Source organism: Scyliorhinus torazame, chromosome 2 (genome assembly GCF_047496885.1).
Source record: "Scyliorhinus torazame isolate Kashiwa2021f chromosome 2, sScyTor2.1, whole genome shotgun sequence".
NCBI classification, from domain to species: Eukaryota; Metazoa; Chordata; class Chondrichthyes; order Carcharhiniformes; family Scyliorhinidae; genus Scyliorhinus; species Scyliorhinus torazame.
Genome location: NC_092708.1, coordinates 135,601,541 through 136,754,973, shown reverse-complemented (window position 1 = coordinate 136,754,973; position 1,153,433 = coordinate 135,601,541). Strand labels below are relative to the sequence as shown.

Below are 1,153,433 nucleotides of genomic sequence, written 5' to 3'. Positions count from 1 at the left end.
GATAGCTAGACACGGTCGAAACCCCCGCTCATTTGCATTCTAATGGTCCATTTCCCCAGAACAAAAGAACTGTACTCAGGTAACCGATACAGATACAGACTAAGTGGCGCCACTCCCTTTACTCAGGGAACCCAAACAGCCAAGGACAATGACCGCTAAGGACATGCCCAGCCATCAAGGCACCCGCCCCTTTATTGGTCAAAATCGAAGGCAGTGATCAAAGCCTGTCGAATTATTGGGTCCAAGTTAAGGACCGCCCCAAAGAGCACAAAATCCCAGAGGGATAAGAAGAGACACAGCCGTGTGCTCGGTCTCTCTTGGATCCGGCCTATGCCAACCCATGTGCAGGATAACGACCAGACACACAAGTTCAAGACCAACGATTGCTACCAGACGGATGAGCCCAGCAGAAACAGGGCCACTTCTTCCATCCAGCCATGCAAGATCCGGACAAAGGCCTTGTCCATCGGCATAGAGCAGGTTGCCCTGAAGTTAAGTATAGGTTATTGTAGTTGTTAGGTGTAGTTTAACTTGTAGTGTTTTGTGTTGCATGTCGAAGTAATCCTTGTGTATAAATAAACCATCTTTGGGGTTTATGGATCAGATGGGGGGAGTGGACCCATGGAGGTTTGCAAGACCGCAAGCCAGGGAATTTTATTTTTTCTCCCACGTGCATAAGGCTTACTCCCGGATAGATTTCTTTGTTCTGGGCAGGGCGCTCATCCCGAGAGTGGGGGGGATGGAGTATTCGGCCATAGCCGTTTCGGACCATGCCCCGCACTGGGTGGAACTGGAGCTGGGAGAGGAGAGGGACCAACGCCCGCTGTGGCGGCTGGATGTGGGACTGCTGGCCGATGAGGTGGTGTGTGGGAAGGTGAGGGGGTGTATTGAAAGGTACTTGGAGGCCAACGACAACGGGGAGGTGCGAGTGGGGGTGGTATGGGAGGCGTTGAAGGCGGTGATCAGGAGAGAGCTGATCTCCATCAGGGCTCATAGGGAGAAGATAGAGGGAATGGAAAGGGAGAGGCTAGTGGGGGAGATCTTGCGGGTGGACAGGAGATACGCAGAGGCCCCGGAGGAAAGATTACTTGGAGTTTGACCTGCTGACCACGGGCAAGGCGGGGGCACAGTGGAGGAAGGCGCAAGGGGCGACTTATGAGTACGGGGAAAAGGCTAGTCGGATGCTGGAGCACCAGCTCCGTAAGAGGGCGGCAGCGAGGGAAATAGGGGGAATCAAAGATGGAAGGGGAGCCACGGTTCGAAGTGCAACGAAAATAAATAAGGTATTTAAGTACTTCTATGAAGAGCTGTACAGATCCCAGCCCCCAGGGGGGGGAAGGGGGGATGAGGCGATTCCTGGACCAGCTGGAGTTCCCGAGGGTGGAGGAGCAGGAGGCGGTTGGTTTGGGGGCACCAATTGGGCTGGAGAAGTTGAGTAAGGGTTTGGGGAGCATGCAGGCGGGGAAGGCCCCGGGGCCAGACGGGTTCCCGGTGGAATTCTACAGAAAATATGTGGACCTGCTGGCCCCGCTACTAGTGAGGACCTTCAACGAGGCAAGAGAGGAGGGAACCCTGCCCCAGACAATGTCGGAGGCGACAATCTCCCTGATCCTAAAGCAAGACAAGGATCCACTGCAATGTGAATCGTACAGGCCGATTTCGCTCCTCAATGTGGATGCTAAGCGATTGGCGAAGGTACTGGCCACTAGGATTGAGGACTGTGTCCCGGGGGTGATTCACGAGGACCAAACGGGATTCGTAAAGGGCAGGCAGTTAAATACCAATGTGCGGCGGCTCTTAAACGTGATAACGATGACATCGGAGGAGGGAGAGGCGGAGATAGTGGCAGCTATGGACGTGGAAAAAGCCTTTGACCGAGTAGAGTGGGAGTACCCCTGGGAGGTATTGCGCAGGTTTGGGTTCGGGGGAGGGTTTATTAGATGGGTTAAGCTCCTTTACAGTGCCCCGGTGGCGAGCGTAGTGACAAACCGGCGGAGGTCGGAGTACTTTCGGCTGTACCGAGGGATGAGACAGGGGTGCCCCCTGTCCCCCCTGTTATTTGCATTGGCGATCAAACCCTTGGCCGTATCACTTAGGGAGTCTCAGAAATGGAGGGGGATAGTCCGCGGGGGAGAGGAGCATCGGGTATCGCAATATGCGGATGACCTGCTGCTATACGTGGCGGACCCAATGGAGGGGATGGTGGAGGTCATGCAGACTCTGAAGGAGTTTGGAGAGTTTTCGGGCTACAAGCTTAATGTAGGGAAGAGTGAGCTTTTTGTATTACAGGCAGGGGACCAAGAAAGAGGGATAGGGGACCTGCCGCTGAGGAGGGCGGAGAGGAGTTTTCGGTATCTGGGGCTCCAGATAGCCAGAAGTTGGGGGGCCCTACATAAACTGAATTTGACGAGGGTGGTGGAGCAAATGGAGTAGGATTTTAAAAGATGGGACATGCTCCCGCTCTCGCTGACGGGTAGGGTGCAGTCGGTCAAAATGGTGGTCCTTCCGAGGTTTTTGTTCGTGTTTCAGTCACCAAGGGCTTTTTCAAGAGAGTAGGTAGGAGTATTATGGGGTATGTGTGGGCAAATAAGACCCCGAGGGTTAGGAGAGGGTTCTTGGAACGCAACAGGGACCGAGGGGGGTTGGCTTTGCCAAACCTAGAGAGTTACTACTGGGCAGCAAATGTGACGATGATCCGTAAGTGGGTTATGGAGGGAGAGGGGGCGGCATGGAAGAGGATGGAGATGGCGTCCTGTAAAGGAACGAGCCTGGGGGCGTTGGTAACGGCACTGCTGCAGCTCTCGCCGACAAAATACACCACAAGTCCGGTGGTGGCGGCAACACTAAAGATCTGGGGCCAGTGGAGAAGACACAGGGTGCAATGGGAGCATCGGTGTGGTCCCCGATCAGGGGTAACCACCGGTTTGTCCCGGGGAAGATGGACGGGGGGTTCCAAGGCTGGCATCGGGCGGGGATAAGAAGAATGGGGGACCTGTTCATTGACGGGACATTTGCGAGCCTAGGGGCACTGGAGGAGAAATTTGAGTTACCCCCGGGAAATGCATTTAGATATATGCAGGTGAGGGCTTTTGTGAGGCGACAGGTGAGGGAATTTCCGTCGCTCCCGGCTCAAGAAGTTCAAGATAGGGTGATCTCGGGGGTATGGGTCGGGGAGGGCAAGGTGTCGGAAATATACCAAGAGATGAAAGAAGAGGGGGAAACGCTAGTAGAAGAACTGAAAGGTAAATGGGAGGAGGAGCTGGGGGAGGAGATTGAGGAAGGGCTATGGGCCGACGCCCTGGGTAGGGTTAATACCTCCTCCTCGTGTGCCAGGCTCAGTCTGATACAATTTAAGGTGGTTCACAGAGCGCATTTGACGAGGGCGAGGCTGAGTAGGTTCTTTGGGGTAGAGGATAGATGTGAAAGATGTTCAGGGAGCCCGGCGAACCATGTCCATATGTTTTAGTCATGCCCGGCATTGGAGGGGTTCTGGAGAGGAGTGGCGGGAGTAATATCCCAGGTGGTGAAAGTCCGGGTCAAGCCAAGCTGGGGGCTAGCAATATTTGGAGTAGTGGATGAGCCGGGAGTGCAGGAGGCAAAAGAGGCCGGAATTCTGGCCTTTGCGTCCCTAGTAGCCCGGCGAAGGGTCTTGCTATTGTGGAAGGAGGCGAAGCCCCCTAGCCTGGAGGCCTGGATTAACGACATGGCGGGGTTCATAAAATTGGAGAGAATTAAGTTTGCTTTGAGAGGGTCTGCTCAGGGGTTTTACAGGCGGTGGCAACCGTTCCTAGAATATCTCGCGGAGCGTTAGAAGATCAGCAGCAGCAGCAACCCTGGGGGGGGGGGGGGGGGGGAACGAGAGACTGTTTGAGGGGATAGACGAGCGGGTGATAGCATGGAGGGTGGGGGGAAACGGTACCATCTTGCCTTGTATATATCTTGCTCAGGGAGAATTTGCGTTATTTTGTTACGGGGGGGGGGGTTATTGTTTGTAAGGGGAAAAAATTGTGTTGTTAAAAAACCTTAATAAAAATATTCTTTTTTTTTTAAAACATCTTTGAACTTGAACTGACTAACTGGTTGTGTGGTCCTTTGATCGATATCCGGTAAAGCCTTGTGGTGGTATCATTTGATACCTGGCGACTCTAAAGAGCATCATTATTAATTGGCAACATTACTCCGGTGCCGATTGTCAACAAAACCAAAAAGAAAATGCTGGAAAATCTCAGCAGGTCTGGCAGCATCTGGGAGAGAAAAGAGTTAACGTTTCGAGTCCAGATGACCCTTTGTCAATCAGCAACAAATGTTTAGATAGTTAATGATCCCTATAAGTATCTCGAGTGGGGGCAGGGGGCATCCTTCCTGGTTTGATTTGATTTATTGTCACATATATCGAAGTAGAGTGAAAAGTATTTTTCTGCGGCCAAGGGAACATACACAGTGCGTACACAGTAGACAAAAAAAGAATAATCGACAGAGCACATAGACAAATGGTACATCGACAAACATTGATTTGTTACAGTGCGGAACAAGGGGCCAGACAAAGCAAATACATGAGCAAGAGCAGCATAGGACATCGTGAATAGTGTTCTTACAGGGAACAGATCAGTCCGAGGGAGAGCCGTTGAGGAGTGTAGTAGTTGTGGGGAAGAAGCTGAATCTGGGCTGGATTCTCCCCAGCCCCGTGCCAAAATGACGTTTGGTGTGGGGGCGGAGAATTGAAGTTCCAGGCCGAATCGGGCCTGGCGCTGGTCCGCCGTTTCTCCCGACCGGCCGAGTTCCCAACAGCATGGAATTAATGTGGTATGGCCGGTCGGGACTCTCGTGCGGCGACTGCGGACTCAGTCCGCGGCCGCCCTGGTGGAGGGCGGGGGGATCGAGCACGGGGGGGTCTTATGGACGGCCGGGGCATCGATCGGGCCGGACCGATGCAGCGTCGTGCGGCCGATCTGGGGGGCCTAGATTGTTCGTGTGGGTCCGCGGTCTGAGTCCGTTATGGCGCTCGGCGCGGCCGCAATTATTATGAAGGCCACCGCCATGCGCATGCGTGGACTTGGAACCGGAAGTGCGGGGGCCTGTATCCGCAGGCAAAGCTGCGTGAAGCTCCATGGGTCCTTGCTAGCCCCCAGAAGGTAAGTTATTTTTTGCAGGAAATTGGGGAGTGCAACTCCCGCGTTTTATGCCGGCGTGGGGACATAGCCCCATTTTGGGAGAAATCAGCCCCCTATTTCTGAATGTGTGGGGCCCTCAGACGTCTGTATCTTTTGTCTGGTGTTAGGGCCTGGAAGAAGGCAAAGCCTGGGTGGGAGGGATCTCTGATAATGCTCTCTGTCTTCCTGAGGTGGCGGGGGGTGTAGAAAGAATGTGTGGGTGGCAAGCTTGTGTGATGCATTGGGCTGAGTTCACCACACTCTGCAGTGTCTTGCGATCTTGGACCGAGCAGTTGCCATAACAAGCTGTGATGCAGCTGGATAGGATGCTCTCTATGGCACTATCTGTAGAAGTTTGTGAGAGTCAATGCAGACATGCCGAATTTCTTTGGCTTCTGTCGGAAGATAAGAACATAAGAACTAGGAACAGGAGTAGGCCATCTGGCCCCTCGAGCCTGCTCCGCCATTCAATGAGATCATGGCTGATCTTTTGTGGACTCAGCTCCACTTTCCGGACCGAACACCATAACCCTTAATCCCTTCATTCTTCAAAAAACTATCTATCTTTATCTTAAAAACATTTAATGAAGGAGCCTCAACTGCTTCACTGGGCAAGGAATTCCATAGATTCATAACCCTTTGGGTGAAGAAGTTCCTCCTAAGCTCAGTCCTAAATCTACTTCCCCTTATTTTGAGGCTATGCCCCCTAGTTCTGCTTTCGCCTGCCAGTGGAAACATTGAGGCGTAGTTGGGCTTTCTTGAATGTTGCATCAAAGTGAGTGGACCTGTTATCCAAGGTGCATTTAACATTGATTCACTTAATGATCTTTCAGCCACAAAAGTACAGTGAACGCCTACTATGTCATCTTGCACGGTTCACCCCACAGGTGTGAACATGTGCTGCTGTCCTATTTTGGAGTACAAAGTGCTTTCATAGTCCTCAAAAAAACTGATGCTAATAAGGCCAGTTTCTCAATCTCACCCCACCATCTGCAGATTAATATTTAAATGAAGTGAGTAAGACAAGTGATTGCTGTGCCTTTGGTCATATTCTTCCTGAAACTGCACCACCACACGAAATGGCAGCATTCAAGTGAGGCAGAATTCCAGCATTTTGATTTTTCTACAGACACCAAGTGATGACAAGCAGTAGAAAGTCTAGGCAGCTATAACCATATATCTTCCGACATCCATTTCAGATGTCAATGCTCAAAATAATCCAGGAGGCTGGTCGGGCAAGGGTCTGCGTCCTTTGAAACCTTGATTACTGCCACTTAACGGGTTATTTTCATATGGGCATTCCTCAACTTTTCCTAATGATCCATTCCATTATTTTGACAGCTACTGATGTAAAACTAATGGGTTCCTTTTATTACCTTTCTTGAAAGTAGATAACATGTTTCTGCATGTTTAAATCCCATGGGATGTGCCTGTGTTCATTGATTCCTTCATGGTTATTGTAAACACTTCATAGATTTTGTTCGTAGTCTCTCTCAGCACATTTGATGATACAGCATCAGTCCCTGGAAATTTAAAGATTTTGTATCCTTTCGTTACCAGACGTTACTGCAACCACTACGATTACTATTTAGTTTAGTTTTAGAACCTTCTATGATTGGTCGGGTGCTAATTGTGTCTTCTCTAGCGAATGCTTCCAGGAATAAATTGGGTAGGATGTTAATTATTTTTAATTCATCCTCATCTTTAACCCAATTTGCATCTTGAAGAGATATCAGTTCTTCCTTGATAACTTTTTTCTGTTATGAAACAGGGAGATGTTCATACAGTTGTATTGGGTTCATTCCTGCTTCCCAATTTGCCCTCTGACTACATTCTTTCAACATTCCTATATGCTTCCTTGTGGTCACCCTCACATTTATCCTTACAAGCTTTTAAGACATTTTTTCATACCTATTTCATTTTATTTTGTCTTATTGGTCGATTAAATGTCATACCAATTTACAAAACTATTCTCTGAAAGTCACATGTATTAGAGTGTAATTTGCCAATTAAAAAAAATCATACCATGCAATAAAAACATATAGGGCTGGATTCTCCAATTCTCAGGATGCTGGCGTGGGAACGGTGTCGTTTTACGAACAAAACTTTGGCGCAAAACGACCACCGATCCTCCGTTTAGCTGGGGGCTAGCAGGAAGGCAGCATCGAGCACCCGGCTCTAGCTGCCGATATGGCTCGGAGAATTGCCGGGTCCGTGGCCACGCATGCTCACGGCAGTGGCCTGCAGCAGCCGCGCTGTGCAACATGTTGCCAGCCTCACACGTACCCGGCCTGCAAAATAGTGCCTCTCCCTTTGGCTGGCTCGCGACCCCCAGACCACCCCACAACTGTGCCCCTAGCCCCTGCCAAAGTTCCTCCTGCCCGCGGATCGGCCCTCCCCCGAATGTGGCGGCGCTGGACTGAGTCCACAGCCGCCATGCCAAGTTCCCGACAGGTAATACCATGAGAGTCCCACGCCGTCGGGTACTCGGCAGGTTGGGGGTGAAGCATCGGGGAGAGGGCTTCAGGCAACGTCCTGAGGCCGTCGATATGGCGTGCGGCGTACTCCCACAGTATGCCCCTTTGGAGGGGGCGGAGCATCGCGATTGGGGTGCCGCCCACGATTTCGGCGGACAGGGGGATTCTCCGGCCGATCGCCAAATGCCATTTCAGCGTCGGCGACCGGAGAATCCCGCCCATAGAATCTTATGTTCAAAGAAACATATTTTAATAAATCAAAATCTATTTAATTTTGGGAAGAGTTTATCAGAAATTAATCACACATTCATCCCAGTTGTACTTCCATAGGGCTGCTTATATGTTTTGCAATAAATCAAGCTTTCCTTTAAGGCATTGCATATTCCAAACTTGTTATAATTTTAGATACACAAACGTCAGTTTATATTCTTGTGAAAATCTAGGGTATTCTCACGTGTGCTGTGATCATCTCACTTTCTGTCATTCCTAATCACAGTCATACTGTACAAACTTAGTAATTGCAATACTGAGGATAGGTGCCATTCTGTTTGAGAGTTGCAAAGATTTTTGACAAAGGGCATTCAGCATCTTTATCAAAGAAAGGGGAAAATATTCTTTCCTAGTGCCATATAAAATTAGTAGAGACAACGAAAGGTTGAAAGAATTTAAACAAGCTTGCATCCCTAAAATACGAATAAAACAAATTATTTGCAAAGCAAACTTTGCTCTATATGGTTCAGGAGTATAAATTTATCAATTGGAGTTAACTCCTGGCCAGATTGCTGTAAAAAGCAAAGCCAACGCAATTATAAATGTCACTGACACAGATGGATAGACACCCAATAATACTGGAAGAAATGAATAATGAATTTGACTTGCTTTTAACTCTGTTTTGTATGTCAGAGTATCACCCATTAAAGGATGAGATAGATTCTTTCGTTAATAAACTTAATTTGCTCACACTAACACAAAAGGATCAGAAGGCATTGGGGACATTAATTACACAGGATGGGGTAATAAAAGCAATGCATTCTAAATCCGGAAGGAAATCACATTAGATCAATTGTATCCCCATAGAATAATCTGCTAAGAGTCAAGGTTATAGCACATAACATTACTTCAGAACTTCTAGGAATCAATTGCTAAAACCAGATTAAATGGCTCACATAGCAACTGGGAAAGCTGGCAATGATCTAGATGGAATATTCTCACTGTAGGCCATTTTCTGAACCAAATTCATGTTAAAAAATAACAGCCCAAATTCTAACAAAACACTGAAAGCCTTTTAAACACCCTAACCATGTAAATTGCTCCTGGTGATGGTGTTTCTGATACAAAAAGGTGTGGCAAATATATTTCACAAATATTGTGGAAGCCATTTTATTCAAATTCACTTAATAGGAATTTCATTTTCATTTCATTTCATTTTTCTGATGTACTCAGATAGGCCACACAGTTTAAAACTCATCCAATCGATGGAAAAATACGAGTGGGCAAGGTGTAAAATGGCAAACGATCTGATCAAATCAGCTTACTGCTGAGCAAGTTAGGTTAGATTTACTCCTGCTTATGCCTTTTAATTGGTACAGCTGTAGTGTAGAGAGTATGGTGCACATGTTTGTCCCATAATCTACAACAGTAAGGTTTTGTTTATTTTGGCTTTTCCCATGTTAATTCTCCTTATTCCTTTAATTGACCCTACACCCTTTTTTCTTTAACAAACAACTCTGACAAAGTGCCACCTAGAATGCAGACACAGCCTGCTCCAAGGCTGGCATCTATACCCCTGGAAATTGCGCAGGAGGAGAGGCTATAAGCAGCACAGACATGACTTCCCCTTGAATTTATCTTCCCTGTTAGAACACACAACAGCCTCCACTATGTCAAGTCCTGGAAGACCCTTGCTCAGAAGAGACCTACTTGGAGGAACCTCATGTTTGAAGGGACACAATTCTTCAACGACACATGACAACAAGAAGAGGTCCAGAAAAGGAGCCTGAGAAAGGAACACTAGCGATCTAGAGTCCAAGGACCGATCCCATCTCCCGGAAATACCTGCCAAATGTGCAGTCAAAGATGTGGCTCTAGGATTGGGCTCAACAGCCATGCAAGAACCCACAGAACCTATGACCAGTAACATGGAGTTTCGGAGGTGGACAATCATACTTGTTAGTGAGTGATCGCCAAAGAAGAAGAATTGCACAATGAGATTTTATATTCCTCAGGAATTATTATTTCAGAATATAGTGCATTCTGCAGGAACTCGCATGAAATGTCCTGCTCTTAATAGATCATAGATCTTGGAATTTACAGTGCAGAAAGAGGCCATTCAGCCCATTGAGTCTCCACTGGCCCTTGGAAAGAGCACCCTACTTAAGTCCACCCTATCCCCATAACCCAGTAACGCCACCTAAACTTTTGGACACTAAGGGGCAATTTAGCATGGCCAATCCACCTAACGTGTGTCGTGTTGGGTGTCCTGATACACAAATGAGCCAACACGGCTGTAGATGGTACAACTTGATTTTATTATGTTAACTAACAGATGCAACTAACTATAGACTTGGGTACATTCGCTACCAGCTAACCTATGGACCTAGCCCTATCACTAATGTTGGTGAGGCACTCAGCACATGGTCTATGTCTGAGTGTCACGCTGCAAGCTCTGTGTCCCGAGCTGCCTCCTACCAGAATGAGTGGGAACTCTTGTGTTCCCCCTTTTATAGTGCGTGTGCTCTTACTAGTGATTGGCTGCGATGTTGTGTGTGTGCTGGTTGGTCCAAATGCTTGTCCATCAGTATGTGTGTGATTGCACCATGATATGCTGATCTGGATATCATGACAACGTGCACATGTTTGGACTGTGGAAGGAAACCGGAGCACCTGGAGGAAACCCACACAGGGAGGAAGTGCAAACTCCACACAGACAGTCACCCGAGGCCGGAATTGAACCCGGGCCAACAGTGCTGACCACTCTGCCACCATGCCGACCTTGTGCAGTGTGCGACACACCACAGGACTTTACTGCCCTTTACAGTCTTTTCAATGTTGCTGTCGCTTTTGGACTTATACAAACACAACACCAGTTTGTATCAATCAAATGTATTTTTGCTGTGAGAGAAGACCCAGAACTTCCATAAAAGGTGCAAAGAAAAAACAGTTGGCCAATCATCCCAGTAGCAGTAGCAAAGAACGGGGAACAGATTTTCTGAAAGAATATTCTACTTTCTGTTCACTGTGAACAGAAAATTCCTTGTTGATTTATGACAGAAATGACATTTATAAATGTAACATTTATAACTAACATTTCTGATAGAGCAATACAGAGACTATAAATCAAAGCTCCGTTTCGTTACTTACTGAAAGGAATTCATGTGCTTTCCTCTGAGGACATCAAGTTAAAACAAAACCCAAGTGCTGCCAAGGGATTTAGCTCTTTGGGGCTTAACTAACCAGCTCCCAAAAGGAACTCATTACATATTAATTGCATCAGGGATTTTCTCCTGGATTTGAAATGCTGGTTGCATGCGAAGATTACAGATGCTATTGGTCATTAAGTGCTCTTCTTGGGAGCAAACTATTTGACATTCAAACCAAATACAAAGAAAATAGTTCCTTTAGTTCAAATTGTTCAACTAGAATGACAAAATTGACTTTTAACATTATTTCCCAATTAGTGGGGGAAAACTTAATTGTGTCTTGAATTCTGCCTTGGAAACCCAAGCAAAAGCATAAGTTGTGGAGAATTTCCCTGTTCACTGAATCTTTTCTCAACAGTATATTTTGACATCATGAAGGATGTTGGACATAATGCTTCACAATGTGGCGGGTTTGATGAAAGCTACCATTCATTGTCCATTTCTACTTGCCCTGAGAAGGGGATAGTACACTAGTTATATGATGAACTGCAGCAACTTGGCAAGCTTCTTCAGCACCACATGCAAGCTCCCCCACCGAGAAGGCATTTATATACATATACATCAAACACAACGAAAACCCAAAAGAAAACAAACAGGAAATCACATAACAAATAAATAACCAACACTCACGTGCCCACCCTCCCTGCCATTAACCTCCACCCACTCTGCCTCCTTTTTTATCCTCAAAGCCCCCCCCCCCCCCCCCCCACCCCCTGCACCCCCCCACCTCTCCCACCCCGGCTGATTTCTTAACTATCCTCGAAGAAGTCGATAAATGGTTTCCATCCGGGCAAACCCCTCCACAATTCCTCTCAAGGCAAACTTGATTTTTTTCCAACCTAAGGAATCCCGCGAGGTCGCTCACCCACACCCCTGGTTTCAGTGACCCCCGAGTCCCTCCATTCCAACAAGATCCGTCTCTGGGCTACCAGGGAGGCAAAGGCCAAGACATCAGCCTCTCTCGCCCCTGGAGCCCCAGGTCTTTTGACACTCCAAAGAGTGCCACTTCTGGACTTGGGACCACCTTCACCCTCAGCACTTCAGGTATCATGTCAACCAACCCCCGCCAAAATCCCTCCAGCTTCCGACAGGCCCAAAACATGTGGACATGGTTTGCGGGCCCCCTGCGCACCGTCCACACCTATCGTCCACCCCCTCATAAAACCTGCTCATTCTGGCCACCGTCATGTGCATCCTGTGGGCTACTTTGTACTGAATGAGGCTAAGCATAGCACGTGAAGAGAATGCATTCAGCCTCCTCAGAATCTTCTCCCATACCCAACCTCCAACACCCTCCCCAGCTCTTCCTCCCATTTCCGTTTAACTTCTCCTATTGGAGTGCCCTCCCAGTCCATTAATTCCTTGTAAATCTCCAACACACAGCTCTCACCAACCATTATTTTTGACACCACCTTATCCTGCAACCCCGGGGGCGGCAAGTCAGGAAAGCACGGCACCTGTTTCCTCACATTGTTTCGCACTTGTAAGTACCAGAACCCATTCCTTCTGGGCAGCTCATATTCCTCTACCAGTCCCTCCAAGCTCGGGGAGCTGTCCCCCACGAATAGGTCTCCAAATGGCTCAATCCTCACCTTCCACCACTCCCTGAACCCCGCGTCCAGCCCCCCGGAAAATCAGAGCCCAAACCATGGCTCCTTCTAGCCTCAGGTGTTGCCACCACTTTCCCCACACCTTCAGGGCCGCCACCACAACTGGACTTGTGGAATATCTGGCCAGTGAGAACGCCAGAGGCACTATCAATAATGCCCCTAAGCTAGTGTCCTTACAAGAAGCTGCCTTCATCCGCTCCCACACCGACCCTCCCCCACTACCCACTTCCTGACCATGGCTATATTTGTTGCTGCTGCGTAGTTCATCAAATTTGGCAAGGAAACCCCCCCCCCACCCCTGCCCGTGCCCCCCCCCCCCCCCCCCCCCCACACACACACACATTCCAGCTCCAGCAGCACTTTCTTCACCCATCACCCATGGGGCTTTCCCCGCCCACACAAACTCAAGATCAAGGCATTAATCTTCCTAAAGAAGATTTGGAATAAAAATCGGAACGTTCTGGAACATGAATAGAAACCTTGGGAGAACCGTCATCTCCACGGACTGCATGTGCCCGCCAATGACAGCGGGAGCATATCCCACCTCTTAAAATTCCCCTTCATTTCCTCCACCAACCGCGCCAGATTCGATTTATGTAGCTGCTCCCATCCCCGCGCCACCTGGTTGCCCAGGTACCTGAAACCGCTCCCACTACCTTAATCAGCAGCTTGCCCAACCCCCTCTCCTGCCCCCTCACCTGGATCGGAATGACCTCGCTTTTCCCTGTGTTTAACTTATACCCAGAGAACCGGCCGAATTCCACCAAAATGGCAATGATTCCTCCAATACTTTCCAATGTGTCCGATATGTAAAACAATAGATGTCCGCATTTGCCCCACCACCCCCAAACTAACCCTTTCCAACCCCTGAATGCTCGAAGTGCCATTGCCAGTTGCTCTATTGTCAAGGCAAAGAGAAACGGGGAGAGTGGGCATCCCTGCCTCGACCCACGGCGCAGCCTAAAATACCCCAAACTCGTCCTTACACTCGCTGCCGGTGCCCGATATAACAACCGGACCCAATCCACAAACCCCTGCCCGAACCTGAACCGCCCCAGTACCTCCTACAAATATTCCCATTCTACCCAATCAAAGGGTTCTCCGCGTCCATAGAGACCGCTACCTCCACATTCCATCCCTCCGAGGGCATCATTATAACATTCAACAAACGCCTAATGTTAGCCGACAGATGCCTCCCCTTTACAAACCCGGTCTGGTCTTCCCCTATCACCCTCAGCACACAGTCCTCAATCTGTGAGGCCAAGAGTTTTGCCAACAACTTAGTGTCTACATTCAGCAGTGTTATTGGGCTGTAGGACCCACACTGCTCTGGATCCTTATCCCTCTTCAAAATTAAAGATATCAAGGCCTGCGATAACCTGGGGGGAGCTCCCCCGTCTCCCTCACCTCATTAAATGCCTTTACCAGCAGGGGACCCAGGTCTCCCAAAAACCTTTTATAAAATTCTACCGAGGACCATCTGGGCCCGGGGCCTTCCCTGCCTGCATCGCCCCATACCCTCCACCATCTCCACCAGTCCAATGGGCAATGGGTGCTCCCACCTCCTCTACCAGGCCACCTCCTCCATCTTGGGGAACTCCAAGCTGCATTCCCTCCCCCCAGGCCAGGGGCACCGATTCATAAAGACTCCTGTAGGACTCCTCAAATACCCCGTTCACCTCCACCGGGCCCAGTACCATGCTACCACTCCCGTTCTATAGCCTTCCAATTTACCACGCTGCCTCCTGCTTACTGCGTTGGTGGGCCAGCATCCTATTAGCCTTCTCCCCATACTCACACACTGCCCCTTTGGCCCTCCACAACTGCCTTCCCTGTGGACACCAGCTCAAACTCCATCTGGAGCATCTGCCTCTCCTTCAACAGTCCTGACTCCAGGGCCTCTGAATACCTCCTGTCCACCCGCAGAATCTCGTCCACCAACCTTGCCATCTCTGCTCACTCCTCCTTCTCCCGATGCACCTGGATCGATAAGAACTCCCCCATAACCACTGCCTTGAGTGACTCCCACAGCGTGTTGGCCAAGACCTCACCTGTAACATTTAATTTCACATACCCCCGATGGCAGCCCTCACCCGCTCACACACCTCTTCATCCGCTAAGAACCCTATGTCCAGTCTTCACGGCAGGCGCTGGGCCCACCCTCCCCGATCCACATTTAATTCCACCCAATGCGGCGCGTGGTCTGAAACCACGATCGCTGACTAACCCGAGTCGACCATTTCCGCCAATAACATCTTGCCCACCTCAAAAATCTCAATCCGAGAGTACAACCTATGCACATGGGAGAAGTACGAAAACTCCTTCGCTCTCGGCCTCCCAAACCTCCGTGTGTCCACCCCTCCCTTCAGCTCCTTCGCCACCACCGACACCTTTCCCGACCTCGGCCTCGACCGGTCCAAACCTGGATCAATGACTGTGTTAAAGTCTCACCCATAAATAACTGGTGCGAGTCCAGGTCTGGGAACTTCCCCAGCACCAACCTCATGAACTCCACATCGTCCCAATTTGGAGCATAAACGTTTACCAGGTTCATTGGCACCCCTCCAGCTTCTCACTCACCATCACAAACCTTCCTCCCGAATCTGCTACTATATTCCCCACCTCAAATGCCACCCGTTTAGTTACCAGCACCGCCACACTCTGCGTCTTCATGTCAAATCCCGAATGGAAGACTTGCCCTGCCCACCCTTTCCTTAGCCTTGTCTGATACCCGGTCTTCAAGTGTGTTTCTTGTAAAAAGGCCACGTCCGCCTTCAAGCTCCTCAGGTGCATGAAAGCACGCGACCGTTTAACTGGCCCATTCAACCCCCCAACCCCCTCACATTCCATGTGACCAGCCTGGTCGGAGGCCCCCCCCCCGTCGATCAACCATATCCCTTCTTGGGCCAGCCTCCAGCTCATGCCATGCGACCCTCCAGGCCCACCCTCGGATGTCCACCATCACCACTCCCTCCCATGCTACACCACAACAGCAGCCCCCCCTCCGCCCTTCCCCTGAGCAAAACAACAACCCTATCTACCTCTGCTGCACTAACCACCTGCCCCCCCACCCACTGCGCTCCCGTTAACGAGCCCACCCTACTAGCCTGGCAGCCCCGCCCAAGGCACCTGAGCCTCCTACGCTGATCCCCTTCTCCCCGCTCGCATACCTCACAAACAACAATGAAACAAGAAAAAAGGTGCACTCAGCCTCAACACAACAAAACATCTCAAAGGAGAAAAGTTCTCCAACAACCAACAAACGAGAAAAAAGATACAAGAAAAGATGGACAGAAAAGCACCCATCTCCTCACACCTCCTCGACAGTTCAATGTCCTCCTTCTCCTGCCAGCCCATTGTCTCTGAAAAACTCCATCGCCTCCTCTGGTGTTCCAAAATGATGTTCTCAGACATTAAAAGTCACCCAGAGGCGGGCCGGGTACAACATCCCAAACTTCACCCCCTTTTTAAAGAGGGCAGCCTTCACCCGATTAAACCCCATTCTCAAGCAGTGCACTCCTGACGTTGACTGTTGTATTATGTACCTACATGCCATTGTAATGAAAAGATGCTTGGCAGAACAGGGGTTAATGTATGGCTTGAGCATAGCACTAACAGTGTGATGTGTGGCGTCACATGGGTAATAGACTCTGAGAGAAAAATCTAGAAGCAGCCTGAATAGAGACAGCAGCACCACGCATGACAGTAACTGGGATCTGTAAATAGTTAAAGATTAACAATAAAAGGTACATGTTTGAACATTCAAGTCACAAGACCTCATCATTGAGACTCCACAACTGACCGTAACATAACATGGTTGGCAGCAACGGTCATTACGAAAATATATCATGTCAGTGGAGGCATCATGACACAACATAGTGATCAGCAAAGATGCCATTTTAAGCCGTGAACCGAGAACAGAATCCCTATTTATGAAAGATTAGAAGCGGCTGAAGCCATGGCAGAAAGACGTGGAGAAAGAAAAATTGAAGGACAGTTGAAGAAGCTGCGCTACAGACTTAGAAGTTGAGGAATTCACCAGAATGAATGGAAATCCATTGCATGAGTGACACAGAGTAAAAAAAGCTGGTTAGATAGATGACAAAGATAGGTGAGGAAAACTGCAAAGAAAGAAACAAGATCCCGAGTGATGTAATGTCAAAGAACCTGGTCAATTCACAAGGCAATGAGCAAATTACAAAAAATAAGCTGTTCTTACATTATAGAACTTTTCTTCACTTTTTCTTCCTAGGTGCACATCTTTCTTCTCTGGCTTCAGCTGCTTTTACTCTTTCATTCCCAGGGGCTCAGCAGGTTGCAGCAGTGGTGGTCATGCTGCACTTAAGTTAAAAAACAAAATTAATTAAATGAAAATCGGCTGGCAGAGAAAATAGAGAAACCTGCAGAGCACAGCAAAACAAAAAGAAAAAGACTTCTGCGTTTAAGAAAAAGGGAAACCTTTTCATTCATATTTCTGGCTTCTTGCACAGAGGAAAAAAGTGTTGCAGAATTAATAGCTCGCAGCTTTTTAAAAAAAAACGTGTGCCTACTGAAACTCCCAAAGTGGAGGCTGTTCAAAATAACAAGCGAGTCCAGAGAGGGCAACTCCCAATGAATTGCTGAGGGCAACAAGAGGCCCCAGAGAATGAGCAACTTCCAATAAAGCACAGAGGACAGCAAAAGACCCCCAGGAGAGGAGAGCAAGAGCTTTGAGCGAGGAAACTAAAAGAACCCAGAGAGAGAGAGGCAGAAGACCCCAGAATGAGGGAGACAATATTTAAGTAAACTACAACACAGTTGCTGACCATGTCAGTGCAATGAAATGCACGAGCTGAAGAACATAGGGCAGAAGAAAGAACTGGTTGAAAAGTAGCCAAAAGGCTTAAAAATAGAGTTTATAATTAGAAAATATTGACACAGTACTGAAACTGCAACAGGGAATAGCAGTGCAGAGTGAGCAGAGGGTTGTGGATGAAACAAAGCCATCTGAGGAAACTCACAAGAAATAAAGCATGGAAAAGGTCAATTACACTGTTCTCCGGGAAAATGTTTACATCAGAGTTGAGCTTGAAGATTTGAAATGCAAGATTCAAGCTGAGTATATACCTTTTTAAAGTGCATGATAAACCAAACTCTTCAATGAACCAAGCTGTTTGAGATCTGAACAAACACATTTCAGAGATGATCCAAAGGTACCGAGAGGAAATTCCATGGTTGATAAACCAAAGCAGGGGTTTGGAAAACTCAACCAGATACAGCCAGGCAGAACAACAGACAGAAAAGGCACGCATAGAATTTGGTGCCCTGAAAGAATCCTTGTAGAATCTGCATGTAGCCATGGAAAAACAGGAAGAGTTATAAATGGCATTGGATATTACTTCATTGGAATTATCAGTAGCAACAAAATGATGCACCGAAAACCAGAGTAAGTTGGCAAGAGGCGAACAAAAAAATGAACAGTTGATTGTACTTCAAGATCAAATGCAAAAGGAATACATAAGCATTTGGCAACATGAAGAAATTAAGATTGACTTAAACACAAAATGAAAGCACAGCAGAAGAAATTCAAGGCGACTTTACCGAATTATTGGAAATCCCAAGATAGGGCAGCATGGTGGCACAGTGTTTAGCACTGCTGCCTACGGCGCTGAGGACCTGAGTTCGATCCTGGCCCTGGGACACTGTCTGTGGAGTTTGCACATTCTCCCCGTGCCCACGAGGGTTTGACCCCCACAATCCAAAGATGTGCATGCTAGATGGATTGGCCACGCTAAATTGCCCCTTAATTGGAAAAAAATAATTGGGTACTCTAAATTTAAAAAAAAAGGAAATCCCAAGATGAAGCAAGTGGGTTTTACAAAGAAAAGGAAAATCTGTTGAAAAACTTAACACACTACAAGGATCCCTCAAGTCAGAGTTTGATCCAGTGGACAATTACAAAGAGAAGTAAAATAAATTTAACTTCACTCGAAACAGACTGAAGAACAAATTGGCAGAGATGACTCAGTAATGTTTTGTACTCCAGAAGGAATCTGAAAGCTACAAGAAATAGACTGAAGAGCTGAAGGAGCAGCTGACTGGCAAAGACGAGGCATTGCAAGGAAAAGCTGCAGAACTTCCCAAACTGTGAGCAGAAAATGAAACCATGAGTCGCATAATTATAGAACTGAAACAAATTTAAACTTTGCCAGAGCTCGACATGGCCAAGTGAAACCAAAGTGAAGGACAAAGTTCTGCTGTCGACAAAGAACAGACAGAAATAAGATCAGGAAATGTAAATCTGACACTAAGGTGCAAGGAACTAGAAGAAGAAAATCTGAGCTGAATGTAAAGATTGATAAGCTTGCAAATTGGCTTGGTTGAGCTTGTGAAACAAGTGGAGAAGAAGATTCAATTTTTGAAACGTCTACATCCAGCAAGAAGATTGCAGATACCACATTTTGAGAGGGCCACAAAGAATCCTGCACTAGTTTGCAGAATTAAACAGACTTGTTGGTTTCTGGCAAATGCTGACCCCCCCAGAATGTTGATGGTGGGGATTTGGTCAAAGTAATGCCATTGAATGTCGAGGGGAGGGTGTGAGACTCTCTCTTATTAAAGATTTTTATTGCTTAGCAATTGTGTGGCACAAATGTTACTTGCTACTGATCAGCCCAAGCCTGAATGTCGTCCGGGTCTCATTGCATGTGGGCATGGATTGCTTCATATTTAAGGAAGTACAAATAGAACTAATTTTTAAAAATAAATTTAGAGTATCCAATTAATTTTTTTCCAGTTAAGGGACAATTTTAGCGTGGCCAATCCACCCAGCCTGCCCATCTTTGGGTTGTGAGGATGAGACCCACACAGACATGGGGAGAATGTGCAAACTCCACACGGACAGTGACCCGGGGCCAGGATCGAACCTGGGTCCCATACGCTGTGAGAAAGTAGTGTTAACCACTGCACCACCGTACTGCCCTGAACTATTTTTTGGCACTCGTTTTATTTCTCTTTTTCTTTTCTATTCTTTCTTTAAGTTCTGATTTCCTTTTCTTATTATTTTTCTGTTTATTTTTTCTTCTGGTATCCGCCCTTCTGTATGAAAACTAGCAAACTTTTTCTTGTTAAAAATGAGCTTGTAATCCAGTTACAATTTATTTGACAGTGGTTGCAATTAACACTGTGATGTTCCTCTTCCCGCCAGATAAACTTATATAGCTACAGATGATACTTTACCTGATCTCATTCCGGGATATTTTCCTTACTAGTGACACTGGGGACTTTCACCAAATGGGCTATCAGGAAAGCTCACGGGCGACTTCCGGTTGCGGCGATGACCAGCTGAGTCGCACGTTTCGGCACCTCCCGTTTTAACGGACTTTTGGGCTCTTATCAGGAGCCCCAATGGAAATTTTTCACGGCCAAACTCAGTGTGAGGCGATAAAGGAAGGAGTCCCCCCGGGTGTGGATGGAAAGAAGCGATAGTAGTGGCCAGATTGCGGAGGATCCTCTGGAGCAGCGGCAGAGAAGAGAAGGGAGTAGCAAGATGGCGGCTGAGGGAGCCCAGATGGTATGGGGCCCGGAACAGCAGGAGTTCCTCCGGCGATGTGTGGAGGAGCTCAAGAAGGAGGTGCTGGCGCCGATGTTGCTGGCGATTGAGGGATTGAAAGAGACGCAAAAGACCCAGGAGATGGAGCTCCGTGGAGTGAACGCAAAGGCAGCCGAGAATGAAGATGAGATACAGGGCTTGGTGGTGAAGACAGAGATGCACGAGGCACTACATTAGAGGTGCATAGAACGGCTGGAAGCTCTGGAAAATAGCTCGAGGAGGAAGAATTTAAGGATTTTGGGTCTTCCCGAAGGGTCAGAGGGAGCGGATGTTGGGGCGTATGTGAGTACGATGCTCCATACTTTAATGGGAGCTGAGGCCCCGACGGACCCCCTGGAATTGGAGGGAGCATACCGGGTCCTCGTGAGAAGACCGAAGGCAGGGGAAATACCGCGAGCAATAGTGGTGAGGTTCCACCGCTACAAAGACAGAGAGATGGTCCTGAGATGGGCTAAGAAGACACGGAGTAGCAGGTGGGAGAACGCGGTGATCCGTGTGTATCAAGATTGGAGTGCGGAGGTGGTGAGAAGGAGGGCGAGTTTCAATCGGGCCAAGGCGGTGCTCCACAGGAAAAAAGTGACATTTGGAATGTTGCAGCCGGCAAGACTGTGGGTTACACACCAGGACAAACACCACTACTTCGAGACGGCGGAGGAGGCGTGGGCATTTATTCAAGAAGAGAAGTTGGACTAGATTTGAGGAATGGATATTTGGAAAGAAGTAGCGAGGTGGTGGCAAGGAATTGTAAAGGGGGGAGAGGGGGAGGGCTTATCTGTAAAAATGTTGGACGGGAGAATTTTTTCTCCCCCATCCCCAGAGGGGGGGGGGGACATGAAGAAATGTGGGCGCCAGTGGGGAAGGGGACAGGGAAGGGGAGAGGGAACTGCGCCATTAGGGGCGGGGCCGAGAGGGAAGCTTTTCTCCCGCGCTACGGAAATTGTGGCGGGAAAAGTGGGCGCAGGAAGGAAGAGGGCCCCACACGCAGGGAGGCCAAGGGTAAACGGGGGAAGCCGAGGTCAGCCAGAGTTTGCTGACTCCCGGAAGCAATATGGGGGGAGCAATCAAGCTAGACGGGAATCTAGCGGGGGGGGGGGGGGGGGGGGGGCGGGGGGGGGGATTAACTGGGTTGCTGCTGCTGAGGGTAAGGGGGAGCTGATATGGGATGAGATGGTCGGGACGGGAGGGCGCCGTCTAGGGGACAAACGGGTGCGTGGGACCCGGGTGAGGAGCTGGTTTAAAAAAGGGGATGGCTAGTCGACGATGGGGGGGATGGAACGTGAGAGGGTTGAACGGGCCGATTAAGAGGGCAAGGGTACTTGCGCACCTAAAGAGGCTGAAGGCAGATGTGGTTATGCTTCAAGAGACGCACCTGAAAGTGGCGGATCAGGTCAGATTAAGGAAAGGATGGGTGGGACAGGTTTTCCACTCAGGATTAGATGCGAAAAATAGAAGGGTGGCAATACTGGTGGGGAAACGGGTACTGTTTGAGGCTAAGACCATAGTGGCGGACAGTGGGGGCAGGTACGTGATGGTGAGTGGCAGATTGCAAGGTGAGGCGGTGGTGCTGGTGAACATATATGCCCCGAACTGGGATGACGCGGATTTTATGAAGCGTCTGTTGGGGCGCATCCCGGACCTAGAGATGGGAAATTTGGTATTGGGGGGGACTTCAACACGGTGCTGGACCCAGGGCTGGACCGGTCCAGATCTAGGACCGGGAGTAGGCCGGCAGCGGCCAAGGTGCTTAAGGGGTTTATGGTGCAGATGGGAGGAGTAGATCCCTGGAGATTTGCTAGACCGAGGAGTAAGGAGTTTTCCTTCTTCTCCCACGTCCATAAAGTGTACTCCCGGATAGACTTTTTTGTACTGGGAAGGGCGCTGATCCCGAAAGTGACAGGAACAGAATATTCGGCTATAGCCGTTTCAGATCACGCCCCACACAGGGTGGATCTGGATCTAGGAGAGGAGACGGAGTTTGACCTGCTGACCACGGGTAAGGCGGAGACGCAGTGGAGGAAGGCACAGGGAATACAATACGAGTATGGGGAAAAGGCGAGCCGACGGCTGGCCCAACAACTTAGGAAGAGGGGGGCGGCGAGAGAGATCGGAGGAATTAGGGACGGGGAGGGAAGGATGGAACAGAGGGCGGAGAGGGTGAACGGGGTGTTTAAGTCATTCTATGAGAGGCTGTATAAGTCCCAACCCCCGGAGGGGAAAGAGGGAATGATGCACTTCTTGGACCAGTTGGAGTTCCCGAGGGTTGAGGAGCAGGAGGTGACAGGTCTGGGAGTGCAGATTGAGGTGGAGGAGGTGGTAAAAGGAATCGGGAACATGCAGGCAGGAAAGGCCCCGGGATCAGATTGGTTCCCGGTGGAATTTTACAGGAAATATGTGGACCTACTGGCCCCACTCCTGGCGAGAACCTTCAATGAGGCTAAGGAAAGGGGGACACTACCCCCGACGATGTCGGAAGCGACGATATCGTTGATCCTGAAACGAGACAAAGACCCGCTGCAGTGCGGGTCATACAGGACCATCTCCCTCCTAATGTAGACGCCAAGTTACTGGCCAAGGTGATGGTGACTAGGATAGAGGACTGTGTCCGAGGGGTGGTACATGACGACCAGACAGGGTTTGTGAAAGGGAGGCAATTGAATGCCAACATACGAAGGTTGCTGGGGGTAATGATGATGCCCCCACCGGAGGGGGAGGCAGAGATAGTGGTGGCGATGGATGCAGAGAAGGCATTCGATAGAGTGGAGTGGGACTACCTGTGGGAGGTACTGAAGAGATTTGGATTTGGAGAGGGGTTCATCAGATGGGTTCAGCTCCTGTACGGGGCCCCGCTGGCAAGCGTGGTTACAAACAGGCAACGATCCGATTATTTCCGATTACATAAGGGCACAAGACAGGGGTGTCCCTTGTCCCCGTTACTGTTTGCGTTGGCAATCGAGCCATTGGCCATAGCGCTGAGGGGCTCTAGGAAGTGGAGAGGGGTGCTTAGAGGAGGAGAGGAACATCGGGTGTCATTATATGCAGATGATCTGCTGCTATATGTGGCGGACCCAGTGGAGAGGATGCCTGAGATAATGCAGACACTCAGGGAGTTTGGAGAGTTCTCGGGATACAAATTGAACATGGGAAAGAGTGAACTATTTGTGATGCACCCCGGGGAACAGGGCAGGGGAATAGACGATCTGCCGCTGAGGAGAGTAGCAAGGGACTTTCAATATCTAGGGATCCAGGTGGCTAGGAACTGGGGAACCTTGCATAAACTTAACTTGATACGACAGGTAGAGCAGATGGAGGAGGACTTTAAAAGATGGGACCTGGTGCCCCTGTCATTGGCGGGTAGGGTACAGGTGGTCAAAATGGTGGTCCTCCCGAGGTTTCTTTTCGTGTTTCAGTGCCTCCCCATACTGATTACAAAGGCCTTCTTCAAGAAAGTGGATAGGAGTATTATGAGCTTTGTGTGGGCAGGAAAGACCCCAAGGGTAAAGAGGGGGTTCCTGCAGCGTAGGAGGGACAGAGGGGGATTGGCACTGCCGAGCCTGAGTGATCACTATTGGGCCGCCAACGTGTCTATGATATGTAAGTGGATGAGGGAAGAAGAAGGAGCGGCGTGGAAAAGGCTGGAGATGGCGTCCTGTAGGGGAACAAGTTTAAAAGCACTGGCGACGGCGCCGTTACCGTTTTCCCCGAAAAAATACACCACAAACCCAGTGGTGGTGGCGACTTTGAAGATTTGGGGGCAGTGGAGACGACATAGGGGGGTGACGGGTGCCTCGGTGTGGTCCCCGATAAGGAACAACCACAGGTTCGTCCCGGGAAGGATAGATGAGGGATTCAAATCTTGGCAACGAGCAGGAATTGTGAAATTGAAGGACTTGTTCTTGGACAGGACGTTCGCGAGTCTGGGAGCACTGGTAGAAAAATACGAGTTGCCACCTGGGAATGCCTTTCGATAAATGCAAGTGAGGGCATTTGCAAGGCAACAGGTGAGGGAATTTCCGCAGCTCCCGGCGCAGGGGATCCAGGACAGAGTGATCTCAGGGGCATGGGTCGGTGATGGTAAAGTGTCCGATATATACAGGGAAATGAGAGACGAGGGGGAGACGATAGTAGACGAGCTAAAGGGTAAATGTGAGGAGGAGCTGGGGGAAGAGATTGAGGAGGAGCTGTGGGCAGATACCCTAAGTAGGGTAAATTCCTCGTCCTCGTGTGCCAGGCTCAGCCTGATCCAATTCAAGGTTCTACACAGGGCGCATATGACGGGAGCAAGGCTGAGTAGATTTTTTGGAGTGGAGGATAGGTGCGGGAGGTGCGTGGGAAGCCCGGCGAACCACACCCGCATGTTTTGGTCATGTCTGGTATTGCATGGGTTCTGGGTGGGTGCGGCAAGAGTGATCTCATAGGTGGTGGGGGTCCGGGTCGAACCAAGCTGGGGGTTGGCTATATTTGGGGTTGCAGAAGAGCCGGGAGTGCAGGAGGCGAGAGAGGCCGATGTTTTGGCCTTTGCGTCCCTAGTAGCCCGGCGAAGGATTCTACTAATGTGGAAAGAAGCTAAACCCCCGGGCGTGGAGGCCTGGATAAACGACATGGCAGGGTTTATAAAATTGAAGCGAATAAAGTACGCACTAAGAGGTTCGGCTCAGGGGTTCACCAGGCGGTGGCAACCGTTCCTTGACTATCTCGCAGAGCGATAAGGGAAAACAGGAAAGACAGTAGCAGCAACCCGGGGGGGGGGGGGGGGGGGGGATACATGTGTGTCCTTGGTTTTTTTTTTGTTCTTTTCCATGCTAGTTGTTTATAATTATATTTATTTTTTCAATGTTACTATTTCTTTCTCTGTACTTGTTGTTAGTTAATATATTGTTTAAATAACGGTCAATGTACATTTTGTTACAAAGTTGTAAAAATAGAAAATTCTTTTAGATCGAAAAACTTTAATAAAATATATTTTTTTTAAAAAAGGAAAGCTCATGGGCGGGATTCTCCACTCCCGCGCCGGTTGGGAGAATCGCCTGGGTCGCCGAATTTTCCCGCGACGCTGGTCCAACGCCCTCCCGTGATTCTCCCAAGTGCCGAGAACGGCCCCGCCGAGTTCCCCGCGGCGCAGGCCGGAGAATCGCCCGAGACACCCAAAATGGTGATTCTCCGGCACCACTGCTATTCTCAGGCCCGGATGGGCCGAGCGGCCAGGCCAAAACGGCGGGTTCCCCACGGCGCCGTCCACACCTGGTTGCTGCCGGCGGGAACAGCGCGGGAATGCTGGGGGGGCGGCCTGCGGGGGGGGGGGGGCGGAGGGGGCATCCCGCACCGGGGGGAGCCTCTAATGGAGTCTGGCCCGCGATCGGTGCCCACCGATCGTCTGGCCGTCCTCTCTGAAGGAGGACCTCCTTTCTTCCGCAGCCCCGCAAGATCCATCTGACATCTTCTTGCGGGGCGGACTCGGAGAGGACGACAACCACGCATGCGCGGGTTGGCGCCGGCCAACCCGCGCATGCGCGGGTGACGCCAGTTATGCGGCGCCGCCTTTGCGTGGCGACGAGGCCTGGCGCATGTAATGATGCGGCCCCGCTCCTAGCCCATTATCGGGCCCTGAATCGGTCGGGATAGGGGCCGTTCACGACGGCGTTCACGACGGCGTGGGCACTTCGGTGCGGGAGTGGAGAATCCCGCCCCACATTTCTCTTTTACTTTATACTTCACTATGGGAAGGAAATGCCCTAAATGAACTGAAAGATCATCCTTGGTTGTGTCAACAAAGTAAACAGTCTGAATGGCCATCACCTTTCCTTTCGCCCTCCCCACAGTTTAAAAGTGGGACTGCCTGTTCTCTGCATTTTATTCTTATTGTACTCATTGTATACCATTTTATATCAAATAGCTTAACCTTTTCAAATAACAGCAAATCAGTCTACCAGCAAATTTACACTCTGGTTGTTACTGTGTCAACATTTTTAATACAATATGCTGTTATGATTTCATAGTGAGGGGAAGGACATTGGAAATCAGCACTAAACATTTCTACCAAATCATCTCAAAGATTAAGGGCTAAATTCTCCGATGCTACAGATATGTCCACAGGATCCGTCTGGTCTAACGAACAGAAAGTTGGCGCTGCCCCCTCATCATTCCTCCACCCGGTGGGGGACTAGTAGCCACGAAGCGTAAAGCCCCCAGATTTACCTGCGGATACGGCCGGAGAATGGCCGGGTCTGTGGCCGCGCATGCGCACGACGGAGGCCTGCGGCGGCTGCGCTGTACAGCATGGTGCCGGTTGGGCGCAGACCCGGCCTGTCAAGAACTACCCCCTGTAACCAGCCTCGTCACCCCCGGACCATCCCCCCACCAGTCCCCCAGCCCCCGCCGAAGCCCCTCCCTGGCAGCCGAACGGCTCTGTCCCGACTGTGGCGGCACTGGACTCAGTCCGCAGCCGCCACGCGAGGTCCCCGAACGTTGTGAGCACACGCGAGTGACGCCATCGGGGACTCAGCACATCGGGGGCGGAATATCGGGGGAGGGTCTCACGTAACGTCCTGAGGCCGTTCATAAGGCATGCGGCGTACTCAAGGAGTTTTTGAGAGGGCGGAGCAATGCGAAACGGCGCCTGATTCCGGCGTAAACAAAGATTCGCCGGCTGATCGCCGAATGCAATTTTGGCACCGGCGATCAGAGAATCCAGCCCTAAAGCTTTTAAAGTCTTGGAACCTGATTACAACCAGACTGTGAGAGTTTGATAGATATAACAATCTACTGATCTTATTGGTTTTATCAGAGGACCCAATTAGTTTTGATGACTAGCGTGTGGCTCAGAATAATATCAGCAGCATGCGTTCAATTCTCATTCTGGCTGAGTACTTGTGGGACCTGTCTCTTTGCCTTCCCCATGCTTGATGTGGTGTGGTGCCCTCAAGCTATGGAACCAATTGTCTCTCTCTAGCAGAGTTAGAGGCCTACGGTCCTTTGTGGACTTTGGATAATTACATTTATACTAATTTGTTTTATACATATATTTATACACACTGTTGAATACCTTCCGGAAAAGAAATGTTGGGGGCGATTCTCCGCCGCGCGGACCAAGTGCCCGGGCACAACCTATTCTGGCCCCCACAGGGTGCTGGAGCGGATGACGCCACTCCAGCGTCCGGCGCTGCGCCAACCCGCGCATGCGCAGTTGGGGTTGGGGCAGCCCAATCCTACGCATGCGCGGGGGCCTTCTTACGCGCGCCGGCCCTTCACCAACATGGCGCCGGTGTTCTGGGAGGAGGTAGGCCCGGGGGGGGGAGAGGCGGCCTGCCGATCGGTGGGCCCCAATCGTGGGTCAGACCCCATCGGAGGCCTCCCCCGGTGAAGGAGACCCCCTCCCCACCCCCCCCCCCCACACAGGCCGCCCCCCAGCATTCCCACAGAGTTCCCGCCGGCAGCGACCAGGGGTGGACGGCGTTGTGTCGTAGCAGCCGCTCGGCCCATCCAGGCCGGAGAATCGCCACTCGCCGTTTGCGGCGATTCTCTGGTCGGCCCGGCGCGAATTGCGTGGGGCTGGTTTCGGGGGGGGGGGTGGGGGTGAATCGCGTGCGGGGGTCGGGGTGGCGTGGCGCGATTTGTGCGGCGCCCCGGCGATTCTCCCACCCGGCGTGGGGGGGGGAGAATTGCGCCCATTGAGTTTTAACTGGGGATGGCACAGTGGCACAGTGGTTAGCACTGCTGCCTCACAGCACCATGGCCTGGGTTCAATTCCAGCCTTGGGTGACTGTGTGGAGTTTGTATGTTTTACCTGTGTCTGCGTGGGTTAGTTGGGTTATGGAGTTATGCAGATGGGGAGGGGTCGTGGGCCTTGGTGTGCTGCTCTTTTGGAGGGCCGGTATGGACTCGATGGGCCAGGTGGCCTCCTTCTGCACGATAGAATTTCTATGATTCTATGATATGATAACTCAGGGTTTGGTTACAGTTTATTTCATATTCCACTGACCAATCGATACATTCAATTGGAGCTTCATTTTTTATTGTACACTGTAGACTTCTATACACATCTAAAAGACATTTTAAAAAGGGCCACACACCTTTAGCGACTGACCCAAGGTGAAATTTTAACTTGCGCAAAATTCATCCTCTGAGAGAGTTAAAATTGTGCCTCTAGTATAATAGAATGTCTCTTCCCATTGGGGAATGAATAAAACAAGGAAATCTACTTTGGAACAAAGAGAACAAAAACCTATCTGGCAACCAATTGTTGTGATGATGTCTGACTGGGGAACAATACTGTAAATGTATGTGTTTCTTCAAATGGCCTGTGGCATCTGGATTTTTAAAAAACATGTCTGAAAATTACTTTTAAGCATTTGCAGCAGCTGTAAAGGGAACAATTGTAATTTCCTTGGAAAATACAAAATAGTGGTCTAAGTGACCTGCCAACCCTTGACCTGGAACAAGTACCAACAGGAACGACATTAGGAAAGAAGCTGTGGGGTTGGCAAACACAAAGGAGAGCTACAGGCAGAGGAATTTGAGGACAAAGACAATCAGTGCGCAGTTGCAGTTACAAACAGGGAGCAGGCAAAGATAGAAACAATTTTTGTTTCCTGGTCCTGACCATGTCCATCAGGATGGAAGTCCAATCTCTCCAAATCTTTACCCCCCCCCCCCCCCCCCCCCCAACCAGGACAGCTTGAGGGCTCTCTACTTCTTCCTTGAATGGGGGCCGAAACAATCCCCGTCCTCCACCACTGTCCTACATGTTCTCTTATTGAACAATTGCTTCCTTAACTTGTCTAACCTCCTCCAAATAAAATACATTTTTATGGGTAACCACATGGATCCTAGTTATGCCTGACTGTTTGTGACATATGCGGAACATTTCTTGTTCCTGCACTACTCAGGCGCCTTCCCCAACTCTTTGTCTGATACATCAACAAGTGTATTGGTGCCACACACTGATCTCACCCGGAACTGGAAAAGTTAATCAATTTTTCTTTAATTTCCGCCCTTCTCTCACATTCACACGATTCATTTCAAATACTTCCTTCCCTTCCTTGACTACTCTTTTATATCTGTCTGCTACTATTCATGAGAAGCCTATCATGTCCCACAGCTACCTCAACTACACTTTGTTACCCTGCCTCCTGTAAAGACGCAATTCCATTCTCCCAGTTTCTCTATCTCTGTCTCATCTCTTCTGATAATGCCATCTTCTACATAAATTCTTCTGACATGTCTTTCTTTTATCTCAATCAAGGTTGACACGGCCCGGAACCATGTCTGACAGGTTTCTCATACTACTATTCTCACCCTTTTCCCTCCCTCCCAGAACTGCGATAGGGCTCCCCTTGTCCTCACTTTTCACCACACTACATCCAACATCTTCCTCTCCACATCTCTGTCAGCATTCTGAAAGGGCCAGTCCGTCTAAGATACCCTTGTCCTCTTTTTACGATCCCAGTTGATGTTATAACTGGACAGGAAGATTACAGAATAGAACTCTGGTTCAAAGACTGTAACTTTTATTCTTTTCGATAGAACATGGAGGAACAGAATCACGTGACAGCGAATTAGTTTTAACAGCGAGAAAAAGTATTTTTTAACCATGAAAAGTTGGATTATGGTTCAATATTCCTCCTTTAGTTTAACGAATACACAACTTTACGATTAACATGGATTATAAAGTACATCTTAAGCTACAATGGTCTTATTAACACAAGTCCCTTATGCACACAGATTGGCTGTGGTCAAATACACACATTCCACAAATAACCCGTGTTAGTGTCTGTGGTTTTCTCCTCAGAATCCCCCAGATGATTATCAGATAAGAGTTTCCAAACTCCTCACCCAAAAATAGGCTTTAAAATCTTCTCTCATAATAATAATGCTTTTCTTTTGCGGTTTGCATTTCAATCCAATCCGGATTTTCAAAATGACACTTTTAAACAAAGCATCCCTCTACTTTTAATCGTGCATCCAGTCCAGGATTTTACACCAACCCCTTTTAGGGTTTCTTTGGTTTGACAGCTGTACAAGCTGTTCACAATTGCTTTAACTCTCAATTCCCAGACTGTACTAAAATGACATCAAATGGATTTGGATTTTGTTTATTGTCACGTGTACCGAGGTACAGTGAAAAGTATTTTTCTGCGAGCAGCTTAACAGATCATTAAGTATATGAAAAGAAAAGGAAATAAAAGAAAAGACATAATAGGGCAACACAAGGTACATAATGTAACTACTTAAACACCAGCATCGGGTGAAGCATACAGGGGTATAGTGTTAATCAGGTCAGTCCATAAGAGGGTCATTTAGGAGTCTGGTAACAGCGGGGAAGACGTTGTTTTTGAGTCTGTTTGTGCGTGTTCTCAGACTTTTCTATCTCCTGCCCGCTGGAAGAAGTTGGAAGAGGGCGTAATCTGGGTGGGAGGGATCTTTTATTATGCTGCCCGCTTTCCCCAGGCAGCGGGAGGTGTAGATGGAGTCAATGGGCAGCACGGTAGCACAGTGGTTAGCATGGTTGCTTCACAGCACCAGGGTCCCAGGTTCGATTCCCGGCTTGGGTCACTGTCAGTGCAGAGTCTGCACTTTCTCCCCGTGTCTGCGTGGGTTTCCTTTGGGTACTCCAGTTTCCTCCCACAGTCCAAAGATGTGCGGGTTAGGTTGATTGGCCATGCTAAATTGCCCTTAGTGTCCAAAAAAGGTGAGGTGGAGTTACTGGGTTACGGGGATAGGGTGGAGGTGTGGGGCTTAAGTGGGGTGCTCTTTCCAAGGGCCGGTGCAGACTCGATGGGCTGAATGGCCTCCTTCTGCACTGTAAATTCTGTGTTCTATGTTCAATGGATGCAGCCAGATAGGATGCTTTCTATGGTGCATTTATAAAAGTTGGTAAGGGTTAATGTGGACATGCCGAATTTCCTCAGTTTCCTGAGGAAGTATAGGCGCTGTTGTGCTTTCTTGGTGGTAGGGTCGACGTGGGTGGACCAGGACAGATTTTTGGAGGTATGTACCTCTAGGAATTTGAAACTGCTAACCATCTCCACCTCGGCCCCGTTGATGCTGACAGGGGTGTGTACAGTACTTTGCTTCCTGAAGTCAATGACCAGCTCTTTAGTTTTGCTGGCATTGAGGGATAGATTGTTGTCGCTGCACCACTCCACGAGGTTCTCTATCTCCCTCCTGTATTCTGACTCGTCGTTATTCGAGATCCGGCCCACTATGGTCGTATCGTCAGCAAACATGTAGATGGAGTTGGAACCAAATTTTGCCATGCAGTCGTGTGTGTACAGGGAGTATAGTAGGGGGCTAAGTACGCAGCCATGTGGGGCCCCGGTATTGAGGACTATTGTGGAGGAAGTGTTGTTGTTTATTCTTACTGATTGTGGTCTGTGGGTCAGAAAGTCGAGGATCCAGTTGCAGAGTGAGGAGCCAGGTCCTAGGTTTTGGAGCTTTGATATGAACTTGGCTGCGATTATGTTGTTGAAGGCAGAGCTGTAGTAATTAACAGGAGTCTGATGTAGGAGTCCTTGTTGTCGAGATGCTCTAGGGATGAGTGTAGAGCCAGGGAAATGGTGTCTGATGTGGACCGGTTGCAGCGGTAGGCGAATTACAGTGGACAAAGGCGTTCTGGGAGTATGGAGGTGATGCGCTTCATGACCAACCGTGCAAAGCACTTCATTACGACTGAAGTCAGGGCCACCGGACGGTAGTCATTGAGGCACGTTGCCTGATGATTCATCAACCTCTGAAGTCTGCTGTCCACGTTAAATCTAGTCACTGAACTTGTCTATTTACCTCAGATCATTTTGTTTACTCTTCCTTGAATTCTTCTGAACAATACCTTGGTCTCTTTTCTCTTAACTTCAGATGTGCTAAGCCTTCTTTCTGTCTCAATTCCCTGGTTATCTGAATTGTATCCTGTTCCTTAGGAAGCTTGCACAATTGCAACTCCCTTGCCCTGTCCAACTTCTCCTGGCAAAGTTGAGGGCTGTTCACTCCCCAGTGTCCTGTCTCCAACTGCTCTGGCTTCCAGTTAAAACTATGAACAAAGGAAAGCCCTTCCCTCTGGAAAATGGTCTCCTGTTGCTAAGCAATGACTTACTTCTATTTACTCTAACCCTCTCTAAGCACAATAGAAACACAGTTGAAACTGAACCAACCCCCAGCATGAATCTAACTACAGGTTTTACCGTTCCAGGCACAGAAACATTAAATCAAACCCACTGAAAACTATACCTTATTTCTAACGTTTAGCAATACAATATAAATCCATTAAAACTACCTTTATTTTCCTAACACACGCTCCTATCACCTCCAACATCTCCTTCCCTTTCTATGGCATCTTCCCACACAATTGCAGAAAGTGTAACATCTACACTTTTAATTTCTCTCTCCTCACCATCCAAGCCCCCAAACACACCTTCCAGCTGCAACTGTGATTTACTTGTAATTCTGTCCATTTAGTATACTGTATTCGCTATTCACAACCCTCCACATTGAGGAGACCAAATCCAGACTGGGTGAACGCGTTGCAGAACACCTCCGCTTAGTTCTCAAGAATGGCCGTGACCATTCAATTGCTTGCCATTTTAATCCACCACCTTGCTTTCAGGCTCATATTTATAGAACATAGAACATAGAACAATACAGCGCAGTACAGGCCCTTCGGCCCACGATGTTGCACCGAAACAAAAGCCATCTAACCTACACTATGCCATTATCATCCATATGTTTATCTAATAAACTTTTAAATGCCCTCAATGTTGGCGAGTTCACTACTGTAGCAGGTAGGGCATTCCACGGCCTCACTACTCTTTGCGTAAAGAACCTACCTCTGACCTCTGTCCTATATCTATTACCCCTCAGTTTAAAGTTATGTCCCCTCGTGCCAGCCATATCCATCCGCGGGAGAAGGCTCTCACTGTCCACCCTATCCAACCCCCTGATCATTTTGTATGCCTCTATTAAGTCTCCTCTTAACCTTCTTCTCTCCAACGAAAACAACCTCAAGTCCATCAGCCTTTCCTCATAAGATTTTCCCTCCATACCAGGCAACATCCTGGTAAATCTCCTCTGCACCCGCTCCAAAGCCTCCACGTCCTTCCTATAATGCGGTGACCAGAACTGTACGCAATACTCCAAATGCGGCCGTACCAGAGTTCTGTACAGCTGCAACATGACCTCCCATATTTCTTTCCTCTGACTGCTGCAGTGAAAGTCAACACAGGCTTGAGAAACAGGGGTTATCTTCTGATAAGGCACTTTGCAGCCTACTGGGCTCAGCATTGAGTTCAACAGTTTCAGACCATGAACTCTGACCTCCATTTTGATTATTTATTTTGTCAATTGTCGGTCTATATCCTGTTTTCATGTTTTTGCTTTCAGACAGAACTGTTCATTATTCTGCCATTAACACTCACCCTGGCCCAATGCTTTGTTACTTTGTTATAACTGTGACCACTCACTTTGCTTTTTATTCCATATCATCTTTGTTATTTAATCTCTCCCTGTCTCTACCCTATACCAGGACTTCCCTTTTGTTCTTACCCCTTCCTCTTTCACCAGAATAAAACCTATCACATTTCTACCTCCCTTCAAGTCTGAAGGAGTTATATCTGTCTCAAAACTTTAACTCTGTTTCTCTCTCCATAGATCTGCAAATGCTGAATTCTTCCAACTGTTTTATTTCAGAAATAGAAATACTGGGATGTGAAAAGAAGAAGAAACTCACTCACAAGAAGAGGTCAGTTTTTCTATTTGACAGAAAAGGAGACAGTAACTCTTGAGACAAAGGTGAGCTGCCTAAAAAGGTCTAAAATCTGGAACGTTGTGTGAATAGCTCAGAGGCACTAAAAAGTTGGGTGTTTTCCCAGAAGTGGCCAGACCTTGAACCAAGGTATTATTGGTTAGTTGGTTGAAAAGAAACTCTGATTAGCTGCATCATCAGGACTGTCAGAACCCAAGGGAGAGAAGGTTTGCATAAGTGTGCCTCGCTGATGATAATCATAGTTGTGAAACTTAAAGATGAAAGCTGTTGTTGGATGGGGCTCCTTACATACCCTACATGAATAAAGAACAGCATATTGTGGAACTGTGTAGATACATAGTGCCGCATTTGTGTGGGGAGTGATGCAAATGCTTGTGGTTGCATAAGGTGTATCTTTGTTATTTCTTAAAATATTTTATTCAAGGCATTTTCAAATGATCTGTGCTGGGGCCTCTGTTGTTTGTAGTGTACATAAACGATTTGAAGGAAAATATAACTGGTCTGATTAGTAAGTTTGCAGATGACACAAAGTTGGTGGAGTGGCAGATAGTGTTGAGGATTGTCAGAGGATACAGCAGGACATAGATAAATTGGAGACTTGGGCAGAGAAATGGCAAATGGAGTTTAATCCGGACAAATGTGAAGTAATACATTTTGGTAGATGAACATAGAGGGGAAATATACCGTAAATGCAAAACTCTTAGGAATATAGAAAGTCAGAGAGATCTGGGCGTGCTGGTCCACAGATCTTTGAAGGTGGCAACACAAGTGGACAAGATAGTCAAGAAAGCATACTGAATACTTGCCTTCATTGGACGGGGCATTGTGTATAAAAACTGGCAAGTCATGCCCAGTTGTATAGAACCTTGATAAGGCTGCACTTGGAATATTGCGCACAATTCTGGTCACCACACTACCAGAAGGATGTGGAGGCTTTGGAGAGGGTGCAGAGGAAGTTTACCAGGATGTTGCCTGGTCTGGAGGGTGTTAGCTATGCGGAGAGACTCGGACTGTTTTTCATTAGAACAACGGAGGCTGCGAGGTCTACAAGGTTATGAGGGGAATGGATAGAGTGGATGGGCAGGGTCTCTTTCCCAGGGTGGAGGGGTCAGTCACCAGGGGGCATAGGTTTAAGATCCATGGGGCAAAGTTTAGAGGAGATGTACGAGGCAGGTTTTTACACAGATGGTGGTGAGTGCCTGGAACGCGTTGCCAGCGGAGGATGTGGAAGCAAATACGTTAGCGGTGTTCAAAAGGCATCTTGACAAATACATGGATAGGATGGGTATAGAGGGATACGGCACAAGGAGGTGCTAGGGTTTTGGCATAGGGTGGTATCATGACCAGCACAGGCTTGGAGGGCCGAAGGGCCTGTTCCTGTGTTGTATTGTTCTTTGTTCTATAAACAAACAAAAGCAGAAGAAAAATCATGCAACATTATAAATAAGCAACACCCACTACCCCCACCCCGCTGCTCCCCACTACCATTCCCTTCTCCCATCCTGCCTTCCCCATTTTAATCCCCTTACCACCCCCCTTCCTGCCCCCTTGCTGACCCCTCAATCCTCCTTAAAGAAGTCAATAAACAACTTCTACCTATGAGCGAACCCATCAACTGACCCCCTCAAGATGAACTTGACCTTCTCCAGCCTCAGGAACTCTGCCAGGTCGCTCAGCCGCACCCCGGCTTTCGGTGCTTCTGAGTTCCTTCATTCAATCAAGGTCCATCTCCAGTCTATTAGGAAGGCAAACATCAAGACATTGATCTCTCTTGTCCCTTGGACTCCCAGGTCTTCCAACACCCCAAATATCGCTACCCCTGGTCTCGGGGCACCTTCACCCCCAGACGTCGGACATTACATCCGCAAACCCCTGCTAGAACGTCTTCAGCTTCGGACATGCCCAAAACATGTGGACATGATTCGCGGGCCCCCTGCGCGTTGCCCATACCTATCCTCTACCACTGCCTCCCATTCACAAACCTTGTTTCATCCTCACCTATCACCCATGGGACGCAGTCCTTGATGCACGAAGCCAACACTTTTGCCAGCAACTTGGCATCTACATTCAATAATGATATCAGATGGTACAATCCACACTGCTCCTTGTCCTTTTTCAGTATCAGAGAGATGGAAGCCTGCGACAATGTAGGGCGATTTCTTTGTTACAGTAACTATTTAAAGTGAAATGTAGCTTTTTATTTTAAGTATCATTTGCCTGTTAATTAATGTCTCATTTGCGCTGCTTTGGATTCTCGTTAAAGCAAAAGCTGCTAAAAGTGGAACCTTGTTGGTAATTTCTTCGTTTGGGTTTCATTCAGTAAATTTGGTTATTTTGGTTTATGATTGCCCCTTGGGCATTGTAACATTATGGATGAGTCAGAATTTCTTGCAGTTCAACACCGGCAAGAATGAAACCATCCTGGTAGATTCGTCCCAGAAGCTCCATGCTCTAATTCCTGGTACTTTCGAGCTTCCGAATGTCAGGCCAAGTGCAACTAAATACTGCACAACCTCAGTATTGTCCTAACATACACATCAGTATATGATGGTGCAGAGACACACACTGACTGACACACTGCAAGACCAATCAACACACACAACACAGCAGCCAATCACCAGTTAGGGCACGGTCACTATAAAGACAGAGGGCACTAGTTTTCCCGCTCATTCGGGATGCAGCCTCTGAGACAGACAAAGCCAGCAGTCAGTAGCACAAACGTCCACCATGTGCTAGCAGTATAGGCTGGTCAGGTTAGGCATAGGTCTTCAGTCAATCTAACATAGTGTCGACCCACAGTGCAAGTATGTTTAACAGCTCTTAGTTAAATAAAATAGAGTTGTATTATTACAAGTGTTGGTAGCCTGTCTATGCTACTGCTAAGGTAAACGCAGTCTCCACAGATCCAGAGTACCCAACAAATCATGGTACCAGTTTGTGACGTTAGAGTTTAATAGACCTCCTTCAAGTGATCTGCCTTTGACCAGCAATCAGCCAACCGGTGGTATGGACAGCGTCCGCCCTCCCCCGCCACTCTGCATCACCGGCAACCTTGGTACGAACTGGAAAATCTTTAAACAATGATTCCAGCTATACCTCGAAGCTACAGACCTGGAAGCTGCTTCAGATGCCAGGAAGATTGCTCTCTCCCTTTCCACGGCCGGGGACCACGCCATCCATATCTTCAACTCTATCACTTTCGCTGAAGGTGAAGACAAGCCCAAGTTCAAGACAGTCCTGCTCAAATTCGACAGTCACTGTGACATCGAGGTAAATTAAAGTTTTGAGCGCTATGTCTTTCAACAGCGTCTGCAGGGTAAGGATGAACCTTTTCAATCTTTCCTCACCCACCTTCACATCCTCGCGCAGTCCTGCAATTACGGCTCCACCTCCGACTCGATGATCCGTGACCAGATCCTTTTCGGTGTGCAATCGGACCCCCTACGTCAGCAGCTCCTCAAAGTTAAACAGCTCACCCTTGTGATAGCCATCGAGACCTGCGTTCTGCATGAACATGCCACTAACCGATACTCGCACTTTCAAGCGGCTGAAACGGCGCGGCAAGGCCCCCAAGAGGCAGAGCGGGTGCAAGCGATTAAACAACTCCAGGGCCTAAGCCTGGATGAGGGCGGCCATTTTGCGCGCTTTTCGCGGGCTCCCACGCATGCGCGCACTGACCGAGGGGACGGCGAGGCCGAAGACCGCACTGTGCAGGCGCGCACTACGTACGACCGCACCGCGCATGCGCGGTGGCGTACCAAACGTTCTGATGTCACGACATGCGGCAACTGTGGCTCCGCCCACTTAAAGCGGCAATGTCCTGCAAAATCCCGATGTCTCCAATGTGGCAAGCTTGGCCACTATGCAGCCCTATGCGGGTCTGCTCAACATACTACCTCTTGTCGCTCCAACCAGCCACGCAGGGATGTCCAAACCATCCAGCCACCAGTCACCGATTCCGACTCTGACTTGATTCCGGACTTTGACACCGAGGACCCTAAAGCACCATTTCGGGTGGGCATCATCACCAAACACAAGATGCTCCAGAAGACAAAAGCCAAGTCTCTCCCAATATTCAGCATTGATCCGGACGACGAGTGGTGTGCCACCCTCACGGTCAACCGATCCCACATCCGATCCCGCCTGGACACTGGCGCTTCAGCCAACCTCATCTGACCTCGAAAGCCTCCATGTCAAGCCTACCATCCTGCCAGCTTCTGGACTATAATGGTCATGCCATTGCTGCCAGTGGCTCTTGCCAGCTTGAAGTGTCGCACCGGTCATTAGAGGCTAACCTGCCATTCGAAATAGTGGGATCCACTAAAGCCTCCCTGCTAGGTGCTCAGGCGTGTAAACTTCTGAACCTCCTCCAAAGGGTTCACCCCTGTCACCCGCTGACGCTTCCGCATCTCAGGACGCTGACTTTCGGACACAGCTGAATGCCATCATCACCCGATACCATGTGTATTCAAGGGCATGGGCACACTCCCATACACTTACAAAATTGTGTTAAAATCAAATGTCACGCCTGTGGTGCACGCACCTCGCAGGGTACCAGCGCCCCTCAAGGACCGCCTCAAGCAGCAGCTGCAGGACCTCCAGGACCAGGGTGTAATTTCAAAAGTTACAGAACCGACTGACTGGGTCAGCTCTATGGTGTGCGTGAAAAAATCATCTGGCGAATTACGCATATGTATTGATCCCAAAGACCTCAACCGCAATATTATGAGAGAACACTATCCCATTCCAAAGCGCGAAGAACTCACCTGCGAGATGACTCACGCCAAATTTTTCACCAAGCTAGACGCATCCGAGGGGTTCTGGCAGATCCAACTCGATGCATCCAGTCGGAAGCTTTGCACCTTTAACACCCCATTTGGCCTGTATTGCTACAACCGGATGCCATTTGGCATCATCTCTGCATCGGAAGTGTTCCACAGAATAATGGCGCAGGTGATGGAAGGTATCGAAGGGGTTCGCGTATATGTGGACGACATCATCGTCTGGTCTACCACCCCGCAGGAGCACATTGATCGCCTCCAACGCATCTTCCGACGAATCCATGAGCATGGCCTCCGCCTCAACAGGGCCAAATGCTCCTTTGGTCAAACAGAAATTAAATTCCTCGGAGACCACATTTCACAGTTTGGCATGCAGCCGGATGCTGACAAGGTATCTGCCATTAAGGCCATGAAGACACCGCAGGAGAAGAAGGCGGTCCTCCGCTTCCTTGGCATGGTCAATTTCCTGGGGAAATTCATCCCTAACCTCGCCTCCCACACCATGGCTCTCAGGAACCTGGTTAAGAAGACGACCGAGTTCCAATGGCTCCCCGCCCACGAACAAGAATGGCGGGAGCTCAGGTGTTGGCATTTTTTGATCCGGCCAAAGAAACAAAGATCTCCACAGATGCCAGTCAGGCCGGCATTGGAGCAGGGCTCCTTCAACATGACGACGCCTCCTCATGGGCTCCTGTCGCATACGTGTCACGTGCAATGATGCCCACCGAACAGCGCTATACGCAAATTGAAAAAGAAACGCAGTCTCCACAGATCCAGAGTACCCAACACATCAAGTGTCTTCTTTGTTTCAGGGCTATCCTTCAATACATGAGTGCAATCTATGATGCCATGCATTATGGGAAAGCCAAGCACACACCGAAATCTCAGTGTTCAGAACATCACCTCACTAGCTGTCTTGAAAAGTAATACAAGTACCAGCTTGCGTTAACATTGCACCTTTAACTTGATTGAAGTTCTGTATGCTGCAGCAAGCTAATGTGGCAATTGCCTTACACATCACCAAAGCAAAGAGATTCATTGCAATTGTCACTATGATTGCTACAAAGAGTGCACAGTGTGAGCAAAAATGTTCACGATCTTATTGGAGCAAGTTGCAAATCTTCGAGTATAATTCCATGGTGAACCATAACCAATTACTCCACTGTACAGTTAATAAATGTAGTCAACAGAGTAATCGAAGCCTCATTTGCCTATGCTGCTTTCCCTCCACTATCTAAAATAGTGTCTTTCTGATCTTTCCCTTTTCCCTCCAAATAATAATTTGATTTGGTGGAATTTCTGATGGAATATCTTATTGAAGGGAAAGTTCCCTCCAGGCACAACACAGGTAAAGCTCCATAATGTAAACAGTACACTACCTCCAAACAGCATTCACATTACAACCAATGTTATAGCAAAAGCTGATGTCATATGCTCCTCCTAAGTGGAAACCTCGGAAAAATTAAAAAGACACCTTCTTGTTCGCAAAGCCCACTTAAAAAGGACATGAGTTGCTTCACCAGCAGAAATTGAGAAATACTGGTCACAAAGGGGCTTGATGTCACTTGACACCATTTTGATATTTCAATGGGATTAGCTTGAGAACACCTCATTGAGGCATAAGGGAGCAAATCCCACAGGGCAAGCATTGCAAGAAAACGTTTAGGATTTTAGAATGCTTGAGCAAACAGCTGGCACTCACAATGGACTGAGTAGGTTCAGTCTGTGGGGTATGGTTGTAAATCAGGACAGATTATAGTCAGGATAGAGATCCTGTGTTACTAGTCTCTATCCTTTTTTTTCAAAAGTAGACTCAAAAATAGGTCATCTTTTTTGGTATTCAGGTGAGGAGCATAAACTCAATCCTGTTTAATGCCTTTACAGCTAGTGAACAACAATTAATCTGCATCTTTACTGATTGCATTGAGGTGGCAAAAGTCTAAACATAATAACTGAACTTCCTAGAAACTGTGTCCAAGATGATTGTTCAGGAAGTCTCCCAAGTTTAGCATTCAGGTTATTACCAGCTAATGAAAAATGTATACAGGTACACCAGGGTGGACTGATAGCTACAATCCGATTATCATATCATTGTGGCAGATCCTTTTAAACTCACAACAGAAACATTTTAAGGCATTTAAGTGGTAGTATCTCCCTGCTATCTATCGCAGACACGGGCTAGGGATATCCTTCAGGTAATGGGGTGAAATTCTCCGGAAACGGCGCAATGTCCGCCGACTGGCGCACAAAACGGCGCAAGTCAGACGGGCATCGCGCCGCCCCAAAGGTGCGGAATGCTTTATAAAGCATTAGTTAGGCCCCATTTAGAATACTGTGAGCAATTTTGGGCCCCACACCTCAGGAAGGACATACTGGCACTGGAGCGGGTCCAGCGGAGATTCACACGGATGATCCCAGGAATGGTAGGCCTAACATACGATGAACGTCTGAGGATCCTGGGATTATATTCATTGGAGTTTAGGAGGTTGAGGGGAGATCTAATAGAAACTTACAAGATAATGAATGGCTTAGATAGGGTGGATGTAGGGAAGTTGTTTCCATTAGCAGGGGAGACTAGGACCCGGGGGCACAGCCTTAGAATAAAAGGGAGTCACTTTAGAACAGAGATGAGGAGAAATTTCTTCAGCCAGAGAGTGGTGGGTCTGTGGAATTCATTGCCACAGAGGGTGGTGGAGGCCGGGACGTTGAGTGTCTTTAAGACAGAAATGATAAATTCTTGATTTCTCGAGGAATTAAGGGCTATGGAGAGAGAGCGGGTAAATGGAGTTGAAATCAGCCATGATTGAATGGCGGAGTGGACTCGATGGCCCGAATGGCCTTACTTCCGCTCCTTTGCCTTATGGTCTTATGGTCTAAATGCAACCAAAGTATTGTTAGGAAGGGAACTCTTGTATTCACACATGAAGAATGTATCCACATGGGTGGGGGTTGAGCCGGGGGGTGGGGGGGGTGGGTGGAAGGGAAGATTTTGTGAGGGCCACGAATAATCCAGCACGTGTTTATAGAGTCAAACAGTAAGTTACTTTATTTACAATAATATATACACAGCAGCAGTAGTTCACCACTGCTTCCTTCTCTAGCCAGTACCACACTGGCCAGCTCTATTTATACAGCTGAATTACTAGTGATTGACCCGCCTCCTCATTGGGGGAGCTCATACTCCCAAGAATCTTAGCCTTTTGGCTAAGATGAGCGTGAGGTCAGGTGTAATGCCTGGATTTGGTATGTTTCTCTTGTGGGACCATGAATTGGATTCAATTTGAATTGGTTTTTGGAGCAGGCAAGGAGCTGGATTAGGGGGTTACCTCTGTCCACACTGAGCTCTGGCTTTGTAACTCTGATAAAGTAATAAATAAATCATGGGATAAACAATTGTCCCCAGCCAATAGGATTCAGGCAGGTTATAACAGGAGTTAAGGGGTCTGTTACCCATGAGGTTATGACCCAAATTTTGTAGTCAGTGGTGAAGCTAAAGCACTCAGCGTTAACATCAAAGAAAGCTGCCCCAAAGATTTAGTAATCTCTATGGGGTGTCCTGACATTAATTTGAATGTGTCACGAAGTCAAGGGGATCTCCAGGTGTCCAGCAGCAGTGCTGCCATCAAGCAAGGTGAGTAGCAAATCAGATTGAAGAATTCACACAGACAGCAGAACAGGAGGTAAAATGTGCTGATTATGCTTCAATTTTACCAATTTTACAAAGGGCGAAATAAAGTTTGAAACATGCACATTAGAAGCTGAAATATCATATACAAACTTTAAAAAATAATTTTGTTATTATTAAACTATGGATTTTTTATTATAATGTTTCATTACAAAATTGGTGAAAATAGTTTTTCGGAGCAAAGAGTTTGTTCAGCATCAGTTTTGTTTAATAGCTTACTAAATCCCCAGTTTCACCTTTTTTACAAGCATAACTTTTTCAGAGTTTTCTTTACAGAAATATTACCGTGTAACCAGGGAGGTTCTCGTAATTTAGTGATTTTAAAAGTTTGCCATATGCAGGGACATCAATTTTGCAGAAACAGCAACTTCTGGATTTCTGTGTTTGCCTGTGCATGTGCAAAAGTCAAACGTTGCTGTCAGTTTCATAGGGTAATAATGTTGATAACGCTGACAGCTTCCCCATCATTACAACCATAACACTTGGACCATCGCTTGGTACAGTACCGCAAATCCGACTGTCCAAAAACCTGACATTTTCTCTCAGTCCACAGAACACGGTATAAAATTAATAATTAATAAACTCTTTGAAATACAATTAGGTGGTTATATGGGTTCTTACATTCATCACGTCCTTAAAATCATTGTAACTACTGACCAGTATTTTTGGCACCCTCACTCTGAAGCCTGGATATTAAATATAGGGATACGACAAACTTGTCCCCAGGGAATATCTTGTGGGTTAATAATAATAGTAATAATAATCTCTATTAGTGTCACAAGTAGGCATGCATTAACAATCCAATGAAGTAGGGGCAGCACGGTGGCACATCCTGCTGCCTCACGGCGCCGAGGTCCCAGGTTCGATCCCGGCTCTGGGTCACTGTCCGTGTGGAGTTTGCACATTCTCCCCGTGTTTGGGTGGGTTTCACCCCCACAACCCTAAGATGTGCTGGCTAGGTAGATTGGCCACGCTAAATTGCCTCTTAATTGGAAAAATGAATTGGGTACTCGAAATTTATGTTAAAAAAAACAATCCAATTAAGTTACTGTGAAAATCCCCTTGGCGCCTGTTCGGGTACACAGAGGGAGAATTCAGAATGTCCAAATGACCTAACAGCACGTCTTTTGGGACTTGTCGGTGGAAACTGGAGCACCTGAAGGAAACCCACGCAGACACGGGGAGAATGTGCAGACTCTGCACAGACAGTGACCCAAGCCGGGAATCGAACCAGGGTCCCGGCACTGTGGAGTGCTAACCACTGTGCTACTGTTATGCCCTGTACAGGAGGGATTGCCGATCCCAGAAACAAGATGGAACAGCTTCAGGTCAGTCCTGCTCTCTCTCATCTGATTTGATGGGCAATCCACAATCTAGGGAAATCCAAAATCTGGCATGGTCTTAGGCCCGAGGCTTTTAGACTTTGGACCTGCTTTGCAAATAAGAAAGCTGTACTGGAAGTATTAGTGAGGAATAAAATTGATTGTTTAGTTTAAGTTCAGCAGAGAACCATTAGTACAACAAATATCAAATAATCTCCAAACATTACAAATTATTATTGTCAACAGTTAAACATATTATATAACATCATTAACCCAGCAAAACTATTGTGTCAAACTAATTGTGAAACCTTGTACATGATGAACCCAACCTCTAACTGTGCAATCTTCTGGGAATGGTAAAACACCAGACAAACATTCAATGGTCAATTCAGGAAAAAAATGGAGAAATTTCTGTCCAATATCATGATCCCGAAGCAGTTCATAACTTTTCCTGATCAGAAATAACCAATAACTTGCCCTATATATTTACAAATATCATCTTCTTGTGGAGTTCTCTTTTAATGGACTATTGCAACTTCCTGTCCTTGTTTTCAAAATCCATTCTATGGATTTATAATACTCTGTGAGAAGAATTACCTCCTGGTATCTAAGCTCCTACCTTATTGGTTACATATGCATTGAACTTAGGCCTGTGGTGAATTAATAAATTGTTATGTATTATATTTTATATTTCTGGCAGTAATATTATTTTTCAAAACCCTGGTTTAAAATATTTACAAGCAGTGTGACTACTAAAACTGTAATTAAGGAATTGTAAAAGGTGAGGTAATCATTATTTTAACCATTTACTTGTTTACAGAGAGATTAAATGAAATGAAATGAAAATCGCTTATTGGCACAAGTAGGCTTCAAATGAAGTTACTGTGAAAAGCCCGTAGTCACCACATTCTGGCACCTGTTCAGGGAGGCCGGTATGGGAATTGAACCGTGCTGCTGGCCTGCCTTGGTCTGCTTTAAAAGCTAGCTCTTTAGCTTTGTGCTAAACCAGCCCTAATGGAATATTGTTTTGCTTATTGGAGATTCCCTGGGGTGTAAATAAGTTATGAGGATGTGGCATTTAGTCCTAGCTGAACAGGTTATGGGACAACTTAGTGGGATACAGATTATGTAATTAATGGGAGGAGCCAGGTCCATCTGTAGAGTTGCAGTCTGCTAGAAGATTTTAAGTTAAACAGCAGTCTGCCTTCGGATTTGAGTCTGAAGACAAAAGGATTTTCAGGTTGGTTCTGAAAGGGTCGTTCTCCAAATGTCTGTATAGAGAAGCAAGTAACCCTGATTGTTGGCTTTATTTACAAGAGGCATCTGAACTGTATTGGGTTGCTTAATTGGAATATAGTGGTGGGTATACAGTAAGTTAATGTTTTTCCATTTATTTGAGAACTGCTTAACTGTTAATTGTAAAGTTATTTATTTGATATGAATGTGGTTAACTATGTGTTTAAATTAAAGTTTGTTTTAACATAAAAGATACATATTGATCAGTCATCACTCCTGGGGTGAAGTATCTTTTCCTCACAGTTTTGCAAATAGAAACAGTGTTTCGGGTTCTCGTCTGGTATCCTAAGAAATGTTGGGCTCTGGTCCAGTATCCTAACAGGCCCTACCACCCCTATCCCTTTTACATAGTCTATTCAATTAGGCTGCATGCAGTCCCTTCAACCTTTTAAAGAGTTAAATCTTATCCCTTCAATGCCTGCGTTTCTCTAAAGTGAACATCCCTAATTCTCAGAGCATTAAAAAAATTATTTCACAGGATGTGGGAGTTGCTGGCTAGGCCAGAATTTGCTGCCCATTCTTAGTTGTCCTTGAGAAAGTGGTGGTGAGCCACCTTCTTGAACACTGTGTTGTGGGTATCCTAAAGCCATGCTGGAAATCCCCTGTAACTGGCATCAACTTGATTTCACACTGGGTGCAGCACAATGCCAACCACTCAATAGCAACATATTTAAAGCAGACAAGATCCCGAAAGGGCTACAGATCACAAACCCACTCAAGTCGACCTACAACACAGCCTTTGCTGAGAGACTCTGCCGTCGCACCTCTCTCACACTCCTCAACCACCTCGTCCGCCAGCTCTACAGCAGACGACGCAACTTGGAAACCAAGATAGAGGCCATATTCTGAACTTGCGCTCAGGATGCAGCAGACCAGCTGCGGAACACCGCCAAACAGATGAGACAATAATACTATGCCACCTATATGCATACCAAGAACAGAAAGCTTGAGAAACTTGGCATCACCACCGGCAGCAACCAAGCCACCCCCGGTGTCACAGTAGAAAATACAGGGAAATCTATTGTCAACTTGTCAGACTACACCCTTCAACCAGACAAAATTGAAGTCCTCAGCAGAGGGCTTAATTTCTGCACCACCACCAAAATGGACCCCATCAGTCTCGCGGCAGACACGGAGGAATTCATCAGGCGAATGAGGCTCCGGGATTTCTTCCACAGACCCCAAGAGGCCAACAGCGAACCCAAGCTGACTACCAATGAACCGGAACAGCAGACCGAGAAATCTGCGGTGCGGCAACCGAAGAGGAAAGAGTCGAATTGGACCCCTCCGGAAGGCCGCTGCCTTAGACTCGACATGTATGCTCAAGCCGTCAGGAGTCGCGTCAATGCCAGATTCATCAGTCGCATTCACAAGACAACCCCGAACGTCACCCAAGCACAACGCAATGCCATCCGCACTCTCAAGACCAACCACAGCATCGTCATCAAACCAGCAGACAAAGGGGGGGGGGCCACTGTCGTACTGAACAGAACGGACTACTGCAAAGAAGTATACCGACAACTGAACAACCAAGAACACTACAGACAGTTGCCCGCAGATCCGACCAAGGAACACATCCGCCAACTTAACAGACTGATCAAGACCTTGGATCCAGATCTTCAGAGCACCCTACGTGCTCTCATCCCACGTACTCCCCGCATTGGAGATCTCTACTGCCTCCCAAAAATACATAAGGCCAACACACCAGGCCGCCCTATCGTTTCAGGCAATGGGACCCTGTGTGAGAACCTCTCTGGCTACATCGAGGGCATCTTGAAACCCATCGTACAAGGTACACCAAGCTCCTGTCGCGACACGACGGACTTCCTACAGAAATTCAGCACCCATGGACCTGTTGAACCAGGAACATTCCTCGTCACAATGGACGTCTCGGCACTCTACACCAGCATCCCCCATGACGACGGCATTGCTGCAACAGCCTCCGTACTCAACACCGACAACTACCAATCTCCAGACGCAATTCTGCAACTCATCCGCTTCATTCTGGATCACAACGTCTTCACCTTCGACAACAAGTTCTTCATCCAGACGCACGGAACAGCCATGGGGACCAAATTCGCACCCCAATACGCCAACATCTTCATGCACAAGTTTGAACAGGACCTACTCACCGCACAGGACCTTCAACCGATGTTATACACCAGATACATCGATGACATTTTTTTCCTTTGGACCCACGGCGAAGAATCACTGAAACGACTACACGATGACATTAATAAGTTCCATCCAACCATCAGACTCACCATGGACTACTCTCTAAAATCAGTTGCATTCTTGGACACACTCGTCTCCATCAAGGACGGTCATCTCAGCACTTCGCTTTACCGCAAACACACGGATAACCTCATGATGCTCCACTTCTCCAGCTTCCACCCTAAACACATTAAAGAAGCCATCCCCTATGGACAAGCGCTCCGTATACACAGGATCTGCTCAGACGAGGAGGAGCGTAACAGACATCTACAGACGTTGAAAGATGCCCTCGTACGAACGGGATATGGCACTCGACTCATCGATCGACAGTTCCAACGCGCCACTGCGAAAAACCGGGCCGACCTCCTCAGAAGTCAAACATGGGACACAACCGACAGAATACCCTTCGTCGTCCAGTACTTCCCCGGAGCGGAGAAACTACGTCATCTTCTTCACAGCCTTCAACACGTCATTGATAACGATGAACATCTTGCCAAGGTCATCCCCACACCCCCACTACTTGCCTTCAAACAACCGCGCAACCTTAAACGAACCATTGTGTGCAGCAAACTACCCAGTCTTCAGAACAGTGACCACGACACCACACAACCCTGTCATGGCAATCTCTGCAAGACGTGCCAGATCATCGACATGGATACCACTATTACACGTGAGAACACCACCCACCAGGTACGCGGTACATACTCGTGCGACTCGGCCAACGTTGTCTACCTAATACGCTGCAGGAAAGGATGTCCCGAAGCGTGGTACATTGGCGAGACCATGCAGACACTGCGACAACGAATGAACGGACATCGCGCAACAATCACCAGGCAGGAATGTTCCCTTCCAGTCGGGGAACACTTCAGCAGTCAAGGGCATTCAGCCTCTGATCTCCGGGTAAGCGTCTCCAAGGCGGCCTTCAGGACCCGCGACAACGCAGAATCGCCGAGCAGAAACTTATAGCCAAGTTCCGCACACATGAGTGCGGCCTCAACCGGGACCTGGGATTCATGTCGCATTATATTCATCCCCCACCATCTGGCCTGCGAAATACTACCAACTGTCCTGGCTTGAGACAATTCACACCTCTTTAACCTGGGGTTACCCCATCTCTGGATCTGTAAAGATTTAATCACCTGCTAATGCTCGCATTCCTAGCATTGTTTAGCATTTTTGAATTTGTCTATATATGTGTTTCTGGAACAGACCTCTTCATTCACCTGAGGAAGGAGCAGCGCTCCGAAAGCTAGTGACATCGAAACAAACCTGTTGGACTTTAACCTGGTGTTGTAAGACTTCGTACTGTGCTCACCCCAGTCCAACGCCGGCATCTCCACATCATAACATATTTAAACACCCCAGTTATTGGAGAAGATCTCTGAAAGAATTTATAAATTGAGTATTGGAAGGTTGTGAAAAAGCAGGTGCTTCCATCATTGCTTCCATTGCTTGAAAGATTAGTCATCCAGAGAGATATTCAAACACAGGGTATATTTACCTAGAACCTTAGAATGAACTATAGTGTAAATAAAGGAGTTTATGAAGAAACCAACTGGTGTTTGACCTAAGCCCCAACACAGAACAGGCCACATGTCATCCAAAGAGAGGTCCAAATAGTATTCAATGTGGAAACAATATCCACAAACCAACTCCAAGTCAAGCAACATCTTGATTTTAAAGTTCTCACCCTTGTATTTAAATCCCTCCATGATCTCATCCCTCCCTATCTGTATCTTCTCTGGAGCCCTCTGAGATATATGTGCTCCTCTAATTCTGGCCTCTTGTGCATCCCCAATTTGATTTCTCCACCATTGGTGGTGATGCCTTCAGTCATCTAACTCTAAAGCTCTGGAATTCCCTGTCTGCACCTCTCTGGCTCCATACCTCACGTCCTTCCTTTCAGACACTCCTTAAAACCTACCACTTTGACCAAGCTTTTGGTGATCTGACCTAAAACCTCCTTATGTGGCTCAGTATCATCTTTTGTCTTATAATATTCTCCTAAAGTGCCTTGGGATATCTCATTGCGTTACATATGATGCAATAAATGTATGTTGTTAATGGGTGGGATTTTCTGGACGTTCACACTGGCGGGATCTTACGGTCCCGCCGACAACACACCCCTGCTGCGGGTTTCACGGTGGCGAGGTGTGCATTTAATGGGAAACCCCGTTGACAACGATGGGACCAAACATTCCCGCCACTGGCCACTAGCCAGCCACACTCCGCTGCTGCAGAGCACCCTGCGGAGGGGGAGGAAAATCTCGCCTGATGTTATGACAATCCTGTAAACTTGCATTTTTACAATTTTGCTAGCTTTTCCTTGTTAATACGATACAAGCCTTTTTCTGCTCTTCATAAGTGATGATGCAGTATTTGTTCTCAAAATATATTTAATAAATTGTTTGATTTGTATAAAAGGTTTGACTTTTGCAAAATATGGTTGCCTTTGCACTAACACATTGACATTTGCCACACAGTAATTTGCTATGTAAACCACACTGAGACATTATGTCCACATGATCGTGTGTCATATTGTTTGTTGCTATCTTCACCAATACCAACGTAGATCGAGTAGTTCATCACTGTTTTATGAAATAGTAACTTTGAATCATTTCCATGAACATCTAATCGGATGTCATACCAGTGGGGTTATTGAGTTCAGGTGCTGTATATCAGAATATAGAGTTGTCACATCTGGCTAGTATGTTTATACATTCACTTTTGCTAAGTCACTTGAAATGCTCAGTAGCTGAATAATAATATCTGTACTTTGTTATTTATACACTTTCAATTACAGCAAATATAAGATGAGAAAGATTATCCTACAAAAAGAGTAATTAAGAATATTGTAAAAGCAGGTTTGTTTCTAAATCGTTCCTTTTGTCTTATTCTGAATCGTCAGAGTTACATTCACTTAGAATCATGTTTACCTTGATTCAATCAGTGTTTGTGTGAAGTGAATAATTTGTTGGAGATAAGGGGCGAGATTCTCCGACCCCCCCCGCCGGGTCGGAGAATCGCCGGGGGCTGGCGTGAATCCCGCCCCCGCCGGTTGCCGAATTCTCCGGCACTGGAGATTCGGCGGGGGCGGGAATCGCGTCACGCCGGTTGCCGGGGCCCCCACCCCCGCGATTCCCGGCCCGAATGGGCCGAAGTCCCGCTGCTAAAATGGCTGTCCCGCCGGCGTAGATTAAACCACCTACCTTACCGGCGGGACAAGGCGGCGTGGGCGGGCTCCGGGGTCCTGGGGGGGGGGGCGCGGGGCGATCTGGCCCCGGGGGGTGCCCCCACGGTGGCCTGGCCCGCGATCGGGGCCCACCGATCCACGGGCGGGCCTGTGCCGTGGCGGCACTCTTTCCATTCCGCCTCCGCCACGGTCTCCACCATGGAGGAGGCGGAAGAGACTCCCTCCACTGCGCATGCGTGGGAATGCCGTCAGCGGCCGCTAACGCTCCCGCGCATGCGCCGCCCGGAGATGTCATTTCCGCGCCAGTTGGTGGGGCACCAAAGGCCTTTCTTGCCAGCTGGCGGGGCGGAAAGTCGTCTGGCGCAGGCCTAGCCCCTTAAGGTCGGGGCTAGGCCCCCCAAGGTGCGGAATTCCGCACCTTTGGGGCGGCGCAATGCCCGACTGATTTGCGCCATTTTGGGCGCCAGTCGGCGGACATCGCGCCGATACCGGAGAATTTCGCCCCAGGAATCTGCTACTAGAATAATACATATTTTAACATTATTATTCATTATACGACGTGTAGTAAGTTCTAACTAGATAGAATACCGAACAACATTTTTAAAAAGGACCTGGAGAAACTAATACCTCTTAGTCACCCCATATCTTCAAACATTAACCAATATTTCATTTTCTTTCAATAGTCCTGTTTCCATGAGCAGTCCATTTTCACACTATCATTACAAACTCTATGGAGTTGAGAGTACCTGGCACACAATTGGTTTAGCTATTCATCTTCACATGTTGCTGGACCAGGTTAAACAGTAGCTAGCCTCTTTCTCCTTTCCCCAAACCACCCACTACTCCAGGATAATCCTGGAGAGTATAGGTAAAGATCATTCATTTTTTTCAATATAAACAAACTCCATAAATCTCTTTCCAATGTCTCCCCTACCTTCACATTGGACACCAGTACGCGGAGTGCAAGAAGTTTATGGATTTTTTTGACATTGAGGTTAAGGGTCTACATTTAGTGATTGCTGCTACTTTCCCCTTTTCAGTTTCCCACTAAATCGACCTTAATTGTCTCTGTCCATGGAAGCTTTGAACCAACACTTTTCTCTATTGTCTCTCCTATCTCCTCTCACACTCTCTGAACTCAGCCAGTTTTTGAGACCCACTTGTTGTTTGGGCTATTGACTACCCAACTTCCACTATTAGATCCCTCTCCCTTTCAGAATCACCAATAAATATCACCCTCCCTTCTCAAAATACCCACCCTCAACCCTAATTCCTTGAAAAGCATATCTCCCACTGGCTCTTCCTCTTCAAAGTTCTTCAACATATGCCTGTTTCCCAAGTTGGTGCCATTATTTCCTGTAACTCAATCTCTACAATTAGGTTTTCATCATACCATGGCACTGAAATTGCCCTAATTGAAATCACAACCTCGGTATCTGTGAGCATGCTGCATCTGCCCCCTTGCCTTCCTCATTCTCCCAGCCTTTGACATGGTGAACCAGACCATCTCCCTTCAATATGTTTTTTCTATTGTTCAGCTTAGTAGGATTGCTTTCACTTGCTTCCATTCTTACCTATTCAACTGATATCAGGTCAACTCTGAGAGTCATTTCTCTTACGCCTGCCTAGAGTCCCCCAAGGATCTAACTTTGGCGCCCTCCTCTGCCTCATCTGCATGCTGTCCCTTTGCGAATTAGAAAGTGTCACTGTCTGTGCGGAGTCTGCACATTCTCCCCGTGTCTGCGTGGGTTTCCTCCGGGTGCTCCGGTTTCCTCACACAGTCCAAAGATGTGCAGGTTAGGTGGATTGGCCATGCTAAATTGCCTTCAGGTTATGTGGGGTTAGTGGGCTACAGGGATGGGGTGGAGGTATGGGTTTAAGTAGGGTGCTCTTTCTAAGAGCCAGTGCAGACTCAATGGGCTGAATGGTCTCCTTCTGCACTGTAAATTCTATGATTCTATGAAAGGCTAATAACATGTTGGCCTTTATTGCAAGGGGGATTGGAATACAAGAATAAAGACATATTGCTACAGTTGTATAAGATTTTGGTGAGTGCACATTGGAAACTGTGTGCAGTTTTGGTCTCCAAATTTAAGAAAGGTTTTACTTGCACTGGAGACGGTACGGTGAAGATTCACTAAATTGATCCCTGGGGTAACAGGGTTGTCCTATGATTAGAGGCTGAGTAAAGTGAGCTCCCATTCTCTGGAGTTTAGAAGAATCAGAGGTGATCTATTGAAACCTACAAAATCCTAAAGGGGCTTGATAGGGTAGACTCGGAGAGATAGTTTCCATTGGTCAGGGAATCTAAAACACAAGGGCACAGCCTCAGGATAAGGGGTCAATCATTCCGACTGAGCTGAGGAGAAATGACTTCACTTAAAGGGGGTTGTGAATCTTTGAAATTCTCTACTGCTGAGGGTTGTGAATATTCCATCACTTAATACATTTAAGGCCAGGATAGACATATTGATGGTTTCACAGGGAATTAAATGATATGGGAAGTGGGAAGGAAAATGGAGTTGAAGGCCAAGATTGGTCATGATGGTATTGACTAACGGGGCAGGCTCGGTGGGCCATGTGGTTTACTCCTGCTGCTATATATTTGTATGTTCTTATTATGACATCATCCACAAATATTGTGCATGTTATGCTTAGGACACTTACTCTACCTCCCTACTGCTTCTCGCTACTGTCTTTGTGTTATCAGACTGTTGTTCAGCATCCAGCATTGCATGAGTATAATACTTCCAGCTAAACATTGAAAAGACTAAAGCCATCAAGATCATTCAATCCTCAAACTTTATAGCCTTGGCACTGATTCCACCTATCCATTATTTAAGCAGGTTATTCACACACTCAATATTCTACCCAACCCCAAGATGAGCAGCCATCTCCTTCACCTTTGAAGGCTCTCAACAGCCCTTTGCAGTGAATTGTACAAGACCACATTTGGTGTGTGTGGCTGAGCTGGTGATAGGCACAGCATCTGCACAAGAGTCCGCTGCTAAAGTTAGCTTTCTGCCTCCTGTCAGATGACCTTGAATTTGGAGAAGGGAGCAGATAATGGGAGAAGAAGCTGGTTTGAGGAGGAGGAGGAATTGGCGATCAAAAAAGGAAGAGGAGGAATGGTGAATAAAGGAAAGCAGGATGGGGGAGAGAGAATCAGAGAAAGCAGGTTGGGGATGGGAAGGAAGGATTTAATAAAATTCAAAACTATTTGATTGGGCGAAGTTGCCTCTTCTAAAATTCATCTATCCATCTCCTACAACATTGTAAAATTCTAGCTGTTTGTGTAATATGGTAGCTCCAAAGGAATTGCAAGAATATAAGATACAAGTCAATTGATGCTGAGAATAACCAAACTACAGACCTTTCACTTTAATACTCTGTAACAATAGAAAATTACAACGTTGAACAGATCACTTCTGCCTATAGAATGTGTGTCCATCAATGTCAGTGCCTGGAGTCCTAGCACTCAGATACGATACAGAAGGCACAATGTAAAGATTCCAATCATCTATTGAAGTATATATTGTACAAAGATTTGGCATCTCCGCAGCGTCGGTCTTTTTGTGCTTTGAAGAATATCAGTCAGTTTCACTGTCTAATTTACAGTTGCTTTAAGCTTCATCCCCGAGTTCATAACATCCAAACAACACAGCACACATGCACAGGAAACAAATACAGGACTAAATAGATGCACATTGATCCATGTCCTAATCCTATCACAGGGCTAAACTTGGCATCCAGGATTTTGTCCGTTAGCCGCTGCTACTGCAGCTGCTACTAATGATTATACATGTTATGATCTGTTATTTTGCGTTTTGTTGTCTCATCTTTGAAAGCATTTTGTGGAATTATTTTAGCATGATTCCACAACAGGTGGTTTGATCAATTCTATCAGATAAAATTATGATTTTGCAACCGGCGTTTACAAATTATTGTCTGTCCTAGCAAGGCTGTGACTGAAAATACTTCTTCGTAGTTTCTTGCATCCCTCATATGATGGTGCATTTGCAGTATTTGTGGTAAAGGGGATGACTGGCAAATCTCCATCTATCTAAATATTTTGTCAATATATGGGTTCACGTGGGTCGTATGCCAGCATAAGAACGCACTGATAAGACAGGTAGTTTTAAAATGCACTCCCACGGATGTGTTTTTGTTTTGCTCAGCTTATGGGTGCGGGGGGGGGGGGGGTGGGGGGGAGAGTGGCAGATCACAAACGGTTGGTTTTAGGGATGAGCTTTTTACAATGGTCGCCTCCAAGGCGCCGGACCTGGGTTTCGGTTGACCTGTGCCACTTCGTGCTGTTTACCACTGAGTGGCGCTGGGCTCAATCGGTGATTTGCTGCACCGGATTGAAAAGGCCGCTAGGTGTCGCGCGCGATGCAGTCGCGACAGTATCACCCATCCCCACGGCCATTGACTCCTGCTGTGTTACATTTATGCTTTTGCATTCATAGTTCTTCCGACGGATGGTAGCGGATCACTGCATTCGGAAAATATGGCACGTTTTAGAATCCTATTTACCGTAACGAATTTGATATGCTCCAGACCAATCAAAGCCCAATAATTGAAATTACGAAAGTAAAGGGGACATTGTGCGTGCGGTGTCGATGCAGAATGCCATATGCTCTTTCAAACCATTTCCGTCGCATTGTCTGTACCTGCTCAGTCGAAAAACAGTGCACCAGTTACTTAGCTCAACCTGTGTCTCAAGGAAAGTGTAATGCCACTCTAATGTTGGGTTAATCTACTGGCGAGGCGGCTGTTCTATTTTTGTGCTTATTACGGTGTCAGATTATAGTTTGTCTCCAAAACAGCTTTCAGTGACTAATCACTTCACGGAAAAAAAACGTTAAGAAGATAGTACTGAGTCCCTGTAGTTTAATATTAGACGTATTGCTGGAGTTTGACAACTCTGACAATGAGTGTATGTTGACCTTCTGAGACTGCGTTTACACTGCAGCAGCTATAGTACCTGAGGGGGATGCCGAACTTCGGGCCCTTGAAATCTATTTACCTCGCTCCTTACCTGACTGAAACATTAACTGCCCCGCTTAGAAAAGAACTTTAAACATTTTTTAAAACAAGTGAGATGGGGGGGGGGGGGGGGGGATTTCAGTTCCAATCTCATTGAGGAATATGTGTTTACAGAGGAGAGAAACCCTGTTCTGAATGAGTTTAAATTATGATGTAGCGATGCCGGCGTTGGACTGGGGTGAGCACAGTAAGAAGTCTTATAACACCAGGTTAAAGTCCAACAGGTTTGTTTCGATGTCACTAGCTTTGCTCCTTCCTCAGGTGAATGAAGAGGTATGTTCCAGAAACATACATATAGCCAGATTCAAAGATGCCAGACAATGCTTGGAATACGAGCATTAGCAGGTGATTAAATCTTTACAGATCCAGAGATGGGGTAACCCCAGGTTAAAGAGGTGTGAATTGTCTCAAGCCAGGGCAGTTGGTAGGATTTCGCAGGCCAGATGATGGGGGATGAATGTAATGCGACATGAATCCCAGGTCCCGGTTGAGGCCGCATTCATGTGTGCAGAACTTGGCTATAAGCTTCTGCTCAGCGATTCTGCGTTGTCGCGCGTCCTGAAGGCCACCTTGGAGAACGCTTACCTGGAGATCAGAGGCTGAATGCCCTTGACTGCTGAAGTGTTCCCCGACTGGAAGGGAACATTCCTGCCTGGTGATTGTCGCGCGATGTCCGTTCATTCGTTGTCGCAGCGTCTGCATCGTCTCGCCAATGTACCACGCTTCGGGACATCCTTTCCTGCAGAGTATGAGGTAGACAACGTTGGCCGAGTCGCACGAGTATGTACCGCGTACCTGGTGGGTGGTGTTCTCACGTGTAATGGTGGTATCCATGTCGATGATCTGGCACGTCTTGCAGAGATTGCCATGGCAGGGTTGTGTGGTGTCGTGGTCACTGTTCTGAAGGCAGGGTAGTTTTCTGTAAACAATGGTTTGTTTGAGGTTGCGCGGTTGTTTGAAGGCAAGTAGTGGGGGTGTGGGGATGACCTTGGCAAGATGTTCATCTTCATCGATGACGTGTTGAAGGCTGTGAAGAAGATGTCGTAGTTCTGCACACATGGGTGCGGCCTCAACCGGGACCTGGGATTCATGTCGCATTATATTCATCCCCCACCATCTGGCCTGCGAAATCCTACCAACTGCCCTGGCTTGACACAATTCACACCTCTTTAACCTGGGGTTACCCCATCTCTGGATCTGTAAAGATTTAATGTTTCTGGAACATACCTCTTCATCCACCCGAGGAAGGACTTTAACCTGGCGTTTAAATTAAGTTGACATGGGCCAAAGTGGGATCACTTGGTACACCAGGTTTCACTGCATGCCCTGTTAAACCTAAGCTTTGGGAAACAATTGGCTTCAGGGGATCCCTGGTCACGTTATAATGTCACCTCGCCTTAAATTAAATGCTGGGAGCACAGGAATTCCCTTTCTTGCCACTACAAAACATTTCAGTTTCCAATATTATGGGAAGCGTGCTGCTAAAGTTCAAGCCAGGAGATAAGCAATGTGAAGTCTCGAGTCTGACTGGAACTTGAACTGCGTTCACTCAGGAATCTGCCGTGTTAAATGCGCCCTTAAGATGAAATGTATTGGGAGATTCATGTTACGTTTTCCTTCAGGCCATATTGTAGTTTCATGAAGAAAAGGTGTTAAAGACGAAAATGTTGACCCACAATCACGATGAGTCCGTGCATTTTGGACAACGAGCATTTTTTTTTAGTACCATTTGCGCTGTATTCATTTAAAGAAGGCTTTAAGGCACCAGAGCGATGAAGTTACATTATGAAACATTTGGGAAAAAATCTATCATTGTTTTATGATTTATGGATGTCCCTTCCCCCGGCGGGCATTTGGGGCTTGTGAGTTGGCCAGGGTTTCACGCTTATGGTTTCTTTAAGATTTGTAATATTCTGAAATTGTTGCTAAACTGCAGCTGCAAAACCCTCTTACAGTAATCGCATTGAGCACGGGAGAATAACGAGATGTTGATTTAAGTGCGTCAGTCCATGTAGATCTGACTTAAATTACTTGTAGCTTTATTTTTGCTGGCTCTTGTCATTCTGGGCTCCAGGGAATTGGTTCATTTTTCACTGAAGTCGCAGTCAGAAATTTGGATCTTTTCTGTCCTGCAAAGGCGGAAAGTGGCACAGTGACAGGTGTCTGCACCAAGTGTCTACGCCTGCAGTGAGAAAGAAGCCCCCTTCACCTGGGCTTTCACACAAACCTCAATGCCGCTCAGTGTCGCCTCAGTTGGGTTTCCACTGAATGATGTGCCAAAAAATCTCATGTCTGTTTCTCTATTCCAGCATGATTTATTGCACAAAAATATCAAAGAAGTAATCACCAGAGTAATTAATTAATACAAATCTGCATTTTGCATAAGCAATTAGTAGAGTAGGGTGCAATAAATGGCTTAGTCTTACTCGTTCCATGCAAATGCCCATCCAACCGTAAAGATCGGTTGAACGCGATCACTAAAATTGTTTTATTTTTGATGTTTCAATTCGATAAAATACTGAAATATATAAACATTTAAGGCACAATAGCACCTTATTTAAGTAATAAAAAGCGAATAACGAGCACTTTTGAAATGCATACACTGTATCTCTCTCTATATTCTGACGATTGCTGAGCCAAATCACTGCTAAATCCCCCTGCTCTGCACTCTAAAGACTAATCCTAAATGTCGGGGCACCAGATGTGTCATCGTGTACTTTTTAAAGTAACCATTTTGTTATTGCATCTCTGTCTCTGACAGTTGATTGCACCTCCAGCTGAAAGTAAATTGCGGCAGCACAAAACAGGTTCACATTAAATGACGACCGGGTGGTAACACTGCTGCCAGGTGACGGGCTTAAATATCGCAAACTTCTAAAGTTACAGGGGATGTGTCACGTGCTCATCGCCTCCTGTCTCTTGGACATCAGGAGCTGTTTATGGTGCTGTAGTTCGAACCCATCTGTGTCTGTGTCTATTCTGTGTTGCTGTGTGGCTGCGTGTTTTGTCCCTCTGCGTTCATGTCTGATTGTCGCTGGGTTTATGTGCTTCTGTGCACCCGTGTTTAAGTGTTTGCCTGTGTGGGTGATTGCATTTGTGTGTATGTATGTATTTGTACCTACGTGTTTGCGCCTGTGCATGTGCTTATGTGTCTGTGTACCTGTGTATGTGTGTATCCGTACCATGTGTGTATGTGTACCTGTGCGTCTTATGTGTATGTGCCTCGATGTATATTTATGTGTGTGTGTGTACCTGTGCATCTTATATATGTATGTCGATGTATATTGCGTGTGTTTCTGTGTGCGTCTTATGTGTGCCTGTGTGTATGTCGATGTAGGTTCGTATGTGTACCTATGCCTATTTAGTTACGTGTGTACATATTTGTGTGTGCGTGTGCAGTTCAGCACTAGGCCATTGCAACAATAAATACTAAGAAATGTCATGATAGTAAGAAATATTTCCTAATTTCTGTTGTAGGTACGGGACATCCTTCCTGATGTCTGTATGCAATAGAATGGTTATGGTGCTTACGGTGCGTTTTATCCGGTGAAAACACTTCGCGGTTACCAGGTCAATGCAAAACCCAGCAACACAGAACTGCTGCTTTTCGTTTGGGACTTGGCTTTGCAGAGTGGAGATGGTAAAAACACTTCAAATATAAATAGTTAATTGGTAAACAAAACACCCGCGCCCACATTAGGTCAGGAACATGCAGCCTAACCCAAGCCTTAAAATGAGTTTTCTTCAGTCCGATTAAAAATCTGCACACTATTGATTCCGTTTACTTTAATGGCTGGTTGCTACTAATAATTTTAAAATTATAATATCTGCGTTGAGACTGCACGAACTACCCGAGGCTGCCCAGAAAATTTGGGATTAAATTACTGAAGAAAAAATAAAATGAAAACATAACATTTGATACGAACATCGAATTTGCTTACATTTCCAAACAAACGACATGACCCACGAAGAACGACAAACGCAGTAAAGTAATGGCTCAAATTGCTGAGATAATGCTCTTAATTGGGGCAAATTCTTCTCGTCGACGATAGCTTACAGCATCTTTTTTGATAAATTATATTTTTTCGTTCTCGCAGGTGCAATATGAATCAATTATCTTAATTAAGATAATGCCGCATGCCCAAGAGATTTCAATCGGATGGATTTTGCACCGTGGACAACGGAATTGATCTTTAATATTATTCCTGGCTGCTCCAAAACAGGCGATGGGGCAGAGCAACAGGAAAGTTAAAGTCAAATCTCTATTTCTTATTTTTACCGGCATGCAAGCAAACATTTATATTTATATGTAAACAAAAGCACGGCTCGGGGCAATGAGCTGCGTTTCACGTGTTTTAAAAAAAAAAATTACGAACAAGACTGTTCGCAGAACGTCCGGGATTGCAAATCGACGGGAGAGTGAGAGACAATAGCCAACATTCGCGCGAAATTCACTTCTGCACAAACGTTGAATTCAGAAAAAAAGGACTTAGAAAAAAACAATTGTCCGTGGATCATTTTCAATCTGGGCAAAAATAATCAGAGAAAATAAACGTAACCCCTCCCAAAACAAGTTTATAATTCTCAGCCTCCCAATTTTATCTGAAATTATTTATTTCCAATTAGGAGAGCGAACATCAGCAGCGAATCGCGTTCTGGTTTTTATTTGAATGCTGGTTTGCAGTTGGTACTTAGAATGATAATGAAAAGGAAAATCAATTGTATTTTTGTCCCTGTCGTCGCCCAGTGTGCCTTTTCACATCAACCCCCCCCCCCCCCCCCCGCACTTCTAACGGCCAGTTTGGCGACCTTTTGCATTATTATTTAAAAATCTCGACAGAAGTGAGCATATTTGGACGTTAGCTCTGTTTGCTCAGCCGTGAAAAAGGCTTTTGTTTGTGTGCGTGTGCGACTCGCGTGCCGGCAAAAAAATCTCCGCCTCAATTAGAGGGCGAAAGGCAGAAACTTTACCCTCCCCCCGCCCCCCACCACTCCATCCATCCTTCACCCAACCCAACTGGAGCAGTCCTCCTTGGAACTAAACTTTTGTCCATGTGTGTGTGTTGTTTCCATTAATGTCACATCTATATTTTCTTTATCGCAAACTGCGGGCCAACAGATTTGTGAGCCTCTGGGGTTAATATATGCAACGGGGACCGTTGACACCAGCTTCACCTTTTAATTCTGAACTATTTTGATGGCCAGCTGATTGATCTTTAAATGCGTCAGTCAAGCTGCTTATATTTTAAATGGAATTTGCATTCGACAACAGACAAAAAAGAGGAAAAATGGAGCAGGGGGGGAGGGTGTTTGCAGGCAGTGCTTGGTACGGTGTGAGTTTATTTCGGGGTGGGTAGAGAGGAAAGTTGGTTGGGAAAGTGTGGGGCTCGAGCTGTTCAGCCGCTTTGCTGCGGGTGAGCAGGTCCAGTCTCTGCTGGCGACAGATGGTCACAAAAGGCGCGGGGGGGGGGGGGGGGAGCCGCACGCGCCGACGGAATACAAATAGTGGCCCACGTGACGCCACTCGTTTGCGTGACGTCTTGAGAACCATATGGCGCGAGGGCGGAGGCGGCGGCTCGGTCGCCGCGTTCGCAGTGCGCAGGCGCGCCGCCTCAGTGACGGCCAAGGGCTGGAGATCCATTCGGAGTGCACCCCCCTCCCCAATATAAAAGGCAACGGGGCTGCTGCCAGCGGGCAGTCCGTAAAGAACCTCGGAGTTGCAACTCTACCACAGCACAGGCTATGCGACTACTCTAGATTCGATATTTACAAAGGTATTATTTTTTAATTATAACATTCTTAACTTGTTCTTTGTTTTTTTAAAAGAAAACGATCATTCTGCTTTGAAGAACTTTTTCATTATAGCAAGAAAAGCTTATAACTTATTTCATTTTGTTTTCAATTAGCTTAATTTAGTTTGCAACATACCAATCGAATATACGCTTAACGAGTTCGCTTATCTGGGCTCGGGGAGGGAGGCTGAATTGGAATGCTGCAACAATTTGCGCAAAACATGCTGCTGTATAAATTATTAATTTGGGTGGAAGGTGAAGGGGAGTAGCGTGAAAGCTAGAAACATACGCTACCTGTTACAGTATTAGGAGACGGCAGCGCAGCCTAGTAACAGGCAATTCACATCGTTGCATGGTTAGGGCACAAATAGAAATGAAGAAGTCCATATTCATGTCCAATACCCCAGCTTTAGATAAGGACCTAGTTGGGCAGAAAAGCTGCTCCAGTGAAACCAGCGAACTGGGGATATTTATTAAAGACACAGTTTTGCACCTGATCCCTATGGATTAATGCGCTTGCGTGAATTTATGGTTACAAAGATTATTTTTGCATCGCAAATGATGTCTACAAACATTGCACGATCTCTGCCACTTTTTTTGTTTAGCAATCCTACACAATTTTATTTCGGGGTGATTGAAAACATTTGTTTTAAGTACCTGGGACCCTTCTAAGATTTGGGGAGAACAGTTGCGCTGATAGGCATGAACCGATTAAATCCGTCAGTCAAATTTATTGTGCATAATCTGCTTATGCTCGTCTACAAAGTCATCAATTTATGCAACAGTAGACAGGATTGCATTTATTTTTCACATCGCCGTGCGCAGAGCAAAGAACATGAATAGAGTGCATCCCGTCCCGAGTACTCTCATGTCTATGGTTATTTTCAATGGCCAAGAGTACATGTCTTTTAAACCCAGTTTTCTTCATTACAGAAACATTAAGGCTGATTAGTTCTCTAATGGATGACGTTCATTGTAGTAAAATGGGAAACAAAACGATAGACGCATGATTGTTCTTTCAATCCATTCCTGTTCATATAGATTGGTGCTTTTTAAAATTATTTTTTTCTTTTTTTGTGAGATTCTGCGGGACATGGCATTGATCAAGGAAAGAAGGACAGATGTTGGATCGACCCGGCAATGCCCTTTGCCATTCTGTTTGATTTATGAAGAGAATTTGAAGTTTCTGTTCTCAATAAAACCAAATCCAACACCCAGGGTTTTATAATATTTATTTTTGTTTCTCATTCATGCACATTTTATTAGTTGTGCCGCTGATCTTTCATGCCCATTTTACTTGTGGAACTACCATGCCCATGATAAGTGCATCGAAGGCTTATCTTTGACGGAAAAAACTTTATAATTTAGTTGAGTTTTCAGGAGGTAATTAATGCCAGCTGTACTGACGGCATCAGATCCGACCGCTTCGTGGTTTCAGATTTGAATTATGTTGAAGAATGTACTTTTTTGTGTGTGTTTTAACTTTCTAGGACTTCGGCGATGACAAAATCGTACACAGAAAACATGATGCCAGAAACACAGAGCAATCCCAGTTGGACGGATGAATGTCTCAGTTCCCAGGATGAGCACGAAGCTGACAAAAAGGACGATGAGAACGAAGCAATGAGTCTCTCATTCAAGGTAGATACAGAAGAACTTGATAAAATGGGAGAGGATGACGATGATGATGATGAAGAGGACGATGAGGATGAAGATGACGACGAGGAGGAGGATGAAGTGGACGAGAATGAAGATCAAACACCTAAGCGGCGGGGACCCAAGAAAAAGAAAATGACGAAAGCTAGAGTGGAGAGGTTTAAAATGAGGAGAATGAAAGCTAACGCCAGAGAGAGGAACCGCATGCACGGGCTGAATGCTGCATTGGATAGTCTGCGGAAGGTGGTGCCCTGTTATTCCAAAACCCAGAAACTGTCCAAGATCGAGACTCTGAGACTAGCTAAGAACTACATCTGGGCTTTATCGGAGATTCTGCGTTCTGGAAAGAGTCCAGATCTCGTATCATTTGTGCAGACTCTCTGCAAAGGTTTATCCCAGCCCACCACTAATCTAGTGGCTGGCTGCCTTCAGTTAAACCCGCGAACTTTCCTTCCAGAGCAGAACCAGGACATGCCACATATGCAAACTGCCAGTGCTTCCTTCTCCGTTCACCCATACACGTACCAGTCCCCTGGTCTTCCCAGTCCGCCCTACGGTAATATGGACAGTTCCCACATTTTCCACATCAAGCCGCACAGTTATGCAGGGGCCCTGGAACCTTTTTTCGAAAGCACTCTCACTGAATGCACTAGCCCGTCCTTCGACGGGCCGTTAAGCCCACCTTTAAGCATCAATGGGAATTTCTCTTTCAAACAGGAGCCTTCTCAAGAGTTTGATAAGAATTACACGTTCACCATGCACTACCCTGCAGCCACGCTGGCCGGACCCCAAGGACACAACTCCATGTTTTCTTCCACTGCCCCTCGGTGTGAAATCCCCATAGACAACATGATGCCATACGACGCCCACTCGCATCATGAGCGAGTTATGAGTGCCCAGCTTAATGCCATCTTCCACGATTAAAATGGAAGGCAGCAACAATATATCGCAAACGAATCGAATTAAATGTACTTCTTGAATAGCTTGTTTACACACGGCAGCACACTGGTATCACTTGCTGCGGAGTGCAAATCTTTCACGCTTAAATTAGTACTTGTATTTATTATTGTTACTGCCTTTAAGAGAAATGGGAATGTAAATACTTCCTGATATCTTATTTACAATATTCTAATAGCGCTTCTCGTTGTGGGCTACACATGAAAGTCGATGTAGCGCCTATTCAGATAATGGTAATTACTGATCCACATGACAAAAATCACAAGCAATAATTAGGAATCTATGCAATTTTTAAACTAATAATAGGCCAATTAAAAAATATATTTTTCAACCAACATTTTACTACTGTTACCTTTCCCATGCTGAATTATTTTGTTGTGATTTTGTACAGAATTTTTAATGAATTTTTATAAGGTCGATTTCCTATTTTAACCATGCGGCTCCATCACCGTTTTTATATCAAGAGTAGGATTATCTATAATTTATTTAAAAAAAAGTAATTTAATTTTTAACCGGCAGAAAAGTGCTGAGAATAATATTCTGTTGCCTTAGGACTTCCTACCTATAAAATCACGCAAGGTTGCACAATCCTGACAAATTAGTTTCTCGCTTCAGTCTTTTCCTGGTATTAGAACCTTACTTAGAGACGAACAGGATGCAAATCGAAAACAACATTTAAAAAAAACTATCTTTCTTAGATCATATCAAAACGATATTATAGTTGCACAAATGTGTATATGATGTTATCAAATACCAATTTTCAGTTTCTTAAAACGGTTGCTTGACTATCACAAATCATTTGCACTGTATCCCTTTACTTTACTTTAAACTATTTCCATCAAACATCAGAACAGCGAAGTTAACTTGACTCTAAAACCAGCGTAAGAATTGTTTTTCTGTTTATTAACTAATTGACTTCACATAATACACGTAGATATACACACACGCGCACACATACACAGCGTCTTATCATATCTGAGAGTTAAAAGCTACAGCTATAATCAGGCTTATTAATGTTGGGCTATATATTAGTTAATTAGTGCAGTAGCTAAAAATCTCACATTTATTCCATAACTAGAACAATAGATATTGCATGTACAATGCAGTCCAGATGAAGTGCTGTTTAAAGTGTAATGCTGGTTCAAATGAAATAAATTGGTACTGTAATTTTGTTTGTAATCCTGTATTTTATGATGTAATGCCACAATGCATTGGGAATTGAGATCACATTCATGCAGTCTTTTATTGAAATAGTAACCTCATCATTGTCAAATGTTGCATTTTCATTAAATGTGATTTTTCTTAGTGTATGTAATTCCTATGGGATTATTGTTTTATTTTGATAGCTCATGAAAGGTGCAAAATTTATTATTTGTAGAATAAAAGCTGATTACAATGAACATTTACTTCCATGGTCTGATTTATTTTCACCCCGTAGACCAGCTCCTACAGTAACAGCCACATTTTTAACTTCAGGCTTTTAGGATGGAAAAGATTGCTCAAGAATATTCGATCATGCATATTATAATGCTTGCAGTATTCCAATTGGTATATTCATTGTTGCCTTGAGAAGTGTATCAATAGTTACAAGTTGTTCCTTTGAGAGAACTTTGTCTATCTATACTAACAAAAAGATAGGCTGGCTTGACACGTATGTCATGAGTTATTGAAAACATTCCCCCTTATCCATGATATTCTTTCCACTATCATTGCAGTTCATTTACTCAAGTTTTGAAACATAATTACAGGTGGTTTATGGGAAACAGAATTACAGATGGTTTATGCCAGTTACTGAAGAGGTCTTTCACAGAGAAATGTTGCACTAATGTAGTCACTTGTAACAATGTAATAATACAGTTTAAATTGGTTCACATTATTTTTCACTATTATCCATGCATATAATATGAATTTCTCAGAAAGTTCTCCAATTCTGACAACTACTTAGGCCAAAGCAATGACAAAAACATTCTTCGCAGCAGACCTTTCAAACTGCACAGAAAGTGCATAAGTTCCATGCTAAAAGGGCAATAAGTACAGTTTTGCAATTTTTGCTGCAAGAAGCTAAATTTTGAACTTTAGTCATTCAATTTCAAATATTGCAGAGAATCTGTGGAATTCCTGTTTAATATTTTTCTCTAAAGTAAACAGCTAGATTTTCTTCATTAAAAAAACTAATACCTGTATTTCTAAATTAGTATGTGATTTTGGATCATTCTCTCACATTATGTACAAACATAAAATACCAGACTATCCTTTTTGAAATAATAAGGTAAGTCAGTGTCTTGTGATTGCTTCCGTTTCAAGAACTAGATCAAAATATATGCGGATTTAGCTACTGAATATTTGCATTTATTTTTGGTTGGTGTACCAGACCTGAAGAAATACTTTACAATATTCTGTACAAAACGATTTTTAAAAATCTAGGTCAAAAGATATTAACAGCTTGCTTCTTGCTCTATAAATGTTTAGTTCACAATTTGTATGTATTTCCACAAGTAAGAACAAATGAAAGAATGGGAACTTCAACATTACTCATACCTGCAAGATGCTTGTTTTGCAAAACTTTAGAATGTCATAACCCGAGTGGGGAAACAATGGGTTAGTAAGATTTAAAGTGCCCCTCTGTAATTTTTACAAGTTAGAGACATTGAAATACGGATGGATGGATATAATTTTAAAACAAAGATAATTTTATGGGTGGCATTCAATCTTCATAGTATGTTTAAAAATAAAATAGGAAAATGAAAATTACTCAATAAATTTGAAAAGAAAAATCACATTACTATATCCAAGGTTGAATATGTAATGTATAACTTCTAGTAAATAATGAAGTTAATCAGACAAAATAATATTTAAGGTACTAAGTGACTGTTCAATGTTGATGTACCTGCTTTTGTTTTTTTCAGGAAGATTTTCTGTATCCTAATTTTACAATTTCCCTACATTGTTTAAGAACAATTGTTTATAAATTTCCATACAGATGCAACCTGTTTTTTCTGGAAGGCATAATCCAGTGAGGGACAACTCCCTTGTCCAGTCCAAAATGTTTCACCATTTGTCTTTGCCATATATGTTATGGCTCTGAATTAGGTGTCTAGAGAATATATACTTGGCAGCATTCTCACTTTCTTGCCCCTCAGCGGTCTTTCTGTTCTCATTATAAGCATCTGTGTCTATTACAGTATATTTAAAGATATGATCCTGGAACCACTGCAATATATTATTCTACAGAGTTCACCATTAAAAAGTGGGGTCATATTTTCTTTCAAATTTTTATTTAGTCCCAAATGCTTCTTGCGCAAGCTTCCCACACCTAATGGACACAACTGATGGACTGTTCAGGTAAACTGAGAAAGGAGCAGTCCACATATAGAGATAGATTAGAATTAACACTTTAGAGAGAGCTTCACTGTAAAACTTAAGTTTCTAGGAATAAAATCAGTTTCCCCATTTACAAACTGATGCAAGCACGATCACATCATAGACTAACAGTTCATTGCTAGCCGAGTACATGCACTGCAGCAACATAAATTCATTCAGCTGAAGTTGGACCTGTTCCATCACTATTCCCTTGAGTCTATTGGTAGACTCACAAATACCTAAGCAAAAGAGAACAAAGGCAGGAGTTATCCACTATTATTAGAATACTTTCTAAAGCAATCAAAGCTGAAGTGTGATGTTAAATAAGGAGTAAAACACGTTTTCGAAGTAGTCAGGGCAGGAACAATTCAAATCAATTTATTCAAAACATTATAAGTAAACATAGAAATGATAGAGATCAAAACAGAATTTAATATATTTGTTTCAGCGTTTTCACAAAGAGGAATACAATCCTCTAGCATAACATAAAAGGCTGATTTAAGAAATCCTGGCACATAAGTGGATAAATGACCCTTGGTTATGCCTAGATTTCAAAGCATAAGGATTCTTTCAGTTAGTTGAGGGGCAACTCACATGCCACCATCTTTTATTCAAATCCAGGCAGGCACAGATGTTGCTTCTGCAGGGGAGGTTTTAATTTATGAAAATGATATTGTTTATGCATGAATGCACTATGCATAACACAGTCCTTCCATCTGATCAGAGAAATACCACAGAACAAGTGCCAATGTCAGGAACATATTCTGCAGATTTATTCGCTTAAATGTTTAATGACTATTTGGAAAGCATCTTCAACCACAACCAACCTTTTCAAACAATTTGATTCTTTTGGCATTTGTGCTGCCATTGACTACACATATAAACTATGTTACACAACAGCAATAGGTAATCAAAATAAATTATCTGAAACACATTCTGAATACAGTACATTTCTTTGCTGAATAAAACCTACCTATTATTGATCAAAAGTAAAAATTGAAAAAGTTTATTAACGGTGGCACTATATTAAACACCAAAGAATTTTTAAAGATAGGTACATTTACAGGTAGCTGGTGGGTTCAGGATTCATGATAGGATCAACATGATCTTTGATAATTTTAACTTCTAGCACAACATAATGATTCTTATTTACTTAGACTAATGGAACATGTATCACTTACCAACAAAATTGTTTAATTTCAATACTACCTACCGAGCGCAAAGGAAGGTTGCAGTTGTTGAAAGCTAACCATCTCAGCCTTAGGACATCACTGCAAGAGCTCCTTAGGGTAGCGTCCTAGGCCCAACCATATTCAGCTGCTTCATCAATGACCTTCCCTCCAACATAAGGTCAGAAGTGGGCATGTTTACTGACAGTTGCACAGTGTTAAACATCATTCACAACTCATCAGTTACTGAAGCTGTCAGTGCCCATATAATATAATCTTTATTATATTATACAGCAAGATCGAGATAACATTCAGTAATAGTTGTTCCACAAAAGTGACAGGCTATGAAAATCTATAAGGGAGAATCTAATCATTTCTCTTTACCATCACTGAATCCCCCACTATCAACATCCTCTGGATTACTTCTGTCCAAAAATTTAACTGGACCATATCTCTACTGTGGCTACAAGAGCGGTCAGAGGCTGGGAATTTTGCAGTGAGCAGCTCATTTCCTCTCTTCCAGAAGTCTGTCCACCATCACCAAAGCACAAGTCAGAAGTATTATGGAATGCTCTCCATTTGCCTTGTTGAGCGCAGCTCCAACAGCTCGAAAAGCTCAACACTATCCAAGACGAAGCAGCCCACTTGATGATCAGCACCCCATCCACCACCTTAAACATTCAGTCCCTCCATCAGTGGCAGATAGCGGCAGCAATGTGGACCATTTACAAGATGCACTGCAGCAACTCACCAAGGATTACTTCAAGAGAACCTTTCAAATCGGTGTTCTCTATCACCTAGGTGAACAAGGTCAGCAGATGAATTGGGCCAACACCACCTGCATGCTCCTCCTTCAAGTTACACACTGACATGGCTTGGATCTTTATCATTATTCCTTCACAATAGCTGAAGCAAAGTCCTGGAGCAACACTCAAGGTATATCTACACTGCATCGACTGCAATCATAGAATTTACAGTGCAGGAGGCTATTCGGCCCATTGAGTCTGCACCGGATATTGGAAAGAGCACCCTACCTAAGCCCACACTTCCACCCTATCCCTGTAACCCAGTAACCCCACCCAACCTTTTGTTTGGACCCTAAGGGCAATTTAGCATGGCCAATCCACCTAACCTGCACATCTTTGGACTGTGGGAGGAAACCAGAGCACCTGGAGGAAACCCACGCAGACACGTGAAGAGCATGCAGACTCCGCACAGACAGTGATCCAAGCCGGGAATTGAACCTGGGACCCTGAAGCTGTGAAGAAACTGTGCTAACCACTGTGCTACCGTGCTGCCCCACTGCAATGGTTTTGAGAAGGTGGCTTCCCACCACCTATTCAAAGGCTATTAGGGATGTGGGCAATAAATGCTGGCCCTGCCAAGAGTGAATTTAAACAGGAACAAGATTTTGAATGCGTAAAACCAGTACCTTTTTTCTTCTGGTGCATACCAAAACCAAAATATAAACCGTGCTTATCAATCAGAGTCTTAGAGAGGATGTGACATTGTTTCAATTGACCAGCGCCTTCTTCCAAATTGCTGAACAGCAGATCTTGAGTATAATTATTTTACACATTGAACATTTATTAGTGGATGTGACTGCCATTAGCAAATTGTCACTATACTATCAAAACCAGATGAGAACTAAAAACAAGTTTTGTATCTTGTACTATCTTCAAATCTGTTACTCTAGTAACATATCAACTAAGATTAACTCACAGTAGATTAACTACTCATAAAGATTTAGAAAAAGTGTGTTTAAGAACCGAAGAAGCAGAAACATAGATGACTTTTTCATTTACATTTTCTTTATATATGTAATGCTCTTTTGATTACAAATAATTTGACATGTATATCTGTAACACATGAATAAAAGGAGAATGTTACAATAGTGGTGGCTTAATCAGAAATTAAGTCTTTGTTTTTGTATGATGGTCTCTCCCCAAACTATTATAACTTGGTACAGGTTACATCAACTATCCATAAAGATTTAGAAAGGGATCAATAGCACTTATTTCATCCCACATAATAAAATTAAACCCATGGGATAAATGGGAATATATTAAAATGATTATCTACAAATCAATCATTTGCCAATGAGTGGTAGTGCATGGTTAGGTATCTGATTGGCAGTTAGTTCGTTTATCAGTGACAGTCAAAGATTTAATGTTAAAGGTGTTGATGCATAATTTAAGTGAAGGAATTCTGTTCAAAGTTGTAGACCATTCAAATTTAGGAGCAAGGGCAAATGATGACCATCAGTGCATAGAAATTCAAAGGGATTTTGTAAAGCTCGACGAATGAGCAGAAATAGCAAGTAAAATCTAATAAAGGTTATATAATCTGCAAGACAAAATTTGATGTGGATTATGCACTCAAAGGCAATGTATTTGAGGTATCCAAATAGGAAGAGCAATCCTGAGGCTTTAGTGATCTGGTCACTAAAACCATAAGCACAGTATTCCCTGTCTGGTAACAAATCAAACATATTCTTGGGTTCATACCAAGGGGTATAACATGTAGAGTCATAGAGGTTTACAGCATGGAAATAGGCCTTTCGTCCCAACTTGTCCATGCCACCCAGCTTTTACCACTAAGTTAGTCCCAATTGCCCGCATTTGGCCCATATCCCGCGATACCCATATAATTGTCCAAATGCTTTTTAATAGACAAAATTGTACCTGCCTCTACTACTGCCTCTGGCAGCTCATTACAGACACTCACCACCGTCTGTGTGACAAAATTGCCTCTCTGGACCCCTTTGTATCTCTCCCCACTCACCTTAAACCTATGCCCTCTAGTTTTAGACTCCCCTACCTTTGGGAAAAGATGTTGACTATCTGCCTTATCTCTGCCTCTCATTATTTTATAGACCTCTATAAGATCACCCCTAAGCCTTCTACGCTCCAGGGAAAAATATCTCAGTCAATCCAGTCTCTCCTCATAACACAAACCATCAAGTCCCTGTAGCATCCTAGTAATTTTTTTCTCCACTCTTTCTAGTTTAATAATATCCTTTCCATAATAGGGTGACCAGAACTGAATCTATAACTGTAACTCTAAAACTGTATTTGGCCCTGGTGAGGGCAATTACATGTAGATTTGTTCTCCATATTTGAAAAAAGAATATTTAGTTATTGGATGTGGTACAAAGGCTGGTTGTCCTCAGAACATAAATGAGGAAGTATGTGAAAATTTGATTACTGTGAATCTTCTTTATTCTAAAAAGATGAAGACTAAGATGGGATATGATAAGTGTGATAAAATTATGTACAATTTGGATAAAACTGGATCCAAATAGGGTTTTCTGCTGTCTATATAATTTAAGTGCAAGCGGTCCCTTTTACAAATTAAGGCAGCAATGCAGCACAAGTGGATAGCACTGTAGCTTCACAGCGCCAAGGTCCCAGATTCGATTCCCCGCTGGATCACTGTCTGTGCGGAGTCTGCACATCTTCCCGTGTCTGCGTGGGTTTCCTCCGGGTGCTCCGGTTTCCTCCCACAGTCCAAAGACGTGCAGGTTAGGTGGATTGGCCATGATAAATTGCCCTTAGTGACCAAAAGGTTTAGGATGGGTTATTGGGTTATGGGGATATGGTGGAAGTGAGGGCTTAAGTGGATCGGTGCAGACTCGATGGGCCGAATGGCCCCCTTCTGCACTGTATGCTCTATGAATCACAGAGAAATTACTATGAAATAAAGTAGAAAATGAAAAAAGAACTGTTGTTACCAAAATGGTGATACATGACATCTTAATGGGGTTTAACGAGGGACTAGTGTTAACAAAGGGAATACTCCGGATAAGTGGCCCGTAAAATACTTTTTCATAATAAACAAAATCATACAAAACAATTAATCAGGGTTACACAATAAAAGAATGAGTCTAACAAGTAGAAGCACATATTAACATAACTCCAAAAAACTAAACTAAACCCTCACAGTGGCAGTGACTAACTTAGGGAGAACCCTTCAACCGACCCTCTAAAAGTGTACTTGACCTTCTCCCAACGTAAAAAGGATATGAGGTCACCCAACCAAGCCGAGGCACTGGATGGAGTAGGAGACCTCGACCCAAGCAGAACTCATCTCCGGGCTATTAATGAGTTGAAGGTGAGGTTATCTGCCTTCATTCCCATCTGAACAACCGGCGAGTCTGATACCCCAAAAATGGGCACCAGTGGATATGGATCCAAATCAACATCGAGTATTTCCGACATGGTGTTAAAAATAGAGCTCCAAAAGCTTATCAACTTGAAACAAGACCACAACATACAAGTATGGTTAGCCGGTCCCCAAGAGCAATGCTCACACTTGTCCTCCACCCCAGAGAAAAATCCACTCATTCTCACTTTAGTCAGATGCACCCTGTGCATCACCTTGAATTGGATCAGACTTAGGCATGCACATGAAGACCTGGAGTCAGCCCTGTGGAGGGCCTCACTCCATATCTCGTCATCCAGAATGGGGCAAACTTACCCTCCCATTTCATCCTCACCTCACTAAACAGAGCTGACTCCGCTGAGAGGAAAGGACTATGCGAAAAATCGTGATTATGAAAAGATTGGAACCAGGCAGTTGAAATTTCTCCATCAGGTCCTTAAAACTGGCAAAACTTCTGTCCACAAACAGGTCCTCACACCCCTCCGAACCCTTACCCTCCCATGACTTAATGTCAAGTCCAAACGCGCAGGCAGAAAAAGGTGTTTATACTAGATGGGGGCTAGCAAAGATGTGGAATAGAGATTAAAATGCTGCCTAAATTGCTTGCAGATTCTCAAGGTGGACACAACCATTCGATTCAGGGAAAATCTTAGCAGACAGAAAGGCAAGGACGCAGTTACTGTTGCACCAAGGCTAGAAATCGTGCAGGAGCTTGCTTCCATTTGACCCTGTATGGAAACAGGATCACTGAACCACAACAATACCTTCTGGATATTGGCTGGCCAATAGTAAAACAGTAAATTGGGTAGAGCCAAGCCTCTTGACTGCCAATCTTTTTGGAGCAAAGTCCACAAATCCTTGGAGTCTTACACGCACAAATGAAATGGGGTATTAATTGATTGACTTTGATAAAAAAGGACTTGCGGAGAAAAATGGGGAAACATTGAAAAATAAATGAAAATCTCAGGAGTACGTTTATTTCAATAGTCTGACCCCTGCCACCAAGGACAGGGGGAGGTTAGCTCACCTCTGTAAGTCGGACTTGTATCCAACAGACTAGTATAATTTAGTTTATGAAGCGAGGCCCAAATGTGGGCCACCCAGACCTCCAGATAACAAAAGTTAGTCTTGGCAAGGCGAAAAGGTAGCATCCCCAGTTGGGCTCTCCTCCTCGACGAGGTTAACAGGAAAGCTTTTGCTCTTGTCCAAGTTCAACTTGTACCCAGAGAAGGAGCCACAATTCCTAAGCAGCTTCATTATCTCGTCCATAGGGGGTACTGGATCCATAATATAGAGAAGTAGATTTATTTTAATGCATTTACGGGATGTGGGCATCGCTGGTAAGGCCAGAATGTATTGCCCATCCCTAGTTGTCTTCAGAAGGTGATGGTGAGTTGCGTCCTTGAACCCCTGCAGTCCATCAGGTGTAGGTACACCCACTGTGCTTCTAGGGAGGGAGTTACAGGATTTTGCCCAGCAACAGTGAAGGAACGGCAATATATTTCTAAGCCAGGGTGATGAGTGACTTGGAGGAGAACCTCCAGGTGGTGGAGCTCCCAGGTATCTGCTGCTCTTGTCCTTCTAGATGGTAGCGGTCGTGGGCTTAGAAGGTGCTGTCTAAGGAACCTTGGTGAGTTACTGCAGTGCATCTTGTAGATGGTACACATGGCTGCCACTGTTTGTCGGTGGTGGAGGGTCTGAATGTTTGTAGAAGAAGGAGCAATCAAGCCAGCTGCTTTGTCCTGGATGGTTTGAGCTTCTTGAGTGTTGTTGGAGCTGCACTCATCTAGGGAAGTGTTGAGTATTCCATTACACTCCTGACGTGTGCCTTGCAGATGGTGAACAGGCTTTGTGGGGTCAGGAGGTGAGTTAGAAGTCATAGACCTTGACCTGCCCTGATAGCCACAGTATTAATATGGCTAGCCCAGTTCAGTTTCTGATCAAAAGTAAGCCCCAGGGTGTTGCTTGTGGGAGACTCAGTGATGGTATTGCCATTGAATGTCAAGGGGCGATGGTGAAACCCTCTCTTGTAGGAGATGGTCATTGCATGGTACTTGTGTGGCACAAATGTAACTTGGCACTTGTCAGCCCAAGCTTGGATACTGTCCAGGTCTTGCTGCATTTGGACCTGGACTGCTTCATTGTCTGAGGAGTCGCAAATGGCGCTGAACAGTCATCCGCAAATATCCCCACTTCTGACCTTATGATGAAAGGGAAGTCATTGATAAAGCAGCTGAAGATGGTTGGACCTAAGACACTATCCTGAAGAACTCCTGCAGTGGTGTCCTCCAACCACCATAATCATCTTCCGTTATGCCAGGTATGACTCCAACCACAGCGGAGAGTTTTTCCCCTGATTCCCATTGACTCCAGTTTAGCTAGGGCTCCTTGATGCCATACTCGGTCAAATGCTGCTGTGATGTCAAGGGCAGTCACTCTCACCTCATCTCTGGCATTCAACTCTTCAGTCCATATTTGAACCAAGGTCAGGAGCTGAGTGACCCTGGCGGAACCCAAACTGAGCGTCCCTGAGCAGGTTATTGCTGATAGCAGTGCTAATGACTGCTTCCATCACGTTCATGATGATAGAGAGTAGGCTGATCGGTCAGTAATTGGCTGGATTGCATTTATCCTGTTCCTTGTTTACAGGACACACCTTGGTAATTTCCCACATTGCCGGGTAGATGCCAGTGTTGCAGCTGTACTGGAAGAGCTTGGTCATCTCCATCAAGGGAAACTCAATGCTTCCCCCCCCCATTTAACCTCCTCCACTTAACAGAGGACCTCCGCACTATAGCAAATGGGGGCAAGAGCCAACACCTGGATTGTATGTATCTGTTCTGGGGGAAATCCTTGTCCCTGCTCATTTACCCCACTGACCACCCATAATCCCTACTGACTGCGAGGCCTCCAGGCCTCCAGATGTGTGGCTGAAGGCTATTGCTAATGGGGAAATGGCAATTGTGGTTCAGTGAGCACTTCACACAACCCAAGTGGATTCCCATGGTTGGGTAGGCCATGTACCATGTGGGAGTCATTGCCTAGCATCCCAATCAGACTGTGATGCCTGGACACCGTGGCTGAACACTGTGGGAGGCAAGACCACACACGCTGCAGCCAACATTTGAACACCCAGGGGATGGGACACAGCTCCGGAGGGTGGGTGTGTGCCATGGGAAGGGGACCAGCACCCGATCTCGGTGACGTTATGAGCGGGTGTTTGGGGTACAGGGTTTGGGGTCTGCTGAGGGGAGTCCACTGCAGCCGGGAGTGTGTGGGCAAGGCATTCTGGGCGGAGGGGGGCATCAATGGGAAATGCAGGGTCCTGGGGTGGGAGCCACTGCTATCTGCCAGTCTAACACCTCACCCAATGCCTCACAGATATTGAACGCTACAGAAGCGATTTTGGACCCAGCAGAACTTGCCCTAGTGGTGCTGCTGCTAAGCCGGGTGTCCAGATGCCGGAGAAGATGGCAGCAACAGCATTTGATTGATTCGGTGTCCTAAGTGCTGGACCCTACCCCACACCTTGAGGTCTCGGCCGGCTATCAGGCCAGGGAGGGACCTAGAGGGAGAGGCCTGCGATGGCCCAGGGTGTACTGACGTCCCTGGTCATTCGAACAGATGACGGACAGTACGTGCCGCAGGAGGCTATGCCTCAACAAGGACTTGGCACTACATGGAGGAGGAGAATAACTCTGTGGCCAATAAGGTCACCACAGCCCTGAATTTTTACACCTCAGGATCCTTCCAAGGCTCGAGCGGGGATCTAAGTGGCATCTGTGGGGCAGCACGGTAGCATTGTGGATAGCACAAGCTTCACAGCTCCAGGGTCACAGGTTCGATTGTGGGTCACTGTCTGTGCGGAGTCTGCACGTCCTCCCCGTGTGTGCGTGGGTTTCCTCCGGGTGCTCTGGTTTCCTCCCACAGTCCAAAGATGTGCAGGTTAGGTGGATTGGCCATGATAAATTGCCCTTAGTGTCCAAAATTGCCCTTATTGTTAGGTGGGGTAGCGGGGATAGGGTGGAGGTGTTGACCTTGGGTAGGGTGATCTTTCCAAGAGCTGGTGCAGACTCGATGGGCCGGGTGGCCTCCTTCTGCACTGTAAATTCTATGATAATCTATGATCTCTCCGGCCAGCTCACAGGTGCATCCGACAGGTCATGGATGCCCTGTTTGCCCGGACAGAAAACTACATCAAATTGAACATGGACCAAGGCCAACAGCATGCCCGGGCAGTAGGATTGTCTCCCATTGCCTGGATGCCCCAGGTCCAGGGGGTAGTGGATGGCATGCATATTACCCTGCGCCCACCGGGCCATTACGTTAACAGAAAGGGGTTCCACTCCCAAAACATACAGCTCGTGTGCGATAACCACATGAAGATCATGCATGTGTGTGACGCTTCATGGGGAGTTTCCACAACAGCTAAATCCTGGGGAAGTCAGTCGTCCCCAGCCTCTTTGAAGACCACCCTAGGATGGGCGGCTGGCTGTTGGGGGATAAGGGGTACCCATTGAGGACTTGGCTAATGACACCAGTACACAGGCTGGAGACCGAAGCGGAGGCCCTGTACAATGAGGCCCATGCAGCCATCGAGGTTGTCACTGAGCAGTGCATCGGACTCCTCAAGATACGGTTCTGATCCCTCGACTGCTCCGGTGGTGTACTCCTGTACACCCTCCAGAAGGTCACCCGCTTTGTGGTAGTCTACTGTGTCCTCTACAACTTCGCCAGCAGCGAGGTGACGAGATGGAGGTTGGTGATGAAGAACATGTGGTCACGTCCAAGGAGTTGGAGGACGAGGATGAGGAGGGGGGCAAGGGGGGAGTACGAGACCAGGGAGGAACTTGAGGACCAGCCGGAGGCTGCAGGCCAGGCAGCAGTGGCAAGGGTCTGGAAAGCCAGGAGGGCCAGAGAGGACCTCATACTCGCAAGGGTCTGGCAAGCCCTGAGGGCCAGGGAGGCCCTCATACTCACACGATTCACATAGGATGTGGCCTGGTCGGTCATCGATACCTTACCTACCCCACTCTCCCACCTTCCCAGGGTATGTGTTACATCACTCAGGGTGCTGGGACTGTTCCGGCACCGCCAGTGGGTCACTGTTGAGGGCAGAGGGGTAATGGTAACCTGCAGAGAGCTGAGCACCAGTGCTCGTCAATCAGTGCCATAGTCTGACCTCTGCCTGTCTGCTGAGTGCTCGCTCACACCCATCACCTGCACGCAGTGTGTCTGGGGGAGGAGGGGGAGATGCCTGGAGAGATAGGCCAAGAGTTTGGAGGTCAGCCCGCATTGCGGAAGAAAGTGACAGAGGCGTCATACTGGTTGTGCTCAAGGATGTTTAATGTGTTACAATTCCTTACTCGCCCGATGGTGCTGTCCCACTCTCCCCCCCCCCCCCCCCTCACCTACCACCCATTTCCCCCAATCTCCGGTTCCCTCAGTGATCTTCAATGTGCTTGGCCCTGCTAGCTCTGCCGTTACGTCTGGGTGTCTCCCCAGGATACACATTGGAGGTAGAGGCAGCCAGCTGCTTACCTCATCCCGTGGTCATCAATGCTCCTGGCGGGCGTCCTCTGGGGGCTCTGGGACCAGAGAGCCCCAGCGCACTTTTCAGCGGCACATGGACAGCCGTGCCACTCTATCCCGTCTACTGGCTGTGAGATGCATTCTCATCAGAGGGGTGGAACTCGGGGAGCTGGTGGCCACCGTCGTCACTCCATGGCATGACTCCAGGTTGGCACCCAGCACCCCCTCCTCACGACGGGAACCATAGGGACCTGGGGTTTACCTTGGGACAGAGAGGCAGCTGGTTCGAGACGCGGCTGCCCCTGCAACATTTGGCTCTGCCAGCCTTGGCGGCTCCCCGATGTCTTCACCATTGTGTTGACACCTTCGGCGATGCTCCTCAGTGAGTGGGACATGCTCTGCAGTGGCTTGGCAATGCCCACCTGCAAGTGGGACAAGCTGCGAAGCGCCTCGGCAATTCCCATCTGAGAGTGGGACATGTCCTGCAGCACCTCAATGTCAGCCTGGTACTTGGTCACATTCCTCATCGAGTCAGACATTCTGCTGAGACCCTCACCGACTGCACAACGCCCTGGACACCCTCACTAATGGCGCCGATGTCGTGCATTAGGCTCTCCACCGCAGTCACCACCCTAGCAGTGTTAGCCTCGGTGCCAACCATTTTTGGCGATATCTCCTGTGCCCGTAGCCTCTGCGACTCCTCCAAGTAGCTATGGATCTGCTGGAGTGCCGCTGACATCTCCCTCTGAATGTCTCAGCCGGTCCCTAACATAGAACATAGAACAATACAGCGCAGTACAGGCCCTTCGGTCCTCGATGTTGCACCGAAACAAAAGCCATCTAACCTACACTATGCCATTATCATCCATATGCTTATCCAATAAACTTTTAAATGCCCTCAATGTTAGCGAGTTCACTACTGTTGCCGGTAGGGCATTCCACGGCCTCACCACTCTTTGCGTAAAGAACCTACCTCTAACCTCTGTCCTATATCTATTACCCCTCAGTTTAAAGCTATGTCCCCTCGTGCCAGCCATTTCCATCCACGGGAGAAGGCTCTCACTGTCCACCCTATCTAACCCCCTGATCATTTTGTATGCCTCTATTAAGTCTCCTCTTAACCTTCTTCTCTCCAACGAAAACAACCTCAAGTCCAACAGCCTTTCCTCATAAGATTTTCCCTCCATACCAGGCAACATCCTGGTAAATCTCCTCTGCACCCGCTCCAAAGCCTCCACGTCCTTCCTATAATGCGGTGACCAGAACTGTACGCAATACTCCAAACGTCGCCATCAGCTCTGGGTAACCTTGTTCCACAGGCTCAGCATCAGGTTGGGACCCAGCTGGGACCTAAGATCCAGCAGACCTCCGACTGCTGTTTCGTCTGGGGGTTCTTGCCTGATGTACATCAGCATCTCTGTGGTGCTCACTAGATTATACCCCAGAAGCCTGACTACTAAAGTTCCCCACCGAGATGCGTGTATCCGCGCTGGTGGAGGGCGGGAATGACAAAGAAAAGAACAAAGAACAAAGAAAAATTACAGCACAGGAACAGGCCCTTTGGCCCTCCAAGCCTGCGCCGATCCAGATCCTCTATCTAAAACTGTTGCCTATTTTCTAAGGATCTGTATCCCTCTGCTCCCTGCCCATTCATGTATGTCTAGATACATCTTAAATGACGCTATCGTGCCCGCCTCTACCACCTCCGCCGGCAATGCGTTCCAGGCACCTACCACCCTCTGCGTAAAGAACTTTCCATGCATATCTCCCTTAAACTTTCCCCTCTCACCTTGAACTCGTGACCCCCAGTAATTGAGTCCCCCACTCTGGGAAAAAGCTTCTTGCTATCCACCCTGTCTATATCTCTCATGATTTTGCAGACCTCAATGAGGTCCCCCCTCAACCTCTGTCTTTCTAATGAAAATAATTCTAATCTACTCAATCTCTCTTCATAGCTAGCGCCCTCCATACCAGGCAACATCCTGGTGAACCTCCTCTGCACCTTCTCCAAAGCATCCACATCCTTTTGGTAATGTGACGACCAGAACTGTACGCAATATTCCAAATGTGGCCGAACCAAAGTCTTATACAACTGTAACATGACCTGCCAACTCTTGTACTCAATACCCCTTCCGATGAAGGAAAGCATGCCGTATGCCTTCTTGACCACTCTATTGACCTGCGCAGCCACCTTCAGGGTACAATGGACCTGAACACCCAGATCTCTCTGTACATTAATTTTCCCCAGGGCTTTTTCATTTACCGTATAGTTCGCTCTTGAATTGTATCTTCCAAAATGCATCACCTCGCATTTGCCCGGATTGAACTCCATCTGCCATTTCTCTGCCCAACTCTCCAATCTATCTATATTCTGCTGTATTCTCTGACAGTCCCCTTCACTATCTGCTACTCCACCAATCTTAGTATCAACTGCAAACTTGCTAATCAGACCACCTATACCTTCCTCCAGATCATTTATGTATATCACAAACAACAGTGGTCCCAGCACGGATCCCTGTGGAACACCACTGGTCACAGTTCTCCATTTTGAGAAACCCCCTTCCACTCCTACTCTCTGTCTCCTGTTGCCCAGCCAGTTCTTTATCCATCTAGCTAGTACACCCTGGAACCCATGAGACATCACTTTCTCCATCAGCCTACCATGGGAAACCTTATCAAATGCCTTACTGAAGTCCATGTATATGACATCTACAGCCCTTCCCTCATCAATCAACTTTGTCACTTCCTCAAAGAATTCTATTAAGTTGGTGAGACATGACCTTCCCTGCACAAAACCATGTTGCCTATCACTGATCAGCCCATTTTCTTCCAAATGGGAATAGATCCTATCCCGCAGTATCTTCTCCAGCAGCTTCCCTACCACTGACGTCAGGCTCACCGGTCTATAATTACCTGGATTATCCCTGCTACCCTTCTTAAACAAGGGGACAACATTAGCAATTCTCCAGTCCTCCGGTACCTCACCCATGTTCAAGGATGCTGCAAAGATATCTGTTAAGGCCCCAGCTATTTCCTCTCTCACTTCCCTCAGTAACCTGGGATAGATCCCATCCGGTCCTGGGGACTTGTCCACCTTAAAGCCTTTTAGAATACCCAACACATCCTCCCTCATTATGCCGACTTGACCGAGAGTAATCAAACATCTATCCCTAACCACAACATCCGTCATGTCCCTCTCCTCGGTGAATACCGATACAAAGTACTCGTTAAGAATCTCACCCATTTTCTCTGATTCCACGCATAACTTTCCCCCTTTGTCCTTGAGTGGGCCAACCCTTTCTCTAGTTACCCTCTTGCTCCTTATAGATGAATAAAAGGCTTTGGGATTTTCCTTAACCCTGTTTGCTAAAGATATTTCATGACCCCTTTTAGCCCTCTTGATTCGTTTCAGATTGGTCCTACATTCCCGATATTCTTCCAAAGCTTTGTCTGCCTTCAGTCGCCGAGACCTTATGTATGCTTCCTTTTTCCTCTTAGCTAGTCTCACAATTTCACCTGTCATCCATGGTTCCCTAATCTTGCCATTTCTATCCCTCATTTTCACAGGGACATATCTGTCCTGCACTCTAATCAACCTCTTTTTAAAAGCCTCCCACATATCAAATGTGGATTTACCTGCTGTGGTAGTATGTATTAGGGGTCATGTGGGACTGGAAGCCCTAATGTCATTGGCTGACAGATCCTGGGTCCTGGTTGGCCGTTGACCTCTAGCTCCGCCCTGAAGGTGGAGTATAAGAAGCCGGAGTCTTCCCCCGCAGGCCATTCTACTATCGAGCTGCGGGGGAACAGACACGCTTAATAAAGCCTCATCAACTTCACTCTATTCGTCTCACGGAGTCTTTGTGCGCTACAATTTATTAAGCGTGCCTAAAAAGGACTATGGAGCTCAGGATCATTCCGGAATGCCTGAGGATCAGCCCCCACGCAGTGAACGCGGCAGCAGCCTTCAAGCACTGGCAGACTTGTTTCGAGGCCTACCTCAGAACGGCCACCGGCTGGGTCACAGAAGACCAAAAACTACAGGTCCTGCACTCGAGGGTAAGCACGGAGATCTTCTCCCTCATCGAAGACTCGGAGGATTTCCAGACGGCGTTCGCAGCACTGAAACGTCTCTATGTCCGCCCAGTTAACCAAATCTACGCTCGCTACCAGCTCGCGACGAGACGGCAAGGTCCCGGAGAATCGATGGACGAATTCTACGCCGCGCTGCTGATTTTGGGACGAGCCTGCAGCTGCCCTTCGGTGAACGCAAATGAACACACGGACATGTTAATGCGCGATGCTTTTGTGGCAGGTATGAATTCCTCCCAAATCCGCCAAAGACTTCTAGAAAGAGAGTCGCTAGGACTCTCAGAGGCTCGGGCCCTAGCAGCCTCCCTAGACGTGGCCGCGCGTAATACCCGCGCCTACGGCCCCGACCGCGCGGCAGCCCATTGGGCTCCGTACGTACCCGTCGCGACAAACCCACCCCCACCCGGACACCCCACAGGCTTGCGCGGTCCAAACGCCAAGTCGCACCGGGGGCGCCCGCTGCTATTTCTGCGGCCAGGCGAAACACCCCCGACAGCGCTGCCCGGCCCGCGCAGCTATCTGCAAGAGCTGCGGGAAAAAGGGCCATTTCGCGGTTGTGTGCCGGTCCCGCGAGGTCGCCGCTGTCCCGGGAGAACAGGGAGCCCTGCAAGCCGTTTACGCTCCCCAACCCCCCCAGCACGCCATGTACGACCCGCAGGCACAGCCGCTCTGGGTCCCGACCACCGCGGTCCCGGGAGAACAGGGAGCCCTGCACGCCGCTTACGCTCCCCAACCCCCCCCACCGCACCCCGCCGGCGCTACCGCTCTCCACGGAGAAGAGGGAGTCCTGCGCATCCCTAACGCCCCCCTAACCCCCCCCCACCCGCGCCCCACGTCTGACCCGCCGGTGCTACCAACTTGGGTCCCGACCACCGCTGTCCCCGGTGAGGGAGCTCCGCACGGTCCTAACACTCCCCAGCCCTCTCAGCGCCCCATGTGCGACCCGCAGACGCCGCCATTTTGGGTCCCGGCCACCACGAGGGGAGGAAGGGACCCGCCATCTTGGACCACCCCAGACCTGTACGACGCGTGGGGGTGGCCATTTTGTCCACCCCTGCCGCCATCTTGTGACCCCCCAGCCACGTGCGATGTATGGTGGCGGCCATTTTGTTCATCCCCGACGCCATCTTGGACGGCAACAACGGACCCCACTCCACTACTACAACCACGTCTCGCTTCAATTACGCTCGATCAAGCTCGGCCCCGGACACTCCAGACGACGACGACAACGGTGCTAATAAACGGCCACGAGACACCATGCCTAGTCGACTCCGGGAGCACGGAGAGCTTTATCCACCCCGACACGGTAAGACGCTGTTCATTGACCACCTATCCCAGCGCACAAAAGATTTCCCTAGCTGCAGGATCCCACTCAGTACAGATCCAAGGATTCTGCATAGTTACCCTAACGGTGCAGGGGAGGGAGTTCAAAAACTACAAACTAAACGTCCTTCCCCAACTCTGCGCCCCCACCTTACTGGGATTAGATTTCCAATGTAATCTACAGAGCCTGACGTTCAAATTCGGCGGCCCAATACCCCCACTCACTATCTGCGGCCTCGTAACCCTCAAGGTGCAACCCCCGTCCTTGTTTGCGAATCTCACCCCGGATTGCAAACCCGTCGCCACTAGGAGCAGACGGTACAGCGCCCAGGACCGGACCTTCATTCGGTCCGAAGTCCAGCGGCTACTAAAGGAAGGCATAATCCAGGCCAGCAATAGCCCCTGGAGAGCACAGGTGGTAGTAGTGAAGACAGGGGAGAAACAAAGGATGGTCATAGACTATAGCCAGACCATCAACAGGTACACACAACTAGACGCGTACCCTCTCCCCCGCATATCCGACATGGTCAATCGGATTGCCCAATATAAAGTCTTCTCCACCGTGGACCTCAAGTCCGCCTACCATCAGCTCCCCATCCGCCCAAGTGACCGCAAGTACACAGCCTTCGAGGCAGACGGGCGATTATACCATTTCCTAAGGGTCCCATTTGGCGTCACAAACGGGGTCTCGGTCTTCCAACGGGAGATGGACCGAATGGTTGATCAACATGGGTTGCGGGCCACGTTCCCGTATCTCGACAATGTAACCATCTGCGGCCACGACCAGCAGGACCACGGCGCAAACCTCCAAAAATTCCTCCAGACCGCCAAAGCCTTGAACCTCACGTACAACGAGGACAAGTCCGTTTTTAGCACCAATCGGCTAGCCATTCTGGGCTACGTAATGCGCAATGGGATAATAGGCCCCGACCCCGAACGTATGCGCGCCCTCATGGAATTTCCCCTCCCGCACTGCTCCAAAGCCCTGAAACGCTGCCTGGGGTTTTTTTCATACTACGCCCAGTGGGTCCCCCAGTACGCAGACAAGGCCCGCCCCCTAATACAGACCACGACCTTCCCTCTGTCGACAGAGGCTTGCCAGGCCTTCAGCCGCATCACAGCGGATATCGCAAAGGCCACGATGCGCGCCATCGACGAGTCCCTCCCCTTCCAGGTCGAGAGCGACGCCTCCGACGTAGCTCTAGCGGCCACCCTTAACCAAGCGGGCAGACCCGTGGCCTTCTTCTCCCGGACCCTCCACGGCTCAGAAATCCGCCACTCCTCAGTGGAAAAGGAAGCCCAAGCCATAGTGGAAGCTGTGCGACATTGGAGGCATTACCTGGCCGGCAGGAGATTCACTCTCCTCACTGACCAACGGTCAGTAGCCTTCATGTTCGATAATGCACTGTGGGGCAAAATCAAAAACGACAAGATCTTAAGGTGGAGGATCGAACTCTCCACCTTCAACAACGAGATTTTGTATTGTCCCCGAAAGCTGAACGAGCCGTCCGATGCCCTATCCCGCGGCACATGTGCCAACACACAAATTAACCGCCTCCAAACCCTCCACGAGGACCTCTGCCACCCGGGGGTCACTCGGTTTTTCCACTTTATCAAGTCCCGCAATCTCCCATACTCTTTAGAGGAGGTCCGTACAGTCACAAGGGACGGCCACATCTGCGCGGAATGCAAACCGCATTTTTTCAGGCCGGATGGTGCGCACCTGATTAAGGCTTCCCGCCCCTTTGAACGCCTTAGTCTCGATTTCAAAGGGCCCCTCCCCTCCACCGACCGCAACACATACTTTCTTAATGTGGTGGACGAATACTCCCGCTTCCCATTCGCCATTCCCTGCTCTGACATGACCGCGGCCACAGTCATTAAAGCCCTGAACACCATCTTCACACTGTTCGGTTACCCCGCATACGTCCACAGCGACAGGGGGTCCTCTTTCATGAGTGACGAGCTGCGCCAGTTCCTGCTCAGCAAGGGCATAGCCTCAAGCAGGACGACCAGCTACAACCCCCGGGGGAACGGGCAAGTAGAGAGGGAGAACGGCACGGTCTGGAAGACCGTCCTACTGGCCCTACGGTCCAGGGACCTCCCAGTTTCACGGTGGCAGGAGGTCTTCCCGGACGCTCTCCACTCCATCCGGTCGCTATTATGTACGAGCACTAATCAATCGCCTCATGAGCGTCTCCTTGTCTTCCCTAGGAGGTCCTCTTCTGGAACGTCGCTGCCGACCTGGCTGGCGGCCCCAGGACCCATCTTGCTCCGAAAGCATGTGCGGGCACATAAGGCGGACCCGTTGGTCGAAAGGGTTCACCTCCTCCACGCGAACCCGCAGTACGCTTACGTGGAGTACCCCGACGGCCGACAGGACACGGGTCTCCCTGCGGGATCTGGCGCCCGCCGGCAACACACACACCCCCACGACACCATTCACCCAACCCCCCCCCCTTCCTGCCACCGCCGCACCCCGCGACCGCCCCCTTCCCAGGAGGATCGGGTCCCCTCCCCTCAGGCCCGACCAAGAATTAAGCCCAAGCTGAAACCGTAAGGCTCCCGGAGACGACAACACCGGTACAAGCACCACCACCACCACCACCGGGGCCGAGGCGATCGACACGGACGACCAGACCACCCGACCGACTCGTGGCGTCGATCTAAATCAATATATGGACTTTTCACAAGAACATTTTGCTTTTCTCCCGATACCTTCTGTAAATAGTTGAAACAGGACAAAATTGTACAATACTGTATTGCCATGTGAATGTTTTACCCCCAGGACCAGCCTGGTAAACCCTTACCACCATACGAAGCATCACCCCGCCGGGTTCATTTTTGACAAGGGGTGAATGTGGTAGTATGTATTAGGGGTCATGTGGGACTAGAAGCCCTAATGTCATTGGCTGACAGATCCCGGGTCCTGGTTGGCCGTTGACCTCTAGCTCCGCACTGAAGGCGGAGTATAAGAAGCCGGAGTCCTCCCCCGCAGGCCATTCTACTATCGAGCTGCGGGGGAACAGACACGCTTAATAAAGCCTCATCGACTTCACTCTATTCGTCTCACGGAGTCTTTGTGCGCTACACCTTCAAACAGCTGCTCTCAATCCACATTCCCCAGCTCCTGCCGAATTTTGGTATAGTTGGCCTTTCCCCAATTTAGCACTCTTCCTTTAGGACCACTCTTGTCTTTGTCCATGAGTATTCTAAAATCTGTGATGCATCGATCGTGTCTTTCTCAGAGCTCTCTTCCGAGGTGTTCCCCTGGAAGGCTACAGAGGGGCACCCGGGATGGACCGAAGCCGTTGGCTGGAGGATCTGTGGGAGAATGGACAAGTGGACCTTGTCCCAAAGCCCTCTGCTGAACCACTCAATTAATATTTAATCTTTTTCAAGCGGAGAATGTCGTATAAGTCTCCGAGCCAGGCTGCCACCCCCGGCAGCGTTGCTGACCACCATTCCAATAAGATCCTTCACCGGCAACCAGAGAGGCGAAAGCCACGACATCGGCCTTCCTTCCCTCCATCCGCTCCGGCTTCTCGGATATCCTGAATATCGCAAAGGGTCCGGTCCAACCTCCTTCCCCGCGATCCTCGTTAGTGTCGTGAACATTCCTGTCTAGTATCTCTCCAACTTCTCACAGCCCCAGAACGTATGCGTGTGGTTTGCTGGTCCTTGCCCACACTTCTCGCACTCGTCTGCCACCTGCTGGAAGAACCCACTCATTCTCGTCCGAGTCATATGTGCTATGTTATGTGTTGTGACTGTGGTAAAGATGCACACAGAACATCTAGTTCTTTGACTAGTAAGATGGTTTATTAAGACCATAAGACTTAGGAGCAGAAATAGGCCACTCTGCCCATCGAGTCTGCTCCGTCATTCAATCATGGCTGATAATTTTCTCATCGCCATAACCCCTGATCCCCTTAATAATAAAGAACCTATCCATCTCTGTCTTAAAGACACTCGGTGATTTGGCCTCAACAGCCTTCGGCGGCAAAGTGTTCCACAGATTCACCACCCTCTGGCTGAAAGAATTCCTCCTCATCTCTGTTTTGAAGGATCGTCCCTTTAGTCTGAGATTGTGTCCTCTGCTTCTAATTTTCCAACAAGTGGAAACATCCTTTCCACATCCACTCCATCCATGCACCACAGTATCACGTATGTTTCAATAAGATCACCCCTCATCCTTCCAAACTCCGACGAGTGCAGACCCAGAGTTCTCAACCGTTCCTCATACGACAAGCTCTGCATTCCAGGGATCATTCTTGTGAACCTCCTCTGGCCCCTTTCCAAGACCAGCGCATCCTTCCGTAGAGGTGGGGCCCAGAACTGCTCACAATACTCCAAATGGGGTCTGACCAGAGCCTTATACAGCCTCAGAAGTACATCCCTGGTCTTGTATTCTAGCCCTCTTGACATGAATGCTAACATTGAATTTGCCTTCCTAACTGCCGACTGAACCTGCACGTTAACCTTAAGAGAATCTTGAACAAGGACTCCCAAGTCCCTTTGTGCTTCTGATTTCCTAAGCATTTCTCCACTTAGAAAATAGCCTATGCCTCCATTCCTCCTTCCAAAGTGCATAACCTCACACTTTTCCACATTGTATTCCATCTGCCATTCACAAAATGATCACGTAGAAAGATAACTAACGAACTATAATATAAACGGTAACGAATAAGTGAATTCTCCTGGAGCTACTTCTAATGCGACTGTCCCCAACTACGACTTACTGTTAATTGCCGATCTGTGGAGTCACATGGTGGAACACTGTCCCCACCTGCTGGTCGGAGGTCGTGGATTTGTGGAGTCACATGATGGATCACCATCCCCACCTGCTGGTCGGAGATCGTACATTCAACAATATACATTGCTATGCATATCACCAGATCCCCCTTTCTTTGGAAATGTAAATGTTTAACAAATATAACTGTGCTTTACAAAACATGATATGCATAACAATTTCAAACATGTCCCTTGTACACAGTCCATTACACGTTCAGTCTTTCAGGTTAACAACATCTTCTTGTTGGTCTCCTGAACATTGACCGAATATGCCTTGTGTGTTCTTGTATATTGGCCTTATTGCCGATGCTTGTGTCTTCACTGTCGCGGCTGCTACCCGGTCACCCAACTGTTTCCTCGACTCTTCTCTTACCCTTCCTTCTCTTTTTTATAATCTGGTCTTTCCTTCTCCTTTTCTTCTTAGCTTTAGTGGCATCATCCGTAAAGTTGGTGTAGTTCACACTCACATCTGCCTGTGCGCCTAGAGCATAATTCTTGCTGCTGGTCTCGGCCAAGGCATTAGCTATTTCTGGATCCCTTGCAGCAATGGCTGCTTCTGAATCGTTTGCTGCAATAGCTCCTTCCGGATCTTCTACTATAGTAGCTGCTTTTGGATCATCTGCTGTAGTAGCTGTTTCTGTACCTGCTGCTGTAATAGCTGTCTCTGGATCTTCTGCTGTAGTAGCTGATTCTGGAGCCTTTGCTGGATTGAGGAGTTTTGGATTGAGGAGTTTTGGTTGATCCATGGTGCTTGCGCTCGAACACTGTACTGCATGCCCATCAACTGGTGAGGCATCCAACGTTGGCATACTTTTGGACGCTTTCGCAGTTGCAGGCAAGTTTGCGACTTCAGGAATGATCTGCAAACCCTTGTATTCCAGTATCTTAGCTAGATGTCCTCAACATTAGGCATTACTTCTTCATTTTGTGTTTTCGTCTCAATTTGATGCTTATCCTCATCTGATAAAATGATACATGCTTTGTTTGTTGTTGGAGAACTGCACAAAGATGTATCCATCTGTTCTTGCTGCAAGTTATTTGATGGACTGGCCTTGAGTACTTGGGAATCCACTGCAGGAACGATTCCATGGGCTTAGGATAATTCATTGTACTTCTCTGGAGCCAGTTTCTCCAAAATGGGGATTATTTCTTCAGTTACCAGTTGGCTGTTCGCAGTTGATTTGTTCTCAGCTAATTTGTCTGCTGTTGCAATCTCACTTTCAGCCTCCGCACACTCCATCTTAGAACTTTCACACTCATTGTTGTCCTCCAGAGATTGGATGCTGCTTGTTATCACCTCATCACTAATGCCAAATAAATTAAATACACTTTCATAATCTTTCTCTTCTGGCTCATCTGATTCTTCACTTTCCTCATCGTAATCATCATAATCATCATTGTAACCATCATCATCGCAGTCATCATTATCGTAATCATCATCATCATAATCATCATCATCGTCTGCAATAACTTCTCCTGTGAAGTATAACACGGCTCATGGAATTATGTGTTCAAGCAGAATTCAAAGTCAGCAGTGAGTCTTGCGCAGTCCGTTCATCCAGTTCCTCATCCTTTGGAACTGCAGGGGAACTAACCAACTTGAAGAAAGAGTCATTTGGTACAGTTTTCGTAACTGTTCTACCAGTGCGCCGTTCCTTATGCGTCTACTTTGTTTTAATGGTCTTCATTGTGACGTTTTTTTCCTTTTGTCCAGTCGATCTGGCATCCTGTGCATCCCATAATTTCTGGTTCATCAAAGACGAAAAAGTCGGACATGTCAGGCTGCGATTCCAGCTGGTATGTTTTTGTCACTGCTTCATTTGTGAAATACTCATTTGGCTCAAACTTAAACTCCAGAGTCAAACTCATTAATTGTCCAGGATCTGCAAATTTCACCTGTAAATCTCGTAAATGCTTTAAGATAGGCTCATCACGCTCCTGTATCACGTCATTGAGCAAATCCCCATTTTTGAAGACAGTAAGCTATAATTCTGGAATTCCTTTTGGCTCCTCCATCTCTTCACCTAGTTCATCTTCCTCCACCTTAACTTTTGCTTTTATCTGATCGGATAAAGGCTCCACATCATCTCTTTGCCATTTGCAACAATCCTCTGTCATAGCGGCGTCTGGAATGTACAGCCGCTTAATGATGTTCAGTGCCACACACGCTTCCGCTTCTATGATGGACTCCCATTCTGTGTCCACAATGGAAAATGTTATGGTGTGACTTCTATTGTGTACCCATGCTTCGAGCTCACATGCACCTAATGTCACAATCTCCGTGTCATTGTAGTCTCTCAGCAGACTTGACTGATTGACAACTGTTGGCTTGACTCTCAGCCTGTACAAATCTGAGAAACTGAGAAGGTTGGCCATCACTCCCATGTCGAGCTGGCATTTAATTAAAGTGCCATTCAGCATCAATGGAATTGTCCACCAGTTGCCGCAACTGGTAAGTAAGACTTTGCAAATTCAAACTCATTGTGTCCTCAGTCAAAATCAGATCATCAAAAAACAGGTCTTCAATGCACATCTCATCAACCACATTGTCTGATCCAGTTTGGTCCACTGAGTCATAGACTCACGGAAGGTTTACAGCATGAAAACAGGCCCTTCGGCCCAACTTCTCCATTCCGCCCAGTTTTTACCACTAAGCTCATCCCAATTGCCTGCATTTGGCCCATAACCCTCTCTACCCAGCTTTCCCATATAACGGTCTAAATGCTTTTTAAAAGGTAAAATTGTGCCCTCCTCTACTCCTGCCTCTGGCAGCTCGTCCCATCCACTCACCACCCTGTGTGTGAAAAGATTGCACATCTGGACCCTTTTGTATCTCTTCCCCTTCACCGTAAACCTATGCCATCTAGTTTTAGACTCCCCTACCTTTGGGAAAAGATGTTGACTATCTACGTTATCTATGCCCCTCACTATTTTATAGACCTCGATAAGATCACCCCTAAGCCTCCTACGCTCCAGGGAAAAAAGTCCAAGTCTGTCCAGCCTCTCCTTATAACTCAAACTATCAAGTCCCAGTAGCATCCTAGTAAATCTTTTCTGCACTCTCTGTAGTTTATTAATATCCTTTCTATAATAGGGTGATCAGAACTGTACAGAGTATTCCAAGTGCAGCCTTACTAACGTCTTGTACAAGTTCAGCAAGACATCCCAACTCCTGTATTCAATGTTCTGACCAGTGAAACCAAGCATGCTGAATGCCTTCTCCACCACCCTATCCACCTGTGACTCCACGTTCAAGGAGCTATGAACCTGTACTCCTAGATCTCTTTGTTCTATAACTGTCCCCAACTCCCTACCATTAACTGAGTAAGTCCTGCCCGATTCGATCTATCAAAATTCATCACCTCACATTAAACTCCATTGGCTCACTGGCCCAATTATCAAGATCCTGTTGCAAGCCTAGATAACCGTCTTCACTGTCCACTATGCCACCAATCTTGCTGTCATCTGCAAACCAACTAACCATGGCTCCTAAATACTCATCCAAATCATTAATATAAATAACAAATAACAGTGGACCCCAGCACTGATTTCTGAGGCACAGCGCTGGTCCCAGGCCTCCAGTTTGAAAAACAACCCTCTACAACCACACTTTGTCTTACGTCATCAAGCCAATTTTGTATCCAATTGGCTACCTCACCCTGGATCCTGTGAGATTTAACCTCATGCAACAACCCACCATGCGATACCTTGTCAAAGTCCTTTCTAAAGTCCATGTCGCCAACGTTGACTGCACTGTCCTAATTTATCTTCTAGTTACCCCTTCAAGAAACTCAATCAAATTCGCAAGACATGATTTTCCACTCACAAAGCCATGCTGACTGTCCCTAATCAGTCCTTGCCTCTCTTAATGCCTGTAGATCCTGTCTCTCAGAAAACCTTCCAACAACTTACCTACCACAGACATTAGGCTCACCGGTCTGTCGTTCCCAGGCACAGTTGGACATGAAAAACATTGCTTTGCAAAGTGATTTGTTCTGCCACACTTGGAACACACCTTCCCAAATGCTGGACATTATCATGGCCCATGTTGATTGTCACATCGCTGGCACAAAATGGCGGATCCAGTCGGCCATTTAAAATGGTCGCCCGCACTGGAACTATGTTCCTTATTGCAATGCATTACTAAGCTTATGGCGCTGGCATCTTCTTCCACATTGGCGCCAAAATGTTTCAGGTTGAGCGTACTAATCTGCTGTGCAGTTGGCTCGCTCGCATTTTTTTTTAAACTTTGGAGTACCTAATTCATTTTTTCCAATTATGGGCAATTTAGCATGGCCAATCCACCTAGCCTGCACAGGGGACTTATCACCATGCAATCACGGGGAGAATGTGTAAACTCTACATGGACAGTGACCCAGAGCTGGGATTGAACCTGGGACCTCGGCACCGTGAGGCAGCAGTGCTAATCACTGCACCACTGTTCTGCCCTGCTAACCCGCTTGCATGACAAATCTTGAAAGCATTATATAATTGAAGCTCTTCTTCCTTCAATAGCCTCTCATGTACCTTGTCATTCGATATCCCGAAAACTATCTGATCGCAGCTTATCAATGGCTTTAACATACTGAAATTGTACAACTGTGCCTTCAACCGCAAGTCGGTTAGAAAACTATCGAACGCTTCACCTGCCTCCTGAGTACGCATGCAAAAGGTATACTGCTCAAACATTTCATTTTTTTCTGGGAAGCAATGTCGATCAAAGTATTTTATTACTTCATCGAAGGTTTTGCTTTCTGCTTCACTATCAAACGCGAAGGTATTGTAAATTTCAATGGCTTGAGGACCTGCTACCATCAGCAGCAACGCAAAAGCCTCTCGTCAGGCTGTGCCTGCAGGCCAAGGGCAGCAACATAAGAGTTTGAATTGCTGCTAATTCTAGTCTACATTACCCGGTAACTTGAAGCTGGTGAAGTGCCTTCAGATCTTCCATCTCTAACTTCACAGTCTTTCCGTGCGTTGAGTTCCAGTTGCCAGTAGTTTACCAGGTAGGTGGAAGAATTTTCTTTTTTCTTTCTTTGGTTTGTTTCTCAATTGTCCAACACTATTTGTACCATTTTATGTTCTGTACTGTGGCCACGGTAAAGTTGCACACAGAACATCTAGTTCTTTAACTAGTAAAATAGTTTAAAACAAAATGAACACATGGAAAGATAACTAACAAACTATTTGTTACAAACTGTAATGAATAAGTGAATTTTCCTGGAGATACTTCTAATGCAACTGTCCTCTAGTACGACTTACTGCCAACTGCCGATCTGTGGAGTCTGTTATGGGCCAGGGTTTAGAGAATCCCAAAGTGTATCATGGAGTTCACCTGACCCACAACTAGTAATAGATTGTGGTATGGGGAGCACATGGCCCACTCTACAAGTGTGATACTTCAGAAATGGAAAAGTTATTCTTTAAAGCAAAACAATGTTTATTCTATGAACTCAAGTTAACCTTTTTAAAACAAACAGTGAATATCTTAGCAACCAGTAAATCAAATACACCCCCCAAAGAATACAACACTAAGTAATGCGTGCTGTTCTTTTACACCCAGAGACTTAACAAAACTTTAAACATAAGCACATCAGAGTTTACAGTCACTAATGAAAACATTTATAATTCTTCTGAATTCACCAAATGATCAAGAGATAGTCCTTCATGGCAGAGAGATGAACAGTACAGCTGTTTTTTCTGACTTCAGCTGCAACACACTGCAAAATGAAATCAAAACAGTCACCTAAGCTTTTCTCAAAGTTAACCTAAAAAGCAGAACCAGAGCTCAGCTCCACCCACACTCTGACATCACTGCAGTAACATGAGCAGCTAACCATTTCTTAAAACGACATTCTCATGACAAGTCACATGGTGGAACACTGTTCCCACGTGCTGGTTCGAGGTCATGGATCTGTGGAGGCACATGTGGATCACCGTCCCCACCTGTTGGTCGGAGGTCGTACATCCAAATATATACATTGCTATGCACATGCATATCGCCACAATATGCATTGTGTACCACATTGAATTGTATCAGGCTCATCCTCGCGCATGAGGTTGGGTTGCCCTACGTAGCGCCTCGCTCTACACTCGCCAGTTTATCTCCCCTCCCAGCTGCCCCTCCCACGTCTCATTCTTCACCACCTGCTCACCTCCCTGCTCTCCCAATCATCCATATATGTCTGCGATCCTGCCCTCTCCTTCCATGTCTGGGAGAAGCAGTCGCTCCAACAGGGCATACTTGGGGAACTCTTTCCAGACCTTCCACGCAATGTCCCTTACCTGCCAGTATCTAAACTCACTTCCTCTCGGGAGCTCTACCCTCTCCTTCAGTTCCTCTATACTAGTAAACCTCTCTTCCAGGTACAGATCCCTCATCCTGACCAGCCCCGTTTCTCTCCTCTTCCTATACATAACAGTATGTCTCCCCCCGGCTCAAATCCGTGGTATTTGTACAATGGTGTTAACACGGGCATCCCCTCTATCCTAAAGTGCCTCCTCAAATGTTCCACACCTTCACTGTGGATTGCACCACTGGGCTCTCCGTTGTTGCTAACTTTTGGTTGGTTCAATTGGCTCTGTTTTATAACCTTTGCTCTAGAGTCGCCAGGTATCTTTATGATACCGCCACGACGTTCAAGTTCAAGTAATGATCAATAACTCAACACACCAATTAGTAAGATTCAAATCAAAACACATTTATTATACACAGTAAATCACTACTCATGCATAAACTCTACTTTCTATCATTAAAAGGCCTATATTTAGCTTCGGACTGGCCCACCAGGTCAGGGGAACAAATGGCCTTTCGTTCAGGTCCTGAGTCTGCAGGATTCAAAAGCTGGTATGGACTGGTAGCTATGAGCGCCTATCTCATAGCCAGCATTGACTTGAGACTTACTTGGTTGGCGGCCGCTGGACAGTTCAATCTCAGGGGTTGCTTCGTGTTTCTGAGTGACCCTGTCAAGAAGGACGATTTGAACTTGGGGGCTTTACTTTATAGTCCCCAGGGGCTTCCCACCCTTCGGGGCGGACCCCGTACTTGGTTCCAAGTGATTGGGCTACTTTCCGATCACTTGGATCGATTTCTCCAATGCTGGAGCGGTTCCCTGATCGCTAGGCGGTCCTAAGTGTCCGTTGGCCTTCCTTTGTCTTGGCTCCTTCTGGCGCCAAGGAGTTTGGCTTTGGTTTTGTTTACCTTTACTGTTACCATTGTGCCTGGGGGTCGCACATTACTATGTAGATGGCTGCTACATTACTATGCAGATGGCTGCTGGTTTCGGTGCTCTCTGGTTGTTTTGCAGGTTCCAATATACATGATTCCTGTATTTGCTAGTCTTTGCCTGTGCTGGCTGAATTTCCCTTCAGCCTTTGCGGTTCTCCATTTTAAGTCGGGAAGTGGCCAACTCAGGTGGCTACACCGTATATCTCCTTGGCGGCAGTGGCAACGCCACAATCATCATTGCCCGCAGACTGGACCCCCTGCAGGATTCTTCCTCCATCCTAACCCATTCTGCCCCTTCTCCTTCTCCACATTCACCGGCCAGTAATAATACAGCAAGTTTGGCAACGCCAACTCCCTCTTCTGCCTCTGTAACAGGGTTCCCTTTACTCTCAGCACCTTTCCCGCCCACACAAACTCTTTTTTTTTTAGAAAACATTTTATTGAAGCATTTGTAATTTTCAGTTTAACAAATTAACATTCTAAACAGCCTAGCGGCTCGACACGCGCAACAATATTATAATAACATAACCAACTACCCCCCTGCCCTAGCTCCTAACTACCCGTATATTAGATTCCCTCCCTGTCTCTTATTTTACACTGCCATGCCTCTCATTTCTCTCCCCACCCTTTTCTCCCCCCTCCCTTTCTGCTGATGTTCAGTTTTCCTTTAAAAAGTTGATGAACGGCTGCCACCTCCGAGCAAACCCCTGAATTGAACCTCTCAAGGCGAACTTAATCTTTTCCAGCCTGAGAAACCCTGCCATGTCACTAAGCCACACTCCTGACTTTGGAGGCTCCGAGTCCCTCCATCCCAGCAAAATCCGTTTCCGGGCCACCAGGGAGGTAAAGGCCAAAACATCGACTTCCCTCCTCCCCTGGGCCCCCGGATCTGCCGTTACCTCAAATATTGCCATTTCTGGACTCGGAGTAACCCTCCCTTCCAGGACCTCTGACATGACGTCCGCAAATCCCTGCCAGAATCCCCTCAACTTCGGATATGTCCAGAACATGTGTACCTGGTTCGCCGGGTTACCTGCACACTGCCCGCACCTATCCTCCACTTCCTGAAAAAACCTACTCATCCGGGCCACAGTCATATGAGTCCTATGAACCACCTTGAACTGGATCAAGCTAAGCCAGGCACACAACGAGGATGAATTGACTCTCTTCAAGGCCTTTTCCCATAGTTCGACTTCCAACTCCCCTCCCGTCCTCTTCACCTCCCTGATAGGGACCCCTTCGCACTCCCTCAACTCCTTGTATATCTCCAAAACCCTCCCCTCTCCAACCCCTGTTTCTGACATCACCTTATCTTGTAGACCCCTTAGGGGGAGGCGAGGAAAGTTTGGAACCTGCCTCCGGACAAAGTCCCGTACCTGCAGGTACCGAAACCCATTCCCACCCGGCAACTCAAACTCCTCCTCTAATGCCTCCATGCTCGGGAAGCCCTCCTCTATCAAGAGATCCCCAAATCTCTCAATCCCTGCCCACTACCACCTCCTAAAACCCCCGTCCAGTCCCCCCGGAACAGACCCGTGATTATCACAGATCGGTGACCACACTGATGCCTCCTCCAATCTCATGTGCAGTCTCCATTGCCCCCACACCCTCAGGGCTGCCACCACCACCGGCCTTGCGGAGTACCGAGCCGGCGAGAACGGCAGGGGTGCCGTTAATAAAACCTCCAAAATTGTACCCTTGCGAGATGCCGTCTCCACTCGCTCCCACATTGACCCCTCCCTCACTACCCACTTCCTAACCATCGATATGTTGGCGGCCCAGTAATAGTTAATAAAATTCGGAAGGGCAAAGACCCCCCTCCCCGCGACCCCGTTCCAAAAGTACCTTCTTCATCCTCGGGGTCTTAACAGCCCATACAAAACCCGAGATCGCCGCGTTCATCTTCCTGAAAAAAGCCTTAGGGATAAAAATTGGAAAACACCGAAGAACAAGCAGCAACCTCGGGAGGACCGTCATCTTCACAGTCTGGACCCTCGCCGTCAATGACAGTGGGAGCATGTCCCACCTACGGAAGTCTCCTTTCATTTGTTCGACCACCCTGCCCAGATTTAACTTATGGAGCTGACCCCAGTCCCTAGCCACCTGGATGCCCAGGTACCTAAAACTCTTCCCCACCACTTTAAACGGTAACTCCCTCAGTCTTCTCTCCTGCCCCAGTGTCTGGATTGCGAACACCTCACTCTTACCCATATTTAACTTGTAGCCTGACACACAAGCTCTTAAATAATCGTATCCAGCTTCCGGAAAAAGGCCTTTGGTACAAAAATCGTAAGTGTCTGGAATATGAATATGAACCTTGGCAGAACATTCATCTTCACCACTTGGACTCACCCTGCCCGAGTAAAATGCAGCGTGTCCCACCTCTTGAGATTCTCCTTAACCTCCTCCACCAGTTCTGTTAAATTCCACTTATGCAACGTCACCCACTCTCCCGTTACCTGGATCCCCAAGGATCTGACCCTGTCTCTTGCTACTTTGTGGTAGCCCCCCTAGGTTGGCTCTCCGACCCAATTGGTTTACCGGGAACATTTCACTTTTCCCTACGTTCAACTTGTATCTTGAGAACGCCACAAACCTCCTGAATAGGTCCATAATCCTCCCCATGCTCTCCAGCGGGTCTGACATGTACAGTAACAGGTTGTCCGCATGTAGTGACACCCGATGCTTTCTGCTCCCCCTCATAATCCCTTGCCACTCTGCCGACCCCGAGGGCCATTGCCAGAGGCTCCATTGCTAGTGCGTACAACAGCGGCGACATCGGGCACCCCTGCCTTGTTCCCCTGTGTAAGTCGAAGCTTTGTGAGCTCATATCGTTGATGTGTACACTGCCACCGGTGGCACATATAACAGGCACATCCACGTCACAACTTCAACCTAAACCCGAACCGTCCCAGGACCTCGAACAGGTACCGCCACTCTTCTGGTCAAATGCCTTCTCCGCATCCATGGACACCACTACCTCCGGTACCCGTTCTCTCATCGGAGTCATAATCACATTCAACAGCTGCCTTTTATTACCGGAGAGCTGCCTGCCCTTTATGAAGCCTGTCTGGTCCTTCGCGACCATCTCCCGGACACAACCTTCCATCCTGCCCGCCACCAACTTAGCCAGCACTTTTACTTAACAGCGATATGGACCTATATGACCCACATTCTAATGGATCCTGCCCCTTCTTTGCTATTAATGTGATCATCGCCTGTGTCATCGTCTCCGGCAGCTCCCCCTTCTCCAATGCCTCGCTAAACACCCCCAATGGATGCGGTGCTAGTTCTGCCTGCAAAGTCTTTAATTCTGCTGGGTAGCCTTCCGGCCCTGGGACCTTTCCCGACTTATACAGCCCAATGCCTCCCTGAGCCCGAAAGTTTCCTCGAGCGCCTTCCTCTTCTCTTCCTCCAGCTTCGGAAACTCCAGCCCATCCAAAAACTCCAGCCCATCCAAAAACCGCCCCATGACCCCTTCTTCACACCCCGGGTCCACCCTGTACAGTTCTTCATAGTATTCCCTAAACATCTTATTTATCTCCCCTGGCTCCGTCACCACCTCCCCTGACTCAGTCCGTATCCTCAATATTTCCCTGGATGTGGCCTGCCTCCGCAGTTGGTGTGCCAACATTCAACTTGACTTCTCCCCAGACTCATACTGCACCCCCATTGACCTATGCAGCTGCCCCACTGCCCTTCCTGGTGTCAACCTATCGAATTGCCCTTGTAGCTTTTTCCTTCTCACCAATCCATCCTTGGTGTGTGCCCTCGAATAATCCCTGTCTTCTTCGACAATCTTGTTCCACAAACACTCGTACTCCTCCCTCCTTTTCCTATCCTCATGTGCCTTAAACAAGATAATCTCCCCACCTGACCACCACCTTCCGTGCCTCCCAAAATATGGCCGCTGACACCTCCCCGTTCTGGTTCAATTTTAAATAATTTTTAATCACCGACCGCATCTTATCACAGAACCCTCTGTCTGCCGACAACCCCGAATCAAGCCTCCATCCCTAACCCTAACCTCTGCTCCCGTCATGATCTAAGCAGAATCTCCAGCCAGTGGGCGCATGGTCCTAAATTAGTATTCCTGTGTACTCTGTCCCTTTCAACCCGACCAACACCTCATGGCTCCTCACAAAAAAGTTGATTCTGGAGTATACACTGTAAAGCTGTTAGAAAAAGAAGTATTACCTTCCCCTTGAGTTCTCAAAATGGCACGGGTCCACCATGCTCATCTTTTCCATGAACCCTCGCAGCTCCTTTGCCATCCGTATCCTTCCCATTGACCTGGGGCTCGACCTGTCCACCTTCGGCTCTAGAACACAATTCAAGTCTCCTCCCATAATCAACTGGTACTTGGCCAAGTCCGGGATTGCTGCCAGCAAGGGAAATTGCAAATGCACTCGTGATAATTTATCAAAATTCACTAGATTCTGGGGTGGTCCCAGCGGATTGGAAATTAGCAAACGTGACACCACTGTGAAAAAAAGGAGGTAGGCAGAAAGCGGGTTATTATAGGCCAGTTAGCTTAACTTCGGTAGTAGGGATAATGCTGGAATCTATCATCAAGGAAGAAATAGCGAGGCATCTGGATGGAAATTGTCCCATTGGACAGACGCAGCATGGGTTCATAAAGGGCAGGTTGTGCCTAACTAATTTAGTGGAATTGTTTGAGGACATTACCAGTGCAGTAGCCAATGGGGAGCCAATGGATGTGGTATATCAGGATTTCCAGAAAGCTTTTGACTTGGTGCCATACAAAAGGTTGCTGCATAAGATAATGATGCATGGCGTTAAGGGTAAAGTAGTAGCATAGATAGAGGATTGGTTAATTAATAGAAAGCAAAGAGTGGGGACTAATGTGTGTTTCTCTGGTTGGCAATCAGTAGCTAGTGGTGTCCCTCAGGGATCAGTGTTGGGCCCACAATTGTTCACAATTTACATAGATGATTTGGAGTTGTGGACCAAGTGCAATGTGTCCAAGTTTTCAGACGACACTAAGATGAGTGGTAAAGCAAAAAGTGCAGAGGATACTGGAAGTCTGCAGAGGGATTTGGATAGTTTAAGTGAATGGGCTAGGGTCTGGCAGATGGAATACAATGTTGACAAATGTGACGTTATCCATTTTGGTAGGAATAACAGCAAAAGGGATTATTATTTAAATGATTAAATATTAAAACACGCTGCTGTGCAGAGGAACCTGGGTGTGCCAGTGCATGAGTCGCAAAAAGTTGGTTTACAGGTGCAACAGGTGATTAAGAAAACAAATGGAATTTTGTCCTTCATTGCTAGAGCGATGGAGTTTAAGACTAGGGAGGTTATGCTGCAATTGTATAAGGTGTTAGTGAGGCCACACCTGGAGTATTGTGTTCAGTTTTGGTCTCCTTATCTGAGAAAGGACGTACTGGTACTGGAGGGCGTGCAGAGGAGTTTCACTAGGTTAATCCCAGAGTTGAGGAGGTTGGATTACGAGAAGAGGTTGAGTAGACTGGGACTGTACTCGTTGAAATTTAGAAGGATGAGGGGGGATCTTATAGAAACATATAAAATTATGAAGAGAATAGATAGGATAGATGCTGGAGGTTGTTTCCACTGGCGGGTGAAAGCAGAACTAGGGGGCATAGCCACAAAATAAGGGGAAGTAGATTTAGGACTGAGTTTAGGAGGAACTTCTTCACCCAAAGGGTTGTGAATTTATGGAATTCCCTGCCCAATGAAGCAGTTGAGGCTCCTTCATTAAGGGGGCACAGCCTTAGAATAAAAGGGAGTCACTTCAGAACAGAGATGAGGAGAAATGTCTTCAGCCAGAGAGTGGTGGGTCTTTCGAATTCATTGCCACAGAGGACGGTGGACGCCGGGACGTTGACTGTCTTTAAGACAGAAGTTGATAAATTCTTGATTTCTCGAGGAATTAAGGGCTATGGAGAGAGAGCGGGTAAACGGAGTTTAAATCAGCCATAATTGAATGGTGGAGTGGACTCGATGGGCCGAATGGCCTTACTTCCGCTCCTATGTCTTATGGTCTTATAAAGATAGATAGTTTTTTGAAGAATAAAGGGATTAAGGGTTATGGTGTTCGGGTGGGAAAGTGGAACTGAGTCCACAAAAGATCAGCCATAATCTCATTGAATGGCGGAGCAGGCCCGAAGGGCCAGATGGCCTACTCCTGCTCCTCGTTCTTATGTTCTTATTAACCTCCTCATGAACCCTACATCATCCCAATTCAGTGTTGACAGTCCCCTTGCAAACGTTTCACCCCGCTACCTTTTGTCGACCCAACAAAAGAAAAACCCTCCTGCTGGAGGAAAAGAATCCCTCCTCCCACCCTCCATTCCCCCACTCTACGCGTTTCTTCCATTACTCCAAAATGCCGGCACCTCTGTCTCCCAATAACGTTAAGTTCTCCCCCAGTTTGTGCTCTTTAAGAAAGTAATTGAGGTCTCAAAAGTAGTATTTCCGGCCCTCATAAGTCACCCACAGTTTCCATAGAATTTACACTGCAGAAGGAGACCATTCGGCCCATCGAGTTTGCACCAGCTCTTGGAAAGAGCACCCCACCCAAGGGCAACACCTCCACCCTATCCACATAACCCAGTAACCCCACCCAACACTAAGGGCAATTTTGGACACTAAGGGCAATTTAGCACGGCCAATCCACCTAACCCGCACATCTTTGGACTGTGGGAGGAAACCGGAGCACCCGGAGGAAACCCACGCACTCACGGGGAGGACGTGCAGACTCCGCACAGACAGTGACCCTAGGCGGAATCGAACCTGGGACCCTGGAGCTGTGAAGCAATTGTGCTAACCACTATGCTACCGTGCTGCCGGGTAGAGCACCCAGAACCTGATTGCCGTTGATACAGCACCGCCTTGGCCCTGTTTGATCCAGCAGGCTGTTTTGACAGTTCAACTCCAATGTCCCGGTATATTCGGACTTTGTTCCCCTCCCACTCACAATTCTGCTTCTCCCTGGCCCACTGCAGGATGTTTTTTTTTCCACAAACTTGTGGAGTCTTCTGATCATTGCTCCTGGCGGCTCCCCAGCTCTTGGCTTCTTCCTCAGAGACTTGTACGCTCTATCCACCTTCGGGGACTTGTCCAGCACCCTATCCGCCACCAAACCTACCAATATCCTTCAGACGTACCTCGCGGCACTCGTGCCTTCCGCTCCTTCAGGCAGGGTGATGATGCACCTTCTCGGCCTCTCTTGCTCTTGCAAAGGTCTCCTCAGAGCCCCACCTCCGCCTCCAATGCCACCACCTGATCGCTGTTGTCTGACATCACCCTCTCCATCTCTCGGATTTGCGAACCCTATGCCTCCAAGCACTTTTCAACTCTCTCCATAGAGCCCTTCAGAGGTGCCACAGCCCCTTAGATGCCTTTCAACCGGTCCTCCAGCATCTCTTTCCTTTGTTGACGGAACACTTCCCAGACGAAAGCCACCATGTGTTCCATCTTGATCCAAGATGGCGCCGGAGCGAGGCAACTTCCTGCAAGCTGTGCCCAGCATACCCTCTAATTCTATCTTTTACTCTCGTTCCATGCTTCTAAAACTTCATTCGAAATGTTTTAAACTCTCTCATAATGTTCTAATGGACCTACCTCATATTAAGTTGATCTTTTCTCTACACCTTGCTATAACTGTAACATTATATTCTGCAATCTCTCCTTCCTTTCCTTTGTACGGTATGCATTGCTTGTACAGCATGCAAGAAACAATACTTTTCACTGTATACTAATACATGTGACAATAATAAATCAAATCAAAATCTGGAGTTTTCCAACCTGAACTGGCCCTTCCCCCTCCGCCATCTTTCCAATAGCTGTTGCACCACAGGTCTCTTCCAACTTCTTGGTCAGCTCTTTCAACTTTTTCTGACGGGTTTGGTAACCAGCAGCCATGCCACACCTGGGGGGGGGGGGACTTCTCCTCCAACCTTCAGCTACACTTTTCCGTCGATGTTTTTTACGTTTTCAGATAAAAAGAGCTCTTTTCTATGCCTTCGAGCAGGAGCTGCCCTGTGTGAGATCACTCACAGCACGGCTGCCACCGGAAGTCTCCATCTGTCTGTAACTTGAACTGTGTCTGTAGCTTTTGCCTACTTGCCAACAACTCCGGGGTATTGGTGGTCCACGTCAAGAATGGAATCCACTAGTCTCTGCTGCTCCACCCTCGCTGTTTTCACCATGTGCGCTTTATAGAAGATAATCTCCCTCCTGGTCCAAAATCACAATTGCCGTGTAACCAGCCACCACCGTAGAAGGCAGGCGAGACTTATCTACCACAAAACAAAATTTGATCTGCGAGTATACCTGATGCACATGTGATGAAAATGAAAACTCTTATCATCTTATCACCTGGGTGTAAAAAGCGCCAAGATCCCCCCCCCCCCCCCCGGCCCCCAAATCTGTTCCATGAATAACATCAAAGCTCTGGCAACTCCTGATGGAGTTTGAGATTTGGTCTTGGACAGATCCAGACCAGGGTTCCAAACACAATTTAAGTCCCCATCCACAATAAACTGATGCGAATCCAAATCGGTGAGCAAGGCCAGCAAATTCATAATAAAACTTGTGTTTCTCAATTTGGAGCATAGATATTAACCAGAACCATCGGAGTGCCTGCCAGAGAGCCACAGACAGTAACATGTGTGACATTGGTGTCACCCAAGACCTTCGTGGCAGAAAACGGAACCCTTTTATTAATTAATATCGCCACACCGTGGGCCCTACCTTGAAGACGAAATGAAAGACTTGTCCCACCCACACCTTCCTCAGCCTTGTCTGGTCTCTCACCCGTCCCAGCCACACCTTCCTCAGCCTTGTCTGGTCTCTCACCCGCAAATAAGTCTCCTGCAAAAACACCACGTCGGAATTTAAACTCTTAAGGTGAGCAAATAGTCTCAACCTTTTCGCCGGGCCATTCAACCCCCAGACATTCCAGATGACAAAATGAATTGGGGGGCTTTTAGCCCACCCACTCAATCAGGACTCAGCCATTTCTACCAAGAAAGATTTCCCAACAGATACAAAAATGGTACAGCAACCCCAACACCGCCCCCCAAGATGACCACCAAACCAAATTATAAAACTAAACAAAGATAAATCTGCAGTCACTGTCAGCAAACTATCCCCACCCCCATGTCGTTGAATACAACTCCATCCAAATATGCTTACAGATAAAAGGCAAACATTAACAACAAAAATCTACTTTTAACAAACCTAAAGTTAAAAAAACAAGAACTTTTAAGCTCATTATCTGACCACAAAACGACTATAATGAGCTGCAGCCAAGCATTCAACACCGCACCCGTTAGCTAACTCTTAGGTTATCAGGGGGGCTCCCAACTACAGTGAAGAAAAATGGTGACACACAGCAAAATATGAAAACCCCATAAACGATTGGGCTCCAACAGGGAACTATATTTCATCTTAACAATTAGAACAGAATCCCTCATAGTACTAAACCCCAAATATGAGCCCAAACTTTAAAAATACAACCCCAAAAAGAACAGGAAAATGCAAAAATAACCATGGAACCCCAAGAATTCACCATGTCTGTCCCCAACACCTAAAAAACTTAATCACATCGCGTCCAACCCATGTTTCTGTACAAAGGAATCCACCTCCCCTGGCGCATCAAATAAATCCTTCTTTCTCTCAAAAGCCACTCTTAACTGTGCAGGGTACACCACACCGAATCAGACTCCACTTTTGTACAGGGCGGCCTTGGCTTTGTCGAATACAGCCCTCTTCTTCACCAGCTCCGCTCCCACATCCTGGTAAAACGTGATGGCGTGGCTTTCCCATTTGAAATCGCCCATCTCAGAACCTGTTCTTTCTCTTTGAAGCTATGAAGCTTCATTATTATCACATATGGTGGATCCTCACGATGAGGGAGGCCTCTGCCGGAATGTATGTTAGGCCTGATCCAACTCAGGAGGGGATGTGAATCCACCCTTCCGCACCATTTTTCCAAACATCTCCACAAAGTACTCAGTGGCTATTAGGCCTTCCATATTCTCTGGCAGCCCCATGATTCGAACGTTCTGCCTCCTGGATCGATTCTTTAAATCATTCACCTTGGCCTTCAGCGACTTGTTCACTTCGATCACCAGAGATATCTCCACGTCCAATGAGGCAATCTAATTACTATGTCATGAAAGGGCCACTTCCATGTCTTTTATCGTCGCTCCATGAGCTTTCTGGGTTTTGTTGGTTTTCTGCAACACTCGGATGGGGACCAAGGCCTCCATCGATTTGTGGAGGTCCTCCAATACATCATGCCAGTGCTTCTCAAACTATTTCACCAAGGTACTGGAAAGCACCTCAGCTGTTAGTGGAGTGGCCGAAACCTCCATCATCTTTTCTGCTGATGAGCTCTGAGAGATCTTAATTTCCGTCGACGACCTTCGACTGTTTGCTTTTTGCCCCCTGGTTTTTCTGGGCATTGCACCTATATAGGATCCTTCTCCTGTTAATTCTGTGGATTTTCAAAATAAAATACCCCTCTTAACTACAAGGAAAGGGCAAAAAGAGCAGTACTCCTGCAGGAGCCACCTTGTGCACGTCTTTCATAACCACCAGAAGTTGTGTTACAATGTTGACCGTAGGTCTTCTTCTGTCTCTGTTAGTCTCTGCTAGCACTGGCTTTGGATGTTCCTTACTTCCAAAGGGTCCAGAATGCTCTGATGGTTAGCTCCACTTATATTTTATTATAAAAATCTGACAACCTGGATATCTTATCTGTTCTTTTTAAAAATTCTTTCATGGAATGTGGACATCACTGACAACGCCAGCATTTGTTACCCATCCCTAGGTGCCCTCGAACAGTGTATTTTCGACCATTTCAGAGGGCAGTCAAGAGTCATCCATATTGTTGTGGTCAGGAGTTTGCAGATTTCCATCCCTAAAAGACATTAGTGAACCAGACGGTGTTTTACGACGATCAATGATAGTTGTCATGGTCACCATTACTGAGATTAGTTTTATAATTCCAGATTTTATTAATTGAATTTAAATTCCACCAGCTGCCTTGGTGGACTTTAAACCCATGTACTCGGAATATTAGCCTGTGTATCTGGATTCCTCATCCAGTAACATTACTACAACACCACCATTTTCCTTCTTGAGGGCAGATATTTGATACCTATAATGCAGAGACGATTTGCATAGTCTTGGGAAGGGTAGAGGCGATGGTGGGGAGGGTAATGTTTCAGACAGAAAACTCAGAAATGTGGGGTTCCCCACATATGGGCGGTGTCATAATATCCACTCATGTATATAATGAGATGCAGACAGGCAGTGATTGACACACAGGATAACTAATGAACACACACAACACAGAACAACCAATCACCAGACAGGACACCACCACTATAAAGCCCACAGGGCATTAAGACTCTCTCTCTCACAGGACACAGCTACTGAGATAGTTAGAGTGCACAAGCCAGTGAGCACCATCTCCATGCGGTAGAGAGCTAGTCTGGTCAAGCCAGTAGGAGGTTATCAGTTAGATTAATAGAGTGTTAACCCACAGTAGATTATGTACAGCAATCAGCAAGTTCAATAAAACAGTGTTGGACCATCTCCTATGTCGGAAGCCTGTTTCTAGTTTCACTGCATCCAGTTGCAGTCAATGTTGAACCAACTCACTTAACACATCATGGTACCAGGGAGCTATTAATTCTAACAAACCTACCTCGAGTGAATCTGCAACGACCAGCAAGCAGCCATCCAGCAGCATGGAAAACATCCAGCCTCCTCCGCAATTCCGGCAACCTCGGCGTCAACTGGAAAGTCTTCAAACAGAAGTTCCTCCTGTATATCGAGGCCTCCGACCTCGAGGCAGCATTGGATGCCAGAAAGATCGCGCTGTTCCTGTCGACTGCGGGGGATCAAGCCACCGACATCTATAACTCGCTCACGTTTGCCGATGGCGAAGACAAGACGAAGTTCAAGACAGTTCTGTTGAAATTGGACAGCCACTGCTAAATTGAGGTGAATGAGAGCTTTGAATGGTACATCTTCCAACGGAGGCTTCAGGCTAAGGATGAACCTTTTCAGTCCTTCTTGACCCATCTCCGCAACCTAGCGCAGTCATGTGATTATGACTCGACGGCTGATTCCATGATCCGGGATCAGATAGTTTTCGGGGTCCAGCTCCTCAAAATCAAACAGTTGATCCTCTCCGTCGCCATCAAAACGTGCGTTGTCCATGAGCATGCCAGAAATCGTTACTCCCGCATCAGGGCGGCAGAAACTGCAAAACTGGCCTCCCATGAGGCAAAAAGGGTGCAGGCCATTGCAAAAATGCAAGGCCTGAGCATCGAGGAGAGTGGCCATTTTGCGCGCTTTTTCCAGGTCCCTACGCATGCGCGCCACGACCGGGTGGACGATGAGGCCGAAGACCCTAATGCGTATGTGCGAACGTCGGCTGACTGCACTGCGCATGCGTGATGGCACACAGAACGTGCTGACATCAGCGTCATGACGTGTCCAAATTGTGGCTCTGCCCATTTAAAGCGGCAAAGTCCAGCCAAAGGAAGGCGATGTCTACAGTGTGGAAATCCTGGCCACTACGCGGCCTTCTGCAGGTCTGCTCCACCGAGCAACAGCCAGCGATCCCAGCTGCAGCGCAGACGTGTCCGCTGCGTACAACAAGGCATGCAGGATTCTGATCCCGACAGCTCAACGGAATCCGATGCTAACTGCCTCGAGTCTCCATATCGGGTGGGCATCATCACCACACGCGAGCTGGTCTCCACCGCGCCTGCAAACCGCCTTTCAATCCTGAGTGTGGATCCAGACGAACGAGTGGTGTGCTGTCATCACGGTCAACCAGTCTCGCAATCCGATTTAAATTGGACACTGGCACGTCTGCAAACCTCATATCACAGTCGGACCTCAACTGCATCCGAGACCAACCTAGCATTCTTCCACCAGCCTGCCAGCTCCTTGACTACAATGGTAATGCCATTGCTGCCAGTGGATCGTGTCAGCTAGGTGTATCTCACAAGGCAATCAAGGCGACGTTAAGATTCGAGATCGTCCGGCTCGGGGCTTGCGCATGCAAACTCCTAAATCTGGTCCAGCGAGTCCATGCCATGTCCTCGACACCGGCGACTGCCTCGCCCAATGCGAATCTCCAGGCTGAGATAGACGACATTCTCACGCAATACCACAATGTGTTTGATGGGATGGGCCGCCCCCATATCGCTACAAGATATTGCTCAAGCCGAATGCCACCCCAGTCATCCATGCACCATGCCGGGTGCCGGCTCCCCTCATGGATCGTCTGAAAACGCAGCTACGAGAGCTCCAAGATCAGGGCATCATCTCAAAGGTCACGGAACCAACAGACTGGGTCAGCTCCATGGTCTGCGTCAAGAAACCCTCCGGTGAACTCCGCATTTGCATTGATCCCAAAGACCTGAATCGCAACATAATGCGAGAGCACTACCCGATCCCGAAGCGTGAAGAATTAACCTGTGAGATGGCTCATGCCAAATTCTTTACCAAGCTGGACGCCTCCCGCGGTTTCTGCAGATACAGCTGGACGAGTCCAGTCTGAAGCTGTGCACGTTTAACACTCCGTTCGGCAGGTATTGCTACAACTGCATGCCTTTTGGTATCATGTCAGCTTCCCAAGTATTTCATCGCATAATGGAGCAAATGATGGAGGGCATCGAGGGGGTGCAAGTCTATGTGGACCACGTGATCATCTGGTCCACGACGCCCGAGGATCACACCGCTCGCCTCAAACAGGTCTTCCAGAGGATTCATGAAAATGGCCTCCAGCTCAACAGGGCCAAATGCTCATTCGGTCAGTCCGCTATCAAGTTTCTGGGTGACCACATTTCACAGCAGGGTGTGCAGCCTGACGCTGACAAGATGCTGGCAATTGATGCCATGAAGACCCCAGAGGACAAAAAGGCGGCTCTCCGATTCCTCGGGATGGTAAATTTTCTCGGAAAATTCATTCCCAACATGGCATCCCACACCACGGCCCTCCGGCATCTCGTTAAAAAGTTGACAGTGTTCCAGTGGCTTCCCGCACATCAAGCGGAGTGGCTTGAGCTGAAGACGAAGCTCAGCACAGCCCCAGCATTGGCGTTCTTTGACCTAACCAAGGATACCAAGATATCCACAGACGCAAGCCAGGACGGCATTGGGGTGGTGCTCCTCCAGCAAGACGATTCCTCGTCCTGGGCTCCAGTGGCATATGCCTCCAGGGCCATGACTCCAACCGAACAACGGTATGCCCAGATCGAAAAGGAGTGCTTGGGTCTCCTGACAGGAATAGTCAAGTTTCATGACTACGTATACAGTCTGCCAAAGTTCACGGTGGAAACAGACCACAGGCCTTTAGTCCACATAATCCAGAAGGATTGAAATGACATGACACCTCGGCTGCAGCGAATTCTTCTTCGTCTCCGCCGATATGACTTTGAACTCGTCTACACACCGAGTAAGGAGCTGATCAGCCATGTGAACAGGGCGACTTAATTCGCTACATTGAGGCACATGTGCAGTTGTGTGCCAGCAACCTCCCAGCCACTGATGAACGAGTTGTCCAAATACGCGAAGAAACTGCCAAAGATCCTCTACTGCAGCGCGTGATGCAACACCTCGCCCATGGCTGGCAAAAGGGGCAGTGCCCCCAGTTCTTCACCGTTAAGGACAAGTTAACGGTTGTTGAGGGGATCCTTCTTAAACTAGATAGAATCGTCATTCCCCAAAGCATGCAAACCATGGTGCTCAGACAGATCCATGAGGGTCACCTTGGGGTCGAGAAATGTCGACGCAGAGCTCGGCAGGCAGTTTACTGGCCTGACATCAGCCACGATATTGCCAACACGGTCCTCAACTGCACAACATGCCAGAAATTTCAACCAGCTCAGCCCAAAGAAACACTGCAACAGCACGAGATCGTGACTTCTCCGTGGTCCAAGGTGGGGTTAGACCTCTTTCACGCAAATGGGCGTGATTACGTGCTCTTGGTTGACTACTTCTCCAGCTACCCGGTGGTGAAACTGTCGGACTTCACGTCCAAGTCAGTCATCAAAGCCTGCAAAGAGACGTTTGCCAGGCACGGGATACCACTCACAGTAATGAGTGACAACGGTCCATGTTTCTACAGCCAAGAGTGGTCCGACTTTGCACGATCCTACCACTTCAGGCATATCACATCCAGTCTCCATTACCCGCAATCAAACGGGAAGGCCGAAAAAGGGGTCCATATTGTCAAGCGGTTGCTGTGCATGGCTGCAGACTCAGCCTCGGATTTCAACCTGGCGCTGTTGGCACACAGGGCAACCCCTCTGTCGACTGGTTTGGCTCCGGCGCAGCTGCTCATGAACCGCAACCTGAGGACGACTATTCCAGCCATCCATGTTCCAGACCTTGACCACCTCACGGTGCTGCAGAAAGTGCAGCGATCCAGGGACCAGCAGACGATCACGCATGATGCTCATGCCACGGATCTGCCTGCGCTGGCTCCAGAAGATGTTGTTCGCATCCAGTTGCCTGAGGGAGGCTGGTCAGCCCCAGCTGTTGTCGTCAGACAGGCTGGCCCCCAGGTCTTTCATTGTTCAAATGGCTGATGGCTCCATTCTACGGCGCAAAAGGAAGGCGCTGCGCAAAGTTCCCTGCCCACCACCTGACCGCACTTCTCCGCATGTCATCATGCCGCCTCAGGACATCTCGCCCCATGTGGCCACTGATCTGGCAGCGATCCCGCCTGTCCACGAGGCCACCGAAATGGCAGCAATCCCGCCTGTCCAGGTGCCGGCGTCCCCCTCTCCACCTCTGAGGCGATCAACAAGAATTTGTCGGCCGCCACAAAGACTGAATCTATTGTTGCTCTTATTAGCCTTAGTTTTATTAGCTCTAATTCTGTCACCTTTGCTCACGAGTCGCCAGGTGTCTTTCTGGTACCGCCACGTGGTTCAAGCTCAAGTAATGATTAATAATACAGTACACCATTTAGTAAATGTTAAATCAACGATCATTTATTATATACAGCAAGAAATACTTATACAATAATACTACCTCTAGACTATTACCTACCACTAAAGGCCAATACTTAACTTTGGTGGTGGCCCACCAGGTCAGGGAAACGAATGGCTTATCGAATTGGGTCTGGCCTGCGGGATTCAAAAAGGCTGGTACGGGTCGATAGTCTGGAACACTTATCAGGTAGCGATCGCTGGAGTAAGACTTACTTGTTCTTTTGCCGAAGGGTCTCGAAGGTTGCGAGTAGGAGAAGAAGGGTCGATCTGAACTTGGCCCCTATCTTTATAGTTCCCAGGGGCTTCCCGCCTCTCGGGGTGGACCTTGACCCTGGTCCCAAGTGATTGGATTTGGTCCCAATCACTGGGTTTGATATGCTCCAATAATGGGGCGATTCCTTGATCGGGGGGTGGTCGTTCACCTTTCTTTGTCTCGGCCACTGCTGGCGCCGAGAGGTCTGGATCGGCTTTCAATTGCTAATTTGTAGCAATTGTTCCCGGGGATAGCCGATTAAACTGCAGATGGCTGGGTTGATGTGCTGCTAATGGTTACAGGTATCGGTCTGGGCCGACTTCCCCAGAGCCGAATACACTGTTCTGTCTGCAGCTGTCCGTTTGTGTCCTGTTGGCTGATTTTTCCATCAGCCTTTTCAGTTCGCCATTTTACATCGGGGTTTGGCCAAATTAATCGGGAATCAGCCATTTTAGGTGGCTACACTATAGACTTAAATCTTGTAAATTTTGTTCAGTTTGCTCTGTATCTGCATGATAAACACCTTCCCATGTACATATGTTCAGTCGTTCACCACTTGTACATCGTCATGCATGTATATACCGCCACGTTCCAAAATTTATTTTAAAAAGGGGAGATATCGTAATATCCACTCATGTATATAATGAGATGCAGACAGGCAGTGATTGACACAGAGGATAACCAATGAACACACACAACACAGAACAACCAATCACCAGACAGGACACCACCACTATAAAGCCCACAGGGCATTAAGACTCTCTCTCTCACTTACAGGACACAGCTACTGAGATAGTTAGAGTGCACAAGCCAGTGAGCACCATCTCTATGTGGTAGAGAGCTAGTCTGGTCAAGCCAGTAGGAGGGTATCAGTTAGATTAATAGAGTGTCAACCCACAGCAGATTATGTACAGCAATCAGCAAGTTCAATAAAACAGTGTTGGACCATCTCCTGTCGGAAGCCTGTTTCTAATTTCACTGCATCCAGTTGCAGTCAACATTGAACCAACTCACTTAACACATCAGGCGGCACGGTAGCACAGTGGTTCGCACTGTTGCAGAGTCTGCATATTCTCCCCGTGTCTGCGTCGGTTTCCTCCGGGGGCTCCGGTTTCCTCCCACAAGTCCCGAAAGACATGCTTGTTAGGTGAATTGGACATTCTCAATTCTCCCTCAGTGTACCCTGTAGCCATCTGGGATGGCCACTTACAATAAGGAACATGAACGGTCGTAAAGCATAAAGGGAAAAATGGACAATGCAATGTTCAGGCAGGCTCAGAGCCTGAATGTATATTCAGCGAAGAATCCAGACCGTATCGAAACCCCCAACCGATTAGTGTTTTGATGGCCCATCTCCGTCAGACAAAGGACTGATACTTGAGCGCCCGATACAATCTCAGACATTTCGGTGCCACTCCCTGTACTCGGGAAGCGTAAACAAAAGGGTCAATGACCGCTTAGGACGAGCCCAGCCATCAAGGCACCCACCCCTTTATTGGTTCAAATCGAACACAGTGATCAAGAATTACCCAATTAATGGGGTCCAAACTGAAGGACCGCCCAAAAGAGCATGAAAACCCCCAAGGATAAAGAGAGAGACCACCATGTGTTCGGCCTCTTTTGGACCTGGTGCTCCGGCAACGTCCACCTCCAATTGCAGCACCACCAGAAGCAAGTTCAAGTTCAACACCTGCTACCAGACGGATGAGCCCAGCTGAGCAGCAGTTACTTCTCCAGACCCAGTAGATCCAGATTCGAACAAAGGCCATTGTTCCTCTTACCTAAGCCGGGTGCCTGAAGTTAAGTACAGGTTGTCATAGTTGTTAGGTGTAGTTTAACTAGTAGTATTTATGTTGCATGTTAATCGTGTGTATAAATAAAGTACCATTGATCTTGAACTAACTAACTGGCATAAAGGGAATCTTTGATCAATACCCGGTTGAACCTTGTGGCGGTAACATTTGATACCTGGTGGCTCTGAGCAATATAATATCGATATCACAAGAAAGAAGGGCAACCTCATTGATTGCCATATTTACAGTAGGTAAAAAGGCAACAACCCGAACAGGCGGCGGAGTGTGGAGACTAGGGGATTTTCACGATAACTTCTTGCAGTGTTAATGTAAGCCTACTTGTAACACTAATAAAGAGTATGAGATTATTATTATGTTGGGGGATTTTTAACTCCACTATGTGCAACTTTTCTGTTCTGCAGGCTCACCACTCGGATGTCAGCTTTATTGACAGGTTTGACTCCTAGTCAGGCGAGGACTCCAAAGTGAGCCACAGGAGCAGGTAACTCATCTGCAGCTGCTACTTAGGATCTTGGCAGGAGTAGAGTGGGTTTCAATTCATGATGATGGAGGATGGGAGGGCTGCAATCCTCGGGAAGTAGTCCAAACAAAACATTAGGATTATTGTGAGAACAGCAACCATGTTTAACTCTTAACTTTCAGGAAACTATTTAGATTTCAAAAGTTCATAGTGCCTTCTGAAGACTCAGTGTACTTAGGACACCCAAACCTAACTTTTTCTGCTCTGACGATAGGTTTTATGGCTTTGGCTTAAACGTCTAATAGATTTTAATATCATATATTTCCTACATTTAATCAGTGACCACACTTCAAAAATACTTTGTTGAATGTAAAGTGGCTTGGGACATCCTGAAGTTGGGAAAGGTACGATGTAAATGAAAATATTTTTAAAATGTGGTACCGGATAGGGAAAGTAACTCTGTGGCGATACTTTTCCGCACATCATGCATACATGGCAGATGGGACTGGCAGTGGTTGCGTTTCCTGGTTCCATCGAGATCAATGAAAAAATACAATATCACACTGGCTTGCTACAAAGTGCTGGCTAGCATGAAATGCATCTTGATAGGGTATGCGAAGCCTGCAGGGGTGGGAGCATGGCAGGTGCCGGGTGCAACGGCAGCCCAGTGAGAAGTTTAAACGTGGCTGCCAGTGACCACTAAGACATCGGAGGCGGCAAAGGCCTGCATCACGTCGGCGGCAGCACGAAGACACCCCACATGGAGGGAACTTTAAAGTGAGCATGAAACCAACAGATTTTAGGATATTGTTTGCGCATCCTTGTGGAGGTGGTGACTGCCAGGAGGGACATCCTGATTCCATGGGATAGAAGGAGGAGGCTATCCCACCTCACCAAGGAGGCCTAGGCAGAGGTGGCAGCTGAGGTCAGCAGGCACAACCTGGCCTGGTGACTCATGGATGCAATGCCGGAAAAGGTTCAATGATCTTCTGCGCTCATCAAGGGTGAGTTCCGAGTTGTCATTGTCCAATGTAGAGAAATGAGGAGGGGCTCCTGTCCTTAGCTGCACTCATGCGTGTAGGAATAGGGAGTCTCAGAAAACGCCTCTACCCATGTGTGTTAAGGCTGGAGAGAAGATCTGAAGCCCCGGATCCATCAAAGGGTCAGGTATGTAAAAAGGTTGGGAACGTCCACATGGTTCGCGGAGATGAAGGTGTGTGGGAAACAGTATGGTATAGTGCTGGAGGTGGAGAGTTAAGTATTGAGTGGAGCTTTGCACTTACAGGAAAAATGCAGTCATAACAATGGCAAGAGATTTGCCACTGATGGCGGGGTGGCAAACCTGGCCATCTCACCAGCCATGGACTGGGAGCCATGGAGCTCGAATGCGAACAAGGAAGGTCAGTCCTCAGGTCGTGGTGAGTCTGCAGTCTCTGAGGAAGGTAATAGTCCAATGGACAGAAGCAGGACAGGCTGAGAGTGAAAAGAATGTAGGCTTGTCTCATCCCTCATAAGGACTTCTGTGAAACAGTGTCCAATGATTCACCAATCACTAAGCCACTGTGATGCCATTGATATCACTCGCACCCGCATTCATAGCATGGACATTGATGGTGTGACGACCAATAGGACTGACTGATTGTGTACACCCCTCAGATGAGCCATCCTCCAGAGCCTGCCAGGAAGCTGGCGATCTTCCCTTAACGCCAGACCAGATGCACCAAGCACCAGTGCAGATACTCACACATTGTGGTAAGGCACGGTAACAAAGGTACATCAAACTCACATGAGTAGATGGTGGAGGCAGGGAATGTCCAGGGAATGCAGTCAGAGGACATGCTTGAGACAAGGACCATGCTGAGTCCAAGGCAAATGAACCTTTGAGTTGTCAATTAGGCACTGGATGCCCAGTGGGATGCGTGGGGAGATCCTTGATGTTCTGTATGCCATAGTCTCTGTCATGGAGGAGCCCATGTGGAGCTTAAGCACTACATTGAACCTGAACTATGAGCACACAGCCGTATCCATTGAGAGAGCGCTGACTCTCATGGAGAGGCAGTTCCAGGAACAGCATAGGGGTTTCTGTATTGGGCTCATGACATGGATAGGAGTAAGATGTTTGGAAAGGAGGTAGTGCCCTTGGTCTCAGACAGAAGGTAAATAGCAGCTTTGCTGAAGGAAGGCTGGAATAAAGCCTCCCCTGGTGTCCCCATCTCCCTGAAGGTTCCTCATCTTAGTCTCTTCATCCTCACTATTTGCCTGTCCTGGCTCTGCACCGGAGTCATCATTGGATTCCTCCTCTGAGGCAGGTGCACTTGCTTCAGTATCCTCCTGGTCCAGTGGTTCCCCCTAGAGAGCAAGATTATGCAAAGCACAGCAGAAAACAACAATAAGGAACACTTGCTTTGACGGATTTTGAAGGGGACCCTCGGAGCAGTCCAGACATCGGAACCTCATTTTAAGCAGACCAATTGTCCTGTGCACTACCGCCTTTGTGGAGAAATGGTGACGATTGTATCTTACCTCAGCTTCTGTCCTCAGGTGACTGAGAGGTATCATCAGCCACCTTTTCAAAGGATACCCCTCGTCACCCAACAACCATTCATCAAGGCAAGCTGGAGCCGCAAACAGCCTTGGCACTTGTGAGTGCCTCAGTATGCAAGTATTGTGGGAGTTGCCAGGGTACTTTTCACAAACCTGTAGAATTTGGCACCTGTGGTTGCACACAATTTGAGCATTCATGGAGCTAAACCCGTTCCTATTGACAAAGTTGTCTAGCTCACCACATCTGGCACTCTGGATGGGGGTGAGCTCTGCAATTGCTACAAAGCCACTGACCCACTCAGCCTGGTCGGCTTCCATCCTGAAATTGATGAATGTGTTCACCTGCCTGAACAGAGAGTCAGTCACTAGCTTGACGCAGCTATGTTGAGCTGACTGGGAGACTCTGCAAAGATCACCCAATGACTCCTGGAAAAATCCAGAAGCATAAAGGTTAAGGGCGACAATGACCTTGAGAGCCACATTCATTCGATGTCCACCACACTAACTCCGTCCCAAACATCTGGCAAATGAACATGACATCTTCCCTTGAAAGCTAGAACCTCCTGTGGCACTGGACCTCTGTCATGTCTAGGTAGCTGGATCGTTGGCTGTGCACCCTGGATACCAGAGGATGGTGACGGTCTGGAATGCACTGCCTGGGAGGATGTAGAAGCGCGTTGCCTCACATCCTTTAAAAAGTACCTGGATGAGAACTTGGCACATCATAACATTCAAGGCGATAGGCCAAGTGCTGGCAAAGACGATTAAGTAGACACGTCAGGTGTTTTTCATGCATTGCTGCAGACTCAACAAAGGGCCTCTTCAGCACTGTATCATTCTGTGATTCTGTGGATAGTAGCGTCTTCTGTGAGGCCACCCTCTTTATCCCTCTCACTTTGGCCACTGTCTTTCTCTGAGGCGTTCCCTACTGAATAGACTAGACTCATCTACACAGATGCAAATGAGGATGCCAAAGGGTTAGAAATCTCAGATGTCACAAAGTCTGGAATCCCCTGGAGACTCCCAACAAAGATACACAAACGTCCAAAGAAAGCAGTGAAAGCACCAAACTCTCAATAACTCTGATGAACTCAGCCTGCCTGTGCTCATGCCCCTTTCATCCTACCCTTGGATTACAAAACGGCAAAAATTATTTGGTCACCTGCCCAGGTTGCCCACGTGTCGACCTAAACATCGCATGGACGTGCAATCCAGGTCAATTGGAGTTTAATCTTCTCAACGAGTTTCCTAATTATCAGTGGTTGCTCATCCATTACCCCCATGACCAAAAACGTGCTTGCGTGCATGTCGGAATGCATGACTGATGCCTTCTTGTGCAATTTCATGTGCCTCCAAGTCAGACGCACGCCCGCCTGAGCAGTATAAAATTCTGTCCCACAATTCAATGTCATCTCAAAGCCAAAAATCCTTAGTTAGCTCCTTTGTCATATAGTGTGCTTTTAGACAATGGTGGATTAGTTCTGTCAAGGTTTTAAAAATATATTTGAATCAATGGTGGCTTGGGTTTGGGTTTCAGATCAAGAACACCGCAGGCCTCTTGGAGCCGGCAGCTTGGCATTCTGAATGTTTTCATCAATGACGGCGAGGACAGCATCTCTGGCAGCAGAAAGGGTTGTATTGGCTGTGTTCCACAGCTTATGTATCATGTGATACTTATAACTGGCACAATGTACCTGGTAGCTTGCCATTCTCGTCTTAAGTGTTGGCTTGGACTTAAATTTGTACATGGAGGCACTAATATATTTGTACTCCCATCTGGAAGCATTATTCTCAGAGAGCCTTGGTGCTATGACTTGCTGACTATGGTTTAAATCACAGTAGAGATCAAAAACTGTGTTGAGGAAATAAAAGTTGTGAATTGGTCCTAAGAGATCTTGTACAGCATGCCAACTCCAGCTGAATAAGCAACAGCTTTTTCTATTCATATGTCCAGGTGTCCAATGGAAATGTGGCATTCCAATTACACACTAATGGAAGGATCCAAGCTATTCAATTGGACAACAATAAGGCAAATAAAAGATTATCCATTATTTATGTTTTGCCTCTCCAGCACATCCAATAGATCTATTTTTAATGTGTGCTAATAATAGAGTTAGAAGAATATGAGTACTTTAATTTATCACTACTTCTACTCCTTGAATTCACTATGGGGCTACTGATAGTTGGACTTGGCAGTTTGACCAGCTCCGACTAGCTATATCCCAAAGGGCACCTCAGAATCAAAACTTTAGGATCCAGGAAGGAGATCTTTATCGCTCCAATGAACTTGCATCATAAAGACAGTGAGATTAATTGCTGTCCAGGCTGACTGACAATTTTGTGACCATCTCAAGTTCCAATTATGATTCTCAATTTTTCCCACTCGAAGGTAGGAGAAAATATGAAGTCTGTTACCTCTTAAAATTGTGATTTTAATAGTTATATTGAAACTGAATGACGAGATATTTGGGGACTTAGGAATAAACCATGGCACTTAAATTATCCTTAGAAATAGCCTCACCAAGATTTAATGGTTCTACCTATTCTGCAACAGAAAGTTTGGGGAAATGTGTTAACCGTTTCTCCAAAGGTTTACATACAATTCTAAGTTTAATTTTAAAGATGCACACAAAACATCTAGTTCTTTGACTAGTAAGATAGTTTATTAACAAAGTGAACACATGGAAAGATAACTATCGAACTATAATGCAAACGGTAACAAAGTGAATTCCCCTGGAGCTACTTCTAATGGGACTGTCCTCTAGTACGACTTACTACCAACTCCCAGATCTCTGGAGTCAAATGGTGGATCTCTATCGCCACCTGCTGGTCGGAGGTCATATAGATAACTATTATATACTACTGTATGCATATCACCACATCTCCTTTCCTTTGGAGGTGTTAACATTTACAAATGCAACTATGCTCCACCAAACATGATATGCATAACAATTTCAAACAGGTAACTGTACACAGTTCACTACAAGTTCAGTCTCTCAGTTTTACGACATAATCTGGTTGATCTCCTGAGCAATGGCTGAATAGGCGATCGTGTTACACCTTCATTTATTGTTGGAGTTCCTGCTTGTTCTATATTTATTGCTGTGGATGCTTCTCTGAGTGCTGGCTCTGATTGATGGTCTATATCCTCTTCAAATGTTTTGGGATTACATACCAACTCTTCTGTTGGACTCAAAATGAAGGGACGTTGAACTTTAAACTGCGCTCTTCGGTTTCTCTGCAGGTCTAAGCCATCCTCAGTGATGATGAGAAACGCAGGGACGTTGAACGTTAAACAGCGCTCTTCGGTTTCTCCGCAGGACTGAGCCATCCTCAGTGATGATGAGAAATGAATGTGGACCTGCCTGTTCCAGTACCTTTGCATGCTTGACCATCCGTTTCCATTGGCATCCTCCAGTCTAACCGTGACACCTGAATGCACTGGCTGGAGCTTCCTTGCGGATCTATCGTAGAACCCTTTCTGCCTCCTATTCTGAAGAAGCAGTTCCCGCTCCAGTCCTCGATCCACAGGGTGAGTTGTAAAGGAAGGCAGGATCATTCGTAGTTGCCTATTCATCAGCAGCTGTGCTGGTGACAGCCCATTGACAAGTGGTGCAGAATGATAGCTCAAAAGTGCCAGATACATGTCTTCCTTGCTGCCAACAGCTTTTTTCAGCAGCTGTTTAACAATGTGCACCCTCTTACCTGCCTTCCCGTTTGACTGAGGATATAAAGGACTTGAAGGAATGTGCTTAAAGTCATAAGTCCGGGCGAACTCAGTCCACTCATAGTTTTTGAAGCAGGGATCAATGTCAGTCATAACAGTGTTTGGTATCCAATGCCAGGAAAAATCTTCTTTAGCATGTTGGATGACACATCGAGCAGTCGTGTTTGCTGGCTGTGATACCTCTGGATAATTAGAAAAGTGGTCGATGACCAACAGGTATTTTTTCCATTGAAGTGAAAAAGATCCATGCCCACCTTCTACCAATGAGTTGTGATGATTTCACCCATGTGCATTGGCACTTTGCTCTGCTTGCCCTGGAACTTCTGACCAATGTCACAGTTATTAATCATGACTGCAGTGTCTTGGGTAATGCCTGGCCAAAAAACTATATTCCTGGCCCTATGCTTGCACTTTTCAATGCCCAGATGCTCTTCATGGAGCTTCTTGAGAATGAGTGGCCTCAAGGAATGCGGAATCACCATCCTGTGCTGTCGCAGTAGAAATCCATTTGCCTCACTCAAATCAGCCCTCACATTGTAATAACCCGAGCAGGAACCCTGAGGCCATCCCTCATGGAGATACTTTATTATTTTTTGTAGGACTGTGTCCTTGGCTGTTTCTTCTTTGATTCGAAGCAACTTATCATCAGAGACTGGAAAAGATGTGGTGACAATATTAACATGGACTTGCACGTCCTCATCAGCCAGGTGTATATCTTTAATGCCTGTGGCTCGAGAAAGCGTGTCAGCGACAATGAATGCTTGCCTGGTGTGTAGATTGGGTGGGTCGAAATCATCGGGGCTATTTCGTTCAAATTCTTCTGTACAATTGAGACGAGTGGCCTGTGGTCAGTCTCCACAAGAAATGTCGGAAGACCATACACATAATCATGGAACTTGGCCAAACCATTGATTAACCCAAGACATTCTTTTTCAATTTGCGTATACCTGAGCTCCATCTGACATTGCTCTGGATGCGTCTGCCACAAGCAGCTAGCTGTTTTCTGCATTATGCTGCCGTAACAACGCTCCCAAACCATCCTTTGATGCATCGGTTGAAATTTTGGTCTTTTTCACAGACCAAAAAACGTTAGAACTGGAGCTGTAGTCAAGGAGATTTGCAACGCTTGCCATTCCTGCTCATGTCTGGGGGACCATTGGAACACTGCATCCTTTTTGATTGTATCTCGGAGGTGAGAGGTTTTAGATGCCAGATTGGGAATGAATTTGCCAACAATGTTGATCATCCCGTCCATCCGTAGGATGCCCTTTTAAAACTGTGGGACGTGGCATCATCAAAATAGCCGTTATCTTCTCTTGATTCGGTTGCACCATAAGACATAGGAGCAGAATTAGGCCACTCGGCCCATCAAGTCTGCTCCGCCATTCAATCATGGCTGATATTTTCTCATCCCCATTCTCCTGCCTTCTCCCCATAACCCCTGATCCCCTTATTAATCAAGAACCTATCTTACTCTGTCTTAAAGTCATTCAATGATTTGGCCTCCACAGCCTTCTGCGGCAAAGAGTTCCACAGATTCACCACCATCTGGCTGAAGAAATTCCTCCTCATCTCTGTTTTAAAGGATCGTCCCTTTAGTCTGAGATGGTGTCCTCTGGTTCTAACTTTTCCAACAAGTGGAAACACCCTCTCCACGTCCACCCTATTCAGGCCTCGCAGTATCCTGTAAGTTTCAATAAGATCTCCCCTCATCCTTCTAAACTCCAACGAGTACAGACCCAGAGTCCTCAACTGTTCCTCATAAGACAAGTTCTTCATTCCAGGGATCATTCTTGTGAACCTCCTCTGGACCCTTTCCAAGGCCAGCACATCCTTCCTTAGATATGGGGCCCAAAACTGCTCACAATACTCCAAATGGGGACTGACCAAAGCCTTATACAGCCTCAGAAGTACATCCCTGGTCTTGTATTCTAGCCCTCTTGACTTGAATGCTAACATTGCATTTGCTTTCTTAACTGCCGACTGAACCTGCACATTAACCTTAAGAGAATCGTGAAGAAGGACTCCCAAGTCCCTTTGTGCTTCTGATTTCCTAAGCATTTCCCCATTTAGAAAATAGTCTATGCCTAAATTCCTCCTTCTGAAGTGCATAATCTCACACTTTTCCACATTGCATTTAATTTGCCATTTCATTGCCCACTCTCCTAACTTGTCCAAATCCTTCTGTAGCCCCCTTGCTTCCTCAATACAACCTGTCCCTTTACAGATCTTTGTATGATCTGCAAACTTAGCAACAGTGCCTTCAGTTCCTTCTTCCAGATCATTAATGTATATTGTAAAAAGTTGTGGTCCCAGCACAGACCCCTGAGGCACATCACTAGTCACGGCTGCCATCCTGAAAAAGACCACTTTATGCCCACTTTCTGCCTTCTGCCAGTCTGCCAATCCTCTATCACACCTTGTGCAGAGAGCCTATCCCCCAAGGTGGTGATGCTGTCAACCCCAATTTGACATTTTGCTTTGTTAAGCTTTAGGCCATTCTTCTTTATACTTTTTAAGAACCTGAGAAGCCTTTTGTCATGCTCGCCACGTGTGGACCCCAAAATTATTATGTCGTCCATAGACTCAGACACCTGGTAACCCTTCAACTATGCCTTTGGGCATAGGTAACACAGGGTTAGCACAGTTGCTTCACAGCTCCAGGGTCCTAGGCTCGATTCCCAGCTTGGGTCACTGTCTGTGCGGAATCTGCACGTTCTCCCTGTATCTGCCTGGGTTTCCTCCGGGTGCTCCGGTTTCCTCCCACAGTCCAAAGATGTGCAGCTTAGGTGGATTGGCCATGCTAAATTTCCCTTAGTGTCCAAAAAAGGTTAAGTGCGTTTACTGGATTACGGGGGTAGAGTGGAGGTGCGTGCTTGGGTATGGTGCTCTTTCCAAGGGCCGGTGCAGACTCGATGGGCCAAATGGCCTCCTTCTGCACTGTAAATTCTATGATTTATGTGTTCCATGGCACGATGGAAAATTTCTGAAACAGAAATGATGCCAAATAGCATCTGAAGGAAACAATAGCGCAAGGTTTTAACTGCTAAAAGCCTTGTGACGCCTCCAACTTGCTGCAACATGTCGCTCCAGCCATCTCCCATTTTATTTCCTCCCTCTTTGGAATCGGGTAGTGCTCTCTCTTGATGTTAAGGTTCAGTTCTTTGGGGTCCATGCATATTCGAAGGTCATTATTCCTCTTCTTGACGCACATCGAGAGTTAACCCAGTCGGTAGGTTCCTCTCTGCGTTTGATGACTCCTAGAGCCGTCATTCTGTCTAACTCGGCCTTCAATTTGTCCTACAATGGAGCTGTCATTATCAATTTGCGCATACCAAGGTTCTGGACACGTCTTGGCGTGTGTATGATTGGCTTCGCATTCTCCTCCAATTGGATGTGGTATGTAAAAGGCAGAGTGCCATATTGAAATATTTCCGGAAAGCCCTTTATGATGGACTCTATGGATGCATGTTGGCACGGTACCAGACTTTCTGCACTGTAAGCCCGCTTAACACTGCAAGCCCGCCCACAGCGCTTCACACACTTCCACTCCTATGAGCGATTCGCGCTGTTTCCACTATGGAAAATTTAATTATACAAGTTCTGTCTTTATCAGTTACTGTGAGCTCACAGGCTCCCAACATTGTGATCTCATTACCATTATAGTCCTTCAGATCGATGAACTATTTTCGGTTTAGTTTTCAGCCCTTTTAAACTTGACAAGGTGATGAGGTTGGCATTCGCTCCCATTTTGAGCTTGCATTTGATTAGAGTGCCATTAACCATCAACGGAATCGTCCATTTGTCTTTTATATTCTATAGTATTTACATCCGCATCACTATGGCTGTAAATTGTGAGGAGAAATTTGCCGTTTTGCCTGTTTGTACTACTCGTGTCCTCAGTCGAAATTATACCAACAGCAACCAGGTCTCCGATGCATATCTCATTACTTAAGTTAGCTGGTCCTGTTTTGTCCACTGTTGGATGGGAAAAACATTGCCTAGCAAAGGGATTTTTCTTCCACACTTGGAACACACCTTCCAAAACGCAGGACATTGTCATGGCAAATGTCTATTGCTGCATCGCTGAGACCGCATTTCTTCTTTGACTGTGTTACTATGCTTATGGTGCTAGTGTGTTCTGACATATTGGCGCCAAAATGTTTCAGATTGAGCACGCTAATTTGCTGTGCAGCTAGCTCGCTCGCATGACAAATATTGATAGCACTTTCTTGCTGAAGCTCTTCTTCCCTCAATAGCCTCTCGCATACCTTATCATTCAATATCCTGAACACTATCTGTTGCGGATCATCAATGACATTAAAGTACTAAAAAATTGCACAACTGTGCCTTCAACCACAAGTTGGTTAAAAACTATTAAAAGATTCGCCCACCTTCTGAGTATGCGTGCGAAAGATATAACGCTTGAATGTTTCATTTTTTTGGGGGGGGAGCAATATCGATCAAAGTATTTTATTACTTCATCGAGATTTTGCTTTCTATTTTGCTGTTGTACGTGAAGGTATTATAAATTTCGATGGCTTGAGGACCTGCTACCGTGAGCAGCGACGCATCTTTCATCATGAAGTGCTTGCAGGCCGAAGGATGCAACATAAAGTTTGAAATGCTGCTTAAAAAGACGGCAATTCTCGTCTACATTATTGGTGACTTGAGGCTGGTGAGGGGCCTTCAGACGTTTCATCTCTAACTTCACAGTCTTTCCGTGCGTTGAATTCCAGTTGTCGGTAGTTTACCAGGTCCGGAAGTCCGACTCCGAACTCGATTTGGATCCAACCAGGCCCTCGGAGCGCCCAGAGAACTGACGCCAGCCCCTGGACTGCCCGATTCAGCCGCCGGAGCACCCGACCCGGCCCCCAACCACGAAACCCAGCCCCCAGCCACGGGACCCAGTCTGACCCGACCCGGAGAGGTCCACCCAACGACGCGACCCGGAGAGGCCCATCCAACGACACGACCCGGAGAGGCCCGCCCAACGACACGGCCTGGAGAGCGACCTAATTTACCGGCGGAATGAAGGGACAATCCACGTGGAGGCCCGACCAGGCCTACTCCAAGGCGTGACTCCAGGAGTGCCCGACCAGGCCACGAACGCGAGAACAGAACACAGGATCTGGCCCAACCTGACCCAAGAAGGCACCTACCTACAACCCAAACCCAGATTAAGGACTCCTCCTCCCCGGGCAGCACGGTGGCCCAGCGGTTAGCATTGCAGCGTCATGGCGCCGAGGTCCCAGGTTCGATCCTGGCTCTGGGTCACTGTCCGTGTGGAGTTTGCACATTCTCCCCGTGTTTGCATGGGTTTCGCCCCCACAGATGTGCAGGGTAGGTGGATTGGCCACGCTAAATTGCCCCTTAATTGGAAAAAATGAATTGGGTACTCAAAATTCTTTTTAATTTTTATTTTTTAAAGTCCCCCGAAACGGTGGAGATCCTGCACGAGGACCCAAAAGCGCTGCAAGAAGGACCCGCCCTTTCAGAATGCCGGTGCCGTCCGGATTGCAAACATGCCCCCCCGGCAACCCCAAAATCACAACCAGCGCCCAGGACCCTAGACATGACGCCGGAAACGAATCCAGAGCCCAGGCCCTTGCCCAACGTAACCACCTACCTTCCACAAGATCAGACTTCTCCCATCATATCCGGGGACCATCCAGAAGCAGCCGCTGACCGAGGAAGCGAGGGAAATCTGGTCGCTTGCAGCGGAGACTAAAGCAACTCGATTTCAAGACACCTCCCCCAGCATACTCCTGGCAAACATTCAAGCAGCATGGTAGCACAGTGGTTAGCACAGTTGCTTCTCAGCTCCAGGGTCCAAGGTTCGATTCCCTGCTTGGGTCACTGTCTGTGTGGAGTCTGCACGTTCTCCCAGTGTCTGTATGGGTTTCCTCCCGGTGCTCTGGTTTCCTCCCACAGTCCAAAGAAGTGCAGGTTAGGTGGACTGCCTATGCTAAATTGCTCTCAAGTGTCGAAAAAAAGTTAGGTGGGGTTGAAGGGATAGGGTGGAGTTATGGGCTTGGGTTGGGTGCTCTTTCCAAGGGCCGGTGCAGACTTGATGGGCCGAATGACCTCCTTCTGCACTGTAAATTCTATGATACTATAAGTGATCAAAAACAAGCTGGATGAACTTAACGCTAGACTTACCTCTCTGAGGGAAGTAAGAGATTGCTGTGTGCTCTGTTTCACAGAGACGTGGCTCATTCCTGCCTCACCGGACTGTGCCATACAACCTGACGGCTTCTCAATACATCGGGTGGACCGCGCGGTGTCCTCAAGCAAAGCAAAGGGTGGAAGGGTTTGCCTCCTTATCAACTCCAGCTGGTGCTCAGATGTGGCATCCCTGGCCACCCGGACCTGGAATACCGGACTGTGCCGTCCATACTACCTTCCATAGGAGTTCACTTCAGCCATTATCTACATCCCACCCGAGGCAAAGTGAAGAAGGCGCTGGACGAATTGTACACAGCTATAAATAACAATGAAACAGAACGCCCGGAGGCCATGATCATCGAGGCCGGGGACTTCAACTAGGCCAACCTCAAAAGCGTACTGCCAAAATTCCACCAACACATCTCCTGTCCCACCAGGGGCATCAACTCTCGACCACTGTTACACAAAAATCAAGGGTGCCTACCGATCCATTCCCCGACCTCACTTCGGAAAATCGGAGCAGAAGATGATGCTTCGTTGTCATGGGAGTATCCCTGCAAGAATTTTTTTTGTCTTATCACATGGCTTCAGTTATGTCATTGTGTGGGTGGAGCTGGGCTATGGTTCTGTGGGTTTTACTTTCGCTTTGAGTTTTGGACTGGTTTGAACTGCACAGGTTGAACAAAGTGTCTCTCTATCTTCATTTTAAAAGCTGTTTCCAGACTACTTGGTAATTTAAAAGAGATAATTGCTTTCTGGAAAGAATTCAAAGCTGCTGTTTGAAACGGTGAACAGAGTATCAATAACAAGTCTTATACCAGTAAGAGTGCCGTGTGCTGGGCAACGCCTTTGAAAGGGGTTTCTGGTTTTACTTCGAATTTGTTATTGAATTGGAACAGTTAAGGGGGAATTCATTCAGGGTTATACATAGATTACTTTAGCTGTACGGGGTCTTTATGTTTGTAGTTGATTAAAAATTGTTGCTGTGTGTTTATTCAAATGTTAACTAAATTCTTGGAATAAAGCTTGTTTTTTTGACTAAAAGCACCTAAGAAGTCAGTTGAATAACACCTGAAAGGCAGGCTCTTGTGCTCATCTTAGCCAAATTCAACATAAAGATTGTAGGTCAGGTGGACTTCATAATATACTTTGGAGTTGTTAAACCCTGGCCCATAATACCTTCACCCGGCATACAAGCAGAAACTTAAGCTGGAGAATCCGGTTAAGGAGGTCATGAAGTGCTGGTCCGAGGCAACAGAAAAGGTCCCACATGACTGCTTGGAGTCAGTGGACTGGACCATATGTAAGAACTCAGTGACCAACCTAAACAAGTATGCCACCACCGTCACAGACTTTATCAGCAAATGTGTAGATGATTGCATGCCAAAGAAAGCAGTATGCATGTTCCCCATTCGGAAAACATGGCTTAATCAGGAGATTGACACCCTGCTGAATGCCAGGTCTGAGGCGTTGACTTCCTACTGAAGGCCAGGCCTGAAGCATTCAAGTCAGGCAACCCTGACCTATACAAAAAATCCTGGTACGATCTCCACAAAGTCATCAGGGATGCCAAGAGACAATATCAGACCAAGCTAGAATCACAGATTAGCATCACAGACTCTGGTCGGTTGGCAACGTTTAAACAACACAATGGGCTACAAAACGAAGCCGAGCAGAATCTCCGGCAGCAGCAGACCCCTCCCCGATGAACTCAATGCATTCTATGCTTGCTTCGAACAGAAAAACATCAAACCGCTGCCGACTGCCCCAGCATACCCGGACACACCCATTCACACCATCACAGCTTCCAAAGTCAGATTAGCCTTCTTGAAAGTGAACCCTCGGAAGACGACCTGTCCGGACGGCGTCCCTGATCGTGCACTCAGATCCTGCTTGGATCAGCTGGCAGATGCGTTCACGAACATTTTCTACCTCTCCCTACTCCATTCCGAGGTCCCCACCTGCTTCAAGAAGACCACCATCATACCGGTGCCAAAGAAGAACCAGGCAACATACCTCACACCAATCGTAATGAAGTGCTTTGAGAGGTTTATCATGAGGCACATCAACACCATACTCCCAGAATGCCTAGATCCACTGCAATTTGAATACCAGTGCACCCAGTCCACAGCAGACGGCAACTCCCTGGGCTACACTCATTCCTGGGCATCTCGGCAACAAGGACTCCTGGATCAGACGCCTATTTATTGATCCAGCTCCGCCTTCAACACCATAATCCCAGCAAAGCTCATATCAAAGCTCCAAAACCTAGGACTTGGCTCCTCGCTCTGCAACTGGATCCTCGACTCTCTGACCCATAGACCACAACCAGTAAGGAAAAACAACAACACTTCCTCCACAATAGTCCTCAATACTGGGGCTCCGCAAGGCTGTGTACTTAGCTCCCTACTATACTCCCTATACACACAACTGCATGGCAAAACTTGGCTCCAACTACATCTACATGTTTGCTGATGACACCATCATAGTGGGTTGGATCTTGATCAATGATGAGTCAGAATACAGGAGGGAGGAAGAGAAATGAGTGCAGTGGTGTAACAACAACTATCTCTCACTCAATGTGTTGCTAATTTTTTCCTTGGTTCAATTGCTCTGTTTTATTACCTTTGCTCTCGAGTCGCCAGGTATCTTTAGGATACCGCCACGAGGTTCAAGTCCGAGTAATGATCAATAATCCAATAACCGATTAGTAAGATTTAAATCAAAGCACATTTATTATACACAGTAATCGCTACTCATGCACAAATTCTACTTCTTAGCCACTTCTACAACTAACAGGCCTATACTTAACTTTGGACTGGCCCACCAGGTCAGGGGAACAAATGGCCTTTTGTTCGGGTTCTGAGTCTGCGGGATTCGAAGTTGGTACGGATTGGTAGCTAGGAGCGCCTATCTCGTAGCGAGCGTTGAATTAAGACTTACAATTTCGATGATCACTGGAGTCACTGCATCGGTCACGGTCAATGTTGGTTCCTTTTGCTGGATGACCCGGGCAGGAAGAAGAGAGCGGTGAAGAGAGTGAAGAGGTGAAGAAGAGTGAAGAGCTGCTGAAGAGTGAAGAGCTGAAGAAGAGAGCGATTTGAACTTGGGGCTCAATTCTTATAGTCCCCAGGGGCTTCCCACCTTTCGGGGCGGACCCTGTACCCAGTCCCAAGTGATTGGACTTTGTCCCAATCGCTTGGTTTGATTTTCTCCAATACTGGAGCGGTTCCCTGATTGATGGGCGGTCTTGAGGTGCTCGTTCACCTCCTTTGTTTTGGCTCCTGCTGGCGCCGAGGAGTCTGGCTTTGCTTTGTGTGTCAAAATGTTACTTATTGTTCCCGTGGATTGCTCATCAGTATGCAGATGGCTGATGCTTTGTTATGCTGATGGTCGCTGGTATCGATGTTGTCTGGTTTTTGCAGAGGTAAATACACAGCAAACCTGCAGCTGCTGGTTTTTGTCTTGTTGGCTGACTTTCCCATCAGCCTTTGCCGTTCGCCATTTTGAATCGGGAGTTGGCCAATTTAAGTGGCTACAAACGTCAGCAAAACTAAAGAGCTGGTTATTGACTTCAGGAAGCAAAGTATCATAAACACCCCTGCCTGCATCAACGGGGCCAAGGTGGAGATGGTTGACAATTTCAAATTCCAAGGTGTGCAGATCACCACCAATCTGCCCTGGTCCACCCACGTCGACTCTACCACCAAGAAACCACAACAGTACCTATACTTCCTCAGGAAACTAAGGAAATGTCCACACTGACTCTGAACAACTTTTACAGATACACCATAGAAAGCATCCTATTCTGGCTGCAACAGCTTGGCAAGGCCGTAAGAAACTACAGAGAGTCATGAACACTGCCCAGTCAATCACACAAACCCCCTCTCTCAACCATTGACTGTCTATACCTCCCGCTGCCTTGGGAAAGCAGGCAGCATAATCAAAGACCCCTCCCACCTGGCTTACTCACTCTTCCAACTTCTTCCTTCGGGCAGGAGATACAAAAGTCTGAGAACACGCACTAACAGATTCAAAAACAGCTTCTTCCCCGCTGTTATCAGACTCCTAAATGACCCTCTTATGGACAGATCTGATCTCTTCATACACCTTCTCTGCTGAGTACTATACGCTCCTGTATGCTTCATCCGATGCCTGTGTCTATGTATTTACATTGTGTATTTTATGTTTGGCCTGTGTACTTCCTTTTCATGTACGGAATGATCTGTCTGAGCTGCACACAGAAAAATACTTTTCAATGCATGTCGGTATATGTGACAATAAAGAAATCCAATCCAATCACGTAGGTGGAAGAATTTTCTTTTCTCTTTCTTTGGTCTGTTTCGTCCCATTCTCTCCATATTATCTTCAATTGTTCTACACTTTTGGTAACATGTTGTATTCTGTGTTGTGGCCGCGGTAAGGATGCACACAGAACATCTAGTTCTTTGACTAGTAAGATGGTTTATTAACAAAGTGAACACGTCCCTTTGTGCTTCTGATTTCCTAAGCATTTCGCCATTTAGAAAATAGTCTCAGCCTCCATTCCTCCTTCCAAAGTGCATAGCCTCACACTTTTCCACATTGTATTCCATCTGCCATTAACAAAATGATCACGTAGAAAGATAACTAACAAATTTTAATACAAATGGTAATGAATAAGTGAATTTTCCTAGAGCTACTTCTAATGCGACTGTCCTCTAGTACAAATTACTACCAACTCCCAGATCTCTGGAGTCACATGGTGGATCTCCATCGCCACCTGCTGGTCGGAGGTCGGAGAGATAACTATATACATTAATAGATAACTATATGCATTACTGTGCACATGCATATCACCACATGCGTGACAATAAATCTAAATCAAACAAATCAACATAATGCCCCACTGCTGTGCCAGGTTGTGGAGGGCACAGGGGACCACCACAATGTGGGAGACCCTCTGGGGGTGTACTGCCGTGCACTACCAGAGTGGTCCAAGCATTATAACTCCATTTTGAGCAGTTTGCACCGCTCAATGACAGCACAGGTGGCAACATGACCTCTTTATATCGGGTTTCCACCTCGGTCTCCGGCCTCCGCACTGGTGTCATAAGCCAGAACCTCAGCTAGTACCCCTTATCCCCAAGAGCCAACTTGTTATCCTGGAGTGGACCTCGAAGGTTCCGGGGATCTCCGAGTGTCCCAGGATGTAACACACGCTCCCTGGGAAGGGTGCACACACGTGCATGATCCGGAGGCAGTGGTCACACACAAGTTGAACATTCAGGAAGTGGAACACCTTCCTGTTAATGAAGGGCACTCCCTGATGCTGCGGTGCACTGAAGGCGACATGTCTGTCATCAATTACCTTTTGGACCTGGGGCATTCTGGCGATGGCAGAGAATCCGGCATCTTGGTGGGCCTGGTCCAGCTCAAAGTTGATATAACCTGATACCCAGACATACAGGGCATCCATGACCTCACGGATGCACTTCTGGCCTGTAGCTTGGGAAATGCCGCACAAATCCCTGCTCGAGCCCTGGAATGAATCGATTGCAGAGAAGCTCTGGGCTGCAGTATACGGCTAATGGGAGCGGATGCATGGGGTGCCATGTCCGCGAGGATGTATCACAGGTGTTGCACTGTCTCTTTGTTGAGATGGAGTCTCCTTTCGGCACATGCTGTCCGTCATCTTCTCAAAAAGAGCAACAATGCCTGTATACCTTGGGCTGTCACTGGTGTCCCTCTCTGGGTTCCTCCTTGGCCTGATGGGCAGCAGGGTCTTCAGGGTGTACGGTGGCCCCTTGCACATGAGGTGCCGCCTCCAGCTTGCGTTGAATCTGCTGCCGCCTTCTCTAGCATCCGGTCACCTGGGCTGCCACCAGCATTGCAATGGCAGCCTCTCGCGGGGCCAACATAACCTTTCATATTATTATATCTGTAAGGAATTGGAGAAGGAGAGACACCGACAATCAGTTAAGGTTTCCGCTCCGGGACCCGCAATTCCCCCAAGCCCCCCCACTCTTATCTGTCCCGCCTTCTCTCAGAGTGCCATCCACAAAGCCAGCTGTGCAGGAAAACCTAGCCCTGCACAATCACCCCCGGCCACAGCACGAGCCCCTAGACAGGAACATTAAGGAGACTATGCTCAGGCCCACACACTTACCCAATGGTTGCAAGGATATCGCCAGTGCTGAAGCCCAGCTTGCGTGTTTGATTGTTGGCTGCCGCGTCTGACGCTTCTAGAGTTCAGGCAAACCATTCAGACTTCAAAGTTTGATTGAAAAGTGATGCAATAATCATCTTCTGAGACATGCCATGTGTACTCACGAGCTGCAAAGTACTCTCACAACTAACAAGGCCAATTCTTTGTTCGTCTTCAGCTGTGAAGCTAGAGGCAGCTCACAGTCAAAGTGTGTTAAAGTGACCTTCAGTGTCGAACCAAGAACAGGGCTCTGTCCTGGAAGTGTTTGGCAGGACAGACAGGCAGCAGCTATAGTTGCCCTCTTAAGGGTCTCCTCAATATTTAGAGATGGCTTGATGGTCTCACAGACGAAAAGCCCCTCAAACTCCCTTCCCTGCCCAGGGGCACCCCCCGACTTGGAATGCTTCAGCCTCCCTGGGGTCCAACCCCCTGAGGGGTCCCCCACCCCCCAAGCACTGGGGCAACAGCTTCAGTGCCCATGAGCTGTATGCTGGAAAATGGAAATGGCTACTCACCTCCTCAGTTCCCCTCAGCAACCATTGCACCAGCTTCACTTTTTAAAAAGGAGAACTAAACAACGCCAGCGTGATTTCTCACTGGGGAGCCGGTTAATTCCTGGGAAGCCGTAACATTCGACTTCAATCTCGCTAATAAGATGGAAATTAATGCAAATAAGGGTTAACGATAAGCTCGTCATATTTGCGCGTGATCCGGAACTTGCCATCGGGAGTGGGCCAGTTAGATAGCAAACTGGGTGCGAATCTCAATTGTGGCCTTTCCTGTCATTTAAGCGGTGCATCCAGATGCGTGCCAGTCGCAACGCGGTGGTTATATTGCTGCTTTTATTTTTTTATGTAAACAAAAGAATACCCTGGGTGCTATCGAACGGCCGCGATGTGCCCCACTCAGGACGCAACGCGGCCAGTAAATCATCTAACCGGATCTTGATGTGATTTCATCTGGATCCTGCCCACAATGGGAGAGACCTAAATTTGCGTATTTAAGTGTGCAGTTAGGCACACTTGAATACGCACTCACCGTATCTAACCAGTGCCCGGGATCAAATCCTCTTGCTGAGGAGACCCCAGTTGTGAAGGCAAGTGCAACCTCGACGGGGAAGTCCCGTTCGATAGTGGGGTTGTTCTCAGCTCTACAAGTGCCGGGAAACACCCTGCTAAATCCACCCACAACAGGACTCTTTTCTTCCCATTAAATAGTTCCCTTAAATGTTGATAATTGTATTTTAAAATAAATCTGTTAATTTCTATCATCCACCATTAAAATTGCTTTTTATTTAAGATTCTGGGTGAGACTACAGCTATTTGATCTCCAAAGTATTAATGATCATGCATCAGCTAATGTACTGGGAGAAACCCATGTCAAATATCTTCCAGATTACTTACAACCAATTAATGGTAGTCTAGGGATGACTTTCTCACTCATTTTCACTCTACAATTTTCTCAGAGTTGCACAGCTGACATGAAAACTCAGTATTGTCAGTGAATAGAAAAGCATAAATGAAAATTCATTATTCATGCATTTAAATACTTGTTTAGAAATACTTGTTACAATAATAAAAAAGAGCTATGTAAAAAAATATTGATGAAAGATCTATCTGGTGGTCACAACATATTAAGGTGCTATATGCAACCAGATAAGGATGTTTAAATGTTGATTCAATCGGGTAGGTTCACTGGAAATCAAAATAATTAGTAAACAGAGATCTGTTAACACATTCAGTGCGTAGTTAGATTTATCAATGTGGTGTTCTCCCAACACAAACATTATGTGGCTGAGTGATGAGAGCTCAATGTGCATTGATAGTGAAATCCACCAATTATTTAAATACAGAGAAGATTGACAAAATGGTCAATGAGAATATTACCCACTACATTGATGCAGGTTGATCTCACTGACAGAGCAATCTCAATATCAAATGAGCAGGAAGAAACAGGCTTGTCTGCTCTGCGGCACAGTGGTTAGCACTGCTGCCTCGCAGCTCCAGGGACCCGGGTTCAATTCCAGTCTCGGGTGACTGTGTGGAGTTTGCACTTTCTCCCAATGTCTGCGTGGGTTTCCTCCGGGTGCTCTGGTTCCCTCCCACAGTCCAAAGAAGTGCAGGTTAGATGGAGTGGCCATGCTAAACTGCCCCTCAGTGTCCAAAAGGTTAGGTGGAGTTGCTCGGTTAAGGGGATAGGATGGAGGAGTGGTCTTAAGTAGCGTGCTCTTTCCAAGGATGGGTGCAGACTTTATGAGCCAAATGGCCTCCTCCTGCACTGTAGGAATTCTATGATGTATAGCAAATGTAAGATTCCTTCAGACATTTATTTGTCTATTTCTTCACTTAAAAAGGCAGCTGTTGCCTAACAGAACCTACGTAATATTTAAACTCTTCTTTGTAGAATAATCTGGTATCTATATGAATATATTCAAAGTTTAAAAAAATGCAAGGAACCTCACCCTTTCAACATACAGAAAAGCATAAAGAAATAACAGCAAAGGTTTTGCCTCTAATGCTGTTATATTGCAAAAGAAACGTCAAGGGAGTGAAAGGGGACAAGAGGGTGACACGTCACAGTTCAGAAACAAAATACAGCATACTGTGTTAAATGCTACACAAAACTTTCCCTTAGGAATATATGGATTATAATGGGCATCCAAGTTGTTTGGAGTAGAATAAATATAAAAAAGTCTTTGAAAAAGGTCACTGAATATATTCCAAAAATATCCATCTTCTAAAAATGGTGTTTCAATGTATAATAATAATGAAGATACTGCTATATGTATAAAATAATTTCTACTTTGGTAAACATTTTATCAGATCGTCTGTGGTTGTATTTAAACACTGAAATTTGTAGAACGTTCTATTAAGAGTCTGCAAGTTAATTCAATTTAATAATCGTTAAAATATGCCACCTGCATAATCACCCTTAGCAGCAATGATCACTGAATGATTTAATGTTCTATTAGTTGATCAAGACACTCAAGGTTGCATTCTGAACCTGTGGTTTTTTGGCTTCACTACTGGTTTTGTTCAATTTATAAGGCAGCTTCTACTTGTATTCTTTTAATATTTCTAAACATATGCATGCATAAATAAGCCTGTAGCTTGAGTTTGTCCATCGAGCCTGCTATGTGCTGAAAATCTGTGCTCACTCACAGGTGTTGCACCTTGCATTGTATCTCCTAAACAAAATGACAAGGTTATTTGAGGCTATTTTTTTAGCAGGCATATATCTAATTGATCAACTGTGGGCAAATCAAAAATAAGGAATGAATAACAGTCTTAAAATTAAACAATCAAATCCCTCTGGGAGCTGAATTGGATGGCCCCCAAAATTAGGTGTGAGGATAGCGATGCATGATTAACCCTCACCCATCAAAAATGGTGGAGGAAGCATAAAACGTTGTGCTGTCTGCTAATTATAATGATCGCAGCATGTAGCCCAGAGCTAAATGTGCTGCCGAGTGGCTGCACACCTCAGCAGGAGGCCCAAGTTCTAGTGAAGCTAGCACCACATAAAGCTAGCGGCACTACTTAAAACCAGACTGCACCTCTTAAAGGTGAATGCAGCTTCACATGTCATATTCTTACAACTGCACGTCTAGCCTCACATACTGATCCATCTACCACACCCCTTCACCCGTCGCCATCAATCTCAATCAATCACAACTCATATCTCACATACATAGCCTTGTCTCATGTTCACACATTTAGCACAGCTGCAAGCTGCACACAGTGCCAACTATTCAACTGTGGTTGGCATATCACCTAAACACATTACATGACTCTAATTGACACACTTCCCTCTCTCTTGCAGAACAAAATTGCCCATAATAGCCTGTAGAATAGAGAACAAAGAACAATACAGCACAGGAACAGGCCCTTCGGCCCTCCAAGCCTGTACCAGTCATGATACCAACCTTTGCCAAAACCCTCATCACTTCCTGGTGTTGTATCCCTCTATACCCATCCTTTCCATGCGTTTGTCAAGATGCCTTTTGAACGCTGTTAATGTATCTGCTTCCACAACCTCCCCTGGTAACGCGCTCCAGGCACTCACCACCTTCTGCGTAAAAAGCCTGTCTCGCACAACTCTTCTAAACTTTGCCCACTGACCTTAAACCTATGCCCCATGGTGACTGATCCGTCCATCGTGGGAAAGAGTGCCTGCCCATCCACTCTATCCATGTCCCTCATAATCTTGTAGACCTCTATCAGGTCACCCCTCAACCTCCGTCTTTCTAATGAAAACAGTCTGAGTCTATTCAGCCTCTTCAGCAGCGGCTAACTGGCCAGAGCCAGGTATGGCTTATCACCATGGAGAAGATGTTGCTGGCTTAATTGGAACAACTGAGGTAGTGACGTGGAATAGTTCTTAAAACAGTGTGGATGTTAACGTGTTCCTGCTTAATCCACCTGGTCAAACTTAATTTCACCCTCATCCTGCAATCTGTTCTGGTTTACAATCTGCAGATGGTGTAGCCATATTCACTCCCTTCTCCCTAACTCTGCCTTTGTGCCTTTATATTTCCAGCACCAAGGAACAGTTGCCTGGACAGGCAATGGTGTACGGGGCTGAAGGCTTGGATGATGAAGTGACTGAAGAGGACGAACCACCATCACTTGGTCTGACACTTGCAACCATCAGCTCAGGTATTGGCATTGTGTGAAATTAAAGGGTGGCATAGAGGTAGGATCTGCATGTGGGGAGTCACTGGGCATAAATAGCCTGCAACTAGGCTGGAGGAAAGGATAGTGAGGGTGTCAGCCCCTAGATGGTGAAGTCACACTCGGGTTCTGCTGGAGAACACTGATAGGACATTCATGAGCAGTGTACAAAAGGAAATTGTGGGCAGGCCTGCCAGATAGCTAGCAGTCGTTGTCGAGGAATGTGGATTCAACTTTACACAGGCCTTTGTGCAGAGCTTTGAGTCCAATACTTCCAAGGTGGAAGTGGTGACTTACCCTGTGGTAACATTTGCAGACTCTACCATGATGCAGTATTGGATGGTAGATACGTCAGCTTCCATTGCAACCTAAGAAGAAACAATCTATTGTCTCTGCAAGACATTGACAGCACAGAGTAAAGTTATGCAAGATCAGCCTAGTTCCAACATGACTGCGAATGCCAGGGCTCAAAGTGACATTCAGTGTGTCGCAGCTGTTTACGGGGATTGCTGAGGTACTACCCTGGAGATATGATAGCAATGTTTCATGGAATTTACAGTGCAGAAGGAGGCCATTCGGCCCATCGAGTCTGCACCGGCTCTTGGAAAGAGCACCCTACCCAAGGTCAACACCTCCACCCTATCCCCATAACCCAGTAACCCCACCCAACACTAAGGGCAATTTTGGACACTAAGGGCAATTTAGCATGGCCAATCCACCTAACCTGCACATCTTTGGGCTGTGGGAGGAAACCGGAGCACCCGGAGGAAACCCACGCACACACGGGGAGGATGTGCAGACTCCGCACAGACAGAGAACCAAGCCGGAATCGAACCTGGGACCCTGGAGCTGTGAAGCAATTGTGCTATCCACAATGCTACCGTCCTACCAATGCCTAGGAGAACAATCAGCTCTCCTCTCTCAAGATAACAGTAAGAAGTCTTACAACACCAGGTTAAAGTCCAACAGGTTTGTTTCGATGTCACTAGCTTTCGGAGTGCTGCTCCTTCCTCAGGTGAATGAAGAGGTATGTTCCAGAAACACATATATAGACAAATTCAAAGATGCCAAACAATGCTTGGAATGCGACCATTAGCAGGTGATTAAATCTTTACAGATCCAGAGATGGGGTGACCCCAGGTTAAAGAGGTGTGAATTGCATCAAGCCAGGACAGTTGGTAGGATTTCGCAGGCCAGATGGTGGGGGATGAATGTAATGCAACATGAATCCCAGGTCCCGGCGGTTGAGGCCGCACTCATGTGTGCGGAACTTGGCTATAAGTTTCTGCTCGGCGATTCTGCGTTGTCGCGCGTCCTGAAGGCCGCCTTGGAGAACGCTTACCTGGAGATCAGAGGCTGAATGCCCTTGACTGCTGAAGTGTTCCCCGACTGGAAGGGAACATTCCTGCCTGGTGATTGTTGCGCGATGTCCGTTCATTCGTTTTCGCAGCGTCTGCATGGTCTCGCCAATGTACCACGCTTCGGGACATCCTTTCCTGCAGCGTATGAGGTGGACAACGTTGGCCGAGTCGCACGAGTATGTAACGCGTACCTGGTGGGTGGTGTTCTCACGTGTAATAGTGGTATCCATGTCGATGATCTGGCACGTCTTGCAGAGATTGCCATGGCAGGGTTGTGTGGTGTCGTGGTCACTGTTCTGAAGACTGGGTAGTTTGCTGCAAACAATGGTTTGTTTGAGGTTGCGCGGTTGTTTGAAGGCAAGTAGTGGGGGTGTGGGGATGACCTTGGCAAGATGTTCATCGTCATCAATGACGTGTTGAAGGCTGTGAAGAAGATGATGTAGTTTCTCCGCTCCGGGGACCATGGGGACCAAATTCGCACCCCAATACGCCAACATCTTCATGCACAAGTTTGAACAGGACCTACTCACCGCACAGGACCTTCAACCGACGTTATACACCAGATACATCGATGACATTTTTTCCTTTGGACCCACGGCGAAGAATCACTGAAACGACTACACGATGACATTAATAAGTTCCATCCAACCATCAGACTCACCATGGACTACTCTCCAAAATCAGTTGCATTCTTGGATACACTCGTCTCCATCAAGGACGGTCACCTCAGCACTTTGCTTTACCGCAAACCCACGGATAACCTCATGATGCTCCACTTCTCCAGCTTCCACCCTAAACACATTAAAGAAGCTATCCCCTATGGACAAGCGCTCCGTATACACAGGATCTGCTCAGACGAGGGGGAGCGTAACAGCCATCTACAGACATTGAAAGATGCCCTCGTACGAACGGGATATGGCACTCGACTCATCGATCGACAGTTCCAACGCTCCACAGCGAAAAACCACACCGACCTCCTCAGAAGACAAACATGGGACACAACTGACAGAATACCCTTCGTCGTCCAGTACTTCCCCGGAGCGGAGAAACTACGTCATCTTCTTCACAGCCTTCAACACGTCATTGATGACGATGAACATCTTGCCAAGGTCATCCCCACACCCCCACTACTTGCCTTCAAACAACCGCGCAACCTCAAACGAACCATTGTTTGCAGCAAACTACCCAGTCTTCAGAACAATGACCACGACACCACACAACCCTGCCATGGCAATCTCTGCAAGACGTGCCAGATCATCGACATGGATACCACTATTACACGTGAGAACACCACCCACCAGGTACGCGGTACATACTCGTGCAACTCGGCCAACGTTGTCTACCTCATTCGCTGCAGGAAAGGATGTCCCGAAGCGTGGTACATTGGCAAGACCATGCAGACGCTGCGAAAACGAATGAACGGACATCGCGCAACAATCACCAGGCAGGAATGTTCCCTTTCAGTCAGGGAACACTTCAGCAGTCAAGGGCATTCAGCTTCTGATCTCCGGGTAAGCGTTCTCCAAGGCGGCCTTCAGGACGTGCGACAATGCAGAATCGCCGAGCAGAAACTTATAGCCAAGTTCCGCACACATGAGTGCGGCCTCAACCGGGACCTGGGATTCATGTCACATTACATTCATCCCCCACCATCTGGCCTGCGAAATCCTACCAACTGTCCTGGCTTGATGCAATTCACACCTCTTTAACCTGGGGTCACCCCATCTCTGGATCTGTAAAGATTTAATCACCTGCTAACGGTCGCATTCCAAGCATTGTTTGGCATCTTTGAATTTGTCTATATATGTGTTTCTGGAACATACCTCTTCATTCACCTGAGGAAGGAGCAGCGCTCCGAAAGCTAGTGACATCGAAACAAACCTGTTGGACTTTAACCTGGTGTTGTAAGACTTCTTACTGTGCTCACCCCAGTCCAACGCCGGCATCTCCACCTCAAGATAACATTCATTCTCCGAGCATGCAAGTCTGCCAGCGGCCTTGTTATTGCCTGTCAACCAGCTAGCCCAGCCTGTTGTAAAACATGTTGAGATGGTACAGTCCAAAGCTCAGCCTTCCATGCTCAGAGCTGTTGGAGGTTGTCTTCTGAGGCCGCCTGAATGCTCCTCTAGTTACAGTCAGCAGCCATGCTGCAGCCACTAGTATAACGCTGTGTAAGAACACTAGGCCAGGCAAAGGTGCAGCTAGACAGACACTAAAAGAATACACAAGTGTGATCAATTAAGTACACCATTATTGGATGTATATTAGATAAAATTGAAATTGAATGATTGTTTTATGATTTTAGTTGGCAACTGTGGCCAAGACGTCATTGTGATGGTCTATAATATGGATGGTAAAGTGTGGGATTGTTGAACAATGGGGATTTGGGGTTTGATTCACAGGCACTGGAGTTAAATGCTGCTCTCACAGGCAACTTGTCTGGTATGTGAATATGCTGGCTACCTCCCTCCATTCCTCATCCTCTTCTTCTGTCCACTCCTCTTCCAGTTCTTCCTCCTCCTACCGAGGTGATTGCCAAATCTGTGGTGGCAAGAGCTGTATCCTCAAGATAGCCAAGTTGTGGAGGATGCAACAGACCACTACAAATAGTGGAGAGCTTCTCCAGAGCAAGTGAAAAGCATAGCTGTTGCTTCAACACCTTCCCTGACATACAGAAACCCTGTCACCTCTCTGATGCAATGGTGGATGACAAACTAGGAGATATTAGTTATGTTGCCAGTGCCAGCCTGGAATGCTCTGGTCATGAGGAATTTGAGGACCAAAGTACCCTTCATGGCTTCGAGCAGCACCATCCTCAACTTGCTCAGAGGCTGAAGGTCTGGTTCCAAGAAGTGACACAGCTCTATGACTGTCTCGATGATGAAACACTAAACACATTTCTCCTGGCTTACCTAGGAGGTAGGAGAAGTGCTCCTGGAAGATCTTTGGTGGGCAAGGCCTCCTGCTCTTCCCTCCTCATCGTTCTGTGAGTATCTTGTCTTCCTGGTTGATGCCTGGTCATGATCAATGACTTCAAAACAGGGTCAATAGAAAATAATCAGCGACTAACCTGCAAGTTGCTAATGTTCCCTTTAAATAGTGCGGATGGTGTTCTCTATTGTGCTCCTGAATGCACGATCAGCTGTGCATGTTTACGGGAGCGCAATATCTAGAACTAAATGGCAGAACTGGCTGCAAATCAACTTTAGACACTGACCGATGCTACAATCTATTAACACTGCATACTTGCTGTACATGTTCTTAACATCCACACGAATGCCCTTATCAAAATGGCATTTAGCATGGGTTATGCTGAAAGTGGGTGGGGATTGCATTGATGCAGTCTTCCACTTAGCTGACAGTACATGACTGATTTAAAATATTACTTTCACTTATTCATGTAATATTAAAAATGTATGCTCTATAGCATGCAGCTTCGAGAAAGGTGGAAAGTCCATCGAAATCTATTTGAATAAAAACTCTAAGCTAACATAATTAGTTTAGATTAGTTATTTTGTCTTTCTAATGGGTATTTAAATTTTCACCAATGACAAAAAGACACTTTGATCCTGTCATTAGAGATTGCAGGCAGAATCAAATCGATCAGAAGTTGATAAATTCTTGATTTCTCGAGGAATTAAGGGCTATGGAGAGAGAGCGGGTAAATGGAGTTGAAATCAGCCATGATTGAATGGCGGAGTGGACTCGATGGGCCGAATGGCCTTACTTCCGCTCCTATGTCTTATGGTCTTATGATCAGTCAGCTCTAAATCTGTATTGGTTATTGGAGAATAATAATAATGTTTATTATTGTCACAAGTCGGCTTACATTAAAACTGCAATGAAGTTACTGTGAAAATTCCCTAGTCACCACACTCCGGCGCCTGTTCGGAGGGAGAATTCAGAATGTCACCTAACAGCAAGTCTTTTGGGACTGGTGGGTGGAAACTGGAACACCAGGAGGAAACCCATGCAGATACGGGGAGAACGTGCAGACTCCACACAGACAGTGACCCAAGCCAGGTTAACAGTGGGACAAAACATCACTAGGGGGCTCTACACTGACCATTTCAGAACTAACTACAAGTCCACTGTGGGAAGTAGGGTAGAGAAAATAAAGCTTTTGAAAAATCTTATAAATGAGTAAAATAAGAAAGTTTTGAGACGACGAGGAAAGACTAAGAAAAGAAATAAAGTAGTTGCCTATAGATATTAAGACGAATCCTCCAAGGGAGTTTAAACAAAAGAAAGAACAATATTCCGTAATGTAAATAATTGGGTACATAAGGTTAGAGAAGAACAAAAAAACAACATTACTTGTAAAGCATATATCATTAGCTTGAGTCAGTCATATGACATACCACCTCAGGAACTTAGCCAAATTAAAAGGTAAACAAACTGCTATGTTTAGGCTAAATCGTCCATAATACAATATAAATAAAAAAGGCATCATTTAAATACATGTTATTTCATGTCCTTAGGACATCCCAAAGGACTTTATAACCAAATAAATTAGTTTAGGTGTGTATTTAATGCTGTTATGTTGGTAATGCTTTGGGCCAGGGTTTACAGAACCCAAAGTGTATCATGGAGTTCACCTGACCCACAACTTTTAATAGACTCTACAGGTGTGGTATAGCAGATAGTGAACATCTCAGCAACCATTAATTCAAATACAACTCCCAAAGACTAAGTAATCCTTTAAGCTTTCCTTTTAACATCCATAAGACTTAAAACACCTTTTACCAGAAGCACATCAGGTTACAGTCACTACTGTTATTAGTTTTAAATCACCAGGATCGATTTACAGTCTTTGGATTACAGAGAGAGATTCATACACCTTCTGGCTGTGACTGCAGCTATCCAGCTCTGAAATCCAAACTAAAACTCACCCTGCAGCAAACAGTCTAAAACGAAAGTAAAAAGCTGACAGACAGCCCAGCTCCACCCCCTCTCTGACATCACTGCAGTAATAAACACCCATTTCTTAAAGGTACTCTCACTACAGATATTTATATACACACCCATTTATAAAGACTCATTTCTTAAAGGTACTCTCACATGACACCTCCCCCCAAGAAAAAATAAATAAACCATCAACTTCAAGGTGGTTTCATTTTTCACCTTTTCACTATCCTTTAAGAAATGCACACAGTAAATTTACTTTTTCGTTTCAAAAAGCAACACAAGCAAACAAGTATAATAATATAGTTCTTATTTTTTTCGTTTTTCTTCCTCCAACTGAAATCATGAGAACATAAGAACATAAGAACTAGGAACAGGAGTAGGCCATCTGGCCCCTCGAGCCTGCTCCGCCATTCAATGAGATCATGGCTGATCTTTGTGGACTCAGCTCCACTCTCCGGCCCGTACACCATATCCCCGAATCCTTTTATTCTTTAGAAAGGGATCTATCTTTTTCTTAAAAACATTTAAAGAAGGAGCCTCAACTGCTTCACTGGGCAAGGAATTCCAGAGATTCACAACCCTTTGGGTGAAGAAGTTCCTCCTAAACTTGGTCCTAAATCTACTTCCCCTTATTTTGAGGCTTTCGTGTCGTCTGCAAACTTTGACACATTGCACTTGGTCCCCAACTCCAAATCATCTATGTAAATTGTGAACAACTGCGGGCCCAACACTGATCCTTGAGGGACCCCACTAGTTACAGGTTGCCAACCAGAGAAACACCCATTTATCCCCACTCTCTGCTTTCTGTTAGTTAACCAATCCTCTACCCATGCTACCACTTTACCCTCAATGCCATGCATCTTTAGTTTATGCAGCAACCTTTTGTGCGGCACCTTGTCAAAAGCTTTCTTGAAATCCAGATATACCACATCCATTGGCTCCCCGTTATCTACTGCACTGGTAACGTCCTCAAAAAATTCTACCAAATTAGTCAGACACGACCTACCCTTTATGAACCCATGCTGCGTCTGCCCAATGAGACAATTTCCCTCCAGGTGCCCCGCTATTTCCTCCTTAACGATAGATTCCAGCATTTTCCCTACAACCGAAGTTAAGCTTACCGGCCTATAATTACCCGCTTTCTGCCGACCTCCTTTTTTAAACAGTGGTGTCACGTTTGCTACTTTCCAATCCTCTGGGACCACCCCAGAGTCTAGTGAATTGTGATAAATTATCACTAATCCGTTTACAATTTCCCTAGCCATCTCTTTTAACACTCTGGGATGCATCCCATCAGGGCCAGGAGATTTGTCTACCTTTAGCTTGCCCAATACTGCCTCCTTAGTGATTACAATCATCTCAATGTCCTCACCTATCATATCTTTATTTCCATCAGTCACTGACATGTTATTTGTGTCTTCCACTGTGAAGACTGATCCAAAAAACCTGTTCAACTCCTCAGCCATTTCCCCGTCTCCTATTATTAAATCTCCCTTCTCATCTTCCAAAGGACCAATATTTACCTTAGCCACTCTTTTTTGTCTTATATATTTGTAGAAGCTTTTACTATCTGCTTTTATGTTCTGAGCAAGTTTACTTTCATAGTCTACCTTACTCTTCTTTATAGCTTTTTAAGTAGCTTTCTGTTGTCCCCTAAAGACTTCCCAGTCCTCTAGTCTCCCACTAATCTTTGCTACTTTGTATGCTTTTTCCTTCAATTTGATACTCTCCCTCACCTCCTTAGATATCCACGGTCGATTTTTCCCCTTTCTACCGTCTTTCTTTTTTGTCGGTATGAACCTTTCCTGATCACTGTGAAAGATCGCTCAGAAGGTTCTCCACTGTTCCTCAACTGCTTCACCATGAAGTCCTTGCTCCCAGTCTACCTTAGCTACTTCTTCTCTCATCCCATTGTAATCACCTTTGTTTAAGCACAAAACACTAGTGTTTGATTTTACCTTGTCATCCTCCAACTGTATTTTAAATTCCACAATATTGAGGTCGCTCCTTCCAAGAGGATCCCGAACAATGAGATCATTAATAAATCCTGCCTCATTACACAGGACCAGATCTAGGACCGCTTGTTCCCTTGTAGGTTCCATTACATACTGTTCCAGGAAATTATCCCGGACACATTCTATAAACTCCTCCTCAAGGCTGCCTTTACCAACCTGGTTAAACCAATCGACATGCAGATTAAAATCTCCCATGATAACCGCTGTACCATTTCTACATGCATCCGTTATTTCTTTGCTTATTGCCTGCCCTACCATCCTGTTACTATTTGGCGGCCTATAGACTACTCCTATCAGTGACCTTTTCACCTTACTATTCCTGATTTCCACCCAAATTGATTCAACCTTGTCCTCCGTAGCACCAATATCATCCCTTACTATTGCCCGGATGCCATCCTTAAACAATAAAGCTACACCACCGCCCTTACCGTCCATTCTATCCTTTCGTATAGTCTGATACCCTTGGATATTTAACTCCCAGTCGTGACCATCTTTTAATCATGTTTCAGTAATGGCCACTAAATCATAGTCATTCACGATGATTTGCGCCATCAACTCATTCACCTTATTCCGTATACTACGAGCATTCAGGTAAAGTACACTTATGCTGTTTTTTATGTCTTTGTTATGAATCCTAACACCTTGATCAGTAACATTTCGCAAATTATTTTTCCTCTTACCCTTTCTCCTAATTTTCCTCGTCTTTGAACCCATATCTCTACATAATAACCTGTCACGTAACCTGCTGCCTTGCTCTCCATTAACCATTTATACTGTCCATAGCTTTACCCTTCCCTTCCCCCCAACTTGCTAGTTTAAAGTTCTTGTGACCAACCTATTTATCCTATTCGCTAGAACACTGGTCCCAGAATGGTTCAGGTGAAGACCGTCCCAACGGTACAGGTCCCGCCTGCCCCAATACTGATGCCAATGCCCCATGAAATGGTCTGGCCCGGCATTCAATTGCTAATATGTTGCAATTGTTCCCGGGGATAGCCGATTAAATTGCAGATGTCTGGGTTGAGGTGCTGCTAATAGTCTTGAGTATCGATCTGGGCCGACTTCCCCAGAGCCGAATACGCTATTCTGTCTGCAGCTGTCCGTTTGTGTCCTGTTGCCTGCTTTTCCCATCAGCCTTTTCGGTTAGCCATTTTAAATCGGGTTTTGGCCAAATTAATAGGGAATCAGCCATTTTAGGTGGCTACACTGACCACTGACCGAATTAACAGTACTTATTCTACCTGGCGTGACTGCCTCCTGAAACAAAGCATCCAGGTAATTTTCCCCCTCCCTGATGTGCCCCAGTGTGTGCAGCTTGGTCTCCAGCTCATCAATTCTGAGCCGAAGTTCCTCGAGCAGCCAACACTTGCTGCAGATGTGGTCACGGACGGTCTCAATGGGCTCCACCAGTTCCATCATCATACAGCAACAGCACATCACCTGTCCAGCCATATTCAACCATAGTCAATCCTTCCTGATTGACAGTCTCTTTGAACAAGAAGGTCTATGCACGATCCATCCATTCCTCTACGCCTCGGCATGTCTCTTCAAAGTCAGATACTTTAATTTAATCTGATCACAGAGTCCCTTGTAATTCTCCAACACAGGAGCATTGGTTATCACAGCTTTCAGGCAGTTGAAGCTCTGCTGTCCATTGAAATCTTTTGACGTTTCTTCAGCAAGACCATCAGTGGAGCAACCAGGCTACAAAAACATTTCACCAATGTTCAATCAAATTCACTCATGCCAAGAAAATGGCATTATTTCCCTTCGTCTTGAGGGTATCAGAAACTCCTCAGGAAAGTGCCTCGGGCCTTTCCAAATTCATTTTTGGCTAGGTTTATCACCAAACCCGCCTCCTGAAGTCGATTGAATAACTCCATCAGATGTTCTAAATGTTCTTTCCATGTCTGGCTGAAAATTACCAGATCGTCGATGTACACCGCACAATTGGGTAATCCTGAAACAACTTTGTTAGTTAACCGTTGAAATGTGGCTGGTGCGTTTTTCATGCCAAATGGCATAACTTTGAATTCGTATATACCATCCGGAGTCACAAAAGCTGAAATCTCCTTCACCCTTTCGGATAAAGGTACCTGCCAGTAACCGGACTCTCCTTGTGATCCTAACGCGAAGCGTGAAGGATCACATAAATGTTGTCCTTTCCGTTCCCTGACCAGGGGGGGGGGGGAGGGGGGAGACACCTCCTACATGGCCACTACTCTGACCCTAGCTATGCACAAAAATGTACCTAAACAATTCTTGAGGGCGCTATGTCAGGCAGGGGCATGTATCTAAAAAAATAAAAACTTGGAATTTTACCTAAAACACTCATCAAGCATAATCCTATCTCTCTAAACATACAACAACAATCAAAATATTCCATATATTCTTTCCTGGCTTGGCAGTCAAGCTCAGAATCATACATTTCTTTTTATTGACAGGAAAAACGCAAGTGCATGTTTTATAATTCTGGTTTCATAGGTCGCGGGGGTCTGGGGTCTGGCCATAACCGAATATAGGGGATCGGATCCGATATACCGGGTTTCGAGCGCGGTCGCTCTTCTTTTCCACTTTCGGAGGCGCATGGTCTGTACTGCACAGCAGAGTATGGCCAATGCTAATAGTGCCTCAATAACGTACGACAGGATGAACTTGGCACACCAGGATAATGCAGCGTGGCTGGTGACTGGGCCCTCGGTACTGCGGGGCAGTGAAACATTAACTGCAGGGGGGTTTGGAGTAATGGGGTCCACGTTCCCGCGCAATCAAATGTCCAGATACAAGATGTTGAGCACGATGAAAGGAGTCCTCATGGCTGTCCTCTTTCTCTGTGTTCTCTGGTCCTGGAGCTTCTGGAGTTCTGTAAAACAAGCATAGTATCTGTAACTACCTTGGTTTAATATCCGGTGTGTTAGTGTGTCTGTCCTTCTTGGGGCCAATTAAACCCTTATAATTGGTCACTATATGTGACTTCTCTCGCATTTTTTTTCAAAACAAATGTTAGGACACGGCACTTCCCAATGGTGGACCAGTGCTAAATTTATCATCCTAATGTTCTTGGATGTAAATAGCATTTGGCAGCAACCCAAAGGTTGCCTAAATAAATAAAACTGTTTTTGAAAGGAAAAGGTCGAATGAGGTGCGTATGAGCCGCGACGGGTAAGATTTGGATGGAGTCCCCGGGTAGGACGGCTACCAATACCGTATGTCCCCTACCCGAGCGTTTTTGACCAACGGGGGGGTCCCCAGGCAGGGCGGGTCTCACGCCGTCTCTCCACTGCCTGAGCAACCGACAAGAACGGGCAAAAATGTAGTCATCATGGTGGGGTTGCTACTTTGATTCTAACCTCGAATCACAAGAGCAGCTACGATCGGGCGTCTGATACCCGAACAAGTATCAGCTGAAAAGCTAGTTCCTCTAAACAAGCGTCTGGTCTCGGTGGGTCTCTGAGGCAAGTCCTCAGAGGTTTCGGCAGAATGGGCGTGAGAAAATTTCTCCTGTCGGACAAACAACATTAAACAAACATACAAACAACGGAAAACATCCTGCAGGTTCCATGAGGAAGGACAACACTTTTCACCAAGTGTCTCCTTTAAATCATCATGTGGACACCTCAGTTCTCTGTTGCGAACAGGGTCGCAAAGGGGTTGGCGGATTGGGGGTCTGACTCGGGGTCGTCCCCTTCTCCCGGGTGCCAAATTCTGGAGTGAATTAATGTTGAGAGGGCTGCATGGTAGGAGTTGGGGTTGCTCTTGTCGTTGCGGACGAGTCTGCAGGAGTTGTCGCGGTGCCAATGGCGTTCGTCGAGTTGAGTGGGGATAAAGTCGGGGTCGTCCGTCCGGTTCGGTGGTCGGTGGTCTGGTTTATTTAAGAAAGTGATGAGGAAGGGGTCACTGGAGTCGTATTCGGAGACGCTGGGTGTGGGATCAGGATAGTAGGGAGGCGTGCTGTGGCTGTCGTCAGAGTCACAGTCGCTGTCTCTGCTGCTGCAGTCTGTGGGTGTTCCGGGGCGGAGTGTAACTTTTGTGGGTGGAGTCGGGGGCGAGTCCGTGTCTGGGCTGGACGTGGAAGGGGTTGGTGTGGTTACGTAGGCGGTGGGCGGGGTTTGGTCTGCTGCGTCAAGCATGACGTGGTGGGCGTGGTTTGACTGTGCTCCATAAACCTTTAGCTGGTTTATGTGAAACCACGCAGTCTTACCATTTTGGTATTTGATTTTGTATACCGATGGGCTTACTTTATCCGTAATGGAGTACGGACCTGGGTATTTCGAAGACAGAAATGTGCTGGGGTTATACACAGACAACATCACTTTTTGTCCTATATTATACTCCGTTGCATGCACTGCCTTATCAAAACAGGCCTTTCTCTGTTTTCTTTTAGTGCCAGTTTAACAGCGGCTGCTAACTGAGCCGTTTTTACATTTGCAAGTAATTGTTCAACGGCTTTCTCATGGGTGAGGGCCGTAACCTCAGGGCTGGTCAGGTCTAAACCCAACAAGTACTCTGTCCCTTTCATGGGGCGTCTGGTCATAAGGGTGTGTGGGGTGTAACCTGTGGAGGTGGAAATAGTGTTACGTAAAAACATCAGCGCAAAGGGGAGGACCGAATCCCAGGTGGTGTTATTCTGCTGGACCATTTTCCTAAGGGTGGTTTTTAGGGTCCGATTCATGCGCTCCACTATACCACTCGACTGAGGGTGGTACGCAATGTGAAATTTTTGGGTGATGCCAAATATCGTGAGGACGTTCTGCATGACCCGTCCCGTAAAGTGAGAACCTTGGTCCGATTCAATATTGCGGGGGAGTCCCCATCTTGTAAAAATGTGGTGGGTTAGGATTTTGGCTGTGGTTTTCGCGGTGTTGGTGCGGGCGGGAAATGCTTCCACCCATTTTGTAAAAGTGTCTATGACCACCAGAACATATTTATAGCCATTCCTGCAAGGAGGCAATGGATCTATAAAATCAATCTGGAGGTTAGTCGAGGGGCCGTTAACGGGTCGGGTGTGGCTGAGATGTGCCCTTTTGGCATATCTATCTGGGTTGTTCTGAGCGCAGATGAGGCAATTGTCAATGTAATGGGATACATCCTCTTTGAGATTAGGCCACCAACAAAGCTGTTTGAGGTGGGCTGCGGTGGGTTTGATTCCCTGGTGTCCATGACCATCATGGAATAAACAGATCATTTGATTCCTATCCTGCTCAGGAACTACGTAAAGGGTGTCCCTTAGCACCACACAGTCATGTGTGGTTATTGTATTTCTGTACCTCTCATATGAGGCTGGAAACTTCCCTTTTACGATTTCAGTGAGAGCGCTATCCTGCTTCTGGGCCTCTACTAGATCTTCGATCCTAGTCTGCGCGACCTGAACTGCACTCACTGGAGCGCTCTCGGGGGGGCTTCCAAAAATACCCATGTCTGGATCCTACCTTGGCCAGTGCGTCGGCTTTTACATTTCCGGGGGGGGGGGGGGGGGGGGGGGGGGGAGGAACGATGGTGACTGCGGACTTTTATAATGCCAAAGGTCCGGTTTTTGGCTTTTTTCAGAATATGGCGGAGTAATGGGGCTGAGGGGAGGGGTTTCCCATCCGCGGAAACAAATCCTCTTGTTTCCCAGAGGGCCAGAAATTCAGTGAGGCTGTTGCACACTTATAGACTGTCTGAATATATGTCTGCTGGGCTGGGGAAGGAATCTGGGTGCTCTACAATGTAAGCGATTGCCGCAAGCTCTGCTGCCTGCGCGCCCAAGTGTCCGGGTATTTTAATGCGATTTCCTCGAGTGCGCGTCCTTGCGCGTCCTCCAAATAAATCCCACAACCTGTTATGCGTTGCCCATCCAGGATTGTGGAAGATCCATCCACATAAATCCTAATGGGGGTCACATGTATCCGGGTGATGGGGGTTCTGAGATGGAGTGGCTAGTTTTCTGGGAGGCGTTTTAGCTATAAAGGGGCCTGTATTATGGTGGGGTGAAATTATCTCACACTCATGGGGGGTTCCGGGGTACTGTAGATTGTCCGCTAAGTATGTGTGTGTTTTGGTCCGTTTGACTGTGATGTCCCGTCCTTGTAAGAGAAGGGTCCACCTAGCAGCGCGGATTTGGCTGACGGTACCGTCTTTATGTCGTCCGTCTAGTAAAAGTTGGGTGGGGGTGTGCTCGGTCAAAATGGTGATGGGGTTCAGTCCGGTAATGTATGAAAAGTACTGGACTGCCCAGAAAACTGCGAGCAGGTGCCTCTAACAGGCTGAGAATCCCTGCTCCACAGCATCTAAAATCCGGGAGGCATAAGCCACGGGTCTTAGCTGGTCGTGCCGTTCCTGCAGGAGCACGGCTGAAAGGGTGCGGTCTGTGGTCGCTACCTCTATGGCGTAAGGGGAAAGCGGGTCGGGAACTTGTAGTGCGGGGGCGGCTATGAGCGCCTGTTTTAATGATTCCACAGCATCCGTATGCTGCGGACGCCATTCCCAGGGGGCTCCTTTCTTTAGGAGGTCTGAGAGGGGCGCTGCCTTGCTGGCGAAACCGTCAATGTGGTTTCGGCAGTAGCCAACCAGTCCTAAAAACGACCGGAAGGCTGAAACGTGTTGGGGAAGGGGCAATATAGCGATCGAGTCAATTCTTTTGTGCTCGATCTCGAGTTTGCCATGTGTGATAATAGTACCCAAATATACCACTTTTTCTTCCAATATCTGGGCCTTTTTGGGGTTTACTTTACAGCCAATGGAGTGTAGTAATTCCAGGAGTTTGGACAGAAGCTCAATGTGCTCTTCCTTCGTGTCTGTCTGCAGTAGTAGATCGTCTACATACTGTACCAGACATTCGGGGCGAGAACATTTTGCTAGTCCATTTGCCAGCTGTCGGTGGAAAATGGAGGGGGAGTTGTGGAAGCCTTGTGGCAGGCATGTCCACGTGTACTGCTGCGCTCTGAAAGTGAAGGCAAATTTATACTGGCACACCTTTGCCAATGGAATGGACCAGGACCCATTACTGACGTCCCAAACCGTGAAATATCGGGCATGGAGTCCCTGTTTGAGCATGGTCTCGGGACTTGTTGCAACGGTGGGGGCTGCTACGGGGGTGACTTTATTGAGTTCCCGATAATCAATGGTCAAGCGCCATGATCCGTCGGGCTTCCTTACTGGCCAAATCGGGGCATTATTAGTTGAGGCTACCGATCTTAGGACGCCCTGCTCTAATAAACTTTCTATAACCTTGAGGATTTTTCCGTCTGCTTCTCGGGGGAATCCGTACTGCTTTTGGGGTCTAGGGTCCGGTCCTGTTATTTGTACGGAACCGGTCATCCGTCCACAGTCATGTTTGTGGGTTGCGAATGCTGCCCTGTTCTTTTGCAGGACTGCCCTAACCTGTCGGTCCGTGCTGAGTGTGGTGGGGTTGAACCAAAACTCGCCTACTGCGCTAACTTTGTTCATATAATCCCCTATATTGAGCGTAGCGGGGGTTCTAGCAGATTTCGCCATCTTCGAGACACACTGGTTGACTGGATCGAAAGTGAGGTGATGAGAATTCATGAAGTCGATCCCCAAAATGTGCTCTGCTGTTGGGGGCAGGTCGACTAACACTACGGGGTGTTTTGTATTAATGGTGCCGATTTGGATGGGTACAGGGATTGTGATATGTCCCTGTTGTGAGTGGCCTGTGAAGCCGCTGAGGGTGATAGTGGCTGTGGTGGGCCACGTGTCCTTACCAAGGGTGGAGGAATTTAAGGTTGTGCGGGACCCTCCTGTGTCCCAGAGAAGCTCAATCGGCTGTCCCCTAACCTTTGCTGCGACTACGGGTCGTCCTGACCTATCCCACAGGGTATCGCAGACCCAGCTTGGGGAACCTGCACACCGTCAGTCCATTCCGGTCAAGTCTGTCTGATCGGACTGGGCGCTAACGCTATGTATGGGCTCTGTCTTTTTCTTATTGAGAGTGCCTGTCTGTTGGGCTCTCTGTGGCTTTTTAGGGCCATTGCATTCTTTGGCAAAATGTCCCAATTGTCCGCAATTGTAGCATTCTTGTGGTTTTGCTGGGGGGCTGCTCTTTCCCTCGTTTACCCAGGCGGGGTTGTGAAGAGTGGTTCTTACTGCCTGCACGTCTGCGGCGGCTTGTTTTTCCTCAGGGGTTCTAGCTGCGGGTTTACTGTGAGCCGCTTGTTCCCAAACGCGGGACAATCTTTTGACCACCCACTTCTCATTATCAGCCTCCTCCGAGGGGTCATAATTACTACAGGCATTCTGTCCTGCTTCCGTGGCATGGGAGATAAGGGTGCGGGTCTATTTGGCCATATTGTCTGCGGACAAATGGGCACGGTCTACATTTCCGAAAACGGCTTCAAAGTGAATCCACAAGTGTCCTGCGAACGCCGTGGGGTGTTCAGATTTTTTCTGTCTGCACTTATTTAGACCGTCTACGGGGTCGCCTCGGTTATACCCGATCGCATCCAGGATTGCGGTATGCATTTCTGCAAGGGTGCCTCCTCCTACATTCTGTGGGTCGGGAAGGGCTGCTGCGACCGATGGATCTAAGCTGAGGACCGTGAGCTTTACCTGCTCTTTCTCATCCTTGCCGTACATGGTCGCCTGGTGTTTGATGGTGGCAAAGAAATGGTGTGGGTCTGAAGCGGGGAGGAACGGTGTGATTTTAGCACACGCGTTCCGTAATTGGGTCACTGTGAGGGGGGTGGAATACAAGACTTCCGCCTCGTCTGCTGTGGCGGTGCGGTGGGTTGTTACAGGGTCCATGGGAGCCTGTATTCCCTGCTGTGTGGGGGGTGGGGGTCCTCTCCTCCTTTGGGGTTTTCCCTGCGCACATGAACATATCTCTGCGTTGTCGCTTGCAGTTCTTCCCAATCAGGGCCGTCTTCCTGGTCTAAACTTTCCCCAAAGCTGTCTTGGAATCCCTTTTGGACAGAAAGCATTGATTGCAGGTCAGCAATTTGCTTTCGGCACTTTGCATGGTCTGAGGTACTCTGCCTTTGTTCCGTGGTTGCAGCGTGGAGCGCTCTCAAGGCTGCCTTGAGATCACTACATTGCTTCTGTAGTGTCTCCACCTGCTTCTCCGTCTCTTTCTTAACCAGGACGGCACGCTGCGTGTCCTGATAAGCCTTCTCATACTGGGATTGAAAACTGCTTAAATGCGCCAGACAAGACTGGTGACCCCGTTTGGCGTCAGCCACCTCTTCGCCCTTGGCTTCTAACTGCCTTTTCAATTCCAGGTTTTCCTTTTCCATCTCGCATACATCGATTTTACTCGTACGATGTATGCCTTCTATTTCTTTTTGGAGCGTCCTGACGACCTCCTCTGTGCCTCGCAATTGTGCCATGCAGGTCACGATTGCCATCGGCTTGCGCGCTTTTGCTAAACATTTCTTATGAATTTCACTCATGTTCTCCCACCAGGTATGCCCTATACTTCCGGGACCTGAGTCGTCATTATTACAGAAACCGCTCCACACGGGCCATCCATTGCCCTGCAGAAATTTGCGAATTTCCACTTCCCAAATGGGACACTGTCCCACTTTAATGCTGCTGATCGGTGCGACCGCAAATTCTTCGGGGTTCATGAGGCGTTGCATTGCCCGCATTGCCATCTCTCTTATCTGCTCGTTACGTTCAAATTTGGAACAGGGTGTCGTAGATGCGGGTACGGCTTGCGCTAATTTCCGAAAATACCGACTTCCGACAGTTTTGACGCAACAAAATCTATCAGTTTTACCTTATAACCCTGTTAGTTACACATGCATACACACACTTCCGAATCGTGAATTATTAACCAGTACCGCTTGAACACTTGTGGGGTTTTTTTGTTTGTTTTTGTTTCCGATTGGATTCTATTCAAATTGTTGGGGTTCTCCCGGAGTGGTTTTCCACTTCTATGTCGGGTCCCGGCGGAGTCGCCAATTATGTTGCTCTTCTTATTAGCTCTGATTATGTCACCTTTGCTCACGGGTCACCAGGTATCTTTCTGATACCACCACGTGGTTCAAGCTCAAGTTATCATTAATAAGTCAGCACACCGCTTAGTAAGATTGAAATCAACGGTCATTTATTATATACAACAAGTAATGCTTACACAATAATCCTACTATCTACATAGAAACCTACCACGACTGGCCAATACTTAACTTTAGGAAGGGCCCACCAGGTCAGGGAAACAAATGGCTTATCGAATCGGATCTGGCCCGCGGGATTCAAAAGGCTGATACGGGTCGATGGCTAGGAGTCTTTATCGGGTAGCGATCGCTGGAGTCAAACTTACTGTTTCTGGTGGATGTTCTTGCGAAGGTCTCGAGCAGGAGAAGACGAGAGAGAGAGCGATCTGAACTTGGCCCCTCATTTTTTAGGGTCCCGGGGCTTCCCGCCTCTCGGGGTGGCTCTTGACCCTTAGTCCCAAGTGATTGGACTTGTTCCCAATCACTGGGTTCGATATATCCAATAACGGGGCGATTCCTCGATCAGGGGGTGGTCGTTCACCTGTCTTTGTTTCGGCCATTGCAGGCGCTGACAGGTCTGGCCCGGCATTCAATTGCTAATATGTTGCAATTATTCTCAGGGTTAGCTGATTAAACTGCAGATGTCTGGGTTGAGGTGCTGCTAATAGTCTTGAGTATCGATCTGGGCCGACTTCCCCAGAGCCGAATACGCTATTCTGTCTGCAGCTGTCCGTTTGTGTCCTGTTGCCTGCTTTTCCCATCAGCCTTTTCGGTTAGCCATTTTAAATCGGGTTTTGGGCAAATTAACAGGGAATCAGCCATTTTAGGTGGCTACACTGACCACTGACCGAATTAACAGTACTTATTCTACCGGGTGTGACTGCCTCCTGAAACAAAGCGTCCAGTTAATTTTCCCCCTCCCTGGTGTGCCGCAGTGTGTGCAGCTTGGTCTCCAGCTCATCAATTCTGAGCCGAAGTTCCTCGAGCAGCCAACACTTGCTGCAGATGTGGTCACGGACGGTCTCAATGGGATCCACCAGTTCCATCATCATACAGCAACAGCACATCACCTGTCCAGCCATATTCAACCATAGTCAATCCTTCCTGATTGACAGTCTCTTTGAACAAGAAGGTCTATGCACGATCCATCCATTCCTCTACGCCTCGGCATGTCTCTTCAAAGTCAGATACTTTAATTTAATCTGATCACAGAGTCCCTTGTAATTCTCCAACACAGGAGCATTGGTTATCACAGCTTTCAGGCAGTTGAAGCTCCGCTGTTCATTGAAATCTTTTGACGTTTCTTCAGCAAGACCATCAGTGGAGCAACCAGGCTACAAAAACATTTCACCAATGTTCAATCAAATTCACTCATGCCAAGAAATGGCATTATTTCCCTTCATCTTGAGGGTATCGGAAACTCCTCAGGAAAGTGCCTTGGGCCTTTCCAAATTCATTTTTGGCTAGGTTTATCACCAAACCCACCTCCTGAAGTCGATTGAATAACTCCATCAGATGATTTAAATGTTCTTTCCATGTCTGGCTGAAAATTACCAGATCGTCGATGTACACCGCACAATTGGGTAATCCTGAAACAACTTTGTTAGTTAACCGTTGAAATGTGGCTGGTGCGTTTTTCATGCCAAATGGCATAACTTTGAATTCGTATATACCATCTGGAGTCACAAAAGCTGAAATCTCCTTCACCCTTTCGGATAAAGGTACCTGCCAGTAACCTTTAAGTAAATCCAGTTTGGAAATAAAAGCTGATTGTCCCACTTTCACAATGCAATCCTCCAAATGTGGGATAGGATAAGAGTCCGTTCTTGTAACTGCATTAACCTTTCTATAATCCACACACAACCGTTGGGTACCGTCTGGTTTAGGTATCATCACTATGGGTGAGCTCCATTGGCTGCAACCCACTTCAATTATGCCATTTTTAAGCATATTCTCAATTTGTTTGTTAACCTGTGCCAATTTTAAAGGGTTAAGTCTGTATGGATGTTGTTTGTTTGGAACAGCATTTCCCACATCTACATCATGTATAGCCATTTTTGTACTTCTCAATTTATCTCCACAAATATGCCCATGTGATAGCAATAACTCTTTCAGGTCAGTCTGTTTTTCCACTGGAAGGTAACTCAACAATTTATCCCAATTTTTAAGAACATCCTTGTTTTCCAATTTAATTTGAGGTATGTCAAATTCACAGTCATCTGGATTTGGTTCGTCGCTTTGAGTTAGAATCATTAAAACCTCCTCCTTTTTCTCTCCTTCCCTTTCAAAGTACCTTTTAAGCATTTTCACAAGACACACTTGGTGAGTTTTCCTTCTATCTGGTGTTTTTAACCACATAATTCACCTCACTTAATTTCCTTTCAATCTGATAAGGTCCACAAAGCCTTGCTTTTAAAGGTTCACCTGCCACTGGTAACAACACTAAAACTTTATCTCCACTACGAATTTTGGATTTTTTGTCCGCTACCCGTTTCATCACATTTTGTGCAACTTTTAAATGCTGTCTAGCCAATTCACCTGCTCTATTTAATTGTTCCCTAAAATTTCACACGTAATCCAATAATATAATTTCTGATTTCTCACTCACCAATTTTTCCTTAATCAATTTAAGTGGTCCTCTTACCTCATGACCAGAAATTAGTTCAAAAGGACTGAATTTGGTTGACTCATTTGATGCATCCCTAATTGCAAACAGTACGAATGGAATTCCTTTATCCCAATCCTCTGGATAATCTTGACAATAAGCCCTCAACATTGTCTTAAATGTCTGATGCCACCTTTCTAATGCTCCCTGCGATTCTGGATGGTACGCAGTTAATTTAAATTGTTTTATTCCTAAGCTACCCATAACTTCTTTGAATAACCTTGAGGTAAAATTTGATCCTTGATCCAATTGTACTTCTGTGGGTAGTCCATATCTAGTAAAGAATTTAAGTAACTCCTCCACAATCTTTTTAGCTGTAATATTATGTACTGGAATGGCCTCTGGAAACCTAGTAGACACATCCTTTATAGTCAAAAGATATTGATTCCCACTTTTTGTTTTAGGAAGCGATCCTACGCAATCAATTAGGACCCTTGTAAAAGGTTCCTTAAATGCTGGAATGGGTATTAAGGGCGCTGGTTTTATCACTGTTTGAGGTTTTCCTATCACTTGACATGATTGACAAAATTTAACTACATCTTTATGTCGTCCAGGCCAATAAAAATGTTTCTGGATTTTAGCTTGAGTTTTCCTTATTCCCAAATGACCTCCCACTGGTACCTCATGTGCAACTCGCAACACCTCCTTTCTATACCCTACCGACAATACTACTTGAGGAACTTCTGCCCACTTTTCAGCCGCCTGCATATGTAAAGGTCTCCATTTTCTCATCAAGACATCACTTTTACGGTAATAACACTTTGGTATACGCTCAGATTCCTCGTCCGTGTATGCTTTCTGAGACATCCGTTTTATTTCCATTTTTTTTTTTGTTGTAACTGCGCCAATTTTCCTGAACTAAAAATATCCGCCTCATCCTCCACCTGTTCTTGTTCTTTTTCAACCATCTGATCAAAAATCATTTCTGATAATTGCACTTCAACTTCATCTTCACTCTTTGATTTCTCCTCTTGTTGTAACCTGTGACTTTGTGACCTTGTCACTACACAATCCGGAAAAATCCCAGGATATTCGTCCTTCAACACTTCAGTTGTCTGATTTTCCACTGGCATATCCACCACAGTAGGCATCACCCCCACCTGTGATCCAGCTATATCATGACCCAAGATAAACTGTATTCCTGGACAAGATAGTTTCTCTATTACTAGTATTACCACTTCACCACTCTTCACTGGACTTTCCAACCTTACCTTATATAATGGAACACTACTCCTCTCACCCTGAATTCCACATATTATCACCTTTTCTGGCAACATTCTTCCCAAACTACATAACTCCTCATCTCTTACCATTAAAGATTGACTAGCTCCCGTATCTCTTAAAATTGTGACTTCTTTACCTGTTCCTCCTGATACACGAGTAAACTTTACCCACACAAGTAAATTCTTTAAAGAGATCTGGCACCTTCTTATCAATCATCTCTTGATCAGGCTGTACAATCTTTTGCACCTCCTTCGCTTCACTTGGGCTTTCCTTTACCCCTTTAACAAACCCCACTGTCTTATCCTGTTTTACCACATCAGCTTTCCCAGTGCTTTTCTTCAACCACCAAGTGAAAACATTTGAAACTTTTAATTTCTTTTCCACCCTCCTGGATTTCTTTTTTAATCTAAGGTACACTCTCCTTATTATCTTCCATCAGATCATCTTTACCATTACCACTTGAGTATTTATCATGTCTCCAGTTTCTGTCCCTCACAGGCGGAAACTGATGTCAGAAACCAAGCTTTGATTTATGAACTAATTCATAATCATCTGCCATTTCAGCTGCAAATCTCTGAGTTTTAACCCTCTGCTCTTCCACATGAATTCTCACTACATCAGGAATTGAATTTTTAAACTCCTCCAAAAACATAATTTCTCTGAGAGCTTCAAATGTTTGGTCTATTTTCAAAGCCCTTATCCACCTATCAAAATTACTCCGTTTGAGCCTTTCAAACTCCATGTAAGTTTGACCAAATTCTTTCCCTAAATTTCTAAACCTTGTCTGTAGGCTTCAGGCACTAGTTCATATGCACCCAAGATGGATTTTTTCACCTCCTCATACGGCTCAGATACCTCCTCCGGTAGTGATGCAAACACTTCACTAGCCCTACCTATCAGCTTCGTTTGAATCAGTAATACCCACATGTCCTGTGGCCATTTCATTTGTTTAGCTACCTTCTCAAATGAAATGAAAAAGGCTTCAACCTCCTTCTCGTCAAACCTTGGCAATGCTTGGACATATTTAAATAGATCCCCACCAAGCCTTCGACTATGGCGCTCTTTCTCACTATCCTCATCACTATCTACCAACTTTCCCTTTACATCTGCCAATTTTAACTGACTGTCATGTTTCATGGCCATTTTCTGAAGTTCAAACTCTCTCTCTATCTTTTTCCCTGATCTGTATCTCCCTTACTCTTTCCTTTTGTTCTGCTAGGGCTATTCTTTCTGTTTTCCTTTCTTCTCTCTCTTTTTCCTCTCTCTCTCTTTCTCTTTCTTTTTCCTCTCTCTCTCTCTCTTTCGTATTCAAGCTGCTTTAATTCTTTCTCATGTTCCATTTGTTTAATTTGTAACTGAATTTTTGCCATTTCCAATGAGTCAAACTGTATCTCAGGCAACTTTAAATGCTGAGCCACCGCCATAATGACCTCATCTTTTCACATTTTGTCAGGTAATGTTAACTGCAATGTTTGTGCCAAATCTAACAGTCTGCTTTTAGTCTCTGTCCGTAAGGTACTGCGTGTGACCATCTCCACCCCCAAAAACCTCAGAGCCTCTGAAAGAGCCATTGTCCACAACATACTCCCTACTTAAACTGAATTACCACACCTGAAAAGCACCCACAATATGCTCACCCCTCACTGTCTTTAAGTTCACTAAGCCAATCCAATAGATAGACTTTTATCCCCCTCGAGCCCCCAATTTGTTATGGGCCAGGGTTTAGAGAACCCCAAGGTGTATCATGGACTTCACCTGACCCACAACCTTTACTAGATTGTGGTATGGGGAGCACACGGCCCACTCTACAGGTGTGGTACAGCAGAAATGGAAACGTATTTTTTAAAGCAAAACAATGTTTATTCTATGAACTCAAGTTAACCTTTTTAAAACATACAGTGAACATCTTAGCAACCATTAATTCAAATACAACGCCAAAGAATACAACACTAAGTAAACAAAGTATACCCTTCAAAACAAGTATACCGTTTTGGATCGGGGGAAGGCCCTAGCCGGCAGGTCTCTGGTACTGAGTCTGGCTCTGTGGCTCAGAAGGGAAGGGGGGACAATAGAAAAGCAATAGCTATAGGAGATTCAATGGTTCGGGGAATAGATAGGAGATTCTATGGTCACGAGCGAGACTCCCGGAAGGTATGCTGCCTCCAGGGTGCCAGGGATGTCTCGGATCGAGTCTACAGGATTCTTAACGGGGAGCAAACAGAAGTCGTGGTGCACGTAGGCACCAATGACATAGCTAAGAAAAGGGATGAGGATCTAAAAAGTGCTTTTAGGGAGTTAGGTTGGAAGCTAAAGAGCAGGACAAGCAGAGTAGTGATCTCAGGACTGCTACCAGTGCCATGTACAAGTGAGGCAAGGAACAGAGAGCGAGTGCATCTGAACACGTGGCCACAGGTCTGGTGCAGGAGGGAAGGCTTCAGATATGTGGATCATTGGGATATCTTCTGGGGAAGGTGGGACCTGTACATGAAGGACGGATTGCACCTAAACTGGAGGGACACCAATATCCTGGGTGGGAGGTTTGCTAGAGCTCTTCGGGTGGGGGGGGGGGGGTTAGGCTAGTTTGGCAGGGGGATGGGAACCAGAGCTTTGGATCAGAGGATAGGGCAGCTGTTGAACAGGCAGAAATATTATGCAGCAAGTCTGTGAGGAAGGATAGACAGTTGATAGGGCAAAGTTGCACTCAGTGGAATGGGTTAAAGATTGTCTGTTTCAATGTAAGGAGTGTCAGGAATAAGGGAGATGAACTTAGAGCATGGATCAGTACTTGGAACTACAATGTTGTGGCCATTACGGAGACATGCATTTCACAGGCGCAGGAATGGTTGTTAGATGTTCCGGGGTGTAGATGTTTTAAGAAGAATAGGGAGGGAGGTAAAAGAGGGGGAGTGGCACTGTTAATTAGGGAGCGCACTACAGCTGCAGAAAAGGAGGTCGTTGAGGACGGTTTGTCTACTGAATCAGTATGGGTGGAAGTCAGAAACAAGAAAGGAGCAGTCACTTTATTGGGAGTTTTCTATAGACCCCCCAATAGCAGCAGACAGATAGAGGAACAGATTGGGTGTCAGATCTTGGAAAAGTGCAGAAGTAACAGAGTTGTTGTTATGGGTGACTTCAACTTCCCTAATATTGACTGGAACCTCCTTAGTGCAAATGGTTTGGATGGAGCAGATTTTGTCAGGTGTGTACAAGAAGGATTCCTGACTCAATATGTAGATAGGCCGACTAGGGGGGAGGCCATATTGGACTTGGTGCTGGGCAACGAACCAGGCCAAGTGCCAGATGTCTCGGTGGGAGAGCATTTCGGTGACAGTGACCACAACTCCTTGACCTTTACCATAATCATGGATAGGGATAGGAACAGACAGTATGGGAAGGTATTTAATTGGGGGAGGGGAAATTAAACTGCTATTAGACAGGAGCTGAGGAGCGTATTGGGAACAATTGTTCTTGGGGAAATGCACAGCAGTAATTTGGGGATTGTTTAAGGAGCACATGCTGTGAGTGCTGAATTGTTTTGTCCCACTGAGACGAGGAAGGAATGGTAAGGTGAAGGAGCCTTGGATGACAAGAGAAGTGGAGCTTCTAGTCAAGAGGAAGGAGACTTACGTAAGGTTGAGGAAGCAAGGATCTGACTCGGCTCTAGAGGGTTACAAGGTAGCCAGGAAGGTACTCAAAAATGGACTGAGGAGAGCTAGAAGGAGGCATGAAAAAGCCCTGGCGGAAAGGATTAGGGAAAACCCGAAGGCGTTCTTCACTTACATGAGAAATAAGAGGATGATCAGAGTGAGAGCAGGGCCGATCAGGGATAGTGGAGGGAACTTGTGCCTAGAGTCTGAAGAGATGGGGGAGGCCCTAAATTAATATTTTGCTTCAGTATTCACTAGAGAGAGGGACCTTGTTGCCCATGAGAACAGTGTGTACCAGGTTAGTAGACTCGAACAGGTTGATATTAAGAAGGAGGGTGTGCTGGAAATTTTGAAAAGCATCAGGATAGGTAAGTCCCCTGTGCCTGACGGGTTATACCCAAGGTTACTACGGGAAGCGAGGGAGGAGATTGCTGCGCTGTTGGCGATGATCTTTGCATTCTCACTCTCCACTGGAGTAGTACCGGAAGATTGGAGGAAGGAGAATGTTGTCCCCTATTCAAGAAAGGGAATAGGGAAATCCCTGGGAATTACAGACCCATCAATCTTACGTCTATGGTGAGCAAAATATTGGAAAGGATTCTGAGAGATAGGATTTATGATTATTTAGAAAAACATAGTTTGATTAAAGATAGTCAGCATGGCTTTGTGAGGGGCAGGTCATGCCTCACAAGCCTCATTAAATTCTTTGAGGATGTGACGAGACACATTGATGAAGGTTGGGCAGTGGATGTGGTGCATATGGATTTCAGTAATCGGGCAGCACAGTAGCATTGTGGATAGCACAATTGCTGCACAGCTTCAGGGTCCCAGGTTCAATTCCGGCTTGGGTCACTGTCTGTGCGGAGTCTGCACATCCTCCCCGTGTGTGCGTGGGTTTCCTCCGGGCGCTCCAGTTTCCTCCCACAGTCCAAAGGTGTGCAGGTGAGGTGGATTGGCCATGATAAATTGCCCTTAGTGTCCAAAATTGCCCTTAGTGTTGGGTGGGGTTACTGGGTTATGGGGATAGGGTGGAGGTGTTGACCTTGGGTAGGGTGCTCTTTCCAAGAGCCGGTGCAGACTCGATGGGGCGAATGGCCTCCTTCTGCACTGCAAATTCTATGAATCTATAAATTTTATGAATTTGATTAGGTTCCACATGGTAGGCTCATTCAGAAAGTTGGGGGGCATGGGATACAGGGAAATTTGGCTGTTTGGATAGAGAATTGGCTGGCCGAAAGAAGACAGCGAGTGGTAGTGGATGGAAAGAATTCCGCCTGGAGATCGGTGACCAGTGGTGTCCCACAAGAATCTGTTCTGGGACCTCTGCTCTTTGTGGTTTTTATAAATGACTTGGATGAGGGAGTGGAAGGTGGGTTAGTAAGTTTGCCGATGACACAAAGGTTGGTGGAGTTGTAGATAGTGTTGAGGGTTGTTGCAGGTTACAACAGGACATTGACAGGATGCAGAGCTGGGCTGAGAAGTGGCAGATGGAGTTCAACCTTGACAAACGTGAAGTGATTCATTTTGGAAGGTCGAATTTGAATGCTGAATACAGGGTTAAGGCAAGATTCTTGGAAGTGTGGAGGAACAGAGGGATCTTGGGGTCCATGTACATAGATCCCTCAAAGTTGCCACCCTGGTTGATAGGGTTGTTAAGAAGGCGTATGGTGTGTTGGCTTTCATTAACAGGGGGATTGAGTTTAAGAGCCGCGAGGTTTTGCTGCAGCTTTATAAAACTCTAGTTAGACCACACTTGGAATATTGTGTCCAGTTCTGGTCGCCTCATTGTAGGAAGGATGTGGATGCTTTGGAGAGAGTACAGAGGAGATTTACCAGGATGCTGCCTGGACTGGATGGCATGTCTTATGAAGAAAGGTTGAGGGAGCTAGGGCTTTTCTCATTGGAGCGAAGAAGGCAGAGAGGTGACTTGATAGCGGTGTACAAGGTGATGAGAGGCATGGATCGAGTGGATAGCCAGAGACATTTCCCCAGGGTGGAAATGGCTGTCACGAAGGGACATAATTTTAAGGTGATTGGAGGAAGGTATAGGGAAGATGTCAGAGGTAGGTTCTTTACACAGAGAGTGGTGGGTGTGTGGAATGCACTTCGAGCAGAGGTGGTGGAGTCAGAGTCATTAGGGACATTTAAGCGATTCTTAGACAGGCACATGGACAGCAGTAAATTGAAGGGGTGTCGGTTAGGTTGATCTTAGATTAGGATAAATGGTCGGCACAACATCGTGGGCTGAAGGGCCTGTACTGTGCTGTACTGTTCCATGTTCTTCTATGTTCTACGTAATCCTTTAAGCTTTCCTTTTAACATCCATAAGACTTAAAACACCTTTTACCAGAAGCACATCAGGTTACAGTCACTACTGTTATTAGTTTTAAATCATCAGGATCGATTTACAGTCTTTGGATTACAGAGATTCATACACCTTCTGGCTGTGATTGCAGCTATCCAGCTCTGAAAACGAAACTAAAACACACCCTGCAGCAAACAGCCTAAAACGAAAGTAAAAAGCTGGCAGACAGCCCAGCTCCACCCCCTCTCTGACATCACTGCAGTAATAAACACCCATTTCTTAAAGGTACTCTTACTACAGATATTTATATGCACACCTATTTATAAACACCCATTTCTTAAAGGTACTCTCACATGACAGTAAACACAACCACCAATTTGTGAACATCCCAGTCACTCAAATAATAAGATGAATAACCACTTTTAAATTACTGTTTTTTTTCCAGTGTTTGGTGGAGGAATAAATATTGGTCAGACTCTTTATGTATATCGATAATACCCAGCTCTACCCCATCACACTCAGGCGACTCCTTCACTGTCTAAATTGTCAAACTGCTTATTTGACATTCATACTGGATAAGCATAAATTTCCCCCAACTAAATATTGGGAAGGTCAAAATCTTTGCATTTGGTCCCAGCCACAAGATAGTTTCAAATGAATAGTTTTAATGTGATTAGCATTTTGTAGTTTGAATTAATAGGTCATTCAGCATTTTGTGCTAAATTGACAAAAGTCATTTAAAAAAAACTAAATGCGCATCACTGGAAATCAGCCAGATTAGTTAAGTAGACAGCCTTAATTGTGAGACAATTAAATAATCCGTAATTCATTGATATGTTAGGAAGGCTGGAAATGTAATTTGGAACACAAAAGTTTGTAACTTTGATAATTATTAACACATTATTATTTTTTTAAAAATATGTTTATTCAAGGTTTTCAATAGATTTTTACAAAACACTTCAAAAAGTAAAGAAAATATACATAAGAAAAATACCCCCCCCCCCCCGGGTTGCTGCTGCTCTTGACCTCCACCTAACGTTCCGCGGGAAAGTCTAGGAACGGTTGCCACCGCCTGGAGAACCCCTGCACAGACCCTAGCAAGGCAAACTTTATCCTCTCCAACTTGATGAACCCTGCCATGTCATTAATCCAAGCCTCCACGCTTGGGGGTTTCGCATCCCTCCACATTAGTAGGATCCTCCTCCAGGCTACCAAGGACGCAAAGGCCAGAACTCCGGCCTCTTTCGGCTCCTGTACTCCCAGCTCATCTGATACCCCGAATATTGCTATCCCCCAGCTTGGTTTTACCTGAGTGTCCAAGACTTTGGACATAGCCTTTGCGAAGTCCCTCCAGAACCCCTCTCGCGCTAGGCACGCCCAGAATATATGGGCGTGATTTGCTGGGCTCCCCGAGCATGTCACGCATCTGTCCTCCACCCCAAACAATTTGCACATCCTCGCCCCTGTCATATGTGCCCTGTGAATCACTTTGAACTGGATCAGGCTAAGTCTGGCGCAAGACGAGGAGGAGTTAGCCTTGCCCAGGGCCTCCGCCACAAGCCCTCATCCAGTTCCTCCTCCCACTTCCCCTTCAGCTCCTCCACCGAGGCTTCCTCCACCTCCTGCCACTCCTGATTGATCTCTGAAACCTTGCCCTCTCCCACCCATACATCCGAGGTCACCCTGTCCTGAATCCTCCGTGTGGGAAGCAGCGGAAATTCCCTTACCTGCATTCTCACAAATGCCCTCACCTGCATGTACCTAAAAGCGTTTCCGGGGGGTAGCCCAAGTTTCGCCTCCAGTGCCCCCAGGCTATCAAAAGCCCCGTCGATAAATAGGTCCCCCATTCTTTTAATTCCCACCCGATGCCAGCTTAGGAATCCGCCATCTATCCTGCCCGGTGCAAACCTATGATTATTCCATATTGGGGACCAAATTGAGGCCCCCAACTCACCCCTTTGCCGTCTCCACTGTCCCCAGAGCCTCAGTGTCGCCGCCACCACCGGGCTCGTGGTGTACCGCATCGGTGGTAGCAGCAAAGGTGCCGTCACCAGCACTCCCAAGCTAGAACCCACACATGGGCTTTTCACAGTAACTTTATTGAAGCCTACTTGTGACAATAAGCAATTTTCATTTCATTCATGACGCCGCCTCTAATCTTTTCCACGCCACCCCCTCTCCCTCCATTACCCATTTCCGAATCACTGCCACATTGGCTGCCCAGTAATAACTACACAGGTTCGGTAGCGCCAGCCCACCCCTGTCCTGACTACGCTCCAGAAACAGCCTCTTGACCCTCGGGTCTTACTTGCCCATACAAACCCCACAATACTCCTGCTTACTCACTTAAAAAAGGCCTTGGGGATGAGGATGGGCAGGCACTGGTACACAAACAGGAACCTAGGGAGGGCGGTCATCTTAACGGACTGCACCCTGCCCGCCAGGGAGAGTGGCAACACGTTCCATCTCCTAAAGTCTTCCTCCATCTGGTCTACCAACAGCGGCAAATTAAGCTTATGCAGGGCCCCCCAACTCCTGGCCACCTGGATACCCAAATATCAGAAACTCCTCTCTGCCCTCTTAAGCGGCAGCTACTCCAGCCCCCTTTCCTGGTCCCTCGCATGCACCACAAAGAGCTCACTCTTCCCCACGTTAAGCTTGTAGCCTGAGAAGTCGCCAAACTCCCTAAGGATCCACATGACCTCTACCATCCCCTCCACTGGATCTGCGATGTACAAAAGCAGGTCATCAGCATACGACGAGACCCGATGTTCCTCCCCTCTCCGGACCAACCCCCTCCAGTTTCTAGATTCCCTCAACGCCAAAGCAAACAACAGAGGGGACAGGGGGCACCCCTGTCTCGTCCCGCGGTACAACGTAAAATATTCTGATCTTCGCCGATTCGCAAATACGCTCGCCTCCGGGGCCTGGCATAACAATTTGACCCACCCTATGAACCCCTCCCCGAACCCAAACCTTCCAAGCACCTCCCTTAGGTACTCCCACTCCACCCGATCAAAGGCCTTCTCCGCATCCATTGCCGCCACCACTTCTGCCTCCCCACCCTCCGAGGGCATCATGATCACATTCAGGAGCCTCCGCACATTTGCATTTAACTGCCTGCCCTTTGCGAACCCCGTCTGGTCCTCGTGTATCACTCCCGGGACACAATCCTCAATCCTTGTGGCTAGGACCTTTGCCAGCAACTGGCATCTACATTAAGGAGCGAGATCGGCCTATACGAGCCCCACTGCAGCGGGTCCTTGTCCCGCTTAAGGATCAGCGAGATTAGTGCCCGAGTTGGGGGGAGAATCCCTTCCTCCCTCGCCTCGTTGAAGGTTCTCACCAGCAGCGGACCCAGCAGGTCCACAAACTTCCTGTAAAATTCGACCGGGAACCCATAAGGCCCCGGGGCCTTGCCCGCCTGCATGCTCCCCAACCCCGTAACCAGCTCCCCTATCCCAATCGGGGCCCCCAGGCCTTCCACTTGCCCCTCCTCCACTCTCGGGAACCTCAATTGGTCCAGGAACCGCCGCATCCCCCCCCCCCCCCCCCCCGAGGGTTCTAACTTATACAGGTTCCCATAGAAATCCCTGAATACCTCATTTATTTTAGCCGAACTCCGCATCGTGCTCCCCCCTCTGTCCCTGATTCCTCCAATTTCCCTCGCTGCCTCCCTCTTGCGTAGCTGATGCGCCAGCATCCGGCTCGCCTTCTCCCCATATTCGTACACTGTCCCCTGCACCTTCCTCCACTGGGTCTCAGCTTTCCCCGTGGTCAACAAATCAAATTCCGTTTGGAGGCTCCGTCGCTCCTTCAGCAGCCCCTCTTCAGGGGAATCCGCATACCTCCTATCTACCCTTAATATCTGCCCCACCAACCTCTCCCTCTCCGTCTTCTCTCTTCTCCCGGTGAGCCCTAATTGAGATTAACTCTCCCCTAATCACCGCTTTCAGAGCCTCCCAAACCACACCATCCGGTACTTCCCCATTATCATTGGCCTCTATGTATCTCTGAATGCACCCCCGGACCCGCCCACATACCTCCTCATCTGCCAACAGCCCCATGTCCAAGCTGGTCCCTTTCCTCCCCCAACTCCAACGAAATCGCAATGGCCGAATATTCCGTTCCCTCCACTCTTGGAATTAGTGCCCTGCTCACCACAAAGAAGTCTATCCGTGAATAGGCCTTATGCACGTGGGGGAAAAAAGAGAACACTCTGGTCACCGGCCTAGCAAACCTCCACAGATCCACTCCCCCCCATCTGATCCATAAACCCCCCCCCCGAGATCCTTGACCACAGCTGGCCTCTTGCCCAACCTCGACCTGGATCGGTCCAATGCTGGGTCCAGTACCGTATTAAAGTCCCACCCTATTATCAAGCTCCCCGCTTCCAGATCCGGGATCCGACTCAGCATGTGCTTCATGAACCCTGGATCATCCCAATTTGGGGCATACACATTCACTCGCACCACCCGGGTCCCCTGCAGCCTACCACTCACCATCACATATCGACCCCCATTATCAGCCAATGTTCAGCGCCTCGAACGACACCCGCTTACTCACCAGGATTGCAACCCCTCTATTCTTCGCACCCAGCCCCGAATGAAAGACCTGCCCCACCCATCCCTTTCTCAGCCTGATCTGATCCACCATTTTCAAGTGCGTCTCCTGCAACATAGCAACGTCTGTCTTCAGTCCCTTTACGTGCGTGAACACCCGTGCCCTCTTGACCAGCCCGTTCAGGCCCCTCAAGTTCCATGTGAACAGCCGGATCGGGGGACTGCCCGCCTGTCCCCCCTCCCCCACTGCCAACTAGCCATCTCCTTTCTTAGGCCAGCCATGTGCCCACGCCTCCCGCACTCTACAGTCCCCCAGGCGGAGGACCCCGCCCCGACTCTCCCTCTTACCTCCAGCTCCCCTTCGGTTAATGCAGCAGCAACCTAGTCCGCCCCCCACCCCGGCTAGAAAACTGTCCAGCCCCCTTGCTCCCCCCATTGCACTCCCGTAAGTCAGCTGACTCCTGCTGACCCCAGCCGCTTCCGCCTCTGCCAACGATCCCCCGTTTAGATTCCATGTCAAAGTCCCCCCCCCCCCCCCCCCTCCTTCAAGTCGATACGGACACTCCTCCGGCACCGCCCCTCCCATCGGGCCATGCCACCCCCCCCCTTCTTTAGCGTGGGAAAAAAGCCCGCGATTTTCTACCTGGGCCGTCCCCTCCCCCTGTGGCGCAGCTCCGTTCTCCTGCAGTCTCTCCCCAATTCCCAACGACCCAGGGCCTCCTGCCCCCCCTCCCCCCTTCGAACGCGAGGAGCGGCCCCTCCAAAACAATACCCATGTCCATTAAAACACACATATCACATCCAATCACCCCTTCCCACTCCCCAGCTTTTCCAAAGCCCACAGCAAACCATTTGTTCGAGTCCAATTTTTCGTTCTGAATAAAGGTCCACGCCTCCTCCGGCGTATAGAAATAATGGTGGCGGTCCTGAAAAGTGACCCACAATCGCGCTGGCTGCAACAGCCCGAACTTCACCCCCTTTCGGTGGAGAACCGCCTTGGCCCGGTTGAATCCTGCCCTCTTCTTGGCCAGCTCTGCACTCCAGTCTTGGTAGATGCGGATCTCCGTATTCTCCCACCTGCTGCTCCGTTCTTTCTTCGCTCATCTCAGGACGCACTCTCTGTCCGTGAAGCGGTGAAACCTCACCACTACGGCCCTTAGCGGCTCCGCGAGAAAGTCTAGGAATGGTTGCCACCGCCTGAAGAACCCTTGCACAGATCCTCTTAAGGCAAATTTTACCCTCTCCAATTTAATGAAACCTGCCATGTCGCTGATCCAGGCTTCCACGCTTGGGGGCCTCGCATCCTTCCACTGTAGCAGAATCCTCCGCCGGGCTACCAGGGACGCAAAGGCCAGAATACCGGCCTCTTTCGCCTCCTGCACTCCCGGCTCGTCCGATACCCCAAATAATGTGAGCCCCCAACTCGGCTTAACCCAGGTGTTTACCACCTTAGACACCGTCCTCGCCACGCCCCTCCAGAACCCATCCAGCGCTGGGCACTCCCAAAACATGTGGGCATGATTTGCTGGGCTCCCCGAACACCTCACACACCTGTCCTCCACTCCAAAAAACCGACTCAGCCTTGCCCCAGTCATGTGCGCCCTGTGCAGAATCTTAAATTGTATCAGGCTAAGCCTGGCGCAAGAGGAAGAATTTACCCTACCCAGGGCGTCCGCCCACATACCCTCATCTATCTTCTCCCCCAGCTCCTCCTCCCATTTACCTTTCAGCTCCTCCTCCTGCGTCTCCTGGTAGATTGCCGAAACCTTGCCCTCTCCAATCCACATCCCCGCGAGCACCCGATCCTGGATCCTACGTGCTGGAGGCAGCGGAAATTCCCTCACCTGCCGTCTTACAAACGCCCTTACCTGCATGTACCTGAAGGCATTTCCAGGGGGGAGCCCAAATTTTTCCTCCAACGCCCGAGGCTCGCAAACGTCCCATCTATAAACAGGTCCCCCATCCATTTAATACCTGCCCTGTGCCAGCTCAGGAACCCCCCATCCATTCTCCCCGGGACAAACCGATGGTTCTCGCGGATCGGGGACCACACCAAAGCCTCTGCCACCCCCTGTGGCGTCTCCACTGCCCCCAAATTTTGAGGGTCGCCGCCACCACTGGACCCGTGGTGTACCTTGTCGGAGGGAGCGGCAGCGGTGCCGTCACCAGCGCTCTCAGGCTCGTGCCCACACAGGACGCCATCTCCAGCCTTTTCCACGCTACCCCTTCCATTACCCACTTGCGTATCATCGCCACATTGGCAGCCCAGTAGTACCCACACAGATTCGGCAACGCTAGCCCTCCTCTGTCCCTGCTCCGTTCCAGAAACACCCTTCCCACCCTCGGGGTCTTTTTCGCCCATACAAAACCCATGATGCTCCTGCTGACGCACTTATAAAAGGCCTTAGGGATCAAGATAGGGAGGCACTGGAATATAAAAAGGAACCTCGGGAGCACCGTCATCTTCACCGACTGTACCCTACCCGCCAGGGAGAGTGGCAGCATATCCCACCTTTTAAACTCGTCAAGTTGAGCTTATGTAGGCCCCCCCAGCTCCTGGCCACCTGGATCCCTAGGTATCGAAAACTCCTTTCCGCCCTCTTCAGTGGAAGTTCGTCTATCCCCCTTCCCTGGTCCCCTGGGTGTAGCACAAATAGCTCACTCTTCCCCATGTTGAGCTTATACCCGGAAAAGTCTCCAAACTCCCTGAGGATCCGCATCACCTCCGGCATCCCCCCCACCGGGTCCGCCACATACAGTAACAGGTCATCTGCATACAGCGATACCCGGTGTTCCTCCCCCCCCCCCCCCCCCCCCCGCACCAGCCCCCTCCAGTTCCTGGACTCCCTCTAAGCTATCGCCAAAAGTTCAATTGCCAACGCAAATAGCAGGGGGGATAGGGGGCACCCCTGCCTCGTCCCCCGGTACAGCCGAAAGTATTCCGACCTCCTCCGATTTGTGGCCACACTCGCCACCAGGGCTTCGTACAGTAACCTAACCCAACTAACGAACCCCTCCCCTCCCCGAACCTCCTCAACACTTCCCACAGGTACCCCCACTCCACCCTATCGAAGGCCTTCTCCGCATCCATAGCCGCCACTATCTCCGCTTCCGCCTCCACTGCAGGCATCATGATTACATTTAGGAGCCTCCGCACATTGGTCTTTAGCTGCCTTCCCTTCACGAAACCCGACTGGTCCTTGTGGATCACCCCCGGAACACAGTCCTCAATTCTGGTAGCCAACACCTTCGCTAACAGCTTCGCATCCACGTTGAGGAGCGAGATTGGCCTATACGACCCACACTGTAAAGGGTCCTTGTCCCGCTTCAAGATCAGCGAGATCAGCACCCTGGACATCGTCGAGGGTAGGACCCCCCCCCCCCCCCCCCCCCCCCCTCCCTCGCCTCATTGAAAGTCCTCACTAGTAGTGGGCCCAACAGGTCCATATACTTCCTGTAAAATTCCACCGGGAATCCATCTGGCCCCGGTGCCCTCCCCGCCTGCATACTCTCCAGCCCCTTAGTCAGCTCCTCCAGCCCTACCGGTGCCCCAAGCCCCGCCACCTGCCCCTCCTCTACCCTCGGAACCTCAGCCGGTCCAGAAAACGACACATCCCCCCCATCTCCGTCGGGGGCTCAAACCTATACAGCCCCTCATAGAAGTCTGTAAATACCCCATTTATTCCCACCGCACTCTGCACCGTGTTCCCCCCTTTATCCCTAACTCCCCCCAATCTCCCTCGCCATCACCCGCTTCCGAAGCTGGTGTGCCAGCATCCGGCAAGCCTTCTTCCCGTATTCATACACTGCCCCTTGCGCCTTCCTCCACTGCACCTCCGCCTTCTTGGTAGTCAACAGGTCGAACTCGGCCTGGAGGCTTCGTCGCTCCTTGAGTAGTCCCTCCTCGGGGACCTCTGCATACCTATTTACCCGTAAAATCTCCCCCACCAACCTCTCCCTCTCTCTCCTCCCCTTCCCCTCCTTGTGGGCCCTAGTGGAGATTAGTTCTCCCCTAATCACCGCCTTTAGCGCCTCCCAGACCACCCCTACCTGCACCTCCCCATTATCGTTCACCTCTAGCTATCTTTCAATGCACCCCCGGATCCGCCCGCTCACCTCCTCACCCACCAGTAAACCCACCTCCAGGCGCCACAACGGGCGCTGGTCCCTCTCCTCCCCTAGCTCGAGCTCCACCCAGTGCGGGGCATGGTCTGAGATGGCTGTGGCCGAATACTCCGTGTCCTCCACCCTCGGGATCAGCGCCCTGCTCAAAACGAAGAAGTCAATCCGGGAGTAGGCTTTATGGACGTGGGAAAAGAAAGAGAAATCCCTGGCCCCCGGCCTAACAAACCTCCATGGGTCCACTCCTCCCATCTGGTCCATAAACCCCCTCAACACCTTGGCCACCGCCGGCCTCTTACCCGTCCTGGACCTAGAGCGGTCCAATGCTGGATCCAATACCGTATTAAAGTGCCCCCCCCCATTTCAAGCTCCCTGCCTCCAGGTCCGGAATCTGGCCCAACATGCGGCGTATAAATCCGGCATCGTCCCAATTCGGGGCATACATATTCACCAAGACCACCCACACCCCCTGCAGCTTACCGCTCACCATCACGTACCTACCTCCATTGTCTGCCACGATGCTCAGCGCCTCAAACGACACCCACTTCCCCACCAAAATCGCCACCCCTCGATTCTTTGCGGCCAACCCAGAGTGGAAAACCTGCCCTACCGACTCCTTTCTCAGCCTAACCTGGTCTGCCACCCTCAAATGCGTCTCCTGGAGCATGGCCACATCTGCCTTCAGTCCCTTCAGGTGCGCGAACACACGGGCCCTCTTGACCGGCCCGTTCAGGCCTCTCATATTCCAAGTTATCAGCCGAATCAGGGGGCTACCCGCCCCCCCTGCCGATTAGCCATTTCCCTTTCTAGGCCAGCTGCGTGCCCGCGCCTCCCGCACTCTCCCATTCCCCCCAGCGGCAGACCCCTGCTCCGACTCTCTCTCCAGGCTCCAGCTCCCCTATGGCCAATGCAGCAGCAACCCAGTCTCCCCCCCCACCCCCCCCCCCCTCACCAAAGCTAGGTCCCCCCCTAGCTGCGTTGCTCCCCCCATAGCACTCTCATAAGTTAGCTGACTCCTGCTGACCCCGGCCGCTCCATCGCCCCCCGGCCCCCCCCCCCCCAGTGTGAGAATCTCCCCCCCCCCTCCTGTCCAACAACGGGCGCTCCTCTCCAGCACCACCCTCCCTGACCCCGCCCCCTTCCTTCCCTAGCACAGGGAAAAAAAACACGCTTTCCACCAAGCCGGCCCGGCCCCCTCAGGCGCAGCTCCCTTTCGCAGCCTGATCCCAGCTCCCCCACCTCGGGTCTCCCCTCTCTCCTCCCCCGCAATGGGGCCCCCTCTTCCAACCACCGATGCCCACACTCTCACCAAACCCCCACTACGAACCAGTTCACCCTACCCCACCCAGCACCCAAAAGAAAACAGTACCAAACAGAACAGGTCATCCCCCCACAACACAACAATCACATCAATCCCCTCTCGACATCCCCTCGCAACCGACCCTCAATCCGAGTCCAACTTTTCGACCTGGATAAAGGTCCACGCCTCCTCCGGTGTCTCGAAGTAGTGGTGGCAGTCCTTGAAAGTGACCCACACTTGCGCAGGCTGCAACATTCCAAATTTCACCCCCTTCCGATGCAGAGCCGCCTTAGCCCGATTGTAGCCGGCCCTCTTGTTGGCCACCTCCGCGCTCCAGTCCTGGTATATCCGGACCTCTGCATTCTCCCATCTGCTGCTCCGTTCCTCCTTTGCCCACCTTAGGACACACTCCCTGTCCACGAAGCGGTGGAACTGCACCAGCACCGCCAGCGGCGGCTCGTTGGGCTTGGGCCTCCTCGTCAGGACTCTATGGGCCCCCTCCAGCTCCAGGCTCCCCGGGAAGGCCCTCGCGCCCATCACCGTGTTCAGCATTGTGAGCCTGTATGCTCCAACATCCGACCCCTCCACTCCCTCCGGGAGACCCAGAATCCGCAGGTTCTTCCCCCTCGACCGGTTCTCCATGTCCTCCAACTTCTCCTGCCATTTCTTGTGCATCACCTCATTCGCCTCTACCTTCACCACAAGGCCCAAGATCTTGTCCTTGTTCTCCAAGGCTTTTTGCCGCACCTCCCGGATCGCTGCCCCTTGGGCCTTCTGGGTCTCGAGCAGCTTGTCTATCGAAGCCTTCATCGGCTCCAACAGCTCTGCCTTCAATTCCGTGAAGCAGCGCTGGAGAAACTCCTGCTGTTCCTGCGACCACTGCGCCCACGCTGCCTGGTCTCCACCTGTTGCCATCTTGATTTTCCTCTCTCGCACATTTCGCTGCTCCAAAACTACTTTTTTCACCGCTCCACTCCTGGTCCAATCCATACAGTGCCGGGGAAATCGTACTGTCACCTTCCCACACTGGAAACCGTCGAACAAATGCCGCTGGGGGCCCTAAAAAGAGCCCAAAAGTGAGTTTCTGGCGGGAGCTGCCGAACATGTGACTTAGCTCCGCATAGCCGGAACCGGAAGTCCTGGAAAACATTCCCAACCTAACTATTTTAAAACACTTCTTAAAACCTACCTCTTTGGCCAAGGATTTGGCCATTGCCTTGTGTGGTAGTCACCACTAGTAGTATATTATATGTATTACGGCACTGCCCGTATATTAGACGTACAAGGGTAAATCCCTGCCTGCTGGCTCCACCCAGTAGGTGGCGTATAAATGTGTGTGCTCTTCTGTGCTGCAGCCATTCTGGTTCCAGCAACAGGAGGCACAACATCTTGCTCAACAAAGCCTCGATTGTTCCACTATTCTCGTCTTTGAGGTAATTGATAGTACATCAATTTATTGAGCAAGATTTTTTAAACGATGGATCTCCATATCAAGCCTGATCGCCTGCAGCTGAGCCCTCAAGCAGCCAATGCTACATCCGCCTTTGACCACTGGCTAGCCTGCTTCGAAAGCTACCTCAGGACAGCCGCTGAAAAACCCTCGGACTCGCAGAAGCTCCAAGTCCTCTATTCACGGGTGAGCCCTGACATTTTCCCCCTCATCCAGGATGCGCCCACCTACTCCGAAGTGATGGAGCTCCTGAAGGGACATTACGTTTGACCAGTAAATCAAGTATACGCCAGGCACCTCCTGGCCACGAGACAGCATCTCCCCGGGGAGTCTCTGGATGATTCCCGTGGGCGCCGCCATCTTCCTAACCGCAAGCCACATGTGGCCTTTGGGCGCCGCCATCTTTGATGCCGCCCGTCATGTGCGCCGCCATCTTCAGCGCCATTTTGGGCAGCGCCTCAGGACTCCTGCTCGTCTGGCCGTTCATCGCCTGCCGCTACCTCCGCCACCAGTGACCAGCCCGGGACCTCCCAGCATCTGCCGCAGCTCGCCTCTATCACCCTGGATCAGTCCCGGTCCCGCAACCTCGCGACCGCGACGACGACGGTGAAGATCGATGGGCACAAGACGACCTGCCCTTTTCACTCCGGGAGCACACAGAGCTTCATTCACCCCACTACGGTAAGGCGCTGCTCCCCCCCGTACACCCCGCCACCCAGAAAATCTCCCTGGCCTCCGGATACCATCCCATGGACATCCAGGGGTACTGCATCGCGACCTTCACCGTTCAAGGCGTAGAGTGTAGCAACTTCTGGCTCTACATCCTCCCCCACCTCTGCGCTGCCCTGTTACTCGGCCTAGATTTTTAGTGCCATCTCCAAAGACTAACTTTAAAATTCGGCGGACCCCAACCCCCCCCCCTCACCGTCTGCGGCCTCACGACCCTTAAGGTCGATCCACCTTCCCTGTTTGCGAACCTCACCCCGGATTGCAAACCCGTTGCCACCAGGAGCAGATGGTACAGTTTCCAGGACAGGACCTTCATCAGGTCGGAGGTCCAACGGCTTCTGCGGTAAGGGGTCATTGAGGCCAGCAACAGCCCCTGGAGAGTTCAAGTGCTGGTAGTGAAGACTGGGGAGAAGCACAGGATGGTTGACTACAGTCAGACCATCAATTGGTACACGCAGCTCGATGCGTACCCCCTCCCACGCATATCTGGCATGGTCAATCAGATTGCGCAGTATCGAGTGTTTTCCACAGTGGACTTGAAGTCTGCCTATCACCAGCTCCCCATCTGCCCGGAGGACCGCCGATACACTGCGTTCGAAGCAGATGGCCGCCTCTATCACTTCCTTAGGGTTCCCTTCGGCGTCACTAATGGGGTCGTGGTCTTCCAGCGAGAGATGGACCGAATGGTTGACCGGTTCGGACTGCAGGCCACCTTCCCGTACCTAGATAACTTCACCATCTGCGGCCACGATCAGCAGGACCACGACGCTAACCTCCAAAAATTCTTCCAGACTGCCAAACTCCTTAATCTCACATACAATAAAGAGAAATGAGTGTTCCTCACCAACCGCTTAGCCATCCTTGGCTATGTCGTGGAAAATGGAGTCCTAGGGCCCGACCCCATGCGCCCCCTCCTGGAACTCCCTCTCCCCCACTGCCCCAAGGCACTGAAACAATGTCTGGGGTTCTTCTCCTACTATGCCCAGTGGGTCCCTAATTATGCAGACAAGACCCGCCCACTCATCAAGTCCAGTTTTCTCCCTGGCGGCGGAGGCCCGCCAGGCCTTCAACCGCATCAAGGCAGACATCGCCAAGGCCACGATGCACGCGGTCGACGAGTCCCTCCCCTTTCAGGTGGAGAGCGATGCATCGGACGTAGCTCTGGCCGCCACCTTCAACCAGGCGGGCAGGCCCGTGGCATTCTTTTCCCGCACCCTCCATGCCTCCGAAATTCGGCACTCCTCTGTCGAAAAGGAGGCCCAAGCCATTGTGGAAACTGTGCGACAGTGGAGGCATTACCTGGCCAGCAGGAGAGTCACGTTGGTCAGTTGCCTTCGTGTTTAATAATACACAGCGGGGCAAGATCAAAAATGACAAGATTTTGAGTGGAGGATCGAGCTCTCCAGCTAGAATTACGAGATTTTGTATCGCCCGGGGAAGCTCAACGAGCCCCCTGATGCTCTATCCCGCGGAACATGTGCCAGCGCACAAGTGGACTGACTCCGGGCTCTCCACTATGACCTCTGCCACACGGGGGTCACTTGGTTCTTCCATTTTGTCAAGGCCCTCAACTTGCCCTACTCCATTGAGGAGGTCAGGACCATCACCAGAGACTGCCAAGCCTGCGCAGAGTGCAAGCCGCACTTCTACCGGCCAGATCGAGTGCACCTGGTGAAGGCTTTCTCAGCGTGGACTTCAAAGGGCCCCACCCCTCCACCGACCGCAGCACGTACTTTCTGAACGTGATTGAGTACACCCGGTTTCCTTTTGCCATCCCATGCCCCGATATGACTTCTGCCACGGTAATCAAAGCCCTGCACAGCATCTTTCACTCTGTTCGGTTTCCCCACCTACATCCACAGCGATCGTGGATCGTCTTTCATGAGTGATGAGCTGCGTCAGTTCCTGCTCAGCAAGGGCATCGCCTCGAGCAGGACGACCAGCTCCAACCCCCGGGGAAATGGGCAGGTGGAGAGGGAGAACGGGACGGTCTGGAAGGCCGTCCTGCTGGCCCTGCGGTCTAAAAATCTCCCGGTCTCCCGCTGGCAGGAGGTCCTCCCCGATGCGCTCCACTCCATCCGTTCGCTCCTCTGCACCGCGACAAATGAGACCCCTCACGAACGTGTGTTTGCACTGAGTGCTGAATTTGGTGCATTTGAGTGCGATAGTGAGAGTTTGGTGACCGAGGGAGTATAAGGCTTAATTTTTATCTAAAGTTTAGTCTTTCTTTTATTTAGTTAATTAACTTAAAAGTTGCTGTTTGGTTTAGAAGAAGGTGAATTTTCAATAAGCTTTAAACAGGCTTCTACTTGTAGGCACTTGCAGCTGGAGCTTGTAAATTAGTTAATTGGATTAGGCCAGTTTTCAGAGGCTAGATTCACAGTATAAAAGTGATCCCCTACAGTGCAGACTTTGTTTGCACTGAGTGCTGAATTTGGTGCATTTGAGTGCGATAGTGAGAGTTTGGTGACCGAGGGAGTGCTGAATTTGGTGCATTTGAGTGCGATAGTGAGAGTTTGGTGACCGAGGGAGTGCTGAATTTGGTGCATTTGAGTGCGATAGTGAGAGTTTGGTGACCGAGGGAGTGCTGAATTTGGTGCATTTGAGTGCGATAGTGAGAGTTTGGTGACCGAGGGAGTTAGGTGAGGAGGGAGTAAGGTGCTCCTTTCATTTTGTTTCCGACATTTCCGCAAAGAGTGCGAAGAGAGCCAGGAGTTTACAGAAAGTGTAGCTGACTGGGAGCAGGGTCGGAGGGCGGAGATCTAGTTAGTCCACTGGGCAGCTATATTCTGTCAGGTAAGAGGGGATGGAGGATAGGCCAGTTACATGCTCCTCCTGTAGGATGTGGGTGGTGAGGGATACCACCGGTGTCCCCACTGACTATACCTGCGGGAAGTGCACCCAACTTCAGCTCCTCAAAGACCGTGTTAGGGAACTGGAGCTGAAGCTGGATGAACTTCAGAACATCCAGGAGGCAGAGGGGGTGATTGAGAAGAGTTACAAGGAGGTAACCACACCCAAGGTACAGGACAAGAATAGCTGGGTTACAGTCAGGGGGAAAAAAACAAACAGGCAGAAAGTGCAGTGATCCCTCGTGGCCGTTCCCCTTCAAAACAAGTATACCGTTTTGGATACTGTTGGGGGGGGATGACCTACCGGGGGAAGGCCCTAGCGGCCAGGTCTCTGGCACTGAGTCTGGCTCTGGGGCTCAGAAGGGAAGGGGGGAGAACAGAAAAGCAATAGTTGTAGGAGATTCCATGGTTAGGGGAATAGATAGGAGATTCTGTGGTCGCGAGCGAGACTCCCGGAAGGTATGTTGCCTCCCGGGTGCCAGGGCCAGGGATGTCTCGGATCGTGTCTTCAGGATCCTTAAGGGGGAGGGTGAGCAGCCAGAAGTCGTGGTGCACATTGGTACCAACGACAAAGGTAGGAAAAGGGGTGTGGAGGTAATAAACAAGTTTAGGGAGTTAGGCTGGAAGTTAAAAGCCAGGACAGACAGAGTTGTCATCTCTGGTTTGTTGCCGGTGCCACGTGATAGCGAGGCTAGGAATAGGGAGAGAGTGCAGTTGAACACGTAGCTGCAGGAATGGTGTAGGAGGGAGGGCTTCAGGTATTTGGATAATTGGAGCGCATTCTGGGGAAGGTGGGACCTGTACAAGCAGGACGGGTTGCATCTGAACCAGAGGGGCACCAATATCCTGGGAGGGAGGTTTTCTAGTACTCTTCGGGAGGGTTTAAACTAATTTGGCAGGGGAATGGGAACCGGATTTGTAGTCCAGCAACTAAGGTAGCCGATATTCAGGACGCCAAAGCGTGTAATGAGGCAGTGGGGAAGGGAACACTGACAAAGGAGAGTACTTGCAGGCACGGAGATGGGTTGAAGTGTGTATACTTCAACGCAAGAAGCATCAGGAATAAGGTGGGTGAACTTAAGGCATGGATCGGTACTTGGGACTACGATGTGGTGGCCATCACGGAAACTTGGATAGAAGAGGGGCAGAAATGGTTGTTGGAGGTCCCTGGTTATAGATGTTTCAATAAGATTAGGGAGGGTGGTAAAAGAGGTGGGGGGGGGGTGGCATTATTAATTAGAGATAGTATAACAGCTGCAGAAAGGCAGTTCGAGGAGTATCACCCTATTGAGGTAGTATGGGTTGAAGTCAGAAATAGGAAAGGAGCAGTCACCTTGTTAGGAGTTTTCTATAGGCCCCCCAATAGTAGGAGAGATGTGGAGGAACAGATTGGGAAACAGATTTTGGAAAGGTGCAGAAGTCACAGGGTAGTAGTCATGGGCGACTTTAACTTCCCAAATATTGAGTGGAAACTCTTTAGATCAAATAGTTTGGATGGGGTGGTGTTTGTGCAGTGTGTCCAGGAAGCTTTTCTAACACAGTATGTAGATTGTCCGACCAGAGGAGGGGCAATATTGGATTTAGTACTGGGTAATGAGCCAGGGCAAGTGATAGATTTGTTACTGGGGGAGCATTTTGGAGATAGTGACCACAATTCTGTGACTTTCACTTTAGTAATGGAGAGGGATAGGTACGTGCAACAGGGCAAGGTTTACAATTGGGGGAAGGGTAAATACGATGTTGTCAGACAAGAATTGAAGTGCATAAGTTGGGAACATAGGCTGGCAGGGAAGGACACAAGAGAAATGTGGAACTTGTTCAAGGAACAGGTGCTACGTGTCCTTGATATGTATGTCCCTGTCAGGCAGGGAAGAGATGGTCGAGTGAGGGGACCATGATTGACAAGAGAGGTTGAATGTCTTGTTCAGAGGAAAAAGGTGACTTATGTAAGGCTGAGGAAACAAGGTTCAGACAGGGCATTGGAGGGATACAAGATAGCCAGGAGGGAACAGAAGAAAGGGATTAGGAGAGCTAAGAGAGGGCATGAACAATCTTTGGCGGGTAGGATCAAGGAAAACCCCAAGGCCTTTTACACATATGTGAGAAATATGAGAATGACTAGAGCGAGGGTAGGTCCGATCAAGGACAGTAGCGGGAGATTGTGTATTGAGTCTGAAGAGATAGGAGAGGTCTTGAACGAGTACTTTTCTTCTGTATTTACAAATGAGAGGGGCCATATTGTTGGAGAGGACAGTGTGAAACAGATTGGTAAGCTCGAGGAAATACTTGTTAGGAAGGAAGATGTGTTGGGCATTTTGAAAAACTTGAGGATAGACAAGTCCCCCGGGCCTGACGGGATATATCCAAGGATTCTATGGGAAGCAAGAGATGATTTTGCAGAGCCGTTGGCAATGATCTTTTCGTCCTCACTGTCAACAGGGGTGGTACCAGGGGATTGGAGAGTGGCGAATGTCGTGCCCCTGTTCAAAAAAGGGACTAGGGATAACCCTGGGAATTACAGGCCAGTTAGTCTTACTTCGGTGGTAGGCAAAGTAATGGAAAGGGTACTGAAGGATAGGATTTCTGAGCATCTGGAAAGACACTGCTTGATTAGGGATAGTCAGCACGGATTTGTGAGGGGTAGGTCTTGCCTTACAAATCTTATTGAATTCTTTGAGGAGGTGACCAAGCATGTGGATGAAGGTAAAGCAGTGGATGTAGTGTACATGGATTTTAGTGAGGCATTTGATAAAGTTCCCCATGGTAGGCTTATGCAGAAAGTAAGGAGGCATGGGATAGTGGGAAATTTGGCCAGTTGGATAACGAACTGGCTAACCGATAGAAGTCAGAGAGTGGTGGTGGATGGCAAATATTCAGCCTGGATCCCAGTTACCAGTGGCGTACCGCAGGGATCAGTTCTGGGTCCTCTGCTGTTTGTGATTTTCATTAATGACTTGGATGAGGGAGTTGAAGGGTGGGTCAGTAAATTTGCAGACAATACGAAGATTGGTGGAGTTGTGGATAGTAAGGAGGGCTGTTGACGGCTGCAAAGAGACATAGATAGGATGCAGAGCTAGGCTGAGAAGTGGCAGATGGAGTTTAACCCTGAAAAGTGTGAGGTTGTCCATTTTGGAAGGACAAATATGAATGCGGAATACAGGGTTAACGGTAGAGTTCTTGGCAATGTGGAGGAGCAGAGAGATCTTGGGGTCTATGTTCATACATCTTTGAAAGTTGCCACTCAAGTGGATAGAGCTGTGAAGAAGGCCTATGGTGTGCTCGCGTTCATTAACAGAGGGATTGAATTTAAGAGCCGTGAGGTGATGATGCAGCTGTACAAAACTTTGGTAAGGCCACATTTGGAGTACTGTGTACAGTTCTGGTCGCCTCATTTTAGGAAGGATGTGGAAGCTTTGGAAAAGGTGCAAAGGAGATTTACCAGGATGTTGCCTGGAATGGAGAGTAGGTCTTACGAGGAAAGGTTGAGGGTGCTAGGCCTTTTCTCATTAGAACGGAGAAGGATGAGGGGCGACTTGATAGAGGTTTATAAGATTATCAGGGGAATAGATAGAGTAGACAGTCAGAGACTTTTTCCCCGGGTGGAACAAACCATTACAAGGGGACATAAATTTAAGGTGAAAGGTGGAAGATATAGGAGGGATATCAGAGGTAGGTTCTTTACCCAGAGAGTAGTGGGGGCATGGAATGCACTGCCTGTGGAAGTAGTTGAGTCGGAAACATTAGGGACCTTCAAGCAGCTATTGGATAGGTACATGGATTACGGTAAAATGATATAGTGTAGATTTATTTGTTCTCAAGGGCAGCACGGTAGCATTGTGGATAGCTCAATTGCTTCACAGCTCCAGGGTCCCAGGTTCGATTCCGGCTTGGGTCACTGTCTGTGCGGAGTCTGCACGTCCTCCCAGTGTCTGCGTGGGTTTCCTCCGGGTGCTCCGGTTTCCTCCCATAGTCCAAAGATGTGCGGGTTAGGTGAATTGGCCAATGATAAATTGCCCTTAATGTCCAAATTGCCCTTGGTGTTGGATGGAGTTGTTGAGTTTGGATAGGGTGCTCTTTCCAAGAGCCGGTGCAGACTCAAAGGGCCGAATGGCCTCCTTCTGCACTGTAAATTCAATGATAATCTATGATTAATCGAGGACAAAGGTTCGGCACAACATCGTGGGCCGAAGGGCCTGTTCTGTGCTGTATTTTCTATGTTCTATGTTCCCCAGGAAGTCCACCTCTGGGGCATCGCTCCCAATATGGCTGAGAGTTCCTGGACCCGTCCTCCTCCGGAAGCATGTGCGGACCCAAAAGTCAGACCCCTTGGTCAAAAAAGTCCACCTCTTACATGCTAACCCGCAGTACTCCTACATGGCACACCCCGACGGGTGCCAAGACACAGTCTCCCTCCGGGACCTGGCACACGCGGGATCCCCACCCACGACCTGACCTCCCCACCCCCCCCCCCCCCCCCCGGCTGCCTCATTCACCCCTGCGCCACTCACTCTCCCTCCGGCGAACCTCACCGCAGCCCCCACTCCAGCAGGATCCGTCCTCCCACTGGTTCCATTCGGGTGACGAAGACGAGGACAACACGCTCCCGGAGTCGCAGGTGACCAAGTCGGTGCCCACATCACCAACAGGGCTGAAGTGATGGCTGAGGAGGGTCAAGGCCCCCGACAGACTTAACTTGTAATGTTTTCCACCACCTCCGCCGGACTCTTTTTTTAACAAGGGTGAATGTGGTAGTCACCACTAGTAGTACATTATATGTATTACGGCACTGCCCATATATTAGAGGTACAAGGGTAAATCCCTGCCTGCTGGCTCCGCCCAGTAGGTGGCGTATAAATGTGTGTGCCCTTCTGTGCTGCAGCCATTCTGGTTCCAGCTACAGTAGGCACAACACCTTGCTCAATAAAGCCTCGATTGTTCCACTATTCTCATCTTTGTGGTAATTGATATTGCATCACCTTAATAACATGTTATGTCGTGTGGATGTAAATTTTGTTTGATTGCTCACTTGTGAAATGCTTTGAGACATTTTACTAAGCTAAAGTTGTTGTTGGTATTGTCAAGCTCCTCCGCATTTCTTTGAGTTTAATGAAAGCTTCTACAGTAAACCCTCACTTAAAGTTGAAGATGTGTTCCTGAAAATTGCAACTTCAAGTTAAATAACTAAATGATTCATGGGTTACCATAGGAATCAATGTTAAAACTGGAGTTAGATTTGTTCGGTTATTTCTCGCCCAGACAAAAGCGTTGAAATTGAAATACTGTATCACACGTGAGTAGTACTGTGAATTCCTAGCTTAAATACTGTATAAATTCAAATTGGATAATCTTCCGCAGCCTCTTTTTCTTCATGGACAGTCCCTCAGGTTCGGGGATGACTCGCTTCCACTTCCACTCGATGGATTTATCAGCCATCTCATAACACAATTTGCAATCTGTAGACTTTGCTATATGGGTCAGGTGTTGCTTAGAGGATCAGTTATAGGAGTTATATGGTGGGTTTTTACTCTCTCTCTGCTGCTTTGGTTTCATCTCTGCATGTTTTCGATGAAGTCTCTCTGTTCAGTGCCTTCTTGAAGGAACCTTTGCCCATTTTGGTTGGCCACAATGAGTCCAAGATGTTTGTCCTTTGCAGTGATGCTTTTGAGGACATCTGTAAAATGTTTTAAGTGAGTAATTACTTTGTGTGATTGCTGCCTTGATGCTCTGGACATTGGCTTGCCACTTTCAGCAAATGCCTTTCTCACTGACTTTAAAGTCGCTTCTTTGCATCATCCACTGCAAAGTTGAAAATGGGCAGGCTTGGGGCTCCATAATTAATCAAAGGATCGCAGAGTCAGGTTCTCTAACTTTTTTCATCATTCTTTGCTGGGTTTCTAAAATTTGTCCAATCTTCTGACCTACCACTAATCTTCAGTGTTGAATGCTTTTACTTTCAATTTCATACAGTCCTTAACTTTCTTAGTAACCATGGAAGATGCATACTTCTACGCATGGCCATAGACTGGACAGCTTGTTTTTTGTTATAAATTTAGAGTACCCAGTTTTTGTTTCCCAATGAAGGGGCAATTTAGTGTGGCCAATCCACCTATCCTGCACATGTTTGGGTTGTGGGGATGAGATCCACGCAGACATGGGGAGAATGTGCAAACTCCACACAGACAGTGACCAAAGGCGGGTATCAAACCCTCGGGTCCTCTGCGCCGTGAAGCAGCAGTGCTAACCACTGCACCACTGTGCCGACCCGACTGAGCAGCTTATTAGCAGGTCTCATGAACAGCTCTAAGCATAAATAAATGATAACAGGCTAATATGAATACTAGAGTCCCTGAAAGTTAGTTGAAGACAGTGAAGTCATAAAACTAGTCACAGTAAAGTAATGTTTTGTCACAAAGTAGGCTTACATTAACACTGCAATGAAGTTACTATGAAAATCTCCTAGTCGCCACATTCCAGCGTCTGATCGGGTCCAGAGGGAGAATTCAGAATGTCCAAATGAACTAACAGCACGCCTTTCGGGACTTGTGGGAGGAAACCGGAGCTCCCGGAGGAAACCCACGCTGACAAGGTGAGAATCTGCAGACTCCGCACAGACAGTGACCCAAGCCGGGAATTGAACGTGGGACCCTGGAGTTATGAAGCAACAGTGCTACCCACTGTGCTACCGTGCTGGGCGCCGAGGATGATAAATATCCAATTTTTGGAAAAAGGAGAACACATCTCTAATAATCAAATTGAAGGCTTTGGTCAAGAATACAAAAGCAACATATAGAGGCTTCTGCTATTCTCTGTACTTTTCTTGAAATTATCTTCAGGTAAAGATCAAGTGTCATCTTGGGTGAGTTTTGCGGGGTATTTCCCACCGGCTTTCTGGTTCGGATCCAGACCAGCATTCACTTTAAGTCATTTTTGGGGCCTTGGGGAGTTTCTGACCGGTCTAGGTTTCAGCAATGGAGAGCGGAACTCGCCAGTCAGACCGGCTCCTTAGAGATCGGGCCGCCACTTTGAAAAGGTGCCCCGATCTCTAAGTGAGCTTCAGGGTCCCCAACCTTCCCCCACCCAAGGACAATGTTACCCCCCTGCACACATGGGCATTACCAACCCCCTCCCTAAATGTGGACGCCTTGCTATGAGGTTGCTGAGGACCCTCCATCGATCCAAACTTTAAGAGGCCTCTTCATACTTGCCCTTCACCCCCAGCCTTCATACCTCTCTTTTATGAGCATGGCCCCCCTCAGGCCCTTACCCATGGTAGTGACATCCTGGCACCTGAGCATCCTGGCACTGCCACCTTGTCCACCTGGCAGTGCCACCCAGGCACCGTGGCAGTGCCAGATTGCAGAGCCAAGGTGCAAGGCTGGCAGTGCCAAGGTGCTTGGGTGCCAGAAGAAGAGCTGGAGTGCCACCCTGCCCAGTCGAGGCCTTACTGGGGAGGCCGTTAGTTCCCGGGAGCCCAGAGAATCCGTCGCAAGCATACTTATTAAATGTGCTGATCTAGATCTCGCCAAGTCCGGGTGAGATCCAGACCGCGACGTTTCGTGAGGTTCGGTCATATCTCGCGAGAAGTCTCGAGCATCGAGAGAGGTCTCTCACAAGATTCAATGCTCTTGTCGCGACACCCAGTTGGGAACGACGATATCGGTAAATCGCGCCCCATGTCTGTGGTTGAACCAGCAGCTCTGAACCCAAACTGGAAATATTAATAGGATAAATAATAAGAGAATCTATACATCTGTCAGGTCGAGGGGCCAACAGATTGTTCAAAGTTCATAAAAACGACTAATGCATCAAATGTACACTTAAAATGTCAACAAATTGCTAAAGGGTTAGAATTATAACAGACTCAGCTTTGGTTTGAAAGCTGTACCTAGTACAAAAATAATAATCTTTATTGTCACAAGTAGGCTTATATTAACACTGGAATGAAGTTACTGTGAAAAGCCCCTAGTCGCCACATTCCAGTGCCTGTTCGGGTACAGAGGGAGAATTCATAATCTCCAAATGAGCTAACAACACGTCTTTCGGGACTTGTGGGAGGAAACTAGAAACCCATGCAGACACGGGGAGACCGTGCAGACTCTGCACAGACAGTGACCCAAGCCAGGAATCGAACCTGGGACCCTGGAGCTGTGAAGCAACAGTGCTACCCACTGTGCTACCATGCTGCCCATACAACACTGGGTGGGATTTAGCAGATCTGTTAGCCGCGCTCGCAAATTCTGTCATGGCTACAAAATCTCTTGAGGCGCCAAAAAATGGAATTTGTGCCGGTAAGAATTTGGAAAGCAATCTCCCGACCCTCTACGATGATGTGCTCAGGTTCAGACCAGGAAAAGCGAGAATCTAATTTTGCATCAATTTGAATGCATTATAATATATGTGGATAACGTTGCATCTTCAGCTCTCACTAAAGTATGAAATACAAGGGCTGAAGCACGAGGAGCGATTAATCAGTTTGAGCTTAACCCGCTGGAATTTAGAAGGATGAGGGGGGATCTGAACGAGGTACATAAAATATTAAAAGGGATTGATAAAGTAAATGTAGACCAAATGTTTCCCCTGTGGGGCAATCTAAATCGAGAGGTCATGGATATAGGTTGAGATTTAGAATGAGATGAGGAACTACTTCTTCCAGAGGGTGCTGAATTTGTTGAACTCGCTGCCCCATAGTGCGGTGGAATCTGATTTATTAAATGGTTTCAAGAAGGAGATAGATATATTTCGGATTTTAAAAAAAACAGTATAAAGGGAAATGGGAACAGGTGGAGAGGTGGATTTGAGACCAGGAATCAGCTATGATCTGATTGAATGGCAGAGCAGGCTCGAAAGACTGAATTGCCTACTTCTGCTCCTAATTCCTTTGTAAGGGTACCTATTAGCTTTTTCTATTCCTGGAGCGGACAGCAATTGACCCTCTAACATTCCTGAGACTCGTGCTCGTTAAACTATTTGGCCATCAAGCGTTAATCCTTATTAATGTCAGCTGCCCACAGGTCGATTTTGGGGTAACAGGAGGTCCGGGCTCGGGGGGGGGATGTTTCTGGTACCGGCTCTGTGATAGTCCTGCCCCGGCCCGCGGCCCAGCCACTGATCCCCCCCCACCAGCATTAAATGGCCTTGGTTTGATTTCAATCTTGGCTGAACGAATTGACTACAGAAAGAACCTTAAACCGCGGATACGCCAGAACTGGACTCCAGGGAGGCTCAGCACAAAAAGCCAAAGGATTAACATCCCAAGATTGAGGTGTGGTGAGGGGCCAATTTATGTTTGCTCGGCACCATGGTGGCCCTGTCACTGAAGATCGGTGTCCGCAAATGCAATTCGAACCTTCCATCGTGGTTTACGATGCCTGTCGCATAATCCGAGAGCGAGCGCCCAAGACTCAGATGGGACAAGCTTCCGATTATGGATTGTTCCTGTCGGATGATGATCCAAGAAAGGGGATTTGACTGGAGTCTGGCCATACTCTGGATTATTACATGCTTCGCGGTGAGGATATTCCAAAGTATAAGAAAAAACAGAGGCCGCAGAAAGTAAGGATGCTGGACGGAGCCGTGAAGACTGTCATGAACGATGACTCCAAAACTGTTGGTGAACTACTTGTCTCTAGCTGCAGTCGATAAGCACCACACGTTATGAAGAATATTCTATGATCCAAGATACAATTGAAGAGGAAAAAGATGGAACAGCGACACTGAAGAAATATAAAACTCTCTTGCGAGACGAGAAAAAGATGAAACTCAAGGAACCCTTTCATACTGCACGGAAGGGTTTTCTGCTGCTCCACACCCTTCATTTCCTTGCCCTCACCCGCATCCTGGACATGCCTTGGCTTGCCTTGTTGCCGTCAGGTAGCGGAGGTCCCCCACTGGAGGTCCCTCTACAGAGGAGTCCTCCCCCTCAATCTTGGAGTCCTAGGGTGGAGAGGGAGCTTGCGGTGTCCACTGGCACCATCACGGCTTTCCATGTACGGTGGGCATTGCAAGGTCTGAGGTGCTTTATCGACCCTTTAAAAAAAATTTTTTTTAGAGTACCCAATTCATTTTTTTCCAATTAAGGGGCAATTTAGCGCTGCCAATCTACCTAACCAGCACATCTTTGGGTTGTGGGGGCGAAACCCACGCAAACACGGTATCGACTCTTTTATTCACATTTTGGTTTGAGTTTCAAAGTTTCCTTTGCGCTTTGTTTCGGGCAGTGCCCTTTTAAGGAGTGCCCCTTAATTTTTTTAATTTTGTTTAACTAGTTGAACCTTAAATAGTTCAAACTCAAGGAATGGGATGAATATCCAGAGTTCAAGGAGGGTTAGGGGTACCCTCATTGCCTTCTGCTTCTTGAACTAGCACCAGCATGTCATGTTCAAATGCACAGGTACACAGGATTGAGAGGCACTGGGCTTGCTTATGTGCCAGACCCCAAATTCCTGCCAGTGAGGATCCATCAGCCCCCAAGGCAGGTATCACTCTCCAACGGATCTGTAAGCATACAAGCCTCCTGTCAAATCCCCAGTGAGGTAGAGAGTAAGGGAGGAGAGAACCAGATGGGAGGCCAAAGGCGACTCTGACTGGGCGAGATCACAGGTTAGAGCCAGTCATGCTAGGGAGCGGAGGGTGCCTGAGCTGAGTGAGAGGTAGCCACTGGATAAGGTGTGGGACTGGCTGCTTCCATGTTCGGGAGGCCAAAGAGTCAGGCGAGGTACTGATTCCATGCAGCTGCAGCACCAACCTTATTACCTATCCCCCTCTCTCTCTCTCACATCCCTTGCAGGACAATGAGAGATATCAATATGGAGTCAGTGGAGTTAGCTATTTTTTGCTTTACAGCACTGGAGGAGCACAGATTCCCACAGCACCGAGCAGCAGCACTCAGGGAAGACCCAGAGGCAGAAGATCAGGGGGGTGCAGGACAGGCTCAGGGGCATAGGCCGAACAAGCCTACAGGGGGCACAAAGGTGTGGAAGAAGATCAAATGTGTACAGGACTCAAGTGTCTTTCATGAAGCTGTCAGATAGCATGTGCCATAGGAGACCATGTGGCATAGGAGACTCTGCCTCACCAGACTGTGCAGTACCTGTATCACATCCCTTTAGACTTGGCGCCACGTGGCGATGGAGAGCACCCGCTCCCTGTGGTCATGAAGGCCACAGCAGCACTTAATGGGGTCTTTCATGGACTCCACAGGAGTCCTGTGTGGCATCCGCCCATCATTGCAACCATGAAGTAACGGATACACTCGATGCAAGGGTTTTGGACTTCATTAATTTTGACCTGGACCAAGCCCAGCAAGACGCGAGGGCTATGGGATTCGCAACAATTGCTGGTAGGCCAGAGGTACAAGGGGCAATTGACTGAATCCATACTGATGTGTGTCCTGTGACATTAGAGTGTCCTTTTCATAAACAGGAAGGGTTCCTCTCCTGTGCATCTGGTGCATCATCACATATGCGCATTTTCCAGGGAGTGTGCATTACAGTTACATCCTCGGACAGCCAAAGATCCTTGGCATTTTTGAGGGTCTCCTCAGGCTGCAGGGGTGGCTTGTAGGGGACAATGGATATCCCCTGAGTTCTTGGCTAATGACATCAGCGCAGAGGCAAGACGCCACAGCAGAGTGCTGGTACAACGAGGTTCAAAATGCCACCGGTGTGTGGTAGAGCAGAGAGTCGGTCTCCTGAAGATGCGCTTCTTCTGCCTCGACAGGTCTATTGAGGCCCTCCAGTACATGCCCCTGAGGGTCACCAGCATCGTGGTGGGTTGCTGTGCTATACAGAACCTGGTTCTGCAGTGGGGCGACAACCTTCATGAGGAGGACCTGGAATAGCAGCACATGTCCTCAGATAAGGAGGACATTCAGGAGGGAATTGAGGATGAGGTAGTTGATGATCTAGAGGATGGAGGCCAGGCAGGGACAAGGCTACGTAGGGGTAGGAGGGCTAGGGATGCCCGCATCGCCTCCTGCTTCTTTAACGAGCACCCCCCCAAAATAAAGAACATTGTGACCCCCTCCACGATCAGGGTTTGAAAGTCGTAGATATCTAACTCATCAGGGTGCTGGGGTGTCCTTGCTGCCCAGTGTAGCGCACACTCACGAGAGACGAATAGAGATGAAGTCGATGAGGCTTTATTAAGCGTGACGTGTTCCCCGCAGTTCAGCAACAGACTGGCCTGCGGGGGAGAACTCCTGGTTCTTATACTCCGCCCTCCAACAGCCAACCAGGACCCGGGATCTGTCAGCCAATGACATCACGGCTTCACAGTCCCACATGACCCCTAATGCATACTACCACATTCACCCCTTGTTAAAAATGAACCCGGCGGGGTGGTGCTTCGCATGGTGGGAGTGGTTTACAAGGCTGGTCCTGGGAGGAAAAACTTTTGCATGTCGTCACAGTGCCCTACACTGGGCTATGTACAGGGTTTTTTTTTTGTTTTGAACTATTTACTAAGTATTCATAAGAGGGAAAAGGGAAAAAAATTCTCGTTAAAGTCCACAACATTCTAGTGTTACACCGATGCCACAAGTCGGTCGGGCGGTCTGGTCGTCCTTGTCGATCGCCTCAGCCCCGGTGGTGGTGGTGCTTGTTCCAGTGTTGTCGTTCTGGGAGCTTTACGGTTTCTGCTTCAGCTTCACTTCTGGTCGGACCTGGGAGGAGGACCGATTCTCCCGGGAAGGGGGCTGTCGCGGGGTGCGCCGGTGGCAGGGAGGGGGTGATTGGTGTCGAGGGGGTGTGCGTGTTGCCGGCGGGTGCCAGATCTCGCAGGGAGACCGTGTCCTGTCGGCCGTCGGGGTACTCCACGTAGGCGTACTGCGGGTTCGCGTGGAGGAGGTGAACCCTCTCGACCAACGGGTCCGACTTGTGCGCCCGCACATGTTTCCGGAGCAAGATGGGACCTGGGGCCGCCAGCCAGGTCGGCAGCGACGTTCCAGAGGAGGACTTCCTGGGGAAGACAAGGAGGCGCTCATGAGGCGTTTGGTTAGTGGTGGTACACAGTAGCGACCGGATGGAGTGGAGGGCGTCCGGGAGGACCTCCTGCCACCGTGAAACTGGGAGATCCCTGGACTGTAGGGCCAGTAGGACGGTCTTCCAGACCGTGCCGTTCTCCCTCTCTACTTGCCCGTTCCCCCGGGGGTTGTAGCTGGTCGTCCTGCTCGAGGCTATACCTTTGCTGAGCAGGAACTGGCGCAGCTCATCACTCATGAAGGAGGACATCCTGTCGCTATGGACGTTTGCGGGGCAACCGAACAGTGTGAATATGGTGTTAAGGGCTTTAATGACTGGCCGCTGTCATGTCAGGGCAGGGGATGGCGAAGGGGAAACGGGAGTACTCGTCCACCACGTTCAGGGAGTATGTGTTGCGGTCGGTGGAGGGGAGGGGCCCTTTGAAATCCAGACTGAGGCGTTCAAAGGGACGGGAGGCCTTGATCAGGTGCGCACTATCCGGCCTGAAAAAATGCGGTTTGCACTCTGCGCAGATGTGGCAGTTCCTTGTGACTGTACGGACCTCCTCCATGGAGTAGGGGAGGTAGCGGGACTTTATAAAATGGTAGAACCGAGTGACCCCCGGGTGGCAGAGGTCCTCGTGGAAGGTTTTGGAGACGGTCTATTTGTGCGTTGGCACATGTGCCGCGGGATAGGGCATCGGACGGCTCATTCAGCTTTCCGGGACGGTACAAGATCTCATAGTTGAAGGTGGAGAGCTCGATCCTCCACCTTAAGATCTTGTCATTTTTAATTTTGCCCCGCTGTGCATTATCGAACATGAAAGCTACTGACCGTTGGTCAGTGAGGAGAGTGAATCTCCTGCCGGCCAGTTAATGCCTCCAATGTCGCACAGCTTCCACTATGGCTTGGGCTTCCTTTTCCACTGAGGAGTGGCGGATTTCTGAGGCGTGGAGGGTTCGGGAGAAAAAGGCCACGGGTCTGCCCGCTTGGTTAAGGGTGGCCGCTAGAGCTATATCGGAGGCGTCGCTCTCGACCTGGAAGGGGAGGGACTCGTCGATGGCACGCATCGTGGCCTTTGCGATATCCGCTTTGATGCGGCTGAAGGCCTGTCAAGCCTCTGTCGACAGAGGGAAGGTCGTGGTCTGTATTAGGGGGCGGGCCTTGTCTGCGTACTGGGGGACCCACTGGGCGTAATATGAAAAGAACCCCAGGCAGCGTTTTAGGGCTTTTGAGCAGTGAGGGAGGGGAAATTCCATGAGGGGGCGCATACGTTCGGGGTCGGGGCCTATTATCCCATTGCGCACTACATATCCCATGTAGTGGATATGGCTAGCCGGTTTGTGCTAAAAACGCACTTGTCCTCGTTGTATGTGAGGTTCAAGGCTTTAGCGGTCTGGAGGAATTTTTGGAGGTTGGCGTCGTGGTCCTGCTGATCGTGGCCGCAGATGGATACATTGTCGAGATACGGGAACGTGGCCTGCAACCCGTGTTGATCAACCATTCGGTCCATCTCTCGTTGGAAGACCGAGACCCCGTTTGTGACGCCAAATGGGACCCTTAGGAAGTGGTATAATCGCCCGTCTGCCTCGAAGGCTGTGTACTTGCGGTCACTTGGGCGGATGGGGAGCTGATGGTAGGCGGACTTGAGGTCCACGGTGGAGAAGACCTTATATTGGGCAATCCGATTGACCATGTCGGATATGCGGGGGAGAGGGTACGCATCTAGCTGTGTGTACCTGTTGATGGTCTGGCTATAGTCTATGACCATCCTTTGCTTCTCCTCTGTCTTTACTACTACCACCTGTGCTCTCCAGGGACTATTGCTGGCCTGGATTATACCTTCCTTCAGTAGCCGCTGGACTTCGGACCGAATGAATGTCCGGTCCTGGGCGCTGTACCGTCTGCTCCTAGTGGCGACGGGTTTGCAATCCGGGGTGAGGTTTGCAAACAAGGATGGGGGCTCAACCTTGAGGGTTGCGAGGCCGTAGATAGTGAGTGGGGGTATTGGGCCGCCGAATTTGAAAGTTAGGCTCTGCAGATTGCACTGGAAGTCTAATCCCAGTAATGTGGGCGCGCAGAGTTGGGGAAGGACGTAGAGCCTGTAGTTTTTAAACTCCCTCCCTTGCACCGTTAGGGTCACTATGCAGAAGCCTTTGATCTGTACGGAGTGGGATCCTGCAGCTAGGGAAATCTTTTGCGCACTGGGACGGATGGTCAAAAAACAGCGTCTTACCGTGTCGGGGTGGATGAAGCTTTCTGTGCTCCCGGAGTCGACCAGGCATGGTGTCTCGTGCCCGTTGATCAGCACCGTTGTTGTCGTCGTCTGGAGCGTCCGGGGCCGTGCTTGGTCCAGCGTCATTGAGGCCAGATGTGGTCGTAGTGCTTCAGCGTCTTCCTCGAACCCCGTGGAGCCGTCGATGCTGGGGTCCATTGTTGCCGTCCAAGATGGCGGCGGGGGTGAACAAAATGGCTGCCCCCATGCATCGCACATGGCTGGGGGGTCACAAGATGGCGGCGGGGGTGGACAAAATGGCCGCCCCCATGCGTCGCACAGGGCTGGGGGGTCCCAAGATGGCGGCGCCCCTCCTCCCCTCGTGGTGACCGGGACCCAAAATGGCGGCGCCTGCGGGTCGCACATGGAGCGCTTGGGGGGGGTTGGGGAGCGTTTGAAACGCGCAGGACTCCTTGTTCTCCGGGGACAGCGGTGGCCGGGACCCAAAAAGGCTGCGCCTGCGGGTCGTACATGGGGCGCTGGGGGGGGGGGGGGCGTTGGGGAGCGTTAGAAACGCGCAGGACTCCTTCTCCGGGGACAGCGGCGACCTCCCGGGACGGGCACACAGCCGCGAAATGGCCCTTTTTCCCGCAGCTCTTGCAAATCGCTGCGCGGGCCGGGCAGCGCTGCCGGGGGTGTTTCGCCTGGCCGCAGAAATAGCAGGGGGCTCCCCCGGGACGACTTGGCGTCTGAACCGCGCAAGCCTGTGGGGTGGGGGTGGGGGTTTGTTGCGACGGTGGTCCACGGAGCCCAAGGGGCTGCCGCGCGGTCGGGGCCATACGCGCGGGAGTTTCGCGCGGCCACATCTAGTGAGGCTGCAAGGGCCCGTGCCTCTGAGAGTCCTAGCGACTCTTTTTCTAAAAGTCTTTGGCGGATTTGGGGAGAGTTCATACCAGCCACGAACGCTTCGCGAATTAACATGTCCGTGTGTTCAATCGCGTTTACCAGCGGGCAGCTGCAGGCCCGTCCCAAAATTAGCAGCGCGGCGTAGAATTCGTCTAGCGATTCTCCGGGACTTTGCCGTCTCGTTGCGAGTTGGTAGCGTGTGTAGATCTGGTTCACTGGGCGAACATAGATGCTCTTTAGTGCTGCGAACGCCGTCTGGAAATCCTCTGCGTCTTCTACGAGAGGGAAAATTTCCGGGCTTACCCTCGAGTGCAGGACCTGTAGTTTCTGGTCTTCTGTGACCCGGCCGAGGGCCGTTCGGAGGTATGCTTCAAAACAAGTCTGCCAGTGTTTAAAAACTGCTGCTGAGTTCACTGCGTGGGGGCTGATCCTCAGGCATTCCGGGATGATCCTGAGCTCCATAGTCCTTTAAGCACGCTTAATAAATTGTAGCGCACAAAGACTCATGAGAGACGAATAGAGATGAAGTCGATGAGGCTTTATTAAGCGTGACTTGTTCCCCGCAGTTCAGCAACAGACTGGCCTGCGGGGGAGAACTCCTGGTTCTTATACTCCGCCTTCAGTGCGGAGCTAGAGATCAACAGCCAACCAGGACCCGGGATCTGTCAGCCAATGACATCACGGCTTCACAGTCCCACATGACCCCTAATGCATACTACCACACCCAGTCATTGCAGGAGGGTGATGATGGCGACTCCGCGAGGAATGGTCTGTGATGACCCTCAGCTATTGCTCATGTCTGACTCCTGTTTGTCTGAAGCCAGCCGCTGACTCCCCAGCTCACTTCTGAGAGAGGTTCAGCACTACGTTCCTTTTAGCCCTTGGCTCTGGAGGGGAATTAGCGGTGAGGGTCAAGAGTTCACTGATTAATCTCCGAATGCTATGGTGGGCAAGGCCGTCTGACTGACACTCAGTGCCAGTGAAAAGAACTTTGTCATGATGGGGAGAAGTACTCTGTCACTAGGAGGAGGATTCAAGAATGTGGAGTGTTAAGATGGTGAGTAATAATAACATTTAATCAACTGACAAGTCAGACAATATCCAGGCTTGGGCTGACAAGTGGCAAGTTACATTCGCGGCAGACAAGTGCCAGGCAATGACCATCTCCTACAAGAGAGGATCTAACTAGCGCCCCTTGACATTCAGTGGCATTCCCATTGTTGAATCCCCCACAATCGACATCCTGGGGGTTACCATTGATCAGAAACTAAACTGAACTAGCCACATTAATACTGTGGCTACCAAGGCAGGTCAAAGACCAAGAATCCTAAGTCGAGGAACTCCCCTCCAAACCCCCTCCTCCCAAAAGCCTGTCCACCATCTATAAGGCACAAGTCAAGAGTGTAATGAAGCACTCTCCACTTGCCTGGATGACTGCAGCTCCAACAACACAAGAAGCTCAACACCATCCAGGACAAAGGAGCCCACTTGATTGCTCCCCCTTCCACAAACATTCAAACCCTCCACCACTGACAACAGTGGCAGCCGTGTGTACCATCTACAAGATGCATTGCAGTAACTCATCAAGGTTCCTTAGACAACCCACGACAATTACCATCTAGAAGGGCAAGACCAGCAGATACCTGCGCACTCCACCACCTGGAGGTCCCCTTCAAGTCAGTCGCCACCCTGACTTGGAAATATATCGCCGTTCCTTCACTGTCGCTCGGACAAAATCCTGGAACTCCATCCCTAACAGCACAATGGGTGTACCTACACCAAGTACTGCAGCGGTTCAAGAAGGCAGCTCACCACCTTCTGAAGGGCAACTAAGGATGGGCAATAAATGCTGGCCTAAACCGCAACGCCCACATACCGTTAATGAATTTAAAAAAAACAATGCTCCTTTAAAGCTATTTGGGACACAACATATCTCATTACAATCATATTCCAAATGATTGATTCAGTTATCTTTCAAAATGCAACAAACTAATTTAAAATAATTCTGAAAATAATACACAGTATCATAAAATTGGGCATAGAATTATGCAACACTGTAGGGAGCCACTCAGCCCATTGAGTCTACGCTAGTATGCTCACAACTTGTGTCAATTTTCCATTAATCAGGATTATCTATTACAAAAATGTTAAGTGAACCTCTTGAATTTTTGTACAGAAGATGACTATAATAACTTCACCAAGGCCAGGCTTCATACAAACTCTTCTATTTGGATAATGAAAAGAGCCGCAACGTACAATGCTTGTGCCCCATCCTGGGGACCATTGGGAGAAACCGGTCTGGTCTGGGCTGCAGGTTTTAACTCCCGCCGAATAGTTCCTATTGAGCAAGCCTCCGCCCGCTCAATAAGGGAACTCGTATTCCACGAACCCCATGGGAAAATCTGTTAACGATCCCACGTGGCCTTCATGGTCAGCATAACAATGAACGGAGCGCTGGGAAACACACGGCTACACGCACTCGCTAGGGGACTTTGTTCCCTTTTGGGAGAATAGCACCCATTGTCACTAGGGGCTGGTTTAGCACACTGGGCTAAATCGCTGGCTTTTAAAGCAGACCAAGCAGGCCAGCTTCAATTCCCGTACCAGCCTCCCCGAACAGGTGCCGGAATGTGGCGACTAGGGGCTTTTCACAGTAACTTAATTGAAGCCTACTTGTGACAAGCGATTTTCATTTCATTGTGCTGTATTTGAAGTCTGATCTACTTTTTCAGTTTGTATTATCAATGGGTAACTATGTATGGATAAGTGATCCGAGTTTATAATAATTTTTTTAAAATAAATTTAGAGTGCCCGATTCATTTTTTCCAATTAAGGGGCAATTTAGCGTGGCCAATCCACCTACTTTGGATATCCTTTGGGTTGTGGAGGTGAGCCCCACGCAGACAAGGGGAGAATGTGCAAACTCCACACAGACAGTGACCCAGAGCTGGGATTGAACCTGGGACCTCGGCGCCGTGCTAAAAACTGAGCCACCGTGCTGCCCTAAGTGTTTATAATAATTTGATTCCTTTCTGTATCACACAGCTATTTTAAGGGGAAAAATAAATAACCTGCTTCATCTATTTTATCTATTGCACTCTTGTAAGTAGATGAGAGCTGATGGTGTGTTTTAGCACTGGATTTCCTCTTGTTCTTGTCAGACGCCTTCCTGTCATCGAACAGCATATAAGGAGATTAGAAAGCCACTTGTAAAACAACAAGATGCTTGCAGTACTTGTGCTCCCTTGTTGATTTTGAAATTGGAAGCGAGAATAAATCAATATTGTTTACAACTCTGAGACTAGAAAATATAAAAGATCAGTTGTTCTCAGCATGTTAACGTTTGCAGACATTGGCCATCCCAGATTTGATCACACGTCTCCAAACCCCACAATAATGGTCAGTCCAGCAGTATCCATAAAGTTGCAAATAAATTATATTTTATACAAGCTGGTCATGTTTTGAGATTCATCATTTTGGGAAAAATAAATTGTGCTATCATCAATTTCTGGAACCATAATGGTTTTAATTTTTTTTTGAAGGTTATAGAATGCATAGGTGGCATTAATACCACTTCATAATCTTCAGTTCTGGAATAATACGCAAGATTTGTACACTTTGTGCTGACACATGGGTTAAATAATACACAGCATTAGCTTTATGGCTTCTATGTTCTTTTATGGAATTCATCTAGGCTATAAATATACACCAATTTATTTTTAATGAACAATTACAATCTATCAAATCTTTTAGCTTCAAAGATTATTTGTGCAAAACAAAATGTATCAATGTAGTTTAATTCCAATACATTATAACCCATTAATTACTACAAAATGTTCAAATAGAGCAGAATTATGATCCCCATTTTATAAATATATCTGATTTTGACAGGCTTTCCACCCACTTCAACCTAGTATATTAGCGTGAGAGTTATTAGACTTTTATCATGTGCGACATGAAAAACCACGAATTATTATTGAGAAGTATCATTAATAAACACTTGCTGGAACCAGTCAGTATTTTGTTTAATCGAAAGATTAAATTATATAAATCCTATCAGATTTTAGTCATTAAAATTAGAATCTTTACTTTTCATTCCTAGTGAGTCAGCATTGGTCCTACTCTTCCCATCCATCTGTGCATCCTTTCTTTTGGTAGTTTTAAGCAGCTTCAATACGGAGTAAGGAATTACTTTTGTATGAGCAATGCAAAATATAAAATAAATCTATTTTAAACTCTCAATTTTGACATAGTTAAAGTACAGATTTTGTTAAGACTACAAAATGGTTGGAAGTGGTAGCAGCTGTTATGATATGACAATAGTGGCAGCAACCTGCATGTGCCTGTGGTGGTGAAGTGAACCAAGATTTTACAGATTGGGGGAGGGAGAAGTGGAGGAGAACAGAATCGGTAGGCAGAGCAAACAGAGCCAGGATATAAGGATGGAGCAAAAATATAGACAAAGATAGTTTGCAATTAAAAATTAAGCACAACGATTTTAGAAAAATGGAAAAGGTGAGGTAAAATAGAAAGATAACAGAAATCTAAATACATTATAAAGAAAAATGTATTAGTTTCAATATGAAAAAGAAAACTATCCTTAATATATAAAATTTAAGCACAGATGTAAACTGTGGCACCCATGTGTCTTTAAGGTGCAGTTTCTCATATAGTGAGCTCCTGGCGGAGATAGCAGATGCTCCAAGGATGATTTTCCAATCCTCACTCGACACAGGGGAGGAAACAGCGGACTGGAGAAATGCAAATGTGAGATCGAAGGAAATGCCAAACAATTATAGGCCAGTTAGTGTTATGTCAGTGGTTGGCAAATTAGTAGGATCAACCCGGAGAGATAAGATTAACTGTCACATAGAAAGGCATAGACTAGTCAGGGATAGTCAGCATGGATTTGTTAAAGGAAGGTCTTGCCTCACAAAATTGATTGAATTCTTTGAGGAAGTGACAAGAAGGGTTGATGAAGGTAATGCAGTGGATGCGGTTATATGGATTTTATCAAGGCATTTGACAAAGTCCTAGATGGCAGATTCATCAAGAAAGTAAAAGCCCATGGGACACAGGGCAATGTGGCAAACTGGATAAAAAGCTGGCTTAGTAACAGAAATCAAAGGGTAATGGTCGATGGCTGCCCTTGCAATTGGAAAGTTACTTCAATTGGTGTTTTACAGGGCTCGGTGTTGGGACCCTTATTGTTCGCTATATAATCAACGATTTGGATGTGAACACGGGACGCATGAATGGGAAATTTGCAGATGCCACAAGGATTGGCCGAGTGGTGGACAGTGTAGAGGATAGCTTAACGTCTTCAAAACGATATAGATGGATAGGTGGAGTGGGCGTTAAAGTGGCAGATGGAAATTAACACAGAGGTCATGCCTTTAGGGAGGTCAAACAGTTGTATGGAGTACACAATAAATGGGAACATACTAAGAGGGGTAGACAAAGTGAGAGATCTTGGCATCGAGGTACACAGATCCCTAAAGGCAGCAGTTCAAGTAGACAAGGTTGTTCAGAAATCATATGGAATGTTCTCCTTCATTGGTATAGAATATAAAAGTAAGGATATAATGTTAGAATTGTATAAAACATTGGTGAGGCCACAACTGGAATATTGTGTGTAGTTCTGGTCGTCACATTACAGGAAGAACATTATTGCTCTGGAGAGAGTGGAGAGGAGTTAAAAGAATGCTGCCAGGGCTAGAAAAATGTGGCTACGAGAAGAAATTGTATAGGTTGGGATAATTTTCCTTGGAACAAAAAACGTTGAGGGGTGACTTAATTGAGGCGCACAAAATTATGAGGGGAAGGGATAGGATAAAATTGTTTCCCTTGGTGGAGAATTCTAGAACCATGGGACAGATCCAAGATAAGTGGCAGAAAGTGTAGAGGGGACATGAGGAAGGACACTTTTACGCAGAGGGTAGTGGGAGTCTGGTATTCGTTGCCAGAGTTGGAGGTGCAGGCAGAGACCCTCAGCTCTTTTAAAAAGTACCTGGATCTACACCTCAAGTGCTCTAAGCTACAGGGCTATGGGTCGGGTGCAGGAAGGTGGGATTACAAAGGGCACCTGGGTGTCCTCAAGTTGGCATAGCTGTAACTTTTCTATGATTCTATGAGTGGCCGGTTTGTGGAATCTTTACTGCAGGGAGTCGTTGAGGCCAAAACATTGCATGTTTTCAAGAAGCAGTTAGATATTGTACTTAAGGTGAAGGGAATCAAAGGGTATTGGCAGGGGAGGCGGGCGGAAAGCAGGATTAGGCTATTGAGTTGGATGGTCAGCCATGATTATAATGAATGGCGGAGCAAGCTCAAAGGGCTGACTGGCCTCCTACTGCTCCTATTTTTAAAAATGTTTCTAACCCTTTACCAGTAGATATTATGACACACAATGGGGAAAGGGCAAGAGTAATTTTGGTTAATACACAGTGGTAGAAAATGATATTACTAGATTAGATATTCTTTCGATATGTATTTAATTTATTTTGACATCAATCTCCGTAAACCACTTTTATGACATAACCTTTTATATTCATTCATGGGATGTAGTTGTCACTAGCTGGGTCAGCATTTATTGCTCATCCCTAATTGTCCTGGAACTGATTGGCTTGCTCGGCCATTTTAGAGACCAGCTAAGAATCAACCACTGGATCTGGAGTCATCTGTATGCCAGACAAAGTTAAGATGGTAGGTTTCCTTCCTTAAATGGACATTAGTGAACCAGGTGGGTTTTACAACAATCAACAATGGTTTCATCTAGGTCACTGTCCGTGTGGAGTTTGCACATTCTCCCAGTGTTTGCGTGGATTTCGCCCCCACAACCCAAAAATGTGCAGGCTAGGTGGATTGACCACACTAAATTGCCCCTTCATTGGAAGAAATTAATTGGGTACTCAACTTATTTTTAAAAAACAAAAAAACAATGGTTTCATGGTCATCGTTAGACTTTTAATTTTTATTGTTCTAACCCAGGTCATTACCCTGGATTACTAGTCAAGTGAAAATACCACTGCACCACTACCTACCCCTTTACAGGAAACAAACTTGAGCAGCTCCGCAATAAATTAAAAAAAAACTAATGTGGGTTTGAACCACAATTAGGGCGACTCTGAAACTAGCCAACTCTTGGAAATCTTGTTGAATTCAGGTGTGTACATTTTACATCCTGCAGTTACTTTCCCGGCATTGGTCGACTCCAAAGTAACCTTTAATCAAGGCTGAAGCCACCCAACCCACCCTTAATATTGCTCCATGTGCAACTGATGTCATTAGACATTTAGCAAGTAGAGACCCTGGAACTACAACTAAACTTCGATACAAAACTGTGGAGGAATCTAGGTTGGGCTGTAATGAAAAAAAATGAAAATCGCTTATTGTCACAAGTTCAAATGAAGTTACTGTGAAAAGCCCCTAGTCGCCACATTACGGCACCTGTTCAGGGAGGCTGGTACGGGAATTGAACTGTGCTGCTGGCCTGCCTTGGTCTGCTTTAAAATCCAGCTACTTAGCCCTGTGCTAAACCAACCCCTGTAGGCATGATGTTAGGCTGTGAGGAGGGACAGGGAAGTGATTGGATGGAAGGCGCTACCAGAAAGGAAATTGAAGGTGGTGCTCCAGCCCTGCTGTTGGTTGTTTGCTTCTACAGACTCACATCATGTTCATAGGAATGCAGGAACAGAGGAATTAGGAGAAGTAGGCAATTCAGCCTTTTGAGCCTACTCCGCCAATCAGGTCATGGCTGATCTCTTACTGGTCTCAAATACACCTCCCCACTGTTATTTTACGTTATGCAATATCTTATTACTCATTTGCTTTCTGCCAAGATTGTCATACACTCGATGTTCATTAATACTCGAAGTCTTCAAATAAAGCAAATACTGTTTATTGAGTAACGATAACAATTTAACGGAGTCTGTTCTCGCTTCAACAACTAAATTATAGATTAAATTAACAAGACTAAATATATATTAACTATGATTAATGAGACTTCCGGGTGCGGCGATGACCAGCTGAGTCGCACGTTTCGGCAGCTCCCTGTGAAACGGACTTTTGGGCTCTTGATAGGAGCCCCAACGGCAATTTTGACGGCTAAAAACACTGTGCGGTAAACCAGAAGGGAATCCCCCCTGGATACGGATGGAAAAAGGAGGAGAGAGTGGCCAGATTGCAGTGGATCCTTTAGAACAGCGGCAAGGAAGGCAAGCAAAAACCAAGATGGCGTCGGAAGGTGGCAGTTTAACATGGGGCCCTGAACAACAAGAGTTCTTGAAATGCTGTGTGGAAGAGATCAAAAAGGAAATGAAGAAAGAGCTGTTGGCCCCGATACTACAGGCGATCGAAGGGCTAAAGGAGGAACAAAAGACCCAGGAGCGGGAGCTTCGGGTCGTGAAGGCAAAGGCAGCCGAGAATGAGGACGATATACAGGGCCTGGTGGTGAAGACGGAGACGCAGGAGGTACATCAGAAACGATGTGTGGAAAGGTTGGAGGCACTGGAAAACAACGCAAGGAGGAACAACCTGAGGATTCTTGGTCTTCCTGAAGGTGTGGAGGGAGCGGACGTCGGGGCATATGTGAGCACGATGCTGCACTCGTTAATGGGAGCGGAGGCCCCGGCGGGTCCGTTGGAGGTGGAGGGAGCATACCGAGTGATGGCGCGAGGACCGAGAGCAGGAGAAATTCCCAGAGCCATAGTGGTGAGATTCCTCCGTTTTAAGGATAGAGAAATGGTCCTTAGATGGGCAAAGAAAACTCGGAGCAGTAAATGGGAGAACGCGGTGATCCACGTTTATCAAGACTGGAGTGCGGAGGTGGCGAGAAGGAGGGCGAGCTTTAATCGGGCCAAGGCGGTGCTTCATAAAAAGAAGATAAAATTTGGAATACTGCAACCGGCAAGACTGTGGGTCACATATCGAGGGAGGCACCACTACTTTGAGACGGCGGATGAAGCGTGGACTTTTATTGTGGAAGAAAAACTGGAATGAGCGGGTTATTAAAAAGAACGTTCGAACAAAGTGGTGGGGCGAATGTGGGGGGCAAAGAGGGGTTTTATGTACTAATCCTGCGATGTGGTAACTTTTCTCTCTCCCACAGGTGGTGATGGGGGGGGGGGAGGGGAGGTGGAGGAGATGGGGCGTTGGCCATTGGGGGCAGGGCCAAGGGAGAAGCGCGGGCTTGGTTCCCGCGCTATGATAATCATGGCGGGAATAGAGACGCAGGAAGGAGGGGGCGTCGCACGGTGCGAGCCGAGGTCACGGGGGGAAGCCGAGGTCAGCCAGAGTTTGCTGACTTCTGGGAGCAACATGGGGGAGTAATTACGCTAGCGGGGGATCTAGCGGGGGGGGTGGGAGGGGGGAATTACTGGGTTGCTGCTGCTGGGGAGAGGGGGGAGCTGGTATGGGAGAGGATGGGCGGGGGGGCACCGCCTGGGGGAGATACAGCTGCGTGGGAACCGGGTGAGGAGCTGGAAAAAGGGGATGGCTAATCGACAAGGGGGGGGGGGGTAGGAAGCCCCCCAACTCGGCTGATCACGTGGAACGTGAGAGGGCTGAACGGGCCGATAAAGAGGGCACGGGTACTCGCACACCTTAAGAAACTTAAGGCAGATGTGGTTATGTTACAGGAAACGCACCTGAAACTGATAGACCAGGTTAGGCTACGCAAAGGATGGGTGGGGCAGGTGTTCCATTCGGGGCTAGATATGAAAAACAGGGGGGTGGCTATATTAGTGGGGAAGCGGGTAATGTTCGAGGCAAAGACTATAGTGGCGGATAACGGGGGCAGATACGTGATGGTGAGTGGCAAACTACAGGGGGAGACGGTGGTTTTGGTAAACGTATATGCCCCGAACTGGGAGGATGCCAATTTTATGAGGCGGATGCTAGGACGCATTCCGGACCTAGAGATGGGAAAGCTGATAATGGGGGGAGATTTTAATACGGTGTTGGAACCAGGGCTGGATAGGTCGAAGTCCAGGACTGGAAGGAGGCCGGCAGCAGCCAAGGTACTTAAAGATTTTATGGAGCAGATGGGAGGTGTAGACCCGTGGAGATTTAGCAGACCTAGGAGTAAGGAGTTCTCGTTTTTCTCCTATGTCCATAAAGTCTACTCGCGAATAGACTTTTGTGTGCTGGGTAGGGCATTGATCCCGAAGGTGAGGGGAACGGAGTATACGGCTATAGCCATTTCGGATCACGCTCCACACTGGGTGGACTTGGAGATAGGGGAGGAAACAGGAGGGCGCCCACCCTGGAGAATGGACATGGGACTAATGGCAGATGAGGGGGTGTGTCTAAGGGTGAGGGGGTGCATTGAAAAGTACTTGGAACTCAATGATAATGGGGAGGTCCAGGTGGGAGTGGTCTGGGAGGCGTTGAAGGCGGTGGTTAGAGGGGAGCTGATATCAATAAGGGCACATAAAGGGAAGCAGGAGAGTAAGGAACGGGAGCGGTTGCTGCAAGAACTTTTGAGGGTGGACAGACAATATGCGGAAGCACCGGAGGAGGGACTGTACAGGGAAAGGCAAAGGCTACATGTAGAATTTGACTTGCTGACTACAGGCACTGCAGAGGCACAATGGAGGAAGGCACAGGGTGTACAGTACGAATATGGGGAGAAGGCGAGCAGGTTGCTGGCACACCAATTGAGGAAAAGGGGAGCAGCGAGGGAAATAGGGGGAGTGAGGGATGAGGAAGGAGAGATAGAGCGGGGAGCGGAGAGAGTGAATGGAGTGTTCAAGACATTTTATAAAAAATTATATGAAGCTCAACCCCCGGATGGGAGGGAGAGAATGATGTTGGCTTCTTGGATCGGCTGGAATTTCCCAAGGTGGAAGAGCAGGAAAGGGTGGGTCTGGGAGCACAGATCGAGGTAGAAGAAGTGGTGAAAGGAATTAGGAGCATGCAGGCGGGAAAGGCCCCGGGACCGGATGGATTCCCAGTCGAATTCTATCGAAAATATGTGGACTTGCTCGCCCCGGTACTGACGATGACCTTTAATGAGGCAAAGGAAAGGGGACAACTGCCCCCGACTATGTCTGAAGCAACGATATCGCTTCTCTTAAAGAAGGAAAAGGACCCGCTACAATGCGGGTCCTATAGACCTATTTCCCTCCTAAATGTAGATGCCAAGGTCCTGGCCAAAGTAATGGCAATGAGAATAGAGGAATGTGTCCCGGGGGTGGTCCACGAGGACCAAACTGGGTTTGTGAAGGGGAGACAGCTGAACACGAATATACGGAGGTTGTTAGGGGTAATGATGATGGCCCCACCAGAGGGAGAAACGGAGATAGTAGTGGCGATGGATGCCGAGAAAGCATTTGATAGAGTGGAGTGGGATTATTTGTGGGAGGTGTTGAGGAGATTTGGTTTTGGAGAGGGGTATGTTAGATGGGTGCAGCTGTTGTATAGGGCCCCAGTGGCGAGCGTGGTCACGAATGGACGGGGATCTGCATATTTTCGGCTCCATAGAGGGACAAGGCAGGGATGCCCTCTGTCCCCTTTATTGTTTGCACTGGCGATTGAGCCCCTGGCGATAGCGTTGAGGGGTTCCAAGAAGTGGAGGGGAGTACTTAGGGGAGGAGAAGAGCACCGGGTATCTTTGTATGCAGACGATTTGCTACTATACGTGGCGGACCCGGCGGAGGGGATGCCAGAAATAATGCGGATACTTGGGGAGTTTGGGGATTTTTCAGGGTATAAATTGAACATGGGGAAAAGTGAGTTGTTTGTGGTGCATCCAGGGGAGCAGAGTAGAGAAATAGAGGACCTACCGTTGAGGAAGGTAACAAGGGACTTTCGTTACCTGGGGATCCAGATAGCTAAGAATTGGGGCACATTGCATAGGTTAAATTTAACGCGGTTGGTGGAACAGATGGAGGAGGATTTCAAGAGATGGGATATGGTATCCCTGTCAATGGCAGGGAGGGTGCAGGCGGTTAAGATGGTGGTCCTCCCGAGATTCCTCTTTGTGTTTCAGTGCCTCCCGGTGGTGATCACGAAGGCTTTTTTTAAAAAGGATTGAAAAGAGCATCATGGGTTTTGTGTGGGCCGGGAAGACCCCGAGAGTGAGGAAGGGATTCTTACAGCGTAGCAGGGATAGGGGGGGCTGGCACTACCGAGCCTAAGTGAGTATTATTGGGCCGCTAATATTTCAATGGTGAGTAAGTGGATGGGAGAGGAGGAGGGAGCGGCGTGGAAGAGATTAGAGAGGGCGTCCTGTAGGGGGACTAGCCTACAGGCTATGGTGACAGCCCCATTGCCATTCTCACCGAGGAACTACACCACAAGCCCGGTGGTGGTGGCTACACTGAAGATTTGGGGACAGTGGAGACGGCATAGGGGAAAGACTGGAGCCTTGGGGGGGTCCCCGATAAGAAACAACCATAGGTTTGCCCCGGGGGGAATGGATGGGGGATATGGAATGTGGCAAAGAGCAGGAATAACGCAACTGAAAGATCTGTTTGTGGATGGGAAGTTCGCGAGTCTGGGAGCGCTGACCGAGAAATATGGGTTGCCCCAAGGGAATGCATTCAGGTATATGCAACTGAGGGCTTTTGCGAGGCAACAGGTGAGGGAATTCCCGCAGCTCCCGACACAAGAGGTGCAGGACAGAGTGATCTCAAAGACATGGGTGGGGGATGGTAAGGTGTCAGATATATATAGGGAAATGAGGGACGAAGGGGAGACTATGGTAGATGAACTAAAAGGGAAATGGGAAGAAGAGCTGGGGGAGGAGATCGAGGAGGGGCTGTGGGCAGATGCCCTAAGCAGGGTAAACTCGTCGTCCTCGTGTGCCAGGCTAAGCCTGATTCAGTTTAAGGTATTACACAGGGCACATATGACTGGAGCACGGCTCAGTAAATTTTTTGGGGTGGAGGATAGGTGTGCGAGGTGCTCGAGAAGCCCAGCGAATCATACCCATATGTTTTGGTCATGCCCGGCACTACAGGGGTTTTGGATGGGGGTGACAAAGGTGCTTTCAAAAGTAGTCGGAGTCCGGGTCGAACCAAGCTGGGGGTTGGCTATATTTGGGGTTGCACAAGAGCCGGGAGTGCAGGAGGCGAGAGAGGCCGATGTTTTGGCCTTTGCGTCCCTAGTAGCCCGGCGCAGGATATTGCTAATGTGGAAAGAAGCCAAGCCCCCGGGGGTGGAGACCTGGATAAATGACATGGCGGGGTTTATAAAGCTAGAGCGGATTAAGTTCGTCCTAAGGGGGTCGGCTCAAGGGTTCACCAGGCGGTGGCAACCGTTCGTCGAATACCTCGCAGAAAGATAGACGGAATGGGAAAAAGAAGGCAGCAGCAGCAGCCCAGGATCGGGGGGGGGGGGGGGGGGGGGAGGAACCAGAAGGACTCTCAGGGTTGTTAATATATTGGACTGTTAAATTATATTTTTGGAGAGTGTTACTTGTGACAAGGCAGTTGCCAATTAGGGCTAGTTTTCATTTTTGTTATTTATTATTTATTCATTTTTTGTTTATAAAATAGGTCATTGTTATTTGTGTTGTTATAATATTGTGTAAAGGATGCACAATGTACTGTGTTGGTTGACCAAAAATTTTCAATAAAATATTTATTAAAAAAAAAAACTATGATTAATGACACCTGCACACTAAGCCATCTCTCTCTACCTCTGGTCACTAGTCACTCCAAACACGAAGAGGCGGGAACTCTCCTTGAGTTTATCTTTTATACCCATCTCTAGTGCTGCAATCTAGTGGTTATCTAGCTGTTACTTCTGTATATTAACCCTTTACATACACACAGATATGCAGATCACTACACCCACCTGTTCCCAGATTCGTTTTACCCGTTTTTTTTGTCCTCTTTCAGGTCCTTACATTTGCATCACTCCCACAAAATCTCCGACATCCTTCTAATCAACTGTAGCAGCCTCTGACCCGACAATTCACTGTTGCCATTCATGCGTTTTCTACCAACATTCCATCCAGACCCCGCAACATGGCCATCCTTCACTAGCAAAACCTTCATATTTACTTTCCACCTTCATAGAATGATTTGGTGTATTTCGCCTCCCAACTCTTTGAAAGAGCTACACAATTAGTCCCTCTCTTCTGCTCTTTCCCCATAGTTGTGCAAACTTTTCTTCAAGTATTTTTCCAATTCCCCTTTGAAAGTTATTTTTGAATGTGCTTTCACCAATCTTTTAAGGCAGTGTATTTCAGAATCCAATAATTCGTATAAATATTTTATTTTCCTCATGTCACTTTGTTTTTGTCAGTTTATCGTAAACCTGCGTTCTCTTGTTACCAATCCTTCTGCCACTGGAAACAAGTTTCTCTTTATTTACTCAATTAAAATCATTCATAATTTTTAGCACCCATAACTCCACTGAGGAATATAGTCCTAGTTTATCTAGTCTTTCTAAATAACTGAATGTTTTATCCCTTGTATCATTCTAGTAAATTTATTTTGTGCCACCTTTAAGGCTTTGACATCCTTCCAAAAATGTGGTAGCCCAGAATTGGCCACCATACTCCAAATGGTATTGGAGTTTGGTGGGCCTAGCTATTATTTTAAAAAGTCTCAGCATTGCTTCCTTGCATTTGATCTCCATGTTCCATTAAAAAGGATTCCTCTGCCCTGTTAACATCCATCTTTATCCCACCACTTATAAAGACTTGTGTATGTACACCTTCAGGTTTCCATCTTCCTGTACACCTTTAAAATTGTACCGTATTGCTTCTTTTCATTCTTTCTAAATGAATCACTTTAGATTACTCTTCATTAAAATGAATTGGCTATGTGTCTGTACATTTCACCAGTCTATGTACCCCTGTCTATGTATTCCATAAACTTTAAAATTATGTCCTGCATTCCCAAGTCCAGGTCATTAATCTTCTCTACTTTTGACTCAAGGCATCCACCATCTTTTGCAGCTATTGATTTTCTTATCATCCTATAACTACCTTCCCTACAATCACCCCTACCTTTTTTGCACTCTCCCTTGCTCACCTTTTGCTTACAATTAACCTTATCTCTCCAAACCCTTGTTCCATTCCCAAATCCTAACTTCCATTTCCTTTTGCCTCATTGCATTTGCCATCTCTTCCAATCTCAACCTTGCCATCATTCTTGCCAAGGTTGATTCCCGCTGTCATGTGAGAATACCTTTAAGAAATGGATGTTTAAGCAATGTACCTTTAAGAAAACAGTGATGTCAGAGAGTGGGTGGAGCTGAGCTCAGATCAGCCATTTTGCAGTTTTTTAGTTTCAGTTTTGAGGAAAAGAGCTTGGGGTGTGTCTGTGTTTGTAGTGAGCTGGATCTGCTGTGATCTCTGCCATGAAAGACTATCTCTGGATCATTTGGGTGATTTAAACTCATAATAGTAAAGCCTTTAACCTGATGTGTTTCTGTTTAAAGGTGTTAAGTCTCTGGGATGTTGAAAGGAATAATTGAAGGATTATTTAGTGTTGTGTTATTTTCGGGGTTATCTTTGAAGTAAGGGGGTAAGTGATCCAATGTTTATTTAAAAGGTTAAGTTGAGTTCATAGAATAAACATTGTTTTGTGTTTAAAAACCCACGTGTCCATAATTGTAATCCCACACCTAGGGAACAAGCCGTGTGCTCGGAAAAGCAACAATAGCATTAAAGGGAGAGGTTGGTTGAACTCCATGATACATTTTGTGGTTCTGAAAACGCCTCACCCATAACAATTGGGGGCTCATCCGGGATCAAAGTCTATCTATTGGATTGGCTTTTGTGTACTTAAAGACAGTGAAGGAGTGTTGCTTTTCCAGTGTGGTATTTTAGTTTAAGTGGGGAGTGTGTTGTGGACAATGGCTCTTTCAGAGGCTCAGAAGCTTTTGGGGGTGGAGAATGTCACACGTAGTACCTTACGGACAGAGACGAAAAGCAGACCGTTAGATTTGGCAAGAACATTGCAGTTAACATTACCTGACAAAATGCGAAAAGATGAGGTAATTATGGCGGTGATTAAGCATTTAAAATTGCCTGAGATACCGTTTGGCAAAAATTGAGTTGCAAATTAAACAAATGGAACATAAGAAGGAATTAAAGCGGCTTGAATACGAGAGAGAGAGAGAGAGAGAGAGAGGGGAAAAAGAAAAGAAGAAAGGAGGAAAGAAAGGAAAGCCCGAGCAGAACAAAATGAAAAAGGGAGATACAGATCAGGGAAAAAGATAAAGAGAGGGAGTTTGAACTTCAGAAAATGGCCATGAAACATAACACCGTCATCAGTCCACCTAGTATCTAATTTATGCCAGGACTGATTACTCCCCCTCCTCCCCCAATAAAAAATGGTCCTCAATGAGACAGCTGTGATTGTGAAGCTTTTGTCTTCTTTCATTTGTTTTCTGGCATTGTCTTCAGCTGTGTTCCCATACCTCTTATACATTCACTCCCAAGAACAACATTTCTAAACTTGCTTTTTCTCTCCCCAAAACTACGCCCAATTACCACCATCCAGCCCAAAAGGTGAATACGCGGTTCAGATGTCAGTCGGAGTCCGCTGCCGTTCTATGCCGCTTTGAGGCCTGCACTCGCTGGAAGTATTAGGAGCAGTTGTATTTGTTCATCAAAGGAGGTCAAGTTTGGTCTCTGGGCAATTAAAGTACTCCTGCACTTCCATTGCCACCCAATTTAATAGGCAATGAAGAAAGATCTGGCTTGTTCTGAAGATAAACACCCTGTTCAGTGCTTTAATAATAAGAGGCTGTATTGTCTCTCTGAGGAGGTGGGTGGCTCTAAGGCTGATTGACAGCAGTAAGGACCAATTACAAAGGCCAAAGTGGAGCACAGCACCCTGACAGATGGCGAGGCAACAAATGCGATCCAAGAATCAAGGATCATGTTCAACCAATTTCTTAATAGGCTTGCCAACTCTAGCTGGACATATTCTGGGAGATGTTATCACATGACCTCCTACCTTCAGCTGCCCCTCCTCAGACTCCTGCCACTGCTCAAGGCTTTTCAATGTGTTCTGGTTTTGCCTTTTGAAAATCTCATGATGATTGGACATCCCAAAGCACTTTATGGCCAATGAGAAGTACTTTTAAAGTGCAGCCCCCATTTGTAATGTTCGAAATGTTTCACACCCGCATTTTAAGTTCACTAAATTTGGGGAGGAGAGGGGATCTTTCAAAAGCAATCGGCTAGTTTGAAGCTACAGCAAACTGCAGATGAACTCAGTGATCACTGTAGTTGATTTGATTTGATTTATTGTCACATGTACCGAAGTACAGTGAAAAGTATTTTTCTGCAGCTGAGGAACGTACACAGTATGTACATAGAAGACACAAGAATAATCAACAGGGAACATTGACAAATGGTACATCGACAATGCTCCACTCAATAGCCAGATCTTTGTAAGTTTCCCCACAATGCAAAGTGTTGCGTTGTGATCTTGCCGTTGCAACGATGTACACAGAACATCTAGTTATTTAACTAGAACAATGATTTATTGATGAACATGTGGAAAGATAACAAACAGATGATTATACAGACAAAGTTACTAAATGAGTTTAGTGAACTCTCCTGGAGCTATCCCATGTGTGACTGTCCTGTTATACGCTTTACTACCAACTGACGAGAGTCTCACGTGAAATTACCGATGTCTGACGTCACCAGCTGGCCGGAGATCGCATTATTAACTATGTACAAAACTATTCACAGGCATAACTAAGGGCAGCACGGTAGCATTATGAATAGCACAATTGCTTCACAGCTCCAGGGACCCAGGTTCGATTCCAGCTTGGGCCACTGTCTGTGCGGAGTCTGCACATCCTCCCAGTGTGTGCGTGGGTTTCCTCCGGGTGCTCCGGTTTCCTCCCACAGTCCAAAGGTGTGCAAGTTAGGTGGATTGGCCATGATAAATTGCCCTTAGTGTCCAAAATTGCCCTTAGTATTGGGTGGGGTTACTGGGTTATGGGGATAGGGTGGAGGTGTTGACCTTGGGTAGGGTGCTCTTTCCAAGAGCCGGTGCAGACTCGATGGGCCGAATAGCCTCCTTCTGCACTGTAAATTCTAAGATTCTATGATATCACCACATCCCCCTTTCCCCTTCCTTTTGAGATGTTAACTTTTTAAAAATAAATTTCGAGTACCCAATTATTTTTTTTCCAATTAAGGGACAATTTAGCGTGGCCAATCCACCTAGCCTGCACAACTTTTGGGTTGTGGGAATGAAACCCACGCAGACATGGGGAGAATGAGCAAACTCCACACGGACAGTGACCCAGTGCCAGGATTCAAACCTGAGTCCTCAGCGTTGCAGTCCCAGTGCTAGCCACTGCGCCACCGTGCTACCCCAATGTTAACATTTATATACAAAAACATGATTTGTATTATTCTTTTATACAAGTTATGTATTTTTTTATACAGATACAACAACATTGCTTCAATCAACATGATATGCCTGATGCATGTTGCACAGCTCATTGTGCATCTCTGACAGGATCACCCTGTTAATCTTCTGGGCTCTCATCAGCTTCCCATCATCTCTTTTGTTTCTGGAAGACCGGTTTCCATGCAGGTCTTTTTTATCTTAGCCTTCTGAAGCGATGCGTCCTGAACACCAGTATTCTTGCTAGCCATGCCTGCGTCACCAGTTTCTTTAGTTTTTTAACACGTTGCTTTATGCTGCGTCATCGTGTACTTTCTGGCTGTCGGCCACATTGCCGATGTCTTCTTATTTAGCATCACAGGTGGTGTGACTCATGGTCATAGAATTTGGCCATAGAATTTACAGTGCAGAAGGAGGCCATTCGGCCCATCGAGTCTGCACCGGCTCTTGGAAAGAGCACCCTACTCAAGGTCAACACCCCATCCCCATAACCCAGTAACCCCACCCAACACTATGGGCAATTTTGGACACTAAGGGCAATTTAGCATGGCCAATCCACCTAACCTGCACATCTTTGGACTGTGGGAGGAAACCGGAGCACCCGGAGGAAACCCACGCACACACGGGGAGGATGTGCAGACTCCACACAGACAGTGACCCAAGCCGGAATCGAACCTGGGATCCTGGAGCTGTGAAGCAATTGTGCTATCCACAATGCTACTGTGCTGCCCCCGATACCGTGGTATCCCCCACTCTCTTCTTCCTCTTCTTATTCATGATAACGATTTTGTGACTGCGCCACTTTTTCTGCTTGGCTTCGGTAGCACCCGTCTTGCTGCGTGTTGAGCTATGGGAGTGGTTGCTTGTGGATCGTCTGCTGAGACGTCCTGTGTTGGCATATTCTGAGGGACTGTGTGGTTGTGGTTGTCTGCACCTTCAGTAGCGGGCTGCCGAGCCTCGCACTCTGGTGTTTGGGTTCTGTTCCTGCATCCTGTGCTTGAGCCCCAAGTGATGACTCCTTGTCACTCAAAACTATAATGCATGGGTCACCTTTTTCTGAAGAACCAAGTAGTGGCTCATCATCGTCTGGTAGTATGATATAAGTATGTTGTTGTAGTACTGCATACAGATGCACCAAAACTTATCTTTCAGTGGAGTGGCCTCGAGTATTGGGGAGTCCACTACCGGAACCATTTCATAGGCCTGAGATGACTCACTGTATCCTCTGGAGCCAGTTTCTCCAGAATGGGTATTATATCTTCCGTTATTAGTTTGTTCGCAGCTGAGTTGTTCTCATCCGAAGTGTCTGCTACTGCAATCTCATTTTCAGTCTCTGCATATGTCATCTCAGAGCTTTCGCACTTATTGGTATCCTGCGCAGACTGGGCGCCCCTTGTGATCACTTTGTCACTCCTGCCAAACCACCTGAATAGCTCTACAAGGGCACCCTCATTTAGTTTGCCGTCACTCCCGCGAAATAGCCTGATCTGCATTTCATAGTCATCCTCATCTGGTTCACCCTCTGCTTTCCTCATTGTGCTCATGGTCTTCGTACATATCATAATACTCATCATCGGAGACTGCATCACGTCATGAGAATGTCACTTTAAGAAATGTTTGTCTGCTCATGTTACTGCAGTGACGTCAGAGTGTGGGTGGAGCTGAGCTCTGGCTCTGCTTTTTAGTTTCACTTTGAGAAAAGCTTGGGTGAGTCTGTGTTTTTTTTGGTTTTGTTTCAGTGTTGGAGCTGCAGTCAACCATAGGTGTGTTGCTCTCTCTGCCATGTAAAGACTATCTCTTGAACATTTGGCGAATTCAGAGAATTAACTGTTCTCAGTAGTGAATTTAAACCTATGTGCTTGTTGTTAACTTTGCCTTAGTTTAATTGCTCTGTTTTATCACCTTTGCTCTTGAGTCGCCAGGTATCCTTATGATACCGCCACGTGGTTCAAGTCGGAGTAATGATCAATAATCCAATACACCGATTAGTAAGATTTAAATCAAAGCACATTTATTATACACAGTAGTCACTACTCATACATAAATTCTACATCTAAGCTACTTCTTACAACTAACAGGCCTATACTTAACTTGGAACTGGCCCACCAGGTCAGGGAAACAAATGGCCTTTCGTTCGGGTTCTGAGCCTGCGGGATTCGAAGTTGGTACGGATTGATAGCTCGGAGTGCCTATCTCGTAGCGAGCGTTGAAGTAAGACTTACAGGTTCGGTCAGCTTAAAAGGAAAGCTTAAGGATTATTTAGTGTTGTATTCTTTGGAGGTTGTATTTGAATAGATGGTTGCTAAGATGTTCACTGTATGTTTTAAAAAAGGTTAACTTGAGTTCATAGAATAAACATTGTTTTGCTTTAAAAAAATACTGTTAGATTTCTGCTGTACCACACCTGTATAGTGGGCCTTGTGCTCCGCCACACCACAATCAAGTAAAAGTTGTGGGTCAGGTGAACTCCATGATACATTTTGGGATTCTCTAAACCCTGGCCCATAATAATCATCATACTCATCATCATTGTTGTCCATGAAGTATAACACTGCCAGTGGAATTCTGTGTTCATGCAGGAAATGATTGATTTTCAAGTAACAGCGAGTCTTGCTACAGAGCTTCCATCTAGCACTCCATGCCCTGGAACCACAAGAGTGAAGAAATTGAAGGAGTCATTTAGTTCAGTTTTCGTCACTGTTTTACGAGTACCCCGACTGTTATGTGACTGCTTCATTTTAATGGTTTCCAATGTGACATTTTTGCTTTTCTTCCAGTCGATGTGGCAGCCTGTGTACCCAGTGAATGCAAATGCAAAGAAGTCTGACCCATCAGGCTGCAACTCCATCTGGTATGTGAGTACCTCATTTGTGAATTAGTCATTCGGTTCAAACTTAAACTCCAGTGTAAAGCTCATTGGCTGTTCCGGATCTGAGAACTTTACGGCAGCGTGTTGTAGATGCTGCAGGATGGGCTCATCATGCTCCTGTGTCACGTCATTGAGCAAATCCTCATTTTTGAAGCCCACTAACCAGAACTCTGAAATCCCCTTTGGATCCTTCATCTCTGTCTCTGTCTGATCTTCCTCCACTTTCACTATTGCTTGTATTTCAATCGGATAATTGCGCCACTGTAGCCATTGTGAGTCACAATAATCTTGTCAACACCTGTCTGGGACGTACAACCAATCATCTAGGTTCACGGCCTCACACGCATCCACCCCTATGTTGGACTCGCGTTTCGTGTCCACAATCGAAAATGGTACGATGTGACTTCTGTTGCGTACCAGTGCTTCGAGTTCACATACCTTCAGCGTCTCAATCTCATTCCCACAGGGTCTCAATCTCATTCCCATTATAGTCTATCAGCAGTCTCGGTGGATTGACAACTTTCGGTTGTACTCGCAGTCCGTGCAAATCAGACAGGCTGAGGAGGTTTGCCCTTGCACCTGTGTCGAGGTTGCATTTTATCAATGTGTCGTTAATCATCACTGGAATTGACCATCTGTTTTCGGTGGTATCAGCTGGATCATCACTATCATTACAACTGATCAGTAAGACTTCTTCATTGTATATATTATTCGGACTCATCGTGTCCTTGGTTGAAATCAGTTCAACTAAAAATAATTCTTCAAGGGGCATCTCATCAACTGCGTTGACTGATCTTAATTGGTCCACTGTCGGATGCAAAAAGCATTGTTTTGCAGAATGATTTGTGCAGTCACACCTGGAACATATTTTTCCATATGCTGAACATTGAGGTAGTCCATGACGATTGCCACATTTCTGGCACAGAATAGCAGCCCGCACTGAGACTACGTTTTTAGTGACCTGCATCACAGTGCTGATAGCGCTGCCGTCTTGTTTCATGTTGGCGCCAAAATGTTTCCAACGGAGTGTACTGATCTGCTGTGCAGCCAACTCACTCGCATGGTAGATCTTAATAGTATTTTCCAATTTCAGGTCTTCTTCCCGTAACAATCTCTCATGGAGTTTATTATTCGATATCCCAACCATAGTTTAGTCGTGGGTCATCGATTACTTTAGATTACTGAAATTGCAAGACAGGGCCTTCAGCCTCAAGTCGGTTACAAAGCTTTTTCGGTACGTGTACAAAATATGTATCTTTCAAATGTTTTATTTTCAGAGATCAATGCCGATCGAAGTACTTTATCACCTTATAGCAGCTCTTGCTTGCCTCTTCACAACCAAAAGCAAAGGTATTGTAGATTTTGATTGCTTGAGCACCTGCTACCATGAGCAGCAACACAATGTGCCTCTCGTCAGGGTGTGCCTGTTGGCTAAGGGCTGAAACATAGTTGTTTGAAAACCCATTAGTTTCCAACTACGTTACCTGAGACTTGAAGCTGGTGGGGTGCTTTTAAACCTTCTATCTCAAACTTCACCGTCATCTGTTGCGTTGAGTCACATATAGACGTGTTTCACCAGGTCCACGGAAGAATCTTCTCTTTTTCGATCTTCAGCCTATTTCACCTCGCCTTTTCTGTTGTTACCTTTAAATGAACTGCACTCCTGGTACCATGTTGTGTTGTGATCTTGCCATTGCAATCATGTAGACAGAACATCTAGTCGTTTAACGAGAATGCTGATTTATTGATGAACAGAAGGAAAGATAACAAACAGAATACTATACAGACAAAGTTACTAAATGAGTTTGGTGAACTTGTCTGGTGCTACCCTATGTGCGACTGTCCTGTTGTATGTCTTACTACCCACTGGCGAGAGTCTTGTGTCAAGTGATTGATGTCTGATGCCACCAGCTGGCCGGAGGCCGCATTACTATGTACAAAACTATTCACAGGCATATCACCACACAAAGTACTACCAAAATTGCTCTGAAGAATGTGCTATTTGTTTGGATTTAAAGAGATGTGGCAGAGAGAAGAAAATAATCCTATACCAGTGGTTCCTAACCTTCTATCTGTCATGGCACACCTTTATATTATGAAAACCTTGAGGCAAACATTTGATATTCCCCAACTGAGCTGCCCTCATGCAAAAAGCTTTAAATCTCTAAAACCTCATAAAAGCACATCACACCATTTAATGCAATTTTCATTCATTTAAGAAGTTTTCAATGGAAACATTATCATTTGCCTGTGACATACAATATTGGTTGATAACACGGAGGATTACTGTAGACTGCAGGAAGATATTAATGGGCTGGTCAGGTGGGCAGAAAAGTGAGCAATGGAATTCAACCCAGGGAAGTGGGAGGTGATGCATTTGGGGAGGTCAAACGCAAAGGAATACACAATAAATAGGATACTGAGAGTTGTACAGGAAGCAAAAGGCCTTGGAATGAATGTCCACAGATCCCTGAAGGTAGCAGGACAGATCAACAAGTTGGTTAAGAAAGTAAATGGAATCCTTTCCTTTATTAGCTGAGGCATGGGATGGAAAAGTAGGAAAGCTATGCTGCAACTACATAAAACATTAGTTAGGTTACAACTGGAGTAGTGTGCAATTCTGATCACCCAGTTACAGAAATAATGTAATTTCACTAGAGAGGGTACAGAGATTTATGTGGGTGTTACCAGGACTGGGAAATTACAGCTACGAGGAAAGATTGGATAGGTTGGGGTTGTCTTTCTTGGAATAGAGGAGGCCGAGGAAAGATTTGCTTGAGATGTACACAATTGAGGGGCCTGGATAGAGTGTATGAAAAGGGCTTATTTACTTTAACAGGTCAGTGACTAGGGGGCATAGGGTTTAAAGTGAATTTCAGTAGGATTACTAAAATGAGATATGGAAAAATGTTTTCACTTAGAGTGGTTGGGGTCTGGAGCACAGTGCCGGAAAGGGTGGTAGAGGCAGAAAACCTCATCTCATTTTAAATGTGCCTGGATCTGTATCTGAGGTTTAACCTGTAGCAAAAGCAAAATACTGCAGAATGCTGGCAATCTGAAATAAAAAGAGGCTATTTTTCAGCATCTTTTCTACATGAAATATCATATCTTTGTAACTTATGTGAATAATGTGCGGTGCTTGCGTCAAATGCGAGGTGCTGATTTTTTTGCCCAATATTTCACCTGTTTCAGTGCTACTAAGATTCTGTCAACCTATTCATAGATCTTCCGCGGCAGTGGGAATATGAGCAATTGTTTGGAATGAAATTTACGATCAAAGTTCAGATTGCAAAGACATTTTAAACCTGTTTTTCCAAAGTGATAACAAATGCGAATGGAGGAAACTGGCTGGAGTGTGTAAGTCACCTGCAAGCGATCAGCCGGCCCCAAGATTTTCCGGTTACAGGGTTTAAAGGAGTAAAAACTTACCTGGAGGTGCAATACGTAGAATCATAGAATTTACAATGCAGAAGGAGGCCATTTGGCCACTGGCCCTTAGGAAAGAGCACCCCACTTAAGCCCACATCTACACCCTATTCCCGTAACCCAGCAATCCCACCCAACCTTTTTGACACCAACGGCAATTTATCATCGCCAATCCACCTAACCTGCACATCTTTGGACTGTGGGAGGAAACTGGAGCACCCGGAGGAAATGCAGACTCGAGGAGAACGTGCAGACTCCGCACAAACAGTGACCTGTCATGATATGCAGACATGCAGATAATGATATACAGACAGGCAGCTAATGAACACAGAGAACAGGACATGACCAATGAGCAGGCAGGACATTCAGGGGCGGTATCACACCATAAAAGGCACGAGGCACTCACACTCCACCTCTTTCCACTGATGAACATCTACAGAGTGAGTCAGGGTGTATATACGGTATCACATCTTCAGTACGTGGCAAAGAGCTAGTCTGGTTCAGTCAGAGTAACCACACTTAGGTTAGCAGAGAGTCAAACTTATAGAGAGAGAACTGTGTTAAGGGTTCAATAAATCAGATTGAACTAACTTCAAGATCTGGAGTATATTTTGGTTAAAGCTGCATCCAGTTGCAGCCTGTGTTATCCCAGAGGACATAACACATCATGACCCAAGCTGGGAATCGAACCTGGAACTGTGAAGCAACTGTGCTAACCCCTGTGTTACCGTGCTGCCTCTGGAGAGTACAGATAAGTTAATCCATTTTTCTACCCCAAAATATTTACTCTATTCATAACATTTGTAAAAGTACATTACAAAACATTTCAACTTGAAAATTGCAGAAGATGTATTAAAATATATCTTGTCTCCATACACATGGTCCACTCTTAGATGCCTTCTATACAATTGTAATGCACTTTCTACTTACAAAATACATTCCCTGTCAGGCAGATAGCCTGAGCGCAAAACATTTCCCATTGAAAGAATGTGCAAAAACTTGAGCTCCACTCTGCTCTGTCGACAGGTAACCGAATACACTTGACTCTCACAGCGAGAACCTTCGTTATATTTAAGTGGTCATCTCCCTCCTTTCCACCGAAAAATAACTTCACTGCAGAGATTTGCCAAGGTGAGGGTGGAGCCTCGCGGGCAGCCGGAGGGCCGAGCGCGCTTCCAACGGTCGCTCCAGTCAGCCCAGCGACCGTGCGCGCCCCCGGCCGCAGGTCGGTCACGCTCGTGGCGGGACCGAGCGCGAGGAGGAAGCGTCGGTGTGACGGTAACAGCGTAAACAGGACGGGTCAGAGAGGGAGCAAGTCGGAACGAACACAGTTGTGAACAATTTTGCGGTTCGCGCGATGAGTGAAGTCGGGCGGCGAGCAGTCACCCCCCTCACTGCCTGGTCTAAGGCAGAGGAAGGCGGGGCGGGGCGGGCAGTGTCGCAGCTCCCCGCAGAGTCCCAGGAGGTGAGGGGCACAGAAGTGGGCGGTCCGGAGGATCTGATCTGCAGGGGCATATTCCAGATCGAAAAAAGAAGCTGCGACGTCGTGTTGACATCGAGCAGATTGAAATGGACGCCGATTGAGCCGGAGAGCTTGGCAGGTGGGTGACAGGGGTCATTGTGCTTGCCAAGAGTGAGCTGGAGCTAAGAGCAGGGATCCTGCACTGTTCACACAACTCAGCGCTGCTGATAGAGGCTCACACATGGCTGCAAGATCCATCTAGAAGTGTGGAGGATTCCTGCAACATTTAACACCTGTAGGGTTTGTTGGATTTCCGAAATTGTTCACACGGGGCGAACATAACTGAAAGATCATTTTTTAAAAAACAAACTTTTTAACAATAAAAGTATTCAGGCGGGATGTAAGAGGGGTGGCGGAGTTGCCTACTGGTTAGGGAGAATATCACAGCTGTACTACGGGAGGACACCTCAGAGGGCAGCGAGGCTTTTTGGGTAGAGATCAGGAATAAGAAGGGTGCAGTCACAATTTTGGGGGTTTACTACAGGCCTCCCAACAGCCAGCAGGAGATAGAGGCGCAGATAGGTAGACGGATTTTGGAAAGGAGTAAAAGCAACAGGGTTGTTGTGATGGGAGACTTTAACTTCCCCAATATTGACTGGGACTCATTTAGTGCTAGGGGCTTGCACGGGTCAGAGTTTATAAGGAACATCCAGGAGGGCTTCTTAAAACAATATGTAGATAGTCCAACTAGGGAGGGGGCTGTACTGGACCTGGTATTGGAGAATGAGCCCGGCCAGGTGATAGAAGTTTCAGTAGGGGAGCATTTTGGGAACAGTGACCATAATTCAGTAAGTGCTGGTGGACAAGGATAAGAGTGGTCCTAGGGTGAATGTGCTAAATTGGGGGAAGGCTAATTATAACAATATTAGGCGGGAATTGAAGAACCTAGATTGGGGGCGAATGTTCGAGGGTAAATCAACATCTGACATGTGGGAGGCTTTCAAATGTCAGTTGAAAGAAATTCAGGATCGGCATGTTCCTGTGAGGAAGAATGATAAATATGGAAAATTTTGGGAACCCTGGATAACGAGAGATATTGTAGGCCTCATCAAAAAGAAAAAGGAGGCATTTGTCAGGGCTAGAAGGCTGGGAACAGGCGAAGCCTGTGTGGAATATAATGAAAGTAGGAAGGAACTTAAGCAAGGAGTCAGGAGGGCGAAAAGGGGTCAAGAAAAGTCATTGGCAAATAGTGTTAAGAAAATCCCAAGGCTTTTTACACTTATATAAAAAGCAAGAGGGTAGCCAGGGAAAGGGTTGGCCCACTGAAGGATAGGCAAGGGAATCTATGTGTGGAGCCAGAGGAAATGGGCGAGGTACTAAATGAGTACTTTGCATCAGTATTCACCAAAGAGAAGAAATTGGTGGATGTTGGGTCTGGAGAAGGGTGGGTAGATAGCCTGGGTCACATTGAGATCCAAAAAGATGAGGTGTTTGGCGTCTTGAAAAATATTAAGTTGGATAAGTCCCCAGGGCCTGATGGGATCTACCCCAGAATACTGAAGGAAATTGCTGAGGCCTTGACAGAAATCTTTGGATCCTCACTGTCTTCAGGTGATGTCCCAGAGGACTGGAGAAGAGCCAATGTTGTTCCTTTGTTCAAGAAGGGTAGCAAGGATAATCTAGGGAACTACAGGCTGGTGAGCCTTACGTCAGTGGTAGGGAAACTACTGGAGAAAATTCTTTGAGACAGGATCTACTCCCATTTGGAAGCAACTGGACGTATTAGCGAGAGGCAGCACAGTTTGTGAATGGGAGGTCGTGTCTCACTAACTTGATAGAGTTCTTCGAGGAGGTCACTAAGATGATTGATGCAGATAGGGTAGTGGATGTTGTCTATATGGACTTCAGTAAGGCCTTTGACAAGGTCCCTCATGGCAGACTGGTACAAAAGGTGAAGTCACACGGGATCAGAGGTGAGCTGGCAAGATGGATACAGAACTGGCTAGGTCATAGACGGCAGAGAGTAGCAATGGAAGGGTGCTTTTCTGATTGTAGGGCTGTGATTAGTGGTGTTCCGCAGGGATCAGTGCTAGGACCTTTGCTGTTCGTAATATATATACATGATTTTGAGGAAAATGTAACTGGTCTGATTAGTAAGTTTGCGGACAACACAAAGGTTGATGAAAATGCGGATAGCGATGAGGACTGTCAGGATAAAGCAGGATTTAAATCGTTTGGAGACTTGGGCGGAGAGATGGCAGATGGAGTTTAATCCGGACAAATGTGAGGTGATGCATTTTGGAAGGTCTAATACAGGTAGGGAATATACAGTGAATGGTAGAACCCTCAAGGGTATTGACACAGAGATTTAGGTGTACAGGTCCACAGGTCACTGAAAGTGGCGACACAGGTGGAGAAGGTAGTTAAGAAGGCATACGGCATGCTTGCCTTCATTTGCCGGGGCATTGAATATAAAAATTGGCAAGCCATGTTGCAGATGTATAGGCCACACTTGGAGTATAGTGTTCAATTCTGGTCGCCACACTACCCAAAGGATGTGGAGGCTTTAGAGAGGGTGCAGAAGAGATTTACCAGAATGTTGGCTGATATGGAGGGCATTAGCTGTGAGGAGAGGTTGAATAAACTTGGTTTGTTCTCACTGGAACGTCGAGGGGCGACTTGATAGAGGTCTACAAAATTATGAGGGGGATAGACAGCGGCTTTTTCCCAGTGGTAGAGGGGTCAATTACTAGGGGGCATAGGTTTAAGGGGCAGGGTTTAGAGGAGACGTACGAGGCAAGTTTTTTTGCACAAAGGGTAGTGGGTGCCTGGAACTCGCTGCCGGAGGCGGTGGTGTAAGCAGGGACCATAGTGACGTTTAAGGGGCGTCTTGAGAAATACATGAATAGGATGGGAATAGAGGGTTACGGACCCCGGAAGTGTCGAAGATTTTAGTTTCGACGGGCAGCATGGTCGGTGCTGATTTGGAGGACCCTGTTCCTGTGCTGTACTTTTCTTTGTTCAGAGACTAGGAATTCGACAGCGAGTAACTGCCCTCCTGACTCCCCAAAGGCAGGAGTGTGATGGATTACTCTCCACTTGCCTGGATGAGTGCAGCTCCAATATCACTTTAGAAGCTTGACACCATTCACTCCGAACAGTAGCAGCAGTGTGTGCCATTGCAAGACACATTGCAGGAACTTACCATGGTTCCTGAGGCAACACCCTCTGAACCCACAATCACTACCATCCAGAAGAACAAGGGGAGCAGATAACTGGAGGTTCCCTCCAAGTCAATCACCATCCTGACTTGGAAATATATCACTGTCCCTTCACAGGATGGATCAAAATCCTGGAAGTCCTTCCCTGAAAGCATTGAGGTAGTACCTACATCACGGGGACTGCAGCGGTTCAAGAGGACAGCTCACCACCACTACCTCAAGGACAACTAGGGATGGGCAATAAATGCTGGCCTAGCCAGAGATGTCCACATCTTGTATATTAATTTTAAAATATTGAGATCCAATTGCCTCAAAAGTACAGTGTGTTTGCAAAGGTCAAAGCATCAATATCCCATGAAGTGGTGTTATGCAATTTACCTCAATGCAAATTTACAAAGTGAGAAATATCACAGATTATGATAGCACTGAATTGCTATTTAGATGAGCAATTTTGTTCCTCGACTCAACCATCTGAACTTGAAACATTTTTATACCGTTTTCTACAAAGTTTACATGTCTGGATAAATTGTGGGGCATATGGGGCAATGTTCCGTTTCTATATTAAAACCTATAAGTTCAGAAAAACTTTGCACATACCACATCTTATAATGGGCATTAAAACATAAATATTTATCAGTTTGTGTTTGTTTCTGTAATTTTTGTAATAAAGTGCAGCAGTAGGGCATATCATGCTGCAGTTATACTACAGATGCGGTATGTTGACAATTTGCAAAACATGGATGTGAGTGGACTACTTACTGGGTGTTACGGCTCACTTCTGAGCCGAGGAAGTAGTGAAATCTGAGTACCTCTCCATACTCAGACGTGTGTTTGGAATGCAGCCCTGGTGGCTGCTGACAAAATTACTTTTTAACTTCTACAAGTAAAGGATTAAAAAGTACACATTACAGACCTTCCATCGATGTACAGTTTTAGTTGTCCCCTGACCCAGACTTTGCTTATAGCTATTGTTTTACTTTTTCTGAATCATAAATTTGGACCTTGATTATGCCTCTGCTTGGCAAAGCTTTGAAGCAACCAAGTAAAACCAAAATAAACAGTTTACAAGTGTTCAATAGTTATATTAAAATTGTATGTCCTCACATCTTATTTGTGGCTTATCGGTGTTGGGCATGTATGTTGCTTTATTATAGTTTACAGGTGTGTAAAATGCTCAACTTTCTGGTTGAGTCGCTTTGATGCCAATTTCAAAGACTTGAATATATATCAAGTACAAATTTGAGTGTACCCAAAGGATCACTAATACTATTTCACCTTCAAAGCTATTTATTAAATGTTAGGCATTGTCATTTCTGGTTGTTAATTTTGCAGTCCCATCTCGGTTTTCTGAAAAAGTATTAAGCACAGGTTGGTTGCCTCCTTTCAGCAAAGGGGAGTCAATGAAACAGACAGTTGGCTGTTCTTGTGGCCGTTAACTGGTTACAGAATTATATAGTCAGGTGACTGGGAATAATTTTCTTCTCATTTTCTGAAGGATGTCTTATGGAGAACCAAAAGATAGCAGAAAATGATATTTAAAAATGTAGATGTATAATAGAGTAATCCAGGTCAGATTGCTGAAATAGAATATTAACAACACTTTGGGTATATACACACCTCCTTTCACTAATATAACTGGAAGAATTAACGATTGGTATCAAGTGGGAAAATTCACCCTAGAGTTGTGATTACCTTTTGGTTGTTAACATTGTACAGAAAATATTTGATACATTAGTTAAATGTATATTGATGACATGATTTAAAGGAATGCTCAGAGTTAATTCTATACTTTATGTTTGACCATTGGAAAGATTGATTGGTATGTTGGAATTATCTGATGCAAAATGGAATACTGTGGCCTATAGAAAAAGTATATGAAAAATATGTCTGACCAAACCCATTATGGATTTATCTCATGGATCACACGGGAGAAAATGTAAGCTTTCTTATGCATATGGCATTGCATTCTTGTCACTCTTGGTGTAGGATACTTCTACATTTATAATGGAAAATAATTGAGTTTCTACAATTGGTAGTAATTGTTCCCATAAAGTTTCCATTCATTTTTATCATCTGCTGACCATCTTTTGGTGGTTTTCCCTAAAATGTCTGAGAACCTATTTTCAATATGAAAGCTAATACAAATTATATTGGGACAGACAGCAGTTTTACAAGGAAAAAGTGGTATACTTGGATTATCCTTATGAAATGTAGGGTAAAATCAGGGTAAAAATGTTCTGGACTAATGAAGTCTCAAAGGAGGCAGTAGTAGCCAGCCCGAGGACACCCAGATGCCCTTTCTAATCCCACCTTCCTGCACCCGGTCCATAGCCCTGTAGCTTAGAGCACTTAAGGTGCAGATCCAGGTACTTTTTAGAAGAGATTAGGGTCTCTGCCTCTACCACCAACTCGGGCAGCAAACTCTGGACTCCCACTACCCTCTGCGTAAAAATGTTCTTCCTCATGCCCCCTCTACACCTTCTGCCACTTATTTTGAATCTATATCCCCTGGTTCTAGAATTCTCCACCAAGGGAAACAATTTTATCCTGTCCACCCTATCACTTCCCCTCATAATTTGTTCCAAGGAAAATAACCCCAACCCATCCAATTTCTCCACGTAGCCATAAAGCTTTTCATTTTCTGGTTTAAAACAACTAAATTTTAACTGTTTGACGTTTTGCTGATTTTTGCCAAGAATACTTATCATTGTTATAGGCAAAATTTTAGAAATGGAAATTCACTTCTGTTGTTCATAGAAAATAGAAAAAGTTGAAAGGAGAGATGCAAAATGGACTCTATTGTGCAAGAGATGGTTTACGCCTGCACCTGGCCTCACCTGTGTCTTGGCCTGGATATATTAGGAGTAATGATAGCAAAATTGTCAGAGTTCACGGTCATTACTCACTGAAAGCCAAATTTTTCGATTATGATAAAAAAATACACATTTTAAAGTGTATTTTTAAAAGTAGCTTTATTTTAGCTTCTACATTTATCCAATCATTGATTTCACCACTAAAGTTTTAAATCAAAAGAAAAGGGTTCATTGCTTTAACTTCCTAATTTTTTGTTGGTTAGAATATTTTAATGTGATTAGTTGACATCACTGCTGCATCTTTGAGATCCCTTCATTTGCTGGATTTTAAGTTGCCTTCAGGAAAAGAGAAGCCTGCCCCACAGAGATCACTCAGTCTTTTTTTTAAATTTAGAGTAGCCAATTATTTTTTCTTTTTCCAATTAAGGGGCAATTTTGGTACTGAGGGGCGGGTACCCTGTTTCTCCAACACAAAATTAGTGTTTGTACCTTTTGGCCTTGTATATATTTTTTACCGTTTTAATAAAAGGATATGGCCAATCCACCTACCCAGCACATCTTTGGGGGTGAAACCCACGCAGACATGGGGAGAATGTGCGAACTCCGTACGGACAGTGACCCACGACCGGGATTTGAACCCGGGTCCTCAGCGCCTCGGTCCCGGTGCTCACCACTGCGCCACATGCTGTCCCACTCCATCTTTGGGAACAACTTTCTTTGAGATCAACCTTTGCTTCACCACCGACTGCAAAATTGGGATCAGTAGATCCAGATATACCAACCTAACAAATATCGAAGGAAAATAAATGAGGCAGTAACAGTTCTACTACCGCCTAAAGCTGGTCTCCCGTATGGGGACAGCACTGCCAGTTACAGGCAACATCACCACACCCTGAATTTATAATGCTTCAGATTCAACATCAGTTAATTTGCAGTGCACTGATGCATCAAGGTTACTGATTGTCATTGGTTGCACTGTACTCTGTCACTTCACAGGCTTCATGGATACTGGGTCAATGTAGCTGGGGTCCCCATTTGGGTGGAACAGTAGCATCAAGGTGCAGAGACCTCTGGAGGGTCAAAGGAGACCTGCCAGCATGGGAGTGTTTCACCTGTGTAGCATGCCCTGCACTGCTCCTATGACAGGTTTGAGGAGGCTGTGTGTAATTCAAAAACAGAAAATGCTGGAAAAACTCGGCAGGACTGGCAGCATCTGGGGAGAGAGAAAATAGAGTTAACATTTAGAGTCCATTTGACTCTTTCTTCAGAGCTGTCCTAATTCATCTGTTTTGGTAGGAATTGGAGCCAAATACCAGAATGTGCACAGCACTGTCTGTGTTATTAGTTTATGGTGGCCCTGAACTTTTATCTCTGAGGGTCATACCAGGCTGCAACAGGTAACATGCATAATATTGGTAAGTTTGTTATCCTTATGACCATCAAGCAGGTGACAGATGGCTTATTCACAAGCAAAAGCATCATCATCTCAATGCAGGCTGATGCTCAGGAGTAGAGAACTGTCAGATTTGCCAGGCATACGGGTTTTCCCAGATGCAAGGACTCATTGATTACATATATATTGCCCTGTGTCGTCCCCATCAGGAACCAGCCATATTTCTTAATAGGAAGGGGATCCATTCCCTGAGTATTTAGCTACATGGTCTCTGTTATTGTGTGCAAGTTTGCTGGCAGGCTGCCTAGAGCAATTAAAAGGTACTCTTGTATAGGAATCATTCTTTTAATGTAGGCTGTGCCCTCGAGGTCTTCATCTGTGCCCTCTGCAGCACAGCGAGGATCCAAGCTCTCCTTCTGGCAAGCTGATTTCTGGGTTGTCACATCTCCCTGCTCACGCTCCTGCACAAAATCTTGCAGTACAGACCTCTCTAGTCTCTCCAGTAAAGTACATGTAATGCCAGTCACTGAGTTGGTATTTGCTAAGGTAAAGAGAGTGGCACTGTTGGCATCACAAATATTGCTCTCCCCCAGTTCCACGTACTCTGGGCATTCTACATTAGTTCACCTGCAGTATAAGAGAGGGTCATTTAGTGTCAAGGGTAAGCGGAGATAGACAGCTGTAATATGCCTTTGCAGCCAGCATAAGAGATATGTATTGGGAGCCTGTATTGAAACCACAAGATTCACAAAAGAACTTCATACTTTGTTATTGCTCCACTTGTGATCCTAGAAAGATGGAAACTGAATGTCAGGCCACATCTTTTTGTAATTGCATGTTCATCCTTGTAAATAATATGTATTATTTCCAACAATTTTTCATGTTGATGTATGAATAATCCTGAAAATATGTTACGAAAACATCCATTAAATGGTGATAACTTCAAAAGAAATCACAGAAACAGCAATGTGTGCTTGTAAAAATTGTTGAAACTGAGAATCGGAAAGATTGCAATTGTGAGCAGCACAAAGATGCAGCCAGATCTCATTACCGTCAAGTGAAACTGAAACATTTTAGCCTGTCCTCAAAAGGTTCATTATCATTGTCAGCAGGAACAGACATTTTCCCTTCCACCTCATTAACCACTTTCCCATTCAAAAGAAGGCATATGGTGGTGCAAACCAATGTATTCAAGGGAAATGGTTCCTATAGCATGCATGTTGCAACAAACATTTTCTTTCCATTCGTTGAAAAGACTACAAGACTTGGACTAAAACTCAACATGTTCAAAAATGTGTTATCTACTAACATTTTACATTTTACTGTCCAAAGCCCTTTGTTATATGACACAAAAAAAATAGCAACTTCTGCATTTGTCTGTTAATCTGCTGGTTTTCTGAACACAAAGGCACACAGAGGGGAGACAGAAGCTGCTGAGTAAAGCAGAGGAAAATACTCTTTTTTTTTTTTTTTTCCCCCCTCAATAATAGCCACCAAGCAGGATTCTGGTGAGAAATAGATCTCTGTCCGAAGAAATGGGACTTGTAGAAATTTAAGCAACAAGGATTGCTGGATTGGGCCTTGCTGCCGGAAGTCAGTTCGGGTCTACTCTGAAGACTGAATGGAATTACCTTAATAATAATAATTAATCTTTATTGTCACAAGTAGGCTTACATTGCAAAGAAGTTACTGTGTAAAGCCCCTAGTCGCCACATTCTGGTGCCTGTTCGAGACCTTCAAAGGAAACTGGAAGACTCTCCCTGATGTGGCAGGGAGAAGGGAACCAGCTGTAAAGCTGGGAGGAGTTTGGAACTTAACATATCTGCTGGGAGCATGGCATAAAGTAAAAATGTGTCATAAGTATTTTGATTGTGTCGGTTAGTTAATTCTACACTCTCCTATTCATGGTTCACAATACTTCCAAGATGATACTTTATATCATCTGCAAATTTTGAAATTGTGCCCTGAACACTAAGGTCTAGCTCTCTTACGTGGGACTTAGTCGACAACCTTCTGAAAGTCCAAATATACCACATCCACTGGTTCCCCCTTGTCAACTCCACTCGTTACACCCTCGAAGAATTCCAGAAGATTTGTCAAGCATGATTTCTCCTTCATCAATCCATACTTACACTGTCCGATTCTGCCACTATTTTCTAAATGCTCTGCCGTAAAATCTTTGACAGTGGATTCTAGAATATTCCCCACTACCGTTATCAGACTTACTGGTCTATAACTCCCTATTTTCTCTTTACCTCCCTTTTTAAATAGTGGAGTTACATTAGCTACCCTCCAATCTGCAGGAACTGTTCAGAGTCTATAGAAGATATCCACTAATGCATCCACTATTTCTAGAGTCATTTCCTTAAGTACTCTGGGATGTAGGTTATCAGGCCCCGGCAATTTATTAGCCTTCAATCCCATCAATTTCCTAATACCATTTTTCTACTAATATTGATCTCCTTCAGTTCCTCCCTCTCACTAAACCCTGCGTTCCCACCATTTCTGGTATCTGATTTGTGTCCTCATTTGTGAAGACAGAACGAAAGTGGGTGTTGTTTAGTTGTGCAGCCAATTCTTTATCCCTATTATACATTCCCCTGTTTCTGACTGTAAGGAATCTACATTTGTCTTCATCAATTTTTTTTCTCTTCACGTACATATAGAATCTTTTACAGTCAGTTTATATGTTCCCGGCACGCTTACGCTCGTACTCTATTTTCCCCATCTTGATCAATTCCCTGGTCCTTCTTTGCTGAATTTTAAACTGCTCCCAATCCTCAGACCTGTTGTTTATCTTGGCCAATTTGTATGCTTCTTCCGTGGATCGATTACTATCTCTAATTTCCCTTGTTGTGCCGACAGGAATAAACAATTGTTGCAATTCAATGCAACAATTGTTGCATTATCTACTACAGTATTATCTGTTTCTCCCAATATTCTTTGTACCTTGATATTCCACTTTCCATTGTTACCTCCTGGTTCCCACTCGCCTGCCAAGTTGGTTTAAACCCTCTGTATAGGTGCAACTCATCTGGCCTGTGCAGGTCTGTTGCCCCCAAAACTGATTCCCATGTCTGAAGGACAAAAGATGACCTAAGTGCCAGTGGTGGCTTTGTTGGCAGCACTCCTGTCTCTCAGCCAGAAGGTTGTGCTTTCAAGCCCCACTCCAGAGACTTGACAACAGTGACTCCAGTGCAATATGGAGGATATGCTGCACAATTTTGGATGCTATCTCTTGCCTGTACATTGAGCCCCTTCCGAAATGCACTGGTCATATACTCTTCCTTCAGCTGCATGGATTCAATTAGGACATGCAGCATCTGTTTAGAAATCTGGGGGACTCTGCAAGAGCTGTCCCAAGGCCCTCCCTCCCACACCATCTCTCCAACCATGCATTCATTAACTCTATCCCTTTGTTTGTATACTCACTTGCATTTGGTACCAGGAGTAATTGAAGATTATTATTTTTGAGGCCCTGCTTGCTAATTGCTAGCCCTGCCAAGCTATTGATGGGACAACGACTTTGCACCAGGTTGAACCTGCTGTTTCTGAATTTGGTGGGGATGGTGAAGTCCAAACAGGAGAATCAAAAAAAAGAAATCATGATGTAATGAGATCTGAGAGAGTGTTTAAGACTGAGGACGCTGATATGTGTGGAGCTTCGAAGATGGCTCCAACTAGGTCCCTGGAGTCATACCAGAAAAGCCTGGCCCCATATCCGACAAGAAGAAGGTTCAAGGGAAAGTCCTGAGGAAGCACCTGGTCCACCTTAGAAGTAAAGAGCCCATTCTCACTGAAACCACATGTCCGACCCCAGTTGCGGCCATCTCTGGCACAGGGCTACAGCCCACTGGGGCCCCTTTGCCAATCTCCCCGATAGTGAAGACTCAGGTTCTGGCATGGAGGCCAAGGAATCAGGTTTGCCCCCGGCGGCCGGCACAGATAAAGAACCTGAGTCGGTGACCCTCAGGCGTTCTCTGAGGAAGTGAGTGTCACCTATCCGTTTTACACATCCCGATCTGGATTCACCTGCCGTGGACCCAAGGCCAAGCACAAAGAGGCGGAGGAGACCTTTATCGCTGTGAGAGTTACAGTTATGAAACGGACTTGAGAGGTGAGGGATGTTATGATGCCCATGAAGACCATTGTGGACTGTCAATTGATCTCCCCTCAGGGTTCGTGGAGTACAAGGTCCCATATTGGGCAGGCGGAGGCTCTCCCAATAGGGACTCACTTGCAGGACTTTAAAAAGCGTAACCAGACCCCGGCCGGTGTTCCCGATGGTCCTGGACTGCGAGGCTAGCATTGTACACCACAGCAGTGGCTTCTTTTTGTTCAAGGAATAAACCCAAGTTTTTTTGTGTTGGCCTGGCTTTGGCTGAAGTTATTATAGTATCCAAGAAATTGGCAATCTCGTATTTATGATAGAAATTATGGAAATTTTTTTTGCGGTTTTTCTCCACCCCAGAGAATGTGGAGATTAGGTCATGAGCATATTCAATGTTGAGTTGGAGATAATTTTTAATCAACATGGCAGTTAAGGGTTAATGGGGGCAATCAGGGAAATAGAGTAAAGGTCACAATCAGTTCAGCTGTGATCTTATTGAATGGCGGAGCAAGCTCAAGAAATCAAATTGAAGGCAGTAGTGAGGGGGGAGGTGATTTTGTTTAAGGCTAAGGACAAGGAGGAGAGAGGGCAGTGCCAAAAATTGATAGAGGATATGCTAGAGTTGGATAGGAGGCATGTGGGGGACCCGGATCTGGCCCTCTTGGACAACAGGAAGAAGCTTCAGGCGAACTTTGACCAGTTTTCCACAGGGAAAGCAGTGCGCCAGTTGAGAAGGGTGAGGGGGGCAGTCTATAAGCACTGGGAGAAGGCAGGGCGCATGTTGGCCGGCTAGTTCCGGAGGGAGGCGTCGGCGAGGGAGATTGCTCAGGTACGGGATAAGATGGGGTGGCCCAGGAGCAGATCAATAAAGTATTTAATAATAATAATCACTTATTGTCACAAGTAGGCTTCAATGAAGTTACTGTGAAAAGCCCCTAGTCGCCACATTCCGGTGCCTGTTCGGGAAGGCCGGTACGGGAATTGAACCGCGCTGCTGCCTTGTTCTGCATTACAAGCTAGCTGTTTCGCCCACTGTGCTAAACCATTTGAAGTGTTCTATATGAAGTCATATGGGTCAGAGCCACCGGGAGAGGAGTGAGAGATGAGGGAGTTCCTGGACGCATTGGAGTACCCGTGGTTGGGTAAAGAGGATGGAGGAGGCTTGGAGGGGCCGGTAGGGGAGCAGGAGGTGAAGGAGGCAATTGGGAGGATGCAGGCAGGGAAGGCGGCGGGACCTAACGGGTTCCCAGTGAAATACTATAAGAAATTTATGGATACGTTGGCGCCACTGATGGTGGGAATGTTCGAGGATGAGATAGTCAGGGGTATCTTGCCACAGATGATGGGACAGGCTTCGATTTCCCTGCTGCTAAAGAAGGATAAGGACCCGGTGGAGTGCGGGTTGCATCGGCCCATGTCCCTATTAAATGTAGATGCCAAGATATTGGCAAAGGTTTTGGCGGCAAAGCTGGAGGGGTGTCTCTGAAAGTGCTAGGAGAGGATCAGTTTGTGAAGGGAAGAAAGCTCTTTTCGAACGTGAGGAGGTTGCTAAATGTCATCCTGTCTCCGGCGGGAGAAAGGAGGTGGAGGTGGTCGTGGCACTGGTCGCAGAAAAGGCGTTTGATTGGGTAGAACAAAAACAAAGAGCCAAGAAATGTACAGCACAGGAACAGGCCCTTCGGCCCTCCAAGCCCGTGCCGACCATGCTGCCCGACTAAACTACAATTTTCTACACTTCCTGGGTCCGTATCCCTCTATTCCCATCCTATTCATGTATTTGTCAAGATGCCCCTTAAACGTCACTATCGTCCCTGCTTCCACCACCTCCTCCGGTAGCGTGTTCCAGGCACCCCCTACCCTCTGTGTAAAAAAACGTGCCTCGTACATCTACTCTAAACCTTGCTCCTCTCACCTTAAACCTATGCCCCCTAGTAATTGACCCCTCTACCCTGGGGAAAAGCCTCTGACTATCCGCTCTGTCTATGCCCCTCATAATTTTGTAGACCTCTATCAGGTCGCCCCTCAACCTCCTTCGTTCCAGTGAGAACAAACCGAGTTTATTCAATCGCTCCTCATAGCTTATGCCCTCCATACCAGGCAACATTCTGGTAAATCTCTTCTGCACCCTCTCTAAAGCCTCCACATCCTTCTGGTAGTGTGGCGACCAGAATTGAACACCATACTCCAAGTGTGGCCTAACTAAGGTTCTATACAGCTGCAACATGACTTGCCAATTCTTATACTCAATGCCCCTGCCAATGAAGGCAAGCATGCCGTATGCCTTCTTGACTACCTTCTCCACCTGTGTTGCCCCTTTCAGTGACCTGTGGATCTGTACTCTTAGATCTCTCTGACTTTCAATACTCTTGAGGGTTCTACCATTCACTGTATATTCCCTACCTGCATTAGACCTTCCAAAATGCATTACCTCATATTTGTCCGGATTAAACTCCACCTGCCATCTCTCCGCCCAAGTCTCCAAACAATCTAAATCCTGCTGTATCCTCTGACAGTCCTCATCGCTATCCGCAATTCCACTGACCTTTGTGTTGTCTGCAAACATACTAATCAGACCAGTTACATTTTCCTCCAAATCATTTATATATACTACAAACAGCAAAAGTCCCAGCACTGACCCGTGCGGAACACCACTGGTCACAGCCCTCCAATTAGAAAAGCATCCTTCCATTGCTACTCTGCCTTCTATGACCTAGCCAGTTCTGTATCCACCTTGCCAGCTCACCCCTGATCCCGTGTGACTTCACCTTTTGTACTAGTCTACCATGAGGGACCTTGTCAAAGGCCTTACTGAAGTCCATATAGACAACATCCACTGCCTTACCTGCATCAATCATCTTTGTGGCCTCCTCGAAAAACTCTTATCAAGTTAGTGAGACACGACCTCCCCTTCACAAAACCATGCTGCCTCTCACTAGTACGTCCATTTGCTTCCAAAAGGGAGTAGATCCTGTCTCGAAGAATTCTCTCCAGTAATTTCCCTACCACTGAAGTAAGGCTCACCGGCCTGCAGTTCCCTGGATTATCCTTGCTACCCTTCTTAAACAGAGGAACAACATTGGCTATTCTCCAGTCCTCCGGGACATCCCCTGAAGACAGTGAGGATCCAAAGATTTCTGTCAAGGCCTCAGCAATTTCCTCTCCAGCCTCCTTCAGTATTCTGGGGTAGATCCCATCAGGCCATGGGGACTTATCTACCTTAATATTTTTTAAGCCGCCCAACACCTCGTCTTTTTGGATCTCAATGTGACCCAGGCTATCTACACACCCTTCTCCAGACTCAACATCTACCAATTCCTTCTCTTTGGTGAAAAGTGATGCAAAGTATTCATTTAGTACCTCGCCCATTTCCTCTGGCTCCACACATAGATTCCCTTGCCTATCCTTCAGTGGGCCAACCCTTTCCCTGGCTACCCTCTTGCTTTTTATGTACGTGTAAAAAGCCTTGGGATTTTCCTTAACCCTATTTGCCAATGACTTTTCGTGACCCCTTCTGGCCCTCCTGAACCCTTGCTTAAGTTCTTTCCTACTTTCCTATATTCCACACAGGCTTCGTCTGTTCCCAGCCTTTTAGCCCTGACAAATGCCTCCTTTTTCTTTTTGACGAGGCCTACAATATCTCTCGTTATCCAAGGTTCCCGAAAATCGCCGTATTTATCCTTCTTCCTCACAGGAACATGCCGGTCCTGAATTCCTTTCAACTGACACTTGAAAGCCTCCCACATGTCAGATGTTGATTTGCCCTCAAACATCCGCCCCCAATCTAGGTTCTTCAGTTCCCGCCTAATATTGTTATAATTAGCCTTCCCCCAATTTAGCACATTCGCTCTAGGACCACTCTTATCCTTGTCCACCAGCACTTTAAAACTTACTGAATTGTGGTCACTGTTCCCAAAATGCTTCCCTACTGAAACTTCTACCACCTGGCCGGCCTCATTCCCCAATACCAGGTCCAGTACCGCCCCTTCCCTAGTTGGACTGTCTGTATATTGTTTTAAGAAGCCCTCCTGGATGTTCCTTACAAACTCTGCCCCGTCTAAGTCCCTGGCACTAAGTGAGTCCCAGTCAATATTGGGGAAGTTGAAGTCTCCCATCACCACCACCCTGTTGTTTTTACTCTTTTCCAAAATCTGTCTACCTATCTGCTCCTCTATCTCCCGCTGGCTGTTGGGAGGCCTGTAGTAAACCCCCAACATTGTGACTGCACCCTTCTTATTCCTGATCTCTACCCATATAGCCTCACTGCCCTCTGAGGTGTCCTCCCGTAGTACAGCTGTGATATCTTCCCTAACCAGTAGCGCAACTCCGCCACCCCTTTTACACCCCCCTCTATCCCGCCTGAAACATCTAAATCCTGGAACGTTTAGCTGCCAATCCTGCCCTTCCCTCAACCAGCTCTCTGTAATGGCAACAACACCATAGTTCCAAGTACTAATCCAAGCTCTAAGTTCATCTGCCTTACCCGTAATACTTCTTGCATTAAAACATATGCACCTCAGGCCACCAGACCCGCCGCATCCAGCAACTTCTCCCCGTCCGCTCTACCTCAGAGCCACACTGTCCCTAGTTCTCTCTCAATGCTCTCACCTTCTGACCTATTGCTCCCGTGCCCACCCACCTGTGCCATACTAGTTTAAACCCTCCCGTGTGACACTAGCAAACCTCGCGGCCAGGATATTTATGCCTCTCCAGTCTAGATGCAACCCGTCCTTATATAGGTCACACCTGCCCCGGAAGAGCTCCCAGTGGTCCAGATAACGGAAACCCTCCCTCCTACACCAGCTGTTTAGCCACGTGTTTAGCTGCTCTATCTTCCTATTTTTAGCCTCAGTGGCACAGGGAGTAATCCCGAGATTACAACCCTAGAGGTCCTGTCTCTTAACTTACTGCTTAGCTCCCTGAACTCCTGCTGCAGGACCTCATGCCCCTTCCTGCCTATGTCATTAGTACCAATATGTACAACGACCTCTGCCTGTTTGCCCTCCCCCTTCAGGATGCCCTCTACCCGTTCGGAGACATCCTGGACCCTGGCACCAGGGAGGCAACATACCATCCTGGAGTATCTTTCACGTCCACAGAAGCGCCTATCTGTGCCCCTGACTATAGAGTCCCCTATTACTATTGCTCTTCTGCGCTTTGACCCTCCCTTCTGAACATCAGAGCCAACCGTGGTGCCACTGCTCTGGCTGCTGCTGTTTTCCCCTGATAGGCTACCCCCCCTGACAGTATCCAAAGGGGTATACCTGTTCGAGAGGGGGACAACCACAGGGGATTCCTGCACTGACTGCCTGCCCTTTCTGGTGGTCACCCATTTCTCTGCCTGCACCTTGGGTGTGACCACATTGATATAACTGCTATCTATGACGCTTTCCGCCACCTGCATGCTCCTAAGTGCATCCAATTGATGCTCCAACCGAACCATGTGGTCTGTGAGGAGTTCCAGTTGGGTGCACTTTCTGCAGATGAAGCCATCCGGGACGCTGGAAGCCTCCCGGATCTGCCACATCTCACAGTCAGAGCTGCACCCCTCTAACTGACATTGCATACCTTCTGAGGGTCTTAGATGTTCTCCGGTTCTCTCGCTGACAGAGATTGCTCCTCCTTCTCCAAACGGCTCCCGAAACTAGGCCGCTATCTTTTTAAATCTCCGCTCCGACTCGCAGCTCCGGCTATTTTTAAATCTCCGCTCCGACTCGCAGCTCCCGCTCTTTTCAAATATCCGCTTCGACTCGCAGACGCCGCGCTTTTTAAATCTCCGCTCCGACTCGCAGCTCCTGCTCTTTTTAAATCTCCGCTCCGACTCGCAGCACCCGCTCTTTTTAAATCTCCGCTCCGACTCGCAGCTCCCGCACTTTTTAAATCTCCGCTCCGACTCGCAGCTCCGGCGCTTTTTAAATCTCCGCTCCGACTCGCAGCTCCTGCTCTTTTTAAATCTCCGCTCCGACTCGCAGCACCCGCTCTTTTTAAATCTCCGCTCCGACTCGCAGCTCCTGCTCTTTTTAAATCTCCGCTCCGACTCGCAGCACCCGCTCTTTTTAAATCTCCGCTCCGACTCGCAGCTCCCGCACTTTTTAAATCTCCGCTCCGACTCGCAGCTCCGGCGCTTTTTAAATCTCCGCTCCGACTCGCAGCTCCCGCGCTTTTTAAATCTCCAGGGTAGAGTGGGGTTATTTGATGGCGGTATTGAAAAGATTTGGAATTGGTCCAAGATTCTCGGTGTGGGTACGGCTGTTGCACAAGGAGCCGATGATGAGCGTTCGCACTAATAATATGAATTCAGAGTACGTTGCTCTGCACCGGGGTACGAGGCAGGGGTGGCCTATGGCTCTCTGTTGTTTGCACTGTCTATGGAACCTTTGGCCATTGTGCTAAGGAGCTCGGGTTGTGCAAGGGACAGTGAGGGTGGGGTGGTGGGTGGAGTATATGGTATCCTTGTATGCCGATGATCTGTTATTGTACATTTCAGAACCAAGGACGTCGATGGGGAGTATGGTGGAGCTGCTTCAAAGATTTGGGACGTTCTCGGGGTATAAATTGAACCCCGGCAACAGGGAGTATTTCATGGTCTCTCAGCCGGGAGTAGGGGTAGGGGTGGGAGGGCTGCCATTTCGTCTGGGGCAACCTGCTTTAGGTACTTGGGGGTGCAGGTGGCTCGGGACTGGGGTGGTCTCCGAGAGCATAATTTTGCTAGTTTGGTGGGGAGGGTGAAGGCCAATTTGGCAAGGTGGGACAATTTCCTTCAGCTGTTAGTGGGCCGGGTGCAGGCAGTTAAAATGAATGTGTTACCGTGATTTTTGTTCCTATTCCAGTGCCTGCCAGTCTTTTTACCTAAATCATTCTTCAAAGGGATAGACAAATTGATCTCGTTTTTTTTGGGGGGGGTGGTGCGGGGTGGAGGTGGGGGGGGGGGGTAGCCAGGATTAGGAGGCTGGTCTTGCAGAGAGGGCAGCAGGTGGGGCCTCACAAACTTACTGCACTAACTATTGGGGGGGCGAATGTAGGGAAGGTGCAGGGCTGGGTTAAGATGGAGGTGGGCTCTTGCAGGGGGTCGGGGTTACAGGCACTGGCAACGGCGCTGCTCCCGATGGCTCCGTGACAGTACACAGTGAGTCCGGTGGTGGTGGGCACTTTGAAAATCTGGAGGCAGTTTTGGCAACGTTTTAAGCTGGGGGCCGGGTCAGGGGGATGCCGATTAGGGGGAATCATGGGTTCGAGCCAGAAAGGACGTGAGGTTTCAGAGATGGGACAAGAGGAAGATCAAGGAAATGAAGGACTTGTTTCTTGGGGGACGATGTGCGAGCTTGGAGGAGTTTGGGGAGAAGTACAGGTTGGTGCAGGGGGCAGGGTTTACCACCAGGTTCGAGATTTTTCTGGAAAGGTTTTTCCCGACCTTTCCGATAGCGCTGGCTTCCTCGTTGCTGGAGTCGGTGCTGTCAGTGGGACGGTTGGAGAGGGGATTGTTTCGGCGATGATGGGAGGACCCCGGAGGAGGTCGGGGTGTCTGGAGGGGATTAAGGCAAAGTGGGACGAGGAGCTGGGGGGGGGGGGGGAGAAACGGACGATGGAGCTGGGACTGTGGTGTCAGGTGCTGTGGAGGGTAAATGCCTCAAGCATTTGTGCGAGGCATGGGTTTGATACAGTTGAAAGTCGTGCATAGGGCGCACCTCAAAATCAAAGATGAGCTGGCTGTTTGAGGGGGTGGAAGACGTCTGTAAGCGATGTGGGAAGGGCCCCGCAAACCACATTCAGATGTTTTGGTCCTGCCCGAAGTTGGAAAGGTTTTGGCGGATTTAGCACAATCTCGGGGGGGTTGCATACGGACATGGAGCCCAGTCCCCTCGAAGCCATTTTCGGCGTGTCAGACTGGCCCGGGTTGCAGGCGGCTGCAGGGACAGACGTCTTAGCCTTCACCTCGCTGATCACTCATCGGTGGGACCTGTTGGGGTGGAGGTCAGTCTTTCTACCCTGTGCCTCGGCATGGCAGGGGGACCTACTGGAGTTTTAGACCCTGGAAAAGGTGAAGTTTGAGCTGAGGGGAGGCAAAGGAGGGCTTCTACAATTCTTAGGGTTTATTATGCATTTTCGGGAGTTGGTTGCCGTTTAATGTTGAAAAAATCGTCGGGAGGGATCTAAGTGATTGTGCTAGTAGTCGAATACTGCACTTTTGGACTGAGTGAAGGAGAACTCTACTAATTTGTACTTTACCAAATTGAGATCACTGCAAAGCAGAGACATGTTAGAAAAACTCAAATGCCAATTGTAGAATTTGGGCACTTCAACTCACAGTGTGCATTCTTCATAGGGTGGCACAGTGGTTAGCACTGTTGCCTCACAGCTCCAGGGACCCGGATTCAATTCAGGCCTCGGGTGATTGTGTGGAGTTTGCACTTTCTCCCCGTCTCTGCTTGGGTTTCCTCCCACAGTGCAAGGATGTGCAGGTTAGGTGGATTGGCCATGCTAAATTGCTCCTTAAGTGTCCAAAGGTTTAGGTGGGGTTGCGGGGGTAGGGTGGCGGTATGGGCTTAGGTAAGGTGCTTTTTCCAAGAGCCAGTGCAGACTCGATAGGCCAAATGGCCTCGTTCTGCACTGTAGGGATTCTATGATTTATTCTATGAACTCACAGTGCGCATTCTTGCGAGAGTCCATTGTCCTGGGCTTACTTTTTGATTATGTACCAATGGTCATTTATCCCTTTCATAGGAAATTGCAACCTTCAAAATAATCCAACTGCAAAGGAACAATGTCCAAACTGCATATGCCTAATGTCCAAAGATCTTCACACCTCAGAACTGACATGTCCAGGCTTCATCCATCCCCCCCCCCCCCCCCCCCCTCCGACTATGGTAATTACTTTAGTGCAAGGTTGGACTTTAGTCTAATCCAGAGGAGTCAGTCTGACAAGAGGCTTCACTGTAACCACTAGTGCCTGGATGCATTGATCCAGATCCAACCCATTTTCTGAAAACATTGTCATGTCTGGAGTTTTTTGGGGCGATGGCAGTGGGGGCACTTCCATTGATTCCCAAGGCTGTCCAACAGATACAACAAATAGTCTGAGGATGGAATTCCTGGAATAAAGTTTATCCAAGGGCTTCATAGTGACTTCCAGCTTGCGACTGGAAGATCATCATTGCAGGATGATGTTCAGTAGTTAGCACTGTTGTTTCACAGTGCCAGGGTCCTGGATTTGATTCCCTTATGGGTCACTGTCTATGCGGAGTCTGCACGTTCTCCCTGTGTCTATGTGGGTTTCCTCCTGACGCTCCGGTTTCCTCCCACAAATCCCGAAAGACATGCTCGTTAAATGAATTGGACATTCTGAATTCTCCCTCTGTGTACCCGAACAGGTGCCGGACTGTGGCGACTAAGGGATTTTCACAGTAACTTCATTGCAGTGTTAATGTAAGCCTACTTGTGACAATAAAAAGATTATTACTATCAATCATATATCTGTTCACTATTTCCGCAAAGACGCGCAGGGGTGGAGAATGGTGCAACATGCAACGTTGTCTTTCTCCTGGCAATCAGGTAACTGAGGAAAAGGAGAAGGACCCATTGCCATCAGGCAGGGCAAAGTGAAGAGCCTTGCCCTGAGAAACATGGATCAGTGGGGCCCCATCAAGTCCCAGAAGTTGAGGCTGACAAGCCAATATGGAGGTGTTTGGCACAACCAAAAGTGTGATGAGGACGCTTCTCATACTACAGATGAGTGAGTGGCAGTGGGGTAGATGACTCACATCTGCAACATGCTTCGGGAGGAGCTGACTCCTCAGGAACTGGGAAGCCATCCATTGCCAATGGCTCTAAAGGTGACTGCGTGCTCATTCCAGTGCTCCACTGGGGACATCTGTGGCATGTCTCAAGCACCTGAAATATTGAGGTGCATTCCTGACGTCTGCAGCACAGGGTAGACAGTCTGCTGACTGCTATACCCTTGGCAAGCATCGCCTGGAGGGTCCTGGCCTGCTTTAGGTTTGGCAGCTGCACACTCCTTGGCCTGAGGAGCTAGAGTGTTGGGGTCACAGGCAGAGGAGACTGGAGCGCCTGGACACTGGAGCACAGCAGGGTCCTATGTGGATGGCCCTGGGTCTCAGGGTGTCTTGTCCCCCTCTTGCTTAGCCATATGTATTGGTTTTCATGAATATCTGGCAGAAATCTAGTCGATTTCGGCGGGAGAACAGCTGGTGAGTCAGTTTCAGCGGGAGCATTGCGGAAGGAGGTTGCTGGGAGGTAAGTCAACCTTTAAAAGCACTTGTCTTTGCAGGGGCAGGCCAGTCGATTTCGGCGGGAGAACAGCTGGTGAGTCAGTTTCAGCGGGAGCATTGCGGAAGGAGGTTGCTGGGAGGTAAGTCAACCTTTAAAAGCACTTGTCTTTGCAGGGGCAGGCCAGTCGATTTCGGCGGGAGAACAGCTGGTGAGTCAGTTTCAGCGGGAGCATTGTGGAAGTGGCTGCTGGGAGGTAAGTCAACCTTTAAAAGCACTTGTCTTTGCAGGGGCAGGCCAGTTGATTTCGGCGGCGTGAGAACAGCTGGTGAGTGGTGAGTCAGTTTCAGCGGGAGCATTGCGGAAGGAGGTTGCTGGGAGGTAAGTCAACCTTTAAAAGCACTTGTCTTTGCAGGGGCAGGCCAGTCGATTTCGGCGGGAGAACAGCTGGTGAGTCAGTTTCAGCGGGAGCATTGCGGAAGGAGGTTGCTGGGAGGTAAGTCAACCTTTAAAAGCACTTGTCTTTGCAGGGGCAGGCCAGTCGATTTCGGTGGCGTGAGAACAGCTGGTGAGTCAGTTTCAGCGGGAGCATTGCGGAAGGAGGTTGCTGGGAGGTAAGTCAACCTTTAAAAGCACTTGTCTTTGCAGGGGCAGGCCAGTCGATTTCGGCGTGAGAACAGCTGGTGAGTCAGTTTCAGCGGGAGCATTGCGGAAGGAGGTTGCTGGGAGGTAAGTCAACCTTTAAAAGCACTTGTCTTTGCAGGGGCAGGCCAGTTGATTTCGGCGGCGTGAGAACAGCTGGTGAGTGGTGAGTCAGTTTCAGCGGGAGCATTGCGGAAGGAGGTTGCTGGGAGGTAAGTCAACCTTTAAAAGCACTTGTCTTTGCAGGGGCAGGCCAGTCGATTTCGGCGGGAGAACAGCTGGTGAGTCAGTTTCAGCGGGAGCATTGCGGAAGGAGGTTGCTGGGAGGTAAGTCAACCTTTAAAAGCACTTGTCTTTGCAGGGGCATGCCAGTCGATTTCGGTGGCGTGAGAACAGCTGGTGAGTCAGTTTCAGCGGGAGCATTGCGGAAGGAGGTTGCTGGGAGGTAAGTCAACCTTTAAAAGCACTTGTCTTTGCAGGGGCAGGCCAGTCGATTTCGGCGGGAGAACAGCTGGTGAGTCAGTTTCAGCGGGAGCACTGCGGAAGGAGGTTGCTGGGAGGTAAGTCAACCTTTAAAAGCACTTGTCTTTGCAGGGGCAGGCCAGTCGATTTTGGCAGTGTGAGAACAGCTGGCTGGTTTGTCAATTTCATCAGGAGCTGAGAATTTTTTTTTTTTTTTAATTTTAAATTAGTTTTTTAGGCGGGAACAGGAAGTCGACCCGCTGACGTCTGGGAAGACCCTCACCAATAAATTCTGGTGGAGAGGAAACCCGAGACACTACACGTGTAGTGTCTCCCACCCGCCCTCCTCCTCTAACCTAATAATAAAACCCATTGGTCTGAGGTAAGTACCATATTTTATTATATTATTATTATTTTTTATAAAAATTTAATTTAGTTGTTAGCCAGATCTTGGTAGAAAGTTAGAGGAATGGCAGGGAAGGGAGTGCAATGTTCCTCCTGCAGGATGTTTGAGGTGAGGGATGCAGTTAGTGTCCCTGCTGATTTTACCTGCAGGAAGTGCTGCCATCTCCAGCTCCTCCAAGACCGAGTTAGGGAACTGGAGCTGGAGTTGGAAGAACTTCGGATCATTCGGGAGGCAGAAGGGGTCATAGATAGCAGCTTCAGGGAATTAGTTACACCAAAGATTGGAGATAGGTGGGTAACTGTAAGAGGGACTGGGAAAAAACAGTCAGTGCAGGGATCCCTTGCGGTCGTTCCCCTGAGAAACAAGTATACCGCTTTGGATACTTGTGGGGGGGGGGACTTACCAGGGGTAAGCCATGGGGTACGGGCCTCTGGCACGGAGTCTGTCCCTGTTGCTCAGAAGGGAAGGGGGGAGAGGAGCAGAGCATTAGTAATTGGGGACTCTATAGTCAGGGGCACAGATAGGAGATTTTGTGGGAGCGTGAGAGACTCACGTTTGGTATGTTGCCTCCCAGGTGCAAGGGTACGTGATGTCTCGGATCGTGTTTTCCGGGTCCTTAGGGGGGAGGGGGAGCAGCCCCAAGTCGTGGTCCACATTGGCACCAACGACATAGGTAGGAAAGGGGACAAGGATGTCAGGCAGGCTTTCAGGGAGCTAGGATGGAAGCTCAGAACTAGAACAAACAGAGTTGTTATCTCTGGGTTGTTGCCCGTGCCACGTGATAGTGAGATGAGGAATAGGGAGAGAGAGCATTTAAACACGTGGCTACAGGGATGGTGCAGGCGGGAGGGATTCAGATTTTTGGATAACTGGGGCTCTTTCTGGGGAAGGTGGGACCTCTACAGACAGGATGGTCTACATCTGAACCTGAGGGGCACAAATATCCTGGGGGGGAGATTTGTTAGCGCTCTTTGGGGGGGTTTAAACTAATGCAGCAGGGGCATGGGAACCTGGATTGTAGTTTTAGGGTAAGGGAGAATGAGAGTATAGAGGTCAGGAGCACAGATTTGACGTCGCAGGAGGGGGCCAGTGTTCAGGTAGGTGGTTTGAAGTGTGTCTACTTCAATGCCAGGAGTATACGAAACAAGGTAGGGGAACTGGCAGCGTGGGTTGGTACCTGGGACTTCGATGTTGTGGCCATTTCGGAGACATGGATAGAGCAGGGACAGGAATGGATGTTGCAGGTTCCGGGGTTTAGGTGTTTTAGTAAGCTCAGAGAAGGAGGCAAAAGAGGGGGAGGTGTGGCGCTGCTAGTCAAGAGCAGTATTACGGTGGCGGAGAGGATGCTAGATGGGAACTCTTCTTCCGAGGTAGTATGGGCTGAAGTTAGAAACAGGAAAGGAGAGGTCACCCTGTTGGGAGTTTTTTATAGGCCTCCTAATAGTTCTCGGGATGTAGAGGAAAGGATGGCGAAGATGATTCTGGATATGAGCGAAAGTAACAGGGTAGTTATTATGGGAGACTTTAACTTTCCAAATATTGACTGGAAAATATATAGTTCGAGTACAATAGATGGGTCGTTTTTTGTACAGTGTGTGCAGGAGGGTTTCCTGAAACAATATGTTGACAGGCCAACAAGAGGCGAGGCCACGTTGGATTTGGTTTTGGGTAATGAACCAGGCCAGGTGTTGGATTTGGAGGTAGGAGAGCACTTTGGGGACAGTGACCACAATTCGGTGACGTTTACGTTAATGATGGAAAGGGATAAGTATACACCGCAGGGCAAGAGTTATAGCTGGGGGAAGGGCAATTATGATGCCATTAGACGTGACTTGGGGGGGGGGGATAAGGTGGAGAAGTAGGCTGCAAGTGTTGGGCACACTGGATAAGTGGGGCTTGTTCAAGGATCAGCTACTGCGTGTTCTTGATAAGTATGTACCGGTCAGACAGGGAGGAAGGCGTCGAGCGAGGGAACCGTGGTTTACCAAGGAAGTGAATCTCTTGTTAAGAGGAAGAAGGAGGCCTATGTGAAGATGAAGTGTGAAGTTTCGGTTGGGGCGATGGATAGTTACAAGGTAGCGAGGAAGGATCTAAAGAGAGAGCTAAGACGAGCAAGGAGGGGACATGAGAAGTATTTGGCAGGAAGGATCAAGGAAAACCCAAAAGCTTTCTATAGGTATGTCAGGAATAAGCGAATGACTAGGGAAAGAGTAGGACCAGTCAAAGACAGGGATGGGAAATTGTGTGTGGAGTCTGAAGAGATAGGCGAGATACTAAATGAATATTTTTCGTCAGTATTCACTCAGGAAAAAGATAATGTTGTGGAGGAGAATGCTGAGCCCCAGGCTAATAGAATAGATGGCATTGAGGTACGTAGGGAAGAGGTGTTGGCAATTCTGGACAGGCTGAAAATAGATAAGTCCCCGGGGCCTGATGGGATTTATCCTAGGATTCTATGGGAGGCCAGGGAAGAGATTGCTGGACCTTTGGCTTTGATTTTTATGTCATCATTGGCTACAGGAATAGTGCCAGAGGACTGGAGGACAGCAAATGTGGTCCCTTTGTTCAAAAAGGGGAGCAGAGACAACCCCGGCAACTATAGACCGGTGAGCCTCACGTCTGTAGTGGGTAAAGTCTTGGAGGGGATTATAAGAGACAAGATTTATAATCATCTAGATAGGAATAATATGATCAGGGATAGTCAGCATGGCTTTGTGAAGGGTAGGTCAAGCCTCACAAACCTTATTGAGTTCTTTGAGAAGGTGACTGAACAGGTAGACTAGGGTAGAGCAGTTGATGTGGTGTATATGGATTTCAGCAAAGCGTTTGATAAGGTTCCCCACGGTAGGCTATTGCAAAAAATACGGAGGCTGGGGATTGAGGGTGATTTAGAGATGTGGATCAGAAATTGGCTAGCTGAAAGAAGACAGAGGGTGGTGGTTGATGGGAAATGTTCAGAATGGAGTACAGTCACAAGTGGAGTACCACAAGGATCTGTTCTGGGGCCCTTGCTGTTTGTCATTTTTATCAATGACCTAGAGGAAGGCGCAGAAGGGTGGGTGAGTAAATTTGCAGACGATACTAAAGTCGGTGGTGTTGTCGATAGTGTGGAAGGATGTAGCAGGTTACAGAGGGATATAGATAAGCTGCAGAGCTGGGCTGAGAGGTGGCAAATGGAGTTTAATGTAGAGAAGTGTGAGGTGATTCACTTTGGAAGGAATAACAGGAATGCGGAATATTTGGCTAATGGTAAAGTTCTTGAAAGTGTAGATGAGCAGAGGGATCTAGGTGTCCATGTACATAGATCCCTGAAAGTTGCCACCCAGGTTGATAGGGTTGTGAAGAAGGCCTATGGAGTGTTGGCCTTTATCGGTAGAGGGATTGAGTTCCGGAGTCGGGAGGTCATGTTGCAGCTGTACAGAACTCTGGTACGGCCGCATTTGGAGTATTGCGTACAGTTCTGGTCACCGCATTATAGGAAGGACGTGGAGGCTTTGGAGCGGGTACAGAGGAGATTTACCAGGATGTTGCCTGGTATGGAGGGAAAATCTTATGAGGAAAGGCTGATGGACTTGAGGTTGTTTTCGTTGGAGAGAAGAAGGTTAAGAGGAGACTTAATAGAGGCATACAAAATGATCAGGGGGTTGGATAGGGTGGACAGTGAGAGCCTTCTCACGCGGATGGATATGGCTGGCACGAGGGCACATAACTTTAAACTGAGGGGTAATAGATATAGGACAGAGGTCAGAGGTAGGTTCTTTACGCAAAGAGTAGTGAGGCCGTGGAATGCCCTACCTGCTACAGTAGTGAACTCGCCAACATTGAGGGCATTTAAAAGTTTATTGGATAAACATATGGATGATAATGGCATAGTGTAGGTTAGATGGCTTTTGTTTCGGTGCAACATCGTGGGCCGAAGGGCCTGTACTGCGCTGTATTGTTCTATGTTCAATGTTCTATGAAACTGGTGGACCAAGGTCTCCATGGCGATTGCCACCCTTAGATGCGCTGACATGTCGGCGCCAAGACAGACTCCTCCAACCCCCATTCTAATCTGGTGATGGTCTCTAACCCTCCCTGATAATCTTTGTTATTGTCACAAGTAGGCTGACATTAACACTGCAAGAAGTTACTGTGAAAATCCCCTTGTCGCCACACTCCGGTCGGTGCCTGTTCAGGTACACGGAGGGAGAATTCAGAGTGTCCAATTCACCTAACAGGCATGTCTTTCGGGACTTGTGGGAGGAAACCGGAGGAAACCCATGCAGACACGGGGAGAACATGCAAACTCCGCACAGATAGTGATCAGTGATCCAAGCGGGAATCGAACCCGGCACCCTGACGCTGTGAAGCAACAGTGCTAACCACTGTGCTTCTGTGCCACCCTGTCTTTTGAGCTCCAACATCCCTCTAAAGGCAGAGCCTGGAGGTTCGCCAACAGACATGGACTCAGCAGAAGACTTGCCTCCAAGTCCTCCTAGTGTTGGTCACCTTGGCTGCCACTGCCTCTGCCTGTTGTGAACAAGAATCTGCCATGCTCACCAGATGGTGACCCTGAACCTGCTTAAAAACTAGGTGCCATTGAGGTATGTGTTTCTCCATTGGTGAAGGGTGTGGTTGAACACTGAGGGCTCTACAGTAGTGGATCTTCAGAATCCTTATCCAAGGTGGTCTGGGGGCTGGGGCTCATGGGTTGGCTGGTGGTGTGCCTCCTCCTTTTTTTGTTGATGCCTGTAATAGAGAGAAGAGAAAATTAGTGTTTGGCTGCATAGGCACTTACATTAAACAGCACTCACCATTTTGGCGGGTGGGCAAAGAGTAGTGAATGGGACATTAGTAACTTGTTGGAGGACACCAATCTTGCCTTCGGCACAGGCACTGTCCTGCTCCTGATCAGCCAGCTCTGCTGCCTGCACCTCCTGATTCCCATTGACTTCAGATTTCAGTGGCCAAACTGAGTGTCAGTGAGCAGATTGTTGGTGAGTAAGTATCACTTGATAGCACTGTCAACGTCACTTTCCCTCACTGGGTAATTCTTCAACACAGATTACTGGGTGCATCAAACTCACCATTCTTTTGCCTGAAGATTCTGGTTTGATATCTTCTGAACCTCATTCGAAGTATACACATGAAGCTCTATGTTAAAGATAGGACTGTCCTGGACTGTGATGCCATCTATGGACATATAACTTATTTCCTCTAATCATTAAGATTCACATGAATGATGGTCACCTTCATCGCTGCCAAGCATTGAAATGTACCCTCGAAAATGGTGAAAAGAGGAGAAACCAGGATTGGATCATAGATGGAAATTTTTAATTTGCTTTTTCTCTGAACAAAATTCTAGAAGCGTTCATGATTGGCAATGAATTTGGCCATTCAGTGAATGTCCGAAGGATTCGCAGAAGTAAATTTGAAAGCATTTTCATTAAGTATGTGTCCGCTGAATTTTCTGACTATTTTGAAATTTTGAATGATGGCTGTTTGCAGAAAATATATTTCTGTTTGTCCCCAAAAATGTTAAAAATCTGTACCTATGCTAGCACTATTTGATTTTTGAACTTAAATTTCTTGTGAAACTTACCCTTGGAAGGATAACCTAGTTGTGATTTAGAAGGGACATCCAATCTCTGTCTTATTTTTCAAACATAACTTTAAATATTGTTTATATAGCTGCAGTTACTGTGAGAAAATATTACATTCTCAAAAAATGTAAACATGCACACTCCCACATTCATAGGGAAATGCACAACAGTGTTAACCATGAATGTTTTCTGAGGTCAGTTTAATGTAAAAATCATCACATGTCTGAAGAGTTGTGTAAAAATGGATTTAAATTTATCAAAGCAGCTAACTTCTATTGATATTTATTTTCCAAGACTATCGGAAATGCCTTCCTTCAGTATCTCTGGTGAGATCGAAAATTTGCTTTAAATTTTTCAGTATAGTGTTTCCAAACCCAATCTTGCATACTGCACACACTTTTTGCAATGATTTTCCCATTACATTTTGTTGCACCCTTTATTTTTATGAAACATTTACTGTTGGACTAACGCTGAGAAGTGTGTGTTTGCATACAAATAAATTTAAAATTGTTTGTGCTCCAAATCTCCTAATATTATTGGGCTATTTAAACATGGGCTGGTTTAGCTCATGGGCTGGTTTAGCTCAGTGGGCTAGACAGCTGGTTTGTAATGCAGAACAAGGCCAGCAGCGCGGGTTCAATTGCCGTACCAGCTTACCTGAACAGGCACCGGAATGTGGCAACTAGTGGCTTTTCGCAGTAACTTCATACTTGTGACAATAAAAAATTATTATTATTGCATCTGGAAGTGGGGCTGTGATTATAACGATACAACACTCAATCAGTTGAGCGCAAGCCCTTTACATTAAGTTTTACTATTTTGTTTTCGTTCATGGGATGTGGGCGTCACTGACTGGGTCAGCATTTGTTGCCCATCCCTAATTGCCCTTAATCTGAGTGGCCTGCTCAGCCATTTCAGTGGGGGGCTGTTAAGAGTCAACTGGATCCAGATCAGGTCAGGTTAAGAAAGGGATGGGTAGGGCAGGTGTTCCATTCGGGGCTGGATGCGAAGAATAGAGGGGTGGCAATACTGGTGGGGAAGCGGGTGTCGTTTGAGGCCAAGAACATAGTAGCGGACAATGGAGGTCGATACATGATGGTGAGCGGTAGGTTGCAGGGGACGTGGGTGGTATTGGTAAATGTATACGCCCCGAACTGGGACGATGCTGGATTCATGAAGCGTATGTTGGGGCGTATTCCGCACCTGGAGGTAGGAAGCTTAATTTCAACACGGTATTGGACCCAGCACTGGATCGCTCCAGATCCAGGACCGGAAAGAGGCCGGCTGCGGCCAAGGTGCTTAGGGGGTTTCTGGACCAGATGGGGGGAGTAGATCCGTGGAGATTTGCCAGGCCTTTGGCCAGAGAATTTTCTTTTTTCTCCCATGTACACAAGGCCTACTCCCGGATAGATTTTTTTGTTCTGGGCAGGGCATTGATCCCGAAAGTGGAGGGAACAGAGTATTCGGCCATAGCCATTTCAGACCACGCCCCGCACTGGGTGGAACTAGAGTTGGGGGAGGAGAGGGACTAACGCCCGCTGTGGCGGTTGGATGTGGGACTGCTGGCAGACGAGGAAGTGTGCGGGAGGGTGCGGGGGTGTATTGAAAGGTATTTGGAGGCCAACGACAACAGGGAAGTGCAGGTGGGAGTAGTATGGGAGGCGCTGAAGGTGGTGGTCAGGGGAGAGTTAATCTCCATCAGGGCTCCTAGGGAGAAGAGAGAGGGCAGGGAAAGGGAGAGGTAGTGGGGGAGATTTTAAGAGTGGACAGGAGATATGCTGAGGCCCCTGATGAGGGACTACTCTGGGAGAGGTGAAGGACGGAGTTCGACCTGTTGACCACAGGGAAGGCAGAGGCACAGTGGAGGAAGGCACGGGGCGACGTATGATTATGGGGAGAAGGCAAGCCGGATGCTGACACATCAGCTCCGTAAGAGGATGGCAGCGAGGGAGATAGGTGGAGTCAAGGATGGAAGGGGAACTACGGTGCGGAGTGCGGTGAAAGTAAATGAGGCATTTAAGGCCTTCTATGAGGAGCTGTACAGATCCCAGCCCCCAGTGGGAAAAGAGGGGATGCGACGATTCTTGGACCAACTGAGGTTCCCGAGGGTGGAGGAGCAGGAGGTGGCTGGTTTGGGGGCGCCAATTGGGTTGGAGGAGCTGATTAGAGGACTGGGGAGCATGCAGGCAGGGAAGGCCCCGGGACCGGATGGGTTCCCGGTGGAGTTCTATAGGAAGTAAGTAGACCTGTTAGCCCCGTTGCTGGTGAGGACTTTCAATGAGGCAAGGGAGGGGGGACCCTGCCCCCGACAATGTCGGAGGCGATGATCTCTTTGATCCTGAAGCGAGATAAGGACCCACTGCAATGTGGGTCGTACAGGCCGATCTCGCTCCTCAACGTAGATGCTAAGTTGCTGGCAAAAGTGCTGGCTACGAGGACCGAGGACTGTGTCCCGGGGGTGATTCACGAGGACCAGACGGGATTTGTAAAGGGCAGGCAGCTGAACACCAATGTGCGGAGGCTCCTAAATGTGATTATGATGCCATCGGTGGAGGGAGAGGCGGAGATAGTGGCAGCTATGGACGCGGAGAAGGCCTTTGACCGAGTAGAGTGGGAGTATCTCTGAGAAGTGTTGCGGAGGTTTGGGTTCGGTGGAGGGTTTATTAGCTGGGTTAAGCTATATAGAGCCCCGGTGGCGAGTGTGGTTACGAATCGGCGGAGGTCGGAGTACTTCCGGCTGTATAGCGGGACGAGGCAGGGGTGCCCCCTGTCCCCCTGTTGTTTGCATTAGCAATTGAACCTTTGGCCATGGCATCAAGGGAGTCCAGGAATTGGAGGGGGGTGGTCCGAGGGGGAGAGGAGCATCGAGTGTCGCTATACGCAGACGACCTGTTGCTGTATGTGGCGGATCCAGTGGAGGGGATGGCGGAGGTCATGCAGATTCTAAGGGAGTTTGGGGATTTTTCGGGCTATAAGCTTAATGTAGGGAAAAGTGAGCTCTTCGTGGTGCATCCAGTGGACCAGGGAAGAGGGATAGACGACCTACCGTTGAGGAGGGCGGAAAGGAGCTTTCGATACCTGGGGATCCAGGTGGCTAGGAGCTGGGGAGCCCTGCACAAACTTAATTTGACGCGGCTGGTGGAGCAGATGTAGGAGGACCTCAAGCGATGGGATATGTTGCCACTCTCGCTAGCGGGCAGAGTACAGTCAATTAAAATGGTGGTCCTCCCGAGGTTTCTTTTTGTTTTTGTATTCCAGTGCCTTCCAATTGTGATCACCAAGGCCTTTTTAAAGAGGGTAGGCAGGAGCATTATAGGTTTTATGTGGGCAAGCAAGACCCCGAGGGTAAGGAGGGGGTTCCTGGAGCATAGTAGAGCTAGAGGAGGGCTGGCGTTGCCGAATCTGGGTGGCTACTACTGGGCAGCCAACGTGGCGATGATCCGTAAGTGGGTGATGGAGGGAGAGGGGGCGGCATGGAAGAGGCTGGAGATGGCGTCCTGTAAAGGAACGAGCCTGGGGGCGCTGGTGATGGCACCGCTGCTGCTCTCGCCGACAAGGTACACCACGAGTCTGGTGGTGGCGGCAACGCTAAAGATCTGGGGGCAGTGGAGCCGACACAGGGGTGCGATGGGAGCCTCGGTGTGGTCCCCGATCAGAGATAACCATCGGTTTGTCCCAGGAAGTATGAGAGTTTCAGAGCTGGCATCGGGCAGGGATTAGAAGAATGGGACCTGTTCATTGATGGGACGTTTGCGAGCCTAGGGGCGCTGGAGGAGAAGTTTGGGTTACCCCCGGGAAACGCGTTCAAGTACATGCAAGACAGGGTGATTTCGGGCATATGGGTCGGAGAGGGCAAGGTGTCGGCGATATACCAGGAGATGAAAGAAGAGGGGGAGGCTTTGGTAGAGGAGCTGAAGGGTAAATGGGAGGAGGAGCTGGGGGAGGAGATTGAAGAGGGTCTGTGGGCTGATGCCCTGAGTAGGGTTAATTGTTCTTCCTCATGTGCCAGGATTAGCCTGATACAGTTTAAGGTTATTCACAGAGCGCATATGACGGGGGCGAGGCTGAGTAGGTTCTTTGGGGTGGAGGACAGATGTGGGAGGTGCTCAGGAAGCCCGGCGAACCATACCCATATGTTCTGGTCGTGCCCGGCACTGGATGGGTTCTGGAGGGGTGTTGCGAGAACTATATCTAAGGTGGTGAAAGTCCAGGTCAAGCCAAGTTGGGGGCTCGCACTATTTGGAGTGGCGGACGAGCCGGGAGTGCAGGAGGCGAAAGAGGCCGGCATTCTGGCCTTTGCGTCCCTAGTAGCCCGGCGAAGGATCTTGTTAATGTGGAAAGATGCGAAGCCCCCCAGTGTGGAAGCCTGGATAAATTACATGTTAGGGTTTATCAAGTTGGAGAGGATAAAGATTGCCTTGAGAGGGCCTGTGCAGGGGTTCTCCAGGTGGTGGCAACTATTCCTAGACTATCTCGCGGGGCGTTAGATGCAGTTCGGTCAGCAGCAGCAGCAACCCAGGGGAGGGAGGGAAGGGGGGGAGGGGGGGAGAGGGGGAGGGGGAGGGGAGGGGGAGGGGGGAGGGGAGGGGGGAGGGGGAGGGGAGGGGGAAGGGGGGGAGGGGGGAGGGGAGGGGGGAGGGAGGGAGGGGGGGGGAGGGAGGGAGGGGGGGCAGGGAGGGAGGGGAGGGAGGGAGGGGGGGGGAGGGAGGGAGGGGGGGCAGGGAGGGAGGGGAGGGAGGGAGGGGGGGCAGGGAGGGAGGGGAGGGAGGGAGGGGGGGCAGGGAGGGGGAGGGAGGGAGGGGGGGCAGGGAGGGGGAGGGAGGGAGGGGGGCAGGGAGGGAGGGAGGGGGGCAGGGAGGGGGGAGGGAGGGAAGGGAGGGAGGGGGGCAGGGAGGGGGGAGGGAGGGAAGGGAGGGAGGGGGGCAGGGAGGGGGGAGGGAGGGAAGGGAGGGAGGGGGAGGGGGGGAGGGAGGGAAGGGAGGGAGGGGGGCAGGGAGGGGGGAGGGAGGGAAGGGAGGGAGGGGGAGGGGGGCGGGGAGGGAGGGAAGGGAGGGAGGGGGGGGCAGGGAGAGGGGGAGGGGGGCAGGGAGGGAGGGGGGCAGGGAGGGAGGGGGAGGGAGGGAGGGGGGGAAGGGACGGGAGGGAGGGAGAGGGGGGAGGGAGGGGGGGGCAGGGAGGGAGGGAGGGGGGGGAAGGGACGGGAGGGAGGGAGAGGGGGGAGGGAGGGGGGGGCAGGGAGGGAGGGAGGGGGGGCAGGGAGGGGGGCAGGGAGGGGGGGGGCAGGGAGGGGGGGGACGGGGGGGGGCAGGGAGGGAGGGGGGGGAAGGGACGGGAGGGAGGGAGGAAGGGGGGGAGGGAGGGAGGGGAGGAGGGGGGAAGGAAGGGAGGGGGGGAAGGGACGGGAGGGAGGGAAGGGAGGGGGGGAAGGGACGGGAGGGAGGGCGGGGGGCAGGGAGGGGGGAAAAGGGAGGGGGGGAAAAGGGAGGGAGGGGGGAAAAGGGAGGGAGGGAGGGGGGAAGGTTGGGGCGGGGGGAGGGAGGGGGGAAAAGGGAGGGGGGGAAAAGGGAGGGAGGGAGGGGGGAAGGTTGGGGCGGGGGGAGGGAGGGGGGAAGGGTGGGGTGGGGGGAGGGCGGGGGAGGGGTGGGGGGAGTGCGGGCGGGGGGAGGCCAGGGGGGAGGGAGGGCGGGGGGGGGCGGGGAAGGAGGGTGGGGGGGACGACACATCTCTTTCGGGGGGGGAAGAAGGGTGGACGGGGAAGGGCGAGTTTCTTGGCACTTGAGCAAGAAAATACATAAATGTTCAGGAAAGTTGATATGTGCGGGAGGAATCCAATGTACAAAGTTCTGTATTATGTTGATTTGATATGTTTATATCTTGCTATGCAACTTTTCTTTTCTTTTTGTTCCGGGGGTGGGCGTTTGTATGGTTGAAAATTTTGTTGAAAAATTCTTAATAAACATATTTTTAAAAAAAAAGAATCAACTGGATCGTTGTGTGGGTCTGCAGTCACATGTAGGCCAGACCGGGCAGCAGATTTTGTTCCCTGAAGGACATTAGTGCACATGATAGGGTTTTACGACAATCAGCAATGATTTCATGGTCATAATTAGACTTTTAATTCCAGATTTCTATTAAATTCAAATTTGACCATTTGCCACGATGGGATTATGCAATAATAATAATCATCTTTATTCTCACAAGTTGGCTTACATTAATACTGCAATGAGGTTATTGTGAAAATCCCCTAGTCGCCACATTCCGGTGCCTGTTCGGATACACTGAGGGAGAACTCAGAATGTCCAAATTACCTAACAGCACGTCTTTCGGGACTTGTGGAAGGAAACTGGAGCACCCAGAGGAAACCCACGCAGCCACAGGGAGAACGTGCAGACTCCACGCAGACAGTGCCCCAAGCCGGGATTCGAACCCGGGACCCCAAAGCATTACTCTGGATCTCTGGATTACTCGTCCAGTGACAATACCAGTAAGCCATCGCCTCCCTTTTGGGAGTACATAACTGCAGTACATTTATAATTTTCTCATGCTAATTATAGTGATGCATTTTCCAACGTATAATTGATATCTTATTCTTGATAAATAAGCAAAATCTTTTCACTTATATTGGGGCTAACAAGTTCTTGCTTTTCTGTTCTTTTGTTCTCCCCTCATTGCTCCTGTTCTTGCCATGGATCATATTTATGGCTCCGAGGGCTGCTACGATGGTCAGTCCCTTCTGTTCAGTGACAATATTACTACAACTGTTCGTCCTACAGCAGTTATTAGATATCCAGTCACAGGCCATTCTGCTTGCCTTTCATAGAATCCCTACAGTATAGAAGGAGGCCATTCGGCCTGTCAAGTCTGCACCAACCCTCCGAAAAAGCACCCTACCTAGGGCTACACCATTTCCCTATCCTCGTAACCCTCTAACCCCAACTAACCTTTTGGACACTAAGCGGTAATTTAGCATGGCCATTCCACCTAATCTGTACATCTTCGGACTGTGAGAGGAAACCAGGCACCTGGAGGAAACCCACAAAGACACTGGGAGAATGTGCAAACTCCACCAGACCCAAGGTTGAAATCCCTGAGTTCGGGTCCCTGAGGCTGTGAGACAGCAGTGTCAGCCACTGTGCTGCCCTTTACATTCTCCTAGTTTTATTGCTTGCCGGCCTGTCTGCCCATTTTTTATTGAAAGATGCAAACATTTTCCCAGCTCTTAGATGGGGCTTTGAGCCTTGATTTCACCTAAAATGCCACTGTTTTCTGCCACTTGCTATCCAACCTTTGACTTTGTCATTTGCCTGAAGACGTGTTCTCTTCTCTGATGTCTCAGATCACTTGCTGTTAGTTATTATTTAAAAAAAATCTACTTTCCTAATAGCTGCTGCATCAGAATTCAATCCTGCATTTTCCAGAATGCCAGAAAAACTTTTGAAAGTGCTGTACCATGCAGCTTATCATCTACAACTTATTTGCTTTGATATGCTCACTCTATTATAAATGATCACATTTCCAACAGTGGTTTACATAGGAACAATGGACTTAGGAGCAGGAGTAGACCTTTTGGCCCTTCGAGCCAGCTCTGCTAATCAATAAGACCATGGCTGATCTGGTTATGGTCTCAACTCCACTTTCCTGTCAGTCTACCATAACCCTTAACTCCCTTGCCTATCAAAAATCTGCCGAGCACTGACCCAGCCTCCACTGCTCTCTGGGTAATGGAATTCTATATACTAATAACCCTCTGGGAGGAAAAGGTTCTCTTCATCTCAGCCTTATTGATAGTTGTTTACAGATCGGGAGCACAATTACTGTATTAAAACATTTGTACACATCTCGGCTATCCCATCCCATTAGTCAGCTTTATCTTTTGTCTCTGGCAGGGGGATGGGAACCTATGCAAGGAATCAGAGGAGGGGAAATTGAGGACAAGAACAAAGCACAGAAAGCGGAATAAGAAAAGTGATAGAGAAATCAAGGGCCAGAACCAAACAGGACCACAGTGAAAAATAGTGGGAATGGGACAAGTAATTAAAAAAAGAGAAGCCAAAAGGCTTTGTGCCTTAATGTGCGCAGCATTCGCAATAAACTGGATAAATTAATTGCACAAATATATTTAAATGTGTTTGATATAAGACCATAAGACATAGGAGTGGAAGTAAGGCCATTCGGCCCATCGAGTCCACTCCACCATTCAATCATGGCTGATTTCAACTTCATTTACCCGCTCTCTCTCCATAGCCCTTAATTCCTTGCGAAATCAAGAATTTATCAACTTCTGTCTTAAAGACAACGTCCCGGCCTCCACCGCCCTCTGTGGCAATGAATTCCACAGACCCACCACTCTCTGGCTGAAGAAATTTCTCCTCATCTCTGTTCTAAAGTGACTCCCTTTTATTCTAAGGCTGTGCCCCCGGGTCCTAGTCTCCCCTGCTAATGGAAACAACTTCCCTACATCCACCCTATCTAAGCCATTCATTATCTTGTAAGTTTCTATTAGATCTCCCCTCAACCTCCTAAACTCCAATGAATATAATCCCAGGATCCTCAGACGTTCATCGTATGTTAGGCCTACCATTCCTGGGATCATCCGTGTGAATCTCCGCTGGACCCGCTCCAGTGCCAGTATGTCCTTCCTGAGGTGTGGGGCCCAAAATTGCTCACAGTATTCTAAATGGGGCCTAACTAATGCTTTATAAAGCTTCAGAAGTACATCCCTGCTTTTATATTCCAAGCCTCTTGAGATGAATGACAACATTGCATTTGCTTTCTTAATTACGGACTCAACCTGCAAGTTTACCTTTGGAGAATCCTGGACTAGGACTCCCAAGTCCCTTTGCACTTCAGCATTATGAATTTTGTCACCGTTTAGAAAATAGTCCATGTCTCTATTTTTTCCAAAGTGCAAGACCTCGCACTTGCCCACGTTGAATTTCATCAGCCATTTCTTGGACCACTCTCCTAAACTGTCTAAATCTTTCTGCAGCCTCCCCACCTCCTCCATACTACCTGCCCCTCCACCTATCTTTGTATCATCGGCAAACTTAGCCAGAATGCCCCCAGTCCCGTCATCTAGATCATTAATATATAAAGAGAACAGCTGTGGCCCCAACACTGAACCCTGCGGGACACCACTCGTCACCGGTTGCCATTCCGAAAAAGAACCTTTTATCCCAACTCTCTGCCTTCTGCCTGACAGCCAATCGTCAATCCATGTTAGTACCTTGCCTCGAATACCATGGGCCCTTATTTTACTCAGCAGTCTCCTGTGAGGCACCTTATCAAAGGCCTTTTGGAAGTCAAGATAGATAACATCCATTGGCTCTCCTTGGTCTAACCTATTTGTTACCTCTTCAAAGAACTCTAACAGGTTTGTCAGGCACGACCTCCCCTTACTAAATCCATGCTGACTTGTCCTAATCCGACCCTGCACTTCCAAGAATTTAGAAATCTCATCCTTAACAATGGATTCTAGAATCTTGCCAACAACCGAGGTTAGGCTAATTGGCCTATAATTTTCCATCTTTTTCCTTGTTCCCTTCTTGAACAGGGGGGTTACAACAGCGATTTTCCAATCCTCTGGGACTTTCCCTGACTCCAGTGACTTTTGAAAGATCATAACTAACGCCTCCACTATTTCTTCAGCTATCTCCTTTAGAACTCTAGGATGTAGCCCATCTGGGCCCGGGGATTTATCAATTTTTAGACCTCTTAGTTTCTCTAGCACTTTCTCCTTTGTGATGGCTACCATATTCAACTCTGCCCCCTGACTCTCCGGAATTGTTGGGATATTACTCATGTCTTCTACTGTGAAGACTGACGCAAAGTACTTATTCAGTTCCTCAGCTATTTCCTTGTCTCCCATCACAAAATTACCAGCGTCATTTTGGAGCGGCCCAATGTCAACTTTTGCCTCCCGTTTGTTTTTAATGTATTTAAAGAAACTTTGACTATCATTCCTAATGTTACTGGCTAGCCTACCTTCAAATTTGATCCTCTCTTTCCTTATTTCTCTCTTTGGTATCCTCTGTTTGTTTTTGTAGTCTTCCCAATCTTCTGACTTCCCACTACTCTTTGCCACATTATAGGCTTTCTCTTTTGCTTTGATGCATTCCCTAACTTCCTTTGTCAGCCATGGCTGCCTAATCCCCCCTCTGATAACCTTTCTTTTCTTTGGGATGAACCTCTGTACTGTGCCCTCAATTACTCCCAGAAACTCCTGCCATTGCTGTTCTACTGTCTTTCCCACTAGGCTCTGCTCCCAGTTGATTTTCGTCAATTTCTCCCTCATGCCCCTGTAGTTACCTTTATTTAACTGTAACAACTTTACATCTGATTCTACCTTCTTTCTTTCAAATTGGAGATTGAATTCGAGCATATTATGATCACTGCCTCCTAAGTGCTCCCTTACTTTAAGATCTTTAATCAAGTCTGGCTCATTACATAACACTAAGTCCAGAATGGCCTGTTCCCTCGTGGGCTCCATCACAAGCTGTTCCAAAAAGCCCTCCTGTAAGCATTCAATGAATTCCCTTTCCTTGGGTCCACTGGCAGCATTATTTACCCAGTCCACCTGCATATTGAAGTCCCCCATGATCACTGTGACCTTGCCTTTCTGACATGCACTTTCTATTTCGTGGTGCATTTTGTGCCCCCGGTCCTGACCACTGTTAGGAGGCCTGTACATAACTCCCATTATGGTTTTTTTGCCTTTGTGGTTCCTCAACTCTACCCACACAGACTCCACATCATCTGACATATGTCGATTAGTGCTATTGATTTAATTTCATTCCTAATTAACAAGGCAACCCCGCCCCCTCTGCCCACCTCTCTGTCTTTTCGATAGGTTGTGAATCCCTGGATGTTTAAATGCCAGTCCTGAACCCCCTGCAACCATGTCTCTGTGATGCCTACCACATCATACCTGCCAGTAACAATCTGGGCCACAAGCTCATCTACCTTGTTCCGTACACTGCGCGCATTTAAATATAGCACCTTTAATTCTCTATTGACCGTCCCTTTTTGTTTTCTTAGTGTGGTGGACCTTGGTTTACTGAGCCTTTCCATACACTGTGTCATATTTTGTGGGATGGGGACAATCATAACCACTCTTGAGTTTTGTCTGTTCGTGTTTTTTTGTATTCCTAAGCAGCTACGCTCCCCGCTGATTACTTCACCTCTTGGTTCCCTGACTTTCCCTTCCCCCCCCCCAATCTTTAGTTTAAAGTCCTATTGACCACCCTATTTACTCTTTTTGCCAGAACACTGGTCCCAGCTCGATTCAGGTGGAGACCATCCCAACGGTATAGGTCCCCCCTGTCCCAAAACTGATGCCAGTGTCCCATGAAAAGGAACCCCTCATTCCCACACCACTCTTTCAGCCACGTGTTAACTTCCCTTATTCTGGACTTCCGGGTGCGGCGATGACCAGCTAAGTCGCATGTTTCGGCAGCTCCCGGTGGAACGGACTTTTGGGCTCTTAATAGGAGCCCCATCGGCAATTTTAACGGCAAATAACACTGTGCGGTAATCCAGAAGGGAATCCCCCCTGGACACGGATGGAAAAAAGAGAGGAAAGTAGCCGGATTGCGGTGGATCCTCGAGAGCAGCGGCCAGGAAGGCAGGCACAAAGCAAGATGGCGTCGGAAGGAGGCAGTTTAATATGGGGCCCTGACCAACAAGAGTTCCTGCGGCGTTGCGTAGATGAACTCAAAAAAGAGATAAAGAAGGAGCTGTTGGCCCCGATATTATTACAAGCGATTGAGGGGCTAAAGACCCAGGAACAGGAGCTTCGGGTCGTGAAGGCAAAGGCTGCTGAGAATGAGGACGACATACAGGGCCTGGTGGTGAAAACGGAGATCCACGAGGCACAACAAAAAAGATGTGTGGAAAGGCTGGAGGTGCTGGAGAATAATGCGAGGAGGAAGAACCTAAGGATTCTTGGTCTTCCCGAAGGTGCAGAAGGGGCGGACGTCGGGGCATATGTGAGCACGATGCTGCACTCGTTAATGGGATCGGAGGCCCCGACGGGTCCGCTGGAGGTGTAGGGAGCCTATCGGGTTATGGCGCGAAGACCGAGGGCTGGAGAAATTCCTCGAGCAATAGTGGTGAGATTTCTCCGATACAAGGACAGAGAGATGGTCCTCAGATGGGCAAAGAAAACTCGGAGCAGTAGGTGGGAGAACGCGGTGATCCGCGTATATCAAAATTGGAGTGCGGAGGTGGCGAGAAGGAGGGCAAGCTTTAATCGGGCCAAGGCGGTGTTGCATAAAAGGAAGGTCAAATTCGGAATGCTGCAACCGGCAAGACTGTGGGTCACACATCTAGGGAAACACCACTACTTCGAAACGGCAGATGAGGCGTGGACATATTGTCGAGGAGAAGCTGGAGTGAGCGGGCCAGAAAAAGAACGTTTGGGACAAAAGTGGGGGGGTGAATATGTGGGATGAAGGGGGGAAAAGGGGGAAGAGATGACTTCCCAAGTTGTTAAACCTGCGACCCTGTAACTTCTCTCTCTTCCCCATGTCATGGGGGAGGGGGTGAGGGAGGATGAGGAGCTGAGGGCGCCGGCCATTGGGGGTGGGGCCAAAAGGGAAGCGCGGGCTTTGTTCCCACGCTATGGTAATCATGGCGGGAACAGGGAAGCAGGAAGGAGGGGGCCTCGCACAGTGTGAGCCGAGGTCACGGGGGGAAGCCGAGGTCGGCCAAAGTTTGCTGACTTCTGGGAGCAACATGGGGGGTGCAATTACGCTAGCTTGGGATCTAGCGGGGGTGGGGGGGGGATTAACTGGGTTGCTGCTGCTGGGGAGAAGGGGGAGCTGGTATGGGAGGGGGGTTCGGGGCGGGGGGGGGGGCGCCGCCTGGGGGGGATACAGCTATGTGGGAACCGGGTGAGGAGCTGGATTGAAAAAGGAAATGGCTAGTCGTAAAGAGCCCCCCAACCCGGTTGATCACGTGGAATGTGAGGGCTGAACGGGCCGATTAAGAGGGCACGGGTACTCGCACACCTAAAGAAACTTAAGGCAGATGTGGTTATGCTTCAGGAGACGCATCTGAAGCTGATAGACCAGGTTAGACTACGCAAAGGATGGGTGGGGCAGGTGTTTCATTCGGGGCTAGACGCAAAAAACAGGGGGGTGGCCATACTAGTGGGGAAGCGGGTAATGTTTGAGGCAAAGACTATAGTGACGGATAGTGGGGGCAGATACGTGATGGTGAGTGGCAAACTGCAAGGGGAGGTAGTGGTATTAGTGAATGTGTATGCCCTGAACTGGGATGATGCCAATTTTATGAGGCGTATGTTAGGACGAATCCCGGACCTAGAAGTGGGGAAGTTGGTAATAGGTGGAGACTTTAATACGGTGCTGGACCCAGGGCTGGACAGATCGAGGTCCAGGACCGGAAGGAGGCCTGCTGCAGTTAGGGTGCTTAAGGATTTTATGGAGCAGATGGGAGGAGTAGATCCCTGGAGATTTAGTAGACCGAGGAGTAAGGAGTTTTCCTTTTTCTCATATGTGCACAAAGTATTTTCACGAATAGACTTTTTTGTTTTGGGAAGGGCACTGATCCCAAAGGTGACGGGGACGGAGTACACGGCTATAGCCATCTCGGATCATGCTCCACACTGGGTGGACCTGGAGATAGGGGAAGAAAAACAACAGCTTCCACCCTGGAGAATGGACATGGGATTATTGGCAGATGAGGGTGTGTGTTTAAGGGTGAGGGGGTGTATTGAAAGGTACTTGGAACTTAATGGGGAGGTACAGGTGGGAGTGGTCTGGGAGGCGCTGAAGGCAGTGGTTAGAGGGGAGCTGATATCTATTAGGGCACATAAAGGAAAGCAGGAGGGTAGGGAAAGGGAGCGGTTGCTGCAAGAACTTCTGAGGGTGGACAGACAATACGCGGAGGCACCGGAGGAGGGACTGTACAGGGAAAGGCAAAGGCTACATGTGGAATTTCACTTGTTGACTACGGGTAATGCAGAGGCACAATGGAGGAAGGCACAGGGTGTACAGTACGAATATGGGGAGAAGGCGAGTAGGTTGTTGGCCCACCAACTGAGGAAAAGGGGCGCAGCGAGAGAGATAGGGGGGGTGAGAGATGAGGAGGGAGAGATGGAGCGGGGAGCGGAGAGAGTGAATGGAGTGTTCAAGGCATTTTACGAAATACTATATGAAGCTCAGCCCCCGGACGGGAAGGAGAGAATGATGTGCTTTCTGGATCAGCTGGAATTTCCTAAGGTGGAGGAGCAGGAGAGAGTGGGGCTGGGAGCACAGATTGAGACGGAGGAAGTAGTGAAAGGGATTGGAAGCATGCAGGCGGGGAAGGCCCTGGGACCAGACGGATTCCCAGTTGAATTCTATAAGAAATATTTGGACTTGCTGGCCCCGCTACTGATGAGAACCTTTAATGAGGCGAGGGAAAGGGGGCAGCTGCCCCCGACTATGTCAGAGGCAACAATATCGCTCCTAAAGAAGGAAAAAGACCCGCTGCAATGCGGGTCATACAGGCCCATTTCCCTCCTGAATGTGGATGCTAAGATTCTGGTCAAGGTAATGGCAATGAGGATAGAGGATTGTGTCCCGGGGGTGGTTCATGAGGACCAAACTGGGTTTGTGAAGGGGAGACAGCTAAATACAAATATACGGAGGCTGCTCGGGGTAATGATGATGCCCCCACCAGAGGGGGAAGCGGAGATAGTGGTGGCGATGGATGCCGAGAAAGCATTTGATAGAGTGGAGTGGGATTATTTGTGGGAGGTGTTGAGGAGATTTGGCTTTGGGGACGGGTATATCAGGTGGGTACAGTTGCTGTATAGGGCCCCGATGGCGAGCGTGGTCACGAATGGACTGGGGTCTGACTATTTTTGGCTCCATAGAGGGACGAGGCAGGGATGTCCTCTGTCCCCGTTATTGTTTGCACTGGCGATTGAACCCCTGGCCATAGCACTGAGGGGTTCCAGGAAGTGGAGGGGAGTACTTAGGGGGGGGAGAAGAACACCGGGTATCTCTGTATGCGGATGATTTGTTGCTATATGTGGCGGACCCGACGGAGGAGATGCCAGAGATAATGCGGATACTTGGGGAGTTTGGGAATTTTTCAGGGTATAAACTGAACATGGGGAAAAGTGAGTTATTTGTGGTGCATCCGGGGGAGCAGAGCAGAGAGATAGAGGATTTACCGTTGAGGAAGGTGACAAGGGACTTCCGATACCTGGGGATCCAGATAGCCAAGAATTGGAGTACCTTACATAGGCCTAATTTAACACGGTTGGTGGAACAGATGGAGGAAGATTTCAAGAGATGGGACATGGTGTCCCTGTCATTGGCAGGTAGGGTGCAGGCGGTTAAAATGGTGGTCCTCCCGAGATTCCTTTTTGTGTTCCAATGCCTCCCAGTGGTGATCACGAAGGCTTTTTTCAAAAGAATTGAGAAGAGCATTATGAGTTTTGTGTGGGCTGGGAAGACCCCGAGAGTGAGGCGGGGATTCTTGCAGCGTAGTCGGGACAGGGGGGGACTGGCACTACCGAGCCTAAGTGAGTACTACTGGGCCACCAATGTTTCAATGGTGTGTAAGTGGATGGGAGAAGGGGAGGGAGCGGCGTGGAAGAGTTTGGAGAGGGTGTCTTGCAGGGGGACTAGCCTGCAAGCAATGGTGACGGCGCCGTTGCCGTTCTCACCAAAGAAATACACCACAAGCCCGGTGGTGGTGGCTACATTGAGAATTTGGGGGCAGTGGAGACGGCATAGGGGAGGGACGGGTGCTTCGGTGCGGTCCCCGATAAGAAACAATCATAGGTTCGTTCCGGGGAGAATGGATGGGGGATTTGGAGCATGGCAAAGAGCTGGGGTAGTACAACTAAGAGATCTATTTGTAGATAGGACGTTTGCGAGTCTGGGAGCGCTGACGGAGAAATATGGGTTGCCCCAAGGGAATGCATTTCGGCATATGCAAGTGAGGGCTTTTGCGAGGCAACAGGTGAGGGAATTCCCGCAGCTCCTGACGCAGGAAGTGCAGGATAGAGTGCTCTCAGAGACATGAGTGGGGGACGGTAAGGTGGCGGACATATACAGGGAGATGAGGGACGAGGGGGAGATCATGGTAGATGAGCTGAAAGGGAAATGGGAAGAAGAGCTGGGGGAGGAGATTGAGGAGGGGCTGTGGGCTGATGCCCTACGTAGGGTAAACTCATCGTCCTCGTATGCCAGGCTAAGCCTGATACAATTTAAGGTGCTACACAGGGCGCATATGACTGGAGCACGGCTTAGTAAATTTTTTTGGGTAGAGGATAGGTGTGCAAGATGCTCGAGAGGCCCAGCGAACCACACCCACATGTTCTGGTCATACCCGGCACTACAGGGGTTCTGGGTGGGGGTGGCAAAGGTGCTTTCGAAGGTGGTGGGGGTCCGGGTTGAACCAAGCTTGGGGTTGGCTATATTTGGGGTTGCAGAAGAGCCGGGAGTGCAGGAGGCGAGAGAGGCTGACGTGTTGGCCTTTGCGTCCCTTGTAGCCCGGCGCAGGATATTGTTAATGTGGAAGGAAGCCAAACCCCCGGGTGTGGAGACCTGGATAAACGATATGGCAGGGTTTATAAAGTTAGAACGGATTAAGTTCGTGTTAAGGGGTTCGGCTCAGGGGTTTACCAGGCGGTGGCAACCGTTCGTCGACTACCTCACAGAAAGATAGAGGGAATGGAAAAGAAGTAGACAACAGCAGCAACCCAGGGGGGAAGGGGGGGGGGGGGGGGAAGGGCGGGGGGGGGAGGAATCGGACGGACTCTCAGGGATGTTATTGTATATGTATAGGTATTTGGTATATGGAATTGTATATTGGATTGTTGGATTGTATTTTTGGAGAGTATTTATTTTGGACAATGCAGTTGCCATTTAGTTTTGTTTTTGTTTATATATTACTTATTTATTTGTTTAAAACTGGCCACAGTTATTTATATTGCTTTATTGTTGTGTAAAAGAAACACTACGTATTGTTATGTTTGGCCAAAAAACTTGAATAAAATATATATATTTTTAAAAACTTCCCTTATTCTTGCCTCCTTATGCCAATTTGCACGTGGCTCGGGCAGTAATCCGGAGATTATGACCCTTGAGGACCTGTTTTTTAATTTGAATCCTAGCTCTTTATAATCTCTAAACAGGTCCTCTTTCCTAGACTTGCCTATGTTGTTGGTACCGACATGGACCACAACAACTGGATCCTCCCCCTCCCTCTCCAGTATCCTTTCAAGCCGGTCAGCGATGTCCCGCACCCTAGCACCGGGCAGGCAACATACCATGCGGGACTCTTTATCCTGCTCACAAAGGATACTATCTATCCCCCGATAATAGAATCCCCTACAACTACAACTTGCCTATTTACTCCCTCCCCTTAAATGGCCTGCTGAACAATGGTGCCTTGGTCAGCTGACTCATCCTTCCTGCAACCCTGTTCGCCATCCACACAGGGAGCAAGTGCCTCATACCTGTTGGACAGAGTCAAGAGCTGAGGCTCCTGAGTTCCTGACTACTGGTTCCCTTTACCTGCCTGACTTGCAGTCACACCCTGCTGTCCCTGGCCACTGGCAGGATTTAAACTACTTACTCTGACAGGTGTGACTGCCTCCTGAAACACAGTGTCCAGGTAAGTCTCCCCGTCCCGGATGTGCCTCAGTGTTTGAAGCTCAGACTCCAGCTCATCAACTCTGAGCCGGAGCTCTTCGAGCAGCCAACACTTACTGCAGATGTGGCCGCTGCAGCTCGCAATGGGATCTGCAGCTCCCACATCAAGCAACTCAAGCACATCACCTGACCAGCCATCACTAATTAATTAGTTTAATTTAAGTTTATGGTGGGGGCAGCTTCAGCCAATCAGACACTAATCTACATTGCACTTTTAACTGAAAAACAGCACAATTAGATTAACCACTTACCTTTCCTGGTTACCTCACTACCAAATTCTCACTGTCTGTATCTCTCTCACTCAGGCTGTGTCTCCTTTACCTGCGCAATGCTAATAATATAATATAATAATGCTAATAATATAATATGGCACTTACCTCACACCAATGGATCTTATTATTAGGTTAGAGGAGGAGGGTGGGTGGGAGACACTACACGTGTAGTGTCTCGGGTTTCCTCTCCACCAGAATTTATTGGTTGGTGGGGGGGGGGGGGGGGGGGGGGCCTTCCCAGAGGTCCGCGGGTCGAACTTCCGGTTCCCGCCTTATATTTAAAAAATAAATAAATAAAACAGAAAAGAAGAACAGAAACGGGACTAGGTAAGTGTTTTTAAAGGAAAAACTTACCTCCCAGAAATCACTTGCGCACCGCTCCCGCCGAAATCCCAAGGCCTGCTCCTGTGAAGGTAAGTGTTTTTAAAGGAAAAACCTACCTCCCAGAAATCACTTGCGCACCGCTCCCGCCGAAATCCCAAGGCCTGCTCCTGTGAAGGTAAGTGTTTTTAAAGGAAAAACTTTCCTCCCAGAAATCACTTGCGCACTGCTCCCGCCGAAATCCCAAGGCCTGTTCCTGTGAAGGTAAGTGTTTTTAAAGGAAAAACGTACCTCCCAGAAATCACTTGCGCACCGCTCCCGCCGAAATCCCAAGGCCTGCTCCTGTGAAGGTAAGTGTTTTTAAAGGAAAAGGAAAAATTTACCTCCCAGAAATCACTTGCGCACCGCTCCCGCCGAAATCCCAAGGCCTGCTCCTGTGAAGGTAAGTGTTTTTAAAGGAAAAACTTACCTCCCAGAAATCACTTGCGCACCGCTCCCTCCAAAATCCCAAGGCCTGCTCCTGTGAAGGTAAGTGTTTTTATAGGAAAAACTTAACTCCCAGGAATCACTTGCGCATCGCTCCCGCCGTAATCCCAAGGCCTGCTCCTGTGAAGGTAAGTGTTTTTAAAGGAAAAGGAAAAACTTACCTCCCAGAAATCACTTGCGCACTGCTCCCGCCGAAATCCCAAGGTCTGCTCCTGTGAAGGTAAGTGTTTTTAAAGGAAAAACTTACCTCCCAGAAATCACTTGCGCAGCGCTCCCGCCGAAATCCCAAGGCCTGCTCCTGTGAAGGTAAGTGTTTTTAAAGGAAAAGGAAAAACTTACCTCCCAGAAATCACTTGCGCACCGCTCCCGCCGAAATCCCAAGGCCTGCTCCTGTGAAGGTAATTGTTTTTAAAGGAAAAACTTACCTCCCAGAAATCACTTGCGCACTGCTCCCGCCGAAATCCCAAGGCCTGTTCCTGTGAAGGTAAGTGTTTTTAAAGGAAAAACTTACCTCCCAGAAATCACTTGCGCACCGCTCCCGCCGAAATCCCAAGGCCTGCTCCTGTGAAGGTAAGTGTTTTTAAAGGAAAAGGAAAAATTTACCTCCCAGAAATCACTTGCGCACCGCTCCCGCCGAAATCCCAAGGCCTGCTCCTGTGAAGGTAAGTGTTTTTAAAGGAAAAACTTACCTCCCAGAAATCACTTGCGCACCGCTCCCGCCGAAATCCCAAGGCCTGCTCCTGTGAAGGTAAGTGTTTTTAAAGGAAAAGGAAAAACTTACCTCCCAGAAATCACTTGCGCACTGCTCCCGCCGAAATCCCAAGGTCTGCTCCTGTGAAGGTAAGTGTTTTTAAAGGAAAAACTTACCTCCCAGAAATCACTTGCGCAGCGCTCCCGCCGAAATCCCAAGGCCTGCTCCTGTGAAGGTAAGTGTTTTTAAAGGAAAAACTTACCTCCCAGAAATCACTTGCGCATCGCTCCCACCGAAATCCCAAGGCCTGCTCCTGTGAAGGTAAGTGTTTTTATAGGAAAAACGTACCTCCCAGAAATCACTTGCGCACCGCTCCCTCCGAAATCCCAAGGCCTGCTCCTGTGAAGGCAAGTGTTTTTAAAGGAAAAACTTACCTCCCAGAAATCACTTGCGCATCGCTCCCGCCGAAATCCCAAGGCCTGCTCCTGTGAAGGTAAGTGTTTTTATCGGAAAAACGTACGTCCCAGAAATCACTTGCTCACCGCTCCCGCCGAAATCCCAAGGCCTGCTCCTGTGAAGGTAAGTGTTTTTAAAGGAGAAACGTACCTCCCAGAAATCACTTGCGCACCGCTCCCGCCGAAATCCCAAGGTCGGTATTATGGAGTCGAGGCTGCAGGGTGACCAGGGATAGGCATTGATCATCCAGGGGTATTCAGTTTTTGGAAGGATAGACAAAAAGGAAAAGGGGGTGAAGTTGCATTGCTGGTTAAAGAGGAAATTAACGCAATAGTGAGGAAGGATATTGTAGCCACCTGGGTTGGCCAACTCCCGACGTAAAAGGGAGAACAGCAAAGGCTGAAGGGAAATTCAGCCAACACAGGCAGAAACTAGCAGGTGCAAGTTTACTGTGTATTAAACTCTGCAAAAGCCCAGACAGCATCGTTACAAGCAGCCATCTGCATAATAATGTAGCAGCCATCTACATACTAATGAGCGATCCCCGGGAACAATCGAAACATTTGAGATAAACAAGGCCAAGCCAGACTCCTCGGCGCTAGCAGGAGCCAACACAAAAGAGTTTAACTGACACCTCAAGACCGCCCATCGATCAGGGAACCGCTCCATTATTGGAGAAATCGAACCAAGCGATTGGAACAAAGCAATCACTTGAAACCAGGTACGGAGTCCACCCCGAAAGGCGGGAAGCCCCTGGGGACTATAAAGTAAAGCCCCCAAGTTCAAATCATCCTTCTTGACGGTCACTCAGCAACGTGAACCAACCCTTGACAGTGACCTGTTCAGCTGCCGCCAAAAGACCGTAAGTCTCAAGTCAACGAGATAGGCGCTCCTAGCTACCAGTCCATACCAGCTTTTGAATCCCGCAGACTCAGAACCCGAACGAAAGGTCATTTGTTCCCCATACCTGGTGGGCCAGTCCGAAGCTAAGTATAGGCCTGTTAGTTGTAGAAGTAGCTTAGAAAGTAGTGTTTATGCATGAGTAGATTTGACTGTGTGTAAATAAATGTGCTTTGATTTGAATCTTACTAATTGGTGTATTGAGTTATTGATCATTACTTGAACTTGAAACTCGTGGCGGTATCATTAAGATACCTGGCGACTCGAGAACAAAGGTTATAAAACAGAGCCAATTGAACCAACCAAAAGTTAGCAACAATATTAGCTCTGACAATGTGGAATCTGTATGGGTAGAGCTGAGAAACACCAAGGGACAAAAAACGTTAGTGGGCGTTGTATTTGGATCCCGAAACTGTCGTGATGATGTTGGGAATGGCATTAAATAGGAAATTAGAGGTGCATGCAGTAAAGGAACATTTGTAATTATGGGTGATTTTAATCTGCATATAGATTGGGCTAATCAAAGTAGTCACAATACCCTAGTGGAGGAATTCCTGGAGTATATGCAGGATGGTGTCCTGGACCGCTACGTTGAGGAACCAACTAGAGAGCAGGCCATCCTCGACTGGGTATTGTGCTAATGAGAAAGGAATAATTGACAATCTAGTTGTGCGAGGTCCCTTTGGAATGAATGACCACGTGCTGTGGGGCAGCACGGTGGCACAGTGGTTAGCACTGCTGCCTCACAACACCAAGGACCCAGGTTTGACTCTGACCTTGGCTGATTGTCTGTGTGGAGTCTATACATTCTCCCCGTGTCAGCATGGGTTTCCTCCGGGTGCTCCAGTTTCCTCCCACAGTCCAAAGATGTGCAGGTTAGGTGGATTGGTCATGCTAAATTGCCCCTTAGTGTCCAAATGTTACGTGGTGTTGCGGGTATGGGGCTGGGAGTGCCCTGGGTGGGTGCTATTTCAGGGTGTCGGTGCAGGCTTGATAGGCTGAATGGCCTTCTTTTACACTAAGCATTCTATATGATTGAATTCATCATCAAGATGGAGAGTGACATAGTTGATTTGAGCCTCGGGTCCTGAATCTTAATAAAGGAAACTACGATGGTATGAGGTGCAAATTGTTTATTATGGATTGGGAAACGTTACTTAAAGAGATAAAGGTGGACAGGTAATGGCAAGCACACAATCAGCACATGGGTGAACTGCAACAAATGTTTTCCCTATCTGGCGCAAAAATAAAACAAGATCGGTGGCCAAACCACGGCTTCCAAGGATACTTAGAGATAGTATTAGATCCAAGGAAATGGGATAGAAATTGGCCAGAAAAAACAAAGGACCTGAGGATTGGGAGCAATTTAGAATTCAGCAAAGGAGGACCAAGGGATTGATTGAGGAGAGGAAAATAGAGTATGAGAGTAAGCTTGTGGGGAACATTAAAACTGACTAAATGTTTCTATAGGTATGTGAAGAGAAAACGATTGAAGACAAATGTCAGGAAAATTTGTAATGGGGAACAAAGAAGTTGTTGACCAACTAAATACATACTTTGGTTCTGTCTTCATAAAGGAGGACACAAATAATATACTAGAAATGTTGGAAACGCAGGATTTAGTGAGAGGTAGGAACTGAAGGAAGTCAGAGAAATGGTTTTGCCGAAATTGATGAGATTGAAGGCCGATAAATCCCCTCTGCCTGATGATCTACATCACAGATTACTTAAGGAAGTGGCCCTAAAAAATAGGGGGGGCATTGGTGGTCATCAGATTGGAAGGTAGCTAACATAACCCCATTATTTAAAAAGGGAGGTAGAGAGAAAGCAAGGAATTATAGACCAGTCAGCCTGACGTTGGTAGTGGGGAAAATTCTAGAGTTCATTATAAAGATTTTATAGCTGAACACTTGGAAAACAGTGGTGGAATCGGATAGAGTCAGCATGGATTTATGAAAGGGTAATATGAAAGGGGAATTCCCCACTGTAGAGTTGATTAGGGGGAGCCATGTGGATGTGGTTTATTTGGACTTTCAGAAGGCTTTTGACTAAGGGAGCGATTCTCTGGCCTCGTTGCGCTCTCACTTGGGCGAAACGAAGCCCGTGAATAGTGGGAGAGACCAAAATCGAGAACTGCAGCAGGCACCAAACAGTTTGCAATACAACCAGCCCGCTCCCGTAAGCGAAATCGGGATCTCGCCGTAGTGTGGCGAGTAACCATTTATAACCACTTAAGCCCTATTTCCGTACAATTACCGCGAGCCACCCCTTATCCAATGCCTCCCGTCATTCTGCAGCCTCCCCAGTAAGTGGTCATGCTGGCACCGATTAGTACTCTTTTTGAAAAATGTGAACCTGGTGGAAGGGCTTCTGTGGGGAGCCAAGGAGATGAGTAGCCAACTTTGTTCTCAGGGAAAGAGCCTGTGGTGCTCATTACCTAGTATCCCAATCACACCTTAATGCCTGAGCACTGTGCTTGAACACTGCGGGAGGCAACACCACACATGCAACAGTCAACATCCAAACAGCCAGGGGATGGGACACAGCTCCCGGGACATGTCCACGGCCGGAGGGTGGGTGACTGTCACAGGGAGGGGGAGATGCCTGGAGAGATGGGCCAAGGGTTCGGAGGTTGGCCCGCATTTTGGAAGAATGTGGCAGAGGCATCACACTAGTTGTGCACAAAGGTGTTTATTTGCACACAAATAATGAGGCCACACTGGCATTGGATACCTTCACTAATGCTGCCGATGTCATGCACCAGGCTCTCCTCTATGGGGGAGGGGGGGGCTGCGGTTGGTGGCTACTCACTCGTGCTGCCCGGTGTCGGGTCGTTGACCTTTCCCGGCACTGGATGCCAGTCCTCCTAGTCACACTCCCGGGGCTCACAACTGCAACCATCTCATCCCAGGCTGTACTGGCTGCCCTATGGCTGACCTTCTGGTACCTTCGGGGGAACAGGACATCCCTCTGGTCCAAACTGCGTTTAGGAGTCTCCCCAGATCTGCATCCACGGGGGCAGCACAGTAGCACACGTGGCTAGCACTGTGGCTTCACAGCGCCAGGATCCCAGGTTCGATTCCCTGCTGGGTCACTGTCTGTGCGGAGTCTGCACATTCTCCCCGTGTCTGCGTGGGTTTCCTCCGGGTGCTCTGGTTTCCTCCCACAGTCCAAAGCCATGCAGGGTAGGTGGATTGGCCATGCTAAATTGCCCTTAGTGTCCAAAAAGGTTAGGAGGGGTGATTGGGTTATGGGGATGGGGTGGAAGTGAGGGCTTAAGTGGGTCGGTGCAGACTCGATGGGCCGAATGGCCTTCTGCACTGTATATGTTCTATATTAATAAAATAAAATTCCTGAATCATGGGGCCAGTCTTCTGGGCGCCATTGTTGTGAGCTGGCTGGGGTTGACTGAGCAAGTGCAGCATAAGTGCTGCTCGACCTTGTTAGCCGGGGGATGGCAAACGCGGTGCCGGCGAATCAGCTGGCGAGCCTTCATTTGCGGTGAGAAGCCAGTGTGGCCTCATTAAGTGGATCAATTAACGTTGAATAGCGTTGCCGAGCGTTGGGAAGCTCGCGGCAGTTCCCGCTCGCTACAACACTTATAAATCTTTCCAGAGAATCTCGCCACATTAGAGATTAGTGTGTAAAATTGAAGTGCAAAAGATTGAGAGCACTGTATTGAGATGGACAGAAAATTGCTTGCAGACATGAAACAAAGAGTATGAATAAATGGGTCTTTTTCCGAATGGCAGGCAGTGACTAGTGGGGGGCCTGCAGGCATCTGTGCTAGTACCCCAGCTATTCGCAATATATATTAATGATTTAGATGAGGGACAAAACGTAATATATCTCCAAATTTACAGATGACCCAAAGCTAGTTGGGAGGGTGTGTTGTGAGGGGGATGCAAAGATGCTTCAGTCTGATGTGGACAAGTTGAGTGAGTGGGCAAATGCATGACACAAATGCAAGTGCAGAATAATGTGGATAAATGTGAGGCTATCCACTTTAGTAGCAAAAACAGGAAGGCAGATTATTATCTGAATGGCTATAGACTGAGAGAGGGAAATGTGCAACGAGACGCAGTGTCCTTGTGCACCAGACGCTTAAGGTAAGCATCCAGTTGCAGCAGGCTATAAAGAAGGCTAGTGGTATGTTGGCCTTCATAGCGAGAGGTCTCGAGTACAGGAACAGGAATGTCTTGCTGCAATTACACAGGGCCTTGGTGAGGCCACACCTGGAATATTGTGTGCAATTTTGGTCTCCTTACCCGAGGAAGTATGTTATTGCTATAGAGGAAGTGCAGAGAAGGTTTACCAGACTGATTGATTCCTGGGATGCCAGAACTGACATGAGGAGAGATTGAGCTGGTTAGGATTGTATTCACTGGAGTTCAAAAGAATGAGGGGGAATCTCACAAAAACCTCTAAACTTCCAACAGGACTAGACAGATTAAATGCAGGAAGGGAGGGAAATGCGCATATCAGATGTAGATTTGAGTCAATTTGTTTGTGCATTCATCATTTTTATAAAAACTGAAAATCCAACCTCACACATGAATGACGTCATGAAGAGCAATAGTAACAAAATGCTTGCTTTACTCAGCACTGGATACTCCTGGGAGATGCTACACCAGAATGCTGACAGCCTCATGGGTTTTTGTTGTGTTTCAATGTATTATATGTTATTGTTATAGAGGAAGTGCAGAGAAGGTCGACCAGACGGATTCCTTGGATGCCACGACTGACATATGAGGTAGTCTTTTAATTTAGAGTCAGCTCTAAGTTAGTAATTGAATCTGGGGTCTCAACCTCAAAAGGAAATATTGACCCACCACTACTCTGAAAATCTGAAACTTCTCTCATTTCCCAATACTTTCCTGCACATAGCACAGTCATTGGCACAGTTGACAAAAGTATACCTCAAGAAATCATCTTTATACTACTTTGTTCCTGAGCTAAGTTTCTTCGTTGTAGGCTGTAACCAGCAGCCCTGGAGTTTTGTACAGAGCTAGCACTGCTCCATTCTGCCCTGGACTCTACTGAGCAACTCTCTCTAGCAAATTCTGGTGTGAGATCCTGTCCAATAGATAAACTGCGTAGTTGATGCTCTGGCTGTCTCTTTTCAGAAAATCTTTTCCGTTCACTTGCCTTGCTTGCCAGCAGCTGTAAAATGGAAGCAACACTGCTCCATGATTTGGTGGCAAAAACACGTACCTGGAGGGCGCTTGACGTGTAAACTGCTCTCTGCTGCCGCTTCTGGCCAGAAGACTCCACAGAGCCTAATTTATTTTCATTTAAAAGGTGGCAGCGGCCACCATTCTCAATGTAAAAGCTGGTAGCAGCCATAGAGTGCTTCTCCTACAATTGGGACCACCGAGGGGACGCTGCGACCCTCCCGACACTCACATGCGACCCACCCTTGGGTCATGATCTGCACTGTGCAAAACTACATGAGAGCTTCGGGTGATAACAGTATGTGTGGTATATATTAGCATTTTTTAAGTTTAGTCGATTGTATGAAAAGTATATTTTTTGATTTGTTTTGGAGAAAACTGTTGTTGCCCTAACTGTAAAGCATGGGTAAAATCTTTTCAGATTTGTCATTGTAATCTCTTGCTGCTTCATCCATAATTCTGAGTTTTGTATGTGAATGTTTACTCTTCTAAATTCAGTCCTAATTATCAATCCCCTTCAAAATTATGTTAACTGACCTTTCATATGATATGTAAGTAATATATTTGCCTGTAACCTTTAATCAATAATTTTTAACAAACATGGTCTAGTGGAAATAGTGAACTTGAAGATATGCATAATGTATAGGGGTTTTGCATAAAGGCAATTTGCTAATCAGCTTTCAAAGGCAGCAGATGCCACTTCTGTCTCCATCATGAGTGGTACAAATATTTCACAATGGATGCCACAACTTGGTCATAAACTATTTTGCAGCTTTGTTCTTTTTTAAAAAGCTGCTCTCTCTGGTTGGGAATTTTTATTGTTTGGTCAAAACATCCATTAAGAAGAAAAATGGTTATTGCAAGAATTTCCTAGTTTTTGTTTGTTGTTGACATGTTTTTTAAAAAGTTAAATATTATTCTAGACTTGCTATTTGCAAGACAATATGGTGCAAGTGGAACTGAATTTATTTATTTAACTATTCAACTATCCCGAAATAAAACATTGAACATTAATGCAATGATAAGTTTCCCTTTAGATATAGTTACAAAACCAGTGTAACTCTTCGTGTCAGCAGTGTTTTTGGCATGATAACTCTACTCATGATTGAGTGGTAGCTGCAACTGTGTTTGAAGATTAGGATAGTAATTGTTGCTGTGAGTCATCGGCAATGTATTTTGCCAATTTTTGGTATTAAGCTCTGGTTACCCCATGCATACAGTGAACATAATTAGTGTTATGATGAACCTGGTATCCATCTGGAGGGAGTAACTTTTTTTTTAACATAAGATTGCACACTTTTATTTAATCTTTAGACTTCTCACTGTGACTGAAATTAAGATTTGATCCAAACCCATTCTGTCATATTAATTATGTTAATCTAAAAGTGGTCCTGATTGTGAAGCTTAATTTATTGTAATGAAAAACGTTTTGTTTATTTTTACTTTGATTCTGATATTAGGCATGTAACTTATATAAAAATACATTTACAAATAACGAGTTACTATAACTGATTCAGTCTGTAGAGTTCAGGAGAACTAAAACATTACAAAATCAGTAGAAAATTATGCTTTCACTGCACTATGTAAACATTTCACTAAATGAAGAGTAACATTTTAATGAACTGGGAAAGAAAATCACTTAAGAACATTATTATTAATTTTAGGATATGCATACCAAGAATAAATCTTTTAAGTAGCCATTGAACTTTAAGTTACTTACTGTTGCTGATCCATTAAATAAAATATAGATGAAGTGGAATGTTGATTAAAAAGCATATTTGTTTACAAGAATATTAACAATTGTATTACAATAGTTCTTTATCATTTTTGAAACGGTCTGACTCTTGTGTTATTGGGCTGGTTTAGCACAGGACTAAATCGCTGGCGTAAGGCAGACCAAGGCAGGCCAGCAGCCGATTCAATTCCTGTACCAGCCTCCCCGAACAGGCGCCGGAATGTGGCGACTAGGGGCTTTTCACAGTAACTTCATTTGAAGTCTACTTGTGACAAGAAGCGATTTTCATTTCATTTCATTATTGCCTTTTCTATGGGATGATATAACAGATATGTGACAAGTTGTCTCACAAAGTTGTCAAATGCTTGGCCTTATTAAAACGAGAGTTTTATTCTCTTGACATATATTCTAACATCCCTTTTACTTAAATTGGAAAATATCTTGTATGTAACAAAAAAAACACTAATTGTAAAAGCAGAAAGAAAATATAGGTATTAAAGTGGCAGTTTTACTTAAAATGCTGTTCCTTTCAGATGATGTAATGGAAAATTTCAAACATTTATAGGCTCCTGTCACATCTTTTGATGTAGGACAGGGAAAAGTCACTGTCTCACTGCAAATATAAAAAGTTTGAAAACTCAAAAATAAGATGATGAAATAATTGAAGGGAATGAAACATTACATAAAATATATATATTAAAATAACTGAGAATTTTATAGCCTTGAACAGAGAGGACATTTTAGGGAAGACTGACAAAAATACACTATAATCTCTCCAGTCCGGAAATTTGAAGTTCAAAACAGTAGTTCCCCGCAAATGTTTCGATCAGACCCATTGACTCGTGACTGTTTGGACGCTGCAACAAATGGGAAGGCATCGGCTCACCTGATGTGGTGAATGGGTAGTGTGGGAAAATGCAGTTGGCTACAAAATCACTATCCTTTGTCTCTGTCTCTGTCAGTCTTTCTCTCTCTGTCAGTTAATTTCTCCATCACTCTCTTGTCTCTGTTGGTCTCTATCTCTCTCTCTCTTGATTTTCCCCAATCTAAGGTCCTTTTGCAATGGTGCTATTGAGCAAACCCAAGAATTTCCTGTGTATAGTTAGTTTTTTGTAAACGCTTACCATGACATTTAACAAAAGTGCAACAAAACATAAACATGTTATACTTACAATATTGGAAAAGGTGGAAATCATAAAGAAACTAGATAAGGGTGCTTCAGTGAAACATTTGTGTCAAGCATATGGTGTGGGTGACTCCACAGTATACAAAATCGAGAAGCAATGTGAAAACCTGGAAGATACAGTATTTGGATAAGTAAAACAATTTTTCTGACTACTTTATAATTTTTTAACACTTTTTATGTTTCAGGTAAATATTTATCTTTCTGGGGTTTTCCAGTTCCAACACTTGTGATTAGGCATTGTTGCTAATTTGTGTTCTCTTTATTTGGCTCTGAATATGGCGGTCAATATGGTCGCCTTCCTTAATTCTAATTATGTTTTGCTCTAGAGTCGCCAGGTATCTTTCGATACCGCCACAAGGTTCAAACCGAATACTGATCAAAGACTTGATACACCAGGTAGTTAGTTCAAAGTCAAATGCTTATTTATTTACACACACAGTTAAATATACTCATGCACAAATACTACAGACTAAACTATCACTACTGCTAAAGCCTATCTTTAGCTTCGGGCGCCCACTCAGTCAGAGGAACAATGGCCGTTCGGTTCTGAGGCTGCTGGGGTTGAAGTGGTGAAGGAGAACAGCTAAGGACGTCTGTCTGGTGGCGTGCGTTGACCTTGGACTTACTTGTTCTGGTGCAGCTGTTGGGCAGGTCTCTCCTTGGTGAGAGCTGGAGCCAAGAGAGTGATTTGTGCGCTTTTGGGTGGGCCTTGAACTTGGCCCCAATTGGGCCGTTTCTCGATCGTTCCTATCGATTTCCTCCAATAAAGGGGTGGGTGCCCTGATGGCTGGGCATGTCCTAGGTGGCCATTGGCCTGCTTTGTTCTGGTCTCCTCTGGCGCTGGGGTGTCTGCCTTAGTATCAGTTACTCAAATGTTACTCTTTTGTCCCCAGAGATGGGTCATAGAATAGAATTTACAGTGCAGAAGGAGGCCATTCGGCCCATCGAGTCTGCACCGGCTCTTGGAAAGAGCACCCTACCCAAGGTCAACGCCTACACCCTATCCCCATAACCCAGTAACCCCACCCAACACTAAGGGCAATTTTGGACACTAAGGGCAATTTATCATGGCCAATCCACCTAACCCGCACATCTTTGGACTGTGGGAGGAAACCGGAGCACCCGGAGGAAACCCACGCACACACGGGGAGGATGTGCAGACTCCGCACAGACAGTGACCCAAGCCAGAATCGAACCTGGGACCCTGGAGCTGTGAAGCAATTGTGCTATCCACAATGCTACCGTGCTGCCCGGTCATTAGTATGCTAATGGGTTTGCAGTTTTGGTCCTGTCTGGGAGCTGCGGCTCCAATATGCAGACAAACCTTGAACCTGCTTGTTTTCTCAGTATTATCCATTTTCCTTGCAACCTTTGCAAAGTGTCCATTTTGTAATCGGGAAGTGGCCATCCCAGATGGCTACACGCCCTCCTTGTGATCCTCAACGCGAAGCGTGAAGGATCACATTACCGTGTCGTCTTCGTTCTCTGACCAAGCGGGGCACCCATAAGCACTTCACGGGCTCTACACTGCCCTATCCTATGAAACGCAATTTTTACCTAAAATCATTTTACTTACATACATCATTAGAAAACTCTACGGGGCGCTATGACATTCAGGCATGCATTACAAAATAGAAAAACTGGAATCTCTAACTATCCTCAATAAACTATCCTCACTCAAACAATCAACAATAATCTACAACACTTTAAACTGTACAAATAGTAGCAACACAAGTTTCTCTGGCTTGGCAGTCAAGCACAGAGGTTTACATTTCTTTATTGAACAAAACACACACAACGAAAAACGGATGCACTTTAATTCACTCGAGGGGTTGGGGGATTTGGTGAAGTCCGAAAACAGGGGACCTAAACGTGTATCCCGGGGTACGAGAGCGGGAGGCTCTCCTTCACCATTTTCTGAGTCAAAGTGTCTGCACGACACTGCAGAGTATCGCCAGCACTAAGAGTGATTCTACTATGTAAGATAGTGAATACCAGGTGATAAACTTGTCACACCAGGTCAGGGTGTTGGTAACTGTCTCGGGGGTAGCTATCTCGGGGTACAGTGTATGGTAGGGGTGGGAATCATTCACGGCCTGTGTGGTAGGGGTCAGGGGGGTAGCCTCCGCGCGCAACTGAAGGGATCCCGCTAAGATCCAGGTGAAAAGCATGAAGGTCATCTTCATCTTTCCTTTTGTCGGTCTTCTTCTTTCTGTTCCTCTGGGGTTCCTGAGGTTCCGAAGTTCTATTGGCACAAGCATAATATCTGTTATTATCTTGCTTAAGATCTCATTTGTCTGTCTGTCTGTCCTTTGTTGCCAATTACTCATTATAATTGGTCACCATCTGTGACTCCCTCATTTTTTTTAAAAACCAAATATTTGGGACACGGCATCCGAGAAAAATACTGACACAGTGCGAGCCGTCTCGCAGCCTGTGCGATCTACCATCCTAGTGCTTGAGTATGTAAATAGCATATGGAAGCAACCTAAGGGTCGTCAAAAACAAACAAAATAATTTCGAACTGAAAGTGCCAAAATGGGGCGTATGGGCTGTGGCGGGTAAGAAATGGGTGGAATCCCCGGGTAGGACGGTGATAAGTGCCGTTTGTGCTCTACCTGAGCGTAGCTGACCAGAGGGGATCCTCAGGCAGGGCGGGGACCAGTGCCGTTTCTCCACTGCCTGAGCGACCGGCAAGAACGGGTAAGAATGTGATTGTCGTGGGGGCTGCCTCTCGTGATCGAATCAGGAGAGTAGCTATGGGTGGTGTCTCTCGACAAACTAGTTCCTCTGAACGGTTGTCTGTGGACAAACTTGTTCAATTAACAGCCGTTGGGCGTCAAAAGGGTGGTGGCGTGAGGCCATGAAAAACTTTCAGATTCACAAACATGTACATTAAATGAACAAACATACAACAGACATGGTGCAGGTTCCATCAGAAAGGACACCGTATCTCTCCATCGGTTCCTTTTTGCAATTATCTGGACACCTCATTGCTCAGTAGCGAACAGGGTCGCAAAGGGATTTGTTTGGTGGGAGTCAGATTCTATGTCATCATCTTTTCCCGGCTGCCATACTCTTGACTGGAGTAGTTTGGCTAAAGCTGCTTGGGGTTCATCTCATCATTCCGGATGAGCCTGAACAAATTGTCTCGGTGCCAGAATCGTGTGTCGAGGTTGGAGCTACTAGGTTGTAATCAGTAATTGTCGGGCGGTGGGTCTGGTTCAGGGGCTTTGATGTATGTGATTTTGAAGGGGTCACTGGAATCATGCTCGGATTTGCTGGGAGTGGGGCCTGGTGCAGGGGTATAATCATAACGTGGTGTGCTGTGGCTGTCGTCATTGCTGTCGCTATCACTGTCGCTGCTGGTTGAAGGAAGGGAGAGGTGGAGTTGTGCCTCTGGGGGTGGAGTTGAAGATGTGTCTGAGGACGGGCTGGACTGGCTGGGGTCGGGTAGGAATACGTCATCTGTGGGCGGGGTGTGCTCGTCTGCTGCTGCGAGCAAGATATGTTGTGCATAGTTGTTCTGCGAGCCGTAAGCCTTAAGCTGGTTCATGTGAAACCACGCAGACTTGCCGTTGGGATATGTGATCTTGTATACCGAGGGGCTGACTTTGTCCGAAATGGAGTACGGTCCGGAAAATGTGGGGGAACAGAATGAACTGGGGTTGTATAGGGAAAGCATCACTTGCTGCCCTACTACAAACTCGGTGGCGTGTACCGTTTTATTGAAACAAGCTTTGCTTTGTTTCCTCCTGGTCCCAAGTCTCACAGCTGCTGCGAGCTGGGCTGCCTTCTCAATAAGCTGCTGTACAGCATTTTCACGCGTGAGGAAGGTGACTGCGGGGCAGGCCAAATCCCGTCCTAATAAAAACTCTGTCCCTTTCATGGGGCGTCCGGTCATGAGGGTGTGGGGGGTGTATCCTATGGACGTGGATACCGTGTTTCGTAGGAACATTAAAGCAAATGGGAGAACTGAATCCCAGGTGCTGTTGTTCTGTTGCACCATTTTCCTGAGAGTGGCTTTTAGGGTTCTGTTCATCCTCTCTACAATGCCGCTTGACTGGGGGTGGTATGCAATGTGAAACATCTGCCTAATTCCGAAAACTGTGAGGACGTTCTTCATTACTCGTCCTGTAAAATGGGAGCCTTGATCGGACTCTATACTGCATGGGAGGCCCCATCTTGTAAAGATGTGCTGCGTTAGGATTTTAGCTGTTGTCTTGGCCGTATTCGTTCTGGATAGAAAAGCTTCCACCCATTTTGTGAAGGTGTCGATGACCACCAACACATACTTAAAACCATTTCTGCAGTGGGGTAGGGGTCCCACGTAATCTATCTGCAAATTCGTCCAGGGGCCATTAACGGGGCGGGTGTGACTAAGCTGAACCTTTCTTGCATATCTGTCTGGATTGTTCTGGGCACAGATCAAGCAATTTTCGATATAGTGAGTAAAATCGGCTTTTAAATCAGGCCACCAGCAGAGAGGTCTGAGGTGGGTTAGGATGGGTTCAATGCCTTGGTGTCCATGATTGTCATGGAACTGACAAATGATCTGGTTCCTGTTCTGGCTGGGAACTACATAAATGCCTTCTTTCAAAATCATACCATGTGTGGTTATTGCGTTCTTAAACTTATCGTACGGGGCTGGGAAGGTTCCTTTTAACACTTCATCTTCCTTCTGGGCCTTTGCTAGATCCTGAATGTTGGGTCTGTGAGACCTGAACCGCGTGTACTGGGGTGTTCTCGGGGTGGGGGGTGGGGGGGGGTTCCAAAAGTAACCATGCCTCGAACCTGCCTTCGCTATGGCGTCTGCTTTAACATTACATGGGGGGGGGAAGAACGGTGATGACTGCGAACCTTAATTATACCGTATTTCCTATCTTTAGCTGTCGCTAGGATATGTCGGAGTAATGGGGCTGAGGGTAGGGGCTTTCCGTCTGCGGAAACGAATCCTCTAGTTTCCCACAGGGGTAGGAATTCTGCTAAACTATTGCAGACATATAAACTGTCCGAATATATGTCTGCTGGGGTCGGAAACGAGTCAGGGTGGTCTACAATGTACGCTATGGCTGCCAGTTCTGCTGCCTGCGAGCCTCGATGTCCTGGCAACTTTAGTGAAATCTCATCTAGGGCGCGTCCCTGCGCGTCCTCTACATAAGTGCCGCAACCGGTGATTCTCTTACCATTCAAAACTGTGGAGGAGCCATCCACATAAATTTTCAGGGTGAGCACGTGTCTGTGGGCTGGGATCTCTGGGGTGTATTTCCTGCTCTCCTCGGAGCTGACTTAGGTATAAATGGGCCTGTGTTGTGTTTTGTGGTGATGATCTCACACTCATGTGGGGTGCCTGCATACTGCAAATTATCGGCTAGGAAAGTATGGGTCTTGGTTCTTTTAACTGTAATGTCCCGTCCCTGTAAAAGAAGGGTCCAACGGGCTGCGCGGATTTGGCTGACTGCCATTTTTAAGTCGACCGTCTAATAATAGCTGTGTTGGGGTGTGTTCCGTGAGAATGGTGATGGGGTTTAGTCTTGTAATGTAGGCGAAGTACTGTACTGCCCAAAAGACTGCGAGCAGGTGCCTTTCGCAGGCAGAAAATCCTTGCTCGACAGGATCTAACACGCGTGAGGCATATGCCACGGGGCGTAATTGGTCATGGCACTCCTGGAGGAGCACGGCCGAAAGGCTTCGGTCAGTGCTTGCTACCTCGATTGCGTACGGGGAAAGTAGATCTGGGACCTGCAATGCAGGGGCTGTGCTGAGGGCTCTTTTTAAAGCATCCACAGTATCCGTGTGCTGTGGAGGCCACTCTAAAATGTGACGGAGCAATGGGGCTGAGGGGAGGGGTTTTCCATCTGCGGAAACAAATCCTCTTGCTTTCCACAGGGGCAGAAATTCCGTGAGGCTGTTACAGACACAGAGGCTGTCAAGAGTATATGTCTGCTGTGCTGGGGAAGGAATCTGGGTGTTCAACTATATATGCGATGGCCGCGAGCTCTGCTGTCTGCGCGCTTAAGTGGCCTGGAAGTTTTAACGATATTTCCTCAAGGGCGCCTCCCTGCGCGTCCTCAACATATATACCGCAACCTGTTATGCGCTTCCCATCCAAGACTGTGGAAGATCCAGCCACATAGATCTTTATGGGCTCACACGTGTCTGTGTGCTGGGGGCTCTGGGTTGAACTACCTATCTTTCTGGGGGGTGTTTTCGCAATAAAGGGGCCTGTGTTGTGTGGAGAGATAATCCCACATTCATGGGGGATTCCGGGGTACTGTAAGTTGTCGGCTAAATAGGTGTGCGTCTTTGTCCTTGTAACAGTGATGTCCCATCCCTGCAAGAGAAGGGTCCATCTAGCTGCTCTAATCTGGCTGACTGTACCGTCCTTGAGTCGTCCGTCCAGTAAAGGTTGGGTGGGGGTGCGTTCGGTCAGCATTGTAATGGGGTTCAGTCCAGTAATATATGAAAAATACTGCACTGCCCAAAATACTGCGAGCAGGTGCCTCTCACAGGCTGAAAATCCCTGCTCCACAGCATCTAAAATTCTGGAGGCATAAGCTACGGGCCTTAACTGGTCGTGCCGTTCATGGAGGAGCACGGCCGAAAGGGTGCGGTCTGTGGTCGCTACCTCTATGGCGTAAGGGGAAAGCGAGTCTGGAACTTGTGGTGTGGGGGCTGCTATGAGTGCCTGTTTTAAAGAGTCCACAGCATCCGTATGCTGCGGAAGCCATTCCCAGGGGGCTCCTTTCTTTAGGAGGTCTGAGAGGGGTGCTGCCTTGCTGGCGAAACAGTCAATGTGGTTTCGGCAGTAGCCAACCAGTCCTAAAAACGACCTGAGGGCTGAAACGTTCTGGGGAAGGGGCAATTTAGCAATCGAGTCAATCCTTTTATGCTCGATCTCGCGTTTACCATGTGCGATAATTGTTCCCAAATATATCTCCTTTTCTTCCAAAATCTGGGCCTTTTTGGGGTTGACTTTACAACCGATTGAGTGTAAGAGTTCCAGGAGTTCGGACAGAAGCTCAATGTGCTCTTCTTTGGTGTCTGCAGTAGTAGGTCGTCTACATACTGAACCAGACATTCGGGGCGAGAGAATTTGGCTAAACCATTTGCCAGCTGTCGGTGGAAAATGGAGGGGGAGTTGTGGAAGCCTTGTAGCAGGCATGTCCACATGTACCGTAAAGAATCGGGAATTGAGTCCCTGCTTGAGCATGGTCTCGGGACGTGTTGCTACTGTGGGGGCTGCTGCGGGGGTGATTTTGTTGAGTTCCTGGTAATCGATGGTCAGTCGCCATGATCCATCGGGCTTTCTCACTGGCCAAATCGAGGCATTATTAGTGGAGGCTACTGATCTAAATACGCCCTGCTCTAATAAGCTTTCTATTACCGTGGAGATTTCTCCCTCTGCCTCTTGGGGAAATCCATACTGTTTTTGAGGTCTAGGGTCAAGTCCTGTTATTTGTACGGAGCCAGTCATCCGTCCACAGTTGTGCTTGTGGGTCGCGAATGCTGCCCTGTTCTTTTGCAGAACTGCCCTAACCTGCTTGTCCGTACTAAGCGTGGTCGGGTTGAACCAAAATTCGCCTACTGCAATAAATTTGTTCGCGTATTCACCTATGTTGAACATTGTGGGGGCTCTTGCGGATTTTGCCATCTTCCAGGCACACTGGTTCACTGGATCGAATGAAAGATTATGGGAATTCATGAAATCGATTCCCAGAATGTGTACTGCTGTGTGGGGCAGGTCAACTAAAACCACGGGGTGCTTGGTGGTGATGTTACCGATTTGAATGGGTACAGAGGCTGTGATGTGTCCCTGCTGTGAGTGGCCTGTAAAGCCGCTGAGGGTGATAGTGGCTGTAGTGGGCCACGTGTCTTTTTGAAACAGGGTGGAGGAATTTATTGTGGTGCGGGACCCTCCTGTGTCCCAGAGAAATTCGATGGGCTGTCCCCGAATTTTCGCTGCAACTACCGGTCGCCCGGACCTATCCCAAAGGGTGTCGCAGACCCAACTGGGGGAGCCCGTATACCGTCAGTCCGTTCTGGTCAAGTCCGTCTGATCTGAACGGGCGCTAACGCTATGAATGGTCTCTGTCTTTTTCTTAATCAGAGTGCCCGTCTGCTGGGCTCTCTGTGGCCTTTTAGGGGCATTGCACTCTCTTGCGAAGTGTCCCAACTGTCCGCAGTTGTAACACTCCTGTGACTTGGGTGGGGGGCTGTTCTTTCCCTCATTCACCCATGCGGGGTTGTGGTGTGTTGTCTTTACTGCGGCGGCCTGCTTTTCCTCGGTATTCTTAACTGCGGGTTTACTTTGAACAGATTGCTCCCAAGCGCGGGACAATCTTTTCACTACCCACTTCTCGTTATGGGCCTCCTCTGAGGGATCATAACTCGTGCAGGCTTTCTGTCCTGTTTCTGTGGCATGGGAGATAAGGGTGCGGGTCCATTTGGCCATGTTGTCTGGGGACAAATGGGCACAGTCTAAGTCTCCAAAGACTGCTGCAAAGTGGATCTACAGGCGTCCAGCGAACGCAGTGGGGTGCTCGGATTTCTTTTGCCTGCTTTTGTTGAGGCCGTCTACGGGGTCACCCCGGTTATACCCGATTGCATCCAGGATCGCGGTATGCATTTCTGCAAGGGTGCCTCCTCCTACATTCTGTGGGTCGGGAAGGGCTGCTGCTACTGAAGGGTCTAAACTTAAAACGGTGAGCTTTACGTGCTCTCGCTCATCCAGGCCATACATGGTCGCCTGATGCTTAACTGTGGCAAAGAAATGGTGGGGGTCTGAGGTGGGGAGGAACGGTGTGATCTTATCGTACGCGTCCTGTAATTGGGTCACTGTTAAGGGGGTGGAATATAGGAATTCTGCATCGTCCGATGTGGCTGTGCAGTGGGTGGTTACTGGGTTCATTGGAGCTTAAACTATCTGCTGTGTGGGGGGTTGGGGCGCTTTTCTCTTTTGTGGCTTTCCCTGCGCACATGTTCCCTGAACATATCTCTGCGCTGTTTCGTTCAATTCTTCCCAATCAGGGCCGTCTTCCTGATCTAATCTTTCTCCAAAAGTTTCCTGGAAACCTTTCTGAACAGAAAGCAGTGATTGCAGCTCTGCAATCTGCTTCCGGCACTTTGCGTGATCTAGTGTGCTTTGTCTTTGTTCCGTGGTGGCAGCATGGAGTGCTCTTAATGCTACCTTGAGGTCACTACACTGTTTCTGTAATGCCTCTACCTGTTTTTCCGTTTCTTCTCGTACCAGGACTGCACGTTGCGTGTCCTGATAGGCCTTTTCGTATTGAGACTGGAAGCTGCTTAAGTGCGCCAGACAAGACTGGTGAGCCCTTTTGGCATCATCCACCTCTCCATCTTTTGCTGCCAACTTCCTCCTCAATTCTAAATTCTCCTTTTCTACCTCGCTTACATCGACCGTACTCATTTGATGTATGCCCTCAACTTCTTTCCGGAGCGTGCTAACGACCTCCTCTGTGCCTTGCAATTGTGCCAAGCAGGACACGATTGCCATCGGCTTGCGAGCTTTCCCTAAGCTCTTTTTGTGGATCACGCTCAGGTTCTCCCACCAAGTATGTCCTATACTCCCTGGACCTGATTCCTCGTTGTCACAGAAATCATTCCAAAGGGGCCATCCCTTCCCTTTGAGATATTTCCTGATCTCTTCCTCCCAAATGGGACATTGTCCCACTCTACTGCTGCTGGTCACTTCGGCCGCAAATTCCTCTGGGTTCATTAGGCGCTGCATTGCCATCTTTCCTATCCGAATGCTGCTCTTCAAATTTGGGACAGGGGCATTAATCCGAATGCTGCTCTTCAAATTTGGGACAGTGGTGTTAATCCGAATGCTGCTCTTCAAATTTGGGACAGGGGTATTAAGGCGGTGCTGTAAATACGGGTACGGCTTTCGCTACTTTCCGATATACAAACTTCCGACAGTTTTGTCGCAACAAAAATCTATCAGTTTTACCTTATCGCCCTGTTAGTTACGCATGCATACACACACTTCCGAATTATGGGTATTGATCAGAACTGCTTGAACACTTCTGGTTTTCTGTTTCCAATTGGATCTCTAATTCAAATTCTGGGTTCTCCCAGAGTGGTTTTCCACTTCTATATCGGGTCCCGTCAGAATGTTGCCAAATAATGTTGCTAACTTTGCCTTAGTTTAATTGCTCTGTTTTATCACCTTTGCTCTTGAGTCGCCAGGTATCCTTATGATACCGCCACGTGGTTCAAGTCGGAGTAATGATCAATAATCCAATACATCGCTTAGTAAGATTTAAATCAAAGCACATTTATTATACACAGTAATCACTTCTCATGTACGACTTCTACGTCCAAGCTACTTCTACAGCTAACAGGCCGATACTTAACTTGGAACTGGCCCACCAGGTCAGGGAAACGAATGGCCTTTCGTTCGGGTTCTGAGCCTGCGGGATTCGAAGTTGGTACAGATTGGTAGCTAGGAGCGCCTATCTCGTAGCGAGCGTTGAAGTAAGACTTACAATTTTGAGCGGCTGTGAAGAGTGAAGAAAGCTGCAAGCGATTGAAGAAAGGTGGAAGAGAGAGCGCCTTGAACTTGGGGCTCAATTCTTATAGTCCCCAGGGGCTTCCCGCCTTTCGGGGCGGACCCTGTACCTGGTTCCAAGTGATTGGACTTTGTCCCAATCACTTGGTTCGATTTTCTCCAATGCTGGAGCGGTTCCCTGATCGATGGGCGGTCTTGAGGTGGGCGTTCACCTCCTTTTGTGTGGGCTTCTGCTGGCGCCGAAGAGTCTGGTTTTGCTTTTTGTATCTAAATGGTGCTCATTGTTCCCGGGGATTGCTCATTAGTATGCAGATGGCTGGTGTTTTGTTATGCTGATGGTTGCTGGTATCGATCTTGTCTGGCCTTTCCAGAGGTAAATACACAGTCAACCTGCAGCTGCTCGTTTTTGTCCTGTTGGCTGACTTTCCCATCAGCCTTTGCCGTTCGCCATTTTAAATCGGGAGTTAGCCATTTTAAGTGGCTACAGGCTCACTGGTCTATAGTTACCGGGGTTGTCTCTACTCCCCTTCTTGAACAAGGGGACAACATTTGCTATCCTCCAGTCTTCTGGCACTATTCCTGTAGACAAAGATGACTTAAAGATCAAAGCCAAAGGCTCAGCAATCTCCTCCCTAGCTTCCCAGAGAATCTTAGGATAAATCCCATCCTGCCCAGGGGACTTATCTATTTTCACACTTTCCAGAATTGCTAACACCTCCTCCTTATGAACCTCAAGCCCTTCTAGTCTAGTAGCCTGAATCTCAGTATTCTCCTCGACAATATTGTCTTTTTCCTGTGTGAATACTGACGAAAAATATTCATTTAGCACCTCTCCTATCTCCTCGGACTCCAAGCACAACTTCCCACTACTGTCCTTGACTGGCCCTACTCTTACCCTAGTCATTTGTTTATTCCTGACATATCTACAGAAAGCTTTAGGGTTATCCTTGATCCTACCTGCCAAAGACTTCTCATGTCCCCTCCTGGATCTTCTTAGCTCTCTCTTTAGATCCTTCCTAGCTAACTTGTAACTCTCGAGCGCCCTAACTGAACCTTCACGTCTCATCTTTACATAAGCCTCATTCTTCCTCTTGACAAGTGTTTCAACTGCTTTAGTAAACCACGGTTCCCTTGCTCGACCACTTCCTCGCTGCCTGACAGGTACATACTTATCAAGGACACGCAGTAGCTATTCCTTGAACAAGCTCCACATTTCCATTGTGCCCATCCACTGCAGTTTTCCTCTTCATCTGATGCATCCTAAGTCTTTCCTCATCGCATCACAATTGCCTTTCCCCCAGATATAACTCTTTCCCTGCGGTATATACCTAACCCACACACTAGTCTATCTCTTTTTTTAAATAAATTTAGAGTGACCAATTCATTTTTTTCAATTACGGGGCAATTTAGCTTGGCCAATCCACCTACCCTGCACATCTTTGGGTTGTGGGGGCGAAACCCACACAAACACGGGGAGAATGTGCAAACTTCACACGGGCAGTGACCCAGAGCCGGGATCGAACCTGGGACCTCAGCATCGTGAGGCAGCAATGCTAACTACTGTGCCACCGTGCTGCCCCTCACTAGTCTATCTCTAATGGTGTGGTTCAAGACATCTCCATATTCACAGTACTCAACTAATTTCTTCAAAGTAGTTATGAACTGTGTGATTGATTACCTTGCTGGTTACGTTTATGGAATCTGAAACTCTTGGCAATAGGTTTGCGAGCTGCACCAGACTTCGCAGGAGGTTGAATGTTACCCCCCCCCCTTACACACACACACACACACAATTGCACCATTGTTCGCAGGAAAGTTGGGACTACAATATCTGCTGCAGTTTTATTTTTTTAGACAAAATAATTAAATCTTTCATTATATATGAGCTCCACTGCTCGGTGTTCTTCCCACGGTGCCAAAAGTCCCTGCCATCTTTACTATTGAAGGGGCTTGCATAAGCACGATGTGCCACAAAATCCTTAGCACTGCCTCACTTTTTTCAAACCAGGTACCCCTGAACTCATCCTGTTTTTAACAGATGGGTGATGGAGGTCATGTAATCGACCTGTCTGTAGCATGCAGACTGGGAAGTTCCTCGGAACAAAAGGGACCATGGCATGTTTGTACATAGATCTCTGAAGTCGGGAGGGCAGATTAATGGGGTGGCGAAAAAGATAAATGGGGCGGGATTCTCCGTCCCCCCGCCGGGTCGGAGAATCGCCGGGGGGGGGGGGGGGGGGGGGGGCGGGCGTGAATCCTGTCCCGACGCTGGCTGCCAAATTCTCCGGCATCGGGGTTTTGGCAGGGGTTGGAATCACTGGCAGCGGCCCTGCCGGCGATTCTCTACCCTGCAATGGCTTTTCGGGCGGCCTGTGGAATCCTCGGAGGGGGGTGCGGGGGGGATCAGGCCCCCGGGGGTCCCCCACGGTGGCCTGGCCCGCGAACGGGGCCCACCGATCCGCGGGAAGGCCTGTGCCATGGGGCACGCTTTCCTTCCGCGCTGGCTGCCATCAACCTCCGCCATGGCCAATAAGTAATGACCTATGATACAAATGGTAACAAACTAAATTAATCCCGTGAATTCTCCTGGAGCTACTTCTAATGCAACTGTCCTCCAGTATGACTTACTACCAACTGCTGGATATCGCGGGTCACATGGTAGATTGCTATCGCCATCAGCTGGTTAGAGGTCGCATCGATAATTATATACATTGATAGACAACTATATACATATCACCACAGCAGGCTTCTGCTTGTTCATGCAGAAGGATCCCTGTCAGTGGGGCCATACTGCATCAGACTCCCTATGGTGCTTCTGAAATGTCTGTGTTTTTTCCCCTTAACCAAGACTATTTCTCGTCCACCCCCCCCCCCCCCCCCCCGTACTGTGATTGACAGGCCCCGTACTGTGATTGACAGGGTGCTCAACCGAGTTTGACCCATTTACCGTACATCTATCCTCACCCCCCCCCAGAACCATGACAGGGTCCCTCTTGTCCTCATTTTCCACCCCACCAGTCTCCGCATTCAAAGGATCATCCTCCACCATTTCTGCCAACTCCAGCATAATACCGCCACAAGATACATACCATCCCCCCCCCCCCCCATCAATATTCCCGCGGGAACCGCTCCCTTTGTGACACCCTGCTCCTCCATAAAGCCCAACTCCCCATCCCCTTCCATCGGCACTTTACCTTGCAATCGCGGACGGCACACCACCTGCCTCTTTACCTCCTCCCCCCTCACGATTCAAGGCCCCAAACACTCCTTTCAGGTTAAGTTGCGTTTCACTTGCACCTTCAATTTGGTTCATTGTAGTTGCTGCTCCCAATGCAGTCTCCTCTACATTGGGGAGACGAAACACAGACTGTGTGACCAGATTGCGAAACACCTTCACTCCGTCTGTAAGCATGACCCCAACCTTCTTTGATGAATGTGAGAGTTTGGTATGTATTGTATTATGTGTATCTGGTACAGTAATGTTTTAAATACCTGGGTTAGGGCCTTTATGTATCTGCTCAGTAATTTTTTTTAAATCTTGGTTTAAAAGAAAGACTTTGTCGTTGCTGAAGATACAATTAAGATGTTGGAAAAGTGAGATCATCTTTCTTTCCAACCTTGTATATGTTTACAAATAGAGGCCAAATGATTTCTTGTTATGACATCTGGTGATTCCCTGGGGAGTATATAATTAGAGACATTGTGCTCGGGCAGCACGGTAGCACGAACACAAGTGGATGGCAATGTGGCTTCACAGCGCCAGGGTCGCAGGTTCGATTCCCTGCTAGGTCACTGTCTGTGCGGAGTCTGCACGTTCTCGCCGTGTCTGCATGGGTTTCCTCCGGGTGCTCCGGTTTCCTCCCACAATCCAAAGACGTGCAGGTTAGGTGGATTGGCCTTGATAAATTGCCCTTAGTGACAAAAAAGGATAGGAGCGGTTATTGGGTTACGGGGATAGGGTGGAAGTGAAGGGCGTAAGTGGGTCGGTGCAGACTCGATGGGCCGAATGGCCTCCTTCTGCACTGTATGTTCTATGTTTGAACTTAAGCAAGTAGGTCATGGGATTTGAGTGCAATGAATCATAGAATCCCTACAGTGCAGAAGGAGGCCATTCGGCCCATGAGTCTGTACCGACCCTCTGAAAGAGTACTTCCCCCAAGCCCACATCCACCACCCTGTTCCTTACCCTTTTACCTAACCTACATATCCCTGGAACTAAGGGACAATTTAGCATGGCCAATCCACCTGACCTACACATCCCTAGACTGTGGGTGTAAACCGGAGCACCCGGGGGAAACCCATGCTGACACGGGGAGAAGGTGCAAATTCCACACAGTCACCCGAGGCCGGAATCGAACCTGGGTCCCTGGTGCTGGGAGGCAGCGGTCTAATCCTGTTAGAATTCTATAAGTTTCTAATCAAGGGGTTCAGATGGTTTATATAGAGAATAATGGATACCTGGGCGTGAGTTACAGACTGGAATCTAATCGAGGGGTTCAGATGGTTTATATATAGAATAATGGATACCTGGGGGTGAGTTACAGACTGGAATCTAATCGAGGAGTTCAGATGGTTTATATATAGAATGAATACCTGGGTGTGAGTTACAGACTGGAATCTAATCGAGAGGTTCAGATGGCTTATATATAGAATAATGGATAACTGGGAGTGAGTTACAGACTGGAAACTAATCGAGGGGTTCAGATGGTTTATCTGTAGAATAATGGACACCTGGGAGTGAGTTACAGACTGGAATCTCATCGAGGGGTTCAGATGGTTTATCTATAGAATAATGGACACAATGGGGATGATGTACTTAATAGAAGGAACCAGAGCTGCAGCAGACAGAGTTTGAGTTTATTTTCTGGACTGAACAACAGCTTTTGCAGGAGGCTGTCAGTGATTCAACATCAATTTGACAGGATCTCTCTCTCTCTCTTCAAGCCGTCCCTCAAACGATCTACCTATCCAAAGATTGGCAAGTAATCCTGTGTTTGCTACCTCTATTTAAAAGTGTTTTTTTGATCAAAGAGAGGCCATGAAAAAATATGAGCAAGCAAGATTCAGGAAAACCCAAAGATGTTTTGCCAATATATAAAGAGCAAAAGGATAGTTAAGGAAAAAGTGGGACCTATCAGATAAGAAGAAGTGAACTTGTGTGAAGATGCAAAAGATATGGGAAGAGTTTTAAACCAATTTTTTGTCTGTGTTCACAAAGGAAAGGGATGATGCGGATATAGTAATCCAAGCGGAGCAGTGTGAAATATTAGATAAAATAATCATAACGAGATAGGAAGTGTTTGAGGAGTTGGAATCCTTGAAAGTGGGTAAGTTGCCAGGGTTGGATAGATTGTTTTCTATGATGTTGATGGAGGTCAGGGAGGAAACAACAGATGCTCTGAGGGTTATAATCTAATCTTCACTAGACGCAGGGGAGGTGTCGGAGGACTGGAGGAATGAAAATTGTTTAAAAATGGTATGATTGGGAAATTTTCTGCTGACACAAAAATTGACTGTGTAATGGGTAGTGTAGAGGAAAGCTGCAAGCTCCAAAATGATATCGATGGGTCAGTAGAATGGGCAGGAGAGTGGCAAAAGGAGTTCAACTCTGATAAGTGTGAGGTAATGCATTTAGGGAGGTCAGCAGTAAAATGGAATACACAATGAACAGGAATATACTGAGAGGGGTAGATGAAATGAAAGATCTTGGCATGCAAGTACACAGATCCCTAATGGTAGCAGTACAAGAAGATAAGGTTGTAAAAAAGGCAGAGGGAATGCTCTCCTTCATTGGCAGAGATATAGTTAACAAAAGTAGGGATATAATGATGGAACTGTATAAGGCATTGGTGAGGCCACAACCGGAGTATTGTGTGCAGCTCTGGTCACCACATTACAGGAAGGATGTAATTGTTCAGGAGAGAATGCAAGAAGATTTACTAGAATGTTGCCAGGGTTGGAGAATTGTAGCTACCAAGAGAGATTGGAGAGTTTGGGATTGTTTTCCTTGGAACAGAGAAGACGCTTAGCATTGCTACATAACAGCGCCAGGAACCCGCTCAATTCTGGCCTTGGGTAACTGTGTGGAGTTTGCACTTTCTCCCTGTGTCTGCGTGGGTTTCCTCCGGGTGCTCTGGTTTCCTCCCGCAGTCCAAAGATGTGCAGGTTAGGTGGATTGGCCATGTTAAAATTGCTCCTTAGTGTCCAGGGGTGTACAGGTTAGGCGGGGTTACTGGGATAGGGTGGGGGAAGTGGGATTGGGTGTGGTGCTCTTTCAGAGTGTCGATGCAGACTTGATGGGCCGAATGGTCTCCTGCACTGTAGAGACTCTATGATTCTATTCTTCAAAGGCTGAGTGTGAAATGATTGAGGTATGTGAGGGATAGAGATAGAGTAAACAAGAGAAACCTGTTTCCTTGGGCAGAGAGTTCAAAAAGCAGGGGTCATAGATTCAAGACAAGATGGGCTGAATGACCCCCTTCTGTGCTGTATCTTTTCTATGGTTCTATGACCTGTGATGGGTTTTGCTTGATTGGAGTTAAAGAAGATATCAGTTAGAAATTAGTGGTAATTGTGAGCTACATTTCTGTAATGTCAAGGTACTGTGTTAATTATGGGTGTGATTCCCTGGAGAGATTTCTAAGTGTGGTAGTGAGCCAGCACTGGTGCCGACCCTGCTCTCAGATGGGAATGGCTGAGGCACTGCGGAGCTTGTCCCAGTTACAGGTGGGCATCGCCAAGGCGCCGCAGAGCATGGCCCGGTCACTGAGGAGCATCGGCGAGGGCGCCGACAGGATGGTGCAGGAATCAGGGAGCCGCCAGGGTTGGCAGAGCAAGATGATGGAGGGACAGCTGCCCCTTCGGCCCAAGGTGAATCTCGGGGTCCTATGGGTACTGACCGGGAGGAAGGGGCACTGTGTGCTAACCTGGACCCGTTCCATAGGGTGGCAACAGTGCCCACCAACTCCCTTGGGTTCCACACCTCTGCTGAGGCCGTGTCTCACAGCCAGCACACGGGACAGGGCTGCACAGCTGTGCATGTGCCGCCAGCAAGTGCGGCGGGGCCCAACGGCCCAGATCCCCCAGAGGACACCCACCAGTGGCATCGAAGGCCACGGTACGAGGTAAGCAGCTGCTGCCTCCACCTCAGAATGTACATCCTGGGGACACCCCTCAACATAGCAGTAGAGCTAGGAAGGCAAAGCACATGGAGGATCACTGAGGCCACCTGGGAGGTGGGAGAGGGTGGGGGGTAGGTAGGGAGTGAGGGGTGTGGGGGAGGGAGCTGCACCACAGGGAGAGTGGAGAATTATAAAACACAATAAACTCCCTTGATTACAATCAATATGACGCCTCTGTCACTTTCTTCCGCAATGCGGCCCGACCACTGAACACTTGGCCCGTCTCTCTAGGCATCTCCCCCTCTCCGTAGCACTCAGCCACCCTCAGGTCATGGATGTGTCCCCGGAGCTGTGTCCCATCCCCTAGGTGTTTGGATGTTGGCTGCTGCGTGTGTAGTGTTGCCTTGCACAGAGTCCATGCACAGGGTGTGATTGGGATGCTAGGCAATGAACCCCTTATGCTACATGGCCCATTCACCCACGGGAACCCATTTGGGTTGTGTGAAGTGCTCACTTAAACACGATTGCCAATTTCCTGTCAGCAATTGCCTTCAGCCGCAAGGCCAGAGGCCTCTGTAGTCGATGGAGGTTATGGGTTGTCGGTTGGACAGACGGGCAGGGGCCAGGGTTGCCCCTGGAACAGGTACATACAATCCAGTGGTTGGCATGCTGGAGCTGCGAGAGGTTGCCCCCTCAGCGCCCACCCCCCTTTCCCATGGCGGCCCACCCTCTGGAGGGTGCCCGCCCTCATCCAGCTGAGGGTCCCCCACACCCTGCTGAGCGTTGGGATGGCAAACCCAGCACCCCCGGGCTCTTTGCCTGTGAGCAAAGATGGCTATTCACCTCCTCGGCTCCCCGCAGAAGCATCTTGTTTTTCGCCTCAGCGCTTGGCAGTTGTAAACTTTCTTTCCACTAAAATGAATTGGCGGAAAATGTCATGGGTTGGTAAAAGGAGACATTAGTCAAGGCCCTAGCGGTCGGCTCTCTAGCACTGAGCCTGGCTCTGTGGCTCAGAAGGGAAGGGGTAGGATAGAAAAGCAATAGTGATAGGAGACTCTCAATGGTTAAGTGAACGGATAGGAGATTCTGTGGTCGCGAACGAGACTACCGGAAGTTATGTTGCTTCCCGGGTGCCAGGGTCAGGGATGTCTTGGATCGAGTCTACAGGATTCTTAAGGGGGAGGGGGAGCAACCATAAGGTGCACATGGCACCAACGACATAGCTAAGAAAAGGGATGAAGATCTAAAAAGTTATTTTAGGGAGTTAGGTTGGAAGCTAAAGAGCAGGACCAGCAGAGTAGTAATCTCAGGATTGCTACCGGTGCCACGTGCAAGTGAGGCAAGGAACAGAGAGCGAGTGCAGTTGAACATGTGGCTACAGGGCTAGTGCAGGAGGGAAGGCTTCAGATATGTGTATCATTGGGATACTTTCTGGGGAAGGTGGGAGCTGTACACGAAGGACGGATTGTACCTAAACTGGAGGGGCACCAATATCCTGGGTGGGAAGTTTGCTAGAGCTCTTCGGGAGGATTTAAACTAGTTTGGCAGGGGGATGGGAACCAGAGCTATGGGTCAGAGGAAAGGGCAGCTGTTGAACATGCAGAAAAAGTATGCAGCGAATCTGAGATGAAGGACAGACAGTTGAGAGGGCCAAGTTGCACTCAGTGGATTGGGTTAAAGTGTGTCGGTTTCAATGCAAGGAGTGTCAGGAATAAGGGAGATGAACTTAGAACATGGATCAGTACTTGGAACTACGATGTTGTGGCCATTACGGAAACATGAATTTCACAGGGGCAGGAACGGTTGTTAGATGTTCCAGGGTTTAGATGTTTTAAGAAGAATAGGGAAGGAGGTAAAAGAGGAGGGGGAGTAGCACTGTTAATTAGGGAGTGCATCACAGCTGCGGAAAAGGGGGTAGTCGAGGAAGATTTGTCTACTGAGTCAGTATGGGTGAACGTCAGAAACAAGAAAGGAGCAGTCACTTTATTGGGAGTTTTCTATAGACCCCCAATAGCAGCAGAGAGATGGAGGAACAGATTGGGCGTCAGATCTTTGAAAAGCGCAGAAGTAACAGATTTGCTGTCATGGGTGACTTCAACTTCCCTAATATTGACTGGAACTTCACTGCAAATGGTTTGGATGGAGGAGATTGTATCAGGTGTGTACAGGAAGGATTCCTGACTCAATAAGTAGATAGGTCGACGGGGGGGGGGCATATTGGATTTGGGCTTGGCAACGAATCAAGCCAGGTGTCAGATGTCTCGGTGGAAGAGCATTTCAGTGACAGTGATTGCAACTCCTTGACCTTTGCCAAAGTCATGGAGAGGGATAGAAACAGTCAGTATGGGAAGGTACTTAATTGGGGGAGGGGAAATTATACTGCTATTGAATAGGAGCTGAGGAGCATAAAGTGGGAACAGTTGTTCTTGGGGAAATGCACAACAGTAATGTGGGGTTGTTTACGGAGCACTTGCTGCGAGTGCTGGATAGCTTTGTCCTACTGAGACGAGGAAGGAATGGTAAGGTGAAGGAGCCTTGGATGACAAGAGAAGTGGAGCTTCTAGTCAAGAGGAAGAAGGAAGCTTACGTAAGGTTGAGGAAGCAAAGATCTGGCATGGCTCTAGAGGGTTACAAGGTAGCCAGGAAGGAACTCAAAAATGGATTTAGGAGAGCTAGAAGGGGGCATGAAAAAGACCTGGGGTGAAGGATTAGGGAAAACCCGAAGGCGTTCTTCACTTACGTGAGAAATAAGAGGATGATCAGAGTAAGAGTAGGGTCGATCAGGGATAGTGGAGGGAACTTGTGCCTAGAGTCATATGAGATATGGAAGGCCCTAAATGAATATTTTGCTTCAGTATTCACTAGCGAGAGAGGGACCTTGTTGTTCATGAGAACAGCGTGAACCAGGTTAATAGACTCAAACAGGTTGATATTAAGGAGGGTGTGCTAGAAATTTTGAAAAACATCAGGATAGTTAAGTCCCCTGGGCCTGACGGGGTATACCCAAAGTTACTACGGGAAGCGAGGGAGGAGATTGCTGCGCCGTTGCCGATGATCTTTGCGTCCTCACTCTCCACTGGAGTACCGGATGATTGGAGGGAGGCGAACGTTGTTCCCCTGTTCAAGAAAGGGAACAGGGAAATCCCTGGGAATTACAGACCAGTCAGTCTTGGTCTGTAGTGAGTAAAATATTGGAAAGGATTCTGAGAGATAGGATTTATGATTATTTAGAAAAACATAGTTTGATTAAAGATAGTCAGCATGGCTTTGTGAGGGGCAGGTCATGCTTCACAAGCCTCATTGAATTCTTAGAGGATGTGACAAGACACACTGATGAAGGTCAGGCAGAAGATGTGGCGTATATGGATTTCAGTAAGGCATTTGATAAGGTTCCCCATGGTAGGCTTATTCAGAAAGTTAGGGGACATGGGATACAGGGAAATTTGGCTATCTGGATACAGAATTGGCTGGCCGAAAGAAGACAGCGAGTGGTAGTGGACGGAAAGTATTCCGCCTGGAGGTCGGTGACCAGTGGTTCCCGAAGTGATCTGTTCTGGGACCTCTGCTCTTTGTCGTTTTTATAAATGACTTGGATGAGGAAGTGGAAGGTGGGTTAGTAAGTTTGCCGATGACACAAAGGTTGGTGGAGTTGTAGATAGTATTGAGGGTTGTTGCAGGTTACAACAGGATATTGACAGGATGCAGAGCTGGGCTGAGAAGTGGCTGAGAAGGAGTTCAACCTTGATAAATGTGAAGTGATTCATTTTGGAAGGTCGAATTTGAATGCTGAATACAGGATTAAAGGCAGGATTCTTGGAAGTGTGAAGGAACAGAGGGATCTTGGGGACAACATACATAGATCCCTCAAAGTTGCCACCCAGGTTGATAAGGTTGTTAAGAAGGTGTATGGTGTGTTGGTTTTCATTAACAGAGGGATTGAGTTTGAGAGCCGCGAGGTTTTGCTGCAGCTTTATAAAACCCTGGTTAGACCACACTTGGAATATTGTGTCCAGTTCTGATCGCTACATTATAGGAAGGATGTGGATGCTTTGGAGAGGGTGCAGAGGAGATTTACCAGGATGCTGCCTGGACTGGAGGGCACGTCTTAAGAAGAAAGGTTGAGGGAGCTAGGGCTTTTCTCACTGGAGCGAAGAAGAAAGAGAGGTGACTTGATAGCGGTGTACAAAGTGATGAGAGGCGTGGATAGCCAGAGACTTCTCCCCAGGGTGGAAATGGTTGTCACAAGGGCACATCATTTTAAGGTGATTGGAAGAAGGTATAGGGGAGATGTCAGAGGTAGGTTCTTTACACAGAGAGTGGTGGGTGCGTGGAATGCACTGCCAGTAGAGGTGGTGGAGTCAGAGTCACTAGGGGCATTTAAGCGACTCTTGGACATGGAGAGCAGTAAATTGCAGGGTTGTAGGATAGGTTGATCTTAGATTAGGATAAATGGTCGATACAACATCGTGGGCCGAAGGGCCTGTACTGTGCTGTACTGTTCTATGTTCTAAGTGCTATCTGAGTTTCCCTAATGTTTGCGAAATAGTAACCCATTAGGTGTGATGATCATACTAAAGACAACAGATTACAGTGAGCAAATAGGAAGCAGGACTTGTAATTACCTTTCAAAACTCGGTAGCGAATTACACAAGCAACTTGTATTTCTATTTTGCCTTTAATGTTGTAAAATATTCTGAGGTGTTTCATCGTAGTGTTATGAAACAAAATTTGATACCACATCACATTGGAGAATAGGGCAGGCTGCCTATTCTCTTTTGGTCAGTGAGGTAGGTTTTAAGAAGCGTATTAATGGGAAAGAGAGAGGTGGAAAGGCTGACAGAGGGAATTCCAGTACTTCGAGCCTGGATTAGTGAAGGCATAGTCGCCAACAGTGAAGCGATGAAAATCGTGAATGTGCTAGAGTTTGGAATTAGAGCGACTCGGTTGTCTTTGAGGGCTGGAGGAGCTGTTCCGACGGTTATGTTTTAAACTGCTTCCTTTAAGGTCAAACAGAGTGCCGTGGAATGGAGACGGATGAATGAACTCTGCCCGGAGACACATCCATGTGATTTGGTTGTCATTGAGACAGAGGCCGAGGCCAAACCCCATTGAAAGTCAAGTACCAGTTTTCATATCCAAGACAAAAGAAGGGCAGCTGTTCTTTTTGGACACAGGTTCTCAGACACAGACAAGCACAGAGACCTAAAAAGGAATATCAAAAAACAACTGCTGCTGTGCCAAGCAGAGAAAATATTGTTTTTGAGTTAAACACCAAGCAGAATGCTGGTGAGAACTGATCTCCTGATTGAAGAGATGGGACTTGTAGAGATTTAAAGTCCAAAGACTTGCCAAGGGGTGCTTTGCTGCAGGAACTGGGTTTGATGATACTCAGTAGATTGAGTGAAAGAAATTTTAGACGAATACAAGAAGGCTTACCCTGGTGTGGCATGGAAAAGAGAGCCTGTTGAATCGTCAGGAGGATTTTGGGACTTTATTAACAAGGCTACATATCTGCTGAGAGTGTAGCACAACATACAACTGTGGCATATGGTTTTTGGTTGTTCGTTATTTAATGGGAAAATACATTTTCTGTACTTTAGCGTTCGACTACTAGGTAATGTTTAGTCGGTTTGATTTTTGTTTGTTGCAATAAGTCTTAAAACGGCATTGTCTCTAGGGAAACTTGTATGCTTTTTGAAATTATTGGTCTCTACGGTATCTTAACAGACATTATAGAGATCAAAGATACCATGAAGGGATCTGCAAATACAGAAAATAATTTAAAAATCGAGAGATTGCTGGACCGGGGGCTACTGTAGATAGTGAGCATGGGTGAACGTTTAAGACATGGCAGGAGATCTCAGACCCGTGTCATGCTCCTGGTGTGCGATGTGGGAGCTCAGGGACACGTCCACTGTCCCTGGCTCCTTCACGTGCAAGAAGTGTGTCCAGTTGCAGCTCCTGTTAGACCGCTTGACGGCTCTGGAGCTGCGGATGGACTCACTTTGGAGCATCCGCGATGCTGAGGACGTCGCGGATAGCACGTTTAGCGAGTTGGTCACACCGCAGGTGAAAGGTACTGAGGGAGAAAATGGGTGACCAAAAGACAGAGCTGGAGTAGGAAGGCAGTGCAGGTGTCCTCTGCGGTCATCTCCCTGCAAAACAGATATACCGCTTTGGATACTGTTGAGGGAGATGGCTCACCAGGGGAAGGCAGCAGCAGCCAGGTTCATGGCACTGTGGCTGGCTCTGCTGCGCAGCTGGGCAGGAAGAAGAATGGCAGGGCAATAGTGATAGGGGCTCAATTGTAAGGGGAATAGATGTTATGTTGCCTCCCTGGTGCAAGGGTCAAGGATGTCTCGGAGCGGCTGCAGGACATTCTGGGGAGGGGGAGGGTGAACAGCCAGCTGTCGTAGTGCATATAGGCACCAACGATATAGGTAAAAAATGTGACGAGGTCCTACAAGCTGAATTTAGTGAGATAGGAGTTAAACTAAAAAGTAGGACCTCAAAGGTAGTAATCTCAGGATTGCTACCAGTGCCACGAGCTAGTCAGAGTCGGAATGTCAGGATAGAGAGGATGAATGCGTGGCTCGAGAGATGGTGCAAGAGGGAGGGATTCAAATTCCTGGGGCATTGGAACCGGTTCTGGGGGAGGTGGGACCAGTACAAACCGGACGGTCTGCACCTGGGCAGGACTGGAACCGATGTCCTAGGGGGGGTGTTTGCTAGAGCTGTTGTGGAGAGTTTAAACTAATGTGGCAGGGGGATGGGAACCGATGCAGGAAGTTGGAAGGTAGTAAAACAGGGACAGAAATAAAAGGCAGTAAGGGGGAAAGTGTAAGGCAGAGAAGCCATAGTCAAAAATCAAAAAGTGCGACAGTACAAGGTACAGTGACTGAGGGGAGCTCAGTGAATAGGACCAGGAATACTAAAAGAAATAAAACGGGAAGTGAAAACATTAATGGTAAGCGACGCGGCAGGTTGTTACATGAAGATATGGGTTCAACGACAAGGAAAATTAGGAGAAAGGTTAAGAGGAAATATAACTTAGGCGAGGTTACTGATCGAGGTGTTAAGATTCAGAACAGAGGTAAAAAAGCCAACATAAGTGTACTTTACCTGAATGCTCGTAGTATTCGGAATAAAGTAAATGAGTTGATGGCGCAAATCATCGTGAATGACTATGATTTAGTGGCCATTACTGAAACATGGTTAAAGGATGGTCACGACTGGGAGTTAAATATCCGAGGGTATCAAACTTTTCGGAAGGACAGAGTGGATGGTAAGGGAGGTGGTGTAGTTCTGTTATTTAAGGATGACATCCGGGCAACAGTAAGGGATCGGTGCTATGGAGGATAAGGTTGAATCCATTTGGGTGGAAATCAGGAATAGTAAGGCGAAAAAGTCACTGATAGGAGTAATCTATAGGCCACCAAATAGTAACATTATGGTGGGGCAGGCAATAAACAAAGAAATAACTGATGCATGTAGAAATGGCACAGCAGTTATCATGGGGGATTTTAATCTACATGTCGATTGGTTTAACCAGGTCGGTCAAGGCAGCCTTGAGGAGCAGTTTATAGAATGTATCCGCGATAGTTTCCTAGAACAGTATGTAATGGAACCAAGAAGGGAACAAGCGGTCCTAGATCTGGTCCTGTGTAATGAGACAGGATTGATTCAGGATCTCTATGTTAGGGATCCTCTCGGAAGGAGCGATCACAATATGGTGGAATTTAAAATACAGATGGAGGGTGAGAAGGTAAAATCAAGCACTAGTGTTTTGTGCTTATACAAAGGAAATTACAATGGGATGAGAGAAGAACTAGCTAAGGTAGACTGGGAGCAAAGACTTTATGGTGAAACAGTTGAGGAACAGTGGAGAACCTTCCAAGTGATTTTTCACAGTGCTCAGCAAAGGTTTATGCCAACAAAAAGGAAGGATGGTAAAAAGAGGGAAAATCGACCGTGGATATCTAAGGAAATAAGGGAGAGTATCAAATTGAAGGAAAAAACATACAAAGTAGCAAAGATCAGTGGGAGACTAGAGGACTGGGAAATCTTTAGGGGGCAACAGAAAGCTACTAAAAATGCGATAAAGAAGAGTAAGATAGATTATGAGAGTAAACTTGCTCAGAATATAAAAACAGATAGTAAAAGTTTCTACAAATACATAAAACAAAAAAGAGTGGCTAAGGTAAATATTTGTCCTTTAGAGGATGAGAGGGGAGATTTAATAATGGGAGATGAGGAAATGGCTGAGGAACTGAACAGGTTTTTTGGGTCGGTCTTCACAGTGGAAGACACAAATAACATGACAGTGACTGATGGAAATGAGGCTATGACAGGTGAGGACCTTGAGAGGATTGTTATCACCAAGGAGGTAGTGATGGGCAAGCTAATGGGGCTAAAGGTAGACAAGTCTCCTGGACCTGATGGAATGCATCCCAGAGTGCTAAAAGAGATGGCTAGGGGAATTGCAAATGCACTCGTGATAATTTACCAAAATTCACTAGACTCTGGGGTGGTCCCGGCATATTGGAAATTAGCAAACGTGACACCACTATTTAAAAAAGGAGGTAGGCAGAAAGCGGGTAATTATAGGCCAGTGAGCTTAACTTCGGTAGTAGGGAAGATGCTGGAATCTATCATCATGGAAGAAATAGCGAAGCATCTGGATGGAAATTGTCCCATTGGGCAGACGCAGCATGGGTTCATAAAGGGCAGGTCGTGCCTAACTAATTTAGTGGAATTTTTTGAGGACATTTCCAGTGCGGTAGATAACAGGGAGCCAATGGATGTGGTATATCTGGATTTCCAAAAAGCCTTTGGCAAGGTGCCACACAAAAGATTGCTGCATAAGATAAAGATGTATGGCATTAAGGGGAATGTAGTAGCATGGATAGAGGATTGGTTAATTAATAGAAAGCAAAGAGTGGGGATTAATGGGTGTTTCTCTGGTTGGCAATCAATAGCTAGTGGTGTCCCTCAGGGATTAGTGTTGGGCCCACAATTGTTCACAATTTAGATGATTTGGAGCTGGGGACCAAGGGCAATGTGTCCAAGTTTGCAGACTACACTAAGATGAGTGGTAAAGCTAAAATTGCAGAGGATACTGGGAGTCTGCAGAGGGATTTGGATAGGCTAAGTGAATGGCCTAGGGTCTAGCAGATGGAATACAATGTTGACAAATGTGAGGTGATCCATTTTGGTAGGAATAAGAGCAAAAGGGATTATTATTTAAATAATAAAATGTTAAAACATGCTGCTGTGCAGAGAGACCTGGGTGTGCTAGTGCATGAGTCGCAAAAAGTTGGTTTACAGGTGCAACAGGTGATTAAGAAGGCAAATGGAATTTTGTCCTACATTGCTAGAGGGATGGAGTTTAAGACTAGGGAGGTTATGCTGCAATTGTATAAGGTGTTAGTGAATCCACACCTGGAGTATTGTGTTCAGTTTTGGTCTCCTTACTTGAGAAAGGACGTACTGACACTGGAGGGTGTGCAGAGGAGATTCACTAGGTTAATCCCAGAGCTGAAGGGGTTGGATTACGAGGAGAGGTTGAGTAGACTGGGACTGTACTCGTTGGAATTTAGAAGGATGAGGGGGGATCTTATAGAAAAATATAAAATTATGAAGGGAATAGATAGGATAGATGCGGGCAGGTTGTTTCCACTGGCGGGTGAAAGCAGAACTAGGGGGCATACCTCAAAATAAGGGGAAGTAGATTTAGGACTGAGTTTAGGAGGAACTTCTTCACCCAAAGGGTTGTAAATCTATGGAATTCCTTGCCCAGTGAAGCAGTAGAGGCTCCTTCATTAAATGTTTTTAAGATAAAGATAGATAGTTTTTTGAAGAATAAAGGGATTAAGGGTTATGGTGTTCGGGCCGGAAAGTGGAGCTGAGTCCACAAAAGATCAGCCATTATCTCATTGAATGGTGGCGCAGGCTCGAGAGGCCAGATGGCCTACTCCTGCTCCTAGTTCTTATGTTCTTTTACCCTTCCAACCTTTAGTGTCTTGTAGGGCGATTGCCAGGGGTTCAATTGCCAGGGCGAACAGGAACGGGGACAGCGGGCATGCCTGTCTGGTGCCTCTGTGCAACTGAAAGTATTCAGAGCTGGTGGTGTTCATCTGAACGCTCACCTTGGGGGTGTGGTACAGGAGTTTCACCAATGAGGTGAACTCCGTCCCCAGCCCAAACCGCTCCAATACCTCGATGAGGTGCTTCCACTCGACTCTGTCGAAGGCCTTTTCTGCGTCCAGGGAGATGATCATCTCTGGTGTTCTGTACCCCGATGGGGTCAGTATCACATTGAGCAGCTGTCTGATGTTCGCAGTTAGCTGTCTACCCTTGACAATGCTTGTCTGGTCCTCTGCGACCACCTCTGGTACGCAGTTCACCAGTCTCTTGACCAGGACCTTCAAGGGTATTTTTGCATCTACATTAAGCAGCGAAATGGGTCTATATGATCCGCATTCTGTCGGGTCTTTGTTTTATTTGGGTATCAACGATAGAGTGGCCTGTTGGCGTTGGGGGCAGGGTGTCCCTCGCTAGCGAATCTGTGAACATCTCCTGTAGGTGCGGAGCAAGAACCGGTGCAAATTGTTTGTCGAAGTCCGCTGGGAACACGTCCTGTCCCGACGCCTTCCCCGCCTGCATGCAGTTGATGCTCTCCATGACCTCTCCCAGTCCTTTGGTGCTTCCAGCTCCCTCTGTCTGTCGTTCCCCATGACTGGCATGTCCAGTCCATCAAGGAACCCTTTCATCCCTGAGGCCCCGTTGGAGGGTTCGGAGGTGTACTGTCCCTGGTAGAAGGCCTAAATGCTTTGTTGACCTTTTTTGGTTTGGCTACCAGTCCGCCTCTGCTGTCCTTTACGTGGGCGATTTCCCTCCTGGCTGTCTGCTTTCTCAGCTGGTGAGCCAGTAGGCGGCTAGCCTTCTCTCCGTATTCATAAAATGTCCCCCGCGTCTGGCGGAGTTGGTGTATTCCTTTCCTGGTGGATAGCAGGTTAAAGTCTATTTGTAGCTTTTTCCTCTCCGCTAGAAGCTCTACGGTCGGGGCCTCGGAGTATCTTCTGTCAACCACCAGGATGGAGTCGATCAGTTGCTGCCTAGCTGCCCTCTCTTCCCTGTTTCTACGAGCCTTGTAGGCTATAATCTCTCCCCCAAATACCGCCTTTAGTGCCTCTCAGAACGTTGAAGATGAGATTTCCCCCTTCTGGTTGTTAGTAATGTGGCCTATGGCCTGTGATGTTTTCTGGCAAAAGACCTTGTCGGCCAAGAGGTGCGTGTCCAACCTCCATGCGGAGTGTTGGGCATGGCCGATCTCCAACCTCACATCCATGTAATGTGGAGCGTGATCAGACATGACTATCGCGGGGTATTCTGCTCTGACTATTTCTGGAAGCAACGATTTCCCCACTGCAAAGAAGTCGATTCGGGTATATACCTTGTGTACTGGTGGGAAGAATGAGAATTCCCTCTCACCTGGGTGCAGGAACCATCATGGGTCCACTGCCCCCATCTGCTCCATGAACGTTCCCAGTTCGCAGCCATGCCTGTCCTTTTCCCTGTTCGGGGGTTTGATCGGTCCATCATTCGGTCCTGTACGTAGTTAAAGCCCCATCCCATGATCAGTCGGCGTGTGTCAATGCCGGGATTTCCGCCATGGTCTTATTTATGAAATTGTGTCGTCCCAGTTGGGAGAACACACGTTTACCAGGACTAGCGGTGCCCTGTCCAGGACACCGCTGACCATGACGTACCGTAGCCCTTGGTCTGTAGTTGTCTTTTTCGCCATGAACACTGTCCTCTTGCTTATCAAAATAGAACCCCCCCCCCCCCCCCCCCCCACCCCACCCCCAGCCCTCATGCCGCAGTATGAATGGTAGGTCTTTCTCACCCAGCCCTTCCTTACCCACAGTCAGTCCTTCTCATTCAGGTGCGTCTTTTGGAGGAAGAGCTACCATAAAGAATTTGATGAGTTTCATTATGCATGTTGCTTTGCCTGCCTATCTTAATTTAAAATGTCTTTTTATTTAATATTATACATCTTTAAAAGATCTTAGCATAATCATTTATCAGCCTGAAGAGCTGTTCTTGTGGATAACATGGTTTTGATGTGGTCATCCTGCAGCTTAGGGCGATGCAAGTAGAGAGAGAGTAGGTGAATCCACAGACAGCAAAGGAGGACCAAGCTTGCAATGCAGGAGCCTCTTGAGTGTATCTTGCTGATATTCAGATCTTTATAGTGGTGAGAATGATGGTTCATCTGGGGAATGTAGCCAAATTCTTTAAGGTGCAACAAATCATGTAGAAATTACTTATGATATTGTTTATTTGAACTTTAAAGAGGCTGGCTGCCACATTTGCCTAAAAATGACAACACATTAGAAGTAATTTACTGGGTGTTAAGCACGTCAAGTTTCATGTTAATATAAAAATGCTGCAGAAATACATGGCAAATCCACAGCACCGTGGATGGCTCATTTGTGCTTGGAGGGGCAGGAGGAAGATTGTGTTATGAACCAGAAGATGGTAATTGCTGCTTCAACATAATTTCAAAGAAAAAATTAGACTAAGTATCACAACTTTTCTTTTTGTAATTTGATGATGAGAAGATAGGTTTACTGAATTCAGAAGCCACAAATTCCAGTAACACTTTTGGGATTTTAAAAAACTAAACTAAAGCAATCATTAACAAAAGCAAAGAAAACTTAAAAGACACAAGATTATGGATACAATTTACTGGCCTCGGCACGCACGACTTGGTGACACGATGAGGCTGTTCAATTTCATGGGAGGCCTCTCAAGATTCACGGCACTTGTGACGTCTTGCGAGATTCATCAGAACCCAGCGAGACATTGCAATCTGGATCTTGCCCAGTGTCAGATATACATATTTAAATGTGATATTGGGCTGATTTAAGTCTGGCTGGACCAGTCGCCATTTAACACTGGTGCACACAAATGTGGACCTTGCGGGGTCTCCCAGACCATTGGAGATCCCTGGATGGCCAGGGACAGGGCAGGGTGGCATCCTGACTCTCCCTCTGGACCCAGGCACCTTGGCACTGACCAGGTACCTGGGTGGCACTGCCAGACTGGCAGTGGCACTTCCAGGTTGCCTGGGTGGCAGTGCCATGCTGGCATTTGGGAACCCTGGCACTGCCACCCAGGCAACCTGGAAGTGCCCCTGCCAGTCTTGGCCTTAGGGGGGGCCATACCCATGAAGGGTGGGGGGGAGGGGTGAAGAGCGGGTATGAAGGGCCACATAAAGGTTGGGGGGGGGTGATGGGTAGAGGGCCTGAAAGGGGGAGGCGTGGAGACCTGAAAAGGATGAGATGGGGCCTCAACGACCCCATAGTGTGGTGTCCTCACTTGGGGAGGTGGGGGGTAATGCCCATGTGTGCAGGGAGTGACATTGCTCATGGGTGGTGGTATGGGGCACCCTCAAGCTCACGAAGAGATCCGGGCATCCTTTTAAAATGGCGGCTCGATCTCTTGAGAAGCCGGACTCGCTGATGAGTTCAGCTCCCAGTGTTGTAAAAATGTTTGTTTGTGGGCTTGACTGCGGAGAAACTGCCCAAGGCCCGAGAAAATTACTAATTGTGTGCGATTGTACGGTCTCGTTGCTCCCGACCCGGGACACGACGAGGCCATTAAATCTCATAAGAGGCCTCTCGCGAGATTTACAATTCTCGGACACCTCTCCAGATCTAATGAGATCTTGAGATACGTCGCCATCTGGATCTTGCCCTCAGTGGGCAGCATCCAGATTTGCACATTAAAGTGAGCTGTTGGGACCAGGTGTAACATCACGTTGGGGAAGTCTCCCAGGTCATCAGCCCTGGGTGGTCGGGCTCTGGGCAGAGTGGTACCCTGGCACTCCCACTACCACCCGGGCACCTTGGCACTGCCACTTGGGTACCCTGGCACTGCCTGGATGTCCAGGTGGCACTGCCCAGCTGGCAAGGCCACTACCAGAGTGTCATGCTGGCAGTGCAAAGGTGCCTGGGTGGTAGGTTGCCCATGTCGGTGATCAGGCAAGGAGGGGCCCTGCCCTTATGAGGTAGGATGAGGGGGCTGGAGGAATCCCTAACAAGTAAGTTGGGGCGTTGGGGGGGAGGGGTGGGGGATCTAGAGGCTGTGATGGGATTGAGAGCTCTTCAGTGCAGGAAATTAAGATAAGTGCGGGCTCAGTGGGGTGTTCCTTGCCAACGCCAGAAAAGAAAGAATTCTGTTTATTAGCAGAGTCGTTCTCAGTGCTGCAGGTTCCAAGGAACACCCCGCTAAACGCGCCCATAATTTTCCCTGTTAAATCGCACCCTTAAGTGTGGTTGAATAGCGGTGTGGATCACTCTCAAAAAGGGAGAAACACCCTGCCAAACACACCCAAAATTACACTTAGAAATGTTTTGGTTGAATCGCGCTCAACATTTACACAGTTAAAATTAGTCTTCCAGAACATTCCCCCAAAAGGACTTCCTACTTTGTTAGACTCTCAAGTTTCTCTTAAGATAACAATCTTTTGTGTTTAACTACGAAAATCCAGTAATATTATCACAAGGCAACCCACTGCTATTGTGGGAAAGGTATGTCACAGGGCTGCTCAACTCCTCCTACTCTGCTCGGGAAATTCCAGAAACCTCAAAACAAAATCATGCTTTCTGCAAGCTGGCACTTTTCTGGGTTGAACTGTAAAGCTGCCTCACTTTGCCTCTTCACAGCTCTTTTCACAGAATAGAGCAGAACCCCTAGAGATCTCACATAACCACTCCCCAAACACAGCTCCTACCACTGCTTAAGTATTCCCTTGCCCCTGTCGTGTTTGAGTTCATTATTCTTAACCTATCGTGTTTGAGTTCATTATTCTTAACCTATCTTTGAAACTTGGCTTTCCCAGTGTATAAAATCTTTCATGTTCCCCCATTGCTCCACTTCCATGTCAAGTACAATTTGAAAACCCTTGTCTCATTTATTTACAACCTTTTCCAAGTTGTTTGCTCCCTATTGAAATTTAGCAGCTAAAAATCCAAATCCTCACTAATCTCCTAATGCAAATTTATACCCACAGCTTATTTACTTACAGAAAATTCAACTTGTCTATATTTACTTAATGTACATGCCATTCACACTTCTTTGATGTCCTAAATCTTGGAGACATTCAGACATCTTAATTAAATTATGTTCACAGAGATGCACAAGCTTACTTCACTAAATAACACAATATATTCCAAAAATATGAAACATAATAGGCTTGCTTCAACCAAATGGGATAGAAGTCCCAAAGTGAGCACGCTAAGCCACGTGTTTCCTGGCGCACGCAGTGCTCAGAAACACATGGCTATGCAACACGACCCGCGTTGTACCAGAGCCTCGGCCTCAACAGGGAATGCGTAGCCAAGGCCGCACATAGCCCCGTTTTGTACACTGGGGCGATCCAGCAAGTGGAGCTTCCAGTGTAGTGAGAGATCGGGCACCATTTTTGAATGACGTCCCAATCTTCGAGGCCCCCGAAGTGGGATCAATGGAGCGAGAGATCGGGACACCATTTTTGAATGGCGCCCCAATCTTCGAGGCCCCCAAAGTGGGATCAATGGAGTCCGGGAGGGCCCCAGGTCGAGACGGATTCCCGGCAGAGTTAAACAAAAAGTTTGGCATTAAGTTGGGACCCTTGCTAGTAGAGATGTATAATGAGCCGGTCGGTAGGGTAAGCTGTAGCCCACTTCCCAGGCTTCAATTTCGCACATTTTTTAAAAGAACAAGGATCCAGAGGTATAGGCTCGTTCCGCCCGATATTGTTACTAAATGTGGATACAAAGCTGTTGGTGAAGGTGCTGGCAACGCCTATAGAGGACTGTGTGCCGGGGCTGATAGGGAAGGACCAAAGAGGGTTCGTGAAAGGTCAGCAGCTGTCGGTGAATATTAGAAGGCAAGTAATCTTTTTTGTTAATTCTGCCCACAAATTGTTATAGAATCAGAAATCCCATTTTAACTTTGAAGTCAGTTCATTTCGATTCTGAAAATACTTTCCTTCCGATCGTGATTCTTTTCGATAAAGGCAAGGCCAATGTCCTACCACTCTTCTGCTTGGCTACAGAATGATCTGGGTTAACATCACCACCTCGTTCTTGTGATTGGATGCGGAGAAAGCGTTTGACCGGGCTGATTGGGCATATTTGTTTGAGGTGTTGGGACTAGTTGGGTTGGGGTTTGTAGATTGGGTTAAGTTGCTGTATAGGGCTTCCACGGCGAGTGCTCAATGTGGGACAATGTGAGCTCCGGCTATTTTGGTCTGCATCAGGGAACAAGATAGGGGTGTTCACTGTCTCTGTTGCTTTTCACTTTGATGATTGAGCCTCTGGCAATGGCACTTGGAGCCTCGGTGGGAGAGGTGGAGTGGAGGGGTATCGTGAGGGGAAGTTGGAGCACTGCTATATGCAGATAACCTTTTGCTGTCTATTAAGAATCCGGTGGAGAGCATTGATAGGATCACAGGGATATTGAGGGAGTTTGGCTTGTTTTCAGGATACAAACTCAACATGGGAAAGAGCGAGGTGTTCCTGTTCCTGACTTCAGTTTAGCTAGGGCTCCTGATGCCACGCTCGGTCAAATACTGTCTTGATGTCAAGGGCTGTCACTCTCACCTCACTTCTGGAGTGCAGCTTTTTTATCCATGTTTGAAGAAAGGCTGTAATCAAGGCTGTGTCCAACAGTAATTGCATCTCAAAGGTAATTCATTGTTTGTGAACTGCTTTGAGACATCTAGGGAACATGAGTTGCTTTACAAATGAAAGTTCTTGCCTCCTGGGAAAACATAGCTGAAGGTAATAATAGTCACAGAAATTAAAACAAAATCAATGAAATATTATAGAATTGTTTCTAAAATGCTCATGAAAGGTTTAACATACAAATTTGTAACATCTACCACGTGAAAAAGAGCAGCAAAATGGGATTAGGTGGTTCACTTGTGAAGTAAGCACCAACACGAGGACAGTGGGATGAATAGCTACTTGATGTGCTGAAATATTTTTGATTTTGTATATTTACTGGCATAGTGTAGCAATATACAAAAAGGTGTACATAGTCTATGCTATCACTTCTGTAACCTGTTACAATTTAAGAATTAAATATGGTTATATAAAATATACATGATATAATATGATTACATAATTCATCCAAAAAACAGCATATTATTTCAGTTATGCACCCGGCCTCCTTCTGCTTTACCCTTGTCTGAACACCCTGCTTCTTCCTTCCCCACATCTGTTTAAACATGTGAATGTTATAGCAGCCTTTGCTCAATCTCGATAATCACTATAAATGCTGACTGCAATCTTGCTGTTTGATCTGGGCTTTAATAAAGGCAAAAGTTATAAACTGAATAAATCCATAAAGCAACCCACATGAAATGCATACAGAGAGCATGAGATAAAGAAAAGAGACAAGAGAATAGTGACTTCGGAAAGAGGGGAGAACAAAAGTGAAATATACAGAAGGACTCGGTGATAATAGTGGGTGAATGTGTGAGGAGCAGTGAGAGTTAAAGTAGAGGAATTGAACGCAAAGGGAGACAGATCGAATAACAATGTGAAACCAGTAAGGAAGACAGTTTTGTGACCAGTGCAATGTAACGTGAAATACTATAAATAGTGATTTACTGATCTCTAAATGGCAAAATGTATTCATAAGGTGATGCTATATTTTGATACAGATGACGATAAAATGATTTCTCAACATAAGATGGTATCTGTGGACATGAAAGAAGTGTTTGCTGTAAAGATGAAACGTCGACGATCTGCAGGACAACAAAGAGGAGGAACTCTGTTAGGAATCACCATCTTTGTGTGTATTAAAAAGGGACAAAATAAGCTCAAAGATCGTGCTATTCACCTAAGCAATTTAAGTGAAGACTACTGTAACATCTGGTTTAAATATTTGAAAGATATTCTGAATGGTAAGTAACAATACTTGGTATGACAAAGATATATGTCAGTCTGTGTTATGTCAGTTAGTTTGATATGATGCCCAGTTACGTAGTGAACTGTCCAGTTTTAGAAAATGTGACAAAATCAAAGCTATTGAATATTTTACTCACTCATCACTTAAGCTGAGGAGAACTATAGTGGTTATCTGAACATGTTTCATTCTCGCTGTTCATTTGGTATAATATCAGGAAAACTAATTATCAAACCAAGACATATTTTCTAAATTATATCCTATTTAATGATCCAAAACCCTACAGTAATTATTCAAAATGCTAATGTGTTTTTATATTCTAAATTCAGTCTGAACCACCCACAACATTAGTTCACCAGTTTGCACTCTTGTGGATTAGGAGTCACTATGCAGTGTGACTAGGGGATATTACGAAATTGGATCAGGGATGTAGTGGGCAACTTAGGGGTTAACAGACTGAGCGTAAAACTGAGTCAGAGGTATGCCTACATCTGGCCTGAGTTACATTGTCCCATTCAGATTTAAACCGGTTAATGGGAATAAACAGGTTATCCCTGTTCACCCAGGGTGATTCACTCAAGATCCATTGTCCTCCGGAATGCTCTTGTCTGACCAGCGATTAGCCCATTATGGAATTTGATGGCCTCTTTTGTCCATGGAGGTTAGTTGCATTTTCATAGCGTGACTCTTTTTTGTGTAAATGGGAGTGGGTAATCAAAATTCCAGATAGGGATCATGAGTTCAAGTCTGAACACATCTGGACAGAACTATCTTTGAGGGTCTGGTGGAGCTCAAGAGATAAAAGAATCTTGTTCGAACAGGTGGGGGGGAGAAGGATTTGGAGAACGATCGGGAGAGACCATGACAAAGCTGCCACAAGGTCAGGCTTCCGGACAGGGTCTGAAGGAGCCTCACTAACAGCAGGAAAATATTCTGTAATGCAAGTATAATTTTTGCCTGCCTGAGTGAGTGTTCATTTTATGTGCAGTTTAATGGAAAAACGTGTGTTGGGGTTAAGAGATACAGGTAAGCTGTTCTTGTTAGGTTTGAAATTTTAAAGTTCAAATATTGTTTTTTTGTTATAAAAAAGTTTTGTTTGTAAAAATAACCACAACCTATTTCTCATGCAATCACTCCTCGAGCAAATCGGTCTTTCCGCACAATCTTAAAAATAAAATAGCTATGGAGAATGAAAGTTCTGGCCCAAAAGTTATAATTCTAAATTGGGGCAAGACCAAGTTTGAAGATATTAGGTGGGAACTTTCAAAAGTTGATTGGGGGAGCCTGTTTACAGGCAAGGGGACAGTTGGAAGTGGGAGTCTTTCAAAAGGGTGTTAAATAGAGTTCAGGATGAGCACACATTCCTCTTAGAGTGAAGGGTAAGGCCGGTAGAAGTAGGGAACCCTGGATGACTCGGGATATTGAGGATATTGGTCAAAAGGAAGAAGGAGGCATATGACATATATAGGCAGCTGGGATCAAGTGGATCCTTTGAAGAGTATAGGGCTTGTTGGAATAGAGTTAAGAGAGAAATCAGGAAGGCAAAAAGGGGACATAAGAACATAAGAACTAGGAGCAGGAGTAGGCCATCTGGCCCCTCGAGCCTGCTCCACCATTCAATGAGATCATGGCTGATCTTTTGTGGACTCAGCTCCACTTTCCGGCCCGAACACCATAACCCTTAATCCCTTTATTCTTCAAAAAACTATCTATCTTTATCTTAAAAACATTTAATGAAGGAGCCTCTACTGCTTCACTAGGCAAGGAATTCCATAGATTCACAACCCTTTAGGTGAAGAAGCACCTCCTAAACTCAGTCCTAAATCTACTTCCCCTTATTTTGAGGCTATGCCCCCTAGTTCTGCTTTCACCCGCCAGTGGAAACAACCTGCCCGCATCTATCCTATCTATTCCCTCCATAATCTTATGTTTCTATAAGATCCCCCCTCATCCTTCTAAATTCCAACGAGTACAGTCCCAGTCTACTCAACCTCTCCTCGTAATCCAACCTCTTCAGCTCTGGGATTAACCTAGTGAATCTCCTATGCACACCCTCCAGTGCCAGTACGTCCTTTCTCAAGTAAGGAGACCAAAACTGAACACAATACTCCAGGTGTGGCCTCACTAACACCTTATACAATTGCAGCAGAACCTCCCTAGTCTTAAACTCCATCCCTCTAGCAATGAAGGACAAAATTCCATTTGCCTTCTTAATCACCTGTTGCACCTGAAAACCAACTTTCTGCGACTCATGCACTAGCACACCCAGGTCTCTCTGCACAGCAGCATGTTTCAATATTTTATCATTGAAATAATAATCCCTTTTGCTGTTATTCCTACCAAAATGGATAACCTCACATTTGTCAACATTGTATTCCATCTGCCAGACCCTAGCACATTCACTTAGCCTATCCAAATCCCTCTGCAGACTTCCAGTATCCTCTGCACATTTTGCTTTACTACTTATCTTAGTGTCGTCTGCAAACTTGGACACATTGCCCTTGGTCCCCAACTCCAAATCATCTATGTAAATTGTGAACAGTTGTGGGCCCAACACTGATCCCTGAGGGATACCACTAGCTACTGATTGCCAACCAGAGAAACACCCATTAATCCCCACTCTTTGCTTTCTATTAATTAACCAATCCTCTATCCATGCTACTACTTTCCCCTTAATGCCATGCATCTTTATCTTATGCAACAACCTTTTGTGTGGCACCTTGTCAAAGGCTTTCTGGAAATCCAGATATACCACATCCATTGGCTCCCCGTTATCTACCGCACTGTTAATGTCCTCAAAAAATTCCACTAAATTAGTTAGGCATGACCTGCCCTTTATGAACCCATGCTGCGTCTGTCCAATGGGACAATTTCCATCCAGATGCCTCGCTATTTCTTCCTTGATGATAGATTCCAGCATCTTCCCTACTACCGAAGTTAAGCTCACTGGCCTATAATTACCCGCTTTCTGCCTACCTCCTTTTTTAAACAGTGGTGTCACGTTTGCTAATTTCCAATCCGCCGGGACCACCCCAGAGTCTAGTGAATTTTGGTAAATTATTACTAGTGCATTTGCAATTTCCCTAGCCATCTCTTTTAGCACTCTGGGATGCATTCCATCCGGTCCAGGAGACTTGTCTACCTTTAGCCCCATTAGCTTGCCCATCACTACCTCCTTGGTGATATCAATCCTCTCAAGGTCCTCACCTGTCATAGCCTTATTTCCATCAGTCACTGGCATGTTATTTGTGTCTTCCACTGTGAAGACCGACCCAAAAAACCTGTTCAGTTCCTCCATAAGATTGTCTTGGCAGATAAGGAAAGGAAAATCCAAAGACCTTTTACAGATAGTCATAAATCCTATCCTTCAGGACCTTTTCCATTAACTTGCCGACCACCGAAGTAAGACTAACCGGCCTATAATTACCAGGGTCATTCCTATTCCCTTTCCTGAACAGAGGAACAGCATTCGACACTCTCCAGTCCTCTGCACTAACCCCGTGGACAGTGAGGACCCAAAGATCAAAGCCAAAGGTTCTGCAATCTCATCCCTTGCCTCCCAAAGAATACTTGGATATATCCCATCTGGCCCAGGGGACATGTCAACTCTAAGGTTTTTCAAAATTGCTAATACATCCTTCCTCAGAACATCTACCTCCTCCAGCCTACCCGCCTGTATCACACTCTCATCCTCAAAAACATGGCTCCTCTCCTTGGTGAACACTGAAGAAAAGTATTCATTCAACGCCTCTCCTATTTCTTCTGACCATGCACAAGTTCCCACTACTGTCCATGACCGGCCCTAACCTCACCCTGGTCATACTTTTATTTCTCACATAAGAGTAACAAGCCTTGGGGTTTTCCTTGATCCGACCCGCCAAGGACTTCTCATGCCCCCTCCTAGCTCTCCTAAGCCCTTTTCTTAGCTCATTCTTTGCTACCTTGTAACCCTCAAGCGACCCAACTGAACCTTGTTTTCTCATCCTTACATACGCTTCCTTTTTCCTCTTGACAAGACATTCAACCTCTTTTGTGAACCATGGTTCCCTCACACGGCCATTTCCTCCCTGCCTGACAGGGACATACCTATCAAGGACACGCAGTATTTGTTCCTTGAACAAGCTCCACTTTTCATTTGTGCCTTTCCTCTGTTCCCATCTTATGCTCCCTAATTCTTGCCTAATCGCATCAGAATTAACCCTCCCCCAATTATAAATCTTGCCCTGCCGTATGGCCCTATCCCTCTCCATTGCAATAGTGAAAGACACCGAATTGTGGTCACTATCTCCAAAGTGCTCTCCCACAAACAAATCTAACACTTGACCCGGTTCATTACCCTGTACCAAATCCAATCTGGCCCCCACTCTTGTCGGCCTATCCACATATTGTGTCAGGAAACCCTCCACACACTGAGGAAAACTGCCCCATCCGAACTGTTCGACTTATAGAGGTTCCAATCAATATTTGGAAAGTTAAAGTCACCCATGACAACTACCCTGAGACCTCCACCCCTATCCATAATCTGTTTTGCAATTTCTTCCTCCACATCTCTATTACTATTTGGGGGCCTACAGAAAACTCCTAACAGCGTGACCGCTCCTTTCCTATTTCTAACTTCGGCCCATATTACCTCAGTAGGCAGATCCCCTTTGAACCGCCTTTCTGCAGCCGTTAAACTATCCTTGATTAACAATGCTACTCCTCCACCTCTTTTACCACCTTCCCTACTCTTACTGAAACATCTATACCCCGGAACTTCCAACAACCATTCCTGTCCTTGTTCTAACCATGTCTCCATAATGGCCACAGCATCGTAGTCCCAAGTACCAATCCACGCTCCAAGTTCACCTACCTTATTCCGGATGCTCCTTGCATTGAAGTAGACACACTTCAACCCACCTTTCTGTGTGCCGGTACACTCCTGCACCTTGCTACCCTCCTCAGTACCTCACTACTCTCAACACTGGCTTCTGGACTACAGCTCGTTTTCCCATCCCCCTGACAAATTAGTTTAACCCCCCCGAAGAGCCCTAGCAAATTTCCCTCCCAGGATATTGGTGCCCGTCTGGTTCAGGTGCAAACCGTCCTGTCTGGACAGGCCCCACCTTCCCCAGAATGTGCTCCAATTATCCACGTAACTGAAACCCTCCCTCCTACACCATCCCTGCAGCCATGTGTTTATCTGCACTCTCTCCCGTTCCTCATCTCGCTAGCACGTGGCACCGGCAACAACCCAGAGATGACAACATGGTTTATCCTGGCTCTCAGCTTCCACCCTAGCTCCCTAAATTCCTGTTTTAAATCCCGTCCCTTCTCTTACCTATGTCATTGGTACCGATGTGTACCACAACTTGTGACTGTTCCCCCTTCCCCTTAAGGATTCTGAAAACACAGTCCGAGATGTCACGGGCCCTGGCACCCGGGAGGCAACATACCATCCGTGAGTCTCTTTCGTTGCCACAGAACCATCTATCTGTCCCTCTAACTATCGAGTCCCCAATAACTATTGCTCTCATGCTCTCCCTCATTCCCTTCTGAGCCACTGGGACAGACTCAGTGCTGGAGATCCATTCACCGAGGCTTACCCCTGGTAGGTCGTCCCCCTCAACAGTATCCAAAGCGGTATACTTGTTACTGAGGGGAACAACCACAGAGGATCCCTGCACTGACTGCTTCCTCCCAGCCCCTCTCACTGTCACCCATCTATCTTGATTCTTCGGAGTAACTACATCCCTGAAGCTACTATCTATGACCACCTCTGCCTCCCGAATGATCCGAAGTTCATCCAGCTCCAGCTCCAGTTCCCTATAGCGGTTTCTGAGGAGCTGGAGATGGGTGCACTTCCCACAGGTGAAATCAGCAGGGACACTGATGGCGTCCCTCACCTCAAACATTCTGCAGGAGGACCATTGCACTGCCTTCCCTGCCATCCCCTCCAGATGAAACAAGAAAAAGAAAGAAAGAGCTTACCTGTTATTCACTCTGCCCCTTAGGTTAGAGGAGGTGGAAGGGTGGGGACACTACAAGTGTAGTGTCTAGGGTTTAGGAACCGCCCAACTTAAAAACACTTAACCAGCAACCATTGTGCCCTGCACGAGAACAGCAATCAGCTGTTATGGGCCCGCGCAAACTATTTAAATCTTTACTACTTACCCAGCAGTCACTCTGTCCTCACTCCGACCAGATTCAGCTGGAAACTCCCAGCAGTAAGTTATTTAAAAATATAATTTGGATAAATGTGAGATGATGCATTTTGGTAGATCAAATCAGGGCAGGACCTGTGGGAAGTGCACCCATCTCCAGCTCCTCAGAAACTGCTATAGGGAACTGGAGCTGGAGCTGGATGAACTTCGGATCATTGCGCAGACTAATGTCTTGTACAACTTCAACAAGATGTTCCAACTCCTGTATTCAATATTCTGACCAATAAAACGTAACATGCTGAATGCCTCCTTCACGACCCTGTCCACCTGTGACTCCACCTTCAAGGAGATGTGAATCTGTACTCCTAGATCCCTTTGTTCTGTAACTCTCCCCAACTCCCTATCATTAAAATGTACAAGACATTAGTAAGACCATACACATGGAATACTGTGTTCAGTTCTGGTCACCCTATTATAGGAAGGATATTGTTAAACTGGAAGGAGTGCAGAAGAGATTTATGAGGATGCTATCAAGATTTGATGGTCTGAGTTATAAGGATAGGCTGGGACTTTTTTTCCTGGAGCATAGGAGGCTTAGGGGTGATTTTATCGAGGTCTATAAAATAATGAGGAGCATAGATAAGGTAAATCGTCGACATCTTTTCCCAAAAGTAGAGGAGTCTAGAACTAGACGGCATAGGTTTAAGGTGAGAGGGGAGGGATACAGAAGGGAAATTTCTTCACACAGAGGGTGGTGAGCATCTGAAACGGGCTGCCAGAGGCAGTGGTAGAGGCAGGTACGCCTTTGTCTTTTCAAAAGCAGTTAGACAATTACATTGGCAGGGTGGGTATAGAGGGATATGTGCCAAATGTGGGCAAGTGGGAGTAGCTTAGTGATAGAAAGTGGGCGGCATGGACAAGCTGAGCCAAAAGGCCTGTTTCCATGCAGTAAACATCTATGACTTTGTCTGAATAAATGAGACTGCACCATAAAATTATTTTTTGACGACTAGAGAGATTGTTTAGCAGTTATTAACATTTATCTCATTGTTAAAACTCTGTTGCTTTTAGTGGAGAAGTACTGGGCAACTTCAACAGGTTCACGCCATTGTAGCTGTTTCAATGCCAAATCTGTTGGTTGGGACTCCAACAGTGTATCCTGTGGAGGATGACAACTGACAACTTCCAGTTTTTAACTGTGCTTATGTGGATGCCAGAAGTTACTTATCCAATTTACACCATAATAATGGTGAATGCTAATAACTCACCTTTATTATTACCACTAAACCTGGAGCATTAAGTATCAGCCAAGTTTTTCAGGCAATCCAGTAAGTTTATTTTGTCTGTCTTTAAAGTTCAATTACGTACTGTTGACTATTTTCCTAAACTGAGTGTCTTTAACCAATGTCCACCTTTTTAATTGTTTTGCATGCCTCCAGTGCAGTTATTTGAAGCTGCCCAAAGCCTCTGTTTGGCAACTGCCATACTTGTTAGCAGTGGTTCATAAGCTGCTGAGGCTCTTGGGTAGCTTCAGTCAGTCATTCATAAAATACATTTGGTCTGTCATCTGATGTTGGATTGATTTAGCACCGCGCAATACAGTCTGCACCCATTTAAAAAAAACAAAAACATTTTATTAAGGCATTTGTGATTTTATAACAACAATTTCAAATGTAAACAAAACTCAGTAAATCACCCCTCCCAACCGTACCCAGACAACATGCCTTACACACACAATTCCCCAGTCGCTCGTCCTCCACTCGCTGATCATACCTAAACTATCCCCCCCCTACCCCCCTCCGGCCCTAACCCCCCCCCCCCCCCATCCTTATCGTATCTGCTAACAGTTTAATTTTCCCGAAGAAGTCGATAAATGGCTGCCATCTCCGGACGAACCCTAACACTGATCCGCCCAGGGCGAACGTAATTTTCTCAAGCCTGAGAAACCCAGCCATGTCACTAACCCAAAGCCCCGATTTCAGGGGCTCCGAGTCCCTCCACGTCAATAAGATCTGTCTTCGGACTACCAGGAAGGCAAAGGCCAAAACGTCAGCCTCTCTCGCCCTCTGGGCTCCAGGGTCTTCCGACACTCCAAAAATCGCCATCTCTGGACTCGACGCCCCTTTGTTTTTAGTACCGTGGACATGACATCGGCAAATCCCTGCCAGAATCCCCTAAGCTTCGGACATGCCCAAAGCATGTGGACATGATTTGCGGGCCTTCGTGGACATGATTTGCGGGCCCTCCCGCACACCGCCCAGACCTGTCCTCCATCCCTTCAAAAAACCTGCTCACCCGGGCCACCGTCATGTGTGCCCTGTGGACCACCTTAAATTGTATCAGGCTGAGCCTGGCACATGATGAGGACGTGTTGACTCTACTCAGGGCATCCTCCCACAGACCAGCCTCTAGTTCCTTACCCAACTCATCTTCCCACTTACGCTTTACCTCCCCTATCTGGGCTCCCTCCCACACCATGAGCTCTTTATAAATTTCCCAGACCATCCCCTCCCCCACTCCCATTTTCAAAACTACATTATCCTGTATCCCCTGATAGTAGAAGCGGAAAGGTCGAGACCTGCCTCCGTGCAAAGTGCCTCACCTGCAGATAACACAACCCATTCCCACCTGGCAGTTCAAACTCCTCCTCCAAATCCTCCAAACATGGAATGCTCCCCTCAACAAACAGGCCCCCCAGCCGCTCAATCCCACTCTCTGCCACCTCCAAAACCCTCTGTCTCGCCTCCCCGGCACAAACCGGTGGTTCCCACAATTTGGAGTCCACACCGACGTTCCCTCCACTCCCATATGCTTCCCCCACTGCCACCATACCCTCAGCGCTGACACCACCACCAGGCTTGTGGAGTACAGAGTTGCTGTTACCAGTGCCCTTAAATTTGTGCACCTACATGATGCCGCCTCCACCTGCTCCCATACCGACTCCACCCCACTACCCACTTACTAATCATAGCTATATTTGCCGCCCAATAATAATTCCTAAAATTCGGTAGGGCCAGCCCCGGCTCCGCTCCAACAGCACCTTCCTTACTCGCGGGGTTTTACCCGCCCATACGAATCCAGTGATCATCGCATTGACCCTCTTAAAAAAGGCTTTCGGTATAAAGATAGGGAGACACTGGGAAATAAAAAAGCATTTCGGGAAAACCGTCATCTTTACTGTCAGTACCCTCCCGGCAAGTGAAAATGGGAGCATGTCCCACCTCCGAAAGTCCTCCTTCATCTGCTCAACCAACCAAGCCAGATTTAATTTATGTAGCTGCTCCCATCCCCGCGCCACCTGAATTCCCAAGTATCGAAAACCCCCCACCACTTTAAACGGCATCCCCCCCCAATCTCCTCTCCTGCCCCCTCGCCTGGATCACAAAGACCTCACTCTTACCCATATTCAATTTGTATCCCGAAAACAGACTAGTATCTGCATAATCTCTCCAATCCTCCCCAATGCGTCAGAAATATACAGGTCGTCCGCATATAACGAGACCCTGTGCTCATTCCCCCCCCCCCCCCCCCCCCCCCCATCGCCAGCAGCTCTATAGCCAGGACAAGTAACAGTGGGGAGAGTGGACGTCCCTGCCTCGTCCACCGGTGCAGCCTGAAATAATCCGAGCTCACTCGGTTCGTCCGCACAGTTGCCATCGGTGCCTGGTACAGCAACCGGACCCAATCTACAAAGCCCTGCTCAAACCTGAACCGCCCCACGACCTCCGACAGATAATCCCACTCCACCCAGTTGAAGGCCTTCTCCACGTCCATGGCGACCACTACCTCCACCTCCCTACCCTCGGAGTGCATCATGATAACATTCAAGAGCCTTCTAACGTTAGCCGTTAACTGCCTCCCTTTTACAAATCCCGTCTGGTCCTCCCCTATCATCCCTGGGACACAATCCTCTATTCTCGAGGCCAAAATCGTGACCAGCAATTTGGCATCTACATTCAAAAGGGAGATTGGCCTGTATGACCCACATTGTTCCCGCTTCAAAATCAGGGAAATCAAAGCCTGTGACATTGTTGGGGGAAGAACACCTCACTCCCTTGCCTCATTAAACGGCCTTACCAGCATGGGCCCCAGAAAACGTTTTGTAGAATTTCACTGGGTACCCATCCGGCCCCGGGGTCTTGCCCGACTGTATAGCCTCCAATCCTTCCACTACTTTAAAGAGCCCAATCGGGGCCCAAGGCCCTCCAACAACTCTTCCTCCACCCTCGGAAACTCCAATCCTTCCAAAAACTGTCCCATACCCTCCACCCCAGCTGGGGGTTCCAACTCGTGCAGTCTACTATAAAATTCCCTGATCACCCCGTTCACCCCCGCTGGGTCCAAGATCGTGTTCCCTCTTCTATCCTTCACTCTTCCTATCTCCCTCGCTGCCTCCCGTTTCCTAAGCTGGTGTGGTAACATCCTGCTTGCCTTCTCCCCATATTCATACGCCGCCCCTCTCGCCTTTCCCAACTGCCCCATCACCTTCCCTGTAGATAGCAGACCAAACTCCATCTGTAACTTCTGCCGCTCCTTCAACAACCCCGCCTCCGGGGCCTCCAAGTACCTGCTGTCTACCTGAAGAATCTCCCTAAACAATCTGTCCATCTCCACCCGCTCCACCTTCTGCCTGTGCGCCCGTATCAAGATAAACTCTCCCCTAACCACTGCCTTCAACGCCTCCCAAACCTTGCTGCCGAAACCTCCCCTGTGTCATTTATCTCTGCATATTTCTGGATGATCTCCCTCACCCACACACATACCTCCTTCTCTGCTAACAGTCCTACAACTAATCTCCAGTTCGGGCTCCCTCCTTGCTCACCTGTAAATCCACCCAGTGTGGTGCATGGTCAGACACTATAATCGCCGAGTACTTGGTGTCTGCCAACCCCAGCAGGAAAGCCCTATCAAAAACTAAAAAGTCGATCCGGGAGTACACCTTGTGTACATGGGAGAAAAACTAAAATTCCTTCGATCTCGGCCACCCAAACCTCCAAGGATCCACCCCTCCCATCTGCTCCATAAACCCCTTTAGTTCCTTCGCAGCTGATGACACCCTCCCTGTCCTCGAACTCGACCGATCCAGACTCAAATCTATAACCGTATTAAAGTTGTGTGTCGTCTGTCCCCCCCCCCCCCCCCCCCCCCCACCCAACCACCGGCATTCCCAACCACTGGCATTCCCTCCAGCTTCCCACTCACCAAAACGTACCCCCCCCCCCCCCCCGCCGCCACTATGCTTCTCACTTCAAATGACACCCGCTTATTAATCAAAATCGCTACCCCTCTAGTTTTAGAGTCTAGCCCCAAATGAAATAACTGCCCAACCCACCCCTTCCTCAGCCTAGTGTATCTCTTGTAGCATTGCCACGTCCGCCTTTAAACTCTTCAGATGCGCAGACACTCGAGCCGTCTTGACTGGCCCATTCAGCCATCTCACCACATTCCATGTGATCAGCCTGGTCGGGGGGCAACCACTCCCCTCTCCCCCTCCCCCTCGCCAATCAATCATATCCCTTCTTAGGCCAGCCTCCAGCCCGTGTCCCGTGCCTTTTCAGGCCCACCCTCAGGCGCCCGCCGTCATCGACCCCTGCCCTGTCGCCCTACGGCAGACCCTCCCCTGTCAGTCTGCACCCATTTTAACCAGATTCTTACAACATTTGGCATCTGGAAGTCCTTTGTGTCCACATGAACATACCCATTATATACTGTCAAAGACTGCATTTCATCAGCTGTGAAGATGTTTTGAGGGTATGAAAAATGCTGTTTAAAATGTAATGGTCCTGTTACTGAACTTGTAAATCCAAAAGCCTGGACCAAAAACCCAGATAACGTGAGTTCAAATCCCACATGAGCATTGAATTTAGTTTTAAAATTCTGAGAATAGTAAGGCCAGTATCAGTATAAGTGGCCAAGACACTCAGATGGTCATTAAAAACCCAACTGGTTCGTTTATATCTTTCAGGAAAGAAACCTGCTGTAATGGCCCAGCATGGGCTATACGTGACCACAATCACGTACCAATATGGTTATCGTTTGACTTGCCACTAAAATAACCTTATAAGTCACTCCTTCATATGGCTGTCTGTCATTCAAGAAGGTGCATGCCATCTCCTCAGGGAAGAATAAATATCAGCCTAGTCAAATCCCAAAACATTTTTTAAAAATACTAACTCAAACTATATTATAGTATTGTGTGGTTTGGTTCACTTAATCATGGTGAGCAGCACAGATATTCTGACATCGGGCGTTTAAGTTATGATTTAAAGGCTAAATTAAATTTGTTGTTCTAGAAAATATGAATTATTAGAGGATAAATGCCTTGTCTGCACCCAAACAGGATACAGGCAACAATTTAGACCTACATCGCACCCATAGTTTAAAACAGAATTACAGAAGAAGACGATAATACCTGAGAACCCCAGTACTAAGGGGAATTAGGCTATCTCTTACAGCTCAATTTGAACTCTTCTCCAGACCCAGACCGGAACGGGCAGCCACGCTCCTATTCAAGATGGCAAAAGGCAAAGACATATTCAAGGAGAGGACAGGGCACAACCAGATCCATGTTAACAACCCATGGTTTACCATAGAGAAAATAAAAAGAGAGCAAGAATAAGAGAAAATAACTAAGAATGCTCCTGACACCTCACCTGGTCCAAAGAAAAATGAGGAAGGAGAAGATCCACCATATTACAACAAAACTGGACCACCTAACTCTCAGGAGGAATTAACCTACATTCAGACCTACCCCACATCAACATCTCTCCGAACGTGGATCTCCCACCTTGGGACCCCCCATGACACCCGCAAAGGAGGTGTCACTGCCTCAGGAGCAACAGGATAATGACCGCGACACCGGGCCTGGCCTTGCCCATCGCCATCATAAGAATAAAAATATGAAAGAACTAGCCCCTAAGACTACCATGACCATCCTTATCCAACAACCGAGGCTAGACCCGTCCAGTCCCGTGCGAAACTCAGCACCTAAAACTCTCCCGCGAGGTCCCGTCCACCAGACACACCACCCACCACCAAAAATAAAGGATGCTAAGACCAACCTCACCACAAAAGTTCTGACAGCAGGAAAACAGTCAAAGAGGGAGGCCCAGGATAACTAGCTGACTTCCCCCCCCTAAAGGAGAGCTCAACAAACCCCTATCCTAAACAGGATAAAACACAGTCCGCCTGGACCCGAAGAAGAATAAGCGCAGCCAAAAGAAAAGGATTAGAACTGACTATAGGAGTTCTTCCTCGAACATAGTGAGGAGAGAACTAACCTTACCACCCACACCCTCCACCCCTCACCCTACTCTGTCTCTGCTTACCCGTCTCCTAAGGATACAAAAGGGTAAAGAAACTGCACAAATCTCACATTCTCTATCCAGCTCAACACAACACAACCCCACCAATCCAGCATAATTGACAGTGCGTGGCATCAGCCCCAAAATATTCACTTCCTCGTAAGTAGATAAAATAACAACATTAACAGACAACACCATGATTATCAGGGAGTAAAGTCCAGGATCACAACTGAGAAGTGAGGTAGTCATCAGGATAACGGATCACTCCACTGGTGCATAAAGAAAGTAGACATAAAGGATACAGAGTAAAACAGGAGAACGTCCTTCAGGATCTCTAAGGACTTCAACGATTTGAACACGAGCTTCATTACTTCCAGCCTGCTGACTCGACTGGTCCCAGGCGGTCAACAACCCAGGCTCCCGTAGTGGGGACAGCCTGGCCAGCTCAGGCTGTCCCCATCCCTCTAGACCGACACCAGGCACAGGATCACACAAAACCAGAGGTGGATGGCCACCCCAACCCCAAGCTTTGAAGACAAGATTAAATGTGTTCCATCAAATTTGATCTGCTCGCCCTCCAGATCGAGATTCCTGAAACATGACAGACAGTTCTCCAACTTGGCTGGGAACCTCATCACTATCTCACCGGAGACACCAGGCCCAACAAGACTGCTCACCAGTTCCCCATTGTCCTTACCAGCACCTCTCAGGATGGACAACAGGCCATTCAACAGGACCCCAACCATGCTGAGGCAGGCCACCACCAAGGACAGTGCTCTTTCTGTCACATGAACCTCCTCATGCACCTCCACCGCCATCATAAAGCCACTCCGCAACTCCAGAAGCTGGATTTTGACAAGCATTGCTGAGTCAAGCCATCGAGATATCAAGCAGCCATCATCTGCCAGTGAACACCATACTGTAGGGGCAGGAATCCTCCCAAACATAGCTGCACCACCAAAGCAGGGCACCACCCCAAATCCTTCCAGCTGCTAGAATCAACGAGGAATGTGGTGGCCAAGGTGGCACTGTGGTTAGCACTGCTGCCTCACAGCACCAGGGACCTGGGTTCAATTCAGGCCTCGGCTGACTGTGGAGTTTGCACATTCTCCCCGTGTCTGCATGGGTTTCCTCTGGGTGCTCCCACAGTCCAAAGATATGCAGGTTAGGTGGATTGGCCCCTTAGTGTCCAGGGATGTGTGGGTTAAGTGTGGTTCTGAGGTTGCAGGGATGGGGTGGGAGCCTGGTCAGTGTGCTTTTCAGGGGGTTGGTGCAGACTTGATGGGCCGAATGGCCTCCTTCTGCACTACAGAGATTCTATGATCTCTTATATGATCTCTGGTTAAAGCCTTTCAACTCAACTCAATAAAGCTGAAACACTGACCAACAACTATTTGTACATTGCATTAACCATGCAGACCAAGAAAAGACAAAATAAATGAATGAAAATCGCTTATTGTCACAAGTAGGCTTCAAATGAAGTTACTGTGAAAAGCCCATAGTTGCCACATTCCGGCGCCTGTTTGGGGAGGCTGTTATGGGAATCAAACCGTGCTGCTGGTCTGCCTTGGTCTACTTTCAAAGCCAGCGATTTGTGCGCAAGGATAAAAACAAGGTTTGAAAGATGAGCAGATCCAGAAAATACAGCCACTCCTGTGTTCACATCACGTGATCCCCTGAATTGGCGAATTTGATCCAGACAAATTGTTCAAAATTAAGAAGTTAGGACAAAGAATAGAAATTGGATGGAACATGTCGCCTATAGTGTAATGAATAAATGATCACGGAACGTCTGTGAAGAGAACTGCATCTTCAATTCTATGCAGTTCAGGAGAGATCACGTTTTGAATGATGTGGCCTCGACGTGCCTATATTTTTAGAGCTGTACCCCATAATTGGCAACTTCAGCTGAGAGGCTTTTCTGGTGCATTTACTTCAATAGCCAGACACGACTCCTGCAAATCTGACAAGGCTTTCTGAAGAGCGAGACACTGGTAAATGGATTGTATGTTGATTAGAAACTCCCTGGTGTCTCTAATGACTTTAAAATAGAATGATCCTTCTGCAGGTGAAATAACTGCAGTATTTTCACCTCACCTTCCGTACATACAGTCAAGAGATTCTAATTATTGTCTCTTGAGATGTTCAAGATTTCTTTTCATTATTAGGAAGTAAGGACTCAGCTGTCGCTGTTGTAATTATGAAAATGCACCAAATGGTATCCCCCATGTGATTGTAGCTGTCTCAGCATCTGTGTTTCTAGTGCCAACGCAGTGCCTGTTAGCACCATATTGTGTTGAGATGAACAGTTTTGGCTTTAGTAAGTTCCCACTGATTAATTGGTTAATGTTGATGCGTGCGAGTCTCACTGGTTTATCAATTCTGAATCAATAAATCAAGATCTGTTATTATCTGCAACTTATGGTTTATGCCTCATCTATCACGTCACTTTAGCACTATCCTGGAGACTTCACTGGACCCAAAAAGGAGCTCTCGACTAATTAAGTATTGCTGAGCTATATGGAACCTAAAGTTGAGGCATTCCTGCATAGCCTGGGACAAATAGAAGACTTTCTTCTACTGCCCCTCCCCCCAGACTGGAATTTTCTGAGGGTTCTGCGTGGGGTGAAATCCTGATGAAACTGTTCTATCAAAATTCTTTCCACCCAGCTGCTGTTATGCCCATTCCCTATCATCTAGAATTTCAAGGCTTTTTTTGGACAATAGCCTGAAGATATGTTTGAAGTCCGGTCCCAGGGGAAGAGATTTTTTTGAAATTAATTTTTTTAAATTTTAGTTTTATTTTTTTTAATTTCTTCTATTAATTTATCTTGTGATTGAAGAAAGAAGGAGAAAAATACTAGGTGGTTAAGGGATGCCAAAAACAGCTGTGAAGAAGGGAGGAAACACGGGCTCGCCGCCGAAGGAAGCGACCAGTAAAAGAGCTGACAGCATGGTGGATGCCGGACCACGTGGTGGGGATGCACTACTTACAGTGGAAAAGATGACCGAGGTAATGGCTGTGGAGCTGGAGAAGCAGTTTGCGAGGCACATGGAGGCGTTGAGGAAGGAGATGGCGGTCGCACTGAGATCATTGGTGGAGGAGGCAATCGTCCCGATAAGGGTGGATATGGCAAAGACACCAGCCGAGGTGAGAGAACAAGGTGAAAAGATGAAGGAAGTGGAGGAGGCCGTGTCGTCGCACATCGACCAGCTCACCTCGATGGGGGACAAACTGCGGAGGATGGTGGAAGTAAACAGAGGACTCCGAGCAAAGATTGAGGACTTGGAGAACTGCTCGAGGCGGCACAATTTGAGAATTGTGGGTTTGCCCGAAGGGGCAGAGGGCTCAAGGCCAACTGAGTACTTTGCTAAGATGCTGGCGGAGTTGATGGGGGAGGGTGAAGACCTATCGCGAATGAACTGGGCCAAGCTCATCGGTAGTTAAGGCCGAAACCGAAAGTAAACGAGCCGCCGAGAGCAGTAATTATCTGCTTCCATAAATACCACATGAAGGAGAAGGGGTTAAACTGGGCGAAGCAGAAACGGGAGGTGCAGTGGGATGGTGCTAGAGTTCGGATCTACCAGGACATAACGGTGGAGTTGGCAAAGTGACGAGCGGCGTTCAGCCGAGTGAAGGTGGCACTGTACAACAAGGAACTGCGATTTGGTATGGTATACTCAGCAAAGCTGAGGGTGGCGTACAACGGCAAAGATTTTTATTTTGAAACGGTGGAGGCGGCTGAGGCGTTTATGAAGGCAGAAGGCTTGGGACAGAAGTGAGGAGTGGAGCTGGAAGAGAGATCGTGGACTGTGATTGGGAGCTTTAAAATTTATAAATTATATAACTTTCTTTTCACTGACCTGGGGCGAGATTCTCCGACCCCCGCCGGGTCGGAGAATCGCTGGGGGCTGGCGTGAATCCCGCTCCGCCGGTTGTCGAAGTCTCCGGCACGGGAGATTCGGCGGGGCGGGAATCGCACCGGTTGGCGGTGCCCCCCCCCGCTCGATTCTCCGGCCCGGATGGGCCGAAGTCCCGCCGCTAAAATGCCTGTCCCGCCGGCGTAAATTAAACCACCTACCTTACCGGCGGGACAAGGCGGCGTGGGTGGGCTCCGGGGTCCTGGGGGCGGTGCGGGGCGATCTGGCCCCGGGGGGTGCCCCCACGGTGGCCTGGCCCGCGATCGGGGCCCACCGATCCGCAGGCGGGCCTGTGCCGTGGGGGCACTCTTTCCCTTCGCCACGGTCTCCACCATGGCGGAGGCAGAAGAGACCTCCCTCCACTGCGCATGCGCGGGAATGCCGTCAGCGGCCGCTGACGCTCCTGCGCATGCGCCGCCCGGAGATGTCATTTCCGTGCCAGCTGGCGGGGCACCAAAGGCCTTTTCCGCCAGCTGGCGGGGCGGAAATTCGTCCGGCGCCGACCTAGCCCCTTAAGGTTGGGGCTCGGCCCCCAAAGGTGCGGAGCATTCCGCACCTTTGGGGCGGCGCGATGCCCGTCTGATTTGCGCCGTTTTGGGCGCCAGTCGGCGGACAGCACGCCGTTTCCGGAGAATTTCGCCCCTGTATTGTAACTTACTTGACTTCACATTGCTAAGAATTTAAGTTTTTGTTTGTTTGATTGGCATTTTTGTTCCTTTTTTTTTTTTGCAACGGTTATATGTTATTTTATTGAATTGTATTGGTGGATTGTTTTTCTTTTTCTTCTGGGACTGGGTGGGAGGGAACAGTATGCCTTTTGGGGGAGAGGGGGACCACCCACAATAGCTAACTAAAGTCGACTAGTGAACCGAGGTGAGGTGGGAGGAGGACATTGGAGCCTGAGTAGCAGGTTTCGATGGGCCTACAAGGTGAGCACGTGGGGGAGAGAGGATCGATGCTGGGTGAGATTTTTTCGAGGGGAAGTTAATAATGGAAAGGAATGGGTCAGGCTCATGGGTCGGGGCCCGGTGGTATGATAATGGTGGATAAGAGTGGGGAGGGAGGGGGAGAGACCCCCAGTTAGGATAGTCACGTGGAATGTGAGGGGGCTGGGAGGCCCAGTCAAGAGGCCATGGGTGCTTGCGCATCTTTAAAGTTTGAAGGCCAATGTAGTAATGCTGCAGGAGACTCACCTGAGGGTGAAAGATCAAGTGAGACTTAAAAAGGGCTGGGTTAGTCAGGTGTTTCACTCTGGACTTGATGGAAGGGCTCGAGGGGTAGTGGTAATGGTCAGCAAAAGGGGACGGTTCCAGATGGAGAAGGTGGTTGCAGATCAGGGGGATAGGTAATTGATTGTGACAGGGGTGCTGTAGGGGAGGCTAGTGGCGCTGATAAGTGTATATGGTTCCAATTGGGACGATGTTGGATTCGCGAAGAAGGTGTGTGGGGCCATCCCCGACTTGGACACACACGAACTGATGGTGGGGGGGGGGGGGGGGGGACTGGAACTTGGTGCAGGAGCCAAGATTGGACAGGTCACGGCCGTGCTCGCTGGTCCCATCGGGGGGCGAAGGCGCCCCTGGTCTCATGATGGAAATGAGAGGGTTTGACCCTTGGAGGTTTCTGCACCCGAGGGAGTGGGAGTACTCGTTTTTCTCAGCAGTCCATAAGGTGTACTCGCGGATCGACTTTTTCATGGTGGGGAAGGCGCTGCTGGCTTGGGTTAAAGGGTCGGAAGCTCTTTTCGAACATTAGGAGGGTATTGAACATGGTTATGGCACTTGCGGAGGGGAAGGAAACAGGTGGTTGTGGCATTGGCCGCCGAGAAAGCATTTGACCGGGTAGAATGGGGTATTTGATGGCAGTTCTGGAGCGGTTTGGAATTGGACTCAGATTTGTGGACTGGGTAAAGCTATTATACAAGGAGCCGAGAGCCAGTGTCCGCACAAATAACATCAGCTCAGAATACTTTCCTCTCCATCGTGGGACTAAGCAGGGATGCCCTATGTTCCCCCTGCTGTTTGCGCTTGCGATTGAGTCATTGGCCATCGTGTTAAGAAGTTCGGGGGTATGGAAAGAATTGTGCGGGGAGGGATAGAGCATAGGGTGTCCTTGTATGCCGATGACTTGTTATTATACGTGTCAGAACCGAGTGTGTCAATAGGGGGAATACTGGAGCTGCTTCGGGTGTTTGCATCTTTCTTGTGGTACAAATTAAATCTAGATAAGAGTGAATATTTTGTGGTGTCTCGGCCAAGGCTGGGGCAAGGGTGGGCGGACTGCCATTCCGTAGGGCAGGGACTGACGTTAGATACCTGGGGGTGCAGGTTGCTCGGGATGGGGGGCGGCTCTGTAGGTACAACATTTCTAGTTTGGTGATGAGGGTGAAAGCTGATCGGGCAAGGTGGGATGGTCTCCCTCTGTCACTGGTGGGTCGGGTACAGGCGGTTAAAATGAATGTGCTGCCGCGATTCCTGTTTATTTTCCAATACCTGCCGATTTTCCTGCCAAAGGCATTTTTTAGAGAGATTGAAGGGATGATTACCTCATTCATATGGGGAGGGAAGGTGGCCAGAATTAGAAAGGTGCTACTACAGAGAGGAAGGCAGGCAGGGGGTTTGGGTCTTCCGTACCTGATGATTTATTACTGGGCGGCGAATGTGGAGAAGGTACGGAGCTGGGTCAGAGGGGTTGACTCCCAATACATCAGAATGGAGGAGAATTTGTGTGGGGGTTCGGGATTGAAGGCGCTAGCAATAGCAGCGCTCCCGACGGCCCCGGGGAGATAATCAGGGAGTTGGGTAGTAATAGCTTCATTGAGAATTTGGAGGCAGTTTCGCCAGCACTTCGGGTTGGGGGCAGGGTTAAGGGAAATGCCGATTCGGGGGAACTATAGATTTGAGTCAGGGAAGTGGGATGGAAATTTTCGGAGATGGGAGGAGAAAGGAATTGGGACACTAAAAGATTTGTTTCTTGGGGGTCGGTTTGCAGGATTGAAGGAGCTGGGAGAGAAATATGGGTTGGAGCAGGGGAAAATATTTAGATACATGAGGTTTGAGACTTTGCCAGAATGGAGATACAGAGCTTCCCAGTAGAGCCGGCTTCCACAATGCTGGAGGAGGTGCTGACGACAGGGGGATTGGAGAAGGGTTTACGGGGCTATTTTGGAAGAGGAAAAGACGCCGCTGGAAGGGATCAAGGCAAAATGGGAGGAAGAGTGGGAGAGGAGAGGGTATAGAGGAGGGGTTCTGGGGTGAGGTGCTCCGGAGGGTGGACGTCTCCACCTCGTGTGCGAGGTTGGGGCTGATACAGCTGAAGGTGGTGTAAGAGCACACCTTACAGGGGCGAGGATGAGCCGGCTCTTTGAGGGGGTAGAAGATGTGTGTGAACGTTGAGGGGGGGGGGGGGGGGGGGCGCGCGAACCACGCTCATATGTTTCGGTCCTGTCCAAAGCTGGAGGATCACTGGAAGGAGATTTTTAGGTAATCTCTAAAGTGGTGCGTATGAAACTCGACCCGAGCCCTCGGGAGGCCATATTCGGGGTGTCGCACCAGCCGGGGTTGGAAACTAGTGGGGAGGCAGATGTTGTAGCCTTCGCCTCGTTGATCGCTCGAAGGCGGATCCTGTTAGGGTGGAGATCAGCCTCTCTGTAGTGATTTCTATACGTGCATGTACACAAGGGGTTAATGTGTAATCAGCAGCACCACATGATCACTAGAGGGCCGGACCAACGGGTATAAAAGGCAACTACATTGGGTCTCTGGCTCTCTTGGGGGTGCGCTGTGACCAGGGCAATAGCAGACTAGTTCAGATGGCTAGTGGAGTTACTTATAGTTACTGTCGTTAGATCTTGTTAACCTTATCACTAGTATCAAAGTTAAAGTAAAGAACTCATGCAATTATTGTTTTTTAAAAAAATATTTTTATTAAGGTTTTGCAGAGTTTTTCATAATAAAACAGTAGTAACAATAATAACAAAACAAAATAGAGTGATCATCAACATAGTGCAAAAAGAGAATATCCAATAACAATTAAATAGACATTACCCCACACAACTCAGTCTTCCAACACCATCCCAATGAAGCACCCCCCCACCCCACCCCCTACGGATTGCTGCTTCTGACATTTTAATTTTCCCCGAGAAAGTCGACGAACGGATGCCACCTCCAAGAGAACCCTAGCGTAGACCCTCTTAAGGCAAACTTTATTTTCTCGAGGCTGAGAAACCCAGCCATGTCGTTAACCCAAGTCACTACACTCGGGGGCTTTGAGTCCCTCCACATTAATAAAATCCGTCTCCGGGCTACTAGGGAGGCAAAGGCCAAGACGTCGGCCTCTTTCGCCCCCTGAACTCCCGGGTCTTCTGACACTCCAAAGATCGCTACCTCCGGACTAGGCACCACCCGTGTGTTAAGCACCTTGGACATTACCCTCGCGAACCCCTGCCAGAGCTCTCTAAGCTCCGGGCATGTCCAAAACATGTGACATGGTTTTGCTGGGCTGCCCTTGCACCTCGTACACCTGTCTTCTACCCCAAAAAACATGCTCATTCTCGCTGCCATCATGTATGCCCGGTGGACCACCTTAAATTGAATTAGACTGAGCCTGGCACATGATGAGGAGGAATTAACCCTGCCCAGGACCTCTGCCCACAGACCCGATTCCAACTCCTCACCTAGCTCCTCCACCCACTTGCCCTTGAGCTCCTCCACCGGGGTTTCCTCCCATTCCTGTAGTTTCTGGTAGATATCCAACACCTTCCCCTCCCCCACCCAGGTGCCGGAGACCACTCTGTCCTGTATCCTCAGTGGCGGCAGCGTCGGAAAGGCCACCACCTGTTTTTTCAGGAAGGCTCGTACTTGCAAATATTTAAAGGCATTTCCTGGCGGCAGATTAAATTTGTCCTCTAGCGCCTTCAAACTGGGAAAGCTTCCGTCTGTGAACAGATCTCCCATCCTTCTGATGCCTGCCCTCTGCCAGCTCTGGAACCCACCATCCATCTTACCTAGGACAAACCTGTGGTTGTTACATAGAGGGGTCCAGACCGACGCTCCCTCCACCTTCTTGTACCTCCTCCACTGCCCCCAGATCCTCCGTGTCGCCACCACCACCGGACTTGTGGAGTAGCTGGTCGGTGAGAACGGCAAAGTAGCCGTTATCAAATGAAAATGAAAATCGCTTATTGTCACAAGTAGGCTTCAAATGAAGTTACTGTGAAAAGCCCCTAGTCGCCACACTCTGGCGCCTGTTCGGGGAGGCTGGTACGGGAATTGAACTGTGCTGCTGGCCTGCCTTGGTCTGCTGTCAAAGCCAGCGATTTAGCCCTCTGCTAAACCAGCCCCAGACTAGTAACTTTACATGACGCCTCTCCCACGCCGACCCCCCCCCCCCCCCCCCCCCCCCCCCCCCCCCATCGCCCACTTCCTAATCATGGCTATATTGGCCGCCCAGTAGTAGTTGCGAAAGTTCGGCAGTGCCAAACCCCCCCCCCCCCCCGCCGCGACTGCGCTCCAACAGCAATCTCCTTACTTGCGGGGTCTTATTCGCCCACACAAAGCCCGAAATGATCCTACTCACCCGCTTAAAAAAGGCCTTAGGGATGAAGATGGTGGGGCACTGAAAGACAAACAAAAATCTGGGGAGGACCGTCATTTTCACGGTCTATACCCTCCTACCAATGACAGCGGGAGCATGTCCCACCTTTTAAAGTTCACTTCCATTTGCTCAACCAACCGGGTCAGATTGAGCCTGTGCAGGGCATCCCATTTCCTGGCCACCTGTATACCCAGGTAACGAAAACCTTTCTCACCTTTCTCTACCATCCTGGCAGCTCTTTCAGTCTCTTCGGCCCCTTGGCCTGGATCACGAACAACTCGCTCTTTCCCATGTTCAGTTTGTACCCTGAAAAACTACCATAATCCCTCAGAATCCACAGAACCTCCCCCATCCCCTCCACAGGGTCCGAAATGTACAGGAGCAAATCATCCGCAGATAGCGAGACCCGATGTTCCATCCTCTCCCCCCCCCCCCCCCCCCCCCAACCCCGAACCAGTCCCCGCCAGTTCCTTGAGGCTCTCAGCGCCGTAGCTAGCGGTTCTATAGCTACAGCAAATAGTAACTGAGAGAGGGGACACCCCTGCCTCGTTCCCCGGTGAAGCTTGAAGTACCCCGACCTCAGCCGGTTTGTACATACATTTGCTATAGGCGCCTGGTACAGCAATTTCACCCAGCCAATAAAGCCCTCACCAAACCTGAACCTCCCAAGCGTTTCCCACAGATACTCCCACTCCACCCGGTCAAAGGCTTTCTCTGCGTCCATCGCTGTTACCACCTCCGCCTCCCCTCCTTCTGAGGGCATCATAATAATATTCAAAAGTCTCCGAACATTGGTATTAAGTTGCCTGCCTTTAACAAACCCAGTCTGGTCTTCCACTATCACCCCTGGGACGCAATCCTCAATTCTTGTAGCCAGAATCTTAGCTAGCAATTTGGCATCCACGTTTAAGAGCGAAATCGGCCTGTATGACCCGTATTGTTCCGGGTCCTTCTCTCGTTTAAGAATGAATGAGATCAAGGCCTGTGACATTGTTGGGGGGAGGGTTCCTTGCTCTCTAGCCTCATGGAAGGTCCTCATCAGGAGTGGGCTTAGTATTGCCGAAAATTTCTGATTAAATTTTACCCTTGACAATCTCCTCCAATTCAATTGGGGCCCCCAGCCCCTCCACCAGGTCCTCTTCCACCTTTGGAAACCTCAACTGGTCCAAACATTGCCTCATCCCTTCCGCTCCCTCCGACTCATATAGTTTACTATAGAACTCCTTAAAGACTCCATCCCCCCCCCACCCGATCCAAGACCGTGTTACCCTCCTTATTCTTTACTCCCCCGATTTCCCTGGCCGCCTCCCTCTTTCGCAGGTGGTGTGCCAGCATTCTGCTCGCTTTCTCCCCGTACTCATAGACTGCCCCCCTTGCCTTCCTCAGCTGTGCTACCGCTTTCCCTGTGGTCAACAGTTCAAACTCCGCCTGCAGACTCCGCCGCTCCCTCAGTCGCCCCGTCTCGGAGGCCTCCGCGTGTCTCCTGTCCACTCGGAGTATCGTTTGTTTCCAGGTAATCCTGGATGTCCCTGTTAATCCGCCCCCAACCTCTTTGTCTGCCAGCAGCCCCACATCCAGTCTCCAGAGCGGGCGTGCCCTCTCTCCTCACTAAGCCGCAGGTCCACCCAGTGCGGGGCATGGTCCGAGACTGTGATTGCCGAGTACTCCATCCGCACCACCTTTGGGATTAACGCCCTGCTCAAGACAAAGAAATCTATGCGGGAGTAAACCTTATGAATGTGGAGAAAAAAGAGAACTCCTTAGCTCTCCGCCGCGCGAACCTCCAGGGATCCACCGCCACCCCCCCCCCCCCCCCCCCCATCTGCTCCATAAAACCCTTCAGTTCCTTAGCCGCTGACAGTTGCTTCCCTGCCCTGGACTTCAACCGGTCCAGTTCGGGATCAATGAATGTTAAAGTCTCCCCCCATGATTAGGGGATTTTGCGAAGCATGCGTCTCATAAATTCCATATCATCCAAATTCGGAGCGTAGACGTTCACAAACACCACCCGGACACCATTATATACCTGTCCCCCTTATCTGCCACAATTCTCCCAGTCTCAAACACCACACCCTTACTGATCAGAATTGCTACCCCCCTGGTCTTCAAATCCAGCCCTGAATGAAACACCTGGCCTACCCATCCCTTCCTCAATCACGTGTGATCTGCGAGCTTTAAATGTGTCTCGTGAAGCATTGCTTTGTCTGCCTTTAGCCCCTTTAAATGCGCAAACACGCATTCCATGTGATCAGCCTGGATGGGGGGCTAACCCCCCCCCCCTGCCGACTAGCCATCACCATTTTTTGGCCAACCTCGAGCCGGCACCCCTCGCATCCTCGAGCGCCCCACAGGGAGCAACCGCCCCCGACCCTCAATTGGTTCCCCTAAATTGATACCTCCTCTGTCAGCAAAGCAGCATCCCCCCCCCCCCCAACAGCCCCACGACCCAAAAACCCCCAGTCAAGCACCAGCTAAGCACTTGCTCACCCCCCACTACACTCCCAAGAGCTGACCCATGCTGACCCCAGTAGCTCCCGCCCCTGGCGCCGATCAGACTGTTGCCTCATTGTCCGAACCCCTCTCCCCACATGAATAAACCAACTTAGCTACCTCTCCAGCCCCAGTGAGTAAATAGTAATACGAAAAGAAAAACAAACAAAAGACACTAACATAGCCCCGTGAGGAGACACTTACTGAACCAAGGCTCCAACCTCCCGAAAATCGCACTAAGTACAGGGCCCCCTCCCCCTTCCGTATCTCAACTTTGCCGACAACACAGCACCCTCCAGCCACCGCCACAGCCCTTACACGCACCCAACATTGTATACAATCTTATATTAAAACGGTACCGTGTTACCCAGCCCCACCACCGCATTCCACCAAAGCTTAACTGTCCTTTAATTCGAGTCCAGCTTTTCTTGTTTGACAAATGTCCACGCCTCCTCCGGCATCTCAAAATAGTGATGTCTTTCCTTGTACGTGACCCATAGCCTCGCTGGGTGTAGCATCCCAAATTTCACCCCCTTGCTGAAGAGGGCCACCTTCAACCGGTTGAATCCAGCACGTCTCTTGGCCAGCTCCGCAAACAGGTCCTGGTAGATGCGTATCATGCTGTTCTCCCACCTGCTGCTCCGTTCTTTTTTAGCCCACCGCAAGACAAGTTCCTTGTCCGAGAAGCGATGAAATCTCACCACCATGGCCCTCGGCGGTTCATTCGCCTTGGGCTTCCTTGTGAAGGCTCTGTGCGCCCCGTCCAGCTCCAGGCGTCGAGGGAATACCTCCGTCCCCATCAGCGTCACCAGCATTTTGGACACAAATGCTCCAGCATCCGACCCCTCCACACCTTCGAGGAGGCCCACAACTCTCAAGTTCTGCCTCCTGAACCTGTTTTCTAGGTCCTCCAGCCTCTCCTGCCACTTCTCGTGGAGGTCTTCCTGCGCCTCCACCTTAAGGGCCAGTACGACCAACTCGTCCTCATGGTCGGATAGCTTTTTCTCCATCTCCTTTATCGTTTTCTCTTGTGTCGCCTGAGTTGCGATCATTTGGTCTATTGATGCCTTCATCGGGGCCAGCATGTCCTTTTTAAGATCTGCAAAGCAGCCCCTGAGGAACTCCTGTTGCTCCTGTGACCACTGCGCCCACGCTCCCTGGTCTATACCGGCCGCCATGCTGTGCCTTGGCACCCGCTCCACACACTTCTGTCTGTCGGGACTTAAACACTTCACCCGGCCACTCCTAGTCCAGCTATCCATACAACAGAGAGGGAATCCTTTTTGGCAATGTTCGCTTCACCAATCGGTCCCAAAAAGTCTGTGAAAACTCCGAGAGTCCGTTCCAGGCGGGAGCTACCGAATGCGCGACCTACTCCTCCATGGCCACACCGGAAGTCACTCATGCAATTATTGTATAGTTACTCAATAAACCTTTTGTTACTACTGGACGAGTTTGAGTCTTCTTCATTGAGATTCAGAAGACCTCTTCATTAACCAGGGATTGAGTAGCACATGTTACCTACCATACAGGTAACAAAACACTCTCCACCCTGTGCCCTGGCATGGCGGGGGGTCGTGCTAGAATTCTTGATGCTTGAGAAGGTCAAATTTGAACTGGGGAAGGATGGAGGGGTTTTCCAATTCATGGGCGTTATTCATTATGCACTTTCGAGAATTGGATTACATCGTACATTAGAGGGGGGTGCTGGGGGCGTTGTGGGGAGGGAGACTGTATGTGTTAATGGTGACTATGTGTGATTCCTGATTCCTTTTTGTAATTTGTTTATGTTAACATGTGGGCTAATGTTTGGGGGTTTGGTGGGAGGATGGGATCGTTGTTATTGATGTGGGGGTTGACATTGCATTTGTTACTGTTTATTGTTGGGTGTAAATTTGGAGAAAATGTGAAGAAGGAGGAATAAAAATATTTGTCAAAAAAGTCATTGAGAGCAATGTAAGTCGCCAGGCAGGAATGAGATAGGGGAATGAAGCTTGCTGTTATATCTTTTGCAAAGAAATAGGCACTGATTGTTATGAAAATGTACATTCAGGGTGCCAAATTTTAGTGCTGCACCATAGTCATATGCCGAATAAATGTGTATCAATCAATCAATCAGTCTAACAGCAACACTGAGAGCCAAAAGAAGTACACGTGATGAATCTCCAGCATTTTGTGTCTAAACTTATGGGAGCCAGAAGGCATAACATGGTGGCACCAGTTGTATGTGAGTACAAACGCAAACATTTTAAACACATTTAATGCAGAGCTTGATAGAATTAATGCCATAGAGAGAGAGAAAACTGTGTGAATCATGCAAAAATGAAATAGCCACCATCGCAATAAACAGACCGGTCCAGCCCAGAATCAATTGGGAGGCTGATGTTATATAGACATTTGATAAAGAAGTTTAAACAAAAGTGCGGACTGATATTCAGTAGCTTTGTAAAAGGCCATAGCAAAGAGGGAAGGATCAGCGACATCCTTTTGTGGGCAGAAGAGAAAGGGTTAAATTTGTTTAATAACTGGGATCTAAGTGAAGGCAACAGAATAAACCAAACAATATTTTTGAAAAATTCTATACACTTCTGCCAAAGTCAAATCATTGGACTTACTGATATGAATTTCAAGTGCTAAGGTAGAAATCCCGAGCCTGTTGATAATTTCATAATAATAGTGAAAAGTACAGCCAAAAAATGTAAATTTAAGGACATAGATGAAAGGCTGCAAAATCAGCTCATTTGGGTTTTAGCACACCCTGAAGTACAAAAAGATTTAATCGGAAAGGGCATGCTCACAATATCACAGCCTGCATAGATACTGCCAGAGCATATGAAGCCATGAGTAGAGAGATGAAGATGCTGACAACTTAAACGGCTAGCTTTCAGTTAAGTGAACAGAAAGGCAACAAGGTGGGTTCAATAAAACAACAAAATAATGTGCACCAGCAGAGACAAAGATGCTCATGAGCTGTAGACAACCACATGAGTTCACATGCCAATGGATCAAACTGCAGAGTTTGTCGAAGGTCCAACCACTGGGAAAAGATGTACAGAACAACAAAAAGAAGATGGTAAATGAGTTATCAGAAACCGAACAACAGCACGAATGAGAAGTAAAAGAAACAAAAACATTCAAACCCTGGAAGATGATAGTAAGTCATCATAGGCATTGGAACCATACAACTGCATAAAATGTCCAGATGTGATAGTTTGCAAAGAAAAGAAATGCACACAATCATTTGGATCAGGACATGGGCGAGAAACAAGCTCACAACTATTAATCTGAAACTGAAGTTTGATACTGGAGCACAGAGTAACCACTCGGAGGACACCAAAAGATATTACCTGAAATTTGAAAGTAAATGGGAACCCAAGAAAAGGTATTCTGTAACAGAGCAATGTCATTTCAATGGCATATGGGAAAACTGAGATTCGACACCTAGGAACCACCCAAATCAGAGGGTCACACAAAAGAAAGAATGTTAACTATGTTCCACGTCAAATGCTCTTGCTAGTCAGGAGTTAAGTGAACCATGAGATAGAAAATCTAGGTATAAAGATCCATCACCTAGTGAGTGATATAAGCTCTGAAACTGACTCTCTAGAACATAGAAAATACAGCACAGAACAGGCCCTTCGGCCCACGATGTTGTGCCGAACCTTTGTCCTAGATTAATCATAGATTATCATTGAATTTACAGTGCAGAAGGAGGCCATTCGGCCCTTTGAGTCTGCACCAGCTCTTGGAAAGAGCACCCTACCCAAACTCAACACCTCCACCCAACACCAAGGGCAATTTGGACATTAAGGGCAATTTATCATTGGCCAATTCACCTAACCCGCACATCTTTGGACTGTGGGAGGAAACCGGAGCACCCGGAGGAAACCCACGCAGACACGGGGAGGACATGCAGACTCCGCACAGACAATGACCCAAGCCGGAATCGAACCTGGGACCATGGATCTGTGAAGCAATTGTGCTATCCACAATGCTACCGTGCTGCCCTTAAGAACAAATAAATCTACACTATATCATTTTCCCGTAATCCATGTACCTATCCAACAGCTGCTTGAAGGTCCCTAATGTTTCCGACTCAACTACTTCCACAGGCAGTGCATTCCATGCCCCCACTACTCTCTGGCGTATGAGGTAGACAACGTTGGCCGAGTCGCACGAGTATGTACCGCGTACCTGGTGGGTGGTGTTCTCACGTGTAATAGTGGTATCCATGTCGATGATCTGGCACGTCTTGCAGAGATTACCATGACAGGGTTGTGTGGTGTCGTGGTCACTGTTCTGAAGACTGGGTAGTTTGCTGCAAACAATGGTTCGTTTGAGGTTGCGCGGTTGTTTGAAGGCAAGTAGTGGGGGTGTGGGGATGACCTTGACAAGATGTTCATCGTCATCAATGACGTGTTGAAGGCTGTGAAGAAGATGACGTAGTTTCTCCGCTCCGGGGAAGTACTGGACGACGAAGGGTATTCTGTCGGTTGTGTCCCATGTTTGTCTTCTGAGGAGGTCGGTCCGGTTTTTCGCTGTGGCGCGCTCATCCGCTGCAGGAAAGGATGTCCCGAAGCGTGGTACATTGGCGAGACCATGCAGACGCTGCGACAACGAATGAACGGACATCGCGCAACAATCACCAGGCAGGAATGTTCCCTTCCAGTCAGGGAACACTTCAGCAGTCAAGGGCATTCAGCCTCTGATCTCCGGGTAAGCGTTCTCCAAGGCGGCCTTCAGGACCCGCAACAACGCAGAATGGCCGAGCAGAAACCTATAGCCAAGTTCCGCACACATGAGTGCGGCCTCAACCGGGACCTGGGATTCATGTCACATTACATTCATCCCCCACCATCTGGCCTGCGAAATCCTACCAACTGTCCTGGCTTGAGACAATTCACACCTCTTTAACCTGGGGTTACCCCATCTCTGGATCTGTAAAGATTTAATCACCTGCTAATGCTCGCATTCCTAGCATTGTTTGTCATCTTTGAATTTGTCTATATATGTGTTTCTGGAACAGACCTCTTCATTCACCTGAGGAAGGAGCAGCGCTCCGAAAGCTAGTGACATCGAAACAAACCTGTTGGACTTTAACCTGGTGTTGTAAGACTTCGTACTGTGCTCACCCCAGTCCAACGCCGGCATCTCCACATCATTAATTACCTGTTAATAGACTGTTTCTGCTTGCTCAATAATACATGTGGTTGGGGAAGATGGAATGAAGGAGGTCAGCCTGCTACTTTCCCCAACTCCGGCTAAAAGGCAGAAAGGAAGTTTGGGGTTGGGGTGCTCTGTGCATTATCAGGGGCAGCACACCCCCTGATTCTACCTTGCCCGATTTGTGCCTCCGCCCCCAAAATCTGACCCTCCACCCTGCTCCCACTCCCATTTCCCTCCCAAATGTCCGTAGCTCTTAGGGCAGCCTGTAGTCCAACAACAGAAAATAGTGCATTCTGGTGCTGCTGGGATTATTCATCTGCTGACCAATCAGATTGGCTGGCAGCTCTAGAGGGTGGGGCTTTTCCTGAGTGGCAGAAGCTTCACACATACCTTGTTAACCATGCCCCCAACATATTATAGCTTGCAGAGCAGCTTCTTTTAAAGTTGATAGTCTCAAGATTGACTTTTCTAATGGGGTGAGGGAAGGAATATGCGTCCCTGTAAAATTCACCCCAACATCTCTGGAAGACAGTGCTTTACTGGCCAGATCCAGAATAATCATACCCAAAATAATGCAGGAGATCATCTCTAGAAGATGCATGTAGGCCACATGGGAATGGATCAGTGTAAGCTCCAAGCCAGATTGGCTGTGTACTGGATAGACGTCTACAAAAACATTGAAAGAATGTTGTATACATGCAATTTATGCCAGAAGTACAGAAATACATAGCAGTAAGAAGAAATAATGACTACTGAAGCTCTACCCATACCATGACATACTGTGGGAGCTGATTTATTCATGATCAAGAATGCTATCTCAATATTGCAGACAATTCAAAGTTCACATTTGGAAATATGAATGATTTGAGAGCTACAATAGTCATCTCAACAGTATGAGCTCTGTTTGCTGAGCAAGAGATTCCTGAAGGAAGAACATGTGACAATAGAACCCAATTCACCTCTCGACAATTTAAGGAATTCACTGAACTGTATGGGTTCTTCATCATGACCACATTACCCAGGGGAACATGGGTTTATAGAAAATCACGTGCAAACGGTCAAGAGAATCCTCACAAATTGTTGAGTGATAAAGGAAGACCCAAACCTTGTCACTCGAATCTACACCTTTCAAGGCTGACATAAAATCGCCTGTTGAATGGAAGAAAGCATAATACAACTCTGCCAAGCAAGATGCCCCCTACAAGTGATGAGGAAGAAGTAAGACAGCACAAGCGATTTTCCAGCCTGGACAACAACAAGCATCGTCATGGGTGGGATGGGAAAATGACTCTCCAAATTTTCCTGTCCCGCCCATGACGATGCCGGCTGATGGCGGGGCCGGAAAATCCCGGCCCACAACTCACTGATGCACTGCAGATGTTTTGTGTGTTTCTGCTGGTTTCACAATAATAACCTAGTAAATGGCAGCCAATAGTATGCATCCCTTATTTGCATGGGAGTAGGGGGGGTCACATGGGCATTATTCCAATCAAAATATTTTAGAGAGCAATCTTTTCTGATGTTTCCCTGGCAAAAAAAAGTTTATTATGCCTCCAATTTTTAATCCTTTTCTTCCCCAAGTTGCTTGCAAATTTCTGCCATTTTTTCTGACACCATTAAATATTTCCATTTGATTATGCATTGTGTGCATACTATTGTTAGTTTGGGTCTTGATGTTCATTAATTCAAATTACAGAATGAAAAAGATTTGACAAGCTAAGTTTTTTTTTCCACTGTGAAACCAAAAGTACTAATTTCCTAATCCTCATATGAATTTAGCTCCCATTTCCCATTTTATGGATTAAACTTTTACCATCCTCATTATTTACCTTCCATAATAAGGAGTTGGAAGACACAACATTGCATCTTCCTTGTTACCTGCTGAATGAAATTACAATGTTGCTCGTCCCAAATGAGCAGATTAATTTATTGATGGATTAAGAGTAATACAGTTGATGCTTGGCAATGATTCACACATGCTACATGGCCCGCCTAACACGGGAATCTGCTTGGGATGTGTGAAGTGCTCACTTAACCACGATTGCCAATTCCCTGTTAGCAATAGCCTTCAGTTGCACGGCCAGAGGCCTCAGCAATCAGTGGGAGTTATGAGTGGTCGATGGGGCGGACAAGCAGGGACAAGTGTTGCCCCCGGGACGGATAAACACTCCAGGGGTTGGCATGGAGGTGCTGTGAGCAGTTGTCCCCCCACAGCATCCACCCCCCCCCCCCCCCCACCCTCCTATCGTGGCCCACCCCAGCCGAAGATTCCCCCCGCAGCCGGGGGTCCCCCCTGCCACTGAGCACTGGGGTGGCAAGCTCAGCACCCCCAAGCTCTTTCTCTGTAAACAAAGATGACTACTCATCTCCTCGGCTCCCCACGGAAGCCCTTCTGCCAGGTTCACGTTTTTCAAAAGGAGTACTAATTGGCGCCAGCGTGAGCACTTACTGGGGAGGCTGCTGAATGCCAGGAGGCCGTTGGATATGGGGTCGCTCTCGTTACTTGTATGGAAATTGGGCTTAAGTGGTGATAATCGGTTTCTCTCATTACGGCGAGATCCCGATTTAACTTACAGTAGCTGGTCGGATGCATCGCAAACTGTTTGCCGCCTGCCGCAGTTCTCGTTTTTGGCCCCCTCACCGACCTTGTTTCCCTTGAGCGAGAGCATAACGAGTCCGGAAGGTCACGCCCATTGTCACTCTAATAGCATTCTGCAGTAAATAATTATACCTCATTAATTAATGAAAAAGGGTCTTCAGAGATTTCAAGTGAAAAAGATGAATTACTCTTCCCCAAAAAATGTTATTTAACACGACACACTAATAAGTTTTGATTCTATTTATTTTCATATAAAATGTTTATTTTCTATCTGCCTCTGTGCTGCTCATGCATGTATTATTAGTTAAATTGGGTGTCCAAATGTCACTGAACTGAGATAATTGGTGAAGATGCAACTTAAACATATCAAATTAATGTTTTATTTCCTTGTAAACCTTTAGCGGAAGACTTAAAAATCATAGAAGTAGTGTTATTCAGGATGATTTTATATGTATATGAATTTGTAGTTCCTAAATATTTGTTTCCTGAACTGTTATTTTATAAACAATTCTAAATCTTTTATATCTATCTCCCTGGAGACTGGGGCATTATTTTTTCACCATGGATTACTTAAATGTTTATGGAGTTATAATATGATTACTATATATTGTGTTAATTTCTGATTTTCATGAGTACTTTTATCAACATATGCTACAATTGGCAAAGACACAAATCAGGCTAGTGCCTACATTTAGTGCACTGAAGCATGATCTTTTCATTTGAATGTTACATATTAACTTTGGTCACTTCTATAGTAACAGAAAACAGCAATCAGTTTTTGTATCCTATGATACATTCAATCCTTGCTTAGTTTTTGTTTAAATCTGTCATATTCTGGAAAACCTACACATTGCGATTTATGTATATTTGTCTATTCAGTTTTAGTCTACAGGTACCAAGTGCAATTGAGAAAAGGGTGCGAAGCGAGGCACAGATGTGAGGCTGAAACTAGCATCTTTGCTGGTCTGACAGCCTTTGTTTCCTCAACACCCTGATTAACCCTCCGTCTTCATGGTTCAGTAGTTCCCTGATAGGTCAAGTATAAATTGGTGTGTATTAGCACATTTGTTACTCTTAGAGGAACAGTTGGTCGTTCATTGTGAGCTGTTGTTTTTTTCCCCCAATTTGAAGAAGTAGTGGGAAAGACTAAATTATTTAACCCTTTGTGAACTTAAGTAGCAAAAATACCAAAATGTAACAAAACTACATCAAATATTTGGATTGACCACCAAATCTACTGTAAAGAAATGTTAGAAAACGTTTTGCATTTGTCATCCATTTTGATATTCAGTACTGAAATTTGCTTTAGCAAATGAATATTAGAACATATGCAGACATGTATCACTGCAATGTAGTTGAGGGTTCATGCAGCGCTTACAATTTTAAGAGATCAGTTGATAAAGATGAATGAAACTTTAGGATGTTTGAAGTTTGAAAATGTGAGCATTCATTGATTCATTTCAAACCTACACACTCAGTATGACTAAATTTTCTAATATTATAAACCATCAAATTATTTGTAAATTGCTTAGTTCTAAGCCAAGGTGGACGACAAAAACTGTTCCAGATGGGGATTGCAGTATTTCTTGTACAATTCCCAAAAGACAGATTTCAATTGATGTATACCATGCAAAAGCAAAGCTCTTCACTTGTGGTTTCTTGTTACATGAAACAAGACCTCCACATATGCCTCACTTGACAAAATAATCTAATGGAAAGCAAAGGACACCACTGTGAAGAACACCTACTTTTTGAGTCATTTTCTTTAATAGGGGCGAAAGGACACAATGATGTTGTTCTTGATCCAGTATTTGGATGTTAAACTCATATAAGCTGTGGAAGAGGCATATTTTACAAAACAGATTTTTATTCTACAACTTTCAGTATTCTCATTGGTAATGACAGTAATTGAATATGCAAAACAAGTTAATTATTCATATTGAAAACACATTATGGCTGGAAGAGTTGGACACCCTTGCTGCATAAAAAACATCTTGTCAACTTTTACTATCATATCTCCTAATCTGCCAGTTTTCCCCAATGTTAGCACTTTTACTTTGTGGGTTCAGGATCTAGGGCGAAATTCTCCGACCCCCCGCCGGGTCGGAGAATCGTCGGGGGCTGGCGTGAAGCCCGCCCCCGCCGGTTGCCGAAGTCTCCGGCACCGGATATTCGGCGGGGGCGGGAATCGTGCCGCGCCAGTTGGCGGGCCCCCCCGCTCGATTCTCCGGCCCGAATGGGCCGAAGTCCCGCCGCTAAAATGCCTGTCCCGCCGGCGTAAATTAAATCACCTATCTTACCGGCGGGACAAGGTGGCGCGGTCGGGCTCCGGGGTCCTGGGGGCGTCGCGGGGCGATCTGGCCCCGGGGGGTGCCCCCACGGTGGCCTGGCCCCCGATCGGGGCCCACCGATCCGCGGGCGGGCCTGTGCCGTGGGGGCACTCTTTCCCTTCTGCCGTCGCTACGGTCTCCACCATGGTGGAGGCGGAAGAGACTCCCTCCACTGCGCATGCGCGGGAATGTTGTCAGCTGACGCTCCCGCGCATGCGCCGCCTGGAGATGTCATTTCCGCGCCAGCTGGCGGGGCACCAAAGGTCTTTTCCGCCAGCTGGCGGGGTGGAAATTCGTCCGGCGCCGACCTAGCCCCTCAATGTTGGGGCTCGGCCCCCAAAGATGCGCAGCATTCCGCACCTTTGGGGCGGCGCGATGCCCGTCTGATTTGCGCCATTTTGGGCTCCAGTCGGCGGACATCGCGTCGTTTCCAGAGAATTTCGCCCCTGATCTAGAACTGACATTTCAAATCTATATTAATAATCTTTATTAATGTCACAAGTAGGCTTACATTAACACTGCAATGAATTTACTGTGAAAATCCCCTCGTCGCCACACTCCGACGCCTGTTCGGGTATACTGAGGGTAAATTCAGAATGTCCAATTCACCGAACAAGCACGTCTTTCAGGACTTGTGGGAGGAAACCGGAGCATCTGGAGGAAACCCACGTAGACATGGGGAGAACATGCAGATCCTGCACAGACAGTGACTCAAGCCGGTAATCGAATCCGGGTCCCTGGCGCTGTGAAGCAACAGTGCTTACCACTGTGCTACCCCATGCTGCCAATTATTAAAAGAGTGCTGTATTTCCGATTATGTTTTTAAAAAATAAATTTTGAATACCCAATTATTTTTTTCCAATTAAGGGGCAATTTAGCATGGCCAATCCACCTACCCTGCACATCCTTATGTTGTGGGGGTGAGACCCATGCAGACACTAGGAGAATGTGCAAACTCCACACAGACTGACCCGGGGCTGGGATCGAACCCGGGTCCTCGGTGCTGTGAGGCAGCAGTACTAATCACTGTGCCGCCCATTCAGATGATGGTTTGAGTAGACTTAAGTTCTTCCAGTTGCCTGGCCCACGTTCCTCCCTCAACCAAAACCACAAAATACATTTTAATTAGCCATTTATTTTGTTGCTTACATGAATGGGCTATTGTATTTGCTGACTTAATCAGTGACTACAGGTGGAATTCCCCCATCCTGCCCACGGCCTGTTTGATGGTGGGTAGAAGAGAATGATCTAACGGGAGCCAAAAAGTCAAAACCTACTGGCGTAAAATCATGTTGCAATTCTCTTAATGGATGGTTGGCCTTCTCGCTGGCTGGTTGTATGAACACCATTTGTATTCATTTGCATCTCATGAATGCTCATTAAAATAGCTGCCCACCAGCATTCCGTCAGGCCTTCCAATCTTGTGTCACGTCACCGACTAGTGTTTAAATATGGTGCTGTGGTCTTTGAACCTGACAGCTGATGGCAGGCACATGCATCTGCTGCCGATTCATAACAGGAGATTTGCAGGGGAACATACCTGTGCATAATTAATCAGCTTCCAAGTGCAAACCTGGTGTGGCTTCTGGCAGCGGGAAAGGTGCAGCCGGAGCCACCCACCACTGCACTTTATCTCAAAGATGGAGAATTCCACCCTACATTTCAGAAGCAATCAACATAAAAATAAAAGCAATGTCGTGTACATTTCTTGCAGGACCTGAGAGCAGATACTGAAAAAACATGGCATGCTTCTTTAAATAAGTTGATAAGGCAAGCTAATTGAATAGTAATGTGTCAGGTAAATGGTACAAAGATACATTCCCAAAATCTGTTATCCATGAAAATCTGACCTCTTTCCTTTCTTATCATGTATTCAAGCTACAACTGAAAATCATGCATTTTAAAGAGTTTTCAGTGGTACATCTCTGAGGCAGATCGGAATCCCAGATCCTTGCTGCCTCACTTTCTCAAGACTATTTTCTTGCTACCCAAAGAAAGGCAGCGTCCTCCAAAAGCATCCTTCATAAGATATTGTTCGTCGCTGCCATCCCCAACCCCCTCTTGCTGGAAGTAATTATTCTGTGGATAGTTCAGCTTGAGCAGGGCTCCTATCTAGAGGCAGAAGCTCTGAGGTTGTGGGAAGTGTTTAAGTGAGAGACCCAATTAACCCCATCTTTAAACAGAATGCCCAGTATTTTGATGTTTTCAGAAGTAAGATGGTCTAAAGTCTCAACGTATTGACCCCCAGAAGATATTATGCAGGATAGAGCCCTTTTCCACAATTTCTCAAATCTTTTCATTTTTTCACTGTCTGGTTTGGGTGTGTTCATTGAGATTCACTTAAAAATTGGAGTAAACGCTATTACAGATGTTCTTGATGACAAGGTAGACAAGTTGAGGAGCTGTAGGAGGCCTTCAGTAGCTGCACGAATTGATGAACGATTGTGTTCATGGAGCTCAAAATAATCTGACCAGTTCTGGAACTTTGTGCAAGGGACCAGCTCCCCCTTTCCATTTTCTCAACTCAGTAAAATACGTTTATTTTTTTTATCACTTATGTCTCCAGTGTTGTATTTCCCCTATTCATGCCAGTCTTTCAAATCCAATTCATATGCAGATTGGAAAACTGTGGCATGATGTTTGTTCACCCTCCTGGCTGTAATAGCTCCTGGGATTTTCAGTCAGCTGTGGTGCTGTTTTATCCTTGGTGTCTTGCTGCCATTAATATATTCATGTGGAGTATATCTTGATTTGTGCCAGTTGCAACAGATCAATTATTTCCACACTGTAAATGTTGCCTTTACATTCATGCCCAGAATAATGCATGTATGATGATGTGAAAATAGTTTGTTCATAGCCATGTGGTGAAGCATAGATATATTCACCCATGATGCGTCCATATACATTATTAACAAGTCAAAAGTGCCTAACTTGCTTTACTTAAAGTTGAATCTGAAACCCAAATCAAGATTCAAATTCTGAACCCTGGTGCAAATACCAGTGATGGCTGGGAATTAAACTAAGGTATATTGTTTGTGTTATACCACTATTCTCATCCCCATACCTATTAGAATTTGTAGTTTTAATAGTTATGAACATTTAACTGTGGGTTAGTCAATCTTAGATAGACATTTTCAAATCCGTGCAATCTATTTTAAAGGTGAAAGGGTTAATATTTCTTCATTTCCTGAAGCCAAGTAATGTTTTCTCTATAAAAATACTGGTAATAGTCATTTTCTTAATGACCAAACAACCCAAAGATATGACTCATGAAATGTAAAATGCTATGTATTTCAATAAACATTATTGGGACATTAATTGTCGACAAACCTTTTGAAATATATACATTTTACAGAGTATCCAAAATATCGAAAAGACACGTAAAATATAACATTTTAATTAGAGTATATTGAAAATTTAACTCATTTCACAATATTTATTTTCTTTTATAACCTCTTGAAGTCTTCCCCTATCAGAGCCTGACTAACAGCAGAGAATCTCCTTTTTGCACCTGCTCCTGCTGTGGCCCCAGTGTTTGGCAGACTAGAAATGCAGCAAATTGTAGTATCAGGTCTCATCACCAACTGTGCGCCAAGGTTATCAGTGAATCCCTGTTGAGAGGCATTCCCCTTCCATTCCCCAAGAGAGGATTTTTTTTCTGTTGCCTTTAGTTTTAAATCTGATCTGTGATCCTAGTATTTTCCCTTATTTGCCCCTCCATAATTCTATAGAGATGGTGGAATGAGTCATTCCAGCTCTTCTAACATCTTCCTGTACTCATTAGCAGGTCAGGACTTCATCAGCCAGAAGATCATTCAGGTGCCAGAGACATGTAACAAAGATGCTCTTAGTGAATTAGAGGAAATGCACTTACAGTTTATTACACTTTGCAGATCTTCTGTAGCTGTATTGAAAGTGAAATTGAAATTGTTAAATCTTAAGGATTTTAGCCAATTAGAAAATTTAGAGGCATTTCTTGCCTCCGCACATAATAATGTGACGTGCTGGTGAAGCTGAAAACTCGCTTCAAACAGAGGAAGGTTTCTTTTCCTGTATTTATTATCGCTACAGAAATGATTATACATTTCTAATTCAGCAACCGTCTTCCAGTTGTTCAGAGTCTTGAAATTTTGGCAGTATTTACTCAACATCTGATTTTTCTGTGATGTGAAAATAAATTCTAAAATACATTTTGACACAAATTGCAATTTTATTACAAGTGATATGCACGGATGATTAATGAATAAATTCTGAATACATTTTTTTTAGAATGCTGGGTTTTTAGTTGTGTAAGGCAATGTGGTCGCGCAGCACATCAATTTACAAATGGTGTTATTTTGCAGAGTAATTGGATTTAAATTGGGATTCCTACGCATAATTAGTTTTCGATCCACATGCCAGACGATCTATGGTTCAGTGGTGATGTTCACCATAGAACTGATGCATGCTTCCACATGGAGAGTGAATGGTTGGAAGAGGCTGATTCTAGCCTGTCAAACACAAATCACAGAGCAATATGTGGAAACATCAGGAAGTTGATTGAGGTTTGGATGATTTGAAGAGACCCAAAGAAGGCTGGGACAAGTCTCTGAGATATTTAGGGTTTTATTGGCTTGGCATTTCTGGCTGTAATAATGGAAAAACCGTCGGTCTTCACCGTCATTATTGCATAAAATTGACAGCAATTTGTGGCACATGACATGCGCAGTTGCACATGAAAATTTGGAACTTGCAGTCATCAATACCATGTTGCTCCACAGAGTACATGCCAATGTAATCAACACAGAATCAGTAATTTGATGTGAACTTCAGTATTTTATGTACTAACCTTGCTGCAAAAATTATTGAAAAAAGTTAATGTTATTGAAAGAAGTGGGTCTGAGTTTTGAATACCATACTAAGTCAGGAGGTTATTTATGAAGGCCCTCCTTCTCAACCTTGCCCCTCGCCTGAGGCATGGTAATACTCAGGTTAAATACCAGCAATCAACTCTCCCCCCACAAAGGAGAAAGCAGCCTATGGTCATTTGAGACTTGTGGTGAATGTATTACTGCTACCATTCACCATTTTAATTGCATAACATTGTATTGTATTATGTTGATGCCTTTGTGGGCTCTGCCTGTGGCTCTGCCCCCTTGGGGGAGGTATATAGAGCTGCAGCCTGTAGGCGGCACTCAGTACAGAGCAGTCGCAAGCAGGCACAGTTCTAGCTGATTAAAACCACTGTTCACTTCAACTCTCCGTCGCAGGTGAATTGATGGTCGCATCAAGACTATGGCAACTTTATCTTTACCTAAATCTGGACAATCTCTCTGACTCTGAAAAACAAATCTAGAAGTCTTGAGCGGCATTCTCTCCATTCCGTGATTAAAATTTTTATAGATTTTAAAACGATTAAAAGTATTTTTTATATTACCTTTTGAAATTTGTTTGTGGTATTTCAACTTCTACTTCAGTTCTACATGTACGCTTTAACCTTTATTTCACTTTCTGTAAAATGATTAAAAAATGAGAGAATGAGGGCACGATCGAACCAAATGGGAACTATATCCCATAGTGAGCGGGCTTAGCCGTGTGTTTACTTGCACTCGCAGGGCAGACAAACACAACGCTAACTAATGTGGCTCTGGTTGGATATGGGTCCTCAGTGGGGAATGCACAGCTGAGGTCGCACTTAGTCCCATTTCCTGCACGAAAGAGCCCCGCTCGCCAAAACTCCTCAGTGCAGGGAGAGATTGGGATGCCAATTTTAAATGGCGCCCCCATCTCTCGAGCCCACCAGGCCCCAATTCACTGTAAGGGGGTCCTTGTGGCCACACCCACGCAGGGCACACCTGCCTGATCGCTACCACACAAGAAATGCCAGCCTGGCACCCTGACAGTGCCCCTGCCAGCGGGAAGTGCCATCTGGGCACCTTGGCAGTGCTAGGCTGGCATCCTGGCAGTGCCAAGTTACCACCTTGCCAAGAGGGCATGCCCCTGGGGGCCTTCAATCCCCTGGGAGATCCCTTTGAGTGCTGTTCCACCTGGTCCCTGTTTGTGGAGACCAGTACTGAACGGCGCTTTCCCGAGGTCTCCAAGGCAAAGGGGATAGTTCCCAATGCTTTGGTTACCTCAGGGAACTGCAAATTAGTGTGAGACTAGCTGTCTCACTCTACTATGCAGATTCGCCAAATAGTGATTCCGCACGCAATGGACAAGCTTTACATCATGAGATCGCGTTAGATCTCACGAGGCATGGTGAGCCGGATAGATCCCGGAAGCAGGATCTCTCGACAGTTACAGGTCACGTTGCGCCGCGGCGCGCTGCTATTCGAGCACAACGTGGCTAGTAGATTGTGCCCTAAGTTTTTTATTCCTGGTGTGCTGTCTATGAGAACTCTTCAATTTGATTGGTGACTGAGCATGGATTACATTGTCCCTCTGTGCCAAATCCCATATAGCTGGTGCCAGAAGGAAAATTACATTGTGATGAGGGAAATCAACGCCACAAAGCATGCCCATTTTTGTGGGTCGTCTTATTTAACGTCAGGGATGGTTGCTGTCCCTTCGGCACTGACTGCAAAGCCCTGGCTAATATTTTCTATTCAAGTCCCGTGACTATATTTGAGTCAAAAACATGTACCTAGGGAACGATTCAGTGGCCTTGTTGCGCTCGAACGAGAGCGCGAGGATGCCGGTGAACAGCGCAAGAGTCCAAAAATGAGAATCGCACCGCGTGCCAAACCATTGGCGATGCAACCGGCCTGCTCTCGTAGGTGAATCGGGATCCCGCTGTAGTGTAGCGAGCAAGCAATAACCACCCTTTAAGGCCTATTTCCATACAATTAACGGGAGTCACCGCATATCAAATGGCCTCCCCAGCAATTGGTCACACTGATGCCGATTAGTACTCCTTTTTTAAATCCCTGCTGCTGCGGGGAGCCAAGGAGGTGAGTAGCCATCTTCTCTCACAGGCAATGAGCATGGTGGCACTGGGCTTGCTGTCCCTGTACTCGAAGAGAGGTGGGGGGCTGCACTTGGCTGGGGTGGTCTGCCATGGGCAGGGGGGGCGGGTTTAGAACGTGGGGGGAGAGGATGCTCCGTTGGAGAGGCAACCACACGCGGCACCACCATGCCGACCCCTGGATCATGTGTACCCATTCCGGGGGCAACTCTTGTCCCTGCCTGTCTGCCCCAACGCCCACCCATAATTCCCACTGACAGCAGTGGCTTCTGGTCGTGTGGCTGAAGGCTTTTGGTAATAAGGAATTGGCAGTCGTGGTCAAGTGAGCTCTTCACAAGTAGCTGTTCCCATGGGTGGGCGTGCCATTTAGCATGTGGGAGTTATTGCCTAGCAACCCAAACAGTCCGTGATGCCTGGACACTGCCTGAACACATTGGGAGGCCACACGTTTGAACACCCAGGGGCTGGGCCCCAGCCCTGGGGACATGTCCATGGCCAGAGGGTGGGTGAGTACAACGGAGAGGGGACCAGTGCCCGGTCCAGGTAACTTTATGTGCTGGTCTGGATTATTCCTGATGTGCTGTCCATGAGAACTCATGGGCAGGGCGTTCCGACTGTGAGAGAGGGGGGCAAGCAGTCGGGGAATGGAGTACCCCAGGTGGAAGACATCGCCATTTGTCAGTATAACACCCTCTCCCAATTCCTTACAGATGTTGGACGGTATGATGAAATTTTGGACCCCATGGAACTTGCCCAAGTGGTGCTGCTGGCAGGTCGGGTAGCCAGAAGCCGGAGAAGACGGCAGCAGCAGCGTCAACAGGGCCCTGCCCCACACCCTGAGGACCCGGTTGCCCATCAAGCCAGGTTGAGACCCAGAGGGGAAGTCAGCGATGGCCCAGAGTGTACAAGCATCGCTGATCTTTCGAGCAGATGATGGATAGCGCGTGTTGCAGAAAGCTCTGCCTCAACAAGCAGGAAGTGCAGCACCCATGTCATGTCCTCATGCACTTGGGCACCATGAGGCGGAGGAGGCCATAAAGGTCACCGCAGCCTGAACTTTTATACCTTGAGATCATTCCAGGTCTCGAGCGGTAACCTGTGTGGCATCTCCCAGCATCTCACAGGCTACAGCCATGGGTGCACCCAGCAGGTCATTGATGCCCAGTTTGCTCAGGCAGAAAACTTATATAAACTTTGACACAGATCAAGCCCAACAAGATGTTAGGGCAGGAGAATTCTCTGCCATTGTCGGAATACCCCAGGATCAAGAGCTGATAGACTGCACACATGATGCCTTGCATTCTCCAGGCCTTCTGACTGTACCCTCCATCAGTGTTTTTCAAACTTTTTTTCCGGGGACCCATTTTTTCAACCAGCCAACCTTCCGGACCCAACCCTGCTGACCTTCGCGACCCAACCCGGCCGACCTTCGCGACCCATGCCGACCGTCCTTCGCGGCCCACACCAGCCGACCTTCGCGACTCACGCCAGCCGACCTTCGCGACTCACGCCGGCCGACCTTCGCGGCCCACACCGGCCGACCTTCGCGACCCACCATTTTCTCTTACCTTGTAATGTTCAGGTGAAATGTGGTGAACTTCCAATTTCTAGAGGATGAAAACATTTTCAGTCTCCGCATTTTTTTCCTGTAAATTTTAACAAATAAAAACTCCTCTGAACTTGTAAAAAAAAAAAAGGCTGCGCACCGATGAGCGGGCATGCATGCGCAGTGCAGCCACATTTTTTTAACATGTTCATGGCTATTTTGAAGACCACTTGCAGCCGGCATCAGTATGGAGGCCGGAGACCAATGCAGAGACCCGATGCCATGTGGCAACCCGGGCTACCATTGAGCGATGCATCGGACTACTCAAAATGTGGTTCTGATATCTCGACCGCTCCGGTGGTGCCCTGCAGTACACCCCTACCCGGAGGGTCACCCAGTCTGCTATGCCCTCCACAACCTGATGCAGCAGCGTGGTGGAGGGTAAGGATCACGTGGCCACTTTCGAGGAGGAGGACGTCAAGGACGATGAGAAGGCGCGGGACCAGCTGGGGCTGGAGGACGATCTCAGGGAGAAACCGAAGGACCAGCTGGAGGCTGCAGGGCAGGCAGCAATGGCGAGGGTCTGGCAAGCCCAGAGTGCCAGGGAGGCCTCGTACTCGCCTGCTTCACATAAGACGTGGCCTGGTCCGGCAATACTATCTTCCACCCCACCCCCTCGTTTCCCACCCTCCCAAGGTCTGTGTAACATCCAGGGTGCTGGGACTGTGTCAGCACTGCCAGCAGGTCATTGTCAAGGGTAAGGGGGGGGGGGGTGATGATAACCCACAGAGAGCTGAGCGCTGTTGCTCCTCAATCTATGTCACAGTCTGACCCCTGCCTGTCTGCTGAGTGCTCGCTCACATCCATCAGCTGCACGCAGTGTGCATGGAGGGTGGGGGGGCAGGACTACCATGCCTAAGGAGATGGGGCAAGGATTTGGAGGTCAGCCCACATTGCAGAAGAAAGTGATAGAGGCATCAATCTTGTTGTGGTGAAGGATTTGTAATGTATCACACAAATGTCCACACCACTGCCCCATTCTCCCAATGATGCTGCCCACTCTCCTCACCACCCTCTCCCTCCCCCAACCCCTACACCCCCAAAGCGCACACTCCCTTTACCCCTACACCCCCAAAGCGCACACTCCCTTTACCCCCTACTTACCTCCCTCTTTCCCCCCCCCCCCCCTCAAATGCCCTCTCGGTGATCCTTTATGTGCTTAGCCTTCCTTGCTGTAACACTGCGTCTAGGTATTTCTCCAGGATGCACATCGGAGGTATATGCGGCAGCTACTTACCACATCCTGTGGTCTTCGATGCCCCTGACAGGCATCCTTTAAGAGCTGTGGGTTATGCTGCAACTGTACAGGACCCTGGTGAGACCACATTTGGAGTATTGTGTGCAGTTCTGGTCACCTCACTTTAGGAAGGATGTGGAAGCATTGGAAAGGGTGCAAAGGAGATTTCCCAGGATGCTGCCTGGTTTGCAGGAGAGGTCTTATGAGGAAAGGTTGAGGGAGCTAGGGCTTTTCTCATTGAAGCAAAGGAAGATGAGAGGCGACTTAATAGAGGTTTATAAGATGATGAGGGGGATAGATAGAGTGGACATTCGGAGACTATTTTCTCGGGTGGATGTAGCTGTTACAAGGGGGCATAACTATAAGGTTCGGGGTGGGAGATATAGGAGGGATGTCCGAGGTAGGTTCTTTACTCAGAGAGTGGTTAGGGTGTGGAATGGACTGCCTGCTGTGATAGTGGAATCAGATACTTTAGGAACTTTCAAGCGGTTATTGTATAGGCACATGGAGCACACCAGAATGACTGGGAGTGGGATAGCTTGATCTTGGTTTCGGACAAAACTCGGCACAACATCGAGGGCTGAAGGGCCTGTTCTGTGCTGTACTGTTCTATGTTCTGTGACATGCACCAACCTCCACGGTGGTGACCGCTCTGTCCTCGGCCACCCCCGTAACCACAAAGGGCCTGTTCCTCAAAGGTGGTGAGGATTCTGATGTTCAGCACCCCGCCGCCATTCTGGGCCCTCTCCTGACGGTTGTGGGACAACGTCTCCCGTGGAGACACAGAGAGGGCATCGTTAGCCGCATACGTGGTTCAACGCAGGGGGCCGTAGGGGGGTGGATATTCTGGGGAGGGGGGTGGGGGGGGGGGGGGGGGAAAGAAGGTCCTGATGAGTGGGCGGCATGCGGGGGCCAGGGAACTGTACGGTGCTGGGCAGGGGCATTGCCATGTCAATTGCAGTCTTTGTTTGCGGGGGGAGAGGGATCCGGTGATCCGCGGATGGAAATGGCTGGCACGAGGGGACATAGCTTTAAACTGAGGGGTAATAGATATAGGACAGAGGTCAGAGGTAGGTTCTTTACGCAAAGAGTGGTGAGGCCGTGGAATGCCCTACCTGCAACAGTAGTGAACTCGCCAACATTGAGGGCATTTAAAAGTTTATTGGATAAACATATGGATGATAATGGCATAGTGTAGGTTAGATGGCTTTTGTTTCGGTGCAACATCGTGGGCCGAAGGGCCTGTACTGCGCTGTATCGTTCTATGTTCTATGTAACTGACCCGTGCGGCCCAGTGTAGGTCGTTGACGTTCTTGTGGCACTGTATCCTCGTAGTGACACTGCCCGAGCTGATGACCACTGCCACTTTCTCCCAGGTGACACTTACTGACTTTCTGGGACCCTCGGAGGGCATCTCTCCTGGCCTCGACCGCCACCAGGACCCTTCCCAGGTCTGCATCCCTGAATCATGGGGCCGGTCGCCTCGGCGCCATGGCTGCGAGCTGAGTGGGGTTGGCTGTGCAAGAGCAGTTTATGTGCTCCTGTATCTTGTTAGTGGGGGGCTGGCAATCACGGTCCCGGTAAATCGGCTGGCAAGCCTTCATTTGCGGCGTGAAGCATGTGGGGCCTCCTTAAGTGGAACAATTAACGGTGTATTGCGGTGACAGTCTTGCCGGGCCAAGCGCTGGGAAGCTCGTGGCAGTTCCCGCTCGCTACCACACTTTGAAACATTTTGGAGGAATCGCGCCCCATGTCTTTCAAAGAAAATACTTCAATTCACGATAGATGATTAACATCAATTGTTCATATTCTGTGTATGGTTTTGAGGCATCATTATGATATGTTCTGAGGATGGAGGATATTTTCTGCAGATAAAGATCCGCACTCCAATTGACATAACTTTTGTGTTTTTAAAAAAGATTTTAAAATCTTGCTGAATTAAATCTGTGAATGCTGTAGCTAGGTTCCTGTTTTGACTTGAGAAAAGAGTACAGTTGATCTATAAATTAATGCAAGTTTAAAAAAACGAATTCTGCAACTCAATTGTGCAGGTCAACGGAGGAAGTGACTGCAGGGTGAACTTGGAATTTTGTATGATTAATCTAGAAATTTAATTTGTAGGTAAATATAAAATAAAAGCAAATGCAATAAAGCAGATGCTGACAGGTAAATTGAAAATGTACCAATAGGGACCTATGCACACAACAAAAATATAGTTCTAATTATTGTTAATAATTATCGCAAATAACTAAGCAAACCACAATTGAATAAGATCTGAATTATTTATTTTACAGGATATTTTCCAAAGAGACCAAAGTTCCTGAAAATTATCATTAACCCACATAGTCACAAAAAGGAAGCTAAGCAAGTCTACTATGAACAAGTTGCACCTCTTTTCAAGTTGGCTGACATCAAGACTGACATCACCAGTAAGTTAGCCAGAATTTCATGTGTACACCTCTATATCCGATACTTGAGACTGGTACCTGAGCATTGGGGATCTTTCATTATCTGTATGATTTAATATAAGGTGCCAAGCTGAATGGATTGCTAAGCCTGGATTTTCACTGAATTGAGACGAATCAGGAGCCCTTTAAAAATGTCCGGTGGAAACCGATCCCGGGATTGTTTCCCCATTTCCATTTCCAACTATTTTCACCGGCATGGGCTGTGGGTGCTGGTTGTCAGCTCACACCCACCAGTTCTACCCTTGCCAGCTCCATTGCAGGGGTGGGCAATTCAAATCCATCCTGCAATTTTGGTGGAGTTGAGCTCCTTCAGTAAATTGATGTGGTTCACAGCCTTTCAGAGTAGGCGTGAACCATGGCGAAATGGCAGTCAAGTGGGGAACTAAAAAGAACAACCACCAGGTTCTAGAATTCTTCCATTGTCAGCCTTTGAAATATAAGACAAATATTTGTTCTTTCAGTTTCAATAGTTAGATACAGTATTCTAAGTTAAATGTGTTTTACTTCAGTGATTGATTATAGGAATTTGTATTGCAAAGGTAAGTTGATACTTACATTCGTCAGAATTTTGTAAGTGTTGAGATGCATTTGAGTACATTTCCCATTTGAAAAATAGATCAAATGCATGTAAAACTGAAGAAAACATTGCATGGCATCTCTAATAATCTGAAGTGGTTTTAATGCTCAGAGTCCTCACAAATGAAAAAGAAATCTTCAGCAGCTTTGACTAAGAGAAAAAAGCCTCCGCCTACTCCTGGGCTACTTTGATTGACAGGATGTCTGCTCTAGCTTAGAAACAAAGGCTATCTGTTTTTTCAATTTCAGTAAAGTCCACTGTTTATATTTTCAAGGGGTTATTATAACTGAGCCAATTATGACTGCTTGGCTGGGTTTGAAAAAGTCAAGAATGGCTTATCTCAATGGGGAGCTGTGTTCACATTTTGATTGATAGTTTTAAGACATTGCTAAAGGATTATCTGTCTTTGATGTAGTTAGTGAAATAGATGTCTTTATTTTTACAACAGATTGACCACTTGAGGGGATTAAAATTTTTAGAATGGGTTTTATTGAATTCTTTTCAGTATGAACTATGTTTGAATAAGAATAATTATATAGTTGTCTTTTCATCTCCATTTCAATGAGATTTCAATCATCTCCTGAGATCTGCCCACAGTGGAAACTAGGTGAGTGTATATGGATGATATCTGGCGGGGGGGCATGGAGGGGGAATGTGGGTTGTGGGGAAATGGAGGTGAATTGGGGAAAATAAGGGGACGTGGAGTCAAGAAGCGGACATTGGGGAATATGAAGGAACATAGATGGGCATGGAGGAGTATGGGGGGATGGAGGTGGAATGAGGTATACGAGGGGCTTGGAGGGGCATGTGGCATATGTGGGGGCATGAACAGCACATGGAGGCCTTCTTCATCGTGGCCAGGGACCTCAACAAGGCCAGCCTCATGAGTGTGCTACCAAAATTCCACCAGCACATCTCCTGTTCCACCAGAAGCGACAACATTCCTGGCCACTGCTACACAAAAATCAAGGGCGCCTACAGTTCCATCCCCTGACTGCACTTTGGAATATCAGACCATGAGATGGTGCTTATTCTCCCGGCATACAAGCAGAAACTTTAAGTGGGAGAATCCGGCTAAGAAGGTCGTGCAGTGCTGATCCGAGGAAACAGAAGAGCTCCTACATGACTGCTTGGAGATAGTTGACTGGTCCATATTTAAGAACTCAGCGACCAACCTAAATGAGTATGCCACCACTGTCACAGACTTCATCAGCAAATGTGTGGACGACTGCGTGCCAAAGAAAGCAGTACGTACGTTCCCCAACCGGAAACCATGGCTAAATCGGGAGATTGACTCCCTACTGAAGGACAGGTCGGAGGCGTTCAAGTCAGGCAACCCTGACCGATACAAGAAATCCAGGTCGATGCTACCACCAAGAAAGTCTTGAGAACACGCACAAACTGATTCAAAAATAGCATCTTCCCCGCTGTTACCAGACTCCTAAACGACCCTATTATGGACTGACCTGTGCAGAGTCTGCACGTTCTCCGTGTCTGCGTGGGTTTCCTCTGGGTGCTCCGGTTTCCTCCCACAGTCCAAAGATGTGCAGGTTAGGTGGATTGGCTGTGATAAATTGCTCTTAGTGTCCAAAAGGGTGAGGTGGGCTATTGGGTTACGGGGATAGGGTGGAGGCATGGTCTTAAGTAGGGTGCTCTTTCCAAGGGCCGGTGCAGACTCGATGGGACAAATGGCCTCCTTCTGCGCTGTAAATTCTATGATTCTATGACCTGATTAATACTACACTCCTGTATGCTTCACCCGATGCCGTTGTCTATGTCTTTACATTGTATACCTTGTGTTCCCCTATTATGTATGTTCTTTTTTTAAAATTTTCTTTCATTGTACTAAATAATCTGTTTGAGCTACTCGCAGAAAAATACTTTTCACTGTACCTCGGTACATATGACAATAAACAAATCCAATCCAATGTGGGTTTGAGCGCCTGATATTCACATTAAAGCTGGGCTGATGTCCCAGTAAACAGAAGGACACTCTAGCCTGCTGGCCGAGCCATCTACCCATCTCCATTGTCGACTTAGGCTTGCCTCCGGAGACAGGGGGTTCAATTCCACCCGGATCCACATCCTCAGAATGAAAATATGGTGGCCAGCGGCCTTTTTAAAGGCAATGGGTTGGGAAGTTTCCTGACTTGACTTTCCCACCTCTTCCACGAAAGTCCAACTCCAAATCCCTGTCTTGATTATGCACTTGGCTTCATTAAATAGTGTATGTACTAAAAAAATGCAGATGCTTAGCACAATCATTATCTGAATGTGATGTAATTTGAGAAGCGTGATGCTGAAATATTATTGTGTACAGCTAAATGCTGAAGAGAGCTAAGTAAAAAACCATGTCTCATTAGATAAATTTAATTCTATAAAATAATGCCTCTAATTTTCCAATCAGACTTCCAGAGACTCATGGTAGTGCATATTTGGATACTATTTCATTTGCAGCAAGGCTAGTGGTTAAAAATTGCTTTCAGACTGACGGAATAGGGAGAGATAAAAAAAAAGGTTATAAAGAAAAAATTAAATTTAAAAACCAAATTAAAAATGAATTAAATAAAATAGAGATAGAGGGCCAAGTGATGTGTTGTTGTGGGAGCTGCTGGACCCCATTGTGGTTCTCAGAGACATTGGGCGGGATTCTCTCAGCCCAGTCCGGGCCGGAGAATCGCCGGGACGGGAGCGAATCGCGCGACACCGCCCCGACACCAGTACACCGATTCTCCGTAGAGCGGAGAATCGGCGCAGCACCGGTCGGGGGTCCCTCCGCGCGCCCCCCCACCCCAGCGATTCTCCGCCCGGGGTGGGCCGAGCGGATATGCAAAATAATCCGAGGCCAGCCGACGCCGTTCACACCTGGTCTTACCCGGAGGGACCTCGGCATGCATGCATCTGGGGGTGGCCCCGGGGGGAGCCTCCGCTGTGGCCTGGCCCTCAATCGGGGCCTACCAATCGGCGGGCCGGCCTCTCGGGCTGGGGGCCTCTTTTGTTCCGCGCCGGCACCTGTAGCCCTACGCCATGTTACGTCGGGACAGAAGTGGAGAAGAGAGCTACTGCGCATGCGCGCATTGGCGCCGGTCCCACCGCATGCGCAGACCTGCGGCACCCATCTGATGCCGTGATCGGCAGCTGGAACAGCGTGGGTCGCTCCAGTGCCGTACTGGCTCCCTGTAGGGGTCAAAATCACTGCTCCTGAGGCCATGTTGACGCCGTCGAGAAACGAGACAGCATTTATAACGTTGTCAACACTTAGGGGCGGGATCAGAGAATCCCGCCCCTATCTGTACTAAATGTTGGTTGCTTGAGGAATTCTGGCTCGGCGTTGATGAGCTGGATTCTGAGCTTCGGACGCTGCGACACATCAGCGAGGGGGAGAGGTACCTGATGTTACAGTAGGCAGTCACACCTCTTAAAATAACTAACTTAAATTCAACAAGTGGTCAGGAACAGGAGGGTGTGGCTGCGAGTGAGGCATTTAGAGGTATCTAGGAGGTAGGGTTGCAGGAGCCTCAGCTCTTGCCTCTGTCCAACAGGTTTGAGATTCTTGCTCCCTGTGTGGATGGGAACAGGGACTGCAGGGAGGATGAGCAAAATGATCACAGCACCATGGTACAGGGAGCCGTTCAAGTGGGGGGAGAGAAAATAAATGTCGTCGTAATTGGGATAGTATAGTTAGGGACATTGACACTGTTCTCTGTGACCAAGATCGAGAATCACGAAGGCTGTGTTACCTGCCTGGTGCTCAGGTTCGGGATATCTCATCTGGGCTGCAGAGGAACTTGGAGTGGGAGGGTAAAGATCCAGTTGTCGTGATCCACATAGGTGCCAATGATATAGGTAGAACAAGGAAATAAGTTTTGCTGAGGGAGTATGAACAGCTAGGATCTGATTTCAAAACAGAACCAAAAAAGTAATAATCTCTGGATTACTACCTGAGCCACGAGCTAATTGGCACAGGGTCAATAAGATTAAGGAGGTAAATGCATGGCTCAAAGATTGGTGTGGGAGGAATGGGTTTGAAATCATGAGACATTGGCGTTAGTACTGGGGAAGAGGGGACCTGTTCCGATGGGACAGTCTTCATCTGAATCATGCTGGGACCAGAGTCCTGGCGAATCGCATAACTAGGGCTATAGATAGGGCATTAAACTAAATAGTGGGGAGCAGAGTTCAGTTGCATGGAGAATTAGAAAACCGAAGTTAAAGGAGAAGGTAGAAGTGCAAGTTAATGATGAGGACTTTTTACTAGTTAAACTAGTTTAACTCTTCAGGAAAGGTTAGTAAAGTTTGCAGAACACGTCATAGAACAGAGAGTATAGAAGGTGGCAGGAATCTAACTTCAGGCAGAGCAAAAAAGGGGACAAATATGAGAAGGGGGCGGTGAATGCAGGACTGAGGGTGTTGTATCTAAATGGGCACAGTATACGAAACAAGGTAAATGAGCATCTTGTGCACATTGAAATTGCCCGGTACGACGTTGTGGGCATCAAAGGGACATGGCTGCAAGGGATCAGGGCTGGGATCTAAATATCCAAGGGTATGTGTCCTATCGAAAGGACAGGCAGATGGGCAGAGGGGGCGGGGTTGCATTGTTAGTAAGGAATGAAATTAAATCGATGGCAAGATGCGATATAGGATCAGAAGGCATAGAATCTGTGTCGGTAGAGTTGAGGAATCGCAAGTGAAGAAAGACCCTGATGGGAGTTATGGACAGGCCCCCTAGCAGTAGTCTGGATGTGGGGCAGAAAATAAATCAGGAGATAGAAAAGGCATGTAAAAAAAGTCAATATCGCAATAATTATCGGGTTCAATATGTAGGTGGACCAGGAAAATCAGGTTGGTAGCAGATCCCAAGAAAAGGAATTTGTGGAATGACTACAAGATGGTTTTTTGGAGCAGCTTGTGACAGAGCCTACTAGGGAACAGGCAATTCTAGATTTGGTGATCAGGTAGATCTGATTAAGGTGAAGAAACCCTTGGGGAGCAGTGACCACAATATGATAGAATTTACCCTGCAGTTTGAGAGGAGACGCTGGAGTCAGATGTAATGGTTTTAGAACTACAAAGACATGAGGAAGGAGCTGGCCAGAATTGATTGGAAAAGGAGCCTAGCAGGAAAGACAGTGGAACAGCAATGGCAGGAGTTTTTGGAGGTTATACGAGAGGCACAAAAGAAATTCATCCCAAAGAGGAGGAAACATGCTATGGGGAGGACGAGGCATCCATGGCTGACGAGGAAAGTCAGGGATAGCATAAAAGTAAAAGAAAAAGCATACAATGTGGCGAGGATTAGTGCGAAATCAGAGGATTGGGAAGCCTTTAAAAGCGAGCAGAGGACAACTAAAAAGGTAATAAGGGGGGATAAGATGAAATATCAGTGTAAGCTAGCTAGCACTATAAAAGATGATGGCAAGAGTTTCTCACCTTAAGTTCCTTAATCAGGTCTGCCTCATTACACATACCAAATCCAGAATTGCTTGTTCCCTAGTGGGCTCTGTCACAAGATGCTCCAAAAACCATCTCGTAGACATTCCACAAATTCCTTTTATTGGGATCCGTTACCAATCTGATTTTCCCAGTTCACCTGCATATTGAAGTCCCCCTGCAGCCCGGCAGTACAGTGGTAAGCACCATTGCTTCGCAGCGCCAGGGTCCCAGGTTCGATTCCCAGCTTGGGTCACTGCCTGTGCGGAGCCTGCACGTTCTCCCTGTGTGTGCATGGGTTTTCTCCTGGCGCTCCGGTTTCCTCCCACAAGTCCCAAAAGACGTGCTGTTAGGTAATTTGGACATTCTGAAATCTCTCCCCGTGTACCCGAACAGGCGCCGGAATGTGGCAGCTAGGGGCTTTTCACAGTAACTTCATTGCAGTGGTAATGTAAGCCTACTTGTGACAATAAAGATTATTATTATTTAAAAAAGGTAAGAGAGGGGCAAGAGTATACATTGGACCACTGGAAAATGAGGCTGGTGAAGTAGTAATAGGGAACAAAGAAATGGCAGAGGAATTGAACATTACTTTGCATCAGTCTTCATGGAGGACGACACCAGAACTTCAGGAGAATCTGGGGGTAGAGGTGAGTGTAGTGGCCATCACAGGAGAAGTTTCTGGGGAAACTGCAAGGTCTGAGGTGGATACGTCACCTGGGCCGGATGGACTACACCCCAGGGTTCGAAAAAAGATAGCTGAGGAGATTGTGGAGGAATTGGTGGTGATCTTTCAGGAATCACTGGAGACAGGGAGTGTCCCAGAGGACTGGAAAACAGCTAATGTGACACCCCCATTTAAGAAGGGAGGGAGGCAGAAGATAGGAAATTATATGCTGGTTAGCCTGACTTTGGTCACTGGTAAGATTTTAGAGTAGGAACTTCCGGTGGCGGCCATGGAGTGAAAGGTCGCACATTTGGCAGCTCCCGCTCATGGTGGTCTTTTTGTGGCTTTTACGCGGGATTGTTGCAGGAATTTTGTAAAGTAAAGGTGTAGAAATGAGAACAGAAGGAGGAGACCCCTAGTTTATGGTGCTGCGGTTCAGAAAAAAATCAGAAAAGGAGGAACCAGAAGGTGGTGGCGAGTGAGGAGCAGATATCGAGTGTGGAAATGGCAGATGCTCAGGGTCCGGCCCCATTCACTCAGTGGTCGATGGACCAGTTGGTGATATTCCTAAACGAGAGGTTCACCCAACAACGTAAGGAGTGTGCGGAGGACCTGGCCCGGGCGGTGGACTCGATCAAGGCGGTGGTTGACCGCATGGAGGTGAGACTGACGACCCAGGGACAGGCGATCCAGAGGCTGGAGGAGCAGGCGGGGGAACATGAGGAACAGTCCACCTCGATGGCAGCAGAGATTGGGATGCTGCAAGACCAGCAGAAGCGACTGCTGGAGAAAGTGGAGGACTTAGAGAACTGTTTTCGGAGGCAGAACATTCGGATCGTGGGTCTGTCGGAGGGAAGCGAAGGATCGGACGCTGGTGCGCATGTGGGGAAGATGTTGGAGAAGGTGCCTTCGACAGACTGTTGGAGGTGGACCGGGCCCACAGGGCGCTAATGCGCAGCAAGCCTCAGGGGGGTGAACCCCCGAGGGCGATGGTGGTACGACTGCATCGGTTCCTGGACAAGGAACATATTATGAGGTGGGCTAGGCAGACAAGGCGATGTACGTGGGAAGATGTCGGGAGCCGGGTGTACCAGGACCTGGGAGCAGAACTCGCAAAGAGGAGGGCAAGCTTTAGTAAGGTCAAATCGGCCCTGTATAAGAAGGCCATAAAGTTTGGACTGCTGTACCCAGCCCGCCTATGGGTGACCTAGGAGGGTTGGGAACTGTACTTTGGCTCAGTGGAGGATGCAGTTGACTTTTTGAAAGAGAATAAACTGATAGGAGAAGGAGATCCTTGAACTTTGACCGCGGGGAACTGAGCTAGGCTTTGTAAAACTTTTAACTTTTGATTTGCGATGTTCGGACTTGTTTCGGAGGTTCTGTTTGCTTCTTCTCGTTTTTTCGGTTCTGTTTGGGGTGAGGTTAGTATATAGTACTTTGTTAAGGGAGGAGGGGTGGGCCTTTGTGCTTGGACCTTGGGAGGGATTGTTGTTTATTTTTGCTTTTTGCCTTTGTTTTGATTGTTTGCACGAAGAGCCGCAGGAAGAGCTAGTTTGTTTGGAGGGTGCTAGGGAAGATCCTGGACTTGGATTCACATCGACTGATTATGGGGGGGAAACTTTAACAAGGTCCTGGATCCGAGGTTGGATCGGTCGAGTCTCAAGTCTGGAAAGGTGTCAGCTATGGCAAAGGAACTGCGGGAGTTCATGTAGTGCATGGCGGGGGGGGGGGGGGGGGGGGGGGGGGCTGTGGATCCATGGAGATTCGGGAGGCCAAGGAGTAAGGAGTTTTCATTCTACTCCCATGTGCATGAGGTGTATTCCCAGATAGACTTCCTGGTGCTGGACAAAACGCTGCTGGCTGAGGTGGCGGATATTGAATATTCAGCAATTGTGGTGTCAGACCACACCCCACAGTGGGTAGACCTGCATGTTAGCAAAGGAAAGGCCCAAAGGCCTCAATGGAGGTTAGATGTAGGGCTGCTAGCGGGGGATGAGGTGTGCGAGCGGGTGAGGGAGACCATTCGGGGATACATACGGATCAATGACACGGGTGAGATCTCGGCTGGGGTGGTGTGGGAGGCACTGAAGGCGGTTATTAGGGGGGAACTCATTTCAATTTAGGCCCAACAGGAGAGGGCTGAACGGGCTGAGTTGGACAGGTTGGTACGCTAAATTTAGCTGGTGGACAGGAGGTATGCGGAGTCTCCGGATGATGGGCTCCTGAGGGAGCGTTAGAGACTACAGCTGGAATTTGGGCTCCTGTCCACAGGTAAGGCCTAGGGACAGCTGAGGAGGGTTAAGGGGGCGGTCATTGAATATGGGGGAAAAGCCAGCAGGATGCTGGTGCATCAGCTGAGGAAACAGAAGGCGGTGAGAGAGATTGGAAAGTAAAGGATACAAGGGGGAAGATGGTGGTGGATCCGGCAGGGGTGAACGATGTGTTTAATGAATTTTACAGTAGATTATATAAATCGGAACCCCCAGCCGAGGAGGAGAGTATGAAGCGATTCTTGGGGTGGAAGTGGAGTTCCCAAGGATAGATATGGGGTTGGTGGAAGGCTTGGGAGCCCCAATTAGGCTTGGGGAAGTTATAGACGGGTTGGGGGCGATGCAATCGGGTAAGGCCCCGGGACCTGATGGATATCCGGTTGAGTTCTATAAAAAGATTTCTGGGTTGCTGGGGCTGCTCCTGGTGAAGGCTTTTAATGAGTCTAAGGAGTTGAGTGTGCTCCCCCCAACGTTATCGTAGGCATCGATTTCCCTTATTTTGAAGTGGGATAAGGATCCGGAGAGTTGTGGATCGTATAGGCCGATCTCCCTTTTAAATGTTGATGCGAAATTGCTGGCAAAGATCTTGGCCACGCGCAGAGAGGATTGTGTCCCGGGGGTAATAGGGGAGGACCAGACGGGATTTGTGAAGGGACGTCACCTGACGTCCAACATTAGACAGCTCCTAAACGTGATAATGATCCAGCGGAGGGGCGCGAGGTCGAGGTGGTGGTGGCCATGGATGCAGAAAAAGCCTTTGATCGGGTAGAATGGAAATACCTGTGGGATGTCCTGGGAAGGTTTGTGTTTGGGTAGGGATTTGTGGAGTGGGTCCGGCTGCTATATCAGGCACTGGTGGCGATTGTAAGGACCAACCAGGTTTGGTCAGGGTATTTTAGTATGTGAAGGGGGACAAGGCAGGGGTGTCCACTCTCCCCCGCTACTGTTTGCCCTGGCCATTGAGCCTTTGGCAATGGTGCTTCGGTCGTCGAACATTTGGCAGGGGATAGTGAGAGGGAGTGTGGAGCATAGGGTCTCGCTCTATGTGGACGATTTGCTTCCTTACATAACAGACACGTTGGGGAGAATTGCAGGAATTATGGGGAAATTGGAGGAATTTGGTCGGTTCTCAGGTTACAAATTAAACATGAGCAAGAGCGAGGTCTTCGTGATCCAGGCAAGGGGGCAGGAGAGGAGACTGAGGGAGATGCTGTTTAAAGTGGTGGGAAGGAGTTTTAGGTACCAGGGGATTCAGGTAGCAAGGGACTGGGGTCAGCTCCATAAGTTAAATTTGGGCAGGACGATTGAGCAAATGAAAGGGGACTTCCGCAGGTGGGACGTGCTCCCGTTGTCTTTGGCGGGGAGGGTACAGACTGTGAAGATGACAGTCCTCCCGAGATTGCTGTTTGTGTTTCAATGTCTCCCAATCTTCATCCCTAAGGCATTTTTCAGGAAGATGAACGGGGCGATCTTGGGTTTTATATGGGCTGGTAACGCCCCGAGGGTGAAGTAGGTGCTTCTGGAACGGGGGCATGTGGAGGGGGGCTTGGCCCTTCCGAACTTTATTAATTATTATTGGGCGGCTAATATATCGATGGTTAGGAAGTGGGTAGTGGGTGAGGGGTCGATGTGTGAGCGAGTGGAGGCGGCATCTTGTAAGGGCTCGAGTCTGGAGGCTCTGTTAACGGCACCTCTGCCGTTCTCACCGGCTCGGTATTGCACAAGCCCAGTGGTAGTGGCAGCCCTGAGAGTGTGGGGGCAATGGAGGCAGCACATGAGACTGGATCCGTGTGGTCACCGATCTGTGATAGCCACGGTTTGCTCTGGGGGGGGGGAGGGGCTTTAGGAGGTGGCAGCGGGCAGCGATTGAAAGATTTGGGGATCTCTTAATTGAGGAGGGTTTCCTGAGCCTGGAGGAGCTAGAGGAGGAGTTTGAGTTGCTGGGTGGGAACGGATTTCGGTACCTGTAGGTACGGGGCTTTGTCCGGAGGCAGGTTCCAGGCTTTCCTCGCCTCCCCCTAAGGGGACTACAAGATAAGGTGATGTCAAAAACAGGGGTTGGGAAGGGGAGGGTCTCGGAATATATAAGGAATTGATGGAATGGGAAGGGGTCCCAATCGGGGATGTGAAGAGGAAGTGGGAGGACGAGTTGGGGGGAGAGTTGCAAGTCGGACTATGGGAAAAGGCCCTGAGGAGAGTCAATTCATCCTCGTCGTGTGCCAGGCTTAGCCTCATCCAGTTCAGGGTGGTCCATAGGGCTCATATAACTGTGGCCTGGATGTGTAGGTTTTTCGAGGAGGTGGAGGACAGATGTGGGCGGTGTGGGGGAAGCCCGGCGAATCATGTACACATGTTTTGGGCGTGTCCAAGGCTGAGGGGATTTGGGCAGGGATTCTCAGATGTCATGTCAGAGGTCCTGAAAGGGAGAGGTACACCGAGCCCAGAGATGGTGATATTTGGAGTGTCTGAAGATCTGGGAGCCCGGGGGGGGAGGAAGGCCGACGTTTTGGCCTTTGCCTCCTTGGTGGCCCGGAGACGGATTTTGCTGGGATGGAGAGACTCGGAGCCTCCAAAGTCAGGAGTGTGTGTTAGTGACATGGCGGGGCTCCTCAGACTAGAGAAGATTAAGTTCGCTTTAAGGGGTTCAATTCAAGGGTTCGCTCGGAGGTGGCAACCTTTCATCGACTTCTTTAAGGAAAACTGACCGTCAGCAAAAGGAAGGGGGGGGGGGGGTGAAGGGAGGCATGGCAGTGAAGAATACGGCTAGAGAATCTAATATATGGGTAGACAGGAGGTAGGGCGGGGGGAGGTTCGATATGTTACTGTGAGGTTGTTGCATGTGTCGGACCGCTCGGTTGTTTAGAGTGTTAAAATGTTAAAATTACAAATGCTTCAATAAAATGTTTTCTAAAAAAAAAGAATTTTAGAGTCCATTATTAAAGATGAGATTGGGCAGTACCTGGAAGTGTATGATTAAAATAGGACTGCGCCAGCACGGCTTCGTCAAGGGGACAAGTCTGACAAATCTGTTAGAATTCTTTGAGGATGTAACAAGGAAGTTAGACAAAGGAGAACCAGTGGATGTGATTTATTTGGATTTCCAGAAGGCCCTTGACAAGGTGCCGTACAGGAGGCTGTAAAAAAAGTTAAGAGCTCTTGGTGTTCAGGGTAGGATACTGGCACGGATAGAGGATTGGCTGACTGGCAGAAGGCAGAGAGTTGGGATAGTAGAGTCTTTTTCAGGATGGCAGTCGGTGACTAGTGGTGTGCCTCAGCGGTCGGTGTTGGGACCAAACCTTTTCACAATATACATGAACGATCTGGAAGAAGGAACTGAGAGCACTGTTGCTAAATTTGCAGATGATGCAAAGATATGCAGAGGGACAAGTCGTATTGAGGATGCAGGGGGGCTGCAGAAGGACTTGGTCATACTAGGAGAATGGCCAAAGAAGTGGCAGATGGAAAACAATGTGGAAAAGTGTGAGATTATGCACTTCGGTGGGAAGAATGGAGGACAAACTAGAACTCGAGGCTACAGCTTCAAACTGAAGGGACAATTTTTTGAAACTGAGATGAGGAGGAATTTCTTCAGCCAGAGGGTGGTAAATCTGTGGAACCCATTGCCGCAGAAGGCTGTGGGGGTCAAATCATTGAGTGTCTTTAAGACAGAGATAGATAGATACTTGATTAATAAGGGAATTAGGGGTTATGGGGAGAAGGCAGGAGAATGGGGATGAGAAAAATATCATCCATGATTGAATAGCGGATCAAACTCGATGGGCTGAATGGCCTAATTCTGCTCCTATGTCGCATAATCATATAGTGGAAAGTTTGGGGCAAGACAGTGCCGCCAAATTTCTTTCAAAATTGGGATGTCAAACAGCTCCGAGAAACACCCCGCTATTTAACATGCGTCCAGCTAGATATGGGGGGGGGAGGGGTCTCAGTGGGGAACACGTGGCCGAGTCGTTTTTTGTACTAGAGATCCAGTCGTCAGAATCCTCAGTGTAGCAAGCGAACGCCCGATACTGTGGTCCACCTCCCCAAACCGTAACTCACCAAAAGGGTCCCCGACGCTCTGGAGCCTCCGATCACCTCCCCAAGCCTTAACTCACTATGAAGTGGTTCCTGGGCCCCCCCGCCCCCTGCACCACCCCCGCAACACCCGCGCAGGGCACACCTGGCCCAATTACCGCCGTGTGAAAAATTCCAGCTTGGTGCCTTGGGAGTGCCGACCCGGTACCCTGGGCAGTGCCCTTACCGGCTGGCAGTGCCACCTGGGTACCTTGGCAGTGCCACGCTACCTCTCAGCAGGGTGCCATCCTTCCCAGAAGGTAAGCACCTGGGGGCCTCTGATCCCCTGGGAGACCTGGATCCCAATTTGTGGAGACCAGTACTAAACGGCACTTGCCCGATGTCTCCAAGGCGAACAGGATAGATCCCAATGTCTCCAGCGCTTTGGGAAACTGCATATTAAAGTGAGACCAGCTGTCTCGCTCTAATATGCAGATTTGCCAAAACGTGATCCCATCCACAATGGGTGGGATTCACACCGCAACATCTCGCAAGATCGCATTAGATTTCGTGAGGCGTTGCGAGCCTGGTAGATCCTGTGAGCGGACTCTCCCAGCTTCTGCCGGCCACATTGCGCTGCAGCGCGCTGCCTTCTATCGGCTGTTAGATCGTGCCCATTGTTACTGTTGCGATGTAGGAAACACAGCAGCCACATGATGCACAGCAGTGGACCACAAACAGCAATGTGTTCATGACCAGATAATCCATTGGATTATCTTGTGACTTTGATCGAGGGATAAATATTAGCAAGGATATTAGTGGGATTTTCCCTGCTCTTCTTGGAAATAGTTCCATGGAATGATTTACATGTATTTGCGAGGGCCCTGGTTTCACATTTCATCTAAAGAATAGCACCTCTGACAAAGCAACACTCCCCCAATGCTGTACTGCAATGTCATCCTGCATTTTGTGCTCAAGCCTTTGAAGTAGAACGTGAACCCGCAACCTTTAACTCAGAAGCGAGAGTGCTATCAGTGAGCTACTGCAGTTTCCTAGATTGGGCTAGAGGTTGTGAGGGCACAGGGGTTAAAATACCCCAAAGGGGATAAATTAAAGGTGGCACAGCGAGATTACAAAACTGGGTGGAGGCAGGAGGGAAGTGGCACAGGAAAATTGAAGTATGCGGGATATTTGGTGGGGTTACAGTGGGCATGTGGATGACTGCTAAGTCCGATCTGCGGCAAAGTGGATAGGATACCGCAGGCAATTAAGTTTGGATGAGCTGGCTTGGGATTTCTTGTCCTTGCATGAAGCCTTCAGAATATCCTCATAGCACTCCTTTTAATAGCCATGGGATTGTACGATTGCCGCAGGATTAAAGCATTGTGGCTGCTTTGAAGACAGGAGGCACTAACCAAGAAGATCTTCTGGTCGTGGTCACACACCATCTGGACATTGAGAAGATGATGCAGCCTCCCCTTCTGCTGTACAGAGCCACCGTGCCCAGCAGTGCAGGACAAAATATGAGATGTGACTGATGTTGCCTGCTTTCATGTGCAAGAATCCTCTGAGCTCCTTGTCAGGATGCAGAACTACTCCTTTGAAAATCTAACAAATCAGACAAACTCCTCCAAGATCACAACACAGCACTTCCACAAACCTACACCAGTAAAATTAAATCAAATGCACCTCACCTGGAAGTTGAATGGTTAACCCATTATTTGATGCTACTTGAGTATCTCTCATGTAGTTGAAGGCATGCTTCCAGCGCATGTACATCATGCCGTGCTCGTCCCTCTCAGTATGTGCTGCCACACTGGCCAGAAGTGTTCCAAATACCATTGTTTCTCTTCAATGCTTCGAAACCACAAATATGCTATCCCAAATCATGTGGGAAAGCAGCAAAAGTGGGAAAATCAGTGACCAGGTGCAATATCCACACCCCAGTATTAAATTCCATCATCCAGTCCCTGCTGATGGCTGCTTCGGCCTCACCGTCCAAATATTGGTGGGGAAGCAGATGCTGAGTTCCTGACCCATCTGCCACTCCCCAAGATCACCATGGGAAGATTGGAGTGGTGTCAAGACCCTGAGTCCTTTGATGGAGGGAGAAGGACTATATGTAGGTTGCTTTGCACTAAATTGTCGTGTAATTACTTGTCTGCTGAAGGCCTCTCAGCTTATTATTCATGGAATTGATTTGAAAATAATGTACTGCCAAGATTTAGGTACCATCAAGTTGTCCCTGCAGGCTTTTATCTGAAACAAAAAGGAATGCGGATGAGTTTTTGTTTTGGTTATCATTGATGGTTCGGTGAATCGGGACAGAGGCTGGTAGGAGTTTTTTGTGGGGGCCAGAGCAAGGCTCGTTTATTTGGATTTGGGCTTATTGGCACATGTACCGAGGTACAGTGAAAACTATTGTTCTGCGTACATTACAGACATACATGAAAAAACAAATGATACACAATGTATATACATAGACACAGACATCGGGTGATGCATACGGAGTGTAGTACTACTCAACAGAGAAGAAGCGTGGAGAGATTAGTTCAGCCCATAAGAGGGTCATTCAGGAGTCTGGTAATAGCGGGGAAGAAGCTGTTTTTGAATCTGTTAGTGCATGTTCTCAGACATTTATATCTCCTGCCCGATGGAAGAGGTTGGAGGGGTGGGAGGGGTCTTTGATTATGCTGCCCGCTTTCCCACGGCAGTGGGAGGTGTAGACAGAGTCAACGGATGGGAGGCGGATTTGTGTGATGGACTGGGCTGTGTTCACGACTCTGTGTAGTATCTTACGGTCTTGGGCTGAGCAGTTGCCATACCAGGCTGTGATGCAACCAGATAGGATGCTTTCTATGGTGCATCTGTAAACATTGGTAAGAGTCAATGTGGACCTGGTTAGGATCGTTGTTGTGAGCAGTCTACAGTGGTCCCTTTAAAGACTTTAAAGTGCAGCTTCTCAACACTCAATTTCACTGGACAGTGCCTTCATTCAGTGGAAAGCCAATATGCAACGTTGGACGCTGATTCAAATATTTTAACGTGGCTTGTGCTTGTTTTGAAGAGGAGTATTGATTCTTATTTTAAGGCCTGCCTGAAAATCAAGTTGAGTGAGTCTGGCTGGCAAGTTAGCAATAGTTATTAAAATGGTTCTGTTCACACTGAAAAATTGTCGGCAGATGAAAAGTGCCTATATTATCTTGAAGATGTTACTGAAAATAAATAATTATACGGTCGTTCAGATATGGTCTAAATGTTGCAGCAATCAATTAGCCCTTTGTATACCATATGATATTTGCATGTTTTATTGTTATAATACAATGTGTATGAACTAGATCTTTCTGCCATTCTAACCAGAATATTCTAAAAAGTGAACGAAATACATGCATTACACCACAACATTTGTTTAAATTTAAAGTTTATATTTTAAATAATAAGTGTTGCAATATTTGTATTATTGATCTAGTTTCAGTTAGCAACCCTAAAAGGATTAATGAATTGCCTTTTTGAGATGGTGAATAATTGTACTGTTCTTGGATAACCACAGATATGTCAGTCAGCATATTCTGCTGAGCAGATTTATTTACTGTGCCACATGTGCAGTGGAAATCATTGGTCCTATAATCCAATTTATTTAACTGTTCACTATTCCCCCTACAGTTACACTGAATGACTGGAATATTTTGCTGTGATACAGATGGACTCACTGGCAATTAAATATAAAATGGAGTTTGTTAAACTGAGACGGTTAATTGTTTTTTTCTTATTTATACTGAAAGGAAAATACTTATAATCCAATATGTCATAATTTCAAGGATCTGTTCATGTATTGATAGTCTATTATATTTAGATTAAGTACATTTATGCATGTACATTTAATGAGGGAGATCAGACATTGTACACATTGTACATTGTATCCTTCATTCTTCAGTGATTCTTTGAACTCATCTGATGGTCAACATTTATGTATTTCTAAAGTAATATATTGCTGAAGGTATAACCAAAAACACACTGGTACCGGAAAACAGGCAAGCATGAAAGATTAATGTAATCTTGCAAATAATGATGTGCATTCTTACACAAAAAATTCATCTGCAAGTGTCATGTCAGTCAGCAGAAATCTTTGATGGGTAGATCCAGCTGGGCCGTCTCTTCTGGCAAAGCTGCCCTAGAAAATGCTAAATGCAGTTATGATGCCTAGTGCCATCTGCAGCATGCCAGCTCATCCCATTTTCATTGGCATTTAGAATGCCACATAGGGCATAAACACAGTAGAGATGGCAATGTGGAATGACAGATTCTGATCCTCTGGAGAGCGCAGGCTCTGGTGTGTCGCTTTGCCACCTTCTCCCTACTATCATTTGATGCTGTCACTGGTGTTTTCATGCACTTCATGTTTTTACATTCAGAGTAATATTTCTATTCCTTGTTTCTCTCATTTTAAGTTAACTTAACCTTCGAAGTAAAAATGCACAAAATCAAATTGTTGTATGCTGTAATACATTGTAAAAATAGATACTGAGAAGATTTTATGCAGGAGTATTCTATTTTGTAAAAATCAGTACTGACTGCCTTGGCATCTAATTACGTGTTTGCATTGCTTTTTTCTTAATTATAAAATACACGTTCTAATATAATTTGCCTTTTATAGCCTTACCATATGTTCATACATATGGCAACCACAAGTTCAAAGGTACCTCTTTTTTTTTTTAAGTTGTCAAATCTTCAGATTACTTCAATTTTAATTCCTGACCATGTCTTTCTTTTGTAGTTACGGAGCATGAAGGGCATGCTTTTTCAGTTCTCAAAGAATGTGATATTCAAGCATTTGATGGGTATGTAAACCCTAAACCAAAACTGTCAAAATATTTGTTGAATTCTGTCAATCTATAATAGGTTTCCCCTGAAATTATCTCCTCCACATGGCTTTCTGATAATGTACCAATAATGCAATAACTCAATGACAATAATCAACCATTTGCAATTGAAATAATTTATTTTAGACAAAGAACTCTTTGTGTACAGTCACAGCAAGTGAGAATTTAATTACTTGCTCTGTAAGCATTGATGAAGAAGCTTTCTGCAAAGGACTACTGGTATTAAGGTTTTATACAATAGTTTATCTCCCTGGTGCTTATATTAGAGTCAAATTTAACTCTCTAATATTTTCAGCTCATGTTTGTAATGTACAATGATGGCATTATCTTATGTGGTTGAGACTTAAACATTGTCATCCTTTGTTAAAGAAAAAATGTAATGCTGAATTTTGGCTTCATCAGAGCTTACGTCTGCAGGTCGTGCTTTTAGGCAGTCTATCATATCTGAGATAATTCATATTAGCCCTTTGAATACTGAATAGTTTTTCCAGCTTCACAAAATTTTGTAAGGAAATTAAAAAGTAATTAGTGCATGGTTTTGATGATTTTAGCCTGCAGTTACCTCTTGTTTACCCCAAGACACTTTTTCCTCACTGATATCAAAAATTTGTTTCGTCCAGAGGATCTTCGGGAGCTGAATTTTTGTCTGGGTGTGGAGGTGTGTTTCGGTGCGCGAATGGCCACACCGCATTTTTATTGGAGGAAATCTAATTTTCCTGTGCATTCCTGGTCCATGCTATTTTCTTTGGATCTTTTTGTGAACTGGAAATGCTTGGTATGTAAATGCACACCCGCACCCACTAAGGCCCCGGTTCCCCATTTTAAATGGGAGATGAAAATTGGATTTCCTCCCTTACACTATTTCCATCTGGCGGTGGGGAATTTTTGGGAGCCCATTTAAACAGTAGAAGGGTGAGAGTTCATAAAGAGGAGTCTGGAATATTCTGAAAGTTAGTATAAGTGATGTCACACCTTCAAATGTTACCAAGAGGTGCAGCATTATAATGTAGATGTGGTTTTAATGTGGAGATTCATCACCGGGATCTGTCCTTTAAAGGTAAGTTGACCCTTACATTGACCAGTATTGTGTATTTATTCATGTGCATTACAGTGTTTTTCCCATGGAGAAAGCGTTATAATGCAGTGACAAATTATATCATCCTGTGCTGTCAATGTTTCCACTGTGATTTAAATGGCCGTAGCTGATATATAAAGAAAATGGTGCAGAGATTTTTTTAAAAGCTACAGCCGTCATATAGCGGCCGCGTTAGCTGTGGACACAAATCATATAAGGGCAACTAAACATTCCGTGAGGCCCAAAACGGGATTTGCACCGGCAAGATTGCGGTGTGGGATTTTCCCCGACCCCCCTCCCATGACGCGATCAGGTTTACACCTAGGAAGAGCAAGTGCCTGATTAGCATATTTTATAATAAATTTGAATCTAACTATACTAGGTAGGAAAGGGGACAAGGATGTCAGGCAGGCTTTCAGGGAGCTAGGATGGAAGCTCAGAACTAGAACAAACAGAGTTGTTATCTCTGGGTTGTTGCCCGTGCCACGTGATAGTGAGATGAGGAATAGGGAGAGAGAGCATTTAAACACGTGGCTACAGGGATGGTGCAGGCGGGAGGGATTCAGATTTCTGGATAACTGGGGCTCTTTCTGGGGAAGGTGGGACCTCTACAGACAGGGTGGTCTACATCTGAACCTGAGGGGCACAAATATCCTGGGGGGGAGATTTGTTAGTGCTCTTTGGGGGGGGTTTAAACTAATGCAGCAGGGGCATGGGAACCTGGATTGTAGTTTTAGGGTAAGGGAGAATGAGAGTATAGAGGTCAGGAGCACAGATTTGACGTCGCAGGAGGGGACCAGTGTTCAGGTAGGTGGTTTGAAGTGTGTCTACTTCAATGCCAGGAGTATACGAAACAAGGTAGGGGAACTGGCAGCATGGGTTGGTACCTGTTCGATGTTGTGGCCATTTCGGAGACATGGATAGAGCAGGGACAGGAATGGATGTTGCAGGTTCCGGGGTTTAGGTGTTTTAGTAAGCTCAGAGAAGGAGGCAAAAGAGGGGGTGGTGTGGCGCTGCTAGTCAAGAGCAGTATTACGGTGGCGGAGAGGATGCTAGATGGGGACTCTTCTTCCGAGGTAGTATGGGCTGAAGTTAGAAACAGGAAAGGGGAGGTCACCCTGTTGGGAGTTTTTTATAGGCCTCCTAATAGTTCTAGGGATGTAGAGGAAAGGATGGCGAAGATGATTCTGGATATGAGCGAAAGTAACAGGGTAGTTATTATGGGAGACTTTAACTTTCCAAATATTGACTGGAAAAGATATAGTTCGAGTACAATAGATGGGTCGTTTTTTGTACAGTGTGTGCAGGAGGGTTTCCTGAAACAATATGTTGACAGGCCAACAAGAGGCGAGGCCACGTTGGATTTGGTTTTGGGTAATGAACCAGGCCAGGTGTTGGATTTGGAGGTAGGAGAGCACTTTGGGGACAGTGACCACAATTCGGTGACGTTTACGTTAATGATGGAAAGGGATAAGTATACACCGCAGGGCAAGAATTATAGCTGGGGGAAGGGCAATTATGATGCCATTAGACGTGACTTGGGGGGGATAAGGTGGAGAAGTAGGCTGCAAGTGTTGGGCACACTGGATAAGTGGGGCTTGTTCAAGGATCAGCTACTGCGTGTTCTTGATAAGTATGTACCGGTCAGACAGGGAGGAAGGCGTCGAGCGAGGGAACCGTGGTTTACCAAGGAAGTGGAATCTCTTGTTAAGAGGAAGAAGGAGGCCTATGTGAAGATGAAGTGTGAAGTTTCGGTTGGGGCGATGGATAGTTACAAGGTAGCGAGGAAGGATCTAAAGAGAGAGCTAAGACGAGCAAGGAGGGGACATGAAAAGTATTTGGCAGGAAGGATCAAGGAAAACCCAAAAGCTTTCTATAGGTATGTCAGGAATAAGCGAATGACTAGGGAAAGAGTAGGACCAGTCAAGGACAGGGATGGGAAATTGTGTGTGGAGTCTGAAGAGATAGGCGAGATAGATGGCATTGAGGTACGTAGGGAAGAGGTGTTGGCAATTCTGGACAGGCTGAAAATAGATAAGTCCCCGGGACCTGATGGGATTTATCCTAGGATTCTCTGGGAGGCCAGGGAAGAGATTGCTGGACCTTTGGCTTTGATTTTTATGTCATCATTGGCTACAAATAGTGCCAGAGGACTGGAGGACAGCAAATGTGGACCCTTTGTTCAAAAAGGGGAGCAGAGACAACCCCGGCAACTATAGACCGGTGAGCCTCACGTCTGTAGTGGGTAAAGTCTTGGAGGGGATTATAAGAGACAAGATTTATAATCATCTGGATAGGAATAATATGATCAGGGATAGTCAGCATGGCTTTGTGAAGGGTAGGTCATGCCTCACAAACCTTATTGAGTTCTTTGAGAAGGTGACTGAACAGGTAGACGAGGGTAGAGCAGTTGATGTGTATATGGATTTCAGCAAAGCGTTTGATAAGGTTCCCCACGGTAGGCTATTGCAAAAAATACGGAGGCTGGGGATTGAGGGTGATTTAGAGATGTGGATCAGAAATTGGCTAGCTGAAAGAAGACAGAGGGTGGTGGTTGATGGGAAATGTTCAGAATGGAGTACAGTCACAAGTGGAGTACCACAAGGATCTGTTCTGGGGCCCTTGCTGTTTGTCATTTTTATCAATGACCTAGAGGAAGGCGCAGAAGGGTGGGTGAGTAAATTTGCAGACAATACTAAAGTCGGTGGTGTTGTCGATAGTGTGGAAGGATGTAGCAGGTTACAGAGGGATATAGATAAGCTGCAGAGCTGGGCTGAGAGGTGGCAAATGGAGTTTAATGTAGAGAAGTGTGAGGTGATTCACTTTGGAAGGAATAACAGGAATGCGGAATATTTGGCTAATGGTAAAGTTCTTGAAAGTGTGGATTAGCAGAGGGATCTAGGTGTCCATGTACATAGATCCCTGAAAGTTGCCACCCAGGTTGAGAGGGTTGTGAAGAAGGCCTATGGAGTGTTGGCCTTTATTGGTAGAGGGATTGAGTTCCGGAGTCGGGAGGTCATGTTGCAGCTGTACAGAACTCTGGTACGGCCGCATTTGGAGTATTGCGTACAGTTCTGGTCACCGCATTATAGGAAGGACGTGGAGGCTTTGGAGCGGGTGCAGAGGAGATTTACCAGGATGTTGCCTGGTATGGAGGGAAAATCTTATGAGGAAAGGCTGATGGACTTGAGGTTGTTTTCGTTGGAGAGAAGAAGGTTAAGAGGAGACTTAATAGAGGCATACAAAATGATCAGGGGGTTGGATAGGGTGGACAGTGAGAGCCTTCTCCCGCGGATGGATATGGCTGGCACGAGGGGACATAACTTTAAACTGAGGGGTAATAGATATAGGACAGAGGTCAGAGGTAGGTTCTTTACGCAAAGAGTAGTGAGGCCGTGGAATGCCCTACCTGCTACAGTAGTGAACTCGCCAACATTGAGGGCAGTTAAAAGTTTATTGGATAAACATATGGATGATAATGGCATAGTGTAGGTTAGATGGCTTTTGTTTCGGTGCAACATTGTGGGCCGAAGGGCCTGTACTGCGCTGTATTGTTCTATACGGCTTAACGCCGCTACTTCCACCCTCACTGTAACATCCCACCCAACCAGCATGACGTCAAAAACAAAAACAAGTCATGATGGCATAAGTAAGTATAGCTGCACTGCCCTATTACAGTGACAGTACCACTATGGCAGTGCCACCAGGAGCTGGCCCATTGAGGAGCCCCATTGGAATGGGGTTCCCCTTTGTGTGGTTGGGGGGGTCGGCGGGAGTGTGCACCCTGATACCTGTGAGGGGGTAAGGGTCGTTACATGTGAGGGTAGTGCCGTGGTACTTGTGTGCGGGAAGGGGGAGTGCCCCGATACTTGCGTGGGGGAGGGAGAAAGCCCCAATACTTGCATGGGGGATGGTCCCCCTATACATGCGTGGTGGGTGTTGGGGTGCCGTGATAATCATGTTACGGGGGAGGGCGGTGTGCCCTGAAATTTATAGTGGGTCTTGCATTTCCGTGGGGGTTGGAGTTTACTTTTAGTACTGATTGTGATGTCCTATAAAAATGGCACCTGATTTCTGTGGAGCTGGCCTTGCTACCTCTATATCAGGTCTCACTCCACCAGCGTGACGGCACAAACCACTCCCACAGTTTTTCTGTGCACTCAGCTGTGCATCTGGAGAGGTACATGCTGGTTTTCAGTCTAAACCTGACATTCTGCCAGATTTTGGGAAAATCCCGCCCTATATTTGGAAAAAAAAACTAACCACATGAACACTTGCTGTTCTTTCCTTCCCAGCCGATTGTTTGGATAGCTGTGGCCATTCTGAATGCTTGGTTGAGTTTCAAGTGCTAATTTGTTTCAACACAGTAAATGTTCCGTTCATCTGACAATGACACTTTCCAGAAGGTATAATAATAGACTGTCCTTTTGATGTAGTTTCTGACTTGTTGACACACGCAAATAAAATTACAAGAATTACAATGTTTTTTTCAATGGAAAAATGCATTTTTCCCTCGGTTCAATTATAAAAGGATTTTTAATAAGTGGTAAGAGGTTTAGTTTTTCCCAAGAAATTTAAATTATTTTCCATTGCTATTACATGGAATCTGAGGACTGTACTTAGTTCATACTGGGTGAGTAACTCTGAAGGATGCATGGATGATCTGAGGGGGCATGGTGAAATATGAGGACATAAAGGTGGCTTGGGTGATATGAGGGGGTAATGGGCTGACATGGGGGTAGCTGGGAAGTTGAAGAGAGGGGTTTAGGGGCCTTTAAATACTGTTGGGAGCTGGAATACTGTTTTGGAGAACCAAAGTGGGTCTTTAACCTGCTTGCCTCGGTACCCACACTTCTCATGCACTCGACCACAGCTTGTAAACAGCACCACAGACCTAACCCATGTGAAGCACAACAGCGCCTATACTTCCTCAGGAAACTAAGGAAATTCGGCATGTCCACATGGACTCTTACCAACTTTTACAGATGCACCATAGAAATCATCCTATCAGGCTGCATCACAGCCTAGTATGGCAACAGCTCGGCCCAGGACCGCAAGAAACTTCAGAGAGTCGTGAACACCGCCCAGTCCGTCACACAAACCTGCCTCCCATCCATTGACTCCATCTACACCTCCCGCTGCCTGGGGAAAGCGGGCAGTATAATCAAAGATCCCTCCCACCCGGCTTACTCACTCTTCCAACTTCTTCCATCGGGCAGGAGATACAGAAGTCTGAGAACATGCACGAACAGACTCAAAAACAGCTTCTTCCCCACTGTCACCAGACTCCTAAATGACCCTCTTATGGACTGATTTCATTAACACTACACCCTGTATGCTTCATCCGATGCCAGTGCTTATGTAGTTACATTGTATATGCTGTGTTGCCCTATTATGTATTTTCTTTTATTCCCTTTTCTTCTCATGTACTTAATGATCTGTTGAGCTGCTCGCAGAAAAATACTTTTCACTGTACCTCTGTACACGTGACAATGAACAAATCCAATCCAATCCAAGAGGCATAAATTACACGGGAAGTCATGCATGGGTCTGGTGTGCAGTTTGCAAGCTGCAAAAGTACACGGGTAAGGTTTTCCCTGGACCAGAGTACGATTAGGCCCCAAGGTGTCCAATCATCTCTCGGAATGATTCAACTACACTTCTATTTTTTGATCATTTCCTCACCCTGTATTATTCCAATATGACTCAACTATGTCCCTTTCCATTTCTATCTTTTTCAGCACCATCGACCCCAGTTCACTTTAAAACACGGCCAGCTCACCTCTCATAGTCATAGAGGTCTACAGTATGGAAGCAGGCCCTTCGGCCCAACTTGTCCATGCCGTCCAGTTTTTACCACTATGATAGCCCCAATTGCTCGCATTTGGCCCATATCCCTTTATACCCATCATACCCCTATAACTGTCTCAATGCTTTTTAAAAGACAAAATTTTACCCGCCTCTAATCCTGCCTCTGGCAGCTCATTCCAGATACTCACCACCCTCTGTGTGAAAAAATTGCTCCTCTGGACCCTTTTATATCTCCCCCCTCTCACCTTAAACCTATGCCCTCTAGTTTTAGATTCCCCTACTTTTGGGAAAAGATGTTGACTGTCTACCTTATCTCTGGCCCTCATTATTTTATAGACCTCAATAAGATAACTCAAACCATCAAGTCCCGGTAGCATCCTAGTAAACCTATTACCACTCAAGGATTGAGCCCCTCTTTAGCAAGCACATAACTTCCTCTGTTTCTTCCTTTTTAATCTGTCTCCTTAGAGGCTAATCTCTCTGCACTTAGTCATGGAGGGCAAAGTCAACCCACAACATTCCCCTCATCAGCAATCTCTGCCAGCGTAGTTACTACACCCATAGCGGTTTGCAGCAGGCTTGTGTTTAGATTCGGGAGGAATATCGGCTGAGCACAACATAGACATATCCAGCAGCTGAGGGAGACTGTGGGTCCACAGATTACTGTGGGCCAGGCCCCTGCTGAGCCTCACACTGCTGACACGCCTCTGCTCATTATCACACAAAGCCCGACGGATGAGTGCCAGAGGTTAGGGGAAAATATAGTGCATATACCAGAATTATATGCAGCATTGCACAGGGTATAGGGTAGCCCATGCTAGCCATGAGTTCTGCCATGTCTAAGTCAGTTGAGCATATCACTCATTTGGGCTCAGTGCAGCAGTGGCTAGGCGAGAGGGGGACGAGGCACCTGGACCTCCTTCCAGGAGTGCCTTTCCCAAAGGGAGTCAGGGAGGTGCTGTTGTGCACCAAGTTGAAGAGGAATGTATGCCAGCTGCTCCTGGGGCCTTCATCTACGGATTCTTCAGGGTTAGCGGCATCTCCTCGTCCTCTCCACTATTAACCTCAGCAGACAAGCCCTCACACCCCGGAGGCTGGAGCTTTGAGGCCGCGTGCCTCCAGAGGATGCCTGTCGTGGTCATCCAAGACTATAGGCCAATCACACTGAACAGACTGTCTCCATCTCAGATACGATTTTGGGGTTCCACCCAGACACAGTGGTAGAAAATATAAGCAGAGAGGTGGCACAGATCTTTTTACAATTATTTTTCACTTGTAAATACATGTATAATGTATTGTTTTTGTTATATTCTTGTCTACATAATCAGAATTTTTGAGGTCATCTGTCGTCCGAGCTAAATTTAATGGTACATCTCCTAGTTGGCACACTTTTGATGGTTCAGAGGAGATAAAGATGTTTTGCATTTTTGTGCAATTGTTATTGAATATTCAGGTGTGTTTCTGCTTTGATACTCATCAGATTGTGCAACATGCTTTAGGATGCAGTGTGAGCTGGCACCCCCTTATATGCCCTATAAAGCAGATCGGCCCAGATTACTCTCAAGGAGTAACTCTCAAGGAGCATCACTGAGACAGGTGCAGCTGCACGGTGCACTTTCAGGATGGTGTTGGATCAGAATGATTGATCAACGTAGGTTGATACATATATGTCCAAGTGCTTCAAAGATGTCCTTGCGACCAGCACTCACTAACGAGTGTTTGTGGCAAAGGTCCACTCTCCGTTCTAATCTAGGTAGCAGCAGATGTACGTTTATAGTTAACTTTACAAAGGAGAATGGCAGGGCCAAGTCAACATCCCAGGAAGGCGATGGAGTTCTGGTGATGGGGCAATGAAATGGTTGGGCGAAGCTTGTATAGATCAGGTTGTCCCTTTAATTCCCATGGCACCATTAAGGGCACATCTGCATTCATGGCCTCCTACTCTGACTGCGGCAATTCAACTTCATCTGTTGCAGCACATTATACAGGTCGCCTCCGTTATACAGGTGTGTGTGACAGCCTGTGAGATGCCACCTATATCACCTCTTGCACCCTAAAGGCAACTGCTCGTGAAGACATTGAGTGCTACTGTAACCTAGAGGGCCACTGACATAAGGTTCCCACTAAATATATGTGACTGCATGTCTTGAAGAGCAATCTAACATATCTCAGCTACCATTTTCTGGGAAATCCGCCGTCGTCTCTGGCATTATCTCTCGGGGATCTGCAGGTAGATAAATGCTCCTTGTGGTCTCTGGTCCTCATCATTGTCTTGATATCATGGATGGTAACCAAGGACAGTTCCTTGCACACTGGTAGATATGCAATCACTGAACCGGTGGTGTCCACAATTTATAATATCTGGGGGTGACCAGGGTGAGTTTTTGTAGCGACACTTGAGTGTAAAGGATTCCAGGATCCCTAATTACCTTTGAAAAGATGGTGATGAGGTGCATTTGGGGCCAGCAATGCCCACATCCTGTGAAATAAAATTTGTAAAACATGTCATAGGCTGTTGTAGACAGCTCAAAAGGGATGAGGAAGAATAATTTCTCTTTGTCACAGTCGTGTAGAATGCCACACCAATATCTCTCACCTTTATGCATCTGGGTGGGGCTACTCTCACCTTGTTCTATTCTTTTCTATCTAATCTTAGCCAGAGTATCGGTTGCAATGGCTTCTCCTTCCACTCTGGCACCACTACCTCCAAGGATCTATCCTTTTTCTCATTTACATACTGCCCATGGCGACATCATCTGGAAACACAGTATTAGTTTTTGCATGTACACTCAGTGTGGTACACCCAGATCTACCTAACCACCTTCTTCAATTCCTGCACTATTACTGAATTAAGGCCTAAACGCTCTTTTTAGGTGGGGCAGCACTTTACGTGCACCACCTTCAAACTTGTCTATTGCATTTGCTGCTCCCAACGTGGTCTGCTCTACATTGGAGAGACTAAATGCAGACTGGGTGACCACTTTGCAGAACACCTTTGGTCCATCTGCAAGCAGGACCCAGACTTTGTTGCTTGCTATTTCAACTCACCATCTTGTTCTCATGTCTCCATGTCCGTCCTTGATCTGCTGCAATGTTCCAGTGAAGCCCAACCTAAATTGGAGGAACAGCACCTCATCTACCAATTATGCACATTTCAACCTTCCGGACTTATCATTGAGTTCATCAACTTCAGACTGTGAACTTTCTCCTCCACCTTCACCCCATTTTTATTTCTATCCATTTATTTTAATTTCTTACATCGATCGTTTTCCCCTCACCATTGTACCCCTTCCCCCCCCCCCCCCACTCCACCCCACTTGAGCCATTGTTCCCAGTTCCTTGTTGTCCTTTGACACACCGCTCACCTTTGTTCTGCCATTAACACGTTCTGATGTCTTAATGTGCCACTATCAGCACTCTTCTTAGTCTTGATCACCACCATTTACATTCACTTTGTCTTTCTCTATTGCTGACCCTCTATCTAGCCGCACTGCTCCACACCCCCTCAACAGTATAAATCTGATCCTATTCCCATTTCTCTCTAGCTTTGACATAGAGTCATCCAGACTTGAAACATTATCTCCCATATCTCTCCACGGATGTTGTCAGACCTGCTGAGATTGTCCAGTATTTTCTGCTTTTGTTTCAGATTCCAGCATGTAATGGAACCTACAAGGGAACAAGCGGTCCTAGATCTGGTCCTGTGTAATGAGACAGGATTGATTCAGGATCTCATAGTTAGGGATCCTCTCGGAAGGAGCGATCACAATATGGTGGAATTTAAAATACAGATGGAGGGTGAGAAGGTAAAATCAAACACCAGTGTTTTGTGCTTAAACAAAGGAGATTACAATGGGATGACAGAAGAACTAGCTAAGGTAGACTGGGAGCAAAGACTTTATGGTGAAACAGTTGAGGAACAGTGGATTTTTCACAGTGCTCAGCAAATGTTTATACCAACAAAAAGGAAGGATGGTAGAAAGAGGGAAAATCGACCGTGGATATCTAAGGAAATAAGGAAGAGTATCAAATTGAAGGAAAAAGCATACAAAGTAGCAAAGATTAGTGGGAGACTAGAGGACTGGGAAATCTTTAGGGGGCAACAGAAAGCTATAAAGAAGAGTAAGATAGATTATGAGAGTAAACTTGCTCAGAATATAAAAACAGATAGTAAAAGTTTCTACAAATATATAAAACAAAAAAGAGTGGCTAAGGTAAATATTGGTCCTTTAGAGGATGAGAAGGGAGATTTAATAATGGGAGATGAGGAAATGGCTGAGGAACTGAACAGGTTTTTGGGGTCGGTCTTCACAGTGGAAGATACAAATAGCATGCCAGTGACTGATGGAAATGAGGCTATGACATGTGAGGACCTTGAGAGGATTGTTATCACTAAGGAGATAGTGATGGGCAAGCTAATGGGGCTAAAGGTACACAAGTCTCCTGGCCCTGATGGAATGCACCCCAGAGTGCTAAAAGAGATGGCTAGGGAAATTGCAAATGCACTAGTGATAATTTACCAAAATTCACTAGACTCTGGGGTGGTCCCTGTGGATTGGAAATTAGCAAACGTGACACCACTGTTTAAAAAAAGGAGGTAGGCAGAAAGCGGGTAATTATAGGCCAGTGAGCTTAACTTCGGTAATAGGGAAGGTGCTGGAATCTATCATCAAGGAAGAAATAGCGAGGCATCTGGATGGAAATTGTCCCATTGGGCAGACGCAGCATGGGTTCATAAAGGGCAGGTCGTGCCTAACTAATTTAGTGGAATTTTTTGAGGACATTACCAGTGCGGTAGATAACAGGGAGCCAATGGATGTGGTATATCTGGATTTCCAGAAAGCCTTTGACAAGGTGCCACACAAAAGGTTGCTGCATAAGATTAAGATGCATGGCATTAAGGGGAAAGTAGGAGCATGGATAGAGGATTGGTTAATTAATAGAAAGCAAAGAGTGGGGATTAATGGGCGTTTCTCTGGTTGGCAATAAGTAGCTAATGGTGTCCCTCAGGGATCAGTGTTGGGCCCACAATTGTTCACAATTTACATAGATGATTTGGAGTTGGGGACCAAGGGCAATGTGTCCAAGTTTGCAGACGACGCTAAGGTGATGGTAAAGCAAAAAGTGCAGAGGATACTGGAAGTCTGCAGAGGGATTTGGATAGACTAAGTGAATGGGCTAGGGTCTGGCAGATGGAATACAATGTTGACAAATGTGAGGTTATCCATTTTGGTAGGAACAACAGCAAAAGGGATTATTATTTAAATGATAAAATGTTAAAACATGCTGCTGTGCAGAGAGACCTGGGTGTGCTAGTGCATGAGTTGCAAAAAGTTGGTTTACAGGTGCAACAGGTGATTAAGAAAGCAAATGGAATTTTGTCCTTCATTGCTAGAGGGATGGAGTTTAAGACAAGGGAGGTTATGCTGCAATTGTATAAGGTGCTGGTGAGGCCACACCTGGAGTATTGTGTTCAGTTTTGGTCTCCTTACTTGAGAAAGGACGTACTGGCACTGGAGGGTGTGCAGAGGTGATTCACTAGGTTAATCCCAGAGCTGAAGGGGTTGGATTACGAGGAGAGGTTGAGTAAACTGGGACTGTACTCCTTGGAATTTAGAAGGATGAGGGGGGGATCTTATAGAAACATATGAAATTATGAAGGGAATAGATAGGATAGATGCGGGCAGGTTGTTTCCACTGGCGGGTGAATGCAGAACTAGGGGGCATAGCCTCAAAATAAGGGGAAGTAGATTTAGGACTGAGTTTAGGAGGAACTTCTTCACCCAAAGGGTTGTGAATCTATGGAATTCCTTGCCCAATGAAGCAGTAGAGGCTCCTTCATTAAATGTTTTTAAGATAAAGATAGATAGTTTTTTGAAGAATAAAGGGATTAAGGGTTATGGTGTTCGGGCCGGAAAGTGGAGCTGAGTCCACAAAAGATCAGCCATGATCTCATTGAATGGTAGAGCAGGCTCAAGGGGCCAGATGGCCTACTCCTGCTCCTAGTTCTTATGTAATTTGCTTTTATTTTGCTGAATAATCATGCTGCTTATCTGACATCCAGTACTTGATGAGCAGAAATTTGCTCCAATTAAATATTTAGAAGATTAAAACAATTGAGTGGGATTTTCCATGCGGCAGCAAAGGCGACCATTGGCTAGTGGTGGGGTCTTCTGGTCCTGCCATTGTCAATGGCATTCCCTGTTGAATACACCCCTCACCACTGGGAAATCTGTAGTGTGGATGTGTCATCGTCTGGACTGGAAGATCTCACCAGTGTGAATGGCCGGAAAATTCCAGCCAGTTTCTGTTACAAATTCTGTTCCTTAACTACAAACTCCATTCCTCTGCTGACACCAGTCTGAGACTAAACCAGTTTGTTTGCAATCTTGGTGTCATATTTGACGTGAGATGAGCTCCCGACCATATATTATCACCATCACCAAAACTGCCTACTTCCAACTCTGTAACAGTGCTTGTCTTCAGCCATGCCTCTGCTCATCTGCTTTTGAAATCCGCATTCATGGCTTTGTTACATTAAAACATGACTATTCCAATGCATTTCTTGCTGGTCTCCTGCATACCCGAAGTAACATTGACGTCATCCAAAATTATGCTACCTATCTTAACTCCATTAAGTCCTGTTCACTCACTACATAGGCTCCTGGTCAAACAATGTCTTTTTATAAAATTGAAATTGTTGCTTTCAAATTCCTCCATGGCCTCGTCCCTCCCTTTCTCTAATACTTTCCATGCTCACAACCATCCATAATATCTGTACTCATCTAAAACCTAATTCTGGACTCTTCAACATCCCCTATTTTAATTGCTCCACCATTGGTGACCATGTCTTTGACTGCCTAGCCCTGAAAGCTCTGGAATTCCCTCCCTACACTCCTCCATCTTTCTATCACATTTCCTCCTTTAAGATACTCATTAAAGCCTACCTCTTCAACCAAGATTCTGGTGGTGGTGGTGGAGATGGCGGGGCAGGGGGCACCACCCATCCTGACCTGTCTTCTATTGTATGGAGGTGCCGGGCTGTACACCCACCCTTGGGCCTATCGAGGAATTTAAATGGCCAATTAGTAGCCACCAAATGTCTTGCCCTACACCTGCCACTATTTTACTTGTGGCAGGAGAGGCTCACACTAGATGAGTAACACCCAGCAGCTTTTACTGTGCTGGCTGATGCATTGGATCCTCTGTGGCCATTGGAGGCAACCTCTCACAAGTTTAACCCTGTCCCATTGGCCTCTCAAACCCGGCCCCCCACCCAACTAGGCTTACCTGACACCTGGCCTTCATTAGTTCCTTTTCTAGGGGGACTGCCTATTAACCCAGCAGTGGCCACCACTTGAACATGACACTGCTAAAATTACAGAGCTACCAGCCAACCAAATTGACTACTAGCTCTGTAAGCTCTCCCAAGGTCGTCCCTGAGCCATTAATACCATGTTAAGTGTTTGGATATATTAAAAATCTGGACGAGCATTTTTATATATTAAGAACCTGGACTTGGGCATAAAGGGCATAATTTCAAAGTTTGAAGGTGTCACAAGGCTCCTGATCAAAGAAAACAGTTGGGCAAGGTGCAGTTCCCATCGACTGTTCAGGTGATGCAGAGGGAAAACCCGTCATCTGAAAAATCCTGCCCATGAGGATAGTAACAGATTTCAGGAGGACACAGATTGGTAAATGGGGGAGACATGTGATAGATGAAATTTAATGCAGAGAAGTATGAAGTGAAGGGGGTGGCATGGTGGCACAGTGGTTAGCATTGCTGCCTCAAAGCACCAGAAAGATTCCAGCCTCAGATGACTGTGTGAAATTTGCACTTTCTCCCCGTGTCTGCGTGGGTTTCCTCTGGGTGCTCCGGTTTCCTCCCACAGTCCAAAAACTGTGCAGGTTAGGAGAATTGTCCATGGTAAATTACCCTTTAGTGACCAAAAGGTTTAGGTGGGTTTACTAGGTTACGGTGATGGGGTGGTGGTATGGGATTAGGTAGGGTGATCTTCCCAAGGGTCGGTGCAAATAGCCTCCTTCTGCACTGTAGGGATTCTATGATTTTGGTCTATGAAAAAAATGAGGAAACGCAATATAAACTAAATGGGACAATTGTATACTGGGGATTGCAGGTACATAAGGTTTACATACACAAGTCATTGAAGGTGGTAGGATAAATTGAGAATATTGTTAAATGCATGATGGATTTATGGTTGTATAAGTACAGGTATAAGAGTATAAATCCCTGGTTAGTCCCAGCTTGAGTATTGTGGCCAATTCCAGGCACTACACATTAGGAATATGCCAAAGCCTTGCACAAGGTGCAGGATAGATTTAAGATAATTGGTTAAGGAATCAGAGGCAACATGAGGAACAAAATTGCGCAATGGGTTGTTAGTGTATTGTTATGGGTCCGGGTTTACAGAACCCAAAAGTGTTTCATGAAGTTCAACCGACCCACAACTTTTAATAGATTGTGGTGTGGGAAGCACAAGGCGTACTCTCCAGGTATGATACAGCAGAAATGGACAAATGGTTTTAAAAACAAAACAATGTTTATTCCATGAACTCAAGTTAACCTTTTAAAAACAAACATTGAATATCTTAACACCCATCACTTCAAAGATAATCCCAAAAGACTACAGCACTAAATACGCCTTCAAACTGTTCCTTTAAACATCCAAAAGACTTCAAACCTTCAAAAATAAGAACACATTAAGTTACATTCAATATATTTATAGTCTTTGGATTGTAGACAAGCTCTGTGTTTCTTCCTGCAGCTCACAGCAAAACACACAGACACTGCCAGCTGCCTTCTCAAACTGAAACTCAAAAAAGCAGAAGTGAGCTCAGCTCCCCCCACCCTCTGACATCACTTCAGTAATATGATCAGCTCCATTTCTTAAAGGTACATTGCTTAACCAACCATTTCTTAAAGGTACTCTCACATGACAGTATGGAATACATTTTCTAAGAAAGGTGGTGGAAGCAAATTCAAAATTACTTTCACAAGGGATTTGGATGAATACTTGAAGTGGAATTAATTGCGAGAAGTGAGGCTAATTGGATAGCTCTTTCACAGAAACAGCACAGCTACAATGGACTAAATAGATCCCATCATGATTCTATGAAGTACAGTTCTTTCTTTTGTTCTTCAGAAGTCTTCTTCAAATCATTTTTCAATCATTTTTTGGTTAATTCTCCAAATTTCACCTCCATTGCACAGCCATAAGTGTCATGTATTTTGTTGATTCTCCCACATGCTTTGAGATGATTGTCTATGTTAATGGCACTATATAATTGTAAGTTGTTGTTGCAGTACGTGGGATCAGTTACTATTTCAGAAGTTATATTCTATAACTAAAAGAAGTTCAATGGAGTGTCTTTTATGTAGTGCAATGAAGAAATTCTTCTGGGTAATAGAAATTGGCAGATAATCAAGAATTTCCCCTCTTTTTCTTACAGGTATTATTCAATAATACATTGAGCTAGCAATACTCATGTTTTTTTCTTTATTGGTTACAGAGGTAGGCAGATATATAAACTCAGTGATTATATAAAAATATTAAATCTCTGTTCCCTTTAGCTTGCATGTATCTCGTATTGTAGCTGCTCATAGATATTGCTATTCTAAACAAGGATTTACTCACCAATGGTGCAATAGCACTAACATCATCCCTTTCCAAATGTCCAGGCCTACAAAATTAAAACAGGAGCAGCCAGTGAGCAAGATGTAGAGACATAATTAGAACTGTGACCTGGGCCTTGAGTGCTAGATTGGAAATATCCAGAGGATATTGTTCCAGAGCTGTTAATTGACTGTCCATGGATTGAAACTCACCCAAAGTAGTGGGTTGCTTTTCAAACTGGAGACCTATGACCAGCGGTGTGTCTCAGTGATGAGTGCTGAGTCCACTGTTATTTGTTATTTCTGTTAATGATTTGGATGAGAATTTAGGATGTATGGTTAGTAAGTTTGCAGATGGCACCAAGATTGGTGGCATAATGGACAGTGAAGGTTATCTAGGATTGCAATGGGATCTTGACCAATTGGGCCAGTGGGCCGATGAATGGCAGATGCAGTTTAATTTAGATAAATTCGAGGTGGTGCATTTTGGAAGATCGAATTGGGGCCATACCTACTCAGTTAATGGTAGGGAGTTCGGGAGAGTTATAGAACAAAGAGATCTAGGAGTACAGTTTCATAGTTCCTTGAAAGTGGTGGGCAGGTGGACTGAGTGGTGAAGAAGGCATTCTTGGGGCAGCAGGGTATCGCAGTGATTAGCACTGCTGCCTACGGTGCTGAGGACCTGGGTTCAATCCCGGCCTTGGATCACTGTCTGTGTGGGGTTTGCACATTCTCCCCGTGTCTGCGTGGGTTTCACCCCCACAACCTAAAGATGTGCAGGTTAGGTGGATTGGCCACACTAAATTAATAATAATAATCTTTATTGTCACAAGTAGACTAACATTAACACTGCAATGAAGTTACTGTGACAAGCCCATAGTCGCCACATTCCGGCACCTGTTCGGGTACACAGAGGGAGAATTCAGAATGTCCAAATTACCTAACAGCACGTCTTTTGGGACTTGTGGGAGGAAACCGGAGCGTCCGGAGGAAACTCACGCAGACGAGGGGAGAACATGCAGACTCCACACAGTGACCCAAGCCGGGAATCAAACCTGGGAGCCTGGAGCTGTGAAGCAACAGTGCTACCCACTGTGCTACCCCACGGTAATTGTCTCTTAATTGGAAAAAAAATAATTGCCACTCTAAATTGATTTTTTTTAAAAAAGAAGGCATTGGATATTATTAAATTAGAAAGAGTGCAGAAAAGATTTACTCGGATGCTACCAGGACTTGATGGTTTGAGTTATAAGGAGAGGCTGGATAGACTGGGACTTTTTTCTCTGGGGCATAGGAGACTTAGAGGTGATCTTATAGAGATCTATAAAATAATGAGGGACGTAGATAAGATACATAGTCAACATATTTTCCCAAAGGTAGGGGAATCTAAAACTATATTGGCATAGGTCTAAGGTGAGGGGGGAGATACAAAAGGGTCCAGAGGGACAATTTCTTTACACAGAGGATGGTCAGTGTCTGGAACGAGCTGCCAGAGGCAGTAGTAGAGGCGGGTACAATTTTTGTCTTTAAAAATCATCATTTAGACAGTTAAAGATGGGTATAGAGGGATATGGGTCAAATGCGGGCAATTAGGACTAGGTTAGTGGTAAAAACTGGGCGGCATGGACAAGTTGGGCCTGTTTTCATGCTGTAAATCTCCATGACTCTGTTTTTAAAAAAATATTTTTATTCTTCTTTTTCACATTTTCTCCCACATTTACACCCATGAACAATAAACAATCATCAGCAAGATATGTCAATCCCCATAATAACAACGATCCCATCCGCCCACCAACCCCCAAACATCAGCCGGCATGTTTACATAAACAAATGACAAAAAGGAATCGGGGATTACCCGTAGTCACCCTTAATCTGCACAGCCCCCCCCCCCCCCGCTCGCTCCCCCCCCCCCCCCACACCCACACCCCCAACTAATGTTCGATCTTATCCAGTTCTTGAAAGTGCATAATAAATAGTGCCCATGACTTGTAGAACCCCTCCGAGCTTCCCCTCAGTTCGAACTTAACCTTCTCAAGGGTCAAGTATTCCAACAGGTCCCCCCGCCACGTCAGGGCACTGGGTGGAGAGGCTGCTCTCCATCCCAGCAGGATCCGCCTTCGGGCGATCAACGAGGCGAAGGCTATGATATCTGCCTCCGCTCCCGTTTCCAACCCTGGCTGGTCCGACACCCCGAATATGGCCTCCAGGGGACCCGGGTCCAGTTTCACACTCACCACCTTGGAAATTACCCTAAACACCTCCTTCCAGTACTCCCCTAGCTTTGGACAGGATCAAAACATATGAACGTGATTCGCGCGCGCCCCCCCCCCCCCCCCCCGCAACGCTCACACACATCCTCTACTCCTTCAAAAAATCGGCTCACCCTCGCCCTCGAGAGGTGCGCTCTATATACCACCTTCAGCTGTATCAGCCCCAACCTCGCACATGAGGTGGAGACATTCACTCTCCGGAGCACCTCACACCAGGCCCCTCCTCTATAACCTCTTCCAGCTCTTCCTCCAACTTTGCTTTGATCCCTTCCAGTGGTGCCTTATCCTCTTCCAGAAAAGCTCCGTACACCGCTGACACTGCCCCCTTCTCCAGTCCCCTTGTCGTCAACACTTCCTCCAGCAATGTGGAGGCCGGTTCCTCTGGGAAGCTCTGTATCTCCTTCCTGGCAAAATCCCGAACCTGCATGTACCTAAACACTTCTCCCTGCTCTAGCCCATACTTCATTTCCAGCTCCCTCAATCCGGCAAACCGACCCCGAAGAAACAAATCTTTTAGCGTCTTAATCCCCTTCTCTTCCCGTTTGCGAAAACTTCCATCCCACCTCCCCGGCTCAAATCTGTGGTTCCCCCGAATCGGCATTTCCCTTGACCCTAAACCCAACCCGAAGTGTTGGCGAAACTGCCTCCAGATTTTCAATGAAGCTATTATTACCAGACTCCCTGAATATTTCCCCGGCGCTATCGGGAGCGGCACTGTTGCTAGTGCCTTCAGCCCCGACCCCCTGCACAAACTCTCCTCCATTCTGACCCACTGAGAATCAACCCCTCTGACCCAGCACCGCACTTTCTCCACGTTCGCCACCCAGTAGTAGTATCTATGACTCTGTTTATCGAAGATTATTTAACATTGATCTAAGGAGAGAAGAACAGAAATAATCCTAGAACGGTTGAAGATGACGATCCCTTTGAGATACTTTGAGTTGCAACTGTGCACGGTCCCTCTACCTGCATTGGAAGAAGTTATCATGACCTTGAACTTCCTGGATACCTTATCCGTATTCGCAAATTAAATTCAAGCGTGGACCCAGATGGACCCCACACTGGCAAAACTGCGCCACATGATCCTTAATGACAGAATCCGACAAATGACCTGAAGCCCTTCCTCACTAAATGACACGAGCCAAGTGTAGAATAAGGCATCATCCTGTGGGGAGTCTGAGTACTTCACCCCCACTCAGGGCAGCACCCAATCCTGATGAAATTACATAGTGGACACCCCGTGGTATCCAAGAGCTATGTCTTCTGGCCATGGTTCGATACAGACATCGAGAATCTGGTAAAGCAGTGTTCCTTGTGCCAGAAGAAGCAGAAGTTCCCACATTCTGCCTTTTTGCACCCAAGGGAATGTCCAGGAAGACCATACTGAGAGGCCTAAATAGAGTGGATGTATAGCGGGTGTTTCCACTAGTAGGAAAAATTAGAACCCGAGACCACAGCCTCAAACTGAAGGGAAGATCCTTTAAACCTGCGATGAGGAGGAATTTCTTCAGCCAGAGGATGGTGAATCTGTGGAACTCTTTGCTATAGAATGCCATGGAGGCCAAATCACAGAGTGTCTTTAAGATAGAGATAGATAGGTTCTTGATTGATAAGGGGATCAAGGGTTATGGGGAGAAGGCAGAAGAATGGGGATGAGAAACATATCAGCCATGATTGAATGACGGAGCAGACACAATGGGCCGAATGGCCTAATTCTGCTCCTATGTCTTATGGTCTTAAATTGGATAACCTCACATTTGTTTACATTGAATTCAATCTACCACAAATTTGCCCATTCACCTAGTTTGTCATAGAATCATAGAATTTACAGTGCAGAAGGAGGCCATTCGGCCCATTGAGTCTGCACCGGCCCTTGGAAAGAGCACCCTACTTAAGCCCACACCTCCACCCTATCCCTGTAACCCAGTAGTCCACCTCACCCTTTTGGACACTAAGAGCAATTTATCATAGCCAATCCACCTAACTTGCACATCTTTGGACTGTGGGAGGAAACCGGAGCACCCAGAGGAAACCCACGCAGACACGGAGAACGTGCAGACTCTGCACAGGTCAGTCCATAATAGGGTCGTTTAGGAGTCTGGTAACAGCGGGGAAGATGCTGTTTTTGAATCTGTTCGTGCGTGTTCTCAGACTTTTTAAATCTTCTGCCTGATAGAAAAAGTTGGAAGAGCGAGTAAGCCGGGTGGGAGGGGTCTTTGATTATGCTGCCCGCTTTCCCAAGGCAGCGGGAGGTGTAGATAGAGTCAGTGGATGGGAGGAAGGTTCGTACGATGTGTTCACAACTCTCTGAAGTTTCTTGCGGTCTTGGGCCGAGCAGTTGCCATACCAGGCTGTGATGCAGCCAGATAGGATGCTTTCTATGGTGCATCTGTAAAAGTTGTGGACATGTCGAATTTCCTTAAATTCCTGAGGAAGTATAGGCGCTGTTGTGCTTTCTTGGTGGTAGCATCGACGTGGGGGGAACCAGGAGGACATATTTTTGGTGATGTGCACACTTAGGAATTTGAAGCTGTCAACCATCTTCACCTCTGCCCCGTTGATTCAGACAGGGGTGTGTACAGTACTTTGCTTCCTGAAGTCAATGACCAGCTCTTTAGTTTTGTTAGCATTGAGGGATAGATTGTTGTCGTTGCACCACTCCAATAGGTTCTCTATCTCCCTCCTGTACTCTGACTCGTTGTTGTTCGAGATCCGACCTACTATGGTCATGTCATCAGCAAACCTGTAGATGGAGTTGGAACCAAATTTTGCCATGCAGTCGTGTGTGTATAGGGAGTATATAAGTTGTTATTTATTCTTACTCATTGTGGTCTGTGGGTCAGAAAGTCAATGATCCAGTAATATCTCCTTACAATTTTATGCTCTCATCTAGACTGTTGACAATACCACCTAACTTTGATTCATCAGCAAATTTGGATATATCACTTTCTATGCCATTGTCCAAGTCATGAATGAAAATGGGAATAATTGAGTCCCAACATGTATCCCTGTGGTACACCACTAGTCCCCTCCTGCCAATTAAAGTATTTACCCTTTATCCTGATTCTGTTGCCTGCCACTCAACCAATTTCCTAACCATGTCAATAATTTACCCTGAACTCCATGGGCTTCCACCTTACTTAACAGTCTCTTATGTGGGACTTTATCAAATGCCTTCTGGATATCCATATAAATAACATCCATAGACATTCCCCTATCCACTACCTTAGTCACCTCTTCAAAAAATTAAATAAGAATAGTCAGGCATGATCTTCCCTTCAATAATCCATGCTGGCTCTCTCTGATCGACCAATTTTTCGAGGTATTCGTGACAAGGGTGGGGGAGGCTTGGGGGATTTGAGGGTCCTGAGATAGAAGCCCTAACTGATTGTCAGTATCTCTCCTTATCCAATTCCTTCCAGATATAACAATGTTTGCAGGGGTCGATCCAGTGGAGCTTGCCCTCGCATTGCTTGTGGCAGCAGAGGTGGGCAGATGCTGTAGAAGGCAGCAGCGACAATACGGCTGGAGGTGGCACCCCATATGCAGGATGTCGCCGCACACCCTGAAGACCCAGCTGCCCATCAGGCTGAGGAGGGACCCAGAAAGTGATACCTGCTGAGATCATGGCAGATGGTGCCGATGCGGAGAGTCAAGACTGACGTGAAGACTGTTATAAATGAGGCCCCCCTTGCCACTTGTGCTGTCGTTGAGTGGTGAATCGGGTTGCTCAAGATGCGGTTGCTATGTGTTGACCGCTCTGCCTTGCAGTACATCGCCCAGGGCATCTCCCGCTTTGTGGTGGTCTGTTTTGCCCTCCATAATCTGGCACAGCAGCAGGGCATGCTGAAGGAGGAGGAGCAGGAGGAGGCTTTAATGTGTCCTTTTCTGGGGCGGGGGATGAGGCCGTCCAGGAGGGGCTGGAGGAATAGCCCGAGGGGGAGCCAGAGGATGCAGGACAGGCGGTGGCATGCCAGAAGGACCAGAGAGTCCTCATTATCTCCAGTTTCTCCTCGGACAAGGCTGTGTCCGTCAGCTCAAACCCATTCCCCCCCCCCCCCCGCATTTCCCTCCCGCCCCCCCCCCCCCCCCCGCATTTCCCTTCCCCCCCCCCCCCCCCCCCCGCATTTCCCTTCCCCACCAATTCCCTCCCCCTATCAATTCCCTACCTTTCCCATCACACGGCCCCTCACTAATCACCCTTTTCCCCCTTCCTGCCCGGACTGAGAATGAGCTCCGCACTCTGCCTTTTCAGTTTCACCTTCTCCCAGTTTAAACTAACTCCCTGTTTTTCACCCAACTTCAAAGCACTCGTTCAATCAAGCAGGCACTGGAATGGAGGGGCAGATGGAGTGTGAGCACCGAGCTGTGTCTCTGCGCTGGTGGAAGGTTTGGGTGACAGCTGTGACGCCTCACCAGGGGTCACCTCAGAGCTCTCCTCTGAGGTGCTCTCTTGAGTGGTGGGGGGGGGATGGGGGGGGCGGGGCGTGGCGACTCCGGATGACCCGGCCTCATCAGATGGTATCCTGTGAGACAATGGACATGCGGTCAGTGAGCGGGAAGGATCATTTTGTCTGACATGAACAACTCACTTGAGACAGATCATCTGGGTGATGGGGCAGTGGATCCTCACCTCTCTGGCGGAGGCCAATCTTGGTGTCGGTCACTGCTCTCTCCTCAGGAAACCCCGTGATTTACAGGGCCTGTTCATCCTCGGGGGAGCAGACTCGAATCTGTGGGATTCCCCCCCAACCCTCGTCTCGGCCCTTTCCCATTTATTATGGGTTATCTTTTCCTGTAGGGACAAAGAGAGGGCATCGTGAGCTGCACATTTGATGGGCCAGTGGGGTCTATAGCAGGTAGCATGTGTGGGCACTGCACCTGGATATGGAGGGGTTGAACTGGTGAGTGCCAGGGAGTTCTGAGGAACAAGCATGAACATCGGACGTAGGGAGGATGCGAGTTGTCAGCCAATCAATTGTGGGTGGGGAGGGGGAAGGACCCTTGTTAATGGTGAGCTGCTGAGGTGCAAGTTGGGCGAATCAGACAGTAAGGGAGCCAGTAGTGTCAAGAATCTCATGGGGGCTCAGTTTTGGTACTAAGTGCCATTGACTATGGGCTGCAATCTTGCCAACACAGCTATCACAAAACTCCCCGCCAAACGCAACCAAACCAGACTGACCTTCGTCCGCTGAATCACATCCATAGTTATAGGGTGCGATTCTCGGGCCTCGTTGCACTCTCACTCGAGCGAAACAGGGCCAGTGAATAGCGGGAGAGGCGGAAATGAGAACTGCAAGGCGCCAAACAGTTTGCACGCGTAGGCGAAATCGGGATCTCGCCATAGCATGGCGAGAAATCAGTTATCACCACTTAAATCCTATTTCCATACAACCAACGGGAGCCACCTCATATCCAACGGCCTCCGATGATTCATCGGCCTCCCCATCAAATGGTCACATTGGCACCGATTAGTATTCCTTTTCAAAAACGCGAACCTGATGAAAAGGCTTCTGTGGGGAGCCAAGGAGGTGAATAGCCATCTTTGCTCACAGGCAAAGACCCCGGGGGTGCTGGGGACCCACCGCAGGATTGAACCGCCATGGGAGGGTGAGGGGAGGCACCGCCATGCCAACCTCTGGAATGTGTGTATCTGTTCCGGGAGCAACCCTTGTCCCTGTCCGTCTGCCCCACCAACCGCCCAAAACCCCCACTGACTGCCGAGGTTTTTGGCCATGCAGCTGAAGGCTATTGCTAATAGGGAAATGGCAATTGTAATTAAGTGAGCACTTCACACAACCCAAGTGGATTCCCGTGAGTGGGCGGGCCATGTAGCATGTAGGAGCCATTGCCTAGCATCCCAATCAAACCGTGATGCCTGGACACTGCCTGATGACTGTGGGAGGCAACACATCACACAGAGCAGCTAACATCTGAACATCAAGGGGATGGGACACAGCTCTGGGGGCATGTCCACAGCTGGAGAGTGAGTGAGTGCCACGGAGTGTGGACCAACGCCTGGTCCTGGTGACGTTCTAAGTGGGTTTCTGAGGTACAGGGTCTGGGATCTGGTGAGGGGACCCCACTCTGGCCGGGTGTGTGTGGGCAGGGCGTGCTGGGTGACGACAGGGGGGGATCAACGGAGGGAGAAGGGGCCCTCTCTAACACCCTCTCCCAATGCCTTCCAGATATTGAACGCTATGGAAGGGATTTTGGACCCAGCAGAACTTGCCCGAGTGGTGATGCTGCTGGGCCGGGCAGCCCGACGCCGGAGACAGCGGCAGGAGCAGCATCATCAGATATTCAAGGCGGGGGAATGTGCCGGACCCCACCCCAAACCCTGAGGACCCAGTCGCCCATCAAGCCAGGGAGGGACCCAGAGGCAGAGTCCTGCCCATCGCGTGACTCCGCCTCTGGGTCACTCCCTGGCCTCTGGTGTATCGGCGTTGCTGGTCATTCGAACAGATGAGGGTCAGCATGTGCTGCAGGAGGCTCTGCCTCAATAAGGAGATGGTGTGATACCTGTCTCATGTCTTTGCGGACTTGGCACCACATGGAGGAGGAGGATACCTGCTCACATTGGTGTCAAGGTCACCGCAGCCCTGAACTTTTATGCCTCAGGATCCTTCCAGCGCTCGAGCGGGGACATGTGTGGCATCTCGCAGGCCACAGCCCACAGGTGCATCTGACAATACAGATGCCCTGTTTTCCTGGGCAGAAAACTACATCAACTTTGACATGGACCAAGCCCAACAGGATGACCGGGCAGCAGATCTCTCCACTATTGCTGGGATGCCCCAGGACCAGGGGGTAGCATGTTGCCCTGCACTCACCGGGCCATCTGGGAGTGACCTATGTTGACAGAAAGGGGTTCCACTCCCTGAACATACAGCTCATGTGCGACCATCAGATGAAGATCATGCATGGGTGTACACGCTTCCCGAGAGTGTGCACAGCAGTTACATCCTGGGGCAGTCGGTCATCCCTGGTTTCTTCGAGGACTATCCCAGGATGGGTGGCTGGCTCTTGGGGGATAAGGGCTGAGAACCTGCGTAATGATGCCAGTAGGTTGTCCGGAGACTGAAGTGGAGACCCGGTACAATGAGGCCCCTGTGGCCACCTGGGCTGTGTTTAAGCGGTGCATTGGACTCCTCAAGATGCGGTTCCGATGCCTCGACCACTTCAGCGGTGCAATCCTGCACACCCTCCAGAGGTTCACCCGCTTTGTGAGGGTCTGCTGTGTCCTCCACAACTTTGCACAGCAGCGGGGTGATGAGATAGAGGTTGATGATGAGGGACATGTGGCCCGCTCCGAGGAGGAGGGCGAGGATGGTGAGGCGGTGCCAGACCAGCTGGGGCTGGAGGAAGAGCCCAGGGAGGAACCGGAGGACCAGCCGGAGGCTGCAGGACAGGCGGCAGTGGCGAGGGTCCAGCAATCCCGATGGGCCAGGAAGGCCCTCATACCCACCCAATTCACATAGGACCTGGCCTGTTCTGTCATCGTTACCTGACCCAGTCCAATCTCCCACGCTCCGAGGGTCTGTGGCACATCACTATAGGGTGCTGGGACTGTGTTTTCACCGTGTGCGGAGCACTGTTGAGGGCAGGGGGGTGATGATAACCCACAGAGAGTTGAGCGCCAGTGCTCCTCAATCTATGCCATAATCTGACCTCTGCCTGTCTGCTGAGTGCTCGCTCACACCCATCACCTGCATGAGGTGTGCCGGGGGAGGGGGATGCCTGAAGAAGCGGACGCCGGGGAGGGCGGATACCTGGAGAAGTGGGCCAAGGGCTCGAAGGGATGCCCACATTGCAGAAGAAATTGATAGAGGCATCATACTGGTTGTGCACAAGGGTGTTTAATGTACAATACCATTCGCCACTCTTTCAATGGTGCCATCCCACTCCCCTCCATGGGGGGGGGGGGGGGGGGGGACTGGTGGCCCCCGTCGCCCCTCCATGGGACGGATCCAGGTTGGCACCCACAGGGCCCTGGGGTTCACCGTGGGAGGGAGGGACAGCTGGTTCAAGACACAGCTGCCCCTGCATCATCTGGCTCTGCCAGCCCTGGCGGTTTCCTGATGTCTGCACCATCGTGTCGACACCCTCAGCGATGCCCCTCAGTGATTGGGCCATGCTGTGCAGCGCCTCAGCAATGCCACCTGTGACTGGGACAAACTCCGCAGCATCTCGCCCATTCCCATCTGAGAGCGGGACATGTCCTGTAGAACCTTATCAAGACCAGCCTGGAACTGGGTCACATCCCCTAGCGACTCGGACATTCTGCTCAGACCCTCAGCCATGGCCGCCACCTACTGCGCAACGCCTTGGACACCTCCACTAATGGTGCTGACGTTGTGCACCAGGCTCTTCACTGCGGTCGCACCCCCCAGTGTTGGCCTCGGTGCCACGCATTGCCGGCGACATCTCTAACGCCCGTAGCCTCTGGGACCCCTCCATATCGGCTATGGACCTGCTGGAGTGTCGCTGACATTTCCCTTTGAATGTTCTGACTGCACCCTAACGCAGTGTTCTTCAAACGTTTTTTCCGGGGACCCATTTTTACCAACCGGCCAACCTTTGGGACCCAACCCGGCCGACCTGCGCGACCCACCATTTTCCCTCACCTTGTTTGCTGCTGACAAAAATGGAGGAAATGGTTTTGGGTCCCTTTGGCCCTCGTACACTCTCCTCCAATGGAACCTGTTGCATGAAGGTGAAGCCTTCTGGTGTCGGAAAGTATGGAGTCTCCATCTGTACAAAGTTCATAGAATTCACAGTGCAGAAGGAGGCCATTCGGCCCATCGAGACTGCAGCGGCTCTTGGAAAGAGCACCCTACCCAACCGCACACCTCCACCCTATTCCCGTAACCCAGTAACCCCATCCAACACTAAGGGCAATTTTGGACACTAAGGGCAATTTAGCATGGCCAATCCACCTAACCTGCACATCTTTGGACTGTAGGAGGAAACCGGAGCACCCGGAGGAAACCCACGCACACACGGGGAGAACCTGCAGACTCCGCACAGACAGTGACCCAAGCCGGGAATCGAACCTTGGACCCTGGAGCTGTGAAGCAATTGTGCTAATCACTATGCTACCGTGCTGCTCTGAATTGCTTTCCTGTAAAATGTTATCAAATAACCCCCCCCCCCGAACTTGTAAAAAAAAACATAAAATGAGTAAAATAAATGAAAAAAATGAATAAAACACCCCCCCCGCCCCTCCCGATGTGTAAAAAAAAAAAAATGAATATATTAAATGAAAAAAATAAAAATTTAATGAATAAAATAAATGAATAAAAACCACTACAGAACTTGTAAAACAAAAAGCTGCAACCGTTTAAAAATATAGCGGCCGCACTGTGCATGCGTGCCCGATCACTGTGCATGCGTGCCCGATCATCGTGCGCGCAATGCCAGCAAATTTTTTTTTAACATGTTCGCGGCCGCTTGCAGCCGGCGTTATGAAGAGCCGGCTGCTGCGCGGGGATTTGCACAATTTGGAGCGCCGCGGACAATGGCTCCGCAACCCTCCCGACACCGGCCTGCCGCGACCCACCCGCGGGTCTAGCCCCCGACTTTGAAGAACACTGCCCTAACGTCTCCATCAGCTCCGGGTAACCCTGTACCAGAAGCTCAGCATCAGACTGGGAATCAGCTTGGTCCTGGGATCCAACAGCCCTCCGACTGCTGTCTCGCCTGAGAGTTCCTGCCTCCACCTGATGAGCATCAGCAGCTGTGTGGTGCTCACCAGATTGTGCCCCAGAAGCCTGATCACGTTTCCTACTGAGATGCGTGTATCTGCGCTGGCAGAGGGTGGGGTGACAGCTGTGACACCACGATCGTACCTTCCTCAGAGCTCTCTTCCGAGGTGGTCTCATGGGAGGCTGGAGAGGGAGACGCCTGGGATGGACTGGCACCATCGGCTGGAGGACCTGCGGAAGAACGGACATGTGGTCAGTGGGAGGGATGGGTCAGGCAGTAAGGCAATAACAACTCGTATTTGATAGCTCCTCCGGGTGGGGCCTGGTGGTCCCCCATCTCTGCGACTTCTGTCAAACTCCGCGTGTGTGACTGCCCTGTCCTTGGCCACACCTGTCACCTCCAGGGCACACTGCTCGATGGAGGTAAAGATTCTTAAGTCCGGCACCCCGCCGCCAGTCTGGGCCCTCTCCCAACGGTTGTGGGAGAGCTTTTCCTGAGGAGACACAGAGAGGGCATCATTAGCCACATGCGTGGTTCACAATGGTGGGAGGGGGGGTGAAGGGTTGAGGGGTGTTGAAGGGAGAGGGGCGGTGAACGGAAGGTTGGGGCTGCATGGAGAGTTGGGGCTTTGCTTGTGAGGGGCCGGATAGGTCTTGAGGGGGGGGTTGGCATTACTCTCTACTTACTCGTGTTGCCTGATGGAGGCCATTTTTTTCAGCACTGCAGGCCAGTTCTCCTGGTCACACTGCCAGAGCTTACAGCCGCTGCCTACCTCGTCCCAGGCAGCACTAGCTGCGCTGTGGCTCTCTCTCCGAGACCCTAGGGGAATAGGAATCTTTCTTGGGCTCCACTGCATCTTTGAGCCTCCCCAGGTCCGCATCGCCGAATCTTGGGGTCGATCTCCTCAGCGCCATTTTGGCGAGCTGACTGGGGTTGGCTGAGCAAATGCTGCTTAAGTCCTGCTCGACCTTGTTGGGGGTGGGGGGGAGGTGGCGGCGGGCGCGGTGCTGACGAATCAGCTGGCGAGCCTTCATTTGCAGCGAGAAGCCCGTGGGGCCGTGTTAAGTGGACGGATTAATGCTGAATAGCGTGCCTGGACGAGCACCAGGAAGTTCGCGGCAGTTCCGCTCGGTGCCACACTTAGGAATCTTTCCGGAGAATTGCGCGCATAATCTTACTTGATCATCAAATGATATACAGGGTTTCCTCTTCTGTCATTTCTTGTAATATTCTGTTTGTTGCTCTACAGAGTAGTGTGCGTGGGTGGTGATGGGACTGCAAGTGAAGTGGCCCATGGTTTACTCCTCCGAGCCCAGACTGATGCTAGGAGGGACATCGATTCCAACTTCATGCCTGTCAGAGCACCACTTCCTCTCGGCATAATACCAGCAGGTGGGCTTCGAAAATGCTGACTCATTTGGTTCTGCATCTGTCCTTATTCTGTTTTCACCCCATTATACTTTAAGCTAAACAACTAGCGTTTATTTTATCAAGATATATTTATTTATGTATGCGAGTGCCTATATAGATGCATATATACTGAAACAGGTCTTTTAATCTAAAATAATAAAGTAAATACATTTATTTTTACTGAAAGAGAAAGGTATATCTCATGAGCCTTTTGATTTTGTTTTATACTATCTTGCCTGATCTTTAAATATATATCCAATGAACAATAAGGGCTCATAACTTCCTGGCTTCCCCCGTGTTGGATTTGTGGGGGTACTCCAACGAAGTGCTGGGGAATTCCTTTTGGAATTTCTCAGTGTTAGACTAATAATTACGTTGAGAAAGTTAGAAGAAATAAAACTTCTTCCAACTTAAACATAACCATTTAAAATGCCCATTTAAAATGCCCAGACCAATCCCTGTACAGGATTCTTCGTCCCCGTCCCCCCATCCTCCAAAGGGACTATCCCTCGCCTGACCTGACCCCGTCCTTCTGACCTTCCGTCCTGACCCGTCCAATGTCTGACACTCTCCCACCTCACCCTCACAGTGTCTCAACACTATCCCCCAAATCCCATGTAGTTACCTTAAACACTTACCTTCTCGTTGGGCTGATATTTTCTTTCTTTTTTTATTTAGAGTACTCAGTTCATTTTTTTCCAATTAAGGGACAATTTAGCATGGCCAATCCACCTACCCTGCACATCTTTTGGGTTGTGGGGCGAAGCCCACGCAAACACGGGGAGAACGTGCAAACCTCACACGGACAGTGACCCAGAGCCGGGATCGAACCTGGGTCCTGAGCGCTGTGAGGCAGCAGTGCTAACCACTGCGCCACCATGCTGCCCTGGGACAGTGGGACCTTTAAACTCACCTGCTTGTGCTGTTTAAAAAGGGGCCTGTCCTGCTTTGCTGTGATTCTTTTGGACTCAGATGCTGGACCGTGGGCATGCTGCGCTGCCTGGATCTCGTCTGGCCTGGGTCAGGAAGGTCAGGTGAGACAGGCACTGAAGAAAGCTAGCATAGTTAAGTAGATACAGAGCGACAATCCAGCGCTGATTGCCACTCCAAGGAAGTTATGACCCATTATAAATCACAGTAACCGTTGGTATTAGATATGCATCAAATCTTCAATGCAATAGGCAGATCAGTTCTGTGCATAGATGGCACCAAAAACTCCAGTTCAAGCAAATTATCCAAGTTTAATATGCAATTGGAAAGTACTACACATGTTAAATCTTTAAGTACAGACCTGGGGCGAAATTCTCCGGAAACGGCGCGATGTCCGCCGGCTGGCGCCCAAAACGGCGCAAATCAGACGGGCATCGCGCCGCCCCAAAGGTGCGGAATGCTCCGCATCTTTGGGGGCCGAGCCCCAACATTGAGGGGCTGGGTCGGCGCCGGACGAATTTCCGCCCCGCCAGCTAACGGAAAAGGCCTTTGGTGCCCCGCCAGCTGGCGCAGAAATAACATCTCCGGGCGGCGTATGCGCGGGGGCGTCAGCAGCCGCTCACAGCATTCCCGCGCATGCGCAGTGGAGGGAGTCTCTTCTGCCTCCGCCATGGTGGAGACCGTGGCGGAGGCGGAAGGGAAAGAGTGCCCCCACGGCACAGGCCCGCCCGCGGATCGGTGGGCCCCGATCGCGGGCCAGGCCACCGTGGGGGCACCCCCCAGGTCCAGATCGCCCCGCGCCCCCCCAGGACCCCGGAGCCCGCCCGCGCCGCCTTGTCCCGCCGGTAAGGTAGGTGGTTTAATTTACGCCGGCGGGACAGGCATTTTAGCGGCGGGACTTCGGCCCATCCGGGCTGGAGAATCGCGCAGGGGGCCCGCCAACCGGCGCGGCGCGATTCCCGCCCCCGCCGAATATCCGGTGCCGGAGACTTCGGCAACCGGCGGGGGCGGGATTCACACCAGCCCCCGGAGATTCTCCGACCCGGCGGGGGGTCAGAGAATCTCGCCCCAGATCTGCAAAAATGAACTCAGTAAACATTACAAGATGATTTTGCTCCAAAACATATATTGGTTTTCTAACAATAGACTACGTTTATCGAATCTATTAGATTGGCCTCTTAATTCATTTCCATAGTGATAAAATATTACCATCATAATGGAATTCAATACGCTTAAGTTGCTTATGTGAGGATATTTTCAATTAGATATCTTTCCACCCTTACTGCTGCTCTTCAGCTACACTATCACCGTAAAATTGGATTGGATTTGTTTATTGTCACGTGTACCGAGGTACAGTGAAAAGTATTTTTCTGCGAGCAGCTCAACAGATCATTAAATACATGGGAAGAAAAAGGAATAAAGGAGAATACCTAATAGGGCAACATAAGGTATACAAATGTAACTACATAAGCACCGGCATCGGATGAAGCATACAGGGCGTAGTGTTAATGAGGTCAGTCCATAAGAGGGTCATTTAGGAGTCTGGTAACAGCGGGAAAAAGCTGTTTTTGATCTGTTCGTGCGTGTTCTCAGACTTCTGTATCTCCTGCCCGATGGAAGAAGTTGGACGAGTGAGGAAGCCGGGTGGGAGGGGTCTTTGATTATACTGCCCGCTTTCCCCAGGCAGCGGGAGGTGTAGATGGAGTCAATGGATGGGAGGCAGGTTTGTGTGATGGACTGGGCGGTGTTCACGACTCTGAAGTTTCTTGCGGTCCTGGGCCGAGCAGTTGTCATACCAGGCTGTGATGCAACCAGATAGGAGGCTTTCTATGGTGCATCTGTAAAAGTTGATAAGGGTTAATGTGGACATGCCGAATTTCCTTAGTTTCCTGAGGAAATATAGGCGCTGTTGTGCTTCCTTGGTGGTAGCGTCGACGTGGGTGGACCAGGACAGATTTTTGGAGATGTGCACCCCTAGGAATTTGAAACTGCTAACCATCTCCACCTCGGCCCCGTTGATGCTGACAGGGGTGTGTACAGTACTTTGCTTCCTGAAGTCAATGACCAGCTCTTTAGTTTTACTGGCATTGAGAGAGAGATTTTTGTCGTGGCACCACTCCACTAGGTTCTCTATCTCCCTCCTATATTCTGACACGTCGTTATTTGAGATCCGGCCCACTATGGTCATATCGTCAGCAAACTTGTAGATGGTGTTGGAACCAAATTTTGCACGCAGTCGTGTGTGTACAGGGAGTAGAGTAGGGGGCTAAGTACGCAGCCTTGTGGGGCCCCGGTATTGAGGACTATTGTGGAGGAGATGTTGTTGTTCATTCTTACTGATTGTGGTCTGTTCGTCAGAAAATCAAGGATCAAGTTGCAGAGTAGGGAGCCAAGTCCTAGGTTTTGGAGCTTTGATATGAGCTTGGCTGGGATTATGGTGTTGAAGACAGAGCTGTAGTCAATAAATAGGAGTCCGATGTAGGAGTCCTTGTTGTCGAGATGCTCTACGAATGAGTGTAGGGCCAGGGAAATGGAGTCTGCTGTGGATCGGTTGCAACGATATGCAAATTGCAGTGGATCAAGGTGTTCTGGGAGTATGGAGGTGATGCACTTCTTGATCAACCTCTCGAAGCACTTCATTACGACTGAAGTCAGGGCCACCGGACGGTAGTCATTGCGGCACGTTGCCTGGTTCTTACCGGTACAATGGTGGTCTTCTTGAAGCAGGTGGGGACCTCGGAGTGGAGTAGGGACAGGTTAAAGATGTCCGCGAACACCTCTGCCAGCTGGTCCGCGCATGCTCTGAGTGCATGACCAGGGATCCCGTTCGGGCCCGTCGCCTTCCGAGGGTTCACTTTCAGGAAGGCCGATCTGACTTCGGAAGCTGTGATGGTGGGTATGGGTGAGTTATGGGCTGCTGGGGCACTCGACAGCGGATTGTTGGTTACCTGCTCGAAACGAGAATAGAATGCATTGAGTTCATCGGGGAGGGGTGCGCTGCTGGCAGAGATACTGCTCGGCTTTGCTTTGTAGCCCGTTAAATTGTTTAGTCCTTGCCACAATCGCCGAGAGTCTGTCTGTGAGTCTAACTTGGTTTGATATTCTCTCTTGGCATCTCGGATGGCTTTGCGGAGGTCGTACCTGGATTTCTTGTATAGGTCAGGGTCGTCTGACTTGAACGCCTCAGATCTGTCCTTCAGTAGGGAGTCAATCTCGCGATTGAGCCATGGTTTCCAGTTGGGGAACGTACATACTGCTTTCTTTGGCACGCAGTCGTCCACACATTTGCTGATGAAGTCTGTGACGGTGGTGGCGTACTCATTTCAGTTGGTCGCTGAGTTCTTAAATATGGACCGGTCCACTGTCTCTAAGCAGTCACGTAAGCTCTTCTGTTTCCTCAGACCATAACTGCACAACCTTCTTAGCTGGATTCTCCCGCTTGAGTTTCTGCTTGTATGCCGGGAGAAGGAGCACCGTCTTATGGTCTGATTTCCCAAAGTGCGGTCGTGGGATGGAATGGTGGGCGCCCTTGATTTTTGAGTAGCAGTGGTCAAGAGTGTTGTCGCCCCTGGTGGGACAGGAGATGTACTGGTGGAATTTTGGCAGTACACTCTTGAGGTTGGCCTTGTTGAAGTCTCAACCCTTAAGACACCAGAAAGCTTCTAAGGATATTGGTGACTTCCAGAGAGGCAGTCACTGCTATAGAGACTTGGGGCGTGATTCTCCCCTACAATTTCTAAGTTAATTTGTGGCGGGTTTTTCAGGGAGTTTCCCGCCGGCTCTGCCAGTGAGATTCCCACCGCTATTCAGTGACTCTCGGTCACTTTCTTGGGCCCTGGAGAGTTTCTCAACGGTTTAGCCCACATTTAGAATTTCTTTTAGCACTGGGGAGCTGTACTCCGAGATCGGACTGCTATTTTGAAATGAGTATAATATTTAAGGCAGTTGAGTGCAAGTTTGACATACACTTCACTACTATGATGCTTAGGGAAGTTAAAAAGGGTGATTCTCTAGCCCTGTTAGCCCCAGGCATAAATCCCGCTGAACAGGTGAATTTGGCAAGAGGCCTAAAACGTGATTTGTGCCGGGCATGAAACAGTTTCCCATCCTCTTGCCCAATCCAGCTGGTGTTATCAGGATCTCACCCAGAACCTGATCAGAGCTTTTTTGCATTCATTTTAATCTCATTAGTAAGATTAAAGCTTAATCTTGTACGAAGCCTCCATCTCACGAACAGTTCCACTGGGCCAATTCCTGTTGTTGTATGAGGAGTGGTCCTATAGTCGAATAAAAACAATGCCAATTCAGTCTATGGGTGCCGCCGATTATTTCTTCATGCCGATTTTAAAGATCTGCACTTTCCGTTCCGTCAGCCCATTTGACAATGGGCGAAATGGTGCTGTCCTGATGTGTCTGATGCCACTAGATTGCATGGAGCTCTGGAACTCTCCATTGATGAAGGCAGTACTATTGTTGGAAACCAGGATGTCTGGTATTCCACACATGAAGCATCTCTGTCGTAATTTCTCGATTGCAGCATGAGAGGTTGTGGAGACCAATGCGGTGTGTCTCCAAACACTTGGAGTGTGCATCTACCAGGATCAAAAATATAGAACCCATAAAAGGCCCGGCAATGTACATCTGCACTTGCACCCATGGCCTGCTTGGCCACTCCTACGGATGTGGGGGGCTGAAGGAGAGCGTTTTTGGTTCTCTTGCACTGGCTCAACAAGTCCATGAAGTCTGAGTCAAGACCAGACCACCAGGCATAGCTCCTTGTGAGCATTTTAATTTTAGATACCCCTGGGTGGCTGTTATGTAGTTCCATTAGTATCAGGCGTTGCCCAGGGTGAGGGACAACTACTCGGGACCCCCAAAGAATGATACCATCCTTGACACTGAGCTTGGCTTTCTTGGTCAGGTACGGTTTCATTTCTTCTGAGGGTTGCCCTTGGACTCTGCCGTTCAGGATCATGTGCTCCAATTTTAACAGTGTTGGATCCTTTTGTGGCCAGGCTGTAAATTGACTTAAAGACACTGGTAAAGTCTAAAAAGAAATTTAAGATCATTGTGACTTCTTCTAATGCTGGCAAGGGAGCCAGGCTGATGGGCAGCGGGAGGCAATAAAGGCATCAGCATTGCTATTCACATTCCAGGGCGATGCTGTAAGAGATATTAGTAAGCTGTAAGTAACAAGGCCCAACGTTGTATCTGGGCAGAGACAATAGTGGGGGATTGCCTTGTTCTCTTTAATAAGTCCCAATAAGGGCTTCTTGTCCGTCACTATAATGAAGCGTCTACCATAGACATACTGGTGAAACCTTTTTATATCAAACACGAGTGTCAAGCCTTCGTTCTTGATTTGAGAATATCTCCGCTTGACATCCAAAAGGATCCTGGGGATCTGTAGGCATTGGGCCTTTCTGTTCCGTCTTTCCAGCAGTATGAAAGTACTGCCCCATCCCCTAAGGGAAAGCATCATAGGATGAGTTCCTTCATGTGGTCAAAATGGATGATGGCAACGGTTGTTTCACTTTCTTGAAGGCCTGCACCTGTGCGCGCTTCCCAAGACCATTTTTGGTACTTTTGCAGGAGTGTACGTAGGGGAGGTTAGCAAGGAGGTCAAATTTGGGATAAACGTTCCATAATAATTTGCTAATCCCAGGAAAGATTTCAATTTCCTGGTATTTCTTGGAGTTGGTGCTTCCCTGGTGGGCGTCACCTTGTCCCCTACTGGATGTAAATACTTTTTATCCACCCGATAGCCCAAATAGGTCACTTCGCTCACTTGAAAAACACATTTTTCTTTTTTTAAATGTACCCCAGCTTTTGAAAACTGCTGCAGGACCTCTTCTAGGTTCGCCAGGTGCTCTTGTTCGAAAGTCCGGGTGACCAGAACATCATTAGTAACCCTTGGAGAATGTTCTCCATGATCCATTGGAATATGGCACATTCTGACATGACCCTGAAGGGCAAGGGAATATATTCATACCCTAACATACTTGCGGGAAGGCTCGTCTAATTCGAGTTGAAGATAGGCGTAGCTCATATCTAGCTTGGTGAATGCCTAGCCACCTGCTAGCTTAGCTTACATGGCTTCGATGTGAGGCATGGGGTACCTATCCACCTTGGAAACCTAATTGACTGTTAACTTATCACCCAGTTTGTCCAGTTTAATGACAGGGACAACAGGCGTGCCCACTCTGTGAATTATACAGGTCTTATAATACATAGATTTTCCAAGTGCCAGAGCCCGATCTCTACTTTTTCCAATAGAGAATATGGGACTGGTCTTGCTCTAAAATATTTAGGTGTAGCATCGGGGTCGACATACATTTTGGCTTTGGCTTCTTTTGGTTTTCCCAGGCACTCCTGGAAGATTTCAGGGCATTTGCTCTTGACTTTGTACAGTCATCCCATGCCCAGCCTGAAAATCTCCAGCCACTTCAGCCTGATCCGCTGGAACAAATCTCTCCCCATAAGACTCGGTCCTTGCCCTCACACAATAATGAGCAGAATTCAGACTGATTGCTGCCTGTAGGTCACCGGGGTCATTGTGGAGCCCTTAAGCCACAAAGGTTCTCCCGTGTAGGTGGCTAGTCTGGCCTTCATTTCCTCTAAACTCAAGCGCTGGTCACCAATTTGGAGGTGATCAAATGTCTGCCTCCAATGACAAAAGACTGAAGCTTCTGTGTCTACCTCCATTTTCAATAGATAATTATTTACCAGCAGTTCCACCATAATTGAGGGGGCCTTGGCCATGATGTGGTTTAGTTGCATTGCCTCTATTTCTGGAGATGGGTACACCTGCATGATGTGGGCCTGTGCTGACCTTGGTTTATTCACTGAGTGGTATGCGCTGTGCCTACTCCTATAACTTTGCCTTGACTGTGCCTGTGGCAGTGTTTAAAATAGTCCATTGTCTGACATCTGCAACCTTCCGGAGCAAGTTCCCTAGCATCTTTAGGACTGTCATAATATTTCCTGAATTTCTGGGGGACCCGAGTTGAGCTCTGATTTTGTAATGGACTATTTACACAAATGCTTTCAGTTGAGAAATCGCTCCTTTCCCTAACCGGAGGACATTGCTGTTTGATGCCCCTTTTTCTGCCTTCTCCAGTGATCGAGCTATTTCAATTGCTTTTTTTAAAACCAGATTGGTTTCTGCCAATACCTTTTCTTTTAAGTTGTCACATTGTTTATTCCGCACATTGTGGTCAGGGATGGTCCGAATTCACAATGATCTGCTAACTTCTGCAATCTGATCAAAAATTTGGTGACAAGCTCTCCCGGGGTTCTCCCTGCTGTGTTAAAGCAGTCTCTCTGGAGGATGATTAGGGCTTTGGGTTGTAGTGATTTTGCACCATGTCTACAAGCTTGTTAAATGTTTTCGAGTCAGGAGCATCTGGGTAGGCCAGCGTTTTATCACGCTGAATGCCAGGGGCCCCGAATGCTGTCAGTGGGATTACTTCCTGCTTCTCACCTCCCAAAATGTTATTAGCCTGCAAGAGTAATGCATGCGTTGCATGTATTGGGCCCAGTCTTATCTGCTAATGTCATAGGGTTCAGGTTTACCGAACAGAGGCATTTTTTATTTCTCGTACCGGAGAAGCTATTCGTTTTCGACACTGCTCGGGGAAAAAACTTGTTTACTCCTTGGTGCCAAAATAATAACTTTGCCAAGGCCAGTCCAGCAACACCACACTCTTTTATTAAAATAACAAAAAAGGCTGCTGTCTTGGCTTACAGCATTCCAGTCCAAGACCGGGTACCTAGGGGATGCCTACCCAGGTTGGAGCAGTGATTTTTCAGTTCCTACATATATACATATACATAGAAGATAGGAGCAGAAGGAGGCCTTTTGGCCCATCGAGCTTGCTTCGCCATTCATGATCATGGCTGACCATCCAACTCAATAGCCTAATCCTGCTTTCTCCCCATAGCCTTTGATCCCATTCTCCCCAAGTGCTATATCCAGCCCCCTGTTGAATATATTCAATATTTTAACATCAACTACTTCTGTGGTAATGAATTCCACAGGCTCACCACTCTTTGGGTGAAGAAATGTCTCCTTATATCTGTCTGAAATGGTTTACCCTGAATCCTCAGACTGTGACCCCTGGTTTTGGACATGCCCATCATTGGTAACATCTTCCCTGCATCTACCCTGTCTAGTCCTGTTAACATTTTATAAGTCTCTATGAGATCCCCCCTCATTCTTCTGAACTCCAGCGAGAACAATCCCAACTTTGTCAATCTCTCCTCCTATGACTGTCCCGCCATCACTGGAATCAGTCTGGTAAACCTTCGCTGCCACCCTGGCAGTGACAGGTTGGAATTGTCAGGATGCTGAGTACAGTGCCAGGTTGGCACTGCCAAGGGTGGGGTCTGAAGGGGGTGGGGCCTTTGGCAACCACATAGCAGAGTGTCACTGACTTGTGAGGTGGGGGGGTGAAATGATGCTGGCGAGGATTGAGTGGGGGGGGGGGGGGGGGATGGGTTACCATGATGCCACCCGAAAGGTAAAGGGGGGGTGGCGTTATCCGAACATTTAATGATGGGGGGGATGTTGCCCTTCTGTGGTCAAGAGTTGGGAGTGTTCCCCTTGTCTGTGGCGTGCCATGATGTCCGTAGGTGTGGGGAGGGGGCTGTTACTAAACTTACTCCCTCGAGAGTAAGAACATCCTTCCTCCGAGAAGGAGACCAAAACTACACACAATACTCCAGGTGTGGCCTCACCAAGGTCTTATATAATTGCAGCAACACATCCCTGCTTCTATACTCGAGATTTTCTCGCAATGAAGGCCAACATACCATTAGCCTTCTTTACCGCCTGCTGCACCTGCATGCTTACCTTCAGCGACTGGTGCACAAGGATACCTAGGTCCCGCTGCACATTCCCTCTCCCAATTTGCAACCATTCAGGTAGTAATCTGCCTTCCTGCTTTGCTTCCAAAGTGAATAACCTCACACTTATCCAAATTATACTGCATCTGCCATTGATTTGCCCACTCGCCCAACCTGTCCAGATCATGCTGTAGGATCCCTGCATCTTTGTCACAGTTCACCCTCCCACTCAACTTGATATCGTCTGCAAACTTTGAGATGTTACATTTTGTTCCCTCATCCAAATCATTAACATATATTGTGAATAGCTGGGGTCCCAGCACCGATCCCACTAGTTACTGCCTGCCAATTTGAAAAAGGACCCATTAATCCCTACTCTTTGTTTCCTCTCTGCCAACCAGCTTTCTATTTCCTTAATACATTTCCCCCAATTCCATGCGCTTTAATTTTGCACAATGATCTCTTATGCGGGACTTTGTCAAACGTCTTCTGAAAGTCCAAATATACCACATCGACTGGCTCCCCCTTATCAACTGTCCTGATTACATCTTCAAAGAATTCCAACAGATTTGTCAAGCATGATTTTCCCTTCCTAACTCCATGCTGACTCCGACTGATCATGCCACTGCTTTCTAAATGTTCTGCTATGAAGTCCTTGATAATGGATTCAAGCATTTTCCCCACTACCTATGTTAGACTTACTGGTCTATAATTTCCTGCTTTCTCTCCAACTCCCTTTTTGAATATTAGAGTGACGTGAGCTACCCTCCAATCTGCAGGGACAGTTCTCTTGCTATACATTTCCTATTGGGTGAGCTATCATTCGCTTAATAGGTGAATTCATATTCCACAAAGCCCATGGGGAGATCTCTTGATGATGTCCACCATAACAACAGCACTTCACAGTCCATTAACTCTGAAGTGGTTTCTCTTTTGAACAGGTTGTTCTTTCTGACCGCATTCTTTTCATCCTGGGGTGTTTTCTACTCTGAGGTGCTTCCCAGAAAGAGCAGGTACTCTGTCCGAATGCATTACTTTCATACTGTTTTTTTTTTTCAACCTCTTATGCCTGAACAGCACATGTTTGTGCTGGAGGATGCTTTCCACCATAGAAGCAGCTGGTACAACTCAGACATTATAAAGTGCAAGGTTTCCTCAATTAGGACTTTCTCGCATCCACTGTTGAATTCTTTGGATAGATGTGATGACCACGATGGGGGGGCTCAGAGACTTTTGTAGCCTCTAGGTGGCCAGGGACATGGCTGGACAATGCCCTGATACGGCCTCTGCCACCCTGGCAGTGACGTTGAAATTGTCAGGATGCTGAGTACAGTGCCAGGTTGGCACAGCCAAGGGTGAGGTCTGAAGAGGGCGAGGCCTTTGGCAACCACGTAGCAGTGTCACTGACTTGTGAGGCAGGGGGGTGAAATTATGCTGTTGAGGATTCAGTGGGGGGGGGGGGGGGTGGGGGGGGTGGCAGGGGATGGGTTACCATGATGCCACCTGAAAGGTATGGGGGGGTGGTGTTATCTGAACATTTAATGATGGGGGGATGTTGCCCTTCTGTGGTTAAGACTTGGGGGTGTTCCCCTTGTCTGTGGGGTGTCATGATGTCTGTAGGTGGGCGGGGGGGGATGTTATTAAACTTTGAGATCGAGGCGCCCTTTAGAAAGGGCAGCCCTGATCTCTGAGGAGCCAGACCGGCTGGCATCTTTAGGCCTCACTCAATGCCACTACAGAACATCCCCCCCATCCACATAAATGACTAAGTAGGGGTGGTTGTGTTCGGCATGCATCGTACCGCGATTCTCGCCAGAGATGATACGTAGGCCGGAATTCTCTGGCCGTTCACAATTGCGGGATTCTCGGGTCTCACCGGCAGTGCATCCCTTCCTGTGGGTTTCCCACCAGCATGGGATGGCTTCAATGGAAATTCCCAATGACAGCGTTGGGAGAAGAGAATCCCCCTGACCGCTAACAAAGCATCGCCTCTCATCGGCGAAAAACACGCGGCTGGGAGGGCAGAGAATCCCACCCTTTGTCATTTTGGGGGAGAATTATGTCCAAAGAGTGACACGGTATGCACACGCAAGACATTTAATTATATTGTTTAGAATCATAGAATCATAGAAGTTTACAGCATGGAAACAGGCCCTTCGGCCCAACCAGTCCATGCCGCCCAGTTTTTACCATTAAGCTAGTCCCAGTTGCCCGCACTTGGCCCATAACCCTCTATACCCATCTTACCCATGTAACTATCTAAATGCTTTTTAATAGAACAAAAAAATAAGTTGATTACTGGAATTCCCTCCCTCTCATTTGAAGAAAGTATTGTAGTATCAGGATGCGCACTTGCGAGTATCGTTTCTAATTAGTGCTTATATGATTGTATTGGCCACATCAAATATTATGAACACTTATTTTAGGTCTGCCGATGTAAAGTTATTATCAACTGGAATTCAAAAGTGATATTTCTGTTTAATGTATATCACGAAGCATTGAACACAAGATGCTGGTTCAGATGTTTAATTTAGTCATTGTGTTGTAATAGCTTCAAAATGTTAACTGGTACAAACAATAAAGCTTAAATTTTTAATTTACTTCCATAAATATTTTACTAGATCAAATTTGAATGGAAATTGTTTTTAGATATGCAGGACATAACCCTTCTCAGTTCTGTTCACATAAAGACATACGAGGGGAGAAGAATTAAGTTGTGTTTTAGGCTGACACCAAATTGAAGGCTTTGTGAAACAATGTGTGAAAATCCAGCATGAGAGTTTATAAATTTCACGCTATCAACATTAAAGTTTGCACACTTTTAGCTCATTGTATAACTGCTTACTTACCAATTAATTTTGTGTGCAAAATGTTGCTTTAATTTTAACTGATAAATAAGATAAATAATTGTGGGCAGCACGGTAGCATTGTGGATAGCGCAATTGCTTCACAGCTCCAGGGTCCCAGGTTCGATTCCAGCTTGGGTCACTGTCTGTGCGGAGTCTGCACATCCTCCCCGTGTGTGCGTGGGTTTCCTCCGGGTGCTCCGGTTTCCTCCCACAGTCCAAAGATGTGCAGGTTAGGTGGATTGGCCATGCTAAATTGCCCTTAGTGTCCAAAATTGCCCTTAGTGTTGGGTGGGGTTACTGGGTTACGGGGATAGGGTGGAGGTGTTGACCTTGGGTGGGGTGCTCTTTCCAAGAGCCGGTGCAGATTCGATGGGCCAAATGGCCTCCTGCTGCACTGTAAATTCTATGAAATAACCAAGATTAAATTGCTAGTATTAACATAGTTTTTAGAAGAATTTCAGATATGCTTGAGTAGAAAGTCATTACAACACATTTATCAGCTTGAATATGGGAGACATTAACAGCCTTATGAATATGCATCTGTCTGGTTAATTAAGTTAATTGTTCTGCAGAAGTGCTCACACTTCCAAGGACAATTTTAAAAACAATTTCTGCTTGATACAATCATTAGTCGTGCTTTACCTGAACTATTAAAATCTTTGGCTTAATTTTGCTGTGGTTTGAGTTGAGAAGATTGCTATCAAATGGGTCAAAATGGATGGGACCCCATTGTTTCTTTCATGTTGATATCAACTTACGTCTTGCACCTGAGTAAAATTTGTGCAATTAGGTTTTCTTTCTAATGCATATATTAATTACTTTATCAGCACCCATGTTGAGTAGCGTCATTTTTGCTGCTCTGAAAGTGTTCACAGTGGTTTGAATAGAAAATTAACTACCCATCTCTCGCTCAAGCTGTTCAATCTCTGTAGCACAGTTGTGCAGTCTGTGCAGGTAGGACCAGCATTCAATATTTTGTAAAAAATATGTGGCATATGGAGATTCCCTGAACCAAGAGACTGACAAGTATATGCGGAGTCATTTCATTAGGGCACAGAAAATATATGGGCTGGTAGATCACATTTTTAGCATTGCAGCACTTTTAGTCTTAATGAAATTCCCAATTCCTCCAGTGGAGCAGTTAGCCAAATATGGGAATGTGTAAATTGCAGCCCCAAAATAAAATTTGCTTAAGTTTTTTTTATGCCCTCATGCTTGATTTTTCCAGATTATAGAATTTATGTTGGTAATATTTTTAATTCTTGTAAAGTACATAGGAAAAAGCTAGATTATGTGATTAGAATAATGAAGAAAATATGTTAATGTCTATATTAGCATTTTCTTTAAACCATTTGAAGTAAAACTAGCGTTTTCTGTAATTCTGTTATTTGGGCGAATGTTTTGATGAGTAGAAGATTTTCCCAAAAGCGAAACACCTAACCTAAAACAGATAGCAGAATGGTGTGGAACATTGTAGCACAAATTTGTGGCAATGTGGAATGATGGAATGGATGTTTATGATTGAAATTATCTTTTACAGTGAGTTCTCAGTCTCAGTTGTTTTATTGCGCAGAAGTGCTGAGCATAGATGGAGGTTGAAAGTGGGTTGGCTGTTCACCTCTCAACTACATTTGCTACTTGGCTTCAGTGGCAAGAAATGTGAAGAATCTAAAGCAAATTCTACCATAAAAATACCACTAATGTAGGTTGATTTAAACAGAACTGCCAAAATGTATTGAATATATTTTCTTGCACATAAGTCTGGATTTAACAGAACTCAAATAATAATAATAATCTTTATTAGTGTCACAAGTAGGCTTATATTAACACTGCAATTAAGTTACTGTGAAAATCCCTTAGTCACCACACTACGGCGCCTGTCAGGGTACACCGAGGGAGAATTCAGAATGTCCAATTCACCCAACAAGCACGTCTTTCGGGACTTGTGGGAGGAAACTCGGAGCACCTGGAGGAAACCCGCGCAGACATGGGGAGAAAGTGCAAACTCCGCACAGACAGTGACCCAAGCTGGGAATCGAACCCGGGACCCTGGCACTGTGAAGCAACAGTGCCAACCACCGGGCTACCATGCCGCCCATAGAATCCTGCCATCTCACCACTACCCCTCCGGAAAACTAGTTGGGGGCAAGCACACTTTGGCTTTGCAGGCATTTGATGCTTGGAGGGGCATTAATTGTTTTACGATCAGCCCCATTTGGGCAGGAAGTCACACTTCAGAGCTGCCAACCAATCAAATGACTGACAGCTCTCTGCTTCCAACAGCACCACTGGCATTAGTGGCCGCTGCTGAGATTGCAACAGGGAAGAGCTAGAGTGAAAGATAAGTGGGGTATGGAGTATCGCCAGGGTAGACAGGCCAGACAGGGGAGGGAAAGCAGGTGGGGTAAGGGTGAGCAGCCCTCCAATGGATCCAAGGGGCTTGCTAAGGAGATGCACCCTCCAATCACCCTTGCCTACGCAGTCAGGGTTGCTAGGTAGGACACTTGGCATAGGCCTCTCTTACCGATGGTTAAATCCTCAAAGTGGCAGAATAAAGTCCTTAAGTGGCCATTAATTGAGAGAAAAAATTCTTCTCGGCTCTGTCTAGATGAGTGACCCCTTATTTTTAAATAGTGATCCCTAGTTCTAGTTTCTCTCATTAGAGGAAACATCCTTTCTCGCAACCAGACTCCTCAGGAAATATATGTTTCACCAAGTTTCAATCAAGTATATTTTTTTATTGGACTCTAACTTCCCTTATTTCTGATATCTGTGTGTGTGATATCGCATTTTTATTTACTTATTTTCTCAGGTTTAGCGGTTAATAAAGTTACTCTTTTACTGAAGAAAACCTTGTTTGATTGGCTGCTTATTGCTCAATAGTTAAACACATTTTGATTTGGAAAAGGCATACCCTCGCAAAAAAGAAGCGGAAACCTTTATTGTGACCAACTGAGGAGACTAAATAGAGGGGAGCCAGTTCAGTCCTCCTCATTTGATCATAACATTGTAGAAAATATAAATCAGAGAGGTCTATTTTTGGTGGAAATAGAAAATGCTATGTACTCCCCCTGCCTTCAAATACGCTGATGGGGAAAATGTAAAATTCACCACATATGAAAATGAAATTTATAGACCAGCATTTATATGTGTGTTTCAGTTATTATTTGCTTACATAATAAATGCTCTGTTTTTCAGGTTCCACTAATGTCTTATCATTTTCTGTCCATGGAATTAAACATCCATGTACTGCAGCAATGCATATCATCATGGGTATGTATTTCTTGCACTTTCTACCCTTTAAACCTTTAGATATTACAGACATTTGTTTCAAAAAGCACATTTGAAGTGTAATTCCACAGTACTATTCAATAGGATAATTGTACCATTCACAAAGAAAGTTCTGGATTCTTCACTTGCTACAAATTTGAATTGCAAGTGCATGTAATTTGCCTGATGATTTTTATGTGCTGCTAATATGGTTTTGCCAAGGTCTTTCTTCCAATCACGATGGCCGGGATTTTCCATCCAATCCTTTGTGGGAATCGCCATGGGCAGGATGGAAAATTTGCCGGACTAGCCAAAGTTCCGTTGACTTCTTCAAGTGGTAATTTCTGCGGGACTGTAAAGTCCTGGCCAATGTCTCTTGATTTATATTAAAGATAGGACAGGATGAGAAAATAATGAATTTGAGAATTAGTGCTATTGCAAACTACACACTATTTTTTGACTATTATTTAAGGGGATAAAAATTTCCAAGATTACAGAACCAATGAGAGAGGCATTGTTTAATTGTATTTAATGTTTGTGTACCTTTAACACACCTACCAATAAACAGTCCATTAATTTTTAAAATTTGCTCTTGGGATGTGGGATCTCTGGTTATCCAGCATTTGTAACCCGTCCTTAATTTCCCTTGAGAAGCCGGTGTGAGCTGCCTTCTTGAACTGCTGCAGTCCATGTGGTCATAGGCACACCCACAGTGCTGTTAGGGAGAGAGTTCCAGAATTTTGACCCTGCGGCAGTGAAGGAATGGCAATATATTTCTACGTCAGGATGTTGTGTGATTTGGAGGAGAACTTCCAAGTGGTGGTGTTCCCATGTATCTTCTTCCTTTGTCCTTCTAGATGGTAATGGTTGTGGGTTTGAAAGGTGCTGTCTAAGAAGCCTTGGTGTAGCGCATCTTGTTAATGATACACACTGTTGCTACTGTGCGTCGGTGGTGGAGGGATTGAATGTTTGGATGGGGTGCCAATCAAACAGCTGCTATGTCCTGGATGGTGTCAAGCTTCTTGAATGTTAATGAAGCTGCAAGTGTTCAGGCAGGTAGAGAGCATTTCAGCCACTCTTGACTTGTGATTTGTAGATGGTGGACAGGCTTTGGGGAGTCAGGAGGTGAGTTACTCCTCACAGGATTCCTAACCTCTGACTTGTTCTTGTAGCCACAGTATTTATATGGCTAGTCCAATTCAGTTTCTGGTCAATGGTAACCCCTCAGGATGTTGATAGTAAAGGATTTAGCAATGGTAATGCCAAGGGCGGCACGGTAGCACAGTGGTTAGCACTGTTGCTTCACAGCACCAGGGTCCCAAGTTCGATTCCCAGCTTGGATCACTGTCTGTGCGGAGTCTGCATGTTCTCCTGTGTCTGCGTGGGTTTCCTCTGGGTGCTACCATTTTTCCCCACGAGTCGTGAAAATCGTAGGTAATTTGGACATTCTGAATTCTCCCTCTGTGTACCCAAACAGGTGCCGTAATGTGGCGACTAGGGGCATTTCGCAGTAACTTCATTGCAGTGTTAATGTAAGCAACTTTTAACAATAAAGATTTTAAAAAGAGGTGGTGTTTAAATTCTCTCTTGTTGGAGATGGTCATTGTCTGGCAGTTGTGTGGCACGTATTACTTGCTACTTGTCACCCCAGGCCTGAATGTTGTCCATGTGTTGCTGCATTTTCTGTAGTATCTGAGGAGTCGTGAATGGTGCTGAACACTGCAATCATCAGTGAGTATCTCCACTTCAATTCTTATGATCCGCTACCAGCGGGTTTGAAATTGGAGGGAAAAGACTTGTAAAATGCAGTGTGTGGCCTGCCCACCGCCTATCTGCCACCCCCAACCTGTCTCCCATTTTGCAGAGCGGACAACGGAGGCACCGGACAGCTCGCCTGCCTTGGGCCACGTAAACACATCATCGCTCACTGCCACTATTTTACCCATGACGGGGGAGGCCCAGACCAGGTGAGTAGCCATACAGCTTTTACTAGGTGAGCTGGTGTCAGGGAAGGGGGAAGAGAACCTCTTTTGCGGGTCCCTTCTGCCCATCGGATGTACCTCCCCCCCCCCCCCCCCCCCCCCCCCCCCCAACAAGACCATATTCGCCCTTTATTTCCTCACCCATCTTCTCAAAGCTAGCCCCTTCACTTCGCTCACTCACCCTGCTGGGGTCTGTCAGCCAGGCCCCACTGATATCTCCATTAGCTCCTCTTTGGGGACTGCACCTAGCACGGAAAGTGACCACTGTTTGAACCTGATGCAACTGGGACTACAGAGCTGCCAGCTAATGAGATTCCTCCCGCCATCTTTAATACCCTTGCTCCCAAGAATGCTATTGCACTCTGTCTAGTCATTTATCCTGCTATACTTCCTACATTTACTCTGGTCTATGGTGCTTCCTTGGGAATTCTGCAGAGGATAAAAAACAAAGAACATTAGAGGACAGGAACAAGCCCTTCGGTGCTCCACGCCTGCGCCAATGATGATGCCTATCTAAACTAAAACATTCTGCGCTTCGGAGGTTCCCATATCTCTATTCCTATCCTATTCTTGTATTGGTCAAGATGCCTCTTAAATGCAGCTATCGTATCTGCTTCCACCACCTTCCCTGGTAGCATGTTCCAGGAAGACTCCACCCTCTGTGTAAAAAAAATTTTTTTTTAAACCTGCCTCACACATCTCCTCTAAACTTTCTCCCTCATACCTTAATCTATGTCCTCTAGTGGACTTTTCCACTCTGGGGAAAAAGCATCTGACTATCCACTCTGTCCATGCCATTCATAATTTTGTAAACCTCTATCAGATCGCCCCTCAATCTCCTTCATTCCAGTGAAAACAATCTGAGTTTATCCAAGCTCTCCTCGTAGCTAAAACCCTCCAGACTAGGCAACATCCTGATAAACTTCTTCTGTACCCTCTCCAAAGCATCCACATCCTTCTGGTAGTGTGGCGACCAGAATTGTATGCAATATTCCAAATGTGGTCTAACTAAGGTTCTGTACAGCTGCAACATGACTTGGCAATGTTTATATTCAGTGCCCTGACCAATGAAGGCAAACATGCCATATGCCTTCTTGACTATCTTATCCACCTGCATTGCCACTTTCAGTGATCTGTGGACCTTTACAGCCAGATCTCTCTGCCTGTGAATACTCCTAAAGCTCTGCCATTTACTGTATAATTCCCACCTGTATTAGACCTTCCAAAATGCATGACTTCACATTTGTCATGATTAAACTCCATCTGCCATCTCTCCGCCAGAGTCTCCCACTGATCTATATCCTAATAATAACCTTTTATTGTCACAAGTATGAAGTTACTGTGAAAATCTCCTAGTCACCATATTCCGGCGCCTGTTCGGGTGAGCTGGTACGAGAATTGAACCTGACCTGCTGGCCTTGTTCTGCATCACAAACGAGCTGTCTAGCCCACTGAGCTAAACCAGCCCCTCCAGCTGTATCCTCTGACGGCCCTCTTCACTATACGCAACTCCACCAATCTTTGTGTTGTCTACAAACTTACTAATCAGACCAGTACATTTTTCTCCAAATCATTTAGATATACTATGAACAACAAAGGTTCCAGCACTGATCCCCGCGGAAGTCCACTAGTCACAGCCTTCCATTCAGAAAAATGTACCAACATTTTGATGTCTTTTTGGATAAATTGATCAGGAGTGCAGATTTTAGCATCTTTGGTAGAGAACTGTTCTAATCCATTATCAGTCGCCTGGATCACATACAACATTATCGGGTTTTATTAATCTCCAATGCTAAAACTGTTCACTTTTCAAAGATTATCCAGGAAGATAAAGATAATACCTAGCTTCTAGTTTCCACCATAAATCACCTCCTTAAACCACTCTCCCCTGCCTCTTCCACCTTCACTTCCAACAGTAAAGGCGAGGAAGTCATGGATTTCCTTATTGCAAAGATCAAGACCATCTGCTCATCGTCTTCCCTCTTTTTCCCTAGCTCACCAGGAGAAACCTCTCTAAGATTCCACCTATCCTAACCGATGTTTGCTCTAATCTCTGTTTGCAGTGCGCAGCCAGCTTGTGGCATTATGCAGATGCACGTCACACATAAAGGGACAGTCTCATGTGCGCAGCCCGTTTATTCCCTACCCTAACCCTGTATTTGTATTGTTCTCTAGTTTCTCTCCTATCTCCCCTTTTGCCCCTTCTGAGCTTATTCTTGTCAATGAGACTCACCTCCTGCTCTCTAGGCCATATTCCTACTGAACTATTGAACACCCAGCTTTGCTTCCTGGCTTCTGTGTTAGCTTTTAATATTACCGGTTCTTTCATATCAGGTACTGTTCCTTTCCTTCAAATCTGCCATCATCATTGCGTCCTTAAAAAGAAACAACTTTTGACTCTCTCAATCCTTACAAACTACCACCCCGTCCTTTGCAAACTCCTTGAACGTGTTGTCACCTCCTAAACTTGTGCCATCTTTCCTGGAACTCCATGTTTGAATCTCTTGAATCAGGGATAGTGGGTGCATTTGTTATGATTTTGCAAAATTACCTAGATTCTGGAATTCTCCAAACAGATTGGAAGTTAGTAAATGTAATAGTGCTATTCAAGAAAGGAGGGAAAGAGAAAACAGGGAACTACAGGCCAGTTCCTCTGACATAGTCACCAGGAAAGTGCTAAAATATATTATTAAGGAAGTCTTAACAATGCACTTGGAAAGGTATAATATAATTAGAACAAGTCAAAATGGTTTTGCCAAAGGGAAATCCTGTTGGACAAATTTATTTGAGTTTTTTGGGGATACAACTAGTGGGGTTGATAAAGGGGGACCAGCAGATGTGGCATACTTCCATTTTCAAAAGTATTCAATAAGGCGCCACAGAAAAGGTTAATACACAAGACAAAGACTCCTGGAGTTTGAAGCGGTACATTAGCATGGATAGAGATTTGATTAACAGACAGGAAGAAGATAGTAGGGATCAGTGTAGTCTTTTTATGTTGATAAGCTGTTGCTAGTGGAGTAGTGCAAGGATCAATGCTGCAGCCTGAGCTACAATCTATGTAAATGACTCAGACAAAGATACGGAGTGATGCATCCAAGTTTGCTGATGATACAAAGCTAGGTGCAAATGCAAATTGCGAGGACACAAAGATGCTTCAAAGAGATAGACAGGTTAAGTGAGTAGGCAGCAAGGTTGTAGATGGAGTATAATGTGGTTAAATGTGAGGTTATTCACTGGTCATAAGAATAGAAAAGCAGAATATTTATAAAAAGGTGTGAAACTTGTAAATGTTCAGAGAAGCTTGGATATGCTCATACAATGAACATAAAAAGTTAGCATGTAGGTACTGTAAACAATTAGCATAGCAAATGGTATATTGACCATTATTGCATGGGGATTGAAGTACTGGAATAAATAAGTCTTGCTACAATTGTACACAGCTTTGGTGAGCTCATATCTAGAATACTGTGTACAATTTTTGTCTCCATATTTAAGGAAGGATAAATATCTTGGAGACAGTGAAAGTTCACTAGATTGGTCCCTGGGATGAGAGAGCGGTCCTCTGTTGAGAGGCTGAGTAAATTGGGTCTGTGTTCTCTGGAGTTCAGAAGAATGAGAGGTGATCTCATTATTTTCCCCAGCTGGGAATCTAGAACAACGGGACACAGATTTAGGATAAGGGCCTGATCATTTAGGACTGAAGTAAGGAGAAATTTCTTCATTCAAAAGGTTATGAATCTACCCCAATACCATCATGAAATATTTTGAAGGCTGAGAGACAGGATCCAGTCTCGTAATGAGAACAGGAAAAGTTGAAAAGTGGTCAAATACAATGTAATACATTGCTTCTGATGAAAGGTCAAAGACCTGACACGTTACTCTGTTTCTCATTCCACCGATGCCGCCAGAACTGTTGAGTATGTCCAGTATTTTCTGTTTTTATTTCAGTTCTCTACCATCCACAATATTTTACTTTTATTTCTACAATGAACTTCTATATGACGCCAAACTTTATGACACACATGCTCTATTTTTCTGCATTTTCTTCTCTTTTCTCCTTCATCAAAGGCTACAGAATAATGGAATAATACAAAAAGGAGGCCTTTGGTTTTAGCTCTATTTTGTTCTAACCCTTTGAAAAAGCTACCCAATTAGTCTCAGCATTTGCTCCTTCTGCCCACCAAATGCTTCCTCTTTTTTGCCACCATCCTCCCAAGTAGCACATTTGAAGTAATAACTGTTCGCTGCTTAATCTTTATTTCTTCAAGATACCTCTGATTCTCTTGCCGATTACCTTAAATCTGTGACTGTAATTAGCAATCCTTCTATCACTGAAACAAAACTTTCCTTATTTGCTCCTTTAAAACTGTTCGTGATTTTGAACACTTCCATTTAATCTCCCCTTTCGCCTCTGATCTAAGGAGAGAAAAACGATTTCTCACGATTCTCTATGTAACTGAAATCTTTCTGACTTGACTTAATTCTAGTAAATTTCTTCTGCACCCTTTCCAATGGCTTGACCTTTCCTAGAGTCTGGTGCCAAGAAATTGACCATAATAATCCAGCTGGGACCTAGCAAGTGGTCAATATAGTCTTGGCATAACTCCTTATGTTTTCAATGAATGGGCTGAAATCTTGCCACGGACACAGGAAACATGATCCAGGTCTGTTTTCGGATCAGAATTCCACCTCGAGTGAGAAACTGTGATGACAGTTCAGATTTTCATGAGGTGAGTCCTTAATTGGCATGGGAGACAAGGGCACGATTTGCCGGGAAAAAAAATCCAGTTGTGAGCTGGTTCAGCGGGATGTTTCCTGGCCCAAAAGCACCAGGAATGATCCCGCTATCGAACGGGACTCTGTTATTGTTTCCCACCGAGGCCGCACTTACCTTCATTTCCTGCACTGAGAAGCTCTGCTATTTTTTGAATGGTGCTCCGATATCAATCCTCTGACATGACCCCAGAACCCCTTCAAACCTACCTGTTGGAGGGTCCTTGAGCCCCCCGCATCCCAACTCATAAGGGCACCCCTGGGCCTGATCCCCACGTGGGCAAAATGTAAACATTGGCACTGGCAAGGTGCCCTGGTGGCAGTGCCTGGGTGCCTCCCTGCCCAGAGGCCGACTACGCGGGGGCCTCTGAATGCCTGGGAGATCCCCCCCAAGTGCCTGGTCCCCGTTTGTCGAGACCAGTGCGAAAAGGCGCTCGGCTAAAGTCTCTTTGGCGATACCGTTGTATCCCTGGGTGCTGGTTAGCTCTGGAAGAGTCATATTTAAGCATGCTTTAAATATGCAAATGTAGGCCCTTATGGTTGGGATTCGGATCGCAAAGTCTTGTGAGATCCTGTTAAATCTCGCGAGGCGTGTCGAACGGGGTAAACCGCGTGAGAGGCCTCTAGCAAGATTTACTGGCCACGTTGCCTGTCCACTGAGAATGTCCACTGTCCACTCAGGAGAATGTCCACTGAGGGTTTCCTGTCCACTGAGAATGAGTGGGTTGGAATAGAGGTGAGTCAGATGAAATTTGGGGCTTATTTAGACACCCCATAACAGTCATTACTGAGGTTGCTGGTTGTCTTGATGGAGCTTATTCCAAGGTCTTCCACTGAAACTCATCTCTTGTCAACAAACCTTTTTTTTTGATGACTGAATTGACCTCAATTGGGAGGAGAGCAGAATTCCTGTCCTATCTTCCCTCCAGACCCTACCTTGAAATTGACAATGACCCCCAGGCACCCACCTCCCCCACAATAATATTTTCAAGGAGCCCTGCCTCTGTCCTCACCTGGGGCTGGATTCTGTGCCCTGCCGTGCCACATTTCTGTTTCACCCTGCCGGCGGGATGCTCCGTTACGGCAGCTGGTCAATGGGGTTTCCTATTGTGGGGCAGCCCCACGCCGTCGGGAAACCCCCGGGCTGCCAGCAAAATGGAGCATCCCACCGGCGGAGAATCCAGACTTGAGGGGGCCCCCAAAATGCAGCTAAATGCCTCTACTCATAAAGCCAAGGATCCAATATGCCTGTTAAACAGCCTTCTGAACTTGCCTTGCCACCTTCAAAGTCTGTATGCCACACCCAGATTTCTCTGTACCTGCACACTCTTTAAAATTGCGTGAGAGGATCAATATTTTGTTCTTTTTTTGTCATAATGTTTTTGTAAGTTAACACCTTTGGGTGGTTGACTGGAGATTGTAACATTTAAGTCATAGTCCAAATATGTGCAGGTTAGGTGGATTGGTCATGCTAAATTGCCCTTAAAGGTTAGGTGGGGTTATGGGGATAGGGTGGAGGCGTGGACCTAGGTAGGGTGCTCTTTCCAAGGAAGGGTTGGGGGTGTGTTGAAGGTAGGGGGGGTTGATGAGAGGGTTGTGGGCGGTATGGAGATGGTGGATGCTTGTATGGGAGTGAAAAGATCTCGGGGGGGGGGTGGGGCGGGAAGGCAGTGAGGGGGGCGGGAAGGCAGTGGTGTCCATGCTGCGAGCTGCCGAGCGCGGTCCCGGCGAATCGGCTGGCGAGCTTTCATTTGCTGCGAGAAGCCCATGGGGCCTCATTAAGTGGACCAATTAACATTGAATAGTATTCTCCTCACTTCTGATTGCACTGGCTATAGAGCCGCTGGCAATTGCTCTGAGGGCCTCAAGGGGCTGGTCCGGGGGGCGGTGGGGGGCAGCACAGAGTCTCGCTGTATGCGGACGACCTGCTTCTGTATGTTTCAGATCCAGTTGAGGGGATTGAAGAAATCATGGGAATTTTAGGGGAATTCGGCCGGTTTTCGGGGTACAAGCTTAATATGAGGAAGAGCGAGATGTTTTTGCCAAGGTGCCACACAAAAGGTTGCTGCATAAGATAAGGATGCATGGCATTAAGGGTAAAGTAGCAGCATGGATAGAGGATTGGTTAATTAATAGAAAGCAAAGAGTGGGGATTAATGGGTGTTTCTCTGGTTGGCAATCAGTAGCTAGTGGTGTCCCTCAGGGATCAGTGTTGGGCCCACAATTGTTCACCGTTTACATAGATGATTTGGAGTTGGGGACCAAATGCAATGTGTCCAAGTTTGCAGACGACACTAAGATGAGTGGTAAAGCAAAAAGTGCAGAGGATACCGGAAGCCTGCAGAGGGATTTGGATAGGTTAAGTGAATGGGCTACGGTCCGGCAGATGGAATACAATGTTGACAAATGTGAGGTTATCCATTTTGGTAGGAATAACAGCAAAAGGGATTATTATTTAAATGATAAAATGTTAAAACATGCTGCTGTGCAGAGACCTGGGTGTGCTAGTGCATGACTCGCAAAAAGTTGGTTTACAGGCGCAACAGGTGATTAAGAAGGCAAATGGAGCTTTGTCCTTCATTGCTAGAGGGATTTAAGACTAGGGAGGTTATGCTGCAATTGTATAAGGTGTTATTAAGGCCACACCTGGAGTATTGTGTTTAGTTTTGGTCTCCTTACCTGAGAAAGGATGTACTGGCGCTGGAGGGTGTGCAGAGGAGATTCACTAGGTTAATCCCAGAGTTGAGGGTGTTGGATTACGAGGAGAGGTTGAGTAGACTGGGACTGTACTCGTTGGAATTTAGAAGAATGCGGGGGGATCATATAGAAACATATAAAATCATGAAGGGAATAGATAGGATAGATACGGGCAGGTTGTTTCCACTGGCGGGTGAAAGCAGAACTAGGGGGCATAGCCTCAAAATAAGGGGAAGTAGATTTAGGACTGAGCTTAGGAGGAACTTCTTCACCCACAGGGTTGTGAATCTATGGAATTCCTTGCCCAGTGAAGCAATTGAGTCTCCTTCATTAAATGTTTTTAAGATAAAGATAGATAGTTTTTTGAAGAAAAAGGGATTAAGGGTTATGGTGTTCGGGGCGGAAAGCGGAGCTGAGTCCACAAAGATCAGCCATGATCTCATTGAATGGCGGAGCAGGCTCGAGGGGCCAGATGGCCTACTCCTGCTCCTAGTTCTTATGTTCTTATGTTTGCGATTCAGGCGAGGGGTCAGGAGAGGCGACTGGGGGAACTGCCGTTTAGATTGGTAGGGGACAGTTTCAGGTACCTAGGTGTCCATGTGGCGCGGGATTGGGACCGGCTAAATAAATTGAACTTGGCCCGGTTGGTGGATCAGATGAAAGATAATTTCCGGAGATGGGATGCGCGCCCGTTGTCTCTAGCTGGTAGAGTCCAAACGGTGCAAATGATGGTTTGTATTTGAGTGTCTCGCCATCTTCATTCCGCGGTTCTTTTTTAAGCGGGTCAATAAAGTTATTGCGGGCTTTGTATGGGGGGGGGCAAGTCCCCGCGAGTGAGGAGGGTAATGCTGGAGCGGAGCCGGGGAGAGGGAGTGCTGACGCTGCCGAACGTTAGCAATTATTACTGGGCGACTAACATAGCCATGATTAGGAACTGGCTGTTGCTGGTGGGTGGCGGGGGTGGTCGGCATGGGTGCGAATGGAGGTGTTTTCTTGCAGGGGCACAAGTTTGGGGGCGCTGGTAACTGCGCCTCTGCTGTTCCCGCCGGCGCTGTACTCCACCAGCCCTGTGGTGGTGGCAGACTTGAGAGTCTGGGGGAAATGGAGGAGACATGGAGCAGTGGGAGCATCGGTCTGGTCCCCAATTTGCGATAATCACCAGTTTGCCCCGGGGAGGATGGATGGGGGGGTTCCGTATATGGCGGAGAGCGGGGATTGAGAGGATGGGGGACTTGTTTATAGAGGGGGGCTTTCTGAGTATGAGGGTGCTGGAGGAGAAGTTTGCATTGGTGGGGGGAAACAAATTTCGATATCTGCAGGTGCGGGACTTTCTGCGTAGACAGGTACCAACCTTCCCACTCCTGCCGCTAAGGGGGATTCAGGATAGGGTGGTTTCTAGAGGGCGGATTGGTGAAGGGAGCATTTCTGACATTTACAAGGAGCTTATGGGATCAGAGGAGACGCAGACCGAGGAGCTGAAGCAAAAGTGGGAGGAGGAGCTGGGGGGAAGAGATGGAGGATGGTCTATGGGCGGACGCGTTGAGTAGAGTCAACGCGACCGCAACTTGTGCTAGATTCAGCCTGATTCAGTTCAAGGTCGTGCACCGGTCTCACATGACAGTGGCCCGGATGAGCAGATTCTTTGGGTGGAGGATAGGTGCACAAAATGTGCGGGAGGACCAGTGAACCATGTCCACATGTTTTGGGCATGTCGAAAGCTGAGGGGATTTTGGCAGGGGTTTGCTGACGTCATGTCCAAGGTATTAAATACAAGGGTGGCATTGAGTCCAGAGGTGGCGACGTTCGGGGTGTCGCAGGATCCGGGAATCCAGGAGGAGAAAGAGGCAGACGTTCTGGCCTTTGCTTCCCTGGTAGCCCGGAGGCTGATATTACTAGCATGGAGGGACTCAAGGCCCCAAAGTCGGAGACCTGGCTTTCGGACATGGCTGCTTCCTCTGCCTGGAGAAAATTAAGTTCGCCATGAGAGGGTCACTGCTAGGGTTCGCTCGGAGGTGGCAACCATTCATCGACTTCATCGCGGAGAATTCATCGTCAGGAGAGGGGGGGTGGCGGGGAAGAGGGGGTTAGCTTAGCGTAGATTAGGGGATTAATTAATGGTGGGACCTGTGGGGGAGGGAGGTGGTATTTGCACTATGTTTATATTTTTATGTACATTGTTTATATTGCTGCTGTTACAATGCCCAAAAATACCTCAATAAATGTTTATTTTTTTAAAAATTGAATAGCGTTGCAGGCCTTATTGGGCCGCGTGCCGGGAATATTTTGGCAGTTCCCGCTCACTACCGCACATAAGAAATATTTCCGGAGAATCGTGCCTTTTGTCACTTTTTTGGGCCCCGGGGATTTTCTCACTGGTTTAGTCCACACTTCGAATTTTTTTCAGCACTGGGAAGCCAACCTCAGAGGTCAGACCGCCATTTTGAAAGAGTGCCGCAATCTCGAAGTGAGCTTGTGGGCAACCCACACACATTGGCATTGGCATCCCCCCACTACATGGGCATTACCCCCCCACCCCCTCCCCCCCAAGTGAGGACACCCCGCTATGCGGTCTCTGGTGGGCCCCACTCTTCAGGCCCCCCGAAGCCCCCTTACAGCACACCCCTTCCAGGACCCCCACCCTTCACCACCCCCCCCCCCCCCCCACCTACTCCCAGAGGCCACTACATACCTGCCCTGCACACCCCCACCCTTCAAATCACCCTCCACTCTCCTTTCATTGGCATGGCCCCCTAGGGCCCTAACCCGTGGCAGTGGCACCTGGGCAGTGCTCCTGCCAGCTTGGCAGTGCCACCTGGGTACCTTGGCAATGCCAGGGTGGCAATGCCAAACTGCCAGCTGGGGGTGCAAGGTGCCCATGTTCCAGGGGGAGGGTCAAGGGGCCATCCTGCACTATCCCTGACCACCTAGGGGCCTTCAATGTCCTGGGAGACCACCCGGATGCTGTTCCGCCTGGTCCATATTCATGTGGATCAGTACTGATTGGCACCTGGATACAGCCTCCATGGGGAGGCCGGTGGATCAAGAAAGGCTGCTAGATCCTGGGTAGGTGTGCCTTAAGTAGGTTTAAGACCTAATTAAACCAATGCCGTTTGTTCGCGCCCCATTTGGGCGGAGTTCTAATTCCAATGCTTCGCGGGACTTTGGTGTATCCCGCGAGGCATGGAGGCTGCTGGGAGGACCACGGAAGGCCTCGCCTCAGATTTACCAGCCATGTTACACTCTCCCTCGAGTGCAACATGGCCACTGAATTGCGCCCTATGTGCGTTTCTGCAAGAATTCCACCTAGAGGCTTTAAAGGTTTTTGTGACTCACTGTCATTTGCGTGCATTGTTGAGAAATTTGAGGAACCTGTCTTGATGGTGTCTGCCATATAATGTGATGTGTTCAGGCACAGTTTGTTTGCCTGTTAATTCATGTTTACCTCATGGTAATTCTGTATGTGACAATGTAAGACAGAACATTGACTGTTTGCTTTGTTGATTTTTGTACAGTAATAAAATGTCTTCTGTTTGTTTAAAATCATAGAATCTTGTGGCTTTACCCCCTTAGTAAGTAACTGGAATTTCAAATTTAATCAATTTTAACAATAGGTTACTGGTCTTTAATCGGATCATAACGAAATTGGTGGTCTTGTTTTGGATTCTATCAAAATTTGGGAGACTGGTCTGAATTATAACATTTGTCCAATTTACTTTATATTGCCTTTCCTCATTCTTTCTACCAAAACTGATCAATTTGCAATTCTCTTACTAGCCCTTCTCCCATATCCCTGCAAATATTTTTCCTTTGGGTATATTTTTAACTCCCTTTTGAAACTTACTATCAAATCAATCCCCAGCACCCTTTCAGGCTGTGTAATTGAAATTAAAAATAACTCACTCAGCAATAAAGGACGAGATTCTCTGGCCTCCCAGTGGTGTGTTTCTAAGTGGTAGGAGGCAGCCCGCTGTTGGACGGTGGCGGAATGTTCTGGTCCGGCCGCTGTCAATGGAATTTCCCATCAAATTCACACCACATTGGTGGGAAACCCATGGGGGGTGGGGATGGGGGTCAATGGGGCCAGAAGATTGCACTTGCAAGTTCTCCCTATTATTCCTCTCCATTTCTCTTGTTCTTTTTCCTATTACATTAAGTGCGGGCACTCTAGTTACTGTCTCTTCTGCCACTGCAAAGTTTCTCTTTATTTGATAAAAACCCTTCATGATTTTCAACTTTTGTTTCCAGTTAATCGGCAATTTAGGGTGGCCAATCCACCTCCCTGCGCATCCTCGATGCCGTGAAGTAGCAGTGCTAACCACGGCACCACCATGCCGCCCCTCTTCATGATTTTCAACACCTCTATTAAATCGTCCCTTAACTTGCACTGCTTTTGAGGAGAATGACTCCAACCTTTCTAGTTTGTTCATGTAACTGATGTCCATCATTGCTGATACCATGTTACAGGTACACTGTCTCAAAACTAGCTATCTGAAAAACAGGTATTTTTATTAGCTGCCATGCATCAAATTTAATTGTTATTAAATGAATAGGGTAACTTAGCAGGACAATTCGTCTGGGTGCTGCATTGCCTCAGTGGCACACTGGACTAGTTATCGTCATCACATGCTGGGCTTTTGCCATTCTCTGGGTAATCCAGCTAACTCTTGACCCCACCTGACCCGGCTTGATCTGCCCAACCAGTACTTTGAATCTAGCACAGCCTGCAAGTCAGGCTTACTTCTTGCCTTATTTTTTTTCCCAAATGTTATTTCTTCACTATTTTGAATTCTTTTTTCAAACTTTAATAGAAAGAAAATATTCACTTGTTGTCAAGTGTCTCCTATTAATTAAATTAATTCAGATTTTTTTTTCTATGACGAGCATCAAGATCCAAAATCTGGCACAGACTTGGCCCCGAGGTTGCTGGTTTTGAGGCAACACCTGTAGTAAATCTCTGCTCATCTCTAAGCCTTGAAATCCATCCTAAGTTTTGCTGCCCAGAGTTGGACACAATTCACCAGCTGGTGCCTAGTCAGTTATTTCTAACAGTTTAGCATAACTTCCTTGCTTCTGTACACTATGCCTCTGCCAGTCTATTCGTTCTTAATATCTCCTTTCAGTTTGAGAATACTTTTTTTTAAGATAAATTTAGAGTACCCAATTATTATTTTTTTCCCAATTAAGGGGCAATTTAGCGTGGCCAATTCACCTAACCTGCACATCTTTTTTGAGTTGTGGGGATGAAACCCACACAGGCACGGGGTGAATGTGCAAACACCACACGGACAGTGACCCAGGGCCGGGATTCGAACCTGGGTCCTCAGAGCTGCAGTTCCTGTGCTAACCACTGTGCCACCGTGCTGCCCTGAGAATACTTAATATTTTGTTGTGAAGTCTGTTTCATAGATTATCATAGAATTTACAGTGCAGAAGGAGGCCATTTGGCCCATCGAGTCTGCACCGGCTCTTGGAAAGAGCACCCTACCCAAGGTCCACACCTCCACCCTATCCCCATAACCCAGTAACCCCACCCAACCCTAAGGGCAATTTTGGACACTAAGGGCAATTTATCATGGCCAACCCACCTAACCTGCACATCTTTGGACTGTGGGAGGAAACCGGAGCACCCGGAGGAAACCCACGCGCACACGGGGAGGATGTGCAGACTCCGCACAGACAGTGACCCAAGCCGGAATCGAACCTGGGACCCTGGAGCTGTGAAGCAATTGTGCTATCCACAATGCTACCGTGCTGCCTCTAAATTGTTTCAATATCACTACATTTCTGTCTCATTTGGATTTAATGATATGCTATGACGTTGTTGTGTCTTAAGTTTTAACATTGTAATTTTTATTCCTGGTTTCTTCTTGTGCTTTAGGTAACCTCCAGGCAGTGGATGTTTGCAGCTTTAGTAGTCGTCACAGGCTGCTGCGATTTGGTTTCTCAGCCATGTTTGGCTTTGGTGGGACAACATTGGCCTTAGCAGAAAAATATCGTTGGATGCCTTCCAACCAGCGGAAAGAGTTTGCTGTTATCAAAGCATTGACAAATCTCAAGTAAGAGGGTCTGTTTGGTGTCCAACATGTCTGTTGCCCTCTTTTCACAATATAGAGAAAAATAAATAAATTCTTCCTTCAGCTCCAAGTTGGTTCTTTCTACAAATAAGTTCAGCCTATTTGTTTGATTTAATCTATGAATGAGAGTTGAGCATTGTCTGGGAGTTTAATTTCAATAAATAAATCTTTGCACGATACTCAAATGTGTTTCATGGTTTTAGGCCGGAGGACTGTGAATTATCATTTCTACCAACAGAAAATGCTCACATGGCAGATCAGAAAGGCAAAAGGTAGGTGATAAATAGTTCAGCTTGCTTATTAACTGCTCAAGCTTCAGTTCGCAAAATTCTTTCAGGTAACATTTCCTGTTAACATGATATTCCAACAGAACCAAATGAATTATCTATCCATTCCAAGAAAGATCATCCACATATGAGATGGATTGAGATCCCAAGCCAGGATATGAATCAGGCAATGGGGAGTGAAAAGTAAGGAGACAGTATAGTCAGGGGACAGAGACTGTTCTCTGCAACTGTGTTTGGGAATTCTAAAGGTCATGTTTCCTGTCCACAGCCACGGTTAAGAACACCTACCTCCTCACAACAGGAGAACTTGGAGTGGAGGAGGAGGATCCAATACTGCGATCCAAGTAGGAACCAAGGACTTGGGTAGAAGAGGACTGAAATTCTGTTGAGGAAGTTTGAGGGACTGAGTCCAAATTAATATGCAGAATCTCAAAGGTAATAATCTCTGGATTACTACCTGAGCCAAGCACAGATCAGAGTTGAATGGCATAGAACCATAGAATTCCTACAGGGCGGCACGGTAGCACAGTGGTTAGCACTGTTGCTTCACAGCGCCAGGGACCTGGGTTCGATTACCGGCTTGGGTCACTGTCTACGCGGAGTCTGTATGTTTTCTTCGTGCCTGCGTGGGTTTCGTCCTTGTGCTCCGGTTTCCTCACAAAGTCCAAAGGTGTGCAGGTTAGATGGATTGGCTATTCTAAATTGCCCTTCGTGCCAAAAATGGTTAGGTGGGGTTACTGGGTTACGGGGATAGAGTTGAGAAACGGGCTTAAGAAGGTGCATTTGCAAGGGCCGATGCAGACTCAATGGGCCAAATGGCCTCCTTCTGCACTGTAAGTTCTATGAAGCAGGAGGCCATTCTGCCCATTGAGTCTGCAACAACCCTCTGAAAGAGCACCCTACCAAGGCCCACTCCCCTAACCCCACCTATCTCCATAACCCTACCTAACCTGCACATCTTTGGACACTTAAGGGGAAATACAAAATGGCCAATCCACCTAACCTGCAAATCTTTGGATTGTGGGAGGAAACCGGAGCACCCGGAGGAAACTCAACACAGACAGTCACCCAAGGCGGAATTGAACCCCTGTCCCTGGCGCTGTGAGGCAGCAGTGCTAACCACTGTGCCACCATGCCGCAGATATGTCTGAACAAATGATGTGGATGAGAAGGGTTTGATTCATAGAGGACTGGCAGCAATACTGGCAAAAGAGTGAGCTGTTCCATTGGGATATGCTCTACTTAAATCGGCTGGAACCTAGCGAATCAAATAGCTAGGGTGGTAGAAAACACTTTAATAAAAAGTGTGTGGGGGTGGGGAGGTTTCGTGTGAGGGAATATTTAGAAATCTAAAAGAGGAGTCAAGGCCCTATAGCAATGTAACAATTTAGGTAAAGATAAGTAAATAAACCAGATCTAATGGAGAATTAAAAATTCACTTACTCCTGACTACACTGGCGCTAACATTGTTGGCTAATTTCGATGCAAGATAATGTTGATGCAGTAATTTGAATACTAAATCGATGTGGGGGTGCAGAGTATCTATGATGGCAACTTTTGGATTTCTTTTTTATCTGTACTGCAGAAACTTCTATTGCCATCGGATTTCCTTCATAGTAATGATGAACAATGGTATCCTTGCTATTATTCTCATTACATATTGCAGTTATTATATTTTGCTATCTGAATGGATTGGCTTTGGATAGTGACAGTGACAGATTTCTTATTCTTTCAATTTGTTTTAGAAATGAAGATGAAAGAAATACGATTGAACAATGTAGTAAGTACTGAATGTGAGCTGCAATTTAAAAACAGATGTATTCAGTGGTGGAATTTTATCATTTTTGCATCAATTGCTGGCTCAGGCAGGAAAACTGGCATGCAGCTTGCTGGCTGTATAGCCAGTATTTCTTGCTAGATAATCCAGCACTTGATGCAAAGAAAAATGGTAGCGTGGCCCATGCTGGCGGGATGGGGCCAGAAAAAGACGGTAATGGCGGGAATCCCGAGAAAGGATGCCTCCAACCTCCGATAACGTCAAAAGATGAAGATCTTTCCCCCCCACATACAGTGAATCCCTCCATCCAGCATCCTGCCCCTTGGCAGTGCAAGGGGGCAATACCAGGGCATTGCCCGGGTATGTCCCTCTCCCTCCCTGGTGGGTTCCCTTCACCTATTTCCCATTTTTGAAAAACAGTTGTAAATGTGATGTCATGTCAACAAAGGAGGAATTCCTAATATGGGGGCCGATATGGCAGGGAGCCCCTCTAATTATATTTAAATGTACTGAAATGAGATTCCCTTCCTGGGTGAGAACCTCAATACATCACTGGCGGGGCCGTGTGGAAATTGATATCTTGCCAGTGAGATTCTTATTTTCCAGCTCTGGCGGGATTTTGCACCCACGTCAACATCTGTGTTCACAGGAACGCGGTTGCAACCCCCCCCCCCCCCCCCCCCCCCAAAGAATTTGAAATGTCTTTGTAGTATCCTTCTGCAATAACATTATTTTGCTGTGCATTTCAGATGAAGATAAATGGCAAACCATGCAGACACATTTTCTCAATATTAGTGTTATGGCCATTCCATGTCTTTGTTCTATGGCACCAAGAGGCCTTGCACCTAATACCAGGTCAGTGGATTTAGAGAAATAGGCCAGTACCTATAATATTTGTCCTCCCTCTGAGGTTTTGGATTCCTTTCTAGAAATATGTACTGTGATGTAGATATTCTGGACCCTTATGAGGGCATGGACTGCAGTTGGCACAGAAATCTTGTTTTTTTAAATAGTTGCTGGTTGTGTCTGCTGAGGTCATGGTTGAAATAATCATTGGATAATGCTCAGATTAGGCTTAATGACAAGTCAGATTTTAGAAAATCACGTCTGCTTCCATTAGTCAAGGACATCACGCAACCCTGCTTAAATGATTAGTCTTCAACCAGTAAAGCAACTTTCTCAAAGCACTTAAAAGCTACAGGTAAAACAAATGCACATAAACCATTTGTAACACTAAATCAAAATGTTACAGACTCGGATTATTCGGATCAAATACACACTGAAATACTGTAGTCAACTTGCAGCATTTCTTTTTTCCGCTGTTTAGAGATTTCTGTTATGTTTATGTGACGTGGGTGTTGCTAGCGAGGCAATAGTGCATTTATAATAATTAGTAAACTCTTAACACATTCATGACATGTGTATGGCATCCCTGTTCACTATTTTACAGGCCTCATTAATTCATTCATTTTTAATACTCATCCACTAATATTACCAACAGTAATTTGTTGTCTCCAGACATATTAACAAATCAATCCAGAAACACTTTACCACAATAATAGTTTTAAATTCATTATTTAAACTGAACATAATGTGCCTTTATGAGTATTTAATTTTCTATTTTAGGTTGGACAATGGAAGCATGTCACTTATTGCTGTGCAAAACAGTTCACGAGCAGATTTTATAAAGCACCTAAAACGATATGGTAACCGACAGAATCAGGTAAACTTAAACATATGGCATTCTTTATTAGATCCACTAATTAGTTTTCCTGGATTAATAAATAACAAATACTATAGACTTCTCCTAATTGTGTTAGCGTGCTTCTCTCCTAAAGGGAATTCGTTTCCTGTCACAAGACATCAGGTATTGGATTGTTACTTAATATAACACATGGTACAATCTAATCCAGATTAGCTCTTTTCAGTCCGTCTGTTAGTGGAAAGGGTTTACAATCCACTCTTTTGCCACTCTATAAACAGTTGTTTGTGGAGCAGTCTGACTTTTAAACAATAATAAATTAAATTACATTTATAAAGACTAATGTATTTATGTTTAGGGTAGAGGGGTCAATTACTAGAGGGCATAGTTTTAAGGTGCGAGATGCAAGGTTTAGAGCAGATGTAAGAGGCAAGTTTTTTTACACAGAAGGTAGTGGGTGCCTGGAACTCGCTGCCGGAGCAGGTGGTGGAAGCAGGGACGATAGTGACGTTTAAAGGGCGTCTTGACAAATACATGAATAGGATGGGAATAGAGGGATACGGACACCGGAAGTGTAGAAGATTTTAGTTTAGACGGGCAGCATGGTTGGCGCAGGCTTGGAGGACCGAAGGGCCTGTTCCTGTGCTGTACTTTTCATCTCCAGTTTGGTTTGTTACCTTTTTGGGGTTTTTGCAACAATTTCCTCAGATGACCATTAAGTGAGTCCTCACTCCCTATGAACTACAGTGTGAATGAACTTGTAAGCTAATGACTCAAAATAAATGACTCCCAAAAATAATTGACAATGGATCAATCACTGTTTTAATTAATTTTTAAATTCTAAGCTGAATAAACATTAATTTATGCCTTTGTACATTGTCTGTCTCTCCTTATAGTTTGATTTTCCCTTTGTGGAGACATATACAGTCCAGGAAGTTAAAATCCGTTCAAAGATTGATTGCGGATGGACCGACATGGAATCAGAGGAGAATGCTGATTTTCATTCACGTCACCAGTCTGTGATCTCTCCGAAAGGAAGCTGTCCATGGAATGTTGATGGTGACTTAATGGAGGGAACTTCAGAGGTTCACATAAAGTAAACAATGAATATTTACAGATACAACAGTCAGATTTTTGAAGCAGTCTTTTAATGTCACGATTTGTACATAGTTTCATTTGAGGATAACTATGAGTAAAAAATTCAAAAACCAAAGAGAACAAAACCACTTGGTTTAATCCCATGAGTTGAAACTTATTCAAGTGGTGCAGATGTTTTATCACATAGTTTATTAATGAGCCATTTATGTTTGTAGTTCATGACTTACATTATTGAAACACCATCTATTGGCAAGCATATATAATGGATCACAATGAAATTTTCTGAATTTTGTAAATTATTTTTTCCACTTGACTTTCATAGAATCCACCCACAGCTAATTACTATGTATGGAAGGAATATTGAAGAATTTGATGATCATACAGTAAAGTGCAGCTGCCTAAAGTGAAGATAATACCAAAATATTCATCAAACATTGCTGAAGGAGATGAATCAGGATTATTTTAGACCATAGCCACAGTGAAGCTCCTTGCAACTAATTTTACTTTTAGAAAATGAGTGCACTATATTAAGTTATATATTTGTGTAACATATTTAAGTATAAATTTTATAGTTTTGAAATTTTGTTTCCTGAAAAGTGTACTTTTGAGAATGCGTTGAATACCAATTTGTGATATTAGAGGAAGATTTTGTGTGAATTGTGTAGTAAAATTGTAAATATGTTTACATCACCAATTTTGCCACATGTAGCACAAAGAGCTGCACATTCTAGGAGAGTAGTTCAAACAATTTCATGCTGCAATCAAAAGAATGAGGACGTGTGTATGACCTGTTGATTATTTTATACTCTTCAAAATTACAGGGATATTATAGTAAGAAACTGGTAGAATACTCAATCGTAGAATTTGTAAAAACACAGTGGTGCAGTGGTTACCAATGCATGCCTCACGATCCTTGGTACAATCCCGGCTCTGGGTCACTGTCCGTGTGGAGTTTTCACATTCTCTCCGTGTTTGCATGGGTTTTGCCCCCACAAACCAAAGATGTGCAGGGTAGGTGGATTTGCCATGCTAAATTACCCCTTAATTGGAAAAAATTAATTGGGTACTCTTTAAAAAAAAATTTTAATTGTAAAGTCCCTTCATGGCAAACTCTGAAAACACAGACAGAAAGATAATTTGGTAATTTAAGAAATGTATTTTATAGTATGCATTATATTTTGAGGTTAAAAAAATAGAGTTTTACAAGCAGAATATAGATTATGAAATTCTAAACAAAATGTCTAAGCTTCCTTTGTAGTGATCCATTTTATTATAAAAGATTTATCCAATTTTTGGATTTCTACATTGTGATGGGACATGTATATGTTTGGTGTAACTTATTGAATTTGGTTTACGATTGTCTTTAAAATGTTAAAAAAACCCTTCCGGCTTCCAATAGTTTACTAATTAATTTTAATCTCTTATTAGTCTTCCACTAGAGGGAGAAGTGGAACTCTTCAAGCTAATAGATACGCTCATGATTCTAAGCAACTTCCCTCATCAGTTTGTTATTCTGTATTACTTGTCCAGTTCCAAAACACTTCAGAGTATAACGTGATCAGACATTCTGAACATTAGAAAATCTAAATTATTTTGTACTTGTCTGTCTTACAAAAATTAAGCTCCATATTTCTACCTCATAATTAAATTTGATTAAATAATGGTCTCTTCCAATGTGGCATTTCCAGGTAGGCATCTTTAGAAACTTAAGCTTATCACAAAATTACAGAGTAGGCCCATTGTGTCTGTGCCAGCTCTCCAAATGAGCAGTTGAGTATTCCCCCACCTCCCCATAGCCCTGAACATTGTTCCTTTTCAGCTAATAATCCAATTCCCTCTTGAATGCCTCAAGTGAACTTGCCTCCACCACACTCTTAGGCAACTGATTCCAGATCTTAACCACTCGCTGTGAAAAATTTTCTCCTAGTGTCTCCATAGCTTCTTTTGCCAATTACCTTAAATCTGTGTCCTGTGTTCTTGATCCTTCCAACAGTGGGAAACAGTTTTCCCTGATCTACTTTGTCCAGGCCCCTCATGATTTAGAATATGTCTATCCAATCTAACTTCTCCAATCTACCTACTTAACTGAAGTTTTTCATCCCTGACACCATTCTTTTTTAAAATTCATTTTAATTTGTTTACAATATCTGGGCATAAGCCAGCATTTATTGTCCATCCCTAATTGCTCTTCAGAAGGTGGTGATGAATTGCCTTCTTGAACCGCTGCACTCTCTCTAATGCTTTCACATCTTTCCGAAAGTGTGGCATCCAGAACTGGGCACAATACTTCAATTGAGGCTGAATCAATGTTTTATTTTAACATCGCCTCCTTGCCCTTGTTCTCTGTGCCACAATTAATAATCCTGGCATTTTGTAAAATTTATTGACCCGTCTCTCAACCTGTCATTCCACCTTTGATACCTCATGCACATATATATAGCACTCCCTTTAGAATTGCACAGTTTGTTTTGTAATGCCTTGCTGTGTTCTTGTGAATAAAATAAGTAATTTCACACTTCTCTGTATTGAAGTTCTACGCTATCATCCTCACAGTTCATAATACGTCCAAGTTTAGTATTAAATGCAACAAAGAACAATAAAGCATATAAACAGGCCCTTCGACCAAGCCTGCGCTGACCTTGGTACTTGCCTAAATCCCAGGCAGCGCATTCCATATATTCACCACCCTCTGTATAAAAAAACTTGCCTCGCACATCAGTTTTAAACTTTTCCACACACACGTTAAATCTAATACCTGACTCTTCTACCCCAGGAAAGAGCATCTGATTATCCACTCTGTCCATGCAACTGTTGAAAGAGTGTTGCTCTTTTTAGCATTAGTTTATTAGCTCTGATTATGTCACCTTTGCTCACGAGTCGCCAGGTATCTTTCTGATACCGCCACGTGGTTCAAGCTCAAGTTATGATTAATAAGTCAGCACACCGCTTAGTAAGATTGAAATCAACGGTCATTTATTATATACAACAATTAATGCTTACACAATAATCCTACTATCTATATCGAAACCTACCACTACTGGCCAATACTTAACTTTAGGAAGGGCCCACCAGGTCAGGGAAACTAATGGCTTATCGAATCGGATCTGGCCCGCGGGATTCAAAAGGCTGATACGGGTCGATGGCTAGGAGTCTTTATCGGGTAGCGTCGCTGGAGTCAAACGTACGGTTCTTTGTTGAAGGTTCTTGCGAAGGTTGCGAGCAGGCGAAGAAGGGAGAGAGAGAGATCTGAACTTGGCCCCTCACTTTATAGGGCCCAGGGGCTTCCCGCCTCTCGGGGCGGCCCTTGACCCTGAGTCCCAAGTGATTGGACTTGTTCCCAATCACTGGGTTCGATATGTCCAATAACGGGGCGATTCCTCGATCGGGCGGAGTGGTCGTTCACCTGTCTTTGTTTCGGCCACTGAAGGCGCTGACAGGTCTGGCCCGGCATTCAATTGCTAATATGTTGCAATTGTTCCCAGGGATAGCCGATTAAACTGCAGATGTCTGGGTTGATGTGCTGCTAATAGTCTTGAGTATCGATCTGGGCCGACTTCCCCAGAGCCGAATACGCTATTCTGTCTGCAGCTGTCCGTTTGTGTCCTGTTGCCTGCTTTTCCCATCAGCCTTTTCGGTTAGCCATTTTAAATCGGGTTTTGGGCAAATTAATAGGGAATCAGCCATTTTAGGTGGCTACAGCCCCTCCTTGTGACCCTAACGCGAAGCGTGAAGGATCACATAAATTTTGTCCTTTCCGTTCCCTGACCGGGGGTGACACCTCCTACATGGCCACTACTCTGACCCTAGCTATGTACAAAAAGTTACCTAAACAATTCTTGAGGGCGCTATGTCAGGCAGGGGCATGTATCTAAAAAATAAAAACTTGGAACCTCTAATTTTACCTAAATACACTCATCAAGCATTGCATCATCCTATCTCTCTAAAACATACAACAACAATCATAACATTCCATATATTCTTTCCTGGCTTGGCAGTCAAGCTCAGGATCATACATTTTTTTTTCATGAAAGTTTTGTACATCTTTTTATTTACAGGAAAACACAAGTGCTTGTTCTTTATTTTTGTATTATAGGTCGCTGGGGTCTGGTCATACCCGAACATAGGGGATTGGATCCGATATACCGGGGTTCGAGCACGGTACGCTCTCCTTCTCCACTTGCGGAGGCGCAAAGTCTGTACTGCACAGCAGAGTATGGCCAACGCTAATAGTGCTTCAATAACGTACGACAGGGAGTACCAAGTTATGAACTTGGCACACCAGGATAATGCAGCGTGGCTGGTGACTGGGCCCTCGGTATTGCGGGGCAGTGAAACATTAACGGCAGGGGGGTTTGAAGTAATGGGGTCCGCGTTCCCGCGCAACCAAATGTCCAGTATAAAAAATCTTGATCACGATGAAAGAATTCCTCATGGCTGTCCTCTTTCTTTTTCTTTCTTTGTGTTCTCTGTTTACTCCGGTCCTGGAGCTTCTGGAGTTCTGTAAAACAAGCATAATATCTGTAACTACCTTGGTATAATATCCGGTATGTTAGTGTGTCTGTCCTGCGGGGCCAATTATTCCCTTATAATTGGTCACTATATGTGACTCCCTCATTTTTTTTTCTTCAAAACAAATGTTAGGACACGGCACACTTCCCAATGGTGGACCAGTGCTGAATCATCATCCAAATGTTCTGGGATGTAAATAGCATTTGGCAGCAACCCAAAGGTTGCCTAAATAAATAAAACTGTTTTTGAAAGGAAAAGGTCGAATGAGGTGCGTATGGGCCGCGACGGGTAAGATTTGGATGGAGTCCCCGGGTAGGACGGCTACCAATACCGTATGTCCCCTACCCGAGCGTTTTTGACCAACGGGGGGGGGTCCCCAGGCAGGACGGATCTCACGCCGTTTCTCCACTGCCTGAGCAACCGACAAGAACGGGCAAAAATGTAGTCATCATGGTGGGGTTGCTGCTGTGATTCTCCCGTCAAATCAGATCGGGCATCTGGCCTTGAACCAGTACCAGCTGAAAAGCTAGTGCTGTGCTTCTACCATCGAATCAGATCGGGCATCTGGCACTTGGACCAGTACCAGCTGAAAAGCTAGTTCCTCTGAACGAGCGTGTGGTGCTGACCAGGTATCTGTGGACAGGTTGGTACCGCTGATGAAGCGTCTGGCCGCGGTGAGTCTCTGAGGCAAGTCCTCAGAGGTTTCGGCAGAATGGGCGTGAGAAAAATTCTCCTGTTGGACGAACAACATTTAAACATACAAACAACGCAAAACATCCTGCAGGTTCCATCAGGAAGGACAACACTTTTCACCAAGTGTCTTCTTTAAATCATCATGTGGACACCTCAGTTCTCTGTTGCGAACAGGGTCGCAAAGGGATTGGCGGATTGGGGGTCTGACTCGGGGTCGTCCCCTTCTCCCGGGTGCCAAATTCTGGACTGAATTAATGTTGAGAGGGCTGCGTGGTATGAGTTGGGGTTGCTCTCGTCATTGCGGACGAGTCTGTAGGAGTTGTTGCGGTGCCAATGGCTTTCGTCAAGTTGTGTGGGGATAAAGTCGGGGTCGTTCATGTGGTTCGGTGGTGTGGTTTGTTTAAGAAAGTAATGAGGAAGGGGTCTCTGGAGTCGAACTCGGAGTCGCTGGGTGTGGGACCAGGATAGTAGGGAGGCGTGCTGTGGCTGTCGCTGGGTGTGGGACCAGGATAGTAGGGAAGCGTGCTGTGGCTGTCGTCGGGAGTCACAGTCGCTGTCTCTGCTGCTGCAGTCTGTGGGTGTTCCGGGGCGGAGTGTAAAGTTTGTGGGTGGAGTCGGGGGCGAATCCGTGTCTGGGCTGGACGTGGAGGGGGTTGGTGTGGTCACGTTGGCTGTGGGCAGGGTTTGGTCTGCTGCGTCAAGCATGACGTGGGCGTGGTTTGACTGCTGGTTCATGTGAAACCACGCAGCCTTACCATTTTGGTATTTGATTTTATATACCGATGGGCTTACTTTATCCGTAATGGAGTACGGACCCGAGTATTTCGGAGACAGAAATGTGCTGGGGTTATACACAGACAACATCACTTGTTGTCCTATATTATACTCCGTTGCATGTACTGCCTTTTCAAAACAGGCCTTGCTCTGTTTTCTTTTAGTACCCAGTTTAACAGCAGCTGCTAACTGAGCTGTTTTTACATTTACAAGTAATTGTTCAACGGCTTTCTCGTGGGTGAGTGCCATAACTTCAGGGCTGGTCAGGTCTAAACCCAACAAGTACTCTGTCCCTTTCATGGGGCGTCCGGTCATGAGGGTGTGTGGGGTGTAACCTGTGGAGGTGGAAACAGTATTACGCAAAAACATCAGTGCAAAGGGGAGGACCGAATCCCAAGTGGTGTTCTGCTGGACCATTTTTCTAAGGGTGGTTTTTAGGGTCCGATTCATGCGCTCCACTATACCACTCGATTGAGGGTGGTACGCGATGTGAAATTTTTGGGTTATGCCAAATATCGTGAGGACGTTCTGCATGACCCGTCCTGTAAAGTGAGAACCTTGGTCCGATTCAATACTGCGGGGGAGTCCCCATCTTGTAAAAATGTGGTGGGTTAGGATTTTGGCTGTGGTTTTCGTGGTGTTGGTGCGGGCTGGAAATGCTTCCACCCACTTTGTAAAAGTGTCTATGACCACCAGAACATATTTATAGCCATTCCTGCAAGGGGGCAATGGACCTATAAAATCGATCTGGTGGTTAGTCCAGGGGCCGTTAACGGGTCGGGTGTGGCTGAGATGTGCCCTTTTGGCATATCTATCTGGGTTGTTCTGAGCGCAGATGAGGCAATTCTCAATGTAATGGGATACATCCTCTTTGAGATTAGGCCACCAACAAAGCTGTTTCAGGTGGGCTGCGGTGGGTTCGATTCCCTGGTGTCCATGACCATCATGGAATAAACAGATTATTTGGTTCCTATCCTGCTCAGGAACTACATAAAGGGTGTCCTTTAGCACCACGCCGTCATGTGTGGTTATTGTATTTCTGTACCTCTCGTATGAGGTTGGAAACTTCCCTTTTACGATTTCAGTGAGAGCGTTATCCTGCTTCTGGGCCTCTAATAGATCTTCGATCCTAGTCTGCGCGACCTGAACTGCACTCACTGGGGCGCTCTCGGGGGGCTTCCAAAAATACCCATGCCTGGATCCTGCCTTAGCCAGTGTGTCGGCTTTTACATTTCCTGGGGGGCGGGGGGGGAGGAACGATGGTGGCTGCAGACTTTTATAATGCCAAAGGTCCGGTTCTTGGCTTTTTCCAAAATATGGCTGAGTAATGGGGCTGAGGGGAGGGGTTTCCCATCCGCGGAAACAAATCCTCTTGTTTCCCAGAGGGCCAGAAATTCAGTGAGGCTGTTGCACACTTATAGACTGTCTGACTACATGTCTGCTGGGCTGGGGAAGGAACCTGGTTGCTCTACAATGTAAGCGATGGCCGCAAACTCTGCTGCCTGCGCGCCTAAGTGCCCGGGTAATTTTAATGCGATTTCCTCGAGGGCGCGTCCCTGCGCGTCCTCCACATAAATCCCACAACCTGTTATGCGTTGCCCATCCAGGATTGTGGAAGATCCATCCACATAGATCCTAATGGGGTCACATGTGTCCGGGGGAGGGGGGTTCTGAGATGGAGTGGCTAGTTTTCTGGGGGGTGTTTTAGCTATAAAGGGGCCTGTATTATGGTGGGGCGAGATGATTTCACACTCATGGGGGGTTCCGGGGTACTGTAGATTGTCCGCTAAGTATGTGTGTGTTTTGGTCCATTTGACTGTGATGTCCCGTCCTTGTAAGAGAAGGGTCCACCTAGCAGCGCGGATTTGGCTGACGGTACCGTCTTTAAGTTGTCCGTCTAGTAACAGTTGGGTGGGGGTGTGCTCGGTCAAAATGGTGATGGGGTTCAATCCGGTAATGTATGCGAAGTACTGGACTGCCCAGAAAACTGCGAGCAGGTGTCTCTCACAGGCTGAAAATCCCTGCTCCACAGCATCTAAAATTCGGGAGGCATAAGCCACGGGTCTTAGCTGGTCGTGCCGTTCCTGCAGGAGCACAGCTGAAAGGGTGCGGTCTGTGGTCGCTACCTCTATTGCGTAAGGGGAAAGCGGGTCGGGAACTTGTAGTGCGGGGGCGGCTATGAGCGCCTGTTTTAATGATTCCACAGCATCCGTATGCTGCGGAAGCCACTCCCAGGGGGCTCCTTTCTTTAAGAGGTCTGAGAGGGGTGCTGCCTTGCTGGCGAAACCGTCAATGTGGTTTCGGCAGTAGCCAACCAGTCCTAAAAACGACCGGAGGGCTGAAGCGTTTTGGGGAAGGGGCAATTTAGCGATCGAGTCAATTCTTTTGTGCTCGATCTCGCGTTTGCCGTGTGTGATGATAGTACCCAAATATATCACCTTTTCTTCCAATATCTGGGCCTTTTTGGGGTTGACTTTACAGCCAATGGAATGTAGTCATTCCAGGAGTTCGGACAGAAGCTCAATGTGCTCTTCCTTGGTGTCTGTCTGCAGTAGTAGATCGTCTACATACTGTACCAGACATTCGGGGCGAGAAACTTTCGCTAGTCCATTTGCCCGCTGTCGGTGGAAAATGGAGGGGGAGTTGTGGAAGCCTTATGGCAGGCATGTCCACGTGTACTGCTGTGCTCTGAAAGTGAAGGCAAATTTATACTGGCACACCTTTGCCAATGGAATGGACCAGAACCCATTACTGACGTCCAAAACTGTGAAATATCGGGCATGGAGTCCCTGTTTGAGCATGGTCTCGGGACTTGTTGCAACGGTGGGGGCTGCTACGGGGGTGACTTTATTGAGTTCCCGATAATCAATGGTCAAGCGCCATGATCCGCCGGGCTTCCTTACTGGCCAAATCGGGGCATTATTAGTTGAGGCGACCAATCTTAGGACGCCCTGTTCTAATAAACTTTCTATAACCTTGAGGATTTCTCCCTCTGCTTCTAGGGGGAATCCGTACTGCTTTTGGGGTCTAGGGTCCGGTCCTGTTATTTGTACGGAACCGGTCATCTGTCCACAGTCGAGTTTGTGGGTTGCGAATGCTGCCCTGTTCTTTTGCAGGACTGCCCTAACCTGTCGGTCTGTGCTGAGTGTGGTGGGGTTGAACCAAAACTCGCCTACTGCGCTAATTTTGTTCATATAATCCCCTATATTGAGCATTGCAGGGGCTCTAGCGGATTTTGCCATCTTCCAGACACACTGGTTGACTGGATCGAAAGAGAGGTGGTGAGAATTCATGAAGTCGATCCCCAAAATATGCTCTGCTGTTGGGGGCAGGTCGACTAACACTACGGGGTGTTTTGTGTTAACGGTGCCGATTTGGCTGGGTACAGGGGTTGTGATATGTCCCTGTTGTGAGTGGCCTGTGAAGCCGCTGAGGGTGATAGTGGCTGTGGTGGGCCACGTGTCCTTACCAAGGGTGGAGGAATTTAAGGTTGTGCGGGACCCTCCTGTGTCCCAGAGAAGCTTGATCGGCTGTCCCCTAACCTTTGCTGCGACTACGGGTCGTCCTGACCTCTCCCACAGGGTATCGCAGACCCAGCTGGGGGAGCCTGTACACCGTCAGTCCGTACCGGTCAAGTCTGTCTGATCGGACTGGGCGCTAACGCTATGTATGGGCTCTGCCTTTTTCTTATTGAGAGTGCCCGTCTGTTGGGCTCTCTGTGGTTTTTTAGGGCCATTGCATTCTTTGGCAAAATGTCCCAACTGTCCGCAATTGTAGCATTCTTGCGGTTTTGCTGGGGGGCTGCTCTTTCCCTCGTTTACCCAGGCGGGGTTGTGAAGAGTGGTTCTTACCGCCTGCACGTCTGCGGCAGCTCGTTTTTCCTCAGGGGTTCTAGCTGTGGGTTTACTGTGAGCCGCTTGTTCCCAAACGCGGGACAATATTTTGACCACCCACTTCTCATTATGAGCCTCCTCCGAGGGGTCATAATTATTATAGGCATTCTGTCCTGCTTCCGTGGCATGGGAGATAAGGGTGCGGGTCCATTTGGCCATATTGTCTGCGGACAAATGGGCACGGTCTACATTTCCGAAAACGGCTTCAAAGTGAATCCACAAGTGTCCTGCGAACGCTGTGGGGTGTTCAGACTTTTTCTGTCTGCACTTATTTGGGCCATCTACGGGGTCGCCCCGGTTATACCCGATCGCATCCAGGATCGCGGTATGCATTTCTGCAAGGGTGCCTCCTCCTACATTCTGTGGGTTGGGAAGGGCTGCTGCGACCGATGGGTCTAAGCTGAGGACCGTGAGCTTTACCTGCTCTTTCTCATACAGGCCGTACAAGGTCGCCTGGTGTTTGACGGTGGCAAAGAAATGGTGTGGGTCTGAAGCGGGGAGGAATGGTGTGATTTTAGCACACGCGTCCCGTAAGGGGGGTGGAATATAAGACTTCTGCCTCTTCTGCTGTGGCGGTGCGGTGGGTTGTTACAGGGTTCATGGGAGCCTGTATTACCTGCTGGGTGGGGGTGCTTTCCTACTTTGGGGCTTTCCCTGCGCACATGTTCCCTGAACATATCTCTGCGCTGTCTCTTGCAGTTCTTCCCAATCAGGGCCGTCTTCCTGTTCTAAACTTTCCCCAAAGGTGTCTTGGAATCCCTTTTGGACAGAAAGCATTGCTTGCAGGTCTGCAATTTGCTTTCGGCACTTCGCATGGTCTAAGGTACTCTGCCTTTGTTCCGTGGTTGCAGCGTGGAGCGCTCTCAAGGCTGCCTTGAGATCACTACATTGCTTCTGTAGCGTCTCCACCTGCTTCTCTGTCTCTTTCTTAACCAGGACGGCACGCTGCATGTCCTGATAAGCCTTCTCATGCTGGGATTGAAAACTGCTTAAATGCACCAGACAAGACTGGTGACCCCGTTTGGCCACCTCTTCGTCCTTGGCTTCTAACTGCCTTTTCAATTCCAGGTTCTCTTTTTCCATCTCGCATACATCGATTTTACTCATACGATATATGCCTTTATTCCTTTTCGGAGTGTACCGACGACCTCCTCTGTGCCTCGCAATTGTGCCATGCAGGACACGATTGCCATCGGCTTGCGCACTTTCGCTAAGCTTTTCTTATGGATTTCACTCATGTTCTCCCACCAAGTATGCCCTATACCTCCGGGACCTGAGTCGTCATTATTACAGAAACCGCTCCACACGGGCCATCCTTTGCCCTGTAGAATTTGGGAATTTCCACTTCCCAAATGGGACACTGTCCCACTTTAATGCTGCTGATCGGTGCGACCGCAAATTCTTCGGGGTTCATGAGGCGTTGCATTGCCTGCATGGCCATCTCTCTTATTTGCTCACTACGTTCAAATTTGGAACAGGGGGCTAAGGTGGTGTCGTAGATGCGGGTACGGCTTGCGCTAATTTCCGAAAATACAGACTTCCAACAGTTTTGACGCAACAAAAATCTATCAGTTTTACCTTATAACCCTGTTAGTTACGCATGCATACACACACTTCCGAATTGTGAATTATTAATCAGAACCACTTGAACACTTGTGGTTTTTGTTTTGTTTTTGTTTCCGATTGGATTCTATTCAAATTTCTGGGGTTCTCCCGGAGTGGTTTTCCACTTCTATGTCGGGTCCCGGCTGAGTCGCCAATTATGTTGCTCTTTTTAGCCTCAGTTTATTAGCTCTGATTATGTCACCTTTGCTCACAAGTCGCCAGGTATCTTTCTGATACCGCCACGTGGTTCAAGCTCAAGTTATGATTAATAAGTCAGCACACCGCTTATAGTAAGATTGAAATCAACGGTCATTTATTATATACAACAATTAATGCTTACACAATAATCCTACTATCTATATCGGAACCTACCACTACTGGCCAATACTTAACTTTAGGAAGGGCCCACCAGGTCAGGGAAACTAATGGCTTATCGAATCGGATCTGGCCCGCGGGATTCAAAAGGCTGATACGGGGCGATGGCTAGGAGTCTTTATCGGGTAGCGATCGCTGGAGTCAAACTTACGGTTCTTTGTTGAAGGTTCTTGCGAACGTCGCGAGCAGGCGAAGAAGGGAGAGAGAGAGAGATCTGAACTTGGCCCCTCACTTTATAGGGCCCAGGGGCTTCCCGCCTCTCGGGGCGGCCCTTGACCCTGAGTCCCAAGTGATTGGACTTGTTCCCAATCACTGGGTTCGATATGTCCAATAACGGGGCGATTCCTCGATCGGGGGGGTGGTCGTTCACCTGTGTTTGTTTTGGCCACTGCAGGCGCCGACAGGTCTGGCCCGGCATTCAATTGCTAATATGTTGCAATTGTTCCCGGGGATAGCCGATTAAACTGCAGATGTTTGGGTTGATGTGCTGCTAATAGTCTTGAGTATCTATCTGGGCCGACTTCCCCAGAGCCGAATACGCTATTCTGTCTGCAGCTGTCCGTTTGTGTCCTGTTGGCTGCTTTTCCCATCAGCCTTTTCGGTTAGCCATTTTAAATCGGGTTTTGGCCAAATTAATAGGGAATCAGCCATTTTAGGTGGCGACAAGAGCACCCTGTAACCAAGGTCGAGATCATTTAACGTATATTCGGAAGAACAAGCGCCTTAACAACAATCCCCGGGGACCTCCAGTTCAAAAAACGTCCATTAACTGGTACACTATTTCCTGTCACCCAGCCAATTTTGTATCCACGTTGTTAGTGTCCCATTTATTCCATGAACTTTGCTCATAAGTCTGTTTTATGGCACTGTGTTAAATGCCTACTCAATACCTCTCTGTCACCATGAACTGGGCAGCACATTCTTCCTTGGCAAAGTATTTCTCAGATATCTCAGCTATGTCTCTTCTCCCCAGGCATAAATTCCCCATTTTTGGTCCCGAATCGGCCCTACTTCTTTTAACATCCTATAAAAGACTTTGGGATTCCCTTTTACATTATATGCCGGTCTCTTATTATACTTTTTCTTTGCTTCTTTCATTCTCTTCTTCACATCCCTTCTATATTCAGCCTGGTTCTTGGTTGTATTATCTACCTGCCACCATGACCATATTTTTTCTACTGCAGCTTAAACTCTCTCTATTTCATCATCCAGGGAGCTCTGGGTTTGATTACCTACCTCTCCCCTTCTTGGGAATATACCTTGACTGTACTTGAACTACCTCTTCTTTAAAAGTAGCCCATTGTTTAATTACCATTTTAGTCTTTACAATGCAAGTAGAAAATCATGATCAGGACAAGTCTACATGGTTTTACTAAAGGGAAGTCCCATTTGACAAATGTATTAGAGTTTTTGAGGCAGGAACTCGATATAGGGTAACAGGAGGGAACTGGTAGTTGTAGCATACCGAGTTTCCAAAAGGCATTTGATAAAGTGCCACTCAAAAGGTTAACAGGCAAACTAAGGGCTTATGAACTCGATGGGAGGTGAATGTATTAACTGAGTATGCGTCGTGCCACAAGTATCGGTGCTGGGGCCTTATCTATTTACAATCTTTATTAATGACTTAGATAAGTTTGCTGACAATACAAAGCTAGGTGGATTGGTAAGCTGTGGGGAGAACAGGGAAATGCTCCAAAGAGATATAGATAGGTTAGGTGAGTGGGAAACAAGAGGACAGCAGGAGTATTATGCATGGAAGTGTGACGTTGTTCACTTTGGTCATAAGAATAGAAAAGCAGAATATTTTTGAAGGGTGACAAACTTGTAAATGTTGATGTTCAAAGAAACTTAGCTTAGGGCTAGAGTTAGACTCGTGAAGTCTTCCTCACTGTTTCCTACTTGAATAGTTATTTTGATAGAGTAAATTAGAGGCAACTGGCAGGAGCACCAGTAATCAGAGGAAGCATATTTAAGATAAATTTGTAACTGAAGCAGGGTTGGGGCAAATAATATATTTTTTAAATGTGCAGTGAGTAATTATGATATGGACTGTATTGTTTAGCTCAATGGGCTAGACAGCTAGTTTGTGATGCAGAAACAGGCCAGCAGCGCAGGTTCAATTCCTGTACCAGCTTACCCGAACAGGCGCCGGAATGTGGCGACTAGGTGCTTTTCACAGTAACTTCATGCTTGTGACAATAAAAGGTTATTATTATTACGTATTGCAGAAGGTGCAGTGGAAGCAGAGTCAATGGTTACTTTCAATGTGAAATTGGATATGTACTTAAATGGAAAAATTGCACGGCAAAGGAGGAGATTGACCTGACACAAGCATGATGGGACAAATAGTCTCATTCTGTGCTTTTTATGAAAGAAAATCTCTTCCAAAATGCCATTTCCCAAACTGGCCAGCTGACACCTTACATATTGGGCTGTAACGTCCAAGCTCCATAGTGTCAGATTGGGGGGGGGGGGGGGGGGGTACCCAAAGATTAAATGGATACTCCTCCCAAAAGTTCTCAGGTAAGGATTTACATGGCAATTTCCTTGCGCTGGGAACCATCTGAAAATGCAATTTACATCACGTACTTAGGTGGCACAATGGTTATTCATAGAATTTACAGTGCAGAAGGAGGCCATTCAGCCCATCAAGTCTGCACCGGCTCTTGGAAAGAGCACCCTACCCAAGCCCACACCTCCACCCCATCCCCGTAACCCCACCCGACACTAAGAGCAATTTTGGACATTAAGTGCAATTTAGCATAGCCAATCCACATAACCTGCACATCTTTGGACTGTGGGAGGAAACCGGAGCACCCAGAGGCAGCCCCCGCACACAAGGGGAGAACGTGCAGACTCTGCATCGACAGTTAGCATTGCTCCGTCACAGCGCCAGGGACCCCCCCGGGTTACTGTGCAGAGTTTGCACATTTTCCCCACGTTTACGCAGGTTTCCTCCGGATGCTCTGCTTTCTTCCTACAATCCAAAGATGTGCAGGTTAGGTGGTTCGGTCATGCCAAATGCCCTTATTATCCAGGGATGTGTGGGTTAGGTTAAGGGGGTATTGGGATAGGACACGGAAGTGGGTCGGTGCAGACTTGATCGGTCGAATGGCCTCCCCCTGCACCGGTAGGTATTCTATGGTTCTAACTTCTGGGTAACTTTTGTAAAGACATAGTCCAACTCCCTACGGGACTCCCCCTATATCCCCGACTCCATATGGGATTTCCCCCAGCACATGTGGGACTCTCCTCTAGACCCTAATCGCCTGCCGACTCAAAGGCCTGATTCTCCCGTGCCCACCCAAGATCTGACCATCCCACCCTCCATGCTGATGGCATTCTGAGGAAGAGGATGATTTTGCACCCACATTCACAGTCGGCGAGAATGGCAAGGCAGGCACAACATTTTGTGAAATTCTTGCCCGTGAGATCTCGGTTCCTGATTTTCCCTACCCCTCACCAGTGACGTAGGAAGGTTCCCACCACTTTCGTAAAGGGCCTACATGCCACATGATTTCCAGCCCCCCTCACCAAATGACATCCCCCAGTAATTGTGCTGGGGGTGTGGGGGGGGGGGGGAAGAGCCCCTGATACCTTTCGGCGGGGCCAGGGGGGAGATGTTTCACATCAGCTCTGATCGGGGTGCCCGATCTCTGGCTCCAGCAAACTAATGGCATAAACTATGCCCCCAGATTTTTGTTTTTGTCAGAGTGGCTCGAGGTCTGGTCTGAATATCAGGAGAGATGCACACTGGTTTTCAGACAGAGCCTGACACTGACAAAATTATGAGAAAATTCCACCTAAAGTTAAATTTTGGACAATGTCGTTGACAGACCATGATACTAAAACATCAGACAACTCCCTGAGAGAGTTTATGTTATACAGTCAAAATTTACAAATAATCCCATACCTTTCCTTGCTGCCTGGGCATAAAACTGGTGTTGTGGGTTAGCCATCCATTACAGAAACAACCAGGTTTTAATTTCTGTTGGAGCTAATGCAAATTAAAATCAAGTGGTTTATTTAATGGATGGCTGATCTGTAAAACTAGTTTTATACCCTCGGTAGCAGGAAGAAAATCTACGCCTTGGATTCTTAGCTGATATAACTGTCAAAGAACGAACAAATGTTCTGCTCATTGTCACAGGTAGAAAGGTGCATTCTTTTATTGGAGTAAAGTTGGGAGAATGCATTTCTCGGTAAACTTGGATTGTTCGTTTTAAACTCAAGGTTCGATTAAAATAAACCCTAATACAGGTAATATGTAATGTAACAAATCTATTCAAACAGAAGCAACTTAAAATACTTGCATGTACAAAAAAGTGCATACTTAGGCTCTACAAATTATAATATGGAATAATCGTTGTGAATTTCTGCAGAATCATCTACTGCACAATTTTACGATGTTTTTACTGAAATGTACATACATTCCACTCTTCATATAATCCCAATGCTGTTTGATTTGCATTTCATATACTTTTCTTGTAAATTTCAATTCTTAGTTATGAATTCTGAGAAAATGTTTTAATCAGTTTCCTCTTGATTTATTGACTTCCACCCTCCTCGCCGGTTACATTTTTCGGTTTCATCATTGTCGTTGCCTTTCAAGATTATTTTTCTTTGAAAGAATCCACACTAAAAATGGGAGTGAGAATTAATCACAAAATTATCGATCAGTTTCGTACTGCTTGACATTTTAAATAATAATCTTTATTGTCCCAAGTAGGCTTACATTAACACTGCGATGTACCATTTGTCAATGTACTCTTGTCGATTATTTTTTTTTTGTCGATGCACGTACTGTGTATGTCCCCTCCCTTCGCCGCAGAAAAATACTTTTCACTGTACTTCGGTATATGTGACAATAAATTAAATCAATGAATCAATGAAGTTACTGTGAAAAGCCCCTCATCGCCACATTCTAGCACCTGTTCGGGTACACAGAGGGAGAATTCAGAACGTCCAAATTACCTAACATCACGTCTTTCGGACTTGTGGGAGGAAACCAGAGCACGGAGGAAACCCACATAGACATGGGGAACCCACAAGCCCGGAATCGAACCTGGTACCCTGGCGCTGTGAAGGACCACTGCTACCGTGCCACCCGTTACATATTTTTCTAACAGTGGTTTCTGAAAATTCTTAAATGATGAGTTTTGTCAGTTAATGGCTGAAAGAATAACTAAAATAGGGGAAACTGAAAAGGTCATTATCTTGCAAGTTGCAAGTCATCTACGTAATCACCAAAACCCAAGAAAATACCAAAGATAAAGAACATGGCCATCTTTGCAGAACAAACAAGCAAGCAAAAGGATAAATGAATATTGATGACACAAGACAGAAACGGTCTTTAGATCTTTACCTCACAGATAAGTTTTTAAAAAATCTTTTTTTTAGAAATATTTTTCATTCCGAGCACAATCAGCAAATCACAGTCAGCAAAAGATACAACCACATTGCAAACAGTTTGTCATTTTTCCCCTTAACACCACTCAAACTGTATCAGGCTCATCCTGGCACCCGATGATGCTGAAATCACCCAGTGCATAATTTCACTCCAGCCCCCCCTCCAAACAAGCTCTCTCCCAGCTCCTCCTCCCATTTTCATCTCATCTCCTCCACTGGTGCCTTCTCCGTTTCCAACAACCATCCATAAATATCCACAATCTTTCCTTCCCCAGCTCATCCTGAGTTAACAATCTATCCAATATGGCATACCTTGGCAGCTGGGGAAACGAGGGGAGCTCCTTGCACACATCGGCGCGCACCTGTACGTACTTGAATTCACTCCCCAACGGCAGCTGCTACTTCTCCAGCAACTCTTCCAACCTCGAGAACCTCCCAGACCCGCTCTACTTCCTATGCCAACTCCTGTACGTTGCATCTATCCCTGCTATGAGTCCCGCATATTGGGATAGTAGAGAATTACCCACACTCCAAAGTGCCGCTTCAGTTGGTTCTATACCTTGAGGGACGACACCACGAGCGGGCGAACTGTACCTAACCGGGGAGAATGGGACGGGGGTTAACGCCAGAGCCTATAAGCCTGTCCCCACACAGAAGGCCTCCTCAACCTGTACCAATTCCTCCCCTCCCCACAACCACCATTGTGCCATCTCCACATTTTCTGCTCAATAATAATATAGCAGGAATGGGAGCGCCAGCCCTCCCACCCGCAGTCAACTCTGCAAAAACGCCCTCCGAATCCTGGACACCTTGCCTGTCCATACAAATTCAGAGATTAACTTTTGTACCTTCCAAAAGAATCACTTTGGAAGGAATATCGGAAGGCAAATAGAAACCTTAGGAGAATGTTCATCTGTATGGTCTGTATCCTGCCTGCTAAGGACAGCAGTAGAGCATTCCACCTCTTCAGATCTCCTTTTACCCCCTCTACCAACCTGGCCAAGTTCCACATATGCATCGTGGGCCATCTGAATTCCCAAATATTGAAATCTTGTTTTGGCCAGCTTGAATGAGTCACAGAGTCATACATGCTTACTGCATGGAAACAGGCCCTTTGGCCCAGCTGGTCCATGCCGCCCAGTTTCTATCACTAAGCTAGTCCCACTTGCCTGTATTTGGCCCATATCCCTCTATACCCATGCTGCCCATGTAACTAACTCCTTTTTAAAGGACAAAATTGTACCCGCCTCTACCACTGCCTCTGGCAGCCCGTTCCAGATTCTCACCACCCTTTGTGTGAAGAATTTCTCCTTTGGTCTCTTTTGTATCTCTCTCCTCTCACCTTAAACCTATGCCCTCCAGTTCTAGACTCCTCTACCTTTGGGAAAAGATGTTGATTGTCTACCTTATCGATGTTCCTCATTATTTTATAGACCTCTATAAGATCACCGCTAAGCCTCCTAGATCTCTTTGTTCTGTAACTGTGCCCAACTCCCTACCATTAACTGAATAGGTCCTCTCCTGATTTGATCTACCAAAATGCATCACCTCACATTTATCCAAATTAAACTCCATCTGCCATTCATAGGCCCAATTTGTCAAGATTCTGTTGCAATCTTATATAACCTTCTTCAGTATGCCACCAACCTTGGTGTCATCTGAAAACTTATTAACCATGCCTCCTACATTCTCATCCAAATCAATAATATATATCACAAATAACTGGACCCAACACCGATCCCTGAGGCACACCGCTGGTCACAGGCCTCCAGTTTGAAAAACAACCTTCCCCAACCACCGTTTGACTTTGGTCGCCAATTTTGTATCCAATTGGCTACCTCGCCCTGGATTCCGAGAGATTTAACCTTTTGCAACAACCTACCATGCGATAACCTGTCAAAGGCCTTGCTAAAGTCCATGTAGACAATGTTGACCACACTGCCCTCATCTACCTTCTTGGTTACCCCTTCAAAAAACTCAATCAAATTCGTGAGACATGACTTTCCCCTTACAAAGCCATGCTGACTTTCCCTAATTAGCCCTTGCCTGTCTAAATGCCTGTAGATCCTGTCCCTCAGAATACCTTTTAACAACTTACCCTCTACAGAGGTAAAACTCACCAGTCGGTAGTTCCCGGGCTTATCCCTACAGCCCTCCTTAAACAAGAGCACATTTGCTACCCTCCAATCTTCAGGCACCTCTCCTGTGGCTGTCGATTTAAATATCTCAGCTAGGGGACTGGCAATTTCTTCCCTAGCCTCCCACAACATCCTGGGATATATTTCAGCAGGTCCCAGGGATTTGTCTATCTTGATACGCTTTAATACCTCCTTCTCTGTAATATGTACACGCAAGACATCACTTTTTATTTCCCCAATTTTGCTAACATTCATGCCTTTCTCCAGTATCCTTAAGAGGCCCTACCCTCTCCCTAGTTACTCTTTTGCCCTTTATGTATCTGTAAAATCTCTTTGGATTTTCCTTTGCCTTATCTGCCAAGACAATCTCATGTCCCACTTTTGCCCCCAAGTTCTCTCTCAACTCTACTCCGACAAGCCCTATACTCGTCAAGGGATCCACATGATCCCAGCTGCCTATGCATGTCCTTTTTCTTCCTTTTGACCATGGCCTCAATTTCCTGAGTCATCCAGGGTTCCCTACTTCTACCAGCCTTGCTCTTCACTCTTACGAGGAATGTGCTCACCCTGAACCCTAGTTAAGACACTTTTCAAAGACTCCCACTTACCAGCTGCCCCCTTGCCTGTAAACAGGCTCCCCCAATCAACTTTTGAAAGTTCCCACCGAACACCATCAAAATTGGTCTTGCCCCAATTTAGAATTTTAACTTTTGGACCAGAACTATCATTATCCATAGCTATCTTAAAACTATGGCAGGGCTCCCAAATTAGCACTCCTCCCCTGGGTGTTCACTGAGAATACCTCACTTTTATCACATTCAATTTGTACCCAGAAAAGAGGTCAAGCTTCCCTAACATGTGCTTCCCTAACATGTCCATTATTTTCTCCATACACTCCAATGCGATCCGAGACATATAACAGCAGATCATCTATGTACAATGACACTCTATGCTCCCTACCTCCTCTTTCAATGCCCTTCCACTCTCGATGCCCGGAACGCAATAGCCAACACAAACAGCAACGGGGACAGCGGGCATCCCTGTCTCATGCTCCTATGCAGCCAAAAATATCCCGAGCTCATCACGTTCATTCTGACACTTGCCGTGGGGACAGCATACAGCAATGGCACCAACGAAATGAACGTTGGCCCAAACCCAAACAGCCCCAGGATCTCAAATAAGTACCTCCATTTCATCCGTTCCCAAAAAGGCTTCTGCGCGATCATTGAAATAGTAACTACCGCCGCATTTCCCCTGGAGAGAGTCATCACCAGAATCGACAGTCGCCTAATGTTGTTCGACAACTGCCACCGCTTAACAAAACCAGTCTGATCCTCCGGCACACACCACTCTAGCTGCCTTGCCAATACCTTAGCCAGCAAGTTCACAACAAGAGTTTAACAGAAAGATTGGCTTGTACAACCACATTTCACTGGGTCCTTATCCTTTCTTGGGATCAAAGAGATTGATGCCTGAGCCAGCGTAGCTGGCAGCTTCCCCCGTGCCAATGAATCATTACACATCCCCAGCAGATGGGGCACCAACACTGCCAAAAATTGTTCATGATATTCCACCGGAAAGCCATCCGGCCCCGTTTCCTTCCCGACTGCATCAACCCAATGGACACCATTATCTATCTCCTGAAGTCACAGCAGTGCCTCCAATCCATGTCCCTTCCCCCTCTCCACCTCCGGAAATACCATCCCATCGAAAAAGTGCCCATCTCCGCATCCTCCCCTCAGGTCTTGGACCTATACAGTCCCCAGTAAAAGACCTTGAATAAGACATAGGAGCAGAATTAGGCATTCAGCCCATCGAGTCTGCTCTGCCATTCACTCTGAATGATATTTTTCTCATCCCCATTCTCCTGTCTTCTCCGGCATCATCAATCCTCCTACCCCATCCCTCACCTGCGCTATCTCCCGCATGGCCGCCTGTCGCCTCAATTGATGGGACAGCAGATGGCTGGCCTTCTCCCCATACTCATAAAACACTCCCCTTGAGACACGGAGCTGACCCCCCCATTCCCTGCCGTCACTAGATCAAACTTCCCTTGTAGCTTCTTCCTCTTTGCTAACAACTCTCTAGTCGGGGGTCACTGAGTACAGCCGGTCCACTTCCACGATGGCATCCACCAACCTCTATCCGCCCTCTCAACCTTGTCTCGGTGGACCTTATAGTATATAATCTCCTCCACTGCCTTCAATGCCTCCCAAAATGGTCTGAAATCGCAATCGCTGCATATTCCGCCCGCACAATCCCTGGGAGTATTGATTTCCCCACCACGAAAAAATCTCTGCACATGGGATAAGGAGGAAAACTCTCTCTCCTAGATGCCTAAACCTCCATCAATCCACTCCCCTCCCCCCACCCCATCTGATCCATGAATATCCACAGCTCCTTTGCCTTCCCAACCTGGCCAATGACTTAGGGCTCAATCTATCCATCATGGGATCTAACCTGCAGTTGAAATCGTCCACGTTATCAATTGATGCAAATCCAGGTCTGGGATGGACACCAATGTCTTCCTAACAAATTCCGCACATGGGCACATAGAAGTTCACGAGAACAACCTGCGACCCCCTCACCATCACGTCCCGCCCTCCCAGGTCCCACACCTCACTGGCCACCACAATTGCCACACTTTTGTTAAACAAAATCATGACCCCTCTCGACTTAGAAGCAAAACCTCGAGTGGAACGTCTGCCCCATCCATCCCTTTCTTAGCCTTGTCTGGTCCTTCCCCTACAGATGTGTCTCCTGCAGGAAAACCACATCCACCTTTACGCTTTACAAGTGTGCGAATACCCAAGACCATTTAATGAGCCATTTTAACCCCTGCACATTCCACGTCACTATCCTCACCGGGGGTTTCTGTACTCCGCACTCCCTCCCCCCCATAATGTCCTCCATCCCATCTTGACACAAAACTCTCCTTACCACCAGGCCCCCCTGTTGTCCGGGCCCACCCATAATGGATGATCCCTCCATTCTTGCCTGCACCTAGCCACAAAATCACCTGCGGCATCTGCCACGCTCCCCCACCCCCGTATCCCGTCCTTTCTCTCCCCTTAGCACCATCCTTTCAACCAATTCCCTCCTACCTCCCATCTCTTACCTAACTGCTTCCTCCACCCCCACACTGCTCCCGTTTACTAGTATCCCTGCTAGCATGGGAACGCCCACCTGAAGATCTACACAAAGAATCCCAACCCATAATGCCGAAACCCCCCCCCCCCACTCTGCCTCCCCCACCGTCCTTCGGAAAGCCCCTGCCCAGGCACCCCTGCCTCCCCACCAGAACTTGTTCCACCACCCCCCCCCCCCCCCCCCCACTCTCCAGCAGGAGAAAGGAGCCTTGACTCTGAACCATCCCCCCATTGACCATAACAAAAGACAAGCATGAGCAAAAACAAAACATTAACAAACTTTAAACATACATATCAAAATCAAATATTCCACCCATTGGAACTTCCCCAACCAATGTTCCTTGAAAAATTCATTCACCTCCACTGGCATCATGAAATATTGTTCTTTGCCCTTGAAAGTCACCCAAAGTTTGACTGGACCTTTCTCCAAAAGAGTGCCACCTTGACCCTGTTAAAACCCGCCCAATGCTTGGCCAGGTCAGCCCCAATGTCCTGGTAGATCCGAATCCGCTGACCCTCCCAATTAGTCTCGTGTCAACATCGGCCACTTCAGAATCCTCTCCTTTTCTTGAAACTTATGCATCCAGATGATCAGCACCTGCGGTGGTTCCCCAGCTCTCAGCCTCTTTCGAAGCGCGGTGGGCCCAATCCACGTCCGGCGGTTTCTCTATGAACCTTTCCTCGGCCAGTTTCGCGAACATCCTAGACTCCTCCACCCCCTCTGGAAGTCCCACAAATCCTAAGTTCTTCAAAGAACAAAGAAATGTACAGCACAGGAACAGGCCCTTCGGCCCTCCAAGCCCGTGCCGACCATGCTGCCCGACTAAAATACAATCTTCTACACTTCCTGGGTCCATATCCCTCTATTCCCATCCTATTCATGTATTTGTCAAGATGCCCCTTAAATGTCACTATCGTCCCTGCTTCCACCACCTCCTCCGGTAGCGAGTTCCAGGCACCCACTACCCTCTGTGTAAAAAACTTGCCTCGTACATCTACTCTAAACCTTGCCCCTCTCACCTTAAACCTATGCCCCCGAGTAATTGACCCCTCTACCCTGGGGAAAAGCCTCTGACTATCCACTCTGTCTATGCCCCTCATAATTTTGTAGACCTCTATCAGGTCACCCCTCAACCTCTGTCATTCCAGTGAGAACAAACCGAGTTTATTCAACCGCTCCTCATAGCTAATGCCCTCCATACCAGGCAACATCCTGGTAAATCTCTTCTGCACCCTCTGTAAAGCCTCCACATCCTTCTGGTAGTGTGGCGACCAGAATTGAAGACTATAATCCAAGTGTAGCCTAACTAAGGTTCTGTACAGCCGCTACATGACTTGCCAATTTTTATACTCAATGCCCCGGCCAATGAAGGCAAGCATGCCGTATGCCTTCTTGACTACCTTCTCCACCTGTGTTGCCCCTTTCAGTGACCTGTGGACCTGTACTCCTAGATCTCTCTGACTTTCAATACTCTTGAGGGTTCTACCATTCACTGTATATTCCCTACCTGCATTAGACCTTCCAAAATGCATTACCTCACATTTGTCCGGATTAAACTCCACCTGTCATCTTTCCGCCCAAGTCTCCAAACAATCTAAATCCTGCTGTATCCTCTGACAGTCCTCATCGCTATCCACAATTCCACTAACCTTTGTGTCATCTGCAAACTTACTAATCAGACCAGTTACATTTTTCTCCAAATCATTTATATATAACACAAACAGCAAAGGTCCCAGCACTGATCCCTGCGGAACGCCACTGGTCACAGCCCTCCAATTAGAAAAGCATCCTTCCATTGCTACTCTCTGCCTTCTATGACCTAGCCAGTGTGGTCCCCTGATCCCGTGTGACTTCACCTTTTGTACTAGTCTACCATGAGGGACCTTGTCAAAGGCCTTACTGAAGTCCATATAGACAACATCCACTGCCCTACCTGCATCAATCATCTTTGTGACCTCCTCGAAAAACTCTATCAAGTTAGTGAGACACGACCTCCCGTTCACAAAACCATGCTGCCTCTCACTAATACGTCCATTTGCTTCCAAATGGGAGTAGATCCTGTCTCGAAGAATTCTCTCCAGTAATTTCCCTACCACTGGCGTAAGGCTCACCGGCCTGTAGTCCCTGGATTATCCTTGCTACCCTTCTTAAACAAAGGAACAACATTGGCTATTCTCCAGTCCTCCGGGACATCACCTGAAGACAGTAAGGATCCAAAGATTTCTGTCAAGGCCTCAGCAATTTCCTCTCTAGCCTCCTTCAGTATTCTGGGATAGATCCCATCAGGCCCTGGGGACTTAACTACCTTAATATTCCCCAATACCAGGTCCAGTACAGCCCCTTCCCTAGTTTGACTGTCTACATATTGTTTTAAGAAGCCTTCCTGGATGCTCCTTGCAAACTCTGCCCCGTCTAAGCCCCTGGCACTAAGTGAGTCCTAGTCAATATTGGGGAAGTTGAAGTATCCCATCACCACAACCCTGTTGTTTTTACTCTTTTCCAAAATCTGTCTACCTATCTGCTCCTCTATCTCCCGCTGGCTGTTGGGAGGCCTGTAGTAAACCCCCAACATTGTGACTGCACCCGTCTTATTCCTGATCTCTACCCATACAGCCTCACTGCCCTCTGAGGTGTCCTCCCGTAGTACAGCTGTGATATCCTCCCTAACCAGTAGCGCAACTCCGCCACCCCTTTTACATCCCCCTCTATCCTGCCTGAAACATCTAAATCCTGGAACATTTAGCTGCCAATCCTGTCCTTCCCTCAACCAGGTCTCTGTAATGGCAACAACATCATAGTTCCAAGTACTAATCCAAGCTCTAAGTTCATATGCCTTACCCGTAATACTTCTTGCATTAAAACATATGCACTTCAGGCCACCAGACCCGCTGTGTTCAGCAACTTCTCCCTGTCTGCTCTGCCTCAGAGCCACACTGTCCCTATTCCCTAGTTCTCCCTCAGTGCTCTCACCTTCTGACCTATTGCTCCCGTGCCCACCCCCCTGCCATACTAGTTTAAACCCTCCCATGTGACACTAGCAAACCTCGTGGCCAGGATATTTATGCCTCTCCAGTTTAGATGCAACCCGTCCTTATATAGGTCACACCTGCCCCGGAAGAGCTCCAGATAATGGAAACCCTCCTACACCAGCTGTTTAGCCATGTGTTTAGCCTTAATCAGACTGGACTGATTCTCCTGATCGTCCAACTTCGCCTTCAAAACCTTGCAGGCTTCTCCCAGCATTGCCACCTCTGCCTCCAATGACATGATCCAGTCACTGTCATCAGATACCGCCCTTTCCACCTCATGGATCATCGCACCTTGTGACTCCAAATATTTCTCCACCCATTCCAAAGTCTCGCGAAGAGAGGCAACTGCTCCCTCAATTGCCTTGGACCAGTTCTCTTGCCGATGGTGCTTAAACGCTCCAGCGGTGAACTCCATCAACTGCTCCACAGGCAGTGGGAGAGGCGATGACGATGCTCTCGGCTCCGTCATGCTCTCAAGTTACTGCACCACGCAGATCCTCCTCCTCTTGAGCCAAGGCTTTACTCGACTTCTGCCGAGTGTTGTAACCCGTCGGCATTCAACTTTGGAGGAGAAATCAACTCCCTCAAATTATTTAACACTTTTTCCGGACACAGCGCCCATTACCGGGTAGAAAGGGCCAAAGCCTCCAAGCAGGAGTCACCTTGTGTGCGACTGATCAGCTCATAGCCACCTCCGTAAGTCCAATTTAAAAAAAATCATGACTACAGTTTTAGCTACTGCTTGAGGCCGGAGTGTGTAAAATCCTGCAGATTTTATCTGCCAGGTAAAAGCCTATCAGATGATTGATAGCAAAAGAGGCTACTCAAGATAACCTTTACTTTTCCTGTGTGAGACCTGGAGCGGCAGAATAAGGTTTGAACAGAAATGCAAAGAATTGATATTTTCATTTTTGTCAAAATATAAATTAAAGTATGCAATTACATTTCACCCAAATTATTATACTTTATTGTTCCTTCAAAATACATCCCTATTTGTTCAGTGTGTATTCCGACATGGGTGTGTATGTGCAAGAAGACTTGACATAAATGGTGGAAACACGCAGTACCCAGGGAGAGAGACACAGCATTCATAGAGAAAGAAGCAGTTAAACTTTCAGGTTGCTGACCATTTATCAGAAAATATTATGGATGTAAGTTTTAAACAAATAAACTAGTAGGAAAGGAGGAAGGGATACATAGAATAAAAGGAGGAGGTCTGTAAGAGGATGGAAGGCAGGATAGATTAAACGATAGAACAGATCATGCTGATGCATGGCAAAAGAAGATTCATTGACATGACAAAATTTTTTGAAATGTGACTGGAGGAGGTGCAAATGGCAATATAATCATTCCGAACAGCTATTATCCAAGAAAAATGTGAGCAATTATTATATGATCTGAAATTTGTGAACTGGATGTTGAGTCCAGAAGGGTATAAAATGCAAATTTGAAATGTGAGGTACTGTTGCTTGAGCTTATATTGAGCTATAGTGGAGGCAGCCAAGGACAAAGAACTGTGCATTTTAGTTCTAGATGTGGAATAATATTAAACTTACCTTGCAAAGTACAATTACACATATAGCCAATGTCGAAAACCCCAAGATCAGACTCAACGTGATAATTAGCATTGCTACTTTAAGTTTTGGTTTAAAATTATAAATTGCTTCCATGTTAACCTAGGGGATAAAAAGAGGAAAACTGAGTTAATGAGCAGGAAGATAGTCATTAATTCTGAAAGATTAGGCAGAAAATATACATGATCAGAACAATTATGAACTACAACTACTTGTATTTATAGAGTGCCTTTAACATAATAAAAAATCCCATGGTGTTTCACAGGAGCGTAACAAAATAGGATTTGACACAAGAAGTAGCTTTTAAGGAATGGTTTAAAGGAGTAAAGAGTTTAATGAGGGATTCCATAGCTTAGAGCTTGGTCATCTAAAGGCACATAGTAGAAATCAGAAATAGTCAGAGGTCAGAATTGAGGCCTGAAAGATCCCAAAATATTGTGGCATTGCAGGAGATTACAGAGATGGGAGGGTGAAGCTAGGGAGGGATTTTAAAACAAGGCTGAGAATTTTAAAATAGTGAATAATGAAAGTAACTTACACTTTTTATAGAGCCTCTCACAACCTTAATTTGTTGTGAAGCACTTCGGACATAATAAGTACTTCTTAAAAAAGCGATCAATTTCCATAGGAAATTCCATAGGGATTGCAACATGGTAAAATCCTGCTTTATATTTAAAAAGTACTTTCAAGCGATTAATTAAAGTGATTAATTTCCCAAGCAACCAGTGGAAATAAACTTATGGACAAAATTACACTTTTACAGTAACAAACAAATCAACATAGATCAAACATTAATTAACAGGCAGTCGATGCATCAAACTAAAGCAAAATAGAACTTTTGCATTAATTAAACAATTGAAATACATCTTACAAACCACTTTTACTTTATGCCACATTTCTGGCAGATATGTAGCATTAAATATTGTGGTAATACCAGGTATTGCAGTACCTGAGAGGTGAATGACCATTGGCTAGACCGAGGGGTCTACCATTGGATAATGTACATAGCCCCGCCCTGAGAGGCAGGGTATAAGAACCAATGCCGTCTCAGCAGCCTTCACTTTCTGTATCATCGCTGCTGGGTACAGTTCTAGCTGATTAAAGCCGATTAGATATGACTCCTCTTTGTCTTGAGAGTATTGATTGTGCATCAATTTAATCAGCTAGTACTTTTGAAGGATGGATCTCCGCATCAAGCCGGTGAGCCTTCAGCTCAGCCCCCTCGCAGAAAACTCCGCTGCTATTTTTAAGCATTGGCTGGCATGTTTTGAGAGCTACCTCGAAACGGCTGCCGACACCCCCACGGAAAGGCAGAAGATACACCTCCTACGCTCGCGGGTCAGCCCGGCGATCTACCCCCTGATCGAAGGGGCGGCGAACTATGCTGCAGCTCTGGAGCTGCTAGAAGGACATTACATCAGTCCACTGAACCAGGTCTACACCCGTCACCTGCTGGCAACGAGACGGCAGAGCCCAGATGAGACACTCGAAGACTTCTACCGGGCACTGATAGTGCTGGGCCGAAACTGCGGCTGCCCAGCAGTGATGGGGAACGAGCACACGGAACGTTTAATTCGGGACGCTTTCGTGGCAGCTATGGCTTCCCCCGACATCCGCCGAAGGCTCCTCGAAATGGACACACTGGGCCTCACTGAGGCACGGGCCCTGGCAGGGTCCATGGATGTTGCATACAAGAACGCATTCGCTTATGCCCCCGCGCGCATGGCGCCCCCCTGGGCTGCGTGTACCCCGCCATGGCAGCCCCCCAGACTTACCCGCTAACCCAGCTGACTTACCCGCTAACTCCGCAGGCCTGCGCAGCAAGACGGCCCGCTACCGCCGCCGGCCACGCTGCTTCTGCAGCCAGGCGAATCACCCGCACGCACGCTGCCCGGCCCGCACCGTCACCTGCAAAGGGTGCGGCAAGAAAGGCCACTTTCTGCCTGGCCCGCGGTATCCAGCTACTACCAACAGCCTTTCTTCCATGTCCCGGCTGTCCAAGGCCCACCGCAGCCATTCTTTCAGGTCCCGGCAGCCCAAGGCCCACCGCAGTCCCTTTTTCAGGTCCCGCCAGCCCAAGGCCCACCGCAGTCCTTTCTGCAGGCCCCGGCCGTCCAACGCCCACCGCAGCTTTTGTCTCTCCAGGCAGCGTGCGACTCGCAGCCGCGGCCATTTTGCCCCCCCGGCAACCATGCTGGATGGGTGGACGCCGCCATTTTGTCCCTCACCGCCGCCATCTTCGCAATCTCCGTCCCCGGACTCCATGTGCGACCCATGGCCGGCGCCATCTTGGATGGGGCCTCAAGCCCCCAGCACGGCTGACTACGCGCTGCCCGACCAGAACTCCTCCTTGCTGCAGCTGGCCTCCGTAACCCTGGATCAGAGTCGGCCCCGGACGCTAGCAAAGGCCACCACGACGATCGCCATCAACGGCCACGTGACGTTGTGCCTGATCGACTCCGGGAGCACGGAAAGCTTTGTCCACCCCGACACGGTAAGGCGCTGTTCTCTGGTCACCCATCCCGTCAAACAAAGGATCTCCCTGGCCTCCGGGTCACACGCAGTGCAGATAAAGGGGTTCTGCCTAGCGAACCTCACCGTCCAAGGCAGGGAATTCCGCAATTTCCACTTGTACGTGCTGCCGCACCTCTGCGCAGCCACCCTTCTCGGGCTGGATTTCCAGTGCCACCTACAAAGCCTGACTTTTAAATTTGGAGGCCCTATACCCCCCCTTACTGTCTGCGGCCTCGCAACCCTTAAGGTCGACCCGCCTTCCCTGTTTGCGAACCTCACCCCGCATTGAAAACCCGTCGCCACCAGGAGCAGACGGTACAGTGCCCAGGACCGGACCTTCATCAAGTCCGAGGTCCAAAGGCTGCTGAAGGAAGGGGTCATCGAAGCAAGCAACAGCCCCTGGAGGGCTCAAGTAGTGGTGGTAAAGACCGGGGAGAAACATAGGATGGTCGTCGACTATAGCCAGACCATCAACCGGTTTACGCAGCTGGACGCGTACCCTCTTCCCCGTATTGCCGACCTGGTGAACAGGATTGCGCAATACATGGTCTTCTCCACGGTGGATCTCAAGTCCGCCTACCACCAGCTACCCCTCCGTAATAGTGACCGCCAGTACACTGCCTTCGAAGCAGATGGGCGGCTCTACCACTTTTTAAGGGTTCCCTTTGGTGTCACGAACGGGGTCTCGGTCTTCCAGCGTGAGATGGACCGAATGGTTGACCGGTACGGCTTACGCACAACGTTCCCGTATCTCGATAACGTCCCCATCTGCAGCCATGACCAGAAGGACCACGACACCAACCTCCGAAAATTTTTGCGTGTTTAGCACCGACCGTCTAGCCATCCTAGGCTACGTAGTGCGAAATGGAGTCATAGGCCCTGACCCTGAACGCATGCGCCCCCTCATGGAGTTCCCCCTCCCTCACTGCCCCAAGGCCCTAAAGCGCTGCCTCCGCTTCTTTAGCTATTATGCACAATGGGTCCCTAATTACGCAGACAAGGCTCGACCACTGATCCAGTCCACAACATTCCCCCTGTCGACGGAGGCCCGCCAGGCCTTCTGCCGCATCAAAGCGGACATCGCAAAAGTCACGATGCGTGCCATCGACGAGTCCCTCCCCTTCCAGGTCGAGAACGACGTGTCCGACGTTGCTCTGGCAGCCACCCTCAACCAAGCGGGCAGGCCCGTGGCTTTCTTCTCCCGCACTCTCCATGCTTACGAAATTCGCCACTCCTCGGTCGAAAAGGAGGCCCAGGCCATAGTAGAGGCTGTGCGACACTGGAGGCATTACCTGGCCGGCAGGAGATTCATTCTCCTCATGGACCAACGGTCGGTGGCCTTCATGTTCGATAATGCACAGCGGGGCAAGATAAAAAACGACAAGATCTTGCGGTGGAGGATCGAACTCTCCACCTACAATTACGAGATCTTGTACCGTCCCGGGAAGCTGAACGAGCCTCCTGATGCCCTGTCCCGCGGCACTTGTGCCACCGAGGACCTCTGCCACCCGGGGGTCACTCGGTTCTTCCATTTCGTTAAGACCCAAAACCTGCCTTACTCCATCGAGGAGGTCAGGACAGTCACCAGGGACTGCCAAATCTGCGCGGAGTGCAAACCGCACTTCTACCGACCAGAGAGGGCACATCTGATAAAGGATTCCCGTTCCTTTGAACGCCTCAGCATGGATTTCAAAGGCCCCCTCCCCTCCACCGACCGCAACACGTACTTCCTGAACGTGATTGACGAGTACTCCCAGTTCCCTTTCGCCATCCCCTGCCCGGACATGACCACAACCACCGTCATCAAGGCCCTCCAAAGTATTTTTACACTGTTCGGTTTCCCCGCATACATCCACAGTGATAGGGGGTCTTCTTTTATAAGCGACGAACTGTGTCAGTTCCTGCTTAGCAAAGGCATCGCCTCGAGCAGGACGACCAGTTACAACCCCGGGGAAACGGGCAGGTAGAAAGGGAGAACGGAACGGTCTGGAAGACCGTCCTGCTGGCCCTTCGGTCCAGGAATCTCCCAGTCTCCCTCTGGCAAGAGGTCCTCCCAGTGGCCCTTCAGTCCATTCGCTCGCTGCTATGTACTACCACAAACCAGACACCTCATGAACGTCTCCTTGTTCTCCCCAGGAAGTCCTCCTCTGGGACCTCGCTCCCCACCTGGCTAGCGACACCCGGACCCGTCCTGCTGCGGAAACATGTGAGGGCGCACAAGTCGGACCCGTTGGTCGAGAGGGTCCACCTGCTGCATGCCAACCCCCAGTACGCCTACATAGCGTTCCCCGACGGCCGCCAAGACACGGTCTCCATTCGGGACCTGGCACCCGCCGGAGCCCCACGCGCGCCCGCACCATTGCCCCCCCCCCCCCCGCAGCACCTGACCGGAGGGTCAGTATTGCCGCCGGAGCCCCTACCCAGCGCCGAACAGGCACCGACGCCCCCTACAGGCACCCCTCCCCCCTGCCCACTTTCTGCCCCAACAGCGTCACCTATGGGTGACGAAGCTGCCTGGGAGGAAGACACCGCGTTCCCGGAGTCACAACCGCCAGGGCCCCCACCATTGGATAATGTACATAGCCCCGTCCTGAGAGGCGGGGTATAAGAACCGATGCCGTCCCAGCAGCCTTCACTTTCTGTATCATCGCTGCTGGGTACAGTTCTAGCTGATTAAAGCCGATTAGATATGACTCCTCTTTGTCTCGAGAGTATTGATTGTGCATCAAATATACAAGCCTGAAGTTACTACCAGTTCTCCAGCAAGGGTTTGCATTTCCCACCAGGTCGAAACTTCAGCGACCTTCGACAATCGTTCCACTCTGCCGTATTTTTTGGATCCAATTACAACCAGCCCAAGGCACACTTCAACAAATCTCTCTCCCTCAGGTCACAGTAGTCCTATCCAAAATTTTAAACATTGCTCAGTCCAATCCCTTTTTAAACTGATCAGTCGACTCTGGTAAAACTGTCTTCTGCAGTGAGAGCATTATTTCTCCCTCCTATTGTGCTATTACTTTAATGTAATTACTTTACTTCACTGTTCTGATTATCACTAAATATGTATATAGTTAAAATACATCATCGCCACAAAAAGTGATGCAAGACAACATGTGATACAGCAGTTGAAGTAATGCCGATCCCTTGGTAGCACATGTATGTACAGCTCTCCTGTAGCCCTGCATCTAGTGTTTTGTTCAACTGTAACTGTCAAGTGTTTGTTACCATTCACTATGGTGTGATTGTTAAGTTTATGGCAGCAGTGCACATTTGAATATCGCATAAAAGATTTGATGGCAGCAGTCTAGGTCAAAGCACAGAGGCATTATAATTCACTTCAGTGGCGGAGATCACAAAATGGTGGCATCGAGAAGCCAATAAAAGTTGGGGTAACACGAACAGTCAGCTGGAAAAACAGCAATGATGCATTTTAGACACAGTTCAGAGGATGAAGCACTCTTGAAGATCAGTAATCAAGTAAGTGAATAACTGAAAGGGAAGTGTACTGGATCTATAGCCAGAAAAAAAATGTCTAGTAGGATCGGGGGGCCATGAGTTGCAATGCTGTCGGGGTGTCTTCCCTGCCAGAAGGGCTACACTACTGTTGGCATTGCGGAGGCACAGCAGATCTCCAACATTATTTTTCATCGAGGAGAACTCAGTTTAAAGAAAAGTTAGGAATCCTTAAAAAGCAGGGACTATTAACGCAATGACTACAAAGTATCCTGTGATGAATCAGAAGGTCCCAGACATTCTCTCCAAACTGAAACTTTCTCACCAAACTTATGGAGTTTATTTTTTGCATCTGTCTGTCGCTGAACCTGGCAAGCAGGCAATTAAAATTAAAAATAGCAATTGGCAATGAAGGATTCCTTTGCATTAGTACATCAGGACTCTGATGAAGATAAAGAAAACCCTTAGAAACTCTGGACTGCGCTGGAAGATCAACTCGAAAGTTGAAGTAAATCTCAGAATCCATCAATAGGAATGAATGGTATTCAGGCGCCAACCCAGAGAATAGACTGACTAATTTGAGAGTTATTGTTGCTGAAGGGCAGAGAATGATTTCTCAGAGGCAAAACTGTCAGAAAGAATCACGGAGTTCATTATTGCTTCAACCCCAGTCGAAAAGTTCCAGAAGAACCTGTTGAAGAATATCATCACACGACTCAAGGATGTTAGGAGATATGAATTTGAAAAGTTGGATATGTGGAGGTAGGCAACATCCACGAGCGTTGGGAATAGCAACAACTATTGGTGAAGTAGCCAAGAACCAGAAAGGCATGTGGGAAATGCAGTCTTATACACTGACTTTGGGTAGAATTCCAACTTGTGTTTTTCCAATAACCACTCCCCTCCCCCTGTAATCATCGTTTTGTTCTGTTGCGTGATCCCACTCAATGCCACTGCTGATTGGTTGCATTGGAGACTTCCAAAACAAATGTCATTGGCCGAGTACCGTCAATCGGGACTGTCAACATGCCAGATTGGCTGCTTTAGACACCGCCAGAACAGCAGCAATAAGAGGCCAAGTAGTATGTGCCAGATTTCCCAGTCCCTACATTCTTGCTTGTGAGGAGAGGTTTGTCTGATGTCAGTTGCTGACTTTTGTTGCTGCGGAGGCTGTTAATCAGCAGAGGACTGTGAAGACATTTTCTTCAGAATTGGAGCATGGTAGATGAGGTAAGGCAGGGCAGGAACAAGCATCTTGTGGAGGAGCCAACATCAAACTGATGTTGTGATTCTGAAGTCAAGACCCAGTTGCTCCGATTCTCTGCATGAAATCTACTGAAAAATATTTCATCAACGTGAAAGTCATGGAATTTTATTTTAATAGTCGTTTGGTCAAACAGAACTCGAGTATTGCTTTAAAAAAGGGGCAAACGCCATCCGTGTTGCCACTGCATAGTAGCAGCATGAAACGGCTAGCTTCACCTTTTGGTCAAGTTTTTGAAATACCTCACACCCTACCCTTCCAAGATAGCCCAAGGTATACTGCGTACCTTTCAGGGACTGAAAGTGGCGGCCTTAGGCCCATTCATGAGTTTGAGCGGCATACAGCGAGCAATGATCTGATCATGGTAGCCATTATCTCGTAGAATGACTGATGCATCCTATTCCAGCATCAAACTTGCACTGTGAGCGCTTGGACCCTATTTACAAAGTTGCTGATGAGGCCAATCTTGTAGCAAATGGAACTGTAGAAATCCCAATGCCACTTACAGGGTACTACCGTCAAACCAAAAAGATGTTCTGCTTATCACAAATGAGTAACGTGATAGACGAATTTCAGTGCCAGTGTGATGCTAGGCTAAGTCAGCCATAAGTCACAAAGACTGGAGGATCGTATCAAACAGTGCGTCCCTTTGGCTGTTCGTAACAGGCAAAGTATTGACTGACCAACCAGAGCATGCTTGCAAAAGTCAAAACATACCGTAGAACATAATATAGAACATAAAATGATTGGACAGGATTTACTAAACTATCCCCAGTGTGCTAAAAATTACACTGTCAACTAATTAAAAATTCTCAGTCAGGCTCGCAGTGTAGCTCACTTATGCATGCTAGAAGCTACATATATTAATACACAGGGCCCTGCGCTTTGCGGACAGAAAGGACATCTATAAACATTGCACCTTTTTCAAGAAAGGATTTCAGGGCAAGTTAGTAAACCACCCATGTGGTTTAGTGACACTTGAATAATGAATTTAAGGCCCAAGTGCTTCCACTTCCATTAGTGTTGGCCGGTTTTGGAGCAAAAAATATCACGAGAAGACCAAAGTTGCGCTTTACCCTGTCAGTGGCAGGCCGCATTTCCTGCAGTGCAAAGTAGGGAACCTCATTATAATATATTTGCATTTTGGGCAGCACGGTGATGCAGTGGTTAGCACTGCTGCCTCACAGCGCCGAGGTCCCAGGTTCGATCCCGGTCACAGTCCATGTGGAGTTTGCGTGGGTTTCGCCTCCACAACCCAAAGATGTGCAGGATAGGTGGATTGGCCACACTAAATTGCCCCTTAATTGGAAAAAATGAATTGGGTACTGTTGATGTACAAAATAATTAATAAATAATATATTTGCGTTTCATTATGTGATGAAGATGTGTGGGAGAACAAGTGGTGGTGTCCCTTGAGCTGGCAGTGAGTGAGATCCATGTGTATGTAAGGGATGTATGAGCTGAGAGTGATGAGAAGAGTGACTTACCTTGGCAGAAGTGAGGACATCATTCATCTTTTTGGAGCACTGGATAGATGTCCTGCAGGGTTTTGGCCCTCATAACCTCTACGATCACCACCCATGCTGGGTTGGTGACATTGCTGCTGTGGTTCCACTCTGAACATGGGTAGATTATGTCACGGCAGGCCTTAACAACATCATGGAGTCTCTCCAGGAAGGTGTCGGAGAATTTCGGGAGAGATTTCTCAGCAACCATCATTTCTCCAGACTGCGAAAATCCTTAATCTGACTTACAATGAGGATAAATGAGTGTTTATCACCGACCGTCTAGCCATTCTAGGCTAGGTAGTGCGAAGTGGAGTCATAGGCCCCGACCCCGAGCGCATGCGCCCCCTCATGGAGTTCCCCCTCCCTCACTGCCCCAAGGCCCTAAAGCGCTGCCTCGGATTCTTCAGCTATTATGCACAGTGAGTCCCCAATTACGAAGACAAGGCTCGACATCTGATCCAGTCCACACCCTGCCCCCTGTTGACGAAGGCCCGCCAGGCCTTCAGCCGCATCAAAGCAGACATTGCTAAAGCCACGATGCGCGCAATCGACGAGTCCCCTTCCAGGTCGAGAGCAATGCATCCGACGTAGCTCTGGCGGCCACCCTCAACCAAGCGGGCAGGCCTGTGGCTTTCTTCTCCTGTACCCTCCATGCTTCCGAAATTCGCCACTCCTCGGTCGAAAAAGGAGGCCCAGGCCATAGTTGAAGCTGTGCGGCACTGGAGGCATTACCTGGCCGGCAGGAGATTCACTCTCCTCACGGACCAACGGTCGGTTGCCTTCATGTTCAATAATGCACAGCGGGGCAAGATTAAGAACGACAAAAGTACCATCCGGGGAAGCTGAACGAGCCTCCTGATTCCCGGTCCCGCGGCACTTGTGCCACCGCACAAGTGGACCGCCTCTGATCCCTCCACGAGGACCTCTGCCACCCGGGGGTTACTCGTTTCTTTAATTTTATCAAGACCCGCAACCTGCCCTACTCCATCGAGGAGGTCAGGTCCGTCACCATGGACTGCCAAATCTGCGCGGAGTGCAAACCGCACTTCTACCAGCCAGAGAGGGCGCACCTGATACAGGCTTCCCGTCCCTTTGAACGCCTCAGCATGGATTTCAAAGATACCCTCCCCTCCACCGACCGCAACACGTACTTCCTGAATGTGATTGACGAGTACTCCCGGTTCCCATTCGCCATCCCCTGCCCAGACATGACCACAACCACCGTCATCAAGGCCCTCCAGGCTATCTTTACACTGTTCGGTTTCCCCGCATACATTCACAGTGATAGGGGGTCCTCCTTTATGAGTGACGAACTGCGTCAATTCCTGCTCAGCAAAGGCATTGCCTCGAGCAGGACGACCAGTTACAACCCCCGGGGAAACGGGCAGGTAGAGGGAGAACGGCACGGTCTGGAAGACCGTCCTGCTGGCCCTATGGTCCAGGAATCTCCCAGTCTCCCGCTGGCAGGAAGTCCCCCCGGTGGCCCTTCACTCCATCCGGTCGCTGCTCTGTACTACCACAAATTAGACACCTCATGAACGTCTCCTTGTTTTCCCCAGGAAGTCCTCCTCCGGGACCTCGCTCCCAACCTGGCTAGCGACACCCGGACCCATCCTGCTTCGGAAACATGCGAGGGCGCACAAGTCGGACCTGTCGGACCCGTTGGTCGAGAGGGTCCACCTGCTGCATGCCAACCCCCAGTACGCCTATGTAGCGTTCCCTGACGGCCGCCAAGCCACGGTCTCCCTTCGGGACCTGGCGCCCGCCGGAGCCCCACGCACACCCGCACCAGTGCCCCCATCCCCACCCTCCCCGCAGCACCTGACCGGAGGGTCAGTACTCCCACCGCCCCTGCCTAGGCCCGAACAAGCACCAACGCCCCCTCCAGGCGCCCTTCCCCCCGCCCCCCGCCCACTTTTCACCCCAACAGCGCTGCCTAGGGGTGACAAAGCTGCCTAGGAGGATGACACCACGTTCCTGGAGTCCCAACCACAGGGACCCCCATCAGGATCACCGCCGGAGCCCTGACGCTCCAGAAGGACGACCAGGCCACTCGATCGACTGATTGCTGCACCATGAACACTTCGCTATTACCCTCGACATCATGGCACCTCCGTACCTGGTCCTACCATGCGAAAGGCGACATTAACGCTGGCCATCACCCCGCCGGGCTCTTTTTTAACAGGGGGTGAATGTGGTAATACCAGGTATTGCGGTACCTGAGAGGTGGATGAACATTGCCTAGACCCAGGAGTCTACCATTGGCTGATGTACATAGATCCGCCCTGAGGGGCGGAATATAAGAACCGATGCCGTCCCAGCAGCCTTCACTTTCTGTATCGAAGCTGCTGGGGAACAGTTCTAGCAGATTAAAGCCTATTAGTTATGATTCACCTTGTCTCGAGACTAATTGATTGCGCATCAAAAGGTAAGGTAAAGTCATCATAGTCCCAGGTGACCATAGGTTGCTTTCCCGTTTGAGGGGACTGGTGGTGATTTAACCTGAGGATCACCACACCTCAGGCGAGGGGTAAGGTTGAGAAGGCGGGGACCAAGGGGCGGCACGGTGGTGCAGTAGTTAGCACTGCTGCTTCATGGCATCGAGGACCCAGGTTCGATCCCGGCCCCGAGTCATTGTGTGGAGTTTGCACATTCTCCCCGTGTTTGCTTGGGTTTCACCCACAACCCAAAGATGTGCAGGGAAAAAAAGGTGGGGCCTTCATGTTTATGTAATGTTTCTATTTAAGGAAAAGGGCAATGTTTTGCTTTTGTGTATGTAGTGCACTGTTCTATTAACACATCACTGAAAATGCATCTCGCTAAAAGAAAAATCATCAAGGTTAATCAAGCAATTCGGGCAGTGTATGTCTAACTCTCCTGTAACACGGTTATCACGTCGCCATTCATCATGGTATGATAGGTAATATTGTTTTAGAGGCTAATAACACAACACCCACCATTCCTCGCAGAACAATTGGGAGAGAGCCAATTCTTCTCCTGTCTGCATCCCTGCAGCAGTTAATCTTTGTTCTGTGACGTACTGTGAGAGGTGCTAAAACAGGCATTTGTTGCCTCAATAGGTTTCCATGAGTTTCTCTTTCCATGACAACCTGAAGTCATGTGGGAATTTTCCCAGCCTGAGGTATTTATCGGGAATTCAACATCCCCTTTGCAGAAATTTGCTTCACTTGGGGTTAAAAGGGACATTTTTAAACAAACTTGTCTTGTAAGGTTCAGCATTTAAGACCGGCTCCGAGGTCAGGAAACCAACATCGAGTCCATTTCTAGGTCCCGATCCCATCCCGGAGTGGAGGTGGGAAGTAGTCACATCCTGTGTGTTTTGAGAAGCCTGGAGGGCAAATTGGACAGCTAATTTGCAGGTGGGGGATGAAGGTGGGACTGCTGAGGTATGGCTCCAATTCAAAGGCAGTACAGCAGCCATTACTGAAGCAGCCATTAGAAAATGCAAGAACAAAGGAAACAAGGAGAGGCAGAAGCCTGATACCAGGGGCAGGGCTGTCCCTCGCTTCTCAGGTGCTGACCTCATAGTCCTCCTGGAGGCGGTGAGGAAGAGGAGGGACGTCCTCTTTCAAGATCGTGGAAGGCGGCGGCTACTCAGCCAAATAAAGCTGGCTGAAACAGTCAGCAGCAGGAGCGTAGTCCAGAGGAACTGAAACCAATGCCAAAAGAGGTTCAATTTATTTTGCCCTGGCAAAATAAGTGCAATGAAAGACTCCGATGACAGGCCTCTGAATATTCAATCTCCCGAATGAGAGAAGATTGGGTGCCCAGGTACTTAACAGTCCCTTTGCAAAGCTCCGAGCCCTAGTGCTGTTGAGGACCTGCAAGCACTGATACACACAGATTATATATGTGAACAAGCATTGGTCAGAGAGGTTAGCAAGGCCTTGTCCTCTTTTGATCTTGTGAAGGGCTTACTATGCCAGGCAGAGGGCTCTTACTGGAGCTTAATGCTTCAAGTTACCATCATCACTTTCAGGAAGGAGTGAGCCAAAGAAATCACTGGAAAGGCCCGCGGGATAATGTCGGGGAAGAAGAGACAGGCATACCTGAAGGACAGAGTGAAAGGTATAGCAAAAAGTGGATAAAGGCTGTGAAATGCACTCACCCCCATTCAACAGCCTGCCAAATCTCAGCCTCAGCACAGCAGAGGGTTCTGCTGTCCAAGGTTAGTTCTCACAAACTCCTATTCATGTCACCCATGGATTCTAACGTGGAGGACGACGACTGCCTGAGGCCTGTCACGGCACCTAGGCCACCACAGGAAACAGTCAGCAGGGGCTGGATTCTCCGCAACTTGACACAGAAGTCGCGACGGGGCGGAGAATCCAGTTTCCCGCATGAAATCAAGACCGGCGCCGGTTCAGCGATTCTCCGCTCCCCTGTAAAACGACATACCCAGGGAGTACGGCGCGCCAATTATCCACCACCGGAGACCTTTGCCTGAGGCCTGCCCCGCTATTCTTCGCCCCCGACCGACCGAATTCCCGATGGAGTGGACCACTCATGGTCCAGCTTTTCGGGATACTCGCGAGGCCGATCGGGGGCACTATTTGCGCGGTCCAGGTCCACGGTCTGAGTCCACCATGGAGCACGGCCTCTGACCCGGAAGTGGGGGAGCGCGAATCTGCAGCTGGAGCTGCGAGCTCCACGACATGCCTGCTAGCCCCCTGCAAGGCTGTGAATCTGGCCTTTTGATGCCAGTTTTTCTGGCATAACAGACCACAGTTTTCACAATGGCATGGGGACATAGTCCCTGAAACGGAGAATCCCCAGAGCCAGCACCATCACATCCTACAGGTATACACTCCATCAGTGCAGGCAGCTCATCGGTGACCTTGCATATGCTTAAATACGGTGGCATTGGGTGAAGAGTACAGCACTAGTGGACATGTGAAAGGCAGAGGCAGCTGTGGGTAGTCTCAGAGGATGGAGGACAGATACAGTCCTCCTCAGCTGGGCACAGATGCAGGGCCTCAAATGTCACACAAAAGGACCTCTACCTGGACTAACAGCAACAAATGAATACCTATATGTTAGAGCTTTCTTTTTTTAAATAAATTTAGAGTACCCAATTCATTTTTTCCAATTAAGGGGCAATTTAATGTGGCCAATCCACCTAGCCTGCACATCTTTGGGTTGTGGGGGCGAAACCCACGCAAACACGGGGAGAATATGCAAACTCCACACGGACAGTGACCCAGAACCGGGATCGAACCTGGGACCTCGGCGCCATGAGGCAACAGGGCTAACCCACTGCGCCACCGTGCTGTCCCCTTGTTAAAGCTTTCTGAAGCAGTGCAAGGTCTTGGACTGAAAAATGGAGCAGTCCATTCAGCTCATGGACAGCACCATGGTTCAGGGTTTGAACCCATGAACTCCTCCATCGAGAGAGTGACCGACTTCATAGAGAGCGCAGGTTCGGTTGGAGCAGCAATTGGATGCACTTAGGAGCATGCAGGTGGCGGAAAGCGTCATAGATTGCAGTTATATAAATGTGGTCACACCCAAGGTGCAGGTAGAGAAATGGGTGACCGCCAGAAAGGGCAGGCAGTCAGTGCAGGAATCCCCTGTGGTTGTCCCCCTCTCGAACAGGTATACCCCTTTGGATACTGTCGGGGGGGATAGCCTATCAGGGGAAAACAGCAGCAGCCAGAGCAGTGGCACCACGGCTGGCTCTGATGTTCAGAAGGGAGGGTCAAAGCGCAGAAGAGCAATAGTAATAGGGGACTCTATAGTCAGGGGCACAGATAGGCGCTTCTGTGGACGTGAAAGAGACTCCAGGATGGTATGTCGCCTCCCTGGTGCCAGGGTCCAGGATGAATCCGAACAGGTAGGGGGCATCCTGAAGGGGGAGGGCAAACAGGCAGAGGTCATTGTACATATTGGTACTAACGACATAGGCAGGAAGGGGCATGAGGTCCTGCAGCAGGCAGAAAGTTAAAAGACAGGACCTCTAGAGTTGTAATCTCGGGATTACTCCCTGTGCCACGTGCCAGTGAGGCTAGCAGCTAAACACGTGGCTAAACAGCTGGTGTAGGAGGGAGGGTTTCCATTATCTGGACCACTGGGAGCTCTTCCGGGGCAGGTGTGACCTATATAAGGACAGGTTGCATCCAAACTGGAGAGGCATAAATATCCTGGCCGCGAGGTTTGCTAGTGTCACACGGGAGGGTTTAAACTAGCATGGCAGGGGGATGGATGGGCACGGGGGCAATACGTCAGAAGGTGAGAGCATTGAGGGAGAACTAGGGAATAGGGACAGTGTGGCTCTCAGGCAGTGCAGACAGGGTGAAGTTGCTGAACACAGCGGGTCTGGTGGCCTGAAGTGCATATGTTTTAATGCAAGAAGTATTACGGTTAAGGCAGATGAACTTAGAGCTAGGATTAGTACTTGGAACTATGATGTTGTTGCCATTACAGAGACCTGGTTGAGGGAAGGGCAGGATTGGCAGCTAAACGTTCCAGGATTTAGATGTTTCAGGCAGGATAGAGGGGGATGTAAAAGGGGTGGCGGAGTTGCGCTACTGGTTAGGGAGGATATCAGAGCTGTACTACGGGAGGACACCTCAGAGGGCAGTGAGGCTATATGGGGTAGAGATCAGGAATAAGAAGGGTGCAGTCACAATGTTGGGGGTTTACTACAGGTCTCCCAACAGCCAGCGGGAGATAGAGGAACAGATAGGTCGACAGATTTTGGAAAAGAGTAAAACAACAGGGTTGTGGTGATGGGAGACTTCAACTTCCCCAATATTGACTGGGACTCACTTAGTGCCAGGGGCTTAGACGGGGCAGAGTTTGTAAGGAGCATCCAGGAGGACTTCTTAAAACAATATATAGACAGTCCAACTAGGGAAGGGGCTGTACTGGACCTGGTATTGGGGAATGAGCCCGGCCAGGTGGTAGAAGTTTCAGTAGGGGAGCCTATCCAATAGGTGCCTATTTAAGTCTCTGGTTGTCTCTTCATCTTCACAGTTCACTTGCTTTCCAGCTGCTGGAAAGTGGAAGCAACACTGCTCCATGATTTGGAGCCAAAAGCACATACCTGGAGAGTGCTTAACGTCAAGCGTGCGTGCAGGGTTCACGTGACCTGTTCTCAGCTACTGCTTCTTTCTGGAAAACGTCACACAGCCTGACTTTTATTTTCATTTAAAAGATGGCAACGGCCACCGTTCCCTTTTTTGTTTGTTTGCAATAAGTATTTTGTTTTGGACAGATAGGCACCAGAGATCCCAACATAACCAAAAGTAAAGAGCGCTATTTTCTGGTACAACAATCTAGCTTTAAAAATCCATTATTTTTCCAGAATGTAGTTTCCTTATAATTCACGTCAAAATGCAAAAAAGCTAAATTTCTTCAAAATAGCAATTTTGAGACATGGCCAGTTAAATTCTCAAAGGTGTAACATTGAAGCCTGTATTCACTAAACCTTGTGCTCCCCTGCGCAATGCCAAAATAAGCTGTAGACTTTTCAGGGTTCCTGTCGTTTTACACCAGTTTGGTTTATATTACAAGATGGAAATCCTTCTCAGTAGAGACGGGGACTAATTTTCTAAATGTGACCTCTGATACTAAAATAAAATATAAAAAGCCATGGATACAACTCCTGAGAATAACCGCGTTGACTGTAATTTCCCAGCCTGGCACTCCATGTGACCCAGGGCTTTACCAAATACAGCCCCCCAAAAAATAAAACCTGGTGCCCATTATGCCCCCAAAACCAAACCAGCGGCTGGGTCGCATCCCAAACAGGGAGGGTGCTCAGTCACCAGGGCCTATCTCAGCAGATGAACTCTCGGGCCTGCACAAGCCTCATTTCCCTGGATAAATTACTAGGAGGAGCCGCACGGGATGGGGGGGGGGGGGGGGGGGACAGCACACCAAGCTTTGGGCGCAGGTGCACCAGGAATCGGATCAAAATACTCACAAAAGGGGACGATCTTCCTCTCGACTGTGGGGATGGAGCGGCCTCACCTCCCCCTCAATCGGCGGGTCTCACTCACCCCGAGCACAGAACACAAAACCTCTTGGACACCAGTCGACACTCGGACGCCTCCTCACAAACCGGGGGGGGGTGAACCCTGAGCCATGGACATTTAGGTTTCTCTCTCCACCCTGCTGACCACCCCCCATTGCTGTCTCGTCCTCTCCACCGCAGCTGCGGACATTTTCAAACTTGGCCGCCATTCTCAAAGTAAAAGACAGGCTCTCCTCCTGCGATCGGGACCACTGCAGGAACGACGCGCCCAATCGTTCCTCGAGCCTCCCAACACTTGCCGGCGCCCCACCCGCAGGTCACGACCTTGTATTTGAAAAACTCTGTTCTACACGGATGCTGTCAGACCTGTTGGGATTTTCTATTTTTGTTGCCGATTCCAGCATCTGCAGAAATTTGCTTTCATCACATTTAATTGGAACGTCAGCTACAGCCACACACTGCAGGTTGAGTACACATCTATGTGTTCTTTAAATTTAATGTCTCATAACTTCTGCTCTGTTTGCAAAATAATTTGGCAATTAATACAGTCTACATTAACTCAAAGTGACGTCAACTTAAGAGAAGGAATGAAACAGGATCTTTATGGCCTTGTAGCACATTTTATTTATTTATGGGATGTGCATATAATTGACAATGTCAGCATTTATTGTCCATCCCAATTGCCCTCGAGAAGGTGCTGCCTTCTTGAAACACAGCTCTCCTTATGGTATAGGTACACCTGCAATATTGTTCGGAAGGGAGTTCCAGGATTTTGAGCCATCGAGAAAAAGTAAATGCAACATATTTTCAAGTCAGGATGGTACAAGACTTGAAGGGAAACTGGCATATTTGCAGCTAATGCTGCTCCCAAGGACCCCATGGTCAATTGTAAGGTGAATTGTTTCTGTGGCCGCAAACGAGACTCCAGGGTGTATGTTGCCTCCCTGGTGCTAGGGTCAAGGATATCTTGGAGCGGTTACAGGACATTCTGGAGGACAGAGGATGAACAGCCAGTGGTCATGGTACACATTGGTACAAACAATATAGGTTTTAAAAAATGCATGAGGTCCCAAAAGCAGAATATAGGGAGTTTGGAAGAAAGTTGAGAAGTCAGACTTCAAAGGTAGTGATTTCAGGATTACTACCAGTGCCACATGATAGTCAGAACAGGATATATTGGATGAATACATGGCCAAAGAGATGGTGCAAGGGTTTCAGATTCCTGGGGCATTGGGACCAGTACAAACTGCACAGGTTATACCTGGTCGGAACCGGGACTGATGTCCTGGGGGTGTATTTGCTCGAGTGGCTGGGGAGGGTTTAAACTAAAAAGGCAGGGGGATGGGATCCTATGCAAGGAGTCAGAGGAGTGGGAATCAAGAACAAAAACAAAAGACAAAAAGGGGAATAAGAAAAGTGATGGGTAGAGAAACCATGGGCCAGATTCAAACGGCCACAGTGAAAAATATTTTGAACGGGCCAAGTAATGTTAAAAAGACAAGGCTTTGTGCCTGAATGTGCAGAGCATTCGTAATAAAGCAGATGAACTAATCGTGCAAATAGATGTAAAGGGTATTATGTTGTGTTATTTGAGGAACATAAGTCGCTACTAACTGTAGACATGTTGAAGAATACTCCAGTCCTCAAAGTAAGTTGAAAGTATTTATTTAATAATAACAAAGCTAATAAATGAGTTTGACGCTCTGCTGATCTAACTCTAGCAACACAGTAAACTTGACTAGCTGTACAAACTGTATCTAAGCCACATGTGGTGACTTGACTGTGATCGCTGCTACACTCGTGTTGTTCCTCCAGTCTCTGCTGGGACTGAGAGCGAGAGCTTGTGTGAGCTGTGGTTTTATAGTGGTCGTGTAATGCTCTCTAGTGGTTATGCCACAGTTGGGTGTTCTGATTAACCGCTAAATTACATGTCTGTCTACATATCATTACAAAGGGTACAACAGGGGCTGTTTAGCACAGGGCTAAATCGCTGGCTTTGAAAGCAGGCCAGCAGCATGGTTCAATTCCCGTACCATCCTCCCCGAACAGGCGCTGGAATGTGGTGACGAGGGGCTTTTCACAGGGACTTCATTTGAAGCCTACTTTTGACAAAAAGCGATATTCATTCATTCATATAATCAGGATTACGGAGACATGGCTGCAGGGCGACCAGGGATGGGAATTGAACATCCTGGGCTATTCAGTATTTAAGAAGGACAGATAAAAAGGAAAGTTTCATTGCTGGTTAAAGAGGAAATTAACGCAATAGTGAGGAAGAGTATTAGCTCCGACAATGTGGAATCTGTATGGGTCGAACTGAGAAACACCAAGGGGCAAAAAACATTAGTGGGTGTTGTATATCGAACTCAAAACTGTAGTGTTGATGTTGGGAATAGTATTAAAAGGACATTAGAGGTGCATGCAATAAAGGAACATCTGTAATTTATGGGTGATTTTAATCTGCATATAGACTAGACAAATCAAATTAGTCACACCACTGTAGAGGAGAAATTCCTGGAATGTATACGGGATGAATTTCTGGACCAATACGTTGAGGAACCAACTAGAGAGCAGGCCATCCTAGACTGGGTACTGTGTAATGGGAACGGAATTATTGGCAATTTCATTGTGCTGGGACTCTTGGGGATGAGCAACCATAATATGATAGAATTTTTCATCAAGATGGAGAGTGACGTGGTCGATTCTGTGACTAGGGCCCTGAATCCTAATAAAGAAAATGACATTAATATGAGGTGCGAGTTGGCTATGATCGATTGGGAAATTTTACTTAAAGGGATGACTATGGATAGGCAATGGCAAACATTCAAAGAGCACATGGGGGAACTGCAACAATTGTTTATTCCTGTCTGGCACAAAAGTAAAAAGGGAAATGTGGCCAAACCATGGTTTACAAGGGAAATTAGAGATAGTATTCGATCCAAGGAAAAAGCATACAAAATTGGCCAAGAAAAACAACAGGTCTGAGGATTGGGAGCAATTTAGAATTCAGCAAAGTAGGACCAAGGGATTGATTAAGAAGGGAAAAATGGAGAACGAGAGTAAGCTTGCAAGCAACATAAGAATTGACTGTAAAAGCTTTGATAGGTACATGAAGAGAAAATGATTGGTGACAAATGTAGATCCCTTTCAGTCAGAAACAGGGGAATTTATAATGGCGGAGAAAGAAATGGCTAAGCAGCTAAATACATACTTTGGTTCTGTCTTCACAGATGAGGACACAAATCAGATTCCAGAAATGTTGGGGAACACGGGCTAGTGAGAGGGAGGAACTGAAGGACATCAAAACTAGTAGAGAAATGGTATTGGGGAAATTGATGGGATTGAAGGCTGATAAATCCCAAAGGCCTATAATCTACATCCCAGAGTACTTAAGAACGTGACTCCAGATATAGTGGATGCATTGGTGGGCATCTTCCAGTATTCTTAGACTGCGGAACAGTTCCTGAATATTAGAGGGTAGCTAATATAACTCCACTATTTGAAAGGGCAGATAGAAAAGAGGAACCTGTAAGCCTGTTGTTGGTAGTGGGGAAAATTCTAGAATCCATTATCAAAGATTTTTTAGCAGAGCACTTAGAAAACAGTGGCAGGATCGGACAGAGTCAGCATGGATTTATGAAGGGGAAATCATGATTGACAAATCTACTGGAATTCTTCAAGGAAGTAACTAGTAGAGTTGATGAGGAGAAACCAGTGGATGTGGTTTATTTGGACTTTCAGAAGGTTGTTGACGAAGTCCCACGTAAGAGATTATCATGTAAAGTTAAAGCGCATGGGATTAGGAGTAGTGTATTGAAATGAAGAGAAAATTGGTTGGCAGACTGAAAACAATGAGTAGGAATGAAAGGCGTTGGGACCCCAGCTATTCACAATACATATTAATGATTTGGATAAGGGAACAAAATGTAATATTTCCAAATTTGCAGGTGACACAAAGTTGGGTGGGAAGGTGAGCTATGAGGAGGATGCAGAGATCCTTCAGTGTGATTTGGGCAAGTTGAACAAGTGGGCAAATGAATGGCAGATGCAGTGTAATTTGGATAAATGCGAGGTTATCCAGCTTGGCAGCAAAAATGGGAAGGTAGACTATTATCAGAATAGCCATAAATTAGGAGGGGAGAAAGTGCAATGAGACCTTGGTCTCCTCGTACACCAGTCCCTCAAGATAAGCATGCAGGTACAGCACGTGGTAAAGAAGGCAAATGGTATGCTGGCCTTCATAGCGAGAGGATTCGAGTACAGGAGCAGGGATGTCTTGCTGCAATTATACAGGGCCTTGGTGAGGCCACACCTGGAATATTGTGTGCAATTTTTGTCTCCTTATCTGAGGAAGGATGCTCTTGCTCTAGAGGGAGCAGAGTGATGGTTTACCAGACTGATTCTTGGGATGGCAGGACTTACATACAAGCACAGATTGAATTGGGTAGGATTGTATTCACTGCAGAAAAATAAGGGGGATCTCATAAAAACCTATAAAATTCTAACAGCACTGGACAGGGTGGATGCAGGGAGTATGTTCTCGATGGTGGGTGTGTCCAGACCAGGAGTCATTATCTGAGGATACGGGTAAACCATTTAGGACAGAGATAAGGAGAAATTTTGTCACCCAGAGAGTCGCGGCCTGTGGAGTTCATTACCTCAGGAAGTATTTGAGGCTAAAACAATATATGTTTTCAAGAAGCAGTTAGATATAGCACTTGGGCTGAAGGGAATCAAAAGATATGCAGGAAAGGCATGATTAGGCAATCGAGTTGAATGATCAGTCATGATCATAATGAATGGCGAAGCAAGCTCGAAGGGCCAAATGGCCGCCTGCTGCTCCGGTTTTCTATTTCTGCCACCCTTGTTCTTTAGGTGGTAGACATTGCAAGTTAAGAAGAAGGCTGTTGAAGGAGCTTTGGTGAGTAGCTGCAATGCATCTTGTATATGGTACGCACTTTTTGCCACTACCTGCACCCGGTACTGGTGGAAGCAAATGTTTAAGATGATAGTCAGGGTGCTGTTCAAGCAGACTGCTCGGTCATGGATGATATTGGGTGGTCAGGGAGTATTAGATAGTCAGTGATGGGGAGTTGGTCAGGTGGTCAATGGGGGCGTTGTTTGGTCAGGGGTGGTCGGTCGTGAGGTAGTAGGGTGATCAGTTTTGGGGGGGGGGGGGGTGATTGAATGGTCAACAGAGAAGTGGGGTTAGAGTGGTCAGGGGTTGGTGTTCAGTGGAGGTTTCATTACTATAGTTACCCAGAAATTATAAGTGGTTTTAATTCTTATTCCCACTTCCTGGGCAATTGCTGAGCAATCCTTACCTGGAGACCTCTGGGGTGGGGTCATCAGCAGATCTTTGGGTTACCCTCAGGAGCCTGGAAGTTACAAGCCATAGATTGTTTTCTTTCCTTTGCATTCTAAACTTCAGTATATTCTGTAACCCGATCAGAAGCTGAGTAATCAATGTGCAGGATGGTAACTGGTTTAGCTGATTGATTTGCTCTCACTATGCCAGGTAAAAAAAGAATCAATAAATCTGCCTGTTCTTGATTGTCATGTAACCAGTGACCCCTACTGAAAAGGACTGGGATCTGCTGTGATAAGCCTTATGTAGTCAAACACCATTTAGTATCTGGACTTGAACGTATAGAACGGCCATTAGGCAATGTTCTGGAGAATTGCTGCCGTTTGTCATGAAATCACATACAGATTCAGGAGAGAGGGAGTGAATTGTACCCAATAAAAATATAGTGTTGTATTTGAAGACTTACAGTTGTGCTTGTTCCTCGTTCATTTTCAATAACATTTGGATTCTGTCCCGATGATGCCACAGCTTCTGTAACAAAATACGTTGAAGAAGCAGTATCCTGTTGAAATAAATGGGTGTTTTGTTATGTTTCATCAAAAATATTAATTGAGCACTTTATGTCATACTCCATGCTGTACGATAGTTTTCAAATGTAAAAACAAAGCCTGCAAATGCTGTAAATCAAATTTATTGAAGTTAGAATTATAATTTTGTTCCTTATTATTAATTGATGTTATAATAGGGCAATCTCAACTGCAAACATCAGAATGGATGTCATTCCCTGATTATCTGACAGGAGGTGTATTTTGGGGAGCAGAACTGGACCTGCTAATTTCATTACAACACTACTTGACTGGGTGATCTCACAAAACTGACAAAAGAGATATGCGTAAAACGGCAGGGCAGGCTGTAATTCAAACAGAGATTCTTTCTAACTACTAATTCACATTCAAGATGCATAAATAGTTTTGCTTACATTCCACAGGAGAGAGAGAGGAGAGGCAAAAGTTGTTGTGTTCCTCATCGAGAATATCACTATATAGTCATGCCAACAGACATGTACTCCTCACAGCAATAGGGAAGCCGGAGAGTACAAACAAAAGATTTAAACACTCTGATCTTGTTTTTGTCAAAATACTTAATACATATATGTATGATATTTGTTTTCCCCACTCCATAATCATTAGAATTTGTTTGCACATTATTCAAAACACCAAGTTGATTTGGTATACAATGTTCTTTTACTATACAAGATCTCAAAGATCATATAGACACATAAAATGCACAAAATAAAACTTACTGATGCCAAAAATGCATAATTGAGCTTCATAGCAACATAGACGGCTATAGATCTTCCATGTTCAATGTCTCCTAACTGGCATCTGATGTTTAAACAGGAAGTTCCATCTCTGAAACAGGACTGCAGAAAAAAGTTACACTTCATTTGTAAAAGGTTGAAACTTAAAAGTGATTGCACATACTCTAACTGGGCAGCACAGTGGTTAGCACTGTGGCTTCACAGCACCAGGGTCCCAGGTTCGATTCCCAGCTGGATCACTGTCTATGCGGAGTCTGCACATTCTCCCCGTGTCTGCGTGGGTTTCCTCCGGGTGCTCCGGTTTCCTCCCACTAGTCCCGAAAGACGTGCTGTTAGGAAATTTGGATATTCTGAATTCTCCCTCCCTGTACCCGAACAGGCGCCTGAATGTGGCGACGAGGGGCTTTTCACAGTAACTTCATTGCAATGTAAGCCTACTTGTGACAATAAAGATAATTATTAACTTAGGAAAAGCCTCATCTGGAGGTGCAGAACACGTGTTCATATTCAAAATACTCCAAGCAAGTTACTAATCTCGTCCAACTGGCAATGTGCACTCTTACAAGGAAAGTGTGCTTTGTGAATAAAAGTGGAGTGGTGCTTTACACTTCCTACTGGTTAGTTACAGTAACTTGCATCCATTTGCACCACTCTGGAATCAGCAGACTTTGTTATAACCACCAACGGGAAACGAAAGGCAACAAAACTTAATGTCACATATAAACAAGTTACTACTCAGTCTTTTGTGGCAAGCAGATTTCACAGAAAGGGGTGCAAAGCAACAAAAATCTTAAAAGGCAGATTAATCAATAGTACTTCACCGCACATATTTTCATATTATAAAGTACAAGAAACCAAAAGGATTTCACACTGGCTGGAAATCCCATTCTAACTCTACCTATTGACTAGACACTAATATGAGTTGAAGGAAGCTCTTAAAAGGACAGGAGCTTTTTAATACATGTTTTGCAGATTCCTTTAGAAGTTAACAGGAAGGAACCATTTAAAATGAGTATCCAAAAGAAGAGTCTGATGAGCTTTAACAGTCAAAAAAAAAGGCAAAAATGGGTTATAATAAATATGTGTAAACAAGAATCTGAATTTATGAACAAGTGCATGAATGTTGCAGCATTTGAACCCACATTTGATGGATCCTCAAAGTGGTTTTAAGGATTGCCTTTTTTTGGCATTTCAAGGCAGTTTCTAGAGGACAGTAGTGCATCATGCCTGGCATGACTTGGTGACCAAGATTAATCAGTGTGAAAAATGAAAATGAAAATTGCTTGCCACAGGTAGGCTTCAAATGAAGTTACTGTGAAAAGCCCCTAGTCGCCACATTCCAGCGCCTGTTCGGGGAGGCTGGTACGGGAATTGAACCATGCTGCAGGCCTGCCTTGGTCTCCTTTCAAAGCCAGCAATTTAGCCCTGTGCCCTGTGCTAAACCAGCCCCTGTGCGGTATTCACAACACTTAAGAAACAAATCTAGATGATGGTGGATCATTAAGTAAGGCTACCAAGTGACATCATCATAGCTTTGGAAAATTACCCAAGTATAAATGCCACTGACTATTGCCTGTTAATCTGTTACACGTTTACAGCTCCCCACATAAAGTTATCAGGCAACTACTTGACATCTCTTTCATTGCACTTTATGCCCAGAACAACAAAGACAAACTAATGTCTTTGAAGGGTTCCAGAGAGAAAATAATGATAACACGGTCTGGCTGCATGAAGCATCATTAGCTGCTGGCATACAGGGTGGCTGCACATTGGGTATATGCCTGTCATTGTATATATTTCTTAAGTCACAATATCTCAGGACAAAGTGGCAATAGGAAGAGGGCACCATAAATATCTTTGCTCCAAGAGCATTAAAGAAGTAGTGGGAATTGAAGCCAGAAGGCTTTCCCAGCTCAAAGCTAGTTCACTCCATTCTAGTTAAGAAAGACCTCCCTCCTCATTTACACAAAAACAGAAATAAAAATAAGCAAAAATATCACATGGTGTGCTCGACCTAGTTGAATGCATTAGAGACTTTAAACAGTCATCTCTCGATATTACATGGTTAAATTAATGTTAGTCCAAACAAAACTGGCATTTTATGAAGGAGGGAAGGAAAACCTGAAAATGAACCGGAACATGTGGCATAGCAGCAGGCCACTTGGCCCCTCAAGCTGATCTGATTGTGGTCCCTGCACCCCCCGCGTGCGGTCACTGGGTGCCGCCATCTTCCTCGCCTTAGACCACGTGCAGCCCGTGGGCGCTGCCATCTTCCCTGCCTCAGGACCCCTGCCCATCGGGCACCTCATCAGGCCGCTTATCGCCTGCAACCGCCGACGACCAGCTGCGTCTCGCCTCCGTCACGATCGACTAGTCCCGACCGCACAACCTCGCAACCACATCGACAAAGGTGAAGGTCGACGGGCATGAGATATCCTGCCTTCTGGACTCTGAGAGCTTCATCCACCCTGATACGGTAAGGCGCTACTCCCCGTGGCGCTTCGGGGGTACTGCATCGCCAACCTCACCATCCAGGGCGTAGAGTTCAGCGGCTTCCGGCTCTACGTCCTCCCCAACCGCTGCGCTGCCTTGCTACTCGACATGGACTTCCAGTGCAAGCCCCAGAGCCTAACCCTGAAATTTGGCGGGCCCCTACCACCCCTTACTGTCTGCGGTCTCACGACCCTTAATGTCGACAGGCCTTCTCTGTTTGCAAACCTTACCCCGGATTGAAACACGTCGCCACCAGGAGCAGACGGTACAGCGCCCAGGACAGGACTTTCATCAGGTCGGAGGTCCAGCGGCTGCTGCGGGAAGGTATCATCGAGGCCAGCAACAGCCCCTGGAGAGCCCAAGTGGTAGTGGTGAAAACGGGGAAGAAAAACAGGATGGTCGTTGACTACAGTCAAACCATCAATCCGTACACGCAGCTCGATGCATAACCCCTCCCACGCATATCTGATATGGTTAATCAGATTGCACAGTACCGGGTCTTCTCGACAGTGGACCTGAAATCTGCCTACCACCAGCTCCCCATTCGCAAGGCGAATCGCCAGTACACCGCGTTTGAAGCGGACGGCCGCCTTTACCATTTCCTTAGGGTTCCCTTCGGCGTCACTAACAGGGTCTCGGTCTTCCAACCGAATGGTTGACCGGTACGGACTGCGGGCCACTTTCCCGTACCTGGATAACATCACCATCTACGGCCACGACCAGCAGGACCACGACGCTAACCTTTCCAAATTTCTCCACACCGCCAAACCCCTCAACCGAACCTACAACAAGGAAAAGTGTATGTTCAGCACGAACCGATTAGCCGTCCTCGGACCAGAGTTCTAGGGCCCGACCCCAATCGCAAGCGCCCCTTCATGGATCTCCCCCTTCCCCACTGCCCCAAGACCCTCAAACGATGCCTGGGGTTCTTTTCGTACTACACCCAGTGGGTCCCTAACTATGCGGAAAAGGCCCGCCCACTCATCCACTCCACCGGTTTCCCACTGACGGCCGAGGCTCACCAGGCCTTCAACCATATCAAGGCTGACATCGCCACGGCCATGATGCTTGCGGTCAACGAGACGCTCCCTTCCAAGTCGAGAGCGATGCATCAGACGTCCCTCTGGCGGCCACCCTCAACCAGTCAGGCAGGCCCGTGGCATTCTTTTCCCGCACCCTCCATGCCTCTGAAATTCGGCACTCCTCCGTCGAAAAGGAGGCCCAAGCTATCGTTGAAGCTGATCGGCACTGGAGGCATTACCTGGCCAGCAGGAGATTCACTCTCCTCACTGACCAACAGTCAGTTGTCTTCATGTTTAACAACACACAGCGGGGTAAGATCAAAAATGATAAGATCTTGCGGTGGAGGATCGAGCTCTCCAGCTTTAATTATGAGATTTTGTAAGCTCAACGAGCCCCCCGATGCCCTGTCCCGAGGTACATGTGCCAGGGCACAAGTGGACCGACTCCGGACCCTGCACGACGATCTCTGTCACCCAGGGGTCACCCGCTTTTATCACTTCATTAAGGCCCGCAATCTGCCCTACTCCATCGAGGAAGTCAGGGCTATCACCAGAGACTGCCAGGTCTGCGCGGAGTGTAAACCGCACTTATACCGGCCAGACCGTGCGTGCCTGGTGAAGGCCTCCCGCCCCTTTGAACGCCTCAGTGTGGACTTCAAAGGGCCCCTCCCCTCCACCGACCGCAACATGTATTTTCTCAAGCGAAAGAGAAAATGCTGGAAAATCTCAGCAAGTCTGGCAGCATCTGTAGGGAGAGAAAAGAGCTAACGTTTTGAGTCCGATGACTCTTTGTCAAAGCTAACAGACAGAGAAAGTGGGAAATATTTATACTGTGGAGTGAGAATGAAAGTTGAGTCATAGCCACAGAAACCCAGGGAAATTGGGTGCTGATGGCCACAGAAACCAAGGGGAAAGAGTGCTATTGGCAGTCCCCAGAGAGAACAAAAGATGTGAAAGGTCAAACAGCAGAGAAACTAATATCAGAGGGTAAACTGTAGATGTGGGGGAGGGGAAGGGGGAAGCAAAGAGGAGAAAGGTGCAGGAAAGGTGGTTAAGATTAAATGTATATTAAGAAAGAAAGAAAGAAGTGGTAAAAGACAGTTAAAATGAAATGAAAACAAATGGGTCGAGGTGGGGCTGATCATCTGAAGTTGTTGAATTCGATGTTCAGGCCCGAAGGCTGTAGCGTGCCTAACCGGAAGATGAGATTGTCATAATATACACCAATATATCATGGTGCAGACACACACTGATGGACACACAGTGTGACCAATCAACACACACAACACCGCAGCCAATCACCAGTTAGAGCACACGCACTATAAAGACAGGGGGCATCAGAGTTCCCACTCATTCGGGTTGCAGCTAGCTAGGAGGACAGAGCTCACAGCCTGCAGCACAGACATTCACCATGTGCTGAGTGCATCGACTGGTTAGGACAAGGCAAAGGTCTTTAGTTAAAGCTAGTATCGTATTAACCCACAGTCTAAGTAAGTTTAAACAGTTAATGATTCAATAAAATAGTGTTGCACTATTTCAAGTGTTGGTGACCGGTATGTGATCCAGAACACCCAACACATCAGAGATGCTGTTCCTCCAGTTTGCGTTGAGCTTCACTGGAACATTGCAGCAGGCCAAGAACAAACATGTGGGCATGGAAGCAGGGTCTTTTGTTAAAATGGCAAGCAACAGGAAGGTCAGGGTCCTGAATGCACACAGACCGAAGATGCTCAGCAAAGCGATCACCCAGTCTGCCTTTGGTCTCTCTGATATAGAGGAGACCACATTGGGAGCAGCGAATGCAGTAGACCAAATTAGAAGAGATGCAAGTGAATCGCTGCTTAACCTGGAATGAGTGTTTTGGGCCTGGAATGTTAAGCATGGAAGAGGTAAAGGGGCAGGTGCTACACCTTCTGCGATTGCATGGGAAGGTGCCATGGGTGATGGGAGAGGTACTGGGTATAGTGGAGGAGTGGACTAGATTGTCACGGAGGGAACGGTCTGCGGAATGCTGACAGAGGGAGTGAAGGGAAGATGTATTTGGTGGTGGCAACACGCTGGAGTTGGCGAAAATGGCGGAGGATATACAGAGGTTAGGTGGGATGAAATGTGAGAACGAGGGAGACTCTATCCTTGTTCTGGGAGGGAGTGGAGGGTGCGGGGGTAGTGGCGCAGGAGATGGACCGCACCCTGCTGAGGGCCATGTCCACCACTGTAGGTGCGAAATCACGGTCGAGGAAGAAGGAACACATTTTCGAAGCACCATTTTAGAAAGTGGCATCATCGGAACAAATGCGACAGAGGCGAAGGAGTTGAGAGAAAGGGATGGAGTCCTTGCAGGGTGTAGGGTGCGAAGAGCTGTAGTCCAGATAGCTGTGGGAGTCAGTGGGCTTGTAGTGGCTATTAGTGGATAGTCTATTGCCGGAAATGGAGACAGAAAGATCAAGGAAAGGAAAGGAAGTGTCTGAGATGGACCAGGTGAAAGTGATGGAGGGGTGGAAACTGGAAGCGAAGTTGATGAATGTTTCCAGGTCCGGGCGAGAGCATGTCCCGGCACCAAAACGTATTTTCTGAGTGTGGTCAACGAATATTCCAGATTCCCCTTTGCCATCCCATGACCCGATATGACATCTGCCACCGTCATCAAAGCCCTCAACACCATCTTCGCTCTGTTCGGTTTCCCCGCCTACGTCCACAGTGAACGGGGATCCTCATTTATGAGCGAGGAGCTGTGCCAGTACCTGCTCAACAGGGGCATCGCCTGGAGCTGGACGACCAGCTACAACCCCCGGGCAAATGGGCAGGTGGAGCGGGAGAATGGGTCGGTCTGGCAGGCCGTCCAGCTGGCCCTACGGTCCAGAAGTCTCCCGGCCTCCCGCTGGCAGGAGGTCCTCCCCAACACCCTTCACTCATTCGGTCGCTCCTGTGCACGGCGACTAACGAAACCCCCCATGAACGTCTCTTTGCCTTCCCCAGGAAGTCCACCTCCGGGGTTTTGCTCCCAACGTGGCTGGCAGCTCCAGGACCCATGCTCCTCTGCAAGCACGTGCGGCTCCACAAGGCGGACCCATTGGTTGAGAGGGTACAGCTACTCCACGTAAACCCGCAGTACGCCTACGTAGCGTACCCCGACGGCCGCTAAGACACAGTCTCCCTCAGGAACCTGGCACAAGCTGGGTCCCCACACACCCCCTCCCTCTGCCCCGGCGCCACCCTCCCTTCCCCCAGCGCACCCCACCTCAGCCCCTGCTCCAGGACAATCCATCCTCCCCTTGGTCCCACCCGGGGATGAAGAGGATGTCGACACGCTCCCGGAGTCACCGACGACCAAGCCGACGCCTGACTTGCCACCAGCACTGTGGCGCTCTCAACGACGGATCAAGGTGCCCGACTGTCTAAATTTGTAACCTTCTCTGAAATGTTAATGACAACCTGTATGTAGATAGTTTTCCACCACCCCCACTGGACTAATTTCTAACAGGGGGTGATACTGGTAGTCACCACTGTTGTATTATATTTTATATACTGCATACGAGGGTATTACGGTAAGGCACCTGAACTACAGGTACGGTGGTAGATCCCTGCCTGCGGGTTCCGCCCAGTAGGCGGAGTATAAATGTGTGTGTTCTCCGAACTGCAGCCATTTCAGCAGCAGCTGTAGGAGCCCACACACCTGTGTAATAAAGCCTTGATTACTCTCCACTCTCGTCTCGTAATTGATAGTGCATCACTCTCTCTCACTGCCTCACCTCGAGACTCTCCCTGATTCGAGTCTCACTCTCTCTCACTGCCTCACCTCGAGACTCTCCCTGGTTCGAGTCTCACTCTCTCTCGCTGCCTCACCTCTAGACTCTCCCTGGTTAGAGTCTCACTCTCTCACTGCCTCACCTCGAGACTCTCCCTGATTCGAGTCTCACTCTCTCTCACTGCCTCACCTCGAGAATCTCCCTGGTTCGAGTCTCACTCTCTCTCACTGCCTCACCTCGAGACTCTCCCTGGTTCGAGTCTCACTCTCACTCGCTGCCTCACCTCTAGACTCTACCTGGTTAGAGTCTCACTCTCTCACTGCCTCACCTCTAGACTCTCCCTGGTTCGAGTCTCACTCTCTCTCGCTGCTTCACGTCTAGACTCTCCCTGGTTCGAGTCTCGCTCTCTCTCACTGCCTCACCTCTAAACTCTCTCTGGTTCGAGTCTCACTCTCTCTCACTGCCTCACCTCCAGACTCTCCCTGGTTCAAGTCTCACTCTCTCACTGCCTCACCGCTAGACTCTCCCTGATTCGAGTCTCACTCTCTCTCTCACTGCCTCACCTCTAGACTCTCCCTGGTTCGAGTCTCACTCTCTCACTGCTTCTCCTCTAGATTCTCCCTCGTTCGCGTCCATAAGACCATAAGACATAGGAGCAGGATTAGCCCATTCGCCCCATCGAGTCGACTCCACCATTCAATCATGGCTAAATCTAATGCTCTCTCTCGCTGCTTCACCTCTAGATTCTTCCTTGATCTAGTCTGACTCTCTCACTGCTTCACCTCTAGACTCTCCCTGGTTCGAGTCTCACTCTCTCTCACTGTTTAACCTCGAGACTCTCCCTGGATTGGGTTCCACGCTGTTTCTCATTGCTTCACCTCCCAGACACTCCAAGGTTCGAGTCTCGCAATCATTCTCCATGGCTTGAGTCTCATGCTCTCTCTCACTGCCTCACCTCCAGACTCTCCCTGGTTCGAGTCTCACTCACTCTCGCTGCCTCACCTATAAACTCTCCCTGATTCGATTCTCAATCTCTCTCACTGCCTCACCTCTGGACTCTCCCTGATTCGAGTCTCACTCTCTCACTGCCTCACCTCCAGACTCTCCCTGGTTCGAGTCTCACTCTCTCTCACTGCCTCACCTCTAGACTCTCCCTGATTCGAGTCCCACTCTCTCTCACTGCCTCACCTCGAGACTCTCCCTTGTTCAAGTCTCACTCTCTCACTGCCTCACCTCGAGACTCTCCCTGGTTCAAGACTCACTCTCTCAATGCTTCACCTCGAGACTCTCCCTGGTTAGAGTCTCGCTCTCTCTCACTGCCTCACCTCTAGACTCTTTCTGATTCGAGTCTCACTCTCTCACTGCCTCACCTCCAGACTCTCCCTCATTCGAGTCTCACTCTCTCTCACTGCTTCACCTCGAGATTCTCCCTTGTTCGAGTCTCACTCTCTCACTGCCTCACCTCTAGACTCTCCCTAATTCGAGTCTCACTCTCACTGCCTCACCTCGAGACTCTCCCTGATTCGAGTCTCACTCTCTCTCACTGTTTAACCTCTAGACTCTCCCTGGTTCAAGTCTCACTCTCTCACTGCCTCACCTCCAGACTCTCCCTGATTCGAGTCTCACTCTCTCATTGCCTCACCTCTAGACTCCCCCTGATTCGAGTCCCACTCTCTCTCACTGCCTCACCTCTAGACTCTCCCTGGTTCAAGTCTCACTCTGTCTCACTGCCTCACCTCCAGACTCTCCCTCATTCGAGTCTCACTCTCTCTCACTGCTTCACCTCGAGACTCTCCCTGGTTAGATTCTCTCTCTCTCTCACTGCTTCACCTCGAGACTCTCCCTGATTAGAGTCTCACTCTCTCTCACTGCCTCACCTCTAAACTCTCCCCGATTCGAGTCTCACTCTCTCGCTGCTTCACGTCTAGGCGCTCCCTGGTTAGAGTCTCACTCTCTGTCACTGCTTCACCTCTAAACTCTCCCTGATTCAAGTCTCACTCTCTCTCACTGCCTCACCTCTAGACTCTCCCTGGTTAGAGTCTCGCTCTCTTTCACTGCCTCACCTCGAGACTCTCCCTGATTAGAGTCTCACTCTCTCTCACTGATTAACCTCTAGACTCTCCCTGTTCAAGTCTCACTCTCTCTCACTGCCTCACCTCCAGACTCTCCCTGATTCGAGTCTCACTCTCTCACTGCCTCACCTCCAGACTATCCCTGATTCGAGTCCCACTCTCTCTCTCTGCCTCACTTCTAGACTCTCCCTGGTTCAAGTCTCACTCTCTCTCACTGCCTCACCTCTGGACTCTCCCCGATTCGAGTCTCACTCTCTCTCAGTGCCTCACCACTAGACTTTCCCTGATTCGAGTCTCACTCTCTCACTGCCTGACCTCTAGACTCTCCCTGGTTCGAGTCTCACTCTCTCTCACTGCCTCACCTCTGGATTCTCCCTGATTCGAGTCTCACTCTCTCTCGCTGCCTCACCTCAAGACTCTCCCTGGTTCGAGTCTCACTCTCCCTCGCTGCCTCACCTCCAGACTCTCCCTGATTCGAGTCTCACTCTCTCACTGCCTCACCACAAGACTCTCCGTGGTTCGAGTCTCACTCTCTTACTGCCTCACCTCTAGAATCTTCCTGGTTCGAGTCTCACTCTCTCATTGCCTCACCTCTAAACTCTCCCTGATTCGAGTCTCACTCTCTCTCACTGCCTCACCTCTAGTCTCTCCCTCATTCAAGTCTCACTCTCTCACTGCCTCACCTCGAGACTCCCCCTGGTTCAAGTCTCACTCTCTCTCACTGCTTCACCTCGAGACTCTCCCTGGTTTGGGTTTCACGCTCTTTCCCATTGCTTCACCTCCCAGACACTCCAAGGTTCGAGTCTCGCATTCTTTCTCCATGGTTTCAGTCTCATGCTCTCTCTCACTGCCTCACCTCCAGACTCTCCCTGATTCGCGTCTCACTCTCTCACTGCCTCACCTCGAGACTCTCCCTGGTTCAAGTCCCACTCTCTCTCGCTGCCTCACCTCCAGGCTCTCCCTGGTTCGAGTCTCACTGCCTCACCTCCAGACTCTCCCTGGTTAGAGTCTCGCTCTCTCTTACTGCCTCACCTCGAGACTCTCCCTTGTTCGAGTCTCACTCTCTCACTGCCTCACCTCGAGACTCTCCCTGGTTCGAGTCTCACTCTCTCTCACTGCCTCACCTCGAGACTCTCCCTGGTTCGATTCTCACTCTCTCTCACTGCCTCACCTCGAGACTCTCCCTGGTTCAAGTCTCACTCTCTCACTGCTTCACTTCTAGACTCTCCCTGGTTTGAGTCTCACTCTCTCACTGCTTCACTTCTAGACTCTCCCTGGTTTGTGTCTCACTCTCTCACTGCCTCACCTCGAGACTCTCCCTGGTTCGAGTCTCTCTCTCTCACTGCCTCACCTCTCGACTCTCCCTGATTCGAGTCTCACTCTCTCTCACTGCCTCACCTCTAGACTCTCCCTGGTTCGAGTCTCACTCTCTCTCACTGCCTCACCTCTAGACTCTCCCTGGTTTGAGTCTCACTTTCTCACTGCCTCACCTCTAGACTCTCCCCGATTCGAGTCTCACTCTCTCACTGCCTCACCTCCAGACTCTCCCTGGTTCGAGTCTCACTCTCTCTCACTGCCTCACCTCTAGACTCTCCCTGATTCGAGTCCCACTCTCTCTCACTGCCTCACCTCGAGACTCTCCCTGGTTCAAGACTCACTCTCTCAATGCTTCACCTCGAGACTCTCCCTGGTTAGAGTCTCGCTCTCTCTCACTGCCTCACCTCTAGACTCTTTCTGATTCGAGTCTCACTCTCTCACTGCCTCACTTCTAGACTCTCCCTGATTCGAGTCTCACACTCTCTCACTGCCTCACCACTAGACTCTCCCTGATTCGAGTCTCACTCTCTCTCGCTGCTTCACCACTAGACTCTCCCTGGTTCGAGTCTCACTCTCTCACTGCCTCACCTCGAGACTCTCCCTGGTTCGAGTCTCACTCTCTCACTGCGTCACACCAAGCCTCTCCCTGATTCGAGTCTCACTCTCTCACTGCCTCACACCAAGACTCTCCCTGATTCGAGTCTCACTCTCTTACTGCCTCACCTCGAGACTCTCCCTGGTTCGAGTCTCACTCTCTCTCACTGCCTCACCTCTAGATGCTCCCTGGTTCGAGTCTCACTCTCTCACTGCCACCCCTCTAGACTCTCCCTGATTCGAGTCTCACTCTCTCACTGCCTCACCTCTAGACTCTCCCTGATTCGAGTCTCACTCTCTCTCGCTGCTTCACCACTAGACTCTCCCTGATTCGAGTCTCACTCTCTCACTGCCTCACCTCTAGACTCTCCCTGGTTCGAGTCTCACTCTCTCACTGCCTCACCTCTAGACTCTCCCTGGTTCGAGTCTCACTCTCTCTCACTGCCTCACCTCTGGATTCTCCCTGATTCGAGTCTCACTCTCTCTCGCTGCCTCACCTCAAAACTCTCCCTGGTTCGAGTCTCACTCTCCCTCGCTGCCTCACCTCCAGGCTCTCCCTGATTCGAGTCTCACTCTCTCACTGCCTCACCACAAGACTCTCCGTGGTTCGAGTCTCACTCTCTCACTGCCTCACCTCGAGACTCTCCCTGGTTCGAGTCTCACTCTCTCACTGCCTCACCTCTAGTCTCTCCCTCATTCGAGTCTCACTCTCTCTCACTGCCTCACCTCGAGACTCTCCCTGGTTCAAGTCTCACTCTCTCACTGCCTCACCTCGAGACTCCCCCTGGTTCAAGTCTCACTCTCTCTCACTGCTTCACCTCGAGACTCTCCCTGGTTTGGGTTTCACGCTCTTTCCCATTGCTTCACCTCCCAGACACTCCAAGGTTCGAGTCTCGCATTCTTTCTCCATGGTTTCAGACTCATGCTCTCTCTCACTGCCTCACCTCGAGACTCTCCCTGGTTCGAGTCCCACTCTCTCTCACTGCCTCACCTCCAGACTCTCCCTGGTTAGAGTCTCTCTCTCCCTTCACTGCCTCACCTCCAGGCTCTCCCTGGTTCGAGTCTCACTGCCTCACCTCCAGACTCTCCCTGGTTAGAGTCTCGCTCTCTCTTACTGCCTCACCTCTAGACTCTCCCTTGTTCGAGTCTCACTCTCTCACTGCCTCACCTCGAGACTCTCCCTGGTTCGAGTCTCACTCTCTCTCACTGCCTCACCTCGAGACTCTCCCTGATTCGAGTCTCACTCTCTCTCGCTGCTTCACCACTAGACTCTCCCTGATTCGAGTCTCACTCTCTCACTGCCTGACCTCTAGACTCTCCCTGGTTTGAGTCTCACTCTCTCACTGCCTGACCTCTAGACTCTCCGTGGTTTGAGTCTCACTCTCTCACTGCCTCACCTCCAGACTCTCCCTGGTTCGAGTCTCACTCTCTCTCACTGCCTCACCTCGAGACTCTCCCTGGTTCGAGTCTCACTCTCTCTCGCTGCTTCACCACTAGACTCTCCCTGATTCGAGTCTCACTCTCTCACTGCCTCACCTCTAGACTCTCCCTGGTTCGAGTCTCACTCTCTCACTGCCTGACCTCTAGACTCTCCCTGGTTCGAGTCTCACTCTCTCACTGCCTGACCTCTAGACTCTCCCTGGTTCGAGTCTCACTCTCTCTCACTGCCTCACCTCTGGATTCTCCCTGATTCGAGTCTCACTCTCTCTCGCTGCCTCACCTCAAGACTCTCCCTGGTTCGAGTCTCACTCTCCCTCGCTGCCTCACCTCCAGACTCTCCCTGATTCGAGTCTCACTCTCTCACTGCCTCACCACAAGACTCTCCGTGGTTCGAGTCTCACTCTCTTACTGCCTCACCTCTAGAATCTTCCTGGTTCGAGTCTCACTCTCTCATTGCCTCACCTCTAGTCTCTCCCTCATTCAAGTCTCACTCTCTCACTGCCTCACCTCGAGACTCCCCCTGGTTCAAGTCTCACTCTCTCTCACTGCTTCACCTCGAGACTCTCCCTGGTTTGGGTTTCACGCTCTTTCCCATTGCTTCACCTCCCAGACACTCCAAGGTTCGAGTCTCGCATTCTTTCTCCATGGTTTCAGTCTCATGCTCTCTCTCACTGCCTCACCTCCAGACTCTCCCTGGTTCGCGTCTCACTCTCTCACTGCCTCACCTCGAGACTCTCCCTGGTTCGAGTCCCACTCTCTCTCGCTGCCTCACCTCCAGGCTCTCCCTGGTTAGAGTCTCGCTCTCTCTTACTGCCTCACCTCGAGACTCTCCCTTGTTCGAGTCTCACTCTCTCACTGCCTCACCTCGAGACTCTCCCTGGTTCGAGTCTCACTCTCTCTCACTGCCTCACCTCGAGACTCTCCCTGGTTCGATTCTCACTCTCTCTCACTGCCTCACCTCGAGACTCTCCCTGGTTCAAGTCTCACTCTCTCACTGCCTCACCTCGAGACTCTCCCTGGTTCGAGTCTAACTCTCTCTCACTGCTTCACCTCGAGACTCTCCCTGGTTCGAGTCTCACTCTCTCTCACTGCCTCACCTCTAGACTCTCCCTGGTTCGAGTCTCACTTTCTCACTGCTTCACTTCTAGACTCTCCCTGGTTTGAGTCTCACTCTCTCACTGCCTCACCTCGAGACTCTCCCTGGTTCGAGTCTCTCTCTCTCACTGCTTCACCTCTCGACTCTCCCTGATTCGAGTCTCACTCTCTCTCACTGCCTCACCTCTCGACTCTCCCTGATTCGAGTCTCACTCTCTCTCACTGCCTCCCCTCAACTCTCCCTGGTTTGAGTCTCACTTTCTCACTGCCTCACCTCTAGACTCTCCCCGATTCGAGTCTCACTCTCTCACTGCCTCACCTCCAGACACTCCCTGGTTCGAGTCTCACTCTCTCTCACTGCCTCACCTCTAGACTCTCCCTGATTCGAGTCCCACTCTCTCACTGTCTCACCTCTAGACTCTCCCTGATTCGAGTCGCACTCTCTCACCTCCAGACTCTCCCTGATTCGAGTCTCACTCTCTCTCTCACTGCCTCACCTCTAGACTCTCCCTGGTTCGAGTCTCACTCTCTCTCACTGCCTCACCTCTAGACTCTCCCTGGTTCGAGTCTCACTCTCTCACTGCCTCACCTCCAGACTCTCCCTGATTCGACTCTCACTCTCTCTCACTGCCTCACCTCTTGACTCTCCCTGATTCGAGTCTCACTCTCTCTCATTGCCTCACCTCTAGACTCTCCCTGGTTCGAAGCTCACTATCTCACTGCCTCACCTCCAGACTCTCCTTGATTCGAGTCTCACTCTCTCACTGCCTCACCTCTAGACTCTCCCTGGTTCGAGTCTCACACTCTCACTGCCTCACCTCTAAACTCTCCCTGGTTGGAGTCTCATTCTCTCACTGCCTCACCTCTAGACTCTCCCTGGTTCGAGTCTCACTCTCTCTCACTGCCTGACCTCTAAACTCTCCCTGGTTCGAGTCTCACTCTCTCACTGCCTCACCTCTAAACTCTCCCTGGTTCGAGTCTCACTCTCTCACTGCCTCACCTCAAGACGCTCCCTGGTTCGAGTCTCACACTCTCACTGCCTCACCTCTAAACTCTCCCTGGTTCGAGTCTCAGTCTCTCACTGCCTCACCTCGAGACTCTCCCTGATTCGAGTCTCATTCTCTCTCACTGCCTCACCTCCAGGCTCTCCCTGACTCGAGTCCCACTCTCTCTCACTGCCTCACCTCTAGACTCTCCCTGGTTCGAGTCTCACTCGCTCACTGCCTCACCTCGAGACTCTCCCTGATTCGAGTCTCACTCTCTCTCACTGCCTCACCTCTAAACTCTCCCTGGTTCGAGTCTCACTCTCTCACTGCCTCACCTCGAGACTCTCACTGATTCGAGTCTCACTCTCTCTCACTGCCTCACCTCGAGACTCTCCCTGGTTCGAGTCTCACTCTCTCTCACTGCTTCACCTCGAGACTCTCCCTGGTTCGAGTCTCACTCTCTCTCACTGCCTCACCTCTAAACTCTCCCTGGTTCGAGTCTCACTCTCTCACTGCCTCACCTCCAGACTCTCCCTGGTTCGAGTCTCACTCTCTCACTGCCTCACCTCGAGACTCTCACTGATTCGAGTCCCACTCTCTCTCACTGCCTCACCTCGAGACTCTCCCTGGTTTTAGTTTCTCTCTCGCTGCCTCACCTCAAGACTCTCCCTGATTCGAGTCTCACTCTCTCTCACTGCCTCACCTCTAGACTCTCCCTGATTCGAGTCTCACTCGCTCGCTGCCTCACCTCTAGACTCTCCCTGGTTCAAGTCTCACTCTCTCACTGCCTCACCTCAAGACTCCCTGATTCGAGTCTCACTCTCTCTCACTGTTTAACCTCTAGACTCTCCCTGGTTCGAGTCCCACTCTCTCTCACTGCCTCACCTCTAGACTCTCCCTGGTTCGAGTCTCACTCTCTCACTGCCTCACCTCTAGACTCTCCCTGGTTAGAGTCTCACTCTCTCTCACTGCCTCACCTCTGGATTCTCCCTGATTCGAGTCTCACTCTCTCTCGCTGCCTCACCTCAAAACTCTCCCTGGTTCGAGTCTCACTCTCCCTCGCTGCCTCACCTCCAGACTCTCCCTGATTCGAGTCTCACTCTCTCACTGCCTCACCACAAGACTCTCCGTGGTTCGAGTCTCACTCTCTCACTGCCTCACCTCGAGACTCTCCCTGGTTCGAGTCTCACTCTCTCACTGCCTCACCTCTAGTCTCTCCCTCATTCGAATCTCACTCTCTCTCACTGCCTCACCTCGAGACTCTCCCTGGTTCAAGTCTCACTCTCTCACTGCCTCACCTCGAGACTCCCCCTGGTTCAAGTCTCACTCTCTCTCACTGCTTCACCTCGAGACTCTCCCTGGTTTGGGTTTCACGCTCTTTCCCATTGCTTCACCTCCCAGACACTCCAAGGTTCGAGTCTCGCATTCTTTCTCCATGGTTTCAGTCTCATGCTCTCTCTCACTGCCTCACCTCGAGACTCTCCCTGGTTCGAGTCCCACTCTCTCTCACTGCCTCACCTCCAGACTCTCCCTGGTTAGAGTCTCTCTCTCCCTTCACTGCCTCACCTCCAGGCTCTCCCTGGTTCGAGTCTCACTGCCTCACCTCCAGACTCTCCCTGGTTAGAGTCTCGCTCTCTCTTACTGCCTCACCTCGAGACTCTCCCTTGTTCGAGTCTCACTCTCTCACTGCCTCACCTCGAGACTCTCCCTGGTTCGAGTCTCACTCTCTCTCACTGCCTCACCTCGAGACTCTCCCTGATTCGAGTCTCACTCTCTCTCGCTGCTTCACCACTAGACTCTCCCTGATTCGAGTCTCACTCTCTCACTGCCTGACCTCTAGACTCTCCCTGGTTTGAGTCTCACTCTCTCACTGCCTGACCTCTAGACTCTCCCTGGTTTGAGTCTCACTCTCTCACTGCCTCACCTCCAGACTCTCCCTGGTTCGAGTCTCACTCTCTCTCACTGCCTCACCTCGAGACTCTCCCTGGTTCAAGTCTCACTCTCTCTCGCTGCTTCACCACTAGACTCTCCCTGATTCGAGTCTCACTCTCTCACTGCCTCACCTCTAGACTCTCCCTGGTTCGAGTCTCACTCTCTCACTGCCTGACCTCTAGACTCTCCCTGGTTCGAGTCTCACTCTCTCACTGCCTGACCTCTAGACTCTCCCTGGTTCGAGTCTCACTCTCTCTCACTGCCTCACCTCTGGATTCTCCCTGATTCGAGTCTCACTCTCTCTCGCTGCCTCACCTCAAGACTCTCCCTGGTTCGAGTCTCACTCTCCCTCGCTGCCTCACCTCCAGACTCTCCCTGATTCGAGTCTCACTCTCTCACTGCCTCACCACAAGACTCTCCGTGGTTCGAGTCTCACTCTCTTACTGCCTCACCTCTAGAATCTTCCTGGTTCGAGTCTCACTCTCTCATTGCCTCACCTCTAGTCTCTCCCTCATTCAAGTCTCACTCTCTCACTGCCTCACCTCGAGACTCCCCCTGGTTCAAGTCTCACTCTCTCTCACTGCTTCACCTCGAGACTCTCCCTGGTTTGGGTTTCACGCTCTTTCCCATTGCTTCACCTCCCAGACACTCCAAGGTTCGAGTCTCGCATTCTTTCTCCATGGTTTCAGTCTCATGCTCTCTCTCACTGCCTCACCTCCAGACTCTCCCTGGTTCGCGACTCACTCTCTCACTGCCTCACCTCGAGACTCTCCCTGGTTCGAGTCCCACTCTCTCTCGCTGCCTCACCTCCAGGCTCTCCCTGGTTCGAGTCTCACTGCCTCACCTCCAGACTCTCCCTGGTTAGAGTCTCGCTCTCTCTTACTGCCTCACCTCGAGACTCTCCCTTGTTCGAGTCTCACTCTCTCACTGCCTCACCTCGAGACTCTCCCTGGTTCGAGTCTCACTCTCTCTCACTGCCTCACCTCGAGACTCTCCCTGGTTCGATTCTCACTCTCTCTCACTGCCTCACCTCGAGACTCTCCCTGGTTCAAGTCTCACTCTCTCACTGCCTCACCTCGAGACTCTCCCTGGTTCGAGTCTCACTCTCTCTCACTGCTTCACCTCGAGACTCTCCCTGGTTCGAGTCTCACTCTCTCTCACTGCCTCACCTCTAGACTCTCCCTGGTTCGAGTCTCACTTTCTCACTGCTTCACTTCTAGACTCTCCCTGGTTTGAGTCTCACTCTCTCACTGCCTCACCTCGAGACTCTCCCTGGTTCGAGTCTCTCTCTCTCACTGCTTCACCTCTTGACTCTCCCTGATTCGAGTCTCACTCTCTCTCACTGCCTCATCTCTCGACTCTCCCTGATTCGAGTCTCACTCTCTCTCACTGCCTCCCCTCAACTCTCCCTGGTTTGAGTCTCACTTTCTCACTGCCTCACCTCTAGACTCTCCCTGATTCGAGTCCCACTCTCTCTCACTGCCTCACCTCTAGACTCTCCCTGATTCGAGTCGCACTCTCTCACTGCCTCACCTCTAGACTCTCCCTGGTTCAAGTCTCACTCTCTCTCACTGCCTCACCTCCAGACTCTCCCTGATTCGAGTCTCACTCTCTCTCACTGCCTCACCTCTAGACTCTCCCTGGTTCGAGTCTCACTTTCTCACTGCTTCACTTCTAGACTCTCCCTGGTTTGAGTCTCACTTTCTCACTGCCTCACCTCTAGACTCTCCCTGATTCGAGTCCCACTCTCTCTCACTGCATCACCTCTAGACTCTCCCTGATTCGAGTCGCACTCTCTCACTGCCTCACCTCTAGACTCTCCCTGGTTCAAGTCTCACTCTCTCTCACTGCCTCACCTCCAGACTCTCCCTGATTCGAGTCTCACTCTCTCTCACTGCCTCACCTCTAGACTCTCCCTGGTTAGAGTCCCTCTCTCCCTTCACTGCCTCACCTCCAGGCTCTCCCTGGTTCGAGTCTCACTGCCTCACCTCCAGACTCTCCCTGGTTAGAGTCTCGCTCTCTCTTACTGCCTCACCTCGAGACTCTCCCTTGTTCGAGTCTCACTCTCTCACTGCCTCACCTCGAGACTCTCCCTGGTTCGAGTCTCACTCTCTCTCACTGCCTCACCTCGAGACTCTCCCTGATTCGAGTCTCACTCTCTCTCGCTGCTTCACCACTAGACTCTCCCTGATTCGAGTCTCACTCTCTCACTGCCTGACCTCTAGACTCTCCCTGGTTTGAGTCTCACTCTCTCACTGCCTGACCTCTAGACTCTCCCTGGTTTGAGTCTCACTCTCTCACTGCCTCACCTCCAGACTCTCCCTGGTTCGAGTCTCACTCTCTCTCACTGCCTCACCTCGAGACTCTCCCTGGTTCGAGTCTCACTCTCTCTCGCTGCTTCACCACTAGACTCTCCCTGATTCGAGTCTCACTCTCTCACTGCCTCACCTCTAGACTCTCCCTGGTTCGAGTCTCACTCTCTCACTGCCTGACCTCTAGACTCTCCCTGGTTCGAGTCTCACTCTCTCACTGCCTGACCTCTAGACTCTCCCTGGTTCGAGTCTCACTCTCTCTCACTGCCTCACCTCTGGATTCTCCCTGATTCGAGTCTCACTCTCTCTCGCTGCCTCACCTCAAGACTCTCCCTGGTTCGAGTCTCACTCTCCCTCGCTGCCTCACCTCCAGACTCTCCCTGATTCGAGTCTCACTCTCTCACTGCCTCACCACAAGACTCTCCGTGGTTCGAGTCTCACTCTCTTACTGCCTCACCTCTAGAATCTTCCTGGTTCGAGTCTCACTCTCTCATTGCCTCACCTCTAGTCTCTCCCTCATTCAAGTCTCACTCTCTCACTGCCTCACCTCGAGACTCCCCCTGGTTCAAGTCTCACTCTCTCTCACTGCTTCACCTCGAGACTCTCCCTGGTTTGGGTTTCACGCTCTTTCCCATTGCTTCACCTCCCAGACACTCCAAGGTTCGAGTCTCGCATTCTTTCTCCATGGTTTCAGTCTCATGCTCTCTCTCACTGCCTCACCTCCAGACTCTCCCTGGTTCGCGACTCACTCTCTCACTGCCTCACCTCGAGACTCTCCCTGGTTCGAGTCCCACTCTCTCTCGCTGCCTCACCTCCAGGCTCTCCCTGGTTCGAGTCTCACTGCCTCACCTCCAGACTCTCCCTGGTTAGAGTCTCGCTCTCTCTTACTGCCTCACCTCGAGACTCTCCCTTGTTCGAGTCTCACTCTCTCACTGCCTCACCTCGAGACTCTCCCTGGTTCGAGTCTCACTCTCTCTCACTGCCTCACCTCGAGACTCTCCCTGGTTCGATTCTCACTCTCTCTCACTGCCTCACCTCGAGACTCTCCCTGGTTCAAGTCTCACTCTCTCACTGCCTCACCTCGAGACTCTCCCTGGTTCGAGTCTCACTCTCTCTCACTGCTTCACCTCGAGACTCTCCCTGGTTCGAGTCTCACTCTCTCTCACTGCCTCACCTCTAGACTCTCCCTGGTTCGAGTCTCACTTTCTCACTGCTTCACTTCTAGACTCTCCCTGGTTTGAGTCTCACTCTCTCACTGCCTCACCTCTCGACTCTCCCTGATTCGAGTCTCACTCTCTCTCACTGCCTCCCCTCAACTCTCCCTGGTTTGAGTCTCACTTTCTCACTGCCTCACCTCTAGACTCTCCCTGATTCGAGTCCCACTCTCTCTCACTGCCTCACCTCTAGACTCTCCCTGATTCGAGTCGCACTCTCTCACTGCCTCACCTCTAGACTCTCCCTGGTTCAAGTCTCACTCTCTCTCACTGCCTCACCTCCAGACTCTCCCTGATTCGAGTCTCACTCTCTCTCACTGCCTCACCTCTAGACTCTCCCTGGTTCGAGTCTCACTTTCTCACTGCTTCACTTCTAGACTCTCCCTGGTTTGAGTCTCACTTTCTCACTGCCTCACCTCTAGACTCTCCCTGATTCGAGTCCCACTCTCTCTCACTGCCTCACCTCTAGACTCTCCCTGATTCGAGTCGCACTCTCTCACTGCCTCACCTCTAGACTCTCCCTGGTTCAAGTCTCACTCTCTCTCACTGCCTCACCTCCAGACTCTCCCTGATTCGAGTCTCACTCTCTCTCACTGCCTCACCTCTAGACTCTCCCTGGTTCGAGTCTCACTCTCTCTCACTGCCTCACCTCTAGACTCTCCCTGGTTCGAGTCTCACTCTCTCACTGCCTCACCTCCAGACTCTCCCTGATTCGACTCTCACTCTCTCTCACTGCCTCACCTCTAGACTCTCCCTGATTCGAGTCTCACTCTCTCTCATTGCCTCACCTCTAGACTCTCCCTGGTTCGAGTCTCACTCTCTCTCACTGTTTAACCTCTAGACTCTCCCTGGTTCGAGTCCCACTCTCTCTCACTGCCTCACCTCTAGACTCTCCCTGGTTCGAGTCTCACTCTCTCACTGCCTCACACCAAGCCTCTCCCTAATTCGAGTCTCACTCTCTTACTGCCTCACCTCGAGACTCTCCCTGGTTCGAGTCTCACTCTCTCTCACTGCCTCACCTCTAGACGCTCCCTGGTTCGAGTCTCACTCTCTCACTGCCTCACCTCTAGACTCTCCCTGATTCGAGTCTCACTCTCTCACTGCCTCACCTCTGGATTCTCCCTGATTCGAGTCTCACTCTCTCTCGCTGCCTCACCTCAAGACTCTCCCTGGTTCGAGTCTCACTCTCCCTCGCTGCCTCACCTCCAGACTCTCCCTGATTCGAGTCTCACTCTCTCACTGCCTCACCACTAGACTCTCCGTGGTTCGAGTCTCACTCTCTTACTGCCTCACCTCTAGAATCTTCGTGGTTCGAGTCTCACTCTCTCACTGCCTCACCTCTAGTCTCTCCCTGATTCGAGTCTCACTCTCTCTCACTGCCTCACCTCTAAACTCTCCCTGATTCGAGTCTCACTCTCTCTCACTGCCTCACCTCTAGTCTCTCCCTCATTCGAGTCTCACTCTCTCTCACTGCCTCCCCTCAAGACTCTCCCTGGTTCAAGTCTCACTCTCTCACTGCTTCACCTCGAGACTCTCCCTGGTTTGGGTTTCACGCTCTTTCCCATTGCTTCACCTCCCAGACACTCCAAGGTTCGAGTCTCGCATTCTTTCTCCATGGTTTCAGTCTCATGCTCTCCCTCACTGCCTCACCTCCAGACTCTCCCTGGTTCGCGTCTCACTCTCTCACTGCCTCACCTCCAGACTCTCCCTGATTCGAGTCTCACTCTCTCACTGCCTCACCTCTAGACTCTCCCTGGTTCGAGTCTCACTCTCTCTCACTGCCTCACCTCTAAACTCTCCCTGGTTCGAGTCTCACTCTCTCACTGCCTCACCTCAAGACGCTCCCTGGTTCGAGTCTCACACTCTCACTGCCTCACCTCTAAACTCTCCCTGGTTGGAGTCTCATTCTCTCACTGCCTCACCTCTAGACTCTCCCTGGTTCGAGTCTCACTCTCTCTCACTGCCTGACCTCTAAACTCTCCCTGGTTCGAGTCTCACTCTCTCACTGCCTCACCTCTAAACTCTCCCTGGTTCGAGTCTCACTCTCTCACTGCCTCACCTCAACACGCTCCCTGGTTCGAGTCTCACACTCTCACTGCCTCACCTCTAAACTCTCCCTGGTTCGAGTCTCAGTCTCTCACTGCCTCACCTCGAGACTCTCCCTGATTCGAGTCTCACTCTCTCTCACTGCCTCACCTCCAGGCTCTCCCTGATTCGAGTCCCACTCTCTCTCACTGCCTCACCTCTAGACTCTCCCTGGTTCGAGTCTCACTCGCTCACTGCCTCACCTCGAGACTCTCCCTGATTCGAGTCTCACTCTCTCTCACTGCCTCACCTCTAAACTCTCCCTGGTTCGAGTCTCACTCTCTCACTGCCTCACCTCGAGACTCTCACTGATTCGAGTCTCACTCTCTCTCACTGCCTCACCTCGAGACTCTCCCTGGTTCGAGTCTCACTCTCTCTCACTGCTTCACCTCGAGACTCTCCCTGGTTCGAGTCTCACTCTCTCTCACTGCCTCACCTCTAAACTCTCCCTGGTTCGAGTCTCACTCTCTCACTGCCTCACCTCCAGACTCTCCCTGGTTCGAGTCTCACTCTCTCACTGCCTCACCTCGAGACTCTCACTGATTCGAGTCCCACTCTCTCTCACTGCCTCACCTCAAGACTCTCCCTGGTTTTAGATTCTCTCTCGCTGCCTCACCTCAAGACTCTCCCTGATTCGAGTCTCACTCTCTCTCACTGCCTCACCTCTAGACTCTCCCTGATTCGAGTCTCACTCTCTCGCTGCCTCACCTCTAGACTCTCCCTGGTTCAAGTCTCACTCTCTCACTGCCTCACCTCAAGACTCCCTGATTCGAGTCTCACTCTCTCTCACTGTTTAACCTCTAGACTCTCCCTGGTTCGAGTCCCACTCTCTCTCACTGCCTCACCTCTAGACCCTCCCTGGTTCGAGTCTCACTCTCTCACTGCCTCACACCAAGCCTCTCCCTAATTCGAGTCTCACTCTCTTACTGCCTCACCTCGAGACTCTCCCTGGTTCGAGTCTCACTCTCTCTCACTGCCTCACCTCTAGACGCTCCCTGGTTTGAGTCTCACTCTCTCACTGCCTCACCTCTAGACTCTCCCTGATTCGAGTCTCACTCTCTCACTGCCTCACCTCTGGATTCTCCCTGATTCGAGTCTCACTCTCTCTCGCTGCCTCACCTCAAGACTCTCCCTGGTTCGAGTCTCACTCTCCCTCGCTGCCTCACCTCCAGACTCTCCCTGTTTCGAGTCTCACTCTCTCACTGCCTCACCACTAGACTCTCCGTGGTTCGAGTCTCACTCTCTTACTGCCTCACCTCTAGAATCTTCCTGGTTCGAGTCTCACTCTCTCACTGCCTCACCTCTAGTCTCTCCCTGATTCGAGTCTCACTCTCTCTCACTGCCTCACCTCTAAACTCTCCCTGATTCGAGTCTCACTCTCTCTCACTCCCTCCCCTCGAGACTCTCCCTGGTTCAAGTCTCACTCTCTCACTGCTTCACCTCGAGACTCTCCCTGGTTTGGGTTTCACGCTCTTTCCCATTGCTTCACCTCCCAGACACTCCAAGGTTCGAGTCTCGCATTCTTTCTCCATGGTTTCAGTCTCTTGCTCTCTCTCACTGCCTCACCTCCAGACTCTCCCTGGTTCGCGTCTCACTCTCTCACTGCCTCACCTCGAGACTCTCCCTGGTTCGAGTCGCACTCTCTCTCACTGCCTCACCTCCAGACACTCCCTGGTTCGCGTCTCACTCTCTCACTGCCTCACCTCCAGACTCTCCCTGGTTAGAGTCTCTCTCTCCCTTCACTGCCTCACCTCGAGACTCTCCCTGGTTCGAGTCCCACTCTCTCTCGCTGCCTCACCTCCAGGCTCTCCCTGGTTCGAGTCTCACTGCCTCACCTCCAGACTCTCCCTGGTTAGAGTCTCGCTCTCTCTTACTGCCTCACCTCGAGACTCTCCCTTGTTCGAGTCTCACTCTCTCACTGCCTCACCTCGAGACTCCCCTGGTTCGAGTCTCACTCTCTCTCACTGCCTCACCTCGAGACTCTCCCTGGTTCGAGTCTCACTCTCTCTCACTGCCTCACCTCAAGACTCTCCCTGGTTCAAGTCTCACTCTCTCACTGCCTCACCTCGAGACTCTCCCTGGTTCGAGTCTCACTCTCTCTCACTGCTTCACCTCTAGACTCTCCCTGATTCGAGTCTCACTCTCTCTCACTGCCTCACCTCTAGACTCTCCTTGGTTCGAGTCTCAATTTCTCACTGCTTCACTTCTAGACTCTCCCTGGTTTGAGTCTCACTCTCTCACTGCCTCACCTCGAGACTCTCCCTGATTCGAGTCTCACTCTCTCTCACTGCCTCACCTCTAGACTCTCCCTGGTTCGAGTCTCACTCTCTCTCACTGCCTCACCTCTAGACTCTCCCTGATTCGAGTCTCGCTCTCTCTCACTGCCTCACCTCGAGACTCTCCCTGGTTCGAGTCTCACTCTCTCTCACTGCCTCACCTCTAGACTCTCCCTGATTCGAGTCTCGCTCTCTCTCACTGCCTCACCTCGAGACTCTCCGTGGTTCGAGTCTCACTCTCTCTCACTGCCTCACCTCTAGACTCTCCCTGATTCGAGTCTCACTCTCTCACTGCCCCACCTCTAGACTTCCTGGTTCAAGTCTCACTCTCTCTCACTGCTTCACCTCCAGACTCTCCCTGGTTCGAGTCTCACTTCCTCACTGCTTCACCTCTAGACTCTCCCTGGTTCGAGTCTCACTCTCTCTCGCTGCCTCACCTCGAGACTCTCCCTGATTCGAGTCTCACTCTCTCTCACTGCCTCACCTCTAGACTCTCCCTGGTTCAAGTCTCACTCTCTCACTGCCTCACCTCGAGACTCTCCCTGATTCGAGTCTCACTCTCTCTCACTGCCTCACCCCTAGACTCTCCCTGGTTCGAGTCTCACTCTCTCTCACTGCCTCACCTCTAGACTCTCCCTGGTTCGAGTCTCACTCTCTCACTGCCTCACCTGTAGACTCTCCCTGATTAGAGTCTCACTCTCTCACTGCCTCACCTCTAGACTCTCCCTGGTTCAAGTCTCACTCTCTCTCACTGCCTCACCTCCAGACTCTCCCTGATTCGAGTCTCACTCTCTCTCACTGCCTCACCTCTAGACTCTCCCTGATTCGAGTCTCACTGTCTCTCACTGCCTCACCTCTAGACTCTCCCTGGTTCGAGTCTCACTCTCTCTCACTGCCTCACCTCTAGACTCTCCCTGGTTCGAGTCTCACTCTCTCACTGCCTCACATCTGGACTCTCCCTGGTCCAAGTCTCACTCTCTCTCACTGCCTCACCTCCAGACTCTCCCTGATTCGAGTCTCACTATCTCACTGCCTCACCTCTTGACTCTCCCTGATTCGAGTCTCTCTCTCTCACTGCTTCACCTCCAGACTCTCCCTGATTCGAGTCTCACTCTCTCTCACTGCTTCACCTCTAGACTCTCCCTGGTTCGAGTCTCACTCTCTCACTGCCTCACCTCCAGACTCTCCCTGATTCGAGTCTCACTCTCTCACTGCCTCACCTCTAGACTCTCCCTGGTTCGAGTCTCACTCTCTCTCACTGCCTGACCTCTAAACTCTCCCTGGTTCGAGTCTCACTCTCTCACTGCCTCACCTCTAGACTCTCCCTGGTTCGAGTCTCACTCTCTCTCACTGCCTGACCTCTAAACTCTCCCTGATACGAGTCTCACTCTCTCACTGCCTCACCTCATGACTCTCCCTGGTTCGAGTCTCACTCTCTCACTGCCTCACCTCTAAACTCTCCCTGGTTCGAGTCTCAGTCTCTCACTGCCTCACCTCGAGACTCTCCCTGATTCGAGTCTCACTCTCTCTCACTGCCTCACCTCCAGGCTCTCCCTGATTCGAGTCCCACTCTCTCTCACTGCCTCACCTCTAGACTCTCCCTGGTTCGAGTCTCACTCTCTCACTGCCTCACCTCGAGACTCTCCCTGATTCGAGTCTCACTCTCTCTCACTGCCTCACCTCTAAACTCTCCCTGGTTCGAGTCTCACTCTCTCACTGCCTCACCTCGAGACTCTCCCTGATTCGAGTCTCACTCTCTCTCACTGCCTCACCTCGAGACTCTCCCTGGTTCGAGTCACACTCTCTCTCACTGCTTCACCTCGAGACTCTCCCTGGTTCGAGTCTCACTCTCTCTCACTGCCTCACCTCTAAACTCTCCCTGGTTCGAGTCTCACTCTCTCACTGCCTCACCTCCAGACTCTCCCTGGTTCGAGTCTCACTCTCTCTCACTGCCTCACCTCGAGACTCTCCCTGGTTCAAGTCTCACTCTCTCACTGCCTCACCTCGAGACTCTCCCTGGTTCGAGTCTCACTCTCTCTCACTGCTTCACCTCTAGACTCTCCCTGATTCGAGTCTCACTCTCTCTCACTGCCTCACCTCTAGACTCTCCTTGGTTCGAGTCTCACTCTCTCTCACTGCCTCACCTCTAGACTCTCCCTGATTCGAGTCTCGCTCTCTCTCACTGCCTCACCTCGAGACTCTCCCTGGTTCGAGTCTCACTCTCTCTCACTGCCTCACCTCTAGACTCTCCCTGATTCGAGTCTCGCTCTCTCTCACTGCTTCACCTCGAGACTCTCCCTGGTTCGAGTCTCACTCTCTCTCACTGCCTCACCTCTAGACTCTCCCTGGTTCGAGTCTCACTTTCTCACTGCTTCACTTCTAGACTCTCCCTGGTTTGAGTCTCACTCTCTCACTGCCTCACCTCGAGACTCTCCCTGGTTCGAGTCTCTCTCTCTCACTGCTTCACCTCTTGACTCTCCCTGATTCGAGTCTCACTCTCTCTCACTGCCTCACCTCTCGACTCTCCCTGATTCGAGTCTCACTCTCTCTCACTGCCTCCCCTCAACTCTCCCTGGTTTGAGTCTCACTTTCTCACTGCCTCACCTCTAGACTCTCCCTGATTCGAGTCCCACTCTCTCTCACTGCCTCACCTCTAGACTCTCCCTGATTCGAGTCGCACTCTCTCACTGCCTCACCTCTAGACTCTCCCTGGTTCAAGTCTCACTCTCTCTCACTGCCTCACCTCCAGACTCTCCCTGATTCGAGTCTCACTCTCTCTCACTGCCTCACCTCTAGACTCTCCCTGGTTCGAGTCTCACTTTCTCACTGCTTCACTTCTAGACTCTCCCTGGTTTGAGTCTCACTTTCTCACTGCCTCACCTCTAGACTCTCCCTGATTCGAGTCCCACTCTCTCTCACTGCCTCACCTCTAGACTCTCCCTGATTCGAGTCGCACTCTCTCACTGCCTCACCTCTAGACTCTCCCTGGTTCAAGTCTCACTCTCTCTCACTGCCTCACCTCCAGACTCTCCCTGATTCGATTCTCACTCTCTCTCACTGCCTCACCTCTAGACTCTCCCTGGTTAGAGTCTCTCTCTCCCTTCACTGCCTCACCTCCAGGCTCTCCCTGGTTCGAGTCTCACTGCCTCGCCTCCAGACTCTCCCTGGTTAGAGTCTCGCTCTCTCTTACTGCCTCACCTCGAGACTCTCCCTTGTTCGAGTCTCACTCTCTCACTGCCTCACCTCGAGACTCTCCCTGGTTCGAGTCTCACTCTCTCTCACTGCCTCACCTCGAGACTCTCCCTGGTTCGAGTCTCACTCTCTCTCGCTGCTTCACCACTAGACTCTCCCTGATTCGAGTCTCACTCTCTCACTGCCTCACCTCTAGACTCTCCCTGGTTCGAGTCTCACTCTCTCACTGCCTGACCTCTAGACTCTCCCTGGTTCGAGTCTCACTCTCTCACTGCCTGACCTCTAGACTCTCCCTGGTTCGAGTCTCACTCTCTCTCACTGCCTCACCTCTGGATTCTCCCTGATTCGAGTCTCACTCTCTCTCGCTGCCTCACCTCAAGACTCTCCCTGGTTCGAGTCTCACTCTCCCTCGCTGCCTCACCTCCAGACTCTCCCTGATTCGAGTCTCACTCTCTCACTGCCTCACCACAAGACTCTCCGTGGTTCGAGTCTCACTCTCTTACTGCCTCACCTCTAGAATCTTCCTGGTTCGAGTCTCACTCTCTCATTGCCTCACCTCTAGTCTCTCCCTCATTCAAGTCTCACTCTCTCACTGCCTCACCTCGAGACTCCCCCTGGTTCAAGTCTCACTCTCTCTCACTGCTTCACCTCGAGACTCTCCCTGGTTTGGGTTTCACGCTCTTTCCCATTGCTTCACCTCCCAGACACTCCAAGGTTCGAGTCTCGCATTCTTTCTCCATGGTTTCAGTCTCATGCTCTCTCTCACTGCCTCACCTCCAGACTCTCCCTGGTTCGCGACTCACTCTCTCACTGCCTCACCTCGAGACTCTCCCTGGTTCGAGTCCCACTCTCTCTCGCTGCCTCACCTCCAGGCTCTCCCTGGTTCGAGTCTCACTGCCTCACCTCCAGACTCTCCCTGGTTAGAGTCTCGCTCTCTCTTACTGCCTCACCTCGAGACTCTCCCTTGTTCGAGTCTCACTCTCTCACTGCCTCACCTCGAGACTCTCCCTGGTTCGAGTCTCACTCTCTCTCACTGCCTCACCTCGAGACTCTCCCTGGTTCGATTCTCACTCTCTCTCACTGCCTCACCTCGAGACTCTCCCTGGTTCAAGTCTCACTCTCTCACTGCCTCACCTCGAGACTCTCCCTGGTTCGAGTCTCACTCTCTCTCACTGCCTCACCTCGAGACTCTCCCTGGTTCGAGTCTCACTCTCTCTCACTGCCTCACCTCGAGACTCTCCCTGGTTCAAGTCTCACTCTCTCACTGCCTCACCACTAGACTCTCCGTGGTTCGAGTCTCACTCTCTTACTGCCTCACCTCTAGAATCTTCGTGGTTCGAGTCTCACTCTCTCACTGCCTCACCTCTAGTCTCTCCCTGATTCGAGTCTCACTCTCTCTCACTGCCTCACCTCTAAACTCTCCCTGATTCGAGTCTCACTCTCTCTCACTGCCTCACCTCTAGTCTCTCCCTCATTCGAGTCTCACTCTCTCTCACTCCCTCCCCTCGAGACTCTCCCTGGTTCAAGTCTCACTCTCTCACTGCTTCACCTCGAGACTCTCCCTGGTTTGGGTTTCACGCTCTTTCCCATTGCTTCACCTCCCAGACACTCCAAGGTTCGAGTCTCGCATTCTTTCTCCATGGTTTCAGTCTCATGCTCTCCCTCACTGCCTCACCTCCAGACTCTCCCTGGTTCGCGTCTCACTCTCTCACTGCCTCACCTCCAGACTCTCCCTGATTCGAGTCTCACTCTCTCACTGCCTCACCTCTAGACTCTCCCTGGTTCGAGTCTCACTCTCTCTCACTGCCTCACCTCTAAACTCTCCCTGGTTCGAGTCTCACTCTCTCACTGCCTCACCTCAAGACGCTCCCTGGTTCGAGTCTCACACTCTCACTGCCTCACCTCTAAACTCTCCCTGGTTGGAGTCTCATTCTCTCACTGCCTCACCTCTAGACTCTCCCTGGTTCGAGTCTCACTCTCTCTCACTGCCTGACCTCTAAACTCTCCCTGGTTCGAGTCTCACTCTCTCACTGCCTCACCTCTAAACTCTCCCTGGTTCGAGTCTCACTCTCTCACTGCCTCACCTCAAGACGCTCCCTGGTTCGAGTCTCACACTCTCACTGCCTCACCTCTAAACTCTCCCTGGTTCGAGTCTCAGTCTCTCACTGCCTCACCTCGAGACTCTCCCTGATTCGAGTCTCACTCTCTCTCACTGCCTCACCTCCAGGCTCTCCCTGATTCGAGTCCCACTCTCTCTCACTGCCTCACCTCTAGACTCTCCCTGGTTCGAGTCTCACTCGCTCACTGCCTCACCTCGAGACTCTCCCTGATTCGAGTCTCACTCTCTCTCACTGCCTCACCTCTAAACTCTCCCTGGTTCGAGTCTCACTCTCTCACTGCCTCACCTCGAGACTCTCACTGATTCGAGTCTCACTCTCTCTCACTGCCTCACCTCGAGACTCTCCCTGGTTCGAGTCTCACTCTCTCTCACTGCTTCACCTCGAGACTCTCCCTGGTTCGAGTCTCACTCTCTCTCACTGCCTCACCTCTAAACTCTCCCTGGTTCGAGTCTCACTCTCTCACTGCCTCACCTCCAGACTCTCCCTGGTTCGAGTCTCACTCTCTCACTGCCTCACCTCGAGACTCTCACTGATTCGAGTCCCACTCTCTCTCACTGCCTCACCTCAAGACTCTCCCTGGTTTTAGATTCTCTCTCGCTGCCTCACCTCAAGACTCTCCCTGATTCGAGTCTCACTCTCTCTCACTGCCTCACCTCTAGACTCTCCCTGATTCGAGTCTCACTCTCTCGCTGCCTCACCTCTAGACTCTCCCTGGTTCAAGTCTCACTCTCTCACTGCCTCACCTCAAGACTCCCTGATTCGAGTCTCACTCTCTCTCACTGTTTAACCTCTAGACTCTCCCTGGTTCGAGTCCCACTCTCTCTCACTGCCTCACCTCTAGACCCTCCCTGGTTCGAGTCTCACTCTCTCACTGCCTCACACCAAGCCTCTCCCTAATTCGAGTCTCACTCTCTTACTGCCTCACCTCGAGACTCTCCCTGGTTCGAGTCTCACTCTCTCTCACTGCCTCACCTCTAGACGCTCCCTGGTTTGAGTCTCACTCTCTCACTGCCTCACCTCTAGACTCTCCCTGATTCGAGTCTCACTCTCTCACTGCCTCACCTCTGGATTCTCCCTGATTCGAGTCTCACTCTCTCTCGCTGCCTCACCTCAAGACTCTCCCTGGTTCGAGTCTCACTCTCCCTCGCTGCCTCACCTCCAGACTCTCCCTGTTTCGAGTCTCACTCTCTCACTGCCTCACCACTAGACTCTCCGTGGTTCGAGTCTCACTCTCTTACTGCCTCACCTCTAGAATCTTCCTGGTTCGAGTCTCACTCTCTCACTGCCTCACCTCTAGTCTCTCCCTGATTCGAGTCTCACTCTCTCTCACTGCCTCACCTCTAAACTCTCCCTGATTCGAGTCTCACTCTCTCTCACTCCCTCCCCTCGAGACTCTCCCTGGTTCAAGTCTCACTCTCTCACTGCTTCACCTCGAGACTCTCCCTGGTTTGGGTTTCACGCTCTTTCCCATTGCTTCACCTCCCAGACACTCCAAGGTTCGAGTCTCGCATTCTTTCTCCATGGTTTCAGTCTCATGCTCTCTCTCACTGCCTCACCTCCAGACTCTCCCTGGTTCGCGTCTCACTCTCTCACTGCCTCACCTCGAGACTCTCCCTGGTTCGAGTCGCACTCTCTCTCACTGCCTCACCTCCAGACACTCCCTGGTTCGCGTCTCACTCTCTCACTGCCTCACCTCCAGACTCTCCCTGGTTAGAGTCTCTCTCTCCCTTCACTGCCTCACCTCGAGACTCTCCCTGGTTCGAGTCCCACTCTCTCTCGCTGCCTCACCTCCAGGCTCTCCCTGGTTCGAGTCTCACTGCCTCACCTCCAGACTCTCCCTGGTTAGAGTCTCGCTCTCTCTTACTGCCTCACCTCGAGACTCTCCCTTGTTCGAGTCTCACTCTCTCACTGCCTCACCTCGAGACTCCCCTGGTTCGAGTCTCACTCTCTCTCACTGCCTCACCTCGAGACTCTCCCTGGTTCGAGTCTCACTCTCTCTCACTGCCTCACCTCGAGACTCTCCCTGGTTCAAGTCTCACTCTCTCACTGCCTCACCTCGAGACTCTCCCTGGTTCGAGTCTCACTCTCTCTCACTGCTTCACCTCTAGACTCTCCCTGATTCGAGTCTCACTCTCTCTCACTGCCTCACCTCTAGACTCTCCTTGGTTCGAGTCTCAATTTCTCACTGCTTCACTTCTAGACTCTCCCTGGTTTGAGTCTCACTCTCTCACTGCCTCACCTCGAGACTCTCCCTGATTCGAGTCTCACTCTCTCTCACTGCCTCACCTCTAGACTCTCCCTGGTTCGAGTCTCACTCTCTCTCACTGCCTCACCTCTAGACTCTCCCTGATTCGAGTCTCGCTCTCTCTCACTGCCTCACCTCGAGACTCTCCCTGGTTCGAGTCTCACTCTCTCTCACTGCCTCACCTCTAGACTCTCCCTGATTCGAGTCTCGCTCTCTCTCACTGCCTCACCTCGAGACTCTCCGTGGTTCGAGTCTCACTCTCTCTCACTGCCTCACCTCTAGACTCTCCCTGATTCGAGTCTCACTCTCTCACTGCCCCACCTCTAGACTCCCTGGTTCAAGTCTCACTCTCTCTCACTGCTTCACCTCCAGACTCTCCCTGGTTCGAGTCTCACTTCCTCACTGCTTCACCTCTAGACTCTCCCTGGTTCGAGTCTCACTCTCTCTCGCTGCCTCACATCGAGACTCTCCCTGATTCGAGTCTCACTCTCTCTCACTGCCTCACCTCTAGACTCTCCCTGGTTCAAGTCTCACTCTCTCACTGCCTCACCTCGAGACTCTCCCTGATTCGAGTCTCACTCTCTCTCACTGCCTCACCCCTAGACTCTCCCTGGTTCGAGTCTCACTCTCTCTCACTGCCTCACCTCTAGACTCTCCCTGGTTCGAGTCTCACTCTCTCACTGCCTCACCTGTAGACTCTCCCTGATTAGAGTCTCACTCTCTCACTGCCTCACCTCTAGACTCTCCCTGGTTCAAGTCTCACTCTCTCTCACTGCCTCACCTCCAGACTCTCCCTGATTCGAGTCTCACTCTCTCTCACTGCCTCACCTCTAGACTCTCCCTGATTCGAGTCTCACTGTCTCTCACTGCCTCACCTCTAGACTCTCCCTGGTTCGAGTCTCACTCTCTCTCACTGCCTCACCTCTAGACTCTCCCTGGTTCGAGTCTCACTCTCTCACTGCCTCACATCTGGACTCTCCCTGGTCCAAGTCTCACTCTCTCTCACTGCCTCACCTCCAGACTCTCCCTGATTCGAGTCTCACTATCTCACTGCCTCACCTCTTGACTCTCCCTGATTCGAGTCTCTCTCTCTCACTGCTTCACCTCCAGACTCTCCCTGATTCGAGTCTCACTCTCTCTCACTGCTTCACCTCTAGACTCTCCCTGGTTCGAGTCTCACTCTCTCACTGCCTCACCTCCAGACTCTCCCTGATTCGAGTCTCACTCTCTCACTGCCTCACCTCTAGACTCTCCCTGGTTCGAGTCTCACTCTCTCTCACTGCCTGACCTCTAAACTCTCCCTGGTTCGAGTCTCACTCTCTCACTGCCTCACCTCTAGACTCTCCCTGGTTCGAGTCTCACTCTCTCTCACTGCCTGACCTCTAAACTCTCCCTGATACGAGTCTCACTCTCTCACTGCCTCACCTCATGACTCTCCCTGGTTCGAGTCTCACTCTCTCACTGCCTCACCTCTAAACTCTCCCTGGTTCGAGTCTCAGTCTCTCACTGCCTCACCTCGAGACTCTCCCTGATTCGAGTCTCACTCTCTCTCACTGCCTCACCTCCAGGCTCTCCCTGATTCGAGTCCCACTCTCTCTCACTGCCTCACCTCTAGACTCTCCCTGGTTCGAGTCTCACTCTCTCACTGCCTCACCTCGAGACTCTCCCTGATTCGAGTCTCACTCTCTCTCACTGCCTCACCTCTAAACTCTCCCTGGTTCGAGTCTCACTCTCTCACTGCCTCACCTCGAGACTCTCCCTGATTCGAGTCTCACTCTCTCTCACTGCCTCACCTCGAGACTCTCCCTGGTTCGAGTCTCACTCTCTCTCACTGCTTCACCTCGAGACTCTCCCTGGTTCGAGTCTCACTCTCTCTCACTGCCTCACCTCTAAACTCTCCCTGGTTCGAGTCTCACTCTCTCACTGCCTCACCTCCAGACTCTCCCTGGTTCGAGTCTCACTCTCTCTCACTGCCTCACCTCGAGACTCTCCCTGGTTCAAGTCTCACTCTCTCACTGCCTCACCTCGAGACTCTCCCTGGTTCGAGTCTCACTCTCTCTCACTGCTTCACCTCTAGACTCTCCCTGATTCGAGTCTCACTCTCTCTCACTGCCTCACCTCTAGACTCTCCTTGGTTCGAGTCTCACTCTCTCTCACTGCCTCACCTCTAGACTCTCCCTGATTCGAGTCTCGCTCTCTCTCACTGCCTCACCTCGAGACTCTCCCTGGTTCGAGTCTCACTCTCTCTCACTGCCTCACCTCTAGACTCTCCCTGATTCGAGTCTCGCTCTCTCTCACTGCTTCACCTCGAGACTCTCCCTGGTTCGAGTCTCACTCTCTCTCACTGCCTCACCTCTAGACTCTCCCTGGTTCGAGTCTCACTTTCTCACTGCTTCACTTCTAGACTCTCCCTGGTTTGAGTCTCACTCTCTCACTGCCTCACCTCGAGACTCTCCCTGGTTCGAGTCTCTCTCTCTCACTGCTTCACCTCTTGACTCTCCCTGATTCGAGTCTCACTCTCTCTCACTGCCTCACCTCTCGACTCTCCCTGATTCGAGTCTCACTCTCTCTCACTGCCTCCCCTCAACTCTCCCTGGTTTGAGTCTCACTTTCTCACTGCCTCACCTCTAGACTCTCCCTGATTCGAGTCCCACTCTCTCTCACTGCCTCACCTCTAGACTCTCCCTGATTCGAGTCGCACTCTCTCACTGCCTCACCTCTAGACTCTCCCTGGTTCAAGTCTCACTCTCTCTCACTGCCTCACCTCCAGACTCTCCCTGATTCGAGTCTCACTCTCTCTCACTGCCTCACCTCTAGACTCTCCCTGGTTCGAGTCTCACTTTCTCACTGCTTCACTTCTAGACTCTCCCTGGTTTGAGTCTCACTTTCTCACTGCCTCACCTCTAGACTCTCCCTGATTCGAGTCCCACTCTCTCTCACTGCCTCACCTCTAGACTCTCCCTGATTCGAGTCGCACTCTCTCACTGCCTCACCTCTAGACTCTCCCTGGTTCAAGTCTCACTCTCTCTCACTGCCTCACCTCCAGACTCTCCCTGATTCGAGTCTCACTCTCTCTCACTGCCTCACCTCTAGACTCTCCCTGGTTAGAGTCTCTCTCTCCCTTCACTGCCTCACCTCCAGGCTCTCCCTGGTTCGAGTCTCACTGCCTCACCTCCAGACTCTCCCTGGTTAGAGTCTCGCTCTCTCTTACTGCCTCACCTCGAGACTCTCCCTTGTTCGAGTCTCACTCTCTCACTGCCTCACCTCGAGACTCTCCCTGGTTCGAGTCTCACTCTCTCTCACTGCCTCACCTCGAGACTCTCCCTGGTTCGAGTCTCACTCTCTCTCGCTGCTTCACCACTAGACTCTCCCTGATTCGAGTCTCACTCTCTCACTGCCTCACCTCTAGACTCTCCCTGGTTCGAGTCTCACTCTCTCACTGCCTGACCTCTAGACTCTCCCTGGTTCGAGTCTCACTCTCTCACTGCCTGACCTCTAGACTCTCCCTGGTTCGAGTCTCACTCTCTCTCACTGCCTCACCTCTGGATTCTCCCTGATTCGAGTCTCACTCTCTCTCGCTGCCTCACCTCAAGACTCTCCCTGGTTCGAGTCTCACTCTCCCTCGCTGCCTCACCTCCAGACTCTCCCTGATTCGAGTCTCACTCTCTCACTGCCTCACCACAAGACTCTCCGTGGTTCGAGTCTCACTCTCTTACTGCCTCACCTCTAGAATCTTCCTGGTTCGAGTCTCACTCTCTCATTGCCTCACCTCTAGTCTCTCCCTCATTCAAGTCTCACTCTCTCACTGCCTCACCTCGAGACTCCCCCTGGTTCAAGTCTCACTCTCTCTCACTGCTTCACCTCGAGACTCTCCCTGGTTTGGGTTTCACGCTCTTTCCCATTGCTTCACCTCCCAGACACTCCAAGGTTCGAGTCTCGCATTCTTTCTCCATGGTTTCAGTCTCATGCTCTCTCTCACTGCCTCACCTCCAGACTCTCCCTGGTTCGCGACTCACTCTCTCACTGCCTCACCTCGAGACTCTCCCTGGTTCGAGTCCCACTCTCTCTCGCTGCCTCACCTCCAGGCTCTCCCTGGTTCGAGTCTCACTGCCTCACCTCCAGACTCTCCCTGGTTAGAGTCTCGCTCTCTCTTACTGCCTCACCTCGAGACTCTCCCTTGTTCGAGTCTCACTCTCTCACTGCCTCACCTCGAGACTCTCCCTGGTTCGAGTCTCACTCTCTCTCACTGCCTCACCTCGAGACTCTCCCTGGTTCGATTCTCACTCTCTCTCACTGCCTCACCTCGAGACTCTCCCTGGTTCAAGTCTCACTCTCTCACTGCCTCACCTCGAGACTCTCCCTGGTTCGAGTCTCACTCTCTCTCACTGCTTCACCTCGAGACTCTCCCTGGTTCGAGTCTCACTCTCTCTCACTGCCTCACCTCTAGACTCTCCCTGGTTCGAGTCTCACTTTCTCACTGCTTCACTTCTAGACTCTCCCTGGTTTGAGTCTCACTCTCTCACTGCCTCACCTCGAGACTCTCCCTGGTTCGAGTCTCTCTCTCTCACTGCTTCACCTCTTGACTCTCCCTGATTCGAGTCTCACTCTCTCTCACTGCCTCACCTCTCGACTCTCCCTGATTCGAGTCTCACTCTCTCTCACTGCCTCCCCTCAACTCTCCCTGGTTTGAGTCTCACTTTCTCACTGCCTCACCTCTAGACTCTCCCTGATTCGAGTCCCACTCTCTCTCACTGCCTCACCTCTAGACTCTCCCTGATTCGAGTCGCACTCTCTCACTGCCTCACCTCTAGACTCTCCCTGGTTCAAGTCTCACTCTCTCTCACTGCCTCACCTCCAGACTCTCCCTGATTCGAGTCTCACTCTCTCTCACTGCCTCACCTCTAGACTCTCCCTGGTTCGAGTCTCACTTTCTCACTGCTTCACTTCTAGACTCTCCCTGGTTTGAGTCTCACTTTCTCACTGCCTCACCTCTAGACTCTCCCTGATTCGAGTCCCACTCTCTCTCACTGCCTCACCTCTAGACTCTCCCTGATTCGAGTCGCACTCTCTCACTGCCTCACCTCTAGACTCTCCCTGGTTCAAGTCTCACTCTCTCTCACTGCCTCACCTCCAGACTCTCCCTGGTTCGAGTCTCACTCTCTCTCACTGCCTCACCTCTAGACTCTCCCTGGTTCGAGTCTCACTCTCTCACTGCCTCACCTCCAGACTCTCCCTGATTCGACTCTCACTCTCTCTCACTGCCTCACCTCTAGACTCTCCCTGATTCGAGTCTCACTCTCTCTCATTGCCTCACCTCTAGACTCTCCCTGGTTCGAGTCTCACTCTCTCTCACTGTTTAACCTCTAGACTCTCCCTGGTTCGAGTCCCACTCTCTCTCACTGCCTCACCTCTAGACTCTCCCTGGTTCGAGTCTCACTCTCTCACTGCCTCACACCAAGCCTCTCCCTAATTCGAGTCTCACTCTCTTACTGCCTCACCTCGAGACTCTCCCTGGTTCGAGTCTCACTCTCTCTCACTGCCTCACCTCTAGACGCTCCCTGGTTCGAGTCTCACTCTCTCACTGCCTCACCTCTAGACTCTCCCTGATTCGAGTCTCACTCTCTCACTGCCTCACCTCTGGATTCTCCCTGATTCGAGTCTCACTCTCTCTCGCTGCCTCACCTCAAGACTCTCCCTGGTTCGAGTCTCACTCTCCCTCGCTGCCTCACCTCCAGACTCTCCCTGATTCGAGTCTCACTCTCTCACTGCCTCACCACTAGACTCTCCGTGGTTCGAGTCTCACTCTCTTACTGCCTCACCTCTAGAATCTTCGTGGTTCGAGTCTCACTCTCTCACTGCCTCACCTCTAGTCTCTCCCTGATTCGAGTCTCACTCTCTCTCACTGCCTCACCTCTAAACTCTCCCTGATTCGAGTCTCACTCTCTCTCACTGCCTCACCTCTAGTCTCTCCCTCATTCGAGTCTCACTCTCTCTCACTCCCTCCCCTCGAGACTCTCCCTGGTTCAAGTCTCACTCTCTCACTGCTTCACCTCGAGACTCTCCCTGGTTTGGGTTTCACGCTCTTTCCCATTGCTTCACCTCCCAGACACTCCAAGGTTCGAGTCTCGCATTCTTTCTCCATGGTTTCAGTCTCATGCTCTCCCTCACTGCCTCACCTCCAGACTCTCCCTGGTTCGCGTCTCACTCTCTCACTGCCTCACCTCCAGACTCTCCCTGATTCGAGTCTCACTCTCTCACTGCCTCACCTCTAGACTCTCCCTGGTTCGAGTCTCACTCTCTCTCACTGCCTCACCTCTAAACTCTCCCTGGTTCGAGTCTCACTCTCTCACTGCCTCACCTCAAGACGCTCCCTGGTTCGAGTCTCACACTCTCACTGCCTCACCTCTAAACTCTCCCTGGTTGGAGTCTCATTCTCTCACTGCCTCACCTCTAGACTCTCCCTGGTTCGAGTCTCACTCTCTCTCACTGCCTGACCTCTAAACTCTCCCTGGTTCGAGTCTCACTCTCTCACTGCCTCACCTCTAAACTCTCCCTGGTTCGAGTCTCACTCTCTCACTGCCTCACCTCAAGACGCTCCCTGGTTCGAGTCTCACACTCTCACTGCCTCACCTCTAAACTCTCCCTGGTTCGAGTCTCAGTCTCTCACTGCCTCACCTCGAGACTCTCCCTGATTCGAGTCTCACTCTCTCTCACTGCCTCACCTCCAGGCTCTCCCTGATTCGAGTCCCACTCTCTCTCACTGCCTCACCTCTAGACTCTCCCTGGTTCGAGTCTCACTCGCTCACTGCCTCACCTCGAGACTCTCCCTGATTCGAGTCTCACTCTCTCTCACTGCCTCACCTCTAAACTCTCCCTGGTTCGAGTCTCACTCTCTCACTGCCTCACCTCGAGACTCTCACTGATTCGAGTCTCACTCTCTCTCACTGCCTCACCTCGAGACTCTCCCTGGTTCGAGTCTCACTCTCTCTCACTGCTTCACCTCGAGACTCTCCCTGGTTCGAGTCTCACTCTCTCTCACTGCCTCACCTCTAAACTCTCCCTGGTTCGAGTCTCACTCTCTCACTGCCTCACCTCCAGACTCTCCCTGGTTCGAGTCTCACTCTCTCACTGCCTCACCTCGAGACTCTCACTGATTCGAGTCCCACTCTCTCTCACTGCCTCACCTCAAGACTCTCCCTGGTTTTAGTTTCTCTCTCGCTGCCTCACCTCAAGACTCTCCCTGATTCGAGTCTCACTCTCTCTCACTGCCTCACCTCTAGACTCTCCCTGATTCGAGTCTCACTCTCTCGCTGCCTCACCTCTAGACTCTCCCTGGTTCAAGTCTCACTCTCTCACTGCCTCACCTCAAGACTCCCTGATTCGAGTCTCACTCTCTCTCACTGTTTAACCTCTAGACTCTCCCTGGTTCGAGTCCCACTCTCTCTCACTGCCTCACCTCTAGACTCTCCCTGGTTCGAGTCTCACTCTCTCTCACTGCCTCACCTCTAGACGCTCCCTGGTTTGAGTCTCACTCTCTCACTGCCTCACCTCTAGACTCTCCCTGATTCGAGTCTCACTCTCTCACTGCCTCACCTCTGGATTCTCCCTGATTCGAGTCTCACTCTCTCTCGCTGCCTCACCTCAAGACTCTCCCTGGTTCGAGTCTCACTCTCCCTCGCTGCCTCACCTCCAGACTCTCCCTGTTTCGAGTCTCACTCTCTCACTGCCTCACCACTAGACTCTCCGTGGTTCGAGTCTCACTCTCTTACTGCCTCACCTCTAGAATCTTCCTGGTTCGAGTCTCACTCTCTCACTGCCTCACCTCTAGTCTCTCCCTGATTCGAGTCTCACTCTCTCTCACTGCCTCACCTCTAAACTCTCCCTGATTCGAGTCTCACTCTCTCTCACTCCCTCCCCTCGAGACTCTCCCTGGTTCAAGTCTCACTCTCTCACTGCTTCACCTCGAGACTCTCCCTGGTTTGGGTTTCACGCTCTTTCCCATTGCTTCACCTCCCAGACACTCCAAGGTTCGAGTCTCGCATTCTTTCTCCATGGTTTCAGTCTCATGCTCTCTCTCACTGCCTCACCTCCAGACTCTCCCTGGTTCGCGTCTCACTCTCTCACTGCCTCACCTCGAGACTCTCCCTGGTTCGAGTCGCACTCTCTCTCACTGCCTCACCTCCAGACACTCCCTGGTTCGCGTCTCACTCTCTCACTGCCTCACCTCCAGACTCTCCCTGGTTAGAGTCTCTCTCTCCCTTCACTGCCTCACCTCGAGACTCTCCCTGGTTCGAGTCCCACTCTCTCTCGCTGCCTCACCTCCAGGCTCTCCCTGGTTCGAGTCTCACTGCCTCACCTCCAGACTCTCCCTGGTTAGAGTCTCGCTCTCTCTTACTGCCTCACCTCGAGACTCTCCCTTGTTCGAGTCTCACTCTCTCACTGCCTCACCTCGAGACTCTCCCTGGTTCGAGTCTCACTCTCTCTCACTGCCTCACCTCGAGACTCTCCCTGGTTCATGTCTCACTCTCTCACTGCCTCACCTCGAGACTCTCCCTGGTTCGAGTCTCACTCTCTCTCACTGCTTCACCTCTAGACTCTCCCTGATTCGAGTCTCACTCTCTCTCACTGCCTCACCTCTAGACTCTCCTTGGTTCGAGTCTCAATTTCTCACTGCTTCACTTCTAGACTCTCCCTGGTTTGAGTCTCACTCTCTCACTGCCTCACCTCGAGACTCTCCCTGATTCGAGTCTCACTCTCTCTCACTGCCTCACCTCTAGACTCTCCCTGGTTCGAGTCTCACTCTCTCTCACTGCCTCACCTCTAGACTCTCCCTGATTCGAGTCTCGCTCTCTCTCACTGCCTCACCTCGAGATTCTCCCTGGTTCGAGTCTCACTCTCTCTCACTGCCTCACCTCTAGACTCTCCCTGATTCGAGTCTCGCTCTCTCTCACTGCCTCACCTCGAGACTCTCCGTGGTTCGAGTCTCACTCTCTCTCACTGCCTCACCTCTAGACTCTCCCTGATTCGAGTCTCACTCTCTCACTGCCCCACCTCTAGACTCCCTGGTTCAAGTCTCACTCTCTCTCACTGCTTCACCTCCAGACTCTCCCTGGTTCGAGTCTCACTTCCTCACTGCTTCACCTCTAGACTCTCCCTGGTTCGAGTCTCACTCTCTCTCGCTGCCTCACCTCGAGACTCTCCCTGATTCGAGTCTCACTCTCTCTCACTGCCTCACCTCTAGACTCTCCCTGGTTCAAGTCTCACTCTCTCACTGCCTCACCTCGAGACTCTCCCTGATTCGAGTCTCACTCTCTCTCACTGCCTCACCTCTAGACTCTCCCTGGTTCGAGTCTCACTCTCTCACTGCCTCACCTGTAGACTCTCCCTGATTAGAGTCTCACTCTCTCACTGCCTCACCTCTCGACTCTCCCTGGTTCAAGTCTCACTCTCTCTCACTGCCTCACCTCCAGACTCTCCCTGATTCGAGTCTCACTCTCTCTCACTGCCTCACCTCTAGACTCTCCCTGATTCGAGTCTCACTGTCTCTCACTGCCTCACCTCTAGACTCTCCCTGGTTCGAGTCTCACTCTCTCTCACTGCCTCACCTCTAGACTCTCCCTGGTTCGAGTCTCACTCTCTCACTGCCTCACATCTGGACTCTCCCTGGTCCAAGTCTCACTCTCTCTCACTGCCTCACCTCCAGACTCTCCCTGATTCGAGTCTCACTATCTCACTGCCTCACCTCTTGACTCTCCCTGATTCGAGTCTCTCTCTCTCACTGCTTCACCTCCAGACTCTCCCTGATTCGAGTCTCACTCTCTCTCACTGCTTCACCTCTAGACTCTCCCTGGTTCGAGTCTCACTCTCTCACTGCCTCACCTCCAGACTCTCCCTGATTCGAGTCTCACTCTCTCACTGCCTCACCTCTAGACTCTCCCTGGTTCGAGTCTCACTCTCTCTCACTGCCTGACCTCTAAACTCTCCCTGGTTCGAGTCTCACTCTCTCACTGCCTCACCTCATGACTCTCCCTGGTTCGAGTCTCACTCTCTCACTGCCTCACCTCTAAACTCTCCCTGGTTCGAGTCTCAGTCTCTCACTGCCTCACCTCGAGACTCTCCCTGATTCGAGTCTCACTCTCTCTCACTGCCTCACCTCCAGGCTCTCCCTGATTCGAGTCCCACTCTCTCTCACTGCCTCACCTCTAGACTCTCCCTGGTTCGAGTCTCACTCTCTCACTGCCTCACCTCGAGACTCTCCCTGATTCGAGTCTCACTCTCTCACTGCCTCACCTCGAGACTCTCCCTGATTCGAGTCTCACTCTCTCTCACTGCCTCACCTCGAGACTCTCCCTGGTTCGAGTCTCACTCTCTCTCACTGCTTCACCTCGAGACTCTCCCTGGTTCGAGTCTCACTCTCTCTCACTGCCTCACCTCTAAACTCTCCCTGGTTCGAGTCTCACTCTCTCACTGCCTCACCTCCAGACTCTCCCTGGTTCGAGTCTCACTCTCTCTCACTGCCTCACCTCGAGACTCTCCCTGGTTCGAGTCTCACTCTCTCTCACTGCCTCACCTCGAGACTCTCCCTGGTTCAAGTCTCACTCTCTCACTGCCTCACCTCGAGACTCTCCCTGGTTCGAGTCTCACTCTCTCTCACTGCTTCACCTCTAGACTCTCCCTGATTCGAGTCTCACTCTCTCTCACTGCCTCACCTCTAGACTCTCCTTGGTTCGAGTCTCACTCTCTCTCACTGCCTCACCTCTAGACTCTCCTTGGTTCGAATTTCACTCTCTCTCACTGCCTCACCTCTAGACTCTCCCTGATTCGAGTCTCGCTCTCTCTCACTGCCTCACCTCGAGACTCTCCCTGGTTCGAGTCTCACTCTCTCTCACTGCCTCACCTCTAGACTCTCCCTGATTCGAGTCTCGCTCTCTCTCACTGCCTCACCTCGAGACTCTCCGTGGTTCGAGTCTCACTCTCACTGCCTCACCTCTAGACTCTCCCTGATTCGAGTCTCACACTCTCACTGCCCCACCTCTAGACTCCCTGGTTCAAGTCTCACTCTCTCTCACTGTTTCACCTCCAGACTCTCCCTGGTTCGAGTCTCACTTCCTCACTGCTTCACCTCTAGACTCTCCCTGGTTCGAGTCTCACTCTCTCTCGCTGCCTCACCTCGAGACTCTCCCTGATTCGAGTCTCACTCTCTCTCACTGCCTCACCTCTAGACTCTCCCTGGTTCGAGTCTCACTCTCTCTCACTGCCTCACCTCTAGACTCTCCCTGATTCGAGTCCCACTCTCTCTCACTGCCTCACCTCTAGACTCTCCCTGATTCGAGTCTCACTCTCTCACTGCCTCACCTGTAGACTCTCCCTGATTCGAGTCTCACTCTCTCACTGCCTCACCTCTAGACTCTCCCTGGTTCAAGTCTCACTCTCTCTCACTGCCTCACCTCCAGACTCTCCCTGATTCGAGTCTCACTCTCTCTCACTGCCTCACCTCTAGACTCTCCCTGGTTCGAGTCTCACTCTCTCACTGCCTCACCTCTAGACTCTCCCTGATTCGAGTCTCACTCTCTCTCACTGCCTCACCTCTAGACTCTCCCTGGTTCGAGTCTCACTCTCTCACTGCCTCACCTCTAGACTCTCCCTGGTTCGAGTCTCACTCTCTCACTGCCTCACCTCTGGACTCTCCCTGGTTCAAGTCTCACTCTCTCTCACTGCCTCACCTCCAGACTCTCCCTGATTCGAGTCTCACTCTCTCTCACTGCCTCACCTCTCGACTCTCCCTGATTCGAGTCTCACTCTCTCACTGCCTCACCTCTAGACTCTCCCTGATTCGAGTCTCTCTCTCTCACTGCTTCACCTCCAGACTCTCCCTGATTCGAGTCTCACTCTCTCTCACTGCTTCACCTCTAGACTCTCCCTGGTTCGAGTCTCACTCTCTCACTGCCTCACCTCCAGACTCTCCCTGATTCGAGTCTCACTCTCTCACTGCCTCACCTCTAGACTCTCCCTGGTTCGAGTCTCACTCTCTCTCACTGCCTGACCTCTAAACTCTCCCTGGTTCGAGTCTCACTCTCTCACTGCCTCACCTCTAGACTCTCCCTGGTTCGAGTCTCACTCTCTCTTACTGCCTGACCTCTAAACTCTCCCTGGTACGAGTCTCACTCTCTCACTGCCTCACCTCAAGACTCTCCCTGGTTCGAGTCTCACTCTCTCACTGCCTCACCTCTAAACTCTCCCTTGTTCGAGTCTCAGTCTCTCACTGCCTCACCTCGAGACTCTCCCTGATTCGAGTCTCACTCTCTCTCACTGCCTCACCTCCAGGCTCTCCCTGATTCGAGTCCCACTCTCTCTCACTGCCTCACCTCTAGACTCTCCCTGGTTCGAGTCTCGCTCTCTCACTGCCTCACCTCGAGACTCTCCCTGATTCGAGTCTCACTCTCTCTCACTGCCTCACCTCTAAACTCTCCCTGTTTCGAGTCTCACTCTCTCACTGCCTCACCTCGAGACTCTCCCTGATTCGAGTCTCACTCTCTCTCACTGCCTCACCTCGAGACTCTCCCTGGTTCGAGTCTCACTCTCTCTCACTGCTTCACCTCGAGACTCTCCCTGGTTCGAGTCTCACTCTCTCTCACTGCCTCACCTCTAAACTCTCCCTGGTTCGAGTCTCACTCTCTCTCACTGCCTCACCTCGAGACTCTCCCTGATTCGAGTCTCACTCTCTCTCACTGCCTCACCTCTAGACTCTCACTGGTTCGACTCTCACTCTCTCGCTGCCTCACCTCTAGACTCTCCCTGGTTCGAGTCTCACTCTCTCACTGCTTCACCTCTAGATTCTCCCTGATTCGAGTCTCACTCTCTCACTGCCTCGCCTCTAGACTCTCCCTGGTTCGAGTCTCACTCTCTCACTGCCTCACCTCGAGACTCTCCCTGGTTCAAGTCTCACTCTCTCACTGCCTCACCTCAAGACTCCCTGATTCGAGTCTCACTCTCTCTCACTGTTTAACCTCTAGACTCTCCCTGGTTCGAGTCTCACTCTCTCTCACTGCCTCACCTCTAGACTCTCCCTGGTTGAGTCTCACTCTCCTTCGCTGCCTCACCTCCAGACTCTCTCTGATTCGAGTCTCACTCTCCTTCGCTGCTTCACCTCCAGACTCTCTCTGATTCGAGTCTCACTCTCCTTCGCTGCTTCACCTCCAGACTCTCTCTGATTCGAGTCTCACTCTCTCTCACTGCCTCACTACTAGACTGTCCCTCGTTCGAGTCTCGCACTCTTTCTCGCTGCTTCATCGCTAGATTCTCCTCCTGAACCGTCCCTGGTTTGAGTTTCACACTTTTTCTCACCTTCTCGCATTCTCTCTTCCTGCTTCACATCCTGGATTCTTCTTTGTTCAAGTGTGTGTCACTCTCTCTCTTTTCCTCTCTTGCCGCTTCACCTCCGGCCTCTCCCTGGCTCGTGTTTCATGCTCTCCCTCACTGCTTCACCTCGACCTTCCCAGGTTTGAGTCCCGCATTCTCTCTCGCTGCTTCACCTCTGGACTCTCCCTGGTCCGACTCCCACAATCCTTCTCACCGCTGCATCTCTAGACTCTCTGGTTCGAGTCTTGCATGCTCTCGCTTGCTGCTTCACCTGCTGGACTTTCCTGTTACGTTCTGGCGCTTGGCCGGTCGGAATAAGTGTACTAGAGAACGTCTAGTTCGTGACTAGTTAAATGTTTATTGTTGAACAATAACAGAATTTACAGTGCAGAAGGAGGCCACTCAGCCTATTGAGTCTGCACTGGCTCTTGGAAAGAGTACCCCACTTAAGCCCATACATCCCTGTAGCCCAGTAACCCCACCTAACCCAAGGCCAATCCACCTAACCTGCACATCTTTGGACTGACATAATACTAATAATCTTTATTGTCACAAGCAGGCTTACATTTACACTGCAATGAAGTTACCGTGAAAATCCGCTAGTCGCCACACTCCAGCCCCTGTTCGGGTACACAGAAGGAGAATTCAGAATGTCCAAATTACATAACAGCACATCTTTCGGGACTTGTGGGAGGAAACCGGAGCACCCGGAGGAAACCCACGCACACACGGGTAGAACGTGCAGATTCCACACAATGACCCAAGCCGGGAATCGAACCTGGGACCCTGGAGCGGTGAAGCAACTGTGATAACCACTGTGCTACCATGCCGGCCAACACGGGTTACATAACCATCTGAAAATGATCAAAATCTACTAAGAATTATAAATTATCTAAGAGCTACTAGAATTGGGACTATCCATTACGACGACTATCTCCAGCCTCCCCGAGGTAACAGTGTCATGCGATTGTTCTCTGCTGCCACCTGCTGTTTGGAGCTCATATCTATCATTATATACATGATTGGTGTGCATATCATCACATTTCCCAGGTGTGATTCTCTCTTTTTTTCTCTCTTCTTCACCTCTTGCAGTCATCGCTGCCATCAATCACCATGTCCAAGAGCTGTCACTCAACCATCTCTCTGATCCAAGTTTCCGTAATGCCACACAATCACCTCTCCAACCCAGGCTCCTTTATGCCACTGCCTTTGATCCCAGCCTCCTTTAATTAGAGAATTATTTTGTTACAGAGTAAGCCAGTCAGCCCATCATAAGGTCAGAAGCGGGGATGCTCGCAGATGACTGCATAATGTTCAGCATCATTCACGGTTCCTCAGATAATGAAGCGGTCCATGTCCAAATGCAACAACAACTGGACAATATCCAGGCTTGGGCTGACAAGTGGCAAGTTACATTTGCCATCGCTGAGTCCCCCACAACCAACACCCTGGGGGTTACCATTGATCAGAAACGGAACTGGACTAGCCATATTAATACTGTGGCTACCAGAGCAGGTCAAAGGCTAGGGGTCCTACAGTGAATAGACCACCTCCTGACCCCCCAAAGCTTGTCCACCATCTACAAGCCACAAGTCAGATTGTAATGGAATACTGTCCACTTGCCTGGATGAGTGCAGCTCCAACAGCACTCAAGAAGCTCAACACCATCCAGGCCAAAGCAGTTGCTTGATTGCTCCCCCTTCTACAAACATTCAAACCCTCCACCACTGATGAACTGTGGCAGCTGTGTGTACCATCTACAAGCTGCACTGCAGTAATTCACCAGGGTTCCTGAAGCAGCACCTTCCAAACCCACGACTGCTACCATCTAGAAGGACAAGAGCAGCAGATATCTGGGGACCCCAACACCTGGAGTTCCCCTCCAAGTCACTCACCACCCTGACTTGGAAATATATCGCCGTTCTTTCATTGTCGCTAGGAACTTCCTCCCTAACAGCACTGTGGGTGGACCTACACCCCAGGGACTGCAGACGTTCAAGGCGGCAATTCACCACCACTTTCTGAAGGGCAACTACGTAAGAGCAATAAATGCTGATCTGACCAGCGACAAACAAACTTTGCTCACAAGGCTGCTGTGCAACATTTTATGTTGCTCTTCCGTTGACTTTCTGATCCCAGTCTGTTTTACGTCTCTCAGTTGTTTCTCCGATCCCAGCCTCTTTCATATCACTAAGCCATCTCTTTGATCTCAGCCTCCTTTATGTCTCTCAGCCATCTCTCTGTTCCCAGCCTCCTATATACCATCAAACCCGGAATTCAGACATGTGATAGATTTGACTCTTCCCTGCTGGCAGGTTTGAAGGTGGGGGGCACATTAAATCCAGTGGGTGGCCTGCCTACCACCTACCTGCACCACAATTATATCCATTTAAGAGCCTTATTCCGCCAGTTATAACTCTCACATATGGGGGAATCACTGATTGACCTCCCCATGGGATTCGCAGAATACGAGTTCCCGTGTTGAGTGGATGGTGGCCCACCCATAGAGGTTCGGCAGCAGGGTCTTAATTATCTACCCCCAAACCCTGACTGACAGTTCCCAATAGTCCCAGGCTGGGAAGTGTGTTTTGTAAGCCACGACTGTGGCTTTATTTGTGTTGGAGAATACGCTTGCTTTGCCTTTGAGCCTGCGCCCCCTGAAATCTTCAGTCCCCAGATTCTGAGCCCCTGGGTCTAGAACCAGATGTGGGAGGTCTCAAGTCTGTGGAGAAGGGGGTTTGTGAGGCCCAGGGGAGAGGGCGTGCGAGGAGAGGGGTTTGGAGATCATTGTGAAGAGGTTAGGAGGAGGGGGAAGAGAGAACCCACAGGGGGCAGAACTTGGGAGAACATAGAGCATAAAACAGTACAGCACAATACAGAAGGTCGGACAGTGGATGTGGTGTACCTGGATTTCAGTAAGGCATTTGATAAGGTTCCCCATGGTAGGTTCATTCAGAAAGTTAGGGGGCATGGGTTACAGGGAAATTTGGCTGTCTGGATACAGAATTGGCTGGCCAAAAGAAGACAGCGAGTGTTAATGGATGGGAAGTATTCTGCCTGGAGGTCGGTGACCAGTGGTGCCCCGCAAGGATCTATTCTGGGATCTCTGCTCTTTGTGGTTTTTATAAATGACTTGGATGAGGGAGTGGAAGGTGGGTTAGTAAGTTTGCCGATGACACGAAGGTTGGTGGAGTTGTAAATAGTGTTGAGAGTTGTTGCAGGTTACAACAGGACATTGACAGGATGCAGAGCTGGGCTGAGAAGTGGCAGATGGAGTTCAACCTTGATAAATGTGAAGTGATTCATTTTGGAAGGTCGAATTTGAATGCTGAATACAGGGTTAAAGGCAGGATTCTTGGAAGTGTGGAGGAACAGAGGGATCTTGGGGTCGACATACATAGATCCTTCAAAGTTGCCACACAGGTTGATAGGGTTGTTAAGAAGGCGTTTGGTGTGTTGGCTTTCATTAACAGGGGGGTTGAGTTTAAGAGCCGCGAGGTTTTGCTGCAGCGAATGGTAGAACCCTCAAGAGTATTGAAAGTCAAAGAGATCTAGGAGTACAGGTCCACAGGTCATTGAAAGGGGCAACACAGGTGGAGAAGGTAGTCAAGAAGGCATACGGCATGCTTGACTTCATTGGCCGGGGCATTGAGTATAAGAATTGGCAAGTCATGTTGCAGCTGTATAGAACCTTAGTTAGGCCACACTTGGAGTATAGTGTTCAATTCTGGTCGCCACACTACCAGAAGGATGTGGAGGCTTTAGAGAGGGTGCAGAAGAGATTTACCAGAATGTTGCCTGGTATGGAGGGCATAAGCTATGAGGAGCGATTGAATAAACTCGGTTTGTTCTCACTGGAACGAAGGAGGTTGAGGGGCGACCTGATAGAGGTATACAAAATTATGAGGGGCATAGACAGAGTGGATAGTCAGAGGCTTTTCCCCAGGGTAGAGGGGTCAATTACTAGGGGGCATAGGTTTAAGGTGAGAGGGGCAAGGTTTAGAGTAGATGTACGAGGCAAGTTTTTTACGCAGAGGGTAGTGGGTGCCTGGAACTCACTACCGGAGGAGGTAGTGGAAGCAGGGACGATAGGGACATTTAAGGGGCATCTTGACAAATATATGAATAGGATGGGAATAGAAGGATACAGACCCAGGAAGTGTAGAAGATTGTAGTTTAGTCGGGCAGCATGGTCGGCACGGGCTTGGAGGGCCGAAGGGCCTGTTCCTGTGCTGTACATTTCTTTGTTCTTTGTTCTTTATAAAACCCTAGTTAGACCACACTTGGAATATTGTGTCCAGTTCTGGTAGCCTCATTATAGGAAGGATGTGGATGCTTTGGAGAAGGTACAGAGGAGAATTATCAGGATACTGCCTGAACTAGAGGGCATGTCTCATGAAGAAAGGTTGAGGGAGCTAGGGCTTTTCTCAGTGGAGCGAAGAAGGCAGAGAGGTGACTTGATAGAGGTGTACAAGGTGATGAGAGGCATGGATAGAGCGGATAGCCAGAGTATTTTCCCCAGGGTGGAAATGGCTGTCACGAGGGGACATAATTTTAAGGTGATTGGCGGAAGGTGTAGGGGAGATGTCAGAGGTCGGTTCTTTACACAGAGAGTGGTGGGTGCGTGGAATGCACTGCCAGCAGAGGTGGTGGAGTCAGAGTCATTAGGGACATTTAAGTGACTCTTAGACAGGCACATGGACAGCAGTAAATTGAAGGGGTGTAGTTAGGGGTGCCTGATGTGGAAAGGAGGCCCTTGATGGATATGCATTTCCCGCCTGAGGCCTCAATTGAATTGAGGGCACCCGCCTTACCTGCTTCATGTAATGTTGCAGTGGGGGGCTGGCGGGATGCCACCTGGAGAATTTTATGGAACCCCTCCCACCTGCAAACCCACTGGTGAGGGTCTGTAAAATTATACCACATGTTTGACTCCCTCCAAACCCTCCAATCTTCCCCTACTGCAGTACTGAAACAGTCCTTATCAAAGTCACAAATAACATCAAAATAATGTCCATTGTAACTATGACCACTGTCCTTTCTTATCCTTTTAAAATCATCTGTAGCTTTTGACATAGTTAACCACACCAGCCTCCAATGTCTTTCCAACTTCATATCCATCTCAGGTGGGCCGGTGCTCATCTGATTCCACTCATCCATCTAAGCCGGGCCAAAGAATCAGCAGCAATGGCTTCCCCTCTGGCTTCCACACCATTACCTTGGGTGCTTTCCACCCCATCCCTGCAAGGATCTATCTTTGGACACCTCCTGTTTCTTACTACACGCTGCCGCTCAGCAACATATAAAACACAACAGTTAGCACAAATATGCCAGAATCACCCAGCTCTTTCCCAACACCATCTCTCACAACAACTCCACTGTCTCTCAATTGTCTGACTTCTTAGTGGAAATCTAGTTCTGGATGAATTGACATTTCCCCCAATTTAACATTGGGAAGATTCAAACCATTGCCTTTGGCACCTGCCACAAACTCTGTTCACTAGCTGTCAACTTCATCTTTCCCTCTGGAAACTTTGGGAATGAACACAACTTCATCGTTATATTTGACCCTGAGATGAGCTGTGATGCGCAATCAATCACTCTCGAGACAAGGTGAGTCATAACTAATAGGCTTTAATCTGCTAGAACTCTTCCCCAGCAGCTTCTATACAGAAAGTGAAGGCTGCTGGGACGGCATTGGTTCTTATACTCCACCTCTCAGGGCGGAGCTAATATACATCAGCCAATGGTAGACTCCTGGGTCTGACCAATGGTCATCCACCTCTCAGGTACCGCAATACCTGGTATTACCACAAGCTGTCAACCACATGTCCGTGTAATCACAAAACCAGGGTGACCAACTATCCTGGATTTTCCAGGATTGTCCCTTAATCCAGCCTTTCATCCTGCATCCTGGATCTGGCCATCCTGGGATACATTTTGTCCTGGATTTCCTGTCTCTGCACATGCCTCAACCTCAGTAGGTTGGTGATTTGGGGTCTGAGTTGTATAGTAGTTTCCGAGCCAACATGATCAGACTTGGGGTGGGTTGCACAGCTGCCACATTAGTGTCATTCATGAGTGGAGGGCTAACTCCCTACCCCCCCATTGCCACTATTATTACTGCCTCGCCAGAACCCCCCAGCTCTGCTGACACCACCACACTCAGCCAGCAGCCCCCTCCCAACGTCTCACCAGATGGTGAAGTGTCCTTTACTTTGGTTTGGCCAGAGTCAGTTACCTGACTAAAACTAACTATTTCCATCCATAGTATTATGCAACTCTGATGTTGCATTAGCTCATCGTGCACCTGTATTCCTCATCCATGTCTTTGTTATCTCTACTTTTGACTATTCCAATGTACTCTGCTTCTCATCATTCACCTTCCATAAACCTGAAGACATCCAATACCCTACTGCCCATTTCCTAAGTCACACCATGTCCTGCTCATCCGTGATTGGTGATCTACAGGTGGCTTCAGTTGGGCAATACCACTATTTTAAAATTCTTATCCTTTTTTTCAATTCACTCCATTGCCTCACCCATTTCTAGATCTGTAACCTCTTCCATCCCAACAGCCTACCAAGATATCTGCACTCCTCTAATTCTGGACTCTTGTACGTCCTCAATCTTAATTGCTCCACCATCGTGGCCTTGCCTCGAGCCACCAAGACCCTTAGCTCTGGAATTCCATCCTTCAACTTCTCCACCTCTCTATCTCTCTTTCCTCCATCAAGAAATCGCTCAAAACCTATCTCCATGACCAGCTTTTGATCGTTTGCCCCTAAAGTCTCCTCATGTGGCTCAATGTATTTTTTTTGGCAGTGTTTCTGTGAAATGCCTGGAGACACTTAAGGTGTTTTTTTAAACTGAAAATTGTTATTGAAATGATCTCAGGGGTATAATTTTATCTTGAGCTCTGGATAATCAGTGCTTTGCTATATTAGTTATATCTTTGATTGGATTACTGGCTTGAAATCACTTGCAAGTATCCCTCATTCTCTATTTCACCAATTCGAGCTTAGGTCAATTTTATGTTGGTCCTTACCAATACTTTTCTTCCAAACTTATTGAAAAGGTTAAACATTTGATGAAATATTGTTACATTCTGCATTTCAGTACAGTTTCTTGGATGGCTGTCAAATCGACATTCTCCGTCACTGGTCTGCAAAAAAATAAAATCACATTTAAAAAAAAAAACCGTCATAACAAATATCAATATAAGTCAAGAATATGCAGCAATTTTACTTTCACACATCAACTAAATTTCATGACAGAACAATCTTTACATGCAGGGAGTCAGGAAACAGCAACAGTTCAGGTGGGGGATCAGTGGGAATGAAATTCAGCTTAGAAAGCTGTACTTTTGAGCTCCACCTGGATTATAGGTCATAGCCTATCTTAAAATAGTGAATAAGTGCTGCGCTGACAGAGGTGTTGTTCTTCACATGAAACATTAAGTTGAGATCCCATGTGCCTGTGCTGGTGGTTCTTTATGTGTTGAGACTTGGGGTAGGATTTTTCCTTGAGGGGTGGGAAACAGACTTTTGGACTTTTTTCAGGACCTAAACCCACCTGGCGGTACACAGTCACTTATTGTGATTTTCATGGGGTTGGGGGGGGGGGGGGCCGCACCCCTTTAATTGGTCTAGAGACAGGCCAACCATGCAATTCAATATGGCAGATAGGCTATCGAAGCTGGAGAATTAATCAGGATGTGCTAGGTGGTAAGTAAGAGATGGTGCTTCAAGATGGAGTCACCTTCTCTTTAACTTTTAAAACCTAAAGTCAGAAAATAGACTTTGACAGCCAGGCCACTACCGTCCGGGGTGGGTGGAAGAGAGAGAGCGAGAGCGAGCAAGCGAGAGAGAGAGCGAGTGAGAGAGCGAGAGAGAGAGCGAGAGGTGTACCTCCATAGGGCAGTCTTTGGCTAGCTGCCATTTGTGAAGCTGTATTCAAGCTCCTAAACTGGTCTCAACTGTCACGAGGTATCTGTATATGAATTAGATGATCCCATTCAGCCTCCTTAAGGTGATCTCAGGTGGCTGCCATTTCAGCTACTGCCATATGCAGGCAGATAGTCACACGCTCCCAATCCGCTGTACACCCCTTCCCACACCTTCTCAATCTCAGGTCTGTAAAATGTCTTGGAGGCAGAGAACTGGCATGCCAGGAGGCAAGACTTTTTTTTAGCTCCGCTTTCCTTCCAATTTGGTCCAACAGATCTGCAAATCCAGACCTTGAGGTGTACAACATTTGTTTTTGATTTATGATCCATGATAAGCCACTATAAAAATGCAGGTGCTTCTTTCTGGCCATATATTCTAACCTCCTCTTATAGTTTTGCAGAGGGTCTATCAAAAAACTGAAAGATTGTTCTTTCTTGCCTCTGATTTCCAATCTCTTTACATTATAATCTTACCTACATTATCACGTTTCCTCTAGTCATTGTTCTTAATATTTCCTCTTTCTTTAAAGTTCCAAAGTACTGTCCTATAACATCATCCTCTTTACTCAGAAATCATCTTCTTTACCTCGTCACACAGAAATAAAAAACAGTTCTTACTCCAACCCTTTCTTTTCTAGGCCGTCATTGTAGAACCTGCTTACCTTTATAAGTCTTCCTATCACCTACAATTTATGGACTTTTAAAGACCAATTTTGGCATCACCTGACTACTTATTTGATTTACCAAATTTTTCACTCTTTTCAATCCTGGTGATGCATTATTTACAAATCAACATTTGGCATATAATCCTTGCTACTTTTATACAAGACCGAGGATCTTGAAAAGAAAAACTTGAAATTTGTCTTCACATTGGCATATCACTCAGCTCATTAAGTCATCAAGTCATTACATCAAAATAAAGACACTACTTCAGCTTTGGGAAATTACCAATTGTTGTATCACTGTACTAGCAAGAGAGAAAGCCAAGTAATTTTACCAGCTATGCAGTTATTTAATGGACCAGTGTGGGGAAAAAAACCTTCAAGGGCTCGAGATGTAACACCTGCTCTTTACTTCCTCCCTTTCCACAATACTATATATAATCATTGGATTTCTCCATGGTCGGGAACCTGAATGAGCAGAGTTCAAGTTGCCTCCATGGCAATGAGCCTCATTATTGTATTTAAAAGTATCAACCCACTTTCTTGAAGCAGATTGGCTATGTATTCATCTTTCCACCAGGCGTTATCAGATTCTGTGGGGAATCCAACACTTAAAACTTTAACAGTTCACCTACCACCTCCACCTCAGCCTCACAGAACCCAAATGCTCCATTTTTAAAACTTAAAATTCCCCTCATTAACTCTGCTTCTCTGTACACAGGAGGAACACACTCACAGAGAAGAAGTTAGAGAATGCAATATTACAGAAATGAAATCGGAAAAACATATCATGGCCAATTTTGCTCCATACAAAACTGCTTAATCAAATTTTGAGAATCTCACTGTGCTCCAGCGAAGTAATTTTTATTTTTTTTTGTAAAATATTTTTATTCTCCATTTTCACACTTTCTTCAGAATTTACACCTCACCAACAAGCAGTAAACAGTAACAAATACAAAGTCAATCCCCTTATCAACGACAACAATCCCATCCTCCCACCACCCCAAACAATGGCCCACCTGACAATATAAGCATCAAATAAAACAAACCCTCCCACGGTGGGAAAAACAAAGGAAAAAAAAAGAAAAAGGAATCAGGAATCGCCTATGGTCACCATTGACCTATAGAGTCCACCCCTCCCCCTAACATTCAATGCCATCCAATCCCTGAAAGAGTACCGTAAATGACACCCATGAATTGTAAACCCCCCCCCCCCCCATCCCTCCCCGACTCCTCCCCTCCACTTCCTCTTATAAAACTCCTCCCCCCAACCTCTGTTCCTTCCCTCCAACTTTCCACCCCGGCTAAATTCATCAGAACCTGTTCTGCCAGGCTCCGATGGCCGCAGCCCCTCCCCCCACCTCCCTCCCGTTCACTGGCCGCTTAAACCGGCCAGGTAATTTATTGGGTCATTCATTATTTTAATATACATCTCAAACAGTACAACAATTATCCTACCTTTATGTCAAGTATTTCAAACAACTTGACACCATTTCTTTTCAGTGCATTGGGATGTGTAATTTGTAGTTCAAAATCAGGAGCTATGCAGTTCCCCATGTTAGTGACCTTGAAATAAGTTAATTATGAATAGATTAATACATGTACAAACCCATTAATATCAGAATATTTGCTGCAACATTCACACACAGTTATGACAAATACTGGTCAATAGATTATAATACAAATATTAATCCATGGCTTGTTGCTACCTTTCATATTTTATCTCTTCTATATGAATTGTCAATAATCTTCCAAGAGCATTACTAACAAAGGCTGAGTGTTCACCTTTTAGGATCAGAAATATGATCTGACCCATTTTATGGGCTGTAGGATGTAAAACAATAACAAGTTAAATCTGTGGAACAATGCCTGTGCCAATTAGACTAGGAGATGAGAAATGTTATGTTGGAATAAAAGGCTGCCCAGGTAGCCTTGGTGTCTGCCTAAAACAGATGTCAGGACCCTGGAATGGCAGTAGTGAGCAATTAGCAGAGCAGTCTTTGGGCACACTCTGCTCAAAATAGTTGAAGTGGCCTCAGCAGCAATTACATCAAAAAGTAATTCTAAGTTTGTATCTACTATAACAGTGGAATTATTCCAGAACTATTGCAGAAAATAAAAGCTCATGGTGTAGGGGCAACATATTAGCATGAATAGAAGATCAGCTGCCTGGCAGAAAACAGAGAGTATGTATAGATCGGTCTTTTTCTGATTGCGTTCACTACCTTCAGTATACAGGAGAGAATATGCCTTAGATGACTATCTTATCCTTAACATGACTAAATATTTCTAATTCATGAGAGCTAGGCATGGGCAAGTGACTCTCCAGATAGCCTCAGAGGGTGAGGATATGATGAGTCTTGGTTAAATGTCACTCTTATTTATTAAAATAGACACGGGTCTGTATAGTAAAATATATACGCAATTTATTTAAAGAAAAAAGGGTAATACAAGTGTTTTGATAAATGATACAGTTTGACAGATACAGGATACGTGATGAGTTAGCCTCTGACCTTCTTAACTACATAATTAAGCTACAAACATTTCATACTTACAACGACTAGTAGTTCTCGGAGCTCGATACTCAAATCAAGAGCAGAGCTGAACAAGTCAAGATTGCAGTTTAAAAACCCAGTAATCTCCTAAACAGCTCTCCAAGCGAACCTCTAACTTTCGCAGCTTTTGCTTGAATATTGATATTGTTTTTACACCCAGGGAGAGCTAGGGAGTTTGAAGGGAGTTTTAGCACAGCCCCTGCTTCTGAAAAACAAGTTAACTCCCCACAGTTATTTCGAGACAAAGAACCATCTCTCTCTTGGTTGGCAAGGCCTTAATTTCAGGGAGGCCTATCAGGGCACCTGTTTCTAAAGATACGAGGTTGATACCTCCGGTAGCTATCTCCAGAAAAACACCAGCCTCCCTTCTTGGCAGGGTCTCTTGCCAAGCAGCAGCCTCCCTTAGTGGCAAGGCCACGAGACAAGCAATAACCTACCTTAATGGCAAGGCCTCTAGACTTAATGAGTTCACTGCATCTGGACTCTTACAAAGATAATACATATTTAACAAAACATTATTGCGATAAGTAATGGTTTACATTGATAATGGACTCATCAATCATCAGTTTTTAATATAGGGTTAAATACATGATTTAATATAGCATCAGCTCTGATCAGCTGTTAATATGAAGTGAATATATGATTTAATATAAAATCAGTTCTGATCAGCCTTTAATATAGGTGGATACCGCCACAGTAACTCGTGGAGCCCTGCATGGGTCTGCGCTGAAACCTCAACATTTTACAATTGATACCAGTGACGTAGATGAGGACAGTGTAGGCATGGTAGCTAAATTTGAAGGTGACTCAAAAACGGGTAGGAAAACATATTGTGAAGGAGGTTGCAAATGGATATGGTCGAGTGAGTGGACAAACATCTGGCAGGTGGAGGATAATGTGGGAAAATGTTCACTTTGGCAGGAAGGATTTTTAAAAAAGCAGCGCATTACTTAAATGGAGAACGACTGCAGAATTCAGCGGTACAAGGGGATCTAGGTGTCCTACCGAATGATTCAAAAAAGTTAGGATGCAGATACAACAAGTAATCAAGAAAGCTAATGGAATGCTGTTCTTCATTATGAGAGGAATTGAACATAAAAGTAAGGATGTTATGCTTCAGTTGTACAGGGCATTGGTGAGACCACATCTCAAATACTGTGTGCAGTTTTGGTCTCCTTATTTCACAAAGGATATAAATGTATTGGAGACAGTTCAGGGTGGTTTACTAGAATGATCAGGTTGTCTTATGAGAATTGGTTGAATTGCTCCTTCCTCATTCACCTGAGGAAGGAGCAGTGCTCTGAAAGCTAGTGTTTGAAACAAACCTGCTGGACTTTAAACTGGTGTTGTAAGACTTCTTACTGTGCTCACCCCAGTCCATGAAACAAACCTGCTGGACTTTAAACTGGTGTTGTAAGACTTCTTATTGTGCTCACCCCAGTCCAACGCCGGCATCTCCACATCGAGAATAGGTTGGACAGACTGGGCTTATTTCCACTGTAGTTTAGAAGAATGAGGGGCGGACTTCCGGTTGCGGCTATGTGGAGATAAGTCGCACGTTCGGCAGCTCCTGCCAGAAACTGACTTTTGGGATCTTTTCAGGGGCCCCAGCGGCATTTGTTCGACGGTTCCCAGTGTGGGAAGGTGACAGTACGATTTCCCCGGCACTGTATGGATTGGACCATGAGTGGAGCAGTGAAAAAAGTAATTCTAGTGCAGCGAAAAGTGCAAGGGAGGAAAGCCAAGATGGCGGCGGGTGGAGACCAGGCAGCATGTGGTCGCAAGAACATCAAGAGTTTCTCAAGCGCTGCTTCACGGAATTGAAAGCAGAGCTGCTGGAGTCGATGAAGGCTTTGATCGACAAGCTGGTCGAGACCCAGAAGGCCCAAGGGGCGGCGATCCGGGAGGTGCGGCAGAAGGCCTCGGTGAATGAGGACGAGATATTGGGCCTGGCGCTGCATAAGAAATGGCAGCACGAGGCGCTGCATAAGAAATAGCAGGAGAAGCAGGGCAGCACGGTAGCATGGTGGTTAGCCCAATTGCTTCACAGCTCCAGGGTCCCAGGTTCGATTCCCGGCTTGGGTCACTGTCTGTGCGGAGTCTGCACGTTCTCCCCGTGTCTGCGTGGGTTTCCTCCAGGTGCTCCGGTTTCCTCCCACAGTCCAAAGATGTGCAGGTTAGGTGGATTGGCCATGATAAATTGCCCTTAGTGTCCAAAATTGCCCATAGTGTTGGGTGGGGTTACTGGGTTATGGGGATGAGGTGGAGGTGTTGACCTTGGGTAGGGTGCTCTTTCCAAGAGCCGGTGCAGACTCGATGGGCCGAATGGCCTCCTTCTGCACTGTAAATTCTATGAAATAAGTTTGAGGACATGGAGAATCGGTTGAGGAGGAAGAACCTGCGGATTCTGGGTCTCCCGGAACGAGTGGAGGGGTCGGATGCTGGAGCATATGTGGTCACGATGCTGAACATGTTGATGGGCACGAGTGCCTTCCCGAGGCCCCTGGTGCTGGATGGGGCCCACCGAGTCCTGGCGAGGAGGCCCAAGTCTAACGAGCCGCCGCGGGCGGTATTGGTGCGGTTCCACCGCTTGGTGGACAGGGAGTGTGTCCTAAGATGGGCAAAAAATGAGCGGAGCAGCAGGTGGGAGAATGCAGAGGTCCACATGTACCAGGACTGGAGCGCGGAGGTGGCCAAGAAGAGGGCCGGGTACAATCGGGCTAAGACGGTTCTGCATCGGAAGGGGGTGAAATGCGGGATGCTGCAGCCGGCGTGACTGTGGGTCACGTTTAAGGACCGGCACCATTACTTTGAGACGCCAGAGGAGGCGTGGACCTTTATTCAGGCTGAAAAGTTGGACACGGACTGAGGGTCAGTTGTGAGGGGAGGTCGCGGGGGGCTACGGTGGTTCCTGTGCTTTAAGGGATGTTTGGGGATGTTCTGTTCTGTAATGTTTCCTTGGGTGCTGGGTGGGGTAGGGTGAAATGGTTCGAAGTAGGGTTTTGTGAGAGTGTGGACTTCGGTGGTTGGAAGGGCGGGACCCCGTTGGGGGGAGGGGAGATGGGAGGCCCGAGGTGGGGGAGCTGGGATTAGGCCGCAATAGGGAGCTGCGGCAGAGAGGGCGGGGCCGGTTTGATGTAAAGCGCGGTCTTTTTCCCGTGCTAGGGAAGGAAGGGGACGGGGCCAGGGGGAAGGACGGTGGTGGAGAGGAGTGCCCGCTGATGGACAGGAGGGGGGGGGGGGGGAGATTGCCACACTGGGGGGTTGATGGAGTGGCGGGAGTGGCCGGGGTCAGCAGGAGTCAGCTGACTTATGGGAGTGCTGTGGGGGGAGTAACGCAGCTCAGGGAGGACCTAGCTTGGGGGGGGGGGGGGGGGGGGGGAAGAGAGAACTGGGTTGCTGCTGCATTGGTGAAAGGGGAGCTGGAGCTCGGAGAGAGAGTCGGGGCGGGGGACTGCCGCTGGGGGAAAGGAGAGTGCGGGAGGTCTGGGCACGTGGCTGGCCTAGAAAAGGGGATGGCTAATCGGCGGGGGGGGGGGGGGGTGGTAACTTGGAATGTGAGAGGCCAGAACGGGCCGGTCAAGAGGGCCCGTGTGTTCGCGCACTGAAGGCAGATGTGGTTATGTTCCAGGAGACAAATTTGAGGGTGGCAGATCAGGTTAGGCTGAGAAAGGGGTGGGTAGGGCAGGTTTTCCCACTCTGGGTTGGACACAAAGAATCGAGGGGTGGTGATTTTGGTGGGGAAGTGGGTGTCGGTTGAGGCGCTGAACATCGTGGCAGACAATGGAGGTAGGTACGTGATGGTGAGTGGGAAGCTGCAGGGGGTGCAGGAGGTATTAGTGAATGTATATGCCCCGAATTGGGACGATGTCGGATTTATGCGGCGCATGTTGGGCCGGATTCCGGACCTGGAGGCAGGGAGCTTGATAATGGGGGGGGGGGGGGGACTTCAACACGGTACTGGATACAGCATTGGACCACTCCAGGTCCAGGGCGGGTAAAAGGCCGGCAGCGGTCAAGGTGCTGAGGGTGTTTATGGACCAGATGGGAGGAGTGGACCCATGGAGGTTTGTTAGGCCGGGGGTCAGGGAATTTTTTTTTTTTTCCCACGTCCATAAAGCCTCCTCCCGGATAGACTTCTTCGTTATGAGCAGGGCACTAATCCCGAGGGTGGAGGACACGGAGTATTCGGCCATAGCCATCTCAGACCATGCCCCGCATTGGGTGGAGCTGGAGCTAGGGGAGGAGAGGGACCAGCGCCCACGGTGGCGCCTGGATGTGGGCTTGCTGGCGGATGAAGAGGTGAGCGGGCGGATCCGGGGGTGCATTGAAAGCTATCTAGAGGCTAACGATAATGGGGAGGTGCCGGTGGGGGTGGTCTGGGAGGCGCTGAATGCGGTGATTAGGGTAGAGCTAATCTCCACTAGGGCCCACAAGGAGAAGGAGAGGAGAGATTGGTGGGGGAGATTTTAAGGGTGGTTAGGAGGCATGCAGAGGTTTCCGAGGAGGGACTACTCAAGGAGCGACAAAGCCTCCAGGCCGAGTTCGACCTGTTGACCACCAAGAAGGCGGAGGTGCAGTGGAGGAAAGCGCAATGGGCGGTGTATGAGTACGGGGAGAAGGCTAGCCGATGTTGGCACACCAGTTTTGGAAGCGGGAGGCCGCAAAGGAGATTGGGGGAGTTAGGGATAAAGGGGGGAACACGGTGCGGAGTGCGGTGGGAATAAATGGGGTATTTAGAGACTTTTATGAGGGGCTGTATGGGTCTGAGCCCCCGACGGAGGAGGGGGGGATGCGTCGATTTTTGGATCAGCTGAGGTTCCAGAGGGTGGAGGAGGAGCTGGGCTTGGGGCACCGGTAGGGCTGGAGGAGCTGACTAAGGGGCTGGGGAGTATGCAGGCGGGGAAGGCACCGGGGCCAGATGAGTTCCCGGTGGAATTTTACCGGAAGTACATGGACCTGCTGGACCCTCTATTAGTGAGGGCTTTCAATGAGGCGAGGGGGAGGGGGGGCGCCCTACCGTACCCCTGAGGGGGGGCGCCCTACCGTACCCCTGATGATGTCCAGGGCACTGATCTCGCTGATCTTGAAGCGGGACAAGGACCCATTACAGTGTGGGTCGTACAGGCCAATCTCTCTCCTCAACGTGGATGCGAAGGCTACCAGAATTGAGGACTGTGTCCCGGGGGTGATTCACGAGGACCAGACGGGTTTTGTTAAGGGAAGGCAGCTGAATACCAATGTTAATGTAATCATGATGCCTGCAGTGGAGGGGGAAGCAGAGATAGTGGCGGCGATGGACACGGAGAAGGCGTTAGATAGGGTGGAGTGGGGGTACCTTTGGGAAGTGTTGAGCAGGTTTGGGTTCGGGGAGGGGTTCATTAGTTGGGTTAGGCTACTTTATGAAGCCCCGGTGGCGAGTGTGGGGGGGGAGGGGGGGAACACCAGGTTTTGTTGTATGCCGATGACCTGTTACTGTATGTGGCGGACCCGCCAAAGACTCCTAGAAAAGGACACCCTGGGACTTAGAGAGGCACAGGCCCTGGTAAGGTCCATGGACCTAGCCTCCCAAAACACACAGTCCTATGCGCCCAACCGCGCGGCGGCCCCCTGGGCTGCGTGGCACCCCGCAGCGGCAGCCCCACAGACCTTCCCCCGACCCCGCAGGCCTGCACGGCTAGACAGCCCGCTAACGCCGCCGGGCCCCGCTGTTTCTTCTGCGGGCAGGCAAATCATCCCCGCCCGTGCTGCCCAGCCCGCACCGCCACCTGCAAAGGGTGCGGCAAGAAGGGCCACTTTGTGGGGGTCTGCCAGGCCCGCGCGCGGTCTCCAGTGACTCCGGACCGCCGCGGCAACCCCCCTTCAGGTCCAGACCGGCCAGCGCTCACCACCACCCCGTTATCCTAGGGCCACGTGCGACCCGCGGGCATGGACATCTTGCCCCCCGGACACCACGTTGGACGGGTGGGGGCCGCCATTTTGTCCATCCCCGCTGCCATCTTGTCCATCCCCGGCCACCATGTGCGACCCATGGGAGACGCCATCTTGGATGGGGTCCCAGGCCCCCAGCACAGCCGACTACACGCTGCCCGATCAGAACTCGCAACTGCTTCATCTGGCCTCGGTGACACTGGACCAAAGTCGACCTTGGACACTCGCAACAGCAACAACGACGGTCTTCATCAACGGCCACGAGACGTCTTGCCTGATCGACTCTGGGAGCACGGAAAGATTTGTTCACCCCGACACGGTAAGGCGCTGTTCACTTGTTACCCACCCTGTAAACCAAAGGATCTCCCTGGCCTCCGGGTCACACTCGGTGGAGATAAAGGGGTTCTGCCTAGCGAACCTCACTGTCCAAGGCAGGAGATTCAACAATTTTCGCCTTTATGTCCTGCCGCACCTCTGCGCGGCTACCCTCCTGGGCTGGATGTCCAACGCCATTTGCAAAGCCTGACCTTTAAATTCGGCAGCCCTATACCCCCCTTACTGTCTGCGGCCTCGTGACCCTTAAGGTCGACCCGCCCTCCCTGTTTGCGAACCTCACCCCGGATTGCAAACCCGTCGCCACCAGGAGCAGGCGGTACGGTGCCCAGGACCGGACCTTCATCAGGTCAGAGGTCCAAAGGTTGCTGAGGGAAGGGGTCATCGAAGCGAGCAACAGTCCCTGGAGAGCTCAAGTAGTGGTGGTAAAGACCGGGGAGAAACATAGGATGGTCATTGACTGCAGCCAGACTATCAACAGGTTTACGCAGCTGGACGCGTACCCTCTCCCCCGTATAGCCGACCTGGTTAACAGGATTGCGCAATACAAGGTCTTCTCCTCACGGAGCCCGACATAACTTGGGTACGTACCCCGCGGACTCTGCCAGCCCCCCCGGACTTCCTCAGACTCAACCGTATTACAGGCCTGCGCCACGCGGCGACCCGCTCACCATGGGGGCACACCATGCTACTTCTGCGGGCAGGGCCAGCACCCACGCCGCGTGTTTGTACGGTTTGCGGGCTACATACCCGTACTTGGACAATGTCACCATCTGCGGCCATGATCAGCAGGACCATGACGCTAACCTCAAAAAGTTCCTCCAGACCGCCCGAGCCCTTAACCTGACCTATAACGAGGGCAAATGCGTTTTCCACACCACCCGGCTGGCCATCCTCGGCTATGTCGTGGAAGACGGGGTCCTAGGTCCCAACCCCGACCGCATGCTCCCCCTTCAGGAACTCCCTCTCCCCCGCAGCCTCAAGGCCCTCAAACGGTGCTTGGGGCTTTTCTCCTATTACGCCCAGTGGGTCCCCAAGTATGCGGACAAAGCCCGCCCACTCCTAAAGACCACCACTTTTCCCCTCTCGGCTGAGGCTCAATTAGCCTTCAACCGCATCAAGGCCGACATCATCAAGGCCGCCATGCACGCGGTGGACGAAACCGTCCCTTTCCAGGTAGAGAGCGATGCATCAGACATCGCCCTGGCTGCTATCCTCAAGCAAGGAGGCAGACCAGTCGCGTTCTTCTCCCGAACCCTCACCGCCTCCGAGGTTCAACACTCTGCAGTCGAAAAGGAGGCACAAGCCATTGTGGAGGCTGTACGGCGCTGGAGACACTACCTAGGTTTACCCTCGTCACCGACCAACGGTCGGTCGCCTATATGTTCGATAACACGCAACGGGGCAAAATAAAAATCGATAAAATTTTGAGGTGGAGGATCGAACTCTCCACCTACTCGTACGATATCAAGTATCGTCCAGGGGAGCTCAACGAGCCCCCAGATGCCCTGTCCCGCGGCACATGCGCCAACGCGCAGGAGGACCACCTGCAAGCCATCCACAATGACCTCTGCCACCCGGAGGTTACCCGGCTCGTCCATTTCATCATGTCCCGCAACCTACCTTACTCAACCAAGGAGGTCAAGGCCATGGTCAGGGCCTGCCAAGTTTGTGCGGAGTGCAAACCGCACTTCTATCGGCCAGACAAGGTTCGGCTCATGAAGGCCTCGGGCCCCTTTGACCGACTGAGCGTGGACTTCAAGGGGCCCCTCCCGTCCACCAACCGTTATGCCTATTTCCTCACTGTGGCGCACAAAGACTCCGTGAGACAAACAGAGTGAAGTCGATGAGGCTTTATTAAGCGTGTCTGTTCCCCAGCAGCCCGATAGTAAACTGGCATGCGGGGGAAGGCACCGGCTTCTTATACTTCGCCTTCAGGGCGGAGTATGAGGTCAACGGCCAACCAGGACCCGGGATCTGTCAGCCAATGACATTAGGGCTTCCAGTCCCACATGACCCCCAATACATACTACCACATTCACCCCTTGTCAAAAATGAACCCGGCGGGGTGATGCTTCGTATGGTGGTAAGGGTTTACAGTACTGGTCCTGGGAGGAGAGAACAGTTACATGGTAGGACCGTATTGGACAGTATCGTCCTGTTACAACTATTTACAGAGGATATAGGAAAACAAAATGTTCATTGGACAGTCCATCTTTGTTTTACATCGACGCCACGAGTCGGTCGGGCGGTCTGGTCGTCCGTGTCGATCGCCTCGGCCCCGGCGGTGGTGGTAGTGCTTGTACCAGCGTTGTCGCCTCCGGGAACCGCACGGTTTTAGCTGTCGGTGCAAAGGGGAGGGGGACTGATCCTCCTGGGAAGGGGCGGTCGCGGGGTGCGGCGGTGGCAGGAAGGGGGGCGGTTGGGTTGATGGTGCCGGGGGGGTGTGCGTGGTGCCGGCGGGCGCCAGATCCCGCAGGGAGACCGTGTCCTGTCGGCCGTCGGGGTACTCCACGTAGGCGTACTGGGGGTTTGCGTGGAGGAGGTGAACCCTTTCGACCAACGGGTCCGCCTTATGTGCCCGCACGTGCTTTCGGAGCAGGATGGGTCCTGGGGCCGCCAGCCAGGTCGGCAGCGACGTTCCAGAGGAGGACCTCCTAGGGAAGACAAGGAGACGCTCGTGCGGCGTTTGATTAGTGCTCGTACATAATAACGACCGGATGGAATGGAGAGCGTCCGGGAGGACCTCCTGCCACCGTGAAACTGGGAGGTCCCTGGACCGTAGGGCCAGTAGGACGGCCTTCCAGACCGTGCCGTTCTCCCTTTCTACTTGCCCGTTCCCCCGGGGGTTGTAGCTGGTCGTCCTGCTTGAAGCTATACCCTTGCTGAGCAGGAACTGGCGCAGCTCGTCACTCATGAAAGAGGACCCCCTGTCGCTGTGGACGTATGCGGGGTAACCGAACAGTGTGAATATGCTGTTCAGGGCTTTAATGACTGTGGCCGCGGTCATGTCGGAGCAGGGAATGGCAAAAGGGAAGCGGGAGTATTCGTCCACTACATTAAGGAAATACGCGTTGCGGTCGGTGGAGGGGAGGGGCCCTTTGAAATCGAGACTGAGGCGTTCAAAGGGACGGGAAGCCTTAATCAGGTGCGCTCCATCTGGCCTGAAAAAATGCGGTTTGCATTCTGCGCAGATGTGGCAGTCTCTTGTGACTGTACGGACCTCCTCTAAGGAGTAGGGGAGATTGCGGGACTTGATGAAGTGGTAAAACCGAGTGACCCCCGGGTGGCAGAGGTCCTCGTGGAGGGCTTGGAGGTGGTCAATTTGTGCGTTGGCACATGTCCCGCGGGATAGGGCATCAGACGGCTCGTTCAGCTTTCCGGGCCGGTACAAGATCTCATAGTTGAAGGTGGAGAGTTCGATCCTCCACCGCAAGATCTTGTCGTTCTTGATCTTGCCCCACTGTGCATTATCGAACATGAAGGCAACCGACCGTTGGTCAGTGAGGAGAGTGAATCTCCTGCCGGCCAAGTAATGCCTCCAATGTCGCACAGCCTCCACTATGGCTTGGGCTTCCTTTTCCACTGAGGAGTGGCGGATTTCTGAGGCGTGGAGGGTTCGGGAGAAAAAGGCCACGGGTCTGCCCGCTTGGTTAAGGGTAGCCGCGAGAGCTACGTCAGAGGCGTCGCTCTCGACCTGGAAGGGGAGGGACTCGTCGATGGCGCGCATCGTGGCCTTTGCGATGTCCGCTTTGATGCGGCTGAAAGCCTGGCAAGCCTCTGTCGACAGCGGGAAAGCCGTGGTCTGTATTAGGGGGCGGGCCTTGTCTGCGTACTGGGGGACCCACTGGGCGTAGTATGAAAAGAACCCCAGGCAGCGTTTCAGGGCTTTTGGGCAGTGCGGGAGGGGAAATTCCATGAGTGCGCGCATACGTTCGGGGTCGGGGCCTATTATCCCATTGCGCACTATGTAGCCCAGAATGGCTAGCCGATCGGTGCTAAAAACGCACTTGTCCTCATTGTACGTGAGGTTCAAGGCTTTGGCAGTCTGGAGGAATTTTTGGAGGTTGGCGTCGTGGTCCTGCTGATCGTGGCCGCAGATGGTTACATTGTCGAGGTACGGGAACGTGGCCCGTAACCCATGTTGATCAACCATTCGGTCCATTTCCCGTTGGAAGACCGAGACGCCGTTTGTGACGCCAAAAGGGACCCTTAGGAAGTGGTATAATCGCCCGTCTGCCTCGAAGGCTGTGTACTTGCGGTCACTTGGGCGGATGGGGAGCTGATGGTAGGCGGACTTGAGGTCCACGGTGGAGAAGACTTTATACTGGGCAATCCGATTGACCATGTCGGATATGCGGGGGAGAGGGTACGCGTCTAGTTGTGTGTACCTGTTGATGGTCTGGCTATAGTCAATGACCATCCTTTGTTTCTCCCCTGTCTTCACTACTACCACCTGCGCTCTCCAGGGACTATTGCTGGCCTGGATTATGCCCTCCTTTAGTAGCCGCTGGACTTCGGAGCGAATGAAGGTCCGGTCCTGGGCGCTGTACCGTCTGCTCCTAGTGGCGACGGGTTTGCAATCCGGGGTGAGGTTCGCAAACAAGGACGGGGGTTGCACCTTGAGGGTGGCGAGGCCGCAGATAGTGAGTGGGGGTATGGGGCCGCCGAATTTAAACGTAAGGCTCTGTAGGTTACATTGAAAATCTAAGCCCAGCAAGGTGGGGGCACAGAGTTGGGGAAGGACGTTAAGTTTGTAGTTTTTGAATTCCCTCCCCTGTACCGTTAGGGTAACTATGCAGAATCCCTGGATCTGTACGGAGTGGGATCCTGCGGCTAGGCAAATCTTTTGTGCGCTGGGGTAGGTAGTTAAGGAACAGCGTCTTACCGTGTCGGGATGTATAAAACTTTCCGTGCTCCCGGAGTCGACTAGGCATGGCGTCTCGTGGCCGTTAATTAGGACCGTTGTCGTCGTCGTCTGGAGAGTCCGGGGCCGAGCCTGATCGAGCGTAACCGAAGCGAGCCGTGGTTGTAGTAGTGGGGTGGGGTCCGTTGTTGCCGTCCAAGAGGACGTCGGGGATGGATAAAATGGCCGCCCCCATACCTCGCCCGTAGATGAGGGGTCACAAGATGGCGTCGGGGGTGGACAAAATGGCCGCCCCCATGCGTCGTACAGGTCGGGGGCGGTCCAAGATGGCGGGGCCCCTCCTCCCCTCGTGGTGGTCGGGACCCAAAATGGCGGCGTCTGCGGGTCGCACATTGAGTGCTGGGGGGTCTGGGGGGCGCTAGGACCGCGCGGAGTTCCTGGGCCGCGGGCGCTAGGACCGCGCGGAGTTCCTTTGGTGCGAGCGCCAGGGCCGCGGGCGCTAGGACGGCGCGGAGCTCCCTCGCTGGTGACCGGCAGGTCAGTAGTGCGAGCGCTGGGACAGTGAGGAGGTCCCTCGCCGGGGACGGAGGTCGGGGTCCAGGTGAGTTGTATTGCCGGCGGGTCAGGCGTGGGGCGCGGGACGGGGGTGAGGGACCAGGTCGGCGGCGTTGGCGGGTCAGGCGTGGGGCGCGGGATGGGGGCGAGGGCCCAGGTCGGCGGCTCCGGCGGGTCAGGCGTGGGGCGCGGGACGGGGGCGAGGGCCCAGGTCGGCGGCTCCGGCGGGTCAGGCGTGGGGCGCGGGACGGGGGCGAGGGCCCAGGTCGGCGGCTCCGGCGGGTCAGGCGTGGGGCGCGGGACGGGGGCGAGGGCCCAGGTCGGCGGCTCCGGCGGTTAAGGCTGGGGCGCGGGACGGGGGCGAGGGCCCAGGTCGGCGGCTCCGGCGGGTCAGGCGTGGGGCGCGGGACGGGGGCGAGGGCCCAGGTCGGCGGCTCCGGCGGGTCAGGCGTGGGGCGCGGAACGGGGGCGAGGGCCCAGGTCGGCGGCTCCGGCGGTTAAGGCGTGGGGCGCGGGACGGGGGCGAGGGCCCAGGTCGGCGGGTCAGGCGTGGGCGCGGGACGGGGGCGAGGGCCCAGGTCGGCGGGTCAGGCGTGGGGCGCGGGACGGGGGCGAGGGCCCAGGTCGGCGGCGCTGGCGGGTCAGGCGTGGGGCGCGGGACCCAAAATGGCGGCGCCTGGGGGTCGCACATGGCGTGCTGGGGGGGTTGGGAGGCATAGACTGCCTGTAGGGCTCCCTGTTCTCCCGGGACGGCGGCGACCACGCGGGACCGGCACACCACCGCATAGTGGCCCTTTTTCCCGCAGCTTTTGCAGATGGCTGCGCGGGCCGGACAGCGTTGTCGGGGGTGCTTCGCCTGGCCGCAGAAATAACAGCGGGCGCCCCCGGTGCGACTCGGCGTTTGGACTGCGCAAGCCTGTGGGGTGTCCGGGGGGGGGGGTAGGGGGTTTGCCGCGGCGGGTACGTACGGGGCCCAATGGCCTGCCGCGCGGTCGGGGCCGTAGGCGCGGGTATTACGCGCGGCTACGTCCAGCGAGGCTGCCAGGGCCCGTGCCTCTGAGAGTCCTAGTGACTCTTTTTCTAGAAGTCTTTGGCGGATTTGGGAGGATTGTATACCTGCAACAAAAGCATCGCGCATTAACATGTCCGTGTGTTCGTTTGCGTTCACCGACGGGCAGCTGCAGGCTCGTCCCAAAATCAGCAGCGCGGCGTAGAACTCGTCCATCGATTCTCCGGGAGCTTGCCGTCTCGTCGCGAGCTGGTAGCGAGCGTAGATTTGGTTAACTGGGCGAACGTAGAGACTTCTCAGTGCTGCGAACGCCGTCTGGAAATCGCGGGTGTCTTCAATGAGGGTGAAAATCTCCGTGCTCACCCTCGAGTGCAGGACCTGCAGTTTTTGTTCATCTGAGACTCGGCCTGTGGTCGATGTGATGTAGGCCTCAAAGCAAGTCTGCCAGTGTTTGAAGGCTGCTGCTGCATTCACTGCGTGGGGGCTGATCCTCAGGCATTCTGGAATGATCCTGAGCTCCATAGTCCTTTTTAGGCACGCTTAATAAATTGTGGCGCACAAAGACTCCGTGAGACAAACAGAGTGAAGTCGATGAGGCTTTATTAAGCGTGTCTGTTCCCCAGCAGCCCGATAGTAAACTGGCATGCGGGGGAAGGCACCGGCTTCTTATACTTCGCCTTCAGGGCGGAGTATGAGGTCAACGGCCAACCAGGACCCGGGATCTGTCAGCCAATGACATTAGGGCTTCCAGTCCCACATGACCCCCAATACATACTACCACACTCACCGTGATCGATGAGTTCTCCCGTTTCCCATTCGCCATTCCCTGCCCCGACATGACCTCAGCCACGGTGATTAAGGCACTGCACAGCATCTTCACCTCGTTCGGTTTCCCCGCTTATATCCACAGCGACCAGGGTACATCGTTCATGAGCGATGAACTGCGTCAGTATCTGCTCAGCAAAGGCATCGCCTCGAGCAGAACGACCAGTTATAACCCACGGGGAAACGGGCAGGTGGAGAGGGAGAACGCGACCGTGTGAAAGGCTGTCCTTCTGGCCCTGCGGTCGAGAAATCTCCCAACCACCCGGTAGCAGGAGGTCCTACCCGATGTCCTACACTCCATTAGGTCACTCCTCTGCACGGCCACGAATGAGACCCCTCACAACCGATTGTTTCTCTTCCCCAGGAGGTCTACCTCCGGGGTCTCGCTTCCACCTTGGCTGATGGCTCCGGGACCGGTTCTTCTCCGGAGGCACGCGAGGAGCCATAAAACGGACCCCCTAGTTGAAAAGGTCCGACTGCTCCACGCCAACCCCAGTTAAGCCTACGTGGAGTACTCCGACGGCAGGCAAGAACCTCCGGGATCTGGCACCCGCTGGATCCTCCACCACAGACGCCCCTTCCCACGCCGCTCCCCTGCAGGACCCGTCGCCCCCTACAGCACACCCCCTACCACCCTTTTGTGAGCCCCTACCGTGCTCCCCCCTTTACACACCCCGCCGGCACCGCTACCCCCGCCCTGCCTACTTCCCCTGCCCCGACCCAGACCGAAGCTCCGACTGCTGTGCTCCCGGATGTGCCCTCAACTGGGACGTCCGTGCCCGCCGCACCACCGCCCGAATTGAGGAGGTCAAGGACGACAATCCGGCCACCGAGACGGATGGACCTATGATGGCACTTCACCCCCGCCGGACTCTTTTTTAAACAGGGGTTGAATGTGATAAACGGTTACTGCCTTATCATCATGTAAGGTGATGTCCGTCCCCTTTAAGACCGGGCTTGGAAACCTGGGGACTCCGCCTCTGGCTCCGCCCATCTGGTCTGATGTGCCTCATGGTCTGTGTAACAGTCAGCTCTCGTCTCTAGCTCTAGCATAGTTATTAGTCTAATAAAGCCTTCTTTACAGTTTAATCTCCAAGCATCATTATTGAGGGTACCTCAAATTCAAAGGCCCCCTTCCCTCCACCGACCGCAACACGTATTTCCTGAACCGTGATTGACGAGTACTCCCGGTTCTCATTCGCCATCCCCTGCCCAGACATGACCGCAACCACCGTCATCAAGGCCCTCCAGGGTATCTTTACACTGTTCGGTTTCCCCGCGTACATACACAGTGATAGGGGGTCCTCCTTTATGAGTGACAAACTGCATCAATTCCTGCTCAGCAGGGGCATCGCCTCAAGCAGGACGACCAGTTACAACCCCCGGGGAAACGGACAGGTGGAGAGGGAGAACGGAACGGAACTGGCCCTACGGTCCAGGAACCTCCCAGTCTCCCGCTGGCAAGAAGTCCTCCCGGTGGCCCTCCACGCCATCCGGTCGCTGCTCTGTACAACTACCAATCAGACACCTCATGAACATCTCCTTGTTTTCCCCAGGAAGTCCTCCTCCGGGACCTCGCTCCCAACCTGGCTAGCGACACCCGGACCCATCCTGCTTCGGAAGCACGTGCGGGCGCACAAGTCGGACCCGTTGGTCAAGAGGGTCCACCTGCTGCACGCTAACCCCCAGTACGCCTACGTGGCGTTCCCTGACGGGCGGCAAGACACGGTCTCCCTACGGGACCTGGCGCCCGCCGGAACCCCACGCGCACTTGAACCATTACCCCCACCCCCACCCACCCTACAGCACCTCACTAGAGGGTCAGTACTCCCACCGCTCCTGCCTAGGCCCGCCCACCCACCGACGCCCCCTAAAGGGCCCCGCCCCGTGTCAACCGTTTGCCCCAACAGTGCCGCCTAGGGGTGACGAAGCTGCCAGGGAGGTCGAAACCACGCTCCCGGAGTTGCAACCACCTGGACCCCCACCAGAATCACCACCGAAGCCCAGACGATCCAGAAGGACGACCAGGACACCCGATTGACTGATTGCTTCGCTGTGACTTTAACTGTGAATGAACATTTGGTAAATATTCTCGACAGCCCTGTAAGGAGGTATCACGGTACCTCCATATCTGATCATACCATGTTAAAGGCGACTGTTACCACTGGCCACCACCCCCGCCGGACTCTTTTTTTTTTAAAACAGAGGGTGAATGTGGTATTATCAGGTATTGCGGTACCCAAGAGGCTGATGACCATTGGTTAAACCTAGGAGTTTACCATTGGCTGTTGATACGTAGCTCCGCCCTGACAGGCGGAGTATACGAACCAGTGCCATCCCAGCAGCCTTCACCTTCTGTACCAAAGCTGCTGGGGAACAAGTTCTAGTCGATTAAAGCCTTCAGTTATGAAATCACTTTGTCTTGAGCGTAATTGATCGTGCATCAAAATATTTCTAAAAAAAAGGATGAGGGGCGAGTGACTTGATTGAAGTATACAAGATACTGAACGGTATTGACAAGGTGGACATGGAAAGGATGTTTCAGTCCAGAACCATTTTAAAATTAGAGGTAGTCCTTTTAAGACAGAGATGAGGAGAATTTCTTCACTCAAAAGCTTGTCCGATTTTAGAAGTCTCCACTTCGGAAGGTGGTGGAGGCATGTTCATTGAACATTTGAAGTTGGAGATAGATAGATCGTTGTTAGGCAAGAGAATCAAAGATTATTGGGGGAGTTGGGAATGCAGAATCAGAAACACAAACAGATCAGCCATGATCGTAATGAATAGCAGATCAGGCTCAAGAAGCCTAATTGCCTGCTTCTGCTCCCATTTCATATATGTTCATATTCCATTTTCTATCCCACCACAATTTCTGTATTAGGGTTCGCCCGAAGATGGCAACCATTCATCGACTTCTTCGCGGGGAATTAAATGTCAGCAGGGGGGGGGGGGGGTAGATTAGAGTAGAATAGGAGGGATAAATAGGCAGGTACTGCTTATGAGAGAGGAGTGGTCTTTTGCACTATGTTTCTGCTTTGTGTTGATATTTGTACATTACTGTACACTGTAACTGTTTACAATGCCAAAAATACCTCAATAAAATTGTTTGTTAAAAAAAGAAAATGAATGACCCGTGAAGCACACTGAGTTCACGACCAAGGTTCATTTTGCAGACTCACAGCTAAATAAATAATTGGAGCCAGATTACAGACACTGTCATCAATGCTCATTATTTATATAGATGCATTCAAAGTAACATTTGAGATGATGGGGAAAACAGAAGGATATTCATATTTGTTACAAAACCCTACAATAGGCTTACCTGAACTTAACAGTGAGCTGGCCTGGTTGGCCCAATTTCCTAATGGGCGCACCTGTCGGTGTGTATTGGCTAAAAGCACATGGAAATATTGTTTGTGGCAAGCAGTTGGGAGGGTCAACAAGATTATTATGGGCTTTGTCTGGGCGGGGAAGTCCCGCGGGTGAAGAAAGCGATGCTTGAGAGGAACCGCAGCGAGGGGGGACTGGCGCTGCCGAACCTCAGCAACTACTACTGGGCGGCCAACATAGCCATGGTAAGGAGTTGGATGGTGGGTACGGGGTCTATTTGGGGCGAGTGGAGGCGGCTTCATGCAGGGGCATCAGTTTGGCAGCCCTGGTCACGGCCCCCCTACCACTCCCGCCGGCCAGGTACTCCACCAGCCCGGTGGTGGTGGCAGCCCTGCGGATCTGTGGAGGAAGCATCGGTCTGGTCTCCAATATGTGACAACCACCGATTCGCCCCTGAGAGTATGGACGGTGTGTCCGAAAGCCATGCTTCGGTGTTTGGGGACTTTGAGTCCCTCCATGCCAGCAGTATACGTCGCTGGGCTACCAGGGAAGCAAAGGCCAAGACGTCGGCCTCCCTCTCCTACTGGACCCCCGGGTCTTCCGAGACCCCAAAAATTGCCACCACTGGACCCATCACCACCCTAGTTTTCAATACCTCGGACATGACGTCCGCAAATCCCTCCCAGTATCTCCTAAGTTTTGGGTATGTCCAGAACATGTGGACGTGATTTGCTGGCCCTCCTGCACACCGAGCACATTTATCTTCCACACCAAAAAATTTACTCATCCGGGCCACCGTCATGTGGGCCCGGTGGACGACCTTGAACTGAATCAGGCTGAGCCTAGCACATGTTGCAGTTGAATTTACCTTACTCAGGGCTTCCGACCATACCCCCTCCTCCCACTTGAGCTTCAGTTCCTCTGTCTGGGACTCCTCCCCTTTCATAAGTTCACAGTAAATATCCGAGATTTTCCCCTCTCCTACCTCTCCCCTAGACACTACTCTGTCCTTGATCCCATTTGGCGGGAGGCGTGGGAAGGATGGGACCTGTCTACGTATGACGTAATGCGCTTGCAAGTACTGAAAGCCATTCCCTCGAACTAGTCCGAATTTCTCCTCCAAGGCCCTCATGCTCGAGAAGCTCCCCTCCAAGAACATATCGCCCATCCTTCCCACCCCCGCCCGCCGCCACGCTCGGAATCCACTTTGAAGAAGGACCGCGGGATGAAAATCGGGAGGCATTGAAAAATAAACAGGAATCTTGGGAGGATTGCCATCTTTACCGTCTGCACTCTCCCCGCAAGTGATAGCGGGAGTGCATCCCATCTCCTGAACTCGCCTTTTCATTTGTTCCACCACTCTACTCAAATTTAGCTTATGCAGCCTGCCCCAGTCTCGTGCCACCTGCATCCCTAAGTATCGGAAATTTTCTCCGACCATCCTAAATGGCAGCCCCTTCAACCTGTTCTCCTGGCCCCTCGCCTGCTCTACAAACATCTCACTCTTAGCCATGTTCAGTTTGTATCCTGAAAACCTGCCAAATTCTCTCAATATTCCTCGTATACTGTCTATCCCAGCCAGCGGGTCCGATACGTACAGGAGCAGGTCGTCCGCGTACAGTGATACCCTGTGCTCCACCCCTCCCCTAATCATTCCCTACCCCCCTCGCAGCTCTCAGGGCAATCGCCAGTGGCTCTACAGCCAGTGCAAACAGCAATGGGGAGAGTGGACCCCCGGTGTAGTACTCTGATGTTGTCCTAGTCGTCCTCACGCTAGCTTTTGGGGCCTGGTACAATAGTCTCACCCAGTCAGCAAAGCCCTCCCCGAACCCAAACCGTCCGAGTACCTCCCACAAATAGTCCCACTCCACCCGGTCAAAGGCCTTCTCGGCATCCATTGCCACCACTGCCTCTACCTCTCTGCCCTCCGGGGGCATCATGATCACATTGACTAATCTTCTCAAGTTGGCCTGCAGCTGTCTGCCTTTCACAAACCCTGTTTGGTCTTCCCCGATCACCTCCGGGACACAATCCTCAATTCTAAACGCCAAGACCCTAGCCAGGAGCTTGGCGTCGACGTTAATCAGGGCGATTGGTCTGTATGACCCACACACCTCCGGGTCTTTATCCCGTTTTAATATCAGTGAAATGGTAGCCTGTGACATTGTCGGGGGTAGAGTCCCTCTGTCCCTCGCCTCGTTAAATACCCTAGTCAGCACCGGCCCCACTATCTCCCAGAACGTTTTGTAGAACTCCACTGGGTATCCATCCGGCCCCGAGGATTTACCCAACCGCATGGCCTTCAAGCCCCCCAGTACTTTCCCAGCTCTGATCGGGGCCCCCAGTCCGTCTACCAGCCCCCTACACACTCTTGGGACGGTCAGTCCGTCTAAGAAAGGCTTCATCTCCTCCGGCTCCCCAGGGGGTTCGGAGGTATAGAGCTTGCTGTAAAACTCCCGAAACACCTTGTTCAGTCTTGACGGGTCATTCACTCTGTTCCCCATACCGTCCACTACCCTGCCTATTTCTCTGGCCGCCTCCTTCCTCCTGAGTTGCTGTGCAAGCATTCTACTAGCTTTCTCCCCATGCTCATAGACCACACCCTTTGCCTTCCTGAGGTGTTCCACTGCCTTGCTCGTGGACCACACTCCCAGCTCGGCCTGCAGTCTCCGTCTATCTCTAAGTAGGTCCTCCCTCGGGGCCTCTGCGTATTCCCTATCTGTCCGGTTCGGGATCTCCTTGACCAGTCTGTCCATTTCCGCTCTGTCCGTCTATCTCACAGGGTCGCTGCTGAGACTTCCTCTGTGTCATTAACCTGCAGGTAGTACTGCATGCACTTCCGCAGTCTCTCGCACACCCCCTCCTCCGCTAGCAATCCTACGTCCAACCTCCATTGCGGGCGCTGGTGGCTCCCTTTGCAGACCTGCAGGTCAACCGAGTGTGGGGCATGATCCGAGATGGTGATCGCCGAGTACTCCGTGTTTTTTACCCCGCCTACACAGTCCCTGCTCATGAAGAAAAAATTTGATTCTCGAGTATACTTTATGAACATGCGAGTAGAACAAATATTCCCTTCCCGTCAGCATTCTGGCTCTCCATGGGTCTACCCCCCGCCCCCCATCTGCTCCATGAACCCCCTCAGTTCCCTTGCCATCGCTGGGAGTCTACCCATTCTGGAGCATGACCTGTCTAGTCCGGGGTCGAGGACCGTGTTGAAGTCCCCACCCCATGATCAGCTTGCGTGAATCTAAGTCTGGGATTTTCCCCAGCACCCTTTTAATGAAGTTCGCGTCGTCCCAATTTGGAGCATATACATTCACCAGGACTACCCTCACCCCCTCAAGCATACCCTGAACCATAAAAAAATCTACCCCCTCCGTCTGCAATTGTGCCCTCCGCCACAAATTGAACCCGTTTATTGATCATGATTGCGACCCCCCCTGGACTTAGAGACCAAGCCCGAGTGGAAGGCCTGGCTGATCCAGCCCTTCCTTAGTCTGGTCCGGTCAGTCACTTTCAGATGTGTCTCCTGCAGCATGATCACGTCTGCCTTTAGAGCCCGCAAATGCGTGAACACACGCGCCCTCTTGATGGCCCGTTCAGTCCCCTGACATTCCAGGTGATCAGCCTGGTTGGAGGGCACCTGCCCTCCCCCTCCCCCTCCCCCCCCCCTCCCCCCCTCCCCACGAAAACGGAAAACAGAAACTACAAAGTACCTGTGAAGCAACAAAAAATAGAAAGTCAGTCCAAGAAAACTAGAAGTCCCACAGACAATAATACTGAAGACTCTGACTTTGGTCCGTGGGCCCACATTTCGGCACCAGTCCCTGATCCTTTGCGAACTCCATCGCCTCATCGGGGTCCATAAAGTAGTAATGCTGGCTCTGGTGCGTGACCCAAAGCCGCGCCGGGAAAGGCAGACTGAACCTCACGTGCTTTTTGAACAAAATCTCTTAAATTCTTTTAAAGGCTGTTCGCCGCCTGGCCACCTCCTGACTCAGGTCTTGGTAAATGCGCAGGACATTGTTGTTCCATGTACAGCTCTTCGTACTCTTTGCCCACTGAAGGACCCGTTCCTTGTCTGTGAACCTGTGGAACCTGACCACCACTGGTCGGGAAGGGGCCCCTGGTCGCGTCTGCTTCAACTGCACCCTGTGAGCCCCGTCCAGCTCCAGCGGTCGCGGAAAGGAGTTAGCCCCCAACAGCTGCTGCAACAGGTCTGCCACAAACGTTGCGGCAACCACACCTTCGGCCCCCTCTGGGAGGGCAATAACTCTCAAATTTTGTCTGCGGGCTCTGTTTTCCAGGTCTTCAATTCTGTCAAGCAGCCTTCTCTGTTGCTCCTTCAACCCATCCATCTCTATTGCCGCGATCGTTTGTGTGTCCGCCTGTTCCTCCACCGCTTGCTCCAGCTCCTTGACCTTTTTGTCCTGGGCCTCAAGCCTTTGGTTCACTTGCTCCACCACTTTCTGAAACCGTTCCAAGTTATCCCGCTTCATGTCTTCAAAACTTCCTTTTATGACCTGCAGCATATTGTCCAGCGCTGCTTGGATCGTCTGGTCCGCGGTCCGGTCAGCCATCTTTGTCCCGGGTCAGCTCCCACACACTTTGTCTCTGCCCCTTCTTTTCCTGCTTTCACTGCTTTCTGCTCTTCTTTGTTTCCATACAGCTCCGCACACTTCAATCAGCAACTTTGTGGCCATCTTTTCTAGCGCTCAAAAGTTCCGAAAACTTGGGAAACCAGGTCCAAAAAGCCAGCCGGAGTGAGAGCCACCGAATGTGCAACTCACTCCCTCATAGCCGCCACCGGAAGTCCGGGTCATTCATTTTCAACTGTGCCCATGGTAACTCTATTTTGTTACTCAATCCTAAAACTCTTCTGAGCAAGTTCTCCTAGTAAAGTCCAAAACATTCACCAACTGAGCTTCTGAAACTCTCAGCCAAGTATCTATAAGGAGTCAGTAATAATAACAATCTTTGGGAAATGCCAACAATGTACACTATTAAACCTGCAGGGACAGGTCGCCTGTCAATCAATGCACTCCAGCAGCGGGTGCATTCTTTTTTTTTAACCACAACTGAAAGTTGCAGTTTGTTTTTTTATTCACTTTTGAAGGGCTCCGGATTCATGTAACCTAGATATCACTCCCACTGCCAGCAAACTGGGAACAGCTGGAAATGGGAGGGCAGAACTTCCATATCTGGGTCATGCCCCCCATTTCGTTTTTTTAATAAAGTTAGAGTACCCAATTATTGTTTTCCAATTAAGGGGTAATTTAGAGTGGCCAATCCACCCAACTTGCACATCTTTGGGTTGTGGGGGTGAAACCCACGCAGACACAGGGAGAATGTGCAAACTCCACAAGGACAGTGACCCAGAGCCGGGATACGAACCCAGGTCCTCAGCGCCGTAGTACCAGTGCTAACCACTGCACCACAAGCTGCCCTATGCCCTCCATTTCTAAAGGCATCCGGACTGTGTGGAAATCTGGCTCTCAGTGTCTGACCACCAGTAAATGCAAAAAATGTCAAGTATTAGCCTTTTAAAGTATGGTAAACCTCAACAGGCAGCTCCCAAATTAAATATGAATGTGTTTTCTAGTTACTTACCCATAGACAGAACTGAAACGGGATTGTGGGGTGGGGGGGGGGGGGGGGGAGGTTTTACTCCCCCTCCACAGAATGTTCTGCAACGGCGGACGGAGGCTTGCCAGTGGCCAGTGGCAGGATCACCTGGTCCCACCATTGTCAATGGGGTTTCCCGTTGAATGAACCCCTCGCCGCAGTGAAAATCGCAGGGGGCAGTTGTCCATCAGCAGGACCATAGGATACATATATAAATAATCTGAAAATCTGACTTACTTGGAATGAATAATTGACACTCTGATATGTACATGGCGAATCATGGTATGTAAATGTTACTGCGTCATCATCCGTGGCTCCCTCATACAGAAATGAAGGAGGATACACCGACCTGTTTAAAGAAGAGTGCAGTATTATTTGAACAGTTGAGCAATAGCGTTCCATATGCAGCCCTAGCAAAAGAAAACGTTTACCCAGTGTGAAACATCCTCTTGTGCTCACAATTTCCACTTTTATAAGGTAATGAAAAACAGTTTTACAGATATCCGTGCTTTGAATTTCACAGTGAGCAAAAATGTAACATGAAGGCGAGTCCGAAAGGTTGAAGGTGCCTTATAGGTGAATCAGTAATTTTACTTCAACATTTTGCAATGTAATATACTCTATTCACCATCAAGAATGCAATCTTCCTTCTCGATGGCCCTGGGAAAATACTCAGGTAGTCCAGTAACAGCAGCGACGTTGAAAATCTGGAGGCAGTTGTGCCAGCACTTCAGGCTGGGGATGGGGGTCAAGGGAAATGCCAATTTGGGGGAATCACAGATTTGAGCCAGGGAAGTGGGATGGGAGTTTTCGGAGATGGGAGGAGAAGGGAGTCAGGGCATTAAAGGATTTGTTTCTAGGGGGCCGGTTTGCAGGATTGAAGGAGCTGGGGGCGGAATATGGGTTGGGGCAGGGGGAGATATTTAGGTATGTGCAGGTCCGAGATTTCGCTCAGAAGGAGATAGAGATTTCCGGTGGTGCCGGCCTCCACACTGTAGGAGATGCAGGTGACAGGGGGAATGGAGAAGGGGGTGGTGTCGACAATTTATGGGGTGATTTTGGGAGAAGAGTAGGCACCGCCAGAGAGGATAAAGGCAAAGTGGGAGGAAGAGCTGGGAGAGAGCATGGAGGAGGGGTTGTGGTGCGAGGTGCTCCAGAGGGTAAATGCCTCAACTTCGTGCACAAGATTTGGACTGATACAGTTGAAGACGGTGTATAGGGCACACCTCACGAAGGTGAGGATGAGCCGACTCTTTGAAGGGGATAGAGGATGTTTGTGAACGTTGGGGGGGGGGGGGCAAACCACGTTCATTTGTTTTGGTCCTGCCCAAAGCTCGAGGGGTATTGGAGGGAGGTGTTCAGGGTAATTTTGAAGGTGGTATGTTTGAGGTTTGAGCTGGGTCCTCTGGAGGCCATATTCGGGATATTGGACCAACCAGGGTTGGAATTGGGAGCGGAGGCAGATGTTTTAGCCTTCGCCTCGCTGATCACCCGAAGGCGGATCATGTTGGGGTGGAGTTTCTCCACCCTGTGCCCTGGCGTGGCGAGGGGATCTGTTGGAGTTTTTAACACTCGAGAAGGTGAAGTTTGAGTTGAGGGGAAGGATGGAAGGGTTCTACAATTCATGGGCTTTGTTTATTATGCACTTTCAAGAATTGGATGACATTGAACATTAGGGTGGGGAAGGGGGGGCGGGGGGGGGGGGGGGGGTTGGGGGGTTGGACTGTGTATGTTGTTGGTGACTATGCTGGGTGGATTCCTGAATCCTTTTCTTTGATGTTTGTATTTAAAATGTTGAGGGTTGTTTGCGGATTGGTGGGAGGGAGAAATTGTTGGCCAGGGGATTGACCGTGTATTTGTTACCGTTGATGGTTTGTTGGTGGGTGTAAATTTGGATGAAAATGTGAAAAAGGAGAAGAATAAAAATATTTATAATAAAAAAAGAATGCAATCTTCCTGAACACAGAACAGGTGATTACTTTGCTGAACATCTCCAGTCAACCCACAAGCATGATCATGAGCTTCTGGTTTAATTCTCCGCCCCATCCTGTCTGACAGCTCTGTGCTCAACCTTCTCCACTGTTCCAAAGGAGCTTGATGGAATCTTGAAGAAGAATACCTTATCTTAAGGCCTTCCAAAATCAACAATGCGTTCAACATTTTCATTCCTAATCACCATTTTTATCAGACAGCAATTTCTGGTATTGGTCCTGCAGTTGCCATTTACAGCTGCGCGAAACACATTTTGTGCTTCCATATTTGTTCCATTACCATTCCCTTTTGCTTCCCGTTTTCTTTCCTCTTTTTGTACAGATGTGTTACATTTCTCACATTTTCCGATTCTGATGGAAAATCACTGACCTGAAATGTCAGGTCATGTTTTACTCTCTCCTGATTTGCTGCATGATTTGCTGAGTATTTTCAGCATTTTTGGTTGTATTCCAGATTTTCAGCATTTTCTCTACTTTGCCTTTTTATAAGCCCGTTTTTATTTACTTCATGAGAAATTTGGTTTTAGGAATGTGTAGCACAATCAATCACTCACGAGATGAGATGAGAAGGAGTAAATCGATGGCTTTATTACGCAGACTTGTTCCCCAACAGCACAGTTACAGAATACGGCTGCTGGGAGAACCCGGGCTCTTATACTCCGCCTTACTGGGTGGAGCCAGTAGGCGGCTGATCCAATCGGGACACCGGTGTATATCCACCAATAGCCTCTCGGCATCACAGGGTACCATAATACCCCTGTTGAATCCCAAATTTCTTTATCCGTCAGTCTGGCCTCAATAAAAGTCGAGATGGATTTGCAAGTATAACATTAGTTATTTTATTCAGCTTGCAAGCTACCTAGTCCACAGTGATACAGATAACATGTTGCTCTCTGCAGCCCCGGGAACTAAGTGAATGTCCCAGACAAAGAGATCAGTACTGATACATTCAAATGGCATCAAGTTTCACATACTCAACACCCATAGGTCATCCTATGTCCCTCCTGACTTATTTGATCTATTCTGATTGGCTCACTTCCAATCCCTTTCTCCGGCCCCTATCAATTCAGCATCACTCTCATAGACACACCTCTTCCTGCTTTTTTCCATGCGGTCTAAAATCCTTCGTCTCTGCTTGCCAGAATCAAAGTGGCTTATTTCTACATTACATTAACTAATATCTCTAAAGTAACTATTTTATATCACATTCGTCACCCCTAATGCATACCACCACATTTACCCCTTGTTAAAAAAGAACACGGCGCGGGTAGTGGGCCGTATGGTGGAAGGAGTTTACAGAATCGGTACCTGGGATGCCACTAACACAGCGGCTATGCTCCGATATCAAACTACTGGCACTATTTACAATGTCGCTTTTACTGCACAGCTGAATTATTTACAGAGGCATTTCTTGCTTTGTTATAATGATTCGATGAGTCGAATGGGTGCCCTGGTCGTCCTCCCCAATCGTCCCAGCCCCGGCGGTGATGCAGGCGCTGGCTCGGGCACCGTCGTCTCTGGGAGCGTAGCGATGTCTCTTCCTGCTTCACTACCCCTAGGCAGAGCCGGGGGAAAGACCGATCCACCCGGGAAGGGGGCGGCTGTGGGGCGCGCCGGTGGGAGGGAGGGGGTGATTGGTGTTGGGTGGGGGGGGGGGGGGGGTGTAGATCCGGCGGGCGCCAGGTCCCGCAGAGAGAGCGTGTCCTGTCGGCTGTCGGGGTACGCCACGTAGGCGTACTGAGGGTTCGCGTGGAGGTGATGAACCCTCTCTACCAACGGGTCCGATTTGTGTACCCACACATGTTTTCGGAGCAGGATGGGTCGCGGGGCTGCCAGCCAGGTCGGGAGTGACGTTCCGGAGGAGGATTTCTTAGGGAAGACAAGGAGGCGTTCGTGAGGTGTTTGATTTGTTGTGGTACACAGCAGCGACCGGATGGAGTGAAAGGCGTCCGGGAGGACTTCCTGCCAGCAGGGGACTGGGAGATTCCTGGGCCGTAGGGCCAGCAGGACGGTCTTCCAGACCGTTCCGTTCTCCCTCTCTACCTGTCCGTTACCCCGGGGGTTATAACTGGTTGTCCTGCTCGAGGCAATGCCCTTGTTGAGCAGGAAGTGACGCAGTTCGTCGCTCATGAAGGAGGACCCCCTATCGCTATGTATGTAGGCGGGGAAACCGAACAGTGTAAAGATGGTGCAGAGGGCTTTATTGACCGTGGCCGCAGTCATGTCGGGGCAGGGGATGGCGAATGGGAAACGGGAGTACTCATCAACCACGTTCAGGAAGTACATGTTGTGGTCGGTGGAGGGTAGGGGGCCTTTGAAGTCCAGACTGAGGCGTTCAAAGGGACGCGAAGCCTTTAGCAGGTGCGCTTTATCTGGCCTGTAGAAGTGCGGCTTGCACTCTGCGCAGATTTGGCAGTTCCTGGTGGCTGTTCTGACCTCCTCGATGGAGTAGGGCAGGTTGCGGGTCTTCACGAAGTGATAGAACAGAGTGACCCCCGGGTGGCAGAGGTCCTTATGGAGGGTTCGGAGGCGGTCCAGTTGTGCGTTGGCACATGTGCCGCGGGATAGGGCATCAGGAGGCTCGTTTAGCATCCCGGGACGATACAAGATCTCATAGTTATAGGTGGACAGTTCGATCCTCCACCGCAAGATCTTGTCGTTCTTGATCTTGCCCCACTGTGCATTATCGAACATGAAAGCAACCGACCTTTGGTCAGTGAGGAGAGTGAATCTCCTGCCGGCCTCCAATGTTGCACAGCTTCCACTATGGCCTGGGCCTCCTTTTCCACTGAGGAGTGGCAGATTTCTGAGGCGTGGAGGGTGCGTGAGAAAAAGGCCACGGGTCTGCCCGCTTGGTTGAGGGTGGCCGCCAGAGCTACGTCGAACGCGTCGCTCTCGACTTGGAAGGGGAGGGACTCGTCGATGACGTGCATCGTGGCCTTTGCGATATCCGCTTTGATGCGGCTGAAGGCCTGACGGGCCTCTGTCGACAGGGGAAAGACAGTGGACTGAATTAGCGGACGGGCCTTGTCTGCATAGTTGGGGGAACCACTGGGTGTAATAAGAGAACAAGCCCAGGCAGCGTTTCAGGGCCTTGGAGCAGTGAGGGAGGGGGAACTCCATAAGGGGGCGCATGCGTTCCGGGTCTGGGCCTATAACTCCGTTTCGCACTACGTAGCCGAGGATGGCTAGACGGTCGGTGCTAACCACACATTTCTCCCTGTTGTATGTGAGATTCAGAGCGTTTGTTGTCTGGAGGAATTTTCGGAGGTTGGCGTCGTGGCCCTGCTGGTCGTGGCCGCAGATGGTGACGTTATCGAGATACGGAAATGTGGCCCGCAAACCGTACCGGTCAACCATTCGGTCCATCTCCCATTGGAAGACCGAGACCCCATTAGTGATGCTGAAGGGAACCCTTAAAAAGTGATAGAGCCGCCCATCTGCTTCAAAAGCTGTGTATTTGCGGTCGCTCGGGCGGATGGGGAGCTGGTGATAGGCGGACTTAAGGTCCACCTTGGAAAAGACCTTGTACTGTGCAATCCAATTGACCATGTCAGATATGCGGGGGAGAGGGTACACATCCAGCTGCGTGTGCCTATTGATGGTTTGACTATAGTCTATGACCATCCTCTGCTTCTTCCCGGTCTTTATAACTACCACCTGAGCTCTCCAGGGACTATTGCTGGCCTGGATTATGCCTTCCCTCAGCAGCCGTTGGACATCTGACCTGATAAAGGTTCGGTCCTGGGCGCTGTACCGTCTGCTCCTGGTGGCGACGGGTTTGCAATCCGGGGTGAGGTTCGCAAACAGGGAAGGCGGGTCGACCTTGAGGGTCGCGAGGCCGCAGATAGTGAGTAGGGGTATAGTGCCGCCGAATTGAAACGTTAAACTCTGGAGGTTGCACGAGAAATCCAACCCCAGGAGTGTGGCAGCGCAGAGGTGGGGGAGGACATAAAGCCGGTAGTTCTTGAACTCACTCCCCTGCACCGTGAGGTTCGCGATGCAGAACCCTTTGATCTCTACAGAATGGTATCCTGCTGCCAGGAAAATCTTTTGACTACTCGGGTGGATCGGAAGGGAACAGCGTCTTACCGTATCGGGATGTATAAAACTCTCCGAGCTCCCAGAGTCGATCAGGCTGGGCGTCTCGTACCCGTTTATGAATACCGTCGTTGTTGCCGTTTGGAGCGTCCGGGGCCGCGACTGGTCCAAGGTCAGCGAAGCCAGTCGCTGTTGCTGCATTGGGGCGTTTTCCTCAGGCCCCGTGGGGCCGTCCATCCCGGGGTCCTTAGCCGTCAGCCAAGATGGCGGCGTCCACGGGTCGCACACGGTCGGGGGTGGACAAGATGGCATTGCCCATTGATCGCACGTGGCCGGAGGAGCACAAAGTGGCGGCCCATCCCTCCCGCATGGAGACCGGGACCCAAGATGGCGGCGCCCGGTGGCCACACATGGATTGTTGGGGGGGTTGAGGTTGGGGTCCTGGTTCTCCCCCGGAGGTTGCAGCGACCCCCCGGGCCTGGCACACTGCTACAAAGTGCCCCTTTTTGCCGCACCCTTTACAGAGGGCTGAGCGGGCCAGGCAGCGCAGTCGGGGGTGTTTCGCTTGCCCACAAAAGTAGCAGCGGGGCCCACCCGGGTGATCTGGCGCTCTGGCAGCACAGGCCTGCGGGGGAGCGGGAGGTGCCGGGGGTTCGGTCGTGGCAGGTGTCCACGGTGCCCAAGGGGCTGCAGCGGTCGGGGGCGTAGGCACGGGCGTTCTGCGATGCCACATCGAACGAGGCAACGAGGGCCCATGCCTCCTTGAGGCATAGCGAGTCTCTTTCCAGCAATCGCTGGCGAATTTGGGATGAAAGCATCCCGAATCAGTAGCTCCGTATGCTCATTAGCCGGAACCGGTGGGCAGTTGCAATTTCTCCCCAGTATTAGCCGCGCACTGTAGAATTCGCCCAGCGATTCCCCGGGGATTTGCCGTCTCGTCGCGAGCTGGTGGCGTGCGTAAACCTGGTTGACGGGCGAACATAGAGTCCTCTCAGCATGGCGAGCGCTGCCTGTTAATCGTCCGCGTCCTCTATGAGAGTGTAGATTTCCGGGCTCCCCCTGGAATGCAGGACCAGCATTTTCCGGTCTTCTGTAGGTACGCAGGTGGCCGTTCGGAGGTATCCTTCAAGACATGCTAACCAGTGTTTAAAAGTGGCCGCTGAGTTTGCCGCAAGGGGGCTGATTCGCAGACACTCCGGAGTGATTCGGAGCTCCATGTTCTTTAAAGTCTGCGTAATAAATTGTAGCACAATCAATCACTCACGAGATGAGATGAGAAGGAGTCAATCGATGGCTTTATTACGCAGACTTGTTCCCCAGCAGCACAGTTACAGAATGCGGCTGCTGGGAAATGAAATGAAATGAAATAAAAATGAAAATTGCTTATTGTCACACGTAGGCTTCAAATGAAGTTACTGTGAAAAGCCCCTAGTCGCCACATTCCGGCGCCTGTTCGGGAGGCTGTTACGGGAATTGAACCGAGCTGCTGGCCTGCCTTGGTCTGCTTTCAAAGCCAGCGATTTAGCCCTGTGCTAAACAGCCTCAGATGAGAACCCGGGCTCTTATACTCCACATTACTGGGTGGAGCCAGTAGACGGCTGATCCAATCGGGTCCCGGCATCTATCCACCAATAGCCTCTCGGCATCACAGGGTACCGTAATACCCCTACTGCATACCACCACAGAATGCAAAGCAAAAAAATGACTCTTTTAAACCTGCTTAAAATGTTTACCAGTAGAATTTATGTTTTTTGATGGTCTTGTCAATAAAATATGAAGAAAATGCAGTGTTCAGTCATATTAACTATTACCATAGCTGATGTTCACTTATTTTAAGTGCCCCTTTTTAAAATAGTTTTGTTTAAAAGGGATTTATTTTTATATCTGGGTTCCATTTAAAGATGAGTGTTCCCCATTTTAATAGGTGAGGGCAGTGTAATATCTTCATCACACACCCGGCGTGATTACAGTCACCCATGATGAAGTCATCACGTAACCAGGCCCAGTGATTCTGTGTCTAGAGTCTGGCTTGTGATTATGTTGGTGCTATTTTGTTCTTACTGTACATTTGAGGAACATTGTTTTTTTGGCTGAATTTTCAGATAGCCTCCTCCCACCTGTACTAAACTAAACTTCATTTTTGAACTGTTTTTTTCCTCTGTACCTTGTAGTAGCTGAGGAACTCTGGATTTTTTTTGAAAGAATTCTCTGTTCTACTGTGCAGTGCTGTAATGTGCAGTACGGTATTGTAAACTTTGGGCGGGATTCTCTGGCCGCCTTTGCCCGGCGACCAGAGAATCCCGCCCGAGGTCAATGGATTTTCAATTGTCGGCGTCTCGCCCGTGACGTTCTTGTTGCGAGTCTGGTGGGAGAATCCAGCCCTTTGGTTCATGTTTCTCTGTTTGTACAGTAAATACCTGAGGAACTGCTGTGGGCTTCAGTTTTTAAAATAATTATTTGCTGCACAGGAGTACTGCTGTGCTGTACTGTGCAGCACCTGTGTTTGAGGAACCTATTGGTGTTTTAAAGAGGTCTTTGCAAGGGAGAAGCCTGCAGGGAAGGTAATAATTTCACGTTAGTTCAGCTAGGAATGTACAGCACTGCATATGTATGGAGAAACCAGGTTTCATTCAAAGTGGTTTCACTGAAAGTGACGATTTTCAGGAACGCAACCACCACTTGAGTGAAGCCTTGCTGTATAATGATCACCATGTTTCTAACAAGAGCGTTTTATATGCATTGCTTTCCGAACTAAAAACAATTCCTATTCTTATACCACCCTGTGATTTTATGTACTTATATTAGTCCATTGTGATGGCAGTAAGAAAGTTTAGCATTAGTATCAGTCACTTTTAACATCTTATTTTAGGAACATTAATAATTATAAATATACAAATATGAGTATTAAACAATTACTGCTAAAAGGCCTTTCATTGGGAATCCTCACAAGACACAAATGCAAGTCGGACATGGGACCATAAGAATTACAGTCCCGTTTTCAATAATGCCCTTGCTTCGTAAATCATGTTGAATTGTGCCAGAAGCAAAACAGATGCACTGGATGTTGCTCAGCAATTTGTTTTTCTTCACTTCAGGCATGCACATGGCCTGTCTTCAAACACAAAGGAGAAATACAAAACTCTGAAAATGTAAGCAATAATATGGGCAATATATTTAAGGCAATACACTAATCTATTATCTACCTGTGCTTTTGTAATAGTTTGTCTTCAATTATTTAGCCAATATTACTACATGATGCCATGTTGGATAAATTAGTTGGTAAGAATTTCTGAGATCTCTCTGTAGAACCACATTGTATAATTCAGCTGGCTGATAACCTCAGTATATTGTAGCCTAGATTATCTTATCAATATGGCAGGAGTTTGCAGTTTATTTATTGTGAAAACTGTCCTTTATTATAGTTCCAATTGTGGGAGCTGATGCAGATTAGAGATAACACCTTGCTGAAGCCTTCTCAAACTATTAGAGGGAGGCACTGGTGTAGTGGTATTGTCACTTTGTTGCCCCGCCAGCTGGCGCGGAAATGACATGTCGGGGCGGAGCATGCGCGGGAGTGTCAGCGGCCGCTGACAGTTTCCCGCGCATGCGCAGTGGGAAGAGTCTCTTCCGCCTCCGCCATGGTGGAGACCGTGGCGGAGGCGGAAGGGAAAGAGTGCCCCCATGGCACAGGCCCGCCCGCGGATCGGTGGGCCCCGATCGCGGGCCAGGCCACCGTGGGGGCACCCCCCGGGGTCAGATCGCCCCGCGCCCCCCCCAGGACCCCGGAGCCCGCCCACGCCGCCTTGTCCCGCCGGTAAATAGCTACTTTAATTCACGCCGGCGGGACAGACAATTTCTCGGCGGGACTTTGGCCCATCCGGGCCGGAGAATTGAGCAGGGGGGCCCGCCAACCGGCGCGGCCCGATTCCCGCCCCCGCCCAATCTCCAGTACCGGAGACTTTGGCAACCGGCGGGAGCGGGATTCACGGAGGCCAACGGCCATTCTCCAACCCGCTGGGGGATCGGAGAATGACGCCCCTGAATTCAATTTTAAAAAATTGGAATTATAAGTCTAACGATGGCCATGAAACCATTGTTGCTTGTCATAAAAACCCATCTAGTTCACTAATGTCCCTCAGGGAAGGAAATTGTGTGACTCTGGACACAGCCATATGGTTGACCCTTAAATGGTCAATTCAAGGGCAATTAGGAATGGGCAACAAATGCTGGCCCAGCCAGCAATGTCGCCATCCCACGAGTGCATAAAAACAAAAACTAACAGTCACGTGGCAAAATACTGCAGATTCGGAAACCAAATGCAAAAAGAGGCAGCATTTGTGGAGAAAGGAAAAGACTTGCGCTGGATCACTGGATGTCTCAAAGTGCTTTACAGCCCATGAAGTACTTTTTAAAGTTTAGACACTATTGTAATGTAGGAAACCTGGCATCTAATTGGCACTCAGCGATCTCCCACAAACAGAAATGTGATAATGGCCAGATAGATGTGTTTGTTTCTGATGTTAGTTGAGACATAAATATTGGCTAGGACACCAGGGATAACTCCTCTGCTCTTCGTCAAAATACTGCCACGGATTCCACCCGATCAGGCAGATGGGGACTGAAGTTTAATGTCTGACCTAGAAATGCAATGTTCCCTCAGTATTGCACTAGTGTCAGCCTAGATATTTAGTCAACTTTTCAGGACAATGACCTTTCATCATAATGGCAACAGGTTTAAAATAAGTACAGGGGCAGGGAAATAACAAAAAGATCTGTTATAGGATGCAAGCATTAGAGATTAAATGACAACACAGATGATGGTAAGCACTGATCCTATTGAATGGCAGAGCAGGCTTGAGGGGCCGAACAGCGTAGTCCTGTTCCTATTTCTTATGGTATTATTAACCGATAAAAAGACAGGTAACGATGGCTCTACAGGAAATGTAAATCGCAATAGCTGAATCATCAGCAACAGCTGCTCTCTAAATAAATGGGAACAGTGGTTATGATCTGAAATTGTTCACTCCAATGATGCGTCCTGAAGGCTCTATTGTAGCCATCTGGGGTGGCCACTTTCAGCATATAAAATGGACACTCACAGAGCATACAGGGAAAAATGGACAATGCAAAGTAACAAGCAGGCACAGAGCCTGAATGTGTATTTAGAAGACAGACTGCAGATAGAACTGAAACTCTTGGCCGATTAGCACATTGATGGCCCATCTCCGATAAACAAAAGACTAGTGCTCAGGTAGCCGATACCGTCCCAGACATTCCGGCGCCACTACCTCAGAAAGAAGATACAAACAAAGCAAGGCCAACGGCCACTTAGGAGACGCCCAGTCATCAGGGCACCCGCCCCTTTATTGGCTCAACTCGATGGCGGTGATCGAGAAGCTGCCCAATTGATTGGGACCAAGTTTAAGGCCCGCCTAAAAGCGCACAAAGCCCCCCTGACTATAAGAAGGAACACCGCCATGTGTTCGCTCTCTTGGAATCGGCTCTCAACTGGAGAGATCCCTCCACCTGCACCACCAGAAGCAAGTAAGTTCAAGTTCAATGCTCGCTACCAGACGGACGACCGTAGCTATACTCCTACTACCTCTTCAAGCCCAACAGCTTCAGATCCGAACAACGGTCACTGTTCCTCTGACCTAAGTGGGCAGCCAAAGTTAAGTCTAGGTGTTAGTGATACACATAGTTTAGCCTGTAGTGTTATTGTGCATGAGTAAATCATACTGTGTGTAAATAAAGTACCATTGACTTTGAACTAACTAACTGGTGTATTGGCTCTTTGATCGGTATTCGGGTTGAACCTTATGGTGGTATCGAGAGATACCTGGCGACTCTGAAAGCATATTCATAATTAAGATTAAGAAAGGCGACCTTATTAATCGCCATATTTATAGCCATTAAAAGATAGCAACACTATTATCTAATGTGCTATTTGTCAAGCTTCCAGGACTTCATTAGAAAAGGGTAGCAGATGTCAAGATAGTGGAGGTGGACAGGGAATGTTTGTCGTGGGGCAGGGGGGGGTGAAAAAGGGGGAAAATCTGTACAGACTGTATAGTTGATTGTTGGGAAGTATGTTTCCCTGGGTGTTTATTCGCTGCAACCTGTTTTGATACATGTTTGTAATAAAATACATTTGTTAAAAAAGAAAAGGGTAGAAGACCCAAGACGGAGCCTGGAGTGGAGAATTAAAATGACAAGCAAACAGAAGCTTAGGATCGTGTTAGAGAACTGATCATTCAATCTGCCTTTGGCCTTCCCAATGTCAAGCATGTGGCAGCATGAGCAACAGGGGCAGCACTGCCTCACAGCATCAGGGACCTAGGTTCAATTCCGACTTGGGTCATTCTCTGCTTGGGTTTCCTCTCGGTGTTCCGGTTTCCTCCCACAGTCCAAAGACATGCAGATTAGGTCGATTGGCCATGATAAATTGCCCCTTAGTGTCCAGGGATGTGCAGGCTAGGTTATGGGTTTACAGGCATAGGGTGGAGTGAATCAGTGCAGACTCGATGGGCTGAATGGCCTCCTTCTGCAGGTTAGGGATTCTATGAACAAATACAGTATATTAAAGTACAAATAAATCACTTTCACTTGAAAGGAATGTTTGGGCATTAGACGATGGGAAGGTAGAAGGGTAACATTGCCTGGGGCAGAAAATTCTCTTACTGTTTTCCAGTAATTTTTTTTTAAACGATAAATTTGGAGTACCCAATCACTTTTTCCAATTAAGGGGCAATTTAGCATGGTCAATCCACCCACCCTGCACATCTTTTGGGTTGTGGGGACGAAACCCACCCAAACACGGGGAGAAAGTGCAAACTCCACACGGACAATGACCCAGAGTCGGGATCGAACCTGGGACCCCGGCGCCGTGAGTCCACAGTGCTAACCACTGCGCCACCGTGCAGCCCTCTGTTTTCCAGTAATAATAGCTTGTAATGATATCCTGGATCTTTACACTCACCTGCGATAAGATAGGGCATTGTTTTAATGTTTGATTTAAAGGACAGCACCTCCAGTAGTGCAGCATTCTCTCAGTACTACACTGTGGTGTCAGTCCAAGAATGTATGTTTCTGGAATGAGACTTAAATCCGCAACCTTCATACTCAAAGGTGTGTGTGTTACCAATGAGCCAGGCTGGCACAACATGTGAATGAAATGGGTCTCTGGGTTTACAGGCCTATAGGTCCCTTCATAAGTCAATAGCTTAGAATTCAAGAACTTATTATTGAAAACTATGGGTCTGGCCTATTGGCCTCGCCGCGCCCGACTCGGGACATGACGAGGCCAGTAAATCACGCGAGAGGTCGCCATCTGGATTCCGCCCATTGAGGTCGGGACCCAGATGCATATTCAAGTGAACAGTTAGTCTCACTTGAATATGTCTATGTTGGATCTACCCAGGACCTGGGACCTAACGGCCTTGATCCTGAGTGGGTATCATTTAGCACTGGTTTCCATAAATATGGACAAGGTGTACTGGCACTTGGAGGGAGGTCTCCCAGGCGATTAGGGCCCCGAGGTGATCAGGCTCTGGGCAGGGTGGTACCCTGTCAGCCCCAATGCCTCCCAAGCACCATGGCACTGCCACCCAGGCACCCCGATAGTGCCACCTTGGCAGTGCAGGGTGCGCAGGTGGAACTGCCAGGCTAGTAATGCCAAGATGTCCAGGTGGCATCATGCCAGGGATCAGGCCTGGCCCTTATGAGGAGGGGTGTGGGGGGGCTTGATGACCCCTTTATTGGTGAGTTGGGGCACTGGGGGGTCTGGAGGCTGTGGTGGGGTGTCAAGAGAGCACTGGCGAGCGGAGCTCGTTAGTGCAAGAAACGGGACTAAGTGCGTACTCGGAGGAGTGTTCCTTGCGAGGCCCAGAAATGAAGCAGAGTCCCGTTTAATAGCGGGGTCATTCTCGGCGCTGCCAGTGGTGGGGAAACACCCGGCTAAACGCACTTGAGACAAGATTACAAAGATATGGAGGAGCCAGGCTATGCAAAGTTCTGAAAACAAGAATGCATGGAATCCCAGGAAATGATAAGAATGAATTAATAAAGCAACAACCCATTCAAAGACTTTGGAGAGGAATGGAAGGCTGGAGATAGGACAACACGTTTAGAAGGCTGCAGCAATGGTTTATATAAGCTCAGGCCCTAACATGTATCACCACAACGATCACAATTTTATTGAAATTTATATTGTAGGTTATAGATTACTTACCCGTGGACTGCAACATTAACCTCATATTTCAAGGGCAAGCTAAGAGTAACAAAGTTATCTTCAAGTAAATCCAGACTCCGTTCATTTTCACTGTAGGAGTAAACAGAAGTACACAACTTCAGATGTGTGAAAGCGTATAATAATTAGCTTATACATGCCCACCGGCTTGTTGAAATAACACTTGTATATCATTTCATATGCAACTTTGGGGGGAAAAAAAAATCACTGCAATCCCTGCATAAATTAATTCTCATTACTTAAACTGTTACCATCTCACTCCTATCGTCAATAAAGTATCTCTTCTCTACAGTGTTTCCCTACAGGCTATATAATAAATATGCATCCCTGCAAGGACTTAATGAAGCACACAAACACTCTGCCCCAACATCTGCATTTCACCAAACAGTGCATCTTTTCCCTTAATATAGTACTTTCGGAGTTTATAAAATGCTTACCAGGTCGCATTTACAGTGATGACAATGTCTTCCTCTGCTCTGGTAAATTTGCTGGCATCCAGAAAAAAACTCAATCCCACCTGGATAACAAATACCAGAAGAATAAATTTTAACATAAACTACCCCGTGACAGCTGAATTAAAAAGTAGAAAGATCAACATCAACATTCACCTTATACAAGTAATGACAGCAACCTAAGGAGTATCTTTTAAACATTAATTTGTTTACACAAAACATTCTGTAATGGAAGATATAGACAAGGATTTTAATACATTTGCAGATAACAGAAACCATTTAAAATCTGGTCACAGCAAGCAACATTACATCTGTATGTGGTTATTATTTGCGGTCATTAAAATATTTCTGTAAAACTAATCAGCATTATATTTCTAAAATGCATTTTTTTGTGTCAACATATTTTCGTGTTTATTTTCCCTGTTTCGATTTGGTTTTTTTAGGTAAGGTGCTAAATATTTTATTTTTTTCTGGATGCCAGCAAATTTACCACCTACTTTAAGCACAAATAGTCTCAGTTCAGGGGCTGATGTAGAAAAAAAGTCTATTTTTCTCTCTAACTATTCAGCTGGACCCTAACCTCAATACAGTATCCTTGAGCCATCAGTGAGAATATTTAATGTTCACCAATATTCTTTGGACTTTCTGTACGAGATTCATAAGTGGTACTAAACAGTATGCAATTGTGTGTTATCAGACCATGGCCTCTGTGAAATCAGTTAAGAACAGGTCACATGAGGGCAGCACAGTAGCACCATGATTAGCACAGTTGCTTCACAGCTCCAGGGTCCCATGTTCGATTCCCAGCTTGGATCACTGTGCGGAGTCTGCACGTTCTCCCCGTCTGTGCATGGGTTTCCTCCGAGTGCTCCGGTTTCCTCCAACAGACCAAAGATGTGCAGGTTAGGTGGATTGGCCATGCTAAATTACCCTTAGTGTCCAAAAAGGTTAGCTGGCGTTACGGGGATAGGGTGGCGGTGTGGGCTTGGGTAGGGTGCTCTTTCCAAGGGCTGATGCAGACTTGATGGGCCGAATGACCTCCTTCTGCACTGTAAATTCTATGATTCTATGACATCATTTTGTACAAGATAACAGGTCAGAGGGAAGGGGTAAGAGAGCAATTTTCAATCACACTGGCCTGGATTTGACTCGGGTAAAAGTGAAAAGGAATGGATGTTAGTTTTTAAAATATGTTTTGGGGAATATTGTGTTATTCTGGAAAAAAGGTTGTACGTCTGTGTGTGTGTAAATGATTTAATCAAACTGGGAAAAGGTTAATGGAGACCATTTGTTTGGAAGGACTGAAGCATGCAAAGGAGTGAAGGTGCAATGTGCATGAATTCGTATTGAAACTACGGTCAAGTGGTTTGACGTGCAAATGGGTTAGGTATTCAAATTTACATTGGGAGATACATAGGGACCTGTTTTCAACTATCAAAGGGAGTAAGGAATTTGTAAAACTTTCAAAGGTTTCATGAGTAAACAATGGAAAGTTATTAAATTTAATTTGACCCAAAAGTGTGTGGTGGGGTGGGGGGGGGGGGGGGCACAGGAAACTGGAAATCTTTTATATTTCGGAGAAGTTGAGTTCAAAAACGTTCCGAGGACAATGGAAATGTAGATGGAAGGGGGAAAGGATATTTAAGGAGAAATGTTGATTTTATTTGGGGTTGTTGGCTGTGTGGGGAAGATCTCCCGATGTAAACAGCTCTGGCTGGGAGAAGATGCAGTTTGAATCAGCCAAGTCAGAAAAGTCTCCGGTTGCAAAAAACAGTCTTGTTTCTGAAGGTTTCTTGGATTTCCACAGCAGAGCAGAGTTGAAGAGGTCATGTAATATACATTATTAAAGTGACAGCAGCTTTGCCTTGGGTAATATTACTGAATTGTATCGTTCAACAAATAAAAGGGAGCGTTGCTTGGAAGGAGTTTATTTGTGGGTCAGACCATGTAGGAAGTTTTTTGAGGGCATGTTTTGTGAGACTAATGTTAACTGTGTAACTGTAAGCTTGTGTGCTTAAATGTTATTTTCTTTTGATAAACATTTTGTTTTAATCTTTAAAATTCCAAAATTGTTACTGGACTTTTTAAAATCGCTGAGACGGTTTTCAGGACACACTAGAAAAGCCAAGTTTCCTTCTGGGATTTGGTTTGCTTCGCAATTGACATCTGCTATGGTCATAACAATGCACTAACCCATTCATCCACATTATTCTTAATTATGTTCTCCCTTAAAATTATCAATTATAATTTGTGTACCTTTGATAAAAAATCCATATACAAATGTCCAACGGTGCATTCCAGACTTGTTGAATTTTCATCACTGATCAGATCACATGTTACATGCTTTTCCACCTGCAATCATAAAGCACTGATTAACCTTCTAACTACAGTCACGTTATTTTTAAATCCCATTAATTAGTTATGCGTACCCATACACTTTTGACTTCTTCAAAGAAAGCAACATTTTATGTAACTGATCAGTAATATTCTACTTTGCAGATGCATTAAAGTCCTATTATCAGTAAGGCTGGACATTAGGACATATTATTGTGGCTACTTTCAAATTATTCTCTAGGTAAATTTCTTTACATCTAACCTGCCCAGGAATATATTAGCCCAGAATTTCCTGCAATGGCATTCTTGGTGATGAACACCATGGGTGGAATTTTGTGCCCTCCCCCGGTGAGACAGGCATTTAATCAGATGGATGGGTGGTGGGCGGGGGGCCTAGATACCTTCCTGCCTCTACTCCAATTTAACCCATGGCAGGGAAGGTCCAAGGACAGCCTCCCATCCCAGAATCACCAGAAGCCCTTGAGTAGGCAATTCATGTCCAAATAAGGGCCTCATCCTGTCGCTGCTGGGGTCAGGTGGCTCACCATGCAGAGAACATTGCAAGCAAATCCTGGTTGCCAGCTGCCAGAGATATCCCTCATCCAAAGGCAAGCAGTGCCTGATCAAGGGACCCAGCCTCGGGGAGGTGGGCCTGCTCAGAGACAATCCTTGCCCTTGCTGCTGACTCTACCATGATCCACACGCTACAAACCCCTTCCATCAACACTCACCTGAGGTCCAAGATCCAGGTCCCAGCAGCAAACACTGCCTCCCCAGTGGCACTGCCATTCAAAACAGCTGCCAGCCTCTGATTGGCTGGCAACTCTTGGTCGGCAGGATTTCTGCCTCTAAGGGCCTTATTCTGGGGGAAAGACGTGCCAGTGGCCTGTCAACTGTCTGTTTGGCACATAATATTGGTGAGCCTCCTGTAAAGAGGCAACGTGGGGTGTCCCCGGCTCTCCAGGCCCAATCACCAGCATAAGATCTGACCGCATATATATATATTGCTTGCCATGGCTCTGCAGAGGTGAGATGAAAGCCACAAAGATTTGCATCTCCAGGGAAAAGACCAATGTTTTGTACCTCATGCACTTTGGTGTAAGAGTAACTTTGTTATGCTGAAGTGGTATAGTACTGCAATATTCAAGGCATTCTATACAAGAAATTATTTCCTAAAAATAATCTGCTCAGATTAATGAAACTGAAAGTGAAAGTGTTTGCCTTGGCAGGAAATGGCTAGTGGTGAATTTCAACAGCCAAACATAAGGCCATAAGACCAGAAGACATAGGAGAAGAATTAGGCCAATCAGCCCATCGAGTCTACTCCGCCATTCAATCATGGCTGATATGTTTCTCAGCCCCATTCTCCTGCTTTCTTCCCATAACCTCTGATCCCCTTATTAATCAAGAACTAGTATATCTTTGTCTTAAAGACATTCTATGATTTGGCCTCCACAGCCTTCTGCGGCAAAGAGTTCCATAGATTCACCATCCTCTGGCTGAAGAGATTAATTCTCATCTCAGTTTTAAAGGATCGTCCCTTCAGTCTGCGGTTGTGCCTTCGTGTTCTAGTTTATCCTACCAGTGGAAACATCCTCTCCACGTCCGCTCTATGTAGGCCTCTCAGTATTCTGTAAGTTTCAATAAGATCCACCCTCATCCTTCGAAACTCCAATGAGTACAGACCCAGAGTCCTCAACCGCTCCTTACATGGCAAGCGCTTCATTCCAGGGATCATTCTTGTGAACCTCCTTTGGACCCTTTCCAAGGTCAGCACATCCTTCCTTAGATATGGGGCCCATGCCTGCTCACAATACTCCAAAAGGGGTCTGACCAGAGCCTTATACAGCCTCAGAAGTACATCCCTGCTCTTCGCCCCCACGACATGAATGCTAACATTGCATTTGCCTTCTTAACTGCCGAATGAACCTGCACACTAACCTGAATAAAATCTTGAACTAGGGCTCAAGTCCCTTTGTGCTTCTGATTTCCTCAGCCTTTTCCCATTTAGAAAATAGTCTATGTCTCCATTCTTCCTACCAAAATGCATAACCTTAAACTTTTCCACATTGTATTCCATCTGCCACTTCTTTGCCCACTCTCCTAGCCTGTCCAAGTCCTTCTGCACCCTCCTACTTCCTCAACACTACTGGTCCCTCTGCATATCTTTGTATCATCTGCAAAATTTAGCAGCAGTGCCCTCAGTTCCTCCTTCCAGATCATTAATGTATATTGTGAAAAGTTGTGGCCCAGCACAGACCCCCGAGGCACACCATCTAGTCACTGGCTGACAACCTGAAAAAGACCCATTTATCCCCACTCTCTGTCTTCTGCCAGTCAGTCAATCCTCAACTGTGCCACTATCTTACCCTTGGGCTCTTACTTATTTAACAGCCTCCTACATGGCATCTTTTCAATGGCCTTCTGGAAATCTAAATAGATTACATCCACTGGTTCTCCTTTATCTAACTTCCTTGTTACCTCCTCAGAGAATTTTAATAGATTTGTCAGACATAACCTCCCCTTGACGAAGCCATGCTGACTCAGTACTACTTTATCATTCACTTCCAAGTATTCTGCGATCTCATCTTTAATAATGGACTCTAAAATCTTTCCAATGATCAAAGTCAGGCTAACCACCTGGCGCACGAGGACGACGAGTTTACCCTGTTTAGGGCATCTGCCCACAGCCCCTCCTCGATCCCCTCCCCCAGCTCTTCTTCCCATTTCCCTTTTAGTTCATCTACCATAGTCTCCCCTTCGTCCCTCATTTCCCTATATATATCTGACACCTTACCATCCCCCACCCATGTCTTTGAGATCACTCTGTCCTGCACCTCTTGTGTCGGGAGCTGCGGGAATTCCCTCACCTGTTGCCTCGCAAAAGCCCTCAGTTGCATATACCTGAATGCATTCCCTTGGGGCAACCCATATTTCTCGGTCAGCGCTCCCAGACTCGCGAACTTCCCATCCACAAACAGATCTTTCAGTTGCGTTATTCCTGCTCTTTGCCACATTCCATATCCCCCATCCATTCCCCCCGGGGCAAACCTATGGTTGTTTCTTATCGGGGACCCCCCCAAGGCTCCAGTCTTTCCCCTATGCCGTCTCCACTGTCCCCAAATCTTCAGTGTAGCCACCACCACCGGGCTTGTGGTGTAGTTCCTCGGTGAGAACGGCAATGGGGCTGTCACCATAGCCTGTAGGCTAGTCCCCCTACAGGACGCCCTCTCTAATCTCTTCCACGCCGCTCCCTCCTCCTCTCCCATCCACTTACTCACCATTTAAATATTAGCGGCCCAATAATACTCACTTAGGCTCGGTAGTGCCAGCCCCCCCCTATCCCTGCTACGCTGTAAGAATCCCTTCCTCACTCTCGGGGTCTTCCCGGCCCACACAAAACCCATGATGCTCTTTTCAATCCTTTTCAAAAAAGCCTTCGTGATCACCACCGGGAGGCACTGAAACACAAAGAGGAATCTCGGGAGGACCACCATCTTAACCGCCTGTACCCTCCCTGCCAGTGACAGGGATACCATATCCCCTCTTGAAATCTTCCTCCATTTGTTCCACCAACCGCGTTAAATTTAACCTATGCAATGTGCCCCAATTCTTGGCTATCTGGATCCCCAGGTAACGAAAGTCCCTTGTTACCTTCCTCAATGGTAGGTCCTCTATTTCTCTACTCTGCTCCCCTGGATGCACCACAAACAACTCACTTTTCCCCATGTTCAATTTATACCCTGAAAAATCCCCAAACTCCCCAAGTATCCGCATTATTTCTGGCATCCCCTCCGCCGGGTCTGCCACGTATAGTAGCAAATCGTCCGCATACAATGATACCCGGTGTCCTTCTCCTCCTCTAAGTACTCCCCTCCACTTCTTGGAACCCCTCAACGCTATCGCCAGGGGCTCAATCGCCAGTGCAAACAATAATGGGGACAGAGGGCATCCCTGCCTTGTCCCTCTATGGAGCCGGAAATATGCCGATCCCCGTCCATTTGTGACCACGCTCGCCATCGGGTCCCTATACAACAGCTGCACCCATCTAACATACCCCTCTCCAAAACCAAATCTCCTCAACACCTCCCACAAATAATCCCACTCCACTCTATCAAATGCTTTCTCGGCATCCATCGCCACTACTATCTCCGTTTCCCCCTCTGGTGGGGCCATCATCATTACCCCTAACAGCCTCCGTATATTCGTGTTCAGCTGTCTCCCCTTCACAAACCCAGTTTGGTCCTCGTGGACCACCCTCGGGACACATTCCTCTATTCTCATTGCCATTACCTTGGCCAGGATCTTGGCATCTACATTTAGGAGGGAAATAGGTCTATAGGACCCGCATTGTAGCGGGTCCTTTTCCTTCTTTAAGAGAGGCGATATCGTTGCTTCAGACATAGTCGGGGGCAGTTGTCCCCTTTCCTTTGCCTCACTAAAGGTCCTCGTCAACACCGGGGCGAGCAAGTCCACATATTTTCTATAGAATTCGACTGGGAATCCATCCGGTCCCGGGGCCTTTCCCGCCTGCATGCTCCTAATTCCTTTCACCACTTCTTCTACCTCGATCTGTGCTCCCAGTCCCACCCTTTCCTGCTCTTCCACCTTGGGAAATTCCAGCCGATCCAAGAAGCCCATCATTCTCTCCCTCCCATCCGGGGGTTGAGCTTCATATAATTTTTTATAAAATGTCTTGAACACTCAATTCACTCTCTCCGCTCCCCGCTCCATCTCTCCTTCCTCATCCCTCACTCCCCCTATTTCCCTCGCTGCTCCCCTTTTCCTCAATTGGTGTGCCAGCAACCTGCTCGCCTTCTCCCCATATTCGTACTGTACACCCTGTGCCTTCCTCCATTGTGCCTCTGCAGTGCCCGTAGTCAGCAAGTCAAATTCTACATGTAGCCTTTGCCTTTCCCTGTACAGTCCCTCCTCCGGTGCTTCCGCATATTGTCTGTCCACCCTCAAAAGTTCTTGCAGCAACCGCTCCCGTTCCTTACTCTCCTGCTTCCCTTTATGTGCCCTTATTGATATCAGCTCCCCTCTAACCACCGCCTTCAGCGCCTCCCAGACCACTCCCACCTAGACCTCCCCATTATCATTGAGTTCCAAGTACTTTTCAATGCACCCCCTCACCCTTAGACACACCCCCTCATCTGCCATTAGTCCCATGTCCATTCTCCAGGGTGGGCGCCCTCCTGTTTCCTCCCCTATCTCCAAGTCTACCCAGTGTGGAGCGTGATCCGAAATGGCTATAGCCGTATACTCCGTTCCCCTCACCTTCGGGATCAACGCCCTTCCCAGCACAAAAAAGTCTATTCGCGAGTAGACTTTATGAACATAGGAGAAAAACGAGAACTCCTTACTCCTAGGTCTGCTAAATCTCCACGGGTCTACACCTCCCATCTGCTCCATAAAATCTTTAAGTACCTTGGCTGCTGCCGGCCTCCTTCCAGTCCTGGACTTCGACCTATCCAGCCCTGGTTCCAACACCGTATTAAAATCTCCCCCCATTATCAGCTTTCCCATCTCTAGGTCCGGAATGCGTCCTAGCATCCGCCTCATAAAATTGGCATCATCCCAGTTCGGGGCATATACGTTTACCAAAACCACCGTCTCCCCCTGTAGTTTGCCACTCACCATCACGTATCTGCCCCCGTTATCCGCCACTGTAGTCTTTGCCTCGAACATTACCCGCTTCCCCACTAATATAGCCATCCCCCTGTTTTTCGCATCTAGCCCCGAATGGAACACCTGCCCCACCCATCCTTTGCGTAGCCTTACCTCGTCTATCAGTTTCAGGTGCGTTTCCTGTAACATAACCACATCTGCCTTAAGTTTCTTAAGGTGTGCGAGTACCCGTGCCCTCTTTATCGGCCCGTTCAGCCCTCTCACGTTCCACGTGATCAGCCGGGTTGGGGGGCTTCCTACCCCCCCCCCCCCTTGTCGATTAGCCATCCCCTTTTTCCAGCTCCTCACCCGGTTCCCACACAGCTGTATCTCCCCCAGGCGGTGCCCCCCCGCCCATCCCCTCCCATACCAACTCCCCCCTCTCCCCAGCAGCAGCAACCCAGTAATTCCACCCCCCCCCCGCTAGATCCCCCGCTAGCGTAATTACTCCCCCCATGTTGCTCCCAGAAGTCAGCAAACTCTGGCCAACCTCGGCTTCCCCCAGTGACCTCGGCTCGCACCGTGCGACGCCCCCTCCTTCCTGCTTCTCTATTCCCGCCATGATTATCATAGCGCGGGAACCAAGCCCGCGCTTTTCCCTTGGCCCCGCCCCCAATGGCCAACGCCCCATCTCCTCCACCTCCCCTCCTCCCCCCATCACCACCTGTGGAAGAGAAAAGTTACCACATCGCAGGATTAGTACATAAAACTCCTCTTTCCCCCCTTTTTAACCCCCCTCTTCCCCCCCCCACATTCGCCCCACCACTTTGTTCAAATGTTCTTTTTAATAACCCGCTCATTCCAGTTTTTCTTCCACAATAAAAGTCCACGCTTCATCCGCCGTCTCAAAGTAGTGGTGCCTCCCTCGATATGTGACCCACAGTCTTGCCGGTTGCAGCATTCCAAATTTTATCTTCTTTTTATGAAGCACCGCCTTGGCCCGATTAAAGCTCGCCCTCCTTCTCGCCACCTCCGCACTCCAGTCTTGATAAACGCGGATCACCGCGTTCTCCCATTTACTGCTCAGAGTTTTCTTTGCCCATCTAAGGGCCATTTCTCTATCCTTAAAACGGAGGAATCTCACCACTATGGCTCTGGGAATTTCTCCTGCTCTCGGTCCTCGCGCCATCACTCGGTATGCTCCCTCCACCTCCAACGGACCCGCCGGGGCCTCCGCTCCCATTAACGAGTGCAGCATCGTGCTCACATATGCCCCGACGTCCGCTCCCTCCGCACCTTCAGGAAGACCAAGAATCCTCAGGTTGTTCCTCCTTGCGTTGTTCTCCAGTGCCTCCAACCTTTCCACACATTGTTTCTGATGTGCCTCATGCGTCTCCGTCTTCACCACCAGGCCCTGTATGTCGTCCTCATTCTCAGCTGCCTTTGCCTTCACGACCCGAAGCTCCCGCTCCTGGGTCTTTTGTTCCTCCTTTAGCCCTTCGATCGCCTGTAGTATCGGGGCCAACAGCTCTTTCTTCATTTCCTTTTTGAGCTCTTCCACACAGCATTTCAAGAACTCTTGTTGTTCAGGGCCCCATGTTAAACTGCCACCTTCCGACGCCATCTTGGTTTTTGCTTGCCTTCCTTGCCGCTGTTCTAAAGGATCCACTGCAATCCGGCCACTTTCTCCTCCTTTTTCCATCCGTATCCAGGGGGGATTCCCTTCTGGTTTACCGCACAGTGTTTTTAGCCGTCAAAATTGCCGTTGGGGCTCCTATCAAGAGCCCAAAAGTCCGTTTCACCGGGAGCTGCCGAAACGTGCAACTCAGCTGGTCATCGCCGCACCCGGAAGTCCGCCTCCCTCCCTTCTTAAACAGAGGTCTTACATTAGCCATTTTCCAGTCCTCTGGGGCCCTCCCTGCCTCCAGTGATTTCTGAATGATCATCACCATTGCTTCCACAATCTCCTCAGTTATCTCCTTTAGAACCCTGGGGTGTAATCCATCCAGTCCACGTGATTTATCCAGCTTCAGATCTTTCAGTTTCCCCAGAACCTTCTCCTTAGTGATGGCCATTACATTCATCTCTGCCCCCTGGTTCTTCTGAAGTTCTGGTATCCCACTAGTGTCTTCCACCATGAAGACTGATGCCATGTAACTATTCAGTTCCTCTGCCATTTATTTGTTTCCCATTACCACTTCTCCAGCCTCATTTTCCAGTGGTCCAATGTCTATTCTTGCCTCTCTCTTACCTTTTATTTACTAAAAAAATCTTGCTACTTCTTTTATATTGCTAGCTAGCTTACAGTCATATTTCATCTTCTCTCCATTATTGCTTTTTTAGTTGTCCTCTGCTCGCTTTTAAAAGCTTCCAAATCCTCTGGCTACCCACTAGCCACGCCACCTTGTATGCTTTTCCTTTTGCTTTTATGCTGTCCTTGACTTCCCTCATCAGCTATGGATGCCTCGTCCTCCCCTTAGCATGTTTCCTCCTCCTTGGGATGAATTTCTGTTGTGCCTCCAGAATAACCCCAAAAAACCCCTGCCATTGCTGTTCCACTGTCTTCCCTGCTAGGCTCCCCTTCCAATCAACTCTGGCCAGCTCCTCCCTCATGTCTCTGTAGTTCCCTTTATTCAATTGTAATACCGTTAGATCTGATTCCAGCTTCTTCCTCTCACTGCTCCCTAAGAGTTCCTTCACCTTAAGTTCCCTAATCAAGTCTGCCTCATTACACATCACCAAATCCAGAATTGCCTGTTCCCTAATAGGCTCTGTCTCAAGCTGCTCCAAAAAAACATCTCTTAGACATTCCACAAATTCCTTTTCTTGGGATCCACTACCAACCTGATTTTTCCAGTCCATCTGCATATTGAAGTCTCCCATAATTATTGTAATATTGCCTTTCTTATCTCCAGATTTACTTTCTGCCCCACATCCTGACTACTGCTAGGAGGTCTGTACATAATTCCCATCAGAATCTTTTTTCCTTTGTGATCCCTCAACTTTACCCACACAGATTCTATGCCTTCTGATCCTATATTGCTCCTTGCTATCGAGGTAATTTCATTCCTTACTAACAATGCAACCCCGCCCCCTCTGCCCATCTGCCTGTCCTTTCGTTAGGACGCATATCCTTGGATATTTAGATCCAGCCCTGATCCCCTTGCAGCCACATCTCTGTGATGCCCAAATTGTACTGGCCAATTTCAATGTGCACAACAAGCTCATTTAACTTGTTCCGTACACTGCACGCATTTAAGCACAACCCCCTCAGTCCTGCGTTGACCACCTCTCATCACACGTTTTTCCCCTTTTTTGCTCTGCCACCTTCTATACTCTCGGTTCTATTAAATGTTCTGGAAACTTTACTGACCTCTCGGCTCCTTTAACTAGTTTAAAGTCCTCATCATTAATCTGCATCTACCATCTCATTTAACTTTAATTTTCTAAGTCTCCATACAACTGAATCCTCCACCACACTATTTAGTTTAAAGCCCTATGATTTATTACCAGAAGCTAGCTCTTCCTGCATCTGGTTTAAGCAAGATGTAAGAGAAATAAGTCCAGTGAGAGCCTTTAAACTGCAATATCACCTCAAAATATAATCCCGTTAGAAAGTGATAGCGATGCTTGCCCAAACCAATTTCAAGACAGTGGCAATGTTTTTATGACTCAAGATCTCTCCTGCTTTGAAGATTTCAGCAAAAATGTGAAGCAGCACAAGGAAGCTTAAGGTCAGAATCTTCAGGGTGGCAGGGACAGCAGACTCGATGCCATTTCACAATCTAATGGGCATTGAGTGGCAGAGACTTGCCAGCCAATCAGATTCTGGCCCAAGTTTCCTTTTCATATGGTCCATCAGCCTACCAGATCTGTATTTAAACCTCGAGTAAAGTGACCGAGAGTAAGCGGTTAGCACAGTAATAAGCCTTACAACACCGGAGGAAGGAGCAGCGCTCCGAAAGCTAGTGTTTGAAACAAACCTGTTGGACTTTAACCTGGTGTTGTAAGACTTCTTACCGTGCTCACCCCAGTCCAACGCCGGCATCTCCACAGTAAGTGGTTAAACAGAGCACTATTTGTAAAATACATTGTTCGTTAAACTTTCTACCAAACATAACGGATGGATTTAAGATGGTGCCAGCCATACATTCCACTTGGACAAATATCTTCTACTAGATTTACTGGAACATGGTGCAAAAGATCCATTATAGGACAGTGCCCTCTACAGGAGATCTAGGGTCTGATTTTCCTTCTGTGGTTGGGGAAAGGGTGTCAGGAATGTTTCCAGCTGCTGACTCTGCTCCAAAGGGGTAAGCAATCACAGGCCCTGATTTCCATGGGGTTGTCCTGTCAACAGGCTGGAGGGCAGATTGGCCAATTAGTTGCAACGAGGGCAGTAACAGTGGCTGGACTGAAAGAGAGTGAGCCTGATTTACAGATCATTAATTTGGCTGCTGTTTTAGAGATTTACTTGCTGTGTTACATATGGAGCAAGAAAAGCAAAGAGCTGGAACCCAAGAGGCTCACTTTTGTCTTGCTAATGCAGGTCTAGAGATTTTCCTCAAGACAGTAAGAGCGGGGGATCAAGGTCCTCCTTCAGGATGGTGTAGGGGGAGGCCACCCTCCCAAACCACACTGGCACGGATGAGGTGTCGGACCATGAGCAAAGAGAATGTAGTCAGAAGTAACTAGCTGTAGTGCAGGAAGAGGCTCAATGACCATATTCACTCTGGTGAGTTCATCACCAAACCCACAAGTGAGTGTACTGAGCCTCAAGCAGACACACCAGCTGAGGGGTATTAGGGGGCAAGGTGCTCGTGAACATGGGAGGAATGTGTTCCCAGGGCACTTACTCACCCCTCAGCAAGGCCCAGAGCTCTGGTGCTGCTGAGGATTTGACAGCACAGATACATGCATTCTCTTAGCTCAATGAACCATTGGCATTGCCCACAGAGACCAGCAGTATCTTATCTTTCTAGTTCCTGTCCTTGCATGAACAAAGGACTGACAATGCCCACAATGCCCAAACAGAAGGGGTTCCCTACCTTCACATCGTCACCACCACTGAAGAGAGACCACTGGAGATAGCCAGGTCAAGCGACCATGAGCAAATCCAGGAAGGCAAAACTGGCATCCCTGATGGAGATTACGAATGGAGACTGGACTGCTGTAGGTACATTGCATTCCACCCCGTGGGAACGCATATTAAAGACAAACTGCGTTAGGAAGCCTAAATCACTTGGGCATGATTTAACAGCCGCATCGCAATTGAGCAAGAGAGTGACGCAGCTGTTAGATCACAGGAGTTGCCAAAATCAGGAACTGGACCAGGTGCCGATCGGTTTCCGATCTAACCGTCCCGTCCCTGTTGGCGAGAACCGAATCCCGCTGGGGCGTGAAGAGAAACTAATAATCACCAATTCGAGCCAATCTCCATATCATTAGCGGCAATGACCCTCTATCTAACCACCTCTCCAGCAAGTGGTTACGTGGGCTCCGATTAGTACTTGCGTGAAGCTGGCGGAATGGCTGCTGTGGGGATCGGAGGAGGTGAGTAGCCATCTTCATCCCACCTTGGGAAGGGGGGAGTTGCGGGTGCCCTCTGGCAAGGGCGGATTCGGTCTGGTGGGGGGATGGGCCGCCATCGGTGGTGGTAGGTCGCCCCTGGACTGGGGGGGGGGATCTCAGCGCCCGCTGGTCCTCCAGGACGTCTCCTGGATCCTGAGTACCCATAACAGGGGCAACTCCAGTTCCTGCCCGTCTGTCCCACCAAGCACCCATAACTCCCACTGACCATGGTAGCCTCTGGCCGTGCGGCTGAAGGCTAATGCTAATAGAGAATTGGCAATCTTAGTAAAGTGAGCACTTCACCATTCCCAAGTAGATTCCCATGTGTAGGCATGCTATGTCGCATCAGACTGTGAGGCTTGGACACTTTGCCTGAACACTGGAGGCCTCAACACCACAGACAACATTGAAACACCCAGGTACTGTGCCTCAACACTGGGGACATATCCGTGACCAGAGGGTGGATGTGTGCACCGGTGAGGGAACCAGCATCCAGTCCAGGTAATGTTACTTGTGGGTGTCTGAGGTAGAGATCTGGGGTCCGGTGCCCAGGGTCCCCACTGTGGCCGGGGGGGGGAGGGGAGGAGGGTAGGCAGGGTGGGTTAGATGATGCCCATAAGGGATAAATTTGTAAGTTCTTAAGATATAGGAGCAGAATTAGACCATTTGGCCCATCAGGTCTGCTTCGCCATTCGATCTTGGCTGATCTCATCCTGGCCTTAACTCCACTGTCCTGCCCATTCTCCAAAACCCTTCCAGCTATTACCAATTAAAAATCTATCTAACTCCTCCTTAAATTTACTCAATATCTCAGCATCCACCATACTCTGGGGTAGCGACTTCCACAGATTCACAACCCTTTGGGAGAAATAGTTTGTCCTCAAGTCTGTTATACATTTGCTACCTCTAATGGCCTCTCATTCTGGGCCGTCCTAAAAGAGGGAGCATCTGCTGCACGACTACTTTATCCATACCATTTAGCATCTTGTATACCTCAATTTGATCTCTCCTCATTCTTCTAAACTCCAGAGAGTGTAGGGATGGCAGGGAATGTGTGAGGGGAGCAGGGTGGAGCCATGGGGGACTGGAGGGTCCCGGGGTGGAAACGATCTCTGGTTGTCTGTCATTCACCCTTTCCAATTCCTTACAGATATTACACGAGAGGGATGATATCTAGGACCCCACGGAGGCTGCCCTCACGATGCTGCTGGCAGGACAGGTGGCCAGATAGCAGAGAAGACAGTGGCAGCAGCGTTGATAGAGGCTCGAGGCAGCGGCTCATGTGCAGACTCCCACCCCACACCCGGAGGATTCAGCCGTCCATCAGGTCAGGGAGGGACCCAAAGGGGGATGCTGGCAACAGCCAAAGTTGTCACTGGTCCTTCCAACAGATGATGGATGGTGTGTGCTGCAGGAGGCTCCGCCTGAACAAGGGGCGGTGCGGTACCTGTGCCATGTCTTCCCGGAGTTGGCACCACGTGGAGGAGGAGGATACCCGCTCCCAGTGGCTGTCATGGTCACTGCAGACCTGAACCTTTACGCCTCAGGACCTTTCCAGGACTCGAGCCGGGACTGACTCGGAATTTCACAAGCTACAGCCCACAAGTGCATCGGTGAGGTCACGGATGCCCTGTTTGCCCGGGCAGCTAACTGTATTAACTTTGACATGGGCCACGCCCAACAGGATGCCCAGGCAACAGGATTCTCTGCAATTGTCGGGATGTCACCTTGTATGCACTGGGTCATAAGGGAGTGTCCTTCATTAACAGGAAAGGGTTCCTCTCCCTGATGTTCAACTTTTGTGCAACCACCACCTCTGGATCATGCACGTGTGCACACACTTCCTGGGAGTGTGCATGACCGCTACATCCTGGGACAGTCGCAGATGCCTAGCCTCTTCAAGGATCACCCCAGGATGGCCGGTTGGCACTTGAGGGATAAGGGGCACCCGCTGAGGACCTGGTTAATGACACCAGCAGGGTGGCTGGTGACTGATGTGGAGACTCGATACAATGAGGCCCATGTGGCCATCCAGGCTGTCATTGTTGCACTCTCAGTGGGTCACTGTCTAAGGCAGGGGGGTGATGATAACCTGCTAAGAGCTGAGTGCTCGTCACTATGCCATAGTCTGACTCCTGACTGTCTGCTGAGTGCTCGCTCACGCCCATCACCTGGACGTGGTGTGCCCTGGGGTGAGATCCAGGACCACCATGCCAGGGGATTGGGCAGGGCTTGGAGGTTGGCTCGTATTGCGGAATAACGTGCCGGAGGCTTCACATGTCTCGGGTGCAAGGTGTTTTAATGCTGTACAGTTTTGACTTCTCATGGCTAATTTGTAAAAAAAACTTTAAATGGCTGAGTCTATGTCTGTCTGTGGCCTCTGAACAAAATAAGCTATCATGGCAGTATCACAGAAACATGTACATTGTTATCTCTCAAGAGACGCTAATGATCTCCTGTGGGCTGCAAAGACCAAATTCAAAGATACAAATTCCAGGTGCATTTCATAAGCCAGGCTCTCTCACTGAGGCTGTCTATCTGGACAAAGGACTCTGCAACCTTTGTTTCAAGTCTTAATGGTACGAGCATTTAACCAGCTCAGGAACCCAGGCATGGGGATACACACCCTTTATCACAGATACTGTGAAGAGGTGGGATTCATATAACATGGCATCTTCTAGCTTGTGTGACCAGCAGTACTGCCTTGATGTACTAAAGAAACCTCAGTCTGCTATTTTACGATCTACAAGCAGCAGCACAGGAAACGGGGCCCAGATTGAATGCCTGGCCCCATCGGCACAGTTTCTACTGGAGATTCTGTACCTTCGCCTAGAAGACTAATTCATCTCTGTGGCCTATTACCTCATGTGAAGTCAGCACCACTAGAAAAGTGAATTGTACACCATTGGTTTTCAACCTGCTGAAAAAATACTTCATTGGACTTTTATTCTCGACACTGGGCACACGCAAAACAATAATTCTTCTCTATGTGGTCTTTGCACTCTAAATTTTTATTTTCTCGATCCAGCTTTTATCTTTTCTATGTGGCCATCCCCCTTCACAGTTTGAGTGTGTGTAAATAAACTAACCCTTTGAGTTCATCCCATCATGTATTTGCTTAGGGATATGAATACAAAATTGGATCACACCAAAACCGACGGTTGGTAAACATGCCACCATTTATAAAGGGTGAAACAAATCAGAACAACTTTCTGTTCACAAACGGGCAGAGAGGAGAAATTACGGCTGTTTAAATTAACCACCATCCATAACAGGATGGTGAGTGACTTGGAGGCAAACTTGCATCTGGTCTTGTTCCCATGCAACTGCTTCCCTTGTAAGTAGTAGAGGTCGTGGATATGAAAGGTGCAGTTGAAGGAGATTTGGTGAGTTGCTGCATTACATCAGATTGTGCACACTTCTGCCACATGCAGTGGTGGTGGGAATAAATGTTTAAACTGGTAGGATGGGATACCAATCAAGTTGGCTGCATTGTACTGGATATTGTCGAGCTTCTTGAGTGCTGTTTGAGTTTCACTCATCACACTCCATATCTGTCTTCTAGGAGATAGATAAGCTTTGGGAAGACAGGACATGAAAATGAAATGAAAATCGCTTGTTGTCACAAGTAGGCTTCAAATGAAGTTACTGTGAAAAGCCCCTAGTCGCCACATTCCGGCATCTGTTCGGGGAGGCTGATACAGGAATTGAACCCGCGCTGCTGGCCTCCTGTGTCTGCTTTAAAAGCCAGCTATTTAGCCCACTGTGCTAAATCAGCCCCTCGTAACAGCTTACTGTCACAAGTAGGCTTCAATTAAGTTACTGTGAAAAGCCCCTTGTCGCCACATTCCGGTGCCTGTTCGGTGAGGCTGGAACGGGAATTGAACCCGCGCTGCTGCCTTGTTCTGCATTACAAGCCAGCTGTTTAGCCCACTGTGCTAAATCAGCCCATGCCTGGGTTCCTGAGATGGTTAAATGCTCCTACCATGAGCTGCTCGTCACAGGATTCCGAGCCTCTGATCTGCTCTTGTAGCCACAGGATTTACATGTCTAGTCCAGTTCAGTATCTGGTCAATGGTAACCCAGAGGATGTTTATTGTGCAGTATTCAGCGATGATAGTGCCACTGAATGTCATGGGAGATGGTTAGATTCTCTCTTGCTGTCCGGCATGTGCGGCGAACTGTAACTTGCTACTTGTCAACCCAAGCATGGATATTGTCTAGGTCTTTCTGCATTTGGACATGGATTGCTTCATTATCTGAGGCATCAGAAATGGTGCTGAACATTGTGTAATCACTAGCGATTCTGACCTTATGATGGAAGACGGTCATTGATGAAGCAGGTGAAGATGGTTGGGCTTAGAACACTACCCTGAAGAACACCTGCAGTAATGTCCTGAAACTGAGATGATTGATTTCCAACAACCACAACCATCTTCTTTTATGCTAGGTATGACTCCAACCAGTAGTGAGTTTCCCCCATGATTCCCATTGACTCCAGTTTTGCTAGGGTTCCTTGATGCCATACCCGGTCAAATGTTGCCTTGACGGCAAAGGCAGTCATTCTCACCTCACGTCAGAGTTGAGGTATTCTGTCCATGTTTGAACCAAGGCTGTAAGAAGTCATGAGCTGAGTGACCCTGGTGGAATCCAAACTGAGCAGGTTACTGCTAAGCAAGTGTTGCTTGATAGCACTGTTAATGACCCCGTCCACCATTTTGCTGATGATCAAGAATAGACTGATGGGGCAGTAATTGATTGGATTGGATTTGTCCTGCTTTTTGTGTACCTGCCAATTTTCCACATTGCGGGGTAGATGCCAGTGTTGTAGCTGTACTGGAACAACTTGGCTAGGGGTGCAGCATGTTCAGAGCACAAATCTTCAGGACTATTGCCAGAATGTTGTCAGGACCCATAGCCTTTGCAGTATCCAGTGCCTTCAGCAGTTTCTTGATATCCTGTCAAGTGAATCCAATTGTCTGAAGACTGGCATTAGTAATGCTGGGGACATCCAGGTGACCAGATGGATCATCCACTTGGTACTGCTGGCTGAATATTGTCGCAAATGTTTCAGCCTTGTGTGAAAGGGAGAGACTGTGAGAGAGTTTGTGAGAGAGTGTGAGAGTGAGAGAATGTGACAGTGACGGTGTGAAAATGAGAATGCAAGAGAGAGTGTGTGTGTGTGTGTGTGTGTGAGAGCGAGAAAGTGAGAATGTGAGAGAGATTGTGCGTTAGAGAGAATGTGTGGAAGAGAGAAAATGTGAAAGAGAAAACGTGAAAGAGAAAATGTGAGAGAAAGTGTGAGAAAGAGGTAAAGGGTGCGATTCTCCCAAAACATTTCTAAGTTAATTTCTGGCGTTTTTTTCAGGGAGGTTCCCACCAGCTCTGCCGGCAGGTCCCGCCCCCCCCCCCCACACACACCATTCAATGACACTTAGTCACTTTCTTGGGTCCTGGGGAGTTTCTCACCGGTTTAACCCACACTGAAGAGTTTTTTTTTTTAACACTGGGGAGCTGAACTCAGAGATCGGGCCTCCCTTTTGAAAGGGTGCCCTGATCTCTAAGTGAGCTTGTGGATCACCCCCACCACCACCCATTGGCAATGTCACCCCTGTACAGATGGACATTACCACACCGCCCCCCCCCCCCCCCCTCAACCCCCCCCCCCCCCAAGTGAGGACACCCCACTCTGGGGTCCCTGGGGGTCACCCCTCTTCAGGCACTCCAAGCCCCCTTTACAGCATCCCCTTCCTTCAGGCCCCACACCCATCATCCGCCCAACCTCCCAGAGGCCCCTATTTACCTGTCTTGCAATCCCCAGCCTGCAAACACCCACTCCACTCTCATTTCAAGAGCATGGCTCCCCTCGCCCCCTTGCCCTTGACAGTGCCACTCAGGCACCCTTGCAGAGCTCCTGCTGACTTGGTAGTGCCATTCAGGCAACTTGGCAGTGCCAGGTTGGCAGTGCCGGGTTGGCAGTGCCTAGGTGCCCACGTTCCTGGGGAAGAGCCAGGGAGCTACCCTGCACTTATCCTGACCATCCTGGAATCTGCACCAGCCCTGGAGATTCCCCCGGGTGCCTTTCCGCCTGGTTCATGGTTGTTTGGACCAGCACTCATCGGCACCTGATGCAGCCTCCTTGGGGAGGCGGAGGAATCGAGGGAGGATGGTGGATCATGCACAGGTCGCAAGTAGGTTTACGACCTACTGCCACGAGCGTCATACGGTCCTGCCCATTTGGGGCGGGTGCCGACTCCAACGTCTCGCGGGTCTTCGGAGAATCCCGGGAGGTGCCGCGACTGTCGAGAGGCTCGCTGGAAGCCTTTCCCGGCATTCTCTGGTCGCCTTGCACTCAAGCAGAGCACAACGTAGCCAGAGAATTGTGCCTAAAGTGTGAGAGGGAGAAAGAAAGTGTGACAGAAAGTGTGATACAGAGAGAGTGAGAAAGTATGTCAGAGAACCGAGAGAGGAGAGTTGAGATAAAGAGAGTGAGAGTGCATAGGGACTGGAAAAGGGGGAGTGGGGAGAAAAAAGGATGCCCCAGCGCCCGCAGGTCCGCCATGCCATTCCCTGGATCATGTGTTCCCGATCCAGGACAATCCCAGCCCCTGCCTGCCTGCCCCACTGACTACCCATAACTCCCACTGACAGTGGCGGCTTCTGGCTGTGCAACGGATTGGAATTTGGCAATCAAAGTTATACGAGCACTTCACAGCTCCAAAGTGGATTCCCGTGGGTGGGCGTGCTGTGTAGCAAGTGGGAGCAATTGCCTAGCATCCCAATCAGACTGTGGTGCCTGGACACAGCAGGAGGCAACATCACAAATGGAGCAGCCAACATCCGAACACCCAGGGGCTGGGCCCTAGCACCGGGGACATTTTGGCACCAGAGGTTAGGTATCTGCACCAGGGAGGGGACCCGCGTCTGGTCCAGGTAACGCTATGTGCGGGTGTCTAGGGTACAGGGTCTGGGGTCCGGTGACCAGGTGCGCCCCGCTGTAGCTGGAGATGCATGGGTAGGCCTGCACCCTCCTCCTACCTGTTCAACCTTCCCGGGGTCTGTGTAACATCACTCCAGGGTGATAGGACTGTGTGGGCAAAGGCAGTGGGTCACTGTCGAAGCAGGGGGTCATAATAATCCGCTGAGAGCGGAGCGTCGGTGCTCCTCAATCTATGCCATAGGCTGACTCCTGCCGGTTCGCTGAGTGCTCGCTCACACCCATCGCCTGCATGTGGTGTGCCGTGGGGGGAGTGGGGCTGCAAAATAGGCATCCAGGACCTCCATGCCTGGGGCATGGAATCGGTGCTCGGCCTGCATTGCAGAAGAAATTGCCAGAGGTGCCATATTTCTCGAGTGTAACTTTTAAAAATGCGATACATATGTCCCCAACTGCCCGAATCGCCCGATGGTGCCGCCTCACCTTCACCGCCCCTTCCCCCCCCCCCCCCCCACCCCCCCCAATACCACCAACCCACCTCACCCCATGCCCTCTCATTAATCCTCAACCTACTTAGCCTTCCGAGCTCTTATCGCTTCGGCCAGATGTGTCCCCAGGATACACATCAGGAGCCGCGTCCCATGGCCTTTGGTGCCACTGGCGGGTTTACTCTGGGGGCCCTGGGGTTGGAGAGCCCTGGCCCACTTGCCAGTGGCACATGCCCCTCCGTGTGCCTCTGTTCTGGGTGCTGACTCCAAGGCACATCGTTGTCAGGGAGAAGGAATTTTGGGGAGCTGGAGGCGATGGTCACTACTCCGTAGGGTGGTTCTGGGTTGGCACCCAGTGTCCCCTCTTCCCGGTTGGAGCCCATAGAGCCGACGTCGTGCACCAGGCTCTTCACTACAGTTGCCACCCTAGCAGCGTTGGCCTCTGTCCCATGCAATTGTGGGCGCCATCTCCTGCGCCCGTAGCCTCTGGGACTTCTCCAATTGGCTATGGACCTGCTGGAGTGTCGCTGACATCTCCCTCTGAATAAATATCATGACTGCATCCTATCGTCTGCATCAGCTCCAGGTAAACCAACAGGAAATTCAGACCACGATGGCCTATTTGAAACAATAGCAAAGACACATTTCAATCGCCAATAATGCACATTATGTTTAGTTATACTACCACTTGGCCTATGTTCAACACCCTATAATCAAAATAGAACATGTTAACTTTGACATCTAGAGACCAAGCTAGATTTATTAAATGTCACTCACAAAATCAAATTTACACTGTACTTACCACTTTGACCATTTTGATTAAATACAGGTCCTTAGGCAATTTAATATGAAGCGTAGTTGAATATGCATCATCCCCTGCATTGAACAGAGATACATTCAGAATAATCCTCTTCACCTCCTGAACTGCCAGATAAGATTTGTTGACATGGGACCTAGAAAACAAACCCATAAATCTATATTGCTATATAAACATTATGGGCTGGATTCCCCTGCCCCGCCCGCCGCAAGAACCCCACGGGCGAGCCGCATACAACGGAGAGTTCCATTGGCCTCGGGCGGGATTCTCCGCCGCGTCCACCCGGCGACCAGAGAATCCCGCCCCATGTTACACAAGATTTTCTGACCATGTCAATACACATTCTCACTGGACAAGGTTGTCTGCTAGGAAGGTAAAGTGAGAAAATTGACCTTTTATTCTAACAACTGAATATTTTTGTAGGTAGATGATATGTAACAAAGTTGAGGCAATTATTATCCCCATCACGTTCATCTTCCAATGCACAATCCCAAAAGTCTCGACAACATTCCAGATGCCGATCAACAAAAAGATGCTCAGTTTGACAATGATCAACCAAAGTTAATGTTCGTATACTTTTGATTTCAATACTGTCAATCTTATCTTGCATTTGCTATAAATGTAAAATCACAAGTTTCAATATAGACACAAAAATTCAGGTATCGTGACTGTTTCCCTGCCAGAAAAACAAGACATTTGTAAGATATTCTGGCTTTTAACCAGCACATTAGTCACTGAACACCTTTGGGAAGAAAACTGGCACATAGACAAGAAACAGAAGGTGAAAAGAATTGTACGTTACTAGGTTTCAGGATAATTGTAAATTATAAATGCAGAATACGAGGAAGGTATACTTTTACCACAACAGGAAAATACATTTTCACTTACAACAACAATTTTTCATTCCTTTTTGTGGCAAAATTAACATTTCAACTATTTTCCAGCAAATGTGTTATCTGGCTCGTGATGATGTTTCCATGGTGCTGCCACTGAGATCCCCATCAGCCTGATGCCAAGCATACAGCAGAGCACCAGGTGTGCATCTGGGAGCGTGACAAGGGTACACTAAAGACTTCCACTGATGAATAATCTTTTTTCTGTCCGCCACAAAAATTATTTGGCATAGCACAAAGTCAGACCCTCATGCAAAGTACTGGCTCTGAAATAATTTGATGCAATTGAAACTAAATGGAACAGCAAAATAATTCAGTGTTGTGATCAAAGTGAGAATAAATTACACACAACTTCTCAGATTTATTTTTCTTACTACTGTAACCACTATCATTTTGATCTGACTATCATAGTGTTGTCTATTTGTCTTTTTCTCATTCACCAAGAAAAAAATACCAAGTTCAAGGCACAGATTAAGCCCTTTTATAACATCTTCGTGGATCAGAGATGTTTGGTATCATCAGAGATAAGGAGATGTCAGCTCATCTGCAGGTAAAGTTAAGACAAGTGTAATGTATGATATATATATATATATATATATATAAAATCATGGCTACTTCTTAAAATGTTATAATTGGACAATGACCTTTTAAGATGACTGAAACTATTTCCACCTGGAAACCTGAACAAAGGGAGCTTCCTGGCAGTATCAGACAAGAACAAAGAAAAGTACAGCACAGGAACAGGCCCTTCGTCTCTCCAAGCCTGTGCTTATCATGATGCCCCAACTAAAAAGAAACCTTCTGCCTTTACTTGGTCCGTATCCCTCTATTTCCTCCCTATTCATGTATCCATCCAGATGCCTTTTAAATGTTGCTAATGTGCCTGCTTCCACCGCATTCCAGGCACCCACCGCTCTCTGTGTGAAAAACCTACCCTGCACATCTCCTTATACTTTCCCCCTCTCACCTTGAGCCTGTGCCCTCTTGTAATTGATACTTCCACCCTTGGAAAAAGTCGATGACTATCCACCCTGACTATGCCTCTCATAATTTTGTAGACCTCTATCAGGTTTACCCTCAGCCTCTGTCTTTCCAGTGAAAACAATCCTAGTTTATTCAACCTCTCCTCATAGCCAACACCCTGGAGACCAGGTAACATCCTGGTGAACCTTCTTTGTACTCTCTCCAAAGCTTCCATGTCCTTCTGATAACGTGGTGACCAGAACTGCACTCAATACTCCAAATGTGGCCTAACCAAGGTTTTATATAGCTGCAACATGATTTCCCAACTCTTGTACTCAATGCCCCGGCTGATGAAGGCAAGCATGCCATATGCCTTCTTAATCACCTTGGCCACCTGTGTTGCCACTTTTAGGGAACTGTGGACCTGCATGCCTAGATCCCTGTGTATGTTAATGTTCCCAAGGGTTCTGCCATTTACAGTATAATTCATACCAAAATGTATCACCTTGCCAGGGCTGGTTTAGCACACTGGGCTAAATAGCTGGCTTGTAAAGCAGACCAGGGCAGGCCAGCAGCACAGTTCAATTCCCATACCAGCCTCCCCGAACAGGCGCCGGAATGTGGTGACTAGGGGCTTTTCATAGTAACTTCATTTGAAGCCTACTTGTGACAATAAGCAATTTTCATTTCTTTCATTTCATTTTTTCATTTGTCCGGATTAAACTCCATCTGCCATTTCTGTGCCCAAGTCTCCAATCTATCTCTATTCTGTTGTATCCTCTGACAATCCTCAGCACTACAAGCAGATATTTCTTCATCCCTGAAGAGACTCTAATGATCCTGCTGCTGCAGGGACCAAATTCAAAGAGAATGAGACAAAGGCCATCTACATTTCATAAGCCAGGCCTGGCCACCACAATCTCCTAGTCTACTATGACAAAGGATCCTCTAACACCCTTTAAAATTCTTAACGATTGGAACATTAACAACCTCAGGAACCCAGGTGAAGGAACATACACCCTTTGTCAAAGTCAAACTGGAGAGGGAGGTGTCATGTGACTTGAACCCCCTCCCACCAACCTAACCTAACTGGGAGAATCAGTTATACTATCTTTTTGGACTGGAAGACAGCCTGTCATCTTCCATCTAGCGAACAGCTGCTCAGAACAAAGACTCTGTCTCGGTTTGAAGCCTGCCCCCCCCCCCATCTGCACTGTCTTTTTTGGGACTTCTGAACTTCTATACCATTGCCTACAGACCTAATACATCTCTGCATGCCTCGCTCCACGTGAATTATCCAGCATCAGTCTTAAGCCTGTTGATCTCCGTGAAGGAATCATCATTAGAATCACATGAAACAATAATTATTTTTTCTGTGGTCTTTCCCCTGTAAATCTTTCTTTCTATCCCTCTTTTATTGCATGAATGCACAGGAGGCTACCTAGCGATACTCCAGGCCCATGCTAAGTGCGTGCGAATAAATTAACCCTCTTTCCCTCTCTCAAGTTTGTTATGGGGTGATTGATATAAATTGGATCACACAAAATCTAAGTCTATTAATGACCATGAAACTATTGTTGATTGTTGTAAAAACATTAATTTAGGGACGAATACCTGTCGTCCTTACCCAGTCTCAGACACACAGCAACATGGTCGACTCGGCACTGTGGCACATGAGTTAGCACTGCTGCATCACAGCTCCAGGGACCCGGGTTCAATTCTGGCCTCTGTGACTGTCTGTGAAGTTTGCACTTTCTCCCAGTGTCGATATGGGTTTCCTCCGGGTGCTCCGATTTCCTCCCACAGTCCAAAGATGATAATAATAATAATAGCTTATTGTTACAAGTAGGCTTCAATGAAGTTACTGTGAAAAGCCCCTAGTCGCCACATTCCGGCGCCAGTTTGGGGAGGGCGGTACGGGAATTGAACCTGCGCTGCTGGTCTTGTTCTGCATTACAAGCTAAAGATGTGCAAGTTAGGTGGATTGGTTATGCTAAATTGCCTCTTAGTAGGGTTACTGGGTTACGAGGTTAGGGTGGAGGCATGGGCTTAAGTAGGATGTTCTTTCCAAGGGCTGGTGCAGACTTGATGGGCCAAATGGCCTCCTTCTCACCAGCATAATTCTAAATGCCCTCACGGATGTGAAATAAATGCTGGACCAATGATGCCCACATCCCATGAATGAATAAAAAAAATCCTCTCCTCCAACATCCAGAATTAACAGAAGTTAAACATTAATTAACAGGCAAACTGTGGATATAGAGCCGGAGTTCCTTCCCCTTCCGCAGCGTATTCTGCAGCAGCGGAGGGCGGCTTGCCAGTGCCGGGATCTTTTAGTCCCACTGTAGTCAACAGGGCTTCCTGTTAAATGCACCCCTCCTCACTATGAAACCCGCGACGGGGGGGTGCGCCTTCAGCAGGACTGGAAGATCGTACGGCCGTCAGAAAATCACACCCATAAAATATAGATCACACCTTATGCGGCAGACAAAACTGAGACAGATCTTACAAATCGGCTTAGCAGTCCGCTCTGATTTTAATGACCACAACAGTGGCTAAGAAGAATGTAACAGACAGAAAGATTAAAAGCTTTTCTCAAACATAAGCCAATATCATTGTAGCCATTCTTTTCCAACGTGCTTGCAGTGGGAACCCCACTAGGTGCCACAAAATAGGCTCAGCACCTGGGGCGGGATTCTCCGCAAACTGGCGTGATGTCCGCTACCCGGCGCCAAAAACAGCATGGATCACACCGGTGTCGGGCCGCCCCAAAGGTGCGGAATTCTCCGAACCTTTCGGGGCCAAGCCCTCACCTTGAGGGGCAAGGCCCGCGCCGGAGTGGTTTCCGCTTCGCCAGCTGGCGGGAAAGGCCTTTGGCGCCACGCCAGCCGGCGCCGAAAGGACTTCGCCGGGCGACGCATGCACGGGAGCGTCACCAGCTGCTCACGGCATCCCCACGCATGCGCAGGGGAGGGGGTCTCTTCCACCTCCGCCATAGTGAAGACCATGTCGAAGGCGAAAGTAAAAGAGTGCCCCAACGGCACAGGCCCGCCCGCCGATCGGTGGGCCTCGATCTTGGGCCAGGCCACCGTGGGGGAACCCCCCGGGGCCAGATCGCACGCGCACACACCCCCCCCCCCCCGGGACCCCGGAGCCCGCCCGCGCCGCCTGCTCCCACCGGTAAGATAGGTGGTTTAATCCACGCCGGCTGGAGAGGGTTGACAGCGGCGGGACTTCGGCCCATCGCGAGCCGGAGAATCACCGGGGGTGGGCCCGCCGACCGGCGCAATTCCCGCAGACCGGTGCGGCGCGATTCCCGCCCCCGCCGAATCTCTAGTTGCAGAGAATTCGGGACACGGGGGCGGGATTCACGCCAGCCCCCGGCGATTCTTCGACCCGGTGAGGGGTCGGAGAATCGCACCCCTGATCTCTGTACGTAATTGACCTGGCTCTGGGAAATTGACCAGGATTAAAATATAAGCAACCGGCAGCATGGCAGCACAGTGTTTAGAACAGTTTCTTTACAGCTCCATGGTCCCAGGTTCGATACCCGGCTTGGGACACTGTCTGTGTGGAGTCTGCATGTTCTCCCAGTGCCTGCGTGGGTTTCCTCCGGGTGCTCCGGTTTCCTCCCACAGTCCAACGTGTACAGGTTAAGTGGATTGGCTATGCTAAATTGCCCTTAGTGTTCAAAAAGGCTAGCTGCAGTCACGGGGATGGGTTGGAGGTGTGGGCTTGAGTGGGGTGCTCTTTCCAAAGGCCGGTGCAGACTCGATGGACCGAGTGGCCTCCTTCTGCACTGTAAATTCTATGATCTATGACCAGTCCAGCCATGTTCAGCTTCTTTATTCGGCAAAACATTTTTACATCATGTTGCTTTACTTGCAATGACCACACCTAGTCAATTACATAAGACTGCAAATACTGTAACACCAAATGAATCAGAAATTACACTGGGCTGGATCTTCCAGTTCCGCCCACCCGGGGAGCTGAACCTCCTGCCCGAGGTCAACAGCCTTTAAATGACCTGCCAAACTTTCTGTCTGCCCAGCTATGGTGGGGACTGGAACATTTACCCCACTGTATTTGTAGCCGTGATGTGGAGATGCCGGCGTTGGACTGGGGTGAGCACAGTAAGAAATCTTACAACACCAGGTTAAAGTCCAACAGGTTTGTTTCGATGTCACTAGCTTTCGGAGCGCTGCTCCTTCCTCAGGTGAATGAGGAAGGAGCACCTGAGGAAGGAGCAGCGCTCCGAAAGCTAGTGACATCGAAACAAACCTGTTGGACTTGAGGGATCAGCCCTTGGATCGCAAATGTTTACAATCTATATAAATGATCTGCAAGCAGGGACAGAGTGTAACATAACAAAATTTGTGGATTATACTAAAATTGGTGGGAAAGCAGGCAGTGAAGAGGAGATAAAGATTTTACAGATGGATATTGTGGCCATCTAAAATGGCCTCCCACAAAGAGTGATGGGAAATTCGGCCAAGCTTGAACACGACAGGCTGCAGCCTGCAAATATACAAACTGCAGCCCAGACTTTATGCAGAAACTCACACCTTCAAAAGCCCATTAAAGGCCTTCTCAGGAACAATAGGACTATCCTGCCCATCACATCATTTACCAGGGGCAGCGGCACCAAGCCCCTGCTTGGAACACTCCCAGGATTGGCCACTGAGTGCCCACCCCAAAATCAATGTGGCAGCCCCTGATTGGAATTGACCGATCAGGGGGATGGAGCCCTGATCAATTGATTGACAGCGACCCAGAGACCGCCTACAAAAGGGGCATGGAATTCCAAGCTGATTAAAAGGCAACGCAGGCCTTCACTCGCTCTCTCTCGACTGCCGCATCAACAACAGTGAATCCACCAGCCAAGCAGAGCCCACACCACCCGCAGAGGACGACAACATAACATGGACCACCTGCAGAACTTCAGTGCTGCCAGACTGCTGCCAGACTACTGGAAGTTAAGCTAAGGCCATTTAAGTGTATTAGTTTATAATCCAATGTGCATGAATGTGTGATTAATTAAGTAAATAACCTTGTGTATGTTAAATAAACAATAATTGTACTAAACTACTCGTGTGAACATTTGTCCACCGTCTACGGGTTAAACATACTGTGGTTATAAAAGAGCAATAATATAGATAGGCTAGGAGGCTGGGCTAATATTTGGCAAATGGAGTTTAATGTAGATAAGTGTGCGGTTATCCATTTTGACTGAAAAAATAGAAAGGGAAATTATCCAAATGGAATGCAGATTCAAAATGCGCCTGGGCAGAGGGGTCTGGTGTCGTTCATGAATCACAGAAAGTCGGTATGCAGATACAGCATGTAATTAAAAAGGCAAATGTTAACGTTTATTGCGAAAGGACTGGAGTATAAAAGTGGAGAAGTTTTGTTGCCATTGTATAGGGTGTTGCTGAGACCACATCTGGAGTATTGTATCCAGTTTTGGTCTCCTTATTTGAGGGAGGATGTGGTAGCATTGGAGGCAGTTCAGAGGAGGTTCACCAGATTGATTCTGGGAATGAAAGGGTTGATGTATGAGCAGAGATTAAATATTTTGGGTTTATACTCGCTGGAGTTTAGAAGGATGAGAGAGGGTCTGATCGAGGTATATAAAATACTAAAAGGGATTGATAAAGTAAACGTAGATCAAATGTTTCCTCTTGAAGGCCAATCCAGAAGAGAGCTCACAGATATAGGTTGAGAGGCGGTAGATTTATAACTGAGATGAGGAGGAACCTACTTCTCACTGAAGGTGGTGACTTTGTGGAACTCACTGCCTCATAGTGCAGTGGAATCAGAGTCATTAAATGGTTTCAAGAAGGAATAGATACATTTCGGAATTGTAAAATGGGTTAAAGGGATAAGGGGAACAGATGGGGAGTTGGATTTGAGACCAGGAAGAGATCAGCCATGATCTGATTGAACAACGGAGCAGGCCCGAAGGACTGAATTGCCTACTTATGCTCCTAAGTTCCTATGTTCTACTAGTACCCGAGTGAGCCATCGGAGGGCGTGATTTAGCAACTCATCCGAAAGTCATCACTGATGTGTTGGGTACTCTGCTATACAGACGAACCAACGCGGATGCAAATGGTACAACTCAGTTTTATTGCTAACATTTATTTACAGTGGTAAACTGGTTACTGAGGTTCGATCATAACCCTAGAATCTGTGGACCTATCCCTAATACTATCTTGGAGTGGCATTCAGCACATGGTGGATGTCTGAGTGGCTTGCTGTGAGCTCTGTGCCCTGAGCTGTCTCCTGCTGGAATGCCCAGGAAGTGTTGTGTTCCCTGTTTTGTACTGTGTATGCTCTTGCCTGAGATTGGCTGTGGTGTTATGTGTGTGTTGATTGGTCCATTGATCTGTCCATCAGTATGTATGTATGTTTGTACTATGATGTTTACCTGAATATCATGACAATCACCTTGGACTGAAGTGTCAGCTGAGAATCCTGTCATGATGCAGGGTACATTTTACATTCAATGGGATTTGACACCAAAAGAGTATCACAATATTTAGAAAAAATAATAGGCCATTGAGCCCCTTAAAATTGTTCCGTCTTTGAAACTGTATCTTGCCTGACCTCTGCCAAACTTTGTCACATTGCACCTAGGGAATGGTGCAACTAAATTACCCATCAGCGGCTGGTTTAGCTCACTGGGCTAATCACTGGCTTTTAAAGCAGACTAACGCAGGCCAGCAACACGGTTCAATTCCCGTACCAGCCTCCCCCAACAGGCGCCGGAATGTGGCGACTAGGGGCTTTTCACAGTAACTTCATTGAAGCCTACTCGTGACAATAAGCGATTTTCATTTCATTTTTCATTTTCAAGAACATTTGAGATGATTAGGGTCATCGGGTTCCATAGCAGCTGTAGTAGCTCCTGCACAGAATTTTTTTTCCAGTGCAGTTTTATATGAAACACTGCTTTAATTAGACGAAGCACTGGTAGATTAACAATGTTGCCAACAAAGAAATGCAAGGATGATCAAGTACATACTCAATGATATAGATAGTTAAACTTACTCCTGTGTATGTGAGCCTCGCTTGCTTTACAAAATACCCCAGACTCCCAACATCAACTATTATTTGAAAATATTTGTCTGTCTAGAGCAGTCAAACGGATTTATTTTTCAAAGAAGTTAAAGTCTTGACTATCTGCGTTTCTCAGCAGTGATTATTTTTCTCACTGGATTGATTATTTTATCTGCTTTCACTTCTGAGTTCCCGTTTCCTCTCTTTTCTATGACCAACCCAAAAATGGTTGACTAATGTTGTATGGTTTAAGAATAATTGAAACTGGTGTGTTTTAGTTTATTTATTTATTTTTTAATATATATATTTTTTAATGTAATGTACCCAATTCTTTTTATTCCAATTAAGGGGCAATTTAGCATGGCCAATTCACCTACCAGGCACATCTTTGGGTTGTGGGGGTGATACCCACCCAGGCACAGGGAGAATGTGCAAACTCCACACGGACAGTGACCCGGGGCCGGGATCAAACCCGGGTCCTCAGCGCCATGAGGCAGCAGTGCTAACTGCAGCTCCACCGTGGCACCACTGTGCTTAGTTTAAACTACGATTTTTGATATTTTATGTCAAACAGTTCTAAGATTACCTTTTAAAAAATGGCTGCATACTGCCACAATGAATAAGGGGAGTGGAGCGGGCGATGAAAAGCAAGGGAAGAGCATGGGCAGTTTAGAAGGGAAAGTGAATTTTAGCTAAATAGCTTACAAGGAGATTGAAAGGTTGTAAAGAAACTGAACAGGAAAAAAAAATGAGGGGGAAAAATAGGTTATGGAAGACAAAAAAAAATAAGAAAAAATAAAAAATAAAAAATAAAAAATTGGAAAAAATTGCCAAATCATGGGAATTCAAACAAGAAGGGGCATATATTAATACACATCCATAAGAGATAAAATCAGGGAATTCAGATTGTGGTAGTATGTATTAGGGGTCATGTGGGACTGGAAGCCCTAATGTCATTGGCTGACAGATCCCGGGTCCTGGTTGGCCGTTGACCTCTAACTCCGCCCTGAAGGCGGAGTATAAGAAGCCGGAGTCCTCCCCCGCAGGCCATTCTACTATCGAGCTGCGGGGGAACAGACACGCTTAATAAAGCCTCATCGACTTCACTCTATTCGTCTCACGGAGTCTTTGTGCGCTACAATTTATTAAGCGTGCCTAAAAAGGACTATGGAGCTCAGGATCATCCCGGAATGCCTGAGGATCAGCCCCCACGCAGTGAACGCGGCAGCAGCCTTCAAGCACTGGCAGACTTGTTTTGAGGCCTACCTCAGAACGGCCACCGGCCAGGTCACAGAAGACCAAAAACTACAGGTCCTGCACTCGAGGTTAAGCACGGAGATTTTCTCCCTCATCGAAGACGCGGAGGATTTCCAGACGGCGTTCGCAGCACTGAAAAGTCTCTACATCCGCCCAGTTAACCAAATCTACGCTCGCTACCAGCTCGCGACGAGATGGCAAAGTCCAGGAGAATCGATGGACGAATTCTACGCCGCGCTGCTGATTTTGGGACGAGCCTGCAGCTGCCCTTCGGTGAACGCAAATGAACACACGGACATGTTAATGCGCGATGCTTTTGTGGCAGGTATTAATTCCTCCCAAATCCGCCAAAGACTTCTAGAAAAAGAGTCGCTAGGACTCTCAGAGGCACGGGCCCTAGCAGCCTCTCTAGATGTGGCCGCGCGTAATACCCGCGCCTACGGCCCCGACCGCGCGGCAGCCCATTGGGCTCCGTACGTACCCGTTGCGACAAACCCACCCCCCCCCCCCCCGGACACCCCACAGGCTTGCGCGGTCCAAACGCCAAGTCGCACTGGGGACGCCCGCTGCTATTTCTGCGGCCAGGCGAAACACCCCCGGCAGCGCTGCCCGGCCCGCGCAGCAATCTGCAAGAGCTGCGGGAAAAAGGGCCATTTTGCGGTTGTGTGTCGGTCCCGCGAGGTCGCCGCTGTCCCGGGGGAACAGGGAGCCCTGCAAGCCGCTTACGCTCCCCAACCCCCCCCCAGCGCCCCATGACGACCCGCAGGCGCAGCCGCTCTGGGTCCCGACCACCGCGGTCCCGGGAGAACAGGGAGCCCTGCACGCCGCTTACGCTCCCCAACCCCCCGTCCCCCCCCCGTCCCCACGTATGACCCGCCGGCGCTACCAATTTGGGTCCCGACCACCGCTGTCCCCAGAGATGAGGGAGCCCCGCGCGGTCCTAACGCTCCCCAACCCCCCCAGCGCCCCATGTGCGACCCACAGACGCCGCCATTTTGGGTCCCGGCCACCACGAGGGGAGGAAGGGCGCCGCCATCTTGGACCACCCCAGACCTGTACGACGCGTGGGGGTGGCCATTTTGTCCACCCCCGCTGCCATCTTGTGACCCCCCAGCCATGTGCGATGTATGGGGGCAGCCATTTTGTTCATCCCCGACGCCATCTTGGACGGCAACAACGGACCCCAGTGTCGACGGCTCCACGGGGTTCGAGGAAGACGCTCCACTACTACAACCACGTCTCGCTTCAATTACGCTCGATCAAGCTCGGCCCCGGACACTCCAGACGACGACATCAACGGTGCTAATAAACGGGCACGAGACACCATGCCTAGTCGACTCCGGGAGCACGGAGAGCTTTATCCACCCCGACACGGTAAGACGCTGTTCCTTGACCACCTATCCCAGCGCACAAAAGATTTCCCTAGCTGCAGGATCCCACTCCGTACAGATCCAAGGTTTCTGCATAGTTACCCTAACGGTGCAGGGGAGGGAGTTCAAAAACTACAAACTACACGTCCTTCCCCAACTCTGCGCCCCCACATTACTGGGATTAGATTTCCAGTGCAATCTACAGAGCCTTGCGTTCAAATTCGGCGGCCCAATACCCCCACTCACTATCTGCGGCCTCGCAACCCTCAAGGTGCAACCCCCGTCCTTGTTTGCGAACCTCACCCCGGATTGCAAACCCGTCGCCACTAGGAGCAGACGGTACAGCGCCCAGGACCGGACCTTCATTCGGTCCGAAGTCCAGCGGCTACTAAAGGAAGGCATAATCCAGGCCAGCAATAGTCCCTGGAGAGCACAGGTGGTAGTAGTGAAGACAGGGGAGAAACAAAGGATGGTCATAGACTATAGCCAGACCATCAACACGTACACATAACTAGACGCGTACCCTCTCCCCCGCATATCTGACATGGTCAATCGGATTGCCCAATATAAAGTTTTCTCCACCGTGGACCTCAAGTCCGCCTACCATCAGCTCCCCATCCGCCCAAGTGACCGCAAGTACACAGCCTTCGAGGCAGACGGGCGATTATACCATTTCCTAAGGGTCCCATTTGGCGTCACAAACGGGGTCTCGGTCTTCCAACGGGAGATGGACCGAATGGTTGATCAACATGGGTTGCGGGCCACGTTCCCGTATCTCGACAATGTAACCATCTGCGGCCACGACCAGCAGGACCACGACGCCGACCTCCAAAAATTCCTCCAGACTGCCAAAGCCTTGAACCTCACGTACAACGAGGACAAGTGCGTTTTTAGCACCAACCGGCTAGCCATTCTGGGCTACGTAGTGCGCAATGGGATAATAGGCCCCGACCCCGAACGTATGCGCGCCCTCATGGAATTTCCCCTCCCGCACTGCTCAAAAGCCCTGAAACGCTGCCTGGGGTTTTTTCATACTACGCCCAGTGGGTCCCCCAGTACACAGACAAGGCCCGCCCCTTTGAACGCCTTAGTCTGGATTTCAAAGGGCCCCTCCCCTCCACCGACCGCAACACATACTTCCTTCATGTGGTGGACGAATACTCCCGCTTTCCATTCGCCATTCCCTGCTCTGACATGACCGCGGCCACAGTCATTAAAGCCCTGAACACCATCTTCACACAGTTCGGTTGCCCCGCATACGTCCACAGCGACAGGGGGTCCTCTTTCATGAGTGACGAGCTGCGCCAGTTCCTGCTCAGCAAGGGCATAGCCTCAAGCAGGACGACCAGCTACAACCCCCGGGGGAACGGGCAAGTAGAGAGGGAGAACGGCACAGTCTGGAAGACCGTCCTACTGGCCCTACGGTCCAGGGACCTCCCAGTTTCACGGTGGCAGGAGGTCCTCCCGGACGCTCTCCACTCCATCCGGTCGCTATTATGTACGAGCACTAATCAAACGCCTCATGAGCGTCTCCTTGTCTTCCCTAGGAGGTCCTCCTCTGGAACGTCGCTGCCGACCTGGCTGGCGGCCCCAGGACCCATCTTGCTCCGAAAGCATGTGCGGGCACACAAGGCGGACCCGTTGGTCGAAAGGGTCCACCTCCTCCACGCGAACCCGCAGTACGCTTACGTGGAGTACCCCGACGGCCGACAGGACACGGTCTCCCTGCGGGATCTGGCGCCCGCCGGCAACACACACACCCCCCGACACCGTTCACCCAACCCCCCCCCTTCCTGCCACCGCCGCACCCCGCGACCGCCCCCTTCCCAGGAGGATCGGTTCCCCTCCCCTCAGGCCCGACCAAGAATAAAGCCCAAGCTGAAACCGTAAGGCTCCCGGAGACGACAACACCGGTACAAGCACCACCACCACCACCGGGGCCGAGGCGATCGACACGGACGACCAGACCGCCCGACCGACTCGTGGCGTCGATCTAAATCAATATATGGACTTTTCACAAGAACATTTTGCTTTTCTCCCGATACCTTCGGTAAATAGTTGAAACAGGACAAAATTGTACATACTGTATTGCCATATGAATGTTTTCCTCCCAGGACCAGCCCTGTAAACCCTTACCACCATGCGAAGCATCACCCCGCCGGGTTCATTTTTGACAAGGGGTGAATGTGGTAGTATGTATTAGGGGTCATGTGGGACTGGAAGCCCTAATGTCATTGGCTGACAGATCCCGGGTCCTGGTTGGCCGTTGACCTCTAGCTCCGCCCTGAAGGCGGAGTATAAGAAGCCGGAGTCCTCCCCCGCAGGCCATTCTACTATCGAGCTGCGGGGGAACAGACACGCTTAATAAAGCCTCATCGACTTCACTCTATTCGTCTCACGGAGTCTTTGTGCGCTACAAAGATTAATTAACATACACAACCATTACATAACAGCAATAATTAAAACATGGTTGTCACTCAGTCAGGCTTGGCAATGACATATTCTTGAATATAATTTCAGAATGATATGGAGTGAGTAAAATGGGATAGTGGTGGTGGTATTAATTAGAAAAAAACATCACACCATTATTCCATCAGGATTTGACGAGAGATGTGGCCCAAATAGAATCCTTTCAGATTCAGCCGAGGATCAGAAAGACATTGCTACATTTTTGGGAGCACATTATCGATGATCAGGAACTGGAGGCAGAAAATTTGAGCCAAATTTAAAAAGTTGCAACATCAACAATAGAGCTTGGATTATATTTATCTAAGTATGCTTTATTTATCTAAAAATAGAGAGCAGATGGACTTGGGGACACAGATGCACAATTCATTAAAAAGTGCCAGTGGAATCCTACCTAAAAAGAAAATAATTCTTATATTACATGATATTGCAGACAAAGTACTTGGGTTGTTTGGAAGGTGCAGTAATTTGCATGTGGAAATTAAAACTAATCTGTTTAAACAGAAACATCTAAGGAATATGCTTTGCAAATTAGCGAACATGTTTTCCTCCTTTTTGAAGCTGTGGGTAAAGCATCCTTGTAATACGTTTCTGTCCATGCTACCTAACACTGCCTGGGGCTGTGGATTTCATAGCATGCGGAACTGAAAGACGCTTTGTTTAAGAAACCATGGTCAACAACTAGTGAAGGCCATTCTCTAGGTTATAAAGAATGAATAAGTAAATTATGAAGTAATGATCAGTTCTTTGAAAAGTCTTTGAAAATATCTCACTTTGGATTCATTTGGGCCAATTTTAAATGTTTTAATTAACATTAATGGGTCAGGCATTGGCTCAAAATGGGGTTGACAGACATATTGCTCAATTGAAGTGAAATGAAGATCGCTTATTGTCACAAGTAGGCTTCAAATGAAGTTACTGTGAAAAGCCCCTAGTCGCCACATTCCGGCACCTGTTCGGGGTGGCTGGTACAGGATGGAACCGTGCTGCTGGCCTGCCTTGGTCTGCTTTAAAAGCCAGTTCTTTAACCCTGTGTTAAACCAGTCCCAATTAATGCCAACATGCCAGCTATTGCCATTTTGAGATTGCCCAACTCTTCGGCTTGCCTATCTCAGACAATATCCATAGAATTCCTACAGTGCAAAAAGAGGCCATCGAATCTGCACCAACCCTCTGAAACGGCACCCTATCTAAGCCCACTCCCCTGCCCTATCCCTGTAACCCTGTCTAATCCTTGTGCACTAAGGAGCAATCTAGCATGGCCAATCCACCTAACCAGCACATCTTTGGACTATGACGAAACCGGAGCAACTGGAGGAGACCCATGCAGACATAGGGAGAATGTGCAAGCTCCCCCACCTCACCCTCCCACTTCATTTCCCAGGTGACACAGACAGTCACCCAAGGGAGGGAGTGGGGGCCAACTCGATGGGGCCCTTTGGAGTGATGTAACCTCCCACCCCCTACCCCCACGTCCCACCCAAGATGGACAAAAAGGTTTAATGTCACTTTTCCACCCTGCTCACATCTGTTTTGATCAGCCTAAACACTAAGGCTGTGCAGGGTGAGGCCATTATGTGGCTACTTAAGGGCCTTAGCATCTAAATGGGTGTGTTTCCCACCCAAGGCCCGGCCCACCCAAGTGTGAAATTCCGACAACCTTTGAGTTTCCAGGACTGTATCCCATCTGTTCAATTTTACGCTCCCACCCCCAGCCTCAGAACTGACTTTGGGAGGAGTGTAAAACTCTGCCCTTTGTTTGGTAAATCCATGTAAATACCAGCTGACATAAATGTTTTAAAAATGTGATTTCACCACCTTTCAAGACATAACAGGAAGAATTTTCTTCCTTAGTTCCTGTATCCTGGTTTTTACTGCAACTTAAAAAGACAAAGTTGGGAAGTGAGCTATCCTTCTGGCTCCTTGCTGTTGTTGTTCTTACAATAATATTCTGTCTGAGGTGACGTCAGATGCTAAATACATCATCCAGATATCAGCAGGTGTACTCAAACTAGGTGGCAATGAGAGGATAATGTCATTTTACACTTCCCATCAATACTGCAATAGCAACGTTGAACAGAACTAGTTGCTGCCCATCTAGTTTTGGGAAGGATCAGCAGAAAGCTGTTCAAAGTTTAACCTGTCTGAAAGTGTTAACGCGAATATTGCACTCAGCAATCAATTCACCTCTGCCCCATAGAAATTGTGAACTTCACAGAAATCTTCCTTCACTAATAGGCAGTTAGATTACACCCACTGTTGTAGCAACAAAGCCCACGTAATAATAATATTTATTAGTGTCACAGGTAGGCTTACATTAACACGGCAATGAAGTTACTGTGAAAATGACATAGTCGCCACATTCTGGGGCCTGTTTGGGTACACTGAGGGAAAATTCAGAATTCACCTTATGAGCACATCTTTCAGGACTTGTGAGAGGAAACCGAAGCACCCGGAGAAAACCCACACAGACACAGGGAGAACGTGCAGACTCTGCACAGACAGTGACTCAAGCTGGGAATTGAACCCAGGTCCCTGGAGCTGTGAGGCAGTAGTGCTAACCACTGTGCCGCCCAATCTGTGACCCAATATTTGTCTACTTCAACATACCAAGTTTCTGTCCAATGTCTGTCATTTACATAGTACCTCTGCCTTAAAAACAATCCCATGGCACTTTAAGAGGTATAACAGATAAAACTGGATGCAGAATCAATGAAGGCAATACAATAAATATTTGGTGAAATGGTGGATTTTAAGGAGTATTGTAATGGAGGAGGAGAAGGAGGTGGATCGACAGAGGGGTGTATGAAATGAAAATGAAAATAAAAATTGTCACAAGTAGACTTCAAATAAAGTTACTGTGAAAAGCCCCTAGTCGCCACATTCCGGTGCCTGTTCGCGGAGGCTGATACGGGAATTGAACCCGCGCTGCTGGCCTGCCTGGGTCTGCTTTAAAAGCCAGCTATTTTGCCCACTGTGCTAAATTAGCCCCTGTGGAAGGAAATCCCAGAAAGAGCACAGGACCCAGACAGCCAAAGGCAGCAGCCAACCGGAGGGTAAAAAGGGAGGGGGATGCACAGCACCAGAGGCATCAAGAGCTCTAATGGGGATTGGTGGGCTGGAAAAGGTCAGACAGATAAGGGATGAGGGGTCCATGAAAGAAATTAAACATGAGAACGAAAATACATGAACTTGATGGTTTGGGTGCCAGGAGCCAATGTAAGTCAGCCAAGATGGGCAGAGTTTGTCTAGGAGAGTTTGGATTATCTGAATTTTATTATGGGTAGAAAAGAGGATACCACAGAGTACTGAATAGTCAAATCTAAAGACAAGAAATTAATTGATGAGGGGTTAAATATATTGAGGAAGGAACAATTATGGAGGTGAAAGTAAATTTGTGATGGAAAGGTATGGGGTTGATTAATTCGTACACCAAGATTGTAACCAGTCTGGTTTAGTCTAAGACAAGGCAAGGAATGGGAACAAAGCAGCAATGAGGGTTTGTGGGATGGGCTGAAAACAATAACTTCAGCTTTCCCGATGTTTAACTCGCTAAACTTGCCTATGTCTGTTACATTTTGGAGTAGATCACAGAGATAAGGGGCACGATTCAACAGCCACGCTGCGCCCGAAAAGCAGCTCACCGCGACGCCTCATGGCCAATGAAAGCCGGGAGACCCCGCTCTTGGGATCTACCCAGCTCTTAACGCCTCATGAGATCCAACATGATCTCGCGAAATGCTGTCATGTGAATCCATTTTGGACGCGAAACGTTTTGGCTAACCTGCATATAGTGAGACAGAGGTACCTGAGGCCTCTTCCCGGTACCCCTTCACCTCACAGACATCGGGCGAGCACCGTTTAGCACTGATCCCCACAAGGACCAGACAGAACGGCATGCGAGGGGGTCTCCCAGGGATCAGAGGCCCCCAGCTGCATGCCCTTTGCCCTGGCACTGTTGGTGCCCGCCTGGCAGTGTTAGCTCGCTATGGGACTTTGTTCCCATTTAGTTGAATTGAACCCAGAGAGTTTCAATTGAAAAGAATTCTGCTGGGGTCAACAGACTGAGAAGATCCAGAGAGCATCCCAAAATGTCAGAGTAGCATTTCCAGGGGAAAAACTAGGACCACCATTAAGAAAACCTTCCTCAGCTGTGAACAGCAAAGGACTCAAACAGTGAACTCTCTATTTTCGACTTTTATACTGAATGTTAATTTGACCAAAATGTAATCTCTTCTACTGTACAACTTGTAACTTTGCATGATTGTGTGCATGTTGTGAATGTCAGGAGATGTATATATTTACCTTTTTAAACTGGGTGGATTTCTTGCTTAACAAAAACAAGAAAGCCTGTTGGAGAGTTATTTGCAATCAACATATAAATAGTTAGGTACAGACCTATACAGACCAGGTCTTATAAAGACCAATGGAAAAATCCTGTTATGATCAATCGAGTAGAAAGGAAATAACAAGTCCTGGCTTCTGTCCGTACCCAATTGTAATAATATATACCAAAATTTGCAAACAGGAAAATAATGCTAAAGAATTAATGTAAACTGTATTATGCAAATTACCCACCCTGTTAGCAGCAGTTTTCCAGAAACCTGGAGGTTAGCATCACAATCTTCAAATGCACAAAATCGTTCAAAATATGTCTATTCAAAAAAAGTAACATTCAGATGTAAGTGTGAATACCCAATATGCAAAAAGAAACACAAAATATAAAAACAAACCTTATCATGGTAAAGGACAATTTCAACGCTATAATTGTGTAATTTTGGGGGCGATTCTCTGGCCGCGCTGAGTTCAGCACAAATCCACTTTGTCGGGAGAATTCTGGGAGATGCCTGAAATGAGATTTGCGCTCGGTGCCAAACAGTTTCCAATGCTCACGGGCCCTCCCACAAGATGTAATCTGGTTCATGCCCAGTGAGGGCGTGAACCAGATTAGCATATTAAAATTAATGTTTAAATATCGAGGATCTGTTGTAAATCAGATTATCCCGGCTCCTGCAATTCTCGCACCTGCCTGTGCATCATAGAGCCGGTATGATTCACTACTGGTCTCCACAAACAGAAACCAGACATGATGACCAAGCCAGGAGGCTCAGAGGCCATTGTAGCCCCCAAGGGGTCAGGGACATGGCAAGGCAGTGCCCTGGCACTGCACCCTAGCACTCTGGCAGTGCCAACCGGGCAGTTCCAAGTGGAGGGCACTTAGCCTTTGGTGCCCTTTAGCAGGGTGCCGCTCATCTGGAGGGGTGGGGGGTGTCCGGTACCGCCAACTGGGAGTGAGGGGCCTAATGCTGCCGATTTGAGAGGAATGGGACTTTGCAGGCCAGAAGACGAGGGGTCTGTAGTATTATTCTGAAATTGGGGTGCCATTTAAAAATCTCCGAGGATCCGGTCTTGCTGCCGTATTTGGATCCTGCACATCTAATTTTTGGCACAAATCACCTCTGGCTCCAAAATAATGACTGAGTGCAGGAAGATTGCGATTTGAATTGTGTCGGTTCGCACCATGTCTCATGCCCGAAACGATATTTCGGAATTTGTTTTCGGACAATTCTGCCCTATATCTCTTGAGATAATGGGCGGGGTTCTTCAGCTTCCCAGGCACATGTTTCTTGGCGGTGGGTGATGGTGCACTGTTCACTGGGGCGGGATTCTCTGCTCCCGCCGCCATCAATGGGAATTTCCATTTGAGCCACCCCATGCCCGCCGGGAAATACACGGGCAGGGTGCACTGCTGGCGGGACCAGAGAGCCAACGACAGCAAACGGCCGGAGAAATCTGGCCCATCTCATAAGAACAGATGAGAATTGACGGAAAAGTTGCAAACTGGGCTACAGTTGTATTGTAATTCTGATGTTGACCAAGTAAAATGGAGGGGAATACTGGCCCTTATTTAGGTTTTCGGAGTGAGGAGCACAAAAGGAGAGAATAAGCACAAGCCAGCAACAGCTCACGGTAGTACTGTGAAGACAAGAGCAATATTCCTGCTCTTACTCAGTACATATTCAGGTATGTAATACATAACTTTTCAGTGGTTGACTGTTTCTTTAGGGTCAGCTGCCATCTCCCCACTTGGTTTTGTGTCTAATTTGGCTTGGGTCCTAAAACAGGCATTTGACCCTAGTACCATAACTCAGAGGTTGTGGTTGTCGGATTGCTATCTAGCTCACTCCCAAAAGGGAGGTGATCAGGCACCCATAACAAGACCCAAGACTGGTCCCTCTAACCCTGAATTGCATTCAGATATCAGTGTGACACATACAAATTTCTATCCCCAAGTTTCAGCTTTATCGCTGGATGGTAGAAAATATCATTGTGCACACACCTTGTTTTTGACTCCGTTCACTTGGTTTTCTTTTCTTTGCAAAACAGGTTGGAGTGGAGGGAAAGAGTTTGTGGATTCATTTTTTACAATGTGCTTTCCCAGAGAATAGGATGCTTCAAAGTAGACCGGTGTTCTAAAATCTCGGACTTCCCCCTTTTAAAACAGAAAACAGAGTTCAGCGTGTAATAGCAATGCAAATGTGAACATATTTTTGAATCATATGATTGCAATGGTGTTTTTAAGAGAGTAGTTGAGTAAAGTTGTTTTAGTAATGTTAAGAATCTGAGGGTGATAACAGACTCAATAGAGCTGTTAAACATTTCCCAGGGCAGATTCAGGTGAACTGTCAGGACATGATAGAGATTTTAAATGGTCCATTTGCATTGTTCCTTAATTCTCTGGGCAGTGTTCAAACTAATGGCACAGTCTGATAAGGTAAATGATAAAATCTATTTCTACAGGAGGCCAGTAACCAGAGGACAAACATTTGTCACCAAAGGGACAATTAGAAAAGTTTAAGATTTTTATTCAATGCAAGGGACTGGTTCAACATGGAATACCATGTTAAAAATAACAATGACAATAAAATCTACAACAGTGTCAAAACTGGACCTAAAAATCTACCTTGGGTGGGGGAACTTTTGGCCTGAAAGCAACTTCAGAGGGGAGGGGTAATGGCTTGAACATTCCTTTTAATGTGCAGATTTGGAACCCTTGGTGGGGGAGAACAGTAGCGTGAGGTCCTGGGTGTAGGGGGGAGGTTGAGTTTATACCTCCAAAATGGGGGGAAAGCAAGTTGTTAAAATAAATAGATTTGAAACCCAACCCAACTCTAAAGAGGGCACGCAGTTTAACAAAGGTAAGTTTGGATGCCTCAAATAACCTCGGCACGAAAACTGATCTTTGATTAGTGCAGGTGGCCGGGTAATTTGTGGTGAAATTACCACCCTCAGAAGATTACAATGAGCTATTTTCAATTGGCATATTTAAATTTAACATCTCTAGTGTGGATTTTCCTGGGACTCTTGTAACTGGCCAGTAAAACACAGGCTAGAATGAGCAGCACTTTAGGTGGCCAATTAAACTCATCATTTCACCATCTGAATAAAATCTCAGTTATTACAGCTGGTTTCTCAGTTGCCACCCAGGCAAACATTTGCCAAAGAGCTCATGTTGATATGGATTTTTCTGAACCTTGGAGGCTTCCAAAGTGATAGGTTCGGGATGAGAGGTGCATTGAAGATGTTTGACAGTACATCAGAAGAGGAAGACCATAGCCATCCATCACAATGATAGCATGCTGTGGTGGGATCAGCACAGAAAGAATGTGCACAGGAGGAGCACACTCAAGGGCTAAGGTCACAGGAGCCAGTACCCACATAACAGGGGTTACCGACGTTCAGCTTCCTTGACCTCTTGGGATAGCATTGCTTCTGGAGGTGGAGGTTGTCATGTCAAGGCGATGGAACACATCTACAGACTCCCACAGGAAGACCTATTCCCTGTCTGATCTGCAGGCCACACAGTGGCGACGAAAATCACCACAGTCCTCAATACGTTTCCCTCGGATTCCTTCCAGAACACTATCCGAGATATATCAAGGGTCTCAGACTACTGGGCATAAACCCATAAACCAGATGGTGGATGGTTTGTGTTCTAGGTCTGGGGGCTATATAAACTTCCCTGTGATCCCAATAGCCAGAACCAGTGGGCACCCAGCTTTGACAAAGGGTCATCTGGACTCGAAACGTTAGCTCTTTACTCTCCCTACAGATGCCGCCAGACCTGCTGAGATTTTCCAGCATTTTCTTTTTGGCACTCAAATTGATCACTTTGGCTGGATTCCCACAGGTTCCAAGTGCCATTGACTGCACAAATGTAACAACCGAGCAACACCACAACAACCAGAATTCACCTTCTCAATCAGAGCCCCCGGGGTTCAGTATTTGTATGCATTGAGTAGAACTTGGAGAGGATTGTGCTACCCCCGCTACCTGAATTCATAGATGTTCTTGCCACCAATGGTTGCTCATGCTCAGTTGTGAGTTGTGAATCACCAGGTTAAAGCCCCACTAATTATCTAAGTGAAGTGAACTTTAGTGAAGTGCTAGGCATGGTTGTAGGTTTTGTAATGGTGCAGCCTCAGAAAGAATGAGATCCTCTGAGGAATCATTCTAATCAATGACTTAAAATCCGTGTTCTTTGCACTAAGACCCTAGAAGAATAGAGCAATATGATTTAGTGGTGTCATAGTAATCACCTTACTCAGTCTTCCATAGTTCAGACATTGATGAAATGAAGTCAGCATATCTGCATCAGAGATATTAATAATTCTGTCACCAGCTATTTGTAAATTTCCTGTCTCTCCATCGCTGATAGAGAGCAACTCGGATTTCTCCACTTATCTCCAGGGAATCCATACCCGCATCCGTGATCTGGACTATTTGTGGCTGCCCACCAACTGTCCTCTGCTTTTTCTCTGCATTTTGCACAATCTTCTCCTACAAGTAGTGAGAGAACCAATCCTGTGAGTGAGTGAAGGTCAGCTGTTCACCCAATGGATGTAGTGTATTCTGTAGGGGTGACTCGGAGCCAAATGGACCATGCTGCATTAAGAATTGGGGAGAGTGACAAAATGGTGAATGGGTAAAGAGGGAGTGCAGAAGGGAACAGAAAGTGAAGGCTGGATGCTCCTGGAATTGGACTGATTGTGAAGCGGTGGAGTCTGCTTGACAGAACAATAAGCAGGGCAGGTGGGCTTAAAGTACAGAGAAGGCTATATCAAAATGTATACTCAATTTTTCAGACCTCGTTCTGCCATTCAAATCAGTTCTGGCAATGCATCAAAGCTCAGCACTCCAGTTGTTCACCTTCAATCACATTTTCTTGATGGGAGCAATGGGTCTTTTCCCCTCAAATTGCTGAATGAACAAATTAGGAGCAGGAGTAGGCCACTCGTCCCCTCGAGCTGCTTCGCCATTCACTATGTTCAGGGCTGATCTGATTGTAACTTCGTCCTCACATTTCTACATACCCCCGATAACCTTTCATCCCCTTGAGCAAAAATCTATCCGATGCTATCTTAAAAAGATATGTCGCTCTGTCCTGACTGTACCCAGCAGTAATTCCAGGGATGTGTAAGTAGACTTGGGTGCTCCTTTGCTCTTATGTGCAGTAATCATAAACACATCCTGACTCCTCCAATTTCCATTTGCATAACATCCTTTAAACTACAGTGACAAATGCATCATCCTTGCTGTGCATCTTAGAGACATAACACCCAGAATTCAAATCTATTGCTTCTGTTCAGTTTCAATCTCAAATTCTGATCCACTGAATTGACTTCTGGGTTTCACCTACATGTGCTCCACTTTAAGATTAATTTCAGGGCCACTAATTCTGGTAACTCATCTGCTTAAATCAACTCCATGCTGATCGTTTATGGGGGCATTTGAGAGACTAGAAATAGTTGTGCAGAGTCAGAATTGCACTGTCACATTAATGGGAAAATCTGATTAAAAAACATGACAAAAGAGATGTCTCCAGGTGTTGACACAATTAACATCAAAATCCTCAGAGAAATTGCTGACATAGAACTTTTGAATGAAAAGATGACAGAATATACGGATTTTAATAAGGTAATGTTTTAGAGCCAGAAAATTTCAGTCGACAATTATTTATTTGGAAAGTAGGCAGGAGATGGCAAATCTTACAAATAGCAACCTCAAAAGAGCCAGTTTTTCTGTCAGTGGATGCTTCCGATGTTGGTGTTACAAATATACAAACATGAATTTGATTGAGACAGGATTGTTATCTCCTGTGATGTTGCCTACAGTTAAGTAACAAATTAGCATTTAATATCTCGTGGCACAATGCACACTGATGCTACCTACGAGGTTACCCAACTTGGAACGCCAGTTCATGGGGGTGTATAGTTTTGATTTGTTTTGGTGTGAGGAGACAAGTGAAACCTCAGTGAGAATAAACAGCCCAGTCGTCATGTAACAATTATTAAAGACTATTTATTAAAGAAAAGACAAATACATACGATCAGTACTACTCTACTCTTACGCAATTATAGGGTGGGATTCTCTCAGCCCGGGGCCGGGACGGTGAATCCCCGCGACCGTCGCGAATCGCGCCACGCCGCCCCGACACCGGCACGCGATTCTCCGCAGAGCGGAAGGGGGGGGTTCTGACACCGGAAGAGACACGACAGGATCAAATCAGTGGGCCGGCCTCTCTGGCTGGGGGCCTCCTTTCTTCCGTGCTAGCCCCTGTAGCCCTGCGCCCTGTTGCGTCGGGGTCGGTGCGGTAAAGGGAGCCACTGCGCATGCGTGTGTTGCCATTAGTGTCACTGTGCATGCGCGGACCCCGCGGCGCCCAGTTCACGACAGGATCAGCAGCTGGAGTGGCGTGAATCGCTCCAGTGCCGTGCCGGCCCCCTGTAGGGGCCAGAATTGCTGATCCTGAGGCCATGTTGACGCCGTCGAGAAACGCGGCGGCGTTTCCGACGGTGTCAACACTTAGCCTCAGGATCACAGAATCCCACCCAAGGTGTTTGAATGATTAAACACAGTTTCTATAGAACATACCCCTTGTTACAAGGGGCTGGATTAATCTGCCCCGCCCACCACATGATCGTCACGGGCAAGACGCGGACAATGGACAAAACCATTGACCTCAGACAGGATTCTCCGGTCGCTGGGCAGAGAATCCCGCCCAATATACATCTATGATACCTGAACTCTGTGGGTTCCCCTGGTCCCCAATCAACATCAAAATTGAATAACCAGCTATAGTTACCACACAATATAGGCAATATACTCCAGTGTGGGAACCAACCTTTTCCTGGTCCAGCGAAGATTTGTTTAAACTGCTGTTATGAAGGTTTTCTACACTGCCTCGGCTCGAAGACTTAGAAGAACAAAGAACAAAGAAATGAACAGCACAGGAACAGGCCCTTCGGCCCTCCAAGCCCGTGCCGACCATGCTGCCCGACTAAACTACAATCTTCTACACTTCCTGGGTCCGTATCCCTCTATTCCCATCCTATTCATGTATTTGTCAAGATGCCCCTTAAATGTCACTATCGTCCCTGCTTCCACCACCTCCTCCGATAGCGAGTTCCAGGCACCCACTACCCTCTGCGTAAAAAACATGCCTCGTACATCTACTCTAAACCTTGCCCCTCTCACCTTAAACCTATGCCCCTAGTAATTGACCCCTCTACCCTTGGGAAAAGCCTCTGACTATCCACTCTGTCTATGCCCCTCATAATTTTGTAGACCTCTATCAGGTCGCCCCTCAACCTCCTTCGTTCCAGTGAGAACAAGCCGAGTTTCTTCAACCGCTCCTCATAGCTAATGCCCTCCATACCAGGCAACATTCTGGTAAATCTCTTCTGCACCCTCTCTAAAGCCTCCACATCCTTCTGGTAGTGTGACAACCAGAATTGAACACTATACTCCAAGTGTGGCCTAACTAAGGTTCTATACAGCTGCAACATGACTTGCCAATTCTTATACTCAATGCCCCGGCCAATGAAGACAAGCATGCCGTATGCCTTCTTGACTACCTTCTCCACCTGTGTTGCCCCTTTCTATGACCTGTGGACCTGTACTCCTAGATCTCTTTGACTTTCAATACTCTTGAGGGTTCTACCATTCACTGTATAGCTTGTTTGCTGCAAACTTGATCTTCAGGCTTGGTGGCTAGAAACTGGCCTGTCTTCTTTCTGGAGACTGCTAGATGGCAACTGCCTCTCCTGGCATATCAGGGTCTGGGCAATTATACCTTTGTTGGTCTTTGATTTATGCCTTCTGTGGATTCGACTGGCTGCCCCTATTAACTTGCTTGATTATACATGAACATATCTCTATCTCAGGGACTTTCCCAATTGTCAATAATCGGTTTCTCCTCCGTAAACTATTCACAATTATTATCTAAACTTGTTACCAGAAGAGACACATGCCAATTGTATACTGTCTACTGTCCAGACAGATTCATGACACTTTTTAAAGAATGGCCCTTTGGCCATGGCAACCCATGGAACTGCACCATGTAAATTTAAAAAAATACGAATATGGTGAAAAGATATTAATATTCACATCTGTTCCAGCATACTATTTCCATTGTGGAACTGAGAAAGCTAGAATAATTAATACAGGATGTATTTATCTTTTCATTGTCCAATGTGCATGGGACAGAAAGGTCAAACAGTAAATCCAGTTCTCCCAATGGAGAGCCAAGCTTAAAGGGAAGAATAAAGCACCTGAAAACAGCAAGAGCTGCACATCCAGAGCATCATCGCCCGACCTTTCTCTTTACACATTCCAGAATTTGGTACTCCGGCTTCGAGAAGTTGCGTTTTTGCATTCAATTTGCTTTGCCAAATTCAGTTCCCGGTCTGGGCCAAGTTATTTGGTACCAGCTGCAGCATTGCAATCGGCCTCAATGCACTAGGTTAGGGAGAGAAAAATGAGCTTGGGTCTCTGCTCTGCATTCCTGTCCAGTCCAGTGAGTCTGGAACACACACATATCAGACAAGCGCAGCATCAGGAACGGATGTGACGCCCCCTCAGCTGAATAGTCATCCAACAACAACTGTTCAGGCTCACAAATGAAGAATAACAGTTAGCAAGGTACATTTGGTACATGGAAGGAGCTGAAAACTGTGGAGCAGGATCTCACAAATAGTGCTTTACATAGTTAAATCAAAGGAAAGGAATTTAACTGATTTCTAACCACCCATTGTGCAAAATATCCCAAGCTGTTTGTGTAAGCAACATAAACAACCTGAAGCTGTGACTATTACAATGCTGGACTTGATTAAATTCCCAGGTGCATGTGATGACAGACAATGATTGTCCTTCCACATGCACACTGTATTCATTCATACATACATGCTTGCTTTGACCTAAATTGAATGTCATTTAATCCGTATTAATTTTCCACAAGGTCTCTCCTACATCTGCAGCACATTATCTAAATGTATCTAATTACCGATTAATTATTCTGTTCTCTGACTTGATATAACTTAAGTGCATTCCAGTAAGCACTTCATTTGGGAGATAATCAAACATTTATCCTCAACAGCTTCATCAGTAATACATTGCATTTTAGGTAGCGACATGTAGGTTCTTTCCATTTTAAACTAATGAAAATGAAATGAAATGAAATGAAATAATGGCACTGTTACACCTGGCTCTCAGACTCTGAAAGTGTACATGGCACATATTTGGAGCGCCATGGGACATCCAAAACATTCTAGAGACTTCTCAATCTCTGGAAAATAGCTCCTTACAATTTCAAACTGTCAACTTATTCAACCATATTTAATTACATTGTTAGTACTTAATATGACAAACCATTTTTATTGTATTTAATTTAATTAATAAAATCATTCAGTTTGTTATTATTCAGCAGAGGGTCAGAGCAGGACCATCCACATACTGCCCAAGTTTCTCCAGGCAGCATGTGGAGGGCCCTACCTGGGAAAGGGCAAAACATGACCTACCCTTGGGAAATAGGGCAGGGCAAGTGACTGAGGTGACTTTGGGACCAGTGACCATAGTTCTATTAATTTTAAAATAGTTTTGGAAAGGGACAAAACTCGTCCACACGTGCAAGTTCGAAATTGGGGCAAGGCAAATTTTGATGGAATTAGATGGGTGCTTGCAATGGTTGATTGGAGTAGCTTGTTTGAGGGCAAAGGGACCTCTGGCAAGTGGAAGGCCTTTAAAAGTGAAATAGCTAGAGTTCAGGGTCTACATGTTTCTGTTAGGGTGAAGGGCAAGGCAGGCAGGAGTAGGGAACTCTGGCTGACAAAATATGTTGAGGTTTTGGCTAGGAAAAAGGAGGCATGGCTCAGGCACAAGCAGCTGGAGCAAGGGATTCCCTGGAGGTGTCCAGGGGATACAGGAGTATACTCAGGAAGGAAATTAGAAGGGCAAAATGGGGGCATGAAGTAGCTTTGGCTGAAAGGATTAAGGGCAATCCAAAAGGATTCTTTAAGTATATTAAAAGAAAAAGAATAACTAGAGAGAGAACAGGACCCTTTCAAGGCCCCAAGGTGAACACGTGTGTGCAACTGCAGGAGATGGGCAAGGTTCTCAATTAATATTTCTCATCTGTGTTCACTTGGAGAAAGGCATGAAGACTTGGGAACCTGGGAATGTCAGTGGCGATATATTGGGGACAGTTCACATCACAGTAGAGGAGGTGATGGATGTATTAAAATGTATGAAGGTTGATAAATCTCCTGACCAGGTATATCCAAGAACACTGCGTGAGGCTAGAGAAGAAATTTGCGGGAGCCCTAGTGGAGATATTTGCATCATTGTTAGCCATGGGTGAGGTACCAGAAGACTGGAGGGTAGCAAATGTTGTGGGCTTATTTAAGAAGGGCTGCAAGGAAAAATCTGGGAATTGTAGACTGGTAAGCCTAACATATGTGGTGCGTAAGTTACGAGAGAGGATTCTGAGGGATAAGATATACAGGCATTTGAAAAGACAGGGTTTGATTAGGAGTAGATGCTTTGTGCATGGGGGATCATGACTTACACATTTGTTTGAGTTCTTTGATGAAGTGACCAGGAAGGTTGATGAGGGCAGAGCGGTAGACATAATCTATATAGACTTCAGTAAAGCCTTTGATAAAGTTCCACACGGTAGGCTGGCTCTGGAAGGTTAGATCACATGGAATCCAGGGAGAGCTGGCATATTGGATATACAATTAGCTTGATGGTAGGAAGAAGAGGGTAATGGTAGAAGGATGCTTGTCGGACTGGAGGCTTGTGATTAGTGGTGTGCCTTAGGGGTCAGTGCTGGGCCCATTGCTGTTTGTTATCGATATCAATGATTGGACAAGCTAGATCTTTTTTCTTTGGAGCGTAGGAGACTGAGCGGTGACCTTATAGAGGTGTATAAGATCATAAGATCATAGGGTGAATGCACTCAGTCTTTTTCCCAGGGTTGGGGAATCGAGAACGAGGGGGCATTGGTTTAAGTTAAGAGGGAAAGAATGAATAGGAACCTGAGGAGAAACTTTTTTTTTTTTTTTTTTTTATACACAGAGGCTGGCACATATGTGGAATGAGCTGCCGGAGGAAGTGGTTGAGGCAGGGACATTGATAACATTTAAAAGGTATTTGGACAGATACATGGCTAGAGAAGATTAAGAGGGATATGGGCCAAATGCAGGCAAATGGGGTTAGCCAAGATGGGCTTTATGGTTGGCATGGACCAGTTTGGGCTGAAGGGCCTGTCTCCCTGCCCTAGATTCTATGATCTCTGTAAGTTAGAGGGACTTGTAGATAGGGTTAGTATCCTTGTGGGCCAAGATAGGTAATCTTCTGAGTTCATGCTCTCAGCAGCAAGCCTAGCCTTTTGGCAGCACGCATTGGAAATTTAAACGTGTTGCTAACCAAGATTTCCTATCTATTAGTATTAATAGACAGAAGATTGTAAAAGATCATTGACTTGGATTTCCAATAAGTGCTGTGGCAGACATAATTCCCCCTGACTGTGCAAACTCACAAAATTCCCTCTCAAAAATATGGAATCAAATCCAGGCCTGGCAGATAACAAAGTGATCAGGGATGCGAAGAGTCTTAAGCAGCAGCACTAATTAACAGATACAATCCCCAATTGTCGGGGAAAAAAATGGCTGTACCCTTAGCAGAACTGTGCACTCCCATGCTCTTTGGGCAACCACCAACTCCACTGGATGACAGGGGAATTAAAAATGTTAATACATATAATATGTTGTCTGCTTATTTTCTATTGGTGGAGGGAGTACATGGCCGTTAGTGGGCAGTAAATCCCAAATCCAGCAGCTCCAAAAGGAATTATTTTCTGCCTGTGTGGTGTGCCTCTGAGCAGCCTGAAGATGATGGCAATCACTGAATTGGTCAGAGAGGAGGTACTGTACTTGGAAGTGGCAATTTTGGATGCTAGGGAACCCCTCTTAACCAATTAGGCAGTGAGCATGGCAAGCCATGCATAATTCAGATGGTGAAATATGTTGATGCAGTTTGTCGTGTCTTTAGAGCAGGGGAAGCACAAGGAAAAGGTTTGCGAGATAGCTCTCCTAGTAGGATTGGCTAATGGATGCCCATTCAAAGGAAATAAATGCTTTTATTCAGATGCCAAGCAATCAGTTTGCAGCACCGCATTGGCTTGCAAAGCGCTAGTCGGATGACACTGCAATTTTACATCCCCCAGTTGAAGCTGCCAAAGGGAAACATTTATTGTCCCCAGCAGTACAGTTGCAAGTTCTTACACCAAGTTACCACAGCCTCTCAAGTTACTGTCACAATCCTGTCAGGGACCATTAAACTTTAAAGAAGAAATCCAAAGACCCAGCAATTAACTGGCAGAACAATGCCATAAGATTCCACTGTTTAAACAAAAATCAAACTGTACTGTTTAACAACAAGAATTAAACAAAGTAAGCATTATTAACTTAACACTCTGGTTTACAACCAGTTATGTTATGAAGTCAGTTACCCCTATTATACATTACCAGAATCTTGAAGGTACATTCACTTTTCTAGAGACCAACCCAAAGATATGTTACAGCCCTCTGGAATTAAATTTAATTTTGCTCAGTGTTCTAGCTATCCTCTGAGAAATAATTCTATGGTGTCCTTCTATTATTTTCATTTTGCTTTGTGGCCCTTCACCTTTTCATTACAGGCCTCATGGCTATGAATGTCTCAACTTCTTGTTCGGATTGCCAGCAGATACACAACTGTCTTCGCACAGCTTTCCAAGCTAACTCTGCTGACTGCTTTCTGTCACAAGGTTTGGTTAGGATCATTGTAGTGTTGTTCCACTAGCTGCAAGCCAGAGCAAATCTTCCATCTGCTTTTCCTTCATTAAATCCAAGTGGAGACTGAGCCCCACACATATTCTCTTCAACAAACAATGAAGGTAGTACTTTCTGTGCTTGAAACGTTGGCCTAAATAACCAGCATCTCCCATTGATTCCCTCAACTTAGTGAATTGCTGTGCACACCAACACGAAGCTTCAACTGCCTCCGGCTGTTCCAAAATTGAACTGCCTGCTTCTGTCACCATACACAGATAACAGTAAACAAAATAATTTTCTTGATCCTTGATCCACTATTTCTCCGGTAACATGGCATGTTTTGGGAAGGTTCAAAATGTAATTAACCTATTTTACCTTCAATGCTATTCTTTGACTCTGTAATCCATATGAAAAAATTATTGTGCTAATGGAGTTTTATGACCCATTCTCCAGACTCCCTGGGCGGGATTCTCTGATCCTGAGGCTGAGGGTAAGTGTTGACGCCGTCGTAAACGCGTTTCACATGCCCTCAGGAGCAGCAATTCTGACCCCTACAGGTGGCCAGCATGGCACTGGAGCGACCCACATTGCTCCAGCTGCCGATGCCGGCGTCAACTGGGCGCCGTGGGTCTGCGCATGCGCGGTGCAACAGGCGCCAATGCGCGCATGCGCAGTGGCTCCTTTCATCCTCGTTAGCCCCGACGCAACATGGCTTAGGGCTACAGGGGCTGGCACAGAGCAAAAGAGGCCCCCAGCCTGAGAGGCTGGCCCGCCAATCGGTGGGCCCCGATCGCGGGCCAGGCCACAATGGAGGCCCCTCCCAGGGTCAGACCCCCCCCTCCCTCGCCACCAGGCCGCCCCCGGATGCATGCACAGCGAGGTCCCGCCGGGTAAGACCAAACGTGGACGGCGCCGGTGGGACTCGGATTTTTTGTGCGCCCACTAGGCCCATCCCGGGCGGAGAATCGCCGGGGGGGGGGGGGGGGCGCTCGACCGGCGCCACACCGACCGCAGCGCTACCAATGGCGCTGATTTTCCGCTCTCCAGAGCATCGGCCGACCGGCGTTGGAGCGGCGTCGCGCGATTCGCGCCCGGCCCGGCGATTCACCGGCCCGGCATGGGCTGAGAGAATCCCACCACCTGGGTCCATGAAGAAACCCCATGTTTACAAAGCTGCTTACAGATTTCTTTCATTTGGAACTACATACATAATTTGAATCTTTTATTGAAGTAAGGGCAGAACTTTTGGCTGTATTATTTTAATGTTTCTTGCTTTCGCTACTCTACCCATGAGCTTGTACGGTAAACATAGGCTCCTTTAAAATCCTGGTATAATAACCACCAGAGGGCAGTAGAGCGGAGCTGCTGATTGGCTGTTGCAAGGGAAATTTGCATACCTCCGTTGTGGTCACCCTAACTTGAAGGTGTACCTGAGCTAGAGACCCGAGCTGTTCGAGTGAAGACAAGCATCCAGCAGAGGGCAGTAGAGCAGAGCTGCTGATTGGCTGTTGCAAGGGAAATTTACATACCTCTGTTCTGGTCACCCAAACTTGAAGGTGTACCTGAGCTAGAGACCCTAGCTGTTCGAGTGAAGACAAGCATCCAGCAGAGGGCAGTAGAGTGGAGCTGCTGATTGGCTGTTGCAAGGGAAATTTGCATATCTCCGTTGTGGTCACCCTAACTGGAAGGTGTACCTGAGCTAGAGACCCTAGCTGTTCGAGTGAAGACAAGCATCCAGCAGAGGGCAGTAGAGAGGAGCTGCTGATTGGCTGTTGCCAGGGAAATTTGCATACCTCCGTTGTGGTCACCCTAACTTAAAGGTAGTTTGTGCAGGAGCTGTTGTCAAGTGACACTTAAACCCAAAACACTTTTTCAGTGTTTCCCTCCCTATCCCCTCCTGTAACCCCCAAAAAACAACCGCTGTAAAGAGCTGAGTGAGTGCTTGCTGAGCAGGGGAGTGAATAACAGGTAAGCTCTTTCTTTCTTTTTCTTTTTCTTTTAATCTAGAGGGGATGGCAGGGAAGGTAGTGCAATGTTCCTCCTTCAGAATGATTGAGGTGAGGGATGCCGACAGTGTCCCTGCTGATTTCATCTGTGGGAAGTGCACCCATCTCCAGCTCCTCAGAAACCGCGTTAGGGAACTGGAGCTGGAGCTGGATGAACTTCGGATCATTCGGGAGGCAGAGGTGGTCATAGATAGAGGCTTCAGGGATGTAGTTACTCTGAAGAATAAAGATAGATGGGTGACGGTGAGAGGGGCTGGGAGGAAGCAGTCAGTACAGGGATCCCCTGTGGTCGTTCCCCTTAGTAACAAGTATACCGCTTTGGATACTGTTGGGGGGGGGGGGGACTTACCAGGGGTAAGCCATGGGGTGCAGGTCTCTGGCACAGAGTCTGTCCCTGTTGCTCAGAAGGGAAGGGGGGAGAGGAGTAGAGCATTAGTCATTGGAGACTCCATAGTTAGGGGGATAGATAGGAGATTCTGTGGGAACGAGAGAGACTCGCGGTTGGTGTGTTGCCTCCCAGGTGCCAGGGTGTGTGATGTCTCGATTCGTGTTTTCGGGATCCTTAAGGGGGAGGGGGAGCATCCCCAAGTCGTGGTCCACATAGGTACCAACGACATAGGTAGGAAAAGGGACAGGGATGTAAGGCAGGAATTCAGGGAGCTAGGGTGGAAACTTAGATCAAGGACAAACAGAGTTATTATCTCTGGGTTGTTACCCGTGCCACGTGATAGCGGGACGAGGAATAGGGAAAGAGAGGCATTGAACGCGTGGCTACAGGGATGGTGCAGGAGGGAGGGTTTCAGATTTCTGGATAATTGGGGCTCATTCTGGGGTCGGTGGGACCTCTACAAACGGGATATTCTATACCTGAACCAGAGGGGTACCAATATCCTGGGGGGGAAATTTGCTAATGTTCTTCGGGAGGGTTTAAACTAGTTTAGCAGGGGCTTGGGAACCTGAATTGTAGCTCCAGTATACAGGAGGTTGAGAGTAGTGAGGTCATGAGTAAGGTTTTAAAGTTACAGGAGTGTACCGGTAGGCAGGAAGGTGGTTTAAAGTTGTCTTCTTCAATGCCAGGAGCATCCGGAATAAGGTGGGTAAACCTGTGGTATGGGTTGGTACCTGGGACTTCGATGTTGTGGCCATTTCGGAGATATGGATAGAGCAGGGACAGGAATGGTTGTTGCAAGTGCCGAGGTTTAGATATTTCAGTAAGCTCAGGGAAGGTGGTAAAAGAGGTGGAGGGGTGGCATTGTTAGTCAAGGACAGTATTACGGTGGCAGAAAGGACGTTTGATGAGGACTCGTCGATTGAGGTAGTATGGGCTGAGGTTAGAAACAGGAAAGGAGAGGTCACCCTGTTAGGGGTTTTCTATAGGCCTCCGAAAAGTTCCAGAGATGTAGAGGAAAGGATTGCAAAGATGATTGTGGATAGGAGCGAAAGCAACAGGGTAGTTGTTATGGGGGACTTTAACTTTCCAAATATTGACTGGAAACGCTATAGTTTGAGTACTTTAGATGGGTCCATTTATGTCCAATGTGTGCAGGAGGGTTTCCTGACACAGTACGTAGATAGGCCAGCGAGAGGCGAGGCCGTATTGGATTTGGTACTGGGTAATGAACCAGGACAGGTGTTAGATTTGGAGGTAGGTGAGCACTTTGGTGATAGTGACCACAATTCGATTACGTTTACTTTAGTGATGGAAAGGGATAGATATATACCGCAGGGCAAGAGTTATATCTGGGGGAAAGGCAATTATAATGCGATGAGGCAAGACTTAGGATGTATCAGATGGAGAGGAAAACTGCAGGGGATGGGCACAATGGAAATGTGGAGCTTGTTCAAGGGACAGCTACTGCGTGTCCTTGATAAGTATGTACTTGTCAGGCAGGGAGGAAGTGGTCGAGCAAGGGAACCGTGGTTTACTAAGGCAGTCGAAATACTTGTCAAGAGGAAGAAGGAGGCTTATGTAAAGATGAGACATGAAGGTTCAGTAAGGGCGCTTGAGAGTTACAAGTTAGCTAGGAAGGACCTAAAGAGAGAGCTAAGAAGAGCCAAGAGGGGACATGAGAAGTCTTTGGCAGGTAGGATCAAGGATAACCCTAAAGCTTTCTATAGATATGTCAGGAATAAAAGAATGACTAGGGTAAGAGTAGGGCCAGTCAAGGTCAGTAGTGGGAAGTTGTGCTTGGAGTCCGAGGAGATAAGAGAGGTGCTAAATTAATATTTTTTGTCAGTATTCACACAGGAAAAAGACAATGTTGTCGAGGAGAATACGGAGATTCAGGCTACTAGACTAGAAGAGCTTGAGGTTCATAAGGAGGAGGTGTTAACAATTCTGGAAAGGGTGAAAATAGATAAGTCCCCTGGGCCGGATGGGATTTATCCTAGGATCCTCTGGGAAGCTAGGGAGGAGATTGCTGAGCCTTTGGCTTTGATCTTTAAGTCATCTTTGTCAACAGGAATAGTGCCAGAAGACTGGAGGATAGCAAATGTTGTCCTCTTGTTCAAGAAGGGGAGTAGAGACAACCCCAGTAACTATAGACCAGTGAGCCTTACTTCTGTTGTGGGAAAAATCTTGGAAAGGTTTATAAGAGATAGGGTGTATAATCATCTGGAAAGGAATAATTTGATTAGACATAGTCAACACGGTTTCGTAAAGGGTAGGTCGTGCCTCCCAAACCTTATTGAGTTCTTTGAGAAGGTGACCAAACAGGTGGATGAGGGTAAAGCAGTTGATGTGGTGTATATGGATTTCAGTAAAGCGTTTGATAAGGTTCGCCACGGTAGGCTACTGCAGAAAATACAGAAACATGGGATTCAGGGAGATTTAGCAGTTTGGATCAGAAATTGGCTAGCTGGAAGAAGACAAAGGGTGGTGGTTGATGGGAAGTGTTCAGACTGGAGTCCAATTACTATTGGTGTACCACAAGCATCTGTTTTGGGGCCACTGCTGTTTGTCATTTTTATAACTGACCTGGAGGAGGGCGTAGAAGGATGGGTGAGTAAATTGGCAGATGACACTAAAGTCGGTGGAGTTGTGGACAGTGCGGAAGGATGTTACAAGTTACAAAGGGACATAGATAAGCTGCAGCACTGGGCTGAGAGGTGGCAAATGGAGTTTAATGCAGAAAAGTGTGAGGCGATTCATTTTGGGAGGAATAACAGGAAGACAGAGTACTGGGCTAATGGTAAGATCCTTGGCAGTGTGGATGAGCAGAGAGATCTCGGTGTCCATGTACATAGATCCCTGAAAGTTGCCACTCAGGTTGAGAGGGTTGTTAAGAAGGCATACGGTGTGTTAGCTTGTATTGGTAGAGGGATTGAGTTTTGGAGTCATGAGGTCATGTTGCAGCTGTACAAAACTCTGGTGCGGCCGCATTTGGAGTAGTGTGTGCAATTCTGGTCGCCGCATTATAGGAAGGATGTGGAAGCATTGGAAAGGGTGCAGAGGAGATTTACCAGAATGTTGCCTGGTATGGAGGGAAGATCTTATGAGGAAAGGCTGAGGGACTTGAGGCTGTTTTCGTTAGAGAGAAGAAGGTTAAGAGGTGACTTAATTGAGGCATACAAGATGATCAGAGGATTGGATCGGGTGGACAGTGAGAGCCTTTTTCCTCGGATGGTGATGTCTCGCACGAGGGGACATAGCTTTAAATTGAGGGGAGATAGATATAAGACAGATGTCAGAGGTAGGTTCTTTACTCAGAGAGTAGTAAGGGTGTGGAATTCCCTGCCTGCAACAGTAGTGGACTCACCAACACTAAGGGTATTCAAATGGTCATTGGATAGACATATGGGCGTTAAGGGAATAGTGTAGATGGGCTTTAGAGTGGTTTCACAGGTCGGCGCAACATCGAGGGCCGAAGGGCCTCTACTGCGCTGTAATGATCTATGTTCTATAAACCCAGGCTTGTTTGAATTGAATCTACATAAGGGCTTCAACAGTTTCTCAATCAAATACCCACTTACTCTGCATTTATCATCTTGACCCTCAACCTAAAAGTTATATTCCTGAAACTAAAAGCTATATTCTAAAGCATTTGAATTATGAACGAGATTTTCACAACATTACTTGTGCACTGAATATTTAATATTCTTGATACAATGGGCTGAATTGTAACCCCAAATTAGATGGGTTAGGATCTAGTGGGGGCAGGTAGGTTTAATGTCTGAAAAATATGTTTCTTGACCCAACCCACCTCCAAATCCTCACTCAGCAGAGGCATGTTACAACTTTAAACACATAATAAGGATGCAAGCCTCATTGGCATTCAGGTTAACAACTTTAACAAGCATTGGGGAACCTGGCAACTTCCTCATGGTGAGGATGTGATGGATTCAGGAGGTAAGTACTTTATAAAGCATATTACTGGTTGAGAAGCATTCAACTTTCCTTCTGGGAATCAAATTCACCCTGTTCCCCATGCCTATCAGTCCCTTTCATTCCACCTCCAATTGACTCTTGCTCCAATCAAACCATTCCACCCCCACAACTTATTCCTCAACCCCTCTCACCTCCTGTTTACCCACCTCTATCCCTCACACATCCAGGGTAGGCCTTCATAACTGGCAGAGAATCAGTCCATTGGAAGCTTGGACTTCCCAGGCAATTTCCATGCATATCTCATTATCCTGATTTGCATTTTCCAATAATCTGGAGACCGGTAGATCTGGGGCTGGTGTTTAACAACAGGTTTGTTTTAAATTTATAGGTAAGAACAAGGTTACCATAGACATTTCCAAAACCTGGAGGCAAGTGCACATCAGTGCTGTCTTTTGGTCAGAAATTCACACATGGCATTCAAGACGGAGGTGAGGCAAATGTTTGGTTGTGGCATATAAATGCAAATATTCATAATGAAAATGTTTGAAAGTACTTCAAAAGAAGTTTATGTAAAATTGTGTAATTTTAATTGATTGAGATGCTGCTTACAAATGTATAAAATGTGTGGAGTGTACCATGGCACAGCACATGGAAGTATAGAGTGGAGTGGAGTACAAATCTATTAGTGTCCACGTTACTGATACACCAATCAATATCTTTGTGGGACAGTGGGCCAACACAATCAGAAATATTCTGGAAGATAGTGAAGTAGTGAAGTAGGCCAGAAAGAGAAGGTTACTGAGAGACAAAACTCACTTTGTGCAATCAAAAACGGGCAGAGAGCAAAAGGTTCACATTTGGGCAATTCACCCAAGATTGACAGCTAATACTGAATTTTTCCAAAGGTATATGGATACTTCTTTCCATTTTCAAATCTACCACATTCAAAATTGCTCAGTTTTGCAATTCCAGCTCTTCAGTCAGGACTGCAGGAAACTCCTATGCTCCAAATAACCCATCACTCCTGCTCACTAAATTGCTGCCAGTTTTGTTATTTTAAATAATATCAAATCCATATCTAAAAAGTAAGGAGTGAATTCATGACTTTAAAATGGATACTGAACTGCGACTGTACAGCTAGGTGCATTTATACTTTCCCTCTGACCCTGCTTTTCCGAGGATCATCACCTTTCCGTGGTGGAGATGCTTGCATGTTCCAATATACACAAGGGCGGTGCCACCCTGAGCTGAAGCTCCTGGCGATAAGGGTGAGGGGGAGGTTCCAGGAAAAGAAAAATCCCAGAAGCCCTCAACGGCAGAGCAGGAGGAGGAGGGCAGTGTTCCCAATAACTGAGAAGGGTGAAGGCGACTGAAATGGGAAGTGGCCCTCGTCATCGTGGTCCGCCATGCCACGGAATCCGGTCACCACCTGCCAAGATTGTGCGGAACCCAGTTGCAAATCAGAGTCTCCACATTAAATAACGTCACACATCGGCCTCCATCAGGTGAATGTAAAAGCTCTGCGGCAACGATTATTGCCAACAGGAGCAGGGCTGTGATATCTGAAGGCCCCCAGCTAAGATTCCGCATTCTGGCGGCGGATGCATGATGGTTGTACTGTGCCTGTGTTGGGACAGGAGTGCCTTTCAGCTGCTGCATCTGTGACTGAGCAGCCCTCTTCAGGGTACCCTCTGCTTGTCCCAACTGGTCTTCGATAACAGAGTTTCAAAGTGAACAAGTGTTCTGGTTTATAAGGCCGGTGTGTTGTCCGACCTGCTCTACTATGGTGAAACCTCGACTGTCTATCAATGCCACAATAAGACATGCAAGAGCTTCCACCAGTGGTGCTTGCGCCAAATCCTGGGGATCAACGGGAGGACTGCTGGAACACTAGCGTCCTCCATGAAGCTGTGTCTATCAACATTGAAGCTCTGCTCCTGCGGAACCAACTCTGATGGATGGGCCATTGTGTCTATTGGCCAATGCTCTAAGGGCATCCAAAGGAAAAGTATAAGGATACACTTAAGGCCACCCTAAAGCACGCAGGCATTAACACCAATGACTTGGAGGAGAAGGTTGTGGACCAATCGGTATGGCTCCACCTGGTCCATCAAGGCACAAGCCCCTTTGAGGTTCAGCGACTTGACAGTGAGGCAGAATGACAACAGTAGTGGAAGGAGAGGGATGCCAACCCAGAGCTACGAGTTCCACTCTCCCACGCAACAACTTGTCCCCACTGTGGAAGAACTTGTGGATCCAGAATCAGACTGCTCAGTCATTTGAGGACTCACCAAGCCTGACAGATGTCACCCTTGATTTAGCGGGACTGCCGATGGGGGACCCGAGGATCATTTTATTTAATTTCCCCTTATGCAACGCCACAAGAAAAATTCACAGTTACATAAAACATGGTGGAAAAGTACAGGAAAGAGAATCTCAATCATTCATTGGATTTGCTTAGTCCATGTATAATTACAACCAGAGAAGTTAAGAGTAGAAATTATTCAGCTTACCTTCATGAATGCTTGATGGGTGTTACACTTAATAATATTGTGATAGAGTGCAATGTGTCCCAAACTACTATTCAAGCTGCTATCAGACATTAAATTAAATCTGGGAGGAAAACCATCCCTTCTGTTGACATCGGTACTGATGTTGTACAGCAATACTGAAAGACAGGAGGCAGAAAGGATATTTGTTAACAGGCAGTTTGGGATGTTTGCTCAGGACCAGGTTCAACACCATGCAAAGTATTTGGGCCTGTGCATTCAAACATGTACATTCAGAACAGACAGAGCTCCAGAAACTTCCACAAGATGGCACTTTGTTAAGGAGCTTGAACTTGATCTCTTTAGCTCCATTCTCTCCCAGGTATTTGTACACACTCTACATGTCTTGTTCTACTGAATGTTGTGAGTTCAGACCTTCGATTCTGAAACAAACCACTTGTAGACATCAAACATTATTCTTCACTATTTTATTCATAGTCTCCATCATAATAAAAGTGCACCCCATTATTAAAGCATCCTAACAGTCCAATTAGGCAAACATAATGGTGCTATTAAAACATTGACAAGATTCTACATGTCTCTTGAAGTGAATTTCCAGCAGAGTGGAATGCTGCAAAGTAGATTCCACAAAATACATCAAAATCTGTGTACATGCTACAAATGTTACTATAAACCTTGCTGTGGTATTACCATAACTATCAGCAATGCAATGGTTAATGTAGTGTCAAGTGTAGCCACCAGAGGGAGCTACAGTAACAACCAAATAAGGCAGTGATGCTCGACCTTAGGGGAGGAGTGTATGCAGGAGTTAGCTAGTGAAGATCGGAAGAGCATATAGTGCAGGTAAGGTTAGATCATAATTTAAACCAGTAGTGAGATTAGCAGTAGATGAGTGTAGTTAGATGTTATTGATCAATTGTGTATCCTTAAGGAGTACATGTCAAATCCAAGTTAGTGTAAATAAAATCGTAGCTTTGTTTAAGTTAAGGCTATTTTGTGGTCTTTGTGAACTCTAGGCCAACCACCCTGAAATAAGCAACACAAAGAACACCGCGCTTGCTTTACACATTTGAGCACAGCAACATATCTGGAAAAAGAAACGGCACAGATTTGAATGCTATAAAACTATTCAAATAAAAAATACATACAGTAAGGTATTGTGCGTTATATACTACTCTATTGCAATTTAATGGGAACAACAGCAGCAAAAGCACAAAAAGTGTTATTTTACTCTTACACAAGCACTCATTCACCAGGAATGCATATTGGGGATTCAAGCATGGAGCTCTGTGGACAGCATTTTACAATGCTGGGTTACGGGGATTTACCATCCATTATGGACAAAAAAATCCAACAAAAACTACTCATCTCCATCCCAGAATTCCTAATGTGCATAGCTATTGGTTAAAGTTTCATGCTGGGAATGAGGATTTAAAAGATAAAAGCAAAATACCACTGGAAATTTGAAATAAAAACACAAAACACTGGAGAAACTCCACAGACCTGGGAGGAGAGAGAAACAGAGTTAACATTGTGATGCTATGAAACCTTCTTCAGAGCCAAAAAGAGTGAAATGTAATGGATTTTGTATTGCTCAAGAGAGTGTAGCGATTTGCACAGCAGTATAAAAGACTCCCTTAACACGATCTTGATATAACAGGAAATGTGTTGAGTTAGCAACTTCTGTTGAGTTTACTAGCTTTACCGGATCACATTATGCTACAACAGGATACAGCTACTGGACGGCAATGCCTGGACTCCTCGGACATTCAGTCTAGTATGTTAAAAGCAGAGATCCCCGATTGGTATTACTCTGTTAAAATAGATCAAAGAAATTTCTTTTTGGGCCGATCAAAACAATATATAGCGGCCTGAATTCTCCGGCCTTTCGCTGGTGGTGGTATTCTCTGGTCCCGCAGCCGGCAGCGCACCCCTGTCCATGGGCTTGCCAGTGGTAACAATGGGGTGGCTTCAATGGGAATTCCAATGGGAAAGAGAATCCTGCTGCCAGCAAATGGTGCACAGCTCCCGTGGCGGAGAAACACATGGCTGAGAGGCCGGAGAACCCCACCCAGTATTTATATTCTTTTGTCAGATATTCAAGTAACATCCTGAAAAATAATAATACTCAGTTTGTAAGAAAATGATTTTCAAAATGTGGCGTGTTGTGGCACGGTAGCACAGTGGTTAGCACTGATGCTTTACAGCCCCAGGGACCTGCGTTCTATCCCGGCTTGGGTCACTGTATGTGTGGAGTCTGCATGTTCTCCCCATGTCTGTGTGGGTTTCCTCTGAGTGCTCGGTTTCCTTCCACAGTCCAAAGATGTGCAGGTTAGGAGGATTGGCCATGATAAATTGCCCCATAGTGTCTAAAGGTTAGGTGGGGTAACTGGGTTACGGGGATAGGGTGGAGGTGTGAACTTGGGTAGGGTGCTCCTTTAAAGGCTGGTATCAACCCGATGGGTCAAATGGCCTCCTTCTGCAAATTCTATTGTATTCTAAGATTCTGTTCACGTTTAGGCAAAACTAAAGTATGATTCTCCAAGCATAACAACGTACTGAAAACAGGAAATGTGTGAACCAAACACTTTCTGCCGTTCCCCCCCCCCCCCGAACACCCACATGCTGGTTTCCTCAACTTTAATCAGTTCTTTTATCATCTTTCTGAATCTTTTCATGCACGAGACTAAAACAGCCAAGATCAAATTAACAAAATGAAATGAACTGTTTTGTATTAGGTACGGTACTTCAGACAAAATGATGAATTTTACTTTAAAAAGTCAATACAACAAAAATCCATCCTATACAACCACAAGAATTCAGACAACTCCCTGCATAAATGTGCCACTACATAGCTTCACAGTTCCACAATATAATGTTTCTGATTCATGTAGGGTAGGTAAGGAATTCTTTCTGACAACACATTTGTCTTTCGAGTTTTATGGCTGTGATCATCATAAGCAAGGCGTACTTCGACTATCCCTCACTCCCTCCAATCGCGGCAGTCCTGGTGGTTTACCTTTCAGTTCCTGTTCAATTGACCAACCAATAAAATCCTGGTTCACAGTTTGACCACTTCGGAGAGGACACACTTTAGTATCTCCGAACTATTCTCACAGCTCTCCAGGTTTTTCAGTCAGTTCTCACAGCATCGCCCAGAGGTCCTGCCTCCTTTTCTGAAAAACTGAACTATTCCTGTGAGAGATTTGCTTCTTCCCCTCCAAAGATTTCTGTATTCCTCTTTCTTTCTTTGGTTGCTTTCTCTTTGTGTCTCCATCCGTGTGCTGATTGCCTTCTTCCTCCAACTCTTCTACTTGTAGCTCTCCTTTCTGTCTGCCTGCCATAGAGCGTATTTCTTAACTTCCTTCTTGCTGGTACCGCATCCCGGTCAAGGGTTGCCAGGTCACATAGAAATGTATTTCTTTGGGGAGGAGCATAGGGTGTCGCTGTATGCGGACGACCTACTGCTGTATGTGGCGGACCCGGTGGGAGGAATGCCAGAGGTAATGAGGATGCTTAGGGAATTCGGGGACTTTTCGGGGTACAAGCTCAATATGGGGAAGAGCGAGTTGTTCGTAGTTCAGCTAGGGGACCAGGAGAGGGGGATTGGCGAGCTCCCACTAAAAAGGGCGGAGAGGAGTTTCAGATATTTGGGAGTCCAGGTGGCCAGGAGCTGGGGGGCCCTGCATAGGCTTAACTTTACAAGGCTGGTGGAGCAAATGGAGGAGGAGTTCAAGAGGTGGGACGCGTTGCTGCTGTCCCTGGCGGGTAGGGTGCAGTCAATCAAAATGACGGTGCTCCCAAGGTTTTTGTTCCTGTTCCAGTGCCTCCCAGTGTTTATCCCAAAGGCTTTTTTCAGGCAGGTTAACAGGAGTATAATGGGGTTTGCGAGGGACTCCGAGGGTGAGAAGTGTGTTCCCGGAGCGGAGTAGAGATGGGGGGGGGCTGGCGCTGCCCAACCTCTGTGGGTACTACTGGGCCGCCAATGCGACAATGGTGCGCAAGTGGGTGATTGAGGGGGAGGGGGCTGCATGGAAGAGGCTGGAGACGGCATCCTGTGTGGGTACGAGTCTGGGGGCACTGGCAACGGTGCCGCTGCCGCTCCCTCCAAGGAGATATACCACGAGCCCGGTGGTGATGGCGGCCCTCAAAATCTGGGGGCAGTGGAGGCGGCATAGGGGGGATGTTAGGGCCTCAGCGTGGACCCCATTACGGGGGAACCACCGGTTCGCCCCAGGAAGAACAGGTGGAGGGTTTTCGGGGTGGCACAGGGCAGGCATATGAAAGGACCTGTTTGTGGACGGGAAGTTTGCGAGCTTGGGTGAGCTGGAGGAGAAGTACGGGCTCCCCCCGGGGAACACCTTCAGGTACTTACAGGTAAGGGCGTTTGCCAGACGGCAGGTGGTGGAATTCCCATGGCTACTGCCACACACAGTACAGGACAGGGTGCTCTCGGGGGGGTGGGTGGGAGTGGGGAAGATCTCGGAAACTTACCAGGTGATGCAGGAGGAGGAGGAGGCCTCGGTGGTGGAGTTGAAAGGTAAGTGGGAGGAGGAGTTGGGAGAGGAGATCGAAGAGGGGACGTGGGCAGATGCCCTAGGGAGGGTGAACTCTTCCTCTTCATGCGCGAGGCTCAGCCTCATACAGTTTAAGGTGCTGCACAGGGCACACATGACCGGGACAAGGATAAGCAGGTTCTTTGGGGGTGAGGACAGGTGTGTTAGGTGCTCAGGGAGCCCAGCAAATCACACCCATATGTTCTGGGCATGCCCAGCGCTGGAGGAATTTTGGAAGGGCGTAGCGAGGACAGTGTCGAGGGTGGTAGGATCCAGGGTCAAACCGGGCTGGGGGCTCGCAATATTTGGGGTGGCAGAGGAGCCGGGAGTGCAGGAGGCAAAAGAGGCCGGAATTCTGGCCTTTGCGTCCCTGGTAGCCCGGCGAAGGATTCTCCTTCAGTGGAAAGATACGAGGCCCCCAAGCGTGGAATCCTGGATCAGCGATATGGCAGGGTTCATTAAATTGGAGAGGGTGAAATTCGCCTTGAGAGGGTCGGTACAAGGGTTCTTTAGGCGGTGGCAACCGTTCTTAGACTTTCTGGCAGAACGCTAGACATTGGTCAATGGCAGCAGCAGCTCGGGGGGTGGGGGGTTACTTTATTTTTGTTTATGTTATTTACACTGGAAGGGTCTGAGGGGGTGTATACACCTGTTGTCTTAAGTCGGGGTGTTAATGTTAATTTATTATTTAGGTACAGGGCGGGGGAGGGGTTTGGGGGGTTGCTTTTTTAGATTGTGTTTTGTACTTAACCCTGTTGGGTTCTTTTTTCTTTCTCATTTTGTTATTGATATTTTATGAAAACCTTTAATAAAAATTATTTTTAAAAAAAAATGTGTAGCTTATCAAATAACATTGCAATTGATGGGACCACTTAAAAGTCCTTTCTAAACATTCTTAAAAACAATTACATATTTCACAGACATTTTACAGAAATTACACATTTTCCTTATGGTACTACTTCTGGGTCAAATGTCACCGCTGCATCACTAACAAGTCCAGTATTTATTATCTATCCCCAGTTGCTCTGAGATGCTCATTGGCTGATTTCTTGGACCATGTGGTAAAAATGCTTCCGCATTTTTAGGTGACTTATAGTGGCTCACTAGCCAATTTCAGGGGGCAATGGAGAGTCAACCACATTGGAATGTGACTGAAGTCACTTAGACTGGACAGGGTTATAACAGCAAGTTTCTTCCGTCTAAAGGTCATTCGTGAACAAGTTGTGTTTTTCCAACAATTCAACAGCTTCAGCAGTCTCTTTTACCGAGGCGGGCCTTTTATTTCCAGATATTTTTACAAATGGTCACGTTGGAATTTGAACTCTCATTCTCTGAATTATTGGCCAGGATACTTGATTTATTAGTCCAGTAGCTGAAGCACCATACCAGTATGGTTTCCCTGAGATTCCGATCCTGATGTTTTCTATTACCACACTGAGGTTTTAGAGCAGCAGTGTAGTAAATCATCTCAGTCCCAGGACATCACTGCACGTGTGCCGAAGGGGAATGCCCTAGGCCCAACCATCTTCAGCTGCTTCACTGATTACCTTCCTTCCATAATGTCAGGAGTAGGGATGTTCACTGATGATTGCACAATGTTTGTGCATTGGCGTCATTCAAAACTCCTCAGATACTGAAGCAACACCTAGACAACATTCAGGCTCGGGCTAATAAGTGGCAAATAATATTCTCAATGCACAAGTGGCAGGCAGTAACTAACTTTAGCAATGAGACTCCAACTATCTCCCTTGACATTCAAAGAAATTACCATTGCTGAATCCTCCACTATAAACAACCTGATGGTCTAGAAACTGATCTGGAACAGCCACCTAAATACTGTGGCTACCAGAACAGATCAGAGGTTGGGAATTCTGCTACAAGTAAATCACCTCCTGATTCCCCAAAGCCTTCCCTCCATCTACAAGACATGTCAGGAACATGATGGAATACTCCCCACTGGGCTGGATGAACGCAACTTCAACAACACTCAAGAAGCTCAACACCATACAGGACAAAGCAACCTGCCTGATTTGCACCCCATCCACCACTTTCAACATCAAGTCCTTCCACCACCACTCACCAGTAGCAGCAGTGTGCACCATGCCTTCGACAACACTTTCCAAATCCATGATCACTATCATCTGGAAGATCAACAGCAGCAGATAACTGGGAACATCACCAGCGGGAAGTTCTGATCCAAGCCACACACCATCCTGACTTGGAAATATATCGTCGTTCGTTCACGGTCACTGGGTCAAAATCCTGGAACACCCCTCTAACCGCACTGTGGGCATTCACCACATGGACTGCAGCGGTTCAAGAAGACAGCTCACCGTCGCCTTCGCCAGGGCAATTAGAGATGGGTGATAAATGCTGGCCTAGTCAGCGACACCCACATCCCATTAAATAATTTTTAAAGAAGAACAGCAGTTGTGAATCATAGAGCATGACAGCCACTGAGTTGGCTAGCACCGCCTGCGGGAGTAATAGGTACTTAAGAGTTTTCAACCGCATTTTGAACACCAGTAAGTTTTAGGTATTGAGAAAATCAATGCCATGAGAACAATTTTTTGTCGAAAACATTTTGACCTTTAAACCTACCTACTTTACAGCAGCCAGTGCCATAAAAAAGGGACATGGTTCCTGATCTACTGCCCTGTACTGAATGCCTTGGAAACCTGCTGCACTACACTTTATTCACCAGGCCCGAGATGGGAGGTTGGGTGTGAAACGTGCGGTTCCCAACTAAAGGGAAGTAAAAGGAGCGGAGTGGCAATTGGACCGTGATTGCCACTATTGAAGTCCTGGTCCCTTGTATTTTCTAAAGTTTACAGAACATCAAACAGACGCTACAATAGATGTGAAACCAGAATATTGTCATTTCAATCTATCTCACCCAGGAAGTCAGTCTGCAACAAAAAATGTACCGGGTACTCAAAGATTTGGGAATTTGGCCAGTCGATTTTCTTCCGATGTTGTAAAACCTTTGCTTCGGGTACAGAGTGGCTCTAGTGCAATGAGAAATTAGGCACACTGCCCATATTCAAATTGCACAATCCTAATTAAACTCACAAAATTAAAGCTTTGATCAAAATTACCCAACTCATAATCAGACTTTAGTGAGAGGGGCTATCAAGTAAAATCTTTTCCTTTGAAAAACATTTCATTGAAGGTATTTAAAAATATTTACCATCACAACAGCAAAACCAAAAGGACAACGGAAATACAAGCCCCAACCACCATACCAGGCCACAAAACCCTCCCTCCCCTCAAAAACCACCCATTCACCCACCTTCCACCCCGTCATCCGCCTTCTTTTTCCAACCTTCCGTTCCAACCCCCCCACCCCCAACCAGAGACTACAATCCAAACCAAAAACCACCCCTTTCCCCGCTAATGACTTAATCCTTCTTAAAGAAGTCAATCAATGGCTTCCACCTATAAATAAACCCCTCCTCTGTCCCACAAATAGAGAACCTGATATTTTACAGCTGCAAAAATTTTGCCAAATCGCTTACCCATAACCAAGCCTTCGGTGGCTCCGAGTCCCGCCAGCACAACAAAATCCATCTCCAGGCCATCAGGGAGGTGAAGGCCAAAGCATCGGCCTCTCTCCCCACCTGCACACCCGAGTCCTCCAACACTTCAAATATCACCACCTCCAGACTCGAAGCTATTTCTGCCCTCAAAACCTTTGTCATAACCTCCAAAAAGCTTTTCCAGAATCCCTTCAACTTCGGGCAAGCCCAGAACATATGAACATGGTTCGCTGGCCCCCCTACATACCGCCCACACCTATCCTCCACTCCCAAAAAGAACCGATTCATCCACAACACTGTCATATGGGCCCTGTGAACCACTTTAAATTGAATAAGTCTTAGCCTCGCAAACGACGAGGATGCATTCAACCCTCTGTAAGGCTTCCCTCCCCAACTCCCCTCCCACCTCCTCCTTCCACTTACGCCTAATTTCCTCTATGGGGGCACTCACTCTCTCCATCTTTCCTAAAGTGCAGCGTCCAGACAGAATGCAATATTCCAGCTGAGGCTGAACTAGCATTTTGTACAAGTTTGGCATAACCTCCCTGCTCTTGTACTCTGTGCCCCTATTAATAAAACCTGGATAACCACGCTGTTAACCTGTTCGGCTACCTTCAGTGACTTATGCACCGATACTCTCAAGGCCCCTCTGCTCCTATACCATCTTTAGAATCGTCTCCCCAGCAAAATTAATCACTTCACATTTTTCCACATTGAACGCCATCTGTCACCTGTCCATCCATTCCACCAACTTGCCTATATCCTTTCAAATTTCTACACTATTTTCCCTAAGTTCATAATGTTTCTAAGTTTCATATCATGTGCAAATTTTTAAACTGTGCCCTGTATGCGGAGGTTGAAGTTATTATTATACTTAAAGAAGTTAAAGGGTCCCAACACCGATCCCAGTAAACTCCACTACAAGCCTGCCCCTAACCTGAAAAACATCCATTCACCACTATTCTCTGTTTCCTGGTTACTCAGCTAATTTTGTATCCATGAAGTCACTGTTCCTTTTATTCCATGAGCTATAACTTTGCTCAGAAGTCTGTTGTGTGGCACAGTGTCAAGTTTCTTCTGGAAATCTATGTACACCACATCAACAGCATTATCCTCATCAGCCATCTCTGTCACCTCTAAACAAATTAGTCAAAAAACTATTTTTCCCCACCAAATCCATGCTGGTTTTTATTAGTTAATCTGCACTTATCCACCTGGCTATTACTAGTTTTGCCTCAAGTTATCATTTCCAGAGGTTTCCCCATCAACAACATTAAACTGATAGCCCTATGGTTGCTAAGTTTATTTTTACACCCTTCTTTGTACAAAGGTTGAACATCTGCAATTCTCTTGCAAGTCTTTTGGAACCACCCAAGTCTAAAGAAGACTGGAAAATTATGGCCAATGCATCCATAATTTGCACCCGCACTTGAGTCAGCATCATTGGATGCTTCTCATCTGGTCCTTGTTCTTTCTCATCTTTAAATACAGACAGCCTATTTAATATCTCCTCCTTATCAATTTTAAATCTTTCTCATATATTGATTATCTCCTCCTTCACCATGGCCTCAATAGCATCGTCTTCCTTGGTGAAGACAGATGCAAAGTATTAATTTAAAACTTCAGCTATTCCACCGTCTCCATGGAAATCTCCTTTTTGGTCCATAATTGGCCCTTCTCCTCTTTTACCACACTTATGTTATTTACATGCCAACAAAAGACTTATGGATTTTCTTTTCCAGAGAATCCACAGAATTCCTACAGTGCAGGAGGAGGCATTCGGCCCATCGAGTCGACACTGACCCTCCGAAAGAGCATGCTACCTCGGCCCACTCCCCCAACTTATCCCCATAACCTCACAACTTAACCTGCACATCCCTGGATACCAAGGGGCAGTTTTATCATGGTCAATCCACCTAATCTGTACATCTTTGAACTGTGGGAGGAAACGGGAGCACCCGGAGGAAACGCAAGCAGACATGGTTCAAGGTTGGAATTGAACCACTGTGCCACCATGCCACCCTTTTTATGTTGGCTACATATTCCATTTTTTAATAATTATAATATTTTCCCAGAAAATTATTTCAGGAATCATAGAGGTGAGAGAATCAATTTACTGATTACAAATAAGTAGGATGCATCAAAGAGCAAATTTATCGCTCTACATTTACTCAATGGTCACCAAGGGCTTTATTGCTTAAACTAAGTTCTTTGCTTAAAATAAGTCCTTCTGTCTTATCAGTTAAATATCACTAATATCGAACAGCAGAACAAGAGTAAACTATTGTCAAGTATAATCTAATACTATCACCTATGTCTTCTGCAGCTGTGTCACAATAAAATTAATGTTCAAATGCAAATGGTCATAATACACATTATTAAAGTTCAAGTAAAGTTCAACAATCACAATGCACTGGTGTGATTATTACCTATGTGACCAGGAATCTTCTTTCCTTTGTAACCAAAGCAGACAGTAACATTGACACACACAACAGGCTTCCCGTTCTCAAAACATTCCTTTTTTTTACGGTTGATTGAAGGAGGCAGAGACAGGAAGGCTTCAATATTCACAACAGGCCTGCTCCTGCAAGGCAAGGAGAACAGTAATTACTAATCACAAGACTGAAAATCAGGAAATGTCATTACCCCGATTAAAACTTGAGCAGTGATTTTATCAGTTTGCAACAGTGCCTTGTTTAAAACAATGAGAAAATAACTTGGGGAAATGCAATAGATCATTGCAAATAACAAGGTTGGTTACAAAAATATGTTGGGGAGAAAAGCTAGCTCCCATGCCAATTTACACAATTTTGCTATTTTTAGTCTGTGTGGTGAGATTCAAGGAGGGCCCCCTGTACAACAGGCTGGACAGTGAACACTGAAATGTACTAAATCCTCAAAATCAACTGGGAGCTGCAATCAAGAGATATTTAAGCATCTGAAACAGAAAAAGCTAATTGACCATTTACCACACTTCTGTAGATTTGGACGTTACTGACTGAAAAAGCCAATTTGTTTGTCTGGGGAATGCAACAACTCTGTAAGCACTTGGGGAGAGACAGAGCACACTTTAAAGAACATATGGCTACCTTCCCAGAAATGGCTGGTACAGCAAGCGTGAAAGGAGGTAGCTTAAAGCAGCCAACACCAGTCAGGCAACACGGTCTCAGATGTGGATGGTCTACCTGCTGATCTCTGTCATTGTGTCACACACGAGAGGTCTGGAACCACTAGAATCCCAGCAGGTTGTCAGTAAATCCCGCAATCAGCCAACACACTTGTTCCTTCCACAAAGGAATTATTTAGAAAGGGTAGTGGCTAGGTGTCACACATCAGACAATAAAATATGTGTATCAAGGGGCAGCATGGTGCCAACTCAATCTGTCAACACTCACACACTACATAATACAGAAAGCAACTGCCCTGCATTTGACTTGAGCTTGTGCTGAGTAATTATTTGTCCTTGCTTACAATAAAGCAGCATAAGATGGTAATAAATGGCACTTTTGAATAACGGAACATGAAAATGTAGAACAAGAGGCCTGGGCACAATTGCTCAGCAGATGTGATTTGAGCCTTTACAAAATGGTCTGTCATTGGCACTCCTTAGAAGTCATCTTGACCTTGCTGCAATGTTGATACAACTGCTAATTGCTCACTGGCATTTTCACCCTCTTAATTTGGCATGGCTTTGCAAGTCTAATCATCAATATGGAAGCTAAGACTTCTTTTCAGGGCAGTGAAAGGAGAATGTGGCAGAGAACAATTACATGGCATGCCCTTGGGATAAGTTGTCTTGTAGCCCTACCCAAGTAATTCATACATATGAAGTGCTGCTTCAGGATACCAATGGTCTAATCATTTTAGTTGTAGCATGCATTTGCTTTCTGCTTCTGTCTGTATTGCAATGTATAACATGAGCTATGTGGACAAAGGACAATTCTGATCTTCCTAATTCCATTCTTCCATTCTTAATTTCCCTTAAAATACTGGTAGAATAGATCATTGCCTTAAAATAGAGGCATTAAGACAGCTTCCAAGAAAGAATTAATCTATATGCCTTGGTTGTTACGTACTATGATTGCATTATAATTTAAACCAAGTCTTGGGATCATAAAGTAGGTGGTACACAGTTATAAACAACTATGAAACAAAACATCCGGAGACTTTGTTCATCGTCGCAGGGGACTTCAACAAGGCCAACCTCAAGAAAGTACTGCCAAAATTCCACCAGCACATCTCCTGTCCCACCAGGGGCGACAACACCCTTGACCACTGCTACTCAAAAATCAAGGGCGCCTACCGTTCCATCCCCCGACTGCACTTTGGGAAATCAGACCAGAAGACGGTGCTCATTCTCCCGGCATAGAAGCAGAAACTCAAGCGGGAGAATCCAGCTAAAAAGGTTGTGCAGTGCTGGTCCGAGGAAACAGAAGAGCTCTTATGTGACTGCTTAGAGACAGTGGACTGGTCCATATTTAAAAACTCAGCGACCAATTTAAATGAGTATGCCACCAGTATCACAGACTTCATCAGCAAATGTGTGGATGACTGCATGCCAAAGAAAGCAGTACGTACGTACCCCAACCAGAAACCATGGCTCAATCGCGAGATTGACTCCCTACTGAAGGACAGATCTGAGGCGTTCAAGTCAGACGACCCTGACCGATACAAGAAATCCAGGTACGACCTCCGCAAAGCCATCCGAGATGCCAAGAGAGAATATCAGACCAAGCTAGAGTCACAGACAGACTCTCGGCGGTTGTGGCAAGGACTAAACAACATAACGGGCTACAAAGCGAAGCCGAGCAGTATCTCCAGCAGCAGCGCACCCCTCCCCAATGAACTCAATGCATTCTATGCTTGGTTCGAGCAGGTAACCAACAATCCGCTGTCGAGTGCCCCAGCAGCCCATAACTCACCCATACCCACCATCACAGCTTCCGAAGTCAGATCGGCCTTCTTGAAAGTGAACCCTCGGAAGGCGACGGGCCCGGACGGGATCCCTGGTTGTGCACTCAGAGCCTGCGCGGACCAGCTGGCAGAGGTGTTCGCGGACGTCTTTAACCTGTCCCTACTCCACTCCGAGGTCCCCACCTGCTTCAAGAAGACCACCATCATACTGGTGCCAAAGAAGAACCAGGCAACGTGCCTCAATGACTGCCGTCCGGTGGCCCTGACTTCAGTTGTAATGAAGTGCTTTGAGAGGTTGATCATGAAGCGCATCACCTCCATACTCCCAGAACGCCTTGATCCACTGCAATTCGCATACCGTCGCAACTGGTCCACAGAAGACACCATTTCCCTGGCCCTACACTCATCCCTAGAGCATCTCAACAACAAGGACTTCTACATCAGACTCCTATTTATTGGCTACAGCTCCGCCTTTAACACGATAATCCCAGCCAAGCTCATATCAAAGTTCCAAAACCTAGGACTTGGCTCCCCACTCTGCAACTGGATCCTCGATTTTCTGACCAACAGACCACAATCAGTAAGAATGAACAACAACACCTCCTCCACAATAGTCCTCAATACTGGGGCCCCGCAAGGCTGTGTACTTAGCCCCCTACTCTACTCCCTGTACACACGACTGCGTTGCAAAATTTGGTTCCAACGCCATCTACAAGTTTGCTGACGATACGACCACAGTGGGCCGGATCTCAAATAACGACGAGTCAGAATACAGGAGGGAGATAGAGAACCTAGTGGAGTGGTGCAGTGACAACAATCTCTCCCTCAATGCCAGCAAAACTAAAGAGCTGGTCATTGACTTCAGGAAGCAAAGTATTGTACACACCCCTGTCAGCATCAACAGGGCCAAGGTGGAGATGGTTAGCAGTTTCAAATTCCTAGGGGTGCACATCTCCAAAAATCTGTCCTGGTCCACCCACGTCGACGCTACCACCAGCGCCTATACTTCCTCAGGAAACTAAGGAAATTCGACATGTCCACATTAACTCTTACCAACTTTTACAGATGCACCATAGAAAGCATCCTATCTGGCTGCATCACAGCGTGGTATGGCAACTGCTCGGCCCAGGACCGCAAGAAACTTCAGAGAGTCGTGAACACCACCCCGTCCATCACACGAACCTGCCTCCCATCTATTGACTCCATCTACACCTCCCGCTGCCTGGGGAAAGCGGGCAGCATAATCAAAGGCCCTCCCACCCAGCTTACTCACTCTTCCAACTTCTTCCATCGTGCAGGAAATACAGAAGTCTGAGAACACGCACGAACAGACTCAAAAACATTTTCTTCCCCGCTGTTACCAGACCCCTAAATCACCCTCTTATGGACTGACATCATTAACACTTCATCCCTGTATACTTCATCCGATGCCAGTGCTTATGTAGTTACATTGTATACCTTGTGTTGCCGTATTATGTGGAGATGCCGGCGTTGGACGTATTTTCTTTTATTCCCTTTTCTTCCCATGTACTTAATGATCTGTTGAGCTGCTCGCAGAAAAATACTTTTCACTGTACCGCGGTACACGTGACAATAAACAAATCCAGTCCAATATATATGTAGTCTTTGTTGTCTTCTGGATTCATGCCGGTCGCTGAAAGTGTTGCAGATTAATTGTCCAGACTTTGTTTTAGCCTCTTTCCGAAGATTCCCTGATTGATAGTGGGTGAGTATGTGTGCCCACACCATGGTTGCGTGGGCCAGCTTGATGGATCAACTGATTTGTGTATATTCATACATAGCTAGAGATGAAAGGTTAAACCTTGGGCCTTGCAATGATGGTATGAATGCAGATTTTGACTCTCTGGACTCCGGGAAACCTAGTAGTTCTATAGCCCTCCTGAACAATGCATCTATGATTTCCTTATGGGTAGCAAACTGAATGGCAGCATAAATGCTCCTGTTCCAGCCTGGAAAGTGGTTTAAAAATAAAGGTTGGGATCATCTTGATGGCTGTCAGTACTTTCCTTCCTACATTACAAGAGCGACTACACATGGAATCTACTTAATTGACTACAAAGTGTGTTGTGACACCCAGAGGATGTGAAAGGAGTGATATAATTCCTGATCTATCTTAGTTACGTAAGCAGATGCACAGCAATGTAACTGCCTCTTGTTAAACTTGAACCTATGGAATCAGCACAGTATAGCTAGTGAATGGGAGCGGCGAGGGGAGATGTCTGCAGCTGGTTACTGTGGGGGGGGTGGGGGTTGTGTTTAATTTTTAAAATAATGGGTGTGGACTTTTTGTTGGGTTTGAGGATCGGGCGGGGGGGTGGGGGGGGTGCTTTCTTTGTTAGTTTGTTGATTGTTTGGTTTTCAGGTTGGGGTGGAGGGAATATTTTCAGTTCCTTTATTTCTGGTCACGCTTTATGGGAGATTCGGCGGTTATGTGTAGGCCCGGAGCTGGCACAGGTGGAGGCACTGCTAGATTTCCTCACAGTGTTATGCAGCGGAATGTTGTGCACAGAGTGCACCTGACAAGAACCCGAATCATAGAATTTACAGTGCACAAGGAGCCCATTCGGCCCATTGAGTCTGCGCCGACTCTTGGGAAGAGTACCCTACTTAAGCCCACGCCTCCACCCTATCCCCGTAACCCAGTAACCCCAACTATCCTTTTTGATACTAAGAGGCAATTTATCGTGACCAATCCACCTAACCTGTACAGCTTTGGACTGTGGGAGGAAACCAGAGCGCCCGGAGGAAACCCACGCAGACACAGGGAGAAAGTGCAAACTCCACACAGACACTAACCCGAGCTGTGAGGCAGCAGTGCTAACCACTGTGCCACTTTCATGAGCAGGTTCTTTCCGGAGCTGGAGGACAAATGTGAACGGTGACTGCGAGGCCCGGCCAACATGGCAACATGTTCTGGGCATGCCCCAGACTTGTCGGCTTTTGGACAGCCTTCTTCGAGGTGTCCAAGGTGGTGGGGGTGAGGGTGGAGTCGTGCCAAGAGTGGCAGTCTGCGAGGTATCGGACCAGCCAGGACAATTCATGGGGAGAAGGCTGGCCGCCCTTACCTTTGCTTCCCTAATCGCCTGCCAGAGAATCCTGCTCGGTTGGCGATCAGCAGCACCATCCACAGCTGCAGGCTGGCTGGCAGACCCGTCAGAATTTTCCCACCTGTGGAAGATCAAGTTTACTATCCGAGAGGGTCAGAGGAGGGCTTCCACAAAGCATGGAGGCCATTCACCAACTTGTTCCCGGACCTGTTCGAAGCCAGAGTGGGAAGAGGGGGACGACGCACGGGAGCCAACAGGATCGAAGGGAACGGGGGGGGGGGGGAGAATCAATGGAAAAGGAGGGGGAGGCTGGAAAATGGGCGATAGAGAGTGCAGGGGGCCACAAGAATGGAACCCCCAAAGAAATGCCGAGAACAGGATAGGGGAGGGGGAGAGGGAGGGGAAGAGGGCGAGACCAATTGACAAAGGATGGGGAGGGAAGGGGAAGACATTGCACACTTGTAAATACCCCATGACTGCCCATTGTACAATAAGCAACCCAGGAAAGGACCCTGAATCAACAAATGGAGGGAGCAGGGGGACCAGGGGGAGATCGGTACAGAGGAAAAAGACTTGTATATTGTAACCGACACATATATACTTGCCAAATATACAGTGTATAAAATCTAAAAACTTCAATAAAAACAATTTAAAAAAACATTACTGAACCCAGAATTCGAGAAACCAGCATGGAGCATTTGTGGGCTGGAGGAGATTACAGACATAGGCAGGGATTGGCCATATAGTGATTTGAAAATTTAAAAAACAATTCTACACTTAACCGGGCGCCCAGGTTTGTCTGTGAGCACAGAGTGTTTTGGTGAATGATAGGGCAGCAAGGTAGCACAGTGGCTAGCACTGTTGCTTCACAGTGCCAGGGTTCCGGGGTCGATTCCAGGCTTGGGTCACTGTGCGGAGTCTGCACAGAACCCAGTGTCTGTTTGGGTTTCCTCTTGGTGCTCCGATTTCCTCTCAAGTCCTGATAGACGTGCTCGTTAGGTGGATTGGACATTCTGAATTCTCCCTCAGTGTACCCGAACAGGTGCCGGAATGTGGCAACTCGGGAATTTTCACAGTAACTTCATTGAGAGTAACTTCAGTAAATCTCTTATCGCCCATTGACCAGCGTTGCACTCGTCAAGGAGACACAGCCTGAGTGAGTGAGACACAGACAGAGTGAGAATTTGAAACTTGGTAATTTGGTGCCCCCACCCTAATTGCTGAGTGGCAGTTATCTGGCAGTCACCTGAGGCTTGTTAAGGGGGCACAAAGGTACACATTGTATTCCTCTCTTTGAAGTTTTAGTGTGAGTCATCCTAAAGTCTGTATAAAAGACAGACAGAAAGCGCACTTAGTAAACGTTGCGCTGGGCAAGGAGACACAACCTGAGTGGGTGAGACACAGACAGAGTGAGAATTTGAAACTTGGTAATTCGGTGCAGAGTGGGAGAAGGTGCTTTTTCCCGACTGTTTTGTTCTCTCTCTTTCTTCGGGCCTAATTTCGGGAGCCGTTTGGAGGAGGAGGAGCAGTCTCTGTGAGTATAAAAACCTAACGGTAACTTCCTGTTTTCCAGGTTTTTTTCCTCCAAAAGTGACGTCAGAGGGAAGCAGTGATCTGATTGGTTGATAGCAAATCTGCCCCAAATTTAAAAAAAAACACAGCTAAACTCGTAAACTTAAATTGAACTAATTAATTAATTAGAGATGACTGCTCAGGTGATGTGCTTGAGCTGCTTGATGTGGGAGCTGGCAGATCCCATTGCGAGCTGCAGCGACCACATCTGCAGTAAGTGTTGGCTGCTCGAAGAGCTCCGGCTCAGAGTTAATGAGCTGGAGTCTGAGCTTCAAATACTGAGGCACATCTGGGAGGGGGAGACTTCGTGTTTCAGGAGGTAGTCACACCTGTCAGAGTAAGTAGTTTAAATCCTGCCAGTGGCCAGGGACAGCAGGGTGTGATTGCAAGTCAGGCAGGTAAAGGGAACCAGCAGTCAGGAACTCAGGAGCCTCAGCCCATGACCCTGTCCAACAGGTACGAGGCACTTGCTCCCTGTGTGGATGGCGAACAGGGCTGCAGGAAGGATGAGTCAGCTGACCAAGGCACCATGGTTCAGCAGGCCATTCAAGGGGAGGGAGTAAATAGGCAAGTTGTAGTTGTAGGGGATTCTATTATCAGGGGGATAGATAGTATCCTTTGTGAGCAGGATAAAGAGTCCCGCATGGTATGTTGCCTGCCCGGTGCTAGGGTGCGGGACATCTCTGACCGGCTTGAAAGGATACTGGAGATGGAGGGGGAGGATCCAGTTATTGTGGTCCATGTCGCTACCAACAACATAGGCAAGGCTAGACAAGAGGACCTGTTTAGAGATTATAAAGAGCTAGGATTCAAATTAAAAAACAGGTGCTCAAGGGTCATAATCTCCGGATTAATGCCCGAGCCACGTGCAAATTGGCATAGGGAGGCAAGAATAAGGGAAGTTAACACGTGGCTGAAAGAGTGGTGTGCGAAAGAGGGGTTCCTTTTCATGGGACACTGGCATCAGTTTTGGGACAGGGGGGACCTATACCGTTGGGATGGTCTCCACCTGAACCGAGCTGGGATCAGTGTTCTGGCGAAAAGAGTAAATAGGGTGGTCAATAGGACTTTAAACTAGAGATTGGGGGGGGGGGACGGGACGGTCAATAGAGAAGTAAAGGTGTTATATTTAAATACGCGCAGTGTACGTTACAAGGTAGATGAGCTTGTGGCCCAGATTGTGACTGGCAGGTATGATGTGGTAGGCATCACAGAGACATGGTTGCAGGGGGTTCAGGACTGGCATTTAAACATCCAGGGATTCACAACCTATCGAAAAGACAGAGAGGTGGGCAGAGGGGGCGGGGTTGCCTTGTTAATTAGGAATGAAATTAAATCAAGAGCACTAAATGACATAGGGTCAGATGATGTGGAGTCTGTGTGGGTAGAGTTGAGGAACCACAAAGGCAAAAAAACCATAATGGGAGTTATGTACAGGCCTCCTAACAGTGGTCAGGACCAGGGGCACAAAATGCACCACGAAATAGAAAGTGCATGTCAGAAAGGCAAGGTCACAGTGATCATGGGGGACTGGGTAAATAATGCTGCCAGTGGACCCAAGGAAAGGGAATTAATTGAATGTTTACAGGAGGGCTTTTTGGAACAGCTTGTGATGGAGCCCACGAGGGAACAGGCCATTCTGGACTTAGTGTTATGTAATGAGCCAGACTTGATTAAAGATCTTAAAGTAAGGGAGCACTTAGGAGGCAGTGATCATAATATGGTCGAATTCAATCTCCAATTTGAAAGAAGGTAGAATCAGATGTAAAGGTGTTACAGTTAAATAAAGGTAACTACAGGGGCATGAGGGAGGAACTGACGAAAATCGACTGGGAGCAGAGCCTCGTGGGAAAGACAGTAGAACAGCAATGGCAGGAGTTTCTGGGAGTAATTGAGGACACAGTACAGCGGTTCATCCCAAAGAAAAGAAAGGTTATCAGAGGGGGGATTAGGCAGCCATGGCTGCAAAAACATGGCCTACAAAAACAAACAGAGGATAACAGGGCAGCACGGTAGCATTGTGGATAGCACAATTGCTTCACAGCTCCAGGGTCCCAGGTTCGATTCCTGCTTGAGTCACTGACTGTGCAGAGTCTGCACATCCTCCCCGTGTGTGCGTGGGTTTCCTCCGGGAGCTCCAGTTTCCTCCCACAGTCCAAAGATGTGCAGGTTAGGTGGATTGGCCATGATAAATTGCCCTTAGTGTCCAAAATTGACTTTAGTATTGGGTGGGGATACTGGGTTATGGGGATAGGGTGGAGGTGTTGACCTTGGGTAGGGTGCTCTTTCCAAGAGCCGGTGCAGACTCGATGGGCCGAATGGCCTCCTTCTGCTCTGTAAATTCTATGATAATTCTATGACAAAGGAAGTTAGGGAATGCAGCAAAGCAAAAGAGAAAGCCTATAATGTGGCAAAGAGTAGTGGGAAGTCAGAAGACTGGGAAGGCTACAAAAACAAACAGAGAATAACAAAGAGAGAAATAAGGAAAGAGAGGATCAAATATGAAGGTAGGCTAGCCAGTAACATTAGGAATGATAGTAAAAGTTTCTTTAAATACATTAAAAACAAACGGGAGGCAAAAGTAGACATTGGGCCGCTCCAAAATGACGCTGGTAATCTAGTGATGGGAGACAAGGAAATAGCCGAGGAACTAAATAAGTACTTTGCGTCAGTCTTCACAGTAGAAGACATGAGTAATATCCCAACAATTCAAGAGAGTCAGGGGGCAGAGTTGAATATGGTAGCCATCACAAAGGAGAAAGTGCTAGAGAAACGAAGAGGTCTAAAAATTGATAAATCTCCAGGCCCAGATGGGCTACATCCTACAGTTCTAAAGGAGATAGCTGAAGAAATAGTGGAGGCATTAGTTATGATCTTTCAAAAGTCACTGGAGTCAGGGAAAGTCCCAGAGGATTGGAAAATCACTGTTGTAACCCCCCTGTTCAAGAAGGGAACAAGGAAAAAGATGGAAAATTATAGGCCAATTAGCCTAACCTCGGTTGTTGGCAAGATTCTAGAATCCATTGTTAAGGATGAGATTTCTAAATTCTTGGAAGTGCAGGGTCGGATTAGGACAAGTCAGCATGGATTTAGTAAGGAGAGGTCGTGCCTGACAAACCTGTTAGAGGTCTTTGAAGAGATAACAAATAGCTTAGACCAAGGAGAGCCAATGGATGTTATCTATCTTGACTTCCAAAAGGCCTTTGATAAGGTGCCTCACGGGAGACTGCTGAGTAAAATAAGGGCCCATGGTATTCGAGGCAAAGTACTAACATGGATTGACGATTGGCTGTCAGGCAGAAGGCAGAGAGTTGGGATAAAAGGTTCTTTTTCGGAATGGCAACCGGTGACGAGTGGTGTCCCGCAGGGTTCAGTGTTGGGGCCACAGCTGTTCTCTTTATATATTAACGATCTAGATGACGGGACTGGGGGCATTCTGGCTAAGTTTGCCGATGATACAAAGATAGGCGGAGGGGCAGGTAGTATGGAGGAGGTGGGGAGGCTGCAGAAAGATTTAGACAGTTTAGGAGAGTGGTCCAAGAAATGGCTGATGAAATTCAACGTGGGCAAGTGCGAGGTCTTGCACTTTGGAAAAAAGAATAGAGGCATGGACTATTTTCTAAACGGTGACAAAATTCATAATGCTGAAGTGCAAAGGGACTTGGGAGTCCTAGTCCAGGATTCTCTAAAGGTAAACTTGCAGGTTGAGTCCGTAATTAAGAAAGCAAATGCAGTGTTGTCATTTACCTCAAGAGGCTTGGAATATAAAAGCAGGGATGTACTTCTGAAGCTTTATAAAGCATTAGTTAGGCCCCATTTAGAATACTGTGAGCAATTTTGGGCCCCTCACCTCAGGAAGGACATACTGGCACTGGAGCGGGTCCAGCGGAGATTCACACGGATGATCCCAGGAATGGTAGGCCTAACATACGATGAACGTCTGAGGATCCTGGGATTATATTCATTGGAGTTTAGGAGGTTAAGGGGAGATCTAATAGAAACTTACAAGATAATGAATGGCTTAAATAGGGTGGACGTAGGGAAGTTGTTTACATTAGTAGGGGAGACAAGGACCCGGAGTCACAGCCTTAGAATAAAAGGGAGTCACTTTAGAACAGAGATGAGGAGAAATTTCTTCAGCCAGAGAGTGGTGGGTCTGTGGAATTCATTGCCACAGAGGGCGGTGGAGGCCGGGATGTTGAGTGTCTTTAAGACAGAAGTTGATAATTCCTCGAGAAATCAAGAATTTAAGGGCTATGGAGAGAGAGCGGGTAAATGGAGCTGAAATCAGCCATGATTGAACTCGATGGGCCAAATGGCCTACTTCCGCTCCTATGTCTTATGGTCTTATTGCAGTGTTAATATAAGCCTACTTGTGATAATAATAAAATTATTTGGGAAATGAACAAGAGATCGCTTCTCGGCCTTTTGGCTAAGATTGAGCGCGAGGTCAGGTATAATGCCTGGATCTGGTATGTCTCTCTTGTGGGGGTGATGAATTGGATTCAATTTGAATTGGTTTTTGGAGCAGGCAAGGAGCTGGATTAGGGATTTGCCCCTGTCCACACTCTGAGCTCTGGCTTTGTAACTCTGATAAAGTAATTTTTAAAAAATTTTAAAAAGGAAATGAACAAGAGGTATGGATGACCCTCAGCTTACAGAAGATAAAATGTGGATGATCTGCCAGGTAAGCAAAGCAAAAAACCAATTTTATAAAACAGGCAGAGATAGTAACATAGGAATTAGGAGCAGAAGTGGGCAATTCAGCCTTCAAGCCTGTTCCTCCATTCAATCAGATCATGGCTGACCTCTCACTGGTCTCAAATCCACCTGTTGTCCATATCCCTTTAACCTGGTTTTTAAAAAACCATTTAATGAACCAGACTCCACTGCACCTTCTCCAAGAAGTAGTTCCTCCTCATCTCAGTTTTAAATCTACCGCCTTTCAGCCTATATGTGTGAACTCTTGTTCTAGATTGCCCCACAAAGCGGAACATTTGGTCTGCATTTTAGTATTTTATATATCTCGATCAGATCCCCTCTCATCTTTCTAAACTCCAGCGAGTATAAGCCCAAACTGTTTAATATCTCCTCATACATCAACCCTTTCAATCCCGGAATCAATCTGGTGAACCTCTTCTGAACTGCCTCAAATACCACCACATCCTTCCTCAAATAAGGAGACCAATACTGGACACAATACTCCAGATGTGGTCTCACCAACACCCTATCCAATTTCAACAACGTGAGGATCAGGATTTCAGCAACAGAACGACATGAGGCATGGGTGGATGTTACTGAGATGGAAACAGAAGATCTCAGTGATAGCATGGAATTGTGGTTGAAATTTCACTCATTGCAGGATCTAATATGACACAAAGTTTGCAGACTGCGCGGTTCAGCCACACAGTTGCCAATGTAAGGCATAAAGTCATTGGCCAGGGACCAGAGCTTATGGCAAGGACCAAAGACAATGGTTTCAGTTTTCACTATAATTAGTTCAAGGTGAACTATGCCTATCAAGTACTGGATGTCAGCTAAACTCTCAGTGAATTGAGCAATAACGAAATAATCCAGCTGGGTGTAGTCAGTGTGCATGTCAATACGATGTTTTGCTTTCAGTTAATGTCATTGAGGGGCAGCATGTAGATGAAAAATAGGAGGGGGGGATCAAGGATATACCCTTGGAGGACACCAGAGGCAATGCTGCAAGTGTGGGAAGAGAAGGCATTTTAGGGATGATTCTCTGGCTATGACTAGATAAATAAGAATGAAACTAGATAATGGAGAGGTGCTGGAGATGAATGGTCTGGTCAAATGTGCCCAAGGTCACACAGATTGAAAGTGGCTATTTTATGTTTGTCCAAGTCACATTGGATATCATTATTGTGACTTTGATGAGAGTTCTCAATTCTGTAGCAGAGGTGGAAACCGGACTGTGGGGTACGGGGAAATATGAACATGGATTTGGTAAGTGAGAGAAAGTTCAAGAACTTGAGGAAAGAAAGATTGGCAATGGGAAGGTAGTTTACAAGGGTGGAGAATTAAGGATCGTTTTTTGAGGAGATGGGTAATGACTACAAATATGGAGGAGGAGGTAGGGAATAGTATTAGAAAAGAGAGTTGTTAATAATATCAGCAAACATGGGAGCCAGATAGAGAAGTTAAGCAGTTAGCAGTTCAGTGTGAATAGGGTGATGGGTCTCTTGGGCAGGATGAGCTCAGAGAGGGCACAAGAGATAATAGGAGAGAAACTGGAGAAAGATGATTCCAGGGTTAGGGATGGGGTGAAGGCAACTTCGAGGAGTAACCTGGTTCAAGTATCAGACTGCTACATTTACCACACAGGTGCCATTTACCTCCCTCCAAGGAGCATGATCACTTACCTGAAGATGTATATTGTATCACTTCTAGCAATTAGGGACAAGTTTCATGATGGGAGTGCCAGCACAACTGGCATGATTTAATTTCCTTTGTTGTTGGTGTTCAACTAAACATACCATATCAGAATTAATTAATTTTTAGCAACAAGTTCTACTTCACAGTGCAAAATATTTTTAGCACTGTGGTCAGTGTAATTATAGATTACATGTTTTTAATAAAGCCCAGCTGTGAATGGGCAGAACTTTGCAAACAACTGTACTGCTAAAAGCACTTCAGTAAAGTTGAAGAGTTACAAATAAAAGGTTGGCCAAACATGTGTCATCAAATTTTTCTGAATTTTCAGAAATAAATCTAGGCTAAGCTTAACCAGGCACATTTGAGACTTCCGGTTGCGGCTATGCGGCAGCTCCCGTCAGAAACTGACTTTTGGGCTCTTTTGAGGGGCCCCAACAGCATTTGTTCGACGGTTCCCAGTGTGGGAAGGTGACAGTACGGTTCCCCCGGCACGGTATGGATTGGACCAGCAGTCAAAAAAGTGATTTTGGTGCAGCGAAAAGTGCGAGGGAGGAGAAGCAAGATGGCGGCGGGTGGAGACCAAGCAGCGTGGGCGCCATGGTCACAGGAGCAGCAGGAGTTCCTCAAGCGCTGCTTTGCGGATCTGAAGGCAGAGCTGCTGGAGCCGATGAAGGCGTCGATTGACCCAGAAGGCCCAAGTGGCAGTGATACTGGACAAAAGGCCTCGGAGAGCGAGGATGAGATCTTGGGCCTGGCGGTGAAGGTGGAGGTGCATTAGGCGCTGCACAAGGAGTGGCAGGAAAAGTTTGAGGTCATGGAGAATCGGTCAAGGAGGAAGAATCTTCGGATTCTGGGACTCCCGGAGGGAGTGGAGGGATCGGATGCCGGGGAATACGTGGTCACAATGCTTAACACGCTGATGGGCACGGGAGCTTTCCCGAGGCCCCTGGAGCTGGATGGGACTCACCGAGACCTGGCGAGGAAGCCCAAGGCCAACGAGCCGCCGCGGGCGGTACTGGTGCGGTTCCACCGCTTTGTGGACAGGGAGTGTGTCCTGAGATGGGCCAAAAAGGAACGGAGCAGCAGGTGGGAGAACACACGGATCCGAATATATCAGGACTGGAGCGCGGAGGTGGCCAAGAAGAGGGCCGGCTACAACCGGGCTAAGGTGGTTCTGCATCGGAAGGGGGTGAAATTCGGGATGCTGCAGCCGGCACGATTGTGGGTAAGGTTTCAGGATCAGCACCATTACTTCGAATCGCCTGAGGAGGCGTGGACTTTTATCCAAACTGAAAAGTTGGACTCGAACTGAGGGTTTGTTGGGAGAGGGTGCCTAAGGGGGTTACTGTGTTTTGGGGGATGCTCTGTTCTGTTTTCTTTGGTGTTGGGTGGGGTGGGGGGAAATGGTTCGAAGTGGGGGCTGTGTGGGAGTGTGTGTGGAGGTTGTTGGAAGAATGGGGCCCCGCCAGGGAGGGGTTGGAGGCCCGGGGTGGGAGAGTTGAGACAAGACCGCAAAAAGGGAGCTGCGCCAGAGAGGGCGGGGCCTGCTTGGTGGGAAAGCGTGGGCTTTTACCCGTGCTAAGGAAGGCAGGGGGCGGGGCAAGGGCGGTGCTGGAGAGAACTGGGTTGCTGCTGCACTGGCCAAAGGGGAGCTGGTGTTCAGAGAGAGAGTCGGGGCGGGTGTCCGCCGCCTGGGGGAATGGAGGGTGCGGGGGGTGCGGGCACATGGCTGGCCTAGAAAGGGAGATGGCCAGTCGGTGGTGGGGGGGCGGGGGGGGGGGTAGCCCCCTGATCCGGCTGATAACTTGGAATGTGAGAGGCCTGAACGGGCCGGTAAAGAGAGCCCAGGTGTTCGCGCACATAAAGGGACTGAAGGCAGACGTGGTTATGCTCCAGGAGACGCATTTGAAGGTGGTTGATCAGGTTAGGCTGATAAAGGATAAAGGGGTGGGTAGGGCAGGTTTTCCACTCGGGGTTGGACGTGAAGAATAGAGTGGTGGCGATTGTGGTGGGGAAGTGGGTGTCGTTTGAGGTGCTGAACATTGTGGCAGATAATGGAGATCGGTACGTGATGGTGAGTGGTAAGTAGCAGGGGGTGCAGTGGTACTAGTGAATGTATACGCCCCGAATTGGGATGATGCTGGATTCACGAGGTGCATGCTACGTCGGATTCCGGACCTGGAGGCAGGGAGCCTGATAATGTTGGACCCAGCACTGGACCGCTCTAGGTCCAGGATGGGTAAGAGGCCGGCGGCGGCCAAGGTGCTTAGGGCGTTTATGGACCAGATGGGGGGAGTGGACCCATGGAGGTTTGCCAGGCCGTGGGCCAGGGAATTTTCCTTTTTTTTCCCCACGTCCAAAAAGCCTACTCCCGGTTAGATTTTTTCATTATGATGAGTAGGGCGCTAATCCCGAGTGGAGGGCACGGAATATTCGGCCAAAGCTATTTCAGACCATGCCCCGCATTGGGTGGCACTGGAGTTGGGGGAGGAGAGAGACCAGCATCCGCTGTGGCACCTTGATGTGGGACTGTTGGCGGATGAGGAGGTGTGCGGGCGGATTCGGGGGGGGTATTGAAAGATACTTAGAGGCCAATGACAATGGGAAGGTGCAGGTGGGGGTGGTCTGGGAGGCGCTAAAGGCGGTGGTCAGGGGAGAGTTAATCTCCACTAGGGCCCGAGAGGAGAGAGAGGGAGAGATTGGTGGGGGAGATATTAAGGGTGGATAGGAGCCATGCAGAGGCCCCCGACGAGGGACTACTGAAGGAGTGACAAAGCCTCCAGACCAAATTCAACTTGTTGACTACCAGGAAGGCAGAGGTGTAGTGGAGGAAAGCGCAAGGGGCGGTGTATGAATACGGGGTGAAGGCGAGTCGGATGCTGGCACATCAGCTCCGTACGCGGGAGGCAGCGAGGGAGATTGGTGGAGTTAGGCATAAAGGGGGGGGGGGAACATGGTGCGGAGTGCGGTGGGAATAAATGGGGCATTCAGGGATTTTTATGAGGAGCTGTATAGGTCTGAGCCCCTGACGGGGAGGGGGGTATGCGGCGATTTTTAGAGTGGCTGAGGTTCCCGAGGGTGGAGGAGGAGCAGGTGGTTGGGTTGGGGGCACCGATTGGGCTGGAGGAGCTGGTTAAGGAGCTAGGGAGCATGCAGGCAGGGAAGGCACCGGGGCCGAATGGGTTCCCGATAGAATTCTATCGGAAGTACATGGACTTGTTGGGCCCACTGTTAGTGAGGACTTTCAATGAGGCGAGGGGGGGGGGGGGGCCCTGACCCCGACAATGTCCAGGGCGCTGATCTCGAAGCGGGACAAGGACCCATTACAGTGTGGGTGGTACAGGCCGATCTCGCTCCTCAATGTCAACGCGAAGTTGCTGGCGAAGGTGCTGGCTACAAGAATTGAGGACTGTGTCCCGGGGGTGATTCACAAGGACCAGACGGGATTTGTGAAGGGTAGGCAGTTGAACACCAATCTGCGGAGGCTCCTTAATGTAATCATGATGCCTTCAGTGGAGGGGGAAGCGGAGGCAGTGGCGGCTATGGACGCGGAGAAGGCCTTCGATAAGGTGGAGTGGGAGTATCTTTGGGAAGTGCTGCAGAGGTTTGGGTTTGGGGAGGGGTTCATCAGGTGGGTTAGGCTACTTTATAAAGCTCTGGTGGCGAGCGTGGCCACGAACCGGCGGAGGTCAGACTATTTTCGGCTGTACCGGGGGACAAGGCAGGCGTGTACCCTGTCCCCCTTGTAGTTCGCATTGGCAATTGAGCCTCTGGCCATGGCTCTGAGGGAGTCCAGGAACTGGAGGGAGTCCAGGAACTGGAGGGATTGGTTCGGGGGGGGGGGGGGGCAGTAACACCGGGTGTCGCTGTATGCCAATGACCTGTTATTGTATGTGGCGGACCCAGTGGAGGGGATGCCGGAGGTAATGCGGATCCTCAGGGAGTTTGGGGACTTTTCCGGATATAAGCTTAACGTGGGGAAGAGTGAGCTCTTTGTGGTACACCCAGGGGACCAGGGAAGGGGGATAGATGAGCTTCCACTGAAGAGGGCGGAAAGAAGCTTTCGGTACCTGGGGATCCAGCTGGCTAGGAGTTGGGGGGCCCTGCACAAGCTCAATTTGACACGGTTGGTGGAGCAGATGGAGGATGAGTTCAAAAGATGCGATATGTTGTCACTCTCGTTGTGGGTAGGGTGCAGTCGGTTAAAATGACGGTCCTTCCGAGGTTCCTCTTTGTATTCCAGTGCCTTCCCATTCTGATCCCCAAGGCCTTTTTTAAGCGGGTAAGTAGGAGTATAATGGGATTTGTGTGGGCGAATAAGACCCCAAGGGTAAAAAGGGTGTTTCTGGAGCGTAGCAGGGACAGAGGAGGTCTGACGTTGCCGAATCTATGTGGGTACTACTGGGCTGCCAATGTGGCGATGATCCGCAAGTGGGTAATGGAAGGGGAGGGGGCGGCTGGAGATGGCGTCCTGTGTGGGCACGAGTCTGAGAGCGCTGGTGACGGCACCGTTGCCGCTCCTGCCTACAAGGTACACCATGAGTCCGGTGGTGGCGGCGACTCTGAAAATGTGGGGGCAGTGGATGCGGCACAGGGGCGAGGGGGGGCCTCGGTTTGGTCCCCGATTCGAGAGAACCATCGGTTCGTCCCGGGAAGAATGGATGGGGGATTTCTGAGCTGGCATCGGTCACGAATTAAAAGAATGGGGGACCTGTTTATAGATGGGACGTTCGCGAGCCTTGGGGCGCTGGAGGAGAAATTTGGGCTGCCCCCTGGAAACGCCTTCAGGTACATGCAGGTGATGGTGTTTGTGAGACGGCAGGTGAGGGAATTTCCACTGTTTCCAGCACAAAGGATTCAGGACAGGGTGATTTCGGGTGTATGGGTTGGAGAAGGCAAGGTCTCGACGATCTATCAGGAGATGCAGGAAGAGGTGGTGGTCTCGGTGGAGGAACTAAAAGGCAAGTGGGAGGAGATAGATGAGGGTCTGTGGACTGATGCCCTGGGTAGGGTTAATTCTTCCTCCTCTTGCGTCAGGCTCAGCCTGATACAGTTTAAAGTTGTTCACAGAGCGCACCTGACAGGGGCGAGGTTGAGTAGGTTTTTTGGGGTAGAGGACAGGTGTGTGAGGTGCTCGGGGAGCCCGGCCAGTCACGCCCATATGTTCTTGGCGTGCCCGGCGCTGGAGGGGTTTTGGAGGGGATTTGCGAGGACTATGTCCAAGGTGGTGAACACCCGGGTCAAGCTGGGGTTAGCATTATTTGGGGTATCGGACGAGCCAGGAGTGCAGGAGGTGAAAGAGGCCAGTATTCTGGCCTTTGCGTCCCTGGTAGCCTGGTTCTGCTACTGTGGAAGGATGCGAAGCCCCAAAGCGTAGAAGCTTGGATTAATGACATGGCAGGGTTCATTAAATTGGAGGGGGTAAAGTTTGCCTTGCGGGGATCTGGCAAGGGCTCCTCAGGCGGTGGCAACCGTTCCTAGACATTCTGGCGGAACGTTCAGCAGCAGCAGCAACCCGGGGGGGGGGGTTCCGGGTACGTGTTTATTTTGTTTCTGGGGGGGGGGGTTGTATATTGGGGGAATTCGCTGTATAATTTGGGCGTACGGTGTCTTTCTGTGTGTTTTCTTTTTTCTTTCTGTAAGTGGGGGGGGGGGGGGGTTTGTTGAAAATTTGTTAAAATTGAATAAACATTTTTATTTATTTTTTTAAAAACCAGACACGTTTGAATTTTTTTTGTTTGATCAAATATTCAACTTGAATTAACACAAATTTATTTTATTTTTCCAATTTTTAATGGCAAATCCCAACTTAAATGACAACGATTCAATTGGTAAACCCTTTCTCATCTAATATCATTGAATATGTACAGATGTTCTGCTTTGTTTGAAGTCTGTGATCTTTTCCCGAGATTTCTGACCAACATTCACAGATAATTCCACCCCCCGATTTCCACTGTACTACTTCCCTGATTGGGTCTGGAAATGTTTTCTGCTACTTTCAAAATTATCCCCTTCTTCACTTTGCATAAAGTAGCTAAAAGTTAATTTCTCCAAATAACATGACCTTAAATATTTTATTTCACTTCTGGACTTCCTGTAGGCAGACATAAATTACATTTAATCTTTATCCACAAATGTCCCAAACATCCATATTCTGCCGTGCGCTATTACAATTAAATTTTTAGTTTAAGGTAACGGAATTGTCACACGAATCTACTATGGTACCTCATTACATTGACTAATGTCAATCTGATGTGGAATCACTAGTTTAGAAATGACCAACAGCCTGGGTACCACTGAGAAAAGAGCAGCTGGATTAGAACTACCATGCTCAAGCACATTATTTACACAAAGTGCAAGCTGTTTGTTGAGCCCTGCTCTGTAACTTTGGAAGAGCATTTACTTTCATTGTTCCTAGGCACACTGTTGATGCATTAATGACCAAGTTCAGCTTGGAACCCTATCGATATCATAGAATCATAGGCTTACTGTGCAAAAGGTAAGCCATTCGGCCCATCGAGTGTGCACTAGCCCTTGGAAAGAGCATCCTGCCCAAGCCCACGCCTCCACCCTATCCCACAACCCAGCGAGCCAACCTAACCTTTTTTTTTTTTTTTAACACTATGGGGCAATTTAGCATGGCTGATTCACCTAACCTGCACATCTTTGCACTGTGGGAGGGAACCGGAGCACGCAGAGGAAACCCACACAGACACGGGGAGAAAGTGCAAACTCCACAAGGACAGTCACCTGAGGTCAGAATTGAACCCGGGACCCTGGAACTGTGAGGCATCAGTGTAAACCACTGTGCCGCCCATCATGGTCAGATATGGTCAGAATCTGATGCTCAGTAATCCTTGCATCACTGGGATCATTTCAAAATATTTCTGCTTTGAAGTCTTAACAATGAAACACTTCTTTAAATCATTCCTAATCGAATATCATCCACTTCATCTTTAATTGCTCCAAGCGACAGCTTGGTGGCACAGTGGTTAGCACTGCTGCCTAACAGCATCAGGAACATTCTCACGGTGTCCGGGTGGGTTTCCTCTGGGTGCTCTGGTTCCTCCCACAGTCCAAAGATATGCAGGTTATGTGGACTGGTCATGCTAAAATAGCCTCTCAATGCCCAGGATGTACAGGTTAGGTAGGGTTACGGGGATAGGACTGGGTGTGGGCCTAGGTAGCGAGCTCTTTCAGTCAGTGCAGACTTGATGGGCAGGATGGTCTCCTTCTTCACTGTTGAGACTCTATGATTCACTGCTAGTGGATGGACACTCTGATCCTGCAGATTCAGCTGTCTGTTTTGCAAAACATTTGAGATAGGAGTTGTGGAAATGTAATTTCAGCAAACTCATCCAATCTTCTCTTCCTGTTGGGGGGAGCTCAACACCTCGACTAAAACTAGGGCCCAAATCGTCAGCTTCTGGATTGGGAGACACAGGACATTCGACTGAAAATGTGCATTGGAACCATGCCGTAGTCCCGACATGTGGACCGAAGTGGGAATTGCCTGGGAAGTTCCAACCTCCAATGGGCAAGTCCCCTGCTCCCCAGGACTCTCCACGAATGAGTCCAACTCTGAGACTTATGACAGTTTTATGGACAGTTACCTGGATAGTTAAGCTGTGACACCATTATTTCAATATCCCTTTGTATTTCAATGACTCTTCCTTAGTGACAAGTCTCTGAAGGTTTTGTTATTTTACCCTCACCTTAGAAGGTGGCCTTGTATTCTTAAGTAGTTCATTCTGCCTCATTTCAAATTGCAAACTTTCCAGTCAGGAGAAAGTTGAAAAATCGTATTTTCAAAAATAAAGAGTGACATTACAAAGGAAATGTCAGGCAAATTAAAACCTAGTCAACAACTGGTTAACTGCACAACTGACATCCAATCACGCCCTCCACCCCCCTCCCCCAATCTAACCCGACTACCCCCAATCAACCCTCTGCCCTGCTTTCATAGCATTTACAGTGCAGAAGGAGGCCATTCGGCCCATCGAGTCTGCACTGGCTCTTGGAAAGAGCACCCTACCCAAGGTCAACACCTCCACCCAACACTAAGGGCAATTTTAGACACTAAGGGCAATTTATCATGGCCAATCCACCTAACCTGCACATCTTTGGACTGTGGGAGGAAACCGGAGCACCCGGAGGAAACCCACGCACACACGGGAAGGATGTGCAGACTCCGCACAGACAGTGGCCCAAGCCGGAATCGAACCTGGGACCCTGGAGCTGTGAAGCAATTGTGCTATCCACAATGCTACCGTGCTACACCCATGATCATCCAACTATCCGTCCAATCACTCGACTACACCCCTAGCCTGATCAAACCAAATCCCCTGACGACCTGACTACCTGCCGCCCCCCACCCCCCCCCCCCCCCCCCCACCACTGACCAGCCTGACACGACTATCGCCAACCAGACCATCCCCCAAACAACCGACTCTAGCTAAGTTGCCATAGTCCTAGGTGAGCTTAGGCTGCTTTCCTCTTTTTCAATATCTAAAAAGGTAAGAGAGAAGCAAAAATAGACATAGAAAATGTAGCTGGAGAAGTAATAATAGGAAACAAAGAAATGGCAGGGAAACTGAATAGTTACTTTGCATCAGTCTTCACGGTGGAAGACACCAGTGGGATGCCAGAGCTCCAGGAGAATCATGGGGCAGAGATGAGTGTAGCGGCCATCACTAAGGAGAAGGTTCTGGGGAAACGGAAAGGTCGGAAGGTGGATAAATCACCTGGACTGGATGAACTACACTCCAGGATTCCAAAAGAGATAGCTGAGGAGATGGTGGAGGCATTGGTGATGATCTTTCACGAATCACTGGAAGCAGGGAGGGTCCCAGAGGATTGTAAATAACCCTAGCCGCTGTTTAAGAAGGGAGGGAGACAGAAGATGGGAAATTATAAGCCAGATAGTCTGACTTCGGTGATTGGTAAGATTTTAGAGTCCATTATTAAAGATGAGATCGCGGAGTACTTGGAAGTGCATGATAAAATAAGACTGAGTCAGCACGACTTCATAAAGAGGAGGTCCTGTCTGAAAAATCTGTTAGAGTTCTTTGAGGAGGTAACAAGGAAGTTAAGCAAAGGAGAACCAGTGGATGTGATTTATTTAGATTTCCAGAAGGCCTTTGACAAGGTGCCGCATCAGAGACTGTTAAATAAGTTAAGAGCCCATGGTGTTAAGGGTAAGGTCCTGTATGGATAGAGGATTGGCTGACCGGAGAAGGCAGAGAGTGGGGATAAAATGTTTTTTTTCAGCATGGCAGCCGGTGACTAGTGGTGTGCCTCAGGGGTCTGTGCTGGGACCACAACTTTTCACAATATACATTAATGATCTGGAAGAAGGAACTGAAGACACTGTTGCTAAGTTTGCAGATGATACAAAGATCTGTAGAGGGGTAGGTAGTATTGAGGAAGCAGGGGGGCTGCAGAAGGACATGGACAGGCTAAGAGAGTGGGCAAAAAAGTGGTAGATGGACTACAATGTGCAAAAGTGTGAGGTTATGCACTTTGGAAGGAGGAATGGAGGCATAGACTATTTTCTAAATGGGGAAATGCTCAGGATATCAGAAACACAAAGAGCCTTGGGAATCCTTGTTCAAGATTCTCTTCAGGTTAACTTGCGGGTTCAGTCGGCAGTTAGGAAGGCAAATGCAATGTTAGCATTCATGTCGAGAGGGCTAGAATGCAAGATCAGGGATGTACTTCTGAGGCTGTATAAGGCTCTGGTCAGACCCCATTTGGAGTATTGTGAGCAGTTTTGGGCCGTATCTAAGGAAGGATGTGCTGACCTCGGAAAGGGTCCAGAGAAGGTTCACAAGAATGATCCCTGGAATGAAGAGCTTGTCGTATGAGGAACGGTTGAGGACTCTGGGTCTGTACTCGTTGAAGTTTAGAAGGATGAGGGGGGGGGGGGGAGATTTAGCACAGTGGTTTAGCACAGTGGGCTAAACAGCTGGCCTGTAATGCAGAACAAGGCCAGCATGTTAAGTAATGGGTTAAGAGACATTGCAATTAGTTGTCTCATTTATGTTAAGTATCCATTAATTGACACTGATATGTAAAGGGGCTTCAGGTGGCCTCTGTCAGGTGGTGTGCTGTTAAGAGTTTTGTGCAGAGGCTGTGGAAGTGAAATAAATGGTGTTTGGTGAAAAGGAACAAGAACTTTAGACTCTTCATATCACAGCAACTAAAACGGCTAACAGCCTGTATCAGCCTCCCCGAACAGGCGCCGGAATGTGGCGACTAGGGGCTTTTCACAATAACTTCATTTGAAGCCTACTTGTGACAATATGCGATTTTCATTTCAATTGGTACAGAGGATGGTTCCTGTGTAAATGTGAAGGGTTGAAAGATACAACTTTTCCAGATCAAACCAAGGAGTGAGTGAGAAAAGAAAAAAAAAAAGGAATATATGGCTGAACCGAGGATAAAGATGGCTGGATATGACTGTCCTCCCTTATTTTCTGAAAGGGAATCGTATGACCAATGGAGAAGTGCAGTAAAGTAACTGCTTTGGGAAAGAGAAAACAAGGTATGGCATTGGCTCTTTCTCTACCATATGGCAGTAAAATCCAAAACAAAGTACTTTCTGAGCTGGAATTGGAAGAGTTAGACTCAGAAGAAGGTCTGGAGACTTTATTACATTATATGGATAAGATTTATAAGAAAGATGACTTGTTAAGTGCGTATGAAGCATGGTCTGATTTTGATAAGTTCCGGAAAATGGAGGTTATCACCATGGAAGACTATATAATGGAATTTGGTAGACTATATAAAAGGCTGCAGAAACACAATTTAGAATTTCCACAGTCTGTGTTGGCCTTTAAATTACTTGACTGTGCTATAGTGAGCAACATGGATAGGCTCCTGGTTTTGACAGGAGTTCAGTTTACTGATAAGGATACCTTATTCGAACAGATGACAAAAGCTTTACAAAAGTTTCTGGGGAAACATTCGATTCCGATGGCTCTGATGACCCAGATAGGTCAGCCTGCAATAAGGCAGAATATGGAAGACACACTAGTAACAGGATGGCAACATCGTATGGCTACGAACAGCACTCAAGACTATAGACGAAGACCGAGACAAGGAAATTATGAAGACAGAAACCCAGTTAGAACCTACAATAGGAAGATGAACCCCAGAAATGCACGGGGCATGATAAATCGATGTTTTCGATGTGACTCTCAATACCATTATGCTTTCAACTGTCCAACTCGTTATGATAGAATGTTTGAAGTGACACATGACACGGAAGAGTCAGAAGAGGAAAAAGATAGTGACCAGAAAGAAGGCATTGTCCTATTGACAAGCAGTTTTACGCCGGTAATGAGGGTGTTGGTTGCAGAATCCTTCAACTGTGCTGTATTGGACAGTGGCTACACATCTACTGTGTGTGGAATTGACTGGTTAAAATGTTACCTGGACTGGGGACTTCCGGGTGCGGCTATGCAGAGCTAAGTCGCATGTTCAGCAGCTCCCGCTTGGAGCGGACTTTTGGGCTCTTTACAGGGCCCCCAACTGAATTTTTTCAACATTTCCCGGTGTGGGAAGAAGACTGCAACATTCCCCCGACAGAGTCCCCCAGGAATGGTATGTCTCTTGGTTACCAGACCCGGCAGAAACAGTAAAAGATTTGGCTGGAGCTGCAGGAAAGACAAAAGCATGCAGGCGGGGGAAGGGCAAGCTTAAAGGCTTCAAGCTGACTTGAGGGCCTTTATTAAAGGTGAATTCTAGCAGCAGAGGGAACAACTGTGAAAATATCTCACCAAGGCCATTGAAGTGGGGATGAGGCTTCCGGTGGCGGCCATGGAGGAGTAGGTGGTGCATTCGGCAGCTCCCATCTGGAACGGACTCTCAGACCTTTTTCAGGAGTTTCCACAGAATTTTGGGGGCAGATTGGTGAAGTGAACACTGCCAAAAGGATTCCCTCTCGAGACTTCCGGTTGCGGCTATGCGGAGCTAAGTCGCACATTTGGCGGCTCCTGCAAAAATGGACTTTTGGGCTCTTTTCAGGGCCCCCAACGGCACTTCTTCAATGTTTCCCGGTGTGGGAACGAGTTAATAACAGCTCCCCCGTCAATATATGGCTTGAACTAGGAGCAGGGCGACAAAAATGTGGTGGTGGACCCGAAGAAGGGAGGGAAGAAGGACAAAATGGTGGCGGGCGGAGACCAGGCAGCGTGGAGGCAGTGGGCAGAGGAGCAACAGGAGGGTATCCAGCGCTGCCTCAGAGAGATTAAAACGGACCTGCTAGAGCCGATGAAGGCTTCTATTGATAAGCTGCTGGAGACACAGACGGCCCAGGAGGTGGCGATCCGAGAGGCTCAACAAAAGATCTCTGACAATGAGGACGAGATCTTAGGCCTGGCGGTAAAGGTGGAGGCGCACGAGGCGCTCCACAAGAAATGGCAGGAGCAGTTAGAGGAGATGGAGAATCGGACGAGGCGAAAGAATCTGCGGATTCTGGGCCTCCCGGAGGGGCTGGACGTGGGGGCCTATGTGGTCACCATGTTGAACGCGCTGATGGGGACAGGGTCCTTCCAGGGGCCCCTGGAGCTGAAAGGGGCCCATTGAGTGTTGGCGAGGAGGCCCAAGGCTAACGAGCCTCCGCGGGCGGTGCTGTTCCATCGGTTCATCGTTCGGGAGTGTGCGCTCAGGTGGGGCAAGAAGGAGAGGAGCAGCAGGTGGGAGAACGCGGAGGTTCGGATATACCACGACTGGAGTGCGGAGGTGGCGAAGAGGAGGGCCGGGTACAATCGAGCGAAGGCGGTGCTGCACAGGAAGGGGGTGAAGTTTGGCATGTTGCAGCCGGCGCGACTGTGGGTTACCTATAAGGACCGGCACCATTATTTTGAGTCTCCTAGGAGGCGTGGGCCTTTGTTCAGGCCGAGAAGCTGGACACACACTGAGGGTCGGGATGGGCGATTGGCCGGGGTCAGCAGGAGTCAGCTGACTTGCGGAAGTGCAATGGGGGGAGCAAACCAGCTAGGATGGGTCCGCTGTGGGGAACGGGCCGGGTGTGGGGTGCGGGCACGTGGCTGGCCGAGGAGGGGTCATGGCTAGTCGGCGGGGGAGGGGGGTGGGTAGCCCCCTGACCCGGCTGATAACCTGGAATGTAAGGGGACTGAATGGGCCGGTTAAGCGGGCCCGCGTGTTCGCGTACCTGAAGGGGCTCAAGGCGGATGTGGTTATGCTCCAGGAGACACACCTGAAGGTGGCAGACCAGGTAAGACTGAGGAAAGGGTGGGTAGGTCAGGTGTTTCACTCGGGGCTAGATGCCAAAAATCGAGGGGTGGCGATCTTGGTGAGAAAGAAGGTGTCATTCGAGGCGTCGAGCATTGTGGCAGATAATGGCGGTAGGTACATAATGGTAATTGGTAAGTTGCAGGGAGAGAGGGTGGTACTGGTCAATGTGTATGCTCCGAACTGGGACGATGCGGGTTTTATGTGGCGTATGTTGGATTGGATCCCAGACTTGGAAGTGGGGTGCCTGATAATGGGGGGAGACTTTAACACGGTGTTGGATCCGGCACTGGATCGCTCCAGGTCTAGGACGGGTAGGAAGCCGGCGGCGGCTAGAGTGTTGAGGGGATTATGGACCAAATGGGAGGGGTGGACCCTTGGAGATTTGCAAGGCCGGGGGCTAGGGAATTTTCATTCTTCTCACATATCCATAAGGCTTATTCTCGAATCGACTTTTTCATTTTGACTAGGGCGCTGATAGCGAGAGTAGAGGATCCTGAGTATTCGGCAATAGTCATTTCGGACCACGCCCCGCATTGGGTGGACTTGGAGATGGGGGAGGAGAGGGACCAGCGCCCGCTGTGGCGCTTGGAGGTGGGGCTGTTGGCGTACGAGGAGGTGAGCGAGCGGGTCCGAGGAAGTATAGAGAGGTACTTGGAGACCAACGACAACGGGGAGGTCCCGGAGTGGGGTGGTATGGGAGGCACTGAAGGTGGTGGTGAGGGGAGAGCTGATCTCCATTAGGGCCCACAAGGAGCGGATGGAGCAGGGGGAGAGGGAGAGGCTGGTGGGGGAGATGGTGAGGGTAGACAGGAGGTATGCGGAAGAGCCCGAGGAAGGATTGTTGAGGAAGAGGCGCAGCCTCCAGGCCGAATTCGACTTGGTGATCACCAGGAAGGCGGAGGTGCAGTGGAGGAAGGCCCAGGGGGCAGTCTACGAGTAGAAAAGGCAAGCCGGATGCTGGCGCATCAGCTTCGGAAGCGGGATGCAGCTAGGGAGATCGGGGGAGTTAAGGATAGGGGAGGGAGCGCGGTGCGGAGTGGGGTTGGCATCAATGGGGTCTTCAGGGACTTCTACGAGGAATTGTACCGATCCGAGCCCCCACGGGAGGAGGGAGGGATGGGCCGTTTCCTGGATCAATTGAGGTTTCCAAAGGTGGAAGAGGGACTGGTGGCGGGACTGGGGGACTCGATTGGGCTAGAGGAGCTGATCAAAGGGATAGGAAGCATGCAGGTGGGGAAGGCACCGGGGCCGGACGGTTTCCCGGTCGAGTTCTATAAAATACATATGGACCTGTTGGGCCTGCTGTTAGTTAGGACCTTTAATGAGGCAAGGGAGGGGGGGGGCTTTTCCCCCGACGATGTCCCGGGCACTGATCTCCTTCATCCTGAAGCGGGACAAGGATCTCCTGCAATGTGGGTCTTACAGACCCATTTCCTTGCTAACTGTAGATGCCAAGGTGCTGGCGAAGGTCTTAGCCACGAGGATTGAGGATTGTGTGCCGCAGATCATCCATGAAGACCAGACGGGGTTTGTGAAGGGGAAACAGTTGAACGCGAATGTGCGGAGGCTTTTGAACGTTATCATGATGCCGGCGAGGGAGGGGGAGGCGGAAATAGCGGTGGCGATGGACGCTGAGAAAGCTTTCGATAGGGTGGAGTGGGGGCACCTGTGGGAGGTGCTGAAGAGGTTCGGGTTTGGGGAGGGGTTTGTCAGGTGCGTTAGGCTGTTGTATGAGGTCCCGATGGAGAGTGTGGCCACAAATAGTACTTTCGGTTGCACCAAGGGACGAGACAGGGGTGTCCCCTGTCCCCCCTGCTCTTCGCACTGGCGATTGAACCCCTGGCTATGGCACTGAGAGAGTCGAGGAACTGGAGGGGGTTGGTGCGGGGTGGGGGGGAGCATAGGGTGTCGCTTTATGCGGACGACCTGCTGCTGTATGTGGCGGACCCGGTGGGAGGAATGCCAGAGGTAATGAGGATGCTTAGGGAATTCGGGGACTTTTCGGGGTACAAGCTCAATATGGGGAAGAGCGAGCTGTTCGTAGTTCAGCTAGGGGACCAGGAGAGGGGGATTTGTGGAGCTCCCACTAAAAAGGGCGGAGAGGAGCTTCAGGTATTTGGGGGTCCAGGTGGCCAGGAGCTGGGGGGCCCTGCATAGACTTAACTCTACAAGGCTGGTGGAGCAAATGGAGGAGGAGTTCAAGAGGTGGGACGCGTTGCCGCTGTCCTTGGCGGGTAGGGTGCAGTCAATCAAAATGACGGTGCTCCCAAGGTTTTTGTTCCTGTTCCAGTGCCTCCCCGTGTTTATCTCGAAGGCATTTTTCAGGCAGGTTAACAGGAGTATAATGGGGTTTGTGTGTGCGCGAGGGACTCCGAGGGTGAGAAGGGTGTTCCTGGAGTGGAGTAGAGATGGGGGGGGGGGGGGGTTGGCGCTGCCCAACCTCTGTGGGTACTACTGGGCCGCCAATGCGACGATGGTGCGCAAGTGGGTGATGGAGGGGGAGGGGTCTGCATGGAAGAGGCTGGAGACGGCGTCCTGTGTGGGTATGAGTCTGGGGGCGCTGGCAACGGCGTCGCTTCCGCTCCCTCCAAGGAAGTATACCACGAGCCCGGTGGTGGTGGTGGCCCTCAAGTTTGGGGGCAGTGGAGGCGGCATAGCGGGGGAAGTTGGGGCCTTGGCATGGACCCCATTATGGGGGAACCACCGGTTCACCCCAGGAAGAACAGGTGGAGGGTTTTCGGGGTGGCACAGGGCAGGGATACGAACGTTGGGGGACCTGTTTGTGGACGGGAAGTTTGCGAGCTTGGGTGAGCTGGAGGAGAAGTACGGGCTCCCCCCGGGGAACACCTTCAGGTACTTACAGGTAAGGGCGTTTGCCAGATGGCAGGTGGTGGAATTCCCACGGCTACTGCCACACACAGTACAGGACAGGGTGCTCTCGGGGGGGTGGGTGGGAGTGGGGAAGATCTCGGAAACTTACCAGGTGATGCAGGAGGAGGAGGAGGCCTCGGTGGTGGAGTTGAATGGTAAGTGGGAGGAGGAGTTGGGAGAGGAGATCGAAGAGGGGACGTGGGCAGATGCCCTAGGGAGGGTGAACTCTTCCTCTTCGTGCGCGAGGCTCAGCCTCATACAGTTTAAGGTGCTGCACAGGGCACACATGACCGGGACAAGGATGAGCCGTTTTTTGGGGGGCGAGGACAGGTGTGTTAGGTGCTCAGGGAGCCCAGCAAATCACACCCAAATGTTCTGGGCATGCCCAGCGCTGGAGAAATTTTGGAATGGCGTAGCGAGGACGGTGTCGAGGGTGGTAGGATCCAGGGTCAAACCGGGCTGGGGGCTCGCAATATTTGGGTTGGCAGAGGAGCCGGGAGTGCAGGAGGCAAAATAGGCCGGAATTCTGGCCTTTGCGTCCCTGGTAGCCCGGCGAAGGATTCTCCTTCAGTGGAAAGATGCGAGGCCCCCAAGCATGGATCAACGATATGGCAGGGTTCATTAAATTGGAGAGGGTGAAATTCGCCTTGAGAGGGTCGGTACAACGGTTCTTTAGGCGGTGGCAACCGTTCTTAGACTTTCTGGCAGAACGCTAGACATTGATCAATGGCAGCAGCAGCTTGGGGGAGGGGGGTGGGGTGTTTACTTTATTTTTGTTTATGTTATTTACACTGGAGGGTCTGAGGGGGTGTATACACCTGTTGTGTTAAGTGGGGTGTTAATGTTAATTTATTATTTATGTACAGGGGGGGGGGGGAGAAAGAGGGGTTTGGGGGGTTGCTTTTTTAGATTGCATTTTGTACTTAATCCTGTTGGGTTCTTTTTTCTTTCTCATTTTGTTATTGATATTTTATGAAAACCTTTAATAAAAATGATTTTTAAAAAGAAATGTTACCTGGACTCTTTGAATGCTGAAAATCGTAACAAGGTTAAGGAATTTGAAAGTTCCACAAGTTTCAGGTTTGGGGATGATAATACTCTGAAGTCGCTGAAAAGGGTGGTGATCCCTTGCAATATTGCCGGAGTGAATCATTTCATTAGCACGGATGTTGTATCAAGTGAGATACCTTTGCTTCTGAGCAGACCGTCGATGAAGAAAGCACACATGAAACTGGATATGGAACAGGATAAGGCAACAGTTTTTGGAAAGACGGTGAACTTACAATTTACACAGTCGGGACACTATTGTTTCCATTACTGACAAATAATTTTTCAAGTAGAGTGGTTAAGGATCTGTTAATGGCAGTTGAAAATGGGACTTTAGCTGATAAAAAGCTTGAGATATTAAAACTGCATAGGCAATTTGCACATCCGTCTCCTCAGAGGCTGAAAAATGTATTAAACGATGCAGTGGTAAGGGATGACAACTATACTAGACTGATAGAACAGGTTAGTGACTGCTGTGAAGTTTGCAGGAAGTACAGAGGAACACAACACTTCTGGTGAATTAGATCAGGCCATTTTTCCGAAAGGGCAACTGCCAAAAGTTGGTACAAAAGTGACGTACTTGCCTGAAGGGTCTAGTCAATGGAAGGATGCAACTGTTATTAGTAGAGCAGGGAAGGCCACTGGAAAGTATAAACATTGGTTGAATGTACAGCATTCAGGGGAAGGAATCAAGACAATGGATTGGGAAATGAAGTTCAAAAATGGAGGGCTCAGAAACGCAGTGCCAGTTCAGATAGTACATCGGATAGTGAACAGGTCCGCAGGAAAAGGTCGAGAACTATTGAAAGGGCATCCCACAGCAAAAGGGAAAGATCAAGCAGTAGCAGTACAGAACGAGATACCAGGCGGGAGAGGGGACGTAGTTTGTCAAGATCTCGGAACACGAGTAAGACTACGAATACTAATAGGAGTAGAAGCCCACATGCATGTGAGATTTTGGTGGCTTCAAATAAATTAGATGAAAAAGTTATTAAAGAAGCTAAACAGCAAGAATTGCATAGTTGGAGCGAATTTGGGGTATACACGGAAGTACCGGATAGGGGACAAAGAGCTCTATTCCACAGATGGATTTTCATGGAAAAGGTTCTTCCGGGTGGAACTTATAAGGCAAAGGCCAGGCTTGTGGCAAGGGGATTTGAAGAAAACTTAGAAGATCAGGATTTAAGGGTAGGTTCACCTACAGCAGGAAAGGTTATTTTAAAGATCTTCTTGGCTCTATTAGCCACAAAGGCATGGGAATGCAAATCTATAGATATAAAAGCTGCCTTTTTGCAGGGGCATCAGCTCCAGAGAGACATTTTTCTCCGTCCTCCTAAAGAAGCAGCTAACACAGAAGGGGTACTCTGGAAGTTGAACAAATGTGTATATGGATTAAATGATCTAGAGTCTGGTATTTTTCGGTAAGGTCATAGAACATAGTCAGTTTTGTTAAAGTTAGGCTGTTGCCAGTTGAAAGCAGATCCTGCAATGTTTTACTGGCACTATAAAGGAAATCTTTCTGGCATTTTTATGATGCATGTCGATGATTTTTTGTGGGGTGGGACTAGTGATTTTGAAGCTATTGTAATCTCTGGTTTGAGGTAAGAATTCAGGGTTGGAAGTCAGGCTTCCGGTGCATTTAAATATATTGGACTGGAAATTGGACAGACTAAGTTAGGGGCAACTTTACATCAGCAATCTTATTTGGAAAGCATCACCCCAATAGCAACTAGTCGTGGCCGAGTTTCACAAAAAGACGCAATGGTTTCAAAGATAGAAAAAGAGCAACTGCGAAGTTTAATTGGGCAACTGAACTGGTTAGGTAGACAGACTAGACCGGACGTGAATTTTGATGTCTTAGAGTTGAGTACAAAAATGAATGATCCCAAAGTGGAAGACATAATAAGAGCAAATAAAGCGTTGGCCAAGCTAAAAATGCAGGAGTGTGTTTTGAAGTTCCCGGTTTTAGGTGACCTTAAGCACTTGAAACTCATAGTTTATAGTGATGCGTCCTACTCAAATTTATGTGATGGGGTTTCAAGCGCAGGAGGTTTTATAATTTTCCTTTTGGGGAACAATGGTAAATGTTGCCCGCTTGTGTGGGGAACAAAGAAAATAAGGAGAGTGGTAAAAAGCACTTTGGCTGCTGAGACATTAAGCCTTGTAGAGGCGGTGGATATGGCCTTTTATACAAGTATGATATTGACAGAAATTTTGTTATTAGGGGATTTGGGTAATATACCTATTGTCTGTCACATTGACAATAAATCCCTATGGGAAAATGTGCATTCTACAAAAAGTGTCAATGAAAAGAGGTTATGGATAGACATCGCAAGTTTGAAGCAGATGTTGGACAGAGGGGAAATAACAAAAATTAAATGGGTCGACAGGAGCTATCAACTGTCAGACTGTTTTACGAAAAGAGGGGCGAGTTACAAGAAACTTTTGGATATTGTTAATGAAGGGCGCTTGTTTATGTGACTGTTTTTTTCTTTTCTTTCTCGTCCAAACAAAAAAAAAAACGGGGGAAATCATGTGTGTGTTTTTGAGTTTCTTGAAATTTTGTTTTCACCGAATTATTTTTTTTCTCCAAGGAAGAGGAGACTGTTAAGTAATGGGTTAAGAGACATTGCAATTAGTTGTCTCATTTATGTTAAGTATCCATTAATTGACACTGATATGTAAAGGGGCTTCAGGTGGCCTCTGTCAGGTGGTGTGTTGTTAAGAGTTTTGTGCAGAGGCTGTGGAAGTGAAATAAATGGTGTTTGGTGAAAAGGAACAAGAACTTTAGACTCTTCATATCACAGCAACTAAAACGGCTAACACAGCAGCGCGGATTCAATTCCCGTACCGGCCTCCCCAAACAGGCGCCGGAATGTGGCGACTGGGGGCTTTTCACAGTAACCTCATTGAAGCCAACTTGTGACAATAAGCGATTATTATATTATCTTATTCAAACTTACAGGATACTCCGAGGCCTGGATAGAGTGGATGTGGAGAGGACGTTTCCACTTGTAGGAAAAACTAGAACCAGAGGACACAATCTCAGACTAAAGGACGATCCTTTAAAACAGAGATGAGGAGGAATTTCTTCAGCCAGAGGGTGGTGAATCTCTGGAACTCATTGCCGCACAAGGCTTGGAGGCCAAGTCACTTTTAAGACAGAGCTAGATTGGTACTTGATCAATAAGGGGATCAGGCATTATGGGGAGAAGGCAGGGGAATGGGGATGAGAAAAATATCAGCCATGATTGAATGGTGGAGCAGACCCGATGGGCCGAGTGGTCTAATTCTGCTCCAATGTCTTATGAGAGGGAGAGCTGACTGGTGGTGATTTAACTTGAGGATCACCACACCTCAGGCGAGGGGCAAGGTTGAGAAGGCGGGGCCTTCATGATTAACCTCAGCAGGTATGGGAATTGAACCCGAGCTGCTGACCTCGCTCTGCATCATGAAACAGCTATCTAGCCAACTGAGCTAAATTGACCCCCATATACACCAGCAACCTGAGCAGACCACCCACTCACCCAAACTATCCACTCCAAAGGAGTTCCCGAGGAAAGCTGCATTGCGCATTTCTTTTGTAGTCTGGATCAAAAGATCACTGAGGAAATGCACAGCAGCATCAAGTCAGGGGAATCTTCGCGCAATTGGCAATCCGTTCATCACTGTCGCTGCTCAAAAGATTCCGTCCTAGGATTTATCGGGAAAACACTGGACATGAGCTAACATCTTTCTTACTACTCAGTGGGGTGGTACAGTCTGCCATGTACTAATATTCTGCTTCAAGGAAATCCAAATTAAACAAATTATGTTCACAAAAAGGTTGGCTACAGGCTGCTTACAGCTTATTTGAATGTTGTCTTTTATCTCTGGAATCGAACATTAAATTAACAGAATGAAAATCTCTTCCTTCCGCTGGCAATAAAGGTCCTAAATGAAAGGGGCTGAATTTCCACAATTCTTTAGATGCTTTCCCACCATAAACCCGTTAAGGGTGCCAATGGGTGCAAAATAAGCTCGGAACCACATACTTCGGGTGCTATTAAGACTACCAGTGTCACTTTGGAGGGGAGTGGAGCCCCATTAACCCAGGCAAATGGAGTGAACATCGAACCAGGAAGCAAAACTTTTCTAGCCTTTCCTCATAACTTGGTATACTGACTGAAAGGTCCTCCGATTCACTAATTTCAGCACTTAAATGATTCTCTTCTGCTCAAGAGAGACGGCGAGCTGGTCATTGGGTGAGGTCATTGTGGAAAGAGCAGATATAGGAATGACCTCAGAGTCGAGGAATGTGACGGTATCTTTGTAGTACATACTGTGCATTTCCCAGACTATAATATTGACTTAAACAAATTCAGATTTAAAACTCCCGCCAATGTTCCCTCACAGCTGCATGTAAGTCGTCACAAGTTAACCTCTTACCTCACATGTGCACCAAAAACATTAGAAGGAATGTTTGCCCCCATTTTCTGTATGACTGGCAGTATAAGACAAGTGTTACAAGATGATGGATGACTGGGAACATGATATTGCCAGGTGGTCTGAACTCTATCTGATCTTTTCTTTTCTTCCCTCAGGATCCACTGGAACTGGTGCCATTTGGACAGTTTTTTTTACTTCCATTTCTGCCGACTTATCCCGCAGCACTGTAACTATCCACATCTTCTTTATAACTTTGAACGGTCTTCAATCCTCTCATAATGCCTCCTTTTGTCTTGTTAATATTACTTCAGCCATTTAACATCCTCAGGTTTTATTGGAGCACTTTTTGGACTTTTCCATTTTTTCACCTTTGGATTTTGTTTCCTCCTTTTCTTCCCTTCTGTTCCTTTTTAAACACTGTAATTTTTGCCAGTTCTGACAAATCCTATACATCTGAAATGTTAACTTGTTTATTCTCTCCATGGCTGTTCACTGATCAGACTGCTCCTACAATTTTCTCCTGTTAGATTCCCACAGCGGCAGTTTCTTGCTTAAAATGCAATCTAACAGAGCACCTCAAGGTTTAAATAATGAACCCGACTCTACCTAGACTCTTCTCTCCTGGTTCAATTCCTATCATTCGAACCAAAGCTGGAGAATCACGTGAAATGGCTTCTGTCTCCACTCCTGCACTACCACCTCAGGTAGCCGTCAAGGATTTATCCTTGGCCCCCTCCTAGTTTTCATCTACATGCTGCCTCTCAAAAACATAGCATTAGTTTGTACATGCACACTATTGATATCCAACTCTACCTCACCACCACTTCTTTTGTTACAATTCTAGTTAATAATATAACTGGACGGGAAGATCCCAGAATAGACCTCTGGCTCAAAAGACTGTAACTTTTACTTTTTCTTTTAAAACGAAGGAACAGAGTCTCAGAACCGCTAATTAGTTTTAACAAGAAAAAAACATTTATTAAACATGAAAAAATTGGATTATGATACAATACTCCTTTACTCTCTCCTTAGCTTATCAATTACACACAGATTTTATGATAAACACAGATTACAAAGTACATCTTAATCTACATGGTCTCATTAACACACAAAGTCCCTTTTAAGCACACAAGAAGACTGTGGGCAAATACATTCTCCACTCTGAACCACAAGTGAATGTTTGTGCATGTTTCCTCAGAGTCCCCCCAGATCATTGTCACATGAGAATTTCCAAACGCCATTCCCAAAAACACACTTTAAAATCTCCATTGCATTCCAAAATCCAGACCAGGGGCGAAATTCTCCGGAAACGGCGCGATGTCCGCCGACTGGCACCCAAAACGGCACAAATCAGTCGGGCATCGCGCCGCCCCAAAGGTGCGGAATGCTCCGCATCTTTGGGGCCGAGCCCCAACCTTAAGGGGCTAGGTTGGTGCCGGACGAATTTCCGCCCCGCCAGCTGGCGGAAAAGGCCTTTGGTGCCCCGCCAGCTTGCGCGGAAATGACATCTCCGGGCGGCGCATGCGCGGGAGCGTCAGCGGCCGCTGACGGCATTCCAGCGCATGCGCAGTGGAGGGAGTCTCTTCTGCCTCGGCCATGGTGGAGACCGTGGCGGAGGCGGAAGGGAAAGAGTGCCCCCATGGCACAGGACCGCCCGCGGATCGGTGGGCCCCGATCGCGGGCCAGGCCACCGTGGGGGCACCCCTCGGGGCCAGATCGCCCCGCGCCCCCCCCAGGACCCCGGAGCCCGCCCACGCCGCCTTGTCCCACTGGTAAGGTAGGTGGTTTAATTTACGCCGGCGGGACAGGCATTTTAGCGGCGGGACTCGGCCCATCCGGACCGGAGAATCGCGCGGGGGGGCCCGCCACCCGGCGTGGCGCGATTCCCGCCCCCGCCGAATCTCCGGTGCCGGAGACTTCGGCAACCGGCAGGGGTGGGATTCACGCCAGCCCCCGGCGATTCTCCGACCCGGCGGGGGGGGCGGAGAATCTTGCCCCAGGTTTTCCAAATGACACTTTTAAGCAAAGCTTCCTCTCCATTTTCAGCTGACTTTCCCTCCTTAAATCTTTCCATCTTTCTCTCTTTGCTCCTTTAAGACGCTCCTTAAAAATGACTTATTTGGCAAAGCTTTTCAGCAGCTGCCATAATATCTCCTTTGATGGTTCAGCGTCAGACTTTGTTTGATAACATTTTGTGAAGATCCTTGGAATATTTTACTATGTTAAAAGCATTATATATGATTTGGCAACGTAGGCCAGTATTGTGTTTGCTTTGTTAGGTGCTGCTCTGCAACAACCGCATCTGCTTCAAGGTAGAGCTTGGGATTGTAAACTTTTTAGTACCAAAATTTTTTTTTTCCAATTAAGGGGCAATTTAGTATGGCCAATTCACCTAGCCTGCACATCATTGGGCTGTGGGGGTGAAACCCACGCAGACACGGGGAGAATGTGCAAACTCCACACGGACAGTGACGCAGGGCCAGCTTTCGGACCAGATTCCTCAGCGCCTCAGTCCCAGTGCTAACCACTGCACCAAGTGCCGCCCAGGATTGCAAACTTAACTTCTTCCCGAGCCAGCCCAGTATCTTGCAGGTGGAACACCTTACATGATCTGTTTTCAATTTTGTACACTATAATTCTGCTCATTCATAAATTTGAGTCCTTCTGGAATTCTTAGCTGTTTTGTTCAACTTCTGTGTCCCTTCTCTTACTTTGCAAACATCTGTGGATTTGAGCAGAATGTTCTGCATTTCTGAATCCCAGATCATCTAGGTAGGGTTTAGCACCAATCACTGGCCATTTTATTCACTGCAGTTTCCAAGTTGGGGGTCAGTCAGCTCAGTTGACTAGATGTCGTGCAGAATAATGGCATCAGCAAGGGTTCAATCACCATCCTGGCTGTGGTAATTCATGGAGGCCTGCCTTTTTGCCTTGCCCGAAACTCGCTGGAGAGTGGTACCCCTCAAGTTATATAATCAATCATCTCTCTCTAATGGAGAGATATACGCATGGTCCCTTGTAGACTATAGCTAATTATCCCAAAGCTTGATGTCAACCTCCTTGCTGCCTTCTCTCTTTCAACCAATTAACTTCCAAACTTTGCTTATTATGCCTATTGCCCTAATCCTATCGTGCTGCATTAATGTCATGCTTTCCAAATGAAATGTTAACATGAATAGGATAAAAATAGGTCATCGTACTTGAGACGCATGTTATTTTTAATCCTCTATATCCTGGGTAAAAGCAATGTTGAAAGCAAAACAGCTCAGAGAATAACCTCATATGCAATGGCAGAACAAATGACAATTCTACTGCTTCCTCCAAACAATCAGCACGAATCAAAAACAAAAGTTAAAATGGCATATAATGCACCATGGCGTTATATCGTATCATTTGGTGATTACTATTTCCCATTCACCCAAACCACCGTTCCCGATATTTGTCTTAATCTTACCTGAGCAAGACAACTCTGTCGGACATAAAGGCACCAATTGCTATATCTGTGAAAACAACAAATTGATGATTGTCATTCTCTCAAATAAATCAGATTTCAGGCAAATTCATCTTTCGAAGCAGCATTAAAATATTACTTGGTCATTAATAATTAGAAGGGAATGAATGACTGGATCGATCAATTAGAAATTCCATACAAATTCAGCAAACCAAAGCTAAATTCGTCATAAACTATTTTCTTATAGTCTGCAACAGATGTAATTTTTTCTGTGAACTATATACTTCAAAACTGCCCAGACCAAGCCAGAAGGATGCTATATTCACACTCTGCTTTCTGCACAATTCTGCATATTAAAACAAGATTTAGAAGGTGGAGAGATGGTAACATAGTGGTATTGTCACTAATCCAGACGCCCAGGGTAATGCTCGGGGGTCCCAGGTTCGAATCCCACCACAACAGATGGTAAAATTTGGATTCAATAAAAATCTGGAATTAAAAAGTCCAATGATGGCCATGAAACCATTGCTGATTGTCGTAAAAACCCATCTAGGTCACCAACGTCCTTCAGGGAAGGAAATCTGCTGTCTTAACCTGGTCTGGCCTACATGTGACTCCAAACCCACACAGCGACGTGGTTGACTCTTAACTGCCCTCCACTGAAATGGCCGAGCAAGCCACTCAAGTTCAAGCGCAATTAGGGATGGGCAACAAATGCTGGTCCAGCTAGCGACGACCACTTCTTATGAACGAATAAAACAAAAAGTTTCGGGTTTGAAGGTCAGTTCCAGGTTTGATGGTCAATTTCAGGTTCTGAGTGTAATTCATCTTGAGTGGTAGTTACATTTTGGAGGCAGTTTGGCTGTTAAAAAATGTTACAGCACACAAGGCATCTATTAGGCCCATCATGTCTGCACTGGCTCCCTGGATGAGCAACTCACTTAGTGTCATTCTCTCCCCCACTTCTCCCCGTAACCTTGCACATTCATCCTTTTCAGTTAACAGCGTATTTCCCTTTTGAGTGCTTCAATTGAACCTGCCTCCAGGACACTGAAGCAGAGCATTCCAGACCTTAACCACTCGCTGCGTGATAAAGGTTTTCCTCCTGTCACTTTTGCTTCATTTACCAATTACTTTAAATTTGTGCTCTCTAGTTCCTAATCTTTTCATGAATGGAAACAGTTTCTCCCCATCGACTCTGTCCAGACACCTCATAATTTTGAATACCTCTGTCAAATCTCCTTGCCTTATTTTCTCCAAGGAAAACAGTCTTTATTTCTCCAACCTATCTTGATATCTGGGGCGGGATTCTCCGTAATCGGCGCGATGTCCGCCGACCGGTGCCAAAAACGGCGCAAATCAGTCCGGCATCGCGCCGCCCCAAAGGTGCGGAATCCTCCGCATCTTGAGCGGCCGAGCCCTCACCTTGAGGGGCTAGGCCCGCGCCGGACTGATTTCCGCCCCGCCAGCTGGCGGGAAAGGACTTTGGTGCCCCGCCAGCTGGCGCGGAAATTACATTGCCGGGCGGCGCATGCGCGGGAGCGTCAGCGGCCGCTCACGGCATCCTCACGCATGCGCAGTGGAGGGGGTCTCTTCCGCCTCCGCCATGGTGGAGACCGTGGCGAAGGCGGAAGGAAAAGAGTGCCCCCATGGCACAAGCCCGCCCGCGGATCGGTGGGCCCTGATCGCGGGCCAGGCCACCGTGGGGGCACCCCCCGGGGCTAGATCGCCCCGCGACCCCCCAGGACCCCGGAGCCCGCCCGCGCCGCCTTGTCCCACCGGTAAGAGAGGTGGTTTAATCCACGCCGGCGGGACAGGCATTCTAGCAGCGAGACTTCGGCCCATCCGGGCCGGAGAATCGCCGGGGGGGGGCCCGCCAACCGACGCTGCGCGATTCCCGCCCCCGCCGAATCTCCGGTGATGGAGAATTTGGCAACCGGCGGGGGCGGGATTCACGCCAGCCCCCGGCGATTCTCCGACCCGGCGGGGGGTCGGAGAATCTCGCCCCTGAAGTGAATCATTCTCCGGAATCTTTTTGGCATCCTCTCTTATGCTTTCACATCTTTCCTCAAGTGCTGTGACCAGAAGTGGAAACAATACTCCAGCTGAGGCTGAACTAGTCTCCTACACAAGTTCAACATAACCTCCTTCTTCTTGTACTCTGTGCCTCTGTCACTAAAGCCTGGGATACTGTCTGCCTTATTAACCACTCTTTCAACCTGTCCTGCCACCTTCAATGATTTTTGCACATATACACCCAAGTCCCTCTGCTCTTGCACCCCCTTTACATTATATTGGGCGTGATTTAACGGAAATGAAACAGTTTCGTATTGGGTGCGTTTAACCTGGTGTTTCCCGGCGCTAATAGCGACCCTGCTATTAAATGGGACTCTGCTTCATTTCTCAGCCCAGTGAGGAACGCCCCGCCGAGGCCACACTTAGTCCCATTTCTGCACTAACGAGCTCCGCTCGCTAGTGCAGGAAGAGATCGTGTGCGACGAGGCCGGAGGATCGCGGCCATTGGTTTTCTATGTTCTTCCTACTAAAATGAATCACTTCACATTTCTCTGCACTGAACTTCATCTGCAACCTGTCAGCCCATTCCACCAACTTGTCAATGGCCTTTTGAAGTTATACATTATCCTCCTCACAGTTCACAATGCTGTCAAGTTTTGTATCAGCCAGAAATTTTGAAATTGTGCCCTGTCTACCAGTTGGATAACTAATTAATTTCCAGATTTTTGCCTACTTTTAAAATCCTGGTAGTGAAAGAGTGTGTGTAGGTCTTTTGTCCACCCAAGCCTATGTTAAGGAGATGTGTCTGGGTACTTCCTGGGCACCTCCAGTATTCTGCCCGATTCAACATTAAAGTTTCTATGATAGTCTTAGAGAGATAGAAAATAGGAGCAGAAGGCGGCCATTCGGCTCTTCGAGCCTGCTCCACCATTCATTATAACCTGCCTTCTCTCCATATCATTTGATCCCTTTAGCCCCAAGAGGGACAACTAACTGCCTCTTGACAACATACAATGTTTTGACCTCAACTGTTTTCTGTGATGGAGAATACCATAGGCTCACCACTCTCTGGGTGAAGAAACTTTTCATCATCTCAGTCCTAAAAGGTTTACTGCGTTTCCTTAGACTATGACCCCTAGTTCTGGACAGTCCCACCATCGGGAATATCCTCACGGAATCTACCCGTCTAGTTACGGTAGCATGGCAGCACGGCAGCATGGTGGTTAGCACAATTGCTTCACAGCTCCAGGGTCCCATGTTCGATTCCCCGCTGGGTCACTGTCTGTGCGGAGTTTGCACGTTCTCCCCGTGTCTGCGTGGGTTTCCTCCGGGTGCTCCGGTTTCCTCCCACAGTCCAAAGATGTGCAGGTTAGGTGGATTGGCCATGCTAAATTGCCTTTAAGTGTCCAAAATTGCCCTTAGTGCTGGGTGGGGTTACTGGGTTATGGGGATAGGGTGGAGGTGTGGACTTGGGTAGGGTGCTCTTTCCAAGAGCCGGTGCAGACTCGATGGGCCGAATGGCCTCCTTCTGCACTGTAAATTCTATGTAATCTATGTAAGTTCTGTTAGAATTTTGTTAGATTTCCATGAGATTTCCCCTCATTCTTCTGAACTCTATCAAATATAATCCTAACCGATTCAAATCTCTCCTCGTACGGCAGTCCCGCCGTATCGGGAATCAGTCTGGGGGTCTTGCCAGTTGGTATCTGGCATCAGTTCTGTTGAGACCTCTGAAAAGGCTCCAAACACACTGTAGACAAAAGTAATCCATCATTGCAGAGATCAACTACATTTTCCGTGCCGATAAGTAGCTACTCATAGAGCAGCATTTTTAAAAAATGTTACTGATTCTTTGATCATAAAGGCCTTCAGTAGGTGATAAGGCAGAGTATTCCACAACTATTCAGCCTATCTAGGATGGATTGAGCTAGGTGTCTGTGACCCACCAAAACCATGAAAATAATGTCCGTTATATACTCATCATTTTGCATAGTACATGGGGACATCACAACTAGGAGCAGGAGTTGGATTTGGGTTTATTGTCACATGTACCGAGGCACAATGAAAGGTATTGTTCTGTGCACAGTCCAGACAGATCATTCCATATATGAAAAACATAGGACATACGATAAATACACAATGTAAATACTTAGACATGAGGTGAAGCACACGGAGTGTAGTATTACACAGTAGAGAAGATACGTGGATAGATCAGTTCAGTCCATAAGAGGGTCATAAGACCCTCCGTCATTCAATATGATCATGGCTGATCTCATCTCGGCCTCAACTCCACTTTCCTGCCTGTTCTCCACATCCCTTTAACATGTTTCTTATTTCAAATCTGTCCATCTCCGCTTTAAATTCACTCACTGTCCTGGCATCCACCGCACTCTGGGGTAGTGAATTGCAGATTCACAACCCTTTGAGAGAAGTAATTTATCCTCATTTCTGTTTTAAATCTGCTACCCCATATCCTAAAAGTATGACCTCTCGTTCTAGATGGCCCCACAAGAGGAAACATCCGCTCTACATCTACTTTGTCAATCTCCTTTATCATCTATTAACCTCAGTTAGATTGCTTCTCATCTTCTAAACTGTAGTTCTCTGGCTTTTAAAGCAGACCAAGGCAGGCCAGCAGCACGGTTCGATTCCCGTACCAGCCTCCCCGAACATGCGCCGGAATGTGGCGACTAGGGGCTTTTCACAATAACTTCATTGAAGCCTACTCGTGACAATAAGCGATTTTCATTTTCATTAGAGTGTTTAGGTCTAAACTGCTCAAATTCTCTTCAGGAGACAAATCCCGGGGGCTGGATTCTCCGCACTCCGATGCCGAAATCGAGTCTGGTGGTGGGGCAGAGAATCCATTTCCGCATATGGAATCGGGACCGGCGCCGGTTCCACGATTCTCCGCCCCCGAAAAGCGGCATATTCGCGTATCCCCTACCTGCAGCCATTGCTGGAGGCCAGCCCCACTATTCTCCGTCCCCGACCAGCCAAAGTCCTGATGGCGTGGATCTAGTATGGTCCTGCCATTCGGGATACTCAGTCCGCGGTCGCCATGGTCTGGGGCGGGCTGATTGGAGGGCAGGGGAGGAGCCGCATATAGGACCAGGCTAATTTTGGGCGGGCAGTCCAGGTCTGGCGCACGGCAGATCTGGGCACTATTTAGGAGGTCCAGCTCTGCGGTCTGAGTCCGCCATGGAGCACGATGCAGCCGCTGGTGGCCACCACCGTGTGCAAGCGCGGCCTCTGACCCGGAAGTGCGGGCGCCCATATCTGCAGCTAAAGCTACTAGATTCACGACGGGTCCCTGCTAACCCCCTGCAGGGCTATGAATATGGGGTCTTTTCACACCAGTTTTTCTGGAGTCAAAGGCCACAGTTTTTACGACGGTGTGGGGCATAGTCCCTGAAACGGAGAATCCAGCCCCTCATCTCTGGAATCAATCTAGTGACCTTGCACTGAACTGCCTCCAATACAAATACATCCTTCCTCAAGTCAGGGGGCCAAAACTGTATACAATACTGCAGTCTCACCAATGCCTTGTACAGTTGCAGCAATACTTCCCTACTTTTATACTCTATTCCTTTTGCAATTCTTTTAATTAAGAATTGGCTCAACTTTCTCCTGGTTGAACTTCAAAGAAGTGAAAACCCAGTCAACACCCCAAAATCTGACTCCACCTGGCAGATTCGACCCATATTCCACCCTAATGAACCATTAAAATTTCAGGACCCCAAGTTCAAACATTCGGCAATAATTTAGATATACCGGCCAATTGTCTTCCTAAGTATCCCAAATATAACTACCAGCGCTGAAAAGTTAACACCCAGGACCATAAATTGATCTCAAAACTGAATTTTGCCTCACAATTCGCACATATGAAGAAAGCAAAGAGCGAATAAACCAAAAAAAAAAGCATAAAAGCAAAATACTGTGGATGCTGGAGATTTAAATAGAAACAGAAAATGCTATAAAAACTGGCAGCATCTGGGAAAAGAGAAATGGCTAACGTTTTGCGTCCGTAAGACACTTCTCCACTTTACTATTCCTATTTTTGAAAATACAAAAAAGTAGATAACAGTAAAATATGCATCAGGTCAGGATAAAAAATGCATTATGTGGTTATCACGGGCGGGATTCAGCGCCCTTCCAGCTGCGTGTTTCTTGACGGCGGAAGCCAGCCGCTGTTCGCTGGTGGCGGGATTCTCTGCTCCCCCGCTGTCAATGGGAATTCCCACTGAAGCCACCCCATGTCCCCGGGAAACCTGCGGACGGAGGCGCGCTGCCGACAGGACCAGAGAATCCCATCACCAGCGAATGGCCGGAGAATTCCGGCCCATATGTATCACATTTTAGAAATGCAAGTGGAAGTTAATTCTTATTAATTGTGCAGGGGCATATCAGTTACAATATCTGCAATTCCCTGCTTAGTTCACTTCATCTTTCCGCTGGTAATGTGACAAAGATCTTGCACCTTGATACAGTACACGGATGCTACTAACTGTTGTTTCCTATGGTGGTTTAACGATATCCAATAGTGCTCCCCTCTACTTGATTTTAAAGCATATGCAATATGATATTTCATCACTGATCACTGATATTTTTGTTGCTCAGTTTCAACATCAAATTCACATGAGAACTCTTGAAAAATTTGAATAATGACAAAGTTTCTTCAAAGAGTATAGCATTAAAAGAATGAATTAAAACCAAATGTTTTGACACAAATTATATTTCTAAAAATTTGAAAATTACCTGAATAACCATTATCATCCACATCTATACCTCCAGATATGGATTGGCCAAATGCATGCAAGTTGTTACTAATCTGTTGTCCATGAATTCGCTGTAAAGGTTTGGAAATGAAATAATGAAACACCAGATTAAAATTTTCATACCACAAAGCAATTCAATTTATCGGGCGATCAACTCCATTTCCAGCCTTGCTATTTGCAATAAATTTTCCCCTCTTCAGTTACGCTAAAGGTCATCAACCACTCTTTGCTCCAATAGTCCTCCTCCCCTGCCCACCTCAGCTATCCTTCATCCACTCCATCCCATGTAGATTTCCTGGCAAAGTCATCCAGTCCTGGAATAAATCTGTCAGAAGCATTTGTTGGTGGGAAGCAGAACATCCCAGTCACAAAAGATGCACCAAGGTTTGCTAGAAATGGATAATCCCAGACAAAACCATTTGTCACCCATCTGGAATGGAGTTTAACAGACAAATAACAAGCATGCTCACTAAGGGTCAATGGCTGAGGGTCAAGCTTCTTCCCTGCTGCCATCAGACTTTTGGATGGACCTACCTCGTATTAAGTTGATATTTTCTCTACACCTTGCTATAACTGTAACATTATATTCTGCAGTCTCTCCTTCCTTCCCTATGTACGGTATGCATTGTTTGTAGAGCATGCAAGAAACAATACTTTTCACTGTATACTAATAAATGTGACAATAAATCAAATCAAAAAATGGCAATTAATGTGGAGGTTAACTCAGAGATTGTCCAACAAACTGGAGTAAACAGATTGAACAGCCTTAATTTATTTATTTTTAAATTGTGGAAATGTAATTCAGCCACTATCATGTTCTGTTTTATTGATCAAACGCTTATCTTTGCAGTTGAGGTCTACACCAAGAGTATGAAATGGCATGGTGACCAGGTTCACTTTTTTTTCTATTAGTTCATAGGACCTGGGCTTCACAGGCTGTGCCAGCATTTATTGCCTGTCCCTAATTGCCCTCGAGGGGGGCAGTTAAGAGTCAACCACATTGCTGTGGATCTGGAGTCACATGTAGGCCAGACCAGGTAAGCACAGTAAGAACAACACCAGGTTAAAGTCCAACAGGTTTGTTTCAAACACTAGCTTTCGGAGCACTACTCCTTCCTCAGTGTTTGAAACAAACGTGTTGGACTTTACTTTAACCTGGTGTTGTAAGACTTCTTACTGGGCTCACCCTAGTCCAACACCGGCATCTCCACATCATAGCGACCAGGTAAGGACAGCAGATTTCATTAGTGAACCAGATGGGTTTTTTAAACAATCGACAATGGTTTCATGGTCTTTGGAATTTTAATTCCAGATTCTTTTTATTGAATTCAAATTTCACCATCTGCAGTGGTGGGATTTGAACCTAGATCCCCAGAGGGTCTCTAGTTTACTAATCCAGTGACAATACCACCGCCTCCCCTAAGCTACCGCCTCCCCTTACCACAGATATACACAGGCTAAGTTTTGGATCAGATTAAATTTCAATCACTTACTTGGGAAAAGGTGGGCGATATCCCTTTCTCTCTGCCATTGTAGATATAAATAGCTCCCTGTTGATCATCTTCTTGGGGAGCTCCAATTGCGACATCTGTTGTGGATTTAAGCTGAATCTTGACTCGTAATCATAACCCTCTTGACTCAAATGCATGTAGGCCTATTACCTAGTTCATAAATTTCCCCCCCCTCATCACCTTTAAATAAATACTTCATGCTTCGAACACAGTGGCCGGAATTTTCTGGCCGTTCGCTGGCACGGATTCTCTGGTCCTGCTGGCAGTGCACCCCCGCCAGCAGGTTTCCCAGCAGCTGCAATGGGAATTCCCATTGACAGTGCTGAGAACAGAGAAATCCGCTGCCAGCGAACAGTGCACCACCGCCAGCGAACAGTGCACCGCCTCCGGCTACCGGGAAATACGTGGCTGGGAGACCGGAGGATCCAGTGCAAAAGTTAATTTATCATGCAACTACCACAGCATGCCAAATTTAAAAATAGGCAATGCAGCGCCATTTCGTTGGTCCAAACAAATGCAAAAAACATCCATTTTAATTAGTTTTCACATATCAAGGGAGTACATGGTGATCTTTCCTCACAATTTAGAAGTGCAATTTTATTAGTGGTACCTGTTGTACAAAGGCGACATCAGGCACAGTTTCAGATAATCACTGCTCTCTACAGGAAAAGTGACAAAGGTGTTGCCCAAAGCACTCAACACTTAAAACCTTCAACAAATGTGGAGATTCAATAAAACTTCAATTCGTTTGAACAATAATGTTTCCTGACATCAAATGTGCGATTGGTGAGATTAAAGTCTGAAAACCTGTTGCATTCATAGCTTCCAATGCAATTCAATGAGTTGATGGTTCGAATGTTACACGGTGCATGAGTAATCGTTGATTTTCAAATTTAAATTTTTTTTTTATTCTCCTCCTTTTTCACATTTTCTCCCACATTTACATCCATCAACAATAAACAATAATCAGCAAGATATGTCAGTCTCCATAATAACAACGATCCCATCTACCCACCAACCCCCAAACCTCAACCCGCATGTTTACATAAACAAATGACAAAAAGGAATCAGGGATTACCCGTAGTCACCCTTAATCTTACACAGCTCCCCCCCACCCCCCCACCCCCCACCCCCACACCCCCCACCCCCACCGCAGGTCTCCAGCTCCCCCCGTCCATTGCCTCTTGTAAAACTCCTCCTCCCAACCTCGGTTCCTTCCCCCCAACTTTCCACCCTGGCTAGACCACTCGGACCCTGTTCTGCCAGGCTCCGATGGCCGCAGCCCCTCCCCCCACCCCACTCCCGTTCACTGGCCGGCTTAAACCGGCCAGCGTGGAGGCCCCCGCCCAGGTCCCTTTCCCACTTGCCCGGCCTTAGGAAAGCCCAAAGATCCCCTTTTAGCACACAAACCCAGCATATCCACCTACACCCCAAAGAACTCTCATTTCGAGTGACAGTCCCGTCCCTTCCCTTGTCCAAATATATACAACATTGGCTCCTTTAATCTCTACACCCGCGCGCAGTGATACAAAAAAGAAGAAAATACAATCGTGAGGTTACATCGGCACATGGCCATTCCCCAATTTGTCAGTTCTGCCACAGTCCTTCTGCTTTCGCAAACTCCTCCGCTGCTTCCGCCGTTCCAAAATAAAAGTCCCTGAGCTTGTAAGTCACCCTCAGCTTCGCTGGATATACAATGCCGCACTGCACCTTGCTAATGTACAGTGCCCTCTTCACCCGGTTGAAGGCAGCCCGCCTCCTTGCCAGCTCCACCGTAAAGTCCTGGTATACACGTATACAAGCTCCAGCCCACTGCACCACCCGCTTCTGCTTGGCCCAGCTCAGGACCTTCTCCTTCATCCTGTACCTACGGAAGCACAGTGTCACTGCCCTTGGCGGCTCACTCGCCTTTGGTACAGGCCTCCACGACCGATGAGCCCGATCCAGTTCATATCAGGAGGGATCCTCCCTCTCCCCCAATAGTTTCGCCAGCATCGCGGCAAAATACTCAGTTGGCTTTGGTCCTTCAACTCCTTCGGGCAGCTCCACAATCCTCAAATTCTGTCGCCTGGATTGGTTTTCCAGGTCTTCCATTTTTCCTCGCAGATCCTTGTTAATATCCATCACCTTCCGCATCTCTTTCCCCATCAAGGCAAGTTGATCACCGTGCTGCAATAACGTCTCCTCCTCTTCCTTCAGCGCCTCCCTTTGCTCTCGTACCTCCGCCACTGCGCTCGCCACCTCCGTCCTCACCGGGGAAACCGCCTCCTCCACCAGCACACTCAAAACCTCCCTCATCTCCTTCCTCACCGTCTCCATGCATTTCGCAATCTGCGCCAACTGCTTTTCGAATTCCGCAGCCATCACCTTAGTTATTTCTTCAGCCGTAAGCAGTGTGGCCGTCCCTGGTGCTCCAGCCTCCATTTTACCTGGTGACCCCTCCACTCCCCGACGGACCTCCAGCTGTTTTTTTCCCGGCCGTTTTCTTGCTCACCCTCGACATTTTTCTTTGTTCTTTTTTTCCTCCTGTGTCTTCACTGTGCCTCCTCCGTGCCTTCTCCCTGCTTCTGCCGCCTCCGCGGACCCTGGGACCGGGCTTAAAGCCCTGAAAATGCCGTTGCCGAACGGGAGCCCCCCATTGTGCGGTCACCTCCCGCCCGCCGTCACCGGAAGTCCCATCGTTGATGTTTTAAACCATGTGTTTGTCACCATGACTAATTCACTGCTTTAATCAAAGTGGTCCATTAAAATTTAAACCTCTTTGTCCAGGGGTTAATAACATGATGGGCAGTACTTCGTATTAATGGATGTGCCGATTTAAGGTTGATTGTGCAGCTGATATGCTCAGTTGCTTAAACCTGTGGTAAAAACTGCTGGTGCTCAGATATCACAGCTTCAGTGAAGGCCCACAATTTAATTATATAGTAATGGGACTTATAATATTCTGACTTTTTTGTTCATTTTCTCTGACCTTTTATTTCTTAAACTTCAGAATTTATCTTTTGCATTTCTGCAGCCTGTACTGCCAATCTTGGTGATACTGGGTCAAATCACCACAGTCCTTCACCTCCCCACCCCCTCAATTGGAGGCGAATGACCCAACAAAGTAATAAATTGGGCCAGCACACCCCTTAATTGCATAAAACAACAGGTCTCAGAAAATGAATGGTGTGAGAGCAATAGGCAAGGAGAGGTATCAGTCATCTGAGACTGCTTGGTCAGATTTCCTTTAAGAAAGTAGCAAACGGTGCCCTACATTCCATTGTGTAGAATCCAATGTCGTTGTCAGTAAGAAGTTTTTTTTTTAAATTTAGAGTACCCAATTATCTTTTTCCAATTAAGGGGCAATTTAGCGTTGCCAATCCACCTAATCTGTACATCTTTGGATTGTGGGGGTGAAACCAACGCAGTCACAGGGAAAATGTGCAAACTCCACACGGACAACGACACAGAGCCAGGATCGAACCCGGGTCCTCAGTGCCGTGAGACAGCAGTGCTAACCACTGCTCCACCGTGCCGCCCAGTAAGAAGTTCTTAATGGAGAAGACAAAGGCTGTTGGCAATGTACCACTATGGATCATGTGAAACATTTACAACCAGTGCCAGGCCTCAATGCTGCAGCACCTTACAATACCACAGGTGGGGAAAAAACAATTTAGAAAACTTTTCAAAACGTCAAAATTTGAAATTTGCCAATTTCCTGAGGAAAATGGTTATTTAAATTTTAATTCCTTCCCATCCTGTCCCCACGACCCCCACCACAGGTCCAGTAAAACTATGCATTGGACAAACAGGCCGGAATTTTCCAGCTGGTCCCACCAACGATGATCCCCTGCCCTGGGTTCGCTAACGTGGAGGGGTGCAAATAACAGAAAGCCCCATTAACAACAGCGGGACCTTAAGATCCTGACAACAACCAATGTCAGGCTGCCTCTGACACTGTGAAACATGAGGGGGTAGGGGGGGGGGGCATAGAAAATTCCATCCATTGTATAAGTTGGCATAATTTGAGTATTGCCAAACCACAACTACCAACATGTGATTGGATTTGTGTGTGGAATCCCGCCTACCTTTTCAAATGAAATCTTTGACAGGTGAAACCTGGGATAACTCGATCTATCCCTCACCGGCCTAGATATTTGTATTTTCACATCGCCAGATGCAAGATCTTTGAGACTGCAATGTTTTACAACAATAAGCACATTATATGAATGGAAGTTGTGATTAACATGGTAAAATATCCCAAGATGTTCCTTAATGTAATCAGGTCGGATTTGGGAAGGAAACAACTTTTAAAACTACATACTCTAGTTGTCCCAAACCTGCATGTCCATCATCATTGATGTCTCCAAGATCAACGATTACATCCCCAAACCTTGCCGCGTAAGAATTCATTCCAACCAACTCCATCGCAAGCTCCTTCATCACTCCCTTTTTAAAAAAAAAAATGATTATGATGAAATCGGAGATATATTTAATATCAACACTAACTTACTTATATATTTAATATCAACAAATTCAAGAGAAATTCTTCAATCTTACCAATCCTGTATTCAAATAAACATACACCCTTCCTTCTTCTCTGACTGTGCTGTACATGGGTGCTCCCACTAACAGGTCGGAGAGGCCATCTGAATTGAGGTCTACTGCACAAACCGATGAGCCAAAGTAGGAACCCAGCTGGAAGCCGAAACAACAGTAGCAAGTGAAAACTGCATCCTTGTTCTCAGAATCACAGAATTAAATAACACCTTGTCTGTCATACTCACCATTTTACCTTTTGCCTTGAAAATTATTTTCAAAGTCTTCCCATGCTGTTCAAAAATGTAGACCTATAAAAATAATTTCAGCCATTAGGCAAAATGTGCATTTCTTTATTCCCCCCTGCCCCCCCCCAAACTATTTATTTTCTACACAATTTGTAGGAAGATATTCACACAATATTAACAAGAGTTATTGCAACCCACCAGTATTACCCATCAGCAGTACCAAAGATAGATGAAAAGAATTTATTGCTTTCCAAATCTGTAGCCACGTTTCCTATAATTCACTCCAATTTAATTCACACTAATTAGGTTTCCCCCACCCCCCCACAGCATTGAAACAACTCTAATCAAAATCACTAATTATATCCTAGTTCTGGTACTGCATTAACTAGCTTAGTCACCCGAGCAGTCTTTGGCACAGTTGATTATACCTTGCTCGTCCAACGCCTCTCCCCCATCTTCCAGCTCCATGGGATTTCCATTGCTTATTTCCACTTTCATTCATTTATAGAGCATCTGACGCAATGGCTTCTCTTTCAGCCCCTGCATCATTACCACCTGAATCCAAGGATCTGTGCTAACCTCCCACCTCTCCTCAGTTGTAAGCTGCACCTAAGAAAGACAATCTGAAGAAAAGGAATTGGCTTCCATCTGTATACCAGTGATACCCAGCACTACCGCTCCATTCTCTTTCTTGATCACTCCATCACTTCAATGCTGCCATGCCACTGATCTGACGTCCTCTTCGGGATCAGCTGCAATTCCCTCCAGTTAAACAGTGGGAAGACTGACACCACTGTCTATGGCCCACACCCACTCGCACAATCTCTCCATTATCCAATGTCATCTAACTCCAGCCACTATCTCAAACCTACTGTTTGAAAATATGGGTAAATTCTGTCTATAATATAATGGATGGCACAGTGATTAGCACTGCTACCTCACGGTGCCAGGGACCCGGGTTTAATTCTGGCTTTGGGTGACTGTCAGTGTGGAGTTTGCTCATTCTCACCGTGTCTACGTTGGTTTCCTCCGGGTGCTCCATTTTTCTCCCATACGCCAAAGATGTGCGGGTTAGGTGAATTGGCCCTGCTAATTTGCCTCTTAAGTGTCCAACGGTTAGGTGGTGTTCTGGGGATAGGGCGGGTGATTGGGCTTAGGGAGGAAGGTCTTTTGGACGGCCGGTGCAGTCTCAATGGACCGAATGGCCTCCTTCTGCACTGTAGAGACTCTGCAATTCTATACTTGAACTGTATCAAATGTGAAATTCTGGAGCAATCCAATACTAATTATTATCAATACTAATATGCAATTTCTATCAGTGTAGAGGAGAATACGGAAGAGCTGTTGAAGGCATGATGCAGGAAGGAACCTTTTTGTTTAAAAAAAATGAAAGTAAAATTCTTACTTGGCCAGTCAGTTCCTGTTGAGGTGCCCCTCCAACAATTTCTGTGCTGTTTGGGTAAGTAAAATGTCCTGCGCTAACAGCATAACCTGGGAAATGGTAAAAATATTGATATTATGTACAACGGTGTCCATCACATCAAACTACTTTTGGGTCAAATTATATGTTGATAAAATAGTGATGGACCAGAACTGAACAGTTACAGGACATAGATAACAAATGCAACGAAAGTTGGAAGAATGATGGGCATAGGAAAAATGAAGAGCAAAGGACAAATGAAGAGCATAGGAAGAATGAAGAGCAGAGGAAGATAATCAATCAAGGTCGCGCAGTTAGCAAAGCCTACCAATAAAGATGCAGCTCAACCATTCAAATTGCTCCAACAATTCAAGTAATGGCTGAAATTTTCCAGCCCCTCCAGCCGGCAGGATCTTCTGGTCCCAAAGTGAATGGAAGTTTAAACGGCCCCTGGGTATCCACTGCAGCAGGATTCATCACATGGGGCTAGAAAATCCCAATAATTCTGAACGTTCCTGAAGCTAAGTATTTACTTGCAATGGTAATGCATATAATATGCATAACCCATTAAAAAGTGAATCAATTTTAATTTTATTCAGCCACGTCTCAAGAAAAACTAATCTCACCCAATAATACAAAGTCAGTTCATTAATACAATTTGCTGCCGTCCCCAGCACTTAGGCCATGATTATTCAATGCAGTGACACTGACTGGAGTCTAGGCGAAGATGTCTTCGGCCAGCAGTCTGCCACCCCTGATCTTAAAAAGTCTTTTTAAATGCTGCAACGTCTCATCATACCCAGCTTTGTTTCGAGGCATTTCTTCCTGATTGTCAGTATTATAAACATGCGGAGACTTCCAGTGGCGGCCATGGAGTGAGTGGTCGCATATTTGGCAGCTCCCGCTCGAGGTGGTCTTTGTGGCCTTTACGTCGGTTTGTCGCAGGAATTTTGTGGGAAAAAGGTGCAGAAGGGAGAGTAGAAGAGGGTGACCCCTAGTTTATGGAAAAGCAGTCCAGGCGCACCAGGGAAAAAGCGAACCAATTGGTTGAGGTGAGTGAGGAGCGGACAACGCAAGCGGAGGTGGCGGATGGACAGGGTCTGGCCCTGCAGGCTCAGTGGTCGATGGACCAATTGGTGAGCTTCCTAAATGAGAAGTTCACCCAACAGCAGAAGGAAAGTTCCCGTACTGGCCTCCCCGAACAGGCGCCGGAATGTGGCGACTCGGGCTTTTCACAGTAACTTCATTGTGTTGCTAACTTTTGGTTGGTTCAATTGGCTCTGTTTTATAACCTTTGCTCTCGAGTCGCCAGGTATCTTTATGATACCGCCACGAGGTTCAAGTTCAAGTAATGATCAATAACTCAATACACCGATTAGTAAGATTCAAATCAAAGCACATTTATTATACACAGTAATCGCTACTCATGCACAAATTCTACTTCTAAGCTACTTCTACAACTAACAGGCCTATACTTAGCTTCGGACTGGCCCACCAGGTCAGGGGAACAAATGGCCTTTCGTTCGGGTTCGGAGTCTGCGGGATTCGAAGTTGGTACAGATTGGTAGCTAGGATCGCCTATCTCGTAGCGAGCGTTGACTTGAGACTTACTGGATATCGGCGGTAGTTGAACCGGTCACAGTCAAGGTTGGTTCGCGTTGCTGAGTGACCCGGTCAAGAAGAACGATTCGAACTTGGGGGCTTAACTTTATAGTCCCCAGGGGCTTCCTGCCTTTCGGGGCAGACCCTGTACCTGGTTTCAGGTGATTGGACATTGTTCCAATCGCTTGGTTTGATTTCTCCAATACTGGAGCGGTTCCCTGATCGATGGGCGATCTTGAGGTGTTCGTTCACCTCTTTTGTGTTGGCTCCTGCTGGCGCCGGGAAGTCTAGCTCAGCTTTGTTTGTCCCAAATGTTGCGACTGTTCCCGGGGATCGCTTATTAGTATGTAGATGGCTGCTACATTATTATGCAGATGGCTGCTTGTATCGATGCTGTCTGGGCTTTTGCAGAGTTTAATACACAGTAAACTTGCACCTGCTGGTTTCTGCCTGTGTTGGCTGAATTTCCCTGCAGCCTTTGCTGTTCTCCATTTTACATCGGGAGTTGGCCAACCCAGGTGGCTACAATTGAAGCCTACTTGTGACAATAAGCAATTATTATTATTATTATTAAAGTTCGGAGGTCCTGGCCCGGACAGTGGACTTGATCAAGGCAGTAGTTGACCGCATGGAGCCGAAACTGGCAGCCAGGGACAGGCAATCCAGAGGTTGGAGGCGCTGGCGGGGAGCTTCAGGAATAGTCCACCTCGATGGCAGCAGAGATTGGGCTGATGAGTGACCAGCAGAAGCAACTGCTGGAGAAAGTGGAGAACCTGGAGAACCGTTCTCGGAGGCAGAACATCCGGATTGTGAATCTGTCGGAGGGAATCGAAGGATCGGATGCGGGTGCGTAGGTTGGGAAGATGATGGAGAAGCTGCTCGGGGAAGGTGCGTTCGACAGGCCGTTGGAGGTGGATCGGGCCCACAGGGCACTGATGCGCAAACCCCAGGGGGGTAAGCCACCGAGGGTGATGGTGGTTCGATTGCATTGGTTCCTGGACAAGGAACGCATCAGGAGGTGGGCCAGGCAGACGAGGCGATGCACTTGGGAAGATTCGGGTGCACCAAGACCTGGGAGCAGAGCTTGCGAAGAGGAGGGCGAGCTTTAATAAGGTCATGTCGGCCCCGTACAAGAAGGCTCGTCTATGGGTGACCTATGGGGGCCGGGAGCTGTACTTTCGCTCGGTGGAAGCAGCAGCGGACTTCATGAATGCAAATGAACTAGCAGGAGAAAGAGGACCCTGAACTCTGATCGAGGAGAATCAAACTCTGCTGTGAAAAACTTTGGGTTTTTGTTGTTTGGGTTTCTTTCGTTTTTTCTGTTTCTTCAGTTCTATTTGGGGTTAGGCCAGTACACAGTGCTTTGTTGAGGGATGAGGGATGGGACCTTGGGAGGGATTGTTTGTTTGTTTTTACTTTTTGCCTTTGTTTTGACTGTTTGCACTAAGAGCGGGGGAGGGTAATCAGTGGGGAGGTGGGGTAGGATGCTAGGGACCATGGGCGGGGGCTGCCAGGCTAGCTGGGCGGGCTAGTTCACAGAAGCAAAGCTGAACTCCGATGCGGAGGGGTGGGGGGGGGGGGGAATTATATTGCTGACGGGGAGGGGATTTTCAAAGTGGAGGAGGAGGGCTGATGACAGTAGTTGCCCGAGGGTGGGCCAGGGGAGGTGTGGGACATGGGCCGTGGACTGGCCTAGGAGAGGTTATGGTTGATCGGCAGGGGAGGGGGCCAGGGTGCCCCTGACCAGGCTGGTCACGTGAAATGTTCGAGGACTGAATGCTGAATGTGCCAGTCAAAAGAGCCCGGTTTTGCGTGCACTTGAGGCAACTGAAGGCGGACGTGGCCATGCTGCAGGAGACACATCTGAAGGTGGGGGATCAATTAAGTTAAGGAAGGGATGGGTTGGACAGGTTTTCCATTCGGGGCGAGACTTTAAAATGAGGGGGGTGGCGATCTTGGTTAATAAGCGGGTGGCATTTGAGGTGGGGTGTATAGAAGCGGACCCGGGGGCATACATTCATTATGGTTAGTGGGAAGCTGGAGGGAATAGCCATGGTATTGGTAAATATATATGCCCCGAACTGGGATGACGTTGAGTTTTTTAGACGGATACTGGGGAAGATTCCGGACCTAGATTCACATCGACTGATTATGGGGAGAGAATTCAATACGGTCCTGGATCCAAGGCTGGAGCGGTCGAGTTCTAGGTCTGGGAAGGTATCAGCTATGGCAAAGGAGCTCCGGGGTTTATGGAGTGCATGGGGGAGGTCATTCCGTGGAGATTTGGGAGGCCGAGGAGCAAGGAGTTTCCATTCTACTCCCATGTGCATAAGCTGTATTCCCGGACAGACTTTGTTGTTATGGATAAGACGTTGCTGGCTGAGGGGGTAGATGCTGAATATTCAGCAATAGTGGTGTCAGACCACGGCCCACACTGGGTGGACTGGCAAGTCAGCAAAGGAAAGGCCCAATGCCCGTAATGGAGGTTGGATGTGGGGCTATTAGCGGAGGAGGAGGAGTGTCAGCGGGTTAGGGAGGCCATGAGGGGATATATAAAGATCAATCATAAAGGTGAGGTTTTGGGGGGGGGGGGGGGGGGGGGGTTTGGGAGGCACTGAAGGCGGTTCTTAGGGGGGAATTCATCTCAATTCAGGCCCATAAGGGGAAGGCTGAGTGGACTGAGTTCGACAAGTTGGTAGGCAAAATTCTATAGGTGGACAGGAGGTATGCGGAGTCTCCGGATGATGGGCTTTTGAAGGAGTGTCAGAGTTTGCAGCTGGAATTTGGGCTCCTGTCCACAGGTAAGGTGGAGGGACAGCGGAGGAAGGTAAAGGGGCGGTGTATGAATATGGAGAAAAAAAAACAAGGAGGCGGCGAGAGAGAGAGGGAAAGTGAGGAATACAGAGGGGAAGGTGATTCTGGATCCGGCGGTGGTGAATAATGTGTTTCAGGAATTTTACAGTCGATTGTATAAATCGGAACCCCCAGCCGGGGAGGAGGGTATGAAGCAATTTCTGGGGGGGCTGGAGATCCCGAGAATAGATGAGGAGTTGGTGGAGGATTTGAGAGCCCCAATTGGGCTTGGGGAGGTTATAGACGGGTTGGGGGCGATGCAATTGGGTAAAGCACCGGGACCAGCCAGATACCCGGTTGAGTTTTATAAAACGTTGGGGCTGTTCCAGGTAAAGGTTTTTAATGAGTCAAGGAACTGGCAGTTCTCCCCCCAACGTTATCGCAGGCGTCGATTTCCCTTATTTTGAAGCGGGATAAGGATCCGGAGAGCTGTGGGTCGTATAGGCCAATCTCCCTGTTGAATGTGGATGCGAAATTGCTTGCAAAGATCTTGGCCACAAGTACAGAGGATTGTGTTTAGTGGGTGATAGGGGAGGACCAGGCGGGATTTGTTAAGGGAGCTTCAGGAGGTGGCAGCGGACAGGGATTGAGAGATTTGGGGATCTCTTCATTGAGGAGGGATTCCCGAGCTTGGAGGAGCTAGAGGAGGAGTTTGAGATGCCGGGTTTGAACGGGTTCCAGTACCTGCAGGTACGGGATTTTGTTCGGAGGGTCTCGGAAACATATAAGGAACTGATGGAGTGGGAAGGGGTCCCAATCGGGGAGGTGAAGAGGAAGTGGGAGAAAGAGCTTGGAGGCAAGTGGAAGTTGGGTTATGGGAGTAGACCCTGAGGAGTGTCAATGCATTCTCGTCATGTGCCAGGGTTAGCCTGATCCAGTTCAAGGTGGCCCATAGGGCTCATATGACTGTGGCCCAGATGAGTAGGTTTTTTGACGAGTTGGAGGACAGGTGTGGCGGGGTGGGGGGAAGAGAGAGAGAGAGAGAGAGAGAGAGAGAGAGAGAGAGAGAGAGAGAGAGAGAGAGAGGTCGACGTTTTGGCCTTTGCCTCCCTGGTGGCCCGGAGATGGATTTTGCTGCGATGGAGGGACTTAGAGCCTCCAAAGTCGGGGGTTTGGGTCAGTGACATGGCAGGTTTTCTTAGGCTAGAGAAAATTAAGATTGCCTTAAGGGATTTGTTACAGGGATTCGCTCAGAGGTGGCAGCCGTTCATTGACTTCTTCAAGGAAAACTGACCATTAGCAGGGTGGGAGGGTGAAATGAGGGGGGCAAGGGGAGGCATGAAAGTGATGAATAAGGGCAGGGAATCTAATGTATGGGTAGTTAGGGTTTAGGGCTGGGGACGAGTTGGGTATGTTATTGTGGGGTTTTTGCGTGTGTTGGATCTCTCTGTTGTTTAAAATGTTAAAATTATAAATGTCTCAATCCTGATTGGTGTTTTGCGAAGAGGACCAGAGATAAATTGGAGAAAATCCTTGTTTGACCATGGCGGTCGGAGTGGGCTGGGATGAGGCCTGTCTTGCAGTGGCGATGTTGCTGGTGATCGGGCTTTAGCCTCAGCCTTAGCCTCAGGATGATGGACGCCATTGAGAATGTTGTTCTGGATGAAGATCTCAACTCTGTGATGTCTTAGAGCTCACTTTAAAAATTTGCGCCATATCCTTGGGAGAATGGTGGAGACAGATGAGAGTCCTTGCATTTTGCCTTGTAAGGGTCTGCCTTTGTGACCTTGACAGCCTGCTGCATGGCAAGTCATTTATCCTGATGGGTTCGGCAGGTAGGGGCTGGACAATATGTGTCTGTGAGCCCGGCAACAGATGGGAGGCGAGTTCCGGATTGAGTTTGAAGATTGGCTGTTATGCTTTAGTAATCTTGATTGGCGGGCTGGACATATCAGGTTCGACGGAGCACAGTGTATTCAGTGTTTGAGGCCTGGGGTCAGTTGGGCCCCCCCGTGCACTGGCCTTATATTATCCTATCCTCGATGCTTGTCTCGAGGGGTTGGAGGTGGCCGTGTGGATCGAGTCCCCCGCACCCCAGCCAGGGCCTAGGGCTGTGGGTTGCTTGGGCGCCAGTGCGACACCATGGTAGCAGTGAAGGTGCTTTGTTCGTTGGAATCCTTGAGGGATCCTGAGGTGCTCATTGATCCCGTCTTGATGTCGGCCTTCTCAAGCGACATGGATGGTGTCATCATCCTGTAATTCTTCTATATTCCTGGATTTTACTTATTGTTGATTACTTATTGCGGATTTTTCTCCTGCAAAGGCGTGCGAGATGCGAGCATGAGGGAGAGTCATCTGTATCCTGATATAGCAAAAATCATGTTGAGTCAATTATGTGAAATGATGTCTGTGCACAGCTTTACCTCTTTTTGTCATTGTGTGTTATAATCCTTGTAGTCATAGAAGGGGAGTGCCTTTTTGACACCCCTTATCTCATTTGTAATGAATAAGAGTGGAGCCAGGGCAGGGTGATGGTGGAGTTAGGTGATAGGGCTGGTTGTGTCCTTAGTGAGATTGAGGATAGCCCCCCAGTTAGAGATAACCATATAAAGGTTTTTATTTTGCTTTTTTGAATTTAAGAATCCATGCCTTTCTCCTTCGGTGGCCAGGGCAGACCGGATTCCTTTGAACTCTTCGTTGAGTTTGGAGTTTTCCCTCTGGGTACTTTTTGAGCTATTAGAATGGGAGAACATGAGTGGTGGCACATGCTGAGCTGGGTTTGGATAATCCTTGGCTGGTCTATTAAAGAGATTGTTCTCAGTATCCTCCCCATGATGGCGGACAGTGCTGAGTGCTAGTTGACAATCTTAGATCAGTCCGGGCGATCGTCCCTTAGGATTTTGCATTCTTTTTCTTGCTCTCTTCATGCAAGCGAGCAGAGTGCTGTTACCAATCCTGGTCCAGTCTGGTGGTTCAGGGGAGGTTCCCCTAGTTGTACCAGGGAGCAGGGAATAGCACAAGCCACCCCCCCCCCCCCACCCCTTCCGGTCCTCCGACCCCCACCCCCTCCAAAGTGCACAGCTTTTGGGTGCCTTGACAATTTTTCTCCTCTTCAGTGATGGGATTGCCCTGGCTGGGGCTGGTGCAATCATCCTTTTTTTCTTTTCAGTAGAAATGGGGGTGGAACACTGCCCTGGATGTGGTTGAAAAGGTGCAGGTTCAGTTGCGTGGGGGGGGGGCATTGATTCCCGTGTGTCGGGAGGGGCTGGGCTAAGCCAGGTCCGGCGCTAGGACAGGTATCCTGTTGCCCCCTGGAGCTTGGGATGTCCCTTCTTGAAGGTGCCTATTAGGGACGTCCTAAGAGGCTGGCTATCGCTTCTTCGGTGCACTGGGGCGCAGGGTTGAGCCGAGTCCTGTTTTATGGTTGGCATCCTGTTGCCCCCTTTGGGGGTGGGCTGCTTCCTTGGTTGAATAAGTAGCTTGTTCTCTTCCTCATCGATAAGTAGTTGGCGTGTACCAGAAAAATATCGAACCCTTTGTGATATTATCAGGTATTGCAGTACCCGAGAGGCTGAAGACCACTGGTTAAACCTAGGAGTTTACAATTGGCTGTTTTCTATGTAGCTCCACCCTGACAGGCGGGGTATAAGAACCGGTGCCGTCCCAGCAGCCCTCATTCTGTACCGAAGCTGCTGGGGAACAGTTCTAGTCTATTAAAGCCTTCAGTTATGTTACTACCTCGTTTTAATAGTAATTGATTGTGCATCACCCTTATCCTTTGTTGTGTTGTAGTTTACTTCTGGTAGCTCAAGTTCTTTTTTCTCTCGGTCTTACATTCCAGGGGAGGGCTAGGGGGGCACCCTGCTCTGTCCCTGACCACCCAGTGCAAGGAATACCAATACTTCCATATGCACATTAGTTTGCCCAAAATTCCCACTGTCCTTTCCTCTTCATCGCCAACTCACAATTTCCGCTAAGTACTCCCGAAGACTTCCGGTGGTGTTGCACGTTGGGTGGCTCCTGTTCGAGGCTCATGAGAAAGATGGGAGGAGTGGACCCGTGGAGGTTTCTGCATCCGAGGGAGCGGGAGCATTCGCTTTTCTCCATGGTGCATAAAGTGTCTTCGAGGAAAGACATTTTTGTAGTAGGGATGGCATTACTGGCTGGAGTCAAAGGATCGGAGTACTCTGCGATAGCGATCTCGGATCATACACCGCTATGGGTGGATGTGGTCTTGGAAAAGGGGGCGGCACAGATGCCAGGGTGGAGAATGGATGTGGGGTTGTTGGGGGACCAAAGTTTTTATGATAAGATTGGGAAGGTGATGAGGAGTATGTGGGATTCAATTTTACAGGGGAAGTTTCGCAGGTGGTGGTGTGGAAGGCCCTGAAGGCAGTAGTAAGGGGAGAGGTGATATCATTTAAGGCTAAGGTGGAGAGGGAGGAGTGCCAAAAGTTGATAGAAGAGATGTTGGAATTGGACAGGAGGTATGATGCGGGGGATGCGGACCCGACCCTTTTGGGAAAAAGGAAGGAGCTTCAGGCAAAGTTTGACCAGTTGTCTACAGGGAAGGTAGTGCCCATTGGAGATGGGCGAGTGGAACAGTTTATGAATACGGGGAGAAGGTATGTTGGCTGGCTAGCTCCGGAGGGAGGCAGAGGCGAGGGAAATAGTCCAACTACGGGATAGGACAGGGAAATTGGTGGTGGCTCTGGAGCAGATTAATAAAATTTTTGAGGGGTTTTATGAGAAGTTGTATAGGTCGGAGCTGCCGGGAGAGGAGTGAGAGATGAGGGAGTTTCTGGACGGGTTGGAGTACCCGAGGTTGGGGGAGGAAGACAGGGCAGGGCTGGAGGGTGAACATGATGTGACAAGGAGGTAATCAGGAGGATGCGGTCAGGGAAGGGGGCAGGGCCAGATGAGTTCCCAGAGGAGTATTATAAGATGTTTAAGGACTTCTGATGGTGGGAATGTTGAAGGAGGCGATAGGTAGGGGGGAATTGCTGCCAGCATTGGGACAGGCTTCAATTTCCCAGCTGTTAAAAAATGACAAGGACTCAATGGAGTGAGTTGTATAGGCCCCTATCACTTTTAAATGTGGATGCCAAGATATTGGCAATGGTGCTGGCGGCTGAAGGTGCTGATTAATAAGGGAATCAGGGGTTATGGGGAGAAGGCAGGAGAACGGGAATGAGAAAAATATTAGCCATGATTGAATGGCAGAGCAGACCTGATAGGCCGAGTGGCCTAATTTTGCTCCTCTGTCTTATGGTCTTGTGGCAAGGTTGGAGGGGTGTCTCCCGAAGGTGATAGGAGAGGACCAGACAGGGTTCGTGAAGGGGAGGCAGCTGTTCTCGAATTTTAGAAGGTTGTTAAATGTGATTATGACACCGAACGGTGGGAAGGTGATGGAGGTGGTGCTAGATGCGGAGAAGGCATTTGACTGGGTAGAGTGGGGGGAATTGATGGCGGTTGTGACATTGTACGTAGGAAACCTCCAAATAGATTAAATCTGTAAATCTGACATTAGTTCCATCATTGTTGATATGCTGTATGATATTTTAAACAAAGAAAAGTATAGCCATTCAATCTTGTATGAAAAAAATGGAACATTTTCTCTCAAAGAAAGGGGGATGAGACATTATACAAATGTGAAGAGCTAATGCTATGTTAAGCCTAGCCACTAGAGGGAGCTAAGGGACAGTACCATACATTGCACTGGCTCTTGGGCTTTCAGGAGATTAGATTGGAGCTGAAAAAGACAAGATTCATAGTGTATTGCAGAGCTAGTTAAGATATAATAGTATCAGTTAGTATATACAGATCATGTTAGTGAGTGTAGTTTAATTCTTACATATACGTTTTCTATTTAGAACACTCAAACTTAAATATTAATAAAATTAGTTTAATTCTTCAAAAGAGCTGTGTGTATCTTTGTGATCACTACGCCTTCCATTCTGGAAACCCCTAACAAAGATCACCACATGCTACCAGGAGTGGACAGTTTTAAATTTTAAGGTACATAACCACATGGTACCAGGTCATGTATTCCAGAAAAGCAAGCAGTAAGAAAGAAGAAAGAAAATAAATCAGCGCATTGCTACATATCTCAAAATCTGCGAAGATAAAAGAAAAACCGAGACCAACATGGATGCTGTGCAAAAAAACAGATAACTCCAAGATGTCCGGTAAACTAAGTTTGAATTGGAACAAAAGAGCTTTGTGATCACATACACCTTCCATCTTGGAAACCCCTCACAAAGATCACCACAGCGGTCTTGGGGAAAGATTTGGGATCGGACTGAGGTTCACGGAGTGAGTACGGCTGCTCTACAGGGAACCGATAGCGAGGGTTCACATGAACAACATGAGTTTGGGGTACTTTGCTCTACACCAGGGTACTAGGCAGGGGTGTCCGATGTCCCCCTGCTGCTTTCATTAGCGATAGAGCCATTGGCTATCGCTCTAAGGAGTTTGGAGTTGTGGAAGGGGATAGTGAGAGGGGGGAATGGAACATAGGGTACGCGGACGATATACTGCTGTATATCTCAGAGCTGAGTACATCGGTGGGGAACGCAATGGGATGCTCCAAAGATTCGGGTCGTTCTCGGGTTATAAATTGAACTTCGAGAAGAGCGAGTATTTTATTGTGTCCCAGCCAGGAGTGGGGGCTGCCATTTTGTAGGGCAGCAACCTACTTCAGATATTTGGGGGTGCAGGTGGCATGTGACACGTGATTGGGGGCGTGGCTCCGTGTGTATAATTTTACTAGTTTGGTGGGGAGGGTGAAGGCCGACTTGGCAAGGTGGGACAACCTCCCGTCATTGGTGGGCCGGGTATCTATTTCAGTGCCTACCGGTCTTTCTACTCAAGTCTTTTTTCAAGAATGTGGACAAGGTGGTCACCTTGTTTATTTGGGGGAGGGGGGGGGGGGGGGGGAGGTAGCCAGGATTAGGAAAGTGGTCCAGCAGCGAGAGTGGCAGGTGGGAGGTTGGGCTTCTCAAATTTGTTATACTATTACTGGGCGGCGAACATGGAGCGGGTGTGGGGGAGGAGGAGTCCCGGTCACTTAAGATGGAATGGAAGAGGGCTCGTGCAAGGGGTCGGGGTGGAAGGCGCTGGCAATGGCGTCACTCCCGATGGCCCTGGGGATGTATTCGGGGAGCCCGAATAAAAGATCTGGAGGCAGTTTAAACAGCACTTTAAGCTGGGGGCCGGGTCAGTCAGGGGAAATCATAGGTTTGAGCCAGAGAGGCTGGATGTGAGGTTTCGGAGGTGGGAGGAGAGGGGATTAGGGTCGTGCATGATCTGTTCCTGGGGGGACGATTTGAGAGGCTGGAGGAGTTGGGGGAGAAATACAGGTTGCTGCAGGAGGAAGGGTTCAGGTACCTGCAAGTCTGAGACTTTGCAAGGAAGGAGTTTCCGAACTTCACGATAGTGCCGGCCCCCTTGTTGTTGGAAGAGGTACTGTCGGCAGGGGAGTTGAAGAGGGGGTTGTGTCGGCGATCTATGGAAAGATTTTGGAGGATGATAGGGTGTCCATGGAGGGGATTAAGGCCAAATGGGAGGTAGAGTTTGGAGAGTTTATGGAAGAAGGGGCAATTTAGCATGGCCAATCCACCTAACCTGCACATCATTGGACTGTGGGAAGAAACTGGAGCACCCGGAAGAAACCCATGCAGACATGGGGAGAAAGTGCAAACTCCACACAATCATCCAAGGCAGGAATTGAACCCGGGTCCATGGCGCTGTGAGGCAGCAGTGCTAACCACTGTGCCGCTCAACACTACTGAAACTCAAGGAATCCTGTCCCCAAAATATATCTCCATTTCTCTTATTGTAATCAACTCCCTATTGTTCCCAGAACATTAAGCTCACCCAACATTACCAGATTAAACATGACTCTCTTGATTTCATACCCAATGGGCAGAATTCTCTCCATCCCGTGGTGACAGGCTTGGAGGCAAGCAAGACCAGTAAAGCAGGGGAAGTGTCACATCAAGGCAACACCCTGGCACATCCCCACTGCCAGGGAAGTTTCTAGCAACAGGCAGGAATGAGGATTGGCTTCCCACACAATGGACAGCCAGTTTACAAACATACGGCCTGAATTACATGCAATTTTCTTTCCTCGCTGGCATCTGCACAGTGGTCGTTTGCCACTTACAGAGGCTGTCAACTTAATGAAGTGGCCTCCCTGCAGGAGTCCAGGAAGCCATTAGTGCCAAATTCCCTAAGAGGGGACCGCAGAGAACATAGAATGTCTCCACAGCACCAGCAAACCAAGCAAAGGAGCTTGTTTCCTCTCAAAGGGGCCCTCCCTTTTAAATAATTACTTGTTTTAATGACTCCAAGAGGACCTCAATTTGACGCATCCTCGTGCTCTCCTACCCACCTTAGCAGCACCCATCTCTCTAGGTGGAGCTGGCGAGGTTCCAGAAAAGCTCTACGATTGGGCCTCCAGCAGCGGTAGCCCAATCGCCATCCCTGATAGGGCGGTGTGCACAAAGGTAGCCAATTAGGAGGTGACTTCCAGGAAAATAGCTCCCCTGTTCTGTGGACTTCCAGACATGGTTGGGCTTAGGACAGCCATTTAGCCCTGACACTGGGGTTCCAAAGCCTGTGGGAAAATCCTACCTTATGCCTCCATTTACAAAGTCGAGGAACCCACCATACGCTGTAATAATTGTCTTGTTAACTTATCCTGCCACATCCAATGACTTATGCATTTGTTTATGGTGGGGGGGGACATACTTGGGGAAATCATGGTTCATATGAAAAGGATCTGGTGTTATTTTCTTAAGAGTTCTGACAGATTATATTTTGTTATAGCTGCAGTGTACGTGGATCACTAAAGTTTCAGTGGGGTGAGAGAACTGAAGGAGAAGAAGAAACTGAGCAAGGAGAAAGGTGGAAGACATAAACAGATGAAGGGAAAATAGGGAGCAAGGAACTGGACAACTGGGGGGCCGGGGGGGGCTCAGTAGCCATCAGAGGAAAGAGCAACAGTGCGATAACCTTAATTTTCATAGAATTGTGCACCTTGAAGGGGCCTTGCAAGCAACCAACAGAAAACTATGGTTGTAGATCAAAGTCTATAGGTGTTCCTACATATCCACATGTGCGACACCCAACTAACAGCAAGCATCTTGCAAAGTTTACCCTACTGTTCCTTTACAAATCGACACACATTCTACAAATCATACTCGAAACATACATTGTTGAATAAAAAGGGGAACAAAATTGTCTTGTGTAGTTACGGCTGCGCGTTTTAACATTCTAATTAAAATAGGTATGGGTGGCACGGTAGCACAGTGGTTAGCACCGTTGATCCACAGCGGCAGGGACCCAGATTTGATTCCCGTCACGGTCTGTGCAGATTCTGCACGTTCTCCCCGTGTTTGCGTAGGTTTCCTCCGGGTGCTCAGTTTCCTCCAACAAGTCCCAAATGACGTGCTTGTTAGGTGAATGGGACATGCTGGATTCTCCCTCAGTGTTCCCGAACAGGCGCCGGAATATGGCAACTGGAGGATTTTCACAGTAACTTTATTGCCTACTTGTGACACTAATAAGTATTATATCAATGATCAGGAGTCATGTACCTAGGTAGCTTCCATATTTAACTGTATTTTCATCATCTGTGTAAAATAGCAAAGAATTAGTCTTTACATTCATGACAGCGACAGTTCCAGTCCAGTACTGAGATCCAGGAGCTCCCATTACGATTAAATCCTATAATCAAAATGTGGGGTTAATGTAATGCACAAATTCATTGAGCAAAAATAATTGTTATATGTGAAACAATCACTACTCACCTCGGTCAGAAAGCTGGCAATTCCAGCCTGACATAATCCTTTAGAATGATCAGGTGACCGTTTATATGCTAATGAAAGAAAAGGAGTTCAACTGTTATCACAAAATGGCTTGTTTTGTATATCTGTTCCTTTTGCAATCAAGTACTATGCTGAAATATGTTTTTTTAAAGAAGTAAACTTCCTAAATGTTGCCCAAGTAGGCAATATTCTACTGTGTGATTAAGCAGCCCACCGTGGGAAATAGAGTTTTCTTTTCTTGAAATTGCAAGCCTGCAATTTCCTAGCTGACTGCTTTCAGAGTTCCAGATCACAGGGTTATTCCCAATAATTCATGCTACATTAAATTCTCAAAAGTACCCATATCAAATAAAACACAACATAACAAGTATGACACGAGAAAATTTAGGAATAGAAAAGAGCATTACTCTCAACAAGCATATCAATAGCACTATTCACCTTTTCAACTTCACCAAGAATAGTGCCAAATCATTCATTCATTAAGTAAAATCTGCCCAACATTATGAGCTGCCAATACTCAACTTTTGTCCATCTTTTAAAAATGAATCAGCCCAAGGAGGTGACTCTTCAAATTATGGGAGGAAAGGCTATAGACAATGAAGGCCAAAACCACCCTTGTCTTTTGGTGACGGCCCATCTAACTTACACACTAAACATTCAGCTGCATATGTCGAGCAACAGTGTGCCATTCTGGTAAGGGATTTTCAAGCCAGTTGGTAAAGTAGAAATACCTTTCCTGATAATGGGTTCATTTATGAAGGCAGCATTATATATGTCTGCCTACTACCTCCCTGTCCCAGCAATCTCTCTTTATATTATTTTGGGTTGAACTAATTAAACTAAATTAAACAAACTGAGGAACAAGTCTCTCTTTACACTCTTAACAATAAAACAATGATCAATAAATTAAACAGAAATAACAAGGTTAATCTCTTTTTTGTGTGCTCTAGGTACTTAATTAAACAATGGCCATTATTCTTTCATGGGATGTGGACGCCGATGTCAAGGACAACATTTGTTGCCCTTCCTAACTGCCCTTATACTGAGTGGCTTGCTAGGCCATTTCAGAGGGAAGGTAAGAGTCAACCATGTTTCTGAGAGTCTGGAGTCACATGTAGCCCAGAGCAGGTAAGGGTGGCAGATTTCCTTCTCTAAAAGGACTTTAGTGAGCCAGAAAGGTTTTTACAACAGGGGTGAAACATGAATTAAAAATCCTGCCACACAGAACCAATAGCAATCCATCTGCAGCACAGGGTTGACAAGTGGTTATTGTAGGAATCACACATGTCCCACCAATAAGGTTCTACACTTTTGGGAAGCCTGTCTCTTGTTAATACTCAAGCTGATAAGATACCTTCCATGGAGAGAGTGGTAGAAGTACATGCAGATTCTGTCACTTATTGTGTGAATCAGTGGGCTTAAAACAGATTGGTGTGGCAGCCAGCGGTGATGACTCGCAAAGATCCAGTTGCGTATAAGTTATATAACCTTCACAGTCACAAGCCTTGCAATAGATCTCGTTTGTCAAACCAAGGCAACTTAAGCCAGGATAAATATTCGGGACACTTTCTGACTATTTCTTGCTAGCAATGCTATCCTTCCCGCAATTTATTTTTGACATCCCTTCCAAACATGATATACCTAGCAGTACTAAATCAGTACCTTTCCACTTACTTTAGCCAAATCCACATTAGATAAATGGCGTGATTTCCACTGAAGTAATTGCATAAATAAAATCACTAATGGCATTCCTGTAATGGTTGTTTACCAAATGGGAGAAGACGACATTGACCTGTCAGGGAAAGGTTTGATTCCAAATGATCTGTTGCAAATAATTTTTCAAATAATTTTCTTACCTCTAAAACATGGTAGCAAACGTGAATCATGAGAAGGTTGCAAATCAGCTGGAATTTTAAAACACGAGCCAAGAGGTCGTTTGTAAAGCTCTAAATAGTATATATTTTTCCACCGATGGGCACAGGCCTTTAAAAAAAAAAAAATCACATTTTTATATGAATATTTTCTGATAATTAATTTCACATTCAATAAATATGCGTTTTGAAGAATGTGCAGATACCAAAATGTAGCCATCTTTCTTTGGTTGTCTTGACAAACTAACACCAAGCCATTGATTATCTTTCTCTTCCACACAATCTGGTCCACATTTTGTCCCCGCAGAAATACCTAGAGAAAAATTGTGAATTATTTATTTCTCTATTTGCATGTATTATTGCACCAACATAAACAGTTCACAAAAGCTACAGTACCAAGGAAGTCAAAACTATGCTGATTTCTCTTTGTGTCTTAGTTACAGAATCACTGCTATTTTAGTGAAATACTTTCCACATGAACATGTGTTCTTATATTCATTGAGACTCATGTTAGATTCATGACTGATTCATGACTGATTCAATGAGAGGACAGGCAACATTTGAAATTAATCTACTGAAAAGGAGTAAATTGCAGAGTTGCAGTTTGAAGTCTTTTTGTTCAAAACTTTTCCCAAATGGCAGATGTGTCACCTGAATTACCATAATTATGCTCTGAAGTTACAGCATTTTCCTGGGTCAGCTTAATTTTAATATTGTGATGAAAGGATCCCCTATTTGGAGCTCACCTCAGATAGGCAGGGAAGAAGAAACTTACGATTTCAAATTCTGCATCTGGAGGTGAAGCACGCATTGGCAGCTTGCCATTTTGTACAATGAGATTTTGCGCCCCAATTTCTGGTGGCCAATTTTAAAAACATTTTTTTTATTTGTTTACAGGATGTGTGTGTCGCTGGTAAGGCCACCATGTATTGCCCATCCCTAGTTGCCCTTCAGAAGGTGGTGGTGGTGAGTTACCTTCTTGAACCACTGCAGTCGAGGTGTATTGTGTAGGTACAGCCACTACGCTATTAGGGAGAGTGTTCTAGGATGTTGCCCCAGCGACAGTGAAGGAGCAACAATATATATCCAAGTCAGGATGGTGAATGACTTGGAGGGGAACCTCCAGATGGTGGGATTCCCATGTATCTGCTGCTCTTGTAGTTCTAAATGGTAGTGTTGTGGGTTTGGAAGGTGTTGTCGAAGGAACAAAGAATAAAGAAAAGTACAGCACAGGAACAGGTCCTTCGGCCCTCGGAGCCTGTGCCGACCATGCTGCCCGTCTAAACTAAAATCTTCTACACTTCTGGGGTCTGTATCCCTCTATTCCCACCCTGTTCATGTATTTGTCAAAATGCCCCTTAAACGTCACAGAGAACCTTGGTGAGTTACTGCAGTGCATCTCGTCGATGGTACACATGGGTGCCACTGTTCATCGTTGGTGGAGGGTTTGAATGTTTGTGGAAGGGGCAGCAATCAAGCGGGCTGTTTTGTCCTGGATTGTGTCGAGTTTCTTGAGCGTTGTTGGTGCTGCACTCACCCAGGAAAGTGGAGAGTATTCCATTAAACTCCAGACTTGTGCCTTGTAGATGATGGACAGGCTTTGGGGTCAGGAGGGGAGTTATTTGCCGTAGGATTCCTAGCCTTCGTCCTGCCCTGGTAGCCACAGTATCAATGTGGCTAGTCCAGTTCAGTTTCTGATCAATGGTAATCCCCAGAATGTTGATTTAGGGGATTCAGCGATGGCAATGCCATTGAATGTCAAGGGGTGGTAGTTAGATCCTCTCTTGTCAGAGATGGTCATTGCCTGGCACTCGTGTGGGCGAATGTAACTTGCCACTTGCCAGGCTGAGCCTGGACATTGTCCAGGCCTTGCTGCATTTGGACATGGACTGCTTCATTATCTGAGAAGTTGTGAATGGTGCTGAACATCTGCAGACATCCCCACTTCTGACCTTGATGATGGAAGGGAGGTCATTGATGAAGCAGCTGAAGATGGTTGGGCCTAGGACATTACCCTGAGGAACTCCTGCAGTGATGTCCTGGAGTTGAGATGATAGAACTCCAATCACATCCATCTTCCTTTGTGCCAGGTATGACTCCAACCAGCAGAGAGTTTTCCCCCTGATTCCCATTGACTCCAGTATAGCTAGGGCTCCTTGATGCCATACTCAGTCAAATGCTCGACGATGGGGATATTTGTAGAGCTTCCTCCTCCAGTGAGTTGTTCAATTGTCCACCACGATTCACAGCTGGATGTGGCAGGACTACAGAGCTTAGATCTGATGTGTTCATTGTGGAATCAATTAGCTCTGTCTATTACTTGCTGCTTATGCTGTTTGGCACACAAGTAGTCCTGTGTTGTAGCTTCACCAGGTCGACACCTCATTTTTTAGTATGTCTGATGTTGCTCCTGGCATGCTCTCCTGCACTCTTCATTGAACCAGGGTGATCCCCTGGCTTGGTGGTAATGGGAGAGTGGGGGATATGCTAGGCCATGAAGTTCCAGATTGTGATTGACTAAAATTCTGCTGCTGCTGATGGCCCACAGTACCTCATGAATGCCCAGTCTTGAGTTACTAGATCTGTTCCAAGTCTATCCCATTTAGCATGGTGGTAGTGCCACACAACACGATGGAGGGTATCCTCAATGTGAAGATGGGACTTTGTCTCCACAAGGCCTGTGCGTTGGTCACTTCTACCGATACTGTCATGGACAGATGCATCTGCAGCAGGCAGATTGGTGAGGATGAGGTCAAGTATGTTTTCCCCTCTTGTTGGTTCCCTCACCACCTGCTGCTGTCCCAGTCTAGCAACCATGTCCTTTAGGACCCAGCCAACTTGGTCTGTGGTGGTACTACCGAGCTACTCTTGGTGATGGACAATGTAGTCTCCCACTCAGGGCATATTCTCCACCCTTGCCACCCTCAGTGCTTCCTCCACGTGGTGTTCAACATGGAGGAGTACTGGTTCATCAGGCGATGGTGGCTGGTACGTGGCAATCATCAGGAGGTTTCCTTGCCCAAGTTTAACCTGAAGCTACGAGAACTCATGGGGTTCAGAGTCGATGTTGAGGACTCCCAGGGCAAATCGGTCCCTAACCCTTTATTAGCACTGTGGCTTCACAGCGCCAGGGTCCCAGGTTCCATTCCCCACTGGGTCACTGTCTGTGCGGAGTCTGCACGTTCTCCCTATGTCTGTGTGGGTTTCCTCTGGGTGCTCCGGTTTCTTCCCACAGTCCAAAGAATTGCAGGTTAGGTGGATTGGTCATGATAAATTGCCCTTAGTGACCAAAAAAGGTTAGGAGGGGTTATTGGGTTACGGGGATAGGGTGGAAGTGTGGGCTTAAGTGGGTCGATGCAGACTCGATGGGCCGAATGGCCTCCTTCTGCATTGTATGTTCTATGTCCCGACTATATACCACTGTGCTGGGTCTGTCATGCCGGTGGTGTCTGGGACATTTTCTGTAAGGTATGATTCTGTGAGTGTGACTATGTCAGGCTGTTGCTTAACTAGTCTGTGAGACAGCCTCCCAACTTTGGCACAAGCCCCCAGATGTTAGTAAGGAGGACTTTGCAGGGTCAGCAGGGCTGGGGTTGCCATTATCATTTCCAGTGCCTGGTTCGATGCCGGGTGGTCCGTCTGGTTTCATTCCTTTTTTGAGTTTTCGTAGCGGTTGAATACAACTGAGTCACTTGGGTATCCCATTGTCAGGTCTGTGCTCAAAAATATACATCAGCAAATTTGTACTCGGTCATATCCAGCTCCAACTGTAAGGGGCACGACTGTTATGACCTCAGATTACACCATTATTGAATTTGGGTTTTTTGATTCATTCATGGGATGTGGGCATCTCTGGCTAGTCCTGGAGTTCCAGGATCTCGATCCAGTGACAAATGAAGGCAATATAATTCCAAGTCAGGATGGTATGTGGCTTGGAGGGGAACTTTCAGGTTTTCATGCATCTGCTGCCCTTTGTCCTTCTAGATGGTAGAGGTCGCTGCTTTGTAAGGAGCTGTAGAAGGAGCCTTGGTGAGTTGCTGAAGTGAATACGGTACATATTGCTGCTACTGCGCATTGGTGGTGGAAGGAGTGAATATTTAAGGTGGTGTTGGGTTCCAAGCAAGCAACAAGAAACCATTCCATCGCAACTTCATCCATCAGCACATCCAATAACATGAAGGGAAATGAGACTCTGATTTGTCCCGATGGCATTGAGCTTCTTGAGTGTTGTTGGAGCTGTATATGTCCAGACCAGTAGAGAGTATTCCATCACACTCCTGACTTATGCCTTGTAGATGGTAGACAGGCTTTGCGGAGTCAAGAGGTGAGTTACTTGCCGCTGCATTCCAAGCTTCTGACTTGTTCGTGGAGCCACAGTATTTACATGGCTGGTCCAGTTCAGTTTCTGGTGAATGGTAACCCTCAAGATTTTGATAGTTGGGGGGAGGGGGGATTCAGTGATGGTAGTGTCACTGAACATGAAGGGAAGGTAGTTACATTCTTTCCACATAGAGATGGTCAATGTCTGCACTTGTTTGGCACAATGTTGTTTCTGACTTAGTAACCCAAGCCTAAACGTTTGTCGAGGCTCTGCTGCATATGGGCACGGGACTGCTTCAGTATCTGCGGAGTCGCAAATGGTGCTGAAAATTGTGCAATCGGCAGCTAACATCCCCACTACTGACCTTATGATGGAAGATCATTGATGAAGCAATTGAAGTTGGGTGAACCTAGAACACTGACCTGAGGAACTCCTGCAATGATATCCTGAGGCTGTGATAATTGGTGTCCAACAACCACAACCATATTTTGTTTGGTCTGACTCCAAGTATTGGAGGTTCCCCCACTGATTCCCACTGACTTTAGCTCGGTCAGCTATGCATCAGATATGAAACATTGCTTTCCGGTGTTAAACACAAGAGGGAGTCCGTTCAGGATTACCATTATATAATATAACAAAATAATCTTTATTGCCACAAGTAGGTTAACATTAACACTGCAATGAAGTTACTGTGAAAAGTCCCTCGTCAACACATTCCGGCGCCAGTTCGAGTACACAGAGGGAGAAATCAGGATATCCAAATTACCTAACAGCACATCTTTCGGGACTTGTGGGAGGAAACCGGGGCACCCGGAGGAAACCCACAGACAAGGGGAGAACATGCATAATCCGCACAGACAGTGGCCCAAGCCGGGAATCGAACCTGGTACCCTGGAGTTGTGAAGCAACAGTGCTAGCCACTGTGCTAGGGAAATGTGCATGGCATACATACATACTGAACTCGCAAAAATGTTCAAATTAAAGGAAACAATCATCTTGGATCATTACAGAGATTTTCTCTTTGAAAGGAATTAGATCTCAGATCCTTAATTAACATTGCATCAGTGATGGAGATGGTGTTGTGTATGCCCAATCAACTGCATTTTGATGTGCACTCTGAAATTGCATTCCCACGTTTAGAAGGTTAGGTTGCAGGCTTTGCAATCACAGGTGACAAATGAAAAAAAAGTCTTGCTTCTCCAGTATGGAGGTGAAAAATTGGAAAAGATTTTTGAGACACTTATGCCTGAGTGAAATGAATACAAATGCGACTCAAATAAAGATGCACCAACAATCAACGTCACAGCCAAGAAGGATGCGATATACGAAACAACTGTCTCCCAAAGCAATAGACAAATGAAACAACTGATCACTATTGCACATGATTGAAACAACTCGCAATCAAATGTGACTTTGCTGATGTTAAATATGTTAGACAGGAAATCAAAACACAATCAGAGACCATCTCTCCAGACAACTACACTGGAGCACTCAAGGAAGCCAGAAAGTGGTCAGAATTGTTAGAAACAAGATTGCTCTCCCTTTCAGAGTTCAGAGATACTGCCATCAATGACAAGCAGACTCCAAGATCAACTTCTGTGAACATCCTTCATCGAGCGCGTGCCAGGAAACCACTGAAAGAGCTGCAACAGCAGTCTCACATATGGCCTGTCCAAATGTTTCCACTGAATTGTGCTCACTCACACCAGATACAATGTCATTCTGTTGGCAACGAGCCTGTGGAAAACTCAACCAATTTGCTCCCATTTGTCACTCGTCAGCCAAATTTACGGTTATGGCAAATACCAGCAGAAAGATGCCATGTACGTACACCGCAACAATAGGGCGAGAGAATGTAGCCAATGTGGAGGAGGATGATTCTGAGAATACTTTGAGTTCTCTTTTGGACATCGCAACCAGCCACCAGTGACCCTGACTACTGGCTGCTTGAAAGTAGATGCTATCAGATACAGGAGCATCTGTCAGTGCCATGGGAGACAAAACAATTAACTAACTTCAGGGCTGCTCCATTTTCGGCAAACCAGGGAACTCAAAAACAATTCCCCTGCAATAGATACAAGCCACTGAATGTTCTCAGGTCTTTGAAAGTCCAACCTCAAAAATACCAAGACAAATGCTGTGTTCCATGTCATCTCTGGGAGAATGTGATACATTCATCAGTTTCCACACAGTAGCAGATCTCCACAAGTTTACAATTACATACTCAGTTCCTACGCACACGAACAATATTCCTGAATCGTAAATGCAGACTACTTCACTGCTCTTGGCAAACTGAAAGGCATTGCATGCAGGCATGTAGACCATAATGTGTTCAGGCAAGCAACAATATAGACGAATATCATTTCAAGTCAGAAAGCAGAGAGGAAATTCAGAGCTACACCATTAAAGTCAGGAGCCTGTTTTGACCAACACAAAAGTATCAATGATTACTGTGAAGCGTGGTTCACAAATCACACAAAAAGCAGGTCACGTTTCAAAGCAGCATTTGCAAGTATTGAAGCTGATCTGAACTTGGGTGCCCTTATTCAGGAGTCATTAAAAATTTAACATGTAAGTAGAGCGAGCAATTAAGAAGCCAAATGGTAGGCTAATCTTTATTACAAGAGGATTTGAAAATAGGAGGAAAGATGGCTAACTGCAGTTAAATAAAGCCTTGGTGAGATCACACTTGGGTGTATTGCATGTAGATTTTCTCTCCTTACCAATTAAAAGATATACAGGGAGTGTAACAAAGGTTCACTAATTTAATACCTGGGATGGAGGAATTGTCCTCTGAGGAATGATTAAATAGACTGAGCCTTCATTCCCTCGAATTTATAAGAATGATAGATGATCTCATTCAAATGTAGAAAATTCTTCCAGGGTTCGACAGGGTAGAAATCTCTTTATTATTAGTGTCATAAGTTGCAATGAAGTTACTGTGAAAATCCCCTAGTCGACACACTCCGGCGTCTGTTCGGGCACAGTACAGTCAGGGATAATTCAGAATGACAAGAGTCCAGCTGCACAGGGAGGGGTCAAGTCCAAGATTGCAGAATTTGGTTATTAGTTTTGCCAGGATAGTGGCATTGAAGGCGTTGATGAACAGTATCCTTGTTGTTGAGGTGTTTGAATGTTGACCCACGAGATTAACGCCACCTCTTGACACCTTCCCACTGATTCGCTCGCCCTGGGACCAGGTTTTGCTCTCTTCCAGACCCTTCCATCAGGCAGAAGATACAGAAGTCTGGAGACCCGCACATCCAGACAGAGGAACAGCTTCGATACTCCTCAACGACTCTCCCTCCTAGATCATAGAATTTACAGTGCAGAAGGAGGCCATTCAGCTCATCGAGTCTGCACCAGCTCTTGGAAAGAGCACCCCACTTAAGCCAACACCTCCACCCTATCCCCGTAAACCAGTAACCCCACCTAAGCCAAGGGAAATTTAGCATGACCAATCCACCTAACCTGCACATCTTTGGACTGTGGGAGGAAACCGGAGCACCCGGAGGAAACCCATGCAGACACGGGGAGAATGTGCAGACCCCGCACAGACAGTGACCCAAGCCGGGAATCAAACCTGGGACCCTGGAGCTGTGTAGCAACTGTGCTAACCACTGTGCTACCGTGCTGCCCTCAGTCTGATCTGTTCCCTGTAAGACACGATTCACGACGCCCTACGCTGCTCTTGCTCATGTCATATTTGCTTTGTTTGGCTCTTGTTACGTAACCAATTACTTATTTGTCAATGTACTGTGTACTTTTTCACACCCACTGCAACTATCAACTATTCTTTTTTGTCTACTGTGTACATTTCCTTGGTTGCAGAAAAATACTTTTCACTGTACTTCGGTAAGTGTGACAATAAGTCAAATCAATCAATCAAGTTCTCAGATTTAACTAAGAGTTCCCCAGATAATGCAAACGAAGACATCACAATGTGACAGTAGTTGCAGAGCAGGTGTCAGTGGACTAGGAATCTAGAGACCCGGGGCAAGATCTGGGGAACCAGGTACAAATCTCACCACCGTGAAATTTGAATTCAATAAAAATCTGAAATTCACAGATGTGCTTTACAGAGGGAACTCTGCCATCCTTACCTGGTCTGCCCTACATGTGACCTTCATGTAATGTGATGAACAAATGCTAGCCCAGCCAGCAAAGCCCACATCCTATAGAATTTTAAAAATGCAAGAGATGCTGGAACATCCAGAGCCGTCAACAAAATGCATAGGTGAACGTGACACTAAACCTCATTCTCACCAAGAGAATGCTCTTCCGCAGCCACAGAGGACAGCAAGACAACAAGAATGGGCAGAAACAGTGAAATAAATGACAAGAAGACGGGTACAATGTTCACCCACCCCGCAAGTTAGAGTAGCAACCACAGTTGAACGGACAAAGTAAATAAAAATAATAATAGCCTTTATTGTCACAAGTAGGCTTACATTAACACTGCAATGAAGTTACTGTGAAAAGTGCCTAGTCGTCACATTGCGGCACCTGTTCGGGTACACAGAGGGAGAATACAGAGGGAGAATACAGAATGTCCAATTCATCTAACAAGCACATCTTTCGGGACTTGTGGGAGGAAGCTGGAGCACCTGGAGGAAACCCACGCAGACTCATCACGGGAAGAACGTGCAGACTCCGCACAGACATTGACCCAAGCCGGGAATCGAACCTGGGACCCCTGACGCTGTGAAGCAACAATGCTAATCACTGTGCTATCATGCCGCCATACTGTTCAACATAAAGGAATGGCAGGATGAAAAGATACCCAGAAAGCAGCTTAACCTCCAGATGAACTGAAAGAACCAGCAACCACAGAGTCTATCACTCCTCGGGCAGGAGTGCGAATGAGACACAGAGGGTTACCTGAACCTTTAAATTCAAAGAATTGAAGGAGGGAGATAGGGTAGTCGTAATGTAAACATATGAGAGTAATAACCCACTGCAAGACATGAAGTAAATTAGTCTAACTCCAAGTTTGGACTTAGGAAGATGTAGTATTGGTGTGGCACATTAAGGTTAATGTGGGGTGAGTACACATAGATGCAAGAGAACACATGACCCACTCCCAGGGTCAGTTGAGTGTTGGACAGAGCTGCATGTGCCAACAAGTATGGAGACAGCTCCTACTCTGTACTGTGAATGGTTCTGAGGGCCAGATAACCTATATATGACTACAATAACTTCTTCAGACCAGTCACACAGTAACCAACTATTACAATCCCGGACCAGACATTAACAGTTGTTATGCTACCGGACAGAATCCCCAATATTTTGTTTCATTTGTAACACTGAGGAAAGGATATTTTACTCCAGGAGGGATGCCATGCACAAATAGGGATATGGTATATTAAAACAAACTTTATTACTAATACAGGATTAAAATAACTTTAACATCATAAAGAAAATAGCTTATAATTACCAGTTAAATATATGCTTAACAACAACAACGAAACACTAAATCCTAACTGCAATCTTTTATCTCCACTCAAGCAAAACTCATCTCAGGTCAAAATCCTCTTTTAAATACAGATTGCCAACACAGGAATACTTGTGTAAAGAGATCTCTTGGGCGGCACGGAGGCACAGTGGTTAGCACTGCTGCCTCACAGCACCAGCCTGGGGTCACTGTCTGTGTGGAGTTTGTACATTCTCCCATGTCTGCTCCCCTTTCCTCCCACAGTCTAAAGTTGTATAGGTAGGTGGATTGACCATACTAAATTGCCCCTTCGTGTCCAAGGATGTGCAGGTTAAGTTATGGGGTTTATGGGGAGTGGTGGTTGCATGAGTAGATATGGGTAGAGTGCTCGTTCGAAGGGTCAGTGCTACCCCGATTGGCCGAATGGCCTCCTTCTGCACTGTAGGGATTCTATAAGTAACTCTGAGAGAAGAGATCCTCCAGGAAACAGCTTGCAGATTCTTGCCTGTCAAACTCCTGGTTAATCTGCAGCCTTTTCAGAAACTGCTGTTCTGTTCACAAGCAAAAAATGTTTTTAGTGAACTGCTTTCAGAGAAATTGCTAGTATGCTTACAGACCGATCTAAACACAATGGGCATGATTCTCCGTTGGCCAAAGGCAGAATCGCAAAACACGATTGGACGGAGAATCGGCTTTGACACTAAAATCGTGGCCGGCGGCAGTTTCACGCCAAAGTGCATTTTTTCGGTGCCTCGACAGCGGCGTTGATGCGTTCCAGAACACACGGCGAGTAAACGCCGTTGACATATCATCAGCAGGCCGGACCTGCTATTCTCCGGGACCTCCACGATTCTCCGCCTCCACTGGAGCAAATTCCTGATGGTGCGGTTCAATTGTGCTTTTGAAAAATCGTGAATCAGGCGCCATGGCTGCTGAGGGAGAGGTTACGGAGAGTGTCCAACATCACCATTGTTGTGCCGGTTGCGGGGGTTTGAAGTGGACGGGCACTGAACACCATTGCTGCGGCCTGCCAGGCAGCCATGCAGCTGCACATGCCACTGACTGCCGACTATAAATTTAGGGCCGCAGGTCATATTGGTGTCCCCCCAGGTAACTCCCCCTAGGTGCCCTCTGTCCCCAGCCGATCCATCAGCAGGATGGGCGCGCTCCAGCACAACCAGTGCCATCTTGTTGGCTGGGAGGAGGGTGTGTGTGGGGAGTGAAGTGAGTATATGTGGCTACAGCTTGTCAGCCTCCTTAGTGTCAATCATGAATCCAGCACCTTTTCTCATTGGAATCGATTGTGCCCCACGTGGCACCGGTACGAGCCCATCAACGGTTGCTGAATCAGTCCAGGTGTGGCACCGGTTTTGCAGTTGTGGAAGGCCATGAATCCTGCCCTGGCGGCAACACTTAGTCTCAGGAACTGAGAATTCCACTGAATGTCTCTAGTTATCTACTCCCCAGGGAACCCTCATTACATCAACAAAATTCCATTGGCCCAACTTGTACGATGCTTTAATTGCATCTCCAAAAAGCCTGCTGCCTTTCAAACCAAGATTTTTAGAAGCATGACTGCAGAAATCACATACTAACCCTGACGGTACCAAATACATATAATACAATATATATCTGAAATTCCTACATAATAATCTTTAATAGCAAGCAGGCTTAAATTAAAAATTCAAGACTTCCGGTAGCGGCTATGCGGAGCTACGTCGCACATTCGGCAGCTCCCGCTAAAAACGGGTCACCTACAAGGACCGGCACCATTATTTTGAGTCTCCGGAGGAGGCGTGGGCCTTTAGTCCAGGCCGAGAAGTTGGACACAAACTGAGGGTCGGGATGGGTGGTCGGGGATTGCTGTTGGGGTGTTACATTTTGAGGGGGGGTTCTTTGCTCTTATTTCTTTTTGGTTCGGTGAGGGCGATTAGGGTGGGTTGGGCACTGTTTTGGTTGGGTCTGTCAGGTGGGCACTTGGAGGGGTGTAAGTAAAAGGAGTAGGGGTGGATGGCCGGTAGGGGGGGTGGGGCCCCGCGGGGGAGGGCGAGGCCCGAGTTGGGGGTAGGGGACTGGGCCTGTAAAAGGAGCGGCGTCAGAGGTGGCGGGGCCAGGCAGGTGGAAAGCACGGGCTTTTTCCCGTGCTGAAGGCTGGAGGGGGCGGGGCCGGGGCAGAGAAGCGAGGGTTGTTTCCCGCGCTTGGGATGGAAGGGGGAGGCGGAGAGCCTGTGGATGGGTAATGGAGGAGGAGGGTAGGTCCCACAATGGGAGGAGTCGAAGGAGAGGCGGGAGTAGCCGGGGTCAGCAGGAGTCAGCTGACTTGCGGGAGTGCAATGGGGGGAGTAAAGCAGCTAGGAGGGGTCCTAGCTGGTGGGGGGGGGGGGGGGGGGACCAGGTTGCTGCTGCTATGGTCAAGGGGGAGCTGGAGCGAGTAGAGGGGGTTGGGACGAGGGACTTCCGCCGTGGGGAACGGGCCGGGCATGGGGTGCGGGTGCGTGGCCGGCCAAGGAGGGGTTATGGCTAGTCGGCGGGGGAGGGGGGCGGGTAGCCCCCTGATCCGGCTGATAACCTGGAATGTAAGGGGACTGAACAGGCCGGACAAGCGGGCCCGAGTGTTCGCGTACCTGAAGGGGCTGAAGGCGGATGTGGTCATGCTCCAGGAGACACACCTGAAGGTGGTAGACCAGGTAAGATTGAGGAAGGGGTGGGTAGGTCAGGTGTTTCATTTGGGGCTGGATGCCAAAAATCGGGGGGTGGCGATCTTGGTGGGAAAGAGGGTGTCGTTCGAGGTGTCGAGCATTGTGACAGACAATGGCGGCAGGTACGTAATGGTCAGTGGTAAGCTGCAAGGGGAGAGGGTGGTGCTGGTCAACGAGTATGCCCCAAACTGGGACGATGCGGGTTTCATGGGGTGCATGTTGGGTCGGATCCCAGACTTGGAATTGGGGGGCACGACAATGGGGGGGACGGGACTTTAACACGGTGTTGGATCCAGCACTGGATCGCTCCAGGTCTAGGAAGGGTAGGAAGCCGGCAGCAGCTAAGGTGCTGAGGGTGTTTATGGACCAGATGGGAGGGGTGGACCCTTGGAGATTTGCAAGGCCGGGGGCTAGGGAATTTTCATTCTTCTCACATGTTCATAAGGCTTATTCCTGGATCGACTTTTTTATTATGAGTAGGGCGCTGATAGCGAGAGTAGAGGATACCGAGTACTGGTCGATAGCCATTTCGGATCACGCCTCGCATTGGGTAGACCTAGAGCTGGGGGAGGAGAGGGACCAGCGCCCGTTGTGGCGCTTGGAGGTGGAGCTGATGGCGGACGAGGAGGTGAGTGAGCGGGTCCGAGGAAACATAGAGAGATACCTGGAGGTCGACGATAACGGGGAGGTCCGAGTGGGAATGGTATGGAAGGCGCTGAAGGCGGTGGTTAGGGGAGAGCTGATCTGCATTAGGGCTCACAAGGAGAGGAGAGAGCAGAGGGAGAGGGAGAGGCTGGTGGGGGAGATGGTGAGGGTAGACAGGAGGTATGCGGAGGTGCCGGAGGAGGGACTGTTGAGGAAACGGCGTAGCCTTCGGGCCTAATTTGACTTGTTGACCACCAGGAAGCGGAGGTGTAGTGGAGGAAGGCCCAGGGGGCGATTTATGAGTATGGGGAAAAGGCAAGTCGGATGCTGGCGCATCAGCTTCGGAAGCGGGACGCAGCTAGGGAGATCGGGGGAGTTAAGTACAGGGGAGGGAGTGTGGTGCGGAATGGTGTTGGCATCAATGGGGTCTTCAGGGACTTTTATGAGGAATTGTATCGGTCCAAGCCCCCACTGGAGGAGGGGGGGATGGGCCGCTTCCTGGACCAATTGAGGTTTCCGAAGGTGGAGGGACGACTGGTGGTGGGATTGGGGGCTCCGATTGAGCTGGAGGAGCTGGCCAAAGGGATAGGGAGCATGCAGGTTGGGAAGGCACCGGGGCCGGATGGTTTCCTGGTCGAATTCTACAAGAAATATGTGGACTTGTTGGGCCCGTTGCTAGTTAGGACCTTCAATGAGGCAAGGGTGGGGGGGGGGCCTTGCCCCCGACGATGTCCCGGGCACTGATCTCCTTGATCCTGAAGCGGGACAAGGATCCCCTGCAGTGTGGGTCTTACAGGCCGATTTTGTTGTTAAATGTAGATGCCAAGGTGCTGGCGAAGGTCTTAGCCACGAGAATTGAGGATTGTGTGCTGCACGTGATCCGCGAAGAACAGACGGGGTTCGTGAAGGGGAGGCAGTTGAACGCGAATGTGCGGAGGCTCCTGAACGTTATTATGATGCCGGCAAGGGAGGGGGAGGCGGAGATAATGGTGGCGATGGACGCTGAGAAGGCCTTCGATAGGGTAGAGTGAGGATACTTGTGGGAGGTGCTGAATTGGTTTGGGTTTGGGGAGGGGGTGGTCAGGTGGGTTAGGCTGTTGTACGAGGTCCCGATAGCGAGTGTGGCCACGAACAAGAGAAGGTCTGAGTTCTTTTGGTTGCATCGAGGGATGAGGCAGGGGGGTCCCCTGTTCCCCCTGCTCTTTGCACTGGCGATTGAACCTCTGGCTATGGCACTGAGGGAGTCGAGGAACTGGAGGGGGTAGGTGCAGGGTGGGGAGGAGCATAGGGTGTCGCTCTATGCGGACGACTTGCTGCTATATGTGGCGGAACCGGTGGGGGGAATGCCGGAGGTAATGAGGATCCTCAGGGAGGTCGGGGATTTCTCAGGGTACAAGCTCAACATGGGGAAGAGCGAGTTGTTCGTGGTTCACCCAGGGGACCAGGAGAGGGGGATTGACGAGCTCCCACTAAAAATGGCGGAGAGGAGCTTCAGGTATTTGGGGGTCCAGGTGGCCAGGAGCTGGGGGGCCTTGCATAGACTTAATTTCACGAGGCTGGTGGAGCAAATGGAGGAGGAGTTCAAGAGGTGGGACGTGTACCGCTTCCCTGGCAGGTAGGGTGCAGTCAGTTAAGATGACGGTGCTCCCAAGGTTTTTGTTCCTGTTCCAGTGCCTCCCCATGTTTATCCCGAAGGCCTTCTTTATGTGGGTCAACAGGAGCATAACGGGGTTATGGAGGGGAGTAGGGATGGGGGGGTGGGGGCTGGCACTGCCCAACCTCTGTGGGTACTACTGGGCCGCCAATGCGACGATGGTGCGCAAGTGGGTTATGGAGGGGGAGGGGGCTGCATGGAAGAGGCTGGAGACGGCGTCTTGTGAGGGTATGAGTCTGGAGGCGCTGGCAACGGCGCCGCTGCCGCTCCCTCCAATGAGGTATATCACGAGCCCAGTAGTGGCGGCTACCCTCAAAATGGCAGTGGAGGCGGCACATGGGGGAAGTTGGGGCCTCGGTGTGGACCCCAATACGGGGGAGCCACCGGTTTGTCCCAGGGAGAATAGACGGAGGGTTTTCGGGGTGGCACAGGGCAGGGATAGGAAGGTTGGGGGACCTGTTTGTGGACGGGAAGTTCGCGAGCCTGGGTGAGCTGGAGGAGAGGTATGGGGTCCCCCCGGGGAACACCTTTAGATATTTACAGGTAAGGGCGTTTGCCAGGAGGCAAGTGGTGGAATTCCTGCGGCTGCTGCCATGCACAGTACAGGACAGGGTGCTCTCGGGGGGGTGGGTTGGAGTGGGGAAGATCTCACAAACTTACCAGGTGATGCAGGAGTAGGAGGAGGCCTCGGTGATGGAGTTGAAAGCTAAGTGGGAGGAGGAGTTGGGAGAGGAGATCGAAGAGGGGACGTAGGCAGATGCCCTAGGGAGGGTGAACTCTTCCTCTTCGTGCGCGAGGCTCAGCCTCATACAGTTTAAGGTGCTGCACAGGGCACACACGACCGGGACAAGGATGAGCCGGTTCTTTGGGGGAAGAGGACAGGTGTGTTAGGTGCTCAGGGAGCCCAGCAAATCACACCCATATGTTCTGGGCATGCCCAGCGCTGGAGGAATTTTGGAAGGGCGTAGCAAGGACGGTGTCGGGGGTGGTAGGATCCAGGGTCAAGCTGGGCTGGGGGCTCGCAATATTTGGGGTTACAGGGGAGCCGGGAGTGCAGGAGGCGAAAGAGGCCGGTATTCTGGCCTTTGCGTCCCTAGTAGCCCGGCGAAGGATTCTTCTTCAGTGGAAAGATGCGAGGCCCCCAAGCGTGGAATCCTGGATCAACGATATGGCGGGGTTCATTAAAATTGGAGGGTGAAATTCGCCTTAAAGGGATTGGTACAAGGGTTCTTTAGGTGGTGGCAACCGTTCTTGGACTTCCTGGCAGAACAGTAGACAATGGTCAGCAGCAGCAGCAACCCGGGGGGGGGGGGTTCTATTTTATTTTTGTTTATTTACCCTGGGGGATCTGAGGGGGTGTATATATTTGCTATGTTTGCTGTGTTAATTCGGGGTGTTAATTTATTATTTATGTATAGGGGGGAGGGGGGCATGGGGGTTGTTTTACTTTGTTCTGTATTTAATTCCATTGGGTTCCTTTTTATTCTGTTGTTGATATTTTGTGAAAACCCCAATAAAATTTTTTTTTAAATTTTAATTAAAAATTCAACAAAGTTACTGTGAAAATTCCTTAGTCGCCACTCTCCGGTGCATGTTTGGGTAGACGGAGGGAGAATTAAGAATGTCCAATTCACATAACAAGCACGCCTTTAAGGACTTGCAGAGGAAACCGGAGCACCCGGAGGAAACCCACATAGGCACAGGGAAAACGTGCAGTCTCCGCACAGACAGTGGCCCAAGCCGGGAATCGAAGCCTGGTCCCTGGCACTGTGAAGCAACTGTGCTAACCACTCTTCTACCATGCCGCCCATACATTCATTACACAACATATTTACAACACTTATCAAGAACTTAATACATCTTTCCTGAAGATTACATGATTTGGCCTTTCAATAACACCCTGATCCAGCTGGGGGCACACAAGATCCCCATGGTACAAAATGGAAGATCATGAGTCAAATCAGCATTAAGAAACTGATTAAAGTCAGAGTCTGCCCACTCTGCATTCTTCTGACACGTGCATGCAACCATGGTCCTCCTGCAAGAACATCTTTACAATCAGGACACACTTGTGCAGGACGCACCAGAAGTGGCGGGAAGCATTCCAGCCAAGGCTTTTGGAAATTCAGGCTACCGTGGTGATGGTGCCAGTGTTTCAGAGCTAACTTTCATGGCCGCAATCTTTACCGATGTACAAAAGAGTTTTGTGAATCCTTCTGAGGTCCTCAAATTATGCAAGTGGACTTGCCGCACTCTGAAATGATAACAGTAGAGTCAATGAACCAAGCAGAATGCGTGACAGACTCGCTGAGCTCTAAATCCTTAGAGAAGTCCCTTAACCTGACTTTTAACCAGCAGTTTGCTTCTGCTGTAATAGAATCTGCACTTGCTCCTTCCAACTCCTGTTTTCTACCCTTTAAACTGTTCCCTTTCACTAACTTAACACCTTCTTTCCTGATCATGAATATATCCAGATTGGGTTTTGTCAATGTAGGAGTGGAAAAGTCTTAATTGACACTGGCCGCTGACTCTAAGACCTTTTCCTGGTGAACACCTACATATGAGAAGAAAATACTGAGCAATGTTGAAAGAAGGCAGCCTTGAAACATCGGTAGAGGGAAACACCAATGTGCTGTGTTATGTTGTAATCTTACACAAATATATTGCTGAATATATCACAGGGTGCTTAAAAAGTAAAATAATAACTTTTCAAGTATCATCACTGTTACCATGTGCGCAAATGCAGCAGCTAATTTATACACAGCAAATTCCACAAACCAATGAGACAAATAACTGGACAATTTATTGTGGGGCAGAAAATAAATCAGGAGATAGAAAAGGCATGTAAAAGAGGCAATATTACAATAATCATGGGGGACTGGGAAAACCAGGTGGGTAGTGGATCCCAAGAAAAGGAATTTGTGGAATGTCTAAGAGATTTTTTTTGGAGCAGCTTGTGACAGAGCCTACGAGGGAACAGGCAATTCTGGAGTCAGTGATGTGTAATGAGGCAGACTTGATTGGGGAACTTAAGGTGAGGGAACACTTAGGGAACAGTGGCCACAATATGATAGAATTTACCCTGCAGTTTGAGAGGGAGAAGCTGCAATCAGATGTAACGGTATTACAATTAAATAAGGGTAACTACAAAGAAATGACGGAAGAGCTGGCCAGAGTTGATTGGAAAGGAGCCTAGCAGAGAAGACAGTGGAACAGCAATGGCAGGAGTTTTGAGGGATTATTCGGGAGGCACAACAGAAATTCATCCCAAGGAGGAAGAAACATGCTAAGAGGAGGACAAAAACATCCACAGCTGACGAGGGAAGTCAAGGACAGCATAAATGCTAAAGAAAAAGCATAAAAAGTGGTGAGGATTAATGGGAAGCCAGAGGATTGGGAAGCCTTTAAAAGCAAGGACAACTAAAAAAGCATTAAGGGGGAAGAAGATATGTATGAGTGCAAGCTAGCTAGTAATATAAAGGAATATAGGAAAAGTATTTTCAATATATAAAAGGTAAGAGAGAGGCAAAAATAGACATTGGACCACTGGAAAATGTGGCTGGAGAAGTAATAATAAGAAACAAAGAAATGGCAAACTAAATAGTTACTTTGCATCAGTCTTCACGGTGGAAGACACAGTGGGATGCCAGAGCTCCAGGAGAACCAGGAGGCAGAGGTGAGTGCAGTGACCATTACGAAGGAGAAGGTTCTGGGGAAATTGAAAAGTCTGAAGGTGGATAAATCACCTGGACCAGATGGACTACATCCCAAGGTTCTAAAAGAGATAACTGAGGAGATTGTGGAGGCATTGGTGATGATCTTTCATGAATCACTGGAGGCAGGAAAGGCCCCGAAGGACTGGAAAGCAGCTAATGTAACACTACTGTTGACTTCGGTCATTGGTAAGGTTCTAGAGTCCATTATTAAAGAGGAGATCGCAGAGCACTTGGAAGGGCATGATAAAATAGGGCTGAGTCAGCACGGCCTTGTCAAGGGGAGGTCATGTCTGACAAATCTGTTAGCGTTCTTTGAGGAAGTAACAAGAAAGTTAAACAAAGGAGAACCAGTTGACGCGATTTATTTAGATTTCCAGAAGGCCTTTGACAAGGTACCGCATAGGAGACTGTTAAATAAGTTAAGAGCCTATGGTGTTCAGGGTAAACCCCTGGCATGCATAGAGGATTGGCTGACTGGCAGAAGGCAGAGAGTGGGGATAAAGGGGGCTTTGTCAGGATGGCAGCCGGTGCCTAGTGGTTTACCTCAAAGGTAGGTGCTGGGACCACAACTTTTCACAATATACATCAATGATCTGGAGGAAGGAACTGAAGGCATGGTTGCTAAGTTTGCAGATGATACAAAGATCTGTAGAGGGGCAGGTAGTATTGAGGAAGCAGACGGCTGCAAAAGGATTTGGACAAGCTAGGAGAGTGGGCAATGAAGTGGCAAATGGAATACAATGTGGAAAAGTGTGAAGTTATGCACTTTGGAAGGAGAAATGGAGGCATACAGGATACTGCATGGCTTGGATAGAGTGGACGTGGAGAGAATGTTTCCACTTGTAGGAAAAACTAGAAGCAAAGGACTCAATCTCACTAAAGAGACGATCCTTTAAAACAGAGATGAGGAGGAATTTCTTCAGCCAGAGGGTGGTAAATCTATGGAACTCTTTGCCGCAGAAGGGTGTGGAGGTCAAATCACTGAGTGTCTTTAAGACAGAGATAGATAGGTTTTTGATCAATAAGGGGATCAGGGGTTATGGGGAGAAGGCAGGAGAATGGGGATGAGATAAATGTCAGCCATGGTTGAATGGCGGAGCAGACACGATGGGCTGGGTGGCCTAATTCTGCTCCTGTGCCTTATGATCTTATTTATAGTGATGGTTTTGATTAAATGATAAATATTGGCTAGGACACTGGAAAAACACTTCTGCTCTTGGGCTGCGCTCATCTGAATAGACAGATGGGTCTTGTTCCAATAGAGGGAATAGGAGTAGGCCATTCAGCCTGCTCCACCATCCAATTAGATCTTGGCTGATCATCTACTTTGATGCCACTTTCCTGTGTTATTCCCATAAACCTGATGTCATTAGCATCCAGAAAGCTGTCTTTCTGTTTTGAACATGCTCAATGATCGGATTTCGGCAACCTTTTTGGAACAGGGAATTCCAAAGACTCACATTCTCTGAGTGAAGAAATTCCTCCAGATCTGAGTCCCAGATGGCCCATCATTTAACATTTAATTTAGCATCTCATCCATGAAATCAAGTTGTAATTCTAGGTGGTAGGATGTGTAATGGTCTCGCGTTCCTCAATGTACAACTTCTTTAACAAAGTGTGGGGAGGTCAGATTGATGTGGGGATGCGGGTGGCCGGAGGGGTTGCAGGAGAGAGGGGAAGGTGTGGGGGGCATCCGGAGTGTGGAGGATGTTCCGTGTGGGGCTCGGTCTGGGTGATTGAAATAGTTATTCTGAAGCCAGAAGTGGTTTCATTTCTTCTAATTGTTTCAGAATAATTGTTGTTGCAAAACTAAAAACATTACCCAAATTTAAATTGCTTTGTCAGATAGTTCCCAGCACAGTGCAATTGTCACAGGGGAAGTTTGTGTTTCTAGACAACTGCAGCTTAAACTCTTACCTGGGGACTTCCCAGAGGGATTCCCCAATGCTTCTTTGGTGTATCCCTGGGGAGCCGGGAGGCTACGCGCCCAGAAAAATATAGATAACACTAGGTACTGAATGCTGGAACAGATAATTCTCTGTGACAAGATAGCTGCCAAAGAGAACACAGCAACTCCCTCCTGTAACTTCCTCAGAGTGGAAAACAGTGGTGGATTGGCACTCTGTAGTGACTTTCCTGACCTTTCTGACTTAGGCCAGGTGAAGTGCAAATGGAGTGGAGAGAAGGAGGGCACACCTTTTTACAGCCCATAAAACAGGTGAGTTGAAAGGTCCCACTGAAAGAAAGAAGGTAAGTCTTGAAGGTAAGTCAATGGGATGTGGGATGTGGGGGTGGGGTGTAGATAATTTGGACATGGGGGGGGGGGGGGGGTCAGGGTTGTAGGGGGTGCCCCATGCAGGGCTCGGTCTGCGTGTTTGAAATAGTTACTTTGAAGTTAGAAGTGCTTTTTTTTCTTTCTAATTCTTTCAGAGCAACTTTGAGTTTAAGACTGGCAGAATCCTCTGATGTTAGTGATTTAGATTGCATTACCGGATCATTCCCAGCACAGCACAATTGTCCCTGGGAAGCTAGCCCTTTTGGACAATTGCCAGGTAAACCCTTACCTGGGAACTTCAAAGGAGGATTCCCCAGTGCAACTTTGCGATAACCCCACCCAAATCTGAGGCTGGGGTGTCTGCAACATATGGCCCTATATTTTACTTATACAAAGTCCCATTGTGCATTATCCATATCATTTAAAATTGGGGTGAAAAGTTTAAACTTCTGGTGCTGACGTAGCCTTGGGTCACGCTGCATCTTACAGAAAAGCCTATCTGAAGAACTGTACATTGAACAGCTGTACACCATGGGCTAATTTTAGTTTTAAATGCACAACAGGAAATCTGAGCCATTCTGAGACACAGGCTTTTTTTTTCATACTGTCGGCAAATGGGGAGGGCAGGAAATCGGCCTAAATTGTTCAGCTGCTTTATCACACAGACAGCAAGTGAACACACAGAGTATCAGCTGTGACTGGATGTACTTAATTAAATCAGTACAAATGGGGTTGGGCAATAAAGTGTATGGAGCAGTTTGCTGGGAAACTACAAAAGAGGATCTGAACTGGGCATGGGCAGAAGGCACTGGAGGATTTTCTCTGGCTGCAGCAGTGGATATGTGAATGGAACAGGAGCTAAAGTGGATTACCTATTCGGAGCAGCTGTAGAATTCAGCTGCAGAGAAAGTTTAAGAATACAGTGCTCAGGTTTTTTAAAAATCACTCTTGGACATCACAAACGGAAATAACAATATATTTTCAAATCAGGATGGTGAGTGACTTGGAGAGGAACAGTTGTTTCCATGGATCTGCTGCCCTTGTCCTTCTAGATGGTAGTAGGTCATGGGTTTGGAAGGTGCTCCCTAAGGAGCTTGGGTGAGTTCCTGCAGTGTATCTTGTAGATGGTACACACTGCTGCTACTGTGTGTTGGGAATGGAGGGAGTGAATGTTTGTGGAGGGGTGCCAATCAAGCGGGCTGCTTTGTCCTGGATGGTATTGAGCTTCTTCAGTGTTGTCGGAGGGACTCTCGTCCATCACACTCTTGATTTGTGCTTTGTAGGTGGTGGATGGGCTTCGGGGTGTCAGGAAGGGAGTTACTCCACACAGGATTCCTGGCCTCTTATCTGCTCTTGTAGCCACAGTCTTATATGGCTAGTCCAGTTAAGTTTCTGGGGTAACTCCCATCATGATGATAGCAACAGTTAGCTGTGGAAAGGTAGGTCGTGAAAGGTATTAAACAGCCCAACCACTATCCCCAATAGAAGTTGAAAGCTACCGCAACTCTGTAGTAAGTACTGATTGCTACACAGGTTAGCAGCAAACCATGATGATTGTTAACAAAATACTAACAAGTAATTCTAACATTGCTCATGTTATAGAGTGGGTGCTCAGTTCAGCAGTTGTAAACGGGCAAGTGAGTCTAGACAGCTAAGCTAGAGTTTTCTCATCTGGATCATATGTGAGATAAAGTTCAAATAGCACCTATTTTGATGTTCTGATTCTTTTGTACAAATCTGAAACTGCAAGGCCAACTGATAAAAATTAGCCACGTGTCACAAAATTTAAATAATATGATGCATCTGCACCTGTTAATGTATGACATAAGGGGATCCTCTTCTACGTTAAGAACAACGGCATTAACCAAAGTTACAAAAGTGGTAGTCTTGCCCTGTCTAACAGCCGTCCGTATATGTTCCCACAGTTCTCCCCTTCATTACTGTCCAGATGATTAGTTCCTCTAGGAGGGCGTTTCTCGGGGCCTTGGGTACTTTGCCATCTCCTTGCTGAGAAAGTGTTTCATTTGGAGGTGCCCGAGCTCTTGCCCAGTCGGTAGGTCCAGGACCAGGTCCAGGTCCAGTTAGTTCATCCAAGGTCGTGAGTCTGTCCCCTACGTAGAGGTCCCTAACTGCTACCGTCACCCCGTCCTGTCTCCACTTTGTTGAAGGTGATGTCAAGCATGGTTGGTGGGATTTTTTAAAAAATATATAAATTTAGAGTACCCAATTAATTTTTTCCAATTAAGGGGCAATTTAGCATGGCCAATCCACCTACCCTGCACATCTCTGGGTTGTGGGGGCAAACCTCACGCAGACACGGCGAGGATGCGCAAACTCCACACGGACAGTGAACCAGGGCCAGGATTCGAACCTGGGACCTTAGCGCCGTGAGGCAGCAGTGCTGACCCACTGCGCCACCGTGCTGCCCCCGGGCTGGCAGGAATTTGTTGTTACCGCAGATGGGGGGCATGGAGGACATAAGACCATAAGACATAGGAGCAGAATTAGGCCACTTGGCCCATCGAGTCTGCTCCGCCATTCAATCATGGCTGATATTTTCTCATCCCCATTCTCCTGCCTTCTCCCCATAACCCCCGATTCCCTTATTAATCCAAGAACCTATCTATCTCTGACTTAAAGACACTCAGTGAATTGGCCTCCACAGCCTTCTGCGGCCAAGAGTTCAACCGATTCACCACCCTCTGGCTGAAGAAATTCCTCATCTCGGTTTTAAAGGGTCGTCCCTTTAATCTGAGATGATGTCCTCTGGTTCTAGTTTTTCCTACAAGTGGAAACATCCTCTCCACGTTCACTCTATCCAGGCCTCACAGTATCTTGTACGTTTCAATAAGATCCCCTCTCATCCTTCAAAACTCCAACGAGTACAGACCCAGAGTCCTCAAACTTTCTTCATACGACAAGTTCTTCATTCCAGGGATCATTCTTGTGAATCTCCTCTGGACCCTTTCCAAGGCCAGCACATCCTTCCTTAGATATGGGGCCCAAAACTGCTCACAATACTCCAAATGGGGTCGGACCAGAGCCTTATGCAGCCTCAGAAGTACATCCCTGGTCTTGTATTCTAGCCCTCTTGACATGAATGCTAACATTGCATCTGCCTTCTTAATTGCCGACTGAACCTGCACATTAACCTTCAGAGAATCATGAACAAGGACTCCCAAGTCCCTTTGTGCTTCTGCTTTCCGAAGCATTTCCCCATTTAGAAAATAGTCTATGTCTAGATTCCTCCTTCCAAAGTGCATAACCTCACACTTTTCCATATTGTATTTCATTTGCCACTTCATTGCCCACTCTCCTAGCCTGTCCAAATCCTTCTGCAGCCCCCTTGCTTCCTCAATACTACCTGTCCCTCTACAGATCTTTGTATCATCTGCAAACTGAGCAACAGTGCCTTCAGTACCTGCTTCCAGATCATTAATGTATATTGTGAAAAGTTGATGTCCCAGCACAGACCCCTGAGGCACACCACTAGTCACCGGCTGCCATGCTGAAAAAGACCCCTTTATCCCCACACTTTGCCTTCTGCCAGTCAGCCAATCCTCTATCCATGCCAGGATCTTACCCTTAACACCGTGGGCTCTTAACTTATTTAACAGTCTCCGATGCAGCACCTTGTCAAAGGCCTTCTGGAAATCTAAATAATTCACGTCCACGGATTCTCCTTTGTCTAACTTGCTTGTTACCTCTTCAAAGAACTCCAACGGATTTGTCAGACACGACCTCCCTTTGACAAAGCCATGCTGACTCAGTCCTATTTTACCATGCACTTCCAAGTGCTTCGCGATCTCATCTTGAATAAGACTCTAAAATCTTACCAATGACCGAAGTCATGGAGAACAAAGAACAATACAGCACAGGAACAGGCCCTTCGGCCCTCCAAGCCTGCACCGACCATTGCACCTGCCTAAACTAAAACCGTCTGCACTTCCATATCCTTCCATTCCCACCCTATTCATATATTTGTCTCGATGTCCCTTAAATGCCACTATCGTACCTGCTCCCACCACCTCCCCAGGCAGTGCTTTCCATATATTTACCACACTCTGTGTAAACAAAACTTGCCTCACACATCTGTTCCAAACTTTTCCCCATGCACTTTAAACCTATGTCCCCTAGTCTCCTACCCTAAGCAAGAGCATCTGAATATCCACTCTGTCCATGCCACCCATAATCTTGTAGACCTCTATCAGGTCGCCTCTCAACCTCAGTCATTCCAGTGAGAACAGACGGAGTTTATCTAACCTCTCCTCATAGCTAATGGCCTCCATTCCAGGCAATATCCTTGTAAACTGCTTCTGTACCCTCTCCAAAGCATCCACATCCTTCTGGTAGTGTGGCGACCAGAATTGTACACAATATTCCAAATGAGGCCTAACTAAGGTCCTATACAGCTGCAACATGACTTGCCAATTTTTATATTCAATGCCCCAACCGATGAAGACCATCATGCCGTATGCCTTCTTGACCACCTTATTCATACGCGTTTCCACTTTCAGTGATCGGTGGACATGCACGCCCAGTCTGCCTGTCAGTACTCGCAAGAGTTCTATCATTTATTGTCTAATTCCTACATGCATTTGACCTTCCAAAGTGCATTACGTCACACTTGTCTAGATTAAACTCCATCTGCCATTTCTCCACCCAAGACTCCAATCAGTTTAAATCCTGCTGTATCCTCTGACAATCCTCTTCACTATCCGCAACTCCACCAATTTTTGTGCCATCTGCAAACTTACTAATCAGACCAGCTACATTTTCTTCCAAATCATTTATATACACCATGAACAACAAAGGCCCCAGAACTGATCCCTGGGGAATGCCGCTAGTCACAGCCTTCCATTCAGAAAAGCACCCTTTTACTGCTACCCTCTGTCTTCTGAGCCCAAGCCAGTTCTGTATCCAACTTGCCAGCTCTCCTCTGATCCCATGTGACTTCACCTCTTGTATCAGTCTACCATGAGGTACCTTGTCAAAGGCTTTACTGAAGTCCATGTGTACAATATCTACCGCCTTTCCCTCATCTATCATCTTTGTCACTTCCTTGAAATACTCGATCAAATTAGTGAAGCATGACTTCCCATTCACAAAACCATGCTGTCCATCACTAATAAGTCCATTTGTTTACAAATGTGAGTAAATTCTATCTCTAAGAATCTTTTCCAATAGTTTCCCTACCACTGACGCAACGATCACCGGCCTATAATTTCTTGGATTATCCCTGCTGCCCTTCTTAACCAATGGACCAACATTGGCTACTCTCCAGTTCTCTGGAACTTCACCTATAGCCAATGAGGATACAAAGATTACTGTCAAGGCCCCAGCAATTTCCTCCCTTGCCTCCCGCAGTATTCTGGGGTAAATCCCATCAGGCCCTGGTGACTTATCAACTTTAATGCTTTTTAAGATGCCCAACACCTCCTCTTTATTAATATGAACATGACTCAGAATATCTACACTCATCCACCAAGTCCTTCTCTTCGATGAATACTGAGGCAAAGTATTCATTTAGTATCTCTCCCATTTCCTCTGGTTCCTTGCATAGTTTCCCTCCAATATCCTTGCGTGGGCCAACCCTTTCTCTGGCTATCCTCTTGCTCTTTACATATGCCTTAGGATTTTGCTTAATCCTGTTTGCCAATGACATTTCATGACCCCTTTTAGCCTTCCTAACTCCTACCTTAAGTTCCTTCCTACTTGCTTTATATTCTTCAAGGGCTTCATCTGTCCTAAGCCTTTTAGACCTTACATGCTTCCTTTTTCTTTTTGACAAGGTTCATAATATGCCTTGTAATCCAAGGTTCCCTATACTTGCCACTCTTATCTTTCATCCTTACAATTGAATGTGACGAAAGGCCTCCCACATGCCGGATGTTGATTTTCCCTCAAACAGCCTTGCCCAGTCAACACCCTCCAGATCCAGTCTAATGCTGTTGTAATTAGCCTTCCCCGAGTCTAACACCTTCACCCGAAGACCACTCTTGTCCTTTTCCATAAGCAGCTTAAAACTTACAGAATTATGATCACTGTTCTCGAAATGAAGGCAGCACGGTAGCACAGTTGCTTCACAGCTCCAGAGTCCAGGGTTCGATTCCCGGCTTGGGTCACTGTCTGTGTGGAGTCTGCACGTTCTCCCAGAGTCTGCGTGGGTTTTCTCCGGGTGCTCCGGTTTCCTCCCACAGTCCAAAGATGTGCAGGTTAGGTGGATTGGCTATGCTAAATTATCCTTACGTGTCCAAAAAGGTTAGGTGGGGTTACTGGATAACGGGGATAGGTTCGACGTGTGGGCTTAAGTAGGGTGCTCTTTCCAAGGGTCGGTGCAGACTCGATGGGCCAAATGGCCTCCTTCTGCACTGTAAATTCTATGATTCCTACTGAAACTTCGATCATCTGGCAGGGCTCATTTCCCAGCACCAGGTCTAATATGTCCCCTTTCCGAGTTGCACTATTTACATATTGTTTCAAGAAACCCTCCTGGACGCTCCTTACAAATTCTGCTCCACCCATGCCTCTAGCAGTAAGTGTGTCCCAGTCAATATAGGGAAAGTTAAAATCACCCACCATGATAACCCTATTGTTTATGCATCTTTCCAAGATCTGTCTGCCTATTTGCGCCTCTATCTTCCCCTCACTGTTAGGTGGTCTGTAGTAAACCCCCCAACCTTGTGACAGCACCCTTCCTATTCCTGAGCTGTACCCAGATTGCTTCGCTGCCTGAACCCTCCAAGATGTCCTCCCTCCGCACAGCTGTGATATTCTCCTTAACCAATAATGCAACTCCCCCACCCCTTTTGCATCCCCCTCAATCTTGCCTGAAGCATCTAAATCCTGGAATATTTAGTTGTCAATCCTGTCCCTCTTTCAACCAAGTTTCTGTAATAGCAACATCATCATAATTCCACGTACCGCTAAATCAAAATGTTGCCTCATTTGGTTCCGCGTCTTCAATATAGCTACCACCACTGGGCTGGATGTGTGTGTGTGTGTGTGGGGGGGGGGGGGGGGGGGGGGGGGTGGAGGGGGGGGGTTTATGGGAGTGCTGCCGTAGCGAGTGCTCGGAGGGTCATTCCCCTTGCAGGAGGACCTCTCCAGCCTCACCCATTCTGTGTTTGGCTCTCGTATCCATCGCCTCACCCTCTCGGCTGTGGCCGCCCAGTGGTAGTACTGTAGATACGGCAAGGCTAGACTACCCATGTTTTTCCTCCTTTGCAGTGTCGACTTAGGGATCCTCTGATTTCTCCCCCTCCCATGAATCCTCTGGTTTCTTCTCACCCTCACACACACAAAAGGCATAATCATTTTGTCTACTTTGTGGAAATAGGCTTTGGGGATGACGATCGGCATGGATCGCAACAAGAAGAGGAACCTCGCAGTACGTTCATTTTGATCATCTGCACTCACCCTGCCAGGGAAAGCAGGAGTGTATCCCATCTCTGTAGGTCCTTTTTACTTCCTCTGCCAGACTGGTCAGATTCCACTAGTGGATCTGTGTCCAGTCATGGGTAGCGGAATTTGTTTGGAGCTAGTTTGAATGGTAGTCCCTCCAGTTCTGTCCCTTCCCCGTTTAGGTTCACTGGGAATGCCTCGCTCTTGCCCAAGTTGTAGCCCGAGAAGGCTCCGAACTCTCTCAGAAGTTGCATGATTGCTTTCAGGCTGTTCTGTGGATCCAAGACGTAGAGGAGCAGGTCATCCACACAGAGTGTCACTCTGCTCTCTGCCCCCTCTTTGCATGCCCTTCCAGCTTTCCACTACTCGCAGAGCAATTGCCCGTGGTTCAATTGCCAGGGCGAACAAGAGCGGTGACGGTGGACAAAACTAGATGGAAATGGGAGGATGAATTGGGGACGGAAGTGGGTTGGGGAACGAAGCACTGAGCAGGGCCAACTCCACCTGCTCCTGCTCTAGGCTAAGCCTCACGCAGTTTAAAGTGGTGCACAGAGCACACCTGACTAGAACCCGAATGAGCAAGTTCTTCTCTGAGGTGGAGAACAAATGTGAAAGGTGCGAGGGAGGCCGGCCAACCACCAAAACATGTTCTGGGCCTGCTCGTCGGGTTCTGAACAGCCTCCTTCTAGGCAATGTCCAAGGTTGTGGGGGTGAAGGTGGAGCCGTCCCCGAGAGTGGCAGCCTTCAGGGTACCGGAGCAGCCAGATCTTCATATGGGAAAGGGGGCCGACGCCCTGGCTTTTGCTTCCCTAATCACAGGCCAGAGAATCCTGCTCAGCTGGTGATCAGCAGCACCACCCACAGCTGCAGACCAGCTGGCACACGTGGCAGAATTTCTCCACCTGGAGAAGATCAAGTACACCATCCAAAGGTGGAGGAGGGCTTCCACAAAGTGTGGGGCCATTCATTAGCTGTTCCATGACCTGTTCGAGGCCAACAGCAACTAGGATGCGGGGGCTGGGGGGGGGGGGGGGGGGGGGGGGGGGGGGGGAGAGGAGAGAGACATACAAGATGGGGAGGGAAGGGATCCCAAGGACAACACAAAATGTCCCCCACCCTCCCCAAAAAACACTAAAAAATAAAACCCCCAGCAGGAAAAATAAGTGGAACGTGCCACCGAGAAGGGAACGAGGGGGGGGGGCCTGTATGTAAAAACCATTGTACATGAGACCCAAACTTGTTTGTAAATATCAGATACACTTGGGCTATTACTCTGTAAATATTATGTGCTTTATATGTTAACATGTTACACAGTTAAAGTTGGAAAATACAAATAAAAATATTTTAAAGAAAAGTTACGTAAGTGTAACACTGCAGAAAATGATGCTGTCAGCAGACATGTAGGCCGGGATTCTCCAAAATCCCGGCTAAGTGTTGATGCTGGCGTAAACACTGGAGTGTTTCACGCCAGTGTTAATGGGCCTCTTGGCCCAGCGATTCAGTGGCCCACAGGAGGGAGTGCTGCACGCAGCTCCGGCGCCGATACGCGGCCCTGCAGTGCTGGCGCGGGTCTGCGCATGTGCGTGGTTACCGTTTCCGTCCCGGCGCATGTGCGTGGTGGCCGTTTCCGTGGCCCAGGGGCATAATTGAACTGGGAGTTAGCCAGATGGTCAGGTTGTTGAGTCACTGCCTTAGGCTGGAGTGAGAGAGAGTGGGAAATGTGAGAGAGTGCGAGAGAGACATTGAGGTTGATTGAGCAGAGTTTCAGGAGAACTGTGGGTGAGACACCAAAGCTGTGCTACTCAGGGCTTGTTTGGATGATTTAGTGTTATCTAATTTGAATATATATAGTATTTGTTATATTCATAGATTTATTTTACATTGGGTGTTATTCCAGCTAGGAATTCACAGTGCTGCACATGTATCGTACAGTATCTCAACGTGAACATGATTTTTTTTCTTCTTGGGCAAGAAATAGCTTGTTAGTGCATTTTCAGTTGAGTCACAGTCATTTTGATTTTGCTCAGGCTTAAATGTCTCAAAAATCTCTTCCAATTATTTACTTCTATAGTAGAGAAGCCAGGCCTTTTTGCTTTTGTTACCAGTGATCGCAAAACCTACCTTCGCACCTTCAAAACGTCACAGCCATTTTTAGCAATGCGAGAATGCAGGTGACTCCAAATGCGCATCAAAACATGGTAAACTGATCATAGACAATTCATCTTGATTGGCAATAGAGTGATTGTGCATCATCAATGATCTGGTATCTCCCAAAGAAATACTTTTCTGTAATGAGATTTTCTTTCCCCCGTTTGGATGATTATTCTTGTGAGATCTGTGTGCACGTACACCATACCGGTTTCCGTGTTGTTAATCCCAAACTGGAGTGTCCAACAGTCTACAGCTTCAATGCATTCGCTCTTAAATCTCCAACTTAAAATGCCATCGGCAGAAAGTTCTCAGAAATTGCGGAAAGCATAGTTTCCCACCATCTTTGTCACCACTGTGAATTTCTTGGGGAGAAACAGTAAACGTTTGTAAGAAGCAGAACTGCTGCACATGCTATTCCTTTATTCTCCATCAAGATATACTAACAGAGGTATTGCGTATGGGAAGGGAGCCTTAAATAGACAAAAGTTACACATACCCTGCCTCAGTGTCCTATATCTGGCATGCAGTGTATTCAGTCAAAATGTGGGAGGCTACACAACATGGAAATCCTCATGTTGAAACCCTTCTGTGGCCTCAAAGCTACCTCTTGGAAATAGTCAGTGCCATGCATTCTCGGAACTCAGTAGTGCTACATAAGAAACAGGAGCAGGCCAATGGGCCCCTTGAGTCTCCTCTGTCATTTAATATTATGGATGATCTTCAACCTCAACTCCATTTTTATACTGGATCCCATCTCTCCTGACTGCCTTAGAGTCCAAAGATTTATCAACCTCCGCTTTGAATATACTCAATACATGAATATTGAAGGCTCTCTAGGATACAGAATGTCAAATATTCACAACCCTCTTCTCATCTCAGTCATAAATGGCTGACTCTTTATATTGAAGTTACGTCCCCTACCTCTGGATTCTCCAGCCAGGGGAACCAGCCACTCAGCATCTACCCTGTCAAGTTAGCTTAGCTTAGAATCATATAAGTTGCCAGGCCCATTCTACTCCTTTTCTCCTTGTAGAACAGCCCTCTCAATCAAGAATCAATCTAATCAAACGTTGTTGCACTCTCTCCAAGCAGGTAACCATTCTTTAGCTTTGAAGTCCAAAACTCTACACAGAACTCAAGGTGTGGCCTCCCTAAAGCCTGATACAACTGCAGCAAGACTTCATTAAGCCTTCATTATTCCAGTACTCCATCCAGTCCCTTTGCAATAAAGCTCAACATACCATTTGAACTTCCTAATTGCTTGCTGCGCTTGCATGTTCAGTTTGTGTTTCATGTACAATGGCACTCAAATCCCTGAACACCATTTTCTCACCATATAAAGTTATTCTATCTACCTACATCTGACATTCTACGCCATCTGCCACCTTGTTGTCTTCTTGCTTAACCATTCTATAATTCTTTGGATACTGCTCACAGCTCACTTTCCCTCATAGCTTTGTATCATTTGCAAACCATGATACATTACCCTTGATCCCTTCATCTGACTGATTAATGTAATTTGTGAACTGGTCATTGCGACAGCAAACTAATAACAGCCTGACAACCTGAAAATGACCCATTTATTCCTACTCTGATTTCTAGCCATTAGCCAATCCTCTATCCATGTTAAGACATAGTCCCCAACCCTATGAGCTTTTATTTTGTGTAACAACCTTTCATGTGGCATCTTATCGAATGCCTTTTACAAATTCAAAAATCACAAATAAAATGGGTTCCCTTTATCTACCCAGCTAGTTATATCCTCAAAAAACTAATAGATTGTCAAACACTGCTTTCCTCTCAAAACTATATTGACTCTGCCTATTCATATTAAGATTTTCTAAGTTCCTTGTTACCTTTTCCTTAATAATGGATTCCACCATCTTCCCAATGATTAACATCCAGCTCATAATAATCTTTATTTGTGTCACAAGTAGGCTTACATTAACACTGCAATGAAGTTACTGTGAAAATTCCCTAGTCGCCACACTCTGGCACCTGTTCGGGTACACGGAGGGAGAATTCAGAATGTCCAATTCACCTAACAAGCACGTCTTTCGGGGCATGTGGAAGGAAACCGGAGCACCCGGAGGAAACTCATGCAGACACAGGAAGAACATGCAGACTCCGCACAGTGACCCAAACTGGGAATCGAACCCAGTATCCTGGCCCTGTGAAGCAACAATGCTAGCCACTGGGCTACCATGCTGCCCTATTGGCCTGCAGTTCCCTGTTTTCACTCTCCTTCCTCCCTTGAATTACAGTGCGAGATTTGCTACTTTCCAACTCACTGGGACTGTTCCAGAATCTAGGGAATAATTGAATTTGGCCAAAAACTCAGGCCAAAGATGTGGATTTTTAGAAGGATCTTAAAGGAGGAAAGAGAAGCGGAGATGTTAGGCTAGGAATTCCAGAGCTTAGGGTCTAACTTGCTGAAAGCACAGCCAACATTTGGTGGAGTGACTAAAATCAGGAAAGCTCAAGAGGCCAGAATTAGAGGAGTACTGATATAACAGAGGGTTAAGGGTCTGGAGGAGATTACTGACATAGGGAAGGGCAAGAGGAATGGAGTGATTTGGAAGCAAGGGTAAGAATTCTAAAACCGAAGCACTGCTTGCCCAAGAACCAATGTAGGCCAGTGGCCGTAGGGTTATAGATGAATGAGACTGTGTGAATAAGGGAGAAGTGGAGCATTGGATGATCTCCAGTTTAGAATGTGAGAGTCTAACCTGGAGTTTGATTGGTTAGTCAAGCCTAGATGCAATAAAAGCATGGATAAGGATTTGAGAAACTGAGAAGTAACTGGTCAATGCTCTTCTGTGTGGTTTGGTATTGTAGTTTGTTTCAGAATGCTTATCTGAAGCACCATGGGCCAGTTTATTATATTAAAGACATAAATCTAATTTGTTGTTGCATGCAAAATCCTCAGCAGACAAATATACAGAACTAACTCCCCATTATGATAAAGGCATAAATCTACATTGTTGTTTCATGTAAAACTCTCAACAAGCAAATATACAAAACTAGCTCCCCATTATTGCAAAACCGAATTGTTGATGCACATTTTAGTGAATCTGCAACGGCAGTGGATTGTGAAATCTGCGATTGTTCGCACTGCATTGCAGCTAACTGAGATCTTCGAATGTGTGAGAACCTGAAGGGACTGTTTAATCAAAGCATTGTATTATCTTTTTTTAAAAGGTTGCTGTTTGAGTGGGCACTTTTAATTGCTAGTACTTCATTACTCAGTTGATAAACTTCCGATGCAGTGGAAGGTACAACTGAAAGTCATCTATTACCTGCACGAAGACATGGAAGAAACAATAATTTCCCTCAAAATAGATTGGGCAGCCCGTCTAGAGTCGGAGGTTAATAATTCTACAGTGTGTCCATCTATTTTAATGTTAAGCCTTATTAGACCCAATTTTGCCACACAGGTGCCAACCCATAGGTCACAGCAAATAAAAAGCTTATCAAAGAGTAGGGCATTTGGCACACCTGAATTTGTAAATCCTTTCACTTCTCCACAGCTCCTGGTCTCTCACCATTACAAACAAAATCCAGATTTGTCTTTCTTGGATCCAATGTGGTGGACATTTCATACTTTTCCACACAGAGATCCATCTGCCATAGTTTTGCCCATTCACTTAATCTATGTACCCTGCTCGCATTCTACTCGATGACCTATTTTCCAACCAAATTATGTTACAAGGTTACCTCTCCTGAGCACTTATTAACGCCAATAAGCTCATCAAACACCTTCTGGAAATCCACATAGATAGTATCCACAGACTTCCCCATTAGGTGTAGCCATCTGGGATGGCCACTTACAACTAGGAACACAGAGACTCGCAAAGCCTAGCGGGTAAAATGGACAAGGCAAGACTCAGGCAGGCTCAGAGCCTGAAATGTGTATTTGCAAGCAAGAAGTCTAGACGGTATTGAAACTCCAACCAATCAACATTTTGATGGGGCCGATTAGCATTTGATGGCCCACCTTCACCAAAATAAAGGACTGGTACTCGAGCGACCGGTACAGTCCCAGACATTTCGGCGCCACTCCCTGTTCAGGGGAAGAGTAAACAATGGGGTCAGTGACCGCTTGGGACATGCCCAGCCATCCAGATCCCCGCCCATTTATTGGTTAGGAATCGAACAGAGTGATCAGGGATCACCCAATTAGTGGGGTCCCCCAAGTATAAGAAGAGTTCGCCATATGTTCGTTCTCTCTTGGACCTGGCGCCCCAGCCATGACCATCTCCAAGTGCAGCAACACCAGAAGCAAGTCCAAGTTCAACGCTCGCTACCAGACGGATGAGCCAAGCTGAGCAGCAGTTAATTCTCCAGACTCGATAGATCCAGAATCGAACAGAGGCGACTGTTTCTCTGACCCAAGCCGGGTGCCTGAAGTCAAGTACAGGTTATCTTAGTCGATAGGTGTAGTTAACTAGTAGTGTTTATGTTGCATGATTAATTGTGTGTAAATAAAGTACCCTTGACCTTGAACTAACAAACTGGCGTTTGGCTCTTTGATCGATAGCCAGTTGAACGTTGTGGTGGTATCATTTGATACCTGGCGACTCTGAGCATTAGAACACAGATATCAAAAGAAAGGAGGGCAAACTCATTGATTGCCCTAATTGGAACAGAGCCTCAGGAAAAAACAGTAAAAGGAAGGCGCAATATAGGTGGGGTGGTATGTATTAGGGGTCATGTGGGACTGTGAAGCCGTGATGCTATTGGCTGACAGATCCCGGGTCCTGGTTGGCTGTTGACTCCTGGCTCCGCCTTATAAGAACCCGAGCTTCTCCCCACCGCTTCATTCTGTTGCTGAACTGCTGGGGACAAGTCTCGCTTAATAAAGCCTCATCGACTTCATCACTACTCGTCTCTCTCGTAAGTCATTGTGCGCTACAATTTATTAAGCGAGCTTAAAGGACTATGGAGCTCCGGATCGCCCCGGAATGCCTGCGTATCAGCCCCCATGCAGCGAACACGGCAGCAGTATTTAAACACTGGCAAGCATGTTTTGAAGGCTACCTCCGAACGGCCCCCGGCCGGATCACAGAAGACCAGAAAATGCAGGTCCTGCATTCGAGGGTAAGCCCGGAAATTTACCCTCTCATAGAAGACGCAGAGGATTTCCCGACGGCGATCGCATTACTGAAGAATATCTACGTTCGCCCCGTGAACCAGGTCTACGCGCGCTACCAACCCTCAATGAGACGGCAAAGTCCCGGAGAATCGCTAGAAGAATTCTACGCCGCGCTGCTAATTTTGGGACGGGGCTGCAGCTGCCCGCCGGTGAACGCGATCGAACACACGGACATGCTAATTCGCGTTGCGTTTGTGGCAGGTATGAACTCTCCCCAAATCCGCCAAAGACTTTTAGAAAGAGAGTCGTTAGGACTCTCAGAGGCACGGGCCCTTGCAGCCTCCCTAGATGTGGCCTCGCAAAACGCCCGCGCCTACGGCCCCAACCACGCGGCAGCCCCTTGGGCTCCGTGGACCCCCGTCGCGACAAACCCCCCCCCCCCCTCACAGGCTTGCGCGGTTAAAGCGCCAGACCATCCCGGGGGGGCCCGCTGCTATTTCTGCAGGCAAGCGAAACACCCCCGGCAGCGCTGCCCGGCCCGCGCAGCTATTTGTAAAAGCTGCGGCAAGAAGGGCCGTTACGCGGCTGTGTGCCAGTCCCGGGGGGGTCGCCGCAATCCCCGGAGAAGAACGAGCCCAGCATAGCCCGAACGCTCCCCAGCGCCCCATGTGCGACCCGCGGGTGCCGCCATTTTGGGTTCCGGGCACCACGAGGGGAGGATGGGCGCCGCCATCTTGTGATCCGCCAGCCACGTGCGATTCATGGGGGCGGCCATTTTGTCCACCCCCGACCACGTGCGATCCATGGGGGTGGCCATTTTGTCCACCCCTGGCCGCGTGCGATTCATGGACGCCGCCATCTTGGATGACAACAAAGGACCCCAGCATCGACGGCTCCACGGGGTCCGAAGACGCCGCGACACTACGACCACGACTGGCTTCGGTGACTCTGGATCAATCACGGCCCCGGACGCTCCAGACGACGACAACAACGGTGCTGATCAACGGACACGAGACATCATGCTTGATCGACTCCGGGAGCACCGAAAGTTTCATTCACCCAGACACGGTAAGACGCTGTTTTCTGACCATCCACCCAAGTACGCAAAAGATTTCCCTAGCTGCAGGATCCCACTCCGTAGAGATCAAAGGGTTCTGCATTGCGAACCTAACGGTGCAAGGGAGGGAGTTTAAAAACTACAGGCTCTACGTCCTTCCCCAACTCTGCGCGCCCACATTACTGGGATTAGATTTCCAGTGTAACCTGCAGAGCCTAACATTTCAATTCGACGGCCCAATACCCCCACTCACTATCTGCGGCCTCGCAACTCTCAAGGTTGAACCGCTGTCCTTGTTTGCAAACCTCACCCCGGATTGCAAACCCGTCGCCACTAGGAGCAGACGGTACAGCGCCCAGGACCGGATATTTATTCGGTCTGAAGTCCAGCGGTTGCTGAAGGAAGGCATAATCCAGGCCAGCAATAGTCCTTAGAGAGCCCAGGTGGTAGTAGTAAAGACCGGGGAGAAGCAAAGGATGGTCATAGACTATAGCCAGACCATCAACAGGTACACACAGCTAGATGCATACCCTCTCCCCCGCATATCCGACATGGTAAATCGGATTGCCCAGTATAAGGTTTTCTCCACCGTGGACCTCTAATCTGCCTACCACCAGCTCCCCATCCGCCCAGGGGACCGCAAGTACACAGCCTTCGAGGCAGACGGGCGTCTCTACCACTTCCTAAGGGTCCCATTTGGTGTCACGAACGGGGTCTTGGTCTTCCAACGGGAGATGGACCGAATGGTTGACCAGCACGGGTTGCAGGCCACGTTCCCGTATCTCGACAATGTAACCATCTGCGGCCACGATCAGCAGGACCACGACGCCAACCTCCAAAAATTCCTCCAGACCGCTAATGCCTTGAACCTCACATACAACGAGGAAAAGTGCGTTTTTAGCACAAACCGGTTGGCCATCCTGGGATACGTAGTGCGCAATGGGATAATAGGCCCCGACCCCGAACGCATGCGCCCCCTTATGGAATTTCCCCTCCCCCACTGCTCCAAAGCCCTGAAACGTTGCCTGGGGTTCTTTTCATATTAAGCCCAGTGGGTCCCCCAGTATGCAGACAAGGCCCGCCCGCTAATACAGACCACTACCTTCCCCCTGTCGACAGAGGCTCGCCAGGCCTTCAGCCGCATCAAAGCGGATATCGCAAAGGCCACGATGCACGCCATCGACGAGTCCCTCCCCTTCCAGGTCGAGAGCGTAGCTCTGGCGGCCACCCTTAACCAAGCGGGCAGACCCGTGGCCTTTTTCTCCCGAACCCTCCACGCCTCAGAAATCCGCCACTCCTCAGTGGAAAAGGAAGCCCAAGCCATAGTGGAAGCTGTGCGACATTGGAGGCATTACCTGGCCGGCAGGAGATTCACTCTCCTCACCGACCAACGGTCGGTAGCCTTCATGTTCGATAATGCACAGCGGGGCAAAATTAAAAATGACAAGATCTTAAGGTGGAGGATCGAGCTCTCCACCTTCAACTACGAGATCTTGTACCGTCCCGGAAAGCTGAACGAGCCGTCCGATGCCCTATCCCGCGGCACATGTGCCAACGCACAAATAGACCGTCTCCAAGCCCTCCACGAGGACCTCTGCCACCCGGGGGTCACTCGGTTCTACCATTTCATAAAGTCCCGCAACCTCCCCTACTCTGTGGAGGAGGTCCGCACAGTCACCAGGAACTGCCACATCTGCGCGGAGTGCAAACCGCATTTTTTCAGGCCGACAGAGCGCACCTGATCAAGGCTTCCCGCCCCTTTGAACGCCTCAGTCTGGATTTCAAAGGGCCCCTCCCCTCCACCGACCGCAACGCATACTTCCTGAACGTGGTGGACGAGTACTCCCGTTTCCCCTTCGCCATCCCCTGCCCCGACATGACAGCGGCCACAGTCATTCAAGCCCTTGGCACCATATTCACACTGTTCGGTTGCCCCGCATATATCCATAGCGACAGGGGGTCCTCCTTCATGAGTGACGAGCTGCGCCAGTTCCTGCTCAGCAAGGGCATAGCCTCGAGCAGGACGACCAGCTACAACCCCCGGGGCAACGGGCAAGTAGAGAGGGAGAACGGCACGGTCTGGAAGACCGTCCTACTGGCCCTACGGTCCAGGGATCTCCCAGTTTCCCAGTGGCAGGAAGTCCTCCCGGACGCTCTCCACTCCATCCGGTCGCTGCTGTGTACCACCACTAACCAAACGCCTCATGAGCGCCTCTTTGTCTTCCCCAGGAAGTCCTCCTCCGGAACGTCGCTGCCGACCTGGCTGGCGGCCCCAGGACCCATCTTGCTCCGGAAACATGTGCGGGCACACAAGTCGGACCCGTTGGTCGAGAGGGTTCACCTTCTCCACGCGAACCCGCAGCACGCCTACGTGGCGTACCCCGACGGCCGACAGGACACGGTCTCCCTGCGAGACCTGGCGCCCGCCAGCAACACACACACCCCCCCCGACACCGATCATCCCCTCCCTACCACCGGCGCACCCCGCGACCGCCCCCTTCTTGGGAGGATCGGTCCTCCTCCCGTGCCCGCCCGGGAGTGAAACAGGGACGAACACCGAAACGCTCCCGGAGACGACAACGCCTGAGCAAGCACCTGCACCAACACCGGGGCTGAGGCGATCGACGAGGAAGACCAGACCGCCCGCTTGACTCGTGGCATCGGCGTGACACCAAGAATGTTGTTGGACTGTAACAAAAAATTTTTCTCTTACTAATATTGTAAATAGTTTCACAAACCTTGTACATAGCCCAGTGTAGGGCTAAAACTGTAGTAACATGCCCGAAATTTTCCTCCCAGGACCAGCCTTGTAAACCCCTACCACCATGCGAACCACCACCCCGCCGGGTTCCTTTTTAACAAGGGGTGAATGTGGTGGTATGTATTAGGGGTCATGTGGGACTGTGAAGCCGTGATGCTATTGGCTGACAGATCCCGGGTCCTGGTTGGCTGTTGACTCCTGGCTCCGCCCTGAAGGCGGAGTATAAGAACCCGAGCTTCTCCCCGCCGCTTCATTCTGTTGCTGAACTGCTGGGGACAAGTCTCGCTTAATAAAGCCTCATCGACTTCATCACTACTCGTCTCTCTCGTAAGTCATTGTGCGCTACAATAGGCTACTGCCCTTTTCAAAAAATTCAACTATTATTGGTTGACATGACCAATTCCTGCTGAATTTCCATTACCAAATTCTAATGGTCCAAGTATTCACGTAGTCACTATCTTTGATGGTTGTTTTCCAGTAATTCCCCAAAATGATCATAAAATAACTATTCAGTAGTTGCGTGATTTTTAAATAAAGGACAGGCTTTTAAAGTTTTCTCATCCAAAGGCATAATGCATCAATCTGGAAAATGTTGAAAAATATATGACTAGCATATCTGCAATTTACCCAATTCTTCAATCCCCTGGCATGGACACTACCTGATCCTGGAGGTTTGTCCTTAATAAGAACCATTATTTTCTCCATTACCTCTCATTTTTTTTCAATAAGTTCCTCCCCACAAAATTATTTTTAGGGTCCCTTGTTAATTTGGCTTCATCCTCCACTGCAAATTGCAAAAATAGAAACAAATTACTCATCGTCGTAGAGACGTAGCAGTAGTGAGATACAGCAACAATATTTCAACGCTTTGCATCTGCTGTTTGACTTCTCCAAGTTCTTCTATTCGAAACAGGCAGAGCATTCAGAACCTCAATGAATACCTATCCTAACCCACCCGCATTTCAGAGGAGGCCTGATTCGGAAGTGAGAAGTGCAGAGATCTGGTGCAAGGAAAGTAAATAGAAGCAGATGGCAATCTGATGACAATTGCCACTCCCCTGAAGATTCAGCTGAATGACTAGAGTACAAAAAAGCTATTTCTTAAACTGATAAACAAATGCGCCAATTAAAGATACAGCAGAATCAAAAAGATGAGATAGATCAGGATGCGATCCCACGTTTAGGTTTGAGTAGTCTAAAAATTATAGAAATGAAATCAGACCGAAAGCAATTCATTGGGTTCCAGAATCCAGAACTCCTGGGAAAGTACAGCCAGAAGCTATAAAAATACTGATTTAAACAATGTAGGAGAAAGAATATCTTAGAACCGATGTTCCCTCTCAGTTTCCCCCACTGAGCACCAGACAGGCATTAGTACCTGTGACAGGTTGTTCTGCATCCAACTTTGGTGGTTCAGGTCATTTGTTTGGCCTGAGAATTCTCCATGACCAGGCTCACCATCAGCACAGGTTTGGTCGCTCCTACTTGTTGGCATCAGGCTTCCTGGCACCTGGAATCTACAGCTATGGAGAATCCTAGAGCAGGCCTCATTGTAATTTCCTTGGAGCATATTTTCATTTGGTCACCAGATAGGTTAACACTGAGAAAGTGAAGCTGGAGACAAGAAAGATCTCTCCTGGTTCAACATGAACGAACCTAAGACTTTAGCCCGAATTTCCACTCTGGACTCCTCAGACCCGAAGCAGGAGAAACATACCTGACTGGCCTGATTTTTATTCCGAGGTGGGGAGGTGAATGGCTGATAAGTGGAGTTGGCCCACCACCCCTCTAGGCAGTGCAGACACAGCCAAAGGGGCAGGCAAGTACCCAAAGGGCTGGTCAAGATGCCCACCTCGGTGATCTGGAACTTTTCCAAGCCCTCAACCCTCATCCCCTGCACATACACTTCCCATGCCCCATCACCTATCCCATGCCTCCTCATCTATCTGTGGAAACCCATGACCCCCCGCCCCCCCCCCCCCGCCAAACTCATCTCCATGGCCCTTTATAGCCCCTATGGCAACGTAATGTCAACCCGTGTCCCCATCCATCAACCTTTGCCCATACATCCTCTGAGCCAACTAACGCAATATCCACCAAAAGCTGACCTCAGATGCCATGCTGAGAGTAAAGAACATAAAGTTTTAAGTATCTACTGCAGAAAAACATTCTCATTCATAAAAACGCATTTTGTATATTTAAATCCCTTTAAGTACTTAACCTTTTATAGCAACAAATATTTGTATTCACAGCCCCACATCAAAGACAGCTAATCTCTTTATAACCATTTGGACCCGTCAATCAAACTGTGAATTTTCAGCTTCCCCCCCCTCTCCCAATGTGATGACAGATTGTGAGTTGTGGAAGCAGTATAAATACTATAAAGGTAGCCCTCAGACTACTGTCACCAAATATCTATTGAAATTGCAAACACCAATTTTTTTCAACTGAGAGACAGACCAAGCCTTAAAAACAAATTAAAGAGCAGGGTATTTAAATGACTGAATGGCTCAATGCTCCCCAGACCTTATGCAACTTTTACAGACATTCACATCCACTCTTAACAATTCCAAAAGGGGTGTCTAAACCTCTCCAAAAAGCTCTGGTAGGTTTAGACCTATTTTATTAAATTTGTAAAACTTGAATCATGTTTCAGAAACCAGGATGACGACAATCACTTCTGAGTAAATATAGCTGCACTTTAAATGTTCTACTGCCTCCATTCACCACAAATGTGTAAAGTACATACCCTCTCCCAGAGAAATGGTGGGGGTAGGATTTCTAAATTTGGGGCTCACATCTCGTGAAAATCCGAGCCTTATTCTACAACTACTGCAGGTCCAGGCATGTCACTTAAGGGAAGTACTGGAAATTCCAAAACAGTATTACTGGGGTGGAGAGGTGGTGGTGGTAAATGCCTCAGCACCCCCCACCCCCATTTACTCTTAGTTACACCTAGTAACTGAGTTTTTTTAGACACAAAAAGGAGATTATGGGCGAGGTCAAACAGCCTGATTCGGTGACACGAAGCAGCTATTAACTCTCGCAAGAGGCCTCTCGTGAGATCTGCGATGCTTGGAATGGGGGATCTAACCAGACTTCGTGAGACGTCATGATCTGGACCTCGCCCTCGCTGAGTGAGATCCAGATTAACACATTTAAATGAGTCGTTAGGCTCATTTAAATATGCTGGCGCCCGATTCTCCCGAGGCCCAGGAACGAAGGCCCATGTCTTGGAGACCTTTCCATGGCACCATTTAGCACTAGTCTACACAAACGTGGAGCAGGTATAACGGCACCTGGGGGTCTCATAGGCCACTGGAAACCCCTGGTGGTCAGACAGGGGGAAGGACGGTTACTCTGGCTCTTTTTCTGGCAACCAGGCACTTGGCAGTGCCAGGTTGGCAACTTGGCACTGTCCTATAAAGTGCCTGGGTGGCACTGCCAGGGTGCCACGTGATGGTGCCCTGGTGGCACTGCCAAGGGCTGGGGCATGAAGAGTGCGGGGTGAAGGGTGGGGGGGGTGCAAGGTGCGTATGAAGGGGCATCCGAAAGGTTGGGGGGAGGGGTGAAGGACGGGGGTCCAGAAAGGAAAAGGGCCTGAAAGGGGTGGTCGCGAGGCCTGAAAAACAGGGGGGGGGGGGGGGGGTCGATCATGGGAGTGGGGTCTCCCGGCTTTTATCGGCCACGCTGTGCTGCGGCAAACTGCTTTCCCGGTGCAACATGGCCGTTGGATCGTGCCCTTAATGTGGGCTGGACGAGGGAGAAACTCCCCAAGGCCCAAAACAATGACTAAGTGTGGATAAATACTGATGTGGATCTCACAAAAAAAGCCAGCGAGGATCACCCTGCTAAACTTGTCCAAAATGACACTTAGAAATTTTTCATTAAATAATAATAATAATCGCTTGTCATGAGTAGGCTTCAATTAAGTTACTGTGAAAAGTCCCTAGTCGCCACATTCCGGCGCCTGTTTGGGGAGACCGGTACAGGAATTGAACCCGTGCTGCTGGCATTGTTCTGCATTGCAAGCTAGCTATTTAGCCCAATCGCGCTCTAAATCATGAATGGAACAGTTCTGTAGAAGGGTCATATGAACTCAAAACATTAACTCTGTCCCTTTCTCCATAGATGCTGCCAGACCTGCTGTGTTTTTCCAGCATTTTCCTGGTTTTATTTCAGATTTTCAGTATCTGCAGGATTTTGTTTCATTTGACTATATCCGTATTTTAACTTGGGTAGAATTAAGAGCAGAAAGTTAAATAGACACATACACTTTATTTATTCATGAACAAATAGGGCAGCACGGTAGCCTTGTGGATAGCACAATTGCTTCACAGCTCCAGGGTCCCAGGTTCGATTCCAGCTTGGGTCACTGTCTGTGCGGAGTCTGCACATCCTCCCAGTGTGTGTGTGGGTTTCCTCCGGGTGCTCCGGTTTCCTCCCACAGTCCAAAGATGTGCAGGTTAGGTGGATTGGCCTTGATAAATTGCCCTTAGTGTCCAAAATTGCCCTTAGTGTTGGATGGGGTTACTGGGTTATGGGGATAGGGTGGCGGTGTTGACCTTGGGTAGGGTGCTCTTTCCAAGAGCCGGTGCAGACTCGATGGGCCGAATGGCCTCCTTCTGCACTGTAAATTCTATGAAATTCTATGAAAGATCTTCAAGAAAAAGAGAGAGGCTGGAAATGGGAGGCAAGAGGAGCAATCAGGTGACAAACGTTCCTTTCTATTTTGCTCAAGTGTGACAACGCAATGCTCGATTTATGGAAGCAGAGTATTTGACTGTTATTGAGAGGAAATGAAGCCATTCTGACATTGTCAGGTGGACAAGGGCTCACAGTTTCAAAACTTAATTAAGCTCTTAAGTATTGGACATATTGTGGGGGGGGGGGGGGGGGGGGGGGTTTAAATTGCCACCTGAAAAATAGTGACATGCCCTGGAAATTTTGATTGGGGGGGGGAAAGAGGGGATTCCCAGCCATTCCTTAGACATCCAAGGTTCTATTGAAACTGAAATATCACTTCTTTCCAACCATATTTCATCCCCTTGAAATAAAGGCCCAGATTATCCTTGAGATTACTTTTTGTACTTCAGCATTAGCTTTTAATGGTTGGTGCACATGGACAGCTCCTAGATTCTCATCATTAAGAAATATTCCGATGCCTTTGTTAGATCCAATGTAGGTGACGCTTGCCTACATTTTTATGCTTATGTTCACTCGATATGCTTTATTTCCACCCTGCTTAGCAGGATTCCTGAAAAGTACAACAGCGCCTTCAGCTTGGAGGGACCAATACAACATGTGACAATGTGGTCCAGCACAAAAATGCCAAATTGTTGCTGCATGTGTTCCAAATTGCTTAAGATTCTATAGTTGCTATAGATGGGGGAGGGGGAGGAGGAGAAAGAGAGGAGGTGCACTTATTTGTCGAGAGGTGGGGATGCACAGAAACTATAGGGAGATTCAGGTGTGAAATTATGTTTGTATGTGGTGAACCAATATTGTCTTTCCACCCATATATTTTGTCAGCCACCCCTACAATAATATCAAAAGATCTGTAAATGAGTGTTTGAAGATAAAGAGTGTTATAGGAACAAAAAAATGACGAGCACAGCTCAATGTGAAGCACAGCAGAATAATATCTTAACCAGTGCCTCCCATTGAATGAGAGCAGTAAAACCATATTTCACACAAACTAAACAAATCATTTTCTTTACCCAATTTATTGCATTGTTAATACTTTCATTTTTAAGTTGGGCAAATAACAAAATATTATACTCCCCAAGAGATGTAATACTGGCTGGATGGCCAGTAAAGCTGCGTGTGTGTGGGGTTTTTTTTTGGGGGGGGAGCCATGGAGAGACCAGAATATATCTGTAGAAATGTAGCATTATCAAAGCTTGCACAATCACGTGTAGAAAATAGTAAGCTCCCATGAGATTTTTTAAAAATCTGTCATATTTGTCCTAGATAAGGATAGGTACAAAACGCTGCAAAGTACCAAGACAGTTGCATAATTCTTTAAACCGTGCTTCTAGTTTTCTCTTTGGAACCTTATGCAGAAACTGAACTGTGCTATCATTGCAACTAACCTAAATGTAGTTCTTCACAAATCCCTTCAGGATTTTGGCCAATTCTGCATTTGTAAATAATTCCAGGATTTACTATTGCATCCTCACGGGATGAATTTGCTTTTGGAGCACCAACAATAAACCTGAAGTCACAAAAGGAAACAAATTAGGGAATAAATATCAAGTCAGTGATGCCTAGAACTTTTCTATACATTACACTTAGCTCCACTGACAAGACACTTTGGTTTCAAAACTTTTGCTAATTGGAATAGATTGCCTGCCATTTAACTCTGGGATTTGTCTGAACGTCACCAGGCCCATTTTGAAATATAGCAAAAATGGACTTTTACCCGTGTATTTGTTTTTGGATTTTAACTGGAAAATTTTCAAAATCAATGTCACTGGTATTTAAAAAGAAATAAAGTTCATTGCATTGCCTTTGTTTACACTTCGCCACCAATCAAACCAAAAATGTGATATGAACTACATCAAAAGAAAAACTCACCACTTTTCGCCTTTATAACTGTGTAATAGTACCGAATAGCCAAACAATGTTCCTTTAAGTCCTTTCACCAGGACAGGACTTTCCAAATCCAGATTGTATAAATGCACCGTCCCGAATAAACAGCACAGAACCAAGTTCCTCCAGATATCACACCAGTCCAAGCCCTCCACAAACTTCTTCAGTCCCATTTTCTTTTCAACTTTAGTTGCACCATGAAACAAAAATGAGGGAAGTTCTGCTCCCCAACTTGAATCTTATTCCGAGACTTGGCCACAACAGAAGCGACTAAACCGCATAGTAACACCCACTGACAAAACCCACCCGTTCTTTGCAAACACTCAAATAAAACACCGGCCCCGAGTGATGACTGCCCAGAGTCCGCGGTGGGGGGCGCTGTTCACCTCCTAGCCCAGAGTCAAGAGCAGGGCGACCTGACCAATAGAGGCCAAACCAGCATAACTGTGCATACGTTGCTCTATTTCAAGCACTAGGTTCATATGAAGACACTTTCAATTATGAAATTTACTTTATAAAAATTCTAATTGTAAAGGAACGTGGTGTAAGCACAAGCGGTTCGCGGCGGGGGGGGGGGGGGGGTGGTCTGAGAAGGGATACCATGACAGGTTTTGCGAGAGGGATTTGGCACGGGCTCATCAAAGAGAACCAGAGTGGATTTATGAAAGGCAAATTGTGTCTGGTTAACGTATAGAGTAATTGAGGCATTATTGCACAGAAGGAGGCCATTCAATCCATCGAGTCCATGCCAGCTCTCCGTAGAGCAATCTAGTCAGTTCCCCAGATCTACTTCCATAGCCTGAAAGTTTCCTCATCCAGTTTCCTTTTGAAATCATTATCAGAGGGGTTGTCTTTTGGATCCAACATTAAACTCCTTCTGCACTGTAAATTCTATGTCTATGTCTATGTCTAAACTGAGGCCCCATTGGCTGCTTGGGCAGAAGCAAACAATACCATGGCACTATTTTGTAGAAGAACAGGTGAGTTATCCTCGGTATTCTGGCCAATATTTACCCCTCAATTAACATCACAAAAAACAGATTCTCTCATCTGGTCACTCTCACATTGTTGTTTGTGAGAATTTGCTGAGTGCAAATAAGCTGTCGGGTTTCATACATTACAACAGTGACTACACTTCAAAGAGTACATCATTGGCTGTAAAGCACTTTGAAATGTCCCGTGATCATGAAAAGCCTATATAAATGCAAGTTTTTACTTTTTTCTCAAATTTGGAAAGCAACCATGAACCATGACTTGCTGTTTTCTATCTTTAAGCCAATTTTTAAAATCCAAATTGGCCCTCCTGTTCCAGGAGCCTCAATTTGGTAAACCAACCTTTTATGTTGTACTTCATCACCGTGGGCAGCACGGTAGCATAGTGGTTAGCACAATTGCTTCACAGCTCCAGGGTCCCTGGTTTGATTCCCGGCTTGGGTAACTGCCTGTGCGGAGTCTGCACGTCCTCCCCGTGTGCGCGTGGGTTTCCTCCGGGTGCTCCGGTTTCCTCCCACCGTCCAAAGATGTGCAGGTGAGGTGGATTGGCCATGCTAAATTGCTCTTAGTGTCCAAAATTGCCCTTAGTATTGGGTGGGGTTACTGGGTTATGGGGATAAGGTGGAGGTGTGGGCTTGGGTAGGGTGCTCTTTCCAAGAGCCGGTGCAGACTCGATGGGCCGAATGGCCTCCTTCTGCACTGTAAATTCTATAAACACTTTAAACTCTATATGGACAACATGTATTGCATTCCATTCATGCAAATTCTATGTTACTTCAAAAAATTAAATTAGATGAGTCAAGCATGGTCTGCCTGTTACAAATCTATGCAGACTCACCTTAATTAACTCAAACCTCTCCAAGTGCCTGGTAGGTTTTTGCCTGCTTGTTACTTCCAAAACCTTGCACACCACTGTTTAACTGACCAGCCTGTAGTTACAAAAAATGTCCTTGCACTGTTCTTGAATAAGAGTGTCATATTTGCCATGTTCGCAAAACATCTGGGACGATGGCGACTTTAGCTTACCTGCTAGCAAAACAAAGAAAAAGATAGCAAATCTTAAAACAACAGACATTAAAATAATAATAATAATCGCTTATTGTCACAAGTAGGCTTCAATGAAGTTACTGTGAAAAGCCCCTAGTTGCCATATTCTAGCACCTGTTCAGGGAGGCTGGTACAGGAATTGAACCCGCGCTGTTTGGCTTGTTCTGCATTACAAGCCAGCTGTTCAGTCCACTGTGCTAAACCAGTCCCAGAAAGACCATTTTTCCTACTTATCACATGAAATACAATGGTGAGTGACGGGGCTGACTAAAATATTATAACAGACTAAAATATAATAGAATAAACTTTGAAATCCTCAAGTTTGCTTTAAAATATTGTTCTTAGAGCCTTAGCTTCTGATCTGGATTCCCACTATTACCTGGCGCATCATTGTCCAGTTCACTATTCATTGTCCAGTTCATTGTCCAGTGTCACTATTCCACGTTTAAGTTTTCTATGACAATGCTGAATAAAATCGTGATTGTTACGTCTCATTCAAAGGGTGGACCAGTTTTAGCTGCAACAGACACTCAAAGTTTTTGCTTCTGCAACTTGAATGCCTGCAAGTGCAGCAGAAGAAATAGGTCGTAGGAACTGAAGAGTTTATTCATGTGGTTTCTCTAAATATTGTTATCTCAGTTTTATTGTATGTGTGTGTATATCGGTGCTTTGGGTTCAACATAGTAAGTAATGCCAATGAAAAACCTCTCTGCAGTTTGGAAACTAGTGTACAGGTGAGATGTGCAGTAAACCTTACTTAATGCGGTTCCACAATACATTTAAACCAAACCCTTTTACAGTTTAACAGTTCCATTTTGTCTACCATACATCCTTTTGAACTTTCTAAATGAAGTTAGCAGGTTATCATGCTAGAAATGGTGCAGAGAGAGGCAGAGCCAGAGAATTAAAAAAGCAGGGTTGGTGCTCACCATAAACAGAGTGTGAAAAATAAAGAGAGATGTCATAGGAAAGCGGTAGGTTCATTGGCTGGTACGTGACTGCTAATTTGCATTACCTATTCTAATTTACTTTCAGTTAGAGGTAAAAAGGAGAAATATTTTACAGGTTAGAAAGACTAAAAGCCAGCAGGAAATTTAAATTAAAGAACAAAATTAAACACGAATGAAATAAAATTGAGATGCAGGGCCAAGCTCTGTGTTGCTCCTGCATGATGTGGGAACTGGTGGATCCCATTGTGGTTCCCAGTGAACACATCTGTAGCAAGTGCTGGCTGCTTGAGGAACTTCGGCTGAGAGTTGATGAGCTGGAGTCTGAGCTTCGGACACTGCGACACATCAGGTAGGGGGACAGTTGTCTGAATGCTGTGTTTCAGGAGGCAGTCACACCGCTTGAATTTGACTACTAGTCCGGTACAGAAGGATATGGCTGCAAGTGAAGTAGGTAGAGGGATCCAGGAGGTAGGGTTGCAGGAGTCTCTGTCCTTGTCCAACAGGTACAGCAAAGAAGGGGACAACTATGAGAAGGTGGGCAGTTAACGCAGGACTGAGGGTGTAGTAGGGCAAATCCAGGGCGTGCATGTTGTAACAGGGAAAAATGTAAGGAAAGGGTTAAAAAGACAGTGTCCACACCCATGTAACAATATTACAATTGAATAAAGGTAACTACAAATTAATGAGTGGGGAGCTGGCCAGAGCTGGTTCGAAGGGGTGCCAAGCAGGCACAGCAATGGAACAGCAAAGGCAGGAGTTTTGGGGGTTATTCAGGAGGCACAACAGAAATTCATGCCAAGGTGGAGGAAACATTGTAATGGGGAGTATGAGGCACCCATGGCTGATAAGGAAAGTCAAAGACAGCCGACAAGCAAAGGAAAAAGCATACAAAGTGGCGAGGATTAGTTGGAAGCCAGAGGATTGGAAGCCTTTAATAGCGAGCAGAGGACAACTAAAAAAGCTCCTAGTCGCCACATTCCGGCGCTTGTTCAGGTACACAGAGGGAGAATTTAGAATTCTCAGCTAGTACAGGAATTGAACCCGCGCTGCTGGCCTTGTTCTGCAATACAAACCATCTGCCCAGCCCACTGAATTAAACCCAGCCCACTAAAACTGATTTATATTAATGTGATTACAAGCCTCAATCCTCTCTGCTTTAGTCTGACTACATACAATGCAATATTTCTCTTGTTCCCGGGCCTTCTGACACTCTAAATATCACTACCTTTACCCACAATACCTCGAACATTATGACCGCAAACCCCTTCAATTTAAGACACGCCCAAAACATGTGGATATGGTTCGCAGGTCTCCCCGTGCACCATCCGCACCTGTCCTCTACTCTCTCAAAGAACCTTCTCATCCTCGCCACCGTCATATGCACCCAGTGAACTAGTTTAAACTGAATAAGGCTGAGCCTTGCACACGATGAGGATACATTCGCCCTCTGCAGGGCCTCTTCTCATGTCCCGGCCTCCACCCTCAGCTCCTCCCATTTCCGTTTAACATCTCCCATTGGGGCTCCCTCCCAATCCATCAGCTCCTTATCAACCTTGGACACCTTCCCCTCTCTCGACAGCACCTATCCTGCAGCCCCAAGGACGGCACCTCTCTCCTCACAAAGCCTGGGCCCTTTAAGTATCTAAACCCATTCCCACTTGGACAGCTCATATTTTCCTCCAGGTCTTCTAAGCTCGCAAAGCTACCCCTACGAACAGATCCTCAAACCACACAATCCCTGCCTGGCATCACCTCTAAAACCTCGTTTCCAGCACCCACTCCCATCCCCCCCCATCCCCAGCCCCCGGTGCAAACCTATGGTTATCACAAATCTGTGCGCACACCACGGCACCTTCCTGTCTCAAGTGCTGCCTGCACTGCCCCATACCCTCAAGACCGACGCCACAACTGGGTTTGCAGCGTACTTGGTTGACGAGAACGGCAGACACTGTCAACAATGCTCCTAAATCCGTTCCCCTACAAGACGCTGCCTCCATCCTCCCCCATACTGACCCCTCCTCCACCACCCATTTCCTAACCATAGTGATGTTAGCCTCTCCCCCATTCCAAAATTGCCCTCTTGACCCGCAGGATCTTCCATGCCCACACAAACCCTGAAATCAATGCATTGAACTTTTTAAATAAATGACTTTGGAACAAATATTGGGAGGTTCTGAAAAGAACCTTGGCAACACTGTCATCTTCATTGTCTGCACCTGTCCCGCCAACGACAATGGCAACACATCTCACCTCTTAAAATCCTTTCATCTGCTCCACCAATCGAGCCAAATACAACGTGTGCAGCTGCGCCCAGCCCCGCGTCACCTGAACGCCCAAGTACCTAAAACCCGCCCCCACCACCTTGAACTTCAGCTCCCCCAATCTCATCTCCTGCCCTCTGGTCTCAATCGGGAATACCTTGCTTTTTCCCCATGTTCAACGTGTATCTGGAAAACCGGCCAAAGTTCTCCAAAATCTGCTCCGTTCCAAGTTTGACCAAACCTCAAATGGAAATTCCAAAACTTGAGATGAGGTTAATAACAGGAGGTTTGAAAGCAGTCATAAGTCCAGCCTGTTTGAAAGTTGGAACAAAGTGTGCCTGGGACGGTGACTGTAGGTATTTAAACCCAAACAATGTGTGAGGCATAGTTAATTGGTTTATGGTGCGATTCCCAGCATCATTATGCGATGAACTGTTTTTTTAAGTAACCCATGAGACTGAAGAGTAAAGTCACCATAATCCTAGATGGTACTAGGCTGCTTGGTGATGATTTAACTTGAGGGTCACCCACCTCCGATGAGTGGCAAGGTTGAGACGCGGGGCCTTCATGAATAACTTCAGCCAGTATGGGAATTGAACCTGTGCTGTTGGCCTGGCTCTGCAACACAAACTAGCTGTCCAGGCAACTAAGGTGGACTGAAAATGATGGACCTGCCATTGATGGAATTGTATTGTTCAAGAGCTTGAATCCAGTAATGAGCATCTTGATGGTCGATTCCTTCAACTGTGCAGTTTTGGGCAGTGATTGCACTTCTACAGTGATGTAGATTGGCTTAATTGCTATCTGGGGTGTCTCTAGGAGACAGACGGGTGAAAGGTCACGGAGTATCAAGTGACACCTGCTTCAAGTTTGGAGATGATAATACTTTCACATCCTGTAAATAGTAGTCCTCGCTTGTAAGATCAATTTATTATCAGTAGTGATGTGGTTTCTAGCAAAAAACTGTTATTGTTAAGTCGATCATTGATTGGAAAGTCAATCGCTGATTGGAAAAAGGCTTAGGTGATGCTAGATATGAAGAATGATCAAACTAGTGTTTGATAAATATGTGGATCTGCATTTTACTTGATCTTACTTCTTGCTTACCACTAAGGAAGCCAGAGATTTCTCATCAAAAAAGTCATTAAAAGGTTAACCACCGAGAATGAATTTGATAGAAAGATAATCTTGAAATTACACAGACAGTATGCTCATCCAGTGCCACAGAAACTGAAGGTTCTACTTTGCGATGCAGGAGTACGTGATAAAGGATATGATGACCTTATTGAACAAATCGCTGTTGATAAATATCGCAAGACACCACCAGATACTGTTTGTGAGCTTGCCATTAGCCAGGGAGTTTCATGATGCAGTAGCAATCGACTTAAGTTTGTGTCAAGGATAGGGGTATTTATATACTACACTTCATAGATATGGCTATCATATTAGCCTATCTATTGTGATACATATTAAAGACAAAAGGACCATTGTTTGTAAGGTCATGAAAATGGGTAGGAACACCAATGCAATTACTGACAGATATTGGGGGGAATGTGCCAATGAGGAATTTCAATGTGCCAAAAATCTAAACCTTGTAGTCCTGCAGAGGACAGCTGTGAATCCAAATGGCCTTTGTGAAAAAAAATATTATAATAGCCGGCATGTTACATAAAATATTGGCCGATCAATCAGATTGTGAATTGCAAACCGCGTGGGCAGTACACGCAAAGAACTCTTGCAGATGGTTGGGTGGTACAGTCCATACCAGTTGGTGTATGGAAGAAATCCAAAATTTCCTTCCATGTTACCAGATGCCCTCCCTGCTCTAGAAGGGACCATTCTACTTTTTCTGTTTAATTCTGCCTGCAATACATTCAGATAAAGCTGAAGTTTTGGAGATAATTCAGTGAGTCCTAAGTCACAGCAGAAAGCGATCAGGGATATAATTTCGGAAAGGTAATGGGGGATAATGGTACGACATGGTAATCAAATTGTTTGGGTATATTCTCTGCGGATCATTGGTACTAACTACACAGCTCCTGAACAGCGCTCAAGTGAGGGGGCACCATGCACTTCACATGCACATGCATTGGGTAATCATGAGGATACATGGCTGGGGATACAAGGTAGACAGACTATGAATGGAGTATTATCGAGACAGAAGATGACGTTATTTGTTCAAAAGGGCAACTACCTAAAGTAGGAACTAGGGTAACATACATACCAGAAGGGACCAGTGTATGGAGAGAGGCCACTTTAAGAGGGAGAGCAAAGAAAACCTCTGAAAATACAAAAATTGGTTAAACATGCAGGAAGATGGACAAGGAACAGACAAGAGACAATCTATGGGTTAGCAAAATGATGTGAAAACTATCAGTTTCTGACACTCATCATGATCCCAGAAACAAATTGGGAACGAACGTGTATGGGAGAAAGGTCATTTAGTGGTAGTCCAGAGTTAATGACAATGAGGCTGAGGCCTAGAGAGCAAGCTAGCAATCTCAATAGAAGTCCTCATGATCGAAATATTTTAGCAGCTCCTAATAAAGGAAGACAGATGGAACGAGTTAGGAATTTGGAGTATATCCTAAGGTACCTGACAGGGACGGCCAGCTTTATCTCACTGGTGGATCTGTACAGAAAAGGTACTCCCAGACAGCACAGATAAGGCCAAAGCAAGATAGTAACCTGAGACGACTTTGAAGGAAGATTAGAGGATCAGGATGTTGGTTGGGCTCACCTACTGCAAGGAATATAGAATAGAATGGAATTTACAGTGTAGAAGGAGGCCATTCGGCCCATCGAGTCTACACCAGTCCTGCGTTTGAAAGATTTCTTTGCTATATTGACATCAAGTTCATTGAAATACAGATCTATTGACATCAAGGCTGTGTTTTACAAGGTGGGGGGTTGGATGGGGGTGGGGGGGGGGGGGGGGGGGGGGGGGGGGAGGGGGGGGGGGTCCCAGAGAAGCTAGTAACATGGAAGGAAAGCTATGGAGATGATTGAACCCAAGTGTTCACAGATTGAATCATGCGTCAAGAGTGTGGTATTTTTCCATGAGGTCTTTTCTGTTGAAAATGGGTGATGGTGACTCTGCAATGTTCCATAAGGAGAAACTAGCTGCCATTTTCATCATGCATGTTGATGATTTCAGGATTTCCCTATGGCAAGGCTCTGAATTTCAGCAAGGGGTAATCAAGGTAAAGTAAGAAATCTGGCTTCAGGGGCTTTAAAATGTATAAGTGGTTTTAAAATGTATTGGTGGTTTTGACATTGGGCAAAACAAGATAGGATTGACACTGAATCAGCAATCATATCTAGAGTGTTAATCATATCCCCCAACTCTTAGATCCTCACAAAGAGGAAACCATACAATTCAGTTTGATTGGACAGTGCAGCACGGTAGCACAGTGGTTAGCACTATGGCTTCACAGGGCCAGGGTCCCAGGTTCGATTCCTGGCTTGGGTCATTGTCTGTGCGGAGTCTACACATTCTCCCCGTGTCTGCGTGTGTTTCCTCCGGGTGCTCCGGTTTCCTCCCACAAATCCGAAAGACATGCTTATTAGGTAATTTGGACATTCTGAATTATCCCTCTGAGCACCCGAACAGGCGCCAGAATGTGGCGACTAGGGGCTTTTCACAGTAACTTCATTGCAGTGTTAATGTAAGCCTAGTTGTGACATTAAAAATTATTATTAAACACCAGGAGCTGCTGCCACAGTGGCTCGGTAGGCGGGGCCGAAGGCGGGTGTGTGTGGGCGATCGGAGGAGTGAGGAGCTCAGTGCTTGTGGGTCCTATAGGCAATCCCTCACATTGTGCATACCCATAACAGGGGAAAATACAGCTGCCCCACCAAACACTTCCAGAACGGAGTCCTGTTCATGGTTGTATGATGAAGTTCACTTTAACTCCCTTTGACTGTGAGCAACCTCTAGCTGTGCAGCTGATGACTATTGCTAATAAAGAATCGGCATTGTTAGTTATGTGAGCAATTCACAGCTCACCCGTGCATTCTCATGGGGACACATGCCATGCTTGTTTTATTACCTAGCATGCCACGGGTTTTATTACCTAGCATGCCAATCAAACTGCAAAGCCCAGACAAGACTGAACCACAAGAGGCAGCTGTCAACAATCACTAGAGTTGGTCTTCAGCACTGAGGATATCCCCAGAACAGGGTGAATCTGTGGATCAGATGAGGGTACCTGAGCTCAGTTTCTCTAATGTTTCCATCTAGGGTCCCTGATGTGAGCAGGGTGTGCAGGGTGGGGCACCTCAGCACAACCAGCTTGTTTCCTGCTGTGCACTCCTCAACCCTGGCTCAGGAGCGGCGCAACATTCTGGAGGAGGAGGGACATGCAGCCTTGACTGAGGAGGGGCTAGAGGATTAGCCCGGGGATGAGCAGAAGGAGAACTGACAGTGCTGGCAATGGTCTGCCATGCCCAGAGGGCCTGCAAGGCCCTCCTTATCCTCGCCTACCTTTTTGTTCCCCCAGACCTACCATGTTCCGACCTCCCAGAGTCAGTGCAACATCACTCCAGGGTGATGGACCTGTGTCAGCCCTGCAGGTAGGGGCAGCGTGCTGCTTCTCATGGCCTTTGGTGCCCCTGGCAGGCATCTTCGGGAGGGCAAGGTACTTGTACCACCCTGTTCACCCGCTGACCTTGACGCACTGGTGTCAGGAGGGGGATTCAGGTCTCTATGGTGGAAGGCACTTGTTCAGCCTCCAGTGCCCCTTCCTCCCAGATGCTGCCTGTGGGGGCCCCGGGCGCCACCCTGTTCTGCCTGCCGACCTTGATGTATTGGTGTCGGGCGGGGGCTTCGGGTGAGGCAGGGACCACGGTCTCCCTGGTGGAAGGCACCGGGTCAGCCTCCAGCGTTCACTCCTCCCAGATGCTGCCTGTGCGACCCTGGGACACTCCATGGGATGGAGGGGCAGCTGGAGTGAACTCCAGCACCCCTGCGCCATCTGGTCCTGGTGCCTCTCCATTGTCTGCGCCATAGTGTTGACACCGTCAGCGATGCTCTTCAAGTGGAGTGGAGGTGGGACACCCTCTTCCCCAGGGTGGGGCAGAGACTAAAGCCAGCTATAGTGAACAGCTCTTGGGAGGAGGTGGCAGAGACGGTCATTGCCGCCAGCCTGTCGAGGACTGGAACCCAGTGCCAAAAAAAAGATGAATAACCTAAGGGCAGCTCAGGTGAGTCACCACCTCTGTGCCCCTGGCACCACTCTCGTCCCTCACTCCTCACATCACCTATCCACCCACCCCAATGCCCTAGGTGCCAATCAAACCCCACCTGCATCTCCCTTACATCCCACTCTCCACCAAACGCTAACACTTGTATTGTCCTCTTTGGCCAGGAGCCTTGCGCACACATGCCACCAGCTTCAGACCGCCACCCCTGCCCCCTTATAGAACCATATCAGGCTAGAATGCCAGAAAACAGGAAGGGGCATCACTGACCTATGTCTGCAAACCCCTGCGGAGCAGAGGGCAATGGAACAAGATTCTGTTATTCTAAGCTTTTCAAATACATCCGTGTTAATGCCAAAAGCAGATTAAAATTTAATTGTATTTGTATGATATATTTCTTCTTGAGTGTTGTTGATATACTGGGTTAGAATCTGGCGTCCATACTACAATTTGTCACAAAAAGAAAGATTATCATTTATATAGTTACTGTAATAAAGGTGAGAAGGAGCAGGATTTTCTTCCTCCCTGCCCATCTACTTAAGGATTTTTAGTGTTAGGAAATGGAACATTTCCACTTTGGACCCCCAGTGTCAGCATCAATCACTCACAGGTCAATCACAGCATATTTAGCTGCAGAATAAAGTTACTCTCATCAGCCTCAACAACATCTACAAGCCTCGGCCTCAGGAGAACGTGCCAGTGTGACATTTTGTATCTCAGATTTCCCATACCAGCTGTGCAACAGCCTTTTTGTATGAAATTGCCAACTTTGTGCAGAATTCAGGACAGTTCTTTGGGACAGAACTGCATTGAGACTGTCTAAATTCATTTTACCTTGCGCCACAATCACACTCAGCAAACAGGAGATCTTCACCTGATCAGATCTGGCTTGATTTGAATGGTCTTCCCATTTTGCAAGAGTCGCCTGACCCACCTCCAGAGGGGGTGTCATCTCCAGCGGGACTGAAAGATCCCACCAACAGGAAGGGGCTGGAAAACCTTGCACATTATTTAATTACAATGATATTTGAAGCAGCTTTTGGTATTAACATTATGGTAACCTTAGAATCGTGGAATAATAGAATTATACAGTATACACAAGGAGACCATTCAGCCTGTCATTCCTGTACTAGCTCTCTGGCAGAGCTATCAAGTAATCCCACTCCCCTGCTATTTCTGCATTCTTATTTCCCTTTTTAAGTAGTTCCATTTTGAAAATTACTATTGAATATATCTCTACAGCGCTTTCTCGAAATATGTTGGCATATTTATCCATCCTTGTTTATGGATTTAAAATGTTTAACATATTTTGTGAAGTTACGTAGAATCCCTACAGTGCAGAAGGAAGCCATTCAGTCCAGCGAGTCTGCACCTACTCCCCGAAAGAGCACCCCACCCAACCTGCACATCCCCAGACAGTATAAGGGGCAATTGAGCCCCTGGGTGGCTCTTCACTGGAAGGTGGGCATCTTGTCAGTGCCAGACTGGCACTTGGGCACTGCCACCCTGGCACTGACAAGATGGCACTGCAAAGCCGGCAGGAGCACGCCAGGGTGGTAATGCAAGGGTGCCAGGGTGGAACTGCCAAGGGCCAGGGCCTGAAGGGGGCCAAGCTTATGAAAGGAGGGTGGAGGAGGAGTATTAAGGATGGGGGGGGGTGGTGTACGGAAGATTACAAACAAGCCTCTGGGAGGTTGGCGGGGGTTAAAGAGTAGGGGTCCTGGAAGGGGGGTGGCTGTAAGGGGTGTGGGGGGGGGGCTGAAGAGGGGGCTGTCCCAGGGACCCCATAGCGGGGTGTCTTCGCTTGGGGGAGGTGACATTGCCCATGGTTGGGGTTGGGGGGGACTCACAAGCTCACTTCGAAAGCAGGGCCCCCTTTCAGAATGGTGGCCTGATCTCTGAGGAGCCAGGCTGGCCAGCAAGTACAGCTTCCCAGAGTGTGGGGTAAACTGGGGGGAAACGCTTGCCAGCAGAGCTGACAGGGAAACTCCCAGTAAAACTTGCCACATTTGACGTTTACAAACTTTTTCATTAGATTGCACCCAAGGAATCCTCTCTAGTTCAGAGCTACCTAGACTTTTACCTTTAAGATAAGGGCTTCGAGGAGGGATGTGGATGATCAATGCAGCCCAATAGTGACAAGTGGACTGAACTCACAGAACGACCTGGGCCTTGAACTTGTAAAACCTGATTGACGAGCCAGTGCTGCAAAATAATAGATTGCTGAACTCTATGATGTGTTGGGTGTTCTGGATCACAAACAGGTCACCAACACTGGATGTGGTGCAACTCTCTTTTATTATAAGGTTAACTATATTAACATACTTGAACTGTGGGTAAATGCAATACCAGCTTTAACTGTTGACCCTTGCCTAGTCCTAACCAGGTGATGCACTCAGCACATGGTGAATGTCTGTGTTGCAGGCTGTGAGCTCTGTGCTCCGAGCTGGCTGCTACTAGAATGAATGGGAACTCTCCTGTCCCCTGTCTTTATAGTGCATGTGCTCTCACTGGTGATTGGCTGCGGTGTTGTGTATGCTGATTGGTCCCACTGCATGTCCATCAGTGTGTGTGTGTCTGCACCATGATATACTGGTGTGTATTATGACACTCTATAGATTTAAATATGTCTGAGAATGTTAAAGAGAGGCGAGAATAATCGGAAGTTGTGTTTAAGGGAAGCATATCCTCTTGTTACTGGATGAAGGGTTGATGTTTGAGCGACACTGATAAATATTAATGATGATAACCGCACCGTATTAACTTTGCTGTATGAAATGATGGCTTGCTCCAGCCTGTTTCTGAGAGATGGTAGAAATGGCTCAGCTGTGGCACATAGGGGCGGCAATGAGGCAGTGAATTCAGCAACAAAAAAAAGCTGCAGTCTGGAATCATCCTGATGAAATTACACTGATTTAATTTCCATGCTGTAGAGGCATTTGGCACCACTTGGACTTGTGCCCTGACATCTTCATCAAAGATAAATTGAATGAAAAAAAAACATACAAAAGCCTCCAATGGCATTTACTGTACTGTATTACTCATTTTTGCGAGGTTCCATGTGACCTTTTGACATAAGCTCTCTCTCCATTTTTACTCCGAGGCCATTTGTACTGATAGCAATTTTTTTTTTTTGTAAGCCTCCGCTATCACCTTCAAAAATGTGTTGTGCCAGAATGCCTCAGCTGTAATAAAATTTGGCACCAACAGCTCACCATATACCTGCACCATCCTGTGCAATTTAATTGGCATTCAGTGAGTTGATAAATGGATTGGCTTAATGGGACAATATATGTGACATATGCGGAACTCTCCTGAGAAATAGGATTCATTTTTGTTCTTCACACTTCAACATGCCGCAGATACCAACACAACCTTTTCCGACAGCTGTGCCACTGTGAATGACATTCCTGCCAGCACCACAACCCACCACTTTGTCTCCTGTGTAAACCCACTCAGTCCAGAGGTTGGCATCTCCTTATTTATAATCTCCTCTCTCCTTGCTCCTCTATCCTAGAGTCAGAGTCAGAAATTTGAAGCATGAAATGCTATTTATTTCTGCAGCAACAAATGTGCGACAATGAACAAATGTGTAGCCATTGCATTTGCTGTCAAAAATCAGCACTGAGGAACTTAATGTCAATTCATGGCTGTAGTGATCTCTGTATGTGCATGTACACAAGGGGTTAATGTGTAAACAGCAGCACCACATGGTCACTAGAGGGCCGGACCAACAGGGGTATAAAAATGTCTTGTTACCTGTGTGATAGGTAACTAGTGCTACTCAATCCTTAGTTGATGGTGAGGTCTTCTGAATCTGGATGAAGAAGACTCGAACTCGTCCAGTAACAACAAAGGTTTATTGAGTAACTATAACTTTTTTAAAAATATATTTTTATTGAAGTATTGTAACATTTTATAACAAAAACAGAAAAAGAACAATAAACGTTAAACATTAACAAAGTGCAAAAATAGCTATTTCCCCGAACGGCTCTGTCTTCACAGACCACCTAAAATAACAACAACAAAACACACAACACTTACCCCCCCCCCCCCCCCCCCCCCCCCCCCCCCCAGCCCTCCGAAAGCTGCTACTGCCGACATTTTAAATCAAATTTCCCCAAGAAAGTTGACGAACGGCTGCAACCTCCGGGAGAACCCTACCATTGATCCTCTTAAGGCAAACTTTATTTTCTCAAGGCTGAGAAACCCAGACATGTCACTAACCCAGATCTCTGCACTCGGGGGCTTCGAGTTCCTCCACATTAAAAGGATCTTTCTCCGGGCTACCAGGGAAGCAAAGGCCAGAACGTTGGCCTCTTTCACTCCCTGAACTCCCGGGTCTTCTGACACCCCAAAGATCGCCACCTCTGGACTCGGCATCACCCGTGTACCTAGCACCTTGCACATTGCCCTGGCAAACCCCTGCCAGAACCTTTCAAGATTCGGGCATGCCCAAAACATATGGACATGGTTTGCTGGGTGATGCACTATTGATTACGACGAGATGAGAGAAGAGAGTAATCGCTTTATTACACAGAGATGTGTGGCCTCCTACAGCTGCTGCCAAAATGGCTGCAGTTCGGAGAGCACACACATTTATACCCCACTTACTGGATGGAGCCAGCAGGCAGGGATCTACCCCCGTGCCTGTAGTACAGGGGCCTTACCGTAATACCCTCGTACCCTCGTATGCAGTGCAGTATATACAATATAATACAACAGTGGTGACTACCACATTCACCCCCTGTTAAAGTTGAGTCCAGCGGGGAGGGGGGAGGGGTGGAAAACTATTTACATAAATGTCGTCATTAAAATTTCAGAGAAGGTTACAAATTTAGACGGCTGGGCGCCTTGATCCGTCGTTGAGAGCGCCGCAGTGCTGGTGGTGAGTCAGGCGTCGGCTCGGTCGTCATTGACTCCGGGTGCGTGTCGACAACCTCTTCATCCCCGGGTGGAACCAAGGGGAGGACGGATTGTCCTGGAGTGGGGGCTGTGGTGGGGTGCGCTGGGGGAAGGGAGGGTGGTGCCGGTGCAGAGGGGGGTGAGTGTGGGGATCCAGCTGGTGCCAGGTCCCTGAGGGAGACTGTGTCTTGGCGGCCATCGGGGTACGCTACGTAGGCGTACTGCGGGTTTGCGTGGAGTAGCTGTACCCTCTCAACCAACGGGTCCGCCTTGTCGAGCCGCACGTGCTTGCGGAGGAGACCGGGTCCTGGAGCTGCCAGCCACGTTGGGAGTGAAACCCCGGAGGTGGATTTCCTGGGGAAGGCAAAGAGACGTTCATGGGGGGTTTTGTTAGTCGCCGTGCACAGGAGCGACCGAATGGCGTGAAGTGCGTCGGGGAGGACCTCCTGCCAGTGGGACGTCGGGAGATTTCTGGACCGCAGGGCCATCTGGACGGCCTTCCAGACCGTCCCATTCTCCCGCTCCACCTGCCCGTTTCCCCGGGGTTGTAGCTGGTCGTCCTGCTCGAGGCAATGCCCCTGTTGAGCAGGTACTGGCGCAATTCATCACTCATAAATGAGGATCCCTGGTCGCTGTGGACGTAGGCGGGGAAACCGAACAGAGCGAAGATGGTGTTGAGGGCTTTGATGATGGTGGCAGGCGTCATATCGGGGCATGGGATGGCGAAAGGGAATCTGGAATATTCGTCGACCACATTGATAAAATACGTGTTGCGGTCGGTGGAGGGGAGGGGCCCTTTGAAGTCCACGCTGAGGGTGCAGGACAAGAATGCCACAGGCCTGCCTGCTTGGTTGAGGGTGGCGGCTAAAACAACGTCTGATGCATCGCTCTCGACTTGGAAGGGGAGCGTCTCGTCGACCGCATGCATCGCGGCCTTGGCAATGGCGGCCTTGGCGATGGCGGCCTTGATACAGTTGAAGGCCTGGTGAGCCTCGGCCGTCAGTGGGAAACCGGTGGAGTGGGTGAGTGGGCGGGCCTTGTCCGCATAGTTAAGGACCCACTGGGCGTAGTACGAAAAGAACCCCAGGCATTGTTTGAGGGCCTTGGGGCAGTGGGGAAGGGGGAGATCCATGAGGGGGCGCATGCGATCGGGGTCAGGCCCTAGAACTCCGTTCTGAACCACATAGTCGAGGATGGCTAATTGGCTCATGCTGAACACACACTTCTCCTTGTTGTAGGTTAGGTTGAGGTGTTTGGCGGTGTGGAGAAATTTGGAAAGGTTAGCGTCGTGGTCCTGCTGGTCGTGGCCGCAGATGGTGACGCTATCCAGGTACGGGAAAGTGGCCCGCAGTCCGTACCCGTCAACCATTCAGTCCATCTCCCGTTGGAAGACCGAGACCCCGTTAGTGACGCCGAAGGGAACCCTAAGGAAATGTTAAAAGCGGCCGTCCGCTTCAAACACGGCGAATGGGGAGCTGGTGATAGGCAGATTTCAGGTGCACTGTCGAGAAGACCCGGTACTGTGCAATCTGATTGACTATATCAGATATGCGTGGGAGGGGATACGCGTCGAGCTGCGTGTACCGATTGATGGTCTGACTGCAGTCAACGATCATCCTGTTTTTCTCCCCCGTTTTCACCACTACCACTTAGCTCTCCAGGGGCTGTTGCTGGCCTCGATGATGCCTTCCCGCAGCAGCCGCTGGACCTCAGACCTGATGAAGGCCCTGTCCTGGGCGCTGTATCGTCTGTTCCTGGTGGCGATGGGTTGCAATCCGGGGTGAGGTTTGCAAACAGAGAAGGTGGGTCGACCTTAAGGGTCATGAGGCTGCATACAGTAAGAAGTGGTAGGGGCCCGCCAAATTTCAGGGTTAGGCTCTGAAGGTTGCACTGGAAGACAAGGCCGAGTAGCAAGGCAGCGCAGAGGTTGCGGAGGACGTACAGCCGGAAGCCGCTGGATGGTGAGGGTGGCGAAGCCCTGGAGTGGGATCCGGAGGCCAGGGAGATTCTTTGGTTAATGGGGTGTACCACGAGGGAGCAGCGCATTACTGTATTGGAGTGGATGAAGTCCAGAAGGCAGGATATCTCATGCCCGTCGACCTTCACCTTTGTCGACGCGGTCGCAAGGTTGTGCGGTCGAGACTGGTCGATCGTGACGGAGGCGAGACACGGCTGGTCGTCGGCAGTTGCAGGTGATGAGCGACCCGATGACCTCAGACCTGATGAAGGCCCTGTCCTGGGCGCTGACGAGCAGGGGTCCTGAGGCGGGGTAGATGGCGGCACCAACGGGCCGCACGTGTCCTGAGGCAGGCAAGATGGCGACGCCCGGGGACTGCACGTGTCCTGGGACAGGCAAGATGGCTCCACCCAATGGTTATGAGGCAAGCAAGATGGAGGCACCCATGGGCTGCACGTGTTGTGATGGGAGCAAGATGGCGGCGCCCACGGGCCGCACGTGGTCTGAGGCAAGGAAGATGCCGGCGCCCACTGGCCGCACGCGGGGTTGCAGGGACAATAGCGGCAATTGAGTGGGCCTGGCACACTGCAGAGAAATGTTCTTTCTTGCTGCAGGCCTTGCAGAGCGCACTCCGCACCGGGCAGCGCTGCCGGGGGGTTTTATTCTGTCCGCAGAAGTAGCACTTGGGTCCCCCGGGGTTGGTTGGCTGCCGCGCGGCGCAGGCGTGGGTTTGGCTGGGGGCGGTTGCTGATGGGGTCCACGATGAGGTGGCCGCTGGCGAGTCCACGATGCCCAGGAGGGGTGGGCCGTGCGGTCCAGGGCATACGCCTGTACGATGCGTGAGGCGATTGTGAGCGAGAGCGCTAGTTTCTTGGTCGCTGCGAGGTCAAGCGTAGCCCCTTCTAAGAGGCGCTGGTGGATGTAGGCCGACCCTATGCCCGTAATGAACGCGTCTCTCATTAGCAGGTTAGAATGTTCAGCGGCCGAAACGGCCTGGCAATCACAGTCTCTCACCAGGGCGAGCAGGGCACGCCAGAAATCTTCCACAGACTCACTGGGAAATTGGTGCCGCGTGGACAGGAGGTGCCTGGCGTAGATCTTGTTGGTCTGCTGAGTGTAGTTCTCCTTCAGTAGTGTCATGGCCTCTGCGTAGGTAGGCGCATCCTGGATGAGGGGAAAGACATCAGGGAGCTCAGCCACATGTACAGAATCTGGAGCTTCTGTGCTTCTGGGATTGGGTCTGTCGCAGATCCGATGTATGCTTCAAAGCAAGCTAGCCAATGTGCGAAGTCCTTTTTGGCGTTGTCTGCTTGAGGATGCAGCTGGCTGCAAGCGATCCGGCTTGATGCGGAGATCCATCTTTGTAAAATCTCTGTGTAATAAATTGATGCACAATCAATTATGATGAGACGAGAGTAAAATGTAATCGAGGCTTTATTACACAGAGATGTGTGGCCTCCTACAGCTGCTGCCAAAATGGCTGCAGTTCGGAAAGCACACACATTTATACTCCGCCTACTGGGCGGAGCCAGCAGGCAGGGATCTACCCCCCGTACCTGTAGTACAGGGGCCTTATCGTAATACCCTCGTATGCAGTGCAGTATATACAATATAATACAACAGTGGTGACTACCACACTGGGCTCCCCGCACACCTCGCACATCTGTCTTCTACCCCGAAAAACTTGCTCATCCTTGCCGCCGTCATGTGTGCCCGGTGTACCACTTTAAACTGTATTAGACTGAGCCTGTCACATGATGAGGAGGAATTGACCCTACTTAGGGCTTCCGCCCATAGACCCGGCTCCAACTCCCCTCCTAACTCCTCCTCCCACTTACCTTTAAGCTCCTCCACCGGGGTTTCCTCCGCCTCCGACAGCTCCTGGTAGATATCCGACACCTTCCCCTCCCCCATCCAGGTACCGGACACTACTCTATCTTGTATCCCCCGTGGCGGCAGCAGTAGGAAGGCCACCAACTGTTTCCTCAGGAAGGTCCGCACTTGTTGATACCTAAAGCCGTTCCCTGGTGGCAGTTTAAATTTGTCCTCCAGCGCCTGCAGGCTGGGAAAGCTCCCATCTATAAACAGGTCACCTATCCTTCTGATACCCGCCCTCTGCCAGCTCTGGAACCCACCATCCATCCTGCCCGGCAGGAACCTGTGTTTATTACATACCGGGGTCCAGACCGACGCTCCTTTCATCTTCTTATGTCTCCTCCACTGCCCCCAGATCCTCAGTGTCGCCACCACCACCGGACTTGTGGAGAACGGCAGAGGTGCCGTTACCAGCGCTCCCAAACTGGTGCCTTTGCATGACACCGCCTCCAACCGCTCCAATGCCGATCCCTCCCCCAATACCCACTTCCTGATCATGGCAATGTTGGCCGCCCAGTAGTAGTTGCAAAAGTTTGGCAGCACCAGCCCACCCTCCCCCCGACTGCGTTCCAGCAGCTCTCTGTTTACTCGCAGGGTCTTGTTCGCCCACACAAAACCCGAGATGATCTTATTAACTCGCTTGAAAAAGGCCTTGGGATGAAGATGGGAAGGCACTGGAATACAAATAGAAACCTGGGGAGGACCGTCATTTTCACGGTCTGTACCCTCCCCGCCAGTGACAGCGGGAGCCAGGTCAGATTAAGCTTATGCAACAAATCCCACTTCCGGGCCACCTGTATACCCAGGTAGCGAAAGCTCTTCTCTACACTCCTCAGCGGCTGCTCCCTCAGTCTCTTCTCCTGTCCTTTAGCCTGGATCACAAACAACTCGCTCTTCCCCACGTTCAATTTATACCCCGAGAAACTGCCAAATTCCCTTAAGATCCGCATGACCTCCCCCATCCCCTCCAGTGGGTCCGAAATATACAGGAGGAGATGATCCGCGTAGAGCGAGACCCAACCCCCCCCCCCCCCCCCCCCCCCCCACCGCCCCCCGGACCAGCCCCTGCCAGTTCCTTGAAGCTCTCAACACAATGGCCAGCGGCTCAATGGCTAGAGCAAATAATAACGGGGAGAGGGGACACCCTTGCCTCCTCCCCCGGTGCAATTTGAAATACCCCAACCTAAGCCGGTTCGTACGCACTCTTGCCACAGGCGCCTGGTACAGCAATCGCAGCCACCGAATAAAGTCCTCACCAAACCCAAACCTACCTAGCACCTCCCACAGGTATTCCCACTCCACCCGATCGAAAGCTTTCTCTGCATCCATCACTGCCACAACCTCTGCTTCCTCTCCTTCTGAGGGCATCCGCACATTGGTATTAAGTTGCCTGCCCTTAACAAATCCAGTCTGGTCTTCCCCTATCACCCCCGGGACACAATCCTCTATCCTCGTGGCCAAGATCTTAGCCAAAGATGGCATCCACATTCAGCAACGAGATAGGCCTGTAAGAACCACCCTGTTCAGGGTCCTTCTCCCGTTTCAGAATGAGTGAGATCGAGGCCTGCGACATTGTAGGGGGGAGGATACCCTTCTTTCTCGCCTCATTAAAGGTCCTCATCAACAGTGGGCTCAACACCTCTGAAATATTTTTTAAAAATTCCACTGGAAAGCCATCCCGGCCCCGGAGCTTTGCCCGACTGCATGCCCTGCAGCCCCTTAATAATTTCTTCTATCTCGATCTGTGCCCCTAGCCCCTCCACCAGACCCTCCTGCACCCTCGGGAACCTCAACTGGTCCAGAAATTGCCTCATCCCATCCGCACCCGCCGGGGGTTCCGACTCACATAGTTTGCTGTAGAATTCCTTAAACACTTCATTTACCCCGTCCGGGTCTGAGACCAAGTTACCCTCCTTATTCTTTACTCCCCCAATCTCCCAGGCCGCCTCTCTCTTCCTAAGCTGGTGCCCCAGCATCCTGCTTGCCTTCTCCCCATATTCATACACCGCGCCCCGCCTAGCCTTCCTCAGCTGTTCTACCGCTTTCCCTGTGGTCAACAATTCAAACTCCGCCTGAAGCTTGCAATGCTCCCTCAGGAGTCCCGCGTCCGTGGCCTCCACATACTTCCTTTCCACCCGGAGTATCTCCTCGACCAATCTCTCCCTCTCCGCCCTTTCCCTCTTTTCTCTCTGAGACCAGATCTATATAAGTTCCCCTCTAATAACTGCCTTCAGGGCTTCCCAGACCGTCGCTGCCGATACCTTTCCCGTGTCGTTTGTTTCCAGGTAGTTCTGGATACGCTTATTTACCCGCCCGCAAACCACCTCGTCCGCTAACAACCCCACGCCCAGTCTCCTCAGCGGACGCTGCCCTCTCTCCTCCCCAAGCCGCAAATCTACCCAGTGCGGGGCATGGTTCGAGAATGGAATCGCCGAGTATTCTGTCCCCGTCACCTTTGGGATCAACGCCCTGCCCAGAACAAAAAAGTAAATACGGGAATAAACCTTGTGGACGTGGGAAAAAAAGGAAAACCCCTTTACCCTCGGCCGTGTAAACCTCCAGGGGTCTACGCCCCCCCATCTGTTCCATAAAGCCCTCCAGCTCCCTTGCCGCCGCCGGCCTCTTCCCTGACCTGGATTTTGAGCGCCCAATTCAGGTTCAAAGACCGTATTAAAATCCCCTCCTTGAGTAACTATAACAACAAGTGCATGAGTTCTTTACTTTAACTTTGACACTAATGATATGGTTAACAAGATCTAACACCAGTGACTATATGTAACTCCACTAACTATCTGTACTATTCTGATATTACCCTGGTCACAGTGCACCCGAGAGAGAGAGAGACTGAGGGAGACACAATGTGGTTGCTTTATATACCCCTGTTGGTCTGGCCCTCCAGTGATCATGTGGTGCTGCTGATTACACAGTAACCTCTTGTGTACATGCACGTATAGAGATCACTATAATGGCGTTTGTTGTATGCCTATCAGCCGGGTTAAACCCAGCGGCAGTAGTGCGTGGCTGGTTGGTCAGTAAGAATAATTACTGCGACTTCTGCACCTCGCTTTCGGACACGGACTACCAGTCTAATCTGACCTATAGCTCCAGTGGTTAGGCTGTTGCTTGGGCTGTGACAGAGCCTGCCGCTGGCCACCTGTCCATGAGGTAGAAGGAGTGTACGTGTCACCGTCTCAGATCCCAGCTGGGTGCCAGTTTGCTGCTCGGAATTTCACTTTGACGAAGCCTCGCACATGCAAATAAGCCGAAGGAAACTGAGGAACGAAACAGTGTGTGACAGTTTCTAATTACTGCGTAAAAACAACATATAGAAACTTCATTGTCCATTTCATCCCTCAACATGTACTATCAAGTCAGATTTCCTTTGCTCAATCATTCTCTCTGGAGCATTTAGAACTGTTTCATTTGTTTGAGCTGTTCAAAAGCAGCACTTGACGGGGCCGCATGATGATTTCATTTGCCAGATCCATCCTTTAAAGATCATTAATTCCTTAAACCTTTAATAATTTCCTGTTCTCACTTAACTCTCGAAGTACCAGCTTCATTTTGAAACACCAGTTCAATGCAGGAGAATATCTTCAATTGCTCAAGATATTTTAATTCTTGGAATAAAGTATATAGGACATAAAAGATAGCTTAAATAAGTAATTGCTTCATATCCTGTACCTCAATTCTAAATATCGATCAATGGCAAAACCTTTGTCAGCGCTACACTTAGCATTTCAGTGGCAGTAATATCAACGGCAATCATTAGCACAGATTTATAAAGTTCAGTCAGGTCAAAGGACTGAGGCAATCATCAGGGTCCATCTTGAGTCAGCAGAGACCCTCCAGGGTTTACTTTGATACCCTCTGGCCGCAGCAGCAATGTCAGTTAATGAATCAGAAAAAAACCTGGTAACCAGATGTCCCAGCTTATTAACACGCACATCATTTCCAAAGCAGCCTGTAATGGCATTCAATGAGCAATCTGTGTGGAGCAGACACTGACAAACTTACAGATCTAATTTAAATGCACGTTTCACTGCGTAACTTTCCAAGTGTAAGTTCATTGCCATCAAAGGCAATTTATTAACTGATATGTTAATTTTCAGGCAAAATGTCATCATAATCAAGAATTTCAAATTATTTGCCACGGAATGCAAGCCTCTCTAAGGCTTCTTACATCTTTTTTCCATCCTCAGATGCTCCTATCTTGTTGTTGAGCATTTCCCTTTCAAACCCAAGAGACATTTCTGTTCTTTTTGATCAGCTGCAGTTAATTTTAATGCCACCCATTGCTCAACACTGCAGTCTAATTTTATGTTAATATCCTGAAAGTTGTCAAATCTTGGCAAAATCCATGCATAAATTATACAGGAAGTGACTCACAGGAGGGAGACATAATAACAGTCATGGTTAGCCAAGCCTGTTAATACATAGGAAAGTACCAATTCTAGAGCACTGGTCAACCGCGGAAAGGCATCTTCAAAATGTCTGGCAATATGGATTGGCATGTAAGTGAAAGATTAGCATCATTTAAAAAAAGATTATTTGCAAACAAATGGAATGGCATGTTAAAACTTTGCAAAATCTAACAGTTCTGTGTCACTTAAACTTTGAAACTTTATTGACCTCCAACCCTGACTGGAAGGGTTGCCACCATCTATCCCACCAGTGTGCAGAGCCACCACTGTAACCATTGAATATGTTGCCCTTCCTTCACTGTCACTGGGTCAAAATCCTGGAAATTTCTACACAATAGCACTGTGGGTGTACGTGCATCACATAGACTGCAGTAGTTCAAGAAATTGACTCACTGTCACCTTCTTAAGGGCAATTAGAAGGGGTAATAAATGTTGGGTTTGCTAGTAATGCCCACATCCTATGAACAAAGAACGTATGATTAGTTAGTGGTCATTGCTTTGGTTAGCGTCTCCTAAAGTGTTGGATCACACCTTTGTGCTGAAAGTTGTGATCTGATAAGCTCACGATTCCTGGGGAGCCAGGTGATACTTTTGCTTTGTGTTAGCGATACTAGAACTGTTAATTTTACCTTTAATAAACTTAATCTTTGTCTGGAACTTTGCTGTTTGTAACAATCAGTTTAATAAATGGATTTCTGGTGGCGGCTATAGAGTGAGTGGTCGCACATAAGGTGGTTCCTGCCGGAGGTCGGATTTCCTTGGCCCCTTCTGTCCATTTTACAGGGCTGCTGCAGGTGGAAAAAGTTGGACGATTAAGGTATTCTCCTTCGGTGGGGAATGTCAAAGGGATACCAGATGAGTGCGTCAAATAAGGGGCACTCTGCAGAACAGGAGGACACATGTGGTGTAGCAGGGGAAAAGGTGGCGGAGGGACCTACGGCATTGTTGCCCGCACAATGGTAGACGGCGCAGATGGTCGAATTCCTTGCGGCCGAATTTAAAAAACAGTGGCAGGTGACCTCAGGGGACCTGGTGAGGGTGGCAGAGCTGATTCAGGCTGCCCTGGAGAGAGCGGAGCAGAAGCTGGAGGCAGAGAATGCGTCGATCCAAAGGTGGAGGAGATGGTGACTGATCATGAGTATCATATTGCCTCGTTGGAGGCAGAAATGTTGATGATGGCACCTAGAGAACCGCTCAAGGAGGCAGAACCTGAGGATTGGATTGGATTGGATTGGATTTGTTTATTGTCACGTGTACCGAGGTACAGTGAAAAGTATTTTTCTGCGAGCAGCTCAACAGATCATTAAATACATGAGAAGAAAAGGGAATAAAAGAAAATACATAATAGGGCAACACAACATATACAATGTAACTACATAAGCACTGGCATCGGATGAAGCATACAGGATGTAGTGTTAATGAAATCAGTCCATAAGAGGGTCATTTAGGAGTCTGGTGACAGTGGGGAAGAAGCTGTTTTTGAGTCTGTTCGTGCGTGTTCTCAGACTTCTGTATCTCCTGCCCGATGGAAGAAGTTGGAAGAGTGAGTAAGCCGGGTGGGAGGGATCTTTGATTATACTGCCCGCTTTCCCCAGGCAGCGGGAGGTGTAGATGGAGTCAATGGATGGGAGGCAGATTCGTGTGATGGACTGGGCGGTGTTCACGACTCTCTGAAGTTTCTTGCGGTCCTGGGCCGAGCAGTTGCCATACCACGCTGTGATGCAACCAGATAGGAGGTTTTCTATGGTGCATCTGTAAAAGTTGGTAAGAGTCAATGTGGACATGCTGAATTTCCTTAGTTTCCTGAGGAAGTATAGGCGCTGTTGTGCTTTCTTGGTGGTAGCGTCGACGTGGGTGGACCAGGACAGATTTTGGAGATGTGCACCCCTAGGAATTTGAAATTGCTAACCATCTGCACCTCGGCCCCGTTGATGCTGACAGGGGTGTGTACAGTACTTTGCTTCCTGAAGTCAATTACCAGCTCTTTAGTTTTGTTGGCATTGAGGGAGAGATTGTTGGCGCTACACCACTCCACTAGGTTCTCTATCTCCCTCCTGTATTCGGACTCATCGTTATTCGAGAACCGGCCCACTATAGTCGTATCGTCAGCAAACTTGTGGATGGAGTTGGAACCAAGTTTTGCCACGCAGTCGTGTGTGTACAGGGAGTAGAGTAGGGGGCTAAGTACGCAGCCTTGCGGGGCGCCGGTGTTGAGGACTATTGTGGAGGAGGTGTTGTTGTTCATTCGTACTGATTGTGGTCTGTTGGTCAGAAAATCGAGGATCCAGTTGCAGAGTGGGGAGCCAAGTCCTACGTTTTGGAGCTTTGATATGAGCTTGGCTAGGCTTATGGTGTTGAAGGCGGAGCTGTAGTCAATAAATAGGAGTCTAATATAGGAGTCCTTGTTTTCGAGATGCTCTAGGGATGAGTGTAGGGCCAGGGAAATGGTGTCTGATGTGGACCGGTTGCAGCAGTATGCGAATTGCAGTGGATCAAGGCGTTCTGGGAGTATGGAGGTGATGCGCTTCATGATCAACCTCTCGAAGCACTTCATTATGACTGAAGTCAGGGCCACTGGTTGGTAGTCATTGAGGCACGTTGCCTGGTTCTTCTTTGGTACTGGTATGATGATGGCCTTCTTGAAGCAGGTGGGGACCTTGGAGTGGAGTAGGGACAGGTTAAAGATGTCCATGAATACCTCTGCCAGCTGGTCCGCGCAGGCTCTGAGTGCACGACCAGGGATCCCGTCTGGGCCCGTCGCCTTCCGAGGGTTCACTTTCAGGAAGGCCAATCTGACTTCGGAAGCTGTGATGGTGGGTATGGGTGAATTATGGGCTGCTGGGGCACTCGCCAGCGGATTGTTGGTTACCTGCTCGAACTGCATAGAATGCATTGAGTTCATCGGGGAGGGGTGCGCTGCTGCCAGAGATACTGTTCGGCTTCGCTTTGTAGCCCGTTATGTTGTTTAATCCTTGCCACAACCGCCGAGAGTCTGTCTGTGACTCTAGCTTGGTTTGATATTCTCTCTTGGCATTCCGGATGGCTTTGATGAGGTCGTACCTAGATTTCTTGTATAGGTCAGGGTCGTCTGCCTTGAACGCCTCAGATCTGTCCTTCAGTAGGGAGTCAATCTCGCGATTGAGCCATGGTTTCCAGTTGGGGAACGTACGTACTGCTTTCTTTGGCATGCAGTCATCCACACATTTGCTGATGCAGTCTGTGACGGTGGTGGCATACTCATTTAAGTTGGTCGCTGAGTTTTTAAATATGGGCCAGTCCACTGTCTCTAAGCAGTCACATAAGAGCTCTTCTGTTTCCTCGGACCAGCACTGCACAACCTTCTTAGCTGGATTCTCCCGCTTGAGTTTCTGCTTGTATGCCGAGAGAAGGAGAACCGTCTTATGGTCTGATTTCCCAAAGTGCTGTCGGGGGATGGAACGGTAGGCGCCCTTGATATGTGGGGATTGTGGGGCTGCCTGAAGGTATTGAAGGAGCGAGGACCATGGAATATGAGGCCACGATATTTGAGAGGTTGGTGGGGGTGGGGGTCTTCGACCGCCATCCTGAGGAAGACCAGTCACACCGTTCATTGAGGAGGAAACTAAGAGCAGGGGAGCTCCTGCTGGCAATCATCATGAGGTTACATCGATACTTAGACAAGGAAAGGATCCTGAGGTTGTGATGATAGGTAGACTATCATCTGTATATAGTATGAGTAGATCATCATCATCTGTATGTGTGTTCTAAGTTATATATTTTGCTGTTGTAGTTCTAACATCCAATCAGCAGGTTGTGCAAGTATGCAGGCATGTGACCCGGACGCACCATGTGTTCTGGGACAAGGTGTTAATAAGGAGTTGATAGAAGTCACATATTAGAGTAGCTCTGGAGTATCTTAGTGTAAGTTAGTGTTCGATCATTATTTCCAACAGTATTAGACTTAGCCATTACAGTAATCCTTTAGAGCAGTGTTAGTAGTAAATAGTTTTGTTGTAAAACAAAGTCTAATGTTCTTTGTTAACACTGCCACATAAGATTCAACATCAGCATAATCAAAGAACGTTACAGAGGTGGGTGAAGGAGATGTGGGAATGCACCTGGGAGGGCCATACAGTTTGTATTTACCCAGACTTGGCAGCAGAGCTGACCAAGCGAATGACTGGGTTCAATATGGCCAAGGCAGCCCTATTCAATAACAAGGGGCGAAATTCTCCGGAAACGGCGCCCAAAACGGCACAAATCAGACGGGCATCGCGCGGAATGCAGACGGAATGCTCCGCATCTTTGGGGGCCGAGCCCCAACATTGAGGGGCTAGGCCAGCGCCGGACAGATTTCCGCCCCGCCAGCTGACGGAAAAGGTCTTTGGTGCCCCGCCAGCTGGCGCGGAAATGACATCTCCAGGCGGCGCATGTGCGGGAGCGTCAGCGGCCGCTGACAGCTTCTCACGCATGCGCAGTGGAGCGAGTCTCTTCCGCCTCCGCCATGGTGGAGACAGTGGCGGAGGCGGAAGGGAAAGAGTGCCCCCACGGCACAGGCCTGCCCGCCGATCGGTGGGCCCTGATCGCGGGCCAGGCCACCGTGGGCGCACCCCCTGGGGCCAGATCGCCCCGCCCCCCCCCCCAGGACCCCGGAGCCCGCCCGCGCGGCCTTGTCCCACCGGTAAGGTAGGTGTTTTAATTTATGCTGGCGGGACAGGCATTTTAGCGGCGGGACTTCGGCCCATCCGGGCCGGAGAATCGAGCGGGGGGGCCCGCCTTCCGGCGCGGCGCGATTCCCGCCCCCGCCAAATCTCCGGTGCCGGAGACTTCGGCAACCGGCGGGGGCGGGATTCACGCCAGCCCCCGGCGATTCTCCGACCCGGTGGGGGGTCGGAGAATTTTGCCCCTGGTGTAGTTTGGGACGATGTACCTTGCCCGCCTGTGGGTCACGCATGGGGAAAGGAGCACTAATTCGATACGCCGGAGGAGACGAATAACTCTTTAAGGGACCTTGGACTGGGGGACGTTTGAAGACTTTGGATTTTGGGTGGGTTCACCTGCAAAATAGACTGGAGGAATTTTACTCAGGGGAGGTGAGGGATGGGATGGTTTCGTGTGGGGTTGTTATGTTGGCTTTTGTTAGCATTACCAACTCTGTATCGTTAATTGGGTAGAAGAAGAATTTTGCACCATTTTCCTCCATGCGTTTGCAGGTGTTGGTTTTGGGGATATTATGGGTCAGGTGGGTAGGATAAATGGGTCAGGTGGGTAGCGCTGGGCAGGAAGGAAGGAAGGGGGGAGGGAAGGTGGAGACGAAGGAACTCGGTGTGACCTGGTGACAAGGTGGGGCAGGTGGGGAATAAGGGGTGATGTTATATTGGCAGTGCGTTGGGTTGGGTTGGGCAAATATTTCATTTGGGGTTGGATGTGAAGGCGAGGGGGACTGCAGTGTTAATTAGTAAGCGGGCGGCGTTCTCGGTGGATAGCACAGCGGGGGGCATGGGGTAGATATGTTATGATGAGTGGAAGGTTAGAGGGTGCATCCATGGTGCTGGTGAATGTCTATGCCCACGACTGGAATGATGTGAATTTCACGAAGAGGGTGTTGGTAAATTTCCGGCCTTAGACATGCATCAGTTGATTATGGAGGGGAGGGAGACTTTAACACTGTTCTTGATCCTAGGCTGAATTGGTCGTGCCCAAGTCCTTGAAGGTGACAGCAATGGCAAGGGAATTGGTGGGGTTTATGGAGTGAATCCATGGCAGTTTGGGTGCCTGAGGGCAAAGAATTTGTGACCTTCTCGCATGTGCGTTGGGTGTTTTCTAGAATCAATTTATTTGTTATGAACAATACTTTGTTGGTGGTGGTGTTTGGGATGGAGGACGTGGCGATTGTGCTGCCTGACCATGTGCCGCAATTTGTGGATTTGTGCGCAGAGAAGAGGGGTTCCCAGCAACCGCAGTGGAGGCTGGATGTGGGATTGTTGGCCGATAAGGGGGCATGTGAGAAGATAGGGGTGGCTATACACACCCCTGTTGAGTTTAATAAAAGTAAGGAGGTTTCTCACTCTGTGCTGTCGGAGGCGTTGAAGTGGTAATTATGGAGGAGCTCTTTTTGATCAAGGGGCACAAAGATAAGCTAGAGCGGTTGGAAATGCAGAGGTTGGTGGAGGCCATTTGTGCAGTTGGCCAGAGGTACTCAGCAGCCCCTGAGGAGGGGTTGTTGAAGGAGAGGAGGAAGCTGCAGATGGAGTTTGAGCTTTAGTTTATGGGGAAGGTGGTGGGGCCGTTGCACCAGGTAAGAGGGGCATTTTATGAGCATGGGGAGAGGGCCATAGGCTACTCGTGTGCTAGTTGAGGTGGCAGACGCTGGCGAGGGAGATTGGGCAGTTATGGGATGGGCTGGTGGGAGCAGGGAACAGGGTGGTCACTGAGTCAGATAAGGTGAATGGAGTGTTTGAGATCTTCTACCGAGGGGCGGTGGGGGGGAGGGGGGGGGGGGGGGGAGAGAGTGGGAGGACTGTACAGGTCAGAGCCCCCGGGGGGGAATCGGGCATGAGGCAGTTCTTTGACGGCTTGGGGTTCCCAGTGGTGGAGGAGGGCAAGGTGCAAGGGCTGGGTGCTCCAGTTGGGGTGGAGGTGGTGATGAGGGGTATTGGGTTGATGCAGTCAACCCAGAGGGACTCCCAGCAAAATTTTATTAAAAGTCTGCTCCAGAGTTGGGGAGACGTTTAATGGTTATCTTTGTCTTACATTATAATTATAAAGTGGGGGTTTTGGGTTGTTCAAGGGAATGGAGGGGCTTTTGTATTGTGGCAGTGTATAAAGATGATTGTTTTGTGTATTTTGCACATAAATTCAAAATGCTTTGAATAAAAATAGTTGAAAAAAAATAAAGTGTGATTTCCTGCTCTGAAGATCATAGCAACAAAACAAGATAGTACCTTTAAAGATGTACTGGCCTTGGAAAGGGTCCAGAGGAGATTCACAAGAATGATCCCTGTCGTATGAGGAACGGTTGAGGACTCTGGGTCTGTACTCGTTGGAGTTTAGAAGGATGATGGCAGATCTCATTATAGGATACTGTGAGGCCTGGATAGAGTGGATGTGGAGAAGATGTTTCCACCAGTAGAAACAACTAGAATAAGAGGGCACGATCTCAGACTAAAGGTTGGTTTAGCACAGAGGGCTAAACAGCTGGCTTGTAATGCAGAACCAGGCAAGCAGTGTGGGTTCAAATCCCATACCAGCCTCCCCGAACAGGCGCCGGAATGTGGCGACTAGGGGCTTTTCACAGTAACTTCATTAAAGCCTATTTGTGACAATAAGCGATTATTATTATTAAAAGTTCGATCCTTCAAATCAAAGATGAAGAGGAATTTCTTCAGCCAGAGGGTGGTGAATCTATGGAACTCATTGCTGCAGAAGGCTGTGGAGGCCAAATCACTGAGTGTCTTTCAGACAAAGATAGATAGGTTCTTGATTAATAAGGGGATCAGGGGTTATGGGTAGAAGACAAGAGAATGGGGATGAGAAAAATATCAGCCATGATTGAATGGCGGAGCAGACTCGATAGGCCGAGTGGCCTAATTCTGCTCCTATGTCTTATGGTCTTATTGTCTCAATGTAGAAAAACATTCCAAGACACAAACAAACTTGGAGCAAAGAGATAATGTGAAAAGTACAAAAGAGAAATCATTGAATTATAAAACCGAGAAAACTGGACATGAAAGGGAAATAAATAAGGGGTCAGTTTATGAATGACTAATAGGAAGGTGAATCCAAATAATAGTCTAAATAATAGTCTAATATATCAAATAATTATATTTCCTTTAACAAGAAGCATTGGAATTCAGTCGCACATCAAAGAGTTGATAACCACTTGTAGCTCCAGCCCTCAGTCAGCCTCACCCCTACACATTCCCTATGCTGCACGCGTGGCAGCCCATGCCACCTCATGACCTGTAACCACTCTCATGTCTTTTATAGTCCCATGCCAACCCGTATCCATGTACCAATCATCCATGACTCTTTGTAACCCCTATCCTAACCTATATTTCTACATCACTTCATACCCTCCATGCCAATCTATACCCTGTACCCAAACCCTCCATGGCCCTTTATCACCTTTATCCCAACCTATACCTTTACATCCACCCCCAAGACGGGTGACCCCGACCTCTACAAAAAATCTACGTACAACTCCCGCAAGGCCATCAGGGATGCCAAGAGACAATACAAGGCTAAGCTAGAGACCCAGACTAATGACTCAATATTGTGTGGCAAAGCTTACACAATATAACGGGCTACAAGGCAAAGCAGAACAGACTCTGTTCAAACCTCCCGCTGCCTTGGGAAAGCGGGAAGCATAATCAAAACCCCTCCCACCAGGTTATTCTCTCTTCCAACCTCTTGCATTGGGCAGAAGGTACATAAGTTTGAGGACACGTATCAATAGAATCAAAAACAGCTTCTTACCCGCTGTTACCAGACTCCTGAATGGTCCTCTTATGGACTGAAATGATCTTTCTACGCATCATCTCTACAGTTGTAGCACTATATTCCATATGCATCATGTTTATGTATTTACATTGTGCATTTACCATATGTTCTACATTTTCATATATGGAGCGATCTGCTTGGGCTGTATGCAGAACAATACTTTTCACTGTACCTCGGTAGACATGACATTAAATCTAAGTCTAACCCTGCTGTACCTACGTACCAGTTTTCTGAAATCCATGCATGAGTACATCCAGATCCCTCTGCATCGGAGCACTCTCACGTTTCTTTCCATTTAGATAATAAGTTGCCTTTCCATTTTTCCGACTAAATTGGATAACCTCACACTTATCCACATTAAACTCCATCTGCCAAATTTTGGCCTACTCACCCTAAGCTATCAATATCCATTTGTAAATTTCTTATTCCCTCAGTGCAACTTACTATCCCATCTATTTTAAATCCATCTGCAAATCTGGCTGTAGTACCGTCTGTCCCTACACCAAAGTCATTAATATATAGTAAATAGTTGAGGCCCGAGGACTGAACCCTGTGGCACCCCACTAGTTACATCTTGCCAACCAGAGAAAAAGACCCAATTTATCCCAATTCTCTGCCTTCTGTTGGTTAACCAGTCTTCTATCCAAGCTTATAAATTACCCCTAATCCCATGTGATCTAACCTGTGTATTAACCTTTTGTAGGGTTCTTTATCATATGCCTTCTGAAAGTCCAGATATACTACATCTACAGGATGTCCATTATCCACTTGGCTTGTTACATAGAATCATAGAATTTACAGTACAGAAGGAGGCCATTCGACCCATTGAGTCTGCACTGGCTCTTGGAAAGAGCACCCTACCTAAGCCCACACCTCCACCCTATCTAGACATTAAGGGCAATTTAGCATAGCCAAACCACCTAACCTGCACATCTTTGGACTGTGGGAGGAAACCGGAGCACCCGGAGGAAACCCACGCAAACACGGGGAGAACATGCAGACTCCACACAGACAGTGACCCAAGCTGGGAATCAAACCTGGGATCCTGGAGCTGTGAAGCAACTGTGCTAACCATTGTGCTGCCACGCTGCCCATCTTCGAAGAACTCTAGCAAATTCCCGTACCAGCCTCCCCGAACAGGCGCCAGAACGTGGCGACTAGGGGCTTTTCACAGCAACTTCATTGAAGCCTACTTGTGACAATAAGCGATTATTATTATTATTAATAAATTACTCAAACCCGATTTCCCCCTCATTAAAGCATGCTGACTCTGATGGATTGCATTTTGACTATTGAAATGTCCTGTTATTATTTCCTAATAATGGATTCTAACAATTTCTCAATTCCAGATGTTAAACTAAGTGGCTTATAGTTTCCTACTTTCTGCCTCCCTTCCTTTCTGAATAAGCATTTTTCTAATCCACTGGAACCTTCCCGCATCCAGGGAATTTTGGAATATTATAATCAATGGGTCCACTATCTCCACTGTCACTTCCTTTAAGACAATAGGATGTCGGCTATCAGGCCCTGGGGACTTGCCTGCCTTCAATCCTAATAGTTTGTTTAGTACTGGTGATTTTACTAAGTTCCTCCCTTTCTATTACCTCTGCATTACTTGTTACTATTGAGATGGTACGAGTGTCCTCCATCACGAAAACTGAGGCAAAATATTGATTTAGCACCTCCGCCAACTCCTCAGTCTCATCCTCCAAGCGACTAACATTCAAGCTTTTGCTATCCTTTTCTTTACTTTGAACTAGTTTTCTTTCATAATTTACCTTTGCTCGTTTTATTACTTTTTTAGTAACCCTTGGTCGATCTTTAAAAGTTTCCCAATCTTCCAGCCTGCCACTGTCCTTTGAAATAATGGTATGACTTTGTTTTTGTCTTTATGTTATCTTTAACATCCTTGCTCAGCCATGGATGTTCTTTCCCCTCTTACAATCTTTCTGCCTCTCTGGAATTCATTGTAGTTGTGATAAATTTAATATCTCCTCAAACAACTACCACTGCTCATCAACTTTCCTAACTTTTAGTCTTCCTGCCGAGTCCACTAGGGCCAAATCTTTCCTCATGTCAATGTAATTACCTTTGTTTCTCGCCTCTGCTATGATCACTCTTCCCTGGAGGAACCATAACTATGAGGTAATTAATGAATCCCTCCTCATTGAATAATACCAAATCCAGAATAGCCTGCTCCCTGGTTGGTTCACAGCATATTGCTCCAAGAAACAATCTCTAACACATTATATGAACTCTCCCTCGAGGCTACCTTTGCCAATTTGATTAATCCAGTCTACATGCATATTAAAATCACCCATGATTATTGTTGTACCTTTCTCACAAGCCTCCAATATTTAGTGGTTTATCCTGAACCCACTGTACAACTACTGTTTGGATATCTATAGATTACTCCCACCAGGGACTTCTTTTCGTTGCTATTTCTTATTTCTACCCAGGCTGATTCCACATCTTGATCTCCAGTGTCTATATCTAATCTAATCTAATCTAATCTTTATTAGTATCACAAATAGGCTTACATTAACACTGCAATGAAGTGACTGTGAAAAGCCCCTAGTCGCCACACTCCGGCTCCTGTTCGGGTACACTGAGGGAGAATTCAGAATTTCCAATTCACTTAACAAGAATGTCTTTCAGGATTTGTGGGAGGAAACAAGAGCACCCGGAGGAAACCCATGCAGACACGGGGAGAATCTGCAGACTCTGCACAGACAGTGACCCAAGTCGGACTCAAACCCAGGTCCCTGGTGCTCCAGAACTTGCCGCACCCCTAGCCAAGCTGTTCCAGTACAGCTACAATGCTGGCATCTACCTGGCAATGTGGAAAATTGCCCAGGTGTACACAAGAAACAAGACAAATGCAAGCCAGCCAATTACTGCCCTATCAGTCTACTCTCCGTCATCAGCAAAGTGATGGAAGGCGTCATCAAGAGGGCCAACAAGCGGTATTTACTCAGCAATAACCTGCTCACAAACGCTCAGTTTGCACTCAGTTTCTGATCTCATTACAGGCCATGATACAAACATGGACAAAAGAGCTGAATGCCAGAGGTGAGGTAAAAGTCTCTCCCCTTGACATCAAGGCAGCATTTGACCGAGTCTGGCATCAAGGATTCCCAGCTAAACTGGAGTCAGTGGGAATTAGAGGGAAAACTCTCCGATTGGTGTCATACCTGGCACAAAGGAAGATGGTTGTGGTGGTTGGAGGTCAATCATCTCGGCTCCAGGACATCACTGCAGGAGTTCCTCAAGGTAGTGTCCTAGGCCCAGCCATCTTCAGCTGCTTCATCAATGACCTTCGTTCCATCATAAGGTCGGAAGTGGGGATGTTTGTGGATGACTGCACAATGTTCAACACCATTCATGACTCCTCAGATAATGAAGCAGTCCATGTCCAAATGCAGCAAGACCTGGACAATATCCAGGCTTGGGTTAACAAGTGGCAAGTTACATTCATGCCACACAATCATAGAATTTTTCATAGAATTTACAGTGCAGAAGGAGGCCATTCGGCCCATCGAGTCTGCACCGGCTCTTGGAAAGAGCACCCCACACAAGGTCAACACCTCCACCCCATCCCCACAACCCAGTAACCCCACCCAACACTAAGTAGAATTTACAGTGCAGAAGGAGGCCATTCGGCCCATCGAGTCTGCATCGGCTCTTGGAAAGAGCACCCTACCCAAGCCCACACCACCCTATCCCCATAACCCAGTAACCCCACTCAACCAACACTAAGGGCAATTTTGGACACTAAGGGCAATTTAGCATGGCCAATCCACCTAACCTGCACATCTTTGGACTGTGGGAGGAAACCGGAGCACCCGGAGGAAACCCACGCACACACGGGGAGAACGTGCAGGCTCCGCACAGACAGTGACCCAGCCGGGAATCAAACCTGGGACCCTGGAGCTGTGAAGCAATTGCGCTAACCGCTATGCTACCGTGCTGCCCGACGAAGTGCCAGACAATAACCATCTCCTACAAGAGAGGATCGAACCACCGCCCCATGACATTCAAAGGCATTACCATCGCTGAATCCCCCACAATCAACATCCTGAGGTTTACCATTGATCAGAAACTGAGCTGGCCTAGCCACATTAATACTGTGGCTACATGGGTGGAACGTGGCTCAGTGGTAAGCACTGGGACTACTGCTTTGAGGACCCGGGTTTGAATCCCATCCCAGGGTAACTGTCCGTGTGGAGTTTGCACATTCTCCCCGTCACCCCCACAACCCAAAGATGTGCTGGTTAGGCGGATTGGCCACGCTAAATTGCCCCTTAATTGGAAAAAAAATAATTAGTACTCTAAATTTATTTTTTAAAAATATAGTGGCTACCAGGACAGGTCAAAGGCTAGGAATGATACGGCGAGTAGCTCAGCTCCTGAACCCCTAAAACACATTCACTATCTACACGGCACAAATCAGGAGTTTAATGGAATACTCTTCACTTGCCTGGGTGAGTGCAGCTCCAACAACACTCAAGAAGCTCGGCACCATCCAGGACAAAGCAGCCCGCTTGATTGCTCTTCCTTCAACAAACATTCAAACCCTCCACCACCGATGAACAGTGGCAGCCGTGTGCAGCATCTACAAGATGCATTGCAGTACCTCGCCAAGGTTCCTTAGACAGCACCTTCCAAACCCATGACCGCTACCATCTAGAAGTATAAGAGCAGCAGATACCTGGGAACCCCACCACCTAGAGGTTCCTCTCCAAATCATTCACCACCCTCAGTTGGAAATATATAGTCGTTCCTTCACTCTCGCTGGGGCAACATCTTGGAACTCCCTCCCTAACAGCACAGTGGGTGTACCTACACCTCAAGGACTGCAGCGGTTCAAGAAGGCAACTCACCACCACCTTGTGAAGGGTAACTAGGGATGGGCAATAAATGCTGGCCTAACCAGCGACGGCCACATCCCGTAAATGATTTATTTAAAAATGAGTGTATTCTGAAAGATTAATCAGCTCAAAAATAATGTAAAATATGATTGAATACTGCAAACGACATTAAAAAGGAAGCATATGTACTGGTGGGAGAATTTAACTGATGAAAAATATAAAAAACAAAAAAATTTGCACCGGAAGGCTTTTAGAAAAAGGGTACATTTAGTAAAAAGGCATATTTAGTAATCGGATGTAATAGAACATATGGTAAAATCAAGACGTTATACATTGTCACAATGTGTTAACACAGCTTCCTGTTTTTGTGCCTATATTTCCAATGTGTAATTCTCTTATTCTACAACTGCTGTCATGATAAAAAAAATGTGAATAGAGTCCTTGTAGTCTCATTTCAGTAAGCTCTGCCAAAAATCTAATCTAATTGCTAACAGACCCATCTTTCTGGAGTTGGCTGTGAAATGTAATAGACTAGAATTATCTGTTTATCATACCTCTAACTTGATAAAATAACTACTCTTTAATAAACTTTTGCTTTCAAAGCAGATTTTGTTTTGAACATGTGCTTCATCGGGGTTGCTAATACAGTCGTGGACACCGCAGAAAGATCGGCATAAAGACCTGGGGCTGGATTCTCCGTTAGCCGACGCCGAAATTGGGAAACGGGATTGGGCAGAGAATAGCTTTCGACGCCGAAATTGCGGTAGACGCCAGTTTGTCGCCAAATCGGGATGCTCTGGCACCCCCAAAATGGCAAAATGGCATGGCTTGAAAGTCCAGTGGGCATTTCATTAGCGGGCCTGACACCCGATGCTCCGGAGCCTCTGCGATAAAGCGCCGCCGATGGGCCGAGTTCCCGACGGCTTGGTTCACTTGTGGTTATAAAAATCGTGAATCTGCCGTCCTGGTGGTGAGCGAGAGACAGGAGGTAGGAAATGGCGTGGAGCGACTGCGGGCTGCCGGCTCGGACACCGGCCGTGCTGGCTGCGGCGGGGAGGCTCCTGACAGGGCCAGGGGAGGAGAGGGGGAGGGGGATGGGGGAGGGGGGGTGGAAGGCAGGCCGAGCAGCCGGGGAGCCCCCCCCCCCCCCACAGAACTGGGGTGGTGCCAGGCACCGACCACCATTACAGCAGCCATCTTGCTGACCACCCACCCTGGTCCCTGGTTCTACACAGTGACCCCTGCCGTATGGGTGCGCCTCCTCCCTGCCCCCGAACACCCCACCCAACCAGCAGCCACTCACCAGGGGACCATCAAGGGCCACAATGACGGCAGCCCCCAGTCTGGGCAGTGCCAGCCAACGGTGCCCTGGCAGCAGGGACGGGCACCACGAGCGGAGGCACTGACGGGGCCTGAGTGCAGGATGGGGGACATGCGTGGGTAGGGCCCGCAGTGCCAACTGGGGCCACCATGTAGCCCATGGCACCTGGTTAGGCATGGGAGCATGCACCATGCTAACATGTTGGCCTTTCACCCCCTGCAGACAATGGCATTCGGACATCAACCGGTGATGCTGGCCGCCATGGCAATTGCCGCAGCTCTGCATGATGCCCTGTGGCAGCGTGAGTGGAGGCCGCTCAGAGAGGAGGCGGAGGCTGCAGCAGAAGAACGGGCTGCAGAGGGGCAGGTGGCAGCCGCTCAGGATGGAGGGCCGGCCGCCCAACAGGCGGAGGAGGAGGAGGAGGTGCCATGGAGGCACCTGATGAGGCCCCACGTGTACCACCGACGCCTGTCATTCGCGGACCTTCCGGACTGGGCATGCAGACGTATAATGCAGATGAGCAGAGAGACTGTCAGATACATCTGCCAGATGATGGCATACCTGGCACTGCAGGGGTATGGGGACGACACCCGCTCCCGTTGACTGTCAAGGTGACTGTCGCCCTCAACTTCTACATGACAGGGTCCTTCCAGTCGCCGAGTGGGGACCTGTCCGGGATCTCACAGACATCAGCGCACAGGTGCATCCGTGCCGTCACGGACACCCTGTATGCCCAGGGGGAGCAGTACATACAATACCCTGTGGACCTCGCCCACCAGGATGCCCGGGCAGCGGGGTTCGCTGCCGTTGCCGGGATGCCCCGGGCCAGGGGGTGATCGACAGGATGCATGTTGCCCTACGGCGCTTCAGGTGCTTGGATCGCTCTGGAGGGGCCCTCCAGTACGAGGCTACGTCCTCCACAATATAGCCCAGCAGAGGGGCGATATGCTGGAGGACGATGAGGACGAAGGGCAGGCCTCGTCAGACGAGGAGGATGAGGGGGAGGGGAACAATGAGGGGGACATGGGTGCTGGCGGGACATGGGAGGCCGCACAACGCCATCACCAGGGCCAGCGTGTACGGGACATCCTCATTGCCTCACGTTTAACTCACTAGAAGGGGAGGGGGTCGCTGGTCAGGGGCATGGAGACCAACATCCCAGACCCACACCCCTCACCTCCCACACCCCCAAACCCCCTCACCTCCCACAACACCAAACCACCCGCATGCACACCCCCTCCATTATACATACCTGCGGCGCCATGAGCTGGCGGCACTGGGTTGGCAGTGACAGCGGGTCTGGTCCATAAGATGGAGGATGATGACAACCTGATGAGCTCCGTGCTCCACATCGTATGACAATGTCTGACTCATGCCCACTGTAGCACCTTCCACCTGGGTGATCCCTGCATGCGAGCTGGCCAGTCCATCACACGGTTCTGTCGAATCGCTGGGGTGGGGGTGCTGGGGATGGTTGGGGTGGGGAGGTTGAGGGGGCGGGAGCACGGTCCCCCCATGGGGCCTTCACTCGTCCACTCCCACTGGCCAGCAGTGACTGCCCCACACACACATCCATCTGACACAGCACTAAAGCAGGTTTGAACGGTGTGAACATGTGTTTATTGTGAACAAAGATATACAGTCTGAGCCCTAGCCCCTATAATTCAACCGTGCCAACCCGTGCCAACTTAACTGATGTCTATCTTTCTGGCCTTGCAGGCCCTGATGCTACGCCTAGCTGGTTCCCCAGAAGGTACAGCAGGAATGGAGGCAGCCTGCTGTGACTCCTACCCTGCGACATGGGTCCCCGTTGGCGCATTTCTCCTGGGGCGACCCGGTCTGGATGGGCTGGCTGTTGCTCGGCTGGCGTGGTGCTGCCCTGTTCTGCCCGCTGCCCACCAGATGCACCAGGGACAGGAGGGGGGCAGTCCGAAGTGCTGCGCATTTCTGGGACCTCCTCTGCAGGAGTCACCGGCAGGGGCCCAGAACCTCCTCCTCCCTCGGGGTGCCCGATTGCCCCCGGGCTACTCCATAGGACTGGGGAGCCATCTCTTGAGGCCCCCCTGTCACTGCCAGTCCTGGAGGACCGCTCTGGTCTCGACAAGGATCTGCACGTTCATGGCCATGGAGCACACCGAGTGGCCCATCTCCGTCTGGGACTGTGCCACCACACTGAGGGTCTGTGCCACATCAGCTGTGACTGGGCCACCTTCCTCTAGGTGTGGGCCACCTCCTTCTGAATTTACGCCACGCCGGCCAGCACCCGGGCAATGCCGCCGGCGCTCTCAGCCATGGCCTGCTGTGACTGGGCCACGCTGAGGAGTACCGCTGCAATCTCCAGGTGGCTCAGGCACATGGCTGCCTGTGAGAGGGTAGCCCTGCCCTGGGCGCCAACCCCCACCTCCACAGAATGCCCCAGGCCATGCACACGCTGACCTGTATCCGACACCATCGCCCCCATTGCCTCCACCGCTGAAGCTACCCGTGCGGTGTCGGCCTGGGTGACATGCATGACCAGCACCACACCCTACTCCTGCACGCGGATGGACTCCTCCACCTGCGCCTCCAGGAGCCCAGGACCCGTCTGGGCGGCAGCTGGTTCCTGGGGCCGAGCTGCTCTCCGACTGTTCGGCCCCTCGGCTGCTCCCACCTCCACCTGCTGTACCGGACCTACAGTATGGTGTGCACCAGATAGTGTCCCAGGAACATCCCCATTAATGTGCCCAATCGAGCTGATAGTCTCTGGTATGGTGGAGGGTGTTGGAGGCAGCTGTGACGGAAAGTCTGTGTCCTCCTCCGACCCGAGCTCCGGCATCTCCTGGGTCTCGGGCAGAGGGCTGATGTTCAGGCTGCTCTCCCCGTCAGTGCTCGGCCAGCTGGGGGGCAATGACTCTGGCACTGGCTGTAGGCAGTGGTTTCCGGATGGGCTGGGCCCATCTCCGGCAGGTCCTGTAAGGCACAAGTCGACATGTATGGTTAGACAACAGCCGGACAGGGGGTGGGGGGTGGGTGTGGGTGGGTGTGGGGGGGGGGGGGGGGTACGTGTGTGGCGGGGTTTGAGGGGCTGGGGTGAGGAGTGGGGGGTGAGGGGTGTGGGGGGTGGGGGTGAGGGGTGTGGGGGTGAGGGTGAGGAGGTGAGGATTGAGGGGTGTGAACGGGTGAGGGTGAGGGGGGGTGGGGGGTGGGTCCACACATGTGTCATGCAACTAAGCAGGTGTTCTCACTTGCTCACCTGTCGCCGACCCCCGCGTCGGCGACCTCCCTTTCCTCAGGACCTCCGACCACGTCCAGTGCCCTCTGCTAGGGCATGGTGAGGGAGCCTCAGGTCTGGTGGTCCCCCTCCGTCTTCTCCTGCTCCCGGCGATTGTGCATGACCTTCTCCTCTAGGGGGGCGGGGAGCAAACACAAGCAACGACACTGTTAGACAGTCCGGCGCATGGGTTGGGTAGATGATGGCATCAGTGGCCAGGGCACCCGGCCATTGTGGCTGGCATGGGTGCAGGCATGTGGGCAGGGTTGGGTTTTGGCTGTCTTCCGGGGGGGGTCCGGGTTACATGCGTGTGTGGGGTGGGGGGGAGGGGGGGGGGAGATGGTGCCGGGGCACAGCCCTGCCTACTCACCCTGGCTGCCCTGAGGAGGTCATTCAGTTTCTTCTTGCACTGGATGCCAGTCTGGATGACGTTGCCCACAGCACTGACTGCGTCTGCCACCTGCGCCCAGGCACGGCGAACGGCGGCGTCTGGTGGCCTTCCTTCCGGGCTGGGGTATAGGGTCATCCTTCTCTCCTCCACGGTGTCCAGGAAGGTGTCCAGCTCAGCGTCCCTGAACTGTGGCACTGCTCACCTTCCAGCCATCTTGTTGACCGGGATGGTGTGTGTTGGTGAAGGACAGTTTAAGTGCGGCTGCTGCGTATGAGTCTCATGTGCAGCAATCACGGACCCGGCGAATCCGCCGCCATTTTGCTTGGAGCCGGTTGCGCTCCGCATGGCGATGGTGCTCGCCCATTTAGAGTTGCTGAATCGGTGCACCTGTTGCACCATTTTTCCTGTTGTAAAACAGCACAGTTTCCACACCGGCGTCAGCACTTAGGGGCTGGAATCTCCAATTCTGAGACTGAGGTGTGCCCTAATGTTAGGTACTCCTGTTGTCTCATAATTAGGTAACCACCCCTAATGACACGGAAACAAGGTTGTCAAGGGATGTTGCAAATATCTCCAGCTTCAGTCTATGAGGATCCAGACAAATTACCATGGTCACCTTCATCCTTACCCAGCTCCGATAGTGCAGTAGTGCAGTTGCGGCTGAAGCATATGGCTAATTGGATCTCCTGACTGCAGTGTAGAAATCTCATGCACTGTTCTTGCTAAAGTTCAGGGAGGAGAATTGCTTCTTGAACAGCCTGCGCTGATACTAGTTCCCTGATGAGAGCCCTTCTCCCCTTTCTCTTTCTCCCTTTTCCAGTATCTTGTCATGCTTTGAGTGGCCTTGGTTCATTCTGTGTTCCAAGAGGGATATTGATGACCATGCCAATGTCAAACAAGCAACTCATTTGTGCACAAACCTTGAACCTCCTTGAGTTTTGAAGAAGAGTCATATTTGACTCAATTTGTTTACTCTGTTTCTCTCTCCACAGATGCTGCGAGACATACAGGACGGAATTGTCCGTTAGCTGACGCCGAAATCGGGGCGTGTGATCGGGCAGAGAAGAGCTTCCGACACCAAAATCGCAGCAGGTGCCGGTTTGACCCCAAACTACGATGTTCCGTCACCTCTAAAATGGCGTCAATACGATGCACGCCGCGTATACTTTAATCACCATTTGAATATCATTAGTGGGCCCACCCGCGATTCTCCACCTCCGATGGGCCAAGTTCCTGACGGTGCGGCCCATGTGTGCTCTCAAACATTGTGAACCTGACATGGTGGTTGCTGAGAGAGAGAGAGGGCATACGGACAGTGTCCAGCAGTGCCATACTTCACCGACAGTCGTGCCGCCGGCCCGGGGGGGGGGGGGGGGGGGGCTTCTGCCAGGGTCGGGGGGAGTTGTGCGGGCTAAACCCAGAGGTGGGCTGTGGGGTTGGGGTGGACGGGTATGTCATTACCGCAGCTGGCAAGGCAGCCATGCGGCTCCGCATGCCGCTGACAGCCCGCTACAAACCTGGTGCCCTGGGTCTTGTAGGTGACTCCCCCCGCAGGGCCTCCCCCGGGTGCCCTCTGGCCCCAGCCAACCCATCAGCACAACCTGTCTCATCTTTTTGGCCTCCATCAGTGTGTGTGTGGGGAGTGCAGTGTTTATGTGCGGCTGCAGCTTGTCAGCCCTGCGAGTGTCGATCACGGCCCGATGAATCCCGCACCGTTTTTCATGGGAATCGATGGTGTTCCACGCGGCAGCAGTGCTAGCCCCTCATCAGCGGAATCAGTGCAGGTGCTGTGCCATTTTTCCTCTCACGAAAGTCCACGGATTCTCCGTTGGCGTCAACACTTAGTCGCAGAAACGGAGGATCCAGCGCAATAAGTTTTGCTGTTATTTGATTTTATTTCAGATTTGCAGCACTGCAATATTTTGCTTTAATCTTAGTGTAGAACTTCTTCAGTGTTTGCCACAACCACTACCTGTAGACATCCGTGAGGATAAACAACAATTGGAAATGTTCTTCCCACAATCATTTGTAGAATTGAAGAAATGAAGTAGTAACTAAACTGTAAGCCGTTAATGATCCTTTTAACTAATGCTGGTGTTGGGTCCTTCCTGCTGCTGAATGCTTGTTCATCTGTGTAAGGTTAAGAAAGGGTTTGCCTGGAACTGGTGCCAGAACAAGATTCTACACTGATTGATGTCATCCTCTGCCTATTGGACACACATATGGACTGTTCACTGTGTGCTTAAGTATAAATGCTTGAGTATAAAAATTGGCAAGTCATGTTGCAGCTGTATAGAACCTTAGTTAGGCCACACTTGGAGTATAGTGTTCAATTCTGGTCGCCACACTACCAGAAGGATGTGGAGGCTTTAGAGAGGGTGCAGAAGAGATTTACCAGTGTCATGATATACACCAGTATATCATGGTGCAGATACACACTCACTGATGGACACACAGCAAGACCAATCAACACACACAACACCGCAGCCAATCACCAGTTGGAGCACACTCACTATAAAGACAGGGGGCATCAGAGTTCCCGCTCATTCGGGATGCAGCCTCCTACAAGGACAGAGCTTACAGCTTACAGCACAGGTCCTCACCATGTGCTGAGTGCATAGACTGGTTCGGATAGGCATAGGTCTTTAGTTTAATCTAACATTGTGTTAACCCACAGTGAAAGTATGTTCAACAGTTTCTAACTTAATAAAATAGTGTTGCACTATTTTAAGTGTTGGTGGCTTGTATGTGTTCCACGGATCCAGAACACCCAACACATCAACCAGGATGTTGCCTGGTATGGAGGGCATTAGCTATGAGGAGAGGTTGAATAAACTCGGTTTGTTCTCACTGGAACGAAGGAGGTTGAGGGGCGACCTGATAGAGGTCTACAACATTATGAGGGGCATAGGCAGGGTGGATAGTCAGAGACTTTTTCCCAGGGTAGCGGGGTCAATTACTAGGGGGGCATAGGTTTAAGGTGTGAGGGGCAAGGTTTAGAGGAGATGTACAAGGCACGTTTTTTACACAGAGGGTAGTGGGTGCTTGGAACTCGCTGCCGGAGGAGGTGGTGGAAGCAGGGACAATAGTGACGTTTAAGGGGCATCTTGACACATACATGAATAGGATGGGAATAGAGGAATACGGACCCCGGAAGTGGAGAAGATTTTAGTTTAGACGGGCAGCACGGTCGGCGCAGGCTTGAAGGGCCGAAGGGCCTGTTCCTGTGCTGTACATTTCTTTGTTCTTTGTTGTTAACACTTTCACCAGAATGGTGCAATTCACCCCAGAAATGGGTGCACGTGACATGGCTGCCAAACTAACAATGGGTGTCACCTATTCCAATTTTGCGATGAGTAGATTTGAGAAAGGATGCAGAATTAGATGAGCTACCGTGTTTCTGAACTTGGGCCAGGGGCTGCACGTGAGAAATGACTGCCGAGTTTCTTTTGGGGCGCGAATTGTTGAATCGCTCTGTTGGAAAATTCAAATGCCACTTACAGCTTTTTGGCCCTTTCACCTCTTTGTGACTCCTGCCCCTTTCCCACCCTTCCTCACTCCTTGCAGCCTCTTTCCTAACTCATGGAACTTCTTCCCTCCCATTCTCTCCTGGTCTCCCTTTTATATCTTTGCAGCCGCAATTTGTGATGTTAGTAATAGAATTGACATTTGCAGTTACGTTTTGTTGCAGTTTGCTCATTTAATACTTTTTCCTGCTGATCATCTCTGTCATTATTTTTGTTTTCTGTAGCCATTAAAATCACTCCATACAAAATGGTGAGGATGAGAATTCCTTTGAGGGTTTCCTTAGCCCTGTCAGTTGTAAAAGAGGAAGACAAGTTAATGAGGAAACAACAAGTACAGGTGTCATGGCACCTGAGGTGTTTGGAATCCATCCATCATTAACCTGTGACCTATATTTATGGGACTCTCCATATCCACCTGGTGGAGGACTCCTGTCATTGCTGTATCCACTTCAGAAGACAGGCTGTCACAAAGTGTTACCATCTGCTGCGCAATGACCTGCAGAACAACATCTGGATCACTGGGAGCTCTCTTCATGGAAATAAAGGTTAACACAGCCACCCTAGGGATTTCTGTCACACCAGGCAGCCTACATTGCACATATGGATCAAACAAATTGATATGTATGGTACTTACATACTGTTAATGGAATGCTAGATCACCCCCAAATAGGTGTAAGCACATTGCAGTAATTACACTCCAAAATTTATCTTCTATTGCTGTTGTTATTCTTCGGCACAATAATGTAGAAGGTGAGCAGATTAAGTAGTTAATAATTACCATGTCAATTCACATTCTCCTTGTCTCTCACAAAGAGCTGCAAACCTATCATCTCTGTCCTTACTGACTTTCTTGGCTTTGCATACCCTCTTTATGATTGCATCCTTCCTTGCCTCTAGAACCTTCAGCCATACATGTTTACTTGTATATTTCCATCCTCCTACACTAACCCTGGTGCATCTCCCTTTCCTTTTATTCCATCACTGTAATGTTAAAGCCATGAGCTCTCTAGAAATCAGATCAACACCCCCATGGCCTTCAATCCACCCAAACCGTAACCACTTGTCTTGCCTTCTTTGTCAAGTACCTCGAAAATGCAATGGACCATTAAACTTACCTTGTTTACGGCAGCTAGTGCTAACAGTGACCCAAGCTGGGAATCGAACCCAGGTCCCTGGCGCTGTGAAGCAATAGTGGTTAGCACTATTGCTTCACAGCACCAGGGACCTGGGTTCGATTCCCAGCTTGGGTCACTGTCTGTGCGAAGTCTGCATGTTCTCCCTGGGTCTGTGTAGGATTCCTCCGGGTGCTCCGGTTTCCTCCCACAAGTCCCGAAAGACATGCTTGTTAGATGAACTGGACATTCTGAATTTTCGCTCAGTGTACCTGAACAGGCGCCGGAATTTGGCAACTAGAGGATTTTCTCAGGAACTTCATTGCAGCATTAATGTAAGCCTACTTGTGACACTAATTAAGATTATTAGTATTATTATTATTATTAATAATAAAAACGAGACGTCGCCTATTCTCTCCAACTCTCTTGCACTTTGACGCTGGGCAGCGGGGACGCACGGCACTGTCTGGATCTCACCCGGCCTGACTCAGAAAGTCGGGCAAGACAGGCTGGGAAGAAAATTGACAAAAGTAATTGGGTCATGGAATGGCAAAGCAGATTGTCACTGTGGGGAAGTTCAGGTCCAATATGTCAGTTGGGAGGTTTTTCATAATGAATTCCACCCTGTCTCAATGATCAATCAATAATGGGTGAATCTCCATTTGGAAGACTACGGACGCGATTTAACCAAATGAGAACAAAGTCCCATAGCTAGCATCTTTAGCACGTGTTTCCCAGTGCTCACAGTGCCGAGAAACACCAAATATTTAATGTGCCACTGGTTAGATAGGGGCCTCAGCAGGGAACGCACGGCGAGACCACACATAGCCCCGTTTTCTGCACTGAGGAGCCCAACCCTTTTCAACAGTTTGTCAGTGCTTTTGTGATCTCTTGCTTGCCCTCCGCAGCCATGGCGCCCAGTCCACATGTGTAAATACTTGTAGTAATTCACGTCGGCGAGACGTCCGCCTGAGAGGAGCGGAGCATCGCGGAACGGTGGAACATACTGTGTCCAACCCACTAATCACATTTAAATGCGTGCAAATACCACTTTTGCATGTTGCCACCAATGCTTCATTATCACCATCAATGAGGGACCAGAGTCTGACCTCCCCCAATACCCTGACACTAAAACTTTTGAGGAGCTTGTGGATTTAGTCCACAATTAAAGCAGTCGGTGATAATGCAAAAATGCAAATTCAATTTCATGACAAGAGCTCCAGGGGAGATGATAACGTCGTCTGTGGTGTGCCTATAACAAATGGCTGCGTATCGCGAGTTTGGGGTTGCACTCAATGTCATGTTGAGAGACAGGCTGGTCTGTGGTGTTAGGTCTACAAAATTATGAGAGGCATAGACAGAGTGGATAGTCAGTGGCTTTTTCCCAGGGTAGAGGGGTCAATTACTAGGGGGCATAGGTTTAATGTGCGAGGGGCAAGGTTTAGAGGAGATGTACGATTTTTACACAGAGGGTAATGGGTGCCTGGAACTCGCTGCCGGAGGAGGTGGTGGAAGCAGGGACGATAGTGACATTTAAGGGGCACCTTGACAGATACATGAATAGGATGGGAATAGAGGGATACGGACCCAGGAAATGTAGAAGATTTTAGTTTAGACTGGCAGCATGGTCGGCACAGGCTTGGAGGGCCGAAGGGCCTGTTCCTGTGCTGTACTTTTCTTTGTTTTTTGTTCTTTGACACAGCCATACGTTTTAAATTGTGAGCAGAGGTTTTCCAAGATAAGTTAAGCAAGTTACAGGGCCTGAAAGCAAAGATTTACATGGATTCTGAGGCCACGCCTAAGTTTTACAAAGCCCGACCCGACCCCCCTGACCTACATGAGAAGGTTGAGTCTGAACTCAAACAGATGGAAGAATGATGCATTATCAATCTTTTACAGTTTTTCAGAGTCCTCACCCATTCCTCAAAAGACAAGCTCTTCAATCCAGGGATCATTCTTGTGAACCTCCTCTGGAGCCTCTCCAAGGCCAGCACATCCTTCCTTAGATACGAGGCCCAAAACTGCTCACGATACTCCAAATGGGGTCTGACCCGAGCCTTAAACAGCCTCAGAAGTACATCCCTGCTCTTGCATTCTAGCCGTCTCGACATGAATGCTAACATTGTATTTGCCTTCCTAACTGCCAACTGAACCTGCACGTTAACCTTAAGAGAATCCTGAACTAGGATTCCCAAGTTCTTTTATGCTTCAGATTTCAGAATCTTTTTCCCACTTAGAAAATAGCCTAAGCCTCTATTCTTCCTACCAAAATGCATAGCCTCACACCATCGACATAAAGAACCTGGTCAAATGATGTGGCCAACGTCAAATGCAGTAAAATGAGCCGTCTGCAGCCTTAATACAACAATAGGAGTGGCCATGGTGTGCCTAGACATTGATTTTGCAGGCCAATTCATGGGCTCCATGTAGTTGCTCATCATATTTGCTCACTTCAAGTGGTAGGGCATACACAAAATTAAGTCCACAACCTCATCAGCAATGGCAGAAAAATTGCGCCAGTCATTCGTCACCCATGGGCTACCCGAGGTGCTGGTCTCAGATAATGGACAGCTTTTACTAGTAAAGAGTTCCAAAATTTCATGAGAACCAACAGCATCTAACATATTCAAACCTGTCCCTACCCCTGCCTCCAATGTGCTGACTGAGAGAGCCGTCCAAACATTTAAAACTGCCACTGAGAAACAGTCATCAGCCTCTGTACAAACAAGACTGGCCAATTTCCTGTTCACCTATCGAACAACATCTCATCTCACCACAGGTGTTACACCCACCAAGTTGCTGATGTGCAGCCGCATTCGAACACGGTTGGATTTGATATATCCAAATTTGGCTGGGAGGGTGGAGGTAAAGCAGAATGCACAGAAGAAACATCACAACTTGAGAGAACATGTGAGGTGGACGACTTGGTAGTTGTAAAGAATTTTGGCGCTGGTCCCAATTGGATCCCTGGAACGGTTGTGGCCAGAACAGGTTCAGTGTCGTATGAGATAGATGTCCAAGGAAAAAGGATGAAGAAACACCTGGACCATTTGAGAAGAAGTGAATCGCACACTGAACAAGTGGGGTAGCTTGTTCCTAGCTTGCCTGTCAGTGACATTACTATGGATGAAAGTAATGCTGCAGCAAGCAACCCCGAGTTAGAGTCCGGTAATATTCCAGGGGATCTGGGGAAATTTTCTGCACGGACGCACCTTCGCAAGTCATTGAGGTTCAAACCAAAGTTACCTCCACTGTTGGAGCAGCTGCGGGTGAATTTGACGCTTTCAAACAATCAGAAAGGCCCCAAACCAAATTATCTTATAAGGGATTGTGCTGAGATCTATTTGTTGTATAACATTGTAAATAGTTCCATTGTTATAGTAATGTGTTAATCAGAGGTAAAATAACATTTACATTTTTTCTTAAAAGCATGATTGACTGCATGCAGTATTCTGGTGATTGTCAGCCACAGAGGGGCAAAGGATTGACTATATAGTTGAGAGTGTGGGTATGAAGTTATGATTTGAATCAGAAAACTACACCAGGAATTCGGCGATGAAGTATAGAAGGCCAGAATTGCGCTGGCAGTATCTATGTGCAGCTTCATGGATAGTTGTGGGCTCCGGCTTGCATCATCAGCAAGTTATGTTGGCATCATGCTGGAGACAATAAAATCAATATGAACAACAATGCTCATGACCTGAATTTGAGTTCACTCAGTTTGTGGCTCGTAGCCAAGGTACAGCTAGGAGAACAAATGTTACTGGAAAGTTACTCATCCTGTGATATAAAATCCTTTTTTGTTAGAATCATGATGAGGAGCTTCAGACATGGATACAGTCTAGAAATATAAATCAATTCTAAATTGACAATATTGTGCATTTAACTAACAATATTTATATAGCCTCTTCAATGTAGTGAAGCATCCCAAGGTACTTCACAGAGACATTATAAAGCAAAATATGACACCAAGCCACATAATTAGGGAAGATAATCAAAAATGTGTTGAAGAGGCAGAGTTTATGGGTTGTCCAAAAGGAGACGAGAGGTAGAGTGGCAGAAAGGTTTAGGGAAGGGAATCCAGAGCTTAGGGCCCAGGCAGCTGAAGGCACAGTGACCTATTTTAGAGTGATTAAAATCAGGGATGATCAAGTGACCAGAAAAAAAGGAGCTCAGGTATCTCGGAAGGTTGTGGATTGGAGGAGATTAATGAGATAAGGAGGGGTGAGGTTATGGAGGGATTTGAAATCAAGCATGAGAATTTTAATATCAAAGGGTTTCTACCTAATAAAGAACTGCTAACTGTGAGCGGAAAAGCATTTCTATCTCTATACACAATGAAGCTAAAGCATTCACTGACAGGCTTAATAATAATAACAGCCCCATTGTTAACTTCTTGTAAAGTTTTGAGTTATTGGATGACTATAAAATGGTGAAATCAATTTACCAAACCTTTACACATCGCTCACATATTCACCTGTGTATATGTTTCATTGTATATATACAGGTAGGTTGTTTATAAAAATCATGCAAGTTATTAAGTATAGAGCGCGCTGCAAGATTGTCACGGGCGAGACACAGACAATGGAAAAGTCCACTGACCTCAGGCGGGCTTCTCTAGTTGCTGGGCGGGCAAGGTCGGAGAATCCCACCCATAGAAATCATTCCACATTTGCATGGATAACTCAATTGTCATAGCTAATACTGAGAGTAAAAAGCAGAGTCCAAAGTTGGCAGCAATCCTTGCTCAAAACAGCAACAATTTTCAATAAGTATGTGTAAGAAAGCGAGTGCCTCTAAAATATGCAAAACAGTTTAATAATTATTACCACAGTTATTTGATTCTTGCAAATGTTCCCTTAAAAATTTCAGCGGTGATGCCTTGAAACATGGGTGCTGATTTTAATAAGAATCAGACTTGTTTGGGCAGCAGTAATGACTGCCCATTTCAAGGCCCTGTTGGAATTTCATGACCTTAGCTGGCCAATGCTTTTTAAAATAATTGTTATCTGCCAATCACCATGAACAGGACTGTGTTTATATTTATTCAGTGTCTGGATTTTGAACTGAATTCTATTCTGTTGCTGATGATTCCATTTAAGGAATTTTATTAGCTTCTTTGAAATGATGATGTGACCAGACCTAACTCAATAATTCATGTCAGTAGACTGAACATATCACAACCTGGAGATAGCGATACAGTGGTCCGTCAAACCAGTGGAAACAATTGTTGCAAGAGGGCGATTGGTGAGACTTTGCTCAGCAGAAGAACCTTGAGCATTTTTATTATTAATAAAAATCAGGTATACATGATTGCAGGATGTTTCACTATCAGCTGCAATTATAAAGAAAAAAACTTGCATAAAAATTTGGTTTCCCTTTAAATTTTCATTTTCAATTTCTAATTTAACCTGTTTCAAATACCTGTCAGGTCATTTGCACTAAATTGGGCATTTGCAAAATTAATTCATCTATATTTCCAAGAGCAGATGTTACAACATTCTACAATTAGTCGATATTCCGAGATTTGTTGACAGATGTTAACAAACCTATTGACTACATGTAGTCATTCCTGAATATTTTTGTTCTCCATTTACTGACTAGATTTACTCCAGTTGACACAGAAACTGGCATTTTCAATTTCATTTAATTAGGAGCATTGTAAATTTATGAAGGGTGCAAATTGGGACCTTGTAATTAAAATACCTGCCTTAAGGTTCATAAATATGTAATCTATTAAAATTATAGCAAAAGATGGCACCAATGATTAACCATTTATTTATCTCGCATAGCTTTATTGTATAGTTTCCCAAAATGTATTGTCACACCATTCTTTTATATTTTTTATTCAAATTGACTTGTTGTGTAATTCTCTTGTGTGCTTCACAAATGACCATGCATGTGCTGCAGATAAGCTATGATTGTTTATTCTTCAAGTTATTACCTTCACATTGTCAGCAAAAGTAATTCACAGTTTGACTCATATCAACGTTCTCCGAAGGGTCAGGTGTTGAGGTGCTGGTCTTGATTTAATATTTGAACACATTTGTCCTCAGTGTTTGAGGTTTACCCGTCCACGACCAGCTACACCCAGCAGAAAATAAACTGTGGCAAAGGCAGATCCATCACACATCAAAAGAGCATGTCATTTATTTGGAGCTAGTTGTTACATGTGGTTGTGGCACACTGTGGGTCTGCCTTCCTTGCAATCGGAAATAACGTGAAAAAAGCAGTGAGGAAATAAAGGGAGCATACGTACAGGAAGATACATACAGTTGTAATACCACTCACATCACTATCATTTCAGGCAGGGTTGTGAAATCCTGGGCGGGATTCTCCGACCCCCGCCGGGTCAGAGAATCCCCGGGGGGTAGCGCGAATCCCGCCCCGCCGCACCGACGACGGGTGCCGTATTCTCCGGCACCAGTTTTCGGGCGGGATAGGGGTTTACACCGCGCCGGTCGGGGGCCGTTGGCAGCAGCCCCCCCGTCAATTCTCCGGGCCCCGATGGGCCGAGTGCCCGTTGTTTCATGGAAAGTCCCGCAGGCGTGAAATGGACATGGTCCATCACGGCGGGACCTGGCTTGTAGGCCAGCTGGATGAGACCCTGGGGGTGGGGGGGGTGGGGGGGATCCGAGGGGATCCGGTCCTGGGGGTGGCCGATCTGCAGGAGGGCCTACATGGTGGCCGATCTGCAGGAGGGCCTGCGCCGTGGGGGCACTCTTTCCTTCCGCGCCGGCTCTGTAGGGCTCTGCCATGGCCGGCGCGGAGAAGAACCTCCCTGCGCATGCGCAGGAAACATGCCGGCTGGTCTGCGCATTCGCGGAACCACACCGGCGGTTCTGCGCATGCGCCAACTCGCGCCGGCCCTTTGCCGCTGGTTCGCGCGGCGCAAGCCCCTCCACCGCCGGCCTAGCCCCTTGAAGTGTAGAGGATTCCGCACCTTCTGGTCGGCCCGACACCGGAGTGGTTCGCGCCGCTCTTGGCGCCGGCGTTGGGCCATCCGGCCAGTTGCGGGAGAATGCCGCCCCCAATGCCTGGCTACTAATCACCCTCCTGAATCCTATTCTAGTCAATGTGGTTCCTTTTGCTCAGGCATTTACTTCCTCTCCTTTATTTTCTGACTTCATGCGACTGCCCTGCAAGGTTTCATCAGGACATTTTCCAACCAGAGCTAGAACATGAAGGGTAGGTCGTGCCTCACAAACCTTATTGAGTTCTTTGAGAAGGTGACCAAATAGGTGGATGAGGGTAAAGCAGTTGATGTGGTGTATATGGATTTCAGTAAAGCATTTGATAAGGTTCCCCACGGGAGGCTACTGCAGAAAATACGGAGGCATGGGATTCAGGGTGATTTAGCAGTTTGGATCAGAAATTGGCTAGCTGGAAGAAGACAAAGGGTGGTGGTTGATGGGAAATGTTCAGACTGGAGTCCAGTTACTAGTGGTGTACCACAAGGATCTGTTTTGGGGCCACTGCTGTTTGTCATGTTTATAAATGACCTGGAGGAGGGGTAGAAGGATGGGTGAGTAAATTGGCAGATGACACTAAAGTCGGTGGAGTTGTGGACAGTGCGGAAGGATGCTACAAGTGACAGAAGGACATAGATAAGCTGCAGCGCTGGGCTGAGAGGTGGCAAATAGAGTTTAATGCAGAAAAGTGTGAGGTGATTCATTTTGGAAGGAATAACAGGAAGACAGAGTACTGGGCTAATGGTAAGATTCTTGGCAGTGTGGATGAGCAGAGAGATCTCGGTGTCAATGTACATAGATCCCTGAAAGTTGCCACCCAGGTTGAGAGGGTTGTTAAGAAGGGATTGAGTTTCGGAGCCATGAGGTCATGTTGCAGCTCTACAAAACTCTGGTGCGGCCGCATTTGGAGTATTGCGTGCAATTCTGGTCGCCGCATTATAGGAAGGATGTGGAAGCATTGGAAAGGGTGCAGAGGAGATTTACCAGAATGTTGCCTGGTATGGAGGGAAGATCTTATGAGGAAAGGCTGAGGGACTTGTGGCTGTTTTCATTAGAGAGAAGAAGGTTAAGAGGTGGCTTAATTGAGGCATACAAGATGATCAGAGGATTGGATAGGGTGGACAGTGAGTGCCTTTTTCCTCGGATGGTGATGTCTAGCACGAGGGGGCATAGCTTTAAATTGAGGGGAGATAGATATAGGACAGATGTCAGAGGTAGGTTCTTTACTCAGAGAGTAGCAAGGGCGCGGAATGCCCTGCCTGCAACAGTAGTGGACTCGCCAACACTAAGGGCATTCAAATGGTCATTGGATAGACATATGGATGATAAGGGAATAGTGTAGATGGGCTTTAGAGTGGTTTCACAGGTCGGCGCAACATCGAGGGCCGAAGGGCCTGTACTGCGCTGTAATGGTCTATGTTCTATCTCTATACTTTCTCTTCTTTCACCAGACAGTCTTCACATTGGAGCAATCTATCCTTGACCCCCTTTCTCTTCCTCATCCAGATGATACCTCTCGTTGACATACTGCAGGAAGGGATCAACTTCCATACAATACATATGCAGGACGCCAAAGTTAAAACAGAAAATACTGGAAAAACTCAGCGAGTCAGGCAGCATTTTGTGGAGCGATAAAATAGCCAGCATTTCGTCAGAACTGCTTCATACTCCATAGCTCTGCAATGGACACCCAACATTCCTCCACTCCTACAATCACCTCTGTAATCTACGACTGCCCGTTGCACATCAATTCATTATTCAGTCAAAATCTCCTTCAACTGAGCATTAGGGAAACTGAGGTAATTGTCTACTGCTCCTGCCAAATTCATTGTTCTCTGGCTCTTTGTTCAGAATGAACCAGATCAAAATCGGAACATTTTGTTTAATCCAGTGCTGGAATTCAAATTCCAGATTGTCCCATCACTAAGTCCATTTATATTGATGCAATATTACTCTTCTTTGCTCCAAAACTTTCAGTCACCTTAACTACATTTTACATATCTCCCCAATGCATCCCCTCCCCCAACACACACACACACACACACGCACAACATCCTACTCGCCCACCTTAACACATATTGTTTTTTTTCACACTTACAAAAAATTGTACAAGTGCAAATTGTTATTCTTGTTCTTTTTCTTCATTTTCTCATTTGTTCTTCCTCATGAACGTAACAGATAATTAAGTCAGGCTAATAAGTGAACAGGAGTCAATAAAGTGCCTCCCAATTCTTGGTAAAGGAGACTGTGCAGTAGTTGACATGGTGAAAGGATGTCTAAGTCATACTGAAACAGTTGAATATGACGGCAAAGATAACGAGCCAAGGTGTGAACGTTGATTGCAGTTGAGTGAAAAGTCAGATGGGCATAGAAAAAAACCATTAGCTATTTTTACGTGGCTGATATCAATTGCTACTGTTATTTAGAGATTTGATAAAGCCTCAAATTAATTTCAACTTACTGACAAACACCCTGTGCACAATGGCAAAATTACTTTCAATACTATCTTGGTAACAGTGCCGTAATCAGATTCTAGAAGTAGATTGAACATTTATCAATGTCCGTCAGCACAGTTACACCCTGGAGGTTTTTATAACTATAATTATTTATTTCATTTTACATAATTTTTGTTATAAAGGAAATACTGACCTCATTGATTTATAGTGCAATGACAAGTATGTATTACTGTATTATTTTTCAACAATATTGCAGAAATTTGCAAAGGCATTATTCATTTGAAAGTTCATTAATTATGCAAATGAGTTGCAATTAACTAATCTGTTCAGATGATGCAATTTACATAATAATGCAGTTCGCAATGGTGCCATTATTTAATAATAAGTACACTTGTGCAATTTGAACAATCATTCCTAAAATGTAAAAAGCATGCAGGGATATTGATAAGAGTTGGTTACTACTAACAGAAAAGATTTTATAATTGCTAAATAAAAATAGGATTATGATCTGTAGGATCATGCAGAAAGCTGCAATGCATACATTGACACACAGCTTTTATGTTGGCATTTGAAGGTGCTTGCCAAACCTACTTAATGTAAATTTGCACAATATCCACATGGTTTAGGAGTCACAAATAAAATTATCAGCAGAGCGCTGCAAAAGAAGACTTAACATTACCAGAAACAGCATTGTAATTTTACTATCTGTCCAGACTAATTTTCTGCAATCATTTTTTAAAAAATGGATATCGTCCATTTAACGCAGCGTTGGATAGTATTGCCGAAAAATATTCTGCTGCATAATTTTCCAATGTTTTCTGAAAGCTACTTTCTACAGCAGTAAATGAAAAGTCTTCAGTCACTTATAATAATAATAATTGCTTATTGTCACAAGTAGGCTTCAATGAAGTTACTGTGAAAAGCCCCTAGTCGCCACATTCCGGCGCCTGTTCGGGGAGGCCGTTGTGGGAATTGAACCTGTGCTGCTGGCATTGTTCTGCATTACAAGCCAGCTATTTAGCCCACTGTGCTAAACCAGCCCCTGTGCTAAACCAGCCCGGTTATAGAATCGGGGCTTGGAGTATACAGGATGCTAAGTAAAATTCCTGACTGCTTATGTAGATCAGACATTTCTGATCTGCATAAACATTCATCAACATTTTTGTAAGACCAAATGCATGGCTTACCCATCCTCATTGCAGTTGCAGTTGGTTATTCCACAGAATAGCAAGCATCCTGCATTCTTAATTTTCAACTGACTTAGTGAACTCAGTTGAGTCTTACCCCATCTACTCCCCACCACCATCGCTACCTGAATAATCATTGCATGCTGTTGCCCTTCTGTACACACTTTCTGTACACTCTGGCACTGTCCAAGTATTTAATTTTATAAAAGCCAAAATAAAACCATGTTAGCTGTGACATTCATGTAAATATTATGGGTACACATACATTTTAAGTTCTAGCTCAGGTCTCATCTGCATTCCCTGAAGCCTCCTGATATGTTTCAAACCTAACTGCCATTATCAAAACAAGCTTTGACTTCTCGTGAATCTGTACACCAACTGCTCAGAGCGATGTTGTTGACAATGGTGTTAAACCAATGCGTACATAACAGGAGGAATTAGCAGGTTCCAAACGTTATATCTGAGGCTGGATTCTCTGGTTCCCCAGCCTTGCGTTTCTCGGCGGTGCTCCGTTCGCTGGCCGTACGAATCTGTTTTCCTGCCGCTTGTCAATCGGATTTCCCATTGAAACCACCTCACACCACCAGGAAAACCATGGGCAGGGATGCACTGACCCGGGGAAAGTGAATCACAATGGCCATAGAATCCCAGTCCTACGTTAAAACTCTGAGGAGAGTGGGGAGAAGCAAGCTGCCCAAAATGATTAAATGGCCAGTTAAGGCCCATAAGCTTCTTATTACCTTGTTAAAGGCAAATTTAGAATTTTCTTTAAAGGGCACGGGATCGATGCACAACCTCAATAATGATGAGGGGGAGGAGGTACTAGCACAGTGGGGATGGAGTCCTAACAGTGAGGCAGCAGCAAGAGACACTATTGAAGAGGGATGTCTCAGAGAAGGTCGTTATTCATGGACAATCAGATGTACAGCATCAGGAGAATTATCTTGTGGGGTGGCTTTAGGGGACAAGTCCTTTTGCGTAAAGGTTTCACAGGTTCATAAGAGGAGGGTTCGGGAAGACCCCACATTCCAGTTGAAATGAAGGAAGGGCATTACAGGAAATGGGACTAAATTGCTCTGAGATTGGATTGATTTATGAAGTGGAACAGTATCTACAGAAACAGAAGTAGGTCCCTGAGCAACAGGAACACAGGGTGAGGAATAAGTGCCCAGACAACACCAAAGCTGATACCCTAAAGCAGCAGATCTAGTAGCAAAGGGCAAACCAGCTGGAAATGCTGGGGCATTAGTGACACAGAAGACTGCATCTGTCCAGCCAGATTGTTGCAGATTTGTGTCCTCTCGTTGAGGGTCATCCGAAAGTCCAGAAACTGTTTTTATGGCCTTCCTGTGGCTATGAACATTACAGTAAGCGACCTTGCACTTCTTTGTAAATAGTTCTGTCTAAGGAGCGGCAGCAGACGTTGATGGAATCTCACAGATGACAGATCAGCATTGCATCACTGAGGCAATGATTGCTCTGTTCTGGAGGGCAGGGAGTTACGAGTGGTTTGGGGCACTGACTCTCCAAAGGCAGTGGGATGTGTCTCCTTTGCTAGATTCCCTCAGGTGCAGGGGGTCAGCAATTGCACACATGTGTAATCTAAAGTCTCCATAGTCCCAGATGACCATAGGCTGCTTTCCCCTTTGAGGGGGAGAGCTGACAGATAGTGGTTTAACCTGAGGTGATCTCAGGTGAGGGGCAAGGCTGAGAAGGCGGGTGGGTGGTGGGTGGGCCCTCACGTATAACCTACACATGTAGCCATCAAGGAACCAACTGAACAGACAGGGAGATTCTTCAATACAAAGGGATTCCACTCCCTAAATCTTCAGCGGGTTGGCAGCCACAGCAAACAGTTAATGTGAGTGTGTGCACATTATCCTGGATGTTGCCATGACACCTTCATCCTCCAGCAACTGCAAGTGCGCAGCTCTTAATGAAGCCATCAGAAATCTGTTGACGGCGGATAAAGCTTATGCTGTGAAGAGCTGGTTGGTGTCGCCAGTGCCTAAAAAGCTGCACAAAGACTAAGAGACAGTACAAACAATGCCATCTCAGCACAAGGGTCATCGCTGGACAAGCCATCAGTCTCAGGAAAATGAGGTTGCGCTGACTTGACGGGTTAGATTGCATCATCCAGTACACTCCCTCAAAAACCTAAGCATTGTGGGGTCTTCTGCCATAACATGGCCCTCCAAAAGGGAGTTGACCTTGAAGACAGTGAAGAGCTACAATGGTAAAGCTAATCAGAGGAGGAAGCAAAATAAGGGGAGGAAGAAAATGAGGAGGAGGCTGAAGGAAGATGATGGAAGAGTTCCCATTTCGCAATTGCATAGGTAGGCTCAGGAGGCAGAGTCCTCGTCAGGACGACAGGGCTCCAGATATATTTCTCCTGATAAATACTCAGTCTGCAGGACATGTGGAGAGGAGATTTTCCTTCATCTGAGTGCAGCAAATGTCAGCAACCTTTCAATGGTACAAACACTGCCAGACTCCAGAGCCTCCAACTGATACACTCTTCCTCAATGTATGACTTTGCTTTTCTAACCCTTATTTTTTATTCTCCTGTCTTTTACCAATATGGAAATAAGTAAGTCTACCTCAGTGTACATACATTCCCAGTACTTTGAGGCACAACAGTTTATACTGTGCGTAACCGAAACACCCAAGTGACCCACAAAGTGACAACACAGGTGGTCTCCACTCATGTCCACTCCTAACAATTGCTCCCCCTCTGGCTGAGAATGAGGTGAAAGCAAACTGCTGACTGATGTCCTTCTGGGCCCAAGATTCCCCTGGCAGTTGGCCACATCATAGAGGTGCCAGGGCACCTCCAAAGCTGCTGCACCAGAATCACTACATCCTCAATCTTAGGACGGAACTCTGCAGATACATAGAGGAGCCATGGAGGTTGATGATGATGACAGGGACTCATGGTAGTGGTGATGGTGGTGGTGTGGATGGGTGGGGGGGTGGAGGCTCTACTTCATATTTGTCCCTTTCTAAGGCCTTCCATTGCACCTTGATCGCTGGAGGAAACCAGCCAATGCGGCATATTTGGTAAGCACTTTATGCTTATTTGAGCCACTGACTGGTCAACATTTCAAACTACAGCATGTCAGTGCCCTGTCACTGTAACCACGCTGAGTGATGCCACATAAGAGTTCCCATGTGGATGACCATTCTCCAATACAGGAGCTCGGGTACACAAAGCACTGAGATATTGTGGAGAACATGAGATGACCAGTCTCCTTTATTCTCAGCCCATGACTCTGCAGTGCCTCAGATAACTCTCATGTGTGGACACAAATTTCATCCTGATTCTGCAGATTGAACCTTCTAATTTTGACTCCCTGGGCTCTGCAGCTCTGCACTATAAGCAGGGCTGTACCTGTCCTCCAATACCTGAGGGGGACTGGCTACAGCCAACTCTGCCTCTCTCATCTCCTCTTGCCCGTGGTGTAAGTATGTGCACTGGTGGAGCATGTGCAAGAACAGCGTGATGTGTCTTACCCCTCTTACTGATACAGAACAAATTGGTGTGGACCACTTTCTGTCCCTCTGCAGCTTGTCCTGTGGGAGACATTAAAGAAGATGGTGATGAGAAATTAGCATAATCAACAGCCTTCACTTTAGCTTACTTTCCAAAAGTGCTCGGGTTATAAACTGAGATTATGGGTTATCAATGCAAAGAGTGGGACTTCTCAATGATCTTGAATTGATTACATTCTGTGGAGACCTCAGCAGCGAACCTTCTGGTTGATATAACTGCCAGATTTCCTCATTATTATGTTCATGTAGGAAACCAGAGGTTATTGGCAGTTTCAGAGAAGAAATAATGACAAAGATCATTCACAAGTACAATTTGGGCATAAATTCCTCATTCAGCCCAAAGAAGGAAATCTATTCCCACATCATTCAATGAGATCATGGCTGATCTTTTGTGGACTCAGCTCCACTTTCCAGCCCAAAAACTATAACCCTTAATCCCTTTATTCTTCAAAAAACTATCTATCTTTATCTTAAAAACATTTAATGAAGGAGCATCAACTGCTTCACTGTGCAAGGAATTCCATAGATTCACAACCTTTTGGGTGAAGAAGTTCCTCCTAAGATCAGTCCTAAATCTACTTCCCCTTAATTTTGAGGCTGTGCCCCTTAGTTCTGCTTTCACTCCCCAGTGGAAACAACCTGTCCGCATCTATCCTATCTATTCCCTTCATAATTTTATATGTTTCTATAAGATCCCCCCGCATCCTTCTAAATTCCAACGAGTACAGTCCCAGTCTACTCAACCTCTCCTCGTAATCCAACCCCTTCAGCTCTGGGATAAACCTCGTGAATCTCCTCTGCACACCCTCCAGCGCCAGTACGTCCTTTCTCAAGTAAGGAGACCAAAACTGAACACAATATTCCAGGTGTGGCCTCACTAACATCTTATACAGTTCCCGCATAACCTCCCTAGTCTTAAACTCCATCCCTCTAGCTCCATTCACCTTCTTAATCACCTGTTGCACTTGTAAACCAACTTTTTGCGACTCATGCACTAGCACACCCAGGTCTCTCTGCACAGCAGCATGTTTTAATATTTTATCATTCAAATAATAATCCCTTTTGCTGTTATTCCTATCAAAATGGATAACTTCAAATTCATCAACATTGTATTCCACTACTAAGACGACACTAAGATGAGTGGTAAAGCAAAAAGTGCAGAGGATACTGGAAGTCTGCAGAGGGATTTGGATAGGTTAAGTGAATGGGCTAGGGTCTGGCAGATGGAATACAATGTTGACAAATGTGAGGGTATCCAGCCTGTCTAGCCTGTGTTACAGGTGGCGCTGACCGCTTCTGCCACCTGCGCCCAGGCACGATGAACGGCGGCAGCTGTCGGTATCCTTCCGGGCTGGGTTCTGGGTCACCCTCTTCTCCTCCACAGCGACCAGAAGGGTCTCCAGCTCGGCGTTGGTATAATGGGGTGCCGCTCTCCTTGCTGCCAACTTGTTGGCTGGGATGGCGTGTCTGGGGATTGTGATGTGTATATGCGGCTACAGCTTGTCAGCCTCCTGAGCGTCAATCGCGGACCCGGAGAATTCGGCACTGTTTCCCATTAGAATCAATTATGTTCCACGTGGCGCCAGTATTAGCCCCTCAACAGTAGCAAAATCGGTCCAAGCGTTGCACCACGACTTTTGCATTGGCGTCAACACTTAGTCTGAGAAACGGAGAACCCCATCGATAACTTTTACATTTGTCTGATGATTAATTTCTATTATATTAAAGATCAGCATCTTTATGTTCATGGTGCAGATTTTGTAAACACAATACTGCCCCTGCTGCTTCATCAGGAGGAATTTAAACTCATTTTACAAAATAAGATTTGTGTATGTACTGATTTGTGCAACAATATTTGCCAACAGTGTTAAAATTGAATGTGACAGCAGAAAATTAACAATTTCCCCACATCAGTGAGTGTAGAATATTATAATTCTGTAACAATATTCCACAATAAGGAATGCTGGTGGTGGACTGCTTATTGACAAACTGATCATATTTGTTTGATAAACACTCCAGAAAATTAACTTTATCTGGTGCAATGAAAGGAAATTCACCAAGGACAGGAAGAATTCATTTTTCAGCAGTTGTTTTTATCACAGGATCTAACACTGACTTATCCATGAACCTAGTGCACAGTTTTGTTTTCTTACATTCATCCAAAGGTGTTGTTATCAATCTGCAAATCAACCATTGCTTGCAAAACCAGAATAAAACACATTCCAATAACTGAAGCAATTTATCATATGACTGATTCATGTGAAAATATTACATACTGATGCTGAAAGCTACAAATCGGAGAGATGTTCTTGCCACATTTTCTATTCTAGACATTATTCATAGGCTCTGCATCTCAGATCAATCGTTTAAGCAATCTTCAGCTCCCTCTGGCCTTGAGGCAAACCAATATTTAAGTAATTTATAGCAAGCCCAGGGATCAAACAATATCACATGCCATGGTGAATTTCTTAATTTCTGAAGACAGCAGAATAAAATATTCACTAGACTTCGGGCAGTATGGTCGGCACGGGCTTGGAGGGCCGAAGGGCCTGTTCCTGTGCTGTACATTTCTTTGTTGTTTGTTGAAGCTTTGTTGGCCAGTAAATGGTTAAATGAAAAGAAACAAATGGGGTCATTGTAACCCCACAAAATAGGTGGGCTTGGGTCAGGTGAGATGCTAAAATATAAATTAAAAGTCGCACCTGAAACCTGAGCTGGCTTCAGTCTTAATGGGGACAGGTCAGGGAGCGGGCAACACACCTGAGGAGGCAGTTGAGAGAATCAGATGAATAGTTACAGCACAAAAGGAGGCCATTCGACCCATCGTATCTGTGTCAGCTCCCTGCAAGCTCATATCAGCTGGTCCCACTCCTCTGCCTTTTCCCCTTAGCCCTTCAAATTCCCTTTTCAGATAATCGTCCAATTCTACTTTAAAAGCCATGATTTTTCCTCTTTGGTTCTTATATTGGAGTCCTTTATTTTGGTGTCCTCTGACTTTCTACCCTTCTCACATTGGGAACTGTTTCTCCATATCTACTCTGTCTAGACCCCACATGATTTTGAATATCTCCATCAAATCTCCGAACACCCTTCTCTTCTCTCAAAGAAACCAGGCCCTGCATCTCCAATTTCGCCATGAAACTGCAGTGTCTCATTCCTGGAGCTGTTTTCATAAATCTTTTCAGCATCCTCTCTAATGTCTTCACATCCTTCTGACCGTGTGGTGCCCAGAATTGGACACATACTGCTAGCTGAACCAATGTTTTACAAAGATTCACCATAGCTTTCTTGCTTTTGTAATCTATAGGCGGGGTTCTCAGTTTCTGAGACCAGGGGCAGGATTCTCTGATTGCCGACGCTGAAAGCGCATTCGCCGATTGGCTGGAGAATCTGTTTTTACACCAAATCGGGGGTGGTGCCGTGTTTTGGCTGCTCCGCCCCCTCAGAAACGGCGTAATTGCTGAGTACGCAGCACGCGTTGGGACGGCTTCAGGATGTCACATCAGGCCCTCCCCCGATGCTCCGCCCCCGATGGGCCGACTTCCCGATGGCGTCGGTCGCGTGTCCTCTCAGTTTTCGGGGACCTCGCATGGCGGCTGCGGACTATGTCCAACGTCGCCACAGTCGGGGGGGGAGGGAGGCTTTCCCCTGGCCGGAGGGGGGCTTCGGCGGAGGCTGGGGAACCTGGTGGGACGTGGTCCAGGGGTGGCGATGGGGATTACAGAGGGGCACTATCTGGCAGGCCGGGTCCGCGCGCGGCCGACGCCCTGTTTTACGGCGCGGCTGCTGCAGGTCGCCGCTGTGAGCATGTGTGGCCACGGACCCAGCCATTATCCAACCATACCTGCAGGTAATGCCGGGGGCTTTACATAGCGTGGCTGCTAGCCCCTCACTGGGCGGAGCATAGGTGCGGGGGGTACACCGACTTTTTGGTTGTAAAACCAGACACTTCCTCTGGACATCGCCGCAGAATCGGAGAATCCAGCCCTAAGTGTTGACACCGACACAGAATTCGTGGACTTTCATGACAGTAAAACTGGCGCCGAACCTGGATCGATTCTGCAACTGTGGAGGGGCTAGCACCGGTGCCACGTGATTCCAATGAAAAACGGTGTGGGAATCACCAAGCCCCTGATTGACACTCGGGAGGCTGACAAGCTGACCGCATATACGCATTACACTCCCCACACACACTCATCCCAGCCAACAAGGTGGCACTGGTTATGCTGAAGCACGTCCATACAGCTGATGGGTCAGCTGGGGCCAGAGGGCACCTAGGGAGGTGGCCTGGTGGGACACCTATACGACCTGTGGCACTAAGTTCACAGTGGGCTGTTAACGATGTGTGCAGCTGCATGGCTGCTTTGCAGGCTGTGGCAACGGTGTTCCGTGCCCATCCACCCTGACCTCACAGCCCAACCTCCTGGCCACCTCCCATACTTCCCCCAGCCCTGGCAGAAACCCCACAGCCAGCAGCACAACTGTCAGCAAACTATGTTGATGTTGGACACTTTCCGTACCACCTCCCTCTCCCGCATCAGCCACATCGCCGGTTTCACGATTTTTAAAAGCACAAGTGAACCATGCCTTCGGGAACTCGGCCCATCGGAGGAGGAGAATCGTGAGGCCCCAGAAAATATTGAGTCAGGCCCGTTAATGACACGCAAATGGTGTTTACTGTACGTGCGTTCCGGAATGCATTGACGCCGCTGTCGAGGTGATGGAGAATTACGATTTGGTATCAAATCGGCACCCGCCGCAATTTTAATGTCGGAACCTATTCACCACCCAATCGTGTTTTGCGATTTTGGCATCAGCCAATGGCGAATCCCGCCCCTTGTGTCTCTCCGTGGCAGGAGGAGGTGTGGCATTCGATGGCAGTGGGATTCTTTGCTCCAGCTGTTGTCAATGGAATTCCCATTGAAGCCACCCCACTTCCAGATATTCCCGATAAACCCGCAGGTGGGGGGGGGGGGCGCTGTTGGCAGACCAGAGAATCCCGCCGCCAGTGAATGGCCAGAGAATTCCAGCTTATATCTCTATTTATAAAGCCCAGGATCCAATATGACTTACTCAACCTGTGCTTTCTCAACCTGCCCAGTCACCTTCAATGATTTGGGTACATATACTCCTCAGTCTTCTGCTCCTGAATGCCCTTTAGAATTATATCCTTTATTTTATATTACCTCTGCTCATTCTTTCGATCAAAATATGTCACTTCACACCTCTCTGCATTATCTTTCATCCACCACAGGTCCATCCATTCTACCAACCTTTCTGTGTCCTCTAGAAGTCTATCATTTTCCTCCTTACAGTTAGCAATACTTCCAAGTGTTGTATCATGCGCAAATTTTGAAGTTGCCATCACACTCAGGGTTAGCTCACTAATATTGATAAAGAAAAGCAGTGTCCTAATATTGCCCCCTGGGGAGCCTCACTATTGACGTTCCTCCACCCCCCAAAAAAGACTGTTCATCGCTACTCACTGTTTCCTGCCACTCAGTCAACTTCATATCCTTGCTGGCACTGTCACCTTTATTCTATAGCCTTTAACTTTGCTCACAAGCCTGATACTTTATCAAATGCCTTTTGGAAGTCCATGTAAACCATAAGAATAGCATTCACCTTAGCAACCCCCTCTGTTAATGCTACAAAAAAGAACTAATTAAGTGCGATTTGCGATTAACATTTAATCATTTTAAAGAGGCTTTGTGCCTCAGGTTTTATCTCTCCTACAGTTTTGAGGACTGGCCAGCAGCATTTTAAGGGTCTCAGGAATCCCAGAGGCTGAAGGGAGGTGACAGCTTCTATACGGAAGAGGTAAGTGCTTTCCCACCACTTTTCAGTCAGAAAAGGAATGCTTTCCCCAGGCTCTCCAAACAAATCCATTTCCCACTCTATGAAATCAGGCACAGACCTCTCCTATGATTGTTGCCCCACACAATGAGACCCCCATTGGCAAACAGATATTCACATCTCCCCCCGCCCCGCACCCCCACCACAAACTCATCATCCCAATATAATCTTTTCCCCCCAATCCCACCCTGACTACTTGCAATTACCCCGACTGTCTAAACAACACCATACCCACCACTCCCTCTCCCCCCACCCCACCCAACCCAAACTCCCAACCCCATCTTTCTTTCCCCTCGGGAAACTCTCTTTCCTCGGTAGCAGGAATGTATGTACACCTGGGACTGGGACAAGCTCTGCAGCTTCCCCCACATGACAGGGAACCAAGTCTGTCAAAGAGGTTGCCCTCTGGGAACATGTTAAAAAGGATGTATGCACTGTGGGTTCAAACTCCACAAACCTTGTGGACGATCCATTCTTGGGACTCACGTGCCACTAAACAGCAGGGTCAGGAACACTAAAACGAAAGAAAAATACTGCGGTTACTGGAAATCTGAAATGGAAACAGAAAGTGCAGGAAATTCTGAGCAGGTCAAAAAGATTTACATTATAGTCCCAGGCTTAACCAATCTTCCTTAAAGACAGAACAGCAAGAGTCAAATCTTTGGGAGCAAACTTCAATACACACTAAACTATTCACAAGGGGCGGAATTCTCCATTCCAGCTGCTAAGTGTTGGCGCCAATGGAGAATCCGTAGGTGGTTCACGATGGGGAAATTGGCGCAAACTCTCACTGATTCCGGTACCGGAGAGGGGCTAGCACCAGCACCGCATGAACCACCATGGATTGCTTGGAAAACGGCCGGAGAATGGCCAGGTCCCGGGCCACGCATGCACAAGGCTGACGGCCTGCACCGGTCACGCCAGAAAACATGGCGCCAGCCATGCTGGAACCCTAACCCACCCACCCACCTCGACCACACAGCCCAGCCCCTGACCACCCCCCACCAGTCCCCCCAGCCCTAGCTGAAGCCTCCCGACCAGCGGCATGGATCCCAGACGAGTGTGGTGGTGCTGGACACAGTCCGCAGCCGGCACGTCGGGATCCCGACTGCTGGGACCACACGTGGCCCGTGCTATTGGGAACTTGGCCCATCGGGAAGGGAGCATCACGGGTGGGCCAGCCAATGACATGCAAACGGCCTTGTGACTGCGTGTGGCGCACGTCCCGATGACGGCGGTTTGTAGGCGGCGGAGCATCACAAAGTGGCATCAAACCGGTGCCTGCCCTGATTCTGGTGTCGGAATCGGTTCTCCGCCTGATCGCCGATTCTGATTTTGGCGTCACGCTACAGAGATTGCAGCCCAAGGCATTTAAATATCAACCACCACATGACGGTTTGTTGATGCTGCTACATGGAGTATTTCAGACTGATTGATCACTGATCTCTTCAGGTGGATGACTCAATTTAAACAAGACAGCCAGGCAAACGTTTCAAAATTAAATCGAAATATGCGAATCTTAAATTCAAAAATAGTTTCTTGTAATTTTTCTGTCTGGTTTATCGCAATGTACAAGAGTAGGGTGAAAAGTCCTTTGATGCATCTAACTGAAAAACTAAAGTTAGTTCCTGAGAAGAAATTATCTTTTTTTTCTCTGCTTTGATGTTTTTGGTCTGATTGTTGTGGTGTTGTACTCTGGTGTTTTTATTCTTCAGAATGAGAAGGGTGTAAAACTACATTTCCCTTCTCCTATTTGCATAGCAATGTTTCTAGCAGTGAAGGAGTATCGGATGTTTTGCAGCATGCAAGGTGCTGCTGATAGCTTCCTGCGGGACCTAACTGAACTGGACTGGAGTGAATCTTGTAGGTGCATCTACAATGTGTGCTCAAAGGTGCTGAACGTGTGTGATCATGACATCAAGGACAACAATGGGGTTATGCCCCACTGGATACCAAAGCTGGTCAGTGGATTGTGCAGCGTTTTCCTTACTGACTCCGAAAACGGCAAGCATTATGAAGGGAGACAGAGCCTGCTCTGGGGCTATTTAAAAGGCCCCTAGACAATTTGCAATTTGAGGTGCTTTCGATTTACATGCGTCAGTAAAAAGGTGGTGGCACTGCTGTGAGTTGCTGGAGAAATGTTGAGGTTGTTGCTGCCACAGGAAGGTGGAAAATCGCATTGCCTTGCATAGGTACAGCAGCAGTAGTTGCAGTGTCACTTGCTCTGCAACATGTGCAGGACATGTAGAGGAGTGGGAGAGAGGGGAACCTTTGCAAGCATGGAAGAGAAGGAAGGCTCTACGTAGAGTGTCCTCAACAAAAACATTCTTCCAGGAGTACCAGTCCTACATTGCAACAGGTGAGCAGCATTGGCTCAGTGCTTAATTCTGAGGGGATAGTGACAGAATTATGCCACCTCCCACATTAGCCATGAAGACCCTCCCAGTAATTGGGAAGATCAAGGTCGCCCTAAAGCTCCATGCAACAGAATACTTCCAGGTAAGAACAGGTGATATCAGTCATGTGTCACAGTTCACAAAAATATTCAGAAGGTGACTGAGGGTCTCCACAGGAGGAGGGAACTTCAACCTCTTCTCCCTCTGGAGGGAACATCATAAAAGGCACTTGGATTCTTCAAGAATTGCAGGTTTCCCAACAGTGTTGGGCATCATTGATTGCTTGCATGCGGCTTTGCAGATCTTCCACATCAATGGGGAGCAGTACCACAACTGCAAGGATGACCAGTCTTTTAATGTGCATACAGTGTGTGATCACATCAAACAGTTCACTTGGCGAATGCCTTCATTCTGACAGCAGCATATTGCATTTATCCTGGCATGGTTTGCAATCCCCACCATTTTTGAGCCTCCAAGACAGACTACATGGTGGCTGCTCAGCAACCAGGAGCCTTCCACACATGGTGCATCAGTCCCTTCTGCCATCCCACCATAGGAGGTCAGAGAGCTTTCAATGAAAGCCAAGGGGCCACCACAGAACAAGCCAATGGTCCACTAAAGCAAAGCTTTCACTCTTCTGAAAGGTTCAGGGGGCTGTCTGTAATACACACTCCAACACAGTCTACATGTTTGCAATAGTGTGGGGAGCCTCCACAAGCTTGAAATTATGAGTTTCCAGCCATTAACACTTGGCTTCTAGGGGCTCTTGACCATTGTTTGCAGCAAACTACCCAGTCTTCAGAACAGTGACCACGACACCACACAACCCTGCCATGGCAATCTCTGCAAGACGTGCCAGATCATCGACATGGATACCACTATTACACGTGAGAACACCACCCACCAGGTACGCGGTACATACTCGTGCGACTCGGCCAACGTTGTCTACCTCATACGCTGCAGGAAAGGATGTCCCGAAGCGTGGTACATTGGCGAGACCATGCAGACGCTGCGACAACGAATGAACGGACATCGCGCAACAATCACCAGGCAGGAATGTTCCCTTCCAGTCGGGGAACACTTCAGCAGTCAAGGGCATTCAGCCTCTGATCTCCGGGTAAGCGTTCTCCAAGGCGGCCTTCAGGACGCGCGACAACGCAGAATCGCCGAGCAGAAACTTATAGCCAAGTTCCGTACACATGAGTGCAGCCTCAACCGGGACCTGGGATTCATGTCGCATTACATTCATCCCCCACCATCTGGCCTGCGAAATCCTACCAACTGTCCTGGCTTGACACAATTCACACCTCTTTAACCTGGGGTTACCCCATCTCTGGACCTGTAAAGATTTAATCACCTGCTAATGGTCGCATTCCAAGCATTGTTTGGCATCTTTGAATCTGGCTCTATATGTGTTTCTGGAACATACCTCTTCATTCACCTGAGGAAGGAGCAGCGCTCCAAAAGCTAGTGACATCGAAACAAACCTGTTGGACTTTAACCTGGTGTTGTAAGACTTCGTACTATACTCTTTATACACCTATGACTGTGTGAATAAATTCCCCTCCAACTCGATTTTCAAATTTGCTGATGACACCACCGTAGTGGGTCGGATTTCAAACAATGACGAGACATGAGATAGAGAAGAATCTGGTGAACTGGTGCGACGACAATAATCTCTCCCTCAATGTCAACAAAACGAAGGAGATTGTCATCGACTTCAGGAAGCGTAATGGAAAATATGCCCCTGTCTACATCAATGGGAACGAAGTAGAAAGGGTCGAGAGCTTCAAGGTTTTAGGTGTACAGATCACCAACAACCTGTCCTGGTCCCCCCATGCTGACACTATAGTTAAGAAAGCCCACCAACGACTCTACTTTCTCAGAAGACTAAGGAAATTTGGCATGTCAGCTACGGCTCTAACCAACGTTTACAGATGCACCATAGAAAGCATTCTTTCTGGTTGTATCACAACTTGGTATTGTTCCTGCTCTGCCCAAGACCGCAGGAAACTACAAAAGGTCGTGAATGTAGCCCAGTCCATCACGCAAACCAGCCTCCCATCCATTGACTCTGTCTACAATTCCCGCTGCCTCGGAAAGGCAACAAACATAATTAAGGACCCCACGCACCCTGGACATACTCTCTTCCACCTTCTTCCGTCAGGAAAAAGATACAAAAGTTTGAAGTCAGGTACCAACCTACTCAAGAACAGCTTCTTCCCTGCTGCCATCAGACTTTTGAATGGATCTACCTCATATTAAGTTGAACTACACCCTAGTTATGACTGTAACATTACATTCTGTAGTCTCTCCTTCCTTCCCTATGTACGGTATGCGTTGTCTGTATAGCATGCAAGAAACAATACTTTTCACTGTATACTAATACATGTGACAATAATAAATCAAATCAAACAACCCAAAGTTGTGCAGGGTAGGTGGATTGGCTAAATTGCCCCTTAATTAAACAAAGTCCCCTTGACCAACATCAATCAATAAGAGTCACAAGCAAAAACCTTCAGTCAACAACCTTTCCAGAAACACATTAATAATACAAGTGCAGAAGGCACTCAATAGAGTGTATAACTCTGATACATTGTGTTAACCAGACATTATGCAACTCTTCCTTGAGGCTTTTTCCTGCTTTGTTTATGCTCTGTCACTACAAAGCTGAAAAATAAATCTTTTTATTAAGAGCTTCCATCTCACTGAGGACGCTTCAGGGTAATCCACATCCACAACCTGCTCTGAAAATTCTGCTCACATTTTGCCAGCCATGGCAAGTTCCACCAATGCATCTGAGACAATCTACAACATCCTAATAGGTCAAGAACATTCTAACTAAAACAACCCACAGCATTCTAAAATTACCAATTTGCCTTATCTCCCAATGTTAACAGATCTTTTTAAAGATTCCAGTTTCTAGATCTGCATGTTTGCCAAAAATTAATCAGCTCTTCTTTGCGCCATACCCTATCTGTGTGCTGGGTTTCAACCCATTCATTAATTTTTGAGATATATTGTTCTCAAGCAAAAAGACTAACGGGGATGAAAACATGACCTCCTCCTACCTTGAGTAGCTGAATTAACAATAAAACTCAGATCTAATCACCCTGGTGCTTTCCCTTAAGTTGTCTGTCTTGCGAGGGCCTTTGCCTTTGCCTGGTGCCATATGCAGTCCTGCCCCAATGGCTGCAACATGACTGGTGGAAGGCTTCCAATTTCACTGGGGAAGACTGCAGATGGTCTTGCAGGATATCCTTGAGAGCTTTGAAAGCTTGGCTTCGGACAGAAATACTTTGGGATGTGTAGCAGCAGTCTGGGCAGGTTGGCTGACTGACAGCAGCAAAGACATTGGCGGGGTGACTGTGGTGGAGCATTACTGCTCTCATCCTAAGAGAAGACAGCAGGTTCATGCTCTGCAGTGTCATTATCATTCCATGGGGTGGAATTTCAGCAATCCTCATACACTTCTGGAGAACAAATTGCTGAACTGCTCTGAGAACCTGAATGTCCCATTCAGCACAAAGCATATTGTCACTCACTATGGCAGCCACCTGTGCCTGGTTGCATCAGTCAGAGAACTATTAACATCTGCCTGAGCTTCCACTGCAGCCCTGAAACATTAGGAGGCCTCCTCCGACAGTTAGGCCTGGTAGTGCCCAACACTTCCATGATAGAAAGAATGTGTTCCAAGCTTTGTAAGATGCCCTGTCCTAGGGTGGAGCCAGATTTGTCAAACTCCTAGCAAGTTACAGAATGCTTCTAGCAGGCCAGCCAATGCATCATGCACCTGCGTGTGCAATAAACAACACCAGCATTTCCCTGCAGTCCGCCTCAAAGTGGTCCATATTTAAGACCTGGAGCAGAATTCAGTTTTGACCTTGCCCTCTTTGGAGTTCACACTTGAACTGTCCTACCCCACTATCCTCATGCCGTCTGCTGGCTAATACCAAAACTTTAAACTTGTCTTTGATGTTGAATAGTGTCAGTTTCTGAGATGGTGGTTGTGTGTGTAAGGTCAAGTGGTGCTGCTTTTTCATTAGAGGTCTTCTCTTCCTCACACTTCTACCTGAAGCGGCTATGGCTGAGCAGCCAGCATGTCTGTAAGCATAATGTGATGGTCAGGGTGCAGGAAATGCTTTGGGGAGTGAAGCAGGAGGTGTAGGGCAGGACAAGTACTGCTCGTAACCATGATACAGAGAAATGAAGTGGGGAATTTTATATTCAGCCATCTCTTTTCCATTTCATGGCACCTTTCGGGATCAGTGTGAGATGCAAGTGAAGACGATGTAAAAGGCAGCAACTGACCCTCATCCTCGATGGCCTGGCACTGCTTACTGGCATTGTTACAGATAGCTGACAAACCGCAGTCCCCATGCCCAAACAAATTTCTAGCCCATAGCTTTGTGGTAGTCTGTGTAGAGGTATTACGGTACCTGGTAATGCTGGAACACCATTGGTAGATATTGTATGTTTCCCATTGGTCAAGCTGTATGGTAGCTCTGCCCTGCAAGGCGGGGTATAAGAGCCCGTGCCGCCCCAGCAGCCTTCATTCTGTACCTGAGCTGCTGGGGGAAACATCTAGCTTAGTAAAGCCTTCAGTTGGACTACAACCTCGCTTTAGTGCGTGCATCAATTTAATAAGCTAGCTTTAAAAGGATGGAGCTCCGAATCAAGCCGGAGTGTCTGCAACTCAGCCCCCACGTGGCGAACTCAGCGGCAACCTTCAAGCACTGGCTGGCATGTTTTAAAGGATATCTCGGAACGGCCGAAAAGGCACACACAGGAGAACAGAAAATGCAAGTCCTGCACTCGAGGGTGAGTCCGGAAATTTACACCCTCATCGAGGACGCGGAATACTTTGATGCAGCAATAGAGCTGCTAAAAGGACATGATATTCGCCCGGTAAACCAGGTCTACGCCCGACATCTGCTAGCAACGAGGCGACAAGTCCCTAGGGAATCGCTGGAAGACTTCTACCGTGCACTCCTGGTGTTGGGGAGAAACTGCAGCTGCCCGCAAGTTTCGGCGAGCGACCACACAGAACTCTTGATGCAGGACGCTTTCGTGGCAGGTATGCTGTACTCCCAAATCCACCAGCGATTTCTGGAAAAAGACACTCTAGGCCTCAAGGAGGCATGGGCCCTTGCAGGTTCCCTGGATGTGGCCTCCAGAAACGCCCGCGCTTATGTTCCCGACCGCGCGGCAGCCCCCTGGACAGCGTGGAACCCCTCTGCAACCGACCCTGAGACATCCCCTATCCCCCCACAAGCTTGTGCTGCAAGGCGGCCTGGCAACCCCGGGGGGCCCCGCTGCTACTTTTGCGGGCAGGCTGAGCACCCCCGGCAGCGCTGCCCGGCCCGTGCATCCACCTGCAAGGGGTGCGGTAAAAAGGGCCACTTCGTGGTGGTATGCCAGGCCCGTGCGGTCGCCGCGGTCTCCGGCGGCGAATGCGGACCGCCACCACAAACCTCTCCACGGTCCCCATGCAGCCAACGGGTGCCGCCATCTTCCTACTCCAGGGCCATGTGCGGCCCCCGGGCGCCGCCGTCGTGTCCCGCGGACGCCACTGTTGCTCGTTTTAGCCTTAGTCTATTTGCTCTAATTCTGTCACCTTTGCTCTTGAGCCGCCAGGTTTCTGATACCGCCACGTGATTCAAGTCCAAGTAATCATTAATAATGCAATACACCGCTTAGTAAGAGTTAAATCAACGCTCATTTATTATATACAGCAATTAATACTTATACAGTAATTCTACTTCTAAACTACTACCTACCACTAACAGGCCAATACTTAACTTTGGAAATGGCCCACCAGGTCAGGGAAACGAATGGCCTTTCGAATGGGTTCTGAGCCTGCGGGATTCAAAAGCTGGTACAGGTCGATAGTCAGGAGTGTCTATCTGGTAGAAATCGTTGGAGTAAAACTTATGGTTTCTTTCAGCAAGGGTCTCGAAGGGTGCGGAGTGGAGAAGAAGGGTGCTGCAGCCGGGAGGATAAGAAGGGCCGAGTTGAACTTGGCCCCTATTCTTATAGTCCCCAGGGGCTTCCCGCCTCTCGGGGCGGGCCTTGTACCTGGTTCCAAGTGATTGGGCTTGGTCCCAATCACTTGGTTCGATATGCTCCAATACTGGAGCGATTCCTTGATCGAGGGGTGGTCGTTTACCTTTCTTTGTGTCAGCTCCTGCTGGCGCCGAAAGGTCTGGGTTGGCTTTGAGTTGCTAATTTGTAGCAATTGTTCCCGGGGATGGCTGATTACTATGCAGATGGCTGGGTGTTGTGATGTTGATGGCTGATTTTCCTATCAGCCTCTTCCGTTCGCCATTTTAAATCGGGGTTTGACCATTCTAATCGGGAGTCAGCCATTTTACATGGCTACACCACGTTCGATGGACAGGCGCTGCCATTTTGTGCACCCCCAGCCATTTGCGACCAATGGGAGCCGCCATCTTGGATGGACTCCCAGGACCCCAGCTCGGCTGACCGCACACCGCCGGAAGAGAACACTCAACTGCTGAGATTAGCCTCGGTGACCCTGGATCAGTCCCGGCCTCGAACACTCTCAACTGCTACAACAGTACTAATCAACGGGCACGAGACATCCTGCTTAATCGACTCTGGGAACATGGAGAGCTTCATACACCCCAACTCGGTAAGGCGCTGCTTTCTCCTCGTCCACCCCGTTAATCAAAAAATCTCCCTGGCCTCCGGTTCCCACTCAGTAGAGATAAAGGGGTTTTGTGCAGCAAACCTCACAGTCCAGGGAAGGGAGTATAAAAATTACCGGCTCTACGTCCTTCCCCACCTCTGCGCGGCCACACTCCTAGGTTTAGACTTCCAGTGTAATCTCCAAAGTCTAACTTTCAAGTTCAGCGGCCCTATACCCCCCTCACTGTCTGCAGCCTCGCGACCCTTAAGGTCGATCCGCCTTCCCTGTTTGCGAACCTCACCCCGGATTGCAAACCCGTCGCCACCAGGAACAGACGGTATAGTGCCCAGGATTGGATCTTTATCAGATCAGAGGTCCAAAGGCTACTGAGGGAAGGAGTCATTGAAGCTAGCAACAGTCCCTGGAAAGCTCAAGTAGCGGTGGTAAAGACCGGGGAGAAGCATAGGATGGTCATCAACTACAGTCAGACCATCAACAGGTTTACGCAGCTGGACGCGTACCCTCGCCCCCGCATATCCGACCTGGTAAACAGGATCGCGCATTACAAGGTCTTCTCCACAGTGGATCTTAAGTCCGCCTACCACCAGCTCCCCATCCGCACTAGTGACCGCAAATACACTGCCTTCGAGGCAGACGGGCGACTCTATCACTTCTTAAGGGTTCCCTTCGGTGTCACCAACGGGGTCTCGGTCTTCCAGCGCGAGATGGATCGAATGGTTGACCGGTACGGTTTACGGGCAACATTCCCGTATCTCGATAATCTCACCATCTGCGACCACGACCAGCAGGACCACGACACCAACCTCCTAAAATTCCTCCAGACTGCAAAGATCCTTAACCTTACATACAACAAGGATGAATGCGTGTTTAGCACCGACTGCCTAGCCATCCTCAGCTACGTAGTGCGAAATGGAGTTATAGGCCCCGACCCTGAACACATGCGCCCCCTTATGGGGTTTCTCCTCCCTCACTGTTCCAAGGCCCTGAAGCGCTGCCTCGGGTTTTTCTCTTACTATGCCCAGTGGGTCCCACACTAAGCGGACAAGGCCCGTCCCCTGATCCAATGCACAGCTTTTCCCCTGTCGATAGAGGCCCGCCAGGCCTTCAGCCGCATCAAAGCAGACATTACAACGGCCACGATGCACGCCATCGACGAGTCCCTCCCCTTCCAGGTCGGGAGCGACGCGTCTGACGTAGCTCTGACGGCCACCCTCAACCAAGCGAGCATACCCGTGGCCGTCTTCTCACGTACCCTCCATGCGTCCGAAATCCACCACTCCTCAGTCGAAAAGGAGGCCCAGGCCATAGTAGAAGCTGTGCGACATTGGAGGCAGGAGATTCACTCTCCTCACTGACCAACGGTCGGTAGCTTTCATGTTCGATAATGCACAGCGGGGCAAGATAAAAAAAACGATAAGATCTTGCGGTGAGGATCGAACTCTCCACCTACAATTACGAGATCTTGTATCGTCATGGGAAGCTAAACGAGCCTCCTGATGCCCTGTCCCGCGGCACATGTGCCAACACACAAGTGGACCGCCTCCGAGCCCTCCACGAGGACCTCTGCCACCCGAGGGTCACTCGCTTTTTCCACTTTATCAAGACCCGCAACCTGCCCTACTCCATCAAGGAGGTCAGGACAGCCACCAGGGACTGCCAAACCGCACTTCTACCGACCAGAGAAAGCGCACCTGATAAAGGCTTCCCGTCCCTTTGAACGTCTCAGCATGGACTTCAAAGGCCTCCCCCTCCACCGACCGCAACACGTACTTCCTGAACGTGATTGACGAGTACTCCCGGTTCCCATTCGCCATCCCCTGCCCCGACATGACCACAACCACCCTCATCAAGCCCCACCATAGCATCTTTGCACTGTTCGGGTTCCCCGCTTACATACATAGTGATAGGGGGTCCTCCTTTATGAGCGACGAACTGCGGCAATTCCTGCTCAGCAAGGGCATCGCCTCGAGCAGGACGACCAGTTACAACCCCTGGGGTAACGGACAGGTAGAGAGGGAGAACGGAACGGTCTGGAAGACCGTCCTACTGGCCCTACGGTCCAGGAATCTCCCAGTCTCCCGCTGGCAGGAAGTCCTCCCGGATGCCCTCCACTCCATCCGGTCACTGGTTTGTACCACGACCAACCAAATACCTCACAAACGTCTCCTTGTCTTCCCCAGGAAGTCCTCCTCTGGGACTTCGCTCCCAACCTGGCTGGCAGCTCCTGGACCCATCCTGCTCCGAAAACACGTGCGGGCGCACAAGTCGGACCCGCTGGTCGAGAGGGTCCACCTTCTCCACGCTAACTCCCAGAATGCCTACGTGGCATACCCCGACGGCCGACAAGATACGGTCTCCCTACGATACCTGCCACCGCCGGAGCCCCACGCACACCCCGGCCACAAGTCGCACCCTCCCTCCCACCAATGCACCTTACAGGAGGATCAGTCCTTCCGCCGGCCCCGTCTAGGCCCCCCCCCCACCCACCGACGCCCCCCGCAGACGCTCCCTTCCCAGGTCAACCATTTTCCCCACCAGCGCCGGCTAGGGGTGTCAAAGCTGCCACAGAGATCGAGGTCACGCTCCCGGAGTCACAGACGCCCAAAACTCCACCGGCGTCACTGCCGAAGCTTCGACGATCACAGAGGACGACCAGGGCCCCCGATTGACTGATTGGTTCATTTTAAAGTGTATAGTGTAAAGTGTATGAATCATAAATTGTAAATAGTAAATAGAATTGTAAATAGTTACAAAATGCTGTACGGAGGTATTACGGTACCTCCATAACTATAATTTCTACCACGTTACCATGTTGTAATATCAGGCCACCACCCCCGCCGGACTCATTTTTAACAGGGGGTGTAAGCTATTACGGTACCTGGTAATGCTGGAACACCATTGGTAGATATTGTATGTTTCCTATTGGTCAAGCTGTATGGTAGCTCCGCCCTGCAAGGCGGGTATAAGAGCCCGTGCCGCCCAGCAGCCTTCATTCTGAACCTGAGCTGCTGGGGGAAACATCTAGCTTATTAAAGCCTTCAGTTGGACTACAACCTCGCTTTATTTGGTCATTGATCGTGCATCAAGCTTTTATCAATATCACCTGGAAACTTCCTGCACCTAGCCCAGAAGAAATTTCCAATTGAGGAACCAGGCTTTAGACAAAAACATGGGACTATGTGGGGAAAGCTCCAAGTTAATGATTTCTTTTCCAGATTCCTGCATGTGCTTAATGTATGTACAACAACAGAACACCACCCTAAAAGGTAAAGAGGAATTACATCAACTATTACTGTTGGACTTGGGGGTTATTTGGGAATATATCGATTAAGTACTGCCATCCTTGAAGGCCACCTGCTCCTCATTAAAATATATGCACGAGCACGTGTATAAGTGTAATAGCGAACAAATATACGTAACATCGGTAAGCAATGCTATGGCATATCATACCCTTCCCAACCTAATGTTGTCTCCAGCTAATTACATTCTCTGAAACCCAAGCACAGCTGACTGATCAATTGAGATAAAGTTTGAGTCCTGGATGGCTTTTTCTTTTGTGAAGTGCTGAAGCTATACCCACCCTGGTCTAGGACCCCACTGCAAAACATGTCTGAATGCAATTCTGAACAAGTCAAAAGTTAAATATTTGTAGTTCAATTTGTAAATTGTAAAAGAAAAATCAAGCAAACAAACTTATTAATTTCTCTGCAGCAACTGGAGGGTACTAGTTGTTTGCAAAACAAAATGCTGACATTTACGTTACTCTTCTTTCAGGCACAAGAGGACATTAGAAACCGTAGACTTCCATTGGATTGGTCCATGATTATGCTTCTCAAAGTATGGCAGTGGTTTGCCATTTGAGGGCTTTGAAAGCATGGCTTTGGATTGCAACGCTTTGGGACATAATCATAGAGTCATATGAAAACAGTATGAAAAGAGGCCCTTTGGCCCAACTTGTCCATGCCGCCCAGTTTTTACCACTAAGCGATTGTCCACATTTGGCCCATATCCCTCTGTACCCATCCTACTCATATAACTGTCTAAATGCTTTTTAAAAGGCAAAATTGTACCCATCTCTACTACTGCCTCTGGCAGCTCGTTCCAGACACTCACCACCCTCTGTGTGAAAGATTTGCCCCTCTGGACCCTTTTGTATCTCCCCCCTCTTACCTTAAACCTATGTCCTCTAGTTTTAGACACCCCTACCATTGGGAAAAGATGTTAACTATCTACCTATCTATGCCCCTCATTATTTTATTGATCTCTATAAGATCACCCCTAAGCCTCCAACGCTCCAGGGAAAAAAGTTCCAGACTGCCCAGCCTCTCCTTATAACTCAAACCATCAAGTCCCGGTAGCATCCTAGTAAATCTTTTCTGCACTTTTTCTAGTTTAATGATATTGTTTCTATAATAGAGTGACCAGAGCTGTATGCAGTATTCCAAGTGTGGCCTTATTAATGTCTTGTACAACTTCAGCAAGATGTCCAGATGCAGCAGTCTGGGCAGGTGGCTGTATGGCTGACCAGGAAATTCTCCCACTCTTACCGTCTGTTATATTGGGAAGATCAGTCTGTTTGGTAACATTATGAACAACTTTCTGTGTTCATAAAGTAATGGAATGGGACTTGACACTCGGACTTCTGACCCAGAGGTAGGGACGCTACCACAACATCACAAGACCTGTCAATGTTCATGTTACACAGATTAAAATTAAAATTTCTCTCTGTTTCGAGAATCATCTTTGTATTTACTGATGACGTGACCCAACTTTTAGAAGGGAAAAGTTCATGGTTTTGCTGTTTGCAAAAGCAATATGTTGGACTTGCTGGAAATCCAAAATAAAATAGTGTCATGTGAGAGTAACTTTGAGAAATGGGTGTTTATTACTGCAGTGATGTCAGAGAGTGGGTGGAGCTGGGCTGTCAGTCAGCTTTTTACTTTTGTTTTAGGCTGTTTGCTGTGTAGTGCACAAAGACTCACGAGAGACGAATAGAGATGAAGTTGGTGAGGCTTTATTAAGCGTGACTTGTTCCCCGCAGTTCAGTAGCTGACTGGCCTGCGGGGGAGAACTCCAGGTTCTTATACTCCACCTTCAGGGTGGAGCTAGAGGTCAACAGCCAACCAGGACCCGGGATCTGTCAGCCAATGACATCACGGCTTCACAGTCCCACATGACCCCTAATGCATACTACCACATTCACCCCTTGTTAAAAATGAACCCGGCGGGGTGGTGCTTCGTATGGTGGTAAGGGTTTACAAGGCTGGTCCTGGGAGGAAAACTTTTGCATGTACAGAGGTTTTTTTTTTTGTTTTGAACTATTTACATTAAAAGGGGGAAAAGGAAAACGTTCTCGTTACAGTCCACAATATAGTAGTGTTACATTGATGCCACAAGTCGGTCGGGCGGTCTAGTCGTCCTCGTCGATCGCCTCGGCCCCGGTGGTGGTGCTTGTTCCCGTGTTGTCGTCTCCGGGAGCCTTACGGTTTCTGCTTCCGCTTCACTTCTGGTCGGACCTGGGAGGAGGACCGATCCCCCCAGGAAGGGGGCGCTCGCGGGGTGCGCCGGTGGCAGGGAGGGGGTGATTGGTGTCGGGGGGGTGTGTGTGTTACCGGCGGGAGCCAGATCTCGCAGGGAGACCGTGTCCTGTCGGCCGTCCGGGTACTCCACGTAAGCGTACTGCGGGTTCGCATGGAGGAGGCGAACCCTCTCGACCAATGGGTCCGACTTGTGCGCCCGCACATGTTTTCGGAGCAGGATGGGTCCTGGGACCGCCAGCCAGGTTGGCAGCGACGTTCCAGAGGAGGACTTCCTGGGGAAGACAAGGAGGCGCTCATGAGGCGTTTGGTTAGTGCTAGTACACAGTAGCGACCGGATGGAGTGGAGAGCGTCCGGGAGGACCTCCTGCCACCGTGAAACTGGGAGGTCCCTGGACCGTTGGACCAGTAGGACGGTCTTCCAGACTGTGCCGTTCTCCCTCTCTACTTGCCCGTTCCCCCGGGGGTTGTAGCTGGTCGTCCTGCTCGAGGCTATACCGTTGCTGAGCAGGAACTGGCGCAGCTCATCACTCATAAAGGAGGACCTCCTGTCGCTGTGGACGTATGCGGGGCAACCGAACAGTGTGAATATGGTGTTAAGGGCTTTAATGACTGTGGCCGCTGTCATGTCAGGGCAGGGGATGGCGAAGGGGAAACGGGAGTACTCGTCCACCACGTTCAGGAAGTATATGTTGCGGTCGGTGGAGGGGAGGGGCCCTTTGAAATCCAGACCAAGACGTTCAAAGGGACGGGAAGCCTTGATCAGGTGCGCACCATCCGGCCTGAAAAAGTGCGGTTTGCACTCTGCGCAGATGTGGCAGTTCCTTGTGACTGTACGGACCTCCTCCACAGAGTAGGGGAGGTTGCGGGACTTCATAAAGTGGTAGAACCGAGTGACCCCCGGGTGGCAGGGGTCCTCGTGGAGGGTTTGCAGTCGGTCAATTTGTGCGTTGGCACATGTGCCGCGGGATAGGGCGTCGGACGGCTCGTTCAGCTTTCCGGGATGATACATGATCTCATAATTGAAGGTGGAGAGCTCGATCCTCCACCTTAAGATCTTGTCGTTCTTAATTTTGCCCCGCTGTGCATTATCGAACATGAAGGCTACCGACCGTTGGTCCGTGAGGAGAGTGAATCTCCTGCCGGCCAGGTAATGCCTCCAATGTCGCACAGCTTCCACTATGGCTTGGGCTTCCTTTTCCACTGAGGAGTGGCGGATTTCTGAAGCGTGGAGGGTTCGGGAGAAAAAGGCCACGGGCCTGCCCGCTTGGTTAAGGGTGGCCGCTAGAGCTACATCGGAGGCGTCGCTCTCGACCTGGAAGGGGAGGGACTCGTCGATGGCGCGCATCGTGGCCTTTGCGATATCCGCTTTGATGCGGCTGAAGGCCTGGCAAGCCTCTGTCGACAGGGGGAAGGTCGTGGTCTGTATTAGGGGGCGGGCCTTGTCTGCGTACTGGGGGACCCACTGGGCGTAATATGAAAAAAAACCCAGGCAGCGTTTTAGGGCTTTTGAGCAGTGCGGGAGGGGAAATTCCATGAGGGGGCGCATGCGTTCGGGGTCGGGGCCTATTATCCCATTGCGCACTACATATCCCAAGATAGCTAGCCGGTTTGTGCTAAACATGCACTTGTCCTCGTTGTATGTGAGGTTCAAGGCTTTAGCGGTCTGGAGGAATTTTTGGAGGTTGGCGTCGTGGTCCTGCTGATCGTGGCCGCAGATGGTCACGTTGTCGAGGTACGGGAACGTGGCCTGCAACCCGTGTTGATCAACCATTCGGTCCATCTCTCGTTGGAAGACCGAGACCCCGTTTGTGACGCCAAATGGGACCTTTAGGAAGTGGTATAATCGCCCGTCTGCCTCGAAGGCTGTGTACTTGCGGTCACTTGGGTGGATGGGGAGCTGATGGTAGGCGGACTTGAGGTCCACGGTGGAGAAGACCTTATATTGGGCAATCCGATTGACCATGTCGGATATGCGGGGGAGAGGGTACGCATCTAGTTGTGTGTACCTGTTGATGGTCTGGCTATAGTCTATGACCATCCTTTGCTTCTCCCCTGTCTTTACTACTACCACCTGTGCTCTCCAGGGACTGTTGCTGGCCTGGATTATGCCTTCCTTTAGTAGCCGCTGGACTTCGGACCGAATGAATGTCCGGTCCTGGGCACTGTACCGTCTGCTCCTAGTGGCGACGGGTTTGCAATCCGGGGTGAGGTTTGCAAACAAGGATGGGGGCTCAACCTTGAGGGTTGCGAGGCCGCAGATAGTGAGTGAGGGTATTGGGCCGCCGAATTTGAACGTAAGGCTCTGTAGATTGCATTGGAAATCTAATCCCAGTAATTGGGGCGCGCAGAGTTGGGGAAGGACGTAGAGCCTGTAGTTTTTAAACTCCCTCCCTTGCACCATTAGGGTCACTATGCAGAAGCCGTTAATCTGTACGGAGTGGGATCCTGCAGCTCGGGAAATCTTTTGCGCACTGGGACGGATGGTCAAAAAACAGCGTCTTACCGTGTCGGGGTGGATGAAGCTTTCCGTGCTCCCGGAGTCGACCAGGCATGGTGTCTCGTGCCCGTTTATCAGCACCGTTGTTGTCGTCGTCTGGAGCGTCCGGGGCCGTGCTTGGTCCAGCGTCATTAGGCCAGACGTGATCGTAGTGTTTGAGCTTCTTCCTCGAACCCCGTGGAGCCGTCGACACTGGGGTCCGTTGTTGCCGTCCAAGATGGCTGCGGGGGTGAACAAAATGGCCGCCCCCATGCATCGCACATGGCTGGGGGGTCACAAGATGGCGGCGGGGGTGGACAAAATGGCCGTCCCCATGCGTCGCACAGGTCTGGGGGATCCCAAGATGGCGGCACCCCTCCTCCCCTCGTGGTGGCCGGGACCCAAAATGGCGGCGCCTGCGGGTCGCACATGGGGTGCTGGGGGGGTTGGGGAGCGTCAGAAACGCGCAGATCGCCTTGTTCTCCGGGGACAGCGGTAGTCGGGACCCAAACTGGTTGCGCCTGCGGGTCGTACATGGGGCGCTGGACAGCGGTGGCCGGGACCCAAACTGGTTGCGCCTGCGGGTCGTACATGGGGCGCTGGGGGGGTTGGGGAGCGTTAGAAGCGCGCAGGAATCCTTGTTCGCCGGGGACCGCGGCGACCTCCCGGGACCTGCACACAGCCGCGAAATGGCCCTTTTTCCCGCAGCTCTTACAAGTCGCTGCGCGGGCCGGGCAGCGCTGCCGGGGGTGTTTCGCCTGGCCGCAGAAATAGCAGCGGGCTTCCCCGGGACGACTTGGCGTCTGAACCACGCAAGCCTGTGGGGTGGGGGGGAGGGGGGGGTTTGTCGCGACGGGGGTCCACGGAGCCCAAGGGGCTGCCGCGCGGTCGCGGCCGTAGGCGCGGGCGTTTCGCGCGGCCACATCTAGTGAGGCTGCAAGGGCCCGTGCCTCTGAGAGTCCTAGCGACTCTTTTTCTAAAAGTCTTTGGCGGATTTAGGAAGAGTTCATACCAGACACAAAAGCATCACGCATCAACATGTCCGTGTGTTCCATCGCGTTTACCGGCGGGCAGCTGCAGGCCCGTCCCAAAATTAGTAGCGCGGCGTAGAAATCATCTATCGATTCTCCGGGACTTTGCCGTCTCGTTGCGAGTTGGTAGCGTGCGTATATCTGGTTCACTGGGCGAACATAGATGCTTTTTAGTGCTGCGAACGCCGTCTGGTAATCCTCTGCGTCTTCGATGAGAGGGAAAATTTCCGGCCTTACCCTCGAGTGCAGGACCTGTAGTTTCTGGTCTTCTGTGACCCGGCCGGGGGCCGTTCTGAGGTAGGCCTCGAAACAAGTCTGCCAGTGTTTGAAAACTGCTGCTGAGTTCACTGCGTTGGGGCTGATCCTCAGGCATTCCGGGATGATCCTGAGCTCCATAGTTCTTTTAAGCACGCTTAATAAATTGTAGCGCACAAAGACTCACGAGAGACGAATAGAGATGAAGTCGATGAGGCTTTATTAAACGTGACTTGTTCCCCGCAGTTCAGTAGCTGACTGGCCTGCGGGGGAGAACTCCAGGTTCTTATACTCCGCCTTCAGGGCGGAGCTAGAGGTCAACAGCCAACCAGGACCCGGGATCTGTCAGCCAATGACATCACGGCTTCACAGTTCCACATGACCCCTAATGCATACTACCACATGCTGCAGGGTGTGTTTTAGTTTAGTTTTCAGAGCTGGATAGCTGCAGTCACAGCCAGAAGGTGTATGAATCTCTGTAATCTAAAGACTGTAAATCGATCCTGATGATTTAAAATAAGGAGACCAAAACTGGACACAATACTCCAGATGTGGTCTCACCAACACCCTATACAATTGCAACAAAACTTCTCCACTTTTATACTCCAGTCCTTTCGCAATAAACGTTAACATTTGCCTTTTTAATTACATGCTGTATCTGCATACCGACTTTCTGTGATTCATGAACGACACCAGACCCCTCTGCCCAGGCGCATTTTGAATCTGCATTCCATTTAGATAATTTGCCTTTCTATTTTTTCAGTCAAAATGGATATCCTCACACTTATCTACATTGAACTCCATTTGCCAAATATTAGCCCAGCCTCCTCGCCTATCTATATTATTGCTCTTTTATAACCACAGCATGTTTAACCCGTAGACGGTGGACAAATGTTCACACAAGTAGTTTAGTACAATTATAGTTTATTTAACATACACAAGGTTATTTACTTAATTAATCATACATCCATGCACATTGGATTATAAACTAATACACTTAAACGGCCTTAGCTTAACTTCCAGGTGACCGACAAATACAGAGTAGATATGGCCTTATCTGGATCCAGTAGTCTGGCAGCACTGAAGTTCTGCAGGTGGTCCGTGTTCTGTTGTCGTCCTCTGCGGGTGGTGTGGGCTCTGCTTGGCTGGTGGATTCACTGTTGTTGATGCGGCAGTCGAGAGAGAGCGAGTGAAGGCCTGCGTTGCCTTTTAATCAGCTTGGAATTCCCTGCCCCTTTTGTAGGCGGTCTCTGGGTCGCTGTCAATCAATTGATCAGGGCTCCATCCCCCTGATCGGTCAATTCCAATCAGGGGCTGCCACATTGATTTTGGGGTGGGCACTCAGTGGCCAATCCTGGGAGTGTTCCAAGCAGGGGCTTGGTGCCGCTGCCCCTGGTAAATGATGTGATGGACAGGATAGTCCTATTGTTCCTGAGAAGGCCTTTAATGGGCTTTTGCAGGTGTGCGTTTCTGCATAAAGTCTGGGCTGCAGTTTGTATATTTGCAGGCTGCAGCCTGTCGTGTTCAAGCTTGGCCGAATTTCCCATCACTCTTTGTGGGAGGCCATTTTAGATGGCCACAATATCCATCTGTAAAATCTTTATCTCCTCTTCACTGCCTGCTTTCCCACCAATTTTAGTATAATCCACAAATTTTGCTATGTTACACTCTGTCCCTGCTTGCAGATCATTTATATAGATTGTAAACATTTGCGATCCAAGGGCTGACCCCTCCGGCACCCAGCTAGTTATAGTTCACCAGCCAGAGAAGGACCCATTTATCCCGACCCTCTGCTTTCTGCCAGTCAGCCAATCCTCAATCCAATCCCAGTACTCTACACCAAATCCCCTGCGATCTTACCTTCTGGATCAGTCTTTTATGCGGCACCTTGTCAACAGCCTTCTGGAAGTCTAGATATACCACATCAACATGTTCCCCATTATCCACCTTGCTGTTACGTCCTCAAAGAACTCAAGCAAGTTTGTCAAGCATGACTCACCCTTCATAAAACCATGCTGATAATGGTGGATTGAACTTTGTCTTTCCAAATGTTCAGTCATCTCCTCCTTAATGATTGATTCCAGCAACTTCCTCACCACAGAGGTCAAGCTAACTGGTCTATAGTTCCCTACGTTTTGCCTCTCTCCCTCAAAGATATCCTTGAAGATCCTATGGTGTTATTTCACAGAAGAGCAGGGAAGTTATTCCCAGTGTTCTGGTCAATAATCACATCACAAGTGCAAATGATCTATCTGGCTATTATCATATTGGTGACATTGCTGTTTGTGATAGCTGGCTGTGTGCAAATTAGCTGCTCTGTTGCCTACATTCCAAAAGTGACTACATTTTAAAATACTACTTATCCCATAAAGTGCTTTGGAGTGTCCATATAGTTTGTGGCAGGCGCTATATAAATGCAAGGCTCTCTTTTTCTTGGTCTTTTCTTTAACGTTTTATCGTAACAAAGAATATCCCGTCAGATAGACTTCCTAAGGAGTAAATGTTACTCATGAAGTACTGAAACGTTATCCACAATAACATTTTGGGCAACATTTTGGTTGATTTGAAGCTTACAAATCTCAAATCCTTTCCAGTTCCCTGGTCAACACAGGCCAAATATTATGTTGCATAAAAGTAGGCGAGTAACAGTCTTTGAGGCCTCTGACAATGCTAATGTCTAGAAGCTGTGGGTTGGGGCTCAGAAAGAACTGTCCCTCTCATTTCCCTTTTCTCTACGATGCCTACCCCCACTACCCCTATAAAAGGTGCATTTGAAGTTGGAAATTTAGCATAGCTGATTATTTCAGCAGTTTTAAATGCAGCTTCACAGCTTACCTTTCTGCTATTGATCCTATGACTTGTAAGATACAGTGCATTTTCAAAGTTGCAAGGGTTGATGTGGAGAGAACGTTTCCATATGTGGAAGACTAGATGCTGCAAATAAAGACAGCTACTATTGCATTCAATAGGAAAATACATCAGTTTCTATATTAAGAGGTTAGAATGTTAGAATTCTGTATCACAGGAAATATCTTGGACACTTTCAAAAGGAAACTCGACAAATACATGAGAGTGAATAGATACGCTGAAAGATTTGGATGAAATAGATGGAATGTATCATGTGAGAGTATCTTTAAGAAATGGGTGTTTATAAATGGGTGTGTATATAAATATCTGTAGTGAGAGTAGCTTTAAGAAATGGGTGTTTACTACTGCAGTGATGTCAGAGAGTGGGTGGAGCTGGGCTGCCTGTCAGATTTTTACTTTCGTTTTAGGCTGTTTGCTGCAGGGTGTGTTTTAGTTTCATTTTCAGTGTTGGAGCTGAAGCCAGTCAGAGCAGGTGTACTGTTGATCTCTCTGCCATAAAAGACTATCTCTTGATCATTTGGTGAATTCAGAATTATAAATGTTTTCAGTAGTGAATATAAACCTGATGTGCTTCTGTTAAAAGGTGTTTCTTCTATCTTCTAGATGTTGTTTGGGAAGTTATTAAGGATTACTTAGTGTTGTATTCTTTGTGGGTTGTATTTGAATTAATGGTTGCCAAGATGTTCACTGTGTATTTTAAAAAGGTTAACGTGAGTTCATAGAATAAACATTGTTTTGGTTTAAAAAATACTTTTCCATTTCTGCTGTACCACACCTGTAGAGTGGGCCGTGTGCTCCCCATACCACAATCTATTAAAAGTTGTGGGTCAGGTGAACTCCATGAATTCTTTGGGGTTCTCTAAACCCTGGCCCATAACAAATTGGGGGCTCGAGGGGGATAAAAGTCTATCTATTGGATTGACTTAGTGAACTTAAAGACAGTGAGGGGTGAGCATATTGTGGTTGCTTTTCAGGTGTGGTATTTCAGTTTAAGTAGGGAGTGTGTTGTGGACAAGGGCTCTTTCAGAGGCTCTGAGGTTTTTGGGGGTGGAGATGGTCACACGCAGTACCTTACGGACAGAGACTAAAAGCAGACTGTTAGATTTGGCAAAAACATTGCAGTTAACATTACCTGACAAAATGCGAAAAGATGAGGTAATTATGGTGGTGGCTTAGCATTTAATGTTGCCTGAGATACAATTTGACTCATTGGAAATAGCAAAAAATTCAGTTACGAATTAAACAAATGGAACATGAGAAAGAATTTAAGCAGCTTGAATATGAAAGACAGAGAGAGGAAAGAGAAAGAGAGAGAGAGGAAAAAGTGAGAGAAGAAAGGAAAACAGAAAGAATAGCTTGAGCAGAACAAAAAGAAAAAGAAAGGGAGATATAGATCAGTGAAAAAGATAAAGCAAGAGAGTTTGAACTTCAGAAAATGGCCATGAAACATAACAGTCAGTTAAAATTAGCAGGCGTAAAGGGAAACGTACAGTTGGATGATATAGATGAGGATAGTGAGAAAGAGTGTCAAAGTCGAAGGCTTGGTGGGGATCTATTTAAATATGTCCAAGCATTACCAAAGTTTGACAAGAAGGAAGTAGAAGCCTTTTTCATTACATTTGAGAAGGTAGCTAAACAAATGAAATGGCCACAGGACATGTGGGTATTACTGATTCAAACTAAGCTGGTAGGTAGGGCGAGTGAAGCATCACTACCGGAGGAGGTATCTGGGTCGTATGAGGAGGTGAAAAATCCATCTTAGGTGCATATGAACTAATGCCTGAAGCCTACAGAGAAAGGTTTAGAAATTTAAGGAAAGAACCTGGTCAAACATACATGGAGTTTGAAAGGATCAAACAGGGTAATTTTGATAGATGGACAAGGGCTTTGAAAATAGACCAAATGTATGAAGCTCTCAGAGAAATTATACTTTTGGAGGAGTTTTAAAAAATCAATTCCTGATGTAGTAAGAATTCATGTGGAAGAGCAGAGGGTTAAAATTGTGAGATTAGCAGCAGAAATGGCAGATGATTATGAATTAGTTCATAAATCAAAGCTTGGTTTCCGATGTCAGTTTCAGCCTGTGAGGGATACAAACTGGGGACATGAGAAATACTCAAGTGGTAAAGGTAAAGGTGATCTGATGGGAGATAATAAGGCGAGTGTACCTCAGATTAAAAAAGAAATCCAGGAGGGTGGAAGAGACATGAAAATGTTCAAATGTTTTCACTGTAATAAACTAGGCCATGTAAAGTCACAGTGTTGGCGCTTGAAGAAAAGCACTGGGAAGGCTGATGTGGTAAAACAGGATAAGACAGTGGGGTTTGTTAAAGGGGTAAAGGAAAGCCCAAGTGAAGTGAAGGAGGTGCAAAAGATTGTACAGCCTGATCAAGAGGTGATTGATAAGAAGGTGCCTGATCTCTTTAAAGAATTTACTTGTGCGGGTAAAGGTTACTCATGTGTATCAGGAGGAGCAGGAAAAGAAGTCACAATTTTTAGAGATATGGGAGCTAGTCAATCTTTAATGGTAAGAGATGAGGAGTTATGTAGTTTGGGAAGAATGTTGCCAGAAAAGGTGGTAATATGTGGAATTCAGGGTGAGAGGAGTAGTGTTCCATGAGATAAGGTAAGGTTGGAAAGTCCAGTGAAGAGTGTTGAAGTGGTATTAGGAGTAATAGAGAAACTATCTTGTCCAGGAATACAGTTTATCTTGGGTAATGATATAGCTAGATCGCAGGTGGCAGTGATGCCTACTGTGGTTGATAAGCCAGTGGAAAATCAGACAACTGAAGTGTTGGAGGACGAATATCCTGGGATTTTTCCGGATTGTGTAGTAACAAGGTCGCAAAGTCCCAGGTTAAGACAAGAGGAGAAATCAAAGAGTGAAGATGATGTTGAAGTGCAATTATCAGAAACGATTTTTGATCAGATGGTTGAAAAAGAACAAGAACGGGTGGAGGATGAGGCAGATATTTATAGTTCAGAAAAATTGGTGGAGTTACAACAAAAAGATGTAGAAATAGTAGAAATAAAACGGATGTATCAGAAAGCATACACGGAAGAGGAATCTGACTGTATACCAGAGTGTTATTACCGTAAAAGTGATGTCTTCATGAGAAAATGGAGACCTTTACATATGCAGGCGGATGAAAAGTGGGCAGAAGTTCATCAAGTAGTATTGCCGGTAGGGTATAGAAAGGAGGTGTTGCGAGTTGCACATGAGGTACCAGTGGGAGGTCATTTGCGAATAAGGAAATCTCAAACTAAATTCCAGGAACATTTTTATTGGCCTGGACTACATAAAGATGTAGTTAAATTTTGTCAATCATGTCACACATGTCAAGTGATAGGGAAACCTCAAGCAGTGATAAAACCAGCACCCTTAATACCCATTCCAGCATTTGAGCAACCTTTTACACGGGTCCTAATTGATTGAGTAGGACCGCCTGCTAAAACGAAAAGTGGGAATCAATGTCTTTTAACGATAATGGATGTGTCTACTAGGTTTCCAGAGGCCATTCCAGTATGTAATATTACAGCTAAAAAGATTGTGGAGGAGTTACTTAAATTCTTTACTAGATATGGACTACCCACAGAAATACAATCGGATCAAGGGTCGAATTTTACCTCAAGGTTATTCAAAGAAGTTATGTATTACCATCCAAAATCGCAGGGGGCGTTAGAAAGGTGGCATCAGACATTAAAGACAATGTTGAGGGCTATTTGTCATGATTATCCAGAGGATTGGGACAAAGGAATTCCATTCGTACTGTTTGTAATTAGGGATGCACCTAATGAGTCAACCAAATTTGACCAACATGGGACACAACCGACAGAATACCCTTCGTCGTCCAGTACTTTCCTGGAGCGGAGAAACTACGACATCTTCTTCACAGCCTTCAACACGTCATCGATGAAGATGAACATCTTGCCAAGGTCATCCCCACACCCCCACTACTTGCCTTCAAACAACCGCGCAACCTCAAACAAACCATTGTTTGCAGCAAACTACCCAGCCTTCAGAACAGTGACCACGGCACCACACAACCCTGCCATGGCAATCTCTGCAAGACGTGCCAGATCATCAACATGGATACCACCATTACACGTGAGAACACCACCCACCAGGTACGCGGTACATACTCGTGCGACTCGGCCAACGTTGTCTACCTCATACGCTGCCGGAAAGGATGTCCCGAAGCGTGGTACATTGGCGAGACCATGCAGACGCTGCGACAACAAATGAACGGACATCGTGCGACAATCACCAGGCAGGAATGTTCCCTTCCAGTCGGGGAACACTTCAGCAGTCAAGGGCATTTAGCCTCTGATCTCCGGGTAAGCGTTCTCCAAGGCGGCCTTCAGGACGCGCGACAACGCAGAATCGCCGAGCAGAAGCTTATAGCCAAGTTCCGCACACATGAGTGCAGCCTCAACGGGGACCTGGGATTCATGTCGCATTACATTCATCCCCCACCATCTGGCCTGCGAAATCCTACCAACTGTCCTGGCTTGACACAATTCACACCTCTTTAACCTGGGGTTACCCCATCTCTGGATCTGTAAAGATTTAATCACCTGCTAATGCTCGCATTCCAAGCATTGTCTGGCATCTTTGAATCTGTCTATATATATGTTTCTGGAACATACCTCTTCATTCACCTGAGGAAGGAGCAGCGCTCCGAAAGCTAGTGACTCTCTTTTTTATTATTATTTTTTTTTTAAATTTATTTGCCTATTTATAACCAATGGCAATTTTTGCAACTTGGCAAAAATTATTGAAAAGGTTTTAACAGTGTACTTTTAAAACTTAAAATGTTTGAAAATTCAAATTGAATTACCGCAACTTGCAAGCTTAGCTCTGATCTCAACTCAGAACTAAATTTACGATTTGCTTAACACAAACTTGTATAACTTTTACAACTTTATTAATTCCTTATCTTAACAATTTTTCATTTAACAAGTTTTTCTTACATTCACAAAAATGTTGGTTGCTATCAATGAGGGAGCAGTTCGCTGCGGTGATTTATCCCGGAGCAAAGTCAACTGTCATCTTCAGATTTACACTTTTTAAAATGATGTCAGTGTGTTTCTTTAAGTTTCTATTAATTCACAAATAAAATGAGATAAACATTATTTCAAGTAATTAAAACTTAAGATTCTGGCAATTTCAATCAATTGCTAACTGAAATAATCGAGACGATCTTTCCGTACCAACCACAAGTGACCAGACTAATCAGACGATAAGAAGAGGGGGAAAATCAATGCGCGGTCATTTTACAGGTATACAGTGTGGGCCCCTTTTTCCACTCTCCTTTTGTCCAAAATCAGTCTAATTCTGAGTTCGCAGCTGGCCGATGACCATGTGGAGAAATCCCGGGTTTCGGCACCAAATGAGAAATCTTAATTCTTTACCCGTCAGTCTGGCCTCAATAAAACTCGAGATGGATTTGCAGGCATAGCATTAGTTATTTTTATTTGACTTGCAAGTCTGACTCGTTTCACAGAAACCTAGGACACAACTAGTCTCCTAGCTATCCAGAATCAAGTGATTCTGTCGAACAAAGAAATCTCTACTGATACATTCAAATGGCATCAAGTTTCACATTCACAATTCCCATAGGTCATCCTATACCCCTCCTGACCTGGCCATACATCCTAATTAGCTCACTTCCCATCCCTTCCTCTGGCCCCCTATTACCCAGCATCTTTTTCTCCTCCTTAGCTGGACACCCCTCCCCCTTGCTTTGCCATGCGTTCTGAAATCCTTTGTCTATGAACTAACCGAATCAGACCGGCCTATCTACATTACAGTAACTAATATCTCTAAAGTAACAATTTTATATCACATTCGTCAATGAGGTAAGAGGACCACTTAAATTGATAAAGGAAAAAAATTGGTGAGTGAGAAATCAGAAATTATATGATTGGATTACGTGTCAGATTTCAGGGAACGATTAAATAAAGCAGGTGAATTGGCTAGACAACATTTAAAAGTTGCACAAAATGTGATGAAACGGGTAGCGGACAAGAAATCCGGAGTTCATAGTTTTGCCATTGGAGATAAAGTTTTAGTGGTGTTACCAGTGGTAGGTGAAACTTTAAAAGCGAGGTTTTGTGGACCTTATCAGATTGAAAGGAAATTAAGTGAGGTGAATTATGTGGTAAAAACGCCAGATAGAAAGAAAACTCACCGAGTGTGTCATGTGAATATGCTTAAAAGGTACTTTGAAAGGGAAGGAGAGAAAAAGGAGGAGGTTTTAATGATTCTCACTCAAAGTGACGAAACAAATCCAGATGACTGTGAATTTGACATACCTTAAATTAAATTGGAAAACGAGGATGGTCTTAAAAATTGGGATAAATTGTTGAGTTACCTTCCAGAGGAAAAACGGACTGACCTGAAAGTGTTATTGATATCACATGGGCAAGTTTGGAGAAATAAATGGGGAAGTACTAAAATGGCTATACATGATGTAGATGTGGGAAATGCTGTTCCAATCAAACAACATCCATATAGATTTAATCCTTTAAAATTGGCACAGGTTAACAAAGAGATTGAGAGTATGCTTAAAAATAGCATAATTGAAGTGGGGTGCAGCCAATGGAGCTCACCCATAGTGATGGTACCTAAACCAGACGGTACCCAATGGTTGTGTGTGGACGACAGAAAGGCCAATGCAGTTACAAGAATGGACTCTTATCCTATCCCACGTTTGGAGGATTGCATTGAGAAAGTGGGACAATCAGCTTTTATTTCCAAACTGGATTTACTTAAAGGTTACTGGCAGGTACCTTCATCCAAAAGGGCGAAGGAGATTTCAGCTTTTGTGACTCCAGATGGTATATACCAATTCAAAGTTATGCCATGTGGCATGAAAAACGCCCCAGCCACATTTCAACAGTTAACTTACAAAGTAATTTCAGGATTACCTAATTGTGTGGTATACATCGATGATCCGGTAATTTTCAGCCAGATATGGACAGAGCATTTGAAACATCTGGGGCGAAATTCTCCGAAAACGGCACGATGTCCGCCGACTGGCGCCCAAAACGGCGCCAATCAGACGGGCATCGCGCCGCCCCAAAGGTGCGGAATGCTCCGCATCTTTGGGGGCCGAGCCCCAACATTGAGGGGCTAGGCCGACGGCGGAGGAATTTCCACCCTGCCAGCTGGCGGAAACGGCCTTTGTTGCCCTGCCAGCTGGCGCGGAAATGACATCTCCGGGCGGCGCATGCGCGGGAGCGTTAGCGGCCGCTGACAGTTTCCCACGCGTGCGCAGTGGAGGGAGTCTCTTCTGCCTCCGCCATGGTGGAGACCGTGGTGGAGGCGGAAGGGAAAGAGTGCCCCCACGGCAAAGGCCCACCCGCGGATCGGTGGGCCCCGGTCGCGGGCCAGGCCACCGTGGGGGCAGCCCCCGGGGTCGGATCGCCCTGCGCCAGGACCCCGGAGCCCGCCCGCGCCGCCTTGTCCCACCGGTAAGGTAGGTGATTTAATTTACGCCGGCAGGACAGGTAATTTATCGGCGGGACTGCGGCCCATCTCGGCCGGAGAATCGAGCGGGGGGGCCCGCCAACCGGCGCGGCGCGATTCCCGCCCCTGCCGAATGTCCGGTGCCGGAGACTTCGGCAACCGGCGGGGGCGGAATTCACGCCAGCCCCCGGCGATTCTCCGACCCAGCAGGGGGGGGCGGAGAATGTCGCCCCTGATGGAGTTATTCGATCGACTTCAGGAGGCGGGTTTGGTGATAAACCTAGCCAAAGGTGAGTTTGGAAAAGCCCAAGTCACTTTCCTAGAGGAGTTTCCGATACCCTCGAGATGAAGGGAAATAATGCGAGTTCTTGGCATGAGTGGATTTGATCGAACATTTGTGCAAAGGTTTTGTAGCATGATTGCTCCACTGATTTACTTGCTGGAGAAACGGCAAAAATTTCAGTGGACTTTCAACAGTCATTTGACGGCCTGAAAGCTGTGATAACCAATGCTCATGTGTTGGAGAATTGCAAGGGACTCTGTGGTCAGATTGAACTAAAGTATCTGACTTTAAAGAGAAATGCCGAGGCGTAGAGGAATGGATGGATCGTGCAGAGACCTTCTTGGTCAAAGAGACTGTCAATCGAGAAGGATTTCAGTTGGAAGGAAAACAAAAAAAAAATGGACTATATTATTATACCTGTTTACGTGTGTTGTTTTTTGAAACGAAAAAGTATATTTACTGTGTGCATTTCTTAAAGGATAGTGAAAAGGTGAAAAATGAAACCATCTAGAAGTTGATGGGCTTTTTTTCTTGGTGGGAGGTGTCATGTGAGAGTGCCTTTGACAAATGGGTGTTTATAAATGGGTGTGTATAAAAGTATCTGTAGTGTGGGTACCTTTAAGAAATGGGTGTTTATTACTGCAGTGATGTAAGAGAGTGGCTGGAGCTGGGCTGTCTGTCAGCTTTTTACTTTTGTTTTAGGCTGTTTGCTGCAGGCTGTGTTTTAGTTTCTTTTTCAGAGCTGAGTAGCTGCAGTCACAGCCAGAAGGTGTATTAGAGTCTCTCTCTGTAATCTAAAGACTGTAAATCGATCCTGGTGATTTAAAACTAATAACAGCAGTGACTTTAACCTGATGGGCTTCTGGTAAAAGGTGTTTTTAGTCTTGTGGATGGTAAAAAGGAAAGCTTAACGGTTTACTTAGTGTTGTAGTCTTTGGGGGTTGTATTTGAATCAATGGTTGCTAAGATGTTCACTGCATGTTTCAAAAAGGTTAATTTGAGTTCATAGAATAAACATTGTTTTGCTTTAAAAAATACTTTTCCATTTCTGCTGTACCACACCTGTAGAGTGGGCCGTGTGCTCCCCATACCACAATCTAGTAAAAGTTGTGGGTCAGGTGAACTCCATGATACACTTTGGGGTTCTCTAAACCTGGCCCATAACAATAGGAACTGCTGGAAATCACCAGCTGATTGAAAAGACACAGGGCTGGATTCTCCGTTTTTGGGACTATGCCCCCATGCCAGCGTCATATCAGTGGAGATTTACTCCTGAAAATCCTGGATTAAAGGGCCATGAATTCCCAGCCCTGCAGGGCGCTAGCAGGGACCTGGAGTAAATCTCACAGCTTTTGCTGCAGATACGGGCCCTCGCATTTCCGGGTCAGAGGCTGTGCATGCACAAGGCGGCAGTCTCCAGCGGCCGCGCTGTGCTCCATGGCGGACTTGGACCGCGGAGGTAGACCCACAAAGGAGATTCCCCGATCGGCCACACACCCAACACTCAAACCCAGCACAATCACCCCCGGCTGCCTATAAGACCCCCCAGCCTCCGATCGGCCCACCCCGACCAGGGCGGCCGCGGACTGACTTTGCAGCCGTCACGCGAGTATCCCGACCGGCAAGACCAGGTTAGTTCCACGCCGTCGGGACTTCGGCTGGTCGGGGGCAGGGGATGTTGGAACAGGCCTCTGGCAATTACCCCCGGCGGTGCGGCATACTCCCCAGTGACGCTGCCTATCGGTGCCCTTAAATCGGTGAACCAGCGCCGGTTCCGATTTCCGCGTCAAACTGGATTCTCTGCCTCGGGGCCGGCCACGATTTTGGCGTCGGGTTGCGGACAACCAGCCTACAGACTTTGATTCTGCATTCCTTCATGCCATTGGGATTCTCCTTTCCGCTGCAGTGAATGGAGATTTGACTGAGCACTAAATGCTCGGTCCTCGCTAGCAACGGTAGCGAGGCAGACTCACAATGGAGAATTCTGCCCAAAGGCTTGAAATGTCGACTATGTTTTCCTCCCACTGATGGAACGTTGCTATTTGGTTCTAGGAGGGAATTAATTCATTTAATGGTCCTGATAAGAAGGCATTTGTATGATTTTGGGGACGAAGATTAATTGGGACCAGTTTTTTGGTTAAGAAAGGCGTACTCTGCCCTGAAAGTGTCTCATCTCTTCCTCCTCTACAAGTAAGGCTGAAGTACAGTGCTCTGGGACCTCATTCATATATGAGACTGGAAATTGAGTAATGGTAGATAATTTCATATTTTGGGTAGTTACAGCTGTAATGTTCTTGTCGGATGGTCTGATTTATTACAAGAACACGTGTAGCTTTAGGTATAAATGATTTATTAACATAAACTGTGGGAAGCTATATACTAAAACAATTAATAACAGTCATATCATGCACAAGCAACCTCTCTCTTCAGCTCCCTCCAGCCAGTCTGAGGTCAGCTGATTTTAACATTCACTCATAAGATTCCAAGTGGTCAGTTGGTGAATTATAACACAACCATGATATCACTACATTCCCTTTCCTTTGAAAGAATAAATTAATACACTATCACCAGTATATTTACATGTGATATCATGAGCCTATGCGTCTAACAGTATTAATTTTCTTTTTTAATTTTTAAAACTGGTTTAACAAAAATATATATATATATGGAATAACAGCAAGCATAGTATGTACAAATAGTCCAAATTGAGTCAATCAGATATTCTTCTGACTCTGGTTGATCTTATCAGAGTATGACCTTGCTGTTCAGAACTTGTACATTCATCGTTGTTCTCCATGACATTCTCATGCTCAGGAACTGCTGAACTGTCTTACACTTCAGCTGATGTTGATTCTGATATATATTCGTCATCCATTACATTGTTTTGAAAGTCTGCTCTGGTTTTCAAGAGTGCATGATAATTTCTTCTAGAAACCAACCCACCCTCTGTCTGTACATTGTAGGAATGAGGTGCTACTTCTTCAAGTACATTGGTTTTTCTCGACCAATTGCCTGAATCTTCTACTCTCACAATGTCATCACTGCTCAGAGGTGATAAAGTTCTAGACACACTATCATCGAACTGCTTTTGCTTTGCTTTAATTTTTTGCATTTCCTGCAGTACCACTTCATTCTCCTCCTTTGCCAAGTATAGAAGTGTGGTACACAACTTTGTATTCATGAGTAGCTCTGCTGGCAATCTACCATGTGACAATGGTGAAGTTCTATAACCCAATAGTGCGAGATATGGATCAGATTTGCTGTCCATTGCTTTCTCCAAGAATAGCTTAACATTATGTACACCTTTTTCATGGTGGCTTCAACGACTCCATGCTGTTAATTCGGCAGTCTGCAAAACCTTCAAATCTCTGTGGCAGCCTTCCTCAGTGTTTCACAACATCCAACCCTGGCACCATGTAATGCTCTTATCAGATAGCCTGATGCATTACAAGAACACTTGTAGCTAAAGCTATACACGATGTATTAACATAAACTGTGGGTAAGCTATATACTCAAAGAATACACTAATAACAATAAAATCATGCATAAGTAACCTCCCCCTTCAGCTCCCTCCAGCCAGCCTGAGGTCAACTGACTTTAACATTCACTTCTCTGAGAGTCCTAGTGGTCAGTCGGTGAATTACAACACTACATCAGCAATGCTTTGTCCTCTCATGTATCTTTGTACCCATTCACTCACATTTTGAGGATATGATTTGTTGATTTTGAGTGTTGATTTGAGGACCCTCCTCTGCTGTTACCCTGAGAAAGTGGCATTATATTCCTATCCCATGTATTGGCACTGGGTACTGCCTTCATCTGGAGGGTAATCTGTGGAGAATTAGCTTCTTTATCTCAATTAGATTAATAAATCCCCATGATATGCTGCTTGTATCACAGAACCAACTGCTCGCTGCCAAGAAGAGACACTTCCCATCTTTTTCCAAAGACCTGTATGTTCATAGTTTGACCATCAGTGGAAAAAATATAGACTGGCCTTAGGACTTGCACCATTGAAGCCTCCACACACTCAGGCTGAACTGAAATGCTGCAGAAGCATTCATCACGCTACCCTACATGTAGGCAGTGGATTGATCCACTCACGCCATCATCTGTAGTACACTGCTAAGCATGGCCACCATCTGGAAATATTTAATTATCTATAAGTATTCTGCTTTAAAAAAGCAGGATCCCTGAGCTTTTGCATGAAAAAATGATAGCTAGCAACCCTTCAGTTCATCTTCCTTTGCATCTTCCACCCATAGCTGCTCTTACTAACTCGTGTTTCTCACTCTGTTTCACCTGGGGCACATTTCTCTATCTCACTCTGATTTCGCTGGGTAAATATGCCTGAAGTGGAGGTTGGGAGTGGAGAGTGAGTGGATCCCTGTGCTAACAGCAATGGATATGGAGTTGCCTGGGTTCCGGTTCTTCTTTTGGCACAGTTAGAGGAAGTAAGGAGCAAGGGATGTTAAAATGGGTTGCTAAGGAGAAATGTTTGCATGTCACTTGCAGCAGACAGTAAGACCCGAGAGCTTCATGACCATGTTTGCTGATGGGTAAGGTCAGCTCAAGTTGGATGAGAAGGGAGTAATGCAGTCATTTTATACAAATCTATTTCTCTGCCTTGAGCTCTCACTATGGTCTGTATGGCAACTTCAATATTTGCTCCTTACAGTGGGTAAGAAAGCAAAGGATAGCAGATCCAGCGCATCAAAAATCTATCTTCTAGTATTGTTAACTATGTTGTATCTTGAAAAGAATGTTAAAAATGTTAATTATCTTTGGCTGCCATGAGATTATGTCATGCTCAGTTGCATCCATAAAGAACACAATGGGTGTGATAATAGGTGAACATACAAAACAATGAGATTCCATAGGAGGCTTCAGTGGGGTGATTACACCCGAAACTGAATGAGTAAACAATTTCCAGTTAAAGGCCGGGGTGTACAAGGCAGCATTCCATCTCCTGGGTATTAATGGGATGCAATGTAGGCACTTTAAAACTGTGTGAAGGAAAATTATTAAAATTAGGAAACTGGCTGAGTTTTTATTTATTCATTCGCAGGATGTGGCCTTCTTGAACTGCTGCAGTCCACGTGGTGTCGATACACCCACAGACCTGTTGGGAAGAGAGTTCCAGGATTTTGGCCCGGCAACAGTGAAGGGATGGAGATTATAGTTCTAAGTCAGGATGGTGTCTTAAAATGTATTCCAAAAAGGTGCAGGTGCTTCACGTTATTTTGCCTAAACTAATGAATTATTAAACTTTTTCGAGCATTGAGCTGCCATATATGTAATTGAGTTTACATTGGCTGCTCCTGACACTGTCCCTCTCCTTTTCTGCAGTTTGGTGTGAATATAAACTGTAAGGGGCACTCAAAGAGGCTGTACAGGGATATGGACAGGTTAACTGGGTGCAGCAAGGTGGCAGGTGGACTTTGAAGGTGGGAACTGCAAGGTTATTCATTTCGGAAGTAAGAATGTGATGCGACCATCAATTCACTCGAGACATGAATAGAAATAAACTGTGACTTTAATCAACTAGAACAGTGCCTGCCTGCGACTGATCTAACACTGAGAACCGCCTACAGGTCGACTGCTCTTTATACCTCCCTTCAAGGTGAGGAGCCCATACAGGCCCCAACATGTTCCCTTATGGATAATGCCATACAATGGCCCATAGGTGGAGCCCACAAGGGCAACAGCATAGCACAGATACAATGGTGGATTATTGATATAATACATTCACCACATTCACACTCTGTTAAAAAAATGAAGTCGGTCAGGGGTGACGGGTTCATAAGTTCAGCCGATCCGGCGCACGGATTGTGCGCTGTGATCGCCAAAGTTCTGGCATTGTTGTTGGCCTGGGTCTCGAACCCGTATGTGCTGGCATTGGTAGTGAGGGCGCCGGTGCGGGTACAGACGTGAACTCCGGGAGCATCTCTTCTGGAGCTTCATTCCTGTGGATCGGTGAAGGGGGGAAGGCGGGCGGGAGGGAGCGTGGGAGCCATATAGGGGCGGGGGCGCTGGTCATGGTAGGTTGGGCGGGATAGGGTGGAGTGGCGGTGGTGGTGGTGGTGGTGGAACCGGTGGGTGCCAGGTCCTGGAGGGAGACCGTATCCTGTCGGCCATTGGGGTGTTCAATATATGCGTACTGGGGTTGGAGTGTAGGAGCTGGACCCTCTCTACCAGAGGGTCTGACTTATGGCTCCTGACATGTTTTCTGAGTAGGACGGGCCCCGGTGTCTTCAGCCAGGATGGAAGCAAGGCCCCTGAGGTAGATCTCCTGGGGAAAACAAATAGGCGGTCATGAGGGGTCTCGTTTGTGGCCGTGCAAAGTAGGGACCTAATAGAGTGGAGCACATTGGGGAGGACCTCCTGCCCGTGGGAAACTGGGAGATTCCTAGACCGCAGGGTCAGTAGTCCTGCTCGAGGCAATGCCCTTACTGAGCAGGTACTGACACAGTTCGTCGCTCATGAACGACGAGCCCCGGTCACTGTTGTCATAATTGGGGAAACCAAACAGGGTGAAGACACTATGTAGGGCTTTAATGACGGTGGACGTGGTCATGTCTGGGCAAGGGATTGCAAAGGGGAAGCGGGAGAACTCATCAATAATGTTGAGGACATATGTATTGCGGTTATTGGCGGGGAGGGGCCCTTTGAAATCGATACTGAGGCGCTCAAAGGGCCGGGAAGCCTTCACCAGGTGGGCCTTATCTGGTCGATAGAAGTGCGGTTTACACTCCGCACAGATCTGGCAGTCCCTGGTCATAGCTCTGACCTCCTCGGTGGAGTGGGGCAGGTTGAGGGCCTTGATGTAGTGGATAAGCCGGGTGACTCAGGGTGGCAGAGGTCATCGTGGATAGCCCGTAGTCGGTCATCTTGTGTGCTGGCACATGTGCTGCGGGACAGGGCATCTGGGGGCTCATTGAGCTTCCCAGGACGATACACTATATCATAATTATAGGTGGAGAGTTCGATCCTCCACCTCAAGATCTTATCGTTCTTGAATTTGCCCCGCTGCGTATTATCGATCATGAAGGCTACCGATCATTGGTCGGTGACGAGGGTAAACCTCCGACCAGCGAGGTCGTGCCTCCAATGCCGTACGGCATCCACGATGGCTTGGACCTCCTTTTCCACTGAGGAGTGGCGAATTTTGGAGGTGGTGAGGGTGCGTGAAAAAAACGCTACCAGTCTGCCTGCTTGATTGAGGGTAGCGACGAGAGCGACCTCTGATGCATTGCTCTCCACCTGGAAGGGAATGGACTCGTCCACCATGCGTATTGCGGCTTTGGCGATGTCCGCCTTGATGCAGCTGAAAGCCTGGCGGGCCTCAGTCACCAGTGGGAAGATGGTGGCCTTGATTAGTGGCGGGCTTTGTCCGCATAGTTGGGGACCCACTGGGCATAATATGAAAAGAACCCGAGGCACCTCTTCAGGGCCTTGGGGCAGTGGGGGAGGGGGAGTTGCAGGAGGTGGCGCATACGGTCGGGATCGGGTCCTAGAACCCTGTTTTCCACGACGTAGCCGAGGATGGCTACTCTGGTTGTGCGGAAAACGCATTTCTCCTTGTTGTAAGTGAGGTTAAGGGTTTGGGCGGTTTGGAGAAATCTGTGGAGGTTGGCATCGTGGTCCTTCTGATCATGGCCGCAGATGGTGACATTGTCCAAGTACGGAAATGTGGCCCGCAGCCCGTACCGGTCCACCATTCGGTCCATTGTTCTTTGGAACACCGAGACCCCGTTCGTGACACCAAAGGGGACCCGGAGGAAGTGCAAAAGGCGGCTGTCTGCCTCAAAAGCCGTGTAGTGGCTATCCTCCGGGTGGATTGGCAGCTGGTGGTATGCAGACTTCAGATCCACCGTGGAGAACACCCGGTAGTGTGCGATCTGGTTTACCATGTCTGCAATCCGGGGAAGGGGGTACACATCGAGTTGCGTGTACCGGTTTATGGTTTGGCTGTAATCTACAACCATCTGGTTCTTTTCCCCGGTCTTGACGACCACCACCTGAGCTCTCCAGGGGCTATTGCTGGCCTCGATGACTCCCTCCCGCAAGAGTCGCTGGACCTCGGACCTGATAAAAGTCCTGTCCTGGATGTTATACCGCCTGCTCCTGGTGGCGACTGGTTTGCAGTCGGTGGTGAGGTTTGCCAAAAGTGAGGGAGGGTCGACCTTTAGGGTCGCGAGGCTTCATACGGTGAGTGGAAGTAGGGGGCCCCCGAATTTCAGGGTTAGGCTCCTGAGGTTGCATTGGAAATCTAGTCCCAATAGGAGAGGAGCGCAGAGGACTCTGGGAGCACATATAATTTAAAATTGGCGTACTCGGCGCCCTGTATTGCTAGGGTTGCGGTAGTGCACCCTCGGATTTGCACCGAGTGCGACCCAGAGGCGAGGGAGGTAGTTTGGTGCGCGGCGAAAATTGGGAGCAAGCAACGTCTTACCATGTCCTCCGGGTGAATGAAGCTCTCTGTGCTCCCGGAGTCGAAGAGGCAAGGCGTTTCGTATCCATTTACCCGGACGGTCATCATGGACTCCGGAGGTGTTTGGGTCGCGACTGATCCAGGGTGACCATGCTGAGTTGTGGGTAGCCGGCATGGTGGGAGGTGCTGGGGCGGTTCCACGATGGCTGCCCTTGTTGATCGCACGTGTCGAGCGGCATAGCAGATGGTGGCCAAGATGGCGGCCCCCGTTGGTCGAGCGAGTCGGGCGGTGTGGAAGATGGCGTCCAAAATGGCAGCCCCCATGGATCGCACGTGGCCGGCCGCGTGGGGTAGGATGGCCAAGATGGCGGCCCCGTGAGTCGCACGTGCTGTGTGGGCTGGAAGATGGCTGCCCCCACGGATAGTACGAGGCTGATGACGTGCCTACAGGGGGTGGAGTCGGCAGACACGCTGCCACACTACAGGGTCTGCGGGCCTGTGAGTCTGAGGGTCGGGCCTGCGGTTCAGAGTTCTTGGACCTGGCCAGACAAACTTTGGCAAAATGTCCTCTTCTCCCGCAGCTGCTGCAGTTCGCGTTACGTGTCGGGCAGTGCTGCCGGGGTTGTTGGGACTGGCCGCAGAAATAGCTGGTCAGCCCCCCATGCGGGCGGGCGGCTGCGCGGCACAGGCCTGGGGTAGTCTTTGGTCGGGGGTCCACGGGTGGGTCACGTAGTCAGTCGGGAACGCGTTAAGGCTCTGGAACGCTACTTCCAGAGAGGAGGCTAATTTTACCATCTGATCCAGGTCCAGGGCGCCTTTTTCAAGTAGGCGCTGTCTCACATAGTTGGACCGGACTCCCGCCACGTAGATGTCTCGGACGGTGAGTTCCATATGTTGAGTGGCCGTAACGGCCTGGTAGTTGCAGCTGCATGCGAGGACTTTGAGGTCGCGTAGGTAGTCTTCTAGCGATTCCCCGGGATGCTGGCGGCGAGTGGTGAGGATGTGTCACGCGTATACCTCGTTCACGGGCCGTACATAGAGGCGTTCGAGCATCGTGAGGGTGTCTGCGTAGGAGTAGGCCTCATCGAGTTGAACAGAGGTTCGATGGCTCACCCGTGCGTGGAGGAGGCTCAGCTTCTGTTCGTCGGTGACGGGAGGCATGGAGGAGGCGGCGGGATAGGCCTTGAAGCAGCGGAGCCAGTGCGAAAAAATGTATTTTGCCTCCGCGGCCTACGGATCGAGTTCCAGTCGGTCAGGTTTGAGGGCCGATTCCATAGTTGCGTTGTAGTTGATTAAATTGATGCGACCATCAATTCACTCGAGACATGAGTAGAAATAAACTGTGGCTTTAATCAGCTAGAACAGTGCCTGCCTGCGACTGATCTAACACTGAGAACCACCTACAGGTCGACTGCTCTTTATACCTCCTTTCAAGGGCGGAGGCCCCAACATGTTCCCTTGTGGATAATGCCATACAATGGCCCATAGGTGGAGCCCACAATGGCAACAGCATAGCACAGATACAATGGTGGATTATTGATATAATACATTCACCACAAAATGGCAAGGGGAATATTTTTTCAAAGGCATGAAACTTTTAAATGGTGACATTTGGAGAGACTAGGTGCTCATGTACAAGGAAGACAAAATGTTAGTATGCGAGTACAGCAATCAATTAAGAATGCAAAAGGCCTGTGGCATTGGAATACAGGATAAAGATGTCTTGCGACAATTGTATAGGGCGTTTTTGGTGTACAATGCCTAATTTTATCTATGATGTGGAGATGCCGGCATTGGACTGGGGTGAGCACAGTAAGAAGCCTTACAACACCAGGTTATAGTCCAACAGGTTTGTTTCAAATCACTAGCTTTCGGAGCACTGCTCCTTCCTCAGGTGAATTCACTTGAGGAAGGAGCAGTGCTCCGAAAGCTAGTGATTTGAACCAAACCTGTTGGTAATTTTATCTAAGGCAGGATATACTTGCCTTGGAGGTGGTACACTGAAGGTTTCCTCGAATGGCTCCTGGGATGAGATGATAAGCGGTTGAGAAAATTGGGCCTATACTGCGATGTTTAGAAGAATGAGAAGTGATCACATTGAAACATCCAAGATTGTGAAGAAGGATGATAGAGTAGATACTGAGATATTGTTTCACCCAGTGGGGAATCTAGAATACCGTAGTTACACGCTCAGGATAAAGGGTCAATCATTAAAGAGAAACTTCTCGACTTAGAGGGTTGCAAATTTTTGGAATTGTCTAGCTTCAGAGGGTTGTGAATATTCCATCATCGAGTATATTTAAGGCTGAAATTAAATTATGGTCTCAAGAAAACAAGGAATATGGATGGCACACTTGAAAATGGAGGCGAAGCGGAAAGAGATCATCTTGAATAGTGGAGCTGGTTCTATGACCTATTTCCACTCCTATTTCTTGAATCATGTTATTGTGTCTTTCCTTGACTCTGATGTAATACATGGAGAAAGGATTCCAAAACTTTTCATGGGATAGCTGACGCAAGATGGAAGAAGGATGTTGGCGATCAACACACCTGAGACCCTATGGACATACATTGACTCATGTACCAGTCATTGACAGAAATAAAAATTCAGTTCCCTGTGGGATAGCACGGTGGCACAGTGGTTAACAATACTGTCTCACAGCGCCAGGGTTCAATTCTGGCCTTGAGTGAAGGTGTGGAGTCTGCATGTTGTCTGCGTGGGTTTTCTCCGGGTGTTCCGGTTTCCTCCCCCAGTCTAAAGATGTGCAGGTTCCATGGATTGGTCATGCCAAAATTGCCCCTTAGTGTCCAAAGATGTGCAGGTTAGATGGAGTTACAGTGTTAGGGGGATTGGGTCTGGATGGAGTGCTTTTTCGGTGCAGACTCAATGGGCCTACATTGTAGGGATTCTATGATTATATGAATGTGAAATCAATTGATAACCAGACATTGAGAAAAGTACAGTTGACCTCTATCTTGCCCTTAAAGACTGTCTCTGGGGAATTAAACTGCCACTATTTCATACTGAAGTACTACCAGTTTTCTTATAATTATCCCACCTCGCCTTGAGCTGCTTCTGTATTTTTCGGCACACATCCTTGCCTCACCCAAGCTGCTTCTGCTTTTTGTTTTACAAAATATCCTCTGTCAGCTTGTTCTGTATCATTTTTATTTGAACGGGACTAAACAATAACCTTTTCCCTTAGCCTGTACTCAGTAATAGCATACTATTCTTGAATCAGAAAGCTGCGGCTTTAAGCTCCGCTTCAGAGATTTGGGGCTGGATTTACTGGAAACAGATGACGGGTTCGATTCTGGATCTCAAAGTCACCTCCATTGGGAAAATGTCACTATTGTTAGGGTCGGGGCCTTATTGGCTTAGGGATAGGTCTGCTGCCCGAGCAAGTGGCTAGGAGGCAGCCTAACCCCAGTGTAGGCAGGTAAAACGCCCATATCAGCATCTATCTTCCTTGACATTGCTCCTGCTCAAAGTACTGGAAAGCAGTTAGAACATTGATCTGCTGTCTCTCCTTCCTGCATTTTCTTTGTAATATGCACTAGAAAGTCTTCTCTCTTAACAGACCACAAATTCAAAGACAAAGGTCTCTGCAACTTGGGTTGGTTTCCACTTACACCTTGGCTCAGAAACACACACTCACAAACACTCAGAGTTTGCTTCCAAATTCTGTGCATGAATGATGAAGCGCAGACCTTTGCTTTCTCTCTTCTACTTTGGGTGCTGACTGTAATGTACAAATAATGGGCTGGATTCTCCGATCCTGCGGCTATGATCCGTCTGGTCTTACGACCAGAAAGTCGCCGCCTCCCCCGCACCGATCCTCACCCGGTGGGGGACTAGCAGCCCCTAGCTTTACCTGCGGATACGGCCAGAGAATGGCTGGAGAATGGTCGGGTCATTGGCCGCACATGCGCACAGCAGCGGCTTCGCGCAGACCCGGCCTACAAAAGACTGCCCCCCGTGACCAGCCTCGATACCCTCGAACCACCCCCCACCAGTCCCTCCAGCCCCCGCCGAAGCCCCCTGCCAGTGGAACCCCCCCCCCCCCGACAGTGGTGCTGCTGGACTCAGTCTGCAGCCGCCACGCGAGGTCCCCGAAGGGTGTGAGCACACGTTTCCCACGCCGTCAGCCCATCGGGGGCGGAGCATCGGGGAGGGCCTCTGGTGACGTCCTGAGGCCATCCATACGACGTGTGGCATACTCCCTGAGTACGCCTTGGGCATAGCTAACTGCACAAAATCCCATGGACGTAAAGAACTTAATGAGGTCAAATGTTTATCAACCTTGCCATGCAGCAAGAAGCCATTCCATGATGGCCTTCACACATCAACTATGAAGTAACCACACTTACAAATGAAGCACCCATCCATTGTCTGTTGTCCACAACTGACTAGCCACTCACATTCCTGTAATGTTTCCTTGCCAAGGCTATATTCAGAATAAAATAGAAATTATTTTGACATCTGTTTGACATCGAGACCAGGATTGCTGCAGCAGACCAGAAGCCAGGAGGGATGGGGCAGGGTTGTCCCTTTTCGTCGCTGACCTCCAGACACTTGTGAATGCTGTAAGAGAGAGACTGGCCTCCTCTTCCCAGAGAGGCAAAAAATGCCCCAATTCACAACCAAAGTCGTGGACTTGGGAGTCGATCAGAAGCAGCTGATGTGTCTCCACTTATTGGAGTTCCCTGTGGCCCAGTGGACTCATGTTCTGAGAATTGGGGGGTCCCTGCTGCAGCTGACCTCAACAATCTCTTAGGGATTTGAGCCCATGAGCTTCCCCAATGATATGGTGGCCAACCACATTGAAAGCCATTTGCAGCAACTCCTTGGGGAATGCAGGTAGAGGCAGTGCACTGTCATGTGCAGAACGCATGGTGCTTGATGTAGCCTGGACCCTCTCCATTCCAAGGTGGTGCCGGAGTGTGGTGACTCTCTGTGAGCTCTCCCCCACAGATCCTTTTCCTACCTCTCTTATAACTGGACTAACCTTTTAAAACTTAATTCTAACACTAACATTATCTCTAACCATTTTCTTTTATGTTCTATGTATTTACATTGTGTATTTATGTATGTCCTATGTTTTTTCATGTATGGAACGATCTGCCTGGACTGTACGCAGAATAATTACTTTCACTGTACCTCGGTACACATGACAATAAATAAATCAAATTAAATCAAATCAAATTATACTGTCCAGAACATGAGCAACAGGAATACATAAAGCTTTTTGTAGGCTAGCCAATGCGATGATATGCATAAGCAGTTACGTAAATATTAACATATACGACCTCCAACCAGCAGGTGGCAGTACAGAACAACCACGTGATGCTGCAACCTCGAGGAGTCTGGAGATAGTCATCATAGTGGATAGTCGCATTTGTAATAGCTCTTGGATAATTTTATAATGGTAATTTAATAGTTAGTGGTTTTAGTACTTTTCATTTTGTTATCTGACCCATGTTATCGTTAATCAATAAACATTCAACTAGTCACGAACTAGATGTTCTCTAGTGCACTAATTCAGTCTGGCCAAGCACCAGAACATAACAGCCAGGTCAGTCACAAAGGTGGCTTGTGTCGTGTTAGGTACACTGGCTGCAACTGGATGCAGCATAGATCAAAAAGATACTCCAGACCTTGAAGTTAGTTCAATCAGGTTTATTGAACTAATAGCACAGTTAGCACAGTTCTCTGTGAGTTCGACTCTCTGTTACTTAAGTGTGGTTACTCTGTCTGACTGAACCAGACTAGCTCTTAGCCACGTGGTGGGGTGTGAGATTGTAACAACACCCTTGACTGACTCTCTAGATGTTCATCAGTGGAAGGAGGCGGAGTGTGAGTGCCTCGTGTCATTTATAGTCAGATCCCACCCCTGAGTGTCCTGCCTGTTTATTGGTCATGTCCTGTCCTCTGTGTCCATTAGCTGCTTGTCTGTATATCATTATGTGTGTGTCCGCATATCATGACAGCCTGATGGTGGTTTGAGGGGATACCACTTGAACGCCAGTGGCAGCCTCCCTCAAGCTAGCTGGAGCGCTCAAAGTTGGGTGTGAGCCATAAGAGGTTAGGGGTCTGACCACTTGCGGCTCCCTAATCACCTTCAGCTTCCTCAGCCCTATGATATTCATAAAATATTTCTGAAGAAAACATTATAAAAACATTTCAAATTGTTTTAACAGGAAAATGCAATGATGTTCACATTTTTTCCAGAGATCGAGATGCTTCAGTTCAGTAATGAGAACATTACAGACATTTCAATACTTTCAAATCTGTTCAAACAAGATTCATTGGTCATGTTGCTGTCTGCAGTGCTTCATTACAGTAAGCACACAGTCCGAGGGGTTTTACACGATTACCAGCCCCTCAGTGTGTATTGATTGAAAGGCCTTACAAAGTGGCCTTTCCCCATTGCACTTTAGCAGCGGCTGTCCCAAGATTGAATGCGTCGAAGACAATTCTTTTCGCTGGAAGATCAACATGTTTTGGACAGACCAAAGAGCGTCTTTCACCAAGTTAATGGTCTTCCAGCAGCAGTTGTGTGTCCCTGAGAACTGCTCATAGAGCACAGAGCCCTGAATACAAAGAACAAAGAACAATACAGCACAGGAACTGGCCCTTCGGCCCTCCAAGCCTGTACCGGTCATGATACCAGCCTTTGCTAAAACCCTCAGCACTTCCTTGTACCGTATCCCTCTGTACCCATCCTCTCCATAGCAATGTCAAGGTGCCTTTTGAACACCGTTAATGTATCTGCTTCCACAACCTCCCCTGGCAACGCGTTCCAGGCACTCACCACCCTCTGTGTAAAAAACCTGCCTCGCACATCTCCTCTAAACTTTGCCCCACAGACCTTAAACCTATGCCCCCTGATGACTGACCCCCTCCACTCTATCCATGCCCCTCATAATCTTGTGGACCTCTATCAGGTCACCACTCAACCTCCGTCTCTCTAATGAAAACAGTCCGAGTCTATTCAGCCTCTCCATATAGCTAACACTCTCCAGACCAGGCAACATCCTGTAAACTTCCTCTGCACCCTCTCCAATGCCTCCACATTCTTCTAGTAGTGTGGCGACCAGAATTGTGCGTAATATTCCAAGTGCGGCCTTACCAAGGTTCTATACAACTGTAGCTTGACTTGCCAGTTTAAAAAAATATATATCCTTATTCAAATTTTCAACAGATTTTCAACAACCCCCCCACAGAAAAAAAGAAACAAGAACATAAGAACACAACCCGCAAGAATTATACATAGAATTTCCCCAAATTACCATAAACCCCCATATAACAATAAAAACACAAATAGGGAAACACACCACCCTAACCCAAACGCCACCCCAAAGGAAAAAAACCTCCCCCCCCCCCCCCGCCGGGTTGCTGCTGCTGACCTCCTCCTAAAGCGCCGCGAGATAGTCTAGGAACGGTTGCCACCGCCTGAAGAACCCTTGCACAGACCCGCGCAAGGCAAACTTTATCCTCTCCAGCTTGATGAACCCTGCCATGTCATTGATCCAAGCTTCCACACTGGGGGGCTTCGCATCCTTCCACAGTCACAAAATCCTCCGCCGGTCTACCAGGGATGCAAAGGCCAGAATACCGGCCTCTTTCGCCTCCTGCACTCCCGGCTCGTCCGATACCCCAAATAATGCCACCCTCCCAGCTCGGCTTGACCCGGGCGTCCACCACCTTGGACATAGTCCTCGCAAAGCCCCTCCAAAACCCATCCAGCGGCGGGCACGTCCAGAACATATGGCCGTGATTTGCTGGGCTCCCCGAGCACCTCACACATCTGTCCTCCACCCCAAAGAACCTACTCAACCTCGCCCCTGTCATATGCGCTCTGTGAACAACTTTAAACTGTATCAGGCTGAGCCTGGCACAAGAGGAGGAAAAATTAACCCTACGGAGGGCATCAGCCCACAAACCCTCATCTATCTCCTCCCTGAGCTCCTCCGCCCATTTGCCCTTTAGCTCCTCCACCGAGGTCTCCTCCTCTTCTTGCAGCTCCTGGTAAATCGGCGAGATCTTGCCCATACTCCCGAGATCATGCTGCCCTGAATCCTGCGCGCTGGAAGCAGCGGGAATTCCCTCACCTGCCGCCTCACGAACACCCTCACTTGCATGTACCTGAAAGCGTTTCCCAGGGGTAGCCCAAGCTTCTCCTCCAGCGCCTCTCGGCTCGCAAACGTCCCATCAATGAACAGGTCCCCCATTCTTTTAATCCCTGCCCGATGCCAGCTCAGAAACCCCCATCCATCCTTCCCGGGACAAACCGATGGTTGACTTGCCAGTTTTTATACTCAATGCCCATCCAATGAAGGCAAGCATACCGTATGCTTTCTTGACTACCTTGTCCACTTGTGTTGCCACCTTCAAAGATCTGTGGACCTGCACGCCCAGATCTCTCTGGCTTTCTATATTCCGAAGAGTTTTACCATTTATGGTATATTTCCCCTCTATGTTAGACCTACCAAAATGCATTGCCTCACATTTGTCTGGATTAAACTCTATTTGCCATTTCTCTGCCCAGGTCTCCAACCTATCTATGTCCTGCTGTATCTTCTGACAATCCTCAACACTATCTGCCACTCCACCAACAGTGGTGACATCCGCGAACTTACTAATCAAACCGGCTACATTTTCCTGCAAAACGTTTATGTACACCACAAACAACAGAGGCCCAAGCACAGATCCCTGTGGAACACCACTAGTCACAACCTTCCATTCAGAAAAACACACTTCTACTGCTGCCCTTTGCCTTCTGTGACCGAGGCAGTTCTGTATCCATCTTACCACCTTACCTCTGATTCTGTGTGACTTCACCTTTGTACCAGTCTGCCATGAGGCACCTTGTCAAAGGCTTTACTGAAGTCCATGTAAACAACATCCATTGTCCTCCCCTCATCAATCATATCTTTGTCACCTCTTAAAAAAACTCGATCAAGTTAGTGAGGCACGACCTCCGCACCATAAAATCATGCTGTCTATCGCTTATGAGTCCATTTGTTTACAAATGGGTATAAATCCTTGAGAATTCTCTCCAATAATTTACCTACTACCGACATGAGGCTCACCGGCCTATAGTTTCTAGGATTATCCCTGCTACCTTTCTTAAACAGCGGATCTTAAAAAACAAATCTAGAGGTGTCCGGGATGAACCTTGACAAATACCATTGCATCGCCCTCCAGACCTTCTTTGCAAAGGCACATTGCACAACGAGGTGTGCGACCATCTCCCCTCCACCCCCCTCTCCCCTCCCCCCACAGCTATTTTGAGGGCAGCATGCGGTGGTGCAGAGACTTTGGGTGTGGATGAATGATCTGACGGGGAGTGCCTTCTTACCACCAGCCAAGATAGGTCTTGGTGTTTGTTTGCAAGTTTTGGTGATGCGGCATTCTGGCAGATGACTGACAGTCTGCTCACGGAACCATCCGACAGGATCCAAAATCTCCTTTTCCTTTCGGGCTTCGAGGACATTACATGCAGACTACACGAAAATGTTATTCTTAACGCATTTTTCCATGAGAGACAGGTGACATGGCGAGGTCCAACTACTTGGAGCGCTCCGCAGCAACGTGGCTAGGCCCACAACACCAGGGACAGATGGAACCTCAGTATGTAGTAACACTTGGTGTTTGCGTACCAGGAGCTCCAAACACAGCTTGATATAACCGCACACAAAGGTGGCCATCAGGATGAGGGCGATGTTGGGTACATTTCTCCCTCCCTTACCCAGAGATTTGTGCATGACGTCAGTTCCGACATGATCCGTCTTGGATCTCCAGATGAACTTGAAGATAGCTCGGTGACTGCTACGGTGCAGGATCGGAGTAAGGGCCAGACCTGCGCCACGTAAAGCAACACCGCGAGTACCTCACACTCTCACGCTGCAAAACCTCCAGTGCCAAGTCACTCTTTATTAATAAAAACCTTCTTGTCCCCAACAAGTCTGAAGTTTCTTGATGCTGCCAGGAGTGGGCCACACAATTCATAATGTGTTGAGTGGTCCACACAAAAATTAACACTTGCCCTCCCTGCCTGAACACTAAGGGCTCCTGAAGTTCGGTTGCCTCTGGCAAAGTCACAAATGGTCTGAAAAATAAGCTTTTGCTGAGAACTCAAGTACGCTAATTGGCTTTTTAATAAAGGTGGGTCAGCTCAGGTCCCAGCTCAAACCCATCCTTCATGCAAGCCACTGATGATGGAACAAAGGCAGCATTTACGGCTGCACAATACAGTGGCCATTTTCCTGACCTGTCAGCTTCTGTACTGACCCAATCCAGGACAGGAAAATCTAACCCTTGAACACAGCTAGACTAACATTTAAATGCAGTATTGAAGGAGTAGCACAGTAGCAAAGTGGTTAGCACTGTTGCTTCACAGCTCCAGGGTCCCAGGTTCGATTCCCGGCTTGGGTCACTGTCAGTGCGGAGTCTGCTCATTCTCCCTGTGTCTGCGTGGGTTTCCTCCGGGTGCTCCGGTTTCCTCCCACAGTCCAAAGATGTGCAGGTTAGGTGGATTGGCCATGGTAAATTGTCCTTAGTGTTCAAAGAAAAGGTTGGGTGGGGTTACGGGGATAGGGTGGAGGCGTGGGCTTAAGTAGGGTGCTCTTACCAAGAGCCGGTGCAGACCCGATGGGTCGAATGGCCTCCTTCTGCACTGTAAATTCTATGATTCTATGAGAGCTAAATTATAGGAGGCGCTATCCTTTTGATTAAAAAAAGTTACACCAATATTCTATCTGCCCTCTCAAGTGAACACAAAAGATTCCATGAGCCAAGAGCTGATGAGACGATGGAAGAGTGCCCGCATGTGTTGGTGAGTGAGGGACAGCATGATAGGGAATGGGATGGAAATGAAAATGTGGCAACAAGAACTGGAAGTGGGGAAGAGAAGAGAGCAACAACACGACCTGGTGAGAGTAGGTAAGTGCTAGCCTGAAGTGGGATATGTGCGAAAGAAAACTTTTAAAATTATAATTAAAAATAGGTGCCATGACAACCACAGAAAGAATATATGAATTAGACTTAACAGATACTACTAATGCATAGTCCCAGTAGTCCGCAATCTTTCTCCACAAGAAATTAAAGAAAATCACCCAAATGTTTTCACAAATCTCCACAATGCAAACTTTGTTAATTTACTAGGCTGGCGTGATTAGCAGGAATTATGATCAATATATATGATGGGCTGAATTGTACTCTGCATGTGACTGTGGCCGGAGTGAGTGGACGGTTATTATCGGTCAAAGTGACCCTGGTCAGGAAACCAGCTCCAACCAGCCAAGTTACAGATTTCATTGTGGTGCTTTCGGCTCTGTTTGAACACAGACAAGTTAATCTTTCAATTTAAGGCAATATTGACATGGGATTTCTATTTTAACTTAGGGTCCATTGGTTTCTGTGGTTTTCTGGATCTCGCCAGTGAAGGCAAGGAGAGAACTCAGCAGCAACTTAGGGGTTGAAGCTACCAGGAAAAAAGTGCCACCAAGTACTCAGTACTCACAACTGCTTTCTTATCAGCTTACAGGAAAGGGTATGTTCACAGTATTTGTGCTGAGAGGTTACCTTCCACACTGTGAAGGTGTCACCTGCATTTTTGTTTTTAAATATGTTTGTTGGGGTTTTATATTTTGACAAACAAAGCAACAAAACCACAAGAATGATATAGCACAGCAAGCAAAGAAAAGGCTCAGTATACATGAATACAGAGGGGGACAGGAGAACAGCAGTATATCTAGCCCGACACAATCATTAGACATAATACCTACCCTTGAAAAAAAAGAAACATACAAAGAAAATATGAGAACCCCAATGCTAAAAGAATGTTACATATATATCACACAGCACAACATAACCCCAGTCTTGAGCCCAGTACAGAACCAACATCATTCCATATACTTATACAGAGAGGATCAGCAGCAACATGTTTGGATTGTGATTAGTGCCGTCAACGCCACCCAAGAAAATTACAAAGGAAGAGCTAGAACTACTAGGAGCGGATCAAAGGATCACACAGGTTCAGAACCCCATCATGGATCCGTATTCTCCCGATGCACTCATATCACCCATTAATGAAGAAAAGAAAAAGTTGTTCATTAAATCAAGAAAGCGTCCTGATTGTTAGGGAAATCAACCAAAATACAGGACTCGGCTCACCCCACGCCCCCATGACAGAAGGTGCAAAGTCCAGCCTCTCAGAATGTCCCTAAGAACAGCCTTTGAGATGGGACATCCCAAGCTCCAAGGGGGCAACAAGATACCAACCACAGCACCAGACCTAGCTGAGCCCAGCACATTCTGATAGACAGGAATCAGTATCCCCAGGACCTTGAGCACCTCCATAAAACCTGCACCCCAGCCGATCCTGCACCTCACCAACCATACCCAGGGCAGTGCACCACTCCCATTTACACTAACAAAAAACATTACGCCAGCCCCAGACGGGGAAACCCCATCACCGAAGAGAAGAAGGATCATCAAGACACACAATAATTGTGTCCCCCTCCCTGATACAATAAGGGGAACCTCCCATCGAGCACCAGACCAGACCAAGGTTTGTAACAGCACACTGCCCACCCAGACGAAGAGAAGGAAAACCACTAAGGGCAGAAAGCCCGAGCTGACCATGGAATATTACTTACCGCCCCGCCATGCCGTCACAAAAAGGATATTAAGAGAAATGACAGCACTGCCTCAACAGAGATACAAACACTGTTACCACAGGAAAAACTGAAGCACAACAAGGAGGACCTTCAAGAAACAACCATACAAGACCACTTGGAGGAAGGCACCTAGCTCACCCATCAAACCTACCCCACACAAGGGAAGGGCTGCAACAATGTAGTGTCATGATAAACAGTCTCTCTCTTCAACAAATCAGTCAAGGATTGATCAGACCCATCTCGAAGTGCACCACCACTCAATTCCTGTGGCCTGTGCGTTAGAAAGTTCAGGATCCAGTCACAGAGGGAGGAGCCGAGGCCAAGGACATGGAGTTTGGAGATGAGTTTCGTAGGAATGATGGTGTTGAAGGCTGAGCTGTAGTCGATAAATAGGAGTCTGACATAGGTGTCTTTGTTATCTGGGTGTTCCAGGGTAGAGTGCAGGGCCATGGAGATGGCGTCTGCTGTGGACCTGTTGCAGCGGTAGGCGAACTGTAGTGGATCAAGGCAATCTGGGAGGCTGGAGTTGATTCGTGCCATGACTAACCTTTCGAAGCACTTCATGATGATGGATGTCAGGGCCACTGGACGATAGACATTAAAGCTCGCTGCTTGGCTTTGTTTTGACAGAGGGATGATGGTCACCTTCTTGAAGCAGATAGGGACCTCAGATTGTTGTAAAGGGAGGTTCCACCCGGCGGGCACTCGGAGTGGTGGCTGTCGCGGCCGCCCTGGTGGGGAGTGGGGGTATCCGTCAGCTGGGGGGGGGGGGGGGGGGCTCCTCCAGGACGGCCAGGGTTCCGATCGGGGCCACCGATCGGCTGGCGTGTGCAATCTGGGGGGGGGGGGGCCTATTTTGTGGGGGCCGGTTTGCTGTGTGGGTCCGCCATGTTATGCAGGGCCGCCGCCACAGGCGGCCGCCGCGCGAATGCGCGGACCCGCAGCCGGAAGTGCAGGGCTCCATATCGTCAACCAGAGCTGCATGGAGCACTTGAGCGCCCTGCTGGCCCCCTCCAGGTAATTGAATCGCTGGGCCACGGGGCTCGTTGACGCCGGCATGAAACACTCCGGTGTTTACTCCGGCGTCAACACTTAGCCGCCATTTCGGAGAATCCCGACCACTGGTAGCTCTAACTGGAGGGGCTATCACCAATCTCGGTGAGGACTTAACTATTCCTACCATCCAAATCGACCACGTCACCTTGCCGTGGCTCCACTTATCTTCATTATAAACGAGATAAGGGGTGTCCAGAAAGCGCTCCCTTCTCATAGCCACATGGATTACAGCACATAGTTTTAAAAAAAATTAAAATTGTGCACAGACCAAGGCTGCGGTTCAGTGACCATATTGCGCCTGGCGTGGAGCAACGGGTGAATCCCTCGAGTGCCACAAATCGGGCTCTACGCTGGGCGCTATGCTGATCGTGAGTCACGCGCCTGGTCTGCGCGGCATGTTTTGGATCTCACCCTCACTACACATGATCCAGTTCTGTATATTTAAATGAGCCATTCGGCTCCTGCATTCTGGCAGTGCCACCTGGGCCCCTGGAAGTGTCCATCCAAGACTGACTTTGAGGAATGTTCAGTGATCAGAATCCATGAAAGATGCTGGGCAGGAAGTGCATCTCAATCATGGGTGCTGGGTGAAAAGCATTCATCCACACTGCAGTGTTACACATTGGCCGAGGCGTAGGCATTGCAGCTCAGAGGCCATGTATCGTGAGGGTAAGATTGACCATCTGATGTGCCCACTACATTACTGCATTGATATGTCGGGTGTCACAGGGTGTGTTTCGTGCAGTAAGCAGGGGTACATGGGATCCTGGAATGCTGAATATGATGCCCACATCAGAAACTGGACCAGTGCCAGAAATGGATGCTGGGCAAGTTCTTTCAAAGAGTTGTTTTTACAGTTATCGGCTTCGTGTGCAGGGTGTCTTACCTACATGTGTGGTACAATGTACAATCCTATCAGCATGTATAGGGTTTGACAGCTGACATTCTGTCACTGTCAGCATTGTGCGCATGGTTTGATTATGGACAATTTGGCAGCATGGGCCCCTCATGGAGTACCACAAGGATCTGTTCTGGGGCCGTTGCTGTTTGTCATTTTTATCAATGACCTAGAGGAAGGCGCAGAAGGGTGGGTGAGTAAATTTGCAGACGATACTAAAGTCGGTGGTGTTGTCGATAGTGTGGAAGGATGTAGCAGGTTACAGAGGGATATAGATAAGCTGCAGAGCTGGGCTGAGAGGTGGCAAATGGAGTTTAATGTAGAGAAGTGTGAGGTGATTCACGTTGGAAGGAATAACTGGAATGTGGAATATTTGGCTAATGGTAAAGTTCTTGAAAGTGTGGATGAGCAGAGGGATCTAGGTGTCCATGTACATAGATCCCTGAAAGTTGCCACCCAGGTTGATAGGGTTGTGAAGAAGGCCTATGGAGTGTTGTCCTTTATTGGTAGAGGGATTGAGTTCCGGAATCAGGAGGTCATGTTGCAGCTGTACAGAACTCTGGTACGGCCGCATTTGGAGTATTGCGTACAGTTCTGGTCACCGCATTATAGGAAGGACGTGGAGGCTTTGGAGCGGGTGCAGAGGAGATTTACCAGGATGTTGCCTGGTATGGAGGGAAAATCTTATGAGGAAAGGCTGATGGACTTGAGGTTGTTTTCGTTGGAGAGAAGAAGGTTAAGAGGAGACTTAATAGAGGCATACAAAATGATCAGGGGGTTGGATAGGGTGGACAGTGAGAGCCTTCTCCCGCGGATGGAAATGGCTGGCACGAGGGGACATAGCTTTAAACTGAGGGGTAATAGATATAGGACAGAGGTCAGAGGTAGGTTCTTTACGCAAAGAGTAGTGAGGCCGTGGAATGCCCTACCTGCTACAGTAGTGAACTCGCCAACATTGAGGGCATTTAAAAGTTTATTGGATAAACATATGGATGATAATGGTATAGTGTAGGTTAGATGGCTTTTGTTTCGGTGCAACATCGTGGGCCGAAGGGCCTGTACTGCGCTGTATTGTTCTATGTTCTATATTTACAGTTATTGCTGTTCATGTTAGGGTGTTAGCTGGTGAATGACTTATTACAATGTGTGTTTGCAATATGATGAGGTCCATGGTTATCATTGTGAGGGTTTCAGCCATTTGAGTGTGACGAGTCATTACTGGCAGTGTCTCCTTTGTGGGTGAATGTGTAGTCCCTGGAGTCAATGTACAAGGTTCTGGAAATATGCCACGGGGGATTGGCTGGGGTAATAGTGATATCGAAGGACCTCATAAGAATTTAATTTGTACAAGGACCTGCCTGGTGATGCTCCCCTCCTGCACAGAGGCAGCCCTTGCTATATGGTCATACCTCCCAGCTGTCTGCCATTGGCGGCTTCCTCATCCTCATCTTCCAGATGGATAGGAACTTCCCCCTTCTCATCAGAAGTTGGAGCTGTGCCCATGGCGTCATCACCGTAGAGCTTTATGCCTCCCCTGCTGCACAATGTTCTGCAGTATGCACCACACGATTACTAATCTTGATACTCTCACTGGGACATATTGCAGAGTTCCATGAATGATTAAGGCACCTGAAGCACATTTTGAAATGCCAATTGCCTGCTGAAACCTGGTACTCCTGGAGATGACATGGCTGCCTCCGTTTGTGGCTCCTAAAGGGGGTCATTAACCAGGTACTTAGTAGCCCTTGTCTCCTAGAGGTCAAACACTGATCTGCATTGGTGGCTGAACTAGTATGAAGAAGTCATGGCAACTGCCAGGGAACCTTGAACACACATAAAGGAAGGCCTTGTTGTGGTCACAAACCACCTGTACATTAATTTAGTGGACCTTTTTCAACGGTGTCTGCAGGTTGAGTTGGGGCCTGTATTTTAACATGGGTGCAATAAGGATGTCTTCTAAATTGGCAAAGACTGCGGCTCTCTATATCAGAGACACCAAATCTATCGGGATATTAATGTGATCCCCACACAAACAAACAGGACATTAGTTACAGGCTTAATGCAGCTGGGTACTGCTGAGTGGGATATACCACACAGGTCTCCTGATCAATCCTGGAATGATCTTGAGGCATAGAAGTTGATAGTGACGGTTATCTTTATAGCCATTGCCAGGCCATGACGGTCAACAGAGTGAGGCTCCAGTTGATGCTGGACCAGGTGACATGTGTCTGTCACCACTACAAGGGATAGCCTCAATCATCTATGACACTGGTTCTTCATCATATTGAGATAGGATGTCCTAGGTCTGTACTCCCCACAGGGCTTGCCCCACCTCTCCTCCCACTTATTTCCTGGTGCACTGGCAGCAGCCTCTGCCCGCTGACCTCATGCCCTACCTCTGGCCTCCAGCAGCTCATGGTGAATGGCTTCTATGTGTGCAAGGGTGTCATTCCCATCTTCTGTCTTCCTTCACATGAAGTGCCACGCGCCCTTCTCCAGCACAATGTTCTTCCTGGCACCTGGGAGCATGAGTCAGTGGGAGCGAAAAAATAATTGTCCTGTGATGCCAGGATCCCCATCCTCCTACTCCCCCTTGGGTTAAGGAAAGACAATAGAAATGTATTTTGTCAAATTCCGGTTGCGGCGATGCCCAGCTAAGCCACACGTTTCGGCGGCTCCAGCTGAAACGGACCTTCGGGCTCTTTTAAGAGCCCCAACGGGGACTTTTTCCAGGACGAAACCCGGTGTGGGGTGAGTTAACAGGGAGTCCCCCCCAACGAAAGAGAAAAATATCGGCGGTGGTGGCTACATCGCGAGGAATCCTCGACGATAGGGACAGGAGGAAAAAAGAAGCAAGATGGCGGCGGAGAAAGCCCAGGCGACATGGGGGCCCGATCAAGACGAATTCTTAAGACAGTGTGTGGAGCTACTTAAGAAGGAGGTGCTGACCCCGATGCTATAGTCAATTGAGGGGCTTAAGGAGGCACAAAGGACCCAGGAGACAGAGCTCCACGTGGTGGAGCAGAAGGTGACGGATAATGAAGACGAGATCCTGGGCCTGGCGGTCAAAACACAGACGCACGAGGCGCTCCACAAAAAGTGCATTGAAAGGATTGAGGCCCTAGAAAACAGAGCACGAAGGAAGAGCCTTCGGATCCTGGGTCTCCCCGAGGGAGTGGAAGGAGCGGACTGCGGGGTTTACAGAGCACGATGTTAAGCTCGCTGATGGGAGCTGAAGCCCCTTCGGGCCCCTTAGAAGTGGAGGGGGCTCATCGGGTCCCTGCGAGGAGACCAAAGGCGGGAGAACCACCTAGGGCGACAATCGTGCAATTTCACCGCTTTAATGATAGAGAAGTGGTTCTGAGATGGGCCAAAAAGGTACGGAGTAGTAAATGGGAGAACGCGGTGGTACGGGTGTACCAGGATTGGAGTGCGGAGGTGGCGAGAAGGAGGGCGAGTTTTAATCGAGCCAAGGAGGTGCTACACAAGAAGAAGGTGAAGTTTGGGATGCTGCAGCCGGCGCGACTATGGGTCACGTACCAGGAGAGACATCACTACTTCGAAACGGCGGAAGAAGCATGGACCTTTATTAAAGACGAGAAACTGGATCGGAACTGAGGGACTGATATTAGAGAGAAATGTTACTGTCGATGTATATAGAGATGTAAATTGGGAAGGGGGGGGACACTAAGAAATGTGGGCGCCGGTGGGGGTAAAGAAGAGACATAGACGGAGAATGGAGAGGGAGCTGCGCCATAAGGGGCGGGACTGCTACAGAGAATATGGAGCCTACTGTCCTTGTTCCCGCGCCAGAAAGGTGATGGCGGGAAGATAGGCGCAAGGTTGATGGGAGTTCCCCACACGGGGGGGTCAAGGAGTGAACGGGAGAAGCCGGGGTCAGTTGAAGTCAGCTGACTTTCGGAAGTAACATGGGGGGGAGCAATCACGCTAGATGGGGATCTGGAGGGGTGGGGGGGGGGGGGGAGGATAACTGGGTTGCTGCTGCAGAAATCAAAGGGGAACTGACTAAAGAAAGGGTGGTCGGGGCTGGAATGCACCACCTGGGGAACGAGTGGGAGCGCGGAATCGGGACGTGGGACTGGCCTAGAGAGGGGGATGGCTAGTCGACGCGGGAAGGGGGCAGGTAGCCCCCCAGTGCGGCTGATCACATGGAACGTGAGAGGCCTAAAAGGACCGATTAAAAGGGCCCGAGTGTTCGCGCACTTGAAAGGACTGAGGGCAGACGTGGCTATGCTTCAGGAGACGCACCTGAAGGTGGCGGACCAAGTTAGGTTAAGGAAAGGATGGGTGGGACAGGTGTTCCATTCAGGGCTGGATGCAAAGAATAGAGGGGTGGCCAAACTGGTGGGGAAACGGGTATCATTCGAAGCTAGGAGCATTGTAGCAGCTAGTGGAGGCAGATATGTGATGGTGAGTGGCAGGCTGGAGGGAATGGAGGTCGTGTTGGTTAACGTATATGCCCCGAATTGGGATGATGCGGGATTCATGAAGCGGATGCTGGGACGTATACCGGACCTGGAGGTAGGAAACTTGATAATGGGGGGAGACTTCAACACTGTGCTGGACCCAGGGTTAGATAGATCCAGATCTAAGACCGGAAGAAGGCCGGCAGCGGCCAAGGTGCTTAAGGGGTTTATGGACCAAATGGGGGGAATGGATCCATGGCGATTTGTTAGACCGAAGGCCAGGGAGTTCTCCTTCTTCTCCCATGTTCACAAGGTGTACTCCCGGATAGATTTTTTTGTTTTGGGAAGGTCGTTGATCTCGAGGGTGGAAGAAACTGAGTATTCAGCCATAGCTATCTCGGATCATGCCCCACATTGGGTGGACCTGGAACTAGAAGAGGAGAGGGAGCAGCGTGCACTCTGGCGATTAGATGTGGGATTGTTGGCGGATGAGGGAGTCTGTGGAAGGGTGCGGGGATGCATCGAGAGATACGTGGAGGCCAATGACGACAGGGAGGTCCGAGTGGGAGTGGTATGGGAAGCACTAAAGGCGGTGGTCAGAGGAGAGATGATCTCCATCAGGGCCCACAAAGGGAAAACAGAGGCCAAGGAAAGGGAAAGATTACTGGGGGAGATTTTAAGGGTGGACAAAGAATATGCGGAGACCCCGGAGGATAGACTGTACAGGGAGAGACGACGACTCCAGACGGAGTTCGACCTTCTGACCACCAGGAGGGCGGAGGTGCTGTGGAGGAAGGCACAGGGGATGAGATATGAATATGGGGAAAAGGCTAGTCGCCTGTTGGTCCATCAGCTGCGAAAGAGGACAGCGGCGAGGGAGATAGGGGGAATTAGAGACGAAAAGGGAGCTACGGTGCGAAGAGCAGGGAAGATAAACGAGGTGTTTAAGACCTTTTACGAAATACTTTATAGGTCCCAACCCCCGGAGGGAAAAGAGGAGATGCGGCAGTTTTTGGACCAATTAAGGCTCCCGAGGGTGGAGGAGCAGGAGGTGGAAGGCCTGGGGGCACCAATTGGGGTGGACGAGGTTACCAAGGGGCTGGGGAACATGCAGGCAGGGAAGGCCCCGGGACCAGATGGGTTCCCGGTGGAATTTTATAGAAAATATGGCCCTGCTGTTGGCGAGGACGTTTAACGAGGCGAAGGGAAGGGGGGACTCTACCCCCGACAATGGCGGAGGCGACGATATCGCTAATTTTGAAGCGGGATAAAGATCCGCTGCAGTGCGGGTCCTATAGGCCTATTTCACTACTAAATGTGGACGCCAAATTGCTAGCAAAGGTGCTGGCATCGAGGATAGAGGACTGTGTCCCAGGGGTGGTGCACGAAGACCAGACAGGATTCGTAAAGGGGAGACTACTAAATGTCAATGTGCGACGGCTATTAGGGGTGATAATGATGCCCCCAGCAGAGGGGGAGGCAGAGATAGTGGCGGCAATGGATGCAGAGAAGGCATTTGATAGGGTGGAGTGGGAGTATCTATGGGAGGTGCTGAGGAGGTTCGGGTTCGGGGACGGGTTTGTTAGCTGGGTCAAACTCCTCTATGGGGCCCCAACGGCAAGTGTGGTCACGGGTCGGCAAAGATCGGAGTATTTCCGACTAAACAGGGGAACAAGACAGGGATGCCTGCTATCTCCATTACTGTTCGCGTTGGCAATTGAACCACTGGCCATGGCACTGAGAGACTCCAGAAAATGGAGAAGGGTGATTAGAGGGGGAGAAGAACACCGAGTGTCACTCTACGCGGATGACCTACTGTTGTATGTGACGGACCCAGTGGGGGGGATGACAGAGGTCATGAAGATATTGAGGGAGTTCGGAGATTTCTCGGGATATAGGCTTAACATGGGAAAGAGTGAACTTTTTGTGATACACCCTGGGGACCAGAGTAGAGGGATAGATGGCCTGCCTTTCAGGAAAGTGGAAAGAAACTTTCGATACCTTGGGATTCAGATAGCCAGGAGCTGGGGAACCTTGCACAGACTTAATCTGACACGACTGGTGGAACAAATGGAAGAGGACTTCAAGAGGTGGGACATGCAGCGACTGTCACTGGCGGGTAGAGTGCAGGCAATTAAGATGATGGTCCTCCCAAGGTTCCTATTTGTATTCCAATGTCTCCCTATACTGATCACTAAGGCCTTCTTTAAAAAAAATAGACAGGAGCATCACGAGCTTCGTGTGGGCAGGGAAAGTTACGAGGGTAAGGAGGGGGTTCTTACAACGTAGTAGAGACAGAGGGGGACTGGCGCTGCCGAATTTGGGCGACTACTACTGGGCCGCCAATGTGGCGATGATCCGTAAATGGATGATAGAGGGAGAGGGAGCGGCGTGGAAAAGATTAGAGAGAAAGTCATGTAAAGGGACGAGTCTAGAGGCGCTGGTGACGGCGCCACTACCGTTCTCACCAAAATAATTTACCACAAACCCAGTGGTGGCGGCAACATTAAATATTTGGGGGCAATGGAGGCGACAGAGAGGTGTGCTGGGAGCCCTGGTGGGGTCCCCAATTAGGAACAACCATAGGTTTGCCCCAGGGAGGATTGATGGAGGATTCCAGAGCTGGCACCAGCTGGGAATTAGGAGGCTGGGAGATTTATTTATAGACGGGACGTTTGCGAGTTTGGGAACGTTGGAGGAAAAGTATAAGCTGCCCCGGGGAAATTTCTTTAGGTATATGCAGGTGAGGGCGTTCACAAGACAACAGCTGAGGGAATTTCCATTGCTCCCGATGCAGGGGATCCAGGATAGAATGCTCTCGGGGGTGTGGGTCGGGGAGGGCAAGGTGTCAGAAATATACCGAGAGATGAGAGAAGAGGGGGAGGAGCTGGTGGGCGAACTGAAAAGAAAGTGGGAAGAAGAGCTCGGGGAGGAGATAGAGGAGGGTCTGTGGGCTGATGCCCTAAGCAGGGTAAATTCCTCTTCCTCGTGTGCCAGGCTTAGCCTGATTCAATTTAAGGTGCTACATAGAGCACACATAACGGGAGCAAGGTTGAGCAGGTTCTTCGGAGTGGAGGACAAGTGTGGGAGGTGCGGCGGAAGCCCGGCAAACCACACACATATGTTTTGGTTGTGCCCGGCACTAGAGGGGTATTGGAGGGGAGTGACGGGAGTGATTTCGAAGGTGGTGAAGGTCCGGGTCAAACCAGGCTGGGGGTTAGCTCTATTTGGAGTTGCGGATGAGCCGGGAGTGCAGGAGGCGAAAGAGGCCGATGTCGTGGCCTTTGCGTCCCTAGTAGCCCGGCGTAGGATTTTACTCATGTGGAAGGAAACGAAACCCCCCGGACTGGAGGCCTGGATAAACGATATGGCGGGGTTCATAAAACTGGAGCACATTAAGTTTGCACTGAGAGGATCGGCTCAAGGGTTCACCAGACGGTGGCAACCGTTCCTCGACTACCTAGCGGAACGTTAGAGGGAAGATAGATGACCAGCAGCAGCAACCCAGGGGGGGAGGGGGGGGGGGGGGGGGAGGGGAAAGTTTCATTTTATGTTATTGGGTTAGTTTACTATGTTAGTTAGTTACTCTTTATTAGATTGTAGTTATCATGTTACTTGTACTGTTAAATTTTCTTTATGTTTGATGTGTAAGGGGAAGAAATTGTGAATGAAAAATTTCAATAAAATATATTTTTTTAAAAAAGAAATGTATTTTGTGCCAATTCTGGGGCTGTGAATAAAATTTCAAGGCAACAGCTAAAAGGATCTCTCCAAAGGCATCTCCCTGGCTATCCAAAGAAGCATGGCAAGTTCAGACATGCTTTTACCAGGTCTACATTGCAAATTTCAGGATCCACCCTCCTGGGTGACCAAAATTAGACGAGAGTAGAGGCAGCTGTCTGTAAAATGCACAAGCATGAAACGTGCCCCATCCCCATTCCTGCCCCATAAAAATGGGAAGTGCTATGTTCGGGGACATGACTAGTGATTTCTGGGTAGTTACGCTTATCACCATGGTAGAAAAGCTTTTCGTCATGGTGAAAATTTGGGCTCAGGTTTCTGATAAGGGAGAATTAATGAGACACATTTTTGGGAGCAGCAGAAGAGAGATAAGATCAAAACTAACAAAGGAACAGGACCCTGCCATCAGGAGGCAGAGAGTTTGACTGGCCTTCACCTACCTATATGAAGAGCCAAACCTGTTTCTCATTGCAGGGGTTTGACTTGACATCGACTGGAGTGAAGCCGAGGAAGCTACCACTGCAAACAGTAACCACTGTGAATCGGTCTTCCTGAACCTCTATTTCTTCAGTGGGCCAAAAATAAATCACTGGCCTGCAACATTTCAACCCTTGCGTGAGAGAAGCAAGTGTGATAATGAATGTTTGGACTTTTAAGATCTAAGTGCATGCTACTTATTTTGTAATCAGAGGAATACAAATACTGAGGAAGGGAACTCACAAAGTGATCAGGCATCTGCAAGGTAACTATGAGGAATAACTGAAAGATCTGAAGGTGGATAAATCACTTAGGCCGGATGGACTACACTCCAGGGTTCTAAAAGAGATAGCTGAGGAGATTGTGGAGTCATTGGTGGTGATCTTTCAGGAATCACTGGAGGCAGTAAGGGTCCCAGAGGATTGGAAAGTGGCTAATGTAACAGCGCTGTTTAAGAAGGGAGGGAAGCAGGAGACGAGAAATTATAGGCCGGTTAGCCTGACTTCGGTCATTGGTAAGATTTTAGAGTCTGCTATTAAAGATGAAATTGCGGAGTACTTGGAAGTGCATGGTAAAATAGGACTGAGTCAGCACAGCTTTGTCAAAGGGAGGTCCTGTCTAACAAATCTGTTAGAGTTCTTTGAGGAGGTAAGAAGGAAGTTAGACAAAGGAGAACCAATGGACGTGATTTATTTAGATTTCCAGGAGACCTTTGACAAGGTGCCGCATAGGAGACTGTTAAATAAGTTAAGAGCCCATGGTGTTAAGGGTCAGATCCTGGCATGGATAGAGGATTGGCTGACTGGCAGAAGGCAGAGAGTGGGGATAAAGCGGTCTTTTTCAGGATGGCAGCTGGTGACCTTTGGTGTGCCTTAGGGGTCTGTGCTGGGACAACTTTTCACAATATACATTAATGATCTGGAAGCAGGTACTGAAGGCACTGTTGTTAAGTTTGCAGATGATACAAAGATCTGTAGAGGGACAGGTAGTATTAAGGAAGCAAGGAGGCTGCAGAAGGAATTGGACAGACTAGGCGAGTGGGCAATGAAGTGGCAGATGACATATAATGTGGAAAAGTGTGAGGTTATGGACTTTGGAAGGAGCAATTTAGGCATGGATTATTTTCTAAATGGGGAAATGCTGAGGAAATCAGAAGCATAAAGGGACTTGGGAGTCATTATTCACAATTCTATTAAGGTTAACATGCAGGTTCAGTCGGCAGTTAGGAAGGCAAATGCAATGTTAGCATTCATGTCAAGAGGGCTAGAATAGTGGGCGCGATTCTCCCCTCCCGCACCGGTTGGGAGAATCTCCTGGCGCGCCATTTTTCCCCGCGACGCCGGTTTGACGCCCTCACGCGATTCACCCAAGCGACGAGAACGGCCCCGTCGAGTTCTGCGCGGCGCAGGCCGGAGAATCGCCCGGGACACCCAATATGGTGATTCTCCGCTACACCCGCTATTCTCCGGCTCGGATGGGCCGAGCGGCCTGCCCAAAACGACGGCGTGGTGGTATGTATTAGGGGTAATACGGTACACCAGGAATGCCGAGCAGCTATTGGAGGACAGATGCTGGATCCCGATTGGATCCTCCACCTACTGGGCTCCACCCAGATAGGAGGGATAAGAACCTGGGTTTACTCCCCGCAGCTGCATTCTGTGACTGAGCTGCTGGGGAACGAGTCTGAACAAATCTGCTCAATAAAGCCTCGATTGAAGTTCTTTACGTCTCGCCTCGTGTGTGATCGATGGTGCTACAGACGGCTTCCCGCCGGTGCCATCCACACCTGGTCGCTGCCGGCGGGAACAGCGCGGGAACGCTGGGGGGGCGGCCTGTGGGGGGGCGAGGGGGGTTCTTTCACCGGGATAGGACTCAAAAGGGACCTGGCCCACGATCGGTGCCCACCGATCGGTGTGCCGGCCTCTCTGAAGGAGGACCTCCTTTCCTCCGCGCCCCGCAAGATCCGTCTGACATTTTCCTGCGGGGCGGCCTCGGGGAGGACGGCAACCACGCGTGCGCGTGTTGGCGCCGGCTGGCGCAGGCCAACCTGCGCATGTGCGGGTGACACCAGTTACGCCTTTCACGCAGCGCCAATGCCCGGCACGCGCTGACGATGCTGCTTTCGCGACACGCCCCCCCGAGTTTCTTGCGGCCCCCATCCTAGCCCATTTTCGGGCCCTGAATCGGTCAAGACCAGGGCCGTTTCGCGCCGTCGTGAACCTCGACGGCGTTCACGATGGCGTGGGCACTTAGTCGCGGGAGCGGAGAATCGCGCCCAGTGTTCTTCAAACTTTTTTTCCGGGTACCCATTTTTACCAACCAGACAACATTCGGGACCCAACCCGGCCGACCTTCGCGACCCACGCCGGCCGACTTGAGCGACCCACCATTTTCTCTTACTTTCTTTGCTGCTGACATAAATGGAGGAAACGGTTTTGGGTCCCTTTGGCCCTCGTACACCCTCCTCTAATGGAACCTGTTGGATGAAGGTGAAGCCTTCCGGTGTTGGAAAGTATGGAGTCTCCATCTGTCCAAATTCTGCATTTTTTTCCTATTAAACTTTTATCAAATAAAACCCCCCTGAACTTGTAAAAAAAAATGAATAAAATAAATGAATAAAACCGCCCCGAACTTGTAAAACAAAAAGCTGCGGCCATTTTAAAAAAAAGCTGCCACACTGCGCATGCGTGCCCGATCATTGGCGTGTATGTGCATAGTTTTGCACATGCACGCCGATTATCCGGCACGCATGCGCAGTACAGCCACATTTTTTTTCATGTTCGCGGCCATTTTGAAGGCCGCTTGCAGCCGGCGTTATTAACAGCCGGCTGCTGTGGCTATTTCGCGCAAATTTGCGCGATCGGGAGCACCATGACGGATGGCTCCGCGACCCTCCTGACACCCGCCCGCGACGCACCCGTGGGTCACGCCCCCGAGTTTGACACTGCCTGGGCTAGAATGCAATGACCAGGGATGTACTTCTGAGACTTTATAAGACTCTGGTCAGACCCCATTTGAAGTATTGTGAGCAGTTTGGGGCCCCGTATCTAAGGAAAGATGTGCTGGTCTTGGAAAGGGTCCAGAGGAGGTTCACAAGAATGATCCCTGGAATAACAGTGTGTTGTATGAGGAATGGTTGAGGACTCTGGGTCTGTACTCGTTGGAGTTTAGAAGGATGATGGGGGATCTTATTCAAACTTACAGCATACTGCGAGGCCTGGATAGAGTAGACGTGGAGTAGGAAAAACTAGAAGAAGAGGACACAATTTCAGACTAATGGGACGATCCTTTAAAACAGAGATGAGGAGGAATTTCTTCAGCCAGTGGGTAGTGAATCTGTGGAAACTCTTTGCTGCAGAAGGCTGTGGAGGCCAATCACTGAGTGCCTTTAAGTCAGAGATAGATAGGTTCTTGATTAATAAGGGGATCAGGGGTTATGGGGAGAAGGCAGGAGAATGGGGATGAGAAAAATATCAGCCATGATTGAATGGCGGACCAGACTCAATAGGCCGAGTGGCCTAATTCTGCTTCTATGTCTGATGGTCTTATGGTCTAATAAGTGCAAGAGTAAGCTTTAGACGAGTTTGTGGTCATTTGTCACTGCACCCATCTTTCCTGTCCAGTTTAGGTGATTGAAGAACTTCCAACTTTGGAACCTGGATCCTCATGCCGCTGACCTGCTGGCTAATTTTCAGCCAAACCTTTTCTGCGTCAGCAGCAGTCTCTTCCCCCCATTGCAAGGGCTCAGGATTTCCACTCTGGGTAGTCACAGGCCCGAGCAGCGCATTTGGGAAGGCATTTGTGAAGCAGACTGCAGCCTTCGCCCAAATAAACACTGCAACACTAGTTTGTCTCAACCTTCCAACCCCTCTAACGTGCATGCTTGGAGTATCCTTTTAAAGACTGGAGTTGAGATCGCATCATGCAGGCTGCCGTTACACTCGCAAATACTAATTGGATGGGAAAGCCCAAAGTTAGTATATTAATAAAAATGAATAGGAACATATTTCAGAAATTCACACCTATCACTATAACATTGCTAGATGGATGATAATTATTATGAATGCCAACAGTCTAAACATAACTGAGGAAACTATGTAGACATTACAAACTTTGAAGTTATCAATGATGTCCTTGACTGAAAAACTGGCCAATTTATAAACCTTTGCATTATCTGCTAAGTCATGTTTTTTGGACTGATTTTACAGAGTGATGAACACTCCTTCCACTTGAAGTCCAACAAAAAAATGCATCTTGATGTATCTACGCAAACGTTGTATTTGTTAAGTCGGCTGAGGCAGAGAGAAAATAAGCTGAATGCATCAACAGTGTTTCCAGCACACAGGTTAAACAAAGGAAGATGTCTGAAAATTTGCAATATTTCTTTTTTTTAATGCTGGTAAGATTAGCTAATGGAAGTGAGAAGTTATTATCTGGAAGGCACTGATTGTGCAAATAACTGGAAAAAAAACAACGTACTGCTGAAGTTCAACATGGTCGCATTAGTGCAAGCAGATTGTCCTCACATTCACACAGGAGCATATGCAAATGAACATATTCTGATCAGTAAGCTTCAATCTCTCCAAATGTAGCACCTTCTAATGAGCACTCCAAATCATGAATACTACCATAATCATTTAATAAAACAACATAAATATGAATCTCTATCATGATATATAATTGATGAAGGTAGGATGAATGATTATTTGTGATTCCCTTACAATAGTGCAAAACATGTAGGGAAGTCATGCTTAGTAGCTAATCTTACACCAGCTCTTTTGAGTTAATGCATTTGACTTCCAACTGATGATTATTCATTAACAATTATTTCTTTTCTCAGCAATCTACTTCATTTTCAGCTCTCACAGTAAACATGCAATGGAATAATTACAACAGGAAATGAAAATGCAATTAGTAGCAAAAAATGCCAACATCTGAAATTTAAAAGCCCACACTAACTCAGCATCATCTTATTATAGCTGCAGGTTTAGAGCAGGGCGGTGGAAATCATCTTTGGAATTTTTCCGACTGCTATGAGTCTTATAGTGTAACTTTTCTGATGCTGTTGAAACGTACATAATAAATAGACTTTTATGAATGGATACATATTTCCATGACAACTTAAGAGGGGATGAGTGGCATGATCCAATTTAAGGTTGCCTTTACATCAGAGCTTGAATACAGCATAGAAAGAAGAATTATTTAATACTGTGTCTTTCTGATCTTCACGAGAAGGTTGAGGGGAGACTTCATTGAAGTGTACAAAATTGTGAGGGATACAGAGAGGGAAGATAGGAAGAAACTTCTCCCCTTAGTAAAGGGGGCAAAAACCAGGGGTATAATTTAAGGTAAGGGGCAGGAGACTTTGAGGGGATTTGAAGGAAATCTTTTTCACCCAGAGGGTGGTGGGAATGTGGATCTTACTACCCGGAAGGGTGGTAGAGGTGGGAACTCTCACAACATTTAAAAATAATTTAGATGAGCAAAGCATACAAGGCTACAAACCAAGTGCTGGAAAATGGCATTGGAATAGATAGGTGCTTGATGGCCGGCGAAGACACAATGGGACAAAGGACCTTTATTGTGCTGCAAAATTCTATGACTCTTTGACAGCTCAGAGTAAGTCACAGCGAATGACGTGTGAAATCCCACATTAAACCTTCAGAGGTTTGTTTGCCTTGGAGGAGATCGGAAACATAACATGCATCATCAGTGGTCACGTCTTCTCCTATAAGGGCGGCACGGTGGTTAGCACTGCTGTCTCACGATGCCGAGGACCCAGGTTTGCACCCAGGCCCGGGTCACCATCTGTGTGGAGTTTGCACATTCTCCCCGTGTCTGCATGGGTCTCACCCCTGTCATGATATGCACTCATGCACATAATGAGATACAGACAGGCAGTGACAGACACCCAGTACAGCCAATCAACACACAGGACAGAACACAACCAATCACCAGGCAGAACACTAGAGGGGTGTTTCCCACTATAAAACACACGAGGCATCAGCACTCTGCCTCTTTCCACTGGTGACAACTGTAGTGACAGTCAGGGTGTAAATATCAGTTAGCACCTTCTACACGTGGCTCAGAGCTAGTCTGGTCTAGTTAGTTATAGTTAGCACACTTAGATTAGTAGAGTGTCAACCCACAGCTAGCTGTGTGCACTGCTCCAGAAGTTCAATAAAACGTATTGAACTAACGTCTAAGTTTGGTGTCTACTTTACAGTACAACTGCATCCAGTTGCAGTCCGTGTTACCCCAGAGTGAATAACACGACATGGTACCAGTAGTCTACCTTATCTAAGTGGTTTACCTCGAGTGATTCAGTGATGACCAGCGAGTGCTTTCCAGCGGCACGGAGAAGATCCAGGCCCCTCCACACTGGCGGGTCTTCAAGCAGAGGTTCCTTCTCTACATCGAGGCCTCGGGCCTCGAGGATGCGTCCGATGCCAGAAAAATCGCGCTGCTCCTATCAAATGCGGGGGACCAAGCCATCCAAATTTTCAACTTGCTCACTTTTACCGACGGCAAGGACAAGCCCAAATTCTGGTTTAGCACACTGGGCTAAATCGCTGGCTTTGAAAGCAGACCAAGGCATGCCATCGGGTTTAATTCCCGTACCAGCCTTCCTGAACAGGCGCCGGAATGTGGCGACTAGGGGCTTTTCACAGTAACTTCATTTGAAGCCTACTCGTGACAATCAGCGATTTTCATTTCATTTCAAGACCGTTTTAGCTAAGTTCGACAGTCACTGTGAAGTCGAAACGAATGAGAGCTTTGAGCGCTATGTCTTCCAGCAACGCCTTCAGGGTAAGGATGAACCTTTCCAATCCTTTATAACTCATCTCCGTATATTAGCGCAGTCCTGTAACTATGGTGACACTGCTGATTCCATGATCAGGGATCAGATCGTGTTTGGGGTCCACTCCGACTCTTTGCGGGAGCAGCTCCTCAAAATTGAAAACATGACCCTGCCAGTCGCAATCGAGACGTGTGAAGTGCATGAACAGGCGAGAAATCGGTACTCCCGTTTCCAATTGGCAGAACAGGAACAACCTGCCTCCCACGAGGCAGCAAGTGTACAGGCCATCGCCCGGATGCAGCGCCTCAGTATCGATGAAAGTGGCCATTTTGCACGCTTTTCCTGGGGTCCCACGCATGCACACCACGAACGGGAGAACGAAGCGGCCGAAGGCCAAACTGCGCAAGTGCGAATGTCGGCTGACTGCACTGCGCATGTGTGACGACACACGGAGCGTAACAACGTCAACGTCATGACGTGCCCAAACTGCAGCACCGCCCACTTAAAGCGGCAATGCCCTGCAAAAGGCAGGCGATGTTTAAATTGTGGGAAGCCTGGACATTATGCAGCCTTGTGCATGTCAAGGGCTAGCGATCCCATTTCTAACGCAAACGCGTTCAATATGTACAGCAAGGTCAATTGGATTCTGATATTCTGATCCTGGTAGCACTACGGATCCAGAGGATGACTGCCTGGAGTCCCCATATCGTGTGGGCATCATCGCTACATGTGAATATGCCTCCTCAAATTCAGCAAGGCGCCTATCTAGCCTCAATGTGGATCCTGCGGACTCTGCTTCTGACTTCAACCTTGCGCTGTTGGCGCAATCTCAATCCTCAATCTGGATTCTGTGGACGAATGGCGTGCTGTCATACACGTTAACCAATCCAGCATCCAGTTCAAGCTGGACACTGGTGCTTCAGCCAATCTCATCTCTCAAGTAGATTTGGACCACATTAAAAAGCAACCCAAAATTCTTCCGCCAGCCTGCCAGCTCCTTGATTATAATGGCAATGCCATAACTGCATTAGGATCTTGTCATCTGTTTGTCTCCAACAAGACCATCAATGCCACACTGCGATTCGAAATTTCAAGCTTGACAAGGCATCCCTGCTTGGTGCTCATGCATGCAAGCTACTCAACCTCGTACAGCGAGTCCATGCCATGTCCTCTTCCAATGTGGATCTTCAGGCTGACATTGATGACATCCTGGCACAATACCCGGATATGTTTAGTGGAATGGGTACGCTGCCATACTGCTACAAGATCTTACTCAGGCCTGATGCCACACCATGCACCACGCCGGGTGCCGGCTCCTCTGAAGGAACGTTTAAAGGCCCAGCTGCAGGAGCTTCAAGACCAGGGTATAATCTCTAAAGTGACGGAACCGACTGACTGGGTCAGCTCGATGGTCTGTGTGAAGCAGCCTTCAGGAGAGTTGCAGATATGCATAGATCCCAAAGATCTTAACTGGACCATAATGCGGGAGCACTATCCGATCCCGAAGCGGGAGGAACTGACCAGTGAGATGGCACATGCCAAATTCTTCACGAAGCTAGGTGCATCGCGTGGTTTCTGGCAGATACAACTGGATGAGTCCAGCAGGAAGTTCTGCACGTTCAATACACCTTTCGGAAGGTACTGTTATAACCGGATGCCGTTCGGCATTGTTTCAGCCTCTGAAATCTTCCACAGGATCATGGAGCAGATGATGGAGGGTATTGAAGGTGTGCATCTCTACGTAGATGATGTAATCATATGGTCCATGACCCCTGAGGAACACATATCTCGTCTCAAACAAGTCTTTCGACGTGTCCATGCAAACGGCCTCAGGTTGAACAAGGCCAAATGCTCCTTTGGCATGTCAACCATCAAGTTCTTGGGTGACCAGATATCCCAGCAGAGCGTGCAACCAGATTCGGACAAGGTCAAGGCCATTAACGACATGAAGACCCCGGAAGACAAAAAGGCGGTACTCTGCTTCCTTGGTATGGTAAACTTCTTGGGAAAGTTCATTCCCAACCTGACATCACACACCATGGCTCTCACGCATCTGCTGAAGAAGTCCACTGTCTTTCAGTGGCTACCCACACATCAAGCAGAGTGGCTCGAGGTAAAGGCAAAGCTCACCACTGCTCCGGTACTCGCGTTTTTTGACCCAGACAGGGAAAGAAAAATCTCCACGGACGCAAGCCAGGGCGGCATTGGTGCGGTGCTCCTCCAGAAGGATGACTACTCGTCCTGGGCTCCAGTGGCTTATGTGTCAAGGGCCATGACTCCTACTGAGCCGAGGTACGCCCAAATAGAAAAAGAGTGCCTGGGCCTCCTAACCGGCATTGTAAAGTTCCATGACTACGTCTACGGTCTACCAACATTCACAGTGGAGACGACCACAGGCCCTTGGTCCATATCATTCATAAGGACTTGAATGACATGTAGCCTAGGCTTCAGCGCATTCTCCTTCAACTCCGCAGGTACGATTTTGAGTTAGTATACACACCAGGCAAGGAGCTAATAATTGCGGATGCCCTGTCACGCTCCATCACCTCGCCCTGTGACCAGGTTGACTTCATCTGCCAAATTGAGGGGCAGGTGCAACTGTGTGCCAGCAACATCCCGGCCTCAGATGAAAGAGTGATTAACATTCGAGAAGAGGCTGCCAAGTACCCTCTTCTGCAGCGTGTAATACACCACCTCGCAAATGGTTGGCAAAAAGGGCAATGCCCTCAGTTCTTTAATGTCAAGGGCGACCTGACAGTCGTCGAGGGGATCCTCCTCAAGCTAGATCATATCGTTATTCCTCACAGTCTGCAGAGCTTAGTGCTCAAACAAATCCACGAGGGACACCTTGGTGTCGAAAAGTGTAGGCGCAGGGCCCGGCAGGCTGTCTATTGGCCTGGAATCAACCAGGACATATTCAAAATGGTCCTCAATTGTGCGACCTGCCAGCGCTTCCAGCCTGCTCAGGCAAAAGAAACACTCCAGCAACACAAGATCGTGACATCTCCGTGGTCCAAGGTGGGAATCGACCTTTTTCATGCCAATGGGTGTGACTATGTGCTCATCATAGATTACTTCTCAAGTTACCCGGAAGTTGTGAAGCTGTCAGACCTCACATCAAGGACAGTCATCAAGGCCTGCAAGGAGACATTTGCCAGGCATGGTATTCCACTTACTGTTATGAGTGACAATGGTCCCTGCTTCCACAGCCAAGAGTGGTCCAATTTCGCCAAGTCGTACCAATTCAAACACATTACCTCAAGCCCATACTACCCGTAGTCTTACGGGAAGGTCGGGAAAGGGGTCCATATAGTGAAGCAACAGCTCTGCAAGGCTGCAGACTTTGCGTCTGACTTCAACCTAGCACTGTTGCATACAGGGCAACCCCTCTGTCCACCAGTACGTCTCCGGCACAACTCCTCATGAATAGAGACCTGCAGACAACTGTTCCGGCCATACACTTACCAGACCTGGATGACCTCCCAGTGCTGCAAAAGGTGCAGCAACTCAGGAACCGGCAAAAGCTCATGCTACCGATTTGCCTGTACTATCTCCGGAAGATACTGTTCACATCAAGCTACCTGATTGAGGCTGGTCAGCCCCAGCTGTTGTTGTTCAACAGGCTGCTCCCAGATCATTTGTGGTTCGTATGGCTGATGGCTCCAGTGTCAGACGCAACAGAAGGGCACTACGCAAACTTGCCTGCCCACCACCAAATCTCACCTTTCCAGATGTTGTTATGCCTCCTCCGGATACCTCGCTCCATGAGGCCACCAATCTGGCAGCAATCCCGCCTGTCAGGGCGTCGTTGTCCCCACCTCCACCTCTCAGGCGGTCGACAAGAATCCGACACCAGCCCCAAAGATTGGACATATAGACATTTATCTTGTGAATATTGTTCTGTATCTGCACGCTAGACATCTTTCATGTACATATTCATTCACTCGACATTTAATGTAAATAGTTATACATGTACATACAGTCACATATGCTCTAAGCAACCGACAATTTTGTTTTTAAAAAGGGAGGGATGTCATGATATGCACTCATGCACATAATGAGATACAGACAGGCAGTGACAGACTCCCAGTACAGCCAATCAACACACAGGACAGAATACAACCAAACACCAGGCAGAACACTGGAGGGGGGTTTCCCACTATAAAACATACGAGGCATCAGCACTCTGCTTCTTTCCACTGGTGACAACTGTAATGACAGTCAGGGTGTATATATCAGTCAGCACCTTCTACACATGGCTCAGAGCTAGTCTGGTCTAGTTAGTTATTGTTAGCACACTTAGAGTAGTAGAGTGTCAACCCACAGCAAGCTGTGTGCACTGCTCCAGAAGTTCAATAAAATGTATTGAACTAACATCTAAGTTTGGTGTCTGCTTTACAGTACAACTGCATCCAGTTGCAGTCCGTGTTACCCCAGGGTGAATAACACGACAACCCCCACAGCCCAAAAAGTGTGCAAGATAGCTGGGTTGGCCACGCTAAATTGACCCTTAATTGGAAAAAAAAATTTTAAACTAAAATTTTTTTTAAAAATGTCTTCTTCTATATGGGATTCATACACCATCCTCTGAAAGCTGTAACACCAGTGAACATTGCTCTTGTGACAATGCAAAAACCTGAAATGTCTAAAGGCACCATCAAGCTCCAAATCAAGCTCCAGGCGAAAACCAAATATTTTTTCAGCAGTTTTTTAAATTTCAGCTTTATTTTTCATTGATACGACAATTTGATTTGCATAGCACCTATCAAATAACGAATAATATGAACACATTTCACAAGGTAGAAAAATTAATGCTAAACCGGGATGAACAAAATTAAATAAAATGGCGTCGACAATGTCAAAGGACCTTTTTTTAGAAAGCTGTTTTTTTTTTAACCATGCAATGAAAGATGACAGGGAAAGTGGTTTTCGAAAAAGAATTTCAGAGGTCAGGCACAAATCACCACAGATTGCTTCTGATAGTGTAATGAGGCATCAAGAACAGGTCATGACCCTGTAAGAGAACTAAGGATATTTGTGAAAAGGTTCATGTCGAAAACATTAAGTTGTCTGTTCTCTTCACGGATGCTGCCTGACCTGCTGACTGTTTCCATCATTTTCTGGTTTCTTGCCTCAAGTTATGGAAAACATAAAGTATTACTTGAACCGAGAAAATAACCCAGTTGTATATATATTTTCTGAAAATTGTACTGTGTTTTAATCATTGTTTATTCCTTCACATCTTTCTGTAAGTTTCAAAGTCATTATGGAAAAGGATAAGGATAGTCCAGAAATCAAGGGTGCGATTCAGCGGACTGAAGTTAAAGTCCGCTGAACGGCACCTTTAGTGCGGTGTTTCTTGTCAGCCACAGAGCTGTAAGACTTATTTAAATCAAAATCGCGCTGGGCGGAGCGAGTAGGGTGACTCGCAATCGGACCGGCACAGAGCCCGATGTGGGGCTCGCATGCAATTTACCCGTTGCACCCAGATCCGCGCCAAATGCAACAGGGTCACTGAACCACGCCCCAAGTTTCTGAATTGGGGGAAGGCCAATTTCAATATCATTAGACAGGATCTGGAAAACGTAGACTGGGAGCAGCTAATTGCAGGTAACTCTACAGTTGGAAAGTGGGAGTCTTTTAAAATGAAATAGTGAGGTTTCAGGGCCAACGTGTTCCTCTAAGAGTGAAGGGCAAGGGTGACAAGCCCATGGAACCTTAGGTGTCAAGGGATATTGAGGAATTGACAAAGTAAAAATAGATATGGAGCACTAAAACAAAAGAGGCCTCTCAGGAGTATAGAGAGTGTGGGGGGGTGGGGGGGGGGGGTGATTAAAAATAACATTAAGAGGGCAAAGTGGGGTGACAAAATATTTTTTGCTGATTGGATTAAGGAAAACCCTTTTTTTTCAGTATATTAGGAGTGTGGTAGGCTATATTAGGGGTATCGCGGTACATAGGTGGGATGTACCTTATACTGTAATATGAGTAGTAGAACCTGCCTGCTGGTTCCGCCCAGCAGGTGGAGCATAAGAGTCTGTGTTTCACCCACAGCAGTCATTCTGTACCGGAGCTGCTGGGGTAACTACTTGTTCATTATAGCCTTCAGTTCGACTACAATCTTGCTTCAGTAGTGATTGATCGTGCATCAAGGAGCAAGAGGATGACCAGGGAAAGTGTGGGGCCCATCAGGGACCAAAGGAGCAATCTGTGCATGTAGCCAAAGGCTATGGGCGAGGTCTCAAATAATTTTTTTAAAATCTGTATTCACTAAGAAGCAAGATATAGTCGCTGGAGATTTCAGTGGGGGTGGTGAAATTCTAGAACACGGTAAGATTAATAAGGGACCCGGGTCACTGTCCGTGTGAAGTTTGCACATTCTCCCCTTTTCTGCGTGGGTCTCACCCCCACAGTCCAAAGATGTGCAGGGTAGGCGAATTGGCTACGCTAAATTGCCCCTTAATTGAAAAAAAAGGAATTGGGTACTCTAAATTAAATTAGAAAGATTAAGAAGGACGAGGTATTAGGTGTTTTAATGGCATAAAGGTGCATAAATAACCAAGGCCTGATGAGATGTATCCCAGATTGCAATGGGAGGCAAGGGAAGAGATTGCTAGGGCCCTGACGGAGATATTTAAATCGTCGCTGGCAACTGGTTAAGTGCAAGATACTGGAGGATAGCTAATGTGGTACCTTTATTCAAGAAGGGCAGTTGGGATGAACCAGGTAATTGCAGGCTAGTTAGTCTAATGTCAGTGGTAAGAAATCTATTGGAAAAAATTCTGAGGGACCAGATTAATCAACACTTGGAAAGGCAGAATAGTCAGCATGGATTTGTTGGTGGGAAATCCTTGGCCCGATTGAATGGCCTTGTCGCGCCGGACTCGGGACGCGACAAGGTAGTTAAGTCTCGCGAGAGGCCAAGATGTGCGGGACGCCTTGCAAGATCTAACGAGTGAGGGCGAGATCCAGATTTTCATATTTAAGTGAGGAGTTAGGCTCACTTAGATAGGTCTCTGCCAAATTCTCCCAAGGCCTGGGATTGAACGCAGGTTGTCAGGTTGGATCATAGAATCATAGAATTTACAGTGCAGAAGGAGGCCATTCGGCCCATCGAGTCTGCACCGGCTCTTGGAAAGAGCACCCTACCCAAGGCCAACACCGCCACCCTATCCCCATAACCCAGAAACCCCAACCAACACTAAGGGCAATTTTGGACACTAAGGGCACTTTTGGACACTAAGGGCAATTTATCATGGCCAATCCACCTAACCTGCACATCTTTGGACTGTGGGAGGAAACCGGAGCACCCGGAGGAAACCCACGCACACACGGGGAGGATGTGCAGACTCCGCACAGACAGTGACCCAAGCCGGAATCGAACCTGGGACCCTGGAGCTGTGAAGCAATTGTGCTAACCACCATGCTACCGTGCTGCTGGAGTGCTAATGTGCCCAGGTTCCAGGTTGGTGCTGCCAGGGATCGGACCCAGGAGTGCCCTGCCCTAATGAGGCGGGGTGAGGGGGGGTGGGGCCAAAGACCCACTAACACTTAAGTTGGGGGGGTCCGGAGGCTGCAATGAGAGGTCCAGAGATAGGGGTGGCATTTTAAAAAATCGCTTCCTGCACTGACGAGCTTAAGTGTGGCCTCGGCGGGACATTCCTCACTGAGTCCATGAAAAAAAAGAGTCCTGTTCAAGTCATTCTCGATGCTGCAGGTGCCGTGAAATACCCCACTAAACGTGCCCAAATGGGAATCTTTTTCTCCCGTTAAACTGCGCCACCTGTCCAATGATTTTAATTGATTTTTTAAAAAAATATTGATGTGGGGAGCCCAGTTGATGTGGTTTACATGGACTTCAGTAAAGCATTTGACCAGGTGCCACATGAAAGGCTGGTCCTAAGGGTTAGAGCCCATGGGATCCAGGGAAAGTTGCCAAATTGGATCCAAAATTGGCTTGTTAATAAGAAGCAAAGGGTGATAGTGGAGGGTTGCTTTTGTGTTTGGAGGCCTGTGACCAGAAGTGTACCACGCGGATTGGTGCTGGGACCTTGATGTACAAGACCACAGATCCCTGAAGGTGGCAGCACAGGGAGATAGGGTGGTGAAGAAGCTATACAGAATGCTTGTCTTCATTAGCCAGGGCATAGAATGTGGGAGCAGGGAGGTCTTGATCGAACTTTATAAAACATTGGTTAGGCCACAGACAGAATATTGTGTGGTGGTTCTGGTTGCTACACCATCAGAAGTACATGATTGCACCTAGTGCACAGGAGTTTCACCAGGATGTTCCCTGGGATGGAAAATTTCAGCTATGAGGAGAGACTGAATAGGCTGGGTTTGTTTTTCATGGAGCAGAGAAGACTAAGGGAGGATCTGATAGTGGAATACAAAATAATGAGAGACATAGATAGGGTAGATCGTAAGAACCTTGTCCACATTGCAGAGGTGTCTAAGACCAGAGTGCATAGATAATAATAATCTTAGAGGAGTAAGAGGTTTAGAGGGGACCCGAGAAAATATTTTTTCACCCAGAAGGTGGTGGAAATATGGAAAGTGCTGCCTGAGAGGGTGGTGGAGGCAGGTACTCACACAAAATTTAGGAAGCATCTGGATGTGCACTTAAATCACCAAGGCATGGTAGACTATGGACCAAGTACTGGCAAATAGAATTAGTATAGATTGATATTTGATGGTCAGCATAGACATGATGGGCCAAAGGGCCTGTTTCTGTGCTGTTTGACTCTATGACTTTTGTACAGGCTTGCTTAACATAGGTGTAGCAAGAGTTCATCAAGGTTGTCCCCAAAAAAGATCATTTAGCAACTTCAAAATGAACCGCAGGTAATTTCAAAACAAAACTCAAGATCAAAATTGTTATTGTGTAAGAACAGCAATGCTGCTGAAAAAGGTGTAATTGAAAAGAAAGCATCGAAAGACACAAACAAACAGGGCAACAAGAAAAACAACTTTCTGCACTTGACTCCAAATTTACCGCCTCCATATTTGGTGCACAATTTGGAGCTTAGAATTTTACCCCTCATCTTTTATACATATTTTAAAATATTTTTATTGAACATTTTGCAGTTTTTACAGAGTATACAGACAAAGATCATCATGTATTTACAAATGAATAGCCCCCTTCCCTCCCCTGCCCCTGTCAGGTAGATAAACCTGCCCTCAATCTCATCCCCCTCCACTGTTTAGGTGTTCCCTTGGTTTCTGGGTTTGTTTGCATTTTCTGCAGGGTTTTGCTTGTTTACTTGTGCTGGTCCGGGCAGAGCCCTAGGTCGTGCACCTGGTTCTGTTTGTTTGCCAGCTAGAATGGACTTTCCCACCCGGAGGTGGGGGGGGGCTGTTGGCACCCCTCCCCATACTGGGTGGTTCGGCCTTGGCCGGCCCCCATTCTGACCTGGGACCCTTTGTCTCTGCAGCAGGGCTCTGTCTTTGTGGCCTTGTTCTTGGCCCCCCATTGTCTATTCCGGTTGTTTCTGTCCCCCAGCCTTCTCTCTCCCTATCATTCCCCCTCCCCCCTTTCCCCTCTCTTCCTATTCTTTGGTGCCGTAGTGGCCCCTATGTGGTCCTCCCCTTCCCCTCGCTCTATTGGCTGTTGGCCTCAAACAGGTCTTGGAACAAGTTAGTGAATGGCTTCCATGTCTTGTGCATGTCCTCTTCTGACCCTTGGATGGTGAATTTGATTTTCTCCAGGTGGAGGACTTTCGACGGCCAGCCAGTCTGCAGCTTTGGGTGGTGCTGCTGATCACCAGCCAAGCAGGATTCCTCAGCGGGTGATTAGGGAAGCAAAGGCAAGGGCTTTGGCCCCCTCCCCATAAATAGTTCTGGCTGGTCTGATACCCTGAAGAAGCCACATTCAGGCTTGGCTCCACCCTCACCCCTACAACCTTGGACATTGCTTCAAAGAAGGCTGTCCAGTACCGGTCCAGTCTGAGGCATGCCCAGAACATGTGGCCGTGGTTGGCCGGGCCTCCTTGGCACCGTTCACACTTGTCATCCACCTCCAGGAAGAACCTGCTCATTCGGGTTCTTGTTAGTTGTCCTCTGTGCACCATTCCCAGTTGCATGAGGCTTAGCCTGGTGCAAGTGGAAGTGGAGTTGGCCCTGTTCAGTGCTTCGCTCCAGAGTTCCCACTCAATTTCAATCCCTAGTTCTTCCTCCCATTTTGGTTGTGTCTCGTCCAGTGGGGAGCGTGTCCCTTCTAGTAGTTATCCGTACAGGTCCCAGCATTTCTGCCCTCCCAGATTGCCCACGTCCAGTAGTTCCTCTAACATTAAATGTCTCAGGGTCCATGGGTATGTTGTCTCCTTGAGGAGGAAGTTCTTTACATGTAGGTATTGCAGTTCCCATTGGGTAGTTATAGTTTTTCTGTCAGTTCTTCTAACGTCGCTAATCTGTCCTCCCGATCAAAGCCTCTAACAGTCAGCGCCCCCCCCCCCCCCCCCACCCCCCCATCCTGTCTCCACCTCTAAAAGGTGGTGTCCAACATGGCTGGCGTGAACCTGTGGTTGCCGCAGATGGGGGTCAAAGTGGAAATTTTGGTTAAGTCGAAGTGCTGTCTTATTTGATTCTAGGTTTGGAGTATGGCTACCACCACTGGGCTTGTTTGCGCTTGGCTAGCGGGGATGGTATTGCCACTGTGGCGAGGGCTCAGAGGGTCATCCCTGTGCAGGAGCTCTCCTCCATCCTCACCCATTCCATTTCCGTTCTTTCACCCATCCCCTCACTGAACAGGGCCAACTCCGCCTCCACTTGCACAAGGCTATTCTGCTGTGGCTGCTCAGTGGTAGTATTGTAGGTTTAGGAAGACCAAGCCCCTCCTTGATTTCTCCCCCCCCTCCACCACACAAACGCCATGATTATTTTGTCGACTGAGTTAAAGAAGGCCTTGGGGATGTAGATCGGGATGGATCTGAACAGGAAGAGGAACCTGGGCAGTACGTTCATCTTGATCATCTGGACCCTCCCCGCTTGGGAGAGTGCGAGTGAGTCCCGCCTCTGAAGGTCCTTTTTAACTTCCTCCGCCAGCCTGGTCAGGTTGCACTTGTGGATCCGTGTCCAGATGTGGGCAATCTGGATCCCCCAGATAGCGGAATTTGCATTGAGCGTGCTTGAATGGTAGCCCCTCCAACTTTGCCCATCCTCCTTTCAGGTTCACTGGGAAGACTTCACTCTTGCTCAGGTTGAGCTTGCAGCCAGAGAAGGTTCCAAACTCTCTCAGGAGCTTCATAATCCCTTCCATGCTGCTTTGCGGGTCCGAGATGTAGAGGAGCAGGTCATCTGCATGGAGCGATACTCTGTGCTCCCTGTCTCCTCTTTGGATTCTCTTCTAGTTTTTCACCGCTCTGAGGATGATCAATTGCTCAATTGCCAGGGGAAATGGGAGTGGGGACAGTGGGCATCCCTGCCTTGTGCCTCTGTGCAGCTGGAAATATTCAGAGCTGGTGGTGTGGGGCCCGTATGCTTGCCATGGGGGCATTGTAGCCGAGTTTCATCCATGAGGTGAACCCTGTCCCCAGCCCAAACCGTTCTCGTACCTCAATGAGGTACTTCCACTCGACTCTGTCGAAGGCCTTTTCTGCGTCCAGGGAGATGATCATCTTTGCTGTTCTCTCCTCGGATGGGGTCATTATCATGTTCGGCAATTGCCTGATGTTCGCTGTTAGCTGTCTACCCTTAACAAAGCTCGTCTGGTCTTCTGCGACCACCTCTGGTACCCACTTCTCCAGTCGCCTGGCCAGGATTTTTGCGAGTATTACCACATCCACATTGAGCAGCGAATGTGGTATGGTTTCACATTCGGTTGGGTCTTTGTCTTTCTTGGGTATCAGCGATATAGTGGTTTGTGCTAGCATTGGAGGCAAAGTGCCCTTTGCTAGGGAGTTTGCAAACATCTTCCACAAGTGTGGAGACAGTGCTGCCACAAATATTTTGTAGAAGTCCACAGGGAACCTATCTGGTCCCGGCGCCTTCCCCGCCTGCATGGAGCTGATGCTCTCCTTGACTTGCAAATTGCAAGATGGCGCCGGAGCGTTGGGACTTTCTGCGAGCTCTCTCACACAGACCCTCTTTCTATATCGCTTTTGTGTATTTATGTATGTCTTTTTTTTTTCTCATGTATGGAATGATCTGTCTGGACTGTATGCAGAACAATACTTTTCACTGTACCTCGGTACACGTGACAATGAAACAAATCCAAATCCAAAACTTCTCCCAGTTCTCGCGGTGCTTCCAGCCCCCTCCCCTATCTTCCCTCATGGCTGGCATGTCCAGTCCATTGAGGAACTGTTTCATCCCCTGGCGTGGGTTACGTATGGTCCCATCTGGCGGGACCTCGGAGTTCTGGCTGAGGGGGCCGTCCTGGTGGGGGGGGGCGGGGGGATCCCACTCCGAGGGGGGGCCTCCACGGTGGCCTGGCCAGCGATCGAGGCCTACCGATCGGTGGGCGGGCTAATCCCGTAGGGGGCCTATGTTCCTCCGTGCCGGGCCCCTGTAGGGCTTCGCCATATTGCCCGGGGGCCGGCGTGGAGACGGGAACCCATGCGCATGCACGGTCTCGCACCGACCGTGGCGCACCGGCTTTCAAGTGTCGGAGCAGCGGACACCACTCCGGCGCCGTATTGGCCCCTAGAAAGGGGTGAATACGTGGGCCTGCCGGCCCATTGACGCCGGAGTGGCTTGCACCGCTTTTGACGCCGGCGTCAGAACTTGGCCATGGGATCAGAGAATCCCGGCCCCTAGCTTTCCTGCTAGTGTGGTGTCCCTCCTCCTGTGGTCTGCCCAGCCCCCTCCTAAGCCCGCTGTTTTGATTTCCCCTCTATCTCTTCCTCACCCTCTCCTGCGCACTGCTGCTCTTGCCCCCTCCTTTCTGTGAACTAATTGCCCAGTTCAGAACGAGGCCCAAATTGTCCTTTAACTTTCTCTGTCTCTCCAGTGTCCGCCTCATCATGGCCTTCTCTGTTGGTATCTAGTCAATTCTTTTGGATGAGCACGTCGCATCTGCAGGGCCGGTAAAATAATGTTCCCTGCCCTGGTATGTTAACCAAAGTCTGGCTGGGTTCAGCATCCCAACATGATGTTGTTCTTGTACAGGGACGACTTTGCCCTGTTAAAGCTCAGTGGGCTAGACAGCTGGTTTGTCATGCAGAACAAGGCCAGCAGTGCGGGTTCAATTCCCGTACCAGCTGAGAATTCTGAATTCCCTCTCTGTGTACCCGGATAGGTGCCAGAATGTGGCGATGAGGAGCTTTTCACAGTAACTTCATTGCAGTGTTAATGTAAGCCTACTTGTGACAATAAAAGATTTTTTTAAATAATAAAATTCTTTGCTCCAATGCCTTGGTACACCCTGATCCTGTGTCCCTCCCAGCTGAAGGCTTTCATTTGCCAACATGGGATTCTTTCCCAGTCCTAGTACCCGTGTAACATGGTGATGGTCGTTCCCGGCTGCTCCCCAACCTTGGGTCTCGGCCAGAGCGACGTCTGTGGCCTATCGATCTCCGATGGGTTGGAGAAGCTGTCCCTCCCCATCAGGTTTCCCAGCATGTGGGCCATGTAGTCCATTGGGTCTCTGCCCTCTTCCTTCTGGCAGGCCCACTATTCTGTTTTTTTTTGCGTCTCGACCGGTCCTCCACCTTCCCCTTCAGGTTCCCCTGGGTCGCCACCAAGCTCTTTATTACGGCCTCCAGGACGATGATTCAGTTGCCCTGGTCCAACGAGGCTTTTTCCAGTTCCTTGATTGTATTTCCCTGGGCCTCTAATCTCTTTTCCACATTATCAAGGGCCACCTGCATGGTGGCCAGCACTTTTGTCACCACCACCTTGACCGCCGCTTTGAATTCAACTTTTATTTCTTCCTTCAGCTCCTTCAATTCCCTCATCAGGAATGTCTTCCAGCCATACTCCAGCAGGGGGAGGTGGGGGGGGCTCATCTTACGGGTCGCTGGTTTCCCTCCCTCAGGAGTGGCTGGGGACCCCCTCCCTGCCTTGTGGGTCCATTGAGCCGCTTGCTCGCTGCTCATGTCCTTTATCGCCATTTGTTGTTTCTCTGCGGCCTCTGAAGCTGCTGCTTCCTAGAATTCTGTTAGTCCTCATATTGTTGAAGGTGAGGGGATGTTTTAGTCTGGTTTGTGCGGGCTAATTTCAACTAAAAGTGGCTATTTTCTTGTCCTTTGGAGGAGAGCCACCTGATGTGCGTCTACTCAGCACATCCCCGACACCGGAAGTAATCTTTTACATACTCCTAATTGAACGTTTGTGCTGGTGGAAGAAATTAAGGGCATGTTTCCAACCAGTGGCCTTACTACTGGTGGCATGAAACATGAAGGGACCAAAGGGATCCCTTTCCTAGCATTAGAAAATTGCTTAGAAATAAAGCATAAAGGGATTTTATCATCCACTTAGAAATATGCCAAAAAAAGCATAATGTGATGGATATTTTGTACTGTTTGATTTTGATTCCGCCCCATATTTATCTAGAGGTGGCATTTTCTTTTCCTTTTTGAAGAGGGCAATTTGGGAGCCTATAGATATTAGATATTACACTGCAACCAGTTTAAAAAAGTCTAGTTCAATTATTTGCTGGAGAAGTTAAAATCCTCAGTTCTGAGGGACAAGCTGCCAAATTGTAAAAAGACACCACAATGACAATCTGTTAGTTGGGGCTGGTTTCCAGGCATAAAATGTACAGGTGTTAAAACTCAAGGTCTATTCTACAATGTGGGACAGTGTACAGGTTTATGACTCCAGGATGTCTGCTGATAAAAGCTGGGAGGAAGGTGATTGATGGCTACATCCCAGATATCGGACCACCGATATTACTCATTGGAAGACAACATACATGCCTTTGTAGTGATTGGATGGTTTAATTAAGCATGCAGACCTTTAATATGATTTGGCTAATTATCCTCATATATTATGCATGATGTAACTTTAATTGATAGTCATGATTGGACACAGATAACTAGTAACAAATGATTGATTCATGCAAATTTCTTGAAATCGAATCTCGAAGTATAACTGTCTGCACTATCTGTGCTTTCCGGTGTCTCAATTTGGAATGTCAAAAGCCCTTGCTATAGCTTGTAATAGAGGACTCGTTTTTTTACTCCAAGAGTCTTCGCCTGGTCTCTCATGAGCGTGAAGGCGAAGTACACTATAGTTGAATAACTGTACAACTTTCCCCACTACACTTTTATACAAAATAATCTCTGGGTATTTTAGAATTTAAAATAAGTGCTCATGATTTTTTAGTATGTGTTTGCATCAGAGCATGCAGAGATTGTTTGCAGAAAACTGAAAAGCACTGAATATCATATAGAAAATAAACAGAAATAAGCTATCAAAAACTTGGACACCACCACTTGCCTGCCAGGCTGCAGTGTTACCATGTGTTCCTTCAAATACCATTCAGGGAAATCCTTATCAGACCCACCTGATGTAGCAGAACGTCCACTTTACCAGCCACCAGACAAGGTTGTATGGTTGTATCGGTTGCCAAGCTACACTTATCACTTTCCCACAGATACTGTTTCCTGACTCCACATGTTTGGTTAACCAGTTAACCACAGAAAGCCACTTCTTTCCCCCTATACATTCTTTGAAAAACACTGATGAAAAATGTTGTGCCCACTGGCACTTACTTACCTTTAGGCAACTGGATTTTCTTAGTTTTGTCCTGAAGCTAACTTAGGGCTGGAAACGGGCTGGTAGATGGTATAGAATCTATCCAGGCTTTATAGAATCATAACAGCATGAGGGGGGCATTTGACCCATCATACCCATGTCAGCTCTGACAGAGCTGTCCGATTAGTCCCACTCCCCTGTTCTTTCCCCATAGCCCTGAATATTTTTCTTTGAGTATTTATCCAATTCGCCGCTGAATCTGTTCCCTCTGCCCTTTCAGCCAATGCATTCTGAATTCTAACTCACTACTGAAAAAACGTTCTGCTCTCTTGTTCCTTTGGCAATTACTTGAAACATATGTTGCCTTTGGTCACTAGTCCTCCTGCTAATAGTAATAATTTCTCCCATTTACCGTATCAAAGTCCTTCATAATTTTGAACATATTTATGCAATCCCCATTTAATCTTCTCACTTCCAAGGAGGCATGTACCAGCTTCTCCAGCCTTGCTTCATTACTGAAGTCCCTTATAAATAAAATAAATCTTTATCAGTGTCACAAGTAGACTTACATTAACACTGCAATGAAGTTACTGTGAAAATTTCCAGGTCACCACACTCCGACCGACGCCTGTTCGGGTACACAGAGGAAGAATTCAAAATGTCTAATTCACCTAACAAGCACATCTTTCAGGACTTGTGGTAGGAAACCAGAGCACCCGGAGGAAACCCAAGCAGACACGGGGAGAACGTGCTTATTCCGCATAGACAGTGACCCAAGCTGGAATTGAACCTGGGACCCTGGCACTGTGAAGCAACAATGCTAACCACTGTGCTACCGTGACGCCCATATTATTCTGGATGCAAAGGATAATTTTCATAAATCTCCTCTGGACTTTCTCCAAGGCCTTCCTGTGCTAGGGTGCCTCTTTAAGGGGCGAGTTTGTGGCGGGTCATATGACCTGATTGACCAATGGGGCTGCAGCGCGAGAACCCTGGGTGCGGAGCACATTTTTCCAATTAGTTAGGGGTTTGTAGCTTTTATCTCACTCTCTGTACATAGTTCTTACTGTAGTAAGTGATGGTCGCCTGTCTGTCAGGATATTACATTAGCAGTGTGGATCACCGGAGTTCCTTCCTGCTGTTGCAGAAATCGGGAGAGAAGGCCTCATGTGAACAATTTTCCTTTGGCGCAAACTTGTTCTGTGAGTGACAAAATGGCCCTTTTTGACAAACTAGAACCATTCGACCTTAACACAGAGCAAATGTCGAAGATCCTATATGCTGTTTCAACAACCTTGTTCTCCCACCTTCAAAGATTTGGGTATATGATCCCTAGATCTCTCTGCATCTGCACCCCATTTCAAATTGTACCATATTGTCCCTCCTCAATCTTCCTGTGAAAATGCTTCACTTTACACTTCTATGCAATACATTTCATATGCCCTGTGTCTGCCCATTTCATCACTCTGTCTATACCCTCCTGGCCACTGAAACGATTCTCCTCGCTCTTTACTACATTTCTGGATCATCTGAAAAGTTTGAAATTACACTGCCTATACCAAAGTCCAGGGTATGTATGGAAAAAAGCATTAATTCTCCTCGGGTCGACTTGTCGTAATTCAGGGGAACACAAAGCTCACGTTACTTCTGTCTGGCACTGTTATACCGTGTTACGTCTGTGGCATGCACAGAGCAGCAGCTGGGAGTATCAGTCACAATGTTATGATTGCAGCTAAATAGTGGTAAACTGACAGCACTGCAGGTCACACACTTGGGGGCTTGAAATGTCAAATCACAGAGTGACTGTGAGCTCCTTTTCACTGCCTGCTTCAGTTTCCGTGATTTCTCCAGTTTTTTACTGAGTTTAGTTTTCCACGTTTACAATTTCACATTCATGAATGCAAAAAAATTTAACATTGTATATAATTGCCTTATGTATCCTACTTTAATGGTGCTATATAAATGTAAGTTGTTTAATTTTTGTTATGTAATTCTTTTTACTATTTATCATTTCTTTCCAGGAGTGACTTCAGCCTTACTTTACTAGGGGAAACGGGCAGGTAGGAAGTTAATATTGGTGAGTATCCACAAAGAAACTTTGGGCCTCCCCTGTTCCAGATGACCACTTTTTCACACATGAGAAGGCCCTTCCCTACGAGTTTATCCCTTCCTTGGCATAAAAACAGAAAATGCTGCAAATACTCAGCGATATAGTAGCATCGGTGGGCAGAGAAACAGGGTTCGCAGGCTGCATTTTAACATGGGCTTCGGAACCTGGCATGAGGCTGAAAAAGGGGGGATGCACAAGCCTGCATTTATTGGCAGCAGAACTGGCTCAGCAACCATTCTGGAGGCAGTCATCCTAATGTGCCACCTCCACACTCACCATCCAATTGATGGCAGACAGGATGTAAACATTATTGGCCCGGAGGGCCTGCAGTTCTGAAGCCTCAACGGGGCCACTGAGAAATGTAGATGTTACTGAGGCAAGATGAAGAAATCAAGAGGCTACATCAATTTCAAAATGCCCTCAGAGAAGTAAGCAATATATTAAAAATCAAAGGGACCATGCAGGCAGGCCCCACTGGTGGCCTATTAAGGCCGCAGCTGCAGCCTACCATGCCTGCATTCTCCTCTTTCAGGCATGGAGTCTCCAGCTCCAATGACAGCCCCCACCCCACAACCACCCCATCACCGGATGGCTAAAGGCAGGTTGCCCCCGTGAAGCTGGAGCCTTCCAAATTCATGGGGGAATCCACTTCAACACTAGCAAAATGCTGACTGCCTAGGGAAGGGAAAAAACACCCTTAATAAATCCTGTAATTATTTAAATTGGCTGCCCACCAAAAGGAAACGGGCAACCAATCTGTCTTCCAGTCCATCACAGAGAAACTTCCCCAGCTGTGTGACTGGGAAGCCATCCCAACACAAATTCCTGCTATATTTCCTAACCTCCCAGACCATCACTGCAAGACTGTGAACGTCTTGTCTAACACTGTTAAATAAGTGATCTTTCAACAGAACCGGAAAACATTATAGAGATATAACAGGTTTTAAGCAAGTACAGAGGCAACAAAATCAAGGATTGGAGCAAGTAGAACAAAGAGGGAAGCATACTGACTGGATGCAGTATAAATGACAGAATCATGAACAGTTGGCATCTTAAAACCAAAAGAACAGGCTGTGCTTGTTGCTGGTCAGCAACTCCTTTTTGACAAATGCCCACTCTCATTGTCCGGTCAACCAGTTGCCACCATCTGCCCATTACAGCCAGACAGCTAATAGGTGATATGTCTGAAGACCAAGACATTTCACCCTGCCATCCTTTCACGATTACCATGCCTGACTAAACCCCATCCCGAGTTTAAAAACAGGGCTTTTGTTTCTTTTCTCAGTAATTACTGCCCTTTTCCTTCTATCGGCACTCTATGTTGTGTTTCTCTTCCTGGAGCCTAGATGGGCATTATTTTAACACTGGCATTAATCTCATTAAAATGGCAGTTAGAAAAAAGAGGTTGTTCTGCTTTCTCAGGCATAAGGCAACCAACTTCGGAAGAAATTTTCACTTGCATAATATGTGTCATGTCTTCAGAAAGTCTTAGAAAAGCACTTTACAGCCAATGAACCACTTTAAGTGTCAGCATTATTGCAATGTAGACAAACATGCTAGCCATTTGTGCATAGTAATGCTCCACAAACTGTAATGAGATAAATGAGTAAATAATCTGTTTTAACCATGCTTGTTGAAATGTACCAGCCTCCCCGAACAGGCGCCGGAATGTGGCGACTAGGAGCTTTTCACAGTAACTTCATTTAAAGCCCACTTGTGACAATAAGCGATTTTCATTCCATTTCATTTCAAATATTTGCCAGGACATCACAAAACTTCCTTGTACCTTATGTATATACTAGGGGAGCAAATCAAACCTTTGTTTAACATCTCAGGCAGAGGGAACTACTTCTAACAGTGCAGCACTCCCTCATTGTTAGACTAAAGTGCCTGGAATAGGTGTTTGAAGCGGGGCTTGAACCCATAACCTCCTGATTCAAAAGCAAGAATGATAACACAGTGCCAAGGCTGGCATGCACTAATAACAAACACCCTGCACCAGGCAGACATATCCCAGACTGTGGCATTTAATGGTCTGATAGTGAAGAAGATGCTCTTCACACAGCAGATTTTCAATGATGTAAGAGTTCCAGTAAAAATAGAAATTTCAACTGTGCTGCCAGTAAGTTAACAATATGGCAGATACTAAAATTCTGAAATAAAAACAGATGCACAAAATTCAGTAAGATTTGAAAACTGATAGAGAGATCATGATGCTCCGTCTCTACTCCTTCCAATCAGGCAACAAACTTCAAACTCAACTGGAATGTGCTGCCAGAGGTAGTAATAGAGGCGGGTACAATTGTGTCTTTTAAAAAGCATTTAGATAGTTACATGGGTAAGATGGGTATAGAGGGTTATGGGCCAAGTGCGGGCAACTGGGACTAGCTTAATGGTAAAAACTGGGCGGCATGGACTGGTTGGGCTGAAGGGCCTGTTTCCATGCTGTAAACTTCTATGATTCTATGATTTGAATGATTGCAGCAAGCAGCCAGCACTAAGTGTTCTCTTGATCAACTGCAGACAGAGCAGTCAGCAAAAATCGTGAGAGGCTGGCACCATTTTAAGCCACTCTGTAGGGATGGATTTCCACTGGGGATGGTCATAGAAATCAGTCTAAAAGGAACTCGGCAAGGAAAGATGCAAGAATGGCACAATGTGACAGTATGGGCTCCACCCCTAGAAGAAAGAAAACAGTAAATCTCGGAAATGGCTGGTGCTGGTACGAATTGGAGCTCTATTTTTAGATATACAAGAACAACTTGGACTAGTATCAGGTACTTCCCAAATTTGACAGGCTCCTCAATGCTGCACTGAAGGCCTTGTTAGAGGAAGTGAGACATCGTCAGAGAACCAGATACCGTGGCCATCAACACCAGGAATCTACACATGCACAAGGTCTTAGATATAGAGCTTCAGGAAAGTTCAATGACCTCACAAGAGCAGTCAAGATCATTGAATGCATCTTCCAGAGCAGTATTCCACCAACTGCATCATTAGCCTCAGCCACTGTTCAGTTTCCAATACCTCCATCACTCACCGACCAACAGTATTTATGAATCACAACTCATACCTAACATTGACAGCTCCACTTAGCACTATTGCAAGTCACACATCCACATCTTAAAACTTGCATACATTTTCTTCCACTAAAACGAGAACAGACACCCCAGCCAAACACATTGGGCGGGATTCTCCAGTTCTGAGACTAGGTGTTGACGCCAACGCAGAATCCGTGGACTTTTAAGGCAGAAAAGCCGGCGCCGCCCTGGACCTATTCCGCTACCGTTGAGGGGCTAGCATCAGTGCAGCGCGGAACACAAAAGATTCCAATGAAAAAAGGTGTGGGAATCGGCGGGTCTGTGGTTGACACTCGGGTGGCTGACAAGCTGCAGCTGCACACATACATTACACTCCCCACGCATACTCATCCCAGCCAAAAAGGTGGCACTAATTGTGCTGACATGCTCCCATACAGCTGATGGGTCGGCTCGGGCCAGAGGGATCTGCACAATCTAACACTAGGCAGGAGTGGCATGAAGCCATGGCAGGGGACAAGAGTTCACTGAAAGGTGAGATAGCACATGAATTCTGCTGCAGAGATGGCATACATGGGCAGGCACAAGGCGGTGTTTTGGCAGCAATGTTCCCGCTCAGCTGCACAATCAGAAATGTGCCGTACAGGTAACAAACAAGTCGCACATGAGCAAGTTCTCTTTCAGATGAGCAAATGGCACGCATTGATCTTAAAGAGATGACTTGGCATCTTGGCACAGCAATCAGAAGTGAGAGGAAACATTGATTGATAAACCTGTTCTGCTTGAGTGCTGGGATGGTGAAGTGGTGGGGGTTGGGTCTGAGAGTGTAGGTAACTAACCAGATACAAAGCCGATGTCCCCAAGAAACCAGCTTCTGGTTTCTCTAGAGCACTGAAGATGATAGACAGGTTGATCGGAGCAGAATGCATGTATTGTGCCATCCAGGCTGAAGCTATTCACCAAAATGATGGACTTGGTGTGAGTGCACATCAAACCCATATTTATGGAATGAAAGACTTTGCAGTTCCCATATCTCTCTGTTGACATGACAGTGGAGGCCTGCAGACACAGTTGAGAGTGACAGTGACTGTTTTGACCATTAACAGGGCTATACTCTACCTCTGAGGCTCCAGGCTGGGTTGAAGGAGATGATATAATTCAGTGACCAGCTCCCTGTTGAACCCAAGTCACCTCAGACACTGCTCCTGGCTCAAACATTGGTATATTAATTCAGTTACTTGGGTGGACTGGAGAAGATGGGGCTGTTCTCCTTGGAGAAACAAAGATTAAGAGGAGATTTTAGAGAGACGTTCAAACACATGAGGAGTCTGGGCAGAGTAAAAAGGGAGAAAATGTCTCCACTGGTGGAAGAGTTGAGAATCTCCAAACACCGATTTAGAGTGATTGACAAAAGCAGCAATGGCAACATGAGGAAAAACGCTTTTGCACAGCAATTGCGTTGGAATGCCCTGCCCTAAAGTATGGTTGAGGCAGATTTTATTGTGGCATTTAAAAAGAGAATTTTATAATTATCTGAGGAGCGAAGGAAAAAAGAACAGAGCTATGGGAAAAGGGTGGGGGAGTTTATGAGGTGACTTGCTGTTGCAGAGAACGCAACAGACTGAATGGTCTCCTTTCTGTGCTTTAACCATTCTCTGATAGATAGCGCATCTACATAGAACATAGAACAGTACAGCACAGAACAGGCCCTTCGGCCCTCGATGTTGTGCCGAGCATTGTCCGAAACCAAGATCAAGCTATCCCACTCCCTGTCATTCTGGTGAGCTCCATGTGCCTATCCAATAACCGCTTGAAAGTTCCTAAAGTGTCCGACTCCACTATCACAGCAGGCAGTCCATTCCACACCCTAACCACTCTCTGAATAAAGATCCTACCTCGGACATCCCCCCTTTATCTCCCACCCTGAATCATTTATAGTTATGCACCCTTGTAACAGCTACATCCACCCAAGGAAATAGTCTCTAAACGTCCACTCTATCTATCCCCCTCATTATCTTATAAACCTCTATTAAGTCGCCCCTCATCCTCCTCCACTTCAAAGAGAAAAGCCCTAGCCCCCTCAACCTTTCCTCATCAGACCTATCCTGCAAACCATACAGCATCCTGGTAAATCTCCTTTGCACCCTTTCCAATGCTTCCACATCCTTCCTATAATGAGGTGACCAGAACTGCACACAATACTCCAAATGTGGTCTCACCAGGGTCATGGAGAGTTGCAGCATAACCCCGCGGCTCTTAAACTCAAGCCCCCTGTTAATAAACGCTAACGCACTATAAGCCTTCTTCATGGCTTGATCCACTTGAGTGGCAACCTTAGAGATTTGTGGACATGAACCCCAAGATCTCTCTGTTCCTCCACATTCCTCAGAACCCTGCCATTGACCCAGCATTCAATTTTTTTCTACCAAAATGAATCACCTCGCACTTATCAGGATTCAACTCCATCTGCCATTTTTCGGCCCAGCTCTGCGTCCTATCAATGTCTCTTTGCAGCCTACAACAGCCCTCCACCTCATCCACTACTCCACCAATCTTGGTGTCATCAGCAAATTTACTGACCCACCCTTCAGCCCCCTCCTCCAAGTCATTGATAAAAATCACAAATAGCAGAGGACCCAGCACTGATCCCCGTGGTACACTGCTGGTAACTGGTCTCCAGTCTGAACATTTTCCATCCACCACCACCCTCTGTCTTCTATGTGATAGCCAGTTACTTATCCAATTGGCCAGTTACTTATCCCACACCTCCTTACTTTCTTCATGAGCTGACCATGGGGAACCTTATCAAACGCCTTACTAAAATCCATGTATACGACATCAACTGCTCTACCTTCATCTACACACTTGGTTACCTCCTCAAAGAATTCAATCAAATTTGTGAGGCAAGACCTACCCTTCACAAATCCGTGTTGACTATCCTGGATTAAGCTGCATCTTTCCAAATGGTCATAAATCCTATCCTTCAGGACCTTTTCCATTATCTTACCGACCACCGAAGTAAGACTAACTGGCCTATAATTACCAGGGTCATTCCTATTCCCTTTCTTGAACAGAGGAACAACATTCACCACTCTCCAGTCCTCTGGCACTATCCCCGTAGACAGCGAGGACCCAAAGATCAAAGCCAAAGGCTCTGCAATCTCATCCCTTGCCTCCCAAAGAATCCTTGGATATATCCCATCTGGCCCAGGGGACTTCTCTACCCTCAGGTTTTTCTAAATTTCTAATACATCCTTACTCAGAACATCTACCTCCTCCAGCCTACCCGCCTGAATCACACTCTCATCCTCAAAAACATGGCCCCTCTCCTTTGTGAACACTGAAGAAAAGTATTCATTCAATGCCTCTCCTATTTATTCTGACTCCATGCACAAGATCCCACTACTGTCCTTGACCGGCCCTACCCTCACCCTGGTCATTCTTTTATTTCTCACATAAGAGTAACAAGCCTTGGGGTTTTCCTTGATCCGACCCGCCAAGGACTTCTCATGCCCCCTCTTAGCTCTCCTAAGCCCCTTTTTCAGCTCATTCCTTGCTACCTTGTAACCCTCAAGCGACCCTACTGAACCTTGTTTTCTCATCCTTACATATTCTTCGTTTTTCCTCTTGACAAGACAATCAACCTCTTTTGTGAACCATGGTTCCCTCACACGGCCATTTCCTCCCTGCCTGACGGACATGCCTATCAGGGCACGGAGTATTTGTTCCTTGAACAAGCTCCATTTTTCATTTGTGCCTTTCCCTGACAGTCTCTGTTCCCATCTTATGCTCCCTAATTCTTGCCTAATCGCATCATAATTACCCCTCCCCAATTATAAACCTTGCCCTGCCGTATGGCCCTATCACTCTCCATTGCAATAGTGAAAGACACCAAATTGTGGTCACTATCTCCAACGTGTTCTCCCACAAACAAATCTAACACTTGGCCCGGTTCATTACCCGATACCAAATGTAATGTAGCCCCCCCTCTTGTCGGCCTATCCACATATTGTGTCAGGAAACCCTCCTGCGCACACTGTACAAAACCTGCCCCATCCGAACTGTTCGACTTATAGAGGTTCCAATCAATATTTGGAAAGTTAAAGTCACCCATGACAACTACCCTGAGACCTCCACACCTATCCATAATCTGTTTTGCAATTTCTTCCTCCACATCTCTATTACTATTTGGGGGCCTATAGAAAACTCCTAACAGTGTGACCACTCCTTTCCTATTTCTAACTTCGGCCCACATTACCTCAGTAGGCAGATCCCCTTCAAACTGCCTTTCTGCAGCCGTTAAACTATCCTTGATTAACAATGCTACTCCTCCACCTCTTTTACCACCTTCCCTACTCTTACTGAAACATCTATACCCCGGAACTTCCAACAACCATTCCTTTCCCTGTTCTAACCATGTCTCCGTAATGGCCACAACATCGTAGTCCCAAGTACCAATCCACGCTCCAAGTTCACCTACCTTATTTGGATGCTCCTTGCATTGAAGTAGATACACTTCAACCCACCTTTCTGTCTGCCGGTACACTCCTGCGACCTTGATACCCTCCTCCTTACCTCACTACTCTCAACACTGGCTTCTGGACTACAGCTCGTTTTCCCAGCCCCCTGGCAAATTAGTTTAAACCCCTCTGAAGAGCCGTAGCAAATTTCCCTCCTAGGATATTGGTGCCCCTCTGGTTCAGGTGCAAACCGTCCTGTCTGTACAGGTCCCACCTTCCCCAGAATGTGCTCCAATTATACACGTACCTGAAACCCTCCCTCCTACACCATCCCTGCAGCCACGTGTTTATCTGCACTCTCTCCCTGTTCCTCACCTCACTAGCACGTGGCACCGGCAACAAACCAGAGATGACAATATGGTTTGTCCTGGCTCTCAGCTTCCACCCTAGCTCCCTAAATTCCTGTTTTAAATCCCCGTCCGTTCTCTTACCTATGTCGTTGGTACTGATGTGTACCACGACTTGTGACTGCGCCCCCTCCCCTTTAAGGATTCTGAAAACACGGTCCAAGACGTCACGGACCCTGGCACCCGGGACGCAACATACCATCCGTGAGTCTCTTTCGCTGCCACAGAACCGTCTATCTGTCCCTCTAACTATCGAGTCCCCAATAACTTTTGCTCTCCCTTCTTCCCTTCTGAGCCACAGGGACGGACTCAGTGCTGGAGATCCGTTCACCGTGGCTTACCTCTGGTAGGTCGTCCCCCTCACCAGTATCCAAAATGGTATACTTGTTACTGAGGGGAACGACCACAGAGGATCCCTGCACTGACTGCTTCCTCCCAGCCCCTCTCACCGTCACCCATCTATCTTGATTCTTCGGAGTAACTACATCCCTGAAGCTTCTATCTATAACCACCTCTGCCTCCCGAATGATCCAAAGTTCATCCAGCTCCAGTTCCCTAACGCGGTTTCTGAGGAGCTGGAGATGGGTGCACTTCCCACAGGTGAAAACAGCAGGGACGCTGGCGGCGTCCCTCACCTCAAACATTCTGCAGGAGGAACATTGCACTGCCTTCCCTGCCATCCCCTCTAGATAAAAAAAGAAAAAGATAGAAAGAACTTACCTGTTATTCACGCCACCCCTTAGGTTAAAAGGGGTGGAATGGTGGGGGACACTACAAGTGTAGTGTCTAGGGTTTAGAAACTGCCCAACTTAAATACAGATAAAAATAAAACACTTAACCAGCAACCACTGCGCCCCACACAAGAACAGCAATCAGCTGTTATGGGCCTGCGCAAACAATTTAAATCTTTACTACTTACCTAGCAGTCACTCTGTCCTCACTCCGACCGGATTCAGCTTACCAGTCACCAGCCAATCACTTACCTGCAGGCTGTAATCATGGTTAAACTTCTTTCTACTTCTACCTGTCCTTGAGTCTCCCTCTTGGTCTTTACTCGGCTGGGATCCTTACAGTGATTGTCTTTTTTTTTTGGTTAGAGGAGGAGGTAGGGATGGAAACACTGAAGAAGTGTATCGGGTTTAACTGTCATTTGACAACAGCTCCTCCACAAACCACCTTCAAGATACGGTAACCGCAATGCACTGATGCAGATTTCCCCCGCAACAGCCAATCAGCAGCTCCGCTCTACTACAACAGCTCTCCGTCCTGGATCAGGCATTCCGCTGTCCTCCCTAATTTGAATCACCAACTTTCAAAAACCAACTTCAAACAGTCAACAAAGCACCACCACAAACATAGCCTGAGCATAAAAGATGTCTTTAAAATAAAAAAATTTAGAGTATCCAATTCTTTTTTCCAATTAAGAGGCAATTTAGCGTGGTCAATTCACCTTCCCTGCACATCTTTTTGGGTTGGGGAGTGAGACCCATGCAGACACGGGGAGGATGTGCAAACTTCACACGGACAGTGACCCGGGGCCATGATCGAACCCGGGTCCTCAGCGCCATGAGGCAGCAGTGCTAACCACCGTGCCACCGTGCCGCCCTTGCATTAAAGTAAGCCAAAAGCACTTCCCCTGCAACTTGGTGACCAGTAGCATTTGTGCAGGACCCCTCTTGTAGCTGGGGCATCTGATCTTTTGTGAGTGACAAGTAATTGATTCAATGTATGTGCAGTGTCCAATTTGGAAGCTGGCCATCACATTAGCCTGTTGGGTTGTGTGACGTCAGGATAGGACGAGCTCCGTTGCTTCCAGTGTGTGCAGGGGACACCTGCACAAGTGCCCTTCTTGAGATGGGGCATAATGCAGTCGCATCAGGAACACTTCGCAATGCAGTTCGCACCCCAGGAGGGACAAGCTGAATCTTCAGCTTTCAGATTTCAACTCCAACTAAACAAAAATTGAGCTGTTTTATTTGAGAATATTTTAATTCATGCTATTATCTATTATTTTTGAAAGATGAATTAATTTGGTTTGAAAGATTTTTTGAAGAACATTATATGATGGTATAGGCACAGAAACTGTTATGTACTTCTTGCACATGGTTGGTTTTAATATCGAAAATAATTTCCCACAATTGCAGTTTTCAAATAAGGCTGTCATTCTGTGAACGCATCACAGTGTTCAATTAGTTTAAGACTCCCAAATGTGGCAACATATGGTATGAAGGCAACTTCTTCCTGAGCGGTTGCAAGTTTACAGAATATGGGCAATAAAAATGTCACACCAGTACAGCAGGAGGCATCTGTCAGAAAACAGGATTGAGAGTTAGTGGAGTTTCTATATTGTATCAATCTGTAATTCTTATTCTTGTTCAAAAACTAGATGCTAACATAATTCTCAATTCTATTTCAGATTGCAGCAGTCAGACCAAATTAATGGTCCTCAGAAATGTAGTAATGAGCCAGAATCTGCTGTCAATCTAAAAGTGAGAGAAAGGCACAGTAACTTCAGGCAAGGGATGGAACGGTTAAACCTGAATATCTAAACGTTGCTGCCCAAAATTCTCCACTGCACTTTAATGAAAATGGTCAGCTGAATTCACTGACCCAGATAGCCAGTGGCAATAAAATAATGGCCAGAGAGCTCTCACAGAATTAAATGTCATTCAGGCAGTTAACCCTGCCACCAAGGCTTCCATGGCTTCACAGATGAAGATACCGCCTCAAAGAGCTGCCAGGCAGTCAAAGAGCCAGCAGCTCTTCAGTCCAAGCAGAATCAGCAGGAGCACGGAGCTCCAGAGCAGCAACCATTCAGGAGGCCTGAGAAGAGTGGTGAGTGGGGCGGGTTCGCTGGGCCCAGTTAAACAGGCCGCCCAAAGCAGGCCATCAGAGAGGCCAACTGGGTGTGGGGTGCGGTGGGTCTCCACCCCACATTTCCATCGCCCACTTTAGCAGCCCCAGCATCCCTCACCACGCCATCCCCCTGCTAACCCACTCCCGGGAGTAGGTGAAATTAAATCCTACCCAGCATACGTAACGCTGCCTCACCATTAAAACTGTGTCAAGTTCTGTATTTTTTTCCAATAGAAACATGTTAAACTGGCCCCATGAATTAAGTCTTTAAGTGGAAGTATCCTTTTAACAAAATAGTAATTGTGCCAGACACGCTCAGTAGTATTGGAAATTGACTATTACAATTGTGCGGTGACATTCATTTAGGTTTGAATTTAGTGGATTATTTTTCTGTGCAAGACTTGACATTAAAATCACCCACTTTAATTTGCATTTCCTTCTTAGTCCTTGCACCATTATAATCTCACAATCCTTCAGTCCAATTAGTTAAGGAAATGCAAGGTTAAAAATTGGTATAGCCCAGTTTTTCAGGCATAGGGGTCATGATTGGTGTTATGTATCAGAAAATACATCCCTGCTTGCAAAGCGTCACGTGATGTAAAGTGGCGTCAGCAGAATGTTTGCGTAGGCTTTGCAAAGTTCTCCATCTTTTCTTTCTCTTTTTATAAATTTAGAGTACCCAACTCATTTTTCCCAATTAAGGGGCAATTTTGTATGGTCAGTCCACCTACCCTGCACATCTTTGGATTGTGGGGTTTCGCCCCCACAATCCAAAGATGTGCAGGGTAAACACGGGGAGAACAGGCAAACTCCACACGGATAGTGATCCGGAGCCGGGATCGAACCTGGGACCTCGGCGCCGTGAGGCAGCAGTGCTAACCGCTGTGCCACCATGCTGCCCCAGCAAAGTTTTCCATCTTATGTTGTATGAGCAACACCTCTTAATAAACCCCTCATTGTGTTGTGAAAGAATTCAGAGTGTGGGTACCTCCATGCCTTTTCTCTTTGAGGAAACAAAGAAAGATAACAATTGGCCATGCCAGTTCTGTTGGAGATGGGCATTAGGTAAATTTGCTACTGCTCCTTATTGCCCTGATTGGAGAAGAGGGCCAGGTGGGTTCTGTGAGGGGCAAAACATGGTTGGGTTGAGACAATGTCATGCATCCAGCTTCATTTTTAAATGTGGTCAGTCTCTTTTAAAGGGAAGCTGTATTTAAAAATACAACTGCAATTTAAAAGATGGAAAATGGAACTTCAGGGCAGGGGGAAGCTTCCAGGGTGATGGATGCAGCACTAGAGTCATTCATGGTGAAGGTGTGAAGGAGGAGAGATGTCCTGGTTCTGAGAGAGTCAGAAGAACCACTCACTGAAGGGAGTGGAAGGATGTGGTCAAGGAGGCTTGGATCTGACCAGCCATGGCCAACCATGTAAACACTATGGCATAAGAGCAGGTAAGAACCTGGATAATCTGTAGTGAGTAACCGACCTCCTAACTCCACAAAGTCTCTCCACCATCTAGAACGCACAAGTCAGGAGTTTGATGGAATATTCCCTACTTACCTGGATGAGCACAGCAACAGCAACAACACTCAAGTAGCTTGAGCCTGTCCAGAACAAAGCAGGCCACATAATCAGCATACAATCCTCCATCTTAAACATTCACTCCCTCCAACACCAGTGTATAATGGCGACAGTATATACCATATACTGCAGTCATTTTCAAACTCAGGGTCACCACCAATCTTGGTGTCATCTGAAAACTTACTAACCATGCCTCCTACATTCTCATCCATATAATTCTCTCTATAACAAATAACAGTGGACCCAGCACCGATCTCTGCGGCGCACCGCTGATCACAGGCCTCCAGCTTGAAAAACAACCCTCCACTACCACCCTTTGGCTTCGATCAGCAAGCCAATTTTGTATCCAATTGGCTACCTTACCCTGGATTCCGTGAGATTTAACCTTGTGCAACAACCTACCGAGTGGTACCTTGTCAAAGGCCTTGCTAAAGCCCATGTAGACAACGTCGACCACACTGCCCTCATATACCTTCTTGGTTACCCCTTCAAAAAACTCAATCAAATTCATGAGACATAACTTTCCCTAATTTTTCCTTGCCTGACTAAATGCCTGTAGATCTCGTCCCTCAGAATACCTTCTAACAACTTATCCACTACAGAAGTAAGGCTCACCGGTCTGTAGTCCCCAGGCTTATCCCTACCGCACTTCTTAAACAAAGGCACAACATTTGCTACCCTCCAATCTTCAGGCACCTCTCCTGTGGCTGTCGATGATTTAAATATCTGAGCTCGGGGCCAGCAATTTCCTCCCTATCCTCCCATAATGTCCTGGGATACATTTCATCAGGTCCCGGGGATTTATCTATCTTGATGCGCTTTAATACCTTCAGCACCTCCTTCTCTGTAATATGTACACTCCTCAAGACATCACTTTTTATTTCCCCAATTTCCCTAACATTCGTACCTTGAGGTACGAGTTGATTAATTGTGCCATTGCAAATCAAGATTCAAAGTTTGTGTCACATGCAGGAAGCACTGGCAAATGAAAGTTTAAAACCCTGAAAACTTCAAAGATATGGCTAGTTCGAGGACAAACCTCTTGATATTTTTCAATGGATGCAATGAGGTCTTAAATCATCAGCTGAAGTCATGTAACATTGAATAACAAAGCAAGTGAGGTTGTGAGGACCAAGCAGGCTCAGGTGACACATTAAAGGTAAGTGAAAATGGTGGGTCGCGATGTTCGGGCAGCATGGGTCGCGAAGGTTGGCTGGCATGGGTCGCGAAGGTCGGCTGGTGTGGGTCGCGAAGATTGGCATGCATGGGTTGCGAAGGGCAGACGGTGTGGGTCGCAAAGGATGACCAGTTGGTAAAAATGGGTCCCGGGCAAAAATGTTTGAAAAACATTGATATACAGGATGCATTATAACAATTCACCAATGCTCCTTCAACAGTACTGTCAAAACCCCTGACCTCTATCGAATAGATTAGAAGGACATGAGCAGCAGATGTATGGGGAAACCATCACCTGCAAGTTACCTTCCAAGTCATGCACCAACCTGACTTGTTGTTCCTAACGAGATTGTGGGTGTACCATGGACTGGAGTGGTTCAAGAAGGCAATTCACTACCACTTTCCAAAAGGCAATTAGGGATGCGCGATGAATGCTGGCTTTGCCAGTGACCCCCTACATCCTGTGAACAAATGAAAAATTAACCTGAGGTCAATAGGGAAAAGATACCAACTGATGGTGTTTCTCACAAGTCTGCACAGAGGGATTTTGAAGAATTTGTATTATTTAAAAAGATGAGCAATAAGTGTAGCTACACTTTCCCTTGCACTGTGGATGTACCAGATGCAAAATCCTTTGGTGTAGATCACCTGTTGTTAAAAGGATTCATATTTCAGCTAAATTTGGACATGATCTTTTAGAGTGGGAAAATGTAACTGAAAGACTAAATCTGATACAGCGGCTGATAAGGAAACTTCCAAAAGAGGAAGTTGTGGTCACTTTGGCCGTTTTGCATCATATAAATCATGCTAAAGCATTGAAGGGTTCGTATATTTTTCCTAACCGTCCTTTTTTCAAAAACATGTGGTGGTAATAAATGGTGTGGTTATTGCACATATTCAGTGTTTTCATGGGAACGGGCGTAGGTCATTTATCCTCTCACACCTCTTCTACCATTTAATAAGATCATGTTGATCTGTGGATTCATTCCATATACCCAACTTTGCCTCATACAACAGGACCTGATGAAATGTATCCCAGGACATTATGGGAGGATAGGGAGGAAATTGCCGGCCCCCTAGCTGAGATATTTAAATCATCGACAGAAATCTCGGATTTAAAATTAGCAATTGACTCAGCACCAACCTTCTTCCACCCTTTGCATATATAAGTAATTCTCAATTCCTCGCCTGAAATGCCTGGCTCTACTTTACATGATTTATCCCCAAGTGCTAGATTCCCCATTTCAAGAAGCTGCAACAATATTTGCTTACATACCTGTCATTGCACTGCAAAGATAATTTAATGGGTGAAACTTAAATTTGCAGGGCAACAGTGGAAAGGCATGGGCATGGAACTAGATGAGTAGCTCTTAAAGAGAGCTGGCATAAACACTGTTAGGGTACTGGACCAGACCCCAACTTTGGTTAGGATACCGGACGAAAACCCTAAACAAATTTTCAATTTGTAAGACTGTGAAGAAAGGATATTTCACTCCGGGAGTAATGGCTCTGACCAATTGGTCTCTTTTATGTGAAAACAAACTTTTTTTAAACACAGAATTAACCACATTAACATCAAAGAACTAGCTTTATCATTAACTGTTAAACAACTCTGAAATAAAAGGAAAAACGTTAACTTGCTACATACACCTGCCACTAATTCCAAATTAAGCAATCCATTACAGTTCAAATGCCACTTGTAAATAAAGTTAACAAAACAGGCCTCTTGCTTATCTGCGCAGGCCTTTGGAGAAAGCGAGACCCTATTCAGGAACAACCTGAACATCCTTCTGTCTTGTCAGTCTCTTCTGTTCAACCTAACAGCATTTGGCAAAACTGCAAACTACAGACAGACCTGGCTCCTCCCATTAATTACATCATCTTTATCCCACTAAGATGTCCTGCGTAGCTAGGACTAAATACAATCCCTCATAAATTACCTACTCTCCAGGGAATCTCCAGCATTCAAAACAATATCCCATCAGCCATCTCTCTGTAAACAAGTAAATGGTTAAAATAAATCATTACCTCACCTTTTACAACTTTTTTATTATAACTTTAGCAGACACCGTTCCTATATTTTAAACCACGGTTTTTAATAACATTACTGCCACAAATATAATACATAACACATTCTTATGTTAATCACAACACAATAGGTCGAATAGCCTCCTTCTGAGCTGTAACCTTTCTGTGAATGAATACAGTATTTTATAGATCTGAGAGCCCAATTTTACCTATAGTCAGGAACAAATTAAAGTGGGTGAGCAACCTATCTCAGAAATGGAGAAACAGCAGTAATTATTTGGGCACGTCTAATGTAATAAAACATCCCCAGGCCCTTCACAGAAGCATTATAAAACAAAATGATGACCCCAAGCCACATAGAAAATATTTGGTCAGATGACCAAAAGCTTTATCAAAGAGGCAGGTCTTAAAGAAAGAGTGTATTAAAGGAAGGTTGTGTGTGAGAGATATGGACAGCTGTCGGAAGGGAAATGCAGAGCCAGGGGCCCAGAGAGCACAGTAATTCTTCTGATTTTAACAGCAGTGCCTCATTGACATGCTGTTTGTAGCCAAAGTGGCAAGGTAGCCAATGACTAGCAGCTGCCCTCCCAATAAAATCAGGTGGCAGGAAGAATCACCATTGATCAGGGAACAGTTCCCAGCATAAAGTAAAGGTCCCAGTAGGGTAATCCTCTTCAGATGGCAGAGGCAACCCCAGAACAGCAGAAGGCCATAGGTTTCCTTCAGGCACCCAGAGAAGCAACCAGAGAAGGGCAGAATGGTGGCACAGTGGTTAGCACTGCCACCTAAATGTGCCAGGGACCCGGGTTCCATTCCAGCATTGACTGTCTGTGTGGAGTTTGCATATTCTCCCCGTGTCTGCGTGGTCTTCCTCCGGATGCTCCGGTTTCCTCCCACAGTCCAAAGATGTGCAGGTTAGGTGGATTGGCATGAGCAATGCGTTCGTTTACGGGGATAGGGCGGGGGAGTGGGCCTAGGTAGAGTGCACTTTTAAAGAGTCGGTGCAGACTCGATGGACCAAATGGCCTCCTTCTGCACTGTAGGGATTCTATGGATTTTTGCCTAAACTTCCTAACCCACAGAGAAAGCGTTTAAGGCTTGCAGAGTATCAAGCTGACCCAGGCTGCTGTGCCTATCATAGCGGGAAGCCACCATTGCATAAGGCCTCAGGTTGAATTCCAATGTCATCACTGAAGCCTGGTTTTCATACTTAAAGGCGACCCCTCTGGCTGGAGGTCGGTCTACTTGCCACCTGCACTTCAAAATAGATGAGTGGACAAGAGGGGATTAATACCACATTTCATTTTAAATGGTCCTGCCATCTGGTTTCTGCTAATCAGATCAAGTTAAAATTAACTCCCACATGTTTCTATACTTTAAAAATGCATGCAGAAAGTGATTTAATTCTCAATTTATTTTTCTGATGACTGATAAAGGTTCCAACAATTCATAAAAGAAGGAAGCTTTCAAGAGGAACAAATGAATACACTACTGACACCAATTAAAAGATAAGAAACTGACACTCGTGGATTTGGATTCCACCTTTTCCCAAGACCAAAACACAAGATTGAGCTTTGGTTCAATTCTGGCTTCATTTGCATGGTGAGTATTCTTGCTGTTCAAAGTGAAACCTGCAGAAGTATTAGTAACGACAAGCCAACGTCCCAGAGAATTGATTATGTAAGTTGAAGAATAGGATATTTTGTAATGATAGGAACATTATATGATGTAATAAATTACATTTACCTATGACGGACCAATATTTGCATCTTCTCTTACTTGACGGTGTAAAGGAACTGCCTCGAAGAAAATTGCCGGATACTCAGATGTGCTTATCCCTGTCTGTCCCTTTAAGGTCACAAAGTGTACTCTCCGTGGATAAGTGTTACAAATAAGCACATCATTAGATCAACCAGAGGATAATTTCAGGCTCTAAATTGGCAACAGTGTGTAAATCCCTGGTACGCTCTGAGTTCACTTAGAGGCTAAATGCTTTTGTTGAGGGAAAAGACTCTGGGCGGGATTCTCCGACCCCACGCCGGGTCAGAGAATTGCCGGGGGCTGGCGTGAATCCCGCCCCCATCGTGTCCCGAAGTCTCCGCCACCAGAGATTCGGCGGGGGCGGGAATCGCGCCGCGCCGGTTGGCGGGCCCACCCCCGCCGATTCTCCGGCCCGCGATGGGCCGAAGTCCCGCTGCTGGAATGCCTGTCCCACCAGCGTGGATTAAACCACCTTTTGAACAGCGGGACAAGATGGCGCGGGCAGGCTCCGGGGTCCTGGGGGGGGGCGCGGGGTGATCTGGCCCCGGGGGTGCCCCCACGGTGGCCTGGCCCGCGGGCCTGTGCCTTGGGGGCACTCTTTTTCTTCCGCCTTCGCCATGATCTTCACTATGGCAGAGGCGGAAGAGACCCCCCTCCCCTGCGCATGCGCGGGGATGACATCAGCTGATGCTCCCGCGCATGCGCCGCCCATCGAAGACCTTTCGGCCCCAGCTGGCGTGGCGCCACAGGCCTTTCCCACCAGCTGGTGGAGCGCAAACCACTCTGGCGCGGGCCTAGCCCCTCAAGGTGAGGGTTTGGCCCTTAAAGGTGCGGACTCCGCACCTTTGGGGCGGCCCGACGCCGGAGTGGTTCCCGCCCCTCCATTACGTCAGAACCCCCCGCCCCGTTGAGTAGGGGAGAATCCCGCCCTCTTGTTCCATTGTATCTGGTTACTGTTTTATGAATATGATAATTGAGCAAATCAGATGAAATGTGACAAATATTTTTAAGTGCAATGTTTTGAAGTGTTAGGGACAATTTGGATTGGATTGGTTTGGATTTGTTTATTGTCACGTGTACCGAGGTACAGTGAAAAGTATTTTTCTGCGAGCAGCTCAGCAGATCATTAAGTACAGGGGAAGAAAAGGGAATAAAAGAAAATACATAATAGGGCAACACAAGATACACAATGTAACTACATAACACCGGCATCGGATGAAGCATACAGCCGTGTAGTGTTAATGAGGTCAGTCCATAAGAGGGTCATTTAGGAGTCTGGTGACAGTGGGGAAGAAGCTGTTTTTGAGTCTGTTCGTGCGTGTTCTCAGACTTCTGTATCTCCTGTCCGATGGAAGAAGTTGGAAGAGTGAGGAAGCCGGGTGGGAGGGGTCTTTGATTATGCTGCCCGCTTTCCCCAGCTAGCGGGAGGTGTAGATGGAGTCAATGGATGGGAGGCAGGTTCGTGTGATGGACTGGGCGGTGTTCACCACTCTCTGAAGTTTCTTGCGGTCCTGGGCCAATTTAGGTGCAAGACTCTTTTATATGCTAATAACTCTCCCATAGCATTGCTCATGGTGACTCCAAGGATACACTAGTGGATGCTTTGTAACCTGGAGCATACTATCAGGGCCACACATCTATTGATGTGGAGATGCCAGCGTTGGACTGGGGTGAGATCAGTAAGAAGTCTTACAACACCACGTTAAAGTCCAACAGGTTTGTTTCGATGTCACTAGCTTTCGGTGCACTGCTCCTTCCTCAGGCCTGAGGAAGGAGCAGTGCTCCAAAAGCTAGTGACATCGAAACAAACTTGTTGGACTTTAACCTGGCGTTGTAAGACTTCTTACTGACCACACATCTGTTGTGATTGAACAATTGAAATTATGCTTTTCATACAAATTATTGTAAGATCAAATTATAATTTTATGTGAATACATAAAAATTCTAAATTAGTGCCCGTGGGGGTAATTTTAACTTCTATTACCGAGTGAGAAGTGGTTGACTACAATGGGAAAAACAATTAGAAAGGGTGTAAATCAGGGGTACAGAAGTACTATCATTAAAATTTTAAGTTAGTCCTTTGATTTTTCTTAAACATATGTCCAACTGTGTAGGATAGTTTATGTCATATCTTCTCGATCCAAAGGAAGGTGCTCCAAGGTTCAAGAAGAGAGAGGATTTGTAGAAGAACTCAATAGGGGAGAGAATATGTGGCTGTTGTTGCATTGGGGGAGTGATTTAGGAGTATGGGAGATGATGGATGTGGAAGAAATGTTGGAAGCTGAGAACATAGGGAGAGGAGTCGTCCTTGGGTGTCAGTCTTGGAAGAAATTCCAAAGCATGACACCCAAATAACTACAAATCAATTAGTCTTACACCAATAATTAACAATCAGAAACAAAATGGAGAATTAGCTGCATGAATGGAATTTCAGTATTGGAGACCATGGGCTGGATTCTCCAATTTTGAGCCTATGTTCTCACGCCAGCGTGGGAAAGGTGGCGTTTTACGACTGAACATTCGATGGAAAGCGGCCACCGATCCTCCGTTTGGCTGGGGGCTAGCAGCCCAGCAGCGTAGAGCGCCCAGTTCTAGCTGCCTATGTGACCTGGAGAATTGTCGGGTCTGTGGCCGCGCATGCACACGGCAGCGGCCTGCAGCGACCGCACCGTGCATCATGGCACCGGCCGTGTGTGGATCCGGCCTGCAAAATAGTGCCCCCCCTTTGGCCGGCTCGCGAGCCCCGGACAATCCCCAACAGTACCCTCAGCCCCTGCCAAAGTCCACCCTGCTCACGGATCGGTCCTCCCCCGACTGTGGCGGCACAGGACTGAGTCCGCAGCCGCCACGCCGAGTTCCCGACGGATGATAGCACACACGATCAACGCCGTCGGGAACTCGACCGGTCGGGGGCAGAGCATCGGGTGAGGCCGCCAATATGGTGTGCGGCGTACTCCTAGAGTACATTGCTTTGGAGGGTCAGAGCATCGTGAAAGCGGCACCGCCCCCGATATTGTCAGAAACGGGTATTCTCCGGCCGATCGCCGAACGCGATTTCGGCATCGGCAACCGGAGGATCCCGCCCCATGTGATTTTGGAAAGGAGAAATTCTGCCCTGCTTACTTCCTAGATCTTTTAGGAGGAAATAACATCCCAATTTGACAATTATAGAGTGATAATTAGAAGGGGTATCATCTTAAAATTAGAGCTACATTATTCAGTAGTGATGTCAGGAAGGACTTTGTTATTAAAAGGGGAGTGGAAATCTGGAAATCTCTCCACCCGGAGCTGCTCAGACTCGGGATCAATAGAAGGTTTCAAAACTGAGGTTGATAGATTTTTGTTAAGTAAAAGTATTTAAAGATATGAAGCCAAGGCAGATAAATGGGGAAAGGTTCACAATGCTGAAGTGGTGAGTCACTGACCTGCTTTCAAATAAATACAATTTCCCGCTGGAAGAATTGGAACAGTGGATTTACATTGGACGAAAATAAGTCGGATAAATCTTCTGCAATGTTACAAGTTAAACTATGACAGTAAAAAAAGAAACCTAGGGCACCTCAAAGTGCCAAACAGTTAATGAATTGCTTTTTTGAAGCGTAGTCACTGTTGTAAACTACTACTGCAGAACAAGAGGACATAAATATAAACTAGTAAAAGATAAATTCAGGATTGATGTCAGGAGCTTTACAGAGAGTAATTAACATCTCTAATTGTCTTCAGGTATAGGGTTATGCAGAAAGAAAGATTTGTTTTTCAAAGAACAAAGAACAAGACAGCACAGGAACAAGTCCTTCAGCCCTCCAAGCCTGTACTGGTCATGATACTAACCTTGGCCAAAACCCTCAGCATTTCCTTGTGCCATATCCCTCGATACCCATCCTATCCACATATTGTCGAGATGCCTTTTGAACACCGTTAATGTATCTGCTTCTACAACCTCCCCTGGCAACGCATTCCAGGGACTCACCACATTCTGTGTAAAAAAACCTGCCTCGCACATCTCCTCTAAACTTTGCGCCATGGACCTTAAATCTATGCCCCCTGGTGACTGACCCCCTCCACCCTGGGAAAGAGTGCCTGCCCATCCACTCTATCCATACCCCTCATAATCTTGTCGACCTCTATCAGGTGACCCCCCTCAATCTCCGTCATTCTAATGAAAACAGTCCAAGTCTATTCAGCCTCTCTGCATAGCTAACATCCTCCAGACCAGGCAACATCCTGGTAAACATCCTCTGCACCCTCTCCAAAGCCTCCACATCCTTCTGGTAGTGTGACGACCAGAATTGTGCGCCATATTCCAAGTGCTGCCTTACCAAGGTTCTATACAACTGCAACATGACTTGTTATCGAGTTTTTATACACGATACCCTGTCCAATGAAGGCAAGCATTCCTTTCACAACCTTAGGGCATCTCAAAGGGTTGTACAACTAATAAGTGTCGTCACTGTTCGAATGTGGGAAATAACATCAACAGACAAATTGCATACAGCAAACTCCCTGCAAATAATGTGATAATGACCAAATCATGTGATGTTAATTGAGGGATACACATTGACCAAGACACTCCCCTGTTCTTTGAAATAGCCCCATAAGGTCTTTTACATTCACAGGGGCAGACGAGGCCTCACTTTTAACATCCCATTGTAAGGGTTCTTATTGGTTATTCCCTGTCTAATTCCATTATTCACCCCTTTTTTATTTTTGCCGTTACATTTTTGATCCATGGATGATTTATGGACATGTGTCTTTAAGGCAGCCTGTATCTTTAATAAATGTTTTATTAAAGTTTTTCCAATGAGCGTTTTTACATAACAAAAATAGAAATACAGATAGCAATAAAAAATAACAATAAACATCTCCCAAAGCTTACAGTGAAACTACTTACACAACAGAATTTTTTTTTAAAACAGAACAAGGTGGGTTTTGTCTCCATGCCCAACTCACATTATATCAACAGTACCTCCACCTGAACCTCCCCCCCCCCGGATGCTGCTGCTGCTGACACTTACTGCTCCCCTAGAAAGTCAAGGAAAGGTTGCCACCGCCGGGACAACCCCATCAAGGACCCTCTCAAGGCGAACTTTATTCGCTCCAGGCTGAGGAACCCAGCCATGTCACTAACCCAGGTCTCCACACTCGGGGGTTTTGAGTCCCTCCACATTAGCAAGATCCGTCTCCGGGCTACCAGGGAGGCAAAGGCCAGTACCTCGGCCTCTTTCGCTTCCTGCACTCCCGGATCCTCCACCACCCCAAATATCGCTACTGCTGGACTCGCCTTCACCCGAGCTTCCAAAACCCTAGACATCACCCTTGCAAACCCCTGCCAGAATTCTTTAAGCACCGGGCATGCCCAAAAGATATGGGCATGGTTCGCCGGACTCCCTGCACAACTCGGGCACTTGTCCTCCACCCCAAAAAACTTTCTCATTCTTGCCGCCGTTATATGCGCCCAATGCACCACCTTAACTGAATTAAACTGAGCCTGGCACATGATGAGGAGGAGTTCACCCTGCCCAGGGTGTCGGCCCACAGGCCCTCATCCAGCTCCTCACCCAGCTCCTCCTCCCACTTGCCCTTCAACTTCTCCACTGAGGCTTCCTCCACCTCCTGCAGCTCCTGATATATGTCCGACACCTTCCCCTCCCCTACCCAGATGCCAGACATCACCCTGTCCTGGATTCTACGTGGGGGCAGCAGCGGAAATGTCCCCACCTGTTTTCTAAGAAAGTCCCAAACCTGGAGGTACCTGAACGCATTCCCCCGGGGTAGGCCGAACCTCTCCTCCAGCGCCTGCATGCTAGGGAAAGTCCCGTCTATAAACAGGTCCCCCATCCTCCTAATACCTGCCCTATACCAGCGTTGGTATCCCCCATCCAACCTACCCGGAGCAAATCTGTGGTTATTCCGTATCGGGGTCCACACCGAGGCCAGCTCCTCTCCCCTGTGTCTCCTCCAATGCCCCCATATCCTCAGTGCCGCCGTCACCACCGGACTAGTGGTGTATCACGTCGGTGAGAACAGCAGCAGAGCGGTAACAAGTGCCCCTAGACTGGTGCCTCTACACGACGCCGCCTCCAACCGCCCCCACGCCGCCCCCTCCTCCATCATCCATTTCCTGATCATGGCCACATTGGCCGCCCAGTAATAACTGCAGAAGTTCGGCAGAGTCAGTTTCCCCCCCCCCCCCCCCCTCCGAGGGGTCCGAAATATACAACAACAGGTCATCCGCGTAGAGGGAGACCCGGTGCTCCTCCCCTCGGCACACCAGCCCCCTCCAATCCCCCGAAGTCCTGAGCGCAATGGCCAATGGCTCAATTGCCAGGGCAAACAGCAACGGGGACAGGGGAGGCACTGAAATACGAAGAGGAACCTGTGGAGAACCGTCATCTTCACAGTCTGCACCCATCCCGCCAAGGAAAGCGGGAGCACATCCCACCTTTTAAACTCTCCCTCCATCTGCTCCACTAGCCGGGTCAAGTTGAGCCTGTCCAGGGCATCCCAGCTCCTGGCCACTTGTATCCCCAAGTACCGAAAGCTCCTCTCCACTATCCTGAGCGGGAGCTCCATCAGTCTCTCCTCCTGGCCCCCACCGTGGACCACGAACAGCTCACTCTTACCCGCGTTCAACTTATACCCCGAGAACCACCCTAAGTCCCCCAGGATCTGCATGACCTCCCCCATCCCCTCTAACGGGTCCGAAATATACAACAGCAGGTCATCCACATAGAGGGAGACCCGGTGCTCCTCCCCTCAGCGCACCAGCCCCCTCCAATCCCCCGAAGTCCTGAGCGCAATGGCCAACGGCTCAATTGCGAGGGCAAACAGCAACAGGGACAGGGGCCACCCCTGTCTTGTCCACCGGTGCAGCCTGAAATATTCTGACCTCAGCCGGTTTGTGGACACACTCGCTACAGGGGCCTGGTACAGCAGCTTGACCCACCCTATAAATCCCTCCCCAAATCCAAACCTGCCTAGCGCCTCCCACAGATACTCCCACTCCACCCTGTCAAAGGCCTTCTCTGCGTCCATCGCAGCCACCACCTCCACCTCCCCCACCCCCCCTCCGAGGGCATCATGATAATATTCAGAAGCCTCCTCACATTCGCGTTCAGCTGCCTGCCCTTAACAAAACCCGTCTGGTCCTCCCCAATCACTCCCGGGACACAGTCCTCTATTCTGGTGGCCAGAATTTCTGCCAACAGCTTGGCATCCACGTTCAAGAGCGATATCGGCCTGTAGGACCCGCACTGAAGCGGATCCTTCTCCTTCTTCCGGATAAGCGAGATCAATGCCTGCGACATTGTCGGAGGGAGGATCCCTTTCTCCGTTGCCTCATTGAAGGTTCTCATCAGGAACGGGCTCAACAGCTCCGAGAACTTCTTATTAAATTCTACGGGGAAGCCGACTTGGCCCGGGGCCTTGCCCGTCTGCATGCCTGCCAGTCCCCTGACTACCTCCTCCAACCCAATCGGGGCCCCCAGTCCCTCCATCCACTCTGCTTCCACCCTTGGGAACCTCAACCGGTCCATGAACCGCCTCATCCCTTCCCCCTCCCCGGGGGGGTTCCGACTCGTATAACCTTCCGTAGAACTCCCTGAAGACTTAATTGACCCTCTCTGGGCTCAGCACCATGTTGCCTTCCCTATCCCGCACTCCCCCAATCTCTCTGGCCGCCTCCCTCCTGCATAGCTGGTGCACCAGCATCCGACTCGCCTTCTCCCCATACTCATAAACTGCCCCCTTCACTTTCCTCAGCTGCGCCTCCACCTTCCCCGTGGTCAGCAAGTCAAACTCCGCCTGTAATTTCCGGCGCTCGTTCAACAGCCCCCCCCCCTCTGGGGCCTCCGCGTACCTCCTGCCTACCCTGAATATCTCTCCCACCAGTCTCTCCCTCTCCGCCCTCTCCTTCTTCTCTCTATGGGACCTAATGGAGATTAACTCTCCCCTAAAGACCGCCTTCAGAGCCTCCCAAACCACTGCCACCGTCACCTCTCCTGTGTCATTCGCTCCCACATAATTCTCAATACTCCTCCTTATCCGCCCGCACACCTCTTTGTCCGCCAGCAGCCCCACATCCACTCGCCAGAAAGGGCGCTGACCCCGTTCCGCCCCAAGTCACAGGTGCACCCAGTGCGGGGCATGGTCCGAGACCGCAATGGCCAAGTATTCTACCCCCTCCACCCTCGGGATTAACGTCCTACTCAATACAAAGAAGTCTATTCGCGAATAGACCTTATGGACATGGGAGAAAAAGGAAAACTCCTTCGTCCTTAGCCACGTAAAGCTCAAGGGGACCACTCCCCCCATCTGGCCCATGAACCCCCACAAGGCCCTGGCCGCCGCCGGCCTCTTTCCCGTTCTGGACTTAGAACGATCCAAGCTCGGATCCAAAACCGTATTAAAGTCCCCTCCCATTATCAGGTGACGTATCTCCAAGTCCGGGATACTACCCAACACGAGCCTCATGAAGTCCGCATCGTCCCAGTTCGGGGCATATACATTTACTAACACCACCCAGGCCCCCTGCAGCTTGCCACCCATCATTATGTACCTGCCCCTCTTATCCGCCACGATGCTCCCCACCTCAAATGCCACTCGTTTACTGACCAAAATAGCCACTCCTCTGGTCTTTGAGTCTAACTCCGAGTGAAACACCTGTCCCACCCATCCTTTCCTTAGCCTCGTCCGCGAGCTTTAAGTGCGTCTCTTGCAACATGGCCACGTCCGTCTTCAACCCATTTAAATGTGAGAACACGCGGGACTGCTTGACCGGCCCATTCAGGCCCCTCACGTTCCACGTGATCAGCCTGGTCGGGGTGGGGTAACCACCCCCCCATCCCACCAACTAGCCATCTCCCTTATCCGGCCAACCGCGTGCCCCCGCCTCCCTCCTCCAGCTCTCCCCCCGGCTGCTTCCTCGCCCGACTCTCCTCTCCATCTCCCCTTCAGTCAGCAAAACAGCCCCCCCCCCCACCCCAGACGACCCCCCCCCCCCCCCCCCCGCAAGCATCCGCTTAGCTCTGGTTTCCCCCCCATTGTGCTTCCGTGAGTCAGCTCACCCACGCTGACTCCGGCTGCTCCCACCTCTATCTACCAACCCTTAACTTGTTGCTTCCTTCGGGCCGCCCTCCCCCCCTCCCCCGCAGAGTAGAGGGGCAAGCGCCATCTGGGACCTCCCCGTGCGCCGTACAGCCCGTCCCGGGCGTTCCCCGCCCCCTAGCACCGAACACCTGGAAAACAAAACACCTGGAAAACAAGCAAAGCAAACAACAAAACCCCCAACCAAACTAGGGCAGACATGCCCATAAACTTATGCTTTACCCGCTGTCCTCCCCTCAGTCCCTCCCCACCCGCGCATTTCACCCCCATACAACAGTCCCTTAGTTCAGGTCCAGCTTCTCCTGCCTGATAAACGACCACGCCTCATATGGGGTATCAAAATAGTGGTGCCCGTCCTGGTATATTACCCACAGTCTCGGCGGGTGCAGGAGCCCAAACTTCACCCCTTTACCGTGGAGGACCGCCTTCGCCCGGTTAAAACCTGCACGCCTCCTCGCCAGCTCAGCTCCCAGGTCCTGGTAAATTCGGATCTCGCCATTCTCCCACTTACTGCTCCGCTCTTTCTTCGCCCACCGCAGGCCTCGCTCCCGGTCTGCCAAGTGCTGAAACCGTATCACCATCACCCTCAATGGCTCGTTCACTCTCGGCTTTCTGGCGAGAACCCTGTGCACCCCATCCAGCTCCAGGGCCGCGGAAAGGCCCCCGTGCCCATCAGCATCCCCAGCATTGTGGCCATGTACATGCTCGCGTCCCCCCCCCTCCGCTCCTTCAGGAAGGCCCAGGATCCGCAGATTGTGGCTCTGAGACCTGCACTCAAGGTCATCCAGCCTCTCCTGCCATCTCTTATGGAGCGCCTCGTGCGCCTCCACTTTCACCGCCAGGCCCAGGATCTCGTCCTCGTTCTCCGCCACCTTCCTCCTCACCTCCTTGATCTCCTTCTCCTGCGCCTTCTGGGTCACCACAATTATCTCCATGGAGGCCAGCATCTCCGTTTTCAGCTCCATGAAGCAGTTTTTAAGGAGCTCCTGCTGTCTTCTGGTCCATTGGGCCCACATGTCCCGATCCTCTCCGGCCGCCATTTTCTCCTCCCGGACCTTCTCAACCTTCTTCCCCAGATTCGCGCGTCTGCCAGCTCCGCTCCTGGTTCTCTCCATGCACCAGCGGGGGGGGGGGGCTCTCTCCCACGTCTGTTCCCACGCCGGTCCCTCCTGTTAACTGCCGCCGCCGCTCCTTTTAACAGCCTGAAACACCGATCCCGGAGGGAGCTGCCATTCGTGTGACCTAGCAGGTCATGGCCGCTACCGGAACTCCAGCCTGTATCTTTAATTCAAGCAGAAGAAAGTAGTGCCTGTGCCTTTAATGCAAATGGAAGGATCCAGAAGTTTGTGCTGATTTAAATTGTGGACCAGCACCAAAGACAGAGATTGGCCAGGGCTCAGTTCGATTAATTTGGCTGGTGGCCAATTAATTGGCCCAAAAGGCTGTGCTCTGTCCGGTAACAGGTGAGGATATTGTCCCTCTGTAATGCTTTCAGTGCCACGAGTTTCCATTTTTAATTTCACTTTTGATTCTGGCAGCATGGAGGTAAAATATCGAGTTAAATCCTCTGCAGAAAACTGCTGCTAAGCCTCTCCAAAAAAGATCCAACTAACTCTCTCTCCAGTAAGCCATTGGATGTTGGATTCCTGAAAACAGGGCCTGAAGGAAGGCCACGAACTAAGAGAAAAGTCTGATGAAACTCTGTCTCTCCAGGAAAATTGTGAGTACAGGCTGCAAAATAAGGACTGTGATTTACAAGCTTACTGTGGAGAAAGCCTGCAAGGAACCATCATCTGAAGCAAACTCTCATTTCTATTTCATTTTATGGGCGGCACGGTAGCACAGTGGGTAGCACTGTTGCTTCACAGCGCTAGGGTCCCAGATTTGATTCCCGGCTTGGGTCACTGTCTGTGCGGAGTCTGCGCGTTCTCCCTGTATCTGCATTGGTTTCCTCCGGGTGCTCCGGTTTCCTCCCACAGGGTCCTGAAAGACGTGCTATTAGGCCAATTGGACATTTTCCGTGTGTGTCCCAAACAGGCGCCAGAATGTGGCGAGTTGGAACTTTTCATTGCAGTGTTAATGTAAGCCTACAATAAAGATCATTATTATTGTGTTTTTTCTCCTCACCCCCCCTCCCCCCCCCCCCACACACTCTGTGTTTGTCTGTCTTGTGTGTGTGTAGAGGGTGTGAAGCAAGCTACAGTAGGAGTTAGGTACTTATTAACATTTAACCAACTGTATCTGCTGCGTATTTCCAAAGACTTTGGGAATTTTTGTAAGAATTATTGCTTAATTCACTTGTGTTGTGACTCTGGGACACTGGGGACTGGAATTGACCACACACTTGTCCAGGGTGCCGTAACACCATCCAAAAGAACCCCCTCCCCCCCCCCAATAGTGTAATATTTCCCTTTGCATTGCACTGAAGTATTCACCAAGATTTCTGAACCCACAATCTTCTGACTCAGAGACAAGAGTGCTACTAGTTGAGCCATTGTACACACTGAAAAAAATTCTGAACTCATTCAAGAAGCTTCTACATGTTATCATGGAGGTTCTGTGGGAGGTTAAGCTAGATAGATGCTCTCTGGAGAGAGTAACAGTGTGTGAGTTCAAAGCATACCTCCTAACATTGCTCAACAAAATAAATTTAGAAAAATGTAGTTGTTTCATTCTATTCTTTTCTCTGGTCCGGTGTTTGTATCTTTATTACCAATGGAAATTGAAATTACTATCTCTGCTGAGTTGATCCAGCATTTTCTGTTTTTTATTTCATATTTCCAGAATCTGCAATATTTTATTTTTATTGCATTCATATATAAATATAAATAACAGTGCTGACGCCGGATATAAGCGGATCCTGCAATCTATCGGCATCCCCAGGGAGGCCCCAGCTGGGCACCGTTTAGTACTGGTGCACACAAACGTGGACAAGGCAGAACGGCACCTGGAGGGCCTCTGAAGCCATTGGATGCCCGTAGGTGATTAGAGACAGGACAGGATGGCATCCTGACTTTCCCCGCCACCAGGGCAGCTTGGCACTGCCAGTCTGGCATTTGGCTCTGCCACCCTGGGATGTCATGCCCATGAAAGGAGGGATGAGTGGGGTATGATGGGTGAGGGGTGAAGAGCGGGCATGAAGGGGCCTCTGGAAGATTTGAGCGGTGTCCATTTTCCCGTAAGATCCACATCTGATGGTGTTGGTGCCCCCACCACCCCCACGCCCACCCCCTGCCCGTCTTCCAAGAGAAGACCTCGGCAGAGAGCTCCGGGGATGTCATCAGTGAGGCATCACAGCTGTCATCACCACCCTCCACCAGCACAGAGATACACACCTCAGTGGGCGAAAGCAATGAACAGGCTTCTGGGGCACCACATAGTTGCTGATGCACATTAGGTGGAGGCAGGAATTCAGGGGAGACAGCAGTCGGAGGTCTGCTGGATCCCAGGACCCAGATTGGTCCCAGTCCAGTGGGGAACATCTGGACCAGGTTATCCCAGAGTTGATGCGGTCGATAGGGTGCAGCCATGAGATTCAGAGAGGGATGTCAGCGACTCTCCAGTGGGTCCATAGCCGATTGGAGTAGTACACAAGGCTACAGGTGCAGGAGATGGCACTGGCAATGCGTGACACTGAGGCCAACACTGCTAGGGTGGTGACCATAATGGAAAGCCTGGAGCATGATGTCAGCACCATGAATGGTGGTGTTCAAGGCTTTGCTCAGTCAGTGACGGCCATGGCTGAGGGCCTCAACAGCATGTCCCTGATGCAGGTGGACCTTGCCGAGGTGCTGCGGAGCATGTCCCAGTCACTGAGGACCGTGTCCCAGACGCAGGTGGGCCTTGCCATGGCGCTGGGGAGCATGTCCCAGTCTCAGGTGGGCATTGCCGAGGCGCTCCAGAGCATGTCCCAGTTGCTGAGGAACATCTCCCAGATGCAGGTGGACATTGGCAAGGCACTACAGAGCATGGCCCGGTCATAGAGGGGCATCGGTGAGGGCATCGACACCATGCTGCAGGCAATGGGGAGCCGCCAGTGCTGGCAGAGCCAGATAAATCAGGGGCCTCTGGAGCTCACTCCAGCCAACACTCTATTCCAAGGTGACCCCCAGCCCCCTACAGGGATCAACAGGGAGGAGGGAGTGCCAGAGGGAATCCAGAGTCTTCCTACTGGGAGACGAAGATGGTCTTCAGCTCGCCCGAGTCCTCCCCTCCTGACAATGGCGCGTCTCGGGGGTCAGCGGGTGGAACAGGGTGCTGTGGTGAGGCATGTGCTACTATCAAGTCAGAGGGGGTCCACTAGCCCCAGGGCCCACAGAGGACATCCGTCAGGGTCAACAACAGCCACAGGGCACAGTAAGCAGCAGGCTGCTCCACCTCTGAAGTGCATCCTAGGGACACACCTAGATATAGCAGCAGAGCACAAAGGAATAAGCAGATTCAGGATCACTGAGGGGGTACTGGGGGGGGGGGGGGGCACCATCGGTAGCTAAGGGCAGTTGGGGTCATGATTGTTCACCATTGTAACGCTGGAGACAAGTGAAGCCTCTGTCACGTATTCCGCATGTGGGCTGGCCTGCACCCCTCAACCTTTGCTACCCTCTGCCCTCCTCCAGCCCCAGCCCCCTGGGCACTTTTGCCCTAGATCTCCCCCCCCCCCCCCCCCCCCACTTCCCCCGAGGCATACAAAGTGCAGGTGATGGGTGGGACCGTGCTGTCAGCTGACAAGAGTCAGATTATGGCATCGATTGAGGAGTACCAGAACTCAGCTCAGAGCAGGATTTCATCACTCTCCTACTTTGCATATAGGCCCACTGACAGTGCCGACACAGGCCCATCACCCTGGAGTGATGTCACACAGATCCTGGGAGGGTGGAAGTGGGAGATTGGGGGGGGTGGGGCTGGATAGGGGGCGGGGTGTGGATGGGTGGGTGGGGGTGGATGGGGGGGGGTGGATTGGGGGGTGGATGGGGGGGGGGGGTGGATGGGGGTGTGTGGATGGGGGGGTGGGGAACGGCACCCACGTGACTGTTCGCTGGGAAGGCAGTTACATCATGGGAAGCCGTCCTATAGGAGGTCCTTCCCGCTAATGGGATGGAAAGTAATCTTAATTGGTGGTAATTGGTATTTTGCCACGCCACAGTGGGATCCAGATTTCATAGAATTTACAGTGCAGAAGGAGGCCATTCGGCCCATCGAGTCTGCACCGGCTCTTGGAAAGAGCACCCCACCCAAGCCCACACCACCACCCTATCCCCATAACCCAGTAACCCCACCCAACACTAAGGGCAATTTTAGACACTAAGGGCAATCCACCTAACCTGCACATCTTTGGACTGTGGGAGGAAACCGGAGCACCCGGAGGAAACCCACGCTCTCACGGGAAGAAAGTGCAGACTCTGCACAGACAGTGACCCAAGCCGGGAATCGAACCTGGGACCCTGGAGCTGTGAAGCAATTGTGCTAACCACTATGCTACCGTGCTGCCCAGATCGCGCCAATGGGAGTGGGTCAGTCAGATCGGAAACCAATTGGCAGCTGCCGTGGTTCCTGATTTCGGCCTCGCCTGGTATCTAACCGGCCGATTCATTTTTCTGCCTGGTGTAATGCTTCGGGGCAGCACGGTAGCATTGTGGTTAGCGCAATTGCTTCACAGCTCCAGGGTCCCAGGTTCAATTCCCGGCTTGGTTCACTGTCTGTGCGGAGTCTGCACATCCTCCCCGTGTGTGCGTGGGTTTCCTCCGGGTGCTCCGGTTTCCTCCCACAGTCCAAAGATGTGCAGGTTAGGTGGATTGGCCATGCTAAATTGCCCTTAGTGTCCAAAATTGCCCTTAGTGTTGGGTGGGGTTACTGGGTTATGGGGATAGGGTGGAGATGTTGACCTTGGGTAAGGTGCTCTTTCCAAGAGCCGGTGCAGACTCGATGGGCCGAATGGCCTCCTTCTGCACTGTAAAATCTATGATAATCTATGATAATCTATGGTAAATTGCGCCCTACTTATTTGAAAGCAGGTAAGGTATTAAAGGAGTTTTAGACAATGGGGACAATAGTTTTGATGGTATGATCGCAGACGGAGCTGCTGGACAATGAAGAGTAAGCCAGTTTCAGGGAAATAAGAATGCATATGGACTGATATAGTTGGAAAAAATTGCTGAAATAGGATGGGTTGTAGCCAGGAAGGAATTGAAAAGGGTGAGTTTAATAAGGCTCAGGGAGCCCAAAGTCAGCAAAAGTAAACAACATTTATTTTACAACAATTATATACATGAGTACCGACAGAACCTCACCGGGCACTCTCTCCTGTTGGTGGGCTCCAGACTGGCCGACTTTTTATACAAGTACGGGTAAGCACCCTGCCCCTAGCAAGGGAGCTCATACTCCTCAAGATGCAAGGGGCAAACAATCATTTCCACACCATGGGTCAGATTCTCTGATTCTGAGGCTAAGTGCGGAGGATCCGAGTGTTTTATGTGGGAAGAGTCCCACGATTCTGCGACCAGTGAGGGGCTAGCAGCCGCACCACGTAAAACTCCCGGCCTCCATGAAATAAATGGCCATAGAATGGCAGGGTCCGTGGCTGCACATGTGCTCGGCGAAGACCTGCAGCAATCGCGCCGCACAACACGGCGCCGGCCGTCCACGGACCGACCTGACAGATAGTGCTTCCCTGTACACCCACTCGCCGCCCACTGGCCAACCCCCACCAGTCCTCCCAGCCCTCGCGGAAGCCCCCCCCCCCACCAGCAGCATGGCTCCAGCCCGATTGTGGCGGGTTCCCGCACGGCTGGGACTACACATCTCCTGCACCATCGTGAACTCGGCCCATCAGGGGCGGAGCATTGGGGAGGGCCTCTCAATGGCGTGCGGCGCAGGTCGCGATGACGCCATTTCAGAGGGGACGGAGTATGCAAAACCTGTGTCAAACCACCGATTTTGTGCCCCACCCCCCCCCCCCCCCCCCCCCGATTTTGTCGGAAAAAGGGATTCTCTGCCCGATCACTGATTACAAAATCGGCGTTGGGAACGGAGAATTCCGCCCCATATGTCCAATGCTGGTTAATACAGTGAGTGACTCAAATTCATACATGGGAATAAGCTCTGTTATGGTTGTAAATGTAAATGAACCTCTGTGGAACTTTCTGCTCTGTTAAAGATGCCCCAGAAAAGTTGTAACCTGCAGAGTCTGACTCTCTTCTCACAGGTTCCAATTTTAACCTGCTTTTCTGAGAAGCTGAGAAGATTTTGGTGTTGCTGACTGCTAGTTTCATGAGAAGCTTGCACAGGAAATTCACATGTGGCTTACATACCAGATCAGCCAAACAGATGGAGGAATGAGGGCCTGAAAAGTTAGGTTGATATTTTTTATTTGTCTTGGACTGCCCCTTCCATTCCCTTGGCATGGTGATCTCAGCTCTCTGTTCAACAACATTATCCTGGTCAGACTTTTACACTCTGAAGTGGCCTCTTCACTGTGAATGGCTGTGCCTGACAGCTGATGAGCAGCCCAAGCAATTCAGTGAAGAATCAATGCAAGAACACTTTCCCTTTCCTACCATCTGCTTCCTCAGTCCTATGCCTTTGAAATTGCACCTTTTGAAGTGTCAGTGCCATCCTAGAAAGCCCTCAACACTTGAAAAGGCTTCAAAACCACCTCTGTTCCTTTGAAATGCTCAGCATCCATTCGATTTCTCAGGGCAGTACCTTTCACTAGCCTGTGATTGACAGGTTAATGGTTCAGACACAGCTGCTATTGGTTTGTTTATTTATCTTTTCCTTCATGCTTGAATGCATCTCAAATACCCTCCTTTGATCCTAACCACAATGTTTATAAACACTCTTGGTGTGATTGGCAGCTTCTGACCACTTCAAAGCAGCTAAGTGGTTTCACTTCCTCCTTCGTAACAACAGAAAACACTTGGCATTATTCACGTGGTCAGGAGATGTGAATCATAACAAAAATGTTCATAAACATTGGGGTTAGAATCAGATGCATTCAAGTGTGAAGGGAAAGATAAATAAACAAACCTTCTGGCAGCTGTGTTGAAACCATTAGCCTATCAATCAAAGGCTAGTTAACTGTACTGACTGTTAAATTGAATAAATGCTTACCATTTCAAAGGATCACATGGGATTTCAGGTTTTGGAAGTGCTGTGGGCTTTCTGGAAAAGCTCTGGCACTTCAAAAAGCAGCAGTAATTACAATCATTGGGCTGAGGGAGCAGGTGTGAGGAAAGGGAAAGTCCTCCTGACTGTGGGCAGCAATCTATCGGCATCCCCAGGGAGGCCCCAGCTGGGCACCGTTTAGTACTGGTGCACACAAACGTGGACAAGGCAGAACGGCACCTGGAGGGCCTCTGAAGCATTGGATGCCCGTAGGTGATTAGAGACAGGACAGGATGGCATCCTGACTTTCCCCGCCACCAGGGCAGCTTGGCACTGCCAGTCTGGCATTTGGCTCTGCCACCCTGGATGTCATGCCCATGAAAGGAGGGATGAGTGGGGTATGATGGGTGAGGGGTGAAGAGCGGGCATGAAGGGGCCTCTGGAAGATTTGAGCGGTGTCCATTTTCCCGTAAGATCCACATCTGATGGTGTTGGTGCCCCCCACACCACCCCCATGCCCACCCCCTGCCCGTCTTCCAAGAGAAGACCTCGGCAGAGAGCTCCGGGGATGTCATCAGTGAGGCATCACAGCTGTCATCACCACCCTCCACCAGCACAGAGATACACACCTCAGTGGGCGAAAGCAATGAACAGGCTTCTGGGGCACCACATAGTTGCTGATGCACATTAGGTGGAGGCAGGAATTCAGGGGAGACAGCAGTCGGAGGTCTGCTGGATCCCAGGACCCAGATTGGTCCCAGTCCAGTGGGGAACATCTGGACCAGGTTATCCCAGAGTTGATGCGGTCGATAGGGTGCAGCCATGAGATTCAGAGAGGGATGTCAGCGACTCTCCAGTGGGTCCATAGCCGATTGGAGTAGTACACAAGGCTACAGGTGCAGGAGATGGCACTGGCAATGCGTGACACTGAGGTCAACACTGCTAGGGTGGTGACCATAATGGAAAGCCTGGAGCATGATCTCAGCACCATGAGATTGGTGGTGTTCAAGGCTTTGCTCAGTCAGTGACGGCCATGGCTGAGGGCCTCAACAGCATGTCCCTGATGCAGGTGGACCTTGCCGAGGTGCTGCGGAGCATGTCCCAGTCACTGAGGACCGTGTCCCAGACGCAGGTGGGCCTTGCCATGGCGCTGGGGAGCATGTCCCAGTCTCAGGTGGGCATTGCCGAGGCGCTCCAGAGCATGTCCCAGTTGCTGAGGAACATCTCCCAGATGCAGGCGGACATTGGCAAGGCACTACAGAGCATGGCCCGGTCATAGAGGGGCATCGGTGAGGGCATCGACACCATGCTGCAGGCAATGGGGAGCCGCCAGTGCTGGCAGAGCCAGATAAATCAGGGGCCTCTGGAGCTCACTCCAGCCAACACTCTATTCCAAGGTGACCCCCAGCCCCCTACAGGGATCAACAGGGAGGAGGGGAGTGCCAGAGGGAATCCAGAGTCTTCCTACTGGGAGACGAAGATGGTCTTCAGCTCGCCCGAGTCCTCCCCTCCTGACAATGGCGCGTCTCGGGGGTCAGCGGGTGGAACAGGGTGCTGTGGTGAGGCATGTGCTACTATCAAGTCAGAGGGGGTCCACTAGCCCCAGGGCCCACAGAGGACATCCGTCAGGGTCAACAACAGCCACAGGGCACAGTAAGCAGCAGGCTGCTCCACCTCTGAAGTGCATCCTAGGGACACACCTAGATATAGCAGCAGAGCACAAAGGAATAAGCAGATTCAGGATCACTGAGGGGGTACTGGGGGGGGGGGGGGCACCATCGGTAGCTAAGGGCAGTTGGGGTCATGATTGTTCACCATTGTAACGCTGGAGACAAGTGAAGCCTCTGTCACGTATTCCGCATGTGGGCTGGCCTGCACCCCTCAACCTTTTCTACCCTCTGCCCTCCTCCAGCCCCAGCCCCCTGGGCACTTTTTCCCTAGATCTCCCCCCCCCCCCACTTCCCCCGAGGCATACAAAGTGCAGGTGATGGGTGGGACCGTGCTGTCAGCTGACAAGAGTCAGATTATGGCATCGATTGAGGAGTACCAGAACTCAGCTCAGAGCAGGATTTCATCACTCTCCTACTTTGCATATAGGCCCACTGACAGTGCCGACACAGGCCCATCACCCTGGAGTGATGTCACACAGATCCTGGGAGGGTGGAAGTGGGAGATTGGGGGGGGGGTGGGGCTGGATAGGGGGCGGGGTGTGGATGGGAGGGTGGGGGTGGATGGGGGGGGTGGATTGGGGGGGTGGATGGGGGGGGGGGTGTGGATGGGGGTGTGTGGATGGGGGGGTGGGGAACGGCACCCACGTGACTGTTCGCTGGGAAGGCAGTTACATCATGGGAAGCCGTCCGATAGGAGGTCCTTCCGCTAATGGGATGGAAAGTAATCTTAATTGGTGGTAATTGGTATTTTGCCACGCCACAGTGGGATCCAGATTTCATAGAATTTACAGTGCAGAAGGAGGCCATTCGGCCCATCGAGTCTGCACCGGCTCTTGGAAAGAGCACCCCACCCAAGCCCACACCTCCACCCTATCCCCATAACCCAGTAACCCCACCCAACACTAAGGGCAATTTTAGACACTAAGGGCAATCCACCTAACCTGCACATCTTTGGACTGTGGGAGGAAACCGGAGCACCCGGAGGAAACCCACGCAGACACGGGGAGAACGTGCAGACTCCGCACAGACAGTGACCCAAGCCGGGAATCGAACCTGGGACCCTGGAGCTGTGAAGCAATTGTGCTAACCACTATGCTACCGTGCTGCCCAGATCGCGCCAATGGGAGTGAGTCAGTCAGATCGGAAACCAATTGGCAGCTGCCGTGGTTCCTGATTTCGGCCTCGCCTGGTATCTAACCGGCCCATTCATTTTTCTGCCTGGTGTAATGCTTCGGGGCAGCACGGTAGCATTGTGGATAGCACAATTGCTTCACAGCTCCAGGGTCCCAGGTTCAATTCCCGGCTTGGTTCACTGTCTGTGCGGAGTCTGCACATCCTCCCCGTGTGTGTGTGGGTTTCCTCCGGGTGCTCCGGTTTCCTCCCACAGTCCAAAGATGTGCAGGTTAGGTGGATTGGCCATGCTAAATTGCCCTTCCTGTCCAAAATTGCCCTTAGTGTTGGGTGGGGTTACTGGGTTATGGGGATGGGGTGGAGATGTTGACCTTGGGTAAGGTGCTCTTTCCAAGAGCCGGTGCAGACTCGATGGGCCGAATGGCCTCCTTCTGCACTGTAAAATCTATGATAATCTATGATAATCTATGATAATCTATGGTAGATTGCGCCCTACTTATTTGAAAGCAGGTAAGGTATTAAAGGAGTTTTAGGCAATGGGGACAATAGTTTTGATGGTATGATCGCAGACGGAGCTGCTGGACAATGAAGAGTAAGCCAGTTTCAGGGAAATAAGAATGCATATGGACTGATATAGTTGGAAAAAATTGCTGAAATAGGATGGGTTGTAGCCAGGAAGGAATTGAAAAGGGTGAGTTTAATAAGGCTCAGGGAGCCCAAAGTCAGCAAAAGTAAACAACATTTATTTTACAACAATTATATACATGAGTACCGACAGAACCTCACCGGGCACTCTCTCCTGTTGGTGGGCTCCAGACTGGCCGACTTTTTATACAAGTACGGGTAAGCACCCTGCCCCTAGCAAGGGAGCTCATACTCCTCAAGATGCAAGGGGCAAACAATCATTTCCACACCATGGGCCAGATTCTCTGATTCTGAGGCTAAGTGCGGAGGATCCGAGTGTTTTATGTGGGAAGAGTCCCACGATTCTGCGACCAGTGAGGGGCTAGCAGCCGCACCACGTAAAACTCCCGGCCTCCATGAAATAAATGGCCATAGAATGGCAGGGTCCGTGGCTGCACATGTGCTCGGCGAAGACCTGCAGCAATCGCGCCGCACAACACGGCGCCGGCCGTCCACGGACCGACCTGACAGATAGTGCTTCCCTGTACACCCACTCGCCGCCCACTGGCCAACCCCCACCAGTCCTCCCAGCCCTCGCGGAAGCCCCCCCCCCCCCACCAGCAGCATGGCTCCAGCCCGACTGTGGCGGGTTCCCGCACGGCTGGGACTACACATCTCCTGCACCATCGTGAACTCGGCCCATCAGGGGCGGAGCATTGGGGAGGGCCTCTCAATGGCGTGCGGCGCAGGTCGCGATGACGCCATTTCAGAGGGGACTGAGTATGCAAAACCTGTGTCAAACCACCGATTTTGTGCCCCCCACCCCCCCACCCCCCACCGATTTTGTCGGAAAAAGGGATTCTCTGCCCGATCACTGATTACAAAATCGGCGTTGGGAACGGAGAATTCCGCCCCATATGTCCAATGCTGGTTAATACAGTGAGTGACTCAAATTCATACATGGGAATAAGCTCTGTTATGGTTGTAAATGTAAATGAACCTCTGTGGAACTTTCTGCTCTGTTAAAGATGCCCCAGAAAAGTTGTAACCTGCAGAGTCTGACTCTCTTCTCACAGGTTCCAATTTTAACCTGCTTTTCTGAGAAGCTGAGAAGATTTTGGTGTTGCTGACTGCTAGTTTCATGAGAAGCTTGCACAGGAAATTCACATGTGGCTTACATACCAGATCAGCCAAACAGATGGAGGAATGAGGGCCTGAAAAGTTAGGTTGATATTTTTTATTTGTCTTGGACTGCCCCTTCCATTCCCTTGGCATGGTGATCTCAGCTCTCTGTTCAACAACATTATCCTGGTCAGACTTTTACACTCTGAAGTGGCCTCTTCACTGTGAATGGCTGTGCCTGACAGCTGATGAGCAGCCCAAGCAATTCAGTAAAGAATCAATGCAAGAACACTTTCCCTTTCCTACCATCTGCTTCCTCAGTCCTATGCCTTTGAAATTGCACCTTTTGAAGTGTCAGTGCCATCCTAGAAAGCCCTCAACACTTGAAAAGGCTTCAAAACCACCTCTGTTCCTTTGAAATGCTAAGCATCCATTCGATTTCTCAGGGCAGTAACTTTCACTAGCCTGTGATTGACAGGTTAATGGTTCAGACACAGCTGCTATTGGTTTGTTTATTTATCTTTCCCTTCATGCTTGAATGCATCTCAAATACCCTCCTTTGATCCTAACCACAATGTTTATAAACACTCTTGGTGTGATTGGCAGCTTCTGACCACTTCAAAGCAGCTAAGTGGTTTCACTTCCTCCTTCGTAACAACAGAAAACACTTGGCATTATTCACGTGGTCAGGAGATGTGAATCATAACAAAAATGTTCATAAACATTGGGGTTAGAATCAGATGCATTCAAGTGTGAAGGGAAAGATAAATAAACAAACCTTCTGGCAGCTGTGTTGAAACCATTAGCCTATCAATCAAAGGCTAGTTAACTGTACTGACTGTTAAATTGAATAAATGCTTACCATTTCAAAGGATCACATGGGATTTCAGGTTTTGGAAGTGCTGTGGGATTTCTGGAAAAGCTCTGGCACTTCAAAAAGCAGCAGTAATTACAATCATTGGGCTGAGGGAGCAGGTGTGAGGAAAGGGAAAGTCCTCCTGACTGTGGGCAGCATGGTAGCACAGTGGTTATCACAGTTGCTTCACAGCTCCAGGGTCCCAGGTTCGATTCGCGGCTTGGCCCACTGTCTGTGTGGAGTCTGCACGTCCTCCCCGTGTGTGCGTGGGTTTCATCCGGGTGCTCCTGTTTCCTCCCACAGTCCAAAGATGTGCAGGTTATGTGGATTGGTCATTCTAAGTTGCCCTTAGTGTCCAAAAAGGTTAAGTGGTGTTACTTGGTTACGGAGATAAAGGGGATAGGGTGGAGGTGTGGGGCTTAAGTAGGGTGCTCTTTCCAAGGGCCGGTGCAGACTCAATGGGCTGAATGGCCTCCTTCTGCACTGTAAATTCTATGACTGGAATCTCCAATGAACTGTCTGATCTGCTCTGCACCTGACAGGCAGAGCAGTGCAGAGTGAGTGAGCCAGTTCAGAGTTTAAACAGGTCAGACCAGGACTAAGAATTTGAACAGAGGTCTGCCTGAGATCAGCATGCCAACATTGATCATCAGGTTTCCCAGTGCTGGAAGGGGCAGTCAATCACTGGACCCCCATCCCGGGGGTTGGTGCAGAGGTCCACCCCTTCCCCACAGCCCAAGCACACCCAAATCCCAGGATACTTAGCAGACCCACCAGCCTGACAGCGGCAGAGGAATATGAGAGCAACGGGCTCACCTACTTGACCCTGGGGATCTATCGCACTAGGCTAGGGTGTCACTGCCAGGGTGTCAATACCATGGTGCCAAGGGGCTCTGCACCATTGACAATGCTAGGGGACAGGGAGTGATGGCGGTGCTTGAAGGGGGGGTTCATGGCTGTAGGAGGGGAGGACTGAGGTGGGGTCATGTCACCCTAATGCATGCATGGTTTGGGGGCTGACCTGTCATTTCTGTCGTGGTGGGGGAGGATGCTCTCTTTTTCAGCATGGGAGGTGAACATTTGTCTTCTGGGGGGAAGGGGGGCCTGCCGCTGGATGCTGGAATCGGGGCGCCCGTTGAAAATGATGGCCTGAGACTGGGAGGGGAGGGAAACAGGCATGCTTGCCGCCATGCATAAATTAGCATGGCTGAGGTATAGGAATAGCATCTGGGTGACTCTCCTAGCATCAGCGGGGAAGGGTCCTGATTCCCCACTGGTGGGAGCAGTTAGACTCAGAACAGAGAATCTCGCCCTAAATATTTGATTCGGCAGATTAGCAGGCATTGCAATTGCCCCGTATTCAGTTGAGATGATGTAAGCAGCATGCAAACTTTATGCTGCCTATTCATCATCATAATTGCAATGTGCAGCCCAATACTAAGCGTGCTGATTTTTGGCTATATAGTCAGCACGAGGCCCAGGTCTGTGTGAGGCTACACAAATTAAAGCAAGACTTCACTTCTTAAAGGCATTCTGGGACTTTGGATGTATTTCTTACAATGAAGGAGGAGGAGCAATGGGGCAGCAGGGCAGCGAGGAGACCCCAAGTTCTCCAATGCTTTAGTGACAGAGATAGAAAGAAGGAGAGACATCGAGCAGGATTCTCCATCCCAGGACGCCGGAATGGGTTCCCCGATGGAACAGAGAATCGAGTGTCGGGAGAAAATCAGGATCGGCGCCAGGCACCAATCTAAATGTGATGCTTCAACCCCCTGCTGGAGGCGTAAACAAGGTCAACAATGCACATTGGCGGTGGATGTAAATAAATGCAGATTGGTCTTAATGACTCATTTACATCTATTCAGTGAGCCAGGCAACCTATGCTCCGGACTCCCGGGATTCTCCGGTCCCCGCGGCCAGGAATCAGGTGGGCACGGATCACTTGTGGCCTCAGCAATCATGGACCTGAGGTGGTGGACCTGAGGTGGTGGACCTTCCAGTGGCCAAGGGGGCAACAGGGGTCCCTTTTCGGGAGGGTGGAGAGTCTGTTTGTATATGTCTGTGGAAGGAGTTCTTTTAGTCAGGAGGTCCCTGTGGGGGGTCTCCCTATCACCCCTTCCTCGAGGACAGGACACGTGGAACTTTAAGGTAAGTATTACAAATATAATGTCCCACTTTCTGGACTGCTCTCCAGCTTCCAGACTGGGGTCCCAGTGTGGGGTCCCATGTTACAGGAGTTCCTGTGGGACACCCCCCCCCCCCATTACAAAAAGCAGGACAGATCCATAGAATCATAGAATTTACAGTGCAGAAGGAGGCCATTCGGCCCATGGAGTCTGCACCGGCCCTTGGAAAGAGCATCCTACCCATGTTCAGCACCTCCATCCTATCCCCATAACCCCAGTAACCCCACCAAACACTAAGGGCAATTTTGGACACTAAGGGCAATTTATCATGACCAATACACCTAACCCGCACTTCTTTGGACTGTGGGAGGAAACCGGAGCACCCGGAGGAAACCCACGCACACACGGGAAGGATGTGCAGACTCCGCACAGACAGTGACCCAAGCCGGAATCGAACCTGGGACCCTGGAGCTGTGAAGCAATTGTGCTATCCACAATGCTATCGTGCTGCCCCCAATCTGACCAATTACTATCCCACCAGCTTTCTCTCAATCACCAGCAAAGCTATCAAGTGGCACTTGTTTAGCAATAATCTGCTCACTGATGCTCAGCTTCGGTTCCACCGGGGCCACTCAGTTTCAGATCTTATGGCAGCCTTGGTGCAAACATGGAAAAAAGTGTTGAATACCAGGAGGAGAGGTGAGAGTGATTGCCTTTGATATCAAGTCAGCATTTGGCAAGGTTCCATAGAAAAACTAAAATCAATGGGAATCAAGGGGAAAACTCTCCACTAATTGGAGTGACACCTAGCATAAAGGAAGATGGTTAGGGTTGTTACATGTCAATCATCTCAGCCCAGGAACAAGGCTGCAGGGATTCCTCAAGGCAGTGGCCCAACTATCTATAGCTGATTTGTCATTGATGACCTTCCCTCCAACATAAGGTGAGAAATGGCGATGTTTGCTGATGGTTGCACAGCACTCAGTACCATTCGCGGATCCTCAGATACCGAAGCAGTCCATCCCCGCATGCAGCAAGATTTGGATCATGTACAGGCCTGGGATGATGAGTAGCAACTGCCATTTGCACCTTAAGTGTCAGACAATGACCATCTCTGACAAGCACCTCCTCATGACATGCAAAAAACACTACCATCATTGAACACCCCACCATCAATTTTATGGGGGTTACTTATATGTACCAGTCATATAAATACAATGATTATAATAGCAGGTTAGAAGATGGGAATTCTGCACTAAGTAACTCATCTCCTGATTCCACCATCTAGAAGACACAAGTCAGGAGTGTGAGGAAATATTCTCCACTTACCTGGAAGAATGTGTCTCCAGCCATACTCAAGAAGCTTGACACCATCCAGCATAAAGAAGCCTGTTTGATTGGCACCCCATCCATCAAATTAACCATTCATTCTCTCCACCACTGACATACAGGCTTCTTCCACAGCTCCTCCCAAACTTGCGACTTCTACCACCTTGAAGAAAAAGAGCTGCAGATGCATGGGAACACCACCATCTAAATGTTCCCCTCCAAGCCACATACCATCCGGAATTGCCATTCCTTAATTGTCAATGTGTCAAAATCCTGGAATTTTCTTCCAATTCCTGGGAAAGAGAACATCATTCTTTGCTCTAACCTCGTAAGAGAATTTGGGAGTTGTCTTGCATCCTAGTTGGAAGAATCAGCTCCTTGTTAGAGCAGTAGGTGTTATGATATGATGAACCTAACCATAGAAATGTTACGGTGCAGAAAGAGGCCATTCCGCCCATTGTGTCTGCGCCGACCAAAAAAGAGAAAAATGAAACTTCCCATTTATTTTAATCCCTCTTTCCTGCAGCTGGTCCATAGTCTTGCAGGTTACATACACCTGTAAGGGGGAGTACCTTAAACTACTGTCAATCATTGCCACCTCGACAGGTTATGATGTAATAGCCCCATGGCTTGCCGGAAGTCTAAAACAGCAGTAGTTGAGAGCAGATGTGTATACAATAGTGTTCCAGTTAACTTGATTTATCTTATCCTCAATCCTTGTGTATGATTGATATGTTGACATTAAAGGAAAAAAATGAGCACTCAGCAAGAAGTGCCTGCATAGATCTTGGGAGGTCCAGAAGAAATCCAATCTTGCAAATGATCCACTCGCAACTCAAATAGTTATGCAACATGCCAAACATAACCTAACCAATCACAGGAATGTAAGTCTGCCAAGCTTCACACTGCTGACATTGTGTCAATTCACTACCTGCTTGAATCCTACTTCCAGTTAAAATTCCCCGTATAGATTTGAGGCACACTGCCTTGACCAGCTGTAAAATGGCAGGGGAGTGTCCAGCCATAGCATACCATTTAGAGGGACATCTTCTGTCCGCTCTTACCACTGGTGAGACGGTAAGGAAAAGTCGGTTTGTTGCATTCTCAAAGGGAGTTACGTATGACAGATAGAAAAAATCCATCGCATTAACAACATGAATTTGTCACAAAGTCTCTTTGCTAACTGCCATGCTTCTGAACAATGATGTTTCCGGGGTGCTATGCTGCCGAGGACTGTTAATCATGAGAGGGGTGTAAGGCAAAATTTGCCTGGCACAGGATGCATTGTTGTGTGCAGTTAATTACCCGCAAGCTTAGTGTGTGATGAATGAGCCGAAAGAGCATTGCCACGTTCTACCAGCTAAAAGCAGAGTCTGAGTGTAGATTAGCATGAAGTGGAGACATTCGCTACCATACACAGCTGGTTCACTAATGTCTTTTAGGAGTGAAACTACCTGCCCTTATATGGCCTGATCAAGATTTGACTTCATTCCACACCAATGTGGTTGATTCTCAATTACCTTCTGACAAGGACCAAACCACTCCATTGTATCAAACCACTAAGACGGTGCACCAACGTCACCTCAAAACAACGGAGGGAGGGGCAGTAAATACTCAGCAGCTCTGGCAGCATCTGTGGAGTGAGAAACAGAGTTGTAAGTGCGATTTAACTGCCGCATTGCGCTCGGTGTGGATCCGGGAGTGCCGGTTAAATAGCAAGAGGGGCTGATATCGGGATCCGCGCCCAGCGCAAATCGGTTCGCGAGCTAACCGGCCTGCTCTCGGTGGCGAGTCCCATGTGTGTGAGGGGTGACATTCCCCATGGGTCGGGGGTGTGGGGGACCCTCAAGTTCACTTAGAGATCGGGGCCTGTGCGGGTACCCATAGCTATACCTTTGGTTTGGAGGAAATGAGACATGGTAAAGGAGAGATTGTTGAGTGAGAGGATAAGTTCAGCCAGACAGAGGAGAGTGGTGGTAGATGGGGATTGTTCAGGCATCTGTTTGAGGAAGAAGCGGAGAGCTCTCAGACTATCCTGGTGAGGATTAGAGCTATCAGGATTGTGCATCCATGGTAAAGAGGTGGCGGTAGGAGCCGGGGAACTGGAAGTTGTTGATATGATGTAGGGCATCGGAGGAATCACGAACGTAGGTTGGAAGGGACTGGCCAAGAGCTGAGACTAAACGCAGACTTGGTGACCATTTTGCAGAACACCTCCGGCCCGTTCGCAAGCAGGGCCCAGACTTTCCTGTTGTTTGCCATTTAAACTCACCGTCCTGCTCTCACGTCCACATGTCGGTCCTTGGCCTGCTGTAATGTTCCAATGAAGCCTAGCACAAACTGGAGGAACAGCACCTCGTCTTCCGATGACACACATGACAGCCTTCCCGACTTAACATTGAGTTCTACAACTTCAGACTGTGAACTCTCTCCTTCATCTTTACCCCCTTTTTATTTCTGTCAATTTATTTTCATTCCTTCCATTAATCTGTTTTCCCAATGATGCTCGATCAATGACTCCAGAAGTGAGATTGGATGACAATTGAAGGCTTTACTGGACTAGATGTTTCCCCCAGCAGCGCAGGTACAGAATGCAGCTGCTAGGGAAACACAGACTCTTATACTCCGCCTTACTGGGCGGAACTAGCAGGCAGGCTTCACCAATGATCTTCCTGCCGCAGGTACCTCCCACACCAATGATCTTACAGCCTCAACCTAGGTACCGTAATACTCCTAATACCGACTACCACATTCACCCCCTGTTAAAAAAAAGAATCCGGCAGGGGTGGTGGCCTCGCATCATACAGTGGTAGAGGTTATGGTGATACCCGTCGGTGGTACAGTGTTTTGCCTTATTACATGTTACAACTATTTACAATATTCATTTCACATGTACATATCAGAATGAAGCAATTAGTCGATCGGGGGCCCTGGTCGTCCTCTGTGATCGTCGCAGTTTCGGCGGTGATGCAGGCGCCGGTTCGGGCATCCGTGACTCCGGGGGCATGACTTTGGCTTCTTCGGTAGCTTCATCACCCCTGGGTGGGACCAATGGAAGAACCGATCCACCTGGGAAAGGGGCAGCCATGGGATGCGCCGGTGGGAGGGAGGGTGGGGTTGGTGGGGGGGGGGGTGTGGGTGGGGATCCAGAAGGCGCCAGGTCCCGTAGGGAGACTGTATCCTGCCAGCCGTCGGGGTACACCACGTAGGCGTACTGAGGCTTAGCGCGAAGGAGGTGGACCCTCTCTACCAATGGGTCCAACTTGTGCGCCCGCACGTGTTTTCGGAGCAGGATGGGACCAGGAGCTGCCAGCCAGGTCGGGAGCGAGGTCCCGGAGGAGGACTTCCTAGGGAAGACAAGGAGACGTTCATGAGGTGTCTGGTTGGTTGTGGTACAAAGCAGTGACCGGATGGAGTGGAGTGCATCGTGAAGGGCCTCCTGCCAGCGGAAGACTGGGAGATTCCTGGACCGTAGGGCCAGTAGGACGGTCTTCCAGACCCTTCCGTTCTCCCTCTCTACCTGCCCGTTTCCCTGGGGTTATAACTGGTCGTCCTGCTCGAGGCGATGCCCTTGCTGAGCAGGAATTGAGGCAGTTCGTCGCTCATGAAGGAGGACCCCCTATCGCTGTGTATGTAGGCGGGGAAACAGAACAGTGTAAAGATACTGTGGAGAGCTTTTATGACGGTGGCTGCGGTCATGTCGGGGCAGGGAATGGCGAATGAGAACCGGAGTACTCGTCAATCACATTCAGGAAGCACGTGTTGCGGTCAGTGAAGGGGAGGGGCCCTTTAAAGTCCATACTGAGGAGTTTAAAGGGATGGGAAGCCTTTATCAGGTGCGCTTTCTCTGGCCTATAGAAGTGCGGCTTGCACTCTGCGCAGATTTGGCAGTTCCTGGTGGCGGTCCTGACCTCCTCGAGGGAGTAGGGCAGGGTGCGGGTCTTGATAAAATGGAAGAATCGAGTGACCCCCGGGTGGCAGAGGTCCTCATGGAGGGCCCGGAGTCGGCCCACTTGTGCATTGGCACATGTACTGCGGGATAGGGCATCGGGAAGCTCGTTTAGCTTCCCGGGACGATACAAGATCTCATTGTTGTAGGTGGAGAGCTCGATCCTCCACCGCAAGATCATATCGTTCTTTATCTTTCCCCGCTGTGCATTATCGAACATGAAAGTTACCGACCGTTGGTCAGTGAGGAGTGTGAATCTCCTGCCGGCTAGGTAATACCTCCAATGCCACACAGCTTCTACTATGGCCTGGGCCTCCTTTTCAACGGAGGAATGACTGATTTCTGAAGCATGGAGGGTGCGTGAGAAGAAGGCCACGGGCCTGCCCGCTTGGTTTAGGGTGGCCACCAGAGCTACATCGGACGCGTTGCCCTCGACTTGGAAGGGATAGGATTCTTCATTTGCGTGCATCGTGGCCTTTACGATGTCCGCCTTTATGCGGCTGAAGGCCTGGCGGGCCTCTGCCGACAGGGGGAAAACCGAGGATTGGATTAGTGGACGGGCCTTGTCCACTTAATTGGGGACCCACTGGGCGTAATATGAAAAAAATCCCAGGCAGCGTTTCAGGGCAGTGGGGGAGCAGTGGGGGAAACTCCATGAGGCGGCGCATGCGTTCGGGATCTGAGCCTATGACTCCATCGTGCACTACATAGCCGAGGATGGCGAGACGGTCGGTGCTGAACACACACTTGTCCTTGTTGTAGGTTAAGTTAAGGGTTTTTGCGGTATGGAGGAATTTGCGGAGGTTGGTGTCGTGGTCCTGCTGGTCGTGGCCACAGGTGGTGACGTTTTCGAGGTACGGAAACGTGGCCTGCAAACCGTACCAGTCAACCATTCTGTCCATCTCCTGCTGGAAGACCGAGACTCCATTTGTGACACCAAAGGGAACCCTTAGGAAGTGGTAGAGCTGCCCATCTGCTTCGAATGCAGTGTACTTGGGGTCGCCCGGGCGGATGGGGAGCTGGCGGTAGGCGGATTTGAGGTCCACCATGGAAAAGACCTTGTATTGTGCAATCTGATTGACCAAATCAGATATGCGGGGGAGAGGGTACGCGTCGAGCTGCGTATACCTCTTGATGGTCTGACTATAATCGATGACCATCCTGTGCTTCTCCCCAGTCTTTACAACCACTATTTGAGCTCTCCAGGGGCTGTTGCTAGCCTCGATAACACCTTCCTTCAGTAGCCGCTGGACGTTCGACCTAATGAAGGTCCGGTCCTGGGCACTGTACCGTCTGCTCCTGGTGGCGACGTGTTTGCAATCCGGGGTGAGGTTCACAAAAAGGGAAGACGGGTCGACCTTGAGGGTCACGAGGCTGCAGACAGTGAGGGGGGTATAGGGCTGCCGAATTTAAAGGTTAAGCTCTGGATGTTGCATTGGAAGTCCAATCCCAGGAGCGTGGCAGCGCAGAGGTGAGGGAGGACGTAGAGTCGGAAATTTTTTAATTCTCTTCCCTGGACCGTGAGGTTCGCTACGTAGAACCCCTTGATCTCTACAGAGTGAGATCCGGAGGCCAGGGAGATTCTTTGGTTAATTGGATGTATGGGAAGAGAACAGCGCCTTACCATGTTGGGGTGTATGAAGCTCTCTGTGCTCCCGGAGTCGATCAGGCAGGATGTTTTGCGCCCATTGATGGGCACGGTCATCGTCTCGGTCAAGAGCGTTCAGGGCCGAAACTGGTCGTGGTAAAAGTTGAAGATTTTCCTCGGACGGTGTGTGGTCATCCGAATTGGGGTCCTGAGACTCCAGCCAAGATGGCGACGTCCACGGGTTGCACATGGCTGGGGGTGGGCAAGATGGCGGTGCCCACGCATCGCACGTGGTCCCTGGGGAACAAGATGGCAGCGCCCGGCGCCCGGACGTGGCTCGGGAAAATGAAGATGGCGGCGCCCGCGGCCCGCACGAGGCTCATGGAGAGAGTTGTGGGGGCGGCCCCGGTTCGCCCCCGAAGACAGCGACGACTGCCCGGGCCTGGCATACCGCCACAAAGTGGCCCTTTTTGCCATAACCTTTGCAGGTGGAGGAGCGGGCCGGGCAGCGCTGCCGGGGGTGCTTGGCTTGCCCGCAAAAATAACAGCAGGGCCCCCCGGGGTTGCCTGGTATCTGCGCGGCACAAGCTTGTGGGGGTTGGGGGATGCATCGCGGTCAGCCACGGGTGGGTTCCACACTGCCCAAGGGGCTGTTGCGCGGTCGGGGATGTTCACGCAGGCGTTTCGGGAGGCCACATCCAGAGAGCTAGCAAGGGCCCGTGCATCCTTGAGGCCTAGTGTCTCTTTCTCAAGCAGCCACTGACGGATTTGGGAGGACAGCATACCTGCAACGAATGCATCTCGGATTAAAAGTTCTGTGTGGTCGCTGGCTGAAACTTGCGGGCAGTCACAGTTCCTACCTAGTACCAGGAGCGCGTGGTAGAATTCATCCAGCGATTCCCCCGGGATATGTCACCTTGTCGCTAGCAGATGTCGGGCGTAAACTTGGTTTACTGGGTGAATGCAGTGTCCTTTCAACAGGGCCATCGCGGCCTCAAAATCGTCCACATCCTCGATGAGGGTGTAGATGTCTGGGCTCACCCTCGAGTGGAGAACTTGCATCATCTGGTCCTCCATGGGTACAGTCGTGGCCGTCCTGAGGTACCCGTTGAAGCACGCCAGCCAGTGTTTGAAGGTTGCCGCTGAGTTTGCCGCGTGGGGGGTGAGTTGCAGACACTCCTTGATTCGGAGCTCCATTCTTTAAAATCTCGTCCAATAAATTGATGCTCGATCAATGACTCCAGAAGCGAGATTGGATGACAATTGAAGGCTTTATTGGACTAGATGTTTCCCCCAGCAGCGCAGGTACAGAATGCAGCTGCTAGGGAGACACAGACTCTTATACTTCGCCTTACTGGGCGGAACTAGCAGGCAGGCTTCACCAATGATCTTCCTGCCTCAGGTACCTCCCACACCAATGATCTTACAGCCTCAACCTAGGTACCGTAATATCCCTAATACCGACTACCACACCCCTCACTATTGTTCCCATCCCCCGACTCCACTTGGGCCAACTGTTCCTAGTTGCCCTTTGACACACTGCTCACCTTTGTTCTGCCATTCACATTCTAGTTTTTCTATGTGCCACTGTCAGCACCCTTCTTTGCCTTAATCACCCCCATTTATATTCCTTTTGCCTTCTGTCCTTGACATTTTTGTCAACCGTCCCCTATCCAGCCCCACCGCTCCACCCCCCCACTACAGTATAAATCTGACCCCATTCCTTCCCTCTCTCCAGATGCTGTCAGACCTGCTGAAATTGTCCAGCATTTTCTGTTTTTGTGCCAAAGGTGAGCAGGTTAGGTGTATTGGCCATGATAAACAAATTGGCCCTTAGTGCGCAGCATTATGGGGATAGGTGCTCTTTCAGAGTGTTGGCACAGACTTGATGGGCTGAATAGCCTCCTTCTGCACTGTAGGGATTCAATGATTCTATTCCTATCATATGGCTAGATCAGCCAGGAAAGGTATTTAAAATAATTTTCTCCTAATTTGAAACTGAGTTGGACCCTTTATGTACAAAACCCCCACTTTACTCTGGGGCAGCACAGTACCACAGTGGTTAGCACTGTTGCTTCACAGCTCCAAGGTCCCAAGTTCCATTCCCAGATTGGGTCACTGTCTGTGCGGCATCTGCACGTTCTCCTTGTCTCTGTGTGGGTTTCCTCCGGGTGCTCCGGTTTCCTCTCCAAAGATGTGCAGGTGGATGGGCCATGCTAAAAAAAATTGCCCTTAGTGTCCAAAAAAAGGTTAGATGGGGTTACTGGGTTACAGGGATATGGTGGGGGTGTGGGCTTAAGTAGGGTGCTCTTTCCGAGTGCCGGTGCTGACCCAATGGGCTGAATGGCCTCCTTCTGTACTACAAATTCTATGATTCTATAATTGAATTGTTGAATGTAAACTATTATGTGATCCAGATTTCATATATTATCAGCATATATTATATTATCAGCCTTAGGCTGTAACTTTGGAACAACTTCTCATATTGACTGTGTTTATAATTGAAGAAGTGAAAGGAATGTTTTGTGTAACAAGCTGTATTCCTGCATCGTTACTGGAGTAGGACTTTTGTCACAGCCAGATATAATTTCTGATTTCTCTGCTTGTTAAGTGCATTTGGAAATTTTGCAATAATATTTTCCCTCAGTTGAACACATGAGAATTTGTTTTCTTGGTTGGTATATATATATATATGTGTACATGTATATATATAGAGAGAGAGAGAGAGAGAACATTCTGTGAAGTTAACACCTCGCCCATAGCTGAAATGTCACTGCTCTATTACATACACCCTTTTAAGTAGTTGTGTCAACTAAATTCAGCTTTACAATGGGCGTTGTTTGACAGCTCATCCTCTCAGTTGAATGATAGTTTTCTCAACTGTGAATCAATTTATAAGATGATGCTCGTCCCTGCTAATTCCTGAGCCAGGAACTAACACTTAAATTCATCCAAAATTTGTTCACAAGATACTAAGAAACTCACAGTGTGTGGAACTTTAACAACCTGCAAAACACAACTTGGGCTATCTTTATATATAGAGAAATGTGAATGGATTAGTCAAAACAATAAAATTTGTAGAATATGCCCTGCGGTTACAGTACTGGACTTCGGTCATGAGCTCAAAACCTATTACTGTGGCAAGTTGTGAGATGCACTTTAACCAATTTTCCGATTTGTGGTATCAGCACAAGGAAACTGAAAACCTCTGGTTTGCTCTGAAAACTCAGTCCTACTTTCCTGTGAAGTGAATTAACGAGGCAACCAGTGGAAAACTAACCCTAAAAGATCAGTAAATGGCCAGATCAGGTAATCTTGGCAAAGTTCTCTTTATTAATATCTAGGACAATTACATAGAACATAGAAAAATACAGCACAGAACAGGCCCTTCGGCCCACGATGTTGTGCCGAACCTTTGTCCTAGATTAATCATAGATTCCCGGCTTGGGTCACTGTCTGTGCGGAGTCTGCACGTTCTCCTCGTGTCTGCGTGGCTTTCCTCCGGGTGCTCCGGTTTCCTCCCACAAGTCCCGAAAGACATGCTGTTAGGTCATTTGGACATTCTGAATTCTCCCACTGTGTACCTGAACAGGCGCCAGAGTGTGGTGACTAGGGGCTTGTCACAATAACTCCATTGCAGTGTTAATGTAAGCCTACTTGTGACAATAAAGGTTATTATTTTTTAAAATCCTCAGTTGAAATACTTTTCAGCTGTGAAGCTAGAGGCTGCTCACAGTCAAAGGGGGTGAAATTGACTTCCATGAGAGAAACTGCACCAAGGCTGTGTCCTGGAAGAGTTTGGTGGGACAGACAGGCTGCAGCTGTGGTTATCCCTGTTATGGGTAGGGCATCACGGTGGTACAGTGATTAGCACTGCTGTCTTGGCCTCGAGATCCCAGGTTCGATCCCGGTTCTGGGTCACTGTCCGTGTGGAGTTTGCACATTCTCCCGGTGTTTGTGTGGGCTTTGCCCCCACAACTCAAAGATGTGCCGGTTAGGTGGATTGACGACGCTAAATTTTCCCTTAATTGGAAAGAATGAATTTGGTACTCTAAATAATATTTTTTAAAATCCCAGTTATGGGTCTCTACAATAAAGAAGACTTGAAGGTCTCACAGATGCAAAGCCCCTCACCTCCCTGGTCCAGGGTCAACCCTCAACCTAGAATGCGTCAGCCCCTGACTACCCCCAACCCTCCCTGAGGGTGGTCAGCTTCATAATTTTAAAAAGGAGTATTAAACGATGCCCGAGTGATTTCTTGTTGGGGAGTCGGGTAATTACCTGGAGGCTGCTGCATTTGACTTCAATCTCGCTAATGAGATTGAAGTGAATGCAAATGAGGGTTAATGATATTCTCACCGTTTTTGGGTGAGATCCAGAACTCGTCATCAGGGTGGACTGGGTGAATTGAAATCTGGTTCACGCCGGGCACGAATCTCAATTTTGGCCTTTCCCGCTATTTATCTAGTGTGCCCAGATCCGCACCGGGTGCAATGCAGTGTTAAATCGCGCCCAGAGACTTTTATCCTTTTACTTTTAGTATGATTTTTTTTTTACAGCCTTCTTTCCCCTCTACGTTTGTCTTTCTTGTGTGTGTTAGAGGATGGGGTGAGTTAAAGAGGGGGGTGGATTAGAAATTAGATAATAGTTAGCCAGTTGTATTTGCCGCCTATTTAATTATATTTCTTGTTATCAATAAAAGTAGATTATGTTTAAATTTACAAACCTGGTTACTGTAGTTATTGGGCAGCCAAAGACCAAAGACTTTGGGTACTTAACAAAATTAATCTTTAATTTCAGTTGTGTTGCGACTCCGGATCAAGTGGGGCTGAAATTGGATTGTGCACTAACCCAGGGTGTCGTAAAAGCAGATTAACCCTTCAGAGAGTAGGTGGTCAAACTGGCTGGAGAGCAGAATGGACGGTTACATGTGCACGAGACAAAAGTGTCAATACAACGGAGTTGGAATGTCTCCAATCTGGTGGTGAGAACTGGGCCTACAGCAGACACAGTAACACTGCGCTGAGAAAAGTGGTTGTGTATAACCTCAAGCTAATTCCTTGTTTTCTCCATTGCAGGACCTCGCAGTCAGGAGACATGTCAAACATAGTCGGCAGTAATCCCAGAACTGAGGATAATGACACAAAACGTTCAGAGGATAAACCATCACATCATTCCCCTGCACTCCACCAGTGCAGAGACAGTAGTCCCAGTGGGAATTTGTGATTAGTCACAGGATCACATTCTGGTGAACACATTATCGACATGTCTCCAACAGCTAATGAAAGATCTGACAACCAAGCTCCCTGACAGTTGGAGGGCAGCTGGAAATCAGGCCCATGCTGAGGCCCATGCTGAATGATGGGCCTCTGGGAATGGCTGCAAAAAGCCTGCTGGCGATGTAAGAGCAGGTAGGAGGACATCAGTCAGAGATATCAGAGTCTATGCACAGGCTCGAGCAAATGACAGAGGAGTCCACTAAGCCATGGGTTCTGCTCTGGCACTGGCGTGTGATTGCATGGCTTCCTCCACGGAAAGGTTGGCAACTGCCATGCAGAACCAGCTCATGCAGAACATTGATATTTGCTCATACCTGCATTCCATCACTCTGGTCATGGGCTATATACACCATTGTTTAGGATAGAGAGAGTCAAGCATGTCAACCCCCTCCCAGATCTCTTTCTCCTCCTGGAGTCAGAGAGGTGCCATTGCAACACCGACAGGGAGGAGGAGCATTAACAATCTGCCTCATGACATTATCTCAAGGCACTCCAAGGGTGATTTACCAATCTTTCTCTCCTCTTCCAGCAACGCCACTGCCATCAGTAGTTGAGGCCCTCAGCAGACTAGCTCTGAGATTCAGAGGGATCTGGATGTCTCAGTGCATAAATCACAAAAGACAAGTTTGCAGGTACAATAAGTAATTAGAAAGGCTAATAGAATGTTATCCTTTGATATGGGGTGAATTGAGTACAAAAGTAGGAACATTATGCTTCAGTTGTATAGGGCACTGGTAAGACCACATCTGGAGTATTGCTTACAATCTTGGTCTCCTTATTTAAGGAAATATGTAAATGCATTTGAAGCAGTTCAGAGAAGGTTTATGAGACAAATACCAGGAATCGACAGGTTGCCTTACAAGGGAAGTTTGGACAGGCTAGGCTTGTATCTGCTGGAGTTTAGAAGAGTAAAAGAACTTGAATGAAACATATACCATCCTGAATGATCTTGACAGGGCGATATGATCGGATCTTGACATGTGGAAAAAAGTCTCCTCTTGTGGGAGAATCTAGAACTAGGGATCACTTTTTAAAAATAAGGAGAATTTGTTTCTCCCAGAGGGGTTTGAGTCTTTGGAATTATCTTCCTCAAAAGGCAGTGGAAGCAGAATCTTTGAATGTTTTTAAGGCAGAGCTAGATAAATTCTTAATTAACAAGAGTGGTGAAAGGATATCGAGGGTGAGCAGAAAGGTGAAGCTGATGTTACAGTCAGATAAGCCATGGTCTTAATGAATGGTAGAGAAGACTCGAAGGGCCGAGTGGCCTACTCCAATTCGTATATTCGTATTATCAAGGTAATCTCAGGGCAACAGGGCATACACTCAGCGTGGCTGCCTCCAGCTGGTGGAGTTGCACCAAGCTGTAGCGTTAGAAAACGTAAGCGAGAAACCTTCTAATGGCACAAAAGTGGGACAGGTGTCCAATCATTTCATGATACTGTAAGGCCCGTCAGAGGCATTGTACCTCTCATCGCTGAGCTTTGTGGGTAAACACAGGTGGTCTGCAAATCCCTTGTCCACCAGGGGTTCTGTAGTGGGAAAAAACAGCTGTGGCATATGAGAGTGAATGAGGATGTACGAGTCATGAGAGCTCCCTCAATCTCCTCTCCGTGGTTCACCAAAGCTCCCCATACAAGAAAAGCAGTTCCTACCAACTCCAAATCCAGCAGGAAAACTGTCTCACCTGCAATGTGCCACCAGTTGTGAATCTGAAGGCACATGTTTCTTGTGTGTTATTGAGTTAATCACAAAGATACAATTTAATCTTGCAACCATGTGTCTTAATGAGCATGCATGATTACTAATTCATTACAAATAACTTTCCATTGCTTACCATCAGGAAACACAATCCACTTTAGTCTGCTGCCAATTTACTTCCATTCCACCCTTGAAACGGGAGTACCGGAAGAAAATCCACACAGTCATGGGAAGAACGTGCAAACTCCACAGTCACCCGAGGTCGGAATCGCTGTATGGCGCTGTGAGGCAGCAGTGCTAACCACCGTGCCACTGTATAGTGAACAGTACCTTGCTCAAATTCCAGTTCCTGCTTTGCTTTTTAATTCAAACTTCCTGGAAACCTCTTTATTTTCTAGTTTCTGAAATGAAACGAAATGAAATGAAAATGAAATGAAAATCGCTTATTGTCACAAGTAGGCTTCAAAATGAAGTTACTGTGAAAAGCCTCTAGTCGCCACATTCCGGCGCCTGTTCAGGGAGGCTGTTACGGGAATTGAACCGTGCTGCTGGCTTGCCTTGGTCTGCTTTCAAAGCCAGCAATTTAGCCCTGTGCTAAACAGCCCCTCTAGTTTCTAGAACCAACTGTCCTGTAGTTTCTAGGACGTGCGTCCTTGTCCATTACTCCTTTATTCTGTTTCTGCTTCTGGCAGAGCTCCAAGAGCTGTTCTCACTCTAGCTGCTGAGCTCCTTCTGCTAATCACCTCAGTTAAACTTAAAACACAAGGATCAAAATCCTCCGTGCTCGTTCACGGCTGGGATTTTCTGGTGCCACTGAAAGTAAATGGCGTTTTGACTGGAACTCCAAATTGTCCGTTTTCGTTTGTGACAGGTCCCGCCATGGATAAGACTGGAGAATCCCACCCAATGTCTTTTCCCCTAAAGGGGGTCCTGGTTGCGAAGCAACAGCTCATTCTTTCTCCAAGTTCTTGTCCACCTTTCACACTGTGAACTCTCTAAGCAAAATACAGACACAGTTTAAAATTAAACCACACCCCCCCATACATGCAAACACCTTTGCTTCACATGAATCTATACAGAGTTTTACCCTTTCCTACGCATAAACACTAAATTCGACACACATAAATGTATACCTTATTTCTAACATCCACCCAGACAAACAAATATCACTTGAAACTCTCTGTGCTTCTTCACATACCTCCGCCAGCACAGTTACACCCACACAGTCCATGGAGGGGGTCACCTATAGATTCCGGAGCATAATCTGGTGAGCACACCACAGATGGGTTCCAGTGGCTGAGGGAGGATGTGAGAATCAGAGGACTGCTGGGGATCAGGCCTCTGCTGGGCTCCATGTTGATGAAGGGCCTCTGGTCATGACCACAGGAAGCTTGCTGGACATGCAGCAGACACTGGGAAAAATATTGTTGTGGTAAACCACTGTAGTGTATAATATGTGTATTGTGGTCAATGGCACTGTATTATATGTAATGTGGTAAACCACTGCCCGATGGCTCCGCCACCCCTCGGGCCCGGTATAAAGGTGGCTGGTCTCCGCATCTGATCCCGTTCGGGATCAGAGGCCAGGAGGCTTTCTGTTTAGTTTATTAAAGCCCCAGTTACGTTCACCACTCATTGATGGCATATCAGTTTAATAAACTAAACCTCTAAGATGAATTCATCGCTCAAGCCTGATCGCCTGGAACTGGACCCACAGGCAGCCGACGCCACTGCAACATTTGAGCACTGGCTAAGCTGCTTCGATGCGAACCTCGGATCCCTCACTGAAGACTACACTGACCTCCAAAAGAAGCAGATCCTCCATGCATGAGTGAGCCCGCAAGTCTTTCTTCTCATCAGGGACTCCCCCTCGTATACTGAGGCGATAATGCTGCTGAAGGGACAATATGTAAAGTCTGTAAATGAGGTGTATGTTAGGCACCTTCTTGCCACGAGACAACAACGCCATGGGGAATCACTAGCAGAATTCCTGCGTGCCTTGCGGGTACTTTGCCGGAACTGTGACTGCCAGGCGGTATCGGCTACCCAACACCTGGAGCTGTTGATCAGGGACGCTTATGTCGCAGGCATAAAATCAAACTACATCCACCAGCGATTGCTAGAAGGGGGTACACTCGGCCTCCAGAGACAGTGCAGCTCTCAAACTCGCTGGAGGTGGCCTTCCAGAACATGGAGGCCTACACCTCCGACCGTGCGGCACCCTCGTGGACCTCATGGGCGCCGCCATTATCCGACCTGGGTGCGGCGCAACCCTGTGCAGCGCAGCAGCCCGCCAACGCCGGAAGTCCGAAGTGCTACTTTTGCGGCTAGGGTAATCATCCCAGACAACGCTGCCCTGCATGGAACGCGACTTGCAACGGGTGTGGGACGAACGGCCAGTTTGCGAAAGCCTGCCAGGCCCGATCTCTCCCTAAAGCTTCTAGGCCCAGCAGCGCTGCCTGCTGCCTGTTGGGGCCGCCCCCAGCTGCCGCGCCACCCACCATGTGCGACCAGTGCGCGCCGCCATCTTCGCCGCCATCTTCGATTTCCGCCGCTACATGCGACCCATGGGGGCCGCCATCTTTAACGCCATCTTGTACTCCACCCGCCACGCACGATCCATGGGAGCCGCCATCTTGGGACCACTCCGCAGCCTCCCGGAAGCCCTGCTCACCCGATCGTACGCTGACCGCCGCTACCTCCGACCGGCCTACCCATCACCTTCCGAAGCTCGCCTCCATCACGCTCGACCAGTCCCGGCCTCATCACCTCACGAAATCTACGATGACCGTCCGGATCAACGGGCACGAGACAGCCTGCCTTTTCAACTCCAGGAGCACAGACAGCTTCATACACCCAGATATGGTAAGGCGCTGCTCCCTCCCAATTTTACCCGCGACCCAGAAAATCTCCCTGGCTTCCGGATCCCACGCAGTAGAAATCCGGGGGTACTGTGTCGCGACCCTTACTGTACAAGGCGTAGAGAATGCTAACTTCAAACTCTACGTCCTTCCCCATCTCTGCGCTGCCCTATTACTGGGGCTCGACTTCCAGTGCCACCTCCATAACCTTACTTCAAAGGTCGGTGGACCCTGCCCCCACTCACCGTCTGTAGCCTCGCGACTCTTAAGGTTGCCCCACCCTCGCTCTTCGCTAACCTCACCTCGGACTGTAAGCCCGTCATTACTCGGAGCAGACGATACAGTGCCCGGGACAGGGCCTTTATCAAGTCGGAGGTCCAGCGACTCCTACGAAAGGGGATCATTGAGGCTAGTACCAGCCCCTGGAGAGCCCGAGTGGTGGTCGTCAAGACTGGGGAGAAGCACCTGATGGTCATCGACTACAGTCAGACCATCAACCGGTACACGCAGCTTGATGCGTACCCCCTCCCCTGCATATCTGACATGGTCAACCAGATTGCGCAGTATCGAGTCTTCTCCACAGTTGACTTGAAGTCCGCGTACCACCAGCTCCCTATCCGCATGGAGGACCGCCAATACACTGCCTTCGAGGCAGATGGCCGCCTCTACCACTTCCTCAGGGTCCCCTTCGGCGTCACCAATGGGGTCTCGGTCTTCCAACGAGAAATGGACTGAATGGTTGACCAGTACGGGCTGCGGGCCACATTCCCGTACTTAGATAACATCACCATCTGCGGCCATGACCAGCAGGACCATGACGAAAACCTTCGGCACTTCCTCCACACCGCTAAACTCCTGAACCTCACCTACAATAAGGAAAAATGCATTTTCCGCACAACCCGCCTAGCCATCCTTGGGTACGTTGTGGAAAATGGAGTCCTAGGGCCTGACCCTGACCGCATGCGCCCCTCCTGGAACACCCCCTCCCCCACTGCCCCAAGGCCCTGAAGAGATGCCTGGGGTTCTTCTCTTACTATGCCCAGTGGGTCCCCAATTATGCGGACAAGGCCCGTCCACTTATTAAATCCATCATTTTTCCCCTGACGGCTGAGGCCCGCCTGGCCTTCAACCGCATCAAAACAGATATTGCCAAAGCCGCAATGCACGCTGTGGATGAGTCCATTCCGTTCCAGGTGGAGAGCGATGCGTCTGACTTTGCCCTGGCCGCTACACTCAACTAGGCAGGCAGGCCCGTGGCTTTCTTCTCCCGTACCCTCCATGCCTCTGAAATTCGACACTCCTCCGTCGAAAAGGAAGCCCAGGCCATTGTGGAAGCTGTGCGACATTGGAGGCATTACCTGGCCAGCAGGAGATTCACTCTCCACACTGACCAATGGTCAGTTGCCTTCATGTTTAACAATACGCAGCGGGGCAAAATGAAGAACGACAAGATTCTGAGGTGGTGGATCGAGCTCTCCACCTACAACTACGATATCTTGTATTGACCCTGGAAGCTTAATGAGCCCCCAGATGCCCTATCCCGCGGTACATGTGCCAGCGCACAAGTAGACCGACTTCGGGCCCTCCACAATGACCTCTGTCACCCGGGAGTCACCCGTTTTTTTCATTTTATCAAGGCTCGCAACCTGCCTTACTCCATCGAGGAGGTCAGGACCGTGACCAGGGTGTCATAATATCCACTCATGTATATAATGTAATGCAGACAGGCAGTGCTTGACACATAGGATGACCAGTAAGCATACAACACAGCACAACCAATCACCAGACAGGACACTACCACTATAAAGCCAGAGGGCACTAGGTATCCCGCTCTCTCGGGACCCAGCTACTGAGACAGTCAGAGTCCACCAGCTAGCAAGCACAAACACCATGCGGTAGCTAGTAAGTCTGGTCAGGCTACTACAAGGTCACTAGTCAGATCAGTATAGTGTCGACCCACAGCTGAATATGTACAGCAGTTCATCTAGTTGAATAAAACAGTGTTGGATCTTCTCCTGTGTTAGATGTCTGTTTCTAACTTCCCTGCATCGAGTGCAGTCCACATCGAACCAACCTGCCTAACACATCGCAGTGACTGCCAGGTCTGCGTGGAATGCAAACCGCATTTCTATCGGCCAGACAGGGCACACCTGGTAAAGGCCTCTTGCCCTTTGAGCGCCTCAGCATCGACTTCAAAGGGCCCCTCCCCTCCACTGACCGTAACGTGTACTTCCTCAACATTGTTGACGAATACTCAAGATTCCCCTTTGCTTTCCCATGCCTTGACATGACCTCTGCCACCGTCATCAAGGCCCTGCACAGTCTTTTCACCGTGTTCAGGTTCCCCTCCTACATCCATAGCGATCGGGGTTCCTCCTTTATGAGCGACGAGTTGCGTCAGTTTCTGCTCAGAAAGGGCATCGCCTCCAGCAGGACGACCAGCTACAACCCCCGGGGCAACGGACAGGTGGAGAGGGAGAACGCGACGGTCTGGAAGGCCATCCTCCTGGCCCTACGGTCTAGAAGTCTTCTAGTCTCCCGCTGGCAGAAGGTCCTCTCCGATGCGCTCCACTCCACCCGGTCGCTCCTGTGCATTGCCACCAACGAGACCCCTCACAAACGTATGTTTGCCTTCCCCAGGAAGTCCACCTACGGGGTCTTGCTCCCGTCCTGGCTGACAGTCCCAGGGCCCGTCCTCCTCCGGAAGCATGCGAGGAGTCATAAATCAGATCCCCTCGTCGAGAAGGTCCTGCTCCTCCATGCCAATCCACAAAATGCCTACATGGCACATCAGGATGGGCAACAGGACACAGTCTCCCTTGGGATTTGGCACCTGCAGGTTTCCCAGCGACCATCACCACCAAGCCCGACCCTACTCGTCTCCGCCCACCTCTACCCACCTACCTCAAGAACTGGCACCCGCAGGCCCACCGGCGACGATCACCACCACCCCTGCCCATACACCGCCCCCCACCCCTCCACCGACTCAACAACTGGGTGAAGAAGAGGACAACACGCTCCCGGACGCACAGGTCCCGACACTGGTGCCCACACCACAGCTGGGACTGAGGCGATCACGGCGGAAGGTCAAGGCCCCCGACAGACTTTATCTTTAAGTCCACTTCACCCCAGCTGGACTCTTTTTTTATTTTTTTTAACAGGGGGTGAATGTGGTAAACCACTGTAGTGTATAATATGTGTATTGTGGTAAATGGTCACTGTATTATATGTAATGTGGTAAACCACTGCCCGATGACTCCGCCTTCCCTCGGGCCCGGTATAAAGGTGGCTGGTCTCCGCCTCTGATGCAGTTCGGGATCAGAGGCCAGGAGGCTTTCTGTTTAGTTTATTAAAGCCTCAGCTACATTCACCACTCGTCGTGTGTTCATTGATGGCATATCAATTGTGGAGCTGCCAGGAATTATAAACAACTTTGTGCCGGAAATGGAGGAATGCATGCCTTGAGTTCTGCCATATCCCATGGATTTAAACGCATGGCTTTATCCATGGAGAGGGTGGAAACTGCCATGGTGATCCAGGTTGGGCATTTATGCACTCGGACATGCATTTTGTTGCCCTAGTCATGAACGCAGTTCCACAGTGGCTAAATGAGAAGGGGTTGATGCCCCTCAACCTCCCTCCAGATGTCCCTTCTCCACAGGGAGACAGGGAGGTGCCATCATCCACCCAGTTGAAGGGGGATCGTGTGCCAGCTATCCTGGGAGCTTCGTCTCAGGGAAATCCATGATGAGCGACATTTCCTCATCTGCCCCAGCAGACAATCCCAAGGATTGAAGCCCTGCCCCAGTGCAGGAGACCCCCAGTAGCTTGGAGCCATCAAGGCCACGTACCTACAGAGGACTCCAGCCACGGGTTGACCATGACAATGAGCAGACTGCCTCCACCTCAGCGGCGGATGCTGGGGGTTGCACCTAGATACAGTGGTAGAAAAAGAAAATCAAAAAAAGTGTGAGTATCAAGGTGGCACTTGTTAAAATGCACACAATATAACTTGTGAGACTTGTTGGGGCCTGTTACGGTATCAGATGTAATAATGATTTCCCAGCCGTGTTTCTCACAATGTGATGGTTGGAGAGGAGATCATAGATTATCATAGAATTTATAGTGCAGAAGGAGGCCATTCGGCCCATCGAGTCTGCACCGGCTCTTGGAAAGAGCACCCTACCCAAGTTCAGCACCTCCACCCTATCCCCATAGCCCAGTAACCCCACCCAACACTAAGGGCCATTTTAGAGATAGGGACATTTTATTGGGATTTTCCGCCCCCGATTTCAGCGGGCATTGAAGTGGGCGGGACAGGAAAATTTGGAGAACCGTTAAAAACCAATGGGGCCGAGAAATCTCGAGATGTGCTGTGTTTCCATGCATTGTTTACTGAATGTTTGTGTAAATTTTTACTTCTGCAATGATCGTTCTGTGGAACACGGATTAAAATGCAGGCACAGCTGCTCCCCCTGACGAATGTGATATAAAATAGTTACTTTAGAGATATTAGTTACTGTAATGTAGAGATAGGCCAGTCTCATTCTGGTGAGTTCACAGACAAAGGATTTCAGACCGCATTGCAAAGCAAGGAGGAGGTGTGTCCACCAAAGGAGGAGAAAAGGATGCTGGGTAATAGGGGCCAGAGGAAGGGATTGGAAGTGAGCCAATCAGGATGTCTGACTAGGTCAGGAGGGGTATAGGATGACCTATGGGAATCGTGTATGTAAAACTTGATTCCATTTGAATTGATTTGCAGAGATCCCTTTGTCTCTTTGTTCATTCGCTTTCCGGGGTGTAGGAGACTGGATGTGTCTTATGCCTCTGTGAAATGAATCAAGCTTGCAAGCTAAATAAAATAACTAATGCTGTACCTGCAAATCCATCTCGACTTTTATTGAGGCCAGACTGACGGGTCAAGAAATTTGGGATTTGACAATTGGTGCCGAAACCCAGGATTTCTCAAGACGGTTCTGACCAACTGCGAAATCAGAATTAGACTGATTATGAACAGGAGGATGGGGAAAAAGGGCCCACAATGTACAGCTGGAAAATGACCGCGCATTGATTTTTCCCCTCTTCTTATCGTCTGATTAGTCTGGTCACTCGCGGTTGGTACGGAAAGATCGTCTCAACGAAATCAAAGGTCAGTCTGGGGATTAGAAATTTAATTGATGGGATTTCATATTGTTCATTCGGCTTGGGTTAGGTTTTGGGTTGATGGGACATCTAAAATGATGATTCAATTCCGAGTATAAGTGTTTTTAGGGCTGATGGGACTTCAGTAGTGAAGGTTCAGTCCAGTATAAGTGTTTTTAGGGCTGATGGGACTTCAGTAGTGAAGGTCCAGTCCAGTATAAGTGTTGTTATGGCTGATGGGACTTCAGTCGTGAAGGTTCAGTCCAGTATAAGTGTTTTTAAATCTGAAGATGATTCACTACCATGTGTGAGTGTTTTAAATCTATAATTGATTAAGCTAAAAAAAAAATTGTACCCTTGGACTGTAGTGGCGAAAAACGCAGTTCTGAGGACTAGTTGAGATTGTGGGGAATTGCTTGGATAAATTTCAAGACAAGAACATCCTGTCTTGAAAGCTGGATGCTGCATATTGGTTGAAGCAGAAGTCTCTCAAAGGGTTAACAGCAGCAGCCAAAGTTAAAGACGACAGACGGTGCTTCTCACTCAGGCCTTGAGATAACAGCAGCAGCCTGTAGTGTAATCGGATACCTTTCCTTTGAGTCAGTGAACTCCAGCAAAGTTACGTTTTGAATTAATTAAAGGAAACCAGTGGGTTTCTCCACCTCTTTGATAAAAGTTATTATTTTCGAAAGCAATTGATTGAAATTGCCAGAATCTTAAGTTTTACTTACTTGAAATAATGCTTATCTCATTTTATTTGTGAATTAATAGAAACTTAAAGAAGATCACTGACACCATTTTAAAAAGTGTAAATCTGGAGATGATAGTTGACTTTGCCAACATTTTTGTGAATGTAAGAAAAACTTGTTAAAAGAAAAATTGTTAAGATAAAGAATTAATTAAGTTGTAAATGTTATACAAGTTGTGTTAAGCAAATCGTAAATTTAGTTCTGAGTTGAGATCAGAGCTAAGCTTGCAAGTTGCAGTAATTCAATTTGAATTTTCAAACATTTTTAAGTTTTAAAAGAACACTGTTAGAACCTTTTCAATCGTTTTACCAAAAAAAAAAATGCGCAAGTAGAGACAGGAAAGTCTCAGGTCAAACAAAAGATGAGCTACGTAGTTCAATGGCTGGCCTTGAATTGACAGAAAATGATTAATTCAATAATTTAAAAATGTCAGTAAAAGTTTTGACTGCACCTGTAGCATTGTCTGCACTAATTCCAGAACCACCAGAGTATAATAATTTATATCCAGTCACTGCTCCCCAGATTCCAATCATGCCAGTAACTCCAGCCCTTTTGGATGATAGTGCGGGTTCCGATTTACCATCTTCACGATCAGTAGAGAAAGAGGAGCTCTGTTCCGCAAGCCCAGTTAGCTCTAGGACCAGATCTCGGACAGCAAGAGAAGGGCTTGATCCTAACCAGAAACAATTAAGCATACCAACTAAATCCCTCCAAACCAAGGGTAAACCGCAAATTTCAGAACAAAGGGAGTTGCAACAGATGATTTTGAAGAGAAAGAACTCCCTCTAGTGACAGGGAGGGATGTCGAAGTCTTGGAAGAACCAGAGGAAATAGCTAGAGTGCCCCCTGGTGAGACTCGGAGACAGTTGCCGATTAGGAAGGTACCAATCACCTGAATTATGCTAGCCACGCCGCACTTCAGCAAACCCATGCGTTAGACGACGATAGACGGAGACAGATCCTGAATGCGTTGAATAGCACATTTCAAAAGCCCATAAATATTTCTGCTATCTTAGACCTAAAACCTAAGAAGACTGAAGAGCCAGAGGAATTTCTGGAGCGTTTTAATGAAATCCACCGTGGGCAGTCAGGCGACTTGCCATATCAAAATGGTCAGAATTCCCCTCAATATTGTGCTATGTTAATGCATTGCCTACCACCTTCTGTGGCTACTGCTGTGAAATGTAATAACATGAATTGGACAGAGAACGACCCTTCCCAGATGGCAAGGGCAGTCAGATTTTATTGGAAGGAGGGTGTAGGCCAGGAAGGAGGCTCAGTTACAAAGGTTAAGAATGAGTAAGTAATGAAAAAGGATGATCTGCGACCCCAACAAGCGGCAGAAATGGTAGTTTACCAGCAGGAGCCCCAATATTGTGACTTTGGGTGGGTGGATCAGCGAGGGGGAGGATATCAAACCCACCCAAAGGGACCCTCAGCTCCTTTTTATGGCCCACCGTATGCACCAACAGCTTTACAACTGCCGCCCCCTCTGAGGGGCCATTGGTCTAATGGGAGAAGAGGACGGGGCAGATATAGAGGGAACAATGCATGTTTACATGCGGCCGTGCAGCTCACTGGCAACAGGAATGCCCCTTTAAAAGACAGGCAGCAGAAGGAGACTACCAGACCCAAAGGAGGGGGTACCCACCAAGGGGAGGACAGACGAGATACACTGACTTCTCCCAGGCAAACCCTTTCCCAACACAGGATTGACTGGCTAATTTAGTCATAAGGACTCTCCAATCGGACAGGGAACCTATTATCTCTCTGCAGATAGGAGATTAACATCACTCATTTGTAAACGACACTGGAGCAGCCATGTCTTCTGTGCAATCAGAACTTCGACTACCATTATCCGACCACACCCAGCATTTGTCGGGGTTCCAAGGACAGGTGTGTGAGTATCCTATTTCTGAACCTGTGACAGTCACTTACGAGAATAAGTCTGCAGATCATCAGTTTGTAGTGACTACTGGATTGGACTGTAATTTGTTGGCCCAAGATTTACTGTGTATCTTCCAGCTACAGCTAGAGTACGGAGACGAAGGGGTAACGGTCCAATCATGGAGGATGAGACAACAGTGCTATATTTCTATCACCCCAGTGGTGGACGTTAGACATTGAACATTCACTGCATCACGTTACCCTGGCCTATGACAGAACCGGACAAAACAGGGAGTTGGAGGACAAACACCGGCCATTAATTGGGACCGAATGGCCAGTCAAGGTTACAGCCACAGTCACGGGAAAAGAAGGTACAGCCGATTTTGTTACAATATCGCCACATTTATGGCCACAGTCAGCTTCGGTAAGCCCTCATATTACACGTCAGGTCCACGACCAGTACCATGCCAGGGATCTGGGGCAAATGGTAAGGAGGGCAGTGGATCATTCGGATCCAACAGAGTATGCACTTCAAGTCATGCCGGACGGCACTGCCATAAAATATTTTGAGGTCCCTGAAACAATTAACACTCGACTGCAGCATCACTGGGGACATGATGTTTTGGAATATGTCAATCCACAGGTCTGGGCGAAATACCCATCACAAGTGGGAAAGACAAATATTACACCTATAAAGGTAACGATTAAGGATGATGTAAAGCTACCTTCCATTCGGCAATACCCCCTGAAATCCCAAGCTGCTCCGTCTATAGACAAATTAATTCAAGAGCTGTTGCAACAGGGTATTTTTGTCCCTTGCCAATCAGAATGTAACACCCCCATACTTGCTGTGCCTAAACCAGCCAAACCAGACCAGTACCGATTAGTACAGGATTTACGTTCAATCAATGCCATTGCATAGCCGTTACATGCTCTCACCCTCCAACAGGATATTACGGTGTATAGCTCCCACTCGGTCATCGCACTACTGAGGCAACTGCAGACTCAGCATCTTACCGCAGCTTGTCAGAATAGGTATGAGGTATACCTTTTGAACAATCCACGTCTGACATTTAACCACTGTACCACTATCAATCCAGCCTGTTTTCTTAGTGGTCCCCCTGTCCATGAAGATGCACCTGGCCACGACTGTTTAGCCTTGATTCAGGAAACTACCACAATAAGGGGCGATTTGAGTGACATTTCGTCAGAACAACCTGACATGATTATGTGTGGTCAAATATCCCACTGGGGTTTAGTTAATGACTTACTGCAGGCCCTTCTTATGCCCGCGCAGATTTCCGTTATTAAATGCGCTGCCCACACAAATGGTAAGACCCCAGTTGACGTTGGTAATGAACAAGCAGATTGTGCAGCGCGGACAGCCGCGCAAATTCAGCAAGTGATTGTGCCTAAAATGTTAAGTCAGGCTAAACGATCTACTATAAATATGTCTGCTTCTGACAAGTCAATACCAACCATCCAAGACGTCATAAGGTTACAGGAGGACGCTCCTGAGAGTGATAAACAAATGTGGAAACAGTTAGGTTGTACATATGATTCTGTTTCCTCTTTATGGACCACGCCAGCACATCAGACTTGTATGTCTGATGTACTGGCTTTATGGGTCATCGAATGTGTACACTTTGCAACTCATTGTGGGGCTCGGGGCACTAGTGATTTGTTGCTGGACACTTGGTGGCACCCTAAAATGCAGGGGTTGGCCCAGAGTATCAGTAATCGGTGTTTGATTTGTCAGCAATATAACACCGGCAAAGGTATCCCTTGTGGGATGGGGCAAACCCCGTTGCCCAGTGGTCCCTTTGAGACGCTCCAAATGGATTACATTGAGTTGGAAAGGTGTCAATGTTATAAATATGTTTTGGTCATTGTGGATGGGTTCAGCAGATGGGTTGAGGCGTATCTGACTATCGATCATAAAGCTGCTACTGTGGTTAAAGTTCTGATGCGGGATATCATTCCCCGGTACAGTAGACGAGCTCAGTTGAGTTCTGATAACGGGCCTCATTTTCTTGGACAGATTAACCTGCCTCCCTTCTCCAGTGCTATTTTACAGGTGTGGAGCATGATGGGGTGGCTACGCACCGTCTGTGTGATATTTGGCCTCACCTCGCTTGGAGTGTTATTGGCGACGGACATAGAAAAGGGGAATATTATCTACATTTGTAACCCCAACCAAGCTACAAGGACAGTTCAGTTATGCAAAGATGATGTTCTTCGCTGCCCCCATATACGAAGACATGGTATCGACTCATGGAAGGTCGTCAAAGTTAAGGAGAATGCAGGAGTCATGAAGCAATTGCACCGGTCCCGGCGATGGGAAGGGAACATTATATGGACATTGCCTTGTTTTTGGAGTACACGTAAATTTGATTTTGGATGTGTTAAGATTGGTGCGATAAAGGTAACATCAGACCGTCAGGAGAGCGTAGGAAGAAATTGTGAGAGAGAGAGAGGGACTAGAGAGAGGACGGGGCGTGTGAGAAGGGAAGTACAGCTAGAACGTAGGTTATCGGGAGATACACTTAATTTAGTTAAAGGCCAAACTGAGGAAAACCCGGGTAGTATGAATCTCTTCTACCAGATTTACCACCGCTTGTATGGCCACGGACGGGTTGTCTGCTACCCGATCCCCGCAGCGGTGTCTAGGTTATTTTCTGTTTCACCGCTTTGGGGCACTCCCCAAACGGTGGTTCATTGTCAGCGTTCCGAGCTACCGCCCGAGCAAGTCACTCTTCCTTACGATCCGGGTTCAGCACCACTGGCTATTTGCCTTCCCCTTCCTCGGGATAATTCCCATTCACAGTATGATAGGCTGCAATGGTGGAGGGCATATATACCAGCCACTTCACTCCCAATAGGGATTCCCGGTCGTACGAGAATTGTTTCAGCAGTGAAGGATACGGCTGTTTGCTGGTAGAGGTGGAAACGAATATAACATGTCTGTTCCCCACCTGTACGGACAGGAGGTGCCATATCACCCAGGCGTCTGGCCAATGCGTTTGTTACAACACCACTTGCGTTCCATTGAATGCCGGCCTCCAGCTCCTTTGTGGCTGGGGGAATGTCTCTCATATCACTGTTGGGACGAGGGCTTTCCGCATTGCTAGGCGGCCCGAATGGGCATTTCAAAGCTAGATAAACTGGGAGGTGTGGGGGGTTCCTTGGCTGTCAGCAATAGGAATTATTTTATTTGTGGCCTTACCATCTTGGGAAATGAAACCTTGGGAGCCCTCGGGGCAATAGCCAAGGAATTGTCTCAGCTACGGTTGTTTGCAATGCAGAACCGGTATGCTCTTGACTATCTTCTGGCCCGTGAGGGTGGGGTATGCGCCATAGTGCAGGGCAAGTGTATCATGGGAGTTCGGGACTTGACCGCTAACATCACTACATTTATGGATCACATACGGGATCACCTGGACGGAATGCAGGATCCTGGCGCTTGGGGTAACTGGGGATTTGGAGGTTGGAAGGACTGGTTGATAAATATGGTCATGTATTTAGTGGTGGCTATCGGCTGCATCTTTGTGGGCCCAGCCATCCTTAAATGTGTGATGGGTAGAATGCGGGTTACACTGGAACAGATCAACGCCCCTAAAATCTTAGCTGTCAAAATCCATGAGGGTGCAGCAGATAGGGGGGGGGGGGGGGGGGGGGGCTACGCCAGGAATTGGAAATGCAGTGACAGATCTTTTTAGATGAGGAACCGTAGCTATGGATTGGATAGTTCGATTATCATGAAATGATAAAAGGAGGGAATGACGAATGTGATATAAAATAGTTACTTTAGAGATATTAGTTACTGTAATGTAGAGATAGGCCAGTCTCATTCTGGTGAGTTCACAGACAAAGGGTTTCAGACCGCATGGCAAAGCAAGGAAGAGGTGTGTCCACCAAAGGATGCTGGGTAATAGGGGCCAGAGGAAGGGATTGGAAGTGAGCCAATCAGAATGTCTGACTAGGTCAGGAGGGGTATAGGATGACCTATGGGAATCGTGTATGTGAAACTTGATACCATTTGAATTGATTTGCAGAGATCCCTTTGTCTCTTTGTTCATTCGCTTTCCGGGGTGTAGGAGACTGGATGTGTCTTATGCCTCTGTGAAATGAATCAAGCTTGCAAGCTAAATAAAATAACTAATGCTGTACCTGCAAATCCATCTCGACTTTTATTGAAGCCAGACTGACGGGTAAAGAAATTTGGGATTTGACACCCCCGTCTATGCAATCTAGAGGACATTGGCCCACTTTACTCGCAATGGGCATAAATGAGACAGGTGCAGTTGCATTCAAAGCACTTGGGAGGCGATGCTAGATGAGAATAATTGGGAAAGGCTGTTACATGGATGTTCATATACTCCTGGTACCAAGACACACTAGCGAGTGTGTGTGACAAAGCTCTGTTCCCCCATTCTATTCTAGGTGCTAGAGGACACAGGATTATTGTTAACTCAGCAAGGGAGAATGGCAGAGCTAGGTCTCTACCCCAGGAAGGCGATGGAGGTCTGGTAATGGAGCAATGGTCATGCAAAGTCTGTGTAGATCTGGTTGTCCCTGATATCTCTTGCATATCTCACATTGGCCCTGGCACCTACAAAAGGTTCATTTGGATTTATGGCCTCCGCCTCATGCTCTGACAGGTCCTCATTATCTGACGATGGTTGACCTTTCTCATGTATTGCAACATCTGTCTGTGTTGCAACGCCAAGTCATTAAGTGCACAGCAATCCAACACTATTCATGACCACCTCTGGGGTATGTTGTGTAGAGTTCCTTGAAACCAGTCAAGGCAGTGGAAGCGTATTATAAGAAGGCCAATGGTGTGCTTGGTGGTAGCTCTGGTAGATGCATGAGCTTGATTGTAGAATTCCTCTGCTTCACTCTGGGGGTGCCTCACAGGGGATAGCCTCTGTCACTGAGGATCCATCCATCAGCCTGGGCTGGGTCTTCAAAAAGCTCTGGGAGCTGTGATTTGAGCAAGATGTGTGCGTGTGGCTAAAGGAGTGGTGCAGGAAGGAGGGTTTCACTTCATGGGGCATTGGCATCAGTATTGAAACAGAAGGGATATGTACCGTTGGGACGGTCTCCATCTGAACCCACCTGGGACTAGTGTTCTCGTTAAAAGGATAAATAGGATGGTCTCAAGGACTTTAAACTAGCAAGTGGGGGGGAAGGGAAGGGTAACATTACGGGAAGTATAATGGTTATTGGGAAGCAAAACAGCAGGTTAGCACGTGAGGAGGTGGGTTCAACTACATGGAAAATTATGAAAAAAGATAAAGGGAACAAGAACTCAGGAGATGTTATTAATGGGGGTATTAGGATTCAAAAATAAGGTGTAAAAACTAGCATAAAGGCACTTTACCTGAATGCTTGCAGAATTCCAAACCAGATCAATGACCACAAATCATCGCAAATGAGTATGATTTAGTAGCCACTACAGGGGGCTGGATTCTTAGTTTTTGGGACGATGACCCCACGCCGTCATAAAAATTGTGGCCTTTCATGCCAGAAAAACTGGTGTGAAAAGGCCACATATTCATAGCCCTGCAGGGGGTTAGCAGGGACCCGTCGTGAATTTAGCAGCTTTAGCTGCAGATACGGGCCCCCGCACGTCCGGGACAGAGGGCCGCGCATGCGCACAGCAGCGGCCTTCAGCAGCCGTGCCATGCTACATGGCGGACTTAGGCCACAGAGCTGGACCTCCCAAATAGTGCCCCCGATCGGCCACACGCCCGACCCGGAATGCTTGCCCAAACATTGCCTGGTCCCGTATGAGGCCCGCCCCCGATAATGGCAGCTGCGGACTGAGTCCGCAGGCGCCACACGAGTATCCCAAACAACAGGACCACATTAGATCCACGCCGTCGGGATTTCGGCCGATCGGGGGTGTAGGATAGCGGGACGGGCCTCCAGCAATGGCCCAGGTAGGGGATACGCGGTGCAGCTTTTTGGGGCCCGGAGAATCGGGGAACCAGCATCAGTTCCGATTCCGTGCGGGGAAATGGATTCTACGTCCCGGCACCGGACGCGGTTTCGGCGTCGGGGTGCGGAGAATCCAGCTCATGGCTGCAGGATGGTCACGACTGGGAGTTAAATATCCAGGAGTATCAACTATTCAGAAGGACAGGCAGGAAGGTAAGGGAGGTGGTGTAGCTCTGGTATTTTAAGATGACATCAGGGCGGTAGTGAGAGAGGATATAGGTTCTATGGAGAAAACGGTTGAATGGGTGGAAATTAGAAATCGTAAGGAGGAAAGGTCACTGATAGGCGTAGTCTATAGGCCACCAAATAATAACATCACATTGGGATGGGCAAGAAACAAAGAAATAACTGATACATGTAGTGGGGAAAATGCTTGAACCTATCATTAAGAATGAAATAGCGAGACATCTGGATAGAAATTGTCCCATTGGGCCCAGCATGGCTTCATGAAAGGCTAATTGTTGGACTAATATAGTGGAATTCTTTGAGGACATTACAAGAGCAGTGGACAACGGGAAACTGGTGGATGTGATGTATCTGGATCAAAACAACATTTTGTGTGGTTGAAATAACCAGAATTATGCTTACATGCAAAAAAATTAAAAAAAGAGAAAGAAACAAATAGCAAGGCTGAAAGAAAATTGCAATGCCAGTGGAAACAAGTAGTTAAAACTTATTTTTGGTTCATTTCTTCTGCTCGTAGTAATTTTAAAAAGTGCATTTAGATTGTTCGCTATATACATACACTAAAGAAAATACAACTTTTGAGATATTGTGCTTCTGAGAAATTTTACTTTGATTATCTTTACACATCCCACCCACAACTGGCAAACGTTCAGTGTTAAAATAGATATAAGCTGAAAAGTATGTACGCACCTGAGTATGAAATGTTCATGTGTTAGATTCACAGATACATTTGTTTTGATAACATGGCATCCAAGATGTTTGTTTGAAGAATCACCTTATCATCTTGAATCTTAACAGTTTAACCATTAAGGTGGGGATCCGTGTTTGGGTGTTGGCCTGTCATCTTTTAGGTGCTAGTGAGCATGTTGGATGCCTTCAATGTGTGTTTTCATTGCACTTTATTTGCTTGGTTATTCACACCATCTTTTGTTCCTGTAATTGCACCAGTCAATTCATCTCCTCCAATTTTCACCTCTTTTCAGAAATTTGAGAAAACCTCAGAAAGTTGAGAAAATTCTGAACAGCTGCAAAATAAACAAGCCTTGACAAATACTGTTTGAGCACTAAGGGGAGGTTGTGGCTGCCCTTCTGCAAGTCGCCCCAGGCCCAGGGAAATGTCTCATGCAGAAGCAGCAACCTTTCAGTGGTGATGGTGAAAGAGCTAAGACCTCAAGGGACCACTGTTGCAGAGAGGCAGAGAAGATCATTCAGGAAGAGGAGCTGTGCTTCCTTTAATACACAAGAGAAAAGCACAGTGGCACAGTGGTTATCACTGCTGCCTCACATCGGCAGGGGCCCAAATTCGATTCCCGGCTTGGGTCACTGTCTGTGTGGAGTCTGTACATCCTTCTCGTGTCTGCATAGGTTTCGTCCGGGTGCTCCGGTTTCCTCCCACAGTCCAAAGTGGCGTTGCAGGGATAGGGCAGGGAGTTGGCTATGTACAGTGCTCTTTCCGAGGGTCAGAGCAGACTCGATGGGCCAAGTGGCCTCCTTCTGCACTGTAGGGATTCTATGGAAAGCAACAGGAAACCACATTGCTCATTGAAATCGAAAATGGGAGGCTTTCACCAGCAACTGAAAAGGAAATTGCAAGACCATAGAACATAGAACAATACAGCGCAGTACAGGCCCTTCGGCCCACGATGTTGCACCAAAACAAAAGCCATCTAACCTACACTATGCCATTATCATCCATATGTTTATCCAATAAACTTTTAAATGCCCTCAATGTTGGCGAGTTCACTACTGTAGCAGGTAGGGCATTCCACGGCCTCACTACTCTTTGCGTAAAGAACCTACTTCTGACCTCTGTCCTATATCTATTACCCCTCAGTTTAAAGCTATGTCCCCTCGTGCCAGCCATTTCCATCCGCGGGAGAAGGCTCTCACTGTCCACCCTATCTAACCCCCTGATCATTTTGTATGCCTCTATTAAGTCTCCTCTTAACCTTCTTCTCTCCAACGAAAACAACCTCATGTCCATCAGCCTTTCCTCATAAGATTTTCCCTCCATACCAGGCAACATCCTGGTAAATCTCCTCTGCACCCGCTCCAAAGCCTCCACGTCCTTCCTATAATGCGGTGACCAGAACTGTACGCAATACTCCAAATGCGGCCGTATCAGAGTTCTGTACAGCTGCAACATGACCTCCTGACTCCGGAACTCAATCCCTCTACCAATAAAGGCCAACACTCCATAGGCCTTCTTCACAACCCTATCAACCTGGGTGGCAACTTTCAGGGATCTATGTACATGGACACCTAGATCCCTCTGCTCATCCACACTTTCAAGAACTTTACCATTAGCCAAATATTCCTCATTCCTGTTATTCCTTCCAAAGTGAATCACCTCACACTTCTCTACATTAAACTCCATTTGCCACCTCTCAGCCCAGCTCTGCAGCTTATCTATATCCCTCTGTAACCTGCTACATCCTTCCACACTATCGACAACACCACCGACTTTAGTATCGTCTGCAAATTTACTCACCCACCCTTCTGCGCCTTCCTCTAGGTCATTGATAAAAATGACAAACAGCAACGGCCCCAGAACAGGTCCTTGTGGTACTCCACTTGTGACTGTACTCCATTCTGAACATTTCCCATCAACCACCTCTTCTTTCAGCTAGCCAATTTCTGATCCACATCTCTAAATCACCCTCAATCCCCAGCCTCCGTATTTTCTGCAATAGCCTACCGTGGGGAACCTTATCAAACGCTTTGCTGAAATCCATATACACCACATCAACTGCTCTACCCTCATCTACCTGTTCAGTCACCTTCTCAAAGAACTCAATAAGGTTTGTGAGGCATGACCTACCCTTCACAAAGCCATGCTGACTATCCCTGATCATATTATTCCTATCTAGATGATTATAAATCTCGTCTCTTATAATCCCCTCCAAGACTTTACCCACTACAGACGTGAGGCTCACCGGTCTATAGTTGCCGGGGTTGTCTCTGCTCCCCTTTTTGAACAAAGGGACCACATTTGCTGTCCTCCAGTCCTCTGGCACTATTCCTGTAGCCAATGATGACATAAAAATCAAAACCAAAGGTCCAGCAATCTCTTCCCTGGCCTCCCAGAGAATCTTAGGATAAATCCCATCAGGTCCCGGGGACTTATCTATTTTCAGCCTGTCCAGAATTGCCAACACCTCTTCCCTACGTACCTCAATGCCATCTATTCTATTAGCCTGGGGCTCAGCATTCTCCTCCACAACATTATCTTTTTCCTGAGTGAATACTGACGAAAAATATTCATTTAGTATCTCGCCTATCTCTTCAGACTCCACACACAATTTCCCATCCCTGTCCTTGACTGGTCCTACTCTTTCCCTAGTCATTCGCTTATTCCTGACATACCTATAGAAAGCTTTTGGGTTTTCCTTGATCCTTCCTGCCAAATACTTCTCATGTCCCCTCATTTCTCGTCTTAGCTCTCTCTTTAGATCCTTCCTCGCTACCTTGTAACTATCCATCGCCTCAACCGAAACTTCACACCTCATATTCACATAGGCCTCCTTCTTCCTCTTAACAAGAGATTCCACTTCCTTGGTAAACCACGGTTCCCTCGCTCGACGCCTTCCTCCCTGCCTGACCGGTACATACTTATCAAGAACACGCAGTAGCTGATCCTTGAACAAGCCCCACTTATCCAGTGTGCCCAACACTTGCAGCCTACTTCTCCACCTTATCCCCCCCCAAGTCACGTCTAATGGCATCATAATTGCCCTTCCCCCAGCTATAACTCTTGCCCTGCGGTGTATACTTATCCCTTTCCATCATTAACGTAAACGTCACCGAATTGTGGTCACTGTCCCCAAAGTGCTCTCCTACCTCCAAATCCAACACCTGGCCTGGTTCATTACCCAAAACCAAATCCAACGTGGCCTCGCCTCTTGTTGGCCTGTCAACATATTGTTTCAGGAAACCCTCCTGCGCACACTGTACAAAAAGCGACCCATCTATTGTACTCGAACTATATCTTTTCCAGTCAATATTTGGAAAGTTAAAGTCTCCCATAATAACTACCCTGTTACTTTCGCTCTTATCCAGAATCATCTTCGCCATCCTTTCCTCTACATCCCTAGAACTATTAGGAGGCCTATAAAAAACTCCCAACAGGGTGACCTCTCCTTTCCTGTTTCTAACTTCAGCCCATACTACCTCGGAAGAAGAGTCCCCATCTAGCATCCTCTCCGCCACCGTAATACCGCTCTTGACTAGCAGCGCCACACCTCCCCCTCTTTTGCCTCCTTCTCTGAGCTTACTAAAACACCTAAACCCCGGAACCTGCAACATCCATTCCTGTCCCTGCTCTATCCATGTCTCCGAAATGGCCACACCATCGAAGTCCCAGGTACCAACCCATGCTGCCAGTTCCCCTACCTTGTTTCGTATACTCCTGGCATTGAAGTAGACACACTTCAAACCACCTACCTGAACACTGGCCCCCTCCTGCGACGTCAAATCTGTGCTCCTGACCTCTATACTCTCATTCTCCCTTACCCTAAAACTACAATCCAGGTTCCCATGCCCCTGCTGCATTTGTTTAATGAAGTGTGAAGAAACCGAGGCCCTGCCTTTAGGATTCCACACAGATATTGATGACTTATTTTGTATTTGTGTTGTTTTCTGGTTTTTATTTCAAATTTCCAAAGTTATTTGCAGCTTTTGCTTTCTTTTTTCTTTCAAAAATGTGTTTGGGCATTTCTCCCAAATGACTGTCCCACAACCCACTCACCTTCCCTCTCTTTTTTCTTTGTTCAACAAGAGCTCACTTATCTTTCAGCTCGCAGTTCTGATAAAGAATTTACGTCCAAAAATAAGCCCTTAGAAAATTCCACCCAAGTCACTTACAACTACACGTTCAAATTCTTGACTGTCCGCCATCTGCTCCATTTCTGTAGCTACCGATCCACTCAATCACATCTCCACCTTCACCTCCCTTACATTGAAACAGTGATTAAATCGCAGATTGGACTGAAATAGTTAAACAATCCCACATCCAACTGATCAGCTCTGCCGTCCTGCCATTTCCAATCTTGAATCGTGATTATTGAACAACTTACTGGGTGAGGAGGCTCCAGAAACACCCACATCCTCCACAAAGGAAGAGCCCAGTCCCTCAGTGCAAAATATGAGGCTGAGGCATTTGAAGCTGCCATCAACCAGAAGTGCCAAGCAGCTGATCCATCTTAGCCTCCTCCAGAGATCTCTAACCTCATATATGTTCGACTTGCACCAATTCAATTCATGCCATTCACATAAATCATAGAATTCCTACAATGCAGAAGGAGGCCATTCGGCCCATCGAGTCTGCACTGACCCTCTGAAAGGGCACTCCAACCAAGCCCACTTCCCTGTCCTATCCCAATAACTCCTTAACCTAATTTACACATCCCTGGACGCTAAAGGGCAATTTATCATGGCCAATCTACCTAACCTGCCTATCTTTGGACTGTGGGAAGAAACCGGAGCACCCGAAGGAAACCCACGCAGTCACAGAGAGAAAGTGCAAACTTCACACAGTCACCCAAGGTCGGAATTGAACCCGTGTCCCTGGAGCTGTAAGGAAGCAGTGATAACCACTGTGCCACCTTGCCGCCCATTCAGATATGTACTTGAGAATTAGCTGTATCGCTAGGCAAGTTGTTCCTGTCCAGCTACAACACTGGAATCGAGCTGGCAATGTGGAAAATTGTTCAAGTATGTCCTGTCATAGAAGCATAGAATTTACAATGTAGAAGGAGGCCATTCGGCCCATCAAATCTGCACCGGCCCTTGAAAAGAGCACCCTACTTAAGCCCATGCCTCCACACTATCCCTGTAACCCAGTAACGCCACCTAATCTTTTGCTCCTTTGAATGTCCTAACCTCTGAAAGAAACAAAAGTCCAATCTGGCCAATTAGGCCCACCTCAGTATACTCTCAGTCATCAGCAAAGTGATGGTAGGTGTCAGTTACAATGCTATAAAGTAATACTTACAGGGCACGATTCAACAAAAAAGAAACAGATTCCCATTTTGGATACGTTGAGCTGGTGTTTCTTGGCACCTGCAGCATCGAGAACGACCCCGCTATTAGTTGGGATTCTATTTTCTCTTTCGGGCCTCGCCGAGGAATGGCCCAGCTGAGGACGCGCTTACTTTCATTTTTAAATGTTGTCCCAATCTCTGGACCCACCCACCGCGGCCTCCGGACCCCGCCCCCATGCCCCAACTTATCGAAGAGAGGTCCTCGAACCATCCCCTGACCCCACTTCATAAGTGCAGGGACCCCCAGGGCTGATCCCCAGAATGGACATAATGGCACTCGGGCACCTTGGCACTGCCAGCCTGGCACCCTGATAGTGCCTCAGCCAGCCTGGCAGTGCCACCTGGTGGGCCTTTGATCGCCTGGGAGATCCCCAAAGTGCCGTTACGCCTGTTCCACATTTGTGGAAACCAGTGCTAAACAGCGCTGCAACAAGGTCTACCAGAGGCGGGCATTCGATCCAGCGCCCTGGGATACTCTGGCGTAGATATATTCAAGTGGGCCTAACAGCTGACTTGAATATGCAAATCTGCATCTCGCCCAGTGAGGGCGAGATCCAGATTGCGATATCTCGCGAGATCTCGTTGGATCTCACAAAGCACCACGCGTGTCGTAAATCTTGGGACTGGCCTCTCACGAGAATTACCGGCTCTGTCGCGTCACTGAGTCGGACGCAACGAGGCCGGATGATCGCTCCGGCTTTACCTGCAGATACGGACAGAGAATTGCGGAGCCCATGGCTGCGCATGACCACGGCGGCGACCTGCAGCCGGCCGCACGCGGACCCAGCCTGCCAGTTAGTGCCCCCCCTGTAACCCCCTTGCCAGCCCCGGACCACCCTCCACCAGTCCCCCCAGCCGCCGCCGAAGACCCCTGGCCAGCGGAACAGCTTCCCCCCCTGACTGCGGCGGTGCTGGCCACGCGAGGTCCCCGAAAACTGTGAGTACACGCGCCCCACGCCATCGGGAAGCCGGCCTATCGGGGGGGGAGCATCGGGGGGGTGGCCTCAGGTGACATGCTGAGGCTGTCCCAACAGCGAGCAGCGTACTCAGCAATTACGCTGTTTTTGAGGGGGTGGACCATTGAAAAAACGGCGCCCACCCTGATTTCGGCAAAAAAACGGATTCTCCGACCAATCGGCAAACACGATTTCAGCATCAGCAATCGGAGAATCCAGCCCAACATCCTTTCCCAAAGGTAGGGGAGTCTAAAACTAGAGGGCATAGGTTTAAGGTGAGAGGGAAGAGATACAAAAGGGTCCAGAGGGGCCGATTTTCACACAGAGGATGGCAAGTGTCTGGGGCGAGCTGCCAGAGGCAGTAGTAGAGGCGAGTACAATTTGTCTTTTAAAAAGCATTTAGACAGTTATATGGGAAAGATGGGTATAGAGGGTTATGGACCAAATGTGGGTAATTGGGACTAGCTCAGTGGTAATAACTGAGCGGCATGGACAAGTTGGGCAGAAGGGCCTGTTTTCATGCTATAAACCTCTTTGACTGTATGATTCAATGCGGAGACTGTCCACTGGCTGACATCATGCCTAGCCCAATGAAGGAGTAATCATCTTAACCCCAGGACTGCACTGCCGGAGTTCCTCAGGGTACTTTCTTAAACATAACAACCTTCATCTGCTTCATCAATAACTTTCCATCCATTCTAAGAACAGAAGTGAGGATGTTCACTGATAACAGCACCATTTACAAAGAACAAAGAACAAAGAAAAGTACAGCACAGGAACAGGCCCTTCAGCCCTCCAAGCCCGTGCTGACCATGCTGCCCGACTAAACTACAATCTTCTACTCTTCCTGGGTCCGTATCCCTCTATTCCCATCCTATTCATGTATTTGTCACGATGCCCCTTAAATGTCACTATCGTTCCTGCTTCCACCACCTCCTCCGGTAGCGAGTTCCAGGCACCCACTACCCTCTGTGTAAAAAAACTTGCCTCGTACATCTCCTCTAAACGTTGCCCCTCGCACCTTAAACCTATGCCCCCTAGTAATTGACCCCTCTACCCTGGGGAAAAGCCTCTGGCTATCCACTCTGTCTATGCCCCTCATAATTTTGTAGACCTCTATCAGGTCGCCCCTCAACCTCCGTCGTTCCAGTGAGAACAAACCGAGTTTATTCAACCGCTCCTCATAGCTAAAACGCCTCAGATAATGAAGCAGTCTGTGCCCCCACACAGTAAGACAAGGATAGCATTCAGGCTTGGTCCAGAAGTGGCACGCCATACAAGCACTTTGGCTATGACGTTCTCTAATAAGAGGATCTAAAAACCTCACTTAGAAATTCAACAGCATTACCATTGTCGAATCCCCCGCCATCAATATCTCAGGGATCACAGCTGTTCACAAATTTAACTGGACCAACCACATAAATAGTGTGGCTTCTCAGGAAGCTCGGTATCCTGTGCAAAGCGACTCAATATCTGACTTCCCAAAGCCTGTCCATCTACAAGGCACAAGTCAGGAGTGTGATGGAATACTCTCCACTTGCCTGAATGAGCGTAATTCCAACAATATAGAAGCTCGACACCATCCGGAACAAAGAAGCCCATTTGATTGGCGCTCCACCCACCACCGTAAATATTTACCATTTCCACCAACAATGCACAATGGCAGCACTGAGTACCATCTAAAAGATGCACTGCAGCAATTGGCCAAGGCTCCTTCAATACACTCCAAATACCCATGATCTTTACCACATGGAAGAACAAGGGCAACTGGCACAATCTGGCAAACTGGCACAAGACCACAATCTCCAAGTCACACACCATCCTGAATATTGTCATTCCTTAATCGTTGCTGGGTCACATCCTTAGTACTCCCTCTATAATAGCACCATCGAAGCATCTGCACCATCTGATCTACAGAAGGTCACCACCACATGTCTAAGGCAATTAGTGATAGGCAATATGTGTTGGCCTAGCCTGGATGTCTACAACCCAGGAATGAAAAACAAAAAATTAATAATGTGAACAGAACTCAAAAATCATGGGTGGGATTCTCCATGGGCTGACACCGAAATCGGGAAAGGCGAATGGACAGAGAAGCGGTCGTGAGCCCACAATTGTGGCGGATTCCCATGCTCCGTGCCCCAACAACATTCTACCCCGCACTGTCATGGGCCAGGGCTTAGAAACTCCAAATATATTATGAAGTCCACCTGACCTACAACCTTTATGTTGAATTTGGCGAGGATAAGCACAAGAGCCTTCCCTTCAGGTGTGTTTCAAGAGTCTTCCTAGACACTTTAATCAAAACAAGCTTTATTCTAAGAACTTAGTTAACATATATATGTTAAACAGGCAGCAAGAATTTTTATCAATTACAACATAATGACACCCCACAGCCACAGTAATCCATGTATAACACTTAATGAATTCCCCCTTAACTGTTCCAATTCAAAAGCAAAATCCCATAAACCAAAAACCCCTTTTCAAGGGCTTGGCCCAGCACTCTGCATTCTCACTTGAATGAGACTGGCTTTCCCTGAGATTCTGATCCCATCTCACTAGCAGATTTAACTCCTTCTGGAAAGCAAACTATATCTTTTAAGTTGCCAAAGCAGGTAGCAGTAATCAATGTTGTTTTTACTGGAACAAGTCTTTAAAATGAAACCATAGGAACATAGGAAAAACATGTCTTTCTCCCTCTGAGTCCACAGCAGTCAAAATGAAAGTGAAACTAAAATAAACCTCGCAGCCACAGCTCAGCTCCGCCCACAAAATGACATCACTGAAGACATGTGATAAGACATAAAACTTTCTTAAAGGGACACTCCCACGACAACTGTACAGTAAACGCCGTTTGCATTTCATTAGCCGGTACTCTCTGGGGCCTCCGTGATGCTCTGCGTCTGCTGGGGGAATTACCGACGGCGAGTTTCACTTGTGGTGTTAAAAATCGGGAAACAAGCGCCATGGTCGCTGAGGGTGAGGAGATAGGACATGTAGAGGCTGCCGGTCCTGCCATAGACAGGGCTGGTGGGGGCTTCTGCCAGGCCCAGCTGGGCAGCAGGGGGTGACAGGGGGGTGCTCCATGGGACTGGGGTGTCCAGGCACAGACCACCATTGCGGCAGCCTGGAAAGCAGCCATCTTGCGGTGCACCCTTACTACTCATGGCCCCCTGTCACTGGGGCAAAATCCCTCCCTAACAGCACAGTGGGTGTACCTACACCTCAAGAAGTGCAACAGTTCAAGAAGGCAACTCACCACCACCTTCTGAAGGGCAACTAGGGATGGGCAATAAATGTTGACCTAACATGTGGGGGCAGGGGCTGAGGTGCAGACCAGGGCCACCATGTAGCCCGGTGGATCTGGTTGGGCATGGGGATTGGACCATGCTAACATGTCTGACTGTCACACCCTGCAAGACAATGGACTTCAGAATTCAACCAGGAATGGCGGCCTTCATCCTAGTCGCCACAGCCCTGGGGGATGCACTGAGGCTGTATGTGCTAGACCCTGCAGAAGCGGAGCCTGCCATGGAGCCAACAGGGGTTATCCACTGCGGTCTGGCTGATGATGCCTATCTGTTGGCCAAATACCGACGTGGAGACGCACTATAATGAGGCCTATGCAGTGACCAGGGGTGTGATTGAACGATGCTTCAGCATCCGGGAGATTCAGTTCAGGTGCCTGGACTGCTCTGGAGAAGCCCTCCAGTATTGTGCATGGAGAGTCTCACCCATTGTGGTGGCCTGCTGCGTCCTCCACAACATCGCGCAGCAGAGGGGCGACATGCTGAATGAGGGATAGGAACACTAGGCCTCATCTGACGAGGATGGGCAGGACATGGGGCCCGGGCAGGCACGGGAGGCCACACAACATGAGCGTCAGGGTCGAAGCGCACAGGACACCCTAACTGCCTCTAAGCTCACAACAAGGGGACAAGCCAATGGCACGGACATCCCATTCCCACCCCCCCACCTCCCAGGCTGACCATCCCCTCCCATGAACACCCTCCCTGCGGAAGACCTCCCCCCCCCCATCCCCATCCGCCCCCCCCCCCCCCCCCCCGCTTCCCCCACACACCTGCAACCCTCTCTGTGATTCCTATCGGCCTCACTATGGGGTGCGGCCTCTGGGATAGCAGTAACACCGGCTCTGGCCCATGGGATGGAGAATGATGACAACCCTCTTTGGGAAGAGCTCTGGTTCTCTGCATCGATTAACAACGTCTGACTCCAGCCACAGGATCACTTTCCACGTCCACCTGGGTGATCGCTGCATTCGAGCTGGCCATTCCATCACTGGAGGGCTGGGCACTGGATGATCTGCGGTCCCTGGGCCAGGTCCGCCCCAACATCCACCAATTCCGCCCCACTCCCCCCCACCCCCCGGGCCGGGTGGGAGGGTGGTGTTATTGGTGTGTGCAACAGGAGTTATTGCCAGGTCACAATGCTGCCTACTATTCCTGGCTGTCCTGAGATGGTTGTGCAGTTTTTCCTGCACTGCTGGCCGGTTCTGATGAGTTGCCCACGGAGCTCATTGTCATGATATCCATATTAACGTATCATGGTGCAATCACACACACGCACTGATGGACAGGTAGACAGACCAATCAACACACACACAACATCACAGCCAATAACCCGTGAGAGCTCACGCACTATAAAACAGGGAACACCACAGTTCCCGCTCATTCTACCAAGAGATAGCTCAGAGCACAGAGCTCACAGCGTGCCGCTCAGACATATACCATGTGCTGAGTGTCTCTCTAAGATAGTGCTAGGGCTGGGTCCACAGGTTAACAGGTGAAGTACGAACCACAGCCAGAAGTTAACAGTTGTTATTGTACAGAATAATAAAACAGAGTTGTACCATCTACAACCGTGTTGGTTTGTTTGTGTATCGGAACACCCAACACGACACTTATGACCTCTCCCACTGAGGCCAAGCCTGGTGCACGGCAGCAGGTGGCACAGCCTCCCCACCCAGGGGTACAAGGTAGCCTGCCTCTCCTCCACTGTGTCAAGTAGGGTCTCCAGCTCAGCATCCATGAAATGCTGCCATCCTTTTGCCTGGGATGAATGTGTGAGGGGAGTGGAGTGCTTATATGCAGCTGCAGCTTGTCAGCCTCTCGAGTGTCAATCCCAACTCCGGCAAATCAGACACCGTTGTTCAGTGGAATCGGTCATGTTCGACGTGGTGCCGGTGCTAACCAATTAAAGGTCTGTGGATTGATCTGGGAACGGCGGCACTTTTGCTGTTGTAGAACACAACCGACTCAGTCCTGGCGTCAATAGTTTCTGGTACAGAGAACCCCGCCCATAAATCTGAATTTTCCCATCACAAATAAAAATAGAAAATATATTATTGCAGCAAGGAATTACTTTACATTATAGTTCTCTTAACTTTGAGCAAATCATCTACGAAAACAAAATAGACATTCAGATATTTATAACTTACGATGTTTGATATACATGACATCCAAACCATGTTTTTTTCTTGTCAAATGTGCATTTGTAAAGGCACAGCTTTGCTACTTTGCTGTGAACATCACTGAAATGTTGCAGCTTGTTTTCTGTTGGGTTGCCATAGTGATTGCTATTTTGAAATACTAGCAGTAATCCTTGGTGATAGCATAAATTGCCACTCATTCATAGTCAGTTGGGGAACAATCTAGACGATGCAATGTTTCCAGAAAAATACCCTTTGGAATATATATTAAGGCTTTTAAAAAGTAATTAGTGAAACCACTAGACATAAATATTACTATGAGATCCAACTTATCTTCTTATGGACTAGGAGCTGGTAACTTGCAACATGGTAGCATAGTGGTTAGCACTGTGGCTTCACAGCACCAGGGTCCCAGGTTTGATTCCCTGCTGGGTCACTGTCTGCGGAGTCTGCATGTTCTCCCCGTGCCTGTGTGGGTTTCCGTTGAGTGCTCCGGTTTCCTCCCACAGTCCAAAGACATGCAGGTTAGGTGGATTGGCCATGCTAAATTGCCCTTAGTGTCCAAAAAGGTTTGGAGGCATTATTGGGTATGCGGGATAGGGTGGAAGTGAGGGCTTAAGTGGGTCGGTGCAGATTTGATGGGCCGAATGGCCTTCTTCTGCACTGTATGTTGTATGTTCTATGATCTGGGGGGTGCAGGGTGGGCAGTACATCTGCAGAACAGCGTTTTTCAATACACCTGCGAGAAAAGAAAAAAGAATTGGTGCGAAAACCCCAGTCACATGATTGGGAGCTGAGTGTCATAATTGAGAAAAGTTCCAGATGGGGGACAGGGATAAAAGATAAGACGAGGTCCCAGTTAAGAAATACGAGGAGCAGAGAAAGAGGCTCCAAGCAGAAAAAAGGTTGTGGTTGGCAGCCCTTAAGTGAGGAGGGCTCAGGAGAAGCCTTGGTGATCAAAGAAGGCAGGAGAGGTTTGATGATTCTGTACTGCGGAATGCTGGGTAACCTTTTGATGTAGTAAATTTCTCCTCAGCATGACCGAAGAGCAGAAGTTCCACACGTGAGTTCGTGCTGGAGCGCAGACTGGGCAATCCAGGGGAATAGAATCTCAGGAGACAGTACTGAAAACCTGGGAGGTGAGTCATCATTGAGGCTGTTCCTGTTGGGAGTGTTTTTTGGAATAAATTGTGAGATGTTCGAAGACTGGAATCCCTCATGAGTGAGACAGAGGTACAACAGGACTCTCAAAATTCACTAATGTCCGGGTGGGTTATTGAGAAATCAGAATCTGTCTTGGTCACATCTGCCATTTATTGTGCAGTGTGTTCAACCACAGCTTGTCTGTTCATTCACATGTACCCTATAGGAGGCCAGTTTGACTCAATTGGATAGACAACAGGGGCGTCATTCTCCGACCCCCCGCCGGGTCGGAGAATGGCCGTTGGCCGCCGTGAATCCCGCCCCCGCCCCCGCCGAAGTCTCCGCTCCCGGAGATTGGGCGGGGGCGGGAATCCGGCCGCGCCGGTTGGCGGGACCCCCCGCTGGATTCTCCGGCCCGGATGGGCCGAAGTCCCGCCCAGGAATTGCCTGTCCCGCCGACGTAAATCAAACCTGGTATTTACCGGCGGGACTAGGTGGCGTGGGCGGGCTCCGGGGTCCTGGGGGGGGGCGCGGGGCGATCTGACCCCGGGGGTGCCCCCACGGTGGCCTGGCCTGCGATCGGGGCCCACCGATCCGCGGGCGGGCCTGTGCCGTGGGGGCACTCTTTCCCTTCTGCCTCCGCTACGGCCTCCACCATGGCGGAGGCGGAAGAGACTCTCCCCACTGCGCATGCGCGGGAAACTGACAGCGGCCGCTGACGCTCCCGCGCATGCGCCGCATTTCCGCGCCAGCTGGCGGGGAAACAAACGCCATTTCCGCCAGCTGGCGGGGCGGAAATCCCTCCGGCGTCGGCCTAGCCCCTCAATGTTGGGGCTAGGCCGCCAAAGATGCAGAGCCTTCCGCACCTTTGGGCCGGCGCGATGCCCGTCTGATTGGCGCCGGCTTTGGCGCCAGTCGGCGGACATCCCGCCGTTGGGGGAGAATTTCGCCCCTGGTTTGTGCTGCAGAGCAAGGCCAGCAGCGTGGGTTCAATTCCTGTACTAGCTAAGGTTATTCATGAAGGCTCCTCCTGCTCAACCTTGCCCTTCACCTGAGGTGTGGTGATCCTCAGATTAAATCACCACCAGTCAGTTTTCCCCTCAAAGGGGAAAGCAGGTTATGGTCATCTGGGACTATGGTGACTTTACTTGCCTCATATTAACTTTGGAGGGTAGAGTAGAAGATAAATGTTTGTAAATTATTTATCTTTCTGTATAATAATGTTTATTTTTGTTTGTTCAAAACCCATGGAATCTTGTGGCTTTATTTTTCTAGAAACTATCTTGAATCTTAAACTTTGTCTATTTGCAAACAAAAGTTATTTTTCCCTAACCAGATCGTATCAAACATTTGGGGGTCTGGTCCAGGATCATAACAATATAGCAAAGTATGAAAGTTTCCTAATGTTCACATCATCCTCTTTTTCACTAAATTCAAATGATATTTAATTCAAATAACTTAAGATAGCCCTGGGGTTGGTAAATTGATTACTAGCTTGACAGGTCAATGAGCTGTTGGCTTTTGTTTATTCTTCATGTACGTTTTCATATATTGACGTGGAGGCTTTGGAGCGGGTGCAGAGGAGATTTACCAGGATGTTGCCTGGTATGGAGGGAAAATCTTATGAGGAAAGGCTGATGGACTTGAGGTTGTTTTCGTTGGAGAGAAGAAGGCTAAGAGGAGACTTAATAGAGGCATACAAAATGATCAGGGGGTTGGATAGGGTGGACAGTGAGAGCCTTCTCCCGCGGATGGAAATGGCTGGCACGAGGGGACATAGTTTTAAACTGAGGGGTAATAGATATAGGACAGAGGTCAGAGGTAGGTTCTTTACGCAAAGAGTAGTGAGGCCGTGGAATGCCCTACCTGCTACAGTAGTGAACTCGCCAACATTGAGGGCATTTAAAAGTTTATTGGATAAACATATGGATGATAATGGCATAGTGTAGGTTAGATGGCTTTTGTTTCGGTGCAACATCGTGGGCCGAAGGGCCTGTACTGCGCTGTATTGTTCTATGTTCTATGTTCTATGAAACCGTATAAACCTCGATACATGATTCTATTTCCATTAGAATACACGTAAAACATGAACAAAGATTTGCTGGCAAGAAAACAACAAACTAAAAGTGCATGGCAATATTAGATTATTAAAAAGCCAGCAACTTGTGGCAATGAAGCAATAGCCCATGAGTTTTAAATCAACGCAAATAGTTAGATGATATTCCATTAGCTCTAAATAACATTCCATCCACAACTTCACAAAACAGGGTTATGCCATCAAGCTTCCTACGGCCCCTGTCTGTACAGGGGAATAGGTAGGGTGCACAGGACACTGGAAACAGCTGAAGGAACTGGCAAGTCGATGATATGGTTCTCCCACCAAATTCAACAGAAGGACCTCAATATAACTTCTTACACCTACGTTTTGTCCTGCAACCAGCCAAATTATTAGCCTGCTTGGCTGCTGGGCAGGATGAGCAGTGGAAGGTGGATGCAGCTGGGTCCTTTATTGATGGTCTATAGCAATTTGGGGGATGGGATCAGCTGCAATTGGCTAGAGAGAGAGAGTTCACTGGGGCGGGAGTAAGGTGGGTCAACAATAATAGGAGAATAGGAGAGAGATAAACCCTGATTGGCAGAGATAAGGCTTCTTTGAGGGGCTGGGGTAAGAATCCCTCTTTCTCTTTGTCCTGGGCCATACGAATGCTATAAAAATCACTTACAATGTGGAGCTCGCAGTTCCCTCCTACCTTTCATAGCAGATCTCTGTGGTGATATGCATGTACACACCAGTGTACTTAGTTGTCTATCAGTAACATAGTTATCGGTACGACCTCCAACCAGCAGGTGGCATTAGAGATCTATTACGTGACTCGAGACACCCACCAGTTGGTAGTAAATCATGCAGGAAGATAGTCACACATAGAGTAGCTTCAGGAGAATTCACTGAATTCATTTAGTAGCCATCGTCTGTATTATAATTTGTTAGTTAATTTTTCCAGTGTTTGTTAATAAATCATCTTCCTAGTTAAACAACTATATATTCTGCGTACATCATTACAACGGTTATATCACAGAACACAATCATTTCCTGACCTATGGGAAATCTGCACAGCAACTGTAAGATTCAAACCAGTCTACCAACTGCACTGTGGATCTATTTAAGTAACAACTTGTTGGGAGTTGAATTAGTGCCACTTGATTTGTTACCACTTCCAATGTTTGAGCACATTGAAGTCATGTTCCTACCTTTTGTTCCAGAATAAATGATTTTGTACATGCTACTTGCAGCAACAATTCACTTTGCAATGTGCTACTTTACGTTTACCCATTTGGGTAAATGTAAAGCAGTGGGCAGCACGGTAGCACAGTGGTTAGCACTGTTGCTTCATTGCGCAAGGGACCCGGGTTCGATTCCTGGCTTGGGTCAATGTCTTTGTGGATTCTGCACATTCTCCCCGTATCTGTGTGAGCTTTCTCTGGGTGCTCCCTATTCCTCCCACAACTCCCGAAAGACGTGCTTGTTAGGTGAATTGGACATTCTGAATTCTCCCTTAGTGTACCCGAACATGCGCCAGAGTGGCGACTGGGGGATTTTCACAGTAACTTTTTGCAATGTTAATGTAAGTTACGCCCAAAATGACACTTAGAAATGTTTCAGTTAAATCACACCAAATGTTGCATCAAACAATGTTGCTGTTACCCTCCAATCTTTTTAAATATAACATCATGGGTTATTTTAATCATAGGCCTGTGATTGCAGAGTGTGTGATTGGAAATGAGTTATGTTAGCCTTTCTCCTTAGCCTTTAAAATAAGTTGTCTCTCTTCATCAGCTGTATTTATGTCAGATTCCCCGTAATAATGTATTGTGAGAGAAGCTTCAACAATGACCCGCACTTCAAAAGGGTCACACACTCTTTTTTTTAAAAAAGCTTTATTTTGTATACTAACTAGCATTTCGAGATCTATATTTGTTTTAAATATTAGGATTCTGAATTAACTCCTAATTAGGATTGAATATTTTGTGAAGAATTTCCGCTGATATGACATTAAAAATGGGAATGATGAGTTGGGTGTGCAATCCTTGCTCTTAATCCGCCTCGACTCAAGCGCATGATGTCACACCACAGAGATTGCTGCATCAAAGGGCTGACGCCAGATTCCTTGCACCTAAATCACACATGATAACATTGTGCAGCTCTGTCACTCAGATAATACACATATTCTTTTCTTTTCAATCTGCTTCCTATTGAATTGAGACTAATATCTCATGATATCATTATCAAATTGATATGACTCTTTGTACAAGCTCCAACCCTCCTCCTTCTTTCAGTGTGGAATGTGTTGATTCACTCATGGTGACATATCACCCTGATTATACCCATCATTTTTGACACTAGCAATTAACCCTAATTGTATACAATGCTGCCAAGAGATGCGATATCTCAATAGAAAATGGATAGTCATAGAATTCTGGCTTGTGCAAACATATTGCACGCACTAAAATTTAGATATATGTTTAGAAAAGCCAGGCAATCATATTTTTGGAATAAAGGACAAATGGGTTCCTGGGAATACGGTTTTACATGAAGTTTTTTTACAAATTGTGTTTCTAATTATGTCAAGTGTTACTAACCATCAATTAATTCCTGCTGCAAATGGTGCTGCATATCTAACATTTCATTTTGTAATTTAAGCCATATGTTGCCTGATCTCTCTAATCAAATAAGTGTGAATTAGTAAACTCTCCTTCCAAAACCCACAGATTCTCACCAGCACCGTAGATTCCTGGAATCATTGTATTTAATCTTTTGCAAGTAACATTTACATTAAAGTAATCTTCTTTAATCGGAAAGGCAAGCCATTCAATGATCTGCAAGTAAAGAGCAAAAGCGATTGCCCTATGAATGCAAGTGTTTCCCACACAGCTGATATTCTGGTTGGTAGTTGAAGAAACCTCGCAGCAATTTCAGTACTTGTGCCATGTTCCATCAATTGAAAAGTTCATAAAGTAAATAAAATGAAATAATATCACCATGAAAAGTTATTTTAATACGATGGTTTAAAATGACTCACTAATGTCATTTCAATGGGACAACTGAGGAAAATATGCACATTAAGAAATAACACGAGCTAAGCAGAAGGATGTGTTCATGACTGGAATATGATGCCTCTCATTATGAACCAGCTTGTTCATAAATGACTCAACAAGAGTTGGCAGATGGCATGTTCCACACCCTCCAGCCTCCACCCCCACACAATACAAGTCTACAAATTCTTAATGATGAACTGTTCTCTGAATACATTTCCAGTGACTTGTTATCGTTATACCAAGACATTTCTGCACTAAAATACTAAGTGGGCAAAATTAGCATATTTATGATTTATATTTTCACACACAGCTACGTTGCACTTTAAATCAAATTCTTACATGTTAATTATCTGTATGTCGTACTTATGACGCCTTCACTCTCACCTTCTTATAACAATGCAAATGATAATATAATTGAAGTGCCAAATATTAAAGATATTCCTTGTACATTAATTCCTTGCTGAATGTTGCAGTTGTACTCCTGAATGAAACAACAGTCACGAATCAGACTTTCCCATTACAATTAAAACTTGAGTTTGGTTCTGTCGGACTTTTCCCATCAGAAAGAAAACATGTAAAAATTATACCTGTAAGTTCAAATCCAGTACATTGCTACACTACTATATTGGGAAATGAAATAAATTTTTAAGTGAAACAAATTTTGATGTTCCCACAGTTCCCCCCCTCCTTACTGTCCATGTTTATCAGCTCCTCTAATAGTATGTCTCCCGGGGCCTTGGGGTATCTATCCTGCCGTTTCCTTATGGAGGAAGTGTTTGATTTGGAGGTGTCTGAGTTCCTGTCCTGTCGGTACTTTCATGCCTTCCGTCAATTCACCCAAGGTCGCTAGTCTGTCCCCTCTTTAGAAGTCCCTGAATGTTAGCGTCCCCCTGTCCTGGCTCCATTTTCTAAAGGTGGTGTCGAGCATGGCTGGTGGGAATTTGTGGTTTCCGCAGATGGGGGCCATGGGGGACATCTCAGTTAGGCCAAAATGTTGCCTCATCTGATTCCATGGGCGGGATTCTCCGATCCCCCGCTGGGTGGGAGAATTGCCGCGGCGCCGCTCAAATCGGGCCACGCCGCCCCGACGCCGGGATGCGAATCTCCCACCCCTGAGAAAACGGCCGCGGCGAATGGTGCCGGGCCGCATGGAGAATCGGCGCAAAAGGCCGTTGCGGCGATTCTCCGGTCGGCCAGCGATTCTCCGGGCCGGATGCGCCGAAGTCCTGCCGGCACAACTGGATGTCATGCTGGTGGCGTTCCAACATGGGCGGGTGGTACGCGACAGCGTTGGGGGTGGGAACCCCAGGACGGGGAGCATGACGGCCGTATCTGCGGGCGGTGTGGGGGAGGCCACGGGGGTGAGGGAGGCCCCATACATCCGCTGCCGGGGTGGTGGGGGTTGGGGGTGAGGGGAGGTGGGGGTGGCCCCTCACATCTGCGGGTGGGGGTGGGGTGGGGGGTGGGGATGGCCCACATATCTGCTGCCGGGGCCAGGGGTGGGGGGAGGTGGGGGTGGGGATGGCCCCACACATCTGTTGCCGGTGGTGGGGGGTGGGAGTAGGGGGAGGTGGGAATGGGGGGAGGTGGGGTGGGGGTGGCCCCACACATCCGCTGCCAGTGGTGGGGGTGGCGGTGGGGGCACGGAAGGCTACGGGGGGCCATGGCCCGCCATGACGGCAGACACGCGGTCGGCCACCCAGCCCGTCCGCCGTCGCGGCCCACGGGCCCCGGCTGTCCTGACGTGTGCCCAACCCCCCCGTCCGCACCAAACCGGCGGCACCCATCGGCGGGTGGCTCCAGGGTGGCACACATGGCAGCCCCCCCCCCATGAGGGCAGTGCCAGCGGACGGTGGCCCTGGCAGGGGGGACGGCTGACAGGTGCCAGGGCACCGAGGGGGCGGGGTGGGACGCGTGCTGGCAACCGGGCCTGCCTTGCTGCCCATGGCACCTGGTCGTCGAGGGGGGAATACCAATGATGAAACCCTGTCTACTCCCAGCCCCTACAGATCGTACAATGTTCAGCTATCTTCCAGCGTTGTTGGCCACCATGGCGGGGGCTGCTGCCATGCATGAGGCCCCGTGGGAGCTGGAGCACGGGCATGACAGGGAGGTTGCAGAGCCTGCTGTAGAGCAGCGGGCTGCAGTGGGGCATGTGCAAGCCACCCAGGCCGCAGTGCCGCATGCCCGAGAGGCGCAGGAGGGGCACCACGCCGTGCGGGAGCCACAGCACGGGGATGCCGAGAGGGAGGAGGAGGAGGAGGGTGTGCCACTGCCATGGAGGCGTCCGATGCGACACTGTGTGTGCCGGCCCCGCATGTCCTTTGAGAACGGACAGGGCGTGCAGGAAGCGACTGCGGATGAGCCGCGAGACCGTCGCCCACATCTGCCACCCGCGGGACCGGGGGTGGACATGCCATCCCGGTGGCCGTCATGGTGACAGCCGCACTCAACCTCTTCACGACCACAGGGTGAGAATCCTGCACGCCTGTGCCAGGTACCCTGGCTGTGTGCATGACTCCTTTATACTGGCCCAATCGTTCATCCCTGCCATGTTCGAGGGACACCCCCCCCCGGCTGGTTGCTGGGCGAAAGGGGTTACCCGTTGCGGTCGTGGCTGGTGACGCCTATACGGAGGCCACAGACCGACGCGGAGCAACGCTACAACGATGCCCATGCAGCGACTAGGGATGTGGTTGAGAGGTGCTTTGGGCTGCTCAAGATGCACTTCAGATGCCTGGACTGCTCTGGACCTTCAGTACCCGTCGGAGAGGGTCAGCCACATCGTCATGGTCTGCTGCATCCTGAACAACATAGCCCAGCAGAGGGGCTATGTGCTGGAGGAGGAGGAGAACGGTCAGGATGAGGGGAACTCCTTCCCAGATGAGGGGGATGGCGAGGGGGGAGCCGATTCATGGGACATGGGGGATGAACGGGAACAGGAGGCTGCCCGGCGCCACCGGCTGGGCCAGGAGGCACGGGAGGCGCTAGTAACTGCCCGTTTCGGCGACCACGCTGGGCGGCAGTAGTGATGGGTATGGGCACAGGCAGCGGGTTCGGCACCTCCCCAATGGATGACCACCTTCACCTCCCACACCCCACCCCCACCCCCACCACGACACCCTCAACCCCCCCATCCCCAACCACCACAACACCCGCATGCACACCACCCCTCCATGACACATCCGCCTGCGGCACAAGGGGATGGGGGCACGTTGATGGTGTACGTGGGTCTGCTACAAGGCATGGAGGATGATGACAGCCTGCTCTGCGATGGGCTCTGAGCCATATATCGTTCGACAATGTCTGATTCATGGCCACATCACGACCCTCAACCTGGGTAGGCTCTGCATCTCATGGCCCTGTCGTATGGCTGGGGGCGGGCTGGCGTGGGGGAACCGTGGGGGGGCCGTGGGGGAGTGGTGGAGGCGGGGGGCCGCAGGTCACACGCACCGGACCCCAACCTCTATCGCAGCACCCCTCACACACACTGGCACAGAGTCCCCGCCCCACACCCGCAGCTATCAGACAGAGTACAGAGGCCGTTTGCATAGGTGTGCAATGTATTTAACAACAGACGTCCTATATATGTGCTCTAGCCCATCTAACTAATCTGTGCCCTGCACCCTTGTCAACTCACTCACCCTTGTCTATCTTTCTGGCCTTACGGGCTGTGGTATTATAGGTATTACGGTACCTGATAGGCTAAAGCACCATTGGTGGAAACTGTATGCTTTCTATTGGTTAGAATGTATGAACGCTCCGCCCTGCTAGGTGGGGTATAAGAACCCGTGCCGCCCCAGCAGCCCTCATTCTGTACCTGAGCTGCTGGGGGAACAGCTAGCTTACTAAAGCCTTCAGTTAGACTACAACCTCGCTTTAGTGGTCATTGATCGTGCATCAATTTAATAAGCTAGTTTTTTAAGAAGAAAGGATGGAGCTCCGAATCAAGCCGGAGTGTCTGCAACTTAGCCCCCACGCGGCGAACTCAGCAGCAATCTTTAAGCACTGGCTGGAGTGCTTTAAAGGGTATCTCGGGACGGCCGAAAACGCACTCACGGGAGAGCAGAAACTGCACGTCCTGCACTCAAGGGTGAGCCCGGAGATTTACACCCTCATCGAGGAAGCGGAAGACTTCGATGCAGCAATAGAGCTGCTAAAAGGACACTATATTCGCCTGGTAAACCAGGTCTACGCCCGGCAGCTGCTTGCAACAAGGCAACAAACCCCTGGGGAATCGCTGGAGAAATTCTACCGGGTACTCCTGGTGTTGGGAAGAAGCTGCAGCTGCCCGCAAGTTTCGGCGAGCAAACACACGGAATTCTTAGTTCGGGACACTTTCGTGGCAGGTATGTTATCTTCACAAATCTGCCAGCGTCTGTTAGCAAAGGAAACCCTGGATCTCAGGGAGGCACGGGCCCTTGCAGTCTCCCTGGACGTGGCCTCCAGGAACGCCCGCGCTTACGTTCCCAACCGCGGTTCACACTCAGTGGAAATAAAGGGGTTTTGTGTAGCAAACCTCACAGTCCAGGGAAGGGAGTTCAAAAATTTCCGTCTCTACGTCCTTCCCCACCTCTGGGCGGCTACACTCCTGGATTTAGACTTCCAGTGTAACCTTCAAATTCTGACCTTCAAATTCAGCGGCCCTATGCCCCCCCCTTACTGTCTGCGGCCTTGCGACCCTTAAGGTTCACCCGCCTTCCCTGTTTGCGAACCTCAACCCGGATTGCAAACCCATCGCCACCAGGAGCAGACGGTACAGTGCCCAGGACCGGATCTTTATTAGGTCAGAGGTCCAAAGGCTACTGAGGGAAGGAGTCATTGAAGCTAGCAACAGCCCCTGGAGAGCTCAAGTAGTGGTGGTAAAGACCGGGGGGAAGCATAGGATGGTCATTGACTACAATCAGACCATCAACAGGTTTACGCAGCTGGACGCGTATCCGCTCCCCGCATATCCGACCTGGTAAACAGGATCGCGCATTACAAGGTCTTCTCCACGGTGCATCTCAACTCCGCCTACCACCAGCTCCCCATCCGTACTAGTGACCGCAAATACATTGCCTTCGAGGCAGATGGGCGGCTCTATCACTTCTTAAGGGTTCCCTTCGGTGTCACCAACGGGGTCTTGGTCTTCCAGCGAGAGATGTACCGAATGGTTGACCGGTACGGTTTACGGGCAACATTCCCGTATCTCGATAATGTCACCATCTGCGGCAACGACCAGCAGGACCACGACACCAACCTCCGAAAATTTCTCCAGACCGCAAAAATCCTTAACCTTACATACAACAAGGATAAATGCGTATTTAGCACCGACCGCCTAGCCATCCTCAGCTACGTAGTGTGAAATGGAGTTATAGGCCCTGATCCTGAATGCATGCGCCCCCTTATGGAGTTCCCCCTCCCTCACTGCTCCAATGCCCTGAAACGTTGCCTAGGGTTTTTTAGCTACTACGCCCAGTGGGTCCCCAACTACGCGGACAAGGCCCGCCCCCTGATCCAATCCACAGCTTTTCCCCTGTCGATAGAGGCCCGCCAGGCCTTCAGTCGCATCAAAGCAGACATTGCAAAGGCCAAGATGCACGCCATCGACGAGTCCCTCCCCTTCCAGGTCGAGAGCGGTGCGTCCGACGTAGCTCTGGCGGCCACCCTCAACCAAGTGGGCAGACCCATGGCCTTCTTCTCTCGTACCCTCCATTCTTCCAAAAACCGCCACTCCTCAGTCAAAAAGGAGGCCCAATCCATAGTAGAAGCTGTGCGACATTGGAGGCATTACCTGGCCGGCAGGAGATTCACTCTCCTCACTGACCAACGGTCGGTTGCTTTCATGTTTGATAATGCATAGCGGGGCAAGTTAAAAAACGACAAGATCTTGCGGTGGAGGATCGAACTCTCCACCTACAACTACGAGATCTTGTATCGTCCCGGCAAGCTAAACGAGCCTCCTGACGCCCTGTCCCGTGGCACATGTGCCAGCGCACAAGTGGACCGCCTCTGAGCCCTCCACGAGGACCTCTGCCACCCGGGGGTCACTCGCTTTTTCCATTTTGTCAAGACCCGCAACCTGCCCTACTCCATCGAGGAGGTCAGGACAGCCACCAGGGACTGCCAAATCTGCACGGAATGCAAACCGCACATCTACCGACCAGAGATAGCGCACCTGATAAAGGCTTCCCGTCCCTTTGAACGCCTCAGCATGGACTTCAAAGGCCCCCTCCCCTCCACCGACCGCAACACGTACTTCCTGAACGTGATTGACGAGTACTCCCGGTTCCCATTTGCCATCCCCTGCCCCGACATGACCGCAACCACCATCATCAAGGCTCTCCATAGCTTCTTTGCACTGTTCGGGTTCCCCGCTTACATACACAGTGATAGGGGGTCCTCCTTTATGAGCGACGAACTGCGTCAATTCCTGCTCAGCAAGGGCATCGCCTCGAGCAGGACGACCAGTTACAAACCCCGGGGTAACGGACAGGTAGAGAGGGAGAACGGAACGGTCTGGAAGACTGTCCTACTGGCCCTACGGTCCAGGAACCTCCCAGTCTCCCGCTGGCAAGAAATCCTCCCGGATGCCCTCCACTCCATCCGGTCACTGCTTTGTATGACCACCAATCAGACACCTCACAAACTTCTCCTTGTCTTCCCTAGGAAGTCCTCCTCTGGGACCATGCTCCCGACCTGGCTGGCAGCACCTGGACCCATCCTGCTCCGAATACACGTGCGGGCGCACAAGTCGGACCTGTTGGTCGAGAGGGTCCATCTTTTCCGTGCTAAACCCCAGCACGCCTACGTGGCGTACTCCCACAGCCGACAAGATACGGTCCCCCTCCGGGACGTGGCGCCCGCCCGAACTCCACGCACATCCCAGCCACCAGTCCCACCCTCCCCTCCACCACAGCACCTTACAGGAGGATCGTTCCTTCCTCCGGCCCCGTCTAGGCCCCCCCCCCACCCACCGACACCCCCCGCAGACGCTCCCTTCCCAGGTCAACCGGTTTCCCCACCAGCGCCGTCTAGGGGTGCTGAAGCTGCCACGGAGATCGAAGCCACGCTCCCGGAGTCACAGACGCCCGAATCTCCACCGGAGTCACCACCGAAGCTCCGACGATGACAGAGGACGACCAGGGCCCCTGATCGACTGATTGCTTCATTTTAAATGGTAGACTGTAAACTGTAATCTAATTGCTCCATTTTAATTGTAAACTGTAAATATAAACCATCAAACGTACATAACTATCAGAATTGTAAATAGTTACTAAACACTGTACGGAGGTATTATGGTACCTCCATAACTAATTATACCACGTTGCCATGTTTTGTAGTTTCAGGCCACCACGTCTGCCGGACTCTTTTTTAACAGGGGGTGAATGAGGTATTATAGGTATTACGGTTCCTGATAGGCTGGAGCACCATTGGTGGAAACTGTATGCTTTCTATTGATTAGAATGTATGATAGCTCCGCCCTGCTAGGCGGGGTATAAGAATCCGTGCCGCCCCAGCAGCCTTCATTCTGTACCTGTGCTGCTGGGGGAAACATCTATCTTATTAAAACCTTCAGTTGGACTACAACCTCGCTTTAGTGGTCATTGATCATGCATCACGGGCCTTATGACTTCCCCCAGGCGGTACAGGAGAACTGGAGGTGGACTCCTGTGATTCCTGCCCTGTGACTGGGGTCCCAGTCGGCGGCCGCTTCCTGGGGCTGCCCGGCCTGGATGGGCCAGGCCGCACCTCGGGCAATTGAGATGGCATGGTGCCACCCTATTCTGCCCGCTGCCCACCAGGTGCACCAGGGGTGGTTGGGGGGGGGCGGCGGAGGTGGCGTGGGGTTCCGGGACCCCCCCTTCAGGGGATCCAGCACCCGGGGCACCACCATCACCTGGCGCTGCCAGTCCTGGAGGCCCGCGCTGGTATCGAACAGGGTCTGGACGTTCACGGCCATGGAGCTCAGGGAGTGCGCCATCCCTGTCTGGCTCTGTACAACGCCGTCCATCACCCGGCCAATGGCGCTGATGCTGTCAGCGATGGCCTGCTGGGACTGGGCCGTGGCCTGCTGGGACTGTGCCATGGCCTGCTGGGACTGGGCCGTGGCCTGCAGATACGGGGCCATGGCCTGCTGGGACTGGGCCAGGCTGTTGAGCGCCTCTGCGATGTTCAGCTGGCCCTGGCCCATGGCCTCCTGTGCGACCGCAGCCGTGTCCCAGGCCGCGTAGGCCGCGTGCCCGGATAGCCCCAGGCCTTGCAGGCTCAGACCCGTGCCCGACACCGTCGCCACCATTGTTTCCAACGTGGACGCCACCCGTGCGGAGTTGGCCTGTGTGGCACTCATGACCGGCACCATTTCCTGCTCCTGGACGCGGATGCACTCCTGCGCTTGCGTCTACAGGTGCTGGAAGCCGGCCATCACCTTCTCACACCCCTGGGTCCCCAACTGCATCAGGTCTATGGGTGGGCGGGGGAACTCCAGGGACCCAGGACCCGTCCGGGCGACAGGTGTTTGCCGGGGCTGGGCTGCCCTCCCACCATCCGATCCCTCGGCTGCCCCTACCTCCTCCTGCTGTACCGGAGCGGCAGTGTGGTGAGTTAGTGTCCCAGAAGCCTCACCACTAACATGGCCAACCGAGGTGAGTGTTTCTGCGGTGGCGGAGGGTGCAGGGGACAGCTGTGACGCAACCTCAGTGTCTTCATGGAATCTGTGGTCGGGGTTCCCCTGGGGTGCCCTGTCCTGTCTGTCCGTCCCCTCCGTGTTGGTGTTGTGTTGTGTCCTTTCATGTCTGTCTGTCCCCTGTGTGCTGGTGTCCTGTGTGGTCGTGTCATGTCCGTCTGTCCCCTGTGTGCTGGTGTCCTGTGTGGTCGTGTTGTGTCCGCCTGTCCCCTGTGTGGTGGTGTCCTGTATGGTCGTGTTGTGTCCGTCTGTCCCCTGTGTGCTGGTGTCCTGTGTGGTCGTGTTGTGTCCGCCTGTCCCCTGTGTGGTGGTGTCCTGTGTGGTCGTGTTGTGTCCGTCTGTCCCCTGTGTGCTGGTGCCCTGTGTGGTCGTGTTGTGTCCGCCTGTCCCCTGTGTGGTGGTGTCCTGTGTGGTCGTGTTGTGTCCGTCTGTCCCCTGTGTGCTGGTGTCCTGTGTGGTCGTGTTGTGTCCGCCTGTCCCCTGTGTGGTGGTGTCCTGTGTGGTCGTGTTGTGTCCGTCTGTCCCCTGTGTGCTGGTGTCCTGTGTGGCCGTGTCATGTCCGGCTGTCCCCTGTGTGCTGGTGTCCTGTGTGGCCGTGTCATGTCCGTCTGTCCCCTGTGTGCTGATGTCCTGTGTGGTTGTGTCATGTCCGTCTGTCCCCTGTGTGCTGGTGTCTTGTGTGGTCGTGTCATGTCCGTCTGTCACCTGTGTGCTGATGTCCTGTGTGGTCGTGTTGTGTCCATCTGTCCCCTGTGTGGTGGTGTCCTGTGTGGCCGTGTTGTGTCCGTCTGTCCCCTGTGTGCTGGTGTCCTGTGTGGTCGTGTTGTGTCCGTCTGTCCCCTGTGTGGTGGTGTCCTGTGTGGCCGTGTCATGTCCGTCTGTCCCCTGTGTGCCGGTGTCCTGCGTGGTCGTGTTGTGTCCGTCTGTCCCCTGTGCGCTGATGTCCTGTGTGGTCGTGTTGTGTCCGTCTGTCCCCTGTGTGGTGGTGTCCTGTGTGGTCGTGTCATGTCCGTCTGTCCCCTGTGTGCTGGTGTCCTGTGTGGTCGTGTTGTGTCCGTCTGTCCCCTGTGTGCTGGTGTCCTGTGTGGTCGTGTTGTGTCCGTCTGTCCCCTGTGTGCTGGTGTCCTGTGTGGTCGTGTCATGTCCGTCTGTCCCCTGTGTGCTGATGTCCTGTGTGGTTGTGTCATGTCCGTCTGTCCCCTGTGTGCTGGTGTCTTGTGTGGTCGTGTCATGTCCGTCTGTCACCTGTGTGCTGATGTCCTGTGTGGTCGTGTTGTGTCCATCTGTCCCCTGTGTGGTGGTGTCCTGTGTGGCCGTGTTGTGTCCGTCTGTCCCCTGTGTGCTGGTGTCCTGTGTGGTCGTGTTGTGTCCGTCTGTCCCCTGTGTGGTGGTGTCCTGTGTGGTCGTGTCATGTCCGTCTGTCCCCTGTGTGCCGGTGTCCTGCGTGGTCGTGTTGTGTCCGTCTGTCCCCTGTGCGCTGATGTCCTGTGTGGTCGTGTTGTGTCCGTCTGTCCCCTGTGTGGTGGTGTCCTGTGTGGTCGTGTCATGTCCGTCTGTCCCCTGTGTGCTGGTGTCCTGTGTGGTCGTGTTGTGTCCGTCTGTCCCCTGTGTGCTGGTGTCCTGTGTGGTCGTGTTGTGTCCGTCTGTCCCCTGTGTGCTGGTGTCCTGTGTGGTCGTGTCATGTCCGTCTGTCCCCTGTGTGCTGATGTCCTGTGTGGTCGTGTCATGTCCGTCTGTCCCCTGTGTGCCGGTGTCCTGTGTGGTCGTGTTGTGTCCGTCTGTCCCCTGTGCGCTGATGTCCTGTGTGGTCGTGTTGTGTCCATCTGTCCCCTGTGTGGTGGTGTCCTGTGTGGTCGTGTCATGTCCGTCTGTCCCCTGTGTGCTGATGTCCTGTGTGGTCGTGTTGTGTCCGTCTGCCCCCTGTGTGCTGGTGTCCTGTGTGGTCGTGTCGTGTCCGTCTGTCCCCTGTGTGCTGGAGTCCTGTGTGGTCGTGTCGTGTCCGTCTGTCCCCTGTGTGCTGGTGTCCTGTGTGGTCGTGTCATGTCCGTCTGTCCCCTGTGTGCTGGTGCCCTATGTGGTCATGTTGTGTCCGCCTGTGTCCTGTGTGCCGGTGTCCTGTGTGGTCGTGTCATGTCCGTCTGTCCCGTGTGCTGGTGTCCTGTGTGGTCGTGTCATGTCCGTCTGTCCCCTGTGTGCTGGTGTCCTGTGTGGTCGTGTCCGTTCTGTCTGTCCCCTGTGTGGTCGTGTCCTGTGTGGTCGTGTCATGTCTGTCTGTCCCCTGTGTGGTGGTGTCCTGTGTGGTCGTGTCATGCCTGTCTGTCCCCTGTGTGGTGGTGTCCTGTGTGGTCGTGTCATGTCTGTCTGTCCCCTGTGTGGTCGTGTCCTGTGTGGTCGTGTCATGTCCGTCTGTCCCCTGTGTGCTGGTGTCCTGTGTGGTCGTGTCATGTCCGTCTGTCCCCTGTGTGGTGGTGTCCTGTGTGGTCGTGTCATGTCCGTCTGTCCCCTGTGTGCTGGTGTCCTGTGTGGTCGTGTCATGTCCGTCTGTCCCCTGTGTGGTGGTGGCCTGTGTGGTCGTGTCATGTCTGTCTGTCCCCTGTGTGGTGGTGTCCTGTGTGGTCGTGTCATGTCTGTCTGTCCCCTGTGTGGTGGTGTCCTGTGTGGTCGTGTCATGTCTGTCTGTCCCCTGTGTGGTCGTGTCCTGTGTGGTCATGTCATGTCCGTCTGTCCCCTGTGTGCTGGTGTCCTGTGTGGTCGTGTCATGTCCGTCTGTCCCCTGTGTGGTGGTGTCCTGTGTGGTTGTGTCATGTCCGTCTGTCCCCTGTGTGGTGGTGGCCTGTGTGGTCGTGTTGTGTGTCCGTCAGTCACCTGTGTGGTGGTGTCCTGTGTGGTCGTGTCATGTCCATCTGTCCCCTGTGTGGTGGTGTCCTGTGTGGTCGTGTTGTGTCCGTCTGTTCCCTGTGTGCTGGTGTCCTGTGTGGTCGTGTTGTGATTGTCTGTTCCCTGTGTGCTGGTGTCCTGTGTGGTCGTGTTGTGTCCGTCTGTTCCCTGTGTGCTGGTGTCCTGTGTGGTCGTGTCATGTCCGTCTGTTCCCTGTGTGCTGGTGTCCTGTGTGGTCGTGTTGTGTCCGTCTGTCCCCTGTGTGCTGGTGTCCTGTGTGGTCGTGTTGTGTCCGTCTGTCCCCTGTGTGGTGGTGTCCTGTGTGGTGGTGTCATGTCCGTCTGTTCCCTGTGTGCTGGTGTCCTGTGTGGTGGTGTCATGTCCGTCTGTTCCCTGTGTGGTGGTGTCCTGTGTGGTCGTGTCATGTCCGTCTGACCCTGTGTGGTGGTGTCGTGTGTCGTCGTGCCATGTCCGTCTGTCCCCTGTGTGGTGGTGGCCTGTGTGGTCGTGTCATGTCCGTCTGTCCCCTGTGTGCTGGTGTCCTGTGTGGTCGTGTTGTGTTCGTCTTTTCCCTGTGTGCTGGTGTCCTGTGTGGTCGTGTTGTGTCCGTCTGTCCCCTGTGTGCTGGTGTCCTGTGTGGTAGTGTCATGTCCGTCTGTTCCCTGTGTGCTGTTGTCCTGTGTGGTCGTGTTGTGTCCGCCAGTCCCCTGTGTGGTGGTGTCATGTCCGTCTGTTCCCTGTGTGGTGGTGTCCTGTGTGGTCGTGTTGTGTCCGTCTGTCCCCTGTGTGGTGGTGTCCTGTGTGGTGGTGTCATGTCCGTCTGTTCCCTGTGTGCTGGTGTCCTGTGTGGTGATGTCATGTCCGTCTGTCCCCTGTGTGGTGGTGTCCTGTGTGGTGGTGTCATGTCCGTCTGTCCCCTGTGTGCTGGTGTCCTGTGTGGTTGTGTCATGTCCGTCTGTTCCCTGTGTGCTGTTGTCCTGTGTGGTCGTGTTGTGTCCGTCTGTCCCGTGTGGTGGTGTCATGTCCGTCTGTTCCCTGTGTGGTGATGTCCTGTGTGGTCGTGTTGTGTCCGTCTGTCCCCTGTGTGCTGGTGTCCTGTGTGGTGGTGTCATGTCCGTCTGTTCCCTGTGTGGCGGTGTCCTGTGTGGTCGTGTTGTGTCCGTCTGTCCCCTGTGTGGTGGTGTCCTGTGTGGTGGTGTCATGTCCGTCTGTTCCCTGTGTGCTGGTGTCCTGTGTGGTGATGTCATGTCCGTCTGTCACCTGTGTGGTGGTGTCCTGTGTGGTGGTGTCATGTCCGTCTGTTCCCTGTGTGCTGGTGTCCTGTGTGGTGGTGTCATGTCCGTCTGTCCCCTGTGTGCTGATGTCCTGTGTGGTCGTGTCATGTCCGTCTGTCCCCTGTGTGCTGGTGTCCTGTGTGGTCGTGTTGTGTCCGTCTGGTCCCTGTGTGCTGGTGTCCTGTGTGGTGGTGTCATGTCCGTCTGTTCCCTGTGTGCTGGTGTCCTGTGAGGTCGTGTTGTGTCCGTCTGTCCCCTGTGTGCTGGTGTCCTGTGTGGTCGTGTCATGTCCGTCTGTCCCCTGTGTGCTGGTGTCCTGTGTGGTCGTGTTGTGTCCGTCTGTCCCCTGTGTGGTGGTGTCCTGTGTGGTCGTGTTGTGTCCGTCTGTCCCCTGTGTGGTCGTGTCCTGTGTTGTCGTGTTGTGTCCGTCTGTCCCCTGTGTGGTGGTGTCCTGTGTGGTCGTGTTGTGTCCGTCTGTCCCCTGTGTGGTGGTGTCCTGTGTGGTCGTGTTGTGTCCGTCTGTCCCCTGTGTGGTGGTGTCCTGTGTGGTCGTGTTTTGTCCGTCTGTCCCCTGTGTGGTGGTGTCCTGTGTCGTTGTGCCGTCCGTGGACTGGGCCGGGAGGCTGTTGTTGGAGCTGGCCTCCCCGTCACTGCGAGAGTCCCTGTGGGCTGGCCGCCCAGGCGCTGGATGCGGGCTGTGCCTGCCAGGTGCTCCAGGTCGGTCACCGCGTGGCCCTGCGACACACAATACACCATCATGGTTAGGCAGGTGGAGGGGGGGGGGGGGGGGGGTCGCGGTACGGGGTGAGGTGGGAGTGCTGAGGGCAAAGGGCTGAGGGGAGAGGGCTGTGGGGGAGGGCTGAGTGGAGATGGATGATGCATAGACTGACATCATAAATTCGTGCCATATAGAAAAGGCCAACATCACTAACTCACTATTGAAGAAAGAAGGTGAACCTCTTGAGAAAGTTGGATCTCCAGGAACATTCTGAGGCTGGAAGATGGATCCATCCAGGACACCGAATCTGGATGGTCCACCTTCATGTACTCCCCTGACCAACCTCTGAGCTGTTCCAGGGTCATGCATGGTTCCATCCTGAACTCCGGAGGCAGTCCCAGGCATTGACCAGATGAGTTCCGAGATCTGCGTGTCCCATGCTGTTGTGTTTTTCTGTTGGCATCGCACAAAATCTAATGTGGGGGGGGGGGGGGGGGGGGCGGGGGGGGGTGCAGGCCTTCATCTGCATTCCATTAGCAGGATGCAAATGAGGTTCATACTGGCCTCTGGCAGGTTTTCCGACCTGTTATGGCGAGCCCAAGTGAAAGATCCCGCTATAAATTCACGGCAGTATGAAACCAATTTCTGGGCCTCCCACCATATTCTTCTCCATATCCTCCTTCAAACATGCCAGTGGGGGCTTGGGAGAATTTAGCTTATTGTGTGTCCTGCCAATGCAAATGCCGCACAAGATGGGCAAGGATACGCATCTTCTCATGCACTCATGCCCACACATGAGCAGAAAACCAATTATGTAATTTGCGGGAGACACATTGCTGGTTGCATCTTATTCATATCCTGAAGGCATTACCTAGTTTCTGAGCCTCTCAGTGGATGAAAACCAGTTTGCAGCCTCCCCGCAGTCTCCTGGAATCGGGATGGGAAAGAGGGGAGGCATCCGATCCACCTGGTAATGGCTGCAAATCTGGATTGCAACTTCAATATATTGTGTTATCATTTCTGAGGTAACTTCTTGGTGACAGGCCCAGGTTAAGGGGAAGAGACCGCAGAGTAGGAGGTGGGAGATTCAAAAACCCGACTTACAAACTGACTGAATGGCTTCAAGGTCTGAATGAGATTCAACCAGGAGCAGCCCCGGACCTGCAAACATGGGTTATGGAGTTTGTAATCCGTATTCGGGGCTGTCACTGGATGGATTGAAAGCCTCCCCTGTCTCCCCCTCCCGAATTCCAGCTCTATTCCTTCCCTCCGCCCCACTGACCTGAAGAAGGCGAGGCTTTTTAATCGTGGGTGGAATATTCTCATTTTTTTGTAGGGTGTGGCAGCAAGTGGGAAAAACACAATGGAAGCTGCTGGCATCTGCAGCGTATCCCTCTGCCTTATTGCAAGGGATTCTGTACAAAAAAAAATCAAAGGGGCAGATCTCACAATGTCATACTGGCAGGAGACCGCCAGTCTAATTCTAAAAACAGACCCCCCCCCCGAACAACCCCCCTCCCCATACCCACCTGACCACCATCCGGACTGCACTAGGATCAACAGACCACCCCCATCAACGCCCCCCCCCCCCCATCAACACCCCATCCCAACACCCTCAATGGAACTCCCCACGCAACTCCTCATTCCAGAGGGCAGTGCCAAGGGGGCAGTGCCCACAAAAAAAACACCAGGGGAATGCCAAGCAAAGGCCTACTTCCCTGAGCCAAGAATTCACTTGAACTGCTCTGGTGGGTTCTGCTCGCCAGGTGCACACTGTGGGAGGTCTGTCATAATTAATGTTGTCATGCCCTCATGTTGACGTGAATGATCAATCTAATGGGGCGGGGGGCTATCAGGTGTAAATGCCTGTTAATTAGATTTAAATACATTCAAATGTGGATCCAAATTCGAGATTCCCATTATGTCATTGTTGGGGGACAGGGACAATTGGAATGGGAAATCTTGACGGCGTAAACCACAATTTGGGACTTTGAGGGATTTCCTGCCACTAATCCCATCTACTGAAAATGGGAGCAGAAAATCCACCACCCCCCTCCACCAACCACTGTCATTCATTTTTTTAAAATTTAAAGTGTCTAATTCATTTGTTTTCAATTAAGGGGCAATTTAGCTTTAGCATGGCCAATCCACCTACCCTGCACATCTTTGGGTTGCGGGGGTGAGTCTTTAATATCTGTTTGATAAACATCTCCACTCCTGTTCACCCCCTACTCTGTCGCTCACAGAGTAACTGCATTTATGGCATTGGCAAAAAATGCAGCCAAATGGAGAAGAAGGTCAGCAGGATTTACAGCAAGCACAAATATCATTACAGAAGAGAAATCCCAGGTCACAACAAGCCTAGGCCTCACTTTTTTTCAAAATATTTGCTTCAATTCTTGAACCATCTGGCCCCTTAGCGTGCTGGATAATATTCCTCTTTTGAACAAGAAAATGGTTTCCTTTTTCATTCAAATATGCTGCTATCTTTCTACTTTATAAATTAACTTGTGTGTTGCTTGTCAGGAAGTTAGCTATTTTAATCATTTAGTTTTAGTATTTAACCTTTGTCCTCATTTCACCATTTTCTAATCCACTGCTGTCTTTGGTATCATTGTAAGCTTTGTGCATCCGCCTTGTATTTTATTGCCCTCTTGCATGATGGCTTTTTCATTGTTTTGCTTACAAAATTGAACGTTCACCAGTTTTCGGTGGAACATTAGGTTTATTTCATATCAGTGATAATTCTCGAGATCTATTCAAACTGATGCTCATTTCTGTATCTTTGCAATTAATGCACAGCAGCTGTATTTTAAGCACTCATAAAAATATAGGTGCTCCAATCAAACTGCTCGAGGTGCTAATTTTGCAGAGCATTAATATTTAGACTCTCTGTTTATGGATTTTTGAATAATAAGAGTCGCAGGTTTACCAGTTAAAGCAAATTAAAATCAACATATTCATGAAAGGAACATATTTAAGCATGAAACCAAACAAAGATTAATACTGTGCTTTGCAGTGCGGTGGAAATAGCTGGCCCAGATTTAGAATGAAAAGCAAAGCTGTCATTGTCATTCGTTTGCAAAATTCACACATGTAAAGTAACACTGCTCTAAAGCACACGCGGCTTCACAAAATATTTTCAATGCCGCTTTAAGTGAGATCAAATAAATTGCTTTCTCGCGGCTTGTTACACTTATGAAATGAAATAAAATAACTATTAAAATTCATAAATGCCAATCTGCACATTATAGTCAAATAGATGGAGTGGGTTGGAAATGCAGAGGGATCAACATGATCTCACAAAAAAAACCTTATTGACAGTGCCCCGTGGGAGATTTGGAACTTGAAATTTAGCACATCCAGGTTTGGTTGCATCATGAGGTTTAATCGATTTTGTGTACCTTTGATTTTTAGAATTCTGATTAATTGCATTATTGTGCTCATACAAAGAACAAAGAACAAAGAAATGTACAGCACAGGAACAGGCCCTTCGGCCCTCCAAGCCCGTGCCGACCATGCTGCCCGACTAAACTACAATCTTCTACACTTCCTGGGTGCGTATCCCTCTATTCCCATCCTATTCATGTATTTGTCAAGATGCCCCTTAAATGTCACTATCGTCCCTGCTTCCACCACCTCCTCCGGTAGCGAGTTCCAGGCACCCACTAACATCTGCGTAAAAAACTTGCCTCGTACATCTACTCTAAACCTTGCCCCTCTCACCTTAAACCTATGCCCCCTAGTAATTGACCCCTCTACCCTGGGGAAAAGCCTCTGACTATCCACTCTGTCTATGCCCCTCATAATTTTGTAGACCTCTATCAGGTCTCCCCTCAACCTCCTTCGTTCCAGTGAGAACAAACCTAGTTTATTCAACCGCTCCTCATAGCTAATGCCCTCCATACCAGGCAACATTCTGGTAAATCTCTTCTGCACCCTCTCTAAAGCCTCCACATCCTTCTGGTAGTGTGGCGACCAGAATTGAACACTATATTCCAAGTGTGGCCTAACTAAGGTTCTATACAGCTGCAACATGACTTGCCAATTCTTATACTCAATGCCCCGGCTAATGAAGGCAAGCATGCCGTATGCCTTCTTGACTACCTTCTCCACCTGTGTTGCCCCTTTCAATGACCTGTGGACCTGTACTCCTAGATTGCTTTGACTTTCAATACTCTTGAGGGTTCTACCATTCATTGTATATTCCCTACCTGCATTAGACCTTCCAAAATGCATTACCTCACATTTGTCTGGATTAAACTCCATCTGCCATCTCTCCGCCCAAGTCTCCAAACAATCTAAATCCTGCTGTATCCTCTGACAGTCCTCATCGCTATCCGCAATTCCACCAACCTTTGTGTCGTCTGCAAACTTACTGATCAGACCAGTTACATTTTCCTCCAAATCATTTATATATACTACAAAGAGCAAAGGTCCCAGCACTGATCCCTGTGGAACACCACTGGTCACAGCCCTCCAATTAGAAAAGCATCCTTCCATTGCTACTCTCTGCCTTCTATGACCTAGCCAGTTCTGTATCCACCTTGCCAGCTCACCCCTGATCCCGTGTGACTTCACCTTTTGTACTAGTCTACCATGAGGGACCTTGTCAAAGGCCTTACTGAAGTCCATATAGACAACATCCACTGCCCTACCTGCATCAATCATCTTAGTGACCTCCTCGAAAAACTCTATCAAGTTAGTGAGACACGACCTCCCCTTCACAAAACCATGCTGCCTCTCACTAATACGTCCATTTGCTTCCAAATGGGAGTAGATCCTGTCTCGAAGAATTCTCTCCAGTAATTTCCCTACCACTGAAGTAAGGCTCACCGGCCTGTAGTTCCCTGGATTATCCTTGCTACCTTTCTTAAACAGAGGAACAACATTGGCTATTCTCCAGTCCTCCGGGACATCCCCTGAAGACAGTGAGGATCCAAAGATTTCTGTCAAGGCCTCAGCAATTTCCTCTCCAGCCTCCTTCAGTATTCTGGGGTAGATCCCATCAGGCCCTGGGGACTTATCTACCTTAATATTTTTTAAGACACCCAACACCTCGTCTTTTTGGATCTCAATGTGACCCAGGCTATCTACACACCCTTCTCCAGACTCAACATCTACTATTTCTTCTCTTTGGTGAATACTGATGCAAAGTATTCATTTAGTACCTCACCCATTTCCTCTGGCTCCACACATAGATTCCCTTGCCTATCCTTCAGTGGGCCAACCCTTACCCTGGCTACCCTCTTGCTTTTTATGTACGTGTAAAAAGCCTTGGGATTTTCCTTAACCCTATTTGCCAATGACTTTTCGTGACCCCTTCTAGCCCTCCTGACTCCTTGCTTAAGTTCCTTCCTACTTTCCTTATATTCCACGCAGGCTTCGTCTGTTCCCAGCCTTTTAGCCCTGACAAATGCCTCCTTTTTCTTTTTGACGAGGCCTACAATATCCCTCATTATCCAAGGTTCCCGAAAATTGCCGTATTTATCCTTCTTCCTCACAGGAACATGCCGGTCCTGAATTCCTTTCAACTGACACTTGAAAGCCTCCCACATGTCAGATGTTGATTTGCCCTCAAACATCCGCCCCCAATCTATGTTCTTCAGTTCCCGCCTAATATTGTTATAATTAGCCTTCCCCCAATTTAGCACATTCATCCTAGGACCACTCTTATCCTTGTCCACCAGTACTTTAAAACTTACTGAATTGTGGTCACTGTTACCGAAATGCTCCCCTACTGAAACATCTACCACCTGGCCGGGCTCATTCCCCAATACCAGGTCCAGTACCGCCCCTTCCCTAGTTGGACGGTCTACATATTGTTTTAAGAAGCCCTCCTGGATGCTCCTTACAAACTCCGCCCTGTCTAAGCCCCTGGCACTAAGTGAGTCCCAGTCAATATTGGGGAAGTTGAAGTCTCCCATCACCACAACCCTGTTGTTTTTACTCTTTTCCAAAATCTGTCTACCTATCTGCTCCTCTATCTCCCGCTGGCTGTTGGGAGGCCTGTAGTAAACCCCCAACATTGTGACTGCACCCTTCTTATTCCTGATCTCTACCCATATAGCCTCACTGCCCTCTGAGGTGTCCTCCCGTAGTACAGCTGTGATATTCTCCCGAACCAGTAGCGCAACTCTGCCTCCCTTTTACATCCCCCTCTATCCCGCCTGAAACATCTAAATCCTGGAACGTTTAGCTGCCAATCCTGCCCTTCCCTCAACCAGGTCTCTGTAATGGCAACAACATCATAGTTCCAAGTAGTAATCCAAGCTCTAAGTTCATCTGCCTTACCTATAATACTTCTTGCATTAAAACATATGCACTTCAGGCCACCAGACCCGCTGTGTTCAGCAAATTCTCCCTGTCTGCTCTGCCCCAGAGCCCCACTGTCCCTATTCCCTAGTTCTCCCTCAATGCTCTCACCTTCTGACCTATTGCTCCCGTGCCCACCCCCCTGCCATACTAGTTTAAACCCTCCCGTGTGATTATCTGATTATCTGAGATAATTACAGTTTAATAACTTGCTAAAGGCTGGGAAAGGATAGGAGGACGTAATAATGTTGAGTTAAGCAGGAGCACTCTGTGCAGACGAGGTTTAGGTGTTGGTCAAATGCATATTAAAAAGTGGCAGGGTCCCATTTGAGGGAGAGATTAACTTTATCCAAAAGCGAGTTCGCCAGAAGAAAATCAAAGCAGACAAGGTTACAACATTTTTGGCTGTGTAGTGTTCGATTGCATGAAGAGATGATGAATAATGTAAGAAATCAAAAAGTTCAAAACGCAAGACACATCTTGAAGGACAGGCCTCTCAAACTGCTGTAATTTTGCAACATCTTTTTTTTTTAGAAAATATTTTATTGGGGCATTTATAATTTTAACATTTTAACATTCTAACACAAGCAAAAACCCCACAGTACCATACCCAACTTCCCCCCGCCCTAACCCCTAACTCCTAGCTACCTATATATTAAATTCCCTGCCTTATTCTTCACTGCCATGCCTCCCCTTCCCCCCCCCAAAGTCCCCGTCCCCCCCTCCTGCTGACAGTCAGTTTTCCCTAAAGCAGTCGATGAACGGCTGCCACCTCCGAGCGATCCCCTGTAATGAACCCCTTCAGGCGAACTTAATCATCTCTATTCTGAGAAACCCCGTCATGTCACTAACCTACACTCCTGACTTTGGAGGCTCCAAGTCCCTCCATCACAGCAAAATCTGTCTCCGGGCCGCCAGGGAGGCAAAGGCCAAAACATCGGCCTCTCTCACCCCCTGGGCTTCCGACACTCCAAATATTGCCATCTCTGGACTCGGAGTCATCCTCCCTTCCAGGACCTCTGACATGACATCTGAGAATCCCTGCCCAAATCCCCTCAGCTTCGGACAAGCCCAAAACATATATACACGATTCGCCGGACTTCTCCCACACCGCCCACACCTGTCCTCCACCTCCTAAAAAAACCTACAAAATCTGGGCCACGGCCATAAGAGCCCTGTGGACCACCTTGAATTGGATCAGGCTCAGCCTGGCACACGACGAGGATGCATTGTCTCTCATCAGGGCCTTCTCCCATAGGCCGACTTCCAACTCCCATCCCAACTCCTCCTCCCATTTCCTCTTCACCCCTGACATCTTCACAGTCTGTACCCTCCCCGCCAATGACAGCGGGAACAATCCCCTCCTATGGAAGTCCCCTTTCATTTGCTCAATCACCCTGACCAAATTTAGTTTATGAAGCTGACCCCAATCCCATGCCACCGGAATCCCCAGGTACCTAAAACTCCTTCCCACCACTTTGAACGGCATCTCCCACAGTCTCCTCTCCTGCCCCCTTGCCTGGATAGCAAAGACCTCATTCTTGCCAATATTCAGTTTGTAACCTGAGAACCGGCCAAATTCCTCCAATATTCCCATAATTCCTGCCATTCCCCCCCACGGGTCTGTTATATAAAGGAGTAAATCATCTGCATAGAACAAGACCCTATATTCCACCCCTCCCCCCTCACTATCCCACGCCAAATATTCGATGCCCTCAGCGACATTGCCAAAGGCTCTATGGCCAGGGCAAACTGTAGTGGGGAGAGTGGACACCCCTGCCTTGTCCCCCTGCACAGACTAAAGTACTCTGATCGAATCCGGTTGGGCCTTACATTCGCGACCGGTGCCGCTATAACAACCGGACCCAATCCACAAATCCTTGCCCGAACCCAAATCTTCCCAGGACATCCCACACGTACTTCCACTCCACCCTATCAAAGGTCTTTTCTGCATCCATGGTCACCATCGCCTCGACATTGCGTCCCTCCGCCAGCATCATTATCAGCCGCCTAATGTTGGACGTCAGGTGTCGTCCCTTCACAAATCCCGTCTGGTCCTCCCCTATTACCCCTGGGATACAATCCTCTCTGCGCGTGGCCAAGATCTTTGCCAGCAATTTTGCATCAACATTTAAAAGGGAGATCGGCCTATACGACCCACAGCTGCCTGGGTCCTTATCCCGCTTCAAAATAAGGGAAATCGATGCCTACGATAATGTTGGGGGGAGCACACCCAACTCCTTAGACTCATTAAAAGCCTTTACCCAGGAGCGGCCCCAGCAACCCAGCAGCCCGGAAAACTTTTTATTAAAATCTACCGGGTATCCATCAGGTCCCGGGGCCTGACCCGATTGCATCGCCCCCAACCCGCCTATAACTTCCCCAAGCCCAATTGGGGCTCCCGAAACCTCCACTATCCTCAGAAACTCCAGCCCCTCCAGGAATCACTTCATACCCTCCACCCCGGCTGGGGGTTCCGATTTATACAATCGACTGTAAAATTCCCGGAACAAACCATTCACCCCCGCCAGATCCAAAACCACCTTCCCCCCCTGTATCTCTTACTTTCCCAATCTCTCTTGCCTGTTTCCCCAGCTGACGCGCCAGCATCCTGCTGCCTTTTTCTCCATATTCATAGACCGCCCCCTTTACTCTCCTCAGCTGTCCCTCCGCCTTACCTGTGAACAGGAGCCCAAATTCCAGCTGCAGTCTCTGACACTCCTTCAGAAGCCCGTCATCCAGAGACTCTGCATACCTCCTGTCCACCTGTAAAATTTAGCCTACCAGCCTGTCTAACTCCACCCGCTCAGCTTTCTCTTATGGGCCCCAATTGAGATGAGTTCCCCCCTAATACCCGCCTTCACTGCCTCCCACACCACCCCAGCTGAAACCTCACCTGTGTCATTGATCTTTATATATCCCCAAATGACCTCCCTCATCCGCTCACACACCTCCTCCTCCACTAACAGCCCCACATCTAACCTCAACTGTGGGGGCTGGGCCTTTCCTTTGTTAACTTGCAGGTCTACACAGTGTGGGGCGTGGTCTGACACCACAGTTGCTGAATATTCAGCATCTACCACCTCAGCCAGCAGCGTTTTGTCCAACATAAAGAAGTCTATCTGCGAATACAGCTTGTGCACATGGGAGTAGAATGAAAACTCCTTACTCCTTGGCCTCCCAAATCTCCACAGATCAACCCCACCCCATCAACTCCATAAACCCCCGCAGCTCCTTTGCCATAACTGACACCTTTCCAGACCTGGAACTTCACTGATCTAGCCTCGGATCCAGGACCGTGTTGAAATCTCCCCCATAATCTGTTGATGTGAGTCCTGGTCCGGATCTTCCCCAGCACCACCTGGAACTTCACTGATCCAGCCTCGGATCCAGGACTGTGTTGAAATCTCCTCCCATAATCAGTCGATGTGAATCCTGGTCCGGATCTTCGATCTAACAAATTCAACGTCATCCCAGTTTGGGGCATATATATTTACCAATACCACAGCCATTCCCTCCAATTTCCCACTAACCATAATATACCTACCCCCCCCGGAACCGCCTCTATCATCCCCACCTCGAATGCCACCCACTTATTGACCAGGATTGCCACCCCCCTCGTTTTCAAGTTGTTGTACCCTCAATAACGACGCTTAGAGAGTACAACGGTAAAGAAGGCTTTAATAAGCTAAGAACTAGCCTGGTGCCGAGACGGGTGCTAACTAGGTGCCGCCCACAAGGCGGCCCCTTATATACGGCTCCCAGGTGGGTGGAGCCAGAGGCGGAGTCCCCCAGGGTTCCAAGCCAGGTCTTAAAGGGGACATCACCTTACATGATGACAAGGGTACAGTAGTACAGTAACCGTTCACCACATTCACCCCCTGTTTTTAAAAAAGGTCCGGCGGGGGTGAAGTGCCATCATAAGTCCATTCGTCTCAGTGGCCTGATCGTCCTTATCAACCTCCTCAGCTCGGACAGAGGTGCGGCGGACACGGACGTCTTAGTTGAGGGTACGTCCGGGAGCACGGTGGTCGGAGCCTTGGCCCGGGTCTGGGTAGGGGATCGGGATGCAGGGGGAATAGGTGGGGCTGGGGGTAGTGGTGCCGGCGCCGGCGGGGTGTGTAGAGGGGGGCGCTAGGGGGCGCGCGGTAGGTGCCCACCAACGGGAAGTGGGGCCAGGAGGGGGAGTGTTGTAGTGGGCGCCGGGTCCTGCAGGGGAGCTGCGAGGGAAGGGGCGTCTGTAGTGGGGGAACCAGCGGGTGCAAGATCCCGGAGGGAAACCGTATCTTGCCTGCTGTCTGGGTACTCAACGTAGGCGTAACTGGGGTTTGCGTGTAATAATCGGACTTTCTCGACCAGGGGGTCTGTTTTATGGCTCCTCGTGTGCCTTTAGAGAAGAACAGGTCCCGGAGCCGTCAGCCAAGGTGGAAGCGAGACCCCGGAGGTAGACCTCCTGGGGAAGACAAACAATCGGTTGTGAGGGGTCCCATTTGTGGCCGTGCAGAGGAGCGACCTAATGGAGTGTAGGGCATCGGGCAGGACCTCCTGCCAGCGGGTAGTTGGGAGACTTCTCGACTGTAGGGCCAGAAGGACAGCCTTCCACACGGTCGCGTTCTCCCTCTCCACTTGCCCGTTTCCCTGCGGGTTATAACTGGTCATTCTGCTCGATGCGTTGCCTTTGCTGAGCAGATACTGACGCAGTTCATCGCTCATGAACGATGTACCCCGGTCGCTGTGGATATAAGCGAGGAAACCGAACAGGGTGAAGATGCTGTGCAGTGCCTTTATCACGGTGGCAGAGGTAATATCGGGGCAGGGAATGGCGAATGGGAAACGGGAGAACTCATCGATAATGGTGAGGAAATAGGCATTGCAGTTGGTGGATGGGAGGGGCCCCTTGAAGTCCACGCTTAGTCGCTCAAAGGGCCCCGAGGCCTTCCCGAGCCGAGCCTTGTCTGGCCGGTAGAAGTGTGGTTTGCACTCCGCACAGATCTGGCAAGTCCTGGTCATGGCCTTGACCGCCTTGGTTGAGTAAGGTAGGTTGCTGGACTTGGTAAAGTGGACGAGCCGGGTAACCCCCGGGTGACAGAAGTCATTGTGGATGGCTGGCAGGCGGTCCTCCTGCGCGTTGGCACACGTGCCGTGGGACAGGGCATCTGGGGGCTCGTTGAGCTCCCCTGGACGATAGTTGATATCGTACGTGTAGGTGGAGAGTTCGATCCTTCACCTCAAAATTTTATCGTTTTTTATTTTGCCCCGTTGTGCGTTATCGAACATAAAGGCGACCGACTGTTGGTCGGTGACGAGGGTGAACCTCCTACCGGCTAGGTAGTGCCTCCAGTGCCGTACAGCTTCCACAATGGCTTGTGCCTCATTCTCGACTGCAGAGTGTTGAATCTCGGAGGCGGTGAGGGTCCGGGAGAAGAACGCTACTGGTCTGCCTGCCTGGTTGAGGGTAGCAGCCAGGGCGATGTCTGACGCATCGCTCTCTACCTGGAAGGGGATAGTTTCGTCCACCGCGCGGATAGCGGCGTTGGTGATATCGGCCTTGATGCGGTTGAAGGCCAATCGAGCCTCAGCCAAGGGGGGAAATATCATGGTCTTTATGCGTGGGCGGGCTTTGTTCGCATATTTGGGGACCCACTGGGCGTAATAGGAGAAGAGCCCCAAGCACCGTTTGAGGGCCTTATGGCTGCGGGGAAGGGGGAGTTCCTTTAGGAGGCGCATGTGGTTGGGGTCGGGACCGTTTCCACGACATAGCCGAGGATAGCTAGCCGGGTTGTGTGGAAAACGCATTTTTCCTCATTATAGGTCAGGTTAAGGGCTCGGGCGGTCTGGAGGAACTTTTTGAGGTTTGCGACATGGTCCTGCTGGTCATGGCCGCAGATGGTGACATTGTCCAAGTACGGGTATGTAGCCCGCAAACCGTACTGGTCCACCATTTGGTCCATCGCACTTTGAAAGACGGAGACCCCATTTGTGACGCCGAAGGGGACCCTAAGGAAGTGGAAGAGCCGGCCGGCTGCTTCGAAGGCAGTATAGGGGCAGTCTTTTGGTCGGATGGGGAGCTGGAGGTAGGCGGATTTGAGATCGACCATGGAAAATACTCGGTATTGGGCGATCCGATTTACCGTTTCTACTATGCGAGGAAGTGGGTATGCATCAAGCTGTGTGAAGCGGTTTATGGTCTGGCTATAATCCACGACCATCCGTTTCTTACCCCCGGACCGGACTACCACTACTTGTGCTCTCCAGGGGCTGTTGCTAGCCTTGATGACCCCCCTCTCCCAGTAAACGCTGGACCTCTGACTTGATAAAAGTCATGTCTTGGGCACTGTACCGTCCGCTCCTGGTGGCGATGGGCTTACAGTCGGGAGTGAGGTTCGCGAATAGCGAGGGGGGTGCGACTTTCAGTGTCGCAAGGCTGCATACCGTGAGGGGGGGCAAGGGTCCACCGAACTTCAGTGTCAGGCTTCGGTGGCTGCACTGGAAATCCAGTCCGAGCAGCAGGGGGGCGCAGAGGTGAAGGAGGATATAAAGTTTGAAACGGGTGTATTTGGCGCCCTGGATCGAGAGATCCGCGATACAGTACCCCTTGATTTGGACCGAGTGGGACCCGGAGGCAAGGGCTATGGTTTGGGACGCGGGATGGGTGCGCAAGGAGCAGCGCCTTACCATTTCTGGATTAATAAAGCTCTCCGTGCTCCCGGAGTCGAAGAGGCATGAAGTGTCGCGCCCACTGACTTGGACCTTCATCATTGAGTTCTGCAGATGTTTTGGCCGGGTTTGGTTGAGGGTGATCGCTCCCACTTGCGGGTAGTCCGAGTCCTCAGCCGAGTTGGACTCGTAAAATGGCCGCCGCTGTCGGTCACACGTGTCGGGTCGAGAAGATGGCCGCTGACAGATGGCCGCTCCCATGATTCGCACGAGGCAGATGACGCGTCAGAAGGGGGCGTGTCGGGTCGGTGCGCAGCCGCCTGCGGGCCTGAGAGCCTGATTTTCGGGCCGGCTGTTCTTTGTTTTTCTGGCCCCTGGGCCTGGCCAGGCAGACCCTCGCAAAATGCCCCTTCTTCTCGCAGTCGCTGCAGATCGCGGAGCGGGTAGGGCAGCGTGGGCGTGGATGCTGGCCCTGCCCGCAGAAGTAGCACGGTGTGCCCCCAGGATGAGCGGGTCGCCGCGCGGTGCAGGCCTGCGACGTGGCTGAGTCTGTGGAAGTCCGAGGGGGGCTCGCCGAGTCCGCGGGATACGTACCCAAATTATGTCGGGCCACCTCCAGCGCGGAGGCGAGCATTAGCGTGTCCTGGAGGTCTTTTGCCCTGTTTTCGAGTAGCCGTTGCCGGATGTAGGTCGAGCAGATGCCGGACACGAGCGCATCTCTGATGTGCAGGTTCATATGGGTTTCCCCTGTCACATCCTGATGGTCACAGTCCCTGGCAAGCGCGGTGAGTCTTTCAACAAATTCGTCTAGCAATTCCCCAGAGCGCTGCCGGCAGCTAGAGAGCAGATGCCTGGCGTGTACCTTGTTGATGGGTTTGACGAACCGCTTGTGGAGTAACTCGACCGCCTCTTCATAAGTAGTCGCCTTTTCGAGCGTGGAGGAGATTCTGTGACTCACCCGGGCGTGGAGTAGGCGCAGCTTGCGTGGCCCCAGGATGGGAGTCTCTGAGGAGTCCAGATAGGCCTCGAAGCATCGGAGCCAGTATTTAAAAATTTATTTTGCCTCCGGTGTCCATGCTTCCAGATTGAGCTTCTCTGGTTTTAGGCCTGCGCCCATCCTGATGTAGTTTAGCTTATTAAATTGTGGTACCCTCAATAACGACGCTTAGAGTGTAAACGGTAAAGAAGGCTTTAATAAGCTAAGAACTAGCCTGGTGCCGAGGCGGGTGCTAACTAGGTGCCGCCCACAAGGCGGCCCCTTATATACGGCTCCCAGGTGGGCAGAGCCGGAGGTGGAGTCCCCCAGGGTTCCAAGCCCCGTCTTAAAGGGGACATCACCTTACATGATGACAAGGGTACAGTAGTACAGTAACCGTTCATCACAAAATCCCGAATGGAACACCTGCCCAACCCATCCCTTCCTTAACCTAATCTGATCCCCCACCTCCAGATGTATCTCCTGTAACATAGCCACATCTGAAATGAAATGAAATGAAAATCGCTTATTGTCACAAGTAGGCTTCAAATGAAGTTACTGTGAAAAGCCCCTAGTCGCCACATTCCGGCGCCTGTGCCTTCAATTGCCTCAAGTGCGCGAACACACAGGCCCTTTTGACTGGCCCATTCAGTCCTTGAACGTTCCACCTCCCTCCCTTGCCAATCAACCATAACCTCGCCTAGGCCAGTCTGCGGCCCATGCCTTGCACCTCCCCTGGTGCACCCTCAGGCAACAACCATCATCAACCCTCTTCCTCCTCCACCTTGAATGTCCCCTCCCGTCAGCAGTCTAATTACCCCCCCCACCCAACCCCCCCACTCCCCCTCCCATCCCCCCCCACATCGGTCTTCAGCTCACCCCCCACTTTGCTTCCATGAACTAGCCCACCCAGCTAGCCTGGCAGCCCCTGCCCATGGCACCCAGCATCTTACCCCCCACTGGTTCCCCTCCCCTCCCGTTCTTAGTGCAAACAATCGAAACAAAGGCAAGAAGTAAAAACCAACCAACCATCCCTTCCAAGGTCCGAACCCAAAGACCCACACCTCCCACTTAACAACGTACAATATACCAGCCTAACCCCAAACAGGACCGAAAAAACGGAAAGAAACAAGCAAAACCCCAGAAATAAATCCGAACGGCGCAAACCCAAAGTTTTACAAAACATAATTCAGTTCTCCTCAGTCAAAGTTCAAGGTCCTCCTTCTCCTGCCAGTCTATTCTCCTTCATAAAGAATTTCCCGCTCTTTCTGAGAGAGCGTGCTTCAGGAGAGTGAACAGACAAGACAGAATAGCTAGAGAGAGAAGTTATAAGTTATTTTATTCTTACATTGTATAGTTAGTTAGTTATCTTTGCTGTATTTTATTTCTTTTACTGGTTGAGTATTAAGTAAAAAGGGCTCACAAATATTATTTATATTGCTCAATAAATTAGTTCATCTTTACAAGAAGACTATTGTTCATTTCATCAACTCGGCTGGTTCAAAGAGTAATATACTATATATACACAGTCTCCAAGAGGTTAACCGCCGCCTTAATCCAGTCCACCGCCCGGGCCAGATCCTCCGCACTCTCCTTCCTCTGTTGGGTGCACTTCTCATTTAAGAAGCTCACCAACTGGTCTACCGGCCACTGAGCTGACGGGGTCCGACCCTGTTCGTCCGCCATCTCCACGCATGTTGTCCACTCCTCACTCGCCACCACCACCTGGTTTGTTCTTTTCTGATTACTGCTGGACCTCAGCTCCTTAAATTAGGGGTCACTTTCTTCTGTTCTTGCTTCTACACCTTTCCTCTACAAAATTCCTGCAACAATCCGGCATAAAGGCCCTAAAAAGATCACCATGAGTGGGAGCTGCCAAATGTGCGACCATGATCGCCACCAGAAGCCATCATTTTGCAGCATCAAAGATTATGTGCAGCCCAAGCCACAAGTGCTTTGCATGAGTTGTATGAACTTAAACAAGCATTGTAATCCTATGAGAATATAAGCTTAAATATGATGTACAGGAGGTACTTATAGGAAGCCCTCCAGTACATAACCTCACGGAGAAGCTGATCACAACCAGCATAATTTGGAAGTTTGTGTGGTAGTATGTATTGGGGGTCATGTGGGACTGGAAGCCCTAATGTCATTGGCTGACAGATCCCGGGTCCTGGTTGGCCGTTGACCTCATACTCCGCCCTGAAGGTGAAGTATAAGAAGCCGGTGCCTTCCCCCGCAGGCCAGTTTACTATCGGGCTGCTGGGGAACAGACACGCTTAATAAAGCCTCATCGACTTCACTCTATTCGTCTCACGGAGTCTTTGTGCGCCACAATTTATTAAGCGTGCCTAAAAAGGACTATGGAGCTCAGGATCATTCCAGAATGCCTGAGGATCAGCCCCCACGCAGTGAATGCGGCAGCAGCCTTCAAACACTGGCAGACTTGCTTCGAGGCTTACATCAGATCGACCACAGGCCGAGTCTCAGACGAACAAAAACTGCAGGTCCTGCACTCGAGGGTGAGCACGGAGATTTTCACCCTCATTGAAGACACCCACGATTTCCAGACGGCGTTCACAGCACTGAGAAGTCTCTACGTTCGCCCAGTTAACCAAATCTACGCTCGCTACCAGCTCGCGACAAGACGGCAAGCTCCCGGAGAATCGATGGACGAGTTCTACGCCGCGCTGCTGATTTTGGGAAGAGCCTGCAGCTGCCCGTCGGTGAATGCAAACGAACATACGGACATGTTAATGCGCGATGCTTTTGTGGCAGGTATGCAATCCTCCCAAATCCGCCAAAGACTTCTAGAAAAAGAGTCGCTAGGACTCTCAGAGGCACGGGCCCTGGCAGCCTCGCTGGACGTAGCCGCGCGTAATACCCGCGCCTACGGCCCCGACCGCGCGGCAGGCCATTGGGCCCCGTACTTCCCCACCGCAGCAAACCCCCTACCCCCCCCCCCCCCCCGGACACCCCACAGGCTTGCGCAGTCCAAACGCCGAGTCGCACCGGGGGCGCCCGCTGTTATTTCTGCGGCCAGGCGAAGCACCCCCGACAACGCTGTCCGGCCCGCGCAGCCATCTGCAAAAGCTGCGGGAAAAAGGGCCACTATGCGGTGGTGTGCCGATCCCGCGTGGTCGCCGCCGTCCCGGGGCCACAGGGAGCCCTACAGGCAGCCTATGCATCCCAACCCCCCCAGCACGCCATGTGCGACCCGCAGACGCCGCCATTTTGGGTCCCGACCACCGCGGTCCCGGGAGAACTGGGAGCCCTGCACGCCGCCTACGCTCCCCAACCCCCCTCCCCGCAGTCCATGTATGACCCGCCACCGGCGCTCCCGATTTGGGTGCCGGCCAACACTCTCCACGGAGAGGAGGGGGTTTTTCGCATCCCGAACGCCACCCTCCCCCCCGTCCCGCGCCCCACGCCTGACCCGCCGGCGCAACCTACCTGGACCCCGACCACCGCTGTCCCCGGCGAGGGAGCCCCGCACGGTCCCAGCGCTCGCGGCCCCACGACTGACCCGCCGGCGCCGCCGACCTGGGCCCTCACCCCCGTCCCGCACCCCACGCCTAACCCGCCGGCCTGGGCCCCGACCACCGCTGTCCCCGGCGAGGGAGCTCCGCGCGGTCCCAGCGCTCGCGGCCCCATGACTGACCCACCGGCGCCGCCGACCTGGGCCCTCACCCCCGTCCCGCGCCCCACGCCTGACCCGCCGGCCTGGGCCCCGACCACCGGTGTCCCCGGCGAGGGAGCTCCGCACGGTCCCAGCGCTTGCGGCCCCACGACTGACCCGCCGCCGCCGCCGACCTGGGCCCTCACCCCCGTCCCGCGCCCCACGCCTGACCCGCCGGCGCAACCTACCTGGACCCCGACCACCGCTGTCCCCGGCGAGGGAGCTCCGCACGGTCCCAGCGCTCGCGGTACCGACCCGCCGGCCTGGGCCCCGACCACCGCTGTCCCCGGCGAGGGTGCTCCACGCAGTCCTAGTGTCCGCGGCCCTGGCGCTCGCAGTCAAGGAACACCGCGTGGTCCTAGCGCCCGCGGCCCGGGCGCTCGCAATGCCAGGAACTCCGCGCGGTCCTAGCGCTCCCCAGATCCCCCAGCACACCATGTGCGACCCGCAGACGCCGCCATTTTGGGTCCCGACCACCACGAGGGGAGGAGGGGCGCCGCCATCTTGGACCGCCCCCGACCTGTACGACGCATGGGGGCGGCCATTTTGTCCACCCCCGACGCCATCTTGTGACCCCTCAGCCACGTGCGATGTATGGGGGTGGCCATTTTGTCCATCCCCGACGCCATCTTGGACGGCAACAACGGACCCCACCCCACTACTACAACCACGGCTCGCTTCGGTTACACTCGATCAGGCTCGGCCCCGGACTCTCCAGACGACGACGACAACGGTCCTAATTAACGGCCACGAGACGCCATGCCTAGTCGACTCCGGGAGCACGGAAAGTTTTATACATCCCTGTCATGATATTCAAACACACACATCATGATAGACACACCAACAGACAAATCAGAACACACAACACCACAACCAATGACAGAAAGATATAAAAGCACAGACACGACCCCCGGTGGTCAGTATTAGCTGCAGAGGAGGACCAGGACAGATCTGTTACCAAACACACTCAGGGAGACAGCACGTGCAGAGTATCCAGAACGAACTGTATTATAAGAGTTAAAATAAAATAGAGTTGTACCACATACAACTGTGTTGGCTCATCTGTGCACCAGAGCACCCAACACCACATGGTACAGGAGTGGATCGATACCTGCCGGCATACCTCAGTGTACAGAGACAACCAGCAGTGCCCAGGCAAAATGATAGAGCTCCCGGTTCCGCAGCCGCTCCAGTGCTACGGCGATCTCCGCGAAAACTGGCGGCGATTCCGGCAATGGTTCGAATTGTTCCTGGTGGCAGCTGAACTCCAAGACCTGGATGATAGCGAAAAAATTGAGTTTCTCCTCACCATCGCCGGTGCAAGGGCAAGAGAAATATTCACAAGGTTCAGGTTCTTCAGGAGGCAGCAAAGGTACGATTACCAGGCAGTCCTGGACAAATTCTCCAAGTACTGTGAAGAAAACGCAATCCAATCGGCAAGTAAAGGTAAGAAAAGCTGCAGTACTCACCTCGTGGCCGGGATCCCGGAGCCCGAATTCCCAGAGGCCGAAATCCCGGGCCTGAGAGAGGGCTGGGTCGAGGTTGGCGGCCATCTTGCTAAAGTTATCACGCTAGCACAGTTGCGCGAGCAGTGCGCAGAACCGGAAGTTTCGTTTGCGCGTGCGCGAAATGCTGCGCATGCGCAGTCAAGAAAACGGCCATCGGTAAAGGAACAGCGATCTGAGCATGCGCAGTCGCTTCCTACGTTAGGACCGCGTCCCAAATCAAAAAAACAAAAATCTGTTAAAGCTGTAAAACAACCTTCCCTCACCTGGAATGACAGCACATTGCCGCAAATTGACCCAGGAGATGAATTTGACCTCCGAAGAACCCTCCGACAAGCAGTTACCTACGCACAAGCCGATGATTCCGACCTCGAATACTTCGATGACGATCTTTACAGTGTTTCCGGACCTCGCGAGCCCAATGATAGCTCCGTGGTCCTATACGACTATGACTCGGACGAACCTTTCGTGTTGCACATTGGCGGCCCCCACATTGAATCCGACGCAGATGCGGATTCATTTTTCGGATTTGAGGATCTTCAATCCAGCAGACATGACGTTCCAACTTATCAGTACCGGATGATGCTGCAGCCTGACATTAACAGACAGGGAGCGGTGCAAGCACACGGAGAGTGCCCTGCTGCCACACAGAGCGTGGTCCACGTCCCGCTCAACGTTCCCGACTCTATGAAAGAAGACATGCAAGACTCCAGAGTGCAGTCCTCGCATGAACCAGAAGTGACTCCAGTGTCACAAGCTTCCACAGCAAGCTCGTGGACAGACTCCACAATTGCAGAAATGCAAGACTCCAGAGCGCAGTCCTTGCACGGACAAGAAGTGACTCCAGTGTCACAAGCCTCCGCAGAGAGCTCGTGGACAGCCTCCACGATAGAAGCAACGCAAGACTCCAGAGCGCAGTCCTTGCACGAACAAGAAGTGACTCCAGTGTCACAAGCCTCCACAGAGAGCTCGTGGACAGCCTCCACGATAGAAGCAACGCAAGACTCCAGAGCGCAGTCCTTGCACGAACAAGAAGTGACTCCAGCGTCACAAGCCTCCACAGAGAGGTCGTGGACAGCCTCCACGATAGAAGCAACGCAAGACTCCAATGTGCAGTCCTTGCAGGAACAAGACCATGAGGGTCTAGCAACCTCTCCTGACCAACCAGCGGCAGACGATGCAAGTCTGCCATGCTCACGTGAACAGCAAGAAGGCTATAGCAGCCTACCATGCTCCACTACACAGCAGCATGACCATGACGGTCTCTCATGCTACAATGAAGGGCACAGCGCTGAAGACTGTTCAAGCCCAACTGAAGACAAGCCAAAGGAATCGCCTCGTCCAAGCCCGAAGAAAAAAGGTTTATGCGCTGACCTTCAGGATCATTATAGCCGAACAGAGATTAATAATGCTGCACGGCCACAGAAGGATGCTGAGGATTTGCTAACGAAATTAATTGAATGTTTAACTTGCAAGGAGCAGACTGAGAATTGCCAGTGTTTTAGTACGGATCGAAAAAATGGACAAGACATTGATCCTCAGGTAATGGAAATAACACAACCTGAATCATATCTACAGCAGGGACAAATGTCTCCCTTCAACACAATGCCGCAAAATCCCAACTTCGGAGACCAGCAGTTAGTCAGTAATGACTCTTCAAACCTTGAGGGGAACATTAATTGCATTGAACCTATACACACTCCACTGATTATTGAGCAGAACATTGGAGCAAGAATCCTGAGGACACCGACATCGAGTAGCCAGATAACGAATTTAAAACCCACAGCAGTTTCAAGTGAACCAAGTGTGCTTTCCACTAATGGTGAAGATGCAGATAAGGTCGACCCGATTATCCATTGTACCACACTAACCCCAGTGATTAAGCAGTTATGTATGGGGAGTATAATGTGGGCAATTGAGAACAGTAAAAGAGAGACTGTGACCATGCCAGTCCCAGCAAAATCAGACCCAGAGACCATGAAGGCATGTACATTAGACAAAGATACATATGAGGTACCTGAGAAGAAAAGTGAAACGGAATGTTCTTTGGAAAATAGTACAATGTCGATAGAAACATTGGATCATATATTCGAGACCATACATATGGGAGAATTTGGGGGTAATAAACAAGGTTCTGCAATGTCTGGGGGAAGATTTAAAATTCCAAAGAAGAAAAGCCCAAATGAAGGACAACGGCAAGACAATGACAGTCCACCGACATGGTGTGCACCACCAGATGAAAACTCTGACAATTTACCCAACCCTAGTGAACAGCAAGCTGCTAATGAGGATCTATCCACGGGATGTGAGACGAGTGACGACAGCATCCCACTTCCCATGCAAAAGGTGCAAGGTGACAGACCTCGCCTAGTGCGTACCGAGGCACTCGACGATCACGGTGGGACCACTGACGACTGCGGTGGCGGCGCACCGCTTCCGCCCTCGATGGCTCGACCCTCTCCACTGGTTGGTGCATTCCTGCATGTTCCGACTCCAGAAGTGCAGCTTCAGGGAATCTCGGCTGCCTCCAGTGAACCTGTTGGGACTCCGGACGGGGGGCATCGACGGAAGGCAGACCGGACTCCAGATGGGGAGCAGCCAAGCGCCGACTCTGATTTGCGCACGCCAGACCTTGCTCCGGACGGGCGGTGTCGCGGCCTCGGTGATGGCACGCTCAGGGTGACGGCGGATGCCACGGCGACAGGGAATGGATCGCGTGGCAGACCCACTGGGTCGGCAGTGGCAACCAGCACCGGCGGTCCAAGATGGACACACCAATTCGCGCCATCGCCAGACGTTGATGCGAGCAACAATTCTCTCTCCAAGGCGACATGCTTCGACGTTTCTCTGCGGAGTCGCCCTTCCGGCACAGCAGGTGGCCGGAACCAGCGTACACGGTCTCGGCCAACTTCCACATCTGGCACAGTCATCGCCTTGCATGATATTAGTGATGGTGCTACTTCGATGGCAACGACCCATCGGCTACAAGATGCCGTCCACCACAAACATAAAAAGAAAAAGACTCCACCTTGTTCCTGGCATGCAGGGCGGATGGATTGGTGCGTAGGCGCAATCAGCGAGCTTTGCGCCGCCTTCCACGCTCGCAACTGAACCGTACGCACACGCCGGATCCTCCACTGGTTCCCAAGGATGACTTCGTGGAGATGCCACGGATCATGCCCCTTCCATCGCCACCAGAACCAAACCACAGCCAAGGCACCACTAACAAAGATGTTGAATGTTATATTTGCACGAATGAAAAAACCAAGCACTGCACGAAGTACAACAAATGGTAAAGTAGAGACTTCGGCAACAGCATCACCTCCAACAGTCCAAGGTGAACCAGTGTGACCCCAAATCTCCACAGCTGAACCGGCTTGAGGACCAGCCCATTCTTGAGGCGGTCACCCATTAGACTGGACTTATAACGCTGTTCATACGTTCAAAAAGTCAAACACTTCTGTATTATAACCTGTTGTTGTTTATTGTTCCAGATATCGTCTGACCAGACCAATGTTCAAGTTTTTTTTTTCTCTCGCATCTAAGTTTTGTTATGGTACAACCTTGTTAGTGTGACGCACCCGACATCGCCCCATGTAAATAGTTACGTCATATACACACGCTGTACACAACACACACACACACTCTTAGATGCACTCACGACACAATTATATTTATAACCACGTAGGCACATATCTTTGTAAAAAGGGGGGATGTCATGATATTCAAACACACACATCATGATAGACACACCAACAGACAAATCAGAACACACAACACCACAACCAATGACAGAAAGATATAAAAGCACAGACACGACCCCCGGTGGTCAGTATTAGCTGCAGAGGAGGACCAGGACAGATCTGTTACCAAACACACTCAGGGAGACAGCACGTGCAGAGTATCCAGAACGAACTGTATTATAAGAGTTAAAATAAAATAGAGTTGTACCACATACAACTGTGTTGGCTCATCTGTGCACCAGAGCACCCAACACCACAATCCCGACACGGTAAGACGCTGTTCCTTAACTACCTTCCCCAGCGCACAAAAGATTTGCCTAGCTGCAGGATCCCACTCCGTACAGATCCAGGGATTCTGCATAGTTACCCTAACTGTACAGGGGAGGGAATTCAAAAACTACAAACTTAACGTCCTTCCCCAACTCTGTGCCCCCACCTTGCTGGGCTTAGATTTTCAATGTAACCTACAGAGCCTTACGTTTAAATTCGGCGGCCCCATACCCCCACTCACTATCTGCGGCCTCGCCACCCTCAAGGTGCAACCCCCGTCCTTGTTTGCGAACCTCACCCCGGATTGCAAACCCGTCGCCACTAGGAGCAGACGGTACAGTGCCCAGGACCGGACCTTCATTCGCTCCGAAGTCCAGCGGCTACTAAAGGAGGGCATAATCCAGGCCAGCAATAGTCCCTGGAGAGCGCAGGTGGTAGTAGTGAAGACAGGGGAGAAACAAAGGATGGTCATTGACTATAGCCAGACCATCAACAGGTACACACAAATAGACGCGTACCCTCTCCCCCGCATATTCGACATGGTCAATCGGATTGCCCAGTATAAAGTCTTCTCCACCGTGGACCTCAAGTCCGCCTACCATCAGCTCCCCATCCGCCCAAGTGACCGCAAGTACACAGCCTTCGAGGCAGACGGGCGATTATACCATTTCCTACGGGTCCCTTTTGGCGTCACAAACGGGGTCTCGGTCTTCCAACGGGAGATGGACCGAATGGTTGATCAACATGGGTTACGGGCCACGTTCCCGTACCTCGACAATGTAACCATCTGCGGCCACGATCAGCAGGACCACGACGCCAACCTCCAAAAATTCCTCCAGACTGCCAAAGCCTTGAACCTCACGTACAACGAGGACAAGTGCGTTTTTAGCACCGATCGGCTAGCCATTCTGGGCTACATAGTGCGCAATGGGATAATAGGCCCCGACCCCGAACGTATGCGCGCACTCATGGAATTTCCCCTCCCGCACTGCCCAAAAGCCCTGAAACGCTGCTTGGGGTTCTTTTCGTACTACGCCCAGTGGGTCCCCCAGTACGCAGACAAGGCCCGCCCCCTAATACAGACCACGACTTTCCCGCTGTCGACAGAGGCTTGCCAGGCTTTCAGCCGCATCAAAGCGGACATCGCAAAGGCCACGATGCGCGCCATCGACGAGTCCCTCCCCTTCCAGGTCGAGAGCGATGCCTCTGACGTAGCTCTAGCGGCTACCCTTAACCAAGCGGGCAGACCCGTGGCCTTCTTCTCCCGAACCCTCCACGCCTCAGAAATCCGCCACTCCTCAGTGGAAAAGGAAGCCCAAGCCATAGTGGAAGCTGTGCGACATTGGAGGCATTACCTGGCCGGCAGGAGATTCACTCTCCTCACTGACCAACGGTCGGTAGCCTTCATGTTCGATAATGCACAGCGGGGCAAGATCAAGAACGACAAGATCTTGCGGTGGAGGATCGAACTCTCCACCTTCAACTATGAGATCTTGTACCGGCCCGGAAAGCTGAACGAGCCGTCCGATGCCCTATCCCGCGGCACATGTGCCAACGCACAAATTGACCGCCTCCAAGCCCTCCACGAGGACCTCTGCCACCCGGGGGTCACTCGGTTTTACCACTTCATCAAGTCCCGCAATCTCCCATACTCCTTAGAGGAGGTCCGTACAGTCACAAGGGACTGCCACATCTGCGCAGAAAGCAAACCGCATTTTTTCAGGCCAGATGGAGCGCACCTGATTAAGGCTTCCCGCCCCTTTGAACGCCTCAGTCTCGATTTCAAAGGGCCCCTCCCCTCCACCGACCACAACGCGTATTTCCTCAATGTAGTGGACGAATACTTGCCATTCCCTGCTCCGACATGACCGCGGCCACAGTCATTAAAGCCGTGAACAGCATCTTCACGCTGTTCGGTTACCCCGCATATGTCCACAGCGACAGGGAGTCCTCTTTCATGAGTGACGAGCTGCGCCAGTTCCTGCTCAGCAAGGGCATAGCCTCAAGCAGGACGACCAGCTACAACCCCCGGGGGAACGGGCAAGTAGAGAGGGAGAACGGCATGGTCTGGAAGGCCGTTCTACTGGCCCTACGGTCCAGGGACCTCCCAGTTTCACGGTGGCAGGAGGTCCTCCCGGACGCTCTCCACTCCATCCGGTCGTTATTATGTACGAGCACTAATCAAACGCCGCATGAGCGTCTCCTTGTTTTCCCTAGGAGGTCCTCCTCTGGAACGTCGCTGCCGACCTGGCTGGCGGCCCCAGGACCCATCCTGCTCCGAAAGCACGTGCGGGCACATAAGGCGGACCTGTTGGTCGAAAGGGTTCACCTCCTCCACGCAAACCCCCAGTACGCCTACGTGGAGTACCCCGACGGCCGACAGGACACGGTCTCCCTGCGGGATCTGGCGCCCTCCGGCACCACGCACACCCCCCCCGACACCATCAACCCAACCGCCCCCCTTCCTGCCACCGCCGCACCCCGCGACCGCCCCCTTCCCAGGAGGATCAGTCCCCCTCCCCTTTGCACCGACAGCTGAAACCGTGCGGCTCCCGGAGGCGACAACGCTGGTACAAGCACCACCACCACCGCCGGGGCCGAGGCGATCGACACGGACGACCAGACCGCCCGACCGACTCGTGGCGTCGATGTAAAACAAAGATGGACTGTCCAATGAACATTTTGTTTTTCCTATACCCTCTGTAAATAGTTGTAACAGGACGATACTGTCCAATACTGTACTACCATGTAACTGTTCTATCCTCCCAGGACCAGCCCTGTAAACCCTTACCACCATACGAAGCATCACCCCGCCGGCTTCATTTTTGACAAGGGGTGAATGTGGTAGTATGTATTGGGGGTCATGTGGGGCTGGAAGCCCTAATGTCATTGGCTGACAGATCCCGGGTCCTGGTTGGCCGTTGACCTCATACTCCGCCCTGAAGGCGAAGTATAAGAAGCTGGTGCCTTCCCCCGCAGGCCAGTTTACTATCGGGCTGCTGGGGAACAGACACGCTTAATAAAGCCTCATCGACTTCACTCTATTCGTCTCACGGAGTCTTTGTGCGCCACAGTTTGTGAGTGTAATAATCCAGGAAACATGAAGATGAAGGTTTAAACAGAATTATTTAGGGGTGTCACAGTGTCAGGGCCTCGGGTTCAATTCCAGCCTGGGTGATTGTCTGTGTGGACTTTGTACGTCCTCCCCGTGTCGGTGTCGGTTTCCTCCGGGTGCTCCGGTTTCCTCCCACAGTCCAAAGATGTGCAGGTTAGGTGGATTGGCCATGATAAATTGCCCCTTAGTGTCCGAAAGGTTAGGTGGGATTACTGGATTATGGGGACAGGGTGGAGACGTGTATCTAGATAGGGTGCTCTTTCAAAGGGTTGGTGCAGACTCGCTGGGCTGAATGACCTCCTTCTGCACTGTAGGGATTCTATGACTCTGCAGTAAAGCTGCATCCACAGTGCACTACACAGGTGTCTTAGCCCAGACCTATCAGAACTCATGATCCAGGTCCAGGACAGCATTTAAAGGGCTTCGTAACATGCCCAATTTGGGCATCCCTCTGCTGTTGCCATGGGAACCCGTACTGCACAAGCCCACTGGGTAGATCGATGAGTGATCCCTGTGGTCCTCGTGAGGGTTATGGCAGTGAGTTACAAAAAAATTAAGTAAATAACAAGCTGATGTGTCTGTCACCACTGCCAGATCACAGAGTCAGAGATCGGAGTGACTGCAGATAGTAGACGGGATGCAATGGGCGAGAAAGCGTATCTTGGTGATTGGGAAGATCCCTGGATGTCATTATCGAGATTCAAACCTTAAATGCTAAAGTGGGGTCAGGTAACATCCAGAAACATGTTCTCCGTGTCAATGAACTAAGCCGCATAACCCCTTCTGATTGCCCCATTGATGCGACGGTTCCAGAATATCTGGAATTGGTGCCGTGCAGATTTGGAGGATACAGAATTTATGCCCGCCCTCCTGGAACACGGTAAAATCTTCTCATCACTGTGTTTGATTGGGGCACTACTCCACTTCAGTTAATGGAAAGTATCCAGGTTCAGTTGGCTATTAACAGCATGGATATGGCCAAAAAGCTCCATCAAACCATCCACAGTTTTGTGGAGTCGCTGACTATACAGTGAGAGGTTCTATACTGTTAGGCCTGAGAATGAAGAGATGGGGAAAGATCATGAGCCATTTAAAAGGCAGTTCTTAAGAGAATGGTGAGTGGATTTAGTTTTCCAGTTCAAAAAGTGAAAACAAAACTTGGGAGTTAAAAACATCACTTCTGCTGATAGTAACTTCTGTCAATGCCTGTGCTGAGAGAATGCTTTTGAAAATGCAGGATGAAAAATATCAGGAAAGGATATAATTTAAGAGCCAACAGCTTGACAAATGGACTGAGTTCTCCGGTTCTCCAGCCGTGTGTTTCTCGGAGGCGCGCCGTTCACTGGCAGCGTGATTCTGTCTTCCTGCCGTTGTCAATGGGATTTCCCATTACAACCACCTCACGCCGCCGGGAAACCCATGGGAATGCGCTGCCAACGGAAAAAGTGATTGGCAACGGCCGAAAAACTCCAGCCTAGGTGCGGTGTTCTAACCCTATATAGTTTGGCTTTAATTTTGAAAGCATGGCCTGGATTCTCTGCTGCCTGAGGCTGGTAGCTGGGTCCCCAATGCAGCGGAGAATCAAAAAATAGGGATCGATGGCGGGCGTTAGCAGGTGCTCGCGATTCTCCGACCCCCCCCCCCTCCACCCCCCGGTGGCCGGATCGACATTCACGCCCGCGTGCCATGGGAAGATGTAAATGAATGTAAATGGGTCTTATTGATGCATTGGCATCATTTAGCGTGCCCAGCACTCTATTCTGCAGCCCTCCATGATTCTCCGGTCCCCTGGACTGGGAATTATGTGGGTGGAGATGACTACAGGTCTCACCAAATGTGAACCTGACGTGGTGGGCTAAGGTGGTAACTCCTTAAGGGAGTTTCCACCAAAGTCCATCTGAGGGCCACCCTCCCCCCCCCCACAATGCACTACCTGCCCATCCCTACTCTACCAAACCCCCCCAGAGACCCCCAAAATGGGAGAACCCAACCCTTAATAGGGAGACCCCCTGGGACTCCTCAACTGGAGGAAGTCTCTACAGCGACCCCCTAACTAGAAGGACCCCCGCAGAGACCCCCTAACTAAAGAACCCCCACAGAGTGCCCCTAACTAAAGGAACCCCCCACAGAGACCCCCTAACTAAAGAACACCCACAGAGTGCCCCTAACTAAAGGAATCCCCCACAGAGACCCCCTAACTAAAGAACCCTCAAGAGTGCCCCTAACTAAAGGAATCCTCCACAGAGACACCCTAAATAAAGGAATCCCCCACAGAGTGTCCCTAACTAAAGAACACCCCACAGAGAGCCCCTAACTAAAGAACACCCCACAGAGAGCCCTTAACTAAAAGAACTCCCCCACAAAGTGTCCCTAACTAAAGAAACCCCCACAGAGTGTCCCTAACTAAAGGATTCCCCCACAGAGAGCCCCTAACTAAAGAACACCCCACAGAGAGCCCTTAACTAAAAGAACTCCCCCACAAAGTGTCCCTAACTAAAGAAACCCCCACAGAGTGTCCCTAACTAAAGGAACCGCCCACAGAGAGCCCCTAAATAAAGGAATCCCCCACAGAGACAACCTAAATAAAGGAATCCCCCACAGAGTGCCCGTAACTAAAGGAATCCCCCACAGAGACACCCTGACTAAAGGGACTGAGGTACACTCAATAATGATGCTTAGAGATTAAACAGTAAAGAAGGCTTTATTAGGCTAATAACTGTGCTACAGATATGGACGAGAGCTGACTGCTATACAGACCATGAGGCAGGCCTTTATGTATGGCTCCCAGATGGGCGGAGCCAGAGGCAGAGTCCCCAGGGTTCCAAGCCTGGTCTTAAAGGGGACATCAACTTACATGATGATAAGGCAGTAACCGTTCATCACATTCACCCCCTGTTTAAAAAGGAGTCCAGCGGGGGTGAAGTGCCATCATAGGTCCATCCGTCTCGGCGGCCGGATCGTCCTCCTCGATCTCCTCAATTCAGGCGGTGGTGCGGCGGGCACGGATGTCCCGGTTGAGGGCACATCCGGGAGCACAGCGGTCGGAGCTTCGGTCCGGGTCGGGGCAGAGGAACTAGGCAGGGCCGGGGGTAGCGGAGCCGGCGCCGGCGGGGTGTGTAAAGGGGGGGCGCACGGTAGGAGCTCACCAACGGGTGGTAGGGCCGGAAGGGGGTGTGTTGTAGGGGGCGACGGGTCCTGCAGGGGAGCGGCGCGGGAAGGGGCGTCTGTGGTGGAGGATCCAGCGGGCGCCAGATACCGGAGGGAAACCGTATCTTGCCTGCCGCCGGAGTACTCCACGTAGGCGTAATTGGGGTTGGCGTGGAGCAGTCGGACCTTTTCAACTAGGTGGTCCGTTTTATGGCTCCTCGCGTGCCTCCGGAGAAGAACAGGTCCCGGAGCCGTCAGCCAAGGTGGAAGCGAGACCCCGGAGGTAGACTTCCTGGGGAAGAGAAACAATCGGTCGTGAGGGGTCTCATTTGTGGCCGTGCAGAGGAGTGACCTAATGGAGTGTAGGGCATCGGGTAGGACCTCCTGCCAGCGGGTGGTTGGGAGATTTCTCGACTGCAGGGCCAGAAGGACAGCCTTCCACACGGTCGCGTTCTCCCTCTCCACCTGCCCGTTTCCCCGTGGGTTATAGCTGGTCGTTCTGCTCGAGGCGATGCCTTTGCTGAGCAGATACTGACGCAGTTCATCGCTCATGAACGATGTACCCCGGTCGCTGTGGATATAAGCAGGGAAACCGAACAGGGTGAAGATGCTGTGCAGTGCCTTAATCACCGTGGCTGAGGTCATGTCGGTGCAGGGAATGGCGAATGGGAAACGGGAGAACTCATCGATAACGGTGAGGAAATAGGCATAACGGTTGGTGGACGGGAGGGGCCCCTTGAAGTCCACGCTCAGTCGCTCAAAGGGGCCCGAGGCCTTCACGAGCCGAACCTTGTCTGGCCGATAGAAGTGCGGTTTGCACTCCGCACAGACCTGGCAGGCCCTGACCATGGCCTTGACCTCCTTGGTTGAGTAAGGTAGGTTGCGGGACTTGATGAAATGGACGAGCCGGGTAACCCCCGGGTGGCAGAGGTCATTGCGGATGGCTTGCAGGCGGTCCTCCTGCGCGTTGGCGCTCCCCTGGACGATACTTGATATCGTACGAGTAGGTGGAGAGTTCGATCCTCCACCTCAAAATGTTATCGTTTTTTATTTTGCCCCGTTGCGTGTTATCGAACATATAGGCGACCGACCGTTGGTCGGTGACGAGGGTAAACCTCCTACCGGCGAGGTAGTGTCTCCAGCACCGCACAGCCTCCACAATGGCTTGTGCCTCCTTTTCGACTGCAGAGTGTCGAATCTCGGAGGCGGTGAGGGTTCGGGAGAAGAACGCTACTGGTCTGCCTCCTTGATTGAGGGTAGCAGCCATGGCGATGTCTGATGCATCGCTCTCTACCTGGAAAAGGATGGTTTCGTCCACCGCGTGCATGGCGGCCTTGATGATGTCGGCCTTGATGCGGTTGAAGGCCAATTGAGCCTCAGCCGAGAGGGGAAAAGTGGTGGTCTTTAGGGGTGGGCGGGCTTTGTCCGCATACTTGGGGACCCACTGGGCGTAATAGGAGAAAAGCCCCAAGCACCGTTTTAGGGCCTTGAGGCTGCGGGGGAGAGGGAGTTCCTTAAGGGGGCGCACGCGGTCGGGGTCGGGACCTAAGACCCCGTCTTCCACGACATAGCCCAGGATGGCCAGCCGGGTGGTGTGGAAAACGCATTTGCCCTCGTTATAGGTCAGGTTAAGGGCTCGGGCGGTCTGGAGGAACTTTTTGAGGTTAGTGTCATGGTCCTGCTGATCATGGCCGCAGATGGTGACATTGTCCAAGTACGGGTATGTAGCCCGCAAACCGTACTGGTCCACCATTTGGTTCATCGCCCTTTGAAAGACGGAGACCCCATTTATGACACCAAAGGGGACCCTGAGGAAGTGGAAGAGCCGGCCGGCTGCTTCGAAGGCAGTATAGGGGCGGTCTTTTGGTCGGATGGGGAGCTGGTGGTAGGCGGATTTGAGGTCGACCGTGGAAAAGACTCGGTATTGGGCGATCCGATTTACCATTTCCGCGATGCGAGGAAGGGGGTACGCATCAAGCTGCGTGAATCGGTTTATGGTCTGGCTATAATCCACGACCATCCGTTTCTTCTCCCCGGACCGGACTACCACCACTTGCGCTCTCCAAGGGCTGTTGCTAGCCTCGATGACCCCCTCTCCCAGTAAACGCTGGACCTCTGACTTGATAAAAGCCATATCTTGGGCACTGTAGCGCCGGCTCCTGGTGGCGACGGGCTTACAGTCGGGAGTGAGGTTAGCGAATAGCGAGGGGGGTGCGACTTTCAGTGTCGCAAGGCAGCACACCGTGAGGGGGGGCAAGGGTCCGCCGAACTTCAGTGTCAGGCTTCGGTGGCTGCACTGGAAATCCAGTCCGAGCAGCAGGGGGGCACAGAGGTGAGGGAGGATATAAAATTTGAAACGGGTGTATTTGGCACCCTGGATCGAGAGATCCGCAATACAGTACCCCGTGATTTGTACCGAGTGGGACCCAGATGCGAGGGCTATGGTTTGGGATGTGGGATGGGTGCGTAGGGAGCAGCACCTTACCGTTTCAGGGTGGATAAAGCTCTCCGTGCTCCCGGAGTCGAAGAGGCATGCAGTGTCGTGCCCGTTGACCTGGACCTGCATCATGGAGTTCTGCAGGTGTTCTGGCCGAGTTTGATCGAGGGTGATCGCACCCAGTCGCGGGTAGTTGGAGTCGTAAAATGGCCGCTGCAGTTGGTCGCACGTGTCGGGTCGAGAAGATGGCCGCCGACCAGATGGCCGCTCCCATGATTCGCACTCGTCAGAAGAAGACGTGTCGGGTCGGTGCGCAGCAGCATTGCGAGGCCTGCGGGCCTGAGAGCCTGATTTTCGGGCCGGCTGTTCTTTGTTTTTCTGGCCCCTGGGTCTGGCCAGGCAGACCCTCGCAAAGTGCCCTTTCTTCCCGCAGTCGCTGCAGATCGCGGAGCGGGCTGGGCAGCGTGGGCGTGGGTGCTGGCCCTGCCCGCAGAAGTAGCAAGGTGTGCCCCCATGGTGAGCGGGTCGCCGCGTGGCGCAGGCCTGTAATACGGGCGAGTCTGAGGAAGTCCGGGGGGGGGCTGGCAGAGTCCGCGGGGTACGTGCCCAAGTTATGTCGGGCCACCTCCAGCGAGGAGGCGAGCGTTAGCGTCTCCTGGAGGTCTTTTGCCCCATTTTCGAGCAGTCGCTGCCGGATGTAGGTCGAGCGGATGCCGGACACGAAAGAATCTCTGATGTGCAGGTTCATATGGACTTCCCCTGTCACATCCTGATGGTCACAGTCCCTGGCCAGCGCGGTGAGTTTCTCAACAAACTCGTCGAGCGATTCCCCCGAGCGCTGCCGGCAGGTAGAGAGCAGATGCCGGGCGTGCACCTCGTTGACGGGTTTGACAAACCGCTTGCGGAGCAACTCAATCGCTTCCTCATAAGTCGTCGCCTTTTCGAGCGTGGCGGAGATTCTGTGACTCACCCGGGCGTGGAGTAGACGCAGCTTGCGTGGCCCCAGGATGGGAGTCTCTGCGGAGTCCAGATAGGCCTCGAAGCACCGCAGCCAGTATTAAAAAATTTCCTTTGCCTCCGGCGTTCATGCTTCCAGATTGAGCTTCTCTGGTTTTCGGCCTGCGTCCATCCTGAATCTAGTTTAGCCTAATAAATTGAGGTACCCTCAATAATGATACTTAGAGATTAAACAGTAAAGAAGGCTTTATTAGGCTAATAACTGTGCTACAGATATGGACGAGAGCTGACTGCTATACAGACCATGAGGCAGGCCTTTATGTATGGCTCCCAGATGGGTGGAGCCAGAGGCGGAGTCCCCAGGGTTCCAAGCCTGGTCTTAAAGGGGACATCACCTTACATGATGATAAGGCAGTAACCGTTCATCACAGGGACCCTCTCAGAAAAGAGGCCCCTATCTGGAAACTAGAGAGCAGTCCAGGCAAGGACAGTGAAAAAAAGTACCACTGTAACACTTACCTGGAAGCTCCACATGTCCTCCCTGGAAGGAGAACAGCTATGATCTGTGCATAAACTCCTCAGATCTAAGGAGGCATTTGATATTTATATGGTTGCTGTATAGCACCATCTAGTGACTAGAGTAGTAACATTACATTAGCCTTTTATGTGCTTTACAATATCCAAATATTGGGACATCCCCCTTCTTTTGAAAAATTTGAACTTGCATTCAAATATTCAGACAGGTACTGTATCGGAATTGTACAATAATGAACATCATTGAAAATTACACATGAATTACATCAGTGTTTTACACTTCATAAACTAAGACGATCAGGTTTCTTTCTTGATCTCGTTGAACTTCTCAATCCAACTGCCAGTGAGTCAGAATTTTCCAACTTCTGCACATTTTGCAAAGAACATATGAACATCAATATGAAAGTCTGTGCCCCAGCCCCTAACTGTATCCTATGTGCTGCAGCCATGCACACTTAACTGGTGTCTACCTTTCTGGCCTTCTGGGCCCTAACGCTCCGCCTAGGTGAATCCCCAAAGTGGGTGCAGCACAGGTTGTGGGCAGCTGGTGGCCCTCGTGGCCAGGGCACCCGGGTGCTGGAATGTGGTGCAGGATGGGGAGTGTGCACACTGCCAGCGGGTGGGGTTCGGTCGCCCTCTGGGTGGGGGTGGGGGGGGCTTACGGGTGTGTGGGACAGGTTGGTGCCAAGGGCACAGTGCTGCCTACTCACCGTGGTCTCTCTGAGGAGGTCATGCAGCTTCTTTTGCCACTGGTGATGTGGCCCACGGCACTCATGGTCTCTGCTACCTGCACCCAGTCCGAGTGTATTGCAGTGGGTGGCAGCCACCTTCCGCGCCCCCCCCCTCCTTGCAGGGCATGGGGTGGCATTTAGCAGGGTCTCCAGCTTGGCGTCCGCATACTGGGTGCCGCTCTCCGTGCAGCCATTTTGTTGGCTGGGATGAATGTGTGGGGAGTGGAGTGCTAATATGCAGGTATTGGATGGGATAAGCATGAAGAGAGAGGGAGTACTCGAAGGATTTAAATCCTTTTAAGTTGTAGCAGCGGGGAGAGATTGGATAGGTCGGGTTATTTTCCTTGGAACAAAGAAGGCTGACGGGTGACTTAAGAACATAAGAACTAGAAGCAGGAGTCGGCCATCTTGCCCCTCGAGCCTGCTCCGCCATTCAATGAGATCATGGCTGATCTTTTGTGGACTCAGCTCCACTTTCCGGCCCGAACACCATAACCCTTAATCCCTTTATTCTTCAAAAAACTATCTATCTTTATCTTAAAAACATTTAATGAAGGAGCCTCTAGTGCTTCACTGGGCAAGGAATTCCATAGATTCACAACCCTTTGGGTGAAGAAGTTCCTCCTAAACTCAGTCCTAAATCTACTTCCCCTTATTTTGAGGCTATGCCCCCTAGTTCTGCTTTCACCCACCAGTGGAAACAACCTGCCCGCATCTATCCTTAATTGAGGTGCACAAAATTATGAGGGGAAGAGATAGAATGGACAGGAGTAAATTGTTCCCCTTGATGGAGAATTCTAGAACCACGGGACAAAGATTGGGAGGCACGGTAGCACAGTGGTTAGCACAGTTGCTTCATAGCTCCAGGGTCCCAGGTTCGATTCCTGCCATGGGTCACTGTCTGTGCGGAGTCCGCACGTTCTCCCCATGTCTGTGTGGATCTGTGTGGATCCCCGGGATCTGTCAGCCAATGACATTAGGGCTTCCAGTCCCACATGACCCCCAATACATACTACCACACCCTCTTACAGCTGAATGACTTTTCTTTTGTGAGTAACTAGCAAATACTTTGAATGGACCTGCCTGATCCAATTTTACAGAGTATCAAATCACCCAATAGGACTGAGTGACATCATGAGTGCAACTTTCTGGACATGGAGCCAGCATGACCTTAGACTTGAAATAAAAACAGAAACTGCTGAAAAATACTCAGCTGGCCTGGCAGCATCTATGAAGAGAGAAACAGGATTATTCAATTTGAAATGTTAATTCTGTTTCTCTCTCCACAGATGCTTCCAGATCAGCTGAGTATTTTTCAGCACTTACTTTTCAGATTTCAGATTTCCAGCATCTGTAGTATTATGGTTTTGCATAACTTTAGGCCTTACTGATAAGTCTTTGGGATGTCCGCATTTAATATATTTCCATCTCGGACCCATAAGTGCATGTAACTGCAGTTATAACTGAGAGTGATTGTTTTCTTAATAATAAAGTGCATTTCTGAAGTGCCAACATAGTCAAGTGGACAGTCTGGACATTTTTACAACATGTGCTACATCAGACTGAAATTATTGTCCAAACAGCATCAGACTCACTACTAGATTTTATCACCTGTCAGCTGTATTTCCAACTGACCTCCCAACCTTTGTTTTCATGTGGTGTCAAATCTCCCTCTCTCTGAAACATAAAAATAATGGCAACATATTTTGCAACTTATTGTCAAATGAGAAAAAACGTCACAGTAATATTTATGTAATATTTATGCAGCCGCATTATATTTCTAGTTCATTTTATGATTTCCTACATTATCACAGGCCATCTACAGTAAGGGCTGGTTACATAATGACAGTGTCGGAATACAATAATCGGGTCACAAGCCTCCGAAAAATAATGGAAATAAGTTAAATTGGCGGAAGCCTGAGACGATTCTGAAGAACTAGAAGCTTTATGATATTCCAATTGGATAAAAAATGTATTAATAGCAATAACAAATTCCTGTGGTATCAAAAGGGAAACTTTATTTATATAAAAATGTATATTTATACATATATATATATAATTAAAAATAGAACATTTCAGGTCTTTCATCAGAAAGGGATTGTGGTATTATCATAACTGTAAGAACTGCAAGGGTTAATGAAGTGTCTAGAGTAGCCACTATAGGGAGCTACAGTTACAAGTATATAAGGCAGTGGCTAAGCCTTGTGGGAGAGTGTGTGCAAAAGTTAGCTAGAGAGAGTCAGAAGTACAAATAGTGTGAGTGAGAGCAGATCATAGTTTATATCTGTATTAAGATTAGCTGCAGATGAGTGCAGTTTAAATGTTATTAATCACCTGTGTATTCTTTAGGAATCCAAATTAGTAGTGTTAATAAATTTATGGCTTTGTTTAATTTCAAGCTATTTTGTGGTCTTTGTGAACACTACGCCAACCATCCTGAATTAGGCAACACAAAGAACACCACAGGAATAGAACATAGAACATACAGTACAGAAGGAGGCCATTTGGCCCACCAAGTCTGCACCAACCCACTTAAGCCCTCACTTCCACCCTATCCCCCTGACCCAATAACCCCTCCTAATGTTTTTGGACACTAAGGGCAATTTAGCATGGCCAATCCATCTAACTTGCACGTCTTTGGACTGTGGGGGGAAACCGGAGCACCCGGAGGAAAGCCACGCAGACATGGGGAGAACGTGCAGACTCCGCACAGACAGTGACCCAGCAGGGAATCGAACCTGGGACCCTGGCGCTGTGAAGCCACAGTGCTAACCACTATGATGATGTGTGACAGGGTGAAAGGGAGGGGAAATTCATGAATAAGATGATGATGTAAAATAAAAATAGGATAGCAGTCTGATAAGTAAAGAAAAAAGGTAGATCGCGAAGAGGTGTAAAAGCAGAATAATTACAAACAGCCTCTCTCTGAAAAATGGAAGCATTCGTTATGATGTGAAATTGTTAAATTCAATGTAAAGTGTGTGTAATGATGCAGTTTCACAAACTTCATTAGAATCAAGAAAGATATGAGCAGCAGCCCCCCCCCCCCCCCCCTCCCCCTCCTCCCCTGCTGCCTCAGTCCCTACATGTCTTCAACGTGTCTCCTGACTAAGAGAGGACTCAATTGGTCCCCAAAGCCAAGTGACCCTCTTCTGCTATGTCGCCCTGAGAGGGACAATCAACACAAACCCCCACACTGTATCAGGCAGTAAAATGCCTCATGAAAAGATGAGGTACAATTCCTCGAGCTTCTGTTGATCTTCACTGGGGGACAGTGTACGACGCTGAGGAAGTGGAGGGCAGAGTGAGAGTGGGTTTCTGATCCAGGTGTGTTTTTTAATGCTGCCATAAACAATTCTTCTTTGAAAAGAACTTTATAGTTTGCTCCACTGAAGCTGTATCCTGCAGTACCCCAGCTCACACTGCCCAGCATCCAACTGAATTTTGATTCCAATTTTTTAACTGTCAGATTATTCCAAAAATGCATCATGCTTTTCCTCCCTTACAGGTCTTGCTGGGCCAACAGATTCCTATAACAAGACCACCTGCTCCCTGGACTCTGCCAATGCTGCTCTTCAGCTGGTCGTGTGAAAGAGGACAGCTTACCATGGTGACTGTCTTTTCTATTTTCCCGATCGACATTGAAAACTCAGTGAAGTGTAGAATTGAAGCTGTGCTTCTCCCGTGCTATAACTTCAGCACGCTGAGGCCATGTTTACCATCAAGGTCTGAATGTCAAACACTACCTTGAAACAAAAGCTCTCGTTTGCTGGTTTTGAAACATGTTCTTTGAGTCGGATTATTGCAAAATGCTTTCAATGGATCAGAACCATCCTAAACAAGAAAAGATTCCTAAGTCATGCATCCTTTACATTTCCTTCCGCTACATTACACGATTGAACTAATTCCAAAAGAAAAATGGCATTAGGTAATAAATTCATTTAATATAGCACTTGGGTTCCATTTTCTAAATGAAAATCAACAAATTATTTCTGATTTTATTTTCTTGCTTCTTAATTTCACCATGGATATTTCACTTTCAGCGACGAATGAGAAAGTAAACTGCAATTCCCTGCAGTCTGCTCGAAGCCTCCTGTAGAGATAGTAAATCTCACCAACTATCCCACTGTGCTTATATAATTTAAGGATATTTGTGTTGCAATATCTGGGATTGTTCAGTGACACATTTCTGAGGAAATACATTAACATCAGTTGCTTGGACGCACCTCTACTTGTAAGTATTTGAAGAATGACAGGAATTAAACCATTGCAGAGACACATATAGAAAGTAAAAATTAATGCAACAGCCAAGCACACTTTTAGAATTTGTGTTTGTTTTAAGGTTTTTCAGTATGAACCTTATAATCATTATGTGAGGTTTACTATCAAACTATTTTAACTTCAAACAGCAGCACACATATTTAGTGGCTTAGAGTTTGGACACTCAGAGGTAAATCTTGTTACACAGTGATTGTTGCATTCACAGTATTACGATATTTTGTATCAGAAACTTCTAGACCCTCAATGGAGAAACGTACCAGAAAGGCAGGGCAGGAATTTTACTTTTTTGTTGCAGAGGGCGGCAGTGGGCGGGTAAAGCAACTTTGAAGCCACTGGCACTGCTGGCGGATTTTTCTGCCATATTGTCAGGAACTTGGTTCAAAAGACTTCAAGGAGTGAGGTCATGCTTGAACCCTCCCCGCCAGCAACTTAGTTTTTTAAAGATCGGGGTGTCATTTGTAAAGGCCTCCTCGATGCACAAAAGTTAAAATGGAATCCCATCCCCCCCTCCCCCACTGCCCTCTGGCACTGCCTGGGCTTGACCCTCTCCCCCGAGCGATGCACTCACCTGAATGCCCCTGGTGTGTCTTCCTGCCAGGTGCATGCTGTGGGAGACCAGTTGTAACTTACGCGGGCGTGCCTTCATGCCGACGTGAATGGATTATCTAACAGGGGAGATGGGGGGATGATCAGGCGCAGAGGCCTGATAATGAAATTCAAATTTATTATTATTTTTTAAAATCTTTGTATTCTCCTCATTTTCAAAATTTTCATCAAATAAACAACAAAAGAAAACAAACAAAAACAAACACAATACCAAACCCCAAACAGCAACCCATTCAGTAAACAGACTAAAACATCACCTGTACATTCCACGTCAAAAAGAAAATTAACAGTCAATCAGTAAGCAGTGTAATCAAGAACAACAATTGCCCCAACCCCCTTCCCCCCCCAACAATGTTCAATGGCAACCAATTCTCAAAAGTGCATAATAAACAGTCCCCATGAAGTGTAGAGCCCTTCCTTCATTCCCCTCATCTTCATCTTCTCGAGAGTCAGAAATTCCAGTAGCTCCCCCCGCAAAGCCGAGGCACAGGGCGGAGAAGATGACCTCCACCCTAACAGGACCCGCCTCTAGGCACTCAGCGAGGCAAAGGCTAAAACGTCTGCCCCGCACCTGCCTGCAACCCAGGCCAGTCCGACAGCCTGAAAATGGCTCCAAGGGGCCCTGGTTCCAAGTTCATGTGCAAACCTCCCTCCATTTCTTCTCCAGCTTCAGACAACCAAATCGTATGTACATGGTTTGAGGGGCTCCTCCCACATTGCTCACATAGGTCCTCCAGCCCCTCAAAGAGTCAGCTCGCCCTCATGGGTTGCGCCCTATACACGACCTTTAGCTGTATTAGCCGCACCCTCATGCATGAGGTTGAGGCGGTCACCCTCCGGAGCACCTCACACCACAGACCGTCTTCCTTAACCTCCCCCAACTCTTCCTCCCACTTGGTTTTGATCCTCTCCATGGACACCCTGTCCTCCCCCAAAATCCTCCCTTATATTGCCGACACCACCCCTTTCCCCGTCCCCCCTGCCATCAATAGCTCTTCCAACAATGAGGGGGTCGACACTATCGAGAAGCACTGAACCTCCTTCCTTGCACAGTCTCGGAGCTGCAGGTACCTAAACCCTTCCCCTTGCCCCAGTCCAAATTTCTCCCCCACTCTTCCAACCTAGCAAAACATCCCCCCCAGGAACATGTCTGTTAATACTTTGACCCCCCCCTTCTCCTCCCATCTCTGAAACCTCCCATCCAACTTCCCTGGCTCAAACCTATGGTTCCCCCTAATTGGCATCTCCCCTGATCCAGCCCCCAGCTTAAAGTGCTGCCTCAACTGCCTCCAAATCTTCAGTGTTGCCACCATCACGGGACTCCCAGAGGACTTGCCCGCGGCCATCGGGAGCGGCGCTGTTACCAATGCCCTTAACCCCGATCCCCGGCACAGACCTTCCATTCCAACCCACTGAGACTCCCCCACACGCCCTCACCTTTTCAGCATTCGCCGCCCAATAGTAACATTATAAATTTGGGAGGCTCAACACTTCTGACTGCCGCCCTCTCTGCAGGACCATCTTCCTAACCTTGCCCCCGCCCCCCCCCCCCCCCCCCCCCCAAGTAAATGAGGTGATCAACTTGTTCACTTCCTTAAAAAATGCCTTTGGAAAAAAGATCAGCAGGCACTAAAATAGAAACTAAAATTGCGGCTGCACATTCATTTTAATCGCCTGCACCCGACCTGCGAGTGACAGAGGGAGACCATCCCACCTTGCCAAATCCGCTTTCGCCTCCCTACCAAGCTAGTAAAATTGTACCTACAATTACTCCTCGAAGTCCCGTGCCACCTGCACCCCCAAATTCCTGAAATGGGTTGCCGCCCTGTGGAATGGCAGCCCTCCCACCCGGCCCCCACTCCCGACCAGGACACCACAAAGTATTCACTCTTTTCCAGGTTTAATTTATATCCTGAGAAAGACCCAATAGTTCGGAGAAGTTCCATTATGTTCCCCATTGATGCATTCGTCTTTGACATATATAACAATAAATCGTCTGCGTACAGAGATACACTGGGCGGATTCTCCATCCCGCTGCACCCGCGTCCCCGGGATTCTCCCTCTCGCCAGCCGGCCAATGGGGTTTCCCATTGTGGGCAGCCTCACGCATCGGGAAATCCCTGAGCTGCCGGCGCAATGAAGAATGCCGATAGCGGAGAATCCAGCCCCCTATGTTCCACCACCGTCTCAAAATAAAAGTCTTTGGAGTTGTAGGTCACCCTCAACTTAGCTTGGTACAGTATGCCGAACCGCACCCCACTGTTATACAGTGTCGTCTTCACTCAACCGAAGGCCGCCTGCCTCTTCGCCAACTCTACGGTTAAGTCCTGGTAAATAAATAAACCAGCTCCAGCCCAAGGCACCTGCTGCTTCTGCTTTGCCCAACTCAGGACTTTCTCCATCACGTGATTCCTATGGAAACAAATAATCACCACTCTTGGCGGCTCATTCGCCTTTGGTTTCAACGACCGATGAGCCTGATCCAGTTCGTACCAGATGGGGTCTTCCCCCTCCCCCAACAGCTCCGCCAACATCTTGGCAAAGTACTCCATCGGCCTTGGGCCCTCCACCCCTTTGGGCAGGCCTGCGATCCTCAGACTTTGCCACCTCGATCTGTTTTCCAGGTCCTCCACCTTGGCTCACAGACCTTTGTTGGCCTCGACCACCCTCTGCAGCTCCTCCCCATTGAGGTGAGCTGATCGCTGTGCTGCGACACGGCCCCCTCCAGTCCCTTCATTTTCTCACCCTACTCCCGCACCTCGGCTGATGTCTTCGACACCGTCGCCTTCACCGGGCAATCGCCTCCTCCACCAGCACCTTCAGTACCGCCACCATCTCCTTCCTCATAACCTCCATGTGATTTGCAAACTGTTTCTCGAATTCCAAAGCCATCACCTCGGTCATCTTTTCTGCCGTGAGCAGTGTGGCCCCACCCAGCGACCCAGCCTCATCCATCTTTCCAATTGCCGCGCTGACCCTTTTGCTTGATGGTGAACCTTCATTTGCCCCTTTCTTCACGGCGGCTTTCCTTTGGTTTATAGACCTTCCCCTCAATCTTTATGCCTTCCTGCACTTATTTGTTGAAAGATTGCCCCGGGACCAGGCATTGAATTCTAAAAAATCAAGCCTCGAGCAGGAACCACCCAATGCGTGACCTCCTTCTACATGCTGCCACCAGAAGCCATTTAACCGATTCAAATTCATTATAATGGTGTTCCCAACACCCGAACAAATGGATTCCTGTTACGTTATGGTGGGAAGCGGGAACAATTGCAGTGACACTTCCCACCAATGGATAACCACGATTTGAACCTCTCACAAGACTTTAAGCTCCTGTCACCAGCCCGCCCGAAAAGAACAGGAGGGGAAAATCCTGGCCGTAGTGTGCATTTTGTCAGCTGAGAAAGATGGCTGTATCTAGCGACACCATAAGTTCTGGCAAATGATTGGGCGATACCCTGTCAATCACAGCTGACGACCACACTACTATAAGTGACTGGGATTGATGCAATGCCCATAATTGGTATTATATAATTATTTTTCACACCCTGTATTTTGCAGGAGAAACAATCCAGAATCAGGGGCGAAATTCTCCGGTATCGGCGCGATGTCCGCCGACTGGCGCCCAAAATGGCACAAATCAGTCGGGCATCGCTCCGCATCTTTGGGGGCCGAGCCCCAACCTTAAGGGGCTAGGCCCGTGCCGGATGAATTTCCGCCCCGCCAGCTGGCGGAAAAGGCCTTTGGTGCCCCGCCAGCTGGCGCGAGAATGACATCTCCGGGCGGCGCATGCGCGAGAGCGTTAGCGGCCGCTCACGGCATTCCCGCGCATGCGCTGTGGAGGAAGTCTCTTCCGCCTCCGCCATGGTGGAGACCGTGGTGAAGGCGGAAGGGAAAGCGTGCCCCCACGGCACAGGCCCGCCCGTGGATCGGTGGGCCCCGATCGCGGGCCAGGCCACCGTGGGGGCACCCCCCGGGGCCAGATCGCCTCGCGCCTCCCCCAGGACCCCGGAGCCCACTCGCGCCGCCTTGTCCCGCCGGTAAGGTAGGTGGTTTAATCTACGCCAGTGGGACAGGCATTTTAGCAGCGGGACTTCGGCCCATCCGGGCCGGAGAATCGCGGGGGGGGGGGGTGCCCGCCAACCGGCGCGGCGCGATTCCCGCCCCCGCCGAATATCCGGTGCCGGAGAATTCGGCAACCGGCGAGGACGGGATTCACACCAGTCCCCGGCGATTCTCCGACCCGGCGGGGGGGGTCGGAGAATCTCGCCCCAGGAGTCTAGTTTTGGTCGTGAGTTCTATTTGATGTAATTCATGGAGACATTGGGTGGGATCTTGTCAACTGCAAAGGAGGCAGCTTTGGAGGTGAGATGGCGGAGAAATTAAGACAGGTTTTCTACCCGACCCATTCCCACCTCCGAGCGATCTTGTCTCAGGTGAGGTTATACCAGCATCAGCTACCCACATGGTACATTGCGCCCTGGTTTCAGGCCTGCTGCCTCGTCCTCAGTTTGGCTCCGCCCCCGCTGCTCCGACCGCCATGCGCCCTGGGCCCGACGCCTCAGCTCCAGCCGCCTGACACTCGCGTGGGGTTCCTCGCCGGTTTTCAAACCAGCTTGACGCCCGGGATGGCCCCAAAGGCCGACAACAATTGGGAGGGAGAGCGAAGAATCGGGGAAACCCCCGAAAGTGCCGTAGATAGTGGCCACCGGTGGGAGCTCCTCTCAACGCGGCCGACCCGCTCGCCGAGCTCTGATATTGTAATGGACTATCTAATATCTTATATACACAAGCACCTTCAGTTTAGGAATAGTCACTATTACATGAGGCTCCTCCCCCTAACCAGAAGACATTGCTGTCTAATACCCCTTGTAGCTCCTGAGCCCCTTTTTCTACATTTTCTAGTAATAGAGCTATTTCAATGGCTTTTTTGAAATCCAAGTTGGGGTCTGCCAATAATTTCTTTTGGATTGTCAAATTGTTTATCCCGCATACCAATCTGTCTGGCAACATTTCATTCAGGAATGGTCCGACTTCACAATGTTCTGCCAATTTTCATAATCTGACCGAAGATTCGGTGACAGTTTCCCCCGGGGTTCTCTCTGCCATGTTAAAGCAGTATCAGAGGGTTAAACGTTTATGGCTTCCGCGGCTTACAGCACAAAGGTCCAAATTAAATCAATAGCACTAAACGACATAGGGTCAGATGATGTGGAGTCTGTGTGGGTAGAGTTGAGGAACCACAAAGGCAAAAAAACCATAATGGGAGTTATGTACAGGCCTCCTAACAGTGGTCAGGACCAGGGGCACAAAATGCACCACGAAATAGAAAGTGCATGTCAGAAAGGCAAGGTCACAGTGATCATGGGGGGCTTCAATGTGCAGGTGGACTGGGTAAATAATGCTGCCAGTGGACCCAAGGAAAGGGAATTCATTGAATGTTTACAGGAGGGCTTTTTGGAACAGCTTGTGATGGAGCCCACGAGGGAACAGGCCATTCTGGACTTAGTGTTATGTAATGAGCCAGACTTGATTAAAGATCTTAAAGTAAGGGAGCACTTAGGAGGCAGTGATCATAATATGGTAGAATTCAATCTCCAATTTGAAAGAAAGAAGGTAGAATCAGATGTAAAGGTGTTACAGTTAAATAAAGGTAACTACAGGGGCATGAGGGAGGAACTGACGAAAATCGACTGGGAGCAGAGCCTAGTGGGAAAGACAGTAGAACAGCAATGGCAGGAGTTTCTGGGAGTAATTGAGGACACAGTACAGAGGTTCATCCCAAAGAAAAGAAAGGTTATCAGAGGGGGTATTAGGCAGCCATGGCTGACAAAGGAAGTTAGGGAATGCATCAAAGCAAAAGAGGAAGCCTATAATGTGGCAAAGAGTAGTGGGAAGTCAGAAGATTGGGAAGGCTACAAAAACAAACAGAGGATAACAAAGAGAGAAATAAGGAAAGAGAGGATCAAATATGAAGGTAGGCTAGCCAGTAACATTAGGAATGATAGTAAAAGTTTCTTTAAATACATTAAAAACAAACGGGAGGCAAAAGTTGACATTGGGCCGCTCCAAAATGACGCTAGTAATCTAGTGATGGGAGACAAGGAAATAGCTGAGGAACTAAATAAGTACTTTGCGTCAGTCTTCACAGTAGAAGACATGAGTAATATCCCAACAATTCCGGAGAGTCAGGGGGCAGAGTTGAATATGGTAGCCATCACAAAGGAGAAAGTGCTAGAGAAACTAAGAGGTCTAAAAATTGATAAATCTCTGGGCCCAGATGTGCTACATCCTAGAGTTCTGAAGGAGGTAGCTGAAGAAATAGTGGAGGCGTTAGTTATGATCTTTCAAAAGTCACTGGAGTCAGGGAAAGTCCCAGAGGATTGGAAAATCGCTGTTGTAACCCCCCTGTTCAAGAAGGGAACAAGGAAAAAGATGGAAAATTATAGGCCAATTAGCCTAACCTCGGTTGTTGGCAAGATTCTAGAATCCATTGTTCAGGATGAGATTTCTAAATTCTTGGAAGTGCAGGGTCGGATTAGGACAAGTCAGCATGGATTTAGTAAGGGGAGGTCGTGCCTGACAAACCTGTTAGAGTTCTTTGAAGAGATAACAAATAGGTTAGACCAAGGAGAACCAATGGATGTTATCTACCTTGACTTCCAAAAGGCCTTTGATAAGGTGCCTCACGGGAGACTGCTGAATAAAATAAGGGCCCATGGTATTCGAGGCAAGGTACTAACATGGATTGACAATTGGCTGTCAGGCAGAAGGCAGAGAGTTGGGATAAAAGGTTCTTTTTCGGAATGGCAACCAGTGACGAGTGGTGTCCCGCAGGGTTCAGTGTTGGAACCACAGCTGTTCTCTTTATATATTAACGATCTTAGATGACGGGACTGGGGGCATTCTGGCTAGGTTTGCCGATGATACAAAGATAGGTGGAGGGGCAGGTAGTATGGAGGAGGTGGGGAGGCTGCAGAAAGATTTAGACAGTTTAGTAGAGTGGTCCAAGAAATGGCTGATGAAATTCAACGTGGGCAAGTGCGAGGTCTTGCACTTTGGAAAAAAGAATAGAGGCATGGACTATTTTCTAAACGGTGACAAAATTCATAATGCTGACGTGCAAAGGGACTTGCGAGTCCTAGTCCAGGATTCTCTAAAGGTAAACTTGCAGGTTGAGTCCGTAATTAAGAAAGCAAATGCAATGTTGTCATTCATCTCAAGAGGCTTGGAATATAAAAGCAGGGATGTACTTCTGAAGCTTTATAAAGCATTAGTTAGGCCCCATTTAGAATACTGTGAGCAATTTTGGGCCCCACACCTCAGGAAGGACATACTGGCACTGGAGCGGGTCCAGCGGAGATTCACAAGGATGATCCCAGGAATGGTAGGCCTAACATACGATGAACGTCTGAGGATCCTGGGATTATATTCATTGGCGTTTAGGAGGTTGAGGGGAGATCTAATAGAAACTTACAAGATAATGAATGGCCTAGATAGGGTGGATGTAGGGAAGTTGTTTCCATTAGCAGGGGAGACTAGGACCCGGGGGCACAGCCTTAGAATAAAAGGGAGTCACTTTAGAACAGAGATGCGGAGAAATTTCTTCAGCCAGAGAGTGGTGGGTTTGTGGAATTCATTGCCACAGAGGGCGGTGGAGGCCGGGATGTTGAGTGTCTTTAAGACAGAAGTTGATAAATTCTTGATTTCCCGAGGAATTAAGGGCTATGGTGAGAGAGCGGGTAAATGGAGTTGAAATCAGCCATGATTGAATGGTGGAGTGGACTCGATGGGCCGAATGGCCTTACTTCCGCTCCTATGTCTTATGGTCTTATGGTACCAGCCATGGAGGTGGCTGCAGCCAGTACTGGGTAACAGCCCGAAACCAACCCAGTGCCCGTCCCTCCAGATAATGGGAACATGGACTGTGAGGTGGAAACAGAGGAAGCTAGTGCCCCGACTGAGTAAGACCTCAAAGAGGAACCCGCAACAGTAACTCTTTGGCGATCCATCCGGAAATGAAGTTCTCCAATTCAGTTCACACTACCAGATCCTGAAGTACATGTAGTCTTAATTACCATCTGATTGTGTCAGAATGGATGTAGGTTCAAAAACATGAATGGTCACATCTTCTGCACAGAGGCAGCAGGGGTCCTACAAACATAAAACCATCAGAAATAGGAGCAGAATTAGGCCACTCGGCCCATCGAGCCTGTTCCGCCATTCAATCATGGCTGATATTTTTCTCATCCCCATTCTCCTGTCTTCTCCCCATAACCGCTGATCCCCTTATTAATCAAGAGCCTATCTATCTCTGTCTTAAAGTCACGCAATGATTTGGCCTCCACAGCCTTCTGCAGCAAAGAGTTCCACAGATTCATCATCCTCTGACTGAAGAAATTTCTCCTCATCTCTGTATTAAAGAATCATCCCTTTAGTCTGAGATAGTGTCCTCTGGTTCTAATTTTTCCTACAAGTGGAAACATCCTCTCCACGTCCACTCTATCCAGGCCTCACAGTATCCTGTGACTTTCAAGAAGATCCCTCCTCATCTTTCTAAACTCCAACGAGTGCAGACCAGAGTCCTCAACTGTTCCTCATATGACAAGCTCTTCATTCCAGGGATCATTCTTGTGAACCTCATCTGGACCTTTCCAAGGCCAGCACATTCTTCCTTAGATACGCGGCCCAAAACTGCTTGCAATACTCCAAATGGGGTCTGACAAGAGCCTTATATAGCCTCAGAAGTACATCCTTGCTCTTGTATTTCAGCCCTCTCAACATGAATGCAAACATTGTATTTGCCTTCCTAACTGCTGACTGAACCTGTACGTAACCTTAAGAGAATCATGAACAAGGACCCTCAAGTCCCTTTGTGCTTCTGATTTCCTAAGCATTTCCCCATTTAGAAAATAGTCTATGCCTCTCTTCCTCCTTCCAAAGTGCATAACCTCACACTTTTACACATTGTATTCCATCTGCCACCTCTTTGCCCACTCTCCTAGCCTGTCCAAGACCAAGGTCCCGGAATGTGGTGCCTAGTGGCTTTTCACAGTAACTTCATACTTGTGACAATAAAAGATTATTATTATTGTTTTTAAGTTCTTCTGCAACCCCCACGCTCCCTCAACATTACCTGTCCCTCTGCAGATCTTTGTATCATCTGCAAATTTAGCAACAGTGCCTTCAGTTCCTTCTTCCAGATCGTTAATGTACATTGTGAAAAGTTGTGGTCCCAGCACCGATCCCTGAGGCACACCACCAGTCACCGGCTGCCATCCTGAAAAAGACCCCTTTATCCCCACTCTCTGTCTTCTGCCAGTCAGCCAATCCTCTATCCATGCCAGGATCTTATCCATAAAACTACGGGCTCTTAACTTATTTAACAGTCGCCTATGCGGCACCTTTTCAAAGGCCTTCTGGAAATCTAAATAAATCACAGCCACTGGTTCTCCTTTGTCTAACTTCCTTGTTACCCCCTCTACGAACTCTAACAGATTTATCAGACATGACCTCCCCTTGACGAAACTGTGCTGACTCAGTCCTATTTTATCATGCACATCCAAGTACTCCATGATCTCATCTTTAATAATGGGCTCTAAAATCTTATCAATGACCGAAGTCAGGCTAACCCAGTGCATGGTTCATGGCATTCAAGGCACCGTGCTTTCAATCAGGACATAAGCGCAAGGGCTGAATATCCATTGTTATTGTAAAAGTCATCAGGGGACAACCAACACGAGGCTGACTGTGGCTCTTTAGACTTGGGTCTTTTGAACCTAATAAAGGCCTTCATTGTGAATACACAGTTACATCTGAGGGGAAAGCTCAAGTTCCACTGCAGCTGGTGGATTTTAAATCCAATTATTAAATAATTATGGAATATAAGGTAGTCGCAAAAATGGTGCCATGACAACTGTCGCTGATTGTTGTAAAAACCCACCTGGCCACTAATGCCCTCTAGGAAGGAACTTCACCATCCTTATCTGCCCACAGCAGTTAATTCTTAACTGCCCTCTGATGTGCCCTAGCAAGTCACTCAGTTCAAGGGCAATTAGGGATTGGCAACAAATGATGGCCTTGCCAGAATTGCCGACATACCATGAAAGAATTTTTAAAAACCACATTAATTTTGTACATCTCAATTGAATCTCCTTTAGGTATATTTTGTTCCAAAGAAAACAACTCCAGCCTATCGAATTGTTCACTGTAAATTCCTGGCAATATTTTCTGTAACCTCTCCAGCGTGATTACATCCTTCCTTGAATCTGCACGCAGTAGCTATGGCCTAACTTATGGTTTACACAATTCAAGCATAAACTTCTGCTCTGATATTCTATGCCTCAATTTATAAAGGAAAGTATCCCATCTGCCTCCTCAGCCACTATATGATCTACCTTAACTCATTCAGCATATATTGTTGTGTGGTGTGGGATCTAATGTTACAAAAGTTCATTCTACAGCAGTTTTAACATAATGCATTCAGATCAGATGCCAGATTTATACCTCACCCATGTTTTAGCTCAACTGAAGTCAATGGAGCGCAAGATCAGGCAGGGAGTAAATCAGGCATTTGACTCCAATGTGGTCCATTCACATCAGACATGTATCTTAAATTTGTCTTCACTATTTTGAATCACTGCCCCAATTTCCTGCCTCCTGTTTATTTTAAAAGCCTATCAGCTACCTTTTAATGCTGTTTCTCTAATCTTTTCTTATAAATCCGTCCTCTAATGAGAAAGATTAGTTGCATAGTTTGTTTTTAAACCAGCTTCAAGGCTCCCATTTAATGTGGCGGTTAATACAAATGCATCAGAGGCCAATACTGGGGTGGTGGGGCAGTGTGGAGCAGGGGGGTACTGGAGATCCAAGGCCAGTGTCAGGGCAGGTGCAGACTGCAAGGTTTGGGGGTGGAAATTGAAAAAATTGGTAAAGGTGGAGTTCTCCCGCCTACAGCTACCAGGTTTTCGGGGAAACATTGTCGATCTGGGTGAAACCTAACAGGATAAAAAAAAGTCTGAGGCATTAAAATATTTAAGTGATCAACCTGCTTCCTGGAAATGTGTCAATTGCAAGCACAGCCCCCCATGCACCACGTGCCCCCCACTCCAATCCCCCTACCCTTCTGCCCACCCCCGCCAACCTTTAGACCACCCTGTCCCACCATCCTGTCTCTGCTATCGCAAGGAGTGAGCTCTTCATGGATGGATTTGTTTATTGTCACGTGTACCAAGGTACAGTGAAAAGTGTTTTTCTGCAAGCAGCTCAACAGATCATTAAGTACATGAAAAGAAAAGGAAATAAAAGAAAATACATAATTGGGCAACACTTTAGGGTGATATTTTACATTTTCACTTCCCATCCGACCAAAACTCACCAGTTTTTGAGGGTTAAAATTGCCCCCTTAAATGCTAGTTTAAACTGAGCAAGGCCATATATTTCTTATTGTTCCAGAGTATTGAGGCCGGTAGTCTTTAAACAGTGTTTACTTTTGAATATTCCTGATTCTTCATGCCATGCATGCATTTATTGTAGAATTATAATTAAAATTGTTCGTGAAACTACTGTAGTCTCTTTACTTCCCATGTACAAATACACGTACATTTATTACATTAGTTTTCCAAACTATTGTCTAACATTCCTAGATGCATTTGCAAATTTTAGCTTTGATTTTCCTCAGTAATATTAAATGTAGAATATGTTAAATTAAATATTACGTGAAGACAATGGTGAGATTAAGATGTTCACTACATTTGTTTTATAAATTTGTCAGTACATCATTGCAATTTAGGAGTAAGAGCAATGGGAATGAGGGGATAGTTGAGCAAATTGGAGGCTGTAGAAATATCATGCTGAATGGTGAACTAAAGCCTAAAATGGTGGGAGATTAAAAGTGCAATTACAGGTTTGGTTAGGAAAGATTTTCCAGGGTTGTACCCAGAGGGGGCGGCACAGAGGCACAGTGGTTAGCACTGCTGCCTCACTATTTCAGGGACCTGGGTTTGATTCCAGCCTTGGGGGACTGTGTAGAGATTGCACGTTCTCACCATGTCTTGAAGTAAAAAACTTACCACTATTCTTAGAATTCCCCTATACCAAAAAGGGTCAATAAGACATTCTAAATGGTGAACAGGTATTCTCACTCCCTGACTCCTATGCAGACTTAGGTGGGTGTTATTCGGGTCACTCCCCGGTATAACCCATGTCTTCATAGAAGATTTCATCTACTTACCACTTAGTAGCATCGATCCTGGGTCCCACATTGCTAAGTAAGTAAAGTAGACTTTGTAATAACCACTGTTTCTGGTTAAAACTTTAAGTTATTTTATTTATTTATTTTTTTCTTTTAAAAGATGCAATCACTGTCTTTACAGAAAAGTAAAAAGATCTTGCTTCTGGATTCTCCTGGTTGGTTGAAAAGACCTTCAGGTCTACCTTGACAAGCTCTCTTATTTATCTTTTGGTTTTCTCCTGATAGATTCTCTGTTCTGCTCGGTTTCTGTGTTCTATCCTTCCCATGGCCGAGGGCAGCTATGAGAGCTGACTCTGCTGGCTGTTACCGATTTAGGGTTTATATTGCCCTCACCACAGTTATTAAGTTTATATGACATTATCGTAACATAACTTTATTTTGCTCTTGATTGTTCAAGGTACCTTTCATCTTAATTACTTCTAACACGACTATGTATTCATGTTGAGCATGACTTTAGCTTATCGAGCTCTGATTACATTTTTTCCCTTGTGATGTTCAAAAGTGCTTTGATCCTAGAGGGGTGTTACATCTGGTTCCTGTCACTTCTAAAGTTGCTTTATTACCAAATAGTGCCCTTAGCTTGTCAGAACTCTAACTCCGATTTGGGGTTAACCTGTGTTTTCGTGGACACGTTTTCTCCATATTCAACTGGTGTCAGCAGGATTTCACACCTAAACATTTGTCACCCAATTCAACTGAAGACCCTGGCAATTCTTTTTTAGCTGCTTACTAAAATAATTAACTTCAAAGAACGTGCAAAATATTGTTTTTTTCCATATAACTAAAAGTTCAATCTGCTTTAACTTGAAAGACATCAGTTTTACAGCTTGAGCAGTCACAAGCTGTTTTCTTAACGCCTGTTTGATAAAGGTTATCTGCATTTTAAAACCTTCTTTTGTAGCTGCTGTTAACCCTTCGTGGGATTTTACCCTACATTTTCTCATGTACCCTCAAGTCAGGTTTTGCCAGACTTCCATGTTTCAAATGACATATTTTCCCATTTTTACTTTACACCACCTCTTGGCATTTGAAACATAACTATATCTTTGGGTCAATTATTCCCCATCCAATTGTACTGACTAACATATATTCCTGATCTCTGTCATTTGTATGTACATGTCGTGATTTTAAATTGTGCACCAAAATCAATCGTAAATTTATCCATATCTCAGACCAGTGTCAATAGACTCCTTTTTCATTCTTTCCTCAAGTCCAATCACCGTGAACCATAGCTGTAGCTGCTCAGGAAGGTAACACAATAGCTATATCTGTGTGTTCCACTACCTCCAAAGCATTTTACTTCCTTGGGGTAGCAGCACCATAGAAGCTTCCTCGTGTCCCTTAGAAACAGCACACAACTCAGTCCATCAGTAACCAAAAAGGTCTTTTGTCCATCACTGGCTGTCTAGTGTCCCATTTTTCCATCATCCAAATTGCTTTCCGTTTCTCATTGGAATCATAAATTATGATATCATGTACTATCCACTGATTCCCTTGCTTCATCAATTTAAAAGGTTCAATCGATCCTGCATCTATTCCTGACTTCCTCTCATTGATGTCTAACATTGTTCTGAACCATGTACGTCTGCCAGCCCCTGGTTTACTTGAGATAGTAACTTTGTGCCAAGTTTCCTTCATATCCCTTTCCTTCGTTATCATTTCCCTTACCACATGAAGCGTATATTTGCCATTAGAACATTTGCAACATAATAAGCCAACAGTAGTCGCAAAACCACCCTTAGGACATTGGTAGGCACATTTAGTACATTCAACTTTTGGGGTACAACCCGATTGAATCCTCTTTCATCACATCGCACCATCACTTTTTCTTCTTCCAAATAAATTCTCCTTATTGTTAAATACACAGTCAAAAAAAATAAGTCTTATCTTAACACATTGCTCATTACCTAACCACACAAATAGTTTGTATGTTACAACTTTACATATTTTCAGCAGTTATCACAATTTCAACAATAAAGGATAAAGTACAATATCGACACATCCCTTCGTGGCTCTATCCGAGTGCTTTATGAGCCAGCACTTGGGACCAATAGTTATAACATACAAAATATGGTGTGTTAACAGCATCAATATTATTCGTGATGTTGCGTGCAGTTAAATTAAGAAAACACACTAAACTACCCTATTATACTTTGTTTATTTATACCATGTTTACCCCCTCTATTAAAACATTCACACAGTTTAGAAAATTCCGCACCCTTGGTGATTGCTGATCAAGTTCTTGATCGTCACACATACCCCCATTATCATACGTACTGAAATCCTCGTGCTGGTTCATCTTATGCTATGGCTTGCCTTCTTTCTCAATCTCTGTTTATCTCTGTCAGATTCTGTTCTGCTGCTTTTGGCTAGAAGCTTATCAATTGTATCTGTAGACCTCACTCCTCTCTTTATCATGAGTTATGGTCCAACATCACCCAATCCTATCCTAATTGTACTATCTGCCACCTATTTTAATTTAGTGCCGCTTTATACCTCCCTCTTACAAAAATAAATGACAAAATTCCACCATTCTTTCTTTATCAATTGGACATCTCTATGCCAAGCCATGTTAAGTCCCTTTCTCATACATATATAACAGTCTCTAACAACATACATGACATTTCTTCCTCAATAACGATTACAGCTCTCCAATGCAATATTGTTTGCTGCATTGGTTACAATTTTCCCGCCGTGGCATCAAGCTGCAAAAATGTTTTAAACTATCGTCATTTAGCATGTGGCGGGTTCCTCGTCAGACGCTGCTGTCTGCCAAGACCCTTAATAACTCCACTGTGTAGTACGTGCCCCGTGGAGACCGCAGATCATCCATCAGCTGATGTCCAGGACACATGTCCAGTTAGAGATCTGTGACCGAAGGTTTCACTGCTCAGTAATAATTTGATATTTTGATTTGTTTCTAACCCGTAAAGTTTTCCTCCGGGCTGTGTCATTTAAATCTCTTGAATATTTAGTCAATTGTATCATTTTTCGTTCTTTCCATTGAGTAATTTTATTGCAACATCTGCAACATAAGTTTTGACATAATTTTAAAATTCCCAATTTCCAGAGCAGTGCAGCGACTATTACTCCTACCTGTGGTTTTGTTTTGTAACGCCTTTCCTATCTTAACTTGCCCTTTATCGGGGTCCCATTGAGTATCATTAGTTTTCCCCGAATACTGACTAAAAATCTTTAATTTATCTGATACGTTTAGTACGTATCGCAGGCTGCTTGTAAGTGCGCCCCACATTTTAACCCATCTAGCCTACTCCTAGTCCTAGCTTTTTCCCTTCCTTCTTCAAACGTGATCCTTATTTTTCTCTGGAGTGTAGTCCTCTTTCTTCGTCCAAACAAGTATGTCTGTATTATTTTTTCTATCTGAAAAATCAAACGAACAGGTCAGGGGTGGAGAGGGCCCTATTCTTTAATTTGTATTTTCTATTTTTGTTTGGATACTCCAGAAGTGCCCTCTCCAGGACTTTCAGATTTGCTTTGCCACCATTTCTTTCTTTTTTCTTTTTTAACTGGTTTGTTTTCCTTATCATTTATGTACACCATACAATTAAGGCCTGTTAAGCCTCCTCCTCTATCATTGCACCCCTGAGTGAGATTCGAAGAATCTCAAACTCCTCCTCTTTTGCTCGCTCAGTGGTCCAATCTGGCCGAAACTTACCCTGATACATTTCGGGTATTGCTACTGCTTTTACTTCAATTTCTTTATTTTTTATCATTACCGGATTTTTAAGAAAGGTAAGTTCCGAACATGACATTTTAACTTTATCATCTGTCCTATCAATGCTGCTAATGGGTTTAATTCACTGTCTTCCCAGTCTACTTCATCACATAATACTAGTAAGTGCAGTAATCCCCGACACTCATAACCAAACATTCCTTTCCCTCAAAACCCTCTCCATCGTCTGGGGTTTTCAATCTGTCCACAGAAACCCCTTCCCTGTCTCGGGGTCTATTTTGGTTCAGATTTTTTCCAAATCCATATCCCGGATCAATTGTTAATCTTGTACTACATTCCTTTTTCCCTTGTCCAATTGGTTTGGGGATATGATCTATCCTGTGGCACGGCATCATTGCAGTGATACAATCTCTAAACACTGTTAAGCTAATTTTACGTCCCCGGGTCATCCCAACATCTTTTAAACTATGTACTCCCTCACTAATTAGGACTATAAGTTTGTCACTTCTCCACAATCCTATACATCCTTTCAGAATTACATCGTCGTCGGCTAGGTATTCTCTACAGTAATTACAGTTTGTCATTATCATACCATCCCATATACAATTCCTTGCTAATTACGTTTCTTCATTGGCTGCCGATAGGTTACCTATGGATTATCATAATCCCTCTATTATTATTCAATTGGGTCAGATGTTTTAGTCCTGATACAATTTCTTTTTCTCCAGACGCTATGCTTCTCTAACTCAACTGTATGTTCACCCAAATTCTGAACCATCTTGTCTTTACCTTTTACCTCTTCACTGATTACTTTGCCTGTGGTTTTAGTTGGTAGCTTCAAAGAACAAAGAACAAAGAAAAGTACAGCACAGGAACAGGCCCTTCGGCCCTCCAAGCCTGTGCCGACCATGCTGCCCGACTAAACTACAATCTTCTACACGTCCGGGGTCCGTATCCCTCTATTCCCATCCTATTCATGTATTTGTCAAGATGCCCCTTAAACGTCACTATCGTCCCTGCTTCCACCACCTCCTCCGGCAGCGAGTTCCAGTCACCCACTACCCTCTGTGTAAAAAACTTGCCTCGTATATCTCCTCTAAATCTTGCCCCTCGCACCTTAAACCTATCCCGCCTAGTAATTGACCCCTCTACCCTGGGGAAAAGCCTTTGACTATCCACTCTGTCTATGCTCCTCATAATTTTGTAGAAATCTATCAGGTCGCCCCTCAACCTCCGTCGTTCCAGTGAGAACAAACCAAGTTTATTCAACCTCTCCTCATAGCTAATGCCCTCCACACCAGGCAACATCCTGGTAAATCTCTTCTGTACCCTCTCTAAAGCCTCCACATCCTTCTGGTAGTGTGGCGACCAGAATTGAACACTATACTCCAAGTGTAGCCTAACTAAGGTTCTATACAGCCGCTACATGACTTGCCAATTTTTATACTCAATGCCCTGGCCAATGAGGGCAAGCATGCCGTATGCCTTCTTGACTACCTTCTCCACCTGTGTTGCCCCTTTCAGTGACCTGTGGACCTGTACACCTAGATCTCTCTGACTGTCAATACTCTTGAGGGTTCTACCATTCACTGTATATTCCCTACCTACATTAGACCTTCCAAAATGCATTACCTCACATTTGTCCAGATTAAACTCCATCTGCCATCTCTCCGCCCAAGTCTCCAAACAATCTAAATCCTGCTGTATCCTCTGACAGTCCTCATCGCTATCCGCAATTCCACCAACCTTTGTGCCGTCTGCAAACATACTAATCAGACCAGTTACATTTTACTCCAAATCATTTATATACACTACGAACAGCAAAGGTCCCAGCACTGATCCCTGCTGAACACCACTAGTCACAGCCCTCCAATCAGAAAAGCACCCTTCCATTGCTACTCTCTGCCTTCTATGACGTAGCCAGTTCTGTATCCATCTTGCCAGCTCACCCCTGATCCCGTGTGACTTCACCTTTTGTACCAGTCTGCCATCAGGGACCTTGTCAAAAGGCCTTACTGAAGTCCATATAGACAACATCCACTGCCCTACCTACATCAATCATCTTTGTGACCTCCTCGATAAACTCTATCAAGTTAGTGAGACACGATCTCCCCTTCACAAAACCGTGCTGTCTCTCGCTAATACGTCCGTTTGTTTCCAAATGGGAGTAGATCCTGTCTCGAAGAATTCTCTCCAGTAATTTCCCTACCATTGACGTTAGGCTCACCGGCCTGTAGTTCCCTGGATTATCCTTGCTACCCTCCTAAACAAAGGAACAACATTGGCTATTCTCCAGTCCTCCTGGACATCACCTGAAGACAGTGAGGATCCAAAGATTTCTGTCAAGGACTCAGCAATTTCCTCTCTAGCCTCCTTCGGTATTCTGGGGTAGATCCCATCAGGCACTGGGGACTTATCTACCTTAATATTTTCAAGACACCAAACACCTCATCTTTTTGGATCTCAATGTGACCCAGGCTATCTACACGCCCTTCTCCAGACTCAACATCCACCAATTCCTTCTCTTTGGTGAATACTAATGCAAAGTATTCATTTAGTACCTCACCCATTTCCTCTGGCTCCACACATAGATTCCCTCGCTTGTCCTTCAGTGGGCCCACCCTTTCCCTGGCTACCCTCTTGCTTTTTATGTACGTGTAAAAAGCCTTGGGATTTTCCTTAACCCTTCACCCAAACTTCTCTGTGTTATCAATTGGCTTTAATATCCTAATTTTTCCTGCATCTAATTTTATTAAATCTTTCCCTGCCATCAGATTCTCATTTCCTGATACTGCAAGTAACCCTCCCAATCTAACTTCTGGTCTAATATCTTTATTCCCTAAAGCTCCTTCTACAATGTATTTAACATTCTAAACATCATTTTTCCTGCGAGTGACTTTCTTGTGATCATCGGGCACTAGGACCCTGGTGGAGCTGTGCCGTGACAATTTCAATGCGTTAGTTTCAAAGTAATTTCCTGCACACAGCCCTGACTGCTCCCAAGTTAACTTATTATGTGTTTATGCTAAGACCAATTTAGTTCTGAACATACTGATTTACTACCACATAATACTGATCACATTTCTACCTGCCGTTCTAACTGATGCGAAACTCGGTTTTGCAAAATACAACATTTTAAAAACTAGAAACACCAAAGGAAATTCACCAATCCTTATCAAACACACACACACACTCATTCATCCACCCAGATCTTAGATCTCTATTCTGTAGGGTTTTAGGTACTCTAACAAGAATTGAGACCCCTCCGTTCTGATAAGTCTCTGTTATCCAGGAGTTTTTTGCCTCTGTTAATCTTTTCCATTCTTGTTTCATTGCTTCATCTCTCTTGACCGTGTTTCAGAGCAAGAGGATTATTCTAATTGCCATTTTTTGGATTTCTAACTTCTGTTCCTGGTTGTCCCTTTCAGGTCCACTCTGAAATTAAGGATAAGTACCCTTTCTGGGCCCTATCCAAGGGTACTAAGGCACTATCTTCCTGTTTTAGTTAAGGGTCGATTGGTTATTGGTCTCTAAAGGTTTCTAGGCATCCCTATTTCTCTAGGCTTTCCCTCACAGTCTGCCTGACTCTAAGGATGGTTTATTTTTTGGCCTCCTTTTACCAGTAATGGATGCAAGATTTTTAGTGCTGTCATCAAGATGTCTTGCAGACTTTTTCTCAGGGTCAGTATCTCCTAGTCTACTGATTTTCGCACCCAGCCTGAGTTTTATTTCCCCCCCGATCCACAGAATATCCTTACAAAAGTCAATCACACATGACTTTCCAAACTAACCTCGGCAGGTAAAGTTTGACTCACACATAGACTAGAAACTTCTAATATTCGAGCCTTTGTGCCGGTTAGATAATATTCTAACCGTTGTTTGGGAACCAGAAACATCTAATATTCTAGCCCCCACTTCACTTAACTAGAAACTTCTAATATTCTAGCCTCAACGCTGGGCGTAATGAAGTAAAAGATTCACCACTATTCTTAGAATTCCCCTGATACCAAAAAGGGTCAATAAGACATTCTAAATGGTGAGCAGGGATTCTCACTCCCTGACTCCTATGCAGACTTAGGTGGGTGCTATTCGGGTCAATCTATATTTTCAAGTTATCCCCCGGGATAACCCATATCTTCACAGAAGATTTCATCTACTTACCACTTAGTAGCATCGATCCTGGTTCCCACATTGCTAAGTATCTAAAGTAGACTTTGTAATAACCACTGTTTCTGGTTAAAACTTTAAATTGTTTTATTTATTTATTTATTTATTTTAAAAGATGCAATCACTGTCTTTACAGAAAAGTAAAAAGATCTTGCTTCTGGATTCTCCTGGTTGGTTGCAAAGACCTTCAGGTCTACCTTGGCAATCTCTCTCATTTATCTTTTGGTTTTCTCCTGATGGATTTGCTGTTCTGCTCGGTTTCTGTGTTCTATCCTTCCCATGACCGAGGGCAGCAATCAGAGCTGACTCTGCTGGCTGTTACCAATTTAGGGTTTATATTTCCCTCATCACAGTTATTAAGTTTATATGACATTATTGTAAAATTACTTTATTTTGCTCTTGATTGTTCAAGGTACCTTTAATCTTAATTACTTCTAACATGACTATGTATTCATGTTGAGCATGACTTTAGCTCATCGAGCTCTGATTACATTTTGTCCCTTGTGTTGTTCAAAAGTCTTTGATCCTAGAGGGGTGTTACATCTGGTTCCTGTCACTTCTAAAGTTACTTTATTATCAGAACTCTGACTCCGATTTGGGGTTAACCTGTGTTCTCGTGGACACGTTGTCTCCAGCTTCCCATATTCAACTGGTGTCAGCAGGATTTCACACCTAAACATTTGTCACTCAATTCAACTGAAGATCCTGGCAATTCTTTTTTAGCTGCTTACTAAAATAATTAACTTCAAAGAAGGTGCAAAATATTGTTTCTTTCCACATAACAAAAAATTCAATCTGCTTTGACTTGAAAGGCAGGCATCAGTTTTACAGCTTGAGCAGTCACAAGTTGTTTTCTTAACGCCTGTTTGATAAAGGCTATCTGCATTTCAAAATCTTATTTTGCTGCTGCTATTACCCTTCGTGGGATTTTTCCCTACATTTTCTCATGTACCCTCAGGTCAGGTTTTGCCAGACATCCAAGTTTCAAATGACATATTTTCCCATTTTTACTTTACAGTCGGTGTGAGTTTCCTCCATGTTCTCCGGTTTCCTCCCACAGTCCAAAGATATACAGATTAGGTAGATTGGTCATGCTAAATTACCCCATAGAGGCCACAGATGTGCAGGTTAGGTTAGGTATGAGGATAGAGTGGGAGAGTGGATCGAGCTAGGGTGCTCTTTTGTAGGGTTGGTACAGACTCAATAGACCAAATGGCCTCCTTCCGCACTGTAGGAATTCTATGGATTCTATGAAGTGGGAAACTGTGAGCGGATGTGGGGGTGAGGGATACAAAGAGACAATGGGATTCTCCGTCACGGGACACCTGAATGCATTCACTGATGGAATAGAGAATTGGGTGTCAGGGGAAGATCGGGATCGTCGAAATGTGCCCCCCCATTAATGGGGTGAATGAGGTCCACAATGCGCACCGGCACAAAGATGTAATTCTATTTAGCGGGCCGGGCGCCCTCTGCTCTGGCCACCGGACCCTGCGGCCAAGTATCATGTGGGCGCGGATCACTTTTTTTTAACCAGCATGGCCCTGACGTGGTGAACCTCACGATGGGCCAAGCCCCCTGTGAAGGGGATTCCTTTTAGGCAGGGGCTCGCTGTGGGGGCGTCCCCTTATTACAGAGGTCCCTTGGGTTCCCTGTGGGGGAGGCTCCAATTGCAGGGGTCCCTGGGGGGTAGGGTTACCCCCATGTTTGGGATAGGGGGCAGCATCCAGGCAATCCACAGATGGGGGCTGATGAAGGGAGGGGGTACGTGGTCGGGGCAGATTTGTGCTGGGGGGGGAGGGGGGGGATATTGGCTGGCTGTGGCCCTTCAATATTTGGCCACCCACTCGAGTTGGGGGTCCCGAAGAATCCCTCATTTTCTGCGCACCATGCAACATGGCGCCAACCGCTCGTGGGCCCTGGCCGGCTCGCGCCTCAGACCACCCCCACCCCCCAGTGTCCCCAGCCCCTGGCAAAGTCCCCCCTGCCCGCGGATCGGCCTTTCCCCGACTGTGGCAGCACTGGACTCAGTCCGCATCCACCAACTCGAGCGGGTGGAGCGTTGTAAAAGCAGCGACGCCCAAAATTTCGGACCAAACGGGGATTCTCCGGCTGATCGCCAAACGTGATTTTGGCGTCGGCAAGCAGAGAATCCCACCCGTGGATGTGGTTGTGAATATTGGAATAATTGTTTATATGGATACAGATGTTTATGGAGGTTAGGCTGTTTATAAATTCGAAGGAGAAAGGGTAAGAAGCAGAGGTGGAGAGGTTGAAATCATAAAATATATGCAGTCCCTCAGTGTAGAGGACCAAAAACGAAGAGTTGTGAAGATATCTTGGGGAGAGACTAAGGATGGAGTTGGGGGTTTAGGTTAAAGGTGGGGTGAGTTGGGCAGCACTGTGGTGCAGTGGTTAGCACTGCTGCCTCATGGCACGGAGGTCCCAGGTTCGATCCTGGCTCTGGGTCACTGGCCGTGTGGAGTTTGCACATTCTCCCCGTGTTTGCGTGGGTTTCGGCCCCACAACCCAAAGATGTGCAGGGCAGGTGGATTGGCCACGTTAAATTGCCCCTTAATTAGGTACTGTAAAAAAAAATGTAAATGGTAAGGTGAGTTGGGTGGGACAAGGAGAGATGCTCAGAAGGTTAGGATGTCGAATGATGTATCTCATCACCTGCTTCTTGGCTCAGGAGATTTTAAAGTCATGCAGACCATTGAGTGAACTGATAGGATGGCCAATCCCATGCCAGGTTGCATCTCTTGCATCAGAGGTGATGAAGTTGTCAACTATTTACAGGGTTCACATCTTGGGCTGCATCATGAGAGTTGCCCATTTCTGAAGGGTTCAATGCATGGAATGGTGAATCATTCCCTTTTGGCAGATGCTGTTTGCCCTGCTGAGCATTGCCAGAATGTTCTATTTTTGGCTCTAATTCTGAGATCCCTTTCATCAGAAGGACAGTGCAGCAAGGCCTGTGTCCCCTGATCACAATTGATGTTGATCCTGTTGGAACTCATCATTTCCATTGCTGGCACAAGTGACTTGTATCCGTAGGGGTGCATCAGTGACACCAGCTCTGTTTTGACAGTTCTATTCAGAGTCAAACCTAAATGAATAACAAGGTTTGGGAGGAAGTAAAAACTGAAGTTAAGGTTTTTTTTTAAAACTGTTCCGAAGGGAATGAAGTTTCATCATTTTTAAGATAATTTCTTCTCCAGAATCAATTATCTGTTTTGGGCAGCCTTCAGGGTTTATATCATGTTGATGGTGGATGACTGGGTCCATCAATGTCAGAAACAAAATGCCTAAAGTGTCTTCTACATGTATGGGGAGTGGAGCGCACAAAGACTCCGTGAGACGAATGGAGTGAAGTCGATGAGGCTTTATTAAGCGTGTCTGTTCCCCCGCAGCTCGATAGTAGAATGGCCTGCGGGGAGGACTCCGGCTTCTTATACTCCGCCTTCAGGGCGGAGCTAGAGGTCAACGGCCAACCAGGACCCGGGATCTGTCAGCCAATGACATTAGGGCTTCCAGTCCCACATGACCCCTAATACATACTACCACATTCACCCCTTGTCAAAAATGAACCCGGCGGGGTGATGCTTCGTATGGTGGTAAGGGTTTACAGGGCTGGTCCTGGGAGGAAAAAAACATTCACATGGCAATACAGTATTGTACAATTTTGTCCTGTTTCAACTATTTACAGAAGGTATCGGGAGAAAAGCAAAATGTTCTTGTGAAAAGTCCATATATTGATTTAGATCGACGCCACGAGTCGGTCGGGCGGTCTGGTCGTCCGTGTCGATCGCCTCGGCCCCGGTGGTGGTGGTGGTGCTTGTACCGGTGTTGTCGCCTCCGGGAGCCGCACGGTTTCAGCTGTCGGTGCAAAGGGGAGGGGGACTGATCCTCCTGGGAAGGGGGCGGTCGCGGGGTGCGGCGGTGGCAGGAAGGGGGGGGGGGTTGGGTGAATGGTGTCGGGGGGGTGTTTGTGTTGCCGGCGGGCGCCAGATCCCGCAGGGAGACCGTGTCCTGTCGGCCGTCGGGGTACTCCACGTAAGCGTACTGCGGGTTCGCGTGGAGGAGGTGAACCCTTTCGACCAACGGGTCCGCCTTATGTGCCCGCACATGCTTTCGGAGCAAGATGGTTCCAGAGGAGGACCTCCTAGGGAAGACAAGGAGACGCTCATGAGGCGTTTGATTAGTGCTCGTACATAATGGCGACCGGATGGAGTGGAGAGCGTCCGGGAGGACCTCCTGCCACCGTGAAACTGGGAGGTCCCTGGACCGTAGGGCCAGTAGGACGGTCTTCCAGACCGTGCCGTTCTCCCTCTCTACTTGCCCGTTCCCCCGGGGGTTGTAGCTGGTCGTCCTGCTCGAGGCTATGCCCTTGCTGAGCAGGAACTGGCGCAGCTCGTCACTCATGAAAGAGGACCCCCTGTCGCTGTGGACGTATGCGGGGCAACCGAACAGTGTGAAGATGGTGTTCAGGGCTTTAATGACTGTGGCCGCGGTCATGTCAGAGCAGGGAATGGCGAATGGGAAGCGGGAGTATTCGTCCACCACATTAAGAAAGTATGTGTTGCGGTCGGTGGAGGGGAGGGGCCCTTTGAAATCGAGACTAAGGCGTTCAAAGGGGCGGGAAGCCTTAATCAGGTGCGCACCAACAGGCCTGAAAAAATGCGGTTTGCATTCCGCGCAGATGTGGCAGTCCCTTGTGACTGTACGGACCTCCTCTAAAGAGTATGGGAGGTTGCGGGACTTGATAAAGTGGAAAAACCGAGTGACCCCCGGGTGGCAGAGGTCCTCGTGGAGGGTTTGGAGGCGGTTAATTTGTGCGTTGGCACATGTGCCACGGGATAGGGCATCGGACGGCTCGTTCAGCTTTCCGGGACGATACAAAATCTCGTAGTTGAAGGTGGAGAGCTCGATCCTCCACCTTAAGATCTTGTCGTTTTTGATTTTGCCCCGCAGTGCATTATCGAACATGAAGGCTACTGACCGTTGGTCAGTGAGGAGAGTGAATCTCCTGCCGGGCAGGTAATGCCTCCAATGTCGCACAGCTTCCACTATGGCTTGGGCTTCCTTTTCCACTGAGGAGTGGCGGATTTCTGAGGCGTGGAGGGTCCGGGAGAAAAAGGCCACGGGTCTGCCCGCTTGGTTAAGGGTGGCCGCTAGAGCTACGTCTGAGGCGTCGCTCTCGACCTGGAAGGGGAGGGACTCGTCGATGGCGCGCATCGTGGCCTTTGCGATATCCGCTTTGATGCGGCTGAAGGCCTGGCAAGCCTCTGTCGACAGAGGGAAGGTAGTGGTCTGTATTAGGGGGCGGGCCTTGTCTGCGTACTGGGGGACCCACTGGGCGTAGTATGAAAAAAACCCCAGGCAGCGTTTCAGGGCTTTGGAGCAGTGCGGGAGGGGAAATTCCATGAGGGCGCGCATACGTTCGGGGTCGGGGCCTATTATCCCATTGCGCACTACCAGCCCAGAATGGCTAGCCGATTGGTGCTAAAAACGCACTTGTCCTCGTTGTACGTGAGGTTCAAGGCTTTGGCGGTCTGGAGGAATTTTTGGAGGTTGGCGTCGTGGTCCTGCTGGTCGTGGCCGCAGATGGTTACATTGTCGAGATACGGGAACGTGGCCCGCAACCCATGTTGATCAACCATTCGGTCCATCTCCCGTTGGAAGACCGAGACCCCGTTTGTGACGCCAAATGGGACCCTTAGGAAATGGTATAATCGCCCGTCTGCCTCGAAGGCTGTGTACTTGCGGTCACTTGGGCGGATGGGGAGCTGATGGTAGGCGGACTTGAGGTCCACGGTGGAGAAGACTTTATATTGGGCAATCCGATTGACCATGTCGGATATGCGGGGGAGAGGGTACGCGTCTAGTTGTGTGTACCTGTTGATGGTCTGGCTATAGTCTAGACCATCCTTTGTTTCTCCCCTGTCTTCACTACTACCACCTGTGCTCTCCAGGGACTATTGCTGGCCTGGATTATGCCTTCCTTTAGTAGCCGCTGGACTTCAGACCGAATGAAGGTCCGGTCCTGGGCGCTGTACCGTCTGCTCCTAGTGGCGACGGGTTTGCAATCCGGGATGAGGTTCGCAAACAAGGACGGGAGTTGCACCTTGATGGTTGCGAGGCCGCAGATAGTGAGTGGGGGTATTGGGCCGCCGAATTTGAACGTAAGGCTCTGTAGATTGCATTGGAAATCTAATCCCAGTAAGGTGGGGACGCAGAGTTGGAGAAGGACGTTTAGTTTGTAGTTTTTGAACTCCCTCCCCTGCACCGTTAGGGTAACTATGCAGAATCCTTGGATCTGTACGGAGTGGGATCCTGCAGCTAGGGAAAACTTTTGTGCGCTGGGATAGGTGGTCAAGGAACAGCGTCTTACCGTGTCGGGGTGGATAAAGCTCTCTGTGCTCCCGGAGTCGACTAGGCATGGTGTCTCGTGGCCGTTTATTAGCACCGTTGTCGTCGTCGTCTGGAGTGTCCGGGGCCGAACTTGATCGAGCGTAATTGAAGCGAGACGTGGTTGGAGTAGCGGAGTGGGGTCCGTTGTTGCCGTCCAAGATGGCGTCGGGGATGAACAAAATGGCCGCCCCCATACATCGCACATGGCTGGGGGGTCACAAGATGGCGGCGGGGGTGGACAAAATGGCCACCCCCACGCGTCGTAGAGGTTTGGGGTGGTCCAAGATGGCGGCGCCCTTCCTCCCCTCGTGGTAGCCGGGACCCAAAATGGCGGCGTCTGCAGGTCGCACATTGGGCGCTGGGGGGGTTGGGGAGCGTTAGGACCGCGCGGGGCTCCCTCATCTCCGGGGACAGCGGTGGTCGGGACCCAAGTTGGTAGCGCCGGGGGGTCAGACGTGGGGCACGGGGGGGGGTTAGGGGGGCGTTAGAGACGCCCAGAACTCCCTCTTCTCCGTGGGGAGTGGTGGTCGGGACCCAAAGTGGTAGCGCCGGCGGGTCATACATGGGGTGCGGGGGGGGGCGTTGGGGAGCGTAAGCGGCGTGCAGGGCTCCCTGTTCTCCCGGGACCGCGGTGGTCGGGACCCAGAGCGGCTGCGCCTGCGGGTCATACATGGGGCGCTGGGGGGGGTTGGGGAGCGTAAACGGCTTGCAGGGCTCCCTGTTCTCCCGGGACAGCGGCGACCTCGCGGGACCGGCACACAACCGCGAATTGGCCCTTTTTCCCGCAGCTCTTGCAGATCGCTGCGCGGGCCGGGCAGCGCTGTCGGGGGTGTTTCGCCTGGCCGCAGAAATAGCAGCGGGCGCCCCCGGTGCGACTTGGCGTTTGGACCGCGCAAGCCTGTGGGGTGTCCGGGGGGGGGGTGGGTTTGTCGCGACGGGTACGTACGAAGCCCAATGGGCTGCCGCGCGGTCGGGGCCGTAGGCGCGGGTATTACGCGCGGCCACGTCTAGGGAGGCTGCTAGGGCCCGGGCCTCTGAGAGTCCTAGCGACTCTCTTTCTAGAAGTCTTTGGCGGATTTGGGAGGAATTCATACCTGCCACAAAAGCATCGCGCATTAACATGTCCGTGTGTTCATTTGCGTTCACCGAAGGGCAGCTGCAGGCTCGTCCCAAAATCAGCAGCGCGGCGTAGAATTCGTCCATCGATTCTCCGGGACCTTGCCGTCTCGTCGCGAGCTGGCAGCGAGCGTAGATTTGGTTAACTGGGCGGACATAGAGACTTTTCAGTGCTGCGAACGCCGTCTGGAAATCCTCCGCGTCTTCGATGAGGGAGAAGATCTCCGTGCTTACCCTCAAGTGCAGGACCTGTAGTTTTTGGTCTTCTGTGACCCGGCCGGTGGCCGTTCTGAGGTAGGCCTCGAAACAAGTCTGCCAGTGCTTGAAGGCTGCTGCCGCGTTCACTGCGTGGGGGCTGATCCTCAGGCATTCCGGAATGATCCTGAGCTCCATAGTCCTTTTTAGGCACGCTTAATAAATTGTAGCGCACAAAGACTCCGTGAGACGAATAGAGTGAAGTTGATGAGGCTTTATTAAGCGTGTCTGTTCCCCCGCAGCTCGATAGTAGAATGACCTGCGGGGGAGGACTCCGGCTTCTTATACTCCGCCTTCAGGGCGGAGCTAGAGGTCAACGGCAACCAGGACCCGGGATCTGTCAGCCAATGACATTAGGGCTTCCAGTCCCACATGACCCCTAATACATACTACCACAGGGAGCAAGCGGAAGATTTACCTGTCCTGCTCCCAATCAGAATTTGCATCGTATGAAATCTGATGGGTACACCATACCCATTTCCCCACCCCATACACACTGTCTCCATTGTCAAACCTTTCTGTGGCACCAAAACATTAGTCATTTTGTGATCCTAGCAAGTGAGGACAGCACAGTGGCGCATTGGTTAACACAGCTGCCTCACGGCAACGAGGTCCCAGGTTCGATCCCCGCTCTGGGTCACTGACCGTGAGGAGTTTGCACATTCTCCCCGTGTTTGCGTGGGTTTCGCCCCCGCAACCGAACAATGTGCAGGTAGGTGGATTGGCCACGCTAAATTACCCCTTAATTGGAAAAAATGAATTGGGTACTCTAAATTTATTTATTTTTAAATCAATTTCAAGGCAACACACTCTGCATGGAAACTGGGCCCTGTGTGTACTGCCAACAGTGTCTCTACTGAATTAAACAGATTGAACAATCCTTACTTCCAGATGCAGATTCTGAACTAGGAGGTGTTATTAAGAACATTTAATTCAAAGTAAAATCAAGCACAGAAAACGAGATAAAAAGATGCAAACAAAGATGGAATTAAAGGAAAGAGAAAGTTAAGCATTTTTAATATTTTTAAATCTCAAAAGTTAAAATCTGAAAGAATGCAACTCCACACTTGTAAAAGTTCGATTTTAGTGTCAGCAAGGTCGTTTGGTTGTACCTAAGGCTTATCACGCCATTTAAAACTCAGTTACATTTGAACTGATAACTTTTTCTGGTGATTTGATTGGTTACCTTTCAACGAAGCACAGCAACTTTATTCCATAGAATTCCATACAATCCCTACAGTGCAGAAGGAGGCTCTTCTGCCCAAGAAGTCTGCACTGACCCTGTGAAAAAGCACCCTATCTCGGATCACTCACCCGCCCTATCCCTATAACCCCACCTAACCTAATCTTTGGGCAATAATTTTAGCATGATCAGTCCACCTAACCTCCACATCTTTGGACTGTGGGAGGAAACTCGAGCACCCAGAGGAAACCCACGCAGACATGGGGGAAATGTGCAAACTCCGCACAGTCACTCGAGGTCGTATTTGAACCCAGGTCCCTGGCGCGATGAGGCAGCAGTGTTAATCATTGTGCCACTGAGCCACCCTTTATATGTTTATGCCATTCATATGTTTCGATGCTGAACCTTTCAGAATGTTAAAGCTCCATTTCTGGAGGAGCAAGGCAACAAGGACAGCAACTTCCTGATATCAGCATTTAACTACCTGTGTGCGGTTGCTGTGTGCCATCTGATTTACTACTCCTCAGTGATGGTGAGTGCTGATGGCCTCACCATAATTGTTGTGTCAACCTTCAGACCTTTATATAGAAAACTATTACCAAACAGTACAGTGAACATATTGGTTATTTTATTTTTCAAAGTGAATACTCACTAAACAAAAAGATTTGATCGTAAAAGATCCATAAAATGGAAATTAACAGTTTAAGCTTGTACACCAGTGCAAATTACATTCCCATTGCAATATTTTGAACATCACTCTACATTCCTACATTTTTCAAAGTCACGCTAAAAGATAATTTTTTCTTCATAAACACTCGGTACAGGACTTCCGGTTGCGGCTATGCGGAGCTAAGTTGCACATTCGGCGGCTCCCGCAAAAATTGACTTTTGGGCTCTTTTCAGGGTAAACTGCACTTTTTCGACGTTTCCTGGTGTGGGAAGGAGTCTACAACAGCTCCCCGTCAGTATATGGCTTCAACTAGGAGCGGGGCGACAAAAAAGGTGGTGGTGGACCCGAAGAAGGTGCGAGGGAAGAAGGACAAAATGGCGGCGGGCGGAGACCAAGCAGCGTGGATGCAGTGGGTGGAAGAGCAGCAGGAGGGTATCCAGCGCTGCTTCAGAGAGATTAAAACGGACCTGCTAGAGCCGATGAAGGCGTCTATTGATAAGCTGCTGGAGACACAGACGGCCCAGGGGGTGGCGATCCGCGAGGCTCGACAAAAGACCTCTGACAATGAGGACGAGATCTTAGGCCTGGCGGTAAAGGTGGAGTCACACGAGGCGCTCCACAAGAAATGGCAGGAGCGGTTGGAGGAGATGGAGAATCGGTTGAGGCGGAAGAATCTGCGGATTCTGGGCCTCCCGGAGGGGCTGGAGGGGAGGACGTGGGGGCCTATGTGGTCACCATGTTGAACTTGCGGATGGGAGCGGGGTCCTTCCAGGGCCGCTGGAGCTGGAGGGGGCCCATAGAGTGCTGGCGAGGAGGCCCAAGGCTAACGAGCCTCCGCGGGCGGTGCTGGTGAGGTTCCATCGGTTCGTCGATCGGGAGTGTGTGCTCAGGTGGGCCAAGAAGGAGAGGAGCAGCAGGTGGGAGAACGCGGAGGTTCGGATATATCAAGACTGGAGTGCGGAGGTGGCGAAGAGGAGGGCCGGGTACAATCGAGCGAAGGCGGTGCTGCACAGGAAGGGGGTGAAGTTTGGCATGTTGCAGCCGGCGCGACTGTGGGTTACCTACAAGGACCGGCACTATTATTTTGAGTCTCCGGAGGAGGCGTGGGCCTTTGTTCAGGCCAAGACGTTGGACCCAGATTGAGGGTCGGGACGGGCGATTGGGGACTGCGGTTGATATGCTATGTTTATTTTTGTTTCGAGGGGGGGGGCCTTTGTATTGCTCCGGGATTCTTTTTCTTTGTGTTTTTTCTCTTTTGGGTCGGTGAGGGTGGCTGGGGCGGGTTGGGCACTGTTTTGGTTGGGTTGGTCGGGGGGGCTCTTGGAGGTGAGATGGAATCCCCTTCACAGGGGGAGGGGGAGAGCCTATGGATTGGGACGGGAGAGGAGGGTGTGCCACACAATGGGAGGAGTCGAAGGAGAGGCGGGAATGGCCGGGGTCAGCAGGAGTCAGCTGACTTGCGGAAGTGCAATGGGGGGAGTAAATCAGCTAGGATGGGTCCTAGCCGGGGTGGGGGGGAATCGAGTTGCTGCTGCTATGGTCAAGGAGGAGCTGGAGCGAGTGGGGGGGGGGGGTCGAGACGGGGGTATGCTGCTGTGGGGAACGGGCTGGGTGTGGGGTGCGGGCGCGTGGCTGGCCGAGGAGGGGTCATGGCTAGTCGGCGGGGGAGGGGAGCAGGTCGCCCCCTGATCCGGCTGATAACCTGGAATGTATGGGGACTGAATGGGCCGGTTAAGCGGGCCCGCGTGTTCGCACACCTGAAGGGGCTCAAGGCGGATGTGGTTATGCTTCAGGAGACACACCTGAAGGTGGCAGACCAGGTAAGAGTGAGGAAAAGGTGGGTAGGTCAGGTGTTTCACTCGGGGCTGGATGCCAAAAATCGAGGGGTGGCGACCTTGGTGGGAAAGAAGGTGTCGTTTGAGGCGTCGAGCATTATGGCAGATAATGGCGGCAGGTACATAATGGTAAGTGGTAAGTTGCAGGGAGAGAGGGTGGTACTGGTCAATGTGTATGCCCCGAACTGGGACGATGCGGGTTTTATGCGCCATATGTTGGGTCGGATCCCAGACTTTGAAGTGGGGGGCCTGATAGTGGGGGAGATTTTAACGCGGTGCTGGACCCGGCACTGGATCGCTCCAGGCCTAGGACGGGTAGGAAGCCGGCGGCGGCTGGAGTGTTAAGGGGGTTTATGGACCAGATGGGAGGGGTGGACCCTTGGAGATTTGCAAGGCCGGGGGCTAGGGAATTTTCATTCTTCTCACATGTCCATAAGGCTTATTCCCGAAACGACTTTTTCATCTTGAGTAGGGCGTTGATAGCGAGAGTAGAGCATACTGAGTATTCGGCAATAGCCATTTCGGACCACGCCCCACATTGGGTCGACTTGGAGATGGGGGAGGAGAGGGACCAGCGCCCCCTGTGGCGCTTGGAGGTGGGGCTGTTGGCGGACGAGGAGGTGAGCGAGCGGGTCCGAGGAATTATAGAGAGGTACCTGGAAACCAACGACAACGGGGAGGTCCGAGTGGGGATGGTATGGGAGGCACTGAAGGCGTTGGTGAGGGGAGAGCTGATCTCCATTAGGGCCCACAAGGAGCGGAGGGAGCAGGGGGAGAGGTAGAGGCTGGTGGGGGAGATGGTGAGGGTAGAGAGGAGGTATGCGGAGGAGCCCGAGGAAGGATTGTTGAGGAAGAGGCGTAGCCTCCAGGCCGAATTCGACCTGATGATCACCAGGAAGCGGAGGTGTAGTGGAGGAAGGCCCAGGGGGCGATTTACGAGTATGGGGAAAAGGCAAGCCGGATGCTGGCATCAGCTTCGGAAGCGGGACGCAGCTAGGGAGATCGGGGGAGTTAAGGACAGGGGAGGGAGTGTGGTGCGGAGTGGAGCTGGCATCAATGGGGTCTTCAGGGACTTCTACGAGGAATTGTACCGATCCGAGCCCCCACGGGAGGAGGGAGGGATGGGCCGCTTCCTGGACCAATTGAGGTTTCCAAAGGTGGAAGGGGGACTGGTGGCGGGATTGGGGGCCCCGATTGGGCTGGAGGAGCTGATCAAAGGGATAGGAAGCATGCAGGCGGGGAAGGCACCGGGGCCGGACGGTTTCCCGGTCGAATTCTATAAAAAATATATGGACCTGTTGGGCCCGCTGCTAGTTAGGACCTTCAATGAGGCAAGGGAGGGGGGGGCTTTGCCCCCGACGATGTCCCGGGCAATGATCTCCTTGATCCTGAAGCGGGACGAGGATCCCCTGCAGTGTGAGTCTTACAGACCGATTTCCTTGCTAAGTGTAGATGCCAAGGTGCTGGCGAAGGTCTTAGCCACGAGGATTGAGGATTGTGTGCCGCAGATCATCCATGAAGACCAGACAGGGTTTGTGAAGGGGAGGCAGTTGAACGCAAATGTGCGGAGGCTTTTGAACGTTATCATGATGCCGGCGAGGGAGGGGGAGGCGGAGATAGTGGTGGCGATGGATGCTGAGAAAGCCTTTGATAGGGTAGAGTGGGGGTACCTGTGGGAGGTGCTGAAGAGGTTCGGGTTTGCAGAGAGGTTTGTCAGGTGGGTTAGGCTGTTGTATGAGCTCCCAATGGCGAGTGTGGCCACAAACAGGAGGAGGTCCGAGTACTTTCGGTTGCACCGCGGGACGAGACAGGGGTGTCCCTTATCCCCCCTGCTCTTCGCACTGGCGATTAAACCGCTGGCTATGGCACTGAGGGAGTCAAGGAACTGGAGGGGGTTGCTGCGTGGTGGGGCGGAGCATAGGGTGTCACTTTATGCAGACAACCTGCTGCTGTATGTGGCGGACCCGGTGGGAGGAATTCCAGAGGTAATGAGGATTCTTAGGGAATTCGGGGACTTTTCAGGGTACAAGCTCAACATGGGGAAGAGCGAGCTGTTCGTAGTTCATCCAGGGGACCAGGAGAAGGGGATTGGCGAGCTCCCACTAAAAAAGGCGGAGAGGAGCTTCAGGTATCTGGGAGTCCAGGTGGCCAGGAGCTGGGGGGCCCTGCATAGGCTTAATTTTACAAGGCTGGTGGAGCAAATGGAGGAGGAGTTCAAGAGGTGGGACGCGTTGCTGCTGTCCTTGGCGGGTAGGGTGCAGTCAGTCAAAATGACGGTGCTCCCAAGGTTTTTGTTCCTGTTACAGTGCCTTCCCATGTTTATCCCGAAGGCTTTTTTCAGGCAGGTTAACAGGAGTATAATGGGGTTTGTATGGGCGCGAGGGACTCCGAGGGTGAGAAGGGTGTTCCTGGAGCGGAGTAGAGATAGGAGGGGGCTGGCACTGCCCAACCTCTGTGGATACTGCTGGGCCGCCAATGCGACGATGGTGCGCAAGTGGGTGATGGAGGGGGAGGGGGCCACATGGAAGAGGCTGGAGACGGCATCTTGTGTGTGTACGAGTCTGGGGGTGTTGGCAACGGCGCCGCTGCCGCTCCCTCCAAGGAGGTGTACCATGAGCCCGGTGAAATTCGCCTTGAGAGGATCGGTACAAGGGTTCTTTAGGCGGTGGCAACCGTTCTTAGACTTCCTGGAAGAGCGGTAGACATTGGTCAATGGCAGCAGCAACTCGGGGGGGGCGGGGGCGGGGGCGTGGGGGGGGAGTCACTTTACTTTTTTGTTCTTGTTATTTATACTGGAGGGTCTGAGGGGTTGTATATACTTGTTGTATTAAGTCGGGGGGTTAATGTTAATTTATTATTTATGTACTGGGGGGGAGGGGGGTATGGAGGGTTGTTTTTCTGGACTGTGTTTTGTACTTAACCCTGTTGTGTTTCTTTTTCATTTTGTTATTGATATTTTATGAAAACCCTTTAATAAAAATTTTTGTTTTTTAAATAAATAAATAAACACTCGGTACAATGTCGAAAAATATTTCTGTGTGACCCACGCTACAGAGATAGTAATAAAAATGATGCCTAGTTCTTCAGGGTCCTCGAAACAGTAAACGGCACTGATACATTTTTTACTGAATTTAAGAAGTGAACTTCTAGAGCAGCACGGTGACGCAGTGGTTAGCATTGCTACCTCACAGCGCCGAGGTCCTAGGTTTAACCCGGCTCTGGGTCACTGTCTGTGTGGAGTTTGTACATTCTCCCCATGTTTGCGTGGGTTTTGCCCCCACAACCCAAATGATGTGCAGGGTAGGTGGATTGGCCATGCTAAATTGCCCCTTAATTGGAAAAAATAAATTGCATACTCTAAATTTTTAAAAAAAGAAGTGAACATCTTATGCACTTCAGCTGTTGGTTTTACAGAAGATGTTCAAAAGCTTGTGTTTCTGTAATCTAATGTAACTGACAGATTAGCCAGAGAAGGCTGGTGAAATCATTGTTTTCATAACCTCTGAGCTTTTCTCGTTTTGTGTGAAATATTTTTGACACATAGCAGAGGGGGTTTTCCAGTGATAACTGACATCTATTCTCAAAGATTGTAATGCACATTTGGAAGGTGATAGGAAAGTGCTGGCAGCAAGCACAATAAAAAGACTATTTGTCACATTTCTTTACAAAATGTTTCAGTGTGTGTCACAATTCCAGCAGGCTAAATAATGCTAACTTATTTTCGACATAAATGAATCACTCCAGAGTCTACATGTATATATCGCATAACTATTAATTATTTTAAATATATGCTTTCAATGGGGATTTAAGTATTTAGTAAAATGCAGAAATCTCCCTCTGAGGACATTATTGTAAAACATAGATAACAATCAAGAGTTGCACATGAGCCTTTAGTAGCTTTAACTGGTGGAAAGGAGAACGACAGGCACATGGTCACCTTCCACATGTATGCTGGCAAGACCCAGCTCCTTTACTCACATCTGTCAAGCCTGCCAACTCTTCCATATTCAAACACCTGTCTAATATCCAAGTCATGGACGAGTCAGGATCACATTATCATAGCATTTTTAGCTCTCAGCATAATTTCCCCTTCCTTTCCATTCATTTGATCTCCTTGCCTCTTCCCTCACAACTCACTCAGGCTGAACCAGACAATGGGAGACTTTGGTGTACTATTCAATGAGAACTGAGGTACGTCGGTTCCATTCTGTCCAATGGTGCACTATTCCTTCACCAGATTAGGCCTAAAGCCTATCCATTAATAAGGCCACTTGTTTGCCCCCTGTTAACATTACTTTAACCTTAATCACACCACTAATGAAACCCTCATCCATATTTCAATCAACAGCAGACTCAATTACAACATCACTTTCCTTGATATCTTCTATTGTCCACGCTGTGGGAACGAAAAGTTCTCATAAACACAGATGGCAGCACAGTGGTTAGCACTGATTCTTCACAGCGCCAGAGATCCAGGTTTGATACCCGGCTTGGGTCACTGTCTGTGCGGAGTCTGCACGTTCTCCACGTGTCTATGTTTGGGTTTCCTCCGGGTGTTCTGGTTTCCTCCCACAAGTCCTGAAAGACATGCTTGTTAGGTGAATTGGACATTCTGAATTCTCCCTCATTTACCTGAGCAGGTGCCGGATTGTGGCGACTAAGGGATTTTCACAGTAACTTCATTGCAGTGTTAATGTAAGCCTACTTCTGACACTAATAAAGATTCTTATTATTATTAGGAAGCAAATACTTAAAGCTTTATTGCTGGACTACTCACTGCTGAGGCGAAATTCTCCCCCAACGGCGCGATGTCCGCCGACTGGCGCCCAAAACGGCACCAATCAGACGGGCATCGCGCCGCCCCAAAGGTGTGGAATGCTCCACATCTTTGGGGGCCGAGCCCCGACATTGAGGCCTACGGCGCCGGAGGGATTTCCGCCCCGCCAGCTGGCGGAAACGGCGTTTGTTGCCCCGCCAGCTGGCGCGGAAATGACATCCCCGGGCGGCGCATGCGCGGGAGTGTCAGCGGCCGCTGACAGTTTCCCGCGCATGCGCAGTGGGGAGAGTCTCTTCCGCCTCCGCCATGGTGGAGGCCGTTGCGGAGGCGGAAGGGAAAGAGTGCCCCCACGGCACAGGCCCGCCCGCGGATCGGTGGGCCCCGATCGCGGGCCAGGCCACCGTGGGGGCACCCCCCGGGGTCAGATCGCCCCGCGCCCCCCCCCCCCCCAGGACCCCAGAGCCCGCCCACGCCGCCTTGTCCCGCCGGTAAATACCTACTTTAATTTACGCTGGCGGGACAGGCAATTTCTCGGCGGGACTTCGGCCCATCCGGGCCGGAGAATTGAGCAGGGGGGCCCGCCAACTGGCGCGGCCCGATTCCCGCCCCCGCCAAATATCCGGTACCGGAGACTTCGACAACCGGCGGGGCAGGAATCACGGCGGCCAACGGCCATTCTCCGACCCGCTGGGGGATCGGAGAATGACGCCCCTGTAATTTAAATTCTTAAAATGGCTACTGATCGAACATTCCTTTCCGCTTGACATTTTTCAAGGTAGAAGAAGGAAATATGAACTTAGAACATACAGCGCAGAAGGACGCCATTCGGCCCATCGAGCCTGCACCAACCCACTTAAGCCCGCACCCTATCCCCATCACCCAATAACCCCTCCTAACCTTTTTGGACACTTAGGGCAATTTAGCATGGCTAATCCACCTAACCTGCACATCTTTGGACTGTGGGAGGAAACCAGAGCACCCGGAGGAAACCCACGCAGACACGGGGAGAACGGGCAGACTCCGCACAGACAGTGACCCAGCGGGGAATCGTACCCGGGATCCTGGCACTGTGAAGCCACAGTGCTATCCACTGTGCTATCGTGCTGCCCAAATATATGGAATAAGTTCACTTGTGCCATTAGTGAACTGCCCATATCTACGCAACCTAGGCACATTAGGGAATAGTTGGAAATATTCAGGTAGTCAGCCACAAGGAAAAGAGAGCAGGACTGAGTAAGCTGGTCACATTTTATTTTGGTTTAAATTAAGGAGAAATATATATTTCATTTAATGACAAGTTGAAAGACACGCATTATTGATACATGTTAAATCACAAAGACACATGTGTGGCAAAAAGCTGAGAATTAAATGACCAGATTTAAGGATCCAAAGTGAAACACATTTCCACAGATTAAACATTATTTGTAGGACAAACCAACAGCATGAAACTGCCCGGAATTAAATGCCAATTACTAATCTCAATCTGCAAAGCCAGAAGGGTAGTTGATTCAGAAATAGGAAACTGTATTGCTCCAGGTGAGTGATGTTCCTCCGAACTTATGGCAGAGGTGCTGTGAGAGTTAGGACCGTTGTCACATTTAAAACCATCACATCTTTATATTTATAATATCCAAGTGGCATGGCTAGTCATATTACATTTGCATGCTGCTAGAAAATCTCTCAGCTGTGTCTCTCTGCTGACATGTTCCCTACATGCTGGAGAGGATACACATCATCGCCTGATATTCAAAACATCACAGATGCTCATTGCCTTCAAGACAGCCAATTTGCCCGCTTCATGTAGGTGATAATATCACCAAGAGGCAGGGGCAAATCAGTTCCGGTTGTTCATCACACTGAGGTCTAGATAGAAAGGCTATCTTTGCTTTATCCCATCAATAAATAAAAGATCCAGAGAGGTTTCTGAGGTGATCTTGTGGGAATCCACTTCAAAGACAATGTTTTGGTCAGGTTTTCGAGTAGCACAGTGGTTAGCATAGTTGCTTCACAGCTCCAGGGTCCCAGGTTCGATTTCTGGCTTGGGTCACTGTCTGTGTGGAGTCTGCATGTTCTCCCCGTGTTTGCGTGGGTTTCCTCCCACAGTCCAAAGATGTGCAGGTTAGGTGGATTGGCTATGCTCAATTGCCCTTAGTGTCCAAAAAAGGTTAGGTGGGGTTACGGGGATAGGGTGAAGGTGTAGGGATAGGATGGAGGTGTGTGCTTAGGTAGGGTGCTCTTTCCAAGGGCCGGTGCAGACTCGATGGGCGAATGGCCTCCTTCTGCACTGTAAATTCTATGATTTTATGGACAGATGTAATAACCTTTTCCTCTTCAGCCCTCATGTGGGTGGATTTATGGAGGTTCCATAGTGGTTCGATCACAAGATTTTATGGTTGAGGAAAACCATGTGGTCTAACTTAGTTCATCCAACCAGGAATGCTGTAAAGTCTTTGATTACAGCATCCAATAGGCTTCTAATTGAATCTATGTTGCATCCATTATTCTATTTCATCTAGTGATCACTTGGTGTGAAATCAGTACTACATTTAAGTTTTACAAATTTTAGCTTGTGTGGCTTTGTCCTATCTCACAATTACATTGAAAACAATTTACTGAATTTTACTTTTCCAATCTCACAATTACATTGAAAATAATTTACTGAATTTACTTTTCCATACAGTTTGCTTATTGTCACAAGTAGGCTTCAATGAAGTTACTGTGAAAAGCCCCTAGTCACCATATTCCGGCGCTTGTTTGGGGAGGCCGGTACAGGAATTGAACCCGCGCTGCTGGTCTTGCTCTGCATTACAAGCTGGCTGTTTCGCCCACTGTGCTAAACCAGCCCCTCTTCAGCCTTCATGTGGGTGGATTTATGGATATATTATACACATTTGTTAGATCACTGCTTAGGCACTGCTCAAGTCTACAAAGTACAGATTTATTTTCTTTCCACCGAACTAAGATTTCTAATGCTCAGGGTCATTCATGTGGTTCTGCTCCACACTAACTCCAACCCTTGAATGAGACCTTCCTTGTAGTTATATCATGGACTTGGTCCAGCTTTAGTATTCTAAGAGTGTGTCTTAGTGAAGATCTTCATCTATTGCTATTATTTATTTGAGGAGGTTCAGATTATAAGGTCAGTTATCAAGTAAAAGCTGCTCTCTTGATTTAGTATTACTGTCAATCTTTTCTTGTCAGATACAATTCACATATTTAGCTCAGTGGGCTAGACAGCTGGTTTGTGATGCAGAGCGAGGCCAGCAGCGCGGGTTCAATTCTGCTGAGGTTATTCATGAAGGTCTGCCTTCTCAACCTTGTCCCTCGCCTGAGGTGTGGTGATCCTCAGGTTAAGTCAGTTCTGCCCCTCAAAGGGGAAAGCAGCCTTTGGTTATCTGGGACTATGACAACTTTACATTTACTTTATTTATAGCGTAAGTCACACCGCCTGATAATTCATTTATTTTTCTATTATCTGACAAATAAGTGAGCACAAAACAACTTAGATACAGAGTTGAGCAGCGTAGCACCAATGATCTACCTCGCGTGATGCGCCACTGGTTGATTCTTGCTTGGTCGACACAGTGTTAGTACATTTTAATGAATTGATGTTATACAGAGACTCGATCTGGGTAAACAACACCTGGACATCACATTTAGTCAGTGCATGTGCAGAACCTTTATCATTCACTCCTGGAACAACAAGTATTATGAGGTAAGATAGGCTCTGTTCTGGGCCGATATCAAGAGCCACTCAACAAAGTGATATGTTTTTGACTGACTGTTGCTAAAGCACAATTGGTGGAAACACTGTGGTAAATTGCTGGGGCAATTTGAAGATATTTGCTGCACAGACGTTTTTAGATGAGGGGGAACGTAAAATGCTGCAAAGAATCAGCAGCGCATGCAGAATCATTGACCTGAAAATTTTCATTCTGGTCTGTGACATGACCAGGACACAGAGAGGAGGAGGCAGAGATTGGAAGCTCTATGAAGAGGGAAAGAGGAGGAAAGCTTATCATATCAAGGCTATGCACTACAAAGGGTGTTTTGGAAGCACCACTCCTACTTAGTTATGAGTCAGGAGCAGTGCACGAGGGGATTGCAATTCACCATGTGGCAGTGTTGGAATTTGTGTAACACTGACCTGAAGCCTCAAAGCAGATTGAGGGCTGCCCTCCCATTAAGGTCACCATGACCCTTACATTCCATATCACTGCCGTGGACGGCACGGTAGCACAGTGGTTAGCACACCATTGCTTCACAGCACCAGGGTCCTAGGTTCGATTCCTGCTTGGGTCACTGTCTGTGCGGAGTCTGCACATTCTCCCTGTGTCTGCATGAGTTTCCTCCAGTTTCCTCCCAAAAGACATGGGGCGAAATTCTCCCCCAATGGCGACTGGCGCCAAAGACGGCGCCAATCAGACGGGCATCGCGCCGGCCCAAAGGTGCGGAATGCTCCGCATCTTTGGCGGCCTAGCCCCAACATTGAGGGGCTAGGCCGACGCCGGAGGGATTTCCGCCCCGCCAGCTGGCGGAAATGACGTTTGTTGCCCCGCCAGCTGGCGCGGAAATGCGGCGCATGCGCGGGAGCGTCAGCAGCCGCTGACAGTTTCCCGGCGCATGCGCGGGAGCGTCAGCGGCCGCTGTCAGTTTCCCGCGCATGCGCAGTGGGGAGAGTCTCTTCCGCCTCCGCCATGGTGGAGGCCGTAGCGGGGGCGGAAGGGAAAGAGTGCCCCCACGGCACAGGCCCGCCCGCGGATCGGTGGGCCCCGATCGCGGGCCAGGCCACCGTGAGGGCACCCCCCGGGGTCAGATCACCCCGCGCCCCCAAAACAAACAAACAAACAAGATATCCCCACCTTCCCCCCTCAACAGTCAACGGTAACCAAATCCAGAAAATGCACGATGAACAAACCCCAACAACTGTAGAACCCCCTCCTTCATCCCCCTCAGCTCAGACTTCACCCTCCCTGGGGTCAGAAACTCCAGGAACTCCCCCCGCCACCATGAGGCACAGGGTAGAGAAGCTGACCTCCACCCCAGCAAGACCCACCTTCAAACGGTCAACGAGGTGAAGGCTAAGACATCTGTCCCCACGCCCGCCTGCAGCATGAGCTGGACCAACACCCCGAACATGGCTTCTCGGGGGCCGGGCTTCACAGCCACAAGTAAGACCCCCGGAATTGTCCTGAATACCATCCCCCAAAAAGTTTTCTAGTTTTGCACAGGACCAAAACATGTGAACATTGTTCACGGAGCCCCTTCCACAACGTTCACAAACATCCTCCAACCCCGCGAACAGCTGGCTCATCCTTGATTTAGTGGGATGCACCCTATACACGACCTACAGCTGTATCAGCCCCAACCTCGCACATGAAGTCGAGGCAGTCACCCTCCGCAGCACCTCACACCACAATCCCTCTTCTAGTGCCACCTCAGCTCCTCTCCCCACTTCGCCATATCCCCGTCCATGGACACCCCACCTTCCTCCAGGATCCTCCCGTAAATCACCGTGACGACTCCCTTTGCCAATCCCCCCGCGGACAACACCTCCTTCAATAACGAGGAGGCCAGCGCTACCGGGAAGGTGGGCAATACCTTCCTTGCGAAATCCTGCACTGCATGTACCTAAACCCCTCCCTCTGCGTCAACCCATATTTCTCTCCCAACTGTTCTAGACTCGCGAATCATACCCGAAGACACAAATCCTTCATTTCTCTGGTACCCCTTCTACTCCCAACCCCCAAACCTCGCATCCATCCTTCCTACCCTGGCTCAAACACATGGGGTGCGATTCTCCGCTCCCGCGCCGGTTTGGAGAATCGCCTGGGTCGCCAAATTTTCCCGCCACGCCGGTCCGACGCCCTCCCGCGATTCACGGAAGTGGCCAGATCGGCACAATCCCGTTTTGCGTGGCGCGGTCCAGTGAATCACCCGAAACAGCCAAAATGGCGATTCACCGGTACCCCCGTGATTCTCAGTGCCGGATGGGCCGAGCGGCCTGCCCAAAACGGCGGGTTCCCCCTGGCGCCGTCCACACCTGGTAGCTACCGGTGGGAACAGCGCGGGAACACTGGGGGGTGGCCTGCGGGGGGGGGAGGGGGGTTCCTGCACTTGGGGGGGCCTGAAATGATGTCTGGCCGCGATCGGTGCCCACCGATTGTCGGGCTGTCCTCTCTGAAGGAGGACCTCCTTTCTTCCGCAACCCTGCAAGATCCATCAGACATCTTCTTGCGGACTCGGAGAGGGCGGCAACCACGCATGCGCAGGTGATGCCAGTTATGCGGCGCCGGCCGCGTCATGTATGCGGCGGCGCCTTTACGCGGCGCCAAGGCCTGGCGCGCGTAAATGACGCGGCGCCGCTCCTAGTCCATTATCAGGCCCTGAATCGGTCGGGATAGGGGCCGTTTCGCACCGTCGGTTCATTATGGCGCGAACACACTGCCTCCATTTCGGAGAATCCCGCCCATGATTCCTCCTAATCGGCATCCCCCTGACCCAGCCCTCAGTTTAAAGTGCAGTCTAAACTGCCTCCAAATCTTCAGTGTGGCCACCACACCTGACTCCCGGAATACTTTCTTGGGGCCATTGGGAGCGGTGCCGTTGCCAGCACCCTCTACCCCAACCTCCTGCAAGATCCCATCTCCATCCTTACCCACAGAGCCCTCCTCTCCTTGCACCATCCTCTCACCTTCTCAGCATTTGCTCCGCAATAATAGTAAAGCATGTTCAGGAGGCCTAGTCCCCCTTCCACATTCCCCCCTGCAATATCACCTTCCTAATCCTGGACACCTTCCTCCCACAAATGAATGATGAGATCAACTTATCCACCCACCCCCTTGAAGAACGATTTAGATAGAAAAACCGGCAGACACTGGAATAAAAACAGGAACCGCAGCAACATATTCATTTTGACTGCCTGCACCCGCCTGCCAATGACAAAGGAAGATTGTCCCACCTCACTAACGCAGCCTTCACTTCACTACCCACCGCCCCCCCCCCCCCCCCCCCCCCCACCCGCCGGAGGGGAGTGAGACGCCATCGCCAAGCGAAATGGCAGCCGTCCCACCCCACATCCCTTTCCCAGTGGGGAGACCATGAAAACCTCACTTTTCCCTTGGTTTAACCTGTACCCTGAGAACTTCCCAAACCTCTGAAGCAGCTCCATTATACCACGCATCAATACATTTGGCTCCGAAATGTACAGGAGCAGGTCATCTGCACAGGGACACCCTATGTTCTAACCCGCCCCTCACTATCCCCTTCCACAGCCCCAAGTTCCTTAGAGCAATGGCCAAGGGCTCTATAGCCAATGCAAACAGAAGGGGAAACATAGGGCACCCTGCCTCGTGCCCCGATGTAATGTAAAATACCCTGAGTTTGAATTATTTGTGCGCAACTTGCCCTTGGTTCCTTATAGCAGCCGCACCCATGCCCCAAACTTCGGCCCAATCCCAACCCTCCCCAGTACCGCCATCAGATAACCCCATTCTACCCGATCAAATGCCATCCAGAGCCACCACCACTTTCGTCTCCCTTCCCTCCGCTGGAGAGAGGACCACAGTCAGCAACGTCCTCACGTTCGAGAACAATTGTCTTTCCTTCACGAACCCCGTCTCCTCCTCCCCGATCACCATCAGGAGACACCCTAAGCATACCTCCCATCCACCACTAAAATCTCCTCTATCAGTCTTTGCCATTCTTCCCTCTCCACCCTGTCTACTTTAGCCTTGAACAAAATCACCTCCCCCCTTACTACCGCCTTCAGCGCCTCGCAGACCACCGGTATGAGGCCTCCCACATACAATTAAACACTACATACTCCTCAATCACCTTCCCGGTCTTCTCACTGAAGTTCCGGTCCTCTAATAACCCTCACAATTGCTGAGTACTCGGATCTCCGAATCCCAGCCAACAGCGCCTATCCCACCACGAAGAAGTCAATTCTTGAGTACACTTTGTCTACCGGGGAGAAAAAGAATATTCCGTACCTCTGTATGGTATTAGAGGTATTACGGTACCTGATAGGCTGGAGCACCATTGGTGGAAACTGTATGCTTTCTATTGGTTAGCATGTATGGTAGCTCCGCCCTGCTGGGCGGGGTATAAGAGCCCATGCCGTCCCAGCAGCCTTCATTCTGTACCTGAGCTGCTGGGGGAAACATCTAGCTTTTTAAAGCCTTCAGTTGGACTACAACCTCACTTTAGTGGTCATTGATCGTGCATCACTCTGGTTGTAGGAGCCTCCATTGAACTATTCCTACCACCTCCCCCATAAGACAAAATCCAGTCCCCTTCCCTCAGTCCAAATCTCATTGCCAGTCCAGTCTCTCATTTCTGTCCCAGTCCTTCGGCCTTCACTAATGACTCCAGCGCCTCCACCGCTCCGAAGTAGAGATCCTTCGAGTTGTACATCACCCTCAACTTCGCGGGATAGACCACTCCAAGCCACACACCTTTGTTGTAGAGTGCCGCCTTCACCCAACCAAAGGCTGCCCACATTCTCGCCAATTCCACCGTCAAATCTTGGTATATTTGTGTACCAGCACCCACCCACTTCATCTCTCGCCTTTGCCTTGCCCAATTTAGGACCTTTTCCTTTGTATGATACATGTGGAAGAGAAGTATAACTGCTCTTAGCGGCTCATTCGCTTTTGGCTTCAGCCTGAGTGACCGATGTGCCCAGTCCAGCTCGTATCGGGAGGGCTCTTCCCCCTCCCCCATCAACTCTGCCAGGTCAGCCTTGGGCCCTCCACCTCCTCCGGCAGACCCTTAATCCAAAGGTTTTGCCTCCTTGACCTGTTCTCCAGGTCCCCCACATTAGCTCTGAGCCCTTTATTCGCCTCCACCACCCTCCGCACCTCCTCACCCATTGAAGTGAACTGGTTGCTGTGCTATACATAGCCTCCTCCACCCTTTTCAATTTCTCTCCTTGCTCTCTTATCCCAGCTGACACCACCACCTTGACCAGGATAATTGCCTCCTCCACCCATGTTTTCATCACAGCCATCATCTCCCTTCGCATCACCTGCATATGCTTGGCGAACAGCCTTTCAAATTCTCCGGACATCACTTCGATCAGGGATTCTACCATGAGGGGAGTGATGCCACATTGGGCTCCTTCCCCCGCCATCTTTTTTCCTGCCTGAGACATCGACTCACTCGATGACAGATTTTCGGTCGCTCCCTTTTTTTCACCATTCGGCTTCTGGGCCTTTGACATCACACCCTATCTAATATCTTTCTACACCGACTTATTCAAAAACTGCCCCTGGGATCGCGCATTAAAGTCCAAAAAACCAAAACCTCAAGCAGGAGCTTCCCAACATGCGACCTCCACCTCCACGTCATCACCGGAAGTCTGAACATCCCCATTTATGATGATGTGATGGAGGGAAGGTCATTGAAGAATCTGAATAAAGGTAATTATGATGGCATAAGATATGCGTTGGCTATGATGGACTGGGAAACATTACTGAAAGGAAAGACAGTGGCCAGGCAAAGGCAGGCATTCAAGAAACGAAAAGGTGAACTCCAAAAGTTGTTTATTCCTATTTGGGGCAAGTGTGGAAATAGAACTATGGCCAAATAATAATAAATTATTGTCATAAGTAGGCTTCAATTAAGTTACTGTGAAAAGCCCCTAGTTGCCACATTCTGGTGCATGTTTGGGGAGGCTGGTATGGGAATTGAACCCACGCTGCTGGTATTGTTCTGCATTGCAAGCCAGCTATTAGCCCACTGTGCTAAACCAGCCCCTACGATGGCTTACAAGGGAAATTAGAGGTAGTATTAGATTCAAAGAAGAGGCATATAAACTAGCAAGAAAAAGCAATAGACCTGAGGATTGGGAACAGTTTAAAATTCAGCAAAGGCAGACCAAGGGATTGATTAAGAAGGGGAAATACAGTTTGAAAGCAAACTAGTGGGGAACATAAAAACTGACTGTAAAGGTTTCTATAGTTGTGTAAAAAGAAACAGATTGATAAAAACTAATGTGGGCCACTGACAGTCAGGAACGGGGGATTCATAACAGGTGACGAAGAAATGGCTGAGGAACGAAATTCGAACTTTGCTTCTGTCATAGCATCATAAAAGTTACAGTGCAGAGGGAGGCCATTCGGGCCATCGAGTTTGCACCGGCCCTTGGAAAGAGCACCCTACCTAAGCCCACACCTCCATCCCATACTTCACAAGGAAGACATGAATAATGTACCAGATGTTCTGAGAAACAAAGGTTTGAGTGAGGAGCTGATGGAAATGAGTACGAGAAGAGAATTGGTTTTGGAGAAATTAATGGGATTAAATATCCAGGATCTGATCATCTTCATCCCAGAGTACTTAAGGAAGTTATCCTAGGAATAGTAGATCATTTTGAAAAATCCTTTGGACTTTGGAATGGTTCCTACGGATTGGAGGGCAGCTGATATAACCCCACTATTCAAAAAGGAAACGAGAGAGAAAACCGGGACCAGTGAGTCTAATGTCGGTATTAGGAAGTTTCTAGAGTTCATTAGCAAGGATTTCATAGCACAGAATTTGGAAAGCAGTGGCGTAATGAGACAAAGTCAACGTGGATTTATCCCCCCTTGACAAATCTACTAGAATTCTTTGAAGATGTAATTAGAAGAGTTGACTAGGGAGAGCCGGTAGATGTGGTTTATTTCAACTTTCAGAAGGCTTTCAACAAGATCACATAGCACATTAATATGTAAAGTTAAAGTGCATGGGATTTCAGGTAGTGTCTTGAGATGGATAGAAAGCTGGGGCGAAATTCTCCGTTATCGGCGGAAACTCCGCCGATCGGCGCAAAAAACGGCGCAAATCCCACTTGCGTCACGTCATAAAAATGGGCCGATAGTCTGCGGCCCGAAATGGGCTAGCAGCGACGTAACGGGTTCCGCGCTTGCGCAGTGGTTCACGCCGTGCAGCGTCATACGCGCTGCATGGCGTGACAGCTCATAAGGCCGCGCAGCTCCCCCCCACCCGACCGGAACAGCCGACCGCAACACCTGACTTGATGGCTGGCCGTCGCTCAGCCCCGAGGTTCGAGTCACGCGATGTGGAGGCGCTCCTGGATGCGGTGGAGCAGAGGAGGGACGCCCTGTATCCCGGGCACGGCCGCAGAGTTGCCCCACGCCACAGCCGGCGTCTGTGGAGGGAGGTGGCAGAGGCCGTCACCGCTGTGGCCCTAACACCACGGACAGGCACCCAGTGCCACAAGAAGGTGAACGACCTCGTCAGAGCAGGCAGGGTGAGCCTCCCCCATATCCCCCATATCCCCTCTCCCCCAAATCCCCCCCTCCCCCATATCCCCCCTCCCCCATATCCCCCCTCCCCCATATCCCCCATATCCCCCATATCCCCCCTCCCCCATATCCCCCCTCCCCCATATCCCCCCTCCCCCATATCCCCCATATCCCCCCTCCCCCATAACCCCCATATTCCCCCCTCCCCCATATCCCCCCTCCCCCATATCCCCCATATCCCCCCTCCCCCATATCCCCCATATCCCCCTCCCCCATATCCCCCATATTCCCCCTCCCCCATATCCCCCCTCCCCCATATCCCCCCTCCCCCATATCCCCCCTCCCCCATATCCCCCATATCCCCCCTCCCCCATATCCCCCATATTCCCCCCTCCCCCATATCCCCCCTCGCCCATATCCCCCATATCCCCCCTCCCCATATCCCCCATATTCCCCCCTCCCCCATATCCCCCTCCCCCATATCCCCCATATTCCCCCCTCCCCATATCCCCCCTCCCCCATATCCCCCATATCCCCCCTCCCCCATATCCCCCATATCCCCCCATATCCCCCCTCCCCCATATCCCCCTCCCCCATATTCCCCATATCCCCCCTCCCCATATCCCCCCTCCCCATATCCCCCCTCCCACACATCCCCCCTCCCCCATATCCCCCATATCCCCCCTCCCCCATATCCCCCCCTCCCCCATATCCCCCCTCCCCCATATCCCCCATATCCCCCCTCCACCATATCCCCCATATTCCCCCCTCCCCCATATCCCCCATATCCCCCCTCCCCCATATCCCCCATATCACCCCCTCCCCCATATCCCCCCCTCCCCCATATCCCCCATATCCCCAAGTGAATCCAGCCCTAACCTTAACCTCTGCAATGCACGCGCAACCGATGGCGTGCATTCATATACCTGCCTAACACTGTTGCCTTTTACCCCTGCCACCCCCCCCCCCCAGGAGAAGCGCGCACACAACAATAGGGAGCATGTGAGGACTGGAGGAGGGCCCGCTGATGAGAGGCCACTGACCGTACACGAGGAAAGGGCCCTGGAACTGGCTGGCGGACCTGAGGACCGGGAGGTTGCTGATGCAGAGGTCGGGGCCCCACGAGCAAGTGAGCCACCAACAGCCCGTCCCCATATCCCCCCTCCCCTATATCCCCCTCTCCCGTATCACCTGATCACTGCCTGATGTCTAACCACGCATGCTTCATTGTGTATCGCAGGACCAAACGTCCAGGCACCCATCCCCGCAGATGCAGACCGCCCGCAGGATGCCCCTCGGAGACCACGGGAGACGGAGAGACCCGCACCCTCCAGCATGCGACGCCCGCAGGATGCCCCTCGCGCACCACGGGAGACGGAGAGACCCGCACCCTCCAGCATGCGACGCCCACAGGATGCCCCTCGCACACCACGGGAGACGGAGAGACCCGAACCCTCCAGCATGCGACGCCCGCAGGATGCCCCTCGGAGACCACGGGAGACGGAGAGACCCGGACCCTCCAGCATGCGACGCCCGCAGGATGCCCCTCGCACACCACGGGAGACGGGGAGACCTGGAGCAACAGGGAGACGACACCCCCGTCACGTGCGGGAGCGACCACCCAGCGATGAGGGGGGCAGCCACAGGCCCCCGTCACATCCGAGCCAGGACACCACTACCCAGGACACCACTATCCAGGACACCCCTACCCGGGACACCACTACCCAGGACACCCCTACCCGGGACACCACTACCCGGGACAGCACTACCCGGGACAGCACTACCCGGGACAGCACTACCCGGGACAGCACTACCCAGGACACCCCTACCCGGGAAGACAAAATACCGGACAGTGACTCAGAGTGGATGGGTGGAGACGAACCCCCACCCCAAAGTGCCATGGACTCAGAGTGGGACGAAGAGTACGACACAACGCCACTGCTGTCACCAACACCCTCCACCATCGCAGAAACACTCACCACGGTTGGGCACTTTAGTGATGAGGCGTCTGGTACACTCACTGGTGCGCACAACACAGCCGTCCCGGTACAGCAGGTGGAGGTAGGAGCAGCAGAGGGACCGGGCGGTCGGAGGGCAGCCCAGGCCAAGCGAACATCTGCCGCCCAGATGGATCCCGGGTTCCTGCAGTTACCACACCCACACATAGATCCGATGCAACCACCGACACGGAGACGAGCGAATAGGGTGACGGGTGGCTTGCGGCGGCTGCGGTCGCAGGTGGAGGAGTCCACCCGCGTCCAGGAGCTGGGAGTGGTCCCGGTCATGCGTGCCACCCAGGCTGACACCGCACGGGTAGCGTCCGCGGTGGAGGCAATGGGTGCGACGGTGTCAGACATGGGGAACGGTTTGCGAGGCCTGGGGCCTTCCGTGCAGGCGGCGTCTGTGGCCCAGGAAATGGCTGCCCTCTCACAGGAGGCCATGAGCCAGTGCCAGCGCCAGATGGCAGAGGCGCTCAACGCCATAGCCCAGTCTCAGCAGGCCATGGCCCAGTCTCAGCAGGCCATGGCCCAGTCTCAGCAGGCCATAGCCCAGTCTCTGCAGGCCATGGCCCAGTCTCTGCAGGCCATGGCCCAGTCTCAGCAGGCCATCGCTGAGGGCATCGGCGCCAGTGGCCATGTGCGAGCTGGCGTCGCACTGTCGCAGACAGGGTTCGACAACCCCCTGGGCTCCATGGCTGCAAACCTGCAGACCCCTGTCGATACCAGCACGGGCCTCCAGGACTGGCAGCGCCAGATGTCGGGGGCGCGTCGGATGGCCAGTCCGTTCGCATCCCCCACCCATGTAGAGGCCTGGGGGCCATCGGGCACCCCGAGGGAGGAGGAGGTGGTGTGGTCCGTCCCGGCTCCCTCTGTAGGGGAGGTCCCGGTACACCGCGACACCTCGGACTCCCCCCCTTCCGTCCCAGGTGCATCGGGTGGGCAACGGGCAGGACAGGCTGGCAGCTCGCCATCCCAGTCGCCCGGGCCGCAGCCTGGCCCATCTAGGCCAGGACGCCCCAGGAAACGGCCGCCAAATGGATCCAGTGTCAGAGGGCAGGAATCACAGGAGTCCACCTCCAGTTCTGCTGTACCGTCTGGGGAACCACGTAGACGTAGTCAAAGGGCCCGTAAGGCCAAACAATTAGACACTGAGTAAGTTGGCACGGGTGCAGGGCACAGATGAGTTTTAGGCGCTAGGGCACGTGCATGAACTCCTTTGGTTATTAAAGTCAATGTTACACCTACCGAAGCTGCCTTTGTGCTCTGTCCAAAGTGTGCGGGGGTGTCATGTACGTTGAGCGCAAGTGTGTGTGTGAGGGGTGGTCTTACCTCAGCCCCAGGTGAGTCTGCCCCCTTCCCCCTGGGCCGCCATCAACATCCCCCGGGCAGAGGACGGGACCGTGCGCTGCAGTGTCACAGCCGCATGCAGGGATGGTCCGGGTGGATGGTGGTACTGTGGCCATGGGTCAGACATAGTCCAACGATGTAGAGCCAGGAGCTCATCGGAGGCGGGTTGTCATCATTCTCCATGGCCTGCGATAGACACGCGTCCACCCGCAACTGGGTGAGCCCGGCCCGTTGTGCCGCCGGTGGATCGGCAATTGGGGGTGGGGGGGTGGTGTGCATGCGGGTGGGGTGTGTGGGGTTGGGGAGGGGGGTGAGGGTGCTGGGTGGGTGGATGGGTGGGGGGTGTGGGTGGTCGGCTGTTGTCATGGTGTGCGGTCTGTGGCCATACTACCCGATTCCCACGCCCATCTAGTCAGTGAAGCGGGCGTCTATCAGTCTGTCCCGTGCCCGCTGGGCCAGCCGGTAACGGTGGACAGCCACCCGTCTGTGTCTACCCCGTCTGCCCTGACCATTGCCCCCATCCCCCTCATCTGGGGAGGACTGGGCCTCTTCCTGCTGCTCCTCCACTCCGCCCTCCTCTGCCTGCGGCACATCGCCCCTCTGCTGGGCTATGTTGTGCAGGACGCAGCACACCACAATGATGCGGCCGACCCTATCTGACCGATACTGGAGGGCGCCCCCAGAGAGGTCCAGGCACCTGAAACGCATCTTCAGCACGCCAAAGCACCTCTCGATCACTCCCCTTGTCGCTACATGGGCATCATTGTAGCGGTTCTCCGCCTCATTGCGTGGCCTCCGTATAGGCGTCATCAGCCACGATCGCAATGGGTAGCCCCTGTCGCCCAGCAACCAGCCCCTCAGCCGGGGATGGCGTCCCTCGTACATGCCGGGGATGGATGACCGCGACAACACGAATGAGTCGTGTACACTGCCTGGGTGACGGGCGCAGACGTGCAGGATCATCATGCGGTGGTCGCAGACCACCTGTACGTTCATCGAATAGGTCCCCTTCCTATTAGTGAACACGGCCCTGTTATCTGCAGGTGGCCGCACGGCGACGTGCATCCCATCGATCGCGCCCTGGACCATGGGGAACCCGGCAATGGCAGAGAAGCCCACGGCCCGGGCATCTTGGCTGGCCCGGTCCACGGGGAAGCGGATGTAGCGGTGCGCCATGGCATAAAGGGCATCTGTCACTGCACCGATGCACCGATGTCTGCGATATGCCGGACAGCTCCCCACTCGGTGCCTGGAATGACCCCGTTGCATAAAAGTTCAGGGCCACCGTAACCTTGACGGACACGGGGAGAGGGTGTCCCCCGCCAGTGCCACGCGGTGACAGGTGTGCCAGCAGGTGGCAGATGTGTGCCACGGTTTCCCGGCTCATCCGGAGTCTCCTCCTGCATTCCCGGTCCGTGAGGTCCTGGTATGACTGCCGGGGCCGGTACACACGGGGCGCCCTCGGGTGCCTCCGTTGCCGTGGGGCCGCGACGTCCTCCTCCCCCTCCTCGTCCTGTCGGTCAGGTGTCCCTCCAGCCTGGGCGGCTGCCGCCTGCCCCTCTGCGGCAGCCTGCGCCGCCTCTCTGGCACGCTCCTCCTCCTCCTCCTCCTCCTCCTCATCCAGGGCAACATAGACATGAGCGGCTGCCACCACGGCGGCCAACATCGCTGGATGGTCTGAAAATATGACGGCCTGGTGGGGGGGAGGGGAACGACGACATGTCATCATTGCCCATATCCCCTCCTCCCCCCAGCCAGGTGGCATGGACCGCATGGGTCCAACTGTTGGAGGCTGGCACCTGGCCAGGTGGACCAACTCATTTGCCCTCCCATCACCCACCCCGGCACGGACCCCCCCCCCCAACCTCCACCCCGGCACGGCCCCCTCCCCAACCCCCAACCTCCACCCCAGCACGGACCCCCCCAACCTCCACCCCGGCACGGACCCCCCCCCCCCAACCTCCACCCCGACACGGACCCCCTCCCCAACCTCCACCCCGGCACGGACCCCCTCCCCAACCTCCACCCAGGCACGGACCCCCTCCCCAACCCCCAGCCTCCACCCCAGCACGGACCCCCCCCAACCTCCACCCCGACACGGACCCCCTCCCCAACCTCCACCCCAGCACGGACCCCCCCCCCAACCTCCACCCCGGCACGGACCCCCTCCACAACCCCCAACCTCCACCCCAGCACGGACCCCCCCAACCTCCACCCCAGCACGGACCCCCCCCAACCTCCACCCCGGCACGGACCCCCTCCCCAACACCCAACCTCCACCCCAGCACGGACCCCCCCCAACCTCCACCCCGGCACGGCCCCCTCCCCAACCCCCAACCTCCACCCCAGCACGGACCCCCCCAACCTCCACCCCGACACGGACCCCCTCCCCAACCTCCACCCCAGCACGGACCCCCCCCCCCAACCTCCACCCCGGCACGGACCCCCTCCACAACCCCCAACCTCCACCCCAGCACGGACCCCCACAACCTCCACCCCAGCACGGACCCCCCCCAACCTCCACCCCGGCACGGACCCCCCCCCCAACCTCCACCCCGGCACGGACCCCCTCCCCAACCTCCACCCCGGCACGGACCCCCCCCCAACCTCCACCCCGGCACGGACCCCCTCCCCAACCTCCACCCCGGCACGGACCCCCTCCCCAACCTCCACCCCGGCACGGACCCCCTCCCCAACCTCCACACCGGCACGGACCCCCTCCCCAACCCCCAACCTCCACCCCAGCACGGACCCCCCCCCCAACCTCCACCCCGGCACGGACCCCCTCCACAACCCCCAACCTCCACCCCGGCACGGACCCCCTCCCGGCACTCCCCCGGAGCCCAGCCTACTCTAACCACTCCCCCCCCCCCCCCCCCCCGCCGCACACACACACAAGCCGAGACACACCTCTCCTCAAGCAATCAGTCTGCGGCCACGCCATTTCCTGCCCAGAGCCAACCCCCCAGGCCGTCACTCACCTCTTCGCTGGTCGGCGTAAGCCTGGAGCACCGGGTCACGCCGATGAAAAGGAGGTTTGATTCACGTCGACGTGAACGGTCATCACGTCGACGGGACTTCGGCCCATCCGGAAGGGAGAATATCGGCAGGCCGAAAATCGGCTGCCTTGCGCAGACCCGTGACATTCTCCGCGGCAGCGGCGCCATTAACGCCCCGCCGACTTTTCTCCCTTCGGAGACTTCGGCGGGGGCGGGGGCGGGGGCGGGATTCACGGCGGCCAACGGCCATTCTCCGACCCGGCGGGGGGTCGGAGAATGACGCCCCTGGTTAGCAGACAGGAAGCAAAACATTGGAATAAATGGGTCTTTTTCTGATTGGCAGGCAGTAGTGGGATACTGCAAGGTTCTGTGTGAGGACCCCAAATGTTCATATGAGATATTAATGATTTGGATGAGGGAACTAAATGTATTATCTCCAAATTTGCAGATTGGGTGGGTGGGTGAGCTGTGAGGGGGATGCAGAGATGCTTCAGCGGGATTTGGACAAGCTGAGTAAGTGGGCATATGCATGGCAAATGCAGTATAATGTGAATAAATGTGAGATATCCCCTTCTGTAGTAAAAAAGGAAGGCAGATTATTATTTGAATGGACGTAAATTGAGAGAGGTGGATACACAACGAGACCTTGGTGTCCTCGTGCATCAGTCGCTGAAAGTAAGCGTTCAGGTACAGCAGTAAAGACATATGGTATGTTGGCCTCCATAGCGAGAGGATTTGGGTATAGAAGTGGGGATGTTTTACTGCAATTGTATAGGGCATTGGTGAGATACACCTGGAGTATTGTGTGCAGTTTTAGGTCCTTATCTGAGGAAGGATGTCTTGCTATGGAGGGAACGCAGCAAAGATTACCAGGTTGATTCCTGGGACGGCAGGATTGTCACATAACAATAATCTTTATTATTGTCATACGTAGGCTTTCATTAACACTGCAATGCAGTTACTGTGAAAATCCTCTAGTTCGGAGCCTGTTCGGGTACACTGAAGGAGAATTCAGAATGTCCAATTCACCTAACAAAAACATCCTTCGGGACTTGTGGGAGGAAACCAGAGAACTCAGGAAACCCACGCAGACACAGAGAAAACGTGAAGACTTCACACAGACAGTGACCCAAGTGGGAATCGAACCCAGGACCCTGGCACTATGAAGCAACAGTGCTAACCACTGTGCTACCATGTCACCCTTATTGAGGAAGCTAAGTCGGTTAGGATTATATTCATTGGAGTTTAGAAGAGTGAGAGAGGATCTCATAGAAACGTATAACATTCTAACAGGATTAGACAGGGTAGATTGAAAAAGAATGTTCCCGATGGTGGGGGAGTCCAGAACTAGGGGCATAGTTTGAGGCGAAGAGGTACACCTGTTAGGACTGAGGTGAGGAGAAGTTTCTTCACCCAGAGATTGGTGAATCTGTGGAATTCACTATCAGAGAAAGTAATTTAGGCCAACATATTGTGTAATTCAAGAAGGAATTGGATACAGCTAAAGGGATCAAGGGATATGGAGGGAAGGCTAATTCAGAGTATGGAACTCGATGATCAGCCATGAACAATACAGCACAGGAACAGGGGGCGGGATTCTCTCAGTCCGGGGCCGGGCCGGAGAATCACCGCGACCGGCGTGAATCGCACCATGCCGCCCCGACATCCGGGACGCGATTCTCCACAGAGCGGAGAATCGGCGCCATTGGCGCCGGCGTGGTCGGCATGGCGTCGGCCGGGGGCAGCTCAACAGGGCGATTCTCAGCCCGGGATGGGCCAAGCGGCCGTAAGAAAAAAGCCGAGTCCTGCCGGCGCCATTCTAACCTGCTCTTAGCCAGCGGGACCTCGGCGTGGAAGGGTCCGGGGGCAGCCTGTGGGGGGAGGGGGTTTGACCCCTAGGGGGGCCTCCGTTGTGGCCTGGCCCGCGATCAGGGTCGACCGATCGGCGGGTCGGCCTCTCGAGCTGGGGGCCTCCTTTCTTCCGCGCCGGCCCCTTTAGCCCTACGCAATGTTGCGTCCGGGCCAGCGCGGAGAAGGTGAGCCACTGCGCATGCGCGCGTTCATGCCGGTGCCACTGCGCATGCGCGGACCCCGCGGCGCCCAGTTGATGCCAGGATCAGCAGCTGAAGCGGCGTGGGTCACTCCAGTGCCGTGCTGGCCCCCTGTAGGGGCCAGAATTGCTGATCCTGAGGCCATGTTGACGCCGTCGAGAAACGTAACGCGTTTACGATGGCGGCAACACTTAGCCTCAGGATCAGAGGACCCCGCCCAGGCTCTTCGGCCCTCCAAACCGAATGGTGGAGCAGGCTCTAAGGGCCGAATGGCCTCCTTGTGCTTCTATTTTCTATATCTCTTTGACAGCTGAAGATTGTTTGGCCCAAGACATTACAAAGAACAAGTAACAAGAACAATACAACAGGAACAGGCCCTTCGGCCCTCCAAGTCTGTACCGGTCATGATACCAACCTTTGCCAAAACCCTCAGCACTTCCTTGTGCCGTATCCCTCTATACCCATCCTATCCATGTGTTTGTCAAGATGCCTTTTGAACGCCGTTAATGTATCTGCTTCCACAACCTCTCCTGGCAACGCATTCCTGGCACTCACCACCCTCTGTGTAAAGTACCTGCCTCGCACGACTCTTGTAAACTTTGCCGCACAGACCTTAAACCTATGCCCCCTGGTGACTGATCCTTCCACCCTGGGAAAGAGTGCTGCCCATCCACTCTATCCATGCCCCTCATAATCTTGTGGACCTCTATCAGGTCACCTCTCAACCTCCGTCTTTCTAATGAAAACAGCCCGAGTCCATTCAGCCTCTCCACATAGGTAACACCCACCAGACCAGGCAACATCCTGGTAAACCTCCTCTGCACCCAAAGCCTCCACACCCTTCTGGTAGTGTGGTGACCAGAATTGCACGCAATATTCCAAGTGCGGCCCTACCAAGGTTCTATACAACTGTACCCTGACTTGCCAGTTTTTATACTGGCAAAGCCTGTGGGACTCGGTCAGTAATGTCCCGGGGCTGAGATGATTGACCTCCAACAACCACAACCATCTTCCTTTGTGCCAGGTATAATTCCAACCAGAGGCGAATTTCCCCCCTGGTTCCCATTGACTATAGTTTTGCAAGGACTCCTTCATGCCACACTTAGTCAAATGCTGCTTTGATGTCAAGGGCAGTCACTCTCACCTCATCTCTTTTGTCTATGTTTTGGACTAAAGCTGTAATGAGGTAATAAGCTGAGTGGTGCTAGCAGAACCGAAACTGAGCATCAATGAGCAGGCTGTTACTGAGTAAGTGCCAAATGATAGCACTGGCGATGACCCCTTCCATCAATTTGCTTCTGATTGGCTGAGTTGTATTTGTCCTGCTTTTTGTAGACAGGACATATCTGGACAATTTTCCATATTGCCAGGTAGGTACCAGTTTTGTAGCTGTGCTGGAACAGCTTAGCTAAGGGTACAAGTTCTGAAGCACAAAATGCAGTACTATGGCAAAGGTGATCTGCTGTATATCGAGCTTGGTTGGGTAGTAAGTGAGAGCAAAAGATCTCCATGAATTGGGAGGCAGTGGAAGGGGTGAGAACAGGAGTATATGAAACAGACACACATGGTCGAGGGCCCCATTTACCACAGTGGGGTGGTGGATACCACATTGAGGAAAAAGACATATCAGGGCATAGCATCATCTGAACAAATGTGACAGAGACAAAGAAACTGGGAGAATGGAATAGAGTCCTTTCAGGAAGCTGGCTGTGAGGAAGTGTCGTCTAGTTAGTTGTGGGAGTCAATGGGTTTCTATTCAATGTTGGTTGAAAGCCTAGCCCCAGAAATGGATACACAATGTCAAGGAAGGGAAGAATCAGCCATAGACCATGTGAAGGTGAGGAAGGTGGAAATTGGAGGCAAATCTGATGACATTTTCCAGCTTAGGCTGAGCGCAGAAAACAACAAGATTACAATCAATGTACAAAGGGGTGAAAAAGAGGTGAGGGCAGGAGCCCGAATAGGATTGGAACAAAGAATTTTCACATTTCCGACAAAAAGGCAGGCATAACTGGAACCCATGCTGGTACCCATAGCAACGGTTTTTATTTGGAGGAAATGAGAGTAGTTCATCATGAGAACAGGTTCAGCCAGGTGGAAGAAGATGGTGGTAGCTAGGGAATAGTTGGGCCTTAATTCAAGGAAGGTGTGGAGAGGCTGAGGACAGTCCTAGTGGGGGATAGAGGTGTAGAGGGATTGGATGTCCATGATAATGGGGAGACAATTAGGGTCAGGGAACTGAAAACTGTTAAAGTGATGGACGGCAATGGAAGGGTCAGTGTAGCTGGGAAGAGACTGAACAAGGGGATGAAAAAATAATATTGAGATAGGAAGAAAGACTAATGTTTCACAACTCATTTCCTAACCAGCACCATATTAAAAGGAAATAGTTAAACCATTTACCAATAATTTGTTATAAATTATATACATGATTTCTGAATCAAATATTTTCTTTTAGCTATTGGCAACATAGTGGTTTAGGAAGCTGATGTAGTCACTGCAGAAAAATAAAGGAGCTGTGGCAATGCGATGTCCTTGAAGTAGCCAAAAACCAACCATATGGTTGCCAGTTATTGGCTGCCCATTACCTCTGGCACCAAGCTCCATGACATTTCGGCTCTCAGGAAGTCGAAGGTTATGCCAAGGTCTTCAGTTATTTTCCTTAATCGTAGAAATTCTGAGGAATGTTGCCCAAGCTGCGGAAACATGTCAACACTTTGTCATAATTGCTGTTGCTGGAGCAAATTATTGAGGTTGAGAACTATATCATCTACTTCTGTTTTTGACAGAACAGCAAAATTCCCAACACTGTGCACAAAATTGCAAAATGCAGACATGTTTTTGTCAAAATAAGGAGTGTTGAAATATAAATTGGGTATGTTCCTGATCATTCATGAACATAAAGTTCCACAGTTGCTAAGAGTGGGAAAATTGGTTGGAGATCTGGTTCACTGATGCTCTGCTTCTCGAATGTAGTTGCAGCGTGTCCTGTGGGCCTGGCACCTCCAAAGCATACAACCAAGTGGAAAACCATTGAAATGACATGACATGGCTTGCTCCCCTCTTCCTTTTGCCAAATCAGAACTTGCTGGGCATCCTAGTGTGGGGGGACCCAGATGACCCACAAGGGCAAGTTAAATACTTGAAGATAGGATTGTCAATAATCTACTCAAATACCTTCAAAATAATAAGATTGCTATCTACTCAAGTACTTTATAAATCACTGCTATTGATCCTAACAGACATCATGTGCCATTTTGAAGGAAATCTTGCGACAGTGATATGTAGCAGTGTTGGAAAATAGAACAAAGATATTGTTACAGCCTTATAGTTCATACCAACAAATAGCTCAAATCCTTGTTTCAAAAATTCCACTCTTTTCTTGCAGCTTCTGACTGCTTGACCATGGTTGTGGTAGTAGTCCCGTTACCTGCATATTCACCTGATACAGTTTTGTGTCAGCCAAATTAAATGAATGCTGAAAAAAACATAAGGAATCTAAAAGTTAGACTCGATGGTCTGGATACTCCGATTCTGAGGCTAAATGCCAACGCCGGCGAGGGAAGTGTGGCATTTTACAACGTCAAAATCGGCGGCGAATCCTCATCGATCCTGGGACCGTTGAGGGCCACGCTGGGGAAAACTCTTGCCGCCTGATGCACAATCAATTACACTCAAAGACGAGGTTGTAACATAACTGAAGGCTTTAATCGACTAGAACTCTTTCCGGGGGCCGGTGCAGACTCGAGGGGCCGAATGGCCTCCTTCTGCACTGTAAATTCAATGATAATCTATGATTAATCTAGGACAAAGGTTCGGCACAACATCGTGGGCCGAAGGGCCTGTTCTGTGCTGTATTTTCTATGTTCTATGTTCTATGTTCTATGTTCCCCAGCAGCTTCGGTACAGAAAGTGAGGGCTGCTGGGATGGCACCAGTTCTTATACCCCGCCTGTCAAGGCGGAGCTACATACCAACAGCCAATGGTAAACCCCTAGGTTTGACCAATGGTCTTCGGTCTCTTGGGTACTGTAATACCTGATAATACCACATTCACCCCCTTTTAAAAAAAGAGTCCAGCGGGGGTGGTGGCCAGTGGTTACAATTGTATCTACATGGTATGATCAGATATGGAGGTACCGTGATACCTCTTTACAGAGTTGTCAAGAATATTTTACAAGCGTGGAAGATATATACATTCAGTGTACTTTTACGGTTATAGTTACAGTGAAACAATCAGTCGGTCGGGTGGCCTGGTCGTCCTCCTGGATTGTCTGGGCTTCGGTGGTGATTCTGGTGGGGTTCCAGCCGTCTGCGACTCGGGGAGCGTGGCGTCGGTCTCCATGGCAGGTTCGTCACCCCTAGACGGCGCTGGTGGGGCCAACGGTTGGGCCGAGAGGGTGGTGCCTGTAGGGGGCGTCAGTGGGTGGGATGGCCTAGGTAGGAGTGGCGGGAGGACTGACCCTCCAGTGAGGTGCTGTGGGGGGGGGGGGGGTGATGGTTCGGGTGCACGTGGGGTTCCAGCGGGCGCCAGGTCCCGGAGGGAGACTGTATCTTGCCGGCCGTCAGGGAACGCCACGTAGGCGTACTGGGCGTTAGCATGCAGCAGGTGGACCCTCTTGACCAACGGGTCCGACTTGTGCGCCCGCACGTGCTTCCAAAGCAGGATGGGTCCGGGTGTCCTAGGTTGGGAGCGAGGTCCCGGAGGAGGACTTCCTGGGGAAGATAAGGAGACGTTCATGAGGTGTCTGATTGGTAGTGGAGGGCCTCCGGGAGGACTTCTTGCCAGTGGGAGACTGGGAGGTTCCTGGACCGTAGGCCCAGTAGAACGGTCTTCCAGGCCGTTCAGTTCTCCCTCTCTACCTGCCCGTTTCCCCGGGGGTTGTAACTGGTCGTCCTGCTTGAGGCGATGCCTTTGCTGAGCAGGAATTGACGCAGTTCGTCGCTCATAAAGGAGGACCCTCTATCACTGTGTATGTACGCGGGGAACCCGAACAGTGTAAAGATACCCTGGAGGGCCTTGATGACGGTGTTCATGGTCATGTCGGGGCAGGGGATGGCGAACCAGGAGTACTCGTCAATCACGTTAAGGAAGTACGTGTTTCGGTCGGTGGAGGGGAGGGGGCCTTTGAAATCCATGCTGAGGCGTTCAAAGGGACGGGAAGCCTTTATCAGGTGCGCCCTCTCTGGCCGGTAGAAGTGCGGTTTACACTCCGCGCAGATTTGGCAGTCCCTGGTGGCTGTCCTGACCTCCTCGATGGAGTAGGGCAGGTTGCGGCTCTTAATGAAGTGGAAAAAACGAGTGACCCCCCCGGGTGGCAGAGGTCCTCGTGGAGGGCTCGGAGACGGTCCACTTGTGCGGTGGCACACGTGCCGCGGGACAGGGCATCGTAAGGCTCGTTTAGCTTCCCAGGACGGTACAAGGTCTTGTAGTTGCAGGTGGAGAGTTCTATCCTCCACCATAAGATCTTGTCGTTCTTTATCTTGCCCCGCTGTGCATTATCAAACATGAACGCCACTGACCGTTGGTCAGTGAGGAGAGTGAATCTCCTGCCGGCCAGGTAATGCCTCCAATATCGCACAGCTTCTACTATGGCTTGCGCCTCTTTTTCGACCGAGGAGTGGCGAATTTCTGAAGCATGGAGGGTACGGAAGAAGAAGGCCACGGGTCTGCCCGCTTGGTTGAGGGTGGCCCCCAGAGCTACGTCGGACGCATCGCTCTCGACCTGGAAGGGGAGGGACTCGTCGATGGCGCGCATCGTGGCCTTTGTAATGTCTGCTTTGATGCGGCTGAAGGCCTGGCGGGCCTCCGTCGACAGTGGTAAGGTTGTGGACTGGATTAGGGTTCGGGCTTTGTCTGCGTAGTTGGGGACCCACTGCGCGTAATAACTGAAAAACCCGAGGCAGCGCTTCAGGGCCTTGGGGCAGTGAGGGAGGGGGAATTCCATAAGGGGGCACATGTGTTCAGGGTCGGGCCTATATCTCCATTTCGCACCACGCAGCCGAGGATGGCTAGGCGGTCGGTGCTAAATACGCATTTATCCTTATTATACGTTAGGTTAAGGGTTTCCGCGGTTTGGAGAAATTTCCGGAGGTTTGTGTCGTGGTCCTACTGGTCATGGCCGCAGATGGTGACATTATCCAGATACGGGAACGTTGCGCGTAAGCCGTATTGGTCAACCATTCGGTCCATCTCGCGTTGGAAGACCGAGACCCCATTAGTGACACCAAAGGGAACCCTTAAAAATTGGTAGAGCCGCCCATCTGCTTCAAAGGCAGTGTACTTGCGGTCACTAGTGCGGAGGGGTAGCGGAGTGATGGTAAGCGGACTTGAGATCCACCGTGGAGAAGACCTTGTAATGCGCGATCCCGTTCACCAGGTCGGATATGCAGGGGAGAGGGTACGCATCCAGCTGCGTAAACCTGTTGATGGTCTGATTGTAGTCAATGACCATCCTATGCTTCTCCCCGGCCTTTACCACCACTACTTGAGCTCACCAGGGACTGTTGCTAGCTTCAAGACCCCTTCCCTCAGTAGGCTTTGGACCTCTGACCTGATGATGGTCCGGTCCTGGGCACTGTACCGTCTGCTCCTGGTGGCGACGGGTTTGCAATCCGGGGTGAGGTTCGCAAACAGGGAAGGCGGGTCGACCTTAAGGGTCGCGAGGCCGCAGACAGTAAGGGGAGGTATAGGGCCACCAAATTTGACGGTCAGGCTTTGCAAGTTACATTGGAAGTCCAACCCCAGGAGTGTAGCCGCGCAGAGGTGCGGCAGGACATAAAGGCGGAAATTGTTGAATTTCCTGCCTTGGACAGTGAGGTCTGCTAGGCAGAACCCCTTTATCTCCATCGAGTGTGACCCGGAGGCCAGGGAGATTCTTTGGTTTACAGGGTGGGTAACAAGTGAACAGCACCTTACCGTGTCGGGGAGTATAAAGCTCTCCGTGCTCCCAGAGCCGATCAGGCAAAGCGTCTCGTGGCCGTTGATGAACACCGTCGTCGTTGCAGTTGCGAGTGTCCGAGATCGATTTTGGTCCAGCGTCACCGAGGCCAGATGGAGCAGTTGCGGGTTGTGATCGGGCAGCGTGTAGTCGGCCGTGCTGGGGGCCTGGGGCCCCATCCAAGATGGCGTCTCCCATGGATCACACATGGTGGTCGGGGATGGACAAAATGGCGGCGGGGATGGACAAAATGGCCGCGCCCATCTGTCCAGCGTGGTGTCTGAGGGGCAAGATGGCCGCGCCTATGGGTTGCACATGGCCCTAGGATAGGGGGGTGGCGGTGAGTGCTGGCCGCCTGAGGCCCGAGGGGAAGATTGCCGCGGTGGTCCGGAGTCGCTGGAGACCGCGGCCATGGCCCGTGCCTGGCAGACCCCCACAAAATGGCCCTTCTTGTCGCACCCTTTGCAGGTGGAGGTGCGGGCCGGGTAGCGCGTGCGGGAATGCTTCGCCTGCCCGCAGAAGAAACAGCGGGGCCCGACGGAGTTAGTGGGCCGTCTTATAGCGCAGGCCTGCGGGGACACGGGGAAGGTCAGTGGGGCTGCCGCTGTGGGATGCCACGCAGCCCAGGGGGCCACTGCGCGGTCGGGCGCATAGGACTGCGCATTTCTGGAGGCAACATCCATGGATCCTGCCAGGGCCCGTGCCTCTCTCAGTCCCAGGGTGTCTTTTTCTAAGAGTCTTTGGTGGATCTCTGAGGAGCTCATACCTGCTACGAAGGCATCCTGGATTAGAAGTTCCATGTGCTCGGTCCCCGAAACTTGCGGGCAGCCACAGTTTCTGCCCAGCACCAGTAGCGCACGGTAGAAGTCCTCCAGCGATTTCCCGGGGCTTTGCCGTCTAATTGCGAGCAGGTGACGTGCGTAGACCTGGTTTACAGGACGAATATAATGTCCTTTTAACAGTTCGATCGCAGCATTGTCGTCTTCCACCTCCTCGATGAGGGTGAAGATCCCTGGGCTTACTCTCGAGTGCACGAGATGCAGTTTCTGTTCTCCTGAGGGGGTGCCTCCAGCCGTCTCGAGGTAGACTTTAAAGCACGCCAGCCAGTGCTTAAATATCGCCGCCGTGTCCTCCGCATGGGAGTTGAGTTGTAGACACTCCGGCTTGATTCGGAGATCCATTCTTTCAGCTTAAGTGTAGTCGATTAAATTGATGCACGATCAATTACACTCAAAGACGAGGTTGTAACATAACTGAAGGCTTTAACCTAGAACTGTTCCCCAGCAGCTTCGGTACAGAAAGTGAGGTCTGCTGGGACGGCACCGGTTCTTATACCCCGCCTGTCAAGGCGGAGCTACATACCAAAGCCAATGGTAAACCCCTACGTTTAACCAATGGTCTTCAGCCTGTTGGGTACTGTAATACCTGATAATACCACAGCACCCACGACACAAAGGCTGGAGAATGGCCGGGTCCGTGGCCACAAATGTGCACGGCAATCATTTGCAGCGGTCACACCATAAAACATGGCGCCGGCTGTGCGCAGAGCCAACCTGCCAAATACTGCCCTGGGCATCCCCTGGCCACCCCCGCCAGTTCCCCCCAGCCCTCACGGAAGCCCCCCGGCCAGCAGCACGGCTCCCGTGTGGTGGTGCTGGGCACAATCCGCACCTGCCATGCCGTTTTCCCGACCACTGAAACCATACGCCCCCACGCGATCAGGAACTCGGCCCATCGGAGGTGGAGCATCGGGGGAGGGCCTTCAGGTGACACGCCAACGGCGTTCGAACGGCGTACAGCGCGCGATGCAATGACAGCATTTCGGCGGGGGGCGGCGAATTGGAAACCGGCATCAAACCAGCGGCGTCCCCGATTTGGCCGTCAGAAGGGATTCTCCGCCTAATCGCCGATTACGATATCAGCATTGGGCAACGGCGAATCCCGCCCCATGTTTCTATACATTACCTTCAATTGAATTCCAACATGATATTCCAGGAATAAAAGTAAATATGATTCTAGTCAATAACCCTGACAAAGTAGGATGTGCTAAACATCTCTTAATTGCAATCTTGATTCACAGCGAGTTCAATGTTGACTTCTGCCAACTGTGATATGGCGACACATATAGATTTAGGTTAATTTTGGGATCACATGAGGTCCAGTCTGTCTGGCACCTGTTACTGATTCAACAGATTTGTTACTTTTAGTGCACAGTTCTGTTTAAGATTGTAAGAAAGTGTAATGTCAGTCTTGTGTCACAGTATAAATGTCCAGGTGCAGCAATCTATTTGCATTTCTTCAATTCAACATGCATGTTAGAGTAATGGATCGCAGCAAACATTTTAAAGGTCTTCCAGAATTTATATATCTTCCTACAGCAATATCATTGTTTAACATATGAAGAATACAAGGGCTGCGAATTGCCATGTTCTAATCGTCTACTTTCAACTTCTGACACTTTCTCATTAACAGTTCTCAGATTGTGCAACCGCAAAGATTCACAGTCAGTATAATTCAAGCAAAGTCTTCACCACTCTTTTTCTGAGGCAGAATATAACTATTTCAATGATTATTGCACTTTTGGTTACGCTGTGCTAATGTTCATTTGCACCTCCGACAGGTCACGTTAAAGAAACAATTCTCACCTTTTTAAAAGGAAATTCAAATTGACAAGTTAGATGATAAAATTGAGAAGCTGTCAAAATACATAAATAATGTTAAAAATGTGTAAGTTAATATGAAGTTTTATCATAACAAGTTCTTCGCATAGTGCCCAGACACCAAGCATGCCGAGGTTTACACTCCTGGCATCAGCTATGATTCTTTTGCACATTGACTGGTGATTAAATCAGATGACTGTTCCATTATGTTCTTTACAGTAGAATGGTATGTTTCATAGTCCATCCCTTTTCTCCTGTCTGATGAAACAGCAATGAAGACTGTTATTTATATAGTGCCTTTAACATAATAAAATGTCCAAGGTGCTGCACGCGGGCATCTCAATAAAATATATTAGGAACAACAACCAAAGGTTTGGACAGAGAGACAGATTTTTTAGGATTTTATAGGAACAGAGAGAGGCAGCGATGTTTAGAAAGGGAACTCCAGAGGTTCGGGCCTTTGTCACTGTCAAGGGTTGGTTCGCGTTGCTGAGTGACCCGGTCAAGAAGAACGATTTGAACTTGGGGGCTTAAAATGGCTAACTCCCGATTTAAAATGGCGAACGGCAAAGGCTGATGGGAAAGTCAGCCAACAGGACAAAAACGAGCAGCTGCAGGTTGACTGTGTATTTACCTCTGGAAAGGCCAGACAAGGTCGATACCAGCAACCATCAGCATAACAAAACACCAGCCATCTGCATACTAATGAGCAATCCCTGGGAACAATAAGCAACATTTAGACACACAAAGCAAAACCAGACTCTTCGGCGCCAGCAGAAGCCTACACAAAAGGTGAACGACCACCTCAAGACCGCCCATCGATCAGGGAACCGCTCCAGCATTGGAGAGAATCGAACCAAGTGATTGGGACAAAGTCCAATCACTTGTGACCAGGTACAGGGTCCGCCCCGAAAGGCGGGAAGCCCCTGGGGACTATAAAGTTAAGCCCCCAAGTTCAAATCGTTCTTCTTGACCGGGTCACTCAGCAACGCGAACTAACCCTTGACAGTGACCGGTTCAGCTGCCGCTGATATCCAGTAAGTCTTACTTCAACGCTCGCTACGAGATAGGCGCTCCTTGCTATCAATCTGTACCACCTTCGAATCCCGCAGGCTCAGAACCCGAACGAAAGGCCATTTTTTTCCCTGACCTGGTGGGCCAGTTCCAAGTTAAGTATAGACGTAGAATTTATGCATGAGTAGTGATTACTGTGTATAATAAATGTGCTTTGATTTAAATCTTACTAAGCGGTGCATTGGATTATTGATCATTACTCGGACTTGAACCACATGGCGGTATCATAAAGGTACCTGGCGACTCAAAAGCAAAGGTAATAAAACAGAGCTATTAAACTAAGGCAAAGTTAGCAATACCTTGGAAGCTGAAGGTACGGCCACCAATGATAAAGTGACTAAAATTGGGGATACTCAAAAGACCAGAGCTGGAGGAGCACAGTTATCTCAGAGGATTATAGAGATGGAGTGGAATAAAGATAGGGAGGGGCAAGCCCATGAAACCACTTGAGAACAAGGATGAGGATTTTAAAATGAGGTGTTTCTTAACCTTGAAATGGTATAGATGAGCGAGCAGAGGGTTGATGAATGAATGAGATTTGGTGAGGGCTAGGACACAAGCAGCAGAGTTTTGGATGGCATTAAGTTTATGGACAGTAGAACAAGGGGAGACGACCATTGGAATAGGCATCGATTAGGGTTTCAGCAGTAGAGGAGTTGAAGAAGGACTGAAGTCGGGAGATGTTGCAGAGGTGTAATTAGGTGGTCATGGTGACGGCACAGATATGTGGGTTGGAAGTTCATCTCGGGGTCAAAGATGACAGTAAGTTAACAGGATCGCGCATTATAAGGTCTTCTCCACGGTGGATCTCAAATCCACCTACCACCAGCTCCCCATCCATACTAGTGACCGCAAATACACTGCCTTCGGGGCAGATGGGCGGCTCTATCACTTCTTAAGGGTTCGCTTTGGTGTCACCAACGGGGTCTCGGTCTTCCAGCGAGAGATGGACCGAATGGTTGACCGGTACGGTTTACGGGCAACATTCCCGTATCTTGATAATGTCACCATCTGCGGCCATGACCAGCAGGACCACGACACCAACCTCCGAAAATTTCTCCAGACCGCTAAAATCCTTAACCTTACATACAACAAGGATAAATGCGTGTTTAGCCTAGCCATCCTTGGCTACATAGTGCGAAATGGAGTTATAGGCCCTGACCCTGAACGCATGCGCCCCCTTATGGTGTTCCCCCTCCCTCACTGCTCCAAGGCCCTGAAACGTTGCCTAGGGCTTTTTATCTACTACGCCCAGTGGGTCCCCAACTATGCGGACAAGGCCCGTCCCCTGATCCAATCCACAGCTGTTCCCCTGTCGATAGAGGCCCGCCAGCCTTCAGCGGCATCAAAGCAGCCATTGCAATGGCCACGATGCACGCCATCGACGAGTCCCTCCCCTTCCAGGTCGAGAGCGATGCATCCGAATAGCTCTGGAGTCCACCCTCAACCAAGCGGGCAGACCCGTGGCCTTCTTCTCTCGTACCCTCCATGAAATCCGAAATCCGCCACTCCTCAGTCGAAAAGGAGGCGCAGGCCATAATAGAAGCTGTGCGAAATTGGAGGCATTACCTGGCCGGCAGGAGATTCACTCTCCTCACAGACCAACGGTCGGTTGCTTTCATGTTTGATAATGCACAGCGGGGCAAGATAAAAAATGACAAGATCTTGCGGTGGAGGATCGAACACTCCACCTACAACTACGAGGTCTTGTATCGTCCCAGGAAGCTAAACGAGCCTCCTGACGCCCTGTCCCGCGCACATGTGCCACCGCACAAGTGGACCGCCTCCGAGCCCTCCACGAGGACTTTTCCACTCGGGGGTCACTCGCTTTTTCCATTTTGTCAAGACCCGCAACTTGCCCTACTCCATCGAGGAGGTCAGGACAGCCACCATGGACTGCCAAATCTGCGCGGAGTGCAAACCGCACTTCTACCGACCAGAGAAAGCGCACCTGACAAAGGCTTCCCATCCCTTTGAACGCTTCAGCATGGACTTCAAAGGCCCCCTCCCCTCCACCGACCGCAACACGTACTTCCTGAACGTGATTGACGAGTAGCAGCCTTAATTTTGTACTTGAGCTGCTGGGGGAAACATCTAGCTTATTAAAGCCTTTAGTTGGACTACAACCTCGCTTTAGTGGTCATTGATTGTGCATCACTGGGTACATATGATTCGGGCAAGAATGAGCAGATTCTTCCAGGGTGTGGCAGACGAGTGTGAGAAGTGTGGGTGGGGACCAGCGAATCACGCTTCTGCTGCCAAACGTCAGAGAGATTCAGGGCAGGAGTGTTTGCATTGCTAACAAGGCTAGGTAAGGAAGGCTGACGTTGTGGACTTCACCTCTTTGATTGCCCGCCGAAGAATTCTGTTGGAGTGGTAGGCAGTAACGCCACCGAGGGTGACGGCCTGGCTGGGGGACTTATGTGACTTCCTTCGGCTGGAAAAGGTCAAGTACGAATTAAGGGCTTCAGCAGAGGCAAGGTGGGGGATGTTCATGGCCGTGTTTGAGGAGCTGTTCATCGTGGGGGGAGGGGGGAGGGGTGGGAGGAGGAGGGGGGGAAAAGGGAAACATTTGTACAAACTGCACAGTTGTGTGTTGGGGAGTTTGCTCCCTAAATTGTTTATGTTTTGTAACCTTTTATATAAGTTTGGAATAAAATACATTATAGAAAATGCAATGCAATAATCATCGTCTGAGACATGGCATGTGTACCCACGAGAATCCACTTGAGTAATATTTTATTGGCAAAAACAGTCAACAGTAACAAAGATTTGTAAATCAACTATGTAACATTCCACATATCACACTAGCCATTAACCAACAAGGAAACGTCACCGTTCTCTATTGGTACCAATACAAAGCAATATCATCCAAAAAATAACACATGGGGCCTGTGCCGTGGGGGCACTCTTTTCCTTCCGCCTTCACAACGGTCTCCACCATGGCGGAGGCGGAAGAGACTCCCTCCACAGCGCATGCGCGGGGATGCCGTGAGCGGCCGCTAACGCTCCCGCGCATGCGCCGCCCGGCAATGTCATTTCCGTGCCAGCAGGCGGGGCACCAAAGGCCTTTTCCGCCAGCTGGCGGGGTAGAAATCAGTCCGGCGCGGGCCTAGCCCCTCAAGGTTAGGGCTGGGCCCCCCAAGATGCGGAGGATTCCGCACCTTTGGGACGGCGCGATGCCGGACTGATTAGCGCCGTTTTTGGCGCCGGTCGGCGGACATCGCGCCGATACCGGAGAACTTCACCCATGGTATCACCCCTCGCAGGTTCCACAACAGGAATGGAGGATAAGTCTAATGTGTTATCATGTCCAGAACTTTGTCATGGAAATGATCTGCCCATCAATGTGTTACTGGTTGGCAGTTCCATGTATCCGTGCCATTCCCATCCAGGAACCACAGCTGTGCAGGCCCTCCTACACGGCCCAATCTCACCAGAACCAAATCCTGGCATCCACATATTCCACTTGTGCTCACGGTGCAGTTGAACATCCTTGACCCAGCGTGTTTAACCCATGGTGATGTGCCAGTTACATGCAGTACTCACCACACCAGCAACCAAAGCATCAGCAATCTGTGAAAGCATTTCTGCAACGGCATAAGCAGATGGCCCATTTGGAACAGTGCCACACAGCAGGTCCCACAGCGTCTATTTGCTCCAAACCGGATTGCCTTCTGGACTCAGACATCCCCCTGAGCCCGGTATTACAGGACCCAGGTACCTTAGACAAAAATTGCCCTTCTTTCTGGCTGCAGAAAAGGAAGGAAACAGCAACAGCATCCTCCAGGAATCTGCAGCCACCAACAGGAGCTTGCAGCGAACAAAATCTGCAGCTGTGAGGTGCTCTGACAACTAAAAGGCTAATTCCTTATAGCAATAGCTTTCATCTGTGAAGTTAGAGGCTGCTCACAGTCAAAAGGAGTTAAATTAATCTTCAGCATGTCACCAAGAACAGGATTCTGTCCAGGAAGCTTTTGGTAGGGCAGACAGGCAGCAGCTGTAGTCGCCCCTGTTGTGGGTCTCCATAATACTTAAAGGTGGTTTGAAGGCCTCACAGACGAAAAGCCACTCACCCCTGGCCCAGGGGCGACCCCTGACCTGGACCGCGTCAGTCTCCCCGACCAAGCCAAACCCCCCTGAATGGTTTCCCCCCCACCTTCCCCTCTGAGTGCTGGGGCAGCAGATCTAATGCCCTTGAGCTGCATGCCCAAAAGTGGAAATGGCTACTCACTTAAACATGGACATGGAACATACAGTGCAGAAGGAGGCCATTCGGCCCATCGAGTCTGCACCGACCCACTTAAGCCCTTGCTTCCACCCTATCCCTGTAACCCAATAACCCCGCCTACCCTTTTTGGTCACTAAGGGCAATTTAGCATGGCCAATCCACCTAACCTGCACGTCTTTGGACTGTGGGAGGAAATCTGAGCACCCGGAGGAAACCCACACAGACACGGGGAGAACGTGCAGACTCCGCACAGACAGTGACCCAAGCCAGGATTCGAACCCAGGTCCCTGGCATTGTGAAGCAACAGTGCTAACCACTGTGCTACTGTGCTGCTGATCTAAGTAGCTTGCTACACCATTTCACTGGGGGACAGTTAAGAGTCAACCACATTGCTGTGTGGGTCTGGCATTACATGTAGGCCAGACAGGGTAAGGACGGCAGATTTCCTTCCCTGAAGGACATTACTAAATCTGATGGGTTTTTATATGACAATGGTTTTATATAGTCATCATCAGATTTTTAATTCCAGATTTTTAATGAATTCAAATTTCACCATCATGGTGGGATTCGAACGCAGGACCCTTGTCAATGGATTTGACAGTCATCCTCCAGGTTGGCGGGGGCCAGTTTAACTATTTGGAGGCAGCCACCCAGCAACAAACTGGGGTAACAGCTCTCCAGCTGTGCAAAGAAACCTTCTTATCCTGTCTGGATGCTGCAGGAGCTGTAGGCCACCCTGTATAGTGACTCGATCTCCCCAACAGTGGGGGCTTGGCTGCAAATGCCATTTTTTATTTAATCTATACAAAAGTTGAAGAGAGGGCACTATCATTTAGAAACTCACTTACCATCCATTGCACCTGCTGCTGCTGTCAAGCTAAAAGGTCTCTGGACAAAGAACACATCCTCTGGTCATTAATTGACCACCCCAGGATTGTCCGGCCGTTCCCAGCGGCGGGATCTCCCAGTCCCCCTGATGGTGGACCCCTGCCCCAAGCCCCCAGTGGACCAGATCCAGCCACTGGTCAATGGTGGGCTACCTCCGCCGCCTAATGAGCGATGATTCCTACACAGTGTGACCCCTGACCCACACTGGAGTCTGTCAGTGAAATTCAGAAGCCTGCAGGAAAAATCCAGTCCAGGTTTTGATTGCTGATTACCGACCCCTGACTGTCAGTGGGATTCTTTATTCCATTTTTTTCGTCCTTTATTCTTTCGTGGGATGTGGGCATCGCTGGCAAGGCCTGCATTTGTTGTCCATCCCTAAATGGCCTTGAATTGAATGGCTTGTTACATCACTTCAAAGGGCAGTTAAGAGACAACTACATTGCTATGGATCCAGAGTGACATGTGGGCCAGACCAGATAAAGATGGCAGATTTCCTTCCCTGAAGAACATTAGTGAATCGGGTGGGTTTTTACCATAATCGATGATAATTTCATGATCACCATTGCTGAGACTAGCTTTCAATCCCAATTTTTTATGAATTGAATTTAAATGACATTGGCTGGCATGGTGGGATTTGTACCCATGTCCCCTAGGCATTGACCTGGGCCTCTGGATTACTAACCCAGTGACATTACCGCTATGCCACTCTCTCACCCTAAACTGAGGACTGAAGAGGAATGATGAGATTCCTGAGGATTGGAGCGGGATGATGGGATATTCAGCTTGAATGTAAGAAGGTTGAGTACCGGTTAAAAGATTAAGAAGTATATAGTGGGCTTCACAATGGTTGCATCCAGTTTTCTGCTTAGTTTTGCTGCTGGTACCAAACTTGGAAACTCTTGACAACATAATACTCTACCTTTGATGTTGGTGCTAAGGACAGATGTGCTGTTTAATTGCAGCGCAAACCTATAATCACTGCCGCCTATCATGGCCTCTTTTGAGTTTGCGGTCTCATCCTGTGAAGCAGATTCAGTTCTGAATACAGCTCTGGGCTTTGTCTTTTGCTGACTGAATCTGTCTGTCAGTCGAAACCTGCAGGCTCTCTCCTGTCAGCTCTTGTTTGGCTGCACCATGTCCCTCAGCTCACGTGTGTTCCATGGAGATCCTGAGCCTCCGACTCATAGAGGCACACATTCAGATCAGCTTCAACGGATTTATGCAAATTAATTTATAATCCATTGGAAGTTAAAAGTAAAGAAAAATGGAAAGCAGATTACAGCTCAAAGTCTTGTCGTATATGAATAAGCAATGGTAAATAAAAGCTGTCTTTACTATACCGTTGAGTTGTTCTATACTTCTGTGGCCTTAATTTTAAGTGCTATTTATGTTGAACACTTTAAACATTTATTTCAAAATACTATTCAACATAAGATTGCGTACATAATTCCCTGCTCCCCCGCCTATTGTGTGATGGGGTTCCCGCCATGTAATGACAGGAACCCTGGGCTGGATTCCCCGCCGCGCCACATTTCTGTTTCATCCCGCCGGCGGGATGCTCCGTTACGCCAGCTGGTCAATGGGGTTTCCCATTGGGGGGCAGTCCCACGCCGTCGGGAAATCCCCGGGCAACCGGCAAAACGTAGTATCCCGCCAGCGGAGAATTCAGTCCGCCTAGTTAAATATGTTTTAATATCGTTAGTGGGCTTCTCTGCTGTACTATCCCCCCATGTTAGGATTTCCCTTTTGCAAATCGAGAACCTGACAAATGGTCCCCACTGGGGGCATAGATAACCATAGCCCCCAGAGGGGAGAGTGAAATGCCCGGGCATTACCATGGCACTGCCCTTGCCCCTAGGGCAGCGCCGGGGTCAGTACTCTGGGGTCTTCCATTGCAGCGGTTTGGGATTGGGGGGTTGTTCCCTGGCTTGGCTATCTATGGGAAAGGTGCCCTAGAGGGGTTGTCCCTGCGACGCTCCCGTGTCTGTGGACTGTGGGAGGTTGTTCCGTGTCCGTCAGGGTGATCAATTTTTCATTTTGGGGCGAAAAGCCGAGTTTGTCTGCAGAATGAGCCTGTCCCAACAGCATGATGTTGTGGGACACGTCTCCAGCACAGCCGGAAGCCTGCACACCACTTTCCCCGCCCAAGACAACACAAAAAGAAATGGAAATCTGCCCCCCCGCCCCCACCCCACCGTGTCTCTAATTTCAGTCGTTATTTCCAGAAAGGTTTATCAGCTATCTGAACTGACACATTTGGTCACCAGACTCTTAAAGACATTATGGTCGAGTTTCTGCTTGATTGCACTAGTTTCTCAGCATTAATCGCCAGTAATTGCTTCAACCGGCCAAAAGAATCACAGAATATGAAGTGGAAATTGTATTCAGTGTGAACTGAGTTTCTACAATTTGAAAAGTATCGTGCCAGAAGTTGGTCCTGTCTCCCACCCCCTCCTCCAACTTTCCCCTCCACCCGCTTTCCCAAGATAAATGCATCATCAATGGGAATTGTTTACAGGATTTCAAGGAGGATATAGGGCACGATTTACCAGTCCCGCCAGAATCAGAGAAAGACGGGGCCAGTAGACCTCCTGGGATTCCCGATGGTCATTGGGCGGGATTCTCTGAGCCTCCGTGCCGAAATCGCGTTCGGCGTGGGGGCGGAGAATGGGCACCAAACCCGAGATCAGGGGCGAAATTCTCCCCCAGCGGCGCGATGTCCGCCGACTGGCGCCAAAAACGGCGCCAATCAGACGGGCATCGCACCGGCCCAAAGGTGCGGAATGCTCTGCATCTTTGGGGGCCGAGTCCCAACATTGAGGGGCTAGGCCGGCGCCGGAGGGATTTCCGCCCCGCCAGCTGGCGGAAATGGCGTTTGGTGCCCCGCCAGCTGGCACGGAGATGCGGCGCATGCGCGGGAGCGTCAGCGGCCGCCGACAGTTTCCCGCGCATGCGCTGTGGGGAGAGTCTCTTCCGCCTCCGCCATGGTGGAGGCCGTGGCGGAGGCGGAAGGGAAAGAGTGCCCCCACGGCACAGGCCTGCCCGCGGATCGGTGGGCCCCGATCGCGGGCCAGGCCACCGTGGGGGCACCCCCCGGGGTCAGATCGCCCCGCGCCCCCCCCCCAGGACCCCGCCCACGCCGCCTGGTCCCACCGGTAAATACCAGCTTTGATTTACGCTGGCGGGACAGGCAATTTCTGGGCGGGACTTCGGCCCATCCGGGCTGGAGAATTGAGCGGGGGGTCCCGCCAACCGGCGCGGCCCGATTCCCGCCCCCGCCCAATCGCCGGTACCGGAGACTTCGGCGGGGGTGGGATTCACGGTGGCCAACGGCCATTCTCCGACCCGGCAGGGGGTCGGAGAATGACGCCCCCGTTACGACGCTGCTCCTGCGATTTTCCGGTCCCCGGAGAATCGCTGCCAATCGGGCGGGCGCGGTCGACATGAGGCCGGTCGGGGGCCATTGAAAGAGGCCCCCGCGGCGATACACCGAGTGCAGCTGGCCGAGTTCCCGACGGCATGGTTCTCTCATGGTTCCACCCGGCGGGAGCTCGGCGTGCCTGGTTGGGGGCGGGGGAATCATTCACAGGATGGCCTCCAGGATGGCCAGGCTACCGATCGGGGACCACCGATCTGGGGGTGGCCTATCTTTTTGGTGCCGGTATGCGGTGTGGGTCGGCCATGTCTCGCGAGGCGGCCAACACAGGCCTCCGCTGTGCGCATGCGTGGACCCCCAACCGGCAGTGCAGGGCCGTGTATCGTCAGCCGGAGCTGTGAGGCCTACTCCGGGGCCCAGCTAGCCCCCTGCAAATCGGAGAATCACCCAGGTAAGTTCAGAGTGATTCGCGCGCGTTCTTTTGTGGGAGTCGGGACATAGCCCCATTATTGGAGAATCCCACCCATGTTTTCTGTTCAGAAACCACTGTGATAATAGGTTTGGCTCCTGTTTGGGAAGGGAATGGTCCAGAAGTGACCAAAGCCCAAGTTCAGGTCGGTTTTCCTCTGCTTTGAGTAAAGGAAACTGTGCAGTGCTGGTCCGAGGCATCAGAGAATACTCTCCGCGACTGCTTGGAGTCAAGGCCGCGGCTAACCTGGATGAGTACGCAACCACCGAAACAGACTTCATCAATACGTGCGTCGAGGACTGTGTACTAAAGAAGACAATACAGGTGTTCCCCAATCTGAAATCCTGGCTCAACCAAAGGGTTCACTCCCTGCTGAAGTCCCGGACGGAGGCGTTTAAGTCTGACGACCCTGACCTGTATAAGAAATCCAGGTACGATGTACGGAAAGCCATCAGGGATGCCAAAAGCCAATACTGCATTAAACTAGAGTCCCAGGCCAATGACACAAACCCACGACAACTATGGCAGGGCCTACACAAGATTACAGGCTTTAATGCAAGGCCAGGTGGAATATCTGGGGCTGGCGCATCCCTTCCCGATGATTTGAACAAGTTCTATGCCCGCTTTGAACAGTCAGCCAACACATCAGTGCCACCCGCCCCAACAGTCCTGGACACACCCATACCCACTATTACAGCCTCCGAGGTAAGAGCTGCCTTCTTGAAAGTGAACTTGCGACGGGCCCCGACAGAGTCCCTGGGCGAGCACTCAGAGCCTGCGCAGACCAGCCTGCGAGTGTATTCGCAGACATCTTCAACACCTCACTTCTCTGCTCCAAGGGCCCCACCTCCTTCAAGAAGACCACCATCATACCAGTACCAAAGAAGAACAAGGTAACCTGCCTCAAAGATTACCAACCGGTGGCCCTGAAGTCTGTTATCATGAAATGCTTTGAGCGGCTAGTCATGAGACGGATCACTGCCAGCCTCACAGACGGTCTCGATCCATTGCAGTTCACCTATCGCCGCAACCGATCCACAGCAGTTGCTATCTCTCTGGCTCTACAATCAGCACTTGAACACCTCAACAACAAGGACACCTATGTCAGACTGCTGTTGATCGACTACAGCTCCGCCTTCAACACCATTATGCGGACAAGACTAATAACCAAACTCTGCAATCTTGGACTTGACCCCTTCCTGTGCAGCTGGATCCTCGACTTCCTCACCAACAGACCGCAATCTGTCAGGACAGGCAACAGCACCTCCTCCACAATAGTCCTCAACACCGGAGCCCCGCAAGGATGTGCGCTCAGTCCTCTACTGTACTCCCTATACACACATGAATGTGTGGCAAGATTTAGCTCCAATTCATTTTATAAGTTTGCGGATGATATGACTGTGGTGGGTCGTATCTCAAACAACGACGAATCAGATGACAGAAGGGAGATAGATCACTTGGTTGCATGGCGAACCGAAAACAACCTCTCTCTAAATGTCGTAAAGACTAAGGAACTGATCAACGACTTCAGGAAGCATAGCACGCTCCCCCCTCCCACCTCGCCACCCCCACCCCACCCCGTCTACATCAATGGCTCCGAAGTGGAGATGTTCGATAGCTTTATGTTCCTGGGGGTCACCATCACCAACACTCCTGGTCCACTCACGTTGATGCAACAGTCAAGAAAGCCCAACAACGTCTCTACTTCCTACGGAAGCTAAAGAAATTTGGCATGTCTGCATTGACTCTCACAAACTTCTACAGATGTGCCATAGAGAGCATCCTATCCAGCTGCATCACAGCTTGGTATGGCAACTGCTCGGTCCAAGATTGCAAGAAACTGCAGAGTGTGGTGAACTCAGCCCAGCGCATCACACAAGCTTTCCACCCTCACATTGATTCTGTCTACACCTCCCCTGCCTCAGGAAGCAGACAGCATTATCAGAGACCCCTCCCACCCAGGCTTTGCCCTCTTCCAAGCCCTTCTATCAGGCAGAAGATACAGAAGTCTGAAGACCCGCACATCCAGACACAGGAAGAGCTTCCTCCCCGCAGCAACTAGACTCCACAACGACTCTCCCTCGGACTGATCTGTTCCCTGTAAGAACACTATTCATGACACCCTATGCTGCTCTTGCTCATGTATTTGCTTTGTTTGGCCCCTTGTTCCGCACTGTAACCAATCACTGTTTGTCGATGTACCATTTGTCAATGTTCTCTGTTGATTATTCTTTTATCTATTATGTACGTACAGTGTACGTTCCCTTGGCTGCAGAAAAATACACTGTACTTCGGTACATGTGACAATAAATATCACTCAATCAATCAATAAGCAAAGGGGATGGGCTATGGATAAGGGGGGTGGGCTATGGGTACAGCACGGGTTGGGACTTTGGGGGAGGGGGTCAATAATTGCAAGAGATTCTGATCACCTTGGAAGTTCCTATGGGTGACCTTGC

General features: G+C 48.6%; 3 protein-coding genes and 1 pseudogene across 8 annotated transcripts; 3 read left to right on the top strand and 1 right to left on the bottom strand.

Annotated features, from left to right (window-relative positions):
• Positions 1-61,155: 61,155 nt before the first annotated feature.
• Positions 61,156-65,339, top strand: neurod1 (neuronal differentiation 1). The gene is made up of 2 exons (XM_072477572.1): positions 61,156-61,308; positions 62,817-65,339. Exon 2 carries the CDS (start codon positions 62,827-62,829, stop codon positions 63,904-63,906), a length of 1,080 nt encoding a protein of 359 aa, XP_072333673.1. The 5' UTR covers positions 61,156-61,308; positions 62,817-62,826; the 3' UTR covers positions 63,907-65,339.
• A 124,480-nt stretch (positions 65,340-189,819) lies between these two features.
• Positions 189,820-210,492, top strand: LOC140385534 (talin-2 pseudogene; annotated as a pseudogene).
• An 11,991-nt stretch (positions 210,493-222,483) lies between these two features.
• On the top strand, positions 222,484-475,019 carry cerkl (CERK like autophagy regulator). Of its 5 annotated transcripts, XM_072477565.1 has the most exons (15): positions 222,484-222,835; positions 315,827-316,069; positions 363,703-363,837; positions 381,612-381,675; positions 411,465-411,607; positions 427,450-427,524; positions 442,855-443,032; positions 443,254-443,322; positions 445,083-445,117; positions 445,864-445,969; positions 446,741-446,837; positions 447,713-447,912; positions 448,237-448,317; positions 452,008-452,072; positions 473,690-475,019. In XM_072477565.1, exons 1-14 carry the CDS (start codon positions 222,592-222,594, stop codon positions 452,036-452,038), a joined length of 1,701 nt encoding a protein of 566 aa, XP_072333666.1. In that variant the 5' UTR covers positions 222,484-222,591; the 3' UTR covers positions 452,039-452,072; positions 473,690-475,019. The 5 variants fall into 5 exon arrangements, with proteins under 5 accessions (XP_072333666.1, XP_072333659.1, XP_072333672.1 ...); XM_072477558.1 differs by lacking the exon at positions 473,690-475,019 and having other exon boundaries at positions 452,008-452,617; XM_072477571.1 differs by lacking the exons at positions 315,827-316,069; positions 473,690-475,019 and having other exon boundaries at positions 452,008-452,995.
• On the bottom strand, positions 463,905-779,820 carry itga4 (integrin alpha 4). 2 transcript variants are annotated; one of them, XM_072477536.1, is made up of 28 exons: positions 779,562-779,820; positions 779,078-779,199; positions 733,977-734,083; positions 733,756-733,882; positions 731,882-731,949; positions 731,669-731,798; positions 717,657-717,742; positions 716,252-716,314; positions 716,025-716,162; positions 715,805-715,913; positions 711,465-711,559; positions 709,952-710,042; positions 703,181-703,226; positions 664,594-664,748; positions 654,073-654,227; positions 634,411-634,563; positions 632,649-632,725; positions 614,045-614,195; positions 594,559-594,654; positions 592,288-592,367; positions 591,833-591,922; positions 577,808-577,919; positions 553,999-554,106; positions 550,979-551,095; positions 498,413-498,532; positions 497,576-497,671; positions 475,046-475,165; positions 463,905-464,401 (listed from the first exon to the last, which is right to left on the bottom strand). In XM_072477536.1, exons 1-28 carry the CDS (start codon positions 779,747-779,749, stop codon positions 464,291-464,293), a joined length of 3,111 nt encoding a protein of 1,036 aa, XP_072333637.1. In that variant the 5' UTR covers positions 779,750-779,820; the 3' UTR covers positions 463,905-464,290. The 2 variants fall into 2 exon arrangements, with proteins under 2 accessions (XP_072333637.1, XP_072333646.1); XM_072477545.1 differs by lacking the exon at positions 475,046-475,165.
• Positions 779,821-1,153,433: the final 373,613 nt, after the last annotated feature.

Bases quoted from the DNA above. Each gene is read 5' to 3' on its own strand.
- neurod1 (XM_072477572.1), top strand. From the start codon at position 62,827: ATGACAAAATCGTACACAGAAAACATGATGCCAGAAACACAGAGCAAT.
- cerkl (XM_072477565.1), top strand. From the start codon at position 222,592: ATGAGTGAAGTCGGGCGGCGAGCAGTCACCCCCCTCACTGCCTGGTCT. The intron at 411,608-427,449 runs GTGGGCTTCGAA...TCTGTTTTTCAG, and splicing joins TCTCGGCATAATACCAGCAG to GTTCCACTAATGTCTTATCA. The intron at 443,033-443,253 runs GTAAGAGGGTCT...TCATGGTTTTAG, and splicing joins AAAGCATTGACAAATCTCAA to GCCGGAGGACTGTGAATTAT.
- itga4 (XM_072477536.1), bottom strand. From the start codon at position 779,749: ATGGGACTGAAGAAGTTTGTGGAGGGCTTGGACTGGTGTGATATCTGG. The intron at 703,227-709,951 runs GTAATTTTCAAA...TTGTTTTCACAG, and splicing joins GGATGATAATGGTTATTCAG to ATATAGCAATTGGTGCCTTT. The intron at 498,533-550,978 runs GTAAGGACCAAC...TTTTTTCTGCAG, and splicing joins AGTTTGGAAGAAAAGTATTG to TCCTGTTTCAGAGATGGAAC.